The 1,076,286-nt window shown below is 41.8% G+C and overlaps 34 protein-coding genes and 2 non-coding genes across 51 annotated transcripts; 13 read left to right on the forward strand and 23 right to left on the reverse strand.

Annotated features, from left to right (window-relative positions):
• Positions 1–53,310: 53,310 nt before the first annotated feature.
• csmd3b (CUB and Sushi multiple domains 3b) lies at positions 53,311–378,244 on the forward strand. Its single transcript, XM_070985476.1, has 73 exons — positions 53,311–53,491; positions 53,602–54,608; positions 134,022–134,244; positions 165,559–165,671; positions 187,616–187,813; positions 221,873–222,080; positions 241,861–241,973; positions 257,943–258,020; positions 262,226–262,313; positions 262,451–262,575; positions 271,866–271,987; positions 280,539–280,642; positions 281,606–281,718; positions 292,193–292,375; positions 292,703–293,029; positions 294,903–295,097; positions 296,767–296,905; positions 297,684–297,871; positions 298,034–298,222; positions 302,295–302,411; positions 302,733–302,948; positions 306,040–306,228; positions 309,269–309,369; positions 309,522–309,590; positions 309,765–309,921; positions 311,555–311,746; positions 314,442–314,568; positions 314,904–315,106; positions 315,296–315,487; positions 315,764–315,902; positions 316,546–316,733; positions 317,866–317,984; positions 318,506–318,581; positions 318,723–318,839; positions 322,160–322,273; positions 322,381–322,476; positions 322,664–322,867; positions 323,185–323,309; positions 323,811–323,907; positions 326,028–326,132; positions 326,367–326,485; positions 327,039–327,108; positions 327,756–327,872; positions 328,159–328,368; positions 329,460–329,648; positions 330,288–330,465; positions 333,588–333,733; positions 338,810–338,890; positions 339,464–339,577; positions 339,701–339,889; positions 340,174–340,320; positions 342,836–343,024; positions 344,497–344,682; positions 345,106–345,300; positions 346,639–346,812; positions 348,434–348,607; positions 352,582–352,755; positions 353,578–353,763; positions 354,849–355,022; positions 358,350–358,532; positions 358,664–358,840; positions 360,519–360,698; positions 361,027–361,200; positions 361,470–361,643; positions 364,473–364,546; positions 366,027–366,138; positions 366,241–366,420; positions 368,159–368,218; positions 368,875–369,033; positions 370,769–370,905; positions 371,514–371,601; positions 371,996–372,131; positions 373,196–378,244. The coding sequence occupies exons 2-73, from the start codon at positions 54,359–54,361 to the stop codon at positions 373,353–373,355; spliced, it is 10,905 nt and encodes a 3,634-aa protein (XP_070841577.1). The 5' UTR covers positions 53,311–53,491; positions 53,602–54,358; the 3' UTR covers positions 373,356–378,244.
• LOC139346420 (zinc finger protein 516-like) lies at positions 241,699–613,972 on the reverse strand. Of its 2 annotated transcripts, XR_011603254.1 has the most exons (6): positions 613,522–613,800; positions 602,127–603,669; positions 599,963–601,291; positions 599,620–599,684; positions 596,455–597,721; positions 241,699–241,716 (listed from the first exon to the last, which is right to left on the reverse strand). XR_011603254.1 is itself a non-coding variant. In XM_070985474.1 (5 exons), exons 2-5 carry the CDS (start codon positions 603,469–603,471, stop codon positions 597,671–597,673), a joined length of 2,790 nt encoding a protein of 929 aa, XP_070841575.1. In that variant the 5' UTR covers positions 603,472–603,669; positions 613,522–613,972; the 3' UTR covers positions 595,223–597,670. The 2 variants fall into 2 exon arrangements, 1 of the variants encoding a protein (XP_070841575.1); XM_070985474.1 differs by lacking the exon at positions 241,699–241,716 and having other exon boundaries at positions 595,223–597,721; positions 613,522–613,972.
• Positions 511,994–543,159, forward strand: tshz1 (teashirt zinc finger homeobox 1). 2 transcript variants are annotated; one of them, XM_070984601.1, is made up of 3 exons: positions 511,994–512,643; positions 512,799–513,421; positions 538,576–543,159. In XM_070984601.1, the coding sequence occupies exons 2-3, from the start codon at positions 513,382–513,384 to the stop codon at positions 541,920–541,922; spliced, it is 3,387 nt and encodes a 1,128-aa protein (XP_070840702.1). In that variant the 5' UTR covers positions 511,994–512,643; positions 512,799–513,381; the 3' UTR covers positions 541,923–543,159. The 2 variants fall into 2 exon arrangements, with proteins under 2 accessions (XP_070840702.1, XP_070840704.1); XM_070984603.1 differs by having other exon boundaries at positions 512,265–512,327.
• Positions 613,973–621,091: 7,119 nt separating the features above from the next.
• On the forward strand, positions 621,092–622,309 carry LOC139346381 (relaxin-3 receptor 1-like). Its single transcript, XM_070985425.1, has one exon. The coding sequence runs from the start codon at positions 621,092–621,094 to the stop codon at positions 622,307–622,309; it is 1,218 nt and encodes a 405-aa protein (XP_070841526.1).
• A 2,793-nt stretch (positions 622,310–625,102) lies between these two features.
• On the reverse strand, positions 625,103–668,562 carry LOC139345495 (ras/Rap GTPase-activating protein SynGAP-like). Of its 9 annotated transcripts, XM_070984107.1 has the most exons (21): positions 667,591–668,447; positions 667,319–667,439; positions 664,271–664,374; positions 655,189–655,277; positions 654,767–654,888; positions 648,687–648,840; positions 648,164–648,262; positions 647,772–648,011; positions 647,327–647,662; positions 647,013–647,157; positions 646,385–646,529; positions 645,690–645,926; positions 644,066–644,267; positions 642,860–643,050; positions 641,198–641,402; positions 639,900–640,481; positions 636,269–636,763; positions 635,889–636,041; positions 634,244–634,455; positions 632,353–632,425; positions 625,103–629,869 (listed from the first exon to the last, which is right to left on the reverse strand). In XM_070984107.1, the coding sequence occupies exons 3-21, from the start codon at positions 664,368–664,370 to the stop codon at positions 629,831–629,833; spliced, it is 3,819 nt and encodes a 1,272-aa protein (XP_070840208.1). In that variant the 5' UTR covers positions 664,371–664,374; positions 667,319–667,439; positions 667,591–668,447; the 3' UTR covers positions 625,103–629,830. The 9 variants fall into 9 exon arrangements, with proteins under 9 accessions (XP_070840208.1, XP_070840207.1, XP_070840204.1 ...); XM_070984106.1 differs by having other exon boundaries at positions 667,319–668,562; XM_070984103.1 differs by lacking the exon at positions 667,319–667,439 and having other exon boundaries at positions 668,256–668,510.
• A 6,379-nt stretch (positions 668,563–674,941) lies between these two features.
• vps72a (vacuolar protein sorting 72 homolog a) lies at positions 674,942–680,530 on the reverse strand. The gene is made up of 6 exons (XM_070984716.1): positions 680,118–680,530; positions 677,683–677,835; positions 677,066–677,186; positions 676,764–676,940; positions 676,146–676,290; positions 674,942–675,941 (listed from the first exon to the last, which is right to left on the reverse strand). The coding sequence occupies exons 1-6, from the start codon at positions 680,232–680,234 to the stop codon at positions 675,551–675,553; spliced, it is 1,104 nt and encodes a 367-aa protein (XP_070840817.1). The 5' UTR covers positions 680,235–680,530; the 3' UTR covers positions 674,942–675,550.
• Positions 680,531–681,342: 812 nt separating this feature from the next.
• LOC139345599 (leucine-rich repeat and immunoglobulin-like domain-containing nogo receptor-interacting protein 1) lies at positions 681,343–687,211 on the reverse strand. Of its 2 annotated transcripts, none has more exons than XM_070984299.1 (3): positions 687,078–687,211; positions 686,861–686,896; positions 681,343–684,051 (listed from the first exon to the last, which is right to left on the reverse strand). In XM_070984299.1, the coding sequence occupies exon 3, from the start codon at positions 684,037–684,039 to the stop codon at positions 682,210–682,212; it is 1,830 nt and encodes a 609-aa protein (XP_070840400.1). In that variant the 5' UTR covers positions 684,040–684,051; positions 686,861–686,896; positions 687,078–687,211; the 3' UTR covers positions 681,343–682,209. The 2 variants fall into 2 exon arrangements, with proteins under 2 accessions (XP_070840400.1, XP_070840399.1); XM_070984298.1 differs by having other exon boundaries at positions 681,343–684,085; positions 687,078–687,176.
• Positions 687,212–689,899: 2,688 nt separating this feature from the next.
• Positions 689,900–694,032, forward strand: LOC139345600 (cathepsin K-like). Its single transcript, XM_070984300.1, has 8 exons — positions 689,900–689,941; positions 690,554–690,674; positions 690,777–690,899; positions 691,799–691,951; positions 692,043–692,267; positions 693,084–693,249; positions 693,537–693,642; positions 693,723–694,032. Exons 2-8 carry the CDS (start codon positions 690,555–690,557, stop codon positions 693,820–693,822), a joined length of 993 nt encoding a protein of 330 aa, XP_070840401.1. The 5' UTR covers positions 689,900–689,941; position 690,554; the 3' UTR covers positions 693,823–694,032.
• Positions 694,033–694,873: 841 nt separating this feature from the next.
• On the forward strand, positions 694,874–696,857 carry LOC139346407 (cathepsin S-like). Its single transcript, XM_070985457.1, has 7 exons — positions 694,874–695,244; positions 695,497–695,619; positions 695,712–695,861; positions 695,959–696,183; positions 696,276–696,441; positions 696,577–696,679; positions 696,758–696,857. Exons 1-7 carry the CDS (start codon positions 695,125–695,127, stop codon positions 696,855–696,857), a joined length of 987 nt encoding a protein of 328 aa, XP_070841558.1. The 5' UTR covers positions 694,874–695,124.
• Positions 696,858–700,754: 3,897 nt separating this feature from the next.
• On the reverse strand, positions 700,755–718,370 carry LOC139346408 (synaptic vesicle glycoprotein 2A-like). The gene is made up of 13 exons (XM_070985458.1): positions 718,034–718,370; positions 713,284–714,030; positions 712,537–712,717; positions 711,633–711,784; positions 710,832–710,965; positions 710,529–710,618; positions 709,296–709,403; positions 708,203–708,291; positions 707,945–708,109; positions 707,655–707,788; positions 704,510–704,716; positions 704,260–704,419; positions 700,755–702,757 (listed from the first exon to the last, which is right to left on the reverse strand). The coding sequence occupies exons 2-13, from the start codon at positions 713,891–713,893 to the stop codon at positions 702,574–702,576; spliced, it is 2,214 nt and encodes a 737-aa protein (XP_070841559.1). The 5' UTR covers positions 713,894–714,030; positions 718,034–718,370; the 3' UTR covers positions 700,755–702,573.
• A 1,131-nt stretch (positions 718,371–719,501) lies between these two features.
• Positions 719,502–723,370, reverse strand: sf3b4 (splicing factor 3b, subunit 4). The gene is made up of 6 exons (XM_070984743.1): positions 723,297–723,370; positions 722,516–722,644; positions 721,836–722,378; positions 720,785–720,952; positions 720,374–720,535; positions 719,502–719,841 (listed from the first exon to the last, which is right to left on the reverse strand). The coding sequence occupies exons 1-6, from the start codon at positions 723,328–723,330 to the stop codon at positions 719,678–719,680; spliced, it is 1,200 nt and encodes a 399-aa protein (XP_070840844.1). The 5' UTR covers positions 723,331–723,370; the 3' UTR covers positions 719,502–719,677.
• Positions 723,371–723,828: 458 nt separating this feature from the next.
• On the reverse strand, positions 723,829–732,194 carry lix1l (limb and CNS expressed 1 like). Its single transcript, XM_070984959.1, has 6 exons — positions 731,622–732,194; positions 729,221–729,384; positions 728,740–728,880; positions 728,078–728,173; positions 727,672–727,749; positions 723,829–727,285 (listed from the first exon to the last, which is right to left on the reverse strand). The coding sequence occupies exons 1-6, from the start codon at positions 731,959–731,961 to the stop codon at positions 727,034–727,036; spliced, it is 1,071 nt and encodes a 356-aa protein (XP_070841060.1). The 5' UTR covers positions 731,962–732,194; the 3' UTR covers positions 723,829–727,033.
• A 5,562-nt stretch (positions 732,195–737,756) lies between these two features.
• On the forward strand, positions 737,757–738,720 carry LOC139346316 (type-4 ice-structuring protein LS-12-like). The gene is made up of 3 exons (XM_070985337.1): positions 737,757–737,805; positions 737,902–738,025; positions 738,519–738,720. The coding sequence occupies exons 1-3, from the start codon at positions 737,757–737,759 to the stop codon at positions 738,718–738,720; spliced, it is 375 nt and encodes a 124-aa protein (XP_070841438.1).
• Positions 738,721–739,063: 343 nt separating this feature from the next.
• Positions 739,064–746,297, reverse strand: LOC139345518 (polyadenylate-binding protein 1A-like). The gene is made up of 14 exons (XM_070984148.1): positions 745,552–746,297; positions 743,667–743,860; positions 743,025–743,140; positions 742,554–742,693; positions 742,327–742,421; positions 742,097–742,234; positions 741,645–741,740; positions 741,145–741,511; positions 740,924–741,034; positions 740,633–740,778; positions 740,416–740,500; positions 740,037–740,167; positions 739,754–739,853; positions 739,064–739,465 (listed from the first exon to the last, which is right to left on the reverse strand). Exons 1-13 carry the CDS (start codon positions 745,742–745,744, stop codon positions 739,761–739,763), a joined length of 1,905 nt encoding a protein of 634 aa, XP_070840249.1. The 5' UTR covers positions 745,745–746,297; the 3' UTR covers positions 739,064–739,465; positions 739,754–739,760.
• LOC139346433 (small nucleolar RNA SNORA5) lies at positions 741,857–741,991 on the reverse strand. Its single transcript, XR_011603260.1, has one exon. It is a non-coding gene; the product is annotated as a small nucleolar RNA SNORA5 (small nucleolar RNA).
• Positions 744,071–744,207, reverse strand: LOC139346432 (small nucleolar RNA SNORA5). Its single transcript, XR_011603259.1, has one exon. It is a non-coding gene; the product is annotated as a small nucleolar RNA SNORA5 (small nucleolar RNA).
• A 1,558-nt stretch (positions 746,298–747,855) lies between the features above and the next one.
• On the reverse strand, positions 747,856–758,396 carry LOC139345638 (14-3-3 protein beta/alpha-1-like). Of its 2 annotated transcripts, none has more exons than XM_070984384.1 (6): positions 758,022–758,396; positions 754,655–754,962; positions 752,876–752,999; positions 751,492–751,655; positions 749,537–749,632; positions 747,856–749,348 (listed from the first exon to the last, which is right to left on the reverse strand). In XM_070984384.1, exons 2-6 carry the CDS (start codon positions 754,946–754,948, stop codon positions 749,274–749,276), a joined length of 753 nt encoding a protein of 250 aa, XP_070840485.1. In that variant the 5' UTR covers positions 754,949–754,962; positions 758,022–758,396; the 3' UTR covers positions 747,856–749,273. The 2 variants fall into 2 exon arrangements, with proteins under 2 accessions (XP_070840485.1, XP_070840486.1); XM_070984385.1 differs by lacking the exon at positions 758,022–758,396 and adding an exon at positions 757,271–757,401.
• Positions 758,397–761,573: 3,177 nt separating this feature from the next.
• On the reverse strand, positions 761,574–764,906 carry znf706 (zinc finger protein 706). Its single transcript, XM_070984708.1, has 3 exons — positions 764,803–764,906; positions 763,125–763,270; positions 761,574–762,468 (listed from the first exon to the last, which is right to left on the reverse strand). The coding sequence occupies exons 2-3, from the start codon at positions 763,257–763,259 to the stop codon at positions 762,373–762,375; spliced, it is 231 nt and encodes a 76-aa protein (XP_070840809.1). The 5' UTR covers positions 763,260–763,270; positions 764,803–764,906; the 3' UTR covers positions 761,574–762,372.
• An 8,311-nt stretch (positions 764,907–773,217) lies between these two features.
• On the forward strand, positions 773,218–790,428 carry grhl2b (grainyhead-like transcription factor 2b). The gene is made up of 16 exons (XM_070984662.1): positions 773,218–773,509; positions 775,531–775,720; positions 776,453–776,520; positions 777,265–777,649; positions 778,868–778,926; positions 779,108–779,264; positions 780,102–780,213; positions 783,705–783,799; positions 785,747–785,905; positions 786,806–786,863; positions 786,957–787,096; positions 788,430–788,467; positions 788,609–788,700; positions 789,072–789,157; positions 789,261–789,325; positions 789,416–790,428. Exons 1-16 carry the CDS (start codon positions 773,490–773,492, stop codon positions 789,528–789,530), a joined length of 1,839 nt encoding a protein of 612 aa, XP_070840763.1. The 5' UTR covers positions 773,218–773,489; the 3' UTR covers positions 789,531–790,428.
• A 1,266-nt stretch (positions 790,429–791,694) lies between these two features.
• On the reverse strand, positions 791,695–809,672 carry ncaldb (neurocalcin delta b). Of its 2 annotated transcripts, none has more exons than XM_070984762.1 (4): positions 809,501–809,672; positions 797,078–797,505; positions 794,431–794,536; positions 791,695–793,838 (listed from the first exon to the last, which is right to left on the reverse strand). In XM_070984762.1, the coding sequence occupies exons 2-4, from the start codon at positions 797,453–797,455 to the stop codon at positions 793,744–793,746; spliced, it is 579 nt and encodes a 192-aa protein (XP_070840863.1). In that variant the 5' UTR covers positions 797,456–797,505; positions 809,501–809,672; the 3' UTR covers positions 791,695–793,743. The 2 variants fall into 2 exon arrangements, with proteins under 2 accessions (XP_070840863.1, XP_070840864.1); XM_070984763.1 differs by having other exon boundaries at positions 797,078–797,502; positions 809,501–809,669.
• A 7,681-nt stretch (positions 809,673–817,353) lies between these two features.
• LOC139346058 (probable 2-ketogluconate reductase) lies at positions 817,354–821,034 on the forward strand. Its single transcript, XM_070984960.1, has 6 exons — positions 817,354–817,392; positions 818,819–819,197; positions 819,399–819,570; positions 819,795–819,973; positions 820,058–820,154; positions 820,645–821,034. The coding sequence occupies exons 2-6, from the start codon at positions 818,822–818,824 to the stop codon at positions 820,799–820,801; spliced, it is 981 nt and encodes a 326-aa protein (XP_070841061.1). The 5' UTR covers positions 817,354–817,392; positions 818,819–818,821; the 3' UTR covers positions 820,802–821,034.
• Positions 821,035–821,944: 910 nt separating this feature from the next.
• Positions 821,945–825,334, forward strand: psmg2 (proteasome (prosome, macropain) assembly chaperone 2). The gene is made up of 7 exons (XM_070984840.1): positions 821,945–822,160; positions 822,626–822,797; positions 823,036–823,094; positions 823,318–823,436; positions 823,527–823,706; positions 823,834–823,954; positions 824,182–825,334. The coding sequence occupies exons 1-7, from the start codon at positions 822,104–822,106 to the stop codon at positions 824,260–824,262; spliced, it is 789 nt and encodes a 262-aa protein (XP_070840941.1). The 5' UTR covers positions 821,945–822,103; the 3' UTR covers positions 824,263–825,334.
• A 494-nt stretch (positions 825,335–825,828) lies between these two features.
• On the reverse strand, positions 825,829–836,761 carry ptpn2b (protein tyrosine phosphatase non-receptor type 2b). The gene is made up of 10 exons (XM_070984838.1): positions 836,521–836,761; positions 835,833–835,923; positions 835,621–835,721; positions 834,388–834,486; positions 832,761–832,898; positions 831,886–832,095; positions 831,305–831,466; positions 830,347–830,555; positions 830,080–830,175; positions 825,829–826,723 (listed from the first exon to the last, which is right to left on the reverse strand). Exons 1-10 carry the CDS (start codon positions 836,575–836,577, stop codon positions 826,702–826,704), a joined length of 1,185 nt encoding a protein of 394 aa, XP_070840939.1. The 5' UTR covers positions 836,578–836,761; the 3' UTR covers positions 825,829–826,701.
• A 2,120-nt stretch (positions 836,762–838,881) lies between these two features.
• LOC139346111 (E3 ubiquitin-protein ligase RNF19A-like) lies at positions 838,882–860,360 on the forward strand. Its single transcript, XM_070985014.1, has 10 exons — positions 838,882–839,059; positions 849,996–850,816; positions 853,515–853,723; positions 853,874–854,018; positions 854,529–854,691; positions 854,843–854,957; positions 855,435–855,593; positions 856,416–856,635; positions 856,870–857,013; positions 857,419–860,360. Exons 2-10 carry the CDS (start codon positions 850,209–850,211, stop codon positions 858,218–858,220), a joined length of 2,565 nt encoding a protein of 854 aa, XP_070841115.1. The 5' UTR covers positions 838,882–839,059; positions 849,996–850,208; the 3' UTR covers positions 858,221–860,360.
• Positions 860,361–860,518: 158 nt separating this feature from the next.
• spag1a (sperm associated antigen 1a) lies at positions 860,519–871,113 on the reverse strand. Its single transcript, XM_070984742.1, has 8 exons — positions 870,664–871,113; positions 868,892–868,991; positions 868,138–868,290; positions 867,113–867,270; positions 864,602–864,743; positions 862,822–862,948; positions 862,582–862,719; positions 860,519–862,152 (listed from the first exon to the last, which is right to left on the reverse strand). The coding sequence occupies exons 1-8, from the start codon at positions 871,013–871,015 to the stop codon at positions 862,147–862,149; spliced, it is 1,176 nt and encodes a 391-aa protein (XP_070840843.1). The 5' UTR covers positions 871,016–871,113; the 3' UTR covers positions 860,519–862,146.
• A 1,356-nt stretch (positions 871,114–872,469) lies between these two features.
• On the reverse strand, positions 872,470–874,092 carry polr2k (RNA polymerase II, I and III subunit K). The gene is made up of 4 exons (XM_070985119.1): positions 873,993–874,092; positions 873,709–873,777; positions 872,831–872,923; positions 872,470–872,653 (listed from the first exon to the last, which is right to left on the reverse strand). Exons 2-4 carry the CDS (start codon positions 873,767–873,769, stop codon positions 872,631–872,633), a joined length of 177 nt encoding a protein of 58 aa, XP_070841220.1. The 5' UTR covers positions 873,770–873,777; positions 873,993–874,092; the 3' UTR covers positions 872,470–872,630.
• A 226-nt stretch (positions 874,093–874,318) lies between these two features.
• On the forward strand, positions 874,319–881,597 carry stk3 (serine/threonine kinase 3 (STE20 homolog, yeast)). Of its 2 annotated transcripts, none has more exons than XM_070984825.1 (11): positions 874,319–874,512; positions 875,498–875,578; positions 876,072–876,200; positions 876,406–876,520; positions 876,898–877,062; positions 877,220–877,387; positions 877,504–877,641; positions 877,885–878,010; positions 878,116–878,320; positions 878,430–878,623; positions 878,816–881,597. In XM_070984825.1, exons 1-11 carry the CDS (start codon positions 874,490–874,492, stop codon positions 878,972–878,974), a joined length of 1,503 nt encoding a protein of 500 aa, XP_070840926.1. In that variant the 5' UTR covers positions 874,319–874,489; the 3' UTR covers positions 878,975–881,597. The 2 variants fall into 2 exon arrangements, with proteins under 2 accessions (XP_070840926.1, XP_070840925.1); XM_070984824.1 differs by having other exon boundaries at positions 874,355–874,512; positions 876,406–876,550; positions 876,835–877,062.
• A 238-nt stretch (positions 881,598–881,835) lies between these two features.
• Positions 881,836–886,051, forward strand: rida (reactive intermediate imine deaminase A homolog). The gene is made up of 6 exons (XM_070984913.1): positions 881,836–881,974; positions 883,008–883,113; positions 883,826–883,880; positions 883,990–884,058; positions 885,300–885,355; positions 885,553–886,051. The coding sequence occupies exons 1-6, from the start codon at positions 881,910–881,912 to the stop codon at positions 885,607–885,609; spliced, it is 408 nt and encodes a 135-aa protein (XP_070841014.1). The 5' UTR covers positions 881,836–881,909; the 3' UTR covers positions 885,610–886,051.
• A 363-nt stretch (positions 886,052–886,414) lies between these two features.
• On the reverse strand, positions 886,415–892,742 carry LOC139345812 (uncharacterized). The gene is made up of 4 exons (XM_070984656.1): positions 892,395–892,742; positions 889,300–889,572; positions 886,864–886,917; positions 886,415–886,781 (listed from the first exon to the last, which is right to left on the reverse strand). Exons 1-4 carry the CDS (start codon positions 892,483–892,485, stop codon positions 886,768–886,770), a joined length of 432 nt encoding a protein of 143 aa, XP_070840757.1. The 5' UTR covers positions 892,486–892,742; the 3' UTR covers positions 886,415–886,767.
• Positions 892,743–893,412: 670 nt separating this feature from the next.
• On the forward strand, positions 893,413–896,569 carry rpl30 (ribosomal protein L30). Its single transcript, XM_070984658.1, has 5 exons — positions 893,413–893,495; positions 893,610–893,658; positions 894,215–894,360; positions 894,942–895,072; positions 896,469–896,569. Exons 2-5 carry the CDS (start codon positions 893,638–893,640, stop codon positions 896,519–896,521), a joined length of 351 nt encoding a protein of 116 aa, XP_070840759.1. The 5' UTR covers positions 893,413–893,495; positions 893,610–893,637; the 3' UTR covers positions 896,522–896,569.
• Positions 896,570–899,067: 2,498 nt separating this feature from the next.
• On the reverse strand, positions 899,068–909,718 carry laptm4b (lysosomal protein transmembrane 4 beta). Its single transcript, XM_070984635.1, has 7 exons — positions 909,447–909,718; positions 908,253–908,370; positions 906,977–907,050; positions 906,746–906,868; positions 906,271–906,369; positions 904,123–904,218; positions 899,068–901,338 (listed from the first exon to the last, which is right to left on the reverse strand). Exons 1-7 carry the CDS (start codon positions 909,537–909,539, stop codon positions 901,264–901,266), a joined length of 678 nt encoding a protein of 225 aa, XP_070840736.1. The 5' UTR covers positions 909,540–909,718; the 3' UTR covers positions 899,068–901,263.
• Positions 909,719–912,502: 2,784 nt separating this feature from the next.
• mtdha (metadherin a) lies at positions 912,503–919,616 on the reverse strand. The gene is made up of 12 exons (XM_070985003.1): positions 919,013–919,616; positions 918,069–918,167; positions 917,751–917,865; positions 917,339–917,506; positions 917,080–917,130; positions 916,756–916,929; positions 916,354–916,434; positions 916,125–916,196; positions 915,809–915,936; positions 915,329–915,439; positions 915,135–915,210; positions 912,503–914,965 (listed from the first exon to the last, which is right to left on the reverse strand). The coding sequence occupies exons 1-12, from the start codon at positions 919,358–919,360 to the stop codon at positions 914,898–914,900; spliced, it is 1,491 nt and encodes a 496-aa protein (XP_070841104.1). The 5' UTR covers positions 919,361–919,616; the 3' UTR covers positions 912,503–914,897.
• Positions 919,617–919,659: 43 nt separating this feature from the next.
• On the reverse strand, positions 919,660–924,155 carry rrm2b (ribonucleotide reductase M2 b). The gene is made up of 9 exons (XM_070985364.1): positions 923,993–924,155; positions 923,242–923,406; positions 922,914–923,030; positions 922,627–922,760; positions 921,836–921,930; positions 921,595–921,728; positions 921,363–921,467; positions 920,464–920,577; positions 919,660–920,230 (listed from the first exon to the last, which is right to left on the reverse strand). Exons 1-9 carry the CDS (start codon positions 924,053–924,055, stop codon positions 920,078–920,080), a joined length of 1,080 nt encoding a protein of 359 aa, XP_070841465.1. The 5' UTR covers positions 924,056–924,155; the 3' UTR covers positions 919,660–920,077.
• Positions 924,156–924,354: 199 nt separating this feature from the next.
• Positions 924,355–927,674, reverse strand: LOC139346011 (nuclear transport factor 2-like). 2 transcript variants are annotated; one of them, XM_070984920.1, is made up of 5 exons: positions 927,607–927,674; positions 925,844–925,964; positions 925,612–925,683; positions 925,325–925,423; positions 924,355–924,582 (listed from the first exon to the last, which is right to left on the reverse strand). In XM_070984920.1, the coding sequence occupies exons 2-5, from the start codon at positions 925,946–925,948 to the stop codon at positions 924,466–924,468; spliced, it is 393 nt and encodes a 130-aa protein (XP_070841021.1). In that variant the 5' UTR covers positions 925,949–925,964; positions 927,607–927,674; the 3' UTR covers positions 924,355–924,465. The 2 variants fall into 2 exon arrangements, with proteins under 2 accessions (XP_070841021.1, XP_070841019.1); XM_070984918.1 differs by having other exon boundaries at positions 927,584–927,641.
• Positions 927,675–947,650: 19,976 nt separating this feature from the next.
• On the reverse strand, positions 947,651–951,708 carry bloc1s4 (biogenesis of lysosomal organelles complex-1, subunit 4, cappuccino). Its single transcript, XM_070984426.1, has 5 exons — positions 951,352–951,708; positions 950,257–950,328; positions 950,044–950,145; positions 948,903–949,037; positions 947,651–948,693 (listed from the first exon to the last, which is right to left on the reverse strand). The coding sequence occupies exons 1-5, from the start codon at positions 951,685–951,687 to the stop codon at positions 948,595–948,597; spliced, it is 744 nt and encodes a 247-aa protein (XP_070840527.1). The 5' UTR covers positions 951,688–951,708; the 3' UTR covers positions 947,651–948,594.
• Positions 951,709–953,971: 2,263 nt separating this feature from the next.
• pard6gb (par-6 family cell polarity regulator gamma b) lies at positions 953,972–987,043 on the reverse strand. Its single transcript, XM_070984425.1, has 3 exons — positions 986,714–987,043; positions 981,423–981,645; positions 953,972–955,586 (listed from the first exon to the last, which is right to left on the reverse strand). The coding sequence occupies exons 1-3, from the start codon at positions 986,783–986,785 to the stop codon at positions 954,514–954,516; spliced, it is 1,368 nt and encodes a 455-aa protein (XP_070840526.1). The 5' UTR covers positions 986,786–987,043; the 3' UTR covers positions 953,972–954,513.
• Positions 987,044–1,076,286: the final 89,243 nt, after the last annotated feature.

Below are 1,076,286 nucleotides of genomic sequence, written 5' to 3' on the forward strand. Positions count from 1 at the left end.
AATTCCCATTCAGTGATTACAAATGATTGATCATAAGAACCCATTGTATGGTTTCACAAACACAGGATGTGATGCACGGTGTGGAACGGAGGGCAATTCTTTGTTTCAGTCCTGGAAACAGATTTTTTACGTGGCTTCACTTTTTTGAAAATTTTCTGAAATAATTGATAATTTACATATTAAATGTCGTGTCTGAATTGTGGTGGATTGAAACAAAACCCACCTGTTCGGCTGAACTGGTGGGTCAGTGGATCACCCCGTTGTGAACTTATCTGACTCGTCCAAGTTTCCACGGTCCTAATTACCAGCACTTCAGAGCGAGACGTGAGCACTTACGGCTTAATTAAGAACAGCTAAAGAGTGTATTCTTGAAGCAGCAGCTGACAAATCTCATCATATCGCCCCGACAGTCTGCATCGCAGCCCTGCCTCTGCTCTGCCTCCTCCAATTCCAAGGACGAGGTCCAACCTGTTCATCCTGCTGGGCAGCTGATTGGCTGGCAGCTGCCCTTCATAAAGGGTGAGTAAAAGGGCAGGAAGGACTGCACGACCCTGCACAGCCAGGCAACCACCTGTTCTAAAAGCTCTTTTTCTGGAGACTGCAGTCATCTTTTAAGTCCAAGAACACCCGCCACCTCCGCAGCTTCCTTCACAGAAGCTGTTGCGCGTCAGTCAAATTCGACACTCCTCGTACAAATTTTATAACAGTTGGGGCGCTCTTTAAAGCATACATAACACAGAATGTGACAATTTGCTTGATATATACTCAACTGAAAACAGTACAAAGACAATGTATTTAATGTTTGACCTCATCAGCTTCATTGATTTTTGTAATTATCTGCTTATTCTGAATATGATGGCGGCAACACGTTTCAAACAAGTTGGGACAGGAGCAACTAAAGTAGTCGAATGCTCCAATAACATTCCACAGGTAAACAGGCTCATTGGTAACAGGCCAGTTACAGTCGTTCACAAGCAAGGATGGAGCGAGATTCACCACTTTGTGAACACATGATTGTCTAAACATTGCAACATGTGCTCTGGAGCACTTTGTAGAACTGTTGCAAATGATTGCATTCTGTTTTTATTCACACTTCACAGAGTGTCACAAGTTGTTGTGGATCTGACGTTTCATTTGTTGTTACTGCCTCAGTGTTGCCTCACATTGTGTACTTAAGTGTCAGGAAATATGTGGATTTTATATTGTTTAATATACTCTTATATGTGCACATCACCTGGTACCAAATTGTAAAAACCCATGCAGTCGCAGTTTGCTTCATCGTTACATCAGCCAATCCTTCTGCATTTATTTTTCTTTACTGTAAATAAACGGTCTTTGCACTCAGGGTTGCTACTTCACCGACGCTTTGTCTGACACGTATTGTACATAGTAACCATAAAGACAAATTGGAAGAGGTCTCACTTACTCTTGCAGGTGAAGTTTCTTTCATGATGCGTGCAGGTCGCCTTGACAAGCAGGTGAGCCGAGCAGAGTAATGAAAAGTTGTTCACACCTTCTGGATTCACATTAAGGTTCCAGTTTGTTGTTTTTGTCCAGGGAACGTGAGAATCCTAGTTAGGTTTCTTGTCAGCAGCAGGCATTGCAAATCATCCCTTCTTTACGTTGAGGATGATAATAACAGCAGCGTTATCGCGCATTTGTCATTTAGAGGTCATGTGTACAGGCCGAACAGAAGCCCACCGTAGATGTCGCATTCACGTCAGGGCTACATGCAGAAAATTCAAAATTCTCACGTGAAAAGGTTAAAAGACTTTGGGAGCAGCATGGAGTTACATCCCTAATGTTGTGCCAGTGTTTGAGCCGGTCTGTGACTCTGTGTCTCTAAGCGTTCGTGATAGTATTGTGCATGTGAGTGGTGTCACAGTCCGACCTTTAGAGAAAGGTCAGTCCATTTGGAAGAGGAATAGAAAGACCACGCACAGACACACATGATGGCTGGTGATATAGATCCACTGCAAACTACAAAACCATGACTTTGTTGACCTTTACCTATATATCTATATAAGTAAGCAGTTATCTGGGAACTGATATAATTCATAGTACTTGTGTGTCGTAACCGTCCGCTGATATCACGGCTTTCTTACCCTTCAGCGCTCTGTCTTTCCAGGCCTGCCTCTCTCTGCTGTTCCCTCATGTCCCTACACTTCCAGGGAATTAGTGAACACTCAGGAACCTCTTTCAAGAGACAGGCTTGACACGCTGACATGAAATGCTGAGATGAAGTGTCGTGCGTCTGTCAATCTGTCTGTCCATATGAACTTCCTTTAAGCTTATGACACTTAAAGTGCAGTCATCGGGTGTCTCGTCGGCTTTGATCCGCCTGAATGCCGCCACATGCATACACGTATTCATGCATGCATGTGCGTGTTTGCAGCTCAGCCTCTCTTGTGCAACAAGTCCTCCAAATCAAACACATGCTGCATCAGTGCTTTCTGATTTTTTTTTCCTCACTGATTGATCTGATTGTTTCTAAATCTTTTTACTGCGGTACTAATCATCAGAGAATACATGTCTAGGGGAGATTTTGCAGCCATAGGGAAGCAACACAATTTTGACATGTTCATTTATGTGTGAAAGAATAATTGTAAGCGTTGCTATCCAAACATGGAATCAGACTATTCCCTGGTCATAATGGGGTGGATTGTTTAACCACACACACACACAAAAGGAGACAAAGCCAACAAGAAATAAAGTGGCAAATATGCTGCTGTGCCCTGTAAGGGATACGTAACTGATTCTCATTAACTGACAGAGATGAATCCTTAATTACTGTTATTGTGTTTCTGAATCTTACACACACACACACACACACACACACACACACACACATGCACGCACGCACGCACGCACGCACACACGAGTAGGTCATTATGGTCATTAAAGTCATGGATATTGATGGTACGCTAATGAAAATGTTACAGTGGTGTGTGTGTGTGTGTGTGTGTGTGTGTGTGTGTGTGTTTTTAATAGGCAGAGAGATGGTAATAAGGGATTTATCAACGTCATCATGGCAATGAGTTAGTTAATGCATGGAGTATTGCCTTGACATTATGGTAATTGAATGTATATATTTCTGTATTAACAGAGGTGTGGCCGTATCATCTTTTCTTTCAATAACCACCGATTCATTTAGAAATATCTCTTAATAGCTGGCAAACGGCTGCTGACTGTGGCAAATGTCTCGCATGCAGTGACTGAGTGTTTGAACTGTGGAGATTAGCATTTGCTAAATTGATTTTGTTCCTGTTTGAACACATATGGTTTTACCCAAGCAATTGTTTTTCAAACGCACGGTGACAAAGAGGAGAAGAAAGTCTGACAGAGAACGAGAGAGATGGCGTGTTAATTAGATGACTTAACTGGCTAATTAACAAATGATGAAGTGTCATGATGCCCCAGGGACACACGCACACGCACACACCGACACACACACACACACACACACCGACACACACACAAGAACAGCTGTTGAGGTTCCCCATTGCAATTTGATGAGGCCAGATCTCAAGCAAACACACACCCACATAAAGTCTCAGCTCTGACATATATTCATCCTGACAATTGGACTTTGCGCGTGTGTGTGTGTGTGTGTGTGTGTGTGTGTGTGTGTGTGTGTGTGTGTGTGTGTGTGTGTGTGTGTGTGTGTGTGACACCTGCAGCTTTGACTGCTAATGTTGTACATTTGTGTCAGCCTACAGTATCTGGGTGTCTTTCCCAAAGCCTGTGTTCTATTGTGAGTCATTAGTCGTTGTCTTTCATTAAAGCCACAGTAACATTTAAACAAAACCAGCAATTAAGAAGACAGCAGTCAGCTCTCAGTCTGACTCAGTCATTCAGATGCTGAAAGAGATGAAAAGTGGATGTTGAAAGGAAGGTTTGGATTGACCCATGGTACATCAGTTTTGCTGGTTTTAAACAAAAAATGTTCAGAATCAGTTAAATAAAGTTAATGAGCGAACTTTTCTGTGCTCATATCTGAAGGTGAAACCTGGCGAGCTGCGCAGTCATTGCTGTTGAGTTTTTGCACTGTCCCTCTGAGAGATTATAAGCGCAGAGAACAATGGTTACATACATGATCCCAACCCACAAATGGGGCTTTGTAGGCTTTGCCATTCATCTTTGCAAATCCGCACACTTACATTTTTCATGTACATCAGGATTAGCCCATTCAACGATATGGTGGCTTCCGCCATAAAACGGCAGCAACAAGATTACTTCTCATCCGCCATGTCCTCTGTGACTAGTGGAACAGCAGGGTGACTTGTTAGACAGCTCTGCAAGGAGTCTGAGAGCTACACCCCCTGCCATGACACTGACTCCAAAACATATAACTTTAAGCCATCTAACATGTCAGGCTGCAGAAAGCTGCCACTCTCCTGCTACTCCACCTGCGAGGCAGACGCAGCCCAGTTACGTGCGTTACTGCGTCTAGTTTTTTTGGAATACCTCATGACCGAAATCAAGGTTTAGATGAAAAGATGGAGAGACGGCAACAGAGAGGATACTGTGTGTGTTTGTGCATAGCCTTTTTAGTGGGAGGCTTTGTGGTGCTTACACAGTTTGTCAGTTTTATCTGACTGCCTTTCTGTCTGAGTTTTTGGCCCGATAAGCACCATTACTCTGTTTGCTGGTCATGGCAGCGGCCTCATCAGTGCAAACACCCACACACTGGGACTAGTCAGCTCCATTTAACTCCGTGTACTCATATAACGGTCAGTATATTTTCCACTGACCCTACCTTTTAGGGACTTGCGGAGCAGTATAGACCCCACAACCTTTTCCTTCGGGAGTAACCAGGTGTAAGTAAGCAGGTGCACAGCGTTGTCCATGTCTGTGCTTTCGTTCACTTGCTGAATTTTTTTTTTTTTTTATCTGTCCTCAGATGTTTGTCTTTTCAGAAACCAATTCACCTTTGATAAAATCAAACCAGATATAGCAGCATCTTTAAACACGGAGATTCTGTAGTTGCATGCAGCTCCGGGATAGGTCTCCTGGGTTGAATGGGAACCCCCATTGCAGCTTTTTTCTCATCCATCCCATTATAAGACAGTGGTGCAGTCACGCTGCTATCCAGGGAGGGGCAGCCAGCTGTGAGATCAGATAGCTTCCACATTTGCTTCCTCAACTCTTGTTGCTGCCAGGAGATCAGCCCATAGGGGAGGGAGCAATGTAAAGGGCATTTCCTGTCCCGCAGCCAATGAGTGCTGTTTAGGTATCAGTGATTCCACGTCTGCTTTCGAGGGCAGCCAGCTTTGGGGGAAAAGGAAGTGCCACTGGAGTGACAGTCCTGTCTCAACAAGTCTGTCCTCAAACAGATCTGCTCACTGAGCAGTAGTGTTAGCTGGCCCTGCTCCTCGCTCCAGCTGGGGCCAGGGAGGACAGCCACGAAATCAGCCCGGGTGTCTGCGAGCCAGAGCAGTGGGCCTCACTCCCCTCCAGGCTAATGAAGTGGTCACAAAATAGATTTTTTACCCTGGTTGGCTCCTACATGCCAAAGCAGGCTCTGAGCTGAGACACCATTACCAGTAGTGCCCCTCACCCAAAACAACTGGAGCCCAGAGCCAGTGGAGCTGCTGATTTGTCCCCTGTCCTCACCAGCCAATGAGGCAGCATGCAGGGGGATAACAATTACAATAATAAGTCCAAGGCATCCTGAATCTGAAGGATTCGGAGGAAGTGCTGCTGCCTTTTAGGATTGCCATGCAAGGCATAGAAAGAAATTTGAAATCAGTGATCAAGTTGCAGGTCTTTTTAAATACTCACATCACCTTTTGTTTAAGAGCTTTCCCCTCTTCCACTGGGTGTTCATAAGAGCAATGTACAGTATGAATGCTGTTAGAAAGGCTTTTCACGTCTTGGGAAAAGTAAAACAAACATCATTTACGTAAAGGTACTCCAGATTATCACTTTCAACGACGTGTTATCATTCATCTGTTGGTCAAGTGTGTGCCTTTATTTAGCCACCTGGGATGAAACAGCATTGTCAGTTTCATCCCAGGTTAAATAAGAGTACTTTAAAATGTGTTACTATAGCAACCTTCAGATGAGCTCATGGGTAATGAAGCTAGATATACACAAGTTGTGGGATCATAATTAGCTCTGTCCCTCGGGAAAAGGGAGGTGGCAGCTTTACACTGCCTATTTGCTGTGTGATCTGCAGACAAGATTTCAGTCACAGCAGCATCGTAAAATCAGGCTTCGAGCTATGGATTCATCTCGAATCAAATGTGCTCCAGTGTTTCAGTGTTTAAGACTATAGTGCTTTCTTTCTAACCCAGAAAGCAATGTTTGTCTCATTTAAAATGGTGGAAAAAATAAGATTTTTGGGTCCAGTCCCCCTTTTTGTGGTGTCCTCAATAGGTCCACTGTGTGTCTTTCTGTCTGTCTCCGTAGAGCAACTATTTTAAAAGACAAGGGAGGGTGTTATCATTTGGATAAATGTCAAATATTCAACACTTATGGCCAAATCCCCCTCTTCTATCTCCCCCTTCATCCCTCTCCATTCTCATTAGCAGTCTCCTCTCTCCTTCTCCCCCATCACTCCATCCCTCCTCATTTCTTAGTCAGATGGGGCTTTGCAAGGCAGAAGGTCACAGAAATGTCTCTCTTACATACACACAACCTCTCTCTCTAGGTCTCTCCCCCCTTTTTTTCCACTCACACACTCACACTCTTTCTGCTCTCTCTCACATGAGAGTGCATATATTATTAAATGTCTCTTCCTCTTTGTCCCTCCTTTTCCCCTTCCCCTAAAACTCTCTCATCCTCTCTCTCTAGCTCTCTTCCTCTGAGTACAGTACATGCATTATTCTTTTTGGTCAGGCTCCCTGGGCTGATATCATACAAGGGGTGACACATTATGGGTTGTGACCTAAAACTGCAGCGGTAGATTGAATACTATATGGGAGAGGCAAGCAATGCTTTCAGCTATAGATGCCTTTGAGCAAGGCACTTAACATCTCCCCTGTAGTAGCAACGTATACTACAGCAATCTGCTGTCATAATACACCATCGTGACATGAGATTTGTTCAACTATCACTACGATTTTTGAAAATGCCACTATGATAAATGGCAAGCACATTTTAACCGATAATAGTCGTAGAATAGCAGCAGTGGGAGTGATGTGTTTTTCTCAGGAAGGTAAACATGGGGCTGGTGTTTTTCTCTGTCAGTTGGTGTTTAAGGGAGGTTATTTCCCCAGAGTAGTTCCCACATTGTCATGTAATCTAAGAGCATTTAACCCGAGTACGCAAACGGTTATACATGTTTCGCTGGTATGCTAGCACCACGATGACATGCACTGTTTTATCATCAGATAACCCAGAAACAAGAGGAAATGAGAAAGAAGACGCAGGTATGGAGAGAAAGTGTTAAAACAGCAGAAGAAATCACCTGTTACAGGCTGGAGTAGATCCTCTAGTGCTATTCCCCGAGCAGTGCTGTTGGACAATGGGAGCCAGAGCAAAGACCTGACAACCTGCCTCGATAATGTACCTCTGGCAAACATTACATAAGCAGCACAGGAGCTTAATTCAGAGCTGGGAGGAGCGGGGCTCCTGGCTGGAATATTCTGTCACTAAAGAGCAATTAAGAACTTTTTGTAGCCTCTTCCTTCAGCCCCTTGTTTGCTGAGATGTGAGCTGTAGAAGTTTTTATTGCTGCATCTGCCTACAGTCTGTCTGCGCTTGGGTGCAATATCAACCAAATCCTAACCTTGTTTATTTATTTAGTTAATCCAATTATATAGCCCCACCAGTAAATAAATAAACCCTCAAGTAGCTCCAGTAAGAGAAAACATTGGGCACACCTATGTGCATCGTTCCCAAATAACAATTTTTAATTGATATTTCTACTCAGGGTGGAGGACTGGAAATGCGTTCGGTCTACACTCTGATTATTGGGTCTGTCCTTGAATCTACTAATCTAATGTATAATTCTACACCGGTGTGTTTGTACACAGGTACACACAGACACAAACACATATGTTTATATGCATACATACACACACAGTGTGTCAGACAGTCTTTGAGGCAAGACATTTAAGCCTCCTAATCCTTAATCAGTATTGACTGCCACAGTGGACACAGAGGCCGTGCTTCCACTGCAGAAACTTTCACCAGGGCCGAGGAACCTTTGGAGGAAATCAGTGCCTTTCCACCACAGGGACCAGGGTCTAATTAAGTTCTGGAGACATTATTCCAGGGACCAAAAAGTCCCTGCATGGGGGGTTGGCACTCCTAAAGTACAGGAACTTTAGGGTTGGCGCTTGCAGTGCTAAACATTTCTGGTCAAGTATTGCAGCCTTTTCTTTCAACCAGCATCTTTAAAGGTCTGCAGCTGCGAACCAGTTTGTTTTTGTTCATTGTGCCTCAGCACATCAACGTGGAGTTACATAAGAAAGCATACATCAGATGGACCAACGATGACCCATTACATCATTGTTGTATAGTTGCATGAGAGCAAAAAATGCATCTAAAAACAGCCATTGCTTCTTCATACGTCAGCAGACTCATTTGTAGAGTCTTCTTTAGACGATGTAATAACATTTCAGTTCCAGGTACTTTGAGTAGAAACACAGCTACAGTCCATTTGTAAGAATGATCCATGTAAGTTCAAGAAGACCGGCTTTTACACATGTTCTTAACTCTAAAACACAGGGGTTATCAGGAGAGTTCGGCTCTGCAGCGTAGAGATTAAGACGCGAAGCTAACTGGTGCATAAAAACACCATTCTCTCTCTTCTGCCCAAGCTCATCAACAGCGTAAAGGCAGATGTATGTGATACTGAATCTAATTTGGTTCAACGTTCACTCTGCTTTTGAATCCTGAAGTACTTGACATTGGATTTATTTTGGTTTGCTTGAGGTGCTGTGTAACAAGTGGAACCACACCTGTCTGGCAGGTGGAGAGAAAGTTAATTGTGCCGTGGTCCAAAAAACATTTAGAGTGAGTGACAGAAAAGAGAGGGAGAGGTAGGCAGAGGTGTATGTCTGTGTTACACCCATAAAGACAACGGAGAGGCAGAATCAATAGCCCGACTCTGTGTTTGCACTCACTAAGACATCAACGATGTGACCCCTCCATAACCACAGAGATTAGTTGTCACACACTTGTCAACTCTACACTCCCTCTGTACAATGATGACTGATTGTGATTCTGTGTGTTTATATGTCTGTACATGCCTTTTTGAAATTGTCGGAGTCGTCAACAGTGATGTTTTTCTTGCCAACTGCCTCATCTGAAATCTATATTACACTTTTTGCAGGAATCAAAAGCGCGACTCGCCGTCTTGGATTCCCAGCACCTCTGGCAGAGATGGCTGATCTCAGATCACCATTTCAGATGATGCAAGAGACACTGGGAATTATATTTGTTTCACACTTTAAGTACTGCATCTTGACTGTAACACTATACAATTTGCTATTGATAGTGTTTTTTAAATTAGTTTTTTTGTTGATGTATCAAGAAGGACCCTAGGAATTTTAAGAGGAAGGCTTTGGAGTTCCCAATGCACCCTTTGCAATAATGTTGTTTATTTAAGCTGACAATGCTCTGCCTACATTGTTCTGTTATGCTGCTGATGCTTGACTCATGAGCAAGCAGTGCTGCTGTGGCTGCTGCTGCTGCTCATATAGCATTTCAGCAGCCACCTGAAGGTTCTCATTCTTCGTCTCTAAGGGACAGTTTATGACATCAGCCCCAAATCTTCTCGGTACTCAGCTTAGCGTATGCCTGCAAGAATGACAAAATCAGAGCCGAGATGCCAGGAACACTCTCTTATCTGGGCTCTGTCTGTCTCTCCGGTCAAAAACCAAGCTGTTCCACTGAGTGCTCCCCCTAGAGGTCTGGATAACTTCCACTGTGTTGACTGGACTCAACTTTTCATCATTTCTACATTTACAGTGTGTTTTCTGTTAATATTTTGCTTTTTTTTGGCATTCTGCAGAACATTTGTTTGATTTGCAGCACATTTTGCATGTATTTTGGGGGATTTTCCTGTGTGTTTTTGAGTGGCCATTGTTTCTGAGGCTGGTGCATGTTTTTCCTAATGGAAATGTTTTTGGCCTTTGCAGCGCGCTTGCTTTTCTCAGCCACCGTACATGTAAGACATTTTCTCGGCTTGCATGCATTGTAATGTAGTGGACCTGCATTGAATTAATCAGGAACTTAAGTGGTGTGTTTATCTGCAAGCTAATGATTTTTAAACATCATATTATGTGCCATTCTGTTTCCTGTTGTCATTGGAATGAAGCACCAACCATCAACCCCATCGTCCCCTGTGTGGCTCTCATCTCTCTCTCCTCTTGTCATTCCTCTTCCGTCGATGTCTCCAGTCAAACTGCAGACCAGGGTTGTTCTGGATCACTGGGCCATATGTGGAGCAGTGCATTAGTTCAACCAGGGAACAGTAATCGTGTTTGCATTAGCTGATTAGCATCTCCTGCCTCGTTCTTGCTTTACCATCACTGGCTCATTCTTCATCTGTATGACGAGGAGCTAACTAAGAACATCCAAACACTTCTCTTTATTCTCCTGGTACACTCGTGCCCACGTTCTTTATTGATGTAGCTCCCTCTGCAACTCCAACCTCCTTATGTGCCACCTGTTTGGTGTTGTTCATCAAATACAAGAACGATTTAATGTCCATGTGCATTTATTATTATTTGTGCTGCTGCTTCTTTAAAAGCTCTCTCCCACAGAGCCTTTGCTGCAAATCTAATTGTATATCCATTTTCTATAAGTGGTCAATTTCTTGACAAGTCTTCCTGAAAGAACAGATATCCTTGTTGCGTCATCTGATGCCATGAATTACGCCCCTCTTCTCTATGTTATTTGATGCAGATAGATCAATAATGTCTGTCATCTTTCCCGTCTTCCAATATGTCGTCTAGTAATATTGAAAGGTCCTGAAACTAATTGCTCAAATCTGGAAACCTACAAACACATTGTTCTGCCAGTCCTTTGCTGTGTTTACAAACCCTAAATGTTGTCTCCTCACCTCAACAATGGTGCTCAAATAAACAGCCTCTTCTTTCCAAAAGCACACCTACGGATGTATGTCTGCTCCTATCTTTTGTTTGTGTGTGTGTGTGGGGGGGGAGCACATGCATGTGTGTGTTATCACCAGCAGAGCAGTGAAGTTAATTGGCTTCAGCTGAGAGGAGAAGCAAGACAATAGCTTTAAACACACTCACACACGTACACACACACACTGTCAGAAAAACTCCCATAGAGACGCACACCACACACTTTGCTCAAAAATAGATGCACGCACACACTCCCGCTGTGTAGCTTGGCTGAATCCAAACACTGAAGCGTATTGTTGTGTCTTTATTTGGACACATGGCTTACGTGGGCCACAACAGCCCGTGATAACACTGTATGCATGTGTGTGTTTGTGGGTGTATATGAGTGTTTAGATCACTGGAGTAATGTCTGGGCCTTGAAACACACTTGGCGGTTAAATGGCCACGATGCATGGCAAGAATTTCACCACCCAGTTATATTTTTACCTGCCAGTCTTGGAGAGTAGCAGAAGTGGGCTGTCTGGTGAAAGACGGAGCCAACAACCACCACAGCACCCGCATTTTCCAGTATTTGTGCTGCTTAGTCTTCCCCTACTTCCTCATACACCATTTTTTCTGATTCTCCCAGTTCTCCCCATGTTTCCAGACTTCTTTTTATTCATTTATTGACTATTTTAAGTCTTCCCATCCCTTCTCTATATTCTCCTCTTCCTAATATGCCTCCTCTTTCTCTCTCTCACGCACACAGAAAGCTGTATTTTAGCAATAAAAGTGTCAAAAATACAAAGAAAATAATCCAAATCCACCTGCATTCAGATGATTGTGTATGTGTGTGTGTTTGTTTAAGCTGTTTGGGGTGGCAGGCGTAAGATATCTTAAATGAGTGTGAGAGATTCAAATAATGCATGTTGCCATTTTTGCATCTAGCTCCGTGTTGCATGTGTGTATTTATGAGAGAGAGATGGTGGGAGATGTTTCATCTCAGTGAAGCCCAGACGTGCTTAAGCACCTGCACTCAGAAACCAATTCTGCACATACTGACACACGCACACATTAACACACACAGACACACACATCCATCCTAATCCAGCATCTCTGCCTCTTAGGCACTCCTTGGTGAAAAGAGAGAGAAGGAGTAAGAAGTGAATTCAGAGTTGAAGTGTTTTGTCTGGGTTTTCTCCAGCGGGCTTTACTCTCCATCACACACACAGACACATTTACACACGCCGTCGTACACACACTCTTTCTCGCCTCCATACACACACACGCACATACACACTCCACCCCAAAGTCTTCCGGTGGAAATGACTTTCAGATTGTTTCCTCACAAAAACACTTTCACCGGCAGAAAAACAAACAGTGCATTTATCAGGGTATCAGATAGCCAAGGCAGAGATAGATTTCACTTACAATAGCCACATACATTTAGAACGTTTTAACACTGTGTATTTGCAGAAACAATGCATTTTCTTCTCAGCCTGGCCTTTTTTAGTAATGCATTGGAAAGCTAACACTGTACTCCACCTTAGATCAAGGCAAAGGTACACGGGGTTGATGCTCACAACAATGTTTTTGGGGCTCTTGTAGCTCTGCTGAGTTACCACTTCACCCCGGTGTAGTGAATTTTGAAACACTGCAGACATGGACCTGCAGAGTTCAGCACAGGAAAAATAACCAGTCCATTAAAAACATGTACACTTTTCTGCTTGTATTTGTAGATCTTTCGCGGACAAAAGCTGAAACTGGGGCAAAAAGAATTAAAATGTTTGTCACCTTGTCTCTGCCATGTAAATGCACACTTTCGACCGGTTGCACTGAATTCTATTTATGTGACCTTGACGTTGGTAAATGAATTTGGCTGCCAAACAGTTACAATGTAAGAATTTTGTGTGAAAAGTCTCTTGGCTGCTCTCCCCGTTGCTGTCCGGAGCGCTCATCACGCGTCTGTCAGCACTACAGGAGCTATCCGAGGTGCTCGGCCTTGTTTGCCAGCAGGCAGAAATGCCACTGGTGGGAGTTCATGGCCAACACAAACTTTCAGTCAATCTGCTTGTCATCACTTTCTCCTGTTTTTCCTTGCTGTAGAACAGCGTGTCTTGTCTGTGTAGTCACAGATTGCTCAGTCTTGGAATCGACTACACCAGACAACGCCAGTCAAGCCAGTCCATCTAGTTTGTCTCTCCTTGTGCAGAGTGGGTGATAATTAGCTTCTGTTTAGCTGTTCAGTGTGATCCTGTTTCTTGTTTTTCTACTTGCAGCTGTGTGTCCAAAGTCAGCGTTCAGTTTCCCTCCTGCCCTGTTGGCAGTGGTGTTTTGCTGTTTTGTGTTTGCTGTCCTGCTGAGTCATATATAAAGGGACTTTAACCTGTGCCAAGCCGCTTTGTCATCTCTGCAATCGGGTGCTACCCACACGATGTTGCAGCATGCTCTTTTTTCCATCAGTGCCCTGCTTCACATTCATGCTACATTTCAAAGCCGACATTTTGTGACGCGAACAGGCAAAAAGCCAAACTCATGAGTGATTGAGTGAGCTCCACCAGCAAATACCTGCATGGCATCTAAAATCCCTGGGCCTGCAAAAACCTCATAGTTTCATTACTGGTTTTCCAATGCCTTATTACTCATTGCTGGCGAAACCTTTTATCGTTCCGTTTTTTTCATTTGAGGTTGTCTCCTACACGTTTCTGAGGAGAACTAATCATATGTGAAGCGTACTGAAAAATAAATGACTCCCTTCTATCCTTTTCCTTCTCCCGGCCTAGATAACAAACCTTCTTCTCCACCTCCTTCTCCCTCTCCTTACCTTTTGTGTCTTGAGGGGAGATTTTTGCATGCCTCTTTGGCTTTGCACTGAAGTCAAGTCACTCCTCCTTTACTGTAACCAGCATTTCTCCCAGGAGAGTGCACTGAAAAGAAAAAACCACCCATGTGGCACATTCAAAACGCAAGATATTGACTCATCAATATACACCATTTTCAATGTATACTGATTGCACGGTTCCAATCTATGCACCTACATAAAAGCATACGACATGCACTAACACTAAAAAGTAATACTTTCAGATGCATTTTGGCTGGTAAAGTGACTTGACATTCAGTGCATCCAGCCAGATCAACTATCTTTATCGATCAGGAAAACGGCCTGAGGGGTAGAGCCCTCCTCCTGCACCTGGAGGTTTGAGTGCTAATCCTACAATACAAATAACTGAGACTCAGGGAAATCAGTGTTTGACCAGGATGGTCTGGGTCTTACAGGGTAATGTAGATGAGCGCAGTCATGAGTGCAGTCTGATCAGTGCTCAGAGTGGCTGCGGTAGGGTGTGGCCACATGTATCTTGGGCCTAATTTAGCAAAGCATCTGTGGAAGGACAAGCTCTCCTCCCAACCCCACTGACATTAGTGGCCTCAAAGCGCGTCTGCTACACATATGCACAGGCCAGAAATTGCTGTGCAAATGTTCCCACCGTCCTCCATCTGCTGCTAATCTTCTAATCTGTATCCATCCACATGACCTGTGCATACAGTATCTCTTGCAGTGCAGATTTATGCACAGCATACACTAAACCCGTACATGGAATACAGAGGATTCTTGCTTTTAATGTAACACTTGCATATATCAAACGTTAATTAGCTCATAACTTGCACTTTTTTAACAGTAAATCGATTGTTTAGCAGGAACAGCTTCATGGAATTTGTGTTGTGTTCAACCAAAGTTTGATTTATGAGTTATAAAGAGATTTGCTTTTTCCATTATTGCGAATTATTGCTGAAGTTGAGTCATATCTTTCAGTGACTTGGAAAAGGTTGTATATTGTTTCTTTTCTACCCTGGCAGAGGAATAACTGATTTAAAATTTAGTACATATTGACAGAAAAACAGAGACAGTCCCTCTTCCTCTGCTGTCCCTGCTCTGGCTCTCCGTCAGCTGTACAACTGACCTGCTCTTTGTTTATCAAGCTATGCTTTGCGTTGTCTGTGAGGCCCTTACAACACTCCTGGGTCCCGGTCATTCCACAGATCAGGTTTCACCTGGAGGCCGGCAGTGCTTTCAGTTTTTTAACCTCAGGGCTGTTTTTTGGCCCAGATCTTGACTGGAGTCCTTTAGCCTCAGACTTTTCCCTAAATGTTGATGATATGCACTTGAGACACAGAAATAACCGATGAGGATGACTAAATGTGAATGTCTTGTACACTCCTCCTTGCTACTAAAAGAGATAATGGATGCATAAACAGCAGAGCCTAACCACTATGAGTATTACCCACTAAACCCAGTGTCACTTTCACTGGTGCGCTCAAATAGTTTTTCACATTCACACGCACTAATTCTCACTCACATGTGCAGCCAAATACCCTAACTAGGCTGTTATGAAGGAGAGCAGCACTGCAACACTAGCAGGCTGTGTTGGGCAGTACGGAAGAGGAACAGCACTAGCAGTCCATTAAAATATGCCCAGATCAGCTCTGATACTGATCTGAAGTATGAATTTGGGTGCTTATTAAGCAAAAGCAAATCTTATTTTACTCCGTGACCATTCAGTGTAACTGACCTTTATCTAATTAATTTTTTTTTTTTGGTACTATTCATTTTTTCTTCAGTTATTGCTTCCTTTTTTCCGCACTTGTAACCAGCTCAATTAATCATTTAACAGACGTGTGTTATTTTAATGACGCCGCTCTCCAGAAACGGACATTGTTATTCAGTATTGTAGATTGAAGGCACCTTAGAACCGTTGCTAAATTATGCCGTGAAATCATCATAACCCCTTTTTTATTACGCATGAGGGCAAATATTTAAAAGACTTAGTCATTTCTCCCCACGCATATCAAGACTCAGGCTCAGCAGTATGATCTAAATGTTGAGAGTGAGTAGAAATTAATCTTTCTTTGTTGCCGTGCTGTCAATCTGCAAGCATCGACGTTTTTCACTCGCACGGTTAAAGGTTATGTGCATGTTTGTATTGAGAGCAAAGCTCGCAACTGTTTCTTATTCCAAAACTCTTCAAGCCCAATTTTAAGCCCCCAAAATCCACTGGTCTTACGGAAAGCCTCAGTTTGCTGCAGCGTGTTACTTTCACTCTCTTTGGGTCCGAGACAGAAAGTTGAAGAGGCTCTCGTCTCACATTCAGCTCTGCTTACAGAATGATAACTACACACACACACACACACGCCAAAGGCTGAGTTAGAACAATAGACTGACTGCAAGATTGTGTCCTCAGTGTGTGTATGCGTGCGTGTAGCACAGCATATGTGTGTCTGAGGTATTACTGCAGACATGCTTGGGAGGTTTTCATCTTCTGAAGTCTGTTGCCTAAATCCTGCAGAGAGAGGAGGGGAGAAAACGAGAAGGTGAAGCAGAGAAGCCCGACAATGGGGAAAGTGAAGAAGAGAGTGGTGGAGAGAGGTGTTTTTAGCAGAATTAGATTGTTCCTGAGTGTGACTCAGGCTCTCTGCTTCAGCCTAATGGTGATGGATGGTCCACGACTTTGAAACAATGGAACACACATAGGCGTACAGCACAGTGAGGCGCGCACACACACTCGCATTCCCACAACTCTGCAAGCTTTAACGCCGACTTTATGTTACCTGTTAGGGTTCTTTGTGTTGTTCATTCAGAACATACAAATTGGTCAGAATTGATGAAATGAAGTCATGAAACAACAGATTTGAGACTGTTTGCTTAAGAAAGGAAATCCTGAAACAGCACCTCAGTGATTCTGTAACCAACAGCATGAAAAATCCATTGGCTCAGATTGACTTTGTTGTACTGTAGGTCACAGAAAGGCAGAAGAAAAGCAGGGCTTCTCTGAAAACATGCTAAACACCATAGCTGACTGAGGCTAAAGGCAATGTGACTACCAAGATTAATCAAAATGTATAAAGATAAGGATTATTTGTTCCCCACAGACATAAATTCTGTTTTCAAGTTGTTGTCTAATAGCCAGAGTATTTTATTTAACCACCCAGCGTTTTCCCGAATGAGGAAAAAAGGTCTTTTACCACACAATGTAACAAACAAGTGGAAATAAAAAATGGCAGAAGTGATACATACTGCCATAACCTCTCTGAATTCTACTAAAGTCGGACGTTTATTTTAGCTCATAAAGCTAATAGACAGGGAGTTTTTCTTCGAAAACACTTAGCACAGACAGGCTGAAATTTCAGCACTTTAGTTAAGTGACTGTTTAGTCACTGGTATTGATTAATGCTGGTGGTTAAAACTAAATATACAAAGAGTCAGCGCACATGGGAATAAAGAACATTTCTAGATAATTTCACAGTGTGGTTGAATAAGATGTGCTGTTGGATGCCAAGCATGACATGTGCGGTGGATCAATAAAGTGTTCTGATTCAGATTTTGATGAAGACTTTATGTTTGATATATTGTCCATCAGTGAAAGTGTTTGAAGGCTGATGAGAGGAAGTGCCTTGGATTTATCTCATGTCGAAATCATACGGTTTCCAAACTGCTGTGCTGAAATGAAAAAGAACACGCTCGTTTATGAATCTTTACACGTTCTAACGCTGCTATATGATGCAGTGTGTGAGAAAGAGGAAAGAAGGAGCTTATCTCTATTGCTGCAAGGAATGATAATTATAGTATCCAGTTGCAAATTTTAACATCACATGTTTCATATATTACTGCTGGGAAATATAAACAGACTGGCTACACTGACATGAATTGTCCTCTGCAGCTGCCGTCCTCTTGTGATGCCAAGCCTGACACGAACTGTGCGAATCACACCCTGGATCCATCAAAATGGTTAGTTTTGCAGATTTGGCAGTGAAGAAGCTTCACTTCTTTCAGTGTTCAAATGAAAATGGCACGTCTCTGTGCGTCTCAGCTTTCGATGTTCCTGGCTTCATCATTTTAACGTGAAACCACTCCTCTGACTCGTCGGTCAATAATTGCACATAATGATAAAACACACTTTCATTCAATTCAGTTTCTTTCGCACGGCCAATGTTTAATAAAAATGTGAACTTCAAAGGAGGATTTGCACTTTGAGATTTCACAGAGATACATTCTCTATGAATTAATAGTGCTTCCAGTCCCTGAGGCAGGTGGGCTTGTGTGTGTGTGTGTGTGTGTGTGTGTGTGTGTGTGTGTGTGTGTGTGTGTGTGTGTGTGTTTTAGGGGTTGGCGATATGACCTAAAAATGTATTTCACTATATGTTTGTTTGTTTGTTTTTTATGGTTTATAGTAAAATACAAAACATGATTCTACCTCTTTTCAATTGATGAGCAATGAAAGGGAACACATCTCAAGAAAGAAAAAGGTTTAATAAAGTCGTGTGTTTATTGGCTCCAAACAGGAATGATAATAAGGTAGAGTTCTAACATGCATGTGTTTTATAAGGAGTTGCATTATAAAGTGTGGACATAACACTTTACACATCCAACCTACTGTTCTGCTTACTTAATTGGCTTCAAATGACGCCCAATGTTCACACAGTTTCTGATGACTGTCCCTCAATATTAAATATTCCGACATTGCTCCAGCATGTGGGTCTACAATAGATGCTACTCGTCGAATTAGCAGTAAATCAGCTTAAAAAGGGCAAAACTTTTCAGATTCTAAGTGGTCATTATTGATTCATCCTTGAGCTGCTTTGTCAAGCAGTCCAAAGTAAAATGATTTGAATAAAATGACACACGTATGGCCAGTTGTTGTTGTTGTGGGAACATTTCCATCAAGTTAATCCACCGAGGCTTCACTTCCTCGTGGTTGGAAAACAAGAAGACTTTGGTGTTCATTCTTGCAGCCAGAAACGGAGAAATAATAAATAATAAATAAACACTTTGCTCGTAATATTACCTTCAAAATCTTCATGTAACCAGACTCAGCATTATAGCAAGGAAAAGTAGTTACTGCATGTAACTCCAGTTCTATGAGTACATGCATAGGGTACTGTTATTGCAACCAGCCCTGGTGTGGTCGTATCTATATCTGTGTATGTAAGCAGCTCATGGTTTGGAGACTGACAGTTAAACCACCCTGACAATTCAAACAACGGGACTTCAAGCAGTGTAGTCTTCCCTGCATTCACAGCCCCTGAAACAAAGATATAAATAAAAGGAACAACCCTGACGGCCATATTTAGTGGTCACATCAATGCTGGATAACAGCATTTAGTTATGCTTTAGTGTGTATGTTGCAATTAATTAATTAACCTATTCAGTATTTTCAAGATTTAGTTCAGGTTTTCACTCATTGAAACAAAGAAACAGTGAAACCAGCTCAACACAAAATGAAGCTGTCTGACATAACAGTACGTGCTGTCCCAGCCATTTCCACACAGTCAGCACAAAACATCACTGCAGTGGAAAGTTATGAAAGGTATATATGAAAAGTAACTGGCCTTGCTCCGTTTTTATTGAACTCATAAATGCCAATATAAGTGACATCAGCTATTATCTTGTTCTTGAGAGGTCGTATTTCCCTCCAGAATGCAAAGATGACCTTGATTCAGTGACGTTACCATACAGATCCTTTGAACAGAAGAAATATTATGACAGAGCTGTCAATTTAAAGAAAAATAACAGCTTTTTGCATGAGTATATGAGGCCAGAAGAGTAAATTTGGCAACAGGCAAAACCATAATGTTCAGTATTTAATCCACAGTGGATATTTTGTCGCCTTATTTTGACCTTAAGTGGAACAAATTTGTTCAGTGTTACCATTTCATGGACTGCACAGGCAGCACAGACATTGCACTGCTTGGTCGTGCATAGAGGTGAGCCAAACCTGAGTGAGAGATTTCATCATCTTTGTGTTGCGGTTCTACACTGATCACATTATAGGTGCAGTCAAAACAGAGATCTTTCTCATCCTCGTGCATCTGTTATAGCATGGGGATTTTGTTTTCCACTTCCGCTGTAGTCTGACCTCTTCTCTGTTCAGCTTGGCAAATTAACCACAGTCCTGGTCAGCTTGACACAGACACAGCACACAGCAGAGGGATGAGAGTGAGGCAGCATCATTTTAATTTGGCCTGAAATTGAAAACTGAAAAACATGTCCACAATAGGATTTCTTTCTTTCTGTTTCTCAATGTGAAATTTGTACTGAAATATGAGTCTGTGGATATCAAGCAGTCTCAAAAAGTATCCTGATTGATGGAAAAGCTTGATGGGTTCAAGACTGTACAGCCTGAGTGAGTGTTGAAAATATTTTTGAAAAGGCTCGAGTGTGAGGCTGGAAGCAAAGCATCCCAAGAAGACATTCGTTTTAAGTCCGTTCATTATGTCGGGGCATCTTCCTGCTCCTCATTCTGTGGGAGCACCACAATGAGTTGGAGGGCAGAAGTGGAGATAATCAAAAAAATACATAAAAGGTACAGAGACAGCATCGCAGATATTAGTCATAGCCTCGTGATTCATGTTTGGATCATGTGGCTGTTGTGGCAGTGGGAGAAACCACGCATTAAATTACTGGCTGGGCCACGTTGGTTGTTGTATTAATATTGATTTATCACATTTTTAGAGGGATCTTTGTAAACACAGTCGCTGGGATCTGTCACTACAATAAAAAGGTTTGCTCACGCCTGCGTGGCTGCATTGTGGTTTTCTGTGGGGTGCTTGAAAGCTGTGGGACAAACAACTGTCACAGCGGCTGCCACCCACCAAATCTCTAGAAAGTGTCGAGAAAGGTATGTGAGAAAAGCTGAAGAGGCTCGATCTACAATTGACCAATGACTCATTTCTCCTCAGTATGACTGATAAAAGGTGTGTATATTACATAGTACTCTATAAAGTATATTATACTCTATATTATGTTTTTGATATATTCAAAATCCTGCAGCAGAGCTTTGCCTACTCAGCTGTGTGCGTGTGTGTGTGTGTGTGTGTGTGTGTGTGTGTGTGTGCACGTGTGTCTATTTGTCTCTCCTCCCTCTCAGGCACATCTCTCAGACACTTGTGCAAAGCAATACTGTGTGTCAGTGAATGCTATCGATGTCGTAGCTTGGGCAGATGTTAGCGCTGGCTGACGTCCTGTCTGACACCGTGTTCCTACCTGGCAGTGGATGCAGGTGCTGTCCTGGCTTCTGTGGATGTTGGCTCAAAGTCCCACTCCTGCTTCATTTTTTCTCCATCTGTTTCCGCTTCGCTCGGTCATTGTCTTATAAGGTTTTACTGGAGTCTCTCCTCCTCTGAGGTGCATTGTGCATCATCTTCCTCTGCTGTAGTTCATTTTGATGTGCACTATGTTGCCTGTATCAGACCTAGATTGATTTTTGTTAGATGTACCCTGGTTGCCTATTTTTTTTTTATTATGTAGCGACTTTGTCGTGGTAGCACACCACAATATACAAACCATGGCTGTCTAGCAAAAATAAGGCATGAACTGTTTGCCTCTTGGTGTCGGTACCTTTGATGTAGACATGGGTTTCAGCGGCTCACCCTGCCTGCCAGACATCCAATCTGCAAATCCCAAATTGACCTGCGTCTCTTTAACTTTACCAAACCAGTGCAAGCCAGCGTCCTCCGCTGTCAGTCAGAATCAGAATCAGAATCAGTATCAGTATCAGAATTACTTTATTTATCCCCGAGGGGAAATTGTTTCAGTCATAGCATGACTCTACCTTTGTGAGTAGATGATTTTATCTCAAATCCGCTCTTCCATCTCTCTTAAAAAGGCTTTGATTTAAATAGCATTTTCTAAACTATCCATAGGCTGCTCGAGCGAGATTTAGAATCTGTGTTAAATTCTGGTCTCGATGCTTCAGTATCTAAATCAATGCAAAGTGGTAATGCACTAAGTGCACTCTCTTTAAAGGGTATGTCATGTTCAGTACATGTTGATTACTAACTGTATGTCTCTTTCTCTCGTTCACCACTTTCCTCTTTCAGCTTCGCTCTACGATTTGTTTCACTTGTTTCTTTATTGATCTAACCTGGCCGTGGGGTCTGCTAATAAGATGCCCACACTGCCAGTCCCACAGTGCAACTGACTCTCACACACGCACACACTCGTACACACATACAGACTGATACCTGTACATGCACAGTGGTCCTTCTATGAGCCCCATGTCGCCAGGGGCTCTGCAACGTGCCACCACCTGTGTGTGTGTGTGTGTGTGTGTGTGTGTGTGTGTGTGTGTGTGTGTGTGTGTGTGTGTGTGTGTGTGTGTGTGTGTGTGTGTGTGTGTGTGTGTGTGTGTGTGTGTGTGTGTGTGTGTGTGTGTTCTGCCCTTTGCTAATGTATGTCTTATGATTAATTTCTGTCATTCATCCCCATATTCCCAAAACCCATTCTCTGCATCTCACTCTCCGTCTCTCCCTCTCTCGGCTTCTCTCTCTATTTCGCACTCATTTGCTCTCGTCAGTACCTCAGATTCTCCCTGACATTTTTCCCATAATCCTCCAGTACCAGGAAGTTAAGCCCTGCAGGGGCCAGACTGACATTTAGGAACTGCTCTCTAAGCAGGATAGCTGAACTGCAGACTTTTACATGCAGGGGCACACAAGCATTAATGCATACACACAGACACGCAGACAGATATACCCTTGCTGATACATGTGCCCACATATTCATGCACAAACCCTCCCATGGCACATATGGACATACATGCAGGGCTACTTCATTATACTGTCAAGCCACTTGAGATAAAAAGAATATGCTTGAGGAAATAATGTAAGGGATCTTCCATGAATTGCAAGTACCATTTGCTAACGTGGACCATGTTTCATGCTGTCGAAGACCCAATGCAGACAAGCTGTCAGCAACAAAGAAATTGATTGCTTTTTCATTTTTAAGAAAATCCCTTTGATTTTAAGCCGCGTTGACTATGCCTGTGTTGTCGTCATATATGTGCTCACAACTGTGCTAAAGTGCTGACACAGAAGGTAAAGAAGCCAGCAGAAAGGAGGAGAAAGCAGAGAGATGAAATGAGTTTAAACATGGAGAAAATGTGCCGCACACATGTGAAAGCACAGAAGTGAAAGAACAAAGTGAAAATGATGTGAGAAGTTGGATAGTGGAGGAAACAGAAGAAAGAGCAGCAGCAGATGGGAGGAGAGTGAAGCAGCAGCACAGGAGGTGAATGACGAGAGTGGGATAGAATGTCTGCACTGAAGCTAACTGTCGGCATCGGCTAATTAATTCTGAAACATTGTGAGCTTGAAAATAACGTTTCCTGCTCCGAAACTATTTGTAAAATGCCTGAAATCATTTCCACAGCTGGTTCAAGAAACAGAAAAAATCTGCAGCTTTTGGAACGAGCTTTACTGGGTCACATTTTCTTGGGCATCTTGCCGCAGAAATCTTAAGAAATGTCTGTCCTCCCTCGCTCTCCTTCTCTATCCATCCATTCATCCATCCTTCCAAAATCCCCTCAGCTTTTTAGTTTTACCCTTAAAGGCTTATTAGCGCTCCTCCTGTGTGTCTACATGTCTGGCTGTCTGTCTCTCACGCACTTGATCCTGTCTCCTCCCTCCTCTCATCCCTCACTATCTCCCTGCGCATCCCCCGACCCCCCCACCCCCCCAATAACAGCCTCTGGCCATGAAAAGTTTTACAGATGTGAGTTGGCAGACCTTGTGTGGTTGGGTTTCTGTGTGTGTGTGTGTGTGTGTGTATGTGTGTGAGTTCGCGCACGCACGCACACTCGTGAGTATGTGTGTGTGTTGGCAGACCTTGAGACCTGTCAGTGTCTCACTGTGTCAAACGAGGACGCTGGCATCCTGCCGACCCCTCATCTCGCCTCTCTCTCTCTCACACACACACACACACACACACACACACACACACACACACACACACACACACACACACACACACTCAATCATGCGAACTCACAGACAGTATAACAAATCCCAGCACAGTGGCCTAAACTGGGCACAGATCTGAATGTTGCAAACTAGTTGCTAACTACCCTGCAGATACTGTTTTATCAAACAGGCAGAGTTGGCTCTAAAAAGCAGTTTGCCTGCCTGGCACTTGATTGGATGCACCGCACATGTGTGCCATATCTGCCTGGAAGACATGCCAGTCTACCTTCAACGAGTTAACTCGCTGCTCATGATCTGCATTTAGCCAGGAGTCAGTCCCACGTGCTGCTCTCTCATTTAGCGCACAGAGCGAAATTTTAGCCTTGTTCAACCAAAGTTCTTGTCAGATGGTGAAACAGCATCTGAAACCACCAAACCTTTCAGATGTCCCACTGTACGCAGCGATTGGCCAAGTGTGCAGCCGTGAGGAAATAGACAAACTCTCTTTATTTCATTCTTCACACGGCTTTTTGTTTGTGCAAATGAGTGCAACGCTGCGAATGCCTTCGGGGAGAGCCTGTCCAAAACAATGCTCCATTATCGTATGATCCATCACGTCTCATCCCTCTCTATGATGGCTTTTTGCCATTTTGGTGTGGCCATTTGAAACGGCTCTAAACATTTGTGCTTCCAGACGTGTTGAGACGACTTGCCGCACAGACTTGTTCATCTCATGCATACTTGGCCTTAATTTACTTGCATTTGAATTCATTTATTCACTCACATATTCACTCAGTCTGCCCTCTAGAGTGTATTACTCGGCATGCTTATAGAAACACCTTCTTATGCTTGTCAATTTTCCATCACAAGCTAAACTGAACTAAATTGAAGATAGTGAAGTCTGATTAGCTAATGTAGCACAAACGGAATATCCACCTGTAGCTGTGTGATGTGATGAGCTACAGTCTCCATTACCTTGTTTTAGTGGCCAGACAGAAGAAAATTATTAACATTGTTATTGTTAATATGAGTTGTGGGTTGTATATTTGCCTGTTGTACAGAAACAAAACAGTGAGCCGATCTTAGAGCGCCAAAGCTGTCAATCACGACAACCTGCTGCTCTGCTCCTACACAGCGTCAGGCACACAGGGAACCGCCTCTCACTCACTGCCTCACTGACGTAACAGGAATGAATCTGACTAATTAATATGCTGTATTAAACAAAAGCAGTACCAACACTGTCAGCAAACACACATCAGATGAAACCAACGTAATGTTCCTTGTGAAATGATTTCGGAGTAATAATAAGGATGGACCAGGTGTTTCTCACTAACCTGCCAAGCTTTGCTCATCAGATGGCATCCAAAATGTGCTTGCACAGCTGTTCTAGTATCAAGTATATTTATCAACTTTAATCAGGGGCTGAGACCTCGCTGCCATAAAGAAATAACATATTTCATATATTTTTAACCTTTCCCCCCTCATTTATTTATTTTTTTTAGATCTTTTTTTGGACTCATGTATGCGCCTGCCAAATTGGCACATATGGGTTTTTATAGCCTCAGTGTATACGCTGCTGTTCTCTGATGGGTACAGATGGAAGTTTAGAAAGTACACATGATTAATCTTTATTTTAGAGGGAAATGTTGAAGATTATTGCAGATACTTCAGTTACGGCTGTGACTTGTGGCTGTGATGATGCTGAGCAGATGAAAATGATTTGCATCTTCAGGACAGACAGTATTTTCTTCTCCTCTGATGAGTGTACATGCTTTCCTCAGCTATTTCATCACACTGCAAAGTACCAGGGGTTGATTGTGAACTGGATGAACTCTAAACCACAAACCAGTTGCTACACATAGCCACAGAAGCTGCTAAAATGGAAAAATTGCATATATGCATATTGCTGTGCACTGAAATGTTCATCTACCACAATGGAAACTGGCAAGAACTGGAGAAAATTGATGAAATCTTCTGCTCAGTAAGAAGGGAGGGATACTACCTTGTGTCCAGTTTAACTGCCTGATTTTAGCTTATAAATGGGTATAATTTCCATAAACTTTTCCTGGTCCTCCTTTAATGCATTTTAAAGATGTGACATACTGCAGAATGTAATTTATTCTTGACTAACTCCCACTCACACACTTAGTTTTACATCATGTGACATCTGGACAGTGATGTGACCTTCCAATATGAAAGGGACAGTTGCCACAGGGAAAACACATTTCTAGTCATCATGCTCCTTTTACATCTATTTCTCTCCCAACAGTTTTGTGCCCTCTTTCTTTCCACTTTGTTCTCTTGCCTCTCTTCCCAGTCTTTGCCTTATATGTCCACATGTCTTTCTTCGACCTTTTTCCTTTGTGTGCTCGCCACTTAATCTCAGTCGTCTCTGTTTTCTTTCGATCTGGCTGCACAGAGAGCAGATGGCACTGATCCATAACTTAGTTAAGTGACTGACTTTAATGAGGAAGGACATATACGCAGAAAGAGAGAGACAGCAAGAAAGATGGAGATTAAGAAAGAAAACCAGATGAAAGCCAGAAGATTCCCTTCATGTGAAACACAACTCAGGCAGGAAACACTTGAGTTGCAAAGTTTGAAAGTTTTTATGACAACAAATGGCAATACAGGAATATTTGGCATTCAACACTCTGCTTTTCAGTGTGCCCTGCACAGACCAAGCAGCGTATTGAAGACTTGGCAAGAAGCTGCTGTGTATATATAACTCTAACACTGTCAAGTACAACTTCACAAGGCATAATTAAGTAATATGGCTTTGACATCATTCCACCGAGGGACAGAAGCAGTAAGAGACAACGTAGTTAGATGATTAGCCAGCTAATGTTAAGTCTGCATTGCTAGCCAGTGTTCACTAGACAGTGTGTAAATATGTAACTATATTTAGAGGCTGCATGAACCTTTCTCAGGACTTCAGAAATAAAGCCATGCCGACAAGCACATTAGTTTCCCAGTTAAGACTGACTTTTGGGAAGATCCTGTTCATGTGTTCTTCCACATTTGCTGGTTGTAGAAACTTGGACATGCCAGTTTTGAGGTTCATGGACAGGGAGACTGTCCTCCCAAGAAAAACAACAGCATCCGTCGTGTCAGCCAGTGCCACAAAACAGCATCTGTGTACCGTCAAGTGTCAAAGCCCTGGAGCAGCCTCTGGAAAATATGGCGAGAGCAAAGGTGGAAATCATGCAATGTTTTAGAAGCAACAAAGTACGTGGAGGGAGGAGGTCAGGCTGGATGGATGGGTCACCAATGGACTTTAAAGTCAATTTAACCCAAACCATGATGATTCCCTAACAAAGCTGCTTCTGCCTAAACCTAACCGAAGCTCAAATTTGATAATACATCATGTTATTGGGATCTGTCTGCATGCTGGCATGAATGTGAATGTCTGACAGCAGTAACACAGATGATAAACTTGATATTACCAATTGCTCTTCCAAACGCAGGGACGGCCCATTCTTCCCACAGCCCATTATTCCATCTGAAAAGACCTGCCTAATGTCCCTCGGATTGGCTAGTGTTCATGGCTTGGTTGGGATTAGATGCTTGGTTAGATAATCAGGGTTGCATTGAGTCAAAAAAACAGTATTGGATGGCCTTAGCCTAAACAGCTATTGGATAGATATTTCCATTAAGGTGCAGCATGATTCACCTGAAAATCCTGCCCTTTAAAACTTCCATAGATTCTTTCTAGAAATCTCAGTGGCTTTTTATTGAAATGGAGAGTTTCCTGCTTTCCTCAACTTTTTGCCATCAGGGGACGTTAGCTTTGTATTGTTCATACCAGTTCTAGCCAGTGTGGGACTGTGCAAAGCCTCTGAAAATTCCCGATTGTGTAGCAGCATTACATGCTGCAGTCTGTCTCCCCATGCTCGATACCACGGGTTAGTTTTGTCTTCTCTATTCTGCTGCAGGGATTTACAGTGCAGTGTCCCATGGGGAATGAACAGGCAGCGGCTGAAACACTTTCATGGGGGTATCTTTTTGGACAATGTGCTCGCTGTGTGTCCTTTGGATCTGGTGTACTAAATGGACAATAACTGTTATGGACCCAAGCTGTTTCACTGGGATTTGGTCAAACTCCAGTCCCCATTATCTGATCATGGACAGGTCAATACTTTCATCAAGAGATTAGACAATGACTCGGCCTCAGGGGTGCAACCCTGCCTTCAGGGGAGCCTTCACAGCGCTTTCAAATGGGTTCCAGCTTATGCTCAGATTTTTTCATTTAATGTGACTCTCATATGAGGTGACATATTGCACAGTTTCTCCTGCCAGATAATAATGAAGGCATAAGGTTGCTGTAGAAAAGCTTTACAAAAGCTATTTGTGGCCTTATTTTCTGTCAACAAAACAGTTTTCCAGAAAAGTCAGCATCTAATGAAGACCAAGGCCGAAGTTGTTAACACTGGAAACACTGTACGATACAAGACTAGATGACAGCATGAAGTTTTTGTTGTGTCATGTACACAGGCAGGACAAATGTCACCACTGCACACACTAAAACAGCTGAGACACAGTGACCCGTGTACGAGGGTTTCTGAGCCCTGAAATCTTCAGGTTTGAGATAACAAGGTGCAACAAGGGGTTATTCAATTGATAAATCAGAATGAATTAAAAAAAAAAGTTCCTTTTGAGTGTCTGCTATCTTTGAGGTAATTAAATGATAGTAGAATGCTGGTTTAGAGGCACAAAAGAAAAAATGTCAGGGTTAGAAATGATAACTAGTGACAGAGTGAACCTCAAACATGTCAATAACTGAATTTTATAATGTGAGAGGCCTTCAGACAGACACACACATGCAATGTATGAAATATATATAAAATACGAAACTCCACAGGGCCTCAGTGTGGTGATTAGAAGCAGACAATGTAGGACCAGGGGTCTCAGGAAAAGAAAAAAAAAATCCCTGACCAGACTGAAAATATAATCTCCTTATCTCTTCATTTCCTCTCCCTTCCTTCTTTTTACCATCCATTTCCATTTTCAATTTGTTTACCTCTTTGTCCGTCTCACTGCTCGCCTTTCTTTTCCCTTCCTCGCTCATTTTCTTCCTCTCCTGCCTCCTTCTCATCTCCTTCACACCTCTTTCCCCCTCGCTCAGCAGCCTTTATCTCCTCTCTCCTTACATTGTGTGTGTGTGTGTGTGGATGTCTGAATCTCTTAGCTGTAAAGTGAGAGCCAACAGTTGTTATAACCCTCTCGGCCTCCCTCTTATACGCCATCTTAAAGGAGGTTGTTAGAGGGTGGAAGGCACATCTTATCTCTCTGCACTCTTTTGTACAGTAATAAATAGAGGATAGACTGGCTTTAGAAAATGAATAACTTCAAGATTGAACACAAGAAGAGGATGAAGATGTAATGGTGTGTTACATCAGCAGACGGAGGACATGTCAAACAAATATAAAAAGATGTTTGTCTAAAGGCCATTGCCTGAAAAATCTGAGACTCATTTAGGTTCTTTAAAAATACTGAAATTTCCACTTCAGGAGCTTTCACAAAAATCTTTCAAGCAATTTAAAGGTCCAGTGAGTTGGATTGAGTGGCGTCTATCAGTGAGTTTGTAGATTGCGACCAACTGAATACCACCGGCCTCGCCCTCCCGTGTGGTGGCTGCTGAAAACGCACGGAAAAATACAAGGTTCTCTCAAGAGTCAGTGCTTTGTCCATTCTGGGCTACTGTAGAAAGATGGTGGACTCCATGCAAGAGGACCCCCTCCCTCTGTAGATAAAAAGAGGTTATTCTAAGGTAACGACAACGCAATCATTTTCAGGTGATTAGACACGAATTAAAACCTCAGGCTTGTTCACACCACACGGAAATAATTCAATCCCAGTCCATGAATGCGTGAATTAAGCTGTTATGTTCAGTTTATGATCCATTTTGACATCACTCCACATTTGAGGAAATGTGAGTGCTATCTTAAACTCAGTAAGCAGAAAGAAAACGATTCCAAATCGATATCAGTGCTCAGCTCGTGCCTGCATGAGCGACAGCGCTGCTGATCTTCCGCTGTCAATGGCACATAAAAACACAGGTCATGAATATTTTAAAGTTCAAAACAGCGCTCAGCTGTTGCAGTCAGGCCTGAGAGTGGAGGCTGTGGGGTGGATTGTGCATGCAAAATGTTCCTGAACACCCTCCCAGCTGGCAACAGCGAGTGCTGCTGCTGATTTTACTGTGCGAGGAGGGTTAGCTGGTAGTTGGCAAACTCGCCGCCTGATGGGCTCTTTGGCATAGCTTTGTGAAATGAGCCAATGACTGAAGGTCCTCCACTGGACTGACAGCATGTCATGGAGAGGGGTGGAGGTCACTGCCTATTATAGCAGAGAGTTTTGCTAACATCCTTTTCTCCAACGCTGCCAGTAAGCCCGCGCTCAGTCCAATGTCAGAGCTACAGTAGCCTTTCTCAGGCTCCATGTGTCCCCTGTGTTGACGTTGCCAGGCCTGCAGTGGACAATAGCACAGAAAGGACAGTGGCTGCAGCAGCCTGATAGAGCACGCCTAACAGTGTGTTGTACAAGTCGAGGCACAAGAGCCTCCTTAAGAAGACAAGCCTGTTTGCTGGTCTAATCCATTTTTCTGTCCAACAGCAACTCACTTTCACTTATTCTGTACCTTTAAAGTTTAGCCTCAACTTTTTTTCTCTTTCCAAACGCTAATCAAGTTTGCACAAAAACTTTAAAATAAGTATACGCAGTCTCCACTGAAATTGCTCACAGCTGGGAGAAGCTTACTCCAAGGACGTCAACATTGAGACAGATAAAATCCAGAAATTTCATTTTAAATCACTTCCCTTTCATAGGAATCATAATATGTGTGCTTCATTTCAAGCACTAATATTTGTCTGCTCACCTCTGGTGCCTAACAGGGAGAGAGAAGATAAGAAGCAAAGGAAACTTGTTGGATGACCTGGATGTCCTTGGTGAGTCACAGAGGAAGGCGCAGTGAAAACATCTATGTGTGCCTCATTTGGTTTGTCAGTTTTTACATTAGGAACGGGATTACAAGATCAAATTGTATTCATTTGAGCAAGACTAATACAGAACAAGAGATCCATTAACCTAGACTCTACATCAAAGACATGCTCGCCTGAGAAGTTCAGTCAGGCTTTTGTTTGTAAAGTAAGAATCCTGAAGATTGGTGACATCTGTTGTGGTCCGGGGGTCTTAAAGTCGAGGAGTGATGTTTCCTTTGTCAAGCCTGTTGTCAACACACATCAAGGAAACTCAGAGTGGATTATTGCACCAATTACTACAGAAAAACAATAAGCTGTGGCACTTTTAACTTGATACATGCGCTGTCTTTGATTTCATCTGATTCATGGTTTTTACAGCAACATTTTCTGTGGCCTGTGGTGGTGTCCTGCAGATCCCACCGCACAGCACGTATCTGTCGTTGTGTTTTTTCCTTGCATATTTGCCAGGGATGGCAGACCCTGCCAGCACCTGTGAGAACTGTATCATGCAGGGTGTGTTAAGCACTAGGCTTGATGGTCGTTGCCTCAAAAATGTCAACGAGCAACATGATCAAACATGGCATTTTTAAACTTCAAAACCACACAGATTCATCCACATGAATGAGTGGTACACAATTAACTCACACTTGTGTTTACTCATGTGTTCAAGGTTTACAGCCTGTAAGGCCTCCATGCCCTGTGTCAGTGGACAGCGAAGAAACGGAGGCGAGCTGAGGTGAGGAGGTGAATCCATAGTGCGACATGGATCGCATGTACTTAAGAGCAAAGAAGAGGCATTGTGACAGAAGTATTGACCGTATTGAATGAAGTAGCTGCAGCCATGAGTGGGTTTGTGCTCTAGACTGCTAATCATCCAAAAAGCTGGGAAAAAAAAGTCAAGAAAAAACATTGTTGTTCCATGAATAAGTGATGCATCCTTGTTTTAAGAATTACCTTGACATTTTCAGTGGCTTGCTTGAGGTTACGCTACCAAAATAGATGTGTTTATCAGAGCAATGCTATTAATAATATATTAGACAGGCACTTGATTTCTTTTTTTAAGCCATAATTAAATGCCATCAATCAAGGCAATAGTGAAGCACGCACTCTGAAAATTAAGACCACTTGTATTTAAAGCAGTAAGAATCCAGCTAAATAGCACGCTTGAGTGAAGGGATGGATGACTGGATAGATATAGATAGACAGATAAATATTGGATCAGTGGCAGTTAAAAGGAAAGGAGAGCAAGTGTTTGAAGGATGCGCAGATGAATGCATCTATGGATGGATGAGGTGAGGAGGTGAGGGGGTGAAGGCAAAGTAGGCATGCGTGAATAGAGGAAGAGCGAGGGACAACATCAGAAAGGTGAGGAGGCAGAGATGAAGATGAGACCACGTCGATGGGGAAAAAAGTTCTGGAAGGCAGAAATAGAAATATTTGCTATTCCCTCTGTATGGTCTCTCTGTGTCTCATTGTTGGAAGTCAAACTTAAAACTCTGACCTCATCAGTATTCATGAACATATAATAATAAAGAAAAGCGGCATTCATTATTCATTCCTGTTATGTAATCAATGTAAATCAGTGATATGGGGTATACATTCCCACTTTTAATAATTCATTAAACTATCCGGAGTTATGCACTGTTATACAGTGTGTGTTTTTCATCACAGCAAATAGAAATAACCTAATTTCCTTTTTTTTGTCCCTGCATCTGCAGTTAATGTGTTTTGAGCTTCAGAGCGCAGCATTATTTGGAAAACAAAAATCAAGGCAGTGGATGGAAAATAAAAGCAGAAAATACACTGATCATCTTAACAGCTAATCGCTGAATTGATCCAAACACACTCTCTTTGAATAGGCTGCAACATGATTGATCAAGATAACAATCTTATTCGCTTTCATTTTATTTTTCCTACAAGTGTTCCCTTGCAAATTTAGATTGTGCCAATCATCTAGATTTACTTTCTCTGTCCCAGTGTGATGTGTACATTTTTCTTTACTGATAGTTGCGACTTTAGCGTGCTATTCATAGTATTGTTTTGTACATGAGGGTGGACAGACCACGACCTTCAGTGTTTGTCTGAATTATTAAACGGTGGGAAGGATGAGAGACACTGAAGAGGAGGACAAAGAGAGCGTGGAAGGCACTGCAGACGGTGGTGAGGTTCAGTCTCCAGCAAACACGTTTGGAGGTGCTTTGTCCACTTACCTGTGTACAGTAAGTATTCAGCTTGAGTTGTACTCGTAAGTAAACATGCTTGGTTATCAGCAGCAGTAGAAAGGAGAGAGAGTGGCTGCTGCTCAACACTTCATAAATACAGTAAAAAGCAGTTTTATTTAATTGTAGGTATTTTGTCTGCTATATTTCCCTATAATATGCCATATGCTAGCACAGCCTCACAGAAATTACATTTATATACTCCTAATTTGCAACAGCAACATACATTTTGTGAGAATCACAATGCTGCCTTTTTTAATCAGCATAATAAATGGTGAAGTGTTGAAAGGAGCTATCGTTATCCTACTATAGGATAGACCCAAGACAGGAAACATTACAGTTGAGTTGCTCTAAAGTTAAGTGGCTGTATTGTAACCTGGTTTGATGTTAGTGTGTGGTAGCAGTTGCGTCTCCTGCGCCTCCTGATGTCTCTTTCTCTGGTCACGTATTACTCTGTAGCTGCTTTGTGTGGGATCAAGTTGGCTATAAAACGCTGTACAGTAAATTGTCCACTGCACTCAGATCAATGGAAAAATCATGAACTCCGTGCAGCTCTCAGTGAGACATCATACATGTGGAGGTTTCACTCAGCTCCTCCACCCCCTGCTGTGCATCACGTGTAAAGTATGGGAAAAGGCAGCAAATTACAGCCACTGTCTCTATCAGTCATTTCACCGTCTTCATGCTGCATTACTGAAAAGTAAGTGGGTGGCATTGAATTTCTACACCTCTTACATCTGGACTGCAGAGTTTCATCTCTGTATGTGCTGTAATACGCTCCCTGCATATTAACGCTTCAATCCAGATTGAATGCACATCGATTCTGAGCTCGGTACCATCTGAAAATAAAACAAACCCACAAAAAAACAACGTGTAAGGAAGAAAATGAAAGAAACCAGCTCTCACATTGATGAGTTCTGAGGTATGAGAACATGAAAAGAATGTCTGAATAGGTTTTGTTGGGGTCAGAAATGTACTGAAATTGAAACGCAACATATACCTTTAACATCTTGCAAACCTGATTTAGAAAAAAAAAATTGGAATTCAAATGGTTTCATTCATGTTTTGCATTGTATTGCGTTGTCGGCAAATATGTGAGGATGTTAAATGCACTTTACCTCTGAACCGTTTGCACCGGGACGAATCCAAAGCGATAAGTCGCCATCAAAGGAAAAGGCAAGGACCTGAAGTAAAACACACACGCAATGCTCCAACACACTTACAAGTCCCTCGGCTTGGCATAATAGCTGATATGCTTGGTCACGTTCAGCAGACTGGCCGAGTGTGTATTTGCGTATGTGTGTGCGTGTGTGTGTTTGCGTGCCAGAACAACTAGAGGACATACAGCCTGGAGCAATGAATTCCAATAGGTTGGTACCCAAAAGGATACACACATACACACCCCTGAAACCACATAAATACCAATTCAAATCATCACACTGACACGCAGCTTGTATACAGCTGGAAACTACGCGATGTTTTATTCAGAACAAAACGGCAGCCTAAAGAAAATGCTAATGAAGAACTTAAAGCTTTCTTACATCCTGCTTGCTCAGAGATGGATTGATTTGTTGTGTGAGTTTGTAAGAGTTTCCTTTTTGTCTGCGCATTGCATTATTCAGAACAGAGCCACAAATGCTCAAAAAGCGAGGCGCTCAGTGCAACTCCAGGACAAATATGAATCCATGACATTGTTTGGAAGGACTTTGGCTTTGTTGGAGAAGTCAGGGTTAAGTGCTTACCTCAAGGACAGCGAGGGGCAGCTGGTTCATACCTCATAAATGTGATAACAGCACAATAAAAAGTGCCAATACGCGTTATTTATCACAAATACATAAACTGGGTAAGTACTATGTTTAATATCTTCAATTTGAAGAGACAAATGGAGGAAGAAAGAGGCAGACTGCAAGCTTAAAGGTGAGACCTCAAACATAAGAGACGTTGATGTATAAATTACTAATAGTCTGAGTCAAATGGGAATAACATAATAGTTAGATTTTTCATTTTAACAGTTACCCACACACATATTTTCAGTCAAATGCACACACACACTTAAAACTCCAAGCAAACTTGACATTGTTTCTCGTTGTCAGGTTGTGATTTTAGTGTTTTTATTCCAATTTGCTCGGCCCACAAGCTTGCCGTGAGCGGTGCCTCCAGCTGTGTGCCTTTGATTTGAATGGAGCATGCTAATAATGCCAAGAGGCCATTTCAGGCAAAGTGAAATGTCTATTTTGTTGGTGCCAGGAACTGAAAAAAATATTTCTAATTTCTGTAAGCATATTGCGTGTCTCTGGCTACCACCTGCACATCTTTGCACATGCGAGTCTGTGTTTATGTCCGCTTCCCCCTCCCTCCTCCCCCCATCAGCAGTTTGAACTTTATATACTCAGACATAGAATTTTTTAAAAACTACATCTTACAACATTTTGGTATTCATATATATCTTTTTGTGCCCCAAGAGTATAATTTAATGCACAGCTACTGTTATGAATTAAATCAGTTTTAACACATTGCTGTCCACCCCTGTTCAGTGGATATAGATATTGTTATGGCCACCGATGTTCCTCCCCCTTTTTTTTCGTCCAATCCACCGTGCATCGGACGAGTGTGTGTGCGGAGCAGGCGGAGTGGACCTCAGCGCGGGATTGGCTCGTCATGGAGGTGTGGTCTCCCTCCGCCTCCCACCTCCCTGGCTGTCCACTCGCTGGATTGGTGCGGGGTCGCAGCCCGTTCACCAATCCCCAGGCGCCAGTCGAGGACGGGATGCTGAAAGGCTCGAGCGGACCGGCAGTCAGGGCGGCTGAAGAGCAGCGCGCCAGACGTGACGTTTGTGTGTGGTCGTATTGTTCATGTACGAGGCATTTTTGAATCTAGTTTACACCAAAGTAGTGAAGACCTTGTTTCTTGCACATTAGGAATCTGCTGATCTGCTGTTTGTTAAATTTTAGTTAAGCAGAGAGGGTTTTGTTTTTGGATTGTTTTTTGTTCATTAGTGTAGTTACAGAGAGTCCTCTTTTGATTTTGATTGTTTTTTGATTTATCAGCACTCACAGGCCCATTTCCTTTAGAGCTGCCTCAGGTTTTTGTTTGTAAATATGATTTTCCTCACCTTTAAAATAAATAACTTTGCTTTAACCAATTACAACCGGTTTATGTTGCTTCCCTTTTTCCACCACCAGCTAGGGGTCATAACAGATATGTTTTTAAAGTGAACACCTAACAAAACAAACGGACAGTATTGCCAAAAATCCTCTCCTGCAGATCACTCGATTCCTCACAGGAGGCGTATGAAGCTGTCTCCACCTCAGCCATGCTCTGCTCGCTCAGAAATGTGCGCCACTGATCTTCACTAACATATTCAAGAGCCTTGAGGTTTCTGGTTTTGACCACTGTGGCACAGAACTCTTCCCCTCCTTGGGGTTCGTCTCTACTTGATGCGAATCAGCCGCATTTTTTTTTTCGTCAGCTGTCTGTCTGAACAGAGGCGCTTTCATTTGAACAAATGCTGCTGTCTGCACCAGCTCTGTGTAGGCTGGAGCTTCATCAGCTTCCATCACTCATGCATCAGTACAACCTGAAGCGCTGTTCTATTCTTGAAATCTAGTTTTCCTTTTTCTGCACTCCTAAACCAAATGCTCTGGCCTTCATTAATCAATATGTATCCTTATACAACAATTGCATTCTGTAGAATACAAGATAGATGGATAGATGCAAAAAAACAAAGCTTGATTGAATGAAGATTGGATTGCTTCTATATTGGCCAGTTTACACTTTACACTCTGTGACAGTACAAATAGAGAGCCTTTCACAATAAATAATCGGAAGTGCATAAAATAAAAATGAGAATGGAATAAAATAGAGACTGAACAAGAGCAGTTAAACTCTAATTACAGTACCCACAGCTAGTGTTGTTAGCTGGTTGAGGTCCACAAGAGACACTAGTGACTCAGCAGGGACCTTGGTGCAGCTACTTTTCATGTCTGACTGAACATCTAGGAAGAATCTTCAAAGCAGAGTTCGCTCCTACAACAAGCAATGCAAGGCTACACCTGCAAGCTGGGGCAGACCAGGACAACAGTTCAGGCAGGGAATCTAACGTCAGTCCAGGCCACATCTCCACGCTGACTTCAATGATTGGCAAAAGAGTTGCCACTTAATTTCTTGTTAATTGTCTAAGCAAAGCATATTTTTTATGCTTTGAATGCAAAAATCTTAATTTGTAAAGTCACTGAAACTCTCTATTCTTCTCTGAGATGTATTGAGTATAGAAAGTATGGAATTTTTTAAAGGTACAAAGAGGCATGAGAAAATAATAAGTAGAAGTACCTCAAATCTGTATTTAAGTACAGTACTTGAGTAAATGTACTTAGTTCTATTCCACCACTGTTTTTGGAGCGTTTTCTCAGAGGTCCAACTAGATTACATTGAGGTTAATCATAGACTAACTGCAGCCACTTCCACCTGAGTCAGAACAGAGTGTACAGTTCTTTCTTATCCAGATTATTTCAACGCGTTTCTTGCTTTTATAGCATGATTAAGTATTTTAAAACATAGAAAGAGGTCGGAAAGGTAGTTGTTATGACACGCTGAGGGAAGGTTCTGCGTGTTCTCCTTTAAACGCTGCCCATATACCTTGGTGATATCTGTAATTGCACAGCATTTAGCTGCACTTTCCTCTCAGACTTCCTCCTTTTAATGCACTCCCTCTCAGCCATGCCTTTTCTCTTCCTCGCATTTTCTCTTTCTCCTGTGCTGTCCATTTTTTCATGTACTGAACGTTGCGTTGTTGTGTATGTGCCTAAAACAAGTCGCTTTGATGACAAACATATTACACCATCAGGGTAAAAGCAGGCGGGGGGGCGATGATGTACAGTTCATAGGGATTTTAGCTGCGTTGTGTTGTTCTCTCTTTGATTTACCCGTTTCGTTTAGCATTTCTAACACTGGCACTCCAGGCTAGTTTGCTTGCCGGGTCAACAAGAATTCTCATGGCGTTTCCGATGGCTGGTCTGCGTGTGAAACCCTGAGAAAAGACAGTACAACCAGTGGACGGAGATAACATCAGCCGTCTGTGAACACCAGGCTAAAACCCGTCATAACATTGTCTGGGAAGGTGTCAGGGTCATGAATCAGACATGACAACCAGAAGAAACACAAGACCCATCATATCCAACTTCAAAGGCTAGTCTTGAACGGAGAGAGAGGGGTTATGACACCTGAGAGGGCTTGTACCTGAACCTTTTAACTTAGGCGCTCTTTAGCATGTCGGACTTTTACAAAGTAATGCTCTTTGGAATGTGAAAAAGATACTTTAAAGAAATCTGTTACTGATGCCTTGTCTTTCCCTTTCTTCCCCCTCATTTCGCTTCATAACGGGCTGCTCTGTGTCCTGAATATTTAGGCACAGGCCAGACATTGCTGCTTTAGCTGGGATGGGGTTACTGCATGATCTGTAAATCTCCTGAAATGAGTTCTTTGCTGTGTCCAGGAGTTTGTTACTTTGCAGGAAATGGGTAGGTGTGCATCCTCTAGTCAAATAGACACCAGCAGATGTGAGGCCCAAGATGTGAATGTCATGGACTTTTGTGATTTTGTTTTCCGCTGTCAAGTTCCACCCAAACATGCTGGCATTCCAGCTCTGAACCACCAGTTCCCCTGAGCAGTGATTCGTTCTGCCAAGCCAATGCCTGAGCTGTAGAGCTGCCTGGAGTTTAAAGGCAGTGTCTTTGTCCCTGGTGCAGCAACCCCTGCCCTCCCTCATCTACGGGCAGGTATAAGACTGCTTTGCTAGGTCGGTTGTGCCTGTTTGAGAGGTTTTCTCTGAAAGCTTAGCAGGAGCGCACTAGTTTAAAACAGCCAGCTGGTTCCACAGTGATGATGCTGCCAGGTTATTAATAATCTGCAGCCATCTCTGTGACATTTTGGAAAGCAGCCACTTCCATTTCATCAGAATCCATTGACGGTGACAATCCTCCCGGTTCTTTTAGATCTCAGCCTCTAAACAGCAGTGTACCTCGAGACCCTTATCCACTCTTTATTCAGCTGTACTCCCGCTGGTATATCTAGCACTGCCCTGTCCCTCTAACGTTGCAGTTGTTTGTACTGCGGAACTGTCCTTAAAGTGGACATCCCTCCTGAATGCTGTACCCCACCTGAACAGACCTACTTAGCCTCCCACTTACCTTAAATAGACACGAGGCTCCAGCATTCAATAATTCATCCCAGCAACATATTTGTCCCCAAACCCAAAAGAAGTCCACATGTATGCTATGGTCTGCAGTTTCATCCTGGGAGATCAAAGGTCTCACATGACGCTTCACCACAATAATGATAAAAAATGAGCTCAACTGATGCCAGGTTTGTCCAAAGCTTCCACAGAGCCTTAAAAAGTCTTCAGGTGACCCACTGACTCCTGGGACAATGCTTTTATTTTTAAATTCATGAGGGGCAATGGGTAATTCCAGTTCAGTTATTTGACTCTGTATGAGGCAAAGTACAAGAATATGTACTGTGTCTGTGACTAGAACCTTGAATGCAGGACTTTTTCTGTTAATGCAGAATCCATTGTGGTACACTGTACACTGGAGTTTTTGAACCTCCTTCACAAAAGCATAAACTCCTCAGTGTGTTCCAAAAAGATCTTATTTTATTATAATGTGGCTAATTATTCTACCCTGCTTCCATGTGAGCTTCACAGACATTGGTAGAGTGTCATGGAAGCAGTGTATTTTATCACTTTCACTTTAATATCTGAATATTTCTTGTGGAACTGTCAGTCGCGAGACCCCGGGAAGAATGAAGAAACAGCTTCAAAAATGTGTCGCCAGACATTGTGTAATATTTTCTCTGAGCGTGCACGAGGTCTAGATTTCAGCTTTAGGTCTGGGATTTCACACCTGAGGAAAGTCAGATGGAGCCTGCTGGCGACATGACAGAAACAAGAGAGCTCCCTTGCCAACTTTTGTCTTCAATTAACAGTGGGTGTTAGACATAACGACTCTTATAGCTGGAGCAGTTAAATGTGGAGCCAGCACACACACTCCCTGCTCTGAAATACCACTCGCAGTTACTGTACCTCGCTGTTTGTCAACTGCTTTTACCATCTCCTCTCTTGTAGCAGGTGCACACTACACATCCTCCATTCCCACTAGTCTGACAGACCATAAAACACCTCTCTGCTCCTGACCTTAAGTACATCAAATGTACCACTTAAACCAATGTAACATGGCACTACTCTTCTCTGCAAAAGTGGCCAAACTGGAGTAAAACCTGACAAAGAGATGTCACAGCCCGTCTCCACTTTATAGAGATATAAACAGCAGATCCAAACACGGGGTGTGAAGAGGAGGGAAAGGGGGGGGGGCGTTTTTGGCTCCAGCACCATCAGGGGCTAATTGACTTCGTCATCCACAGATGTCTCTCCACCTTAATACAAGCGGTTTTATTGAATGATACCTGGCAAAAATCCGTGAGCTGTCATCGTGCCTCTGTCTGGCTCTGTCTCAGAAGGTAAAAGGTAAAACATTAACTGCAGCAGGAACACCTGACCTTTCAGTAGGAGACTCTGCTCATCCATCTATCTTTCTCACTTCAGCCCTCTGCTGCATCCTTCACTCGCTCTCGTCTCTTCGCTTCCCAACATCCATTTTCTCTCCGTGTGCATACCCCAACCATATCAAATCATGCCTGATTGCATCGTTGTATTCCCCCCCCATTTTCTTAAAATTTGAAGCTGACAGTTTGTCAAAAATGAAGAAAATAAGCAAATAATTGTACATTTCATTTCTCAATCTACTAGTCACAAGAAAGATTCATACGTGTTTCGAGAGAGTTGAGCTATTAATTTTAAATAAAAGTGCCAAAGTTAGAGTTTAGCCATCAATCTTCCTTCCTGAGACGTTTGCATTAACTGAACGAGTCCAATGTTCTTTTACTTCCTATTTCTGCCGATACGGGTCTGATTTATTGCACCAAATTTAAAGATTAAAAAAAAAAAAAAAGGAACAAAATTTAATGATGCAACTGTCCTTGTTTTTCTTGATCTCAAACCAGGATCATTTGCTCTGTATTTTGTAGAAACTGCGACAGCTTGTGGTTGCTACTGTGCTTGCTAAGATGTAATTTTCCTGGTTTCACTAAGTGATACTGTGTGAAACTGAGAAGTTATCTTCATTTTCACAGTGCTGAATGGGCTTTTGCTGAGCGGCACGTTATTGCTCTGCTGACCAGGTATCAAAAGGTGCACTTAACATCAGTCAGCTTCTAGCTCTCCAAGTGACACATCAAACGCTTGTTTCTTGCACATTTAGCCATATTTGATGAATGTAAGAGCTCGCATTCAACGCTGACAGCTTCTTAAACAAGAAACTCACACAGATACATGAACAAGCTTAAGGTTCAAAGAGAGGCTGTAACAGTTCAGTTTGACTCCAGTATACAGTATCTTAACATCGCCCCCAGGCCTCCTCTTTTTTTTTTTACATTGTCTATATTGGAGTGCAGGTGACAGGTTTTGAAAGAATTTGATCGAATTTTACAATTTTAAAATACTGCGTTCACACACTGGACTTCAAGGTGAAAGCTCTTTTCACTTTCCTCTTATTATTATCTGAATTTGATTAATATACAGGGCATGCCATTGTGTTTACCGTTCATGAACTTGAACTAAGTAAGCTGACGAGGTCTATCTCAAGGACCATTTGACATGATACATGGTTGTTGATGGACACTGTGGCTTTTTCTGTGATCAAACCCCTGACCTTTCAGTAATTGGATGGTACCTCAAACCACTAGGTCACCCGTATTACTCTCTGTCATGCTAGACCTCCATCTCCTCCCTTCATGGCACCTTTCAGCACAATACTACGAATTGAAATGAAAAACAAAACATCAGCTAAAGGTTGTAAAGTACCCAAATTCTCATGTAACCCTGTTTATTACACTCTGCATGTTTAAATATTGCTTTCTTTCCATTCTTTAAACCCTGAGCTTGCGCTGTTTCTGTGGTGTTTAGACAGGTGCACTGAGTGGTGGCTTGCATAACAGCATGCAGATTCTTGACTTTGACAATATTTCGGGTATTTGAGAACATTGTAGCACAATGCCTTAAGGCTCCTCAACCTGGTTCCCAGGAGTGTCCCCAGGAAAAGCTGCAAATTTCTTGTCTTTGCAAAGTTCTGAAATGAAGAAATCCAAAATATGGAGCTGACATTATTACAACTGTGCTAACTGCTGTGTCTCTCTCAAGACACCACACGCACACACAGACTCACTCTACACATTGCATGAATTTACAAATGAATGGAAAGGCATTGATTAAATTGGACTGTGATAGCATTTCTAAATGTCATTCGTTTTATTCAGACTGTGTGAGAAGTGTGCTGTTGTGAGATAATTAGATCATTTTGTGGGCCTGAGTATTATCACTGCCCACTGAGCGCCTTTGTTTCTGTTTTAGCGGCACGCTGAACAGTTTGGCGTGTGCTGTCATTCACGTAATGATGTAATGAAAAAATGTGAAATGTATGTGAGAGCAGGTGTCAAATCAGGGCTTAGTAACAATGGAAACCTTTTTGTGATTTTTATGGAAGCATAGTTGGATCTCCAAAGCGGTGCATCTTTTTAGGTTTGTAGTAGAAGTTACAATACATTGAAGACAAGGTGTTTACCCAATGCAGATCCATGGAGGCAATCCAACTACAGTGGAAGGAGTGTCTCTCTGCCTGACCTTGATCATTCAGTCGACTTCACACTTGCCCATCACAATCGCGTTGTAATCTTAACAATTTCATAACCCAAAGTAGTGGTTAGTTTAATGTTATCAAGCTAACGTTAGCTACTTACCTTCAGTGAATCATGTCAGCCTTTGCTCTCCACAGTGGTTCTGGAACTGCTGCGTTTAGAACTGAAAGGGCTCTCCAGCCTTGCAGGTCGATAATTACAAGCAGTAATAGTGTAGGTCGAAGCAATCAGCTTGTTCTGAACACGCGCTTCTTGAACAAGCACTCCACTTGTGTTTATAGAACTGTTGAATCTGTAAGAAAAATGATTCTCATGCTTTTACATCAGGGAATAAAGTCATGAGAAAAGCTGATTTAGAGGCAGCAGTAGGGGTTTGCTGTAGCCTTGGTGAAAAACCAATGCTTCATATGAAGTTTATTAACAGAATGGATGTATTATTTTGATCCCTTACAGTAGGTGCAAACGTGCAGTGACTATGATATTTTTGGCTTTTTTTTTTTGGCCTGCTGGGTAATTCAGTCATTTGTCCATAAAAAAAATATGGCAAAATAATAAACAGGAAAGTTAAAAGATAACATTTCAAACATCAGTTTCACCTACATTCACATCACAAAGAAAACATCCAAGCAGCATCACCCTCTCTGAAAAGTACAAAAGCCTCCTGCACTGGAGTCACCACGTCTCAACATGAGCAGCTCGTGGTAAGATACACCAGTGCTTCAGTTCTTTACAACATTCCTTATCACTGCCTGACATATGGGCACATTTATGCTGACAATCATAAGCGTTTCAATGTAAGATCTTTGCACACACATTAGCATCCTCATGGCATCATTGTAAGCGGCTGTAAGCTCCTGCATACTGCTCTTTTTATACCTACACCATAGCTGAGCAGGGAGCTACAGTAATCCCTATACAGTGAGATCAGTTGAGCCCATATGAAATGTTAACATATCAAGCATATCATTGTCTGATACATATGTTATCCACATTTGTAAAAGGGACGACTCAGTTCATTTAAGTTGACCATCCTCCTTGCATCTAATTTTACTATAATTGTCTCCGTCAGGACCATTGGGAGATGTCAAGTCAAACCATCTATATACAAAAAAACCCCCACATTAATTACTGTATGAGAAGCGCAACCTGTTTAACAAGCATTTAATGACCACACAAGTCTTCCATATGCAGGTTAAACAGGAGTTGAGATGATATCACACACTGCGTAACCTCATTACTGACATAAAAAGAGCCTAATACAAGCACCCTCCCATCTAACCTGCAGGGTCAGAAAGAGAAAATCCTCTAACACTTATTTCATGACAAACTTATTCATAATAAATACAACACCTCCTCTCATTATTAGGTGTTACCAAAAAAAAATGTATCCGTCAGGAAAAGACATATTGCACCTGTTTAGCAAACCCCTTGTGACACGATCCTCGCCGGGGCTGTAAAAGTGCGTTCCAGTTTCCAGTGGCAGCGTGTTGGCTCTAACCCTGCACCGAGGCTGTTGCTAGGTAACTTGTTGTCCTGTGCCTGTTTATCTGTCCATGTTGTTGAGCTCTGTGATTGGAGCTAAAAGTTGTTTGAAGGGCAGGATGGACAGTGATGTGGTTCCTACGGTACAATGGAATTCGCAGAGCTGCTGCATGACTCATTCAGAGACACGACGAGCCTCATGCACATGTAATGAGTCTTCTCAGTCTGCAGTCTAGCCTCGTAAATATTCATGCTTGGGATTTGGACCTCGGGGTCAGCTCGGACTATGCTTAGTTCCTCTGTTAAGGCAGTGATCAGGCCAAGGTTTATGATCACAAGCCTGTAATGTGCACATACCGTCCATGTAATGAGGAGGAGAAGCACTTGACCTCTGAGACTGCTGACTGAAAGAACAAGCACGAGAGCAAAGTTGAAACAAAGACCGTTTGGTGACATAAGCATGTCACTTACATGTATGTGACAGAGGTCGCTGAAAGAGCTAAATAGTGTCTTTCTGCGACTTGGTTCACTCTCACTGCTCTTATCAGCGTTGTCTTCAACAGGCAGCTGTTTTCAATGGAAAAAGCTCCTGATAAAGCCGCTGTACGCTACCTGCCCAGCAACAAATGGCAGTGACAAAGACTCCAGTTACATCTGGTATTAAAATTGGATCTGTATCCACATGTGGTATCCAGATTAACGATCCAATCTCGCCTTTGTGTTTACACCTGGTGTTCTCAATGCGTTCTCGTTATCCTCATTGAGATCGGATCTCTGCCCTCTGGAGCAAAACCTGCCTGTGTGTAATTTGTGGCAAATCAGCCCCAGACTCCATTAATAAAAGTTACTGAATTAGGGGGAAACTTTATAAACGTTGTGAAACACTATGAATGATAAATACATAATTATTTGTCTCTCTAGTAAATTTGGCATTCCTTTGTATAAAAAATATTGTGTTTGTTCTGGAAACATGCACGAACAGTGTGTAAGCTCCTCTGTGACCACACAGATTACATGCCTTGTTAACTGCACAGCTGAGCGTCGCACACAGTTATTTCTTACTGTACATCGTTCATTTCCCACCTGTGTTGCTTTCATTTTCACACGGTTCTGTTGAATAACATCATCTTTTAGCTCTTTTCATGCCACAGAATAGCCGTGCAATGTAGTCTTCTTACTGGTTCAATCTAAATTTGAACAACCTACATTTTATGTTAGCTGAAAACAAGCATCTGTGTCAGTGTTGTGTTGTCTGTATCAGCACGTCGTATGGACTGCATTCACGCCTGATCTGAGCTCAGTGTGAGTCAGACGACCTCCAGATGGTTATAAACAGGTCGGATGCAAGGTGCATTTTCATACCAAATGTAAAGGGGTCAAATTTAGCAAGTAGCTGATGAACGCAGCACAAAATTTAATGGCTAAAGATAAAGAAACTTTTCTCAGGAGTTAGTAGAAAGCAAGAACACTTCCATGTGGCCACAAACATGACTTGACAAACGAGTGCTTGTTTGACTCCACATTGCCAGAAAGTCAGTCAGTGCCGCTTCATGATCGTTTATCCAGATTTATTAAGATTATTTTTTAATCAAGGCTGACTCAAATAATGGATTGCTGACAATGAGGCACTGAGTTTTGTTTATAGTTCCTTAATTCTTACATGACCGAATTACAAGCACAACAAACCGTCTCCTGTTATCCCTTTTCGACTCGGCATAATGGATGGACATGCTTGCGCGCGGCTGTGTTCATCCCCCTCACTCACTCCTTTGATGATTTTCTAAGTGTGACCTCATTGTTCACTTCATTAAACTGAAAGCCATAAATTCCCCAACCCTCACCCCATCCCAAACACACACACACTCGCACATAGTCTCCACACCCTCACATGCACAGGCACAAGAGCTCCTTATTTATCAGGTGTGGCCGGTGACAGCTTCTCAGTTGGCGGTGGATTTACAACCCAAAAACGCCCTGCCCGTGTGTGTGCGCGTGTGTGGTTGCGAGCGCGTGTGATTGAGGGTGTGTTTGTGTCCTGCTCTGATAGTGCAGAGAGCAAAGAGGTAGTGAAAAGGGGGAATGAGATGTAGATAAATAGCCGCTTTAGAAGATTCCTCCTCTCCTGCAGGCACTGTGTGAGTCTGAAAAAAGAGTAAAGTAGTGACAGAGAGAGAGAGGGAGAGTATTAGAGCAGGCAGTACAATGCTTAGATTCAGTCCATCTCACTCAAAATGGCTGCACGCCACAGTCCATCACTGCTTTATCAGAGATTACACACAAAACACCTATGAGCGCGCGCACACACCCACATACATGGTGCAATGGAGTGCAGTAGATTGCATCCAAATCACCACTATCTGAAAGGAATGGGGACGGGTTGCTGGGGGGCCGCGTCCGCCTCACCCCTTAAAAACCGTACGGTACATCAATATCTCGCTTCAGTGTGTAATAATACCACCAGGATTGCTCCCAGAGATTTCAGAACGGTTTAATACTCCCAAATTCATGTTTTTCGTGTGGAAACTCTTCTCTTTTCAACCCAGATGCTTCAGAAAAGGTAAATGTCACACAGCAGCAGCATCTGAGCACCAAGGACAATCCTGACAGTGCAATGGAAATTCCCATTATGGCACAAATGTCTCCAGTTTTACCTTTGTCTGTATTTAATAAATTACATTGTCTGTCATGTCACGAAAATGCGTGAATCCTTCCCCAAACAGGCCTTCGATTATTAATCCGAAACTGACCTCGGTGAAATCACCAATGGCAACTTTTCAGGAATGAAGAGAAATGGGGCCGTGTGTTCACCCGTGCAGCAGTCATGGGACTTACTCAGCACATAAAGTATTATGGTAGCCTTCAACTCCACATGAACACAATATACAAAATCGGGGTGGCTGCCTGTTGCACATGCAGGGTTTCTGCAGGACGCTGGCAGTAATGCCATTCCTCCCATCTCCCTCTTTTCAATCAGGTGGCATCTGTATCCATCCTCACAATAACCGAGGGTAACACTCCTGATGTCGTCTGCCGTGTGGGAAACTGATCAGAACCAAAACCTGGTGTGTGTGTGTGTGTGTGTGTGTGTGTGTGTGTGTGTGTGTGTGTGTGTGTGTGTGTGTGCGTGTGCGTGTGCGTGTGCGTGTGTGTCAGCTTGCAATAGCCACCGGCACCTTGTTGTAAAGCCAACGATGCTGCCGCTTGTTGTACATTCCCTCCTTTCACACAGACCGACACACACATTCACACACTCGTATACAATCTGTCACCTCTCCATACACCCCCCACAAGCAACATTGCTTGTGCACAGGCAGCTGGTGATGAACAAATATTCTCTCTGTTGTAGAGTGTGTGGTCATAAATGTGTGTGCGCGTTTGCAAAATGGAAATCACTCGATTGTGTCGACAGCAGCCGCCTTCCCGCCCTCCGGCACTGTGGATCCTGATTGGATATCTCATTAGTCAATTACCTCATTAGTGGATATCCCGTTGAGGGACCATGCTCCGCTGACAAGAAATAAATAAATCCGTCCTTTTTGTTTTGCTCGGATGCTGCTCGTCACAGAACATCCCACGAAATGGGATTCTTCGATTCCACAGTTGCAGTTAAGCCGCCTGCTCATTTACAGACGTGACCGCTTTGTGCCAGTCCCAGAAGGATTCAAGTCAAACAGTCAGAATACACATCTGACAGGGTCTTGTTGCCACCCCGCTGCGAGGATGCTGCTGCCCTGATGTTCCCGAGCACAGCTACGGCATCTGTCAGGCGTCCCCTTCGTATCCAATGTGCTTGATACGTGAAGAATCGTGGATCCTGTGGACGCCGGCATTCTGCCATTCAGCATGTGAAGTCTGTGTGAGGCATCTACCTGAGTGGCTTTCTCTTGCCCCACTGTTTTAACTGCAGCCTCCCTGTGTGTTGGGTGGGTGGATAAATGTGGTTCACTGCTCCCTCAGTGTGTGTAATATTCTGGTATGAAGAGGACAGTTAACATTCAGAAAATGGACTGTGCTTTCTGACAAATCATCGTCGAATGGGCGTTCAGTCTTAAGGAGTCAGAATGGTTCAACAGAAGTGCCTGTCGGATGGTGCGACAGCATCTGAAACACCCTCCTCCGACTCCTTTCCGACATCAGAATCGGAGGCTGCATGTGAAAATTTCTGGAACTTTGTGAAACTGACAGCCTGCACTACATGCGCGCTTGTTCCTGTGTCTGAGAGTTGACGGGATCTGAACTTTTCTGTCATGCCCTTTTTTTCCCACACGCCATCCGTCACTTATCACATGTGCCATAAATAGGTAGCTCGCCATGAATTGCATCCAGGAAAGGCTGTCTGAGAATCTGCGCCATTTATGCTCCACACGATGCCTTCGAGTGTGGCCATTTGTAACAGTTCTAAACACTTTTCCTTTCGACGTCACGCTAGTTTCTTTCAAGCATTCAGCTGCCTTTACTTGAAGTTTAACTCATTTAGTGCATCATGTAAGCGAAGCTGCTCAAGTCCAAGTTAAAATCAGTCTCAAATTGTGAATCAGCAATTAGCAAAATCAAGCTAAAACTACTATTTGAAAGAAACTGACAGTCTCTCATATTAGTGCTTTAATATCCATTAAGGTATGCTGCTCATGTCACTGTTAGCTTTTTTAAAAAGAAGGTGTTCATCCAGGTGAAAACCCTTAATGTTAAGGTGCACATATTCAACATTAACTAGATGTTGATTAGCTTGCATGTTCATAGCATATAAGCTCCTTATAAAGCACTTATTAATGCCTTTTCCTGCATGACCATATTCCACAACTACAAGATTCACGTAAGATCATAATAACCTTACCTTAAATAACCCTAACCTTTAATATAAAGTGTGACTGAAAGTACAATTGTGATCGCAGAACAGTGCAGCTCTTTCTTGTGGGTTACTAATGAATTCCCTTTTAGCTCTGCCTGCTGCACTGTGTTCTTGTCTCAGATCAGACAAAACACAATACAAAACATAATCTGTGTAAATGAGCTGTTAAAAGATTTGCCGTGTTCCGTCGCGCCATGCACAATCACAACAATAAGGATTGTATACGGAGACGAAATTGTCAATTCATTTAAGCGCTCGTCAGCTGTTGGCTTCGAGATCCAAAGGGACGCGGTGCGTCATCTCAAATCCTAAAAAACTGACGGATTGCTGCGATCAGGACAAATGCACAGTAATGGACACAACTAAACAGGTTTCCGTAAAAATCAAACAACGATGTACACATGACCTTGTTTGAACCAGTGGTGCCACTCTGGAATGAACCAGCAGAGATAGACAAGGACAAGTTGACGGCTTCAGTTTCTGTCTGGAGCGTTACTTTGAACAAGACACTGACGCCTCTACCTGCCTTCATGCAGACTTATACAGTAGAGGAAGCGTAATGTGAACCTTAGTTTCGCAGGTTTCTGGGACACGCTGGAATACATTACATCTTCCTGTTCAGTATGTCTACTTTTTGGGGCGACTGCAAAGAACCATTCAGAAAAGTGGATTACTCATGCAAGTCTCTCCAGCTCGGCCCTCTCGTTCCTTCTCATTTTCTCTCCCTGTCTCTTTCTCCTCCTCTCTCTTTCCCCCTCTCACACATACATTTCCATTTTATTTTTTTGGGCGCAGACACTCGTCCCATCCCCCTCCTCTGTCCTCTTCCCATCACTCCCTATCTGCAATTCTCTAGCCTGGGTGTTTTGCATCTTGTACCTCCCATTTTCCCCCTTCACCCTCTTTTCTGTCCTTCTTTTTTCCTCTTTTCTCCCACTTTTTCTCCCTTTTCCTTCACTCTCTCTCCTCTGGTGCTCATTTTGCTGCTCTCCTCTTGTTTTATTGCCACCTTTCTTCTCTTTGCTCCTCTCCGTCTCCCTCGGGTCCCCTTTTCTTATCCTATATTCCTTCTGCTGCTCTCCTCCTCACACCCTTCTATATCTCCTACCTCACACCCCTCCCTCCACCCTCTCCTCTTTTGGTCCCCCTCTACCCTCCACTCTCCTTGCTTGTTCTCTCTCTTCCTGTCTCTCTCTCTCAGGACACCAGCCTCACACATGGCTTATTGATTTCTGAAAGCAACGCGCAGACATACGGCCGATGTACAGCCCACAAATCTGCACACAGAGGATTTGAGGCACACATGCAGTGAGGCACATGCATGCAAGACAGTATGTACAGCACGCACACTCCCAAGTCATGCAGTGAATATTTAGACGATGCCAGAATGATTAACACAGGGTATGTGATGAGGAGAAAGAGGGAGGGAGAAGAAGGCAGAGAGAATGCGCCTGTAGATGGCAGAAGAGTGCTTTAAGGAAACGTGTGGGAGCAGATTTCACACACACACACGCACACACACACTCTGGCACACAAGCACACTCACCCACACATATTCTCATTAACCCTCACACAGGCGCGTTTATATAGCTACACCTGTGAGGATTTTGCTCCGCCTTACAGAAATTCCCTAAACTGATTTCAGACAAACACACGTACATTGCCCCCATAACCCTTCAGCACACACACGCAAACGCTGCAGATTACACCGACGCTGCACTCAGACTGAGAATGATTAATCAGGAAAGCAGAGGCACTGCCGTTAATTTAATGCTTTGATTATGATATGGCAAAGACACCAATAACATGACTGGTTTCCCAAATGAGGTTTGCATGTATCCCTTGGGGCTGCGTAGCGCCGAAACTCCTGAAACCCCCCAGACGTTTAACTCAATTCATATTTCGATCAAAAGTGATAATGAAAATGTTACTTGGAATCAACTGAACTGGGTCTAATAGCATTTAACTGTCAGATAAGGACAAACATAGCAAGATACTATAATAAAAATGAAGATAAGGAACAATTCAGTGACAAAAAAAGTTAACGATTTCATCGAAAAGTCGGATTTAACTTTGAAATTCAGGTCGATTTGAATTGTTTTGACGCTCATATTCAGCAGCGTCCAGTGTTTGTCAGTAACGCCTTCTCCTAAAATGACCTTGCTCTCTAAAGAGTAGTGAAACTGCTATTTCATTTTCGGTGATAGCATTGCAGTTCGAAGCCAAAGTAATTAAAACTGCACCCTTTCTACAAACAGCTTGGTTGCATTATCCAAAAACTACACCCACCGGATCGCAGCTCTCTTAACTCAAATGGCTCAAGATCAAGGACTCCGCATCATCTCGAGTCAGAACACGGCCCGTTCATAACCTTGGAGGAAAACCACACGCCATGCAGCGGGAAACGGATGGCTGGAGATGGGTTCTAATGCACCGCCTTTATCTGGGGTAAATAAAATGTTGATGTATGTGAAAAATAGATACCGGGACATTTCATTCAGCAGTTCAAATCAGTTTAGGACAAACCTCAAATTCCACTATCTACCGTGCAGGCGCCAACATCAACTTTTTATGTCTCTACTTACTGAAGCTGTGTTATGTTTGGTTATATTATCACAATAAATACAACTTTGTTGTTGTTTTGAGGAAGATATCCACAAGTATTAAACTCCACTCCCCTTAAACTGAAGCTGATGAAACACTTGAGCGTGATGATGTGAGTATGTATTTCCCAGGCTGTTTGGGGGAGCCTTTTATATTTGTACAGCATATTAAGTTGACTGCAGCACTTTGGCTTTTTGCTGTTATTGACTTGATAGCTACTTTATAATTTTCTCCTCTCAGAGTGAAAATCTATACTCAATTTAATTCTTTGGCACAGTACTTCTGAGAGCATGAAAGAAGCGGTTGTGCGTTTGACCATCTAAAAAAGGAAACATGCCAATTATGATGCGTTTGTTATAAGATTACTTTCAATAAAACTGAAATATGTGATAATATTTAATGTTGGAAGTGAAGGCTTCTACAATGTTTGCCTGATTGCTGCCTGCATTTTTTAGATGAGATTTAATTTTGACTGTAGAAGGTGTTAACAAAATACCAGTGTTGCAAATACGAGGAAAAATGTGCAATCCAAGAAATTTTTAGGATAAGTGAGTTGCCAAGATGTGACATTTAGGGCACAATGAGTATATACAGTCAGAGCTGTTTTAACAACTGATAGTATAACTTCTGCTCTGAATAATAGATTTACAAGTACGGTATTACTTGGAATGTCATATGAATTATTCATGCGATGATCATTCTTTGTTGATGTTTTAGTGCATTTACACATTTTCCCCATGGGCCGTGTTAATATTGCAGCAAGAAAAACAGCAGCAAGTTAACGTTCAGCGTGCATGCACTTGAAGTGCTTTGCTACTAAACATATCTGTGTCATGCGTCACCGAGGCGTGAAAATCACAGCTACTCATACCACCTCTTAGCAATCAGAAATAAGTGACGCCCACGTTCGTTTAAAACAATCAAAATTGACTATTATTATGGGAACCGAACCCTTTGCTGCCATCATTATTGCCCCCTGCTAGCACTCCATACAGACATGTACTTTTGACGCAAACCGTCACTGACGCGCTTCCTCTTGCGGATCCACAGGTCTGGTACGGTGTTTGCCGCGAGACTGGGTTGAATACGTGCAACTACTCGCAAGAAAATCGATTAGGTGCCATCAGTAACTCAAAAAGTGTCACTTCACCAGACCAGCAGACGTAAAGTGTCTGTGTCTATCATGAACCGCCAAATCCCAAACTCTCCCAGCATATTGATTTCATTTCAGGAGTCAAGTGGAGCAATGATTGATGAGGCAAGTCGTTATTGGCTAGCCCATGTGACCGTCCGGCACAGCTCACCGCATCATGTTACACCGCTAAAGGGGAGTGTTCTCCTAATATGATTTCTTTTTAGTTTGGATTTGGCTTCAAGCTAGATTTCTTGGTTTTGTTTATCCGTCCTCCTCATTTTGATCAAATTTGATCATCCTTCTGTAAAGTCTTGTTGAGCGCCCATTCTTCAGTGCCAGTGGACGCATTTTTGTCCAATGAGTCTTTTCTGTGTAGTCTGATGTTGGAAATAAACCAACGTCCTCCCATACAACAGTCAACTGCAAACAGGGAGTCCATTTAAGGCTGTTATTTCCGACCAAACGCACGTGAATGGAAGCGGGAGCTTACGAGGAGCACTTGAAGGCAGCATCACTGTACCGGCGGGGAGAAGGAGACGCACCAGCCGCGACACCGGGAGAAAAGACCTAAGTACACCAAGCAGAGGGGATGATGCACGTCACCTCTGCTTTCTGACACAAGAAGGATTTGTCATTTTATCTTTTCCTCGTTGGACTTCAGAGAGAACTAAAGGAGGACTGTCACAACACAACGAGGAAGCTCTGGTTTGGCTTGTTTGGTAAGGAATTAAAAGGACCGACTGTTGGTGACGCTCGTGTGAAAAGAAGTCAGATGAATGAGAGAATGATGAGAGTGTTTAATTTATCTTTTTTTTTTTTTTTTTTTCAGGAGGGCTGGAGATGCTCCGTTTTGTCCGCCGTGGTTTGTGAGAGGAGAGGAGGAGAAGAGGAGGAAAAGAAGAGGAAGGTTTGACAGACGCACGAGTGAAAAGACGGAGGAGAGGAGGGTTATCCGGCCAGAGAAGAAACAGAGAGCAGGTACCCCTGTCCATCTCTGAGACACGAAGGGGGACAGAAAAGAAGCAGAGGGGATATTTTAAGAGTAACGGAGGAGAGGAGACACATACTGTACAGATCGACACGGGAGCAGAGGCTTATAAGGAGGGGGGACAGCCAGAGAGCCTGCATAGAAAGAGGGATATTTCAGGTTGAAGAGGGGATGCAGCCCAGAGGAAGTGTGGATTTGAAGCTCTCCCTCCCTCTCTTCCACTCTTTTGCGAGGGAACAGGACGGAATAGAGAGATATTGACGACCAGCGTCGCTAAAACCCAGCGGAGAGTGGATTTAAAGACAGAGAGACAACCTGTGAGCTCGTCCCTTCTCCCCCCCCGTGCTTTTCTCTCTGTGGATGTTGACTAAAGTCGTTTTTCGGATATGAAGGATTTATCTAGTCTATATTAGAAGGAGGAGGCAAAGAAAACGCACGCGTCTCCCCTCTATCTCTCTCTCCCCCCTCTCTCTCCCTTTCTCCTTTTCTCTCTCTCTCTCTCTCTCTCTCCCCCCCCCCCCTCCCTCTCTCTCTCTCTCTCTCTCTCTCTCTCTCTCTCTCTCTCTCTCTCTCCTCCGTTTTCTGGATGTGAAGCAGCATGCGGCCCGGTGAGAGCTTAGAGGGCTCGCGCTCGGCTCGCGGAAGATGTATTGATGCTAATAATATTACTAATAGCGGCACGGAACGCTGTCTCGCGCACCCCCCTTCGGCAAAGAGGAGGATGAAGAGGGGGACGACGAAGAGGAGGATGAGAGGGATGAACGAGAGGATGACGGACGGAGGAATGACGGTGATGCGCTGTTTTCTGTGGAGTCTCGTTCTTTGCTCGCTCTCCTCGCGCGCGCAAGGTAAGGGGATGCGACACACGCACACACATAGACACGCGCACACACACACACACACACACACACACACACACACACATACAAGTGCACTCACGCGCAGTGACATAAACGCCCTCACAATCACGGTTTGGGTGAGTTTTTTTGCCCCCCCCCACCCCCCCACTGCAGTCATGAGAAAGATGCTCCTTCTTTTGCGCGCGTGCGGGAGATGAGGAGAGTGGGTGTGTGTCAGGGTGTCTGCGTGCGCGTGAGGATGTCTGTGAGGTGTCTGTGCATGTGTGTGAGTGAGAGGGGAGGTGTGCGTGTAGGCGCGCGAGGTGCGTGCGTGCCTGAATGTATGGTGTGTTGCGGAGGAGAGCGGAGAAATAGAAATGGGCTTACAGGGAGGATGAGGGGAAGGAGGGATGGAACCGGCAACAGCCTCTTTACCTCTTTTCTCATCTTCTGCTTGCTTCAGTTTGCTCTCTCTCTCTCTCTCTCTCTCTCTCCCTCTCTCTCTCTCTCTCCCCCCCCCCCCCTTTCTCTCTCTCCATCCTTCCCTTCAATACAGCCATTGAGCTGGTAGCCAATAAATATTCTTGCGGTAGCTCTTGGGCTGTGGCAGCGAACGTGAGCTGCTTATACCAAAGTGTGTGCGGGAGTGTGTTTTGTCTCAGAGTGCGTGTGGGGGGTTCGTGCGCGTGTGAACGTGAGTTGTTTATAGTGATGGGGCCCAAGCCTTACACAGCATTTTATTCCCAAAAACCTGCCACCATGCCCATGCATTCATTTTCTCTGCATATCAGTCAGAAGATGCCATATAATGGTGGTGTCTCCCCCCTTTCTCTCTTTCACACACACTTGCTTACCTTGCCCCCTCCCTCGATCTCTTCCCTGTCTTCCTTTAGCTCCCTCGCCCCCCTCCCCTTTCTTGCTTGAGTGAAATAAAATGTTAAAATATTCACAGTATAGCACACTCTCTCCCGCTTTCTTTGCCTGTCTGTATCTTGGTATTCCTCCGCTTTCCATTTTTAGTTTCTCTCTCTGATCCTGTTCAGAAACGCTGTAAGAACACACACAAACACGCACACGCACATTTGAGTGAGCGCACACAGATGTACGTGTACACTCGTCCAAACCCACCCACTGCTGCATCAGGTGGGGCTTCTGTTGTATGGAAACTGACTGACCATTCATCACCGAGTCTTGAGAGGAGGATGGACTAGAGCAGGCTAAAAAAATGGATGGGAAGGAAGGAGGAGACAAGGGGAAAGATTAGGAGGAGGAAAATGGGCTCATGAGGAGGTAAGGTAAGATGGGAGGAAAGGAGGAGTTGAAGAGGGGAAAGTGAGCGAGAATTATTACAATAGAAAGAGACAGAAGAGGTTTAGAGATGCGAGCAGGACTGGGCTTCTAACTAAACAAATGCCAAGGTCTGTGAGCTTCTGACAACAGCAGCCCAGCTTGGTTTTGACTGAAAACTTTTCAGACAATGTGGGTTAAGACTTGGTGAGAGGAAAAGAGGAGACTGAGGTTTGAAAACTGTGCAAGAAAGGCAAAGGAAAGCTCAAAAAGCCAACCGCCGTGGAAGCGATTGGGAACCATTTGTCATTGTCGTTGTAAAGTCTGCATGATCCTCCAGTGTGGGGAGACTACACTCATGTAGGCTGACTGAGCAGAAATGCTATGGATCTCTACTGTGATTACACCAGTCGTCACCAGGAATGCCCAGACGCTTGGATTTGCACCATCACAGATTGCAGGATTGTAGTTTCACTGTTGAAAAAAACAAACAAAACAGGAATCTCCAGCCTTCTAGTAACCCATTTGGAAAAGTTTTCTTCTTTGCTCTGGCTTATTCTGATGGACAGATGAGAGGTTGGCCTCAAAAACTGGCCTCATAGGTCATCTGTGCAAGCAGCTTATTATGACCCATGTTTACAGTTAGGTGGCATCCTCTTGTGGCTGTAATAAATATGACAGGAGCAAAGGGAGTAAGTCAGGTGATGTAGCATAAAGAGCAAGAAAGTCCACGTATGGAGGAAGGTGGGATGGATGGATGTCATAAGTCAGCATTGACTCGTTTTAACTCACATATCGTACTTTTGGTGCCTAAACTTGCAACCAAACCGCGTTCAGTAGAAGTTACTGGATGTAACTCCAGTTCTATGAGCATGTGCACCTGTCGCTGGCACTCCTCAATGGTAATATATGTCGTTTTGGCATTGATCTGTTCTTTCATTTAGTCATGAGGAGGTGTTGAGGGGGGTTTGTGGGGGTGTTGACTGAACAGAGAGTAAGGATCCTGACACTGATGTCGTCATGGCTGTCTGGCCTGTGAGAGACCACAGTTACATATTTTCTAACTCTTCATGGTATGAAGGTGCTCTAAATGAGGCTGGCTGAAGAATAGTTTTAGTTAAATGCAAATTAAGATTAATAAAATGTCAAAGGTAGATATAGAAGTTGGCAAAGCAAGCAAGCATTTAAAGGTTTTGTTTTTTTTTTTAAGTGTGAAAGCTGAGCAGAAAGGTAAATAAATGTGTAATTAAATGTCCCCTTGATGCATGCTGACATTCTGGGGACCAAGGCTTTAAAAAGAGGCTGGAAAATGAAAGCCAGCCACCAGCCAAATGCTGTTACATTTTGGCTGTGGCCGGTGAATTAGTCGACTCTAGCGGCCATTGGCAGGTAACCAATCATTGTATGGGCCTGCGATTCTATTCTGAAAACCAATCCAGAAGGTGGAGTAATGAAAGAGCCACTAATGGATTCACGCGCTGCTGTAGCCAGTGGACAAAAACTTTGAAATCTCAACTTGCTTAACACGTTTGACACAAAGACACAGTGCCATTTCCAACGCAGTATCATCTTTTGTAATGATCCTGGGTTTTAATTGAGGAGTCGGTGTTCCGCTTTGTGCAGTAAAATGAGGACAAGAGGACAATCTTGGAGAGGGCTGAAAGCCTCCCTCTCCGTGTCTTTGAAAGGTTATTATAAAAGCGTCGCTCTTTTTGTGTGTTTTTGAATGCCTCGTGAGAATGTAATTTTAAAAAAAAGCATGATGTTGAACTTTGTGTCAACAAATTCGCCTCAAATAAAGTTTCCCTGTAAGTCAGAGGCTGGGAAATTGCCGCACTTGTCCTCTGCTCTTCCTCCTCTCTCCCCTGATCCCCTTCTTCTCCGTGTCATCTGTTCTCCTCTCCTCCTCCCTGCTGCTGCTCCGCTCAGCTTAACTCCACCTCTCCTCTCCTCTCCTCTCCTCTCCTCTCCTCTCCTCTCCTCTCCTCTCCTCCCCTCCCCTCTCCTCTCCTCTCCTCCCCTCTCCCTGTCCCCTGCCCCTCTGTGTTTCCTCTCCCCGGCTCAGCACTTCTTCTGTGCTCTCATCCCTCCTCACGGCTCCCTCTCTCCCCTTTCGTCTGTCAGATTTGCACTGTGGCTCCAGAGGCTTAATTTACTCGCCAAACATATTAAATCGCACACGTGCAAATGCACACAAGGAAAGGAAAAAAAAAACAAAACTCACGCACATTTTTCACCGCCGCCCAGACCCTAAATGTATTCTGGGCTACATTCAACCTGTCAGACTCCAAACGAGAGCAGCGTCCAACCTCTCAACCTGCAGCAGATCTATGCTGGAGCTTCTTTTCAACGCCATCTTTAAGATTAACCTTATCGCACAGTATGGATTTCACCAGCACTCAATCAAAGGACTAACACTGATCAATCATCTTGCGCTAAATATCAATTAGACAGCCGCATAATCTCTTCCTGGTCATCGGTGGGGTGAAGTACTGTAACTGGTTCTACTGAAGCCTTTTCCATGTGACCCAGTAATTAACCCAGAAGGCTAAAAATAGCTAATTTAATTTCTATTGACGAGCCATGGAAATGTAGTGCTTTGTTCTTGCAACATGGCCAAATTGAAATTTATCAGTCATCCCTTGGTAGGGTCTAGTAATTTAATGCTGGTCATCAGTGTTAAATTGGACAGGCCGCCAGGCGCACCGAAGCGCTCCTCCAGCCAGGTTTTATAACTCATCCCGGACATCAGAGATTGATTGGCGCAGTTTGCAACGCTAATGCTGATTATAAATCATTGATTGATATTGTCCATTAATGTGCCACTGCTGATCATTTACCTGTATTAGTTACTGGTTGAGTGTTTTGGTAATCATCCTCTGCTGTCAATTATCGATTGATATTCTGCATACAGTTAATAGTAAGGCTTGTTGGTGAGCTCGGAGGCAAGAAGTGATGGCTGCATTGAGAAACACGGGGGCATAACATGGTTCTGTTTCTCTGCTGAAGGCGCACATACATAGACGTGCTTCTGGGCTGTTAGTACCCTGTGTGCACACGCTGAGGCAGACGAGCACCCTCGCACTGAACATTAGCGCAACACAGACTCTCTAACACACATTTAATCCTGTGGCTTATGGCTGGTTTCTCAGGGAGGGAGATGTGTCTGTCGCAGAGTCAGCCTCTTGATCATATAAATACTTCTAAGTTCCTGAGGACGAGAGAGGGAGGACGGGGGGGAGGTGAGATGAGGGATGAGGAAACAGTCGTGCGTGGGACAAGTGTGCCACATTATAAAAGCCAGTGAACATTTGGAATTTCTGCTGCATCCATCCCTGGCTTAGATACTCACAGCCTCTCACCTCTGTCCTCTCATCCTTTTCTTTGCTTCCATCCCTGCCTCACTCACCACTCTTGTGTCTTTGCCTTTATGCATATGCATGCTTATTTTGTTCATTACATACTGTTGCATCCTCAACTCCGCTCACTCCTCACCCGTCCCTCTTGACTTTCATTCACCTAATCCTCTCCTGCATTTCCAGCCTCCATAGAGTGAATTTGTAATTACTTGTTTTTTCTCGCTATTTCACCCCCTCTCATCCCCTCTTTTCTTTCGCTTCACTGTCAACATTTAATGCCAGCGCCGGAAGTAGCATGACATAGAACAAGGCAATGTAAAGGCGGGGATTTGTCTTTGAAACCAGAGACCACATTTCAGGTTCAAGCTGGGGTTGACTTTTTGAATATTTAGCACAATTTTTCCATAACCGTCACCAAGTGGCTTTAGTTCCAAATGCCATAAGCAGAGACTGGAACCAAACCAACGCTGACAGTGAACATTCAGTATGAGCACAGAAACATACAGTGTATGCAAAATATGTTGGCAGTGAGCTGTTTATGTGATGGGAATCCATGCAGCAGTAATTATCTCCCAGAGCTTTGTTTCCGAATGAAAGATCGTTGCCCACAGATGTAATGTTTGAGATAATGGTTGCCCCTTACCCTTGGAGCAAGTGTGAGTCACTTCTTAATCCATTTTCTGTTTAATTTGTGCTCCCCTTTCTCAAGTTTTGCCTTGAAAGTCCTTGCTTTAGTGTTTTAGTGCTCTGGTGTTGCCACAGTTGCTGTGCAGGGAACTTCCCTGTTGAGTCGTGAGCGAGTATGTGCTTTGTGGTGTATATTCATATTCTTGAGCTTCTGCTGCTCTCAATCGTTTCCCCCCCTCCATCCATCTTCCTCCACCCCTAATCACCCATTCTTCTTTTCCCCTGCTTCCTCCTTCCAACGTTCGCCCATGGTGAATTTGTAATCACCATCTTTCTCACATCCCACACCTGCCATCTCTCCTCTCCTTTCTGTCTCTCCTTTCTCCATTAGTCTTGCCTGTCCTCGTCCCCTCTCCCCTCTCCTCCCTCCAGCCCCCTCTCCTCAGTGAATTTGTTGATTGTCATAGGTGGGCACTCACAGGCTTCAGCTCTGTTAATCTCTCGTGTGTTTTCTCTCTTAGCCAACAAACGTGGTGCACATTTAATTCCTGCACACAGATTGCCAAACGAGTGGTGTGTTTTGAAATTGCTTGAGAGCCAAATCTACTCATGTATGTCAGATCTGTGTTTGCCTGCTATGATTTTAGAAACGTCAGCTTGCACATATTGAACAGGCTGTTCAATTGGAAAAAGTGTTTTGTTTTGTTTTGTTGCCATACAAATTAGAATAAAGGCCGCACTCCAGTTAGCTGTTCCAGCTGTGCCGGGACCCTGTGGATCCATAACAGCTTTTTATACACAATTGCTCTTTACCTTGGAGGTCTAGTGTAAATGTGCATTTACAGACTGGTGCAGTAAGTATATATCATAATCCATCATAGTAAATGCAAAGACATGGTGGCTTCCTGTGGGAGCAATCATCAAAGATAGCACTGCAATGAATTAAAGGAAGTATCCTTCTAATGTGTCTCAAATGGATTTTGTCACTGAAGCTACAATGTGTGTATTAATAATGTAGTTTGAGCAGGGAGATGTGTGTGTGTGAGCAGAGTCCCCTACATTTGTTTATTTGTGTGATAAATAAGCTCACAAAATGTCAAGAAAGGAAATATTCATACGTCCATTTTCCTAAAATCCAAGTTGTTCTGTTCTCCATAAGTCATCGGAAAACGCACTTCATTCAAACTCGACAGTAACAAAATAAAACTAACCAAAATTGTCGTGGGTAGTGCTTCCACTGTTCCAGCTCACCAACTCCGGTTTGGTGTTCATAAACCCTGAATTCAGTGAGTTAGATGTGAAATTATTCTGGCTCTCCGTGTTGTTTTCGCCGCTGCCTCCCTGCTGTTGCTGGCCTCTTTGTGTTCCTGGGTTAGCTTGCTCAGTGTGTGTCTGTCACTGGCCAGCGACTCTCACTTGTTCTTTGGATTCAGACCATTAAATTAGCAAAACAAAATGTCAGAAATGGGCCAAAAAAAAACAATGGGTGATAAACCCTGCCAATTGCAGATGCAGTAAATTCATCCAGTCATCCAACCCTGAGATGTATTTCATCCAAAATTCCACACTTGCACACATCAAATGCTCAACTTGAAGCGTGATGAAGTTCTTGAAATAAGAAACAAGAGTCTGATTAGCAGGCCCATCAAATTGGGAAAATCAACTCTGTTTCTCAATTACTCAGAAGGTGACTTTTGGGAGACATGAGGTGTCTGAAGATCTCTCTCTCTCTCTTACACATGCACACACACACACTCACGCACGCACACACACATGCACACAATCTGTCCATCTTCCAGAGCCTCTTCATTATTTCAAAGATGATTAGAAGCAGATATGACATGAACATGTTGAGTAGGCAAGCATACACACACTCTTTCTGTCTCTCTCGATCACACACACACATATGCCCACACACTCACTCACACAGACACACACACACACACACACACACACACACACACACACACACACACACACACGCAATCTAATAAATAGACAAATATGTTGGGCACACCAAGATAGCATGTGTTACCCTGAGGGTGTGACCGCAAACACACAAGCATGTGCACACATACACATGCGCACACACACACATACAGGGTAGGAGACACACACACACACACACACACACTCTGATGCCTTACGAGAAAGGCAGATGAGAAATTAACAAAGACAGACAGTCTCATATCCAGCTGGTGCTCCCTGTTGGTGTGTGTGTGTGTGTGTGTGTGTGTGTGTGTGTGTGTGTGTGTGTGTGTGTGTGTGTCAGTGTGTGTGTGTGTGAGGTGCTCTTATCTATATAAAGAAACAGGCAGCATGGCCACTATAGGAGGAGGTTTTTCATCTCAGATGGAAGCTTGGAGTAACATGGAAAAAGTGCATCTCAGAATCCTCCTATATAGATGGATGGACACATAAACAGCAGTGTCGGTCAAAGGTTCGATCCCCGGTGACAGACAGAGTCTGTCCCTGTCACAATGTCCTTGAGGGAGATACTGATGCCCTTAATGGCTGTGTACTCTCTGGGGAAAAACACACAGCGGCTGACATGAAATTTATACAAGACAAGACAGAGCAGAACTGAAATGACACAGATCGTCTATTTGGAATGCATAGAATCTAATGACAAAGAGAAGGTTGTTCGTTATGATGGAGAAAGCGGGCTGTGATCGTCATAAAAAGCTCCGCCGACCAAATCAAGTTGATGTCATGGCAACCAAATGATTAAGTTGAGCTACTTTGAATAACTTTGGTGGCGGTCCTGTCAGTTTGCCTTTGATTCAAACCTGTTTTAGTCATTTGACTGCCACTTTCTTCCCTCCCCTCAAGGTTACTGATGTTGGCGAAGGGAAAGAAATGGTCAAATTAAGCCGCCAAAGAGGTGTTTGAAAACCTACGAGCTAAACATGTGCTCTGTATTAGTTGAACAGTTGTACCTTCACGTCAAGTCGACTCATGATCATTATTCGTTCCTACTGAACAGACGTGCTGCATGCTGAGCCACAGATGTATGAACATTATTGTAAGTGTGATAATCTTTACCCATGATTACCCACGCGTTAATTAATGACATGCGTTCTCCCCGTTGAAAATGTCTAGAATGTGATTCGGACTCCGTCCTCGTTATTTAACTCGTCATTAACAGATCTCTTATTTTAGATCCATCGTCTCACAATTCACACAGTATCCTTATGTGTTGTCATTAAGCTTACAGATGCTCCTTTGATACTTATTGCTTCCTTGATCTGATATCAGATTTTTATTTAACAAGGTTGTTGCTATGGCGACTGTGTGAACATTAAAATCATTTCAGCTTTTGTTATTGTGCATCAGTTAGCAATGCAACATGAACACACACAAAGAAAAGAGATGAGCCACAAACTGGATGTTTGGAGGCAAATAAATGACCTAAAATTAGTTAACTAGTTGCTTATTGGCATGCATACTAGTAGCATATTGGCTCTTTATTAGTGATTATAAAGCATTATTATTAACGCCTTATTCTGCATAACCTTCTACAACTACTAGGTGATTAACATTTGAGTTTTCCCTCAAAAACCTCTGAATTATTGCTTATTGGTAGTAAGTAAGGAAGTTGTTATATAGGAGATATGATCTTAATAATCTACCTGTAACCATTAATAACCCTAATGCCCAGAATAAGGTCTATAGAGCCTTCAGGGACTTCTTACTTAACAGCTGTTATTTTTGATTGTCCCATCCTTCCCGTAACTTTTCTAATGTTTGTGGAAAAGACCCAATTATTTGAATATTCATTTAGTTGTTAACAGTCGGGTCTCTGAAGACAGACAGCAGCACAACACCCTGCTACGCCAGACACACAGGCACACGCGCGTGAAGGTAATGTGATTAGTCAGTTTGCTAGACAACTGAACCCCCCGTGAACCCATCTCGAGTCTTTGCTGTCAGATGGAAAGATCTCCAGTCCAACCTTTCAACAATTTCAATTATCGTCAATTTTGGATTGACGTGACATGATTAAAATTAATGCATTTTTGAAGCCACGGTGTGTAAAGTGCTACAGTTGGCTTAATTACTCCTATGGGGGGCATTTGATAATAATAAACATATAATAACAGCATTTATTTTTTTCCCCTGTATAAAAAAAATAATGATATTTCTGGCACAACTGGGCATTGGAAGGAAGAGAGAAACAGAACAACAGCGGGTGTGTTTGTGTGTTTGTGTTTAGACTTGGTGTGTGATGACAGGTATGCCCATGTGCCCCAAACCCACAGAAACGTGGCTGTCAGCAGACATGACACACACCCTGCTATCTAAACACACGCACACACACAATCTCACCATCTCATCACCTCGTGCTGTTATGCTCGTGAGGACGGTCTCTTGTCTTTGTGTCTGATTTAATGAATTCCCCCGTCCTGTTCTTAAATCGTAAAGAAAAAATCAAATTTACTTTCATTATGAGCTTTCACAACGTGTCTCAGTCTATTTGCATAATAATAAGTCATTCATTGAGCTTGTATGCAAATACCTTGCCTTCTCCTGCGCTCTTATTGGCTGCAAGTCCCACAGCTCTGCAGGTGATGCATTTCCTCCCTGAGTGATGATGTGTTTCCTGTCTGAGTCTTGCGCCTTGGGAGCCTATTTTTTTTGCTGTTGTTCATTCTGTCTATGCATGTGGGTGTCTTTCTGTGCGCAGGGCGTCTGTCTGTATGTGTGTGTGCATGTGCACATGTGCGCTTGTCTGCTTCATTCCCAGAGAAGACTCATTTCCCCAGCAGGCCCTGTCAGGCTGTTTCTGGGTGCACTCAGTTCACAGCTGGAGGCTACTGCTGTCACCTGGTTACCTAACATCTCTCCTCTCCTCTCCTCTCCTCTCCTCTCCTCTCCTCTCCTCTCCTCTCCTCTCCTCTCCTCTCCTCAGTTTTCCATTATCCACTTACCTTCCTGTCAGTCATAACGTCGGTGAACTCTGTCTCCCCCCACAACACTCGCTCCGTCATCCTGGTGCAGTTTTCAACAAAACAAGGGAAAGTTAAGGAGAGCTGGTCCTTCATGGATGGCAATAAAATTACTCCAAAGAGACTGTGCAGTCAAACGATTGCGCTGAGAGTCCAAAGGTCCTATTTTTACGCCAGTATTTAGCGCAAGTCGTTACTAAAATTGCTGTTTTCAAAAGCTTTCACGCTTCGGTGGCCACAAGTGTGCCCCGAAAAGGAGGACACCTCCGCGGGGCAGGCGAGGATGGTAACCAAGACAGCTATAGTCACAGCTAACAGGTGTGTGCATATACCATAAACACACACATACATGCTCAAGGCAAAAAAAAAGAGAAATCAAGCAAATGTCAGCAAAAAAAGAAGTGAAAATGAATCAATTTTATGATGATATAGCATTAAATAGTCTTTCTTTAAGTGGCTGAAATCTGCAGACTTTCTGTCTGGTGTGCAGGGAAATGAAGTTTGCATGCACAGACAGAGTTCGTCCCAGAGGTGACGGCGTGCAGCTTCTGTCCCGCTCGCAGACAAAAGCTCAGCAGGGTGTTGCAGCGGACAACAGTAAACGTTTTGATCTTTGACACTGGCCGTCTGTTGCTCCCACGCGCCGACCCTACCCCGCTCTCTCCCTCTCTCACTGTCTACCTCTCTCGCCCGGGGTCGCTGGGTCAGACAGAGAGCAGATGCTTTACCACACGGCCACAACCAAACCTGACACCACAACACGCATCCTCCCACTCTGTCATCTCCGCTTGTTCAATGTGTTCGTCTCTCGGGAAGATATTTGTCACCTGTTTCACTGTCCGTCCTTTGATTTCCAGCGACACAGATAGAGAAGCAGACTGATGGAACAAAAGCTGCACTGCAGGTTGACTGTGGCCTATTTATTAATATATGAAATGAAATTTTTGACAGTATCTAATGTGCATGTAGCTGCATTACTCTTCTTGCCTTTTTGCACACACACCTGATACAACAGAACATGCATACACCACTCTGCAGCTTTAACTGCAAGTCTCATTGTGGACTTTTATTCGCTTTTATCAAGCTTTTTACGTCCATCATCCCACTTATGGCACTTTGATTAATCTGCAGCTGATTAAGTCCGTCAAACCTCCTACTCTTAAATGTAACTGTCATCATTATACTTTCCTTTTACATAGTTAATGAAATGTAACATATCAATTGATGTACATTTAATTCTGCATTGCAAAGTCAGTTTCTTTGTTCGCTGTGTGTGTCCTTGATGAAGTCCAGATTATGGAATATTGGCTCTTAAAAGGGTCAGCTGTAGGTGGGTGCCAGGACCGACCTGTGAAAGCAGGTCATAAATAATAAACTGGCTTGGTTTCTGCCCTCCTTTGGCACTCAGCATTCCCGTGTTCATCCTCTGTGAATCATGCAGGTTTGTTCCTTGACCCAGAGGCCACGTTGACAGCCGCTTCAAGGAGAGCTCATTCTTTTTATCAATGAAAGAAACCGAATGTTCGTCAGCATCCGTGTTGATTTCACGCTCCGTTTGTTTTCTGACAAAGCAAGTTCGTGTGAAGACCACAGGCACAGCAAGTGATATGTATCATTAAGCCAAAAGAAGTCTGTCATTGGCAGGCTTCCTGTGATACACTTTGTTTCTGTTGTATTTGCCAACATTCCTTTAGGTTTTACGTGATTTTACAAAAAGTACAACAGCAGCTAAGTGCCTCTTTGGCTTGAAGGGCATAGCAAACAATTTAATCTCTATTTTGTTGCTAATAGAAAACCATAACCATATTTTTAGCCCTGAAAATTGAAACATCCTCCTTCTCCCTCCAAGTTCCCAAAAAAGTATTGTCGGAAAAATAATTTTATAGCACATAAGAGCACATCCAGTCCCAATCACAGCTTAGCTTCATATGTGAAGGACGTTTAGACCCATAGCAGCAGTAGTATCTTCTGTCATATGTTTACTCTGGACAGGGAAAAAGCTAACAAATAACATCTTGGTGCATCCAATTAAGAATTTCGAAATATGGAAATAGTAGGCGAATCAGCATTAAAGATAGAAGAAAATTTCAGCCTCTCCTGACAGTTCAGTGTTAGCAGTCATTGAATTATAGTATAGAAATCTCTTAAACAAATCAAGAAAAGCTCAGTGCCACCTGTAATATGGTCTTAGTTCTTTTTGAAGTGCCATGCTTTCAGCGTGCTGCCGCAGTCTTCTGGAGGTAATTTACTGTATATCCTCCAACAAACAAAGAAGCAAAAGGCTATTTAGGGACTAGTCAGTGTCCAAATGGCTGGTAGAGGTTGAGCTGAAATGAGTTTCTCAGATCAAAAGAAACGGAACGATAAAAGGGATAGAAAGATAAAAGGATTTGAGTCTGTGGATCAGAATTGCTCCTTTATAGAACAGAAATCAACAGAATTAAAATCCATTCGACGATGAGGAATCCTGGACTCCACACGTGTCATGAAGGGCACTGCGTCAATAAGACATTCCTCTCCACTTCACACAACGGATCAGGTTCAGTTTCCACTAGAAGATTCTTTACTTGACAGAAGTCATCAAAGCTGCGGCCCGCAAAGCATCTCTGCTCAGATTCCTGTCTGAGGTACAAAGTTAGCGCCGTTCACTTCGCCTCTTCTTCACTTTCTTTCATTTGAAGTTAACAGGGCTGTTGGGAAAAGAGGTGTGGACAAATAACACAGAGGCTGATGGACTTTGAGGCCTTCTTTTATGATCTAATGATATTTCCCTGTCATATATTTATCGTTTATGGGCTGAGGTTATATGGGCTATTTGTAATGCATGCCCACTGACATCAAGTGTTTGAAGGCGACATTAGCTAAAAGTCAGATGTGAGTAAATTTTGCCTGCAGATGGGAAACGAGCCAGCATCTCTCTGACCAGTTTGTTCTGATCTGAAAGCCACTTTGGCTGTAAATTAAACATGCTGGGGACATTTAGCAAACCCCTGCCACTAAGGTTTAAATATTGATTGGATTGCCTTTGCATATGCATGCAGTATTTAACTTAAACGACTACATGTTTAAGCACTCATCTGGTTAAGCCATTAATCTAGTTCAACCATTTATTTAGTTTTTTGTTTTGTTTTTTCAGTTAAAAATAGAAGCCAACTGTTGTCCCACGTAATGAAATCGAGGAGGATTATATGGATTACATCCATTTATTTGCTCATTGCTTCAAATGTATGTAAACCACTATTAAGAAGAGTTTGAGAGAGCGCTCCAGGTCAAAGTCATCAGTTATAGCTGCTGCTTCTGTTATTCATGCAGGCGACAATTCGAGCTTCGATGCAAACAAGTAATCCGGAGAAGATGTTTACTCTTTCCATATAAAGGCTGAGCCTGTGGACTTATGTGTAGGTGGTGTCATTGTTACTAACCCGTCCTGACATCAGCTGCGATAGCTCAAATTAATGGCATGTATTACCTTGAGGCAGTCTTAATGTTTTCTGCAATTATTTATATCGTTTTTCATATTTGAACATGTTCGCTCATCGTTAAAAACTACCTTTGCTCATACTGTTGGGCAGACATTGCATTGTTCTCCTCGTGCTCTGTTATCTCTCATCACAAAATGTATTAAATGTCATGTGGCACAACCTTTATAATAACATTACTGGGAGCAAAGTGCAAAGTGATAAAGACTGATAGATCTGCTGGGTTCACTTCCAGGGCTTGTGAGCTATAGATTAGTACCAAACTTTTTAATTTTGCTTTTGCACAGAGCAGCAAACCAATTACTCGTGCTTGTTAGCAAAGTTTTACCAAAAGACACAATAAACAGAGCTGCTGGGTAGCTTCATCTCTCTCTAATGGCTTTTGTGCATAAACTATAGTATAGAGAGCACAGCACAAGAAACAGCATGAATAAACAGCAAATTTAAGTCTGAAATTCATAATAAGAAAACTATAGTGCTGTGCAGATATTTTCTACATATAATTATAATAATGAAAACATAATTTTGCACTTGAAGAATGATAAAAATATATATTTAACCATCTTTTTAACACAGAGCAACACCAAAGCATGTTTCTTCTTTTCTTTAAATCGTGATTCGTTGAAAGAGATTCAGGAGACATACTAGGTCAATATGACAAGAGATTGCTTGAGCTTTTCCACAGATCATCAAACTGAAACGCTGATGCAAATACATGGAAGAAAACACGCAAAGAACTGGGTTGTAAATAAGTGCAACATCCATCACGAAAATCAAAAAGGACATAAACAGCAATCATTAACTACGGAGGAGGAGTGTGGAGAAAATTGAGGACCAAACAAGGTCAAGCGCTCGCGTTAGCGAGCCCCCTGCCTGCTTAAGGGTTTGTTTAGCAAAGCGCACAAAGCTGAGTGAGAAAACTGAGTGACAACAATGTCGACAACAATGCTGATGATGGAATAATGTGACTTAATGCGAAGTACTTGAACAGCAGCGCGTGAACTCGGCTGTGGAAGTGGCATTGCGAAAACGCTGTCTTGTTGTCTTGCAGGCCTTGAGCAGCCTTGAGAACGAGCTGTCACATTCAGTTTTGCGCTGAAGGTGTGGGGGGGGGTTTTTTCCTCACTGTTCGAAATGTTTTCTTGCTGCTGATGCACAGCCACTCAACTTAATGCACCATGATACAGTGTCAACTGAGCGTGAGCTGTGGACTGTCTCCGCTTGAATTGCAGACTTCTGAGAATCAGTTGGCAAACTTGACATTTTCATCTTTGTGCTGGGTAGTTTACACAACACAGAAAGGTGAGGGATTTCATTTAATGTCTTATGACCAAAACTCATTCAGGCCTGTGACTGCAAACACAGTGTCAGTGCACGAGGCACGTGCATCCATCCATCTGTCCACACCACTATTTCATTTGTCAGGTTGTTAGAAATGTTCTTTGCTGTCTAGGATTATTGCAGAGCCATTTTAAAAAATCTCAGAGCTTCACTATATTTGCATTCCCTTGCTTGATCTTGTCCTTTTTCATTTTGATAGCAAAAGGCTTTGTGTGAAAACCCCCAGATATCTTTGAACAGCCCATAAATCCCCTTTGAAATGGATTACACTCTTGTTTAATTAGTCCAAATGTTGAACATCTGGAAAACCAAAGTCCATATGGATACCAAAGGCTTCCACACTCGCAGCATGTAGGAAATAACCTCCAATAACCTTCCGCAATTCCTAAAAGACCCATGACGCAGGAGAAGTCACAACGCAGAAATAATACAACTAATAATGATAGCAGCAAGAAATGGGAGAGTAGAAGAAAATGCATTATGAAAGGAAATATTATTGTGAATTTAGAGCTCTCATTTTGAATCAAACTTGATTGAGGAAATAGTGCTTCCTGTGTGCTTGCTGATCACTGTAGTTGTCCCTGCTTTAATTTGGTCTGGATGGAAGTAAAGTGCCTCCGGATGTTGCCGTCTGTCCCCGTGGAGGGAAGAGCTTGACTAAGAGCACCGGGGGAAATAGTTGTAGCAGGTACTAAGTACCAATGTAACCGTGGTGCAAACAGTGGGATACTGAAATTATAATCGCACCTCCTCTTCACAGCTCAGCGGGCTTTCAGGAACCTGCCAAGATCACATTTAACACACACAGATGGAAAGACACACTCTGACTCTCATACACACATGTGGAAAGCGGCAGACAGTCCACCTGGAACAGCAGCACGTAATTTGCATCCACCCACCCCCCCACACACACACAGACACACACACCTCTTTACAGTGATATGGCTGTTCAATCTTAGGTCATTGCCTTTTTTTTTATGGTATTTTGTAATAGACATCAATATGGACTTTATTTGTTTGTAACGTGTTTCTGATTATGACCGCAGGGGGAATTGATTTCTTTCACGCAGTCATGCATCTGTTGCCAGCATTTCGATTAAGGTAGCATTCTGCTCGCTGTTAGCGGATACATGCATAAATGCCCCTCTGTTTATCTGTTTATTCCGATTATCTGAACCGTATTGTGCAGGTGGATTTTTTTAACGACGCCGTGCTCGTCAAACCCGCGTGCGCTCTGTAACTGCACGGTGCCATCAATCAGACGCCGCTGTAAACATTTTGGAAAGCTGTTGGAGATGATACATGCAGCTGTTGCACTCCCTCTCAGCATCTGGTTTAAGACACAATGATTGGTGAGAACGAGAAGTCTTCAGGGAGTTAAGTAGTTGTAACTGCAGACACGTACACCCCAGTTTCTTTTGTTTAGCAGCCTCTCTTGTCTAAACCATAAACAAAACTGTTTTGTCTTCATAATTGTGCTTATCCAGAACATGGCTAGTGGGAATAACTCTTAATTAATGCTTAATGTTAACGTGAACAATTAACTGATAAGAGAAATGACAAAGCAAACAGGGCATGCTCTTATTGTGAAGGCATCCTTCGAAATACAAGAGCGTGTATTGGTTTGAATATGTATCACAGAAGCAGAAAACATGTCTGACATCGATTTGGCGTCTTAATTTTGTTTTTTGATTTGTTAATATGAAACAGCGTTTAATTTTTTTATCCTTTTTCTTTTTTTAGATTGCATCAATAAAACTCGCCTGCTGTTATTTACGAGTGGAAAATAAACTAGAGCAGTGCTACTTCACCACATCACCTCTAATATGGTGTGTGCGCCAAAGACGGGGTTAGGTATTGATTTTCTCTAAAAGTTGAGTGTGTGTTTCTGCGTGAGTGGCTACTTGTGAATGTGTGTGTGCCGTGTGTGTTTGTGTGTGTGCGTGTATCTGTTTGTGTGTGTCAGTCAGGTGGTTTATCTCGGCTTTGTGAGAGAGGCAGCAAATCTCCCTGTAATTACAATCTGAACAGCCCTGACATTTTACCAAGACTCCCCAGGTGTGTGCATGCGCATGTGTCTATGTCTGTGTGTGTGCCTGTGCACGTGTGTGTGCTGAAGGCTTTTTGTCTTGTGGGGCTGAAACAGCTGGGTGCTCCTTGCTAATTAACGAGAAACCTCATAATTACTGTTAACTGGCCTACTATAGCTGACACGGGGAGAGAGAGAGGGAGAGTCAGGAGACCGAAAGACAGAAAGAGTGGGGAGGGACAAAATCAGCAAATATTTAAACAGTGAAGAGGACGGTGGAAAAATGCAGAGCACAAAAATTACCTACAGCAGCGTCCAACATGAAAAACTGAACTTATAACTCATAATAAAGTTTTAGTCTTCAGGCTGATCAAACTCTAGAGATTTAGCAAAGCAGTCATGGTTTCCCTCCAAAATAATCCCAGGACTTGTCTTATTTTTGTAGTTTTTTTTTACATTTCTGATGGTGGTTACATCAAACTCAAGTGTCATCAGACTGTTCTCATCCCCAGAGCATCAAATACCAACACTTCATGTCCCTCGGTGTCTCATACAGATGCACAATACGCACAGGTCGGGGTGGATTGATGGGTAGAACACAGAGGAGACTTGTAGCCGTGTCACATTTGAAACCAGAAGTCATTGTTGATTTATTTTATGTACATAAGTGAAGTTTTGTGATGTACAAATGTACAAATGTAAATTTTAACCGAAACCATGATCTAAGGCGAACCAAGTACTTTTGCCTCTTAAGCCTAAGCAAACTGCGACTACGTTTCTCAACGTTAACCACGTGTTAGAAAGGCTTCTGACACACAGGCAACAAAGCAGAGGTGGGGAACCTCCAGCCTCCTGGGTGCATATGGCCCACGAGCCAGACCGTGAGGCAATTCATAGATACAAGAAAGCAATTAGTTTTTTCAGTGGTAAAGAAAAGAACCTAAAATTGTAGACTAACGTGCTTTTCCGACTGATTCCCGAATGCAACACACGCTTCGTTCCTCGAGTGTTGCGCTTTGCTCGTGAGATGGACAAACAATTATTTCTTTGTTGAAGCAAAAGACAAGGGTAATCTCAAGCATCACAGCTCCAAACATGCTAAACTGGACAAATGCGATTTGATAAAGCTAATGCTCATCTGCCAAGCTTACATGCCCAACAAGCTGCTTTCAGAGACCACATTCTCCACAGTAAACTTCTCAGGTGCTGTCCAGTCATCGGTGACGGGCATCACGGAGTATGGCCCTTGGTAGATGTTATAAAAACCGAAATGACCCTTGAAAGGAAACAGGTTCCCCTCCCCTGTGCTAAAGGGTACCCTGTGTGTCTGTACGCTGAGGGGCGTGACAAAAACAGCCGAGTCTAACGACCTGGGAATGAAAACAGCCAAGTTGGCGGAGGAACAGAGTGGTCAGGCGATCAGTCATCAACAACAATGAAATCCAACAAGTGGACAGCTACAGATTCCGGGGAGTGACAATCTCCTCCACCTTGAAAAGGCGGATAACACCTCTACTATTCTCAAAAAAAAAAAAGCAGACCGTGATGGTATGGTGCAACGGTAGAGAGCATCCTCACCTCCGCAATAACTGAGTGAGGCCAGATTACAAAAGAAGGGCCTTAAAGTTCTAAAGGACGTCTCTCACCCAGCAAACAACCTTTTTCATTTCCTCCCTTCTCATGAAAGACTAAGAAGGATTAAGACCAGAACATCCTGCTTCCAGAATAGCACATATCCTGAAGCTGTCCGCCTCCTTAACACTCTGCAAGCCGCTGCACTGCAGGTTGAATAATTGTGCAATAGTGCAGATGTTTTTAAAGCACTTGAAGCATTTTATCTAGTGGGTCGTTTGATGTTGCTGCTAAGGTGCTGGTGTTTGATCGATGGTGTTCCTACAACCCCGATTCCGACAAAATTTGTGTAAAATGCGAATAAAAACAAAATGCAATCATATTTTTTAACTTTTGGACAGAGGGTGGTTAAGAGAGATCTGCCAATCTATCTGTCTGGTTGTTCCTGTAGCTAACCAGAGTTTCTTTTGTCAGCAAGCTACAAGAAAAGGAAAATGACTGACTGAGAAAATTAGACATTCAAAACTCTCACAATAAAGCCCACTGAGTGTTTTCATCATAGCTATCTAGTAACTACCCAATTAGGTACAGCTGCTGTGTAGACTTATGTGCAGAACTGAAGCCTGATGAAACATCAAATCAGAACAAAAATATCCAGCAGTTATTGTTTCTGGGTAATTTTACAAGAAGCACATACACAGTAGCAGTGCTGCAGGGACAGACAGCAGAAGAGGGAGGCACACGTCATACACAGACGCACACCAGTATGCACACAGAGAGGTGAGACAGACAGAGACAGGAAGGACTGCTGCTTCTACCTGGGCTAAATGTCACTGCTGGGAGAGTGGCTAACCTTCACTGTGTGTATATGTGTGTGTTTGCATGCACCCTGGCAGTGTACATACATGTAATGTCAGGTTTGTCTACCTCACTGACTCTCTTTGGTAACCTCAGGAAGATTTTTAAACGCTGCCTTAAAAGGTCAAGTTGATCGGAAGAGAGATGCACACACACACACACACACACACACACGTTTGGGTTATATTACATAGTACTGCCTCGCGGTTATGTGCTGTCATCAACCAGCCCAGCTGCAGTTTATATCCAACCCCGATTCCAAAGAAGCTGGTTCTCATGAAACAAACACAATGCTTCAGACCTGCTTCAGATGTGGATGTTGCTGCAAAGAAGCTATAGATTTGAAAGTGTGAACGCCGCACACACAAGCCAGCAGCACAGAAGATCTAAACAATCAGCACAGTTTCAAGGTGGTTAGTGTCACCAATTCGGTATCTGAGCAAATGCGAAAAATGGTCACAATCTGCCCTTCTGTTCCTGAGTTACCCAAGAAGTCCCTGAAGTTAATCCAAAAGGTCAAAGCTCATCGTTTTATCCTGTGAGACATTTGTGTGAAGTTTCGTCACGATTAGCGGGTGGTTTCTTGAGTTTGTTTGTAAGGTCACAGCGACTTTTGACTGCCGAAATCTCATCTGTTCACGTGGAACGTTTGTGCCAAACTTGAAGAAATTCGCTCAAGGTGAGATAACGTGTTCGCGAAAATGTGACTGACACACGTGCAGACAGACGGACGGAGGAGCCGAGAACACAGCGCCTCTGGCCATGGCTGTCACCGGCACGGAGGCGTAAAAATGAACATCGCATTCACTTCTTTTTGTGACGAAGTGAAAGCATGAATTCACACAGCTGACGGCCTCATCGAAAAAAAAATTAAGGGATGTTTTTCCACAAAAGAGCCGTCCTACAGGGGTCCACTGATGATGAAAAGAGCTGAAAATGATCACTGCTCTCACATGAGCTGTACATGTCAAAGTGCTGAATCTTACATACTCTGCACGCATGTTTGCTCTGTTGCCGTGAATCAAAGAGAATGCTGTAACATCAGTGACTTCATGCGTGTGTGCGCAGTGCATGCTTACGCTGTACACGTCTGTATACAGATAATAATTTGCTTGTGGGTGTCTAAGCAGTTGGCTATTGATCTGTGTGTATGTGCATATATTTGTGCGTGTGTGTAATGGTCATGTCACGCTGTGTTGATTTTCATGTCAGACAGCAGCGTTCTCTCTTCACTCCATTACTTCCCATTCTGTCGTGTGTGTGTGTGTGTGTGTGTGTGTGTGTGTGTGTGTGTGTGTGTGTGTGTGTGTGTGTGTGTGTGTGTGTGTGTGTGTGTGTGTGTGTGTGTGTGTGTCTGTGCCTGTGCTTTCTCGCCCAGAACCGTTCCTCTGCATTTTTTTTTTTCTTGCAGGCTTACAGCTGTTTAATTGTTCCTTTACCCGAGCTCACACTCTCCTATGCACGCACACACACACCTCTCACAATAACAAGGTGAAGTAAATGAAAAGCCAGAAACGCTGCTCTACATCATTATGCAAGCGGACGTTGCTCTGTCACAAGAGAGTTGCGAAAACCGCCGAATTAAAATGGTTCCAAAACAAAAATAAGCGACTGTGTACAAAGCACACACTCATTAATGACAGATGGAACCTGCCACACCGAATCTAAACACAGCAGCATAAAAATCTTAATGAAGCACGTTCTTTGCTCAACGATTTAAAGTCTCCACTTTCCCCGAAGGATGCCAAATCCATTGCGATGGAGTTTTCCACTGATCCATTTTCATGTTTTTAAGAAGAGTTCAGGGAAGAGAGAAGCTGTTGGATCCAGGGTGAGTGCATGCTGTGGCATGTTTTAAGAGGTAGCCATTTCCGGATGTGAGTTCAAATACAGTGTTGCCACAGAGGAACGAACAGTAAGCGAACGGTAGCTTTATTTCACTGCATGTCGACTTGTCACACTTTCCTCTGGTGGCCGCTTAAAAAATGCAAAGAACCCAAAAGACGCTTTATAAAGTTACCGTTTGGTTTGTCCATCCTGGGCTGCTGGGGGGGGGGGCGGGGGGGTTCAGTCAATCTTTAACCACGGTTTAAAAAGAAACTGTCACAGAAGATAATCTAAGGTTCATCGCCATGTAATTATCTGGGTTTATCTGGTGATATCATCCATATTATTATACCATATTATCCTTGTTTGATAATGTGGTTTGAATTACAAGTTGCATTTTTTATTTTGATAAGACAGCTCGGAAAACTCAAAACAGAACAGTGAATATTAATAATGAAAACTAACTTTAATCAGATAAGACAGATGAACTGAGGACACAGGAGATGATCTTGGAATCCTTTTGAGGAAACCCCACAATACAACTGAATTTATATTTTGCTGTATGTCAGACACTCAAGTCAGTATCTTAAAAAAGAGCTGGAAATCAGAGCATCAGGTCTTCAATTGATGAAGTCATCTGGTGGTATTTTCAGAGCTGAAAAGAAGTACCCAAATTAGGGACTGACTCGATGAGTTCATTAGTTTGAGAATGGAGTTTTATTTGAATGTACAGTACGGCTTACCGCTGTGACTCATAACATCCAAATCAACATATTCCGATGAAATCTCCGCGGGGTCCAAGCAGTTGATCCGTTATTCACTGTCTGTGGAGCAACTCCAGGATTTGTTTCCGGATGACATCATCGGCGCAGTCTTTGTGAACTCCAGTGCCTTTCAGGAGTTCTTTTGTGATGAAACGTTGTAATTTACTTTCATGGTCTACCTTCTTTTCCTTTACCGGCCTTGTCTACTTCCACTTCACTTAGTGATTGCCTACACAGAATGCCTTTCAACAGTCCCCAGACAATAGGTCTAAACTTCTTCAATTCTGCTGAGGGGTAATACGTGTAGGTGGAGAAAGCTGTAGCAATAGAGTGAAAGTTGTTTTTTTTTTTTTTTTTTGGTCAAGACAAAGCAAGAGTAACACCGTATAATGCAACATGGCTGATGGCTGCATTGCATTCAAATCTGGAAATGAATTGTGTTTGCCTGTCTGATTTTTTTTTATGTCAGTACAAAATAATGAGCAAGAAAACTGAAGGACTGGCGCTTAATGTTCACTTTTGATGTCTTCAACAGCTGATGGGCGCACTCTCCACATTTATCCAGATATCTGTAAAACTGAAAACAGAAAGGCGAGCTGCTTCGCCCAGAGAGAACACTGACATGTCCTAGGATTCATTTTCCTCCATATTAACCAGATCGTATAGGTCTTAGCCCTGTACACAGCAATTTACAGACCCCCGTCCTGCAATTTTAAAAACCTAGTCCTCCAAAAGTCCTCAGTCACTAGCCTCCGCTGAGGGGAACGTAAGGTCAGTGGTGTTACTTTCAGTAAATCTAACTTTTCAGAGATAGAAGGCTTTCATCTTCCACTATCGACACCCATTTGACTTTTTCTGCTCCTTGAAAATCTAAAATAAAATCTGGCGGTCCGCTACCTGAAAACGGCAGTTGCTGTATGTTGGAGATGGATAGGGTTCAGACAAAAGTGGTACGACGCGCTGGGTACATTTACCGGGGGTCGTGTTGCTTTCTTTGAATATAGGCCGGAGAGAAATGAAACTCCTCGTGGAAGTACTCAGAATTTCTGATGAGTTCCACATCTGCCTGTTATCTGTGTAGAGCCGCAGTTAGAATATGATCCCGCACTTAACATCGCAGCGGTTTTCGTTCGCTGGCTTTCTGACAGCTGTAAGGGATCCAGAGGACCTGGACTAGTATCTATACACAAAGCACTGCTAATATATAGTGATCCCCTCGCTAAGCCCTTTATCGCTGCAATTAGCTGGATGTCTCTTAACGGCCGGAGGAGAAAAGGGCTTTAGAGGGGCCTGCACAGGTGTGAGCGAGAGGCGGGAGTGAAGAATGGATTCGGGAACTGATTCATTTACTGGCTGAGCGGCTGAATGAGCGACATACAGGCTTTGCACCTGCTGGCTGATGCAGGAGCAGACCGGCTGGCTGACTGATGAACAAAGCGGCTCGCTGATTGTCTGCCTGACTTGTGTTTCATAGAGGCCTTATGTGATGCATAGAGGATTTGATCCTTAGTGCTAAGATACTTATAGGAACTCAACAAGGCTTGAGCCAATGGGAGAATCTGCCTGGTGAGATAATGCAGGCTCCTCTCTTCTCTTCTCTGCAGAACAAGCAGGATACAGTACAGAATGTGAAGGTCAGCAGCTTCACGTCCTTGGATGACGAGGCAGACGAATCAGCTCTGTACATCAGACAGGGACCGAGTTACACAACGATATGTGCTTCATCCTTTGGCATCTGCTTTCTGTTGCGGCTCGTTGGCTGGCTTTTAGAAAGCAAGTCCAATTTTTAACTTTTAAAGGTTTTTGTCTTTCTGCGGGGGCTTTTAGCTGCGTTTGTGAACCGTATTGTGCGGGGGGGTGCGAGAGAGGGAGTGTGTATCTGTTTTCTGAGTGAAAGGATCCATAAATGCTTGAAGACACACACACACACACAGTCATTTGGAATACCAGGGGACTATACTTGACTAAGAGACAAACAATGTTTTCTAAATGCGTGACACCACATTGCTGTTAACACACACCCTGCTTTTGTGTATGTGTGTGTGTGTGAGTGTGCATACTGCAACAGACAGCTGATGTTTAAAAAGCTCTAATGCTCTTTCTCCAATCTGACAACAACATCGATGCAAATTGTCCTTGGAGACACACAGTCACGCGTGCGCACACACAGGAACTCTACTTGGGGATTTGAAGTGATTTGTTTTCACTCCACTTCTTCAACACAGACAGACACACAAACAGCCACCCCGACTGAAAACACAGACACTTTAACCGACACACACGTACACAGACGCGCACCAAAGATAGACACACACCCACTCGCCGAGACAGACAAACAGACGCAGAGAAAGGAGATAACTTGAACTTAAAAGAGAGACACAAACAGAGAGAGACAGAAGGGGGAGGGAGAAGAAAGGCAAGACAGACAAAGAGGTGTGTGTGCTGTTAAACCAGGGAGACGGAGGGTTATATTTTTGTGACGGCTGCGAAGTCGCAGAGGAGATACAAACACCAAACACAGCAGATAAGAACGCAGGTTGACTGGTTATCTGCGGTGAGAAGGAACTCTGAGACAAAGAAAGAGAGTTAGGATGCTCGTGTGTTTGCTCTGTCAGACATCTGAAGGTGCCTTCAGGTGACGTCCAGACACTTTGTCCTTTTATGCCGGCCTGCTTTTCCTGCGCCTTCAAAGGTTGACGATACACTCGCAGGCTTAATGAGCGTCTCTGGAGTCGGGTTGCCGCTGATGAAGTTGTGTGATTTGGATGTGATGTGTTTTCTTTCGCTGGATGCTTCCTACAGGTATTCCCTCATCTCGGCCTCGTTGCTAACTCCCTTGAAGTGGTCTCGTTTGTAATGCCAGTCAGTGGGTTTCAGGGACTGTTTCAAGCTTCCCATCAATCAAGCTCATTTCAGAAAAACACATACTTTCACAGTCATGGCTACATCCCGAACAAGCATCTCTTGTCTTGATTAGTCTTTTGTATGTTAATGGAGTAGCTTCACGCCTGGAGGCATTGTAGAGCTCCAACTCGCCTCATATGTTTTTGGACTACTGGAAAACTCAGACGCACACTCAGTGGAGCTGTTGCTATGTCCCTAGCTCAAATTTTAGAGCGGTTTCGGCTAAACTGCAAGTTGACGGTAAAATAAAATGCATCTGCGTGCTAAGCTGGACCTGATTGCTCTTTCAAGTGCAGCTTAACTGCAGCTACAAATTCGACGTGTGATCTCGTCTGATAAGGGCCGACCCACATAGATGATTCACGGGGATCCACCAAAATAGCGCGACGTGTTCACTCAGAAAATGCTAATGAGTGAAATCAGTTTCAGCTGTCTGGTTTTCCAGTTCAGCAGACTACAATCTGCCAAGTCCAATCTGCAGGTATTGGACTTGTGTTGCTGCATTAATTGACGCAGTTGCTTTGAATTTTCTTTCTGACATCAAAAATGAATTGAGGCAGATGTGACATTTTAAATTAAAAGTAAACACACACTATTAAATCAGTTTGCCAGCATGATAGTGCTGCCTTGATACAATTATACAAGGTGAAAGATTTTAACTTTTATTAATAATACTCAGCGACTTGAGCTTAGACTGACATGTATGACCTTAAGACTAAAGTAGTGTATTTTCTAAGCTTTTTTTTTTTTTTTAGATTTAATGACATTCTCGTTACATCCCGACAGCAATCTATACATCAAATGCTCTGACGAAAAAAGAAGAAAAAATCTGAGATCTATGGCAGTTGCAGTTGCAGCTGGGAAATAAGCTCATTCAGTCTTTACTTTACTTTATTCAGCTTGAATGATATAATTGGCTGGCCTACCTGCCACGCTCTGCCCATGCACTCACCGTGCATGACCCCAGTCTTTCACAAGACTGGGCAGATATATCGCTGAAGCTATTAAGATTGGGACTGAAGGAATGGAAGGTGCATTCGTGACGGCTGTTTGGCTGGTGTTTATATGAATGCAGCGTTTAACAGAGTTGTTTATTTATGCATTCTGTGTTGCTCTCATCACTCCTCCCCCCCAGCGCTCTCTCTTGGACTCGTCCTCCAGCAGTCGTCCGGCGGAGTCCATGTGTTTTGGGCAGCGCCTTTGGAGGGAGGCATGAAGGGTGGAGATGGGATTGTTTGGTTGTGTATATCCCAGTTTACTCTCGCTGGTTTCTCCAACATTACCAACTCCAGCAGGAAAGCTGCACCGACCTTGTCTCCTAAAAATTCTGTATATGTAAAACTAATTTGCATCATCTTTTTGCAGGAAACCTAAACATGATTCATTTGGTTTTATCATTAATAATACTAAGAGTAACAGTAATGTTGAGGCCCACACGGCCCTCAGTTAAGGTTAGTGAAAGATCATGATATTGATTTAATAGAGACAAAGTCTGCAGTGATTTTAAGCCTGTTTACTAAGAGGCCGTGTGATTTTGCACTAACAATATGGGATTATACCCACCTTAAACCTTCACCCACATCTAAGCTAATGATAGAGCATCAGCCCCGGGACGATCACGCAGACTCCAGACAGAAAAGCACCAGATGGGTCACATTCAAAATCAGGACCTTCTTGCTGTGAGGCAACAGTGTGCCATCTTCTGAGCCGCCATGAATAATATGATTTGATCATTCATATTATAATATAAGCTGAGGCAGAGAGACGGCGTCAGGATTTGAGGATAAAAAGCCTTATATGTCGGTGCTTAAAGACACCCACTGTTGAGATACTGTCACCCTGCTGCTGGCTTTGTTTACATTGTGACTGATTGGATTGCCTTTCAATCGATTGTCTCATCTGACACGAGGAACAACAGGAAAGTCTTCTGAGAGTGGTCTACATTGATTTTGAGGCTTTGTAACCTCTGACTTTTTCAAGTTTGCAACTGTTGGAGTAGAACCGATGTCTATTTCGAGCTTTGATTCATTGCAAACATGTCAAACGGCTTTGTTAAATATTTCAAGAGCACTCATTTAAGATTGACACCTTGTAATCCTGAATTTTCTAATTAAGCAGAGCCATAAATACACAGTTGATGCTCCTGTTTTTCTCTCTGTCCATCTGTCGACTGGACTTTCCAGTTTTAAACTTGACCAAAGTCACTTCAATAACACAAACACACACACACGCACACACACACACACACACACACACACACCGACTCCCCAGTTACATCTTATGCCTCCTGCAATACACTGATAAGGCCCTCTCTGTCTCTCTCTCCCTGTCTCTCTCATTTTCTTTGTCTCTCTTGCTTTTTCTCCGTCTCTTTTCCATTTTGTCCTGCTTTATTCCATCCATCTCTCTTGTTCTCTGCCTCTCCCTCTGTATCTCTATCTTTGCGTCTCCTCATATCTGCCCATCTCTCCCTCTCTCCCATCCTCCCATCTTCCTCTCTTTCCATTTTTTCATCCCCACTGTACCGTTTGTCCCCATCTCTCGATCTTTCATCTTCTTTTTTCTCAGCGTGATCGCTCAATCTCAGATCAGTCCGAATCCCTGCCGCTCTCTGTCCACTTTGAGAAGACATTAAACATACCTTCTATAATATTCCTGTATATTTCCTGTTTTCTCAAACAACTTTTTAGACTCGTAATGTTTATTTTGGAATTAATTTCAGCTCAGGGCGAGTCAGTTTTACGTCCATTTGCGACACATTTTTTAAGTAAGATATTATTCTATGAGTAGAAAATGTGTCCTGTTGCTTTACAGAAATCTGCTGAGCACTATAGATTTGTCAGAATGTCCTCAAGCAACACATTTTAATGGTCTGTTACACCACAAAGAGGAAAGTACATCGGCTTCAAGTGCTGATATTTACATTTCAAAAAGATTGTACAGTATTTACAAAGGAGATGAATCCTCTGAGGATATTAAGTTAACTCTGTTCACATGTCAGCGTATTACAACAAAACTTGACAAGCACAAACTATCATGTCAAGGTCAAGCTCACACATCATCACACTCACAATGCCGGAGTTCATTAATATTGATCCTCACAGTAATATATGGTCAGCCATTGTACTATATACTGTTAAACACTCAGCGTACATCAGCAAAACCTAAATATATATGACTTTGGAAACAGCTTCTCAGTCAGTACGCTAACACTGGTAACGCTCATGTTAATGCAGTAATACCCACAATTGTTCTCTTAGCTCAGATTGCAGGTATTGTGTTGTTTCACCTGCTGCACTTCCATAATACCTATGATCATAGTAAATAACACCATCCTGGGATCTACTGGTAGAACGTTATTCAGTCTGAACTCAGCCTCCATAGAAGACAAGTTTTTACATTTCCTCACACTTCTCTTCCATCTCCCAGGTGCAAAATGCATCATTTGCTGAACCTCTTGCCGCAAAGGTGACTCAAATTATGTTGACTGCTGTGATTATTTTTGTCTGTGGGGGAAAATTGCTGGAACAAATCAAGCCTGCAGCAGGACAATCAGCAGCTTCTGAGTGTGATCACCACTGCACTTCAGACAGCGCGGCGTCTACCTGTGAGGCACCTCCTTTGCTCGAAGCTCAATCTTGACTGTCTTCTCCAGACAAATGTGCTCATGTTGGAGCTGTTGACGAAACAACCAGTGAAGATTGAATGGCAATATTTTGCTGTTCGCGTGTGGATGGAAAGTTGCGGAACAGACTGATCCTGGCCCTGTTTCTGAGACGTGGGTGCCTTTAGGGATGTCAGTCAGCAGTGCTTTTTGGGCATCCTTTCTGTTCTTCAGTAATATGCAAGTCAAGATACAAGCTTCGAATGTGAGAAGAGACTGCTTTGATAGAATGGTACCCTGTAAACTCAAGTGCATCTTGTTGTATGAGATAATATCAAATCTGCTTAAATTGAGTGCAAAATGGCCTATACATTAGCTGCTAATTGAACTCTTTAAGGCTTCAATAAAACTGGACTTGAATCAGTGGTGAGACAGAGGAAATTTCAAGGATAAGGATACCACTTAGTGCAACATGAAAGAGCATGAGATCTTCCCATTGGCTTCTTTTAAAGCGGAGTTACACTGACACTGGTATCGCGTCGTGATCTCCTGGTAAATAAAAGCAGAGCATTAGCGGTGGAGAATTTCACAGCAATGAGATCAGATAGTCGCGTAAGAGAATGGGAAACAAAAGGAGCCAAGTAAATTTTCTGCCTTTTTTTTTTCTGCGAGTACAATCCAATGTCACTCTAATGGAGAAAATTGAGCAATATCAAATTTTCTTATTTGCAGTAATTGCAGGCTCATCTAAGCCTTGACAAAAAAAGAAAAAGTGTGCTTTTAGTACAGAACCCATGCAAAGATTACTGTCTGAAATGGATGTAAGTCACAGAGTGCAGTCAGTTTTCACCTCACTGCGTGTATGGTCTGAGTTATTGTGCAGCTGGTTGAGCAGTGGTGATGTTCAGCTGGTTAACAGACTCTTGTAGTCTACGTTGGTTACACTAGTCTTTGCTGCGTGAGGCTGCCAGGTTCGCATGTGTGCGGGAACGCTAGCACGTCTTTTTTTTTTTTTGTTCACCTGCCCGCGTTCGCTTTGATGATTCTAGAGACCCCGTTTAAGTTTAACACAGGAAGCTCATTCAGCTGTCACATCTCATTGGCTACATGCGCGCCTCTAAATGGTCCTGCGAGCCAATAAAGTTTACACAAGGTTACGATGTCACAGCAGCTGTTTCCTGAAGAGACGGAGCAAATTAAATGGGCCAGATGACTCAGCAAAATGTTCTCACACGCAGATCGGCACACACCTACGCAGAGACGCGCGCGCACGCACATATGCTGATGTGTCGTCACTCCCACGCAAATACAGCGACAACATGAAGACGCTGAACACTCAAATATGGTCGAAGTGTCACTTTACAACCTACCAGGAACCCTAAATCTGTCTCTCTGGCTTTCTCACACATGCACAGATGTCTTAACATCATTATTGGGGACATCATATACACTTGCATTCCTGGAGACGGCCCCTAACCATAACCATAGGTCTAACCCTAAACCCTAAAATTGAATGGTTGACTTTACAGGGACTTTAGTTTGGTCCCCATAAGGAAGACAAGTCCCCAACAATGTGACTGTGTGAACAGATTTATGTCCCCACAAGTAATACACGTCCACATGCACACACGCACACACACACTTACCCCTCATCTGCACTCAATATGGCTCATAGCACTGAGAACAATGACTATCGCAATGAGTGGCTTGTACAGCTTAACTTGTGCTTTGGTGTGTGTGTATGCGCGCGTGTGTGTGAGCGTATTTGATGTCAGCAGGGTTGATTCACACTCACTTACCCCCCGACAACTGGAATCATACCACCCGCCTCTTGACGAGCTCACATCAACACACACACACACGCAAAGCTAATTAGGAGTCTTCATTATTGTTGGATTATGCTGTTCAGCTCTGCAGCGACAGGCTTTTCTTTACGGGTGGAAAGGAGCTAAGGACTCTTAAGTACATTTAGCATACTGCTAGTTTGACTTAAATAATGGATTTGCGCACAAGATTAACTAATGAAGCAGAGAAGTGTTACCCATATGCAACGCAGCAACACACAGGTCTCCTGTCCTCTTCATGGGTTGTATTCTGTGCTGATATGTTAGTTTTCTTTGATACATTTGAAGCATGTTCACCTCCAAATGAAGCCCGTTCATCCATTTTCTGTCGTTTAAGCAGGTCCAGGTTGTGGTGGCAGCAGGCTAAGTAAATAGCTGCATTGCTTTGCCTATTGGGAGCAATCTGGGTTTAGTGTCCTGCTCAAGGACACCTGAACATGTGGACACGGGGAGCTGGGAATCAAACCGCCAGCTCTGTGATCAGTGTACGACCGCTTTACTTCCCGCCTTTTCCAAGTCATGTCCTCCAGCTCTCCCCGGGGCAGCTTGACACATTGCCAAGCCAGACTCAGTCGATCCCTTCAGTGGATTTTGGGTCTATCCCTGTTATCCTTCTTGTTGGACCCAGAGAACGTTCAGAGGGATACCCAAACCACCTCAACAGAGCAGCACTTCATCTCCAAGCTAACGCAGAGTGACCAGCCACTCTGCGAAGGAAACTCATTTCCTGGTCCAAATAAAGCAGCTTATATAATCCATCTGATCAGTTGACTTATTAGATAACAACCTGTCTGGTGGTCTGAACCCTCTTTCTTTCATTTTCGTGCTCTGTCAGAAAGCGATCTCAGTAATTTATTGGTGAGTGATGACTCAGCAAAAACTACCAAATCAAGACTTACCCTTTAAATGTCGTTTGGTGAAAACCAACCTCCATGATTATTTGACAAAAGCAAATTAAGCTACAAAGTGTCCTTGTACTTGTACCTGGTTGGCATATTCTGAAGGTGTCATTGCTCAAGGGCACTTTGGAAAACTTTGGACCTGAACCTTTCCATTATGTCGGCTGTTACAACCAATCTGCCAAACTCAGCGGATCCTCTCATTGGCTCTCCTTCCTCTCCCCACTCCTCTCCACTCACCCCTCTTCTTCTTCTTCTCTCATAAAGATAAACATAAAGTGAAATATTTAGCATTTTGTGGCTCCAGTGTGTTTCTGCATGTCTCCTTATGTGTGTCCATGTGACAGTAGCTCAGAGCAGATGTGTTTGCCTCTGCTCACGGCGGCTTGGCTGTCTACTTGCGTGGGTGTGTTTGTGTGTACTTTCTATGTGTATTTGTATATGTATGTATTACTTTTGGTCACGACTCTCCTCTTTTGGCTTGTTGCTGCCTCCTTACATCATCAATCCAGAAAGATCTTTAAATCTCTTCAGCTACTTTTAATTAAAAACCGCTTCCGCGTTCAGTGTGTTGCAGAGGTTACTCCTGAGCTCGTCTTAGACAACAAGTCCTCCACATAGTGTGGTGCATTTCACAGAGAAAGAGGTTGGCCTGAAGGTGGAGAAACAGAAAGGTGGTTAGTTTAATCCGACAGTAACTGAAGGATGTGCTCCAGCTGTGAACTGGAGGGTGGCTGGTGGTACACCTCTGATGCTTATTCACCATCTCAAAGTGGCAAAGTGCCCTTGAACAGGGTGTTGACACTTCCTGAAATGGTGCTGCACTGTGGATGACCCTTCTCTCTGACGCAGGGATCTTTAAAATCTCCAAACTCGCCTTCTATGCAAAACAGCGTTTTTTACAGATGGAGCAGGAGTCAAAACCTGATAGCACCTGGGCAGTCCTGACTTTATCTAGCTGCGTGACTAACAGTGCAGGATAAACTCCACATAGCTATTGCAGTCCAGCTCCGATGACAGTCAAGCTGTGCAGAACGACAGCCACGCTGTGCAGTGTCCAGCATGACTCTCAAGATGCTAGCAAAGCATTAATGGCAACAGAAGCATGTGCTTTGTTATGCTTATGACTATAATCTTGCCAGCATGATATTTTATGGTGGAGTACGCATGCTGCAGTTTCGCAAGCAGCCTGCCAAAAAAGCCACAGTAGATAGCAAGGGAACGAGCAGCTGGCTGCTGAGACAGATTTGATTTGGAGAAGGTGGCGGCTTGAAGAAAAATGTCTTGATGCTGCTCCAGAGAACGGATCAGTCAGATTTTTATGCCAGATTCTGTTTTAATGGGGCTGCTCCAACGCTCTGGTCTGTGCTAATATCGAATGTATGAAGACGGGAATCGAATCGAGTGGAACAAACCTTTGCTTTGTTGAGAGGCAACAGCGGACTTATTTATTTTACAGTATGTGTTTTGCTGGTTTGAAAGGCAGAGATCAGATGCTCTGTATGTGATGCTGACGTGCAAAGAGTTGGGCTGTGTCTCGCATGATGTACTGACTGCTGATTCAACTGTAAAGAACTTATAAGACACAGCATGAGGGATTGCTCTCCACTGCAGTGTGGATTAAATTTTCAAGACATTCACATTTGCTTTAAACTTTTGGAAAGAAAAAGCAAAAGAAACCACATATAGAAGTCATTTATAATCGTATAAGATATTGAGTGTCAGAGAATATGAAATCCCAAGACAAGCTTACTCTGCAGCTCTGATGGGGGAAAAAATATATTCTGCAAGTGTGTATGTATGTGTCAGTGTTAGGCCCTCAGGTGTCAGCTACCCTAGTTTAAGGTGTGATGCACGCACACACAGTTAGATAGCATCACTCCTGAGGGGCAAAGTTGTGCTGACCAGATGAGTCGGTTTCCTTTCATCTCGGGCGTGTTTGGCTGGTTTTGGTTGTGGCTTTGGCTGTGTAAGTGTGATTTTATGTTCTACTTTGTGTGCGTGTGTGGTAATGTGTTTCAGGGGTCCTACTGGGTCATGAGCCTATGATGACTCAGCACTTTGAGAACTTTTCTGCTGTGGAATATGAGCAAGCGCTCGAAAGCTGCTGCTAAGTTTCTCTAAATTCCAACAAAATGACTTTTCTTCATTTCAGAAACAGGACGACTCGGTAAGTGAAAGACAGCTGAATCAGTTTTTCAGTAAGCCCTGCTTCACATTTCTCTCTGTTCTAAACTATTTAAAACAGTTTTCATCATATCCAAGACATGTTTGCTAATGAATTGAAACTGAGCCCCACAGTCATTTACCCATTTCAGTGAAATCAAATTCTTTCTGCGAGAAACGCAGCGATCAAATACGCTTTTATTATTGTGTGAGTAATCTCATCTCCCCTTTTCATGCTTTTTTTATTGTCTATTTGTATGAGTCATTTCATTGTAATCTTTTCCTGCAATGAAAACTAATACAGTAATTACTTTTTATTACTCCTTTGTTGTTTTGAGTTGACTTTATCTACATAAAAACAGTTCAAATCTTCTGTTTCTTGCCTGTCGTATTTTTGCACAGTATTTGTGTGTATGTCCTGGTGCTGGTGTGTGTGTGTTTCCCTTTCAGAGTCTCAGAAAACTGCGGCTGAGATGAAAGTAGTAAAGAGATGGAAGAGAAATATTCATTTAGTTCTGTCTCCCACAATCCCTCTGTCTGTTTCAGGCCCATTGCCAGCTCTCTCTTTCTCTCTGTCTGCCTGTTTCTCTCTGTTCCCCTCTCTTTGTGTCTTCAAGGTAAAAAGCTGCTCCCTCTCTCATTATTTGTGCGACTCTTTGTGTGTGTGTGTGTGTGTGTGTGTGTGTGTGTGTGTGTGTGTGTGTGTGTGTGTGTCAGAGAGAGTTTAGGTATATGTGATTGTGATTGTGTGTGTGTCAGAGAGAGAGAGAGAGAGTAGATTTAGGGGTGTGTGTGTGTGTGTGTGTGTGTGTGTGTGTGTGTGTGTGTGTGTGTGTGTGTGTGTGAAACAGAGAGAAGGAAAGATAGTTTGAGCCTGTGAGTCAATATTGCTGACCTCGTTGCAGTTACACACTTTCTCATTTTTTGCTCAACCAATTTACTGTGATACATACATGCATGCACACACACACACACACACACACACACAGTATATACTGTACCAAGTATTCACAAAAACGCCTGTGGCTTCGAGCAAGAAAAAAGATCCATCCATACGTCCATATTCTATACTGACTATCCCTTTTCAGGGTTGCGGGGGGGCTGGAGCCTATCCCAGCTGTCAACGGGCGAGAGGCGGGGTACACCCTGAACCGGTCGCCAGTTGATTGCAGGGCAACATACAAAGACAAACAACTGTTCATGCTCACACTCACACCTAAGGACAACTTAGAGTCACCAGTTAACCTAATGAGCATGTTTCTGGTCTGTGGGAGGAAGCCGGAGAGAACCCACGCATGCACAGGAAGAACATGCAAACTTCACACAGAAGGCGAAGGGGGATCGAACCGGCGACCTTCTTGCTGTGAGGCACGCGCACTACCTGCTGTGTCACCGTGCCGCCCAAGATCCATACAGTTAACACAAATCTCAATTAATGTTTCGTGGTAACTCGTCTTAATTTTTGCATAAACTTTATTTAATTCATTGATTGTTTGTGGTTGAAATATGCATCGAATTGGAAGGCAGGAGTGCCTTTGCATGGATTTCACATTGGAAACCGCTCTTAACCTTCATTTGCAGCATTATTACATTTTGACAGAAGTGCCTCTGAAGCGTTTTTAGATGTGAGAGAGGAATGAGAAGCAAGAGGTTAATGCGATTCATGAAAAGAATATATAACAACGTGGAGTAAAGTTTGGCATGGCGGATACAATGCAAGGAGGAAATGAGCCGAGAATTCTCGTGAAACGAGAGAAAGGCGGTGATAAGAGAACAGGATGCACTTCCCGGAGAGGAGGAATGAAAGAAAGGCAGACAGAGAGCAGAGCACAGTGTGGTACACTCCAGAGAGAGATGTGGGGAAAAGAGAGAGAACGGGAGACCATACTCATGAGACAGTGGAAGAAAATGAGGAAGCGAGACGAAATGCTTTGATTTACACATTTAAACATTCATAGCGATCTTCAGGGAAGCAAAAAAACCACACCACAGTGCTGTTAACATGTTGCCAGTGCGAAGAGAGAAAGCAGAGCTTGCAACATGCCTCCTGCTAGAAGCCTCCAGCGACTCGACGCAGCTTCCACACAGGAAATCAACCCAATAGCCACAGGCTAAAGGATTGATAATAACAGCGCCGTGTTCATCAAAAGCTTCAATTCACAGAATCTCGACTGGAATTTAGGTGAAAGCGCTGCACGCGTTCTCATGTCTGGCGTCTGAGGAAAGCAGGGCAGAGAGGATGAATGGATTGTGGGTGTGTGTGAAGTGGGGGAGGCTTGGGGGAAGAGAGAAAATGTATATGTTGAGAAGCGAGAAAACATGCTTAGCAGAGGATGCTCCCGGGGCCTCACACATGCACAAACACACACTTACATGTATGTTTTCACACACACACACCTCGCACACGTAGCTGATGTTTCAAAGTGAAGCCGTTCAGGACGGTGAAGTAAAGTCAGAAGTGGTGGTATTATCCAGGTCTGAGTTGTTTTTAGCTGCATGGATTCTTCTGTTGCACAGTTCGCTTTATTTTTCGCCTCCTGGTATCCTGCGGTTCACTGACACTCCTTCAGACTGCATTGGAGCATCGATTGTTAATTTTTGACACCCTGCACCGTCACGCCCCCGACAGTCTTGCACATAACTTTGATCCTGCTCGTGTCACTACAGCAGCATGCAGAACTTATTTGAGTGTGCAAGGGGAGATTTTTTTCTCCAGTTTTTTGTCTGCTTTCTCATTATCATTATCCACTTTTTGACCAAGACCGTCTGACCTTGTCCTCCTAACGAAAACTGATCATTTTCTTACGATTTCAGGAATCCACTCTCTTTTTTCGAGCAGCTTTTACTGCACTGATGTTCTCTATTCCCCCTGCCTTCCCCATGCTGGGAAGTTGTTTCCTGCTCGGCTCACACCATCAGTGATTCTTAACTTGTCCTACCTCCTATTGTCTTTACCTCTGTCTCTCTCTGCATGACCTCAATTCACAAGCAAGCTCACATCTATTGCTCTCTCTGCATCTCCCTGCGTCTCTAGCCAGGTGTAGCTGTGTTGAGCTTCAGGCTAATGTGTGTGAGCAGCACGTGTGTGTGTGGGGGGGGGGGCCTTATGAAGCATGTTTGTAGTATGTGTGTGCGGGTTAGACCTTCTGTTTTTCTCTCCTCTCTCTGTCCTCAATTCCCCATCCAGCCCTCACCCCTCCCTTTTTTTTTTCCACTTTCTTTCCACTTACTCTCCTTTTTGTCTCTTTTCACAGCATGCATGTGTTTCTCTCGCCAGGTGTATTTTGTTTTGAGCTTCAGGCTAATGTATGTGTGCGAGTGAGAGGGAGGATGCCCTAGTTCTTGCACTAAAACTAGAGGGGCAAATCAAACAAACTGCAATCAAGGCAGTAGCATTAAAATCCTTATGCAGAAAAACTGTAATGTCTATGTGTATGTCTCATGTGTGTCCTTGAGTGCTTGTGTGTGTGTGTCTATGTATGACTGCGATCACCCCTCCCTTCCAGCTGTCATCGCCGCTCCCACAGAGTCACTCACTGGCGACCAACGCCCTAGTGGTGCAAAAGTAATTGGAAGAAATTCCATTAATCAAGTGATCTGCTTCCTGGTGTTATTTGGTCTAGTCTGGGAGGTTCTTGTGTGCAATTTCCCACCGTGTCGTAAGAAATTCCCTCCAGCAGACACTTCAAATGCAGCAAAGGCTTGTGAGAAGGGAGCGTAATGGGAAATGTTGATGGAAAAGCTGAATTAGTGGAGTCTCCGGGGGGAGCCAGTGGAATGCCGTGCTGATGGCTGTTATCATAATGCATTTATTCAGTATGATATCTATAGGAGAAAATCCACATAGGTTGCCTTAGACTCGCGGGACGAAAAAGCAGCCAATCAGCTTGAATGTTAATTAAATATATGGGTCATTGTCCAATCATCAGGGGTGTGATTTGGCCTCATCAGTTGATTATGGATCCAGTGATTGTAGTTGTCTTATAATTAGCCTTCAGAGATAGTTACTGAGAGTCACTGAGCATATGGCTGACACTTACTTAGGAGAATAAGCAAGAACTGATAGTAAAAGCCAACAGTAACATTAGTAAAAGAGATGAGTATTTATGAGGCAGGGAGAGAGGCGCGAGCGATGGTGAGCACAGAGCTGTAATCCTAAAGACCTAAAGTGGCTGAGCATCTGAATATTGCACCCATGTGTGACTGTTCCACGTCTTAACAAAGCCACAGACATTAAAGGAGGAGTAAAACACTTATTTGCTCGCTTGCCCAGAGAGCAAGAAGATGCACCCAGGAGAGAGTTAGCTTAGCTTAGCACAATGACTGGAAACAAGCAGCAGAGTGAGCTTTAGAAGTGCTAGCAGGTGGATTTTCTTACATTTGGATGTGTCTTTTCCAGTCTTTGTCTAAGCTAAGCTAACTGGCTGTTGGTTTAGCTACATATTGATCATGACAGTGATATTGATCTTCTCAACTCTGAATAAGGGTATTCTCAAGTGACTGTATGTCCAGGCGGACAGCATGACAGCTCCTTCAAGGTAAAGCCAGAACACCTTGATCGCCCCCTGGTGTCTGGCTGCAGTATAGCGCTTAAATCCCAACCTCTCCATGGAAGTGGATGGGATGTGGGCCAAACTACAGAATCAATGTACATGCCAAATAATAGATGGTTTCGACTTTCTAGTTCATCCTAGAGATGTGAGGTCAGGGTGTTGTTTAGGCAAGTCAAGTTCTTCTGCACAAACCTGGAAAATTACGATGACCTGGAGGGTGAAAACGCAGTGGCCTGGAGGGGGAAATGCTGTTATGTCTTGACCCTCAGGGCCACCATAGGATTTTTTTTTTCTTTTAACACCACACTTTCATCATCACCTCTGAATTTTGAGGAAAGCCTTCCTCAAACTTTTCCCTCAAAGATGGCAGCAACTAAAATACGACTGTGCTGTAGCATTACGACTTTTTTTTATGTTGGCCCTGAGAGGCCAACAGCAAATCATCCAAAACAGCCCCGGATGAGAGGTACACATAGAGGCCGTAGCACAACAAAATGCTGTATTTTAGTGGTCAATATTGATTATTAGGGTTTATATATCAGACAGGAGTAACATTTTAGATAAACACATAACATACACAAACATTTTTGTCAAGGATCACTCAAATTATTGTGACTAAGATCTTGACTCAACTCATCCTCCAGACTCCACTGTAGAAATAGTTCTTTTTGTGTCAGATGAACTTGTATTTCACTGTGCAGCTCTGTGTTGTACAATGACAAATAATCCAAACATTGTTGCTAAATGAAACAAACCTTTGGCCTTTCTCCACTCGAGTTTACTTATTGGCAGACATAAACACCAGTGCCAATAAATCTGCAAAACCTAATATCGATCTGGCTCTAATGTGGACAGATCCACGTATTTTTGTCCATTTATTCCCGTATTCAGATTCCCTTCACCTTTTCTCTTCTGGCACGCTCTGCCTCTCCACGTGAATTCATTATTGAGGCTTTTTTTTTTTTTGACACGGCACAGAAGAAGTTATTTTGCTGTGCTGTAGACAAAACACCACTGCTTCCAGCAAATTTCCACTTTCATGACAAGAAGGTAAATATTTTGAAATAAACTTTAACGACTCTGATTTCAACACGAAATCACTCAGGAAAAAGTTGTCTTTGCATTGTGGTTTGAAATTACGTTCCGCTGAGATTTATTGGTTTTCCCAAGGAAAGGGGCTAATGCACATTCACCAGTGTGCTGACAGGGGGACCTTGTGAATGATGTAACTCAGAGAAATCGGCAATCTGGGAACGCTGCCGTCTTTTCCCCTCCTCCTCTTCTCTATCTTATCAACTTCTTGTTTCTCCCTCCCCTCTGTGCCTCTCAGTGCTCTCAGTCCCTTCTCTCTCCTCCCATCATCTCACCCCTTCTCTTAGCCCATAGCTCTTCTGTTTGTCCCTAAATACTCTCGTTTTGAAACCACGCCTGCTCGTTTTCCTTTCTGCCCTTCTCCACCCTCATCTTCTTTTGTTCCTGCATCGCTGTTGCTCAGCTTTTCAATTTCTCTCAGCATCTCCTTACCGTCTCCCCCTTTCCCCCCTTCTTTTCCTGGCGTCTCTCTCCCTCTCTTTGAAATGTGTGAGAGAGAGAGAGTGAAAGGAAGATGAGATTGAAAAGAGGATGAAAACCTGAAAAGAATAGATAGAAAGGGGAGGGGACGGTGAAGAAGAGAAGGAGGGGTAAGCGAGGAGACGATCAAAGAAAAGGAGACTCCAGAGAGTTCCTGAATTAAATAGGAGATTAAATCGAATTAATATTGAATTGAGAGATAGAAGGAGAGAGAGGGAGAGAGAGGAAGAAGGGCAGGTGGATGATAAGAGAAATGCTCCATGTAACATATTTAAAGTGACTGGTTAATAAAAAAAACATGCTCTCATTCCAGGAAGACATTCTACAATAGACTGTTTAGCTTCATGTACCAACAGTAATGATTTTTAAATTAGAATATGCAGCCCAATGAAATCTTAATCACCTGAAAGCCACTTCAACCTTCCATTAGCGCCATATCAGTTCCCGAAAAACCTGCAGATGATGCAGGCAATAAAAGCACCTCAAAAAGCATGTCGACCGCAGCAATTGCCAAAATTCACTGGCAACTTTCACGTGTCTCCCAGCCGAGCTTGCATGCTGAGGTAGCTGGAGTCGACAAACTGAGCCAGAATTTGCCAGACTTTATTTGGTGACTTGTGGTAAACTAGACAGCTCGTCATGAAAAGTGACACAGGCACATATGAAGGGAATTTATCAGAAAATTTGCAATTTACCACTCTAGCTGAGGAAGCCAGAGCTTCCACAAAAGGGTGCCTAATATTTATAATCTTTGAAGGCCCATTTATACCCTCCATAAATAACAGCTAGGACGCTTTCGTCCGTATCCGGAGGCTGTTTCATCCGTCAGTTTGTCCGTCGGCTCTGAGCTTAGCCATCCGGAGCTCTCTGGAAGAAACCACCGGAAGTCGTGGGGGCAGTGTAGAGTCAAAATGAGCAAAATGAGTCAAACTAAAAACCGACGAAGAAGAGAACCGGTGAAGCAACTGGTCGAAAGTTGCGGTGGACATCCGAAAGTAGGAGAAATGCCTTTCTTCATTAATTTCCCGCATGGGCAACACGAGTGAGGTCTTCATTCAGTGGCCTTACATGCCACCGCCTCGCAGACCCCTGATTTTTTCTTTTTCTCCTATTTCTCAGTACTGTCATTATAATAACCTCCTCTACTGACGCCATTACTGATGCCGGTATATGCTGACAGAAGCGCTGACAAGGCAACGGCTGCCATGACAACGGCTCTGTAATTTACTCGACATTGCCCCCTAGAGCACACACTCTAGGGGGCAACAAAACGCTGAAAAGGACGGAGGCCCTCTACGGAGGCAACGTGTGGGACGGACGGACAGATTTCGTCCGGATCCGGAGGGTATAAATGGGCCTTAAAGCTGCAAAAATCAATATTTTTGTACCAACAATGGACCATCAGCATAAATATATCGGTACTGGTAAGCTCTCATGTCAGGAGGACCCTGTACCAACTTTTAGGCCGACCTGAGGCGCACCATGTTTCTGTTTAGGCCTGATAGGCACATGACTTATTGCATTTGGCTGTAACCTCATGTTTAAACAGCTCAGCCTGTAAGCAGCCAATCGCAAGATGTTGCAGCAGTAACCTAGCCATGTATGGGCATCTGAAGAAGCCATGTCTCTCAGAGGTTGACAAACCCCAGCAGGAGCTGTCGACTAGAGGTTGAACAAGAAGCCTCCTGACAGACAGCGACTTCACTGCCAAACCGGCTTGAACAAAGTGAACTCTCTCACCTCCTTTTTTAACTACCTCTGTGGTGCAGGAAACTTCCCCGAGCCAGCTCCTCACCGGCCAACAGAAGAAGACAATCTTTTGTACTTCGTATTTCCCAGGGGTGGACATGTGTAACGCTCACTGAAAACATTTCCGTACCCTTCAAAGGTTCTTACAGGACGAATTCCCGCAACGTCTTAGTAGTCAATCTCAAAGCGATTTGGAATTTTTAAGCCCCTCACAATCAATCGCGGAGTAAAGCCCTGATTGACGGCAGACAAACCCTTGAGATGTCAACCTGCCTGGAATAATGGTCTTTCTTGCTTGCCTTTACCTTCCTTCATGTCTCTCGCTTTCCCCTGCCTCACTCCTTCCTGTTCTTCCCAGCTGACCGTCAGCCATGTAACCCCCACCTGCTTTTTCTCCATATGCCTCCATTTTAGTCTCTTGTTCTATTTAGATCTTCTCTCAGTGCGTACCCCTTTCCTTAATCCCCGCTGCCCTCTCCTCTGTTCATTGGTTTCCATCTCTCTCTGCCCCATCTTTCTTGATGACTTTAGGGAGCAGTGGTCGCTTTGGCCATCAGATAACAATGTCCTTGATCAATATATTCTGAGCGTGCATGTTTGCGCACGCGAGTGTGTGTCAGCCTGCTTCTGTGCAAGTCTGTCGTCAGTGTGTGCGTGTGTGTGAATGAGTGTGTATACCCTTTTAAGGCGTATCTCTTTGGGATCAGCATGTGGCTGAGCATTGAGCTTTTAATACCCTCACCAAAGCTATAGGGGCCAACGTTCCTCCCCTACCAACCTCCCTCCCTCCCCAATTAAGCTCTTAATACAACTTAAAAACCGTCGAAGACAACATTACTATTCATGGAGAGAAGGAGAGGAAATGGGTGAAAGAATAAGGAGGAGCAGGGCTGGATAGCATAGAGAAACTGAAAGAGGTGAGAGATAGCGAAGGAGAAAGAATGGCAGAAAGAGGAAGGGATTACAGGGAGAGGAGATGCAGAGTATGTGAAAGACAGTTGGCAGTCATACCGATTTAAAACAACGCACCGTATTTTCCATAATGCTGACAGTTTTAAAATGCTAAATTAGCTGAGAAAATGTCACGAGGTCTCAAGGGATTGTCTGAGTGCAGACAAGAGATGGAAAGTTTGACTACATTTCGCTGAGGCTGAGTAACCGACTAACCGACTAGACTGGGAAATGTCACCAGATCCCTTGGGATAATCTTGAAACGTAATACAGAAAGCACGCCTCAACTAATCTTGACGATAAGTAGCAAATGTAATTTGACAGATGAACCACAGGTATTCTCGCTATGTTCCTGAAGAATTGGAGTTCTGTATTGAAAAGGATTTGATGCACAAGCACTACGAGAGTGAGGACAAGTAAAAATAGTTTATCTTCTCTGTGCAGACGCCCCTTTTAAAGTCAGTCAATCACTTCGGCATGCTGCAATTACATAGTAGGGTTTACATTTCAGTGGTGCCATTAGGCGATAAAATGATAATCCAAGGTGGACTCAGTGTGGTTTACATGCAATAAAGCAAAGAAATGCATTTAAACTGAGGAGGAAAATAAAATCCATCCAACGCATACATTTTCATTAAAGGAAACTGATGATTTAAAGGCACAGGAACACCAGAAATACCACCAGCAAGTTGGTTCCATTTAGTAATTAAATGCAGCTTCTCTCTGATTTTAAACATCTAAGTGACCTACAAAGGACCAGGCGGTGGAGAAATTTATAGCGCGAATCTATCCAATAACTAACTGGAAGCCAGTGTAAAAAAAGCAATTAATATGCTCACTTCACTTGGCTCTTGCAACAGCAGCGTTGTGAAATGTGTCTAAGTTGAGATCAGACAAGTTTTAGATGGACCCTTGGTTTTAATGATCAACACTGCTAACAATGCTAACAAGTTTTTGGTTGGTCGACTGCCTGTTTGTGTCAAACTGGAGGCTGAATGTCAAGTTGTGTGTCAAATCGACTAATGGTTTAAGCACCCCCTGGCATTTGACATTTCTCTTCTTGTCTTGCATGGATTAGATTAGATTAGTTTGAAAGTTAAATTCAAAGTAGTGCAGAGAAGAGCCACAGAACAAGATGAACTATAATACAAGCACACACAGAAAGGTCAGAGACTTATTTCCACAGTGAGAGTCTCAACTCTGAGATGAGGTACAACACAGCGTGCAAGACGGGGAAAAGGAACTGAGCAACGCTTTCTTTTTCTTTACGCTCATGTCAAGTGTGTTATCAGAATGTGTGTCTATACAGGTATGTGCATGTGCGTGTGCCGGCAGTCTTCAAAGTGTTTCTTTTAGGTTATTTTAGCGTCAACAGGGTTCAACTTTCATCACAGCTGGATGCCGTTTGATCAACTTACTCGTCCGTCTGTCTGCGTAACATCAAAGAATGGAAGCGAACTTTGTTGTGTGTGTTCGTGTTCTTGTTGTTTGCTACCCAACGCTAACCGACAGTCCACAGACAAACTGATGCTGCAGTTGACAACAGCAAAGATAAATGTGTGTGTGTGTGTGTGTGTGTGTGTGTGTGTGTGTATATATAATATATATATATATATATATATATATATATATATATATATATATATATATATATATATATATATATATATATATATATATATATATATATATATATATGTAGTCGGGGTCTTTTCAGTTTTGGCCGTGTTAGCAGTGAGCAACAATGCTAACAATTGAGACACAATCAAGTGTGAAAGGACTTGCTGACCTTGTTCGGTAATTTCCAGTGCTATAATAGAAGTTCTGAATAAACGCGAACAAAAAACCTAAGTAGGCTAATTAACTGGTGCTGTAATACTCAGCATGCAGGAAAAACAAACAATAAAACCAGTTCTGTTTTTTCCAGTCCAGAACATTCTTCCTCTCATGCAGCTGAATGACCTTTCGTACCTCTCTGCATTGCGCCTCACTCCAACATCCTATTTAAACATGACATTAAGGAGGCAACTCGCTTCATAATAGTACCTTTATGAGGGTTTTAGAGAGGTCCTTAAATGAAAGTATTTCACTGAATCTTTAATCCACAGTGTATTCAGGACTGGACTGAAATTACTGGGGTGGGGAGGAGGACTGAATCTAGGCCCTCCCCACTGTTTTCAATATTTTAAATGCAACCTCCCTAAGGCCTCCTTAAGATCCCCCCAATACCTCAATGAAGTATATTCATGGCAAACAATAAATCTCACCAGAGAGGAATGAAGAAAGGTTAAAAGACCCTCCCTGCTTCCCCCCAAAAAGTCAGGCTACCCCTCACTCAGCAAAATGTAAAAGTAACCCTCCCCCCTTTCTGACCTGCCCTCCTCTACCAATAATTTTCATACCGTCCTTGACTGTGCACAAGAACCTGCAGGTATAACATCATATTCAACAGCAATCAAAGCCCAACTCAGTGCACAAGTGTGTGTGACCTGTCTACTGCCATTAATTGACTGATAATTAATTGAGCGTTCCTGAGTGTGATCAAACTGATTCTTATCACCCTTCTTACTGCACCTCCGTGAAGCATCACTTCACAGCACGTTCATGTTTGGCTTAGACATAAAAGAGATATAAATATGAATTCATTGATCCATGGTGTTTTCTAATGGAGTGACTGTCGCCACAGGTGAGCATTTGCAGATATTTGCAACGTTTCCAACATGTTGCTGGTACTGTGCATTGAAATGAGTGTTAAATATAATGATTCACCTCTGAGTTCATGTTGAGAAAGACTGCCACAAAAATGGTTTTAGAGAGGACCTTGTTGTAAGTAAGCCATTTGCCAATATCATAAAAGCCACCTCGTACTCGACAGACTTGAAACCTTTTAACTGGATTGCTGACCTTGAGGTTCAACTTTATCACCACGGCCATTATAATAGCGGCGGTATTTTGAGTCTTCCTAAGAGGCTTTAAGTCATTCAGGGATGCAAACCACCTGACACAAACAAAGCTAAACAGTCAAGGGAGGGGGGCATTTAATTATTTTGGACTGAAAATCTCCTTGCAGCTAATTTCCCCCCACAACACAACAGATTAATTGGCCATTTATTCAGTAAATGCGTATAATTAATTCTAACACCAGCCACAACAGCAGGTCCACCCGGCGAATATGATCTTTTTACTCAACATTTAAAGATTTTAATTCACACAATGGTCACGTTTGTGTTCATTTCTTTATTTATTTATTTAACCTTTTCCTTGCTTGTGACCCAGGATCTAAAATTACGGCCGAAAAGATCTCTGGGTAACTCTTGAGACACTGACTTTACACTAACCCCTGACATTTATCTGTGAGAGTGACTCACATTAAACACATACACACTTTCTGAAAAATACACACACACTTGGTCTTTTTAAGGGCTAGTGGTCTAATGCAGGCTGTCAGCTCTGCCACATTGTTTTGACTTGTTACAAGGGATAGCGCTGGAGGCGTGTGTGTGTGTGTGTGTGTGTGTGTGTGTGTGTGTGTGTGTGTGTGTGTCTGTGTGTGTGTGTGTGTGTGTGTGTGTGTATGCATGCATTTGTTTTCCTTTATGTGCAAATGGCTGCATGTGTACATTGTTTTGTGCGTGTCTGTGTGCACAGTGTTTGTGTGTGAGCTCAAGAAATTCTATATGACAGAATCAGATAACAAAGATGTGTATGTGCATCGAGTGTGTGTGTGTCTATATAAACTTTGATCATACACACAACTGTTGGGTGTGTGTAACGCTGCAGAAAGATCGTCTTTTCTCATGCTTGCTCTTTTCAAACCCTGTTGATGTTTTTTTCCGCTGAAAACAGATTTGACACGGCGCTCGCACGCACACGTGCACGCAGATAGACGTATACAGTACATACTCCCACACACAAACACACACTTATATGCCTTTGAGGCAGATTATATCAGATTGTTGATCAGTGTTTTCGTCTTTCGGTCTACATGATCTCTAAAAGAAATCACATACACACACACTGAAATAATCTACTTCATCTTCGTCGCTCCTCGCGCTTTCTCCTCCTTCCAGTAACGTCCCCACATCGGTCATCTCACATCGGCATACCATCAGATAGAGGCATGGAGCTCTTGCTGTGATCACCTCCTTCCCATTTATAACCTGGTGAAGTGGATGTGCGCATCCGTCCCTGAGTCTGTTTCAGCAAGTATCAATCAATCAATCAATCAATCAATCAATCAATCAATCAATCAATCAATCAATCAATCAATCAATCAATCAATCAATCAATCAATCAATCAATCAAACTTTATTTCTATAACACCTTTCATACATAAAAATGCAGCACAAGGTGCTTGACAAAAGATAAAAACATAACATAGCAATATAAACTAGCAACTACCCTCCCAACACACTCGCAGACATACGTCATGCACACACCCACCCGCACACAACCACACACACACATACCCACACACACCCATCCCAACGAAAATGGCAGGGCACTGAGGCATCATGAGAGGAAAAAGGAAAGGTAAAAGTATGTCGGAGTTAAAGAAAAGACAAGCTTCAGACTGAACGACATCTCGCACAGATGTTGCACAGTTAACCGCAAGTAACCTTGCGGTCACAGGCCCTCAAGGTCGCTGCCACTCTCCAATGTGGGTCACTTGACTTTGAATGTCAACATTAATGAGACTTTATATCTGTCACAAGTTATTTCACATCCTTAGATCAAATAAAATTGGCACTTAAGAGGCAAAGCACCAGCTCCGACCAATCACCGAGAGCAGCAACATGCAATCCTCGTCAGTCTGGTGATGCAATACACGCAAACCTCACTTCGACATCAGAGGGTGTGTGGGGAGTGGTGAGTGGGTGGAACAGATACTGAGAAAACACTTGTGAATTCTCAAGGGAAGGTGGGAAAATGTGGATGTGGGAAGTGTCGCTGAGACATGCTCCCCCTCCCAAAGCAGCGACCTTTAATTTTCCTGTAAGCAGAGCGCTTAACCACCAAACGCTCTGGTGAAGGTGTGCCAATTACAAGCAAAGAAAACTGTGGTTGTAACGGGCAGCCCGCAGGTCTGAATATGTTTAGCCATGTTAAAACGAAGCGGGGGATTCGCCGTGTAAGGGCGCGCGTGTTGAGCAGAACCCTTCCCGGGTAAGTAAGACGTTAAAAGAAACTGTGAAATTGAGGTCAGAAGAAGAAAGAGATACCTGGGTGCCAAGAAAATGTTGGCAGCTGCGATTTTGATGTTGCCCTCAGAAAACATGCTGACTTTTAAAGATACAAGTAGAAGTAGAGTCTTTATCTCGTACTGTCACTCTTTTAGTCTGTCTCTTGCTCTCCCTCTGCTGCTCTCATCATAGCAGCAGCGCCCTTTGCTATCTCTGCAGCTATCTGTAATGGGCACAATGTTCAAAGCAAAGCAGTAGTGTTTGTGTCTGGGTGTTAAGTGTCTCGGCATGCCTGCCTGTGTGTGTGTGTGTGTGTGTGTGTGTGTGTGTGTGTATCCCTGTAAAAAGTCTTTTCCATGGCCTTGTATGCTCTCTGTCTCTCTCGTCTCCTCTCCGTCTCTCTCTCAGCCCTCCAGAGTAGTCGAAATCTTCCTTCCAGTCAATTGAAGCCGTTTTCATGTCTAGCACCGTGCGCCGCTGCAGGCAATGTGCGTGTGTATCTGTGTTTGTGAATATGAAAGGCTCTGCGTTTTTGTGTGTACGTTCGTGTGTGCGTGCGTGCGTGCGTGTAGGCTGCAGGCAAGGCATGACTGCATGATGCCTGCAGAGCACAGAGGAGGGGAAGGAAACCCTGCTGTCTGTTTGTAAATCAGCAACACTCATGATGATAATGAACTGCAGAAGTTAGCAGAAGTTGAAGCATCCTGTGCAGTTTGATTCAGGAGTCTTATTAAAGCTGGTCATGTGAATCCTAATTTTCCTTATGATAACTTTATTAGTCTGTATCTCAATAAACTTCCATCAGCACAAACTCATAATTCTGCCAGATAGTGTGTGTGTGGATGTGCCTGTGTGTAACTGTATGGTTGTGCTCTTTTATATAATTCCAGTGACATTTGTAATTACAGGAACTCAAGTGAAACAAATTCCACTTATTAAACATGTTTTAAATGTACGGCCGAGTTAGCCTGAATGACACCCCCCCCCCCCCCCCTTCATTTATAATCATGTAAAGGAAACATCTCTGTATTCGTATGCTCCATAATTTGCTTGACATGTTCCGTGGCTGCGTTGGAATGTGATCCAGTGATCGTGCTGCATTTGCCTGTAAGGGTTTCATCTGATATGACTGAAGATTTCCAGTGAAATGGATGGATTTGTTTGACATGATACAAGCACATGAAGTCCTCGCTCACAGAATCTGTGTGCATGGGATTCAACTGAAATATCTGCCGCCATGAACTTTCATTGAATGCGTTTACATTCACTTAAGTAACCAGGTTATTGTGGGCCTTCTCCATTTAGATTAGGGAAACCTGATTTCCCCTGGTAGATTTCTCCTGGAGAACAATTGCTTTGCCATTAGAAGCAGGTTTCTGATCAGCTTTTTACAAGTGTGCATGTGCATAACAAAGACTTCAGTATGTGGGAGAGAAAGCGGGTGGGTGAAAGGACCAATCATGACGTAAAGAGAAGGTCGGGGGTAAGACAGCGATCTGATACTGACTTGCTCTTCATACGTGGATGAAATGTAACCAGGTTACTGCAGAGAATGAGCCCACGCTGCCTGGTTTCTCTGAGCAACCTGGTTTGGGTAGCACGGTGGCACAAGTGGTAACACTGTCGCCTCACAGCTAGAAGGTCCCCGGTTCGAATCCTGCTGTGGGCACTGGTCCTCCACCATGCCTTCGGTGCCTGCTGCTTGAGGAACTCTGTGTAGAGTTTGCATGTTCTGTCCGTGTTTCCTCCTTAATAACCCCCTTAATAACCCCCACCACCTAAAGATCACCACCACCACTGACCAATGGTGACGAAAAAAGGACGCCAGGCGCTGCCGTCGGCTGGCAGCCCACCGTTCCTGGTCTGCCGCGGAGGGTCGCCGAGAATTAATTTCACAAAAAGCATGGCGTGTGCATGTAATGTGTGTGGTGCATGTATATGTAATGTTGTGATAATAAAAAGTACGTTTAAGTGACTACAAGTGATATTTAAATGGAGACAGACACAGTTAGCTCAAGCATTTAGCAGCGAAAGAGTTGGTAGAGACCAAAGACAGAGCTAAAACAGAGTGAATATTGGACTTGCACCGGCCAGAAACACGACTCCAAATGAATGATAGTGTCGGACACATCAACTTAAAGGGTGATGATTCAGATGATGAGTGTTGTTTATAACTTTTTACTGCTTCCATGTGGACAAAAAAATAGTTTATGCAGGTTTAAGTGAACATAAATGCATTGACTGTAGCTGCACTGCATGTTGGATTATCTGTGTTTGACCTGTTCTCAGCAGAATAGCCGAGCAAGCATCTTAACTGGTGTTTAAAATACAAAGAGAATCCTAAACGCCAGAAAGTGCTTCACAGTGAATTTCTCCATATAAGCTCCAGATTGACAGAAGCCCATATTGACTGGGTACAGCTGTGGACGTCATGAAAGTTAAAGTATGCTAGACACCTAGACCTTGCTACATGTACACACTCAGTAACCCCAATTTGGGTTTAATTCCCCTGATTGAGTGAAGGTACACCGACATTGTGTGTGAGCTCAACCTGCATGCATGCTGCACATGGGTGTTAGCTTGTCTATTCAACTTGGCGCCTGCACAGTAGAAATCATGTGAATAAACCCAATCATGTATAATCAAGCCCCATCAGTACTGTGCAGTCTTTTTAACCATAATTGTTTTGGCCTCAGGTATTTTATTTCACAAACAGTTTAATTTAGTAGCTTTATTGCGTTACAAAATTAGAGTTACAGCACATTCGGTGTCACAAGGTGATGCGCTATAGTTCATTAGAAGTAGCTTAAATGTGGAGTTTAAGTATTTCATTATCTGAATGCTGTTTTGGAATCATTTAATTAATATTGACGTTAATGAAAAGTTTAAGTGTTTAATGTTGTTTGAGAGAATTCCATTAGCATCACTTTTGGGTTTAATGACACATGCTGTAGCCTGAATGCTATTTGAAAGGGTTTCATTAGTATTTGTTTTAATGGGAAGTTTTGGTGTGTCTAAATGCTGCATTTAATTGTTTCGACTGTAGTGGTTTCACAGGGGCTTCAAGTAAACAGTTGGAAATTGCTGCCAGCCAAAGGCTAGTCATTTTAGGATATGGTTTGTAAATCTGTCAGTTTGTTTGTTTTCCAGACCCCAAAAACAACTTTGTGTGCTAATGTAGAAAAGTTCCAGAGTAGAACTAGAAATAACAGAAACAACTGTGTTTAGATACAGATTCGTTTTCCTTCAGTTATGCTGCATATTTAAAATAATGAATCATATTAGATGAATTAACACATTTTAAATGAGAAACACTGAGCTTCACTTTCAGAGGCTTTTCCACCTGAGCAAGCAGCGTCTCTGCGGCAGGATCCCGCACGCACTCAAAGCAGGTGTTCCCACACAGGTGTGCTTTCTGACTTAATCAAGTTAATTCAGTTAATTGGTTAATTAAACAATCAATTATCCCATCATCCCCTCCCGTATGCCATTATGGTCATCGCACCGCGCTCGGCCTCTGTCCAAATCCTCCACTTGGCTTCAAATGATTTCAGTGAGTGCATCTGTCTCCAGGACGGATGAATGGACGGATGGTTGGATTAAACAGTGAAATGAAGGAGAAAGTGATGGATGTGCGTATAGACGGAGCAATGACAAACAGCTGGATAGATAGTTGGATGAATTAACGGATGGATGACAGAGGGAGGGGTTCACCCTTCATGAACGGCAGTGATGCTGGACCCCTTCGCTGAAGTACTCCCTGCGCTCATCAGCAGGCAGGTTTACGAACCTTTACTCTCTTTTGATGCCACAGCTCACATTCTTAATTTTTAGGTTGATTAAAATGCAGCTCGGTGAACATCAACCATACTGCCTCTGAAAATTATACCTTTTTTACCCCCACAGTGATTAGAAACAGCTCAAATGATTAAAACTTTTTTATGATGTGGATGATGATGATACAATTAGCCATTATTAGCCATTATCACATATAATTTAAAAAGGATTCATGACAGATTTAACTTGTGTTTTCAGATATAAAGCGATTTTTAAAATGTAGACTGGTTCGCTTTTTGTCAGCTGAGTGAGTCGCAGCACTATTTTAAGCGGTGTTCTATTCTAGGAAACCTTTTTTGTCTTTTCTCCTATTCCCTCCACCGTTTCCCCAACGCCTCCCTCACACACATATCTCACCTCCTCCTCTCCTCTCCTCCCTCTCTGTATCACCTCTGTGGATATATGTAGTCATGCAGACAGCTAATGTCAAACCACCAATTACACAGTCAGTCGCTTTTTATCCTCTCCCTCCCTTATTCTCCGTTTTACCCACCAACAGCTACCCACTGACACATGCTGGGAGACACATGGAGACAAACACACACACACACACACACACACACACACACACGGGTTCAGATGTCAGGCACTTTTGTTTATCAGTCATGTCAACAACAAGTATTACAGCATGGTAACTACCAACAGACCAAGACTTCCCTTTCGATCTCCTCGTCAGCATGCACAGCAGCAGCTTCAAAGAGAGGATTATCCCCTCCATGCATGTTAGTCATATGTTGCCAGCTTCAATTTGTAAAAAAGACTTCCTCTTTCCGCACTTCTGTCACTATTTATACATTTCCGCGCCCTCTCTTTGCCCCCCTCTCTCCCTCTGTCAGATATACCTCAGACCATGTGACAGCTTTTTGCTCAGACCTGTCACACAATGTATGGATAAACTTAAACATAACAAAGCCTCCACATGAGGATGATACTAACCTACGCCCAATATTACTGCATCGCTTGCATGTGTTTTAAAATTCAGCTTTTACTTCAGGCAGAATTCCCTCAATACTGAAGCCTGCTCTGGTGCTTCCACTTGTAAAGGTGGTGAAACTGGTGACCTAAACAACTATAAACCTATATCTAAGCTCTCCTGTCTGTCCAAGATCCTAGAATCACAGGTCAGCTCACATTTATGTGGCTTCCTGGGGGGTAATGTCCTTCAGCCACAGCGGTCAGTCTTCAGACCTGGTTATAGCACAGTAACTGCCACAAACGCTGTTGTGGGTGACATTGTTTATTTGACAAAAAGCAACACCGTGCTGCACTCTTTAAAGAACTGTCCAAGGCTTTTGATATCGGTGATCACAACATTGTGTTCAATAAGCTGCTATCTTGGTTCAGCTCACAGCTGGTTCCCATCATGTCTCCCGGGTAGGGTTTAAACTGTTATTGTTCATGGTTTCTAAGCAAGTTCCCAAATGGCTCGTAAAGATGTCCCACAAGGATCAATATCAGGCCATCTGCTACATTATTTACTCTCCGTAAGTAATATTTATTTTCCGGCAGGCCCTCTGCAGATTACAGTTTGCTTTCCATGACCTCCAGACTTTCTAAACTCCAGAAAGACAAAGTAGGTGCATTTCACAGGAGTGCAAATCATTCACGCTCCCCGTCGTCTTTGACAAAGCTACGGAGTTTGCAGCACGGTGGTGCAGTGGCGTCGCCTCACAGCGAGAGCGGCTGAGGCCTTCCTGTGCGGAGTCTGTTGTTCTCCTGCCTTCTCTCCAGGTGCTCTGGCTTCCTCCCACAGTGCAAACACTTGCAGGTGAGGTTAATTGGCGATTTGAAATAACCCACAGGTGCGAATGTGGGCGTGAATGGTTGTTTGTCACAACGTGTCGGCCCTGTGACAAACTGGCGACCCGCCTCTCGCTCAGTGTCAGCTGGGATCGGCTCCAGGCCCCCCACGACCTTCCAAAGGATAAGCTGTTGTAGATAATAGATGGAGGAATTTGGTTAGCAGATTGGCCTTGAAAAGTTGCACAACATAGCGATTGCACGCAACAGTGTGAGCCATAAGAGAGGCTTGGATGGGCTCACTGTCTTCATTTATAAGGCGTCGTTATCAAAGCTGGAGAGATGTTCTTAGTTGAGTTCAGAGCTAATAGCCGTGACTCTAGGTCACAGGAGAGGTTTACTGTAAAAGTTCCTCACACTAACCCTGAACTGGGGACGTTTGGTTTCTGGCGCTGTACACCTCACTGCTGGAACGAAGCATGAAGGTAGAGACGCTCGTTCTGGAAGACTTTAAAGCTCTCCTAGTTTAGATATTTGTGGTTGTTTTAATTAGTGCTGCGGTCAGTGTGTGATGATTGTTTGGAGTGAAATTATTTTCTTGTTGTGATCTTGTGTGTAGTAAATAAAGCTCACCTTACAAACTAACTAACCAGCTCACTCATTCACTGTCCCTCCCTCGCTCTCACTGTCTCTCTTTCTCCAATACCATTATTGGAACCATCAGCCAGAGTGGTGGCATCTACTGGCCCTGACGCTCCCAGACACAGACACGCAAATACACACACACACACGCACGCACGCGCGCACACACACACACACACACACACACACACACACACACACACACACACACACACAGTGTCTATCCGGGCATGCTGCCCACTGCATGCTAAGCTAATGAGATTGGCAGAGTGCCACATTACCAATATCAGCGGCAACCTTCCTTCCATTCTCTCTCAAACACACACAGGCGCAGACACACACAAACAGACGCACAGAGACTCACGCTCTGAGACACAGAATCAAACAGACGCCGAAACACCGACAGACACGGGTGATCACACAAGAAGAGAAACTCAAGCACGTGCACATATTTATGCCCACGAAGACATTTCTGCAGTTAAATACAAAACAGATTGATAGAAAGGGGGGAGGCCTAATTAGCTGGCAGGAGTTTAAAATGAAAGGAATGGATGCAGAGATGATGGATAGAGTGTTGAGGCGGCGTCCTGAAATGACTTGATATTTTCAGAGAGTCAGGTTCATCAGGAATGGAGCAAAAACATTATTCATACTGATTGCAGTTATATTATACATTATCAAAATGAAGCTTGGTCCCGCAAGCATCACTTCTCCACATTTCACATTTGTTGTCTCTCACTATAACATCAGTGAGAGTGCAGTTGTGGGGAAAACAAGCGTCTTGTGTTATCCCATTACTATCAGTGGAAATGCATTGCCGTTAAAGCATCTTCAAAGCTGTTTTGCTGACATGTAACATAAAATACGACGTGGTGAAAAAGTGTTTGTTCGACTGTGTGGACTTAAAGGTGTCCTTCCTCCCCTCCATCTTTTCTCCCTTTCATCAATCACTGTCAAGTAATTGTGACTTTACTCCAACTCTGAAACAATACGAAGTGATCCGTTCACGTCCTTCCACCCAATCCCATTTTTCATCCAGGTTGACACCTCTTTACACAGCCATTAAAAATCCACACAGCCATACTTCCAACTTGAAAACAGTCGTTGTAAACGTCAGAGAAAATTGACCAAGGTTGCGGCACGGTGTCGACGTTGGAACTTCTTGTCCACGAAAGACACCAAAAGTGGGGAGAAAATCACTTTGAATTTGCTTCATTGTGCTTGAAAGCGCTGACATGAATGTTTCATGAAGCGGTGGCCAAAAATCTATTAAAGTTTAATTCTGAGCGATGCACTTGTTATGGATACAAAGTGCATTCTGACTGAGAACAAGAGCACCAGCGGTTTTGAGAGCAAACACTTAAGACTTGTGTGTGTATTTATTTGTACTCTTAATCTTGTAAAGAGCAGTTTGAGTTAAGCATGCGAGAAGTGAGGACTTTTCAAATGGGTGAGAGTGTGAGGCGGTGAAAAGCTAAACTTGGACTCCTGACAGACAAATCCACGTTGGTGCTGCAGCCTGATGCGAGCAAAATCAGTTATTGGTTCAGTTTATAGATCAGTGTCCCCCAATGTCTTTGAAAAAGCTACTGAGTTTGCTAACTGTATTTCATTTGCCAAATTGTTAAAGTTTAGAGGTCCTGCCTGCCAACATTTTGTCAACTTTAAATCAAAACCTTGTAGAGAGGACTGCAATTCTGTAAATTGAAGTGAAAAGCACGGCGAAATGGTGCTGGACTGAAATGTGCTTTAATGTAATAAAATGTTCAAATCAGACGGAAATTTAAAAGGTAGCGTGCATAAGGCAGTTCAAATTAAATTTCTGCCACAGCCGGATTATAAATGGTGTGTTCAGGTACAGCTCTTGTCGTTAGAGCCGTGGATCTTTGTCAGGCTCGTTTTTGTTAAGTGTGTGTGTCTGAACAGTTTCGCCGAGGCTTTTTGCCAGTTTCTGTGGTGTCTGTATCTTTGGCCAGACCAACAATGCTTCCAGCTGGGCCATTTCTTCAAGTCATTTATCATTTACTGAATGAAGTAAATGTTTTACAGGGATCTGCGAAAAAAAAAAAAAAACAACAGCGAAGGAATAGTGTTCAATCTGCGCTAAGAGCTGAGTGTCCTGACGATTGAACATTGAACTTTATTCTCAGGTAGAGATGTGCATGCATTTTAAGGAAATGTTCACTCACTATTACTATTATGCGTCATTTGAATATATTACAATAATCATATATAATACATATGAATGGATACTTGAAATCACAAATCAGGAAACAGGTACAGTGCTCAGCGGTCACATTGTAATTGTAATGAATTCCCAGTAAATTGTAATAGACTGCGAGGCGTCTTTTCACTCTGCTGGGTGACAGCCACGGGAACCAGCGTGCTGCCCACATATTGTTCTATTCTGAGTACAAACGCACGGTCAAGTGGAGTGCTGAGGCAGTGAAAAGAGCGTAATGCCCGGCCCGTTCGCAACATGACAAAGAAGGGAAGAAGAGCCAGCGCAATAAAAATTGAATCAAGCAAGCAATTTATGAAGGATAGCTCCAAGTCAGCAAAGCATGGCGTGTGAAGTCAGACTGTACTGGTGACATGTGGGTGTCGGGCTGTCAGAGCAGCAGGAGACGGGGACGTTCATGTGTTCTGCATGTCCACACTGATACATGCTATGATGTGACTGGGAGGTGACTAATGATCTCCTTTCTTCTTTCCTTCCTTTCCTTTCCCGTTCTTCCTTCGTCACACCCTCCTCCCTCTCTCCCCCTCCTCACCCCGCTTGTTTCTGTCTCGTGCCTCTGCCGTACCTCACCACAGTCTTTCTCACATGTTGCTCTCCTCTACCCTCACTGTCTCATTTCTTTCTCCTACCCTTAATTTCCACCTTTCCGCTCTTACTCGCCGCATCTCCGACGCTCTCTGTGCATTTTTTTTCCCCCTTTCACTCGCGCAGCCCAGCCCTCTGCCTGTTGCTACGGTTACCAGACAGCGAGGGAGGTAGGGAGGACAAAAAGAGCGAGGAAAGGAGAGAGAGAGAGAGACTTTAAGAGGGATGAGAGATACTCTGTGTGTGAGAGAAAGGGGGAGAGAGAGATGGGAGATATGGAATTGATGTCACAGTGTGGGCTCATTCCCTCTGTTTAGATTAAACAACCATGACAGCTAAAGTAACAAACTTTCCAACTGGAAAAAAAAACAAAAAACGCTGAGTCATCAAGTTTAGTTTAGAAAAGACACACAAAACCTAAACAAAGTTTGATCTGCGCTCATCTGCTCTGCCCAGATTCCTCCTTCCTCTCTTTGTTTTTTTGTTTTTTTTTTTCTCCTGTGTTTACAATGAAACAGTTTCATCATGTGAATAAGAACGTGCTCTGTTCTCTCGGGTGCTGTCCAGGGTCCTGAACTGGCTCCGGCTGCATTCTCCATTCACAAATACAGGGGTGCTATCGCACAGAAAGCTCCATAATGCTGGGTCATGTCTCTTCTTCCTCTGCTCCTCCTGCACATCATACAGCTAAAACTGGTCATTATAGATCAATCTGCTGATTATTTTCTTGATTGATTGATTCATCGTTTAGTCTATGCAGTGTCAAATTTCCCAGCCAGGCAATTGTTCAAAACCCAAAGACATTTTAATTATTTTCATGCATGAAGAAGAGAAGAAGCAAATCCTTGTTTGGCATTTTGTGCTTGTGAAACGAGGAATAATGAGTTGTTTAGATAATTGGGGATTTTCTTTTTATCAATTAATTGAGCTCATTGTTTTAGCTCTAGTTTGTATTCTGTGTGTTTTACCCACGACCTTGACCTGAAGTCACCCAGAGTCACATCCTCATAGCTCACAGGAAGTTAAAGGACAGCCACAGAGGAGTATCCTGCCTCTGTTTTTAAAGCAGAGATGCCACAGCACTACGTCCTTCAGTCCTCAGATCTGTTAGTTTTGCTCCTCTGTGCGCTTCTGTACTCACACCGGAGGGTCGGACGTAAAAACATAATTTCCGTACAGAGATCAATAATGTCAAAGACTTCTCCGAGTTTGTAATGAGCTTCCCCAGGCAGAGATCCCGAGGGTAACTAAATTTGATCCAAGCCAGCGAATTGTTCATTTTCGTCGCCGCTTCCTACTCATTAAGCATATCAGCGTCATCATTCATCGCTCCGACACGGCCGTCTTCGGGGTTGGCTTTTTTGAATCTATCATTGCCTGGAAACAATCATTTCTCAGTCTAGACTTGCTTGTGATCAATCACAGTAGCAATGAGTTGCTTTGCTCACGTACGTGCTCGGTAATCAGTTGGTGTCGATACGCACAAACTGGCTCCCCAATTAAAACTGCTTGTGGTGTCTGTCTTCGATTCATAAAAAGGGACAAATCCAATTCAGGGTCAGTATGTCAGTGATTAAAGTACAGTATGGATGTACAGTAAAGACAGTGAATTTGTCCCACAGTGATTACAGAGGAAGGTGTACTTTTCTATGTAAAAGCCACGACTCAAGAGAACAGATAGAGTTTTCAGCCACATTATTTTTATTTAATCCTTTCAAATCCTACCTGAGATGACATAAAATAAACAGACACAGCAACGATAAAAGAGAAAGAGAGGATGACATGTTTTTCTAACAGTCCGGTGCACTGAGGAAGCTGGTATATATTTTTATTTTTAAGTTGATCTAAGAAGCGTCGAGATGTCGTAATTGTGAGTCTTTCCGTGCCGACTGTCCTGCCAGAGTTACTTTGGCAGATTTGGAAACCTTCACTGTTCTTTTTAGGGCTTTCAGATCTTGCCAGGTTTGAGCAAGAGCACCAAATATAAAATCTGAGAAAAGGGAAGGAGATCACGGGAAATAGTAGCGTGGCCTAATTACGCTTTTCAGTTGCCAAGAAAGACTTCTCAGAAATAGACCCAAATATAAGAAGATAATGAAAGAGTCTGCCTCAAATGGCATCGCTGAAAAGACGCCGAGAATTACAGAAAGTGTTTGTATTTATGGTTGAGTGAGGGACACGTGAGCGGGGAACTGTCCTTGAGTAAGACACTCTATCCCTGCTCAGGAGCAGAGGAATGGAAGCCTCATATAACATATTAAGGTTATAGTGCTGCATGCCGTCTCTCCTCCATGCAAAGCCATCGGAAAAGTCTTTGGGCAAAGGTTGTAGGAAAGATTATGGCTCCACGGCAGATGTTCGGTGTTGTTAGTTCATTATGAAGTGTGCGTTTGTGTTGTTGCAGTAAGTGCAAAGTGCAGACGTAACCTTTAGTGTCCTAACCTCAACCCATCACCATCCTGCAGCGGATTGTTATTGATCTTGCATTACTCTGAGCAGTTAAAGACATTTTTCTGGCTGCGTATATTGCATCTTTGCTCGACTCATGCCTATATTCTGCCTTAACTAACGCGTGAAAGGGTTATGTTAATGAGGTAGGTGATGGCTGAGGTGTAAGATGTCCTTTTGATCACAGCTGTGCTGTTGCTCAGGCCTGTCACTGTGTGTTTTAGTCTATGTCAGAGGCACGTATCCTGCACCCGTGACATTGGGAATATTCAAGGGTTCCAACATATGTGGAAATGTCACCCGTGCACACGTCCGTGTTCAGGTTTTGCCAGTTAAGTGGAATCACTTAAAGGTCACCCAAGGATGTTATTTCTGCAACATTTTACATCTCAGTTTTATTCTGTATTTAAACAAGTTTCTCCTTAAGCTAAACAGCATCGACACGGACTGTGAAAATGATGTCATCCATAGACAAATCGTAGAGCTGCTCCATAGACAGTAAATAATGAAACTAGGACACTATGACAGCACCAGTGGTGATTTTACTGGCATATGGGAAGAAGTCACAGCTGTGAGCCCTGCAGTCAGAAACTGTACAACTTATTTGGATGTATTATCTCAAACCGAAATTTTATGAGCCCACAGAGTCAGCTTCTGATTCGCTGTCAGCGGACCAACTCCAGAACGTGTCACATGATGGGACTTGACAATTGATTTGAAGTTTAAAATAGCTGGAATAGAGGAAAGTGAAAAACAAAATGTGGGATGGCAGTAGTCTGCAGGTTTGTTTGCTGGTTCAAATCCCCAAACTGGAGGGAAAAATGTGGTGGAACGGCGAGTGACGCACGCCCGTCGCCCTCTGTGGCGACACGCTGGTCGCTTGAGTAAGCGTCTTACTGCCCGCTGCAGATGTGTTTAATGCCACTTATGAGTCACCTGCTCGATGAGATTATGTAGAAGTGGAAAAGTGCACATGTGCTCGGCTGAATCCCATTTTGAAGTAAGTATGAAGGAGCTGTCCAGTGGGCGACACAATGTTGCCTGGTGACACTTTTCCATGTAGGCCACTCAGATACCAGTGAACTAGCTTTAGCACTTGCACTTATGCATTAAACATTATTTTTAAGTACCGTCCTCAGTCTCATCCTACTGTCGAAATGGCACAATGCACAGGATTCATATTGTTTCTCAAGATGCACGAAACTCTAAAATACTGTCAGGTCTCTTTAATGGAGAGAGTTTAAGTGTGCATTTGCTGTAGCCTCTTAACAGAAGTCTGAAGGTAAAAATGGGCGAAATGCTCGCTCTCCCATCTTTTCAATGTATTACTGAAATGTTTTAGAGTGGTTCGAAGACATTTTATATCTTCCCATGGCTGTTTATCGCGAGCTTTTCCCACAGCTAAATGATCTTGAGGCAGCACTTATTGACAACAAGAGCCCAAATGTCGCTTGAGAGGATCTCATGCAGTCTAGAAACTACCATACCTTGTTGAACAGGTTCCATCTTATCTGCATTAAGCAGCGATGGAGCATGTGTTAATGTGCTCAGATTGATGTTGCCGTCTGAAGGAGGACAGAGCTTATAGATTTTGACCTGATTGCACTTCACATGTTGTGTCATTTTTCTAGGAGTAAGAGGTGTTAGCTGAGGTCATTTAGGGTATGAACGCTCGCCAATAGTTTGGAGTGATACTGACACCATGAAGAAATGTATGCTGCAAACATATATTCAGGTCTAAATCATCCAAACACTAGATTTCTCACAGCTCTGCAAGCACTGTTCACTGTTGAGCAAAGAAGCAGCATGACTGGTTGCTTTATATTAAATCTCCTCAAGTCCTTCAGGGTGCTACCAAATAAAGCAAATAATTCACAAAAATGAGTGCATGCACAAAATTAGACACAATAAAAAAAGAAAAGATTGGCCTTACAGCTGTTTGTCTTGCCTTTAGCTCTTCGTTTAGCACACACTTGCCCTTTATGTCACCAGCCATCAGACCACAAGGTTGTGTAAAAACAGTAATATGGTCAGAACATTATCACATGCATAGTGTTTAATTAGATCACTGCTCTGCTCGCAATTATTGTAATGATTTGATCATTGTGTGTGTATAAGTCTGTGTGTCCGGATTGCCAAGTGTGGTACAGAAGTGTTTCATTGATCCGTTCTGGCAGAGAGAGGAGCTGGATTGCTGCTAATCTGGCAACCCTGGAAATGTCAGCTGAGTAATCAGTGTGCGTGCGTGCGTGCGTGCGTGCGTGCGTGCGTGCGTGCGTCGGTGTGTGTGTGTGTGTGTGTGTGTGTGTGTGTGTGTGTGTGTGTGTGTGTGTGTGCGTGCGTGTGTGTGTGTGCGTGCGTGCATGTATGTTTGAATGTGCATTGCTCATGTTGTGGGGACATAAATGTGTTGACACAGTCACATTGTGTCCTCGTATTGTAAATCATTAAAGTTTATGGTGTGAGACTTGGGTTAGGGTCAGGGTTGGTCTCCAGGAAATGAATCTAAGTCTATATGATGTCCCCACACACACACTTATTTGTATTTCTGCTTCTACCCATTAATCATCACAACTAAATCCCTAACCCCATCTCTTATCCTAACCCCAACCTAAGCCTAATTCTAACCTTACCCTTAAAACCAAGTCTGGACCCTCCCTTTCCAAAATTGTTCTCACTCTCAAGGTGTAAAACTCAAATTGGTCCTCACAAAGATAGATGCACAAGTACAGACTAGTTGAATTCAACGTGATCAGCTGAGTGCAGCTTCATCCTGACCTGAGTGTTTGAAAGTCAGAAAATTGTTTTGAGCACTTGTGAAGCTTCCATTAGACGATTGCTCTCCACTGATGGATGAGAATTTAATGGGAAAAAATGAATAAATGAGTGATTCATGTGCCGTGGGCTTTGCAGTTCTCAACCCAACTGAACACCAACGCCTATTGGTTTGGATTGGAGACTTCAGCACCTCTATCATCAAATGAAAAAAAGATTAGAACTGATATATACTCTCCAGTAAGAATGTCCCATAATAATGACATCATCACATGTAGACACCATCATGGGTCGTCACGCTGGAGTGACATTTTGCCCCAGCTGGTACATGTGTGAGCACGAGGCTTAAATGACAAGTTAAATGTTTTAACTAGAAAATAAAACAAAGGAGCGTACCAACTGTCGCTCCGAGCAACGCCATGTTGTGTCGGTCCCACGTCACTCCATTGTTTTTTCATCCCTCATAACGAGACTTAACTTCCTGAATCCTCAGTTCAGTTTATATCAAAGGTTTGTTTTCCCCTTTTAACCGCGCTCAGAGGCCCTCAGTTTGACAGGAAGGGTTCACTGAATATTCATGGAAAGAAGTCCTTGCAGTGATTTCTGATGCACTTTTGCTGTTGAGAGTTGACTGGGTGAATCCAAATGGTGTTGCTTGAAGTAGCTTTCTCATAAATTTTCTCATAAAGTTTGAGCCTTATGATTCATTGAACATGCATTACAGCAAACCGCAGCCATTTAAACGACTTCTCCAGCGTGCCGCATATGGAGTTTGAACGTGTTACACTTACTGCTACATGTACATGTATGTCCTGTTATAAATGCATGCATGTGCAGGGCAAGAACATCTTCAGGTGAGTGAACGTCTCCGCTCTGCTATTGTTGTAATACGAATGCTTAGATATTTAACACTCAGCCCTGTCAGTGAGTGTGGTAGCTGTGGAGCTGATAGCCGGGCTTGAAAGATGGAAATTAGAACAGAAGCACATTATTTTGATATATTAATCATTAAAATCCTTTCTGGTAGAATAGCCTGGTTGGATTCAGTCTTTAAAACAGCAGGATTGTTATATAACTGATGGTTATTCAGCTCCTAATTGAGACGCCTTTCTTTCAGCCAATCCTTTGTCTCTCAACAGCATAATGAGAGTGAGAAGTGTGTGTGTGTGTGTGTGTGTGTGTGTGCGTGTGTGTGTGTGTGTGTGTGTGTGTGTGTGAGGATGCCAGTCCTAACGTTAAGCCTTATTGAGAACGTGACAAAGAGGAAGAAAGTGGTGTAGAAATTGCATTCATCTAATGATTTTATTTTTTTTTTTGTTATAATGAACAGGCATGTGTGGGAATGTACAGTATGCGCATGTGATCAAGCGGCATTGTGTGTGTGTGTGTGTGTGTGTGTGTGTGTGTGTGTGTGTGTGTGTGTGTGTGTATTTGTTTGCTTGTTATGGCTATGAAGCGATAAGACTGACCTGTGTTTTACCTTTGCTTTACTGTATCTGTCAATATCTTAATGAGGGAGTGTGTAGTAGAGACATGCAGTGAGTGTTAGGCTGGAAACGTGTGTTTATGCCTGAAAGCCTGAATGAGGGTTTGTGTTTATGTCCTTAAGTAAGTTAATAACCATTAGTTTGACCATTTCCTGATAGATCAATGTCAGTGTTCTCGACATGCGACCCCAACTTACAGAATATAAGAGGTCATTTAGATTTGAAACTATTCCGCTGTATGAAGAACAAAGAGCACTTTTTAATTGCTTCACATGCGGCCCCGCCATGACATCCACAGCTGGCCCACTTTACTGTGAACGCACTGTTTGAACCTCCGTCATAAATTCCTAATTTGACATACCATAGCTATGGAAGACAGCACTCACTGCTTGTTCAAATACCTAAAACTATGTGTGGTTATGTTTAATTAATGAGGTTCTCGTGCAGCTGTACAAATTATATCTATTTTCTTACAGATGCTAAGATGGAAGCAGCGTGATAAGCATCGCAAAATCTCTTATGAAGGGAGGGAAAGGGTGCGACTTGGACATAGACTGCAGCTGTTCAGAGGTGGAAGAAGTGCTCAGATCTTTTACTTGACAAATGATCGATTTTGTTATTGGGTTTGGAAGACTGGTTGGAAGCCGTCTGTGGTCATTTTTTGCTTTGATTGGCTGGCACACGTTCGTAATAATTGCTCATTATTAAGACGTCTATTCAAGAGACCTTTAAAGGTCATTCTAAACCCCTGAACCCAAAAAGAAGCACAGGTATCTCCATCATGTCATATAAAAGTAGCCATTGTTAGCAGCTACCAGCAAATACAGTTTAGTCGTGCTCCACTTAATGCTCCCGGATGTCGAAGCAGCATCAGCAAACATGGCAGGGAACAAACAAAATGGTTTAATGATGACTTGGGAATGAAATAAAAACTGTAATGGGAAATCAGTAAATTGTGGAGAAATGTTTGCCCTGCTGGCGTGTTTGCCTCCTCCGCTCCACCTCTCTGTGTACACTGTATCTAGAGACAAGTGGAAATTAAATTTGGATCCTGAGAGTGAATCCTGTAATTGCCCTCTTAGTGCTCTCCTCCCGCGGTGGCTGTATATATAATACCAGCTGTTGCTATACGATGATGGAGGGATGAAATGAAAAGAAACCGAAGCAAATTTAAGAAAAAAAGAGTTTGTGTGTGTGTGTGTGTGTGTGTGTGTGTGTGTGTGTGTGTGTGTGTGTGTGTGTGTGTGTGTGTGTTTGTTTGTGTCTGTGTCTGTGTCTGTGTCTATTTGTGGTTCCTGTGGGGATTCCCCCTGAGGAAAGGGGACAAAATGACATACCCCATGTCATCTTTTTTTTTACTCTTGAAATAACTTTCAGAGAGAGAGTGAAGATGAGAAATGATGCAGAGGAGCAGAAGAAGAGTGACAAAGAGGCAGCGAGGACAGCGGGCAAAATGCCACAGCACACAAAGAGAGAGAGAGAGACAGAGAGATCTGTACGAGTCCAACCATATTTCTGCAGTTACAGACTTACAGCAACTTACCTGTAAGACAGAAGAGCAGAGGGGGCGGCTGTGTGTATTCTTGGTGTGTGTTTGCATGTGTAAGACCTCATTAGTCAGATTGAAGATGATGACACTGAGCAGACACAAATCAATACAGTAGTAACCCCCTAAGACAGCATTTGTCTCCCTGTTTCTCTCTGTCTCATTAATCCTTTATGGTGTGTAATACCTGCCAATCAGTGAGGGTTTTATATATTACAGTATGTGTGTTCTTATATATCTGTGTGTGTGTGTGCATGCGCAGAGGAGAGAGCTCATTAAATGCACTGAGAATGACGAGCTGATTGATGAAATCAATAGTAAACACTGTGGAGCTGTGGTCAAATAGTCTGTTTTGCTAAGAAGGTTCCTAACTGAGTGAAATGGGATGGCGGTATGTATGTGGCAGCCATGATAAAAGCTGGTCTGATTCTCTAAATGCTAAGGAAAGGAAAGGCTTCAGTGCTTCCTTTTCTATATCCTTCAGCATAGGGTGCACTGGACCATCCTTTGTGAAAGGAAAGGAGATAATGTCCTCCTACAGTCCCTTGCAGCAGCAACGTTAAAAGCAGTGGTTCCCAACCTTTTCTATCGCTGAAGAAACTGACTAAGTGAGACATTTTCTGGATATTTCATATTGTATTCAATGCGTAACAATGAGAGTACAGAACAATGGAGCAATTAACTGAAATAGTGAATGTAATAACTGCAGGACGTTTGTGTAAATTGAGCCATTTGAATGAATTTTGAGATTATTTCCTTTGAAAAATGTTCAAGAGGACCTTGCGACCCCCCATGAAGCTTCATCAACCCCATCTTTGCCTGACCCCATCACGGCTTCCATTGATGTCAAGGAAAAGTGTTTAGGAAAAGAAATAGGACGTGAATGTTTTTCCACCGCAGCCTAGATTCTGCAAAAATGCTCCTTCTTCCCGTTTTTTCTTCCCTCTTTTTCATTGGCTCTTCCTTTCCCCTTTTCGCAGCACAATGATCAAGCCTCAGTATGTAAATACAGTAAATTCCAACAATGACAAACCCAAGTAGTCACTCACTCTCTCACTCACTCCCCCTCTGCAGCTCTCAGACACACACACACACACACACACACACACACACACACACACACACACACAGGCTTGTATTTACCAAAAGTGCCCTCTGCTTAGCATTCTTTCCCTGCTCTCAGTGACCCACTTTCTTAGAAAGCAGATTTTTTAAAATTTATTAGTGAAAGTGACTGCTTGTGTATTTCCATTGCCTCCTGTCCTCGCTGCTCACTGCTCCTCTCCCCCTCTTGTACGCTGCTGTAGTTTTGCAAAGCCAGAGATCCTCTAAACTGCCATTTAGCCAGTGTGCTGCATTTAGAAGCATGCCCTGCAAATATTACAGCTTATTATTATAATTTTACATAATTTGAATGTTTCAACCTACAGTTTGCTTTGCATACAGTAGTGCTAATTTTCCCTAACAGCTAAATAGAATTGAATAGAATATGTAAGGGATAATGCCCTTTGAGGTGTCCATTATCAGAAATGAATGGACAACGCGGAGGACAGTTGCTTCCGCAAAGTCCATTAATTTCTGATAATGGACACCTCTAAGGGCATTATCCCGCTTATACCATGGTCACTTACGAAAGAAAGATTAAATCAATTACAAATACGTTAATGTTGTTTTTTACCATCATAATGGTAAGTTTTTCACAAGAAGAGGCTGAGTGGACTGTTTAATATCTCTCGCTGTGACGCGTTGCCAAGGTAACCGGCTCTGGCCACAGAACCTGCACCTCGGTCAGCTGCAGCTGTTATATTAGGCCTAATCAGTGGAGGGAAGTGAGATGATTGCTTAACGTTATGTTACGTGATACAAAGTATCATTTCAGCGGGCAAGTGCACCTCTTACCGCTTGTGTGTGTCCAGAGGATGATGCGACATTTTGTTTCAAAGAATCAAAGTCCACAGATAGTTTCCTAAATCGTTTTTATTGCAAGAAATATTATCCACCATTCACTCTGATCATTAAATGTGTTTCATACAAGTAAGTCTATCCTAAATCGTTTTTATAAATATTATCCACCATTCACTCTGTATCAAGCAAGTAAGTAAGTCAGATAAGCAAGACAGAAAGACAGACGATGAACTATTTAAAATTAAATGCAACATTGCTGTTGATCATGAATGTCTTGCTGTTGTGATAAATAATCTGTGAAATAACGTATGTTAACGTATGTTCTGAGTTTCTGTTGTCACGGTTACCAACTAGCATTTGAGCCAGCGCAATAATTTAGAACAATCGGGCTATTTGACCGGAACATTTTTTATAGGTGTCCTATAACACTTTTTAACGGACACCCTGCAGCCAATCAGAATCGTGTATTCACCCAGACCATGGTATAACCAAATATAATGCACAGATTCTATAATATATAACACTGGAGTCGTGATTTATATCTTCACAGAATCAGGATGGTTGCTCCTGCTAAAAGCCTGGGTATTTTCACAGGTGGTCATTGCTAGACCTATGTCCAAACTTCATTTTAGGGTTGTGCCAGTGCTGGAGAAAGGTCTGATTGAACCATTAACTGTTCTGGTACGCGGAAATAAGCACTCTGGCTTGGTTGTATTTCTTTTTCACCAATCACAATCGTCATGGGCGGTGCTAAGCCCAAGATGCAGCGATGGTGCCTTTACAAAATAGTGTCGCTTGGCTTGTTCTGACAGCCTGCCACTGATTGGTTGACTGGTTTTATTTTGCTACATACTTTAAGCTACTAATAATTAAGATTAAGACTACAAATGGAAAAGCAACAAGACTGGAACAGACGCAGGTCAGAGGGGAGACTCGGGCCATTAAACGTTAAACAGCAGAAAATATGTGAATAAACTGGTAAAGAGCAGAGCAAAAGCAGTCTTATATTTCATTCATGTCTCTGTTCAAACACAATGCTGTAAGGGGAAAATGTTCTTTTTCAGTTCTCAAAACCTTTACCTGAAGACACCGACGTCCTCGCTGATAAACAGAACCTCAGCATGAACAGGAGCTTTCTTACAACTCAATGATAATTCTATAATATCCACTGCATCAGTGGAGACCAGTACCAGTAGATAATGCTAAATTTTATTGATTTGGTCGTTGCAGCTGTACTAATGCTGGTTAGTGTAAGTACCAATAACTGTTGATGTGATGTGCTAGTACCAGTCATTATCTTGGCTGATGTAGTTCGTAACAGCAGTCAGTGTGTGATCCTATAGAGACACCACAGTGGAAAATTCAAGTTATAAAAGCACAGTAGGGCACCGGTCGCACAGTTTGGACCATTAGTACCATAAAGAAACATACTGTCTTGAGCCAGCAGTACTCCGAACCGAAGGCACACTCCAGCAGCAGGTCAGCTGAGGATACGTGTCTTGACTTTGAAAACCTAATCACATTTAAAAAGGAAAAGCAGTGAGGTGAAACAGCATTAAGATGAAAGTAACAATGAGTCGTATAATTAATAGCACTTACATATAATTTCCTGGGAGAGGGTATAAAAGCCCTTCAGAACTTTAAATGGCTTCAACGGTAAATCTGTGTTTCTACAACTCACCAACAATATGGAGTACTGATGGTTTCCATTTTAATTTGAATACATTTGTGCTCTGCAGAAAACCCGTATGTTCCGTCCCGATGAAGTAGAATCATCACTACTGAAGAAAACTTGATTGTTATATAAAAACACTGAAGACATCCAGCACAACATTCTGTATATCTCATTCTCTTTTCTGTAAAAGCTGTTCCAAAGCGTTGCCTTTACTTTACTACCACAAAGGATGTGATGTAACCGGTCTTTGTGCTATTAATCTACAATGAGTGCCCACACACTGCAGCAGGCTGGTTTGAAGTTTTAGAGCAAAGAGATAACTGAGGGTATGTATGCCACTGGGCAACAAAGGTCCATCACATTTATTTAGCAGAGGAATTAAACTCACAACTCCCCCACAAGGTTCAACAGTAAATCCTGGCATCCACAGACTCGTCTACCCCCACACACTCTTCCCGCACTGATCACACTCACCTACGCCCCACTACACCTGCCCTGACACTGCACCAGCACCTGGGCTTGAGCTTAACTCGCATCTCAGCCAATAATTTCCACCGTCAGCATAACTCTGGACAACAATAGCCTAATGGGACAGCAGACCTTGTCAACTCGAAATGGTTAGCAAGCAATTCAGAAGCAGCATTTTAGCAAACACCCAGAGACTAATGGAAGGGCTGACCCTGCTGGCGAAATCATGCTGCACTTTCTTGCATTTTCCTGCTAGTGTTGTGTTGAATAAATGCTGATAAACAACAGATTTTTTTTTAAGCATCCAAACATCTCTATCATAGACTGATAGCTGCACGAATGAAAGTCAAAAGCAGGATTTAATAACTATTTTATGTCTATGTGCTTTTGTACATGTTTATCCAATTCGAACACAATCTCTGTTGGCACATACATGCACCCATGCTGGGCCACTATCTTATTTGTCCTGCTCAGCCTCACATTTCACTGCAAATCTTTTATGTTTTACAGCAGTGGAATCTGATGGTAATTTCTGCTTTAATTTAATGTTTATCCGTGCATCGGTGGTAGTATTTGCTCCAGTGGGGAGGCACAAAAACTGCTCTCCTTTGGACACTTTTATTACATTCGAAAATATGTCCCTTTGTGCTCAGAGACAAGTTGGAATAATTAAAATGTCTTCTTTAATATTTCACATTTCAAGTCACTGGCGGCTGTGTTGTGTAATGAATTTAGCAATAAAGAGTGGTAACAAACCCCTGTATTAGATTTGCTTAAAGTAGGTGAGTAATAATTATAATTACAGTATGCTATCCCTCCACCAGGCAATCGTTGAACAATAGTGTAGTGATTAAAAACTGACACAAGTACTGTCTGAATAGTGATTACAGGTTGGCTTATTAATATTTAAATGAATAGTTTTGCAGTCACAGCATGTGTTCAAAGAATTTAAAAAGTGGCTTAAACATGACACAGACGATCAGTTAAAATTAATGAAGGAATCCAGTGTTTCCAGCCACGTATTCGCTATTTGTAGCAGTTGTGGGTCTGGGCGCTTTCAGTGTTGATGCCAGCGTTTTTAAGGTCTTTAATTAGCAGAGGCCGATTATTTCTCAACAGTGGCGTATTATCTGAAGAGGCGCTGCCACCTGCAGTGGCCACATTGGATGTTTGGAGCCGAGTCGCATGTGTGTGTCTGTCTGCATCTTTCTCCCCGTCTCTCTCCTCTTCACCATTTCCCCTTCCTCTCCGACTCCCTCAACACAACAAAGAGTCTCCTCTGTTCTCATCCTCTCCCGATCAGTCCCATTTGTTTACTTTTTTGCTCAAATCTTGTCTTTGTCTTCCCCTTTTATGTGTCCCTTGCTCTCATCCTTCATCTCTCCCTTGCTCCAGTTCTCTTTTTCTTCCCTTATCTCTGTCCCATCGTCCCCTTCTGCCTCTGACTGACAGTGTTATAAATTGATTTTCAGCCCGGTGTGTTCCCTCTGTCTCTCTCTAGGCATTTCCCTTATTTAGCCTCAACCACTCCAGGGTATAGTCTAGACCGCGGGCCAACTGTCAGTCAGTGGCAGCATGGAGCAGTCTAATTCTTGGCTGACAAGCGTTCCTGACAGCAGGAACCAATGGGACGTTTCAAACATGCTTACTCTCTCTTGCTCCGTCTCTCTCTTTCACATTTTTGCCTTTGCTATCTCTCTTTCTTCTCTCGTTCTCTCCCTGTCTGGCCCCGCCACTCAACTCTTTATTTGGTTGCACTTGCTTTTGGTTTGTCTTCCTTCCCGTCACTCTGCTCATCCCACCACCCCCTCGTCTGTATGTCCTCCATCTTCCACAAGCACCTCAAGAAAATTAACAGATACTCTCATTTTCAGGACACGTGGACAGCTCATTTAAATTAACGAACACCACATTCATGCACACACATACGTGTGCGCAAATACACATCTCATTTTTCCCCCGGAGCTTGAGTGCTGCTGTGATCTGAATACTGATTGGATGGTTTGTGTGCCTGCAATGATTTGATTGGTCAGTTTGCTCCACTGGGAAAGCCATTCTTTAATCATAAATGAGAGTCAGTGAGATTAGACAGAATAGCCCTTTAAGCGAATCTGGTATCGCTGATGTCCCCAGAGAGATAGAGAGGCAGAGACGGAGGAAGAGGAAGAGAGAGCGGCAAAGAGATGAAAGAGAGACGGACAAACAGAGAGAGGGAATCACAGAGAGGCAGAGAGATGGAAGACAATTTAGAGCACATTTTTCTCCCAGTTGGACTGGTGTAATGTCACTATACTGCTGAGGATAAGAGTAATATTTTAAATTACAGCATGTGCGCACACCCACACAGATATGTGTCATATGGAGACACTGCCGGCCCCCCCAAGTAGGAACCGGGGACGCCCAGCAACCTTGAGGGGCTACTGTGGGTCCCATTCAAATGAAGAATAGGGTAATTTCACTGTTTCCTCATTTAGCAGTCAGTACCATGTGGATATGGCCATATTGATCATAGGTTTCCCTGTGGAAAATGACAAGCTTAGGAATTAATTTCACCCCCTCAGAATCGTCAAGCTTTATTCAGGACGTGTGAAGTCAAATAATCTCCCCGTATGGCAACGGCAGATTTTTATTCATTTATATATTCAGTTTGGTTGGGTTTAAATGATTTCACTCGCTTCATGATGATGTTTTACTCACTGTCTTTAAAGGCTTGAGGGGGCTGCAGTCTGACAGCGTGTATTAGCCTCCTGGCTCAGGGCATACAGCGCTGCATCACGAAAAGCACAAGGGGCCGTAGTGTGGGTGGGTTGGTACAGGTACAACTGTACCTTTGAGAAGATAAAATGCAAGCCAGGAGTCCATTTTGAAGGCTTGTTGGATGCGAAGACACAGCAGAGAAGTTTATTGTCCTTCAGGGTATGACTTTGTAATTCTGGAAAGTTTTAATGGCAACAGATATTTTCGCCTCCATCCTGATGCTTGCAAAGTATTCACAGTGCTGCACAGTCCAGACTAGCAGGCACCTGCCACTTTTTGCTTGGCTCTGCAGCAGCTCTGGCTGCACCTTGCACAGCCTGCATTTTTTGACCCAGAATAATTGAAAGAGACTCACTGCGGCCTAATGCAGGCTGTAAAACATCCTGAAAATGTCAGCAGCTTACGTCACGGGGCCAACCCAGACAGACACTCACATTTACACCTGCTGGTAGTTCAGAGACTCCTGTGCATCTTGCTTGCTTTTGGACTGTGAAGGGAAGCTCATGCACTATCCACACAGAAAAGGTGCAGAGACTCACGACTTCTGTCTGTAACAAATTGTACTGTAAAAACTGGAATATCTTGAAAATGGTGTGAGGAGCGCCAGCATGAGACACTTGTTAAGCTTGTGTCTTTTTTCCTGCCGTGTATTATTTAAGACATTCAGGATGAGATATTGCTTTGATGGAAGAGATCAAGCCTATATTGCAGACCGGGGTTCATTAAATCCACTCAATTCAAGAAGCAGATTTTCTTCTTTGTCTTTAAGCTTCTTTTATCCAGGGGAGGTTTTGCTGAGCGTGCACGCTCTTTTCCAGCTAAACCCTGTTCCTCATTAGCACCAGTGCATATATTCACACCTGGGAGCTACCCAGTCCAACCACAAATCTTTCACTGTTTGCCAATTAGCATCTCTCTTTAAGTCTTTGGGGGGCATACCTTGCTTAAAGCAATACTCCACCCAAAATCTCTTCAGTATTAAACACACATGCCCTGTAGACTTGAAAGGTGGCTCTAAAAAGTTCGTAGTCTCCCCTGCGGAGGGTGGCAGCTGTAGTCATCTTGAATTAATTGCGTTTATTGGCTCCAAAGGTGACCCAGTATCAAAAGGTGCACAGTATTGTCAATTTTTCTTTGGCACAATATTAATAAAATCACTGCTTCTCACTGCTTTTCCTCACAGCCATGTGCTGGTTGTGCTGCTTGTGTGCATTAGAGGGACCCTTTACTGCTCCTTTGTTGGTCCAACAAAAGAGCAGGTGTGGTCCAAGCTTACTTAGGAAAGTGGAGGGCAAACAGTTTTCCTTCATTCTAGGGCGGCATGGTGGCGCAGCAGGTAGTGCCTGAATAAGCCTGAATCATGAGGATTCACGATGATGTACTGACCGCTCGTATCCACACTTAATATGTGTGTGTTTGAATGGGGTGTGGTGAAAAGAAGGTGTCATAAATGGCAACAAGAGTCAGTGGGTTCATGGACAGGGTTAACGAGTAAGGTCAGGGTCGTGGAGGAGGCTTTTTATATGTATATATGCATGTGAGAGAGAGAGGTGAGGAGGCTAAAAATGGCGGACTAAGCAAATGGTTGAATGGGTGAAGGTTTAAATGGTCAGGGTGTTTGGTAAGCTGTGTGTGTGTGTGTGTGTGTGTGTGTGTGTGTGTGTGTGTGTGTGTGTGTGTGTGTGTGTGTGTGAAACTCCATGGGTGTTTGTGAAATGATGCATGGATCTGTGTTATATCCCTCTGAATCTGCCTGTATTTATAAGCGTGCACTTGTGTCTTTCTATTATGATGTGTGCACATGAGTGTGTTTTTGCCTGTGTGAATGTGTGTTCATGTGTGTCTGTCTTTCTCTGACCCTGTGTGTGTGGTGTGCGCGTGCGTGTGTGTGTGTGTGTAGACGGGCTGTCAGTTTCGGTCTGGTAGTCAGCATAATTAGAAGTCTCTCTTTTACCCCTGTCTCCTTCTCGCTGTTCCTCTCCTCCTCCTCCTCCTCCTCTTCCCTCTCCCTTCCTCTTTCTCTCCCGTCTCACTTTCTACATTTCTCCGTCTCTCTCCCTCTCTCGCCTCTATCCCTCTGAGTGATGAGTTTTAAATCATCCGTTCATTCTTCGTACAATGATGAACGAGGGCAAATCTGTCCTTTTCTCTCTGTTTATTCTGCTTTCCATCTCTGTCCTTCTGTCCCTGTTCTATTCTTTATTCTATTCAATTTAATGAAGTTACTTCATTTAGACTAAGACACCCTCCAGTCTGTTAAATTCAGATACACTTGTGATGGACTTAGTCATATTTTCCATGTTTGGATTGATGTGGGCTAAGGCTATAAGAAATATTCAAATTTGTCAATTGGTTCTACCAAAATTAACAGTTTAAACCTGAATGTGAGAATGAACTGCCTCTTGGTGTTAATGCATGCCTTACAGGGGCAAACAGAAGTGCAAACATCTCCTTGTTTTTTCATAATTACTTTCTGAACCAACAGGTATCTGTTAATTAATTAATGCCTGAGTGAAGCGAGTGCACATAAATTAAGTAATTAACATGTTTAGGATTGGACCTCTGAAACTGGTTGTTGGAAGATTGACCACCACAGGTTACAAAATACAGTCATCCGTTGGATTTTATCTCATAACTTGCAGAATGGAACTAGTACAACAAGTACAAATGGTACACCATAGTGATGCATATTTCTGTAGTTTCTGACACAAATGCATGCATGTTTGTACGGTAATAAAAGGTTAGCTAGTTAACTGACCACTTACGGAGTCTAATTTCTCAGCAGGATAATTACTGATACAGTGCAACACTGTGAAATACAGAGAGAAAATCAAGTTATTGTGCTGCATGAACCTCAAAAGCAGTAACATAAGAATTTACATGGTCAGTGAACTCTTCTTTGGTAACAATGGCAGAAATGGCAGAGAGGATGAGCGGAAGGATAAGGAAGTGGAAACAAGCCTGTAATTTCAAAATAAAACTCAAAACTGTATAAAAATACACCAACAATGAAACATTTTGATACATGTATTATTATGATGGATGCATCAGTATGTGCTTCACTTAGTTGAACAGGTACAATCATAAATTGCACATAGCTACAGGGAATGACACTCCATGGACTATTATAGCATACTATGAGTCCTTACTACTGATTGCTGAGGTGTGTAACGCAGAGTATAGTCATAATGTATCATAAGTTTCATCAGTATAACTAGTCAAGAGCATCCCTGAGACAGTTTAAGTATTATTCATTTTAAGTCACATCCTTCATCTGTCATGACTGTTGATATAGTGCATCCAAAAGCATTATGTGAGTTCATGAGTGTAATTATAAGCCATTATTAATTCATTATAATTCACTCTGAATGCCCCCAAAACACACTATAGATGTGGTCTTCATAGAAACTGTTTCCTTTGGGTCTAAAGGACCTGAAAATAAAACCTCAGCTCTTAATACAGTTTGTCCTGATCACCAGAGGCATGCCTGTAAATAGAATGCATGATTACATTTTCAAGGTGAAATGAAAATGTATTAATCACGAATGCTATAGAAAAGGAATGCACTAAATCATATTTACAGCAAATGAGTCTTGCTTCAGGATTCACTGCGTGAACTGCTCACATATCCTGTCCCACTTTTCTAGTTTGATTGACTGTATATAACATTCATACTTCACTTGAGCCTGTAAATGTCATTTTTGTTGTTGAGTGCATTTTTAAAATTGTCGCTTTTCACCATATTCCAGTGCCAGCCATTTCCACAGAATATTACCCTGGGGTCGTCAAAGCCACGTATTCTCTTCAGGAGCTGTTAAGTAACTGCTAACTAATCTAGTTGTAGGTGCATAACTAAACTGCACACCTGGGAGATCGATAAACACCTTGCTTAGTACATCACCACTCTCAATGAAGTCCCAGTCGTGCAGGACATTATGTTTCATTTGCAGCCTCTCCGCTGTAGCATGTGACAGAAAAAGGCCCTTGTGTGAATTGCTGCCTTTTTTATTTTAACAGTTCTTTCTTCTGTAGTTAACAAAATCTTGATTGCAGTCACATATGCACATATGCATCAGTCAGTCTGTGCATTTGGCTGTAGGAAGTCGCGCATCATCCCGTTCCAATCTATTGTTTGCCTACAGATGGAAGTAAACGAGATTTCTTGTTCATTACTTAAAAGATTGAAACCCAAGAAATGTATGATATCGTGCTCATAATGCAAACCTAAGTCCAAATCATCAATATTCCACCTGAGACAAGGTGGTAGAATAGAAGTAAAAGTAATTGTATAGTGAGGTGCATGCAATCATAACAGAATACCTTAAGAATGAAAAAGTCCATTTAGTCTTGATAATTAAATAAACTGGAGGCATCAAATGAACTGACTCCAACTTTAGATAATATCTCAAAGCCTCTATGTCTTCATGGTGGACAATGTTTTATAAACATGTACAAGCCATCGTCCATGCACCACTATTGATAACAACTACTGACATGTCCGCCATTGTCTTTATGCTCTAACTTTTGGTTGTTGTCCCCACTCCAGGTGAGCCGCTGCTTCGTGGAGCGTAAATCCTGTTTAAGTTTGATCATAAAATGTAATTCCTTCTGGGAGCCACATAGATATTCCCTTCTTGAACTGGGCCAGAGTGGCAGTTCAGTATCTTTTTCCTGCAGTCTTGTAGAAGAAAGCAGGCAAGCCGGGCAGTGGCATTTCAAGCCCTTTGTTTTCTATTTGGCAGATTGAAGCAAACAAAAAGATGGATATGAATGTTGTGAGGGGATATATCAGTGATAGTTGTAGTCGATATATGTTTTTGTAGGTCTGAGTATGTTGATACGTGTGTGTGCTCTGCTTGTCCTCCTGGTTCCTCAACATCTCAGCTCTGATTGGTTGTGAATGGACAGAGAGACCAGCCCGTAATTGCAGCTCTTACTGCCATTGGTCATTATATCTGTCACTGTGATGGTCTTGGAATTGTCTGGGTAAATGAGGGTTGGGCAAACACACACAGGTTTTTTCTGTTTTTTTGGTTGGGGTTCTGTCCTGGATAATTGGTTGGAAAAGCATCCAGCGGGATCGCCCCGCTGTCCCTGTGGCCCTGGCTGCCATGGTAAATAACGAGGCTCATGAACATGAAAGGCAGGGGGATGATCATCCTGATTTGAGCTTTGCACTCAGAGGACAGCAATTAAGACCGAGGAGTTCAAGGACTTCAAACATACAGTGAGAGCAGTTTTCAATTAAACACTTTTATTTGCAATTTGGAATAATACACTAAAGGCATGCTGCTGCAGCATATTGCTTTTTATCTTTTTTTTATTTCAAGTGGTATAAACATTTTTATTATGTATGATTACAAAAGCTAGATATACCTACACTGGATATGAGAATGTCAAATGCAAAAAACTCAAGGGGAACAGAATTATTGTGACGTTCAGCAGCATCTCCCAGCAAGAAGATAAGATCAAGCCCAATATAACGATGAGCTTCATCTCTGCTGTAGTGTCCTTGAGCAGGATGATTCTAAATCCCTTCCAGCTCCAAGGGTTTCTACTCTGTGAGCTGAGTCTGCAATCTGTTTCCCCCGTGGAGTGGAAGAAGTGAGGAGTTTCTCCATCAGGGATCGATAGAGCAGTGCAAAAAATGCTCTGGACTGACTTCACTCCTGGACACTCCAAGGTTTTCATTTAACACCTGTGGTGTGTTTGATATAAAAGGATCATTAAGATCAAAGGGGGAAGATAATGATCCTGGTGTGAACTGTAAAGTCCAAGGAGATCAATTACATTTACATTTTACAATTTAGGCATTTAGCAGACTCTGTAACCCGCAGAGATTTAGAATAAGTACAGCGGCAGAATTAGGTTCACTTCTAATTCATCAGTACAAGCAGCCTGTAAAAGTAAAGTGCAAAGGATAAAGACAAATTCTAACATAGCCATAGAAAATACTTAGTGTCTTACTGTCTGTTAACATTGTGAATAGGAACTTTTAAAGATCCGTCAACACTTAGCATGTGAGGTAGTATGCACTGCAATATCATCACAGAAACAAGTCGTGCTTTCTAATCACCTAACATACAGGTGAATCTCACCTGGACAGAGGTTAAACCAACTCTAGATAAACTTTAGGCAATGGATTATCATTTGAAACATGGCCATGGTATCTAGGCTTGATAATGCACTCTGAGGTGTTCCAATATTGAAAATAATGTTTTTCATAATTGCTTGGATGCCCTGTTGCAGCATGCTTTGGGCTGCCGTCCTGTGCAGAGAGTCAACACAATGCCTGTTGCGGTCGATTTTGTTGTTAATTTTGCATCTATTCCTCTCGTCTCCTCTTCCTGTGGCACCAGCCTCCCACCACGTACATAGACCCATAATGAAGAGCCTACAGTAGCTCATTAAGATCTAGTGGTATTTATCCTCTCCCTCCCTGAAGAAATCATTAACTGTCCTTGATGTTACATCATGTGTGCAAGTGTTTCTGCAATTGCGTCATCTCTTCTTTCTCATCCAACTAGACGTGAGTGTAGATGTATATCTCTTGCCTATGTTCAGTTATAAATTGCTGAGTCATGTTTAAAGGCATTGTTAAAGCTGACCGAGTCAGACCTACTGTTGTCATGCATTTTGACATGACAGTAACTGCTTAGCTAAGACAAAGAAATAGCCAGCTTTTGATCTTTCAGAGGCACACAGAGTGAATCCCAGAGAATGCTCCGGTCGCTTATTGATTTCACCTGTTAAGTCAGGTGGAACGATATCTCTGTGGCAGCTGAGTTCCCCTTCAGTCAGGGGACCTGGGTTCAAGCACCCCATGCTGAATGCGAATACCAGCTCCTGGGGTGCTGCTCTGAAACAGACCCTACCCTGTGCCCTCACTGTGGGGAGTGAGAAGATTATGTTCCCAGCAGCACTACAAATTCATGGAGTCGACTTTCTTACAAATACTTGGTTCAACAGTTTTCGCGCTAGCTACAGCATATATTCCAATATACTCCCATACTATGTAATAATAGTAGTAATCGACCTCAAAGAACCAGGATGTATTGGACCCAGGCAGACCTACTTAGTATTTCTCATGCTGGCTTGTGGTTCCTTCCTACATTGATTTAAAGCAATAATTTGACTCAGTACCAGACTGACACATTTTATCACTGTTATCTGTAAACGAAATAATGAATAGTGAACCACCAGTACTGGACTGGGCCAACAGGTCGTCATTATTCACTCCACTCCATAGTAGTGTGTGTGCATGTGTGTGTGTGTGTGTGTGCGTGTGTGTGTGTGTGCGTGTGTGTGCGTGCATGTGTGTGTGTGTGTGTGTGTGTGTGCGCGCGCGCGTGTGCGTGTGCGTGTGTGTGTGTGTGTGTGTGTGTGTGTGTGTGTGTGCTTTTGCATCACTAATGCCTGTTTGTGTGTGTTTCTTATTGTATGAGCACACCCTGCAGTTGGTGCCAGTGCCTGTCAAAAAACAGTTCTCAAACAGAGCCCACACAGCTAGACACACACTGACTAATGCTAACTGCATGCAGAGAGAAACACACATAGATGCACTCGCACATATGCAATCAAAGTATCCCTTTGTCGCACAAAGACACACGGACACACTAGGATGCGTCATTTTAATATTCTCTCATTGCCGGCGCTGTTATTGTTGTTCCCTTTTGTCTCTCTATCCTCTTGTCTCCAACATAGCAGCTGTTGTTTGCCCACATTTTATTTTCTCGTTGTAAGAATATAGAAAACTATGCTCTGATAAATGAAATGTTCTCTCTTTTCTCTCCTTCAGGTTTCATCTACACATGTGGCGGTACACTGAAAGGCCGAAATGGCAGTATAGAATCGCCTGGCTTTCCCTATGGCTACCCCAATGGGGCAAACTGCACCTGGGTCATCGTTGGGGAGGAAGGAAGTAGAATCCAGCTCATGTTCTTATCATTTGCCATAGAAGAAGAATATGACTTCCTGTCCTTGTATGATGGACACCCGCATCCTGCTAACTTCAGGACCAGGTAGGACCAGGGTTTTCTTTATGCGAACTTTAAATATTTCTTGCAAGTGGTCAGATTTTCAGAGCTGCATCAAACCATGCAACTGTGAAAAGCTGGCAAAGAGAAGTTTTCTTTTTTTTCCCCCTAAGTGAGTATGTAATGAGAGTAGGCAGTCAAGTTAGACAAATTAAAATGGTATTTTACACACTTTATTTAGACTACTTTCACAGCAAATTAGGCCCATTTGTGTTCAACGCCCTCTAATCTCCATGAAAAAGTAGCACGGCAAACACAGCACAAACACCTGTTATGGCATATAGCCCATTGTTTATTATTAGGTCACCACTGATGTGCAGCCAGTTTTCGCTTCTTTAAGCTGAAGCTATGAAAAGGTACTCCTCTGTGTTTTTGCCAACTGCTGATGAGCTGTAATAAGCTAATGTGTTTACGTGATCAAATGTTAGATCAGGAAAAGTGCAGAAATGGATGAATCTCAGACTCTGAGCTTCGGTTTGAATACCTAATTTGGAAAGCACATTCTGTTTATAAAGACATAAATGCTTTTTCAACAAATAGAAACAAGATGTTATCGGCGCTGGGCTGGATGCTCTTGAGTAAAACTATAGTGCTATGGCAGCGGGACAGATGACACTGTATCACAGCAGGGTGCCGTCCTGCTGAAGTGCACAGATTGTCAAGGCTCAGTCACTGACACTCCACTTTCCCTCTAGTTACTGAACTGTTTGATTGAGCTCCAATTGCAAAAAACACAATGCCCAGAAAGAAACTCACTTCAGATAAGCTGTTAAACTCTCCTAACCTGATTTTATCAGCCGACCATTAGTGCCTAATAGCATCTTAGTGTGGCTCTATTCACATTTGACATGTTCTTTGAACCCTGCAATTAAATTATTATTAAGTTATTAAATTAAGTGAATTGTGAGAGTGCTGTCTCTAGGCTAAACACTGACGGAGGTTAGGTTGACACTGAGGTTTTGACAGGTGTAGTTGCACAAGTTGCTGCACAAAAAAAGACCTCTCACGGTCTCTTGAGCTAAGTGGAACTTTATTCAGGTGAAGAAGTTTTTACCTGTTTATTCAGACGCAGGCTTTGCACTTAGACTTTTGTTCCATGAGGTTTTTGATCACATAACACACTTAAAGCAACATGTTATTAATGAAAACTACAGCTAACACATTCAGCGGTGCAACAATTCCTTCTCATTCAAATATGTATGCGTTAACTATGGAACAAAGACAATATTTCTGTCCAGTCACAACATGACTCAATGCTGATGCGCTGTTTTATTTGATCCTTGAATCAGGCCTCTCTGTCTTGCTCACATTCTGTGGGGGCACCAGATATGAGAAACTAGCTGTGAATGAGCTCTTGATTTCATTTTGGATGCTGCGGATGTGAACATCCATCTGGAACTAATTCTTGGAGTCAAGAATATCCCACCTGAAACCAAGGAAAGCTTCTCACAAGAGGCTCCTCTGGTGGCTCGTCTTCAAGGCAGCAGCACTTTGTACACACACCAGCCTTGGCTTGATCAGGGATGCACAAACCAGCGGAGGAAGCTCTGCTTATGGAACAGATCCATGCAAAAAAAAAAAAAAAAAAGAAATAGATGCCAACTCTGTGCCCCAAGAGATGTTAAGACAAGCATGGTTTGCCACAAACAAGTTCATTTACAGGTCACATGCCAACGCTAGCACTTAACACAACTGCAACCTTTGTTCTTCTGCTGGGCCCTGAAGACCTGTTATCTCAATCTGCTTTGTTTATATGCAGTTGTTTTACATGAATACACCATTTCAGGCATCCTTAACTAGATTTGTCCAAGGGCAAATAAAATATATATTAAAACTTTTAAAAAAGAGGCCAAATTAGCCTATTATTATTATTTTTTAATACTCACTACATCACTTTCTGACCTAATTCATGTTATTTTACCCTAGTGTGAACAGACATCTAAAAAACATGAGGAATCCATATTCACTAGATACTCTAGATGCTCTCAGGTCTCCACCGAGTTTATTAAACCCATTTTCTTGTTTTTCTTTTTCTGACTGAGAAGTTCTGCTTGTCATTATGAGTCCCTCAGGGCTGCCATCTCTCACGTATTGACCACGATACTCACAAAGCTGACACTTTTCACGCACTCTCGCGTCACACGGCCATTTTCTCACTCGGTGGAAAACAAATTTCTATCTGATAATGGCATGAAAAGAGGCCGCTGACATGCGCATGGGCACACTCAGCGTCTCTCTGTGAGTGACCACATTTTCAATTCAGTTTGGAATGAGATGCGATATGAAGTCGGTGCATTTTCTGAATAGCCTTACTGTGACATTACCCATCTTAAGGGTCAAGGTAATAATAATCACATCAGGGTAATAATAGGTACGTATGCTTGATTATGCCAGCTTGCCAACCTCTGGACATCATAGCCTAAATCAAGAAACCAAACCTAACCAGGGTATCTGGGGATCTTCTCAATTACAGTCATGATTTTGCATAGACATACTACTGTAATTATCAACCTATTATTGGGAATGGCGAGCAAGTTTCTGAGTGACAGCGACGAAGAGCGTCCTGTAATCATCGTAACCCACTATCACTCCTGCCTGCCTGAGCCGTGCCAGAGGAGAGAGAGACGCTGCGCTGCTCCCAGAAGTTTTTCGCTGCATGTGAAAATAGACTTGCGATGTGAGAGCTTGTGAAAAGTGTCAATGACATGAGTCTCACGGTAAATGGGTGAGTGTTGGCAGTTTTTCCTCCTCGCATTTCATGAATTCGTTAATATTCTGCGGGATGTGGCCTGCGAGCCGCTGGGTGACAACTGCTGCACTATTTCCTTTCAAATTTAACAGTTTTGGTTATTTCACATGAGAAATAATTGTGTTTTCTCACTGACTTCTGAGTTCTCATTTTAAAAAAGAGGATGCACCTTTTTCCCAGAAACTAGCTGTGATTGCTCCTTTTTTGGTGACGAATGATGTAATCTCTGTCTCAATATGCCTCACTCAGTTCAGCCAGTTTGGTCCAGGAACACATACACTGGAAGAAAAAACACAAACACAACAGAGAGAGTGCATAAAAATCTATTTTGCATTCCCGCCGGCCAAGTTACAGCCTGACTCTTCTCTGTCACCTCAGGAGATTGTTTTTTAAGCTTGAATTGCGTTCTCAACACCGGGCAGGAGCTCCCACTGTCGATAGGGTTCTGGCTAAAGTTGGAAATGGATTTCTTTAATTACATGAGGCGTGCATGAGGCAACTGCCACCGACGTATTGCTGGGCAGAGAAATGCGCTTTGTTTCAGCTGAGGAAAAAGGATGTGGATCATGGAGATATTAAATGAGTCCTCTTGATACTTGATCAGTTTCTGAAAAGCAATTCTCTCGCCACGGGGAATGAACCATGTTCCTTTGGTTCAACAGGCATAATTTCTAATCAGCCAACTGCAATAATCAACCTTTCTTGGACAATCCGGTGGCTTTTAGTGCTCAAATTGCCACAGAGAGTTAATTACACAAGGAAGCAATAGAATAGAATATTTATGCTTTTTATGTTATTCTGCCAGGAAAAAGAGAGGGAGAACAAACAGATAGGGGAGAGAGCAAAAGATGCCCTCTATGCTCTTATTGGTTGATTAGGATTTCCTGCTTATCTGAGATAACAGGAAAGGATGTGCTGCGCGAGTGTGTGCGCGCATGCATTCATGTGCATATGTTGCGTGCGTGTGTGCACTCGTGCCTCTGCGTGAGGAAGATTTATGGTGTGCATACTTACAGTCGCCCCGCTAGTTAAGCCAAATTACCTCTGCTGTCTCATTCTCTCCTTCAGTCGCACATGCACACACACACACACACACACACACACACACACACACACACACACACACACACACACACACACACACACACACACACACACACACACACACACACGTGCCATGGACACAGGGCAAAATGGTGATTAAAAGGTCTGATCCATTAACAAGAAAATGGTAATTATGGGGAGAGTGATTAACATGGATCACGCAGACACAACATGGTTATGTACACACCAGACACACACCAATCTCTCTCTCTCTCTCTCTCTCTCTCTCTCTCTCGCTCTCTTTGTGTGTGATAAATGTAACTGAAGGTCTTGTGCTTTCTTTTGATGATTGTTTGAATTGCAGCACAACAAACACAACGCATAATCAAAGCCATAATTTCCCAAACTGGATGAAAACTGCACAGCCATCGGTGACGGTTTTTAAAACCCTCAAGGTGACGCTGCTCGCCCTCAAATCAGACTTAAATGAGCTTCACCACATACGCATTATTCAAGACTGAACTGTGATTTTCCAATGGTAAGCGAGGAAGGGCACCTCGCTTGATTTCTGCGTGTTCTGGAGCCACGTTGCTCCTCGGCCTGTTGACAGCACAGGAAACAGGCATCTGTCTGACAAATTCATGTGGCAAACAGGTGAATCATGTTATTACCTGGCTTCAATGTTAAACACAGATTCTAGCACAGCGAAATAACAGGTCCTCTCAGCCCCCCCGAAGATTATTTATTGGCTGAGGTTAGAATTACTGACTGTGACAAACAGTGTTTTGAACTTTGGGTAGATCTCATCTCACCTGTCCACCCTCTTCATAATGTTGATGCAATAAACAGATAAGATGAATGGAGCTGCTGTTGCTCAGAGTCTTTCTGCCTGTAGACAGGATGCACACACACACACACACACACACACACACACACACACACACACACACACACACACACACACACGCACACGCACACGCACACACAGTGACCCCAACATTTAAAACATATTAATATTGCATAGGACCTGAATTTTCAACTTTCATGCCAGTCTAGTTTTGCTTTTTGGTCAGTGACAACTGGGTCAAAGGAAGCTTAATGGCATTTCTGTGTCCCCCTAAAGCTTTGAAAAGACATATTTTTTCTTATTTCCAGCTGTCTTTAAATTGGCAATATTGTTTCAGTGAATTCATTCCAAAAACAAAGGTACCCCATGTGGCATCTCAGCCGCAAAGTTGCTAATATTTGGAAGAAATGTGAGCTAATAAATGTGTAATTGTACCTATAATTTCCACTCTAGTTCTCCTTGGGAGATTTTCCGTAATTAAATTGATAAAACGTTTTGACTAGGGAAACTTTTTAATGAAACATATTTTCCCCATTAAACTAGGTAGATAATCTAACTGATTGTGGTCCTCATTGATCTTCTAATCACCATTGCGGAGGACTGGTCCATCCGGCTTTCATCAGGAAAAATGAGCAAAAATGGGAAAAATAAAGTAGGAGCCAGAGGAAAAAACACAGTGTGCTGTGAGTTTCAGGATGAGCCCTCTTTGCTTTTATGGCTGCCTGGATAATCCAATAAACCGTCCATAACTGTGATACCAGAGTGCTTGTTAACATCACTTATTAACAGTGAAAACAGAGTCATGAGGAGAAATAAGGAAGAAAAGAGGAAAATGGGTGAGAGAGAGGAAGAGTTAACACAAAGTATTATGTCATAATTTGGAGGTATATTAGAGCCTCCTTAGGTGTGCTTGATTTATCCTGAGAGACCCTTAAACAGACAGTGTGACATTTAGAAATTAAATCTGTTAATTGCGTTCATTGGCTATTTGTCACATTATGTCGCTGGCTCTTCAGCTTATGGTTATCCTTTGGTTTATTCCTTTTTCATTTAATAGAAATGCCAGTTCAGTTTTTCAATTACTGATAATACGGCAGGTGCTTAACAAAACTACCCATACGAATGTCAAAGTAATTACTATTATAACAGCCTTAATGAATACTTAAATACCCTTAAACACAGCACAGGATGGATTGATTTCAGTGTGTTGGCTAATCAATGCAGTTTAATGTGTTGTTATCATATTCATATATTTATTTTCCAATGACAAAAGTTGAGTCGTTTAGTAATTCCTTGTAAGACTGACAGACAAGCAATGTTTGATTGGTTTGTTAAAAAATTTGCATAAAGTTCAGTCCTCAGTTTTACCTCGTCGCCTCAGTTGCTTTTCAACCTGTCACTCTGTATCGTCGTAGCCGTTGTCTTCCCGTGTCACAAGCTGCCATTTGAAATGACCTGCTTCCTGTCACTCACCGATGTTTTGTCATGGTAACTGTGAAAGCCTGGTATGGCAAATAAATGGTTGGAGTAGAAGACGTGAGCGGGACAACAAGCAGACTTCGGAGAATTTAACAGCTGTCTGAGAATTAATAATGTGTGAGCATCAAGAGTGTCTCAGAGTTTTGGGGCAGGGATGGATAGATGGATGAAATGCAAATATTAAACGATGGGAGAAACAGTACTCAACTTTCTTTGCCAGGCAGTCAGGATTAAAATATGAAATGGCCAGATTGAGGATTTGATCCCAATGGTGACTGCATGTTGCTGAAGGCTTTGACAAAAGCTCAAATGCTAATTTGTCATTTCCATCAACATGCAAAATAAAATCAAAAGGCATCGTTTTTGGTAATTGCAACAGAAAGTAGGTCACAGAATTCTGAAATAAAGTCATAATGGGGTTTTGGAGTATGATGAATCAATTCACAGGAAACAAGGGAGTGTCTCAGAAGAATAATTGAGAGCAATTCAAAGACTTTGAATGCACCACTTACTGAAACACTACATTTAGACTCTTTTGTGAATAACACCAACCTTCCCATCCAGACCTGAAAATCTGGTCTTATTTAAAAATGTATAACCAGAGGGACTTGCTTTGATAAAGAGGTATTTGCAGCAACCCACATTTGAGTTAAAAACAAAATCAAGACAGCGTGAGGAAAGGAAACCATTTCACACATCCAGGGCACAAGTGGGATTCATGTATGTAAGATTTAGTAAAGTGAGAGGCATGGGCTCAAGGATTGTTATGAAACTAATAGTGAAAATTGTGGTTAGATGCAAATTGATACTGGATCTCCATGATGTGACTGTATACAGGCCCTAATTGTCATGATTACCTCTGTCATCATCATACAGTAGACAGTCTCTTCAGATTTGTGAAATTTATATTATTAACTGTATTAGTGTTTCTTTTTTCAACACCTTTCTTCCCCTTTTTCATGTCTGAGTCCCTCTCATCCTTACATAGCATTAATGCTGTGTTCAAGTGCAGTGGGAACATCTATAGCACCATCACCAAGAGCTGACTTCTTGGTGTTCTAGCTTTAAAATTCATTCCCCTTTAGGTTCCATTTTAATTATTGTCTTTACACTTGAGATGCAAGTTTATGTTTTGACAGCAAGAAACTGCAAAGTCAGACGGGCAAAAACAGTTACTGAAGTTGTGTCAGGTCACTGTATGAATATTTAATAAATGCAATCTGTCAAACTGTCTATTCCGTCCTGTGGCTATATTTATTTTGTGCAAGCAAATCTGTTTTTAATTCATTTACTGAAGTAAACTAGGTTTGTGTACAGACATGTCAACAGTCTGACTGCGGTCATGCTGGATAATCTTAGACTCTAATCATTAGAAATGTAGTTAGAAAGTCTGGGCTACATTTCTGCAAAAAGCACAGGAGGACTTGAATTTTGTGTTAACAGGTTAACAGATTCAGTGGAAGACGAACAAATAGTCATGCAAATAATTTGTAATGAGTAACACTTCACAGTAAAAGTTCACCATTTGATACAATAATCTTTATATGACATTCATCTCTAAAGTTGTGATGTGAATCATGCACTCATTTTTATTTGTGGTTTGCACTTTCCCAATTTACAGAATATAAAATAAGCAGTTACTGCAACCAAGAATTTGTTGCTACTGGAGAAACGTTAGTATAAATACTTAGCTAACAGTAACACTAAAGTACCTCTACAAAAATACATCTAAACTCAAAGAAGGTATGAGGATATTTCAACAAATTGTAGCTATTTTTTTTTTTTTTTTAGTTCCAATTTTCTGAGTTTTCTTGAATGCAACATAAACGTTTGCTGTTTGTTAACGTTGCTAACGTGATTAATGCTAACTAAGCAACTTCATGTGTGACACTGTTAGCCCACTCTTGAGGGAGGATGAATAGAGCTTTCACTTTGGTCTAATTAAGTGCAGTAAGTACTATTATCAAAAAAACAGATTCAACCTAATCTTTGTGTTGTCAATAAAAATGTTATCTAGCATTTGATAGCTAACTGTTGAATCTTAATGGCAAACAGCTACAGCTATTGCGTGTAGCTAGCTATTTCTATATTAGCTAATATCTGCTAGCTCTAGCTAGCCTGCAGGTTATCTGACTCTAAAGGTCTGACTTTCTAAGTTGTATGCTCTTATCAGATTCAGAGATTCTTGCTGGTATAGTGTGATTTATTTGGTGAATTCTGTCATGTTGTCAAGACAAAAACAACAAGAGATGTATTCTGTGTGTCAGCTGTAGAGCGAGAAGAGTAGGTGACTGAGGTTTGGGGAAAACAACAGAAGCCTGGAAGCTTATTTTGTCAGGTGTCACCGCAGCAGCTCGGAAATGTGAAAGTAAGGTGGATGTCCGGGGGCTGGTGGAGGAGCTGAGGCGGGGGCATCTGTCTTTAGGCAGGTCGGTGAGTGAGTGACTGAGGTTATGGGAGAGGAAAGCAGGACTGAAGGAGAGATGAGGGGGCCGCGGCAGCCTGCTTTCTGTTGCTTTAGTCTGGACAAAGAAGCATAGAGCAGTGTGATTTGAGTATCATGCTTGTCTTACCTCAGACTGCCAGAGTTTCCTCTTTCATGGTGCGTGTTTAATGGTTATTAGATTGACCTGAATCCTCACAACTCTTTGGAATAGTGTTGATTGGGTGTGGTATAGCAATGCTGCCACACTATGGGCAGGTCTGAAATCACTGTTGTGTATTGTGTTGTTATCCTGATTACTGCATCATTGTTTTGATACCCAACCATCCAGAATTAACACATCGTAACATGGTAAATCAGTCTATGAAATCGCATTTTAAGTAATATCTCTCTGGACTGACTCCCGCACATATGGTCTGACATGCTTTTATGCTCTGTGTCACGCTGTCAAGCTAGCTAAACGAATCCAACAACATAATGTATATGGCCGGTGAATAGGCAGTTTGAGCATAGTGATGCTGATCCGACCAGGTAACCAGGTATATTTTCTCTGCATGATGAAAATAAGACTGCTGTGATGTTGAAAAGATTATATTGCTAAATTTAGTCTCTTTTGACTGCTTTAAACTTTTATATTGCAAATGAACTGTAACACCGCATGTGACATCTTTTTGACTATTGGAAATGTGTTGGCATTAGCAAGCTTGGAAAATCAAAAATTATATTCAGATTTTCTTTGTTATCATAACTCATATTACATTATTTTTTTTTACCATAACGTAAATAACAGATGAGAAACAGGGGATGGAAGTCCTAATGTGGAGAGGTATTTAGAGGAAAAGGAAGAGGAAGAGGAGGAGGAAAAGGGATGAGCAAACAGAGAAAGCACCAGAAGCAAGGACAGATGCTCAGGTAACCAGTATAGTAACAGCAGAGGAGCTTTCCAAACTATAAATAGTGCTGATGTATAGAATGTGGAACAAAATGTGCATAATGCAAATTATTTATAAAGTTTACATATTGTAATGCCCAGCAGCAAGGGTACAGTGTTTATATTGTACTCCTTTGGAGGTATGTCACAGAAAAGAGGGAAAGGAGAGGAGAGGGAACTCACCATGCAGCTTTTAATCAGATTGTTTGTGAATTTCTTAGGTTACAAAAAGCCTTTAAGTACGTGCAGACGAGCCTGCACAGAATTTCCAGCCTATGATTTGCAAATCCTGCTTCTGTAGCTGATTCAAGGTTGCAACCTTAATTTGGAGCTATTAAGACTGTCTGTCTGGGGTGTTACAGCTGCTCGTTGAAGTTTGCACGCAGCTTATGTGCATGTGTTTGTGTGTGCGTGTGTGTACAAGTGAGAGTGGAACAGTCTGTTTCCCTCTTTTGCTCACAGGCAAACGTTGTTCACAGCTCTGAGACAGCAATGCAGCAGGTGAGCTAGAAGTGACTTCATGAAGCAAGTTGCATCTTGAATTCACAGCATTGGTTACATTTGAGTGTGTGATTTTGTCTTCTGATCACAGCTTACTCTCAGATGTGTGCAGACTCAGGTCAAATAAGGTTACATTTAGAGCTCAACATGCATGTCCTTAGCTGAAGAAGGGCCCCAAGTGTATTATGTTTGATTATATGTTTGTTTGCTTTATTTTTATATATTTACTTAATTTACAAAAGGCAGGATCTGTTAAATCTGTTCTGCCTCTGTTGGGTTGACATATAGTACTGGCTAGTTTACTCCCTCTTTTCTGTTCCTGCCCTGACCCAGTTAGTATCTGCAATCCTCTACAGCACCAATTTTACACCTGGCTAAGTCACACCCACATCCCCCTGCACACATCAGAAACATGCACAGACACTCACAAAAACTAAACTTACACTCAACCGTATGAATATGCACACACACGCACATACAGATAGACTTGCACCTACTACACACAGGCGCAGGAGGAAAACACGTACAAGCACAAAGGCCATGGGAAACGGCAGTGTGTGATTGGTGTGAAAATAAGCAAATATGGTCTTTGATGTTGGGACAATATTCCTGAGCGGAATTGAGTACACTTCTATGGAGGGAGGGGGGGAGCAAGAGGTGTATATGTAGATGTATATGTGTGTGTGTGTGAGTGAGTGAGCAGTTTGTGTGAGTGTGAACTGAGGTGTGTTTACCCCTGAGGTAGTGGTATTTCATCTCTTCCTGCATCAGTTCTGCCCTGTAGGGGGTAAGATGTGTGTGTGTGTACGTGTGTGTTTTAGAAGATCCAAATAGCTTTGCTCAGGTTAAAAAGACAGGAAGGAAGAGAAAAAGAACACGTTCTCTCTCTGTGGCGTTTTTTTTAAGGCCTTTCTCCCTGCGTGCTCCTGTGTCTGAAGCTCAGACCAGCGTTTTCTCGCTTGAAAATCAGAATTACTTTTTATTTGCCAATGCACAGAATCTGTTTTCGTGATTTTGTTGAGGAATAAAACATGCAGTGGCTCGAAAAAGGAGGCTGACTGCTGCTAGAACACAGAATGACCTTAGGTGCCAAGGGCATAAATAACAGAAAGTAAATACATTAAAGGGATTGTATTCATACAGTATGTACACAAAAAATTATTATACATCCCTTGTTAGTAGTAAAGTTAGTAGAAAATTGTGTACATGAACTATACAGCCCAATTGCGCTGGACAAAAATTAACCTAATCATAAATTTTTTCTGAAGAACTTTCTTGCAGCATTTTGGCGCAGTGGCTGTCCGTCAGGTGTCTGGTTTGGTGTAAAAGATCCCTGCAAGAAGACTTTGAAGAGTGAAAATGTGTGCAGGGAGTCGCTGTGGGTGTGAGGGTGTTTGTGTGTCATGGAGGGATGCTTTCATTGGAACCAGCAAAGCTATTTTCAGCTGTTTAGGAAATCAGCAACGTTTCAATTTAATGTGAATGTGGTGTTGTGAAAAGGGCACGTGGCATTACATTTGTGGCTCCACTGGGATGGTGTTAAAGCATCAGAGGCTCCAGTACAGTACTCTGCTAATTATAATTTCTTTTTGTAGCTTTTTGTCTGCTTTTTTTTATGTCAAAGTTTACAGAGACACAAAGAGAGAAAGAAGGGAGTTATGTGTTCATTGAAATATAATTTTACTGATGGATTTAGCTCATCCATCATAATTCCTTTTCTTTGAATTGCATAATTTCTCATTTTTTCACTTTTGCTTTCTCTCAATCACCGTATCTCTGAAATTAAGCCTTGGGTTCATTATCATTCCTGTCCTGATATACAGTCGCTGGTATCGTCTCTCTTTCTCACAATCCGTCTCAGTCTTTCTGTCAATGCCTGCTTTTTCTGACTGATTCTAATTCACTCTTTCATCTCTCCTTTTCTTAATGTCTGTCTCTCAACCCTTCTGTGTCTCTCTTTTCGCGATATTAATTCAACCCCCCCGCTCCCCACCCCATCTGTTTCTCTCTCAATTCTTCCTATAAATGTCATTAATTTAGTACCGATAACCAGCTCAGTTCTTTTCAGCTCAGCCTGGCACAGATTATAATTATAATCATTACAATGACGTTAACAGTGCAGTACAATATTCGGGAGTCAAATCCCCTGGTGATATATCTCTCTTGAGTCTTTGGAGCTCCTGTTCATTGTATCATATTGTGGCCATTGTAGAGATTATGTCTTCGTGCTTTTAATACACCTGGGGTTGGTGGAAATTGATTTTTTTCCACCGTTTTCTGTGGGTTCAGTCTTATGAGAGGAAATGGGCAGCCTTTCACATCGTATGCAATAAACCTATCAATTACAGTGAGTGAATTTAAACACTAACAGCGCTTGATTAAGGCAAAACTAATACTTCAGAAACTGCCATATGAACTTCTTTATGCTTTTGTTCGTATCTAATTATTTTACTCAGCCAAAAGTCATAATCAGTGTAAAACGCTAGAGGGTGAATTAGCAAAGAAAACTGGAAACCCAGACTTTTTAACTGAACATGAGAGTCGTGGAATGACTATGCAGGTGACATTTATCAAGGTGTAACCAGAATAGACAGGCAGGCTGCAGACAAACAGATCAGTCAATGAAATATATATATATATTTTTTAAATTGTGAATCACCGCAACCACAAGAGGTCCTTGAGCATACAGGAACAAATGTACACAAAACATATTAGGCTGATGGATCCAGCAGTATGAGAGCTTAGCTACAGACAGATGCATGACCAAATGCATGACCCCCTCCAGGCTTATCTCCTGGTGGTGATGATAAACTACATAGAAGCTGTGAGATGCTGTGAGCAGCTCCAAAACGTGGTAGTTTCCAAGGTCAATGAACTTTAACTCTCATTATGGAAATGATGGCAGATGTTTTCAACTGAGTGGTTGGCATAACCCTGGTAGTAATGAGTAGAAACTTGTGACGTGATGTATTTGTATAATTCTTTCTCTAATAAGAGGAGCACAGAATTTTCCTAGAAGTCATGACTGATAGCAGTGTTCAAGCAATTTTGGTACATTTTTGCAAGACTGCTAACTAAGCTATTTGTTGGCAGCATAACTACTTACTTGGAAGGACAAAGACGAGTACAGTTCTCAGTTCATAAATTTCATAGGTGACTTTACATAATATGAGCGAGGCACGCACAAACACTTCAGGCAGCTGGCACTTGTTGTTGCACCTTTAGCTTGTCATTGCAAGTCTGAGTGTAGCAATAAACAAGGCAATTGTGAGTGTGTGTGGTAAGAAGTAATGCTTTCCAAAAAAAAAAAAGATGCTCCGGAGGTTTCTTGGCCAGAGCAAGATGTGCCTTTGTGATTAAAGCAACAACACATAAGCAATTCTTTGGGCACCGTTTCAGCATCGGAGGTGAACAAACGTTTTTGTGTTTGTGTGGACTATTGATGCTCCAAATAAATGGTTTTTGATGCTGTGTCTGTTAAACCTGTTGAGTTGTGCGTGGCCCTGGTGAGACCCATTTAGCCCTGGCCATGGCTGGATCTTCTTAACCCTGTTTGTTTTGGGTGGCAGGCTAATGAGAACCAGGGTGGTGTAACAAGTCAGCCAATATACCTTGGCTGACTCTCCTGTCTGGTAATATTGACAGTCCTGCTCGTGTGTGTGTGTGTGTGTGTGTGTGTGTGTGTGTGTGTGTGTGTGTGTGTGTGTGTGTGTGTGTGTGTGTGTGTGTGTGTGTGTGTGTGTGTGTGTGTGTGTGTGTGTGTGTGTGTGTGTGTGTGTGTGTGTGTGAGAGAAGTTCCAGTAATCCCAGTGGCTAAGCTGGTAATCCCCTCAAGCTGCCCATTAGCCCCTTGACACACACATGCACCCATCCACACACGCGCACACACCCACACACACTCAGCTCCTCCAGGGCAGTCACCCAGGTGTCAGGCAGACTGTTCCTCAGGGAGGGATCACTATGATCAGCCACAGAGCTGGCCCACTGCCCCCGGAGGGACGAATGGAGACACTGGCTGGCAATACATACAGATTAAAGAGAGGGAGACAAAGGCAGAGGGAGGGATGAAGAGAAAAACAGAAAGGGGTGGTGAGAGGGAAGGAGGCCAGACTGGGATGACTGGAGGGAAGAGGGGGAAAGGAGAAAACTGGAAAGGGGTAATGTAGGAGGAACAGGGAGGAGGGGCAGACAAAGAAAACGAAGAAGGATTAAAAGAAAAAGTTCTTTTTCCGTCTCTTTCTGCTCACTGAACTGGCCCCTGCATCAGATGTTGCCTTCCAGAGAATTTGAAGCTTTGGGATACTTTCCTGTCCACTGTTTGGTCAAGAACACCAGATTTCTTCTCTGATTGCCTGTTTTTTTCGTCTTGTGCAGAACATTTTTTTTCCATTTATTGTTATCCGCTCTTGATGTTTTTGGTTGCTTCTGTCTCTGAAATGGCATCAGCTGATGTGTGCAGCGCTGTTTCCTTTGAGTTAGTATCCTCAAACAGATGATTCACCTCAGCCACAAATGGACTCTCTGAAAAACACAGTACCTTTGTGGATATGGTGTCTTTGCTCCTGAAATGCTTCTGTCCCTTCCTCAAGTTGATGTGATAATCAGTGTTTAGACCCTCATGGCTCTTGAAACCTGTTAAAAAAAAAAAAACAAACCTCAGAGCTTCAAACGTATGTCTTTCAGCGATAGAATAAGCGCTCTTCATTATTTCTGTATAACAAACTTTTCATAGTTACGCGTTGTTTGTTGAGACAACATCGCCGTGCTGGAGTCTCGTAGCCACCCACCGTCCTGCTGGAGTTCAGTAATGAACTGCGTGGGCAGCAAGAGACATGCTTCCCTAATTATATGACGACAAGCACACTGAAGCTCTACTATTGTGAGTCATTCAGTTTGAACACTGAACCCATCAGTACTCTACGCTGACGTGGGACGACAGAAGAATCGTTCGCTTTAGTATGTCACACAACACGAACAGTGAGACGCAGCGGCAGTGACTCATTCACACCGTCAGTACGTTGTTTCTGTTTGCCTGCACCTCTCTCCTGTCTCCACCGCCACCTCGAGACAAACCTTTAGACATGGTGTTGTCACTTGGTTCAGCACTGCTTCACTTAAACTTCCTTTTGTTAGTGTGTCTGCTCTTGCATGCCTGCAGTATTCTCTTCCTTCACATATGCAGTTCTGTGTTTTTTATGTGTTACAATGCAGAGGAGTCGCTTGGACTAAAACACTCTTGAGCTCGAATAATGTAGAAATAGTTGCTGTACTTCATACACCCATTATTTTGTTGTCCATAGCTATTCAGCCTCTTGCTATGTAGTGTCTGATTCTAACCAAAGACCCAAGGACAGTTTACAGCAGGTCATTTTATTGACTGGCATTCATGCTGCCAGAAATGAACTGTTGGGTGAAAATCTCTTGCTAGTTTCTGTGATTGGAATGAGAGGCCTATAATACTAAAAGAAAGCTATGTAAAGAAAAACCTGAATTCACAATCAGTCATAGTGTATTTATTTTGTTGATCAAAATGTGCCTCAGAAGTCAGGCATTTGTTTGCTCACGGAAAGGCTGGCCATGCCTCAGTAGCTAGCAGTGATGAGACGTATCAACGGTCCATCCCTGTCACACACACTCAGATTTTGTTGACTTCTCTCTGTCTTGTCTTTCCACCCTTTTATGTCTTTGTCTCCCTGCCATTATTTCCTCATTTCAGTTCCTTTGGTCTTTTTTGTTCGTCATGATGTGGAACAGTAATCAGTACGCAATTAAGTGAGGAGAATGCTTAAAATGAAAATCAATTGTAGGCTATTTTAAAAGAATGATATGCCATCTGGTTGTCTCAGACTCGTCGTTTCATAGACTTGGTGACAGTTTGCGGCACATCAGGAAGCAGGCATAGTTTCTGTGACTCTCTGGATAATTAAGGCTAATGATTTTAAGTTGATTAAGTATTTAGTGTGTGACACTAAAGCCCTGGTTATGCATTTCCTTTATGATTTCATTCTAGATGCTGTCATGGTAGAATCTTTAGTCAGTCTGTGCCTTCCTGTTGGTATTCTGTGCATTTGATCATTGGACTTTAGAGCATCTGTCAACCTGCACCAACGTGGCTCAAAGTTGGAAGGCTATAAAACTTCCCTGCAGGCTCAGATTCAGTAGATTCAGCATTGCCAAATGGAACTGTATAATTATTTATTTAGACTGAAAACCCAAGTTCTTTGGAAACACATGCTGCAATATATGTGACAAACTATACTTACCGGTCAGACTATATAGAGACAGCCTTTGTTTTAGTTTGTTTGTAATGCTTAGCTGAGTTTATGCTTGCTGAACAGGTGTATTGACAAAGTACTGCCTTCATACCCACAAAGGTGTTAATGCAATTACAGTAATGAGTGCAGTTGGAGGAGCTCAGCCCTGACACAGGCAGCAGAGGAGATGCTGCAGCGTGATAATAAATTACACCAAAACGTTTAAAAGTACAGATAAAAGAACCAGCAACCTTGGCGCTTATCGTTACTATGGTCTTTGAGAATTTAGCCAAGGTACTGTGCCTCTGCCTCAAACATGCTCTCTCTCTTATTCCCTCCCTCTCTCTCCCCCAGCACTGTGTCTGAGTCAGTCATGTCTGCAATGAGAACAATACAAAAAAGCTGTAGCAAACTGTACATACTGTACTTCTCACTGTAGCCTTCTCTGTCAGAGTACATTTAGTCTTTTCATAGTCCATCTTGTGTTTCTCTGCTTCTTCTGTAGTGGTAGCAGTTTGAGTCGGCTTAGTGAACCCATACTTCAGGCTACTCTCATGTTTGGGGACGCTCCTCCTTGTTTGACCAGAGACAGATGGAGCTTTTTCATTGTTTCCAGCAAACTCGCATCTGCTGATGTGGTTGGACTTCTGAGAGTTTGTTGAAGTGCTGAGCTCTTGCTAGCACACTGCCGGTCTCTCCCTCTTTCTCAGAGGACATCTTTGACATGACTCGGTGTGTGTGTGTGTGTGTGTGTGTGTGGACATGCATTACTTATGCTGTGGGGGCATAAATTTGTTTACACAGTCACATTGTGGGGACTCGCCTTCCTTATGGGTACAAAATGCAAGTCTCCAGAATGTAAATCATTTAATTTCAGGGTGAAGACTGGGGTTAAGGTTAGACTAGGGTTAGGTTTAGTTTAAGCTTAAGGCTAAGGCTAAGGGTTATGGTTAGGCAGGTCGTGCTTATGTTAGGGTAAGTCTCTAGAAGATTATTGTGTCTGTGTAATATCTGTGCTTTGTGTTCATTTGTCTTCAGTGCTGTGAAAAAATGCTTACAATGGTTGGAAAAACCCTGCTTTTTATAAATTGCATCCACACTGGCCTTTGCTTTTTGCAGTTGATTCTGTTTCAGTCATCAAATGCTGCGATTCCAAAATCGTAAGGCCCTACACAAAGCTTACATGTGACCAGCTAAGACGTCATGACATAGTCATCACAGCGAAGCGGTGCTGAACATGCTTGAATTTATTTGCTCTTACAGTCTTGAGGACAGTGACATGATTTGTGATGGGCATTTATGTCTCAGCATCTTGATCCTCATATACACGACACAGAGTGAAACTTGTTAAGCAGTGCTCCATGCTGTAATTCCATTTGAGTAAAGCATTTCACCCCCTTTTAAAATGACATTTAGTATAGCCATTTGGTTAATTGCTCGTGTGTGCACACATGTTTAAAAATTACTGTACATTTAGGGGTCTGGTAACACTTTAAATCTCCAACCCGGAGGGAGAACCAGAGAATGGAGCAGAGACAGAGAGACATACGGAGACATAAAGGCCCAGAGACATAGAGACTGAGAACAATGTGTTTCTCTCTGCTCTATTGCTCTCTCCATTATCCTTCAAGACAGAACTACAAGAATTCAATTAAAAGACCATGTAGTGACCTTAACACACGTGCACATGCGTGGGCACCCTCAGTGTTGACGTATCAATTAATCACTGTCTGTCACTTGACCATTCTTTGTATCCTCACTGGACCAAGGGAATTTTATACAGTCTGTGTATGTGCGTGTGTGTGGTTGTACTCCATTGTTTCCGAACTCCAACTCTCAAAATGTTCTAAGTTGCAGCAAGCCCTCCAATAGGTCTTTTTTGTGTGGTTTTGTGGGAGTGGATGTGTGTGTGTGTGTGTCCATGTCATTAGTATGCAGTACTGTGCTCTAGCCTTGTGTTATTAAACATTAAAACTAGATGACAGAATATGGCCTGAGCCCTCGGGCTAAAACTAACATAGTAGGACACATTCAGGGAAACACACACACACTGGCAACACAAGACATCCACACACAAAAAGGCATTTCAGTGTCCATTGGAAGCTAAAGCCATTTTATAGTTGATTCTTAAAGTGGTGATTTTGAATGAGGAATGTCATTTATTTTCACACAGCAGCAAATTAAAGTCAGTGACTCCGGTCAGCCCATTGCTATTGATGTCTTGAACTCCACAGGAACTGAAGAAATTCACTGGCTTTGTGCCAGATACCCATTTCAGTTATCATTTTGTGAAAGCTTCATTTATTTAGTGTGATCCAGTACATACAAATGCTTTAACTCACAGATGTTCAATAAGTTATTATACATACACCTTTGTATATGCTGGAAATATTACTGCTTTTATGCAGTAATGATATTTGTAATTATCAAAAACTCCACCAAAGCCAGGTCCATTAATAAAAGGACTTTAAGGTTGAGCGCACCCCAGGGTAATTTTATGGATAGAAGCTATATATTTTCTGGTTAGCAGCTCTAAACAATAGCATAGAACAAAGTCCATTTGGATATTAAAACTAACAAATGCCCCATCTGTCCACTAGTCCAGTATATGGACCATATATTAACCTGAGCGTGAACTGTAAAATGTTCTCAGAGCTGCTTCATTTCACCACAGTGCTGCTCTTTGCAGACACAGACCAGCCTAATGTCCATCTCTAAGGCTTTGGTGATGTGATGCCAAGGGTCACTGACACACCCTGCAGTGAGGTGAGAAGTTAAACCCCTGAAGGTCAGCAAAAGTTAGATTTTTTTTTTAAGGTGAATGGGCAGTTTTGGGAGATGACACAATGGACTACAAAAAAAGCAAAATCTTAGCAAGCAACAGTGAGAAGAAGCTGCAAAGCAAAGCATTTTGCAGTAGTGTGAAATACAGTATAGGCTTTAACTCCTCCAATGAAAGGCTGAACAGAAATGAACTATTTCTGAAGGAACTTTATCTATGGGAGAGACTGCCAGCTTTTCTGACGTGATTCGCAGACGTGTGAATGTGAACCATGCTGCCAGCATACTGAGGGCCATTTTTGTGTGTTCGGGCTTTTAGCATTAATTGCATTTCTTCCAGCTCTGCTCCTGACATCAAGTAGATCTCAATGCAATTTCCAGAGCTGTAGTGTCAGCTGGTGAAAACTCGAACTGCTCCTTACACTTTGACTTCTCCTCAGATGACTTGACTCATCACTGCTTGAAGGCGAAATGTTGTTTCACACTAATTTTAGCTCATTTAAAAAAAAAACTGCTTTCTACATTGCTCTTACTGTAATGCTTTTTTCTCATTTTCTGAGAATATAATTGATTTTAGTTTAAATATGTTGCATTGTGATTATCACATCCGTCCTCTGGTACATTTTGTTTTATGCAGAGACTTCACACAGGGAACACAAGGCTGTGGGGAATGTGCCTGTGGTTTTGTCGTCTTTGCTTTTAATTTGAATTTATGTTTGTCATAAAATTTATTGCACATCAACAAGAAAAATGGGCCAAAAGCCTTCAGGCAACAAGCCATGTTAACATTCAACCATTCGCTCAGTGCATGCATGTACTTCTTAGCGTTTGCCAGCATTTGTTTGCTGCATGTGTGTTGGTTGTGTGTGTGTGTGCACTCCCAGTGTGTTCTTTTGTTGCCTCTAACAAGTCAAAGAGTAGTTTAGTAGTTATTACTGCAGGCAAGGTTGTACATCTCAGTGCAGACAGACACTCAAACAAGGGAATACAAGGTTATATATTGTAGTAAAACATGAAAAGTTGATAACTTGTCAGTGGCACCACTAGCTGACCTCTACAATGTAATATTTGAAACAAACAAACAAACAAACAAACAAACAAAACAAAACCAACAACTTAATATTATCTCTAGTACCTCACTGAAAAGAAGTGGCCGAGCAAACTACAGCTCACTTTCAGCTCAGTCTAGCATGATTTCATTAATCACATTGCACTTTAATACGTCACTGTCAGAGGGGTAAAACAGACTTTTTATCCAAAGTCACGCAGTGCAGGTATTTTTAGCAGGTTCAATGTTGGCAACAGAAATACAAACACAGATAACTAAACAGTCAGACCACTAAGGCAGCAGTATAGAACAGCACCCCTAATGAAAAATGAGTTTTACACAATGAGAATAAGAGTAACTATACACAGGCTAAAAATCCTGCTTGTGCTCCCATCTTGTGGCTGCTGCATGCTCTGTCCACACCATGTCCATCACAGCACCTTACAGTGCGCTTGGTGCAATACTACACAGTCACATCTACAGCAGACCACATGTGACAGCACCCAGCTGTGATGATGGATTGTGGAAAGACATGAGTCTAAACACTGGGGGACAAATATGTGTTTCACGTGAAAAACAAGATTTCCACATACATTTGATGATTCATGTGTGTGTGTGAAATATTACTATAAAACATCTGTTTAAGTTGTATATATATTACATATATCTTGATTTTCATAATACACATATTTGTAATGAGTAATAAGAATTGTCTCTGTCCATAATGGATGTGAGCGGAGGTCTTACAGATTTGAACATTTCCATCTGTAGAGGTCAGTGCACTCGTGCTTTACCTCCCAGTTGTTCTTTCACATCAACTTGCAGTGTTGATACTCAAATGCTGTGATTTAATATTGCCTGCCAACTTAATATTATACAGTGTTATTGACATAAGCATTGTCTTTTTACCATTTACTGTCAGCTCCCAATTAGAGTTGGCAACAGATTGAATATTGTCAGCACACTCAACTTGTGTCGTATTGACCATTAATTTCCATTTTGTAAACAATTAAGTCATTAATGTCACATAACTGGAGTAAACACCTCAAACAATGTCTTAATTATTCTACAATAAAAGTTTGTTGCATAAACTTCCTATATTGTAAGATAATGAGTGATTTTGGACTCAGCTTGTGTATTTGTGTGCGTGTGTGTGCGTGCGTGTGTATGCGTGTGTGTGTGTAAGCATCCTCTCCCATCATATTTCTTCTCCTACATTCTCCCTCTCTCTCACATCCCATCTCATCCTCGCTGTCCTTCTTGTCTTCCTCCATCCATATATCTCTCTGTCGACTGTCCCTTTAAGGCGCTGTCAGCCCTGACACCTCCCCTTTAAATGCCAGCAGACACATGCAATCTGTCTCTAGCTATCTACAAAATACAGGTGTGTGCACTGGCATGCACACACATTAGTGCGCGTCCCACGGTAATGTGTGTGTCCCTTCCAATATATGCATTCATGTGTTTATTTGCCCCCTTTCTGTGTATGCGTGTCAGGTTTAATAGTAAGTGATAGGGCAGCCAGCAGCCTAAACAAGCTTTAGCTCATGGGGGCAACACTCACTATCTATCTAACTGCCTGCGAGAGAGAAAGACACAAGGAGACAGAGGGAGGGTGGGAGAAGGAGGTACACAACATTTATCATTTAATAGTGGAAGCAACAACTCCTTTTTCAACAATGGAAGGACACTGTTTACTGTTACTGTTGAAAATCTTGTGAGGAAAACCAAGTCCAAGCAGTTCTGCTCTGAAAATCCCAGTCTGTCTCCAGCACAGCCTATCCAGCTGCTGACTGGTGGTTTCAGAAACAGTCAAAATGCAGGATCTGTGTGAGGAGACAGTATTTTACTCCGCAATTATGGATTGGGCTTTTAATGTGTGTCAGTCCATGTCAGTCTGAGTCTCTGCATGTTTGTCTTAGAACCTCTGGGACTGACAGGGAGGTTAATCCACTATTCAACCCCACTCAGAGTGTCTCTCCTTGGGGGTGCACAGAGAGCAGAGATGGCCCCTGTCACCTCCAAAGCTCTGGGACGAGAACGCCCCCCTCCGCCTCAATGCACCACGAAAGGGCTTATCATCCCTGGGCATCACAACAGTGCTGAGGGGGATTGGAAGGAATGGATATTTCCACTGCTGGGTGCCAGTAAGAGTGACACACGCACAACCACACACACACACACACACACACACACACACACACGGTTAGACACGTGCATGTGATCAGGTAGGCATACGGCGAGATGAAAGAGTGCACATGCACGCTGATGCATAGTTTCATAGACACACAAAGCCATGCTGCCAGCATTGAATGCTTTGTGTTGGGAAGAAATTGGTTTTCTTCCATCCCAAACCTCAGTGTGGTGTCGCTGAGAGTGTGTGTGTGTGTGTGTGTGTGTGTGTGGTTGACATGATTTACTCTCTTTTTTTGAATGCATCTGTCTTTTATGTGTTTTCACAGAGGACACTGAATGTTTGTTCTGAATTCAGCGTCATGGATAAATACTGTCCTCTCTCTTGCTTCAGCAGATATAGTATGGTTTTATTCATTGTTAAATTGTCATGACCTAACAGTAGCTACAGTGAATAAGTATTCAGTCACACACAATGAATCCCCTTCTCTCTCTCTTTGGGTCTTTTAAGTGTTTTATTCAGCTTATCATAGAGACTTTGGAGAGCCAACATCTCTTTCTGTCTGTCTGTCACTCACGCTCTCCCTCCCTCTCTGTGTGATGAATGGAGCCAGTCAATGAGTGGGGTGTAAGGGTGACCTGGCCAGGGGCCTTATGTGTGTCTATGTGTATCTGTATCTTCTGAATTTACGTGTGTGACTAATTTAATGGATAGCATGCCACCATCGTCAAGGACCCCCTTACACACACACACAAACACACACATACACAAACACATACTGAAACACGCACAGAGTTCAGGGTGGGCAGCGAATGACTGATTTACAAGACACACCAATGACTATTGACCGTATGTACTGTAACCTGAAAAATGATTGTGTGGGTGTGTGTGTGTTCGTGCGTGCGTGTGTGTCACTCAGGCTAGTGTTGTTAATCAATCACTCACCACAGACCCTGAACTTTGGACATGAGTCGAGGAAATAAATCTACTGACATGAAGGGGAGGAGAGGGAAGGAGGAGAAAAAAAGGAGGGCTTTTTCCGTGATAAAGAGAAGGATGCGCTATTCATGTCACTTTGAATATTTCGCTGCTGCTTAGATGCTTTTGATGGATTTTGCTCAGGTTAGGGTGTTAATGGAATAATTGATTTAGAGTTGAATTTGAGGTGCTAATGTGCTTTTTGCTTGAATTTCCCTTTTTAAGGTAATTACATGAAAAGCTGCCTTTGAATATACAGAGACAGAAGGTTCAATGTCAGTGATGCAAAACATAAAGTGTTTCATTAAACTGTGAAGACTATTATGAATTTAAGTGTAATATATTTTCCAACTTTCATATTAGACCTGTGTTTCAAGTCTAAAGTAGTTCTTTAATGAAGTGGAGGCAATTTGTAGGATTCATGTCATCGTTTCACTGCTGTGAGGAGCAAGTGCAGTTACATTTGAAAACATTGTTATATGATGACTTCTACTCTCAAGTTCTAAAGGCAGTGAAAACAACTTTGGGACATTTGTATGTCTCCAGTTACAATTGTACTCAAAGTCAGAAATTAGCCTCCAAATGAAACATAGGACAGATCCACGTTCATCCTGAGGTCAGAAAATAGTGAATGGTATTAACTTTATGGTTTCTGGATTCACACGTGTGCATTTGAGAGAGTTTGTCTGATGATCATATGAATATTAAGTACACACTGCATGATGAAACAGCACTGAAATAAGAGAAACTGATGTCCAAGGAATCAAGTAAATATACCATTCAAAATACTAAATAGCAATACTGGAGTGTTTGATTAACACAGTTGTAAAATTGATAAAGTGTGGCAGGTTTTTATTTTGGTGTGAATTGCCTTTAAGATGAGTTCATGGATTTTGGAGAGAATGTCATTTAAAGTAAGGTACGCTTTCACTTATCCCTTACATATGAGAAGTGGGATGCCACAGTGATCAAGTCCCTCATGAAAGTATCCTCACTCTGTTTTCATTATATCTTTTTATGACTCAGAGCATGAAAATATAGCACAGTGTCATCAGCATCTGGATATACGCGAAAATTTAACAGGTCAAACAAACCAACACAAAACGGATTAAGAAGTGAATAATAAAGTTAGTTATGAGTAATTAAATTATTTTCAAGTAAAGCAAAGGTAACAAGCGCAAAACATTTCAGCTTCATTAAAAACTTTACCATTATGAAGTAAATTTTGATTGCACAAAGTAATGGCTATAGAATAATGACACCTCGGAGTTTAGACTGGAACCCTATGAGGATTTCTTTTACTATTTACTATGCAATGTTGTCTGCTACCAGATACAATCTCCTGGGAGAATGAAGGCTGACAGCGATCCAGTCTGACTGGCACTATATCTGTCTCCATCTGTCTCCATTATAGACTAAATGAATGAATGAGCTCACGCTTTTCCTGCTGTTCTCTTCTACTGCCCCTCCACTTAGACGTCAGCCCCTGCTGTGTTTACGTGTTTGCGTGATTCAACACTCAAACTATATTATTACTCCATACAGAATTATGACAAATTCCCCAACAATAATACCATGTGGATGTGACAGGACAAAAGTTCCTACTTTTTAAAATTATTTAGAATATTGCTTGACAGTTTGACCAAAAACAATTATCACAAAAAGTACCGTGATGCACTTATACACTGATATTTAAAGAAAGTTGGTATTTGTCTCATCTAATTACAGGGTATTTTATTGAAACAAATTTTCTCGTACTTCCTCCTAAATTTAGTTGCAGATGTAATTTCTGCAGTAGTTACAGTAGTGAAATTGTGCAATGACTGTCGTAGTTGTTAATATATTGACCTTAAAACACAGTGCAATGCTGAAACAATTTGTTTTCTCTGAGAGGGAGGACAGGCACAGAAATGAGTATGAAGAGAGGCAGTCGGCAAAGGGCTTCATTGGTGTACACGTAGAAGTCTACCTTCCTCACGGGAAACAGAGATGGATGGAAAGGAACTGAATGGCCAGGAAATTGACACAGTTATCATTCTCCCAGTGGAAAGAGTCAGGAAGGAAGACAGGAAGGGAGGGAGGGAAGGAAAGGAAGAGATGGATGGAGGAACATGGCGAGAGACTGGAGAAGAAGGAGGTTCGGAGTGTTTTGTTTTGTGGGGTCAGGCCTTGGGTCAGTATCAACTCAATAAAATACAAACAAACTAAAGTACAGATACGGACATTCACACACAACCACAGATGTACACACTTACTGTAGCTCGCAGACAAACACACCCAGTGGTCTCTCGGTGCTCCTACTTTGGTGGTTAGGGACTGGTAGCTACACATACTGACACAAGCTGAGGGAAAATAAACAGCCTTTAAGTTACAGACTTAAATGCTGAGCTCCTATCCCCATTAATTCTGACAAGAAAAACCCCCCCCGTCAATGTCATGGCATTGACTCCTTTCCCATTGCCAGTAGATGAGATGCTCTCTTTTTTTTTTCTATCTTTTAGAAGATGATTATGATAGATGTAAATGGAGTGTAACAAATTATTTATGTGCCAACTTCTGGAACTTTACTGCACCGAGTGAAAATTAGCAATTCCACCCGGTTGTCATGTCTCCATCACTGCTGATTGGATCTGAAGCCAATAAATACCCATGACTACTGCTGAGTCATTTGACCCAGGAGTGAATGCTGATTATAACCTGTTCCACCGAAGACAAAAGCCAGATGTCAGTGGGTGTTAGTGGGTTTTTTGTCCTGTGTGAAAGAGGCTTTAGTTGCTTGGCTCTGTCGTTTCATAGTGAGCACATTGTGGGAGTGTGAGGATATTTTGGCTGATCTTTACAGTGAGCACAAGCTGACTCTAGATTTAATGCATTGGTGTTTAGGGTAAGGTGCTGGGTTGGGCATTGAATCTTTACCATTAATGTTATAATAAGTCCCTAAGGAATAATTGCGCCATAACTGCATGCAGTATCCTCAAACCAACATGTTTGTGTGTGCATTTCTGTGTGTTGTCGTAAATATTAATCAGCAGCAGCTACATTATGCATGCATTTAAAAGGTTCAGTTTGATTTGTTACACATTATTCGTCTCCCAAGAGGAAAAAGCTGTTTGTTTTCTTGTGGTTGGATGCTTGGTTAGCTGGGATGCAGTGCCTGGATAGAGGTAGAGGTAGGTAGGTTTAGCATGTTGTCCAAGGTTAGTTTGACCAGTGCAGTGCAACATCACCCTACCAAAACCAGCCCAAACAGTTAGCTTGGTGTGGTTGTATCACTATTTCTGTTGGTCTCCCTTCTATAGATGAATAAAAACATTTTTACTATATACCTTATTATGGATAATATGCTTGTTCTGAAAGGAAAAATGTCATGTAAAGGTAATTCATTATCAGTATTACCAGTTCATCATAGCTGGTCAGTAACATAATGATTATACCCGAAAGTAACGTAGCTATATAGGTGTCAGTGAAGGGAAGTGAAATGTAACCAACATAAACATAAGACAGGTTAATGTCATGTCCAGGCAGGCACTCGTACCACTTCCATGATATCCACCCTGAGCATATGTGAATGCATGTCTGTTCATATGAGATGACTCACCGATGAAACATCAGATATGATTTGATCCGAGAAATTATTTTTCAGCAAACCTTAACTGTGTACTACTTGTCTTCTTCTCTCCGTTCCTCTTTTTTTCTCTTTTCTTTTTACAGTTTATCTCTTCAACCCTGTCTCTCCTTTCATGGCAATAATAATAATGGAAAGTCTCTTTTCCCTCTTGGCAATAAAGAGACCATCAGATACAAGGGAAGGAGAGAAAGAGAGAAGGAGAAAGAGAGAGAGGGGGTCTGACAATCGCATTAGCCAGACTGCATGGTTGCTTTTTTGGGGAAAATAAAGAGAATTGTGTGTCTCTATCTATGCGTGTGTGTGTGTGTGTGTGTGTGTGTGTGTGTGTGTGTGTGTGTGTGTGTGTGTGTGTGTGTGTGTGTGTGTGTGTGTGTGTGTGTGTCACCTCTTATGTTTGTGTGTGTGTGTGTATGTGTATGTGTGTGTGTGTGAGAGAGAGAGAGAGAGAGCAGGGAAAGCACTCTGCTGATATTAGCTAGTTCTTCATTCACTTGCTAATGTGATTTCACTCCATACATCACGCACACACTCCAGTAAGTATAAACCTTGACTGTCAGACACCCCCACTTTCACTTTCTTTAAAAAAAAAATAAAGTTTCATCAGAACACATAAATCCAGAGATAAATTGTTAAACAGGAAATAGAGTATATTGCGTGTGCGCGTGTGTTTGTGTGTGTGTTGAAAGTTTGTGTCTGTAGAAGTGAAGCATTACAAATAAGATATTGGAGAGGAAGCAGGAGAGAAATGCAATCGTTGTGGTTTATTTACATAACACAATACTTGCTTTTTTGTCTGCTGGCTGTGTTTTAATCAAAAAGCTCCATACAATACCATGAATGCACACTCTGTTTCAAAAGGATCTTTCATTTTCATTATTTTCATCGGCGAATGCCTTTTGGAACAAGACGTCTTGTTGGGTTTAAGTTTAAAAGAGATATGTCAAGCCCAAACCACATTGGCAGAAGATGCCGCTAAGAACATTAAGAACAGAATGCAAACAAGTTGCAGATATTTGGGGATGTGGCCAACTTTTACAATTACCCAGAGGCACAAGTGCAACCATGCTGCTAAATGATCTATAAAAAGGGGGCCTAAAACAGGACGAATAAGATGAATATGTACATTTTTATTTATATCGCACCTTTCAAAACCTTGGTTACAAAGTGCTTTACAAAATAACACGTTAAATCAGCAAAATAAACATGGCAACAGGAGAAAATAGCAGAATGAAAACCTAAACAATTAGAACTTGAAATAGTGTGCGTGACTCAAGCACAAAAGACACTGAGACACAAAGGTATGTCTTTAGCTGGGACTTAAAACACTCAGGAGAGTTTGCTGATTCCCAGGGTGCTCTAAAGCCTGGGTCCCTGGACAGTGCATGCTCACTCCCCTCGTGTTTTCAGTGAACGAGGCACAACCAGCAGGCCTTGTTCAGCAGGCCTGAGGGGCGCAGCGGAGTATACAGCATTAGTAGTTCACTAAAGCAAGATTTTTCAAAGCCGTATAGATGAAGAGGCCTTGTCATCACAAAAAACTTCCAGTCGGATAGACGGGAGGAGAACCAGCTTAGTGCTACACCAAATACCCTAACCTATTTTTCTGGATAATCAAATAGTACAGAGTGATCGACTGTGTCAAAGGCCTCAGACAAATGTCAGTGAACTAAAATGACAATTTTACTGTGGTGTAGCTGCATGAGAAGATCATTTGAAAGGCGGAATGCATTATTAATAGGTGGCAGTGGGGCAGGCTTTAGTCATTGTCAGACTTTATGGCAATGGCACCTAATGTGACACAGGAATTACCCTGACATTAACCATATTTCCCTCTGTCACGTTAAAGCAACAGGAAGCAATTTCAGCACATACGATCACACAGAAGGCCAAAATGACACGATTCTTCTCTCATGTTATTGCCATGACTATTACTGCCAAACCTTTGTGTTTTACTACCTCTTCATTTACAAGTGATATGTAGTTTCGTCTGCGTTCAGGACTGCCAGATTGCAGAAACTGCACATGTAGCTACACATCTGCTTCAGTGCTATATTGTTAACAGTAGCGCAGCTGAAAAGTTTGCATGTTAACGTGCAGATATCATTTCCTATTGAGGTCAAGCGCAGTGATACACTGCTTTATTACATGCACATCATGCAAACGTGCTCACTGTATGTTGGGAAAAATTGTAAAGACAGATACAAGATGGGAAGGGGAAAGGAGATCAAGGGGGGCAGTGAAATAATAGAAAGGAAAGTATTTTTTTAAAGAATGAAGAGAGAAGAAGATATATTGAAAGAATAGACATGCAAGGAAATAATTACCAAAAATAGGAAGGTAGCAGAAACAGAAATACAGATAAGATATAGATTAGGAACAGAGGGAGAGATTAAAGAGACTGTTGGGGTTTTTTATGAAGATGGTCACAATTTGTGCTTTGAATAGATGGAAAGAGACAGGGGAAACTGCAAACAGGGGAAAGCAAATTGACTGGGGAGATGGAAGCATGCAAGTTTTGATGAGCAAAAGGGTGGATGGACTGAATGATTCGTGAAGAGTGCATGTACAGGAGGGGAGCCAATTCAAGTTAACGACTGAAGAGCAATAGGAGGAGGGATAGGAGATGGCAAATGAGAGAACAGATGGAGAAATATAAAGATGAGAAGGAGAGGGCAGATCATGAATACAATATGAAATGGAAGAGGTGAGGGGGGGAAGAACGAAGGACGAGGATGGAGAGATGAAAAATGAGGAGACATGACAAAGTAGGCCCATAATGGAGGATAAAAGCAAGGTAGCAGCGAGAGGAAGATGAAAGAAGGGTTGAGAAGGAGAGTAGATGGAGGGCTGAGAGAGGGCAGGTTGTTGAAGAGAACTGGTTGTTTTTCCCAATAAAAAAAGCTTAATTAAAATGTGGAGACAGAAAGAAAGATAAAAGACTTACAGGTACAAATGTCCTCTGTCAGGTATTTTCTGACATTCCTCAAGTGTCCTCTTTGTGTTATGAGAGATAAGGGGGAAGTGGAGAAGAAGAAAACACCTAACAATATGGTACACACAGCTCGGAGGAATGAGTAAGGATAAATGCAGAGCTAACAGCGAATTAATGAAGAGGTATTGAGTTTGTTCAAGGAAAATGAACACGGTATGCTGCAAGATGTATATGTCCACCCATGTTGAGATGTATCACACACTCCACTCTGATGGGGAGTTTTGGGTCAGGTGATGAGGAAAGGATGTGAGACAATAGAAAGGGTGATGTGGACGTAAAAAAAATTAAAGTAGCTGTATGAATGGAAGCGAAAGGGAAAGGTAAAGAGGAGAGAGGAAGAAGAGAGTGTTCAGAGGACAAATGCCACTGAGAGAAGAGCAGAGAGGAAGACAGAGAAGGTGGGGAGGAAGCGTGTAAAGGCTGTGGAAGTAAAGAGGGATGAAAAAGAAGAAGTTGAGAGGAAAGGATGATTCGAGTGGATTGAGGGAAGAGGAAGAGGAGGAGAGATGAAAGAGGAAGGAGGGAAATAGAAGGAAGGAGGGAGGCGAAATAAAAGGAAGAATGGTAGCTGCAGGACAAAAAAAAAATGTCGCAGTGGCAGCAAGATGGTCTGGCTCTTTTCCATACCTCGCTCCCTCCCATTCCTCCGTCTCTCTTCTCCCTCATTTAATTCAAAGTGCCTAAAAGCTGACAGCACACCTGGCCAGCTGTGCGCAAGCTTAATTCTGGAGGACACCGTCAAACATGTGGAATGCAGATTAAAGGCAGCCTCGCCCCCCCCCTCCAGTGGACTCCTGTTGTATTGTTCACCACAAACCCATTTTGGTATTGCTGCTCAGCTGACCAAGGCTGGTACTCTTTGATCTGGTGGCCTGATTTATTTAAAAGCCCCAATTGAGCGGTTGGGTTTCGTGCGCCTTTCTTTAGATTTTCATATAATGGGGAGTTGTTTGTGTTCTGCCCCAGAGGCTCCATGCCGGGCAGTGGTGCTGGTAAGAGCGCATTTAGCGTATAACAATAATAGAAATCATTTGAAGTCAGAATGTAGGTCTCACGTGGCAGGCAGCAGTTGCAGTTTATGGCATTTTTTTTTCTTTTTTTTTTGTACTGAACTGATCTAAACTAAATTGTTTAGATGTTTGGATTACACCCAAAAGGTAACAACAACAACCTCACAGAATTTCAGCTATTAAAACACATGATGGACATTGCATATTGTGGATTTTCTTGTGATGAGGAGGTAAAAATAGATGATCACAGCATACCCAAGCCTGTTATGAATATCTTCAGTATGCTCTCCCTTTTTGTGCTCAGTTGATGAATGTCTCTGTTTAACACATCAATATGCTAATGTCTTTGTTGCTATAGGTTAACAAGCTGTAGAGCCCTTTGTGCGGTCCACAAAAGAGGGTGCATTGTTTTTCCTGAAGGTTTACTGTGTCTGGAAATTTTCTGATAATGTCAACATGTTCTTCTCTGTGTCTCTTCAGGCTAACAGGCTTCCAGGTTCCTCCCCCTGTCACCAGCACAGGAAACGTCTTCTCTTTGAGGTTGACCAGTGACTTCGCTGTCTCTGCACATGGCTTCAAACTCAACTATGAAGGTCAGAAAGCGTCTTTGTGCATTTGTTTGTGTCTGTGTATAAATTATATAATGGAATAGGCCGTGCTTCAGTCTTGACCTCTGTTCTGCAGAAAAAATGAACATCGTGAATAACAACCACTCTGGCTGTTTATTAAATGGAAGATGAAAATCCCATAGCTCACACGGGGCTGTGGGTGCGGGTGGCATTCAGAAGGCAGAAGCTAACCTTGGCAAACTGCTTGTTTTTGAATGCGGAGGTAATTGAGCATATGCACTGTGTTGTTTACCTGAAGCAACCCCCGGTGATATTTGCTTGATACGTTATCAGCAGCTCATTGTGAGTGTCCACAGGTGGACTTAGGGTTGCTGACAAACACATTAATAAGCATGGATATCTGCTTACAAACACATACATACAAGAGTGGGATATAAACAAATAAATGTTCGTATGCTGCTTATTAATGGTACATAAGGGGACCTTTTTAGGTTTCCATTCGTTTTCTTGGAGAGGCCTTTCAGGTATTGCAGGTTTTTAAGGAGCGCTGACGTGTCCTGAACTCAATCTACATTTTTTAACTCCTTTCCGCTCAGCACAGGAAAGCTCCCTAATGGGCGACAAGTTCATTCCTTTTCTGCACGGGAGGCTGTCAAACTAAGCAAATCCAGAAACAGAACATGGGTACAGCATGGCACAAAACGAGAGGGTATTAAAGGCTCTGTGTTACTGATGCAGGGCAGAAACAGATTTTTTTTTTTACCCAGTTCTGCAAATTGATCCATTTTGATCCCTAAATCAAATGATTGGACACTAAAAAACCTTATTTACAAAAGCCACACATTATTAACTTCAGCTAAAATGGACACATTTTGTCCCTCACACATAAACGTTCTCATCAACACTTCAAACACTGGCTCATTGAGACAATTTTTGCATGACATAAAAAAAAGATTGTATTTAATATGTGTTAACCTCCTTTTTTCCCAATGAGTTTGAACATTGTTCCAAAGAAAAAAGGTGTGGGCTTGCTTCCAGAGGGAACTTGGCGTCCCCTTTCGCCCTCTTCCCTCAGGGCCTGACTAAACACCATGGTACCGTTTTCACAGATGAAAGAAGTGATATGAATGGTTGAAGTGATGGTTAAAATTAGAACTCCCTATGTATCAGCACCATGTCCTGTGTGCATTAAAGATTTCAGATTAGATTTAGATTAGAAAAACTTTGATGTCCTCAACGAGGCAGTTAGTTACGGAGCATAAAACAGAAGAGGATGAAACCATCTACCGAGGCACACACACACACACGACACTGAGCAAACCAACAAAACAAATAAATACACTGTTACGCAGTTCCTCGCTACTCACCGAGCACATCTTTGAGTTGTCGACAACCCACACGATTGGAATAAAAATATGACCCGCTGTTATTTAAAAGGAAGCACGCAGTAGATAACACACATTAAACATTAGGTTTCACAAAATGCAGTCATTACGCAGACTGTAGGTTTGAGTTCAGCTTTGTAATTGAATGCTTATCATGACACATCAGAACCCTCTGTCGAAATTAAAGTTGCAGAGGTGTACAGATGCCGTATGAGCTGTAGTCATGTTCATGTAGTTTTTATTTAGTAATCCCGTGTACTGTTTGGATATTAAAACTGAATGTGGGTTCAGGCTCATGGCTGAATGTAGTGTAACCAAGGTAGCTCTCGTGATGAGCTTTTCCAGAAATTAATTTTAAAATTTTGATAAAAGGCACGCATAATTAAAGCAGCTCTCTGCATTAGAGTCAGCCGTCGAGGCCCTTATTCACGGCGGGAATGTTCCCGCAAGAAATGCTGTCTTGTTTTCAGGCTTTCATGCCTGAAGTAAACACGACAGGAGATAGTGTCGCTGATTAGCTGCTCAGATGGTAGAATAAATGTAAACCTGTATGTTATTCCATGGAAAAGAAACCACTATTATTTACAAAATGTTGTGTTTTCTATTTATATTTGGTGCCTCAAAATTCCTGGAGCAGCAGAGAATCTAAATATTATCATGTTTTAAACAAATGAGCCCCTCATTGTTATACAGTTTCCAACCAAAAAAGTGTTTTGTTCAGATATTCATCTCATAGGCCGCCTTGTGGTTTTGAGGACGTTTTGCAGGATGTCCTACGCTGCAGGAACTGATAATGGATTTTTTGCACGAGGCAATCCGGTCGCATCTGCCGTTTTTCACAAAATATGTGACATGACAAAATAATAAAATGCATAATGGCTAAATGCCATTTAGTTGCCTCAGTTTCAGGGTCCTGGTTTTGTTCATGGCGGTTCACTGTCACACTCTCGTGGCCTAATGGAAACCTTGAATAGAACAGAGGCATCGTTAATGTGATTAGCGACGCCTGTGCTTTTTCCTGCTATGACAAGTCAAAATGTCTGCTGTCAAAAAGGCCCGTTGGAAAGAACTGGAGCTGGTGTAATGTTTGACATAAATTGAATGTATGTTTCTAAACTTCTGTTCACTAACTTCCAGATGACGGCTTGTTTACATTCACACACATACACACACACACACACACACACACACACACACACACACACACACACACACACACACACACACACACACACACACACACACACACAGTGTTTGTCACAGCTGGTTGCTGTTGGAAATGATACACTGCCTAACTGTCTCTCTGTGTGTCCCCCTGCATCGTCTCTGTGGGCCTTTGTGCTCGTCTGTATGTGGGTTGGATGGTTGGTGGGTGTTCATCTAGTTGATATGTGTGTGTCTGGTGTGCCGCATAATGACAATATCACTGATTGCAAAGTGCCTTGGTTTAAGTCTGCACACATGCTGTGCCTGAATTCCTGTGTGTGTGCATGTCTGTGCGTGTTTGTGCTACTTGTATGGCCAAGCAGTTGTCCCAGATTTATTCACTGGCACAAGTTTATACTTGCTACTTGGCTTACGTTCTTTCTGTGTGACAGTGTGTGTGTGTGTGTGTGTGTGACATGGAAAGAGTCTGCTCTCAGTGAGAGCATCCAGGGGACTTATCTGAAGAGCCCCTGATGCTGCTACATTCAGCTGTTTAACTTAGTCTGTGTATGTGTGAGAGGGGGAGCTGGTGAAGCAGAGAGAGGCCACACTTGGCATTTGCTAAAATGCAACATTATGCTGATGATCTGTTTGTCTTTCTATATTCAGCATCTCAAACTGTCCACAACACACAGCTAGTCTGTTCATTTATACAGCCAGGAGGAGATTTTCTCACAAGGAATCATCCACCCTGGTTTGGACAATTTTTTGGCAAGTCAGCCTTAGTCCATGTAATCCTTCTGCCTAATCTGTTACTGGAGCCGTTTCAGAATTTAGATTTTTGCAGGTATTGCCTTAGCATTGTCAACAGCACATTTTAAGAAAAGAACTGAGTGAGAAATACCTGCTCATCATGGCCGAAGTGTTGTAGGGCTGTCCGAGTTGGCCAAAAATGAGATTATTCCTTCTGAACAAACAAAAAAAAACAAAAACCTCTGCTGCAAACCGTTTAAATTTCTGTTTTTGAACAAAAGACAGCAAACTAATATGAGACATATGACTTGTATAGACATAGTTATTTCAACATAAGAAAAATGTCTTTGAAAATATACACATTTCAATCAATCACCAATACATGTCTACAAAGTAAACAAATAAAACAATGTCCAATACCATGCTGTTGAATTAGTCACTTGTTTCAGCTTGACCTGCAATTAATTTTCAAGCAATGAAAGTCACGCTGTGTGCAGAGGTTCCAAGGAGTCCATGTGTCCTGCAAGATTTCACTGTCCCAGACAAATTCCAGTCACATATTATCTGATTATGGACCCTTTTTTCCAGGTTTTTTTATTTAACTAACTAAATGGGACAATAAGTTTATCCAGTGTTTAACGAGAGCGATGCAGACATCAGCCACAAAACCGGCTGTAACATAATGCCTCTGTGCGTTTGCTCACCGTCAATGTACAAAAAGTATACAAAATCCACAAAAAAGTATTTGTTTTTGCCACTGTGAGGCTCAGATTGTTAGTCTAAGTTTCTGACAACATTATGGCAAAGATCCCTGCAGAGAAAACAGAAACAGCCTTTATGCTGCTCTCACCACGGTCACCAGATTCCATTTACAGAAACAGTAATTTTATCATTTTTAAACACATCAGACACAAAATAAAACTCAGCAAGACCTTCTTGGTTCATCCTAACACTGTTCAGTTAATCAGCACAAACTCTGGTTTGGTCAAAATAAACTCTTAATTTGCTGAGTCGGGAGAGGAGCGAGAGAGAGGGTGAACATGTTGTTTCTAGAAATAAGAAATTACTGGTTAAGTCAAAGGTCTCTCTCTATGTTTTTCTCTTTCTCTGTGTCACAAAATTTAATGACTTGCGTTATGGGACTTGTGTTTTGTCCCCATAAAAAAGTTTCTGATTAGATATCATAATCAAGATAACGCATCCAGATGCAGATGACATCGGTGTAATAGAACATAAGAGTTAGGCGACTCCCTCCATGTGTGATGTCAGCTTTGATTCAGTAATTTTACCATGCAAACGTTTTAATCTAACAAACGGGAATTTATCACAAACTAATTTAATTTCTGCTTATTTTGACACAAAGATTTATCCTGCGCCAGATGGAGTAAATTGGAGCGTGAGAACAATAAGTGGATTAGTGACGCGTCAGAAGTGTTGCAGGTGTTTTAACCAGACTGCCGTGTAGAGGATGACAAGACAAAACTCTGGATTAACTGATCAACGTGCGCTCCAACCCTCAACTTTTGTCATGAGCTCCATGAGACTGAAAGAAGCAGATCACGAACATACTGAGTTATTCCAGGTACATTAAACCAGGAGGGGACCCTGGGGCAGGCCTGGAAGATGCTGGAGGGCTGTCATACCCCACTACGCCATGGAATTGGATATGCTTTGGAAAAAGGATGACCTCATAGATGGATGGATTAACATAGTGTACTGTGGGATCATAGACAAAGACAGAGGATGCATTACAGTCACACTATGAAAAAGGTTAATTCATTGATCCCTCTATAGGAAGGGATTTTCCAGTGGGCAGGACAAAGGTACAGTCGTGGGGCTCGATCCTTTTTTAGCCCGTCCGCTCGGTGGGAAAGACTTTGATGTGATTGTTGGACTCCTTGAACATCTCTTCCCCTTCCTCTGAGGGCTGTCAGGTCATAACTAATTCATACTCCAGCACATACCATACAGTGTGTATATGTGCATGTGTGTGTGAAACAGAGAAAGAGAGTGATGTATAATTTAGCATGATGTCGAAGGCAGTTTGATATTGTGCTGATGAGATGGAATCACAGATTATCACAGCGCTTAGACTCACACACACACACTCGCACACACACGCATACTGTCCTTTCTCAGCGTGATCGTTGTTGGAGAATGATTCTTTTTGTCTCCTGTTACTCCTCGTTTTCTTTCTGCTCCACCCTCTTTGTTCTTCCTCATTCATCTTCTTTCATTCTTCTTTCTATACAAATAGATTTGATCTTCAGTGAGTTGCGTTTATTATCTTAACCGAAGCAGGAAAACGGAACTAGCTATTAAACAAATTGTAGCATGAAGGCGAATAGAAACAAAATCACTTATCCGCCTTAATAAAGACATAATATAAAAGCACATTTATTGGTTTGCCTGAGATGCGTACAAGTGTTGCAGTTGTATTTTTTTCTTTTTGATTTAAGATATTTGTATGTAATTGGAGGAAGTTGGAGTATGTAGTGTGTATTGCAGAAGAAGCTTGTTACCAACTTTGAAATATATAGAAATTACAACACTTGTTAGTGTTATATGCAGAGACACATAATGTATAATAAGATCAAGTTGTGTTACCTCAAATATAAATGTACATCGCCCGCATTCATGCAATATATATTTAGACACTTCCATATGTGCAGAGACAGATACATGCATGGAAACACATACAGGCATGGACATGCATACCATACACACGCAGACACACAGCTCCCAGATGTAATCATTTTCTTCAGAACATGGACCAGAGAACATGTTCTTCATCCGAGAACATGCTGCCATGTGACTAACAAGTCAGCAGAGATTTAACTTCACTCCCCTCACCCCCAACCTCTCTTCACTTCTGTTTTTATTCCTCTTCTCTGCACTTAAAATATCTCCTCTGCTTGTTTTTCTCCACTCTATGATATCACAGTAATACACTTATTTTACCTTCATTTACACGCACAGTACAGCGAGAGTTTACAGAGTGCCTCGAGACGAGGCATAAACAAAGATTAATAAAATATAGAACAGGGAGATAAAAAAGAAAACACATTCAATAAAAAATGGTTAAAGGTGCAAAACACACGAAGAATTTTTCATTTTTTATCTTAAAACAAAAACAGAAACAACAGGTTTACACAGAGTCTATCAAATATAAATCAAAGTCAGACACAGTACATTAAATCCTATGAAAGTAATGAAATTTTATTTGAAGTAATGCCATGAGTTCATTTCGCAGGTAACTGAATTCTGAAGGAGCTGCAGATAGAAATTCTTACTGAGGGGGATGGAGAAAGCTGCATTGGTCTAAATGAAATAAAAGGAGGGATGACCTTCTTTCAGTCTCTCCGCTTCTTACCCTTGGTCGGTTTTGGGGTTTGAAATTGAACTTTTGCAAGCAAACAGGGGTTAGTGGCAGCAGATTAAACACTTTGGGAGCTCTCACTGGCCAGATGTCAGTGACATCGGTGAGCCATTCTCCATCTGGGCATTTATCCATCAGTTCCTCATACTATCATGGACAGGGTTACTTACTCACAGAGGTTTACAGCCAATCCGGTGACCTTCTGGTCACTCTTGGTATACATAGAGGATTTTGATTCTCTAGGAGGGTGCTAGTAGAAATCTTTACTTTGTTCAGGGCTCAAGTTGTTTGTGAAGATTCTCAGTCAGTCAGATGATAGTTATTCAAGGAGGGTTCACCTGAGGGAAACTCTCAGAGTCCAATCAGTCACCTCAAAACCCTGGATAAGGAGGAAAGGTTAGTCAAGTAAGCCAATAGAAGGACCAGGATTAAAGGATGGAGCTTAGTCACTTCCTTGTCAGGTCGTCATTCCCTCTGGCTCCATTAAACAGGTGGTCAATAGCCGCCCTGGTCATTTGTCGACAAAATTAAAACAAGTTTGACGCAGAAGCATCAAGGAGGTGTGACCTTTTATAGTTAGAACAGGCTTTAATTGCTTTCCACATCAGAATTCAGTAAACATGAACATTGAGAAAGCTTTCCAAAATCTTTCATCTCCTGCATCAATTATATTTCAGGCTCGGTAACTGGCGGTAAACACGGGCCAACAACATTCAGTCCTCACATTGATGAGTCTGATCAGTCTGCTGTATGCAGGGCCAGCGAAACCGGCTCCTCAGAGGAAAACACTTCATGAAATGTGAAATCTGACTGATTGTGCGGCTGATGGGCCACGTTCCGGTGAAAACTCAGCACCATTTTCTCATGGGGCTGAATCTCAGTTAGAAAAGCATTTGCATCCATATTTAGAGGCAGCCATTAAAAGGTCATCCCGCCATTTGTTTCTCTGAGTCTCTGATCCCTTATCAGCACTTGATTGATTGATTTTGACTCTGGTCTCGTCGACTTGAACATGATCTGAGTGCAAAAGTCAAGTTTGTGTGTGTGTGTGTGTGTGTGTGTGTGTGTGTGTGTGTGTGTGTGTGTGTGTGTGTGTGTGTGTGTGTGTGTGTGTGTGTGTGCGCGCGTCTTAACATCTGAGGGCATGCATCAGTGGTGTATGTTGCACAGCGTTAACAGTGTTTGTGTGTGTGTTTGTGTGTCCACGCGTGCATGCGTGTGTGATTGAGGCTTTGGCTGTGGCTCCTCTGATCTTTATCAAAGAGACCTGAGGGGACTGACAATATCCACTCCTCTATCTATCATCCCTCCATCTGTCTGTCCGTCTACTCTCTCACTTTCTGCCATTCAGCAGAATTCAGAATTGAATCCAGGTGAATTAATGGCAGCATGGGAAAGAGAAGGTGACTCTAATAGCAAAGGTTGGTTGAAGTAGCTGCACCCTGATAGGATCTTTAAGGTGATATATACAGTAGTTATATGAACCTGTATAAATAACTGAAACTAAAGATTTACAGATCTTCTATTTGTCATTAGAGGTTGTGGTATTTTACCAGAAAAAAGCAGGAAGGGGAACTTTGAGTTGATCAGTCCCAGTTTTTTTGGGAGTGTTATCATTCCTTGATGCCCAGTTGTGTGTTATGAGGATGCCTTTAAGTTTACTGCTTATTTTAATATCACCAGTGAGGCCATGTCTTTATTTATGTTTGCTCTCAGAACTGCATTTTAACTTCCTGTGGAAGAAAATCAAGACAGTATCACAAGCAAACAGCAGGTATTTGAACACCTGTTTTGTTTTTCCAGGTTTGTGTAGGATTGTCTGATAACTTATGCATTCACTTACTCAGTGTTTGCGCTGTGACGTAGAATAAGAGACCACACAACGTATGGAAAGGAGAAGGAATTACTGCAGCCTGCTGTTGTGCTTCACAACTCTGCTTTTCTTTCTCCTCCTTCCTCCATTTCTGTATTTTACTTCTGTCTGTCCACAGATTGTACATGGCTCAGTACACATATGTGTGTCTGTGTGTAAGAGTGTGTGTGGCTATATATACACACACACACACACACACACACAACTATGGCTTAGTTCATACATATAAATAAGAAGGAATTTGTCAGTTCTGTCCCAGAAGAAAAGTGGGTTGTACAGTCTTGCAGAGTTTGTGTTTGTGTGTTTGCATGTGTGTGTGTGTGTGTATGTGCGCGCGTGCGTGTGTGCGTGTGCCTGTGTCTGTACATGCGGTATATGTATGTATCCTTTGTATTCCCACGTGTATATGGCAGGCAAGGGTGAAGAATGTGAGATTTGAGAGGGGAGGAATGAAGTAAGATGGAAGAGGAGCACACTGTATGCATGGAGTAATGGAAAGCAGTGTGGAGGCGAAAAGGAGAAATTTAAGGAGAGAAGGGAAGCGAAGCAGAAGAAAAAATGAGAAAAGCAAATCTTCACTCAGAGAGTGTACGAGACAAAGGACTAGGACAAGAGAAGAGGAGCTCCCTGTAATAATGTAATGTGCTCCATGCTTTCTTGTTGAACAGGAGAAATCAATGCTGTTTTAATGCTGTGTGTGTGTGTGTGTGTGTGTGTGTGTGTGTGTGTGTGTGTGTGTGTGTGTGTGTGTGTGTGTGTGTGTGTGTGTGTGTGTGTGTGTGTGTGTGTGCATTATCTACAGTGTGAATGCAGCTCACTGTTCCAACTGCTGCAAGGTCAGCTTCAACGCAGGGGCATCAATCAAAACAATCACATGCACACACACGCACGCACACACACACACACACACACGCAGTGATGGCAGATGTGAAGAGCAGATTGTGAGAAATAAAATTCTGAAGGAAAATTTGAGTGTTTTTAAATTCATGTCTGCGTCATGAATTATACAAATGTCAGTGATACGTACATCACATACATACGAATCAGTGATTTCTGACAATGTTGTTATGCGTAGTCGTGCTCTCACGCAACATGTGCAACCCACAGAGACTTGTTAGCCACAAGCCTGTTGACAGGACTGTGACACTGTCATATGTCTCATTGTGTCATTGAACTCATTTGATTATTTTACTTTATAGTAATGCATCAAACACATGTATTTAACATTAATGTTGTTATTTTGCTAATGACAGACCACATTCTGCAGGGCTGCCTGACCTTTCAATGTGTGGATAGGCAGGATGGGTGAGTGAAACTGAAGTAATTAATTACAGCAAGCCTTTAATATAGCAACAAACAATGAGTGGCGTTTTCAGTGTTAAGCAGAAAGACGTGGGCCTCCTCAAGGTTACTTGTCAAAAACAAGTGACCATAGCTCGTTATATGGATCATTGTATATCATTTTATAATTGTGTAATATGAAAAAGCTGCCAAATTTCTCAGTCTCAGGCCCTCAATGACTATCCACATGATGTATCAGTTTGATGTCTGGATAATGTAATTACAGTAAACGGCTGCCAGACATCTTCGCGTCTGGCTGGGCAGGATACCGGAGGCGCCTCACATTGCATAAGTCCAACGAATGACATATTAATGTGATACCTGGATAAAACGAACTCATTCGATGATGGATTTATATCAAGAAGCTGCCAAATGTTTTAGTACCTGGAAAGGATAGGTGTCTAACATCAAAGATTGTCCAGAAAATAGTCATCAGACTGATACCTGGCTAATATAATCAAAGTAAAGTGTAGAGTAAAGTTTTTCAGTGACTAGAGTCTGACACTTAAAGAAGTTCAGCAAAATGATATATTGACCTCATATCTGAACGATATTAAATACTTTTATGATGGAATTACAGCAAATATCTCCCAAACCCCTCTGCACCGGGACAGGATAGAAATTACATCAGATGATATATTGATATGATATTCAGATCTGTCAGACAACCACTGGCCACCTGACAAAAATATAGGCTACCCTGGTACATAGTTAATGTCAGTGTGTGTGGAAATATGCTTACGTTCTGCAGTGGTGTGTGTGTGTGTGTGTGTGTGTGTGTGTGTGTGTGTGTGTGTGTGTGTTGATAATAATACGGCCTCCTGGCCAATGTCAGTCCATTATTCAGCTTTATATCAGCCAACCAATCAAACGGCCTCCCTTCAGGGTCACCACCTCGGCCCATCCAATCAGCTCCTCCTGCCAAGCAGGAAGGAATATCACCTGATTAGCATAACTAGAAAATGAGCAGGATCATGCTGACATGGCAGTTTCTGACGCCGTGAGTCAGACAGCGGCTCTGAGGTGGCGTTAAGACAAAACATATCCCTCAACATTGTGAGCCAATCAAAGAGGGTTTTCACCAAATGTAACAGCATCCAATAAAATGTGATAAGGAACATCGGAAGAATGATCTCTAACCTCCTTGAGCTGCGTCTCATCAGCAGATTTCATTATTTAAGGGCTTTCCGTGGGGTCTTCCTCTCAATATTTAATCATCTAATTAATTGTTAAAATGACTATCAGTGCTGTGTTCTCCAGCCCTTGTGCTCTGCTTTCTATCAGCAGATTTTCTCATTTCACTTTCCCACTGCTTTTAGCCTCTTAACTACTGTCTCCGAGAAGGGCGAATTGCATTATAACAGCGGAAAGCATGCTAACGAGAGCGCAACTTTGTTCAAGAACAGCTGAATCAGATAAGATCATAGCACTGAGGCTTACTCACAGAGTCCCTTTTCTTTTCCCTTGTTGCTATTCCCTTGACATTTTTGACATCTTGTCAACTTAATTTCTTATATTTAAGTGACAGGTTTTTAAAAAAATTCTGCATAAATAAATGGTCAGGCAACATAACACGGTTCAGTGTGCTGCAGAATAAATGAATACATTTCCTGCAAGTTTTATTGCTATTAGGGTGATTTCATGCAAAGGTTATTTTTGATGTGACATCAGTGTAAAAATAAGTAAAACACACTGTTGAGGAACAGTGAACTATGTTAGTCTTGTGAAGAGGGGGAGCACTTGTTGGGTTGATGTTATATTATACTGCACTAATGGTACAAAGACTGGTGACAGAGGACGGGATGAAAGAAGAAGAAAAGATTAAAAGGGATGGGATGGAAACGAGTTGAAAGAACTGAAACAGGACGGAGGCCAGCTGCTCACATCTTCAAGAGTACTTCAGCATAAAAGCTGCCACCACACTGTATAGTCTGATATCACTTCAACAGGAGTTTGAAAGCCAATGTTAAACCTTCCATTGATCAGCTTTTGGAGCAGGGCCCACGCCAGGCGTTTAAACCAATTAGTAAAACAGCTAATGGAGTTCTTCTCATAAAGTCAACGAGTATGCTTCTTGGAGCCTTACCCTTGTTGAACGTCAGTGCTGACATTTTTGTGCAAGGTATAACCTGTTAATGTAGGTGTTGATTTTCCCCAGCACTCATAATAATTGGGAGTAGCATAAATAAGAAAACGAGCCAGTTGTGTGTGGTTCTGTTGGTCTTTAACTTTTATTTTGCCGACAGGAAAATGAGGAAATATGATATTTCTTCAGCTTAATTTACATTCTGTGCAGTCTTCAGACACTATATAATCACTGCCTTTATATTTAGGATGATTTCTCAGCTGTGTCTCCGTTGGTTGGTTAGTTTCACAGTTAAGGCGAGCTTGGCAGCTTTAAATTCGAGCCTGTGTGTGTGTGTATTTGTATGTGTGCCAGTATCTGTCAGTCAGTTTTCCAGGGGGTCTCTTGATGTTAAATTTAATAAGTCACGCTACAGTAACCACAGCTATTAGATATCACACACATTCTGGCACACACACACACACACACACACACACACACACACCCGCAAAGCTACCTAGCTAGCTCACCTCGTCTGTGCAACCAAGCAACACACACACACACAGATGTTATCAGCACGGAGTGGTGACTCTCACGCACACACACACACGACGGCAAACTCAGGCTGTGCGCTTTTATTAAATATGCACAGTATACACCAGAGTGTGGCTGAAGTTGTCAGTCACTGGAGGGAGACACACACACACACACACACACACACACACACACACACACACACACACACACACACACATTGACAATGAGTGTCTCTACAGGCAATAATCTGTACATGGGTTACCAGTTAATGTTTCATACACCACTTAACAGCATTAACCTTGCATAGCCCTCCACTGCCGGCTGCTCGCTTGGTGTCAGATGGTTTAAGGACAAGCAGAAGGTCTGTCTGAAGGTATTAGCGATATAGGAAAGTGACAACACAAAGTGAACCCCAGAGACAGCACTGTCCATTACACCCATAATACCAACTGTCAGATGGAACGATCAACAGCATTAACTGTTGTAGAGCTATGACCTGTCAGGTCTGAGGATTAGAGTTGAGGATGGAGCTGGAGGAGAGGCCTTTGGGTCATTAAGATAAAGGAGGGAGGGTGAACGTGCTGTGACATGGTGAAACATCGTCTGTGCAAATTCAGACTAAAGCTTATCTGGTGTCCAAACTGGAAGATGGTTCATCCTCAGGGGAGGCATGATTGTGATCACTATATTTTCTGGAAATATGCGCATAATCTGTCTTGTGTGCATGTAAACATTTTAATGGTGATGCTGGTGCTACTGGAAAAATCAAAGGGTCGTTATCTTGGATAATGAGTGTCAGCGTCAGTGCCGTAAAAGAGCAGTTTATGCATCCGTTGCATTGATTGGCTGCCAATGTTGACATAAAATTTAGTATAGATTCATGATCCCTTGCTGCTAGTTCAATAATTAATTGATTTTAATGGTCAATTTTATTTGTTAAGCACAGCTTTTTGCAAAAGCAATTTATATTGGAGGAATGGTGGTGCAGGAGTTGAGCTGGGACGTGATGGTGAGGCGTCAGTGTCTGCCAGCTTGGAACCAACATGTCCCCATCTAGTGCGACTTGAATAGACTTGACTTTGAATGGTCAAGCTGATGGTCAAGCGCAGGGTTTTGTCCATAGTTATCTAATGACTGAATTTCATACTGACAATGGCTGATCGTTAGCCGTAGACAAAAGAGAGAGCATAGATTGAAATACAAAAGAGGGGATTTGAAAAGAATGTATGTGTGTGTGGTCCGGGAGTGGAGGAGTGCTCTGGTATTGATCAGCACAAAAAGGCCTTCTGAGAGGACACACTCATTTACTCAGTTCTGCTCAATGACAACTATGGCATCTTTTTTAAAACCCTTTGCTCCCTCTCTCCCTCCCTGTCTCTTGCTTCCCTTAATGGATATTGATTTAGTTTTAGGAACATACAGTAAGTTTCTATCTATCGCACCAGTTGTGTCTTGCTAACCTCTTCTGCTTCTAAACTCTCCCGCGACCTTTGAGGTGAAGCTATCTTTCCAGATGACAGTAGCGGGAGTGTAAGTACAAAGCAGGTGTGTGCGCGCGTCCGTGTGTGCATGTATCACGGTGCGCCGCAGCTTTAGCAGAGTGACAGTGATGTCAGACACATAACGATTTCCCATTGGCTGTTGGCCCCTGAGGCCTAACGACCCGTTATTGATCTGACCAATTAGCATTCACACCTTTAATTAATACTGAAGCCTGATGTGCACACACGAGCGAAAGCAAGCACGCACGCACGCACACACACACAGTGTTAATTAATAGGGAGTAGAGGGATGGTTGTGGGAGGAGATAAGAGTAGAAGGGAGGCAGGGGGGAGATATGGATGTGTGAGACATGGAGGAGAAGGGTCAGTTAGAGAGAGAGGGAAGCAGATCAGGACCCTGACTTAAATCAGTGCAGCCCCTTGATTTAAGGACTAATGGTATGTCAGAACTTAATGGTATACCGACTTTTGAGACTTTGAACAAGCTTGCCTTTGCAAGTTGACAAAATTTCTATTAGTTCTACCTCTATAAGTGTGATACTTGCACACTGTTGTGAAGTAGTGCCAGCATTGCGATTGCCAAAACCCCCAATGCGTTCCTTTAATATGACCGTCATCTACAGTAAATCAGTGTAATGAAAAGATGTGTGTTTTCGCAATGCCTGCAAACACTGAATCTTGTACCATTTTGTTTGATCAAGTGCAATGGAGCTGATGTTTTGATCTCCAGAAAGACGGAGTTAGCCCTTTCAGGTCAGATCAAACAGATAACGGATAGTGGTATTTTTGTTTTTCTTTGTGTGTGTGTGTGTGTGTGTGTGTGTGTGTGTGTGTGTGTGTGTGTGTGTGTGTGTGTGTGTGTGTGTGTGTGTGTGTGTGTGTTTAATGAAGCTCTGTTGGTAGGATGTCTTTAGGGGGAAATCTAATGGTTTATTGAACCAGGCCTCAGAGAAACATTGATCACCACATCAAGGAGCTATACTCACACGGGCATACAGACACAAACACACACAAAACACATGCACTCGCCTTGTATGCACACGTGCAGTGACATGCACACACAGGCAGACACGACAACGTACGTACGCACACACACACACACACACACACCGGTGAAGTGGATGTAAAGGGCTTATAATTGACAGCGTTGTGAGCAGTCCAAGTGCCGTCATTATCTGCTCATTCAATTACATACAGGGAAATTGCAAGGCTGTAAAAAACTTAAGTACATCTTTTCAACCAGCGTTCTTAGATGGATATTCCATCCACAAAAATGAGGTAATTGTGTTGGACAGGGTGATTTTCTTCCTCCAAAATTATTAACTTCTTCCACCCGCTCTCGTAAAATTGCGTCCTCACCCGACTCACTCTAATTGTGTATTTCTATCATGTGAAAGTTTATGCTTAAGTGCGTTGCGTTTCAAAGGAAGACCGTGCTTTTCACATCACTGCATTTATGTGAAAGCGTGTCCTTGTTAGTTCTGTTGATGGAGTCATTTTGCATGGACTGTCCCATAATATGATGTATATGTAACATTGAGCCAACCAGTGTCATAAAAAGCAGATGGACAATAAGGGATCAATTTTGGCCTAACCAGCAGCAGTTGAGAGAAACAAGGTTTGGCGAATAATATCCGAATACATTTCATTTTATGCTGTGCTTTTAATGCCAGTGTTTTATTGGTATTTCCATGCCAATTTAGCAGTCATCTGCCCCAATTAGTGATCATCAGTGATCATTTTGAATTGCCAAATAAGGCAGTTCTGCCTCTGACAATTCTGTCAGGTATACTGTCCTGCTTATATGCTGTTTAGGCTGAAGACAGAATCACCAGTGTGGACGTCAGGCTGCCTGAAGCTGTGTCATGACTGCATTCAATGCAGATTATTATTATTCACACAGAACATCAAGGCAATCTTTAACACTGCCTTTACCTTCAGGGAGAGTTGTGTGTGTGTTCGGTTGTCTGTGCTGTGGCATCTAATAAACCCAGAGAGACAGAGAGACATTAGCGGTGTGCTGCTCTGAGTCCATAATGTTTGATCTCCACGAGAAGCTGCAGTCATTAGCACCACGGTTGTGTGTGTATTAACGGATCTCCACAGCTGCCAGTGATCTAATGCTTTGAACCACCGTTGCTCGATCTGGGAGCTCTCTATTAATGCCACTTTTCGCTGTCTCTATCTGACTCACACACGCACACACACACACACACACACACACACACACACACACACACACACACCTTCCGCTGCCTCTTAGTCCTTTTCCCTTCATTAATGGTTTCATAATTAATCATAATTACACCATCACCAAGCAACTTCCAATCAAAAGTGGTTGAGGGTGTGTGTGTGTGTGTGTGTGTGTGTGTGTGTGTGTGTGTGTGTGTGTCTGTGTCTGTGTGTATATGTCTGGCTTTGTGTGTGGTTTATTAGTTCCTGTCCTTCATTCTGTATAAAGGGTCAGAAGAGACAAAACAAAAGTAACCCCAGACAAAATGGTTTTATTAAGCGTCAATGTTTTTCATTAATGTTCCCTGTGACATCAGCGGTACAGTACAGATAAAGATTGGGTAAGGTACGTTTCAGCTACTGAAATAATTGGTTATGGTTATTTAGAAAAAGCCGACATTGATTGGAATGGTGCAGACCTCATACTCAGCCTCTGGCATGAACGTTTCATCCACTCCTCACTTGTTCACGGCCCTGACCCTCCTTTCACTTTCTCTTGACTACAGACAGGACGCACTGCTTCCTGCTTTCCAGGATTGGTGCAGCAGGCTTGTTGATTCTTGAAAATGATCAGAAACAGAAAAAAACTTACTCGGCCTTTCACAGTTACATTTTATATTTTACACTTCCTGTTAAAATGGCTCTGCCTCAGTCTTTTAGGAGCCAATTAGGCACCGGGTGTTTTTTGGCAACACGATGAAAGCAGAGTAACTGTGCCGCCATTATCGGGTTGTGAGTTTTATCAAAACGCACGAGTTATGGTGGAGCATTTTGAAACGTTCACTGTTGAGTGGTCATGTAATCACAAATCAAGTGGATGATTGGTGCAGAAATGGACCTCAGTATAAACTACCCTAAATGCTTTCCCTGCTGCAATGTGCAGAGGTGGAATACAGCCATTATCTTCACACAAATACTGCAGGGGTGGACTGTTTTTAGGTGCTTGTGTCTAAATTAGGCATTTCCATTACTGGGAAGTTTAGAACTTTGGTTACACAACAGTTGTCTGGCACAGTCCTCTCGCAGTGTTTTTGAAGAAGAAGCTGAAATCAGGGGTTCGTTTGGTCGGGCATGGTCTCAAGTGTCTTCTTTAGATCAAGAGAAGGTCTTTTACTTGGATAATCAGGAAGGAATCCACCCTCAGGGTTCACGTCATTTTGGGCTTGTGTAAGCAACTCTCATTATTATTAATTTTGTCTGCCCTCTTGTGTAGTGAATTTGAAAGCCATATGAGGCCAGTGTCTTCATCAACGATGAAGAGGGAAGTGCGTGCTCTTATCAAGCATTATGAGCCACACTGTAGTTTGTTTTTTCTGTTTCAGTCACACTCTTTAAATTTTTATCAGAAAGAGACGTGCAGTAGTTTAATACACTTATTTATTATAGCAACTTCCTTCCTTCGCTCACGTTTTGTTCGTTTGCTCAGCATGATCCCTATTAATGGGCTTTTTTTTACATTTTCTACTGGTAATGCTTTTGAAGAGAAAGGTGTCACAATTTTCAAATGCCGGATGTCTCAGCTTGGCATTAATCTTTTCATATTAAAAAGCACACAGCCATGTAAAATAATTCCATATTATCCTATTCATGATTGTTGAGCTGTCATAGAATTTGAGGAAATTGCCTGAATCTCAGTATGAATGACAGTTGCTTGACAGCCCTGCAGCAACTTTCTAACAATGGGGCTATTGTTTGAGGGGGGGAAATTGTCAATATAAAGATATGATGTGTTATAGTTGAGCAAAATAGGCCCAAAAATTACTTCTTTTTTTTCCAAATATAACACTCCAGTGTTTCTAAAGCTCCAACAAAACCTATTAAGCCTCAGCAACACTTTTCTGAACTCTCTCCGAAAAAATGAAAGTTTCTCTGTATACTTGTTGAAAAGCACATGTTAATGTATAGATGAACCAACAAAGATTACTGCATGGTAGTTACCACAGGCTCAGCTGATAATATTTCTGTCTACTGTGTGATTGATTAACTCAACTGCCAGTGTTATGTCAGAGCACTAATGTCAGACTGAAGAAAGACAGAGACACACAGACTACCATACATAGTTAGCAGTGTCCATGATAATGAAATAAAAATTGCTGTCATATAAGTTGAATGAACGCTGGGATCGAAATATTAATAATACTATAAACAGACTTGTGAAACTAAATCTGTGTTTTTTGTTTCTGGCTTTGTCAGGAGGCCACCCGACCACAAACACGATGAACAACTTCTGCAGTAAACTTTGATTAACTTAACGGAGTAAAAGTGTTTTATGACACAAGTTCCCCACAAGTCTATAAAAATAGTTGGTCAAAGTGTTGAATAAATCAAAATGACAAGCAACTGACTGGAAAGTCGACAGCCAGTGAAACCTTTTATGGTTCTAAGTGGCCCAGAACACATATCTGTTTGTTACACACCTCCGGACTCGTTCGTCTGTTCTCTCGCCGTCCTTATAAACCTGATATCTTTCATGGGCAAATGTCCTGAAAAGAGTCTCTGAAAATCATTTTTCAGATGGTTAATGGAAATCCATGTACATGTTTCTTCTTCTATACTTTATTTTCACGCATTTCAGCATCTATTATGTCCTGACTAAAACTTGGTTCATCTTTTATCGAAGTTACTGCTGACAGAGGTGTAAAAGCTCCAAACTCATTGAATCATCCCTCTCTGGCTCTGCCTCTCTTTCCTTTTTCCGTCTCCCTCCCCGTCTCTCTCTCTCTCTCCCTCTTCTCTGTCTTTCTCTCCCCCTCTCCAACCCTCCAGTCTGCAGTGTCATCCGTCTCACTAAAAACTCTGAAAGCATGGCAGCATTCTCTCCGTCGCCTTTTACCCCCCACTCACTTCTTTTCTCCCATCTCGGTTCTTCCGTCTCACGCTCCCTGTACCTGGACTCTGCTGTAATTGCTTATCTAGGGAGAAATAAAAGCCTGGTAAATTGTGTGTGTGATTGTGTGTGTGAGAGGTAGAAAAAGTAGCTGCATGCTGGCGTCTGCTCTACATGCAGGCCTCTGTGTGTCCCTATATGTGTGTGTATGTGTGTGTGACTAATGCAGAGAGTTCTACAGATGGCCCATAAAAGCAGCAGCTTGTAATGAAGCATCTGAGACTGAAATCATAGTTATGGTAAACCGGGGAGAGACAGAGAAAGGGAAAGAGAGTCAGAGATAGATGGATGGAGAGAGAGAATAGAGAGGAGGAAGAAGTGAGGGTAAGAGAGAATAAATAAGAGAAGACAGGCAGCTATAAACCATGAAAAGGAGTGTGGTATAGCTGTTGGCTACTGAATAAACTAGTGTAATGAAACTATGTGATGTTCACAATAAACTAGGGAGGGAAAGAAAGGAGGAATGAAGGGATGGACAGAAGGGTGATATAGTGGTATGGTTGGAACAGGAGGGAGAGGGAAGGAGCTGGCATGTCATCAAAGTTTTTAGTTGAGGAGGAGGGATCAGGGGAACAGGAGGGGAGGGGTTGGGTGGAGTGTGACAGGGAGAGACATTGAGGGAAGAGTGGGGAGAGATTAAAAAAACAGGGGATGTGGGAATGAAAGATAAAAAGAAGGGGCTTATGGGGCAGAGGCAGATGGAGAAAAGGAGGAAGAAAGATTAAAAAAGTGTAAATGAAGCAGAGGAAACAAGAAACTTTATGAAAAATGTAGGCGATGGAACAAAGGATGAAAATGTGATGGCATGGCTAAGAAGGGAAAACCGTTGTGTGTGCGCTACGACCATGAATAGACCAGTTGTGTGTGTGCGCGCGTGCATGTGTGTGTGCGTGTGTATTGGTGAGAGTAAATGTGTGCCTGATAGGACGCTGAACAGCAAACATCCTGACACTGAGTTGGACCACACTGACTAGCAAAATCAATAGGCCAACAGGTCGCAACACTAGGCCACCCTGACAGCCAATCACAAAACAGCACGGGGGGGGGGGGGTCGCCCCATTGATGGATGACCCTGGGTGAGTGCGTGCGTGTGTGTGTGTGTGTGTGTGTATGTATGTATGTGCTTGTGCGCTTGTGTCCAAGTGTGTCTTGTCAGTGTGCATTTCTCTGTAACTGTGTGTCTGTGTGAAGATAAGGAGGACAGCGGTGGGGGGGGTTTGGGAGGGGGGGCCGTCTGTCAGGGTCTTTACCAAAACGATTTTCCTCTTTCGTTTATGCTGTCCATGCACCAGGATTAAGTATACCCTCTTAAAAAAAACCAAAAAACGTTAAAGAGAAACTTTATTTCAACTGATTACAGCACATGGAGCTCATTTAGAGGCAAAGTTATTTCAGTTATTCACATCTTTTTAATGATGATGATAATAATAATAGTAAAATGGCAGCAAGTTTTATTTAAAGGAAACTGAAAGAGCATTTTTGCATGCGGCCACTGATGAATACAAAATGTCCATATAATCCTGAGAGGAATCAGCAGCAGTGAGGCTGCAGTGGAGCCACAGCAGCAGAGAGCAAAGGGGTGTGGGGGGGTGGGAAGGCTGTCATTGAAAAGGTATGACAATAAAGTTACTGTATAAATTAAACAGCCAAGCAATCCAAGAATCACTCAATCGATTCATTTGCTGACATCAGATCTCCTCCACCCGCTGTCTGCTTTGTGAATGACAATTACATGTTTTTGCCGAGAGCGTGGAAAAGATTCCCCCGCACTCCAGCTTTTCATTCAAAGATCATTGAGCGCATTTCTGAAGTTTGAGGAGTGAAGCGCTCTAAGGTTTTCAGAGTTTCTGGTGACATTTTCTGAAAAAGTCCAGCTCTATCTCCTCCACTCATTTGGGAGCATATTGAGTATAATCTTCATCACTACCGCTGTTGATTCCTCCCTTTCTCTCCTTTTCCCTCTCCTTTTAGCTTTCCCCGTCCCCCCCTCTCCCTCCCCTCTGTCTGAGTAGTTTCACAGCGCTATCTATCATGTTGGGCATCCTCTGTCTCAGTCTCTGTCTGCCTGTCTCTTGTTTTTTCCACCTCCCTCTCTTTCTGTCTCTCTCTGCTCTTGCCTCCCCCTCACCCAATCGGTCTGTCTCCCTCCCACCCCTCCCTCACCCCCTATCTGTCTGAACAGTTTCATAGTTGTATCAATCAAGTTCAAACAATAAGACTGGAGTTGGTCCCTGTTCTCCCATCTACTTCCTGGTTTATGGTTTGTAATACCCCTTCCCTGTCTCTCCGTCTGTCTCTCCCCCTCTCTCTGCTGTGTGTGTGTTTGTGTGTGCGGATGTTTATAAGCACACTTATGCATATGTCTCAGGCATAGAACTGTTAATGTATCTGCAGGGAATAATGTGATTAACTATGAAACACTCTGATATTGTTTCCCTCCCTTTCTCTGGGGCTGAATTTAGTCAGCTTTGACTGGGAGTGCAGTCAAAATCTTTTTACATCACTCATGCTTGGAAGTATGTATTACAAAGAACTATAGGTTTAAGGACATTGCTATATGTGTGCTTGTGGTAAGATTTCAGAAGAGGATGTGACAATGTATAGGTGCCTAAACTGCATCATCACAATGCAACCGTCTCTTTTATCTGACCACGAAAGTACGGTTTTGATGCTAGGTGCAGTGTGTGTACTCCTGTAAGTGCTCCAGAACAGTGTCTGGATTGGACGTATCACTGAGCGAGAGCTGGGCTTATTATTTGGTTGAGTGAGGGTTGAGTTTGGGGAAATGCATAGTTTAACATTTCAGTGCAATTAATTCAGAAAAACCTAAATCTTTCTCCCTTTCTCGTTTTCCCTCCCCCTCTGCAGAACTCCACAGTACATCTTGTGGAAACCCTGGTATCCCGCCCAAAGCCGTGCTAAGTGGTGGTGGACGTTTTGCTGTGGGAGACCGTGTGCGGTACAGCTGTGTTCCTGGTTACGTCTTAGACGGCCATGCCACACTCACCTGCATTACCAATGCTGGGAACACCGCCGTCTGGGACTTTCCTGCTCCAATTTGTCGAGGTATGGACGACTAAACCTGAATGTATGTCTACATACGAAGAGTTTTATTCTAAAGTGAAATCCGTTGAAAGGATACCATCTAGTTTGAGCTACTTGTCTCAAAATGAAGACAAATGACGCCAACAGAAATTACAGTTCTTGCAATGAATTTGGGTTTTCATAACAATAACACTTGACATCAGTCAAGGCTTTCCCAAAACAAATAATTTAGAATTTTGGAATAAAACCCTTGATATAATTTATGTGTATATGTGTGTGTCTGTGAGAGAGACAGACAGACTGCGCATGTGTGTGTATGTGAAAGCACGCGAGGCAGGCAATCCATGAATGCTAGTGTGTTCAGTGTGTGTCTTCGGTTTGTGTGTGCCCCTATGCTTTCCGTTATAATCAAAGGTGTGTGTGGGAGAGAGGCAAATATGCACAGTGTACTGTGTGCTGTTGTCTATTTTTGGATTCTGGGTTAGGTTTAGATTGTCTCTGTATGTAGTGTTGTATGCTATGCCACACTGCTGTGCATAGGCTGAGAAACACCTCTGTTATACTCTATGAATTTGTACCTGCATACATCCCCCGTATTCCATAGGTGGATGGAAATGTGTGTGTGCACAATAAGTTTATTTTATGTAAAAGTAGAAGTAGTTTCTAAAATAAATGAAGCACACTAACATCTAAAAATGCCGAATATTAACATTGTAGATAACAATTACATTAAAGCTCCATTATACAGTTTTTTGTTTGTTTTTTTTAATCAAATCTATGTAAATATCTCCCTGTCATGGAGAGGCTTGCTTGTGCAATCAGTCTTCTGAGAATCACACCCACAGTCTTCGGATTCATTCTGCCCTCAGCTGCTGACAGCTCATTGTTTTACACTGTCAGTCATATGGTTGAGTCCCACAGCTCTCGTTGGGCCCCATTTCCAAAAAACTCTGGATGGTAACCACAAGTGAAAGAAGATCCGGTTTGACAGCCTTGAGATCATACGCTCCTGATCACAATATGCTCATCAGTGACCGTACCCTTAAAGCCTGAGAAAGTCTGCATGCCTGTATATTGTTTTCCATTGTATTGTGGATGTTGCGAATACATCCAAATTGATATCAAGTCAAAATAGTCATCATTATGGATGAATCCACCTCCTCCTCCCGCATGCTCAACCCCTCGCCTAAACCAGAGTATTTCTAATAAGTCAGTTGGCAGCTGACATGCACAAATGTGCTACATGTGGCCACCTGTGCTACGAGGTTTGGACAGCAGGACTGCTTAACATGTCCTCACATGACACGCAAGTGACAGTTGGTGGTGATGCTGCACCTCTATTGCATTTCTGTTCTGAACCGGAACCTCAAATCTTCCGTTTTCAAAGAAAATTAGTTTTACTGTTTTGAGAATTTTATTTTTAACATGTGATACTTCACATTTACGTACAGTGAATTCAAGCATATAGATGCAGATATTACCTTGACTGTGTCCTCTGTCACTAAAGCTGCGTAATCAGGGATTCTTCATACCTTCCTTGATGTATTTCCAGTGACATCAATCACCTTAACTTTCCAAGGCAGAGGCAGTGATTTAGTTATGATATCAAACTTTGCTGCTCCCCCCTGAATGCATTCCGGTTGTTGATCTGATGAGCAACACAGAGTCAGTCATCCAGAAGAGCGCCGTCCCTCAACACACAGGAGAAGGCACTTAAACTTCTCGGGGGGGACCTGAACCTCTCCATCCTCCCAGGAGAGACGGGGCGGATTCACAGTATTGAACTTGGAGGACTATTAGTTCATGGTATGTGCGTTCCTCTGTGATGCAAGCACGAGCGATAAACAAAAGAGACACCACCAACGGCTATGAGGAAAGAAGGCAATGAATTGCTTCCATATGGTGGAAACACAGAAGGTGTAGATCACCATAGCATCCACCTCCGGGCTAACTTATGTAGGAGCTGTACTCTGACTAAATGTCACCAGCATTTTGGGAGATTCTGTCAACAAGGCTCAAGGACACACACTGGAAGCATTCACGCTAATATTCATGTGTGATGACTGTGGAGAGGACTACAATGACAGCAGCAGGAGCCCAACCTGATCAACAGACAGAGCACAATCCAGGCCAGGTACTCCCTATTGGACCTTTGCTGGAACACGGCAAAGCAGGAGATGACTGTTTTCTGTAGACAGGGCTCCCTCCCTCCTGTGGTCAGACTGTATATTTAGGACGTGGTGGGAAAGACATTGGATGCTGCCTGGTGGTCACTGGTTCGGATATATGGGTGTCTCAAAACAACATGTAGGTTAATGTTGTCATGGATCAGCTTTGTGGAAGCTAGAGGCAGATTCATTCAGAAGGAGAAGCAGCAAAATAGCCTGGTGTGTCTGGACTGTGCCATTTTGGGCGAAGCAAAGGGGTGCATCCGACATGTGTTTAGCCTAACTGAGATATCACGAAAATAGCATGAAGTTCCGCAAAGAACCACCAGGGTAATAAAGACAAAGAGATAGATAGATAGATAGATAGATAGATAGATAGATAGATAGATAGATAGATAGATAGATAGATAGATAGATAGATAGATAGATCTCAATATCTCACGTTGTTGCTATATGCAATGCTTTCATAACATGGAAAAGAGTATTATAAGGACAAAGCGGGTGTGAAACGTCGAACCCTGACAGTTTCCCTTAATCACACCCCTATTCTCCTGCCTTAAATTACTCATCATCAAAAGGATGCTGCATGATCATTCTTTGAAGTTCAATGCAAAGGATTTCCCCACTCCGTAGAACTGATAACGCATATTAAAGCCTCCTGAAATTCAGTCAAATCGGTTTTACATTATATAATGTTGGATGTCTGACTAGAACTGCAGGCGAAACATGCTCAAATCCAGTACACATGCGAGAGCTAAGAGAGTAGCATTAATGCCATCACCAGTTATGTCATTTTTTTTAATTTATCATTTTGTTTACAGCAGACACCGCCAAATAAAGTTTGTATTCCCTACGTCTTAAGAGGGAACACAAAAACAATGTGCATACCTCAGCATGCAGCGAGCTGTAATTTGGGTCTAGGGAAGGAAGAAGAGGAGGCAAGGGGGGAAGAGGGAGGGAAGAGGGGGGAAATGGCAACGTGTCAGAGCTGGATTAGCAATGTCTCTGTCACTCTGTCAGTAAGGCTAAGAGGAGCCAAGCTCCTAATTCGTTCACACCAACTCAGAAACACAACGTACACAACTATTCACACCCCTCCCACATACACAGAAAACATACCCACACAGAGACACTCACATGCACACGCAAAGTTGTGAAAGTGTATGTGTCACCTAGAGGCATTCATACCAGCCGTAATAGCTTTCTATCAATTATTCAGCCATGCAATCAAATGAGTTGAAATGCATTTCTCAGTATCACCGGAAATGTGCCCTCTTTCTCTCTTTCTCTCTTTCTTTCTCTTCTTCTTGTCCATTTATTCTCACAGTCACATACATGTGAAAAGCACCTATCTATATATACAAGTGTGCTTAAGTGATCACATATTCATCATGAAGAGATAAGTATGGAATGGTAAAGTGCTACTACTTTCAGCTCTGCATTCACAGTCTTTTCTCACCTCTATAGATGAAACCATATTTTTTCCATCACTGAGCGATAGAACATGTTGTAGGTGCACACTGTGGTTAGTGGATATTTTACACCGGGAATATTCTCGTTCAGTCCACTAAATGCTGTGTTTGGGTTTCTCTCCCACAGGTGCTCAGTCCAGTGGGATTGGGGAATTTAAATTACCCTTAGGTGTGAATATGAAGGTTGGTTTCATAATTCTCTTCCTTTCAGCTGGAGCCGCAATAGCCCTGAGTGCAGAATGAATCCACAAACTAAAATGCACCTTAAATTATAATGCAGCTACAGCTTTAGATAATACCGTAAAGAAGAGTTAACACGTCTATGACATCTAAAAAAGTATTTGCTTCATGGCTTTGGATCTCATTATATTGAACAGGTGTTGCTGTTACTGTTCACTTTATGCATTTTGTATATTCAAAGTTTTTATTGTCCGTGTTGGAATGCCACCAGTGAGCGATTGCAATGCAAATTAGATTTTCTAACAGGCATATAAAAGACTGCCGTCTCTAGGAACATATAATACCATGCCAGTCTACTGATGGTGGTTCTAGTGGTTCATTTTTGGACGCGGTGGTAGTATGAGTGGAAATGTAGTCCCTCTGCTAATATTATTTACTGCCAGAACTCAGTTCCCTCTTTGTTCACCATATGCCATGTAGATAACTTTTGATTTATGACCCAAATTTCTGCAGAACAAGAAGTCACCAGACTACACTTTGAGGTCTCAAATCACCACAACAGACCGTGAATTGTCCAAGCAATATAGTGTGCTTTGTAGAATACAGTCTTGCACTTAACACTGAAGTGAAGTCCTCCTCTTGTAATTATTTTGATGTGCCAGTAAACCTGATCAAAGATGTGGCTGATGGATCAGCCCAGTCTCATGCCAAAGCGTGTAATAGACCTGCTGATCCTCAAGAGGATGGCGTGTCAGTGTGACGGCTTGCCTCGCCAGTAATGGTGGAAACACAGAACAAGTGTAGTATAAAGAGCAACAAAGTCTGTCTGGGGGTGAAGGTTGGGGTAGAGTGGGAGATCACTCACATGACTTTGAAACTGGTAGTTATTGTGGATTGTTTCAAAGAAGTAGTTATTTTAAGACAATCAGGATCGTTTCCATGAAGCTAACCAGGTAGGTTTGGTGCCTAAACGTAACCAAGTAGTTTTGGAAATGACTCATGGTCACTTGAACAGCACGTTGTTTAACTTTAAAAACCTTAAACAGACTAAGTGAAAGGGATGTAACTGTGTGTCAACTCTACATCATCACTTTTTTACTGGTCGCACTGGGTAAGCTAAGCTAACAAAGCAATTCAGAAACATTAGCTTCTAGCATTAAGTCAGTATACTGTTTTCTGTGAACTAAATTGCAAAAAGAAACTCTCAAAGACAGATTGATGAAGAGCGCATAGCAGATTTAAATAGGCCCTTTGCAGGACTAATATACTAAGTTTTATAGTCGGATGACTTGAATGATGATGACAGCAACAGAAAGCTAGGGACAGACTACAGGAAGTTGTGTAACAACCAAGGCTCCAGTAGAGGCCGGTGGAGTTTAGGATTGTTTAATTAGTAATCCAGAGAGTTTGGGATTGGTTGGGAACCACTGCAGATGTGTGCCTACAGATCCACTGAGTCACTATGTGGTTTTTAGGTACACAGATCACTTCACTTCACTTCACTTGACATGTGTAACTGTAGCGACAGCAGAGCCAATCTTACCAACACTATTTGAAATTGGGTTAGTATGTGAAGGTTGCTGTTTCAGCACACTTTTATTGTACCCAATCTGTGTTATATAGTACCGTGAGCAAAATATGATGGAAAAACACTGCACAGTTACAGTATAGTACACTAATGCACGCACTAGAAGAAGGATATGTTATGGAGAGATTCCACGTGGACCTCTGAGTGCATCTGTGTGTTTGTGCGTTTATGTGTGAGTGTCTGCTAAGTTGATGCAGAATTATTTACAGGACAGAAACACCCTTCAGCATTCAAGGCATCCATATTCACGCAAATTCACACACACGCACACACATGAGCATAGTTGGCCCTGAGAAAATTTCATCATGATCTCACAGATACAGAATATGCTTCTGAATATTCATGGTTTGGGTGGATGTGTATATGTGGAAGTGCGCATAAGTGTTTGGGGTGGGGGTGGTTTGAGTGAAAGAGAGCAAGACATAGAGATAAACAGAGACAGAGCATCAGTGAATATGGTGTGCATATCTCTGTGGTGCAAGGAGGAGAGTTAGATTTAGGAGAAACTGTGACTGACCCTGTGCATGTTTTGAGTATGTGCAGTTGCATTAATACACTTTGAATCATTTAGTATACCATAAAGGCAAATTGATTTCTGTATAATATCTTCAAGTCACAATAAGACCATTTGGACGAGAGAAAGAGAGATAGGCGGCACAAAAGAGGACAAGAGTTGAGGGGAAGAGAGAGAGAGAAGGGAAGAGCTAGAAGGAGAGGAAGTAGGGGGCTATTGTTGGAATTGAAAAAGTAATAATGTGCTCTGACAAAACTCAAAATTAGACTGGCTGAGAAACGGAAATGAAATGAGCGTGTGCGCGGTTGTTTGCGAGTGTGTGCTTGTGTGTAGTCAGCAGAACGTGATTGAGGTTGCCGCTGCTTGGGTGGATGTTTTTGTGTCACGCACAAGGGTGTGCGCGTTATTGGTGGAGCTCGGAGCACTAATTCTGCTGCAGTGTGATCAGGCAACACTTGAATGTTTCTCCTGTTGTGAGCAATGACACTGCAGTCGTACCGTGTTCCACACGAGGCCTTGCTATGGCAGAGTTTAACTTAAGCCCTCAGCTTATGCTCGTACATCCCAACCCAACCCAACCCTCACCTGCTGGAAGTTTTCCAGAGGTGACATGTATGTGTACAGAGCTAGTCAATGAAAAGGTATCAGTAGATGCAAACTAGCTAATTGACTAATAAGAAAAACAATGATTCTGTGCTATGAAAGCGTTACCTAAAGATGTACAACTCCACTTCCTGACCATCCAGAAATAGGAGGAAATGTGATAGAAACTATAGAAAAATAAGACAAACTACTGGAATTTCGGGTGAGTTTCGAGATCAGTCCAACTGTTCTCTGTCGCACACACGCAGGCACACACTGTCGGGGATGCGTCATAAGCTAGCTACAGGCTAGTGTGTGTACTTTTGCTGCATTTGCTGTTTGTGCTGACTCCAAACCACTCAAGCCATCGTATTTGCACATTCAGTTTCAAAGCTCCTTCGGTAAAAGCTCAGTGAGTTTCTCACTGGAGGTTGTAGCTGATGGGGCTCCACTACAACTTTTTACTTTCTAACTCAATATTTACTTAGTACTTAACCAGAATTGCCTCAGAAGTCACTGCCATATAAGAGTGTTTTTAATTTTTTTTTGCTTCAGTATTTTTCAGTATAGACAAATCCAAACACACATCTGACAGCAAGGAAGCTCATTTGTTTGTATCTGTTCATTTTAGCTTAACAGGGCAAAATATACAAACAGAGAGACACAAAGAGGATCAAACGAGCTGCTCTTGTAACAGTTGTTGCTGTGGATACAGATGTATGTACTTACACAGGTATGTGTTAATGCATGCATTTACGCGTACGTATATGTGGATATGTGGGTGTTGTAAATGAACAAACCTATTGTAAAACATTTTCTCTCTGATCTGACCTTTATGAAGGTGTTGTATGTGTTTCTGCTGCGTAATGTCATTAATCTGAAATGAACAATAAATAACCCATAATCATTTCTAAAGGTTAATAAGTCATTGCAGCAGAACGGAAATGTATTTTACGGTGTTCACATTATATTCAGACCACAGAACCCAAATCAGACGACAGCAAACAGGAAATCACTTGGACATTAATTCACACATTTTCACCTCTTTTAAGAAGGTGACCTTTTCAACATTCAGTTAATTTTCCTAGAGGCATTGGCAATTTTATCCATTCAGTTATTATTCATTGTTATTTCATTATTGTTTACTATAGCAGCAGTGCTAAGGAGGGCACTTTAATGTAGTTTACAGCATGATGGTAAGGATGAGGCACAGGTGCTTTCTACTTAGCAGCACTTAACTACGTGCCCTGGCCTCAGAGTGGCTTTTGGCAGCACAGGGGAGAAATCTCAGATTGGCCCAGAGAATCAGCCTGGTGTACAGCAAAAACACAAGGAGGCTACACCCACGCACAATGTAAACCTCAAGCAATGTACATTTGTGCACAATGAGAGCGTGCAGACAGAAAAAGAGATGAAAATCCCACATTTAATGTTGTATGAGACATTTAAGAAAAACATTGGAGTATATGAGTACTGGTTTACCTTAATTCTTGTAATTTGTCCTCATGTAAAACAGAAATTATTTCAGAAATGATTATTATTGCCAGATGAAGGCAGCCTGTTAATGTGTTGGCCTTTACTCCTTTAACTGAAACAAACTAAGAATAATCTGCGAGACAACAGCAGCAGGATGTGTTGTGCGTCAACTTTCTGACTATATAAGGATGTTTCTGAAGGGATGGCCTTGAGCAGATGTTTGCTTTGAATCTGAGTTTGCAGGAAAATGTCTTTCACAGTCCTGAAAATCCACGTTTTGGAAAACGCCAGCAGAGGGTATTTCTATGCATCGAATATTTAAGTCATAGGCTTTATAAAATGCTGCATCACATGGTATATGCACCTTTCACTTGAAAACACACAAAAAACCTCCAAACCAGGTGTTAAGCAGTCGATATTAGATTAATATACACACTATTTCCTCAGCGTAAGCCTATTGAGGATGTGTGCTCTTTTTACAGCAACATTCTGCCAGAGTCAGTACTTTAAACTCTGCTGAAGTTGGTTGTTTGACTTCCACATAAACTTTCTATGACTTTCACAATTCACTTTGCATCCGTGTGTGTGTGAGTGACTGCTTCTGACAGCGTGCATGACTGTTTGTGTTGGTGACTTTGTGTGCATGCGAGTGTGCGTTTCGCCCGGAAATGACAAGGATTGCTGCTCGGTGAAATGGTGAGATCGTCATGGTACGGCGGTTTTGTTATCGTCACGACAGTGTTAAGTTTCCAGGTAGCATCTTTTTATCCCTTCTTCCTCTTTTCTCAGCTTCTCGCACGTCTTCGCTTCTTCTGACTGTCCTCTCTTCTCAGGTAGCAGTGCAACAGGGGCCTGACACAGATCCTGAGCTCTTCTTTTTCCAAGGAAATGAGTTCTCAGTAAAGTGGATAAAATGATTACAATTAAAAAGTCAGCCATGTACAGCTAAGGCATTTTCCTTTTAATCTTTCAGCGACAATCTCTGTACTGAACGACTCCATCTGCTGTGGAAGGCCAGGAGTCTGCTCCAGAACCACAATGGTTCAGGCATTGGACAGTCCAGCATTTCTCGTCTCTTTCTGCTGCATTTTCACAGTTTTAGTCTGTATGATGTTTCATGCATCAGATACCAACACAAAGAGAGAAGAGAGGGACAACATTGCCAGTTCGACGTACTGTATGTCATGGGTGCCGCCAAGTGGGAGCCATGGTCGCACTGATACAAGCAAGCACCCCTCCCCTTCCCCCTCCCTATGCGTAATATGCATTTCTGTGTGTGTGTGTGTGTATGCGTGCACGTGTGCATATCAGCATGTGTGCCAAGCAGTGTGAACTAGTTCAGCTGAGCTCTGACACTCTGACAGATTACAGTATTTACACAGGTAGTTACACACACACACACACACACACACACACACACACACACACACACACACACACACACACACACACACACACACACACACACACACACACACACACACACACACACTCAGACACACAGTCCCCCCTTGCAGTGCAGGAGATTCAGGCTGAGTCGTCATATTGATTCAAACATGTTGCACAGACACTCAGACTGGCTCTGTGTTTAGTTGTGTGCAAATGTGCATGCACCAATGTGTGTGTGTGTGTGTGTGTGTGTGTGTGTGTGTGTGTGTGTGTGTGTGTGTGTGTGTGTGTGTGTGTGTGTGTGTGTGTGTGTGTGTGCGTGTGTGCGTGTGTGTGTGTGTGTGTGTGTGTATAGATGAGCTATAGCATATCTACTTCTTAGTAAGGAGAATCAAAGAGTTTTGCGACTCCTGGAATGATCTAATTAACTTCTTTCTATCTCACCAACACGTTCAGCTTTCATCAACTCTGAAGATAACCTGGTAATTTTTCCTCATTAGTGACCAGCATGACAAAAGAGGACATTTTCAACAGGTCAGCATGCTGACCTTATCTAATTAGCATCATGAATTAATGGTTGCAGCTGGAAATGCAGGAGACAAAGAGGCCGCACGCTTCCAATGCAGTGACAATCAGCTCGTCTGATATGCATTGTTAAGAATTCACACTTCTGTCACAGAAACAGTCGACACCAGTACTAATTAAATTACTTTATATGTAAAGCATTGGCCCTCATTCCTGTAAATTCAGCTAATTATTTCAAAGCATGTCCAAGTATCAACATATGTCAAAAGAAAATGTTGTGCTAATTTGGTTTATAGTACATGACAACTCAGAAATAGCTTTGAAATACAATACAGCCAAATGTCATCAAGCAGGTGTTTTCTAACAACACCTCTGAATAACACCTTTCTCTGATGATGAACAATGGTTGGTCAGTGGTTAGATATCAGTCCCACACACCTAGAAAAGATTAAACTAACCTTCTTTACATGTTTTCATAAAGCACAGAAAGCAGTATTTGGATACCAGTTAACCTCACCACATCATTTTCACCACACAAGTTTTCCCATCAGTCTGCATTTTGGTTCAATTTTAGGAACAGAAAAGTACAATGCAGAATGCACATTAACTTTAAAATGCAGATTTGTTTCAGACGTCTTGACGCACTTGTTTATGACAACAACAAATAAGCTGTAATGACTCTAAGTAGGATAAAACCAATCTGAAAAAGCCTGTTTGTTTACGACTGGAGTTTGTGTCACTTCCTCGCTCTCCCTCACTGTCTAACCCTTTTACACACACACACACACACACACACACACACACACACACACACACGCACACACACACACACACACACACACACACACACCTCTTGCAGCTTCTCCATGGTCTCATTATTATCTTGCTAATGGTTCCCTGTGGATGTAAAGCTCTGCTGATCCAAGCAGCTGGAGACACACACACACACACACACACACACACACACACACACACACACAGTGTGCCCAGGTAGAGAGTGAGATAATCCGGGACCATATGTTCCTACCAGTGCAAATAATTTGACACATTGCCCTACCTTTTTCCACGCTCGCACAGACACACATGCAGGTCCATGCTGTCCATACTGCACATCCTCTCCTTGTGTGTTCATAGGGCACTTACTGAAACACCAAATTATAGACTACTAAACTGTCCAAACTTTGTTGGCACATTTTATTCTTCATATCCTAAAAAAATTAAGTCCTAAGTGTCCTTCTTGCACTGCTTTATAATGAATCAGTGTTGGCTGAGCTGAATGCCGTTATGGAAGTGTAGCTTTTTATGTTGTTCTCAATCTGGGCTGCTTTTGAAGTTGGCATCTTTTATACAGCTGCCAGTAATGAATGTAGATTTAATAGATGAACTAGTTTTGTTCTGGCATTGGTATTTTATTAACAGTGATATTATGAACACATTTAAAAACAAAACGATCAGTCGCATATTTTAGCACTGACGACAGCTTCCTGTTCGGGACTTTATGAAGCACTGCTTATGTCCAAAATATTGAATATTTAGAAATGTGAAGATCCGTGCCAGGTTAACAGATGTTTTTATGTGGCGGGTAGTTACTGTGTTTACTGTATTTATACCAGCAGTGCAGTATTTGAAATTATTTTCAAATCACTCTGTTCAGAGGAAAGAAACTCTCTCTCTCCACAGCTCTCTGTCTCGCTTGCTCTCTCTCAGATCAATGTACCAGTCTTGTAGTGACACTTGAAGTACTCTTATCTCTTCTCTGCAGACCTGCTCAATTCTCGCCACCTCTCTCCTCTCCTCCCCTCCACTTCTCTCTCCGCTCTTCTCCCATCCTGCCTTGTCCTCTCTTCTTCCTTGCTCTGCACATACTCTATCTCTCCCCTCCACTCATTACATTGATGCTGATGATGGGTGCTGTCTAAACTTTGGTTAACAATGACATATGAGGTTGCTGTTGCAGCTCATCTACAAGCCCTGTGTGCCGCTAACATTTTCGCAGTGAGACTGATGCACTCTTTCTCTTACTTTCTGCCCCTGCCTCTCTCTCTTGTTCCCTGTTTATATTTGTAATAAAACTCTACATTATTCTTTATATGCAGAGTAACTTCGATGACCCCAAGGCGGCAGCTGTCGTACTCTAAAATGTTTCTCAACAGGGTAACAGAATAGCATTGTATCGCAGCTCATGGTATCATTCCCATTCAAATATCAATTTAAAGTCGCCCACAGCTGCCTCTTCCTTGTGTTTACTCAATCAAAGGGTGCAGCATTACAACTTTTAGCAAGAAATAGGAAAGGATGTGGAGAGAGAAAGCCAGTTTTGTTCTTTTTTTTTTGGATCATGAGTTTTCTTCCCCTCCTTTTTATTCTGCTGTTGTAACAAGAGAATTTCCCCCGAGTGGGATCAATTAAGTCTTATCTTATCTTATCTTAATCAAGCTTGCTATGTAAGCTCAGCTGTTTGACGGAACCTCAAAGACTTTGCTTAATCAAGCCTACGTTCTGTGTATCCAGCCAAAACGGAAAACAAAAATCGAATATTAAGAGACTTGTCCGACGGAAGCTTAACTGCGCTAACTTACCCAGAGCCGCATTGGATTGCCGGGCTGACAAACACCATGAAGACCTGCAGCTTCAACACAGCCCGTGGTACCAAAAAGATTCCACTAAGACGCTATTCATTTATTCATACAACCTATTAATTTATTTATCAAACTGCAAGTATTGGTGCTTGTAGGCGTCAGTGCTTCAAACTTAAGCATCATCAGCATTTGGCTTGTGCGATGAGCGGATTTGTGGTTATTTATTTAACCAGAACACGCCTCAGATGCTGGTACAGCAGGAGCACACCTGCGGTGTCGCTGTAAAAGCGTTCACATTCACCTGGAGGAAACTCTTGTCATTGTTCAAAAGGTACAGACTCGCTGTTCTTGTCTGGATATGTTAGAGTGGGTGATTTATTGCATGATTTTTGTATTGTCACACCACAGAATCATCATCCACCATCAGGCCTGGAATTAAGTCATTTTGAGGGCGATGAATGCAGATTTAATGGGGCATTGCGGCCAAAATGGGCACCAAGGCCAAAACAATTTGCAAGTGACAATTACATATTATGAAGAGACAAATGACATGTTACGAAGAGAAAACAGTATACAATCAACAATTAGGAGTCGGCTAATGAAAAACAGAGCTGAGTTTATCAGAATTTTTAACCTGAATGCTTGACTTCCCGAGTCTGTGAATGGGCTGAAGGTGGTCAGGATTAATCTGAACACGTTTCAGCACCCATGCGACTACAAGCATCTGAGTCTGAGATCACAAGAGCACTCACACAAATGACTTTTTTACACATTAAACATTAAACCTGATGAGGAACTTCTCATCAGTGTGACTGATGGGATTACGAGCCTCTTGTCGCTAGATACTCTGCGCACATCCAGCAGCTGACAGAGAAAGGCGGTCATATTAAACAGGAGTATTAGCTTTTTCTGGGTGAATAAATGTTGATGTTACTTACAAAAGGAAGCCTAAAAGGGCGTTGAGCTATCAAGATTCCTCAGTTGTCATTAATTACACCATCAAGTACATCATATTTTATCAGTAGTATAAAACCTTTTACTGCATACTGCCAGTACAAACAATTAGCTGATAATTAGCTTGATCAGCCACCAGCAGTAATTGATACAAACAAACATTATTAGACCATAAACCATTCATCAAATAAATATATATATAAGGTATCTGAATTAAATGGATGTTCCCTGCTCTCTCCAGGATAAATATTCCACCAACTCCCTGTAAGGAGTATGACATATGAACAGAGTTTCCGACTCATAAAACATAAAATAAAAGGCATCATATGTCAGTTTGATTTTGTCTCAACTGCCGACCAGCTTCTTCTGGTTAGCTGCACTATTTTATTGAGAGGGGACTGTGAGAACAATTGTTGGTGGATCAGATACACGCTGAATTAAACAGCGACTCATAACAATATAAATTCATTTTGTGGCATGAGGGAAGAAATGCTGTTCACTCGATGTGAGCATTCATAGTGATAGGGACTTCCAGCATCCTTTTGGATTTTAATGCAAGACGCATCCCAGTCAGCATACCAGTAAACTGAAATCTAAAACCTTCTTTTACTGCAAGAACAGTTCAAAATGGCATCCATGGCGCTCGCCATTTAGGCGTGATATAATTCCTGCCCCATACTGTGAGCATGATCAAGTATGCTTTGCAATTCGTCCTCCAAAAAACTGTTTTGTAGATTAAAATCTCTTAATTACAGCTGATACATGTTAGAAAATGAGAAAAGAATGAGCGATACGCCTACATCCATTCAAAACCAGAGATTTGAACCAACCTCAGTGTGAAATTTTTCAAAAAACCGAATATAGCTGTCGAAAAAAGGGATTTTGGTCAAATTCCAAGCCGCGAGTCTCAGTGTTCCTGCACCCCTTGTGTGACAGCCCCCTCCTCTCCGACAGTGCCTACTTCGAGCTATCTCCGCCCTGAATAAAATCCTACACAGAAGACAATGCCAGACTTCATTGTGTACAACGCAGCCTGAGATCTTGGCAGAGCAATTACGCTGCACCAGACGTCACAATATACCAGTTTCACCATCACACTGCTTCTTGATAAGAATGTTTGTGTTACCTGCAGAGCAGTCCACCTGACACAGGTCACAATACCACTATAGCATTAGCAAATTCTGCTATCACCAGTGCACACTTGCCTGTAACCCCTATCACTTGAAGTATTAGTCTGTTTGGTATTGTACTGTTTTTCATTCTATTGGAGATTCTTCTCTCCTGATGGATTGTTTCAAAATTATCTCGTGGCAATAAAAGCCCAAATGTGGATTTAGACACAATGTTTTAGCCCTTAGCGCTTCGAGTTCATCACACCTCTGCAGCTGCTTCACGGCACCTCCAGTGTTATTATTAATTACACCATTTGAATATAAAACATTTCTCAGTTTCATAGATTTTATCCCTTTTTGCTTTTGTCCTTTGTTAAACACTGTGGTGTTCAGTAGCATGTTATTAAAAGTACACTTTTCAAGTTAAAGATGTTTTTATTTTGGTGAATTATCATGGTTGCTTTTTCACAGCAGAGATTTTGCCAGCACAGCGTGAGGTTTGTGTCAGCCAGCAGAAGGTTTATGTCAGGCGCACTTTAGCTAACTGCAATATGATTGGTTTAAAAATGTTTTGACCATGATGTCTTCTTTCCCTTATTAGTCTGCTGACACTGCAACACACACACAGACAAACACAATGCAATACACACCGTAAGCATCCAGACACTCTCATAAGAAGGCAAACAGAGCCAGGGTACAAGACACACACACAGAAACACACAAACTTTTCTTTCACGCTCTGACACACAGACACACACGGACATGCAGACACACACACAGCATAGTGGCAGTGCTGTAGTCAGCAGGGGCTCATTTAGCCACTAAACGATTCAGGATGTTCACATTGTGTGTGTGTGTGTGCGTGCGTGTGTGTCTGTGTGCGTGTGTGTCTGTGTGTGTGTGGGCTAGTGGCCAACAGTGACATGGATTTTAAGGACTGCAGGCTTCTCCTCCTCTTTCCATCCTCGCCGGCCTCTCTCGCCATATCATCTCCCTCCTCTTTTCTCTGGACCTGTCTCAGAAACACCCTTCATTCTAACTGACTCATTATATCCGACATTTTGGAAATGGACGGTGCAATTTTTGCATTCAGTATCGATGCTGAAAACTTACGAGCAACATTGCCAACCACCCCCACAGAGAGCCTCTCCTGGGATGCGGCTTTCGTAGTGATTTTGTGAAAGAGGTGTCGGATTAGACAGGCTCATTAACTGTCAGCTGCCCTCCATCAAGCAACCTCTGTGGAGCAAGAAGGCCCACCCTGACAACCTTTAGTTTCTTTAGTCTCCATGAGGCTTCATTAGTCTATTGAAGCATCGCTCACCACAGCACAGGATCTGCTAGAGTGGTCTGTAAGTTGGCTCTGTGATGGCACCAACATTTGCTTTGTTACACTGCAAGTGATGTTACACAGCTTTACACAGCCCCGACGCCTCCTCTCTCCACCCGTTCATTTGATACACCACATCTCATTTCATTCAGTCAGCGCCTCATGCTGCACTTGACCACTGAAGTGTTGGTCACATCTTAATTTGCTCTTCTGCTGCAGCTGCACTGCTTGCTATAATGGCCACGAGCACACATGGTGATTGTTTTTTGAATGTGGCACACATGCATAATCTGCTTCCTAATGCATGCCTTGCTGCTGTTCTCTTCGCTGCTATTGTATGAGGCTCTGCAATGGGGGATTTTTGTTTTAATGCGACCATTTGTGCCACTGTTTGAGGAAGAAAGTAGTGCAGTGAAGAAAGGTGTTTTTTTATTTGAAAGTGCACACCATGCAGTATGTTTAGAAGTGAACCAATGTTCATATGTAACTTCATTGTTGGTTGGAAAGCATTAAAGTTTGAAGATTAGTCATGGCTGCTTAGTCACATCTATAAGATAGATGTGGCTGCCGCGACAGCCAAAACAGTCTTTGACACGGACAATGGGACAATAATCGAGGCTGCTGTGATGAGACAGAAAGGCTGCCGTATATACGGACAACTTCTGTAATTGCAGTGTCACAAAGGGAGAGATTTGTTTAAGCCTTTCAGATTAAAATATCAGATAATTTAATGAAAACTGACATCTTTTGCAAACAGAATTATCAATAATAGAAGTGTATTTTTAGTACTACTAGTCATAATGAATTAAAGAACTCACTGCAGGAAACATGGTCTTTTCATAAAACTGGGCTATGCATATTATACTTTTGGAAGCAGAGAAAAGAGCTGTGCTATTCCCTTTTGCTTAAAAGGTAGAAAACCCACAACAGCCAGAATGCACTCTGGTTGGGCGGCGCTTGGTTTCGACTCATCCCGTTTCAGGTCATAGTCATCTGGTCACAAACTTTCTCATTTTACAGCTAAACAGAGTACTAAAATACATTGCTGAAAACATTTGAGGAGAAATTTGCAATACAAAAACATAGAGTCTTGATTTATATTTGATCAGCACGGCTTAGTTTGACAGTTTGATCTGAGGTACGTCTCATGAGCTGACTTCTATACCTTTTGTTTCTGTGGAGGCGGGCGTACAAAACATACTGAAGAACAATCTGGTTCAAACAGCGGCACTATAGGCATGACAGAGGACTTGTGCCAACAAATGAGCAGGGAGCTCTGGCTGCAGGCAACATGGAGGGAAGTTTAACATTGTTCATTTGCATATACTAAACACATTGTAATGATTGAAACTGGCTGGAAATTGGAAAGTTTCCCAAGAAAGGATGTATAACTTCAGCCTGGGAGAAGTATTTACAGCGTTAGCATGAAATGTGTGGATGCTAGCCTCCTGCAGTTTAAGCGAAATGTCACAGCAGTTAGGTATCGTCACGTTGAGTTTTATGTCCTCTTGGCCTTTGGAAGCGATTGATTGTTTAATATCAGAAATTTAAAGATGTCAGCAATGTTTTCAGAAATGCGCCAGCTGTACGTGCGTTACTTTTAGAAACTAGAACGTGACATAGACTGTATGTTACATTTTGTACCTGTGTGTGCTCAATTTGAATACACCTCAGTACCCTGTTGTGTGTGTGTAACAGGCAGACTGTACGTCTTATAGATCCAGAAAATGTAACCATAGGAACAAAACCACCTCCACTACCTAGCAACATGTAGACTTCTGGATGTGTTGACCTGACTACCTCTTCCTTTCTCTCTCTCTCTCTCTCCGTCACTCCCCCTCCCTCCATTTCTCTTCCTTGCTCTCTTTTCCCCCTGTCTCTTGATACTTTGACAGGTTAATGCTCAGCTAGCGTGTCTAGCTTATACGCAGACACAACCACGCACGCACACACACACGCACGCACACGGCCTGAGGTGGTGTGGAACAGGGGATTTCAAGGGGGACAGCGGGATAGACAGTTTAATCTGAGAGAGAGGGAGGGATGGTGAGAAAGCAAGAGGGAGCAGGAGATGCGGAGAGATAGAGTGATCGGAGGAGAGACAGAGGGCGGGAAAGGTTATGGCCAGGACATGTCTGTGAGACACAGAGAGGAAGCAGAGGAAGGGGAAAACTTTATTACTCTTCCACTCGAGAGAGAAAGAGCGGATGAGAGGAAGTGAGCCGTGGGGATTCAGGGCAAAAGCCTTTGCTTTTATTTAGAGTACATCACAAAATGTCAGTGCTGGAGTTAATTCATCCTAATGACCAGTTCTAATGCTGTCATATCATTCTTTTGGGGTTCAATATGCGCCAGAATGAATAAACAACATGGACGCACAGCACTCTGTTGTTACTGAGTCAAAACAAGTTTAAAGGAAAGATAATAACTTCAGGTTTAAAATTCAGTGTCTTTTCAGGCGGGGATTAAGTCCCCGTAGATAACCCTGAAAACACTGGCTGTCTTTTTTTAGCCATCTGCTCAGGGGCCCTCTGGTGGTAAAGGGCCCTTGTGCACAACCTGCTGTATGACAGTTTGTGATGGATCTGGCCATGCCCAGCTTTAATGTGTGTGTGAGAGAGTGTGTGCGCAGAAAGTTGTGTGTAATCTCCGAGCAGATCTCGTGTGACGTTAAATACCCTAGACAACATTGTTTGTGTGTGTGTGTGTGTGTGTGTGTGTGTGTGTGTGTGTGTGTGTGTGTGGGGGTCTGTTTGCGTGCATGTCTGCGTGTTCATCTGTATTTGTCGGTGCAGATGTGGGTGTGTAGGCAAATCCCAGGTTCCCTTGGGACAGTGCAGATTGACAGCTCTATCCCTGGTTGTCATGGTGATGATGATGGATGTGTTTTGGGTTACCACGGAGACCGCTGTTTAGGCGTTCTATCTGCATGCATAATATAGTTTTAGCATAAAGAGATTCTGTAGCTGACAGAGAGAAAGATAAAAAGAGACACAGAAAAGACCAGAAACAACTTTACTGACTGACTTTGCTACATGTAGTTAATGTCACACACTCTTACATGCTCACAACAATTATTCGTTCACACATTAAATGGGATACATAACAGCAGTTGGCCGAGATGGAGCCTACATGGCGAAAGAGAGATGTCAGACAGGCAGGCAGGCCTGTTCAAAACAGCGCACGTCCTCTGATAAAGATGAAAGGGCTGCTACTGTGGAATTATAGAATTATAACTATCCTCCACCTGTAGTGCTGAATTTTTAACAGCTTCATCTGCAGACTTATCCTGAAGTTCTGCTTTGTACAATGAAAGCATTGGAAAAGATCCGACCCCCAGTGGGTTCAGAGACATGAGATGAGTTGCAATGTAGTTTCTAAAAAAAACTTACAGCTAGTTCTCAGGGCCACACTTTTTATGGCTTACTAACAAACAGAGCTGGGTTTTTTTTCCTCTTTTGAATTATTTAAATTGTGGATGAGAGGGATTTTTGTTTTGGTTCCACATTTGCCACAGTTTGATGACTGTACAGGCTGCAAAGCTGGCTTGTACAGTATCACACATAAAGTATCCACAAATTCGAAATATTGAACCTTTAAATGTGTTGTTTGATTATGTTTGCTGCAGAAGTGCATTTGCATTTCCGTTTTTTGTTTTTTTTTCACCTCCAGTGTCTCATGTAGACACGCTTGCACTTCCAGCCCAGCGCTGCTTGACATATTTCACTGTCATAAACAATGGAGATAGCGTACTTGCTCTGGTTACCTTCCACGGTGGATGAACAGATGAAATGCCGTGCTTAACCATTGTGACATGAAGTTAGTCATTCATTTTCATTTTCATGCACCAACATGCACCAACACATATATATCATAGCTAACACACACACACACACACACACACACACACACACACACACACATGCACGCAGACTCCCTGAGGAGACGCCGCCAAACATGCATGATTTACTTTTTTAGTGTGGCTCCAGGGCAACCATTTAGTTAAACTATGCATGTCTGCATTTAAATGCTATATAAAAACAAACACACACATGCACAAACATGCACACACATGTAGAGATATAGCATAGATACAAAAATAGACGTGTATAAGTGGACTTGCGTGCTCTCATGCATATTTATGCATTGTTACAGCTGAATGGCACTCAGATACCAGCCTGATTATAAAAAAGTTCGGACGCTGTGTAAAAACATAAATGAAACAGAACGCAGGAATTTGGTAATCCTTTTTGACAATTGAAAACAGTACAAAGACAGAATATTTAATGTTTAACCTCATCAGTTTCATTGATTTTTGTAAATTTTGTAAATTTGATGGCAGCAGCATGTTTCAAACAAGTTGGGTCAGGAGCAACTGAAGACTGGGAAAGTAGTAGAATGCTCCAAAAACACCTGTTTGGAGCATTCCACAGGTAAACAGGCTGATGGTGATGATGGGCATCCTGGAAAGGCTCAGTCGAGGATGGAGCGAGGTTCACAGCTTTTTTGCAGTCTGCGTCAGATATCCACACAGAAACACTCACACATTCTCCATTGGATGCCGGTGTGTGTGTATCAGTAGTCAACATGCATGAATGGCTCATTCACAACGTAGCAGGCAATCAGGCAGTTCACCTATGCATGACTCGGAGATACACACCCTTCATCACACGCACATTATTTGACTTACAAATACAACTATCTGTGTTCATAAAACAAAGACGCTATCGCACATAATCACAATTACGCTCACGGTCACAGAAAAGCCACTGTTTATTACACACAAATACACACTGATGCACATGATAGTGCATGTTAATGGAAAGCACATTGTATCAAAGCAATAGTCGCATGCGCACAAACACAATATTCTTGTGTAAATGCATACAATCAGGTTAAATCAAACACAAAGGAGACATTTACATGAGCTTGAAAAATGGCTGGCTGGCTTCAGACAGCTTGTGTTGATCCTGTCTGTCGCCTTTTCTTAACACGCAAGCGTGGTTTTGTTTTGATGTAAAGCTGCACATTCCACAGGCATTACCTCCCAACCTTTCTGGCTTGTGACCCCATGTGACCTTTCATTTTCATTTCATTTTTGCTTCACAGATTGTTTGATTTAAGTAATATTTTAGCTCTATAGAGTTAAAACCATCCAGCATTTTGAAGTGTAACAAAAATGAAAAGAATTTTATGAGCATTAAAAATTAATATGATTTCTTTCCCATCCCATTAATGTCAAGACCTTTCAGATAACTCTCAACCCTGGCCCCTAATTTAACAATCATGAGCCTAAATGGCTGTCTATTCTCTAATATGGATGCACATGCAGACGCAGACAGTGGACGTGGATGTGGCGCTGTCTGTACTAGTTGAGGTCTCTGCATAGGCTTCTCATGCATCTGCATGTAGTAGGAAAATATAATTGGCTCTTAAGTTAGCAGCAGTACTTGATAACATGTAGTGAATTGTGCTTCTGTATGCAATGCACTTTAAGTGATGTGACATTAAAAATGTACTCTGTCCCGGAATAAATGGTGTAGCCAAGTCCACGTGTCTGGAGCAGTGTGCTGTTCATACAGGTTACACTGACTAATTTTTAATCAATGCCTCCTTGTGCATTTTGTGCAAGCCTTACTGGAAGGGTCCATAATGTTAAACAATGTTTCCATGCACAGAGAGACGTGACAGCTCCTTCACCGCGCCATTAAATGTGTCTGAATATTAAACAGGCGTTAATTACATTTACATTTGCCATTTAACACATGTACGTGCCAGCGTAAAACCTGAGATAGCTCTACACTGTTCAGTAAGATGTACAATAGTAAGTCAAGATTATGGACTGTGAAGATGGTTTAAGGATGTTGTGGGTATTAACTATATATTGTTGAAATGGGTTTGAAACTTAAATCTCCTGAGGCGATGCATGTTTTAAACATAGACAGACATGTTGTGAATAAGATAGTGGAAGCGCGTTGCATTGCATCCCAGAGGAGCACTTTAACCTGATGAATAATTCAAACACACACTAACTCACAGACACTCACGAACGCGCACAACTACCAACAGACATGCAGAGACCCACATGCTCACAGAGGGCATAAACACATCTCGATAGGCAGTTCCTGCATTGATCTCTGAATGTTTGAATATGGACCTTTCCTCAAAGAGGGTGGAGTGATGGTTTTTCTGGTGATCAAAGAGAGCAGGACTGAGCAGAAGTACTCTCCGTAAACAGATATCTGCATGTTAATCTGTAGGCAAGGGAGAAGATTTTGGTATTAAGCAGTCACGTTTGAGTGGACTTAAGTTGCATGCAGGCAAACAGTGGTGCAGTGAGCAACAGAGGCAGAACGCGCTGGCTGAATTGTAATCTTAGAACCCATCGGCTATTGTCTGACGAATATTTGGCTTTTTATTACATTTTTAAAAATGTATCTTCATTCATATGCAAATATGTTTATAGAGATTAGCCACAAGTTTTATAGTTTGAATGTGAAAATGAAGTTAATTGTTACCTGGATATCCGCTGGCGACATGGAAAGCCCCAAAACGTTGCTCCCAGAGGCTGAACTGTCATCAGGCCAATAGTCAGCGACTTCCAAGGCTGAAGCAGAGGGGAGGTGAAGCCGAAAGAATAAGACAGAGGAAGATTACCTTCCTTGTTTTCCATCCTTTGGCAGTGTTTTACATGCAAGATTCATTTGAGTAACTGCCTTGAATTAGAACTGAATTCATGGTCAACAGCTCAGAAGGTGAAGAGTGGGAGGAAAAGCAAAACCTTGAAAAATTATAGAAAAAGGGAAAGCAAAGTGCTTCAGGCAGCGGTAGAAAGAAAGTTTCCAGCACTTTGTTCTCGCTCTGTCCATTAAACATTGAGGAGAGACAGAATGAGACAAAACCACAAGTGAAGAGTTCAGAATACTCAGATAGTGTTTGGGTATCATCCACACACACAGATCTCCACTTTCACTCATACAGTCTTTGGCTTTTTCAGTATGAACCTCCTTTCAGTTTTCATATTATTGTTGCGCCTCATAATAAAAATTTTTGCCTTTGACCCTGTCGGCCGTTATCATAAATTTGCTAAATTACATCAGCATTCCCAAACCCAACATTTCCCTCATCCTCCAATCCCCTTGAGCTCCTTCACACACACATCATAATGCTCAAATCTCTATTTCTCTGTGTGTTATTATCTGAAATATTGTCTTTAAATCATTTTATCCGTCGATCTTTCTTTCCCCCGTCCCGGTCTCTGTCTGCATCAGAGTTTTGTCTCTCTGCCTCTGTCTGTGGCGTTGCTCTGTATTCATATTTCTCCATATTTCTCTATCTCTCTCCTTATCTTGCCATTGTTCTCGCTAATCCTCTCAATCGCTGTCTTGATCCATCTCTATCCAATATTCATCCATCTTCCCTCCTATTTCTTTCTTTCCATCCCTCTTTGTCCCTCTCTCTCCATGTTTCTGTTGTGTCCTCTAATTGGTTTTCTTTCCTTCCAGCCAGTCAGTCCTTCATTAAATCATCTGTCATCATCTCAGTTCAGTCTGTCATCTGTCTTTCCCTCTGCTCACATCTCCCCCCCTTCCTCTCTCTCTCTCTCTCTCTCTCTCTCTCTCTCTCTCTCTCTCTCAGACTCTCTCTATATGGCTCTCTCACTCACCCTCTGTCCCTCTCTCACTTCTTTATCAGTAGTCATCACAATTTTGTGACAGCTGGATGATATATTCCACATCTCGGATTGCACCTTAATGCATCTGTATAGATGGGTCTGTCCTAAAAAGGCTGTATAGCTGCTGCTGTTAACTGTGTCGAGTGATGGGGATAGATGGGAAGATAGTTTCTATCTAACTTCATCTATGCAGCCGTTCATTAGAGGCACGTCCTGTGTCTCTTACAAATGTCTTCATGTGTCTCACTCTCAAAATTACTTCATTGACATCACTGCACGAGTAGCTTATACTGCTACCTACTGCAGCACGTGCACTGAGCAGTGACATCTAATTATTGTGAATACATCAGAAACAAAAAATTCGAGACACCATTTGATGTGCGTCTGTCTTATTTTAACTCTCCTTCTTGCGGGTCAGGTTAAACAATATTTATTCATGAAGCTCTTCCAAAGGAGGTTTATAATATTGCTTTAAAAAGCAACAAAAGACATAAATACAGATGAAAGCCGCGGCAGTAATCACAGGCATCGCGGACGTCACTTTGTTTTGCTGTCGCTCTTATTCTGTTGCTTTCTATTTTCACCAGTGAAGCGCTAATTGAATGAGAGTCTCAAAGTCACCACAGATGCTGCACTTTCCCCCTCCTCTCTCCGCTCCTTGTCTCACCTCTCTATCTCAGTTTCTCTTTATCTCCTCTGATCAGTTTCGTTGTCCCTCCTCTTCTTGTTCTGTTTTATGCACCGCACAGTCGTTTCTTTCCTGCGTTAAAGGCTTTTGAACATCCTGAAAACACTTGAACATCTATGATGCAGTCAGCTCTTACCTATCCGTTTCTTCCTTGTGCTGTCTATAATATAGTGGTCATCGACACATTTTGTCAGATATCTGACATTTTTTAAGAAAATACATCAAACAGAGGAAGTTTTAGCATCGCTCGTCATCGATCTCTGGAAGGTACAGGCAAGAGATAGACACACAGATACAGTTAAGTAGCTTACACTGCAAAGCATTACAATTAATCCCTATTCTTGTGTCTTGTGTACCAATGTTGACAGTTTTCATGACTGTACTCGGCTTTGAATCTCTCTGTTTATATTGATTTTCGACACGCAAACTGTTGAAGGCAAGTCGAGATAAATACATCTCTACACGTTTGCACTGCTGAATAACTTGCGGAATAACTCGTTCTTTCCGGTATTGATTTGCATTTACATGCCCAAGTATTGATTATGGAAAGCAAAAAATAAGGTCATTAATAGACATTGAGAAGGAGTGATGTGGTTCGGTGGCGGTTTGCACATGAGCTCAACTAGCTGACATTTTCTTGCTGATATTGATCGGCATCTCTCTGTCTATAAATTGATCATTAGGGCTAAATGTCATCTAGATATAGATTAGCGTGCTGGTCTGACTTTATGGCTGTGGTTGATCTGTGTCAGGATACATTGCAGTTGCCGTCCCGCGTCTGTATGGACGATAGATGGGCTGTCAGAAACTGTTCAAAAGTGGTCATTTTAAGTTTCGACTCATAAGCATTTTTGAGAGACATCACCAGCAACGTGGCGTTTTGCTATCAAATTCTCTGTGACAGTACCTTATTACTGTGACTACACTTGGTGACAGTCATCTAATAATTCTCCCTTTGGAAAGACATTTCACTTTTCACAGTGTGTCATATTTATTTTTTTCTTTCATTGTATGTCTCTTCTTGTACATGTCCTCTCTAATCCAACAATTACCTTACATACCTTTATTATTCACAATCCAAGTTAAAGGCTCGACTGTTTGCCATTGCCTGTCTCATTTACGCTCAGTATCATTGACTTATTCATGTATCGTCTGTTCAGGTTGCTGCTGACTGATGACATCCAGTCAAATTCTTACAAGTGTACTGGACAAACTTTGTCCAACTTAGGTCAAAATTTGGTATTGTTGTCCTGCTGAGGTCAGCTGTCCACGTGTGCTTTCAACAGGCTTTGATTCTGCACCATGTTATGTGTTGGGGAGGATTAAATGGACATGTCCTTGACGTGTCTCTACATTATCACCCTCTGCTGGAACATTTATCAGATCACCTGCATGTTCACCCAGGCTGCTGACCAGTTTGAGCTAGCTGTGCTAAACAAACTGGCAACTTTGTGTAGGGACAACAATTGTGTGTGGGTGTGTTTCGCTGTGTTTTACTCATGTCCTCAAAGGTGAGGGAAGGACTGAGGAGGAAACGAGCATGGGAGGAGAAGTGTATCTGGGAGACAACAGTGGGATGTATTTCATCAGAGCTGCGAGACGTTAAACTCTCAGTATGCAGCTTTTTGTTTAAGACGTCTGGGATGACATTTCATACTCAGCGTCATCCAGGGTCTCTCTTTCACTGTCTCTCCCACACACACCAATGAACATGCACATTCAAATAGGCAGACACCTGCCAGGGACAGACACAGGTGAGCACACACATACACACAGACTGTGTCAAACATGCACATAAACAGACACTGAGTCAGACACACCGACACTCAGAATAAAAGAGTAGGAGAGCGAATGAGAGCTTAGAAATCACAACTTTAGGAGTTTGTTGGTTGATAATTTAGAAACTCTGTTTAATGACCAAAAGAGAAAATGGGTACTCATCCATCTCAATACTGCTGCGGAGTCAGACAGCGAGTCTCTCTTTGCCATTCACCTCCTTTTTTTTTGTTTACTCTTAACTATACTTTTGTTCATCTCCTTTGCCTTCGCCTTTGATTTGGCATTTAGTTTAACATGTCTCACTTCCTTCTGCGACCTTCATTGCAACTGCATTTGTTACTGTAATTCTTTCTGTCTGTTGGGGCAAGAGGGTGTTCAGTGGATGGAGCTGCCACTCTGTAGCCACAGGATCTGTCCTGCTGAACACTGAATACACACCAGCTCCAGAGACGCTGTACTGTCGTCGATCCTGTCATCTGACAAGGCAGGCGAACCGTAGGATAGATATACCTTCACATTCCCTGGTTGGTGAGAGAGTGGTGATATAAGGGATGTCATCACCCTTTAGATTAAGTTAAGAGAGGTTAAGCAGTGTTAATAATGGGGAGAGAAAAATCACACCTAATGAGAAATCTTATTCCGCTCTGTTACCAGCGATCTAAATATGATTCAGTTAGAGAGGGTCATAAGGCCACTATAAGAATAATAATCATGATAGCGATCTATCTGTCAGTCAGTGCCTTCTCTCTTTATGTCCCCTTCTGGTGATCTACCATTAAATCACTCTTCTGCCCTAATTGGTCTAAATGTTGGGCTGTTAGTTGACAGGCAGACAGCATCTGTTCTTTGATTTGTGGACAGATGGTGGGAGGAGCTGAAGGTCAGCATGGTTACTAGTGTGTGTGTGTGTGTGTGTGTGTGTGTGTGTGTGTGTGTGTGTGTGTGTGTGTGTGCGCCCAAAACGCTATGGCTGTTTGTCTGAAATGTAATGCTGGTGAGCAGAGAAGAGCCACCAATATGTTTCCAGCAAGGTTTGACAGAGTGATGGAATAATATCAAAGCAGTGTAGAAGGGAAAGAAAGAATAATGAGAACACCACGCGAAAAGGGAGTTTGAAATTGCTAAATCACAGTTACAAGGGCAGCCACACAGATGAGTCACACAAAGTTGAATGTGGGTATTTCAAATGTGCGAGTTTTCAGAGAGAAATTGGGCAGCAGAGACACAGAACGCCTGAATACCTACACAGCAGACAGTGGTCACAAGTGGAAGTTCGCCAACGGGATGTACAAATCCAAACAGGATGGATGAAGACCTGACAAAAGTACATCTTTAAAAGTAACCACAGAATCGAATCAATATCTCAGAAAATTGTCCATCCTGACCTTCACGAAGCTGGCATTCACGGTACGATAGTGCTGCAGTGGCACCATGACGCATGCTAGGTGTGAAGAGATTAATGTACATGTGACTAATGTAATATATTGTCATTTATTCCTCATCCAGATGGGTTGAGATTTGGCAAAAGAGGTTTCCTTCAGCCCACATGTTAGCTGCACAGTCAAATACCAGCCAGGCAATATGAGGCCTCTTTACAAGTCCAGATGGTGCAGACACTGCTCTCTTGGCGCATCGTTTCCACACACACCACTAAATTAACTCAAAGATAATTTCCTGAACAACTAGATTAGGTCGGACATCTTCCCTGGAGGTTCTGAAGGTATCTTTCTGTTTCGTTTGCTTCAGTGATCTTCAGGCCACCTTTGAAGGACAGTCCAATATCCTGTGCAGGACTAAAGCATCATTGAAGGCGAATGATGGCCCTCCCTCTTATGTCAGAAAAATAAATAAAAGCATAGTTGGCAGGCTAATTAAGATTTATTAACACGGAGCAGTATGCAGTAAAAGCCAGGACATGGCATGACTTGTCAGTGTTGGTGTCTTTTAAGCATGTCCACAATCATTCACAGATCTTAAGCATACAGTTCTAACCCAAACCAAGTCTTTCCCTTACAGTATGCGCTGTTCCTTTTTTGTCCCTAAACCCAATCAAACCTCAACCATAGCTGCGTCGAATCAAATGGGTTTATTTTTGAAACTGGCACTGACAAATGATGTCATCCTGCTGATAGGAGCATCCGATCAGAAACTGATTATCGTGTCGGTCTGAAAGGCAGTTTTCCCACCCTGCCTTTTATTGTCACTGGACTGCATCCAAAAGCCAAGTTGGATTCTGTTCACATTGCCTTCAATTCCGCGGCTAGTTTTGCGGATCTGATGGATATGTCTGGAAGATCCTATTCTCATGCATCCACAACTGTGACTGAACACACCCTGGCATGACTGGGTGCTGAAAGTGACTTTGAGACCACGAGTGAAACTGCGTCCTCTGTGCATTCAGGCAGCTTGATGCACAGTGCAGCTGCAGAGGAAGCTTGATGAGCATCCAGTAACTCCTCACACCAGGCGGAAACTTAAAAAAAAAAAAAAAAAAATGCTGCATCATTTGTGTGCGCATGTTTAACAGTCTTCCTCCCGGCCCTTCAGTCATTCATGGCAGGTAAACTGAGGTATTGAAGATATGGAGGGAGTGATGCGAGAGAAAGAAGGGTAGCTATATATATTCAGCGTTAAAGCATATGGGGGGCAAGGGGTTGATGGATGGGTGGGTGGATGTAGATAAGAGAGCAGAAGGGATGGATGGATGCAGCCTGAAGACAGAGGAGAGGAGAGGATGATGTAGATGGCCCATAATCCTTAGAGGCTGACAGCACACTGGGTCTTCTGTGATTGAAGTCTGTGTGTGTGTGTGCGTGTGTGTGTGTGTGTGTGTGTGTGTGTGTGTGTGTGTGTGTGTGTGTGTGTGTGTGTGTGTGTGTGTGTGTGTGTGTGTGTGTGTACGAATCTGATAGTGATAGTGATCTGCCTATCAAAGTGATGCAGGAAAGGAATGGAGTTATGGGACAGAAGGAAAGGAAGGGGGGGAAGAAACGAGAAAGGAAAGGAGAGAAAGAGACGAGGCCAGAAAAGCCATTAAACATAAAATCAATCAGCAGAGAGAGAGAGAGAGAGAGAGAGGGAGAGAGAGAGAAACGGAGAGTGAAATGCAGAGAGTAAGATCTTAAAGAAAGACACAGCGAGACAGAGAAGGAGGATAAAGAGGGAATCCTCAGATGACTGCGATATTGATGACAGCACAGTGGGGAAGAGGGGATGAACGGATGGGAGAGAGGGAGGCTGGATAAGGAGGCTAAGAACGAGTGATCAAAGCACCACAGGCCATGAGAGAGAAGGAGCAAGAGAGGGTGAGATGGGGAGAGTTCGGAAGGAGGGGGGGCGATGATGAGGCAGAAGAGCCGGAGAGTGAGAGGCAAGGATGAATGAGGAAGAGGGAAGGAAGCATGGAGGGGAGAAAAGAGGGAAGGAGGATGAGGGTGAGGAGAAAGAGATGAGAGATGAATAGAGGAGGAGACGCGCGTTTTTACTATAAAAACAATCTTGATGCAGAAATGGGGGGAGGACGGTGTATGTCGAGCAGAGACGAGTAGGGAAAGAAGAGAGAAGTGGTGCTACAACAGCAGCGAGAGAGAGAGTGCGAGGGACGGAAAGGCAAAAAAAAAAAAGGGCAACACCGGCTCACTGATGTGATAAGAAACGAAGGCAGCACAGTCAACACCACTTCTCTCTTTCCTCTCTCATCCTCTCACACACATACACTCAGTCACACTCAAACCAACACATATAGCACCCTCCTCCACACACACTTTCCCTCCTCCTGTGGGTCAGTGCGCTGGGGCATAAGCACGAGTTCAGCCTCCCCAGGTTGCCGTCTAAAATAAAAGCAGAGGACAGAACACAGCGGAACAGTGCAGCCAGACAGCGAAGCCCTCACTTACCTTAGATTTTCTCAAGTTGGCCCCCGTGATGAGATCTGAGAGAAGAATTTTTTCTCCCGATGGTCATTTATCGTCCTGTTTTCTAAATTTCTGCCTGTAATACCTCAGGCGAAGCAATGTCTACGGATGTTAGGCATCATTTTAGATCTTTTTTAAAAAACCCTTGTTAGTCAATATCATCAAAGGTGACATGGTCTCTATAGTGTTGGGTGTTGACTATCAGTGGGATGTTTGAATTTAGATGTCGCTGTATCAATTTCTAATCAAATATCAAATCGATGAGCCTCAAGACCAACAAAATTAATGCTAATGCTAAAGTTATTGGTTTAGTTTATGAGCAAGAATCACAAAATAGCAATTTGCTGCTCTGAATGGGAGAATTTCACACACTATCAGTGCTGTATGATCAGGAACCAGTACGCAAAGATTTGGCTTCAACCGTGACTCAACAAGGCTTCAGTCCCCTCACTATCTGTCGTCTGGCAATGATTTTAGAATCAATCACAATCATTTTTGCCTCGTTTTTAAGCAAACTCGAGCCATGTGTTGGATGCGCCTGTGGTGACCTCCTTGCTCCTAAATTGTCAGCCACAGATTAATTTAAATGCTTATTGGATTTCTGCTATAAGCTGATCAGACTAGTACATAATGAAATTCCATTCTTCAACTCGGTTCAACATGGTGTAGTATTCCGAAATGAGGGGGTCATTTATTCAATACGCCGTGCTTAAAAGCAGGCTGCAGCATGTTTGAATCATCAGAAAAATAACAGTTTGAAACATAGTTCTCCTTGACCTGCTTTAGTATTAATAGCGGTTTATTCATTTTATTTTATGCTGCGGCTATAAAAAAGGGAAGTGTTGGGACCAGAAAATGATGTGGGGTGTGGGGCACAGTCATATTTAACACTCTCACACAGGTGTCCCACCGTGATGGATGGAGCAGGGGCAAGTGGTCGTCCAGAATTAGCAGGTGTAACATGGAAGGCTGACTCCATGAAGCTGAAAGCTGATTCCATGTCATGCCTGACGCGCGCACATTTAACAGAAGGTAATCAGTGTTGGCTATAGGTATGCGGACTTCTCGCCCTCCTCCCTGTGAACACGCAACAAATGTCGCTTTTTATTAGAGCAGCTGCTCCTGAAGCGGTCTCACACAGCCCCGCCGTTACTGAATGACACATAACAGAATTACAGAGGATCCTAATTGCGTCGCGTGTCGTCTAAAATCATCACGTGAGCTCCTTCCATGGCTTTCAGATTTCCTCCTGATCTATATCATAGCTTGTTGTGACGGTAGTGATAAATATTGTTGCTATGCTACAGGTCACAGTAATGGATTCTGAGCGACAAGTCGGAGCATATCATGGCTGTAGGCTCTTAATGCTACAACATCATAAAGTCAAATTTGCCAAAGGTCCAGTGCACATGAGAGTGATGCTCACTTGTAATCTTCTTCTTTTAATTTTACAAGTTCATTTTCTCTTCTTTAATAATAACCACACGTCAGTGCACCTTGAGGCCATTCCACCTGTCTGTCAAGTGTCACCGGCACATCAATAAGCTGGAGGGCTGGAAGAAGTGTGCGTGTGTGTGTGTCTGAGTGTGTGTGTGCGCGGGTGCGTGTCCACCAGTGTTTGCGGGCATCCTGTCGTCATGATAAACCTGTGACAGCTGTCATCCTGCGAGCAGCACTCTCTCCCACAGTGAAGACTCTCAAACACACACACACACACACACACACGCACACGCACACGCACACACTGCTGCATCATTGCTCTCCTGCAAATGTGATGGGGTCTCAGCAGGTCTTGGTTTGGGGTGTTGGGTCATTTACACAAATCTCCTCAACTGTCTGGCTGTGGATTGACTGTCTATCTGGATAAATGAATGGTCTGTCTGTCAGTGCCTGCCTGCCTGCCTGCCTGCCTGCCTGCCTGCCTGCCTGCCTGCCTGCCTGCCTGCCTGTCTGCCTACCTGTCTGTCTGTCTGTCTGTCTGCCTGTCTGTCTGTCTGTCTGTCTGTCTGTCTGTCTGTCTGTCTGTCTGTCTGTCTGACTGACTCAGTGGCCTATATAAATCTGTTTGAATGAGTGAATTTCTGATGAATAAATAATGCCTTCCTGTTCTTCATTTTCAATACATCAGCACCTGTAATTTGGGACAATGCACGTTTTGTCACCACGTCTGATTCCCAATAAGACAAAAAAACAATTGAAAAGCGTGTATCTTTCCAAATTCCACTCTGTGATCTATTGAAAAAGGCTCAGTCTATCTTGAATTAATTTCAAACTACTTATTTTTTTTTCACCCTGTTTCTCGTTTCCTATCTGGTACAGTTTGTACCAACCCTCTATTTCAGTCCACTTTCTATATTTTTTGTTTCACTCTGGTTCTGTTTGTCTCTGTTTGTTCCTATCTATTTATGTTCCCCTGTTATCCTCTGTGTATTTCCTGTCTCTACTCAGTGCTCTCTGTTCCGTCCGATTTCTAATATCTTTTCCTAATGTTTTTATTCATTCCTATTGGTTATCGTCTGTTGCTCGATGTTAGTCTTGGACCACAGTTATTCTGTTTACCCCTCCTGTGGGTGGAGTCTGGCTTGGTCCCTACCTTATCTCTGTCATCTGTACATGCATCCCCCAAGGCAGCACCGCCTGGATGAGCCCTACGGATGTGCATGTATACCTGACAGCACCTGTCTACGCTCTTATAAAAGATGTGTCTTTTTCAGCTTATCAGTGAGTGCAGTTTGAGGACAACACACATGTGCTGTTTCTCTGTCCTCTCTAAATGCTGATGGGATCAACATGTGACCTGTCATAGAGTAATATAAATCACGTGTCATCCCAAATTGCACTCACTGGTGTGTAGGAAAATGCACGTCTGCTGTAAGAGTGTGTTACATACAGTATTGCCTCTTTTATGTAAAGCTATAAATTATACAGGTATAATTTATACCATGTTTACAGTTGGACTTGTACGCTCTCAGAAAAAAAGGTTCAACATTGTATCTTTCATCACTGGGGCAGTGGATACATGGCTGGGCTCAATTTGCTTTGGATGAATACATTTCTAAACATTGGCTATAAAATTCACCTATTCTCACAGTATTTTGACAAAGTGAACTGAGCACAGTCCTCTCAAACAACTTGCCATACAACCAATGTCCCAGTGACACAACAAGGTCCAATGTAGTATGTTTTTTCTCTGAGAGTGTATCTGTATAAATTATATGTGTATAATTTATGCTATGTGCACAGCGCAATCCATGTGTCTTTATCTGTTATACAGTAATCAGTACTACTATCAATTATGAATAATGCTATCAATCAGATGTGATCAGTTAGAGAAAATCAGGCAAATCTATCATCACATCTGGTCTATATGTTTCCAAATTAATTGAGCATTAATTGATAGACTGAATAAATCAGCCAATTGGGAAAGAGTTGAATCGAAAGTTCCTTGGTGGTGATTGGAGGAGATGAGAGCGGAGCTCCGTGATTGGAGAAAGGGAAAACGTACCTTGTTAATGGAGGAGAGGACAGCAGCTCTGAGTGTGACAGGAACTGCAGCCTGACCCCTAAACCCCGCCCCTGATTCTAACTGGCTAAAAGAAAACAGCATCATTGTCCAAAATCTACCAGCTCAGTGGCAGAGAGCTGATACTCCACAAAATAAAGACTGTTTGTTATATAACCATGTATATGCTATTCTTCGAAGCTAGTTAATATCCGAAGTGTGATGTAAGAGCTCCATATTTTCACAATATGGTTTGCTAATATGACTTGACAGTTTATGTGCCATGAGAAAGTCATCCATCTCTAACATTCAAGCCACAAAATAACACTAGGAGTTGAGAGTAAAGACCTGTAATATACTAAAATTAAGGTAACTAAGAAAAATCACCTCCTAGAGGGAGAGAGGTGGGGAGTGGGGCTGGCTGACCTGTAAAATACTTGAGTGGTTTGAGAATTAGTAATGCTAGGTCTACTGAGAATCCAATCTGATCTCTAAACTGAATTCATTCATTTGAAAATTGACCCACCTAATAAAAAAAACCTCAAAAGTTTATCCAAAAAGCAAGAAATTGACTTAAAAAAAAGTCCGCCCCTCAGTCCCTCCTCCTCTCCCTAACCCAGGTTTTCTATTTGTCACTCTGATTTGATTGACAGCTGAGGACACATGTGGGGGCACTGTGAGGGGCGGCAGTGGGGTGGTGACCAGTCCCGGTTACCCCGGCAACTATGGTAACCAGGCCGACTGTACTTGGATCCTATTGGCCGAACCTGGAGACACCATCTCTGTCATCTTTACAGACTTCCAGACAGAGGAGAAGTATGATTACCTGGAAGTGGAGGGATCTGAACCACCAACCATTTGGTGAGTCACCTCACTCTTTAATTTATTCATGCATTCATACGTGTGTGTGCCGCAGTCATTGTGTCGCTGAGGAATTTGATTATGTGGACGTGGCGGAAGCATCCGTTTATCTCTGTCAGAGTCAATATTTTATGTTTTAGATTAATTTCTGAATTGAAGTGGATGGATGAGTCATGGTTCAGTTTTAAATTACAGAAGGGTATGGGATGTTTTTCCAGGTGTAATTAGCCGGATGGTGAAAATGAAAAATATGTATATGTCACACAAAGCAAACCCAGCGGTGGATGTTAAGGTTTAGACCCAGTGGCCTAATTATTAAAAATACCTTGTGTGAACATCCATGATCTCATGAATGCAGGCACAGGTTAAAGTGGACATATCCAAACAAATGCAGAGCATCATAGAACCCAACACAATAAAGGCCCACTGTGCTTCGGGTGGTTGTGACACGTGTTATTCTGGTCCTAATCCATACTTGAAAAAAAGGAAAGGATCCAGTTGACATTTCTGACCTGGCATTTCCTCAAAGACGGTGGAGTCACGTAACGGCTGAGTTTCTGGAACAATTTAACCACACTTGGCGTACAATAATAAAAAAGTTAGAACGGGTAATAAAAAGAAGTTAGAACTCAAGTAAGAACAGGTAATAAAATGAAAACGTTATTACAGATATAAAGCACAGTTTTTATCTCTTGTTCTTGAAGTACAGCAATTTTTTTCATGGAAAAAATAAATAAATAAAATCTTAAAGTGTGTGTGTGTGTGTGTGTGTGTGTGTGTGTGTGTGTGTGTGTGTGTGTGTGTGTGTGTGTGTGTGTGTGTGTGTGTTGGTCTCATTGGGACCTTTATGTGCAGTCCTTCTGCATGGGCCTCATCTTTTACAGATGATTTAACTAGTTTGCATGTTTTTCTATTATTTTCTTATGTGTTTTCAGATGGGTCACTCATAACAATACTTTATTGCTCTGGCTGCTTATTGATCGTGGGCAAATTAGGGTATTGATCAACCATTGCTGTTGCTGTAACCAATTTGAATCTAATCATGGTCAGGGATATTAGCGTGTCATTGATTTGGAAGTGATAATGGCCAGGCGACTGCTTTCAGGAAAGTTTTGCTACGTCCATACAAGTGCACACCATCCTGCTTATTAATGTGTGCTCGTGTACCCATGTGTGTGTGTGTGTGTGTGTGTGTGTGTGTGTGTGTGTGTGTGTGTGTGTGTGTGTGTGTGTGTGTGTGTGTGTGTGTGTTTCATTACCTCAGGAGGTGAGGAAGTGAATCAGAAGGATGGTGGTTTGAACCCTGGCCCCTGCAGTCTAGTGTGTGTGTGTGTATGTGTGTGTGTGTGTGTGTGTGTGTGTGTGTGTGTGTGTGTGTGTGTGTGTGCATGTGCGTGTGTGTGTGTTTGTGTGAGGTGTGTGAGGTGTGTGACTGTGTGTGAATCTCTCCTGATGAGCAGGTGTCACCTTGCATGGTAGCCTCTGCCACCGGCTTATGAATGCATGTGTGTGAATGGATGAATGCTGCCGTGTTCTGAAGTGCTCAGAGTGGTTTGTAAGACTGGAAAAGCACCATATAAACGCAGTTTATTTACCTGGATCATTTCTTCAGATCCGTATCTCATCAGTCCTGCACTGCTGTACCCGTTTTGGCGCTGATACAGTCAAAATCTAACAGCAGTGCCACCATCTGGCCAACTGGGCTCATATTTCTCGGGAAGCACAGTCGCATCATTTCCAGTTATTGAGCTGAGTTGTGTGTTTGGGAGCTCATTCCGGCTCATTGCGATTTGAGCCGTTGTGGCAGAAAAATAATGATAATAATTATAACAATAATAAACCAGCACAGGCACAATAGGGCTTTGCCCTTTGGGGCTTGAACTTTAATAGCACAAATGTCAGCAATGCTCCGTCATACGACTGCTGATAATTCCTGGAAAACAGACACAATAGTCTGACTACAAACATGAAGGCTCATTATAGCAGAGCTCAAGTGCTTTGACCTGATGCGCCTGTATTCTTTAGACTTGATGGCCACATATCCACAGAGATAAACACTCCTATAGCATTATTTATTGCTTTGGTTTGACTCTGCAGTGAGAACGCTGAGGGTAGAGGGGCTCATCTTCCACTCTGTTTGGATGGAGGAAGGATGAAATAATTCTAACGATTGATTTTAATTTCTTTATTTCACTTAATCTCAGGGGCGGCACGGCTGAACAGCAGGTAGCGCACGTGCCAACAGCAAAAGGGTCGGCGGTTCGATCCCCGGGTCGGGCGGGGGCCTTTCTGCGTGAAGTTTGCATGTTCTTCCCGTGCATGTGTGGGTTCTCTCCGGGCACTCCGGCTTCCTCCCACAGACCAAAAACATGCTCATTAGGTTAATTGGTGACTCTAAGATTGTCCTTAGGTGTGAGTGTGAGCGTGAATGGTTGTATGTCGTATGAATGTTGTATGTTGCCCTGCAATCGACTGGCAACCGGTTCAGAGTATACCCCGCCAATGGATGGATGGATGGACTTAATCTCAGCCTAAAGATGCACTTCTGCACGCAGTAGGTCCAGACATCATCTGTGAGCAGGCCGTTCAGATAATTTGTGTCAAGCTTTCATTTTGAACCAGGGGCAAACACAAAACCTTACTGCTGTGAAAAATCACCTTCTTAGGAGTATTTACAACCAATATTTATTGCTCAGAGTTAGATTGTTGGCCTTTGGGGGATAATGTGGTGGTGACTGGTAGTGTGTGATTTAGTCTGACTGGTGTCCTGGCTTGTCTAATGTATTGCTGTGTAGTTATTTACTTGCTGAATTAACTCTGGAGTCTCAAAGAGCACACTGAGGTCTGTGTGTTGATGTTTCTCATACCACGGGTCTTTTCCAGCGGCCAGGCTGATATATTGGTTGTGGTTTTGTACTGCGAGGAGAGCAGTGACATTCAGAGGTACGGCCTGGAGCAAAACTTAAACCAACTTAGCCCCATGTTGTGAATAACTTCAGATGCTGAACTGACCTTAATTAAACGTCAGAGGTTTCCTCTGGCTCATTATTTTCTAACAACTTCATGAGTCGAACCGCTGCACAGCGTGGTAAACGTACAAATAAATACATTTATAGGTTTTGTATTTCAGCAAAAGAAAATACACAGGAGCACATCAGTTTCAAAAAGGGCCGTGTCATGACAGGAACACATTAACAAACATTTTGATTTCACCTTATTATCCCTGATTAAGTAAGCACTCACAGCTCGTTCCTTTCAGCGAGACACACACAATTATAGAGGTAAATTTTAGAATGCACAAGACACTTTAGTGGCTTTAATGGCTTCCCACCTGAGAGGAAAACAAAGCACTCCTGTGTTTAAGAGTGTCTTGTTCATCAGAGATGTCAGGCAAAGCCATGAAAAGACTTGTTTAAGATGATGCAAAGCTCAGAGGGACACTGCAGACAGAACAACTCTTCAAGCTTCGCAGTGGAGGCGCAGCATTGCAAAAGTCAACCCATGGCTCCATTCCTGTCAGACACGAAGATGAAACAACATTTAATAAAGTTGGCAGAAGTGAACCCCTAAGGAGTGCATGAAGTTGAAATATCCAGTTTGTTTTGAGGCATCCTGATAACAGGGTCAGAATTTGGCGTAAACAGTCTGATCCAGTGGATTCTTTCATCCTGAACCACGCAGCACTAGACCCCGCACGGCCTTCTTAGCATTGTTTAAATGCCAGAGTTTACCTAAGCATTGTTGCTACCCAGGTGCGTCCCCTCATGGATGCGCTCCTCTGTTTTTCAACTGAATACCTCCACACCAGGAAACATGCATCATATCCAGAAATGGCAGTGATGTTCATTTACTCCAGTGAGCTACAAAGCCCACAGCATATTTCAACACAGTACAGCACCTCTGGAATGAGGCTGAATGGTATATTTTCCGCACATATGTGTCAACGCGGTATGTGAACGTGTGCTGGAAAATCAGTAGGGACTCTGTGACGTATTGAGTTAGTGACCAAGATCTTCGAGGGCGCGCATTGATTCCATGGCTTAAAGAATTCAGTCTTTTCCAGGGGGAAAAAAGATGTTACTCGCTGCTGGCGGGATGTAAGTGGATACTGATGATAATCCATATTTGCCTTCTGTTCATGCATGTTCACACAGCATGGTATGTAAAGAGAGCTTAAATGAAAATAATCAATGGCATTCTTGAATTTGCATAGTCATGTAAAACATTTATCAAGGAAAAATGCCCAATGTTTTCCAGTAAAAGCTTCTTGGATGTGAGGATTTTTCAACTTTTTTCAGCTTTCAGTGGATGAGACGGTGCAGGGTTTCCCTTTCACAGCTCTAGAGGAGGTGAAATTGGTTGGAAATGAAATAAAAATGATTGCATCGATGGGTTCAATGCAAAGATACATCCATCTACCTGTGCCCTTATCTGTTTATGTATCTGTGCTGGTTTGCATAATTAAGCGTGCATGTGTGCAGCTTTGTTGTGCAACGTCTATTCTCTTTGTGTGTAAGTATAGCATCAGTTGATATTTGTCCTCTTTGTTCCCATGAAAACTCCTGAAGCTTGATATTGACAAAAAGTCACTCTGTAAACAATACTGTTTTTATCCCCCTTCTCTGTAAACAAACTTTATTTATCTGTCTTATCGAAATGATGATGATTATGGACAGAAGAGACGCACTGAAATGACATTAAAACAGTTTGGGAAGCTGCATACTAATACTTTAAATTGGGACTTCACGGTTTATGTGAGATGTTTGAGCAGTAAGAGATTTCTGTGTAATCTGTTGGAGGTTTCTTACCATGTGAAGCTCATTGTAGCCTTTAATATGCGAGGTAGGGATCATTCTTTTGAAGAGATTTAAACCTGAGTGAATGCCGTTAGCGCTGTTAGCACTTAGCAGGCGGTGAATCTGGCCCGGGCAGGGATTGGCTGTCAGTCGTCTATTCCTTCAGTGTGTTCCCTAGCCCTGTTTGAGGTAGCGTGTGCACATTGAAAATGCTGGTCAGGTGCTGTACACAAAACAAGAAACAATAAAAACGCCAGACTGTTGCTCTCTCTGCGGCTTGTTCAGCAGTCGTGACAACAGTTTCTTGTGTTTTCCAGCTATTTGATGAGGTTCTTAAGTGTATTCTCACTGCTCTGCATCTGCTGTTTTCAAATGCATGCCATCCCTTCCCCGTGTTGGATAGTAACTAAGTATATTTACTCAAGTATAAGTATATATACTTAAGTATGATGTACTTTACCTGGGTGTTTCCATTTTATGCTCCTGATGTGCGCAGTCATTTTTTTGGTTTAACAACCAAATCACAGATCCAAAATGGAAGAAACGGAGGACAGATAAATATTTGGAAGATTACCTGCCAACTAAGGGATGCATTGGAGGATGACTTGGCTAATGAGAGTGTCCCTGAGAAGTCCCGAGACTCATAACATAATTTCCAGACTGCACTATAGTCTATGTGAAAGCATGCAAATGAGATCTTTATTCATTGCGGGCGCAGTAAACACCCAGACGATCTGAATTCAAAGGATGCTCGCTTTCATGGGAAGTTCAAACAGAGAATGTTTTAGTATCCAGCTATCAATTAACCTTTTTGGTAATATAATGGAAGTATTTGTACATGTCTTAACTGGCTGAAAATGAACAAATGGTAGATTTACATGTGTCACTCTTTGTCTAGACAAAGAATGTGTTGTGTATGAAAACAAAAGGCTGCACTGGATTTAGACCACTGACCCTTTTGTTGAAGACGAGTCTTTGTCAAAACAAGGACATGCTGCCTGATTCCGTCGCAACTGCCTCATGACGCTGAGTGCTGATATACTAATTTCCATTAACAATTTGTGAAAGAAACTAATAGCGAAAATGTTAATTCCCAATGGCAATTGGCAGAGAAAGCTAATGGCTGATTTGCTAATATGGGAGAATTTGTTATGTGTTTATCAGTTGCTGCAGGCCTGACAACAGCAGACTCAGACACACTAGCACACATGGATGTGGCCCACGTCCATGTTAACACACAAACTCACACACACACGCAGACACTGTCACTCTTTACAGACACACATTCATAAACATGCACACTCAGACTCTCCCTCTCCTTCTTGTGTCTAATCAGTATGCAGAGAGGTGTGCTCGCGCCTATGAGAGTAGTATATCGCTGTGAGCTAAGTGCCTGTAATCCTAGCCTAACACTATGCACACTAATACACATGCACACACGTGCGCGCGCGCACACACACACACACACACCGAAAACACACACAAGTTTTATATTTTGTTGTTTCAGAATCAGCTGCCCTTGAAACCAAGTAGAGCATCTTAAATAGAATGATCACTCTCTCTTCGCTTTCTTTCACTTTCACTTTCACTTTCACTTCTATCTATCTATCTATCTATCTATCTATCTATCTATCTATCTATCTATCTATCTATCTATCTATCTATCTATCTGTCTGTCTGTCTGTCTGTCTGTCTGTCTGTCTGTCTGTCTGTCTGTCTGTCTGTCTGTCTCTCTCTCTCTCTCTCTCTCTCTCTCTCTCTCAGTCTTGCCAGTCTCTCCTTACGTGACTCCAGAGTTTTGCATGCTGTTTAGCTCTTAGGTGCACAGACTTGACAGCCCGTCACCAAATTCGCGGTAATGGCGGACAGGGCTATTCAAAGTCTGTCATCTACCAATCTCTTGCTTGTCAAGTATTTGTTTTTTAGAGGCTCTAAAAATGAACTTTGTCAGGTTTCATACCTCGTGTCGAAGCCATGTCGTCAAGTGCCTGGAGTTACATCACTGTATGCAAGTGGGTTTAGCAGACCTGTTAATTCTATATATAATGCCTTCATTCTGCAATTCAGATACAGTTTATGTACCTGAAAGCAAGGACTGCATGTCAGCACGTACATATTAATTACTGACAGTTATGGAAGCTGTAAGTGTCCGGGGTCATCTCAGTCAGCTTGGTGTTTCAGCAGCTAACACCATGTGCCAAGGGCACATAACAGCATCTGTTTCAGTCAGAGTTTGGCAAGATTTAATCCTCCCTCCCACACTTAACCCTCCTCCCCCACTTCAACAACATAATGAATCCTATGATTAACACCGTGACATTTCATACTGTACAGCAACACAAGCACACACAGCATACACTCAGCAAAGTTGCAATGTAATATAGCAACGTGAAGAATCTCCCAGAGTCCTGAGCAAATTGGACCATCTAGATAGCTGGATACCCACTCGACCACATGGGTGTTAGTTGAAGTAGTTTCTACAGCATTTGGAAGTATGTTATAATATATTGAAGCCCTGCACATCCTTGGTCCATCCACAGACTTGTTTTGACTGAAGCCTGATTTATATTTAATGCGTTAAATCTACGGTGCAGGTAGAGTGTAGGTATGGTAGGTAGGCATTGCGTGGCATGCTGCTTTTTTTTGGGTGTTTTGTTTGGGTTTTTTTCTGCGCCATGATGTTTTTTGTTTGTTCGTGTGCTTGTTTGTTTTTACCAAATTAAAAAAAAAAAGAAGCTTTGACCGCCTACCCGCTCCATTGTAGCAGGTATGGCCAACCTGCTGATTTGGTTCGATTTAATGGAGAAAAACAGCAAAGTACTGTATGATTGGTATGAGTCCAGGTTAGTACCAGGGATACAAACCCAATTTCTCCAACATCATCAATCAAAATTTACTCATTCTGTGTACAGTTGAAATTGCTCTGTCCTTTTGCTTGGCTCAGCATTGTGCTGTTCTGTCTGTGTCTGTTCTCAGTCTATACAAATATCATAGCAGATCACGTTTGTGTGTGAGTCTGCATGAGAAATCTGACTAGTGAGGCATTTTCTGGCTCTTAACATTTGTTTGAGGGATGTGAAAAGAGCTGCGTGGAAGCAACACACACAGATTAAGTGTGTGTGTGTGTGTGTGTGTGTGTGTGTGTGTGTGTGTGTGTGTGTGTGTGTGTGTGTGTGTGTGTGTGTGTGTGTTTGTGTGTGGATGTGTGCGTGATGTTATGCTTGCCGAGTGCTAATCAATGAGGAGAGAGAGGATGCTGGGATAGCAGCACCATCCCTAATAGGAAATGGAACGTTGACCTTGAACACAAACACACACCCCTTTTTCTGTTTCGCACACACACACACACAGACACAGACACACATATCAGATTATTTCAAATACAGTATAAACAGCAGTTTGACTGACCCTGTTTGGAGAAACATCGAACCAGTCAGAGCCTTTATCTGCAGGCCTTAATTGTAATCTGTGGAGTTTTTGACCACTAGTAGCACTATGGGGCATTTTTTTGGTGAGTGGGTCCTGATAATGCGCAGAGAAAAGTGGCTATGTGCTGGCGAAATGCAGGAACAGCAGGCTAGCAAACGTGGATTTAAACAATGCAGGTTTCACGTCAAAAAAGTTGAACTTTGATGATGATGATGAGAAAAAGTGAATGTGAGCAGATCTTCATTTGGAGGAAAATTCCACTGTGCAGCAGTGACTTTGAGCATTTAGCTACAAAAAGCAACGCTGCAAATTTAGCTTTCATGAAAGTCTTTTCCTGCATGACAGCTGCGTATCAGGACCAGTAACTGATGGAAGCATACCAGTTTACTCCTGCTGATGGACAGCTGTGTCACATCAGCATTTCTAAGCATCAGAGATGGCAGTAAAATGCTTTTAAGTTGCTCTTTGAGAAAAGCTAATCCACAGTCGAGTATGTTCGTAGGTTACAAACACAGATTCATCAGCAAAACATAGAAACTACAGTTGGATTCAAAGGTTTGATGATGTTTTCTGACGTTCCTCTCATTTTCCAGGCTTATTGAATCAGATAAACATTGTTAAATGCGGCTGTGATTTCCACTGCAGTGCGCTGCCAATGTGTAGCCAGTGTTGTTGCATCAGAATTAAGTGGCTGCCTTCATCACAGTCGAATAGGATAACACCTCAGACACACAGAATCAGAGTTTTTTTCTGTTGTTGTTGCTTTCTGTTTGTTCCTGCTTGTTTTTGAAAATGAACTGCTGCAAACACATCACATCAACCACTCATTTCAGCGTCAGGGAGGACTCCGGAGAATCCATTAGTAGACACGCTCATGGGCCAAATGACTCTCGCTGAGAACTTCTAAACAATTTCGCAATGCAGACTATTTTCCTCTGGATCTATTTGCAACATTGGGGTTTATAGGTTACACCAGTGACCTTCACACTGTTTCTCTGGGGGCATCAATTTTTAAATCCAATTTCTGGTGGCCCAAAGCATAATTTAGGTCCACAGATCTATTGTCTAGGCATGTCTAAGCAAATTTACCCCAATATTAACCTACACCTTTGATGGCCTTTGAAAGAAATTTCTAAAATCGTTTGGGAGCCCACCCACTTATTTGTGGGATCCAGGGAGGAGAAGAGAGGAGAGAGGGAAGGCAAGCAGAGAGGACAGTGAGAGAGGTGTCATGGTGTTTTAGGGAGGCAGTGTCAGGTCACGCAGAAGAAGACAAGGGAGGCAAAGAGACAGCAGACAAGAGAGGAATGGGTAGACAAGGGGAGCAGAAAGGGCAATTGGGGTGACAAGAGGAGCCAGGAGAGAAGAAGTGGAGATGAGAGGTAAGAAGGTGGAGTTGGGAGGAGACTAAAGCAGAGGTGCAGAATTAGAGACAAGGGGGGGCGAGATAAGAGTTGACAGGAGAAGAGAGGTGGAAAGAAGGATAAAAGGAATGGGGGGGGGCACAGGAAGAGAAAACCATCAGGGGGACTCATGGGTGAGGAAAGAGGTTGTAGAAAGAAAGAGACAGACACTGAGAGGGAGTTGAGAAAGGCAGAGAAGGACAGACTGAGACAGACAAGCACATAGAAACTTTATCTGACAGTGTGTGCATGAAGCTAAACGTGATCATGAGAATACTGCAGTTAGATTTAAAGCTGTGTAAACAACCTAATCCACCGATGCTTTCACTCGGGTCATACAGAGAGTGTTCGCCATAGGATTGAAACGTGTGAAGCACTGTGAAATTAGCACTATAGGAAGGTTGCTCAGAGATGTAAACACCATATGCCGAACAAGCCCGTCCGTCTGAGTTCTCCCAGGCTGTGCAGCTTGCCCACTATAGAGTCCATTTTTAGAGCCACTGTCTCTTTCACAGCTGCCGTTAACGTCTCAAATCTGGACGTACTGCAGAGTCGTTACACTATGAAAAAGGCAGAGGGGGTGGTGGTGGTTTGTGATTCGACTGCTGCTGTTGCCTATAAGGGAAAAGGCACATGACAATGAATTCAATCAACACACACTATGCAAGATTGCATTAAGATGGGTATATTAAGATAAATCCTCCTCTGCTACGCAAGTAAACATCTTAATCGAATTACTCTTAGAATCAAAGTAAGGTTTCTAATTAGATTAGTGTATGATAATTAGATTATGGTGTTTATGCAAACAAAGTCACGTTATACACATTCACTCAGGATACAAAACCCAAAATAGGTCACTTCCACTCCAGGGCTTTGAGGCATCTTCAACTTTTGCACTTAATTACACAGAGCACCATGACAGAGCTGAGTCTCGATTATCTCGTATGCATTTGATCTTTGCATTTTTCAACTGTCATCCAAATAATTGCCCGTGGCTGACAGAGTCTGCAAAACGCATTTCTCAGGGTAAAAAAAAACAAAAAACAAAAACAAAAATGGCAGATGTTCCATTACTTTTTATGTTTTGGTGAAGGTCTGTAACACTGAAATATTAAATATGCACTCAATGGAGTCTGCTGAGTCATAGAAAAGGCATTTCTTTAAACATCACACCTGACTTTTTTTTTATCATCTTAACTAAAAAGGAAGGAGTCTCTGTCTTTATGAAGGGAGCCCCATTCACTGTAACACCCCCAAACTGGGTACAAATTGCTCTCTAGCCTGGTCCCAAATAGCTAACTGTTAGCAATAGCAGCAGCCAGCTGACTGTCTCATGTTTGCTATCTCAAGTTGAATGCGGTTTTTCCTCGAAAACCCTCGTGAGTCCGCTCTGAACAGCACATTTTGAATGGCCACTGCAGAAGTAAAGCATCGCTGTGTTGACTTCAAGGGCTATGAAATGTTGTTTTCATGGAGAAAACACTGTCAGACATTAATTACAGTGAACACATGTCATCACTACCGCAGCAGTGTTTTTGCAGGTCGCTGTTGCCGGGCAGCGAAATGTGATATTTACCATTCCCACAGCAGATAACCTTTCCAGGTGTTGCTTAGCCAAACCCGAGGGATCGGGCCAGAGGTTGAGCACCACTGGAGCACAATATGTAATTGGGCCTGTCCACAGCAAATGGATTCTCCCATCATAAATACGTTGTCATTGTCATTCCAGATACTACACCCAGCCTGTGTATGTGTGTGTGTTTTATGTCTGTGCTTGGTTATGTTGTTTTTGGGTATGTCATTGTGTGTGTGTGTGTGTGTGTGTGCGTGTGTGTGTGTGTGTGTGTGTGTGTGTGTGTGTGTGTGTGTGTGTGTGTGTGTGTGTGTGCTTGGAAAGTGTAGTGTATTGAATAGTCAGTAGCTCGGCTGCTGAAATTATAATATAATGTAATGTAATAATAATAACACCAGCTCCCTCTCCTTGTCTCTGTCCCCCTTCTCTCCCGCTTTCTCTCCCATTCTCTGTCTCCGCTCTGATTACTGTGCTGTCCCGCAGGCTACACACGCACACGCACACACACATACACAGGAAGGAGAGTTTGAGAAGAGGCAGGGAGCCGCCCAGAATTGCAATGGCTTGTGGGTAGAGACTGAGCTAAAAGAAAGGAGTGAACAGAGAAAATCCTGGAGAGAGAGTAAGAGAGGAGGAAGACATGAGGACGAACACAATCAGGAGACAAGAGAGAAAGGAGAAGGGAAGAGAGAAGGGAGACTGATTTAAGGAAGTAGTGGTTGTTAACTCTATTATGTGGTATTCACTGGCTTCATTACCAGTTCTTGCTTTTTTAGTCAAAGAAACAGAATCGGTCTGAAAGGCGTGGGGGCTGCATTTTCTCATGTTAGACACGGAAAAAATGGTGATAACAATTACCTATATGCAATGTATTTAAAACCCATCTCTGATTTGAAATATGCATTTAAAGTTTAACCTAACATCATAAAATCACAATTTATTCAGTCTTAGAAAGGTAGACATGAAGATACCTGGTTTGTCTCTCTGTAGTGGAACAAGCCAAAGCCAGTATTCTTTCCTCAGATGTAATACAGTATCTGAGTGTCTGGCTGTGTTTTCCTCCACGTCAAGAAGTAGAAGTAGCTTGCTAGATTTGTAACCTGCTTGCTCTGCCATCACAAGCATAAATTACCCAACAGATGGTGTAAAATGTTTTACACAGTGTCCTTCCCTCTATAATAAACAAAACTCAGCTGTTTCTGTCTGGAAAACTGTATTGTTTAGTTTAGGTTTTATTTATGCAGCAGTTAAACTGTTATCAACTCTTTAAAGTAGCTCTGTCAAGCTGAATTTATATCCTTGGGCTCATTAAAGGGTCGCGTTCAGTGCTTTGGGACATCCACATGATTTTAAGCAAGGCTGAGATATTTATTGGTGTATTCAGATGTCCTTTGAAGATGGCCACCCTGAACTTGAATCTTTTCATTTCATGAATGCTACTTTGCTCCCCTTACGCCCTCCACTCTTCTGGTTTCATCCTTTTTACAAGCTTTTTGGAGCATGGCTGCAGGGATTTGCTCCCATTGAGCTACAAGGGCATTAGTGAGGTTACACACTGATGTTGGGAGATAAGGCCTGGCTCTCTTTTGGCATACCAGTTCATCCATAAGGTGTTTGATGAGGTCGAGAGCAGGGCTCTGTGCAGGCCAGTTTGGTTCTTCCACATCAAAAAACCCTGCACAGACCAAAGGGCCTTCCACAGATTGTTGCCTCAAAATTGGAAGCAAACTGTTGTCTATCACTTTACACTGTTGCATTAAAAACTCCCTTATGAGGAGCTAAGGGGACTAATACAAGCTATGAAAGCCAGCTGCAGAAATGTACAAATGATTTTGTCATTTTAATGGTCTCCAAAGTAATGCCCGCAGTACTTGCTTTATTTATAAATGATCAACACCGGAGTGTTTTTTTTTCCACCAGTATAGTCCACAGCCCTCAGCTGTCCGTGTCAACAAGCTGGTTTTAAAACCACCTTGCTGCTCTTTGAGGAGGCGAGCGAGGAGGAGGAGAGAAATTTAGATGAGATAAAGGGAGGGGAGGGAGAGACAGAGCAGGGTCCTGTTGTGAACACTGATTACTCTCTGCCCACTTGAGATTGATGGAGAGTGACACAGCAGGCACGCTCCTTCGAGCACGAACACACACGCACACATATTAACAACACGCTCAGACACATACCTACACAATGTATCTGAACAAACGCATGCACACACACAAACACGCACACACAGGACTTCTCTGTCTCTGTATACTGATTGATGATAGCTCCACCTAGACTTCATTCAGCCCAACACTCCTGCAAGTGTGCATGTGTGTGCATGTGTGTGAATGAGCATTTTCTCCCCCACACACACCCCCTCTCTGCATGCACGTGTGTGTATGTAGGTGCGTGTGTGTGGCAGTTCCCTCCTGTCTTAATTAGAGGAGGCTATTAAGACAGATTGCCTGATTAAGTAGCATTCCCCCACTGTCTCATGAATAGCCACACACATGCACACACAAGCAGGCACACAGACATACAGTACATGGACACACAAAAGTTAGCATTGGCTCGTAGCTCTCTAACCTGCACGACCACTGATGAAAGGATTCTGCATGTGTGTGGAAAAGCCATTCATTACACACAGTAAGCAGAAGGTCCTCACATGTACTGTCCGTCGTGTCAAATCGTCCGGTGTCACGTGTCTTTTCTGTGCAAGATGCCATTTATGTGATTAAACTAGTAAAACATCCATACTGGGAACGCCTTGGTGTGTGGTCACATGTCACATAACCTCAGCATCACCAGGGACCTTGTTTGCATATCTTACCCCCGTCTCTCTCCCCACATTCCCTGTCTGTCCCTTCACTGTCCAATGAAGGTTTAAAGCAAATAAGACCATCCACAGTGAACAGTGCGACAGCTCACATAAGAGCTGGACTGCACAGAAACTTCAGACCTTGATGGCCGTGATTGCACTTTGCACAGAAGAGCAGATGAAATAAATCTCATGATGAAAGGTGCTATTCGTTTGAAATACATTTTTATGGTGCAGTTTGGAGCCAAAGCAACGACATAGTGTTATGAAAAATGAAAGTTTGTGGGAGCTGATTACATAACAGAAAACATCAAGTGACGCTGGTACACGCTGTTCTACAGTAGAGTAAACAGATTGTTTACAATTTTCATATATTCTAGGACTGAGTACGGCTGTGATTACCAAGCAATTTGAAGTTAAGAGTATGAGAGGTGCTATCACAGTCTGCAGATTGCACTGTGTGTAGTCGTTGTATACAACAACACGGCTGACAAGACAGTAGACTGAGCCTTTGTCACGGAGCTGAGAGATAACATAGCAGCAAAACGTCATCTTAAACCTGTTGAATGGCTATTTTTGAAATTGCGTTGCCACATATGCGACATGAAACCAACGCTGGATGCACATTCCTCTCCTGATTTTTCTATCACTTCTGTATTCTGTAAACATTTACAATCACAGCAAATTAGTGAATTAGTGAATTTCCTGGAGGAAGCTCTGAGAAAGTGTGCAGCCCTTCATGTGATTATGTCTGCCGTCATGTATCCAACATGGCAGAAAATGACCTTTTTGTTAAATGTTGTTTATGTTTTATTCATAAATTACCCGCGCTGAAATCTGCTTTCTAGTAGCGCTGCCTCTGTGATTCCTGATTACATTCTGCTTAAATGCTAAAATGAATAATTAACAAGTTAACAAACGAACCAGTGTACCTCTGTCAGTCTCTGTGTGTCTTCCTCACCCCCTCCCTGCCTCCCCCCACGTCTCCCCGTACCTCCATCGATCTTTGCCTCCTTCCGCCCTCCTTCCACCTCGTGCTTCTTTATTTCCTCCCCCTCCCTCTCTCTCATTCCAATACTGCCGGTGGAGACTAGCAGGTTTGTATTTCCGTGGAGGAGGAGAGGCGCAGAGGATGGATGGGAGGATGGTAGACAGAGAGATGGAGAGAGAAAGAGATGCTCTTTTGGTCTAGTGTATTTAATCAATTATGTTCTCTTGCTCCCTCTGGCAACTCTCCACTTGATATTCTCTTTGTCCTGCACGCACACACACATAAATGGTCACACGCACACTCCCCATTTCAGCATTTTTTTCTGGTGTACCTAGTTGTAGTTGAACATGGAAGTTTCATAAGTTTTTGGTACATTTACTTGGATTTTCATATATAATATAATAGTAGTTGTAATGTAATCTGGAACAGCGTTGTTGTTGGCTGATTGCTGACAGACTCCTGTGAGGTTTGGAGCATTATTAAACATTTTCTCCCAAAAGCAGCTCATGCACTGGGATCTACTGTGACTTATACAATAGTGTTGCATGAGAGGGAACTATCACCAGAGCAAGTAATTTCCTGTGATCCTCCAGAGAACAGCCATTTATTTTATTTTATACTAGAGGCACTTGTTTTTAAGATGGGAACAAGAGACCATTTTATACAGTGTTTTCAACTAAATCTGATGCTTCAATGTGTCACAGAAGTTCTGTCAGTCAAGTTGAGTCCACAGCAGTGAAGAGCACCCAGGTTACAATTAAGAGCCTTTCGTTCAACTCTTGGGGAATACATTAGATCTGTTGTTTCACGCAAACAAACGATCCCATGAGCTGCGTTAACGGTCCATGACATCTTCACAAGACTTGCTGTTTTCCCACTTTCAGATGCTCTAAAGTGTTAGCAGCCCTTAGCAGCTAGTCCGACTCCACCCAGTGTATTTTACATCTGTGTCGCTGTCAAGTCGCAGAGTGGGGGCACACTCTCAGACCAAGGTATTAATAAAAAAAATTAAAAAAAGTTTAATTTGGAACCCATCCGAAGATGATCTATAATGCCTCTGGGCACCTCTGAAGTGCTTTTATAGCAGATATCTTGGGAGAACACTTACCAGTCACAGACAGAAGCATAGCATAGATGAATGATTTAATAATGCATTACAAATTGTCCACACGGGGAAAATCAACTAGCCTCTCAGCAGTTTAGAAGCTGATGTTTTTTGGAAGTATTAGGTGTTCTGCTGGAAGCGTCATTTTAAGCTTTAATTATACATGTGAGTAGTTGCCAAGCACACGTGGTCTTTTTTCTCCAAGATCATCCTCCTTCATGTCCATTCACGCCTGCGACCTATGCAGAGGCTGTGCTACATCTCAGCTGTTTTTATTAAGGAGAGCACGAGGAGGATGTGTTCCCAGCTGCTGTGGAGATCCAGATTGGTGACCTTTTTAGTCGCTGGCTTGTTTCTGTAACCTTCCAGCTACTGCTACAGGAGAGGTTTTTCTAATTATACCTTCATCCTGCGGCTCGGTGTTGTTAAGTGCTTCCTGAGCATGCGGTTTAATATTTTAAAGTCACACACACAGGCTCCTCTGTATAGATTTATGATTTAATTCCTATTTTAATATTGGAACAGATGGAATATGCACACACTCTACCCTTAATGATGCACTCTGGGTAATGATGTCATTGCAGGAAGAGAATTAAGAGCTGTAAACATGAATAATATGTGTGTGAGCGGGAGGCTGCACATACGAAGAGACAGGAGAGATGAGGAGGGGAGAGGGAGACGATGAAGGGGGCAGAGAGAGGTAAGGGGGGGGTTGTCGAGAGGTAAGAGGAGAATGGAAAGAAAACTGAGCTCAAGATAAACCTGTATTAGTATCAAGACATGAAATGCTCGTGCAGCGTTTCTTTTCTTTTCATTTTGCATCAGATTATAACACCAGATTAAACTCATGTCAGGCACATACAGTAATGATAAATTAATTACAGAAGCATTACACATTTATAGAGACAGAAGGAGCAAGATCTTTCTGATGCGACACCTGTTAGCTCAGGACATGGCGTCCATTCTCCGAGGGACTGGTACATTGTGTCCGCTGTGTTCCAGGCGTTCGACACAACCTGACTGGCCACGTTACAATATGTGGTCTAAACTGAGGCTCGTGCTCGGAGTTCTTTCTCAGGAAAAGGTTAATCTATTTTGGGTGCTTGTGGTTCTCTTGAGGGTCGGTACTCTTCTTGTTTCTATACGTGTTGTTATAATTGTTATTAAGTATGCATCATAATCTTTTCCAGTCTGTGCACAGCGGAGGCAGGCAAGTATCTCATCATCTAAAACTCAAGTACAGTAACAAAGCATCTCCCACAGCAATTTAAAATCAAGTTACAGCACATTTATTTCCTCTTATTTCCAGCACTGCTTATTACTATTCTGGATTTGTTTGTTTCCGGTCTTTATTTCTAGTTCCCATATATTTTACAAATAATTTGAGGCAATCAAATCGTCCACATCTATTGCTGACATCTATTGACATTTGAAATTTCAAATTGTGTCAGTGATTATTTTCCAACATTCCTTCCATCAACACCAACATCCTTCAATTTACTGAAGCTGACAGACTAATTCAGCATTGATTTGCCAAAGTGTGTTTTCATTTGAAAACATTTTCACTGGTCTGCCTAAAGGTGAACTACAGGGTGGTGACTGGTGCGATGTGAGCCTGACCCCAATACTTTGCTGCTTCCTCCTTTCCTTCCACTTCCAATCATCTCTCCATTAGTGTCTGTAAGAAAGGCAGAAAAATGCCCCCAAAATACTTAAGGTAAAGTATATGGTTTCTTCTGCAGCTAAGAAAATTAATTGAAATTACTGAGCAATTTTCAGCACATGTACTGCTGTTAGTGTTACTTCTCCCCAGAGTGAATGCCTACGTGGACATTTCCTTCCTGTTTGTTGTTCACCTACATTCACAGTTGTGTTATTGTTTTGCTGTGTTGGCGCTGTGTTTACTATGTAAATCAAGCAGTTTTAGCCTGTGAAACCACCGTGTGTGCGCGTGTGCGTGTGACTAATAGCAGACATCAGAGAATCCTACTGATCTAGGGCACAAGGTGACCCTCTCTCTCTCTCACACACACACACACACACACACACACAAACCAATGCACACACACACAAACCAACAAACACAAATACACACTTTCTAAAACACCTTCTCAGCATTCTTGTGCTCCACTTTAAACCACTGTTATTAGAGGGCATGGCTCTTGGACAGTGGTGTATACCGTATGCTGTAATGCCACTATCCACGTGTGTGTGTGTGTGTGTGTATGAGCAGGCATTTATTTGCGTGCACGTGTGTATGTTGATATTAATGGACTGCAAAGGTTAACAGCAAGAGCTTATAGAAGCAGACAAGGGAACATGAGAGGGCAGTCCACTTCATATTCCACACTGTTAACGTGTGTGTGTGTGTGTGTGTGTGTGTGTGTGTGTGTACCTGTGTCTCAAACCTAACAGCCAAGGTGATATTGCGCTATGAAAATGTAATGGGAGAGAAACAGCACCTGTTGGCCACCGCTACAAGATGAAAGCACCATACATCAAAGCACTGATGTATAGAGGGGGATTATTGCCAGCAGAGATTGTATTTCAGCTGCAGATATGTGACGTTATAAAGGAACAAGGGTGTTTTATTCTCTAAGTGTCAACTGGAAAGCAGTCACCTCCTCTCCAGCTGCCAACAGTGACCTAACCCTCTTCACTTTGCCAACCACAAGAGCCTTGTTCATCTTCTCAGCCAATTAAGGGATCTTATCCTCCCCTCTTGATGAAAGAGTTTCAGATTAGGTCCTGTCCACTGGTGCACCGTCCAAGCTTCAATTCATAAGCATGGCTCAGTGGAAAAAAGCTAATATTGTTAAAGGTGGTGTATCGCAGTCTGACAGTCCAGGATCAGTTTGAAACCTTGTCGTGTTTGCATATACCAGCCAATAGTAGGAGACAGTGTTTGCAATATTAATAATCAGGATGATGTCATCCAATACAACACCAGCTTTCATCAGGCACTACCGTGAGAATTATGTTGATTCGAGTTGCTGGTTCAAATCCCCATAGCAGCTGGCAAGATCAGGCAATCCTGGCGAGAACGCTGAATAAGAAATGCCATTTCCCACTTCATTAAGACCGGTTGAGACACCCTCGAGCATGCAGCATAATCCCCCGCTCCTCCAGTGCAGCTGCGGAGGCACACTGGTTGTACTGGGCGGTGAAGTCCTGACACTGTCTGCAATTCAATCAGCGTCAGGAGAGGCACGATCGGCTTTGTTCTCATGCACACTGACGCCGAGGGTACACAAGCAAGATGGAGAAAATGAAAGGAATGTTAAGTTAAGGTAAACTAAACCTGAGGCTGCTTTTTAGTGTCTGTTGCAGTGACATCTTTACAGCCTGACTCTCTCGTTTTACACACTTTAGCGTTGCTCTGTGACAGAATGGCTACACGGTTTATGTGTTTTCCCTGCCCCCCCGGAGACCACCATTGTTTTGTATGTACTCATACGATACGTGTGTACATGCTCTGTCTCTAAACAAACATAAGTTGAAGACCTTCAGAGCGAGGACGTTTCTTCAGCACTCGTTCATCCTGCCTGATCCTCCAGGCGTATTGGAGGATGAGGTTGACAAAAAAGGCCAAGGGCTGAGGTTTTGTGTGTATGTTGTGCATGTGTGTGTGAGTGTATGTGCATTTTTCTGTTTCTCACAGGCGTTCTTTCTGTCTTTGTTGTAGGTTGTCAGGCAGTAACGTACCGTCTCCCATTGTTAGCAACAAGAACTGGCTCCGGCTGCATTTTGTGACCGATGGCAATCACCGTTACCGTGGTTTCAGCGCACATTATCAAGGTAAGATGGGTAAAATGTGACTACATCCACAGAGACAGGCTCACACACACATACACACACCCCTAAAGAGTGTTCATGTATGATAAACAGGCCTCTCTACACACAGTATCTACAGATGTCTTTGTATTTTGACAGATTTTCCAAAGTCCTGTTTTAGCCTTTTTGCCTTTTTATTTTCGTTTTGTTTCTGTTTCGCGCTGCTTTTCTTCCTTTTCAACTGACAGCTTTTCATCTTGCCTCTAACTCCCTTTAATTACGCCTGTTGACTCCAATCTTCCCGTCTCTTCTCCACAACAGTTTCTTTCACTGTCTCCATCGTTCTGCATCTCTCTTTCTCTCTCTTTCACCCTTTTTTCTTTTTCTCTCGGGTAACTGCTTGTAGACTTGCAATAAGATCTCTTTGGTGGAAAACATTAGCAAATTCATTTGGAAACGTCCGTGTCTCCCAGCAGTGATAATGAATGTGTGGAACAGCTACACAGTCAGACTGGAACAGATAGGCTTTATATTTAAACTTGGTTTTCAGTCTTTATACTCAGATCACCTCCGGTTCTTGTGTACTTTTAAGCACTATTGGCCCTTTGTCATGAATTACTCGCGCACGGTGCAGCAAGTTCAATCACAAGGTCCACAGGGCATCGAGCTGTGTTTGGTATTTCAATCACCAGAGATGTGTGACACACCTGGAGCACTGTTGGAAACAGAGTGCGATTGGAATACGCCATCAATAGGTGATTTATGGTCAGCTCATCTGATCCATTTGAACTAAAATAGTGTGTATATCGTTGTAAAGTAAAACTAGTGTAAACTAAAGTCATGGAAACAGGGCAGTAAGCAGGCAGCACAAATGTAAATCACAGTCATGCTTGATGACAAAATTTCACTTTGCCACTTGATTATTACTCACACACTCCCTGTTGCACCTCCCCTCTAACTTCAGCACATTCACGTTGACAGCAGGTCGCCAAAATATTAAGACTCGGGCAAGAAAACGATCATATGCAACCTTCCAAAATGCCAGCGACTGGCTCCATGTGCTGTCCTGAAGACTGGGCCCTGTTTGTTTAGTTCGTCAGCAATGGTATTTGAGCACAGTGTGTCACGTCTTTTTCTTCCACTGTCCCTTTGTCACTATTTTTGTCTCCGCACAACAGTGTATTTTTCATACACATCGTTAACACTGCGGTTCCTTTTCGACAGTAATCATGGTCATTTGAGATTTTATCGACAGCAGTCACTGTTGCGACTGAGAAAGCTTTCTGAACATCTTTCAATTGATCTTCCTCTTTTCTCAGTCAAACAAGTCATTGCTTCCCCACATGAAAAGTTACCATCTGACAATCTGGCAATGGAGGTGCAAAGTTTTGTCACTGACATGAGCAAATGTGGAGATTCATATGAAGCAGATCAAAGACATTTTGTTTTACAGCTGGTGTTATGTAAGTTTTCCAACCTTCTAACTAAAGCTGAAATGAAATATATCTCTATATCTGTGTATGTGTGTGACTACTGTATGCATTTTACAATTTAGAGTCCATTTAGTTTGTTTTACAATTTGATTCCAGCTCTTTTCCTCTTCAAAAGACGCTTAGTGCTCAGTGAAATGACATTAAATTTTTATGAACCTGTGCTTTTTGACTGGTAGCTGTATGTGCCACTTGCTGGACTGTGGTCAATTAAGCCAATTAAGAATTGAAACTATAATTAATTCAGTGATGATTCTGTATTAACGCTGCATAATTAACCAATCTGCGGGTATGACGAGTTCATTAGGTTGAATATGACCCCAGATGACACCTCATGATTTGGATTTTCTGATTTTTAAAGGTTGACCCAACGACACAACAAGTGCAACAACCACTTCCAGATTTGATCTAGATAGCAACGAAGTCTTCTTCGTGTGCACATGCAGCTTATAGTGCATTTTAGAAATGAGTTCAAGTCATTATTAAACCTCATCCTTCTTCCCCCCCTTCCCCTCTCTTCAGCACATCTTTACTCCCTCTCATCCCTCTCCTTGACCCTCCTTTAATTTATTCCTCCCTCTTCCTCCTCTCATCTTTCTTTCCTGCCCGCTCCTCTCCTCTTGTCTGTAACCACCCTCTCTTCACATCTCTCCCTCTGGCTCTCTCAGACATTCTCCTTGATTGATTGACAGACAACCTGACCACTCCCTTTGGGATTTGCTTTTAATTGGTATGATTGATCTTAATTGATCTTAATTAGTTTAAAAGGTTAATCAACATGTTAATGAGGGGTGTCGGTGTGATAGGTTAGTTGATTAATTAGTGGAGTTCTTAACAAGCTTGTGATTGATTGGCTACTTCCTGTCAGCTGTCAGTCATCTCCATTACCTTGTTGGTCGTTGCACATTGGTAGAAAGCCCGGTTGGGTGCCTGGAAAGGTTACTGCTAATGAGAAACCTGATCTTCACACAGTGCTCTTAAAAATCTTGCAGATTAATATTGTAAACATCTCTAAAAACTTCATTACATGAATATATTCTCACAATCAGCCATGTTTCCTTTCAACAAACTAACCAATAAGAGGATGAATGCCTTACCTGAATTTAATGTATTTCTACTGCATATGTGTTTCAGTGTGTATTGAACCTTTCCACTGCATATTCATACATACATAAACATATTTGTTTACATGTGCTGTTCCTTTACCTCCACAGATTACACTGTTTTACATTTTATTCTAGTTGTTTTCAGCCTGCTTTTATTATGCTCTGCCCTGCTGCGTTTATTATCATCTACCCACTTAAGATTTACTTTCTCTTCATCAGAAGATGTTCATCACCTCCACTTTATTATAGACAGTTCCACGTAATCATATTCCACGTTTTCTTTCTGTTTTTAACTTCGACTGTAATTCTCACCCGCGAGCCATATGCTGTACTGGTCTGCTAAAGTCTACTTGTCTCCAGGAGAATAAATTGTTATGGCAAAGCCTTCTGGCAGGGTTAGTTTAGTTTAGTTTAAAACACTGTATGAAAACAATTCCAAATTTGTCGCCGAGAGACTAAATGAGCAAATATTCTTTGGCAGGGTTAGTTTAGTTTATAAGATGCTGCTATGAGACCTCAGAGGGAGATGTTTGGCTCTAGGTGCTGCCAGCTAGCAGGACAGTCTGTATGTGTGTGTGTGTGTGTGTGTGTGTGTGTGTGTGTGTGTGTGTGTGTGTGTGTGTGTGTGTGTGTGTGTGTGTGTGTGTGTGTGTGTGTGTGTGTGTGTGTGTGTGTATGCGTGTGTGTGTGTGTGCGTGTGTGTGTTATAGGTCAGCCTCTCAGCTCATAAAAACCTCCTCCTTCTGCTGAGGCCCAAATTATGAAGTTCTGAATTGCTAATAATCTCCTAATGATTTATATCCAAGTTTGCGGAGAAGCCGGGGCAGGGAGGCCGCAATAAACAAAGAACATCACAAAGGAGCAGCAGAGGGAAAGAGAGAGGGGAGGTGGTAAAACAGTGAGGAGATCCAGAGAGGAGATTAAAGGAGAAAGACAGACGGAAACCAACAGAGAAAAACAGAGAAGGAGCCAAGAAGAGAGAAAACAGATAGCCAGAGAGAGATGGGGGGTTTAAGGGGGCAAGTCATTTGGCAGTGAGTTTGGCTAAATATTGAAATATTAATGATAAGAGTTTTAATGTCCCGCTGTCATAAATGGCTGTTGTAGACGACTTCTGAGGAAGAGACGGTGCATGTGTGTGTGGACGGATGGGCGGGTGGATGGCTGTGTTCCTCCACACAGGAAAAGCCGGTGGGCGTCGAGTGTATTTAGTAACGCAAAGCCTGCAGCTCCTCTGCATGGCCAAGCAAAATTTACAGAATTAATTGTCCATTTGAATGTTTGATTGATGTTTCAAAATGATTCACAATGGCAAGGTTTTAAAACATGCCACAGGCTATATGCTGATAGACCTAAATTAACAGAATTAACCATCTTAATTCGAAGATCTCTCCTCAGGGCTCAGCGATCTTGTTAGGGAGAAGTCACTCCTATTTACATAAGACATACTGTATTAATTAACGTTTCATTTCCAGCATCTCAGACAGCCCTTTTGACATTTCTAGAAGGGATCAGATATCTGAAAATGCTAGCATTTTTAAATGAGTGTTTATGTCATATGTTAAATAGTATAAAAAGGAAAGAGGAGTCAATCAGAGAAAATTACAGGGCTTGTTTTAATTCTTTAAAATTAGTCCTGTAATATTCATACATTTCTGTAATTTTGGATGGGTTTGTTAATATGTCAGACATCTCTGCCCCTTACTGTCTCATTTATTGCTAAACACAAGCACAGCCATTAAATGTCCATTAGCATGTTTAATTGAAGCTCAGTAATTATTCAGCTACGTCAACATCTCTGAGCAAGAATAAATGCTTTTCACCTCAGGAGCAAAATACATTTAAAGATTCAACTCACTCCAATATGGATTATAAGTGATCTCTGAGTGTGTTTTGAAACACGCTATAGGGTCTTACTGTGGTACTTTTGCAGGCCCAGATGAAATCAGAATTGATGTAGTGTCTCGCCCTGGGAACTGCTGTAAGTTCATTTAATCATCGTTGTGTTCGCAGCATGTCGTTTGGGGACGGTACCCGAGCTGTGTAAGTGTGGTGTCTCACCCTGGGACCCTGGTTAACTAAAACATTCAGCTTGTATGCTGTAGGTGTGTACTGTGGATTGGAGGCCAAAATGCCACTTGAGGGTTTGTGGGAATTCAGGCAATTGTTGAAATTTCTTCATACAAAATTGCAAAAAAAGAAAAAAAAGACACCAGCTGCGTTACCACCACATGAGCAAAACGTAGATGCTCTATCTTTAGAGTTGACCCTGTCACTTAAATCCCTCTGAGTGAGGCAAAACCCTACAAATTGCAGCCATTCTGACACCCCCTTTGTAACGCATGGAAGGAGTTTTGGCACTTGGGTGATGGGGTGGCCGAATGACATAGACAGCAATGACAGTAGAGGCATAACGGAGGAAATTGCTTAAATATCCTTTGTCCAGGATGATCATTTGTTGACAGGAAGCCTGCAAACAATTCCCAGTAAAGTCATTGGATAATAACTGCGGTGGATCCCTAATGTGATGAACAAATTAGAAGGATAATTGTCTTCCTGCTTGAATTTTTGCTAAAAGCTTCATTGCTGTAATGACCATTTGAGACTTAAAGGCATTCACACTGCAACAACAAATCAGATTAAATTCTTTATGGTACAAGTTTGATCTTCTTTATGCATGTAACTTCTCCAGATTGGATTTTTGATAACAGGCTGTTGGTAGCTGGAGTGACTGCAGGTTTGAATTTGTGGACAGGCTGCGACAGCTATGCCGTGGTAAAAGACTGAGTGATGCTCAAAGTGCCCTTCAGCAAAGCAGTGAAACCCAGCTGTTGCGTTGCCATGTGTAGTGGTAGAACAAGCCAGCTTCCAGATGTGACCGGGTGTGTTACAGTATGGTCTCACCCCCCCCCAGCAAATACACCCCTGGGCTGCAGCTGGAAGTGGATGTGTGTTCTCAGTCATCTTGCCTGTTAAATTAAAAAAAGAACATGAACGGCTCTCCCCCAAAGCCAGAAACCAGTGATTCATGTTGCCAAATAAACTTCAGTTGTCAACCACTACGGGAATAATGTATGAGAACATGATTTTACAGTGAATTTACCCTTTAAATAGGTCAACTTTTATCTTTTCCAGGGTCATAATTTTTTCAAGAAAACCGTTCTCACCATGTAATTATTTCTAACAAGAACTGGGGGGAAAGCCGCGGATACCTAGACAGCCAGTGAGTCACACATGCTTTCAGTCAGCCTGTGAGTCACAGTCACCATGGACCAGTCATCCAGCCACCAGCAAGCCATTCAGGTAACGGCTCCTCCGGCTAGAAATATACTGTACGCCTGTCAAGCCCTGGATGTCTCCACATGCCGATGTGGTTTGCACGGGCCTCTATCAAAGCGATTCTCCCTATTAACCAGATTCGGAGGCTTGGATCATTTTCATCACTTCTCCCACACCAAATATACACAAGCACAATTGTGGATTGCAGGTTGTTTGTCTGCTCCAATATAAGCTGCAACCGTTATCATGCTCCTTTAACTGGTTTACTGCATACAGTACTTGCCAAACCTTACTACAAAGGTGAAGGAGCAGATGATTATCTAACTACATTTGTGGTTACAAGTGACATAAAGCCTAGTTCACGGCAAGCACATCCACTGTGTGGTATCATCTCACCGCGGATGCTGTCAGAGTGTAGGCTAATGTTAGCAGCTTTCTCTCTCTGTATTGGATTTGGTTGCATTTCTACTTAATCAACCCCAGCCAACATTGCCTGAGATAGCAGCCAATGCCTTTTTGTCCAACACGTCAGTTAGTCCTCACCCTAAAAGCTAAAAGAGAAATCAAAGAGTTTAAAAATAAGTATGTAAGCTAACCACCAAGCAGCAAAATAGAGTTATGTTGCAACAAGATGAGTCTGATTTCACATTTTTGTCATCATAAAGTAAGACTGACTAATTCTACTGTCCACTGCAATACAAGAACAATGCTGTTTCTTCTTCATTGTCTTCTGCATGGATCATCATGGATGAAGATGCGTGGGACATGCAGCCGGAGCCTCAGCTTTTCTTTCCAAGGAGGTTTTGGTGCTAACATTAGAAATATGGTGTTTCATTCATTGCTGGCATTAATTAGTTTTAATCAAGTGTTGGAATAATTGGTATTATAAAAAAAGAAAAAGAAAATTGAGGGTTTTAATTGAACTTGAATAAATACATAAATAAATGGAGGAAACAAGCTGAGCATTGCAGACATGGTGAAAATGAAAATGCATCAAATTATCCATGAAATGGCGTTATGAATTCTGATAAGTTATTAGGTGACTTCCAAAGGCGGTTCATGAACAAATAACTGATTATTTCAAATGTTTTTTTTATTTAACAGCAGTGCAGCTGTACAATGGAGAGTCCATTTGTCATTTGGTAATTGCGTTGCTTCCATCGTCATACCACATACATATCAATTAAAGCCTACAGCCAATAAATCTGATTCAACTGTGGGTTGTCACTGTCAGAAATGGACTCACTGATGGAAATGTAGCATAGCCCTCATTTGTCATTCCACATGTGTTTTCACCACAATATAATTTAATTTTACTCATTTCCAATCCTTATATAAATACCATTACCAAATTGAAGTACGCACCATCACACGCAAGAAGCCAGCTCCATTCCTACAGTGTAATTGTCAATCACAAAGTCATTCAGTCAGTCCACTGGTAAATCTGAATTTTACTACTGTTGCACTTACTGTAAGTAGCTTGGTTAACAGTGTCAGGCAAAAGCCTTGAGTGTCTAGTCAGTCAGTCAGTCAGTCAGTCAGTCAGTCAGTCAGTCAGTCAGTCAGTCAGTCAGCCGTTTGTTCTGGCACTCAGCCAGCGAGCAGGTCAGTCAGCCAGCCATCTAGTCAATTGAATGGTTGCCAGTGGTTCCATTTACTGTAAGAATTTTAGTCTGAACACTGAGAAATAATGTCTGGCTCTTATTAATTAACATTAACATTACAGATAGAAGGGGTGATGGGAGAAGGAAAAAGTAAGGCTGCAAAGTCAGGGAGTCATGGTTTACCTGAAAACACAATGATAAAAAGCACAAAATGAACTTTCAACTCACGAGAATCCCCGTGTCAAAATCTGTTAAATAGACTTAAAAGAAAAAAAGTGTGATCAGCATTCAAAGCAAACGGGGAGGAGGGCGAGAGTTAAAGATGGCTGAGAGGATGTGACTCAGGGAGGAATACACGGGGTCGTCTGAGGATCCTTTTTACTGCATCATTGCTACAAGATTCCCCCTCAGAGAACTTCAGAGGTTGTTTTGTAATGCATAATTTTAACGTTGCTTTAAAAGGAATAATCATGGAATGCGTGTGGAGACCTGGTTTTGGCTAAATTACCGAACATTCTAAGGAAAGTTTTGTCCCATTATAGTCTCTTGTACCTTGATACTGTAGGTGATTGAGAACCCCATTTTGTACACGTGCTATTTTAACACATCCATAATGGTGTCATTGGAGAGGTCTTCAATCAGTTTCACTCTACGTGCAAAGCCCCATCAGTGAATATAGCTACAAGACGTCTTAGATATGAACCATTTGAGTTGACTTCCGTCCTGTTTTTAACTAAAAAAATAACATCTCTATCTATTTTTGTGGTGATCTCAGAACACCCTACAAATAGGTAAACCCCTTTCATACCTTGCTGATGTTGATTGGCGTGACAGCTCTCCTCATTCAGCGCTTGCTGAAAGCAGAGTGAGTGCTCCAGAGATCTCTCCCAGCATTGCACAGCATATTTTGTATTCTCACACCTTAAAATCGAACATAAATCCAGGAGTATCACACTGTGCTAGCGGGAGCATTTTCAAGGTTTTGCAATGGCAGATTCCAATCAGCCAAATAAATGGCAGACATCCACACAGCCTTCCATTACAATTTCATTATTTTTGTTACGCTCTGTATATATTTCAGCTTTCAAGTGATGGTGCCCCCCAATCTTGTTAGCATCAAATACTCATCACCAGTTGGCTCGAACAGCAGCTGCTAAGGTGCTCAGATCATCCCTCAGCCAAAACAGCAACCGTGGTCAGCTTGAATTCATGTAGAAACCTTTTCAGAAATTTCTAAAACCACCCCTGTGGCATGACCCACTTCTCTGCTGTCTGTGGATATGGTCAGTGTGGTTCAAACACTCATATTTTTGCTGATTTCGCTGACAGGTTTTACTTTAAGTCAGTTACAACAATGCACTCAGCTCCTGCCACTACATGGCCATAATCCTGGATAAGCAGCCAGTCGAGTGGTTCATAGACAGAGCCAGCCGTTGGTGGCACCTTCAGTCCAAACCAAAAAGCAGCACAAAGACGGATGCCAAGGGGCAGCCTGTAAAAGCTGGATTCAGATGGCCTGATCAAACATGTTTCTGTTTTTATGATGTCATTAATGAATCGCCTGTATCGATATGGGGAGATCTTGCTTTGAGCCGGCAGGAAACGTCTATCTGAGGTTTTAGAAATTATCCAGCTTAGTTTGTTCAAACTGTAATGAAACTAATCCAGGAAGATGGAACGTGTTCGAACTTTCCCTGTGACTGAACGGAGGGAGGGGTTGGACTGACTGCTCTCGCTGACCTTCAGTGGTCATCCTGTTTGAATTCTTGGTCGCACCTCTCAATCAATAGGCTCTTCCAGCATCCAAAATTTGAAATGTTTAGAAAGCATTTTTTTTCTCCAACATCAGCATAATGAAAATGTCACACCTGTCTCCTGATTGCTGTCTGTCAGTGGAATCTTGACCCTGAGCCTTACCTGTGACTGTTTTTCCAATGACCCATGCACAGCAAATAGGAACAATGCAACACCTTCTAGCAGGCTTCCTCTTGAATGCGAATGAAATTTTACCTCTAAATGAATTCTAATTAGATGTAAAGCTCTGCAAAGATACTGTAGTCATTCATTTGGCCCCTTACTGTTAGCCTGCCTGCCCTCTTGTGGCTAACAGAAGACATGTCAGTGGCTGTGGATGACAAACAAACCAAGATTTATTAAGTAGCACCCCCTCCCCTCATGGGTAAAGTGCATGTAAGGTGATTTTTCATTTGTGACACTGTTTCTTTGTTCAGACACTTTGTGCTGCAATAATTACTATGCATTGCAGGCAGACATACATCTGAAGGCTGTTTATATACTGGAAACCTTTCATTTTATCATTGAAAGATAAGATAAGGTCACAGTGCTCCTTCTAGAGCAGGAGTACACTAGCTTGCTCTCCTCTGTAATTTACCTTTGCTTACTCAGTCTTTATGGCTCTGCCCAAATACAACAGGAGAATAAAATCCTGAGCATGGATGGGGTTTAGCACATGCTGAGGGTTACTTTGATTAGATATTCTGTCCACACTCTTCCCTGCATGGTACTCTGCTCTAATGCCCAACCCTATACCCTCAACACCTGGCTGTGAATGTGTGTGTTTTTGGATTGTGTTGCTGCATGCACCTGTCTCTGAGCTTCAGTGTATCTGTGTGCTTAACGTGTGTGTCTGTGTGCTTTTGTGCCTGTGTATCTGTATGTGAGTCTGAGCTCACCCTCATCACCGCTGGTGTGTCTTCTGCTCTGTTTATCTTTCTGTGCATCCAGAAGTGGGTGTTTCTGCATGTTTGTGTCTACTTAAACTTGATGAATCTGTCAATATGTGTGCTTCTTTGTATATGTAGTGCGTGTGTGTCGCAGTGTGTGTGTGTGTGTGTGTGTGTGTGTGTGTGTGTGTGTGTGGCAGTGTGTATTTGTGTGTGCCCCTGTTTGTCTGTTGTCTATGCGTGTGTCAGGTATGAGCAATCTGTTTCCTTCCCTGCGGCAGAACCTACCAATCACGTCCCTCCATCATCTCTCTCCATTACGTATTCATGAGTTTCTGTGTCTGCAGGGCTGTGATTGGCTCTTAATGAACAACTGACGGCATTATCAGTCAGCCAATGCTGTGGCAACAAAATAAGTCAGTCAGTACAAAGGAAACACCAGTCAGCCACTGGTACAGAAACATTATTCAACTTGAGCAGTGAGACAGTATAGCCCTCAGGGAGGTTGACATATTGGATATTGTTGACTGCATGGTACCTTTGATATGACTCTCATAATGTCTCAAACCTGCTTGTGATCAAGTGCACACATCTTGAAATGCTCAGGATAATTACAGCCAAGGAGAGAGAGAGCATTTAGCACATGTGCAATATACCATTTAGTTTTTGTGTAAATAAATCCCCAGTCCTTTCGCTTGTCAGCCGTGGCTTAAGAACCATTAGTCAAACTGAGCACAGAGACACTGTAAGCCTCAAGGGGTTCATATGAGCTCATAAATCTATGAACTACCCCTTTATCATCTTTTATATTATTTTGGAGCTTGCATTTCGCAAGTACAGGCTTTCATTGTTGGCTCCTTTTTCCCGCTGTTGCCGTATCAAAAGGGTCGTTAGCAGTGGGAGCATTTCAGTGAGTGTAGCAGGGATTGTACTTGAATTAATGCAGCTAGTTTGCATAGACACAGTCTGGTGATGTTGTGTGATTGCTGGTCTGTGGTTACAGAACAGATCATGAAATGTGGCGGATGTCTGCAGCACTGACGAACGCTCTCAGCCACTTATTGCGCTCACTAATTGAATATATTGAAAACTGTGGTTAACTTAATGTAGCCAGAGGTATTTAGTGACCATTGCAGCCTAGCCTGTTATTAATATTTCTATTACATATTGAAATACACAACTAAGCAACCAAGTAACAGACAACTAAGTTTTCACTCTCTACATATGTTAAATGTGATGAGTGTGCAGTCAGAAAATGCACCATAAAGCTTCAGTCTGCAACAACTGAACGTACACATTGCAGAACCTTCCACCTGTCCCTCTGCTGCCTTGTGTCACGCCGCTAAGACCCTCACTCCAAAGCCACAACTTTGAACAGCGACAGAAGGAGTCGGTTACCCTGCAAAACCTTGTGCTTCGTAGGTCCTGCTCTCCACGGCGTGAGCCTCTCAAAGGCCCTTATCCCTCTCGCCACAACTCATCTTCTCAAAGATGCCCCTACGGTGCTTTGAGGCCACAGGGCAGAGTGCCCTAAGCTTCAGAGGCTGCTATGACACTGTCTAACAGTGGGATGAGACACACACACACACACACACACTAGTGTACCCCTCAAAAGTTATTCCCCACTGTTTGTCATCATGCCTCTTTGCCTCTAGTCGATACGAGTGCCATGGCATCCGGAGCTCCGTGTGGAGCTGAGACGGGTTCACACAAATTTTGTACTATACGCCGTTGTAGGCAAAGAAGATATTGGAAATTGATCAAAAGATGCAAGATTTTCTGATACTGAGTCAGACTTTCACTTTCTCCAGCGCTGGCACAGCTCTAAAACAACGCGTGGAGATCGATCTGGCTGTTCATGCACATCTGCGTTTGTAGAACAGCCAATAGGAATGCCCTCTCTCTGAAATGATGTGTGGCGGGCCAAAGTTTCCCGTCACGGCCTAGATTTTCCAAAGCCTGAAAACAGAGCCAAGATGGAAATCTAGTTTTCTCTCAGACTGCTTTTATGACAATGTGCTGAAAGGTTATTTTGGAATTTTTGCCCAATGACACCAAAAAAACGAGTTTTTCTCAGAGCTCATTTTTATTTGCAGATTTCACGTAACTTGGTTTTACCATCTTACATCAATCTAAAGTAATGCAAATCATGCTTTAGCCTGGATCTATGCAGATGAACCACAGTTTACTGTAACCAGTTTAACCATTTAAAGTGTAACAGCTTATAAACATTTAACAAATGGGTTACAACAGACTAGAACGTACACCTGCCCACATATAAGGACATTTTAATTAATGTACAGTATTTGTACATAGCTATAACTTCTATGAAGACATATTTTGTATCATTACAACCATGTTTGGCTATGTTGTCATTAATTATCTGTTCATACACTACAGGAGTTATAGCTGTTAATAAATACATTAATCAGCAATTATATAAGCTTATAGTGTGTTATAAACCATGTGTTCAACATTTAGATTTTTTTCATACATTATATACTGCCGGTAAACATGCTAAATATGGGTAAAGTGTTACTGAACGGCTTTTGCTCATAGCTGCCTGTCAAACTTGCTCAGTTTTGAAATGAAGACAGACACGTCTCTGTTTGGAGCAGATTGTCTAAATCCATCCATGATAATTAAGTCCTCAGTCGAGATGATGTCACAGACAGCAGTAGATTTTTGCTTTCCCACGTGGGAGCATCAGAGCACCAGTCAGTGGCATCTCTCCACAAAAGCTGCTGTGTTCAATAAGAGAGTGTGACGCCTGTTTGCTCCAAACACCTCTCAGACAATGCTTCAATGTTCCACACTCTTAAGAAATGTGAAATCCAGCTGATATTGAGGTGAACAAGCAGGTATGACTAATATGAGTGAGTCATTGAGCCGTTCTTGGGTAGCAGAGCTGCTCAAGCTTTTGCTAATCAAATGGAGTTCAGTGTTGGTGTGAAAGTCCAGTATCAAGCCTGCATGAGGCTCAAGGAGACGCTTTGTGATAGAATATAGTTCAGCCTGTGTGTGATTGAGTAGCTTTCGCTTAAGTAACTGCTCTTTCACTTACATTATTTATTTTTATCTATTCCTTTGCTAGTTAAATGTAGTTTTGTTAAATAGGCAATATTTTAGTTCATTTGCTTTACTTAAATGCTGATTCCCTTCCATCTGTTGTTTGCAGTAGAGCTGCTGCTTGTAGGCTAGAATATTAGCATGGGCATATTTAACTTTGATGCATATTCACACAGGACGGGCTTTATGATGCATAATATCAGGGGCTTTATGCTGTGAATGAATTTGCATAGGAAAAAACAAATTTGACTTTTAACTATTTTTGGCCCAGATTTCCCGATTTGGCTGCCTGACAGGGAGGGAAATACATTTCAAACCTGAGTGTAAGACTTTGATCTAGATCAGAGCTTCCCCTCACTGTTGAGTCTGTTGATCATCAGTGTTCTTAATTTCTGACAACTGGGATGTTTTCAAATCCAAGTGTAATCTGAGGCCAGTGATAGAGTAGTATGATATGAATTGTTTCTCACTCCTTTTGATTTACTACGGCAAACGACATCTTTCCAATGAGAACAGAACCGGCCGGTGTCAGAGGGAGCGAAGGCTTTATGCGTCCGTCAGGTCTGCAGTGCAGCGGAATGGAAAATGTGTTCACTCCACTCTTATCATAGTTTCTTGTGAGCTATATATATATATATATATATATAATATTTTTTTTAAATATGGGTGTCTATAGTTGTTCCAAATGGTGGAATGACCTGAAAGCAGTGGGAGAGAAAAGCAGTAAAAGACTCTTTTTATCTGAAAGGGAGCACAGTCAGACATCAAGTGTGCCCCCCCGCCCCTCCCCCATTTTGAATAGAGTGTAATGGTGTCAGGAATAATACATTTCATTTTTGGCGCAGGCGAAATTAGCTAATGTGTCTTTGCATTGTGCTTAGGGGCAGTCTGACTTATTGATAAAGACGTCTTTCGCAACTTGAAAAACAGCGTGCAGCAATCACCATGCTGAAGGAACAGTCAGGCGGTAACACAGTGGACCTTAAAACTACAAAATCCTGAGAGGTTTCCTTTACAGCAGTAAACAGATGATGATTTCTCATCTGCTCGCCTCACGCAAGGGACATCCTAACTTGAACCTCTAAAGCAGCATAAGCGGAATCGCTGAATTTAGCTTTTAATTTGAGTTGCACTGCTTACGGTTAGAGAAGAACATGGTGTGTATCAACTGCAGTAGATTTGTGAAAGAAGATGATGTCCCTTTTAAAAGACAAACATGAGTATAATGTCCACATTTACTGTCTTATATAGTAAACATGTTCGTCAGTATTTCTGGTACGTGCCACAGTGTTAATGTGTTAATTCCACATAGAGAGACAGCGCTGTATGTTATGAATCCTGTGGAGTTTATTTGAACAAAAGTAATCACCCAGCTTATCAAATGTGTTCGTCTTAGACTTTGCATTAACCTCTATTTTCACAAGATTAATTAAGTACCTCGTAACACATTTTCCATTCAAATTCAAAAGGGTGGGGGCCGCTCTCCGTCTCACGCACACACACACCATGCTCAAACACATGCAGCTGCACACACACGATTCATTATCATGCTGGTAAGTCAACACAGTAATGCACGAGTGGAGCTGAAGTTCACCCACTTTGCATTAGATTAATCGTCAGGACATTCATCGATTTGGTGGAACGTCAACATTTTGAAGTAGAGCAGCGCTAACATATGTGCATGTATGTAGCAAACATTAGGATAATTGTTGCCTTAGAATACACATGAATCCCACCATGTCAAATATCACTGATGTGTGTGCGTACAGCCACTGTATAACATTAGGATAATTGTAGCACGTTAACTCATCCGCCATTTGTCACCATTCAGTGGATTAGTCAGGTCATTATGAAAACGACGTCTGTCAGCCACTTTATCAGGCATTCATTAAAGTGATTTGTCACTGTACTTTGTCGGCCAGGACAAGATATATTTGTGTTTATGTTTTCATCCTTTAAGTCGGGAGTGTTTTCATTTGTTATGACTGAGTAGGGCAGGAAAAAAATCAAATCTGGATGGAGTCGAATTGAGATCACCCCGAAGCGTGTTGTTGTTAATATGATCTCATGGGTTCAAAAACACATCTCGCCCCCTCAGTTCCTCTTCCATACTGCCTCCTCCCAAACATACATGCTGAGCTACGGTAACGTACAGGCGCGGCGTCGCCAACCCTGCCATGACATGATGTCACCCATGTTGGAAAACAGCTCACGCTGACAGGGATCCCTCCGTCACTTTGTCCGCTCTTGTCTTTGATTCACTCTGATTAAAGGAGCCATTTATTTTCTAACGTGCCATTATCTGAAGGTTTTGATTACAGAGCCGCGTCATTGTCATTTTGATTAAAGCTGCAATTTCCTTTACCAGCTTTTGTTCAGAATATGACGGGGCTTCCAGCAAAACACCTCGACATCGAATGTATGTGAGTGACAGAGAGAGGGAAAGATTAAGCTTCTTATGAACAAATGGGCTGTTGTTGAAATCACTCTCTGACTTTTCTTTCCTCTGTCTGCTTCCTCCTCTCACCTCTCTCTCTCTCTCTCCGGCTGTCTCGCTGTCCGTGTCCATCATTTTAAAATTTACTTTGCCTTGGTAACTTTCTTTTCTTACTGTACTCTTCTCTCTCTCAGCACTGTGAGGGAGAAGAATCTGACTTTTTTTTTTTTTTTTTTATTCCTTCGCCAGGTCTGGTTTATTTTCCACTTTATCCAGTCTGTTCTGATTTTTCTTCTCTTTTCTGTATTCTGTTTTCCTCCGCAGTGAAGCGATCAGTAGATTTTAAATCGCGGGGCGTTAAATTATTCCCTGGCAAAGACTCCAGCAACAAGTTTTCAATATGTGAGTTCACATCTTAATGTCACTGTGGCTAATGAACTAACGTGTGATGACTTGGTGTGGCTTGGATTGGCTTTGCTTTTAGGTTTAGCTTCTTTTTTTTTTTTTTGCTTTGTCTCTCAAAAAGGCTGCTAATTTCAACACTTTTGTGCCTCTGTTTATTGACATCACAGAAACACCTTGTGTAACCTTTCAAGGCGACCCGGGCTAACGTCAGCTCAGTGCTGAATCCCGTGACTGACGTGTTAAAATTATTCGAGACACAAACGTGCTGAAAATGCCACAGCCTTTATAAGAGCATGCTTTTGCACTCTGCTCGACTGCTGTGTTTCTGTTGTTTGATGTTTTGTGTGTGTCTTTTCGTCATGGTGTCTCGGTTTATGCATGCTTCTTCATGCCTTGCTTTGATATATTTAATCATAGCTTGTTCTGATAAGCTTAATCATGGTTTGTTTTGGCTTGCTTTGGGCTTGTTCAGGGAATGTGAATCAGCTGTTGTAATATTGTTTACCGCCCCCCTCCTGCCTCTTCTCCTTTATTTCCTCATCCTTCTCTTCTCTTCACACACCTCTATTTTTGTAGACTTTTACACACAAGCCATTTAAGGCAGTTTTTTTTTTTAGTTTAAAAGGCTCAAAGGTAAATGTAAAAAAAAAAAAAAAGGTAAATTTGTGAAAGAGGAACTAATGTGTCTCTCCAGTTACTCACATCTCGATTTAAGTTTTGGAGTATGGTGATCTATAGCCTCACAGTTGGTGGCAAATGAAAACACTGTTGTGGGTTTATTATCTTTAGTCACAGTACTAAAATCTGGGGCCCTTAATAAGTCCAGAGAAGCTCCCTGCTAATGAACCACAATTTCCTTTTTTTTTTTTTTCCTTTTTGAAATTGGAAGAATAAGTCACTTTAGAAACTCTTTAATGCCCTGAAGTGATTTTATCAAGTATAAGGGTGCATAAGTCAATTGATGCACTGTAATGCAGAAATGGCCTCATGAATATCATTTCTTCGTGTTCAAAGCCTTTTCAACACTGACATTGAGAGAACATGGACAAAAGTTTGAAAATGTCCAAATAAAACAGCAGCATGGTTACTGAAATTCACTTAAATTGGACATATTTTAGAATTATTTTACATCAAACTCCCTCTTTTTCTCTCTTCATTGTCTCTTTATTATACCTCTTCTACTCTCCCCCAGTCTGTTTTGCACATACATAGATAAACACACACACACCACCACACATTAAACTCACACTGTGATGGTATTTAAACAGTTTTAGCTTCCCCACCTACTTTCATCTCAGACAGCTCACACAGACATTTGCACACCCAGAGGTTCACACTCATGCATCAGTACTGATCATTCCCACGTGCCCCTGCAAACACATACATGCATGCATCTATGCAAAGACACGCACACACACGTTAACTACATACAGTTAAGTAGACTCTGTCCATTTTGTTGTTTGGTTTGCATGCTTGCTGATGATGCACTTTTAAACATGTCTGATTTGGCCGCTTGTTTTCCTTGTTTGCTTGTCCACTTTGTGTGCGTGTGTGTGTTTATGTGTGAATCTTCAATACTGTATGCACACAGCCCATCGCAGACCTGATGGTTTCCTGACAGGTTGGAGGGTCATGGTTGAGGTTTGAATCTACAGATGTGAATTTGTATGTTAATTAGTTTGGCTCTGATTGGTTCAGATGTTAATTTGCTCTGCTCTGACTTGTTTAACTCTTCAGTGAAGCACAAAACCCGCGTCTGTGTGTCTGTCCCTGCCTACAGTATGTACATGTCTTTGTGTCTGTGTGTGTGTTTTTGTCAAAGTGTGCGCATGTATATGTGTGTCAGTATGTGACTTGTGTAGTTTTTAATGTGTGTGAGTGTGTGTTCACAGTACTGATACTGTAACCAGTCCCTCTGTTCTGGTGTTAATAGTCCAGATGGTCAAATTAGCCGCTCCAACAAAGCAACAAACTATTTACTCTAACAAATACACACACATACACACACCAACCACCTGCTGGGTTTGTTGATATGGACTCAACATGTACATGCATTTTAGTTGGACAGCCCAAAACAGCCTGGGTGGGAAGAAGATAAAAATTTATCAGTTTATCAATATTTGTTTTCCAACTAGCGCCAGAAGAACATGTGAATAAATGCTAAGACAATAACTTTGGGATTATTTCTAAGCTTCTATGTCAAAACAGGAAAAATTTGGCACTTAATCAGCACCTTCTTTAAATTATATATAAAAAAACAACAAAATGGGATTCAAAGATGAGAGTGAAAATGAAAAATACAATTTGCAGCTTAACATGAATTCATTTATTTCACTGACTTTCTGCAAACTCAGCAGCTCAATTCTGTTTTCCTTCTTCGCTCTCTATCAGTGAAATCACTTGTTTGAGCTGTGCCTTGTTTAGATGAGGTGAACAGTGACTTATTGCAGCAACACAAACAACAGAAAAGCAAGAGTTGAAACTGATCAGGTGACAGTATGCAGAAAGGATATTGGGCTCTTTATGCAAATAACAGCACAAACAGAATGATGTTCCTCCACAATCAAACATCATTTGATCATACTAATGACATAAGTGATCAGCAGAGCGCTGCTACATTGTCCCCTCGTTGCTGCTTCGAAAATAAGCTGAAGATTTACATGATTCCTTGTGTTTCCCTTTCATCTGAATATCCATGCATTTGAATATCAAAATACACCATGGGCTGTTTTGTTTGCTGTATAGCTGGAGTAAATAAGCACACCAAGACCGTTTTGTCCCTGGAGTGATATTTACACCACACATTAGGACAAAAAGGACGAACTGATGGATGAAATAAAACATAAAAATCCTCCCAGTCGCCTAATTTTACATTCACTGGTGCGAATGAAAGATGAAGGGAACTCAAGGATTATTCAAATAATTTTACTCCTACCCTGATCTCTTTATGGAATAAGAGAGACCCCATTACGCGGGGCCCTAAATTAAGTAAAAATAGGTCATCAATGCACTCATTAAGCTCATTACTACTATTACTACTATGCTTTTGTTGTGTTTCACACGATGGATCCCTCTCAGTCTGAGAAGAAACCACCACGGGATGGAAATGTCTCAGTGTACAGTGTGTTTTGAATTGGAAAAGTTCTGAAATGGAAAGCTCCTGAATTGGAATAGAGCTGCTGTACCTGACAGCTATGTTTCCTTGGCTTTCCCTGGGAAGAGCTTTTAGCCTCGCATTCACACACAACACAAACACACTTCCACACACTGTCCGTTGCTCAAAGTTAACCCAGCAGCTATGTCTCTTGAAAGTTTTAAAACTTTTAAATGCTCAAGAGAGGGAGACAGAAAAGACTCCGAATGGTGGAAGCTTATGGAAATATAAATTCTGTACTGGAGTGTCGTTTGAGGAAAGCCTGGGAAATACAGCTGTGGGGTTATTTATATGGAAAAGGAGGCAGGGGAGACCGAGTGACAGGAAAAGATTAAGAAACCAAGCAAGCAAGACAGAAAGAAAGAAAGACAGAAAAAGGGCAAAAGTAGAAAAACAAAGGCATGAAAAGCTACGTACATTTACTGTCAGCGGCAGCGTTGTAATTAGAGACAGAGCAGAGATGCATCATGTCAGACGCGTGTTTGTTGTGATGTCGCAGTCTCAGACGTATTTGCACAGTTCTTCCTGTTGTCTCTGCTCTTCCACTGTGATGTTTGGAGTGTTTCTGTCAAGATTAGCTCTTTCTGTTTCTGCGAGAATTAAGATGATATCTGGAGTGCCGTGTCGTCCCTGTCTGTCTGCCTAACCGTCTAACCTGTCCTTCCCTCTGTCTCCTGGTTTCCACCTGTTTCCCGCCGCCTCTAAGTGTCGAAGCAGGCGGGTTTCCAAAAGCTTAACGAAAAGTGGAGAGCTGGAAATTACCTGGACAACTCTTGTGCCGAATGCTGCCAATGGAATGACACACAGACAGTTTTAGAGCTGTGCAAGGCTGCACTGAAGCAGTTCTGTGGCTCCACAGTTTACATCAAAATCGCAATGTATACTTATTCATAATAACTTTATTCTCAGCACATGAAGCATAAAAACATGAATCTGCATCCAGATGAATTCAAAGGGAGAGTCTGCTTGCTGGATCCAGTATAGCTTTCCTGCGCCTCATTCTAACCCACCTGCCCCTGGCTCTCCACCTGTCTGTCTCTCTGTGTAGTAAATGAAGGTGGTGTGCGACAGGCGTCTAACTCCTGCCCTGACCCGGGGGAGCCAGAGAATGGAAAACGCCATGGCAATGATTTCAGGTACAGTTCGTACACACAAACATGCATGTCTACGCATTAAGACACATATGCACACACATACTTTTCCAGTTTTTCTGTATTTCTGACTTTCTGTCTAACCATTGTGTATGATTATATGCGTGTGTGTCCGTGTGTAGCATTGGCAGTGAGGTGCAGTTCAGTTGCGGCGAAGACTATGTTCTTCAAGGCAGTAAAACCATCAGCTGCCAGAGAGTGGCTGAAGTCTTCGCAGCGTGGAGTGACCACAGGCCAGTCTGTAAAGGTAAGAAATAGCTCTCACGCACAGCTGCACACGCAGACAAATTACTGACACCACAGTCACAGACACAGATGGAGAGAGCGGCCGCGATCACAGATGTAATGAAGGTAAGAAAAGACTCAAGCACAAGTCCCCATGTGCACTGCCTCAAAACATTGCCAGCGTGCTGCTTTGGCCTCTCCTCAGCGTGAGGTTGTGTTGATCAGGGCTGAATTTATAGTGGAAAAATTCCCAATTCACTTTCAAGCCCCTGGCTATGAAATTATGAAACAAAACACCCCATAATCCAGTGTTTGGAGTGCGGTGCCTCACCAACATGCTGCGGCTGTACGCTTTCACCAGGGGAGTTATGATAATGATCGCTCAGGACCTAAAATTACACCCTCTCACATAAAATTGCATAGAAATTGCAATTTGCAGAACAACTTTAAAGTTACACAACATCTGTAATGTGCTCATGAATACAGTTTCTAGTGGTGTAATTCAGCGTCGTTCTGATCTGTGCTGATGCAAAATGTAACCATCATAGTGTGAAACACAGCTGTACTGCTGCTGGTACTTTTTGAAGTAATAATTCCCAAAATCTTGATGCCAAAGTAGTGTGTTTTTAAATCAACCTTCCCCCTCTCATTTTTTTTGCTGATCCAATAAAAGATCCGATCACGACTCAAAAGCACGACACGATCCAAACTGTCAGCTGTCAGTCACAAGTGATGACAAATTTTTGTAATTTTCTTCATTTCTCTCAGTGTTCTGACAATGAACACATTTCAAACATCCATTCTTCAGCTTGCTTTACTGGCCCTGGTTCACATCTGCCACAGTTTCAGTCTCAAACTCGCAACCCACACACACACGTACACATATGCGCATACACAGAGGGAGCGAGACAGAGGGAGAGAGAGGGCGTCTGTCATGTTAAATGCCAAAGTCGTTTGTCATGTCCCCGCTCGCTAGGCTTCAAACTGTGGCTGGAGACACATACTTTAACATAAAAACCAATATTCACCGGGTGTGTGTCTGTGTGTATGTACGAGAGAGAGAAAGAATGAGAGTGAGGTACTTTAGGGCCCACGCTGACTAATAATCACTGAGATACAGAGCTGAAAGGGAGAGAGTAAGAAGGGAAGTATGGATGAAGAAGGTGATGGCACGGGAACAGAAGACGAGGAAGGAGAAGCTGAAAAATGTCTATGTGAAAGTAAACCTCACTAGATCCATCACAAGACATTAACATTTGAACGCTGGGTAAAAAGAAATAGTAATTTAAAACAGATTTAAACTATAACTCACAGATAGAAATTTTAAATTGAACTATAGGCGGCTTTTCCGTTTTAATCTTATTGTAAGTTGAACCTTAATAACACACTGAATCCAGCCAGAACTGGATGAGGATTTTGTGGCATTACTGCTTCTTTCAATTTGCCTTTTTCCACAGGGAGGTCAAAGTGCAAGTTCAGGTGCAGAGTGTCACCCTGGGTGTCCGTAGGGATTCAGTATCTTGCCCGGGGACGCCTGAGCAGGGCAAATGCTGGTCGGCTATTGGTTCTGCACTCTTGCCCTTTGGATAAAGGACACAGTCTAACCACAAGCCTCGACTGCTACCTGGGGTTTCTGCAGTGAACCAGGCACACAAGGGGACTGACCTTCATTAAGCTTTTTGTTAGCATGACAGCACACATCCTTGTAAGCAGGCAGGATGCAACCTGGCCAGCACAGTTAGGATATGGCTGTGTCACTTGGGCTCTGATTGGTCCCTGCCAATCAACCTTATTATCTGACTCATTATCACAGATATTATAGCACTGATTCCCTTTTACTGGCTCTTTTAGATTGTTAATGGCTGTTAGGGATTCATCACCACTAAACACTTTATAATGAACAATTAAATATAGCTACTGACATTAAGCCAATCAAGTCTTACATTTACCTGCATGCGATGATGGGCTGAGCCTCCCCAAAGGGAGACTGCCAATGACATTATAAGTCACGGATGTTGTCCCCTGAAGCAGCGGCTGGTTGAAAAGAATGACCTCTATCACTGGAGAACAGAACCATCAGACCATCAGTCAGCAGGGATCTGCGAAGGAAAAGCGTGTGAGCCGGGTTAGCCTCTTTCACCGCGCTAAAGTAGCGTCTGAGTAGCAGGTGTGCATTGTTAAAGCTCTGCTGAATCTAAAACACAGTCGCTGGTATTCCCAGCACGGCCGACGGTTCAGTGAGCAACTTCTTGACAAAGCCATGACAAAGTGCACCATCCTGCTCCGTGGTTGTTGCTAAGTAACTAGTGATTCTGTGCTAGTTGATCTTTGTTATTTTAAGCATCTCACAATGGAGGGCACTGTTACTCCAGCTGCACAAACTCAATTTCTGCTCCCCTTCGCTAAAAGGCAAACAGTAGGAAGAGCTATATTCATCTTCCACAGTTCACGACATGATCTCTGGCACATCTACCTACAACCATGAATGCTATTTATCCACAAATCATCCTTGCTCCAACATTAATATTGCTGGAATAGAAGACTTTTTCTGCTTACTACTGTATCATTGCTATGCAGCATCTCCCTGTCCTACTTCGGTGAAACAGAAAGACATCCATCTTCAAAACTCCCATAAATCCCTGGATAAACACGCCGAGGTTGCTTGAAGGACAAGATACATGTAGTACTGGAATCACACCTTTTTGACAACAAATGCTGAGGCTTTATTTGAGCTATATGCCAGGATCACTCAGAAGAGAAAGCAGGAAAGCAAACCCACAGTAGTATGCAACTGTAAACATTGCAAATATGAAACAGGGTGTTTTGGTGAGGCTGGCTTAGTGGAGAGACTACTCCTCTATTTTTAAACCTATTCACAAAAATCTGTTTCCCCCAAGGGACAAAAATACAATATTAAAATTCTAAGAGTAAAAATGCCTCCGAGGCAAGACAGAAAGGCTAGTCTAAAGCTAATAGACTATGAGCACAATCAGCTTCCCTGTTGTCTAGAAGTGGTTTTTGGCTCCTATCATTAATTTAATAAGTTTTACCTGCTTTGCCAGATTCCCTCTTTTCCCAGTTAGCAACCAGGATAATATGTTGTTGAGATGATGTCGAATCAAAAAGTGTAGAGATTTATTTAGACATATGACACGTGTGGTTGCATTACAAGTCATTTCATGATGCAAGACAGAAATATCAATTAGGCTAAAACTGCAGTAAGTTATAGTAAAATTAAATGCTTTCAATATTCTTGTCAGTCGACTATACTTCTGTTTACTAAAGGGTGTACTCCAAAGGATGTGAACCTGTGTGCCCTGCCACTCCAGTGTGTAGTAAAACATGTTCGGTTTGAGTACATATTTTGATAGAAAATTTAATTAAGGCACACTGTTTGAAGAGGCAGTGCGCGCCGGTGGACATGCCAGTGTCATTTCATTTCAAAGTATGTAGGCCAACAAAAAAAAATCTGCACAAACAGAACCTGATCTGCGCCCTTCCATCCACCCTGGCACACGCGTGTTCATTTTAAGCCACAAAATTACCACTCAGACGCAAGAGTGCGTCTCCGTGCCACTGTTTGCTCCTCCACAGGCTTTGTGTGTGCATGGAAATAAATACGATTTTGGACCGAGTTCAACAGGTAAGCTTGTGCGAGAGAGCGGATCAGCTGTGGTTATGGTTTAATACGTTTACATTTGATCTTAAGTGAGAAAACATTGTGTTCTCTAAAGAATATTGTCCTTATTTTGCCTGCTTTGTTTCATCCTGTTGAACAAAACTGGAATGAGAGAGAGGCTGTGTCTAGCTTAACACAGCTCAAATGTGACCTTTACATCCAGACCAGCCAATAGCTAAAGTGGAAGCTCATGAATAACATTGAAAGAGAGGCAATCTGTCGGGAAGCATCAAGCCAGCTGACTTATTAAAGGGTCACTTCTGTCAAAACACTTATACAGCTAAATTGGAACATTACAGAGAAAATAAAGTGAATGTATCTTGAAAATTTGCCCTTTACATCACAACAGTGAAGCAATAGAAAGAGACACATAAAGATAAAAAAGAGAAAAAGAGAGGGGGACAGAGTGGTAATCACTTTATTAGATACAATAAAACAATTACAAAACTAAATAAAAATAAACTACCAAAACATCCATCAAATCAAAATGTCCTTCTGTCCACTCCTACAACACTTGATGAGAGAGAGAGAGACAGAGAAGGAGAGAAATGGAGAGAGAGAGTCCATGTGGCACCTTGATTAATGGACAGATGGCAAGGCCACTGAGCCAGCTCTCTCTCTGTCTGTCTGCATGTGTGTGTGAACTCCAGGGGAGTTCAGCTGATCTGCCTGACTATACCAATGCACCGAAAGGTTGCTGCATGTCAACCCGACACACACACACACACACACACACACACACACACACACACACACACACACACACACACGTACATGCACATACACACATGCACATATGCTGACTTCTAACAGGAAAGAAAGAAAGAAGGGGAGAGGAAAGACACACTAATGTTTGGCCACTGTACAAAAACCACACTAAATGACTCTGTAGGTGTGTTTGTGTGTGTGTGCGTGCATCCATTAAAACTCAAACCAGGGCGAGGGCCATTGGAACGCTGTATGCCAGCTTAATGATGTCATCAATCACTCTCCATGTCCATTGGTCAATCTATCTGCCCCTGCAGGCAGACTGTTAAAACAGCCAGTTTGGCCTTCCTGCAGAGGCCTCTGATCCCTAATCTGACTCAGCGCTGTTATCCAATGTTCAGGGTGATCACATGAACTTTATAAAAAGTTAGCTGAAGTGCGTCTGGGATTTCGGATGTTGTGATATCCATCCAAACTCAAATTTGCTGACTTGTTGGGACCATCAAAAACCTGTCAAACACGCTGCAGACAAGGTGTATCTGTAATTAAAAATGAACATGATAACCTGACAAGTAATATTTGTATCCTTGTTATCAACACAAAAATAGTATCCCTTCCTGACAAACTGATGATTTGAGGTTTTCATTTTAGCTTACCTGTCTAGTTGGTTGCACATCATTCTTGTCAAAGTTACTTTAATAAGAATTTTCCTTTCATGGGGACACAGATTCCTTTAATAATTGATTTGCTTTAATCATGAGGTGCCTTTTGATGAAAAAATTACCGTCACAAGGACGTTTTTTTTAAAAACCACCTCAGACTCAGCTTGTGGGCATTTTGTGATGGACTGGCAGATTATATACAACGTCACCAAGGCACAGCAATGATTGATTCATGAGTTTATAAGCTTATAAGATGCTACGGTCTATTCACTGATAGCTTCCCACATGATGAAGTTGACTTGATAGAGGACCCTAAACCAAACCATGTTTCTCTGAAATGTGCAATGAGATTTAGTTCAACATTCAAAAGTTCAGCAGCTTCCCAACCAGCACTGGGACCAAAGATGTGTTTGCACCAAAAGGACATTGCTGGTCTGGTAAAATGCCATTTTAAATCTGCCCCTGAATTGTGTGCTTTTGAAAACGCATCCACATGATTCGATTTTATTTTCTATTTGATTTACCCCCCCCCACAATTCTGTTCATGCTTTCTGGTTGGGGTGCAGGGTCAGGCATGTAATCTGGGACTGGTAGGGGTTAAGTGTCCTTGGTATGCCTCGGCAGGTATTGCTGCATGGATGATTGAACCTGAGCCCTCCACTGGGGGGACGACTCACTAACCGCAAAGGCCATCCTGCTGAGAAAGCAGGAGTTATAGACCTTGAGTCCGACCGAAGGAAACACTTATGAGTTTCTGCCATGTGCAGAAACAGAACCAAGTCAAAACATTGGGAAGCTGAACAGCGATAAAACTCCACCTCAAAAAACATTTCTCCCAGCAACCTTCCCAGTGCCTGTGGGGTGCATCAGATATGCTCTGAAGCCATAAAACAAAACTTTGGAGAACAGTGAGCAAGGGCATCGGAGCTACAGCGCAGGCTTTGGCAATGTGATCCTTGCCTTAAACATCATTTAATTTTGGTGCACAGCCCAACGGTTGTGATGTGAATATGCATGTTTGTGCTTGTGTGTGAGAGTCCTGGGGGAATCCAGTCGATCTGGATAAGCTGAAAAAGGATGTATTGTTACACACATCCACACACACTCACTGACTGTGGTTCCTGTTGAAAGCTTTCAGTCAGTCTCGCTTGTGATTCCAACAATATGCTTTTAGTACCAGATAGACCTCATCAAAATTTTTAATTTGATCTAGAATTCATTATCTCTTCAATGATAGTGTGGCCCTTTTGGCTTCAAGCCCCTCTATACTGTGTGCCAGTACAAATAATGATGAGAGGGAGAGAAAGAGATACAGACAGAGGCTGTCACACAGAGTGAGACGACCTTTATGAAAAAGCCCTGCATTCAAAATCTTACCTGAAGCTGCACACTATGTTAATGTTACTAACAGTGCATCACATGAGGAATATGAAGGGTATCATAGTAGTGACGAACCAACAGAGAATTAGCACCCAGCTGTGCACCTCAGTGGATTGTTTTGTCATCTTTTTCTCATTAGTTTGGTTTTCCGGCACGCAAACTCATCTCTCATCAAGCAATTTCCAAACCCGCTGTGTGCTACGTGCCCAGCACTGAACTGCAGACAGACGATTTTAGCAGTTTGTCAGAAATGGTAGTGGAGTTTTCTGTAGCTAAAGAGCCAGGTATGTTTCTTTAAGCATGGTGGAAACCAAAGCAGAGCTAAAATAAGCAGCAATATAAAAAAAAAAAGCATCGGGCTGTCATAGAAAAAGCTCCTAATGAATTCTAATGTGAGCTGCATGTGTAAAATAGGCAACTGCCGCTTCAAGGTAACGAGATACTCAAGCCGTTACCAATAGAATACAAAAGGTCTCTTCATCTTATTACTTTCAATGTATGCGATCAGGAGTGCCGTGCCAGCATGCATAGATGGCGTCTTGACGACTGTAACAACTTATTAAGGCTGAAAATGTCACATCGAGGAGCAGCCTCTATTGATCGACGCATCAGAAGTTAAAATGGTGCCATAATAACTTACATCATCAATCTTTAGCAGCGCGCAGATGCTAGGAAGCAAATCTTTAGTGTCTTCTGCGATTCTCATTCAAGTGCACACAATAGTGTGCTTAATTAACTGTGCTTGTGTGTGTTCATAGAAGTGCGGGGTCACAGTCAGCAGGTGTCTGTAGGCGATGTGGGAGGACGGGCTTGCAAGTCCCACAGCAAACAGGATGACCTGTCATTTCATTTGAGCTGAGAAAAGTATTTTTCTTCTAATTAATCAACTCGTTAATGCATAAAATTCCATTTGCTCATGTAGGTACCTCAAAACTGTGAGCAAATGCAGGACTTGTGTAAATACATTGTGACCCCAGATGAAACATAGAGGGAAAGCAATACAGACTGCGAGGACTGCGTACTGTGGCTGAAGACAGGGTGAATCAAAGTTGCAGAGAGAGAGACAGAAAGAGGGACAGACAGATGCAGGAAGAGACGGGTGACGTTGTATATAAATTATTAGATGTTAGCTCCTCTGGTAATTCTGGTGATAACTCTCTCCGCACTATCGCTGTAGCAACACCGTGCTCACTCCGCTGTTGGCACAGTGATGGGCCGGCCATTCGTTCTGGCCACGCTGATTGAGCTGTCAACGCGCACACACACACACACACGCTGTTACGACACGCACACTCTTTTTGAGACGCACAGATGAATCATTGCTCACGTGCAACTCACACACACACACTCACGCGCACGCACACGCTCTTCATCTCTATGTATCAGTTTATAAATTGCAGTGAGCCTTGCACGAGAGAAGGTCAGCTGAAGATGCATTGAGAATTAGAGAAACAAGCATCAACTGGGTTCAGTCAGGAGGAACTCAGGCAGCGATCCAGAAGACAGCGAGACAGGGAAACACAGAGACACACACTGAGAGATAGACAGGAGAGATATAGGGTTGTCTCCAAGGGGTCTTGCACTTGTTCTGACACTCTTACAGCACCTCACGGACACGCCCCATTACACACACAAAGAAACACACACAAACACACTGTGGCATGATTCTTTTACTCGTCCCTTGCCTGCATTGTAAGTCACACGAGCAGCCGGGAGTGTGTTGTTGTGACTCGTGTGTGCATGGTGAGTATGATTGAGTTATGTGTGGCTGCCTGCCCTTGCGAGTGTTCTTATATATTTTCACCCCCACGTCCACTCTCACGCCGTTAATTGTGCGTGCGTGCATCGTATGTGTGACTGCATATGCAACATGCGCCTGTTTGTCAAATGTGACCGCCCATGCTTATGTGCTTTTGTTTGGTGTGTGTTCGTGTGTATGTGCGGATGTTAACTGTACGTGTTCCTGCGGCCTGCCGCTGAACAAACTAATTAAGGAACAAACACTGCTTCAAACCAACCAGAAAATTACCTCCCAACTCTAACAGGACGACCCAAGGACAGACAAGCGGGTTCTCTATCACATCCAGTCAGAGCACACGGGCTAATAAAGGCTTGGTTGGTTTATTGAACAACTAGCATGTGTCATTTTTAACACCCCACTGAGTGTCGCTTCAGAGTTAGTGTTTGTGTGACTTTACAGCACAAGTGTTGACACATAGTAATGGATGTTCCTATGGATTCACATAGAGAAGCTCCTCTCAGACTGCATAGTCGCACCACTGCTAAACCAAATCTAGCTCAATTACTCAAGAAGACAAAAGCGATCTGTTACATCATCCCGAGATGTCTGTTGTATGTTTTCCCCCGTGTCTTAGTTCTTTTTAAGATAAAAATGTAATTATTACCCCGCTAGTGGTTGGAAGTTGTTGACTTTCAATAGATCTTGAGAGCAAATTGCCGGTGAGTGTCTCTCAAGTCAATACTAGCTAATCCTGTGGTATTTCACAGCCAATAGCCTCCAATTAAGAACTGCTATTGAGGGAGATGTCACTGACAGTATCAATAACATCTTTCTGACCTTCTGTTCCTCTTCCTGTTCTCGTCTGCACTTGAGTCTTCTCTTCTCTCGCTCCTCTTCTCGTCTCTCTCTGCCACAACACTCTTAGCGTTGTACTAGTGTCACTTTAATTGTTTGTACCGCACTGCCACTGTGATCCACAACTAGCAGCCGTGCATGATAACAAGGACATGAAGCTATTTGTGAGAAGCTCAGGCTAAGCATCACCAACACTGTTAATTCAAAAAGGTAATCTTTCTCTCAGTTGCTAATGCTACTGCTAACTCTGACTGCAACCAATGACGTTATGTTTCCTCTGTTCACAGTGAAGACATGTGGCAGTAATCTTCAAGGGCCGTCGGGAACTTTCACATCTCCTAACTTCCCAATTCAATATGAGAGCAACGCGCAGTGTGTGTGGATAATCACTGCTTCAAATCCCAATAAGGTAAATCTACTTCTTTCTACTGTCTTTGTCTGTCAAACAAACTCTCACATTCAAATTGCTGCTGTCTTTAACTCACAGTTTGCAACTAAGTGAAATATGACTGTTTGATCTGTTTATTGCTTTAAATCATAGTCAATTGTCAAGATGAGCCAATCATCAACCTACTTCTAATGGAAAACAAGTCTTTTAAAATAAGTCAGATTTGAGATATACTTACGGCGTGTGGATCTGTACCATGGAAAAAATGCTTGCTGTTTGCACAGAGTTGATATTCTGCATGTAGGCGGTAATCTCATTACTCCCCGCAAACATATAAAAGTTTTGGGGCTGAAGATAATAACTTCCACTAAAAGGGGATCTCGAAGCCTACAGGTGAATGATGGGGTGGGAGTGGAGCTTGTGAAATGTTAAATAAACAGGAGCAGCATTGGCAGCGCAAGAGCAGGGAGTGCGTGTCATCTTAAAGTCTGCCTTAATGTTAAAAGGGTGTTTGATATACAGTTTGCTGCAGCGACACAGTATCTCTGCCTGAACTAGCTCGCAGGCCTTCCTCTCTTTGAATTTTATGCATTCAGTGTAATTTTTAATTGATATAACACAGCGCTTCTTACAGGCATTTACAAAGTTAGTTTAGCTGCATCTTTACATAATTGAAATGTCTTGATAATAACTCATACAGGAGGTGCCATAAATGATATGCAAGCGAGAGCATATCGGTGTCTAATTCTGTGCGATTGGTTAATCCTGCAAAAGGGCGGACGATAGGCTGGAGGTTAGATGGATAGCCGCGATTGGTCGTTTTATGTCCCAGGAGAAGTCTGATTGGTATTCAGGAGACAACTTCTTATTCCACACAGGGTCACTGTGGTGACCGCTCTGTCGTCAATGGCAACACCTGCGTCAGCACCACGGGGACGCACATGCACACAGACACGCTTTTACATACATGCGTAGCTTTTTTTGACGCCCACTTAAATACACACACATGCACACACACACTTTGTGGCTTTGCACTTGCTCAAAACCTTTGTTTCTCTCTCTTTTTCTCCTCCTCCTCGCACACACAACTCTCTCTGTCACTGCCCAAGGCCTGTGGTTTATGGCCTAGAGCAATACATCCTCTGTTGAAGGCTACAATGTGTATGTGACTGTTGAAGGCTATAGTAATAATGCCCCTCTGTCTACACCCTGTGGGGTGCATGCGTGGATTTGTGTGTGTGTGTGCATGCGTGCAATAAGTTGAAACTGAATGTGCATGTATTATGTATGATATGGATATTGCCAAACCCAAATGAAGACCAGATCAACTGAGGCTGCATCGGGTAATTTTTATTGGCCTTTATCTTTCAAGGATTTACCGATAATACCTTATCATACAGCGTAATGTTCCATATTATTTCATGTACACGTCATGCACCAGACTGAATCATATGCATGTCTTTTATCACGAGACATCATTTATATGATATGTCATGCACCATACTGAATCACAGACATGCCACTACATTTCACTACATCACATCTTATACGACACTACATCAAAGCGGAGGTCTTTATGGGTCTGAGCTGTGCCTGACCTGAAGAGGAGGCACATTCATTTAAAACAAGCACAGACTTGCTGCCTTAGGGGAAGAGACACGCACCACGTAAACCACAATGCCCTGTTGTTCAAGTCATCCCGCTTTCTCTCTTACTCCATTTGCTCTTTAAATAATCTTAAAAACAGAACAAACACAAATGCAAACCAATGCCTGAACAGACGCTATGGAAATTAGAGTATTAAAGGTTCACACCAAATGCTGCCTGCAGTTGACTCTAAGATAGTGTACTGCACTTGGCTCTGTTATCTTATCCAGCTGCACACACGTGTGGATAAGTGCAGATAACAAGACAACTCTTAAACGTTGCAATCACAAATTCACTGCAGTATTAAAAGAGTGTTATGTTTCCTCCTTGAAACTGTGGCAATTATTTTGTCACTTGCAGAAATGCACACAGGGACAGTACAAACTAGTGATTAGTGAATTTCAGTGTCAAGCCAAACAGGAACTAAATATCCACCATAGACTGCTACTAGCCAAGATGCAACTATCTAATAATAAGAATGAGAATGATCATCTCTAACTTGATTTGAACCACATGCTAAGGAATTTGTTGTCCAATAGACGCCTTACATTCTTTCTTGGATCCTGTTAGCTTCAGTATAAATCTTTGAGCTATCAAGACCCGTAGCAATTAGAGTCGACCTGACCCGACACAAAGGTGGTCAAGGTTGGTGCTTGGGTGTCAGTGGTCAGCGCTTCACGAAGACCTCTACGGTAAAACTTTTTATGACATATCTGACCTGCATTCCTTTGCAAATCTGGCATTTACACCCTACGTTGTACTTATATTCATCGGTTAGACACTCAGAGGGCTTATTAACACACTGAGCCCATTTAAAGAGCCAGACAGACATGACAAAAAGTGGCAAATCATTTAGTATAACTCCAAATCATCTCTCATCCCAGCTCATTCATTTTTAATCTGTCTTGACAAGTTGTTCGATTCACACTGGACACCTGTGAAAAGGAACATGCATGTCAATGTGCAAATCTACATCTTGCTCAGGATTACTATCTTCAGTTCTGTCAGGCTTGTCTTACTGCCATCAGATGAGTGTCATTTCCTTCCAAAGAAGGATGTTTTAAAACTGCTGAAGCATTAATCAATCAATTGAAGATAGTTTAAGTTTTTAAACTTTAGAAATACTTGTACTAAGTGTTATTTTTATGAAAAGGGCTTCACTTAGAGCCAATATCATACATTTCAGTACACATTTTTTTAATGTAAATGGCCGATCAAACTGTATAGAGGGTTTTAATCCAGTAGAAAATAAACCATATAAATAGATCTTCCACATATCACAGTGTTGATTTTGTAATGATCAACTTCATGGTTGCTAAAATTCATGATTTCATACACAGACATCGGTCACCCTGCCTTTAAGTTTCTGCTCACAGTCAGTGTTGAGGACATTTCATTGTTTGCTAGTTGAAGTAATTAGTGGGTAACAGGAAATTTCCCATTCAGAGACACATATAGTCGAGTCGACGGTAATTTACTAGTTCAAAAGCAGGCGTATGTTGGGCAGGTGGTGGAGGCAAACAAACAGTGGGGAACTGGCAGGTAAACAACAGGTAACAGTCAGGAACAGAACGAGAGCGCTGATGATCTGGCGAGCTGCAGCAAAATCCTGTCCTCAATTAGGAGGCTGATGAGGGAATGAGGGGACAGCTGAGTAGGCAAGCGAGTGGTCAGTTGATCTCCTGAAGAGAGACGGCAGCGACATACACAGACACACACTGGGACACAGACAAGAGGGAGTCTGAGGCTGGCGATGAGGGTGATGGTGCAAGCACCGCAACAAACTCAGAGGAAGGGAAGAGTCTCCGTCGAGCCTGCCTCTCCCACTAGCAGAACATCTCTTTTTTTTACTGCTTGTACAAGTCTCTCCCTATTTTATCCTTTACTCCCCCTCACTCTCCCCCGTCTCATCCTCCTTTTTCCGTCTTTCGTACACTGCCCATCCCTCCCCCCTCCCTCATTCCCAGAGGCTCTGTCCTCAGAATCACCCAGATTCTTCATTAAAGAGCTCAGCCTGAAACCATCAAATTACTATGGAGAAAGAGAGAACACAGAGAGGGGAGGGGGAGGGCACTTGAGGGGGAAAGTCTGTTTTTCACTGTTCCACTCGCATCGCTCTCTCCGTTGCACCCTTTCCCACACATTTTCTACATTTCTCACTGTCTCATTTCTCGCACTCTGAAGGCAAAGAGACGCAAGGTTTCTATAGCTCACCCTCTCCACTCTCGGTCTCGCTCCGTCTCTGTCAGCCCCGTTCCCCCTATCCCTCTCTCCTCCTCTCTGTCTGCTCTCTCGCTCAGGTTAAGTGTTAATGGGATTCTATAGCTCTCTGATGTTATTGCTTCATTTAGTTTTGGCAGAATGAGCCTTTAGAGCCAATTCATTCTCTCCTGTTCTCATTTAACCTTGGGGGTGGCATGACGGGATGGCCATTACTAGACTTCTCTTCTCTTCTCTTCTCTTCTCTTCTCTTCTCTTCTCTTCTCTTCTCTTCTCTTCTCTTCTCTTCTCTTCTCTTCTCTTCTCTTCTCTTCTCTTCTCTTCTCAAAAACAGGTCTTACTATTGTCTCCTCTATATTTTCCCCATCATTTAGTTTGTTCTTCTTTTGCTCCTCCCGTGCTTCCATCTTCTGTGATATCAGCGAATCAAAGTACTTTCCTCATATTATCTGTTTATGATGCATGAGATGAGATGAAAGTTGTGGGAACTTCATGTCTACTGTTTCTTTAGTTCACTGATACAGCTGGACATGCAGCGAGCTGTTGTGTGAATTGATAAGATGAAATTTGAGCTGGCTTTGCGTCAAGCCATAGGCATCTGTATGCACAGTATGATGCATAACCCATGGATACAAGAAGACGGCTGCAGTGCTGCCATGCTGAATATTTAGTTAACAGCACAATAACAAACACAGAAGAAAAGTAAAACAAGGGCATTGAGTAAGAAGGGAAAGTTACACTTTTGGGTAGGCTCTCATTGTGCTGATTCACACTGGCCTGTAGGCCTACAGAAATCATACAAACACACTTAAGGCTTAGACATAAAATATCCCTGCAATGGCTTCTTTCGCTTGCTGCTAGCCATTAAAACGGCCTACTTCTGCATCTTCTTGACAGCACGACCAGCATAGCGCTTTTTTAGGGCTCAGGTTCAGAAATGTTAAACATTTAACAAAAGAGCACACTGATCCAAACGCATTTCTCCGCATCGTAGTTGCATAGCAACCGTAAAAGCCATGCATATCCTTTCCCACAGGTCCCCTGTTCAGAGTCAGTGTCTTAAAAGGAGGCACCTGGTGGATTCAGCTCAGTGAAACAGAAGTAAAGGGAAAAACACTAAGTTGCAAAGGGCTCTGGCCATCAGTCTTCCTCAGCTGAAGCCCGACTCCACTCACAGTGGCACAATTTATACAGTCCAGGCACAAGCACGTTCAAGGAGAGCGGATGGCAGAGGGTTTACTGTAAGGCTGTCACAGACGATCTATTATTCCCCACCCCTGTCTGCGCCCCCTTTACATCACTGACTGCGTGGCTCGCCAGGTGTTTCAGATATTCCTACAGTTTCTTCAAAGTATCCCACCATCTTATTATGGTATGGGCAGGGAGGAGCCTCCACCACCTCATTGTCTCCAAGACAACCAAAGGAAGTGCTTTATCAAGCAGAAATCCAATTCTGTCGCCTCATTGGCTAGAAGCCATAGATGGATGGAAATAAGGAATGCAGCAGCCAATTAGAAAGAGAGAGACGGAGAGGGTGACAGCAAGAGAGAGGGAAGGATAGAGAGAGGCAGGAGAGGTGGAGGGAGAGAGAGACAGAGAGAGAGAGATGGATGTTTCATGAACACCAACCTATTAGGGCAGAGGAGAAATATGTTGAGTATTCAGTTTCATCTACTACACACACATAGGCACACGTACACACACTCTACACTAAAAGAGGCAGAACACACACATAAACACTGACTCGCACACTGTCAGTAATGAGTTTCCAATCTAAGTATATTCACTACAGTGCTCACATGCACACACATGCACACACACAGGCACAGTGTAATGTAGTTATATTCTAGTTGTGCTTAAGTGCTGTGTGAACAGCAGTGATGTGGCATTAAAGTATACTGTAAAGTGTACACAAAGACAGATAAGCTGGTGTGTTTGCACCAAAGACATGGTCTCTGTTACACAGCCAGCGAACTCAACCACTAACGCTCATTATTTCCAGCCGTTTACATCATATGCCACTCACTCAGTAACTGCTCCCCATTCACTTTATTTATTCAGCAGATTATTTTGAATTTGTTGATGCCTTTGTTGCCCTCACCCGGTTTTGTCAAAGCTGTTTTTTTATCATTCTACAGGCCAGAGTTAAAAGCAGTGCGGAGGAAATACTCCCAAATGCATGTTCAAATGTACGCCAAATAACACCAATCAGCCTCCAGAAAAGGCCAAGTTTCTCTTTTCAGACACAGATGAATGGCAGCTGCAGTAGCGCAGCATCTACTCACTGCTGTGACCTGCTGCGGACATTTGCTGGAATATTTTCCACTACTAAAGCACCGTCTGAAGTTCTTCTGGAAATCCAGGGCTGGTGTGAAAAGTACACTCAGGAAAGCACACTGACATGAAGTATGTAACAGCCCAATCTGGACTGGTTGAAACTAAACTTATTATGGATCGTGTAAGGGGGACAGGATTGTGCTCTGCAGCATGCAAACCAGCATAGTTAAACCATCAGTTGTGCTTTATATAAGAGAAGCTCCTGCACATGTGCATCATTTCCTGCAGTGAACTACTGAAGGGGGCTGGTTATTGCAGCTAGACTGTGCCACATGAAGAAGTATGATACATGGTATTTTCATTATCATAATCGGAATGATTGACACTTTAAATGGAGGATTCAGGTCTTGCCTGTGGATAAGACGCGCAAAGACATTCTTTACGTGTACTGGTGGACATTATTTATTGTCAGACCTGTTGTATTGAACGCCTGCTTTGCACTTATAGGAATATTATGATAAGTGTGAAAATGGTGACAGTGTATTCACAGAAAGAGACCCATCAATCTTCACAAAGCTGTGCCTGTCAGTGTTAGTTAGAGCCTTAGCCGATGTGTGCTTCAGTGCTGGTCATACAGCGTGTGCGTGCATGCGTGTGTGTGTGTGTGTGTGTGCTTGTCAGAGTTTAGCAGGTAGTTGATGCTTTACTCCAGTCTGCTGCCTTACATGCTGACAAGACTGAGTCAGCATTGTGAGCAATGGGCAGATCACTGCTTGGTTTTATTATGGTTTGGCAACAGCAGTTGTACTGTCTCTTGTAATGTCAAGCAAGAAGTCGGGCTGTGCTGCCACAAGCAAAGTCAGGAACTGATGAAGCTTTTTGGGGTGAAAGAAATAAAAAATTAACCCCATGAACAAAAGCAAATGAGGCAACGCTGCCCACAGATGAGCAGTTAAACAGCAGGTGAGTGGAAAGGCATGGCCGCCGTTTGGAGTGCTGAGTTTTACATTTGTTTCCTCTTTTTGCACAGATTGAATGGTTAAGGTCACAGCGAGGATAAGCTGTTTATATTAGAACGTGCAAAAGTGGTATCATGGCCCCAGGTATTCAGGTTGCATATCAAGAAGAGAAAGAAAGAAAGAGCTGTGTTTATGATGTCTGATAAAGAGAATGTTTGAATAAAAGCTGCAGAAACAGATGCACAGAGGCATTATGATATTGATGTGCAGGTAAATACGCTCGCGGTTAAAACACCAGCGTGCCGGAGACTCAGACCTTTATGATGTTTTGGCTGGTTTTGAAGTCCTGCAGCAGAATATTGAATCTGGAAATCTGAAAATTCCTCACAAGGAAAGAGGAAGAGAGGAGGGGAAGGCAGAGTGAGTTTTCAGTCTTCCCCTGAGGGTCAAGTCAGAATTCAAGTTTGAAATATTCTAACGCCGAACATTGCTAGCATCAAAGATGTGCTCATTATTACCCCCAATTCCTCTCTGTTGCCTCCTCCTCCTCTCCTCCCTTCTTCCATCTGCCTCCATCTTCCTCCTTCTCTTTATCTGCTCTGTGTCCGTCTCATCCTTTCTGTCTCGCTCTTCTCTCCTTTTCTCTTTTCTCCTCTGCCAAATGCGTTTCTCTCTGGTCTTAGATGAAACAGAAAGTGTTGGTTTAATAATTCCTGATCAGAGTTTTGAGCTGTGTGCTGATTCTCTCAGCTTCGAGTGCAGCGCAGGAGGTGTTTCTCGTCTCTTCCTCATTCCTCTCGCAGCACTGAGTGAACTCAAACCACACTGTCTGATGCATTAATGAATTCTAATGATTCGCCTTTGTCCACGTGTAATTCCATAAGAGGGAAACGTGTCTTTGATATGGTCATAGGTGAAAATTTAAACAGCTGTGGAGCACGTGCTGGTTATGCTTGGGGTCAGTGGTGTTGTATGGTTTGGATAGACAGTAGTTATGGCATTGCAAATTTTCTTTTTTTTTTATTTCAATTGCTGTTTTTTTGTAGTATCTATACTCAATGGTATGAGTGTGTTTTACCTCAGTCTGTTAAACCTGCATGTTCAGAGCTCCTGTTGAGAAAATGCAACATCTGTTGGGACTGCTGTGAGAAAAATCTAACTATTTTTAGCAGAAAAAATGTTGCATGCGGGAAATAAAGTTGTAATTTTTATGAAAAGTTGTAATTTTACAAGAAAAAGTTTGTTTTCCTTGCAGCAGCGCTAATACTTGTAGATATCATGGCTCAGTTCTGCAGCTCTTAAACTGAGATCAGTGAATATACTGTAGAGTTCTGAGGTCTCTGATGTTTCTGTTTTCAGGATCTTCTTCTTCTTCTTCTTCTTCTTCTTCTTGTGCCTTTGGATTTACTAGAGGAAGTCGTTTTAAACTGACCGGCATACGTGTCCGTGTTTTTCTCTATGTACTTCAGGTAATCCAGATCAACTTTGAAGAGTTTGACCTGGAGATCGCCTACGATACTCTGACCATAGGAGATGGAGGAGAGGTGGGAGATCCTACAACCATACTACAGGTGTAAGTATTACACTGTCCTTTAACATATTCCCATTTATTAACCAAATGAAATCTTTATAAATATAAAAACTTGACTTCACTACATTATTCATCTAAAAGTCTGAGGTGTGAAATCCCACACTGTATCTTATCTCTATTAATGCCAGCATGAGTGGCGGCAGTTTAGTGTAGTAGCTGCTTAAAAAAAAAAGGTTTCAGAGGCCAAGAAGTATGACCGATATGTTTAACGACAAATTACAATGAGATACATGCAGATCATGTTTGTAGCAGACAGAATATGGCAACAAAACAGCTTCACCAAATGAATGTTTTCCTGTTAGCAGCAGCACTATTGTCTGTCGAACGCTCCACAACAGAGCCTGAATGATAAGAGTAACAGCTACGACCAAACTGTCTTCTTGTACTTGGTTCATTTCTATTCTTGTTGTTGATGTACAGCTTTGAGCTGCCAGCAAGCTTTAACTTTTCCGTCTTCTTTTTTCGCAATTAGTCGGATTGTAAGACAGCAGTCTGCATTATGTATGCTCTGCTAAAAAAGATGAATTGTTCCTGATTTCTTTTTTTATTTTTCATTTTTTGAGAAGTCTCTGTCTGCAGTGCCCAAAAGGATAGCAGATGCAGAGTCTTTACAAAGTGGATGATTGCAATTCACTTTGGAGTCGGTCACTGTTAACTTTCATGCCTAAAAGCCGCTGGCTGACGAAAAAAAAAAAAAAAAAAACACGCCGGGAAGTGTGAATGTAGTGTGAGCAATTTGCTTTCCTGCGGGAGCGTTCTGCAAAACCAAAGCAAAGCAAACCAAAGCATTCGACTCCCGCGCAGTATGCTTCTGTAATTTGTTCACACTCAAAGCAGCGCTTGAGAATTTGATTATGGCTGTGATTGTAGTGATGAAAATTATGCTTTTTTTCTAATGGTGATTGTGGTGAGAATGATTTAATTGTACTGTGTTTTATGCCCCAGCCTGTCAGGTAGCTTTGTCCCTGACCTGATAGTCAGCATGACCCACCAGATGTGGCTGCACCTGCAGTCAGATGAGAGTGTCGGATCAATAGGTTTTAAGATCAACTACAAAGGTAAGAAATAAGCTTGTGTCAGAAGAAAAAGTAGACGAATTATACATGATGTGTGTGAAGGGGCTGGGAAAAGTTTTTGGGTAAAATTTATCCTCAGAAATGATGTTTTTGTTGGCCATGGAGCCTCCTCCTTATGTTCAATTCAATTCAATACACTCTAGGCTTTTACCTGGTCTGGTATGACCATGGATGTATTAAGGAGAGCTGGATAGTGTGTTCAAAGACGGCACTCCAGCCATTCTGATGAAAGTAGCTCACTGGGTACATGTGGCAAAAAGCCTCTATGGCTTTTTCTCCTGGCACTTAAAGTGCACTGTAAAATCCTCCTCCAGCTGAGCCTGATGAGAGGATACAGGTCCAAGCCAGCTACCCTCCTGTTATGGGTGATCAAATTCTGATCATGAGAAGAGTCATATCGAGTTTCTGACACAAAAATGTATTCACCATTTTACAGCCGCTCCTTTTCCAGTGATTGTATATGGAAAAAAATGCTTTTAGGGCCAGAGAGTGTCACTTTATAAACTCAGAGGTTGCAGCACCTCATGCAAACACTACACCAGCATGGCTTCACAGCCCACTTCTGCTCCTGGGAGAAACTTAAGATAAAGCTGTTTGTCTTACATTACAACTAAATACACTGACTCCACTGACTCTCTTTCTCTCTCTCTCTCTCTCTCTCTCTCTCTCTCTCTCTCTCTCTCTCTCTCTCTGTCTGTCTCTAATTTTGTTACTGTTATGGTATGATTTAACATGTCACAGACAAACATTTCAGTGATTTATCACTACGATAAAACAAGAAAGTCAGGAGAGATGAGCTCAGGTGGTGATGAATAATGTCTGTAAAGCAAAGGACTGAACAAAGTCTTGTGGAATGAAGGGTAATTCATTGTACCATTGTCATGTAACACTTTTGACCACAGTGGAGTCTCTCCATTATACCCACATAGTCTCTCTTTAAATATAAACTCATTGGAAAATGCAAATAGATTCTGTTTATTTGACAACATGCTTGCACTAACGAATGGAGTAACACTGATTCTTTCATTCATTTCTGTTCTTGCAACGGATGGGCACGTGTATGTCTGTGTGTTGTTTGTACATTATGGAATTGAGCATTGCAGCAAATGCTGCCTTGTCTTCAACCACTGAAGGTCCACAGATCATCACAGGTCACCCTCAATCAGTCGAGCATCTCAGACGGTTTGGTTTGCAGATGATGGGAGAAAACAGCGTGTAGAGACGGAATATTTTCACATCTAACTCAAATTATTCTCACCTGCAAATGTGACCGGAGGTAACAGTAATTACCGGGAACCCTGCTGTGCATTATGAGCACAGTTTCCTCTAATTTAGATGTGTATTAACAGCAATAACAAAATAGCAAAAATAAGTTAAATCCATTAGTGTTTCTGGTACTTTCTCATGAGAGAAGCGACATGTAATCGACTAGTCAACTGATCATGCACATCCCTCGTGTTGAGACGAACATCAGGTCAGATTTCTGTGTGAAGGATTAACCATCATCAGCTCGTTTCACTTCGATCTTTCACGTGGAAAATGCAAATTCTTCTAAAAGTTATTTTATAACTATAGAGTATATTTCTGGGCATGTTTTTCAACTGTCAGGATAATTATTCTGCTTTATTTATCTTAAAAACAAATGTTTTTCAACCAACACCTGACCTTTATCTGAATATCAATTAAAAGCTGTTTTCATCTGTTTTGTCAATGCAACCCCCTGCCATACTAAAAAAAAATAACCTTTCCAAAGGTCTCTATTTGATATGTAATGTGAATTTGATTACAGTCCATGAAACGCAGAGAGGTGAGCTGTGCGGCAGAAATGAACTTTGTGTGCCTCGTTTGGGTGCATCATCTGTGGATTTACTGTCATAACGAGCTCGCAGTGCTGAGTGTGGTGATGCACGAAGTTCCAAAGCTGGTGGGACAACGATCCATGTTGTTTTGAAGTTTTTTTTATACTCTTTGAGTTCAAAAGATAAATGCGTCTAAATGTTGATTAAAAGAACACCGTCCAGTTGAATTAAAGGTTTTTACTATTGTTGTACAGTGCAGTTTTAAATTCCACAGCATGTTATGCACACTTTGATTCTGTCGTGTATAAAGTTGTTTCAAATACAGTCCTGTAGTCTAACAATACGGTCCTCATGTTTGATTTGTTTTGCAGTGTCTGTTTGAGCCATGATCTGCTCCATGCAGCAGCTTCGAACATGATTAGATTAAGAACTGCATATTTAAAAATTTCCAGGGTGTCAAACCGTCTTGAAATCATAACAGGCATCTGCTAAAAGGCTGCACAATAGCTGCACTTATCCTCATTCATTCCCCTGGAGTAATTTCCCCAAAGAGATCGATAGAAAAATTAATGGAGAGACCCACCACTTAAGTGCATCCACGCATTAATACTCCATTGTGCGAGCATGACGGTCTGATGTTCTCTTATTTGCAGGGATTTAGCTGTCTATACTCACTGCAGCAAGTATATTCTATGTACTTTTAACAATGGAGGCCACATTTATCCCATGTTTATCCAACAAGCATAATGAAATGGCAGCAAATGGTGTGTAGGTTCATTAGATTGCCTGGATGATTTTTCCAGCCGATATTAGCTCATCATAGATATAATGGTTTAAAACTATGTGTCAGCTGATGAGTAACAGGACACTTCAGTACAGAAATGTACATGTATATCCTTAAATTGGACTTTCTCACTTAAACCAACATGACCTGAGAAGGTCCACAACAGTAAGAGCGAGATAAATGTGTTTGTCTCTGAGCGCTGCCTCCATCACCCACAAGATTTACTTGGCGGTGCCTGTGGCTTTAGCGAGCGGCTGTGTGAGATGCATGTGTGTTTTTGAAAAAGACACTGTTTGTCTGTGTGTGTGTGTGTGTGTGTGTGTATTCCTAAAGCCGCATCCCGCAGACCTTGGCTATGAAATATAAACATTATCAGTAACTCTAGCCTTGCTGCAAAGTCACCGATGCACTGCACAATCTATGTGCGTGCGTGCGTGCGTGCGTGCGTGCGTGCGTGCGTGCGTGCGTGTGACAGGTCCTCCATCAGTGAGCCAACGAAGCTCCACCAACAAGTCACTCACCTCTTTCACTCCACACATTCACCCTCTCTTCCCTTCCCTCTGTCTGTCTCTCCATCTGTCTCATTTTTCCTCATTAGCCCTCTCTCTATCCCCCATTTCTCTCTCTCTCTCTCTCTCTCTCTCTCTCTCTCTCTCTCTCTCTCTCTCTCTCTCTCTCTCTCTCTTTCCCTTCTTCAGAAAAGCACAACATTTTCTCTGTCAGTTGCTGTTTAATGCACTGTTGTTTGGTTTCTTCGCGTCTCCCTTTCAACCAATTTCCTGTATCAGAACACACCTCTTTTTTTGTGTTGTCTTTGACCAGTCCTGCTTCTCTCTCTCTCTCTCTCTCTCTCTCTCTCTCTCTCTCTCTCTCTCTCTCTCTCTCTCTCTCTCTCTCTCTCTCTCTCTCTCTCTCTCTCTCTCTCTCTCTCTCTCTCTCTCTCTCTCTCTCTCTCTCTCTCTCCCTCTCTCTCTCTCTCTCTCTCTTCTCTTCTCTTGTCACCATTCATCTATTATTAAAGCCAAGGTCACCAACCTTGCAACACTTTGACTCCACTCCCTGTTGCTAGGCATACAAATCACACACACACACACACACACACACACACACACACACACACACACACACACACACACACACACACACACACACAAACACAAACACACACACAGAGCAGTCCAGACTGCCTGTACAGCAATCTTTCAGTCTACCCCGACTCACAGCGTGTCACAGCTATAGATTTAAGGGAGCACTGCAACATTATTGACATCATTTACATTAAAGTTTCAGAGTCTCTCTCCACTCTATGAATAAATGAATTGATCATAAGCTTATACATCAGTCAGCACAAGCATAAAGAGGCGTCATTGAGGTTTTAGAACGTAATATATCCATGTGTTATACGATACCTAGAGTATGAGCATTTTCAAAGCATAATATTTACCTTGAATTTGCTTTATTTTTTCAGTTCAGCGACAGTAAAACAGCGTCTGACTGATTTAATTTTCTCTGAAATTAAACAGATGAACAGCTGAGTGCGTGGATGCATGTCAGGGTTTCTCCGCGTGTATTTACAGAATGAAATCCGCTTAAAAATGGCTTTCGGTCGGTTTGAAAATAGACACCACCACAGTGAGGTTTCTCAATAAGATTTGAATGTGTATCTCAGGTATATTTCTGTACATGTATTATTTAATAAAATGATATATATTCATAAAATACACAGCAAGAAGAAGAAATGTACTGAACTTTCTTGGAGTGGATGCAGCAGGGCCTGTCCTACTCTCAGATGAAGCTTTCTGAATAAAGTCCATCTCATAAAGTAATGTATTATTAACTTTGCCAGTCATACTCTGAGTCAGAAAGGAGTTTTGGCATGTGGCTGTACAGATTCCACCTTTTTCAGTTCTTCATTTCTTTGAACCTAGTGATTTGGTAAAGCCTGTCCACGTTGTTTGCAAAGATCTCTGAGGGCCCTCAGCAGTGTTTTAGCTCATCTTACTTTTGGGATTTTAAGGGCCGCCGCAGAATGGGGTTTTAATAATACATTTGATGATTATTCAAATGCGGCGGCTGCCAGTTGGATTGATGCAGGATCCAATGCTCCACACAGAGTAAACCTTCTGTTCCACTTAGGAGCAGCAGCTGATTCCTGCCAATTGAAGCAGGCACAGGTGCTCATTTGCCCTCACTCACCTGCTGCTCACTCAGGCCACATTTCGACCGTGGATGTGGCACCTGTACATCAGACTCAGCTGTCACGTGGTGTGTGATGTGTCTTTTGTGAAGCCAGGAATGAGCTTTTACTAACAACACATAAAGGCCATCTTCAGACCAGTCAGGACTGGTCAGAACTGGATGATTGATGTCAGAAGTTAGAAACATGCTATACTATATTTGTAGTTCATACATTAATACAATATATATCATAGTCAAAGCTGATGGACAGTGTATCCGAGATGTCGAGTCTTTCATGTTAAAATGCCAGCCAGGTGGTTATTTATGTATGTGAAAAGGCTGCAGTTTGTGTTTTACTGTGCAATCCTGCGTTACAAACTGATAAAAACATGTATTTTTTGGTATAAACCTGCCTGCTAAGCATATGTCTACATAGATAAATAATTCCATTTGAGCATTTTTTTCCCAATATGGTGGCCTTAAATGATAGAATAACAACCGCAAATATTTGCCTCACCTCTCATCTATTTTTACCGAGACACATGTGAATGGTGATTTTGAGAATTTGTTTCCGGCGATGAGTCATTCCCTCGAGCTCCGGCGTTTTTTAAGTGCATCATTCCAGCATTATCCCATCATCCTGTGTTATGTAACACTGTGCTAGGAGACTACAAAGTGCAGCATAAACATCAAGTGCCTGCTTCACAGCCAGGTCTAAAAGAGGGCTAGATGGTACATGTGTTAATCTCATGACAAATGCTGTTTATCTAGTTTGCTCCACATGCTAGATGTTGCTAGGTTTATCTCCTAGCATGCTATTAGTGTACGTGCCATTACTCTGCAGCTAAGGCTCATGCATTAAACACATGATATCACGGCGTCTTCCCCGGAGAGGCAAAAATAAAATTCCTGAATTTGAATGTTTCCTGCTTTTTTTCCTCTTCATCAGGATCCCATCGCCATGTCATCATGTCAGCTCTTACTTTTGAGATTTTATTTTAGATTTTTCATCTGCTTTTTATGGTTTTTAATATGTGATGTATTTTATAGGAGGGAAAGATGTCAAGGTGGATTTTTACAGCACAGCTGACCCCTGATTTGATGGATCTAGAGTGTGTGTGTACGTGTGTGCTGAGAGGTATAGAGAGACCACAATGTCTGTGTTTTCATGTTTCCCTGCATTTGTGCAGCCATATGCTTCTGTGTGTGGAACACGACTCCATGGCTTAAATGGAGGAAGCAAACTTCAGTGAAGAGGGGAAAACAGAACTGCACCTCAACATTATTTGGGATCATATTTGAACACTTGTGTGAAGGACAGAGCATTCAAAAGCTCAATAACAACAGCATCTCATATTTTCATATATGAAATTTAATAACGCGCCCAGCGCCACGTTCCAACCAGCATTATTGTAAATAATTCCTGCACCCGTTAGATTTGTGCTGGGTCCCGCAGGATCTCAATCTGGTTGCAGCACTGTCCAGGTAGCGTGCAGGAGCCTGTTAATCACACAGCACTAAACGGCATTTCATTTAGAGCGGCCGAAACACTATGAAATATGAATTCATGAAATATTCATTCAAAACATAACCAGAAATGTGGCTCAATTTTACAGTCAATCACCTCAGTATTGGGGTAGTGAGCCAAAGCTGGACCCTTTTTTGGTTGTGTGTGTGTGTGTACCCACATGCATGTGTGCTTCAGAGGTAACCTGTGACGAGCAGGCCTTACTTCATCACAGAACTGTGGACAGCATTCATTTTCTAGTCATGAATTATTGACTCATGTAATGTTCACTCCTCATGTAGCCACCAGTGTTCCTGATATTGAAATGCTGTGTCTGTGCTGCAGCTCATTCAGTCCAAATCCATTGTAAAAAAAACAAAACAAAACCCTCTCATTAGGGTTTAATAGTGTGTTCTATACATTTCAAATCACGTATGGCTAGCTAGCGAGCGCAGTGAACTATCCTGATTCCAGGATTCAAAATTCCCCATCTCCTGAATACTAAAATGGAATAAACGGACAGGGATTGACTAAGCAATGTTGTACTTACTTAGAACATATGAGATGCCATTTTGGCCCTCGTTAGTCACGAAGTCATTTGGAAGGCTCATCAAGAAGCAGCTCCAGATGGTTTGGAGCTCATTAGGCTCTTTGGTTTCACTATAAGCAGGAGCATAAGTATTTGAAAAAAGCTGAACTTTCTCAAGTTTAGTCTTGGCATGCTCTGACCCTTGTTTTGATAGAACACTGTGTACTAAGGCAACGGTGCGTTCACTGATGTTTGGTCAGATGTTTATTCAGAGTTTCTAACATGTTGTCAGACACGGGGAGGAATTAACATCGTAGAAGAACAAAAATGGCCACACTGCTTGCAAGATGCAGGTGCCTTGTTTTCTCACCTGCACTCTCTGTACACAGATTGCAGGAATGTCATTGAGGACAGGCACATCCTGAAATCCACTGATTATGTTGAAATCACAAGGCTATTACGGGGTCATGAGACAGAGTCTGGGCCTGGAGTTGAGGCGTTTTTACTGCAGTCTGGAGTGATGTATTTCTGCCCGGTGATGTGTCCAGATCAAAGAAAACAGCCCAATTATTATCTGTGATCCTGAAGTCCAATTTAGAGAGAGTTACAGGTATGTGGGAGTTACGCCAGCGAGCACAAAAAACATTTTGTGCGCGTTATGTAGCAAGAGCTGACAAAGATTGTGTGTTTTAATGAGAACAGAAAATTGATGTCTTTCTTATACACACATCTCATATCAAATCAATCCTCAAAAGCTCCTCAGCGGCCTGGTGTGGAACCTGAGAGAGGCGGAAAAAATGTCAGTATTGTGAGTGTAATAAATGAGATCATTTTCATTCAACAGACCGTCCTCACTGATGTCTACAGTGTGAACAAGTCAATTTGAGTCTCTCCCTTTAGGTCACACATTCAGACAACCAGAAGCTAATTAGGCAGGCTGAATTTCTCATTTATTCCTCTCACTGCAAACCTGCTTGAGTGTGCATAAGACTTTCCATTCAAGCCCTCCTCTTCCGTGGCTATTACAGCTACCTCAGATTATTATTTTATGTGGTTTCATGCGTTGAATGCATCTCGCTTTTGTTCCGGAGACGCTGGCGAGGGATACGCAAATCACAAATAAAGTACGGCAACAGCCAGAACTTGCAGCAGTTTATAGCATATGACAAACATTAGACTATGCATGCAACTATACGACCATACATTCAGCATTCGATTACTATTAGCAACCTAGCCGTGAAATCAATTTCACAGTGGTCACAAAAGAGAAACAGCCAATAAGCTTTTTCCCTCCAATCTCATTATCCCCCCGAAATCTATTACCTTACTCTCTCAGATCTTTAACGGTAGTGCATTTACACTCCTTTTTTGTGTATGTGTGTGTTTGTTTGTATGGAGTTTATGGTGTTTGGGTGCATATATGTGTATTCCCATGGACATTGTGGCGTGAGCATGATGGAGTATTACAGAACAGACTGGGATGGGGCTCAATGTGCAATCACAAACATAATATTGAAGTTGCACTCACGAGCATACACATTCACTCACACAAACACACACACACACATACACTTTAAGGGGCCTAATCCCCTTTGTGCATCTGTCAGCCATGTTATTACAAACACAATAGGATTATTCGTGTGTGTATGTGCATGTGGGAGACAGAAATGTGTGTATCCCTGTATGTGATGCTAAGGGAGAGACGTGTGGCTCTGTTTATGTGCGTGTGTGTGAGTGGTTCATGTACATGTACAGTATTTGTGTGTGTGTGTGTGTGTGTGTGTGTGTGCGTGCGTGCGTGCGTGCGTGCGTGCGTGCGTGCGCGTGCGTGCGCGTGTGAGTAGTATAGGAATGTTCCGAAAGTATGCCCGTTTTCTCTCCAAAGCAATTTGTTCTCTATTCTCCTGCAAAGTGCGCGTGTGTTCACGCACAAGCATGTGTGTTAGGCAGGTTGTGATTGGTTGAGTCTGCGAGTCTCATAAAGACGATGTCATGATGGAAATTAATGCAATACATCACAAACACGCACTCAGATACGCGCACAAGCGCACACACACTCAGGTATACTAACCGTGGAACACACACACACAAAGCACACACCTTCGCTTCCCGCCATGGACCACTCCTGTAAATAACACCGAAAATGGGAGTGGAGAGCAGGGGAATAAAGGAGAGGAAGGCTGGGGAAATACAGGGTATATTTCCAGATATACCATACACAAAATGTTAAAGAGAATTATGGTGACACAGTGGCACCTTTATGTAGAATCAAAGAGGGATCCATCCAACCTTACGCTCAGGCCGAATGTGGAAAAAAGAGGCGTCATGAATACTTGTCGAGAACCACAGAAGGAGATGAATACAGACTTACTTGTGATTCCAGTTGAGAGTATATCTGGTCAAAACGGATGATGAGCTCCTGTAGCATGACATCGTGGTTCACAGCAGGGAGAGATGACCACTGAGTATTAAACTCTGCATGGTGACTGTGGAGGCCGTTACAGCTCGACACTGCTTTGAGTAACAGATATCATTCTCTTTTGCTGAAATGACAGAGGACAGATGTGAGCTAAAACAGGTGTAATAACAGCAATCCATGTGGCTCCAGCTGCTTTCCTACACCTCACTTCCACTTTGAACACACGGTAACAGTACAGAAACACAAAGGGAAACTCCTGACGGTGACAGTTTTTGAATGAGAAGAACTAAGTCGTAACTACTGTGAATACAGCACCTCAGGTTCATGAGGGTACGTGCCAATTAGCAGCACAGCAGAACATATTTTCTGTGTTATCTCTGACCTTGCGTCATTGCCTGATAGTGTTACTCTTACAATATAATCCACCTTCACGCTGGTGTTTTTAGTTGTGAAGAAGCTGCTTTACTGTTTTTATTATATACCATGTATATTATTATGCCTACCTTATGTGTGTGAGAAATCATGTGGTGGCTGAGACATTGACGTACCAAATACTAAGTTGCTCCAGTAATTGGGTTAGATCAAGATCCATGTAAAGGATAAAGGATAAGGCTGGCAATATCCTTTATTTGTTCTTTCTGTAAAAAAAAAAAAAAAAAAAATCCCATAAAAGAACAAAAATAGGGATGTGTTAGTCCATCTCTCAGTACTTTCTAAATTCTTCAGCCTGTGAGACTCAGCTCCATGTATATGTGCATATATGTGTGTGTCTGTGTGCTCTTCTCAAACATTTCTTAAATCAAGCAGATGCTGTATTTTTGTTAGCAAACAGGAGTTATTAGCACATTTGTGGGGGACTATTTTCTGCTGTGGATTAATACAGATTTGGTGCTCCAGTGAGTATTAATGGCAGCAGGACATTAAATATGTGGGATAGACTCAAAATAAATGCTCATGTTAATGAAAGAACATGTCACCAGTCTTTTTTTTTATTATCATTATTATTATTTTTTGGGGCTTTTCTAGCCTTTATCATAGAGACAGCTGAAGGTATGATAGGAAAGGGGGCAGAGAGAGGGGGCGACATGCAGGTGGGAGTCGAACCTGCGCACATCGTACCAACTGAGCTATAGGGGCGCCCCAACATGTCACCGGTCTTAACAGTTGGGCTTATTGATGCGTGTTTTGTTTTTGGACATCAGTGGAGCTCAGATGCTAAATGTCTCCTGTGTCTTTACAGAAATAGACAAAGAGAGTTGTGGGGACCCTGGAACTCCTCTCTATGGCATAAGAGAAGGAGACAGCTTCTCAAACGGAGGAATCCTGAGGTTTGAGTGCCAGTTTGGCTTCGAGCTGATTGGAGAGAAAACCATCTCCTGCCAAGACAACAATCAGTGGTCAGCGAACATCCCCATATGTATATGTAAGTATTCAGATTATGGCGTAGGTGAGTAGGGGTACGGCTGCAGAGTGTGCAGCCGTACCCCTGCTGTGATGTTGATAACTTTCAGTCTGACCTGTCACCATGGTGACAGTACAGAGTTTATTATGGCCTGGAGCAAATGATGACCGATGATGCTCTGGAGATGAATATTTAACAGAAAATTTATTTCTCTTCATCTCTTTCCCTCCCCTCCCCTTCTTTTCCTAATTTTTGTTCTTCCCCACTGTCCCTCTCTGTCTGTCCGTCTGTCTGTCCATCTGTCTGTTTGTCTCTGTTCATACTCTGGTACGTCTCTTCCTCCCACAGTCCCTTGCATGTCCAACTTCACAGCTCCCTCAGGAACCGTCCTCTCCCCAGATTACCCAGAAGGCTATGGGAACAACATGAACTGTGTCTGGCTCATCCAGTCGGATCCAGGCTCCAGAATCCACTTGGCATTTAATGACTTTGACCTCGAGGCACCCTATGATTCCCTGACGGTGAAAGATGGCGAGACAAATGATGCCCTCGTCATCGGGAGGTTCTCTGGAGCCGAGAGTCCTTCCCATCTGACATCCAACACCAACACACTGCGGCTGGAGTTTCAGGCTGATCACTCCATGTCAGGACGAGGATTTAATATCACATACAGTAGTATGTCATTTTTTTCTATTTCATTCTCTTCCACTTTCCTGTTTTAATACAGAGGAATGATACATTTTATCCGCTGTGCTGTAAAACAGGGTGAGGCTGTAGTATATTGATAATATACTACAAATGACCAAAGTCTGACTTAACACATGAGTTTGATTCATGGTTATGGCAGGAAAAGGAAGCTAATCGAGGGTTATACTCATACTTTCACAGCAGAATAATGCAGGAGAGTCTGAGGCATTGTTCTGCTTTGAAGCTATAAAACAACATTTCTCATATGACTCTACATGAATTTTATGTATGACTTTCAGCACAGACCTGTAGCGGTTGCATTCGATGTGAGGTGGTTTCATTCTGAGTATAACAGTATATTCATCCATTTTTGAACACATTCTGTGGCCTAAAATTCAAATGTATTCTCCTTAATTTTCATCACAACAATCACTTAGAGAGAGCAGACGTGCTATTTTCCCCCCTGAAATATGGGTTGTTTCATTTTAGACAGAAGCTTTTTTAATTCGGTAAAAGTTAGATCAGACTGGAGGCTTCAACAGCACTAACAGATGTTCCAGAAAAGACAAACTTCATTGATGCATGAGGGGTCATGCGGCCAGTGAGCCAGTTAAGAATAGAGGTCGCTGAAGAAAGAAGAAACAAAGCATTAAAGGAACGCTTTTTGGGAACTTTTTGGCTTTTTTTTTCGTCGTACCCAGAGTCAGATAAGAGGAGTCATATCATTGTCATCTCTGCGTCCAGTACAGAGAGGGCTCCGGCATGTGTTTAGCCCTGCTTAGCACAAAGACCAGACGCGAGTGGAAACCTAGTTCTGTCAAAAGTGAAACTTCAAAAAACTCCCCAGTTGCCTTTTTTTAAACATCATACCTTGCGTCTTTAACCCGTGTCAAAACAGAAACCAAGAGCAGCTAACATCTCAGAAGTTCAGTCTTCATTGTAAAGTTGTCAGCTGTGCAGACTTTTGCAATTGATCAAAACACAGGCAACTCTTAGATGTATTGACGACGAGCTCGCTCGACAACGGGATACAACATGTACAGTAAATAAGATCGTTTTGGATTCGTTGCAAGGAACATTTGTTTATTTTTGATAGTGGCGAACTGTTTGCCCCCGCTTGCAGTCTTTGAGCTAATTTAGGCTAAACACGTCTCCATACCAGACAAACAGAAATGGAAATTGATATTGATCTTCCCATCTGACTGCACGGGTTGATGGCAAACAGACACATTTCCCAAAATGTTGAAGCATCCTGTCCACAAGTTTCCTCACAGCGAGATTTCAGCTCACATCATTCTGCGTATACATATCTGACTTTCTGAACATTTTTTGGGTCACTGCATTTGTCATTTTTAAATCTTTCCGTCGCCTGAGCCGGATTGGTTTAGCAGGCAAAACATGGAAATATTAAGGCTGGACTTCACAGCCTTCAAATCTGATGAGCCAGACCATATCCCAAAGCAGATAACCTCACATGAATTTTATCAGAAGCTACATTGCTGATATTGAAGCCAAGCATGGTGCTGATCTACTGTAGCATGAGCAATGAGCATATGTGCGAAGATATAGAAACGTGGACATGAATATAGAATTGATGGATTACAGGAGACATTTGTAGACTTTTTCCATCATCATCACAGAGCACAAAGGCGTCGTGCTGCAGCCATCTATCTATATGATTGGTTCTCAGAAATGTAATCAAAATGATGAGCTAAATGTAGTCTGTGAGTGCCCGTTAAGTACTGGTCTCATACTCCTACATAACATTTCTTGTGTATGTCTCTCTTTTTTTCTCTGTGAGCATCTAGTCTCTAATATCTTCCTCGTCGTATCTGTGTTTCCTTGTAACTTTTTTTTTCAGCATTTGGCCATAATGAGTGCCCAGACCCTGGCATTCCCATTAACGCTCGCCGTTTTGGAGACAGTTTCCAGCTTGGCAGCTCCATCTCCGTGGTCTGCGAGGATGGTTTCATCAAAACCCAGGGAACCGAGACCATCTCCTGTCAGTTAGAAAGAGGAAAAGTCATGTGGAGTGGGCCCATCCCCAAATGTGAAGGTAAATATTGACTAGATTGCTGATTGAACTATTAACTCTGGAACAATATGTCAGCCAATACATCATCATTACTGCAGTATGAAGACCCAGGAGGTGGAGAGTATCTGCTATCTGTACTGGTATTTGAAAATATGAAACTCTTTCTTGTAAGCTATATGTGGGAAGAAATCTATGCAGATGACCTTTAACCTGAATGTAAAATTAATGACACCTAAATGAATGTTTTAGATATAATTATCATGATAGAAGAAGCCAAGACTGCTTTCTCCAAGTGAAGTCTGCTTATTAGTGAGCACAGCAGTCCACTTTGGCTGCAGTTGTTTCACATATTCATTTCCATTTCACACTAAATCCGTATTATATTTCCATTTATAAATGTATTGATTAGTCAAGGTGACATCAGCACAAAGTCTAATCGACAGCTTGTAGGAAAGTTTTTTGGACACATTAATCTCAGATGCAGCCAAATAAGTCACACTGTATAAGTGCTTTAGTTAAAACTCCAACACCAGATCTAATGAACTTGAGATATTTATACACAGTGAGTGTTGATAGAGCTGCGTTACAAAGAAAGGTCAGGTTAATTGTGCTCCAGGTAAAATATTTTCCTCAGATGCTTTGAAGCTAATCTGTGTCTTTAAATACGTGGATGGAAAATCGATGTACTTGTATTCAGCAGGTACAGACCTGAACGAATTGACTTCAGACGCCAAGTTAAACTTTAAACAAGATCAAATTTAGAACAAGACTGGAACAGAAATGCTCCTGGCTAATGGAACCTTGTGATAACCGTTAACGTTCCGCTGAAAACTCTCTCATTTATCCTTATGGATGAAGATAATGAATATTCTTGATGGTTTGTGTTCCTGTAATTGTTCATGTATATGCTTTGCTTTTAATGCCATCCAGTCCGATTAAATGTTTCTCTCGCTTTGTTAATGGAGGACAATGCGAGAGCGCACAGATCATCTTTATTTTTAATGAACGTCAATAGAATTGATCTAATGATGCATAAGTGTGTTCAGCAGAGTAAATGTGTGAAGAGGCTGCAGCTCTTTCATATCTGTCAGTGTTGTGTTTACAAGCTGTTGCGCTGCCTCCAAGTGGCCAAAAAGTCAATTTAATGTTTGAATTTGATTTGAAGTGAATTGATTTGAATAGCTAAACTAAGTTAAGTTCTCCATGAGGACTGTAGCTAGTTATCCAAAGTATAATTGTGAAATGAGAGTATGCTTATTGAATTCTGTGCCTCAGCAGTCAGTCTACTGCTGCAGCAAACCAACTTTCAGGCAACAATATTGACTGAATAAAAGCTGTCTTAAAGTTGCCCACATGTCAACTGCTACCTGGAAGCTACATACTAAATCCAGCCAGGTCTGTCTTTCAGGTCTCACTCACCAAACATCAGCTTGAACTTCAGCTTCACGTCTTTATTGCCCACTCGTGAAAACTCACCTTTGGTTTCAAACCAAAGCATGGTGTAATGAAAATGGAAATAAAACAAAGGAATATGATGAGGACAGTTCAGACATACACTTAAGAACTTCCTCTGCCATGGCCATGAATATAGGACATCAAAACAACACGTCAGCCTGTAATAATTAGCAGTTGTTATGTTGGATATGCAGGAAAAGTGCAGGAGATAAAACTGTCCCCTCTCCTCCTCCAGCCCCGTGTGGAGGCCACTATTCAGCCCCAAGTGGAGTTATCTTGTCTCCCGGCTGGCCTGGTTACTACAAAGATTCCCTCAGCTGTGAGTGGGTGATTGAATCAGAACCTGGACGCTCCATCAAAATCACGTTTGACAGGTGGGTGGCATAAATCTTTGATTTTGCACATAATAAAGACTATCGGGGCTCTGCACAGGCAGAAGTGTGCACATTCATTAGACTCACCATCAGTTACTCCTGACAAGCAAAGATTTACAAGACTTAAAGTTATGGGGACTCACCAAGAACATGGTAATTATCTCTTAAATTTCGTAGGCTATGTAATTAATATTGGGAGTTGTATATTAATCAGGAAGGCTGGGTAATATTTTGCTTTATGTTATGTGTTCCCATTAGCTGTGAACCAGTGATAGAAGCAATGCTTTAGAGGCCCCTGTAAAATCATTTTTCATTGGTTAGAGTTTCTGTTTCAACTTTATTTCATTGTAAAGCGCCTTCAACAGTATTCAACATACTTGTAGAGGCCTTGACAGACTAGAGCTGTTAAACTTTTTTCCTGGCTCCGTGCAGCACTCAATTAAACAAAAATAAGAACCGATACATACACAGAAAGCATGATTTGCATGGTTTTGATTGTCTCAGATTAATAGTCGTCATTTTAAAGCTTTACGGTGGAAATTCAGCAGGTTTTAAGGACCAGTTGGCCGTCGTGTTTCAGCAACAGCATTTTGTTGCCTTGACAAGCTTGGGTTTGAATGCTGCACACAGATCCAGTATTATGGGATGAACATGAAGCTTGATCCCCTGCCCAGTTTTGTGTTGTCCTAATTGTTTTGAAAAATTTGTGAAGCCAAAAAAAAAAAACACAAAACCACCGATGATAGCACTGTGTTGCTCTGATATCGTTGTCTCACAGGTTCCAGACAGAGCTGGGATATGACTTTCTGGAGATCCATGATGGGCCAAACCTCCTGTCTCCTCTGGTTGGCTCCTTTAATGGTACCCAGGTGCCCCAGTTCCTGTTCAGCAGCAGCAACTTCCTTTATCTGCTGTTCACCACCGATAACAGCCGATCGAATGCTGGCTTCAAAATATTATATGAAAGTAAGTCAGAAACTAAAACAGCATGTTTATGCATAGATACAAACTTGAAACCGTGTGTGAGTTTTAGATTATGCAGATCAGCAAAACTAAATATAATAATCTAGTCTTTATCCACATGAATACCATTTAGACATCTAATCCTTTTTTTTTTTTTTTTTTCAGGCGTTACAGTGGACAGCTACTCCTGCCTGGACCCTGGTATTCCTGTCAATGGTATTCGGTACGGGCAGGATTTCTCCATTGGGTCCACAGTATCGTTTGGTTGTGATTCCGGCTACAGACTCAGCCACGAGGAGCCGCTAGTATGTGAGAAGAACCACTGGTGGAGCCACCCCTTACCTACATGTGACGGTAAATACCTTAAAAAATAGCACATTGTGTATAAAGATGTCTGGCCATTTATAGGTAGGCATCACTCTACATCTGAGCATTGATCAAATATTACATCACCATCCTCGGCTCTGAATCGTCTATTGGCAGATGAAAAAAAATGTATTAGAAGATTGCTTCCTCTACCAGCAGCACATTCAAATCAACACAACATTTCATCAGCATGTTGATGCAGAGACAATATGCACAGTATGGCCTGTGGGTGCACATACTTACATGACACAAGGTCAACATGACTGTCCTTCCAGTAATTGCACACTGGCAGTTTATTTACAGTACAAAGAGTTCGGAAAAGCTAATAAAAGAAAAAAACAATTAACTAGTTGATCCAATTGAAAAACGCATATATATCAGCAGTGGAGCCTGCCTGGGGAGCTGAGTCACATAGAACATGTTGTCCTGCGACAAAACCACTGGTTGAATCTCTCTCTCTCTCCCTCTCTCACACACACACACACACACACACACACACACACACACACACACACACACACACACACACACACTTGGATGTACGCAGGGGCAATTTGCAGTGAAGGCTGCTGTGGCTGATAGGGGATGATTTGAGGAGAAGATTAGAGATCTGTGGCCATGTACAGTGTGTGTGTGTGTGTGTGTGTGTGTGTGTGTGTGTGTGTGTGTGTGTGTGTGTGTGTGTGTGTGTGTGTGTGTGTGTGTGTGTGTGTGTGCGCACGCGCATGCATGCATGCGTGTGTGTGCGGTGCCTTTATCCATGTGCCTCCTGTCACCTCCTCTCCTGTGTGAACCGTGAACACAGGAAGGTTTGAGGTAAGGTTGACGAGAGCCTGTGTTGGTTGTCACCTCCTCTCTCTTCTCTCTCAAATCAAGGAGTGTCGGGGGGTGGGGGGGTGGGGAGTAGCTGAGGGGAGGAGAGGATCTGTTCTCTCTCTCTCTCTCTCTCTCTCTCTCTCATTCCAATCATGGGGGAGCAGGAGAGGAGGGGGGAAGGAGAGATGCTGCACTGCTGCATCAGTTTTGTGGCGGCTTGCTTGGTTCGGCTTGTTGGCTCATTCGCTCGTTAACCACATTTGAATTGCACAGTTTTCCGGGATTGGCAGTGGTTTCCCGCGAGGAGACAGTCTGAGCATATGAACATCAAGCACGCTGCCTGGAATTTGCGGGCTGAATGCCATTAGACCGTGTTTACACACCATCTCAACATTGAAATATAGGAACTGTTTGCTGCTGTGGTTGGTTGGAAATGGTCTGCACTCATGATTGACAACTAGTACACGATGAATTCAAGCATGACAGCGCCAAAGGCAGCCAACTCAGCCCGGGGAAAGTGTTGCAGAAATCAAACCCTACCCCTGACTCCAGGCGAGAGGATTCTTTAAGCGATTGTGTGAATCTAAATGAATCAAACATGGTTCCAATTACTTTATCAAGCCTTTTTGACGTCCAGAGATTGATGTTTTAGTGGAATCACTCAACCCAACTTCACTCAAATGGAAGAGAAAACGGATGGAAAGCCTTGCTGACAGATAGAGGTGGAGAAAAAGGCGAGATGGATTTCGAAGAGAGACGGAAAGACAAGGACAGAGAGAGAGGGAGAAAATGGCAGAGATAGAGATGTAATGTAGTGTTTCAAACTTCTCACATAGCTCAGCATTCAACATTAAGAGCTTCCTGGCAGAAAAGTATTAATAATTAATAGAGCTATGAGTGTGAGCGCATGCAAGCTTTTGTGCATAAGTGTGTGTGTATCAGGTCGTGTGAAAACACAATCTGTGTGTGTGTGTGTGTGTGTGTGTGTGTGTGTGTGTGTGTGTGTGTGTGTGTGTGTGTGTGTGTGTGTGTGTGTGTGTGTGTGTGTGTGTGTACGTGCCTGCTTGCATCTGTGTTGTTGGAAATATTCTCGTTCCTCAGCCTTGTTTTGAGGGATGCTGATGTTGTAAAAGTCATAGTGGCTGAGAGTGAAGATACTGATGCTCCGGTGTGGTTTGAGCACATTTTCAGTGTCTGACTTGCCTGCTTGATGAAGCTGTGGCGGAGGTCATCATTACAGAGGGTAGTCCGGGCTGCAGTTCCCAGAGTTGGTGGTTCTCAGCTCCCAATGAACTGGTTAATTGTCCTGCCCAAGGAAACGTCAGGAGAACTTTCAGGTTTGCCCTTCTCCCAGGTGCTCTGCCACCGTCGCACTTTTGAGGTAATGTTATGGCATTTTATAGGTTTATTGTAAGAGAAAATGACAGGCCGGTCGGCCAACTGTAAGATGAACCAACTGGAGCGAGCAGGAATGAAGCACCTTGCAACACATGCATGCATTAGTATGCATGGAATGAGCAACAGATTTTTCCAAGCTTTTCCGAAGACCTGGTCTCAACTCTGAGCATCTCTGTGCGAGCACAGGTCTCTCACTGCATAACAATGTGCGCAGCTGAACCATGGGCAGAACTCGCAGGGTCATCCTGAGGCTGTACTGAGAGGTTCAAAATGTTTTAAGTAGTCTTGAAGAAACATTTGCACTGCGTCAAAGCTTTGAATATCACTGCATTGAATCACTTCAAATCGAATTTTTTTCAGAAACCAAAGATATTTTATAGTTCTTGCCCGCCACAGCAGCTCTTGCATGGCATTAATGTTGTGGAAAACTATCTTAAAATTATAGCATTGTTTTTCTTCTGACTTTCACTTCATGTCTCAGATTTCTGCCTCAGAACAAGCTGGAGCTCAGAGACTGTACATCCCAAAGCAACAGAATCTTGCGAATAGGTTTCAATTCTCCCACACTTATTGCACAGGGTACAGAGTCCACTTATTGTCCAGATGGTCACTTGTTATGTAACTAGCAACTTTGCATTTAAGCCAGTAATTCCAATTCCTCCAGTAACTTTGTTTTTCACTACTTTCTTTTCACATTTGGCTCCCAACACAGACACATATATTTTTGACTGACTTTGAGTTGTTTTATACAGAGCCTACTATTGCTATCAATGCTGAAAGACTGCAAACATTCAATATCAGATAAAATAAAACTCCAAATGTGTATGGATAAATACTTCAAGGTTGTGTCAGGTGGCTCTAAATCCTCCACACTGGACCTTTAATTAGCAGCATGGATCTTGAAGATTGAGCTAATTACGGCTAAGCACAGAAGCAGAACGTTTTGTTCTGCCAGAGAGAGACGCTATTGTTTAGTGCATAAGAGTATTTATGCTCCATGTGTTTGCAACTGCAGAGTGTACTTACAAGTGAAAGTGCTTTTAGAGGTCTATAAAAAGCTCCTCTGTACCCCGGCTGCACAGAGCGGAACCCTAAATGTGCGTGGATGTCACACTTTCAACATACAGGGTACTGTGGTCACTGTCGCCACTGATGCCACTTATTGTCACCTACAACAGATGTTAAAGATCCGTCCTCTTTGTGCAACACACTCAAGCAAAGTGAGTCAGATCAAAACAAGCATGCATAATTTAAATACCAGCAGATTAAACTGATACGTTCCTCTAAAGAGAAAAATTAACACCGTTTTAGTTCATCTCTTAGCGTTATTATGCTCTGTCTACATATATGAGGGATGACTTGAATCTCCTGTGCAGTTAGTCATTGTCAGCCGCTGGATAGCTTCAGGGACATTAAACTATATCAACAGAAAATAATCCATTATTTATAATTCCAGTGTGCGGTGGATTTTACATTATTTATGTCATTATTTTATGTCTGTGCAACAGTGGGAGGAATAAATCAGAACAACACAAATTTTGTAGCTGTCAGGAAATGCAGGCCTTTCTACCCTCAAGTTTAAGAGGACTTCTCTCTCTCTCTGTCTCAAACTCTCTTTACTGCACTCTCTCTCTCTCTCTCTCTCTCTCTCTCTCTCTCTCTCTCTCTCTCTCTCTCTCTCTCGTAGCGTTTGTACTATAGAAGTGGTATTAAAGTTCCACGAGGGAAGCGTTATCTCTTTTAACAATCAACAATTTGATGCTAACCTTCTCTCTGCCTCTGTCCCCTGTCTCTGCACATCCCCCTGCCCCTCTCCCTCGCACTCTGTCTCTCTCAATCTATCCAGCTCTATGTGGCGGGGATGTTAGAGGTCCCTGGGGAACCATCCTTAGTCCCGGCTATCCAGACAGCTACCCTTCATCTCTCAACTGTACCTGGACTGTTGAAGTCAGCCACGGGAAAGGCAAGAGACACACACAGATTCACACTCCTTAATAGAGACAGACAGAGAGACAGCAGCAAGTAGCACACACGAGTGTAGTGCAGCTACTCCTATAGTACAGCCACAAACTTATATTACTTCTGTTTTTTTATGGTTTATAGCATATTCAGAGGGGTATATTCCCATTCATGCTTATATTGGTGGCTGTAGTCAGGGCATGTATGCGGAAAAGTCTGTGTGAAACTAAAAAAAGTTAGCATGTTTCATGTATCATGATGTTAGCAATGGCAGATCAGCTGTGATCACTGATGGACTGAGGATGTCAATGTCTGTCTCTAACAGGAGTCCAGTTTCAGTTCAATTCTTTTCATCTGGAGGACCAACACGACTACCTCTTGGTTACCGAGAACGGGAGTTTCCTGCAACCGCTGGCTCGCCTGACCGGCAACGAGTTGCCTAGCAACATCAATGCTGGTCTCTATGGCAACTTCAAAGCCCAGCTACGATTCATCTCTGACTTTTCCATTTCATACGAGGGCTTCAACATAACTTTCTCTGGTAATTTACTTGTCTACAGTCATATTATACTATTATACTCCAATTATACTCCAAGGGGCCGTTTAGTTAATTCAAGAGGTTGATTTTTCTGTCATACCGGAGCAACACAGAGTCAGCCAGGGCACTCTAGGAGGGGGGATCCAAGACATCACAGTGAAATAATAGCTTCCATTTAAACAGAAGAGAGCAAAGCAACATTTCAACCAGAATAAAGACAATTACAGTCTCCTGAAATGTGTTCTAGTAAATTATCCGTCTGAGCTGTACTTCAGGTAGTAAAGTTACTAAAGAAATGTCATTAAGTTCATTTATATAGCACCTTATCACAGAGTACTTCGAAGTAATAGAAGAAGATAAAAACTAACAGACATAAAATCCAAACACTATACAAGTGTAGGAAGCTAAACAAAGAGTCGAGCTGCTTTTTAATGGCCTCCACAGCATCCACAGGTCATAAGGTCTGACAGGCCATAACCACTAAAGCACAACCTTTTTTCACTCTAAAACATGAAGTGAGGTAAGACCAACAAAGCCTGATCAGAGAACCTCAGGGACCTTCTTGGCATATAAGGCTGAAGTGGCTCACTCATGTAGGTGGATGCCTGACCTCGCAGAACTCGAAAGTGATCAAAAGGATCTTGTAATGGATGATCCAACACATAACAAACAAGACACATTTTCTTGCCTTTCCCATATGGACAAGTCTGAGTGGAGCACAGTAATCAGTTTTAGAGGGATTAAACACTCTGAGATTAGATAATTGTGGTACAATATATCTTTAAAGAGTAATTGAACACAGTCTTAGTCCTACTTCGACTTCCAATTTGTGGCAACAATGCTTTTTTCACAACCTAGCGTAGACTAGACCAGATGTGCAGAAACGTCACTGCTGTGCCTCATTTTGGGGGATTGAAAACTGAAAATTCTGTTGATTTGACATCTGTTTGTTTGCCTTCCTTTCATACTACACTAACATTTGTTTTATAGACATCTTTGTTACTTATTTTGCCATCTTGCGTAAACCAGAGCGTTCCCAGTAAATTGATAGATTAAGGTTAAGTGGTCAGTCATTATGCTCCCTCAGTCTTCCCCTGTCAAAGTGGATTAATGACCTAACACAGTGGCCAGACATATATACATACATCTATTTGATCAAATCCCCAGGTCGGCAAGTGTTGTCTGTGAACCTCGCTCCATCCTCGCTTGTGAGCAACTGAGCCTTTCCAGGATGCCCCTTTCTTAGCCAATCATGATACTATCACCTGTTACCAATGAACCTGTTTACCTGTTTACGCACATATTTACAAGAATCAATGACGTTGATGAGGCAAATCATTAAATATATCGAATTTGTACTGTTTTCAATTGGGTTTATGTCAAAAAAGCGTCAACAAATTAGCACATTCTGTTTCAGTTATGTTTTGTACAGCACCCCAACTGTTTTGGGATCAACGTTGTAGTGGGAGTAATTCTTCAAAGGTACAAATGATCTCCACAAAGCGAGGGCATATACGTAAAAAAAATGGGATCCAAAAGAGACCCTTGGGGAACGCCACGAGTCAAAGTCACAGAGGTCTGCAAGTGTGACCCCAGAGATACCCACCCGCTGCCTACATAAGTCAGCTTTATGCATCAGTCAGCACACAGTGATCAACAGTCTCAAAAGCTGCACTAACATCCAGCAAAACCAAGCTCCTGCATCGCTGTGTATCCGGATGTCGCTGGAGATTTTGACAAGGGCTGTTTCAGTGGAATGCAACTGACAGCAGCTATGACTGAAAATTGTCAAGAATACGATGTGCATCCAAGCTTCCTGGTTTTTCTACAACTTCAGATTTAAACAGCAGCTCAGAAATAGGCTTGTAGTTTGTGTTGTCAGTGCTGCTTTACAGGGAGTCCATGGTACATTTTATTGACTCCACAGACATTTGCCATGTGCCTTCTTGTGCCACATGTGAACAGTTTCACATATGCCTACACGACACAGCCTCCCAACACAAAACTGCTACTGTTTTGAGCGAATGTTTGCCTGTCAGCCTCCCTCTCAATGGAGATATTTCCCTGCTGGCCTCAAAGACTACCCATAAAACCTTGGGAATAGCTCATGAAAAAAAAAGCTTATGAGAAGAGAGAGGTTATACAACATTAAACTGAATGTAACCCACCATTAAACAACACAAGAAGAAAGAAATAAGATGGAGATTAACTCACCGCCTCGACAGTGGCCTTCTGAGAATATCTAAAAATTGCACTTGCTCTCCCGCTCCATCGTCGTGTCCACCACCCTCATCCAAAATAGTCCAGTTTCTGTTAATAGTCCAGTCCAAGGCTACATCTGCATTTCATAAAAGAAAACCCTTTGCCTGACTGCCCTTTCAACACTCTCTCATTGACTCTAAATAAAGGAGCACTTGAATCCGAGTCCAGGATGTTTTACTGCATCCCAGATGGCATAAACTGATAGTCAGAATGTAACACATGGGAGATGTCACCAGAGATGTGACTTGCCAATCTCAACATGCTCAACAGTCTGTGTCATCCCACAGCACACTCTGACATACACACCACACCATCAGTCTTAGCCCGCTGAAGATAAATCTCCTGCTGTAGCATGCAAAACACGAATTCAGCGAGTGCATTTCAGGACACGGCGGCGTCAGCTCAGACTCACGACTTCTGTACTAATTATCACAGCTGTACATGAGACGGATCGGGGCCGTGAGGTGTTTGCGTGTTTTCTGTTAGCATTTAATTTGGTTATGTTGGAGGTTCTGTTTTGTATAATAGGATGGATTTTCCTGGACTTTGAGAGTGATGGGTATTGATTTGTTGCTGTAACACCATTAGTAGAGGACACTCTAATCTCATCACCTCTCACTTCCTGTTATTACACTTATACAACACTCAGATTTGCCGAGTGTCAAAAAGTCTCTTATTTAAGTACGCATTTGAATATATATTTTTGTTCACTGATATTGCTCATCACAAGTTTTTTAGCCACACAAAGATTTCAGAGCATGAACCGTTGTGTGTTTTCATTGTGTTTATTCATGTATGTGCTAAGTATTCAGATGCAATTTATTTTCTGCAGAATATACTTTGGAGCCATGTGAGGACCCTGGGATGCCTCGCTTCGGCAGGAGAAACGGTTACAGTTTTGGTGTCGGAGACACTTTGTCTTTTTCCTGCAATATGGGATATCGCCTAGAGGGGGCGCCAGAGTTAATCTGTCTGGGAGGAGGGCGGAGAATGTGGAGCTCTCCGCTACCGAGATGTGTTGGTATGTGGTAACATTACTCCTGATTTTATGAATTGTTATCTAAAATCCTGTCCTGTTTTGCTGGTAAACAAGACATTTAATATTTAGAAGTCAGATTTTTCATCAGCCAACACCCTAAATTGCCAAGTGTTTAACATGCAGCATTTACCGAATGTAAGGTGCGCATGTTCAAAGCAATACAAAGCATTGTTTGTGTGGAATCTTGCAAAATATTTTGTTGGGGAATACTGAAACTCACAAGAAAATGGTAATTAGTTTGTCTTCCGTTGTTATCATGACAGTGAAGAAACTGTATTTTGCCTTCTCAGTTACCTCCTGTTTCACAAACACAGGCAAATAAGATTTGAAATGTGTTTTGAACGCTGGCCTGCAGCAAACAGAAAAACAAGTTCAGCTGCTGTGTTTGTGTTGAGGTTCTTTGCCGTCACAGAAGCATTTGCCCACATTGTGAAATTCAAAAAGAAAGAGGTTCTGTAGGCTTATTCCTTTATAGACCTGGGCACCTTCACACACAAGGCCAAACTGGTTTGTTTGTCCTGTATAGAGCACGACACAAAGGTAAAGGATGCGGAACACTTTTTTTCAGATAATGTACAGCTCGTTCGTTTTAATACTCTTTTTTAAGCTGTGTACCAAAACTTGCATGTAATACAGCGAACATAACAGATTCTAAACTAAAAAAAAGGACTTCCGCAGACACACATTTATATAAGCCACATTTCACTTACTGGAAGAACAATAAATGTCGGTGATATTTCCAGGAGACGAGTCACCAGTGGGCAGAGTTTGGGCCTGTTCATAATCCTGTGTGACACCTTATAATTATGAAATTCACAGTCAAGGACAAGCATAAATATGACTCTGATTTTTTTTATTTTACACTGCAACATTTTAGGATTCATCATGTTGTTGGGTGCTTTCAGAACTTTTACTATTAAAGAAGACACCTGGAAGGCACAAACAGAGTAAACAAACTGTATATGATATGAGCTGTATGAGTAAAGACTTTAGGACAAGAACATTTAAATGGTTGGTTGTGGTTTTGGCAAGGTTTTATCTAAAATATTTCTACCTTGACTGGGAAATGTATTTACTCTGAAAAGAGGATCAGATGCGGCAGAACACAGTCTGTTGTTCTGCAGGTCTGCAGTAGGTTCATGGTCCGTATTGAGCTCTGATTCATAATGATGCACATCAAGGAGACTGTCATCTACAGTGGAGGCTCAGAAACAGCAAACAAAAACATGCATTAGTCTGCAATATGAACTATTCACCCAAACGCAGTCAAGACATCTCCATTAGAGTTTTTCCTTTTATAATCTGTACATCCTGTGTGTGTCGTATCAATAATTAATGTACAGGAGCAGGAGCTCAAGGGAAAATATGTGAAATATTAGAGTTCCATGTTTTGTTTACATGTGCTGAAGATATTTTATAGATGGACTGCCATACCCACACATACACACACACACTCGAAATAACCCTAATGACAAAAGAGAGAGAGAAAATGATGTGTGACATTCATGGGTGTGAATCTCCGCCTGTGTTTGTGTTTCTGCATTGGGTCTGATAGCAGCACTCCAGTCATTATCCTCGGCCAAGACATCAGCCTCACAATGGTTCCCTGGGCGCCGCAGAACGGCTTACCGACTGTCACTCTACAGTTTAGAATAAGTCCAGTTCAGAACGTGAATTCACACGCGAGGATCGATACCATGTGCTCATAACTTCAGCTTCTTTGTACAAAAGAAATGTGTAAAACGAGATGTGATTTGGGTGTAGATGTAGAATCAATACAGGGTGATAATAAAAGCCAACAGATGGCAGTGAAAGTTGCTGCACTCCACAGGATTGTGAGAAGCACGGGACTACATAAAGACACACATTAACCAGCCACATATATGTCGATACCCAGCAACTTCTTAATTTTAGATCGCTGGTGAGAACATTTTACACCGCAGTCTTATTTTCAGCCTTGCATCACGGTTGCAGGGCCAGTGTTTACGTCTTTGGCTCTCTGTCATTAACGTGCAAAGACTAATAATGCAAAGAGGTGGGAGTGGTGTTGCGTGCCGGCGTTCTTTTGTGTGGTGCGGTTTGCTGGAATTAATTCCTGTGCATTGTGTTGATGAGGTGCAAATCATGTAGTGAAGAGGAGAGGAAAGGAATGGTGTGAACATTACAATGTGTTCTTTTCTCATCTGCATGTATCTGAGATGTAAACTTTCACTTGTTTGGTTGCTTTGGTGGAGTAAAGTATTGCTTTGGTGGCCCGTGTTTGTAGTTTTCAGGTCAAACATTGTGTTCATAAAGTACTGTTTTCTGGACGTTATCTTCTATTTAGTGCTTTTGCTCAGGGAAAGAAGACAGAAGCAGGAGGGAGAGGTGGATAAGAGGAAACTCGGGAGAAGCAGAAGATGAAGGTTGATTGAAGCAGAGGAGGGTAAAGTAGGCACTATTCATAGAGAGGGAGACAGAGAAAGAGCAAGAGCGAGGGAGTTAAAGAGGAAAGAGGGAGAGGGTGGAGAGGTAATTTTCTAAATGGAAACTGTAGCAGCGTGATTTATTGACGATATGACAGCTGTAATATGACTATTACACCAGCAGAGACACAGAGAGAGGATGATAATAAGAGAGGAAAGGGACACAGATTCTGTAGATGGAGGGCACATGCGAGAAGTGCCGAGAGCAGGTATTTTTAGGTAAATTAGCGTCTGAATTTTACTACCTGCCCGTTCTCCTCAATCGAAGTGGATGGCTTACTCTGCAGCTGTTCAAAACAGTTATTAAATTGCGCACACACATACACACAAGCACACATTAGAGGTGTTCGTGGATTTATCGGGGAAAAAGGACTCATCTTCTCTGAGATGGAGAAATCTTTGCACATGTTTACGCTGAGCAGGTTTAAGAAGAGAAAATCAACAGTCCAATGAAAGTTTCACTTTATTATGTCTTCCCATATGCTCTCACATCACAGAAAAACTCTTAAGACTCTTTAAAAAAAAAAAACTCTTCTTCTTTCTGGATTTTCCATTAGCGGAGTGCGGATCTTCAGTTATAAACAATGAAGGCATCCTTCTCTCACCAAACTATCCGATGAACTATGACAACAACCATGAGTGCATCTACAGCATCCAGGTAACAAACCTGTCCATCCTGACTGAGCGCATTATTCTCTGTGGAGTTTAAAAATCATAGCAGAAGTTAGTAGCTGTCCTCAAAAATGTGTGAGTACGTATTGTTCGCTTTGTTGGTCAATAAATCTAATATGGGTTTCGTGTTTACTCTAGGTGCAGGCTGGGAAAGGCATCAACATCTCTGCTAGAACCTTTCATCTCGCCCAAGGGGACATACTCAAGGTAAACACACATTCGGTGATTCCTCTGTCATTCTTCCTGACTTCCTCTCACATCAGTTTCTAAAACTGATCAGTGATGATAAGACAAAAGATTCCATTCGTGCCTTTGAAAGCTAAACTTGGCCGTCACTGGTCGCTGCATCTCAAATGAATTGCATTGTTGCTGTTGCTGCAGATTTATGATGGTAAAGACAACACAGCCCACGTTCTGGGAGCGTTCACGGGATCGTCCATGTTGGGCCTGACGCTGATCTCCACGTCAAACCATCTCTGGCTGGAATTTTACAGCGATGAAGAAAGTACCGGGGAAGGATTCAAACTGGTCTACTCGAGTAAGCGGACACAGCAGTATGAACCCGTACATGCACACGACCTAACCTAAAACCTGAATGTGTGGTTGAGTTCTGTTCTGAGCAAGAATACACTGTAAAAGAAACAGCGTTAACCTCATATATAACTCTCATATTAGAACCTCTGTGTCACACTGGTATAAAAAGCATAGCTTGCATGCACACATGCAGTTTATATAAGCAAGCTTTTGTGGACAAGAAAGTAAGTATACACTACAAGTTAGTTTTAACACATGCTGGGATTGGTTAAATGGACTGTTCAGGTAATACGAGGTATTCTCAGATCCATAACTTACACCAACTAGGACTTGCTACAAGTGTGCTTTACATGAGTTTTAGTAACATGCTGTCAAAGTGGACAGCCCAAGAGAATAAAGCTAATCAGTATGGGAGTTCATCATCAGTTCTGCAATTAAATGCCACATGACAGCTGCACTAATTACTGGGAAATACAAGTTTCACTTGCTGAATTAAATTCTAAATGGTTCTCGTTTGGGAAACCATCACAGAACTGAGATGATCACAAGAAGCTTGTCACGTTTGATTAACAAAGCTTTCAGAGAGCCCTGATTTCCACGTAGGATCCAGCTATTAAAGGTGCGTTCTGATGTTCATCAAAGCACACCCACATTTGGCTGTGCCCTCTCGGATGCAGAGTTGAAATTAGAAAATCTAATTGTTTAAATGGAGTCATGGAGGAGGATTTGCGTGGCGCTTCAAATTGTATTGTCTCGGCTGTATGAGTAGAGCGGAGCATTACTTACTCCTCTGCACCTCAGCTTCCTCATGCTAATGCACATAGAAATTAGTTTGCCATACAAACGAAAAGCATCGCTTTCAAGAGCATTGAGCAGCACTTCTTTTGTAGTGATGAAAAAGTAATATATGCCTCTTGTGTGATATAACGGTTGGAATTCAATAAAACGCAGAGGTGTGATTCAGTGAATAATGCATGATGGTTTATTTTCTTATGTACATGTCTGACATACAGAGAACAATTTCAGGTGGGCAACCACTCACGCTCGATGTCAGGACGATGGCAGATTCAAATTCAGGTTCAAATTGCCAAATGGTAAAAGTAGAGCTTTGCAAATAGCCATTTTTTAGGATTTAGACATGCACCGACTGCAGTCTTCCAGAAGATAACTCAAATCCTGGCGCACCTCGTCTTCCAGGTAATACCGTAGATCAAATCCTGGTTAAGGTCTTATAAGGATAAGCTATTTATATACCTCTTCATATCCCGCTCTACAAAATTGTGCGCATGAATAAACTGAATATTCTGAATATTACCATGGAAACTGAGCTTAGATAGACTGTGAAAAACAACATTAAATTGGATAAGGTGTATACATGCTCCAGTATCTCTCCTAATATTGGTATGTCTCGTATATCTTTTATTTTTTTATTAAATCAGGGATGAGAGCTTAACAGGATGTGTGATCTCAGCAAGCTCGTAAACAGAATACTTAAGTATGCCAGATATTAAGGGAACATTGCTGTGCATCTAAACAACACTAATTCTGTTTTCTCCAGTGAGTGTTAGATGTCCCTCAGCGAGTGTTTCAAAAACTACACACTGTTAATATCCCCCTCTGTCTTTTCCTCTCGCCAGGTTTTGAGCTGTCTCATTGTGAGGACCCAGGCGTGCCTCAGTTCGGCTTCAAGGTCAACGACCAAGGCCATTTCTCCGGGAGCAGCATCACATACAGATGTGAGCCTGGATACACTCTGCACGGGGCTTCCACTCTGAAGTGCATGACAGGCGAAAGGAGAGCCTGGGATAACCCTCTGCCTTCTTGTATCGGTATGTCTCTCACTCCATGAAGCCATTTGCGCTTTGAAAAGAGGTTACATGCACATGTATGCAGACACACAGACGCACAAAATGATGGATTGAACCTTGAACTTTGCTCTGTAATAAGCTTGAGAGGAAAAGGTGAGGAGGGTTCATTGTTGCTGTGGCTTTCACTGGTATTACTCAATTTTGCGCTCTGTGAAATGCATCGTTTACAGCACTTGATTAATGTATTTGTCGCTGCTCAGCTACCCAAGACCTGTCAGAGGTATAAACAGAGCTTTTTTTTTTAATTTACAAAAGGCAAAAATCAAGAGCAGGACATAACGGTGAGTAAATAAGAAGAAGACACACTTTTATTAAGCACAACACACACAGGCTACAGGGGGAGACTGCACACACGACATGCTTAGTGAAATTATTTTCTCCACATTTGACCCATCCTGGAAAGTCCTTCCTCCATAGCAGACCAGGAGCGGTGGGCTGCCAGCCTACAGTGGCGCCCGGGGACCCAGTTCCTTGTTGACACCATTGGTCAGGTGGTGATCTTCTTGCATGTTTTTAGTGTTTTTTTTATGGAGGATACCCCAGGTGAGCACGGGGAGAACAGGGGCCTCCACACAAAAGGCCCCCCTTTAAATGGCAGCAGGCACAGAAGGCATGGTGGAAGACACACCCACAGCGCCCCAGATGGGAATCGAACCCGGGACCTTCTAGCTGTGAGGTGGCAGTGTTACCACTGTACCACCGTGCCACCAAATATCCGCATAGTTTCATCACTTTTGGGTGTTTTTTCCTTCTAGAAATGATTACGACATCAAGCTGGAATATCAACTTTACCCCAAACATACTCGGTGAACATACAGTGCCTGTACCATGTCTTCCTCTGCAATCCGGCACAGAGTGACTTGCTGTTTTATGCAAAGTCTCTGCTCAAAGGATATTCATTCAATAATCTGAAAGGAAAGCAGGTGGAGGCCAATTTCCTGTGGAGTAGTCTTCTTGATTTCCTCATGAGATCACACACTGCGGTAGTTTTAAAGTCTCAATGAAAAGCCTATTTATTCAGGACAGTTTACCACCTGGACTCCCTCTGCCCAATTGATTCATTTCCTTTCCTGCTGTGGCTGATTTGCTCTCTGTTCCTGGAGACCGCCCTCTTGATCCCAAAAATGTTCTACTTCTACTAAAAAATGCACACACATACACACACACACACGCATCCAAACTCTTTTTCTTATGTGTTTCTCTCTGCTTGTTTTTAACCTTTGTTGATGTCGTTCTTACTCTATAAAAGGCCCAGTGACAAGCCTGTTTGATAAAATTGTTTCATAAACACTTTTTAATTTTATTTTCCTTTGTTTTTGCTGCAGCCCGCCGTATGTAATCACTGTAAAACCTACTGGGAAGCAACTTGACATATTTCCAAATGTTCCATTATAATATCATTTCCTGTTTAATTCAGTTTTCAGGACTTCAATCTAACAGGAAAATAAAAACCACAGCTCTGAATATTGATGTCAACAAGTCAATAACAGTCTTTTACTGGCTATCCAACATCAGGCCTCCAGAACACACACACACACACACACACACACACACACACACACACACACACACACACATTCATTTTCAGCTTTATTTGGTGTATAGTGCTTAAAATGCTTGCATCTGAACAGTATTTAAAGATTATTTGGACACATTTCCAGTCTTTCCTAGTAGATATTTGGTTGAATGATTGCATTCTCTAATTAAACCCAAACAAATGTGAAAGCCTATACAGAATGACACACAAAATGGCTGCTGCAGCTGTGCCCCAGATGGGAGCTATAAGCATAACAGCAAGCCTGATGTCCTTTCTTCCTTCACCGCCTTCCTGTGAACTTTCTGATTTTGGATTCAGCTTAATAAGTCTCTCTCTTCTCACTATCAATAATGAAAGACTCATAAAACCACTGGCTGATATGCTCTGACTTTATATTTTAGCAGTGACACGCCGTGACCTCAGCTAACCTCCAGTCTTAATATTATATTGCTTCTTATTATTACTGTTTCCTTCTTTACCCCCCTTGGTTCTCTCCTTTTTTCTCTCTTTTTCCTCTCCTCCTCCCTTTTTTCCTCTGTCCCAACTCTTGATATTGCTCCTGTTACTTGAGATAATATATTCCAGTGACGAAGGGAGGGCAGCCTCAAGGAGGAGGAACATGGGGAGGGAGGGGAAGCAGAGAGGAGATGAAGATTGTGGAAATATATAACCGAGAGAGACACAGAGAGAGGGGGAATTATTTTCTGTTATATAATTTGTGGAGGTTTTCTTTAGGGATGAATGCAAGATCAGCACTTTGTCTCTACTTCTTCGCCTTCCCTTCCTCTGCCTGAGAAATACACAGAGAGAGAGAGAGTTAGCTTCTTTCTTAATCCATTCGCTCTGCGGTGATCGTTTAATCACTGCTCAGTGGCTACTGAGGTGCACCTAGTGGATCTGATTGCCTTAATAAACAATTGCCACGGACAGATAACTGGTCATACATCACGCACACATTTAAATACACACATACACAGTCATCAATTGGCCATTTGTTTGCCTGGGTTGATGGTGTTTGTAACACCACAGCTGTGCTAATCAGACAGATAGAGATGTGGGACGTTTGTGTGGGTTCTGTGTGTCTTCAATGCCTCTGGCCTGTGTGTGTGATTCCCGCAGCGGAGTGTGGTGGTCGCTTTAAAGGCGAGTCTTCAGGGAGGATTCTTTCCCCCGGATACCCATTCCCTTACGACAATAATCTCCGCTGCACCTGGGCCATCGAGGTGGACTCGGGAAACATTGTGAGGTAACGTGGGCCTCCCCAGTACTAAAGTGAGAATACCAGTGTCATTCATTTTAGTGCGGACTTCAGTGTTTTCCAGTCAAAAATAGTTTGCTCTGAATGTTATTAGATTATCTGGATCTGTGATTATGTATGTTCAAATTGTGGCTCAGTTGAGCTACTGTACTGATCCCCTTTTCATATGATAAGCATACTGTAAACAGAGATGCTTGTACAGGCACTAGTAGTTTTCACCTTCCATAGAGATTCTTTAATATTCTTGAGTTCTGACAGTTTAATGAAGAGATAATGTTTGTTTAAACTGTCGATAATATTTTTATTTTTCATGCCACTTCCAGTCTTCAGTTCCTGTCATTTGACACGGAGGCCAGCCACGACATGTTGAAGGTTTGGGACGGACCACCTGAGAATGAAATGTCTTTGGCAGAGCTCAGTGGCTCTCTGCTTCCCGAGGGAATCCACTCCACGCTGAACACTGTCACTGTTCAGTTTGAGACCGACTTTTACATCAGCAAGTCTGGATTCGCCATTCAGTTCTCTAGTAAGCAATGGCCACAAATAATGCACTAAACATTTTTAAAATGACAATGAGCAGTTACTTGAATTACTGCTTATTTTATGCACTTATGAGTAAATGTATTAGCTTAATACTGCAACAAGATATTCAGTGTGGCACAGATTTTTCTAATAACCCTCCCCTCTTTCTCCCTCTCTGCCTCTCTCCATCCAGGCTCGGTGGCTACAGCCTGCAGGGACCCAGGTGTACCAATGAATGGCAGTCGTAGTGGAGATGGCCGTGAGCCGGGGGATTCAGTGTCCTTTCAGTGTGACCCAGGATATGAGCTCCAGGGGGACGACAAAATCACCTGCATACAAGTGGATAATAGATACTACTGGCAGCCCAGTCCGCCTGTCTGCATAGGTGAGAAGTCCAGCGTCCATATATTTATAGGGACATGCAATAGATGTACTGCATACACAACTACAGTTGTTTGGGGCTCAGTACCTTGCTCAAGGACACGTCTGTGAATGACTGTTTAAAAAAGAGAATGTTTGTGACCGAACTTGCTACTTAATACATACAATGTTTCATTTCCCACCTATTTCCATACTGTGTAATTAAAATCATTATTCCTGTAATGGTATTCTAAGAGTATATTAGACTGAATGTATACCTTTGCTTTTATTCCCATCACAGCTCCTTGTGGAGGAAACCTAACTGGCTCCAATGGATTCATACTGTCTCCTAACTACCCGCATCCCTACCCTCACTCAAAGGACTGTGATTGGCTCATTGCCGTCAACTCTGACTACGTACTGTCACTGGCCTTCATCAGGTAATCTGTTTCACTGCTTAACAATCAAAGTCCAGCCACTACTTTACAATAAAATATTTCCGTATGTGGAGTTGGTTTGCTGAGAACAAATATGCTTTTTCAGAAATGGCTGTTCAGTAATTAACAAGAACATATTCTCAGTTACAGTGGAAATTTCAACTCTTTAAGTTTAAGATGTTCTAACATCATCAAAATCATAAGGATTTGTGCTCTGGTAGGATGAATGTGTGAATGATTCTTTAGGCTGGTGAAAGAAAATTATAACTCAGTATCAGATGATAAAGGGCTTCTAAGTGCCAGCTTTCTTTTTGGTTTATTTTGCTTCATACAGTACGTTTTTTTTGTTTTGTTTTGTTTTGTTTTGTTTTGTTTTGTTTTTTTTACTGTATGAGGGCTTGAAAACCACTTGGGACAGTGGCAAAAATGCAAATTTAAACTTCTACCATTCAGTGTTCTGAAAATACTCTTAAAATCTGCTAAGCTGACATCACCCTCAGGAAGTTTGTTCACATATTTTCTAGAATAAAAACAACCAAAAATAACTCCAAAACGTCAGTGTTGACTCTTCTTCTGTGCTTCTGTTCTACCCATCTGCTTCCCCCTTCCCCTTTTCTCTGTACACATTTTCTTTATCTATCTTTAGTTTCAATATTGAACCAAACTACGACTTCCTCTACATCTACGACGGTCCGGATAGCAACAGTCCTCTGATTGGTAGCTTCCAGGACAGCAAACTCCCAGAGCGGATAGAGAGCAGTTCGAACACAATGCATTTAGCATTCCGCAGTGATGGCTCTGTTTCTTACACTGGCTTTCACCTGGAATACAAAGGTAAAATATCCTGCCAATAGTCCTTATATACCTTTTAATCCATACATTCTGTGTAGTGTTAAGTGCCGGAATAGCTTCTGAATGACTCAAAGTAAGACTACAAAGAGGCAAAAGACACATATTTTGCATTCTGGGAGAGATTAAAGTTTGTTTGAAAATGATTAGAGCGGGGGGATTTCTTAACATCACGGGCAAATTTCACTGTGGTATGATAAGCAAACACATCTACGTGTATGATATAATCATTGTGTGAAAGGAACATCCCATTATTTATTCTGCATTCAGTATCTAATAGTTTATATCTTCAATTAGATGTCACCTGGAAATAGACTCGATACATGTATGTCTTTTTCTGATGAAAAGAGATTAAGAAGTAGACACAAATTCCAGCTGGGAGTGCTTCATAGCCACCTTGTAACTGTCAATTGTTGAAAAATTATTTTTATATACGCTGCTTGATCTAATTGCACCAGGGGCTGTTTTCTTTCTCATCTGTTTTTCAGAAGCTCGGTAACTTGGGAGACTGCTCTTTAAGGTTTTCACACTTAATATGACAGTGTTGTCTCCTGCGATGACAGGATGTCTCCAGAATGTGTCGAAATATTTCGTTTTCACATTCACTGCGTTATCCCTAAAGAGTCGATACAGATGTATGCAATTAAGTCTCACACACTGATGACAGTGTGCATCATGTCGATTGTAAGATGAAACAAAATGATTGCTTTCAGCATGGAGGGCCCATTGAATTAGTCTTGAACTAGTCAATCAGAGAGGTGAGTTTGATTCACTTGCACAAAAGAATCAACACTGGCTTCATGTGGACTCAGGAATTAAGTCCTAAATTGATGCAGGGTGGCCGTTAATCTATTAGGAGAGGGCCAGAGCCATAATTTACAAGGTTCATGTAGCATTCAGATGCCGAGGGATGAAGTTATGATTCTTGCTCCGTCTTTGACAAAGGCAGCTAAGTCAAACAGACTGTTAAAAAGGCCAATGAGATGCCTGCCTCATTTGATTATGGCTAAGGACATAGTTATTATTAATTTAGCTTACTATTTATGTGTGCCTGTCACTTTTTCTCTGCATAATGCTCTCTCTCACTCACTCTCTGCTTCTCTTTCTCCCTGTCCAGCCAAGCTGAGAGAATCATGTTTTGACCCAGGTGTGGTTCTGAATGGGACCAGGCTGGGATCTGATTATAAGCTTGGCTCTACTGTCACCTTCTATTGTGAGGCTGGATATGTTTTACAGGTACGAAAAAATGGATGGATGGATGGATGGATGGATGGATGGATGGATGGATGGATGGATGGATGGATGGATGGATGGATGGATGGATCGATCGATCCATTGGGTGGGCAGTTGGTTAGTTGATTGGCTAAATGGTTGGTTGATTGGTTTGTTTGTTGGTTGGTTGCTTGCTTGCTTGCTTGGTTGGTTGAATGGAGAGGTGGGTGGTTGGTTGGTTAGTTAATTGGAGGGGTGGTTGGGTGGGTTGGATGGGTGGTTGGTTGGTTGGTTGGTTGGTTGGTTGGTTGGTTGGTTGGTTGGTTGGTTGGTTGGTTGGTTGGTTGGATTGTGTGGGTGGTTTATTTAGTTGATTGGTTAAATGGTTTGTTTATCAAATTATTGGTTGGTTGGTTGGTTGGTTGGTTGGTTGGTTGGTTGGTTGGTTGGTTGGATAGATGGATGGTTGGATGGGAGGGTGTTTTCGATGGTGTTGGATGGGTTGGTTGGTTGTTTTTCTCACAGTTTTTTTTGTTTTTCTTTAGGGTTACTCCACCCTAACCTGCAGTATGGGAGATGACGGCAGACCTGGGTGGAACAGGGCATTGCCTAGTTGTCAAGGTAACACACGCTAAAACGCAGACTGGAATAAAGCATCCCTGCACACATCTTAAACTTAAGTTCAACGATGTGATATTTCCTGTATGTGTCAACATGTGCCTCCCTGTATATCTTATGTGTGCATGTATATGTTGTCTCCAGCTCCCTGCGGAAGTCGTTCTACAGGATCCGAAGGGACTGTTTTGTCTCCAAACTTCCCCAGAAACTATACCTCTGGACAGACCTGTGTCTACTCTATATCTGTACCAAGAGAGTTCGGTAAGTTTATTCATAAACACACATGCCGTTGCTTTGAATACATCAGTTCAAGAATATTTTACAGAATTGCAGAAAGTGTCATGAATCCATGTGTGCTGGAGTGAAAGCTCTGATACTTAAGTTGGCAGTACTAAAGGAATTTATTCTTCACTCTTTAGATTATTTCAAAGTGTATGTGAAGACACAATAGAATGAAACCTGTGATCCCAATTTTCTTTGGCACATATTCTCCAATTATTCTTTTAATAAGTGAAACAAAGTGACATTAAAACTTGTTTGATTTTTTTTAATTGGGAGGCCCCCTGAAGGAACCCATTTTTAACTACTAAAAACTAATACAGATATTACACATGATCAAAAGATGCTCACTGGCCATTTGTTTGATTCCTGGTCAAAGTTTTTATCATTGAGGTGACATTAGAAGATGAGGCTGTTTTATCTTGCCACATTTGATTGGTGGTCCTTCAGTCAGACATAAGTGACACATCAAAAAGATATTACCATTGTAAAGACACTGAATGAGGCTGTGTTGGGAACATGAGGACATTAGATAAAATGTGACATTCGACACATCCTCTTTGATCTCTGCGCCTCTGCCGCCATGTCCGTACTGAGAATAGAATAGTTAACTTCTTCTTATATCAAGCTGATGACCCATAGTTGATGGTGCGTGACGTAATGCCGTAAAGCGTAACACAGTTCTTGCGCGGGATGGTAACCACTCAACCCAAGCCACATAGTGCTAGAACAGGCATTCGAGGCAGTCAGTGTACCATGAAAATGATTCTGAAACTATTGTTTTAAAGTAAAATAGTTGCGTAATGTTGCTCTAACTCGGGGTTGTGTTGTCAAAGTATAAGTATCATTTAATTGTGCAATTGTATTTTTATTTGTGTCTCTAATACGACATCACATATTGACTTCTAAATTATTGGTTGACTGATTATTAGAACGACGGCTTTTATAAACAATCAGTAATTGGTGAATATTATGCCCAATTATGCCCTGCGGTGTTATGAATAAATGGCAGCTTTCCCTGAGGCTGTTGATGGTTGCTGTCTCATTATATTTGCGTAGCAGCTTCTGGAGTGTCAGCTCCATGTAGATGTTTTGACTGAGAGGAGCTAACATTGGTTGGCCTACATACCATATAAGACACGCAGACACACACCCTCCCAAACAGAGTGGGAGACAGAGACTGTTTTGTTTGGTTGCAGTGCCGGAGCTTTACGCCCCGCCCGTATTTGTTAGGCAGCTGTCATTCTCAAAAAAAAAAGAAAGAAAAATATGTCTAAAATTTACGACAATTGAAAGTTACAAGCTCAAGGTTGCAGTTTCAAACCTTTCTGATAATCAAACAAGTTGAAATTACACCACTGGACTGGTTATTAAATAGTTAATGATGACGTTTCACCATTCATACAAATGGCTCCTTCAGTTTTAGCACCAGGTGGGGGAAACCCTTGGCACTCGTCCCCGTGGAGATGCCATACCTCCTGTTGAATGAGGACATGGCTGAGGACACCCACTCAGGCAGCTCATTGGGAGGCATGGCAGCTCCACAGGGATCGATGCCCAGGTTTTCTCCATCTGATGTCAAGAGCTGAAGAAGCCTTTGAAATGAACAGCGAAACATTTCAATCATTTGATAACAAGTCCAGTGGAATGATTCAGACTTTGCCGGGCATGTTACAACCTGGACGACTGAACAGATCCACCAGCTGTACGTGACTGCAGTGCAGAGGGGTTTCATTCCCAACAAGCCATGTGCTGAACACATTTTGGATCAACGCTGCTGTTTTCTGGTGTGTGTGGCTTTGTTTGTGTGCTTGCTCCCATGATATATGCTTATATGTTTTTCTTTGTTACCTCAGTATGAGTGAAATCCTCTGATATCTCAAAGCATGTACGTTATTCCCTGTGTGCATTAATGCTTTATGAGTCTCTGTGTGAATGCTGGCATGTGTGTGTCCTCCTGCCTGAAATCTGCACTCTTTTGAAACAGTGTCAGCTGTGAACTCCTCCACCTGCTCAGCGGTATGTCGATCTTACAGCAAGGAATGATGGAAATATTTATCAGCTTGATTTCTTTAAATCTATACACGGTGGGAGCTTTTATGCATTTCTGCTGACAGGCAGTATCCTGACATTCTTTACGACCGCTCAGCACGCCCTTATACACGTCCTCATGTACGACCATGACATGGCTTTTACATGCAAGTATCAGAGGTTAGTTATCTACCTGAGCTAAACTCTTTCATGTTGTATAGCACTTGCCTTGGAGCGAGGATTTACATGAAAGCAGTTATGTATCTTTTCTGAGTCGGTTTTAGCAAAATGTGGATGGTGCTTTCAAAGAACTCCGCAGAGAGAAACAGCCTTGTACAAAGCGACCAGTGACCTTCTTATAGCCGAATATCCTTGGCAATGTTCAGATTTAATCCTTTACACCTCAGCCTCTGGGACCAACAAGAGAGAGGGAGAGATGATATGTGTGTGTGTGTAGTCAGGGAGCTGGCTTCATTGAGGCTGAAATAAATGTAATTTATCCTAAAGGACATTTCTTTTCTATGTGCTGCAGACAAACAGATTCTCCTTTAAAGAACACCCACAGATTCACATCTTAAGGCTACTTACGATTGATTTAAAGACGCTGTAATCAACCAAGACAGAGAGAATTGTACTACTTTGAGCAAATACAGGATGTCAGGCCTCCAGAGGGCCTTCTAATGCGACCTGCCACTAAAGCTGCACTGTAAAATACATGGTTTAGCAGAGGAATCTCCAGCTGTTATATGGAGGGCCTGGGATCAATTCCTGGCCACTGCAGCAGGGTTTTCACCTTCCATCATACGGAAACAGAGTAAAACATGGGCTTGGGGACATAGGCTTGACAGGTTACCACTTGTGTCGGCTTGTAATGCTGTAGAGAAGACAGACAGAAAAGCATCTTGCCCTGCTGGCGTCTGTTGACAACAGTAAGTCAGTTTTTGCACAGCGCCAGCATTTCACACTCGCTGACAACACTGAAGCACCGTGGCCAAGTGATGAGGAGGGTGCAGCTTGGTTGGACTGGGTGCATGATGAAGATGAGGTGGTGTTTTGACTGTTAAGCGTCCTCATGTGTAATTTTGTGCCAGTAGTTGGCTTCAAATAAAAGTTGACACTGCGGCTTAATAAAATTTAAATTAGGTGTTACAGGTTAATTCCATCATTGGAAGGTCGGGCGCAGACGGTGGTGAAGAATAATAATTTGCCACCACTCAAATTTGGTTAACTCATCTCTCTATGTGTCATTCCCTCCCTTTTTTTGTCTCCAGTCCTCTTTGGTCAGTTTGTGTTGTTCCAGACATCTCTCAATGATGTGGTGGAAATCTACGATGGACCCACTCAACAAAACACGCTGCTGTCTTCTCTGTCTGGATCCCACTCTGGTGAGGATGGACGGCTGAATATGTGGATGAATTAATGGATGGGCAGATTAACGGATAACCATGACATCCTTTTCTTTGATCTTGTTTCTCTTCGACTCTGTCTCTAGGCGAGTCTCTCCCTTTGAGTACGGGAAACCAGATCACGATCAAGTTTACCACAGTGGGTCCTGAAACTGCCAAAGGATTTCACTTCGTCTACCAAGGTCAGCCAATCACAAGTAGCCAAAGTTTTTATTTTCAAGTATTAATCAGTAGTAGTAGTAGTGGTAGTACTGGTATACTTATTGCAAAATTAGTAAAGCCACATTCATTAAAATGGCATTTTTCAAATTTGGTATTCCCATTGAAATGAACGTATTTCAATGGTTGTGGCCTGTCTTATTTCTGCAGCTGTCCCGAGGACCAGCTCCACCCAGTGCAGTTCAGTCCCTGAGCCGCGCTTCGGGAAGCGTCTTGGTAATGACTTCGCAGTGGGCTCCTTGGTGCAGTTCGAGTGCAACCCTGGTTACGTTCTGCATGGCTCCACTGCCATACGGTGTGAGAGCGTACCAGACAACCTGGCACAATGGAATGACACCCTGCCTACATGCATAGGTGAGTATGAATCCAGGAATGAAGCAGAGGACGGACTTTTTTTCTCATTCAGAATGATTTAAACATGATAAGATGCATTATCAGCCACACAATGGACTCTCCACTAGGAAATACAGACAATTCAAACTCAAGAAGCATTTGAATGTGACCAGACCTTAAAACATATCTATGGCCAGGCTGTTGCCGAGGACCGCAGCCTCTTTGTCGTCCTCCTCTGCAGGGGACTGGATAGAACAACCGACTTTCTCTTTTTCTGTTACTTTGAGACAAATTGTTGTTTTAACCTCTGCTTCTCTCTCCTCTCTGCGCTCTCTCAGTTCCCTGCGGGGGTGTGTTGACTTCTCGTCGTGGGACCATCCTGTCTCCTGGATACCCAGAGCCCTACGACAACAACCAGAACTGTGTGTGGAAGGTCTCTGTTCCAGAAGGGGCTGGAATACAGGTACTGCTCGGCACACGCTGCTTCCTGGCTGACCTATGTATCATTGGCTTAAAAGCTGAGCAGGCAGGATGTCAAAGAAGATAAGATATTATTAGCAGGATGAATGGATGGATGGTTTGTGAGAGAGGGACCATTCAGAGATAACTAGATAGGATCTAATCGTGAGAGATAATGCCTGATTGCATGTAAGCTAAACCGCTCTCACGGACAAGCAAAGGCAAAGGTGCCTCTGACACAAAATGTAGTCTGTTCCAAATATATGACACAGCATTTAGTTTGTCTTTACATTTTACAGACATATCACATGTGCACGACTTATTCATGACATGTCCTTTTATGTGTTCTGGCAGAAGTGAATATTTCTGGTATTAATAGCGCAGAATGAGCTAATGTGTTGATCACCAGATGCAGCCAAACAACAACTGAGGTGCTTTCACTGAAGACACTTAAACAAGAGCTAACAGGAACAAATTCTGTCTTTCGCTTCTTCTTCCTCTCCAGATACAAGTTGTGAGTTTTGCCACTGAGCATAACTGGGACTCTTTGGATTTTTACGATGGTGCCGACAACCACGCACCAAGACTGGGCAGCTACTCTGGTAAACAGTTTTTTCAGTATTTGTGGAAGTGTTACTCAAAGTTACACATATCATGACCATTCATGCCAAAAAGTAATTTAGCAATGTGATTAAGCGTAAGATAAATTGCAAATAAATAAAAAATAGGAAACTTATACAGTTGTTTCATTGTATTATAGCATGTAGTTATTTTCAACTACAAATGTGGTTCAACTGTGACAAATTGTCGTAGTTCCAAACATTCATTCTCTCCGTAACAAAATAACGAAGAATAACTGTCTTGCAGCCGAATCACAGCAACTGTTGCTTGACAGTTAAATGCATAAAACCAAACAAACATTACATGTTGTCATGATGTTTGGTGCATCCAAACTGCTGCCCATGTGGCCCTCCACTAAGAGTGCAGTCAGAGCTAAACTGGTCTCCCAGCAGGAGCTGAGCAACACACCCACTGACACCTGCTTGTTTTTCTCTGATTAGTTGAAAGACATATGATAATTTTCTTGTGGCGTAGCGAATCGATCCCCTTACGCTCTAATACTCCACTAGGAATAGATATTCCTTAAGTAACCTGTGACATGATGCGTTAAACACATTCATTCCAAAACAATTATTCACATTTCTCAATGCTTCCAAAACACGCTGCACAATGTCACAAGCTATACCTTTAGCTTTTAATGGGAAGAACAGATTCATTCCAGCCCCATTCAACTCACGGTAATTATAATATCTGTGATATTTAAAACTGATTAACAAGAATAAATCAATCATAAAAAGAGGCATAAACCGTAATTGAAAGTTTTAAATGGATTTATTTTTATGATCAGGCCTAATAGTATGAAAAAGTAATTTTACTGCTTTGTTTTTTTGTTCTTCATCACCGTCAGTGATGTGTTTTTTGTGGCCGGTAAAAGCTTTCAATCCACACACACGACAGCAGCACCACCATTTTTTACAGTGTAGCTTGTCTTATGCAGATAATGTCCAAAAAATGAAACTGAAAAGTAGAGCGTTATCAATTTGTTTGTGTTTTATGTGAAAACATATCTCATATATTTCACTGCTAAAACATTCAGCTGCATTTTCTCCTCTCATCGTTTCCTTTGAGCTCATATTCGAGATTCCCTTGTGTCATCGAGCAGCTGTCCATAGAGTCAGCATCTTCTGAGGATCATAATGCCACTTTTAGGGAAGCAAAGTCTTCTGATTATCTGCAAGTTGTGTTGAATAATGTATGGAAGAGCTCGACATTTTTATGACAAACCGGATAAGAGACGATGAATAAAATGACCATGACAGTGGCATATTTCCATTTAAAAAGTCATGAATGAGTAAATACATGCCGGGCGATGATGAAAACTTTTTTTAATACAGGTTGACTCCAACCGTTAATTAATGCTGTCATACTTCCCAAAACAACTGTTGTGGTTAAATCCATGCGGTTCATTTTTCATCATCACTCATCATTCATTATTAAGGAAAAATCATTTTTTATTTTCCGCGATGTTAATGAATGAGATTTACTCTGTGGTGCGAGGGCGGCCAGCAGGGGGGCGGCAGACTGTTCAGAAATGCTGCTAATTAATTCCCCTCACAACAAGCAACCAGTAACATCCATTGGCCTCATTCACTGTTCATTCAGAGGAATGTCTCTGTAACTTTGATATGTTTGCTGACACACCTGCCACTGAACAAAAAACAACACGCAGCTCACAACAGGGCTCTGCTCACAGCTCATTGGCCGGAGATGAGAGTTGGTTAATATTCCTTTACATTGAAGTGCCTCGTCCATTATGTTATCGCGAAGAGCCCTGACAGAATCACGCTGTTGCACCAGCTTTGCTTCAGTGGTGTTGTGCCGTTTTTCACTTTGTACTTCGCCTTGCCACGCTAAGTAGGTCAAGCCAACATTTTAAAAGTGGTTTCAAATAAAACAGATGTCTCATATAAAAGTAATTCCCCTCTCCCTCCTTAGAGAACACTTCACAAACAAAAAAAAAGTGAAAATGTAGGTTTGGGAGGCCTTTGTTGTTTCCTTTGCTGTCAGATAACTAAGATCATTTGCTTTCAAGCCTCAGATGAAAAACAAAAAAATGTGATTGTGGTCTTCTGTTGCTGTCTTCTTCTCTCCCTGCTCTCAGGCACCACCATCCCCCCTCTCCTGAATAGTACATCTAACAACCTCTATCTCAGCTTCAGCTCTGATATTAGTGTCTCAGCTGCTGGTTTTCACCTGGAATATACAGGTAACATATTTGTCTCGTATGCAGCTTTACCTGCAGTACACACACACACACACACACACACACACACACATATAGATAGATAGATAGATAGATAGATAGATAGATAGATAGATAGATAGATAGATAGATAGATAGATAGATAGATAGATAGATAGATAGATAGATAGATAGATAGATAGATAGATAGATATGTGCACACTGGTGACTGAAGCTTTATTTTATATTTCTCATCAGCTATCGGTTTGGAGTCATGTCCAGAGCCTCAGACTCCAAGTTATGGAATACGACAAGGAGACAGATTTATGGTGGGAGACGTCGTGCAGTTCTCATGTGAACAGGGATACTCTCTTCAGGTAAAAGTAACGCCTCTGTGTGTTTGTACGGTTTGTCTTTCTGCACCAGCTGAGACTGACTTCTGAGGGAGTTGGAGGACAGTCGTTCCTGATACGCAGAATATGCACATGCACTGCAGGTGGCAGTTGTTTAATGCAAACTGACTGCCAGATATGTATGTGAAATCATTAAAGGATGCTCAGCTTGTCTGATGTGCCGCAATTCACTCTTTTTATCCCCTGGCTGCACAAACCAAGAACTATTTAAGCTGCGAATCAGAAGGAAACCCCGCTCTCGGGTGGTTTTCCTAGCTCTTACTAAACATACAACTCTGGTGTGGTTTGCACAACTCCTGAATAATGTATGTCTCTGGTGTGGTCTGCCCAATTTCTGTGCAGTATACAGCCCTAATAGAGGTTTGCCTCCCCCCTGCTTAATATACTGCACGGCTTCAGTTGTTATTATAAAGTATGAATATTATTGTTGAGCAGATAAAACAGCAAAAATTATCTAAAGGTTATCTGCACTGATTTCCCAATTGTTTGATGATTGTGGTTGCTTTTGCATTTCTAGGGTAATGCCCATATCACCTGCATGCCTGGACCAGTGAGAAGATGGAACTACCCTGTGCCACTGTGTCTTGGTAGGTATATATGCACACACACACATGCAATCCAGCCTGGATATACCATGATGCGTGCAAAACTTCAGTGCTGCAGAAATGATGCAAGCAGTCTCCATCGCCTCCCCTGACTCTGGAAAATAAGCCGTTTGATCAATTTATGGTTCTGTGATGAGCTGATTATTTAGTATTCTGTGCAGAATACGATTAAGCTTTTAAACTGATGCAAAGCTCAGTCACACACCATAAACACGCAGAGTGTGCCAGATCACCAGCATGCACCGAGGCCAGCAAGAGGACGCGCACATCTGCTAGCACAATGGTAATTTATTAAAGGAGGGTGTTCATTAAAGGCAGAATATTTATGCTTACTTCACAAATGATGCGAAAGGTCAGGCTGAATGTAGAAGAAGTGTCCGGCCGGTAGCGGCAACTTAAAAAAGAAGTGTGTCCGGTGCTCTCAGTGACATCAGCTTTTGATGTGTTGCTTTCAACACTGAATGACTGTGTCCATTTTCCTCTGTGTGTGTGTGCGTGTATGTATGTGTGTGTGTGTGTGTGTGTGTGTGTGTGTGTGTGTGTGTGTGTGTGTGTGTGTGTGTGTGTGTGTGTGTGTGTGTGTGTGTGTGTGTGTGTGTGTGTGTGTGTGTGTGTGTGTGTGTGTGCAGCTCAGTGTGGTGGGTCTATGACGGATGTAAGTGGAGTGATTCTAAGTCCCGGTTACCCCGGCAACTACCCGAGTGGATTAGACTGCACATGGACAGTCAACTTACCTGTCGGCTTTGGTAAGAAACACCGTCAACTTTGAAACAGCGTGTGTGCTTCTCTCTCCACCTGTTTGTGCATCTGTGCTCCATCTCTCTCTGCCTTATTCTTCACATATCTGCGTTATCCATTGATTGATTTATTCAATTACTCGCTCGCCCGCTCACTCAGCGTCGATGGCCTTTATCCACATTGTCGACGAGAGGCTGCAGATGAAGCGTCCACAAATGCTTTTATTGCCAGCCTCTCTGCCCGTCAAGCTTTGCTGATTGCTGCGAATGTCATAAGCGATGTATTCTTCCACAGGTATCCATCTGCAGTTTCTGAACTTCTCCACTGAGGCGATCCACGATTACTTAGAGATCCGCAGTGGAACAATGGAGACGGGCTCGGTCATCGACCGGTTCAGCGGTCCAGTTATCCCCAAGCCGCTGTTCAGCACCACCCACCAGACCAGCTTCTTCTTCCACAGCGACTATTCACAAAACAAACCAGGGTTCCACATCACATATCAAGGTAAATATTGTTCCTCTCCAGTATCTTGTGTGCACTGATCTTTTGCTCAGACAAGGAAGTGAGGGCAGACATCTGACTGTGCCTTTCCTGAAAACAGCAACAGGTGTCAGTGTAGTGTTTTTTTCAGGAGCAGCCATCAACAAAATTATCGACATTCAGACGCTGATAAGAAATGTTTCTTGACCTCTGAAGCAGTTGTCAAAATATTGCATGAAACTCTTTTTTGGATTAATCTCAGTGACAGTTTTAGATTTGTTCTATCTGACACTGAAAAGGTTTCGAGCAGTTTTATATTTATTATGGTAAATCTTGTAGATAGCCTCGTTTGTTACAGCTAATTCCATTAATGTGCAAATTACAGCGGCTGATGAATAATACCTTTTATCTCATGACAGGAGCACTGCCGAAGTGTTTTAAAACAGGGCTATTATTGCTGCTAATGTTTGTCTTTCTCAGTCACGTGTCTCTGCTCAGTCATGCGAACCACTGACTCTTGTAACTTTGGCTGTGAAAAGTCACTGTGACTAAAACGTTTAAATGGCAGACTGTCAGATTTCATTTGAGAGTGTTTTGGCAACCATCAAAAGCACAAGCACGAGCTTCAGTGGTGCATGATACCCTTGTCAAAAATTTAGTAATCTTAATTTATATCTGTAAGTCTGCAGCTGTTATTTTTGAGTTTCTCTGCAGCATTTCATATTTCACTTTGGCTGCAAATTGCAGTCGGTCTTCATCCTAAACATGCCAGAGGAATTATGAATTAATGTTTTGAGCTCTGCATGAAAAATCAGTTCTGACAAAAAGCTTTTAAACAAGGAGGGAAAGATAATTTAACGTATTCAGAGTAGTTCAGGGCCGAGTAAAGTCCATTGAGCTGAATTTGTTTTGTAGCATGAGCCAGTAAAGACTAATGCCATAATCTGTTGCAATTAATTGTACCTTAACCATCTTTGTTGTGTTTTTACTGCTTAGTTTGATTGATTTTAATTTGTTAAATCCACGTTTTGATGTTTTTCCGCCCTGGACTATCTGCTGGATTGCTTGTACTGACCAACTATTTCACCGACTAATCTGTCTTATTGTCTCTCAAGCCTACCAGCTCCAGAGCTGCCCGGACCCTCGGCCGTTTCGGAACGGCATCGTGATCGGCACAGATTTCAGCGTTGGCATGACGGTGTCGTTTGAATGTCTGCCTGGCTATTCTCTGATTGGAGAGGCTTCGCTCACGTGTTTGCACGGAATCAGCAGGAACTGGAATCACCCACTACCACGATGTGAAGGTAATGAGGAAGGTCATCCGTGGACACGTTGCTGTTTCAGGATGTCTCATGTTGTTGCGTTGTCGACCCTGTTGAAGTGTTATTCTATCATTAAGTTATGATATACGGCTGTGGCTGTTTAATGTGTTCATTATTTGTATTCCTATCCAAGTATTTTCCTAGATATTGCTATTATTGTTGATTTGTTGCACTGAGAGCAAAGTGGAAATAATAAGATAATTGAGAATTGCTGTTATTGTTATTATTACTATTGTTACTGTCCCAGCAGTGAAATTATATTTTTCAATGAAATTATTGCACCTTAATGACAAGTAGCTGCACAGTAATCCAATTATTATTCTTTTTTTTCATATTAAGTCATTAGAGCTTTAACACTTATTCAAGGACAGTTTAGAAAAGTGTAAATATCTTTTAAGTCTCAGCTGCAGCGCTGACACTCCAGAGGAATACCTGCAGACCTGAAATAAAACTGTAATGACAATTTATTAAAGGTATTAAGGTGTTATCCAGTGGTCATTATATGACTGATAGAGACATGTCCTCTCTCAGCCGTCCAGACAATTACTAAAGCTTCACAATGGTAAAACTAATTTGCCTGTAATTTATTAAGGCTAATTCTGTTAATATTCTGTCTCGCAGCTCTCTGTGGCGGTAACATCACGTCGTTAAATGGAACCATTTACTCTCCTGGTCACCCCGAGGAATACCCCAACTTCCAGGACTGCGTGTGGAGTGTTAGAGTTCCTCCTGGACACGGGATTTACATCAATTTCACTGTACTGAGCACTGAGCCCATATATGACTACATTACCGTCTGGTAGGTGTGATTTTTAATTCCTTGTTTTTTGACATCTTTACTTCTTTACGGACGCTGGTGATCCTCATTATGTGCCGCCTGTGTTTTCCTGCTTCATCAAGAGCCATTTCTTTCAGACACAGTCTCCTGACTAGCCATGTCATTTGCACCACATATTCGGCGAACTTGCGTTACACACACACACACACACACACACACACACACACACACACACACACCCTCACTTTCTGTCACACAGGATGTCATGCTCCTTAACATCTTTTCGAAGTTGGCCACTAATTGGCTAAATTCCTGCAAGGGTTACTATGACTACAGACATCTCTCCTTGAATATAAAGTTCCTCTGACATAATTTCCTTCTTGACATGTTTTACCCATAAGCCCCAGCTCCTCACGTTGGTCTCATATGTTAGATAAAATCCATCTTTCTCTCCCTGCCTGCCCAGCCTTGACTTCTCTCCTCGATATTCTTTTTGTGCAGAGCAGCCATTGGCAACAGTCGACATTTTGTCAATGCAGGTGTTTAAATGATGCTCGGACACCATGTTTCATCATCTTCTTCAGGTACAAGGTGGCAGCAGAGCCACAAAGAGACAGCACAATCTATTTCTACGGTTGCCATGTTGCTTCCGCTTCTCTATAGATAAAGCCTGTCTCCTAGAAATAGACAGCAATGTGCACCATCAACAGTTTAGGAACATCGCCTGGCATACAGACATGGAGAGGCAGGGCTCGACAGGGAGAACACAACAACAGCAGGGTAAGGCATTGTGTGCTGTTGATGCGTTCCCTCGCAAATTATGTATTTTTAGACCAACACAGACGGACCAAATGTCTGTCTTGTACTTCTGTTAGCCCGTCATGATGTAAGCACTGTCAACCCTTCAGATTTCCAGGTCTGGCTGTTTCCGCAGCCTGCAGGAAACTCTGAAAATGATTATAACTAAAAATGGTGTTATCTACTGAGAAAGTCTGGCAACACGATGTGCCATTCCCCGACAAGAACCTGGATGACCCACAAGGGTCCAACACTGACTCTATCAAATAATTACTTTGATAGTTTCCCTCCTCTAGAGAAAGACAGGAACACCTAGAAATTGGACATCGTAAGGTAAAGACAGTCCTCTTACTCTCTGCCAGAATGAATGATCCCATTATGTGACCTGAGGTCAGTTACAATGACAGCTACCACTATTTGCCAGTTAAGTCTAGCTTACCTTTGGGAAAACTTTAGGAGCTTCTAATTTACTTCTAATGAAAATAAAAAAGTGAAAGTTCACCGCTAAATGCTGCACCTCATGTCTCACGACTCATTTCCTACCAGCAGTCTGAATGGTTAAGCATGACTGTCACATTGAAGATGAAACACGGTCACTCCAACAACATCTAACAAGCTAATTTCCGAGGTCACGAATGAGCTTTCAGCATCGACTGATTCATCTTTTATTCTATAAAATGTCAGAAAATAGTAAAAACTTTCACAAGAGCCCAAGATGACGTCTTCAGATTGCTTGTACCCCCCAACCAATGCTGTGCATCTTGTTGTGCATCCACACACACTCTGACACTGGAGGTCACTGCTTCTCTTTATCTGCACATCACAGCTTTTTATTCGCTGAAAGCACAACAGCTCGTTTTCTTCAACGGCATTGGGAGGTGGCTTGTTTAGTGCACAGATGTCTTTAGTGTATAGATGTAGCTCATCACCTCAACATGCAACCTACCTTACCCGCAGAAAACATCACAACACTGTTGAGCCATGCGCCGTCCACCCACAGGCGACTCTGTGAATTCTATGAATTGGTCGCACAGCAGGTTCCCGACCCTGCTGTCAGTTGGAGAAGTGAACAAACTGCTGAAGTAGCACACACACCGACGCACAAAAAGCTCACAATCTCAGTCACACAGCCGCAAAAGTTGGTTTCCTGTCGAGAGCACAGTGTCAGTGGCAAAGGTGCGATTTTCACAGCGGTCTCCACAGTCCAGAGCCAGCCAACCTGACAGTCAGTTAGTCTGCTAATTGGTCTCATACTGGGAGGCTTACTACAGGACTTCACCCTAAGAGCTATCATATATGTCACAGATGTTGCCTTGTATTGTTCTACCTCATACATGAAAGCCCTCTGTGTACTCCACATGATGTCCTAACGGATTCGTAAATGTCAGAGTGTGAGCATCAGCAATAATTAGCGATGGAAAGCAATGAATGAAACGACTCTGATGACTCCGAAGCTCTCAACGTGAATCCGAGAAGAGGATGATTCCTTGCATAACCTGACAGGTATAATTGGCCTCATCCAAAAACACTTAACAGCAGGAAATAATCATTTCATTTAACTTCATGATGATACTTCTTAATCACTGATAATGACCCCGCTATTGGTTAGTTCCAGACTGACAGCTGGTGGGTCTGGCATTAAAGATGAAATATGCTCACGACATTCCACACAGAGCCCGACCCGCCAGTTGACAGATAACTTCATGTCTGCCTTCTGTGGTAATTGTGTAACTTTTTATGAATGCCAGGCTGATATTAGTGGCCAAACTAAAGCCAAGTCCGCAACAGGATTCACATTTGTTATTCTTACGGTCTGACGACAGCTCAATCAATATTTATGAACTTCAGCATCCCAAAGCGAGAGTGAGAGAGACGGGCCTTTAAACTGTGTTGTTATCAAGAAACAAAAGGGAACCTCATAAGCGAACTTGAATCCGAGTTTGTTGTGGTTTTATACCGAAATGAGCTTTGTGACATTGCCGTTTGGATTGGTTTTAGAGGAAGGATGAGCCCATAACACAATCACTCTGGGCGCCGGCGCTTTGTCACACAATGTCCGACTCCATTCGCAGTCAATGGAGCAGCTCCATGTTTTGTCTCATAAATATCATCAAGTCTCGTCTTTGTTTCTAGCCTGGGAGAAACCGTTTCCTGGTTACAAATAGCCATTTACTGTCAGAGATGACTGTAATAACTTATTCAAATTATGTTTTAGGTTCACTTTTCTCTCCCATTGTTCTATAAAGAAAGTCCGTTCCTTTATGGGTCTTTAGACTCTAAGTACCCGATTTGTAACACAAACTTTGTGTGTGTCTGTGTGTGTGTGTTTGTTTGTTTCCCTGCAGGGATGGTCCAGACCAATCATCTCCTCAGATTGGCCAGTTTAGTGGAAACACAGCTTTGGAGTCCGTCTACTCAACCTCCAACATCATCCTCATCAAGTTCCACTCTGACTTCTCTGGAGCCGGCTTCTTTGTCCTAAGCTACCATGGTAAGACAGTCACAGCATCATCAATTGTGCCATAGAGCTGGAGATCATGTGAATGTATATACAGCAACTGTGAATGGCCCTTGACTGTGTTTGTTTGGTCAAAAATGCCCCTCTCATTACCTGTTGTCTCTGCTTTGTGGTGCAGTGGTAAAAATACGATGCACTCGTTAGCTGTAGCTGCAGTGCTGGCGTTCCTGTGTTGCAGTCTCTTCAGCTTCACCCTCATTACGATCCACTCAGTCCTGCTTCCTTTGACTCTTTCTGACTCATGAATTTTGGTCTTCCACCAGAACTTTTTGCTCTCTGACTGAAGTCGACGTCTTTGTCACAGGCTGCTGCAGTAATGATGAATCAGTCACGATGGCGCTATTGATAGTTTTCATGGTGTTGACTGCAGAAAGGTCCTCTTTAAAATTATTGCCCACTTTGGACTTTGGTCAGCATTTCATTACTGTTATCAGTGTGATGCCATCTGTGAGTTGTACTGCTGCGTGTATATCCACTTCATCTAAATGACAGCAGTTGGGGTGACAAATGAACAATGGGTGATTCACTTTTGTGTGATGCTGGCGCTCTTGTGTCACGCTGGAGGGAGAAGCAGCTCTGCACAAAGTCAGTTTGTTGTCGAAGGTCCGAGTGACGATGACCAGCTGAGTGTTGGATTCACTGTAAGTGAGTGGGTTTGGTTTCTTGCATCCAGCACCATCTTGTCTTGTGGAAGTGTGGAGTATCTTTGCCGTTGTTGGAAGGAAAGTGGCGTCGCACGTGTTTGCTTTGTTAAAAATAACAGCAACCTTCACTGAGAAGTTCATTAGTCTTTCAAATTAACCTGCGTGTGAGCACAGCTTGTCTTGTCATTGTTTACCTCCAGTTATAATTTCCTTCCTTCTCAGGAATCGCTATCAGATTGAGACAGAACACTTTAATGGCTTTAACTTTCATCCACACGGGAAAAACACGACGCATTCTGAAGAAAAAACGAACTTTTTGATTATCTAATTACTTTTAAAGAATGTTGTTATAATTGGTACCATAGTCGTGCCATTAATTCGTCATTTAAAAAGGACAAATTGAATCTGTGGTTTGTTCAATAAAAGCAATTAGATGCTTAAGAAATAGGAGATTTTCTTGAAATGATGTCCTCATGAATGTTTGTGTATTTATGAGTCTCTCTTTGTCCCAGTAGCCAGAGACACATCTGACACACAAACACTCACAGACTTGTGGAGATTGTGTTTTGCTGTTCCTGAGCTGCTCTTTCTCCTTGTCAAAGCTGTCTCTGTGCCATCCAGTTTTAATTTCATTTTATTTCAACATTTTACTGTGGTCCTTTAGTGCACTTAGATTTCCTTGTTTTCAACCACCATTTAGGATGGAAAAACCTCCCTAATCGTCTGTTTTCTTGTTCCGCCTCTCTGCCTGCAAACAGTCTTGAGACACTTTTCGCCCGTGTCTTTTTTTGTCTGTATCCACCTACAGTCATGTGAATACATTTAAGTCAAATTGTCATGTTTTTACATCAGTCTTTGACTTGAAATTTTGAGGAATTACATAATCCTTTATGTGTTGACCACATAAACTCAATTAATTAAAGCAGCGGCTGAAAAGCGCATGCAGTCGAAGTGGTGATGTGTTGTCTTCTGCTGAAGGAAGCGTGAAACAGTGAATTTGTTTAGAAAAGCAAAAACATCTGCATATAGGTAGTGTTTGTAACTCGCATACATATACTGTGTGTGTGTGTATATATATTTGATATTTAATGTCTTTTCTGCTGATGCCCTGTATTCTTGCCATCCACTGTGCTGCTGTAATACCTGAAATTTCTCCACTGTGGGAATAATAAGGGTATATCTTATCTTATCTTATCTTATCTTATCTTATCTTATCTTATCTATATCTATCTATCTATCTATATGGAAATGTCAGTTAAAGTCAAAGCATTTTTTTTTTTCACTTTGGCTAAAACATAACCGGGTTGACATGAATGTCATGTGTACTTGACAGCCATCTAAATGCACTGTCATCAAAAAAAAAAGAGGGGGTTTTGGGGTTTTGGCAATGCAATGCAAGGTTTTCATCAGACAATAAAGCAATGCTGCTTATTTTCCTCATCCTCGTCAGAATCGTTAAGTTCCTTGAAAGTTGCCTTTTTGGATGAAGTTTTAATTTGACAGAACGGCTTCTAATGAGTCTAGCTGTATGTACCCTTCACAACAGTTTGTCATTCCTTGTCTAACCCCCCCCCCACACACACGCACACAAACACACAGAAATGCATATAGATGTATATCTCCCGCCCTCGCCGTCATGAAGCTTACATTTGCTTCTTCTCTAAAGTTTCTGCTCAGCGCTCTTTAATGAAAACATGTCGAGCCGTGTACGGGCTTTCCTTTTTCAGACAGATGTCACGCTGTTAATGAATTTCTGTCGTCAGGTTTTAACTGTCAGCTGTCAAACTCACACGGCATTGCTACCATCTGATGGATTCAAGTTTACTTTCAATTTCTGCTTTGTTGGAGGATGTACAGCAGAGAGTGACAGAGGGAGATGGATATGAGCGAGAGGGGATGACATGCATGGCACTGGTTGTTTGTCTCTTCTGCTTTATGAGACAGTAGAAGAAGAAAATGGGAAAAACAGGAGAGAGGAAGGTAGGAAACCACGAGGGGGAGCAAGCGAGGAGGACACCCGATTAGATAAGAGTGCCGATTACTTAAATTCTCGGCTCATAAATAAAGGAAGAATAGGTACCATTCTTTCAGCAGAAACTTGTCCCATTAAGGGACAAAGTTTCTTCTTCAGTGTCCTTCAGTGACGCAACTTAAATCCAGAATGTCACAGTTTGCATCTGAAACAGCTGCTAAAGTGCAGTTTTGGTCTGAAATGCCACAGAAACCCCAAAGGAAGCATCAATCCACTGTTTGGGGATGTTTATCTATGTCATTGTCCTTCTATTTGTTTATCTCTGGGTCAAGGTTCTGAATGTCAGTGCTTCCGGGCGAGAGGCGTACAGTGGTGGATAATGTTGTCATGGACGCGAGGCCAAGAAAGCTGATGTGACATGAATGTGGAAGCGGCTATAAAAAAAAGGTCTTGGAGCTCAGCGAGATCAATGACTGCTCACAGTGAACCTCTCGTCTCACGCGCAGAGGCATAGACAGAGCCGCACACGTGCAAACAGACACACACACGCGCACACACACACACACACACACACACACACACACACACACACACACACACACACCATAGGGCTTTGATATGCATGAGAGCAGCAGATACTATTGGCAGGTCTCATTTTCATAGTCAATTTCATCCTGACTTATAGCTCTCAGCCCTTCCTCCCTCTCTCACCCATAGTCCTCCCCTCTCTCTCCCTGTCTGTGTCTGTCTGTATTCTCTCTCTCTCTCTCTCTCTCTCTCTCTCTCTCTGTTAGGGAGTGATTTATGCTCATGCAGTAATATTGATTACAGCCTTCAGCTCAGTCGCTGTGAAGTCAGTTCCTTTTTATGAGCCAAGGCGGTGCTGTATCTGTGTGGCTGATCTGCTGTTTGATTCTGTGCTTTGCTGACCTGACCACCTGAACTTGAGAAGTGAAGCTAAACTGAAACAACCAACATTAAATAAGGTGGAGAGAAAACAGACTGTGTCTCCATTTAGTTTTCTAAAGATTTCTCACTACAACTCTTGGGGCAGGTGTTGCAGGTGCAGACAGCTGGAAGGTTACACATAATGCAGGTAAAGCAGCGGGTTACATTTAAAGGTACACTACGCAGGGATTGTTAGTTACTGTTTGTAGACACACTGTTCAAACTAAGCCCCTCCTGTCCTGCTTCTATGTACACTGCAAGCTACTATTTTAAGAATGTTACATTTGTTGTAATGGAAAAAGCCAGGCTAACTAAGCTAACTGCCAGCTCCTACCTGCGCAAAAAACAAGCTAACTCCAGCTTTGTCCACCTGGTGCTTCCTGCCTATGTGTAGGCATCTGGGGCAGTATTCACAAACCGTCCTCTTGGACACCTCTTAACTTAGCTAAGCATTTCTAGCTAATTTTGGAGTGTGAAATTCTCAGAGCAGAGTCCATGAATGCCCTTTTGTGAGGCTGCAAGATGCGGACACCCAGTGGAAATGAGATGAACTGCGCCACAATGTGAGGCTGTGAAAGCGCCCTAATTGTTTGTGTGATCACTCTGCTGATGGGAGGCTGCGACAGACCAGGTCATCACTGCTGCACTGCTGCATTTTTCCAGCTGCCACATATCTTCGTGCCATGATCACTTTCATTTCTGGCGTTGCAGCGTTATTGCGTTGGGTGGGAGACGTGAGCGCATCTCGAATGAGATCGGCCACAAACGTTATCCCTGCACGATGTAATCTATAGTGTTTCATTAACTCACTGTCATTCATCCTTTGGAGAATATTTCTCCTTCCTCTTTCTCTTTCCACCATTTTCTCCTCTGCTTAAGGAACTCTTAAGCCTCTTAAAAGTCCTTCTCCCAACTCCTAACATTTTTTCACCTTCTGAGCCCTCTTAAGGACTAAGACGCTTTGTGAATGACTTTTATCTTTACCAGGATCTAGTCTTAACTCTAAGGGGAAATTGTCGTATGTCAAGATTTCTTGACTACTCTTTGCACTGTGAATCTTTATGAACGCGTCCCTTTGCCACAACCTGTTTGTAAACTCCTGACTTCACCTGTGTGCTGCTATTGGCTGGGGGTTACCCACCCACTGCCCAAAGGTTAGAGCCCAGAGACATCCTGAACACAGCAGAATTAGAAGAAAATAAGAAAATGCAGGTGGAGGGCAGATAAATATGCTGCCACACACCTCTAGTGGGTCATAGGTGGTGATTAAGAGGGATTGCTTTTGTGTAAGTCTGTACATTGTTTTTGCAGGAAAATCCAGCACAGTGTACTTATAAAGCATTCACACTGAAAAAAGTCGTGAGATTTTTTCCCCGTCTTCAACAACCCAGGTTAGGTTTACCGACCAGACTTTCCTCACACCTTCTTATATAATGTCCCTCTCTTTGTCCTCTCTGCCCTCCTCTGCTGTGTCTGTTCTCCCAGCCTACCAATTAAGGATTTGCCAGCCTCCTCCAGAAGTGCCCAATGCTGACATGCTGATGGAAGACGGAGAGCTGGAGATAGGTGAGTTATCTGTCTGCCTGCAGTGCTGCTGGACATGTCAATTTGATGGAGGAAGCAAACTTGAGGCTTTTAACTTTCCAGTTCCTAACATGAGAACAAATATCATCTTCTCTATAAAGGATGTCATACTTTTAGATATCTGATACTCATTAAGCGTCCACAGCGACTAGAGAGATTCTGATTTTTATGTTTTTATATTTGTATGATTTAATTTTGTCTTGCCAGCACACTCTAAGTGATATGCCATCATATGTTATTATTACTCATGCATTAATGTGTAATGATTTTACTGTTATTGATGGTCCAGGTGGAATTGATTTTAACTATTTTATATATTGTTGGGTAGTTTAATATAGAACAATGTATCATCTTTATAAGATGTTTTCCTATGTAAAGTCTTAATTTATAAAGAAACTAGCTATCATAACAGCCATTAAATGAATGTAGTGGAGTAAAAATTACAATGTTGTCCTCTGACATGTAGTGGAGTGGAAGGAAGTGGAAGAATTTGTGCTGTACTGTATATGAGTAAATGTGCTTACTTGTTCATACATACTGATTTTGTGTGTCCAGGTGACATCATCAGGTACAGATGCCATCCTGGATTCTCATTGGTTGGCAGTGAGATTCTAACATGTCGCCTTGGAGAAAGACTACAGATGGATGCACCACCTCCAATGTGCCAAGGTGGGTGTTTGTCACTGCAGCAGCAATTTCATGTTTTTATTGATATTAGAAATTCATGATGCTGCCAATACAACAAATCTAACAAAATGAAACCATTTGCCTCCTTTGATTTTCTGTCCATAGTCCAATGCCCTGCGCATGATGTGCGCTATGACTCGTCAGGTGTCATCCTGAGCCCCGGTTGGCCAGAAAGCTACCCCAACCTCCAAATGTGCTCTTGGAGCGTGACTGTAGAGAAGGGCTACAACGTCACCATCACCTTTGAAGGTTTCCACACTGAGAGAGAGTTTGACGTGCTGGAGATTTTTGATGGTAAAAAAACACACTCGAAAGCACAACACTGACATACAGTGTGGTAAGAATTCAGCTAATGAGCGCAGCATTTGTTAGAATCACACACACCCAGACACGCTGCCTTTCTGAACAGTGTGAAGGTGTTAAAATGAAACTTGATGGCTATGGGAAAACTGGACACAACCCCCCCCCCAAAATATCAAGTTCCAAAATAGTTTTTTTGTTGTGTCTCATTTGTTCTTCTTGTCTCTTTCTGTGTCTCTCTCCCCCTTTCCCTCTCACTTTGTCGTGATCTCTCTCAGGTCCAACAGCCAACAGTCCCACTCTGGCAACGCTGAGCGGCGACCTGCCAACACCCTTTAACCTCACAACCACTGGTCACCAGTTCCTGGTCCGCTGGTCTTCAGACCATGGCACAAACAAGAAAGGCTTCAAAATTCGCTATGTTGGTGAGTACCAAAGTATGTATCCCAACTTTATTTTACTACTACTTTATATTATCATAATGCATGGAAATAAGGTAGACAGAGGCAGACAGAAAGGCAGAGGGTCATTCTGAGTAAGAGCACTTGGAGGAGTTGTTCAGCTTCTAAGTTGTGTTAAGATCATAATTTGTTCAGCATGTGCAAAAATAGAGAAAGTTCTCATTTTAGGATTTTATGGTGAGAACAGGGAACATGTGAGAAAGTGGAGGGAAATAAAAGTAATTACAATATCATTAACTTCATCTCCATTTCTTCTTCTCCAGCTTATTTTTCTACCTCACTTCTGTCTGTCTCTTAAAGCAATTTACCATATTGCATTATGAGTTTGTACTTAACTTTTATCACTCAAGGAAAGCTTAATGAGCACAGGTGCTGCTTTACAGATGTCTTTACATTTAAACAGTCCTGCACCTGCGCCTGCTGAGTATAACCTAAGATTGTTGGGCATTAAGCACTTGGGTAATGAGGCTTGTGCGCTTCATTCAAGGGCATTTTTTGACAGTTAAGGGGGAGGAGACGGTATTACCTGGTTAGTTTGTTATTTCACTCCACACCGTGCAGTCAGGAGGCTGCTTCTTTAACCTTTAAAACACCACTGCTCTGTATGATGAATTATACGCTCAGTAATAACAGAAAAGCCTCCCTGGACTCTCACACCCAGTAACCTTCTTTGTTAACTGTGATTAATGTGAGCATTTGCAAGGATTGTTAAAAACATATTATAAGCCTACTAATATCATGGTTGAACCTCAGAAATGTTTCTCTCTTCACTTGTGCGATCAGGCTGGTATATGACAATGTACTCCTGCCACCACTGTGAGAAAACTAAATATGATCAGTTTTTAATTACAAAGAGGAAGCTTGGTAACACTTCATAAGGTGCAAATGTTCAGCATTAACTGGTTGGTTATTAGCTTGCTTATTAGTAGCATATTAGCTCTTTATTCGTCCTTATAAAGCGCCTATAATGCATTATTCTGGGGGTTAGGGTTATTAAGATCATAATTAATGTTCAACAGCTTCCTAACTTACCATTATCAATGGGAGGAAATAGTCAATAGTTAGATAGTTAATCACATAGTAGTTGCAGATTATGTGCACCTTAATAAAACCTGTTACTAAAAATTTGACTCTCACATCATAATGAAAATTTTCTTATTATCAAGTCATACCAATTTACTTTAAGAGGAAACTTTGTCATTAAAACAAGATAGGTTTGTAGTTCATTATAAAAAGCCCTTGTGAGACTGAAATCAGCTGTTTAATACAATACATCAATTTTTTAACCCTAACCCTTCTATCGGCGAAAGAGCCTGGTGTGGATTTAATGAGAGCCTCTCAGACGGCAGCTTTGCTTACATGCTGCTTCAGTGATAGCAGCCCTTTCCGTGCCCATCAACTTTAAACTTTTAATGCTTTTAGAAATACGCTGTGTCAGAGAGCTTTAATTAGAAATCACTGACAAACTGTGCAAAACATTGCTGACACTGATTCTGTATTTTCAACGCAAGGAAAATGCAGTAAAAGGAGCTCTTACTTAACTCTTAAGTGGTGTTTGGCCATTTTGGCTCATAAACCAGCCACACAATGACACTGGGATGGTGGCAGATTAGAGGGACAGGCTAATCACTTATATTTAAGGCCAGTTAGGATGTCCTATTTGGAGAGTTATGGATGAGGCAACTAGCCCAAATCAGCATCTAACTGGATAGATAATGCCTAACATGTTGCCAGGTTGTTGCAGCAGGATTCCCTCTTGCTTTCCATGCAGCTGCCAGTATTGACCAGAGAAAAGGATTAATGATTCTCGGTGTGAGAATATTTCATACAATTGCATAAAGCAGCCATTGATGACTTTGTGGGCAGCGTATCCGATAGCGTCTGACATCTACTGTAACTCTGCTCATTGATTGTTCGATCCAAAAGCTTTGCGGACAGAGAATTATTTATTTAGCATCCGTCAGTTTGTCAGATGGGTCCTAATTGGCTGAAACGCTTGACTTTTAAGACGTGCTGTGAAGGTATAATCACTACTACGGCCATTGATACTAGGCCTACAGGTGTTTTGAGGTATTACAGTCATGCCTCTAACAGCACTGTTTGAAATACACAATCAAAGTCACAGTTATGGTCAGTAAAAGTGATTTACTCACAAACATGATGCGTTTGCCATTGTTTGATTTTAGCTGGACCTCTTATTGTGTAAAAAACTATCCAGCAGTGACTCATATTAATTAGAGTACTATTGATGATGTGTTGACTTGCATGCAGACATATAATATGTGTTAATCTCAGCACTGATGTGAAGGCACAAACCTTCTCCCCGATCTGGTAGATTAAGTGACAACACTGTATTTCTAGTATGGTTCTATAGTAGTACTGTATAGCAGTAAAAATACTAAAGCTGTGATATCACAGATCACTGCTGCCACCTACCTTGATGTTTACTCTCAGTTTACTCTTGTTTCCTTCACTCCAGCCCTGTACTGTTCAACGCCAGACTCTCCGCTCCATGGCTCCATCTCCTCTCAGAGCGGCGGCCATGTTAACAGCGTGGTGCGCTGGGCTTGCGATCGTGGTTACCGTCTTATAGGCAACGCCACAGCAACCTGCCGTCGCACATCACTCGGCTACCACTCGTGGGACTCACCTGTACCTGCGTGTCAAGGTGTGCATGTTTATGTGTCTGTATCTTATATATGCAATGTTTATTAGTATACGAAACATTTCCAGATTCCTTTTCAAATATAAGCTTGAAAGGTGTTGATAAATGTACGCCTGAGAAAAGATACTGAAAATTTAAGTTTGTAAAGGTATAATTTGGTAGATCTACAAGCTAGCTAGTTAGCTTTGACGCTAATGCTTATGAAACCTAATAAATGGATTAAAGAAGAGCTGGACTTAATTATTCACAGACTAGCTAGCTGTAACGCTGACTTATCATTATTTTGAATGCAGTTGAGTGCTAACTGAGCTAAATGAATTTTAGCTAAATCAGTTTGCTAACTAATGTAGCTAGCCCTGACAGAATTGCCTAAACTGATATAGGTTGCGGTAGAAAACAGCAAATTTATCCATGTTACAAAACCCTCAAAACCTTTTTTTCTCTTCTTTTAAACACACTTTCTGCTGCCTTCACGTGGATTCAGGCAGATAGTAGACGGCAAACCGATTTCAGGCCAGCAAAGGTGTCGACAGAACTTACAACTTGATGTTACATAGCTCCGTCACACAAGGAGAAAACAGGGGTGATCTTGACAACGAGAAGCTAGAAATGAATAATAATGAATAATTCAGCTTATAATACATCTAATAACAAATAATTCTTTCTAAACAATGCAACTTTTTGAATCATTCTTCGTACTCAACATTTGTGGTGTAGACCAATGAAGAAACAGCCGTGAATTCAACTCGCTTTATTATCCCCTTACCTTTTCTCTTGCTCCCCTTCTGAATCCTGTAACAAGTTATCACGGTGTAGAACTATACCTTAAAATCTAGGTGAGTAAAATGTCAGATGCATTGTTCATATGAAGGGGCTTATGGTGAATGCCTCATATATTTGATCCCATTTTGGCAAAAACATGAAAAACAACTTTTATTTTCATAAGTGCCTTTTCTTTCTCTTTCTGTCTCTTAATCTCTGTATTTTCAGATTATGCTACCATGTGTTCCACAAAGACGTGATTAGATGTTTATGTTGTGCCTCCAGTTGTCTAATCCCACACATCAAATAACAAAAGGAAGGCACAGCTCATAGCTGTTGATAAAAAGTCAAATGAAGGATGTATAGCAGACTGTCGACACTGTGCAATTACACGGTGTGGTGTGCTACAAACCAGTCTATTTAAAACCACTTTGGACTGTGGAGCAGCATTTCCAGTAAGATGGATGTATTGTGTTAGATGTGATTGGAACCAGAGATCAAGCGGCTCTTGATTGTATATTTTTAGTTTGATAGCGTCATTGAAGAAAAAAGGTGATCGCATTTACACGTATTCAATACACTGCGCAGGCTTTAAGTCCCCAGACACATTTCAAACAAAGCACATATCAAACCTCCCTGTCAGACATAGGGACTTTTGTGGGCGTCTGTTTGCATGTTGTCTTCTTAACCAGTGTGAATCTGTCCTCCCCTAGCTGTCTCATGCGGGGCGCCCAAAGCTCCCATAAACGGCGGTGTTTTAACAGCTGACTACTCCGTCGGAACAAGAGTTTCCTATTTCTGTAACGATGGGTACAGACTGTCCAGTAAAGAGCTGACGTCAGCCATCTGTCAGCCGGATGGAACATGGAGCAACCACAATAAGATACCGCGATGTTCTGGTTGGTGACACATAGATTTCAGTGGGATTTTGATCTGGTTGTGTTACTAATTTGGACAGAGTTAATTATAAAGTCACAGATTTAAGCTCTAAGACTGTACCAGACTCCAGTGAGGTTTTCAACAAAAAATATGAAATGCTCGATTGTTCATGCACTAATCATCTTTTACTAAGTAAGACAGATATACTTGTTTGAAAGAAACATGTAATTACCACTGAGAGTGGCAGGAATTTTGAGTGAGGACATTGTTATTAAAAATGAGTCATTATGATGCATCTTTGAGATATTTTACGGTGGCTTGGCCCCAATCTCAGCGAGCTAATTATTAATTGACACTATTTAAAAATGGTAATTGTGCTTTTATAAATGTAAACAAACTTAGTGAGGCTTTGTTTCCTCTTCACGCTCCGTCTGTCTCTGCAGTGGTGGTATGTCCCAGCATCGGGTCGTTTTCTTTAGAGCATGGCCGCTGGAGGATCGTCAATGGCTCACACTACGAATACAGAACGCGCATCGTGTTCACCTGCGATCCGGGATACTACAGATTAGGTCCCGCCCACATCCAGTGCTTATCCAATGGCATGTGGAGCTGGAGAAACGAGAGACCCCACTGTCAGAGTGAGTAACAAAGATGCATGATCATTTAATGACCACTGCAACTGAAAAACAACATGATTGTATGTACTGAATTTGTATGTATTTGAATTTGTCCTGACATAATTGTGTTCAGATCCTAATGCACAAACTTTAGTCATGCTTTTCTCAGATTTTTGTGTCTATACTTACTTGCCATTGACTGTAGATAATCATGTGTGTCATTTACTCTTGCATACATTTAATAAAAATTAGGGGTTTTATGAGCTCGCACTAGCAAAAATCCCATAACTCCCTGTGAAATTGTAAATAGTTGTTTTTACACTTCAGTTTTTGTACTTCTTGAACATATAAAGTATAAAAAAATAGTTTTTGAGCCTTAGAGGTGCTGGCAGACGGATTTTTTCACATTTGGACAGATCCAGGCTAGCTGCCTCCCCCTGAGTCTTTATGCTAAGCTAAGCGGCTGTTGGCTGGAGCTTCATATTTTACGGACAAAGATGCAAAGGCAAACCAAGTGCCCTCTGCGTTTTATATACTTCTTAAATTTTAAGTTTGCAAGGTTGTCAGCCATGACAACAAGTAATGACATCAGGCAGCCTAACAGCACCTTTGGTATTTGTAGTATGAACACTCTGGATTACAGTTATGAGGAAGGAAATTAGTAAAAAAAAAAAAAAGAAAAGAAAAGAAAAAAAAGAAATTGAATTGTTGGATGTGGAAAAAGCTACCATCACAAACATGTAAACATAAACAGTATGGCAATTAGCACTCTGAAAAAGTGCCTTACATTAACATGTTGTGAGGAGCAGCTCGCTCGGTGACAGCTGAAGTCACTGAGGACCAAAACAGAGCTTACTTCAGGTTGCGAACGCAAATGACAGTCTCTGGTCTTGTACACAAACAGTACTTTGGTGTAAAACCTTGTCATTTCAAATGCTGTTGTTTCATGTTAATTTAGTTTTGATGTTTATGTCTGCTAATTTTATGAAATCTAACGATGACTGAGTCATTGTGCACAGAAACCATTCTGTTGTTGCCATCCATGCTGAAACCTGAAAGAGTGGCCTTGACATTTTTTCTCATCTGTTATTTTTCTTCTGGGGCTTCCTTGACATTTTGAATTTATGTTATTCTTCTTGGTGACATTTGGAAATTTTATTGTTATTTTCTTCACTGGTCAATTTTGAGAAGAGGGGAAAAAAAACAATATTGGCACCGTATTTGTGTGATGAACAGCCCGCCTGCCTTGCTCGCATTCTTTACTGAAACCAATGAGCTCTACCAAATACTCAAATTAACTTGGCGCTAAATTGGTGCACAACTGCTTTTAAATTGCTTGTGTCTGCCTGTGTGTTTCAGTTATTTCCTGTGGTGAGCTGCCATCTCCACCCAATGGGAAGAAAATTGGTACTCAGACAACATTTGGTGCTACAGCCATCTTTACGTGCGATGGCGGCTTCATGCTGGTGGGGTCAGCTGTCAGAGAGTGCCTGTCATCAGGGCTCTGGAGTGGAACGGAAACACGATGTTTAGGTATAGAACTACTAGAGCTACTAATGTATTCACACGTGCAGTATGTATTACAGTATATCTAGATGCTGTGTGTCATTTTCTGCCTTACATTTAAGGCTGAGGACATATACTGCATGTTGACATCGACCATTAGAAAGGGAGTTTCTAGGATGTGATTTTTCCAGTCAGTCTAATGAGGACAGCTACCTCTTGTCTGGCTGCACAGCACAGCTGCTTCTCTCTGCCCTTGTCCACCTCACAAGACTATCACGAGCAAGCTTCTGCTGTGCATTGAGTTTGGAGGTTTTATTTATATATATATATAAATAAGCCAGAAAAAGTAGCTACTTTCTTCTGTCAGTGTGCCAGCCAGAGGTAACAGATGTTATGACATGGTGCTGTCACTTCTCCATGAAGCCTCAGCAGAAACATCGCTTCCCAGAATACTTCACAGGCTGAGGGGGATATGAGATGCAATTTATAAAGGAGAAGTTCAATGAAACTTAACCTAGACTGATGAGGAGGCATCATTCTGTCAAAAAGTAAATAAACTCAGCTCTAAAAAAGTGCTATAAACAGCATTTTTATTCAATAACTTTTCTTATTATCCTTCAAAACAAAACTGGCTTAACTGTACTTGCTGTGCTTCTTTAAAATGTAAGCCAGTACAGTTACTTTTGCAGAAGAATTATCCTTTTATCGGTCAATCTTTAAACAAATCAAGACGTTTAAAAGCATGTCATAAACAGATAGATTTCTCTTCCAGAATGTGTTGCCAGATTTATGCACAGCTTGCATTAGCACTGTGCATCAGTCAGACCTCTGGGAATGAATCTGATCAGGGAGTGAAAAGGGCCACAGTTTCCGTTTTGTCAGTGAGACATCTTCATTCCCGATTTAGATGCGTTTGAAGGCATTGCAAAGAACAGAGGCACAGCTGTGAATGTCTTGTAGGGGTGTCACTGACCATCTGAGCCCTCACTGTAAACAGGTGAGCCAATTTATGACAGAGCTACTGATATTTTGTGAAAAGGAGTACTTGTTGTGCTCCCACTTTGATGTTTCATGGTGTGTGTCTGCTCAAAGTCACATTTCTCATATAGAGGATAAAACAGGTTTCAAGCTGCAATTGCTTGCTTTTACACGCTTGCAAAAGGTTTCAGCAGATGTTTAAAATTTTAATGTCCCACATAGAGGCAACAAACTATCTCCTAAGCCAAGGTGATGCTCAACCCTCAGGGTTTGTTTAAAACTCCCAGGCCTGATTAAAATGTTACGGTTTTGCTGATATTGTCTTTGTATCCCTGAAAATAACCCAGAGAATGCATCTCATGAGTACGAGAAGACTGGAAGGCGTAGTATTATTTTGAAATATCTGCGTATCTGCAGGACACAGAGCTCTCTCCTGGTCCAGAAAAATGTAAGTAAAAGCAAGCAAATGAAAAGACACAAGGTGGAACAGGAAACTGTTTAAAAATGAAAGGGAAATCCAAGGTAAGTCCAGGATTTACATTATGTCCACTGGTCTGTGTTTGAGCTACAGTAAATATGGAGAGAGTAGGTTTTAATAGTGTCTCTAAAGCAGCATTTCAGAGTTCCATGACACCATTGCCCATCATCTGTCTCCATCTGTGTCTTTCAGCCGGTCACTGTGGAATCCCAGAAGGCATTGTGAACGGCCAGGTGATAGGGGAGAACTTTGGATACCGTGATACCGTTGTGTATCAGTGTCTGCCTGGCTTTCGACTAATAGGCTCATCGGTTCGAATCTGTCTTCAAGACAACCAGTGGTCTGGACAGCTGCCCATCTGTATATGTAAGGAAGACACACAAGCACACATGTATCTCCAAGCCAAGATTCACCTTAACTAACAGGAAACAGGATGACCCAAACCCTGTGTTAACTCACACTAGCTCTGCAAACACATCTCTTATCTCAAGTTATGTCTGCTGATTTTCAGTCGAATGAAACGTTTATTATTCAGATACATGGTCTAATAGGCAGTGCGTGCGTTTGTAACACAAACTCCTGTCTATGATGAAAACGTGGAGGGAAAACATCACCTGCAATCAAGACTAGTCTTTGAGTTTCTGTTCGCCTGTGCATGCGTGGAGAGGATAAAGTGAAATTGCACTCAAATGTTTGAGGTCAAAGTGGATCAAGATGAAGCCTGAATGTCATGATTTGATACATTCCACTGTTTGCTAGGTACTCAGTAAAGAAACTGAAATCCTTTCACATAGAGACGTTTCAAACTTTCGGTTTTGATAAAGTTCTCAGTAATTTTATTCTCCAGTGGAGTTGAAAAATCAGTATCATGCGTGTTTGAGCGCTTAAGATCAACCCCAGTGTGTGATGCAATACTTACAAACTGGTATTGAAAGCAACAAGTCCTGATTCCAGCCAAAAGGGGAAAATGGTCTTGCTAACTGTAAAAGAAAAAGAAAGAAAGGAAGAAATTCAAGTACACCAGCAAAACTGCTCAAAGTATACAGGAAGTTTAATGTGATGTTCTTTTGGTTAGAAATTGAACATGTTGTCCTTAATAATGAAGGAGGAAAGCAGATCTAATAGATACACTGCACATTGATGGACATTGACAAAAAATGTCACAGCAGGACGAAGTAGACTCAGTCGACGGGAAAGGACTAAACCAAGAGAGCGGCCTGGGATGTGTTGTGATCTAGCTCATCTTTAAATAATGCAGTTATGTTAGGAGGAGATTTGGTATAATCAGAAACATGTGAGCCTTACATGTTCAGTCACAACAGTGTAGCTACCGAGGTCTCCAATAAGAGAGGTTGTCTGGTCGAGCTGATAAATCCCAGTCAAATTTCATTCAAGGGTGGAAAAGTCCAAATTAAAAAAGGGAAATAAAATCATTTAGAATAAACCTTTTAGGCAACAGTGGCTCCATGCTGAGTAAAGCCAGCGTAAGGTTTGTATTTTGAGAAATATCCCTTTCTTGATGAATTCACCCAAATAGTCCTGAGGTTCTGCAGATTCACACCAGCAGTCTTATATAAAGAGCCTGAGGGCCCAACTGCCAGTGTGGTCTGGAAGAGATAAATAAATGGGCTTGAGGATAAAATAGAAGTCTCTGACGTGTCCAGGCTTCTGCGAAAATCTTCTAAAATTGGTCACTTGCTGTGAGCGTCCTGAATGTTTTCAGACAGCGACTGGGCACACTTGAAGTGGTGATGATGAGCGCCATCTCGAGCCAATTATACAGATGCCTTTTCCCGAAAGAGACAGCCTGTTTGTTCACGAAATTAGAGCCATGTTTAAAAGACGGAGGTGGTGATGCACTGACTACATCTCTGGACTAGCAGGGGCATGAAAGGGAGTTTATTTCCTCTATGAAATGATTTCTGACTGAAACCCTTAAAACAAAAAGAAACGTTCAATGCAGGGACTTTAGATCAGATAGTTTGTCTGTGTGTATGTATGTATGTGTGTTTGGATAGTGTGTGTATCCATCTGTGTATCTGGTGTTTCTGGGCTGTGCTGCTTTTATTGGGGTTATTCATGCAGGAGTTATTGAGGGAAATCATTTTACAGCCAAATTATACTGTAATTATGGAGATGAGAGGCTCTTGTTTAGAGACACAAACACAGAATGATGATGAGACAATGGTGTGTGTGTGTGTGTGTGTGTGTGTGTGTGTGTGTGTGTGTGTGTGTGTGTATGTGTGTGTGCGTGTGGGTCTGTGTGCGTGCGTCTGTGTGTGTAGCTGTAGGGCATGCTGACGGTGTCAGATAAATTTGTATCTAAGGCAAGCAAACAAACTTCTGATTATCACTGATCATGTGAAAAAAAAGACCTTGGCTTCTTGGCTTTTGCTTGTCTCGAGCCTCCTCCCTCTGCTCTCCTCACCTCAGCTGTTCTTTTCCTCTTTACTCTTGTCTTCTCCTCAAGAGCCCTCTCTTCTGCTCTGTTCTTTGGTTTTCTCCTCCTCCCAGTTCACTTTTCCACCCACCTAGTCTGTGTCTGTCTTATTTTCTTTTAATTTCGTCAACCTCCTCTCCTCTCTCCTCTCTCCTCTCCTCCCTGTAAAGCAGTAAATTTAAAGAGGGAGAGCTGGAGAGGCAGATGAGAGAGGGCCTGGCAGGAGCTGTAACCTGTCTGTTCACACAAACATCAAAACACTGTCGTCAGCACAATGAGGACAAGGACCCCGCACAAACTTCTAAGTAGCCCCAGCGAATGAAGTTAACACGATGAATAATTATGATGCACAATGGCAAACAGAGGACACTCAGCGCTAACGCTGAAGATGGCGAGACCTAATATTTTCAAAATAAATACCCTAAATTGGGATACCAGCTATGTCTCCTCAGTCATCAAATATTCTCATAAATATGGATGAATGACTGTCGGAAAGGCAGAGATATTCAGTCCAGATCCCTGCTTCTTGTGGTTTTTCAAGACTGGGAACTACACGGCGTCTGGCTTTCATGTCTGCTTTTTAAGATCATACCTGTTTGTGACTTTCATATCAAGAGGAAATCTTACTGAATTGGATTTTTGTAATTTAATGAGAAATGAGAGAGCAGCGGGTTATAAAAAGACATTTCTCTAAATCACATCAGTCGTCAGCTGCATCTATGTGGCGCTGACGGCTGAAATACTGCTGCGGTGCTGGATAAGACGACAGAAACGTTCACCCAGGACACAGAAACAACTACATCATGTCTCCATATAAATCCACATTGCAATGACCAGTCAAATTTAGTGTGCTGTGGAAAGGCTACTTCTTCTTTTCTGACTGTGATCGTGCAATAAATTCACTCTCTAAAATGCAGAGAAATAAGCCTGGTGATACTTTATACTTTCCTTATTGTCAGCAACCCCATGAGGAGCCCTGAAGTGTTGCCAGTGTCGACAAAGCCAGACATAGCTTATTCTTCTGTGCCATGGATCTGTATTGTTGTCCAAAAACTATTAAAAATGCATCATTGAGCCACGCTGTTGCACTGGGTGATATCTTGCTTACAATAAACATGGCCACTCTAATTTATTTTTACTCACTGCCACAACCTCACCGTTCCGCTGCCATAAATACTAAAGCACCAAATGTGCATAAATCTGCATTTGAAAATGCGCTATTTAGTCCGTTTAATAAAACCTACAGTAGCCAGCTGTTTTATGAAATTACTGAGCTGGTTTGAGAAACGAAACTATATATTTGTGGCCCATGCTTTCGAGATTTATGTCCTCAGTACGAACAGATGGGCTTAGAGCTGAATGCCACAGACGGGATATGGAAGTCAGACAGTATTAAGAGACGGGCTAACGCTCCGTTCACACGTACAGACGCAGAAGTAGCAGGCTCTCTCTCGCCTCTCCCTGAAGCTTCCGGGCATGTTTAGCGTTAAGCAGATCATTTTCACACCTGCCCGTGGTTGGACAGTTACTTTCTCTTGTTGCTATCCTGCACCAGCGCACAGCTAAGTAGATAATTTCCTGAGTAATGCGTCGTCTTCTGGTCGCTCATTAAGGATGTGTCATGTTGAATAGAGACGCTGTGTCTTTTCTCATTTTTGAAGTGCTTTGAAAGAGTTGAAGGTAAAAGCTAAGCTGCTAACAGCTGTGAGCGGCAGATTGTCGCACCTCAGGTGTTTGAGTGTTCACGTGTGACTGGGGGTTAGCACATTGTTTCTGCCTTTTCGCTGTTAAGAAGATGTGCTTATTTGTTATCTTGCAATCTCAAGTGCATTTTTAATAAATGTAATAAGAGATGTGTGTGCAGCTACGTTACTCATGATTCTCACTGTCTCCCCTACAGCGATCAGCTGTGGCCATCCAGGAAGTCCCATATATGGTCGGACGGTGGGAAATGGCTTCAACCTCAACGATGTGGTCAGCTTTGTCTGTAATCGGGGTTATGAAATGGAGGGGCCCGCACGCGCTCAGTGTCAGGCCAACCGCCAGTGGAGCCACCCGCCCCCAACGTGTAAAGGTGGGGAGAAAAGTTAAGTGTATTCACCCCTAACCTTATTTATCCCTACCTTTAATACCACCCCAGCTATTATCTTTATTTATCCTTACTGCCTTTCCCTATAGCACATCATCATCATCCTTATTACCATACCCTTTTCATTTCACCTCAATTCTACCTCTGACTTTATTCAACCCGAACATCTCTGCCATCATAACCTTGAAATTCATTTAGACTGATACAGAAAAGATGCATTGCTTTCTTAAAAAGTCACTATTTTCCTTTAATTCAATGAAGTTTTGAGGTAGATTTAATCCTCCACATCCCTCTCACCCTCCTGGCTCCAGCCTTTTCAATGGAAACCTTTGGTTTTCATTGAAACATCAATCTCAAGCGCTGATTGTCCTCTAACAATCACAGCAAAAAGGGTTGTTTCGCTCATATGACTTTTTATATAAGTTATCGGCGTTCTGCCCAGTGTACAGAATGGAGAGCCAATGAATTGTATGAAATAAAATATGCTACGTATTGATGGCAAGCCATTACACAGCATGAGTGCTGGATCCAGGACACACAAACATGCCTTCATCATAGCATCACATAACATTTGCCATATTTACCCTTTCAAACAGCAGCCCTAATCAGTTCTTTGCTCTTCACCACAACCTCCTGATTACGCCCTTTATTATTTTACAGGACTGTAATCCCTGAGCAAAGCACTGGGAAAATCAAGAGGGGGGACAGAAATGGCCCTCTCTGGTTCATGCCAAATAACACATGCTTTTCTATATCTGTTTTTGTGTATCTGTGTGTGTGTCCGTCTCTGTGTCTCTCTGTGTATAGTGGTCAATTGCTCTGATCCAGGTATCCCGGCCAACTCCATCCGACAGAGTAAAATAGAGCATGGGAACTTTACCTTTGGCACTGTGGTTTTCTACGACTGTAACCCAGGATATTACCTGTTTGGATCACCTGTGCTGACCTGTCAACCTACCGGACAGTGGGACAAACCCCTCCCTGAATGTATAGGTTAGTTTGATTCTTGTGCTTCTGTCTTTGAAACTGACATTTGCTGGCTTAAGCTGGCTTGTTTAATACTAAAATCTTGTCAAAGGAGTCTTAAATATGCACTTAATGGTTACATGCAAGACATTGTGCTCAATGACCTCAGCAAAAAGTCAGCTTTGTTACCAGCTGGTTGTTCAGCGCATGCATTGTTTTATTTCAGTGTAGAGCCAGTAAGTTGTAGTATAAATATCAGGAGGAAAAAAAATTAAGATCAGACTGTTCTTACATAAGCCTGTTTGCTTACTTTCTAATTATTCAATGTTTTCTCTTTAAACTGTAGACTGTATAATGGATGCAGTCTCCATGATGTCACCAATATGTTTCTGAACAGTCATTGTGAGGCTCAGTCACAGTGGCCCCGGCTGTCACTGTCTTGGCAGTGCCAGTTTCCTGGTTTCTCCAAAAGTGAGCAAAGAGGTGGAACGTGAGCGGAGCCGAGGCAGACCGAATGAAGCCTGGTTACTGAGGCCTAGTGGTAACTGTCTCAAGCGGCCGTTTGAGGAACTGCAGTTTTTTGGCACTTCCACATTGGCTTCATTCGTCAGCCCTGGAGGTTGTCACCGGCTTTAAACATTCCAAGAGAAAAGGCTTTTAGGATGAGGACTAACTCATATGTTGGCAAATGTCAAACGCTAATAGCACTCCCTGTCTCCCTCACAGTGGAGAAATACTGCACAATGGATGTGCTTGTCGTGGGCTTGTTTAAAATGTCACCTGTAACCCCACAAATGAATGCAGACAGTTAATGATGTGTACACTCAGTCGCTCAGTTACTGCAGGTGGGAGGCTAGTTAGCTGTAAATTCTGAAGATTGCATCTCATGTCAGCATAAATTTCAGAAAGCAACATGTCTGTCTCTCTCCTGCCGCCGTCTCACTACCCAGAGTCCGACACGTTTCAGTCCATGAATCCGCGCCTCTAGTTCTTGACAGCGGTCACTGCAGCTCTTCTCACAAAGCTGTGAGTCGAAACGAGCTGCCTTTCTTTCCTTCCTTCATCTCTCTGCTTCTCAATCCCTCTCTCCCTCTCTCTGTCTGGGTCTCTAGTTGTAGACTGCGGCCATCCCGGCTCTCCCCCTAACGGTGTGCTGAGTGGAGATAAGTTTACATTTGGTTCAACGGCTCGATACTCCTGTCTGGGCGGAAGACAGCTGAAAGGAGAATCATCCAGGACTTGTCAGCTCAATGGGATGTGGAGTGCCCCCATGCCCTTCTGCTCTGGTAACCATTTTAACCTCAATTGAATATACAAACTTTTGAGTCCACCCTATCAGTAAGACAGATAGGTAGGTAGAAGTTCTAGATGAAAGACGAGTCGTCCATAACATGTCGACTCAGCAGAGTGTGGAGCACTTGATGCCTTTGCATTCTGCAGATGCCCTCTCTTAACCTTTCTGCTCTCAGCTGAAGGGATAATGAGAGGGATGGATGGGCAGATCGACAGTAGGGTTGGCGCATGAAAGAGAATATACCTGTACCTGTCCGTTAAAAGGAGCGTAACCTCCCACTGCAGCCACATGCTGTACGCATACACCTCAGTCCTGGATCTGAAGCCACGTGCATTTCTGTTCTGGTTATCTAATGTCACTTTCATTTGTTAGTTCAGAAAGTTTGAGCTTGTCTTCTTGTAACTTACCCGAGGGATACTGTGAACGGAAGGGTAAGAATAAAAGATAGATAAAGAAATGACTGGAAGGTCTTTAAATATTAACACCTTTAAATGCTTCAGTTTACACTGTGTTTGCATTTCCTGTGCATTTTCAATCATCTTTGCATGCTGAGTGGCTGTTAAACCAATGGCGTGTACTGCAGATGCATAACTAGCGTTATTCTGTGAAGTGCTTCACACAAGCATATTTCTTCCCTGCTGATTTACTGTATATACATGTCTTAGCACTTAATGATTGTCTCACCACTAGATTCTCTCCAGACAGAAAGCCTCCTTACCTTCCATCATGTATAAACAAACCATCTAAGTGATATGGTTCTCAGTTGGCTGGCTGGGGGCATGATTATGGCTCTCCAGACTGAGAGGCTCCCAGCTGCTTCTTATATAACAGACTGACTGAAAACACATTCCAGACGAGATGACTAAGAATACATTGTTATTTACAACAATTGCCTGGGGGGTGCACAGGGTGAGGGAGGGTAATAGTTTATAAAGCAGTGATTCATGGTTTTCACCTGGCAGGTCTGTACCAGAGCCCTGCAGAGACAGGACTTCAGCTCACAGAAGAAGTGCTTGGTCTGCAATTCTGCCCTTTGACTGTTGATAAGCAAATGCTGTTTCTGATGTAATGTTGATTAAGTTACCACATTTACAGCCCAATTTCAGGGGCCATGATAAATTCATTTTGACCAAGTAGGTACAGAAAGAAAAATAAAACATGGCCGTCACAAGCAGGCTTTGCACAGCTACACAGATTTAAGGACTTGGAACTTGCCTCTAAAACCTGAAAGGAATAATTCAGCATTTTGGGAAATAAGCTGTGCGCACTTAGCTTAGCTTAGCATAAAGACTAGAAACAGGTGGAAACGGCTAGCATTCCTCCCCCAAAGCAAAATCAACCTACAAGCACCTCTAAAACTCACTGCTTAACATGTTCTGTGTTTACTATTGTTTGTGTCACTTGCTAGTTCGCTGACTTCCTTCTTCACTCTCTGATGTATCGTCTGGTGTTTCCCACGTTCACCACAAGTTTTAGCACCGAGAGGAGATAAAGGGGATGTGACGCTATTGACATGTGACCAAATGAAACACACCTTGAATAATATGAATTACACTGTAATTACACAAGTCAACAAAATCTAAAATTGTAATGCAGAAATGTCTTTAAAAGAGCAAATGATCTCATTTCCCAAAATGTCAGACTGTTCCTTTAAATGTGGCTTAGTGCAGGCTGAGTGACTGCTGCCTGAAAAAACTGATTTCATAAGAAATCATCATGTTGAAACTGTTTCATTTTCCCTCCCTGCCTTCACTACTCGACCTGCAGTAAGTCCCTGGATTCAGATGAGTGAGAATGTTATAGCCTTGTAGTTTTTCTCATTCAGCTTTATGAGAACTGCAAACTTGGGCAAAGGAGCTTCAGCTCAGTAACCCGTGAATTTACCCAGGCCAAAATCTTTCTATCAGATAGATGCTCGCGCGTGTGTGTGCGGATGAATGTGTGTGTGACCGATTAGTGGTTGTTCCAAAGTCACCTGAGGGAAACGACAGAGATTAGTTTTCACAGCGCTCTGTCCCACAGACTCACACACATACATGCACCGACACACACACATGCACCCTTGTACCAGTGAAATCAGGTAGATTGGTTGCTCTCCCTGTAGAGACCAGATACACCTGAGGCTACATAGTGGCTTTGGAGCTGTGTGCATGTGTGTGTCCTTGTGTGTCCTGTGGGAGTTGTGTAGATGGCAGTATAGTGCCTCCAAAGGTGTATGTGTGCCTGTGCCCCGACTGGTTTTTGATCTGTTTCCAATATTCAGACAGAAAAACGAAAAATCCTTCATCTTGTTACAGACCGTTTCCTCACATTTCCGAGCATTTGAAGACAAATAATGATGACACAATGTGGCGAACGCTTGTTTATTTTCACCTGAGAAATCTGAAATCCGGAGGCATTACAAAAGATGTTATGTCATCATATGTTGTGTTTCTGGTACGTGGAAGCTTGATTTAGCTCCAAGCCTCTAGATATTTGCAGTGTCGTGCAAACAGAACCGGTGTGAAATCAGGTTATTTGTCAAAAGTATCACAAAAACATTACAGACATTTGGGAAATTCTTGTAGTAGTTGTTTATTACACAAATAATTTTGTCGCACACCTTGAATTAATGGCCAATAATGGATGCGAGTGAATTCATAATTACAGTAAAATGCTCAAATATTTATTGCTCCTGTTCCGGACAGAAATGAATCCGGTTTTGACGTTAATTATATGCGCACATAAGCCAATGAAAGTTTTAGACCATTAACAAAATAGGCGCTTGTGAGCGGTAGTGTTTGGATAACAATACGTTTGTCTGGCCCTGTACATGTGGGTGACAGAGCGTGTGTGTGTTCCCAGGAGCGTGCTCTGTCTGTCAGACAGAATTTGCTGACCAGGCGGCTCTGCAAGGGCAGAGCGAGGATCACACACACACTACCACCCACTCACCCATCGACACACACGCAGACACACTCACGATCACTCTTAAGGCAAACATATGCCCGTTGTCACCAACATATGTGTGCGGTCTACTGCTATTTGTAAGCTGCCATTTCATACTTGAGTGCTCTTAGAATGGGATTTCTATTAAAAATGGAAGCAAATATTCACCTCACAGATGAGCTCTCTTCATAATACTGTCTCAATAACTTATTTATACAGCTGATAAATTACTACATCGCTTCTTCCTGACTGTATTTGGATATTTAATTTGAAATGTCATTTTAAGGTTTGGAGTACTGGCTTTGTAGAAGATGCAGCTGTTTTGTGTTGATTTGAGGATCCTAGCTGTGAGATTGGGGGATCGAACTCAGCCTGTGTTCTCTTTGTGTAGGTGACACAGCTGGTTCTTGTGGCGATCCTGGCATCCCCTCCCATGGTTCGAGGGAACAAACAGATTTCAGGATCCGTTCCAAGGTTCACTTCAGCTGCTCGGAGGGCTATGAGCTGATTGGCTCCTCGGAGAGGATGTGCTTCCCTAATGGAACCTGGTCCGGCACACAGCCCTTCTGCAAGCGTAGGAACATACTTTGACTTAATCTCAGCCTTTTAGAACCCAGCACTTTGACACAGCCATCGTCACAGAGATGAAACTCATTGAGATGCACAATGCTTCCCCTCCCTCATGCTCTCATTTTCCACCCCCAGCTGTCCAGTGTGGTAACCCTGGCACTCCCAGCAATGGCAGAGTGTTTCGTTTGGATGGAACAACGTTTTCTCACTCGGTCATCTACTCCTGCATGGATGGCTACCTGCTCACCGGTGCCACCACCAGGCTGTGTCAGGCCAACGGGACCTGGTCAGGAGCACAGCCCAACTGTACCAGTAAGTCACCTGTTGTCTATTGAGGGCCTGCTGATAAGCTGATGCATTAGTTTACAGATGATTTAACAGTATCTGACGCACCTTAAATAAATGCAGCTCTTTGCAATACGTGTTCTGTTTGACCTCATTATCTGAGCGTGAACTCACACACAAAGTGACGAGGAGGCTAAAGAGCAGACTGTCAGCTTTATATATTACTTACTGTATATAACCAGAGCATCAAATTCTTTGCAATGACGTCAAGTCAGCAGCCCATAAACATCACCAAACTCCTGATGTGCGAATATGAGTTTTCCAGCCTTTTGCGACCCTATTTTATGCCCGGGTTTAAATTATTCTGCAACAGCGTCGAGTTTCAGTAATGAAATCAGCCTCAAATCTCCCTGCTCCTGCTCCAGACTTTATAGGGTGACATGAATAACCTTGATTGTTGTTTACTTTAGCTAATTTGCTTTTTGAACTCTGGGGGAAAAATTCATAAGAGTAAATAACCATAAAATAAAACTTTCTGTTCCCATATGAAATGTGACGAAAGCCACAGGTGAATAAGTGTTAATCAGTGCTGAAGGTTACGCAGACTACAGAATCTGCATGTAAAGATGAATACTACAGCGACAGTGACATATAGCATTAACAATTAACATGCAGCGTACTCTGTCATAAAATACTTTGTCAAACACATATTCGACGTTGTGCCCCAACGTGAAATTCCACATGAAAAGAGTTCCAGCAGTATTTTAATGTTTTTAAATTTCCATTGACATTCCTGACTTTAATGCACTACGCCAAGAAATAAGCTTTGAAATTTCCGGCAGTACGGAACAAAGAGACAGAATTGCTGAGAAACCAAATTTCGTCGATATGCCATCCTGGAAAGAAAAAAGTTTAGAAAAATCCTCTGACTTAAAGGAAATAGCTTTTACAGTAGATTATGCTACATCTATTAACGGGCATGACAGTATCTGGGGTGGCTTTAAAAGCATTTAAACTGCCTATTAGACTATGAAGGACAGGGCTTTATAAGTGCAGTCAGGGGAATCCTAATGCTCCTTAAAAGAGTCCCAGGACAACCTCAGCCATTTTTAATATCACTGTTGTTTCATTCATGAGAAGTGAAGCCCCTAACCGAATCTGAAGCGATCATACGCTCTGATCACAGATTTGCTACCCACTGTGATTTCCACGACCTGAAATTACACAAATAAGCAGACAGGTATAGTTATGAAGGATAAATAAGCACTTCCTTTTTAAGCCATCTCTTGGATCACAGCAGCTTAGCTCAGACGGGCTCCCTGAAACAAAATCTTCTGACGTAATCTTGAACTTTGCCATTCTAATGTATATTCAGTAGAGGGTCCTTTGGAGGCCTGGACAGGCTTGAAAAGCAGCGATGAAAAAGATTCAGAGCAAATATGAAACAACTGACAGACCCGACTCAGATCAACAAAACACTGCAGCACCTGTCGTCCCTCACTGCCGCTCTACCTGTCCATTTCCTTACTCCTGTCACCTCCACTGTCCCGCTGATTTTCTTGTCATCGTCCTCTTTATCTCTCCTTATCATTTGAATCAGCTACTGTATATAAAGGAGCAAATTAAAATTCCAGTCATCTCACGCGACGACAAGTAATCTTCCCCCCATTTCTTCCTCTTCAACCCCACTTCTCCGTCTCCGTAGTGATAAACTGCGGGGATCCAGGTGTGCCAGCTAACGGCCTTCGCTATGGGGAAGACTTCACGATTGGTCAGAACGTCTCCTTCCAGTGCCAGCCAGGATACAGGATGGAGGAGGATGGCTCACCTGTGAGGACGTGCACCCAGAATGGGACATGGAGTGGGAACATGCCTATATGTACAGGTAAATCATTTATGAAACCACTTTACTCTGCTTAACTACTCAAATGCATTTCTTTAAGCTTTTGGGTTATTCTTTCCTCTAATCAGTTTAAACTCTATCTGTTGCTGGACTTGGCTGAAAGTCACTCTAGACCAACTGTTACTATTCCAACTATTTGCATTAAACTAACTTTCAAATCAGGAGTTGAAATCAATGATCTCCTCAGCCCGTCTGCCTCTCTGTGCAGCTATCAGTCAATTTACAGGATGCTGATTTTGGCTGAAAAAGCAGCATCACATGCAGCTGCTAAAAACTGATTTATCTCTCCCCCTCTCTCTCCCACTCGCAGCGGTGACCTGCCCGGCTCCCCCTGCCATCAGTAATGGGGTATTGCAGGGCAGTGACTTTGAATGGGGCAGCAGCGTGAGCTACAGTTGCTCACCTGGATATGAGCTCTCATTCCCAGCTGTCCTGACCTGTGTGGCCAATGGCACCTGGAGCGGCATGCTGCCACAGTGCTTACGTGAGTACACACACACACACACACACACACACACACACACACACACACACACACACACACACACACACACACACACACACACACACACACACACACTGCACATACAGTACCAGGCTTACACACACACACACGTTGCCTGTTATTATTCTTTACCAGCCATTAGTTACAACTGGAGGCAAAATCTACATTTGTCCTTGAGTGCTTGTCAGCGATGTCAGCCCACATACTGAAATGTGATTATGTGTGTTTTTGTGTGTCTGTGTGTGCAGCCAAGTTTTGTGGTGACCCAGGCACTCCGGTTGGTGGTTTCAGAGAGGGACGAAGTTTCATCTACCAATCAGAAGTGTCCTTCAGTTGCGCTCCACCTCTCATTCTGGTCGGCACAGCGACCAGACTTTGTGAAAGTGATGGCACCTGGAGTGGCACGCAGCCACGCTGTATTGGTACGTTTATGTGTGTTTAATAATTAGAGAAAACAGGGAGGCCATTGTACAAAGAAAAAGTATTGCCTTACTTCCTTTATCTGAAGGTCAGCTTTGTTTTGTGCACTTTTTGCTATGCAAAAATCAGCTTTCGGTTCCCCTTATTTTCCATATTCATGTGAGCACTCAACTCGATCTCATCTTGAAGAACTTAGGTTGAAAATTTGTACTTTTTTTTGGTAACTTTGAGAAATCTAAACATGTTTTTTTCATTTAACAAATATTAAATGTTAAATGTTGTCTAAACACAAGCAGCCACATTAGAGTTTTGTGCAGTGAACATATCTAGAGCTACAGATGCATTTTGTTCAACAACAGAAGTATTGAGATTTGAAACCCAGCCCCAGGACTTCAGGAGTCAACCACCTTATATATACAAGTCAAAATAAGTATTTCTGAATAAATTCACAAGTTAAGAAAGTTCCCCACTGTTATGGTGTTTAACTAGGTCTCCAACTTGTTCAAAACACAGCACCAAGGCTTTTAACCTCCACCAAACATTGATCTAAGATTTTACTGATGACTTTTTAATAGTTCCTGACTATATCCTCAATCATTTATCCCCACATGAGCTGGAGCATAGCATGGTGTCCTGAGGCAGGGGTGTCTTGCCCACTTCAAAGTCTGGGTTAAAATTAAAAGGTGGTGATGTTCAGCTCACTGGAGCCCCCAGACTTTTGAATGATATTTCTCAGGAGGTTAAAAAAAGTGTCTTCTTTTAACTAACATATCAAAGCATACTATTACAGGCTAGTTTTTAATGTTCCTCCATCGCTGTACACGTTTCCCTTTGATTAACTGCCTGTTTGTTTGTTGTTACTTTATGTGTTTACTTTCCCGACGGAGTATCTGTGTGGGCTTGTAGCTTATGAAAGACATTATTTACGTTATGCTAGCCTGCCAGTTTATTATGACTGGTTTGTGGCTCACTGGGGAGCCTGGCCTGGTGTCTGATATTCCCTTGCCTAATGATCATGGCAATTAATGACCCATCGTTACAGGGTTGACAGCCACATTTCTGCATACTCCGGGGTTTGCTGTGCAGAGCAGCTACTGTTCGGTTCAGGTTAAAGTTACGCAGACTTATTGGAATAATAATCCATGGTGACTGGAGGCTCTGTGAAACAGGAGCCTGAGGAGGACAAGCCTTAAAGGATTGCTTTGATGTTTCCAAACTGGCAAGTCTGCCTGCTGTTAGCTAGAATCAATATCTTAGGTGTCCTCCAGTTTACATGCCGTGATTGATCTAGCTTTTAAAGACAGTGTAAGTGAAACCATGTTTTTCATTAGCTTTAACTAAAATTGTACCTGTAAAATGGTAAAATTTTAAAGGATATTCCACATAAACTAAAGATGGTTTTGCTGTTACAGTACTGTTAAGACTAATGAAAGGGACCTGTAGCTGAATTTCTTGCCTCTGGGAGAAAGATTATACCCAGCAGTGCATCTGTGGCACATTTAGCCCAACTTGAGTTGTGTCTAAAAAGTTTGGATCTTAACAGGAAGCCCTCTTCAGACATTACTCATAAGTAAGGCGACACCAGCGCTCGCTGTAACTTCCAGTATTTAGTAAAAGGCTTCCAGAAACGGGCGTCCACATCCGACTTCAAACGGGCTGCTGCTGCTATCTGAGGATTAAGAAGAAAATGAGAAGGGATATTCAGCGCACATTACAAATGGTCCCACTGGGTCAATTCAGCACCACATGTGATGTTTAGAGCACCACTTCACATGTCTGATTCCAAGCAGGTGCTTAAACACCAAGTACGGTGATGAATCGTAATAAATGAGAGCTTTTGTGATGTGAACAGTCACTTGACTTTTTGTTCCTTCATAGCACGAGAGGCACGCATGCAGCGCTTCTACAGCCGCGATGAAGCCGAATGTTCCCCGTGCAGTAGACGATCTAAAAATAAGAGGGCTCGCTCTGACGTGCTGCCTTATTGATGTAAAGACTTAATCTATAACTCCTGAAAAAGAAGAAGTCGCAGCCAAAGTGTGGAGGAAAATGTTTCAGTTCTATATCATGATTGTTTTGTAAGCCAGAGACGATGGAACGTATGCAAGCATCCACACAAACATGAAGTGACTCTCAGTGCTGCTTTCTCTTCTCCTATGATGGAAGTGAAGTGAGAATGTATTGTTGAGAGATTGGACTTTGTGTGTGTGTGTGTGTGTGTGTGTGTGTGTGTGTGCTTGGATGATTTATTAGTGTGTGATTGCAGCTGTATGTTAGTGTGTGATGTGTATTACTATGTGACTGAAACAGAATGAGTTTTGAGCTGAAGCAGCCTGCTCTTTAAATAAGACAGATGAGGGAGGAGGGGTGAGGGTGGGGGGTAGGCAGGGAGAGATACAGTGACATGGGAAGATAGAAAGAGAGAGGAAGAAAGCAGTTAGAGAGAGAGAGGGGGCAGTTAGAGAGGTACAGGAAGGGAGAGCGAGGTAGAGGCGGAGAGAGAGGGACGAGTGGAGAGTGAATCTGTCATTTCGGAAGCTGTATTGAATCGAGCTCTGCGTCAGGATGTGCTCTACATGCTGATGTTCCTGCCACACACACACACACACACACACACACACACACTCTCACACACTCCCTAAAAGCTGGCTATGCTTCGTTTTCTGATAAAGCACTACTGCCCCCTGCTGCCCTGCTGGGGTACATACCCCACTGTTACCATGACAACAGGGGAGAGGAGGGTTGAGAGAGGACATATGATGCTCCTGCTAATTTATCTTTCTTTTACATTTTGTGCGTAATTACTTACACTCGTGTGCTGTTCTTTTCAGAACCGACCAAAACCAGCTGTGATAACCCGGGAACGCCGCGCTATGGCTCCTTGAACCGGACCTACGGTTTCAAGGTAAAATATCTGTACTGACAAACTTGCCTCTGGAGCTACCTTCATGCCCAAGAAGTTCACTTACTAACTAATGTAGAAGCTGCTGTGGCTCCTTTGAAAGGAAATATGCAGGTAAAATGCAGCTGAACAATGAATTAAAAACAAGGAGAAAGGAAGGAAAGGGGGAGAGGAGGGACAGATGATACTGAAATCTGACTGAACGAGACATTCAGCTGATTTTTCCAAACAAATACTTGTTTAAGAAATATTAAACCATGGAGGTGGCAAAATCGCTGGGTGACAAATTTATATTTTTCTCTATATTTTCTCCTCTCTGCACAATAAAAGAGTCGTTGGCTGCTGTGATTGTTCCTCTTGTCCTTTCCGTCATTTACTTCTGTGTAAAAGACAGGAGCAAAATCAAAATTCCTTGTTCTGTGCAATAGCCAATGTGAGGCTTCGGCTGTCTGAGCTGGTTGAATCAAATGGGCATCTCTGCCCGGTGTGTGGGTTTATTGCCAATGCTGTGTCCTGGCAACAGACCTACATGCAACTACAGGAAGTACCTCTCCTCTGCAGCTCAGCAAGGAAACAGTCCGCCAAAACCAAACGAGTGCAAAGTCGGAGGATTATCACTTGAGTCGACTAACTCAAACTGCTGAAGTCTCATATTGGCTTCCGTTGATCTTTGGGATGCATTTGTGCACATTGGCAGAGCCCGGCTCCTACGCCGTGACAAAGACGGGAGCCCAGACGAATCTGAAGCTGCGGGCAAACATTTTTACTGACAAAATGAGAATAAAGAATGGAAGAAAAGGTGGAAGCTAGGAATCAGTAGTGTAAGCATGTATGGATACATGAACAACTAAACAGAACAACAGGAGGTGTTTAAGGAGGGGAAACCGTGGTGAGCTTTGTGAAGGACTGCACCAGGCGCAGGTGTGGCTCATGAGGAAAATGATGGGCTTCCCTGAGCCAGATCCTGCAAAACAAAGGACACGGGGACACCTAGTGGAAGGGAGGGGTCATCACAGCAGAGCGAGGACTGTGGATTTTATTTCTTACAGTGTTAGGTCGGGATTTATTCCCAGCCAGCGTGGACAGGAGGAATGATTACAGCAAATTACTGCTTAATTACTGTGAGTATTGAAGACTTGGAAACATCCTAATTTGTCCTCTAAACAGGATGAGAGGGTTTGATTTAGATGACCCCCATCAGTATCTGTGACATGAAGTCCCAGTTTTTGCTTTAGTCAAAACAAATGTTAATGTATTCTATTTCAGCACATATAGTTGCACAGTTGCCATTTTTATGTCTGTTGTTTGTATTTTCCCAAGGCCGGCTCATCAAATGCTCTCAATAAATACAGATATATTATGTCATTTTAAATCAGCATTTTATTGAATGTCTGAGTAACACATATTTATCTGTAATAAACTAAATAAATGACTTCACTATGATGGTAGTCAGAAAATGTTCTCTCTTTCTCTCTTTCCACAGGTGGGGAGCGTGGTGTCATTTCAGTGCCAGCCAGGACATTTGATTCAGGGCTCTTCCTCCAGAACCTGCCAGCCTGATCTGACGTGGAGCGGAACACAACCCGAGTGCATACGTAGGAAACATACATCTTATCTGCTTGTTAACTTACCACCCGTCCACCCTCTTCTCTGTCAGACTCTAACTCCAGTGCACAAATTCCTTCTCCACCCTCCAGCCCACGCTTGTAAGCAGCCAGAGAGCCCCCTCCATGTGGACGTGGTGGGGATGGATCTGTCTGGTTTTGGCTACACCTTGGTGTACAGCTGTCAGCATGGCTACTTCCTGGCGGGGGGCTCTGAGCACAGAGTCTGCAAGAGTGACGGCACCTGGACGGGAAAGATGCCTATATGTCGAGGTAAGAAAATCCCATGTCTGTATGTTATATCAATGTAGTGCACTTGATTGAAGAGCTTGACAATGAAGTCGGAGTGTTGAGTGCATTTTGCTCAAGGACACTAGTACTTGGCCATCTGGAGCAGGGTGAGATGTCCTGGTGGGCTGGTCGCTGGTCTGGCAGCACTGATAAAAAAAGATAATTCGATATCCCACGGTGTTTCACACTTCATTAGATTAGCCTGGCCAGGTCCTTACAGGTGAGGTTATGAATTCATCGCATGTCATGAGTCCACAGCTGTCAACAGTGACAGACTGAGTGTGTTCTCTTGGTACCCAAGGTACCAGAGTGAAGTGAAGTTCCAGCTTCAATCAAATAAAAGCTGAGATATTCTGAAACATGGTTGACCTAATAGCACTGACTACCCCAGAAAAATCATCATTAGGGAGTACTGAAACACATAATATGTAACATTTCTGCTTTAAAATATCTAAAATCAACTAAACCTATCGTCATATGTTTTGTTGAGTTGTACACATATATTATCCCAGATGTTTCCAACAATGTTCAAGCCCAATTAGAGAAATCTGTAATTGTGTACAAGGTAATGGTGCATCGGTCGCCTCTGGTGGAAACACAGGAAGCACCAGATGATACTTCAGATGAGGAAGAGAGTCTGCGAGCGTGACTAAACGTAACGTGAATAAACATGGCCTCACCTGTGAACGAGATTTCTGCCTGAATCACGCTAGACTGATCCTCACTGGCTGTGTAACAATAAAGACCACAGCTCCTATGATCCCACGCTATTTCTTTTAAACCACATCAATACGTGCCGAAACAAGCCCACCACAAAGTCTTTTTAGTAGCTGTTGGAGAGCTTTCAGTCGTATCGCCCAATCTTCATCAGCAGATGGAGTTCGCCCAGCTGCCATGGAACTGTAGATCAAATTTCCACTTTTCTGAGCACCTTTTGTCCACATTGGCTTAGAAGTTGAGATTAAAGTGCCTTCCTGACCTTGGACACAGTTGTAGATAAAACACTCTCACAACAAAGTCTATTCGGTCGCTGTTCTGCAGCCTTTGATTCTATCACAGAACCCTCCATCAATACTATTAAATGGCAAAGTGTGGCTTCCCCAAGATGTACACAAGATGTATCTTTTGCACATTAGAAATGCTTGAGCTAGTATTGCATATTTGTCCTCTTCAGTAAGAAATGTAAACAGGCGAAGTTGTAAACCACCTATGTCAAAGGAAAAACTTCAGCCTGGTTGAAATCCCTCCACGAAGGCGGCCACCTTCTTGCCCAAAGCTAGCCTTTAAAATTGGAGCACTCCCTGATCCAATTTGAGATTCTGGGACAAATATCCTCTCCTTTGCTTGCCTTTACTTATTGGCAACAATGGCTGCATGTTGATGACATGTTCTGGTCAGACTCAGAGTGTCTTAAGGCTGCTTTTAAAAAGCATCTAATATGCACTGCAATTACTGCTCATGGACTCTATTCACACTGCTCTGCCTACAAATAACCAATAAAGAGGTTTATCCTGGGTGACCCTTTCTAACACACTTCTCACTCATTATTTTCATGTGTGACTAACAGTGACCAGCACTGTACTCTAATGACCTAATATAATGTGTGTGTGTGTGCGCCCCCCCTCCCCCAAGAGGCAAAGCACAACATATGAATATGCGAGGCTCATGTGTGTGTTAATAGGACATTATCCTTCTCCCTGTGTCTGTCCTGTGTGTGCAGCTGGAGAGAAGAAGAAACCCGTGAAGCCAGCAACAGGAACCCCCAGCCCCAAACTAAACGGTCAGTTCTATTAGTCTTTTCTGTTGAGTCCTACCATTCTTCATCTATTCCAGATTTCTCTTATGTGCTCCATTTTGGTCCATTATGGTTTGTTTTTGTCTACTGTAGTTTCATAAAATTCTGCTCTGCTGCTCTGCACTCCGCTCTGTTCCACAGTGTTGTTCTTAGTGTGTTCTTGTCCATTTTATTGTACTGTACTGCTTTCCATTGTGAATAATTTATTTTTCCTCACTCTCACCTAGAAAGGTGTCGTGCCGTTTGGTTCAGTTCTCTGTTCTTCTCACTGCATGTGAAAGAATTCCTATAGCTACTGTGTGCACAAGTTCCTGTGATTATCAAAGCCCTTAAATCTAAGATTCTGCCCAAAGCCAAGCTTTAAATCATATGTCTAACTACATGTAGATATGCTGTTATAACAGCAGGCAGAACTGTGTGCGAAAAGCAAGAGCCTTAACTTATGTGTGTCTACATATTTACTGAATATACCACGCGTGTGTAAATTTGATCTTATGTGTATTTTCCTGCAACATGTTTATGTCTTAATTAGATCTATTATATTCATTTCTATTTTAATCTATTCTGTGTGATTCAGTTCAGCTCTATGCTTATCTACTCTCATCTCTCCTTGTTTTGTTCCAATCTGTTCTGTTCTATAGTTCCAGATGATGTCTTTGCTCCAAACTACATATGGAAAGGTTCTTATAATTACCGTGGGAGGAAGCAGCCGATGACCCTGAGCATCACTAGCTTCAACTCCACAACAGGGAGAGTCAACGTTTCCCTTAGCAACAGCAACATGGACCTTCTCCTGTCAGGCATGTTGTTCTTATAGCCTCTATACTGTATATGCAGTACAGTGTATGTGATTTTACATGACACATCATGGTCATACTGTATGCCGTGATTGTGCTACAGTACATCGTCAAATCAAAACTTTATTTATATGGCACTTTTCATACTTAAAAACAACACAAAGTGCCTCACAGAGGCTCAAAACAGCAAAGAAGAAATCCCAGCCCTCCCGCCACCATAAATACATAGAGACATATAGAGATTCACAGACACGCACGTACACACACACACAACCGCACACACCCATATGGACAAGGCAAGGAATAAGCCACCTTTGGGGGCCATCCACACTGAGAGGGCCCCCGGCCCATGACTAGGGAGCACCACCCCAGACCACCCCGACCCAGGCAGACAGGAGGCCCCACACCGAGGTGCACAGGCCTCCAGCCATCCAGGCTAGAGCCGTCCCCTCGGCAGTGCCCCCATCAGTAGACCATGAGCAGCTCCCAGTGTGGGGGCCCCCCCATGAGGAAACGCTATAGCTAAAAACCAAGGGACTAAGACATAAACATAAAATAAAATAAAATGAAATAAATAGTATGTAAACATGTAGTTAAAACATGCAACTAAAATAAGATACAAATAAAGATTAAATATGATAAGAAGCCTGATCAAAGGAATGAGATAAATCAAACAAATCACTTGAAAGCCTGATAAAAAAGGTGGGTCTGAGCCTCTTTTTAAAGACATCAACAGTCTCTGCGGCACATCATGATGTTCCACTGGTGGCACATTAAATGAAAATCCAGCCATTCTAAGACATATGAAGCTCGTACTATCAACACATTTGCTGAGCCTCTTTAAATCATTTGTGCTGTTTTCTAATTGTGTCAACATTTCACTGCTTTCCTCCAGCTACAATCCTTCTTTTTAATGCTACTGTATACCCCCCCCAAAAAAACTCACACATACACATATTCACACGCAGACCTCCCAGGTTCCTACAACAGCGTCAGCAGGAGGTTAAGACCCTATTAAAACACAAATCCTGTTGAAGCTAGAACTGGTTTCTGGAGTGGCAGAAAGCACAAACACCATATCACAAAACATGCTGCTATCAGACTGTTAACATGCATCTTGTGGCTTAAAGGAGCAGCTTTAGATCAGTAACAGCTCAAGCTGCGCTCACGCAGGTACCAAAATGCCAGTGCCTGGCTGCATAAAACTTGAATGATTTTCTTTTTAAGATTTTTCTGAAAATGACAAGTTTTCCTTACATCAGCACTGCAATTATAAAAGTAGATCAACATCTTGAGAAACATACTTTATTTCTTTATGAGAGTGAAATGAGAAGACATCGATCTTAGGTCAGTGCATTAAGTACTGAGCTGGAGTCGAGACCTGTTCAGTCTGAGCATAAAGACTGGAGGCATGGAGAAACAGTTAGCCTGGCTGTGGCTGAAGATGTCTTATTGACTGAATCTTGTTTGTTTAACCTATAATTGACCAGAAAAGTAAAAATGAGGATTTGTGATATTTGAACTCTTTCTTTTCTTGACTCCACACATGCTGTCAAAGTCCTGCTGTCTCCCATCTTTTAATCAACGTTTGTTTATTCTGCAGCTACATTCAGATTGCCTTTTTTTTTTATCTTTTAATCTCTGTTATTTCCAGTCGGACATGAGCAGTCTAATGATCTGTATTTTGATGTGTTTCACTCTTATGTTGTAAACCAGTCGTTTATTCTGTCCTCTGTAGGAGTGTACAAGGCTTCCGAGGCCAGGCTGTTATTGCTGATGTACCAGGTGAACTACGTGAACCAGGGAAACCAGCTCAAAGATTCAGCTATCTCTCCAGCCAAAATCATAGAGGACTCCTGGACCATGGATGGATTTGTAAGTCTCATCGGACACAGAGCAGCTTAATTAGATTCAGCTGAGCTTGATTAAATAAGAATGAATAACACAAAATGTCACGTAATAATGCCTCTCATTGTTGTTGCGCTCACCTCTTTCTGTAATGGCTTTTTATTACAGTGCAGTCAATTATAATAGACAAATAAAGGACAGTCAGAGTGAGACATTTCACTGCTCTCTACGTGGAATAATGTTTAAGGGAAGCTAATATTACATCTGCCATCGTATTTGTTCAGATAATCATTACAAAGTCCTGCCAAGTACCAAACTGTCTAAATGGTTTGTTCATCTGCTGAAAGGCAGATCTTATTCTAAACATCCATATTCATCATGAAGTGCCTGCAGAGTTAAAACCACACTCATAACCTACAATATACCATCTTATACACACGCCATAGGCCGTATTCATTATGTGGGGCTCAACTGTGACTGTATCTCTGAATCTGATGGGTTTTCAATCAGGAATTTAAACAATGTACTCATCAGACTTAAGAAATGTATCCTGAAGTTGCACATGTTGCACATAAACACAACACATAGTCTCTCCTACTGCTATATGTCTCCTTTTGTCCTCTTTTCCACTCCAGGTATCAGCAGAGCCTGATGGTTCTAGTTACGTATTCCAGGGTTTCATTCAGGGAAAAGACTACGGACAGTTTGGACTGCAGAGATTGGGTAACTCATTTTCAATATGTTTCTCGTAAGTCAGTTTGGACTCTAAATGATAATTGGTCAAATCTGATGACCACTTCCAAGAACCTCAGTAATGGAGGCAATGATCAGGGGGGTTCTGTCTGTTGGCAACAGTGACCTTATTGCTCATGCTGAGTCAGCTTTGCAGTTCCAGCATCCCTGCCACATTTGTCACACATGCTGAACAGTATTACTACTAACAGTGTAAAGTACATCCGTTATAGGAACCTTTATTTCAAGCGTGGAACAACACTATCAAAGTGTTCTTTCTGTAACAAAATCGCAGTTTTGATCATGTTAAAGCACAAACTGTCTTTATCGTGTTTTTCAGTCTAATTGTGCAGATGATAATAAGACATTTTCTTGTGTTTCACAGGTCTGAATATGTCAGAGAGTCAGAACTCACCGCCCCCTCAGCTTGGTACCAACAGCAGTTCTGTGGCTATCGCTATTCTGGTGCCTTTCTTCGCTCTGATATTCACCGGCTTTGGCTTCTATCTCTACAAACAAAGGTACAGGCTGGAAAAAGCCTGAATGCGTGCCTTTTAAGGGTATTTCTGTTACAGGGTTCATACAAAGTCTTTGGAAAAGGCTCAATTTTAATCATGTTTTCAAGATGAGGAATATGCTGGATTTCCAATATGCTTGATTTTCAACATAATCTAGTGTTTCATCTATACAGTCACTCACGCAAAGCAAAAAATCTAGAAGAGAAACGATCCTTTCATCATATTTGTTTGTTGTCTCCTGGCATTAAAATTAGCAAACATTAAGTAATCAGGATCAACATACGACCAAATTTAATATGAACAGCTGGTAAAATAAACAATGAGTATGAAGGAAATCTGTAAACCATTGTTTGAAATTGCATTTATAGTAACATTTAGATGTTACTTTAAATGCAATAAAGGCTAAATAAAAGCTTAGAGAGTATTGAAAGCTTTTGTTTAGATACCTTGAAAGTGCTTGAATTTTATTTACCCTGCTGTTAATGTCGGCAATAGAAAATAGTACCATTCCTGTCACTGCATTGTTACTTCACTCCTGTTCTTCATTATTTTCATAGAAACTGTAGAAAGAGCTTTGTTAACATTTGAAGACGCTGTCTGATTGATGAAGACAGCACCTGCCTCAGCGGTTTGGTTGTTCAGGTGCAAAGAGACAGTCAAATCATTGTCTCCTGCAAATTGCGCTGCAAAACACTTCTGTTTAGAAGCTGTTAAATTGGATTTTTCAGAGATATGTTTTAAGCACAATTGACTGGTGTTTGCATTGTTAACAAATGCAAATAACTTCTGTTCAGCTGTTAATATCTCCAAAAAAAAAAAAGAAAAAAAAGAGGCTTGCTGAAGGAATTAGTTTTGGATGGGCTGATTGGAATCTCTCGAGGTTTCCCAAAAAGCACAGCGCTCTCTCTAATCCTTCTTAAAGCTTGTTTACTATGCTTCTGCTTCTAAGACTGCATTCACTATTGTCCACTGGCTACCCGCTGAAGTTAATATGACTATGTAATTAGAATTATTTTATCACTCTAATGGTGTGCTTATACTTTCTGCACTGTTGTTTCTCTTCACAGAACCACACCAAAAACTCAGTACACGGGCTGCTCGGTCCATGAAAACAACAACGGCCAGGCAGCCTTTGAGAACCCAATGTACAACACCAACGCCAAGGCTGTGGAGGGGAAGGCTGTTAGATTCGATCCAAATCTAAATACTGTCTGCACCATGGTCTGAGGATTGATTATCCTCACTCGAACGTAATGACTCAGATATCTAATGGGACCACTGTTGGTATGAGGCTGTGTAGGGGAAAGCCGTATGCTTCGACTCAAACCTCAACATCGTCAGCAGCATGGTCTTCTTCATTGATTGCAAAAGACCTTCCGTCCCGGTTCAGAAACCTAATCTCCCCAAGCAGTGGGAGGTGTCCACTTGAAACCAAAACACAGCACTGGCTCCTTTCACTCACAGCGTTTTGTACACACGAATGAAATTTAAGCGAATGCAAAGACAAAATGTCTGCTACCTTTGACAGATGCCACAGCCAGTGTGAAGTCACAGCGAGGTGCGACATCGAGCGAAAGACCCAACGGAAAGCAACACCTATTATCTGTCTCTAAACCCAAGATTCAGCTGGTCATGGATAGATTATGATTTCATTCTAAACCAGACACAGCCATTGTACTTCAGCCTCTTATTTAACCCCCTTCACTGGCTCTAATACCAGTAGTAATGATTAAGCCATGGCCTGCTTGTCTGACATCGTGACATGCCAACTTAACCCAGTGCCGAATTTTGTATTTCACACAGAGCTTTAGAGAGAAGGACCCACTCTTAGCTCTGTGACCATTAGTCCTTGCTTGGAGAGAGAGAGAGAGAGAGAGAGAGAGAGAGAGCGCATTACCGGTGCTCTGGCCATGGTTATACATCATGGAGATAAATGGCACTATAAAACTGGGTTGATTTCATTTGTACCATGTTGTCTCTCCAACTGTACTGAACAAATCGCCGCTGTGAGGAACACAGAAGCAAAATGGCCACAGATGGGAAAGTGTGACATGAAGAGGATGTCACAGAAGACACTGTGAGGCAAAGGAACCTGTTTCGAAATATCTGGGTTCCAATCTGACAGTAAAAGACACTGTCACCAGCAGACCATCAGTACAGCTGACTGAGTTGTGAAAAGGAGCCTATTTCTAAAAATGACCACGGAATAAAACACCTTAGCAACCAGACAGGACAACCAGACGCTGGTATTACCAGTCTCTTGTCTTTTTCTATTAAAAAGGAATCTAAAATGGCTAATGCTAGCAGACAGTAGCAAAAGTTGCTTTGAAAAGAGACTAAACTCTTAAGCAAAGGATAAGGAGACGGAGCTATAATCCTAACTGAACTGGGATTAGAGCAAAGAAAAACGTAAAGGAGTCGAAAGGGGAGCAGCGCTAAGAGAACAGATGAGAAGAGACGGACTCATCGAATGGATAAACTGCTCCTTCCCATCCAGTGGATAAGAGAGGAGGCCGAGGAGACAACCCCGAACTGAACTGAGGGTAGAGGGAGGGAGTCATCAGGAGAAAAGATGAGATCTTAACATCCTAACGCGAGCCAATCAGAGCCTGTCTAACCTGAAATCAACTACTGAAAGAGGTCGGACTTCCATCTACTTATTGAATCAGATCAGACAGAAAGATGTTCCCCGTCCGGTAAATTTCAATGGATTCTGATGAGAAAGACGATGAACGGACACAGAGGACTCTGATGGACTTCCAAAGAAAAAGACTTTGAGAAACAGAGAGAGCTCTGGCACTAAAGCACATTTTACAGGAACGCTACCTGTACACCCACGGAGAGACGGACTAACGCAGGGACAGCGAGAAAGGTTACAGGGAAACCGGCAGCATGAGTGACAGACAGAAAAGATGACGGGTACAAAAATCTGGAGAGACGGGAAGACCGAGAGCAGACAGATGGCATTAAGACCAACACTTAGACACACCAGGAGATAGACAGGTTCAAGAAAGACAAGCAGGGTCTTAAGACTGTTGCAGACCACCGTCCATTTTCTCCACTCCACAGACAGGTAGGCTTAAACACAGGTTATCAGGCTTACAGACAGACAGGCTGATAGACAGGAGGCACAGACAGGCATACGCTGACAGACAGGCGAAAAGAAAGACAAACAGGGTTGTAGCCCTACGATTGTGGACACGGTTCCACTGTGATTCTGCACTCTGCGAGTGCTTATCTTCTTTCTTTGTTATTGCTGCAGAATCTTCTGATCTGTAAATCTATTGCATATATATTGGGGAGCATTCACCACCTATATTTTTGTGCTATATATTTACCACAGGGGAGGGGCTGAAGGGGAAAGACGGATTATAGCAGAGTTTTTAGAAAAACAAAAGAAATAAATATCAGAGTAAAAGATGCCACAGCTCCGTGCTGTTCGCAGGAGTCACAGACGGTATTTTGGTTCCTCTGTAACATGGAATTAGTTTGCTTTGATTTCTTGTGTGACGTGAAGTTCCTCTCACCATCACTGTCTTTCCCACTGAGGCAATCATGAGTGTCAGTGGTGTTGTTGTTGTCATTATTGTTGAGATGATGCAAGATTTGCCAGCAACAATCATCTTTAAAATTAATGTTCCATCAAACATTCGTCCCAGATGGCAGATTTTCTAAACCATTAATAGATGGGGTTCGTGCTTTGGCTGCCATTTTTTTGCCCCCTCACGAAAGGTGTTGGCCGACATGTCCTCCATAGTGGTGGCCACAGTGACACAGACAACATTTTAATGATCTGCTGGAATAATGGCAATGTTTTCGACCCAAACTGGTGATATGATGCCACAGAGATTTGTACATCAAAACTGAGCTGATGGTTTTTTGTTTTTTTTTTTAGCTTCAGTTCAACAAAGTGAGTGTTGTCACAGCAACACAAACATCCAAGCTCTCAAAGGAACCCACATGTTTGATTACACATGGCCAGACTCTCATCTGGCTTTGAGTCCAGCTGAAGTCAATGTTTCCATCTTCTCCCATAAGGACATGGTGAAGATAATGTCAATGAAAATAATGTGTCACAGCCTGGCTCAAGGCTGGGGGGCGGGGGTGGGGGACACACCCAAGAGCAGGAAGTAAAAATTAGTTTATTTCACATTAAAATCAACAAAATACTACAAAACTAAACAGAGTGGAAGCAGCTGGAGTCCAGGAGGGTTTGTCAAAGAGCACTGGCACACAGGGTCCAGGTGACGACCCCCTGAAAGCAGCTCCAAGATACAGGCAGCAGGGTCGTCACAGCTGCCCGGCATGTAGTTTGTGGATGATGGCCGACTGTCAGCCCGCGTCAGTCATTTGTGTCATACAACAAATGCCGATTCACATTTGTGTTTTTCTACATAGAGGATTCAAAAGTAAAAAAGGGTGATTTGGGAATAGTGGTTTGTAGGAGGTTTCCATTGGGTTTGTGAATGGAATGTCTATTTAGTTGCAGAAAACACAGATTTGTTTGTTCATAAAACCTCAAAGACAAGATGTGTAAATCTTAAATGATAATCTTCACAGGTTCACTTCCTGGTGTTACATCGCTGAGTCTTGGTTTCTCCCTGTGTTAAAGAGGTGTTTGGTCTCACAAATCAATACTGAAATGTCTGAGGTCACATGAATTCTGTTTTCTTTTGAGATTTTATTTGCCCTGTGCTGAAATCCACATCAATTATAAAGTTGTGTACACTATTTACAAGCCTTTGGTTTTATTATTATTATTTTTTTAAAGGTTGTACTACCTTTGGCGATTCCTAAGTATCATACGCACATTACATTGTAATGACAGCGTGTGTGTGTGTGCACTGCTTTACAGAAGCTAAAAGGCCTTGTCATTTCTTTCAGAAGCAGTAAGATTTGGGAGACGTTCAAGTCAAGTCGACAATTGAGTAAATTCAAACATAGCCGAGGCCATTGAGATTCAGTATGTCCCCTTGCTAGTGCTCATTTTTATTTCATAAAAAATATAGCCTTATAATCTCAGCTCAATGTTCCTTGGCTGGTAGCTATTTTTCAGATCCGATCTGCCACCTATTCTATTACATTTTGTACAGCTGGCAACTTTCACTGTATTTAACCCCTGGAGGCTGCTGTTGCACATGTCATTGGCCTTTCAGATGGTTTCATGTGCCGTCAATGGACTGCTGTGGGAAGAGAACGTTCTTTGTGTGAACCCTACATAACATCCATATAGTATATTATAAAGGTTAGGCCCGAAAATGCACCATATACAGCACCTATACCCATTGGTCCCCACATGAATACAGGAATACACAAGCATGAGTCACTCTTTTTCAGCTTTGGTGACCATTTCCAGAAAAATGCTTGGTTTAAAACTGAATTCAGTGAGTTTGGGTTCCACACATGATGAATATCAGATCTTTTTAATGAGTCTGGGTGTCAGGGTGAGCGAAAACATCTACTTTGTTTCAAGAACCCCTGCTGCCGTGACCACAGGCGCCGACAGCAACCAGCTGACAGAAAACTCCTTTTAAAGTCATTATTGATTTAAAGGCAACGGTAGCTGCGGCTTCCTTTTTTATCAATGCTGCGACTGTCCCGCACTGCATCGCTATGGTGAAATTTTTTCTTATTACCATTTGGACTAATTGTTGCTGCTGTTGTCGTCGTCGTTGCTGTTGTTGTTGTTTTTTCGGTATGGATCTGACACAGTGCCTACCAAAAACCATGGGACCCTCCCTGTCATCCACACACACATACATACACACACACACACACACACACACACACACACACACACACACACACACGCACACACATATAAACACACCTGCTCCGGCCCCTTCATCAGAAGTCATTTTTTTCTAAGCTTCAGTCTATTTTGCCACAAGCTTTTCCTACTGACTGACCGCAATAAGACCCATGTGATTTGAAAGACTCAAAGCTGTTCCTGCCTGGGGACATTGGAAATATTCACCATTTGAAAAAAAAGAAGAAATATAGAATAAAAAAGTGTTTTGTACAGAAATATATTTTTATGATGAAATTATTTGTAAAATGTATGAATCTATTATGTAAATTTTCAATGCAATGTAAGATTAAAAAAGGCTAATTGCTTTTGTAAAAAAAAACAAAACGTGTCTTGCTTTGCTGTCTTTTTTGCCTTCAATGTAAAGTATGTCACACCTGGACATATTGTGATTTACAGGCAGTGTACACCACAGTGCAGGCTACAGATTTTAAATATATTAAGTCTTCTAAATTGAAAGTCATGTGGAATTTCAAAGTTGCCTCAGGCTCAATGGAAAACTAGTTTCAAAGTCAGGGAGAGCCTTATAGGGGAATACTGCAGGCACAACTTGCATAGTCATACATACACTTTACGGTCTAGCTATCTCACCTTGAGATGAACTCCCTAAACTTCTTCCCGTCATTCACAGTGGAAATCTTATCACTGGGAATGCAACGTTATTTTCGCCGCTGCACCTGTGATTGCTGGTCTGACTGCCTGCAACAGAAGTAGGTAATAGGAAAGCAAAAAATCTTTTGCATGTAGAACAGATATTATGTACAAACACTGAGCTTTCTTTATAGCATTTTTTTTTTCAAGCATTCATAGTGTAAACCCATCAGTTATCAATTATGCTTTCCTGTATCCATGTTTAGGGGTATTTGTAGAGACATTCTTTGGTCTGACCTTGAACATGTCATACTGTGGGAATCAAACAGAGCAGGTCGACCTTTTCAGCTTCCCACAAGCCCTGTGCAACCCTGAATCATTCAGCTTTGTTCAGATAGAGAAGTTGAAGTTCGTGTTGATGCACTGGTGCCTTTGGTGACCTGAAGAGGCACCAGGAACTAACAGTTAACTTTGACCAATCAACTACTGGTTTTACGTGACAGGGAAAAAGCAATATTTCACCTTTTCTGCTACTACTTAGAATTTAATGTTTGTTTATATCTTAAGCAACCACAAACTGGCTAAACAGGCTCTTAATTACCACTTATAATGGATAGCAATGCTCACATTTCCATAAGTGTATACATCAGAACACCCACTTAAAGTGTACTTAATGTGTCCCATTTTTAGCATACATATAAACAAAACATGCTTATGACTTAGGCCTGTTTCCATTGGTATAAATGCTCTGAACCCACCTCATAACTTCCTAAATAATCCAGCAGGGCACACAGGCAATGCATGAAATTACACCAAATTAATCCAGCATTAGCATATTAGAAAAAGTAAATAAACAAGTAATAATAAGATGAGCCAAGGGCTGTTTTGTTTTTCCTCAAAACTATACTAATGCTGTACTGTTATTAGTTAACAAGCCAGTTCAATACAGGCCAGCTTTTCTCCTCCACGTTTGAAACACACCATTTCTCCTGCATGCAAGCACCTTTTCCTGTGTGTTCCTATGCATGCAGTGTTTGCATACTGGAAAGGAAGGATGGATCAGGCAAATAAATGTGCAGAAACAGAACAGAAATTAAGTAAATGGCTGTAACCTGCACACAAGGAAAAGTGTCAAAAGGTGAGTTTTTATGTGATGATGCTGAAGTAACACTGGCTGGTGTGACATTAAGATCAACAAGGGAACCAGACAGCTAAGGTCAAACTCAGATAAACTGCGTGTGAATTAATTGTTTGGTTTTTGTTCAAAATATTACACAAAATATTACACATGGCACTTCTCATTTAAATTAATTGTACTAATGAAATGGTTGGACATCGCTGAACTCGAGAAAATATCGTTTCCGGCCACCATCTTTGTTTTGGCTGGTAAGCGGTTAAAAAGTGCCCTGAGTAGTGCAGTTCATATTTGCTGGCCGTGTTCATATTTCAGTTCTGGTCGATAAGGAAAGTTTTTTTTTTTTTTTAGGAATTCCGTAAGTAAAACGGTGCATCAGAGAGACTGACAGGTTGGAATCTGGTTACTTTTGCCGTGGAAGTACGTTACTTCACAATGGCGTCCACTGGTCTACGTTCTTCTGGACAGTGGCGCACAGAGGAAGGACGCCGCCAAAACGATAACTTGTTACAACGCAGTTTTCAACTACTTCCGTGTTGATGGACCTCCTTCTAACGTTGACCTGTAATCAAAATGGTGAGTCTTTTGGACTTGTTTTTAGGTGCTGCTGTCGTTGGCTGAAGTTGTGGGCCTGTGTGCTTAAAATGGGTCACACCGGCTAACGTCTGGCTAACGTTAAGTTAGCTAGCGAGCTAAGTTAGTTAGCAGCAGCTAAGTTCATGAACAGCTGGCTAACTTAACTGCTAAGTTAGCTAACAGCTCGCTAACTTAACTGCTAAGTTGGCTAACAGCTCGGTAATTTAACTAACTTAACTGCTAAGTTAGCTAGCCAGCTAACATGTTTAACTGTTTGATTTCTTTAATTGTGTTTGGCCACTGTTTGTGGTGTTTTGCTGTTGTCTGGCATATTCTAATTTATTCATAGCACTGATTAGGCTATCTTGGGAGCAGTGGGGAAGAAGTAGTTGGATGCTTTACTTAAGTGGAAGGAGTAATTCTGCACTATAAAAATACTTGAAAACAAACAAAATCTTACCAAAGTAAATGAAGGTGACAGTCAAGTATTACTGGTAAAATGTACTTAAAAACATCAAAAGTATTCATTACGCAGAGTGGACCCTGTCCATGTATTATTAGACACTGGTTATTTGCTACATCTGTATAGGTATTGGCAGCATTTTAGTCAGTGGTAAATTTGTATTGTGTATTTATACAGCTTTGTGTTCAGAATGGTCCTCCCACATAGTTGTTTTTTACTTATGTTGCCTAATTAGTGTTGTGTTTGACTGACATCTCCCTCACCCTCATGCTGATTTTGTTGTACTTGTTGGAAGGGGCATGTCATTATTTGTCTCATCATCATCACATAAAACCCAGCACTGCACCACCCACATGACACCTAACGAGAGGTCTAATAAGCCAGGGTGGTTGGTGACACCAGTGTGGGTGTCCAGGGCCACTTATCCCGAACCTAACTAATAACTGTATCTGTCAAATATATGCAGTGGAGCAAAAAGTACAATATTTCCCTCTGAAATGTAGTGGAACAGAAATAAAGTAAGTACTCATACCTCAAAATTGTACTTGAGCAAATGCACGTATTTACTTTCAACCACAGCTTAAGAGTTGAAATGCTTCTCTGACATGCAGGTTTATTGTATTGGAGTGCAGCAACCATATCACCTGTATCACCAAATATCACCAGTAGACTTACATTCATTTAAAGCTGAATGTGGATCATGTGGGTACATGCTTTTTGAGGAAAGCACAGATTTCAGAAAGTATGCTAGGAGATGTTGAACTTGTTAAAAGCCAAATTTCCGTTAACCAAAGCAATTGATTCAGGCTGAAGTTTTTACGTTAACAGTAGTTAAGAGGATCATTGAACAGGAACATAGAAATTTTTCGTAGGTGAGCACATTGCACTCACACTCCTTCCTCACATCCAGTTTGTAATTTTTCATTTGAAGACAGAGGCCTTTTACCACAGACCTCAAGACATGCAACTGATCCAATTCAAAATAGACCACCCTAAATCCTCCTACATGTGAATCTTGTGTTATCAGTTAGTGTCAGTTTTGTTGGCTGATCTGCATTTACACCTTCCTTTTTTAAATAGAATAGAATAGAATAGAATAGAATAGAATAGAATAGAATAGAATAGAATAGAATAAATCTTTATTGTCCACCAGGGGTGGAAATTTGGCGCAAGGATGACAGGGAAAGGTTAAGAGTCGTGGAAGTTCATTAAAGTAGGTCTCAATGTAAGATGGTTGCCTTCATCTATTGCTCTGTCATGTAGAAAGTAACTGTGTTGTCAGGGAAACATAGATCTATAGGTATTCTTTGAAAAACTAATTTGGAGTGATGCTGACATTTGTAGTGATTACAGAGCGGCAAGGAGTGTGTTGTGTCTTACTCCTACTGATTTTTCTTAATTTTCTGATGCTCTCATTGGTCTAATTTGGGTCTGAGTGGAGGGACCTGAAACTTACTTATTTTAATTATTGGTCTGTAATGAAAGTTACTAGAATGTTGGTGGAGATTGTTTGACATCAGTTGCTGATGTTTGCAGTTGTTTTTCCTGCCTTATATTTGATTTGTTTTATATGGCCACTAGATGGCAGTAGCTGACCTGTAACTTCTGCTTCAGGAGTTCAGTCTGTTTGATGCATGTGTTGTCAGCATGATACTTCACATTAAGGGGTTTGAGATAATGATGCACAATGAACTTTTGTTACTTTTTGTAACAAAACGTTTTTCATGAAAGACAGGCCACCCAAAGCTGTTTTTAGAAAACCTTTTCAGAAGACCTTGTGTTGAACACAAGTTTTTGTTTTTGATAATTCACTTTTCACAGACTAATTGATAGTGTTGTTTTTGGAGTCGGCTGAAAATCAACACTCTTCATCTTTCTGTCCTACTGGAACAATGTGACCTGTTTTCTATTCTCTGCTCCTGTTTGGAGTAAATTAGTTTTTTAAATCAAGATCATTAGAAACATCTGTGATGTGGAAAAAAAAAAAAAGAAAGACAAAATGTTCAAGTGACAACAAGAAGAATCTTTGTAATACCTTTTCTGTCTGACCTTGACTTTGTGCACTGTATGTGATCAGTAGATGGAGCCAGCTGACCTGTGAAACTGCCGTGGCAGCCTTCACAGTGTGCCGCCAATACAGTGTGTTTGGAGTATATACTGTCATCATATGTACTTACATTACTTACTTACAGACTATGACTAGAATAGCCTGGTTTCTAACAGACATACATGCAGCTTTTTGAGGTGTTAAATGTCTGAATGTAAAACAGTCAGGTCAGTTATTAAATCCCATTCATATAGACTTGACTGATATAATTATCTGATTTCTGATTTTTCATTTTAGTGCCCTTAAATTCAGTATTGCAATAGTTGTGTTGATTGTATTGGTCAGGGAAGATCAGTAGATGGCGCCAACAAACCTCTGAATTGCTTTGCTGGTGATGGCACCATTCACCTCTGAAGTGTTAGTACTGGTCTTTAGGAACCAAAAGTTTGTCTATTAGACGTTGTTTGAATCGTAAATACAGTCATTATACAGAGAGCCACAAATCTGTTTTTTGTCAGTATGTCCAAGAAATAGTAATAATAAAAGAGTGAATGACAATCACATGAAGACTAAAGTTTTATCAAGAAAGGGGAAACAATAAAGCTTGCAAGGAATAAACCAAATTATGTTGGGTTTTATAGTGATTTCTCAAGAAAATTTGAATTACTTTAGTATAAGTTATAGATATTGAAGAATAAATATGTTGTGTTAAGGTTGTATTAATTAAATCATTTCAAATCATCCATCAGAGATATTCCTGCGTTAGTAAAGCATGCAAAAAATTTCCCCCTTTAAATACAAATGCTTAGTTGTTTCTCCACAATAGAAAAACAGTATAACAACTGATGCATCAGTGTAGCAATCTGTGGTGTGATGTCTGCATTTGCTTTGGATTTTTATTGCCCATATGTTGTCAGTAGATGGAGCTTGATGACCTTTGATACTTGAGATTTGTGTACCTGAGTTGAAAGCATGTCGTGTATCTCAGTCGAAAGTACAACAAAACGGCAGACGGTGTTGCTAAACTTTAGTGCGTGCCTTTGAGATGAAGCACATTAATTTCTCACTCAGAAGTCAAGATGAGAGAGGAGAGAACAACAAAGATGAAAATGCATTGACTGAGCTATGCAAATGAATTTGCTTCTTTCTTGTAAGAATTTTTCTATAATTTTCCCTCTTTCTGAAAATGTAGATCAAATTGAATTTACACAGAGACAGTAGTTAATGGTGTCTATTACAAAGAGCTGACTTTTTCATCTTGCTTAAAACCTTTTTGATTCTGCCCTCTCTCTGGTCGTGACAGCAAGGGGACAAAGAAGAACACTCAGCCCGCTGTGTGTTAGTCAAACTGGGACAAGCTGAGGCTGCAGGGTCCATGGGAAAAGATAATGACGCAGTGAAGCTCCTCGAGAAGTCCTTTTGTGCATGAAGCCCTTGTGTAGCCATGTGAGTGTAGAGGAGAGTGTGTCGAGAGGGTAATTGCAACAAAGACAAAGACAGAGGCCATAATTTGTCCCCACTGCTGCACTAATGGAGAGAAAAGGTGGTTAGGGATCAGGTCAGCAGATTTAAAGGATGACGTTGATGATGTTCTGTTTAGGATGGAGCTGTTTTTGTTTTGGTTTTAGCATTTTTATTGGGAAGAAAATGTATCCAGCGATTATGAATAAATTATTGCAACCCTATATAAGTAGTAAAAGCAATACAATGTAGTTTTTAACAGTATGTAAAGCAAAATAAATGCATCTTCATAATTCACATGAATGCATCGCTTCAGCTTTCCCTCCTTCATCACCATCTCTCGGAGTTACTCTCATTGGCTGTGAAATAGTGTGTGCGCCTAATATATGAAGCATACAGTCAGACCTACAAAATATGACAGTAAAACTCGTTTTTCTTCTTTCACTTCTTGCGTTGTCTCTCATCTCTCTCTGGTAATCGCTGACAGAGCCTCTGTTCTTTCTTTGCCTGTGCTTCCTGTATTTTCTCTTGCAGTATCCTGGAATCTCAGCTTTCCTCTTTGTGTCTTCTTTCTCCCAGAGACAATGTAACAACCAGAATGAATAAATATACATGCAAACACAGATACACACAAATTGAATCACTTCAAAGTGGTCAAACCCAAAAAAATCATGCCCATGTTGTAGAGCTGAGTGATATGACCAAAACCTCATATCCCGATATAGATTTTCTCATATCCAGATAACAATACATATCACTATGTAGCACATTTTATGGAAATTCAATGAATAAATAATTTATATATTTGTATGTGTATGTACTTTTATTACATGTTGAATTATGTACTCGACATATAAAAGGTACTTACTCATATTATTATTTTTCGGTTTTTATTCAGAACGTTTGTACAGTTTTTCAATTAACCATGTGAAAAGCTGGTTGGTGTCCCTCTTCTGTTCAGAATTTCGCCATTCTATGTCACGTTCACTCTCCTCCACGTTGGTTTGTGTCGCCTACATGCAAATGTCCTGCCTGCATCCGTGTTGTGTAGACAAACGCAAAGCGCCGTCCAAATGGCGAAAAGTATTTCTGTAAACAGAGTAATCTGTGACACAACACAATAAACCATAGAGCACAATGTGAACTGATAGACATTTCGCTATCGTCACACGATATATATCATCATATATCATCACGCCCTACAATGTAGTTTAAACACTCTTTGCTTTTCATTCCTTTGTAAATTTTATTATCCTCTCATTTGAAACTGGAGCCTCTAAACCGTTTCTTCTGATCACCCAGCTTCCCGCATTCTTCCTCCTGTGACAGAAAGCTTTCCTAGACTTCTCCAGCTTTCTGTCTTCGACCACTCTCAAATCAATCTGGGATTAGGCTTGATTACATGGATACCCCTTTGGGACGCTTTATTTCAATGAATTAGTTGAGTGAATGAACAGAACTGCAACAGAACGGTATTTTGTACCAGCCACATAAATTATGCATAGTCTGTGGATATCAACCGGCCTTGATCATCTTTTTTATGGTTTGCATTCAGAGTGAGAGAAATTGTTAATTGCCAGCCTTGTCACATATAATCTTGGCTGTGTTTGATGTGCAATAGGAATGCAGTCTATACCTTGGTTATTTATTTATGTGGTGATGGAGATGCTGTTTGTGATGAAATGGAGACCTAGATAAAATGTTTGTGTGGTGTTTTATGTTTTACACTGTATGGTTATTGCTAGAATCATGCCAAGCTGAACAAATAAGAAAATTCATTGATTGCACAGAAACCAGGGACTGTGCATTTCATCTCGTATTAATAAGAGTCTGTGCAGCATATATCCAGATCCTCTGTTGTGTTATATATTCTATGTATTTATCTTTCTTCTGTTTTATCCTTTCCATGCCACATCATGTTCGTAGCTGAGGTGATGTTTCATTGTTGTAAGATTAAGAAAGAATTTTGCAGCAGAGTAGAAAAACGGCACCACTCAATCTTAAAACAAATCTCGCACACTCTCAGCTCCCTGATGACTGTTAAGTAGTGTTAATGTGTTCTCATTCAAGCTGACCACACAGACAGTGTTCATGACCGTGACAAAGGTGTAAATACATCTTCATAGCTGCATAGTTAGTAGGTGAGGATGCTGCAACAGCATTTATACAAACACTCATATTTTTTCCCAGGTGGAAATTATTTTTCTCACGGTATAATTAAATTGATATGCATTCCTGAGTTGTTATTATTAAAGGCATATGAATGTTGAAATATGATTGACAGAGGTACATAAATCTGTGATCAGCATGCACAGAGTATCTGGTGAATCCAAGGGCTTGAAATATTTAAAAATGCAAATTGCATGCAACAATTTGCATATGGCAGTATTTAAAACCAGTGTCCTTGCCTAAAGAGGGTTTTGTAGTAGACAAAGAAAGGGATTATGGGTGGACACCCACCCGTGTTTTGATAGCGGCACCATTGGTCAAGTCAGATTCCTGTAAACAATTGCCTACTCAAGAGGTTTGATGGTGTATTTAGTCAAACATGTACAGTGCCTTGAAGTGATGTGACTACATGTAAATGATCATCTGGCTTAGAGGCTTTTGCAATAATATAAGCCTCATCTTCTTTGCCCTTGAAATGAGAAAAATCAAGGATACAAGAAACTTAACTTGTGTTTACATGCTTAACCAAACTGTCTTTTTATATGTACTGTTTTTGCCTGTCCTGACCAATACAATAGATAGATACTTCTCATCAACAGCGGTAATCGATTAGCATGACATGCTCAGCCATGTCCTACAGCGAGGGGCTACAATGTTAGATTAAATGCCGGCCAGATCCTCATCAGGAAGAAAATCAATGGTTGTTGTTAAGGGCGAATAGTGTCCGAGGGGGGTGGGGGATGGAGGGTCACTTTACACGGTGTGTCCTGGGCTGTTCGCACTGTGGCGCCTGCTTGTATTGACCTGGATAGGAAACCAGGATAAGGAGGAGGGAGAGGGAGAGAATTTGTCACCATAGTTCTCCTTCGCTCCCAAATCCATGTTCACTCACACTGACTTTGGATTCCGTACTAATCATCACACACCCCTTAATTGAGTACACAGCACAGCAGAGAAGGTAGATATGCATTAATGTGCGCGTGTGTGTACACATGATTTATCAATTTACAGAACCTGAATTTTAAACACTTTAGAAACCAAAACCAACGTAATACTACTAAACACATGGTGCTGCGACACTGTTAAAGTCAAAATGTTAATTTTGTGCAGTTTTACTACAATTACTGCATCATACTTATACAACAGTACATGTCCTTAACCTTCTTTTCAAATCAGATGTGGTAGGGATGCACTGATCCGACACTAATATCCGATTCAAACAGCTTGATCAAGTATTGTGACAATCGGCTGATTTGTTTTATTCAATTCTATATTTTCATCTGTGTGCCTATTTGCACTAAACATTGAAAAAGAGTTTGGATTCCTGTTTATTTTGAATGTTTTGCTTTTACCAAGTTACTTGTTTATATTACTTGTTTGAATAGTGGTTTAATTTAACAAGTTTGTACTAGTTTATCACTTAATTGTGATTCACTGTTCACATGATGTTGTCATTTGATGCAGTTGTGTTGTTTCATTGGAATTTTAATTCCTGATCAGGCCATTGCTGCATTTAGAAGGTTTACACTTAAAAATGATTCCTGTTAATGTTGACTAACCGTTAATGGTAATGAAGATTTAGAACTGAATGGAACAGGGTTATTATTATTTTTATAATAAACGACAAATCAGTTAATATATGTTTATGTATTTGTTTGTCCAGCGTCTATACAGCTTATTAATTACAGACTGATCTCTACTTGTTTTTTGTTTTTTAAATTAGTCAAGCTATTGCAGTACAAACAGCTTGCTTTTCCCTATTTTACACACAAATGCCCTTCTGAAAATAACTTTTCACTCAAGTTTATTCCATAATTGGAGTTCATGGGCATACAAACATAGTGTGTGGCATGCTGTGCACAGCTTCACATCAGACACATGGGAACACATGAACAAATAATGTTTTGGTAAACTCATTAGAATATTTTGATATAATTTATTTACTTTGTTGCATGTTTTTGGAAAAAGGATGCAGTGTCCTTATTGAAGCTCAGCATCTGTTTAGTGGCCGTTTCTTTCATGGAGCATTATCACACCCTTTAAACTCCTCCCATTCTTGGTGGCTCCTTGTTTTGAGAATCGACCACTTTGTCTTCCACATTTTGAATTGCAGATGGTTCCAGAAAATGAATTCAGGCTGCACACTTTTATTGAACACCCATGAACCTCATGAAGCGACTCTAAACCTTACAAGTGTATATTAGACTGAAAAGATTAAAAGATCAATTAAGAATTCTTAGAGTGCAGCGACTGAAGGAGACCAATCAGTGAACAGTGGGGATTGCACTGTTCAACAGTCGTACTTAATGAACACTCAGCTCTCAAGCCTTGAAGAACAAGTACTTGAACTGGACTTTGTAAAACTCATTACATGTTTTAATGATTTGTCCTGAAATTATTCATTCATTTTTTGTTATGGATTCTAATAAAGTATGTGTTTTTGTCCAGTTTGAAAGCCTATAGTAAAACTCAAGGATAGTCTGGGGAGTCGTGTGAGGGTTCATAGTGATGTCTCACTGATGAAGAGCATGTATTAATATTTTTTTGTTGGTCAGAAGCTGATCCAATCATCTGCAATGTACTTTTGGTTTCCCACCATTAACACCCCTAATGCAAGTAAATGCGCGTTGAGTCTTCCCAGACCACACTGAGCAGAGTGACATTTCTGGTCTGCCATGTGTGAGGATAGTCTCCCACAGCTGCAGTGTTTTGAACACACAAATCATGTGTAGTTGCTGCTCGGTACTGCCTGTCATAATGTTGTGTCACTTCAGCAAGTAGACGCAGCTAGCTGGGAAGCACTAATTAGGTAGCATTAAAACAAAATAAACAAAAAAAAATCAATAGTATTACTACTGTTTGTACCAACTGTGAATGGAGCCATTCTTCAGTCAATGCTTTGAACATGTGTATTCCTGTAGTCTTTTAAATAACAATGTAGGAGAATTAGGAAGAAAAATGGCTGTTTAATTTGCTTTTTTGCCCATTTTGCACTCGCCTGGCAGAACTGCTGTCCACAGAACAAAATGAACATCAGTAGGAACAACAAAGACAGTCACAAATCAGAAAGCTTTATTGTTTGTGACATCAAAAAGTTCAGTGCTGGCACTTTTTTTTGTTGGGTTGAAATGTGTTTCTTCTTACTCGCCCTAATGGATACGATCAAAATAAAGAAGTTATCAAGGAACTCCTGGAGGTGGTGTGAAAAATGGGGCGTAAACGTGGACAAGAAAGGAGTCAGGTGTCCAAAAGCTTCTCTGATGTCTGACACACACTGTACAAGGAATGTTTTTGGACCATTACCAAGACCGTAGTTTGAGTTTGGAACATTTCTGTACAAAATTCAACATGATTACCAAAACAGCAGGTTTTTGTTTTTAGATGATGGTGATTAAACAGATTTAGTCAAAATACTGTATGTCACCTAAAATCACATTTTCAGTCCAGGTCAAGCTGCCTCACAAAATTGTGCTTTCGGGTCACATATTGTTTGTCTCTCTTTAGTGTTTAGTTTTAAATGTGGTGTGTCCACTCTATATTTTGAAATTAGGTCCATATTATATTTTCTGTTCGCTCCTCCTAACTGGTCCATATATTGACATGTGACCACATCAAGTAGCCAGTTGAAGACATATCTTTCCCGACAAAGTCTCACATCAGGATGCGCAATAGCTCCGTTGGTCCACAACGCAAAACGTTAAAAAATCTAAAACTCTAAAATTATGACATACTCTAAATGTTAGTGATTCTCTGTTCGCTGTAGCCATATAGGATCGGTTTCTGGTCTGCGTATTTGAGTTTGGGAAAAAAAGGCTATCCTCAGCCAACTATTCTTGGAAATCTAAAATTATATGAACAGCTTCCCATTTTATGATTACAGGCTATGAAACCCCTTTTCTTAGCAGAGATATTTGTGTTTGGATTCAGATTACAGCCAACCAGTTTCAAATGAAGTGAAGCCCACCCACGTCAAGACAACCCGAAACAGGAGTGGAACAATGCACTGCCCCCTCAACCCTAACCCTAACCTGCCTTTGCAAATTTGTATCAAATCTTGGCCACATAAACAGCATCATGCTCATGTAATTTTATACACGAAGTCAGTAAGTTTGAAATAAATTATGGTTTTATAACGGGAAAGGCAAAGCCGACCAGCTTTGTGCCCATAGCAATAATGAAAACTGATGGCCATAACATTAACCTATCGTATTGTTCAGTTATCAAGGACACTTTGGTGTTTTTGTGTTGAGAAAAATCGAAGATATCATTTAAGGAAAACCTTGACATGGACAACATTTAGCCTTGTCTGTTGGAACTGCACTCTAGGAAATGCTCAGACTCAGCCAATCTGATGGTTGAATTCTTTTTAATTGAAGAACCTCATCAAACAGGTACATAACATAAAACCAATACCATAATGGCTCAGATAACCACACAACACAAAGACAACAATTCAAACAACATACAAGCTACGTGGTTCCAGTGACAGTAGCCAGCAGTCCAGCAACCGCCAAAGCAACAATAGAAGACGTTACATTTCAACTATTTTCTGCGTTTTCTTGGAATACCTCCTAAATATCGTCCAAATTCACTGAATGAAGATTCTGAAAATATTTCTAAAATATTTCTTGCTAGAAATGTTACCATAATGCATTTGATAACGAGTGAAAGAAATGTCTGCCATTTTTTGGTTTTCACAGACAGAAACTTGTGTGATGTGGATGCAGGACAATAGAACAGAATAGGTGGAAAAATGATTCAAGTATCTTATATTTTGTAGCTGTTGTGAGCTCTTGTGAAACTGCTACATTGTGTGCTGTGGACCAATGTAGGTATTGCACATTTTGTTTATCTTTTAATCAGCCTGGGTGGCATTCTCATCTCAAAAAAGAGTTTGACTGGGGCATAGACGCTATGCTATAGATCTGCTTAAAGGCAGTCACACACTTGAATATGTGTCAGCACCTGTGAACAAAATAGTGGAAAAATGGTCTCATCATCTCAACGTGTGTTTTTCTATTCCCCTGCTCGACACACCTCACACCCGACTCTCGGCTCCACGACTCTCAAGGACAAAGAGGGAATGACTTCACTGTTTTGCTGGTGTGTGTCTTGTGTTTCTGGGGCAACAGGGAGATTATTACTGCAGCGAGAGCCCTAGGTGCTGCTGGTGATGCCAGATAATTATGCATAAACAAACGAACCTCCGGGAAAAGGTGTGCTGCCATGGCTCTCAGGCCATATCAAATGGCAGAAAAGAGAACCAATGAGAGCACAAAATACAGTTTATGCATAACTGAAATTCTGAAGTAGTGGTAAAAAAAAAAATGATACAACTAAATTATTCTGAGGCTTCGGCATGTTTTCCTTTTCTTCTCCTTTGAAAATAAGCATTTGCTTAAAGGTTGTTGATTACAAATGGTGTGCACTATCCTCCTGTTATTACAGATACATTTACAGTCATCCTAAATTAGACATCAGGTGTCTTTACAAGATAACATAATACTGTGGGTATTGCCTACAGTATAAAATTGGATATTTGCATATTACATAAACTTATTACATTATGCCTCCAAATTAATGAATACTGTAAACTCTTATCTTTTTGCATTATTCAGGTGTAAAGGGATGTGTGTGTTGTGGTCCTCAGAATATTTTCTGCCTTTGAAAAACTTTTAGCTGTTTTAAACTACATTAAATAAGATGTGTGTTTTTGTTTTGAAAATGTAAAATGTCTTATTTTGTACTGAATTTGTACATCTTATTTTGTACAACTTTATCATTTGGCTTACATGATGCAACACATTAGTTGCCTAAGAGAGATGTAATTTTTCTGTAGAAGAAAAAATGTTTAATAATTATACTTCCAAAAGAAATGTTCCTGTCGTATCTGTTCATTACTGACAGTCTGTAATTGATTCAGTTATGCAGCAGAGCAAATTCACAATTCAAGACAAGGAAATAATACATTGTAGTAATGTAGTGACAGAAGTGCTTTGAGTAACTCACACAAATTAGATTTTTTTTATGGTGGTAACCCATCATGATGAGAGCTCCTCAGGGTTGACATGTTTGAGTCATCAAACAATCAGATGTAATGTTACATTCTTAAAAAGTATCTGTTTGATTTAATGTAATCTGCAAAAAATCTGCCATTTGCCTTTTTCGTTCTTTTACTGGCAATTAAGGTCTCATAGGATGCAAGGCGTGTTTAAACCTGTGAGTCAACTGAAACTGCTGTGAAGTGCTTGTTAACAAGTGATTTATGAGTCTAGCTTATTACAGGGAGATTTCATTGATTTGTGGAAATTGCTCACCCCCGGTTAGTGTGTGCTTTTCACAGTACAAGTCGGGAGGTTGGTCAAAACTGATTTACTTAATGTTTAATGAGTTTTGTTATAAATCCTGCAGTCACAAATACATGGAGGGGCTCTGTAGTCCACTGTATGTAGGAGGAAGATGCAGTAACATATCCGTACACACAGACAGTGGAGAGTTCTGAAATATCCAGAGAAAACCTTAAAATCATCTCCCTCTTCTAAGTACCCTGCAGTTTGTACCCTCCAATTTCCCTCGCTGGCTTCATGCTTGCTTTGTCCAGAAAAACTCTTCTCCTTCATCGTAGCGTGGGGGATCTCCAGATAAACCAAACGATAGGCGGAGAAGGACCCGCTGGGGTGTGGGATTGCTTGTAGAGAAGCACCCGAGCGCTAGTCTGCAGGATTTGTTTGACTCGGGTAATTGAAAGTGTTTTAAACTATTATAGCAACTGGAGGGCTTGTTTAACTGTCGAGCTGCCAGTCAAGCGGGTGGGCCAAAAGCCCGAGCCCGTCAAGGCCTGTCAGTCAGTGGAAACGAGAAGTGTCGGCTTAATGGATTTCTCCACACCGCTCTGTCTGCACACCCAGCAGAGCTAGCAGGGAGGGGAGGGAAAAAAATAAAAATCAATGCATTGTCATGTGTGAGTGTGTGAGCCATCAAACGACCAGGTGGATTGGAACTGTATTTGCCTTGTGTCGATGTTGAGATGCAATACTGGGAGTGAGCAGGAGGCGTTGGTTTGTGTGTGTGTGTGTGTGTGTGTGTGTGTGTGTGTGTGTGTGTGTGTGTGTGTGTGTGTGTGTGTGTGTGTGTGTGTGTGTGTGTGTGTGTGTGTGTGTGTGTGTGTGTGTGTGTGTGTGTATTTATTTGTGCCTGTGTGTGTGAATGCCTTGCCTGTATCTTTTACACCAGTTTGCACGTGTGTGTACATGTGTTGCAGTTGCCTAAGAGAAGCAGGCTTTCTGAGATAGACAGGCGTTCTCTGCCTTCTCTAGAGGCTTTTGTTGTGATTTGAGGTGTAAGAGGGGTCACATCACCCTCAAAACAAGTTGGCTTTTCATCGTGGTCTCTCCACAGGTGAAAAACTGTGTTTTGTATGTGTATTTCTTTTGTGGTGTTCCTGATGTATGTCCACTCATCAGCACAGAAACTGCTCACTGTTACTGGTGCAGTGAGCCAGATGCTTATTTTGTTAGCAAATGTCTTTGTATATTTATCTGCAGAAACTAATTAATTGACAGCTATTTTGAAGTCTTTCGAGAAATGCCTCACATTCATTTGTTTCAGCATTTTCAATGAGGGCTGGTTTTCTTTGTTTAATGTGACAGAAAGGCTTTTGCTCTCTTGGTAGGACAAACAAGACTTTAGCAGATGCCACACTGGGCTCTGAAAAGGACATTTTTCAAAGTTTTCAGATATTTTGGAAACCAAATAATTAATCTAGCAAATAGACCCAAGAATGCAATTGTTAGTTACAGCTCTCACGATACTAGAGCCATAGATACCAGTGATTATTTTCATGGACCTCATTGAGCTGTTGTTTTTTTTTTTTCAATTTATTATTATTATTTCTGTGCCATATCAGAGAAATCTTGACCAAAACCCTGAGGTTTTGTCTTCAAATAGCTTGTTTTGTCTGATCAACAGTCCTAAAGCTAAAGAAATTCCGTTGCAGTGAGAAAACAGACAAAAGCTGCAAATCCTAACATGAGAAGCTGGCAAGAGGAACTTATGTGGCATTTTTGCTTGATGAGGAACTCAATGATTAATCAATTAAGACAATTGTTGTTGATTGGCATCCTGTTTGTCGCTTAATTGTTTCAGCACTATTTATCTATTTTCACATTTATGTTAGAAAAGTTCTCTTTGTTTTAATCACAAATGACCGCGCTGAAGGCAGCTTTTCTTCACTGTGGAAATGGCAGTTGTGTGTGTTTGATGTCAACATGCCACATAAGATTGGTGCTTTGAAGGCACTGTTAATAGAGGCCATTTCTGCCCGACACAGCACTGACTGATTGCACTCATTAGTAGCAGTGATATGTGTTACTAACTGCAGAAATATGAAATGGAAACCACAGGCACATTTAACCATTTGGATTTGGTCTTTAACAGTGTAATTTCCCAGACTTGCACTCTAATCTAAACTGGTGTGTGAGAGGAAGTGGTCGGCTGATGGATGTCTCTCCAGTATCGCACGGCCCGCTACAAGGCACGGACACAACCAAAGCATTCACACACTGACACCTTACACACAACGCCCCACCTCGTGAGCGCCTCAGAGAAATATTTATTCTATCATTTCTAGTCTTGGTGGCAGCAAAAGGCTGTCATGGCACGTACCTTCACTTCATCGCAGTACCACCTTGTGTGATTTATAGCCAGCAGATCCGGCTCCAGCGCCATCAATTTCAGCCGCCCCGTCTTTTATCTCCACCAAATGATCGTATTAACCACCGCCAAAGACTAACGCAAGGCAGAAGGAGATGTCTGTGTTGAGCTAAACCAGACTACCCTCTGAAAGGCATCAAATCATTTCACCATGTTGAGAGCGAAAAGTGGTAATTACTTGTAATTGGGCCTTCAAATTTTTCTCTCGCTCGTCCCTCTTTTGCTAAATTGGATGATTTCCTTTTTTTTCCTCTGGAGGGATGATAGATACCTCAGAACCTTTGAGGGGGGCCAAAATTGAAAACAGTTTTTGTTCCATTTGAAATGTATCATTGTATGTGTTCTTCGCTTTCACATGCTCACATACACACGCTTCCTCAAAGCTTTGATATGTCTGAAAGAGGCATTACTTATTACTTAAACGGCTACATTTTCTTTTACGTATGACCGCTCTCTGTAGCTCTTTTTCTGTTTATGTAATTGGGAGTTAAAACGGACACGCATCTCTTTGCTGTTTGTTCATGTCTCTGAAAGGCCAAAAAACACTACATAGTCAGTGTTTCCACAAGCATCCCCCAACAGGATGGTTATGAGCAATAACATGGCTAAATATTTGCAGAGTCGAGTGTACAAAGCTGTGTGCTCTCAGTGTGAAGGCTTTTAATGTTCATCCTGCTCTGTTGATGAGTTGGCAACTGGGTCCAAATCCTGCCTATACGATGTTCTGTGTTTGAACCACAGTCATTTGTTTTGTTGCTCTTCTTCATGCTGCTATTTTAATTATTTGTTGGTCTTTTTTAATTTTTTGGTTATTTATATAGTCTTTCAAATGTGGCTAAATTCAAATTCCTTATGATAAAGCCAAAGATTTTCAGTTTGCAATGCTATAAAAGAGCCACTTCCTACATTTTACTAACTGATTTACCGACTAATCATTTTAGTCTTAGATCACCCCCTTCTCTCTAATTTCTCCCATTTGAGCACAACACTGAAGGCTAAAATAATCACTGCTCAACAAGAGAATCACTACAACTTAGTGAAATGAATCTCAGCAAACATGTTGTATTAGTTGTAACATTTTGTACCAATAATCCAAGTTCTGTCTGAGCGATGTAGAAGATGGCCAACAGAAAATATCTAATTAACTCAAACAACTTATTATAACACACAAACAGATGGTTTGGAATTTGCAATGCATGAAATGTACATAAACATTTGTAATTACTGTGAATGCGTCCATGTTTTAACACATGCATAAATAATCAAATTATTGAACAGGATTTTGAGTGGGAACTTGCTCTTTTCCGCAAGACCAGGACTCAAATAATTGCTGTGTTGCTCAAGAAAGACAAGAAAATGAGTAAAAAGGGGGTAGGGAAGGAATGTGTGGCAAAATGAAAGCAAGGAAGGAAGACAGCCAAAGATTTGACATAGTGCTGGAGGAGTATTTCCTTCTTGTCTGACTGAATCAAGTAGTGGTGTCTCAGCAATATTTTAATCGTGCTCTTGCATGGAGCTGCTGTTGTTACAGTACTACATGTGTGTTCCCCTGTTTCACACACACACGCATATTAAGACACACTGAGAGGACTTGTGAACAACTGACCTTGTGTAACGTTTTTAGATTATAAAGCCGAAGCTAGAGGCAGACTGTGCTCTGCTCTGGTGTTTAAACTAATAGTAAAGAACACAGAGGTTCCACACTGAGTAATCCAATTTGACCTTGTCTATGAGATGACGGTCCATTGAATAACATTCTTCTAAGTACGGCTCTGGCAGAACATCTCATGACCCACTTCTAGGGGCTCAGCTCACCAGCTGAAAAACACTGTTCAATGACATTCAGTGAAAAAGAAGACAGAAAAACTTAACTTTGAAAAAATCTCTGTGAATATAACACCAAAGCAGATTGCATTTATCTCATCTAATATCCCCTTTGAAAAGAAATGCTCAACACGGCAAAGAGAAAACCCCCTTTAGAGGAAATGGGAATGGCTGTGTATATTTGATACACCGTATGGCTGTGTGGACATTGTCGTCTCTCACTCTCCATATGCTCAGTCTCACTTTTTCCTCACACTGTAGGACTGTGTGAGGCTGAGGGTAAAGAGCTCACTGTGTCCTGCCAGCAGTGGAGACATCAAAAGGGGCTATTTGGCAGAAGTTGGGGGGCCTGAGCACATAGAATTGCTGCAGGAATAACACAGAGTGAGATGTTATTATTATAAGTCTGATTTAGGACTATTATGGAGAAGCTCTGTGGGGGTTTCAGTGCTAACCACCCTGACACACGCACACACATAAAACGCACATCATTTACATATGGACCTCACTGGTGCACATTCATAAGAACAACTTAGAAAATACACATGACAACATGGCTTATGTTGTTGGCTCAGATTCCCAGTATGGCGAGAATACTGCAGCACACACACACTCACACTCACACACTCATATGCACCAGCCTTGGAGGGAGATAGATTTGTACACTCAGAAGGGAGGGGTGTGAGATTGTCTGACGGCGAGTAAATCACATGTGACAGAACCCAAACTCAACCGAGGTGTGTCTCTTGACATGGTGTGATGGGGTGCGCCCTAATGCATTACTGTCCACCAGGGCTTTGTGTATGTGGACGCCCATTTGTGTATGTGGATGCCCATATGTGTATGTGTGCACAGGCGAGCATGTGTCAATGAATGTGTGTTTGTGTATGCATCTGGGTCCTCTTTACTGCGATGTTGTGAGCAGCCAATCATTTCTTCCAGTCTAATTAGCACGCATGTAAATCCAGGCTAACCGTGGAGCTCAGCCAGGGACAACCAACTGCGACATGGCAACTGCTCACCATGAAGGGGGGTGGCAGCTCTGTGTTTGTGTGTGTGTGTGTGTTTGTGTTTGTGTGTGGTTTACACAAGATTATACAAGTGTTAGTGGGGTGTCCACCACTGGTGACCAATGAGGGCCAGTCATGTTGTCACAAGTGCTCATGTTGGAACCCCCGCTGCCACTCACTGTTTGACCATCCACCGCTGACCCTGTTAGGGGAACCATCACCACCACCAGCAGCCACCAAGCAGATTTCACAAGACAGTATGACACAAGCTGTATTATCATAATGTCAGTACAAACTCTACAGTCAAACAGTATTTGACTTCAAGGCTGCCAATAATTTTTAGGCCCTGATCTGGTGACAAATTGTAGATAAACCTTTGTTTGTCTAAATTTAACAAGAAGCCCCATTTAATGATTTACTCAGCTCTAAGAAATTGCACAGTTCTTCTGTATCAGACACTGTTAAGGACACACAACTGCACATGGGTTGGGGTGGGTACGTATCACACCTGATGTAACAAGACAGTGTTTCCTCGTTGGTACCGGGGGGAGGGGCAGGAAAGGATGGAGGGACGCTGGATCAGAGGGAATAACGACAGGAAGAATAAACACATGAATAAATAACAGCAAAAGGCAAACAGAGCCCAGCCATCAGTCCGATTTGGCCGAGCCTCGTCGCTCGCTTGTTCACTCACAGCTGGGAAATTCACGGTAACTTGGTTTGGTCGAGGAGGGGGAGAAAGAAAGTGTCTCCGAAACATTGGACTCACCTCGATGTCGGCGGCCAAATGCATGTGGCAGATGTCAGCATTCAGATTTTTTTTCTCCTCATAGTGTTGGACTGTGGCAAAGAAGGAGCTGTGCTTGCTGTGAGAGTGTTTGTATGTGTGTGTGTGTGTGTGTGTGCGCGCGTTTGTGCATGTACTATATGTTTATTTGCAAGTATTTCTATGTGTGATAGATGTGGAAGAGGTCAAAAAAGGACAAACAAAAGACAGAATTATATAATTATAACTTAATCTGTGCTTGCAGCTGAAAATTATTTGAAACTTTTGAAATAGTGTGTGAACATGAACTGGAAAATGGAAGCGCTGAAAGAGGAAAGAAATTTCAGTTTAAGTGTAAGCACTGAATTAAGTTGAAGTGTTCATTTTTGTACAGTATAGAAGTTGAAGCATCAGTTGAAGATTCAGTTAAAATTTGCAGCACTGCAATAATCATGATAAAATGAGCCAGATGTGTCAGCTGAATTGTATTCACTGAAAGCAGATGAATCCTCACTAGAGATGAAAGCAGTGGAATTGTCAGCTGAAGAGTAAGATGTGAAAAGATGGGTATAATCGAAGTTGAGGTATAACCACTCAAAGCAGTGAACCTATATTGCTATCAGTCGACCTTCAAGCTTTACATTTCACACTTGGTCAGCAAAAAGGTGCAAGAAGTGTACTGTATGAAGATAAGAATGAGGGGTGCTCCCTAATGTCTGTCGTCCCTCCTGAAGGAAGTTTCTTTGTTATGTGGGGATAGAGTGGTGATGGGTCAGACTAGTGGAGAGGAAGCAACATTGCAAGAAATGCAATATGATGATAATATATAATATTGTGTGTGTGTGTGTGTGTGTGTGTGTGTGTGTGTGTGTGTGTGAGAGAGAGAGAAACATTCACTCACAAGTTAGCGGAAACATTTTTTTCCAGGATCTAGCCGACAGTTCAGGCTTTTGTATGGAACTCCCAGAGGAGAGCTATAGGGATCTTTTCCTCTCGGCCTCTCTGTGCACACAAGCAGTAATAAACACACATCTTACATATATATGTGTGTGCGTGTGTGTGTGTGTGTGTGTGTGTGTGTGTGTGTGTGTGTGTGTCTGTGTGTGTGTGTGTGTGTGTGTGTGTGTGTATGTATGTGTCTGTGTGTGCCTGTGTGTCTGCATGGCTGACTCAAAACCGACCCTTTGAAGTGAAGTAACGATGAGGGGAAGTTAATTACGTCCCATTATGCAGGCTGGGTGCGACCATGCACCAGTTAAGGCCATGTTTTTCCCTTTAATTAACTAGAAAGGCAAGCGCTCGCCTGTCAGGAAGCTGCTAAAAGAGCATTTCAGAGGAAGAAACCCTCGGGGCGCTGATGAGAGGGCGCTAGGACTGGCCACATGTTAATGGCGAGGTGTTAGCATCTTAAACCGCGTTATCACTCGCTGGTCTCAGTAGTCTTGCAGAAATTTGCAAAGGGAAATCTCGGGGATGGTCTCCAGGGGGAAACTAGCAAAGCTCCTTGACTTTGAGAGTTGATGCTCCAGTACTACAAAGTGTACAGGACTGGAGGAAGTAAAGGAACTTTTTTAAGTGCTTAAAAAAGAGCCGAAAGTGCCTGAGCGGTAACTTCTTAATTAGAAAGTCCCTTGGATGGCTTGTGGATATGTAGCCAAACTGGAGAACTTTGGAACCTAACATCTCCAGCTTGAGATTAGTTTCTCAAGTGCGACTCCCAGGTTAAAAATCGCTCCATCAAAGCTACAGATAGATAAATTCACAGATGAAGGTCGTAAACAAATTTTCAAGTTTCAGTCATCAATTTATTTACCCTTGTAGATATGTAAATTTTTTTTAACTTAAAGAAGGAAATACTCTTCACAGATGCACTTTTGAAAAGAGCATACACATAAACAAATATATCAAGGTTTGGAACACATGTATAACTGATGCTCGGGGGTCATAATGTCACAACATCTATAAAGGAGTCGGTGCCAAGACTTTGGAATCGAGAAACAAGGTATTTTACAACCAAATTTGTGATAAAATTGAAAAGAATGTGGCTTTAAGATAATGTTTTACAAACATGGTGCCTGTGTATCACACAGCATCAAAATGAAATCATATATTGCAGTATTTTTTCAATAACAGATTTTAGGAGTAGCACAATGACCAAATGGGGTAACCTGACCAATACCAGCCACATTTTGGTAAACCACTGATATTTATAACAGTAAGCACAGGACAAAAAATGTCTTTGTCTTATCTCACTTATTATCAGTATGCTATTCCTTCTTACAAAAAGTCCAAATGATGCATTGCTTCTTTTACTTATTTTTTCTATGTTTTTTTAATGTATTTTAGTTGTGTATTTTGCCTGGACCATAGCTTTTGAAATTTGTAAACATTTCTGATTTTAGTGAAGCGATCAGTTCCTGTCTAAGTAGAATGTTGAAGAGTGTGGTTTGTATTATGGAGTCAACACTTGAATTTAGTCGTAAGTTGATTATATGTAGATGATTTTGTTAACATTGTTGGGCAGTGATGTTGTTGTTGCGGTTGTGGATTTGATCATCCAATTTACCAACTTGTCATCATATTCAGTTGAGCTTGGAAGTAAAGCTGCCTGACAACAATGAAATCAACCCCCTCTTATGTACTGACACCTCACAGTTAACAGTGGACTAGTTTGCAGATTTAAAGTAATTTCCAGCAGACAACAGCTGAACATCTTATTTTGAGCACCTTGTTGAAACTTCAGTGTTCACCTGATAGTTTCCATGACTGTAATTGAGTTTTGTTTGCCATGTTCACTCAGAATATACACATTCAGGCCTTGTAACGTTGGTTGCTTGAGAAATGACATGATTGCGAAGAATTAACTTGTCAGATGCTCCTGTTGCAGGTAACTAAAGCTAGCACTGCAGTCTCTTTAATTGGTGTGTGTCTGTCTTTTCTGTGCTGCGCTCAGTAGGATAGGGATAGTTGCAGGGACGCCTGCTTCCAAGGCGAGCAATTAGACGGAAAGTGACAGCATGAAATATGATGATTACTGTTATACAAAAGGCACATTTATCGAATCCAGAAGATAACTGGGATAACAGTGTTTTTTGTTTTTTTTTCTGCCAGTACTGTTATGTTGGTCACTTCACTTTGTTCACTCAGCTAATGCTCACTGATGATTCTCAGTCTTAAAGGGCCTAAGTTGCCTCTTCCGTTTTCCCTAACAGCTGTAACACTGCTTCCAAAGAAGTTGGAATGCTGTGTAAAACATCAGTAAAACAGAATGAGGTCATTTTTTTAATGGAAAGCAGTACAAAGACAATATATTTCATGTTTTACCTGATGAACTTTTATGTAAATTTCTGCTTATTCTGAATTTGAACAGGAAAGTTGTGAAATGCTGAAAAAACACCTGTTTGGAACATTCAACAGGTAAACATGAAACATGATTGGGTATTAAAGGGACATCCTTGAAAGGCTAAGCAAAGCTAGCAAGCAAAGATGGAGTGAGGGTCACTACTTTGTGAACACATGATTGTTTAAAGGATATGACTACATGGGTTCAGGAGCACTTAAAACAGTTGTCGGTAAACACAGTTTGTTTGTAAATGACTGCATTGTTGTGTTTATTTATGTTTTACGCAATGTCCCAACTTTTTGGAATCTGGGATGTAATATTTTGTCTGATATTCATCTAGGATTATAGATAGATTTTGAAGTGTAATATCTGTTGACAGAATACCACAAATGCAGTGTGTTTTTCTTTGCTTGGGTCTTATGAGGAATCGACTGTCAGCATTACATTTAATACATTACACAGTCAATTCACTGATCACCGTTTTCATCATAACTCATCAGTGAGGAATTATTCTTGTTTTAGATGCTTCTAGCAGAGAAAAGAGAGCTGACCCCAAATCATTATATGAATGAAGGCATGTTCTTACCAATGCCTGTACCATTGTTAAGATGAAAACAGAATTCACAGAGCCTTCATGCAACAAGGTTAATTAACATGATCCACATGCAAGTGATGCCAATATACAATACTGTGCACTACCAAAGGGTGGTGCTAACCACAAACTGAATTAAATCCTCTGCTACACACATGTACACACACATTTGAATCCAGAATTCCTTCACTTAATTTATATGGTCACAATAAAATATATATGTACTCCACACATTTTTACACATTTTATATGCATTGCCTGATATTTTTATACATGCTTTAGCAGCAGGAGGTTTAGCTCATGCCACTGTACACACGCACACACACGCACACACACACACACACACACACACACACACACACACACACACACACACACACACACACACACACACACACACACACACACACACATATGGAGGTACACACTCTTTTTCTCACTCTCTCCACACATATTGACCGGTCTGGGGGCCAATGACTGTGCAGATGACAACTGAGTTGTTATTAATGGCCTCTGCGTTCCAATATATCCGTATCTGTGCTGGGAAAATGGTCTGTAGCCTGCCCACACTCCTTCCCCCACACTGGGCTCCAGCTGTCTGGCTCCAGTGTGTAAAAAGATCCAGGACTGTCTCTCTTTTATATCCTCTCATAACCTCTTAAAAACCAAGGAAAAGCAGGGAAAATCAATAATAAAAATGCTTCTGGAAGTTTACAACTCGTTGATAAATGTTACGAGAAGTCTTTACAATACAACACATTTATTCTGCATGCTCTGGTGCGCAGACGGAAAGTGCGTTTCAGAAGAGTCACACAATTAATTGACATGAAATGAAATTCTTTTCAGTGAGGACCATTTTCCCATCCATTCCCAGTTCAGTAACTTCTCTGTTGGTCTGAGATTATTCTGTGTTAAGAAACCCCGTAGTTGAATTCAAAGCAAAACAAACAATGGCAGCAGGAGTCATTGAATGTGCATCCTGCGTGGAAGAAGAAGAAGCGTGTTGAAGGAGGAGGAGGGCGTGCAGCTTCACACACTGTCCGTTTACTCCAGCCAGCCATTTTATTTGAACAGTGCTCACAGTATAGTCTTCTCTCCCCTCTTACATCTCATGACACCAACCCTCCTTCATCTGATCATCCATAACCATTATGTTGTTTTTCGCTCTTCTCCATCCTCTCGTGACTGTCGGGTGGACTGCGGCCGTGTCACCACCATGACTGCTGCTTTTCCTCTCCCCTGCCTCAGAATTCATGAGCCTAATATTGCGTCCTTCTCCCTTTCAGTTTCTGATGCATCTTTATTAATGCACTAATCATTTTCTGCTCATACCATGCCTTGGGTGACTACTTCATTTTTATTGTCTGTGTTGGTTAAATCAAATAAATTAAGATCTAATTAGAGCCTATCTGATTTGATGATGTTGCAGCTGTATCTCAGGTGCTAGTAAGGAAACAGACATGTCTGTCTGAGGAGTCAGTTCTTGTGTACTAATAGTGCCAATGCTCCTATTAGTCAAAATGCTCCTATTGGTCAAAGCTATTAGTTGATGAATCAATTACTAGATTGGCTGAAAATTAATTGGCAACTGTTTTGTTTTCTTCAAGTTTTGGACTGTTGGTTGTGGGGGGAAAAGAGACTTGCATCACCTTGAGCTCTAGAAAATTCTATAAAGAAGATTCACTTTTTTCTGATATCTTATGGACCAATTATCAGTCATTTAATCAGGAAAATTAATGGCAGATTAATCCATAATGAAAATAAATCCCTAATATCCAAGCTTTAGTGGGAGTGTGAGACCATTCAATGTATATTAAAAGATTTGAGTACATCATGCAGCTAACCACCCTTGTGGTGAAAAATCATGGATTGTTCCTTGTTGCTCACTCCCTCTTCCTCTTTTTTCTCTTTTACACACACACACACACACACACACACACACACACACACACACACACACACACACACACACAGAGTCCACAGCATCTATTTCTTTGAAATGTACCAAATTAGTGGGTAGCGACCGAACTATATTGCAGTCAGTTTTACCCTTCCTCTTTATCATCCCCAATCTCATTTCATCCTTTACAAACAAAGCATTTTCTCTGGCTTCTTTCTGTCCCTCTTTCTCACCAATGTTTCCCCCTTGTCAGATCCTCTTTCCTCTCCTTTACAGCCTGCACCCACTCTCCTTCTTGACTCTCCATCTTGGTCTATTCTTCTTGATCCACTGTCCTGTTTCTATTTCCCTCTCACTCTTTCACTCTTCTCAGTCTCTATCCTCCATCCCCCTCGCTCTCGGTCTCTTTCACCCCTCTCTGTCTGTCTCTCTCTCCGGATGGGTTCCGGCTGTTGAGCTGGTGGGGCCGGTGGCTGGTGTGACGGCTCGGCTGTCTGGTGTCGCGTGCGATCAGGGCGGACGTCGCGCGGCGAGGACGATCGGAGCTGAGCGCCTCCGCCTCACCGCGGGTCACCTTTCACGGGCAATTAGTGTCGGAGCAGAGGCGCGCTCGCCGCTTGTCGGCCTCGCTTATTGTGAAGATCAACGGCAATCAGTCTCCACACTCCACTCTGCACTCTCTCCTTCGCTCCTTTCACATCTCTGCTTCTAACCCTCACTCTCTCTTCCCCCTGTCTTTGTTTGTTGCCTCTCTATCTCTTTGAGTTTTCCCCCGATGTGCTTTTTGCAGCTCTCTGGCTAATGGCTGCTGTCTGGCAATATGTTATCCGACTGTTCAGCTCTCTCTTCATTATGCACTCTTTGACTTATTTGCCACTTCTGTTGAACTAAAATCATATGATGGCATAAAGACACTCCACAAACCAATGCTCCTCTTCCTCCTCTCTGCACATTATTTAATTCACTTCTCTTTCTCTTTAGCTGACTATGCAGGATACTCCCTGTGTTTTGCTCTCAAGGACTTTTCTCCATCTTTCTTGTTGTTTTCCTCTCACATCATCAATCTGTGTACATCCCTGAGTCAAAGGTTTCTATTTGCACCAAGTGATCCCAAATTAAGGCCACAAGCTTCTCCAGACCCCCACATTTAAAAGTCATAAACTTTCAAACGTCGACATTTGTAGTGGTCTCAAAAATGCAACGGGGCTATATAAAAATAGGATAACTTACAGTGAAGATGTGTATGATAGGAAGGCTATTTCATGCAAATCACATACAGTATAGAATAATCAAACTGATGTTCAGTACAATAGACTCTGTCGCACTGATATGCAATGTATCAGCCCGGACCTTTACATGATCGTGTTATCGTGGGATAATGCTGCTAAACTACTAAAGCGAGCCAGAGCTTCGGAAAGAGAATCACCTAAAATCTCGGGTACTGTGCTTGGATTGCATTATCTTTGAATATCTTCTAATGTTGTGAGTGTGTTTTAGAATTTGCTTCATCCACATTCAGGCTTCAAGGTTGTGACAGTAAAGCTATTTTTCAACAAAGACGATGCATGTCACTGTGGAACCGCAGGCCTGGTGTGTACAGTATGTGTGTTTGTGTACATTGCCTGAAGTTGACTTTGTGCGAGCCAAGTAGAAATCTTGGATGACACTGTGGTGCTGCTGTGTCAACGACCGGAGAAGATACTGATCTGATCACGTTCATTTGGGCATATTTGTTTGAATAATGAGTTTTTCTTGTTAGCAGACCGTCACATAAATCCATTTTTTAAAAGTCAGCTACATTGAATTTTTTCAGTATCCTGAAAACCTCCCCAAACAATGCCAATGGACCACATGTCCTTGCAGATCCAGCTCCGCCATCTTGCCAGTGATGGCCTCTGCTGTCTCCCTTGGGTGGCAGTGTATCATGTGGTTCTCCAGATTTGCTGTTTTTTGCACAATAAAGCAGCTGCTTTTTATAGTGTCAGCAAAAAGCCTTATCTTTGTTGCTAATTTTGCTTTCTGTGCTGGTCAACCACAGAAAGTGTTTTATTTGTTAGCTTAGTTTACTGATAGGTCAGTAGAGAATGCAATAGCTGGTAGTTAATTTTAAGACGACCTTCGGCTGGACCGTGAGGCAAACTTCTTCAAATACACTAAATTTCGAACAGGGCATTACTGTTTGAATATTGCATTTTTTTCCTTGCCTGTAGAACAGTGAAATATCATTGTTAACAGTGTTAACTACCTGAGCCTCAACTCTGATTTAAGATATATTCATATTTTTAAACGTTTCTCACACAGTTAAACGGTTATTTCTGTGTTCCTGATCAAAGCATTTCTTTCAATATCTGCCTAGTAAGCAGGCCTTGCGTTTGTTTTGAAGAATGTCTAAGCCTCCTCAGGATGTTTATATCCTGCAAGTTCCTATGTAGGTGACATGAAAGAGTTTTTTTTCTCATCAGGACTTTGCAGACAGCTCTAGAAAACTTTTTAAAGGAAACAAGCAGTGCTCAATACATGGTGCAAGAGTGTGTTGTGTACAGGTGCATGCAGATGCACCAGAAATAGTGGATTCTTTATACTATATATATGTATCTACATACACACACACACACACACGTGCGCACACGTGCGCACACACACGTAGAGTACCCTCCATACATACATTATCCTGTGAATTTAGAGTGTTTGTGCTGTAACATTTCTACCTTACTGTAAAGCCCACATTTCCACATTCAGCTATAAACAGATGAGGAAAAAATCAAGGGAAAAGGGCAGGCTCATTTGCATATGGGGGCTTCATTAGATACAGCTAAGGACAGTGAGGAGTGCATCTTCAGCCACGGTGATGAATAGCTGCTCCATCACAAAGTCGCCTCAAAGTAGTCTTGTCGTAACCCTCATTTGCAACACTGTGTGTCTTTTTATATATATATATTTTTATTAACTCACTTAATGGTGGACACTTTCTGTTCTTCCTGTGTCCTCTTGAGGAACCTCTGCTAGTGTTCTGTAATTTAAATAGGCTACTTTTGATGGCTGTGATTTAAGAAAAAAAGGCAGTCAGTTGATAATAACGATCAGGAACTTAAATATGCAGAATAGTTGTTAATTACATGATGTTTTAATGAATAACTGGTGGTGCATAAATTATATTATTTATTTCATCACAAGAGACATTTCCTCTGAAAACTCTCATGCCTGCACGCCATCTTAATCTCATAATAATCTCAAGTTTGCTGTATAATAGTCAGTTCAGTTGCACAGTTAGCTCAGACTGTCTGTGAGCCAGTCACAATTACGTGTGTTACGTTTCATTAATTGTGTCATATTTTTATATATTTATATGTTTTTGTACCTCTCCCACTGTAAGACCTCAGTTGTGATGACTTGGGAAGTTGGCCCTACCAAATCAAAACTACTTCAGCTGAGCTTGGTTGTAAGCAGCCAGTTGCCCTGTCACTTGAACGAGGGTTTGTCTCCAACAAGAGTGTCAAAGGGACGAACAGTATTTGAAGTTTTTCAGTGTTGGTCTGAGTGCTGCAGCGGGCAGCCATGACACATGCTGCAGTGTGATCTCTCTAAGCATTTGTGATGTACATCCACTAAAAGTGTTTGTTTATGCCACTGTCAGGCTCAGATTGTTTTTCTAAGTGTCTGGCAACATCATGGAAAGGATCCCTACAGAGTTACATTTTTATTAATGAGTATCATCCATTTGTTAAAGCGCTCTCACCAAAGCCACCAAACTCTATTCACAGAAATGGTAATTTTAGCACTGAAACACAAACACAAAATAGAACTCATCAAAACCTTGGTTCATCTTTTCACTGTTCCAACAATCATCTCTAATTTAGATTGGGTGAAATAAAGTCTTATTTCTTATTATTTAATTATCATTTTTTATTATTTAATGTTTTACTTCAATCATTTTCAATGATTTTTTGATCTGTACGTGAGGCTAAACTTGAGAGAGAATAACAATACTATGTTTCACTGTACACACAAATAATGACAAAAAACTGAATAAACTAAATTGCTTGAAATTTTATGTGTGAGTTTCCAGCAACTCTGGACTCTGGACAGACTCCCGAGCACTTGTCACCTACCTGTCAGGCAATCACCCAGGTCACTCATCTAAAGCAAAACCCACCAATCTGGTGGTGGAGTTTCTTTTTTGCTCTCTGACCAGTTCACTGCCAAAGAATTAACTACAGCTGAGTAAATTGCACGTGAAAGATGTCATTATAGCTGGCGAAAGTAATGGTCGCCGACTAAACCTTTGATCTCCTACAGATTGTTCAGAGAGTGTTAAGTAAGTTCTGATAAAAATGCCTCTTATGATTTAAAAAACAGACTCTTTTAAACTGCAGTTTTGATTTAAAAACAACTAATGATTCAGTCATACCTTTCAGTGGTAAAAACATAGATTTATTCTAGTGTTTTCAGTGCCTGGTACCTTGCTGAACATGTGCAGTCCTTATTTCATGTGACAGCAATACAGGTTAAAACAGGCATGTTTAATGAGTTAGTAATAACTGTGTAATTATACTTTTTGTAGTCCCACTCCGTGGTGAGGTCTAATCAAATGTGACTGTGAGTTATTCACTCCATCGTAATCAGAGGAAGCTTCAGTTATCACCTTGAAATCCAACCTCAAACACTCTGGGTCTTTGATGGTAAAACTGTTTGCTAAATAGAGAGAACCAGGAAAAATTTAACTTCATCATGAAGGTGAAAGATATCAAAGTCTGCCTTTTTAACAGGTGATCAGTGCTGAAGTCAAATTCCACAGGAAGATAAAGTTCATATGTTGGGGATTTCATATCTATTTTTTGTTTAAAAAATACATCTGCCCTCCAAGAAAAAGTAAACAGTAAACATGCTAAATAAATCATATTTTTCTTTTACCATTCCTGCCTGCTCTTTTTTACTCTCTCTCTTTTTTTATTTATTTTTTTATAAATGGACCCATGGGCGGTTGCGTCTCCCAGGCCTCATGCCATGCTGTCTTTTGAACACAAACCTATGCGGATGGGCCTTGAACGGCTGTTTCATCTAGTCATCCAGGGCCTGACCAGATTTGACTGGTCCAGTCCCAAGTGAGTCCTGCATCTCAGCGCCTAGCCATCACCCTCCATAAACAAACCGAGCCCAAACAATGTCAGATGTTGGCTTGCATTCGTTCTGGGAGGCCGGTGGGAAGGGGGTGAGAAATAAACAAAAAAAACCAAAACAAAACAGAAAAATCAAGAGATCATGAACTGAAACTTAAAAAAAAAAATCTCAAGAGGATTGTTCCTGGCCTTTTAAAAAGCAGATTAATGATGATAGTTTGAGCTGAGATTGCTGACACACTGATGCAGCTTCATTCTCCTCTCTTTCTGCCTTTATTGGTGGTGATGTTTTAGCAGTTTTTTGCTCCAAGATTTATTGACTCTCTTCACACAGGGATTCTGTTGCCTGGAAAGCCCTTCATTATTTCAAGCATGCTATCCATAAGATAACACAGAAATGCTTGAAACTGTCTCATTTTCAAGTGTAGATATCTGCTGTTGGCTGCTAACTCAGACGGTTGAATTGACAAACCAGGAAACTTTGTCACATGGATGCGAATATCAAACTGAAATCCAGTGTGGACATGAAGCACTCCTTGTTGATCTGTGACACTGCTCATTAGAGCTGGAACAACAATATTCAGCAATTTTAAGCAAAAATTACTAAAGAGTATTGTCAGGAATTCAAATATGATTTAGTTCTCAGGTCCTAGGCAGTCAAATCAAGATATTTTGAATAGTTTAACTGGGACCATGGGAATATATGATTTTTTTTCACTGTTTTCTGACATATTTTACAAATGAACACTTATTCAGCAGATTATCATTTCTTATTATTTAATGTTTTACTTCAATCATATTATAAAAATGATTTATAGTTCTCACCCTATTGTCCACAATGGCATAATACAATCAGAAAGACATAGCTAGCATGATATAAAACATTTGGCTAAATGTCTGATAGTAAGCAAATGTATATTTTGTCAAGCTAGATTTCATCATATCTCACAACCCCACTTATTAAAGTATTTTTGGACAGTTCTTGGAAATTTGGTAGGAGACAGTAAGATTTGACGGAAGAGTGGGGCTGGCATGGAGCAAAGATACCCAGCTGGACTCAAACTATGGACGTTGTAGTTGCATTATCTTTGTCCTCGACCTTTAAACCACTAGGACGTCCCACAAATCTCCCCACCCCTCCAGTGTCTTAAGTGAGCCTGTACTTGGCTGAAAAAGCCAATACCAGACACACTCTGAAGACACTGAAGCACAGATTGTGTCATAACACCAGCATTCAGGCTTCTCTTCATTGTACCAGAACCCAACGGTGAAGCTAAGCCAGCCTTCAGGACTGCAGTGCTCTAAATCCTAAGTACTGGTCTTTTTTGAAAGGAGGAGGAGGAGGAAAAAATCTTCCCAAGAGCTTGCAGGCAGGACTTTTAATTTCTATTCCCGGGTGCTGATTTATTTGATTTTTGAGGAAGTTTTGCTAAGCGGGCTAATGAGAAGCACACTGCTGTTGAATGATTTAGTAGGGAGATGGAGCACATACAGAGAGAAAGTCTAAAGACAAATTCTCTTTATATTCCCTAATTGGTGAGAGGAAGTAGGAGGTAGTTTAGCAATAAAAAATGACAATTAAAAGAGGGTTGCTTACTCTACTTGTGCCGTATGTTTCACAATTAGAGAAAAATAGCAACAGTGAATCATGTCATATCTTTAAAGTGGTTTTATGGGAAAGTTTTTGGAAAATAAACAAACTGGTCCTACATTTGGACTCAAACCAACAAGCACCAAACTGACACCAAGATGTCTGATCAGTGGCAGAAGAAGAGCTCAAGTGAGCAAAATTGTAGGTGTCACATACAACTCCTACCCAAAGGAATAACCTGATACTGGGCACTTGGGTAACATTAGCTTATGGATTTTCATTGTATGGGTGTTTCATAGGTGCTTTTGCCAAAGGTTAGGACCCTTCTAATTTCAAGCATATGCCACTGGGCCACACTGACTCTAGTATCATTTTATCACTTTAAAGTCCTACACGAAAAGCTTGTTCTCAGAGAAGAAAGGCATTTTCTCACTATAAAGGTATTACATGTCTTGAAACCACTTGAATGGTTTTTCACCCTGACCAAATGCTTTCACTAACCTTAACAAAATGGTTTTAACCCGATCGTCACAATCAGGGAACGCATCAGATTTCACATAATTATGCACAATCAAGCAAGCTCCGTCTCGACTAGCACCTTGGGCAACAAGCAGCATTATGGTTTAGCAGCTTCCACTTAATGCTCTGTTTGTTTCGTAGCTTAAATGATGTTGCTGCTGCTCTTTTTCCATGCTCTATCACCTCACACATCTGTATTCCAAGTCGAGCCCCTGCCCATCTGTGAATTGTCAATGCTAAGCAGCATTCAAATGGAAAATCAATGCCCCAATGTAGTAGCCTGTGTACAGAAATCTGTATTTGAATAAATGCAGACCTCTGTCAACTTATAACTGGAATCGTTTCCTTAAGCAAAGTTAAGCAGCCAAAGCCTCAACCTTATAACCCATTATAGACATATAATATACATTGCATTTCCAGTTTTTGTTTCATAAAGGGGATAATTGTCTCTACTATTGTTAGCTCTAGTCCAAAGAGGAAATTAAGTTCTAAATATTAAATGGATTGTAGCATTTTTGTTTCTGTTTTCTCATAAATAACAATAAATGTTACATGTATTTAAATGTCAACACAAACTCTAGCAAATATTAACATGAGTTGCCCTGAATCCTAAAATCATTCCACAAATTTTACAGTGCGAAATCTAAACTCTGACTATCTTGTATCCGTCATCAGTTCTGTTTGATGAAACTTCACATTTGTCTGGAATTTGCATCACATTTTAAGTCAGTTCCATTTCAGAAAAGTTGATGCACACCACGTAAATCAGAAATTATTGCAGAGGAGAGGTTAGTCTATTGCTTAGAAGGACACAGTAAAATACATGGGAAAGCTTCCCTCTGTAAACACATGCTATTTGTATCACTTGTCGCTTGAACATTCCCTTAATTCTGAAGTGGCCAGTATATTTTTTTCAAGTTTGATGCACCCGGAAGATTAACTTCTGTTTTAGAACAAAAGATTATCTTGTGTTCTAATGGATTATTATCTACGATGGAAAGTATTTGATACATTTTGACAAGAACTCTCAAAGATTATAGGTATAAATGGTCCTCCATTTAGCCCTTTGAAGTACATAACTGTGCTAAACGGTTATATATTATTATTATTGCGTGACGTAATTTTAAACTAAAAATCAGTATTGTTCTTTGGCTTTTGTAGGTAATAACTACAATCATGAAGGGGAATACTGATTTGTGATCATAAAAATGTACAGGCAATGTGAGTTTTGGTAAATGTGACATATATACAGAAGAAATTGAGACGGTCTGTTGGCTATTAGGTAGTGTATGTAAGACGGGCTATTCTCAAAACAGGTTTTGATTGTAAGTGGATTTGCTGTTCTTGTAAATACGAACTTTGACCCCTTACAAGTGTAGCGGAAGGAGGATTAGGCTCATGTTTATTCAGCATGTGTAGCAGCCCCTGGGACAAATCACACTCAAGAGTGGCTGTCGCCCCTGGAGACGGAGAGAACCACCTAAGGGTGTGGAGCTAAATATGGAAATTGCAAGACATGCTCCAATATGCATATTCACTAATGTGCAGTTCCTCAAAATAAAAACAGGCTCCTTGTTCGCATTATCCACCCCTCCGTCTGTCGTTTGCAAATATCACAGTGTAAAAATGTAAAGCTGCCATTATCTGAGGCATGTTTCATTAATATGAATAAACCCAAGTCATGTCTGTCCTTAAATTTCATCCATTTCTGTGTGCCTGTAGAGTGACTGAGAGCTGTAACTGTGTTTTCGCCTGCCTACCACAATGCTCTGTTTGCTCAGGTCTGCTTAACTGCAGCTGAAGTTGTCACTGTTAATATGGGTTTGTATTCAATCATCCTGTCAGCTTCTGAGAGGCGTGTGAGTGACAGATTTAAGAGGCAGCCGAACTGGGGGCTAAACTCAAGGAGGGCAATTTCTTTCCTGCGATCGTAAGATCTCCGACAGACGGGCGTTAGCTGCCGAGAGTTAGACAACACCGTCTGGTCCAGTAAACGCATTGACAGTGATCAACAAAGAAGTGTTGTCTTACTTTTTTTTTTTTTTTTAAATCGTCTTCCTGCGGTCTCAAAGATCAACTGCTCGTTTTTTTTTTTCTCCTGCATTCGTCAAATGTTCACTGTCTTTTTGGTGTGTAAAGCTGTTTAAGTAAATGAGATTTCCCAAAGAGCTGTGTTCGCAGAGAAGCACTCAAAGTGATATTGACATGTTGTCAAGCTGGTGCCTCTCTCAGAGGACGTCTTGGGTTGTTGACGGGCCTGAGCTGCGATCATCATTTTTTCCCCTACTGCTGTTGAGTAATTTCAGCTTGTCTCCCAGAAATGATTTGTTGCTCCTATTTTTAGTCCAAACTCCAATCTTCTTCAGTCAAGTCAGTCAGAAGTTGTCTAGAAAACACCTGCTGTGAAGTTCCTCGGAGATCACCTGTCTAAAATGTGGTCAGTGGAGGATTTCTTGATTGAGCTGGAAATGATGATCATGACAGGGAGATTAAGAGAGAAGCAAGGTGAGGTGAGGCTTGTTATTTGGAAATTTGACTGAAAGATTGGTGAAAGATTTCTTGCTGTTCAGTGATCTTTAAGCACAACCCTTGTCTTTCTGCTGTAAGTTGATATTGAGAGTATCCTCCATGGGTCTGTCTCAGGGAATAGCAAAGCATAGTGAAAGTGCCCAACAACACTTTGAAATGCTGAGCTCAGAAATTAGGTTATCACTCAAAATGCAGGCAGCAGTTCCTTGAGGATGAGATGCTCAATCGTTCAATATACCTGTGTTGTCCCGGCAAGTCAGTGGTTGGAAACATGGGCCTACAATACAACATATGTCGACTGCCCATTGTGACCCTTTCAAAGTGCTGAATATCATTCTTTTTGCCTTTTTGGCATTTACCTGTGTAACATTCTAGGTTGACAAAATTTAATATGAATTCCTGAACAGTCTCATCTTGATCTGTTAACCATCTATATGGTCAGAAGAGCTGATGCATCTTCGTGCTTTTGTCCAGTGTCTTACTAACCTGATGGAGGTGTAATGATTACATTTCACAATGCATGATATGGCACCACTGGACTGGTTTTTGACAAGATTTAGAGGGATGTAGCACTATGACACTGTGTAAATGTTAGTTTCACTACAAGTATGTACATTTACAAGTATTAACCTAATTATTTAAGATTCAGATTTGCCTTATATAATTTTTGTGCAACAAGCTGTAAGCACAGCACTGCTGTATTATTACCTCAGTTAATATGTGTTAGCCAACAGTATATCCACCCTGAGGAGAAATGGAGCAATGTTAGCCGTTTTGAATTGTTTCTGGCCAACAAAAGCATGCAGGCCCAAGTGTCACTTGTTTTAGTGTCCACCAACTCTTGAGAGAAATAATGTGACTCTCTGGTTGCTACATGGTCCACTATGTTCACCAGCTCGTGGCATACTTTGTCCAACTGTTGTTTGTTGCTGGGCAGGTATAATGTGTATAACTGGGTTTATCGAGTGTGTGCAAACAATGTTGAGAGCATTGAGACTTACCAAAGTGTTAAGAAAACCAAAACAATGAGCTGAAAGATGCTAAGAGATATAGAGCATAGAGCTGATGGGAACTGTCAAGTCAGGTGATTATTCACCACTATGAGCAACACCATTCACATGCACCTAAATTTTTTGATCCATTAATCATATTGATAATTTCATCTTTAAATCAAAACAGTCATTTGTGGTTGCTTCTTTCAACTGTATTCTTATGTTAAATCACCCACAAGGGCATGTAGGACAAATGCCTCAATATAATTGCAGAGTTGCATGTATTGATAGAAGAATGTGGCTTTGTGGAATATTTTTCAACAGAGAAGTGGCTAAAATTACAAGACATACCCAAGGCGGCCTGTGCTGGCTGCTGACTTTGTCATGGATCTATGTGGAAATCATGTGATAACAAAGTAGGAATACCTTTCAGTATGAAAAAGATGTATTGCTTCCATGTCGTAGCTACCCTCAGGACGAAGGTGCACCGTCAGAGCCCTGCAAGGTTGAATGGTCGAGGTCATCAGGCAGCTGTGTGACATATTGTTCTGATGTTTGGCTGTGTGGGCACCTCGTGGGCCTACCCCCCCACATCTACTCATCCCCTCTTGAAACACATGAAGCCAGACTAGCTCAGATGAGGAGCTCGTGGCTGTTGACCATAAAAAGAACATCAGGGCAATGAGCCACAAAGAAAAGAGCACAAAGTGAAAAAAGGGTGGTGGTGAATAGGGAGGTGGATGAAGATGGAGAGAAAAAAAAAAAGGATGGTGTTGAGAACAAGGTGGTGAATGACTAAGATGAAAGCATGAGGGAAAGACAAGAGCAAAGGATAGAATAAAGAAGAGCAGGGCAAAGAATAAGGCAGAGATGGAGAAAGAGAGATTGTGTGCTTTGGGCCAAATGGGAGCTACACTGCTCCAGCTGTGACCATAAAACAGCAGGTGGATGCCATCATTAGGCCTGGCAGATAAAGCAGAAATCCCAGAGTCCCAGCCCTCTCAATGCGTCTCTCTCGGCGCCAGGCACTCATCCACTCTAGGTCCATGCATTGATGCCATGACATAAAACATGACTGTGGAAAGAAGGAGAAAAGCTGTTGAGTTTAAGAATGACTCGACTTCAATTTATTGCGTTGAATGCGACCGTTTTTTCAAGTGAACTGCATTTGCAGCCTTCTGTTTGTGGTTCTGGCTTAATGAGGTGTTGACTGTGGACTTGTATTTGAAGCTACTATCAGAGATAGTTGGTATTAATATGAAGTTATTTTAACATTATTATTATAACATTTTTTCCACCTTTTGCTCTTGCAACAGTTACTGCATTTCTACACATTTGATCTCAAATCTCTTAATGTATTTCCATCCATCCATCCATTATCTATACCGCCTATCCCTTTCGGGGTTGCGGGGGGCCGGAGCCTATCCCAGCTACAATGGGCGAGAGGCGGGGTACACCCTGAACCGGTCGCCAGCCGATTGCAGGGCCACATGTAATGACAAACAAACATTCACACTCACACTCACACCTACGGACAATTTAGAGTCATCAATTAACCTAATGAGCATGTTTTTGGTCTGTGGGAGGAAGCCGGAGTACCCGGAGAGAACCCACGCATGCACGGGAAGAACATGCAAACTTCACACAGAAAGGCCCTGCCTGACCCGGGGATCGGGCAACCTTCTTGCTGTGAGGCACCCGCACTACCTGCTGCGCCACCGTGCAGCCTCTTAATGTATTTGTTATTTGTTAATGTGTTTCCAGTAACACACTTTCTATATTAGCGAATAAATATGGACTGGATGTGAAGAAAATACACAATAGAAGAGGGTTATGAAGGTTCCCCATCTAAAGTTCACTGATTCAGTCAGGTTTCCGTTTCTTTATATTTTTACTTATGTATCAGAACTTCATCTTGTTCCTCAGCTTTTGGTAATTTAATAAGTCCTGCTGTAATGTGTAATTATCTGTAATGTGTGCATTGTTGTGCACCCCTCCCCTGTCCTCTCCTCCTGTTTTCTTGCTCAGTGTAAGCTGGTGCAAGAGTTTGGAATTTAGCTGGGAGTGTACCTAAGAGCTGTCATCTGGGATGATAGTTTGATGGCAGATGAGAGCTGCCATTGCAGCACCCTCCAGGTGCCCTCGGGGCTAAATGGATGGCTGCAACATGGCACTTTTAGAAGGTGCTTCTTCGTTCTGATTTGTCTTCACTAGCTGTGTTTTCCCTGCCATTAGAGGACATGTCTATTTGGGATGCATCGCTCTTTAAAACTTTCTGTGTCCCAACTTCTCAGTGACTTTCACTGTTGATATTTCCATGTTCCTATACAGTAGTCATAGTCACAAATCCACGCACTAATAGGAAATAAAGTTGAGCATTTGATGTGAGCTGTTTGGAGGAACAAAAACAAAAAGCTCTGATGAGCTTTTAGCTCTCCTCGTCCTCATTTAAGAGATGACTGACATGTTTGAAATTGTTGAACTCTTCACTCCTTGCTTAATGAGAGATCATTTCGAACTGAACTTCTTTGTTTGCTCATGTTGTTTTTCTCCTTTATACAATATATTCATTCAATTAACTGTTGTAGACAGGAGAAACTTGTTAAATTGAAATCTACTCAATCAGTGCTAACAACCACTCACTGAGAATCGCTGTGATGTGGATGATCTTCCTGATTCTGTTGTTTTGGCTTTGGCAGCTCCTGATGCATCTTTTGAGTTTTTGATTGGTCTTTCACTGGAGTTCAGTCTTTTTCCCTCTGTGGCCTCAGCAGGGAGCGAAGTGGTGTGTGGAAGCATGTCATCCCCTGATTTCCTTTTAAAAAGCCGACCCTGATGCTTTTAAATGCATCATCAAGGCAATGGGCTGTCCAAGTCGGTTACAAGTTAACCAAATAAACACTGACAATGAAATTAATAATGCATATTGTTTGCGAATGCCTCAGCTGGATGATTTGACTGATGTATGCAAGGATGGTAATTTATTGAAAGTAAATTCATGTAATTGTGCAGCGGAACTTGATGAAGCAAAAGAAGGTGTCAGCACGGCTTCCATCATCATCAGAAGAAAGAAATCATTAAAGAGCAAAAACAAATCCAACTTCAAAGGACGGTGCAGAACAAACACTTATTTTATGGATGTGTTTCATTTAGACCAAAGTTCAGAACGGCTGTTATGGTAAATATGTCAGATTTGTTGTTGGTTGTTTGCAGATGTGATAGTTTTGGTTTATTTATTTTTCTCGCGGTCCACAGGGATGTAAACACTCACTCTGCACATATCAAAGTAGTCAGTGTAAATTTAATTTGAAGATGAGGAGGAACAAGAGCTAAAATGCAGTTGTCATTGTTGAGACATACTTGCGGGATGAAGACTCAGCTGGCAAGACGATCCCAGTGCTCAACTTGGTAAAAATAGTTTATAACTACACTGTTCTGATCATGATTATGATGTCAGCTAAGTGACATGATGTGGAAATGATGCGTTTGGCTCACTGGCTTCAAGGAGCAGAAGTGACCATCTCGTTTTTAGTGTTGTACCTCAAAGTACTTTAAGAATTTATGCAGGTAGGGAATTCATATTTACTTGTGTGTGTACTTTACCTTGCTGGAGCTTAAATGATATAATGTAGGCCTTTGCTGACCTTACTGGTTTCTTCCTCTCTTTGCCCCAAGATATCCTTCCAGTACCCATTATACAGATACTCAGGGTCAGGCCTCCACTCTTAATTTTTTCCAGTGTGTGTTCTTTGTTTTCAACCTGTAAATCATTGTTGTGTTACATTTTGAAAAGGCCACAAGAAAGAAAACAGCATTTGAATTGTGTCTGGCTTCTGTAATTCAGTGTATAATGTAGAATCAGTGAGTTATAACAAATGGAAGACGATTATTTTGTCAGCATATGTCAAACATGAAACTGGGTCCACATCCAACCCCCTCTCTAAACACCATGCTCTGACTCGATTATACTGATTTCTGCATTGAAACAAAACCAATGAATGTAAAATTGCTGTTGCAAGTCGGTTGCATATGAACATAATTTGAGACACATGATGCTTTCTGCAAACACGAACACAAATCAGGATTTTTCAAAAACGATAATTTCAAGCTGCCAGGATGTTATTTCAGTAGTGTCTGTGGAAAAATGAAAAGGATTTGGGGGATGAACGAACTGCACTGTGCTGCCACTCGTGACCTTTTGAACGTGGTTTTGCCTCAGATTTTAGGTGATAGTTAAGATGGTGGCAAGGTTCTAAAAACAGTATGCGATAGTATTATTTAGTGTTTTGTGTCACCTCATGGCTGTTTACTGGAATGTACAGAAGAAAGTTGAAATATAAATCTTGTATATTATGTAGGTACAAAGTATAACACGTACGTTCTCAGTGAAATACATTTAATTTGAAATGGGTGTGAATCCCCCACGTGTCGTATTTTAAAAAGTGATTCCTAGAGGCAGTGTTGCATCAAAACTGGACTCATAGACAGCTTTGCATGTTGAAATGTTATGTAAATAAATATTCTCACACAATTTCACAGGATCTAATTTTTACTCTCATTATCAGTCTTTCTCTCTCGTGATTCACCATTAAACACTGTCTGCTAAATCATTGGCCTTTATATGGGTCTGTTGTAATCTTCTGAGGAGTTTGTTCAATAATTGAGTAATGGAGAAAAGTGAATCGGTACTTCTGAGAAGGTTTTAAAGGATTTGACACTAGTAATAAAAAAAAAAATAGAAACATAAGCTACAGCTACGCAAACATGTTTCTGGGGCTGTGACTGATGTTATCACCAAGGTTTTTACCTATGATTTATTATCCAGCACCCCATCCAGAATCTAAATGAAAAATGTGCGTTGACATGTGAACACAGATAATTATAGATGCATATCGCAGACCATTGTTAACACACTCTTTTCTGCCCTGCTCTCCCTCACACTGTCCTGTCTGAGTAAGTGCTGCGTCTCCGTCCTGGTCGGCAAAAATGAGTCTTTAAATATCAGTCACTGACAAACAGCAAACAACTCACTCACAACTTGGCTCATGTCTTCTCTCACATCAAAATGGCCTATTTCTGAAAGGGCCCATCAGACAGAATGTGACAATTGATGTTGAATATTAATAAAGTACACCATATGTTCCGGAAAAAAAACATTATCCATGCATTATTAAATGTGATTCGCTGTGTCAGCCGTTAATTAATGCTCGTTAAAACATAATAAAAGAATGAGATGTTGGACATGAATAAAGAAATTGAAGTTTGTTGTAAACACAGAAATCACATAAAGGGTAATGAGATAAGAGAGAATAAATTATTGTCAGCGAATGTCTTTTACATTCTTTGTGGGCACTGTGGTAAGAGAGCTACTTCTGATTGATATGAGGTCTTTGTTGTAACTCATTTGAATATTTGAATCGTTTGCATATTAAATATTCTGGTGTTTAAAAAGCTTATGATGGTCGTGTGTGACTGTGTGTCAGTCTATATCTTAGTCTGAATTACAGTGGGGTTGTTGAGCTCAGACCTGCTGAGTTGTGCCGGACTGTTTCTGAGGTGACATTCTTTGCATCTGGTTTTGTAATCATTGACATTATAGGAGCTTAAGTCTTGCTTTAAGGCTCAATTGAACATAAAGGATGGTATGTTTGGTTTCTTTTATTGTAAAATTGTAATTAATCTGTGACAAAGGGATAAGATCTTTGAGGAGATGCTGAGGTGTACAGCTCAATACTTACTGTCATGTGCTTGTGGTTCCACATGTAGTTTTGTGGAGACTGCTTGTCTTCAATATGCCTACAATTCAATACAATAAGAACTTTGTTATTCACAGTCTGTGCCCAGTGAGAGTACAGACCAGTTTATACCTACAAAGCAGCAACCACACATTTGTCTCATTGGCAAACAATGTGACAAGTCTCATGTTTTACCCCCAAGACTCTTGATTTAATGCCTTTATTCATCATGATGATGTGAAAGTATCAGATGTTATAACAGTTAAACAAATAAAGTGCACGTCCTGGTTACGGTTAAGTGATAAAATCCTGCCACACCAACGAGGGTCTCTCATGCTGGGCTGCTGTCAGCTCTGTCAACTGCAACGTCCATCACTCAGGATTGCAGTTGTACCAGCATCTGGTTCAAAAATAGTTTAGTTGACTTTGCTAACATTCAGCAGCTGAGAGAGCGAGGCAAAGTCACTCTGGTCTCCATTTCCATCGCCTGACTCTGCAACCCCAGTTCCAAAAAAAGTAAAACATGAATAAAACAGAAACTGTTAACTTGCTAACTGATTTTGACGAATACTCAATTGAAATCAGTACCAAGACAATATGTTTAATGTTTTAGTCTCATCAGGTTCATTGATTTTTGCAAATATATGATTACTTTGAATTGGGAAAGATCCAAAAACACCTGTTTGGAACATTTCACAGGTAAACAGGTTGACCAGGTTCAGGAACACTTTATAAAACTGTCGCATTGTTTCAATTTACGTTTTACACAACTTTACGTCGCTTTCTGACTGCGATGCAGCTGCCGGAGCTGATCGTGCCCATTCTAGACAGTGCTTGTGATTCTGTCAGAAGTGCAGCAGTGCATTTCAGAGGCGTTCTAGAAACTGCTCTCCGCTGTTCTCAATGGAGAATGCGCACAAGTCTATTTTTGACATAAGCTGTGTCAAGCAGCATGGAGCAGACCGAGCCAGGCAGGAAGTCAGGTACAGCAACAGCGGAGAGAATCCAGTCAATTTTCAAAATATAACACTCTGAACAGACTCCTGATCGTATATCAACAATCAGCACAATTGAAACAGACATAACAAGAAGTCATTTAACTTTGCAGGCTATTTACCCGCGGTAGATGCACAAGCGTGAAGGAAAAATGACTGAATCAGCAAAATCTGAGCAAGTCAACAAAATCAGGCAGACAAACACTTCTGAAACACTCGTGGAGGGCTTTGAGGCCATGTGGAGGACAAAACAAACCCACTTCAAACCGCAAGGTGACGCAGCCGTGCCCAGGTTAGAAGCCACTTTTCACTCATCTGAACCTGAGCAGCTATCCAGTATTTTTGTTGAATGGCTTGATGGGACAAAGTATAAAGAAATGATAATTAATTAACTGAGACTTCATACAAGGTAGTGTGACGGTGATGATGCAAGCCAGTTACACCTGAAGTGATGGGTTTTAAAAATCCAAATTCACCATGTTTCTCTGTCAGAAGAAGGGAAAAGCAATATCACCCATCAGTTTCTCTCTTCTGTCTTTTGGCGTGTTAATTTGATTTCAAACCGCCAAACATGGTGTCATGGTTTTCTGACAGGGCCTTGGGAGAGAGTTTATCTCATCATTAATTAAGTATCATATTTCCCTACATGCTGCCTGTGCTTAATTAGGGAGAGGGGGTCATTTTGGAGGGCTTATTAACTGGAACAAATTTGTTAAAGGAAGGAGACCGAGACAGATAAAAGAGAGAGAGGGAGCGAGGGGAGAGGAGCGCCTCTGGGTTCAGTCGTCCCTGACAAGGCTTGGCTTTCGTGATTGATAACTGCACCAGTCACGGCTCGAGTCAAACTGGGAGAGATGAAGGAGTAACTGGGGAAGAGACAGAGGGGAAGAGAGGAAATCTGGGAGGAAGGAGAAGGCGAGGGGGGGTGGGGGTTGGGAGGAAATGATTGGAGACATATGCTACCTCTCAAGCAAGATAGAGTTAGACAGAGAGGAGGGAGGTGTAGGATGAAGAGGGAGGGACAGTGAGATATGAAAACAAAGAGAGAAACGCAGAGAAGGGGATGCAGGGAGATGGTGGAGATTGATTGCAGCACTGGGCCACGTCACAGAGACTTTATTTATCGTATCCCAACCTCTCCACCATTCACCTGGTATTTTTAGAATGCTAGATATGGTAGTAACTGAATAAAACGTGTTAGGGCAACATCTCCACTAAATTGTGGAGTTTCTTAACCTTCATCAAAATCCAATGAATGTATGCTCTACTGTGTGCACGCACGGTAAAAGCCAACAGTGCCACATTTGTGGGTGACGCTGTTTCCCATTTCTCTAATTCACTGCGACAGAATGGGTTTGGCCAAGCTGGCTAAAACAACAGATGTTTTGCTCGAATGTGACACCTGGGTTGCCAAAAATTCCCAGTGGCAGTGCATGTGTTTGGAGCTGACCGAGCACAAGTTTTGGCAAACGAGGAACAGCAGGGGACGATATGACACGAAAAACTTGTAAACAGAAGTGACAGGATGTTTAAAATTCAAGTCCTTTAAAATCCAAAAGTATATATTTAGTATGTATATGATATAGATCATTAAATAGTTCATTACGTAACTGTTCACCTATCTTTATCATTCTGCCTCTTTGCTGCCTAATTGTCAACTCTTTATGATGGGAGGTCAACCGTTCTTGGGGAGGCCCTGGTATGAAAGGAGGGTTTTATAGCTGAGGGACCTATGCATAGGAGGTACACTTAAATCTTTCGACAGGTTGGAAAGAAAAATGTGGTCTCCCTCATGATAAATTGTGGAGGTATTTTCCTCCTCATTCCTTAAAGCTGGAGTAGGTAGTGTCTTTAAGAAGCTTTTTTTTGTTGTTGTTGAATTTGTTGAAATTTTCTGTACATCTCGACAGCAGTCAATAAATCAAATGCTGACAAACAAAAAAAAAAAAAAGAAGAAGAAGAAACTCCAGGATCTGTGGCTGTTGCAGGCCTGTAGTAAGCCCATCCAGTCATTCCATTCAGCCCAGATGAAATGATTGGATGGCCTACCAACCTACTTTCTCGCCCACCTGCGCTCATTCCACATGACCAGAGTCTTCACAATGCTGGACAGAGATTTTGCTGAAGCTATAGCGAGCTAATCTCACCAGAATGGCAACCAAAATTTCCCAATGCTAACATGCTAGCGTAACATCTGTTAGGTGTTTTCTTACAAGTGAACATACAATCTCGAGCGTGTGCAGGACAAATTAGTTAACGACCATGAAAAATCACAGAACCATATTAAAAGATCTCAGTATTAGACTTTGAGATGGCGTGGCACAGATTCAAAAAAAAAAAAAAAAAAAAGTAAATTTCTTTGATTGAGGTTTTAAGCCTCAGTCAACAGCTCTGTTATCCCTGTGCTAAGAGCAGTGGCTGAGCACGTGCACTGTGGTGCCTCCGTCACAAGCGTCTGTGGAAAGAGGTGTGTGTGTTCAGTGAACTGTGAACCCTCCACTGATGTGTTCTCTGTGGAAGGATGGAAAAATACCACCAAACACAGACATGTCTACACACTCCAATAATGACAGTGGAAATAACAGCTTAGATGTAATTTATTAGCAAAGCAAGGCAAACGTGCTTCTTTATGTACGGTTCCTCTGCTTGAATATGTTGGTTACATACAGGCTTTCAGTGTCTTGTAAAATGTTACAGCTCCTACATCTTGCATGCTGTAACCTGTTAGCTCTTTCCTTGTCATGTATTGCATGACAAATACTGTGCTCCGTGAAAGACTTGATTACTTGTGTTTGCCAAGTTGCCCTTTTATTTCCAGACTCATCTGGGCAGGGCTCAGTAGTAACTCGTCAGTGTAACAGATTTCCCTGCATGGCACTCTTTGTTCATTTCCAAACAACAAAAACACAGATGGTGCTGATAACTCGCAGAGTTATTATTGATTCTAGAGAAAAACAAACTTTATTAGTCTGAGCAACATTATCACTTTGCTGCAGTGAAAACTTCTGAGAGCCATTAAATCTTGAGTGGGCTGTCTTTGAAGGCGGGGGCAAGCTCTGCCGTGTTGATTGACAGGGTTGGCCTTGCCTTAATAGAACATAATTGGGCAATTTTGAAGGGTCTCTGAAAAATGACCAAATAATAACACGTGACTTTTCTTGAGACTTGTTTTCTCAGATAATTGTGCAAAAAGCATCTGGCACACCATTAGTTCCATTTTCACATTAGAATAATAATCCTTTTGAACTAATAAACTCACTCAAACGTCTGTGCTTGGGTGGTGGGGACGGTGAAAGGTGGTAAATACTGTATGTTCCACTGAGAAGAGGCAGAGAGAAGGTAATTTGGGGGGTCGGAGGAACAATAACAAGATGTAGACTTTTTCCACCCTTCATATTTCAGACTCATAGCAGTTACTCAAGCTATAACGTTTTCAGTTGTTAAATGCTAAAATTGATTTATTACCATTCACATTTAAATGTTAATGATTTTAAACCAATCAGTGATAGGAACACTTAAATGACCAGTGCGTCATGTATTGAGCAATAAAATTTCTCGTCACTGTGACTCCTTTTCGTTAGTGTTTCTAAATGTCACAGCATTATGAAAATCAAGGCTAAAAGATTATACTAAATTGAAATACAATGAGTCCTTCACTGTGATGAGTCAATCCTTTTTTTAATCAATTACTGATGTTAATTGAGCCGTAGACAAATTTTCCTGCAAGTGTGAAAGTATGTTTATAGGGAAGAAAAAGAACAGGTCTTGTACTTTGCCCTGCCTTCTTACCTTTTGTGTGCAAAACAATAACGATCCCCAAGGGGACTGTGATTGTTTGGGTCTTTCTTCCAATGAGAGATTGCACCAATATCACCTCTCAAATTAAAGGATAATTAAAAAATGTTATTTCAAAGTTATTGCCGTCCATAAAACTTTGATTAGGCAAACATTAGCCACATTAGGGCTCAATGGCCATTGCCCCTGTGATTACAACAACAATTTTATGTACTGCACAAAGCATATGAAGAAATGAATAATTAAGAATGCAGAAAAAATGGTAATAACGTAGTTAATGTCAGGTTGTTTTTTAAGAACAGCTCGTGGTAGGTAAAATGAGTGTGTGATTCAACGTTCAACACACGCTATGTGCAGAATGGCTGCAAAGGAAATGTTTTCCACTGACACAGAAAATGAAGCCCTCAACCAGTAAACAGCAAACATTGTATATATATTGCAAATGTGAAATCTTAACTGTATAAATGAGATATTTCTTTGATTTATAGCAACTGCTTACTTCTTAAAATACTCAGCTGATGAGAAAACAATTCTTCCACCAAAGTTCTGGTAAAAAGTAAACACACACAGCTCGGGCTGCAACTGATGACTGCGCCTGATTTTGATTTCGTTTTAGCGTTTTGATGAAAATGAGGGAAATGTCAGTCACTTGATTTTTGCTTTTTAGAGTCAACACTTCATTTTTACATGCATTTTTACTTTTTCTCTTGTCTAAGCATTTTGAAGCTGCTGCTGTCTTTGTAGCGTACAGTTAGCGTGAATACAGGTGTTGTTCTTGTCTTATCGCAAGGTGAGTGGAAAAGACTGATCATTCAGAAGATGGATTCACCCACTAAAATACTGTTCACTGTGTGGGTTGAACGGGGAGGAGAGGCTAAAACGTCAGAGAATATTGATATTTCTTTGGCAAACCTCTAGAGGAAGATTTAAATGGTTGGCTGCCAACATTACATTAATCCTGGAATTTATGCTTTTCTTCCAATATCAAAATGAATTGCAGAAAATAGCTGAGTGAAAGTGATGTTGATGCTACATCCACAGTACTTGATTGTGTCACATTAGCTTCATGCCTTTTTATGTCAGCATGGATGCCTGCATGTTTTTGTAATGTGTCATAGCTGTTTTGTTGCCACTTCCTGTCTCGTTCTCAGTGGATTGGCGAAGAATTAAGTCCTTCGCTCTGTTTTTCTCATCAGCTGGTAACATCAAACAGCATAGATGTAAGCTAAGCTAAAAGCATTGAGCCAAAGTGTCGTCAGACAGTAGATGCTGGGGTTGTTTTCTCTGCACACCGTTTACCTGCATGCAACCAAGTTGTCTTTTTTTGTTTGAACAATATTGCAAAACCCAAAGATAATTATAGAATTTGCAGTAATATGAAACAGAGGCACATGTATGTCAGTGCTGCGTTTTTTTCTATTCCATTAGAAACTCAATATAAGCAGAAAGGGGTGAAAATATATTTCATCTCACAAAACAGAAAGGTTTAAGCTTTAGCGACTTAAACACCACTCTTGTTCCAGGGAGCAGTGATAATCAAGCTGCGTTTGTCATTTTGCTCTGAGAGATTTGCAAGCAAGCTTGTGTAAAATGAGATGAGTCATTAGCACCTACGGTACTGCTAAATTCAATAAACATTCAGGCCATTTTCATAAAACCAGTTTATGGCAGTCTTGCACCATATGCTTCCTTCCCCTCCCTCTGTCTCTGCCAAAGGTTCAGCATGCAAAAGAGGCTGAAGCTTCAGTTGTCTTGTGTACCACTGTTTATGTTTCTGATAGTATTTATGAGCTGTGTCAGAGCAACGTAAAGTTGTGGATTAACATTTATTACTGTGACGATATTGCCAATCCATCTCTGGGCATGTCTGAGAACAGGACTGGATGTTTTTTCTTAGATAAGCAGGGATGAGCTCTTTAACAGGGAGGGGAAATCACTGCTAGTTGGAGTTAGTGTGTATGGTTTAGCCAAGTCTTTCATTTGGAAATAGAATTGGATTTGATATGACTGACTCATTTTGGATTCATTTAATATTATATATTATTTTACATACATACATATTTACATTTGATCCAACTCCATTCACAGAAGAAGACCATGAGATCATCAGTTGAAAGCTCTGAAAACTAGTATATAGATCCTTTGAACCATGCTCAAAGATTTTATTATGGTGATTCTATTGCAATAAAATGAATACACCGAGCCCTGTATTTGCCAATATTTATGAAATATACATGTGTATTTTATACTGTATGTTAAAATGTTGCATTAAAATATATATATGTGTTAGTTTTGGTTAGTTCATTTCAAGATGTAACATGACGCAAACAGTTTTTGTCCCAAAATATTGCTCATCACAGGACACAAAACATTTATTCAGTGTTTGCTGTTTTGACATGTTCAAAATTCAGTATGTTAGCAATATGTTAGCAACAGTCCAGAGCTTATCACAGAGACTGCTTTTGTAATCTCCACATGTATTTAACCTGAAAAATGAATCTTTAAATAGATGAACTTGGGGGATTTGCAGAATGGGCTGTATGGAGGGCAAAACCTGTCAAAAACATCTCATGAAAAACAGTTTGTCAGGTGGCTTTTGTCGCAGTAAAGCTTGGCTACAATTCTCAGTTCTCCACACTGATCTGCAGTGGAGGGAAATAATCATTTTCTTTGTGCCCGTCTTGCAATGCATTATTAATTGTGCTTTCATGTTTCTTCATGACGCTAATAAAGCAACAATGCTCTTCCAAATCACCTGAAAAATGAGTCCAAGGACAACGGGCATTGCATAGGAAAGGCGTGGCTGTCCACTTTGAGAAACGATGGGACTCAACAACCAAGATTAATGGAACTCAGATGGCTTTTAATTAGTGCAGCTGTGCTCATTAATTATCTGCCCGCAACACAAATGTTTTTATATTTGGGGAAAGTGTTGATTTATTTGATTTTGTTTGCCAGTGGATCTAGATGAATGGCTCTTCATTTTAAATTTTGCCAGCGCTAAAAGGAAAGGAGAGCAGAGGAAGTCTCCCCCAGTTAGCCAGCCTGTTCCTGACATAATGTAATGGATGATAGTGTGTGATCTGACAGCAGTCATGAACATAGACAGCAGGTGCCTAAATGTTCATACAGTTTACATGTTGTTCCCTGAAAGCACTGCGTGGTCATTGGAGCAAACTTGCTCTTTCTTGTGGGAAGCACAGTTTTTGTCTAAGTGCTGGTTTGTCTCTGTGGTCTTATCTCTGGCCTTTTATAAAGAAGTGATATCAAACCTGTTTCAGTCTTTTTACAGTAGAATCTCAAGTCAAGGAAAATGCACACTAAGCACCTTCAAATGAGCTTGATGATAACTTCCATTCTCACAGTCGCTTTTTATTGAAGTGGAGAGAAACTGGCTTATAGAGCACAGAGCTAACAGAGGTCAAGAAGCAGTTTGAAGGAAAAAATGAAAGAGGTAGAGGAGCCTGAGAAGATAAGGAAAAAGACAAGAGGAAATAAGTATGTGATCCACAAAATAAAGGTTAGAAAATAAAGAGTGGGTTTTAAGTCAATCAAGATGAACAAAGGTGAGCTTCTTTGATGAATAGGTGCTGTAAACCAACAGTTTAGTCATGCAGGAATTACACATTCAGACTGTTTTTAGCAGGCCACAGTGCAGGTATCCAGCATGGATATACAGTATGTAGTTTTCATATTTGATCTGGCTGTTTTACGCTTACTGACGCACTGGCCTGTGCATCCTCAGTGGCTGGTTGGCCGGAGGTTCAGTGTCTTGTCCAAGGACACTTCGACATGTATAGAGAAGGAAGTGGTGATTGAACCATGAGTTAAGTTGCTCCACTGCATATCACAAAATCACTTCAAGAACACAATCAAGCAAGGAAACAGTCTGTGATATCTGAAGCTGAACAGATTTGATTTTGATTAAATAATACACGTTTAATTAATAGCCCTGAAAGGACATGAATGCGAGTGTGGTCACATGTTTAGGTCACTTTTAAACAAGTCAGGAGATTTAGTTTGGACATTTTCGTAGATATAGCTGATTTTGGTTTCCCTTTTTAAATAAATCAAAACCTTTCAGCTCATTAGACGCCATGATGAACAAATATTCCATCTTCTGTCTGTTTTCTGTCCTTTCTCTCTCTGTCTGTCTCTCTCTCTCTTCCCCCACTCACTCCCCTCCCCTCCCCTCACCCTCCAGTTTCATTTTTCTCCTCATGGCAGCAGTAAATTTCTTTGAAACATTCATCTGAACATGAATGAGGAAAACGCAGTGGCAAGAACAGAAATTAAAATTTCATTATTTACTGCGCTCGAGTTTGGGAACGCAATTAGTATCTGCACTGTGTGGCCCAGGGATATTTACTGCTTTGGCCTCTTCTTCCTTTATTGTGGTGTTTCTTTCATCCCGTCTAGCAGACTGTGATGCTATCACTTGCTCATTACCTCTAGCAGTCTGAGACACAGCGGACAATTACACCATTTCCGAGAGTCCAACGTGTGAACTTGAGGATGGACAGAGATGATACATCATGCAATGATTGCATTTCAAGACACTGGTGGGAGAAATGCAATCATTTTCACCCCATAGAAGGTAATTTACAAAATAACTAAACAAAGATTTTTTAGAAGAAAGCATGATTTTCTTGTAACTTTGAAATGTTTAATGATCCAGAGATGATGTTTAAAGGCAAAATATGTTAAGTGTTGGGCCACAATGCAGCTTCCATGTGTGCGATGGCAGAAATGAAAGCACCAAATACAAGAGTATTTTTTAAGAAGTTATCAATTCACACTTCCATGCTAGGAGAGAGAGAGAGTGAACACATAAATAAAAGAGCAACAGATGAAGAGATGAAAAACTTCCTGCAGAGTCTGCTGTTAAGTGTCTGTGGGATCACAGACACTTAACAGCTGCAGGGCTCTGTTGACTGTAATCTACATCTTCCTAAAAAGCTGGACCCAAATAAGCATCAATATGTTCAGCCTCTGCTCTGAGTAAGTTTAGAAGAACTTTCTGGTTTCCTGCACTCATGATCCACACAAAAAATAAACACTGCTGTTTGTCAGATCAGTGCAAGTAATTTGTTTACTCTCAGTCATTGATCTTTGGTTTATAAATGTTACATTTTTATATGTACGTATGGGCTCTGGTAAGGTTTTAATGTGAAATGTGTTATTCCACATTGTACACCCAATATTATTTAGTAAGGGGAAGTAACTGTTTTTTTTCTAATAAAGCACCAGCAGCGAACAAAACAAAATGAAACCTTATTTACATACAACACTCCCTAAGCCGCCGCTTTTCTCATATGTGCAATTAAGGACAAAGCTGCAAGTGTTAATTTGCTTGATGTGCACTTCTCACAAGCCGCCGTGCCAGCTAAAACAAAACAGCAGCACCACCAACAACAAAAAGAACTGCAGGTTTTTCGATTAATTTCTGGTGAACAAACACTTCCTTGAACAGGGACAGTGTTGTTTTTCCTTGCGCACATTTTTCCTCCATTCCTGCTGTTCCTAGACATAATATGCATACGAACACTGGAGGCTGTCGGATATAGGAGATCAGACGCGTCGCAGCGGGGGATCAAAGGGAGCTATCTGATCTCGTAAAATAACATTAAAACCCGTTGCCTCATTCCAAGACGCCACGTATTGATCACAGAGGAGACAAGTAGGAGTGTTTGGTACTAAATAAAACCTGGTGGCTGACGAGAAGTGAATCAGGAAATCTGCGCATGCTGGGGGTCATTAAAATTGCATGGCACTCTATGTATTCCACAAACAATTGGATGGTTAACTTGAGGGCACAGAGGGGGAAAAACAAGAGGAGCCTATGTTCATAACAGCTTCTCGCATCACTCCCACTGCTCCCCAGTCCCCCGTCCTGCCCACCCCGTTCACCCATCATTGTATTTATTTCCATTTGTTGATGGCGCCATTTTCAAGAAGTGCGGAAGACAATAGGCAGGCAAAGTATCTGTAAAAATAACCCTCCTGTCAAGGTTGCAAGGTTGGTTGCTTCTCAGATGCTGTATTGCAACTAGGTATATGGAGTGATTTGATTATACTGTGCGGGTGGCGCCGTTGTTACCCAGTTTGACTAATAAGTACTTTTCAAACCTGCCCCTCTCCTTCCCATTCAGCAGGAGTGCTTCGGTTTCTCTAGGAGTTAACCTTCACACACTATCATTACTGTCACTCTCCGCTGAAACTTCACAGAGCAGCTCACTTTCCGCAGTGTGTGTGTGCGCGCCTGCACGAGAATTGAAACTCCCTGTTTGTCTTTAATTCCTCCCAATTACAGGTTCCCACTGATGTTGAAGCAGGCTGTTTCTGCAAACTGTTTCCAACAGTTTATCTTATAAAAGTGAAAGCAGCCTTTTCGATTTAAAACGTGAGCATTGTGTTTTTGATTTTAGCTCTGAAGCTACACCGGTGGCTCTGTGTGGAGAGACTCACACTGTGCAGTCAAGGCTTTGATCAAACCCTCAGAACTTTATTTAAATTTGAATGAAGATCCAAAAGTTACCAAAACACTTGGGATGCAAGTTTCAGGAAAGGTGTCTGACATGATGCATCAGACATCTTAAATATTTCCTGTCCTCTTGATTTTGTATTGTGGGTTTAGTTATGTTTTGGACAAAGATACATTGAATATATACTGAATATGTTATTGGCGTTACTTGGGATGCAGCGCATCGCAAAATTCATGGTTTTGAGTCGCTGATCGGATTGTTTTCCATAACAAAAAAAAAGGTTGGACTTAAAATAATATGCTACTTTGGCTCTGATGTAGCCGCCTCTGTTTCTCTGTAGTAACCACTCTTAAGTTACACGTCACAGCTAATAGCCTATCAACACTGGAGGCTGCTGTGCCGCAGACAGGCAACGACCGAAGCTGCTCCAGTGAGCGAGTGGAGCTGTATGTCGAAGGGAAGGTGGCAGTAAAAATGCCACTGAAAATGCCCAAAGCCACAACCCCCTCAGCGGAGGTGAAAGTGACATCATAATCATCTTTTCCCTAACCCCATCACTGCACTTCAGAGTAAAACACAGTATGCATTTGTCTTGACTAACTACAACTCAACTCTTGCTAATTTAAGAGCTAACAGTGGTTGTCAAACTGTGTTTCACAGATCATGGACCATCTCTGTTGATACACCACGAGTTATTACAGTATGGGAGAAACTTTTTCTAAGCTTTAAGTTATTCAAAGGGGAATTAAAAGAGTATTGGGAAGTGTAAGAGGTTTATTTTTTGCATTGCAACATAGTCCAAACTTTCTTTTTCTTTACCGAGATAACTCAAATGACGCTGACGCAGCAGTTGAGAGCAGACAGCACTGTACACAGTACTGCCCGACATCAATCAGACGATGCCGAAAGGAGAGGGGCAGAACAAAGTCCGCTCACTCTTGTCAGTAACACCTCAGCAAGCTTAAATCCTAAATGAAAATATACAACCTGCAAATACGAGTCAAAAGCCAAGAGTGTCAGCTCAAGATATGACAGATGCTCCCTCCAACGTAATGTACAGTCTAGTCCTGAACTGGAGGAAAACCAAAAACAAAGGATTCAGTACATGCACATCCTCACAGAACAGCTTAGTATTCACCACCAGTATGCAATTTACAGCACTTTTTAAAATGATTTATAATCCGTATGACTTAAAAATACCTGTTCAGTCATTTTTTGATGAGGACACACTGTAGGAAATACAGTGCAAATGTAAATGGGTTGAATGATACAAATAGTATATCTGTATTTATTCTTGGGTTCACTTCCACGGTTACAAAAATGACTGAGTTGCCTTCCACCAGCATTAGGTTGCGAGATGCTTTCTTGACCTCTCCCATACTGCCAGGTGTAGACGTGTGCTCTGTATTTCTTTTATGTGGGTCTCTTAGGGCTCTGCACTACCTGAAAAATTCATACCATAATTCCCCAATGCACTGTATGTTACCAAAAGCAGAACACATGCAATAAATGTAGGTGTCCCAATTGTTAGAAGCTGGAAGAAGATGTTCATGTGCAAACTGAAATATCTCAGTCCAACATGTTTTTTGTGAATCTAGGTATACTTTTTTATGTCAGTTTCTGTAATATGCCGTCCGTGGATAAAAAGGCTGTGCCTATGTAGGAATTTATGATGAATCTGATTGGCCAGCAAAGTCAGCTGTACAATCATTGCAAACACTGCAGTTCTCTGAAGTACAGTACTCCCCAAAAAAACACACAAAAACAACACTTGAGAAGATGTTCAATGCATGAATCCATCTAAAATCCTGTGGTCTTCTTTTATGGGTTTTCTTCACAGTGCTTGAATTTCATGAGATAAACTGTTCAAAATTCGGCACCCAGATGATCATTGTTTTCTGAGGATAAGCAGAGCCAGCCAGGTGCTCCTCGCATGGGATGCAATTCATGTTTTCCAGTTTTGTTTTTCCCAAAAAGGTTAAGCTGTTTTGATGTTTGTGACTCAGGATGTGGAGTTGCAACACCCATCAATGTCTGTTTCTTTTTTTGCTTGAATGCGTCTGTAGTGGCTTGTCTTTGTCTGATGCCCTGTGAACACATTGTACGGCTCCATGACTGCATGGCATGCAGTGGTGTTCATGTTGTAAGCTTGAGCTTTTATTATCTGTGTTTCTAAGAGTAATGCAGAAGGAGCTATTAAAGGAAAACGCCACTGATTTTACTCATCAGAGTCTGTTTACAGGTCTTTTGTCATCTGTCCTTGAGACTAGCAGCTCGAGGCTATATAAGCCTCTGGTGGCGTAACACACTAGAATTTATGACGGAACTCTTGGTGATTGCGTTGCATTGTGGGTAATGTAGGCTCCAGGAAAGCATGAAATAAAAAAGGTAATATCTACTGTTGTGCTGTGTCGATTTTAGTGCTTTTCGTCTTCAGCTGTCCCTTGTGAGTCTGATGAGTGCTATGCTAAAGAGGCAGATAAGAGTTACAGGTTTGTGGTTGTGTTTTCATACTTCAGGCAAGTGTCTCCTTGTTCGTGGCCCATTTCTTCCAACAGTGTAAGGGTAAAACTACATTTTACGTCTATGTTTGAGTGGCCTTGTGACGTCTGAAGTTAACTCGAGTTCTTTTATTTGGTAAATGACGTTCAGGGCAAGGCTGATCTCACACCAGTTCGCCTTCTTCATGCACTATGTGAGCTGCAGACTGTAAAAATCATACGGATATAGGAATATGTCATGCTGGATATTTTCTCACTGAAGTTTTGTCAAGAAGGCGACAGTAGTTTTGTGTAGTCTGGTGACTTCATGATAAAAGCGTAAGCTCATAAATGTATTTTTTTTCTTATATGTCCTTTATTTCCCTCAGCCTTTCTTCTCGTTTTACCAAATGCTTTCAATACCTCCTTTCCCTCTCTCTCTCCTTCTTCCACAGTATCAATCATTTCTCCCTTTCCTCTTATTCCATCTCTGTGCGTCTCTCATTCTCCCTCTCTTTCCACAGTATGTGTCATTATCCATCCAGTGTGACTTCACCCATCCTGCCCTCTGGTGACACAGCCTGCCCTTGTTAAGTGGCTCCAGTCCCTCTCCTCGTTTACAGGTGAAATCTATTCTCACACACAGGCCTCAAGGGCCTAACTGGACTGTAACAGAATTTCTGCAGCCCCGCTGGGCCCCAACCACAAAGCTGAGAATAAATGGCTGAGGTGCCAGGGCTGGACAGAAAAATCAATGCCTGTTTATACAGACATGACAGTCCCGGCGCCCAAGCAATTCTCCTGCTTGCTTCTCTAGACGCTGTGTTATACAGTTTTTTTTTTTTCCCTCCTCCTCTCTGTCCCGTGTCGTGCTCTCTCCTCTGCTGAGGATAAAATGCGTGCCCTCTTGAGAGGATGAAACAGTAGGTGATGCGCTGTGGCCATTTTGTCCTCAATTTGTTCTCACCACGTGTTGAAGCATTGCGTGGGGGGTCAACTGAATGCTTTTGATAGACCGACTGTCACGCAAACTGTTTGGTCCATGCTGAGCAGATGCAACGCAGACAGCCAGGGTCATGTGTTAGGGTAGGATACTGTTTCTCAACTGCTGGGTCACAACTGTTCAGCAGGCGTGTGCTGACAGGGTCACACAGTAGACGTGTTCCTATTAAAATTATTCGTCTAGCTTTTCATTCTCTGTTGAAGACACAATAAAGTAAGCTGGTTCAACTGCTGCTCTTAGGAGCGTAATGACCCTCAGGTTTTATGACCTTCAGTCGCCTCACCTGAACGAGTTCAGCTGATGTTAACAAATTTCCTTTCTTGTCGTCTGTAGCGATGAGAGAATTTTTTGCCTTTTCTTTCCCTTTTTTTTAGGCCTGTATGCTCTTATTTGGCAGTATGACATGCAGCAAAGGTCTCTGACTGTAATCGAAGCTTGGATGATGTGGACACAGTGTACATTGCAACCAACCAGGCCACTGGGACCTTTTTATCATTTTGTTCTGATGCAGAATTAAGCACAGAACTGTAGCATTAAGGTATTTTGGATCCCTGTTTAGACCTGGAACTGTTTTTTTATTCAGAAAAAGCAAAGATTTGCTGTTAGTACTGATTGACACATCTAAGTACAAATCTGTTTTTAGCAGCACATACAAAAAAAAAGCCAAGCACTGCTTGTTTCCAGCTGCTCAAATGTGAGCATTTTCTGTTCTCTTTCGTGTCTTTTGTTGTAGAAAACTAAGTAATAATAATTGTTTCTTCTTATACAGTACTTGAGTAATGGAAGTATATATCTTTCATTCCTCAGTAATACTTGTTTTTGCTTCAGCTGATCTCGTCTCTATCCTTCCTCTTATTCTTTTCAGATTTTTCCCCCCTCTTTGATTATATCTGTGCTGGTGCTTTTGTGTGCACATGCACGTGTGCGTGTGTGTTACATGTGCTTTGTGCAGGCGACTGTGTGACTCTCAAGGGGAGGTAGCAGCGCACTTGTAACTCATTCTGATTTATGCCCCCTGTCTAAATAAAAACATAAATCACAGCACCTGCCACAGAAGTCACTCTCACAGTGGTCTAGCTCGTCCGGCTCTGTGCTGGGTTGCGCCGTTGCACCCCAATGACAGAAACACAATTGATTCCCTCATTGCATCAATTTGTCGCCTAATCTGGTGATATGTTGATAAATTTTACTGCTTTGTCAATTAATTTTCCTGAAAAATGGGCCTGGCCATGGTGGACACATCAATACTAAGGCCGTGGATATATCGGTGACAAAATTAAGTGATAAAATTAATTGCCCCCTATCCCGTCTTGTGAAAACATAACTAATGAGGGAGGCAATTATAGTTGCATGTGGTCTCCTTCGGGAAAGATGGAGAGGGTGTTTGAAAAAAGACTTCTATGGTAATTAGACAAGTGGGAGAAGAAGGATCTTGGGAAAATGGTCATCTGAAATAGAGGGTGACTTGAGAAATATAGCACAGTGGATGGATGTTTGCTTCACCTCACAGTCAGCGATGTAAAGGACAAACAAATGGAAGAAGCCTTTCAAACAAGAACATGAGTCAAATCAAATGATGGTTAATTCCTCCTCCGCTGTGACAAATGTCTGTGACACATGTTAGCTTCTCCCGGCTTACTGCTCGTGCACATTCAAGTACAGACAAATATCATTGTCAGTGTTTCGTCGGCTAACAGTTTCTGTGTTGACTTTGATGCGTGTGGTTTTTTTTTATCATTTGAATCTTGTAGAGTTGTGGCATAAATTAGGGAAAGACACTGGTGTCATTGTTTTCTAGATGGGAGAGGAAGGGTTTGTTAGCAGGTTAGTTAGACACTGTTATTCCCAGAAGAATTGCATGAATATTGTGCTTCATTTTAGCATGGCAGCGTGCCTGTTATCAGCAACAGAAGCTGCATATCACCGAGCCAGTCATTTGTTTGACATATAGTATGGGATGTCATGCATTTCTTGAATCAGGAGAGAGACAAGTTCTTTGGTTCAAGTTTAAAGAGTTTGTTTTGGATTTAATATAGTCCATTGTCCCAATGGGAATGCAAATCACAGTCTCACAGGCTCCTTGGTCAGTCGTCACGGTGGCTAAATCATGCAGAGTATAAATAATGATGTCACTGCAAACATCATAAGACAAAGAATGTTGCATCCTGATAATAACTGTGTCCACATATGACAGCCTTCCCTTAGACTTTGTATTAAACAAGCAGGATGAACATCCTGAGTGTGTATTTTAGATATTTGATAAGTGTGAATATTTTAAGCATGTGTATCTTAAAACTCTTGGTGGCCTTTATTAAGGATTGATGCTATAACTTGAAACCTGACCCTAAAATGTCACAGTTGATTTGGAATTTCGGGGACTTTACCTGTAGCAGTTTAAGAGATTTTAAAGACAGTATCCCAGCACACAGGGGCAGCATTTAGAGAAAGTATGTTAGAGAGGAGAGTTCATTTTAAAAGACTCTAGTGCCCACAAACAACCTGGAAAGTGACTCTGGAGAGCAGAAACATCATTAATACATTCATTAAGAATAGGTTAAGCTATTGGAGAGCGTTTTGAATACTCAGGATAGGCAACATGGGAGGCGCATTAATGGTCTATAATCACAAATTGTGTTCTGCTGCTGTTTGCATCCTTTGTCGTGGATAATGAGATCCCTCCATCAAACAAATTCTCTATGCAAAGGCGCCATTTCTCAAAGGGACTCTCCCAAAGGTTGAAAGGCGGCGATCTCTTAAACATTTGCACTAGCACTACCAACCTCTCATGTCTAACTATTACCCAAAGATCCAGCAGTATCTGCAAAACATACAAATATCAGCGAGGGTCTGTTTTTAAATACATTAGTACGCAATTTGAGGTGCGTTCATGCTCCAGAGGAGGAGAAGCAAATTACTCTTATGATTGATTAACAAAAGCAGGAAGCTCTAATTCCACCATTTATTCAGTGCCTATAGGATGTGTGTGTGGTAGCTTCTCATGCCTGCTTTTGGTCCTGTAGATTGTCTAAATTGTCTGAATGGTAAGAAAAGGTCAACTTTATTCATCTCGTGCACTGAAATTGAAGAAAAATACACTGTTCTTGTAAAGCCAGACTTCGTCTTGTGATCTCAGTTTTTTTTGCTTGAGATTCAAAATTGTCAAACTGTCCGCTGATAATGAATTGAGCTAATGGGCAGTGTGTGGATGATGATGCTACTTGCTGCTCTTAAAGCTCATGAACATGTGAGCAGCAAGTGAAATACAATGAAGCATGACCAAAGCATGATGGAAGACATCCATCTGTATGGCTCATGGTCTCAAATATATATTCAAAAAGTGATTGTAATAGATAGTTTTGTAGTTATCTGACAGAATCTCCACTATAGTCACAAGTTTTTACCCATTGACAGCACAATGAGTGGTACTGGAAGAGTGCATATTGTCCTCTGGGTAAAGGAAAGAGCTGTCAGTCATCTTTGTGAGATCTACTCTTTGTCAGTCTGACGTCTTTTGAATTGACCACTGTGTGGTTTTGAAGCATTTTTGAAAAACTGGTATGAATTTAGCGGTTGTTGAATTTTCTCTAAGGAGCATGTAATTAAGTTAAAACATTAAACCTAATTAGACTTATGAAGGGTTTACTCCACAGTGCTCACATGTACATCGTCTCTCTAGATTTTGGTTGAATTATTGCTTTCTTTTAATAAGGCCAAACACACAGCGTGCGAGATGCAATGGATTAGTAAGCTTTATTTTATTTATAAGGGTCACATTACAGAGATGATATCTCACTTAAGGAAAGCTTGTGGAGGCTGCTTTTCATTTTCCTGTTTTCTTTCCATTGTGCCTAAACATTGTGGAAAAACAGAAAAATCTTTACTGCTCTATATATGGTTGAACTTGACAGGAAGCCGTGTATGCTGCTGACTGTATTAGCAGGTTTTTGGCTGTGGTTTGATGTGCTGTTTGGGTAGAGGGTTTTGTTAAAAGGAGAGAGAGAAATGTGCATTTCAAGTAAGAGACAGAATCCCGGCAAGTCGACTCTCTAAAAGGATTAAGCGGAAGCTGCCATTAAGAATAGGTATCTGTTTTAAATATGAATCAACCCCTTCTAGTTCAAGTTGTTAACTAAATAATTCAGTATCAGGGATGCATTATCGACTTGATGTAAATGTGATATGAGTGGAAATCAGGATGTGTGACTGAGATGATAATTGATATGATAATGGAGTGAGGAAAAGATGGAACAATAGCAACAAATAATAATGAAAATCTAAATAAAAGATGGGGGTAAAACTGTTAGTGCAGCCGACTGACACGCTAGAGCGGCTTCACTGAGGCGGCGGTGGGGGAAGAGGGTGGACAAGAACTAGTGCAGCTACTCACAAGTCGTGCAGTGGTGAGCAAATGAGAGAATGTGTTGAAATATCAACTCTAAAAGGAAATGAAGCAGCTGCCCTCTTACCCTCTGCATCTCTAACATCACCAACTTTTTGATTTGCGTGCGATTAGGTTCACAATGGAGGCCAGTATCATTAATGAGATCAAAAACTTCTGCGATCAGACACAGCTGATGTGGCCCTCAACTCTGCCAGAGATATCAGCTCCTCTTTCACTCCTTTTTTTCTTCTCCTCAGCATGGGAATAAAAGAATGAAAAAGACGTTGGTGTGTGTGTGTGTGTGTGTGTGTGTGTGTGTGTGTGTGTGTGTGTGTGTGTGTGTGTGTGTGTGTGTGTGTGTGTGTGTGGGGAGGGGGGGGGGGGGGGGCGCTGCATAAAAACTGCTCAAGTGCAGAGAGCAGCCCCATCTGGAAGACATCGGACCTAAATGAAGTTGTACAAAACCATTCCATTGATAATAAAGCTAATTTTTATGGCTCTGACAAGTATGTAATTATGTGCAGTGGTGCTTTTCAGATTTTATCACAGTCAATAAACTACCACGCTAATTTCATTCCTGTTTTGACATATTTACATGGAAATATTCGATTTGGGGGGAATTAGAGGCCTTGAAAGCCGCTGATAGATGGCTTTTAATGATCTGTGACCCCCGGCCTGTGGGCTCATCTGTTTGTCGGCCCATCGATCTCGCAGGAGATGTGCTTGGTGTTCTGATCTCTTTAGACAGAGTGCCATCCAGACAGTGCCGGCCAGTAAGCCCTGAACGCTAGCCCCTTTTTTCTTGTTGGTTGATTTGTCAAGCCTGCTGATCTGGAAAGATTAAGAGGAAATGGATGTTTAAGTGCTCCTTTTTATCTGTTATTTATACATCATAGATATCATCAATGCACATTTTTACTGACCAGCCTGACAGTTTAGGACGCGTTACGAGTCAGCGCACGTACGACTCTGCTGCTGTGAATTTTCCCAAACTTTGCCCTCACACCCAAACACACATACACACAAAGAGGTCATGGTCCAGTCGACCCATCTTCAGCCTAGCGGTGCAGATAAAGTACAGCTGGCCTCACTGGCCAGACTCATCCTGTTGAGAGAACACCACAGGGGTCACCAGCGATGACAAGGTCCACTTATGGGAGGTGGGAATTGGTGTCAAAAGTGGGAACTGCTTGCCCCGTCTTCTCGCAGCTAAGCACGTACAGCGTCTCACAGGAGGGGAGCTTGTGTCATAAAAAGTCCATCAAAAGCACCAGTAATTACCCAGGAAATTGACAGTGAAATTGAAAAAGTTTGTGGCCGCAAAGACAGCCCATCCCCCACATCCCCCATCCCAAGATTCCTGCCTGATATCAGACAGAATTGTCAACTCGTTACACTCCGTTTCCATCTTCAGTCTGACATTGTCTCCACACTAACCGATTCTAACCGGGGAGGGGGATTCCATTTTCACTAACCAATCACTGGAGACCAACGCATCCACCTGATTCCAATGTCATTTTAAGTCGACGTTGATGCAAAGCCATGCAAACACGCTGGTTCTGGCGGGGTTTTAAGAATGCAGTGGAGGGAAGTGAAAACAACCACGATAGGAGGGCTGTAAATCAAAGGTTTCATAATGAAACGATATATAATTTCTTTGGATAACAATACAGTATGTGCTGATGTCACAAAATCTGCAACGATATGATTTCAGTTCAATTCAGGGGCCTGTGATCGATATGAGACGATATCATATGTTTAACACAACCGTCAAATCTACTCTTCACTATACAAACAACACAAATCACACATAACTCAGCAGTTGACTAGACCAGTAACAAATGCCAGACTGGGGAAATTTCACGCATTTTCCAAAAACTCTAACACAACAACTTCAGTGTCCAGGCAAACGAGGCACAATAACACACCACATTAAATATGACCTTCATATCAACAGCTGCACAGGTAGTAAAATGCAGAGCCACTACAGGGGCAGCTTAGCCATTATTAAAGCCATTGAAGAGTCAGACAGACAGTGACCAAAGAGAGGCAGACACAGGGATAGAAAGATGCAAAAAAAATATCTGATTTGCGCTATTTAAAGATCGTACATACTCGGCCTGACTCGGTTTGACTTAAGTGCTGTCTCCATGGGATTGTGTATTTCGTATGCAGCAGCTCACAACAACCATCTTTCTTGACAGCTCTGTCAAGCCTCATGTCTTTGCATATGAAATATGAAATGGCAGCTGTGATACTCATTGCTCTTTTAGAGTTGTGCTTTAGTCTTAAGGTCAAAAAAGCTGGTCACTGCTAGCGAGGTGGCATTGAACACACGATCAGGAGGGTCGATGCTATATTTCTTTTTTTAGGTTTCTGCCCAGGTTCATTGCAGTTCCTGAGTATTTGATGTTGTATTTCAGCCGCATTGGTTCAGTAGTTGCTTGGTGTTATCAGCCTGCCGTTAGCACTGTTTGAATGCTTAGGAAACGTGTGCGCTTGGATGAAAACAGTCCTACAGGTGTGCCATGGGAATTTCTTGTTTTTACTCTTATTGGTTCCGGTATGCTGCCTTACAACAGTTTAACAGTAGCATTAGTCCCACCCATGCTGCTGATTGGCTCATTGTTAGTCTCCCTGTGGTGGTCATTGGATTGAAATAGCTGTTTCATGTTATGATGCCAGACAGAGAATCCCCCCCCAGTTCGGAATAACCGTAGATTTGTGAAGTGCGAGGATCTGCTGGGAAACAAACCGGTTCTGAAAACCGCTTCCCCGACTCTTTTTCAATTTTTTAAAGACATTCTCAGTGTCACTCAACACCAGACGCTTGCAAATAATGTAACAATCCCAAAGTTGTTATATTCTGACTGGTTGTTTCTGAGAAATCATGTTTTTTCCATCAGTTTGGCATGACAGATGGCTCTAAATACTACATTACCCATGAGCCTCAGCAGCTGTTGCTATCGAGAAAACAGACTGTCCTCCCAAGAACATGGGATTTGAGACCACTGTTCATTTCCTATTTCCAAACAAACCGTGCTTCTTAAAGTATGATCACATCTTCCCTGTACCTTAGCCATGTGTTTATTATTGTCACCATGACAACGAAGGTGAATGACACATACTCTTCTCACCATATGTTTTTATGCACACAGGCAGAGGGAAATTTTCTTTCCTCTCCAAGCCAAGAAAGGTGCTCCAGCAGTCAAATAATACTGTGCATGGAAAATGAATGGGCCTTTTGAAACCATGGGAAATATCTCTTCCTACTTCCCAACTTAAAGCCTTTGTCGTGACTAACACCTTTGGCCTGTGGTGGGTGTGGAGTGCTGTATAGCTTATAGCTCATTTGCTTGCATTATTCAGCGAACCAGGCCAAAGAATATTAGTATTCTTCATAAAAGACATGAAAGTAGCTGAGCGACCAGCGCCCAGAGAGCATTCATTCATATAAATTCTGTAGATGTGCTGGGAAAGTCTGCATTAGCGCTACTTCTGTCTGATCGTTTGATACAAGGACTATATTTTTTACATGTAGATTCTAAATCTGAATTTAAATTATTTGGTTATGAATCATTTTCCTCGTAAAACCTAAAGTGTTCAAGGGTATAAATGAATATAGGCTTAAAAACTGTGTATTGCATTCATTAATTTTTAGATTTGCAAGTAAACAGCAAAATTGTGGTTAAGACACTGAAGATTTCATGGCATTCAAAATAAGGTGAATTTTCTGGAGGGCTTGCAGTGCTTCAAGCATTTGACTCCAACCCCATAAAGACAAGGAGGACACATAAGTACATTATAATGCAGCTTGTCAATAGTAATGAAATTGTGACATGTTCAAGAACGGCCATGCGCGAGGAGGCTGTATTGTTCTTCTGATTTTAATGCCAATCTCCATAATCAAGATGAAACCACACACTGCCAAAACTGGCATAATACAGGCGCTCGCCGATGAGTGATTGATTGAATATGAAATAATGAGGGTTTTCTGGTGCTCTGTTGGTCATCTAAAATTCTGAATACAAATCAAATGGAAATTTTATGCAATGAGATGTATTAATGGGATTCTGGCAGCGTTTTAAGGTCTTAATGTACAGCAATAAGCAGCATAGGTTGTCTCAGGGAGATGAACAGTTGTTGCTGTTGATAGGCCATTTTAGTGCATTACTGTCAAAATAATGCATGTCTGCATATATTCCAAGGCTCCAGTGAGCTTAACTTTGGACAATTACAAGACGACCAGTTTTTAACGTGCATGGATTTCCCTTTTAAACAAATAAATAATGGTTATTGACCGTGTCATTAATGCCACTAAAGTAATTGTAAGAAGTTGTACCCTTTTCCAACAGTGACTTGATGTAGGATTCAGTCAACCCTCCGCAATTAAGCATAAAAGATTTGTACGCACAGCACATTTGAACTATCTTCCCTCATTAGGTTTTCTTTAATCTCTCCTATAATATGTGCAGAACAGTGCATCTATGCTTTTAATGCAGGTTTTTTTTTTTTTGTTTTTTTTTTTAGTAATTTTGATTTATTACTAGAATACTACAGTACAGCAATAAATGACTGTGTGGGCATTATTTAAACCTGACAGGGAAAACAGTATTGTTGTTTTTTTAAGCGTTTATTTTACACAGACAATGACCACAAGGAGCAACCACTGTTATCAGCGTAAGGCAAACAGAGGCAGAGAGGTTTGGACGTCACTCTGCTTGGTTTGTTCCATTGATGTTAAGTGATATTTACAGACTGTGGCCAGGAAAAGTGCATATTAGATGCCCAATTAACATTTTTGTTGCCCAGGGCATTGTGGAGTAGATCGCAGCTGGTAGGGGAGGCCACTATCGGGTCCCCGTGTCGTAGTTGTGTAGTACGGCACCCATGCAGCAGGAGGAATTTAACATGGATGGAAAGGACAAACCCCTCATCATGTGATTAGCGTCCTTGTTGATCTGTCTGCATTCATTTAAGTCTCATTTGAATGTCCGAGTGATTAGATTGACTTAAGTGGAATAATATTGTTGTGATTGCAAAATGGAGTGTAATGTGTCACCAGCTCCTGTCCTTAAGAGGCGTGGCCCCGGCACAGCCTCCAACCACCTGATCAAAATGGAGAAGGTCATACATTGTTAAAAGAGAATACCTGCGTTGTTTGGAAATACAGACCAGTTACGACCGAAACAGTCACAAATTGTGTGAAATCAAACTCTGAAGTACAAAGCAGTTTTTACTGGTGGACACTGAGCACAACAGCTTCCACTCTGGGTCAGAATAAAGGGCAAAAGAATGGAGGTGCAGTGCAGGTATTGATGCATTCCGTGCAATCCTCCACAATACATTCTTGTTTGTTTTTTCAGAAATCGTTTGTTGAGCTGTTGAATTTTTAATGTAGATACATTAATATGAATTATGCATTAAAAGGTCTGAATGCTGCTCCCTGCATAGTGCCTTTTTGTGTAACATACGCATTGTGTACATTGAAAGGCAGAGCAAATAAACAGGCGGTTTGCTGTGTGCATGGCAGGGCAAAGTTTCATATTGACACATGAATCGTAACAAAAAAGCTTCCTCTGCTTATTGTATTTAGTTATGTGTATGAAGTTGTTGCTTACTGACATTCTCTTTATGTTGTATGTCTGTCATTGTATAGGGACTACTCCATGTGTGCCGTGTTAAAGGGGCATCCTTCAAACATTGAGATGTCAGTCTTGGTACTTAGCACAACCAAACAATGTGCAATGAATGAATGAATGAATGAATGAATGTGTGTTTTGTAGCTTGAGTTGCTCCCGCTGAATATCACATGCGATGCTGTTCCGCCATGTTTTTGATAAAGGTTATCCTGCAGATTTTGGTAACATGGCAGCACAGATGAAGGGAGTAGACAGTCTCCTCTTGTTTGTCCCTGTCACAGACAGTAGTGCAAATTCACTGATTTAGAGTGAACTGTCTTAAGGGCATAATAATAATTAATTTCAAACAGTCTCGTGCACAACATGTGGGCAGTCATGCACCATTTCCAAAGTGGAATGCTGACTGTAGTCAGTTGGAATGAGAGCTCTGATTGTTATTTTGTTCATCCAAATTTTTTACTTTTAATTGTATTTTATTAATACACACACTTTTATTGCAGTGGTTTAACCATGTGCACATTTTGTATCATTGTGTCATATTGTGGTTCTACAGTCTTTTTTTTTTTTGTTACAAAATGATCCTCTTCTTGGTTATAAATGCGGTGCACTCACTTGGCCTCTGTAATATTTCTTAGTGCATCCACTCTTTATGATACTGACGTCGGCTGACTCTTAAATACTCTGTTATGCATGTTTTATGACTGTGGCGATTACAGCAATTCCACTTCTGAGCCAGTTGTGTGCCAGTGATCTCAAAGGATGTATTCTCTTCCCAGACTTTACCTCAGCGTGACACTGAGGGGGAGTCAAGCCTTTCTAAACCGACTGCCTTTTTTTTCCTCCAATGTGATCATGTGAGCTCAAGGCAGGAGGAGGTTTTGTTTTACATCAGAAATGTTGAAGTTAATCATTTGAGTTTGAATTTGCAGAGATGATTTCACCTCATGAATTAGAATTATTGGAGATCATTACTTACATTGAAGTGACCACGACCAAAGAAAAGCTGTAATAATCCACATTCCATTATCAAATGTTGTGATATAACAATCCTCCCACAAACTACCGTCTTTATTGAACACTTTGTGTTTGTGTTCTAAGTTTAGCGTTTATCCTCAGACTACACACTACATGGATCTTATACTGATCCTAAGCCAAGATAAAGTTTATTCAAACAAGACAAATTTGTCCTTGATTATATTGATAAAAAGAATGTGCGTGCGGTTCTGCTGTGACCGATATGGCCTGTCTGTTATGCAGCAAAGTTCAGTTTTATATCACGGGTCAGTTTCAGACACAACTTGTCCAATACTGCTCCAGCATATTCAATTAAATTAAATAAATTTAGCATGATCAAAAGGTAGTCTGGGGCAACCAATTTAGGGCTAAATTATCTGTCCACTGTCTAACGAACTGTGTGTAACTGTGTTTGGGACATTCCTTCCTTCCTCGAAACACACTGAAAGGATGACCCTTAGGTTTTGTTGAAAGCTATCAGAGATGTGTTTGTGTTGACACTCACCTGAACATCCTTATACCTGAATCTGCTACAAACCTGATTCCAAAAAAGTTGGAACTGTGTAGAAGATAAATAAAATAAAAATAGAATTTGTGTATTTGCAAACAGCTTCACGAAGTGTTCCAGAGGTCATGTGATCACAAAGTGGTGAACCTCGCTCCATCCTCGCCTGTGAATGACTGGATGCCCCTTTCATACCCAATGACACTTTCAGCTGTTACCAATGAACCTGTTTACCTGTGCAATGATCCAAACAGGTGTATTTGGAGCATTCCACAACTTTCCCAGTCTTTAGTTGCTCCTGTCTCAATGTGTTGGTACATCAGATTCAGAATAAACATAAAAATCAATGAAGCTGATGAGGTCAAACATTAAGCATATTGTCAAAAACAAGTTGCAAATGAACACAGCTTTGTTTTACATGGTGTCCCAACTTATTTGGAATCAGGGTTTTACCAACTTTTAGTATGATCCTGCATCTTCATTGCATTAAGGAATAACAGAGAGTAGTTGTGGATTCATCTTTCCAGACCACAAAACTGACTGAAAATCTGACTCTCAGCGTGTCACATTTTAGTGTAATGCCGTGCACGGACTAACTCAAACTTTCTGCTTCCGAGTGCAAACTGAAACTTATTTAACAAGTTTTGATTGAATAAAAGAATCAAAAATGAAATCAAAATGAGTTGTAATAGTAAAAAGATTAACAAGATAGATACTGCCTTAACCCATGTATGATTGCGTCCTGTCAAGATAGCACTTGAATGTCCTGGTGAGAAGCAAATGATTTCTGATGGCCATCCAGGCTTTTCCCTCTTTGAAAAGCCCAGATCAAATAGGCTCACTCTTGTCAGCGCCTAAGCGGGAGAGCTTCCCATATGAACAAACGATTGATTGACAGGTGCACGTAGGCTGGCTTTTTAATTTCCATTCCTCGCTTCAAATTAAACCTCCACCTAGTATAAAAGCATAGGCTATCCTGCATCGACAACTCCCAAATGATAGGAAATGGAAAACCTGATGAGCAAAGGACGAGGGATTTACATTTTGCTGGATCTCCCAATAGTGCTGATGGTTGACATTTTTTTTTTCAAGCAGATAAAATAGTGATGACAATTGTCTTTTTAGGGATTTTGTCAGTATTAGTCAAACTGATGAAACACCTATGGTTTGGCATGAAGTAGTGCCATTTTGCACAGCTGTGATCTTGCAAATACGCATCAAAGTCTGCATTTTAAAGCAAAGCCAAAAGTAAAACATGAGAGAAAGTTTTGCATTGTAAGAGAAATGCTGGAAACGGTATATAGATAACAATATTTTTCAGATTAAAATAGTACTTTTCTAGTAATTTCTCATCCAGATTGGAGTGTAATCTACTCAAGCACACAAACAAAAATGTGCGCACAAGTTTGAAATCATTCGGATGCGGCCAAGAATAAATTGTAGACATTACCACTCTTTTCTAAAACATACATTTTCTTAAACAGCTGTTTGTTGTGTGGGCCTCTCTATGTGTGACAAGACTGAATAGCCACCAGAGAGTAATAGTAAATGTGCAGCTGCTTTTATTGTGTGTTTTTTATGAGACAACATACATTAAACCCGCTGTAGCTGCAGTAAATAAAGTGTGCTGTAAAACTGTGTTCGTGAAAGAGCTTGTAAACATAAACAGCCGCAATGAGGTCAACATCAAAGTAATTGTAATGCTGTATGAGCAATGAAATACAGCTTAATGCTTCTGGACAAAATAGTTGTGCATTGTCCCTGAAGACGCTGCAACCCTCCATAGTTAGCAGTGAAAGAAACGTGTGGTGGCTGGAAAACTGTCAAACACTCGCCATCTGTGGTGGAATTACACTCACTGCAAAACCTTGAATTGTTTATCATGTTACCTCGCCATCAGACAGCCTGTTCCGATGGGGAACTGAAGCCATTACAGCGCTCTCCTCAAAGCCACCGGACTCCTCTGACAAAAACATGAATTTTAGCTGGTCGAACATGAGAGCTGCTGGTGTCCCACTGCCTCCATCAGTTAGATTCTTTGTGTTATTGTGTGACTTTGGTGTTTTAAAGGGTAAGAGTTCAAACACCAAAGTCACACAATAATTGATATTGATTTTTATTTATTTATTTATTTAGGGGGAGCTTTTTTAGGCAGCTAAAATAATTTTTGCTGCTGTCCCCGTCAACAGCAGTACATTGCTTAGCTTCTTGCTCCTGTCTGCTTCAGCAAACTCAGAGTGTGCCAGCTGCCATCTTCTGTAGGTAACGCACAGACTGTGGGTAAGCACCTCATTCCACCAGCTCAGAAAATATGAACTAACCCTTTAACCCTTATTCTTAAAGACCCATCCAGAGTTGCTACTCTGGGACTGCCAGTGACTCATCGGTCACTCAGATTCCACCTCACAGTTTACATCCAATGCCAATTTACAATGCAAATGCAAAAAGTAGTGTCAAGAGACAGAAATGTAGAAAGCAAGAATTTAAAAAGTCAGCATTAGATGTGAAAAAGAAAGACAAAACATTATAATCTGATGGATTTTGGACGATGGACCATCATTGGATTGATCAAGCTTTTATTCACTTTTTTGTCTGTCTGATCCTAATCTGACAGGTGCTTCCAGCAATGACAGTGACAGTGTCGTTGAATGTCTGCGTGGAGTAGTTTTTATTTAAAATTCTCTGCACAAATGACAGGAACACTTGCACTTTGTTGGCTTTAACTTGGTACGAATGGAAATGCAAAAATATCACAATTTTCCCCGCTCTTTCATAATTAGTGCACACCAACAGTTTTGAGGAGCAAAACATTTTCCAAGACCCTCTTGTTTATCAAGATGTTATCCAAAAGCCAGCCCTCTTCAAAAGAACACTTACTGTAATGTACAGCCGATGCGAATTGAAGCTTATTGATTAATGTTTTAAAGCTAGAATCCACTTAGCTGCTTGAGATAGGCCTCAGAAAAAGTTACACTTTCGCAACGAGATCAAGGAATTCAAACATTTGATTTGCACCAACTTACTTGAATTTATTCATCGAGACAGAAATGACAGCCAACTTTGAGATTCCTTTTACTGATCACGTTTCATTATGTTTGGCAAAAGGGCCTGCGCCATTACCATGAGTAATATCATAAGTTATGAATGAGGCAAACGGCAAATGGCATAACACATCAACACTCAGGGCATCAGCGCTCATTTGGAGCTGTTTGAGTGTCACTGCACACTACATAGGCCTAGACAGCATTAGACGGAGAGCAAAATGAGCTTGACGTACACTTCTCTCCCTTCAACATGACTTCATTTTATAATGTGACGCCGGCCTTGCTGCAACCCAACTCATGTCAAGCTGTTACGGCCCATCCGACTTCACCCCTCTACACACTACACACACACACACACACACACACACACACACACACACACACACACACAGTCGGATAATCAGTGGAAAAGTTGACTCGGCCCCATCAGCATCAGATGTTTTGTTTCCTTCAAGCATGTTGTAAGGATTAACACATAAAAGGAACTAAAGGCCGTGGTCTGTCATGAGCACTGGAGGGGGATTTGTGGATCATTATATGAGCTGCTCGCTAACATGAGGCTTTAGGGAGAAAGCTGGGCCCCCCTGCCAGGGAACTTAGTCAAGGGGCTGAAAAAGTTTTGTCATTTGATGTTTTACATTTTGTCATTAGCAGCCGTCTTTTATGATTAACAGCGCTGGCCCTTTGGTTCACCCCTTTCTGCTTGCCTCATTTAACTCTTTCAACCTCCATATATTGGGGCATATCACTTAAGAGTTCGTATAGACGGCTAAGTCAACATTAACAGGGATGGAAAACTTCTTCCCAAACTGTGTGTGCATGTGTGCTTTTTTTTTTCTTTCTTGAGTGAATCTAAGAGCAAGTGGAGTAGAATGGGACAGAACAGTGCCGTCAGAACAAATTCCAATATTTGACTTGTGTACAAATATAAAAAAGACACGTTGTTTACCAAACTGCTCACAGGATCATTTATTGATTTGAGGTGAAACCATAGCAGCGCCTCACATGATGAAAGAATACATCCAGCCTGATGATGAGTCCTCAACATCTAAAGGGGAAGTTTGGAAGATATTTGGCTTCCGTTCGTCGGAGTAAAAGATTCAGGAAAAGCGTGTTTTCATCTTTGGGCTCCGTAAGGGGCAACTCAAGTGTAGGTACATGAAATCTTTTGAGGATATAGTACACAATTTCAACCCACGTCATCCACTCATTTGCTTTTATTTACATCTTTTTCTCAATTAGAAAGAAATCACACCCACTTTAATGGCAAACTTGTGTGTGTGTATAAAAAAAATGCTTTTAATATTCCTCTTGCAATTTCCTCTTGCGCTCGTGGGAATTCCACCACCAAGTTTGTTTTCATACCTGAAACAACTAATGTGCATGTTTATATACTGATAAAGTCTTTGATTCTATGATTTCTGTGCAAATAGTCTGAAAGGGTGTTTTTAAGGCGCTACCATAATCCAAGAGTTAAGATGATGGGAAATGAACAGATTAATATATAAAAGCAGTACAGTGTGTGAACATTTAGGCATCGCTGGTGAATGATTTCTTATTGTTTATGATATAAAAGTAAGATGGATTGAGTTCAACAGTTTCCAAGTCTGTCACAAACAAATATGCCTGTGAATATTCTCATTCAAACAAATATAAACAACCACATCCACAAATATACCTGCAGTATTCTGCATATTGTTTGAAGTAAATGCTGCTGTTGGATAACTTGGCACTTATTACAGGACAGGACAGCATGTGGTTGGGAATTCAAATGCAAGAAGCCACAAATGGGTCTGGGCACTGGTACAGTCGAAAGAAATGCACAAAAGCAATGTGAGGGGGGCAGATTCCTACAATTAACTCTCCATGACCTAATTAATCCACTCAAATGAAATTACACTGAAAGGAAGCTCTACAAAGGAGGAAGCTCATTCACACCTCTGTGAGGTGTATAGAATGGATTTCAGGTGAGCAGATTAAGGTTGAATTTTACCTTTCTTTTTAGAAACAAATCTTATTTCTCTCACAAAAAGAATAACATTTTTTCATGGGCTTCGGTGGATTATGGCGAGGTGCCAGTTCCTTCACATGCTGTATAAAATACCTTTATCCCCTTTCTTTTTGAAGAAGAAGATGAAATATTAACTGCATTTACAATGATGAATATGCATACGACTTAATTTTAGATCCCCTGACTAGTGATCAGAGTAGGCTCTCTCTGATGAGATATGGCTGCAGTATCTCCACCACTACGTCTAAACTGTTGATGTGGATGAGTCATTAAGAAAAATCAAAAAGAGAAAACTAATTGCGTTTTTCGTCTGAGGAATTATGATCTAAAGCAGACACATCCTTCTGTTGCTTGGCAAGGAGTCACCTGCAAAGCTTCCCAATCACTGTGACTGGCAGTTCTCAAGTCAGAGAGTCTAATTTCTGTCTGGTTTTGATTGGTTTGTCAGCTTTTATCTGGGGACCCTATTTGGTACATTTTCTTACCCTGAAAGGACATGTCTGTCAAGATGACTGACAGGCCTCAGGCCCTGTGTGGAAAAGCAAGGATTCCCAGCAGCTCTCTCTGCAACTGTCCTCTGGAAAAGCGTAAATCAAACCCTGTTATCCACATATGATGCGCAGTTCATTGTCAGAAGGCTTGAGGTGACTTTTGGAAAGGTTTTACATCAAGTTTGTGCTGTTAGTCATTCACGTAAACAGCTCAGTTTCTCAGAGCTCAACCATAAACAACCCAACGTCCTATGTGGTTTCATATTTTAAAATGCAGATTCGTTTCTTTAAGCTGACAGATAGATTGATTAGGATCCTCATTACTAATAGGTATAAATTCCCTGTTCTAAAAATACCTCTCAGGGGACCTATGTCACACTTGGGAATGAGGTAAAGGTGTTTAAAAGGTGTAAAATATGTAGCTCAGATAATGATTAGTTTAACACGCCGCTGATTTGCTGTTGGTTTGTTAATGCAACATACCAAAGCGCTTTCTGTAATGAGGAAAACTGGCTAATGAGAAAAACCAGCCGAAGAGGTTTTTGTTGTTTTCAGACATTCGCAGTGGAACAGTCTCTGAAATGCATTGTTACAGTGTTGCTTGCATCAGTATGTTTCCTATGTTCCTGTCTAATGAAGCAAGACTGAGAGTCTACAGCCATGATGGCAAAAGGTGAAAAGTCAGGGCATCATCGAAGTGACAGCAGTTCCTTTTCATGGGAACACGTGTGTGTGTGTGTGTGTGTGTGTGTGTGTGTGTGTGTGTGTGTGTGTGTGTGTGTGTGTGTGTGTGTGTGTGTGTGTGTGTGTGTGTGTGTGTGTGTGTGTGTGTCTGTGTCTGTGTGTCTGTGTGTGTCTGTGTTTGTGTGTAACTGAATGACAATCCAGCCGGTAGTTGTTGAGCAATTTTACTCATAAACACAAATATCAACCTACTGCTGGTGTTAGAGGAAAAGTCCGGGGATCACCAATTTCAGTAGCACTCATCCTTTGGGGACCAAGACGTTTCACTTAACTTACTGGACCATCTGCAACACTTGATTATTAATATAGGGCCAACAAAATAAGATCATCCTTTATTGTGGTCAGAAAATAATTAATCAAAACTTGATTCTGATGTGAAAGGGCTTATATTCAGTCATCGAGTTGGTGGTGGTTTCAGTTATTAGTTTGAAAATCATGCCACTTTCTGCTCTGCTTTGCATTTATTATGCAATCCATTATTTCTCTTCACAACAACGTGAAAACACGTGGAGCCAATGCCCTTCCCTTTATTGCCCCTCATGTCTGTCCCCTGTTGTACCAAGCTCAGCAAAGCTGTTCATTAGTGATCTAGTAGGATCATTAACATTGTGACACCATTGGACCTTGCTGTTAACGCAAAGCGTCCAAGGTGAACTGGTGCACGCCGTTCGATTTCAATTAATATGTTGCTCAACTTGGATTTGGGAATGGAATTGGAGCATGCATCAGTGAATGAATTTACTTGGACACCTTGAGACAGATGAGGCCGTCAATGCATTGAATTCCATTGTGTTCTTGGCAACCGTGGCTCCAGGAGCACAGCTTGCCACTATGTGTGTAACTTTTGAACCAAGCTTAACATTCTTGCATACATTGCAGCTGAGTAAATAGTCCCAGTTAGCATTCCTAAACCATGCTGCTGTTTATAGGACAGTCCAGATGGGATTAATCATTAAGGACCATAATTTTATACATCCAGGACTGTTCACAGGTGTTGGAGAGTACTACTGCGTATGTGAAAGAAAAAGTCTTATGCAGCTGCAGAGGGAGCTGCATGAAATCTGATAGATTGCCTCAAGTGATGTCACTTGACTTTCTTTGCCGTCTACAACAGATGTGCAGGCATTTGTCTCTGTGACAGCACTGCAGCGACAGCCTGCAGGGTTATATGCAGAGCACATGCTACAAGGATACAATCACTACACCTTACACACGACGCAACAATGAATACTCGATATGCATTAAAGTATAAACGCCACACCTGAATATACATTGAGGTTTTGATCAATCTGTGTCTGTTATCAGCTAATTAACGAGGCGAGAAACAGTTTTATGGAACACATATTTAATCTGAATTATTGAGTGAGATTTCAGTATTTTACAGCTGCGGTGATCTCATGCTTTGATCACCATTACTCAGTCCACCGTGCCCGGAGTAAAAACGTCATTATACCTTTTGTATGTTAAGATTTTATTGTAAGAGGATGAAGGCACCATTTAGTGCAAAGTAAAAAAAAAAACTGCTCTTCTTCTCACTTTCCACTTCAGGGTCAAAAGTACAGCTGATTCTAGACATTCATCCTAACCTGTTTTAAAAGACCTGCTTAAAGGAGGAGAGGCTAGTTGGACCAAATGTTGTGCCTTGCGTGGATGTACTGGAGGATTGGAGGCAGACAATTGGAGGCCTGTCTGTCTATTGTATCCTAACCGAGCCTCCTTTGAAGGCTGTCTCAAACTGGAATGTTTCTGTTTTAAATGTTAGTGTGCGTGCTACTTTGACGAAATGTTTGAGAATGAATATCACAAATGAGTATTTGAAAGCCTGTGTGACACTATTCTTGAAACAGAGGGGAGAGAATCTGAGCTCCTTTTGGAAACACGTACATATTTGCGTGCCAATGTGTATGTGTGGTCTTATCATTGTGTGTGTGTGTGTGTGTGTGTGTGTGTGTGTGTGTGTGTGTGTGTGTGTGTGTGTGTGTGTGTGTGTGTGTGTGTGTGTGTGTGTGTGTGTGTGTGTGTGTGTGTGTGGTCTTATTGTTGTGTGTGTGTGTGTGTGTGTGTGTGTGTGTGTGTGTGTGTGTGTGTGTGTGTGTGTGTGTGTGTGTGTGTGTGTGTGTGTGTGTGTGTGTGTGGTCTTATTGTTGTGTGTGCGTGCATCTGCTCATGTTCCTCAAGCAGCAGGAGAGGACGTTCTTCCATCTGACCCGCAGCTCCACAGGGCTTTATCTCTGCCGGTGTTCCACATTATTGATAGCTGCAGTGATATTGACAGGCGATGTGGTGGTAGGAAAGGGAAAATAGGAGTTTGATATGACATATTGTGCTTCTCAGCAGGTCCCATAAATAACTTTGACACGTTTTTGTATGCATGGGAAGGCCTCTGATTCAGCCTCCCATAAAAAATAAACTTCTATTATGGAATGTATTTGTCAAGTGGTGCAGTGATGGATGGACTAGTGTTTAGCCCTTGGCAGGTGGATGGGAACCGCCACAGCAAGCAGCAGCAAGGGCTTGTGGGGAGGATTTGCTAAGCAACTGTGGGTGGGAGGTGGAGGGGTGTCGATGCAATTATTCAGCATGAAAGGGGATCATTTCAGCACCTGCTTTCTCTTTCCCATCATGCATTATTGCGACAGGATATTTTCCTCTTGTACAGTGACAGCAGAGTAGATGAGAAAGAGGAGCATTCGCGAACACAAAAGCAGCAATGTGAAGATACAGCTCACTGATCGATCAGCCTGTAAATCAGTCGTTTCAAGGACCCTCCAAAATGGCCACAAGATAAATGTGAGAGGTCATGAGATAATCAGTGGGAGTGAAAATTAAAAACACATTCTACTGCAGACTTTTCTTTAATCAGTGCTATTTTCTTATGAAATACTGGATAGACCAAAAAGGTGAAGAACCACTCTTGTAAATAGTAAATGAAAATGTAGGGAATTACCTTGCTGATATTGGACAGTAATCATATTATTAAATTCTTCATCACCCCCATTCTGCTCGTTCATAATGCTCTTTATCTTATGCTTATACTTGTTGCACTGACCGTATACATGCTATTAGCACGTGCCTGCATTCTGCATGCACATCATAGCACTGTGCTTTTGTTGTTTTCAACAAGACAGTGAAAGGAGGACAACATCCCACATGCCCCCTTAAGCTGTTCTTGCTTAGCGTCATTGATTCATTTTTCTGCCTTGGGGCCCCACTGGGCATGTTGGTTTTCATTTCATGACTTCATCTTCTTTGGTCGTGAAGACTTCTTGACACACATGGCAAAACATGCACGCAGGCACACTAAAAACACGCAGCACAACACACACAGCGAACAATCCCGTTCTGTGTGTCCTGGACCAAGCAGTTTTAAGAACGTTGCTTCTTCTTGTTAACAGTCTTTTCATGGGTTTCTGTGATGGTGCAGAGCTGCTAGGATAGAAATCAGTTCAGCTTCTTTGTGGCATCTTGAGCAAGTCTCTTACCTCTCCAATGTTACAGTATTTTTTTGCATTCTAGCATTTTTCCTAGTATTTTCTGTGACCTGATGATGGTGCTGGACGAAAGGGATATAATCCTCTGGGGAACATGAACATCTGTACCAAATTTCACAGCAATCTATTCAATAGTTATTGAGATATATTTCAGCCACAACCAAATATGTCAACCAGCTGGTGGCGCTAGAGGAAAAGTCAGGGATCACCAACATAATTAGAATGAAACGTCTGCTGACCTTGCATATTTGTACAGAATATTGTGGCAATCCAATTTTTTGAGTGTTTTCTATGTTGTCCAAAATGGCAGATTGATAGACTTGACATTGCCACCCTAACAGCCACACAGCTGGCTGGGGATTTATTTGTACATATAATGCCTTCAGAGGGCAGGGAGTTCGTTATAGCAAAGGCTGATGGGTGATGTTTGAGCCTAAAACAAGCCCATGCTGTATAAATGCACACTGGCAGACTTTTTATGCTCTAATGGTGCAGTAATAGTCTGTTTCATTGTCTCTGAATTGTTGACGTTTGACACCACATGGTCTGCAGCGTTCCTTGTGTACATCAGAACAAACTGTCCTTAAAACACCCTTATCATATAAATGGCCCACTACTATTACTTCCACTTAAATCCATAGCAATCAGATGATATAAAAATCAGCTAAATCTCTGCGTTGGGACTCCTTTTTGAGCAGTCGCCCGTGAACTTGCTGAACCAGAAAGCGTGTGATGGAGAACACTTAGACCCTCTCATCCATTTCACATTTGTTCCAATCAATTATTGAAGTAGACAGCCAATTACAAATGAGAGGATTTGAGTGCCCGGCTTTCGTTTCTCCAAAGGCTTGCATTAAATGTCTCTTGGTGGTGAATAATTGGTGCGATTAATTTACTGTTGGGCACAAGAGGTGTTTTCATCTGTCCGTCGGCAAACGACCCTCCCTTATATGATTTAAAGTATTAAGATCAGGGAGGGGGGTTGGGCTCGTCAGCGAGCTATAACAGGTTGAGATGAAGTTTTAATTGTGTTTTGATCCATGCGATTACATATAGCATTCTAGTTTTTAATCTGCAATTACCTCCTTCTTTGTAGCCCTAATTGGGATGGTTGAATAGCATTGCATGCAAATGAGGATAGCTGTAAAGGAGCTATGTGCAAAAAAAAAATCTACCATTGCATATATTCACACTATAGAGATGAAATAGTGACTTATTTCTTCATCTTCCTGTTCGACATCGATTACTCTCACAATGTGTTTAATTTGATGGCCAGATTGACAGCAAAGTAATTTATCCGTCTGCACTGAATGACAGGCCATAACGGACTGACATTCCATGTTGACGCTCCAGCTCTGCATAATTTCCAGCTCACCACTCATCAAGAACACCCACACAATAATGAAAGCTTGAAAAGGGACATGATGAAACATTAGATCCATCCTCAGACACAATGAAGCTTTAAGAGATGCGGTGGCTTTTTTAATGTGAATGGAAAGCCCCTCACATCTCTTTTCTTCAGCTCCCTCTTATTAATGCAGGATGTGAGTAAGAGGTGGGACATTTCTAAATGAAGAGTAAGCTCTTTAGCAAAACATGTTGTCCTTGCTCTAAATCATAATCCGAATTAAAGGACTAAACAGGTAGAGGACAGGGACGGCAAACTCTTGGGTTTTTGAGCAGCATCAAGGGAAGCACAGGTGCACAAGGTCAGCACCCGTTTTCTCTGGAGACTCCCTTAAGGGTAAATGTGCCTATGATGGAATAGAGTGGCAACAGAACAGACGGGACGACTGCTGTAGGCCCGCGGCACTCAATCACTCTCCCAGTCCCACAATAGAGCTCCATCTCACCAGCTCCCAACAGGCTGCCAGCAACAATAAGTCCACAAAGTCAGTCCAGAATTTAGACGCACTTGTACTTCCTACTGTATTTCTCCAGAGACAAGGTTTATAAAACCAAGCTAATTCATGTAATATGCAGTCTTTTTATTGCCTCTTAAAAATCAACAGTTTCAGTGTTTGAGTTTTATCCTGTGCAGCGTGAATGAAAATGTTAAGCTCACATTTATGCTAAAAATCCCTCTTCAGTTGATCCATGAAGTCACTGAAGATGGAGGATGATGTTATTAAACAGAAGTATACCTGCAGAGGTCCAGTAGGGGGACCACACCTCATTACCTCACAAGTAGATGACATTTTTTCTGCACCTTATTGTGTGCTTTTGTTCACAGACCCTACCCCACTCCTGTTGAGGGTCCTGCTTTAGCAGCTGTTGAACTCCATGCAATCTCTCATTGAACATGCAAAGGTTTCACTTCAGCTGTCTATGTCTCCCGTCTCACTGTATGTTTTATCTCCATAAGAACTAATGCTTGTACATGAGGCATTTTAACCTCATGACTGAAGATGGTATCAGATGTTTTGTAAAGCTGCAGTGATCACTTATTTAGAAATATTTAATCTAAGTTTGTGCATTTAATGTTTAAAGATGAGCAGGACAGTATGTAAGAGAACTAAGATTTGTGGCCCTTCTCGTGCTGCTCTCATTCGCCCAATGAGATGAAGGCGGGAGCCCGTTCTGTCAATCCCAGCTTGGAGCTTGGAGGAGTGTGAGACTGTCATTCCTTGCGTTGGATTGAAAATTACCCACAACAGCTTTATTGGGTGAAGTGTGACAACATGAATGCAAAATTTAAAAATCAATTCTGTAAATGTAGTCTGATGTGTTTTACTGCCAGTAGGTTACACCTGAATTTATGACAGATGCTTGATATTTCCGCATCTAGTTTGAAAAGCCAGAACAGAGGCAGGGACTCATAGGTCTCTCTCTTTAGGATTAATTAAATAAGCTCTGTTTAAATCCGTACTTTTCATTTTAATCCTCAACAACTAGAATGATGTGCTGGATAACAGAAACTCAAATCACTGTAGAGTGTTTACTAACCGCTACAGCAACAGGACACTGAACCAACCCTGTAATTTTGTATACAGGCATCTCTGTTAATGCAAAGATACAAGAAATATGCCAGTGAGTTCCACTCATGTCATTCAGGCTCACAGGTTGAAAGAGTGTGATGTGTGGAACATATGCAGGGCTTTGCATGCAGATGTGACACCATATGTCTTCATTTGACAGAGGGTTGACTCTCTGTCGGAATCGTATCGCGCTAATTTGAAAATTTGGTCCCTGCTTAGACCATGAGCAAAATCAGACATCTCTTTGTGTTGCATGTGTGTTGTAAGATCTATTGTCTTGACCCCACCGTGCCTCCACCCTTGACCGTCATAAGACGTATGTGCACACACATCCACATCGACCCTCGCCTACTTGTTTTATTCACATCCCTGAATCCAACTCACTAGTATTCAATCATTTTGATTAAAAGACTGATTTTGTCCTGAAACTGTGCAGCAGTTGGAGGCCCCACCAACCAATGACATTTGAGGATTCATATATTTTCATAAACTTTTAACAATGTCAGTGGGACATGTCTTCAATCTTAGCCTCACGATGGCAAAGGCACTCAATCTTTCTTTAGCCCCCGACAGAACATTTGAATATGAGCATAGGATTATTAATGTGACAGTTCATTGGGGAGGCATCATGGGGAGATTCAGAAGGAGAGGTTTCTTTTGCAGGTAGCTTTTAAAAGGGAAGTGCATAATGTTTGCTTCAGGTTAACCATTTGGACGTGCTTTGGGAACATTTTTTCTTGAAACTCTCATAATGAGGACTTGATCAGTAATACATGTTAAGTTTTTTCTAAACTATTTAAGCTATTTTTATTATGGCCAAGTGCCTACAGTGACTGTCTTGTTAGCTATTTTTGCAGTACAACTAGCAATATGTATTTATTATTATGGTCGTTACACATTGATGAAATGCCTCAAAGCTACAGTGAACACAATTATGGCTCTTTAAAGATTTGACCAACAAACAATGCTGACTCATGGTTCACTTACTAGCTTTTTCTGTAGCTTTCAATGGCTATCTCATTGATAACTGAGCATTCATCCATTAAAATCCTCATCAGTCTCTTTGTGTCAGCCATGATGTGTTACTAAGACTACAGAGGAAGTTTCTTCTAGTTAGCTGAAGACCCATTACTCGGTGGTGTGTGACATGGTGCCGTAAAACACTCACTCACTTCTTTCGGAGATTGTAGCCGCTCAACCAAAGGGTCATACTGCCACAACAAGCATTCAGGGCATGGAATGGGAATTAAAGAGGGACCAGTGTCCCTTATACAAGTGGGGCTGTCAATGTATATTTTGAATTTAAACATATATTCGAATTGTAAAATCATCCATACATTCCATTGTGAAATGTAATGTATGTCCCTTTTATGGACATAATGTGCAAAAAAGATTTTCGAATAGTTTGATCCTGTGACAGCCCTAATTACAAGTCAGTGTACCATCAAAATGACTGAAGCTGTTATTTTAAGGTAAAGAAGTTCCATAATGTTTTGATTGTGGTTATGAAGTGTTTGATTTGTAGGAATAATGGCAAAACAGTTTAGTTTCATGAAAAAGAAATTTGTGAATTTACTGACTGTAGACAGGCTGAAATTCAGATTTTCTGTCATTTGATGTCATTAATCCCAGTTGATCTGCCCTATTCTTGATTGTTTGAGGTGATGGTAGTGGCTGTCAGTCCAGGTGTGTCACTGATTGCTGCAGTTTAAATCAGCACCGCAGTTTCTTTGCTGTATTATATTCAGACATAATTCCTAAATTGGGAAAAGCAGCTACACCTTTTCACAACTGTAACCTTCGACTTGCTCAGCCATTGTGTTTTGCTTTGTATCTTATTGTTGCATTCAGCAAGTTTCTGTTTTCTTCCTCATCTGTTTGTTTCCTCGTGGACGGTCACATTTTCCTACCTTTGCACCTCCTATCTCCTTCCTCCTTTCTCTCTCTGTTCTCGTGTATCACGGCTTTCTTGTCATCAGAATGAATTGAATTTGTCCCCTTCAGTGCAAACAACAATAGACAGAGTAGGGACCTTCAGGAAAACAAATCGCCACCTTCTGTCCCTGTTGGGGATTGGATGCACTGTATGTGTGTCTGTGCATGTGTATTGCTGATGAGGCTGAGGGGGCAGATGAGGAACAGGCCTATGCCAAAGAGGTACCCAGGGTCATTTATTAACATGTCATCCTCGCAGTGTCTGTTGAACCAGCAAGAGATCGAGACAAATGATGTTAATAATATTAAGTAGCCCTGTGGTGAGACTGGGAGGTCTGCACTCCTGTCCGGGCTGGGCACCTGATGCTTATTACTAAAATAAAAAGGTGATAAGTTAATGTCGGCAGCACTGTATGTAGCAATGCAAAGGCCTTCAAATGGCAAATTAAGATCGGATGTGCTTAAAATAGCTCCTTCTTACCCCCCTCCCTCTTCATTTTATGTATATTATTTCCTCTGTGCCTTTAGGCATTTGTGCAGGACAGTCTGTAGGTGAATTCCCACCAGCTTTCGTGCCAGAAAAAGTCCTCCTTGCTCTATATACATAAGTTGTCACAAAAGCTCAAAATTAGAAGTGCATGCAACTTTATAAGGGATAGACTTGGTGACAAGAGCCTAAAATGTCAGCGATCCATGACCAGACACTCCATCACCTTGGGAGGGACGGCTAACCCGGCACATTGAGTGTGACGCAGCCACATTCAAGGACACTTCTTATATCCTCATTGTACATGAAGAAATATGCATTGTTCAGCCGTCCTGGAATCTCATGTGGGCCCATGATTGTTCAGCCATTGTCATAGTCACCGCTGCTTAAACAGGTGGAAGTCAAATGTTCCCCCTCACGTATTGTTGGTAAATGTGTCCTTCAAGGATTGGGTTTGTCATAATGTCTGCAATTTTAATGGGGGATCACTTTTCTAAATACGATTAATATGTCCAAAAAGTGCATTCTGTCATACAAACACAAATGACAATAAAAAATTATATTTACTTCAGCTTAGCTTGTTTCTATTAGAGCCAGACTGTTGTATAGCAACATGGCTAATATTATCAGCTAATTTCAGTTTATCACAGATGTATGTATGTGGAATTTGTACATTCTGGCCAGTAGGTAATATGAATTGCAGAAGAGAAATGCTAAAATTGTGTTTATTTTTCCAACTAGAATACATCCCACTCAGTACATAGTTGTTTTACAAATACATTTTGGGATGCTTGTTAAACATATATAAGAGTTTATGTAAAATAAAATCAGTATGTATTGATATCACCCTAAAAACACAATTATTGTACACAGTATTGTTACAGCTCCACTGTTCAGATGTTTAACTGTGCTGATGCTTTTATTATGGTGCATAAATTGTAGGTCAGCACCTTGCATCTGGTTCCAGAAGCAACTTTACTGTGGACGTGCGACTCAAATAGGCTTGGCCCATTGGTATTTTAGTTTATAAAAATGATAGTTTACTGTTTACTGCGAAGCTTTATGAACAAACTGTCCTTTGTGACATTGTAAATTTATGCCCAGCATGAAATAATGATAAGGCAGTAAAAAACAAAAAATGACTACAAAACACAGCACATTTTCAGCACAGTCCAGAACATTTACAGTAGATGCATCTGTGAGGGTAACATCAGAGAAACTGAAGAGCGTGCAGTAGAATAAACAATTAGGTGAATTAGACACTTATGCAATTATCAGATATTGTTCATTGAGACTATAATTGCATTATAACCTCTGTGGAGGTTTGTTAATAGATTTTAATTTCTAACACCCATTGACCATAAGAGAAACAAAGGATGAACAGCGTAAGTTGATTAATGACAGAGGGAGAGTGAGTCTCTGCAGAAAGTACAGCTTGATGGAATTAATAAAATGCTGAAACACGTGACTAGCTTTCAATAGTATTCACATTCACGGCTTGTAACGTTCGCTGGAGTCAGTCGCTTTCACGCAGCATTCATAATGACATCGTACAATAGCATTTTGTAAAGGGGGCAAGCTCGCACCTAATTCTCACATAATAGCCTCATTGACAACATAGTAATTCAACCTTAGTACATGACCAGTGGAGGTCTGTTGCAGGCATTCAGACCACAAGAATATTCCTTTTATAACCACATTTAATTAATTGCAGAGGAAGAGAAGACAAAATGGCTCGGCTTTAATTGACTTGACCGAACATTTTCATTACAGAGAGGGTATATCTCTCTCAGACAGTTTCAAAGACCAAACTTGGTCTTTTCAGGAATTATTGTGCTTTATGGGAGTGTGGGTGATTTGTTCCCATTTTATGCATGAAATAAATGGAAAAGGAACAAGTGGAGAAATACAATATCTGTCACTGCAAAGGTTTGCAATAACGTAAGGTAACTTAAGACTATTCATTTTGCTGCTTTATACAGTATATTTAAGAATTTATAAGAGTTGCATTTTTTATCATCATACAGAAGTAGTAAATCTGCCACTGCTGTTTTGGTATAGCCCTGTGCTATATGTGCATTACATTTATAATACTGTAAAAACAGTAAAAATCAAATGGGCACTTTTTAATTTATACGCCATAAAACAAGCTAATGTAGTTAACTGTGTTTCCTATGTATATCAGCATAATTCACCTGTGTCAATTGCCATCACTCTGTGACATTACAGGCAGGCTGTATATAAAGGTAGGCGCTGCGTTAATGTGGTGTTTTGTCTTTGTGCATATGCTCTAAGCTTTATCGGATATCCATTTAATTTATTAGGTAAAGGAGCCTGGTGAATCTGCATTTCCTGAGGCATTCTGAGTGAATTTAGCATTCCATTAGCTGCTGCATTTTACAGCTGTCATTCAGATTTACCTGTGGTTATGAGCAAATATGCTACACTGCTATTGTAAGCCTCAGCCCAGAGCAATAAACTGTATGTTCATGCAAATTCAGAGCCGTTCAATGGTGATTATGATAAGTGCGGTAATCTCCTTATCTCATCACAGTCTCTTTGGTTACTGAAATGTGCTATGAAATGCATCAATACACACAGAAATTGAGCAAAACTGCAACTAATGCCACAGTCTTTCTCCCCCATGTTTCCCTCACACCATTATGCTGATGGTGTGGAACTACTCCCACTACATCAATCACAAAGTTGGAATCTGCTAAAAGTGCAGTTAGCAGTGCAGTTATTTTATCGCAGATGCAGAAGAAATGTGTAAGCCTTGTTTCACACTTGTTTTACCAGCTGGCTGCCTTATATTTCCATACAGCCTCAATGATGACAAATATTTGCACGGTCTCGTGCTGCTTTCCACCGGTCAAAGGAATCCTTTGTCAAGACTTACATGGCACGGCGAAAGCAGCTACAGTCAGTCTGCCCGGCAACAAGAGGACAATGATCAGCATCAATATTTTACACCATTCCAGACCCAAACTTCATATTTAATTGCTTGTCAGTCAATGGTGAAGTAACTCAGACCTGCTGTTGCAACAAAAGCTGATGATACATTGTGTTATTTGCTAGCAAGGCACTGTGTAACCTCTGTGACCTTGCTATAAATCACACCTTTCCTTCAATATATGACCAGATATCTGTTACATCGTCTGCGCAAGGACAATGGCTACAATAGCAGCAGAGTGGCAGACGCAATAAATATTTTTTAAGGACTCAAAATGTCACCTGTAAATACCCATAAATGCCATTACCTCACTTCATAGCATGTAGCCATAAACAAGTGATGAATAGAGTCTTCCACTGCATCAGTACAACAGGTTTCTAAGAGCCCATTGATTTTGGATTTGAGAGTGTGCGTTAACGTTGAGCACTTACAGCAACTTGCTGACAGTACAGCAAACACTCCCACAAAAGCTATTAGCGCCTTGTTAATGCTTTCAACGCCTTTTCACATGAGCCAAGGTCACATATTCTTCTCAGTTCTGTCACGTGTCACAGTCTGAGATTATATAAATGAAAACATACTGAGACGGGGAAAAAAACAGAAAAGTTTTGTGGTTAATTATGCCACATAATTCAATTTTGATTAATAATTAATGTCTCCTTTCCTAACTAAATATCTATAATTAATCAACAAGTCATAGCAAGAGAGTAGGCTAATTGGTTTGAAAACACAAACCTGAATACTTAATTCATAGAGGAGGTTGACATCGCTAATTGCGGGAGTAATCAAAGCTCCGCCCTTTGGGATTTGACGAAGAGATTGGTAAATGGGGGTTAGCGTGATCCTTCAAAGCATTATCATGACAGCTCCATTTATAACCAGATGAATATCACCAATGACAAAAACAGTAAATGGCAAAAGCCTTTGTGCATTAGGCTGTCTGAATGATAAACTCCACTGATGGAATCACTCGAGGAGTTTCACTTAAGACGAGCTTGTAACTGTTTTACTCAAGTCTCTTAAGCAGCATGCAATCAGTGTAATGTCTCTGCTGATGTGTGAACACCTGTGTGTGTTTCTGCTTCTGAACGGGCCAGACAATGGCTCCAAGATTCAAAGCAACATCAAAGTCAGAGAAAGAGAGAAGAAGAAGAAGAAACTATATTTGGGAAAAAGTTGAAAGGATCCCTGTGGGGACGGATACTGAGGATCCATCTGAAATTGGTGCCGATTCCTGATTGGTCAGAACCATAATAATGATTCTGCAGGATTCATTCATTCATTAAATGTTCAATTTCCTCTCTGTTAAATTAACCTTTTCCCCAGTGTGTGGCCAACTTCTAACGATGATGCATTCATAAATGTTGTGCAACTAAAACACAAAATACTCACAAATTAACTGTACTATTTACTATTTACTCCCCCCTTCACAGGGGTCACGCTTCATCCTCATCATAAAATGATTATTATAATAATTTTTGAGTAATCATCACATTGGTAATAAATGAAAATAAAAAAAATGAAAGGTCATTAACAGTTAAAGATTGAAACATTTATCCCTTACAGCTTTTGATAATGTGGAGCAACAGCACCACTAGTAGTTAACACCTCGTACACTGAGATATTATTATATATTATTGTATAAGAAGCTTTACTTACATTGTATCATACTGGTATTGTAATTATAGCGTTCACCTCATGTCAGTGCTTTTTCAGGACCATCCCAAAGTTTCCCTTCAGAGCAGCTTCACGACCTTTTCAGAGATTAGTTCTCAGCACAGTGTGCGTGCATTCGTGCGTGTGTGTGTGTTTGTGTATGTGTGTGTAAGGTATCTGTTAACACATGACTTCTGTTAATGGCTAATTTGCACTGGATAAGTGTCTCCCAAACTTCAGAGATGGGTGTGTCATACTCCATTTATGCATTGTCATCACACTAAAAATCTACCATCCGTCACACATAAACTCCGATAGCGACCCATTTGAGTATTAACGGCGCTGCGAACAAAGAAAGTCACAGCTGTGTAGACCAGAGCTGAGACTGCAGGTGTGATCTCAGTTTGAGGCGAAAGCTGCTTTCAAGTGCAGCCTTACCTGATGGATTACAAGTCACAGGTTTGGAAAGCGATGTGCCAAAGTTTGCCAACAATCTCAGGAATGTCAATTTGGATAAGGCTGCTTGTATCCTGACGTTGTGTTTAATGGGTATCCTGCAGTTCGTGTGGATGTGGGTGCACACAGTCCAAAATGTATTTGATTACTCTAGATTATAATGCCTCACACTTATCCTTTTCATTACACGCCATGTTGTCCTTGAAGTGGCTTTCTTCATTCTTTTTTTTGTGTCAATTTCCACTTAAATTGGACATCTATTTATGTCACCAAACAAGATTTATTACCAGCATCCAGGTAAGAGTGAACTTGGCTGAAATTAGAATACTCTTTGCCCATGACATGGGCACATCCGTGGAGGGGCTGCAACCTTGCACGTTGTTCCCTGTTGAAGGGGAAGCTGTCTGTGTATGTGTGTGGACACGTACTGTATGTATGTATAGAGACAAAAAGTGTGGGAATATACGTGAACAAGGGAGTGAGGGATTTTCTGAGTTTAGGGGACAGGACCCTTCACTGATGCGTCTCCGCTGGCCTGAATTCACAGTTGGGGTGTTTCATCTGCTTAGCAGTGTCACCTTCAGTACCAACACGGTTTGAAATGTGATTCATTGTTAATGCGGTGTTGCAGTAACACGATATGCTAACCTCATTGCTTTAATGCTGTTGGCATTAAAAATCAGATAACAGATACTTTTAATATGACGTTCTTACCTATGACGATTGTCACCACTACAGTACCTGTCTTATCTTACCAATCTGATTGGTTGGATTCGTATTGACACCAGTGTTGACCGTTTGCAGCAGATATGGTTTTAGCCAGAGGACTTCAACATACAGTTTCTCATCAGTTTCAAAAATTCACAGTTCAGACATTCATTCACACATTCTTCATTTCAGCACATTAAGTTTTTCTTTTCCGCCCAGAATCTCACTCACAGACTTACAGCTAAAGCAAATGTGGAAAAACTCAAAAGTCCTGACTTCCAGGTGTTGGTGGATCAGCGATTTGAAGGGCAACACATACCAGCCATGTTGTGATGCATTGCATCATTTGATGGCCATTAAGGCAGAGCTATCGAGATGTCCTGATCTGGGCAGTGAATGTTGTGAAACTGCTGATTTTCTGGACAGTTGATGCAACTTGACACATGGGAAGAGGACATAGACCACAATGAGTTTGAGTGTTTTGATCATGCAGAGCCTGTAGTTACTCTGAAGAGGCACTGTATGTAAGAGCTGATATATAGGCCATTGCACTTGTTAGCCAACAAGTAACCAGAAAATTGCAGTAAAGAAATGGCAACATACCCAATCATGATAACATCATGAATGGGTATGAAAGGGGCATCCTGGAAAGGCTCAGGTGTTCACAAGCAACGATGGAGCGAGGTTCACCACTTTGTGAACACATGATTGTGTAAACAATATTTTTACAGTTTGTTTGCTAATGACTGCTTTGTGTTTTTAATCTCCTTGCACATGATTGAGGCTATGACATTGTTTGTTATGTTCTCCGTCTCACTGTTTCCTGTCCCTACATCCAGCCTCCTCCGAAAAGATGTCAACACTAAAACACAATCTGTACAAATGTCCATTTCCTTTTTATTCATGACTTCCATAGGAGTCGAAAATGCTTTCCTTCATGCTGTTCATCATTTCTGGGCTTGAGTACAGTCTAGAGTGCCACATGGGGGTTAAGGGGCTAATTTCGGTAATTGATTGTAAGTGTTGTATGACAGCTCCCCCGATGCTGGTGAACATGTGCGACGCTGCCACTTAAAGGCCTGCTCACCAGAAGCCGCTGATTGATCCGTCTGATCGATAGCCTGGTTGGTGCACATAGAGGGCGTTTCAGAGAGGGTTCACGTCCAGTGCTAATGGTGAGCGGCGTGTGTGTGTTTTCTACTGGTGTAATTATTCTCCATGCTTAATGCTTTAGCAGCCAGTGCACCTTTAGGTATCTTGATTTGCGACCAGGAAATGACATTTGGACTGTTCGTGGAGGCAAAATTCACACAAGGGACAAAATAAGGAACGGGCTGCTATTCTGTTTGGAAATGGGTTTTATTAATGCAACGTAACCCCCCCCTCACAAACCAGCCCACTTTCTGCTCTGTTGTTTACAACCTGTAACCTTCTATCAGAGCTGTGGAAGGGAGTTGATAAGGACACAGAGAGGGAGCACGGTATTACAATAGGATGTAACATGGACGTAGCCTAACCATTAATCTCCCTATCTACCCCATTCCCTCCCTCACACTCTTTACCTATTTGACCATTTCCCATCACTGCCAACTTCAGGAGCGCAGGATTACCAACAAAAAAAAAAAGCAGCCTTCGTCACAGCTGAGACTCGTGTTCGCCAAGTTGGCAGGCGTCTGCGATGGGCATCGTTCGAATGTGTCCGCTCTGATATTTCCCCTCTATCTCCCATGACCTGATAATGTGAACCCTCTAATGAAGCTATTGTGTGCCTGTCTAAAGCCATTGTCTTCCGGCGGGAACTTTCTTTTCTCTTTCTGGCATGCGCTGCCCTCGGTGATGAGGCGCACCTGTAATGGCCACATCTCTCTGTCTTCTGTCTCCGTTCCCTTTTCTTTCTTTCTCGCTGCCTTATCACTGCTCTCAATTTTGGTCAGTTTTCCACTGTCTACACAAGCAATTCATTTTCTCTCCCTGCTTTTCCTTTTACTTTGTAACAGCAAATGTACAAATCGGTGCTATCGTTTGATGCAACGACGTGATTTCAAGAAATACAATGGAAAAACCAACAACAAATATTTGTGAAGTTGTTTTAATTAGAGGTATTAAGTGTCTTAAGTATATTGTCAGAAAAATAAGAACACATTGGGTCGGTGATTCTCTGTTCAGGCTTTATGCCCTTTGTTAAAGAACAATTACTCGGAGCCTTTATTTGCACGTAGGTAGACTCACGGCAACTTCCATAAAAACACAATATGGTATAATTATATTAATATATTAGTAGTGAGTTAAGCTTTAGCTTGAAAATAAGACTGAATGGCTATTTTGTTTGAAACCATTCTTTCAGCCTGACATCACATTATGTTAGCTGGTGTCAGTTGTTTGGGAGCATGTTTTTTCATAGGAAGTAATGTGCTGATTTTAAGAGTTATTTCTGTAATTTACAAAAACCTGTACAGTTTCCTCAATCCCATCCACACTTGCCACTGTTTTTTTCAATGAATGTAGCAAGCTAGTTAGGATGTTTTTTTGATTTTCAGTCCTGCCAGCAAAACTCTGATTGAGCTCTTTCTCTAACTGGAGAAATGAGCTCAGAGTATCACTTAGCAAATCAGAGGAGTGGGTGGTGATTTTAGAGGTCTGAAATCAAGCTGCCCAAATGTTGATGCAATTCTGACCATTTTTCCAGATCCATTCACCAAGCATCATATAAATCTAGTTGTGAGAGATTTAATAATACGTTTGCTAACTCCTCATCTGTTATTGACATTATAAACAATATGATTTGGTTAATATGTTCAGATCCATCTGTGGCTGCATCCTATCAGACTAGTCCTGACCAACTCTTGTTGGGGTTTCAAAAGGTGATCATCAATCCTTCAATCCAATGTGCACCTAAATGCCTCCAGCCTGACGATAATACATCCCAATGATCTCATTTGGGTGAGATAACCCCTGTGAAAATGCTACTTCTTTAAATTAAAATTTGTGTTAGTGACCACAGGAGTAATCACAGGTTGTGTTGCACACTGTGATGACACCAACTGATATTTTTGGTCGGAAAGTAAAGAAAATATTTGGATTTTGTATACTTAAACTAATCTGAGTCTGCGATGCTGTTGTATTGTATATCCTTTTGTTAGCGTGGCTCATTGTGCTCTGAACTCGATGAGGAAAGAAAACATATGTGAAGCTGATTTTCATTCATGTCTACCACACCTGTCACAGATTGAACTGACTGCTCACACCGGTGTTTAAGTGTCATATTCCACTACAGTCCCCCTGACAAAGGCAGACATGTTTTTTCTTTACCTGTGGAAAAAAATAAAACAGGGGAGCGTGGATGAGTGTGTGACTGCCTTCTTTCATTTTTCATTTCCTTATGTAAACACTGTTGTGCTAGAGGAATATCACTTTTCTTGGATGCGAGAGTGCTCTTTCATGCCAAGATTTCCTGAAACTCATACCAAGAGTGACACACTCACGGTGCGCTCGCAGACAGTGAGAGCCGAGCAACGAAGACACCTTTGATGAAACAAGCTAAAGAGCCTTTGATGTTGTGCGAGTTTATGAGGCTGATTCCAGCTGCTTTGTGCTCTTCAAGGCCGTCCTCCTACGGCCTCTACCACCAAATTAGAAATGGCACCTGTACACCTCCCTTATTCTTAAACAATCAGCACTTCCTGTTTTCCTCTTGTTTGTCTACCACATAACATATTTGTTCCATTATGTGCAGCTCATTGAGGGGCTTGTAGGGAATTGAGTGGAGGCAAAGAAAGAGGCACATTCATGGATGCTGGGAGAAAAAGCAAATGCACTGCAAAGTCCTGGATAACCAATTTGTTGAAATATACCAATTATTACCCCGTTTATTAAGAGCAGACATTTGAGTAGAACCAGTGGCAGTCAGTGCTTGCTTTGTATCCTCTGTTACACAACAGACATGTCTTGTTTTGCCATAATCTATTATTTGCAGCAGTAAAATAAGTATTCAGATCCTTGACTTTAGAAATAGCAGTAATACTACAAAGTAAAAGTACTCTATTACAAAGAAAAGTCCTCCACAATTTTGCTCATGTAGATCCTCAGATGAGTCGTTCTTGGTCGTTCTAAGGTCCAGATTTATAGACAAAGACAGAGTCAGAGCTCCAACACTTTGGAATAACCTGTATGAGGAGATCGAGGCTGAAAACTCTGTCTCATCTTTTAAATCCCTTTTAAAACCCCTCTGTTTAAAAATCTTTTTTGTCTGATTTTGCTTGTTTATGTGCCATTTTAGTTAATTTTAGTCACCTTGTATTTTGTAATGTGTGCTGTTTTTATTGTAAAGCACTTTGTAACTGTGTTTTAAAATACATCACTGATGTGTTATTATCAAAATCTACTCGAGTTAAATTAAAAGTATTCATTTTGCACAGACCTTGTAGCTGACTCATTGGCAGTTTGGGGGTTAGGGTCATCAGGATATGAGAGATGGGCAATAAGTTGCAAGTAAGTAGAGAAATGATAAAGACATGTTTGAAGTAAATTACATAGTTCATCATATTTCAATTTAAAATGTCCTGCTCAGTACAGACCTTTTACACATCAGCTCTTTAATAACCAAAGTATGATGGAAACTTTTCACCATTGATTATTTGTTATGATCAGTGTTATTTCAGCTGACCTAAGGTTGCTTCTTTGACAGGGCTGGTTCTATCCTTAGCCATTATGTCTCATAATGTGTCCTATCAGTCAAGCATGACTGCATATTGTTCCATCTTGAGTGTTGATCTGTATTTATATAAGTGTATATATTTCTAAGTGTAAGCAGTAATAGAAGTTTTTCAGTGTGATTTCGTCTCTGGTGTCGCTTTCTGCTATAAAGCTACACAGCAGCACAACACAGTTCACACTAGTGTTGGAGCGTTTTATATTTTTCAGGTGTGCCTGTTTATGATGAAGCCACTACAGAAGCCTCATACTATCAGGAAACAGCTGTCCAGCTCTAATCTTTTTATGAGCGATATGCTGTTTTTAATGAAAGCCCTCGCAGCTCTCCACAATCAGCTAGCCATATCAGAGCTTATATTTCATCCTGCTATTGTGATGTCATCACCGGGCGCAGGCATAATACATAATTCCCTGTGTTATGACAAACTGCAGCCTCAGGCCAGAGAGGTATATGAACGCTTTTGGGCCCCATGTCAAGTCCATGCCATTTGTGCCGGAATAATCGCTCTCGGCTTGTTGGTGGATCATATGAAATAAGGGCTGGCATCCAACAACAAATAGGTCAGGGCTATTTGAATAAAAAGTGAAGAAGTCAAATGAATGGCTTTACAGCTGCTCAGATGCCTGCATTCAACCTCACTTTCTTCCTTTTCCTCCTTCCTCCCCATCACATTCAAATATACAGCTCCACTCTCTCACATGCACACATTCAGCTCTCAGTATATGAAGTAGCACAGCAAAGACAATAAGAACTGTGTGCTTTGTGTTCAGTGATACAAACCTGTTCACATTTTTTCCCTTTCTTTTTTTTTTTGATGATGATGATGATGATGATGATGAATAACAATTAGCACTTACTAAAAAATAACTGCTGTAGCCATAGCAAGTGATGTTCAGTTGTTTCAGAGTTTGAAGAATTTAGGTATCACAGGCTGCAGTAGTATAGCTACCAAAGAATCGTTTAAAGGATAAAGCTGGCAGTAAGCAAATGCATGAAATAACCAAAACCAAACCTAAATTGATCCCACTAATAAGTGCTGTCTGTGTAGCCAAAGCTTTATATAGCTCATTCCTGTGTGCCGAGAGACGTCCATTGTTCATTTAAAACACATCAAAGAGCCACACGGTTGCACCGGCTGACATGTTCCTCCATTACCATGAACATGGATCCATGTGGTTTGTTTTCAGTTAATCCCACATACCCTGTCCTGATGCTGTACATACTTATTAGTGCAGCAAATACAAATAGATATCAATCCGCCACTGAAAATAATCCCTAACACCTGCACCCTTTAGTCCTGTGTTAGTCATGTTTGCTTAATACTACAGAGCCCACCTGTTTTAAAAAATGACTGAGCCCTTCTGGAAAAAAAATACTTTATCCAGATGTGTTGATGATTGGTTGTTCCAGAGTTGTTCCTGGCTGAGCCCCGCTAATCAGCGTGAGTGACGAGGGAATCCATAATTACAAACCAGTTTGCCGTCTTTCTTGCATGGATCTCTTTTCCATGCTTCCCCGCTCTCTATATTCCTGCTCACCAAACTTCACTCTGTGCTCATAAGACTAGAAACTGTTATTTGGATTGTGATGTTAAACAAAATAATGTTACTTGGAGAATGATGCTGTGATACTGTCGCACCAGGCACAGACACACAGACTTTAACATAGCTTACAGATGGACTGCGTGATTTCCTTCAGCTCAATTTTGGCTTCTTGGTAAAATCAATAATATCCCACAAATACATATGTTACTTTTGTTTTCTTTGACACAATGGCGTCCATGCTGGCATTTCACTGTTGTGCTCTGGTACAACACCCCCGCCCCCTCCAACTCCCGCTGCCCCTGGCATTGTAACCACAATTGGATGGAACAGCAACAGCAGCAACAGCAGCAACAGTCCAACCATAATCTACGTCAGACTTACTCTTTAAATTCTTTGCATGAAATTCCTCAAAGTTAATGCAGGACACTGGTCTATTTGGTCATATTAGCAAATCACAACTAGGCCAATTCGTGTCACATGTAGAGTCCCGAGAACTTTATCTAAAAAGCATGAAGACGGGCAGACGGGGGCTCCAGAGACCCGGACTCCTTGCTGCTGTTTGCAGTGAGCTTGCCTCGACCTCCGCTCTCTCTCTCTCAGCCCCCGAAATCTTTATCTGCTACATGATGCATGAAAACACACTGTCTTCTCATACAACTTTACATGACCCCTGACCCCATCTGCACAGATGCAATATGACCTGGCTGCCACCATCCATTTTGGCCTGTGGAGTAGACTCAATGAATTTTTATTACGTTGTATGTGTATGTCACTCGCTTTGACTCTTTCTTTTGATCCCCGTCGCATCCTGGGTGTCTTGAAAATGCATCACTCTAAGATGAAGACGTTGAGTCATTGCAAGAGATGTCTTTGGTTTTGTATAATGTCTTTGAATTTGGTGGGTTTGGTGAATTTGAATCTGAAGAAATCTGCACAGGACATAGCACATATTGAGTTTGTTTGTTTGTTTTTTTACTTTAAATGACAATTCCAACAGGATTGTGACAGGCAGATTTCCAAGCATACTTCCTGGCAAACTGCAGTGTAGATGGACATTTGAATTCTAGTCTCTTATAAATTTTGGCCATCTCATTTGACAATTTGGCATTGTCACTTGCAAAAAAGCTTGCATGTGTTCACATTTGTTCTTTCCAACAATTTCTGCCTATTCTGCTGATATTTTGGAGGCTTGGCAGCGTTTGTTGAGTTCCACGAGACTGAAAGTTTTCTAGAATCTGAGGAATTTGCGGTTTCATTTTTTACTGTTTATGAATTTTGAATTAACAACTCGGGCTTGCAACAGTTTGTCTTCAGAACCAGCAAACAGCCTGCTCGCTCCAAATGGAGATTTCATGGGATTGCGCAGGCATGATGGTTTCGGGGATATGTGGATGGACTGTCTGTCAGTCTGCACCACACAGAGATGTGTGTCTCCGTCTGCCATATTCAGTGTCTTTTCTGTTTCCCTCAGGAGCCTCTCAAATTGTCAGTGCCAGGCAACAACTATATGTTCCCCAGAGGGAGCCCAAATATCTAGGGAATCAGGCGTCATTTAGCCTGTAAGAGCCTTTCTCTTTTCCTGACACTCTGTATTGCCTTTTATTTCCCCCCCTCTTTCTCTCCCTCTATCCTCTCTGCCTCTCACCAGTACAAGCATTCAGTCTCATTCGTTTTCACCTAGGTGGTCTCATTCGTTCTTCCCCCAACCTCCCAGCCCATCCTATTGATCAGTTTTTAATCTTTTTGTGTCTTGACAATGATGCATAAGCGAATACAAGGCAAAGCTGCAGCTAATGATTGCTTTTATAATTGATTGCAATACCGGTATCAATAGTTTTTCATTCATTCATCTTTTTAGCTATGAAGTGTCAAAAAAAATCAATCTTGACCTCAAACTTGATCTTGATGTTAAAAATCTGTGTTCATCATCTGTCTTTACACTCAAGCCTTATCTCTGCCTTTTTTTATTTTCTCCACATTATCAGCGTACAACGAAAAAATATATACAAGTAAAATGATTTGGAGATTAATTCTCCTGTACGTTTTTGGTTCATGTCCTGTGATTACATTCTTATTATGCTCTAAATAAAAAACAGAGACATTTAGTGTCTTTGGGCTCTGATCTGACAGATGTTATGAGAAGTGAACCAGGTTTAAGTTTTGCTCATAGTTGATGATAGCATGTTTCAACCCCTGGAAACTGTTGTTAAATAACAGGCACAAAGTGAGAGAAGTCATGACTGTGATCTTGGCAGCACATCAACTATACTTTGATTTCAGGATTGGAGCATGAGCTCCCCTTCCAATTCATGGCCATTGTGTGTGCATGTGTGTGTGAATGTCTTTGAAAGTGCGGTGTCTTCACTTACCGTGTTTATATAACTGTACTTTATGTGCAGACTACCAGAGATGAGATGTATAAGGCCATGTTTTGACAGCACAATCACAATCAACAGAGAGTGCTCGATAATGTGCAGAAAGTCAGTGAAGATTTAAACAAATGCACTTGCTGTTTGTGCCCATGTATGCTCAGAGCACTGTGTGCAAAAAGGTTGAATGAAGAGAAACACAAAAGAAAGGTGTAAATACATAAATGCTTTCTCAGCCAATCAACATCTCATACCTTCTTTAAGTTGTGTGTGGCACATAATAAAAATTGATCACCAAATGGAGAGCAGATACCAGACCATCTTCTCCTGGAAAACGATATTGTTGTCTGGGAGGTGGAGTGCCAGAGCTTTTATATATGGCATCCAAATATGCAGCCAAATGCAGATGATGTGCCAATGTTTTTGGATGAGGATTGCAAGAAAAGGTTCCCAGGAATGTTTGGTGAAATAATAGAGAAGAGAGGGATTTTTCAGAGGGTCCTCAGGAAGTCAGCATCAACTGCCAAACATTTGAAAAGCATTGTAGAACAAGAAGTTTGAACCAACTGGTCTGATGTGCAGAGAAGCAACACAAGCTTCGATTGGATTGAGCTTAATTTCATGTATATTATGCTTTTGGTGGAAGGTGTGTTTATGTTCATTTATGTAAGCACGTGAAGTGACTGGTTGTCATTGAAACTATTAATCTCCACATAGGACAATTTGTTTGTCAAACATGTTCTATCCCTGCACAACTTGTTTTAAATTAGAAATAAATGCTTCTGTAATACATGCATACATGCCACTCATGTAAGTGTGTGTGTGTGTGTGTGTGTGTGAGAGAGAGAGAGAGAGAGAGAGAGAGAGAGAGAGAGAGAGAGAGAGAGAGAGAGAGAGAGTGAGAGAGAGAGTGTGAGAGAAAGAGAGAGAGAGAGGAAAGCAACAGCTGTCAGGATGTGATGACTCAATTTCTTGACAAGCCTGGCACTGAGCACCGGTTTGGAAACTAAAGGAGTTACTGGCTGATGAGGAACTGCCACTGCCTATTAATTCAAGCAAAGAGAGGTTGTGTGTGTTTTATCTTGAGTGTGAGGAGAGTGCTACGCTTTTATAGTTGCACATTAGCTCGTCAGTTTGCCTCTGAGGGCTTGATTGGCATTAAATTTACATGCTCCCAGCAAAAAAAAAAAAAAAAAAAAAAACCTTTGGTAAACCTAACCTTTTACCATGATGCTAATCTTGGGCTGGCTCTCTATTGTCTTCTACCCACAGTGTCAGCCGTAGAGGTGTAGTGGTATGTGTGTTCTTCCCAAACGGTCCCGTTCAGTATGCGGTGTGACCCAAACAGTCAGGCAGTTTCTCAATATGCGTTCTTCTCTGTACTTGTGTTCTTGTGTACTTGAGAAACGTCATCACTCTGAGTCCAAGTACTGTTCCAATTCTCAAGTCCGCATCTCGACAAGTACACTCAAATACCCGGATGTGTTCTTGCCCCTCCCACTTTATCAAGGATGCATCGGATGGTGACTTGTGCGGACTTGGGGCAACCACGTATCCCAGAATGCATTTCGTCGCGACGATGCTGGAGGAGAGGACTCACAACTATAAGTTACAAGTTTGGAAATACTGCTGTTTTAGTAGTACGGAATGTGGTTTTAAGATTATTTGAGAAAGTGGATGTTAAAACTTAAAATCTGTGGTCGATTCATCACGATAGCGCGTAGTTTAAAATTTGCTCCAAAGTTTTCGGAGATGTGTCGTCCTGCTAACGTCATCAAGTACGCTGCTGTCCCAATTGCAGAATGACGGTCCTGCGTCCTCCCGTCCTGGAGAGACTGTACTCCCAAGTCGAACTTGCTAAGTCCGAACTGCCAAGTTCGTAAGTCTGAACTTGGCGTACTTGGTATTGAGAAACGGCCTCAGAGTCAGAACAGTCTATGTACATCTATGTGCACCAGTTGTTGTCTGCAGCATGCTAATCACTTAGCACAGTTAGCCAGGTTAGCCAGGCTCACACGGTGTTGCTCAGTGACCATGTGCCAGTATTTGAATGCCTTACCTATTATAGCGGTATTTCTCAATTCCGGTCCTCGGGCCCCCCCCCCGCCTTGCATGTTTTAGAGGTTTCCCTCCTCCACCACACCTGATTCAAATGATCGGCTCATCATCAAGCTCTGCAGTGGCCTGATAACGAGCCACTCATTTGAATCAGGTGTGTTGGAGGAGGTAACATCTAAAACATGCAGGGCAGGGGGGGCCCGAGGACCAGAATTGAGAAACACTGTATTATAGTAAGAATTATGAGAAGTGAGCCACTGTCGAATGTTTACATTTTTCAAACTAAATAACAAAAATCATACCAAACCATGACCCCAATCTGAGGTAGGCCACATAACGATAATGTTATTGAATTTTACCATATTAGTGTTATTAAAAGAATAGGACATAATAAGCATTTGTTCAAACACAAAAAAGAACTATTGTATTTTCATTCCTTGAATGGTCTTAGTAATTGATGATAATAATAATAACTGTGTAATACCGTATACTCTGAAACGGTTATCATATGGTGAAAATCTCATACTGTTATCACCATGATTACACCCCTCATGAACTGTGAACAGCTAGCTAACCGGTTTGAGACAGCCCCTGTGCAGTATTTGAAGTGATATTCCACTTACGCCATGCATGTAGCCTTGAAAAGTTGCTGTTTACAGGCAGCACTTTGTCACAAAGATGGGAGACTTGACATTAGCTGTAATGGATTCCACCAGTAACATGTTTTAGCTGCAGAGAAAAGGCATTGAAACATTCCTAAAGGCTTTTCAAGCACCTTCTGCACTTCTGTTGAATATCATCCATCTGTATTGTTCAGTGCTTTCCTTTTCCTAACCAAAACCTTACATTTGCTGTTGACGTTGTCAGTGGTGTAATATCTTTTTCACTGTGTTGGACATACAGTATCTCGGTCTTTTGTGCTGTTTGGCCACTTATCATTGGGAATAAGACAAATACACCACCAAACAACAAACAGGAAAGGAAGTATAAGCTACCAGGGGTGATTGTATAACTTTATGTACAGTGTGTGAACGCACTGTATGGAGCAGACTCCACCGAGATCTGATTCAAGGTCGTTCAGTGGACAGAACAGTGTCCTCCGCAGCTTATCTTCACTCAATCCCTGTATCACAACTGACAGAGAGAAAATAGCCGCATTCTATGTACAGTACAACACACACACACACACTAATCTATTCCCTATGCGATAAAGATAACCCCAGAAACCACAGGTAACACACAAACAAATCACAAGAAGTTCACTTTATCAGCAGCCAAAGGAGACCTGGCAACCTGTCTCCTCGCTATTGTTAATCGCTCTTTCTCTCTCTCTCTCCAGCCTCCATCTGTCTCTCCCCCTTTTCTTACTCCCATGATCTCCCTCCCTCTCTCTCTTTCCTTCCCTCCCACTTCCTCTCTCCCTCTCTCACTCTTTCCTTGAAGCCCACAATTTAATAACCTCAAGTGCTGTCAGAGGAGGCATTGAAAAATGGCTTCTATAAAACATAACGGCCTTAATCAGAGTGCGCCGAGGATTCTCCCTGCTGCCGCTGATTTCACTCCCCCCTCCCTCCTCGCTCCCCCCAATCCCCGCCTCTAATGAATTAATGTTGAAATATGCAGGGGCTCAGTAGTCATTAGATGTGCGCCGTGAGACGTGATTTAAGATGGCTGCCTTTATGTGTCTGCCAGGCAAGATGGAGCGGGACGGGCCTGGCTGGACAGTGATTGTCTTGGCTGACTGAGTCGAAAGTGCTTTAAGACCGCTCCTCGGTGAGGGTTATAGGTTACTGTGGAAGCAGTGTTGTTGTTCCGTGGTTCCTTTTTAAAGCAGGGGAAAGCGGGGAAGTGCTTCAAATTTCAGGGCGAGTGGAGTTCAGGAGATTTTATCCACTGGCTCAGCATAGCATGTTTTAGCTACGGCCTGGTATTCTGTGATAATATGTGTTCCCATCATGCTTGAAAAGCAGGGGCTAACTGCTCTGACCTGTAATATTATGGCCCTGGAAGCAGGACTGAAACGTGACATCATGGTAAACTGCTTAATGTGCATGGGTCATGTACAGAGAAAGCAACATTTCTCAAAGCATTTCTGTTTTCTTCTTCCATTGCTTCCTGGCTTGTGTGTAGCATTCGAACAATAAGAATCAATCGTGATCATACATTTAGTCGCGTTAGGTCTAATATTCACTCTTATTAGCTCTGTTTGTCTCCACCATCTCCTCAATATCTGGCTTTTGAGCTGCTTGAGCTTGCTGCTACTTGTGTCTGCCTGATGTTTGGTACTGATCAGGTCGCATGCAGCAGCTTTTTAGAGCTTTTTCTCTGCCTGCTGCTCCTGAAAGTGATGCTATGACAGTGGTGTGAGTGAATCAAAACAGTGAAGCGTCAGCGAGGCAGCTGAAATTTACTGTTTAGCGTTTTAAACTGCTTTAAGGTACTTTAGCTGAACACTTGCAGTTGCTGCTTCACATTAAAAGGTACCCGCCGATGAGACACTGAGACACTTTATTTGTGAAGCAGCAGCAGGAAGTGGTGATTAAATCATCAAGGTTAGAAACCAACTACTACTACTAAGAATGGTTCGTTTGTATATAGATTTAAGCAATTTTTGATATAGTCTGACCAGATCTAATGTAGCAAGGAGGGAAGAGCAAAAGGAAATGTAGCAGGGATAAACTAGTGCAGCTGCATTTTCTGTCTGTTCTACACTTTGAAGTAATCTTTTAAAGGAATATGCTAAAACTTCTCTGGTTGGAGCTTTTCAACATGGATTTTGCTGGCATTTTTGCCTTCTGTGTTAATAAATTGAATATTTTAAGGTTATGGATTGTTGGTCTGGCTGTCCATTTCTCCCTATTTTCTGACAGTGTATTATGGGTTAAACAATTAATCAAGTAATAATCAGCAGGTTAATTAATATTAAAAAGAATTTTTGCTGCCCTACTCATAGGGCAGCAAAGTATCAATACAAGTATCCCAATCATGTGGAAATGTGAAGCTATGGTGATGGAGGACATGTAATGTATGTTGCTGCTATTGATGTTACTTCTTTAAGATTCTTAGTCTAATCCACAGTCGTTCACTGGAACCTTTTCTGTCTTGTTTTCCTTCATAAATCTACCATTTTCCATTCTTTAATGTCTCTATTAGCAGTCATGTGATTCTTCACAGTCTGAGTCTCATACTGCAAACATCCTGATGGTAACATATTAATATTATAATATGATCTCTGTGAAAAAACGTAAAATGTAAAGGCTCATGCATCTCACCAGCGTGCTCTACAGAATTCAGAAAACCCGTGATACTTCTTCAATGCAGGCCTTACCATCAAACACTCTTCAGACATGTATTAAAAAAGGAACATCAAAGTGAAGATGCTGTAACTTTCCTGAACATTTTTTGACAATGTTTCATTACTGCTGGGCAGGTCTATAATCTATTTCCTTTGAGACTTCCTTCTTAAGTCGAGATCACACAATTATGAGAGCTCTCATTCTGACGGCAGGGCGGAAATTAATTAATAAATAAACACTGCATTTTTACATTCATCAACATGCGGTAAGAATAGCTCTAATTATCACAGGTGAATTAACACTTTCATTTTTGTGTCAAAAAATTAATTGTATCCCTTAACAGCTATTCCCAGGGGGAAGTTAAAGAAGGAGAATGGGGAAGGTAAAAGGAGAAAAAAAAAAACACAACAGTGCAGACCACCAGGAGTGCTAATTGCTGCTTTCAAAGCCTTGCATCAGTGTTACCGTCTTTCCACACGAGTGTTCAGTGTCCCACAGAGAGATGCTGTAGGTAGAACCTTGTTACAAATACACGGATGTCAAGTCTTGATCTCCGGGACCTGGCAGGAAACTTCTCTTCATCTTCACTTAACCAGGCAAGCTGACCGAGAACAAGCTGTATTTAGAGCAGCAACAGCGTGAGGTAACTATTATAGTGAGGCAGGACTTAACTGCCTCAGTTATGTGTGGCATTTATTGCGAAGTGATTAAGCAACTAATCATTGCAGCTCTCAATGCTAGCGATGTTATCCACAGAGGGTTGATCTCGGACAACTGGACTTGATTGTAGTTACTTGAGAACATTTCACCTCTCATCCAAGGACGATGTTGTCTTGGTGAAAGAGATCCAGCCCTCCTTGCTAAGAAAAATAGCAATGATTGATTTTGTGATGTGTTCCATCTATAAAAGAATTATATTGGAAAAATTACTGGAATACTTGTTTCAGCTGTACTGTTGAGTAATGTTTGCTCCTGTTTGATAGATAGAAAGAACAGAAAAAGAGATAAAACTGAATAACTTTTGACACAATGGTTACTCTCGCTCATTTTTTATGCCTGGGTGTATATTTGTTCATCTGACTGACAGGATGGCTGAGCGGACATGCCCAAATGTGTGCCTTTCACTCTTTTCCTATTTTGTGTGTTAATGTCTGCGCATCTTTCTATCTGAGCTGTGATTGAATGACAGAGTGAGTGTGAGTGAATGCAGGCATCACTTCATGCATGCACACTGTGTGCATGTGTGGTCAACCCACTGGTGAATACCACTACATTAGCAAGGCCATTAGCACATTTAGCTGCCTGTAGTGCCCGAGTGTTAGTGACACGTTTGGGTCCCCCCTCCACTTAGGCACCACATTTGATAGACAGGACTGACATGCCAGGTGACAGTAATGTCACTGTGGCAGCGAGCGGTGCCATTGCTCTTGAGACCATATGAGAATGTCGGTATTCCAAAAAAAAAAAAAAATTAAAAAAAGGTTACTGTCAAGCATATTACAGTAAGATTCAAGCAATAATAACACAAGACGGAGATATACCTACAATATGAGCGTTGAGGTGCTGCAGTTGTAGGGTCAAGGCTAGTTTTAATTTATGGTGTGATCTGACCAAAAAGGGTTTGAATCTTCTCAGTGCATCATCTTAAGTCTGGCAAGACTAAAGTTTGTGTAGCGAAAGCCTGATACACAGCAGCTTATTCCTTTGTGCCATAGAACCATTAAAAATTGCATTAAAAAAGCACATTGTTTACAATGAACACTGGTTCCCACATACAGCACGCTGTCCTGCTGATGTGAATACTCACCACAGTACCATATCCACGACTAGATGCTACTTTGCAAGATACCAGTTTCTTCACTCTGGACGAAGTTGAGGAGCAGCAAAACTACCCTGAGGAGAAACCTAGTTTGCTTAAGTAAAGCTACTCAGAAAAGTAGTTCAAAGTACTTTGTAAAACAAAAAAATCCATGAGTACATGATGATATGAACTTAAAACACTTGTTTGCAGGTCATACACAAACCAGAAAAATAAAATATCCTACTATTCATGGGAAAGAGCAAGGGCTGTCAGCTCTGGTTTTGTATGCAGTGTCCATCAGTCAGACACTCGCCTTCCTGAAACTAGAGTCCAGGTGGGGGTATTGCACCAATTGACACCTAATATATTCAAGTGACGAATGCTTTGCCTGGGCATGCCTTCACAGCGGTCAAGATGAAAGAAATGATGTACTTCCCTATTTCCCAACACTGTCTGTAACTGGAAATAGCTCCAAAAACAAATGTGCTGCTTGCTCGTATCTGAGCACTTATTGTTAAAGCTACAGTGCTCAGCTGTTTTTTGGAAAATGAAATAAAAAAGAATAAAAGTTTATGTGTTCAGTAGGATTCATTTGGCTTGAGACAGAGAGCCATAGAGAGGGTCGGGAAGTTGGAAAATATTAAGACACAGACTGGCATGTTGTTGGTGCTGTGCTGCTATCACATATAAAGGCCAGTAGGTGTGCGGCAGTGGGAAACTTTAAAGGGGATGTTCCAGAAGCAGATTGGACCACCACCACCTCCTGAGCCACAGCCATCCCAAATTTAAGCTGTTCTGTATCTAAAAACAATGCTGAGGACTTGCAGTAGATATATAGTTGGAGTGACTAAGAAGATAATTACCCTGGCTATATGTCTAAGCTGAGGTGTAAATTAAAAAAAATACATTTTATGCTGTCAGTGTCACTGTCAGATTCAACCGTAAGCGTAAATCTAAATGTGGATGATGTGAAGTGCTCCTCAATCTTGGCTCAATATACTGCTCACTGCCAGTTCACCATAGATGAGGCCATTTGATGAGCTAAGTTTGGACACAAGAGCCTAATGGTGGCGTTAAAGAGGAGAGGTGGGAGAATAGATGGCCAGACATCAGTCACTTTAATCACCTGTTTCATTATTCAGTGGATAGGTGCCACCTGGTCATACATGAAGGGTGTCAATGGGATCTGGGATCTGAAGAGGAGTGAGACATCCTAAAGGGGAGCTGTGGCGACTCTCGTCCAGTCCAGAGAAACCTCTTTATTTTAGCAGCGGCAGGGACACATTTGTCTGCCTCAGCAACTGTGTGTGTGTGTGTGTGTGTGTGTGTGTGTGTGTGTGTGTGTGTGTGTGTGTGTGTGTGTGTGTGTGTGTGTGTGTGTGTGTGTGTGTGTGTGTGTGCTTTTGAAAGATAGGAAATAAAAGAAATTGATTATATCTGTGTTGGTTCGATTCATCTTTGGAAATTAGGTCATTTTTTTTATCTCCACTGTAGATTGCATCATTATGATGAAAATCCAGAGAAATTGTGTTCGCAGGGGTTGGAAGGTGCAGTAGTATCACAATCTGTTCCTTCAAGTTCTGCTTTACTTTGTGTTTTGGCTGATTGAATGATTGGGGGCAGCCAGATGCAAGCTGGAGTCCTAGTTGGGTCTGAATCTGGATCAGCTTCTTTTTCTGCATCAGATCACGTGTAAAGTAAGGCGGTTAGAACTATCTTGCATATCTTCATTTCTGCATAGTGCAGAGCAAATTATAAAATTTCTGTAAAACAATGAATTGACACTGGCTTCCTTTAAAGATCCCCATGCGTGTAAACAGTTCACCTGAGCTTTGGTTTCACTGAAGGACAGCACTAGCAAGACTGACCTCAGCTCCAGTTGAAACATTTGAATTCGGGGTAAAGGTCAGGATACAGGAAAGGTAACCCATGCTGATAGGATGATCCACACCCTCGCATCTCAATGCAGTCCTACGGTCCACTTTTCACAGGCACGCACCGCAGAGGAGATAAGAGAGAGAATAAGCTGTCAGCGGGCCGAGTTCGCCAGTCCCCTCTATATTCTTCACATTACTACAGAGGGAACAATGTGTCTGCAGTGGCAGGTGGCCATAGTTCATAATGTGCTGATGCTGACCAAGTGTCAGTTTGATCCATGGGATCGGTGAGTGGGATGGGGCTGTGGCTCCTGAATCCTTAAGCAAGCAACTGTGTGGTGCTCCTATGGGGACGGTCGGAGACATGATACAGATGAGACCGGCAACTATCTACCTAATGGCAGACAGATACAAGGCAGAGAGGGGGGGGGGTGAAGAGGGAGGAAGACAGTATGCAGGACAGATGAAGTGTTGAGTATCACGTTTGGAAAAGGCACAAAGGCAGATACTGCACTTGTCATTCTGTGTTATTTGTCATCTCAGGCCTGTAACTCTGAAACTAATGTCCTGTATCTGTCCCACAAACGGTGAATATAAGTGTTTGTAGCCCATTCTGGTTTGAGGACAGTCGGAACAGTTGATGTGTGTTTGAACGCACTGCTGACGCTGAAGATTTGCCTCATAAAACACTTCCGCCTTTTGGTGGTCAGCAGGGGCATGTCCAGGGGGCGGCCTGGGGCGCCACGCCATTATTCTAAAGTATGATTGCCGTTTGCTTGGTGAGAGGCCGAACTTTAGTTTGAACCAACTGCTTGAAGAGTATTTTTGAATGTGCATGGCTTTCTGTTGTTTCAAGGATACTTCTAGATTCTTTCTGAATACTCAAAATATTGCTGTTTTTGCCCGTACACAGCAGAAGACAGTATTGCTACGAAGCTGTTTACATGGCTAATGAAAATGAATATTCTACATATATTCCTGTGTACATGCAGCCGTGCATACTGTGATTAACATAATGACATACTGTGCTTGTAAAGGTCAGTGATGCAGTATTCGAGCATATCTGAAAGCACCATGCTATCCTGTCTTTCATGTTCAAAAGTCTATGGGTTTCTCTTTCCAACCGGAAATGTAGGCTTTTCTTTTGTTCATATATCGCAGCCCTAGCTTTGCAAACTGTGCTGTGCTGTGTGCATGTCCAAAGAATCGGCATATCCCACATGTCTTAATCAGAAAATGTTACATTCAGAATAAAGCCTAAAAGAAGAATGATGAAAATGAATTCTTAACAAAAGTAGCAACTTTATGTCATATACTGACGTCAGCTGATAGGAAAAATAAATATAGTTTCACTTGAAGCAAAGATAAACCGATGTTTTGGTGCCAGTCGTTCAGGCTACAGATGTGTGTGTAGCTCTGTGTGCAGCATTTGCAGTAAAATACAAATTTGAACATAGAGAGTTGGACTTGTATTGACCACAGCAGCTTAGATAGAGACGTGTGCTTCTCGGCTGCAGCGCTGACACGAATAAACTCAACTTTGCAGGGACATAGTTAGGACACAGTTGTTTACACACACACACACACACACACACACTGGCACACACACACACACTCCTTAAGGCAGGTTTTGCGGTGAGCGATGAGCCGAGTGAGCGTGATCAAAGCAACAAAGCACAGCAGAAGAGACACACACACACACACACACACACACACACACACACACACACACACACACACACACGTCAACAGAGCTACTTTATCAGTCTTGGGATCTGACTCAACAGCATTTACATATTCAACAAACTGTCACAGCCACAAATGCGCACTGCAGCCCTCGGCGCTCGTTTGAAATACATTCATTTATTAAGTGATGAGTGAAATATTTACAGAGTGACAATATATTCCTGTCACCTAAACAATGCATGTGATCAGCTTTAATATGTTACTGCACGTCTGTGGATTTAACACAATGTTCACTCCATAAACCTGGATTGTGTGCAATGTAAAATTCAACAGCTTGAGTGTTTTCAGTTGATTGTGAAAGCTGGGGATGTGTTCAACAGAAGAAGGAAGTGCTCAGATGAAATTTTAAAAAGGTTTCTTTGTACAACTGAGAAAAATGTGTTTTTAATAGATTTGTGTGCAGGTGTGTATGTGTCTTAATGCCGCTCGGTAATGTCGGTGGATTTACCCTGCACAGCATCCCTGACCCCGGCTCATCTTCCCTCGTCGCTTCTCTCGACCTCCCTCCTCTTTCATTCTCAACTACTCCCTCATTCTCCCTCTCGCTCTGTCTCTTTCGGTCTTCCTCTGCGATTTATTGCACGGGGCAGGCAGACAGCAAAGAAACCTCCCTGTATGGAACAATCTGTCATCTCAACATTATCATCCAAACACACCGCCTTCCATATTGTGCTACAAGGGCTTGGGCAAATTGCTATTTTTATGGGACATGATAAAGGAAATGCTGCCTTATGTTCACATTTTTTACTGCCCAATGTTAGCGCAGGACATGCCATGATTCACTATATTGGAAAGTACAAACAGGTGACAAATTAAAGGAAAAAGCAACATGGAGTAAGGCGTTGGGCCACCACATGAAGCCTGAACAGCATCAGTATGTCTCTGGAACTCTCCTGGAGGGACAGAACATCATTCTTCCAAAAAACATTCCCTCATTTGGTGATTTGATGATGATGATGATGATTGTGGAAAGCACAGTCTAACATGTTGGCCCAAAATCTCCCATAGGTGTTAAACTGGTTTGAGGTCTGATGAGTGCAAGGGCCACAGATTCCCATCATTTTCATAGTCATCAAATCATTCAGTGACCCCTCACGCACTATGGATGGGAGTATTGTCATCTTGGAGGAGACCACTCTCATCAGGATAGACATGTTTCATCATCGGATAAAGGTGATCACTCAGAACAACATTGTATTGATTTGCAGTGATCCTTCCCCCTAAGTGGACCCTGCAAAATGCCCCCACAGCACAACAGATCCACTGGATCCCCTCACTGTAGAGGTCAAGCATTCAAGCCTGTTCTTTTGGTTCAGATGTCCAGAATACGCCAAGGGATGACTCATCTGATCATATCACTTTTTCCATGACCAGTGTCTTTGGTTTTTCACCACTGAACTCTCAAACGTGCATTCATCTTTGTAATGAGGGCTTCATGCACCACAATCCTACTATAATATCCCTCTCTATGTAATTGTTGATGGGTGGTTCTTGTTGACAGCATGATCACATCCTGAAGTGTCACCTGAGGAAGAGCCAATCTTCTCTTTTTCCTTACAAATCGCACTAATACACGAGCATCACTATCATCAAATGTGTGCTGTTCACCACGATTTCAGACCCTGCTTACTGATGTCTTTCCCTTTTAGTCACTGTTCCTACTGAAACAGCAGCCAGTTGAGCAGCTCCTACAACCTGTGCCCCAACAATGAACCCTCTTTCAAAGCCTCTTGGATCTTTTCCTCCTTGCCAGACTCCGAATGAGCTGGGCCTGCTCAGCATTTTCCTACACGCCACACAGCATGATTGGATGTTAATTGCTTAATTGTACCATGCAGTGCACCTGTGTGGAAGCATCTGCATTCGTTATGTTTCTTTAATTTGTCACCCGTCTGTAGTTTGTGTAGTGTGTGACGTGTTTGAGTTTGTGTCTGTTGAAAGACAGAGTACATGAATATTGTTGTAAAATTGTCAGCCATTAGACAGGCTCTGCAGAGGTTTGATTCGATAGATCCTCGAGTCATGTCAGTCATAACAGCAACGAGGCACGTGAATCTCGTACGGTTGGTTTGAACTGGAGAAAAAAAACGAGTGATAGATTAATCTCAGTTACAAATGGCAACACGGCTGCATGTGGAAGATGTTTAATCTTGGTTTCACATAGAACACACGCATATATAGATATATATATATATGTGTGTTTCTAATCTATTTGGGTCAGCTACTGGTTCTCGTAAATCAAAAAGTCGAAAAGCCGGAAAGGGTAAAGGGGCAAAATAAAATGTGAGAGAGAGAGAGAGAGAGAAAAAACAAATCTAAAGGCAAAAGGCAAACCTATTACCATGTTCTGTGGGTAAGACGAGTGCATGTTGACTTCATCTGTCTGCTCTCTTTTCTCCTCTCCTCTCTCTTCTCCTCTCCTGTCTTTTTCTCGGCTTCAATCCTTCTCTCCCCGAGCCCTCGGCATGCCTGACAGCCAGCACCGCACCAAACTGACAGGCCCTCAAACCGTGGCCAAGAAAGCGAGCATTAATTAAGTCATTGCCGGACTGTAATTTCCTTGAGAAGTAAAAAAATTTCCTCACACGCGAAAAGGTTACCAAGACCTTTTCTGTGTCAAAATTACCATGCGTCATGAATATTAATGCGCTTAATGAAGACAACCTTTGGTTCATCAAGAATGTTCCAGTAGCAGGTGCCAAGCTGATAAACTCACTCGGTGAAGGCTGTGTTTTTTTTTTTTTCGTTTTTTCCTCTATCTCTTTCTTCTTTTTCCAGTTTTATGTCAGCTCCTTAGAGAGTCAGTTATTTAAATCAGCATCTTCCTATCAGAATTTACTGACTCACATGAAAACACACACACGCACACACACACATCTAAACACCCTCTCTCTTATTCACTTTTCCTTGGGTGTGTTTCTCAGGCTTGCTGACTTCGTCGTCAGAAATGTTGGTTTTAAATGTTTATCTCTCCGTCTGTGTGGGAGAATAAGAGATTTACAAAGGCACAGAGCATGTGTGAAAACAGTTTTAGTTGAATTTAGTTAAAATAAAAGTGCTGTTCTTTCAGCAGCACAAGTTCAGTCAAGCCTGTTAGCAAGCCAATTATATCCTGTCTTAAACATGCCTCAGACAAGCTCTCACTGTCTTTAAAAAATCCTCAGTGAATGTTTAAATATTTTAAAATGTCAATGGAAATCATTACATGTTCTTGGATTTCAAAGGAGTTCCTCAGTTTGGGGGGGGGGGGAGTTGGACAGTTTGAGTCAGACAAAAATCCTGAAAGCAGCTCAAAGCGAAATGGAAGGATGAGGTTAGCTGAGTTTAGCTCAGTGACAGATAACATGTAGTGTGACGTCACCTCGAATCATCGATGTAGCCTGCCGCAGTCTGTGGTTCTCATGAGAACACACTGCTGGACTTTTGTCCGGGGAAAAGTCTTGCATTTAGTGAAAACCATTAGCGGGGTCCTTAGCTCAATAGCTAATTTGTATTGCGTATACAACATTCACCATCAGACAAGTTTCATTTTGGCCACCTCTTTAATTCTGTAGCTGTCAGCAAATTTTGTCTTGAATGTAACCAGTGCAGCCTGTCTTTCAAGTCTGTTGTGCACCACTGGCGTGCAGTAAGTATGTTAAAAAGAACTGAGCATTGTGCCCAGCCTGTACTGTCTTTAGCGTCACCAACAACCAGCAGGAGTCCAGTGGAAAACAGTGGCGGGCTTGCAAAGGAGTCACATACAGCAGCTTTTTACACTGGTGTGTGCTGCTTGTCATTGCTCTGACTGTCCTCTGCATTAAGAGAGCTAACAATGAAAACGAGATGAGGATTCATATTAGAAATGAACACGACCTTCACTTCATACCCTCACATATACACACATATGATGCATCAGAAACACATCATGTGCCACTGACTCTGTCGCTCTGGCTTTCCGTGACCACGCTCATGTGAATTTTAATCTTTACACATTGATTCTGAAAATATCACTGATTTGTAAAAAGTGATGGCGACATTATACTGAGTAAGAACAAGGTCACTAAGTGTCATTGACAGAGCCTTTGATCTCTCAGCGGTGTGGATGAGCTGCCCCTGTGCTCCTCCTCCTCCTCCTCCTCCTCCTCCTCCTCCTCCTCCTCCTCCTCCTTCTTCTCCTCCTCCTCCTCCTTCTCCACCTCGTCCGCTGCCACGCTGCTGCCTATTATTTCCGTTGTGTAATTGAGATGCAGAAACATTGACAGAACTCATTTACTGCGATGGAGAACTGTGTAATGTGGAAGGGAACACAGATTATTACATCAACCCGCGCACACACACACACACACACACACACACACACACACACACACACACACACACACACACAGGCAGGCAGACACACACACATGTTGGTAAAGGAGAATGTAATTTGGCACCATGTTTGAAGAGCCTCTTCAATTGTTCTGCCAGGATTTGTACCTGTGGTCTCATGTAGCCAGGGAGGCAAAGGTGAGCGGAGTTGAAAACGTGTTGGGTGATTGCTTCCTACACTGCGGGAGTGAGTGCTCAGGTGTTTATTATGAGAATCGCACATCAGTATGGCTGTGAGGGACTGGCTATTGAAACGGGATTGCTCTGTTGTCTGGTGCTTTCATTATGCCAACAAATCACGTGCTTAAACGAGAAAACGACAAACAGAAACTAAAGGCTGAAAGACGGAGAAATCTCTCTCCACTCTTGTGTTTTTGTCTCGCTCTGACATCACTCCGCCTGTTCCTCCCGCATCAGGACGACAAAGAAGGTGGTTCATCCTCTTGAGACAAAGGACCTCGCTCGCACACGCGCACACATGGACACACTCTCAAACACACACACTCACGCACACATACACAAGAGCACCGAGGTCTGCTGTCATACACCTCTCATTAATTCCTACCTGTCAGCCAGCTCCCCCTACCGTATCGGCCCCCTGAAAGGTGACAGCTTTCCAATGACTGACAAAGGCTCTTTAGGTGATACAGAAGATCCCTAGCAACCGCCGGCTTCTGTAAAGTGCCCCTCAAATGTCACTTTTGCTGCTCTGAGACGTGCGCACACACACACCCACACATAGTATTTTTAAAACAGAGGCCTGCTCTCAAGTCTTCAACCATCTTTGACATCCAGAGGCTATGGATGTCACAGAGGCCTCAGCTCTTAAAGCTTTTAACATCCGAGAGAGATGGCGTTGTTTGACAGTGCTATTGGTGGATGCTATTGTTGCGTGTCGTTTTTTTCCCCTCCGAGTGCATTGAATTTGCTTGTTTTTTCTGTTGTAAGAGGCAGATAAGGAAGAGCGAGAAACAGAACCAAACTTTCCCTCCGTGTCCATTCAGCTGTCATGCGTTGAGTGGCAATGGCGAGCAATATTGGTGTCGGCCTGTGCTAGCTGGGAAGGGGTCAAGTACATAGAAATGTTGGCTGCTCGTATTGACGTCATTCAGCTGTCGAGGCTGATTCCAGAGTGCAACCTTACCTGTATTCAGTGTTATCTGTGTTGTAGAGCTGGTAATAGTGGGCAGAGATGTGTGAAATGTCTGAGTGTGGTAAAACTTCACACCTGACGAAGGGAGAGGGAGGAAGTGCTTCTTCTTCGGGACCTTCAAGCTTGTGCTACCAGAATACAGATACATTATTGGGATACACATGGACAATGTGCTCTGAAGAGATACAAAAAAGCATCCACATTTTTGCAATCAGTGAAATTTACTTTTTACACCCCTGATGTCCATCGAGGATAGACGTCCATACCTCTGTTTACAAATCATTGCCATTGCCACAAATTACATATACACTTGTATCTCAATTTAGCAATATCCATCCATCTATCCACAAATCTGCTGTTTTTACAGAGCCAGGTGGATGGGGTTGCAGGCTAAGAAAGGTAGTCCACACGTCCCTCTACCCAGCAATGTTTTCCACCTCCTCCTGGGGGGTCCTGAGGCACCAGATGAGATGTATAATCTCTCCAGCATGTTCTGGGTCCACCTCAGGGTCTCCCACCAGTCAGATGTGCCCTGAAATCCTCCAAAGGAAGGTGCCCATGAGGCATCCTGTTCAGATGCCTGAACCGAATTTTAGGAAAAATGCTCCACTAAAACAAACTGTATGTTTCACCCCAAACAGCAGAGCTCTCCTTTTTCATTGCAGTACATTAATTGACCTGGAAGCGGCATGATTGGGAGGAGTAAACAACACAGTGGCTCAGCAGGAGGGCTGGTAAAGCATCTGGAACTAAAAGTTTTTCTAATGTATTTTTTAGTTTTGTAATGATGTAGTTAAAGCAAGCATCAGCTTTACACTGGTTGCTGCCTTTTATAACAGGAAATGTGTGTGTGAGGGAGAGAGGGAGCTTATCAAATTATCAAGTATTACACACTGTGACTCAAATGAAAATCACAACAGGGTATCACTGCTTAGAGAACAGCAGCCTTTGGTCTGTTTGTTCGCTGCACACTTTGAACCAAACCAAACTGGATGGTTCTGCAGGTGGAAGAGTCATTATGCTTACTGACTTTACCTGGTCTGTATCGTGCACTGTGCACTAGTGGTCAAGATGCTCCTTATCAAAGACTGTTTAGAGTAATAAATGTATATGTAATTTTGGCACTAAACTGATAAAGATCGACACATCAGATTTAATCACCGTAATCATCTCGTTGGATGTTAACTGCTCCTAACAGCATGTAAAACAACTAAAATGAGTCTCGAGCCTGAGATTTGTCGCTCCTCGCATGAAAATCTTTTGTGAGGAAGAAGATGAAGAAAAGCAAGTGATGTTAAGATATGAAAAAAGTGCCCCAGAAAACCAATTATCACAAGAAATGGAGCAAAATGATTTCACATTCTTATGCGTGCAGAGGATGTCGTGCAGGTTTAAATTAACTCCATCAGTAAACCAGATGATTACATTCAGTAAACAACCACAATGTGACGAGGGCTCTGAGCACACAGCCGGCTTCTATATGCACTCAGACTGTGCTTCCTGCATTTGAATACAAATAGACTGAATGTGCAGGTGCACATTTATAACACTGAGCAGTGTAGTATGTCTGCTTTATGCACCGGATGGGATTGAGATGAAATTAAAATACATTTTTAACCCTTTTAGATCACATTCCTGGTCACACTGTGATACTATTAGACAATATATATATGTACATATATAAACAATTTCTTTATATTCTTACATCAAAATCCAATTGTTTTCTTTCTGTAAATCAAAATATGTGGGCCACCCATTAATCTATCTTTAACTTTTAGCTGTACAGCGCTAAGATTCGTTACTTAGCTAGCTAGCAGCAGAATGGTACATTGATGCGTCTTTGGATGTTTGCCCTCTTAAAACTTGTTCTGTTTCTATAAAATACCTTGGTTACAGGACCGCTGGTAGGATTTATTCCCTTCAAGGGAAGTTGTTATCTGTGACTGCTCTGGATTTTACGTTGGACTGCTTCTGCAGCTCCATGGAGCATACGATGGGCTTCGCCTCTCTCTTCACCGTTGGGATAGCATTAGCTGACCCTCCACCTCCTGCATTTCAAGGGATACGTGTACCTGCTCTACTAAAGGGGGTAATGAGGTGTTGGTGGTGAATGGTGTTGAAGGGGGCGAGGAGTCTTCTGTGATTGAATAGAGGCCAGTGTGCAACACTGAATCACTGGAATTCTCCATATTTATGACATTCCCATTTCGCAACGCTCAAGACAATGTTATTTCCAGCTGGCCCGTCTTGTTTGGCACGGACATACGTCACGATACAGAAGCTAGATACTCTCAAAATGCACTTTAAATACTCTCATGTTGATTCCAGTGGCGAAAACACTCGATCTTTTCACTATAATGCGCTTTATATCCTCGTATCTTCTCATTTAATCTGTTTCCAATGTTCTCTGCTTTGGAGTCAATTAAGTTGAACTTTGAACCTTGTTGCATGATTCCCTCAGTTTTACAATCTCAAAGGCCAAGCGACTATCACCCCTCTGTTGAGAATATATGGCTCGGGGATCCCTGCAGAAATTAATTATATAACCTACCTCAAAAGTTCACGGTGCATGAAAAACTTAATATGCATGGCCTTCACCTTTACAGGCTCATAAAATTGTAGAATTGTGCTAAAATTTTTTTATAATATGACAGGGATAATTTATTAAGACTGGCATATATTAATAGGACTCTACATGGATGAGACTTTAAAAAGTTGGGTTTGATGCCCACTCATAGAACCACAGAAAAGGTCAATAATATTTTTTAATACGGCTCTAATGACATTCACGTTCTTAGTCGCCACTTCTAAATTGGACTTCATGGATAGCAGTGGAATTACTTCTACTACTGTATTTTGAAAAAATCAATGTGTGTGTGTGTGTGTGTGTGTGTGTGTGTGTGTGTGTGTGTGTGTGTGTGTGTGTGTGTGTGTGTGTGTGTGTGTAAAACACATTGTAATGATCCAGGTATTTCTGTGATCACTGTATGATTTAATGAGATAACTTCTGCACAAGGAAAAGTACAGTTGTGACTTTATACAAAGACTTGCAGGATAATTGTGCTCAGATTTTAACACTTTTTCAGTTGATTCCCATTAAAGTAACAGATATTTAAAGTCTGTAATGTAAAAGATGCATCTGTAATTGCTATCTGAGGGTGCAGCTTATAACGTGTTCGCTCACTCTATCTGTAAGCAGTGAAGTGAACCTGTAAGTCTGTCTGTAATGCAGCACATCACAGAGGACTCTGGCAGTTTAAATATTGTGTTATTTTAGACAAGAGCTGTAGTTTTTTTTTTGTTGTTGTTTTGCTTTTTTTATTTCATTAAGAAATATGTGTCTAAATATGTATTTTTACTTAAGTATGTCATTTTATTTTCAGCTTGTGTGTCTGCTCAGTGTAGGTGGGATGTCTCATACCTCACTTGTCTGTTTGACCTGTATCTTCACTGTGCCATCTGTGTGAAAAACAACCCAAGCTGAATATGAAAGAAAGGTGAAATGGCCACTGGTGAAGCGCTCTTTATGCACACGTGCGTATCAGTTAGACTCATGAAGTCAGGGCTGTGCATGTACTCAGACCAGGGCAGGTCTGGCAGCTCTGCCTACTACTTGATTACGCCACTCTGACAACCCAGCAGCCTGGTAAGGTCAGGCCCTACAGAGTGTCAGAGAGGTGGGATGATGATGTATCTCTCTGATGCCGCCGTTTTTCACCTCTTGACTTTGTTGTTTTTCTCCTTTGCGTCAGTGTCAACTTTTTGCCCATCTGCTGGGGACGTGTCTCCCCTCAGAGCTGGACAGTCGCACGGTTAACCCTCTGTGGGCCTGGAACAGAGCAGTGCAAACATTTCTCCTCGGTTGGAGTAAAATATTCACTCTCTGTTTAAATGAAACACCGAACATTTGCGAGAAATTGTCCAATTTGTTTCATTAGGTGTCAAAAATATGACACTTGACAGCTGAAATCTGTTTATAGAGATGTTTGAAGCCAGCCACATTTGGTTTCCATGGACAGACGTCTGACCTAAAGGCATCATTTAGAGACAAGAGTGCACAGTTTCCAAGAGGCCTAATAATTTCATTTCAGTTATTATTACTCATTTATTCATTATTCTGAACTGCTGAACAAATCTGTGCAGTGATTCAGAGGAAACTGACGACGCTGCTGTCTGGAATATAAAATCACAGCATTAAATTCCTAACCTCTCCACCTTTCCTCTCTGATTTTAGATTTTTGTGCACAAATCCCAGAAGAGTCGGACAGTCGAGATTAATCATGCTGTGAACGCAGAGATGCACAAAGTTGATGTTTTCTCCATTTTTCCCGACAGCGAAACTGAATCTGACTTTGTATCCTATTGGTGACAGAATCCCATTGATGTGCACTGTGCAGGTAAGGGCATTCGGGGTCAAAGTTCAGTTTACATTGCTACAAAATCAGGTGAGAAGTGAGGGACATGCGTGCCACTATGGCTCATGCAACTGCTCTCTGCATTGGAAATAATGGCTTTGGGTTTTGTTTTGTTTTTTTTTTGCTTGTGATGTCACAGTTTGGTGTGAAAGCCCTGTTATTGTGATGCATCACAAATGCCTGTGTGTGTGCTACCTTCTCTTCGTGAAATTAACAGTTCTCTCCAAAAAAGTCCAAAGTGCAGCTCTTGTCTCATTGTTTAAATTTGCCCACAGTATTTACCATCCGTTCTCAGCAACGTTAAGTGTTTAATAGCAGGTCCTGTGTCTGACAACACGTTTAAGTTGTGCGTTGTACCTTTGTTTATTTATCCTAACAGTGATGCCATATGCACCAAATGAGGGTCATTTTAAGAAAGACAAAACCTGAGATACAGCTGGCTTTATCGCTGCACAGGGTCAACAGTTTACAGTGTGTTTATTAACTCACATACGCTGCATTTTATCACAAAAACAAAGAGATGTACTCTTCTCCAGGATGATTGCAAGTGGCTTGTAGGTGACAACAGCCGGCGTGATCCGGATGTCTTGCCCTGAGCCAGTCGTCCTGTGTGCCGCTGCCTCTGTTCAGACGTCTCTAGTTGTTAGCGTGTAATGGTGGATATTTCACCTGATAACGCTGCAGACGTCGCCAGAGAAGCTGAGGTCAGGGAGTCGGCTATTCTTAGCGTGACCTCGGTCGTACTTTCCGTTATGTCTGAAAACAAATGGGTATGAATCAGACTAAGATCGCAAAATGAGAGTGTAAACTGAGGGATGAAACTGGGATCTGTGTGTTTGTCAGATAATGTGACTCAGGACGACACAATAGGACGCCGCTCTGCCAGATTTCTCCCTTTTTTCCTCTTGGTGTATCACTGCGTCAGCATCTCTGTATGAACAACAGGAGGGGAGGGAAGAATGGTGTGTGTGTGTGTGTGTGTGTGTGTGTGTGTGTGTGTGTGTGTGTGTGTGTGTGTGTGTGTGTGTGTGTGTGTGTGTGTGTGTGCTCAGGTGGCAGATACCCTAGGTAAATCATTTCAGATCCATTTATTCAGAAGCCTGTGTGCAGACGACACCTGCACAACGCTGCCAAAGAAGTGCCAGGATGTCAGCGACTTCGTTTGTAGCTCTGACCCCCCCCTCGGCTGGCGTGTGTGTGAATGTGCTTGTGTGTAAGCATGTATATACTGTGTCTTTATTTGTGTGTGCTACTATTCTGCGTCTTTATGTTAGGTGACTCAGTCAAATGTCTTATTCAGAGGGAGAAATAACAGCAGGGGAAGCTTCTCTGTCATCTCAATGGCTGTGTTATTGCCATGCTGCTTTCAATGACTCCTGCTTTAAATCTAGCTTCTCCCCCGAGGATAAGTAGTTAATTTAATTACTCTAATGAACAAACTGATGCTAAAAAGGAGGATCCTTTGGTTCTTAAATAGCAAATTAATTTTTAAAAAGCCAAAGATAAAAATTAATGGTATTTTTAGTCCGGATGAATTCATATTTTTTGACATGACAGCTGTCTTAAATCTGTGTTCAAAATGAGCTCGTTTGCGTGTGTCATTTGCGCGCTGACAGTCAGTTGTGACAGTTGTAAAGTGTTCTTGAAAAAGCGGCCGACGTGGACACTCAAGGCAGCCAGACGAAAGATTTGCAGGCTGTGATGTCTGTGTGTCAAATTACTTATCTCGCTAAGCATATGCTGGCACTTCAGAATCATATACTTCAAACCCGCAGCCTTCAAAAGCGTCAAAACGGACTTTCTTATTCAGCACATCAGTCATGTAGCCACCAGCAAAATGAGCGAGATGTCATTTGCACTCAACAAAAAGCTTCCGGAGACATTTAAAGACACTCTTGATGACTGTTTCAATTTGGAGAGACTGTTAATGATATCGTCTCAGCTGCCTTTTTCTGAAGATACAAGTGAACGACAAAGAGCACTTAGATGTGCACTTCAGCTGAAGCTTTGCCAATTATTAATTTGAATCCTGAAGACAATTAGTAAATCACTGCGGCACCCATTATCCAGCTGTTGCCCTGGATTTCTGTATTTTTGAAGTGTGAGCCAATCTTGGGGTCAATTTAGTCTGCCACTAATGACGAAAAATAAAATAATGATTCTCTCTATCACGCTATCGCACATGTTGTGTGAAAATAACAAAGGCCTCTTTTGTGTGATGAGCCTGAAATAAAAACACAGATAATATTGACCTAATAATGGAGAAAAACAACAAAAATATCTTTACCAAACACCTGCTCTGCTTTCTCATTCACAGCTTGCTTTTGTTTGAACCTCCCTCCATACACTTGCATGAACGCCAGTCCTTGAGCTAAGAGCAAATATCCCACTTGGTTTGCACTGTTCAAAGTGTTAGAGAGGGTTAAACTATTTCATTGCACTAATTGGCCAGTGTCATTCCTGACGTTTGGATAAACAGCGGAAAAGAGGGAAAGCTGAGACAAATGATGGCTAATTAAAGTGGTGTGTGTGCGTGTGTGTGTGTTGCACAGACAAAAACCAGCTGACAAAAAATGGAGTGACGAAACACCCGGCTTGACAAAAGCAACAACTACTACTTGCCATGGAAAGTTAACACGAGAGGGAAAAAAAACTACTTTCTGCTTTCTTTGAAATCCTCAACTTCTCTCTAATTGGGTTTCATTCAGCGCTGACTGAGAAGGAAAGGGAAACAATGATTGGACACGTTTTACTTTCAGTGTTTTTGGCAGAAGCAAGCAGTTTTTAGGCTTGAACTTGGAGTGTTTTATCTGGGTTAGAAGTTTCATTCTGGCAATTTCCTATATTGAATGAGAATTTTCATTAAAAAGCGGGCGAAGGTGCACAGTGGGTATGAATCTTTCTCCCCAGTTATCGCCGGCCCTCACTGCTTCAAGTGATCTGATAAAACAAAACTCACACAGAAATAGTCACCGCGTAGTCACGAGAAAAAGACAATAGAGAGAGAGCAGAGGAAGCGAACTCTTAAAATGAGCTGAGGCATGTCTGAACTCCGACCCACGGGGGACATTTGTTTTCAGAGGTAGCGCGTTGGCCCACCGTATCATCCCCAGGGAGGTATCTTCCTCACCATTTCTCTGCTACTCTGCAGCACTGTTTCACCTCGTGTTACAGCCTCTCTGTGTCTGACTGACTAACACATGTGGACGCACGCACATAAACACACACACACACACACACACACACACACACACACACACACACACACACACACACACACACACACACACACTCACCCGCTCGCAAATAATCTGTCAAACACTCGCCCAACCCCCACCTCGCCTCTTTTCTCGCATTTGACCACTTGTCACGGGATGTTTATGGGCCATTGTTTGCAGTGCTGATGATCATTGTCACTGGTTGATTCCATTACCCATAGCCCTCTGATGGATGGGGCCTACACTGACGTCCACTGATATGGGTGTCCTTGACCACTGGGGCAGACGCAGTGAACGGAGGGGGCAGCGGGCTGCAGAGTTGCGTCTTCTCCTTTTTTGAGATAGAAATAGTAGAAATGTGTGATGCTGTTTTAAGGTGTTTGGTTTGCAGACGTGATGAGACCGAAAAGCTGATCGATTGATTGTTAAACAGTGTTATCCCAAAGTGGGTTTGGTTTGCAGTGTGTGGTTGTTAAATTAAGAGCATACACAGGAAAAACAATCAAGAACAACCCTTTAGGGCGACAGAGGCATTTTCTGATCTGACGCGCCATCATTCGTCTGCACCAGCTGAAGTCCGTACAAATCACTGCAGAAACATATCTGCTCTTAACTGTGGTGAAAGTTTTGTGAGGTTTAAGAAAACGTCATGTGTAGGGATCGTGGTTTGGGTTTAAATGACTATTTCGCTAAGCTTCGTCATCATGGCTACAGTAATAAGCATGTGGTTGAGCTGTAACGATCGTGGTCATGCATGCTGATTGACGGTAGGAAACAGGAAGCAAACAGCTGTCTCCTGTAAGTCCGACCTTTTGTTGACTTTACTACGTCACCTGACTTCCTCCTCTGCTCCTGACATAATTACCACACTGGCTAGACAGCTTTGTCACTCGAGCATAAACATGTGTTATTCTGGGGCTCAGACGGCTCATTCTTCGTTTTTCTTGGACACCCACAACCAGTGACAGCATATCTGTTTCATACCTCACAGGCAGAAGGAAAACAATACGATAAACAGTGCGAACGACTCAGCACGTCCTCATACCTAAACGACTGAATAGGTCACATATCTGACCGGTGGAGAGTACCAGCGATGGGCGTGCCAATCCTCGGGCTGATGCCTACGACGGCTCTGCTGCAGAGGAAATATGACGAGGGTGAGGACGTAGAGGAGCTGATCCAGAGGCATTTTTGTTCCTTTGCTACAGACCTGAGTTATTCGATTTAGAGTTAATTACCAGTTTGTCCTCCAAATGTGCCCGAGTCTAAATTGAGCACACCCATGCAAACACAGGTGTGCGCACATTCACACATACACACACACACACACGCTCTGGACACCTGCTTTTTGTTGTTATGTAGGGCACATGCTTTTTGGTTTGTTTGTTTTTGTTGCCTTTTGCTTTGGAGAGCAGAGAGCGCCACACTGTTGTTTCACTAACAATTGAATTTCAGATTTTTTTGCCTGCCTATCTGTTTGACTGACAGCTGTATTGATCGCTGAGATAACATTGACTTGGAATGTAGTTGGTTCAGTTCAAAAAAAAAAAAAATAGAATAGGTTCTATGGAGGAAACTGCTTTTGCCATGTTGCTGTAGCTTAGCTTCCTGCATTTTCCCAGGAGCTTGCCCAACACTGCTTCTTGGTCAGATTTAGGAAAAGATCCTGGTTTGTGTCAAAATGTTATTGTGGCCAATAAGTCAGTGTTGACGTGAACAGCAGTCTCCTGGGTCAAAGTCCTGTGTTTGTTTGATATGTGGACCATATGTGGACTCTTCTTGCTCTTTATACTACATCACCTGACGTCGTCCACTGTAGGTTGTGGCCCAACAATAAACCTAAATATGGGTTTTAATAACCTCCTTGTGAAGTCAGCCTATACAGCCGTTTTTCTATTGCTGGGCTGAAAATACACAGCACCAACCTGCAGTGTTCACACAAGCACCAGAGATCAATATAAGAAAACTAATGCTGGAATAAGTGCCGAAGGTGCACTTACTTCTTTTTTTTTTTTAATGAGGATGTTTGTCTCTTTGTCTTTAGTTTTCCTAACATTGAAACTTTAATTGCATCTCTTTTCCATTATGTCAACTTCGAACTTTTTATTATAATATGTATATATATTTATTTATTTATTTAATATTTTAACTTTTTTCCATTGCATTTCCACTCCTGTTGTTTTTCTTTTACAGTGAAATTGCACATAAGATAGATGAATGGAAACATACCTGATGACAGTCATTGTCATTGATCAAATATTTGTACATGCATAAATAACCCAGTTAAGGTTTAAGGCATATACATAACTCACTCACTAATCTAATAACACCAGTTTATATTAGTGGTTTGATCGTTAATGTCCATGTGATGGGGGATGGGAGGCCTTCAAGATTAATATGAAAACCAATATAAAAGAAGAAGGAGGGACTAGTTGATGTGTTAGTTGATGTCCTTTCTTCAAACACATCACTTCAGTCACTTTCCATTCACTCTACTGAGAGTAATTTGACAGAGAGATGTGTAATCGTGCTCCGTTAATCGAGTTTTACGTACTCTGAGTGCGACCTTAGTTCACATAATATAACTTAAAGAGTTAACATGATAGATGCAGTCACTTGGGCTGGTCTTAATCACATTATTACAGTGCATGTAAACACACTGAGGGGCTGCCTGCGGTCCGGCCTCCCGCGGTGCTCAAGTGTCACAACATTATTTGAACATTTCTCCACCATCTCATTGAATTAGTGCTCCCGACTCAATGAAACAGATGAGCTTGAAGAGAAGGAATCGATCAGAAGTTGCACATCACAAGCAGACAACTGCAATTACTGATGGGAGAAGATGGGCTTGGATTTAACCAGGGCGAGGCCGCGGTGTGGTGCAGTGCCAGTGAAGGATTGGCCATGCTGTTGGGTGACGGGGGATGAAGCAGTGTTGATAGCTCAAACGTTTACAGCGGCTCCAGCTATCGCCATGTTTCACCGAGCCTGGGTGCCATTGATCAGGATGATATCCGGCTGAGGGGAGCGTGTAGTTAAAGGCACATGTTTAACAAGCTTCTCCAGCATTTCCCAAAAATTGTCACATAAAGACTTTCCTTTATTATTCTGAACAAAGATAAAAGAGTCGTTTTCTATCCCTCAGATCTGTCTTTTGTCACCCGTCCTCACTGGGCAGATTACTTTTCTTGAACGCCTTTCCTGGATCAGACGCAATATTGTTCTACGAGACTGCATGCTGCACTCTGAGGTACAAATTAGCCCCATTTTATTAAAGGGTCTTAATGATAGTTGGGTTAAACCATTTCTATGACTATCAAATGCACTGTTTCGTCCTTGTTCGTTTTAGACAATGGCAAAATGCAAAAAGACAGGAAAATCCAAGCCTCCAATAAAACTAACATTAATAGCATTGCAATATGCAAAGCTATGCTAATTTTATGCACACTGTCAACCTACATAGTGGCCGTTCTTCGTTCATTTCAAAAGATATGACTGCAATTAGACGACAATTGATTGAAATCATTTGCGTTTTATGATTCGGTTACTTTTGAGAGCTGACAGGGTGTTGTACAATTCAGTGACAGTATATTTTCACTGCACGGGGAGATTAACTGCTATTATTGACCCTGATGCAAACCAACGGGTAATACATTTCAAACAAACTACTCACTATCTGGCTGATTTGCATGTGGTGTGTCATTTACCATATTCCCTGATTACCTAATGATTTATGCTTTAATATAATGCACAGGGGCCTTTCAAAGCAATATGCGCACCTTACCTTTAGAGTGACTTAACATGTCGGAGACAGAGAAAAATTGAAATGATAGTTTAAGGGCTGCGGGGAAAAGAGAAGTCTTATCAGTTAAGACTTGCTTTGTATGTAGGATTTTTTTTTCCCCTTCTCTCCTTGGAAGGCTGGGGTGCAGTTGATGAATTCTTAAGCAGATCTCGCTGATAATTGTATTTCATAACTGTCATGCGGAGAGGGACTGTCCGCTGAGAAGCTATTTGTGTCACTGCATCTCCCTCCGTCTCTCCCTCTCTCTCTCTCTCTGCAGCCTCTTCAATAAAACTCAAATCACGACAGAGATTGTTAAGTCTACCTCCAAGATTATTAAATCCAAATGGAGAATTTATGGGTGACACTTCATAACAATTAATCTGAGATGCTTGATTAATAAAGTTCGCTCACCCCCCCTCCGTCTCGCTCGTTTCTCTTCTCTCGTCACCCTCCCCGTCACTAAAGTTGTCCTGTTTGAGTGGGATGAAGGAGGAGGGGAACAGACAGGATGGTTGTCAGGGACGACATGAGTGTCATTCTTTTTGATTAATGGAGCATTGTGACCCCGCCCCTAACCCTCCTTCTTTCCCAGCATGCCCACTCTCACCTCTTCAGAGCCCCCCCACCACCACCACCAATAACAGGTAAAAATAGATGTGGGCCAAGTTCTGCTCTTCATTTGGATTCAAGGTAGACGACGTATGATGGGAGTAAAGAACAGAAGAAAGAAATGGAGGGAATGAAGGAGTGAAGGAAATAAGAAATGTAGAATGAAGGAAAGAAAAATAGTAAAGAAAGAAATGTGGGATAAAAGGATGAAAGAAAAAATGTGGAAAGAAAAATGTGGAACAAAGAAATGAAAGACGAAAGAAGGAAATGTGGAATGAGGAACAAAATAAAGATGTGAAAAAAGGAAAGAAAGGAATGAAAAACGTGAAAGGAAGGAAAGAAATGTGGAATGAAGGAAAGGAAGCAAAAGGGAAGGTGGAGGTAAAGGAACAAGAAGAATAGATAGAACGATAGAGACGAGAGCAAAAAAAGAACGACAGACAGAAAAGAGAACAAACTGATGAAAAAACAAGAGAAATGGAGAGAAGCTAAGAAAGATGTAAAGAAATAACAAACCAAAGAAATGAATGAGGCTAGAAAGGGAGAAGCGGAGAGGGAGAAAGAGGAGGCAGAAAGACAGATTTTTGGAGAATGTCACCTACCTAACCTTGTCACCATGTTAAGTCAGCTGTGATTAATTAGTTGAGTGAGACTGAGCAATTAGGTCAGGAGTTTGGGTGTGCGTGAGTACAAATGTGTGGACATGTGTGTCTGTGTGTGTTCATGCACAACTTTTTTCATCGGGATCCTTTCATTAACAAACAGCAGAACATACAACGTATGAAACAAACGCTTTTCTTCCTCTTCCTTCAGCCAGACGAGGAGGCAAATAACAGTCGATGAATATATTCACAAAGAAGTAAATATGGAGTCAAACATGAGTGAGAAAGACAAGACAGCAACAGCAATTCAATGGATAAATAAAAATAAAAGGTGTGTTAAAAGTCCAGTTTATCTGCTTCCATCTGCTTTTAAAGAGGTTAAAAATGGCTGCCGCACACAACAGCATTTCAGGATTAATCCCTTAATGGAATCCTGAATCTTTTTTAATTAAACCTCCTTAACCTAATGTCTGTATAGTGGTGGCAGTGGCTCCTTCCACTTAAAGCAGATAGCAAGCGGTGAACAGAACTATCATATTTGACACATGTGAAAATCCCATGGGGCAACCCCAAACAGCGCCGTGACTGCCGATCGCTCTAATCCTATTTGTGTATTTTTCATAAAGTGTTAAAGATGGATTTTTTTTTTTTTTTCTTTTTTAAGTTGTGCAGCAGCTTCCTGTCTGCATCAGTCACATGTCAGTCTGCTCTAATCTTACACAATCTGGACGCTGATGCACAAGTCTGAAGCGAACGACTGCGTGTTTAAGACAGATTGAGGTTGAGTGGACTCGGTGTATCATTTAAGGCTGAAACTCATCAGAGATTTGCTCATTTATAGCGTCCTCACATTTATTTTTAAGCCACGCACAACTTCTCTCGAAATGTGTGAATGTATGACCAGTTTGCGGCTTGCGATTCGGATTCCACGTCAAAGCTGAATTTACAACAAAATGCAAATTTACGAAGCTGTCATAGATTCACGGTTTTTGCTTGGCTTGCAGTAAAGAAAACCCAGAGGGGTACAATTAAGTGTTTTTTAAAAAAAAGGGCCCTGTGGTGTATTATCGCAGGAATGTGGCTCTAGATTCCTTTGAAAGAGTTTGAGGAAAAGAAACCCTTAGACAAATCCTTGAACCAGTAAAGGCTTACAAAAGATCATATTTAACAATGATGGCTATATATTTTCCTTTTTGCAATTAAAGAGTCCCTCTGTGTAATTTAATGCTTCTTTTCAAGTGTCGGGTCCCCTGAGACTTGGCCTGTAGCTATGCCATCGCTCTTGGTGATTATCATTAATGAATGTCGGCGAGGACCATCCCTCAATGTGACTAGGGAGGAAACACAAGCCCTAATTAAAGGTTCCTATTCATAAATATATGCCTCAAACTGCACGGATCGACATGCGCTGTGCACACAAGTCATTTTAATGTCAGAAAAGCACCTTTTTTAAGAGCGTTTTCTCCCTTATTGTACAGCACACCAGCAGCAATGACAGATTTTTGCAGCCAAAGCCCGCAGCAAGAGATCTGTGCAATTTCAGACTTGCAGATTTAAATTTAGGGATAAAGCCGAAGATTAGGATGCACTAATTTGACGTGATAACTAAATGGCTTGACTGCTAACTGTAGTCTCGCTGTGTAGCTGAAAATCATGAGACAGTTTTTGCATGTGATCCTCAAGAGACTGTCGCCATAGGTTATAGAGAACTATGGTCATACTGTGCATAGAGACGTATTCCTCCATCTAAAAAATGGAAATCTTCACAAAATGAAAATGTTAAACTGATTACAAAATGTCACCGAGGAAGAAAATAATCCTCATTGCTTGTTTTCTCTCATAAAAAGTAATTTTAATCATTTTAATTGCTCCAAATGCAGACTGACAGCAGCTCTCGTAAACGCTATAGCGGTCGCATTGTCACATCAGTTTCCCAGACAAAGCTACTGGTAATTGTTATGTGGAGAAGATCATGTTAACATTGAGGATAATATTGAGTCTGTCTGAATGTTTTATTTTTTATTTTTTTCACCAGGGCCTCAAAGAGTCTCGTGAAGGGGGGGAAGGAGCTCGGTGAGACAAACATTTGGCTGCTCCTCTCTCCTCCTTAATGGCTGAAAAATGCTAATTGGAGTGCACGTGTCAAAGAAAACAAAAGGCAAGGGAGGAGGAGAGGGAAGGAGTGTGCATGTCAGAAAGGCTGGTATTTTGAAACGTGAAATGTGTCACTTTCTTTAGCGTGAGTTGCTAAAGATTTTTAGCAAGCTTGCTCCAGGAAGCAGGAAATCTCAGATAGAGTTTCTGCCTGTGGTGCGAATGAGATGTAGCTCATGTTAGAAAGAGAAAAAAACAGAGGAAATGCTTTCTGATGCTCTGTATATATTCTGCTGAGCACTTATTTCATAGTTCATGTAAACAAGCCGAAGTCGCTTCCTCTCCTCTTTCGTGTTGCCATGAAATAACACCTCCAATCCCTGCGAGACTCGAAATCCTTTAATAAACTTGCATCTGTCACCGCTGCACAGCATTTCATCACATCCTTCGTCCAAACTGACAAAATCAGAAAAGCTCAGATGGGGATTACAAACCTTTAATTGCATTGTCAAAACTATGGCAACATATCGTTTTCTTTCTTTTCTTTTTTTTTTTTTTAAGTCTACACATTAAACAAGTCGTGGAAAAGTAAATCTCTATAAAATATCAAAACCCTTCTCTCTCTCTCTCTCCCTCCATACTCACACTTGGCATTTTAATTATGCAGTCTTATCTGATAGATGTGGAGATATAGCTCATGTCAAAGTTAGAGCCTCTTCTTTATTAATTTTTTATTATATATTCTTATATTCAGGCTGTCAATGAGTGTCTGGAATCTGATAGGACCCATCATTGATTGAAGATTACTCAAGATTATGAAGAGAGGTATTATCATAAGCTGTAAGCCTTCATCATTCCAAATGTTAACTTATTTGAATGATACTAAGGGAAAAGATTACGCTCCATTTCAGTCCACCAAGGATAAGTTTAGAAGCACTGTGGCAGATCTCTGCACAGCGAACATTAAAATACAAAAAGAAGAGCTTTGTCAGAGAGCGTATCGCGGAGACATTAAACAGCAAATTTGCGGTGCACTGCTTGCTTGCCAGAGGAGCCCATACCTTTTGACATCCGAGGCTTATGGCAGCAAAATAGCTCGGGTGGTTAGCCACAGGCCAAATTCTGCAGTGCAACATTAATTATTTATAAATATTAAGAGGTGGGCATTAAATTCTTAGTTTATGTCATCGTGATTTTTGTTGATATACTTTGCGATATAATACAAAACGCGTCCTTACACACAATTGAAACGTGAATAAAACATGCTGGGATCTTTAAAGGATGGTAATCTGTCTACTTTTTCAGGACAGAAACTTCACTGCAGAGCAAACAGTTCCGCTAAAACTGCTTTTCAGCTTGTTTACTGGTGTCCAACACGCATGCTAAATGAATTAAGTCATGCTACAGTGTGCGGCTCTGACACGCAGTTTATGTCATTTTAGTGTGGAACCAGATCTGCCTGAAAAGTGAGAGGATCATGTGACGCTGATGATGAAACTGGGGAGGAGAGAGACGGAAAAGACAGAGGAAGAAACAGGAAAAGGCGATAAAAGTAATAATTATAGAGGTGAGTGTTTTCGGCCATTTTTAAAGCCGCAGATTTTTGGTGCTGCCTGTGAGTTGTGTGAAGGATTTCAACAAAATGTGAACACACAAACCTCAAGGTGTCATGACTTTAACTTTATTTAATTATTTATTTTTAAAAAATGCTTGTTAGATGTTACAGATAATTTCCAGAATTGTTTATAGCTCAGCTGGAAATGTATTTCTGGAGGTTCATGTAAAAAATGTGGGTTACAGTTGATTAACATACAGAGTAGTGCAAGTAGTGCAAATTCCCAAATTATGTATTTTTTTATCTCATCTGTAAAGTTGAAAAAGCGTCTGTGGCTTAGAGCGAGGAGCAGTGCCATTCGATAGAAATCCTTTTAAAATAAAAGCCCAACTGTTGACTGTGTGTGCGTGCACATGTGTGTGCTTGCATGTGTGTTTTAACAGCTCTTCGGTCACAAATGCTCATCAAACGGCACACATGGAAATAAATGTGTATAGAACCTGTGTTTATGGCACCTACAGAAATTAGGAACAAAGAAGAAAAGAGAAAGAAAGGAAGTGAAAGATACCATCAAAGAAAGAAGGAACACTGAAAGAAATGTCCTACAAAGACCAAAAAAATTGATTGGAATAACAGAAAACTTTCTCGTCTCTTGTTCTGAGAGATTCTCGCTCCTGCACAGACGCTTCTTTGCTGAGACGGTTCCTACCCCTGCCTCTTGCACCACATGTCCCCCCCTGCTGGCCCTGGATCAGATCCTGCACAAGCTTCTGTACTGTGTTTGTGCCCCCTGAAAACCTTCATCCTTCACAGAAGGAAAAGATGCTTTCCTCACTGAACTAACACCAAAAACTAAAACTTAAACATGAATAAAGTGTAGTTTATATTTTTCACCTTGTTTTTCTGATTCTGATGTATTGCTCTGAATCACTAAAACTAGTAAAATACACTGTGTAATAAAAACTATTAACTCTGCAGCTGTTTGTTCATCTGCATCCATTTTAGCCAGCCTCTACATGTTTTTGTTTTTGTTGATGACCAATAATATCTGCCTTTCTAAACACACTCACACTGGCTTTACCTCACAGGTCCAAGCCCTTCGTATTCATATTGTCCATTATTTTAAATGAGCCAACGTGAGCTACAACAGTAGGCATTAAAAATAAAACCTGGGTTTTCATGTGATATTTACAGCTTCTTTAACACGGTTTAAATGTGTGTAAAGCATCTTTAAGACAAGGAGCAATCATGTGTGAGCTGCAGCTCTCCTGTCTGTCTGTCCGTCTGTCTGCACACTTTGAGATGGAAATATTAGTGACGTAAGTCGGCTCCATCAATCAGCGGGCAGGCCGCCTTGACAGACAGGGATAGACAGATGTTGGGGCGGTACTTGGTATTTCTTTTACCACATTACTGGCGACCTCAGACACCTTCCCTGCGCTTTTTTCTTTCTTTTTTTTTTTTTTTTTTAAGCAGGCAGGCAGTGGCTCAAAAATACCCAGCGTAAAGACGCAGAAATCTTCCGTGGAGCCTCACTGCCGTGCGTAATGAGGAGGAGACGCTGTCCGCTGTGGAAACGTGTGGTTGGAGGGGTAAATTGAGAAACTCACCCGAATCCGTTAAACCGGGACTGGCTGGAAGGTTTGCAGAAAGTTTGTAATCCAGTTTCTTGTAAACGATCCAGTCGCAGCCCGAGCTGGAGCCGGAGGAGCTCGGTGAGCGGGGTCCTGGAGTCCTGTGGCTGGCCGCAGACGGAAAGAGAGCGCATCCAGTCTGAGCTGAGCCAGTTCTCCTGCCATCCCAGTTATGTTGTGATTATCACCGCACCCTCTTAACACTCAGTAATAAAATAAAAAACAACTTTAGACTTTTTTTCCTTCCCTCTCTTCCCTCGCCTCTCCGGCAGGTCTTGCAGTAAACGGATATATCATGCGGTCTCATTTGAGATAACATTAGCCTAGTTGTGTGCCCTTTATAAACACTTTATGGTGGATAATAGTTAGGATGGAGTGTAGGCTATTAATGGAGCCTCTTGTGGATTCAGAGCCCCTCCCCTTCAGCAGAAGCCTCGCTAAAAAGGTGTAACGAATCGATCCGCAGCCTCCTTTGTCCCACTGAAGAGGTCACGGAAAATATCCACGTTTGAGCAAACTTTGAAACAGAGCAAAGAGCTGATCCACCGCACACAAGTGCATCTCCTTATTTTTATTCAGTTTGGAGCTGAAGCGTGGGGAAACGAGCAGAGGGTGTCATAAAATCATGCGTTATTGTAGAAAAAACTTGATATAATGTCATGTGCGCAGTCCAGATTTTAAACCCCAGTGTTTTTGTGAATTTCTGGTGATTGATGTCTCAGGGTATAATCCCAATAATCAGTCAAGCCTGATTCTGCTGAGCTCGTAGCAAAGATTATCCTCCTTGTTTAGGATCAACAAAGTCTAATGGGTTTATTGGTCGATTCTTAGCACGCAGATCTCTGTTTTTTATTTATATATTTACAGATTTTTTTTTGCAAATTAAAAGGCAGGATTGGACCACTGGCATTGTCGATGAAAAATATGATCGCAGTCCTCCTCTCATGCCAGACCCTCACTGACTTCACACACTGTGGGATACTGTAGCAGCGACCGTTCCACCAAATCTCATGTCGAAATTAGAAATCTCTCTCGCACACACGCAGGCTGCACGTCAACTTTTCTGAAGCGCCTCTCATTCTGCTGTTTTAGTGCAAGTTTACAAATCGGCCACTCGCATGTTCACGCACAGGACGCGCCTCATGCTGCGCGTATGTGTGTGTGTGCGTGCGTGCGTGCGGGGACAGGACGGCGTTGAAATGGAAGCCATCCCAGCTAACAATTAGAGCAGCAGATTGACAGGTGGGCTTTGACTGTCAGGGTGACGCTTGTGGAGGGGTGGAGTAAAGGAGAGGCCGGAAAGGCAGCTGGATGTGTCTGTCTATCAGTGGGAGCTGTCTGAACGCACCGCGCATCACCAATGTGCGCACATTTCACTGCGGAGAATATCCGGGGACGCTCGTCGCGCTCGTTAGAATAAATAATAGTAAATAAAAAGCAGGGAAACAATAAGCTACAGTCTGCTGCTTAGAGGGCGGGCCCGCTCGTTGTGTTTTGTGATTAGTTTCTGAGGAATTCGTCAAGTGTCCATGTTGACAATCGGAGGGACAGCGCATATGTGAGTATTTCATTATCCAGGGGGTGTTTTTCTGGGAAACGGGGTGTGAGCCGAACGCTGCGGGCTTTCTCCGCGCACACACTTGACTGATTGACACACACCCAGCCCGGCTAACGTGTCACTCTTTCCTCTCTTTTCCTGATTTCCTGCCAAAGACCGTAGCGGAGGTCGGAGACCGGAGCTGGCACCTGGACGGACGGAGGGGGAGAAAGACTACGGCGCAGTTTGGACTCGTCTCCAAAACGCAAGAAGGGGAGCTCCGTTTTCTTGACTTTTGCTGTGAATAGAGGTATGAAATAGTCTGGTGAGGGGTGTAAACCGATTCTGATGGAAACGCGGCGAGGGGCTCCGGCAGCTGTCCGTATCCCCCTCCGCTGAGCTCGACACGGACCTTTCCGCCAGCTTTTCACCGGCCCAGCCTGCGATGAGTTTCTGTGATCGGCAGAAGTTAACGGATGAGCCCCCTTATGCTTTAAATTACCTATAATCTTCATTTTCTCACCGGGCATACCGACTATAAAACGATCAGCAGAGATTAAACCTCAACTTGCATCGATTAAAAAAAATAAAAGACTTCTTCACCCCTGCGAGGGATCTACACTTTAATTCTGTCATCCCGCTGAAGAACCGAGGAAACGCTGCTGGCTTTGATTTCCTCCCGTTGCATCGGTTTCCTCTCCAGCTTGTCCGCTATTTTGATCTCTGCATGAAAAGTCAAGCGGAAAGTCTTGCAGCAGCATGCCGAGGAGAAAGCAGCAAGCACCGCGGCGGTCAGCAGGTAAGCCCCGGCTCTTCCAACAAACACCCCCCACCCCCACCGCCCCCTCCCCATCAGAAACACACATACACACACTTTATCCCCCCCCCCCCCCCCCACACACACACACACAGTCATGATAAACATGCAGGAATCAGACTCGTATGCAGACAAGTTGAGGCAGCGGTGCACAGGCCTGGCGCAGGACACCACAGGCACGACAGTGTGGAGCAAAGCAAATGTCAGGTTCATTCTGCCTGTGTGCGTAGTTTTCCAGCAGCCCATAATAAGTTAATTTCGGCTAATCTTAAGGCATGTTTGACTGGCAACAGCATTGTTTCATTCACGCAGCCACGCTTCTATGCCAATCCTGCCTGTGAGGAATGAATGCGCTCAGTTGCACTTCAGTTTCAGCGCTTTAAAGCTGATCCTCCACTGGGTTGCCAGCATCCAAGTTCTCCAAACAAAGCTCATCTTATCTCATTTTTACAGGCTAACGTGTTTGATGTGTTGGTGCCAGAAGAAAGAAAGAAAGAGAGAGAAAAAGAGAAGTGGCGTATTTTCAGCTTGTGTTCCGCTCTGGGATTGCCATCCTTGATTTGATGCTTGATTGATCGCCTGTCATGCGACTGCCTTTGATCTATTCATTCCTGATAAACATCAGTAAATCATTCACCATAGAGACACGCATGCGCCCGGCAGCTGGACTCTCTCAAAGGATAACTTTTTGCCCCCGCCGAGGAGCAAAGAAAAGACAAATTGAAAGAAAAGTTCTCAGGCGGGATAAATACTTTGCGATTAACACCCGAGGGGGAGGGAACAAGGGAGGAGGGGTGCTGGGGCGTAGCGAGATCACAGGGAAGCGTCTCCAGCAGAAATGGCCCTAAAAACAGTGCAGGTTGAAGTGGGGAGGTTACCTCTGACTTCATGCTTTTGACCTGACCTCTGTGTTCATCTCTTAGAAAAAGGAAGTATATGTTTGTCCATCTAACACCAGACATGATTACAAGAGCCACAAATGAGGAGATAAAGTGTGTCAAATCACCACCAGTTAGCACAGACTGGCTTTGTGGATCAAAATTGGAATATTATTGATACCACGTGATGTAAAAATCCAGTTTGGTAACTTTCTGTTACCACATTACATGCTAATAGAGTGAATTCAAGTATTTCAGCGTGTTTCAGATGAGTCTGCTGTAACACCAATCTAACAAGCATTTCATCAAAAGTAAACAATTCCGCATTTTCAGAGAAATTCTCCGCCACTATTTTCGCCTCCACCCGCACACACTGCCCTTCGACAGCCGTGCCTCCATGTTGTCGATAAGTTGACCAGACGTGAACTGTTCTGAGAGAGAATCGCACGTTTGCCTGAATCCATTTGATGTCCCTGGGAGATGTGTGTGATTGACATGCATTTTCAAATGATGGGGGGGGGGGGGGGGGCTCGAGGAGCCTTTGAAGTTGGTGCAGTAATGACCAAAGCCGAATAAAACAGCTGTAGAATGTTAAGCAGGCGGTGGAAATGTGAGGTTAAGCAGACTTAATCAAGGTTGTGACAGAAAGACTTTGAACTCGGTGGGGCTGTAATTTCTAATTGACGCGAGGCTTTAGTGATGGATGGAGAGAAATGTGTTTGAAGAGGCTGCCTGCACGCTCAAAACGAATGGTGTCGGTTTAGACCTCTGACGCAAATAGTGGTGAAATCCCCAAAAGAGAGTGTTAAAAAAAAAAAAAAAAAAAGTGTTGCTTTTCCTGTTTTCCGGCCTCTTCTGGTCATTCAGCTGAGCTCTGAAGTGGCCCCATTCCGGCTCAGCTTTTGAATATTGATTTAATTGTCTGCTTTTGTGACAGACGCATACATCACAGGCAGGCATGGTCAATCCCAGCTTGGCAGACTTTGTCTCTGCATTATTTCCAGTGCATGACATATGGTCAATCCACAAACTTTAACCCCTCTACTGATGTGTGTGTGTGTGTGTGTGTAAGACTGCTTCCTCTGCGAAATGGTTGACACACCTATAAGTGCAAGGCTATTTTTTACAATGCATTACTAGATATTTCCACAACCTCTATTTGTCACTTTGGAGTTGCACTGAGACAAAATGTTGCATACAGTCCTCAGAGAGAGAGAGGCTTCAATGGCTCTTTGTATGCCATTTCAAATGGGCTCTGTTTCATCAGTCACAGTGATGATTTTAGACCCTGTAATGGCGCTGTACCCTATCTAGTTTATGACCAGTGACAATACATCAGTGTTCGTTCATTTGGAACCGCATTACTGCATCTGTTAGCTTTGGCAGTTGAGTTCAGTGCGGTGCAATTTGAGCAGCAGAGACTTTTGCTGCAGTCATTTGTCGTCATTTTCAGGTTTTTCTCTTTTTTTTGTCTCTGCTCGCTGAAGTGCAGTTGTGTTGAGGTATTTCTCACTGGAGCTCAAGTAATAAATGAAAGGTAAACAATGCAGTAATATCAGCTAATTATGATGAGAATAATGATGTCAGAGGAGGTGAAAACGTGAACGGTATTGCGACTCTGAGCGAGATTTGTTTCTCTTCTCACTGTTATGAATTTTACATGTTTGACTCATGTTAATCACTCAAGTTTATGACAGCAGCACAGTGTAAAACTTGTGTCACCGTGCCAGTGTTGCCTTTGATTACGTGCAATTTAAGTTAGCGCTGAAGCGATGAGTTGATCGACAGAAAATTTACCACCGACAATTTTGCAAATGAATCGTTTGCATCAGTGTTCATTAGCATTCTCTGCTTCTAGCTTCTCAGATGTGAGGATTTGCTGCTTCTCTCTCTTTAGCCACATCATAAATTGCATGTTTTCATTTTTTGGACTGCTGGTCCAACAAAACAAGCAATTTAGAGACATAGCCTTGGGGTGTGGGAACTTTAAAAACACATTTTTCAGTATTTTGTGTTTTATGGACTAATTGAAGTACTGTGATAAATGGTTTAATAGCATGAAATCAGCTATAGCCCTAACAAGCACCAATTCTTATCACTGTTTAAAGAAAAAACTGGATGGCATCTGGTTGTTGGCATTAGGAGCATTATCATCCTACACAGTGTATGGCCACATACTGTACACATTAGATGGCCGGTAATTAGTTTAATTAGTGAATGTGAGATATTGTACGGAAGAAATACAAAGAAGCCATAATTCTGCACTTGACTTGATGCTGAGGTCACACGTTTGATCGCTGTTGGAAAATTAATGGTATTGTTGCACGTCTGCTCTTGCTTTTAGTTTGCCAGCCACAGTATCTTAAATCAAACACTGTCACTCCAAGTAATGAATCTGTCAACTAATCATTCAGCATGTCGGTGTGATTACAGTGCAACACTGTCTTAAATTTATTCCTCAGGAGTCAAAAAGGTCTAGTTGCAACAAAAAAAAAAAAAAATTTTTTTTATTACCTGTCCTGACACAAAAAAAACACATTTAGTGTGACTGACTGAGACAGAGGGAGAGGCGGAGCGATCCACAGTGGGATGCACCCGGACGCAAGTGCGCTGGATTAACATCTTTACACTCCTGCACTGTTCTGAGGTTGAATTAGTCAGAGAATCTGCATTCCACTCAGTTTCCTTTCGCTCCTGGATGTTAAAGTTTAGCAACATTTGATCCTGCGCTGGATCCCCATCTCCACTGGCAGTGTGTGGACTGACAGAATTAGCGCAGGTCGTGAGGGGAGAGAACACTACATGCTGGGATACTGTCAAACATGACTGTGTGGAAATGTGTTCCTTCATAGCTTAAGATGGTAATTAGTTCGCCTTTGTCTGCTCTCCTGATAGAAACGTTGGCCAACCGGCCGGGTCTGGCCACTCACGCACTGATGCCACTAATTAAAAAGTTTAGCGCTCTAAACATAAATCAAGCATTCAGGATACAGTAAGAGATGCAGTTAATTTCTTTAATATGTATGATTCAGTGTGTCTCCTATAAACGAACTTCAGAGCTACGTTTTAATGATCTGTCTGTATAGCTTAGCTCAGCACATGTTTAATTAAAGCGCCCTGCAACATGTCCAGATTGAAGCCACAATGAGGCGTACGCTGAGAGAACAGGATGCACAGACACTGCCTTGCCTTGTGAGCTCCTCCACTGACATCTGCCTTCGCCTCTCCTAAACAGATATACTGCCGCTATCGCTGCCTCAATGCAAAAGGAGCCTCTTAATTATGACTTGAGGGTGGGCAGGCGGGGGAGAAGTTGAGCTTCTCTTCTTACTGACGGCATCGTTAGCCGTGGTCCCTAATTATCCAGGTAGCTGACGGATCAGTGACAGGGCCCCACCGATTAATGCTTACAAATTCAGAAAGGTGTCATGCTGCCTTGATATAATCAACTCAGTGTTAGCCACTTCTCATATATGCACCCCCCCCCAGTTGTTCCAGTGTAAAGTCAACAGCAGAGGTTGCTTGCAGTGTGACAAATGTGAAGCCAACAGTGTGCTGGACACAAACATGCCTATAACAAGGTTATAGGTTTGGATGTACACCCTCACTGTAAACAGTCACAGTATATTCAGTGCAGTTGGTTTTGATAGTTAAGGAATAGGTGTAGGTGAATATATGTGGCTTGTATTGAATGTGAAAGATTTTCTTAATACTTTCCTTCTGATCTTTCTGCAAACAGCTTTCTGGTTTGTTTGACAGAACAGGAACAAAGTTCTAAGCTGAGCAGCATTAATACATTTTGTTGTTGTTGCTTTGCATTGTATTTCCTCTGCAGAAATTTAGCTCACGGCACCTGTCAACTAAGAAGCCAGCACCTTGGAAAACTTGTGTTGGTTTTTATCGGGATGCTCCTGATAAAGTATTTAATGACATTTGTCAGGAGTTGAAGCTGCGCTGTGAGGGGGGGGGGAATTATGTTATTTGAAGTGAAAAGTCTGCAGATGAGAACAGAGCGCGTCGGCGTGTTTGTGTGTGTTTATGTGTGTGCGTCGCTGAGCAAGACGAGGATTTTGTGCAACCCTGCGTGTGTGTATGTGAAATATTCTGATCCGGTGATAAGGTAGTGTATGTAAAGTGTCATTAACAGGTGACATTGACTGAAGGAGTCACTGGATATATTTGCTATCCCACACTCGGCTACACCCGCAGTTTCATTTGCATGTGGTGTCAGAGCCAGTAGGCCTCCAGGAAATCAAAGACACACACTAATACGCACACTCGCACAACTAACGCTCTCTGTCCTCATCTTTGTGGAGGTTAAGTGACAAATGAAGATCGATGACTGCTCTTATGGAAAAGAGAGGGTCGAATTGAAAATATGTGGGAATTAGGTTCGCCAGCAGGGCGACGATGTGAAGGCATTCAGCGCCGCAGCCGCGAGGTAAAACTGTCCCAGAGCTTAATGAGGTTGAGAGGAAGCAGGAAAACCTGGGTTTTCACTCAAGCAGGACACGAGGAGCCTTGACAAAGAAGCAAAGAAAACAAGGTCATTTTTACTGGAATGAAACTCACAAGCATCCTCGCCCTTAAATACATCCTGCTTGTATTTATTGTCTCTGTCTGGTTTCCATTCACAGACATATTTTGGCTTTGATTCAAAACAGCTGCACAACAACCAGCACAATGTACAGCGGGGATGTAAAATAATAACAGGAATAATAACAAGAATGAAATCATCCGCATGAATGTCCTTGAGGGGTTTAGGGCACCGGTTGCTGATTACTGAGAGGCACACACACAACACACACAACACACACGCACACACACTGTATTGGCAAAGTTTTCCTGCTGATTGAGTGAAACAGCCAGTTGGGTGAAAGGAGAAGAGGGTGAAATCACAGGCAGGGTTTTCTAAAATACGTTCTATTGATTGATTTCTACGTTTGCACTCACTTAAAACTTACTCAGCCATGTTTCCAACACAAACATATGGATTTCACACAGCGTGTGTGATTGTGTGCCTTCGACCTGGCCATCAGGACTCACGCACAGGGCTGTCGCTGACAATTATTTTCATTATTTACTCAATTAATCATCAATCGTTTTGTCCATAGAATGTCTTAAAGTAGTCAAAAAAAGCTTGTTTGATTTCCAAATTTCACAAAACCAGACACAGTTTGTCAGACCAACAATCCAAAACCTGAAGCTATTACCGCTGTTTTTGGAAAGAAATACATCAAATCATCAAAACAACACGTTTGCTGTTTCTGCTTAAAACGTCATTAAAAGGATTTTAATTTTAAAAGGATTTTCAATTCATTTTCCGATCATCAACTAATTGATGCATCGATGATTTGTTGCAGCACCACAACCAATTCTTTATTTTCCACATATTAAGAAAATGCGAGTTCCAGTCATTAGACTCAGTTTTAGGGAACTGAAACTGTGCTTGAAACTGCACTCTCTGGATTATTCTCAGTATTTATTTAGGCTCTAGCAAAGAATTGTGGGCAATCAGGCGCCCAAAGTGGGCCAGCTGCATTTGCTTCTTCACACACACATTGGACTGATGGTTCCTGTAATAGTTCAAGCAGTTTAAGAGTTGGGCAAAGGAAGACAAAGGGAATCAGGCTGTGGTGTGGAGGAAGGAAAGAAAAAATGCAGAAAAGAAAGGAAAAATGGCAAGTCATGATTTAAGGCAAGAAGACGGGAGGTCCAGGGTACACTCAGAGGTCAGTGTGCACTCAGGGGAGCTCCTGTCTGCACCGCCTCCAGTCTACACTGTGTTTTTTGTGTGTGTTCTGTTGCTTTCTCATATTTTTTCCCCACTGGCATACAGCAGTCTTGCATGTCTGTGTCTTCTAAGTGTGTTTTGCATAAATGCACTTAATGTTTTTAGTTACCACTACCAGTGTAATGTCATATCTGTAGGTGCTGTGTGTGTCCTTGCATGATTGATGCGCTGTACGCCAGACAGACGCCGCTGCCGTGATCGAATTTGTCCGGAGCCAAAAAGACTCTGATTCAGATTTAGTTTCTGTGTTTTGCTCGAGTGATCTCAGAAATTACTCAGCATCCTTTTTCTCTCTCTCTCTTTTTCTTTTTCTTTTTTCTTAGTGCTGCACTTGATGTATTAGAAATTGCCACTGAGGTGGTGTTTGTTGCAGTAATCACAGTGATCATGCTGGAGATAAGCCTTGGAGAAACATGGCCACCAAAGCCGGCCCAGTGAAGTTTAAATTACTCGCGGTGCTCCTTTTTATTGAATCTCTTGCTCCCTTCTGTCGCTGATACTTGAGTCAAGAGCTCAGTCAGTTAAGCTAAGATGGAAAAACTGCCTTTGATCCGCAAAGTAAACATTAAAAAGCGGTGATGAGGTGAACGTGTTGCCACTGGAGGCCCTGTGCGACCCAGCCCTGAAGTTGCTTTCTGTTAACCGGCCTTGAACATCTGGGTTGAAGCAGGGCGGGTAGAGCGAGGGTGTGGGTGAGGGGAAGCAGACAACAGAGGGAGAGAAAGAGGGGCTGTGAAGAAAAGGTATTAAAAGTGACAGATGAACAGGACTTGGGTAGACGTTCTCCTGCAGCAGCTGTGACTGCTGCCATCGCTCTGACAGGTGTCAATTAAGAATTACTGCCGAGGCCCTGCAGTCATTTTTTCCTGCCCAGCTGTCTGTCTGTGCGCCTTTTTGAGAAATAACACTTTACCCTTGTCACTGCTTTAGCGCTTAGCCGCGGTCGCCCCAGAAAATGAGTGCATGGCGGGCACGCTAATCGATAACCAGTATATTAGCAATTATTTTGCCCATTGATTTATGGTGGGGCAGTGACTCCCACTGTGTTGTTGTTAGCCGCTGATTATATGTGCCTGTGCTCTGCTGCAGACACGCACACGAACACATTGCTCTGCTGTTTCCAGGTAGCTGTATTTCATGCTTAGAGCAAAGTACACAAAACAAAACACATTTCCTTTTTGATTGTCAAAGTTGAGTCCTTTAGTTTGCCTCAGGAGTTCCCCAGATAATGAAGAATTAATATCAGTTTAATATCACCATATTTTCTCTTTTTAGGACAGTTAAATACTGCTCTGTTTCTGTTAAAGGATGTTGCTCTCAGCATCTCAAAATGAAGCTTTCACTCAGGTGGAGCTCTCTGGATGAAGGTGTGTGTTTTCTAGTATGAAACGTTTTGTTCTCGTATGCCAGTTGGCCTACTATAATCTCACCTGCTTGTCACCTTAAACGTTAAAAGAAATTTATAGGCCCTTGTACAAAAGTGCATGCAGTGTTTTAGCTTCGGATGCACCAATCCAGTCCGAATCAGGCCCTATTCTGACCTAATTAAGGTCAGGATCAGGTATTGACCAGTTTTCCACTCAATTTCATTGAAAATATTCAGTGTTTAAGTTGTTTTCTGTGCCCTTGTTTTACCTTAAATTTGGAATGAAGAAGCAGACCCTTAGTATTGTATATAGTATATAGTATTGGAATTGGTAAATGGATGGGCCGTCTCAGTCGACTAGCAGTTCTTACTTCAAGCCATAAATTGACTATTTGTGGCATGTTTATAGCATTCATGTTATTATTTAAATAGATATTTATTTTGGGGGGCAACAGAAAATGATTTGAGTTCCAGCCTAATAATAAGATTATAAAATACGCTTATTCCGGCACCATTCCCCACTGGGTGTCCTTGTCCCAGCCAAGAAAATCTTAGCTGCATGGCTAACTGAGTTACAGTTAGCAGCAGACTTCCTTGTAACAAGACAAAAGGTCAGTGTTGCAACTGTTACTGATACTTTTGTTCCGACCTTAATGACAAGCTCCAGCTCCTGAATGGAGTTTGAGGGGGGTTTTTTCTTCAACTAATCACCAATTAAAACTAGTTCGACTCTTCTCATCGACTGTTAGTGCTCAGGCTCAGAAACGAGGAGAAAATGTTGTTGCATCCCGAGTTTTAGCATGTCAACTTCCTGTTTACTTTTCTATTCTTTAATTCAAAACAAATGAATTGGAAAGCTCCTGTTGATCATAAAAGGAACACTAACATCCTAACAATATCTACGATTTGCAGGGATGCTTGAAACAACTGTAGAAACTGTAACGAAGAGACACAAGAGTCACTTCCAGGCACGAACTACTGCAGCACTCTCTGGCTGAACATAGCGTCTCAGCAGAAATTCCATTTCAGTTCAAAACTGTAAAATTAAACCTTATAAAGGAGACTTGCATCGATTCTTCACGCCAAACTATGAAGCAACTCTAAAACAGCCGGAGGCTTACAAAATAGAGCTAATGTATGTTGTTTTTGTTTTGTTTTTTTGGGACTGGATATGGGCTGGAATATGGATACTTGATAACTGTACACTGTTGGTGTTTTGAACAGAACCCCCTGTAAACATCAGGAGAACATTAACATTAATTAAACATGTGCAAACTAAGCCACAGCTTGTGGCTTCCCAGCCCTAAAGGGAGCTGTGGTAGTGCTGTATGTCGACCAAGAAGCGGTACTGTATATCATGAAAGGCGCTGGTTTTTTATTACATGGAGACTGATAAAAGCTGGCCTCAGCATACCCAAACAGCAGTCAGTGCAAGTGGACAAAAGTCAGGGGGCGGAAATTTCTATCCCCAAAGGAGTGTTTATTTAACTGATAAGGTGGGTTGAGAAGCAATGAATATCATTTTTTTGGACACTAGTTTACTGCAGATAAGCCATCTGGGAACGGATACAGTTAACAGATGACACTCTGTCCTTGAGAGCGGACGCTGGGGAAGGTCGTGCTGCAGCCTGGTGTAGTGCCATCTCTCTTTCCTCCCCTCACCTCTTCATCTTTATCTCAGCCTACTCCCTCGCTCTCTCTCTCCTCGTTTTTTTGGGATTACTGGCCCCCTCTCTCTCCCTCCCTATAAGCCTTTTCTCATCTTCCTATCTGTCATCAATCTCTATCTTACTGACTCAATTCTCCTCTACCCTGCTCATATTTTCTTTCATCTTCCTCCCTGTCTCTCGCCCTCATCTATCGCTCTCTCACAGGATGCTCAAGAGTCAGTGAACTGGTTACAAGAACATGAACTCGACGTCTGAAAAGGAGAGCGCAATACCCTTTCTGGCCCACCGGCCTTGTTCTCATATTTCAAGAACCTTTTTTTTTTTTTTTGTCTAATTTCAGCGACATCCTGCAGTCACACTTGTGAGTTGTAAAAAACCCTGAAAGGTCACAGGATGGTTCAGTTTTGTGTCATCTTCTTTGATGTCTAAACACATGACTGTCATGTATTTTCCAAGAGCCATTTCCATCCCCATTGAGCACACAGCTGTCCATAGAGCACGTTGCACAGGAAGAGAATCAAAGCGTATTTTGTTGTTCAGTTTTGTTTGAGCCTTTCATTCAAAGGAAACCCATTGACCACAGTTTGCTCGGGGTTACACAAAGTAATCACTTCACAGTCGTCGGCTTGATGGGCAGTTGAAAGGGGATATAATGTCTCAAGATCCCAGTCAGTTCAACAACACCACATGCTACCCACCCCTCCCCAAAAAAAAATTCCTCCCAAATCTTTCCTGAGCCGCCGTGTGGTCTCAGACAGTGACAGTCACAGGGGGGTATAAGCTCAGCTCTGTCCCTCTAAGTCGTCTGTCTCCGAGAGAACAGCGGGAGGCCTCTTGTACACCCAAATGTCTCCTCTCGTCACTCAGCCCCTCACATAGCTAACCAGCACTGTCTGGCTAAGTCGCCGTGCACCTGAGCATCTGCTTCTGATCACCTGTCTGTGTTTGTGTCTCTGTCTGTCTGTTGACCCAACTGTCGGCCTGTTTACTTGTCTATCTCTGGTCCATCTGCCTCTGCCATGGTACACGTTGACAGGACTGCCATGACAGTACATCAAACTAACTAGCCTGAAAACATTTTGACATTGAATAATGTTTATATGATAGTCTGCAGCAATGCAGAGCATTGACTGTAAATACAGTGTAGCCACTAGTGGAATATAATGAACTACTTTATACTGTTACTAATATTTTCCTAATATAAATGCTAATGTTTTCAGTTAATTTAATTGTCTAAAAGTAAAAAAGTCTAATTTCTGCTTATTTCCTCACTGTAAACTAGGGCTAACAACAACTATTCTAAATTTTAATATATAATGGAATTGTAAAAAGATCCACACATTCAGGAAAAAGTAGCACCGCCACAAGTTTCTGTTGTCCAGTCATTATTATGAGTGTGACGCTTTTAAATCTCTGAGGTCAAAATGTCTGGTGAAAATAATGCCCGAGCTACATGTGAAAATATTCCGGCTCTTCATGCTTTTTCTACACTCTCTCCTCATTTGTCCGAGACTCTGAAATCTTGCAGGACACGTGGAACGGCACCAAGTGGAAACTCTGCGCACACACCAGCACGTTCTTTGATTGAAAATAAAATGTAGGTCAAGCTGAAGCGTGCCAATAATTCAGCAACATAGAATATGACATTATTTTAATTTGTAGGTATGTAGATCTTTTGAAAGATGTGTATGTTAAAAATAAAAAATAATATATTAGTCGTAGTAGTTGTTGTGTTGTATTGGTTTGCTGTGTTGTGGACATAATGCACAGAAATAGAAATTTAGATGGTTTGACCCCATGTGTTTTCTTCAGAAGGAATAATCAAACGTCATTTTTTTCTATCATCAATGATGTCAACATATCTGTTTCCATCCTTTACAATAAGATAATATGCTCCAAGGCTGAAGCAGCGCAGTGAAAATTCACACACACTTTTTAGGGGAAAGTGTGTCACCAAAGTGCAACGTGAGCATTCCTACAGCTTTCTCTCATCAGAGTCACTTTTGTATAGTAATTAGACATGTAAATGTTATGTAAACATATAAAATTTGACATGTAGATTCTTAAAAATGTATATATTACATACAGGTTTCTCCAGGAAGTAATCCTGAATAACCTCCTCGGGTGAGGAGGTGGGTTTTGTTGCCATTGAGCAGAGCCAGGCTTGCTGCTTCCAGACTTCATGCTAAGCTGAACTAACCAGAAGCGTACTGCACAGACGTGAGAGAGGCATCAATCTTATCTAACTCTCGACAGGAGAGTGGAGAAGGGTATTTCCCAAAATGTTGAACTGTTCCTTTTTTGTGTAAAATAGAAGGTCAACTCGTAAAATACGATGCGGCGTGGCTACATTCATTCTGCTGGGCCAAACTGAAAAACCAAGAACATTTTGTGCTTCTTTGTGTTGTGGCCTCCTCCTGCAAAGTATCGGCCATGTAGGGCTTCTGGATCCTGTCTCACTGGTCCATTTATGTCCATTTAGTAGTATTTGCCTCTACCTCCTACCTTGCGTTATATTTTGGGTATGGCTTGCTATTTCACCTTTGTGAAGGTCTGTGTAATATATCTGCCTTCTTGCTGAATACTTACAGTATATTTGGAGTGTGTCTGGCCTTACATTTACAGTCCAAGAATGGCCACATTCCCAGCGTGTGTGAGTCATTTCTAGGTTGAGTGTGACACACTTTTTTTTACTTAACTAATCTGTTTTTGCTCTCCATCTTCTCAGATTGTCACTTTACTCTTTTCTCTGCCTTGCCTCATAGTTGGAACCTCGTTCGTAGACGCCTCTGGTTTAACAATAACCACTGTCACTGTTAAGAAAGTCATGCCATGCACATTAAACTGGAAGTCTGGAGGGATGACTCAGCAGCAGTATTTAGATCAGCAGAAATATGCTTTACAATAACAAAAACATACAATACTCGATCACTGATAATGTTTAGTAAGGCTGCAAGTCTTTTTTGTACATCATAATTTAAAACAATTTAAAATTAACAATGAATGTGTCGATTTTGTTTTGTTGAATTTTTATTAAATTGTCCGTCTATTAAATGTAGAAATAGTGGAAATAGCGAAAAATGGTCATCACAACTTACTAAAGCCCAATGTCATGCCATCAAATTGCCTGTTTTGTCAGACCAACAGTCTTAAATCCAAATATTTTCAGTTTGTTCAGGCAGTGAACTAAGAGAAACAGAAAATCCCTACAATTGAGAAAAAAAAAAAAATACAATTAGAAAATATTTCAATAAAGTATATTGCATATGAAAACAACACAACCTAATAAAGTTTAAGTTGCTTGTCAGCAGGATTAACTCAGTGTGAGAAACAGCGTCAGCGTCTGTGGTGAGAGTCCTCCTCACGTTCAGCGTGGACTGACTGAAATGACACCGGCGTAATCAACGAGCGCACACATTTATCGAGTTACTTTATTTCATCAGAGGAGCCAGACAATGTCCATCATGTTAGGGTCCTCTGGTGTGCACGGGGCTTTTGTCAGGAGGCAGAATGTGCGCATCAGGATTTGTTAATTAAACTTGGTCAAACTAAACAAGATCAAGGAGCAGAATGGCTCTCGCTGATTAACATCAAGTTGATCAAGTTCAGTCAATTACCTCGTTACACTCTCTCCTCCACTGACTGCTCCACTGGCGAGAATAGTGCTGTTTCCAAAAGTGTGTATCGATGCTGAGTTACTTTTTTTCCCTACTCCTTTTTCATAGCAATTAGCATTAAATATGAAAAGGAGCGTGCACGGTATATTTTATTTTGTTTTACTTCTTAGAATGAGGACATTTAAATCTCAGAAATCCACTTTTGGAGCATCAGTGTTTGGAAGCGAACAGCTCTGACGTCGCGCCGTACGCTTCAATTAAAAGTTTAGAGCATCTGAAAGCTCGAAAACTTCTGCTAAGCTGTTATAAGTGCTCTCCTTGGGACAGAAAATTAAGCACATGACCGGACAGGCCTGTCTGAATAGACGTTTCCTCATATTCGTCGGGAGCCTTAAAACTATTTTAAAACTACACTTGGACATTTTTAGCCCCGCAGTGGCATACACTGGAGCTACTGTGGAAGCAGCGCTGATGGCACAATCCTGAACGGGTGAAAATGTTCCTCCCCTCCTCTTGATATTTGGGATCTATTATGTATGGAGGAACTGAGTGTCTACATGACCGGGGCCAGAGAGCTAGACAGGACAGGAGTGAGGCACTATTGTGTGTGTGTGTGTGTGTGTGTGTGTGTGTGTGTGTGTGTGTGGGTGGGTGTGTGTGTGTGTGGGTGTGTGAGGAGGAGCATAAAGGGGTGAAGAAAGAGGAGAAAAAGAGAGTGACAGCAGACAAAAAAGAACCAGGGAGGAAAGAAGGGGGGAGGGAAAGGGATGAGGGAGTGGAAAAAGAGGAGGCAAAGCAACAGAGGAGTGAAAGAGAAATGACTTGAGGGGTTGAGGGATGGAGAGAGGTGAATAGAAAGAGAGAGAGAAGAAAGTATCAAGGCAATGGAGGAGAAAAAAGAGGGAGAGAGAGAGTGAAAGCAGTTGGACTGTGGAGAGAGAGAGAGAAAGAGAGAGAGGGGAGGATGTCACCCATGGCTGCCACTCATCACTCACAGCTTAATGACGCTGTTTTTTTCTCCCTTCTCCCGCTCCTTTTCCGTGGGAGAGGGGTGGGGGAGGGAGGTCGGCCGGCGCCCAATCAAACGGGGTCATACAGAGTTCACATCGTCCAGGTGGGACTGTCCTCCGCCGGGGAAGCGCTTGTGTGTGGCCGCAAGGATCGTCTGGAATGGGAGATAGTTTGGCGAGGACAGTTTCTGAGAACTTCCTGCGAGCAAATCTGGCGTGAAAGTCAGCGTTCAGATTACGGTTGTGCTGAAGGTTACGATCACGTGCAAAAATGAAACAAAGAAATGTGTTCTGATGTGAAAGATGAGGCAGGTTTTTAATGTCAAACATGTCAGTAAACATGGCTTTGTTTTGCCCGCCTGTCGGCCTTTTTGTTTTGGTTAAGGTGCGAATGTCTTGTTCAAAGTTTGTGTTCATGTGTTTACATGTGTGTACGTTTGAAGCATGTGTGTTTGCGTTGAAGGAAACCGCTCCGGCTGTCTGTTGCTTCCTTCTGGGATTGGCCTGATTCCTATTGCAGCATTGGAGTTTTGACACAGTTTGTGTGTGCGTGTTTTTGTGTGTGTGTGCGCACTCAGCTCCACTTGTCCTCTCACTCATTCCCGTTTCTGGGAAGCATCAGCCGTTTAAAACTCAAGGCAGGATTTCTCTCCCTTCACTCTCCTCCTCGCACCAAATTTGGGGAACAGCTGGGGCGGCCATGACGATGATTTGTCTCCCTCTGCCCGTCTGCCTGACAGGTTGAGAACATGCGCGCGCACACAAATACACACATTTGCTCGGGGAGACACAGACACTCACTAATAGGCACATACACACGCAATTAAACATGCACTCAGTATCACAGACAGACAGGCACAAACACACATACACACCGTAGACACATACCCCTTATAAGAGGCCATGTTCTCAGGACGCTGCCAAAACACTCCGATTTCCTTTAGCCTGGGCGGCCATACATCAGCTTGGGGCCTCCCAGCCCGGATGGCAGGGGCTGACAGAATGACATGTGTCATTTATCAAACGAGGGGCGCCAGGCCTCAGGAAAAGAACAGACCGCCGCGTGACAAAGCCCCCCGAGAGCTCTCCTCCACTCGCAGCGAGGGGAGTGTGTCATGGGATAGACACTGACAAATCTGCAGAGATAGAACACACATGGATACACGCTGACACCGACACACAAGCATAGGAAACACACACTGAGAGGTGCTTCCAGCCCAGATACAAACCCAGTGATCTCACATTATCTCCAGACTACACTGTGGTTGTAAAAGAAAGAAAAGTCTATGAAGAAGCTCAACTGAAGGAAAAAAAAAAATTTCTGGAGTTTTAAACATGCTGGAACTGGAGCTACAAACACACATACCCACACATACACCCACATATATGTTTCCCTTGCAGCCAGCGAAGCCGCAGCCAAAGCCTCTCCTGTTGCCAGCAGCAGGCCTGTCTGTGTGCCCGTCCTTCTTAATGAACGGTCACTGGCTGCCGAAAGGAACTCTCTTACTTGGCAACGCCGCTCCATCTCCTTCCTTTCATATCCGTGCCACCACATACTCACAGTATCCCTCTTTTTCCCTCCATTATGTCGTCCTCCTCTCCATGCTTTCTTTTTACCCTTCTCCTTCTGTCATGATCCCCCCTCCACCCCCGTTTACTCTTTCCATAGCCTGTTCATTTGTCTTCATAAACCTAATTTATTTTCTCTGCCAGATGCAACCTGACAGCCATCAGTCTCTCTCCCACACACACTGACGCACACACACCTGACCTCCCGACATGCAGACAAACACACTAACATGTACGCACAAATGCACATAGCTCTGTTCTCGCTTTTTATTCGTTTAGCCTGTCTTTATTACACTCACGCACAGCCTGTATTACCTCACACTGCTCTGAGGTCAGCTCTGCAGTCACATACCCTCTGTTTTACCCCTGTCCTCCACCCCCTCCAACCCCCAAAACCCTCCCATTAACATTACTGAAGATGGATGTGTCTTCATAGCCGAGATTGATTGCGGATATAGAGTTATGGTGCCATTTGTGTGTGTGTGTGTGTGTGTGTGTGTGTGTGTGTGTGTGTGTGTGTGTGTGTGTGTGTGTGTGTGTGTGTGTGTGTGTGTGTGTGTGTGTGTGTGTGTGTGTGTGTGTGTGTGTGTGTTAGTGTTAGATGGAGGGCACTTTGGGAGGCGGCGGTGGGAGCTGAAATGTGAGGGAGGCAGGCTTTTCTCTCGTTTCCAGAACCTTCCAGCCGTTAGTTGTCTGTCCGCAGTCTGATATTGTGCTCTGTTGAAGGATTGCTTCCTCTCTTCCTGCCTCTCTCTCTGACTGTGAAGCTGTTCATACCCATTGTATGCTCACACACACACACACACACACACACACACACACACACACACACACACACACACACACACATAGCATAGTCGCACACAGACACAATTAGTCTGAGATGGCTACTGATACTAGTCCACTTTGAAAACCCAGTACATAATTTACTGACTTTCTCCAGGGACCCTTTTGCAGCCCCTAATCCCTCCTCCCTCCTATCATTTCTTCTTTTGTCACTTTATTGCCATGGTCATCAGGAAAGGGGGAAAAAAGCCTCCTCACAAGCACACATACACAAACTGCAGAGGGGTTCAAGCTTATGCTTTTGTTATATTTTTTTGTTACGCCCCTGTGCTATTCATCACGCTTTAAATCCTAAACCAGTGTTGAAATGAAACAGTAGAACTTTGTTTAATGGAGCGCCAGACTTCAGCACTAACTCGTCACTTCAGCGGGCAGAATGAAGAAGAAAACGTGGCGATGCATAAAGGATAGCGGTTCTGATGGTGTACAATTGCTGGAATTTCCCTGGTGACACATGCAGTTAAAAGCACTAAAATGTTTGGGGACATTCGGTTGTCCTGAGCAGCCTCCTGCCCGGAGGGTTTGTGGTTCTAATTAATTTCCCTGAAGTGACTTTATGGTTTTTAAAGGTCTGATTTCTTTGTCTGTCTTTGTTCACGTTGGGAAAGGGATGTGAGTCAGGTCTCTGTGGTCCTGTTCTCACTAAGTCCTCTGCATTCTTGTGTTCGGGCTTGTGTTGCATATCTGGTGTTTGGCTTGTTGTTGAATGTCTTGCCGAGAAGTAGATAAGGGTGGAGAGGAGCTGATGAAATGTTTTTGATCCAGAAAGACAAAGTGATGTGTGTTTGTGTGTCACCCTACTGTCTTATATCAGACAGCTCAGTTTGAGGTCACACCAGTAAACTTTGCAGCTAAACCGCTTTATTCTGGAAATTTGCTTGCGGGGAGGAAGTGAATCTGCACAAAGGTTTTGTTTGGTGAATGTTGACGTGAATTTCCCATTGACAAATAGCAAGCCGCTTGATAGTACTGACCTTTGAGAGAGTCCAAAATGGAGCAAGCTAACGTTGCTTATTCGCTGTGTTGCACCACTGTGTGGACTTATTTTCCTGTTAATAATGGAGGTAGCTAATAGTTAGCATGCTTGCTAACAAAATGCCAGAGGGGGCTAAACAACCCGCTGTAGAGAAAGCAGGAAGAAGCCTTGATAGCTTTGACTGACTAGCACCAGCATGTCCCTGGCGGGCTAGCTTGTGAGCGGTTAGCGGCTAGCTCCAGCTAACCCTGCAAGTGTTTAGCTGGCCACTGAGCTCCTAGGACCAAGTGTTTTACAAAGATGAATGGATGAATCTCGCTGTGTGTCTGCTATGATTAGATTTTTTTGGGAGCTTCATTCCCACAGAGAGTAAAGGATCGAATTCATAGAGCTGCGTGTGTGTCTGTGTGCATGTGTGTGTGTGTGCTTACATCTGTGTATGTATTTTTTTTCTCTCCCTCCGTTTCTTTCTTTCTCTATGTTTTGTTCCTCAGCAGTGTACAAAGTGGATGGCCTCTGTGAATTGTGGGGAGGTCTGACAGCGTGGAGAAGGTTGATTGATGGCTTATTGTGCAACCGGACTCGGCTAGACCGAACTGGTTAGGTTGTGACCCTGTTTTAGCCCCGTGCCCTCTCATTTTCTTCCTTTTTTATTCCCACCATGTTTTTATCTCCCCGTCCCTGTATCTACCTTTGTCACTCTCGCTCACACCCACTCAGACACACACACACAGTGCATAAATATACATGTATGTTCAGACTGTAAACACACTTCCCCTTTGTGCTTCTTCTCCTCCACCCCCCCTTCGTCTTCTTTGCTGCACTAAACTCATCATTGTTGCCATCATTCATTCTTCGCTGTTTCCTTTCTTCCTTCCTCTGCCCACTTTGTTTTCTTTGTCACTGCTCCTTCAGGACAGGTTTTGTCCCACGAGTCAGTTCATCAGGTTTCATTTAACGGGCCCTATTCATTCTGTCTGAAACACTGGCCACTCTCGAGAAATGCTCCCCAAAAAACCACCCTCGTAGACAACTCCATCGCCTCTTTTGATTTTGCTGAATTTCGGGGTCACCAACCAGTTCTTGCCAGCCGGAGAATCAGCTCACGGCTACAATTCAACAAATTCATGAGAAGCAAAGTTAGCCTAAACACCAGGCGCACTAGTTTAAACTGTGGTTCAGCCTGTTTTTGCTTACAATGATTTTCTGCTTCTATTCTCCACACAACCATAGTGATTTATGGTAATTATCCATCTTTGGGGTCATCCATCAACTGGTTGTTGCTAGGCGATGGGAGCAGCTGTTGTTTAGTCGGAGGAAGCTCCACTGTCAGGGGCAATGCAGGTGAAATTCAAAAGACAGCGTCTATGAAGAAAGGATGAAATCATGTTATTTTGTTCGCTTTGAGATTCGCTCTTTTCCGATTTTCACAGAACCTTTCAGTGAAGGAATGGACACCCTTGTTTGAAGAGGCCTTGTATTTTAAATCTTTAAACATGTGTACAGTTCAACGAAAGTGTAAAGCCATAACAATACACATATTTAAGTCTGAATTTTGATAACTTTAAACTCAAATGCAAACATGCAGCACACCCATGACAAAAAATCTTACGGATAGTGAAGAAAGCGACAATATTTGCTCGAAAAGAATCTGTTTAACAAATGACATCTGTCTGATGCAGCCTACATTGAATCAGTGCTTGGCATCGGTTGAGTAAATCTCACTCACATCATCTTTAATTAGCATTAGTAATGCTTTATCTGTACTTTGCCTGAAAACAAACCAGATGGTTTGAAATGTCTGTGCAGCACCAGAGCAGCGTTCGATTGTTGGGTGTGGGGGGTTTGGCAGGAAAGTCGAGCAGAAAAGGGCTGGAATCTGCCGTGCCGATGATCTAATGGCTGTTGTTTCATCTCAGAACAAGGAGGCACTGACAGTTCAGGGAAAAGGTGATTTATAGACCACAGTCACTGTCACGGCATGTCAAAACTGGCTCACAGGAGATCTGAGCAAACGGGCAGAAAACAAAACAAAGAAGGGGAAAAAAGAAGAAGAGGAGAAACCTGCAAAGCAATTCAAGAAAGACCTGGGAATTATTTTCTTTAGGAAAAAAACAGCTGCAGTCCTCCAGATTTGTTGCTCTCATTCATTTCTGAACTGTTCAGTGAGCAGCTATCATTTGGTCTCTCTGATTCACACATACTGTACTCGTAGTGGCCTAATGAAGCTGAGCCAGAGGTAAAATGCACTGTCTATGTGACCCATTTAAAAAGGCTATTAGCATAATATGAGTTCAAGTAATTGCAAATTACTTGGAACATATGTGAAAGCCCTTGGGGCTGTCAAGAAGTTTAGGAAAAGGTAATTTAACTTAATTTATCTTTTAGAAAGACTCCAAAGCAGCAACACAAACTCATTGCAGCAACAGAGAGAAAATGTGAAACGTTGTCTGCACACGTAGCTACCAGCATGCAGAGCAGACTGTGCAGGCTGTTTTGTTTTCCCCGACCGGAAAGACTCGTGGAAGCTGAGAAGGTGGATTTGTACGACACAGGAGGAGCTATTAGAAGCCCCGGAGCCATTGTGCCATATGGTGGACTATTCCATGTGGGTTAGGGAAGGGTGGGGGCCAGGGCGGGGGGGGCGGGGGGGGGGGGGCTCTTAGGTAGGCTTTTACATGTCTGGTCAGGCAAGCTGAGGGTTAAATCTATGTAGTATCTATGTAGCCACATGCTGCGATGCAACAAGCGATTTGAATTTAGCGCTGCAGCACTAGAAACACAAAAGGAAGCTTCGATTGATCTGAAGAGTTTGCATTTAGCAAACTTTGGTCATTTCTCATAAATTTGTGACAGTGTAGGTCTGAAATGACTTCTCTGATGGCAGTTCTTTATGTAGAAGTGGGTAACACTTTACGCTATTCACATTGTTCTTACATGCACACTCTTGTAAGATAGAAGGAAGAAAACAAGACTATTGGGAACAAGGGAGTAACAATTAGGCATTTTAGAGGAAAGGGAAAATAGGTTATACTCCATTTATCATTAATTTTTGTAAATGCTGGGTACCTTTGGGGGATAGAACCAAGAAACAAAACAGTTACTTAACTGTACTGTTCTGCTAGCATATTCTAACTGTACATACATGTAACAGACTCATCAGATTATCAGCGATGTTGACACCATTTTTACAAAGTTTTCCTGTGTGACATCCTTTAAGTAAGTACCAATAAGCCAATAAGTACCGTATTGGTACCTGATTCACACAACCAAATACACCATAAAGCACGTCTGTGTTGTAAAGAGTTGTATGGAAAGCTCTGTTAGTTTGATAGTTGCCTGGAGGCTGAGAGGAGACGGTTTGCCTCAGTATGCGACGTCCACAGAGGAGTCCAAAGAGAGTGTCAGGTCCTATGAAACCACAGCCACGACTATCCCAGAGAGAAAAAAAGAGCAAGAATGAAGAGGACGGGGGAGAGCAGAGAGAGACAGAGATTGCCTGACATACTAAGCATTACCATAATTGGCTTTTCTACATGATAGGACAGAGGAAATAATAATGTCATTTTATTTACAGCCTTCTCTCTGCTGAAACACACACACACTCATGCACGGCGTACAGGTCAATGACACACACTGATCAGGCCTGTCCAAAGCCATCAGAGGTGAGTGGCAGGGAATAGAGGGGCCGGTGACAAAGCGAAACGGGAGAGAGAAATAAGACTGCCACGCCACAGCTCCCATTTTGAAGGGCCACTAAACGGTGTGAGGGAGCCTTCGCCGGCCACGCCGCTCCGAAGGCAGCGCTCGGCCTCGCAGGGTAAATCAGCGGGGTGAAAGCTGGCGGAATTGGACATTAGCACTGCAAATGAGAGCCAGGATTGCCCTCTTCTCTGAGACAACATGAATAAATGAAGAAGGTTTAGAGAGGAGAGTGTGTGTTTGGTGTGTGTGGGCTGTGTGAAGCAGATAGAGGGGGGAAAGACGGAGTTGATTGTGCCAGTGCCATGTCGTACTCAAGTTATCTCACCCTGTCTTGTAAAGAACTGATCAGGACACCGACCTGGTTCTGGATTTGTCACTATAATAAGAACGTTTTGTAATATTTTTGAGTCATAGGGCAGTCAGAGTCTGACTTAATGTCACATTGAATTAAAAATGAATGCAGAATTCTCTGTTGTAATATTTTTTCTCCACTGTTTTGCACTCATGGCCACAGGTACGCTTATGTGTGTGTCCAGGCTAAGTGAGGGCTGGGTGCTTTTTCAAATTTTACACACTAGTGCTGATAAAATACCTGATTTTCTCTTGATACCCTACTTTTAGGAATATAAACTCTTTTCCCAAACATAAATCCTTTAGTGACAACAGGGGTTGAGGTTCAACTCCGAGGCCTCGTCCAGGCATGTGCACTTTTGGTGTTGTTTTTTTGTTTTTTTGTTTTTTTTTGGGGGGGGGGGCGCAAAGAAATAATTTTCTCAACTGTTCTTTCAGCTCCGTCACATTTGCTCTCTCAAATGTGCACACAAAGCAAGGTGTTGTGTGTATTTGCGTATGTGGACCTCACACAGCTTCCTGCCTTGGGGGAGGGATGTAGTTTGGGGGAGAAGTGTGTGTGTGTGTGTGTGTGTGTGTGTGTGTGTGTGTGTGTGTGTGTGTGTGTGTGTGTGTGTGTGTGTGTGTGTGTGTGTGTGTGTGTGTGTGAGTGAGAGAGATGGGGGGGTGGGGGGTGTCCTACTGTGGTGTCACCTGTCTGCAGCAGGAAATCCTGGACTCTGGGCACAACAATAGTGACAGGCTCCTCTCCAGACGCAGATGGCTTCGCTTTTCCCCCCGCCAGCCACATTGCATCCCTGCATGCACCTGACACACTGTGACACTTGACACACACACACAAATCAGCCACACCTATCTCATACACACCTACAGACTCGCACTCAAGGCAGAAATTTCACTGCATTCTCGCTCCTGATATCTCGGACTTAGTTTGTTGGATGCTGTTTAACTTGTTTCCTTGTCATGTTTTTTTCTGGGAGATACACGCGCACATACACTCACGCACACACGCGCACTCACACCTCTTGTTCGCTGGCCTAAACACATCTTTTCTCCTCTCTTTTCAAAACTTCCCCTCTTTTCCCTATCCTCCCTGACAGCACAAAGTGGGCTTACGTTTTTGACTGACAACCACAACAGACACCTCTCCCCTCGCCTCCCCTCCACCCCCGTTTTAATCCCCTCCCTATCCCTCTCTCCCTCCCTCTCCTCTTCCTCTTTTGTTCTGAGTGACGCTCGAAAGCCGCAGTGTCAGCATCTTTTCCATCTCTGATTGCCTTATTAGCCGGCGGTGGCACCCGCAGCTTTTCTGACACAGATGGTGAAGGAGGAGGCTCGAGCAGGGGGAGGAAAAAAAAATGGCTGACTTGTGTTTGTTGTTGTTACTTTCCCCTCCCACCTCTTCTCAGGCTTGTTTGCGTGGACACTGACACCTCAGGCTGACACTGACACACTCCTGACACTGATGCCTGTCAAGGCAACATACGGAGGATGGCAGGGAAAGAGGAGAATTTAGTGTTAGTGTGCTCTCCGTGTCTGAATGTGTGTGTGTGTGTGTTGGTGCTGCTGTCAGGTTTCTCTCACTTTGTCAGCTAAGCTGCTTTGTCTTTAACTACCTCACCGCATTGACTTTGAATAGGTTGAGTTTTGCATTTATTTCAATACAGTGGGCTGCATCTCGATAGGGAGGACGAGAGGGGTTGAAAGAGAGCCGTGCAGCTGCATTTGCAAAAGGTTAAAATGGACTAATTTAGTGACTAGCTGAAGTGAATGATTTCAGTGCAGCCTGTGTATAATTAAGAGCAAAACCAGCACAGGAATAGTTTAATTAGGAAGAGGAAGTTTGTACTTTGAGTATGTACGTTCTCTCTCTCTCTCACACACACACACACACACACATTCACACACATGCAAGGCAGAGAGTTGCAGCTGTTGGACCTCCAGATTTTCCCAGGCAGCAGTAACTGGCACCTCACAAACATCAGGTATTATGTCCATTCCGATTATGGGATACAGAGCTACATGCTGTTTGAAGCTGACAGCACATCTGCCTCCTCACTGGAGACTGATTCTGGCACCTCAGACAAGCATCTTACAAGGAATGGATTGGAGGAGCTGCCTTAGCATATTTAACCCTCTATTTTTCCCTCTCCCTGCCTCTCTGTAATATTTCTCTCTTAATCTGCTTCCAGGATCACATGTAAACCTTTTCATCTCTCTACTATTCTGTGAAATGATTCTTTTTAATTTCTTAAATGTTTTATCTGGAGATTTAAAGGAATTATAACGCCGGTTTTATAATTTTAGAGACAAAAGATTTGTGAAAATCATAGCTACAGAGAGTGGGCAGCCATTTTCCATTGATACTTTAAATCTCTCTCTGTTCTTTTAAAATGGCACACTTGAAGCTGTGAGTACTCAGGGAGCACAGGCAGTAACAACACAGCTTGTCATGTCCACTGGCCGTTTCCTAGCATCATGCTGTGAGGACTTCCACAGCCGATGCCAAGTTGACTCCAGCCAACCATGGCTTGGCAAGGCTGATGCAGCTGGCATCTTCCTCCACTATCTCTTACTTGTGAATCCATAGTATGTGTGGCATGTTGGACGAATAGAGCAAATCAAAGTCAGGAATAGATCTATGGTTGCTATACAGCAGCAAAACAGACAATGAAATACTCTGCATAGACTGTGTGGCTGTAGGCTGCTCTGGCATTTCAATTTGCAGATAAGGAAAGAGGTTTTATATTTGATAAATATACTGAAATGTTTGTGCATATGCAGTAAGTTCATCTTATTAATTCAGTGTTACCACTCAGTGTGTCTTGTGAATTCAACATCAAAGTGAGTCTTTAACACAGTGATCAATGAGGCATATTTTCCTTTTGCCTGTTTTTTTTTTTTTTTCCAGTCGTGAGGAGACAAAAATGTCTTCATTTGTATTGTGAAGTAGCAGATCTCACCACATGATTAATAAGTATCGTCTGCTCTGAGGATTTGCTCTCTGTGTAATTTGAAATTTTGCTTGTTTCTTACTTTTTAAACTAAGCAGAAACATTTCTGGAGCTCATCTCTGCTCTCTGTTCTCGCTGGGCTGTAGTGTTCAATAGCTTCATTAGGCAGAGCAGTGAAGAGGACTATCTGTCATTGTCAAGATATGGATGTTTGCCACTTTATTATCACAAACCGGTGTCCTCTGCTGGGACTATTGACAAAATCCTCTTTAGGATTATTGCACATGCAGCCTTCATATAGTAAGGGCGGTAGATGCTTAATTGGTGTCATTCTAAGGTATCAAAAATATATGTGTAAAAAAAATCTAATGCCACTCTTGTTCTCTTTTTTGTTTTCCAGCTTATGGACCTGAGGACGAATTTACAGTGGATAAAATTGATGAAGATGAACATTTGCAAGATGACGGCCTCTCCCTGGATGGTCAAGATGCAGACTATTTTTTCAATGATGAGGAGGAAGCAAGAGATCATTATAGCTGCCAAAACTCTCCACTCAGCAATGGCACAAACCCAGACGCTGGGTACGCCTCTCCACTCAGCACCACCAGCGATCAGCTGGTGGACCTTAAGACAACATCCTCCTTCAATGATCAGGACAAGGTAAAGGAGAAGCAAGGGGAGAGCACAGAGTCCATCAATGGTCTCTCACTACAAGACAGTCTGGCACAAATGAAAGCCGTCTATGCAAACTTGATCTCTGAGGCCTCCTGGTCTAGCGTTGCTCTGGACATGCTTAAAAGTAGACAAGGGAACAATTACTCAGCTAGCAATGGCAATGGGAGCAATCACAAAGGGAGCAATGGGTTTCTGAACAGTCACAGCCCAGGCACCATCCATTTGAAGAGCAGATGTAGCACTAGCAATGCCTCAGCCACTACTAATGTTACCACCAGCAGTACTACCACCAGAACAGTGTCAAGCAACAGCAACAGTGGCACCAGTGTAAGCTCTGGCAGCACAGGAGGATTAGCATATGACTGGCACCAGGCAGCGTTGGCCAAAACTCTACAGCAGACCCCATACCAACTCCTCCCAGAGCCGAGCCTTTTCAGCACCGTGCAGCTTTACAGGCAAAACAATAAGCTCTATGGCCCTGTGTTTACGGGTGCCAGCAAGTTCAGGTGCAAGGACTGCAGTGCAGCCTATGACACTTTGGTTGGCCTGACAGTGCATATGAACGAGACTGGTCACTATCGTGATGACAACAAGGATACCGAGGATGATCGAAGCAAGAAGTGGTCCAAGCCACGTAAGCGTTCTCTGATGGAGATGGAAGGCAAGGAAGACGCCCAGAAAGTTCTTAAATGCATGTACTGTGGCCACTCTTTCGAATCCTTGCAAGATCTCAGTGTTCACATGATCAAAACAAAACACTATCAGAAAGTGCCTCTAAAAGAACCGATGCCAGCCCTCACCTCAAAGCTGGTCCCGCCAACCAAAAAAAGAGCATTTCAAGACTTGATGTCCCCGAGCTCGCCAGAGTCTGTCTCATCTGGAATACTCCTGGGAGAGTCCCCCAAAGACCAAAAAGTGGCCAATCCTTATGTCACACCAAACAATCGATATGGTTACCAAAATGGTGCCAGTTACACTTGGCAGTTTGAGGCACGCAAGGCACAAATTCTCAAATGCATGGAATGTGGAAGTTCACATGACACCTTACAGCAACTGACAGCCCATATGATGGTCACAGGGCACTTTCTCAAGGTGACTAATTCAGCCTCTAAAAAGGGTAAGCAGTTGGTTTTTGATCCCGTCGTTGAGGAGAAAATTCAGTCAATTCCTCTTCCACCAACTACTACACGACTCCCAGCACCCAATGGGAAGTCACAGCTTGACTCCCCGATCCGACCTGCTAGCCCTGATGAGGAGAATGAAGAAAAGAAAGATGAAGAGGCAGAGGAAGAGAAAATGGAAGCTAGGGAACCAGAGAGAAAAATAAAAGAGGAGAAAGACGACCCTCCTGAAAAAGCTGATAAACCTGGAAAGGCCAGATCTTACCAATACCTGAGAGAAGAAGATTTGGAAGAGACACCTAAAGGTGGCTTGGACATCCTAAAATCTTTAGAGAATACAGTTTCAAGTGCAATCAGCAAGGCCCAAACAGGCACGCCAACCTGGGGTGGATACCCCAGCATTCATGCTGCCTATCAGCTCCATGGATCCTTGAAGTCTACCTTGTCTTCATGTGCACAGGTTCAACCTTTGTTCAGCAGCAATTTGAAGGTACTGCCCTCTGATTTAGGAGCTATGATCCGTTCACCAAATAGCCCCTCTCCACCTCCAAGTCACAAGAGCAATGTGCTGGCCATGGAGGAGCTAGTTGAGAAAGTGACTGGGAAGACTTCAGTGAAGAATGAAAAAGAGGATAAACCTGCAGAGAATAAATGCAGATCTGCAAAGTCTCCATTGCCAAATCCAAAGGACAAACAGGCTTCACCCAGTCCAGAAAACCTCTCCAAGGCAGTTAAAAATCCTGCAGCAGAGGCCCAAACTGAGTCGAGAGGCAAAGAAGGAGAGCAGAACGAGAGCAAAGCAGAGACTCAGATAAAGAGTGAAGTTCATTCACCAAAAAGGCCTGAAAGCAATGGCTGCAATAACCTGAGCATCATCACAGATCACTCGCCTGAACAACCACTCGTCAACCCTCTCAGTGCTTTGCAGTCTATCATGAACAACCACTTGGGGAAAGCTGCTAAAGTGGCCACCCCTTTTGTAGACCCCTTTGCGATGCTTTATAAGATCAACAGCAACTCGGCACAGATGAAGTCAGCAGAGGTTGCGAGTCAGAACCCCGCTGATGATGATCAGCCCATGGACTTGACAAAGTCTAAAAACAACAATGGAAGTGCACCCAAGGGTATTTCTACACCAAATGACAATAGCAGTGTAAACAGCAGCAAGCCAGTGTTCAGAAGTTTCTCTCAGTCTTCATCTCCGCCTCTTCGGGAGAATGCTTTGATGGATATTTCAGACATGGTAAAAAACCTGACGGGCCGTTTGACACCAAAGTCTACAACCCCGTCTTCCATCTCTGAAAAATCAGATGTCGATGGCTGTACTTTTGAGGACAGCTTGGAGGAGCTGTCCCCTATTCAAAGACGGAAAGGCCGACAGTCCAACTGGAATCCCCAGCACCTCCTGATTCTCCAGGCCCAGTTTGCCTCTAGTCTTAGGGAGACTCCTGATGGAAAGTTTGTGATTACTGACTTGGGACCCCAGGAACGGGTCCACATCTGTAAATTCACCGGTCTCTCCATGACCACTATCTCTCATTGGCTGGCCAATGTAAAATATCAGTTAAAGCGGACAGGGGGTACGAAATTCCTAAAAAACATTGACTCTGGCCAACCTTTGTTTTTGTGCAGTGACTGTGCTTCCCAGTTCAGGACTCCCTCCTCCTACATTCACCATTTGGAGTCCCACCTTGGGTTTACCCTGAAGGACCTCTCAAAGCTTTCCATAGACTTAATAGAGCAGCAAGCAGTCAGCAGAATAGAGGACAAGACTTTCAGTTCCTCTGGACTTACAGAAGAAGACACTGGCTCAATATATCAGTGCAAACTGTGCAATCGGACATTTGTGAGCAAACATGCAATCAAATTGCACCTTTGCAAAACACACGGAAAGTCACCAGAGGACCATCTTATCTTTGTGAAGGAGCTGGAAAAGTTTGACAAGAAATGAAGACAAAGCTGATAGCATGACAGATTACTGTTGCACTATAACTCTAAGCTACAATCTGTCATAATGGATAGTGCCACAACTGTATCGAGAATTGTTACGACACATATTGTCATGGAAACACGGTAGCTTTAATAACACATACTGTAATTATTCAGTTCGCTATCGGTGATGGAGCCTTGCGTCGCAGAGGCTCAAAGCTACATTGTAAAAGTTGGATTTTTGGTGACATAAATGTACCAAACTGGTGCAGCAGCCATGGCACTATGTAGTCACTGACTGATTGTTGCTTTCCTAATGCACTGCATCTTATCTGAGCCTTTGGGAAAAGTCCATCTGTTGTTTTAAAACTGGACCACGCTCTTATTTTGATCACAGTTTTTGAGTGATTTTTTTTTTTTTAAGATAAATATATTTCAACACAACTTGCATATTATTTATGAGACAGTCTGTGCATGTTTTTATGTAAAACAGTGAGCATATTGTGTCTAATGAAATTTCAACCATGATGAGAAAACTGATCCCTGTTTAACAAATTATATATATATGAAGGTTCTAAAAGTAGCCATGATGTTGAGACAATTTCAGCACTTTAAGGAAGTGTAAATTGATGAAGAAATGTGTGGATAAAAGTGACAACACATCACCCTTTTGAGTTTTAACTCCCCTCATCAACATAGCAGTTCTGGGGACTAACAGTTTTGTATTTGCCATCGAATCAGAGAAATCCTTACAAAATGTTTAGAAAATTTGTTTCTCTAGTAAAATATAATTTCCTGGTTGTTTCAACATGTACAGTATTTGAGTTAGTAGGCTACCAGTTTTATTATTGTGAAGCTACAGTTGTAAAATTAATGAAGTTGAAAACTTATTGTATGAATAATCAGCAAGTATGTATACATGTATGTCAGCATATCTTGCTCTTTACAGTCCAACATTATTTGTACTATGTGCATTTTTATAATGTTGTTTTCTAGACAAATGTGGGGGGGAAATGTATAAAACTGCAGAATACTGTTGGACCACAATGTCCTTTTTCAGTGAAAAGTAGGTCCTTCACTGTGGTTTACATAAAATGACAGAACTTTACTGGCATCTGCTGCGATGCATGGTACTGTACATAGCATTGAAAAAAAGAAATTCTCACCCAATTGATAGATTTCCAGGTTTTATCATCAACCTAATTATTCAGAATGGCATTCTTTTATCCTCAGTTGTAAAATAAACTCTGTCCTGGATTAAACTGGTGTTGTTTGAGTGATTTTGCGAGTGTGTGAAATCCAGTTAGATGCAACGAAGGCTGAACTTGAAACATGATATTATACTGCGTGCTCTTGCCAATACTGTTTCAATAGTTTTTGTTTGGTCATCTTTCATTTACATATTTATTTTCAGGTTTTATGAAGATTTTTCTTATTGACTTAAGAGACAGTATTTTTCTGTCACATTTATAGATCTTATGACAAGTTAAATCACATTCTCTAGTATATTTTTTCAAACTATAGAGGTTACACATAAGTGTGGATATACCCTCCAGTTCACTCTAATATGGACGTGTTGAGCAGATATTTTGACACTGTAGACAGAGAAGGAAATGAATCCTGCTGAAAGTATCCCTCTTAAGTGGTCACGATGCCACAGGTAGAGTGGGCCCTTATTCCCGATTGCACTGAAATGTCCATCCGTCCATCTACTGTACTGTCAGGATCATAAATACAGCCCACTGTGGCAGCCTGGGTTTTGACAGCACTGACAGCCGTCATACTCTGGCTATAAGCAGACAAACAGATGGTCTGACTTCTTCTGGATGCGTGTGAATGAACTCCTCACCCCTGAAGGCGAATTGGGGGCTCAAAGGGGGTTGAGTTTGAGCACTTTTGGGGAGGAGCATTAGGTTATAATCTGATTTTCACTCCTTCCCATTTGTCAGGCGGGATTCATTGTGATGCACCAACAGAGCCACCTTCTTGGCTAGCTTAATTGGGGCAAACACAACGGCAGCCACATCAAATCTGCAAAATTTTTGCCTTCAAAGGAGGCTTGCTGCAGCACATGCTGGAGCCTTTCCAGGTCCCACGGAGGGAGCAGCAGCTTTCCCACTGTGAGCCACAGCTCTTCTTAATCTGAGTAACTTCCATAAGAAGCAAAGTGTGGTTGGAACAGCATCCCCTGCAACAGGTTTCAAAGATCTCCCCACTTGATCACCCTGCAGGCTCATGGTCTCAGGCTACAAGCTCAGTGTCCTCAAGTATCAGACAGAGCTGGAGTCCCTTGGGTGAGGATGATGGCAGCTCCTTCCAGACTGGACTCTCTTATTGCTTTGTAAAGGGATAGCAGGAGGCTGAATAGGGAAAGCAGACTGCTGGTTTTGAGTTCACTGCTGTGCAGCTGAATCAAAGCTGAGGAGGGAGGGAGGGAGGGAGGTGAGCTGGCTCAGAGCTCAAAGGAATGATCCACGTCATGCAGCTGACAGGTTCAATTTACAACATTACCTAACTAGCAGAGGCCTTGTCCATGAATATGGAAAATTTAAACTCATCACCAAAATTTGACACCTTACTAAAGCAAACTTTTAATTTTAACTTCAAACGAAAACTTGCAGTTTTACTGGGGGTTATGTGTTTCTTGACAAGACCACGAAGTAATCTGGTACATAACACCCTATTTAACAGCATTTTGTTGTCCTTGCAATTTAGTTTTTGTACAAATGAACCAAATGTGATCTGTGCTAATTATTAAGCTTTGGACATGCTAGTATTTTGTTACCTTTGGACAGAGACAGGCTAGCCATTTCCCTCTATTTTCAGTCTTTATGCCAAGCTAAGATATAAAGATATTAGCTGGTTAATAGCTAGAGAGGTATTGATTTGCTCATCTCACTCTTGGAAAGAAAGCCAATAAGTGTGTTTCTCAAAGTGTTGAACTGTTCCTTTAGCAAAGCCTCTTTGGCAGCAGGTCTCTGTCTTTACGTTGATTTAGTCAGTTCCACTAATGTACCAGCAGCTGCTGCAGGAAGAAGGCAACTTCACAGAGTTTATGTAGGAGACGTCACTTGCTGCATTAATGAATTCGCAAAATGTTTCCATTTATATATTTGCATATTTCTTTTACGACCTGACACCTGAGTATGACATGTTTTTATATAGTGCTGAATGAATGTGAGCTTTTCAATTCAGACTCCATGATGAGCCCCAAATCAGTGAATGTGTGTGAGTAATTTCAAATAGAGACATAATCCCTTTTATGGAGGGAAAAGTGAATAAAACATTGTCATAAAAAAAACAGGATTTGACTTTATGGTTTAACATAGAGCTAAGCTTTATAGTTCAGCTCGTGAGACACCTGATAAAAGAGGCCATGGCATGTCTCCACTGAAGGTATTTAAGTCGACATGCTCCCACCCCACGCGGCTCTTGAACACTAGCCTGAGGCATTTTTCCCAAGAAACAATAGAGTTCCAGCTCCTCGCAGCATGTGGCGGGGAAACATAAGAAGCAGCAGAGAGGAGTCACATGCAATAGAAGTCACATATGATAGACACGCAGGAGCATAATGTACAGAAAGTTGAATGTGAGCAGCAAGGATTCAGCAGTAACACAATAAACAAGATATGAAACAATTTGGGCCGACTTTCATTAATAATCGCCTCTATAAAGAGTCAAGTTTAGATAAATTTCTTACAGTCAGAGAAGAGCATGATTGAATTCAACACACTTTTACTTTGAAGATTTTTTTTTTTTTTTTTTTACTTTCTCTGCATGAAATTTTTCTCTCAGCTTTTATCAAAATGTGCTGCGGTGCTTGAATTTTGCCATGAAGCCAGTCAACTTGGCAGATAATATATATTTTATGATTGGAACTTCTCAGAACAAACATATTTGATTTATTCTTTTTAACCGAGCGGCTCAGCGTCGCCAGCTAAACATAGTCAGGGATTATGCCAACGCACGTTAGCTTTCCAGTTTATTTCTGTCCAAATGTGTGCGTCAATACATGCAAACATTTTATAGTCCTGAGTCTTTTCTGCTTTTTGTTTTATATCATTGAGAAATGAATGCTTTAAACCTGTTTTGCCTGTTGTCAGACTGTTGGAAGTCTATGTGCTTCCTGGTTCTCCTTTGATCTTTGAACTCTGTTAGACTCGTGGACTCTTCTCTCACAGCTTCCTGGTTGGAGTCGGCAGAGCCGGCTTGATTAGTCTGAGCTGCCAGCGTGGATTCTTTCTTTTCTCGTGCCGAATCGGCTCTAGCTGTTGTTGGAAAATTGTCTGGAAGGAGACTCAAGCTGCTTCATCCTGGAACACACAACTATGTAAACTATTACTAATTTACACAGTGATTAAGAGAGATAATAGATGGCCATTGAAAACAATTGATTGTCTTCATGATAATAATGAGCAGTTAAAAAAGCTGTAAAATCAAAGTTCATTACATTAAATTATTCATTCATAAATTATTGTTCATTAAAGTTTATTACATACACATACAAGATCTAATTTCCAACTGCTTTTCTAACTCCATCGAAGTTTCCCAGTTAGGATCAGTCAGTCAGTATATTAATTTATGATGTTGTAAACGTGTGTCTGCTTCATGCGTGGTCTCCAAAACAAGCCATCTTTGTCTTGTCACAACAGATTCAACAGCTGCACATACGACTTTGTCAGCCAGTCGATGTTTTGTTTGTTCTCTCGCGACTCGTGTTTGCTTTAAAGCAAACACAAAATAAATTGGCTCCTTGTCATCACCATTACCAGGTGAGCAGAGGCTCACGAGACAGCAGCACAAATCTGGTGTTAAACAAAAGGGTGTTTATGACAAGAGGCGTCCCGACGCAGCCTGTTATCCATTTCTAATAATCCACATAGAAAGCCTGGAGTCGCAGTAAGCTGTTCTGCGGCAGAGCAGCAGCATCTGTACATCCATGACGTGGTGTACTCATGCCGACGGCAAGCATTCTGTGAATTAACCTCTCGCTCTCTCGTGCCCCCTCACCGCAACCTTCTGTTGATCTCTGTACAACTCGCCTTCAAAGCCTCACCCTTTAGAAACAAGAAAATCTAGAAAAATCCAGACTGAGCCAGAGAACAAAATGCTTTCATGTATTTTCATGTGTCTCAGTAGTTTGTCTGTGTTGTTGGTTCATTTTAGAGCAATAAACATGAGTGTAGGCTTGATTTCAGAGGTGCAGGGATGCAATGCAGTCAAGGTTTCATCAAAGCATGCAGCTGGTTGTTATGCATTCCATAATAATGGTTGTACACATATATAATAAAATAGTTTGCAAACTTCTCCATCCTTAGGTGAATATTAACTTTACATCAAAATACATTCATCCAGTATTTATTAAGCTGCCTATGGAGCTCCACCAGTCAAAGATTTGGGGCAGCCTGCATGTAACCTGAGGGCCACAGGGGCCACAGGGCCAAAAGCTTATTGCTGTGAGTCCATAGTAATAATCATACAGGCGCCATTTTTATCCACTCTGAGCTTCACTCACCTGCTCCATGACAGCTGGACACTTAGAGGATGCTGTGTGCAGAGACTTTAGTGAGTTAATCAATAAATCTGATTCAGTAGTTTCTAAGAAGGAAACCATTCTAAAGTGTTTATAAGTTGTAGTGATTGGCTTCATTTTCGAATGGCTGTGAAAACATTGTGGCTGCTATTCATTTCCATTGTTGGTAATTGAACAATAAATGTTGTTAATAAATGGATTATGGTCCAGCTCCTTCATTCAGACAAAGAGCATTTCCACAACCCGAAACTTGTTGTTATCATCATAATTTATCTCCAAAGCTTTAGGAAACGATTAAGCATTAATACTGCTATTAGACACAATTTGTAATCCGTCTCGGTCTAAAAGTGGAGACGTTCAATTTCCAAGCATATAAAACAGAAAACACTTGATGCAGATGTTTGATACCTGGATTAGTCCATTCGGCTATTAAAATGCTTAACGTTTCATTTAAATGAGCGTTTATCTTCACAACACTTTTATTGTCAGTGTTCACTCGAGCTCGTTTCCTCCCCCTCCATAGTCTCAAGCTGAATGTCCAGGTGTTGTTGGGCGCTCATACCCTTGATTGTTAGTACAGAGTCAATGATCACTTCATCCCAAACGATGCCTCTGCTTTGATGGTGTCTGAAGATGTAAGGCATCAATCACAAGTGAACCCACTTGTTTCTCACATAACAAACAAATATACCTGAGGTGGCAGACTCATTTCTTTCTGCTGCAGCCGCCCTGACAGCAAAGCAATATAGCACCTTAAATTTTTGTAAAAACATTAAGCCTCAATACAGGATTTGAAGAGAAGCTGAAGGTTTGAAATCACCCGAGACGTGTCATCATGGACAGAGAGTTCAATCCGATCGCTTGTTGACACGTTTGTCCCCGCTGAGATCTGCACGCAGTCAAAACCATCTTGTAAAGTGTTGTGTACCTGTCAGGAATGAGCCTTGTTTTGGAAGATACAGACGACATAATTCATCAGGCCGAGGGAGAGGCTCTTGAAGAATGGAGAAGTGACAAAGTCGATTCTTTCGAGAATAATGACGGCTGCCAGCGTGTTGAATGGATGAAGTGTCTTTTAGGATCTATCAAACCCTTTTTTTTCCATTGCTGTAAAGCCCACAGGTGTGATGTGAGGCACCGGCACTGTTGTGTCAAAGTAGCTGAAATATTGAGACATTTATATATTTAAGTATGTCATGTTCTGGTGCAGTCGCCATTGTGTGCTTTCATTTATTTAATCAATGGAGTGGACCTCCTGCAAAAAGTGTGCACACAGTAAGAAGAGAAAAGAGGTGTTTCTTTAGTACCGCAGTGATAAACAGATTTACTGAAGGATTCCCAGTTTAGGACTTCATCATGACCACAAAATAGGTTTCAATCCATCTTCTTGCCAATATATACTGTGTGTGTCTTTTTCAAATAAAGATGCTTTTTGTTTTCCGTAATTAACAATCTGGCACGTAAAAAAAATGGTTTCACAGGGGAAACTTGGGGCAACAGGAGTGTGTGTGTGTGTGTGTGTGTGTGTGTGTGTGTGTGTGTGTGTGTGTGTGTGTGTGTGTGTGTGTGTGTGTGTGTGTGTGTGTGTGTGTGTGTGTGTGTGTGTGTGTGTGTGTGTGTGTGTGTGTGTGTGTGTGTGTGTGTGTGTGTAATAATGCACTCTGCGTGGTCTTATTGGAGTTTGGATATGTGCTATTTAGGACCTCAGAAAAGGTAAATAGGTTACACTGCTGTGCTTCCTCTCGCAAATTCCTCATTATTTTGAACTATTCCTGGTATTGGTTGCCAGGTTTGAATGTCAAATGTCGTATTTATTTCATCTTGAGCTGTGCGAGAGAAACCACTGTCATGCGGTTGGGTTTAGACCCTTGGACAGTGTGACGAGTCTCATTCACATTCTGTCCAAACCTGACATCATTTGCATGAGAATAAGCCCAAACTCTGCAAACGTGACACGTCCCAGACAGGGGATCACAACTTGGCTGTCATATTAGGCCGGTAAATTCAGGTGACACGGATCCTGTGTCCTCATCTGGGCCAACCTGACAGTGGTTCATGTTCCCTGCTGTCTTTTCTGAGGGGCTTTGTGAGGGGGGGGGTTGCTTTTAATCAGCATGACGAACCCTGCCACCCCCTGCAAGCACGCACACACTCACACTCACACACATATGTGAGAGTGGGCATATGCTGAGGGGCAGTGGGCTGGCCGCTGTGCCATCATTAGTCCAAGCCTACACGGCAAGCTTCTGACACATGTCGAAGGAGCTTCATTCGACCTACAGAAGGTGCATCCGCATTATGCAAAGGGAGCAGTGTCTTTATGTGCAGCACTACTGTCAGAGGCTTGAAGGAGGAACTGAGGGAGGAGGTGCAGGGGCTAGGGAGGAACAGACATGGAGAGAGTGAAGCTGAAAATCAATAAGAGAAGTGGAGGAATCTGTTTTAAGTAATAATTACGCACTGCTAAGTCGTATTCCTTAAATAAATGAATAATTGGATGATTACACTGATTCTAATAGATTAAGCAATGTTCTTGAATCCGGTAAAACAACAATGGCTCCTTATTTGAAGGTTATTTCAAGATGCTTCTCAATATAAGATCTGCATCTGAGCGGATCTGTTCTCATTGTCTCAAATGTATTCTTCCTTTAGAGAAAACAAGACTTCTCACTCTGTTATGGTGCTGCAGTGAGAGGCTTTGTGGTGGCGAAGTGGCATTTTTATCTCACCTGTGCCCTCTGGCATTTTGACGAATCACTCTGAATTGGACTGTGTTCAAGCTAGAGGCACGGTGGGACACGTGTCAGTAATGATCAAGTGCTGCAGTGCAGCACCATTAGTGTCATGAACTACATGACACCTGCCTGCCAGACCAAAGTGCACAGTGTTGTGTTTATGTGGCATTCTTGTAGCTTTAGCGTGCCGCACATGCATGACAGCATTCTGCTGAACGTCAAGGCAGTTGCTGCTCCTTTGTTACATTCGGTATCTCATTACCACACGTAGCTAAATAACATTGTATAACATTTTACACGGATGTTGCATGTTACATACAATTTCTGATATTGTTTCCTGTGACCAAATATTGATTGACCATGATCAGAAAATCAGTCATCCAAGGCAATACAAGGCAATTTAATGCAAGTCCTGGTGTAGTTACTGGTGGTTAACAGCAAATACCGTGTAATACCACAGTTTGGGGGCAGCAAAACAAGCTACTGTCATTGTAATAAAGTCTTTTTCTATCACTCTGTGAGCATCTGTGATCTGATTTTGTGCCGCTCACAGCATGAATCTGCAAAAAGCAGGGCAGGAGTTTAAGTGACTGAGAAGTTGGAGGTGTGCCGCCTGTTGAGCCTGCAGCTCTTCATCTAACGGCTTTTTCCAGGAATGTCACCACAGACACCCAGTTCATAATGCTGCAGATATATAAATATAAAGTGCTTTCATCAGAGGGTCATGGGCTCAGTCACCGTTGTGTTACCTCGTCTGGCAACAGATAGTGACTAAACAGACATTTATTTAAATGAGAAAGCTTTGAGATCATAACTCATAACTTTCATAACTCTGATTTCTCTTCCTGTACATGCGTCGATGGCTCAGTGTGTCTTCTGCACCTTGATGCGTGGACTACGCTTTGCATCACTCTCAACTAATTCACAAATAAAAAATATGTTTTTCTTATATTTTGCAGTTTGTAAATGTCACTGCACAATATGCAAACGCTGTCCCTTAAAAGCTCCATTTTATTTTAATGTGCACTTTAAAGAGAAACACTATATGTGGTTATTGTTTTGTTTACTTTACACAAATGAATTAGTGGCTCACAAAGAACATCGCTTATTGAAATATCACCTTACCAATGAGTGCCTGTGTGAAAGAATATAAATAAGCTGTCAGTGAGACAGATGTGTAGACTCTGATCATCACAAAATCTCTGTAATTTTGCTGTTTTTTTTTTAATTCATGGGCTGACTTAAAGGTTAACTGCCATCCCATCTGATGCATGCGCACTCTGCTCTCAGGCCACAGTGCTCGCATCACGCACAGGCACGGAGGTAAAAGTTTGAGGGAGTCGTAAATTATCACGTCATCTGTGTTCCTCCTCCTCTGGCATCGAACCGCCGCTCAGAGGCTTGCACGTCTTTAAGAGATGTGTTAATAGAAGAACCAACAATCCACTTAATGCCCAAAGTGAAGGGTAGAGTCATTTTTACAAGTCCGGAGATGGGATTCTGCTTTCATTGCCCACGTCAGTACAATGATTTAGTACCAGGCCCTGCCAGTCCTTTGTCACTTGGGCACTGCAATCTTTCTCTGTCAGTTGCCAAGGGGGAGGACTGAGATCCAGTTTTTCCAATAACGCTAAATGCATCGCCAACAGCACATGGTCCAATAGCTCATGAATATGAATATACATATAAATAGACAAGTTGAGGAGGCGGATGGATGTTGGCCTGTCACTTTCGCCTTGCCTAACATCTCCACTGAGGGTAAGTTGTGTCCTGGATCTGCAACACAAGCAGCTTGCTGCAAAGTCAGACCAGACTTTCTCTCTGTTACTGTGTTAAAAGCACTGCTTATTTGGCTGTTTTATTTTCCAGCCCCAAATTAAGTCGCTATCATTAGCATGAGTGTGACATCTCTTTAATTAACAGTTATCCAACAATCACGATCACAGTCGGAATAGAGTGACAGAAAAATGACAGGGGGGCGGTGGAGGGGCGGCAGCAGGGTGCTAAGTGTGGACTTTGCACTAAAACTGTATTGATATGATGAGTTAGTTTGATGAGCCAAACACACCCAAACAGCTGTTTTTATACAGAGAGCCACCTGCAGCTGGGAAGATCTAATCTGAGACCGTTACAACAACGGATAAGAGATTGAATGTGAGATGCTTATTTCATGACTGAAGAGGGAAACTCCACTTTATTACAGCTTGGCTCTTATTGGCTGGATCGCAGCAGTGAGGGGTCAGTCCTTTAAACACATTCAAGTTTGTCCCTGATCCAGACTACTCAGTGATGAGCAGTGCTGTGCAGGTGACTGAAACTTGGTAATTAGTTGATTAGTTATAAGTGATTTATTACTGGGAAAGTAACTTTTGCATTACTTTTAAATGTCTGCTTCAACTCTCTTATTAATGCTCACATGGTGATATATACTGTAATATCTGTTGATTTTTAGCTGTTATGTTACTCTGTCATGATAATCAGTGGTGATGCTTTTTGTCTTGCTCTCATGAGAGACAAAGTTACTAAATTGACAGTATACATTGTGAATTCAGTTTCTTCTTTATGGTATTTATTCATTTTAACACCTTTGTTCTAATTGTTCAGGATTTGTAATCACTATCATTGAATTTCTCCTCTTTTACTGTTTTTACAGGGTTAGAAATGGAAACCTGGCGGTTGTAACACCAGAGCAACAAACCAGAAGTTTGTTAGAACTTGGTTCAATGAAGTTCACCCAGTTTCTTAAATCATGACATTTGCCCAACCCTGTAGACCCCCACAACCGCAGCACTGTGTCATATGATGAATGAAATGAGAAGTCCTCTGAAGGTCCTTTAAAGAGGTATTGGAGTCATTTTTGTTAGACGGTCTATCAAGGCTTGATTTGAAGCTATTCGGATAACTTTGTTCAGTGTAATGTATTACAGTCTTCTTGAAAGCTGATGAGTTACTGTCAGCTGACCTTTGCCAGAAAGCTCTCTGAAAAACATGCATTCTGTCCATACTTTGTTCAAAAACTACGCTGGATGGTAGCTGACTAATTTAGATGACTAAATGTGTTGTAAAAGGCAGAAAGATCACCTGTTAAAAAAGATCTAGTGCCCCTGAAACGCCTCAGTCCTCTACTGTAAATAAAATATTATTGTGAAATGTATCTGTTGTGCACTCTTGGTTGGAGCCTTCGTCTGGTGAGACTACACATATTGCTCCTGTCATACCTGTCCAGCACACAATGCAGCCGCTAGCTCTGCTTTGTTTGTCAAGACACTCACCAAACTCAGCTCTCCAACTCCTGGTTTAACTCCCACACTGTCACTATCTGGCTCGCTCCTGCACCGCCGTGGGAGTATTAACGCGTGACATCTACAACGGCCTTAACACAACACGCCGAGATTGAGTTCCTCACGCTGCCTATACGAGTCTCTTCTTACCTTCACTCTGAGTTAAGCCAACCCCACTGCTGGGAAAGAGATGTGACAAAACCAGGGGGAAGGGAAGTGGAAAATAAGGCAGAGCCAAAGCCGAGCTGCCACTCACTGACAGGCGTTTTGACAATCATAGGCTGTCATCACTTTCTGATCAGACCTGTCAGCAAGAAATGCGGCAACAAGACAGCGCTGCAGAGAGATGTCCCCCTCCTTAGTGTACACACACACGGATATTCAGAGTTGTGTTATTGATGTACACACACATCACATGCAAACACATCAAACATGTCAGAAAGTGCTACGTACAGACCCCAAGAATAAAACAGGTTTGGTTACACGGTACACAGTGAATTGGCTGCGCTTCCTGCCAGTGCTGCAGGGATATCCCAAATAAACCCAAAAAAGGCACCGTGCAGTGGCTTTGCAGGCTGACAGCTGATGGAAGAAAAGTATTTTTGATGCAACTGGAGAAGTAACGTCAGTGTGGAGCTTGATTTTTGTGCCGCTATGGCCAGCAGTCGGCTCCCATGAATCACCTGGGTGCAGATTTCTCACTGAGGGAAATCTTAATTGAGAGTTCAGTGAAGTTTATTTCATTTGACGTGGGCTTTACAATAGCATTAGGACTGCATATACAATTATGCACAAGCACCAGATGTACTGTATTTAGTGTCTGTATCGAAATGCTAATTGACAACACCTGTGCACAGGAGGCTTTTTTTAGAACTTAAAATAGAAAGAAGGAAAGAAAACTACAATAGAAACGCAGGTGTGTCTATACAGGCAGGGGAGTGTACAACAATTATATTTTAGCCATGATTTAACATAAAAGCATTAAAATGTTGCTGCAATTTCAGCTTGTTTGCAAGTTCAGCGCAGACGATCAGTTGTCCAAATGAGGTTTCAATGCAGCACGACAGTTATCGTTCACTGAGACTCATGTGATGACACTACTGAAGCCCGGGTGTCTTGCAATATATTCATTAAGCAGAGAAGGAGCATGGAGGCATTAAAAACAAGCTTCAGGTTGGAATTACTGATGGAGCTTTTGAAGCTGAACATATTTCATTTCTCCAGGAAGTGACTGTGGTGCCACCTCATTGCCTTTTTGTTCAGGATTTTTATTCTCAGGAAGTGATGCAGTATGATATGAGTCACTTTATGTGTGTCGGTGTTCAATGCAAAAATTCGGAGAGTGACCAGAAAGCTTCAGCAGTGTGGCAACAAAATGTATCTGAAACCAAAAACATAGAAAACTGATAGATTTGTATGAAATTACATTGGATGGATCCAGTTATTATTCTTTGTCCAAACAGAAGAAAACAAGAAACAGAGAAATTAGATAAAATCTGTCTTGTCATCTGAGTCTAAGTGCCAGTCAGAGGAGCCAGGCTGCCATCTCAAAGACTATCTCTACAGTGTTTTAAAGACGGTGGGAGGACGTTGCCTTGCATGCTTCACCATGTTTAAAGAAATTTAATTTGGATTTTTGAGTAATGCTCTTTTTTATAAGCTTTTAAGATGTTTGTTGTATCTAATTTTAGCCAGCTGCTGCATGTAAAGAGGCTTTTTTCTGTACAAAATTAGACAAAGATCCAAAATGAGGCTTTGTTTAAATTGATATTTATGACAAACTCACCCAATACCACATATATGGCAAATACGACGGTGTTCCTCCATGATAAACACACATAAAACAATGATTAGACCATGTTTTATTCTTTATTTTATAACTTTAATCTATTTACAGTGCTTTATATTATTTCAGGAGAAAAGTTTTGTTGGATTTGTTGGGTTTAGGACAAAAGTTTCTTGTGTTTAAAGTCACAAAGTCTTTTACAGTTACACCCTTCCTTAATCCTCCTCATCCTCTGTGGGACATAAAGCAAGACGCGCTGTCTCACAGCTGATGTTCAGACAGTGTGTAGCTTTGTATAATTTGCCTGTTTAGCCGTGAGTGTGAGCATGTGAGGAGTCCGTCATCTCACCACAGCGCTTTATTGAAACATGACATGGAGGCTGCTGCATGTTGTGTATGCATTTGCCTGCTGCTGTCTGACCACTCTGTTCATTAGCTGCACATCTGTCACTGCTGCTGATCATTAGAGCACAAACTGCCACCGGAGCTGGAAAATGACTCTGCAGCACTGAGAGACATCAGAGAGGCTTGAGTGGCAGCTGTCAGCTTAGCCCAAATATGACGTCTGAAAGGAAACAATACTGACACACCAGTCATATCTGTAAAAAGTGGCTCAGACAATGAATAAAACACGAGGCACAAGTAGCTAATATTTTGATCCAGAGTGTCCTTTAATCTTTCATCCCCGCTTTTTTTTTTATCTCTGAACTGACAGTCGAATTGAACCTGACATGCATTTTACAGTATAATACATAAAAAACAGTTAACTTGTAACAAAATCAATTGCACGTCAAGATCTTTTATTAAATCAAATAAAACCTCAAAGTTAACCTGGAAATCAAACCTTGTAGCAGAAGATTGATATATTAATGCAAATCCAGTGTAATGTAAATAATGTTTTCTGAGTTCTTTGAACAATTGATTTGCTTTCCCCCCCTAAGTATCTGTCATCAAAGAGACTGAATAGCATCTTACATGATAAAAAAACAAAAATAACCCAATACAACAGATTATCTCTACAGCTGTGTTGCTAATACAGTTTATAACTCCTTGTGTCGTCTTGAGGCATCAGTGGAGTTTTCTAGAACTCATCCTTTGTTTTTCTTTCATTTTCTGTAATTTGCACAACATTCTACATCTTTTAACTGTATTTGCAACATGAAGCCTGATTGTCGTTCTTTAAGCTTTAAAAATTTAAATATTATACCTTTTTCTTTCAGCCCTTCTTGCTAAATTTCTGCTGCCTCTTTATTCTTTCCTGTCCGACGTTACATTATTCCCCTGCTGCTTTTCTCATTTGCATGACCTCAACCTGGTTTATAATCTAACATGGACCTTTTATAAACTGGCAATTTTACTCTTTCACTCTTTACCCTGCACAGTGTGGAATGGAGACTAAACAGAGAGCAAATTTCCCTCTAGATGTTAACGGCTATATGAAACAGAGAGAAAATGAACACAAGTGGCGGGAATTAGACTATGTCAGTGGATTTTGTGTGCTGCACAGGAGCTGAAGAGTTTTACCCTGTGTGCAAATATTAAAGGGTTAGCTAGGATTCACTAAAGTCACACAATAACTCAAACAGACTAACTGATGAAGGAAGCTGTAGACCACAAACTCCCATCTTCTGTAAGATAAAATGACTGTTTTTGTCAAAGGAGTTTGGTTTGGACTGTGGCTTTGAAGACAAGGCTTCAGTTCCTGTCATAAAGGGCAGTCCAATGGCAAAATAAGTAGTGATATCCCAAATATAGTGTATACTGATATAGATGTATTTAGTTGGGCATTTTTTGGTGGCTAAAATACGTGTTGCTGCTGCACCCAGTCAACAGCAGCACATTGCTTGGTTTCCTACACCAGCACTCCTGCTGGTGGACCAACCACAATCTACTGCAGGTAACTCACACAGCTGCACGGCAAATAATCCAGACTATCCCTTTAATGAACGGCTAAAGAGCAGGCGCAGCTTGGGCAGGAGAGATTTCAGTGCGTTAGCTGTGCAGTCACATCAAAGGAGCATCCAAGAAAAAAGAAAAAGTGGGACATTTACAGTAGCGGCTCCTCAGAGGAAAGCCGCTATCCTCGTCAGAACCCTCATTATATTTTTGTAAGAGCTTTACTGCAGATTGAGTCATCAGTGTCGCCACAAGTGCGAATGTTTTCTGTGACTTACCTGCTGTGAAAAACACAAGACTATTAGGCCTTATGAGATGATACAGTACTCAGGCCCAGAAACAGTGTCTGCTCTTACATACATACAGTACATATGTTTTCTTATGTTGCCCTCTTAAAGCTGCTGCAGCTATATGGCGGAAAAATTGACCTTTCACTTGAAATCAACGAATTCTTCCTGCCAGCTCTACATAATTAGAAACATGTTTTCCTGTGAGCCCAAAGCCAAATGCAGCCCAAAGCTCCACAAATGGGCAGAAGTGTCCTGAATCATGTACATATATATTTTTACCCGCACACCCTCAGTGCCACAAAGTTTACCGAACACCATTGTCCTCCTGGATAATTATGACGAGAAACAAGGAAACAAGAAGGGACAGTCCAGTGCTGTGGCAGGCGGGGACCAACAGGGACGTCTTCCCTGTCACCCTCTGAGGCCACCAGGAGAAAATAAACAACAAACAAGACAACACGAGGATGATCTAAATCAGGGCTGCTGCAACGGCTTCCTGTCCTGAAGTGTTTGTCTTGTTTTTGTTCCTCACACTAACAACTAAACAAACAAACAAACAAGGCTCCCACAACCTCGTGAGTGACTGTTAGCCTTCACCGTGTTTCTGTTTTTTCTTCTTCAGCTCTTTTCCTCCCACTCAGGCATCACAACGACACACATCAGTGTTGTGTAACTTCCCCGCTGTTTGATGAACCCGCGTTAAGCGCGCGGCAGCTGAGGACGTGTTTGCGGCGGCTCTCTGTGTCAAGGTGTTTGCAGATATTAAGTGATTGTTACACGCAGACTAATTAAAAAGGTGAATTTCAAAAGCAGTAAATGAATATGTAAATGGTCTGTGTCTGCGCCTCGTTTTCTGAAGTGGGTGATAACAATGTGGCTCTAAGCTCTTCTCTTAACTGTAATTTTCCTGATCCACCGTGACAAACAAACAGAAACGATAATCCTATTATACTTTTAATGGCACAGTTTTGTTTTCTTCAGGCAGCCTGTGAGAGATGTTGTTTTTTTTGTGTGCAGTGTTTTCTTCGCCGTCACTGACAGAACTTGAAATCAATTTTCAGCCACTTCTGTTTCAGTCTACACAGTTTTTTCGGCTAATTCTTGCTGCTTTTTGTCTTCATTGTTGTGATGCGTGTACGTCCTTGTACCGGTCAACTAAACAGAGCACAGTTTTCTTCTCCAGGGCAGAATTTACATTAAGTAGCTTAGCATCACCTCAGGTTATTTTATGCTGCCATTTTTCATTACTGTGGGAAAGATATGTCCATTTGTTTTGGAGGGTTTTTCAAACATTGACATTTGGTAGATTCTGTTGTCTCTCTCATTAAAGCATTTGAATTAATGTCTCTTCAGTGAAATGTTGTGGTGTTTTATCCACACGATGCACTCTGCTTTATTAGCCTCAAACATAACAGGAATGTGTTGTGTACTTGTGGCTGACAAGAAAGTCAAACCAAATATAATTCAGCCGCTTCCCATCGCTATACATTAGAGGCAGGAATGAGCCGTCTGTGATAGTGAACCTGCACGCACAATAAATGATCTGCTTATATGCTCATAACTCTGTCTCAAATGTGTGTACCTCATATTAGAGGCAAAAAATTTAAGCACATGTGCAAAGTTTTCAAATTTAGTGTGTGAATATGCCTTTTTTCTTTAGGATGAAATGTCTCTACACAGAATATCATTTTTTTGCCTGTTTAGCTGACCTGCTGTGCACTGATTTGGATTAATTGAGTACTATTTGTGGTAATACTTCATTTTACAAGTCTTTTCATGGCAATTTCATGATAAGTAGGTGTCAATTAGCAAGTAAAATAATTAAAATTTCTTTGAAATCACCCCAACATTTACCTCAAAGTCAACTGAAAACTACCCCCACATTATTTGATAGTGATATTCCTCAATTTCCCAATAAGCAGGTAATAAATTGCAGTTGAATACCGTCTCTAGTTTCTTTAATGAGTGCTAAATTACTCAGCTCTTTCCAGGAAATGTGTGAAGAAATTATTGGGGAAATAGAAACCCCTAAAGTGAAGTGTTATTTAGATTTTTTCATGCGATAATGACATCTTTTAAAGAAGAAAAATTGAAGAAAAATACACAGGCAAAATTTGTATGACTGTTTTTGATGCTGCCACTAGGGGCCGCCAACATCAGACATTTTGAAAAGCTACACATAGTGACACATTGGGCAGTGACTGCTTGGACATACAAACCCGGTCTCATTCCCAAAGCATTAAATACTGATGTTTTGTCCTGCACTAATGCAAACCCATCTGTGGCAATAAGCAGAAAGAGCAACAAAGTCCCTGTAGGGGTCGTGCACAGCGCTTTCACCCACGAGACCAAGTAGTTTTGGTACCTAAACCAAACCCAAACCAACTAAACTGCAAGCCTTTCTCAGCAGCGAACATTTGAAAAAAGCTTTCTGGCAGGAAGACTTTGCACGTCGCACACTGAAAGGTACCTTGTCTGACAAAGCAGCCTCAGTATTTGAGGACCTGAGAGCGTGTTGCACATACAGTCGTTCGTGCCTTTTTACAGCACACAGGATGCTGTTATGGGAGAAATCTGCTGGCCGTTGAGAGGCCCACTTACGAGCTGGTTGTGGAGCTTTCAACCTCATTGCACGGTCTTCATCAGCAGGTTGCTCAGATTGTGTGATTGAGGCTGGAGAAGCTCAGGCGGATATTGAGTTGAGTTGTCAGACTTCTGTTTCAAAAGTCGAGATACGGTCAAAGTGCTGCGAAATGCCGTCACTGTTTGTCAGAATCTTTCCCTGAATAACTTTCCAACTCAAGCAGGAGAGACGCCGTATGTGCGTCTGTCTCCTCAGACCAGGTTTTGACAGTCACCCCTCAGCCTGCCAGGTTCATACAAATGGCCACTCATGTTTGCATTCAGCAGCACCGGTCACAGCTGCTTGGACGTCTGACAGGCCCGTCTTGAGTTCAGCCACCCTGTCTGTGCTGACAGCTTCTGCTATTAAGGACACCAGCAGTCCACGGCTTCCCACTGAGCCACTGACTGGTTTAGAGAGCACAGTGTGTGTGTGTGGGTGTGTTTTCCCTCGTAACTCCTTCTTAAACATCTTGCACATGAAACCTCAGTGCTGTAGGAGTGATGCCATGTTTTCCTGATCGTTATTGGGATATTTTCTACGAGCAGCGAGGTCAGAGGTCACGGCTGGATGACAGATACTAGAGCCAGGAAAAGAAGAAGAAAGTGCATTTGTGTGTGCAATAAACCCTGAAAGAGCTAAAACTGCTCAACGCTATAAGCAGGATACCTTCAAGAAGCAACTTTGGCATGGCTGCCTATTTCCTGATGACAGCTAATGACACATTCATTTCCTAACTAATACCTGAACTAAGTTCCTTATTCCTCTTGAACTCTAAAAGCTTGTAAATTATGTTTTCTATGCCATGTGCCCTAATCAGTGAATAATAGTTTCAGAAATGTTTTCAGCTTGAATAAACAGCACTGGGTACTTATGCTGACAATGTAGGAGTTTCATTTGAAAATGTTTTACCTTCTCCTCCAGCAATGAAGAAAAGTCAACTTGTAATTATTGTGGAAGTGTTTGTTTGAATCTTAGTCGACAGAGGTATTTAAGAGTCTGAGCCAAATCCTCATGCAGTCTCCCTTGAACCCGACAGAAGACACCGAGACCCCTTTAATCTTGGCGGTAATGCACTGACAAGCTCTTCTGACGCACCTTTCATTTGAAATGTTTTAATGTCTCTTCACATTCTGCTCCTGTCGTCTCCCTCTCCTTTGCTTCTTCAGGCTCCTCACCCCTCTTTCTGGAGGTAGGCGTTGTCAAACATATTAAAGAAGGAAGCTTGAACTAACTTCTGAGGAACATCAGTCCAGCTTTAATCAGAATTTTAGTGCAGCTTTCTGGAGAAGTTCATTTATTAAAGTGATGGCATTTGTAACATCCTGCACCTGTTCTTGGATTCCTGAGGGAAGACAAACCCAGTCATTCCCACCTCTCATCCGCTGGAAGCTGGCGTGTACAGTATCACATGCATCCCACTAACACAACGAGACAATGGGCACAGATATGTAAAAGGCCCAACCAGCTCTCCTGCAGTAACACGAGTGAGACACACAGACTTTGTGGTAGTTTTGCCTCTTTTTGTAGTTGCTATACATCCCTTTGTATTCATTTTGTGCTTTTTTGTGGCCATTCAGTGTCTCTTTAAGGTTGTTTTGCTCCTTTTTGTAGTCGTTCTGTATGTCTTTGTGGTCGTTTTCTGTCTCTTTGTGTCTTCATTTCATGTCTAGTTTTAGTTATTTTGTGTCTTGTTGTGGTTGTTTTGGCCCTTCTTGTGGTCGTTTCATGTCTTCTTGTGATCATTTCGCCTCTCCTCTTGGTCGTTTTGTGTGTCTTTGTAGTCAGTTTGTGTGCCTTTGTGTCACATCCTGCAGGTGAATCCGTGGAGTGCCCCCGACTCTTTGGGCCCCTGGGCCTGTGCCCAATAGGCCCATTCGGTAATCCATCCGTGGGGCTGAGGTTTAGGAGACTGAAGGTTTTTGTGATACAAAACCTCATTTCAAGATGAAGGCCTGGCATTGCTTTGATGCAACGCAGCCAAAGATTTATCACAATTTCCAGTTTCGCCATGTATCTATCCAAGAGGCTTATCGTATAGGAGTGTGATAATGGCTTTTGTTTGGCCGTTACAATCTTCTGTCTGTTTCCAGTTATACTTTTATGAAAGATTCAGCGCAGTAAGAAGCTTTGAAGAGGATTAGATTGTTCTATGATGAAACAACGAGCAAAAGACAAGTTTCAAGGTTGTACTAATGAAGCTGTAAGATGGACCTATGATGTTATTTACCTGCTTTTGTCTCCTGCCTGAGGCTACATAGAGGACTTTTTACAGCTTAATCTCATGCACTTTGTTGATTGGAGCTTCTTAATTGTTTTTTTTGTTTTTTTTCAGACATCAGACTTGTGTAAGAGGATTGAAATGCTTCACATACTGTACTTTTGAAGCGATTTGTCTTAATACCAAAGTAGACAGCAGAACCGTTTTGAGGGCTGTTTAGCTGAAGGTGTGAGGGGTTTTGGGGTTGAAACTGTCCAGTGTCCCACTGTGTCCACCACAGGAGAGCACAACTGACCATATGGAGAGCATGTTTGGACTCTGCTTTAATCCAGAGCACATCACAGTATTATATTGTCATATGAAGTGTATTAAGAGTACGCATAGCTGCAAATGGAGGTGTGTACCCTGGAGCTGCAGCGTCATGGGTTCATTCATCCATTTACTCTCTACTGTATGGGAATATTATATTGACCTGTTCTTGTAAACCTCTCCTCTTGTAAGCCTCAGTCATTCTTTTTTTTTTTTATGAGCCCTCAATTTCCGAAGTTTCCTGTGAAAAAAGAATAAAGAAACTAGAATTAATTAAGTCTTACTTGAGTTTAAGTGGTGATTTTCTTTCAAGGGCATTGTAATTTTCCACATTATTAGTGCCAAATCAAACCTCTTTCCAGGAAACTACTCGGGAAGTTATGCAACACCGTTTTCTTGAAATTACATTTACGTATATTTTTTCTAAACTGTTTTGCTAGCTATATGATGAAAAACAGAATTGCTGTTTGTATTGTGCTCTGAGGCATGTTTGAGTGAAAAAGACTAATAACACAACCGCGGTCACTGCAAGATCAGATATTTTGAGCACAAATGAAATGCATGTCAATGGATATTATGTTTATTCCTTCAGGAATAATATTTTTGCCACTTGCCAGATACAACCCTGATTCCAAAAAAGTCTGGATGCTGTGTACATGAGTAAGGCAGAATATACAGCATATTTCAAAGAAGTTTGGACAGGAGCAACAACAGACTGGGAAAGTAGTGGAATGCTCCAAAAACACCTGTTTGGAACATTCCACAGGTAAACAGGTTGATTGGTAACAGGTGAGTATCATGATTGGGTATGAAAGGGGCATCCTGGAAAGGCTCAGTCATGGGCAAGTGAGGTTCACCACTTTATGAACACATATTATTATTATTAATGTTTTGTGCAGCGTCCCAACTTTTTTGGAATTGAGTTTGTTATTTCCTCATTATGTTGATAAAAGAAACCCTCATAATTCCCTGTATTAGCTGTTGCAGATTATTTGTTTATCACCATAATTTCTAGGAGACAGGGTTGACACTCAACCACCACACGTTATCTGTTAACTGACAGCTGGGGATGTTTTGTTGCTTCTTTAATCAGCACAAATATTATGTTGAAGGACAGTGGACACTACTCTCGATCCTCAGCCCTTCACGGAGCAATGACGTGTTTTGTGATTATCAGATGGCTGCAGATTAGAGCTCTGCAGCCAATCAGCCACCTTGTGCTACAGATATACATGGATTTCTTCTGTTTGTAAAGATAACATTCTTAGTTAAAACACATGCATGACTGTGAGTGTCTTTTCAGTGTCATTTTTAATACTGATAAATAAAATAATCAGTATGTTGATAGTTTTGCTTAGATTTCAGAAACCTGAAATTATTTCATGCAGCTGTATGGTTAGCTGTCATACACAAGAGGCTCTCTCAATTAATATGATGTTAACAGCGATGTGTGTCATATGCATTTACAAGTTTATTGCATCATGAAACATGTAATAAATAGGTGACCTGTATGATATTAGCCTATGAATGCCAGATAAATACCTAAAGTATGATTGTACATGACAAGAAAGGACTCTCCTTTTTGTGTGACTGTTCTCATCTCATGTTTCCAAAATATTTAACTGCAAGTTCTTCCTGTAAGAGTCCAAAGATACTGAAGAAAGTAAGTTCTGTGAGCATTTGCACAATACTTTATCTGTTTGTGTTCCCTGGCTTGTAAAAATCAAAACCCATGTGATTTGAGGCCTTTAATGCTGCAGATAAAACTTATTCAAACATTGTTTTTACAGCACTCTCTGCCTTGAGAAGTCATATAAGAATAGAAAATGTTGTGTCCTGGAGACAGCTAATGATTGCTGCGCTCATATAATTTGGTGATCATCACAGGCCATAACCTCTTGGCCTCCTCTGATAACATATACACACACACACATAAATAAATGCACACACACACTCTGGCACGCATCATTAATGTATTTCACTTCAAAGTCTTGCCAATTTTCTGATGACATTCACACTCCTCCAGGGTCAAACAACATCTCATTGCCTCCGTATCAATTATTAAATATTTTAAGCAGCATCCCGCCTCCACCTCCGTCACCCCCTCGAGACCGATGCCGTTATCATTTTTGTCAGAGTCAGTTTCCATCTGCATTTGTCATCCCCGCACACATTTACGAGTTATCAATCGCTGTGTCAGGATGCAAAATAACTGATGTTCTTTGGGGCGGGATTGGATGGGACTATCTGGGGCTTTCAATCAATGCATATTCTCTCCCTCTCCCTCCCTCCTGTGCCACTACTCCCTCATAAATCTCAAAGCATTGTGGGGCTGTAATGTATTTGTGGGGGGTGGAGGCTCGGCTGTGGGTGCAGATGGGGTGGGGGGTCTGGGTGACAGAAGCAGTAGTTATATTATCAAACATTACACCTTAGGGCGAACACGGTATCAAGGGCTTTCAGACTGTGTAAGCTCGGCACGGTGGCAAAGGAGGAGGCACGACTACAGCACGCAGGACAAGAAGGGATTACTTTCTGTCGTCCATAAATCAACTCTCCAGCTAAACTAATCTTTCTGGCTGGATGGCAGAGTAAATACTCAGGGTATATGGATGTAATGTGTGCTTGATGCATCTGGTTATGGCTGCCTGGCTGCACACAAGAAGGGTGAGAGACACTCCGCCAGCAGTTACAAGTTTCGTAATGTATACTTTCCTGCCAGCTGTATCCTTCTCTATCTTGTTTCAGATGGTGGTGGTGGGTCATCCAGCTGCACAGCTGTGATATTGTGTGTGTACGTCTGTGTGTGGCATCCCCTGTTTCTGAATATTGGGAATAGGGAATCATTAATGGAGCCAAATAAAGCATATAAGCCGTCTAATGAGCACTTTCGTTAGTCGTCAGACGGTGCAGGCAGACGACTGGGTGATGAATGAAACTAAAGTCGTGAGACTTGTGATGGAGTTGATGGAAGTGACAGTTTTTACATTCATCCTTATTAAATTAAGATCTCCCAAAACATCATTAATGGGAAAAAAAGGTCAAACAATGAGTGACACGCAGCACATGTGCAGAAATTAACAGTGTTCAGCAGGAAGCAGCATTTGATAACGATCTTGTTCTCTTACATTTTATTTCTGTTGTTTGATATATTTAAAATGTTAGCTACATGCACATAAAGCACATTTGGTTTACTAGAAATTAAAAATACAATTGTCTTGCCTTTGACATTTTGGTAAAAATGTCTTGATAGCTATCTACATTTAGCCACACCATATTCCTGCCTTAGTCTTACTTTTAATATTTGGAAAGTATTTTTTGCTTATTATTATTATTTCTAAAGCTTCTAATGATGTTCTAGTTATGTGATTGTATTGTTTACATTTGTTGAATATCACTTTTAATTGTGGCTGGAACCGATTTTTCCCACGGATATCGTCAGCTGACCGCTTTCATCTCAAAGGTCACATTCTTGGTTCTGTTTATGTAGCTTGAGACATAGCCGTTAACACCCTGCCTCTGTTGCTGTTTGATGTGCTAAAACAATATGTGAGATTATTTCAGAATGTGCGAAACCTTCACATAAAACCAATAATACGTGAGGTGGAAACTATCTCCAGGGAAATATTACAGCAGGCAAGCACTGGACACTACGCTACCAAAAATATCCCACAATGCAATGCAGTATTGATGACGACAACAACAACATAACAGACAATGGCAGGCTTTGACCAGGGCAGCTCTGGTATAACATCAATAATGCTTAAATAAAAGTGAATGTAAGGTTTGATTTTGCTGGACGTAATATCTTTTTAATTTGTTTTTAAATTAGTGCATCGATGCCATGGGTTAACATGGAAACAGTCTCCAGCCAGCAAGGAGGCTCTCAGGAAGTGACGTGCTACACACGCAAGTTTTCCCAGAAATTCATTATTTGCATCCAGCAAAATGGTAACTGCACATGAGATATAATGTATTGAGTTATATAATTACTGATCTAGGTTAATGGAAGAAATAACCTGTTGAAAGGGTGAAACTGATGTGTGTCACATTGTCTTCATAATTGTTATTTATCCACTAAATGTGACTGTCATCATTTCATTATGGACAACATGCTATGCCATGTGTGAATGATATCTTCTTGAAATTTAATCATTCTCTCAGTTTAATGTGGCAAAGAAAAAAAAAACACATTTTGAAATTCAGTTCATAACTCATAAAATGGTAAAACCGTGAAAATAAGACCCTTAAAGTATTGATGTTTTTGTAATGTGATGTAAAATATGCAGCATTTCAAGTATTACTTTGTCATTTTTATCAAATTTAAAAAAGTGGGCTTCCCAGCTTTTGCTTGGAGTCTGCTTTATGATGACCTGGAATATAAGACTCCTAAAACCTCGTCAGCAGTTTGACAGATGTGGTAACGAATGAGGGCATTACCATTTGAGGATACAGTACAGTGCAGTACATGAGGCTCCTTAATGTTCGAGCTGTAGGAGGGGCAACATAATGAGAAGCCAAGCCGAGTCTTCACAGAAGCAATTTAAGTTCAAATCAGACCTCAGGGAAACAAAGAAAGCCCTGGTGACACGAGGCCTGCTCAGAGTAAATCACCTCTTACATTGTGTCTGGCCTCACCTGATAACTTGGTAGGTTTCTACATTTCCCTTTGAAAAGGATTTTGTCACTCAGGTTGAGGACACCGCTGGGGCCTCAGGACCTAAATGACTGTTTGAAATTGCAGCGCGGACAATTGTGCATCATTTTTTGCACTCCCTGTGGAAAACTATAATTGATCCAGAAGATGCATAAATGACTGTAAAATTGTAACGAGGCATATTTTTGCTAGAAGTGATCTGAGCAGATGAACTGCAGTTCTGTCTTGTGCGGTTTTGCTGCAAATTCTCACAGAGCAAACTAAACTGAATCGGAGCTGCATCTTGCGCTCGAGGAGTAGAGCTAAGAGAGAAAACAAAATTAACTATTTTCATGATCAATTAATCAGATTTCAAGCCAAAAATGCCAAAAGATGCCTCTCAATTATGTAGATTTGCTGCCTTTTCTCGTCATGCATGATAGCAGACTGAATAAATCTGGGTTTGGGGCTTTTGATTGGAGCTTAGCCTCTGAGAAATCTCAGTTGTTTTTCGCTATTTTTAGACCTTTGATAGACAAAGTGATTAATCATGATTAATTAGCAGATTAATCGATAACAAAGGTGATCTCTGATGAAACAGGATTGACCATTTCTAAAATTAGGGCCATCATTAGATCATGTACCTATCTTTAATGTAATATCGACAGCTGTCTTTTTCTGGCTGTAGTTTAGCGAGTTTTCATGCAAACATTTGCTAATTAGGACAAAATACAATGCAACAGTGAGGCTGACATGAGTTTCATTAGTTTCTAGTCAAAGTATTGAGTAAATTAGAATTTGATCCAATGATGGCACAATTCACTTAAAAGGAACACAAATATCAGCCTCATAGTTGGACTAGAGGGAAAAGTCAGAGCATTTTTAAAATCATTAGGAATTATCATGTGGGGACCATGAATGTACAAAATGTCATTGCTCCATCCAACAGTTATTGACACCGCTCACTCTGGACCAAAGTAGACATTATGAATATTTTCATATACTGCACAGGAGGTTCCTGAATGCAACATTTTTGGTTGGTTCAGATTTGTTTTGCACATAATCAACTTTGTTATTTGATAAATGCTAACTAAATGCTGTCTGTATGTGTAATTCAAATGTGATATTGTGTGTTATAGATAAACAGGCGATAAACTAGACCAGAAATGAAGCATCAACATGGTCATATCTGCATCTGCAGCACACTGAGGTCAGGTACGGCACACAGTGAAACCCTAATGGGATCAGTTGACCTTCCTTGTGAGCGCTAACATGCATTCACCTCCTTTTCATTCCAGCAAACAGAGCTGTTTGTTTGTATGTCGACTTCTATGTGTCTGAACACCGCTGCCCAGATCCAGCTGGCCGGTCGCAATATTGCATTATTCATAAAACATAAACACGCAGAATGGATTCCACCGGTCCACTCCCCACCAAAGTCACAAGATTAATGAGTCACTCTTAGGTTATAATTCAAAGTTCATCCTCACATACATCATATTTTGAAGCACATAGATTATAACAGAGAGAGCATTTATCATGTGACAGGGCATACACAAGCTCTCCTGCACGCATAACACACACACACGCACACACACGCACACACACGCGCGCACACACAATTTGCTTTAACACCGGGCCCCACCAGAGTGAACCTCCTCTTTCACATCCAGTTATTCTAATTTTATTCAGACACATCTCCCCTGAAGCATTAAAGTGCCGTTTGCACAAACAGATGAGAGATAATAGTGTAAGAAACTGGTCATTCTTATACTCTGCTGCCCTACGAGTAAGAAAGATGATAATCATTCATCACGATAATCAAACCATGAGACACATTCAGGAATTCATGCAGCTTCCCCCAACATGTGCCAACAAATTGGTACTTTTAAGAATACAACAGCGAGATGCAGTTTGCCTGAAGAAGAATTTCAAATAAATGCTGCATACCTATTTTAAGGTCAAACATCACCTTGTTTTTTATCAGTAAATTGTTTTTCTCTAATTCCGTAGTTTGTAAGCTTCTCTTTCCTTGTGTCTTTTTTAGCATTTTCATGGTGTGCCTGTCAGCAGCCATCCACATATATACAGTATGTATCTATCATGATGTCAGTTCAAATCATTCTTCCTCATGATTTCCTTTTTCATTATCTCTTTTGCTGACTTTTTAAAATAGCTATCTGGTGGCTGAAGTTTAATCGGCATTGTTTTATTCCTTTTTTTTTTTTTTTTTTTCGTGAAATGCCTTTAAAACCCAACATAAGGCATATTTGTTAACAGTTTGACATTTTGGGAAATATTGACTTTCTTGCTGGGAGTCAGATGAAAAGATGTCTGTGCAGTATATATCAAGCTACAGCTGGCAGATGGTAAGATTATCTTAGCTTAGTTTAGCTTAGCATAGCATGAGTACTAGAGACAGGAGGAAACACATCCTTGGTTGCCTGACAACTGCTCCCGGCTCCAAGAAATAGTCAGGTCCATAACCCCCCATAACAACACAATTTGTCGCTTTCACTCTTTGGATTATGTTCAGATAAAATAAACAAGATAAAACATGCATATTATTGAACTTAAGAGGTGCTGAAAGGTGGATTTAGCCCCCTTTCGACAGAGCTAGGCTAGCTGTTTCCCTCTGTTTCCACTCTTTATGCTAAGCTAAATTTGCAGGCTGTTAGCTGTAGCTTCATTTTCACTCTACAAACACGAGAGCAATTGCCTCAATTAATTCGAGGCAAGACAGTGTCTTTCCCAAACTGTTTCTTTAAGATTGCATCTACTCTGTATATGTGGAACAAAACTACTGTGAAATATAGCAGCATTGTGCAAGAAAAATGTACCATGATATTTGTAAAAGATGCATTTACTGTATATTTTTGAAACAAAACTCGAAAGTAGCAGCACTGAGAAAACATGAGAAAACCCCGACAGTGACAGTTACATTTATGGACTATATAAACATGCATGGAAATGACAAAAAAAGGATGGCAGGCTCATCAAAAATAATTCATCCCAGAATACAAATCTGGTACATTGGATTAACTGCTGGTCACAAATGAAACACAGACTTCATCAACTTTCGAGCAATTTGTACTGACAGCTGATAACCTCTCAAACATCCCAGCAAACATTAACCCTGCCTCTCAAAATGATAGACTGTATTATGTTCTAATCTTCCCTCAAATACTTGATAAGAAAGGCTAATTTGAGTGCTGATGGAGTTGAGAATAAAGCTGAGGCTCAAGAATAAATACAGATATCGTATCATAATCACAAAGAGGCCTGACTGCACACATTTAGAAACAAATTGGTCTCTTCACAAGTCCAATCACACTTTCAGAGAGTTGATGCAGGCAGATTGAATTCTCCCTAAATTGGCATGGCAATGTCACAGATGCCACTTCAAATGAGGTTTGAACATATATTCATTCTGTAGCTCATTGGCTCATGTTAATCCTCTCCATTTGCCACTTGTCAGAGGCAAGTGTCATTTAGCGTTGCCATCATCGCACAGCATTTCAGCCTTTCAGTAATTCACACAAGATGTGTCAGTCTTTCAATCAGGCAAAGAGGTTTCAGATCAGCTTAAACTTTTCTGGCCACTGATTAGATAATAAATTATGCCAGAAATGTATCCAATTTGCCAAAATATGACGGCTTTGTAGAATGATTTATAGCTCAAAAGTTGTTGGTGTGTGGATGTAGTTTACAAATCCTCAAGCGCTGATGGATTTCTCCACAGAGATGTAATAAGTAGCATACATGCAACGAGGAGAGTGCAGCAACTGAACGCCTCATTGGACAGTTTTCATTAGAATTTGATCCAATGATGGCACAGTTTTCAGAATCAGAATCAGAATCAGAATCAGAACACTTTATTGATCTCAGGGGGAACTTGGGTCATCTGCAGTTGCTCCCAGAGTCCAACAAATTGATAAAATAGAATACAATATAAGTTGATAATCAGCCATATATAATAAACAAAATGAATTTTGCAAATGTAAATATATTAACTATGTGCATTATGCTAAAATAAATAACAACCATCTATACAGAAATGTACCTGTTGAGACCAAGAATGAAGGTTCAAACCAACATGGACAGGAAGTCCTTAAAGACAAAAGAGAGCATCTACAGTAAGTGGACTTTGAGGTGAGACTGCTTTGATCACTTGATCCATAACAACATTACGGTTAAGTGAACAATCTTTGTTCTGCCCTCCAACATCACACCTACATCTGCTTGTGATCCTTATTATAGAGCTCAGCAGCTCAACTGAAAGGCTCCAGGGACGCAGGTGAGAAAGACACACACACAAGCCGAACGACAGGAAGTGAGTTGTGAAACACAAACACACAGACTTGAGGATTTGTAATAATCGACATTTTTAATGGCATTAATTGTTGTATAAGAAAATGAGCCTGTGAGCTGATTCAGGCAGAGGCTTAGATGGCCCTCTATCGGTCACCTGACAACATCTCCTGGCTCTAACATATATCCAGCGCACCCTCTGCTGAAGGCGGGCTATTTAAACCGGCCAAAGCCCCGCCCACTGTTTGCCGTGCCGCTCACCTGCGGACACAGGTGCGCTAATTCCGCGAACTGCTGCAGACTCATTTCGCGTTTCTAAAGTAATCGTGCCTGCAGACAGATTCTCCGTGTCTCTTAGGACTGCTTTGTCAAAGAAATGTTCTTGTTGGCTTCTGGTTTTGAAATCATCTTCATGCCCTGGTTGGCGTTTCAAAGCGGAAGTGGCGTTTCCCTCTCTTTTTTGCGAACTGGGATGACATCACCGCAGCCCATCCCGTTGGAGTGTGCAGGTAAGTGTTTGCTGCTAACTAGCATGTTGTGTGTGCTCTCATGCTGCTGCTGTCTGTATGTATGCTTTCATATTCATTGCTTCCTCTGTGACTAAGATTTCTTTCCTGCATGATGTTGCGTTCAGGCTCTTGATTTGTCGTGGTGAAATTGAGAACTCACATTTGAGTTTTCAGAATTGAGAGTTTGATGGGTTGAATTAGTTTTCTATTGGCTCAATGCAGACTATCGCCTCTAGTCAAGGGTAAAATTGTGTGTTGAATTCAGGGATGTAAATATTATTATTGTTTTGCACCATTTTTTCCTCTCTAACACTGGTTTCCTGTTGCCACCTTTCTACCATTTTCTCCACCTCACGTTCAGTGAAGGATTTTCTAAACATTTGAACTCAAAGCATGTGTCAGCTTGCTTTATTATTATTCTTACATCGACCTGATGAGCTCCTGATCTTTGCTTCACGCTGCTGCTAAACCCAGCCGCTCTCATTTCTAATCGTAATCTGACAGTACATGCATATACTCAAGGTCACCTGCTGCTTATTTGTAGTTTATTAAATTCATAATTATTTCCTGCATGTGTCTCTCTGCTGCATAATGTATCAGGTAGATTGCTGGTTTAAGATGAGCTCATTTGACTAGATAGTGGTAGGAGGGGCTTTGTTGGGAAATAGCCACGTGGTCTAGACGGTCAGATTACACATAGTTTGCGCTGGTCTCTATTTAATGCGGCATTCAGTGCTTTGCTGTAGTGACTCATTCCTCTGTGCTGAGCTTGCTGTATTTGAGGTGAAATATGAGGCAAATATAACATGTACAAATATTAACTTTGCACATCATAAATCAGTTCCACATGAGCTGAAAGACGGCCTCAAAGTGTGAAAGTGAAAATGCTAAAGCTGTTTATTTTCTTAGCTTTTCACTCATGTTGCGCTTCCTTTATTTTGCATTCATATCTGTAATGGCTACTTTAATCCATGCACTCTAATCACAGAGACTCATGCAAACTGAAATTCAGAAAATATTCACTGTGTTGCTTCAATAAACAAATCAAACATTGAAGCTGTCAACACATCCTCACATTTTCAGTTTGTTTTTGAAAACAAAAGCAGTTGGCAGCTTCCTGTTAACTGTTTAAACCATGAATTTCTGGTCATATCTCAAGATTGAACTTCACAAAACACAAACTGTTCAGTTTGGCTTTAAACTTAGTTTTCTTCGCTCTCAACACGAGACAAGAAACACGTCCACGGATCATATTTCCTGCGATTACAAACAATTCCATGTTGTTATGGCCCTAATTGTTAACTCTGATCTTGTTTCATCCAGCCTGCTCGGTGAAAACCTCCACTGTTTTCCTTTCTCTCATCTTTTTCCGCGTTTTCTTTGGCTGATTCTGCTCCTCGGTTCCCTTGAGGAGCATTGTGGGGTAGGTCATATGATCTCGCGCTGCTCATCATCTTCCCTTTGATGAACAAATGAGAAGTCCTGCGCCCTTTGAAGCGTTTTTGTGTGGCACATTCAGGCAATTAATGGGTACGTGAAATCCAAAGCGAGAATAGATGAAAAACGATGGCGAGGAGCGCCGGGCGGAAAACAACAGGAGTAAGAGTGGAGGGACAGGAGAGAGACTGGTTTCAAGCTTCATCACCTCTTTCCAGGTGTCTCTGCCCGCATGATTTCATCTGTGAACTGCAATCAGCTTCCTTAATGAAATAAGTAATTAACATATTATAATTGTGCTACAGTTTGATTTGACAGAAATCATTTTCCATATCTAATACTATGCTAATTTAATCTGTTCCTCACTCGCCAACATGACCTTTTGTGATTAAGTTTCATGGCAGATTTCTTCTGTGTGACTGTGAGTTTATGCGTAGGAAGGATTTATTTCAGAGTGAAAATGTACAGATTTTACTATATTACTGCAGATGAAACAGTTTTTGCAGATAAATTGCGAGAAATGAAGTTTTTTGAATATTATCTCCTCCTTCATTAATTAAATGGTGGATTAGTATGAGGTTGGGATCCACTGATGGGATGTGCTGGATCTGTATCCGTGCAGTGTGACATTATGAAGCAGGTCAGGTGTATAAAATTCAGTGTTTTTACCATCAGCCACTAAAGTAGTAAAGCTGCAGCTGATGGCAGCAGTTGTGTCATCACACATGTGCTTCACAACAAATGCTTTTAATTGTGAAGCCAGTGTTTGGCCTTTACAAGGGCACTCTTGGTTTGCTCATGGTGCCAAAAATTGAAAAAAAAAAAAAAAAAAAAAAAAAAAAGCTTCTGTTAACAAAATATCCCAGCAAACATTTCAAATGTTTGAATCTAGATGTCATCAGGGGTTGAAATGTTGCAGTGCATGCAGCCTTCAGCTTTAAAAAAAAAATCATTTAATTTCTATATTTTTCATGATCTCTTAAGAATTTCACCAGTTGACTTCAGGGCGAAGCACAACACTCAATATTCAAGAGTTCCTGTACACAACATCTGCTCAAATTAACTCTTTAGTGAAAAACAATCAATTACAATATGGCCTCATAATTATTCTACAATCAGATATATGATTTTTAAAGCATATGAATTCATTAAAAACACCATCTCATAGAAAGTCCAGCAGTCTGCACTCCTGGTGTGGTGAAATGCTTCAGTCTTGAATTATTCCTGTAATTACCGTTATTGACTGTTATTAAATCCTCCAGTTTTCTACATTAATAGATGTCTTACTGATGAATATGTAAGGAGGCTTTCGTTGTCATGTGCTGTGAGTTCTGAGATGCAAGACGTGCAGCAGATTGAAGCTTTATATCGCTTTCTGTGCAAACATAACTTTCAGGTTGCCTGTAAAAGTACTATAGAACACTGTTAGGATATGAATTTACACGTAAGTCTGGTTTTTCTGTGCTTCAGGTGCAACCCGAGTGTCATTTCAACCCTTTTGAAGGGAGAAATTGTGTCAACCCCCAGGTCGATGAAATGTGCAGGGTGCAGGTTTTTGTCTAAAACTACCCAAACTTTAACCACAACCAAAGTAGCTTTTAGGTCGGTGCATTGAAGCGCTGACCTCTCATAAATTGTCCAGAACAATAACATCTGCTCGTCGTTCATGCTACCTTATAAACGGATGATCCCAATAATGATTGAGAACATTGTTTCATTGCTGTCGGACTGCAGCGCAGACACGTGTTCACATCATTGTTATTTCATTTCCAGCTCCTATTGCGCTGTTTTAGCATTTCTTTGCTGTCCTTCATGCCGCTCTCCACTTTCAACTGCAGCAGAAATGTCAAAACAAATAATCCCCAAAGGAACACAGTTTCATCCTTGATACAAGAGCGGAAACACGAGCGGTAATCTGACTACACATGAAATATTCTTGGGGTTTCCAGACAGCAGCCGAGTCCCCTGCCTCTTTAAGTCCACCCCTCCTGGCTGAGATTCAAACTCATCAGACTCCGTCCTCTCCAAGAAAAACAAGCTGCCTTTAGCTATCAACACACTAGCAATCATGCTCATGAGAGACTGTAGTTGTGATGATCACATGAGACTCGAGCTATCATGATCACAAGTTTTCATGTTCGGGAGATTTACCCTCCAGAAAGAGCGAAATAAATATCATTTTACGTAATTACAAAAGGTCAAGCAGTCTGTGAGGGATGCAGGAAGTGGAGAGGAAGTAATCAGAGCAGCAGTCTGGCATTAGGAAGACTGACAGAATATGTGCCAGCCGGTAACGAGACAGCGTACTGCTGAGGTTCTTGTTTTTGCTGTATGATGGCTCGGAGGCCTCGGGGTGCGCTGACAACATTACCATACTCTTCACCTCCTATACACAATGCTCATGTCATCATCGCCTTGGTGTGGCATCGCCCATTTGAGGCTTGACACTGTTGCTATTTTAGAGTGTCACTTAAGGTTTCAGGCATGAGCTTATTAGTTCAATCAGACTCAGTGCGGATACTTACTGTGTGCCAACTTAAAATCAAGTCTGAGCATGTTGCACTTGAATGCCAGCTTCTCCCCGCGTGGCGCTCGGAGTTAAGTGTAAAATTTGATTTCTTAGAGTAGACGGTGGTTTACGGCAGTCACGCTGACAGATTTTGAGAGGAGGCTTTTAATTTAATGTTCTGTTGTTCGGGGGAAAGTGCATTTTTTTAGGTGTGTTTTACAGTTAAGAGAAGATGCAGAAAGGCAAGAGCTCTGAGGTAATATTCGTATTAGTGAGGCGCTCGCAGTGTCCGTTCTGATTTTGATTTGTGTCTGCTTAGCGTTACTCCTCTGGGATTCCCTTTACTGCCACAATATTTCCTTTCATCCTCCCCATTTCTCACTCTCCACTTTTCTGCACAGTTGAGTCAGTCACCGCCACAATCACCGCCTGGCTATTGATTCTCATGTGAATACGACCAAGCCAAACAACTGAGGTGAAAATAGATTTGTTTTGTGACTCAGGCAATAAGCTGGAATCTGCAGGCACATGATGTGTTTTCTTTCTTTCTTTCTTTTTACAAACAGCTTGAGTTTTTTTTTTCTACGTTCTTCCTGCAACATGATTTATGTTCTGCACCGTTTACTTTTAACTTCACTTCACAACGTATGAAACAACCGGAATATAAACCAGACCAAGGCTTAATTGCAGCAAATTGACTTTTTCAGAGACGTTTTCAGAGAATTCCAAACATGCCAGAAACCACATGATCATCTAATATAGAAAGATGCATTGAAGCACAGAGAGCAAACTGTCAACGAGGTAAACGCTGATATGACTGAAATAGAAGCAAGATTTTAGCCTTTAACACGGCAAACTCTTGGTGATCATATTGTCAGGTGTTAACTAAATATTCATTAGTTAAGATCCAATGACTCAGCATTGTGGGCATTTTAGCTTGAAAAGATGATTTCAATGACTAATCAATTCAAAAATAGTTGCTGATTATTTTCTGCCAATTGAGTCATTAACCAATTGTTTCAGCTGAAATGCCACACGATGATGTGATGGCAGCCAAATGCCTTTTTTTTTCTGTCCATGATGATTTGCTGAAGAGACAATTTGTCAACATGAGAGGATTTGTAACCTGTAACTTTGTCTTCAGACCAACGTCTCAGAATCTCTGCTCTTTTTCTGAGGTTTCCTTTCTCTTGGTTCTTATCTAAAGCTGAAATCTAGTGAGCCATTAATGACATGTACACATGTAATTGAGCAAGTTACTGAATTTGCTCCCAGTGCATGTGTATGTGGAAAAATGAATGTCTGTCTGTACAAAGGCATCTGCCAAATGAATAGAATGTAATCTAATATTTGCAGCCTGTCACTGCGCTCTGCAGCAGAGATGGAGCTGATAACATCAGCCAGCCAAAGTTTGATACTACTGGGCTTAAACTCTTGATTTTGATGCATGATGATACTCACATGGTGTAAAATGCATTGCTTCCATTATCTTAACTTTATTTTCAATTTTTGTTATTGGCACTGTCAAGAAAACAGGTGGATGCCAACAAGCCAATCAGCATTTGTCAACAACAGAGCAGAAAAATCTTCTCCAGCCAAATGTAGATGTGCCTGTTCCTTTATTTTTCTCTGTTTACTTCAAAATCATTCTCTTTATTGAACTGAGTTATGTATAAAAAAAATGAAACCATAGGAATTGAAATATAAAAAGAAATTATTCATACATGTCGGAAAAGCCCAATTTTTGATCAATTTAAAAACATATGGACATCCATTACATCCTATTTTCAAGTCACTTAGATAATCTATTAATTAAAAAGCATTGGTACCACATGTAAATGACGTCAGTGCACAGAAAAATCTGAGAAAAATAGCATATTTGGCCTTTTCATGTGTCAAAAAGATCAACATGTTATCATGTGATATTGTTGTTAAAAGGGAAATAGACATTATGCTTTGATAGATTCACGTAGTTTCTCCGAAGTGTTAGAACTGACAACTGTAAATATCTCCACATTCACAAGTTGTTGATGTGTCGGCATCAATCAAGCGACGCATTCGCATCAGTGACAACATGGTAAAACATCTGGCATGTGGGTAATCAAGAAAACAAGGAGTGCTTATGAATATATTTTGAATATAAGCAAGCATGTACAGTAGCTCTGAGAGCTCAGTGCACTGCAGCTGAAGGAGACCAGCAAATAGACAAAAACAAGAAAACATCTTTTAAGAAACCACAACCAGCAAGTGTTTCCAGAGGACAGTAAAAAGTGATAAACACGGCCAGGACACGCCTGTTTCAACGATTTGTGACTCATAAAGTTGTTGAAGGCACATGTGATCAGAGGAGATGGAAAATAAGTTAAAGTAAGTGTTTCTAGTGGGACAGTAAGTGTGCACCAGCCGTGTCTGGGCAGGTTCGTCACTCTACAGTGTCCTCTGGAAACAGTTTTCATTGTCATCTGTGCTAGCTATGACTTACAGATCATTAGATATGAGTAAAAATTGATTTCTCATTTTAAGGTTGTTAGTAATTTAAATTGATATACATATTTTCTTGTCTCCTTTTTGACCATCTGATTGTCAGAGCTCTCGTCATAACCTCTTTGCATGTGTATGTGATTTATGGTTTATGTGAGGTGTGTTCACTGTGTGTTTGTGCCCGAGAAGAGGAAAGAGCTCAAGGTTGGCACGACATGAGCTTGTTATTCCACCCAACACTCAATCACACAACAGCCCCATGAAAAGAGAATAATGCTGGAGAATCATCCTCTCTCTCTCTTTCTCTCTCTCTCTCTCTCTCTCTCTCTCTCTCTCTCTCTCTCTCCCCCTCCCTCCCTCTCTCCCCCTGCAGTGTGTGTGAGTGGTATCCATCTGTCAGTTGTCAGTGCCAGGGAGTGATACAGAGAGCTGTCACTTCTCGTCAGCCCGCATTGGTGAGGCCTTTTGCAGCTGCCCTGCCTGACTCCAGGCCAAAGGAAATGTGTGTGTGTCTGTCTCTGTGTGTGTGTGTTTGTGTGTGTGTGTGTGTGTGTGTGTGTTTGTGTGTGATGGCTGAGGAAAAGGGGGGAAAAAAGAAAGAGAGAAGACAGAGGAGCAGAGACAAGAGAAGGGTATTCAGGGGGCAGTAAAGCAATTAAACTGGAGACAATTGAAGGAAAGCTGGAGAGAGACTGGAACCAGTGCAGGACAAACAACAGACTGGAAATATCACATTACCTTAATGTACTCAGCACTGTATCACTATGTGCTCCACAGGACATGAGGTCAGCCATGACTTTTATCAGCCTCTGTTGGCGGCTGGTAGGAACTGCAGCAACATGAAGAGAGAGTTGTCTGGTACAGACTACACCCTTAACTAAGACCAGAAGGACTCTCCAAACAAAACACAATATGGCGTCCTTTCAGAGATTGTCAGAACGCAGTTTGTATAACATTGAGAGCAAATGCCTGTATGCTCACTGCGGTGCGAAATTTGTTTAAGGACACACATGACAGATGGAAGAGCTTATCAGTCATGAGAGGTTCTATGGAGAAGACACAACTCCTCAAAACAAGAAAAAAAAACAGCTTGAAAATGCAGCTTAACACATGACACTCTTCACAAATGGTATATTGTGCCATGTGATCCAAGCACATAATTGGGTCCTTCTTCTTGGGTTGCAAACCTGCTGTTTTTTTTCTGTGCAAACACACCAAATTGAATTTGTTGAATTTGAGTACATTTCTAGCATAATCCTGGCTCCCTCACAATTTTATGAGAGAGGTAGTGTATTAAAGGGGACAAGAAACACTTAACAAAGTTTACAAAAATTAATGCAAGGTTTTCCACACTAATACATTTGCCAATGCCTAACATTGTTACTAAGTTGTAAGAAAAGAAATTAACTCACTTATGTTGTCAAACAAGGGTGCAGCCATATTGTCTTGGCATAGAGCCTGACGTCATGAGGTTGGTTGGATTGAGGGCATTCAATACTCCACTGGTGACAAAAGTGACCAAATGGAACCACAAAGAAAGAAGAACTGCAAAAAGGGAGGCCATTTTTGTATCGCTCCAGGCTGTAGCAATGAATTCTACAGAGTAAAAAACCAAGGCAAGACTGTACATTTTCATGATTTCCCACTAAAGCGGCAATTGGTTCTCCGTCGCTGGCTAGCTGCTCTCAAACACCAGAGTCACTGCCTCTCAGTCCTACAGCTAGGGTTTGCAGCAAGCACTTTGTAAATGAGGACTACATTGGCGAGAAGGCTTTTGAATCAGGTGTCCTGGTGACTCGTAAAACAAACAGATTAAAGCCAGAAGCTGCCCCATCTGTGTTTGATTTTTCATCTTACAGTGTAGGGTCCACAGACTGCCCGACACAGACTGGTGGCAGCAAAGAGGCGGCTGTGCGCCGTAAGGCAAGAGCACAACACCGTTGTTCCACTAATGGCAGGCTTAAAAAAATACTGTGGCATAGTTATTACATAATAACTACAATGATGATTTCACCTCATTTTCTACAATAATAAACATCAAACAATCAATCAATAAAACACTCATTCCAGATTCTAGATTACTTTATTTTTCCCATACACATAAAAAAAGAAACAAAAACTATTTTCAATCCATGTTAAATCTCTTGTGAAATTCAGACCCACTCAGTCTGCGATCAGTGTACACTACCTCATCGCCTCAACCATGACATCTTCTGCAGCCACAGGATCCACATTTCCAATCTGCCATCCATGTAGCTGATTCCACAGCATTCCTCAATGTTGGAGTGACAAGACGCTGCCAAGTACACAAAGTACCTCTAGTATCACGTGAAAAAAACCACAGGTGCGCTTCCTCTGCATCCTAGAGGGATGAGACAAGTAAGCTAAGGTTAGCTAGCTTACGCTCTTTTTCGCTAGTAAGTTAGTTTATTTACTAATGTGGCGCTAGCAAGGTAACGGCACAATAAACCTAAAGTTACCACACTGGTTAACTTACTGGTGTGACATTGGCCAGCCGGTTCACTAGCTAGTTAGTGTGTGGCGTTACGCTACATGAGTAAGCTAACTAGCCAGTGAGCTGGTTGGCTAATGACACTCTAGCAGATTTACAATTTTGGCACACAAGTAAGTTAGCATGATTAAGATGCAATTTTGATGAGGACATTAGCCAGTGAACTATAATGCTGGCTAGGGCAGATTGTATTCTGGACATAATGATCTTTCAATCAGTCGAGCCTTTCGGGTGTGATGGCATCGCTTCGAAATTCTGCTCAATTTTGTCCTCTTCCATTCTTTCTTCATACTGCCAAGCTAGCTACATATCCAACCTGATCCAACCAACCAACCTTGTGACATAGCTAATGACGCAAGAACAACATTGCGGTGCACTATTGCTGAGGCAGTTGATCAGCACGAAAAAAAAACCAAACTCTTCTAATTTTATGTAAAAGCACTTTCCATCTTAAAAAAAATCACAGATGTATTCCCACACGCTTAATTCTGTGTGAAATAAATAACAATCAGAGTGTTTCATGTCCTCTTTAATGGACCTACAGAAAGTGGTAGCACACTGAATAAATGTTGTACATTCATGCACTGAATCTATTAAGTAATAGAGACACATAATTCTATTATAAACTGATGTTGTTGACTCTGAAGAGTCCCAGAGACAGTCATCACACACTGACCTTCCTTCTTAGGTCTAGAGCACTCACAAAGTAGATGAATTTTTAAGCTTAGTTCCAGGAACTATGCAGGCAGTGGAACTGAACTCAGGAACTAAACTAAGAAATAAAGGCACTTTTTCCAGTTGTGGTTTTGAGAGAGGCTGCTGGCAAGGGAGACAGTTGGGAGGAGAGGACGATTATTAAAATAAATGGAATGTTACGTTTGTTATGTTGCTGTGTTGAAGTCAGAGCTTTGCAACTCGAGGGAAAAAGACCAGAAAAATATGTACATATGAGAAGTTAGCCATTTGGTGAGATACTTTTTGGTGAGCATTTTCAGCAAGTACTCCAGCCCTCGCACATCACGAGATGTTACAGCTGATGTTCTACATACTGCCACCTGCTGTACTGGAGGGGAATGTAGCAAACCCATTACATAGTTGGTTATTCCTGCTGTCAACATTACAGCCAACCGTTTTGTTTTGTTGGTTTTTTTTTTTATATAAAACGTTAAAAATACAAGAGATTCACAGGAAAATACTTAAACAGGAGGACAGCAGGAGAAAAGGATGAAATATGGGAGAATCCAGGGAAAAGCAGGTGGGTTGATATTTCTAGTTGGTTTCGTTAATGTTAATTTTTGGTTTCACGTGGGACACAAACAGCAGTCTCCTGAGTGAAAGTACTGTGTTCTGACCCATCCATCCACTCTGCCTTCCTCCAAATGTGAACTTTCTTGCTCTTTTTACTGCGTCACCTGACTTCCTCCCTTGTTCCCGTCATAACTACCACAGCCACTAACGGTCACCACCTAAACAATATTAATTAAAAAGAACAACAGCATCATCATCTCATTGTTCTTTGTGTTTACTGCTGCACGACCCCGAAGTTTGAGTTTGATGTATAAAAAGAGTGCAATCTGAACTTTGAACACTCACTACAAAAACAAAGATTATATTTATTAAAGCACCATGACACGCAATACGTTCCTGCTGCAAAGGAAAACCCTGAAACAACCCACCCTCAGGTACCTATTCTATACTGAGCTTGAAGGACCAGTGAATAAATAAAAGCATTATGGGTCATCATGACTCTTGGTGGATAGAGCATGCTTTGTATTATGAGCCAGGCAAGGCAACAAACAACAGTGGCGCACACACGCAGACAACAATGATAGTCTTTTATTCAACATCAATCCTTGACTTGTCAACCTCACTTATCTCTTAGTAACAGCTGCATGACTCAGATGGCATTTATAAACTGCTGCAAAATCATTTGAAAATGAACAAAGTTTACTGTGTTTAACTTTTTTCACTTGTTTTCCTCTGACGCAAATCCACGATGTGGGAAAAGGAATTCTAACTTTATTGCTTTTGATATTTGTCACGTGTGGATTTAGAATAACTTCACAGACACACACACACAAAAAAGTTCAAAGCTGTTTACTTGTGCAAAAGAAAGGCTGAAAAATCATGTGAACAGGCAACACGGATATCTTGATGAGGGCCGATAATGCAAATCTGTTTTTGTGCATCACTGCTCTGACAGGATGCTGATTATTAATAGCTGTTACCTTTTACATGCTTGACAGTAGATCGATATTCATCTGAAACTACTACTACTTAGCATTCAGTATTTACTTCACCTTCATGTGATCTGATCTCATTTCATGAAACTTTCCCTTTCTGAACAGCTGTCTGCTCATACAGAACGTTTTTACATATTAGACCCTTCGTTCAATAATTATTTTAGAAGCTATTGCAAGTAAATCACACTCACCTTCTCATCGAGACAAATGTGTTTGTTTACAAGAACATAATAACGATCACGTGCGAACGGCTCCATCTTACAGTATGAAGCAATTTATTTTACACCCTCTGACGTCGGTGAGTTATTTCTCTCCCGGCCTTTCAGATGAAACGACCTTCAGGAACATTGAAATGAAAAGCGTGACGAGTCCTGTGCCGTGGTGAGGGATCCAAGAGCTGAGCCGTCTTTCACTTTTCATCTCTCTGATGAGTCATTTCAAATAAATCGATGGAGAAACAAAGATAAACTACAGCTGCTACACCTTTGGTATTGATAGAAATACAGTTAAAAACCAGTTACTGTCTATTGATTTGCAGCAGCACTGAAGAGAAACTGTGTGTTTGAGCGAGACGGAGAGAAATGTGCAGGGTTTCTTTTACTTGTAACTGAATTCATAAAGAAGTGTGCAGATGCCACAACTGCAGCTCTTTCCTGTTAAAGACAGACTCTTGTTGTCGCTCTCCGTCGTCTCTCCTTTTTTGTCAAATTAGGATGACTAATTTGGCAACATGATTGCCACCTTCAGCAACGCCGTAATTCAGAGCGGAGCTATTATAGTGAACATTTCAGGAGAAAAATGTCCACATTCAGCCAAAGTGCAGACTCAGCACAGTTTATGAATCATTTGGTAACACTACATGAACACAGTCGGAGCACCTGAGTTTTACAGCCAGGACTCACCGCAGTGATGAATAACGCCAAATCACAGGGGGGAAATGTCAGTTTATTGTGCAATACCTCGAAACGGTATGTTCAGCAGCATTTTACAGGTAGGTCAAAAGGACATATTTGCAGGAAATGTACAGTAAACACACAGTTTTATGTCATTTTTGAGAAGGGGGAAACAAATAAATGCAGATTTCATGATTGATTGTGCAGCATGATGCCAGCAGGCACTTTTCAACACAGTTCATGGCTCAGCTTAGATGGTTGATGGACATGCAGCAGGCTGATCACAGGCCATCTGTTTGCATTTTGTTTCTCACATCACAGAATAGAGGTGGAGAGGACCAGTCGCTTTGCTGATTGAAATCACTTTATTCAGTTCAGCTCAAAGATTTGGAGTCACTGGCTGTGTAGTTTACTTTCTTCCCCTAATCTAAGCATCTCAGTTCAAATGCACCTCAGTATGTAAGTGAACGCATCACTTGACTGATTCTGTCTTCTGTTCAGTAAACGTTCTGTTGCTGGTTTTAACTGTTATGGTCAGTTCAGTGCAAATCCCAGTCTATATAAGCTCTGATTACTCTGCAGCCAACTATTTGTGCTATTTTGGTGGCTTTCAGTGACTTTCAGTAAGCTTCTGCATCTCCAGTGAGGAGCTCCACTGCTCAAAACTACTGCTGTTTAGTCAGTTGAAGGATTCATCTTTAAAGATTCATTCGCACACGCACTGTCAAAAAATCTTTTAGGTTGTTAGTTCATTTATATGCTTAAAATGTTTTCATTGTGAAGCATGACAATTCTGAGGAACAGTAGTGTGACAAACAAAAGAAAAAAATCTGTATCTTTTTATGGAGCTTTCAACCCTGTCTCATAGTCAGCTGATTGAGTTTCATCCTCTGAGGAAAATGTGTTGAAAGCTCCTTAAAAGCACACCACGAGGACCTGAAGTTATCTTAATTTTTTCAAATGAATCAGCTCAGACAACTAAAACTGAGTCTTTAGATTCAGCTGGAGCACAAAGGACCGTTTATCTTTTTTTTTTTTTTTTCCTCAGGCATCTTACGGCTTTATTCCATAGCTGACAGGGATGAGATGACAGGGACTGAGGGGAGAGACGTTAGAGGGTTGACATGCAACAAAGGACTCAAACTGGGGATGTAGCGGTTCATGATCGCCACCTCAATGCTAAACCACTAGGGCGCCCAGTATACCAGCTTTTAACATGTAATGTAAAAGAATGTGAAGCTGTTTGGGAAAGACCAAAGAGCAGTAAAAGGCGTGCTGACTTTTCCTTCTGGTTCATGTATGAACATATCTCATCTTATAGGCCCAGTGTTGCTGTATATTCTCTCTTACCATTTCTCTGATCTAAGTATGTCTGCGAGTGTGTGTATCTTATTTGAGCGTCTGATACGTGGCATTAGCAGGATAAATAAAAATCAAATGCTGTTTTGAGACGTGAAAAAAAAAAACACTGCACACCTTTAAGAAAACTCTCTTCAAAGCTGCACCACCAAAGCTAGAGATTCCTTCCTGAGGCATCAGTGAAATCAAAAACAACAAACATCGCACTTATGCTCCTGTTTAGTTACTCAAATGTTGTTTTTCCTGCTCAAAAGGAGCCATGCTCACACACTATCACAAAAGTTTCAAAGCACAAACACCCCCCTGTAAGACTGTATCAGGTTTTGTCTGTCTAATCTCAGCACGCTCAAGGCAGACACATGCAGAGTTTGTTTATTCTGCAGTGTGGATTTGTGACAAAAGGTTGGCAAATTGTGACAAATTTCTTTGCCCTACCTCCTCTTTGCTGGGTTGCAAGAAAGCTTTTGGTTAATTGTAGTTTAGCTGAAGTAATTTTATGCCATGCTGTGTTGAAACTTATATTATACCACCATAAAATACAGACTGCAACATTTAAATTTTCTCCATCAACACAGTCTGTGCGGGCTGGAGTTTGTTTCAGTGGTGGAGGAAAATGTTGTTACCATGTCGTTACAAATGCTTGTGGTGGTTGTTTGTCGATGGGGGAGGTTTTAGAGCCTGGTTCTGACAATGCCTACGCACCACCCAGGAGAGAGGGAGGCAGAGAGAGAGATGCGAGGAGCTTTTGCCCTATATAGAAGTCCCCGTGGGAAGGGTTGAGAGTCTTTGATTCTCTTTGAGTAGGCATTTTGTCATGTTTTATATCGTTCAACTAATATAACACAAGTCCTCGACTAAAGACTTGGACTCCCTCTGGACGTCTGCAACATGGGCAGCAATTGTTTGCCTTAGACGTACTCCTCCATCTCTTCCCACATCAGCAATTACTTAATGCACTGTTTACTGCCTAAACATGCTCATTTACCGTACGTAGGAATATTTGATGCTCGTGTGAATGATATTTTAAACCTTACCATAAGTGAACTAGTGCCATTTCTTCTTCAAAGCACAGTTTTGCACAATCTTGGAGTCTTTTTTTTAGCTCACTGTTCCCAAAAAACATTTAGTGAGCATGGTAGAATAAGCTCAGAAAAAGCTGATTTATTATCAATCTGCTGTTCTCATGATGTTTGGGGGAGAAAATGAGACATTACAACTTTATGAGGGTAAAAATTAACATCAACACTGGTACTAGAACAGGGCGAAGCATTTGTTAATTAGCACTAAACACAAAGTACAGCTGAGGGTGATGGGAATCATTAGCATTGCAGCTATTTGATCATGAATCAAAGCACTGGATAAATAAAACTCGACCTGATGATGATGGCTAGATGTAAGGTCAGAGGATCAGTAAAGTTATTACAAATTAGCCTGTGGGGATTACAGGTGCCAGATTTCATGGCAACTTTTTACTCAAAACCTCACATTTCAACCTCATGGTGGCGCCAGAGGAGAAGCCAGATGAAGCCTGGTTGCTGAAACGTAGCAGCTAGCTGTCACTCAAATGGCCCACGTTTTATACCAGGCTGAAAATGCTTGTTTCTGCTGTACAGTTGGCCATTTTCTATGGAGTCAGCCCCCAGTGGCCATTTGTGGAAATGCAGTTTTTGGCACTCCCGTGCAGATCAAGAGTGTCTGAACTACATTTAATGGCTATCCATCCAACCGACCGACCAACATTACCATCTAGCCTTGCTGCTAGCATGGCTAAACGCATTAACTGTAAATCAAGGCCACTTATACACATTATGTAAAAGCCTACAGGGATTCTCTCCTCTAACATGGCACAACCTTTTAGATCTCCCAGCCACACCGATCAATCTCCTACATCTACAAATGAGCCTGTGTATCAGTGATTGACAGGTCAGCTCTTTAATTACACGTCATGATTCACAGATTATTTTCAATAGGTAAGTACACATCTGAAAATTCTGCCATTTGACTCAAGTGCACCGATATCTAAATATTTATTCTGCTTCCCTCCATGTTGTATCACACAGATAAATTAAGTAGCAGCAGATCATCCTGTAAGCCAATCAATACGTGCAACACGTTTGCTTTAATTAAGACACATTTAAGGGACTACAAATGTGAACCTATTATCCTGCAGGCAGGTGAATCCGTAACACCACGGCCGACAGTTTTGCCCACGGCTGTCTCACTACCTCAGGCATTTTAAAAGGTAAGCGGAGGGGGAGTTTTATTGTTAAGTGGGCTTGGACACAGTTAAGAGCCGAGAGCTGATGTTTAACAGCACTATTAACGGCGAGATGGGAGATCGATACAGCAAGGTATAGAGGAGGTGCATCTCTGTCACTGTGATGTGTTATTAGTGCCTGACAGTGGAGGGATCTGGCTTCTTTCCAGTTCCTGGGCCTTGTCGTGTACTTTGCTCCACAGTAATTAAACCAAAACCCCTCTTTCAAGCTCGTGCTACAGACTCAAAGCCTGTAAATAACCATTTCATAAATTACAAAAGCATTAACAAGTGTCATCGAGCGGAGAGATCTTTGACATAACAAATAATACCTTTACCTGAGAGATTTATTTTGGCACCATTGAGATAATATCCTCTCAGTCTTTTTAACAACTGCAGTATATGACTGTGATACTGTGATTCAAGGTCTTTGATAACGGAGATAGACTCTCTCATATTCAGACCCGTAGTCAGGTTGCTCTTTATTTCGCGACAGATGCTATTGCTCCTCATATTGTTCCTTTAAAGGCCAAATTATGTATAAGCAATGCGTCTTTGTTCCAGAGTTTCCTTGAGGTGAAACGGTGCAGTGTTGTGGGCTGAAGTAGGCTTACCGTATATTTAGAAAGTCTCGCATGTTGGTCTAAATAAATGATAAGTGCTGCAGGAAGCTGTATAATACCTGCAGATCTGCACTTGTTTAAATAGAAAACATGTCCTTCCAGCAGCGCAAGAGGCAAACAAAGTCTGCGCTGTTTGATTGACTGCTCAATGAAACCTTAAAAGATGCAATCACTGATAATGTTTTGTCTGTTTGCTTCATGTGAGTGCACCAAATTGGGATGACCAGCTGTTTAATTTTCTGGGATTCCTGCATGATACCAAGTGAGGAGAATGAGTGTCAGCACGTCCTCATCATTTTAAAGGATCCAACTGTCTCAATAGTCCAAACTACGGGGCAAACCTGTGCGGAAAGGGTCACTTCTTTAAAACGTGAACTGATCAGAGGAGCGTTCAGTGAACCAAACGACAGGATTCATTTTGATGAAAATGCAGAGGCACCATAACAAAATGGTGACAGCCTGTTAAGTTGCAAAGAATGAGCAACGAAGCTTAGGGGGTAAGTGGGAGTAACCTCCATTATGTTCAAACAAGGCCCCATCAATCTTTACAGCACAATGCAAAAATAAACTCAGTTTGAAATCTGTTGTTCTTACACGGATATTGTCTTACAAAAAAAAAAAAGCTACCTTATTTGAGTCCTCTTGTAGTTCTGGTATAAGTGATACAAAAAAACGATTCCCTTCTTTTCTCAGTGTCACACCGCCTCAATTAGCTGTTGTCCCTGACTTTAAGAACTTATTGCAGCTGGTCTCTGTTCTCACCTTTGCAGAAACTGCTGAAGGAAGCACAATAGGTAATGTGTAGGAAGATGGTGAATTACACAACATCGCAGTTCAAGAGCAAGATGAAATTTATCATTTATGCGCAGTTCAGGTCACTGAGACTCAGGTCTCAGGTTTACATCACAGCATGAGCACAGCGCGCACTTTAATGATACTGTGCTATAGTTTTATCCTACATAATTATTGCCAATAAGATAGATATGGATGTGTAGATACGGTGGTGTCCTTTGAAGGGAAAATGGATTCAGGTGCTTCGGTTAGCTGCAGTGATCATAGACTGTAAACATTCATCATGTTTTTCATGGTTAAATTATGTTTTATACAACCGTGTTGGATACTCAGAATAAATGACATCTCCTGTCAGTCTTATGACTAAACACATGGTTTTTGATTTCAGTGAAGTTGCTGATTTTGGTCTTCTTATGATAAAGAAGAGTGTTCTTTACAGCTGAAAGAGTAAAGGAGAAATAATTATGGCTGTGATGGGTAAAACATAAAGAATTACCTCAGGTTAAATCATGTTTCATTTTATTTCCCATGTTGACACGAGAAAATAAAGAAGAGCTGGAGGGCAGAAACGATAAACTCAAGATATATTTCATTGAAGGAAATCACCCAAAGGCTCACAATGCAACATTTTATGTACATGTGTTTACACTTGTGTATCTGGTACTGTAAAAACATCTAAAAAATAATTAATTGGTAAATTCATGAAAGAATGTTTAGTACAGCGACAGCTCTGAAACCTTCCCCTGCTACAGATACAATATTTCAGGCTTTCAAGGATGTTCTTTATTTTTCTTAATGTTTTCAAATCCCATGGAAACCAATGACAGCAGTGGATTATTCCACTTTACACAAGCTGACATGCTCAGTCACTGCCATGAACACGACCACTGGAGTTTGACTGAATCCCACATTCACCGCCCTGCTGCTATAAATATGCACTACAGCACCAAATGTGTGTTCATTCGCATCAGAAAATAGTCCCCAATGATTTATCAATTTACTATATATTTTACTATAGCCTATATATTCATGACCTGTTCCTAAGGATTTCCTTGTCTGGGTCTGTGTCTGAGACTCAGAGCCACAGACAGGGTCGGGAAGTCAAAAGGTATTCAGAGATTTAGACTAATGCCTGCCTTATCCTTCAAAGGAGCCAGAATGTTGCTTGTCCTCTGTCCTGCAGGTTCATTACTGCAGTAATACTTGATTTCACCTTGTGTACTGGGTGCCTGATTAGTAGAAACCTGCAGGCCAAAGTCCAAACAAGTGGAAACCAGTAGTAGAAGAAGTACTCAGATCCTTTTAAAATATGAATATCTCACTGTGGAAATACAATCCTGCATTCAAAACCTGACTTAAGTGAAAGAATGTGAATATTATTTAAAAAATGTACTTAGAGTATCAAAGTAAAAGTTGTCATTATTTAGAAAAATGGTTCCTGTCAGTGTTTTACTTTTTTATCTGATGTTTTTGTATGAATATTACTGCTGCATTAATGTGTATGTTGCATACTGTTGTAGATGCTCATGGTTGAGCTCATTTGAACCACTTTATGTACTGTTGGTTAGTTTAATTTACCGCAATTCGTCATATCACATCTAACTGAACATTATTCATTTTTGTTGAAGGTTTCAGGAAGAACGAGTTTAATCATCAATATGATTTTCTTTAAGATCTGATGGCTCAACCTCAAGGTGGCCGAGGGCATTAAACTTGAATTTATTTTATGCATCTTTGTCACCACATTGCATAATATTGACTTTTGCCAACAGACTCTATTTAACATGTAAGTGATGGATGCTGCAATGCCTGTCTGGGTTTGATTTCTTTGTGTGGGACTGTCGGCCTTTTTGGAAGGTAAGTGTTTTAAATGGATGTTCAGACAGTAGTGTGTGTGTGTGTGTGTGTGTGTGTGTGTGTGTGTGTGTGTGTGTGTGTGTGTGTGTGTGTGTGTGTGTGTGTGTGTGTGTGTGTGTGTGTGTGTGTGTGTGTGTGTGTGTGTGTGTGTGTGTGTGTGTGTGTGTGTGTGTGTGTGTGTGTGTGTGTGTGTGTGGTGCCTTGGTTTTAACCTCGCAGTAGCATATTATCCAACAAATCACTGGATTTTGTCTGTTTGTTGTTCGTGTTTTTCCATATTAAGACAATGTCCATTGATTTTTCTCCCTCATCTTTAAAAGTGTGTTGTAACTGAGTGAGCAGTTACTGTTGGAGTTTGTCCTCCAGATGTCTCTGTGAACTCCAGATGCTCTCAAATGCTGTCTCATACAATCATCCTTCTTCATTCCCACTAACAATTAGGTAATGAAATATTGATTTTTAGTTAGATTCATATTGATGCTATTAGCTTTGCATTGATAAATCACTGATGCTGGGAGCCAGACCAGGAAGACATTACTGTGTGTTAATCTGACGGATATGCCTTCCTCTTCCTGCATGTCTCTCTCTCTATGTGGACAGTCACACTTCATCTTTACTGTGTTTAAAGCAGGCTCATAATGCTGGTTTGACAAGCTTCTTTTTCTCGATATTCAAGGAGTCTTTCTTGGAAAATAGAAACTAAAATGAATTGGAAATTGAAAACAAGAGTCAGCAAAGGTAACTGGAGCAGAATAGAAGATAATATCCCCTTTTCTTGAGCTTATATTTGTCCTTAACTTTATATTCTGCAAATATTTCTCACAATGAATAAATAATATGCAGCGGTTGCTTGTATTCAAAGCGTGCTTTAGTTCTATACAGTACACTGACGCAGGTAGGAATCACATCTTTGGCCCTGGCAACTTTAATGCCATGGTCTAACAACTGAGGTATACAGAACAACATTTCCAGTCACCTACTGTGACTGCTGGGAAATCTTCTTATCACCAGTGTCCACCTGTCTGAGGCGGCGCTCGGTAGTTTAGCCTGCTGTCTAGTCATTACTCTCACAGTGGGGCCTCCCCAGTATCTAAAACTGAGACGCTGCAATGTACTTTAAGGACCTGAAACAAATTGACATGCACTTTTATATGGAAATTTAACTACATGCCTAACTTAAGGAAACAAATGCAGATCTTTAAATGTGCCTAATTTGAGAAAAATGTGTGTGACTGGTGTTCGATGGAAGAACAGTGGTGCTGTAAAGAGGTCAATGGTAGATACAGCAGGGCTGCCACTGGAAGCATGACATCAGAGCTTCCCCATGTTTTTTGCTTCTGGCACCTTAATGAAATGACAGGGAGATCTGAGGGTCATTTTTACTTTCGTAGATTGTTTGTTTTAATACATTTTAGAGGCCAAAGGAGGTAAAACTACAGCAATTTACAAGGAGAAGAGAAAACAAAGAAGAATTTTGTGCCCTCTTTAATCTGAGCTGTTGTCACTGCAGTGGTAAACTAATCACAGTTTTTACTTTACACTCAAGTCCTAAACCAACTAACTTCAACTTTTCTCATCCTGAAGTAGAGCTGCAGCCAGAAGTGTAGAAATACTGAGGCTTTAAGCCCAAATCCGCACCTACAGAACCCCACACATAACATTTTTAACAAGCAAACTGCCAAACTGTGTCAAACTGTATATTTAAGAAAAAAGTTAATCTGTGTAATTGATTGATTTAACTATTTGATTATATTTGCTCAAACCTTAATTATTTATCTAACTCCGGTGGAAGACACCACTTTCCTTTCCTTTAATTTCCCCCTCCACTCAAAATATATATTTTTTTCTTGTTCCATCAGCTGAATGTTTGAGCTTCACGGTGCAGAATGATGTATGTGCAGAGCTTCACACCAGAAGGCTGTTTTCACATTCATCTGCTGAAAGTGGAAAGTTTCTCTGCACTTATTGAAAATCCAGTTTTAAAGAGGCGGACCTACAAGCAGGATTTGAGGAAACACAATTAGTTTGGGAGCCAATCCTGGTCGAGGATTTAACGTACATGAGTGTGAAGTGGAGAAAGTCTGAAGTCTCCCATGCACAAACACTGAGAATGGGCTTTTCAGTAAAGTAAGAGACATCGACTGTGACGTAGTAGTAGTGAACTTTTGAAATGATGCATATATATCATAGGTTCAGGATTTTTTCATGACGGAGAAGAAGTGGATGTAATTTTAAAGAATTTAACAAGATAATAGATCAACAGGTCTTTAATTTAGTTTTTTGTTCCTGAAAATTGTGAAATTTGTTCTAAAAAATATCTGAATTTTCCTTAAAAAAAAAAACTGTTATATGTGCACAGACTGTAAACTCCTCTTCATGTAATGATAACCCTGCCAGATTTCCAGTAGTAATACCAAGAGCATGACTAGACCTTTACTTCAAAATACCTTTTACTTATACTCTGACAGCCTAACCTAAACCAAATTCTAATTCTGACTTCTAACCTTAAACCACCCAGTTAAAGATAAAGAACCCCTCCCAAAATACAAGAACAGTCTTCACTCGTGAGGTCTAAGGCTCAGACTGGTTCTCATAAAGACAGCAGTAGAGCACAACACGCACGCACGCACGCACACACACACACACACACACACACACTGCCCTGACAGCTGTCACTCCAATCGGCCACCGGTCTGTCTCTCCCCTCTGCTCAACAACAGCCAGGCGTTTCCCTGTCAGACAACATATGCCACTGCACTTCTCCCGCTCCGAGCCGGCTGACAGTATCCACTCTCAGACCCTGTGGCCGACTCCGACTCTCAGCCTCTGTTGCTGGTGGCGCTGCGAACATGATCTCTGATGTCTCTCAGGCAGCTAACTGATGCTGTCACTGCACCAAGATATAACACGACCCACTGACAAACACATTGTGACAGGGACATACAGTGGCACCAGTGTGTACACAGACACACATACGCACAAATGCTCATGCCTCGTCGATGTGCGGGACAGCAGTTGCTGCAAGTACAACCTTTATTCAGTATTTATTTCCTCCTGCGGGTTTAAGCAACCGGAGGTCAGCTGCACATACGTTGACAGCCACAATAAAATGTTAGAATTCAAATGCTTTTCTGTGGCTTGTTTTATTTTGTTGATCCACGCACAAGACCTCGTCCACTCGACACATTTAGAAGATGCATGTGGATTCAGTTTGGCCAAGTTTGAGGTTCATTACATCTGATAGTGTCCTGATCAAGTCTGCAGGCGAATATCTGTCTGTTGATGGAAAAAAAGGCCTCATCCATGATTTGTCTTTGTGCCATGTCGAGCTGTATGCAGGGCTGCTTTATAGAGGAAGGTTTTGGGCACATGTTTTTATGGGTTAGTGGTTAAAAAGATTAAAATTGAAATATAGCCAGCAAGTACAATGACTAAGAGGAGTGGAATTTGTTACAAGGCAGCTTCTCTATTTCTTGACATTGCCCGCCATCTAATGGTAGAAGTAGGGAACTGCAGTAAGGATGAGGCCAGACATTGTTTGTAGTAGTAGTAGTAGTATTTAACTGCGTAATCTTAATGAGATTACAATCTCACTTTACCTGTGCAAAGCACAGCGAGACACACTCCGAAACAATCACACTCATCTCTAAAATGTCCAAAATGGAAAGTTTCAATTCCTCCAATGGGACGAGACTTTCAAGTTTTAAAGTCCTTTATAATTCATTGTGTTTATATGGTGCAAAGTGGTGGAAGATCATCTGGAAGATCAGTATTCACTTGTGTTGCATCAAGAGTTAGTCAGTCCTGATGATCTGCAGTTTAAAATCTGAGAGATGATTTGCTCAACTGAGGCAGCTTCAGTTTGATGCATTTATAAACAAAAACCATAGTGTGCTTCTCTTCTTGTTGCTAGTGAGGGCAAGCCTAATTTTTCTTAAAGACAGTGATGAGCACAATATTATTATATTGTATATATTATATTATTTGAGTTTATGTCAGTGTTTCTTCGGCTTTTTTACTTTTAACCCCATAACATGAAATATGTGTTCTTGTGATGCCTCATCGCAGGTTCCCTGCATCTATGGGTGGTGGCTTAAACTGTAAATTACTAGAAAGAGGTAAAGAGGATGAGGATCTGTGTGTGTGTGTGTGTGTGTGTGTGTGTGTGTGTGTGTGTGTGTGTGTGTGTGTGTGTGTGTGTGTGTGTGTTAATGACAACAGCACTATTATAATGTAAATCTACACTGACCAACTTTATTTGTATATTTTTACAGTCAGACAAAATGTTGAACTGGTGAAAATAGAAATTCTGATACCGACATCATCATAAACTATGAAACATGTTTACATAGTCACAAAATGAGCCCAGTGAGAGCTCAGCTTTCAGCATCAGCTTTGCATAAACGTTCAGACTTGCATAAAAATTGTTGTCTCACTGTTTCCTGTCTCTCCTCCACTGCTGAACAGTCTGCAGCAGCACCTTTACAGACAGCTGTTAGATCACAGGCTCAATAATACGTCCCGCAGGAGCAACACTCCCTACTGACCCTCTGACCTCAAGTGTGTCACTGGAAAAAAAAATCCTTCTTTTCAAACATTTTCTGCTGTTACTACAAATATCAAGTACATGAGTGTTAAAATTCCACTCTTAGCAAACAAAAAAGACCATTTAATAAATTTACAATATTTATCAAAAACATTTTTCCACACAGATCAAAGTCAATACTCCAGTAATAAATTATGTATTCTCAAGATCTCCCAAGAATCCATAAGTTCATGGCTTTTTGTCAAATGCATAGACTATTTCTCTATGGGAGATGAATACACTGAGGCAGAACTAAAATATAAACATACTAAACAAATCTGCAAACAGGAAACACATGAAAACAAATCGAGAATGAGGTGAATTTCAAGAAACAAATATTTTGCAGTCTTTTTTTCGTAGCTTGACCGGCAGATGTAAAGCAGGGCCACATCAGCAGAAATTATCGCTACAGTTTCTACTTCTAAAAAAAAAAAAAAAAAAAATCACAGCATCGAACTGCTACATCACTAGCTCGATGTGAAATGAGTGCAGATGTTTACGCTATCTGTCAGATCGGAGAAAAAAGGACAATTTCTAAGCATTTGAATTTCTAACTTTTGTAAAGCCAGACACCACATTTCAATGTGAATTGGACATTTTGACACTTGTTTGACAGACTGGCCACCAATTTCGGTAAACTTCTCTGGATTTCTCACATGAACCAATTGTCCATTCCAGACTTTAGGTTTGGCAATAGCTCTGGATTTACCACGGTCCCACTCCCACTGCTTGACATGGACCCTAGTTGTTGATGATTTTACATGAAGTTGTATTCTTTGCGGCTGTAAACTGGAGGTGAGCAGGCAGTTAATCTGGTTACTGGCACTACAGATTGTAGCAGAAGACAGGAGATAGCTGACACACTGATGCCCATACTGGGTATATTGGAGCATATAGTGATCAAGAATGAATTTACATAAAGAAATACCAAATGTCTGGGGTGGCGATGCTCATGTTCTTTCAAAAGTATGTCAAGAATTTATTGTATTTGCATACAAGGTACATAAAAAATGTCACAGAGGAATATTTTTTTGCCAGTTATTTGAGTTGAAGTCAATGCAAGACTTGTGACTGTGGGCTGAAGAGCTTTTTAGACGTCCAGTGTGAGAAAGATAAAATGACAAGTGCATCTCGTTTCTCCACGTGTGGGATAATGAGCTAATGGTGCTAAAGCCTGGATTCTGGTCAGATTTAGCTCTAATTAAACCATCCCATGGTGCCATATTGTCTCGTGATTTTGCTCATTTTTAGCTGAAAATGTGGAAGTGGACCTGCTGGTTTCACTGAAGAGAAAGTAACTGTGACCGAGCGCTTTACTTGACTCTTCTGAATTTACCAGCACTGCACTTACAATAGGATAATGATGGATGACAACTGGCCACACTTATATCACAATTTCAATAATTCTGTGACAATATTTTAGCTGCAGTGTATACCCAGTGCCCTGTTGCATGTTGTCAATGTTCGGACAATCAAATATAGTACTAACTTTAAACCAAAAACAAAAACAGGTCATGTTTGTAGGCTCCATAAAATCAACAAACTGAAACATAAATATGGAGGTAAAAGTGGAGTAAAATGTTCAGTTCACAGCTTACATCTTTAGAAGTGTTTCTGGTGGCGTCCAGTCTTAAAACTCTGGTGTTTTTCTTGCTTGGATCTCGGCAGCTAGAGCTCATTTTTGACTGATATCTGTGGGCCTTTAGCCAATATAATGTCCTCTTTATCCTTGCACACGTAGCTTCACATTTCACTTCCACCTAAGCTGTGGTCCCCCCCCGCCCTCCCGCTAAGCGTTTTCAGTTTTTACAATAAGCTCAAGCAGTTCTACCTCATTTCCTCTGAACACATCTTCATGTGTGTTTTGGTACCTAACATATCTACACTCGTAACAAACAAAAGCATGCGTAACACTTCAAATTAAACAACCATATTACAAAATAATAAGACTCCTCCTCATTGCTTTGCATATATTGTGCATTATCCAGTGCCCCTGTCCTGTTAGGAGTTATGGCTGGTTCCTTGAAAGAACAGCAGGCCTCTGTTCAGCAGTATGGTGCAGGCTGGAAGCCAACAAGAACACAGCGTGTGTTCACGTTCCTTTACGAAGAGACCCTGAGGATGAAGAGGAGCGGCTGTTCACCTGCAGGAGACAAGTGTGAGGCGCACCAGTTAGATCTCATCAAACAACACAGTGTGTGTGAATACTGTCAAACTATCAACAATCCTTTCTGAAATCTCAATCTGAAACATTCATATTCTTAATATCATCAGATTTACTTGAAATCATCAGAGAGTTTATGATACTGTTTTATTTTGTTCCACTCAGCCACTCAATAATCGCTCGATTAATGAGAAACATGTCAATCAGGTTACAGATTTTGTTGAAAATTTATTTAATGGATTTAGTGAATTTTTTTAATCTTTGTTCTTTGTAGCTAGAATTATAATCAAAGTTTTTATTTCTTAAAAATAAAATGCTTTAGCTTATATTCTCTCCTGTCATATGTAGGCCTGGGCTTGTACTTTTAAGATGGTTAATTTGCTTTTGTGTGCAACAGGTATTGACCAAGAAAAAAAAAAAAGGGATGTCTTTAAGTAGAAGTAATTCTTCAGTAGATTCTCGACTAACCTGGTTTAATAATGACAAAATAACACGCATTAATTGTTTGCTAAGATTTGCCAAAATTAGATGCACATTTAGCAACACTTTTATCCAGCGTATAAAGAAAATGGCAACCTACTCAATTAAAATATGTCATCAATATATATTTGGACACACAACCTTCTTAGAGGAGCCATATTTAAAATGCATTTAATGTTCATGGCCTTAATGAAATACCATGTAAATATACTGCACTTAACCTGCAACTACAAGGTCTCTCTAATGCAGTGTTTCTCAATTGTGTGTTGTGTGTTGGAGCAGGAAACATCTAAAACATGAAGGGCAGTGGGGCCCGAGGACCGGAAATGAGAAACACTGCTCTAATGTCAAGTTGCAGATAGAGACAGAGAGAAGCCTGTGTCTTCTTAAAAATGAAAATTTAAAGACCATAAGACACAAGAAAAATGTTTAAGAAAGAAAATAAAACAATCTTTCATAATTTGTTAGCTACTATGGCAACAGAATATGTTCCAGTATTACTGGTTAACATCACCCACAGTGTTGTCCATATTGGTTTTGTCTGATTTGTAATTCCTCACCCCTACAGACTGAGATACTGCCCATCTCTGGTGCTTAAAAAGTTGCCCACATATTACTCTAGGGGAAAGAGGAGAGAGCAAGAACAGTTGTAGGTAGCATCAGGGTAGGCCTGACTGACAGGCTGATGACACACCATATGGAGATGCTGGGCGAGTTTTACCCTGAGGGGGACAACAATGTTTTTTTATTATGTGTTTGCCTCATCCCTGTCAGCCTCTCATACGAAAACGAGAAGGAAGAGACAGCCGGGTTGTGGAAGCTGACAGTCACGCACGCAAACACATGAAAATACGCAGACGCACTTGTGCACAGAAGTGACACTCTGTATTCAGACACAGACAAGGTACAGACAAGACAACAGCAACACGCTGGTGAAGATGTACTGTACATACATGAGGGAGAGGAGGACATTATGCTGTTCTTAATTTTAGAGAGTGAACTGATGAATCTGGTTTGTTTAGAGATATTCTCTTCAGTCTAACTGTAATTAAGCTAAAATCTCTCATGTAAACAAAAACATTGCCCCACAACCAGCCCGGCTGGCAATTTATTAAGTACATGGACATACAGTAGATGACAAAATTTTACTTGATGCATCTCATTGTAATCAGTTTAGTTATTGATTATATGATTAAGAGAGTCTCAACAATAGGCGCACTTAATAAATGTATGCCATTTGTGGGTAAACCTCGCCTGAGTCCAGACCTTTGCATCCATCCATTCCAAAGAGGTCACCTGACTGAAAATCAGCCTAAAGAGACATTTCCAACCCATTTTGTTTTTTAATACTTGAAACCAAAACTACAGTATCAGTGGCTACTGCAAAGAAAACATACTTGTTTGGAAGCTTCAGAGGTGGAGTGGACTTCTTTTCCAAAATTTCCATTTAACTGCAACAGTGCTGTGAAAATAAACGTATAAAAAGAGCACGTAAACACAAACATTCAGGTCATGTCTCATTTTCAAGTTTGAAAATGAAAGCCTGATGTTGACCATGAGAAATCACTCTCAGTGGGTTGCCAGTTTCAAAAGTCCTGTGCTCACTGCTCACTACTGTTTAATGTAAACTTTAGCAATCAGACAGCTTTTGATCAGCTCTGGCCTCCATCTTGAAAAAAATCTATATTCAGTTATTCATCTGCCCCTCACCAGGAAATTAAATACAAAACTTCTCCTTACCTTGTGGATCAATCCTGGGATCAACGAACCCCCAGTGCTGGTAAAGAGCAGCCAGGTCGTGGGGACTGTAGTTTTTTAGGAGACTCAAAATATCAATGTCCATTGGCATTTCTCCTGTTGATTCATTCTTTCCCTGAGCAAAACGCAGTGGTTCTAAATAAGCTTTGTGACCCCACATGTTCATGGCAGCCCACAGATCAGGACCCTTAGGACCTGACGAGGTGTCACATGACTGCCTGCGGGCATGAAGTCTATCTGCAGCTGTGCCTGATGAAGTCCCGCCGTGATTTCTGGCTAACATAAAACCCAAACCCTCCTGTGGGAAGTTTGCTTCCATTGCAGCTCTGTGGCTTCTGTGTTTGGGGCTGCTTGTAGGCTGGAAACTAGGGGCACTCTTGCCGTGCACAGTACTGCTCGATGAAGTAGCTATGGCGCTGGAGCTTTTACTTCCACCCTCCTCTGCATGCTTATGTTCACCAGACTTTTTTTGAGGTAGAAGTCCCATCCTCCCAGTAGACTGTGTCCCATCTGAAGAGCGTGAGTCCTTTGACTGATGCTTGGACTTGGGGAAACTTGATTGGGTCTTGGGGGTTGAGTGCTTGCTGATGCTGTTGCTGCTGTTGCTGCTGCTGCTGCTGCTGCTGTTGCTACTGCTGCTGTTGTGGGTTGCATGACCTGGTGGCTGTGTGCGCTGAGTTCTTGGAGCAGGTAAAGCAGGGCAGTCCTTGCCTTCGAGGAATGGTGGAGGTCCTGTGCGTCTCCACTGGGTAGTACCTGCCTTTAGACTCTTGAGGCTGTTAGTGCTGGGTGCCCACTTGGGTGCCATTGAGCTGCTGCCATCCACCCTGTGTGCAACCCGCTGATGGATCCACAGCACTTCTGGGTAGTTGGTGGTGTGGGCGCAATATGGGCACTGATGTCTCACCAGGCCCTCTGTTTTTATTGGATAACTTACAGTGCCATCTCCTTCACTTACTGGCAATGAAGACAGATTAAGAAGACTCCCGGCATCATTAGTAGTAGTTTGTCCCTGCCCCTTGACCTCAGTGCCATTGGACTTTTCGGTTTTAATGTTTGACTCTGCTGAGCCCTGGCCTGGTGGACATGTGTAAGGATTCCAGTATGGCTGACTGAGCAACACACTCCTGTTTCTGAGGTAGTCCATGTATCTTGAGGCTTTGGAACCACTTTGGCTAATGTTGTCCAAAATGGTGTTGTGTTTACTGTAGTGACCCACGAGGTCCTGGTGCTGCTTGTGCAGGTGAGACCTGAGTAGTAATGCGTCGACAGTGTGAAAATCACAGTGCTCACAGAAGTATGTTTTCTTATCTGTAGGTAAGAGCAGAAGAAACAATAAATGTAATGTACAGGTAGAATTCGAGTGCTTATAATGAATCTTAAAGATGATTAAAAAAGTTAATTTCACTAAAACGCTAAGTTTTAGATTGTCATCTCAATCATTTTTATCTTATGCCAATTAAACAAATAATTTCTGAATAGGGGAAGCAAATGGCTCAGGTACCCTTCCTTCCAAGCAGCAGCTCTAAATCTAGTTATTTTTAGGTCTTTATTTAACAGTAGGCTCGGTGTGATGTTTGCCAGCCACAAAAGCAGGATTTACACTGTCCACAAACACAAGTTGTTCTTTATCAGTTTAAGAGACGCCGATTCCTATTTTCCAGTCTAAAAATCTTCTAAAAATGGCACCTGCTCTCAGTCCAGCTGTTTCAAGTGTGCAAATATATCTTGAAAATACTGAAAAGAGCAATTACAGTTGCTGTAATTCAATTCTAAATTCACTAGAGGTCTCCCTTTTCCACAGTACGATGTTAAATTCTACTTTTTGCAGCCAATGCAGAGTTCTCTGAGTCCTGAACATCCACATTGATGGCCTGATAAGTTTAGCTTACCGTACAGCAATGTCAGAGACAGACATTTTGTATGTCTATGCTAAAGCCAGCAGTTTTCATTAGATAAAATGACACATCTGCATTTCCACAAATATAATCTTTGATATCTTATTTTAAACAAAAATGGTGCAATATTGAAAACAAAACAACTCTCCTCAGCACAAACTGGACCTGGTAGTTCATTCCCATTTTCAAGGAATTTGAACTCTTAGACTGTAGCACAGATGTGGTATGGTGTGGTGTGTATGCCTTACCCTTCTGGTCTTGGCTCCTGGTGCTGTTAGTCTGTTTAGGTGTGAAGTGAACATCTTTGACTTTCTTAGTCTGCAGCGCCTCATAAAACGCATGACCAAGTCCGTTCAACAGAATACGGTCCTTCTGGCAAATCCTCTTGTCACCACCTTTGGTTTGAGCCGAGCTGTTTGATGTCTGATCAAGTCCTATGTCACTCTTGACCTTCTTAATGTTGGAGCTGGAGGTCTCGATTTGCTTCCTCTTCTTCTCCTGCTTCAGGGGTACATACTCGCCCTTTTCCGTGTCATATGCCACCTCAGCATCTGCTAGCCTCTCCTCCCATCCCAGACATTTCTCTGTGACCTCCACTAGTCGTCCCCTTGTGGCCAACTGCCACGCTTGGTAACTACAAACTGGATCCAGCTCTGGAATCCGCCTGCCCAGGTTCTCTTCCTCAGAGGTTTCCCTTGGTCCGACACATGTGAGGTTCAAGCATTCCAAGAAATGCCTCTTAGCGGTGTGCATTTCAGAGGCTTCGATATCTTTCTGTGGTTGTGGATTTTGTGTCTGAGTGCGGCTGTGGTTCGGTTTATGTAGCTTTTCATGTATTCGCAGTGTCTTGCGGTCTGAGAAGAAGTTACCACAGCCAGCACAGAGCTCATAGAGGCACTCTTCATTTGTCAGTGATGCTGGGTCCTGAGGAACTTCATTGATGGTGGCAGGCGGCTCCTTGCTTTTGCCACCTCTTAGCTGGGCTTTGACCCGGTGAATGCGCATATGACTTTGGAGGAACCACGCCTGGCGGAAACGACGTCCACAAATGCGGCAACCGTGATCCTGGGAGCTGCGGTGCCTTTTCATGTGGGATTTAAGGAGCAGTACCTGAGGGAAAACCTGGCCACAAATGCTGCAGGTACAGGACCCACCATCAGCCTCATCACCCACCTCAGCGCCATCTTTACCCTTCACTTTTTTCTTAGTTCCTTTCTTCTTTACCTTCCCATTGACAGTGTGAGTGCTGTCAGATGCGCTGACAGTTTCGGGAGGGACAGTCTCAGCATTATCTGTCTGCTCTTGATCTCCATCCGCGTCCTTGTCACTGAGATTGTGGCTGAATAAGCCCAGTTTATGGCTTCGAATGTGGGCCTTCAGACTGCCCTTCTGAGCCGTCCGGTGCTCACAGTATGGACACTTGTACGGCTTCTCCCGTGTGTGTCTCCTCATGTGCTGGGACAGAGAGCTGAGAAGGGGAAAGCTGCGGCCGCACACCCCACAGGTGTGGCCAGAGGTGACACCTTCCTCTGTCTCTGCCTTTATATTAGCTGTGGGTTTTTGTGATACATCCTCCCTCTCTTCTGTCTCCATTACTTTTCCTGGAGCAGTGGTACGTCAAAAACCACACCTGTGTAATAAATCCTCTAACTATGCAACGTTTGTCCTCCAAAAGTTAGTGAGTTCTCAGAACGGCCATCAAAAACTTGCAAATCATCACAGCTTTAGTTTCCAGACTGATTTTTGAAGAGATGTTCTTTATCTGGTTGCATACCGTTTCGGCAAGATGATCTGAAAATAGAGAGAGAAATAAAAATTAGCCTTGTGAAAATTACACTTATGATCCAAGTAACACAGAGCAGATGTACTTAGCACTAAACATTGAAGCACATAAAACAAAAGAAATTAGGAAATAAAGCTAAGGTTTTTTGTTTTGTTTTGTTTTGTTTTTTGGAACAGCAAAAACTTACAAGACCAGTAAAACATACAATCTGTAAAACTTCAGTATGCACAAAACATACAATCCTTGGGGTAATTTATACATATGGAGCTGATCATCAAACTGTTCGTTTTGCTTACAATTATGATGCAAATAGAGTTTGTACTATATGTGGCTCTTTCAGCACACTCCAGGCTGCCATGCCTGTAAGGGTTTAAGCCCACAAAAGAAATTAACTAGTACAGTTTGAAATTAAACATATAGTTTTTATAGTTTTAGTAGAAAAAAAAATCAGTTTTTAGATGATTTTTAAATCATTAAATGGCAGCAATTTTACTTAAACACACTATTTTGAACTTCCAGATGACTAATATACGTTTTCCGTTTGAAAAGCTGACCAAAACCATATTTCTTTGTTTCCTTTTGCTTATACGTGAGCACACAGAACATTTCCAGAGATGCAGAGACTGGGGTGGCTATAAATACACGAACAATGAAAGCAGAAGCTGCTTATGTGTAAGGTAGTTTTACTCGGTGTGTAAAAACTACAAACCATGGACTGAGAGAGATAGCCCACAGAGGCAATTTGCATCACACAGATTTTAGAATAACCTTTGTCCCTTAGTGGGTGAGCGACGCCTGTCTGTGCATATTAGAGCGCGGGTCAGTGTCTCAACATGCGTGTGTGTCAGTCCTTTGGTTTCCTGTGCCTAAATTGAGTGTGTTAGGTGAAGCATGAAGAGATGTATTCATTCCTGGCCAACAGGATGAGCCCAGAGGGGCAGTCCACTCTAATTCAGGATCAATAATCCATTATCAACAAACTTCATTTTAGACGCTCTCATACAGCACAAACAGCCCTGATTCTGGGGTAAGTGTTGACAGAAGATTAGGAGTAAAGGTAACAAGGTACATTTCAAAATATTAGTGTTTAAATAATGGAAGAAATATCACAGAATTAAACCTTCATAAATGTGAGGCCAATGATCTAAACAGTTGGGAAGATAAGTTTGTTATATCAGGCTCTAAAAGTTCTGAGACATCTGATTAAAACCAGAACAAAACCATCCAGGAGCAGATATTTGTTGTACTCAACATGAAAAACGTATGCGGCACAGGTCCAATCTGATGAGGTTAAAGATGTTCCTCAGGCAAACTAGACTATTTGTTAGATTGTTAATAGTGAAAGAAAGTACTCTGTGGCGTATAGCCAGCCAGGCAGTCAAAAGAAAAACCTGCTATTGTGTTGGCCGCACCAGAACTGTCACATCGCCTCATGTCTGGCCCTCCACCCCTCATTGGGGGGTCGAGAGAGGTATTGTTAAAGCAAAGAGGCCTGGGCCTGCATGTCACTGTCTTCAAATACATGTCTGGGCAAAGAGGCAGGACAAAAGACGACTTGTTTGTCTTCAGCCCTCTGAATGTGAGGAAAAACTAGGTGCACATACACACAAAGGCTAGAAAAAGAGACTGACTCGGGTATGATTTTCAGGGGATGAGGTTGTCCGACGAACTATCTGTATCTGCGTCCACGGTCGCATCTGTCTGCATGCATGCCTGCCTGCCCGCTCGCGGTCATGTGTGCTGATCCGCTCACGCTGGAATGGGTGTTGTATGGGGAATATGGGAGGAGTTTAGGAGGGTTTTCCGGACATGGCAGGTGTTTGGAAGGCAGACGCCATCAGATTAGTGCATGGGCAATGTGGCACACTGTCTCCAACAGGGGGAGGATGTGCAAGAGAAACTCGAGGGTGGCAATTAAGGGGTTAAGGTTAAGGCGAATGTAATGAGTTAACACAATGGGGATAAAGTCAGAGAGCTGAGGGCAACAGATGGGAATAAACGGGCCATCAGTATGGAGTTAGCCGCCTCTACAGTGTGAGCTTATGCCTTTGTCAAAGCGGTCTATGTGCTTAATGTGTGCTATATATTTGCATCAGCAATATCCTACTTGCTCAATCATACAAGAAATTTGTGGTGTTTGTGTTAAACGGAAGATGTTTACTGCATTTTTAACAGCAAAAATCAATCTTGGTAAATAATCTACCCCCCCTCCACCTCCCTTGTACGTCGATATCTTTTCCACCTCTTCTGCTTTCATGCCATAAATACTGAGAGCTCTTTGGAGGATCTGTAAAGTAATGCAGATAGCCAAACATGTTGCTCCAGGGCTTAACTCATTTCTTTTAGAATCCCTCGCTCCCTTTTTCTCTCTCTTTTCTTTGGCAGATGAATAGGCATGTCCAGTCAGCTGTCCTCGCATTGATTCATCCTGACGTCCCAACCAGCTCAGCACAAACTCCCTATGGTCAGGGCACTGATGCTGAGAGCCTATGTGTTGTGATGTGTGTGTCTGTGCGTCTGTGTGTGTGTGTGTGTGTGTGTTTTTGCACTTGCATGAAAATATCCATTGCCGGTGTGTCGTATTTGTGTGCTGCGCCCGGGTGCTGCACTGAAACTGTGGGTGTAATTTCCTGCCGGGATCTGGAAATAGCATTTCCCCTGAATTTACTTTGCAAGATACTATCGCATCCCACACACCAAAACACCTCAAATACCCTCTCTTTTTTTGGGGGGAGGAATAGATGTCCACCTATAGCTAATCTCTGCAGAATTCTGCTACTGTAGACTGGTAGAGGCAAATATGCCTCAACCCCATGACTGTGCATGTGTGTGTGTGTGCGTGTGTGTGTGTGCTGAAGTCATCCAATATTCTCAACAACCAGCATCAAGCCTGTGCCAACATACCCCTGACTGGAGATAGCATGTGACTGTCCTTATGCTAGTGTTCAAAGCCATAGCCACTCGCTAAGCCTCAGCTCGCATCTACTGTTTTGTGTCCAATAATCCTGTCTGTTTGCACCACCTGAAAACACAACTGAGGCATAAAACAGAACTAATACACAAAGTGAGCAAATGTAGTCTAAACACAAAGGGAGGATATTTTCAAAGATTTTTTTTCTCCTTTATCTTTAAGTCCTTTCAGCTCCCTTAAAACTCAGAAACCTTTCTGCTGTGGGAACTGTAAAATCAAGTCATTCTGTTAGCTACTGTATCAGCTGATATCTGTTCACAAAGATGTATATTTAACTGCATAGTGAAGGCAAAGTCACTGCAAAAGAAACTAGATTATTAGACTAGATTGTTAATATTCTAGTGGAACATGTTGGTGATTACAACTTGCAGGAGGCAATGTGTAATGATTAATTCATGCTTCTATAGCATCACCAACACTGCATGCTGTATATATTTCTTCATTGGAAGAGTGTCAGTTTACTGACAGATTCACTTGCGTGAAAGCAGCTGTTTGTTACAACGACCGTGACGCAAATAACATTTGGGACCTACTTTTAAAATGTGCAACTCTTAGAACTAATTTGTACTGGATGCAAATGCTGTATTTTGAATAATGAGATGAAGCACAATAAATCATCTTTTACTGCATCTAATGGCAAACTGCCCCAAAATTGGCCCTAGCTTGCAAACCTATACTGAACCTGAAGGACCGATAACACCTGAACAACTTTCTGAAATGTGCATAAATCCTTATTTTTTTACTAAGTCGCTGGAAGTGTCTTCATGAAACAAAAGTCACAAGACCTGACAGTCAGCCATACTGAACACCTGTGCAGAATGATGCTTCGGCAAAGGAAAAAACCAGGTTTCTTATCTCTTTACTTGTGTTTTGAGGCAAGTATGCAGAAAATGTATTCTCTGCTGATTCACTGCTGATGCAGTTGAAGATGACTCCTTCCAGATGTAGGGGAGTCAACACACGCTCCCAGGTGCTTGCACGAGATGACATGTTTAATGATTATCCAACACAAGTTTGCTCAACATTCAGCTGCAGTTCACAAAAAGTTCACAGAAATGACAAAGTGACTCAAATGATGAGCACACTGTCAAGGCTGTAGTGCCCTGTGACCACAAAACAACCACACTAGAGCAAAGTGCTAAAAAAAGAAACAGAAAATGAGGCATAGAAAGTGATGCCACTCCCAATCTTGCACTATTTTCCTATTATAAGGCACACTCCTCTGTGCTGTACAGTATAATGAGCACAATGTGATTTGACTGACACATATACCACAGTCTGGGTCCAATGCATAACTCGTAAGTAGCAGTCAAGGCCAAACACTGTTCCTAGAATGACTTCACTGCATGAACAACAGTGAAGCAGCACAGTACTGTGGGCGAACAGCCTAATGTACCTAAGAGATTAGACAGCCATGAGCTCAACAGTCACAAGCACGGACAAACTTGCGCACATTCGTGCCCATCCCCCTCCTTGTCCAACCCTCCACTCGGTTACACAACATATACAGGGATTACTCTTCATAGCATGAGATGAGCTGCTCGATGAGTGGCCTTTTATAGTGGATGCCCCTTCGTGCTGTAACGGGCACACACGGGAAGGGGAGCCGACAAAGAGAAGAGAGGTTCTTGGCAGAGATTTCACCTGCGTGGAAATGTGAACAGTCACGCTAAAAAATCTACACAAGGCCATGCAGGAGCCCAAATGCAGATGTCAAAAACGAGCTGAACAATGCCGCTGAGAGCAGAGAGGCAAAAGCGAAGAGATGTGATTTCTAGAGGCGTGTTGTCATTTTGCTTTCTACTACTGATGTTAATTTATTTGTTGTGGTAGGTCTGAGGATCCACAACGGACCCACTCTCTTTTCAGTGTGGATTGGCTAGTGTGGGAGACACTGGAGTATAATCTGCTGGCATTAACTTGCTCTCTAAAAAAAGCACTCTCGACAGGGATTAGATTATCATGGCAAGGTCAGCTCAGACTCGCGCTGTCTCCCTTTATGTCTCTCTATCACTCTGCTTTCAGTCTTTCACCTGACCGGTTTTTCCTGCCTTCTTTTGCTCGACCCACTACCTGCGTTAGGTGTAAATTTTAACGCCGTGATTCTTTTCAGTGAAACCTAAATGTAGATCACACTGCCAATGCAACAGAAAACACAACAGATTAACACAGATTAAATATATAGAGGACATTATGGTACAGTGTCATCCTCCAAAGCTCGAAGCCGCAGAAAAGTGACTTTACTCACACTGTGTTTGTTAAAGAGAGATTAGAATAAGAAACAATGTTGCTCATGTGTTTGACCTGATAAATGAGACCGTGACAGTCATACTTGATTTACACTTAAATCTGAATACTTTTGCTTTTTGGACTGTTAGTAAAAAAAAAAGTAAAAAATATCAGATAATCACATTTAAGCTTTTTAAGAAGCTGGAATGAGTCAAATCTTGCACAAAAAATGCTTATTTTTGACAGTAATTGTGACCAATTGACCTGAGTTTGAACTGACTAATAAAATAATCTTGTAAATCATTTCAGCAATAAAGTATTAATCCTATCAAATCTTGAATATGAAATGGTTGTAGATCAAATAACAGATAAGGAATTGCTTAATTCATCATTGCTCCCTTTTTATCTTCACCATCTTGATCGGTTGTGATAAGGTCACTTCATCTTAACATGAGCTTTGACTGGCTGAAAGAATTTAATACACATGTTATACTGCAATACTCACAGCATGATACACCTCTGTGCAATGATAGTGTAGTCAGTGGTTGAAGTGTTAACGTTTCTCCTCTGTGATTTGGATAAGAATCTGCGATTGATTTTAGAAAATAATACAAAATGCCATAACTTCATACTTGATGTGTTTAAAATAAGGAAGTGTTCATTGCAATAAAACCACAGCAAAATCTCATGTCTAAAGATGGGACTGCTCTTTTGTCATGAAGATCTTTATCAATGCACAAGATCAAAATTCTCAAATTACAAAGGCGATGTTGATTTGTAGTAGAGAACGACGTGTGTATTTTCTGCTATGATTAAGGTAAGGATTGAAGGGTAAGGCGATACCTGCTTAGCGATTTTACCCTGGAGCAGAAGAATGACAGCTGGCAGCAGGGTCTGGATTAGGTTTCCCATAGGGGTATTGCATCTTTTACACCACCGCTTCTTTGGAGTAGAATGGGCCGATAGTAACCTGACTCCCTCAGACCCATCCAATCTCGTCTCCCTCTGTCTCAATGGGGCCAAGCAGAAGGGATCTGTGGACGCCTTACTCATCCCTCCCATCTTCCATCTGGACATTTTGCCGGTGTTTGCACTCCAGTTCCTCCACTGGAGACTTAAAGGGCAAGTCCTTTTTTTCCCAGTCACCTATTTGAGTCATCACAAAACCCATTCAATACTTCGTTCCACTAAAATTAGTTTTGGATTACTGCACAGTGTTAAACACTCGAATGCTGCACTGCATTAAACCAGTACCTCACTTTAATCAGATTACAGTTCTCTTCATAAAAACAAGTTATATTTAAATAAACAATTATCGGGACCTTGAAGTGAATTCTTTGTCAGCAGTTCATTTTCCTGATCTTTAAGACACACTTGAGAAATGCACTGATTACTCATATTTTAACAGAATGCATTGACATGTTTGAGCATGACTGAAATTCTTCACTGATAGTTTGGCCTATAAAATGCCAGAACACAGAGAAAAATGGTGATTACAAATTCCTGGCACCGAAGTTGACATATTTAAAATGTTTTCTTCCCCAAATATATTCAGTTTACGACGTCATAACATAGAAAAATGCAGATATTCATATTTAAAAACTGAGACCACTGATGTTTTGTCAACAGATCAACTAATTAAATCAATTTTCTAGGTTAATACTTTTTTGTTCTTTCAAAAGATGTCTTTTTCGGTGTGCTTTCTTTTCCATCTGTTTACATATTGTCACTTTAAGTGTTTAATATTTTGGGCCCTGAGGTCCAGCTAGCTTGAACAACACACCCCATGCAGACAAAGACAACATGGGCGAGACAGCTAGCATATGTTAAAATTGCACTGAATCCAGTATGTGGTCTATCTGTATGCTCTGCTGTTAGGTTATAACGTCAGAAGAGAGGACGCACGCTCAGCAAGAATGTGCACATGTGTGTGCACACTATTTTAGAGGCAGATCCTCATATTTTGCAGACTTGTGGCCCTACGCAGTTATGTTTAAGTGTAATTCTTACTGCTTGAAACGCAATATATTACATAGTGAACCTGCTCAGGTGCTTTTTGTTTACATTCATTTTGATTACAAAATCTGCACATCGAGCTAGAGATGGAGCCAAAACGGGCCTGAGTTTTACCTTAAGATATAAGTGTAATGACAGGGTATTACAGCAGTTAAATGCTTTATAATTACAGCAACAAAATTAAGTTTTTGAGGAATCAGCAAGTGATGACATACTGTAGCTTTTCAGGAGGATCTTAATTTTGTTGATATAACTGCTGCAATTTACTGGCTTGTCTGCAACTTTTTGCAAATGGTGAGAAAACTCATATGAGGCTAAAAAAAAAAAAGATGGCGATATTTTGGATGCGAGCCACCAGCACATGCTGCGTTTTAACTACTTCACAATGTATTCACAGAACAACAGCATTTCACCTATTTCTCCCGGGTTTTCTCCCTTTGCAGTTTCCTCTCCTTGAAGTACCTCATGGCTCTTTTAAAGACACAAAATGTATTTCATGAAATGCAGTTAAAGCCAAATGGCGTGATTTTGTCTTTCTGTAGCCTCAATTTTAACTTGTGCAGGACATATTTGTGTAGCAGTCTGGCTTCTTTTACAATGCAGATGCACCAATACTTCCTTCCTCATTACACGGACACTCTGATAGCCATCCCATAATGGGACATGGTGATTATTTTTCTAAATGTGAAGCCGTGTTTTTGTTGTTCTCATTTATTCCAGATTAAGGAAAACAAAATGTTTCCCTCCATTGTCACACAAGGGAGCTGTCCAAAGTGGAGATAGCCTTGCCCCACACATCTTCATGTCTACTGTCTGCACCCCTCCCCCCGTCCAGCAACAAGCCCCTGTCCAGACCCCAGCCTCCTGACCTAATCTGGATGATTAAATCATTTTTCTTTAGCACAAATTTTGTCCCCCCGCTACTCTTGTCTGGTGGCCGACGCACACCCTCCCCTATTGATCGTCGTACTGAGGAGATTACCCTAATAGCTGGGATTACCTCCCCACATGTTGGTTGGCCACATGCGGAGGGGGGGCATGGTGCCTGTTGTGCATGATGTGCAAGTGTATGTAAGGAGGGTGGGAGGGGTGGAGGAGCAAGGAATAGACAAATCTGTGTTTGTTTATTGTCTTTGAGTACTCGAACATGGAAGAGCTACAACCGCTATCATGTCTCACTGCCTGAGGGCTGGAATTACACTTTTTTAGCCCACATAACAATCTTTACCAGTGATGATTAGTCATGAGACAACAGCTTTTTATCAGCAGGGTAGACAAACAACACCCTGAAGACCCACTTGACACATATTTGCCCTCTCATACTCACTAACTCCATACAATCAGGGTTTAAAGGCCAGTGGCATCACTAGAGCTGCAAAGATAAATCAATTAGTTGATCAAAAGAAAGTTAATCAGCAACTATTTTGATAACAAATTAATCGTTTCTGCTATTTTTGCTTGAAAAATGACTGCGACTTGGACTGTTGGTTGGATACAATGAGCAATAATAAGATGTGAATTTGGGCTCTGAGCATTTTTAACAAATGTGTGACAATTTATACACTAAATAATTAATCATGAAAGTAATTGGTAGAATAATCGATGATGAAAATAATCTTCAGTTGCAGCCCAAGGCAACGCCTTGCACTTCCAGAGATGAAGTAAGTAGTGGATCAGCAACAATTTAGAGAATTTGGTAATCATTTAAGTCAGTTATCATGCAAAAAATGCCAAACATTCTTTGGTTGCAGCTTATCGAATGTGAGGATTTGCTGCTTTTCTGTATGTCGGGTCATTGTGAATTCAATCGTGGTCGAATAAAACAAACGATTTAAATATGTCACCTTGGACTATGGGAATTTGTAGCAGGTATTTCCCACTTTTTATAGACTAAATGATTAATCAGTAATGAATATTAACCAGTTGCAGCCCAAGTGCTCACTAATGACCCTTTTTTTCAGCCACAAGCCTTGATAACAATAACTACCAGCACTCTCCCATCCACATGTTTCACAACAGCTCAGATGGACATGTTTGGCTTGGTGGCTGCTGGCTGTGAGGTCTTTTTAGTTTGCTGTTTCTAACAAGTGCCAGAGGTGGAAGCAGCTAGAAATCAAGATGTGATAACCACAGAGGCAGGCAGGCAGGCAGGCAAGCAGAGAGACTGGAGGCCATTCAGACAGTGCAGAGAAAAGGAATTCCGTTAATCCGCCGCTGATCCGGTACAATGGCAGCCTTGTTGTCTGTCCCGTTTGCACTCACTTAGCACAAGTTTGCGCGCGCTGACAATATTCACTGATAGCGGCTTCACAGCTGCGCCAAACCGCGGTAAAGATGCTGATAACAGCCCAGTGATGATGATGATGGTAGCGTGGGGAGCTCCAGTCAGGAGACTTGTGTCAGTCGCTGGTAGCAGCCTGCTCCGACCCGGATTCAGAGGACACACGATCTGACCGAGTGTTGGACTAAAACTGACATCCATGTAACGGACTAACTAACCGACGGGATGTTGTAGTCAACTTTCGCCCACTCAAAGTCCAAAAGCAGAGCAGCCACACTTGTACAAACTACCGCTAACAGCATCCCCCTCCTGCTCTAAACACTATCTTTTGTTAGTTCACCGTCGTTCAGCTTCACTCCTTACCTTAGAGGGGTCCGACGGCAGGTCGCTCCTCAAGGAATCCCATCACCGATTTGGAAGAAAAAACAACGATGGCGAACTAGTTTAACAGATTAACTCTTGTCGACAAATCAGGACGCCGTCCTTCACTTCGGGCGGCTCATCTCTTGCTCCTCCGCGGCGTGTAAACTTCACCGTCTTTCAATCACAGCGGTGCACCTGAACCGCAGTCCCGTCCTCCCCCTCCGCAGCAGCAGCAGCGGCCGCCGTCGTTGTTGCGGACATGAGTGACGCGAGAGATAACGTTATTAACGTTAATAACAAGGACGAGTGATCTGTGCGTGCGCGCGGCTCTGCCCCATTCGCTGCCACTCAGCGAGGAAGTGACCGGTGGGCGCGCGCCGAACGTTTTATTTAAATGAACGTTAGTTTTGCTGATTATGTGGTGGTGTAGATACAAAGCTGGATGTACTCTAACAATAGCCTCTGGTCGGTGTGTTGCATTGGGCACACAACCGCTAATTTAAATTCAATTAAATCTTATGTGCAAGTAAAATAATTAGTTCTAGACCACATTACTGAAATTGCTTTAGTGTCGCGTGAGCAGTCACTCTTGGCGGTATAGAAATGTAAAATAATTTAACATTTAAACTATTATCATAGAGGCAGAGTGTTTATCTCAGTCGACCTCAACAAGGCGGCCTGTGTTTTAAAGGGGCTTTAAAATATATACGGTTGCCAGTTACACTTTGGGACAACTAATGCGGTGAAATCAGGGGCGGGACAGGCCTCATGGAGGAGGAGGGTGGAGCTTTGTTTGTGGGCCCCTTCACCATCAATGAATGATAGAATCACTGATATTGTTCATAAACACAGCAGCAAAAGTATTCCTACTAAATCATTAAAAAAATATTAGTTCACAGTTTATCATTTTAAGTCAGCTTTCTGTGTCATATCTCTGTCTGGACGTGAAACATGCTATTGAACAGTTTAGTAACTTAGATATGCTGAAAATACTGTGTGACTTAAAATAGTGCATTGTAGCATTTCATTTTGATTTCACATTGAAATTTTCATAACGTAATTTGTGATTTGTTGTTGTATTTACACCTTGTATACCATGTGGTGTATACCCAACATTATCTTTATCATATCATATAGTAAAGTATGTTCTATTTTACCAATTTTTAGTGACTTTATCACATTATTCTTGTGTGATATCAGCACTGGTGGACTAAGTTTCCCTCTTCAATGCTCCTGTGGATAAAACAGATAAAACATGATAAAGTAGCCTCTTGTTCACTTTTGGCTCAAACTCTGTACAAACAGCACCAGCAGCAGTTGCTTTCTGATTTTTCCTGCTCTTTTCATATATTATTCTTATTTCTTGTTTGTTTTTACCTTATTTGTGTGTAACCTGTATATATTTTCGACAATGTATAGATTTTAGATTTGAGTTTTTATTGATAATTCATATTTGCACTCTTTCCTACTTTGCAACCGCTGCACAACAATCTCCCTGGAGATAAATAAAGTTCTGTCTTACCCAAGGTGGCCCACTGTGAGTGAAAACATAATAAAGTGCCCTCTAGGGTGCCCTTCAAGTAGAGAAAACACAATGCAATGCACTAATGAGTGCCTGTAAAATGGAGAAAACCAGATACAGTGCCATATAGGATGGCCTACATGCTAGAAAATTGGTTGGCTTTAAATTAGTTGGAGGTGAAGTAGTTATACTTTAATCTGAGTTACATAATAGAACAATTTTAACCATAATCAGGGTTTGGAACTGGTTTGCCATTGTGTCATGCTGATGCCTCACTGAATGCAGGTGGTGCGCTTTTTATATTTCTTTTTTTTTCCTCCCCTGCCCCTCAGGCAGCCTAAGTCCGCCACTGGATGTCAGTATAATATTGTATGATAGGGACTGACAGTCCAGAGTATCTCCAAATAACATGAAGAGGTTTGTGTGCGAGCCGCAGGTGCTGCTGCAGCAACCAAGGCTGAACAGACTAAGCAGAATATTCACAAAACACCCACATCAGGATCACCCCACCTAGCACTGTGTTACTGGCATAGTTAATCACTGAGAAACAAGAGACCACGCAATGTAGTAATCCACACAGTATTCTGCCAAACGACGACATAAGCATCGCTGAAATACCAAGTAAGAGTGCATGACATGGATCTGACTTGATCACGAAACAAGATTTCACTTTTTAAAATTAGCCACAAAAATACCACCCACCCTCACTATCAACAATTTGACTACAGCATGAATAAAATCAGCAGTATTACCAGTTTATCCCTCACACTAAGATTAGCAGTCAGCCACAAATGCACTACTACTTACTAAGCCTAAGATAATGAGTTATTCAGTTAACCCCAAACAACAAACTAAAGACAAGTTAATGTTAGCGTTTTCCATTTTTCAGTGGTTTAGCCCTCATACATGGCAGCACAGTACCCATGGAAAAAAAAGGGGCACAGATATACTTGAAATATTCAGTGCATTCAAATATATTCTGCAACTTGTATAATTCTTGTGTTTTCACTCAGTTTTTTAAACATTGATTTAAAAGACTAAATTACCAAGTACCAAATAGCAAAGAAAAGGGGCCTCTTCAGGGGGGAACCAGACATATGACCATGTCGGAACAGCACAATGCCACCAGAATAGAGGGATAAAACATGGCAGATGCATAACCCACGGAGTGATATTAAATCTAACCTTACAGAATATAGTAGTGAGCATTTTAAATTGGTTATAAAAACAAACAAACAAACAAAAACAATAACATGAAATTTATGGTGTTGAAAAAAGGTAAAGTTTGATCTTATGGACTACTTAATGAGGCCCTTGGTGAGTGTGGGCCCTATGTCTGCTGCCCCCCATAAAACCTGCAACTGAGTCGAACACGGCAGCTCTGCCATAAATCCTATTTAACACGAGTCTGTCTTAGAACAACTCGTACAAGCTCATACTGTATGACTGAAATGTTTATCATATCTTGTACAGATTAATAGACATCTTTTAATGGCCAGTATGAACAGAAGGAACAATCACAGCACGCAAAGCCACTTACAGTGTTTTTTACAGGCATCTGACTATTGTTATAGACAGACTTGAAAAACTGTGAACCTGTATTTTAGTAGTTTTTGAATGACTGAGTTAGTTTTAGCTACATGTAGCAAAAAAAGCAACTAAATGTTAAATTAACAGTTTATTTCTGTGTTTTTGTGGGTGAAAGCCAGAAACAGTCCACTGTGATGATTTCATCTCTTTGAACCTCTCTGGTATGAAGTCCGCTTTGATTTCCAAGTCAGGAAATCATCATTTATGTGTTTGTTTCATTAGGTTACACATTCATGTTAATAGTGAAATAGAACAGCTTTTATGTATTGCTTAATGTGTTACTGTCGTCAAGATTAGGATGATCTGTCTTTATTCTGCAAGGTCATACCACAAGATTTCTAACAATAAGAGGCAACAGCAGCATAAGTCATTGAAAAAATGTACACTAGTGGCGATCAAAACGTCTCCATGGCTGATCTGTTGATCTGATGCTGTTGCTGTCTTTAGATGTGTTGAACATGTGTGTATAATCTAATTTTACAAAGGAAGGCTTAGTTGTGCTCTTTTTTTTATGTTTGATATATTCCTTCCCTGAATAACTTCTCCCTCCATCATAGAGCAAATAGATTCATGTTGCCTGTTGTTCAGTCAGACATTTGTCACTACAGGCCTTAAAGAGAAAGCAAAGGAAATGTGCTGGAGGGGGCCTCCTCCTCCTCCTCCTCCTCCTCCTCCTCTTCACACAGTGAAGTGATGTCTTCTCAGTTCACAAGGGGTGGCGACAAAGCCACGTCGCTGCTGTTCATTCACTCTCCTCACAGACCTCTCTATTCCCTGTGGCACAGCTCGGGGAATGTTCAGAAATGCACACACACACACACACACACACACACACACACACACACACACACACACACACACACACACACACACACATTCATTTATTAAAGAGGCACCCTGAAAGACCAGCCAGTTTGTGTTTTGCTGAAGTCAATTTTACTGTACATTTGTATCACCAGGCTTTATTAGAGGAGGGGTCCACCACTTCAGTCCAGACTGAAATACCGCAACAATTATTGGACAGATTAATATGAGATTCTGTCAAGGAGCCCAGAGGATGAATCCTACTAACATGGTGATCCCCTGACTTTTCCTCTAGCCCCGCCAGCAGGTTGACACATTTGAAGTTTTTGAAGTTTTTGTCACCTTCTTGTGGTGGGACTTGAGGCTTAGATATAAATCTAAGATAGCACCAAGACTTGTAACCTCACATTTAATCTAGAGAGCTAATTTCCCCAGCTTGTTTAACAGCATTTCTCGTATTGTTTTAGGGCAGACTTGTAGGATTTCAGCTTTGTCCTCAATTAATTTCAAGAAATTACTCCTCATCCATTTATTTAAGGACAAAAGACAATTAGTCGTAGAGTCTATGGCTGCAGCATCATTTGGTTCAGATGTACACTTGTGTGTCATCTGTGTAACTATGAAAACATACATTGTGCTCTCTAATGACAGCATGTATTGTGAGAACATTAATGGACCAAGGCAACTCCCTTGTGCGACCCCCAAACAGATGTCATGTTTTTCAGACACATGATCTTCAAGAATGACATAAAACTTCCTCCCTTTGATGTTTGTTTGAAACCAGTTTAACACAGTCAGAAAAATCAACCAACTGTTCAAGACGATTGATTAAGATATCATGGTCATGATCGTATCAAACGCTGCACTGAGGTCAAAGAACTGAGATTATTTTCATCTGAATTTAGCCTGAGTTGCTGATTATTTGGGATGTTCTAAAGCCTGACTGAAATTCATCCTGAATGTTATCTTCTTTAAGAAAGGCATTAATTTGCCTGAAACTATTGTTTCCAGTATCTTACTGATGAATGGAAGGTTGGATATCAGTCTGTAGTTGGCGACTGCATCACCATGTAAGATGTTTTTATTATTGGTTTTACAGTGCAGTTTTGAAGTTTGCAGAGAGGTACTTATAATTTTCAGGACATGGCTTGACACACTGTTGTACACCTGCTTTAGAAATTCTGCAGGATCAGGGTCAAGACATGAGGTGGACGAGTTTGACTTCGTGACAGTCTTGCAGAGCTCAGTTAATGTAATGCAGGAGACTCTTCCCATGATTACATCGTCTTTACAGGGTTTGCTGAGGTCATTTGTGTTTACATCAAAAGCAGCGCTGGCTCTAATTGAAGTGATTTTGTTATCGAAAAACCATGCAAGCTCTTCACAATTTGATTTGTGAGCTGTGGGCAGTTGGGGGCAGTGTTGAGTAGCTTTATTAAAGCAGGATTAAAGTAAAGCGGAGGCAGAGGGGATAACATTGAGGTAGAAATGAGCATGTGTTTCTGTAGCACATTGTTAGCCATGAAAACACTCAGGCAACACTGCATGTTTTGTTCGGCTTGGTTATGAAGATGGGTCATCTCGGACAGATCAGCATTAATCAAGCTCCCCACTCTTCCGCCTATTCCAAGCTAATCTCATTTAGTCATTCACTGCTGATGTTCTTTCCACTATCAACAATTCATAATGAAGAGTCATCTCTGCGGCTCAATTGAATCTTGAGGCAATGCCCCAGATATAAAGAAAAAAAATATAATAAAATAAAATAAAATAAAATAAAATAAAAAAACAAAGTGGCTATGCTACATTTTTATTTTCCAAGTGCCTTTAACACCACCATCAATATGTTGTTCACATTTGCTTAATAAACAGGGTTGACTGAACAAGATTAAAAAACTAAAAAAGGACAGCAACAGAAAAATAGATACAACTGGCCAGTTCTTACTTAATTTATACATGCAGCGCTCTTCAAAATGCAATATTATAAACCAATTTACAAATAAAACACAGAGCAGAACAGTAAAAAAAAGCTCAGCTCTATAAAACATCAGATAACAGTCACAGACCCCATTTCTTGCACATGTAGAGCACATATTTATTATCACTGCACAGTCCTCTAAATTTGCTCTTTTAACAAGTGCTGATGAGCTCATGGAAGTTCTAATGTTTGGAGAATATCTACTGTGTATCCTGCTTCGAGTATGTATGTATGTATGTATGTATGTATGTATGTATGTATGTATGTATGTATGTATGTATGTATGTATGTTTGAATGCACTTTAAACTGCATGATGACATGTTATCAAGCAAAGTGAATTAAAGCTGAATTATGTGAAGGAGGAAAGATTTTAAAAAGTCAAGGAATCTAAGAAAAAGGAAAGAAATCTCTCGGGTTTCAGGAGCCAAGACTATATTAGAATTTGCATCTTCATTAAAATTGAATAAAATTCTTGCTGCCTGGCTAATGGCTGAATTTCCCCCAAGATTTGAGTGAGAGCAGTTATTTCTCGTTGGGTATTTTCCCCTTTGCTGGTCTGAATATGCAGAGAGAAAAACCTGATAGGGTGGAGCATAGATTCATTGCTGTTGTCCGCCCTCAAGGTGATTCCGTGTTGTGCAGCAGAGCTACAAGAAAACCAACTGTTGAAACAGACCTCCTCGTGAGATTCAGGTGAGCATTTCTTCTACATATAGCTGTGAATATATGCATGTATAGAAATGTGACAGAGTTTAAATTCAATCAGCAGCCTGTTGAAAGAGCTTAAAGAGGCACATTCACAATATTAATTTTACTGTTTGATGTCTTGCTGTAGTTATTCTAATAGAGAGCTGTCAGTCCGGTAAATCTCTCGTTAACTTTAATTTAGAGAGTTTAGATTTGGTTGTTTATCAGTGAGGATGTCAGAAATTATGAAATCAGAAATCTGCTTCCTTTTTGCTTGTTAATATGATAAGTCCACTGCCATTTTTGAATGTTAAATGTCAAATTATTCATCATTATTGGACTGAAAAATTGCTCCAAACTGCTCAAATGTTTCTAAAAGACGATCACATGACTCCCAAGATCTGAGGAGGAATGAGCTTAGCTGATCAGGTAGTTTTATCATTTTGTGACTGAGGAGTGAACAAAGAGCAAAAGTCTACAAAACGTCTATTATTTATTAGATTAGATTCAACTTAATTGTCATTGCACAGAAAGCTGAGGCATCTAACCAGAAGTGAAAAAATATGATAGGTGCAGAGTAATGTATATATGTATGGAGACCTACACAGTATATACAATGAACATTTAAAAAAAAAAGATTCAGATGTAGATCATATGATTAAAAAATGGCTGTTTTTAATTCAGATTTCCTTCCAGAGGAGTTTGATTCTTTGAGACCTAAATTGGATTAACGAACTCTGTGGGTAACACTTTGGTGTAATTTGTTTATCTGACATGGCTAATGTACTTATGTACTCATAAACTGCAGCGCCTATTATGCAATAATCATTTCCTCTTTCCTTGCAGGGATAGATGACTGTCAGCTAATCAACAGACAACTTGCATTTTTAGTTCATTATTTGCACAAGGAGGACAAGCGGAAACATCTCAAATACTGTAATAGCCGAACAATCTTAACCCTCAACAGGCTCACCTTCAGTGTAGCAGCATGTCCGACACTGACTTCAAGAGACTTGAGCTCTTCAGCCACATCCTGAATGGCTGCAGCGTGGGCTCACCCTGTAACAACTCCCACCTGATCTTCCACAACACAAGCATCAACAGCGGGCTGGAGATCCTCGATGACGCCCCCTGGCTAAGAATAGTCATCTCTGTGGTGTACTTTATTGTAGCTACAGCAGGCGTGCTGGGGAACTTGTTAGTGATGTTCCTGCTGTATTCTACTCACACCATCACTACTGGCACCATCAATTTCTTTGTGTTCAACTTAGCTTTGGCCCACTTGCTCTTCTCCCTGGCTTTGCCGTTTTGGGCCGTAGATATTGCACTGGACTACGACTGGCCTTTTGGCTTGGCCACATGCAAGGCTGTGTCCTTACTCACCGGCCTCAATGTCTTTGCGAGCTGCTTTTTCCTGACAGCGATGAGCTTGACGCGGTACTGCTATGTAGCCACAGCTCTCAAAGCCAGTGCATCCCTCTGCAGAAGATCTTGCAGCTCTCCGATGGCCACAGCATTCATCTGGGCTGCAGCGCTCATTGCAGCGGCACCCAGAGGTGTGTTTGCTGACCTGAGACGTGTGGGCAGCGGCAACGACACCGCGTGCCTGCTCCGTTTCCCGGATGGTACAGCCTGGCTTGGAATAAACCAGCTCCTGAGGGTGGTGTTGGGATTTCTGCTGCCCTACGCCACCATCACCCTCTCCTACCTGCTGCTGCTGCGTTTCCTCTGCCGGCACAAACTGAGGGGCAGCAACTCTCGACGAAAGGCTGACATTTCAAAGTCTGTGGCGGTGGTGGTGCTTTCATTCTGCGCCTGCTGGTTCCCGTACAATATCCTGACTCTCTGGAGTGTCCTCATCCAACTTGACATCGTTGATATCAGCCCTTCATTCTACTTGGCTCAGACATACTTTTTCCCTCTGGCCAACTGCTTGGCCTTCACCAGCAGCTGCTTCAACCCCGTCATCTATTGCCTGGTGAGGAAAGAATACCGCGTGGCTCTCCATAATGTGCTCTTCAAGTTGAGCCTGGCAATTATGTCCAAGATGTCCAAGATGCCCTATGGCATTAATTCTGAGGAGGGGTCGGGACAAGCTGGGCAGCTGGCCATTCCTCTCGATAACATGTACAGCCAGACAACCCAAACTGACACGAGGAGATATGCACCTCTGACCACGCTTCCAACAGTAGTGTCCACCCTGTGAAGCCACAACACGATCACTGAATTCTTCACACCAATATGTTAGTTTTATGTAACAAGGATGTTTCATTTTAAGAGTTCTGTCTTTTCCTCTAAGGATCAATGTATACTTCAGATCTGTTGTGAATAAGCTGCATCTTAAACACACCGAAGCTTCTGTGTGAGCGCTTTCACTAATTCACTACAAATGTCATGTCCAAGATGTCGCTCTTCTTCCTCATCCTCTACATCTTCTTATTCTTGCTGCATTATTAATGTGAAATACTACACAATGGTTTGCTATTGTATAAAACTAATGTACAAATGTTTACCACAGCAGTTTGGAACAGTTAACATTGTTGCACTGTAGGTCTGGATTGTAGTTGTTTTGTCCAGGTGAGAACTTTTTTTTTTCCATTTGTTTGTACAGAAATTAATAAATAAAATTGTTCTAACCTGCAATTTGTACTATTTGTGTTTTTTTGCATGTCATCCAGTCCCATAACAAGTTTGCACCATGTAATGTGCTGTAAACGTGCAGTAAACTTGAAGAGTTTCATTTTGCAGTTTTATGAACTGGGTGTCTGTGGCACACAGTTAGCGGCAGGTTGCCCGGCAGTGGTTGGTCGGCCAGAGAGGATAGGTGGCGTGAACACACTCTTAAACTCTTTAACTAGGAAGGAAGGTCCAAAACCTGCACTTACTGCTTATCACCACAGGTACTGCTATAGAGAATGTAACAGATCTTTGAGATTGTCACTTTAAAGCGCTTAAAAATGGGAAATGGGTCAAAGTCAAACAGGTAATAGAAATAATGCATAAAACAGTCCAGCATTTAATGTCAGTAATACTAATAAATGTCAGTTCCTAATTCACACTTACAAGGAGCTTGTTATAGTCTTGCTACACAGTTCACTGGAGTCATAAAAACACTCAGAACTAAATGAAATGTCACATTATATGTTGTTAATCATGAGCAGCAGTGATCTCAGATGTTGCAGACTAAAGAAAATGGAAGAGCAAGCAATCTTTAAGCAGTGCAACCAACTATTATAATGAATTTAGTGGCAATAACTAATGTGGCTTTTATTTTACTTTCATTTTAAAGTTACACCTGAATTTGTTGGCCACAGGTGAAGGCTATTCATATATCAGCTTAAATGCTGATGATGTACCTTTCTGTCTCATGAGTTTCAATACTGTTTTGCTAAAAGTTTTTAGCAAGGGCTCAATAACTCCATATCAAACCTCTTTCACAAGGGAAATGGTCAAGACAGTCAGATTTAGGATGTTATGCCTACAGAACTTGCTGTGTATTGCTGCAGCTTTATTGAATTCTCCTTTTATCTTTTAACATTAACATTTAAAAACAATGTATCATCAATGTTATGGAAAATCCTCTCCTGATGCTGGGATATTATAGTGATCCCAGTGCACCATGAGATGGTGCTGTTGATCAACTTGAACTGACTGAGGCTCAAATTGATTCCACATACTTTAACATGTTCGTCCTCCAGTGTTGCCATGTTTCAATTCTTCTGTAAATCTTATGGTCATATAGAAATTTCTAACAGTTTAAAAACACTAAAAAAACGTATTATTTTTTCAGGATTCACAAATGATTTGAAATTGGGGAACATAATTGCTTAAGAAACCAGAATCCATTCAAGGTATAGTTAAAAAATGTAGAGCAGACATCTAACAGCTGACTGAGCATAAATATATTACAGGCATACATGACTCGTCAGAGGAGTGTGACAGTGACTGAGAAGAATCTGAAGGAGCTGTGAAAGTGATGCTCGCAGTGTGTCAGGCTGGTGGCTGTCTGCAGCCCTCTGGCTCCATGCAGATCTCTGATGGAGGGCAGCTGACATCCCAGTACCCGCTCAGCCATTCAAATGACTCCAGAGCGCACTAAGCCAGGTCGTGTTGAGTGACATGAGAGCGTGGACTATGATTGGTTGGAGGAGGGTTGCTTGGTGGTGTATCTTAACCGGATTGGATCCTCTCTTCGTTGTTTGTGGGCGAGAGGCAGTGGAGGCTTGTGGAAGTCAGTCATCATGTTGAGAGCGTTAAAATCAGCAGATTGTACAGGCGGCAAACTGGGGAGTTTGACTGAGGGACCGCTGCTGGTATTGATATGTCGCGAGCAGAGAGCGGGGTAGACAGGCATGTGACAGATTGGGCCTGAGGCAAGGCCTGCGTTGAGCTGGATGAGGCTGGTTTGCAGGGGGTTTGGGATGAATGTGCTGGCATATGAAAGCCAGCACTGTCAATATATCCCAGGACAACATTGAGGGCCACACTTACAGAATAATATACAGTTAAGTAGGCAACATTACAGTATTGGAGTCAAACTCCCAGATTTAATTTGCCATTAAAGGTGTTATTGATTTTTTTTGGCCACTAGGGGGCAACAGAATAAGATGAAAGTATGGCATCTGGTATTTTCTCTTCCTCTTAAGTTGACATAATCAAACAAACAGCTTCCTGTTCACACATCCAGCAGACACAAGGCAACATTAGCATTTCAGATTAAGATGGAAGATGTGCACCTGACACCTCCTCCACAGAGACTGACAGACTGAGGATGTTCTGAGGCTGCTTCTCTTAGAGCCTTTGTCACAATGATGTTAATACCTCACATATGCAGTTATGTATTTATAAAAACTGTTCAATCCAAAAAACACTTTATTACTTATTGGAAAGCCAATGCTCATGTATCTCAGGATAACTCAGATGTAACCTCACCATTGCAGTCAAATTTTTAGAAATACTAAATCAGCTCAATTGGGCACTTAAAATAAAAGATCTTCAATTAGGGATTTATTAGTTTATTTAAATCACTCGGAAAAATCACCTGAAAAATGAATACATTCCCTTTGTTCAAACAAAACAAATCATATCAATCAAGTATACTTACACTAATAATAATAATTACAAGTGCAATCATACCTACAATAACTACCATTATAAATAAAACTACCAACATTAAACATCCACCACACAACATCAGGGGGACTGGAGGGTATGGCTTATCCATGGGGCATGGCTTATTTCAAAAGAAATGTCAAGTAAATTAAGGTATTACATCCAGTAGGCCCAATTCAAGTCAGAAATCCCACCAACTATATATTTGTGACACAGTAAATCAATTGTGCAGAATAATAGCTGCCAAAAAATACTTTGTTTCATTCCAAAATGCTATACATCCACTTTAGAAACATAAATATGTTGATAGATGTTAAATACCCTTATTCAAAATATACAAGATATCTCTTTTCATATATTAGGTCCTGCTTTAGCTGCAGCTAAGCGGCAGTTATACTCTCTTGGGTCAGCAAAGGGTCATACATCCTCTAAAATGTTGTGATTCTGTAAACATAAAGACTTCTTCCACAGTAACTCCAATAATATTTCTCACCAAGTTTTATTACACTGGAGCGCTTGTCACGTTTTTCATTTGGACCAAGAAACCAAGAAACTCTCGGTCCCTTTTATGTAACAAATAATACAAGAGAAGGTGTAAATTAAACTATTTATATGGATGAGATGAGGACCAGGAACCAACCAGAATAAAAGCTCAGATCCCTCGTTTCATGTGCTTTTTGAGTTGTGTTTAGCTTTAATGGTCACTCGCCAAAGATCGTGTCTCAATATTTTTGTGCATTTGGCATCGGAGATATCAAAAGTTCTTGTTAGCAATATCTCTGTGTTCCTTTTAACACCTGAGAGTCTGACGAATACCTGGAACACGATCAATCTCATCCTGTGATTAAAAGGAGATTTGTGTGGATGTCAATGGTAACGGCACTTAAACACAGCAGGACAAACTTTAGAAATGGCCCTGTGATGGCAAAAGTTATATATAAGAAATTCTAAAATAGTGATGAACGAGCAACTGAAAATGAAACCTGACTTTGCTTTTGGTTTGAAAAAAACTTTTTGTTAGCATTAAATAAATGGAGGTTTTAGCCATTTGGAATAAAGTATCCTCTCAGGTTGTGGTATAAAGCAGAAAAAGGATCCTTAATTCCAACAGAGAAGGGAGATGAGGGCACGATTTCAGAGGTAGCAAACTGTACCACTGCAGCTAATACAGAGAGTGTTTCAAGAATACATGGGTATATCATATATTTTTATGCCTTCTATAAACATTTGTCAGATTATGGATTGCAGCTTCTCAAAATAAAATGAAAACAGAAGTGCAGTATAACATTTCAAAATACTGTATTGCAATGTAGGCCAAATAAATAAACGCGCAGTTCAAAAGAAGAGTACTTAAAACTGCAATCCAGTATTGTTGAAAGCACCACTGCTATTTTGGTTACACAAACATAGGCGAGATATTTTAAGAACTTGTCTTATTATTCCACAGAACAGAAATGTGCTATGCTGGGAAATTACACAGCTCTCATTCCATGAACGCAGTCACACCATAGCACTGTAGTTTCTGGATTGCAGCATTAAGAGTTAATAATATAAGAATCCGTTTTTACCACAATTTCAACATGCCTGAAGGCCTACCCTTGATTTGAATACATTTTACATATAAGAATAAATATACATTAAGCTATTTTATACATTTCTGGTAACATAAACATATAACTTTGTATCATTGATAGTTATCTTGAAAGAAAAGGTCTTTTTAAAGGCAAGAGGTTAAGATAAATTATATCAACCATGAAATTTGTAATATAAATGATTCTGACTAACATACAGTTAACCAACACACTGCTTATTAATTCATCACCTGACTACAAAAAAGGACATTTAATATACAAAGTTTACAAGATTTTTTGTATTAGCATTGTTATTTTTGGGCCCTGTGGCACAGACTGTAAGGCAGTCATATCTTACTGTATGCACATATACTACATATCCCTGCTTGGAAACTCTTTTATTGTTCTGTTGTTTTCCTCTTTTTGCTCTTCTACCATTTCTCTCAGCACTTTCATGTTGTATAATGCAAAAGGACGAGTGCCACCCTCTTCTGCAAAAAGACGGAAGAGTCAGCAGGTTGGATAAAAAAGGTGCCTTCCAATGAGAAAGCCACGTCGAAGTTTTTTTTTTTTTGTACATTAGATTAATATCTGACAACAAATCGACTTACTCGTCCTCGCATTTAAAAAGCACATGCAGAGCTGTTGCACATCTATGCTTCAGACACATTAAACACAACAGATGAGTAATTCACTACTTGCTATAATATGAGCTGTCTCCAGTGGCACATCATGTTTATAATCATATTTATTAAAATTTATTCATACAGCACTTTTCAAACCAATGTTACAAAGTGCTGTACGACAAAATGTGAAAAGGTAAAAAAGACGACTACTGAAAATAGTGCAGACCGTGATTTTTAGATTTTTCAGGTTGAGTCATTACTTTTGAGGCTTGGTGAGATGTAACTGTCCATGAGACACAATCTTTCTCAATGATGATTTTAAATAGATGATATCGTGTAGTTTGTTGTCCCTAAAAAGGGATGGGGGCACTCCAGAGATTTAGTATTGCATTAATATTAAATTGTAGGCCTTTATATATAAAAAAAGTCAAAATTTAAGCAGCTGAGGCCAAGACATCTGGACTCTTAGACCCCTTTTACACCTGGGTTGTGGTTAAATTGTCTTGTTTTTTTGCTCAACAATGTTCCTAAGTGAGTGAAATGACCTGAAGTATCAAAGTTGCAGCCATGATAAGAGCTGGTTGAGTTCTCCGAATGCTAAGGAAAGGTGCTTCAGTGCTTCTTTTCGTGTCTCATTTAGCATCAGGTGCACTGGACCAGCCTTTATGAAAGAAAAGGACATAATGCTGTTCCACAATTCCTTGCAGCAGCAACATTTAAAGCAACCACAGCACGTCAATAATATCCGCCATTAAATTATAACTCACCATCGTGCAGGTGTAGTGGGATTCTCTTAGCACCACGGTGGTCTTTAGAAATTCTCATTCACATCTTACCTTGACCTTGTCATGTGTTTCCAAGGTCAAGCTAAGGTGAACAGGAAAAGACATAGAACCTAAGTTTGGATAAGAGAAAAACACATGTAATGCATTGTGATCGGATCGGCCAGACCGCATCTGAAGGTGTGCAGTGTGACCATTTCTTAAAAAAAAAACAAATTATAGGTCACCTACAGTAACGTAGGATGTGCCATGTTTGTTCGTCAACCAGCCCCGCCTGACTCATTTGTACATGTATTAATAGCAGGTGTCAACACATAGCCCCATGGATCTGTTTTGAAGTTTGTACATCATGATCCTCATACAAATCACAGGCTAATACCAGGTGTAAAAGGGTCCTCGTCCCTCGCATAGGGCAAGCTCCAAAATGCTGCATCCTACATTTCCCATCATGCAATCAATGGCATCTTTCACCAGCCCCTACTTCCTGGTTAATCCCCATGTCTGTCAAACTCCACACATCCAGACGTGTGTGGTAAATTTGGAGACTGAACCCAAACTGAGATATAATTTTCTCAGACTTGACAAAGTTCCTTCAGAACCACAGAGGACATTATAAAACTGTTTTCACAGGCTGAGTAAAAATAGGTGGAATGCCCCTTTAATTTCAATATCTTCTCACAGGCCTTCTTCTTTATGATTGACTTACTTATGAAGCACTTTGTATCACTGTTTTGAAATGTCATATATTCTTTATTATGATTAATATTATTATTACAAACAGAAAAAAACACATTATAATTTCTGATTATTTTTGTAAAGTATTTCCATTATTAAAAAGGTTTAGAAGCTTTATGAAATACTTCGTCTGTACACTGAAAGTCAAGAGACTGTTGTTCTGGCTTTACACTGTGTGCCGAAGGAAAGCGTGACCAAAGAGAAGATTTTGATTGTATGGTATTTAAAGCAGTTAGTTGATTGTTGATTTATTTGGCATCTATTCAGATGGAATGGCTGCAAAAGGATGCAAAAATTATAATGATAACTACCTTTGAAGTGATGTTACTAAATGATTCAATCAGATAGTAATGATAGGTCTTTGCTTGGGCCCTGTATCCGAGGATCATAGATGGCAAATGATTTAACAACATGCGTGTTGTTTGTCACAGGCGTCGCCATGAGGGGAAATTGTGCTTCTTAAAAGCCATTTCTACATTTTGTCTGCAGCCACTTAAGTGAGAAGCGAGTGGGCTGCTTGCGGCGGGAAAATCATGAATCCATCTTCATCCCCAGTGTTTTACACATCTCTTCTCACTTGTTGTTGTGATTAAATAAAGAAACTCATTAGGGTCAGTATTGCCATTGTTGTGGCATTGGCTTATGTTTCAGTCAAAATGTGCAGAGGATTCACTGCACGCACTGGTCCTCACGCTAAACTGATTGTCAAGTTCTGGTTCAGGCAAAGTTTAAATATGTGCAAAGTTTTTTTTTTTTTTAAGAACGTTGTGAGATGAAGTCTCCAGTGGTCCCGCTGGATCCACTGCAGAACTTCTCTTCATGGGTTTTTGTAGGAGGATCTGAATTGGTCTTCTTACACTCGAGTGACCATCATGAACTCTGGTCACTTCGGAACTGACAGTCAGGATCCTGGGTGGCCACCATAGACCTGGCTGATAGACTGAAGGGAGAGAAAACGGGTGAAATTACTACTTATTCATTTACAGATTCATGAGGGCATATGTTTAAAGGAATAGTTTGACTTTAAATAAGTGTATTCATTTCTTGCAGAGAGTTGGAAGTATGTGACTGGAGCCAGGAACCATTTATCTTAGCTTAGCATAAAGACTGGAAACAGGGGGAAATGGCTAGCCTTGCTCTGTCAAAAGGTAACAAAATCTGCCTACCAAGGAGTAATTAACACATCATGGTAAAACCAAAGGGTAAAAATTGAGTATTTCTGGGCCAGGACTGGCGAGTAGGTTGTAGGTCTTCAAGCTTCATGATGAGTTTGGAGGGAATGACAGTGAACGCTGAGCTGTAGCCCATAAACAGTATTTTAACCTAATGCTCCTCCTGATGTCCAGGCAGGCCAGGGCAGTGTGGATGAGGTGATATATGGCGTCATACAGGTCAAAGAGACGGCAATGAAGTCTTGGATGAGACTCTTCGAGCACTTCATCATCACAGAGGTCAGAGCTGCCAGCCGGTACTCATTCAGGCAACTGGGATGAGGTTTCCTCCCAATCACTGCTGACAGTTTGAAGTATGTGGAGATAACGGACTTGGGTCAATGCAGATAAACTCACAGTTACGCACAATTTAAATTGTGAGTGAGTTTGCTGTGATTGTATTTCCAATTTCTTCCCGTAGCATCATTTGGCCTCCTTCACTGTTCCATGGAAGTTGTATGATGCAGCTTTGTGGTGCCTGTATGCAGCCTGCGGTGTATGTATGTGACTGAGCAGGCCTTCAGAGCGGTACAGATGGTGTGATCCGCTCGTGGCTTCTGATTGGGAAAGGTCCTGATGGTCACTTTTGGAACAATATCTTCCACTACTTTCCCAATAAATCCCACAACAGCATCCCTGAGCACATAGACGTCATCATCAGAGCTGCACCTGAACATTGTTCCTGTCTGTATCTCACAGAGTATCCTGAAGATCAGCCTCTGACTGGTCAGTTCAATGCATGTGAAAGTTTGGCAACACCTGTTGGAGGTTAGCGCTGGTAAAACTGTTTCTCCCTTCTTCTTGGCGCCTTCGAGCCGGCATCTTCTTTGATATTTGCTTTCCTTAGGATCACACTGGGCCAGCAGGTGATGAAAAAATAGACATTCGTTCCCTGCATTGAAATGTCAAAAGTGTCTGTTGTATATAATGATAGCTAAAGTGCCGGGTGGAAAAATAAAACCTGAGCAGCAAGACAAAACAGCTGCCATATGCAGAAGCACCATCTTGTTTGCACTTTTTGTACTAAACCATTACACCAACCTCTGGACTCAGCCAGATGAGCTACTGCCTCTCTGTTTCCAGTCTTTGCCCTAAGCTAAGCTAACTGGCTGCTGGCTACAGCTACATATTTACTGTACAGTGGCATCAATCTCCCTATCTAACTCTCGTCAAGAAAGCGGACAGGCGTATTTCCCAAAATGTCAAACTGTTCCTTTAAATTTTAATTTTCTGCTTTCTGTCTTTGGGAGAGGACTGCTCATACTCACACACAGTCATTAAAAAAGACTCTCCCAATCTGAAGGAATAGCATGCCTCAACACTTACTGGGACTTTTTTAATGGGACTCAATATCACAAGAGTGTTGTTTTTATAGCTCTGACTATAATTTGAGCCAAAAACGATGGCTTGCAAACCAAACTCCGCAGCCCAATTTAGAGTCTAGTAAAACAGTTTAATGTTAGCAAAGCAGGATTAGACGTCCATTCTCATTACACACTTGTATTTGTTTGGGAAGTCTGGTGTAAAAACAATTACAAACTTACAACAGACCCAGTGGAGAAAGACTTCTATATGACGCCTGAGTTTCCAAAAGGCAATTTTGTCTATTTGCTCTTGATATTGAGAGCTGGAAGAAGGCGACAGTGTATTTCAAGGACAGCAAATGTTGTTTCTCCTGAGTTATTCCGGCGTAAACGCGACACACACACACACACACACAGCCTCTTCACCTGCGTCACAATCCAGCCCACATGGTGCATTCATGAGGCTGCAGCCCTGCAGAATTAGTGACGCTGCTGGTGAGTCACAGTCAAGGTTTTCTAATGACGAATGCGTTCTGTGGTATAATAATCTCTCGGTGGTAAATAATATTCCGTTTCAGTGTTGACAACTTGCTATTCCTTCACGGAGACAAAATAGATTAACCTCTGTACATAAATTTAAGCTCCATCCAGCTCTGGATTTTTAGGATCAGCGCTGTTTTCATTCTCCCTTCAGGCGTGTGAAGTAAATGGTGAAATGTTATTTCAGATGTGACACAGATGTACTTTTGAAAGATGGGAATAGGTGAAGTGCATGACAGCAGCAAACTTTTCCCCTGCACTGGCTTTGGCAAATGTTTTGGGTATGATGTAAGAATGATGCAGGCTGTTTTAGAACATGACTGGTTTAGCAAATAGGGATGATAAAAGACGTAGACACAGGCACAAACCTGGTCTGTGAGGATTCGAGGCTTAATATCAGGAATGGCACCCCCTCTCAGCTCATCTTCCACAGCCATGAGTCTGACAACAGGGAAATAGAAACAAACATACCGGTTGACAAAAATAGAATTATGAAGCCGGTGTTCTTCAAATTTACTGTAGGTTTATGTGGCCATATGATGATATTAAGGTCTTGACATGTTTCTGGGTGCTTTCAGCTATCCTTAGTGTCCCAAAGCTGAAGTCCAAACTGCCTTCAGAACAACTCAGACAGTTCAAATTCAGCTATTCAGGTGCAGAACATGTGAAATGAGTGTTTGCAGGATTGGTTCCACGAAACATTTCCTTCGAGTACATTTAGTCGCAGAATTAGTCTGGCTTGGTTTCTTCTGTCCATGTAATGAAGTTACTTAATTAAAATAAAGCCAATTCTTATGAATTACATCATGAAGTACTTCCTATTAAGTATGAGCCTAATGAGTATGGTTTTCAGTATCAGCTGTGATATTTAAATGAGCTACACTTAAAGGAATAGTTCCACATTTTGGGAAATACACTTGTTTGCTTTTTGTCTAAGAGTTGGATAAGAAGACTGATACCACTCTCACTGTGTGTTTGTGCATTAAAGGTACCCTGTGGAGTTTGTGACCACCACTGGTGCTAAGGATTGGGGAGTCAAATAATGTGCCCCTTTGTATTTCATGTTCTACTTGCTCTCTCCACACACATCTGATGCTATTTTTAGTCTCTTCAGTGGAGCAGGAGCCTGAGTGACGTTTAAGTCTAATGCTTCTTGTACATCATGATTTAGTCGCTCGGTGTGTTTCCACTGCACTTTGTCTCATTTTAACTTATTTATAGACCAATGCTTCCACCTCGGCCAAGGGTAAAACTGTTTTGAGATATTTTGAGAGGAGCTTCTTGGCAAATTTTCTGCATTTCTGCTCATTTTTTTATGCACAAATTAAAAATGTACATAAAAAGGTGGATGGAAACGCACATATGATGCACATGCATGGACTTAAACGATAAAACGATACAAAATCATGTCAATACAAACTCCACAGAGTGCCTTTAAGTATGGAGCTAAAGCTAGGACATGATTATCTTACCTTAGCAAAAAGACTATCAGCACCTCTAAACATTACTGATGAAGATCAAGTGTTTAATCCATACAAAAACACAAGTGTACAAACAACAATTTGTGGTTTTAGGGGGCGCTATTTTTTAATTTGGACAGAGCCAGGCTAGCTATCCCCCCTTGCTTCCAGTCTTTATGCTAAGCTAAGCTAATTGCCTCTTGGCTCTAGCACAGAGTGTGGTATCGATCTCTTCATTGAACTCTCAGCAAGAAAACTAATAAGCATATTGTCCAAAATGTCAAACTATTTCTTTAAGAATGGATACATATGACATCATGCAAGTTGTATTTGTAAAACTTCAACTTTTACTTAATCATATTTTCTTAATCATATGTTGTGATGGCTAGAAGTTTGGGGAAGATTGAAATTTGATACTTCCTTCATGAGACTCCTCCTGATTTATACAAACAATCAAAAATGTTTCTTTAAATGGAGGTAACTTCCAAAAAAAAAGTAAAGCCTGTCATCACTTTCAACCACCTTCACTTTTGCATGAAAGAAAATAGATGTGTTTCACTACTTTCATGAATGGTTTTGTTGCAGCACTTTTATATGGATGTTAGTAGCAGTAACAGATCAGGTTATTGGACATACATTTAGTAAATATTAACGTCTACTGGGATGCTTGTTTTATATTTCTGATTGATTAACTTGGTGGTGACCTTCGTGAGACAGATTTAATGCAATAGAGAAAGCCAAGCAGTAACTGGCACAGCCTCATTTCTGCCAGCTCGAGTTCAACCTGAACACTAATCACCTGCTGATGATGCCTTTGATTTGAGAGTCTTTCTCCATTTGCTGCTGCTTCAGACGCCGCTCACTGTCTTCCAGGCGGTTCTGATACTGCTGCAGGATCTTGCTTGTCTGCTGTTCCTGCGACATAAGTCTCTGCTCGTATTCTTCAAGCTTGCGATGAGACATCTTCAGCCGCTCCTTCAAGGAATGTATCTCTTCTTCATACTCTTTTACCTGAAATAAATATATAGTCATTTCACCTATGCCACCATTGGTATTCGGACATACTCCTGAATGATGAGTGATTCTATCAATATAGACATGGCTTTGTCGTAAAGCTCTCTATGCTATGCTCTTTATGTAAGCAGGATTAATGCACTGACAAAGCTTAAATATGTGCAATCACAAATTTCAATGCTATGCAATGAGCACTGCGTAGATATGTGATTCTAATATAGGCAAGAGTGTGGGAGTTATTCATCACAGCAAATGGCCAACAGCCAACGGCTCATGTTTGATTCTGTTAAAGCTCTGACATGAAGTTCCAGTACAGCAGAACAGGCTGGAACAGTGTCACCTGAGTGCAGATCACACCCCTGTAGGAGTATTTCTGGTTTCGTCTGCTGAACATAGGGTCTACACGCACAGTATGACTTAAATAGTTGATACATTTGGTTGATGATTAACCACTCAGGATAGTTGATCAAAGCTGAGTGTTTTTGGAACATTATGTTGGCCTCAGGGTGTACTTATGATTAACAACTAACGAACAATTTACGAGGCCAAGCACGATCAAGTGTCTGTCGTGTCTTTTACTAGGAACACATCCATGACAAGCACCTGTTTATCCATAGGGCACCATGAATATTAATAAACACTGACATTTAATAACATCAGTGCTAATGTGCTGGACTTAACAGCTAGTTTACAACCGTACTGCCACCATGTGATGTGTATTTAAGTTTGAAATACTATTTTTTGACATGGAAAATGTTAGAAAAAACATTATATTTCAAGGCTTGTGTGGAAAAATATGTGGTGAAGCAGCGCAAATCTACTGCCATTAGTTATTATGTAACATGCTGTTCTTACATGGGCTCATTCAAACTGCTCATGTGTTTTCAGACTAAATCAAGAAGCTGGGCTCCTTTATCCTTCAGTTCGAAGTCAAAGATGAGAGATCTTTCACTCTGTCCAGGGAAAACTGAAAACACTAAAATCAGCCAGTCTGGTTTGGTGGATAAGAAAGTTCTGGACAGTTTACTGATCCAATGTCCTGTTGTCTTTTGCAACTGTTTGGAGCTATCTTAGCATGCTAAGCTAAAAGATTTTTTATATTATCATGAAATACTCCTGTTATTTGTGCAATCAATCATCTTTAAGCAAGTACTGTACTAGCAAGTACTACAACTACTTACTACTTACTAAGTACTATTAGGCTGCGATTTCATGTTAATCTTGTTTTGTATCATGTAAATTTATTATTATATTAAAAAAAATTACTATTATAATTATTTAAATCCTGTCACACATTTTGACTGAAGCTATTGACTCCCAATTTTCAAACTGGCCTAAAAAATCCTTACTTGTTTTTTATATTTTCTGGCAAGTATTCATAGGGTGAGTTTAATTTTTGAAAAGGTGGAGAACCAAAAAAATGTGCTGACCCTCTCTAGTCGTGACTCATCCATGCTCTTGGAGTACTCTTTGAGCTGGCCCTCACGGTCCGGCCGCAGGCTCTCGATGTCAGCAGAGAGATGAGGCATGTTGGACACCCAGGCGACCGTCCGTTCATTGAGGGCCGGGGTGCTCAAGGTCGACTGAGAACAATGAAACCACAACACAGGTCAGTCATGCCTCACATTCACGTCTCCACGTTAGAAATGCTTTGATATTTGACTTTTGCTGAACTCTGACATGATCCTCATTTTGGCTTTTTCTCGTGCCATTGCAGAGAACTGACATGTTTATATAATGACACACTGTAAGAGGCACAAAGAACTGTCAAATATTTGGATATTTGGAGCCATTTTAAAGTTAGACTGACCTGTTTATTGCCTGGTTTGAGCAGATGCTGCTGTGGTGGCTGCAGTTGTGACTGTTGAGTCTTCTTGGTGTTTTTTGTGGGAGTGTCCGTTGACACCTCTGCAGCTGCTGACGGGCCCTGGTTCTCCTTGGCGGAGCTTGTCTGGTACGGGAGCCCGGGAGCCGGACTGTCTGTCACCGACAGCTGTGCGTCCTGTTGTTGCTGCTGCGTCTGCTGTTGCACTGCCTGCTGAGTCTGCCGCTGTTTGGGCTGACTGCCACTGAAGTTTGTGTCAGAAGAGTCGAGGAGGAGGTTCCTGCTCTGTGGGCGAACCTTTGGAGGTGTGGCGGTGGCTGGAGTATTAATGGACCGCTGTGACTTGAGATGCTGGGGGGCGATGGAGGTCTGGCGTACAGGGTGAACTGTAGTAGGTGGTGTGGCCAAAGAGGCAGGGGTGCCCGTCCCAGTGGCTGTCTGAGATACAACTCCCATCAGGTGCTGCTGCTGGAGAGACTCCTGAGAGGAGAGAATAAGGAAACAGAAACTTCAGAAAATGCTGTGTTGAAAATATCCAACCTTGATGCCCCCAGTGGTAAAATCCAATAAGACACAAAGGCAGACAGCCGTCCACATGGCTACCCCTACCCCTCACAGGCATTATGAGACCAACACATTCACTGCACCAATTTGTTTTTTACAAACAAACACATAAGACATCTGAATCACAAAACAATCAGCACACAGTGACTTGTATGGATGGTAGACAAGGCAACCTTTCAACACAAAGGTCATTCAAAGTGCTCCACATGGGACATAAAAAGAATTAAGGGATTAAGAAAGTGTCATCAAAAGACACATAAACGTAAAATCAAATGAATAAAAGGTAAAACTGCATAAAGTGCATTAAATCACAGTGTAGTTACAGTGCAGCGCAAGATATAAAATGGAATAGTTTAACAAAAGTGAAGTTTTGAACCTCGATTTAAAAGAACTTAGAGTTGGTGGAGACCTCAGGCTTTTTAGTTTTTTTTCCAGATATGAGGTGTGTAAAAACTGAATGCTGATGTTTTGTTTTGCCTCTGGGGACAGTAAGCAGACCTGTCCCAGTTGACCTGAGAGGTCTGGATGATCAGAAATGTGCTTTGGCCCTCAACCTTTTAGTGCTGGCTGGCTGGCTGGCTGGCTGGCTGGCTGGATGGCTGGCTGGATGGCTGGCTGGATAAAGCACTGTTCTGACACACCATCTGTATTAATAAATGGAGGCTTGTGATGTTTGTTCCATTAAGGCCCACGCAGCAGGACAGAAATAGCCCAGGTCTACATGGCTGTATCGTTAAACACTTATCAATGCGATAGATCAGCACCACCAAGCCAATGGGAGCTGTTCCAAAAATGAAAAAAATCCTTCTTTGATATGTAACATGGGTTCCCATGTGTTTTAAAACAAGGCAGACTTTGAAACAGTTTAAGATCTAAGCCTGATGTGCATGACACAGATGTTTAAAGTATGGACAGTATAATGTGATGATACGTGTAATATCAAAAGCTGAGATACTCTTTTCAGCCCTGTTGAAACAAGGGCACATGGTATGATTGATGTCAAGCACCCTACACAGTTCAGCAGAGCAAACCAGCGAACGATCCCGCTTCAGTGTGCCGTCTGCAGCTTAACAAGTGTCCCTCAAAAGTACCCTCACATCACTGCCAGATTTGAATATTCTGCTGCTTGTGAGAGGACCATTCTGCAAACAATTCCTCTGTTCCCAATTTTACTGAGATGCGAGTTTTGCAACCCGACAATCAGTCTGAGCAGCGAAAAAAAAATGAACAAGCAGGATCTAATGAACTGCATGAATTCAGATCCTGAACATTTTTGTGGCGCAATCAAGGCGTTAAAATAACACTAAGAATAAATGACAAGGCTCTCAGTTTGTTGGGCAATTTGGCTTGAAATAGGAAAAAACAATCCAGGTCTTTTTAAGAAGACTGAGAAGAGGCATTCAAGCTGTGACTGTCCTTGTCACATTTGTAGATTCAGTAGTGAGAATACCAGCAGATCCACTGATATGTGCGACATATAAGAGTAGATTCAGATTGACTGTAAATTATACATTCACATTAATATCTAACTTGATGACAACTTCAGACTCAGGAGAACCCAAAGCAGCCTTTTTAGGCTGTAAATGAGTCTTACAGAGGGTGAATCTTCACATTCACACTGTATGTCACTCATATAAAAGTCATAAAAATTATGTTTTCAGGTTCCTCTTCAGCTGTTTTCCAAAAAGTTTGAGATTTACACTCAATTAATAGGTACATCTAGCTAAAGCTAATGCAAATACTACAGTCCTGTGATAAATCCTCCATGAAGGGAGACAAGATAGGGGTAGAAGGTGTAGACAAGATAAGAGAAACACCTGTTGATACGATCAACTGGTCACTGTGGCGGGTTTGACAGCCAAGAAACCAACAACAATGGCAACAGCCAGCCACAAGCAACAAACACAACAAACAATTAAGAATTTGACCTGAATTGTTTTAAACATTACAGATCGTTTAAGTCAGAGACTACTTGTAGATTTCCACACAATGGAGCCTGGTCTGACGCTCTCGTTAATCCCCTCGTTATCATTCACACCGACGAAAAAATCCACAGGACCGCTCGTAAAAGCTTTTGCAAAACAAAGAAAGGGTGATACAGAAAAATATAAAAACCGTGCATTAAGCATCCATCACATCCAAAAACATTAACAATGAGGTAAAGTGATGAAGAGTTAAGAGACTTAGAGAGGTCAAAAAACCGTATGGCTCCACTCTCACCTCGCCCGATTCAATGACTGACTGACCTCACGGGAGCCTCAATCAAAGTAATTAAAGGTGTACAGCACCTCAAAAAACCAAATTCTTATATGCCCCCATCCAATACAAATATTACATAAATGACATTTTCATCCATTTTAAACCATCAAAACGCATTTTTAATCATAAACTAATTACATTATCATACAACTGAACTGAAACTACCTGTAAATAGGCCTTTTAATCCCTTCTAAACCAATTAACTTATATTACCATGTATTTTAGGTGTTCTTAACTTAACTTCAATTATTTATTAACCCTTTTTTTAACCAAAAATCAAAGACGTGCATTTAGGCTCCTACACCACTGTTACAGATACAAATGAATAAAACAGAAGAGCAGTCTGTGAACAACATGATCTCCACCTGGTGGTGCTCTTTAAAACACAATGCCATTCTGGTTATTCAGCTACAGTTCAGTATAAATATGGAGACCAATTTCTGTCCTGGTGGAGGAGGTCTCTTTGCTGGTGACACACTCATTAATAGGCAAGAGGCATATTAATCTATGATGACGGTGTCAGTCACCTCTTTGCCTATAAGATGACATTCGACTGCACTGTCCACTGCTTTTAACAAAACCTTGAACTACACAGAAGAGTGGCATCATGTGCATGAATAGAACTGTAACCACTAAAGCTGTATTGCATGAGATCTTGTTTTCTATATTCATTGCATATTGCAGATTTTTGTGAAAAACAAGAAGGTATGAAAAATATTGCTGCATATCATTACAACCATAAAACTGTCTTTCTGCAATATTTAAAGGGCGAAGAGAAGTGAGAGATTCCTACCTGCACCTGCAGTGACAGCTGGTGCCAGGCGTAGTCATTGCTCTGATTCTGCCGGGTGAAATCATCACTGTAGCTGTGTGAGTGGACAATGCTGGGCTGCACCAGACTGCTCTGTGACCGCAGGCCGGACAAGTCCTCGCTGCGGGAGAAGGCATTGTTGCCAAAGGCTGGCTGATAGTCGTGGTGGCCGTTCTCGGGCTCGGGGGCGAGGAGGAGAGGAGGGGGAGGCTGAGACTGAGACTGAGCCGGGGAGTTCTGGGCGGCCAGATGGAATAGCGGGTTCTGGAAAGACAGGGGGAAGTGCATCGCTGCTGCAGCCTGCTGCTGCTGTTGAGAGATGGATTCGGTGGGCCCTCCTATGTGGCCCATCTGGCTCAGCCTCAAACCAGAGCCCGCTGAGCCTGCCGGCATATGCCCTCCCATACGAAGAGGACCACAGAGGTTCCCGAAGCTGTGGCCCAGGCCGGCGATGGAGGCCTGAGAGGATGTGAGCATGTCTCCCACAGAGTTCAGGTTGGAAATGCTGTTCATACGGGAGTCCTGAAGGTCCATCATGGACACACTTTTATTCACACTATGAACCTGAGGGAAGCAACACAAACAGCTGCTGTAGCTTTAGTTTGGACTTGATTTTATACAAAAACATTGCATTTTACTCCACACTGCATGTACAGTAAGTGTGTGTGTTTAAATTGAATTCAAACACATTTCGCTCTCATATTGATGCCTTTAGACAGCAAAATGCATTTATAGTTATGCCAGACCAATGTTTTACTCCCATGTGTGTTGTTTTATTCCATTTTAGCTTATCATCCCTGATCTTTTTTTAAAATCCTTCATTATGTCTTTTTTATTGCCTTGTTGTTTTTTTCTGTCTTATCTCCAAGCCTTTTTATGCCTTTATGTCCTCTTTTATGGCTAAAGTGCTGTACGAATAAGCATGCCTTGCCGTGTCTTACCTTACTGGATCTTTTACTACATAAATAATGATGTGTGTAAGTAATGAAACCAAATTCTCTCTAATAAAATTGAAAATCAGTCTTGAAAATATGTTAAATTGATTAAATAATCAGTAATAATCTGTTATGATATCTAGTTCAATTATAATCTACTCTCAAAAAAAAGGAGAAAATGTCTTAAATGTTCACCTAAAGTGGATAACAGTGTGACGCCACAGTCATCACATTATTTGTAAAGATGTAAGTACTAATACTTTCAGAGAAGGCTTGAAAACAGCAGAATTAAGACTGAATTCAGCAAACAGAACAAAACCGTCAAATGACTCTTTCACATCGTACCTTTGGATCGGGCTCAGTGATGTCGGAGCTGCTCGTGCAGTACGCGGGGCTGGATCGAGCCAGCGGCGGGCGGGTCACGTAGAACACCTCCCTCGACGAGCGGAGGTCTCGTTCTGCCTGACGCCTCATGTTCAGATTAGAGGAGAGGGATTCTACAGCTGAGACTCCGGTCGTAGGGGAAGGCAGACGAGAGATGTCTATCGAACTGCAAGACACACAACAGAGTGTTATGCACACTGTCTCATAGAGTATTTACACTTGTTTTTATTTTACATGATTCCATTAGATTTTATACAATGTGGATGAGAATACTATATATACTGAATGTACATTTACTGTGTATTACTGTTTCTGTGCAATGCCTTGATAACCTGCTTCTAAAACACAGATAAATGTACATATTTAATCATGATCTATATATCTAACTATGACCCCTGGTATGACCCAAACTGATGCCACTGTGATCAAATGGTCAGTGCCTTAAACCTTCCAAAACTGTTTAGTTTAGTTGTTACTCCCTAATATGCGCAATATTTCCTCGTTACCCACACCTTATTTTTTTCTAATTTCCCAATTATCTCATGACCCACTAGATTCGTTCACCCTATAGGAGACCTAATCCAGGTTAGCAACCGCTGCCCTAAAGCCCTCAAGGACACCCACGTCCTGCCTACTGTTTTATATATTTAACTCAAATATTACATGGTGAGAAAATGTGCTCGAGGACACTGTAGCTTGTTAATTGTTTGAAGCTGCATTTTTTATGGATTAGCTGTCGAATAAAATAAAAGGACAAATTGGTTAGTTTGGTCGTCAAGAATGTTGAGGGGGGAAAAGATAAATCATCACATTAATAAACAATGGCAGCATCATTCCTCTGCTGTGAAAAATGTGTGAAAACGTGTGAAAAATCCAAGTTATTTTGCACGCTGTCAATCATTTGTCCTTAGAGATTTTGATCTTATGGTTTATGGTATGCAAAAACTACACATTTTGTATTATGTAACTGTTGCATAATGAAACGTGGAAACCCAGTGAGGATAAGGCGTGACTCTATCCTGTCAGTCACTCGTAGCCTGATACCTCTGGGGTTAGAGCTACGAGGAGCGGCAGGTGTGCGGATCCTTGTGTTGGTTTCAATTTCCACATGTTTGATCTCTGTCCTCACGCACCTGCCTGCTGCAGATTTAAGTCATTCTCATTCAGTTGCATGTTTACTGCTGCAGATTTTGTTCCAACAGGCTAGTGCTTGGAAGGAGGGATTTGTAATGGTAAACACAAAAGAGATGCAGTGGAGTCCCTCTGATATTACAGCTGTTTTTCTCTTACTTAAGGTGTTCTTTAAACAGTTAGGCTGTAATGAGAGCAACTGTCTCTTGACAATAGCAGAGTGCAGACATGAATTCAAAGACAGAGGAAAGAGGTTTGGGTAAAAGAGTCTGGGAACAGATGTTTCTGGCAAAGTCTGATAAAATAATTAAAAAGTCTGAAGAGGTGCATTAGCATTATTGGCTTTCGAAACACACCAGCTATTGTGCTTCTCTGGCCTTTTTATGTGTTACTGATAATTACACCCATATGAAAGTGTAATTCCTCAGCAAATCCAATTTCACGTGGAGACACAATAGCAATAAAAATACATGACAAAGCACGAGAAGATACCTGTTCAAGTCACGCATCATGAGGCTTTGGAAGTCAGAGGACATGAGACGATTGAAAGATGGCCGCGAGAAGAGTCTGTCCTTCGGTCTGTCTGGCTGGTGATTTGTAGGCATGTGGAGCTGCGGGTTCCTCAGGGCGACGCTGATGTCATTTAGCAGCCGCGGCAGGGGTCCCAGTTTGAGAATAGCATCCTGCAGCATGGAAAGATTTTCAAAATCAAGAACATCCAACACTCACATGCCTTAAAGCAGGGGTTCTTAAGCTCTTTCGCACCAGGGACCATTTTTACTGACAATGTTGTGGCTGTCCAGGCAACTGGGGGGAGGGTAAGACCGAGAAAAAGGCAAAATAGAAGGTGAAGCTAAACATCTCATGTTCTGATGACCTACTTTACTTCAAAGTCATTATCCTGTTGTTGTGGGCTTGACAGGGAGGCATATGAAAAGATGAATCACAGGCAGACTGTGCCTATTATCTGAAATTATTTTTATTATTGCTATAAATAGGGATGCCCTGATCCAATCCGCTGGGGAGGTATTGGAATCGATACTGTCCTTGTTAAGAGGGTTGGGCACTGGCCAAACAATTAAATCCTTTTTGTCATTAATGTTGCTATAAGATTCAGCTTTCAGTCATCTGTTACATTCATTTGGTCACGATCCATCAGCTCCATAAAGCCGTAGAAATACTGAATTAAATGCATTTTAAAATGAAGGTAGTATTAACAACACCTGTCAGGGTTCGCTAATGTCACTAAAAATTAATTCCATCTTGGCAGATAACCTTATTTTAGGAATCAAAATCTTTATCAGGCAAGAGAAATCGGTACATCCCCAATGATAAATCTATTATTCAGCATCTTCTACATGTCTTTCATAAAACACACAGCATTTAGAAAGCACATAACGTTCCTTATCCGTCCACCTATGAGACATTTTAGGGCTGAACATAAAAAATTTAGATCTTTCATTATTTTAGAATTACAGCACAATCTCAATGAATTAACAGTGCAAACACTAGAGTTAAATATTAAAGTATTAATTTCACCCCAGTTTTAATGGAGTTCAAATAACATTCATTCTGTTTCTGTGTGACAGAAAACTGCAGGACCTCATTTTCCAACTCTGCCCATTCTTACGTTAGAGACAGAAAGAATATTACGTTTTAAATTAATGCTCCAGTAGCTCATCGTGTTATTCTACCTACCTTGCTGAGCTGACCCATGACTTCCCACAGTAAGCTGTGGAGCATGGACAGTTCTCTGCCGAGGTCAATGTAGCCCTCAAACCCTCCTGCGTTTCCTCCGGCGTCCATGTTGGAAATCTCATAGAGAAACTGCTGCATGGAGCCCCACTCCATTTCCAGGAACTCATTCATGAAAAACATGTATTCCTCCTTGGGTCCAAACCTGCAGAGGCAATAATGACAGGATACATGACAAGAGGGAAGATGAAGACGATTTGGACAGTGATTGCCTTTTTCATTTTGACCATAAAACAATATAACAACAGTGAGTATGTTCGCATGTCCATTTTGTATCATAGACATATATCTGAGTCGGTCCAGGTGTGTCTTTGACTCTCTGAATTTAGGTGTTTACCTGATGTAATATCTTGGTGTTCTTTCACAGTGCTACAGCTACAGTAGCTTATCCAGGTTTACACTCTCAAACCCAAAAACCCAACCATAACTGGGATACTAGTGAAATTCATTACAGTAGTTTAACCACATAATGTTAACTTTGGGTCTGCTTACTGGCTTTTAACTGCAGCTCACAGCCTTCATCAGCATATGGAATTGACTCACTTGTCATCACGTGACTCTAGTACACAATGTCGGTCATGTGAAAGCAAGTGGGCGCATATGAGGGGGAGCTTGTAACCCCTGTCTCCTTTCAAAATTTTTGGCATCACATGCAAATGTCCTCTTTGATCTTTATTCACTGACTCCTGATGTGCAGCTGGAAATAGCTCGTTGGTGTCTAAAACAAACTAATCTATCACTTATTTTCTGGATTTTTCTTTCAGTTCACCTCTTAGACCAAGGTCAAATTTATTTCTACAGTAAGTGCTTTACAACAAACATTGTTTAGTCTATAAGATGTCAGAAACTAGTGAAAACAGCCCTAAAACGTTTCCAAAGCCTGAGGCGATGTCATCAAAATACTTCAGACCAAAAGTCCATAACATGTTCATTTTACAATGATATAAAACAGAGAAATTCTCTTGTTGGAGAAGCTTGAACCAGTTTGCTTGATATATAACTTAAAAGGACTGATTGTTAAAATTGGTTTCTAAAATGGTTGATAATTAATTTCTTGTCAATCAACCAATCGACTAATTGTGTCAATGTTAAAGGGCCCCTTGAGTTATTATTTTATTTTATTATTTTTTTTAATTTTATTATTATTTTATTATACCTTCAGCTCATTTTCATCTGATTACTATGTATATTACAATATTTATTTATTAGTTATCAAGTATTTTATCCAGTGTTTCTAAAATGTGGAGCTTTAGTATTAAAATGCCAACAAACTTTTGATGTCTTAATTATAAGTGGCCTTTTTAAAGCAGCAGAATTGTTTTAATATGTCAGTAAAGAGCCCACAGTGAAGGTAGGAACAAATGTGTCGCAGCTGAAAGCCTTGGAGCTCACTGTGGGTGACTAACAGTTTATACCTCGCAGTCAAGCCTCTATTTCCATGATGTTACTCCATGACATGCATCCCGCCTTGCTTAAGCATCAGGGTCTGCAAATCTAAATATGCACTGAATGAAATGGATGTACTGTCATAGCTGGTGTGAGAGGACAGGTGATGACAGAGACTCACTTGCTGAAGCTGGCCAGGTTCTGCATCACCTTGGCTATGAGTGTAAGCGTGCGGGATGTGCGTTCGGCGGGGTACTCCTGCATGAGGTTGAACAGGGAGGGGGACATGATGGCTGGGCACATGAAACGGAGGAACAGGGAGGAGCTGATGAGGCTGTCAGCGAGATCCTCTCTTCCACGCTCAGCACATCTGGCCCTCCACGAGGCGAAAACTTCCTTCAGCTCCCGGGGAAATATGCTGAAACAAGAGCATGAGTTTATTACTCACTGTCAGGGAGAGCAGCAAGAGAAAATCCAGCAGCCCTCAGGAATTCTGCAAGGTCAGGAGCAAACATACGGAAAGTTAGTGGACCATACTCTGCTCCAGACTATGAATATGTTTATGAAACCATTTTTGAAACTCTTTCACATGACGTTGATGATCTTACTGATTATATCACTGGGACAAAAACATCTAAGTAGCAAATAATCATGTTATAAATTGGTTTATATCTGTTTAAATATCAGTTTGCAAAAACAGATCTTATGTTGTTGTTGTTGTTGTTGTTGTTTCAATCAATTTCTGGAATTTCTATAAATAAATGATTTATTTTTGACACCCCATATCAAAGTGATTGACATGGGCAGGTGCAGGTGCCAGCAATCAATACACAAATGGAGCATACAGTTTTCTGACAGGTAAGAGGAAAAACTAACCAGAGAGAGTTGATAATCTTGCAGAGTAACAGCTCACAACACATGCGAAGATTAGCTTGATGGTCAGCAAGGACTGACGGCGGGACACGCATGGGATCCACCTCACAGTTCTCTTCAGACTCATATAAGGCTCGAATGAAGTCACCTGCAGGTTGTAGATGACACAGTCGTTATATTTCCCATAATGTATCAAAATACAACTAATTCAGTCATCAACTACTTTAACAGATGGATCTGGAGGACACAGTTGCACAAACGCTGAAGTCAAATCAATTGGATTTGTGCATCAATAAAAAAAACTTAAATAAGCTGTTACATTTATTATTTTTCTTTCTTTGCGTGAGAAAATAGGAAAAGGGAACACGGTGACATTTAGACAATTCTAATCAGACTCCTATTTCTAAAAACGCTGCTACCACAATGAATAAGAGTAACGTGGGAAAATGTCACAAATATAGCACAAATCTAGATCAAACCACTTCAACATTAAACAACGCTGGAATTAACCTTGTCTGACACACATCATCACAACATTTGATTTCCTTTGGGCTTCAAACACTCTTTTCATTTAGGCAGCCGGTCACTGCACACAGTGATGTGCAGTGGGGTTAATCTGCAGCAGTCTTACCAATAGCATCCTTGAGGTATCTGTGACCTATCAGTTTGAGGTACTCTTCCACAGCCTTTGTAGCTAGCGTGTTCTCACGAAAGATCAAGTGCTCACGGTCCATGAATCGATCCACCTCACACATCGCCATGTCAGACAGGAACTCCTGAGAAGAGATTTGATTTTCAGTTCAGTAGAGCTTACACAAAGGACAGCAGATAGTGCTTATTACAATGAGGCACACCTACAAATCACACAGGGAGCTAAGACACGTGAAAAGCAGTGATTTATGGAACAACAACAAGCAACCTGGTTACATTTGATCCCTTGTTTACCTTTGTCTTCCCTGTACTTTGAAGGATGTGCACCAGAGCAAACGCCACCTCCTCCTTGCTTTTTACACTCAGCAGCGGCTCCAGGACTGCACACAGTGTTCGGTAGTTGTTGGTAATGTACTCAGCAAACTCCTTGTACAGCTCCATCGGGAGGATGTTCATTGTCTGATAGCGAGACTTGACACGTAGTGAGGCGTTGATCACTTTGGCACTTCCAACACCACCGCTTTTGGCCAAGACACTGGACTGTATCACTGGGTACCACTGCTCGACGAACTGCCGGCCTGTGATGCTGGAGATGGGGATGCTGACAAGGCCAAGATATGTGCTTTTCTCCTGGATTACCAAGCAAAACAACATTTTATTTTTCAGATTTGTAGCACAAAATGTTTTTTTTGAGCAAGAACTATGTTTTTTTCCAGATCAACACAGAAGAATGTAATACCTTGCGTCTTTTTTTGTCAGTTTCCTTGTAGAGGTGCAAACGAAGGCTACGAATGGTAGGCAAGTTGTTAAATTCAAAATGCTCGCCCCAGAAAACTGTGTCCGTCCGGGGTTTGCTGGTGGTGCGTGCGTACAGCATGTCATCCAGACACAGCTCACAATAGTAGCGTTTCTTTGCTGGAAGGTCTCGAGCTTCAATGATCCACAACTTCAGCACATTGTCCACCCGTCTGCTGTTGTCCTGAAAGTGAAACGAGGAGTTCTATTACTGAATTATAACAGTCCTTAATTACATCAGTTCTTAATGTTACACCCTTGGTCTTTAGATGAAATACCAGGCCACCAGCTGTCAAATCATTTTCATTTGAAATGAGGGACATCTATTGTATCTACCTTGTTGGGTTTGACGGCTCGTTGCAGATTTTCAATCCACTTGTCTCTCTCTGAAGCTGATCGGCAGGCAAAACATTTTGTCCCTGAACTGGTGGTCACCTGTCGACAAAAGTTTTTGCATATTCGTTTTCATAAAATATTCCTCATATGGCTAGAACTAACAATTGTTTTTACTTTCAATTAATCTGTTCACTGACTGATTATGTTGGTAAGTCCAAAGCACAGGGTAGCTTAGTTAAATAATTGAAACCAGAGATTCTCTTGATAGACAGTACAAAACAAAAACAATTAATCAATTTAAAACTGTTGCCTATTAACTTTCCTTTCACCACTTGGTCACTCCATATATCTAATTTGGAGAGAGGTGAGAAGTAGCACCTAATCTGATGTCTTAACATACTGGGAACATTTTAACAATTCAGTTGTTTAGTTGGCTAACGATGTTTACAGCGACTTAAAAGAAATGTCCATTAGTAGGCAGGCTAAGCCTGGGAGAATGAAAAGGTTACGCAACATAACACACCTCAAAGCAGTACTCTTGACCTAAAATGCTAGAGTGGACAGGTTTGATTATGGCCTCCTCATCCAAAACTAGGTCCAAAGCCTCCGCAGCACTGCTAGGAGAAAGTAAGGATTCATGGGAGTGGGATTCTTTGAAGCTCTGCATCAGTCGTGTCCTGGCGAGAGACAAGAAGAAGGGACTTATTGACTTTCAGAATTCACATACTCATTGGTCTTTATATACTGATTACATTCGTCTTTCAACAAACACCCAAAAAGGATTTTCACAGAACAAAAAATGAGTCACTCCTGTAATTTCAGCATGATTTTTGAGATCTGATCCTTTTATAATGAGTTTATGAAAAAGATAAGACTACCAGATTTTCAGTTCTGGCATTTGCAGTTTGGTCTGTTGACTCGACACATGTGACTCATACTGCATGTGAGGAAAAGCAGAGTTCCAGTTTGAGGTGATGTCTGGAAATGCAATTACTCAATTCCTTATAACTGCATAATAATCTAAATGTACAGTACATGTAATGTTTGTACTGCCAACTGTTACGGAACAAAGTGTAAACCCAGAGACGTGATTCAGTGCAGCTGGTTGACAGAAATACTGTAGTGCAGTTCTAGAAAGATACAGAGGATTATGCCTGATCATAGGGCAACCTTTACAGGAGGGCAGCTCTATCAAGAAGAAGAAAAGTGGTGGTGGATGAGGAGGCTAGCCCAAAGGTCAAACAAAGTGGTCAGTAGGCCAACTGACTGTTCGCTAAACCCCACCCCCCCAGTTACTGCGTCTGCGCCCATCAAGCTTTCACACTGCATGTATGGAATTTACAGTGGTAAAGGTGGAGGATTTACCATCAAAATTCACAGTAAATTAAAGTAGGCTTGTCATTTCTAGCAGGATTTTGTAAGCTAAAATGATGACTCTCAATAGCTAATGTGGTAAGTGGAGCTAGCTAACTACTAGTATAGCAAGATATTCAGTCAGCTGTAAAGTCCATCCTTGGCTGGCATTTCCATGTGACACAATTTAAAATGAGAACCTTGTGAAAGGATCTTAAATATGTACTTGATGGCTGCCTACATGACATAATACTAAAAGGCTGAGGTCAAAGCTACACGACCCAGGCATAACGTCAGCATCCTCGCCAGCTGTTGTTCCATATAATGTATACAATAGCAAGGATCTAACCTGTAACCGCACAGAATAATGTGGAAGCTAATAAAATGTCCATTGCCATGCCCACTGAAACACTTTGTTACAATTGTAGGTAGTAGTTAGCTAAAAAGACATGCTAACTGTTTATGTCATCTTACGTTAGAGCAGATAAAGACAAGGTTTAATCCATGAGCACGTTTGCTCTTGTGTTTAAGGTTATTTGCTCTCTGGCATAGAGTTGGATGACAAGATCAATATCACCCTCAATTTTCTGTTAAACATACAGTACAACCAGCAGCTGTTGTTGTAGCTTAGTTTAGCTTAGCTTAGCATAAAGACTGGAAACAGAGGAAACAGCTAGCCTGGCTCTGTCTATCATTAGCTCACCAATAACAGGTTATATGTTTTATCCATGCAAACACGTTTGTGAGAGAATAAATTGAAAATTAGGAGTTTAACAGTAAAAAGCAATAGTTTGCAATTTTGGGAAATGGACTTTGTGTTCAGGCAGACTTTGTTGAGAAGATTGATGCTGCTACACATCATTTCATATCAGGAGAGGCTTGTTTTAGCATTGAGACTGGAAGTTGGGGCTCTGTGGGGATGTAGAAAAAAATCTGCCAACCAGCATTGAGGCTAACTAAAGCTCACTAATCAACACAATATGTTATTTTCTGGGGAATGGGGCAGGGGGTTACACACTGAATAACGCTTTGAGCTACAGAAGAGGTGGTAGGCAGATTTTTGTTCCACTTTGGACAGAGCCAGGCTAGCTCTGGTTTCATATTTAACAGACAGCGGTACCAATGTTCTCATCTAACTCTCAGCAAGACAGCGAACAAGCATATTTTCCAAAATGCTGAATTATTCCATTAAGATTCTCTGAAAGTAAAGAAGGATGGACTGAAAATGTGGACTACATCTGCACTGAAATGCTGGAGCTAGCTTGCTGCATTATTAACATAGGCTGTGTGTGTAAGAGAGAAAATGAGGGGAAAGGAAAAACCAGTGGCTTTGAAGAAACACCTGATAATTATGCAGCAACTGAGGAGCACTAATTTAAGGCCAGATTTAATGTCGATGTGAATCGTCATGTCTGAGGAGCTGACAGTGCCTTCGCAGAATGAAGTACATGAAAAATGCTTTGGTAAACCGACTTGGCAGCAGAGGTACAGCAGCTGCGTTGGAAAGCTAGAGTGTGAAGTTGGATGCCGAGGATTTATAGCAAAGTCAACTTAACACTACTGAGTGAATTAAGTGTGTGTGGGCAGAACTCAAAGCAGGCTGTGAAGGCAGCTGTCTGAGGCAGTGGTGGGAGCCGGAGAGCAGCTGTGGTTAGACAGGAAAGTATAGCAACTGAGGCAGAAAGTCCCTTTAACCCCAACTCCATTAAGCTCCCCCCCGTGCCTGCTTCGGTGCAGCCTCCACAGAACCCCATGGGTTAATACATAATTCATTTTAACATTTGAACTGGGTTTCTGCTTTGGTGCTCACTCTGTATTTTAGAGCAAAGGATTTTTACATCACTCGCTAGACGACACATCTCACATCTCCGAGCATCGGACATCCACACCTGCCCTAAAAATGTCCATTATGCATCTTCTGTGGTGGGGGGAAAGTGTGCCGTCAGCATTACATTTTTACTTTCTGCCTCTCCTTCTCTACGTCTTTACTTTTCCCATATGTGCGTCGTGACTGGATTGTGTTAGGAGTGCATAAAATTTTGATCACAATGCAAGCCAGAATCTTCTGGGACGTGACCTGATGTCAAAATACAAACAAGAAAAAGCTGCCATGAGAGCCTCTACAGCTGCAAGCTATCGCATCCTGTCACGATTGGATAACAGAAATCACGCTGACAGGATAAATGTAGGAATAATGTGATTTTACCAGATTGACCAACAGATCCTTGAAGTTCAGATATTTGACCAAGATAACACTCATGACAATTTTGAGTGTAAAGAGTATTAGAAATATATTGAAATAAATGAGGATAATAGGTTTTGATCTCTGCTGGCTGACAGGCTTTATTATGAGGTGTAATTAACCATCCAAGGGTGATAAACATTTGTAAAAACAATTAATCTAAGCAGTATACACTGAAAACTCTAAAATAAATTAGTAAGAGCATTTATTTAAATGAATTTGTGGTTTGTAGTCAGCATGCAAGCATTACTCTCTCTCATTACTTTCTCACGTACACACATAAAATGAACTTAACTAACCAACTATTTTCTTTCATACCACATCCAGTCGGCTTTTAGAAGTCTTCAATGGGCAAATCAAATTTCACGTTCACATGTAATATGTCACAGCTCTGATCAATTGTTTCGCAGTGCTGCTATTAATATCAATCAAATGAATATCTTGGAAAAAGCACAAGCTAAAACCATCTGCGAATGTACCACCAAAGGCAATGCCCTTCAGCAGGGCTTTGCTTTTGTCAGAGTGGTTGATAAGAAGCTACAGTTCAGGTGAGGAGTGTCAGGTGGGCTCCCTGGAGAACCACCGGCAGTTTGGGATTCATCCACAATCTGCTTCAGCCACATAAACAAAGACATTTTTTTTTTTTTTTGAGGGAAGGATTAAAACATCCCTCAGGATACCACAAATGCTAATGTTAGCATATCATCATGTGAGCAATCCTCTAAACCTGCTGGGTTTTTTTTAGAGGTGTCTTGTCTTGAAGCATTGAGCCAGTGGACATTTGAATATTGTGTTGGATCACCGAAGTCATCTGAGGACTCTGAACATCTACCATTTTCTACAGCAGTTAATCAAGGCAGGACTACGTAGCTCATTCTAAACAGCAGCTGGCAAGGCCTCGAGTAGCAATTTTCACAGCAGAAACATTGACATGTCTCAGCGGGAAAAGCACATGTGTAACTGCAAACAGTAACAATGGCTCCATTTCATTTAAGTAGGCCAGTAAGCCAAATCCTGCATGGAACGCAATCAGCATTAATGATATTATTTATACCTGGGCTTTTCCTGCCAAAACGTCTGCCATGAAAAGGTTTATACAGGACGAGGTCTAACTGGCTTTCATTACATTTCCAAAGCTTTCCATCAGTCACTTGCTTTAAAGACACAGTGAAATTAATGCTCTAATCCTTTGTTCCTTAGTTAATTGTTCATTTGCTCTTGTTATATTCAAAATTTTTGAGTACATATATATATATATACTTTTAATATTTGTGCCCTGTCAAATGCAATATGGGGTGCTAGCTAACCCCAATCACCATCTATAACTTGACTGTTAGCTAGTGGGTAGATAGCAGAGCAACACCATTGCAGGTGAATGTCTGGTTTGCAGCTAGCGAAAAATTCTGTTTACATTTCCAAAGAATGTGGATGACGTCTACTTTGTTCAATTAACCCTTATCTCCTGATATAACTAAAACCTGCCCACGTATGCTGTTTCACTCAGACTAGACAGACACTCTTGCTTCCGTTTCACTGACTATAAACACACCATCATTAGGTGAAGAGCGAATAGAGCGAGACCAGAGGCAGAAAGTAAAGTGGCAGTAATGTCAGTTATACAGCGATATCCATCTAAAATCTGCTAGCGTTCGCAAACATTATCCACAATAATCTGCTGGTCATAACCAGACCCAAGTAAGGCATTCGCAGTAAAAGCATATTACAGTGAGCAAGGTTGTGTTTCAGTGCTTATGAATTCAGCCTTTTGAAGGGAGGAATGTGATATTTGTCCTTTCAAAAGTTACTTAGTCTCACTTTAAATAGTTTTCAAGCTATTTTACTGATGGACTGAGATTCTCTTCTTGGAGCCAAATGCAAGGCTAAAAATACAAGATACCTGCTCACATTCAAAACACAAATATAGCAATTGTCATAAAATTCATCAGTACCCTCAGTAACAACTGCATCATTCTGCTTGAATGCAGTTCGCTATAATTACATGAGCTTTACTATAGACCATAATTACAGTCAACAATCAGCTTGTCCTAGAACGAGGGGTAACCTTGAAGCTAGGTATTGAGGTTAGCAATGTTCTGGCCTCAGCTCAAAAAGAAACGGCAGTAAATGTGAAGAGACTTTCGCGGTGGTCACAGAAAACCGAAAAAGTAACACCCAGCGAACAAAGCAGCACGTCGGCCATTCAAGCAGAACAGATCTGGAGATCTAAGTGCATCAATAGGCGAATTTACATGTACTGTAAACACTATCAGCTCACAGAAGAAAAGGGGTGAAGACACAGTTCATATAACCACAACGTTCCCGGACTTGATTCCATTTGCTGCATGTCATACTGATCTCTTTCTCCCCACTTCATTCTTATGAGGCTCTACACTGCCAACTATCAAATACAGGCAAAGATGGCGAACAAAAAAAGACAGAAATGTGTACGCTCTCTGGTTCTTTCTGAGTGGAGTTATATTCTCCTTGGGTTTGTGTGGGCTTCTGCTGGGTGCTCCAGCTTCCTCCCACAGTCCAAGAACATGATCCAGAGGAACACAGAATCCACACTGTCATTATTTCTATGGTTTATTTTGTCTTGATCACACAATTACTGCATGATCTTGCCACAACATAAACTGTAGCACACATTTAACAGACATGTCTTACGTCTGCTGATTATAGATGAAAACCACATCGGAAATGAACGCGTTTTAACCTGCTGCTCATGACGAGACAGTTTGAGTAGCTCTGAGATGATAAATAATTATTTTAGAATAACAAGAGGAGGAAACTAATCTAAAAAATAAGATGATCAAAAGGAAACAGCGATAGCCAGGAATATATTTGTTAGACTTGTGATAAACTGGCAACCTGTCCACACAGTGCTTTCTTGGCTTTGGCCCAACACATGCTGGCACTGGTTCCAAACCCCACGTGACTCTGAGTTAGAAAACAGTTGGTATTACCATGTATTATATGAAGGCTTTATACAGTACAAGGCTACTTGCCTCTCTTGGTCAGCACTGCGAAACCGGGGCAAAATCATCTGTCTGAAGCTGCTGGTCCGGTCCAGTTTGGGCTGACTTTTGGCCCTCTTGATGGAGCCCTTCAGCCTTCGATTGAGAAAACTCTGAGGAAAATAGAGAAAAACACAGTTCATGAGAGCAGAATAACAACACTTTCCCTAGCTGTTTGAATATAATGCAATAAAAATAAACATTATTTACTTGCAGGCTGAGCTAGGAACTTTATGTATGACATTTTTTTTTATCTATGAAAGTGTAAACTCTTTCAAGCATCACATTCCCTGGAGGGAATTTACAATATTGGACTGGGCCCAAAAAATGTGCATGTGTTTTCATTGTGAGCAGAAAGCTTGCATATGTCAGACTTGCATTGGAAGAGTGTGACAGACCTTAATTGTACTCACCGGCTGTCTGAAGGGCTGTGGGGTGGCATTGGGAGGGGTCTCCATGCTTGACTGTCTTACAGAGGCAAAACTTGCCCTGCGGGATTGGTCTATGAGAAAAGAGTGCAGACATTAATTAAATCACTAGTGATCAAATGCAGGTGTTCAATTTCCTAAATGGATCATTCTTATTAACATACATTTAGATTTCCTTTTTTCCTTCCTGAATCATTGTGCATTATGAAAGACCAGGATGACTTTTGGATTCTATCAAAATGCTGTGAATATTGAGATTTTGATGATAAACTGCCCAAACATCAGTGAGTCAGACTAATTGGCTGCTGGGTTGTGGCCATTTAAATTTATCATGGTGCTGTAGGGCTGTTGCTGAGTAAATTTCCATCAAATTTTATAAGATTGCTCAGAGTTTATCTGTGTTTGTGCTAATCTAAATTAGGTAGCAATTACACAATGTGTGCAATGATTATGACAGTTTATTGCCAAATAGGCCTCATGTGCTTTTGCAGCCAAAATGGTATCAAATCAGGAAACACTTGAACAACTTTTTGAGCTCATCCAAACACATTCTATGCCAATAGGGGTAAAATATGTAAGAGTGTTAAAAAAATGTGTCAAGGCAGAAATGAGTTGTGGCATATATGGATAAACTGTTAAGTAACAGCTGCACAAGCAGCAGAGCTTATTGAGTTTGACTGGCAGTTAACAGTGTTGGCTTACAAAGTGCTCTGACAATCCTATGAGATTTTAAAACGACATGAGGCCATGAACAATATTACAGATTTGATGATGTAATCACAAAATGTCCTTAGAAATAGGTCACAAAAGGAATAAAATACAGCACAACACTATATGATTACTTCGCCAAGGGCAACAGATGAGTGGATTAAGTAATTATAATATTTAACATTCATATAATAATTTTGACTGCTATTCTTTTTCTAGCAAGTTATTCAACCAATGTTTCCCGATGTTATTGCATCATTATCACTAAAAAGTAGAATATGTTGGAGGTCCTTCATGAGGTCCAAGTCCACTGTTCAAGGGACATTTTATTACATTTTTACATCATCTTATTCATAGCTTGTGTAATTACCTTGCAGTCATTGTCATTACCTGCTGTGGTCACATGCAGAAGGGGAAATAGCTTTCAGAAAAGTACAACAAACACGTAATAATAACAAACAAGCCATCAGCACGTCAGGAATGCAGACCAGTAGGTGTAAGTGAAGCTCAGCAACGAGGACAGACATCTACAGCCTCCAAAAAAAAAACACAAGGAACAACACTGTGACAGTCTGAAACACACTTAAGACGCTATTCATCGCACTTCCATTGGAGAACTTTTTGTTAGCAATGCCAGTGGGAAATGACGCAAAACCTGGTGTGAGAATATACTGGGCCCCTATATCGTGGAAGGAAGAAACACGCTCTAATGAGTCATCTTGAACCCTAATGTCTTCGTTGGACTTGTGCAAACTCTGGAACATGGTGGTGGATCTATAAAAGTGTGGACGGATGTCTGTGGGGAACCACATCTGACGCTTTTTCTACATGTGTTGGCTCAGAGAGATGAGTCCAATGCACAGGAGCAGAATACTTGAGGCATAACTCCAAAATCTTTATCCCTCCATACACACAACAGGAACACAAGGGGTTTTATAAACAGCACAAAGAAGGTTAATACACCCCATGACACTCCATCATGATTTTTAAAAAGACTTTATATATCCCTCTTTCCATCCACATGAAAAATTGTCATATTTCCTAGCCTGGTTCTAGTACTGTGAATTGCTGCCCTCATGTAAGATTTGTCCAAATAGGTCTGGTATTGTTTGTATTGATGGCTATTTCCCACTGTTATAGGAACACATTTACCAGTCAAAAGCTTAAAAGGCGGATAAATAATGGAGACATCTTCCTATATCGCTTGAGCTATGCAGCTACATTCATGAAAAATAATGACCAAAATGTGGAAGAGCTGGAACGTTAGCTGCTTTTGGCAACTGTTACTACAGCTTCTACGTACCTCACTTTCTAGAATCGGGCAAAAAATAACAAAATAACCATCTGATAACATGAACATCATGTCAGGGTGAATGAAAGGCTATCAGGCTCCCAATTTCCGACTAAACTATGTTGCATTATTTTCATTACATTGTGCATTTATTATCATTACTCATAGAACATTTGCACAGTTTACTATTATTATTATTATTATTATTATTATTATTATTATTATTATTATTATTAGTCTTAGTAGTCTTAGTAGTAGTAGTAGTAGTAGTAGTATGTTATTTTTATAATAGTTTGTAGCTGAAGTTTTATCTATCTCTCTTTCTAACTGTGTGTTGACCAACTTGTGCTCCAACAAAGCAATTTCCCTGCAGGGAAGTGTTTCTGAATTTGAATCCAAGCACTGCTCAGCATTGAACATGTAAACCGTGGCCCTTTCTTGAAGCCAAAGACAATTTCGTAGCCTAAAACAAACACATTCTATCTTGTTGTCTTACACTGTTCAGATTTAATGCATTTTTTCCAGAAGATTGTATAATCAAAATCACACATCATACATTTGATCCTTTGAAGTGTGGAACAAAATGTCACTGATTCATCCATAGGTTGGTCTTGTAAAGCTAAAATCCTGATTATGTCTCATGTTCATATTCATTCTGTTCCTATTTTTGCCTGTGATTGATGTGTGGGATTTTTTTCCCCCATCCATTAACCAAAGGAGCTTCCTTTTCCCTTTGCAACAGGGAATCAAGACTCTCTGTCATCCTATGATTTCCTCGCTCCCGAAGCCCGTAAATAGGCTACTCTCCAGGTTCTATTCTGAATCCCAGCTAATTGTTTGGTATCCATGGAAACAACTCCAAGGGCTTCTACTTGAACTGTAGAAGATACTGGCACACAACTGCACAGTTAAGATGATGAAAAAGACTAAGTTGCATGCTGCAAAACACTTTCTAGTGCCACACGTGTGAGTGAACTGATCAGACCTATTGGCTGCCCACGGGGGGAACCTTCCTCGGCTGAAGGAAATATTTCTTTTTGTGTCTCATGAGGGCCTGAATCATGACACCTCTCACAGGCAGACTACAGCAAATTGATTGATCGACCCTGCAGAGTGATATTTAGAATATTTCCCATTTTCAACATCACTGACACTAAAACAGTCACCTGCAACATGCAATGCTCTAAGTAAACGTGACATATTAAAACACATGGATGTGTTCACATGGGCTATTCTGAATGTAAATTGCTGTCAGGATGGAGTGTGTGGGTGGCAACAGCCTCTAGCTAACTGTGATACAGAGGGAGAGAAAGACAGAAAGAGGAAGACTGTGAGTGGGTAGAGGAGAAACATTCTCAACCTTTCGTATATATCTCTCTATTAATACACATTTGGGAAGTTTGTTTTTTTATTTAAATAAAATGAATTCAGTCATAACCTTTTTTTACCAGGATGTACTTTTTTTGTTCTAGATACAAGTTAGATGCAGTGTAAGGACACAGCGTGCCATCTCTCAAACTAAGTGATAACAGAGCTTTATCAAATGCAAACGGTTAAATTCTTTATTAATAGCAATGAAATCTCACAGCAGCTATTCTTTTACCAAAAGATACTTAATGAAATCCTAACTTTTTATTCAAACTATGGTACACAATTATCAAACAATCATTACCGCAAGTACAACTAGGGATGCACCAATCTGATTGGCCAGACTGGTATCAACACCAATACTGCCATAATTAGGCAGATTGGATAACAGCGCCATATTGAATACAATTACAGTTTTAGCACCGAAGCTATCCCTGAAATCATGTTAGCTTACATAACAACACTTCACAAGCACTGCTAACAGCCCTAGGCCCGCCCACTTCTACGACTGGCCCGTCCATTTATTGTCTTCACTTTCATGTTTAATTTTTAAAATTCACATGTAAATATTAATAATACACTAAAACATACTGGTCAGCTTCCACCGCATGATATCAGTCAGTTCTATTTTAGCAGACTACCAGCTGATAACTGTCACGGGAAAGCAAACAGTATTTGTTTTATGTTACTTCCTGTTAGCATAAATGAAAAAAGAAGTAGATAAAACACTAAGACAGTTAGTATGTACTGTATTATACACACTGCATAAAACAAATATGCAATACAGATTTGGAAGACAGTCTAAATTAACATGCTGATGTTTAGCAGATTTAATATTTTAGTTTAGCATGCTGCTAATTAGCACTAAAGCCAATGTACAGCTGAAGATGATGGGAATGTAATGAGCTTTGCAGGTATTTGGTCATGATCCAAATGATGATGGCACCACATGAAAAGTTATGGAATAGCCAAAGTTTTACCACTCATCCTGAGACAGACATTAATGTCGGTCCAAATTTCATACCAATCCATCCAATGGATATTTCACTCAGAACCACAAATGTCAATCTCAAAATGGTGCTAGAGGTAAAGTCAGAGGACTCCAAAGTCATTAGGATTCATCCTCTGTGGACCATAAGTGTCCATCCATATCATAGTTGTGGAGACATTTCAGTCTGGATCAAAGTGGAGGACCAGTGCTAGCACAGCTAAAATGATGGACATGACTTCTATGCAGAGAGGTAAACAGATTTTACATTTGAGGGAAACAAGACCAGTGAAATCAGATCTGCACTGGCAGTTGAGATGTCCGAAGTCTGACTGCATACTTCAACACAGCCCTAAATCGTGCCTGTTTGTTGGCTTGCAGATCCACTTTATCAAAAAGAAAGGCTCAAGATTCAATGTGAACACGCTTTCACACATATTACAAAAACTGCTAACAGCCACACACAGTTTCGTTTGTTCAGAAAGTTATTTTAAAGTTTAACTGTGTCTTCTCAAGTGATGCCTGTGTCGTGTGGAGGACATAGCACTGCATTGCCCAAATTCCCACAGAGAATACTGCTGGGACAGTACGTACTGTAGATGGTCATATATAGTACAGTGACTTTGCAAGCTGTGGCTGAATATTAATATAATGCAGAGAATCACTACACTTATATTCTGTAATGTAATTAGACAGTTTAAATCAAGCCACCACATGTGTAAGTTCTTGGTGGGACATAAAAGTAGGAATGTTTTCAACAGCACAGTTTTAAATGAAGAATTATGCCAACATTGATGCTTTTACTGATGCCACTTTGGATCCCAAAGAGAAACCAGCTATACTGAGAAATAAAAGCATCTATGATCATTTGCATTTCACTCATGATGGGGATCTGCATCATCTATGCTACTTTTCAAGGCTCTCTCAGTCAGATTCACTTTGTTTAATGTCACATATTTGAGGCCTCTTCGGTGTTATGAGGCCTACAAGCTTTACATCACACGTTTCAGTCAATGAGGGCGGGAGATGAGCCTCCTGAGAAAATTGAGTGAGCTTGAGTTTATGTTGACTGTCCACAATGGAGTCCAGTTTGTCTTGGAGTGACAGTGTTTCCAGTAACAGATCACTCATTTACACTCTCTCTCTCTCTCTCACTCACACACACACACACACACACACACACACACACACACACACACACACACACACACACACACACACACACACACACACACACACACACACACACACACACACACACACACACACACACACACACACACACACACACACACACACGCCTCATTATGTCTGGTCTGGAGCATCTGACAACAAGGAGCCTCTGGTGACTCACAGACAGGCCAAGTGGGGCAGATGTCGCATTTATGTCATATGGAAGTATCCGTAATTGCCACATTCCAACTAGTAAATACTGTTCATGACAGCAGCCAACTGGTGATTATGGCTGGAAATTCGCTATTTTAGCGACAGCTCCAATATGTCCTTATTAACTGAATCCTAATTTAATGCTTGTGAACCTGTGCACTACTTACCTCACTGTAGAAAGTTGAACAGTGGAGAAAACATTATAAAATTAATACAAGTTAATTATATTTGGACCAATAACTGACATCCACGTAAGTATCGCAGCACAGTTTCTGCAACCAATAACACAATGGTACAGAACAGTTTGTTTATGTTATGTGTGCATGTAAAAAGAAATGATTACTGGTACATCATTACTGGTCTGCTGGACTGTGTTGATCAAATATTGATTTCTGCCACTGGGGCTATAACCACTACTATATGCAATATTTCAATACTTTTATTATTTCAGTCAGTGCTAAATTGTCTGTGGACAACACTGGTGTGACATCACCACAACAGGTTCAATCTACACAAATTATATTGTCTTTTTTCTTTTGATTTTATGTCCCCTGGTTTTGATGCGTCCTCACACATTTCTTCTGCCTGTCAATAAAATAGAGGTGAAATTGATTTTGTTTGTGGTTCTTAAAAAGTAACTTAAAATTAAATGCACTTTAATGTCTTGATTTAGTTAATAATATGTGGAGTTATTCTATCATACCATCGATTGATCCTGGTGTTGGACTTTACTGTTTCTTGTACTTGCAGTTCTTCCAGGAAACAATCGAGTAATTCTGTCCTCTCGACACCAAAAAAAGACCCCAAAGTACAAAGCAACTGTTATCACTGCACGCTGGATTTGTTATAGAGGGGGTGTATTCGAGCTAAAGAGGGTGTTAAGTTGCTCTTTAAATCATCAAAAACTTGGATAGAAAGCACAATGGGCAAGAGAGAAAATGTTTTAATTTGGGTGAACTGACTCTTAAAGTCAGAGCTTCTCAAAGCATCAAGACCAACAATCAATCCAGACCCAGCCCATACCTCAATGTATGAATAGACTATAATATGTTATGAAGTGTAATATTCGAGGAGCTGCAGTTGTCTGCACTTCCACATTGGACTCATTTTCGAGGAGGTTGTGGCTTGATTAACACATTAATGTTAAACCAGAGAATTTGCTATCAGCTCCTGAACTGCAGATACAGAACATGTCTCATTTTCTCTAGCACACAATTTCTAAAACTAGTGTAAATGTAGTTATAAATAGGTCTGTGTCAGGAATAAATATGGACTGTCTGAGCCTTGTCTGTGTTGGTTTCGTGCTGAGCCAAATCAGATCAGAGATGTGCTGTTAAATAATTGATTAAATGTTGTTTTGTTATCGCAAATCGTTCCAGAAAATCAAAATCGGACCTTCGAGTAATAGTTTTGAGAGCACATGAGCCAACTAAAGCTTGTTTAAGAAAATAAATGTCCAACTACCAACTACCTGGTTCAAAGACGGTTTATCTGCCATCATGAATTCATCACAGCAGCACCACTGTTGAAAAGCCACAGACGTTGCAAACGCGTGCGTAAAGTTCGGGCCATTCATTAACAGTGAGCTGTCCAAACAATCAGCCTGCAGGACTGACAAGCAAAACCTCGCTGGATCAACCTTGTGGCTCTTTGACAAGCCGGCAGCATCGCCCCGGGAGGCTTGACATGGTTTAAGCGTGAGCAGTGATTTACAAAATGCAGAATGACACTGGAGATGCCAAGCACACAGACACACACACTGCCAGCATTTAGAGAATCAGCTGCTTGATGGAATAAACTCACGTCTTGCAATGCTTTTAAATGCAAGGTGAATCAACCCCTTTTGAGTGTGGACGCAAATTCGGAGGAGTTTTACTCAAACTCGCTCCATTATGAGCTGAACATAAACACTCCAATGATGCTTAAATAGGAAAAAAAACTTGGGTTCATGCTAAGAAAAGTTCAGCCAAAAGAGGGACAAGTGACACTTCTGACTGTGTTCAGAGTCACTCGGTGCTATGTTTAGAAACAGCACTGTAATCAGGTAAATGTAAAATGCACAGAAGAGGCAGAGCTGCAGGATTTGAAAGCAGAGGTGGGAGGAGGGGTTGAGGAAGCAGGGGCAGTGTGGGCGTGAGGGAGCCACGGGAAAGAACCTGAGATTGGCTTTGAAACTGACATATTTTTGGAGGAGCAGAAAGAAAGTGACTTCCTACATTCTGCAATGTAACCAAGATTCCTTAAGGCCAAGAGAAGGGGAGGTTTAAAACGTGAACACCTTTCAAGCGGAGGACAGCATGAGAACAGTCGCCTAAATAAACAATCTGAAGTTGCTCTCCATCACGTGTGATTTCCAGCACTCCCGTCTCTCTCCTGCCTGTCCCTCTGCCTGTGTGTGTGTGTGTGAGCAAGCCAAGGGGAGTGTGGCCTAGTTACCATAGGAACATGTTCGCAGCCTGTGCACTGCTCTCCGTCAAACTACCTTCATTTTTACTAATATATCTGGAAGCATTATTGTGTGCTGTGCTTGTAAATGAGCAGGTCGAAATTAAACAGCTGGAAATTGTGAAAAAGAAATCAGAGATCAAGCATCAATTTGAAGCTCTTAACACTGACTGCTCTGATACACCTCTGTATTATCTCACCACACATAACAGTTCACAATAAGGTGATCCTCCACTAAGATTTCCCCTATAATATCTACCACCTTATTGTTTGTTTCACCCTAACACTTCAGAACGTGACTCTGCAGGTCTTAGTGTTTGAAATGAAACAACAGCTTTGCACGCTGTGCTAACTAACAGAAAATAATTTCTCTTCCTGTCCCTGGAGGGAGCAGAAATGGCTGCTTTCATCTGGGGAAGTAAAGAGAGCATAGAGTAGGAAGACTCGGAGTGTATCAAAGCCGGAGTAAAAAGGCAAATGGCGCTATCAAACCTTGAGGATGTCAAAATAAAACTCTGGGAGTGTGACAAAGCAGGGCTCAGGGGGTGAGTGATGCTCCGGTGGAGGATTGAGCGCTGAAAAATCCTCAATATATTGAGGTACTTTTGTAAAGCTTCACAGTGCTGAAAAGGACTGGAATGCCATGGCAGAGGAAAGAGAGCAGATTGGCACAGCTGAGGCTGGAGTGCATGTTAAACCCTCTATTATATTGGCAACAGTGGTGTCGATGGATTTAACGGCGGATTGAAGGGGAACATATAAAAACATATATAACAGAGAAATCTTATTGGACCACGACAGACTGGAGAAGAGGCTGCGAGAGCACAGTTGACAGAAGCAGAAAAATAGACTTCCACCAGTGTGGGGCTAAACTGACTCACTTGGGGTTAAAACTCCAGGTCCACCACAGCAAACCTCCGCTTGACCAACCAACCCAAACTGACTCTGATGCGGCAGCCACGTCTTTGAAGATGTGTCCATGCAGCTATATGGCACAGACACAAGTAAAGTTGTTGATTTTTTTTTTTTTTTTACGACTGAGGGACCAAACATTACCTACAACAGCAATGTGCAACACAAGAAAAATAAACATCCTTGTACATGGAAATAAAAAAAAATAAAAGAAAAGTAACATTGATATTGACATATATGACTAAAGATGAAAACAGAAGTATGATTTTGGCTCACAGGTCAAACATGGAGAAATGTAACTTGTAGCTACAGTTAGGGTTTGGAATAAGGAATAGAGATGCAACTTAGAAATAAGTTAAAAAATATTTAGATATCGTGCAGCAGGTGTAATATTTCTTAATGTTAACGGCTGGAGGAGTCTTTGAGGATTCTGGAAAAACAGCAGTAAGTGTTGTTGAATGACCCTCTGGGTTTTCTTCAGGATTATCAGCGATGTTTAGCTGTAACTCGTCTGTGTATTTTTACCCCAAAAGCAGAAGTGGTTTAGCTTTAATTTCACTCACTTGGGAGAAAACTGAAAAACTGCAGGCTACAGTAAATTATGTGTTTGTATTAGGAGCAACATTCAACTTACCATAGCTGCCCTTTATAGCCTAAATGTCACAACGCTGCTTAACCACAAGCTGTTATTATGATTAATTGATAAGCACACCCATGTTTCCTATTCCTCATTCTCTGGTTGGAATTTCAGGAAGAAAGGTAAGGAAATAAAACAGGCAGTAAACAGAAAACATTCAAGACATTTGATGATTGAGCTTATTCATCTTAAAGGGAGCCTGTCCCGTCATGACATCCACCTTCCTTTAAAAACGTGGGTCACAGCTGTATGAGATGCCAGCGAGTTAGGATGCCCACTTCAATGAGAAATCTGAGGGCTAGTGTGGGAACAGATTAAGAGGAGGAGGGTACGAGGAGAGGTTTGTTAGGTCGTTCTGCAAGAGAGACAGATGAGTATGATGAGGTAGAACATTGTTAGACTGCGTGAAGTGAGAACAGAGGCTCAGGATGGAGAAGAATTACCAGAGGGGTAAAAATATCTTGTGTTTTCCCTGTTGGGCCACTGATAAAAAATGAGCATGGCAAAGAAATTCATGACCTGAGGCAGAGGAAAACAATTTAAGAAGATTGCAGGACAGGAGTTCCTGCTTTTCTTTTTTCTTTTTGTTCGAGAACATTCAAGCAAACTTTCAAAGCCTTTCTGTCGTTGGCAGCGAGAGAAAGCCCCCTCCACGCGTTGTACTGAAGATGGCTGAAGAGCAGAATCATGACGGAAACTTGGTGTTGGAGTAGAATCAGCTCTTTGCTGGCTGTCAGGCTCCCGGCTGACTACTGCAGCAGAGTGGCAAGGAGTCCAGATTGTCAACAGTTCAAGAAGAGCCAAAAAGATTATTAGACGTCCACGACGCTCGCCTCCCTACTTCAGCTAAGCTAAAGCAATTCCATGATGAGATGTACGAGATGGCTCATATCTTTATAGGCATTTCACATGGAGGAGGCCGAGGAAATCCTGCAAAAGGCAATGAGTCAGAGTGAACTTATCGTGTTCTATCAAGTGTGCGGCCTCAGACTTTTCATTAACTGAAGCCCCTCTCTCTCCACTGCATTATGGGTTTTTTTGTTAAGATGAGGAACTGTCTGCAAGAGCCTGCAGTGCAATATAAGATAGTGGCCTCCAATCATACCTGTGCTACATTACAGAGTGCCCAAACATCAAGCATCCTCTGTTTTTGCCAGCTGAGCTGTCACAGCACAGAAATCCACACAAGCGCATCTTGGTTTTCCAACTATTCATCCAAAATACACAGACGGACCCCTAGTCCAGTGAAAGTGGGACACTTCTTGGCAAATACAAAATGTACTCACACCGATTCTGTTTCAGCAAGCGGAATTAAAGAATGAGCTCTTAATATCTACTTTGCATATCCCAGCTGTCAGAACTCCACCCCTGCAGTCTGTGCAGGTGTTCAATGTGCAACACCCACAGATATCTAATTAGCAAACTACAGGTGTCAGTGAAATCAGTGCAGAATGGCAAGCAAGTCTGGCCAACTCGACAGAAGCTGAGTGCCAATCAAGCAGGTCCTTACACTGACTTCACCTTATGGGGGCTTTGCAGGGACCTGATGTGAAATTCTCTTGAAAATAAATCATGAGTAAACAATGCTCGTCTCAGTGTGGGGCACAAGAGTCACATTTAGTGCCATGATATTAGAATATATGATATCAATTGTCATGTGCACAAACCCATCTTGAACATGGGATAAAATAAACTATTGTGACGCTTCAATAAAGCAGTTTTATGCCAATTAGCAGTCATTTCATGCAAAATATGCAGTCAAAAATACAAGTTTAAATGCAGATATATGGCACTAGAAAGAGAAATGCATTTGTACAATTTCTGGACAAAAATATAAACTTACTGGCACAAAATGCCAGGCGCTGTGTAAATTCAGCATGTGATACTTAAGGCGCCATAATAGAACATAATGATTGAGTATAATCAGAATGTGGATCCAACAGTGGGATTTGCTTTTGAGCCTAATTCCCTGAACAGCCTACACCTTTTTAGAACACATGAAAGCTGTGTTTCCTATGCACCAGGCATTCAAATCAAACCATTTGGCAAATCTTAAATGATCTACTTGTGTGCTGATGTCCCACTTTCACTGAATTCACCAGTGTGTCGTCAGTGGTCACTGGGCCTGCAATGCATCATCTTAAAAACACTGAACCTGGACACCTGAGTGAGGCTGGCGAGTTTCAGTCGTATTAACTGCTGCCACAGACCCTGCTGCCTGTGCTGTTGAATAATCAGGCTCGAAGGTGGACGACCAGCTTTAACATCTCAATTAGTGAGCTATCTGTCACCAACACTGTGAGATGGGGTAGATATTTAACACACTGCAAATTTTGGAGCATGTCACTTCACTCTGTGCCCACACATGTGCAACACTTACCCTAAAACTCAGGACTTCCTGGTGACGAAATCTTGACAGCTTAGTTACATCTGTGGATGCGGACTGAATCCGGTGGGCTTCCAGGGCACTTGTGAGGGTGCTGAGGTTCCAGGTTTTCTTGCTTTTTGGGACAAAGGTAGAATCAGTTTGTGCAGACCTGAGAGACGGTTTCCAAATAAAAGGCCAGTGTCGTCCTCTTTGACAGACAGTTGTATTTTAATCATTAGGGCCAAATTGTTGTGTTCAACGTCGGCAGCTCCTCCTGTTCTCACCTATGCTGCAAGTCTGTCCATGCATGCCTTACAGGTGTGAAGGCTTCGGAGGAAAGCTGAAGCTGGCTATCACAGGGGTCCCGTCACCTTCAGCTCAGTCCATCACTGAAGCCAAAGCTCGCCTAACAGCAGTGGCTCTGTTGTGCAGCTCAGCAGCTCTCCTCTGCTTCTGCTCCCTCTCTTCTTCCTCTGCTCCCTGTCCTCCAACTCTAAAGCAATCCAGGAACTGAGATGTGATCCCAATGCAGCTTCCTCGGTAATAAAGACAATCTCTTCTGAGGACGGTTTTTGTCATCTTAATTGTTTGTTCTGGGCACATGTGACTTCAAATAGCCCCTGCGTCGCTTTATTATCTGGGAATAATATGAACTCCTGTCAGCGCGTTTGGTGTAACGATCCACGGAGCCAATTAGTTCATCATTTGTCACTTCTATTCATATTTAAAACACTCTACAGAGATGACCGACACAACACGGATTCTGTATGGTTACAACTGCTGCACGCTGCACATTAATCATACCGATTACTGATATTAAAATGGGGATAATTATCAAGGTGATGATGCCTGTGGGCTAAGCCAACTCTGAGCAGCACACAAACCTACTGCACACTGCGCGCACTACAACCACAAAAGCATAGAAATAAACATCCCAAAAGGTATTTACAGGCGATATCCCGGAGATGTGCAGCAGCATCTGTGCAATATCTGCTTCGTGCACATTTTTTGCCGTGCTCCTCGCTTCTAGCTCGGCTGATCTGATCTTGGAAAGCGTCTGTGGTTCACCCAGCGCGGCATAGCGACGTCCCCATAATCCAGGAATTCAGAGCGAAGGAGGGGAGGGATCCGGTGCCAAATTGACGCTGTGTCCTTTGCGCTCTTGCAGTCCGTCACACCTAAATTTGATTTAACGGCAGTGCGTGAAGAAGGTGCTCGGTAAACGGAGAAGTCTCTCCCATGAGGGCGGAGATAGTGCGTAAGATAGACAGAAACAGAAACAACGCCTCCAAAGGCAGGCGAGTCCGCCCCGCGCTGTACCATCTCTGGAGTTTGTAACATCCGAAAATAACACGAAACGATGACGGCCGGCCGCCCACTGCGCCGAATAATTACGATGGAAATGGTGTTAGGGAGCATCACAAAGTTCATTTAAGTCGCTTCTTGAATATGTGGAGCGGGCAGAGGCTGTCGTTTTAAAGTAAGGACGCTCCACTTTTCATAAGGCTCAAGTTTGCAGACCTGAAAAATGGCCATGAACTTATTTTTAGCCGACATCAAGTGGGGAAGTGATGCTTTTTATAGTTCTGGGAACAAGATAATGATTCATGTAAACAACGTTTTAATGCGCTGCTGCAAGGTGTACTGGAAACGAAGGGGACAACACTCATTCTGTGTCAGCTGGTCAGTGGCACTACAGATTTCTGGTAACAAGATCCCCAGGGGCCCCCAGAAGCCCCAGATTCACTGAGGAGAAATTGGTTGGTAGGAACATACATGTAACTTTGTTTTGGACTATATGCACTACTAAAACAGTGGTCAGCCGTACTGCACTTGCATGATGCATATTCCTAAGTTAATTTGTAATATTTATGCGTAACAATAATGCCCCTAGAAGACGAATCCAGCTGCAGAAACATATTAAAGTACAGGTTCATATTTTCTCACTGGCCAAAGTGAATGATCCATATCTAAGCAACAGAGGCAGAGATAAAAAAAAAAACAACAACAACAAAAAAACCATTTAAGTTAGAAGATAATCCACCAGGACTGTGTGTTCGCATGTACTTGATTGGCCAACGCGGCACCTTGTCAGATGACACTGCAGCAAAGAGCCAGGTTCAACCTTTTTGAAGGACGATCCTAAAATGTTTTGCTGCAGCGTCCTGCATTAGCACTCCCACTGCACCTTCGCACTCACAAATGCATGAGGGGGCTGTGTGTTTTCATGCTGGGCTAAAGCTGCGGCTTTAGTGCCTCGCAGGCATCAAGGTCCAAAGACAATGGGTCCTACATTTCCCATAATGCAGCTGAAAAGCATTCCATTCCTAAACACCTGTTTTTAAAACTCCATATCAGTTTATAATGCAGGTTTTCTGTTCCAAAACAGCAGTTTACAAGACCAAATTGAGATAACCCCAATGACATCACTATGACATCATCAGGGTTAGTTTCTCAAACTTTGTCAAGCTCCCACCAGATTCACAGGTGACATTATGCTATTGTAGCTCCATGCTCCCCATGGCAGGTAGAAACGCTTTAGAGGCGGCTGAAGCGAACACCAGGGTTCAGCAGTCTCAGCCAATTAAAGCCAAAGTTACAATCTTTAGGATGAACTTCGCTTTGTGTTTGGACAGTGTCCCCTTGCTGAGATGTAGTGGACGTACTGTAGCACAAAAAGACAATTTTGTGCTAAAAAGACTTCAGAAGATTTGACAAACTCAGACCGTTGAACCCTCATATAGAACATGTTCACAGAGCGGCCATTCTCCTCTCAGGATGGGAGCTCAAATGCTGTACTGCTGCGTTCAGGGTTGCCAGTCGCATTAACGCACAGAATCTGACAAACCAACTTCTGATTGATTAGAAAGTGAAAAAACAATGGACAGCTAAAATCTGGAGACATTTGGCCATATTTCAAGGTATCCAGACAGCAGACGTGTGGAGGCACCGGCAATTGTTCTGCCTCAAAGCATGTTTATTTTGATATCGGCCACGTAAACATGTTACGTAAATGTGTATTTCTAATTGTTAAATCCTGAGTGTGTCATAGATCATTTCGTGGGCACATATATAAAGACGGTATTACATAAATCCCAGATAAAGAAGGGATCCTCTGTCACTATATAGCAAACATGAGGCTGGTGGTACATTGTGGAGAGAAAAATTGTTAGGAAACTGAGACGTGGGTAATGATAACCTTTTTCCTAAATGGTAATAATCCTCTGAATGAATCATTTAGGGTTGAAGCTGTTCAAAATACACAAGGAGGACAAACCCACTGCATTAAAGCATCGTCGTGCCTAAAGACGGACATGGCTTTTGTTCTCATGTTATTCTTTTATCTTCCTGATATAAACTGGAGTTTGTTCAGGTTTTACTACGGCCATCTTACTGGGATTCAAAGTGTAATCCATCTACACAAAGAGAGAGAGACAAAGAGCAAAGTATAAGATTTTATAGAACTAGATAGGCTGAAGCAAACATCAGTGATTTTACTGAGTGTCAAAAATGAACTTGAGACACTGGATGGCACATGCAGTCTTCATGAATACACACAAAAAACACAAACTGGAAATGACACATTGCCACTCTTGTCACTCTCAACCCTCGCTCGCATGCACACAAACACATGCCCATACACACACAGAAACACACATCTCCATGGAAACTGATAAAAGAATAGCAGGTCTGTAAAAAAAAGAAGCGATTGACAAAGCACGAGCGAGAAACTGGATGGTCAGCAAGAAACAAATTTATAGAAAAAAAGACAAATCCAGGAGGATTTGGGGGATCTAAGCAGAACAAAATAGGCCGTCAGTCGTAAAATATGAAGAAAATGATGTATTAACGTTGCTATAATGTCAAAAATAAACGTGGAGAATGATACTCATGTAAACCTTTTGAATCCGCAAAGAGCAGAGTCTTACATGCTCTCAACCCAATTTAACTTTCTGTCAGTTTGATGCTGTTTTGGGGCTTCACGACAGGCTCTGCACATAACGCGACTGTGCAGCTCGAACTGGAAAACAGCTCGACGCAAATCCGCCAGAATGCAAAGAAGGAGCAGAGAGATTCGAGCGAATGAGGAGGACTGAAAGTTACGCGGATGCTGCAGATAGCAGAACAGAGAGGGTGGGCAACAGAAGAGGGGAGAGGACAAGGGAAGGAGTACAGCACAGAGTACAGCACAGTACACCACCTACACTCGTCTCCATGGCAACTACCACACGAGAACGAGCGATAATGCAGTTCCCTCTCTTCCTGTTCTGAAAACTGTTCAATTGGTACCATATGCACTGTGCAGTATGTGGGAGACAAAGCTTTCAGTATTCTGTTGTTGCAGATGATATGAGGAATGCAACGCTTGTAAAAACACGACCAACTAAAGATTTTGACCGCATACGTTGCATCCGTCTATCCACCAGAGACGCTGGCTCTGCCCGACACTGAATCCATCATCATCGCTTTAAGGGATAACTTGTTATTTTTGAATTAATTTTTTTTTTTCTTTGCCAAAGCAAGTGGCACACTGTGTGGGCAGCAGTAGCTTTCAAAGAACAAGTACTGAGGTTGATGGAATTGAAAAGTCATGATAAAATAAAAGCCTTTTTTCTCAATCTGCCTCCTGCTGCTTCGGCTGTTGGTGTGAATGTAAAGTGACACCATGACAACTCAAAACCTTTATATGTGGTTATGTGCAGCGTGTTCTTTGAAAATCTGCATCCTCAAGAAGTGAAGATAGCTGTGTGCTGAATGCAGTCTGACTTTGGGCATTAATGCGGAAGAATGTGACAATGTATTGTTGACATTGCACAAAGTGTGCATGGGATGTGCTGAATGATGCATCTAAACCAATAAAAAGGAGAGGTGAGAATATTCTGAGACAATGTGTCTTTGCTACACCCACCACTCCTTTTTTTAGCCATCCTTCCACAGGCCTTTCATCCTATTCTGGACCCGTTTCTCCAAAGGACTTGTTTAATTGCCAAATCAGCACATTATTCTGCCGTAAGCATAGCTAATACTTGTTTATTCTGCGACCAGAAAAATGAATCTGTTTGCAGTTTTTTGTTCACATCAGTCAGAGGGGATCTTCTTTGTCTGGTCTTGGGGCGTTCGATGCTGATTTGTTAGGCAGACTGTCGTGAATAACACAATACAATCAGTCTGTCGCTGTCAACTCAGCACATGACAAATGAAGGGCAAGTAAGATCAGTCGGACGGCCCACCAGGAAAACTTCCAGATGGCTGATCCGCCTCTGCTCTTCCCTTCAGCAGCATAGTTTGTCATGTCTGAGACCACAGAGTCGATTTGATCTTTAATTACGGCATCATTTGAGCAGCCTGGTTTATTGCAGGAACTTTGGCCTCACCATCAAAGGTACAGTCCTCAAGTTAAATGTGACATTTTGGTCTTTATGATAACCGAAAATCAGCTTTCATGTCTGTGACTTCCAGTTGCAAAATGGATTGTTAGCTTAGTTGGTAGCACTATTTACCTACAGCTGTGCAACATGGCAGCATTTTAAAAGGTCCTAATTGATGCAAGTGCTGGTTAAAGACATCCAACACAAGGTTTAAGCAATTTGAAAGATGAGTTTGGCCCAGAGTCATGGAAGACATAACTCTTACTAAGGCTGCAAGATTGATCGATTGTTCTCCAAATATCTCGTTTTGTACGCAATCAAACTGAAAACATGGAATGGTATAAAATCCAAGTCGGAACAAGGGAATATTTGTTTTTTTTTCATGAAAAAGATTTCTACAATTAACATATTATTATGCACATTATTTTTCTGGCAATCCACTGCTTGTTTAATCGACCAACTATTTCAGCTTTACGCAAATTTTTTTCTCAATCGGTTTACTCAGTGAAAGCAAGAGATGGCGGAAACATGCCAAATCATTGCAATTTACCAAAAAACAGTTTAACATCTTCAATTTGCTTGTTTTTCGTTTTTAAGAAACTGAAACTGTAGAAACAATAGATGAGCAAAATAATGCTATGGTTCTACTTTAAGTTGTAAAAAAGGGAAAAAAAGGTCCATATTTTTCATAAACCAGCAAAAGAGCCAGAGTTTACAGAGCATTTGAAGCGAGAACATAAGCAAAGGTCAGGAATCAGGGATGTGGTCTCAACATGAGCTGAAAAAGCATATTCGCTTGTTTTAATCAAAGACCAGCTGACAGGTAAAGAACTCACTGAAGCTTGAGCGTTTCTGCATCAGTGGCCCAGTTATTTATGACACAGAACAAAGACGTGGTTGACTGCTCTGCTCAACATCATCGGGACATAACAGGAACAGCAGGAAAAAATCCGCTTGAGTGAAACACGATCCTCTTGGCAGCAATGTATAAACAGAATTTTGGGAGCTTTCATGCAAAGGTAAAATTTCTGCCTGAACCATCTGCTGAGGGCTAAACTGACACGAGGGCAGACTCAGCAGGATTTGAACCTGAAACTCCAGAGGGATCCAAGGTCGACTTCACCAGTCAGCCATGACGCCGTCATCTTCATCCATCGTGTTCCCGGCTGAAGCGTGAAAGTCAAAGATGCCGTAATGCAGCTGAGAAATAAACTCTTGCTTACAAGACACAGAATGTGAAAATGCATCCGTTGTATTTCAAAGCACGAATTTTTACCCCTGGAAATTAAACGTGTGGTTAAACATTTACAGTATTTTTGTTCCCGGTGGGCTTTTATGTAACGGAGGCTGGTCGAGATGGCCAAAAGCTACAGGACGCTGTGCTGGGGAGTGATTTGTGTTCAGTGTGTGAGGGGTCAGAGGTGTTGAGGCTAGTCAAGCACTCAGTGGCGTTCAGGATGACTCTGTTGTTCTGTTATTGTGCCCTGTGGGAATAAATATAGAAAACCTCATTTAAGGTCCTTGAGGGATCAACACAGCAGCATTGTACGCTGTGACACCCAAGACAGAAGGTCAAACAATTTTCTGTTATTAACCATGAACAGAAACAACATCTTTTCTAACAGCTTCACGACCAGCTCAAACATATTCAAAATGCTTGCAAATCGGCTGTCTGGCTTCATTACATTCTGTAATGTGGTTTATGTGGCTCAGATGTCTTGTTCCTCCGTCTTGTTGAGAAGTAGTTTGTGGAAATCTGAATTTGAATCTGAATATCGGACTATACAATATATATATATAAAAATTGGGGCATTAAAAGTGAAAGAAAGACATGTTTTCTGACAATAACAGACTGAATTCTGTCATATTTTTATGCTTATTGTTCTGTTGGAATTTAATTGAGGAATAACAGGGAGGAATTACAGCTTTGAATGCTTCAATTAAAACTGGCGATGACTTGCCAGATACAGGCAGTAAATTAAACCCCTGCACCTAAAGCTGATTTCATGTGATTAAACTAGTTTGGCTACCCAGTTTTTGTAGATTCAGGGTGGATCTGAAGTTGTGAAGGGCATTACAGATGAAATCAATTTTAATATGATGATGATGGGATGATACAGGCTGTAATTCATGACTACAGATTAAAACAATAAACAGATGGTCATGTTTTCAGTGTGCTGTTCCACAGGAGGCCTTTCAGTGTAGCTGTTGTTTCAGTGTTTCATGTTTGTGAAATGTGGCATAAACCAGAGTTCATAAAAAGAGGAAATGTGAATTATTCCAAGACTGAAATATTTATTTTTGTTGAGAAATATGTACATTTGTAGAAAGCAAATATCTTGACAATAAAAAAGGCATTTACAAAAAAAAGCTGCCAATGTTCAGACGGAGATCTACAGCCTGCAGTTTTCCATCCGCTCAACCTGTATTTGTGTATTTGTCAGAGTATTAATGTACAAAATGAGTTTCTGTACATGACACATTACACGTAAGGCTTTATTTGCAGTTTAAGGGAATGCACCAGCTGACTTGTTTGTAATGTTATTTTTGCTGAGTTCTTTTAAGTTTTTGTTATCCAATCAAATGTAGCACTGAAAATATTTGTCTGTGCTTTTAATTGATTCAATAACTGTAATGTATTAATCTCAGTGACTGCCAAACTTTTAGCTTTTACATCAAATTTCTGGTGCCAATGATACTTTGTGTGGATCAGACTAGACGTAGTCATTTGTTTGAAGAAATGGTATTTACCCCGTTGTGGTGGCCAACAGCTGCTTCTGGTTTTTACTCATGTCACTCACGAGTCACTTTCAGTGAACGAACACATTTAATAATGAACCAAAGACATATTTCCTACATTCTTTTTGAGACTAATCTATGTTCCCACAGCACTTTGCTTGACAAGCATTTTCTGGCGGGCACCCTTCGCTGCAGAGGAGTCAAGTCCCGTCACCCCTCCCGAAGTGTTTGGAAATCCGTGCGCAGCCACGTATTTACGGTACGCTTCTCGGATGATGCGGAAGGCTCGTGTGTTAGCATAAGGTATGTCAGTGACTGGGTCTCTGTACAGTGCGGCCTTGTGGGTGACAGGACAAACCTCCTGGACGGGAAGCTGAGGACTTGACTGGGCGCTGTGTGGAAAGGCCGCCTCGAAAGCTTCGTCGTCACTGAATGTTATGTAAGTACGGGAGCACAGGCCTCCGGCAGGCTGCTGGGAGGGCGTGGTGGGATTTTGTGGCGCAGTCTGAGGGACGTCCTGATCCAACCTTTGGGAAATAGGGAATATGACAAAACTGACTATTTTCATAAAAACATACTATATGCTGTTGTTCTATGTAAGGTCTCCTCATCTATGTGTCTTTTTATGTTAACTTTGGCTTTGGTCAAACTGTTGCCAAATGACATAGAAGTCAGTTAAAGCAAATGTTTCAGGATTCTGTCTGACAAATAACATTTTAAAACATACGTACCCTTCCACATCTACGTTTTCTTCTTTTAGGACAGAGTGAGAGACCAGTGGCATCAGGACTGAATGGTAACGGATGGTTGGTCCTTCAAATCGCCGCTTCTTGTGGACTTGTTTCTTCTTGTCTGCCTCCAGGCGTTCATAGTTCTCTAGATACAGAAAGTAAAATGAATAGGGGAATCCATGTATCAACTGTACTGTTATTAAGAGAAACAACCTGAGACAATACATTGGTAAATTCATATTAATGACGATCAGTAGTAAAATGAATCATCATACAATATTTACTATGTGTCTCTTTGCCAAACAGATGGGCCACATTGATTCACATTGAAGCGAGTGACATCTGGTTCAGGACAAAATCAACTAAATTTCTACCTATACTGTAAATACCCCAAACAAACCATTTGTGTCTCATAGAGTCATGATGTCTTCTGATGGACTGACACTTCCACAGCTGCTGGAGAGGTTATGGACTTAGCACAGCAGCAAAGTACAAGAGGCCTAATGTCTGTTAGGAGGAGATACTGCCGTACTTCTCTTTTCTGCCTGTGCAATGATACATGACATTCGACAACAGAACATTTTTGAAGCAAAACTCTCTTGGCCGACATGTTCTTACCTAAAGATCGAATGTTGATCTCAGCTGTTATTTTGGCCTCGGCCAGCAGTTCTTCCTGGGTAAGAGGCCGGTCACGATGAGCGCCTCTCCGTCTCCGAGGGGCATCCTGACGTTCTTGCAAGCGCAGGTTGGTCTTTCTGGTATGTTCACTGGTCGACTGTCGCACAGACTTCCGAGCTTAAGAATGATTAAAGCATACAGCTCAAAACACCCTAACGTATTCATATGTTAAAGTGTGTTAAACAATTTAAGAGAAGCGTTTTTGGTTCATTTATGGGGAGGTAGGTTTATAGAAATCTTACTCTCGCCAAAATCTTGGAATTCTTGTGGAATTCTCCTTTTGAGCTCCACTTTAGCTTTCTCAGTCTTCTTCTGTTCCTCAGAGGGTCTTTTGGGTTTGGGTTTTGCCACCTTTATAGGTTCCTTGGATTAAACAAAGACAAAAAGTCTACTAACAGCAAATCTATTTCATGTGTGTATGAGGAATGGGCAAAATAAGCACACTCTTTTCTCAATGAAAATTAGAAATGCCTGCTTGTGACCACACAGTAACAAATTGTAATTCCACAGCCACAGATAAAAGCAAACAATTATGCTTTCTGCTCCTGTTGAGAGGATGGCTTTAGGCAACCAACAGCTTCAGTGCAGCTACAGAGCAGGAACAGTAAAAAAACAGCTTATTTATGAAAGTAAACTACATTTTATATGTTGTGCACATAGACTTAGGAAAATACTTCACAGGATAATGCAAGGACAAAAACTAGGTGGCAGTTGAATGCCAGTAAATTTGGTTTTAGAGAGAAAATTGACAGTTTCCTGTGCATTTTGTGAACCTGTCACCAAATTACTACGTCACAAGATCACATCATTATTGCTGCGTTGTCATTTAAAAAGATCTCCCAGGCATGACTGTCGCTACCTTATATGCTTTTGTGACAACCCGACTTTTCCTCCGAGGTGCATCCTCCTCCTGGTCGCTGTCTGGCTCGTCACCCTCATCGATGTCAAAGTCGCTGTCCACCTCATCCTCTGTGTCTGAATGTTCTCCATGATACTCATCATCTCCTGATTCCTGAAAGGAAACAAAAGGGCATCATTTAGCCAACAATTTATCAAAAACAATGAAATAGATACTGTGATAATGCAACAACCCTCAGAATACATCCTGGAGTTAATTTGGTAATCCAAATTTCCTCTGCGGTTTTCTATATGTACTTTGATAATACTTTGATCAAATTTATACAGGTGACTTATCCTATCATCATTATCTAATCAAATTAAATATCTAAATAAACAATGATTATCAAATTAAGATAATCAGACTCGTATAGGCAGGATAGTGCAGCCAAGTTAAAATCTCTGAAATTCTTCTTAAACTATGAGATTTATTGAGGGAGCATCACTCCAGCACAACAAGAAGGTTTATTTTTAATTCAGGTACTCACTCTCACTCACTCACTGCCAGATCTGTAACACAAACACATACAGAGAGGCAGCTCTCTCTGAGTGTTTGTTGACACCAAGCAAATCCCAGGGTGATACAGCAATCGGGCTCACAGAGTGAATTTACAAGGGGGAGACAAAATAATACCAACACCTTATGTACAAGAACATAAACTCTCTTGGAACCTCATCATATTCACAAACAAAAAAGTGGGTCATTATTAGCTAAATGGCTAAAAGAGTCCCAGAAATCTGCATTTTGACATGAGTTTTCTAAGATGTATGACATAACTATCAGAGTTCTAATGAAGAAAAATAATGTGTTAAAATCTGCTGAATATAAAATCTCAAATACTAAATGCATAGATAAGAAAAACCCTGAAAAGGTATTTCATTGTAACATGAAAACATATGCAAACACAAACTGTGGTGACAAAGACCCACATCAGGCACAAGTCGAAAATACTGAACAGACACTATAAGTCAGACTTGCCTGCACAGGCATGGTCACACTGTTTTATCAAACTGCCAGGAGAGACGCCTTCAGCATCACAGGATTTGTTTGTGATTTTTTTTTTATTTAATCGCACTTCTTTTGTCAACCTCCGCTGAGACTAACATCAGAACTGTCAGAGCAGCTGCAACAAAATCCCCCAGCACAAGTGGACCCTTGAGCCAGCAGCTGTTTGAAGAAAATTAGCTTGACTCTAAATTGAGGATACAAATCAGCATCTGAAAATGTAAGCCTTAAATTAAACTGGTGCAATATTAGATAACAGCGTGCAATGTTCTGACACACAATATAGCTTGAAGCTTTTATAGTCTTTCTTCTCTCCTTGGATCTGAAGTAGGAAAGGCTGGCATTCAAATCCAGCCTTCACAAATTTGTCAACTGTTAATCGGACCGGGCAAGGACATTCTGGAGTTTTGGTCACAGTTTCGGACATTGACATGGTGGTTTTGATGTTCAAAAGGTGTTGGATTACCAGGAATGATGGCATGTAAACAGTAAAATTGACATATCTATCATACCTTAATGCATCATCATCACCCACTCACTTACCAGTCTATTAGGTACATATGCAATAAATCATACCTTTACAAAGACATAATGTTAAAAAGTCTGAAACTGTTTTGGGGAGGCATTGATTCAACTTCATAGTTGAATCAGCAGCATTGTTATGTGTGCTACTGTTGGATTATATTGTGTTATACTGAGCTGATTCTAGTATTAATGAGACAGCTTAGTTTCAAGAAAATTGAGTACTTTAAAATGATTTCTAAACAATGCTTGAAACATGTCAACCTGTTAAGTCAATAATGTTTCTTTTAAGAGTAATACCATGCAGGCAGTTGGTGCATTGTTTCCAATACTGATACAATTTGAACCATTTTAGTTGCAGGGTAATATTATGATGATGAATTGTTTAAACACTAAATAATAGGGCTTTTTGGTTGCCTGTCAGATTAGGACTGGTCATGCTAATTAAATAATCAATAAATCAAATAGGTCCCTTAGGAAAATGAAAAAAAACAACAACTCAGAAATATGTTTAAGGTGTGAGACAGTCCTGTAGGTACCATGCAGGTTATATTATGCTGAATAAATACTTGTCCTGTGAGACTTTTTTTGTAGCCTCTGATAACCTGTGATGGACCATTATTAAAGGTAAATGTTACGCCTGTCACTTATCAATGACAAATACGTATGAAAATAGTCAGGAAACGTTACTTATTTATAGTCCGTTTACAACGATGCCTAATATTATTGAATTTAGCAGTGTACTCCTTTCGGGCAATGATGAAAATAAATTAATTACGTTGATTTCAAACAGCTAATGAAGAGACCAACTGCTAGCTGGGGGCTAATGCTAACTTCTTAGCCAACTTTCTCTCAGTTTGGTTACTCACGTCGTTGAAGCCTCCATAAGTGGTCTTGTAGAATTCATCCTCTTCTTCAGCATCCAATAATTTTGACATGCGATTACCCGCAGTCTTTCTAGGTTCGCGGCCAACTACCAGACTCATTGCAGCAATTCCTACACAATACTAACAAGCTAACGTTTGGGTATTTAGCTAGCTAATGTTGTGCTAACTTAACCGTCATAGGCTGTTTCGGGAGACTTTTTTCTGTCGTTGTTGCTCTCTGCGCTAATTAAATAATAAGTTCTTACCCATGTTTATTTAAGTTATGAATACGCTTTAAATTCACGCTAATATGATAAAAAGTGTTCCTTTCTAGTAACACAAGCTGAGTACAGAGCTAACCGCTAACACCAACCGTTGCCCTCTTGTAGCTCACCACCACATCCGGAGCACTTGATGTATTTCCGGGCTACCGTACGAAGCTGTGTTCAAAATAAATTGCTCTTAACTCAAGACTTGTGTAGTTTGACTTGACATATAGTTTTATTCATTCATGTCTTAACTCATGTCCTAACATTGCGCTGGTAAATTTAAAAGGCGGCCGGTCCGTCAGTGTTTGTAATTGACAGATACTGCCAGGTTCTCAGAGGCTTAATGTATTGCCATGGAATAACATAAATTGGATGAACCTTATTGTGGCAATGAGTTCATATTTTCATTTCATAAGTCTTGTCATCATCATGTTTCAGTAGAAATTAACACTACAAAATCATATGATTGCCTTGTGCTTTTACGTAGACCTCATAGTTTGTGGTTAACAGTTATTATTAATTTTGTGTTAAAATAAATCATTAATTTAAATTGATCAGACACCACACAACTAGTTATATAACTTGCTGTTTGGGGGTCACAGCAAATGCAGCCGGGTCCACTCACTGCTGGAGGTCCCAGACCACTGCTATAGATTTAAGTTTAAATGAAGTTTTGTCGAAAAGGATTAGGTTGGCCGATACATGTGCTGGTAGTTCACATATGGACAGATTAAGCCTACAGCTGTTGTCAGTCCATGTGGCTCTTTCTTGGCTGCTGTAGCATGTATTTTAAATATTTTCAGTGTTATGGGACTTCCTGAGGTAATGTGAAATATAAATCTGTGCAGTTAAGACATTCATAAAGCAAACATAATGCCCACTGCATCTAAATGTTTTGTTTGTTTGTTTTGGACGAAGAACCACTGAATAGGCACACCAAAAAAATTACAAAAAGACACTTTTGAAAGCACAGCAATTTTATTTTATGCTACTTTAAGGAGGAAACATAAGAAGCGCTTTATGGGGAAATGAACACACATCCATTAAAGAATGAGTATAGCAGTAAATGCGACAATATTAGAATACAAGCAAAACATATATGATCAAATTAAGTAGAAATGACAGGCTATATAGATGTAAGTGTTGTGTACATTAACCTTAATATAAGGTTAGCATTCATATTATATCTCACTTATCTCGTGGCTACCATCTGAGGTACATTTTACATATTACACACTATTTCGATAAATAAGTCTACTACTCACCTCTTCTTTAGAAACAAAACAAAACCAATAAACTATAAAGTTTATCAGCCGAGCAAGCCTAGAGCTATTTTCCTGTACATTCTCTGTACTGAGTGCATAAATTGTGGCTATATCTACAATTAACATCAGCAAGAGCAATAAAAGCAACAAGCAGTTAACTGAATCATTTACATCTCTACATGTTACATGCATTATGCTCATTAAACATTGCTTACTTTGGTTGTTTTATATTCAGGCTTTGTTATGGTGGAGTTTCTGCCTCATGAAAGTACTGAAGTCCATCTCTTGGTTGGGGTTCCGAAAATGTGAATTATAACCTTCTTAACGTCCAAAAGGGCTCATACCAGCACAATTTACTCTCGTCTTTTTCACATTTGCACAATATAGGCCTTTGCTAGCATGCTCACGTTTACATGAATTAATCAACAGTCATTTCTGTAGGAAAAGTTGACATGCTCTAAAATTTGGTTACTTCTGTCTAGAAAGTTTTACCTTTTTGCAGTTTATGAACCCTTGATGTACCAAGTCATACCACCTGAAAATCAGCTTTTTACTTATGAGTTATATTAGTTTCATGGTGAACCTGCTCGTCTCCGTAGAGTTGCCTGCCCCTCCTTTACTACCTGACGTAGCACTTCGTGGCACATATGCTATTGTGGCTGTGTGCTTTATTTGCCCTTTGCTCTTGCTCCAGAAAAACATGAAAATGAAGCAGATGCTCACAGAGCTGAAAAATGAGAGGAAACCAATGGTTGCTGCTATCAGTAACGTCTTGATATCAAATGGGACTTTCTGAGCTCCGTTCACACCTGGAGAGGCAGATGGAAAAGCAAACCAACCTTTAAGACGAAAGGGGGTTTTAGAAGATGGTGGAAAGGCTCGGACATGCAGGCTGACAGGCAGGCTGTTATTTCCTGCCGCATTAGAGGCCACACAGAGATACGTACCACTGTCTTGAGGTTGAGCGTAGCGAACCTCCAGTGAGCCATTAGAGAGCGCGCGTATTCTACCAGTGGGTGATAAAGGTTTCAACCGTGGGTTTAGCCAAGTGACAGATGGCGGAGGGTCACCTTCTGCGTTGCAATAAAACACCACCGTGTGTCCCTGATCTACTCTCACTTCTTGAAGTTTGCGGTTCAGAATACGAGGCTGCCGACATGTGAGCAGGCCTGGGACCTCCGTTTCAGTAAAATCTAGAAAGTTCCAGTCCTGCAGCTGGATTGAGGTAGTGCAAGTCGGTGAATTTCCACCAAAGTCTAGATATTGTCGTCTTCGCACCACCCACAGCAAACGGCAGTCGCATGCTAGCGGGTTGTCATCAAGTCCCAGAGTTTTTATGGTGTCCACTGAATGAAAAGCTCCCACCTCAAGTGTGCTGAGAAGGTTTCTAGACACATTCAATAGTCTCAAATGTATCAAACCCCTGAATGCACCGATTTCAATATGTAGCAGTGATCCCCCGACCAGATGGAGCTCTTGGAGTCGGAGCAAGTCTCCAAGAAGGTTTCCATGAATGTAGGTGATTGGATTAAAAGACAGGTCAAGGTGTACCAGATATACAAGATGATGCAAAGGGATGTATGGGACAGCACTGAGTTTAGAGTGTCTGACAGTGAGGGATGTAAGATTTAGGCCAAAGAGACTGTTTCCTGACAGGGTCTCCAGCATGGGGCAATGAGAAATGACAAGTTCCTTAAGATGCTCCAGATGACGGAAAGAGTAGTTTGGCAGTGTGTCAAGGCCCAGTCGGTGAAAGTGAAGACTTCTCAGCTCACCAAGCTGTGTGAGCGCCTCTGTCGGCACAGCGGTCAGGTTGCAGCCATCGAGGTGCAGCTCTTGCAGACTGGCCAAGCCGGTGAAAGCTTGATGAGAGATGAAAACTAAGTCATTAGCTGCAGCTTTCATAAACTGCAGGGCAGCCAAGTCGCGGAAAGTAAAATCTAGAAAAACAAGGATCTCATTGCTGCTTATGTCCAGTAACTGCAGTTTTGGCAAACCAGCAAACGCTCCCACAGGAATAATCTTCAGGCGGTTGCGAGCAAGACGCAGAGTTCTCAGGCTTTGCAAGCCCAGAAAGGCTTCCACTTCAATTATCACCATTATATTGTCACTCAGATCCAGGTCGAAAAGTTGTGTCAAAGTCTGGAACTGCTGACGCACCAGAGTCTTGATCTTATTATGTGTTAAGTTCAGTAGTTTAGTGTCTTGTGGGAGACCGTTGGGGACTCCAGCAAACTGGCCGTCAGAGCAGTTCACCTCCAGCAGCGCAGTGTTGCAGCGGCAGGACTGTGGACACTGCTGCCGTGTTTCAGATGTTAATGTCACCCCTGCTGCCAACAGGTAGAGAGCTCCCCAGCTCAGCCATCGGTGGATGGCAATCCCCTCAAACATCTGGTGGCCTGCCTGCATGTGACAGACAGAGACAGCTGTGAAAAGACTGAGAGAGTGATGCTAGTCAGTGACATTACATCAGTTAGAATTGGGGGAAACCACTTTCTGTAACACACAAACACAAGAAAGCTGACAGTGTTCAAAGTGGAAGGCACAGGAAGTCGATTTTCCACACAGCTGATGATGGAGCGCCTTGTCTTTGTAGATGTGCAAATAGTGATGAAAAAATAAGACAGAAAGTGAAGGAGGATGTAGCCAAATGTTGTCAGATGGCGGTGAATCATCTTTGTCAAACTGTGAGTGTCAATGATTTCAGTTTATATTTATGTTGTTTACAGTGCTGCAATAATCCAAGATGACAAGTTACAGAGATAACAGCTGCGTCATCCATCCTGGAACAAGCTCCTGCAAGTCTCAGACGAGCCAAATCATCCTTAAAAAGCAGCTAAAAGCTTGTTTGTCTTCACTACATTTCTCTTATTTTATACCTTTTACTTCATGTGCTGTAGCTGCACTTAATTCTCCTTGTTTGTATTTATTGCCCTCTCCATCTTTTTCATCTCCCTCTCTTACCCTTTCTTCTTCCTGTAAAGCATTTTGTAACTTCTGTTTTAAATGTGTTGCACAGTAAAGTTTTCTTGCTTGCTTCCTTTCTGTCTCCTCATTTCACACTCAGGTTGCGTCCACACTTCACCTGTTTCTTGCACTTCAAAACAGCGTGAAATCACAGGGAATCAAATTATTGCTATCTACTTGACACAAACGGGGGACACCTTAGCCACCACCTGTCACCGACCACCATCTTGTTGGTCAGGAGAAATAGCCAAACTACCAAATGCCTCCTTTGCCACATTCTTACAATGGCTTTAAATTTATTAATCGATAGAAATGTGTCTAATTCTGGACAATAGTGTGTCTAGTTGTGGACTGAAGCTATTTCAGGCTCCAGTCCTGCAGATAGTTATATTTCAACTTGACAGCTCTACCAGGATTTAATAAAAAACAAGCACAGGTTGTCAGCTCACTCTGTTGTTGTTGTTGTTGTTGTTGTTGTTGTTGTTGTTGTTGTTGTTGTTGTTGTTGTTGTTGTTGCATTAATGCTGTTTGAAAGCAGAATTAGGGAGAAAATGCAAACCTGTACAACATGGAGGACTTAACTGCTCAATTATCTGCTGGTCCTCAATTATTGTAGACATCATCTCTCTCTGGGCAAATCATAATGTCAGAGGAACACATATTCCTTATTTATTCATTCATTATTTTACATTTTGTTAATTCAGATACTGCAGTTACTGTGGAAGCAGCTTGCAGGCAGGTTTAAAGGACCATTACTTTATTACTCAAAGCTAATGTAGATTTGATTTTGGAACAAAACACCTCAACTTGATTTATTTTTGTTTTTGGTGACAGGTTAAAAAAGTGTGCAGTGAGGAGAGATCATATTTTGTCTTTTGTCTTGGTCAGTTTTTTTTTTCACTGCAACAGAGAGGAAGATTAATATTAACACAATCGGTCCATTTAAAAGTCAGAATTCTCCTATATCTGTGCTTGTCCTATGTCCCCTTTTTGTAAACTTTTGAACTTGTTTTCTGTTTCTCAAGCAACACAGGACATTTGGCTGCAGCAAAAGTCAGAACAAGGTCAAAACATTAAAGTTTGCATAACAAGGCTTTTTTTTTTTTGATGTTCAGATACTGAACAAATGCAGTGAATAAAGCTGCAAGATACATTTCCACTCCCATTAAATACAAAACAGTAGCAGAGTAGTTGTGTGAGGGTCAAGGGGTTAATTATGTGACAAAGATGAACATATGAACACCAAAGGCTCCCACTTTATTTGAACAATTGCTAATTCCACCACCAGGGGGCGGCAAAAGCGAATATCTGTGTACAGTACAGTATGTCCAGGTTCAACGGTTTTATAACCATAACTTGGGGGGGGGTTACTGAGGGAGGGTGCTTGCAGGAACTCATGCAAAAATTTGATGGACATGTCATATGAACATGCAAACAGACATCATTGTTTTATAAGGTGAAAACAAGAAAATGAGATGACAAGCAAGAATGGTACAAAATGACTAAGGGACCAGCTCATCAAAACATGTGTGACTCACTGAAACAAACTATTTAAATTGCCAAGAGAGTGCTAAAAAAAAAAAAAAAAAAAAAAAAAGATAACAGCATCAAGTGTGATGCCACCTGCAGCTCTGGCAGCTCTCCTCACATGTTGTTATGCTGAAGGATGCAACAGTATGAAGCATATGAGAAGAGAGACAGGGACAGAGAGACTGGGACTGATATCTTGACGACTTGAGACTTCGCAGGAAGAGCTGCGTCTTTAAATGTAAAGTATAAAATTAAGCATGCTCACTAAAGCTTTGCTTGAATCTCTAAGACTTCCTAAATGATTTTACGCTTACATTTTTTTTTAACTTGTGGCAGTTCACCTGGAAAACACCAAAAAAAGTCCAACATTCATGCAAGAGTGAATCAGGGTGACATTATGTCTGTCTGCATGTAAGAGCATATTTTTAAGGAGGTAATCATTTCTGACACACTTATGGGTATGAAACTGGGTAACGCTGTATAGTCAGACTGTCGGCGATGACAGCAGATCCCCAGATTGATGGAGGCTGACTCCTCCTGAACTCCCCAAGGAGAGCACATGCCTGAGAGTGAAGATAGCGTACAAAGTGAAATCACAGTTATTTACTGTGGCCTGTAACTTCAAGAGCTCAACCACAATGGATTGTACTAAAAAAGACTCTGAATTATAGTAATCTTGTGGGAGGAAAAGAGAAAATCAAGTATTGTAACTCACCGTCTCGTCAGTCTGGAGGGCTTGTCATTGTGATAGCTCCATTTTCGCAATTTTATAGTAAAAGAAACAAAAGAGTGCAAGTTTTTTTTTGTGATGATCAGAGGATAATTTTTTGAATCAGGTAAAGAAAATTCAAAGAGCAAAGAGCATCTTTTGGTCTGTCAGGTCCACCTCAAAAATACATCCATATGAAACCTGCAATGGGAGAGACACATACAGACATATCATCACAAGAGAGCTTCATCCTCCCATTCTGAAAGGCTCATCCTCCGAAGGAAGCGCGTTGCTGCCGCTCAGTTCCCCTGTTGCTTCGCTGTCCTCATGGCAACAACAACCTGGCTGTGGACGCGCGGGTGCTCGGTGCATGCTGGGGGATTATATGCACTAGCTCCTGGACTCCATCCAACACACTGCACTGGATGACAGGAGGCAGCAACAGGTCAGCCAAATGCAGAGATTTAGGAGCAACACCAGATGGAAATGAACTGAAGCAGTGACACTGAGAAATAAAAGAATGTCCTTTCTGCTTTCTGGAAGTGATGTACATAAGAAAAAAAAGGGATTAAGACTATAAAAGAATCACATGGCAATATAAATAGACACAAAAAGATGGATTTTTCAACATTTAAGGGTGAAAATGGGCAAAAAATTAATTAATCAGATGAAGTAACAGAAAATACAGAGCAATCAAATGCGTGAATTTCCTGAAATTTAATTGATAAATATCACATCATAAAGGAGTGAGGTGAACTTCAGAAATTAAAGCTATAATGGGTAGAGTGAGTTTACACTATAATATTAATGTGGTTGGTTAAAGAGGTGCTGTTTGCAGGTATAAACTGAAATTGGGGACCAGGCAGAGAGAAATCTGTACAAGGAGCTTCTATGTGAGGAAGTAAATTAAGTATGTGAATATGTTTCTGCAGGTCTGGCATGGTTTACATCAGTTTAAAGTTCAGGTTAAGCCCTAGAAAATGCTCATCACAGGATAAAGTATGAAGGTAAGTCTATCTGCACATGCAGGGCAGCATTTCATAGATTTACAGTATTTCCATACACCATCAATCATAACATCAATAAATGATCAGACCTGTAAATACATGAAGGCTGGTGTTTTTCACTGGTCCCATTTGATCCCAATCTCTTACAATTACAGGTCATTTTTGAACACCTCAGCTAATTCGACTGAAAATTAGCATTACAATTCAAGACTCGATAATAAGAGGTGGGTGGTAACATCACATTTGCTGATTCATGGACAAGAAAAATGTGATGACTTTGTTTTCTGTTCTCCTCTGTGATTGAATGTTTCATTTCAACCCACATCTGCAAAAACTTGAGTAATTAACTTTGGCTGTCAGTTAATTTGTGCATTTACAGTATGTATTTGTGATTTAGCTGCTCACTACACCCACACTGCTCCCCTCGTTAATCCTATTTTTCAAACAACTTGTTTAATTAGCACACACTCACTCCAGATCCAGTGTGAGTTAGAAATAAAATCAAAACAATTGGGTGTTTGAGAAGAACTGCCTGCCTCTCTGCTCGGCTGCAGGATTATGAGATGTGTTGACATAAAAGGTGCATAATCACCACAGAAGAAGAGCCTGTGCTGAGTCAGGATCTTACCATCTGGTACCTCAGGGAACCTGCGTTCATCAGCGAATCTCGGTCCAAGCCCGGATTCAGGGAGAGAAAGATCAGTGATGAGGGCCAATTACAGCCTAAGCCAAATCCTAATTGCATAATATCCTCTTGTCTTTTTAGCATCACATTGTTTCGTCAGTGCGGCTCCCTGTAGCATCGACTGCTGTGAGGTTTTTGGGTAATTCTCTGTTTTTAAGTATTTTTGGGACATTTTTTGTTGCAATCAGATAGAGTACAGGCACAGACCGGGGAGGAGAGAAGGAGGATGATTCGCAGCAGAGGCCAAATTTTAACCAACACTGCAATTACATGATCAGCTTTTTAACATAAGAGTTCTGCGTTTGGGGAAATACGCTTATATGCCTTCTTGCAGAGAGTTACATCAGAAGGTTGATACCATGCCATGAAGCTTCAACCAGGAGCCAGTTAGCTAGCATAGAGACAGGAAACAGGGTGGAATAAGTAGTCTGGCTCTGTAACACAATTAGCCTACCAGAACCTCCAAAGCTCATTAATTAACACATCAGATCTTTCCCGGCCGGGTCCAGTAGCGTCCTGAAGTCTCTGTTGCTTGTAGGGCAGTCTAAAAGTGATGACAAGACACAGATCTGGGCCAAGAAATGTACATGCAGTAAGCAGATTTTGTTAACATCAGAACAGAGCCAGGCTAGCTGTTTCCCCCTGTTTCCAGTCTTTATGCAAAGCTAAGCTAATCAGCTAGCTGTAACTAAGAGAAAACCAGAGCTCAAACCACTGCCAACCTCACATCCATAAAAAAAAAACCCTCTTTAAAACTGTCTGAATGTGAAGAGCATCGATGGTGTGAATTTTAATTTCCTCAGAAAGTTCAAACTATCCACAGCTTTCATCACAAACTCAGTCTGACACGGTCATAAATTGGCATCATTTTCTATCATTACTTGGCAAGGCAAGAAATGAGCTTCCTTGTTTTTGCCAAATAACAAGCTCAGCCCGAGTGTCAATGTCAAACACAATTCAGGGTTGAAGTGATTAATACTGAACAGGAAAACTGAGATAAATGCTTAGAATTACATCATTTCCTATGATCACAGTTTATTATCACAATCATTGATAGGTTTGCATCATTAATCATTAAACTGTTATATTTGGTTACATGGTTTTTCCTCTTTACATGTGTTTTCTTCCACAAGCAGTTTCATCCACATTAATTTTCACCATGTAACTTTTGTGACTTCCACCTCTGGGACAGGAAGCAGCTGGTTATAAATTAGATTCACATGACTTGTCTGACAGTAGATGCACTGCAGAGCAGACTAAAAACAACAGTGTGTGTATGAGGAAACTGCACTTCCTCCTTTGAAGTGTGAAGGTTTTCTGGTCCGTTACAAATGCGTGCACTTTCATGACTAAGGACTAAACACCCCTGCTGATTATTGACCAATAAGGTAAAAGGTAAAAACTCTTTCCTCTTCTCTGCAGCAGTGCTGCGTGGCTGATATTCTGAGTTGAGATCAAATGCCTGTCAAAGCTAATGGCTACATGGTGTAAAATAGGCTATAAGAAGGTAGAAAAGACTTGCTGAGAAAGAAGATGAGAGTGAAAAAGGTTTGAACTTCTCCTTTTTGAGGTGAAGAAATCTTCAGATGGTCATAAACGATCTCAAATTCTTGTTACCTTTCACATCAGGGTTTTACAGGCATGACCTTGCTCTCTTTAGTTGTGTACTGGCATGAATGTGTTTAATCTCGACTGTAGGATGTGGTTTTAGACCAGACTACATGAGCTCTGTGCAACACTAACAGTCTTTAATGTTCGACCCTGAGTCCAAAAAAGCTGGGACGCTGTGTAAAACATAAATAAAACAGAATGTGATCATTCGCTCATCCTTTTTGACACATGAAACATTCAGTTTATTTTCACATAAGACAGAAAAAGGGGCCAAATCCTCACAAGGGAAAAGCAAATGATTCCTGTCCTCGACTAATTGTTTCAGTTCTTGTAAGAATCTGATAAGCGCATCATATCTGCTCATATAATCTGACTTGTTTTGTTTTTTCTTTGTAGGATGCACACGCTGTGTGTTGCGTTGCCTTTGGCCTTTCTGCTCCTCGGCCACACTTTGTCTGTCTTAGACAGAGAATGGGAAGAGTGGAAAATCAAACATAGAAAGGTTTATGAAAATCAGGTATGCGACAACCATGTCTTTGCTCTCTTTGTCATCATACATACAGTATCTACATAAATACAGATGTACCATCAGATCGTTCAGTCAGTGTTTGTGTTTCAGACTGAGATTGCTTTCAGGAGAGCAGTGTGGGAGAAGAACATGCAGCTGGTGTTCAGACACAACCAGGAGGCCTCAGCAGGAAAACAAAGCTTCACAATGGGACTCAATCATCTGGCTGACATGGTAAGAATCAAAAAGTTTGTATTTTCAGTCTCCTGCTCAGAAAACATGCTGAGTTTCTCCCATCGCATCCCAAACAAGACTCACTACAGAAGCCTTGTGCTGACAATAAAAGACTCCTGTGTAGCATGACAGAAGAAAAATAATAATCCAAGACTGAAAATATTCAGTTTGCTGACAAAGAGCACTCACACATTGACCATTCCACTATCCAGGTTAGAAATGTATCACAGAGACCTCTGGTGGATATAAAACACATGACAAACCGTCTGAGCACCCGTTCACATTATGTCACCTAACTTCATCCTCTCCCTCCCACTACCTGTGCAGACATATGCTTCATAACCTGCTTGCTCCTGTGCAAAGAGCTTTCACACTCATTGACCTCTGCCGGTGCAAGACGTCACTCACCAACACTGTTAAGCTGCATTTAAACCTGCACCCTCTTTGGCTTAATTTAAACCCTAACCTATAGAGCAGCCCTAATCTTCCTTTACACAATCTGATTAATCTAATCCAGGGTGGCTGGTCCATTCTGAGCATTACATCTGGTAAGGCTAATAAAGTTACATAAAGGTATATATACATGCAAGGGGAAGCACTGAGATGCTGGACCTGGTGTGGTATCATAATGAATACAATAAAAGCAGAGTGCTCTTTGTCAAGGCAGAAGTTTCAACTTGATAAGAATCAGAGGAACTTGTGGTTAATTTTATGATTGATTGCTGGTGTTGCTGACGCTGAAGGATCACTGTGTGCAGAATGATAACTTCTTCCAAAGATTTTAGTCTCTACTGCAACATGAAATGTGTTTAACATTTGTAACAGCGCTGCTGTGAAGAGGTCATGACGAAGCTTTGATGTTGTATTCCATATATTCACCAGCTGTCTCTTCTATTCAGACAGCTGAAGAAATCAACGAGAAGTTGAATGGCTTGAAGCTGGAGGAGTCTATTAATGTCAGAAATGGCACTTTTAAGGACGTGAGTGGCTTCCACACACCTCAGAGTGTGGACTGGAGGAAGACCGGCCTGGTCAGTCCAGTTCGGAACCAGGTAAGTGATGACTTCAGCTATTTTAAACCAAAAACATGAGAGCAATCTGACGAATAACCAGTGAGAATAAAGATAATGTCTATATTTTAAGGGCTCCTGTGGGTCCTGCTGGGCCTTCAGCTCTTTGGGAGCTCTTGAAGGTCAGATGAAGAAGCGAACTGGCGTCCTGGTTCCCCTGAGCCCACAGAACCTGGTGGACTGCAGCTCTAAGGACGGTAACCTCGGCTGCAGAGGAGGATACATCTCCAAATCCTACCGCTACATCATCCGCAACGGAGGCGTAGACTCGGAGAGTTTTTACCCCTACGAACACCAGGTCACCCTCAGCTTGAGTGAAGGCAGCATCAAAACTGTTAACTGGGATTATTGTATCAACAGGGAGCCCACATACAGATGTGCATCTGCTAACATTGTGTTTGTTTGTTTGTTTGTTTGTTTGTTTGTTTGTATCTTTCTTTCTTGTTTGTCAGTTTGTTGTTCCTTTCTTTTTGTTTACTTTTTTTTTGTTGTTTCTTTCCTGCATGTTTCTTTGGTTGTTCCTTGCTTGTTGTTTGTTTTTTATTTGTTGTTTCTTTCCTTCATGTTTCTCTGTTTCTTGTTTGTTTTACTTTTTTCTGTATTTGTTTGTTGTTTTACGTTTTGCTTTTGCTGTTTTTCATTTCTTTGTTTCATTCTTGTTTGGGCATTGTTTTTTCGTTCTTTCTTTTTTGTGGTTTCTTTCTGTTGTTTTCCTTTCTTTCAGTGTCTTGTTTATTTTTTCTTCTTTGTTGTTTCTAATTTGTCTGCTTTTTGTTTTTTTCTTTTTGTTGTTTTTCTTTCACTTCGTTTTCATTTCTACTTTTTTGTTTTTCCCTCCTTTGTGTATTTGTTTGTTTCTTGTTTGTCGGTTGCTTATTGTTATTTCTTGTTTTTTGTGCGGGTTTTTGTTTCTTCTTTTTTGTTTCTCTGTTTCTGACTTGCTTAATATATAATAGTGTGATTTTAGATATCTTCAACTATATAGCGATCATGATACATAACTTCCATAAAATGTATTTAAGACAAAAAAATCAGACAAAACATGAAGAATATTGACCAGTTTGACTGAAGAATGATACATAATACATTTTGTAAATCTTATTTCTATTTGTAGGATCAGAAATGTCGCTATTCTGTGAAGGGAAAGGCCGGTTATTGTTCTGATTTCCACATCCTCCCACGAGGAGATGAGAAGACTCTGCAGGCGGTCGTGGCATCAGTGGGACCGGTCGCTGTGGCCGTGAACGCCATGCTGCCATCTTTTCACCTCTATAGAGGAGGTGAGGCAGGAGGCGTCTAAAGTGAGGATTTAATGCAAAGACAGGTCAGCTGATGAGTGATGGGTTAAGACTGTAGCTGTGAACCCTGATTCTGGTTTGAGTCATACCTGAGAAAACTAAAGACTTCAGTTGTCATGAATGAAAGTCATGTCAGTGTAAATTTAATGGATAGCATTACATGTACAGTATATTAGCTTTGTGTGCTACTAACATTCTGTTCTAGATTACATTACTTTACATGTTTTTTCTCAACTACCCACCCAACCAAAATCTTATGCATCTTTCAGGTTTATACAACGTTCCCAACTGCAACCCAGTTTTCGTAAATCACGCTGTTCTGGTTGTGGGCTACGGCACAGAAGCAGAACAAGACTTCTGGATCGTAAAAAACAGGTGAATTTGTCTCTTCTGAAGAAATGCATGAATTCACATGACGGACATTAAACATGAAATGTGTGTTTTTGTGATTCCAGTTGGGGGACTGAGTGGGGAGAAGAAGGCTTCATTCGAATTGCCAGAAACAAGAATAATCTCTGCGGCATTGCCACCTTTGCAGTCTATCCTTCGCTGTGAAAACAGGATCCAACCCTTTGATTCATCTTGGTGGAATTTGGGTTATTTCATTTATTTATTTAATGTCAGAGACCAGATGTCTGTTGTTTTTTTCTTTAATAACAAAACTGCAGATGTTGTCCTAAAAAGTTAATTTCACAAAATTACATCTGCTTTTGGCAGCCTTTCTCCTGGATGTTTTGATTTCTTGAATAAATACTTACAAATCTGAGTCTCAGAGTTTCACTTACTACAATAAGCTCTCATCTTTCATTTGCTGGGTGTTTGCTGTGTTTACTTACTTACAATTCAAATGCTGGCTCAGCTATTGATCTGTTTGGTCTGTTCTTGATGACAAAGGAAAAAATACTTCTTATCAGTTAAGAACGATGACATGGGAATGAAATATTTTCATTATGGTTAATAATTGTAGTGTTAGTTATTGTGAAGGTATTTTATTATGAAATAAAGTTATCTTTAAAAAATGGTTGTTGAAAAAGCCCCATAGTCCCCTCAAGTCCCTCTAAAAGCCCTCGGTACACTACCTGCTCAGCACCAAACATCAGACAGACACAGTTAGCAACTAGCTGGTGAACACAGTGGAGCATTTACTGTAGCAGCTAAAGACCCACGTTTCCTGAAGGAGTAGATAGAAACCAAAAACAGCTGAAAGAGAGAAAATATTGGACCTACATTCATCAGGTGGCCAGAAAGATAACGCCAAATGAATGATATGGTTGTTCCATAACAGCAGTCAATTTAAAGTTGATATGTCAGTGTTAGTGCTAGTTTCTGTGGCCCTCAAATGACCAAAACATTAATCACTGCAAGTTTAATTATGTGCAGGTGTGCAGTGAGTTTGGTGATAAAGACTGACTGTGATAAAGATCAGATTCAGCCTGGATTTTCTCCTGGTGATCTTCTCAGGTAGGTCATATTTTAGCATCTCGGCCATCAAGTGAGGATGATTTTTGTTCAGCGCTGGCTTTGGTTTCAAACATGGTGGGCCACCAGCACCAGGTAGTTTATCCTCCACCATGTGTAATTTCTAACATGTAGATGCTTCAGCTATCAGCTTTTAATCAACCTTCAATGATTTTCATGGATGTACATGTATCTTTAGCATACACTTTACTGATGTATGAGTCCAGCCAGGTTTTATTTCCACTGCTTTTAAATGTTAATGGATGTCAGCTGGTACTGTCTGGCTGACAGCTGCTGCAGCTGTCCAATCAAAGCATGTGCCAGTAAGTGGTGGACACTTATAAAACATTTGTTTCCTCAGACACCATCTAATGACAAGTTCTTTTCCTAGATCCAGATATGTTTCGGAGCCTGCTTCTCACCATTGTGTGTGGACTTGCAGCGGCCGTTATTGATTCAGAACTGGACCGACACTGGGAGCTATGGAAGAAGATTCATAATAAAATTTATTCTCACCAGGTAGAACTAAGGTCTTCAATCTGATCAACCCTTAAACAACTGTTGTAGTTTATTTTGAGCAGTGCATGAATATGTGAGGTCGTGCATTAAATAATTGGCTGATAAATCCACACTGAATCTGATTTAGACATCATACATGCAGTATATCTTGAAATCCTCTTCTAAATCTTCATCTCTTGGTACCTGTTAAGCGTGATGAATGCATTAACTGTTACATATCACATGTGGTTAACGTTAATGTTGTGTTTCTAGATTGAGGAGTTGGGTCGCAGGCGGATATGGGAAGAAAACCTGGAAATGATTAATGTCCACAATCTAGAAACCTCCCTGGGCTTACACACCTATGAGCTGGCAATGAACCACCTGGGAGACCTGGTGAGTTGGCTAGTCACCTTTTCTTTCATTAAATCACTGTGTCAACGCCTCAAAGCCTACAATTGAGTGGTCATGTTTGTCTTCATCTGTAGACCACTGAGGAGATAACAGGCACACTGATGGGTACCATTGTGCCTGCTGACCTGGAGAGGGGTCCTTCCAACTATATCAGGATCAACGTCTCTCTACCTCCAGCGCTGGACTGGAGGGAAAAAGGTCTGGTAACTGAGGTGAAAATGCAGGTGAGGTTCGGAGTATCAGGACACATCAAAATCAGGACGAGTTGTCTTTGTGGCTGTGATTCCAGTCTAATTAATGTGCTGCTTTTCTATCTTCTAGGGTTCATGTGGCTCTTGTTGGGCCTTCAGTGCAGTTGGAGCACTAGAGGGGCAGCTCAAGAAGTCTACAGGTGTCCTGATATCCCTCAGTCCTCAGAATCTGGTGGACTGCTCTCAAAAATATGGAAACCACGGGTGCAATGGTGGCTTCATGACAAATGCCTTCCGATACATCATTCAAAACCAAGGCATAGAATCTGATGCAGCCTACCCCTACGTCGCCCGGGTGAGCCTCTGACACAATGGTCCATTGCATGTGTTCATAAGGAATTTCATGTCTAGTGTGGTTAACCCTCTAACACATTACTTTCTTTTCAGCGTGGTCAATGCAAGTATAACCCAGAGTATCGGGCTGCTAACTGCTCAGGCTATGCCTTCTTACCTGAGGGGGATGAAATTGCACTGAAGGAGGCTCTATCCAACATCGGCCCAATCTCGGTAGCAATCGATGCCTCGAGGCCCAAGTTTGTCTTCTACCGTCATGGTGAGCAGTGCTGGCTTCATAATGAAATAATTACATTTAATCATAGCTGGGTGTAAGGAAGTGAGTTCTTTGCATCTATGTGAATGTCTGGTTTCAACCTCATTTTGCTTTCTACATCTGTTTGTGGCTCTGCAGGTGTGTACAGGGACCACACATGCACCCACAATGTGAACCATGGAGTGCTAGTTGTGGGCTATGGCACAGAGAGGGGATATGACTACTGGCTGGTCAAAAACAGGTGAGATACTCAATGTGAATTTTAGATTATAGGAATGTGTTAGTGTTTTTTTTTTCTAATCTAAATATTCAATAACAGTTGGGGCACAAACTACGGAGATGAAGGCTACATCAAGATGGCTCGAAACAGACACAACCAGTGTGGCATCGCCCTCTATGCCTGTTTCCCTTTCGTGTGATCAGCAGAGCAGAGCCTAATTTTTGGACGTACATTTCTCAACAGTTATTTGGACACTGTTTTAAATAAACGGTTTGATTCCTCATCTGTGGATTTTTCTTTTCTTTTAATAAGATGTGGTGGTCATGAATGTATTTTCTGCACAAAAGCCTTCCTACCCGAATGACTGACTGCAGCTGGTAAATCAGTGGTTCTGAGTACTTGAACCTTGTGATCAGCAGCATTTGTGGCTTCATTGTACATATATAAAGCCAAATATTCAAATCATTTAGCTGGTTTACATCTGGAATAGAAATAAAGCAGGCCAGCCAGTTGTTTGGTCTTTACGTCTCTGTAAGAATATAGATCTGGTCAAGTCTCCAGACTTGTTCATTAGCTATTTTTAGGGCAATTATCCTTTCTTAGAATATTTTGTTTCAAAAGGCTGCAGTGACAGAGGCCTGATCAATACATTATCACAGAAATGGGTTATTCCTCCTGTTCATACAGGCCCTAAAGAGATCCCTCCCAGTAAGACTCCAGTTAAAGTGATGGGGACAAGATCCAGTCCTCATTCTGTACAAAAATGTATTTATCATCTCATCTAAATCAAAAATGTATTTATATAAAGTTAAAATGGGGCTTCAGCAGTCTGAGATTAATCAAACCTCCCAAAGTTGGACTTGGTACAACCCTCTTGTGTTTTCTTTGCCGAGCTGCAGTAACATGAAGAGGAAATTTCCTAATAACGACTTGACATTGATAAACAAAGCTCTCTGGAGCAAGTGTTTGGGCTACTGCAGAAACCTGGTGGACTCAGTGGAAGAGGACCCACTCTGTCTGTAGATATAAAGAGCTGATTTTAAGGTGACAAAAACAAATCTTACCTTCAGGTGATAATACACTAATGAAAACGTAACTTTGTCCCTACAGATCCTCCTGAATCCGATACAGTGGACCTCCAACTGCAGAAGTAGGAGCACTGTTCCCATGGCAATCAAACCAGTATCTACTCTCCAATTTAAGCTTCACACCGTTGGACCAGAATAGCACAGATCAGAGCAAGGCTGAAGCCTGTCACTGAGTTAATGCAGTGAAGAGATTGTTTCAAAGAACAACCTCCTGCTGGCATGAACGTTTCACGTTTAGGGAAAGATTGAATGTGCACTGACTTCATACTGTGTAATGCAAGCCATGACATTTGTTTTCTTTCTTCAAGTTTTATTTTTCCATTATGATTTATCATTTTCTTCATAGAACTGGATAAATGGCACAAAAGTGCAAATCCCAGCATAATGAACAACTCTCACATAAAATAAATACAGCACCTTTTCAGCATCACTAAAATATTCTCAATATCCAGAAGTAATAAATACTGAATTTACCAAGATTTTCAGTCTTCATTTACAAAACACAAAGACAACACGGAATAGATTTTTGTGTCATACTGAACCTTTTTTTTTTTTTGGACTTGTTTTCCTTGATCTTTTGTTTCACAAATTCCAAACTTGCACGTACAAACATCTACAGTTTCTACACACAGTACATTGAATTTTGAATTGAACTCACATTTAGAGTAGAGCTTTTAGCATTTCATAAACAGGTCAGAGTCAAACTAAAGAAAAACAAACAAACAAAAATTCCTTCAGTCCAAACTACAGCGAAGGATTCTTGCAGTTCTTGGCAGATGAAGGAGTTGTTTTCTGGCATGGGTCGGTCCCATTTTTCCCCAGTCCAATCAGGACTGATCCACGTGAGTCGAGAAGACAGATATCATGCCATAAAAAGCCCTCCATCGTTTTATCAGACCGCCATCATTAAGGGAAGCCTTCAGACTGATGTCACTGCTGTCATCATAGATAAAACTCAAACCAGTGACCCTTCTGAGAGTTTATACATATGTATATATATTATATATATATAGAATGAAAATTCTACACATAGTAACATTAAATAGTAAACTTTTACATTTTGGACAGGAGCTTCAATTTGACAGAGGGGGCTCTTTTGATGAGTCGATAAAGTGTGGTCCATTTGGATTTAACTCTGACTTCCTGTTTGCTCAGAACTGGGGAATGCCTCCACTTTATTGCTCACACTTGCCCCTTTTAAAACAGACTCACATGGACAAACAAGTTTTTGTCAAATTGTACTTTCATCGTCTGCTCCCTTTGCCTAACTGTATTGCCTTTTCCGGCCTTATCTTGTACCTCTGTGACAAGATGAATTGCACAATTACAGGCGTCCTCCTCAGAAGTTCAGGCATATATATAAAAAGGAGTTACCTGGGTCCAAGGTAAACAAGGAGCACAGTCACCACTAACTTACTTTCAGGACACATACTCAAGTTTCACCAATTTTAACCCCACTTTGATTAAGAACAATCACTGCAAGCAACAAATCTATGTCATCATACAACAATGAAAACACTAGTTCTTGCTTTAGACAAAAACAGCTGGCATACAGGACGTCCAAGAAGTCAGACAATACGATACAAACATGCGTCACGATCGGTTGAATACAGAAGGATTAGGGGGTGAAGTCGTCATTGTGAATTTAAGATGTGATCCTTTTCCGTATTTCTAAGCAGAGAACAGACCGCACGTTATCTCGGAGGCTGGCTGTCTTTGACGGGATATCAGCAAAAGAGCACCCGAGTCTATCATGAAGAACAAAACATTAAATTCTATACTGCATATATTGCATTAGGTTGCTTTTTTTTTCCTCTTATAGTGTAAATATATTTCCGTGGTCCCAAACTGAGCTGTGTTCATCGCAGGGATGAAAACACTGCAACCAAAAAAAGTAGAAAAATATGTGACGGACAGTTTTGAGTCAGCTTATACACACACACGCACATACACACACACACACACACATACAGCCACACAACACACCCAAACAGTCTCTCCAACATGAACGAGACAGGACACTTTTGTTCATGAAATACGCTCAAGAAAAACAGTAAATGAGAGACTTAAACCTCAGAATATAATTGAGATTTGACAGCAGTAGTTCAGCATTTTGAGGAATACTCTTATTCGGGTTAAGTGAAAAGATGCCACTGCTCTCATGCCTGTGCGCTGAATAGGAAGCTGCAGCCTGACTGGAAATAGGGGGAAACAGCTAGCCTGGCTCAGTCCAAAGGTAACAAAATCTGTCGACTAAAACCTCATAAGCTCAAGATTTAACACATTATATCTACTTTGTACAATCCGCATAAGAACCACAGTGTAAAAACAAGTTTAAGTGTAATGTGCTGAGTAATTCCTTCAGATGTTTCCTAACTGTTTCCTCCCATTTCTCGCTTTTATGCTAAGCTAACTACCTCCTGACTTAAACTCCTTACTGAAGCACAGACGAGAGAGTGGCATCAATCCTCTCATCTGACTCTGCAATAAAGTGAATAAGCAACCTCATCATACTGTCAAATTATTCCTTCAAAGTCTCTCTCTTGCGCGCGTGCACACACACACACACACACACACACACACACACACACACACACACACACACACACACACACACACACACACACACACACACACACACACACACACGATCCAGAGGACGTCTTTAGGTCAAATAACAGACTCTACTGGGCAGCAGCAACACACCTGTACTCACTCGCTGATTGTCAGAACACATATTGATGTACACCTTTGGAGAAATGATACTGAAGTCGTGATATGTTTAAAGAAGGGTCTAAATTAACTTTCCTTTAGGGTGATTGCTTCCAATTTAGATCAAAGTCACAACAGGCATTTTTTGTCTGTGTAATTGTGTCATCGTTACAGACAGTATCATACAGGAACACAGTGGATGCAGTAAAGGAATGTCAGGAACAGGAGCCCTTAAAATTAAATTAATGATTTGTAATCTGTTTTTTCTTTGTGCCGCACTGCCTGATCACGAGGACTTTTTTTTTCTTTTCTTTTTTTTTACTGATTGTTCTTCTTTCGGTCCAGTTTAAAGGACAAGTGTATTCAACTCCTGCCAATCGATGCCCCTGAATCTTACACACTGGTCCTTTAAATTGTGCTCATGAGTATGATGAAGTCATACTAGAACTCTGAAGAGGTATTAACAAATTTTAAGAAAGATACTGCATTGATTGTATGTTTTGAACAAAAAACAGAAAAACTAACAACCAATTAACTTTAAAAAGAAAAAAAAAAGATTAAGTCAAGGTTTTTTCCAGAGCTTTCATTCTCTATGAACACTGCAGCAAACTGCTGACACAGTAAATGAGATGTGGTTGAAATCTCTGCAAAAAGCTACAAAGTGGACCTTGGCTTAAGATTTTTTTTTTTTTTTTGTTAAGACTGAACTTTCACACTCAATCAAATGACTTGTTTTGTGACTTGGTTTCATCTTAAGGCTAATTAATGCAGCTATGCATATGGGACGGAGCTGGAAAACTATCCTGTACGTCCAACAATTTGGTGTTTAGTGGTGCTGAAACATAATACCAGCTGTAAACGTGGTCTGAACATTTCACCACACCTGAGCTACTACATGAGTTATACGCTGACGTGATTATTTCTGAATTAGCCTGAAACATGTTGTTGGACTGGTAAAATATGCTCTATGTGGCATAAATGATGGCGGTTACGTGAATGAATCAGACACTTTCTCTTGTCTCACATAACAAAGACACGCATGCAATCCCACACACACAACTAGTTTAGCAAATATTACACTAAATATCTGCTCTCACATTAAGCACTTGACCAAAGTCCGTCCCACAGACATTCCTGTGCTGCAGGCATGAACATCATCACACTGCCACAGCTGTATGGTTCAACAACAGGGAGGGAAAAACATTAGTTTAACACTGAACATTGAGGAACTGGATCATCCCATTTACAACAGAGAATCCTGTGAAATGCATCTTTGCCTGTCTGTGTTTTGAGGCTGCAAGCAGAGGAGCAGGCTGGATTTATGCAGGGACAAGAAACAACTGAATCGTCTGTTTCTGAATAAACCGAGCCTCGATGGAACGTCTCAATATTACAGAAAACAAGAGCTCTCAGCGGGTCTGGCTTCAGCAGGCGGCAGTGGTCAAGGATCATGGGAGTTTTTAGAGAAAATATATCCAGCCAAAGGAAAACTTTTCATCAAACGCAAGCATCAGTCTGAATGGAAATGTGAGGTGAATTGTACCAGTAGCATCACGGCAAATTAAAAAGCAGCACTGAAAGCCAGTCACTGAGGTCGAGGACGGACGAGAGAGAAGAACACTGCAGTCGTATTTGAAAAATCGAACACGCACATAGACTAAATCCTTTCACGTCTCACCATCAATGGCTTTTTTTTTTTCAGTCTCTTCTCTTCAGTTGACTTTCTTCTCTAGTGATATATGTGGGCCAGTGAGAGAAAACTCCCAGAACGGAACATTTTATCCACACTGCACACCACAAGTTGTACTGCGTCACCCACTTTTGAAAAGATCTGATGTTTCTGGTACCTGACAGTTCAGCTGAAAGCATTATCATTCAGATATCAAGACACAGCTATTAATTTCTGCACCTGTGTGCAATTCTCTTAATCACTGTGGCTCTGTTTAGACTTTGGATGATGCAATCCATGTTTCAAAGGATTCTGGGCTTACAATGGGGATGGCAGTCTGTTCTGTTGGCGTGTGGCGGGCAGCGCTGAAGCTCTCAGGGATGTTCGGTCTAGTTTTCAAACACACACTCCGGCTGTGCTCTGCTGCCCACTGCTGGTCGTTTGCTTTACTGCAGCACTTGGCCTCGCGTTTCAGGCAACTTTGTTGCAAGGAAACTACCTGCGGCAAGAGCGCCAGCGGCAAATAAGATGGGCACGGCCTTGGTGATGCCGACAAATGACTGGAAGATGCTGATGCCCAGGACGGCCGCCAGCTTACAGAGAGCGTTCAGGAAGCCGAACGCCGTGGTCCTGAACACAAGAACAAAGAGGAAAACACAATCACAGTGAGGAGTACAAATGATAACAATCAATAATTCCCTACTTAAGCTTATCTGGATTTAGTGTATTTGAAAACATATTTTCTTTTATCACACTTCTACTGTCTCTGTTGTAATTTGTGGTAGAGGTGAAACACAAAATCTTCACAGCTGTTTGTGTAGTTTTGATGGTACTGCTAATTTTTATTGTGTCATTATTCATTATTTTTCAATGGATCCACCTTAAATTTGACAGGGTGGTGTTAGTCTTCCTGGGGTCCTCATTAACACAACAATAACAAATACAAATTAAAATCATGCTGTATCAATAAGACATAAAACGCACTCAGAAAACAAATGAGAGCCCCACACATAAAACAACAGCCACCCATGATGTCATGCTGTGCCCACCCCCATGGACCGATGAGACACTGAAGATCTGCTGCTGCTGTCAGATGACAATAATTTCTTCTGCACAACACTGCAAACAAAGAGCTTTGTTTCCTCTCTACAAGTGAAATCTACCAGAAATACCATTCCCTGAAAACACAACTTTTTATGATCCCACTAGAAGGAGTCATCAAAGGACATTTCTTTTGATGAAATCATTAAATCACGAATAAAACATGAAATGGACCTTCAGTCTCAAGTTAATCATATTGCAGACAAAGCCTTTCTTCATTAGTCAGACCATTAAGCCTTCATGTTTCTGAAGCTAACGAAGTAGAAGTGAGCTGTGCCCACAGATCTTTGAACACGAGATGAATATGAACAGATGAATGCTACACTGCAATATGTTTTTATGGCTCATACAGAATAAGATGTAAAATACTAGGATATATTCCTCATTTTTACCTATTTTTAATAATTTACTTAGAATAAAAATTCTGATTCTAAGCAAAACCCAAATAGACTTTAAAGGAATAGTTCAGCATTTTGGCCGAATACTGTACTTTAGTTCCATATGGGGAAAGAGTTATTTAACAATATCAGTACTTTCACGTCTGTCTGTTAAATACGTAGCTGGAGCCAGCAGCTGGTTAGCTTAGCTTAGCAGAAAGACTGGAAACTGGGGGAGACAGCTAGCCTTCCTCTGTCAAAATGAAACAAAAGCCGCTGACCAGCACTTCTCATTACACTCGCTACACTCCAGCGTTGTATGGATTAAACAAACAAGGACCAACGCTTTAATTAGTAGACAGACTTTTTTTACCTTTAGGTTCACTTGGGTGCTCTGCTTAAAAAAAACAGTAATGTCTGCGTTTCCATAAAGTGAGGCAAAAAGGCAGCGCCAGAGGTCAGAACCATAAATGTGTGTAAATGTATTTGCGATCAATCGGCTGACAAATCTGCTGATGCGTTTTGGCCAGAAGCAATCATCAGATCATGCATGATGGCAGTGAGCTGTGTTTCTAAAGGACGCGTCATGTGATCACCAATCAACAGAAACAACTGGACCTGTACACCTGCAAGTGTTGGTGCATCTCATGTTACCTTTTATCCGAGGGGTAGAGCTCCACTGTTATCACATCCAGGGCGTTCCACGAGGCGATGCTGATGCCCCCAAACAGGCACAAGAGGGCGATCATCCCTGACTCGCTGTTGCCGAACATCAGGAAGAAGCAGCTGACACAAGATATGACACTGGATCCCGCTGGAGAGAGATAGATAGAGGAGAATTACAATAAGTCAAACAGCCTCTATGGCCAAGAGAGAATTAGCTGCACTGATTAGATTTACCTACCCAGCATCCTTAAACGCCCAATTTTGTCCATTAATAGAGCTGACACAATGTTGCCAGGCAACACTGCCAACGTGCCGAGGAAGTTGACAAAGTATATCATGTAGGCATTGTTGAAGTCGTCGCTGAAGTCGAGCATGCAGCCCTCCTTGTTGTGGAGAAACGTGCTGTTGATCAGTTTACAGTTTATAAACCTGTATTTGAACAAATCTGATGACAGAGGAAAAGGGGACATAAAGAAGTGTTAATGATATGTAAAAAAAAAAAATCTGAAATTCATGAATATTTGAGGATTTTGATTGACACAATTTTCAAATCTCAGTGTTTTCAGCCAAACGCCAGATAAGACAACAGAGGAGCTGTTGGAAAATGTTGATACACTCATCTAAAAATCACCTTCATTTGATAATGTGGGCTTTCAGGGGCCTTTTTTGCCCTGGGATTTACTTTACAGGCAACACAGGCTTATTTACAGATGTTGTTAGGGCTGTTTGCATCTGAGACAGGGACTGAAGACACTCATCAAGGCTTAAACTATACTGTCAGTGATTAAATAATGTAATCTAAGTTTCTATTTACAGTTAATCATCTCCTAAAAGATGTTGGAAGCGACTGAAAGGCAGTAAAGGATAATATTTATAGCAAAGATTGTAGTACAGATACATCATTTACCACATTAAGTAGTAACAGAGATCGAAAATAGAAAGATTTGCATAGCATTTATATTCTTTTGGTTCTACTATCATTATTATGGATTATTATGGAAAGCATTTCATTTTTATGTTTTGGCTGAGGAACATTTGACTTCATTGTGTCCTCCCCCACATCTGAAACCAAACCTACAGTACGAACGTGCATGAGTGATTCGTTTTCCAGCAGCATGGAAAGAGGGGACTGAATGATCTCTCAACAAAAGAAACCAGGACATTTGCACAGCCACCACACAAGCAAACCTCTGTCAGCGGCTGTTCTCAATCAAAATTCCTTTCAGGCAAAGAGTCTAAACATACAAAAGCATCCATCACTGCGGACTTTCTAAAGTAAATAACAGGGGGGAAATAGAAAAGGTCAGAATTGTGTTGCATTCTCTATTAAAACCAGCTTTCCTCGAGGTTACGAGCTCTGTTAGTTTACTCCCTGTTCAGACTTCGCTGTCTGCAAATGCACAAACTGCACGATTACATTTTCTGATGACCCTATAACAGTGTTATTAAGGGGAGTCAGGCATAAAAGTGCTGAATGATCATAAAATTGTGATGCACAAATGACATAAACATAAAAGAATGTATCATTGGCTGCAGGGATGAGAAGATACTGGCGCTGTAAAAGCTCCTGTGGAAGTGAGGATGTTGAGATTTAAGGCTTATGCTGGCAGAGTAACAGCCTCTCTGTTTTCTCAGGCACAATCCAACATATCGACTGGAAGCACGAGCAGAAATCAAAACCACACAGCAAATGTCCACCATGAGCTACAGCTTCCACATCAACAAACGGAGCTTCAAAAGATCCTTTTCATGCGTTTTTGTGCACATTTACACACAAAGCTTTCACATAAATGAGCTGTAGATGCTGTAAGTTACAGGTTGTGATCGCCTCAGAAGCTGATAACAGAACCTGACACAAATGATGTCAAATGTGTTTTTTGTGTCGAGTCTAAGGAGAGCTTTGGTTCTGATTATCCAGTTAACACACTCTTCCATCTGTTATTTCCTAATAATGAAGCTCTGTTCCACAGCTAACCCCATCTGCTCTCTGCTGTCGAAAACATTTGGCCTGGATTTGTTCATGTTGCTATGCTAACAGCGCTACGGTGGCATAACTCTACTATTACTACTACTACTACTATTTGTGGTGAGAATGTGTGTGTGTGTGTGTGTGTGTGTGTGTGTGTGTGTGTGTGTGTGTGTGTGTGTGTGTGTGTGTGTGTATGCATGTAGTTCAGGGTGTAGTTCAGTACATACGGAGGGTGGGAGGGATGGGTTTTTATTGTTGTTCTGTTTTTATTTATATTGTTTTCAACTCTTGTAAAGCACTTTGTGTTGCATTTCATTGTGTATGAAAAGTGCTATATAAATAAAGTTTGACTGGTAACTCAGGGATACTAGCAAGGGTTTCTATGGCTGCAGTCCTGCTGAACAGCCATGTTTTATCTTTTCTCTGTACTTTAGGTCGCAATAAAACTAATTAAAAATTCATGTTTAATCTGAAATGATCCACGTTTTTGCTGAGCAGCTATGTAATGACAACATAGAGACTGTCACTGGTCCACTGCAGTTACAGAACGGGAATGCTCAACCATGGCGTCGACTGCTTCACTTCTGATATGTCTTGTGTAAAAAACATCTCATGAACATGATGTATGGCCTTTAAGGCTGAGCTAATCAATATTTCTGTACTAACAATGGATCAGCTATGTGTAATGCGAAAGGAGATGTTCACATATAATTGTCACCAGGCTCTACAGACACTCACTGCTCTCATCAGTATTGTTTCCAGATGCAGCAGGCAGCTGTTTTCAGTAAAAAAAAAATCTCTGATAAACCCACTGTACGCGACCTGCTCAGCACCAAGAGGCAGAGTTTCCAACTAGCTGGTGAACACAGTGCAGCATTCAGCAGCTAAAGAACCAGATGTTTGCCTCAGGAGATGGTGGAGACAAAAACAGAGCAAGAAAGGAGAGCGATTTAGATTGAGAGTGGCTTTTTATGTGGTGGCCAGAAGCACAACTCCAAATTAATGCTAATGTTGCTCCATGTCTGTTTGCTGAAACATACACCAACTTTTCAAGGTGATATCATGTCATTGTTGTGCCTTCAGTTGGTTGCAAATGGCCAAAACATGAGTTAATGCATGTTTTAACTGAATATCTTTGGGTTTTGGACAGTAAACTGTCAATGCTCGTCATGGACATTATTATTATTATTATTATTATTATTATTATTATTATTATTATTATTATTATTATTATTATTATTATTATTTCAGATTCTACAGATGAAACGATTGCAAAATAAAACATTTTTTAACATTAATCCATAATCTAATTGATCGTTACTTGCAGCCTTCATTAAAACTCCCTGATGATGCTGACTGTCCAGCTTGGTGGACATCATCACTGAGCATGAGATGAATTTCCGTTCATATTTACCTGTGTTATAGAACAAACTTGCAATGAAGGTGCAGTTTCTGAAGAAGGAGTGTGTGGAGGTGATGTCCTCAAAGTAGCACTCCTCAAACACAGAGTCCTCAAACACCATGGACTTCATCTTCAGGTTGAGGAACCTGGGGAGCAGGTCACAGCTTCTCAGTTTTGTATTGTATATTTGCTTCTGTTTAGTAGTTTTTAAATGTAAATCTGATCATAGCGCTGACTAATTCACCCCTGCTTAACTACAATAACTGTCCCGGAACAAAGACTGCAGCTCATAAAACACTCACTTGTCATTAAAGTAGTGTCCTTGGCGATGCACTTGGTTTTCCAGGGTGAAGTTAAAAGTGATATGCTCCACTCGTTCCTTAGTGAAGGTCTTTGTGCGTGATTCATACTCCTGCTTCTGGATGTACTTGATCATGTCTGGGAACCACACCGTCAGACCGTAATAGCTGCAAAGTTTTAAGAGTCAGGAGACATGAAATAAGCCTCAAAAGTGAACGTGATTGACCGTAGAGCAAAGCTTTTATGAGTCTTTAGTTTACCTGAAAGACATGGTAAACCAAACAGCCATGAGCATGAAAGTCGTCCTTTTATATTCTGGGCTGAAGCAGGCAAGAATGTTATTCCGTATCTGCAACATGTGAACAGGAAACACACAAGTTTTGATAAAGAAAGCTCAGGAGATAAGAGTTCATCTTCTCATAAAACACACTGCCTATACTCTTACTTGAACCTTATGATAATATTTGAGTTTCTGAGCAATAACATGCAACTTATAGAGCCAGAATTAACATTATGAATGAGAGATAAAACAGCAGCAAGGCCGGTTTTCCAAACAAAACAAAACAAAAAAAAGGTCAGACCCTCTTTGCTTCCACATGAAACTACAGCTTTGCAACTTCAACTTTAAGAGTGTTAAGAAGGCATTAAGCCAGTGGTGGAGTAGCACAATCAGAAGAAAATGGAGTGTGTAGGCGTGCAGCAGAACGTAGGCTGAATACAAATTAAAATCGGACACAAAGCCAATGACGCGTCTGCCCGGAGCAGTGGTGCTGCAACAATGTGCAGCACTATGACAACACAAGTTTAAACACAAGACAGTCAAATACAAATAAGAAGATTGACAAGACAAGATGCACATTTGTTTCACAAAATACAATTTCAGGAGACAAGAAGCGCAATAGAAAGTCTGCACACAGAAGAAAAAAAACGAAGACTTTATCGATTTTCCGTTTAATTCACTCATAAAGTTAGACGTAGGTCAAGAAGTCAAAAATAATTAATAAGGAATAAGATGGCATTTCAAGCCTCTTAGCTACTCTGGTCCTTGCTGCCACCTACACCTCCATCCACGCTGTTTGTTTCCGGCGATGCCAGCTCCACTGAGGCCTTTTAAAAGGCATGCTCCGAGCTGTGAAAGGCCTCATACTCTGGTGCAATAACTGTAAGGCTGCTTTTGTAAACAGCAGTGATCTCAGATATCATCTCAGGGATGTTTTGTTGCATGCTTCTAAAACTTGATTACAGAACTGCCTGCGCAACAACAAATCTCCTCATCGTTCAAACAAACCCACAGATGATAAATTACAGACACTGAATGTGAATTCTGTGTTTTTCTTTCCCAACTTCACTCACCTGCTGGGAGAGGCTCATAATCTTCAGTCTGTAGCGCTGCCAGACTGGAGTATCGGTGCCACCGTCCACCAGCTCATCCATCTGTTTCACCGTCTTGATCGTGGTGACCTTGGATGAAAAAGACAGAGGTGTGACTTCAGTACCAGATGTCAGGAAATTACTTTTGATGGTAACCAATAAGTTTTCTAACTACAAATGAATTTCTAAGAAGGCTTTCTGAATCTCATTGACTGAAGTGTTTTTTTTTCAAGAGTTTAAATGTTTTTAGTGCCGACACACTGAAATATAGATAAGAAATGTGGATGCAGATGTTGTTTGGACCTTATCCATAACAATGGCAATGGTTTTAAAGTAAAGACTGGATCTGAAAATCTATTTCGTCATCTTTTTTTTGCATCAAATAGCAGCTAATGTCTTGTTATGTTAGGAAAAGTCATACAGCTGTGATCCCAGGTGAAAGTGGTTAAAGAAAAAAAGCACTTTTTTTTGATACCTCTCTCCATATGAAAACACAAAAACAACTGAAGTGCTGTCAAAAGCATGCCAAGCAAACTTGCAGCAATATAGCCATAACCCTAAAGCCATGCTGGCCAATCAGAAGCTTGAATAAAATCCAACCTCTCCATTACAAATCTTACCACAGTGAAGGTATGACCTGCCTTTGCCATAGTAGGATTATTATTTTGCAACCAGGTCTTGTCCAATACCAGCAAAGGTCTGCGTCGTGTGAGTGTTGGATTATGTAGCAGACAGTAAAAGTGGAAGAGTAACTGTACATTTATGTGTAAACTTGTAAAAAGTCTTGTTAGCAAGGTTAGCAACGACACTAATTTGACTGCATCCACCACAAAATCTGTCGTGACAAGCCATAAACTCAGTTTTCCATGTCTAAATGTCAACACTGCAAAAAGAGTTTCTCAGTATCTTCACCTTGGTAGGAGATTTCCAAAAGCTCTGTTTTCAGTGCACTGAAACATTTCATTTGTGTGTGAATGAAAGGCCAAACAGCTACGTTCGGACAAATACCGTGTACGTGTGGACTTGGCATATCTTTCTGAATACACTGCAGCTTACACTAAACTGCCAGTGACCTTTGTTGCATGTCAGACCCAAACTCTCTCTCCTCTCCTTACCTGTCATCATCTCTCCGCTGTCGGCTGTCTAATGAAAAATGGCCCAAAACCTTGGAAGGTTGTGATTTGAATACAACAACATTTCCTCAGAAATACTCACAGAAAACACTTTCTCTGGGTATCCCTTTGCTCGCATGTTCGTGTCGTGAACCTGCTTCAGAATCATCCAGCCTTCATCATGTTTGCCGTTCTGCTCGAGGAAAAAATAGACATCATACGGTGTAAGAGCTTCCTGTTAATTTTAGTTTTCTCTTTAATTTGTATGTATCTATATTGATTAACTGAAGTCAGAAGAAGAAATGATCCTTACTTGAGATACGAGTATTAATAATAACTCATATATTAGTAAAACCAGCTAATAATGTCAGACAGAGACTAACTGTCAACAAGCACATCTGCTAACCTCTAAGTAGAAGCGTGGGCTCTCTGGCATGGCGCTGAGGGCAGCGATGGCGGCAACACAAGGAAACGCACACACTAACACAAACACACGCCAGCTATGGAACTGATATGCTGAGCCCATCTGGAAACTCCATCCTGAGAAGACACACAAAAAAACAACACAAAGAAATGAGCTCACATAAGGTCAGACAATAAATCTTTATGAACCGCAGCCGAGAATATATTTAATTTGATGTGACACAGAATGAACCGTGGTCTTATTTTTCCTCCCTCCAGGGAAGTCAGAGGTCAGCCACAGTGCTGAGACTCTGGGAAGACAAACGGCCTAAAGCTGCATGGTTTGACCAACCGGCTAACCTCGCTTCCACAGCTCAAAACTGTGAGTTAACACTTTATTTGCTGCAAAAATAGTAGAAGTAGTTGGGAAATATGCTTTCTGGAAGGGAGTTAGACGAGAAGATTGAAACCACCCTTATGTCTGTCTGTTAAATATAAAGATACAGTCAGCAGCTGCTTAGCTTAGCTTAGCATAAAGACTTGAAACGGCTATCTTGTCTCTGTCCAGAGATAACAAAATCCACCAACAAGCACCTTTAAAGCTCACTAATTAACATATTATATCTAATTTTTAAAAAAATATGATCAATTGTAAAAATGACAATTCACTGTTTTAAGGGGGCTAACCAAAGAATTGTCCAATCAAATGAGACATAGCCTGTTATTTAGCGAGCTTTACCTTCATCAACGGTCCACCACGATTCATAAAAATGAAATAAATTCAGGGATAGTTTACTCTACTCACCATAATGTGGGATTATAGCCCAGGCCATGGCAGATGCGTATATTCCCCCAATCATCCAGAACATGCAGAGCCAACTGAGGTGCTCACCACGCTTCTCTTGGGCCAGAAATTCAGAATAGTAGGAAAACACGATGGGAATTGAGCCACCAATCCTGCAAAGATCAGAAAGCAACTGAGCCCAGAGCTGAACTAGAGTTAAGGTTGTCACATTAACGGCACTAATAAATAAAAGGTGAGTTTATTTATTTCATATTAAATATCCTAAAACACCATATATTCTCTATGCACTGTGTGCATAGAGACATCTATGTGATGTACTGAATATGGCAGACATGAGTGAGCAAATTTCTTCAAACTCCATAGAAACCGAACTTTTTACAAGTGGAGGCACCGCAGCTTGAATTTCCAACCTTTAATTTACTGCACAGGTTATTTTGTCTGGTCACTAAAGCTTTAACATTATTTGCTTGCATTACGCCATCAGCATGGTGCAAACTAACTCACAGAAGCTCTGTGGGAAACTGATTGATTTCACCACAAATGGATTTCACCATCTCAATTTGCCATTTGACTAAACCAGAGACTCTATTGTTTTTAATGAAGCAAAGAAACTTTACTATATGCTGGAAGATACGAAGACTGAACATCTATAATTCATTATCATTATTCTACTCACAAATTCAAAATAAATAAATAAATATATAACATACATAGTTCAGCTAAAGATTACATCCCCTGAGTGTTATTGATTGCAATTTATTGATTGTGAGGGGTGTGGGCTTTTTTAGCTTCTGCAGAGGGGCACACCAGAAAAAGTCTGAGAACCGCTGCTGTAAAGTAAAACCATATGAAGTGTTTCAGTGAAGCAAGTGACAAATCAGATCAGAATAATCTGTCAATTTACCCAACGCCTGAGAGGAGCCGGCAAAACAGAAAGGTGCTGTAGCCCTGGACAAAGGAGGAGAAGAAGGAGAAGACACTATTGATGGAGAGAGAGATGAGAAGAGACTGCCGACGGCCTATCCGGTCAGCGAGAGCCCCCCAGAGGAAAGCCCCAACCATCATCCCAAAATATACAATCAGACCTGTGGAGAGAGCAAAGGAAATGAGACTACTTCATGATGCAAAACGTCAGTGTTTGTTTAAATAAAGGATTTGGTAAATCATTCAATCATCCTCTACTGAAGACCTTTAAAAACAGATCACACGCCTGTAGTTTCCTTTAACAGCTGGGTAGTCAAGGTTTTTAGCAAACATCAAGCAGAAGCAAGTAGTGTATTTGTTGGGGACTATTTTCAGCCGCGGATTAATACACATTTGGCGCTCGACTGAGTATTATTGGCAGCAGTATGGCCCATATTCATGGTACTGAGGGAACATGTTTTGCAGTATAACAGCGAGGCTCACTGATGTGCTTTTAATTTTTTGTTTGTTTGTTGTTTGGATAACAACGAGGCTTTATGTCTCAGAGGAGTAAGTTATGTAAGGCTTTGGATCCACAGCCAATACTTTTTAGTTTGAAAAATTAACTTCTGGTTTTGAAGAATAAGAAACACATAGACTATACAGAGCTTTATCTTTTAAGGGACAAAAAAAATGCCTTGTGACACAACTGAAGGACGAGACACAATCACCTGAAGAAGCGTCTTACCTAGCATGCTTTTGTTAGGTTCAGACAGGCACATATCCTTCTCAGCACTGGGCAGGACAAACCCGACCACGAAGATCTCCACGCCGTCTGCCATGAGAGCCAGCCCCAGCACAAAGTACAGGGTCCACTGGAACTTCCCGTGACCACATTCTTGTAAAATGGTCTCATACTGTTGAGCCAGCTCTTCCTGGTCCTTCCTCCTCTCGGCCTCGGACACTCCGATATCTCTGAACTGCTGAGCGCCGGCCCTCACTGAGCCTGGACCTCCAGCCAGGCTGCCTTTGCCTGACTCTGCCCTGGGAATTCCTTGGTACTCGCCCTCGTAGATTTCATCATCCTCATCGTGACCCTCTGTGGAGTCACTGTGGCCGCCCTCATCATCGTTGGCTGCCTGGCTGTCTCCACGGTAGTAGCCTCCATCCTGGCTTCCCTGCATGGGGTAGTCATCATCATCATCCTCTTCAAAACGGCTGTAGGAGCGCTTGCTGTACTCATCGCTCACCCGATCGACTGAACGGCCAACCTTCTTAGATGCTTGCCGCTTGACTTCTTTGGCAATGTCTTTGGCACCTTTTATGAATGCAGTCCGATTTTGGTAACCGTCCTCCATTTTAAAGAGGTTTGGAAGATGCAAAAGTGGTCAGAGGTTTAGGAGAGAGGCCACCTGAACGTGCTGGGAGTTTGTTCAGGATACACCTCACAGATTTGACTCAAGAGTTGACTCCCGGTTGACCGGTCTTCTTTTGTCTATGGAGAAAATGGAAGTATAAATTAACAAATCTTGTGTTTGTTCAGAATGATTCAGGTACGCAGTGGTAGGCTTCATGCAAAGGTGCTTTGTTATCAGTAAAAGCATTTGATGTGAACTTGAAAACCATCGGTGCACATTTCTGGTGACCTATTACAGTATATAGATTATTGAAATTCCTGTTGGCCAGTAAATCAAAGAACAAACAAGCAAAAAGACAAAGAGGTGCAAAAACAACTACAACCAGTTGCAGAATGACTTCAAAAAGACACAAACAACCACAAAGAGACACAAGAAGACAACAAATATATGCTACACAACTACAAAAAGATGTAAAACAACCATAAAATAACTACAGAGATGTAAACAACTACAAAGAGACACAAAACGACCACAGAGACACAAAAAAAACTGTGAAGAGACACAAGATGACTACAAAGAGACACAAAATAACTACAAAGATGTGGCAAGTGACTACAAAGGGCCATTAACAACTATCAAAACATCCAAACAACTACAAAGAAACATACAATGACCACAGAGGCAAAACGTGACTACAAAGAAATACAAAACTACAACAGAGACAAAATGACTACAAAGATAGAAAGTCTACATAAATGACAATACACATATAGGTAAAAAGAGCTATCTATATATCTGTGTGTATAGATACATTCATTCTGCTAACCAAACCAGCTCTCCAGCCATTAATGGTGCGTTTGCAGACTACACCTGTTGCATCTGTACTTCTACCCGGCATGTGTTCACTGCTGAGTCACAGATGGGTCTGAACAGTAATTACAGGGCGAGGAATCAAGCCTTGAATAGTGAGAGTGATTTTTAATGGATGTTTCTCGGTGTGGAAATGCCCTAAATGCTTCAGTTCAAGTTCATGGAGAAGAGCTACAGTACGTGACCGTGACTCAAATGTAATGTGACGGAGATAATGCTCAAAAGGAGCAGACACTAGCTAGGACTAAAAGAACATCGCTGTAAGACCTTCACCATTTATGTTGTCATCCCATAACATCCCACATGTTAACACATTTAACACGTCCTCATTATTTCTTTTAAAGACTCACGAAATCCTGCACAACAATATGATTTAAGTGATAACAATTCAGGTTTCACAATAACACATTAACAATATTGGAGAAAATTAATCAAGTATACGTCTTGGATTAATCAAATAAAGCTGTAAATGTCCCTCAATTGAAAAAGTGAACAACTGCTGACTTAAAGGAGCTGGGTGTCAAAACAAATGAGGCTTGAAATTGAGAAAAAGAAGCCAGAAAATTGACGTTCATCTCACTTGTCTGCTGCAGTATCACATCTCCTTTCGAAAAAACAACACTTATACGGCACTGACTCGCGTAGCTCACTGACAATACCCACGCTCATATGCTTTTCCATTAAGACACTGTGTGCTCGGGTCGCCGTGCAATAAAACGACATGTCACTTTGATTTTTTGGTGCGGGGAAACAACAGACACATACTGAGAGACATCACCACAACACTCACTTTGACCCCTGTCTTCCAAAATGAGGTCTGACAGGTAATAACGGGCTGACGGAGCTTTAAATGCCAGGTATACGGTATAGAAAAGGGCCAGACATAGGACTTTCTGAGGTCAGGGGTCAGGATCATTTTATAAATAGAAACCTGTGAAATTAAATAGTGTTATTGTGGTATTAAATTTGTTTCTTCAATCATTCAACTTTATTCTATTTGTTTATATTTTCTGGAAGTTGGATCTCCTCACATCAAGGCCGTCTCCACACTTTCACAATATTATCATCATGAAATATATTTAGGCTAAAAAATATCAGAAGCAGCCTTTAAAACCCACAATGAGCAATTACAGAACAACAAAGCTGCTCTTTAGGTTGTTGTTAAAATCTCCAAATTAACATAAATACAAAGTGCATGACAACCGTGTCCTTAGTGAGAGCTACAGCGAAGAATGGCTTTATATTCATAGTTATCTAAGACCTTTATAGACCAGCATCTGTATCGTGATCAATGCGCAATACACGTGTTTGATTTCATCAAAACATCATGTCCACTCACAAGGCCACAGATCCTTTACTGTCAGCACGATGAGCAGATTTACTGGCACAGATCAAAGGAACCCCACAGGCCTGGTCAGCCAGGCTAAACTGTGGGACACTAACCTAATAATTCTCAAGCACTTACAGGCCTGTACTCACAAACCCTTGTGAACATAAGCACACAAGCCTGTGTAAAATAACATGTGCACCTGCACACACATGGTTTACCTGCACAGGTGTTTTCTGATGTCACAGCTTACTGGCATGCTTGAATAGAATGAAGCCATCGTTAATGTTATTATTAACACCTGTGCTTTTCCTACGTGTCCGCCGTTAGCTTGTTGCACTCTTCATGTCCTCTTCATGGCACTTAATTTGTTTTGAAGTTTGGTCGTGATTCCATCGTATGAAGCTCCACCCAACATTAACCTGAGCGGAGGTCTGATAGGACGTTCTCACAGGAGGACAAGCACAGGTGTCACTAATAACATTCACTCTGGCCCAGTATCAACCATGACAGCGAGCCAGCGTGCAAAAAACCAGAACCCTGAAACTGAGCCATCTTTCATTTTATTTCTTACACTCGGTGTTTTTCCTGCTGTCACATGTCCAAATTTTAGTGACACAAAAAGCAAAGCTCCACATTGATTTCAGAGATTTAAAATCTATTAAATTAATCAGCCTCTGTAGATGCATCATAGAAATAGATTAAAACATCAATAAAACTAAATCAATAATGTGCTTTAAGGTCATCAGTGCATATTACGGACTGTAAATGTGCAGGCTGAAATTGCAGTTTATTGTTTATTGTTCATTTGCTTTGGATCTTATATGCTTCTGCTGTCTAGACATAGATAGATAGATAGATAGATAGATAGATAGATAGATAGATAGATAGATAGATAGATAGATAGATAGATAGATAGATAGATAGATAGATAGATAGATAGATACTGAATCCTTCATGCAACAGGTAAGCCACAGATGCACTCCTTCAAAGCCCAGTTTTATGTCTTTTTCACAAAGAAAATAAAGTGCAAAGCAAACACTAATCAGACTCAACACAGGCTTTGAGCCCACTTTTCTGATTTCCTCGCTGTTGTCAAGTTGACAGCGTCTCTTCGGCTCCATGCAGCCTGTAACACACAGCGGTGTCAGCGGAGAGGAGCGGGCAGCTCTGAGGATGAGGGGGATGGATATTGTTGCTCCCTTGTTTGAGCGACCCTTTTTATTTATTTATTTTTGTCCACATTTTCCTCCCCCGGTCAAAAATCAATCAGCATCAGTTTACCACTTGCTCGCAAGGCCAGGCAGGGCAGATGGCCATCTTATGAAAGCGCTGGGAGATTTCAATCGGTCGTCAAGTGTCCTGATGAATAATCTGGACACCTGAAAACAACATTAACGACAGACACAGAAATCCGCTCGCAGGCTTAATATTATGCTTTTACAGGCCTGTTTTCAGGGCTGTTGCAGTATTTGTGATGTTATGTTTCAGTGCCTCACAGGATTGTTATTTTTCAGAAGCAACAATTGCCTAAAAGGACACAGATTAAATATGAGCAAATTTAAGCCTCAAATTAAATCATAATCGCCTCCATTGATGTTGAGGAAAAAAAAAGGCCTTCTCGCTAACAGGCCAATTTACAGAGCTCACAAATACGGCCGGATTAAAATATAATTGTGCCACAAATAGTAGCCGATTGTCCGCTCGCCTGCATCCTGACATCTGCGCTCATTCTCAGAAATCACACAGCAGCTTGTCACGACTTGGATTATAGGCCCTATTCACAAAATCCATCTTAATTGCTGTGTGAGGCAGCGGTTGCAGAACACGCCCATCGCCTCTTCCTCATGAGGTCTTAATGTTTTTTTTTTTTTAAATCCAGCGCTACAAGACGCCATCGGCCGCTAACAGTTAATCATCGTTTACGTTACATCCAAGCTCACCTTTATTCCTGCGACGTGGCCCCTCTTCAGCCTGGAGATGGTGATGAGGAGGATGAGGAGGAGGATGAGGATGGTGATGCGTACGAGGCTGTTGCTGTGAACCGAGTGATGATGCGGTGCGGTTTGGAGGAGAGAAGCCCACGCCATCCACACACACTCAAGTGATGTGCAGGGGTCCCCTCCCCCATGCAAAACCCTCACGAGCGCACGAGCACATTAACGCCTTCATATCTGGAGGGGTTTGGCGCATATCTGCACCCGATCTGCGCACATTTCCTTCAGCTTTGCACGGGCTGGTGCGCCTTTAAGCTCGTGCAAATTATGCTCTTCGCCAATCTAATGACAGTGGCGTGCATAACATGTTAAGAAACCCTGAATTTAAGTTAAATACACACTATATACGGCCATCACCGCACGCATGCGCGTACCAACGCCTCATTTTCAACATCTGCTTTTTTTTCTTTACAAATGCATTGTCTGTACACATGAATATCAGATTGTGACCACAGATAACGTACACGTGCAAGCACACCTGACTCCTGTTGCCATGCCAACCACTTGCCATATTCTTGGTCACTTCTACTGCATCAAGGCCTTTTAAGGAGACACGTGAGCTTTCCTTAGGGACAGTGTGATGTCACCATGACACCCACCATTCAAATGAAATTTCACTATGACAAAGAAATGTCATTGCAGTTGTGTCTATTTGTCACATAAATGAGGTTGCAGATGAGTCTCAATATCTGTCAGCTGGAGAGTGCAAGGATGAGGTGCTGTCAAACATCACTGCTGATTTGTGCATATATGAAACAAACAAGACTTTGTTGGATTATGTGAGGGAGGAAACCAGGATACTCTTCAATTGAGAAAAATCTTCAATGAATGAAATCATTGTTTCATTGTGTCATTTTCAATTTGTCATATATACCGATTAAAAACTACCCACAGACCTTGTTCTGATAGTAAGTGGTGGAAGTGGTAGTAAACAGTATGCACAGTGTAAAAAGTACTCCTTGGTTGCATTCCTGCATTTGCATTACTTTGATAGGTATAATTTACAAAATCTATCTTAAATATTAAAAGTTGTCATTAAGCATAACGGATGATTCACACCCAGATCTATCTGTAGTACGCAACTCTTAATGTGCTGTGAATTTAACTCAAACTTTGCCCATATGGCCGTTCAATTTTGCATAAATATTCATCTTCAGTTTGATTTCTAGTACTTTTGGTGACCCCCCCATAACGGGCGTTGGTTCAATACCCCCACCTACACACAGAGGAAGTGAAAAAGGCCTGCTGCCTTGGCATTGACCTAAAGATGGCCTCATCTCTGCTGAAACTGCAGCTGGATCATCTTTTGTTGAGAAGATAGAGCAAAGCAGTGAGACTTTAATGCAAAAATTGGGGAAACGTCACCCTTTTTGAGCATTTTTTGATCATTAGGTAATATGAGGGAAAACACTGCAAACTTGTACTAAAACTTTTATTTGTCGAATGTCTTCATCTGTACAATGAAAAAAAAAACAAACAAACGTGGTTAAATTATTCTCACCATAACAAACTTGAGTAGATCTTAAGATGCTAAAAAAAAAAAAAAAAAAAAAGGCTAAACGAGAGCTCGTGTCCGCTGTCTCAGATGGACTATGGCGGCATTGGTGCTCTCATGGGAACGCGAGGCGGAACACCGGGGGGTCTCGGAGGCATCGGAGGCCCTCTCTGGAAGCCAAAAGGAGGAGGACGAGGAGCACCGTAGCCTGGTGGAGGCATGGGAGGAGGCCCTCTCATGCCTGGAGGCACAGGTGGACCTGAGTGAGAGAAAGTGATAAAACCTTTAACTCTGATCATAAGCTCTCACCACACAAAACAGGATTTCAAGTCATGTTAGGCTAAGAGTCAGCCATAGTGATGGCACTCTTGCTCATCTGTGTCTCGTCCATTCTGGGACAATAGAGGACCAAAGATGTTACCACGTTTCTCTCACCATTGTCAGCTGTTTCTTCTTTTCAGTGTTAGCAGTAGTTTTTGACTACGGTGAAAGTGTCCTTTAAACAAATCATTGTGCTAAGCCAACCCAGAAATAAAATTCATTTGACCAACAGCAGGGTTGCTCATAACAGCCAACTCTCAAGGTAGTCATGGCAACATGGGTATGCGTCAATACCACTGATCATTAAATCTATTTGGCTGCATAACAGAGACATGTATAAGTACGGTTATCAGGTATTCTTCTACACACAAGACTGTTTAGGGGCATTTTCCCCTCAAACGACAGAGTGAGAATTTGTATGTAGGAGAGACTTTTACAACAAAGATTCAAGGAGATGCTACAGTGCTCACCCATGGGAGGCCCATATGGTGCTCTGGGTGGCATGCCCATAGGTGGGGGTGGAGGCATGCCAGGGGGTGGCGGTGCCCGTGCTTGATTTGATCCTGGGGGAGCAGGAGGTGGAGGCACCATGCCAGGAGGAGCAGGTGGGGGCATGGGCATCTGAGGCATAGCTGTGAAACACAAAGAATAAAGTCTGCAGGTATGTCGAACACGGACGAGTCTCATGATGCACTGCAGCGTGTTTTATTTCTGCTAGAAGACCAAAGAATTTCAAAGAAAATCTACATTCAAACCCACAGAACACACGGCATCACAATAACCATTTCTGAGAGGTTTTTCAATGCGACCATGGCTTTGTCAGTATACTTTTCCCACTTGCAGCCACAATGTGAACATTTCAATCTTTAGCAAACTATTACCTGGATGCATGCTGCCAGGAGGGAAGGGCGGTGGTCCAGGTGGAGGTCCACCACCACCACCCTGTGGGGATGGTGCAGCTGCATTTGGAGGCATGGCCATTGATGGGGGCATTGATGGAGGCATTGATCCAGGGGGAGGAACAGGGGGGAAACCAGGAGGCGGCATGCCTGCAGAGAAACAAGATGTATTTATAAGTTATCATTGCATTTTGTACAAATGCACAAAGTCAGACTGTCTGTTAAATATTTTACACATCTTAGCCATTGTTTGAATGTTTTTAATTGCACGAGTATCTCACAAACAGGGGTCACTTGTCAGCTGTCATGTTCACGTTTAGTTACAGACAGCATCCAAGATTAAATCAAATCAATCACAGTATCACTTACTGACAAAAGAAGCATCAGTCAGAGCAGCACGCTTACATTTCCTACAGGACTCCACATCTCATTGCCGGTAATGAAACCTGTTATCCACTCTCAAGGCACTCAGTACATTCAACTGCTCAGTTCTTAACTTTTCATCAGAGGCAGCTGGTGTATATGGAATATGACAGGCTATTGCAAGAGAAACACCTCATCACCATTCATAATGTAGCACAACATAGTTGATCTGTGATCAATGCGGATCGCCCCCCTACATACTTTGGCACACATGAACCGCAGACTGCACCCTAAACACCACTTATTAGAGCTTTTAGGAACAAAAGGGTATAAAAAAAAGAACTAACTGCACCACGGCAGAATGAATTTGCTGCAGAAATTAAGTTCTTTTTATATGTGGATGATTTTCACATTTTAGAGTGAATCAGATGTGAATGACAGAAGACGTACAACAGTTAAAGCCAAAAAGCCAACTGAGCTAACTGCTCAATTTCTATTTGAATCATGTGTCAAACCACACAGATATACATTATGTTCTCTATAAGCATATTACTCCAAATTACCATCTATTAAATTATTAATGGGATGTTTCCACGTATGCTGATGAACAGTGGTTAAAAACAGCTGCAGAGCATCTGAACATCCTGTAACAACAGGACTTCCTTCATACCTGGAATGGTCATCCCAGATCCAAGTGCAGTTAGGACCGGTGTCGGAGCACTCGGTGGTGGAGGAGCATCTGCAAACAGCTGATGTGGCCGGTCTGCCTGGGAGAGAGGGTTCTGTGCAGCCAGGAGTCGCTCTGCTGCCGAGCCATGTCGCTCTCCCTTGGAATCCTTCTTGAAGGCGTAGGACACTGTGATGGGCCTGTTACAGAGGTACTGGCCGTTCATGGCCTCTATGGCGGCATCTGACGCGTCAAAGCTTGCGAAATTGATGAAAGCATAACCCTTGGAGTTGCCAGTATCTGGGTCTCGCATGATCTTCGGCGTCTGGAGGATCACGCCGAAGGCACTGAATGTGTCATAGAGCAGTTTCTCATCGATCTCTGGGTCCAGATTACCAATGAAGATGTTAGCACCCACATCCAGGTTTTTGTTGTGCGCAGAGGCTTTATTGACTCGAATTGGTTTGCCATAGAGCTTTATCATATTCATGATTTTAATGGCATAGTCTGCATCCTCTTCGCTGAGGAACTCCACAAAGCCATAACCTGAGAAGGAGTGAAAGAAGATTGCTATTTATCTGCAAAAGAGATTCTTCGAGATAACAAAAATTGACTGATATGTTATATGTTATATGCTACCTTCATAATCATGACAGCTTTAGATAATATTAGCTGATGCTCACCTTGATGTTGGCCAGTGACCCTGTCTTTGGGCATGTGCGTGTTGACCACAGGACCAGCCTGCAGGAAAAGCTCCCATAGTAACGGCTCTGACACCTTTTCATCCAAGCCGCCAACATACACAGTGGCGTCTGAAAAAATGAATCCGATCAAGATTATCAAAAGTACCAATGCTTTGTTTAAATAGAACTTATCTTCATCATTGTATATGAATAATGTTAGCTCTTACTTAGTCAACTAACTTACCAAGCCATTATACCTTAATCACTTCTTCTAATCACTTTCTGCAGACCACATTCATCACCCATATCTTATTAAATGGTGTGTAAAAGCACATGAAATATCAATACAATGAGAAAACAGTGCGATCATTTCTTCAGTAGAGAAGTTCGTCGATTTCTGCTACATACTCTGTGCTAGCATGCTAGGCTAAGCTTAGCTGTTAGCTAACAAGACGCACCTCTGCTTCTAATGTTCTAACAACGGCCGCCACTCTTCGGATCAATCAAAATTAACGCTGCGCTCAAAATATAATGTAGGAAGCAACTAAAAGAAATCAAAATACTGATAATTTAACTGAATGGCTAAATTAGCGGCAAGCCAAGCTAACGACAACAGAGCACTTCCATGTGATCCACCGACTGTTTATCACAGACCATTAGCAAACCAGGCGACCAGCGATGCTCACTAAAACAAAGTGAGCTGTCTGAAGAGTAAACCACAAGCACATTTCTAAATGGCTGAAACAAAAGGCTAAAATAGTCATTATAATGACGAATTTACCTTGGTTTCTCTCTGATATTGGTCCCGCTGCCATGTTGAATGAACAACGCAGGGCCAGCGACTTCAGCCGAGGCCCCGCCTCTTCCTGGCAGTGTGCCGGAGGCGGAAGTAGTGAAATAAAATAAAACAAAATAAAATAATTAAAAGACAAAACAAAACAATTCTTCAGAATAGTCAGGAATTAAGGTTACGTGATATATTCCATAGTTCTATTGAAACAATAAAAAGATCTTACTAATTTTTTTTTTTTTTAGCCTTTATTTAATTATTATTTACTAGTTATTTCGAGCTTTCTCCATTGCAACACAACTCTGGTTCACGGGTGATTTGGAGCACACTAAGTGGTGTCCACTACATACAGTGTGTAAATTTCATCATAAATGCTTTGGAAAGCTACTTTTTCATAAATGCAAATTACACTAAAGCCATTAAACCATTACAAACGAATGTGTATTTAGTTGGTCCAAGTTATGAGGGTTCGGTTGTTCACCCTTGTACTAAGCAGTGAAATAAATAACATAACAAAATTACTAACATTTGTATGAGCAAATTTATTACATCATATAAATCTACTAAAAGTATAAACATGGAATACAAAATGCTCATAAAAATACATACAATAAGGGCCTTGAGAAACACATTTAAAAAACAATACTGTATATTATACGAAACATATAAAAACAAAACGCAATCAACACATCATGCATCAAAGCCAAAAGATGAAAAGCCCATTTTTTTTAATAAAGTGGATACCAAAAAAAATATATTGTTCAAAAAAGCCTTTACTGATAATGATTACAAAGAAACTTCAAAGGCATTTGTAAGAAGAGAGCTCCAAGATTAATGGCTTGTGGTCAAAAATCACACACAGAATAAGCATCTACATTAGAAGAAAATGCAAAAATACACACTTCAATAACTCCAGCCTCATTCCTGGAGTGAGCTCAATTAAATACTTGTCGAGTTGTTCTCATGAATTACATTTCAACTTTATGTTCTTATGTTGCACTTGACATTAGTTCATCAGACGATATGATCACTGGGGGATTCAGAAAACATATCTGCAGAGGAGATTCTGGGAGTAGGAGTAAACAAATATGCAAAAGAAAACTGGATGCAGAATTGTGAGGTCAAAGTGTTCACTGTATCAGCTCAAAGGTATATTCTAACTTTTCAGTATTGACTGAAGAGGGCTGTAGGGTCTTTGCAAAGATTACATAGAAACATTTTCCTATTTGTGCTGCACACATATTTTGCGAGCTGAGTACCAAACAAAAATACATCATGATTATAAATGTATAAAAAAGGTAGTAAGATTTAATAAATCTTTCATAATCTAATGTCATGTAACATGTTTAAGAACTAGTTCTACATTTTAGGAAATGTGCTTATTCACTTTCTGGTGGACAGTTAGATTAAAAGATTGATACCACTTTCTCGTCTGTACTGTAAATATTAAATTACCACAAAAAACGGGTTAGCCGGATTATTTTTGGGCTCTGAGCAGGTTCCAGGAGACCAGACTCCAGGAAGTAGCTTGGTCCGACACACAACCAAATGTGAAAAAGCAAATTGTCATTTTTAAACTTCAATTTTTGTACAGATTAAACAAATGAGCTACAGTATGTTAAATAGAGAGCTTTAAGGGTACTAGTAGACAGACTTTATAAGGCTAGCTGTTTCCTGCCTTTATGCTAGGCTAACTGGCTGCAGCCTCCTATTGAATGCACAGATATGAGAGTGGTATCAGTCTTCTCATGTCCGTCAAAAAGTAAAGAAGCAATGGCAAACTATTCGTTTTGTAACAGTGAAATAACACGTCATCTATAATTTTACCTTTTGATGAAATGAGAGAAAACACTGTAAAGCAGAGTAGAACATCCTTTAAAGACCTCATTAAATGAAATGGAACTTTTTAGAGCGTTTTTACGTGTCAAACTATGTTACAAATTTCATAAAGGCACAATCAACCCAGCAATAAAATAATACAATGGGTTCTGGCTTCAATCATATTCCGTCTCTGCGGCTTTTTCTATTCACTGCCTCCTCCAATTCCAAATTAACCAGTTTCTTCTGTTGATAAGCCAGCATGCAGCGGGGAGACGCACCCTCCTGCTGTTTAACTTGCATAATTGCTGCCCACATTTCCTTCCAGCCAGAGCCGCACATGACCAATTAAACTCTCACTTCCATTACATGGGGTCTTTAAAAGGCTACTCGCTGAAATGAGCTCATCCTTATAATGTATTCAATACATTTTAGATAGATAGAAAAAAATAAAGATATCACATTTACAGTATAAACGAAATCAGGTCCTTCAACACAAAAAGTATTTGAAAAGGTGTTAAGTGCGAGTTACATACTTTGTTTTTAGCGCATGGACATACATGAGTACTGCAAGCAAACAAATGCTGCTTCCAGTACATCAAAAAACACAAACCACAAGTGCTGGTACTGTTGTGTACTGACTGCAATGACTCACACATGATGAATCAGCTTGTTAAAACCGTCAACTCGTTTTTTTTGGCCTTCACATTTTACCACTACTGTGTGGCTGCTCGTTGTTTCTGCTAGATGAAGCACATGACAAACAGTCTGTATCACAAGAGCAATTCAACAGTGTACATGTTAAACTGCATCCGTAAGTAGATCCTTTAGTTGATAGCACACTGAAAATATACATTCAGCTAGTGTCACGGTCACCTAGCATACGATGAACACTAAAATAGTCAAAAGCCTTCACAAACATGAAATGAAAACATAGTGATGGTTCACGGTCGGATTTTTTCAAAAACCTGAGCTGCTGCCAGAGCAATCAGTCACCTGCTGACACGTTCTGCAAAGTACCCTCAAATTATTACATGAGCCAGTTAGTATGTTTCAATGCTTGCTTGAATTCTGGTATTGTATGACTGACTGACTGACTGACTGTCCATATATTTACACTTTATTCTCATTGAAACAGGCAGAATGAGGTTGTGTGCCCATTCTGGAGGGGTTATTAGGGGGGATCTTTTATCCCTTTGCTGCTGCTGCTGCTGCTGCTGCTGCTGCTGTTGTTGCTGCTGTGGTGATACAGCCGCAGTTACAAAATGCTTGGATGCTGTGTAAAGCAAATAAAACAGAATGTTACTTATATCTACTTTTTATGCAGCGATCCGACTTTTTTGGAATCAGGGTTATGTTTCATTAAAGGACACGAGGTACTCGCCATCAAGGTTTTAAGACGCATACATTTGACCACCTTCTCTTTCCAGAGCTCTAAATCGTATATGCTGGTAAACACAACCAAAACATGAAACTTCAGAAAGATCCGCACCTCGAACGAATGTGTTTGGTTTGATGGGTCATATTAACGTATGTCCCGTACATTCACTGACGAAAGGCAGGCTTTGTGTCTGTGGGTCGAGTAAATACAGTATGAATATAATGAAAAACATGTAAACCTCAGTCACATGGTATGCCAAGCACAGGTTTTTTTTTTTGTTTTTTTAAAAGCACTGTTATCCTGTAATCACTAGGCACAAAGAGGTAACGGCTATAGCGGCGAGTGTTTGCTTTATGGACGGATGTGCATACTGTAAGTCAAGGCCTGATTACCTGGTCCTCATGACAACACACAAGATACAAAACCTTAAAGTTCTGATGAAATCACTTTTACATCTATCAAGTGATCAATACTGTTACCAGGAATCCTACAGAGCGTGAAGGCATCTTTCCAAGAACAGGCGTCAGGTTTAGTGCGAGGGCAGGGTGGCAGTGTTGGCCGCACTGAGCTGACCCACAGCTAACATCAGGATGTCTTTCTTCTCTTTGTAAAAACGCAGTTCTCTTCCCGCCAGCCTGGCGTCCTCCAGTTCTCGCTCTGTCGACGCCAACTCCTGCGCGATGGTGGCCGCGACGCTCTGTTCCCGGTTCACCCAGTCAGCAGCCATCTGAGTGCGCATGTCGTCGTCCAGAGCCCGGTGGGAATAGTGAGCCAGCACTTCCTGCAAATAAAATATGTTGAGTCATATGGAAGAGGGAAAGCTGAGTGATCTTTCCAACACAAGGCCGTGGCTGGTAAAATACTCAGGTAGAGCATTTATCTGAAGAAAGCAAAAGTCAAATTGGTGCCTCCCTAATTTGATGGGACTTATATGATACTTCACATATCAGCATAATACAACGGTGGCAACATTTAAAATCTTTTAGGTTGCCTGTGTTTGAATTTTCTCCTATTCTCCAGCTGGTGCGAAGAAAAACTGTGTAATCTGTGTGGACCACTCATGCCATGCAGGGCACGATTCCAGACAGTTTGTTTGCTTAGGAAACTGGATGAAAACTACTAATGTAGTCGGATAATTGAGCCCAGCTGTGAGATGAATGACAGTACCTGTCGGGAACACTGTCGTTCTCTCATGGCTTTGAGACTCCCGTTCCAGTGCAGCAGCTGGAACACTGTCATCAGCTCCTGAAACACAAATACACTCAATATGTAGCAGCTCAGTCCTGCAAACCACGTGTGCTTCCTTCTGACTTCCTATTAGTAATTAGACATAGGGTTAAAGGGGTTCTAGCTTCAAGCTCTGTGCTGTTATTAGAACAGGTGATAGAGGTGTGTGAGCTGCGTCTCATTCATTTGGTCTCTGTCTTTGTTATATTGTATGTATGCACAGTCGAGCTCATTCAAACATTCCTGGGCTCAACCCTTGCCAATGTTATTTCCACACTCTCCTGGTGTGTCTGAGGAGCATAAAATGAAACTTAACGCGACACAGACATTCCAGAAGTTTACACACCTGAAACTCCAGCATGGATTTTCCTTTGTTGGACTCGAGCATGAAGCGAAATGCACCGATTCCTGTGTTGGGGTTGTCAGCCTCTTCTCTGTTTCCCTGTAAGCAACAACAACTAGTTACTTTCTTAACTGTCCTTCAAAGCGTCAATTATTGGCATGTATTGTTCATTAAATATTAAGTCACATTCAGTATGTATGTTCAGTAGTGTCCTTTTCTGTTTCAGATTTTTTGAGGGATGTACTGATCCAATACTGGGTATCTGTATCGGACTGATATCCAGTATCTATGTGCACTAAATGTTTGCAAAGAAGTTGGATTCCTGTTTAATTTGAATGTTTTGTTTTTACAAAATTACTTCTTTATACTACTTGTGTTTGTGGCTTCACTATGATTTAATGTTTGCATGTTGTTGTCATTTGATGCAGCTGTATTGCTTTATACTGGACTTTTAAGTCCTGATCAGTTTGTTGTTTAAAAAGTTCACAACTGAATTGCAATTCCTGTTAATTAAGTTAAGTCTGGTGTGATGTGAGGAATACAGCCTATCAATTAAACACTGGTATCAGATTGGTACTCGGAGTCGGCAGATATCCAAATTCAGGTTGGATCAGAACTGAAAAAGCTCGATCCATTGTTTTCATTCAGTGTTGTGACAGACTTACATTGAAGGAGGCCAGAGCCTCACTGACGCTCTTCTCAATGAATTCGTCTGTGATGCGACGAGAGGGATGTTCGTTGAAGACGGAGTTCATCAGGGCGATCTTTGCAGCGCTGCGTCTTGCCTCGGCCTTGGTGGGACAGAACTGTCAGACAGCGAAGGGAACATGCGTTAGCGGTCAGATACAATCAGAAATACAGTGAAAAAGCTGAGGACAGCCGGTGTTTATATGGAGTAAAGTTAGCAACAGTGTGCACACGCCTTAATTTGCTGTCTCGTGGTCTTGAGTTTGCATCCATATTTGGTATGTTGTGGTTCCAAGTACGTTGGAAGCTTGTAACAAGGTACTTGAATGGCCATTTTGCTTACACTAATGGTGCAGTATGGAAGCTTTCCCCAAACCACAGCACATTCATTGATGTATTGCTATTTTAAAATGAAAGAAAACTCCTCTTATCATTGCTAAAACAAGGCAGACACTGTACCTGGAAACTTCCAAAGCAGCTGCCACCAGGAAGACTCACATAGCAGACATATGGCGGGCTGTTGGAGGGGACCATCTCATAAACAACCAGAGCTCCGTTCCGCAAGTCGGCCCCTCTGGTCAGCTTCATCTGCCAAAACTCCTGCAAAGCCTCCACCACGTTCACTGGAGTGCACAGAAATAAACGAAGCCCCGTCACACTGTGGCACATCAACACTTTCATTTATCATTTACTCTTTTATTTGCATAAAAATATTCTGGTTTCCTCAAAGCTTTTTGGCGATTGGTTTGCATTTAAAGCATCGGTTACTGGCTGTGCTCTGCAACATCCTCTCCAAACACAAAGATGGAAAGGGTGGGGGAAAGGTCGTCTCAAGGATGCCAGAGGCTTTTCCTGAAAATATTTAGGCAGGAGGAAATGCTGCAACACCTCAGAGGGGCCGTCAACTCTACGCTTTCTGTGCCCACGCGAGAAACACCGCTGCCCCGCAAAAGGAAACAACAGCAAAGAAAAGCAGTGAAATTTGGGGCCGGGTCTGAAATGATTATTAGGGTTTGGGTCTGCAGAGAGAGCAGCCGACATTATCCGGGGCTCTGTGACCTCTGCTAGCTTTCGGCTCCGTCCTGCTGGGCTGTCCCTGTCTGAACACAGGCAGCCTGCTTCTCGCTCTCTGGAGTCTGGAGCCTGATCAGAACGTTTTGCAGCTCTGCCGCTATTGAGTCCTCTGTAAACAAGCTGGGATATATTCTGACATCAAACATATAAATCCCTAAGCTGCAATCCAAATAATTTAGTTATTGCTCTCTGCTGTGTATAAAAGGAAAACGCTCGCTATAAACTGCTCTCTTGTTGTTAGCCAATTATTAAGTGATAACTTATGCGTTATTGAAAACAGGAGTGTTGCGCTCTACTTTCACAAGATATGAATCCATGTTCTTCATCGTGCGTATTAACAATCATCTTAGGCTGGTGCTAGATGTATGAGGAGCTGTGGGACATAAAGTATACGTATTCTATACTGAAATGCAGATTAGTTTCCATAAATCAGAGGCGGTGTTCAGAGTTATTTCTGTGCATCTAAAGGGTTCAGGGCAGTGATAAGATAATGCCTTTTGGTCAGTTTTTGAGCATGTCCTGAAAGATAAAGCATAGAGAGACAGGAAGTATTGGCAGACAGTGGACGGTAACATGTGACAAATGATGCTGGCCCAGAATCAACCCCACAGTGCTGCAGCAGCATGGCATCAATCAGCCCATATCTAACAAACGTGTCACAGGGAAAAGCAAAAATAGACAATTATCGAATAAATCGTCACAGACAGAATTACCTGACTTTATCTTATTATTGCAAATTTAAGCCTTTAATTCCATGGTAATGGCATAATTCTAACACAGAGAAACTGCAGAAAACCCAAATTACAATATGATGTAGAGGAAATAATTATTGCCAAATGCCAAAATATTGCTCGTGTGCTCCTGTAAAAATGTGATAATTTGCCTAATACAGAGAGTAAATCGCAAAATTGGAGCAACATTCAGCCAAAAATATATCCCTGATAAAACAGTCTTTATGGAGCTGCCAATGCTGACGGCGTTAAGTAGTCTAAATTGGATGGAGGAGGGAAGAGGCGTTAGGCAGAGCACATTGGGACAATCTTTGGGAAATAAATCCTATTAGCAGAAAACGGGAACACTTGTATTGGCTCCTGCTGTCGGCATTATAGCAGCTTTTTGGGTTCATGTTAGTTTTAAGCATCGCTCCTGTCAGTGTGCTGTAGTGATGAATAAAAAAAGATAAAAAGATGAGTAAACTTTGACCACCAGGAGATCATTATGAGGTCAGCATTAATCCATATGAGCACTAATAAATGAGTATTTTATGTGTGAGGAAGTCATGCCTTTTCTCTAAAAAGTTCATATCCATCTGGGACTACTTACCTCTGCCTTTGCTTTAAATTCAATGTTATTCATATTTTCACTGTTTACATTACAGGACCAGTGTTGTAGCGTGTCCAATGTAAAACAAGATGACTTTAATGTGGCTAATTTAAATTATATTAGGTTTGTTGTTCCCTAATGTAATCCCCCAGAGCTGTGATAGTTAATCCTATAATGAAGTGATAGAAGCCAAGGTTGCTATAGCTGTGTAAATATGAAGGGAAATCTCCTGTTGGTGACATTGCATCAGATGAAAATGAATAGTATAGTATATGAGACTGTGCAGCCTGACAGGGATTTTGCAGGAATGTAGCATGTGTGTTTTTTCCGTTGCTAATCCACTTCCAAACAAATGGCGCAGCTCAAAGTGGCTTTCTGCTCCTCAAAACTCCCCGAGTATAAACTGAGTAATATGACACATTATATCCGCATTAAACTGAGCATTTTCACCGCTGGACGTTACCTCTGCCGTAACCTTGCGTGTGTTTGGCGAAGCTGCGGACCACAGCCTCCACAGCCTCCTTCAGCACCGCCGGGTTCCCCGGGTTACAGTGGCCGGTAGCCCCCGGCCCCAGCCCCGCTCCGACACCGCCGTACAGGCTGTGGAGCTGCAGCGGGGGCGGCGGAGGAGGAGGCCCGCACGAAGCGGCCAGAGAGGCCGGGGAGGGCAACAGCGGCGCGATGGGGACCGTAACCCCAGGCCGTAGAGAGGAGCGGAGGGTCCCGGTCGGTGCGGAACCGAATCCAATCCCTGGCTGTAGCCTCTGAGGGCGGATACTGTCCGGGATAACGTTAGATTCCATTGTCCCAACGTAATGTCTGCGAAATCCCGGTCCGGATGAAATTGAAACCGTTTGACCAGACGGTTTCAGGCTCAGAAATGCTCTCTGCGGGCTGAATGAACAAAGTGTATGCTGGCTTTTGTCAATCACAGCTGAAAGAAGTACTTAGCCGATGTTCATTCGACACAGATCACCGCCGCTATGCATCCTCACTCTGTGGATTAGGCTGCGGGATTGTCAGTCAAACGGTGCTTTCAATGGTACCTCGGATTCTACAGCTTCTGGCCATCACTCCAGTATTTTTACATGTTGAACTATGCTGTCCGAGGTTTTACGGATTGTCTGTCATTTACTACAATCCTACATAATGGATGTAGGATGTGTTTTTTAATTAATTATGTGATTTGTTGTAGGCCTGGAAGAACGATCCCTCCTCTTTTGCTCTTAATGAGGTTTCATTGTTTTTCTTCCCATTAAAGGTGTTTTTGTGTGTTTGATGAGTTTTTCTGTATCTAAATTGAGTGTCTCAATCCTTGAGTGTGTCATATGCTGTTAATGTAGTAAAGCCCTCTTAAGCAAATTTCAGATTTTGTTTTACTATATATTTACTATTAGGCACACCTTTACTATCCAGCGCAGAACAATTTGCAATTATAAGAGAGTTACGAGTTCATTTTTATAGACACTGGATCAGAAAAGTTATTAAATTGCAGAAAAATGTGTTTCTAATGTTTTGTGCAGCATTAGAGATTATTAGAAAGTAAACGGTTAGTGTTGGAAGATGTCGTGAACTAAGCTAATAACTCACCATAGCTGTTTGCTTGCACTGCAATTACGTTAGTCTCATTTGTAAAACTGGGCCTCCAGTATTTCAGTCGATTACAGACTGTGCCAGAGGAATTTCAGTTTGCTTGAAAATATAAACTGGCATTGTTATCATTTTTCCACCTTCAAAATATTCAAATCACACAGAAATAGTTTTGTAATTGATTAACAAAATGGGAAAAGGGAAAACAAGGTGCTGCTATTTTAATGCTTTCATATAAACATTTAAAATAACAGACTCCAACATGTCACATTTTGTCAACAAGGGCCAAAGATGCTACTTGTTCTTCATAGTTTTTTTGTACATGTGCATGCGGTAGTAACATGTCCGATATTTTCTGCGGCACATGAAGGCAGCGGTGGAAAGTCAGAGAAAAATCAGTGGGAGAAACCTGAGCCTCCTCTGTTCCCCTCTGGCACCAACAGAGTACAGCTACAGTGTGGGTTTACAGCTCCAGCTCTGCAGCCTGAAGCATGTGATTAAAACTTGGAAGCAGAGCGACTCTGTTTACTGGATAAGAGGGTGAAAGAAATGATGACCCTCATTTGAAACAGTGAAACAAATGATGCAAGTTTAAAGTAATTGGGGGGGTTTTCAGTTAGTGGACCACCAACTTTGCGCAGAACAAAGGGCTGAGGAGGAAATGGGACCTCCTCTTATGCTTCCTAAATGTTTTTTTTTTTCTGACTTTCTGGAACTTGTGTCATTTTTCATTCTTTCTGTGGTCTGGTATGAGGCCAGAGGATTTGGGAGGAGGAACTGGGGAACATGTGAATATAACTTTTTTTGTAGCTGAATCTGCAAAAACAAGTTTTTCACAAATTCGAGTAGACTGAGAGACCGTGAAAATGTCACAAAAGCCAAGAAAAAAACGTCTTAAACGTACGACTTGAGATGTGGCCTGTTAGTATTGTGTACTTTAGAGTTACACACACAACAGAAAGGAAAATCAACAAAGTCATACATCACAACTGTAATGAGTGTTTGGCTCACTGGAGGGCGTGCTCTCATTTCATTGCATCAGTTAATAACCGCAGCTATGCAGCTCAGTGACGTGTGGGCACTGATGCTCTCCAGTTGTTTTCTAATGCTCGGTTTGTATAAACTGCTGTGTGTTTGCAGCTCAGCAGAGCAACTTAGCTCAGGGTTTCCTTTAACGAGGCCAAACTCAACTGTGGATACAGTTTAAATGCAGGAGACTTCAAAGCAAGCCAGAAGTTGCTATAAGGGGTCCTCTGACCTAAATTCTTAATGTGCTGATTCCCCCCACTTCTTATCATCTTTCCTTCTCCTGTTGTTGATGTAGTCTTGAGTATTTTCAATTTAAAGCTACTTTATACTTGTACTCCACTACACTTCAGAGGTAAATATTGTACTTCTTACTCCACTACATGGCAGCAAAGGGTACTAAATACTATTTATGATTAAGATTTTACTTTAAAACACATGATAAGCTAAAAAATACAATGCATTGTTGGGGCCCTTGTTGTGTTTTAGATGTCTATGAGTAGTTTGCAGTTCCATCAAAAAGACATTTCCTCTCTAAGCTTCATAAGCTAACATGAATTGGTGTTGCAGAACTTTTTTCTTATTTCTTACCCCATTAATCTTCTCATGAGCCCTTAGATTTATCTTGGGGCCTGACTAAGTTTGGAACCAAGAAGTTAAACAGGCTGCTTACAGACTGATGCATCTGTAACAGTGTAATCATGTAGTATACAATAAAACATCAGTATTTCTGCAGAAAGAATACTTTTACTCTTGATAATTGAAGCACATTTTGCTGTTAACACTTCTGTGCTTTTGCTTAAGTAGTTTGAATACAGGACTTTAACTTGTGATGAAGTTTGTTTTACATTAAGGTATAAGGATGTATGTAAAGTATTTGATACAGTTTGAATTATCTCTACATCGACCAGCCCAACCATTAAAATACTGCTTACATTCAACAATAATAATAATTCAATATTAATCAGCAGCTACAGTATATGGTATTATAACAATCTGAAGAGGGAAAGTTGTGTATATTGAGTACAATTTCTTTTGATGCATTTTACTGATAATATTTATTTTCTCAACTATCAAAACATGTTCTTACCACCTCTTCATGCTGCAGCCTATTGGCACGGTGCTCAGGTCGATGTCATCCCTACATGCCTTGCATACCACAGCAAAGATGTCTGGAGCTCTTTTTTTTTTTTTTTTTTTTTTTTTTAGAGGTGTAAACAGCTGAAGCTTTCTCCACCAGGGGAGTCCAGGCCAGTGGTGAGCAGACAGAGAGAATAATGGCTGGTTGAAAACATTCCCACATCTGGTTTTGATCTAAGCTTTACAGTCAAAATCTGACTTTTGAAACTGCTTTGAAACAGGCCTTTGATGAACATTGTCTTTGATTAAACAGTTTGTGTTGAATATGTCCATTGCTCACATTATTCCCTGCATTCCCATTTCTCCTTGTCTTGAATTGTTTATTACCTTCTGGGGTGGAATGGAGCTGAGGATTAATTACTTTACAACAACCATAAAGATAGACTGGTAGCCAGAACACCCGTTGGATGTAAACCAAAGGTAGAAGGTTTACATCCACATGAAGGAGTGTCAAACGAGGTCTCTCCCAAAGGACAGGCTGACTGAGATATTTCCAAGGTCCATATTGCTGAAGTAGCTCGTTTTCTCTTTGAAAATCCTGTCACGTCAGTATGTGTCCATTAGATTAAGACTAGTGAAGTCAAAAAACAAGACCAAAAGTCCACAGCCATGCTAGCAGCTCTATGAGGCTCAATGCCAACATGCTAACATGCTCACAATGACAATCGTAATATGCTGATGTTCAGAAGGTATAATGTTTTCCATATTCGGCTGTTAGCATGCTAGCATTTGCTAATTAACACAATGCACATCTGAGGCTGATGGGATGTTACTACCTGGCAAATTGAAATGTTGACCTGCAATGAAAAGTCATGGGATGACAAAGTAATTACAATTCATCTTCAGGGAAACATGAATATTTGTACCAAATTCCATCGCAATCCATCCAATAGTTGTTGAGATACGTCACTTGAACCCACAGATGTCAACCTTGTGGTGATGATTAGTCACTGTGTGAACTGCTGTGATATTCCAGCCTGTACCAAAGTAGAGGCCAGGTCAGACCAGGCCAGGCCAGGCCAGGCCAGGCCAGGCCATGAGCGTGGCCAACAAAAAAACATGTTTTTCTGAGAATCTGATTTTTTTTTTCTTTAGTTTTAATATTGTTAATGCCTCATTTCATGAATTATTCATTGTTTATTTTCCTTGGCCCACATCAGAATACACACATACCACAGCATTTATTACTTTTATACCAATACACAAGACCTCATTATTAAAACAACAGAGATCACATCAATTAATCGATCAATCACAGCTATAAAAATACAATAAAAGCTAAGTCCCACCTACATAAAGTCTGATTCTATACAACTACTATTACTGCTACTACTACTACTACTACTACTGCTGCTGCTGATAATGATAATAATAATAATGATAATAATGCCAATAATAATAATATTGAGCAATATCAAAAATTTGAATTCCAAAGTATTTTACAACCACAACAGGATGATGAAATGCACAATAAAACAGGAAGAGAATGTTATGTCAGCTATCTTGTGTGTTATCATATCTGTTGAAGCTGATGTGGCAACAGTTGAGGAAAGATACGTCATTGTCATGGTGATGCTGTTACTGGTGATTAAGTGTTTTATTTAATCAATATGATAAGATGCACACTCAGGTTGGACAGTCAGCAGAGGGACTGTTGGACTTTGGCTAGTTTGCCAGGTGGCAGACTGAGCAGCAAGGGTCAGCACTGTGAGTCCCTCAGTGGCACAAACATCCAATAATGTTTTGCTTCTTTATCTTGTCCAATCGGATACGTGCATCATGACGGGGCAGCATCAGCAGGCTGGACTATAAGAAGTGTGGGAGTCCAGCAGGAAGGCACCATCCGGTCCAGATTCTCCTGCCGTACAGGTGAGTTTACTGTTTATATCTTGTTCTTATGGGCTTGCTCTTATGGATTTGCTATTGAATGCTGTACTTTCTCATAAAGTTATGGCGTAATTCCTGAGAGAATCTGATGTCTTTGTTTGAAGTTTGCGAACAATAATGTATTGACAAAAAAGGCACACCGGTATATTGGTAAAGGCTATACACTGGAACTTAGAAATTCAGGCCTACAAAGGATAAAATCATGTTTAATTACAGAACAGGGGTATTGATCATATAAAGACATCTGCAATACATGTAGTCTTGTCCATTTTTCAGCCCATTTTACACCTTTTTTTAAACATTTTGTGATAATGCAGTTAAGGCTTTTGCATTTTAAATTTACAGATACGTGAACTCCACACTCATATGATCCATAGTACTGTGATGGACTGCCTTTAAGAAGTTAATCTCTTCTAAATTTGCCTTTTGTTTTTACCTTCTCTTATTTTTACCTCTCAACCCTTCTGTAAGTATGAAAGAATGAATAAATGACCCAAAGAAAAGTAGCAGTGAGGCTGGCTGTGGTCCAAATAAAGTGAAACTAGTGGAAGTGATCAGTACCTTCATATCTTTCACTCCTGGAACATATATCTGTGATAAATGACTGCAAACTCAAGGTTCACTTTCTGTTTTTTTGTTCGGAGCTGTTGGCACGATGCCTTTGATAAGGCAGGTAAAGTTTACAGGTTAATGTGTGTGGGTTTGAACAAACATAAAGAAAAATATTTATTTTGTTACATTGTGACAAAAGGCCAGGCCGGGATTCCTAGAATGACTTTTATCAGTGAGTCATCGGATTGAGCAACAGGAGGCCTTCCTCCACTCAACCTCTGAAAAACAACTCTATGAAACATCTTCATAGATCTAAGGCTTGGCATGTTAAGATGTTATGTCATCCTCGATCATACAGATTCATGAAATAATGTTTGTTTTTGCAGGTCTTCACTCAGCAGCCATGAAATTCTCCCTCATCGCAGCCGTCGTCGTGCTTGCTCTGGCACAAGGTTCACACCGTTTCTCTTAAGTTCAAAAATCAAGTGTTTTTAACTGAAACATCGTGTACTTATTGACTTTTTCGTTTTGTCTTTGGTAACCCACAGGAAGCTTTGCTCAAGATGTTACCGATCTTGACAGGCTCGGTCAGTTCTTTGAGGAGATGAAGAACAGAGTGACTCAGGAGCTGACTCAGATCGTCAGCAACCCGGACTTTGCAAACCACGCTCAGTGAGTTCAGTTCACCCCTGACACCTCAGCCTCCTCACACACAAAGTCAAGGTCTGGTCATGACTCATGTGCATGGTGATTAAAATCTGCTCGCTGCTGACCACACTGGACCTTGTTCATTGTTAAATGCCACAACAAAGCTGTGGCTTCTTGTAATCTGCAGTAGGCTACTTGTACTTTATACTTCTGCTTTCAAATGGAAAGTACTTTAACACAAGATTATAAAATTATTCTCTAACAAATACTTGTTCCACTACTATCTAATTCCAGTCAGTTAATTATGTAAGACATTGCAACACAAGGAGAGAATGAAAATATTGCAAATATATTAAATGAGCAAAGGAAATACTGAAATTTAGTCATGATGTAAAAATTTTACCAGTACTTCAGATGCCCAGGTCACATGACACTAACAGCGACCACTCTATAATATGCAGGTCAAACCAGTGCATTTTGGACTTTTCTTCATGGTGTTTCATGTTCTATTCTACAGGAACATCCAAACCCAGCTGGAGCCCATTGCCACTAAGATGAAGGAGCAGCTCAAGAGTGTCGGTGCCAACATCGAGGAGCAGATCAAGCCCATGGCCTCCGGCATGCAGGCTCAGATCCAGCCCATGTTTGAGCAGTTTCAGAAGCAGGTGGAGGCCATCTTCCAGACAATGACAGACCAGGCCCGGGCCATCGGCAACTAAACCATCCGCCCTTTCAGAAGATGCAAACGTGCCTCCATTCCAGGATTGACTCCAATTGGAGCTACTTGCATTTGATGGCTGAGAACTGAAGGCAGAAGTAGAACAGCCTAAGATGTGTTTCAGTGATTGTTAACATCGACATCATCATCTGTCCCAAAGCACAATTAAAACTTGAAACACAACTTCGCTGCATCGGTTTCATTTTGCATGCGATGAGTGTTTATTTTTGGCAACTTTACCACTGACACATTCAGGAAGTGTTACCGCAATCAGGTTGGTATGCGTGACAGGACCTCATTTATTCTGACTCTGATTTCACTAACAGCCAAAAGACACATACCAATTATTTCATAAGTTTTATTGGAGCAAGCAAAGGTCAAGGGAAATTTCACAATAACAGGCCTCTGCAGCCCGAACATTCAAACACTTAAAAGGGATTAAAATGGCAGAAAGGAATGCTTTCAATCTTACTTTCTCACAGAACTCTCCTCTAAAACCCCTCATAAAATGATCATTTTCTATTTTAGCTTTTTCTCTTTTTTTGTTGCATTTTTTCTTTTTAACTCCGCAAACCAGGCCTGGTGTTTCTCTTCATTACAGGCCCGAATGGAGACTCGTTTCCATTGTTGTTGTTTTTTTAATATATTATTTCACTTCTTTTTACTTTGTTTTATGTATTTTCAACTTTTTCACTGTTAAATTCTTTTCTCCGTCGGTGAAGCTAGTCTCTCAAGGGTCCCCACTCCTGTGAATACAAAACAAAAACACAGTCAGTGATATGAACTTTTAACCCCATTGCAGCACAACTTGCAAGTAATATTCAAATTCACATTCCACTTTCATTTGACCATCGACCAAAACAAGCACTTCTGCTTTGTAAAAACACGTCTGAAAATAAGGCGGCTTGAAAATGAGTATAAACGTACAAGCTTACACATGAGTTCAGTGTTTAAGCAGAAAGGTGATCATGAGGAGCTATAATCTCCTCACAACACTGCTCCTTGTTAAAGCAGCTATGGAAAACGAGTCGTACCTTGGATTCAGACACTTGGGACACCAGCCGAATTTGTCACAGTCTTCTGGGCGGCCTCCTTGGCCTGGTGGGCCTGAAGCACAGCCACCGCCTCATCCACCTAGACAGAAAATTGTTGCGCAAATACACATTATGGCAGGCTCAACTCGAAGTTCTCAAGTTCCTGTCTCTTCAAGAGAAGTATTCTCTGCACTTCCCCTTCCCTTTTAATATGAAGTTTGGTGAACTCTTCAGACAAACAGCTGGAGGGAAGTTGTCAATATTCATGAACTTCAGTACTGACCTTCGAGCGGAGAGACTCCGGGGACTCGAGCATGTGGAGCAGCTCTGAGTTGTCGATCTCCAGCAGCATGCCAGTGATCTTTCCTGCCAGGCTTGGGTGCATGTTCTGGATCAGTGGAAACAGACGCTCACCTAAAGGAGTAATAGACATGAAGGATTTAAGAAAGGATGGAATTAACATTCACCAAGGGCAAATTACTGAGACAATACCATGTAAATACCTGCATTATATACAATATATGGCAGACAAGGTATAGTAAGGGTTTGGTTTTCTTAGCTGGAGACAGACATGGTACATACTGGGTCCAATGAGGGGATTGAATGTTATGTGGACATGCTAACAGGTCATGAAGTCATGAAGGGCTCCTACTGACACTCACCCAGCATCTGCTTCTGCTCCTGTGGTGGAGCTGCAGCCAGCATGGAGGCAGTCAGAGGCTCCTGTCCTTGAACATGAACAGCAGGCTGAGGGAAAGCACGCAGGGAATGAAAAGTCAGACAGAAAATCAGGGATGCACATCCAAATAAAACTTTCTCTCATGTGGAGGGCAGAATGGGTGAGTATGTCTGACCTAACAAAGACATATAAATTCCTACCTGCTGCATGGTGACTTGTGGCTGAGCAGTCATGTGCTGCTGGGTGTTGCGGACTCCCGCTGCATACTTGTACTGAGGGACACCACGCACAGGAGCGGCTGCTGCGGCAGCGGCTGCACTGGCTGGTCGGGGCCCCATGGTCTGAGCTGCAGGAAGAAGAGTCATCAGGGAAACAGAAACATCCACACAAAGACACGACAAACAAGTAGCAGCCATACAAATGAATTGTGTTTATTGTGCGGTTAGACTATTTGATGTGAGTGTAGGTGATGTTGACTGTAGGTGACTGACCGACACGCTGGGTGGACATCATGCGGGGCACCTGGGAGGCAGGCCTCATGCCACCAAAGGTCTGAGGGCGTGGTGCTGAGGGACGCATGGCACCCGGCATGTTCTGGAAGTCTGTGAAAACACAAAAACGTAGTGGCTTCGTGTATAAACAACTGTTTTTATTTGCAAATTTTGTATATACAATGATGGAACAATCGCTAAAAAAGGAGCCAGATACTCACGCTGTGGCCGGACACCTTGGGTAGCCCAGCGTGGGCTCGGTCGGAGCTGAGCCATCTGCCCTGCAGCTGGGTAGTAAGCAGCGCGGTTTTGAGCCTGAGGTATGGCTGCCATGAAGTAGCCAGAGGGCGGTGCTGGCTGGTAGGGATTGATGACCGGGTTTGGAACTGCACGCACACTGGCCATGCGCTGCATGTACTGGTTGGTCAGGTGTGCTTGACGCTCCTCTTTGCGCTGTGCCAAGGCCACGTACAATGGCTTGGTTGCTACAATGCGTCCATTCATTTCTGTCACCGCTTTGGTGGCCTCCTCTGGGGACGAGAAGCAGACAAAACCGAAGCCTTTGCTGCGCCCGCCCTCCATCATCACCTGAGAGTGAGAAAGTCAAATGAAACTAATGAATTAATGTGGACACTGATAAAGAGTACTAGCGCTGGTAAATGAAGACCGTTTCGCAGCCATCAACTAATTACAGAAGATGAGTGAACCGCTGAGGTCCTACCTTGGCACTGGTTATGGTGCCAAAGGGTGAGAACTCCTTTCGCAGGCGTTCATCATCAATTCCATCATCAAGGTTTTTTACATACAAGTTGACACCCTGAAAAAAAAGACAAAAGTAGAGTTAACTTTGCCATTTTCTTTTGAATACATGTTATGGAGGAATGATCAAATGCCAATGGACAGAAAAATGTAACTTTGTTGCATATTTAATGTTTCTGTCTGTAGCACATATTTATCCCCAGAATCCATGGAGGAGAAACATGGGGCCCATGAGCTACAGTCACTGTTGCAGCCATTTTGGCCAGTACAGCCCACTGAGGAGGGAGCACTGAATTTGACAAAGCTGCAGTCTTTCAATAAGACTGACCAGATGATATAAGTGAAGAAGGTGACTGGAAGCTGTCAAACTATGATGCCTTATTTTGTGAATTTGTGCTTCAGGGAGAAATGGACCTGGTAGCGAGTCATGCGGTCTTGTTTCATTTGCTCAAATTTGCGCTTGAGCTCCGTCTGTCGCTCCACCTTCTTCTGGGCCCGGCCTACGTAGATCAGCTTGCCGTTCAACTCCTTCCCATTCATCTCATCCACCGCCTGTAAGCAAGCAACACAACTGAGTTGACTCAGGGGCTGGAAATGACGGACATTTCCATGCGGTTACCACAAATGGCTGGTACATCTTATACCTTCTGGGCGTCCTCGTGTCTCTCAAAGCTGACAAACCCGAAGCCTCGCGACTTTCCGCTGTCGTCAGTCATGACGCGGATACTCATGGCGTTTCCTAGGCAACAGAGAGATTACCTTCAGTGACTGAATTTTTTCCCATAATGTTTTACTGCAGAGGATCAAAGTGCTGTATATTTCTGTTATGTACAGGAGCAGACCCAGTTGTTTCTAAGACACCCTGACTGACCGTATTTATTGAAGAGTTCCCTCAGCTTCTCATCGTCCATGTCTTCACCAAAGTTTTTAACGTAGACATTTGTAAACTCCTTGGCTCGGGCCCCCAGCTCAGCCTCACGCTCTTTGCGAGATTTGAAGCGACCCACGAACCTGCATTTGAATAAACATTAACTTCATTACATGAATAATTTTAAAAAGGTTTTGCTCATCACAACTGTAAAGCCAATTGTGTATGTTTAGTAAACTGAACTACTCTGCATCTTCAAGCTTCCTCTAAGTATTATTAGACACTGCAGACTTCTGTTCAGCCATCGTTGCAAAGACACACTGACTGAAACAGCTGAAAGTGCTCAAGCATCATTGTGCAACCGTCACACTTCAGTCAGACCAGGTGCTGGTTAATTCAACAGAGCCTTTTTTTGCCACTTCACATGTTAGCGTGAACCAAAACAGTTTAAAACTACTTAAAACAGTCACTTACACTTTTCGGTCATTGAGCAGCATGCCATTCATTTTCTCAATGGCTCGTTCTGCTGCCTCCTGAGTCTCAAAATGCACAAAGCCATAGCCTTTTGAGCCATTCTCGTCACAAACCACCTTAGAGAAAGAGGACACGTGCTGCTTTTGAGCCAGACACATACACACACATGCAGTAACAGTATGTTTAACTTGAGCTCACACCAGAAACATTAGTCTTCTCTGACATTATATTGTAACTATGGTGATGGTCTTTGCATTGGGAGACAAACTAAGTTCAGACCTTTCTTCAACTGTGAGACTGAAGTCCATCGTCCATGAACAGAATTTGTTGCAGAGTTGTTCTGGGAAACAATTTACACTCCATATTTCTAATATTAATGGATGTACAAATTCATGCTTTGGTTCAAGGGCACAGGCAAACATAAACCAAACCCAATCCATTATTAATTTCATCTCTTGACAGTTCACATTATCATGTCTGCTGGGTGATTGATCTGGATGTTAGTGCAAACAACTCGAGGACATTTACAAAGCACACCCACGCAAATGTTGCCTGCACTCACTATACCAAAATAATGACAGATGATCATCCCGCTGCTTCAGGTTGGATACAAGAAGAGGGAGTCGGCCACTAGTCCGTTACCTTGCATGACAAGATGTTGCCAAAAGCAGAGAAGGTGTCGTATAGAGCCTTGTTGTCGATGGACTTGTCAAGATTCTTGATGAAGATGTTTCCCACACCACTTTTTCTCAGCGATGGATCACGCTGCGACCACATGATGCGCACAGGCCGCCCTTTGATCACATCAAAGTTCATGGTGTCCAGTGCACGCTCAGCTGAGGGAAGAGCACAGTAATAGGGGTTAGGTTATTTTGCATATCTAAATATGCTGGGGGGGGGGGGGGGGGGGGGTACTTAAGGCACACTGAATGATGAAGAGTTTTAACAGAAAAAAAGGTCCAAAGTCCATACTGTCAAGACAATAGCTCCTTAACTTCTGTTTTCTTTTGAAAACACTACATAACCAGGCATCACTTCTTTAACGTTTTTGTCTGTAGCACATATTTATCCCCAGAATCCATGAAGAAGAAATGTGGGGCCCATGAACTACAGAGTCACTGTTGCAGCCATTTTGGCCAGTGCAACCTACTATGGAGGGAGCACTGAATTTGACAAAGCTGCAGTCTTTCAATAAGCTTGACCAGACAAATATGACTGAAGGTACTAAGGTGATTGGAAGCGGCTGTCAAACTATGACACATTGATCTTCCCTGGGCCATTTCTCAAGAAAAAGATGGTCGCAGTCCATGCTGTGATGGTGGCTGAACATATTTCACATCCATTAGTCCTCAAGGTGCCGGCTTCCTTTTCTCACCTGCTCCAGAGCAGCTTGACTGTGGCTGCTGCTGCATTCATCTACTTCCCCTGTGTTAGTGTCTCAAACTGGGCACTACTGGTCACGAGGACTTCGGCACTAATGCATCAGCAATCTCAGGCAACTTGCCAACTCAGACCAGTACAAAATTCAGAAACATTACATGGAAAATGTCCAAAAATGACAATTTTGCAGAACCCAAGCTGACATATTCATAATAAATATATTTTCTGACATCAGAACCCCAAAATATTCAGCTCACATATAAGGAAAAGCAGCAAATACTCACATGCTGTGATGATGCTCCACCACACAATTCACTGACAAACTGTTTTGTAGTAAACCACCTTGCTTGACGGTAAGTATTCATTTCAAAGATTATTGCACAAATGTGATGGAATATTTCTATTTGTCAGGATATAAATTTAATTTTCTCAAGTTTTCTCAGAGTTTAGGAAAATGTGCCACTATGACATTATGTACTGATAACACATATAAAATCACAAACATCACAATAGAGGGTTTTATTAATGTGGCCCCACCCTAACATTGTCATATTTAGAGGCTACCAGAGTAAAAGCCTCAGAAATTATCTTCATTAAAAATACAGAAACACACCCAAGAGACAGACACAGATGCAGATCTGTGCTCTTATCAAAGGAACACAGAAAATACTTTGTGGAGAGGAACATTTGGCTCCAAGGGGACGCAAGGCTGACATTTTCTAACATTTTTAGGAATTGACATGCTGGGTTTTTTTTTCTTTGTTGATGAAGATGACTGTTAACATCCCAACAAAACTGACTGGAAGGCATACTGAAGAGGTTTAATAAAAGTGTGGAGTCAGCACTTTAGGCTGAACAGTTGGGGTGTTGTCCTGACAGAACAGAGATTAAAAAAAAAAAAGGCACTGAGCATTCAGCTGGCTAGCAGTCCTCTGCTACAGCACTGGGGGTGGGCAGGCCAGGGCGGACATGGTGCTTTTCTGCTACGCCACTGCTGGGAGGTTCAAGTGAGGCGACCCTACCGACAACATGTCGGCCGCAGTCACGTGTAGTACTAAGAGGCAAGCTTTCACTTGTCACCGACTGTCATGTTGAAACAGACATTCATTTTTACACATTTAAGCCGGCATTTTAACATTGTACCTACCGTCCGCTGGCTGTTGAAAGTTGACATAGGCGTATCCGAGGGAACGCCGGGTGATCATGTCCCTACAGACCCGGATAGACAGGATAGCTCCGGCTGGGCTGAATTTCTCGTACAGCATGGCCTCGGTCACATCTTGATGCAGATCCCCGACGTACAGGGAGGCCATGGGATAACTGGGAGCACTGGGGTTCATTTTCGTCGGCTCTGTAAGCTAGCGAAGTACTCGGACGAAGCTTGCTTTTCTAAACGGAAAAAGTTTTCGACGACAGGACGAATTCTTGGTTCTCCAACTGCTATTGGCGTCACGACAGTTCGATAACGTTAACTTAGACGTTAGCAACCGTTTGCCTGTCGGTTGCAGTGTTGGTATGTAAAATTTATAAGATGAATATGCTAAAATGGCACGCTGTCGACTTCTAATGGGGTTAAAACTGTCATTCAAATTTGACGTACAATGATAAAAGCAAATTTGACGTTAGTTGGCCTCGCTTCTGAACCAGTAACACGTCGACTGGCAATTTTGTCGCTCGACTTTACGTTAGGCAGCCCCTTCTTATACGTTACCGTCCAGTCCTCGAATGTCTACTCCAGCTTCACCGACTTGTTACAAAAAGAAAAAAATGATTTTTTGGTTTTTTTATGTTTTGAAATTTTTTTTGTATTTTTATTTTTTTATAGAATGTGTGCCGAGCGAGCTCAGGAGCACACGCGCACTCACACAGCACTAACAGCCGGGGTTGAGGGGGAGGACACGTTGGGAAGTTGTCGTTTATATACTTTGGGGCGCGTCACCGTAATGGACCAATCATCACCCAGTATTTGTGAAAAAAGTCAACAAAGGGGCGTTGACCACAACTGTACGCATGATGATGAAATCATGTAAAACTGTATTGTTAAAGGCTGAAATTGACTTACTGTATCGACCACAGTACTCTATTGTTAGTGGGGATGACTTGAATTCCTTCCGGATCGCAGTGGTTAGGACAGGCGGCCTGAGAGCAATACCCGTGACCACACAACCATCCCCACTGCTAAATGGCCTACAGTACAGGGAATGTCAGGGCCTGGTCATGGTTTAGGTATGACATTTTACTGAAAACGCACGCATCCCATACAAAAACCCTGATACTTAAAATGTACCCTTTACACAAAAGCCTGGTGTTCAGCCTTCATATGGGATATGCTGTGTGTAACTCTCAGAAGTTTTATCAGCTGCTCATTGACAATGAGACACAGAGCCACATTATTTACTCCAGATGATGTGTTTGTCTTTAAAGGCCATTGATCAAAATGAAAGCACTCACCAATATCAGTGAAAAGGGCTGATTGAAGACTGGCCCTGTTCATTTACTATTGCTTATAAATGTGACGTTAACAGCAGCGTGCTTATGATCTGAAGAGGAATAGATATTTATTCAAACGATCAAGAGATGTGGCACCTTGCTATCTCTCATGTAAGACAAACCCTGTTATTTTTGGTCAGATTTTGTGTTACCGGGGTTGGACACACCATTTCAGAGTTTGTGTGGAGAGAAGAGTTTAGTCAGTGAAGCTTAAAATGAGCAAATGACCATTTTCTGAGTGTTCATCTATACATGCAGCATATCATGTCCCTTCACAGCCATGAGCATCAGCAGAGGGCAGTGTTGTCAGTAACAAGCATGCTTCCATCTACACCAAGATGTCTGCAGCCTCTTTTCAAAGTGCCATTTAAATTATGATTTTTAATTCATCACAACCAACAAAGTATCATGTCAGCATCTCTGCTGCTAAAAGTCCATGTTTGCAGATAAGACCTGAATATTGCTAATATTTTGTATTCATATTGCAGTGATACATTGTGACTGACTCCCAAATTGTGCTCCAAGAGTGAGTTTTACCAGGACAGATTAGCAAGTCATGATGGTGCAAAGGGCCTTTTGGCTTCAATATATTGTAAATACATCAATATAGACAAACTGTTTAAATTTTTAAGGTTATAGATTAAAGGTGTCCCACATACCAGTCTACATTTGAGAGATCGTACAAAGCTGTAGCTTAAAGCCTGCCTGTTGTCTTCTTGGCTGTGTGTTCGAGGACATTCGCTAGCAGCCATTTAAATGTGACAGCCCTCACTCCTTTAGCTTTTAACATGGGTGCATTCTCGGAATCAGCGTGAGCAGCTGACACGACTCCCAGCTGGTAAATAATGGCAGACTGAGCTGATGAACCAGCCGCGTCCCAACACAGCTCCTCCGCATTAATATATTGTAAACATGTAATTCCAAGTCTACAAAGCGCAAACACACACTGAGCACAGCACACTTGATTTTAATGTTTTAATTCCACTTACATGAAAGCACATAACCAAACAACGTACTCAGAGTGTAACTTGCAAATTCTGAATCCTGCATCCCATCTTTAAAACCAAGATACTGTAATTAGAAGAAACTGGCACTACTTTGTAACTACTAAATGGTCATAACGCAGCTTTCTACCAAGGTACTTTAATAATCAGTTTATACTTTAGCATTGTTTTCATTTGCTGTTTCACAATTTTCTGTCAGGGAAGATAAATGTTACTGTAAACCACCCTTGTTGAAGCTAAATCCTAAGCAAAAATTGCCAGTTTCAAAGCACAGCTAACCCTCACACCATACTACTGAGAACCATATGCATTCCAGGAGTCAAACCAAGATTCAAAGGGAATAAAACACACAAAAAGAAAATACAAAACACCCGAATAGAAAAGAGTAGAAAGCCACATAAAAGCACATGGCAAAAGTATCCTCTGCACTGCTGAAAGATAAAATATCAAAAGTTACAGTATCGAGCCATTTTGTCAAGTTGTTCACTTTATCATAGGCTGTCTATACCTTGTCATGTGTTAAGGAAAATTGCAGAAAATTATAGTCTACACATTTCACTGAGAGTGAAAAAATGTCAGTAAAATGGAATGTAACCCTCTCAACAAAACTATCAACCAAAGTTTAACTACAGTTTTCGCAAAGTGGCCATTCATACAGAAAACCTTTCCTACACCCGAATGCACATAGAACCCACTGAGCCATGACACATGTATCATCCATAAAAACACTACCTGCTACACTGGACACTGACAGGGCGGGATGGATACATGCAATGTGGAGAAAGATCTTTACCGAGGTAAATTCTGCTATCTATATGATCACCGCTATTGTCAGATGAGACCTAAAATTTAATGAATCCAGACCGCTGTGACCATTTTTACAGTTTACGTGCTTCAAAGGAGTTTTGTAGACCCAAGTGTCACAAAGATTGTAAATGTTGAGTTCAAGTAAAAACAGACATTATCAAAATTACAGTTAGAGGTTTTTTGTTTGTGTTTTCCTGCAACAGCAGCAGTTTGCTACAGTGAATAAGGTTAAAGAGCATGGGGCTGATTCGGCTCTAAAGGAGGGATATCGATGACCAAACCGAAAGGAAAAAAAAAAATAAAATAAACATCCACTGGTTCACACAATGAGTAATGTTGAAAAAAAAAAATCTTTTCCATTCTTTTCTCTGTGGAGGTGCTCATACGATTAACACACACACTTCAATGTATCTGCACACACATACTGTACTTTACACATTGTGAGTGGAGTGTAAACATACATATCTGTGCATGTATGTGCAAACACAACCACACACACAACTTAGGCTGGTGAGAGGTAAAAAATGTGTGTTTTTGTTTTTTCGTTTTTTTTCCCTTTTTCTGACGTTCACTGCTTCTCAGCTGTCTGCTCCGTCTCCTCTCCGTCACCATCGCCATCAGCCTGGTGGTCTGACATCCACAGCTGCAACGAAGCAAGCGATACTAGGATTAGCGCGCGCCAAGAAACACGTGAAAACCCTTTGCATGTCAAATATTTAGTTAAGTCAGATGAGTCGTGTTAAACTCAACATAACCAGCAGATATAAGGGACAGCAGAAAGTGGGAGTGTAAGACACAGCTGACATGCAGGGAGATGAAGACGAGACTCACTGTCAGATTGTCACGGAGCAGCTGCATGATCAAGGTGCTGTCTTTGTAGGATTCACTGTTGAGGGAATCCAGCATGGAAATGGCATCGTCAAAGGCCTGGAGGAGACAGAGACGGCCATCAATGCTTCCAAAAGCAGTGTGCAAGCAAATGTAAATTCACCAACGTGAGATGGACTTAAATAAATTCTGGCAGGGCATAAATAAAACGATAGTTATCTGAACAAAACACAACAACGAGAAGCCATTGATAGGGTTCAGGTTAAAAAGGGACCTTTGTTCTCTCTGTGATACAGTTTCTACGGTGAAAATTACAAGATGATAACAATCGTCGTATACAGAATTAGCTGAACGTAGCAGACAACGTAATGTATTTTTGTCCGACAGCTAAGGGCTCTCTCAAGGATTACCAAGTATGATGACGGCAGTAAACATATCCGCTTCTTTTCATGGCTATGATGACATTACCGATCCATCTATGTGTGTGTGTCTGTACACATGCACTTAATAAAGCTGAACTTGTCAGTAGTAAGTCCTTATATAAGAGTTAGGTGTTAAGGTGAAACAAAAACAGAAAGAACATGAAGATGTCGTCAAAAGAATGTCAGTTACAGTTTGTAGGAGCACTGTGGTTTCCTTGATCAAAAACCTCTCAACACTTGATTCAGTGAACTGTAACTGAAACTCAGAGGTTCGTCCGACAGCTTCTATACTCATTGGAGACCACTACTTAAATATCTAGAGGAGCTACCAGCTCTGGAAGTTTCTTTGTAAAAACTCGCTGCATGTCTATACATAAACTGCCCATCTGTGCCAGCGGCAAATAGCTACCCCCCAAGAGCTATCCTTCCTAAGACACTCCAGCACAACAAATCTGTTTTGATGACTGAGGAGCAAGCAGCCATTGATTTCTACCTTGTATTGATCAGCACTAGCATTTTATTTTTATATTTTAATTTAATCATTACTGTGTAGGTATATTTGTATTTTGGTAAACATTTATAGATTTTTTTTTTCTCACTGAGTGTGTGTGATATACTTTAATCATATTAAACTTCTATGGGTTTTGGGAGGGGGAAGGGTGGATGGGGAAGGGTGGATGGGGAGGGAGGGTGGGGGGGTGTTTAAGTTCACTGAATGTTTAAAAAAAAAAGAAATTATATTCACTGTATGTATTTTATGACTGTGTCTGGCATTTTACAAATAAATTTATTAAAAAAAGAACTATAACTGAAAAGACTACACATTAAAGAGGTGAAAGACAAATCCACAGCACGTTGTGTGCTCACACTAAATAGCACACTAAATAGCTTTAATAGTGGCCCGGTGGAACAAGTGGTAACACTGTCGCCTCACAGCTAGAAGGTCCCGGTTCGAATCCCGCTGTGGGCGCTGGTGGCGTGTCTTCCACCATGCCTTCAGTGCCTGCTCAAGGAAAAAGGGGCCTTTCTGTGTGGAGTTTGCATGTTCTCCCCGTGTTCACCTGGGGTATCCTCCATAAAAATACCCCCACTGAAAACATGCAAGAAGATCACCACCTGACCAATGGTGACGAAAGAGATTGGGTCCCCAGGCGATGGTCGGATGGCAGCCCACCGCTCCTGGTCTGCCGTGGGGGAAGGCGACCAGGATCAGGCGAAACATATTTGAATGAATGCTGAACTACTCCTTTAAGTCCAAGGACATTTACAATTGTGAGCTGGGGTTAATGTTAGTAACACCTTTACTTCCCCCGCATCATTCATCTTGTATACACTCCCTGACTGGATGGGTGCAGTGACTGGAGCAGGGGTCTTTGTCATTAAGCCCAGAGTGTACACCTCCACTTTAAACTCATTTGTTACAGACCACCGGACGCACATCAACAAGTCATCTTCTTGAGGACAAAAAAAATTAAGAGAAAACAAGTGGAATCAAACAGAAACAGACATAGACACGAATGTGAGGACGGTTTTTACCTTCTTGGCCAGTTTGCAGGCAGCCTCAGGTGAGTTGACTATCTCATAGTAGAAGACAGAGAAGTTAAGGGCGAGGCCTAGGCGGATGGGATGTGTGGCCTCCATTTCTTCTGAGCTGATCTTAAAAGCCTCCTGGTAGGCTTCTTCTGATTTTTCGACAGCACCTATGCATAAGAAGACAGACCAATCAGGAAGCAGATATTTAAAATGTGAAGGTCTGTTAGCATTATTTTGTAACTGCCCTGGATAGGAGCACACTCCACTGTGCACAATCTGTTAGGCACCATGTTGCATGGTACCACTTTCTGGCCATCACGAGCACCCTTGCCAATATTTACACATATTAAGGGAGGCAAAAATAGAAAATTAACAGCTTGCATATGATTGAACTCCTCATAAAAAAAAGAAAGAAAAACAGCATAACAATTTGCCTAAAATCCAACTGCTTATTTTTTCCAACCAACTGTTTACAACCCAATCTTATTTAGTACTATCATAAGAAAAAAAACAAACAGCAAAATCCTCCCAACTGGCCAGTATTTCAGTGTAAAGAAAACAGGATTTAATTAACATGACAATTGTCCTCGAAATCAATTAAGTATCAGGTGTCATACATACATTTGTTAGAACGGCACCTTTAAGATAATACATTTTATAATGCTAACATCTCGTGAGCATGTGCAGTACTTATGTGTTTATTATTAAACAGCCAAAAGCTAGAATGGAAAACTATGGATCACAAACTTTCCAAGCAAAAGGTGACAAACCAGCCCAAGGGGGGGGGGGGGTTATAATGCACTAATTTCTATGGGATTGCCAATATACTGTAAGACACTGTATGAGCCACAGCAGGACTGGAAACTGAAGAGAAAAGGGGAGCTTGGCCAGTTCAGCTTGCCACAGCCACCAAAGAAACTCTAAAACTGCCTCCCAGCAAACCAGTAACAGCCAACACCCTGGTGCTGCTCCCGTTGCCATGACAACCCAGCAGCAGCCCTCGCCTGCATTTCAGTTGACGATTGTAGGTCAAGGACAGGGATGGTGTCAGTCTTCCGGCCACAAACAACACCTGAAACAAGCCTCGTCTGATCTTACAGGACTTTTAAGGCCCATTGATTGGCACATATTCATCCCATCCTCCAACAGAGGTGTGACAATTGCCATAGAAACAAAGGGTTTGATCACACAGCAGTGCCTGTTTTTATCAGTAGGTGGCACCATTAAAAAAAATTTTGTAATGTATTTAAAATGTCTTGCATACTGCTCATGAGCCCTGAGCATAATCTCTTTGATATATATATATATCCTCCTGATTTCCCCAAGTGATAGTATAAACATGAAGAAAATGACTGGAACTGGACATAAAGATATCTGTTGTACTCACGAGTTCTTTCATCGCCACAGGCCACCTCAGCCAGGTAGCGGTGGTAGTCTCCCTTCATCTTCAGGTAGAAGACTTTGCTGTCAGCAGGTTTGGCATGGGGAATCAGATGGTTGTCGAGCAGCTCCTGCAAGCAAAAGCGTGCCATGTTAGTGTTTGAAATGTGTGCAGCTCAACGTGCAACTCTACAAGCAGTCACAAGCCAGTTCATGAGATAACACAATGCTGATAACAGTATATGTAGAGGTATATTTAAGGGTGCAAGGGTCATCATATACCATTGCTCTGATAGGGTACCACAGACTACACTGGTGAACATCCAGGGCTTGGACACTGAGATCGTGAGGGATTACAAATACCTGGGTGTTCACCTCAAAGACAAACTGGACTGGACAAACAGCACAGATGTCCTGCACAGGAAGGGCCAAAATCATCTTTTGAAGTATGTAGGACACTGTTAGAAATATTTTACAACTCTGTGGTGGCATCTGCAATTTGTATGCAGTGGTCTGCTGGGGCTGTGGAAGCTCTGAGGGACAGGACAAGAATTAAACTGGTCAGGAGAGGTGGCTCTGTCTCTGAGGTGGGTGAGAGAAGGCTGTTAGCCAAAGTGACATCAATCGTGGACCCTAAGCAGCACCTTCAGCAGCGGACTGCTGCATCCACTCTGTAAGAAATAACGCTACCGCAGGTCCTTCATTTCAGCTGCGATCAGACTGTTCCACTCTAGCATTGTTCAATGTATCACCGTGTTCACATACTTAGTGTTTTGCTATGTGACTTTTATGTTTCATCATCTTGCCATTACATTCATGTGATATCTTGTGCAACTGTACATATTTTCTTCAATACGACATATCTGTTTTGTATCAAGTCTATGCAAAAACATGTTCTTTTCATATACTCTGGTTAATATCTTTTTATCTAATGTACAATAGTGAAAAACACTGTACTTAAACCATGTACAATTTTCCTTTTTTTCCCCAGTAGCAATATTATTTTTCTATGTTCTCCCCTGGTACTATTGCTGCTGCTTGTAACACCCTAATTTCCCCTACGGGTGATTAATGAAGTGGTATCTTATCTTATACAACTGTCAGCTCTACACACATGAGCAAAACGTCTCTGAAGCTTGTGTCTGTGGCATTAAATAAGGGGGAATGAAGTGTAGATAAACTTTGATCAGGGAGCATATTTGAAAAGGAAAAAGAAAAAAAGCAGAAATTTACTCAAGAGTTGTCCTTTCAAATTCATAGCTTTGAGTTTTCAAATGGCAGTGACTGTGGAAATACAGTATCCAAATACTAATGTCCATCTGTATGATATTCAAACATCGGCTTGGCCAGGGAGGCTTCATTTGCTTAAAGCTAAGCTTGTCTGCAGGGTAGGATGATTTCAAACATGAAGCTTTAGCTCATCTCAGTCATATTCTGAATACTCCAGCACAAGCAAGACAACACTATCACAACTACTATATTGTATGTGTATTTATAAATGTATAGATTACTTTTTTAATGATTACTGAGGGCTGTCAGAACAGCCACGTGTTTAACACATTTGATTTGTAGTGTTAAATCATCTTTCCACAATTTCCAAAAACCCATGCACCACCATCCTCGTGTCTGTTAGTTCCTGCTGCTAGCTGAAGGTTTACACCATGCCCTGGAGATCCCAATTGTATTCACACAGGCAATCCAGCAATCTTGATCAAAGCATTTACTCTCTTCCCGTCCTTCCACCTATCCAGCAACACTGCCCCTCTCCACCATCTCTGCTGCTTACCAGTACTTCATTGCAGATGTCTTTCAGCTCCTTCTCAATCTTGCCCTTGTACTCCTTGGCCAAACTTGACTTCCCTTCGTCGTCAGACTTTTGCTCCATGCTGGACACCACCCTCCAGGAGGACCTCCTAGCCCCCACCACATTCTTGTATGCAACAGAGAGCAGGTTGCGCTCCTCATTGGAGAGCTCTTTGTTGCTCTGTGTAACAGCCTTCATGGCTGCAGCCATGTCATCATAGCGCTCAGCCTGCTCAGCCAGTTTGGCTCTCTGTACCCGATCCTCCTGGTCTGCCATGGTTCCTGTGTGGGCTGAGGAAGGAAGCACAGAGAAGAGGGATCCGGGAAGGCCAAAACAAAGGGGACAGGAGACAGATTAGGAAGAAAGAGGAGAGTGTTGGGGGAGGGCAGGACCAAAGAGAGAAAGAGGGAGACAACATGGTGGGGAAAGGGGGAGGGAAAAGATCATTTAACTTGAATGAAGGAGAACTACATTGCATGTAAGTGTTGCCCTTGCTACGCAACCTCCTGCCTAACCGGATTTCTCAGAGAAACCTGGTTTCTGGTATGTATGTTAACCTACGTTTGAACATACAAAAAAGAGCAACTAGTCAGCAGGGAGAATTAAAAAGGAGTAAATACTTCCCAAAATAGCTGGGAAATATTACCTGGACAAAAAAGTCAGTCAGTCAGTATCACTTGGATCACATTTTCCATTATCCTAAGATCTTATCAGTGTGTCAGTCTCTCACAACATGTGCTTCAGTAGTAAGTGTGTCTTGGGTGTGTGCACACCAGTGTGTGTCTTTTTGGATTTCAACCAGCTGGGCTCATCTGCACTCAGAGACTGGTGCAGACTTGATTTATACTTGTGACTAAATTCACTTGGCATCCCAAGTTATTAAATGAAAAACCAGCATAAAGTTAGGTGTTGGGCCACCATGTGCTACCAGAGCATCCTCAAGATGTCTGGGCATTGATTCTACAAGTCTCCCATGGGTGTAAAATTGGGTTGAGGTCTGGTGAGTGTGAAGGCCACAGAATATGATTCACATCATTTTCATACTCAAACCATTCAGTGACCCCTCACGCACTATGGATGGGAGTATTGTCATCCTGGAGGAGACCACTCCCATCAGGATAGAAATGTTTCATCATCGGATAAAGGTGATCACTCTCACAGTAATCCTTCCCTCTAAGCATAACAGATCCACTGGATCCCCTCACTGTAGAGGTCAAGCATTCAGGCCTGTTCTTTTGGTTCAGATGTCCAGAATACGCTGAGGGATGACTCATCTGACCATATCACTTTTTCCATGTTTCTCTGGACCAGTGTCTTTGGTTTTTCCACCACTGAACTCTCAAACGTGCATTCATCTTTGTAATGAGGGCTTCATGCACCACAACCCTACTATAATATCCCTCTCTATGTAATTGTTGATGGGCGGTTCTTGCTGACAGCATGGTCACATCCTGAAGTGTCATCTGAGGAAGAGCCAGTCTTATGTTTTTCTGTATAAATCGCACTAATACACGAGCATCACGGTCATCAAATGTGTGCTGTTCACCACACAATCAGGCCCTGTTTACTGATGTCTTTCCCATAGATCTAAATGTAGATGTCATTTTAGTCACTGTTCCTACTGAAACTGCAGTTCCTACAAGCTCCATGACATGGAGGATGATTGAATGTTAATTGTTTAATTGTACCATGCAGTGCAACTGTGTGGAAGCATCTGCATTTGTTATATTTCTCCACTCATTTATTCAGATTTTACCTTTAATCGTCACCTGTGTGCAGTGGTTTTACTTAAGTAAAGTGTGGTTGTAGTATGGCCACAATACTGAAAACAGAAAACAGTTAGGGTAACTGCAATTCCTTTTCATTATCCATGTTATTCTTTTAGGTTGCTTTACATACAAAATTAACTGATTTATTTTGATGAAATGTAAATGTAAAATGTAACCTAAAATGTTGTAAAATAGACATCACAATTTCCAGGTGACCAAGGTGTCTTATTCAAGATAAAAACTGTAACTAATGATCATTTTTACTATCAATTAATCTGTAGATTACTTTGTATCTGTCTATAAAGTATCAACAAATACAGAAATAAGGTCCAGCACAATTTCCCAGAGCACAAACTGCCTCTTCAAATCACGTTTGTCAATCACATGTCAAATCAGTCCAAACCCCCCAAATATTCTGTCAACTATCACATGACAAAGAAAATTAGCAAATCCTCACATTACTGAAGCTGAAACAAGCGAATAATGGTATTAATTTCTTATCAGAATAGTTGTGAATTAATTTTCTTTTAATCAGGTAATCACCTAATCATTTCAGCTCTGTTACACAACAAAAAAAATCGAACTATTGGCTCAACATGGAGGTTAAAGACAGCACAGAAAGTATAATATAATTAAAAGACGGCCTTTGGTCAGTATTGGTCTTGTTCTGACCAGACCTCTGCTTACACCCAATTCACTGGCTATTTTTCCTGAAGCAGGCTACTTCCTAGCTAGAAGACTTTACAATTCGCTTATTTCTTCTCAGGATAACTGCGGGGCTGTTGCAGTGTGCGAAGAGCAACAAGCTAATTTTCAAATTGCTGCTTACCGGCTGCCTTGGTCAAACGTAGAAGTAAGGTTACCCACCCTTGAGAGCAGCTTTTCAAAAAATCACACGATTAGTCAGTGAGATTTGCCAGCACTTAGACACCTGCGCCCTTCTGAGGAATGTCGGCCACCCAGTTTCACGTCACACACACGCACACGCGCACACACACACCTGCCCAGCGAGCCCCTACTGTGTGCGACGAGGGTACAAATCGTCAAAAAAAAGATAAAAAAAAAAAACCTTCCTATACAATTTGCATTCATTACTTTCATTGTTTAACGAGGAGAAAACGTGTAATAACGCTGCGGGTGGCTAGGTAAGATAGCGTCAGTAATGGTGTCACCAAATCGGTTAAACTCGAGTGAAAGGAGCCTAGTTTAGTTCAGTCCAGAGTGAACGCCCTTTTTCGTTTCCCGGAAAACAAACCAGAGCTGCTGGTTATATGAGCATTAAGCATTATTTTTGGGTCGTTTCATTCACACAAGCTAATCTGCTACACCAGAAAGATGCCTTCTGCACACGACGAGTAAAACAAATAGATGGGTTAAAGTGCCATAGCGCTTCCCATTCAATAAGCGCCGAACAATGACTGAGCAGCGGCGCATCACTGGTTTCCTCTTACAGTCCTAGTAGCGCTAGCAACGACTCATGTGAGATTGAAACGGTCCCCAAAGCGTACAGCCAGAGCAAATCTTACGGTTTTCCGTCGAAAACACCGCAGATCATCGGTAGTAAATACATGTGAACTTACCTGTGAGGGTCGTTAGACGATGTTGTTCCTGATTCCCGGCTGCACAGCTGATGATCTCTCCCGCTCATCCACGGGGTTTCCCTCCAATCAAAGACACAGCAGCAGGGTCGCACAGGGACGATGACGTCAGACTCAGGTTGCTAGGGCAACCACATTTTTCAGGCAGTTTTTAAAGCCACGTAAACTCAGTCAATCGTACAAGTTAAAAGATGTATGAAGAGTCCCCATTGTATAAATTACAGACAAACTAATGTAATTCTTACATTCATTCTAAGAAAACAATGCATAAAGAACACTGTATGTATCCGTCTCAATTTAGTTCAGTGTCCTTTTTATTCTCTGCTTCTAAAATCCTTTCACCGTAAATCTAAAGTTGTGTGAACGTAAAGCAAACTCACCCTCACAAGCGTTTGTCCAAGAAAGTCAGCAAAGACACATGGGAGATGTAGTTGATGAATGCTGTCTTCTGAATGACGAGAAAGAGTTCAAATTTTACTGCTAAACATAGTAGCAGACACAGATGTCTCCTAAAATGAGGACAGAAAACGGCATCCCGTGTCACCGTTTCGGAAAGATATTATTATAAGTTGTTTATTTGCTAGGGTTAAGGGAACGGAATCTAACCCGGAAGTAAGGCGGGACTGGTTCCAAATGATCTACCCCCTCCTTATTTCTCTACCATTACAAGTGAAAAATTAACAAGTGGAAAAAAAAGTCCATTCTTGATTATACACACAGTAATATGCACGTCTATTTACATAGTAAATTCATCATACTGACATAACATTTTATTGATAATAACAATAAGCATTTGTATGGAACTCATGTTAAATGACGTTTTGACCTATGGTAAAGGTCCACAGTGGTGAACATACTGAGCCCTTTAATAGATGACATAATTTTTAACCCTTAACTTACCTATCTTTAAACTGTCTCTGAATTCTTGCTCAGCTAAAGAGATGATATACAGCTGCCTAAGCAGGCCTTTCAGTAATACACTACACTCACATACTCTACACAGTATCTGCCCAGGCTAAAGTACATTGGCTCACCCCACTGGTTTGATAGGCAGTTTCTTCAGATGCTAAGCATCTAAGCACTGGTTCAATGCTATAGCCCCCTCAGTAATCCAGACACCACCCCTGTATATCTAGTTCTACTAGTCTTGCAAACAGCCACTAAATTGTCCCTCTGGCATCACAGTGAATTACGTCCCTTCCTGTCTTACATAATAATTAAAATATGGTCTAAATATGAAGTTAAATATAAGAGTGCAGGCAAGTCTTTGGGTCATCAGAAAAGCAACCCCTTAACTGTCTTTCTTCAAAGGACATGAATCATGTGTGGAAAAGTTAGTGCTATAGCAAATGCTAATTAGAGGCAAGTAAGACTATGGGAACTAGATAAACAGTGTTGCTCATTAGCAAAGGGGGGGGGGGGGGGGACTTGTTTCTAAAACACTTCTTACACTTTCCAGCTGAGGTAGATGCAGCATATATGTGGATCACACTCCCAGAAAGTGCTCTCCTAATGAAAAAAAATCAATAAAATTAAAATACAGTTTCTGGATAGTCCACTTAGTGTCTTCCTCAGACACTTCCAGATATATGATGAGCAATTCCTGCAATAACATGCTGTAGAAAATTGCTCAATAATCAGGTTTCAACAGGGTGTGCCTTGGTCCACTGACTGTTGGGTGGGGTTTTGAGTTGTTCTGAAGCAGGCCAGTAGCTTGCAAAGGATTTACATACCAACTTTGTAACACAAATTAATTTCGGGCTCAGACAGAAATTATAATGGGTATGTTAGCAGCTATGGTTGAGATCCCTGAGTTGTGTTCCTGAGAAGAAAAATGCATATAAAAAGTTATTCATAATTTGGTCTCACTGAACTGTGGATGTTTTAAGACAAAAAGGCCAACTTCTTTATCACCAGTACAATGAGAGCAGTCTCTGGTTTGCAGTTGTTTTCATCTACATGCCTAGAAATAGATGATCTATAGCTGGTGGGGATCTAATTAATTTCTTCACCTAATTAAGACAACTAATTCATTTTGTGCAAGTGCTCCCCTTTTTCCTGTCAGTTTGAATCCAAACACACAGAGCATAACACACAAAGGAGATCTAGCAGATGTGTGTGTATGAATGACCATGCGTTGTGGGGTTTTTGTTTGTTTGTTTGTTTGTTTGTTTGTTTGTTTTTTCATTCACAAGTTTACAGATGGGAAGGAAGGAGGTGGACTATGTGTGAGGAGATGGAGGAACAATGTGGGCTATGACTCATTTAGTGGAGTTGCTCAAACCATTCACCAAAAAACAGGCAGTATGGGACTGGCTGTGTTTTTTGTTTTTTTTTTCTTCTTCTGAATACCCAGAATGAAGGGCAAAATTTAATTTATTCTCTGGCTCGGTGATGACAAAAGGGACTAATTTTGTGACCTTCACTACAGACTATGAATACAAGGCAAGCTTGTAATGGTAATATATGCCCTGCTGTGGACATCTCTCATCTGTGTGGTGAGACAACACATCTTTTTAGTCACTGAGTCTGAGCTGAGCTGATGCATGTCATGGCTGGAGAAAAGGCCCACAGGAAATGAGTGCTTTACGTGATGAAAAAGAGTCAAAGACATCATTTTCAAGTGGTTGAGTGACTAATGGGTTCAGGCAGGATTCATTGTTTTTGTTAATTAAACAGTCATAGTGCTGCAGTTTCAGTCATTTCCTGTTTGGCTGACACAATGCTTTTATGACAGTTGGTATCAGATTCTACATCACGCTTTTGACACTGTTTTGTTTCATTACAATTTGAATATCCGTTTCAGATTTGGCACTGGTGCTCTTGCTGTTTGCGCCCAAGTCCTACTTTCCATGTGCCATCTTTTTCCCTTTCAATTTATTGCAGGCATGCATGAAAAATACAAATTCACATCTTGAAGTAGTTATCTGCAAGATTTTACTGTTGAGTTTTTTAACATGTTCATATCTGTTCAGAAGTGACTGTGACTTGCATATTTTAAAATTCAACCCTGAGAGAAACCCAAAAGAACAAGGATCTATAATGTAAAATTGCTGCTAATGTATAATGCATCATTTCCTATACATCAAAACCTCAAAATACAGCAAATATACAAGCCCAGTGAAGGAGTGCTTACTATTAACATGGCCTCCTGGGATGATGGCCTCATCAGTTACACTGAGTCTGCCTTTCAGCCAGATATGAAGGCTTTTGAGTGGCAACATAATTAATTATTGAACATTTACAAGCAACATCTGATGCCATGTGAAGAATTCACATTTAAATGTATAACACTGAGATGTCAGTAACTGTGAACAAACTTACAAAAGCTTGAAATCTATGGTGAATTTTAGTCCACTAAGCATGTACGCGTACAGTAACTATAACTCCCATCAGGCCATATAGGGAGGATTCTTTCTAATGTTGTCGACTTAAAGACACCATGTGCAATTTCATCATGTGTCCTACAAAACACTGTATCAGAAATGTTGGCAGTTCATGGGAGGAAGCACTTTGAACAAAAAAAAGCACAAATACAACAAAGTAATATTTAATAAAATGCTATAATACATAATTGGAGCATACATTCATTTTCCAAGCGTACAAATGTTATCGACAAGCCCCTGTAAAATTTCAATAATCGACAATTCATAAAGTAGCTTTGAAATGTCAAGCAAAAATTTCACATTCTTGTGACCCAACATGAAGATATGATTAGCTCAGTGACAGAGTGCAGAAGAAGATGGCAGACAGCGCTGTGTGAAGATTCCATATTTAACAACTGATGTGAGAAAAAAAATGTCACACACTTAATTCAACACTCAAAGCACTAATAAAAGAGATGAGGTCACATTTGTTATTGCCTTGACATCAGCAAACTTAAAATTAGAATTCTCCCAACCAAGCCAAATCCATGCTTTATTTATGTTTATGTGTATGCATTTAGCTGATGGATATAAAGATTTAATTAGACAATAATCCATCAAAGCTTCTGATAAAGAGGTATAAGAGCTAGCAGCAAGAAATATTCCCATGTGCACAACACCTCAGGGCAGTTCTGAGAAACTGTGTGAATCAAGGCAGAAATCGCTTGGATTGATCCTGGATTGTACAGGTCTTCAGTGGCCCTGAAATCGAAACCAACATTTGCCCCGTGTGTAATTAAACACAAGCGAAAACAGGACTGGATGGGAGGAAACACTGGTCAAAGGCAACCTGGCCTGTTAAAGCTGAAATGAAGATTAACTGCTTCATGTGGTTACATCAAATCATCCATTGCTGTCAGACTGAGACAAGTGCAGAATTGGTGCAGGGCCTTGAAGAACTTGACCGCTTATGCTTCCACTCCCTCTAACTCAGGGGGCAGAGGGGATTTCGGGTGCTTGCTCTCAAAGTGCTGCTTGAAGGTTTTTGGGTCAGGCATCTGGGACTGTGGGAATGGACAATACATCCAACATACATTATAATGTAGGGAAACAGCACAAGCCTTGTATTTGGTTGACTTCTCATCTGATTTTATATAAATCTTAGAAGAAGGGACCAAAAGTGTGTAAAACATAAAACAAATGCGCTAACTAGCTAATAGTTTTTGACATATACTCACCTGGAAACAGTACAAAGACGATATATTTAATGTTTTACCTCATCGACTTCATTGATTTTTGTAAATATCTGCTTATTCTGAATTTGATGCAGCAACATGTTTCAAACAAGTTTGGACAGGAGCAACTAAAGACTGGGAGAGAATGCTCCAAAAACACCTGTTTGGAACATTCCACAGGTAAATGATTGGGTATGAAAGGGGCATCCTGGAAAGGCTCAGTCATTCCCAAAGGATGGAGCGAGGTTCACCACTTAGTGAACACATGACTGTATAAAGGATATCACTACATGTGCTCCGGAGCACTTCATAAAGCTGTTTTTGGCAAACACATTTCATTTGCAAATGACTGAATTCTGTTTTTATTTACATTTTACAATGCCTCCCAACTTTTTTGTAACTGCCGTTGCAGAAAATGAAAGCCTTTTCCCATTCTGAGTCAGGTTTGGGCTTGTGGGTTGTCAGGGTTGATACTTCATACTCACCCTACACACAAGGCAGGTGAACACGAGCGCCGCCTTGGCTGCCGTCTTCTGATCATGACCCTTGGCCTTCTTTATCTCAGCCTGTTTCTTGGCATTTTTCTGCTGAGACTGAATCTTCTGGTGGCCACGTGCCATTCTGGCAAAGCCTAAAGAGGAGGAAGCAAGGACAAAGGACTTAATGTTTACTGATACTCACCAGTGTTGTGCACATACTTAACTTTTTATTATTGTTGATGCCCTTCTACCATAAACAGGTTAGTAAAAGGAGTTAGTGGATATAAACACATGGTAAAGAGCAAGCAAAAAACCAACAGCTGCCAGTCAGCCAGGGTCAGCCAAAGCAAACAAGATAAAGTTTAACCTCAACTGAAACGCAGATGCCATAGGGCCATAAAATCCTGACATGCTTACAAGAGAGTAGGAGTAATTAAATTCATGAAAGACATTCAGGACAGCAGAAATTAAACATTAGAAATGCTTCATTTAGTGATTGAGCTGATTCCAGGAAGCAAGTTTACTGAGATAACGGGATAATTCTGCTGAGTAAAACCTGCAGGCACTTTCAAGCTACCACATGGACTGTTGTCAATAAACAAATGACCGTTTTAATCAGCAAAGATAAGAAAACTGTTTCTTGGAACAGGACCAGGTCTGGCAGGTTGTGCTACAGACTCAATCGTAATTGGCATTTCTCCGGGTGTGGTGTCAGGAAGCGAAACCAGTTCTCAGTTGCCCTCCCAACAACTTACATATGGATTGTAACTGTGTGATCTGGTAAACTAGTTTCTCCAGTCCCACACATATTTCATGGAGGGCACTTTCTTCAAGATCCTTCCTTGGCCAAGGTTTGTGTGGCTACATTAACCCATTAAAGGGCTCTTACGCAACAATTAGCTATGTACCAAAAGATTTTGACATAATATTAGGTAATAATGCACCACCCAACTTAAGGCCCCTAACAGTTTATAAGCTTTTGTGGTGCATAATCTCTAATTACCACACTCTGATTGAGAGGGCAAAGGTCTGGGGACTTCGGCAGTCACCCGCTTTGCCCTGGTGCTAACCCTGCGTTGCTTTTGTGGCAACCTCTATAAATAGTGTGCCATTAGTTGGCAGTGTATTCAGTGTTAAATATACATACGGTTAATGAAAATCTCGTATGCCCTATGTCATAACACAGCATGTGTTGGTTATCTGATTTACAAAGTAGTTTCATTCCTTCTTAGAGCTTAGGGAATAACATGCTATTAGGTTATGTTAGTCATTAGATATCGGGACAATGGGAAAACAGACGAATTGGCAAATTAACAGTTAGCTACTGCTTCTATCTGAGATGTCATATCCTCTCCGTTTACTGCTCGGACAAGTCTTCCTGTTAGGTTCATTAAGACAGAACAGTTCAGTGACCACCGCACATGTGGCTAATTGTCATCGAGGTCACATCAGCTTGTTTTTCCCCAGCACTAATCCCGTTTTTAGCCGGAGCTGAGCTGCAGGTGACACTCAGCTGGAACGTGGGTTAGCCTACATGCTAGCTCCAGCCCATTCTGGCTATTTCGTTAGCTAGCAGGCTAACCGTATGAGGGATATTTCCTTCAGTCTGTGGGTAACATTAGCGAAGAAAAGTACCAGTGATATGTTACAGCTTATAAAACCTTAAAATGACAGCATTTCTTACCTCTTAAACACAAGAATAGGTGTCGTTCACTGGTCGCACTCACTCAAGTGTGACAGCTGCTCAGCTCCCAGACAGCTGAAGACCAATGCTGCATTCATATACAATCGTAAAATTTCATTTTCAGGAAAGTAGTTTCATGGGTTTAAAACGTGTACCTATGCTTTAATTTCTAGTGATTATTCGAGGTAGAGGTAATGTAATCAAACACATTCTCAAACATTTCCTTTCCAACTGGAGGGAGAGAAACTAACCGCCCCATGGAATTAAGCATCGAAGCTCACCGGCATGTTCCCATTTTTACGATTATACGAGGAGTCCCTGAATGCACTCGAATGGCAGATTGTAGTCACCATGGTGCAAATACATGACATTGCTCGTGTTGCCCCCACGTGGTAGAGTTTTGCTAGTGCACATCTACATAAACTAGGGAATCAAGACATTCAGAAACAGATCACGAGGAATGACAACAAACTCCGCGTAATCAGGAGAAGAAAATAAATCAGAAAAAATACCAGATGTTTTTAAGTAAATGATTCATGACAATCCCAAGCTGGAAGTTATGGTTTATCCACAGCCTCCACTATACACTGCCTGGTAATATTTAATTTTTCCTTTGGAATTAGGAGATAAAAGACCTTTCCCATCTAATTCTTTGTGTTGTAAGTATTCACACATTTAGACAGAGGATCAAATATTAGTGAGCATACACTTCTCACATGTGACACTTGTGGATGCTGTAATGCTAAAATACCAGGAGATTTTCTCAGTCATCTGCATTGTATGTGCTCTAATTTTATCTTATTTTTATATATATATTTTGTTTTTCTTTTTTTTTTTACTATTAATATCAAGTGGGATTTATTTGGCATATAATTTTTTTCAGTTGTTCTATTATGTCTCTGCTTTTACATTCATTCTGTCCTTTTTATGAGAAGCACTTGTGCACGTAATTTCTTTCTTGTAAAGCACTTTGAGCTGCATTTCCTGTATGAAATGTGCAATACAAATAAAGTTTATTAATATTATTATTAACAGCAGTAGTAGTAGTAGTACTTATACTTCCAATTTTCCATTCTATATTATTTGTCCAGTGTCACTTGCTCTTCACAGGGAAGCACTCTGTTCTTCTTTAGTTCTTCTTTTCTTTTTGTCCCTTACAGTAGTCTATATTAAATTTGTTTTTCTGTGGATTATTTCCTGTCTTTATAGGTATAAAGTGTACGCTGTACCAAAACCCTCACCACCCGCTGTGGGCTGTTTAATGACAAAAGCTGTTCCCTCAAAGTAACACTAGAGGGCAGGCGGAGGGGGGTTCGTGAGTGTTTGTGTGTGTGTTTTATGGGCGACATCAGTGAAACTTCAGGGTTAATTCATGCTTTGAGTGTTGCAGCATCCACACCATGTTTACAGACTGACCATAAGAGCTCCAACACACCCACGACAAAATGAACATAACACTCATACTGACACACTTCTACTAATAGCAATGATTGTAACTGAATTATTATTTTAAACATCTGAGATTTAAGACTTTCCGTGTGGACTGCGGGTCCGGTAAGTCCTGTTTTGACTCTTTAGCATTTATTTGCAGGTATTTGTAATCCCAGCAATATAAGCACTGCTGCAGGACAGTGGCCCGTACAGACTGACAGATAATGTGGATCATGGGACTGCATTAGACCTTTATCTTTTCTATCTGTGACTGGTGACTGTGGTTTGGCCATTGAGGGGGGGGGACAATGGAGCTGTTCACCTCCGCTCAGCATTTGACTAAATTCAGCTAATATGTAAATGAACTGCAACTCCACGCATCACATGATGGAAACACAGACTAACATCCTGTCCCCGTAACACCAAAATATCATCGCTTTTTATAGTTGTTAATAACACTAATTTATAAAGAGTATTGAATGATAGATAATTTATTATTTATTAGACAGTACAAGTCAGTAAGCAGTGTCTGTGTGTGTGTGCCTATTTTTGTTCACAAACTGTTATTATAACACTCATTCCTGTTGGACGGCTTCCCGACAGTTATGTGTCATGACTGTCTTAAGAGAAATTTTATCATGGTGAGAAAAGTCTCCAGCCAACCGTTGTGTCCCCCTCCACCTTCCTGCTTTTTTCCCATCTGATAATAAGAAGAGAGAGAAAATCCTTTCAGTCTTTTGTGAGAGGGGGAAATATCTCTCAAGAGAGAAGGGTGTGATTATGCTTTCAGAAGGGGGAAAGAAGTAAAAGAAAGACAGGGAGGGAAAAAAAATGACAAAAGCCACACATTGCTCAAGTTCCCCCACCCTGGAGGTTGTTGTGCAGAGACTTGCTAGCTTTGGTTTGAGGTGAGGTTGTCCAGCCTTAGGGCCTATGTGAAAGCAAATCTTCCAGGTGTCAGCTATTCAATAGTGGAGGAGAATATTATCTGGCTGTCCATTGTGCATATGAATAAGCAGGGGTTTGCCACAGACAGCCTGAGATTTTTTCCCATTTGGGTCCTTTCCGCCCACCACAAGGGCTTTCAGCTTCATTTTCGGCTCAGACGAGTTGTCTTTGAGGGATCCCTTTGTTGTAAATTATCTTTTAGCTGTCAAATGGCAGTTTCTGGGTCATATTTCCCACTGCATGACCACATATCTAGGCTCAGCTTGTTTTCAAGACATGAAGTCAGGGTCAAGAAAGACTCTTTAAGATACATTCCAGGGCTGAGGCCACTTTGCTTTGCCCCCAAAACAAAACTTCACACTGAGAGTGAGAACCAGTGTCTGTCAGTGAGGAGTGTGACCTCCTCGTTTCTCTGGAGGCTGTTGAGGGAAGAGGAAGTTGGATTTCATCTTCCCCATTGGCTACTTCCTCTTCCTGCTCCCCCCTCATGCTTTCCCTTTCTTTTTTTTTTTCCAAACCAACAGGTTTTGCCACAGTCCACTGCTGCTGCTGCTGCTGCACCGCTGTGACGTGCCACAATGTTGCCAGACCAGTCGGGCTGTACACAAGCCGGCACACAGTCACAACACATCCACATTCTGGCAACTTTCACTGCCGCCTTCAAAGGCCTTGTACCACGTGACTTGACTGACATATATAGCACACACACACACACACACACACACACACACACACACACACACACACACACACACACACACACACACACACACACAGTGGTGTTTCCATCACTTTTGGGAACATTACATAGACTTACATTCATTTCCTGGAGACTTACCTGAACTATAACTCTTTAAAATTTAATGATTTACATTATAGGACATTTTGTCTTTATAAGGAAGGCGTGTCTTTACAATGTTACTGTGTAAACAGATGGGAGTAATATGCATCCGCAGGGTCTGTTAAAGCATTCAGCAGCAGTGTCTTCACAGAGCATATTGTGAAAGAAAAAGATGATAAAATTAGACACACGTGAAGTTTAAACCAAACTTATTGGTTCAAACTGAATGCTGTTACGCACTGCAAATGAATTTGTTCGTTATGTATTAGAACGGACCCCAAGTGACCCGAAAAATCACATCAAGAGGGCAAACCATGCCTTCAGGGGGAAAAAAGTTAATTTCTTACCTCGATTCACACGCATGCACGCACGCACACACACACACACACACACACACACACTTACACAAGCAGAGTGCAACTGAAGGAGAGGTGAGGTCTGTTGTCGGGCAGACATGAGCCAGTCAAACAGAGGCTGATTGTGAAGGTGGTGACAGCACTCACTAACCTCACTAACAGCAGCAGCTCTCTGATATTTGGACCAACTGTGACTGTTAGTGAATGCGGTCAAAGGCGCTGCATCGAATGTCCATTTCAACACAAATGTTAGCTGTGTTAGTTTCTGATTTAGACAATCCAATCCATCCTCTGTCTATGCTGCTGAAGTATGAATTGAACCTGCTCACTGAAACCTGTAAGGAAGTTCTGAAAGTACAAAACACACTCATGTTAGTGTTATAATACCCTGCAAAACGCATAATGCTTTGCAGAATATTCTGTACCCTTAAAGTTAAAGGATGTTCATTTGTAGTCCCCCTTTGGTTATGAGCACAGCAACAGAAAAGGGATGTGTTTTCCTCTCTGGTTTCTTTCATTTGACAGATTTTAAGGCCTGAAGACGTGACAGAAGAAATTGGAAAAAAAAAAGACAAAACCATGGACAACCCGTCTCACCCCCTGCATGACATCGGGAGACCTAAGCAGCTCTTTCAGTAACACACTGCTGCACTACTGTTATTTATGTTAACATATGCTCACATCCATTACATCTTCTACTGTGCAATAGTTCAAGGCCAGAGCTGCATTTATTATCTATATTTGACTCATTTGATCTTCTTTTTTTATGCAACAGTACTTTCTCAAGTGTAATTCCACATATGGCAATGGTAGATTATTCATAAAAAACGGCAGCAGTCATTTAATAATATGTACATAATGTACAATGTAGTTGATTTTTAAAATCTTTTATTCTGTATCCTTTCCTATCTTTTGATACTTTGCTGGCTGTAACAACTTAATTTCCCTGGCATGGGATCAATAAAGTTTTATCTTATGTTAAAATATATAGAAGTATATTTACCTTTCTTATCCCGTTGCCCATCAGATGACACCTCAGACTTTTCTGGGAACCCCAGGATGGGAACAACTGCTGTGAAATGTGCAGGCTTGTCTCTATTAATTTAAACACACACACAGACAGATGACAAATTTAAGGAAAAATTGTGAGTAAATGTTTGGAGAATGAATGCAAATGCTTCCAGAGATGACGCAAAGGTTCCCAAAATAGTGTGATGTGTAGGAAAATGGTGTGAATCATGTGCTACAACCCTCACAGTCACCGGATCTCAACCCACATGAACAACAAGACGACAAAATCAAATCACTAAAATGAAGAAATATCTCTTGGAAGACAGCTGTTCATTCCTCCAGTAGAGTCCAGAGTCTCATAACGTCAGTGGCATGACGCTGTGCTGGTGGACCAGCACTTTACTAACAAACTTCATGACGCTTTTTCCTTCATTTTATCATTGATTGGTATAAAGTGATGGATATTCACCTGTTTAAATGGCCTGTTAATCTGCCTAGTCACCACTGAATTCTACTTCACCTCTCGCCTTCCTCCTCTTCCTCCATCCCAGCCTCGTGTTTCCTTGCTGCGGTCCAGCTGGAGGACAACACGCCCCCCCACACTGCCCTGTCTCTGCCTCAGCTGTGAGTTTCTGCTCTCAAACAGGTAGACTCAGACACCTAATCCTGGCCAAGTCCAGACAAGCTGCTTCTCCCTGCGAAAAAACTCCTGGTATGTAGGATACGTCTTTCACGTCTCTCACAGAGTGGGACACACACACAGAGGAAGGTATTCTGTGGCTCTTGGCCCCTGACTCTCAAGTCTTGCCCATGCCTGCTTGTGGCAGCTTGTACGGTAGCCTTCGCACTATTTCATCTGTCATACTTCCACATGGCAGACATTCCAGATGGGAGCAGTCATGTAGTGAAAGGTACAGATAAGAGAAGAGCTTGTACATAACCATTATTTTGATGAATTCAAGCCAAACAGTCATCTCACTTTGTTTATTCTGAGTAGAGTTAATGATTCATAGGAACTGGAACAAATTTTGGGCGCCTTGGCACAGACATCTGAAAGCACCCACCGCCTCGACAGCCCAGTCAGTCACAGTTGTTTTGAATCTCTTTATGGTAGTTTTGTGTCTCTTTGTGGTCATTTTGCATCTCTTTGTGGTCGTTTTACGTGTCTTTTACTTGTTTTGTCTGCCTTGGTGGTAGTTTTGCATCTCTTTGTGGCTGTTTTCTTTCTCTGTAGTTGTTTTGTGTCTTTCTTTGTGGTAGTTTTGTGTCTCTTTATGGTTGTTCTGCGTCTCTTTATGGCTGTTTTGTGTCTCTGTAGTTGTAGTTGTGGTTAGTTTGTGTTTCTAGAACAGTTTTGTGTCTCTCTCTTTTGCATCTCTCTGCGGTTGTTTTACGTGTCTTTTTAGTTGTTTTGTCTGCCTTGGTGGTAGTTTTGCATATCTTTGTTGTTGTTCTGCATCTCTTTGTGGCTGTTTTGTGTCTCTGTAGTTGTTTTGTGTCTCTCTTTGTGGTAGTTTTGTGTCTCTTTGTGGTCATTTTGCATCTCTTTGTGGTCGTTTTACATGTCTTTTACTTGTTTTGTCTGCCTTGGTGGTAGTTTTGCATATCTTTGTGGCAGTCTTGTGTCCCTGTCATTTTATGTCTCTTTGTGGTTGTGTTTCATTTCTCTGATGTCTGTTTCTTTGAGGTCATTTTGCGTTTCTGCACAGACCCAGGGGCCCAGGGGGTCTGTGCTTAGAAGCTCCATTCATTCATTCATTCATTCATTCATTCATTCATTCATTCATTCATTCATTCATTCATTCAACCATGTTCATGGGACCAAGTGGTGATAAAGTTGAACAGAAATATGATTGGAATACATCAGCTATACATCTTTTTTCTCTCCTACTTTTCCCCTGAGGTTTCCGTCTCTCTCACTCTTTTGTCTTCTGCTGTTTGTCTGTGTGTTGCTGGGAGAAAAGAGCTCCACCTGTATTTATTTAGCAGTTCCATTTAGACACACACATGCAGAACTCAGCAAAGGCCCAGGTGCTCTGTAAAGCAAATCAGACAAGGGAGGATAGCAGTGATCATCGGCAGGGCAAGCAAACACAAACTTGCTACACACACACACACACACACACACACACACACACACACACACACACACACACAACAACAACAACAACACTGACGGTTAAACTGAATCTGAAACGTAATTTTTAGATTTCCATACAACAGCACCTGCAGGCATTCATAAGCAAAAGACCCACATTTTGTCATGCAAACACCTTCATAAGACCGTTTCTGAAAATCCAACTGAGGGGTTTGTTCGTCTTTTCTGCATTGTTTGTATGTAATCTTTAAAGTGAAGCAGTGGGAAAAGAAGTACTTCAGCTGTCGGGCAAATGTAGTGGACTGAGAAGTACACTGTTTAACCCTGAAATGTAGTGGAGAAGAACAGTGGTGGAAGAAGTATTGTTACTTAAGTAAAAGTACCAATACCACCTTGTAAAAGCACTCCACTACAAGTCAAAGTCAAAGGATGTTTTTTGTGATGTATCACAATCTTAAAAGGTTGAAAACAACTGTTTTAATCTTTAACAATACTTTGCATTTCATAAGATTATCATATGTCTTTTATGTAAAATCTTAATCTTAAAACCAACTATTGAGTGCAATATTTGCCTCTGAAATGTAGCAGGGCAGAGGTATAAAAATTAAATACTGAAGTAGAGTGCAAGTACCTCAAAATTATACTTAGGTGCAGTGCTTGAATAAAGCTACGTTCCACTATTGAAAATGCCTTGAGATTGAATTTTTTTAATCTAGTATTTCAATTGCTGTTTCTGGTTTCATTATATTGCTGGATTGAACCAATACAAGACAATATACACTATCTACGAGACATGCACTGATAATTAAGTACAACGTTTTACCAGCACATTCATCATTTCATCAAGTTTTTGTTTTGATTCTGTTTCTAATTCAGATTTTAGTGTCTTTAGTAATAGATTTTGCTCGTTTACCTTTTAAACTGTTGCTTGGGATTAATAAAGTTTCACATATATACAGTATATATATATATAATAACAGTAATTTAACAGGGGGGTTGGGGGGAGGAGTTTTTAGGGTCAATAGTCACAAATTGTTGTGCCCCACCTCAGCAGCGCTCCAGCATTGTATGACACACACACACACACACACACACACACACACACACACACACACACACACACACACACACACACACATTGTTTGCTCTGGCGGGGTAATCCCAAACACTGGGATCTCCTCATACAATGGCTTCATTAAGGGGGACAATGGTATTGTCTCGGCTAATGACAGGGCTCCTCCCTGCCCTCTGTCTGCTCTGAGATTACCTGAAACACAGACACACAGACGACGAGTCATGAAAATTTAGAGGGGGGAAAGGTTAAATCAGGCTGTGGAAGGAAGAAACCCTGTGGAAGTGTGTGTGGGTGTGTGTTTGAGGCCATCTATGAGGCTGCACAGTCAAGTCCTACCACTGCAGCATCCTTTAACCTAATAAATGTCTTATTCTGTGGAATAACATAGCAGAGATGTTTTCTGGCCATAAATTCCTCGCAGTCGCCTGTGCTTCCCTGTTCTCTGTCATTATGGAGCCCTCAATGCCGTCTTCTCTTTTGCTTGCAGGTGAGGTGGGCCTCTACCTGCCTCTCGGAGCTTTTAGCCAATCACAGCCCCGCTTCGCGCCGCAGCAGCCAATCAGCAGCAGACTCGCCCTCACCCTCAATTCTTTTTACAGCGAAAGAATTTCAGCCAAAGTTGACCCGCTGCCATTAAAGCAAGCCAAGGCAAATATGATAATGCATGGCAGCAGGATATGTTGATGTTTGTCATAATCTGCGTGCAAACTGAGCACAAGACAAGCAGAGAGATTATTGGCTGCTGGGGACAAAAGCGGTTTCACCTGCCAGGTGGAGGGACAGTGAGAGAGAGGGGCAGGGAGAAAAGAAGCGGGGCGAGAAAAGTCGACTTACCTGTAGCCCAACTTCTGGCAGCTCACTCTGTCTGCTACCTGCTCCGACTTGAAAGTCCAGTTTCACAAGGAAGAACCATAGAGGAAGCAAAATATGTCACAGGAGACAGACAAGTAAGTGATCGAGCCAGCGGAGAGGATCTGAGATGATTGCGACTTGAAGGGAAAACACTTTGGTCAAAGTGTTTTCTTTCTGCTCACTAATTAAAATAACCTGTTTTCTATTCGGATCCGGTGTGTAGCGGAGGATAAACAGAGTGTCACCTTGTGTTTATGGCGCTTTTGGAAATTTATGACAAATATGAAAGTGTGTTGCTGGAGGAAACTTGTAAACTTGGCGCCGCGGATTTCGGATTAGAGCTGAATTCGCCATTTTTGACTGATGGAAAAGTCTTCAAAGTGCGAGGACTGGATTTTCTAGCCACTTTTCGTGTGTTTGACTGAACGTAGAGTTTAAGATCTGCCTTTGCATTATGTTACATTTGTCATGTTTTACATCCATACATTTGTCATGTATGGATGTGCTGAGAGCAGTTTGTGCTGCCTGTCGGCCTCCCGTGCTGTTCTGTAACAAGGGAAACTCCTTCATTTATAAGAAATCATAACCTTTGCTTGTGAAAGCTGCTTCTGCTAGAATCAGACAAACATTTCTGCTTAAATTTGATCTTAATTTTTATTATCTAATTCTCTCAGTACGTGTTTAAGTTTGACCAAATCCCATTAATAATTTAATCATTTAAAAAAATATCTCTTTTTGATGATCATAATACAGTTATAAAAGGGAATAACTATTACAAATAATTAAAATTGCTGAGACCACTTGCATGGATTATTATTAAAATAGGCATATTATTATTACTATTATTTATTTACTATTTTTGTTGTTATTAGTAGCAGTAGTAGTAGCATTTTTGGCATCAGTACACTTGGTTGTATGTATATATAAAGCAGCAAAATGCCTCATAAGTCTGTAAATGTGGCAGATCTTTCAGAAAAACAACAACTTCCTTCCACTAATATGACCCGCTACGGTCATATTAGCAGATTAGCAACAGATTAGCTATCATATAAACATCACATACTGTAGATGTCTCTTATACCTGCATGCCAGGTATGGTTGCAGGCGTGGTTGCAGACTAGAAAGAGAAGCTGACTAGAATGTGAAATAAAGAGCAGATCAATAAAAGAAAAGCAGTTTGAATCGCAGCTATAGTGATGATTAATGAATTGGCATGAAGGACTGACAGATGATGTGATAAGCATTAGAAAAGGGCGTCTACAGCTGTGACACTGTAAGGCAGAGACATCCTGTTTGTCACGGCCCCTTATTACATCTTTTTCTATAAAGCTTTACATCAGCATGACATCACAGATTAGAGGCGGGACAAGTGGGTTTGTTGAATTTGGCAGGTAGATCTGGCAGACAGGTGATTCTGCCGATGAGAGAAATCACAATAGTGACACAAATTTTAAGTTAGAAATCTGTTTTTTGAGTTTCAAGCACACAAGTTTCAGTTCACAGTTAAGAATATTCCTGATTGACATTTCCTGCTGATATCGAATAAACAGTTAGATTCAGGGGCGTCATTGTGACCAGTGAACAAATGTAGAAAAAACAAACTTTTACGAGGCTGTAACATTACAAATGATGACTTCCAGGGTTTTTTCAGAAAGGCGTGGCGTCATACTGACACTGTTCGCTGTACAACGTTTTCAAAGTTGACACATTCAGGGCCTCTCTTGTGATTGGCTGCGTTCAACGAGATGTTGTGACAACACTGTGTGTTTAACTGGTCTGTGATCTCGACTTAAGTGAGCCTAAAGAGCACAGAGACAAAACCGTGTCTGTACACACACACACACACACACACACACACACACACACACACACACACACACACAGGGCAGCCACGAAATCACCATCATTTCATCTGTTTATTTGTTCTTTGGTCTTTTATTTGATACAGACGTTGTTCTAAACACTGACAAATGACCATTTTGACTTGAGAATTGAAAAATCACCTGAAGTCGTGGAAACCAACCAAACTTCAGCATTAATGCAGCTAAAACTGGCAGATTGATTTTGAATCTTTTGAATTAAAACATTTATGTGTGTGTGTGTGTGTGTGTGTCAGTAAGCGTCTGGTGGTGGTGGTCCCCAACGAGAGCTCCTTCCCTGCCGTGCGGCGGGCCTACACCAGCGAGGACGAGGCATGGAGGTCGTACCTGGAGAACCCACTGACGGCCGCCACCAAGGCCATGATGAGCATCAACGGGGATGAGGACAGCGCCAACGCCCTGGGCCTGCTCTACGACTACTACAAGGTCTGGAAAAACAGCGGAATCCTAAATGGAGATGGCACTGAAGACGACTGTGCCTGCAGCATTAGTTCACTACACAAGTCAGAGATGAAATGATGTGAATAGAGCAGATGAATCCATTTGTAGACTTACAGAAGATTAATCAGCGACCATTTTCAAAGTCACTTTTTTATCCAGAAATGTTTCCTTTCAAGCTAATTAAGTGAAGCATAGTCTGAGATTTACTCGACCTTTGAGTAAGAGCTGTAAAAAATGAACTTGGATGTTGCACAGTGCCTTTTTTTCAGAGCTGAATTACTTCAGACATAAGCTGCATGTTCGAGGACCAGATCAAATAAGTCTTTGCAGCTACAGTTTTTCATCAGAGCGGTTTCACTGTTTCTTTTGAGGCCTCCCGAGAGAAAGCAAAGAGATCAGCAAAAAGCACAATAAATGTAATAACATTTATTTATCATTTAATAGCATGTTGATTTAGACTTCCCAATGGAACCAACTGTCCAAAAGTCTAAATTCATTTGCTCTCCAACAAATTAATTCACAGCACATTAATTATTATTTCACCACAGTTGTAACTGCGATAATGCTAAAAACACATTGCGCTGAGGCCTGAAGTAAACAGAGTCACAAACCATTCATCCAACACATCCTGACTTTCTACGTCTTCTACAAGGAAGCCATAACTCCCCGACTGAGTGATGTCGACCAACGTAACACATCCTCCGTCTTTCCTTCCAGGTGCCTAAAGAAAAGAGGCTTCTGCCGGTTCCCAAAGTGGCTGAAATGACAGAGGAGCAGGAGAAGAGGTCGGTAAAACTGGGTCTGTCTGTGTTTCGCTCATGGTTGCACATGCACAGGCAAATACTAAACGTGTAGTTGCAAGCAGACCCTTCCCAGCAATGTGTGGAATTAAATCCTGGTGCTCAGTAACTGTAGTATTTGACATGTTGAACCTGTGCTTATATTACATATAAAACAGTTTTTTGAGGGACTTAAGCACAAGTTTTGACAAACACAATGTTAATTTTAAGATGTGTGCTGAAGATAATAGTGATATGAGACAGGTGCTTGTAGTGCGTATGTGCGCAAATATCACGGACGAGTGAGTCGTGTTTCACTCACAATGGATGGCAGAAGCACCGGCTGGACTGAGGCCAATAAAAACCTGCTGATCCCTGCAGAAGAACGAGAAAATACAAAACATTTCATGATATAATGTGAGTCTGCTTTTGGAAAAAAATGAACTTGGGTATGATGAGTATTCAAATCCTACACTGTTTACATCCATGTTTACCACACTGCATCCACACTAATACTCCAGCACTTCAGCACCCCTAAAACATGCTTTTGGAGATGCTGTTCATGCAGTTTTAGTTTCGCAACAGCAGTGCAGTCTGGTACTAACGTGCACATCAGTGTCAGTGCTGTAGCAGTGCTTTGTTAATCATTTGGATGGTGAGGTAGGAGAGGGAGAGTTTTGATGAGTTGATGCATGTCAGTTCTTGTGCAAATGGAGCATTTACTCCTATTTCAACCATATTTTTGTTCAGGTCTACATTGCCAATCAACCCCGGCAGCCAAAGCGAAGTGGAGACAGTGGACAACCGTGTTCAGGTCCTCAAATCTGTTCCCGTCAACTTGTCATTGAACACGGAGCACCAGGAGACCAAACGGGAGCAGTTCAGCAGCTCGCCTGCGGCGGGGGCGCCGTCGGGGGATGGAGGCTCGCCGGCAGTGGCTGTGGTGAAGGCCGAGATGTACGCGCCCGTCTTCATGACGGGATCGGGGCTGCACTACAGGGTAGAAGGGGAAGAGTCGGCCAGGGTGATCTACGAACAGAGTCCGTATGAGGTGACCACCGTCAGTCACAGCTCGTACGTGAAAGACGACCAGCAGAGTCCACCGGACAGCCCGTATGAAGAGGAGAGAGACGGGGTGAGAAAAGACGTCACGGTTCATGCTGATACTGTGTTAACACAGTAAAGAAAAAATACACCCCGAAAGAGGCGTATTGTAAGACGAGATACTAATCAGAATGTGATCATTTGCTAATCCTAATCCAGTACAAAGACAATACTTTTAATGTTTCACCTCATCAACTTTATTGATTCTTGTAAATATATCCTAATTCTGAATTTGATGCCAGCAACATGTTTCAAACAAGTTTGGACAGGAGCAACAAAACAGTGGCAAAGTTGTGGAATGCTCCAAAAACACCTGTTTTGAACATTCCACAGGTAAACACGGCTTGTTTACATTCTGGTTTAATTTATGTTTTATACGACAGGGTTGTCAATCTGAAGGGTCTTGAGGTAATTAAATTGATTTCATGTGCACAAAATCAGGTTTGTTTCTCAAGTCGTATTCCTCTTTTCTTCTTCAGGACAGGTCAGTTTAAACCTTTCGAGGCTTTAAAGATGATTAAATTTTGAAGCTCAAGTTAGCAGTTGACTAGTAGACATATTAAATCCATGAGAGGGGGTCACTAACAAACAGTGCTTCATTTTAAGGGGGCAATTTGATTATGAGATCCCAAACTAGATCTTTTAGTGTCAGTCTGTTTTGTTCTTCCTCCCTCAAAATCGAACAGCAGCAGCTTCCGTCGAGACACATTCACAGACTTCGCAGAATGTAGAAACAGGATACGTTTTGCATGAAAGCGGTTCAGCTCTCACTTTTTCTCAACTGGAAAAACTTGCTCTTATACTGTTATTATTCTGTTAATGTTATCTGCTCCATCTGCTCGTACAGTGCAAACCACAGCTGAATGAATGATCAGCCGATTGTAGACAGATGCAAGACAGATTAATGGGAAGGTCAGAAAGAGAAATCGCCGTGCTGGAAGACTCAGTGTCACACGATCTTTAGAGAACATGACCTACGTGAAGGCAGATAGATGTTTAGATATGATTCCCTGAGAGTCCAGAGATTCATTGCCTGAACAGGAATCTACATGTAGTTGTTGAATTAGTTCCCTGTTTGCATGAGATCTCCATGTTGTCCCTCTGATCTTAAGTTATGACAGCACTGTGTCTGAACTGTGTGTTTTTTCTCTTTTCCAGCATTGTTTAACCAGTTCCTGTCAGGCTAAATGAACTCGTCATTGTGCCCAAATAATTTCCTCTTTCTCTGTGTTTTCTGCGTTCTCAACAGAAGTACCACACACCTTCCTCTCTGGCTCCAGATGACTTCTTATTTCACCAGGAGGGAGTGTAAGTCACTCAGTCGGCTCGTTATTACTGTGTTATTATTATTATTTAAATGTGTGCCATTTTGAAATCAAAACACTGACCTGAAGCGATGCAGAGAGGAATGCAAAAGTGTGTGTTGTACCCCCATCCCAGCTTGTTATGTCTAATCACATATTCTCTTGGTGTGTGTTTGTGTGTGCAGCGACAGCTTCCAGTACACGCTGGACGCCACTCGCTCGCTGCGTCAGAAGCAGGGCGAGGGACCGATGACCTACCTGAACAAAGGCCAGTTCTACGCGGTGACGCTCAATGAGCTCAGTGCCAACAAACGCCTTCGTCACCCCATCAGCAAAGTCCGGGTGAGCCCATCAATTCAGACTTTATCGTCAATTTATTTTCCGTTCGGCCTCAGTTTTGTCAGGTTTATTTTTTCCCAGTTGGTCTTATTTGCCTTAACTGTATTTTACCCATCAGGATAATATAATACCAATGTACTGTGTAATGTGAAAGGTGTCGCTCATAGTGGAAAACCTACAATTATCGTGCAGTTCTTCTCAGGTCCACAGCGTCTTTCAGTTCATTTTTTCAGATTTATGGCCTGCAAATTTACAGCTTTGATTCACTCTCACTGCTGTAATTATTGTAATTTCCTCCTGTAGCCATTTTCAGCGAGATCTCTGATAAACCTACTTAACACTACGTGTCCAGCGCTCAACTGAAGCTGAGCTGAAGAGCCAGATGTTTCCCCTGGGAAGTCGGTAGAAACAAAAAACGAGCTAAAAGAGTGACTTAAATTGGTCAGGGGAACACAAACACAACTCTAAATGAAGTGATGATTAAAAGATCATTCTGGTTTATTGCAAATTCAAGGTCTTTATTTTTGTGTTCTTGGCCATCATTTCTAATTGTTATTATGATGATGTTCCCACATGGCACTGTCATGACTAGAAGTCCTTCAGGTTGCTGCATTGCCTAATCTCAGAGATGAATTTGGTCAATGCAAACGCCTTTATTATTAATCATCCTTTCAGGAAGTCAAAGGAGACAAGGATCTGATGGGATCTGATGCTCTCCTGTAAGGTTACGATCCAAAATGCTTAGTCCCAAACACACGCGCTGCTGGTTCAGCTGAATCATCTTTATCTGAAACGTTCCCATCATTCGGTGGAGACTCATCGTCTTGTTCTCCCTCTCAGAGTGTGATCATGGTGGTGTTCAGCGAAGACAAGAACCGAGACGAGCAGCTTAAATACTGGAAGTACTGGCACTCTCGGCAGCACACGGCCAAACAGAGAGTCCTAGACATCGGTAAGACTTCTCACTTTCTCCATGCTTACATGTGAACGACAGCGAATTCTTCAACTGCCAAACGACTGAATCAAAACACACAAACCAAAAGACAATGACAGATTTATGTTATTGCAAATGCTGGAATGCACTCAGCTAATAAACAAGGCACGACCAAACTGAGAGCAAACAAGCCCCCACCCAACTGAACTGCCTGAGGCTGTTCAGCTGCCCACCATCAGGCACACACCTGAATCTCTTAATGTCTAGGTGTTGCTGGGACACACAGCGCAAATCCGCTAATCTTCTCGACATTGGCCGTGAGATTGAGCAAAACACTGATGTGAGAAAAATCTTGATAATCCAAAACAATGTGACACTTTCTCCCTCGCAGCATTTCCCACGGATGTATACTACAGTCCTGAAGCCTCATATTTGTATCTTAAGACTTTTGACCTTTTGTCTGCCGTTTGTTTTCGGTTGACGGATTTGAATTTGAACCAAGCTTTTCTACGCCTTGTTGAATGTGTGTGAGAAGCTTGTAGGCGGTTTGCATTTGACAAGCTCGGGCCTGCTAACCAGGCAGAGATTGGGAGGTATGTGGGAGACCTGGGGTGGATGGGCGACACACATACACATACACACCTATACGCAGCTTGTTGGGACAGGGAGAGGAATGCTAGCCACACTGTTACCTTAGCTGGTTTTGGTCTGTTGAAAGTAATTCTTGCCCAATTTAGATCTTCATTTTAATTCCTCTATCTACATGAGCCACGACAAATCAGTCTGCAGTTCACACACGTCTTTCTATATGCTACAACAGAGTGTGAGATGGATACCATGGTCGAAATAAGAAAAATGAAATAAGATTAAGATTAGTTTTGGACTTTTCTGAAATCTTTTCTTCTTTATTTTGGAACAGAGAAAATCACTCTTTGATAGACAGCTTTGACATGGGTCACAAATGTCCATCACCTGAATGTAAAAGAATAGTATGTTATTTTGGTTAATTTGCTTTCTTGGTGAGAAGACTGATGCCGCTATCATGTCTTTTTGGTAAATATGAAACCACAGCCAGGAGGTGTTTAGCTTAGCTTAGCATAAAGCCTTGAAACAAGGGGAAACAGCTAGCTTGGCTCTGTCCTGCGGTTACAACACCTCTTACGCTCACTAATTAACACATTAACAAGAAATCATCTGGCACATAATCCCTCATATGACCACAAATTGACATTTTTAGAATTTGCTTTTAGTAAAGATTAAACAAACTAGATATAACATGTTAATGAGTGAGCTTTGCAGGTGCTGGTAGGCAGATTTTATTACAGATCTAGCTGTTTCCCCTCCCCTGTAGCTTCATATTTATTGTACAGACATGAGAGTGGTATCAATCTTCTCATCTAACTCTCTGCAGGGAGGCGTTTTTCCCAAAATGTCAAACTATTCCTTAAGGGGTCACATGCAAAATGCAAACATAAGTATTTAGCACATTTTAGAATAAAACTACTTGAGATAAAGTGACTCCTGAAACTCGTAACTAAAAAGTCTTCTGGTATTTGGCTGCTTAATGACCTTATTTAAAACATTTTCTATTAGAGCCGTCAGCAGATCCTGTTCAGAGAAAGTGTGTTATCTTTTTCAGCATGATTCCCTTTCAGCATCCCGTTTGGCTTTTGCCAGTATCACAGAGCGTGTTTGTGTGAATGTATAAATAGATATTGTGCATCTACAGCTTGACCCACAGGGCTGAAATATTTTTCCATCACACTGCCATGGATACTTATCAGCTCATAGATACTCATAGATATGCACACACGCTTTCAGCATGTACAAACATTGTTCTCCAAGACAGAGTGCAAATGAGGATGCTGAGAAACCACTTAACTCGCTTCAGATACTAAAGAAGTCCAGCAGCTGGAGACAAACAGTCCAAAATGTAGAAGTATTCAGTTTAATAACTTTAAATGTTTAGGAAACTTGTAAACGTTCACATTTGAGAAGCTGGGATCTAATCTCTTCAGCTTGAATTTATAGATGTGAGTGCATTACTGCTTTAAGGTGGAGAATCTCCACTCAAGCAGCTCTGTAGGTCAAATGACAGACCCCCTCCTCCCTGCTCCCGAGAGCCAGGCCGGCCTGTAGCTTGTAACCTGAGGCTGTCCAGAGAGCTGATTTGAATAGCGTTGGAGGATTTGTCGGGGGAGGGTTTGGGTGAGGTGGGGGCGCGATGCTTCATCATGCCCCTGGGCCGTGTCTCGGGGTGGATCATTCAATGGAGGATACTGGAGGATAAGCATGTTGCTACCTGCCCTGTTGCTTTGTGCACCTGCTAAAGAACCAGGAAGTGTCACTGTAAAGGTGGTTAGGATGATGGAGGAGGTCAGAGGTCACTAAAGGAGAGGGGGTGGGGGGGTGCTCAGAGATGTGACCAGCAGAACTGTTCTTGGATGATCCACTTCTCCAGAGTCGTTCAGCCCAAATCGTTATACACATTTTTATTCTTGCAGTTAGCAACTCCCAGACTGGCTCTTCAGAAATGCTTGTTGGATGGTTGAATAGCTTCAGAAACCCCCTCCCCCCACACCTGTCTAACATTTGATGAGGGGCGGCTGCAAAGAACTGAGTGCAACACTACGAATGTAAGGAGTAAAATGTGTGTTTCTTGGGGACTATTTTCACTGGTGGAACAACACACATTTATGAACTCTAGTATGTGGCGTGACTCATGTGGCATAGATTTCTATGGTACAGAGGAATATTGTTAGTTGGATCAGTTCATTTATTTTTCTTTAAATCCACTTAAAAAGCAGCAGACTTCGGTTGGACCACTGATGTAAATCAGCTCTGGAATGTTACACTCCCATGAGCAAACACTGCTGTTGCTTAAAAATGGCTTTTGACATCTAGACAACCACTTATCTCCAAAATCTCACGTGTTCAGGAATCGAGCAAAACACTCCTGCCCTCATCTCCATGAAAGCTGCAATTCTCGTCTATAGTTATGTTTGGAGTTGACTCTGAGACCATGGTTACTTGTTTCAGGCCACTGGACTTTTATCACAGCATACCAGTGTACCCAACACCTTGCATTCAAAGTCCCTCCAGTTTGCAGACGCACAGGTCAACAATAGCAGCCGATGCGCTCACCTGACTGGCTTTTAATATGGCTCTCAGAGCCAGATGGCCTCCTGCGTTTCCTCCTGCTGCCTTTGAAGCCTTTGAGAGTTTGTTTGCTCAAACAGATAAGGGTTTTATCTTATAAAATTGAAGCGTGCCATTTGATTGCTTATCTTAACAAGCAATAGCTACCTGCTTGTGTCATTCATTGACCACTTTTGGCTGTTTGTGGAGGATTTTATCAGAGGGGACATATGATGTTTGGTATTTACTCTCAAAATACTCATTCTGGAGCACCAGAATATGTGTACCTGAATGTAAAGTGTTGCTGAAGTTATATATGAAGGGTGGTGGGACTGCGCAGAGATAAACCATCCCTCTGTTTTTCCTCACAGCTGATTACAAGGAGAGCTTCAACACAATCGGCAACATTGAAGAAATTGCCTACAACGCCATTTCCTTCACCTGGGACGTGAATGAAGAGGCCAAGGTACACAACTACAAATTACAGTCTCTTTCTTTTTCCCTCTACATAAATGTCACGGTAATGTTCCCAGAAACTGGTCTACTATATTTGCTCTGGCTGGAGGCGTGTTGTAGATGTTAGAAAAGCAGCAGGACAGGTTTTTTGTGCTGATCCAAGTATTGGCAAACAAATACACTCACTCGCTTTTGACTGTGATGCAAGCAACTAAACTGTAGACATCACTAAACTGGTGAAAGAAGTCGCCAACATTGCGTTACAGTATGAGCCCAGAAAGCCTAAAGCAGCTCGTTCGCGTCGGCTGTCCGCCATAAAACTGATGGGCAGCGTTGTGTACTTTTGCTCTGTTTGTCTTTGTCTTTGTGAAGCCCACTCCTTTGCGGCCACTCCTTAGATGGACCCACGTCACTGTTTGAACTCCAGAGGCCCCTGAGGGCCAACACGCACCAATCCCCGTCCCCACCCTCTGTTGTTTGTTTTGCCCTCATTTCTGTGTGAATGCGACGGACTTTGTGTGTGAGTCAGTCTCTGTTTGTGTGTGTTATGTGGCTCCTTCATTGAAATGGCTGCCCGGGGACAAAGACGTTGCTGGAGGAAATCCAAGCACACTTCTCTGGGCCAATATTGACTCTTTCTCTCTGTATATCTCTCCCTCTTTTTCACTTAATCTGTGGGAGAATTGAGTCTAAATATATCAGGAACAGGTGTAACACCCAGGTAGTTTATTGCCTGCCCTGTTGAAGTGAAAGAATTAATCCAAATGTCCTGGAAGTCTACAAAGACACAGGACAGCTAAAAGAGAGACATCAGGTTTATTTGGGGGCAGTTTTTAGTATCCAGCTTGGGATGACTAAACAAAAAATGTTCCAAATATTAAATGTACTTCATGTATATTTAGAGGAAGACACTTTCATTTTGTGATTTTTGCCTTTATTTCATAACAGACAGTGGAGATCCCCCGTCAGACTCAAAACCAAGAAGTTGTGGTTACATGGTCATAACTTTGGCATTAAGAGACCCTAAATAATATTTTGTATTGAGTTACTAAGCTAAATGTGTGTTCTCATATGGTCGCTTTCACAGGCGGTTACTCTTTAACCAGCTTCATCCACTCCCGCCCTTCAAGGCTTTATACTATTTAGCAAATATACAGGTATATGTTCTAGGAATCATTTCATTGGTCTGGTATTTCATTGGCATCTATTGGCTGGGAAACGCAAAGCTAGTTGGATGGCAGGTTTTTGAGGCAGAGTATTACTGAAGGTGAAATGAATGAATGAATGAGTCATGCTCTCAAGTTGAAAGACATCGCTCTTCAATGAAGAGTGGAAGAAAAAAGCCCGACATTACAATGGCATCAAGACCCACACGTGTGATGTGCAAATATGTATTGTAAGTTCACAGTTGTACCTCTCAAGGTATAAATACAGAGAAAAGTGTAGATGAATGCAGAAATAAATGGAGAAATAGAACATTGTTCTGTGACTGCATGAAGCCTTCAATAAGTAAGTTAGCAGCAGTTGCCAGTTTATTAAAGAGTCAATTTGCTCAAATGACCAAAAAAAGGAAGAGTTTCTTGCTAATCCCCAGTGCTATGTAACCATGCAGTTACATGTAGTTTTGATTTCTATCTGCTGGGATTTTGAGATATCTGAAACTTCTGCCGCCAACCAAATGCAACACAGGTGAAAGGAATTTTGTTTGTGTTTTTTCAGACAATATGATAAAAAAAAAACCTCTCAACAGTCATGTATCTCTCCAGAGATAATCTCCTCCACTGGGTAATCCATCCTTCAGCCACAAATAAACAGAAAAATATGCAAATGTATCCAGGTTTTTCATTTTGTGTTCAGGTCCAGCTTCTGTTTGCTCTGTTGTGGATGTGTTGACGGGTTAAAACTGTGTACAAAACAATGAAAACGATGTATGTAAACCTGTTCTGGTCTGCCGCAGATCTTCATCACAGTCAACTGTCTGAGCACGGACTTCTCCTCACAGAAGGGGGTCAAGGGTCTTCCTCTGATGATCCAGATCGACACATACAGCTACAACAACCGCAGCAACAAGCCTCTGCACAGGGCCTACTCACAGATCAAGGTCTTCTGTGACAAGGTGAGACATCACGTCCTCTGCAACAGTTGTGAGGATGAGGTCTGGAGAAGATTTTCGCTGCATTCGTCGGTAAATTAAAGGAAACCATTTGCATGCAAGTAAAACTTTTGGGGTTTATGGTGATGAGCGATTTTCGCCCCCTGTTGTCATTATGAAACAGTGTTTTTGTGTCATCGTAAAGGAGGAATATTGCTCATTTGTGATTAGGGCTGCAACTGACTATTATTTTGACAATTATTTCCTGCTTAATTGGTTATTTATAAGACTAGGAAATAATGAAAAACGCCTCCCCACAGCCCAAGGTGATGGATTGTTTTAGTCGACCATCGGTCCAAAAACTCAAAGATATCCAGTTTTCCTCTCAATTCCTCTCAACCAGGGAAGAATTTGTATTTTTGCTTGAGGAATGAATCAGTCGATCAAGCAGTTATTCAATCAGGGAGCTCCCTGTTGAACATTAATTTGCTGCTGTCAGATTTATTTTCAGTCGTTTCGATCCAAATGACAGTAATCGGGATCTTTACCTTGAAGTGAAAATGCTGCAGTGTGTATTGTAAATGTGTGACAGGAAGTGTGTTTGACTGCACAGTTTACAGGCATATTGGTGGAATGAGGGAGGTAAATCATGTCGTCAGTCCTCCCTCTAGTGGTCTCACCTGCACAGTGAGCCTGCAGATGCACCTGTGCACGGACACAAACACACATGCACATGCACAAGCATACACGCGCAGTGTAATGGTAAAAAAGAAACTTTTAAGTGAGAGGCTGCCATTTGATTGTTGTAAAATTGAGGCTTTTCCATCCAGCAGAAACATTATGGTGATTACTGATTTTGTACCAGAAGTATGGTAAAAAGAGCATTTCCACAAACTGATGTGTTCAATCTGTTCTTTTTCTCAGGGAGCAGAGAGGAAAATAAGGGATGAGGAGAGAAAACTGTTCCGCAAGAAGGCAAAAGGTTTGAGCCACTTGACGGATATTTGTTTTCAATTTTAGCATCAGAAAACATCATGGATGCAGAGTGAGAACGTTCTTTTTCACTGGTGTTCAGGGAAAGACGGAGGTGTAGGCGTGATAGCCGTCCCCAAGAAGTCCGACACCACCTATTTCAAGACCATGACCGACCTGGAGGCTCAGCCCGTTCTCTTTATCCCCGACGTTCACTTTGGCAACCTGCAGAGGGCCGGACAGGTAGCTCACCTCCACACGCATTCCTCCGTGAAACAGAAGTGAAAGAACTTGTTTTCTTATCAGCGGAGTTCATCCACTGAAAAGGTGAAACTGGAGCCACAACTTCAGGTTGACCTGGTGGATCCTGACTCAACTTGCACTGCACTGGAATATCTCCATTTTCTGTTCATTCTACTTTTACTTAACTACATTTCAGAGGGAAGTGTTTGTACTTTTTACTCCAGTAAACTTATTTGACATGATTTGAAACGTTACCAGATGAGCGGGGGTCACCTTTCAGACGTCTTTCACCTCCTTTACACCTGGTATTAAAATGGGATCTGGATAATAAACGATTCAATTTTACCTTTGCATTTTTTAATGCATTCTTGTTATCCTCATTGAGATTGATCTCTGCTCTCCAGAGTAAAACATGCGCAGAAGTAATTTGATGTCAATCAGCCCCAGACTACATTAAAAAATCAGAGTTTTGTGAGTTGTTGAGCTCAGGGAAACTTTATCTCCCTGAAAAACTCTCTACGACAAATTCTGAAGTATTAGTGCCCTCTTGTGAATTTGGCTAGTGCAATACTTAAAAACTGGTGTGCAGGTTACTCTGTTACTAGATAAATTATAAGCTTTGTTAAGAGCAGATCAGCTGCACAGATGAATGCAGCTCACACCCAGCTATTCCTTACCGTGTACACAGTTCTGTTGAAAAAAGCATCTCTCTCAGAGAATAAACATATAATCAGTCATATAATCAGTAATTACAGGCGTGGCTCTTTCAGCCTTCTCACTTGCTCGCTCTCTAAATTTGAACAGCATCTTATGATTTCTGTTCACTGTAAACAAATATATGTGTGTTGTGTGTGGATGCCAGCACGTTGTACGGATCGTGTTTACACAATAAACGTAAGATCCGAGCACAATGCGAGCCAGATGACCTCCAGGTGAGGTCAGGCAGATCTGATGGCGCTCAGATTATGATGCATCAAAGTGAGATTTCGCCTGTAAACTCCACAGAGGATTTTATTTAAACAAATGTTTGATGCTTGAAGAGGTCAAAACTCTCTTTGGAGGGGCCCTGACCCCAAGATTGGGATCCACTGGACTAAACTACCTACTTTCCCAGTTTGGAAAGTATTTTAAACTGGCTTCACTTCAATCAGCTACAACAGTAGCTAAATGTTAATTACACAATGACAGTCTAATCATATGATATATAATAAATAAATAAATAAATCAAATGATTGATTACTGAGTGATTTTAACTTACAATGCAGTACTTGTATATTATTGTATTTATTAGTGCATAAAGTTTAAAACTAATTAATTAATACTTCATTTCCAGGTGTTTACCTTCAACACAGAGGAGATCGAGAGAGAAGGGTGAGTGTGTGAACATTTTCATTTACATCAGGTCACACAAATATAAACTATGCAAATAAAAGCACCACATACAGCAGAGGCGCATGTCACCACAAATGCAAACGCTTTGCACGTGAGCTTGACGCATGATGTCTTTTTCAGGAGTGTGCTGGTGAAGAGGATGTTTAGGCCATCAGATGAAGATCTGTGTCCGTCACCTCACAAACAGATCAAAGAGGAGACACATAAGAGAGGTACGCAGAAGATGGCTGCCTCCTCCTCTCTGCTTGTCCATCTTTCTTTTCTGTCTGTCTCTTTTGAACTGAGAACTGAGAAATATCTGCTTTCAATCTGATTTTAAATACACCCAAGTTGCCATGGAGTTGATCGATCAAGTCCTGCAGTCTTCATTAGCAGATTCCTAGTTGCCATTTACCAGTAACCAGTGTTGCAGACCAAAGCCACATTCCTGAGGCAGTGAGATAGTCTGTATGAAACCAGTCTAATATTGACATCTCTCTTTAAGTATTGCTCTATATATTGGCCTCAAACACAGGTGTATGAATTATATAAACTGATACTGCAGCTAACAGCTGAAGGTTCATTCCTCCTCCTCTCTCTGCAGTGCTGCTGTACGTAAGAAAGGAGATGGACGAGGTGTTTGACGCTCTGATGCTGAAGTCTCCCACGCTCAGAGGCCTGATGGATGCTGTGAGTGATGCCTCTCTGATTGCATGTGAGAGTGAGAGTCAAAGGCACAATTTGTTTGCAGCAGAGCACCTGTTCACAAACTGCCTCCATTTGTCATGTGTAGATATCAGAGAAGTACGGCGTGCCCACAGAGAGGATAGCCAAAGTGTACAAGAAAAGCAAAAAAGGGTGAGTGAAGAAGTAGAATGTAATCTTAGGCCTAGTCGGAGCCTCAAGCTGTGCACATGAAATTAAACATTAAAGCGTCTTTTGTGTCAGGATCCTGGTGAACATGGACGACAACATCATCGAGCATTACTCCAACGAGGACACCTTCATCCTCAACATCGAAAGCTACGCAGACGCCTACAAGATCACGCTGACAGAGATCTGACAGCTCATCGGCTGACCTGAAGGGCTGCAGGTAGAGATGAAAAAGAGAAGCTGTGACTGCTGGTTGGCTGAAATCCACAAGGCTGCTATTGACTGGCTGATAAGCTGACTGACAGTATTGGAGACAGCCCTTTGGTGGCGTTGCTCCGACACTCTGAGGTCAATGTCGACACACCTGATCCCCCTCTGACACTGAAGCAAGTGGGATTTTCTGTGTAGGAGGAGGACAATCACATAAAACAAAAAGAGGACATTATAGCATTTCTCATGAACTGGTTATATTTACTTCTTCAAATTATGTCCTCCACAATTTTTATTGTATAAAAGAATTTGTACTTTATTCTCTTTCTGTACAGTCTTCTGTTTTTGCCAAATAACACATTGGGATTAGCCTCATGAAATCCCTGATGTACTGTATGTAGCCGTAGCTTCAATTATTGGTCTTGAGTAACTTAGCAGCTTCTTTGCATGCCAGCTGTTGTTTTTGTTAGTTGTGTTATTATTTATTAATGCTTTTAATGACCATGTTTTGCATTTCTTTAGCAATTTATCCAAGAATTTCAAGTACTTTACATTTCAGTGGCATTTTTCTAGTCACCCTCTTTAAGAGTACTCAAGGAGTTTTTAAATGGCTTATCTATTTTTCAGCCATTGCTGTACTATAAGTGTGTATTTGTAGGACCTTATATGAGATGGTGATGACTAAACAACTTAAGAGGGGTGATAAATGGCACTTGGTTGTTGTGTAGTTCTCATGTGGTTGGCTGTGTTGAAAAAAATGAATAAAGATATAACCATAGGGATGTCATTTTTGGAGCCATGCTAGCAACTCTGTGAGGGGCACAGGTTTCTTGGCGCTAAATGCTAACGTACATGCTAATATACTGATCTTAAGCAGGCCCCACATAGGCATTTATGTAATGTCTTCATCATGTGTGTTGTGTTTTAGGCCACTTAACTACACCGAATCACATGAATTCCAGATGAGGTGTCAGTTGTTGTTTTACACCACTAAGCTAGGCTAGCTTAGCTTGTGCTAAACTTGTTACCTTTTTCATTATTCCTTTCATTATGAGAATTAGCTACTATCCCATGGGAGTTATCAAACCAAATTACCAACTGTCAAGATGTCTATTGATCAAATTTGATCATTTTCTATTAGAAAGAGAGCACTAGGAAAAAAAGCAAACCTGTCTCAAGAGAGACAGTGTTCATCTCAACAGCTAGCTTTCCTTTCATATAGCGTCAGCGCTCATTTCAGCTCTCTCTGTGGCAGAACTGTTTTAGCTTTTTGTCATTTAAATATTTTTACATGCTGTTTTCACTGAAATTGTATATATTGAAGACATATTTTGTTGAAATGTGATTGTGGTCTGAACAAATGTTTGACCATATGTATTTAATGTTACTGTAGTTTTAGTTTACTGTGTTCACCATCTCCTAGTTTGGCATGCTAGTATGGTAACCCTTGCTAATAGTAAGCACTAAGCACAGACTAGAGCTGAAGCCAGTGGGAATGTCATTATCATTAATTTTGCAGACATTTGCTTTTGAACTAAATTCTTGAACAAATAAAAATGTTGACCTGATGGTGGTGCTGTGAGTGTGAGGCTGGACCTAGACACAGGTTTCTTTGAGCTAAATGCTTACATGAGCACACTAACATTCTCACAATGACAATGCAAATATGCAGTTAAGCAGATGTGTATATGTTGCATGCATGTTAACTATTTTGGTGTTAGCATGCTAACAGTAGTCAGCACTAAAAATTAAGTATTGCTGAGGCTAATGGGAATGTCATTAGTTTGCCAGATATTTGATCATATACCAAAGCAGACAAATTAAACTTTTTGACCCAATGATGGTGATAGTCAAGGGATCATCAAATCTATTTCAGTGCAGCCTGTGTGAAATTTGAATGTGTGCACCAAATTACGTGGTAATCTGTCCTCTAACTTTTCATCCAAAACCAATATGATGGTGTTGTTCGAGGAAAAGTTGAAGACAGTCATCAAAATTTATGCTTAAGGAGGAACCATTGAATTTAATAGCAATCCACGCAATAGTTACCAACATTACCATCCCTTCAGCCACGCTGCCTGCATGGCTAATCATATATTTATTACATGCTACACTATGTCTATACTATATGAAAGGCAATGAGCCATTTTCCCATTTTGTCTTTATTTGAATAACAAAATGGACATCCTACACAGAACACATAATGCAAGTTAACAATACAAAATCTACAAAATGATACAGTGACAAAGTTTTTTGTTCGACAGGTAACAACTGTACAGTATAAATGGATACAATACTGTGATTTTTCTTGTATTTAATTCATCTACATTTGGCACTTGACCACAAGATGCTATTGAAGTGAAATGTTAGACTGAAGTACCTGATCACCTACTTGAAATGTGCATAAGCCCAGTGAATTCATCACGACTGTATCTGTCCCCAAAGTCACCATTTGTCCGTCTGTGAAGACTACTGTATCTTATGGTGGTTTTCAGACCAGTAAGGAGAGGCAGATGTAAATTAAGCAGAAAGGAAACAGTGGAGAGCTTTCAGTAAATTCTGCAAAAACACAGTGGGGTTTGGTGGATGCTGCTGTTACTCCCTACCAACGTCAGTGCTTTGTTCTGTTAAATGTCTGTTGCCGTGTGTCATAGTCATAAATACATCTATAATCTCCATCGTCACAGTAGGACTTAAACTGCCTTACTATTACTGTTGAATCTGAAATAAATTTGATGCTCATGAGGAACAAAATGTGCACATTCAAGAGATGTAAAGTCACATTTGCACAAAACTTGAGATTTGCAGATGTAACTGTTGCACTTTAATGACGGGCACACCATTCAGAGACTGTTTAGACACCATCTATGCACAGTTCAAGAAAACTTAATGACTGCCAAATGTTTACTGGCTTCCTGGGAAATATGTCAGCACTGAGGGGGGCTCTCAACGAAGCAGTGGATATGCACAGCTGAATTGATAGCAATATGTGTGGTCCTCTCCTTTTTAACTTCTCTATCATAAATATGAGGGAATATACTGTACAACATCCTTTCATATCATATTCGTCAAGTAAAAGAAAATAAAATGTCATCAATCATCACATTTCAATAATTTATACGTCAAAATTTTAAAGTAAATTTCTTCCGTTGCAGCACATCGCCACAATGTTTTCACAAAGTAAAAGAATATATAAGCACAAACTATATATTCATGTAACATCTAACTTTCTTTTTTTGCTGATACACTTGATGAACCATAGTTAAAGAAAATGAATCACAGCTCTTATATTTTATATGCATATGTCAAGTTCATGGATTAGTCAGTAAAATGTTAATGTGTGTGTGTCGATTTGCGTGAGTGTGTGTGGACACAGAACTTGGCAGAAAAAGTCACTTTCAAAAGAACAGATGGTTGTGATCTGTCATCAAAATAATCCCCTTCATTTAGAAATATGAGTCAGTTTTGGTTCGATGTAACATTCCTCCAAAATATACATTAAAAAAAAATCCTTTCTAAAACTACATTTTCCAGATCTCCTGTCTACATAAACCATACTGTAAGATGTGAACATTTGTAGTCCTCACACACTTCATTTCATCCAGTGTTAACATGGAGTTAGACTGCAATACTTTGTAAAGATCTGTCTGTCATCACAAAACAACCCGAGTCAGTTAAAGCCAACACAATGAACATGATTTCCTTTATGTAAGGAACAATGCTTTAAAAATAATAAAAGAATAAAAAGAAACAGCGAGCTTGGATTCGGCTCAACGTACCTCAAGAATCTGTTGGATTATCCTCGCTGGCTGGCGTCTCAGACAGAGATAGCACAGCTTTGATTCAGTGTTTAATGAGTCTTTGATGGGATTTCAGTCCTTTGGGTTATATTTGTACTGTAATGAGACCCACGTTGTCTATAGCTTTTCAGCAGCATAGAGGCACATGTACAGTATGTGCATGTGAGCGTCTGAAAGATTATATATGCATCATGCTTCGGTATTTGCAGTATGTACAGTTGCATGCTGGCTATATATGAGTATGTGAGTGCGTGTGTGTGTATGTGTGTATGTGTGCATGTGCCTCTATAGCTCAAGTGATCAAATGTCAGCAATCTCAAGTGGGTCAAGGGGGGAGAGATTTTTTTTAAATGTGTTAAATCAATCAACCTTCGATGGGAAAAGTCCAGTTTTCTACTGCCCAGCACTGCTGGGATCGCACTGAAGCAGCCGGACAATGGAGGGATCGTTCTTCGCTCCCTCAACAAACTCCTCAAGGGACAGTTTACCTGAGAGAGAGAGAGAGACAGATTACAGCTTATTGTCTTACGTATCCGTTGCAGCAGATCTAAGCTGATCAACAATAGACCAACTGAAAACAGAGAGCACTTATCTTCCTTGGGGTTTTAAATCTTATTTGTTGCAATAAGTTTTTTTCCTCTTCAGTTTATTAATTTAATTAAATGCTTCAGTGTTGCCAGATTTTTTGTGTCTTTTTACTGCAATGGGGGGGTTTGGGTGCTTGTGATCATTTGGCCTTTCTAAGTATTATTTGGCTGGCCTCCCACGACGAAAAGTTAGGCTGCATTCCCATAAATTGGCCCAAATTCTCCTCTGTGTGGGATGAGTATGGAGAGTTATGATGTTTAATGTGATATTATCCACGGAGACCAGAGCCAAATTGGGCTCTTTCATGATAACTGGGCTGGTTCGAGACTCTGATCGAGCTATTCTGTGTCAGCCAAACCTGGCAACTCTGGATGTGATTAGGCTGATTGAAAACTGTAGAATAATATCTGATGGGCCACTGCTTTCACAGAATACATTTCCAAAGTTTAAATTACATTCAGATACAAAGACGGCCATCTGAGGAAGGCTTACCATCTCGGTTTGTGTCCATCTGCCTGAAGATCTTGTCTGTGCGTTTCTCAGGCGTAGACTCATCCTCAGGCATCTTCATCACAGAGGAAACCATTTTGTAAATAGCCTGAAGGCAAAAGAGAGTGAGAACTCATTATCATGAATACTAGCGTGGACTCCAGAATGAGCCAATTAAAGCTTTGTCTGACTGTGTTGTGTTGTGTGTTGTGTTGACTTTTCAGACCAATAAAACACTTTGCATCCTTGCTGTGTGCATGTGAAGGATAAGTTGCTGTCAGGTGATGTTGTGACCTTGGGAAAGGGGCATGTGAGACAAATCGATGATGATTGATGATGCATGAGGTGACCAATCATCTGCAACTTCGTGATAAGTTGTAGCTATAGTTTTCTAGAGGTTTTTAATGCATTTTACTGTCTTATGTCTGCAAAGATTTTTTTTGAGGGCCCAGTAGAGAAACACAGAGTTAAGCCACTTTAATAACACCGCCTTCCTTGTGTAGATGTCTCACATGACAACAAATGATAGACACGACGAACACATAGCATACAGACTGATCACATTTCGATCAGTTATTCCGTCCAGAAGCCCGACTGCAAGGTTGTATGAAGCAATGTTGCATCAGCTGGATTGCTGCAACGTGCAGAGGAAGAAAGCATCTCACTGAAATATATATAAGAGCCATCAAACAACTTATCTCTTCTGGGAGGAAGAGAGATAAAGGATTACTTTCATTTATGTTTGGCTCTGGGGCCTGATATGACTGCACTGAAACAAACAGGAAGTGTTCATGCCTAAAAGACTTAGTTCAGGTTGTTAAATAGACGATAAATAAAGAAAAGTGAATATGTTCCGAGATATTTAAAGCGGACTATTAATATTGCTGCAAATGTTTTCCAACTGGTGACGCCTGCATGACTCTTCCTGCCTTCATTCCTTCAATCCGTCTATTTGACACTTTAACCTTGGAAAGTGTGAAATATTCCTCATAATGATGAAGGATTTGTCAGATCATCGGTCCAAACAGCAAAGCACCAGGGCAGCTGTGTACATCTGCCTCCATCTCACACACTCGCACGCACGCACGCACGCACGCACATCGATAGTGGTAGGGCTGAAGGTATCAGTTACTTTCGTTATCAGTTAGTGAGCATATTGATTTGTTTTAATTAGTCAATCTATAAAATTAAAGACGTCTGACCAGCAGCCACAAATATTTAATTATGTATAATGATTTAAAATGGGCAGCTCTGAGTCGGTGAGAAAGGCTAATCAGCAAATGGCATTGGGAGTGGATGAATGAATAATTAATTCTAATAAATCTCTGTTGGGAAATGTGTTTTTTGGGATGTTCAGATATAATTATCTTAAGGCTAAAATGATACTATTATTTTACTGCTAATTTGACAGCTGTACTGACGAAGATACCAAAGCTGAAACTATTAGTAGATTAAATCGATTGATTCATTAAGTAAAAATGCCTCATTACAGCTTTTTGAAATCTGAAGACGTCGCCCTGAATTCTGGTTAAACATGATTTTTTTTTTACTTCCTTTCACGGATGTGGGAAGTAGGGATGTTGAGGGGGCTGCAGCACTCCCTAAAATCAAGACAAAACTTGTGTTTTTCCTCTTTCTTTGTTTGTGCCAGGAAAGAGGTTTTACTTTCTTTTTTATCTGTTAATTATCAGTTTGTGTAGTCTATTTATAATAGTTCCTGTAAAGTGATGCGACTTGCAGCAGCTTCCCTAATGCTACACACTGCGCTGGAATTTTGTTGCACAGCTTTCAGTTGGGACTCTTAGCACCAGTGTGAGATTTTATAGACTAAACAATCAGTTAAAAAATTTAGAGATTAATCGATGATGAAGATAATCATTAGCTGTAGCCCAATATTCGGATTGATGGATATTTTGCTAATGCATCAAGGCATAAACACAACGGCTCACTTTACACAGACACACTGTAAATACAGAATGGGATTACATGTTCTTTGGCTGCTCAATTTAGCACCATGATGTGTGATGTAACAACATGTGTAAGGGATTGCTGGTGTGTGTGTTTGTGTGTGTCTAAAGCTCTGGCAGAAGTCTGAACCATTTATCCAATAAGATGAGGAGCATGTGTGAGAGTATTTATTGTAAAGTGACTCTGGAGCTGCTGAGGAAACGATGGGGGGGGGGGGGGGGGGGGGGGTGTTGGGCTGCTCTTCCCAGAACCGCACAGTTGCTGGATGTAGTGCTGAGTCAATACGAGGATCAGAGGACGGCCGCTCCCTTCTAGAAGTGCACCACAGCCAAGTCTTATTTAGAGACGTCTGAGGGCCTGAAAGGAACTGCTGGTTTCTAAAATTACACAGCGGCTGGTTTTCCTGCTGTGGGCAGTCAAATGGTGCAGAACACAGAAGCAGATGGATATATGATGTAGCAGCTGGTGTGGATGGCTGAGCAAAATGTTGCTCCACTGCAGGAGTGGTTATAGGACCACAGAGCATGGTGCTACCATGATGGCATGCAACGGCCACTGAAGGCTATATAAAGCCTGTCTGAATGATTGAGAGAGCAAAGGATGGAGGGAAATAAAGATGGACAGAACTAAAACAGACACAGACCAAAAACAAAAACACACCAGACAATAACAGCAAACCCACCGTTACAATCTCCAGCATCTCTGCCTTGCTAATGTATCCGTTTCCGTCCAGGTCGTACATGCTGAACGCCCACTTCAGCTTCTGGTCCAGTCGGCCACGAGAGGTCACACTCAGGGCAATGATGAACTCCCTGAAGTCTATAGTCCCATCTCCATTGGCATCAAACGTGCGGAAGACGTGCTCAGCGAACTTGGAGGCGTCTCCGTAAGGGAAGAAGTTGGCGTAGATCTTCTTGAACTCCTCCATGGAGAGCGCGCCGCTGGGGCAGTCCCTCAAGAAACCCTTGTACCACTCGGTGATCTCGTGCTCGGTGAAGTCTGTGTTCTCCATCAGGTCCTGCATGACGTCGGGACGGAGCTTGCTGTTCTGTTTGCCCATGATCGCTGCTTCTGTTGAGGCTGTGGGTGATGTGAGGGCGACTTAGACTGCTGACAGTGAGGGGGAACAAGAGAGAGAGAGACGGAAAAGGGTTGTTAGAAATGACCCTCAGCCGTTTTGATACAAGAGGGGGAGGGAAGGAAGGACAGTGATGTGAAAACTCAAAAAGTATTCAAACATTTGCATGACTTAAAATCCAAAACAATAACTCACAAGACACACAAAAAAATACAGTCTAAACCTGCAGAAACTGACTTTTTGCCCACTTGGGGGCTGCCTCTTTAGCTACTAAAAACAAATGAAAGTAAACCAAGAACATATTCAACGGTGAGCTGGAGTGGCTTTAATCAAGATGCTACCATCTGTTAAAAAGCATGTAGGAAGTTTTGTGATGTCAAAGTGCCATAACATTACGTGTACCCGAGCTGTTAACATCACAGTGCTCTTATCACATCTAGAAGTGTTACCAGGTCCTGAGACTTCAAAGTCAACTGTTTGAAACTATCAACTCATGACTTCTAAAAGGGGAAACTGTACATGATGTAAAATATGTAAAAGCACCTACAGTATTCAACATAAACTGGGGATTACACGTGTACACATGAAGTGCAGTTATCTTCTTCACGAGAAAAAGCAAACGTGACCATAAAAAGCAACGACAAAAAGCAGTGGGATAAAGTAGACTATGTGTTCTCGTGCACATGCACAGCAAAGTTCAGTCTCCCATGCACCTGCGACACGAGACCACCACATTTTCATTGTGCACAACCACCAGAGATGCACAACTGCACACATGCCTACAGCGCAGCACACACACACTGTTGATAAGTGCATGCCAATATATCTGTGCACTGCAGATGCACCTTCCATTTCCTGCAGGAGCTACGAGGCTGATGCCTTGACACACATGTGCACATCCTCTGTATTAACAGTCAAGCTAGTTTGTTGACCCGGTTTGGGTTTTGATGAAGTGTTATAAAAGCTGCAGAACACACTATACTGTACAGAAGGAAACCTCAAGTAACTGAATGAGCCTACATACATGCTGGCCACAGAGCTGATTCAAGTTGGTACGCTTGACAAAAACCGCACCCCTCTGAGTGAGAAAGTGAAGAGGGGGCCTTAACACTCAACAGAGGATGTGGCTCATCGCTAATGTCCTTAGCACTTTCCCCTGTCAGGACTGCTGGCTGCTGCTGAGCTCTCCAGGCTAAAGACAGGAGGGAGGCTATTCTAAGCTTAGCTGAGGATAAGGACCGATAAAAACAGCGATGTCAGGCCAGGCCAAAGCAAATTACTGTGCAGGTAGCTTGTTCCAGGAGGGAAAGTAACGATCCGTCACCTCTGTGTTCCCAGCCTTTGTTTGTGGTTTTGCTTACTTTGTTTAAAGAGCTAAAATACGAAGGGGATAGTTAATAGAGGGAAAAGAAACAAACAAATATGTGTTTACCTTAGAACAACTAACCAAATATACCCTGAGCCTTTGTGTAAAGCATTAAGGCATCTATTTTCTCACTCACACAGGTACATGTTTAAATTCGGATGTCTACCAATACCACTGTTTACAATAACATTTGATTTGTCTAACGTTCGCTCTTTCAGCTGATCCAGTTCAAGGCTGATGAAGTGAGCATGAATGAAAAGTGTTACTACAGTGACAACTCAAGAAACACTTAAGCAAAACAGCAAACAAACATGCAACAAATACAAAAGTAGACAAGCAGAGGGGCTTGGAAACGGAACCAGTCTACACACACTCATTTAGCGATATTGGCATTTTAAGTGAAACTGTGTGACGAGCTGGATTTGTGAGCAAGTGGTTGCAGTTTGAATTAAACAGCCTGCATTTTCATTAGTTTTGTTTTAACTGCAAATGCGAGGGCTGTGCCTTTGTCTCCCTTTATTTCACACTCACATGTCCCATAAACAGCGAGCCATAATCCTTTAATTAACTCAGAGTAAACAAAGGGCTCTAGCAATGTGGCAGCCACCTCTAATGAGTTCCCTGCTATTACCTATAGTTCACGTCAATGCCAGCGTGAATGCTGGAGCGGCACGAGATGGTGATTAACACCTGTTTACACGCTCATCACTCCTGGAACAAAGCACGGCAGCAGCTACACAGCAGGGGTCCAATATGACCTGCTCGTATGCAGACTTGAGGTGTGTCTGCCTTTAAATTAGACAGAATGAACTGTCTAGACCTGAGAGGGGCAGCATGGGGGCTGTCTAAGGGACTGGAGTAATCATCCGTTTACACCTGGAATTAACATGCGGCTCGAGTTACCACTTATGATCAGATTCCACATCTCTGCTCCGTATGCAAGAAAGCGTGTACATCATTTCCATTTGCAAAGACCAAATGGGTTTTTGTTTTTACCCAGCAGCCCAACAGTAGAAGCAAATACATTTTTTTAAGAAAGAAAGAATAAATTTAAGTATAACATTTGCCGAATTTACGCAAAGGTCCAAATAATTAAGAATTTGTCGCAGACAGCATTTCACAAAGTTTGTAAAGTTGCTCTGACTAAGACAACTGACAAAATTGCTCAATTACTGAAGGGAGTCTAAAGACTTAGTAGGCTACATTTGGATTTTTTTTTTTACTGTTTTCTGATTTTTTTTTTTGGTATATCAGTCCATTAACTGGTAAAATAAATTACAGTTTAATCAACAACAAAATGTTAAAATAAATGTCATTTAAAGGCCTTGTAAAATAAACGTTGGACTATTCCTAACATGAACATTTGAAAGCACATGAAAACACCCATACACACACAGGCAGGTGTTTTTCATCACTCTGCCTGATTAGGCCTCTTCTCAGGACCATGCTTTACAGGTCTTTTTCACAGCAGACATTTTGACTTGTCAAACCCAGAAAGTACAGATTTAACACATAACACAGTGACTTTGTTGAATTTAAGTTTTACAGTCAGTCGTTCCAATGAACCAGCACGCATAAAACCCAGTGCACTTCATATACCTGTGCTTCTCCTGCTGTGACATGTCAAAAAAGTTTGCTTTGCTTTTCAACCTGAGCAGAGGTCTAATCAGTTAGAGTTATCTGAAACACCCGTGTAGGTGTGCAGCCATAAAAAATCATTGGTAATGTTTTTCCCTGAGAGGAAGATTGCATATTATCCATTACGGAGAGGCAAAATTTGAAGTCTTCAGGGTGTAACATCAAGAATTAGTGTCCCTGTTTTTGGCAGACTGTAAAACTGAAACAACTGAATTTGTCACTTGTTCAATTTAATTTTCCACATGACCGTGACAGAGGCTGTTAAGCAGCAGCACACAGCAAAACTAAGCAAACGAGGGGAGTTACATTTGTCTTCTCCTATATTCACTGTCCCAAAGGAGAAATTTGTCTTGCAGCCCGGTGAAACACAGAACGCACGAATCTGAAACTCGAAACATATGATGTCGATAAATAAAAACTAAACTATCACAGAACGCAGTGTATGTAAAATCCTCCGTCTATTCTGTAACTAAAAGACAACAATCTGACATTTTGCTGCAAGTTTATCATCAAGTCTATGAACTCTCAGAGGAGGAAAACCTCACCATGGCCACATCAGTTTTTATAGCTCTCATGCAGAGACTAAATGCCACGAGACAAGAAAAACCTGAGATCTGACAATCAGCAAACAACATCTGTCAGTTATTTGTGCCCAATCTCCAATTTTATTAAAATTCAGCTCCAACTGACATCACATTTATTCATCAAACCGTGCTGTTCAACAACCGACTAATTCATTTTAATGGTCTTATCTTCATCAGGGCGGTGCAACAGGTCGTTTATGGTTTCCTTATATACAGTCCAAAGTTTAAGCGGTCCGTATCTCACCATGAGCCCGCTTCACCTCACCAAATAAGTCACGCACACACTCGCACGTAGAGTAGACTCTCAGCTCACCATCCAGACCACCTTCACTCATGTCATTCATAACCTCATTCTTTGTCTGATGTGCTGACCAGGACACACCACCACATGCTGCACAATCTGCATTTTAATTGCTTAATGGATCAGGGAGCATTGGGATGATTATTGGGGCTGCGTTACCATGGCGACTGACCCATACAATCGCTCTTGCTTTTGGCAGAGGGGAGACAAAAGAAAAAAAACATATTACTTTACAGAGCGCCTTTGATTCACAATAGCATTTAATGACACGTTCTGTGCAGACTGACGGCTAATTGTTTGCTTTTAGCTGCCGTCCTCATTATGCAGACTCCTTTCAACCAGACTTAATGTGGAGGAACAGAGTCGACTAAAATGTGCCTCTGCCCATTACTCACGATGAGGACAGGAAGGTTAATTCATGCTGTTCTTAGTGGCTTTAGAACAACAACAACAACAACATGAGTTACATCCTAGATTCAGTCAAAATCTGACGTCTTCATGTGTGAAAAAGATTAGTTTCATCATCGAGTTAAAGATTTTTTTGCCCAATTGACTGATAGTTTAGTCGAAAAATGTCAGAAAAAAGCTCCCAGAGTGGGGACGAACAATTCATCTAAATATTATCGAAACTGCAGTACAGCCAAGTGCAATAACCAAACGTGTCACAACATACTGTTATAAATGAAGCACCGTGGTGCTGCAGAGACGCTCCGACCTATAAATCAAGTTCTCCAGATGTATAGGAACATGCTTGTTTACAGACGATGATACTAAACTGAAGATATTTGGGTTTTAGACTGTTGAATATGTCCCCTTAGGCTTTGAGAAATTATAATGCCCATTTTTCACCATTTTCTGGAGAAACTGGGGCTGACAGATTGATTAATCATAAAAATAATCATTAGTTGCGGCTCTATTGTAATATAATAACTGATCTTTGTCTCCTTCTGGATGCTCTGTCAGTACTACAAGCACGGTATTTTACTTATTTAAAACTTCTTGCTGGTTTTGCACGGCTGGGTGTAGTTTCTATGTGGAGTTTGCATGTTTCTCCCTGTGGGTTTTTGTTTCCTCCCACAGTCCTCATACATGCAGATGAGGTAAATATTCTTTGTTGTCAACTCTTTTCAATACCTGGAGACCTTTCAGCACAAATGTCTTCCTGTCCCACACGTTTCCTTAGTTTCATTTTACTCAAGTTCCCCTATTTAGCATCTATGAGAGGTATTCGAAAGACACATCTAATGAATGTAGGCACAGGAACAAACATAGAGGAGAGTGAACGTGATGCAGAGGAGGGTAAATCTGAACAGGAGACGGACGAGCCAGTTCAAAACCAGGAGTCACGTGGACGTGGTCTGGGTGCGAACCAGAGAACCGCACTTTGAAAATTTTGCTGCAGACCGCCCCCCAAAACAGACTCAAACACCACTTTAGCCTCTTTGACTACCTACGCAAGGATAATGTCAAACATGACTCATCTAAAATTTGCAGAAAGGTTCTGAATAAAAGGAGAAAAATAATCAAATATGAATAAGTACCTTTTATTTCACGAGTATTCAACGTGTGATAAGAAATAGGCCTTTCCATGTGGTCATTTTATACAAACTATTCACTGAGTTCGTAGAAAATGTGCTTTATTGTGATGCGCATTGTTATCTGGCTATGAAATGACCCATTTCAGGATATGAGCCCCGTGTGTAATACACCATTTATTAAACGTTTATGTACTGCTTGTATAATAAAGTGTTACCTGGCCGCCCTCTCTTCTGGCTGAAGGTTTCAGCTTATTTTAAAAGCAGAAATGACGCGATGAGAGCTCAGACCTCCACTGAACATCCCTTCAACAAGTCACCCAAAGAATCCAGCTATTTCTAGCTCCCAGAGATCACTGCCTACAATTAACCGTTAAGACTCTTACCTGCCGTGGCTGCTGCTGCTGGCAGACCTTTGATGGCACTCTTACATAACCGAGGCTTTGTCAAGTGGATGGGTCACATGGTGGAAGCCAAGTTTCTACCATCTCCTGAGGTCAGGACAAGCCAGTGAGAACCAGGGGCTGGTTTAACCTTCTGAGCGTGTCTGAGAGGAGCCTGAGATAGAGCTGATGGCCTCAGCCTGTGCAGGTATTAGCCAGCAGAGAACAGGCTGTCGCTTTCAGTTTCTAATGACACCAACAGAACACACAAGATCAACCTGCCGGGCTTACCTCCTAAAAACAACAACAAGCCCTGCTGCATCAACACAACATCATCAAATATATTCTTATCTGACAACTACAGAATGCAAAAAAGTCCAAATGGTATTCAATCATAGACAAATATTTCAGGCTGGGAACAATATGACCCCTGAGTTTGGTGCCAAGGCAGAAACAATACTTTTCTAGTACCTTAGTTTGGGTGAATGTGAACATGGTTCATCGCTTTTAACAATTCAACAAATTAGGGTTGCAGCAGTATGCCAATTTCACAGTATGCCATGTAATAAATAATGATCTCTCTTGTATTACTGTCATTAAAAATGTTCAGGACACAATGTTTTGTAAAACTAGTCTGTGAGAGGAAAAAATAAAGCCTTCTGTTTTCATTGTAATACAACTGACTGATGAGTAACTATTTGTGTGTGTGTGTGTGTGTGTGTGTGTGTGTGTGTGTGTGTGTGTGTGTGTGTGTGTGTGTGTCAATTATTGATTAATCACTGAAGTAATTTCCCCAAAATATTCACTGGTTCCAGCTTCAAAAACACGATGTTCTTGTTCTCTTAATCTTCTATGACTGACAAAGCAAGCAAAATGAACGAGTCCATTTAGACTCTGGGAAATTGTGGTAACATTTTGCAGACTAAATAATCGATTGGCTAATCGAGAAAATCACCAGCAGATTCAGTGATTATGAAAATAATGGTTAGTTGTAAGTAAACAAGCCTAAACAAACTCAGTCTTGCTGCGTGAATCCAAGGTCCTCCACGCCGCATTCATCCCAGAACATCTTGTTGAACTCTTACGTAACCGGCAGAAATCTCCATTTATATCCTGCAGGTAAATCTTAACCCAAGAGTCCCACAGATAATCCAAGAGCAGAGGGAGCAGAGGAGCGAGCTGGGGGGATGCAGATGGAGAGCCGAGCACAGATAGTGAGTTTATGAATGATACATTCATAATGCAATATGATCCATCTGTGACCGGGCTGCACAGCTGAGGGCACTCATTCTCCACCTAACAGCCAGGCACTTATTAGACCTGCAAGATCTGCAATCTGATACTCACACACTCAGGTGAAAATTAAATAATCATGTTTCTTTTCGGCTGTGGAAAGATATTAAAACTGACAACTTTCTCCATCTCAGATTCGGCAGGTTCATCTGGGACGAGCTGGAACAACCGGAGAGATTCGATTTCTGGCCCCACCACACAAACACACATGATTTTTGAGGACTGCAGCATCACAACCGCTCTCTTTATTCTCTGCTCTTTAAGCGAGTAATTTATCAGTCATCCTGTTCTGCATCATCTGTATTTGATTAACACAACAGGTTTGCAGCATGCGGTTTAGCATTAAAACGTGTGCTGCAATAAAACTGGTTAAAACTGTTTTATATGTTGTTCTTGGGTCTACAAGAAAGCCATGTTGTGGTCATCTGTTTTGAGAAGTCCTCACTCACTCCATGTAATCTGCTTTGAACAGCACTGTAATGTCAGATTGTGAATAGTCATATTTTCAGTTTCGTGGAGAGATTTTTTCCGAAGGCTGCTGCACCACACTTGTCAGAGTCAGAGGGATGGAGCAGCTCATATTCCACACTGGGAGAGAAACAAAGCAGCTGGCAGATCTGCAATGTTTCTGCAAGCTTGTTTCATATCCTTTAGGTTTCGTCTGAAGCCTCTCAGCCTCACTGGGATAGACTGACCTTTGGTGCATGAAAACATACTGACAAACCAAACAGCGGAGCCTTGTAAGACCACACGTTTAACCTTTAACATTTTATTCAAAGGATCAGTAACAGTGTCATTAAAGTAAAGGGCTGGATGGCAAAAACTGACAAGGCAGTAAATTTTCTACTAACGCTCATGAGATCCTACAGCGGATCAAAGATGTTTTTACCTCAAACATAAATCTCATCTCGCCGCATGAGAGTATGTCGACCATCAGCACGTCAAAGTCACAAACCAGCTGAAAGTAGCCTGTTGTCGGCAGCTGAGCACAGACAGCTTGCACAGTATGTGTTATAAAAACTGCAAAAATGTCCAACGAGTGAAATGAAAAAAGGGTTAAAATGTTTCAGCCATCCCTCTCATAAGTCTGCCATGTATGAACTAAGAGGTGTTTGGACTTGCTGGTTTCTCACTTCTACCACTTTGGCTCAAATTTTACAAGATCCAAAAGTGATGACCTGAAGCTCTCCAGGCCCCCCTTGACATCTAAAAATGTGTCTTTGAACATCTTCTGGCTACCGCGATCACATGTCTGATTGGCAGCACATTTCAAACCAACCATCGAACGCTGCTGCAGCACCACATAGCTGTGGGAGCGCCCGTGCTCACGTTACAAGTACCGTGCCGGGTGCTGTTCGCCGTGGCGTGCTTTAGTGGCTCCTTGAATATCTCACTGCAACCCTATCTCCTGTGTTATTTATTGTAAGGTCAGAGCTGGTCCACTGTTGGTCCAGCCTGTCCCAGAGTCAGCAGAAGGTCTGTCCTGTTGCCATCAGGAAAACAAACGAGGCTAAGAAAGTGACAAAATTGTCAAATTTGGACTAAATCTGATCACAATAAGTTCAACAAAAGTTGTGAAAGTTTAGTAGCAATTAAGCAAACTAAATTTAATCAGTGAGGCTGATGTCCTAATTCTCTGTTTATCAGAGACCCAGACCAACAGTCTGGGGGTCAATACCCAAACAATTAGTTGATTAATCGATTGATCAACTGAAAACAAAACTAATCAACGCTCTCTGGTTTCAGCTTCTCAAAAATAAGGATTTTTTGAACTGTGGGTCGGAAAAGTCAAGCAATGTGGAGATGTCAGCTTGTACTATGAGAAACTGAGATGACCATTTTTTCATGATTATTTGACATTTCATACAGTAAACGATAAATCGAGAAAAAAATCAGCTAATCGATAATGACAATAATCATTAGCTGCGGCCCTGATGCAGTTTTGCAGCTTCCTCCACACGAGTGCCAACAGAAGACATTTTCAGATCAAACTCAACACACTAAAACACAAACTAAAAATATCCACCGCTTCTTCCGACACTAACTAATGTTTGTGTTTATTGCAATGCCACCTTTCTTACAGCCTCTCGCTGTCATTCAGCGGACATCAGTGGAGTCTGAACACCGATGAATGCCTCAACACATCTGGCACAGAAATACAGAAAAACGCCCAGAAAAGCACCAACTGAACTACAGGCTTCAAGCGCATTTTCAAAAAAACAGCTCCCTTGATAATGCCTTAAACAATTTCTCTCCTTCTGCAAGTGTTGGTCAAAATCCCATCCACGCTGCCTTTGAGAAACCTGAGGCAGCAATGTCATCATAATGCAGCACACATGAGCTCCCATTGTCAGCCGGAGAGCTTCGTGCGTCAAGGCGCTGCAGAAAACCACAATCATGACAGAGAAGCCATTATGAGGGAGCGAATGAGAACAAGATAAAAAAGTGTCACTGACAACAACTGCAAGAAGGCAGGCAGAGCTGCTGCAGAACAGACTCGGGATTGGACAAACACACACATGCACACACTCGCAGCAAATTGCCACTGATTGCACGAGGAGGATGCTGTTTACTTTGCACTGAATATCTAAATGTGCCTCTCTCTGAAACAGCCTGTTGTAAAGACAAAGGCTGCAGAGATGGAAATGTCAATCTGTCTGATGACTAAACAACTCCCACCCCCCTCTGCCAGTGATATCTGCTGCACAGCATGTATGAGATGCAGCTTTCTATGCAAACTGTTATCCGTGTGACAGGCCAGAATCTCTTCTCTTTCTGTCTCACTCTTTATCTCAGCATCTGAAGCTCTCCCTTGCTCCTTCCTCCTTCAGTTAAATCCTCCACTCATCCTCCCTTTCTCCTAAACACTCTCCCCGTCCGCTTCCTCTCAAAAGGTCTAATTCAATCCAAAAGAGCACTGACTGCAGCCCAGACGAGCATAACTACAGAGGACGCTGCCACTGTGGTCACTGTGGCCCAAACAAACCCGCAAGACACCCACGCCGCCGAAAATAGGACATCTGTTCAAATTTAGCGTACATTTGTAAAAGTTCAGCATCTTGAAATGTTTGCAGGGATGCTGTTGACACCAAGGGGGCTATTATCTCGACTCCACCCTTGCGTCAGCACCTCTGCAGGTCTTTACATTTTCTTGCTATGTTGTGTTGGCTGCCTGAGGAAGAGGAGGAGCTGGACAGTTTCAGTTTTGGTCGAAATTTCCTAAAATCATATCAAATGTTTGGAAACCGCAGAGCTTCAAAGATCAGGTGCCATTTCAGAGACTGTGCGTCAGTAGTAGTTTTCTGTTTTCTCTGTGCGAGTGAACCTACCTCCTCTCACTTCCTGCATCTACATTTTTCATTTGATCCGATGAACTTTTCATTTGCATTTCTCCTTCTGTGTCCACTCATGTCATTTCACATCCGCGCCCGCTCTGATCACTTGGTGAACACTTCACAGGGACCACTAGAGGAAATTCAGCCATGACAGGTTCTTGTTTACATCCCACATCAAAAGCAAACCAATGGCACTCAATTACCACAAGCCACCAACCTAAAAAAGTAAATTTGCACAGCGGCCAGTGAGGTCCCTTAATTCAACAAGCCACTTCGAAAAAGCAGCAATCTTATATTCAGTCCTTTTAATCCTCAGTCCTACTTTAGCTCAAACCTGAAACCAATAAAAGCCTACGATAAAGCAATTTAATGTAAAGACGATTTTCAGTATTGACGGATTTGTCAAATATTGTTTATTTATTAAGTCTATATGCTGTAAAACATAATGTATAAATAAATCCTCCTATAAATCCTCCTGCACGCTTGACTATCTGTCAAGCAACTGCTTCAGTACTACTTATAAATAAAAATATACATATAAATTGAATATGTTCGGATCTGGGACTGTGATCAGATTAAAAAAATTTTTAAAAATAATAATTATAATGTAAGAATGACTGAAAATAATGAAATGTTATACTCTATTCAAAAGCATGTCTGAAACGTCACATGTGTCTTGTAATATGTCCTGTCCTGCAGTCTTTTTACTATTTTCAGACAAGTCATTGACAGATTATCTCCTAGTGAAAATTACTGTTCTTCGCTGCAGCCCTATGACAAAGAAAAGCTACACATCTTCATATTTAAGATGCTGAAACCTGCAAATGTTTAACACGCGTCCTTGACACACGATTAATAGATGATGAAAATCACTGATGATGAATTTTCTTAGCATTGATCTATTTACTTGTCTTTGTTTCTGAATTTCTGACCCAAGACTGTCAGCTTATTCCAGTGAAAACTCGCCTCACTGCTACCATAATGTTACTGTACCCTGACTCAACAATGAGGGTTAGGATCACAGAGTCTACCAGGGATTCATTCACAGAAAGACAAACATTTCAACTCATTTGTCAGGGCAAAGCACCACCAGTCCAATACCGCCACCTCCGCTCCCCTGCTTTAATCCACTGACTGACTGATATGTATTTGCTGAAATGAGATACCCTACCTCACTCAGCCCTGTGTGCTGGCAGCACTCATTTTTCACTTCCTGCCCTCACTCAATGCTACAATAAGGTATGAAGCGTGTAAAGACAGCGAACGCATCACCGGCTCCTCTGAGGGTTCATTTGGGACAGAGAAGGCAGCCTCATCCGATTAGAAATCTAGGTAAAGCTTTATCCGCTGCTAGCATCTTGTAACGCTGCTGCACTGCAAAGTTATGGAAGAAAATGTGTAAATACTGTTATATTACACAGACGAATAACAGTGCTAGCATGGGGTTTCTAGCTGGAAAGTGACTGCTGCAACCTGTGAACGCATCCCACCTGGGCTGCACGCGACAACAGCCAAAAAAGAAAAAAAGAAAAAGTAACAGGAAGCTGACAAACTGCGAAGGAAGAACGGACACAACATTAGCGACAACTTACCTCGCTTTAAAGTTGCTGCGGAGGACCTGTTAAAAGTCTCTCTAATAGTCCATTACCTCGCGTCACCGGTGCGAACGGTAAAAGTTTCAGAGACGACAAACAGGGGAGCAACAGGTTGCAGGAGCCACACAGGAGCTGGAGTTTCCCGGCTGCTCTCGGTCCAAACTCTGCCAAGCTGTTTCCTGAGCCGCGGCACAGACTCTGCTTGTGACGTCAGGACTGCTCGTCACGTGATGCGGCGGCGGCCTATGGGAAGCCACGTTGTCCTGGCAACAAGGCAGCCTGGACAGCGATTAGTATAAAACTACACAGAAGTAAGCAATTTTTTTATTGGCGAATAAATTATTTAAAGATAAATACTAGTGGTTTGCCTTGTTTTTAAAATATCTTAGACGTAAGAGGAAAAATGTAATATTAAACAGTGATGTTGTGTTGCTGTTTGGCACATACCAGCTACATTACTATTTATATTTGTTCTATAGCTTCTCCTGTGTTTCCTGTGCTCTCCTGTTTTTATATCTCTTCATAGCTTTAATTTCATTTTGATTTACGGTGTACATCTCCTAATTTCTACATTCCCTGTGCTCTGTTTTTATCCCCTTTGTGCCCTGAGGATAGTCTTATCTTTTTCTTATTTGTTTTATACTTTATATTTGACAAAAAAGAATCTTGAGTCCAAGTGCACCGTCTTTTTCTTGCATTAACAGCCTCTCAAAGAAGATGGGTTTTCTTGTATGTTTTTGGTCATAACAATTTTTCAGGTTAGAAGTTGTATTTCAGTATTTCAAAAGCAAATAAAAACGTATCTGTTTGTGCAGCCATGCATTGCATGTGTCCTTCACGTACACTGAATTCTTGTTTTTAATAATGCAGTTTAATGCTAATGTAATTTCATGCAAATGCATTTTCGACTCACAGTTTTGCATGATTATGTGTGTCTTATCTTCCTTGATGTTTTTTCGCTAATGAGAACTATTTGCAACCCAGTGCTTTTGCAGGGAATCAAATGATAAGGATAAACAGTTGCAGACTTGCAGACATTTTAATCCTTTACTTTAAAAAATGTCCTTGGACTTTCTTTGCATTCCCTTACCTTACCTCCATTTGATAACTAATAAGCTTACATACTTCTGAGTATTGCATGACGATGATGAGACAGATTATGATAATGATAACCGCCATGCATTTGCTGTGGCCCAGTACAGGTGTTCCCATGCAGGCACATTTGGAGCCATGCTTTGCCTAAGATGATTAGTGGAAGTCAAAGCCACAGGGCTTATTCAGCCGGTGTTCCAGGGAGCATTTTCTTAATGGCCTTATAAAGTACACTGAGAACACCTCCCTTCTGTTGAGTCAGCAAGATCCTGACCACGCTGACAGACAGAATGATTTGTTGCATTCAGAAACTAAACATAAAATACGAGTTTTAAACGTCTGAAAAACACTGACACGTCATCATCTTGGGTTCATTTAGATAAAAATTCATGTTGCTCTTCTCTTTGCAGTGTTGCAAAAGTCCAAATTTATAGCTAACAATGTTAAAATGGCTATAAAAGAAATGCATTTAGGAGTCATATCTCAGCAGAGGTTAATTCAGGACCAATGTCCCTTGAAATTTTGGTGGTAAATTAAGTAATATAAACCCTGACGATGCCATACCTGGAGGTTCAGTGAACTGAGATGCATGCATGAATGCATACAACAGTGGTGGCACATGAAAGATAAAACTAAGGTCATGCTCCTCCAACAATAAAAGAAAAAAAACCCTCATCATAATTTTATGGCTTCAATAAAGACAGAAGAGAGATGCAACAAAGCAAACTGGGGACGTGGCAGTTTGTGGTCAGTGTCTTAATTATTAAGTTACGCAGACACCCCCAAAAAACATGATTCTACATTTAGAGAAAACAAAAATAATTTCAAAACAATACCATACAGAGAGCAACATGTGATCTGTGATCATAATCATACTGCAATATTTAGAAATATTGTCTTTGTCTTGTCTCATTTATCTTTGTGTACTACAATACAGAACTTGCAGGTTGCAAAAGTTCAGATGCAAAAGCTGACGAAACATCAATGAATCAACTTTTAATGACAAAGATCCTGAGTCTCTGACACCTGTACCGATGCAGTTTCGGCGTGAGTAATTCAGTATCATGGTAGCATTATTTAACACTGTAATGCTGCGAGTCTCTGTTGTTGGCTTTAACCAGCAGACAACACTGTTATTCACTCTCAAACAGGAGCGAGAGCTCATCAGTGAGAGCTCATCAGTGAGTTTGACCCTGAGGGAGAGTCCCTGAGTACTGTGGTGCCAGCACTGCAACCTCTGACTAATAGGTTTGCATAACATTGATCTGACTGGCTGTCCACTGAAGAGCAATCCCCAACTCTGCACCCATACACACACACACACACACACACACACACACACACACACACACACACACACACACACACACACACACACACACACATATCCACACCAGTGAGGCCCGGTCTGCCACAGCTCAAACAGCAAGAAGCTTTGAACTGGAGAGCCATCTTCTAAATCAGCCGGCCCCATGGCTCTCCACGGGCTCCGTCATTAGATAACAGCGGCTTTAGAGACACGGCTAAGTAGCTGGTGCTGGTTGGAGAAGCCACTGAGCTGCGCAGCAGAGGACCAACAGCCTCTTATCTGTTACCTAACCAGAAGGTGCTAACCTTGTGCTGCTTTGAACCCGCTGGGGAGTGTGGCCAAAGTTTTGAGATGAGCTGACAGTCATCCTATAACTGAGGGCTGTGATCTTAACTACAAAAGGCCTCTGGAAGTAACATAATTGAAAGTTATCTGCAATGACATTCACCTGTAACACTCCATCATAATGCCTTTGTTACTGTTTCTGTTACTGGTCTCATTTTATCGCAACTTCCTACTGATTCTTACAAACAGTTGTGCAATATGTGAAATTATGATGCAGTGTGTGAGTGGTTATAGATGTTTTGTGTATGCTACAGGTGTATCAGTGGTCAGAGCATGGGTCACTGGACACCAGAGAGGAGCAGGTGATCCTCCAGCTGTCAGAGAACAAGGCCGGCTCAGCCTGGTCGACCTGTGCGTCATGAGCAGCAAACTAAAGCTCATGCTGACTGGATTACCAAGCAGGTGAATTTATTCTCAACCAGGACATGCTGAGAGCTGCGTGTAGAGCTGTTTCAGAGCCATTAGAAAGGGACACAGGTGTGAACTCTGTGTGTGTGTCTCTGCAAGACAACAGCACCTGCAGGGGAGGGGAGATTGTCTGAACAGCCCAGGGACAAAACCCCTGGGGGAGAGGCCTGAGTCACTGAAGACATGCACTTGTCCCACAGAACACGTTCAACAGGCTGAGTCTCCACATGGTTCACGATGAAAGACTCGGACACCAGATGTTAGGTCAAACATGAAGACAGTGGCAAACACACAGTGAAGGAAATGGAGGCACATGACGGCACAATGATTCACATGATAACAGAAAAGGCTGATGTCTAGAGAGTTAAATGAACGCAAACCCAACTGTGAGCACATCCACTATGTTTGCTTAGGTGTGTAATAAAATGAGAAAATTAGATGATTATGTCTTCAGCAACTAGATGCAGTTTCAGCACGCACCAAGTCTGAATGAAATACGATCCAGAGCTTGGAAGACTGCCAGTTATTAATACAACACAAATGTGAGGTACTTTCATTTTATACCTTCACTCTACTACATTTCAAAGGGAATCATTGTACTTTCTCTATTTATCTGACCACTATAGTTACTAGTTACTTTCCAGAATAACCCACAAAACATATGATTAGTATATAAAACAGTACACATAGTTAGAGATTGAATAAAACAGTTAAATCAGCTTCAGTTCCACCGACTACTTTAAAATGCCGTTCAGACATTAATGCAGTTGTAATAATAATGTAACAATGTGATATGATAGTACAACATTCACAGGATTCAGATTTTCTGCATGATGAAAACCTTTACTTTCGATATGTTAAAGTCATTTTGCTGATAATATTTTTGTGCTTTCTTAACATTCTGAATAAAGAACTTTTAGTTGTAATGGTTGTAAGATATCTCCATACTTCTTCCACTAGTTGTGGCAGGGTGTAGAAATATGTTTAATCCTGGGAGAACTGACTGCCAGCTCATTTGTTATTATTTGGTCTCTGGATAAAATTAGCTGTATAATCTATGATACGAGTAATTTATCCATGTTCCTTCTGTCCCTGCAAGTTACTTCTGCCGGGAAGAAAATACAAGACAGCAGACATGATACCACAGCGGTAACGGCATTTATAAAGCCTACAGCAAAGTCATCTGCATTGTTTTGGAGTTTTATTTTTATCTGCCCAGAGAAGGCACAGTGAAAAGCAACTACACCTTGACTTCAAAGAGCTCTGTGGTGCTGATAAGCTGAGTCAGGATGAGGCTGTGGACTCACGTCAGCAGTCTATTATAGAGAGGCAGAGTTTACTTAAGAAGTTTCTCACTTAGTGTCTCCTCTGTGCTGTACCGTGACATCTGTGACACCACAGGACGACTGTAAGTCCTCACCTGTCTGCAGACATGAGGCCAAGACTTGCAGCTCAATCAGCCCTGCTGTGCTGAGCCATGATGTAAAGTGTTTACTAGAAGGGGTGGTGAGCGAATATTTTGATATCACGTGACGTGGATCATGCTTCCATGTTTGTTTATTGATCGGCTGAGATTGATTCAGAAGGGCATTGGCAACAATATCCAAAGTGCTGTGTGATGAAGCAGAGATATAATTGCTGTGTCTACCACGTGAGTCAGCGCTTTGCTAAAAGGCCTTCTGCTGTCGGATGTGGCGGCAGATGGAACTAGAGCTTGGCTGGAGAGCTGAACTGAGCCCAGTGAAAGCCAAAATGACTCCTAGCCAGCATGGATCGAGGGAGGAAGAAGGTTGCAGCCTCAGACATACAGAGCAGAGACAAAGAGAGGCACCAGAGGGGGCGGGAGGAGGTGGATGGTAGAGCTGAAAGCTTCGGGGAGCGCCCAGGTGACATAGGGGTGGAGAGGTGGAGTGAGAAGGGAGAGATGGGAGGAGGTGAAGAGGAGCGACAGACAGAAGTGTGGAGGAGGAGAGGGAGGGATGGGGAGCTGGAGGGAGGAGAGGAGGAGCAGATGCTTTAAGTTACGGTGGTGAGATTATGCAACAGTGACAAGCAGGTGAGATGCTGATCAGTAGCTGTCTGGCACACATGGCCTCTTCTTTGGCTTGTTATGGGAACACACACACACACACACACACACACACACACACACACACACACACACACACACACACACACATTGGGAATCACATTGCAGCTAAACCAACTTTTACTAAATCCAAGTTGAAGCTGCTTTTTAAAAGTTCAATAAGTGACCTTGCGACTCTGCCAAGTCTCTCGCCTGCTTGTATTTACAGACAACTGAGTGAATACTTCTCCACTTTCAAGGTGCCACTGAGCACCAGTGAGTCATGTCACCAAGACATGCAGCAGTACAAAAGTGATGTGGAAAAATACAACTCCTTATGTCTAATAAGAAAGTTTTTGCGAAAGTTTAAGGCTTCAGAGAATCTTAAATGCTCTAAATTGACTTAAACAACCAATTCAACCTCCAGTGAAACATAAAGAGGTTACATTCAAATATATGATTGATTGTCTAAAATTATAAAAAGTAACATAAACAGTGGCACTTTAAATATTGTTTCCACAATGCTGACAAAATGAACAATAAATGAAATGTTCAAATAAGCCATTTCAGGAAAAACAGGATAAAATATAGTCACGTTTAAAAGCTGAAAATAATCTTTTAATAAACTTTTCTTTGATTTTTGCTTTGTTCTTATGAAAGACACAATACTTTTACACCCGCAGGCCTGCAAAATAAATAAATAAAAAATACTGATGACAAACATTATATAAACTAAAATGATATGCATGTACTTCTTCACATTAATGGCATGTCAAACAGATTGGGAGCCACTGTTTTACACAGCAATGGTGTTGCCAGTTGATAATTTTGATATGTTATTGCAAATAGGAAAAAAAAGGTAGTTTGGGTCATACATCCCACACCAAAGAAGCAGCCTAAGTGTTGTGTGGGCTGATGGGCCCATTCAAGCAAATGTGAATCACTGTCCTGCCACGGGCATCTTAATTGCACTACTGCCACCCAGTGGCTACATGTTGACGTTATTTTGCTGTTTTTGTACGTTAGAATCATTCCTTAGTGTTTTAATTTGCATGTACACCACAAGATTTCATATTTCACCACCCTGTCATGATGCACAGATCTCATATAATACCATTTCCAAATCATGTTGATGCTGGAGTGTTAACTTTTTGCACATTCTCTGTCATTTATTTTGTTGGTTAACTGCCAGTTTGCATGTTCTTCCAATTACATGCTCCTCTAATTCCAATTATTATTTGCTGCTACAGTAGCTTAACTTCCCCTTTGAGGATAATTAGTTTCCTCAGATCAAATCAGAATCTTCCACTGAACTGATGAAAACAAGCAGATACAATAGGAGGAGAAGTGAAACAGTAAGCGAACCCAAAATTATTAACAAGCTCGACTTCTATGAATCTGGAACAGGCTTGTTCTTATTTGTACTGTCCCTTTATGGGTGGAGCAGGGGTTCTGACCATTGGTCGCTGTGCTCAGTCTTGTTCAATCATCACCCTGAAGCCTCCGCCTGCACTGCTGCTCACTGTGCTTGATGAATACCTCCACTCCTCTCCCCTCCATGTCCCTGGGTGCAGACATCTCTCTGTGCTGCTAAAGTTTAATCTCTTAAATCTAAAGCAAATGGGAAGTAAGATATGATCAGAAACGAGCTGAAAGTCCTCCTCTGAAGACCAAGTGTGTACTCTGCGCAAGTCCAGCTGAAGGTGAGAACTTAACATGAAGTGAAATTAAATGTTGAAGCTATTTGGGATAATGCTACATACAAGAAATAATTAACCATTTAATGCATTTTATTTCTGAGCACCCGTGGACTTGTTCAGGATTGTTTATTTGATCCACAAGTTTCATGTTAATAATTCATTCATTACAATTTGACCTGTGGACTTTCACTGCATGCACATTTTGGGTGGCATATAATTGTAGAATAAACTCTTTGCTTCCCTCTGGTTTATACTGAAGATCTTGAGGGTTGTTTGCACCTTACTGATAATGATTCTCTCTTAATATGTCATCCAGCTGTCTCTATTAACAATATCATTAACTCGTCAGCAGAATGCAAAGTCTCTGCCATGTCCAGTGTCTGAGGAGACTGTTGGGTCCAGCACAAGCACAGCGGCTTCTTAAAGTGACAAACTTACCCAGATTTGCACGCCAGCTGCAACACAGAAAGGTACTGTACAATTTGAATTTTACAGTTTAGGCATTCGTACCATGGTCAAGGGGCTTTTAATGAGAGTATTTCTGGCGAAAAGCAGCTGCTTGGAGGAGACTGAGTACAGCTTTTCAATTTTTCTACAAAACTTTAATGATCATATCAGCTTTGGGGTACAGAGGAATTTAGTGTTAATAATACAGAGTTATGGGGAGAGATGATGCAATTCAGGTCAGATTTTCCACTTTTTTCCTCTGTATTAATTTATGTTTTCTTCAGGAATGAAACCACTGAAAACTACAGCAGCATAAAACAACAACCACAACAACAACAACAACAACAATAATAATATAGTTGTAGAATTGGAAGGTGGAGGTGGATAAGGGCAGCATTACTGGTTGTGTTATTGTTGGGAGAAAAAAAAAAAAAGAAGCGCTCTTATTTTGAAATCCTCCACATTCCCTAAGTAGAACTTCCTGGTTCAAGAGTAGAGGGAATCTGAACGAGGAAGACTTGTGAGTGCTGTCTCCTGCATTTCCATTTTTATAGCTTCTAAGTTTCTTCTGACTTTCGTATCATCAGTATGGGACCTGTAACCGTGTCGCTGGCTGTTCCTGCTTGAACACTTGATTCATTTTTTTCTGTGTATTTAATGAGGAGCGATCTGAGCACACCTCAGGCATCCATCTTGGAAACTGGTCTAACAACTGTTCCCGATTTTGACACCAGTCATTCTCAGTAACGCAGTATTGTGACGTCATATGTTCTGTGCTCAGCACTCATGAGCACGAGCACCACCCCCACTCCCTCCTCGCACACACAGTACAGGAATGCACACATAGAGTTAAATATTCAACAGCATCGTTAAAGTTCAACAGCTGCACGTTCAGAGTCGCGTTAAGCCACCAGGGGCCAAAGATTAGGTGTTGGGCCCGTATCCTACCTGTGTCCCACCCTCTGTGCATAATCCAAGTATTAGTAGTCTGAAATGAATTTTATTAATTCGACATTAATTGAGTAAAATGCGCTATTAAATGCGCTATTTAAGCTCTCTCTCTCTCTCTCTCTCTCTCTCTCTCTATATATATATATATGTGTGTGTGTGTGTTTTGTTAGCTAGGAGGCTAAACTTGCTCAACTGAGTCAAACTAGTTAAACTGGTTTTATTGTCTTTATTATTTCTATACTGTATATATATATAAATAATGACAATGAAACTAGAGTTTAACTAGTGTTGCTGTCTTTATTATTCATATGTATATACATAAATAATAATGACAATAAAACTAGAGTTTAACTCAGTTTAGCTAGGATGCAGCTAACCACCTAGCTAGCTGCTTCCTAGCTAGCTTCTCTTGAGTCTTCTCTCTTCTGCTTCACAGTTGTCTCCATATTACATTACATTCATTTAACTTACAAACAGCGAAATGTCGTTTTAACTCTTCATTTTCTGACACAATATGAGTGTTAGAGGTGCTGCCAGGTGGATTTTCTTACCTTTGGACAGAACCTGGCTAGCAGTTTCCACTGTTTACAGTCTTTATGCTAAGCTAAGCTAACCAGATGCTGGCTGCAGCTTCATATTTACCACAGACATGGGAGTGCTATCAATCTTACTGTCTAACTACTTAAAATGTTGAAAAAAAAATGCTTTAAGGCTTGAATTTGATCAGTTCACAGCATGTTTTAGTGCATACAGTACAAACAACCATATCTGTAATTAATGAAATGACACTACATGGTGAAACTGGAGCCTTTGGGCCCCCTGAAGGTCTGAGGGGCCGCCCTGATAGTAATCTAGTCTTGTAGAAAATTGCATTATTGTGCCATTAAAAGCCATTTTGTTTCTGAAACACCCCACCCCGCCCACTCAGGTCATGAGATTAAAACACACTTGTGTTTGTCTTACTGTTCTCTCACCCCTGTGTTTCATCTCTCCAGGTAATGGAGGACAACAAGCCATGGGCTCTCTTCTCAGAGGTGGGCGAACAGGGATACACTGAAGAAGTCATTGACATCCTTAAACAACACTTCCAAATCATCAGCCACAAAAACTTCCTTAAAGACCCCCAGCTCTACGGTCCTAAAATCCAGGCCATGTTTGTGTGGTACACCTGTCCTGCGGCTGAGCCTTCGTTGCTCACCTTACTTCCCTCCCTGAAGGTGGTCGCCAACGGGGGCGTGGGCATCGACCACCTGGATGTGCCATACATCACCAGCCTCGGGGTGAAGGTGACCAACACGCCCGGTGTGGTGAGCGACGCCACTGCGGACATGGCGCTGGGTCTGCTTCTGGCGTCTGCACGGAAGATTGTTGAGGGTGAATTTTATTTAGGTTTCTGAAAATCTCTTTTTACTATCTGCAAGACACCAAGTATCAAAAGCCATAAAAAAATGCTACAGCGTTTCTGAGGGTTTGTTAGTATCAGCAAAGAAACTTCAGAGCAGCAGCAGCAGCAGCAGTGCAGGCTTCGATAAACACATTTTTGATTGAAGGGCTTTTGGTCCTGTTTTCTCACAGGTCACCAAATCGCTGTGGACCCCAAGACCACCCATTTACCACGGAATCTAATGGGAGTTGAAGTCTCAGGGTCGACGATGGGGATTATTGGAATGGGACAAATTGGCAGCAAAATCGCTCAAAGAGGCAAAGGGTTTGACATGAAGATCCTGTATCACAACAGGAACAGGAGGTAAAAGACAGACATAGTTCTAAAGAGTAAAGGTACAAAATATTGATGCTGGACAATTTTGGGATAATTTAATATCACTTCATAATCCAGTAATGGGCCCAAAAGCCTCACCAACTTGTAAATACGTCAGTACTGTAACAATCCCAAAAGTCTGGAGCGTTTTAAAGTAGGGAATGAAAGAGACGCTGCTAATGGTCAGTTCATCTTTCCTCTGTGCTGTTCAGGAGTGTTGAAGAGGAGCAGGCAGTGGGGGCAACGTACTGTGAGAACATGGATGACCTGCTGAAAGAGTCTGACTTTGTCGTGCTGGCGGTCAACCTGACCCCTGAAACCACCGGCCTGATCAGCCACAGACAGCTGGCCCTCATGAAACCCACAGCAACTCTGGTCAACATCAGCAGAGGTGAGCAAAATGTGTCTCCTGGATTCCAGTGATCCCATTACGTTATTCTGAAACTCTGATCTTTAACTTCCTTTCATGTCTCAGGTCTGGTTGTGGACCAGGACGCTTTAGTCAAAGCTCTGCAGTCTGGATCGATTGGTGCAGCAGCCTTAGACGTGACTGACCCTGAACCTTTACCAAGGTCTCACCACACTCAACCACACTCAATCATTTTTCATCAAAGTGAGACTGTTTCACTTTAGAAAGAAGAGCCACCACAGTCTTCTTCTTTGACCTGAGCAGCTGCACTCAGTTCAACACACAAAGGATCATGATACGTTCACCTGTTGCCAATCAACCTGTTTACCTGTGGAATGTTCCAAACAGGTGTTTTTGGAGCATTCCACAACTTTCCCAGTCTTTAGTTGCTGCTGTCCCAACTTGTTTGAAACATTTTGCTACATCAAATTCAGAATAAGCAGATATTTACAAAAAGGTTCATGAGGTAAAACATTAAATATATTGTCTTTGTACTGTTTTCACTTGAGTATATGTCAAAAAGGTCTAGCCACTCCTCATACTAGCAAAGAGTGCAACAAAAAACACTGATGAAATACTAGTGAAAGGAAGCAGAATTTAACATTTACCCTCTCCTTGGTTAGTTCCTAACAACTCCTCTTCTTCCTCTGCAGGGATCATCCTCTCCTTAGCCTTCCTAATGTGCTGATCACTCCCCACGTTGGCACCAACACTTACACTACAACAAGACGGATGATACAGAGGATGTTAGAAAATGCTCTGGCTGCAGTGAAAGGCCAGCCTATTCCCAATGAAGTCAAACCAAAATGACTTCAGCGATGACACATCAGCTGTTCTTTCATCTTTAATGAAGTAGTTTTGGTTGTATGACATGTGTCTAATGATCTGCCAGTATTAAATGACCATTTATTTTACATGTGTCAATTAGCAAATGTTTAATATCACTATGAAATTACATTACATGATTTTAACATTTAAGTGTAGCCTTTCAGCGACTGTTACATTGAATCCTGAACTAGATAATAAAGCTATCTTTAATTTTGAAACTTGCACAATTGACCTTCATTTCTTCCTTGAAACCTTCACTCCATGGAGTCCACCATGTTTCTACCATAGCCCAGAATGGACAAACCAAACACTGGCTCCAAAGAGCGCCTTTTGTGTTTTCCGTGAGTTTCACAGCCACAGGTTCTACATGTTTAGTGAGGGAGGGAGTGTGAGGTGAGGGGTATTCAGTTTGTTGCAATCTGCATCCTCACCACTAGATGCCACTAGGTCCTACACATTTCCACTGAAAAGTGATTTAGTAAATTCAAATCACAATGAAAGTACATATCATGGAAAATACGAATATGATAAACCAAAATCATTATTTTTTTTGTTGATTATTTGCAAAGGCAGTAAATGTTGATATGTAATATGTTCACTCTTATACAATGCTTATTTTTGATTTCATGAAGACTTTCATCTCAAACAGTATGGTAATGATATTGTCTGTATGTATATGTGTTTTTATATGTATATTTACAGCTAAATTTAATTTGGTGTTGCTGAAAAATGTTTTCGATTTATTATTATTATTATTATTATTATTAATAATAATAATAATAATATTAATATCAATATTATTATTACCACTATAGTTGTAGTAGTATAGTAAATATTGTTATGGTTAAGATTCTACAGCTTCGAAATGGAGAGGCAGATCTCTAATAAGCACAAAATCTTTGCGGAGCTGCATTTGACTGATAACATGCCTAATTATAATAGAAACTCCTAATACAGATTTTGAATAAATATGCCTGTATAGAATCATATAGACCGATAAACACAGCTTGTAATGAATCTGAATCATGATAACTGAATATTATTGTCCTAAATAAAGTGTCCTCGTTGCTTTTGATTCAGGCACCGACAGCGGGTCCTAAAGCCGTTTAATCATCAACAATCGACACAGAGCGAGAACCCACAAGGTCCTCAAAACCAGGCATGAAAACAGAGCTGAAAACTGCCGGCAGAATATAAGTTAGGATCGCATTAATAACATAGTTACATTTAAATCTCTTTCTCAGCACCTGTTTATCTCTGTGTGCTCACTAGCAGGACAGCAGCATGTTTATCTCTTCACAAAACTCACCGCCCTCCTTCAGAGACTTCACCCTCGTCATGGTGAGTGGCATCTTTCTGTGTGGTTTCACTTAGAGATGAAGATCCCTCTGTTACAGACTATGATGAAACTCATGCATAATATGTGTTATTGCCAGTAAGTTAGAGCTTTAGATTCATTTTTACACTCAAGGTCTCAGGGGACAGATGTCCTGCGAGGAGTAGTTGCTAAATGCAGTTTACTGGACGGAGGTGGGACATATTTTGACAGTTTAAGAAACCGGAAAAACGGATTTCCCCACTCGATTATTAAACAAGTCCTCCAGCTGTGACTGTTATACTATCAGATATTATATCTTTAGATAATTATCATCATCCATTAATATGTAAGCAGCATTTTATTGTTGCAGCTGCTTGAATTGGAGCTAATCATTAAAGTTTTTTATACAAGGCTGCAAATCATGATTTTTTTTCAATATAGATTAATCAATTTCTTAGTTAACCTATTGCTGTTCCTTGTCCCCCCAGCCAGCAGTGGCTGTCGGTAATGTGGGTCAGCTGGCTGTGGACCTCTTAGTGTCCACTCTGAACATGAGCAGAGTGGGCTTCATACACACAGACTGCCTCATCCCCATGGCTGGAAACAACCCGTACACCACCTGCAAAGAGGACGCTGAGGAGCTGCATGCCCCTGCAGAAGGTACCGTCTGCTCCCTGCTGACATGCACCTTTGGGTCTGGGTTACGTGTCTGCTGTGGAGGAGTAAACGTGACATTTGGCCTGTGAATCTGTACTGAAAGTTGTTCTAGTTATGCCTTACTGTGAATACACTGAGGCAGACCGTCAGCAGTGTAAGTTGTAGCTGCTTTGAAGTGAAAAGAAATCCAACAAATTAAAAAAATCGGATCCTCAGTCTGTCAACCTTTTCTCATCAACAGTTTACACAGCAGCAGAACTGAAGCTGGCAGTTCTTCAAATCAGGGCACCAATTATTCAGGTAAACCCCCAGTCTGCTGCATGCATGGATTCTGTTTGCCTTTTATTTGTCTTCATTTGGTTTTATTATTTTATTTAATGCTCTGACATGAAAGAACCAACCAAAGGACTGTTTTTTTTTAGTTTGAGGCCTCCCAGCAGTGTTTTAAGAGAGGGTGAACTATGCCTTAATCTCCCATGACCATCGAGTCTCTTTATAGTTTTAACTTTTGTTTTAACTGCAGAAAAACTCCAAAAAGTTCAGGCAGCTGCTTGTGTCCTGGATCAAAGCCAGCGGGTTCTCCAGGGCTGTGGTTCTGTCCAGCAGCCACGCCTACCAGAGGGACGACCAGCAGCTCCAAGGGTAACTAACTGTGCTCTTCACGTCATGGCTGCCTTTCTTTGCCTTTTCTGTTTACAATCGCTTCGACTGACAAATACGCATCCATGTCAGCACCCCTTTGAGGTACCTGGCCACTCCGTCCCTGCTGAAGGGGAGTGCAGATGCATTGAAAGAGCTCGGCTGGAGGGAGATGGAGCGAGTGCTGCCTTACCCGGGCCTGGCAGACGCCAACGCAGAGCCGCGCCTCTACATCCCTGGAGGGGGCATAACCAAAGGACTCTACACAGACAGGTACAGGGAGAGAGCAGCGTCAAAAAACACTCTGTCCCTGCTGCAATATATTTTTTAAGATTAATTAATGAATCTTAATTCAGAGGCTTTTTATGTGTCTCACCATGTGTTTGGGTTTTGTGTTCAGCTGTGCAGAGGATCTTCCTCTAGCTGTGCTGCTGCTCTTCTGTTCAGAGGGCGACAACATCCCCGACGCCTTCGCTCTGGTCAACCACCTCAACAACTGGCTCCACCTGCTGGACAGTCCTGTAAGTGACGAACTCGACCTCACAGCCCACTGTTACTGTTACATTTCATACTTTCTAAGCGCAGAAATATAATGAACTTAAAGAGGCTTAAAAAAATGCTTAAAAAAAATATTGTCGGAGTGAAAACATGTTTGCTTTGATTTAATTCAAATCACTTTATACCACAGCACCATGTGTGAATTAAGATTATACATTCTCATCATGGTTTTGTCTGATTCACCTTTCAGAGCCAAAAGCCGAACAAATGGAAGATCCCAACCTCGTGGAGTCTTCTGTTTGGCAGCGGTATCCCTCCAGCATTGTTCTGATACATGCATATTTGGTTTGTGCTATTTTTAGCTCACACTCAGCCTCTGGGGAATGCAGGGAAGTCAAAGTTTTGAAAAACCCACAAATATTTTCTCTGGTTTTGGTGCAGTCCAGCCATGACAGCATTTTTCAGAGCAGTGAATTCTTCACTGGAGTCAAATCTGGATGAATTTTGTGTCCTAAACTGAGAAAACAGGCTGCTTTTAAACATGTTGTATTATACTGAATTCACCTGGTCTGGACATGAAACACTTGTACATTTAATCTCAGTTTCCTTTGTGATAATAATCTTCAGATGTACAAACATGACGATATGTACACGGCCCAAACATGCACTTCTGGAATACTTTTTCCTAATATTGCAGCATTTGAATGGTTTTTTTTTTTTTTTTTCAATAAAAGTTTCTGAGAAGAATGGAGTGTGAATTTATCTAAGACGATTAAGGCTTTGATGGTGCTGCTGCCCCCCCCGGACGTTGCCACCGCCTGCTTAACTGAAAGTGGTTGGCCAGGTGCCACACTGTATTCCTGGCAGTCCCGCCTCTCTGAAATTTGATTCCTTTCTACAACATGTTACAACAACTTACATAGTGGTAACAACAAGGCAGCACTCTGACTCATACTTTGACCTTGCAAAGCTATTTTGCCAAGTTTGTGGTTTCCCTTTCTGTCTGCGTAATTGGGTGGGGAAGGAATGTCCCGACAGCATTTTTAAGAGAAAACTGCAGAGAACCATGAAATGAAGGTCTGACTCTGACAAAGACACGCCCATCATTTCAGAGATACTGCTGGTCCTACAAGTACATTTAAAATGCTATTACCATGATCTAAACCATGAACAAATCTTTGCTCAAAAGTAGTTTAAGGGGATTCTGGGAATATTTTCTATATGAAATACTTATTCACTCTCTGGCAGAGAGTTAGGTGATGATATTGATACCATTTCCATGGAGGCAAACCATGGCCACTTGCCAATTAAGTGTCACATGTAATCAAATCAGAAATACAATTTATATACTTTAGATCATTTTCATTTGTTATGAATAGAAAATAAAAGTGAAAGTTCATCGGACTCAGAATTCATTGTTTGCATTGCTAGACAACAATCATACCGCCACTATAAGCAGCAGACCGTTAGCCTAGCTTAGCATAAAGACCGGCTCTCCTGGCTCTGTCTCAAGGTCACAAAATCTCGTTTGTTAACATTCACACAAAAACTGGCTGTAAAAAAACTGCAAGTTGTGGTTTTATGGATGGTTATGTGATGAAAATGTCAACTGCTAAGAGCCGAGAAATAATCCAGTGCAGCTAACCCTCCAAGCTTTTTTTAATTGGTATTGTTTAAACAAATGAGATATTACGTGTTAATTAGTGAGCTTTGCTTTGCGAGTTGGACAAAGCCAGGCTAGCTGTTTCCAGTCTTTATGGTTAGATAAGCTAACCAACTGCAGGCTGTAGTTTCGTATTTAATGGACAGGAATGAGCATCTTTCTCAAGAGCGGCTAACAGAAGAATTACCTGAGGTTTGTGGTGAAGTAAGCAGAGACGAGCAGAGACGGGGTGTTATGTAAACTAGATAATACCAGTTTTATTTGGAGATAACACTCTAACATAAACTTAAGACAAATTCAGCTCAAAAAGGAGAACAAGTCATCAAATCAGCTTTTCTACTGTATTCAAATCAGTAACATTGTCATTTGTCTTTTTTTTTTTTTCTTTACAGCAAAAATATGTCTTTTTACACACATCTTTTTGAAAACAACACTATGTACATCCTGAAAACGTTACATGCCACTGAATTTCTCATGTGGGAGGAGGCAGTGCTTTTCATTAAACCAACCCCCCCATCACTGTGAAAAACTTCAAGTAATCTTTTATAAAAAATAGAACATTTTCCCCTCTGAAAAAAAGGTTTTCTAAAAATAAACATATGAACAGCATTACAAATTGGCAATGCATAGACCCTATTATCAGTCTTGATTTCGTGGGTGCGAAGAAGCGTAACAGAGCTGCAAATAATAGTATTAAAGCAGAAAAACTGATTCTCTGACTCCAGAAGCAGCACAGGCTGTGGTTGAGGTGTAACCTGGGGATAAAGCGCTGGTGTGGTTGTCTTTCCAAATTCAAAGAATGTCAAAGTGTCTGCTGTAAACAGTTCAGAGAGGATGACACGTGGGAAAGCTGTGAGGTGGAGGTCTGAGGCAGATGAGGGAGTGACATGCTGCTAACAGGAAGAAGAGGAAGAGGTGTGTGGTGGCTGAATAACACCACAGGGCTGGAACCAAAAAGGGGAGGGGGGGTGATGAAGAAGAGAGCAGAGCCAGCTGTTGAGGTGGAGGTGAGGAAGAAGGACACAGAGGTTGGGAGAGAGCTGGAGGTCCCTGCCGATGTTGGCTTTGATGCCAGAGCTGTTGGTGCGTGGCCGCAGGTGGAGGTGGTTAGCAGTCACTGGTTTTCGCCCTGTCACGAGACACAACCATTTAAAAAAGTTGAACTCCACAAAATGTTTCCTACCAGAGTGTCAGTGAAGCTCAAGAGTGATCAAAGGAACTCGTGCCACAAAATCAAGTTAGTGTCCTCAGCTTGGTTAAGTTTAAAGATGAAGCTCGGCCACAGAGAGCGGCAGGGTTCGCTCCACTGCTCGCAGCAGCTGTGGCATGATGCACTTTGATCACACCAACATTAGATTATCAATGCAAAGCAGCCACCGTGTTCAATAAGCGACATGTCACACTCTGTTCAGGTGGTCTTAGCTATTAATGTAGCATTTTCAGCAAAATATATATTTGGTTATTGTAGAGCACGACGCACACACATCATTAGATTTGATTATCTGTGAGCTGATCTCAGACTCTGTGTGGTTTAATCTGCAACAACTTCGACTGCTGATTAACCATTCAGGTCAGTTATGAGACAAAAATGCGAAAACATTCTGCAGCTCATTTTCCGTCTTCTTCTGTTTGAATGTGTCTGAGTTTGGGTATGCTGGTCAGACAAAAGGAAAAAAAAAGAGGACTTTGAAAAGATGTAATCTTGGCTTCTTGGAATTTGAGATGAGCGCTGTGACCTGCTGCGCTGCCACGTTCAAATTCAGCCAGGGAAAAGGATATGCAGACATGTAAATCTGCTAAATCCAGCATAGCTGATGCTGCCCACGTGTCAGGCTTTAGTTGTAATATGTATACTCTGCTAAATGTTACATTTTAACTTGTAAGACTGAAAATTAATCAGCAGAAAGTCCTTTTTAAAGCACAAACACCTCAAATTCCCTTGTTACAGCCTCTTAATTTTGAGGATTTGCTGCTTTTTTTGTCTTATGTGATAGTAAATTGATTATTTGGGGGTTCTGACTGTTAACGAGACCTTACAAACCTATTTCCACTTCTTCCTGATTCTCAACAGACCAAATTGATTAAATCAAGATAAATAATGAAAATAATCATTGGTTGCAGCCCTAAATATCTAGTTTGATAAACTACAGCAGAAGACCTCTTTGATCAACAAAGGCCCTCTCAGACCTGACCAGAAATCGCTAATGAATTTCAAACATCCAAACGTCCCTTCAAACACTGCCATGCTAAGGTCCCGAAGAAACGTGAAGACTTCATGAAACAACTGCAGCAAAACCACAGAACATGCAACAAACCTTAATGGCTCCAAATCAGTTGGTATGATGGACTGACAGCTTCAACCAGGACAAGAAATGACTCTTCCTCTCAATACTTCCTTTGTATGAGTGTCTAGTGACCATTAATAATTCCACATTCGCTGTCCTAGCCGCTAAAATAGCAGCACTAGGGCTGCATGAAATCTGTTTTCCGTTTAAAATTCACTGAATTCCGTGTTTTACCATTTAAGCATGTTGCGTCATCAGAAGGACTTTCACCGATTCAATAAAAAAAACATTCAAAATGTAATGGATATCAATGAATTTGCTGTAACACAATGCTGAGCTCTGCAGGACAGCCTCCATATGCAGCTGGAACACAGCGGGTCTGATGGAGGCTACTCCCCCGTTTGGGCAGCGCTCCTCTGCTTGACCAGAAACAGACGGAGCTATTGCATCTTTTCCAACTGAGCATCAGACTTCACGCATACAGACACAAAGTCTCCAACAAACTCGTGTCTTGAATCCGCTGATGTGGTTACACTTCTGAGAATTTGTTGAAGTGATCAGCTCTTGCTAGCACACTGCCTGTGTCTCAAAGTGCCTCTTTGATATGAATGTGTGTGTGTGTGTGTGTGTGTGTGTGTGTGTGTGTGTGTGTGTGTGTGTGTGTGTGTGTGTGTGTGTTACACCAAAACATGACGGCGTAGTTTTTTCGTCGTGCTCATTCAGCTTAGGCACTGTGGAAAAATGGTGCGGAACCCAGATTTTTCTAAATTGAATCAACATTTTGGCAATTCACGCTATATTATGCATTTTAAAGCTGACTTTATTTCTATTATGAAATCAATTCCATCCATGTTTTCCGTATTGTGGAAATCACAGGGCCCTGCGGCATTTTTAAGTGCAAGATGGTGGTGCAGTGAAGTGAAAACTTTCATGGTTGTTGGTTATAACACCGGCTTGCTCAATAACGACTAACGAGATTGAACAAGCAGATAAAAAGCTGTCACCAAATGAGAGTCTATGATGCACGGTATACATTAGCACCTTGCATGATTCCAACCCGGCCTGACATTTCAGAGCTTCCACCACCATAAACCACAAATGTACACACACACACACACACACACACACACACACACACACACACACATATATATATACACACACACACACACACACAAACACACACACCATGCTAGAGTGCAGCCAAAATTAACACAACTCCAAACCACAGGAGCCAAGCAAATCATGAAAACAAGAACAAAACCACAAGAGAAACAAAAACACAGCAGACAGCACATACACAGGAACACACACACACACACACCTCCATGTACAAGTGGGGGCGTTCTTTTTAAAGTAGATAAACTTCGTCCTCTAAATGTGCTCTTCGTGGTTGTTGTTGCTGTCGCAGAGGGGGGTAAAGATACACTGCCCCCCACTGGACAGGCCAGCTCTTGTCATGTGCAGCAAATGCAGCCCAAACTGTCCGAGAAGAACCACAACAGCACAGTGAGACCACGTCAGAAATGGTGCAGTTTGGGCCGAATTACCGGAACAACACTGACATGTCACACAACAAAGGCAGGCTTCTCAGAAATGACTTAGTGCGCCGGTTTTGGAGGTGCACAGTCATCAGAAATAAGTGCTTCATCAGGTCTGACTAGAACGTGGAAGTAGATGTCAGTTAGCTAGACTGGTGCCTTCACACCAAAGATGAAAAGAAAATGAAGAAATAGAAAATGAAAGCTCAGCTCTGTATGCAGGCTAACTATTATGAGGCTGAGTCATGTGCTGGGAAAGCCTGTCCGGGTTCCCTGTAACGTTAAAATTGAAATGACGCTGAAAAGTGACTCATATCTTTTCTTCCTTGGCATCTCTTTTATGTCACAAGAGTTGTAGGGTAAAATACTGCTTTCCCTTTCTGTCTAAAAGACACTAGAAAAGTATGATGTCTGCAGAATGTCATTATTGACATTATGTAACAACATTACAAAGGAATTGCACCAACACCAACAATGGATTAGATCCGACAGTCTGATACATATATGGATGTATATCACACTTGGCAATACAAATCATGGTGAGTAATATCCAAAAGTGGCACCGTGATGATACAAGACAAATAATCCTGGAAGATCAGAACAACTTGATGCTTTGTGTGTGAATAATAAAAGTGGTTTCTGCCTGAAGATACAATCACCTTTTTCTCTTCTTCTCCGCGTCGTTTGTCCTGGGCTTGCTTTGAGGAGTCTTGGCTGTGCCTGATTTGGAGATGCTGTCTTCTCTGCGTCGTTTGCTGCGGAAAAACAAGGAAAACAGGTAAACAGCCGTCTGTCAAAAACAATATGCTCACTAACGTTCTTTGTTATTCATTGTATCCTTCTCATTCAGAAATGTATACTTTTTTTATTTCATTACTCAACCATCAGTCACCTATTCATATCACTTATCAACTGAGTGTACTGACGGTGTTGTGCTGCCATCCAGCTCCTGTTCCTTGCAGGGAGACTGTGCAGGTACTTTGGCGTCCTGCCTGTAGTCACCTCCCTCCTCCAGCTGACCTCCCCGCTGGTTGCCGTTGCATCGCTCCGTCGGACACCTGGCCTGAGGCTGAGCTGAGGGGGGAGACTCCGACGTCGGCTCCTCATCTTCCCTCGACAACTCCTGCAACCGGTTCTACGTGGGGAGAAGAATGAAAAACAATTTTAGAGGGATATATCAAAGCCTTTAAAATGTGTTGGCAATGCAGGGCACCGTGCCATTTCTGCCACTCAACTGCTCATTTTGCTTGTACGTTTAAACAAACTTTATCAATGTTTCCCTTGTGTCCTAAAACCTAGCTACTTCTCATCCTACATATAATACACTCTCTATCATTCTCATATATTTCAGCTCTGTAGGGCTAAGAAAGGTCACAGTGTTCGGTTCTTTCCACATGACCAACATACAGCCACTTCAGCACTTAGAGGTGCATGTGACTGAAGGCCCGGTCAGAAGGTTTTGGTACATTGACAGATCTACAGTAGCCTTGTTTCATCCATCTCCTGCTAGTGAATCAATTGGTGAATCAAACTGTGTCCCAGTAATTTTCTGATCCAAGTCAAACTCAAGTGAGTAAGTTCAACGGAAACCCCATGTGATGCTAATAATGCTAATGCTAACAGGCTGGAAATTATTTTCCTCTAAAAAATGGTTCACACAGTGGCTCTCTTGCTGACAAATGTTTATTCCCAGTATGTGAATTTTCAGCCCACACAGCCTGAATAACTGCGGGGCGTAAAATAAACAAACACAGACCCACTGCCATACTGTTGTGTTTTTCTCCACAGCTAAAATCCAAACTGAACAGAGGCCGAGAGAAACTCACAAACTGACATCGTGGAGTCTGTGTTTAAATGAAGGGAAATAAGATATATTTCAGGTACCTGTACAGAGGGGTCTCCCTTGATGTACTTGGCTCCTTCGAGAACAGCCATGTAGGAGAAGCGCAGCTGGTCAGGGGTCTGGATCAGGCCCATGCGGTACTTCCTCATGTCCAATAGGATGCTTTTGATGTCCACGGACGAGGGGTCTTTCCTCTTGTCCATCTGGGCAGGACACCAGTGATAAATCAGCTCAGCTAACCAGGATGAACCCCCTATTTCCCAACATGCCAAGAGCACAACCTTGCATTTCAGCTGCGGCTTGTATGTAACCACATAAAAGTTAGCTTTATGTTTTAGTTGTAGGAGCCGTTTTCTCTTAACTCCAACAGCAGCATGGAATAAAAATGGGCCTGTGTTGACTATCAAAAACACAAATGTCTAAATAATAAATCAGCCTTTCTCCTTAGTCAGAATATAGATATGCCAATTTCATGTTCAAAAGTGACTTTTAGTAAATGAACTGACCACTTCTCTCAGCATTTGTGATCATACAAGTTGTGACTGACCTAGAAAACCTAAAAACCAAATTCATCTGGATCGTGGCCGCTAAATCAGGGCTAAAACAAGGAGGCAGGACTTACCAGAACCACACACGTGTCAACTAATGAAAACGTCCCTGAGCGGCCGATTCCTGCACTGCAGTGCACCACCGCCGGCCCATGGTCCACCCCCAGTGCTCCCGACTCCCGCACTTTAAAGAGGAAGTTTAGGAAGGATGCTGGGGACTCTGGAACACCAAAATCAGGCCACGTGGTGTAATGAAAGTGGTAGATCTCTCTCTTCTCTCCTGTCTGTGACAGCAGACACACAGAGGCCTCATTAGGTACAAATGAGCGTGTCAGTGCTGATTTTTAGCAGTTCTGTTTGCAGTGGCAAAAGTATTGCAGTAGTATTTGACAGCAAAGTAAACAACATTTCCAACAGTTTCAGTTTCAATTCATGCAATAAACCAGCTTCTAAAAACTTGACACACACACAAAAACAGCAAATCAAGACGTGTGTACACATTTCTTGTGCTTGTTTTTCTTTCCATCACCTTGGCAGTTCACTTTTTGTTGCTGATGTCGGTATTTTTCATTTTGTCTGTGCAACACTGTGCTCATTATTGGATATACAAAAACAGGTGAAAGATGGGGATTAGAGAAATTCTTATCATTAATGTTTATAGGAGAATCTGCAATGAGCAGCGGAAACATTGACGTTTAAGTATATGTTGGGTTTTTTTAAATGCTTAAATTTGCATTTTCTCCACCTACACATTAGATGTGTGGCAACAGACAAATGTCTAATTTGTCTGAAAGTCAGTGAAAATGGAAAGCACTGAGCCTTTGTAATGAACGAGGATATTTTCAGTTCTAAGTCTTGGAAAACACAGCTGCACCCCAAACCCATTTCAGTTCTCCTTTGCCACCTTTCACTGGTAATTCCCCTCACGCTAGGTAATACTTTGGCGTACGCTAATATTCTGCAGCTCCAACACTCTGGTGGTGTAGTAAGACTTGGTGTCTTCTGACAGCAGTGTGATCAAGAAGCGTGTGTCTCTGAAGGCCATCTCTCTCTCCTCGGCTGTGGGCCAGTACTGGGCACACTTTTCCTGTCAGACAAAGAAAAGTAAAACGAACCTGGTGAGAAGAGATACCAAACAGGTTCAACATCTGACAAAGAAAATACACCTGACTGAAAGCAGATGCTAGCTGAGTGGCCACGCTGGCCTTGAGATAAAGCAGCTGATGATTAACAGACGGACAGTTTGATCCACAGCACTGAGAGGGAAGCTGGATAATGAATTAGATTATGCTGTCAATGTTTGCTGTGGCTTTGTCTTCTCTTTCACCACATTTACCTGGTCACACTCCCCACAATCCACCAGTGGGTTTGAAAGGCAAGCTTTCTTTTCGTTCTCTTCAGTCCAACCTCACGTGCATGATGCCAGACATCCTGCACCACAGCCTTGTAGTCTGTAACTAGTTTGCACCAGTTTCTGTTATGTCACACTGCACTAATAAAAATAAAATACCCACTAAATTCTAATAATGATTAAAAACTTGTATTCGCCAAGATTATGGTTTTTTTTGCATGTACTCTCCTTTACGTTTTATCTGATGTATTTCTTTTGGGTATTTTAATTTTTCCTTACACCACTCAGTAACTGAACTGCACCATTACCAATCCCCCCCCAAATCTACAGGAATAAATCTTGAAAAAAGTATAGTTAAGTACATTTTAGCTTCAATCCTAAAATATGCATAACTATACTTTTTGTATGAAAGGCTTCATATTATATTATATTTCAGGGAACAGCATGTCATTTGTCAGTACTGCAGTCAAATACTGTGACAAATACTTCAGTTATGTCTACAATCAACATGTAATCATACAGTATTTTCTTAGTAAACAGACAAAGGCCAGAACTGTTGAGGATAAGTCTATTATGCAACCATCCCTCTGCAGGATTGGAGAGTTGGCCTACATAAAAGATCCTTGTGAGGTTAATAATATCTGTGGACTAGGTGCTCTTTATCTTCTATTTCCAAGAAAACAGTCAGTAAGTGAACCTCATGACTGAGCGAGATCCACTCCAGCTGCTTTACTGAGAAAGAGAGATCACAGCTGCTCTGCGTGAGAAAGACTGTGAGTCTGTCTGTCTGATTGTCTGTGTGTGTGTGTGTGTGTGTGTGTGTGTGTGTGTGTGTGTGTGTGTGTGTGTGTGTGTGTGTGTGTGTGTGTGTGTTTAATCGGCACATCACAGGATCACTGGATTTAGAGGAGTTGAGAGGTTGGGCTGCATCCCAGTTCCTCACATACATCTGTGAACACGCTGTCAAAACACTGAATTCCAGTTATCCAGCTGACAGGGGAGTGAAGCTTCACGGTGGACCATTTCAACAGAAATCAGGATTAATTCAACAAGATGTACTAATTACACACACTGTCACGCTGTCAGCAGGCTGCAATTTTTTGGCAGAGTGTGTGTGTTACTGTCTTTCTGTGGTTTATTCAGTATTTCTGTAGTCTGTGTGTGGGTGTGTTTGCACCAGACAAACGACAGACAATATGCTGTCGTTTTATTATTGTGTACTTACTGAACCTTTCTCTATGACCCTGTTGAGCATTATGACCGCCTTGGTCTTCTGCTCCCAGATCATGAGCCAAAAGTGTCCACAGGTGTTTCTGAGGGGGCCCTGTGGACAGAAAACACATACACACATGAAAACACACTTTGATCAGTTATATGGCAGGTGTCTAGTGGGACAGTGGTAAGTCATGTACAGTGGAAATGCAATTTTTAGGCATGAACAAAAGCATTTCATCAAATTATGGATTAGCTAAGCAACCGGCTGAGGACTGTCTTTGTAATAACTTCAGTATGCAAAAGAGATATGCAGAACGATAATGAACAGTTTACTTGAAAGGTCAAGACTGCTTAAGGTTATGATGTGGTTGAGCTGTGAAAACTATACTATGCAAGGTGAAATATCTTAAAAGGTCAACTGTATCTCGAGTAATAGAAAACAGACAACATTGACAAAAACATGCTATCAATAAAATCTTTCCCTTCACTTGCTTTTTTCATGCAAATATAATATGTCAACGTGTCACTGTCAGGAATAGAAGACACAATATAAAGTGCAGATAACTACAGGACTGTCAGATAGTTGCAGAAAACCAATCGCACCGGCCCTAATTCATCAGTTCCACATCGCAACAACCATGAACAGCCAAGAAAATTTGTGCCAGCTTCCTTGAATAAAACAGTTGAGAGCAGAATTCCCTGATTCTACACTAACAGTCAAGCAATTATCTCCTCTTTAAAAAATAAAATTTAAACGTTCTTGTTTCTGTGTCACTGTAATTACGTAAGTAGTGGTGGTATGTGTGATCTCAGTAGGTAAGATTGAAAAATGCAAACACTGTACAAAACAATCACAGTTAAACAAGGAAATGATTTTAACGGAACCGTCAATGTGACTGCTGGTGTCATGCAGGCAAAACTGATTTACAGATAGCAGTTACCTGTAAAATAGTGGTGGGTAACATCAAAACATTCTGTGATCCCACAAGCAAATTCTCCTTTTGGTCATGAAGTAACCAGCTAAATGCAAAAAGTATTTAACAGGGGTCGTCCTGAGACAGGTGCTCCCCTGGAGATTAAATTATTTGCCATTAGAGGTAAGTTAAGTGACCTCTGACACATTTTAATAGATTCACTTCTTGCTACATATGTTAAAACTTTATGCACTAAGCACACAATTAGTCAATCAACCCATAGATCATTTCGTGATCATTATAACTGGAATAAAATGCCTTGGACTTGCCTGAGTCAGTATGTAACTTCGCTGGGCTTCCTCCATGACTACCAGACTTGCATTGATGTAGTCATTTTCTGTGTTCTCCAGCTTCACTCGACTGTGATCAACTGCAGGCAGTGTGAGAGAGAAGACCATTTAGGGTGGGTTGTAACCTGGCAGACGCAGTTAGGATTCGAGACACTACACACTATAAACCGTTTCCACAAATGTTCACCTACATGGGCTGACATCTCTGTATCTGTTTCTGTTGCGATTCTCTGGATACTTTGCCACTTTGTAGGAGCACTCTTGGGACTGATTCCTGATTTCCTGAATACAACAGAAAGATTGTTTAGAAACGAGAAATCACCACATACACAACATATAACGTTATGTCATTATTCTTCCTTTTTCAGGACACTGGCATGCTCAAACCCAACGCTATTTGAACACATAATAGAGAATAGCAAGCAGAAAACCAACGACATCCTGTTTTAAATGTGTTTGTCCAGTCACCACAGTGTACAGTTACTTTCAGCAATGACATTTTACAACAAGAACCTTCTGTGGAGAACAAACGTGTAGTGTACAAAAGTCAAACAAGTAAATAGCTATATAAACTGATGTAGCTAATCAGAACTTCAACCACATGCACAAGCTTACGACACTTGTGACGACGCTTACGGTAACATTTACGTTGCATTACACTGTTCGTTGTACTTAAGTGTTACAGTGTCTACACATACTAAAAAAAAGAAAAGAAACAACCCGGGAAAAAAACAACAAAATACGAAGGAAACTAGCGATGAATAACATCCAAAACAACAGACACTTCATCAGCTAGCCGAACTGTTAGCTTGCTAAATTAAATGCGCGCTCCAGGTACTATTTATGTTAGCTTTATGCTAGCTGTGCTAACATACTTACAAGGTACAGTTTTTGCCACCGGCCCTCTGAATCTATGCCTTCAAACTCCTGGTCCATTTTCACTGTGGCAATGCCGGTCTATTTTAATCAAGGTAAGTAGAATTAGTTGTCCGACTATCTACCTCATTACTTTATTCAGGCTAGAGGGGCTTTTGGTCAGAGAACTGCTACTTCCCCTACGCTAACGAGCTCTCGCTGAATGTTTGTCCGTTAACCCTCTGCTCCGGAGCAGTTGACGTCTGAAACAGGCACAAGTGCGCATGCGCCAAAAAGGTCCTCTGTAGCTGTCAAAGCAAACAGCAAAGATGTTCAGTGAACAAGCGAGATGTCAAACAACTACAGTAGTCAGCCTTTAAAGCGCCCATTTTCACAATGCATTACTGTAATTACTGAAAACGTACGTAGTTACTTTATGTTATGTTACATATATATATATTAATCTGTTTTACTTCCATTTATAGATAAATATTTTTCTTATTTATTTGGCGAAAGTATTTGCGATGAAGCTCAGGTTCATGGATGCTCCAAATTACATTAGGACTGCCCCTAACTTGTATTTTTATTATAGTTTTCTTCTTCTTTTATTATTATTTGACTAATCTTTGGGTCCATAAAATGCCAGAAAATAGAAATGATTTTATTAAAGGCTCATCACAATTTTGGAAAGCCCAACGTGACATATTCAAATTGCTTTTTGGAAGGTTTTCTCTGCATCCGAATCGAGGGAGTAGGATGGAGGAACAGATTGAGGCAAATTTGTGATCTGTGATGTTGGGTTATTTAAATAAAGTTAACTTGTTTTGTTTGACCAGCAGTAAAAAAAACAACAGGATATTCAGTTTAAAGTCCTAGAGATCTAGAAAACAACAACAACAACAACAACAACAACAACAACAACAACAACAACAAAAACCCGCATATTTGAGAAGCTGCACCGAGTGAATTTGGGATATTGTTGTGTGTAAAAACTAACGAAATTATTTATCATCAATCAAAATAGTTGTTATTTAATTATATGTCAATTGTGATTAATCCTGGAATATTTCAGCTCTAAGATTTATGTGAAAATATTAAACGCAAAAGTTGAGGGCGACTTTTTGAATAATTATTTATGAAAACCCATTTAAAACAATGTGAGAACACCAACAAGAATGAACAGCTCTCTACAGAAAAAAACCCAGTGACTTAATCTGTGTCTTTCACAGTGACACGCACTTAGTTAAACAACACCATCAGACAGAGAAATGTGATGCTCATTGTGCTGCACAAAGAACACCTGGGTAATCTGATTCTTACAGGACTGATTACAGGTCAGCCAAGAGGCCAAAAGCTGCATTCCTCATGTTGCAGAACTGCTGCACCTTTCCCAAGATAATGGTTCAACTGACTGGTCTGTTATTTTTCTTCCATTTCCTTCTCTTTTTGAGCCATGTTACCAAGAGACAGAAAATGCCCCATGAGATTGTCTGCTTGGTTAAATGGTGAACAGGTTTGAACGTGTCTGAAACATGAAGACACCCACAGTGACGTGATGATCCCCCCGAGATTAATAATCAGTATACAACAATCTTGTTTGGACAGGCATGATTGAAAACCATCTGGAGGTTATTTTAAACTAAAGTGCTATCATGAACCAAAGAAAATATATAACTATACGACAGGGACATGATGCATGGCGGGTGTATGAAAGAAGTTCTCTCGGCGGCCACAGGGTGGCAGTATCTCCACTGCCAGATAAACACTGGCTTGGACGGACAATGTGTCAAGTCCACGGTTGCTACCAGGAAGAAATTTTCCGGTTGAGTAATATGTCTTACAAATAAGAGTGCATAAGACTTTTAATTTTTATTTCTTAAAATTTTGCAGAAAATTTGTTGAATTATTTCTATACATACATGTTCATTTTATGATACTTTATATCGGTAATCCACTATCTTTCAGGAGAAATATTGTGATTTTAACTGCACTGCATTTAATTTCCATCTTCTCTTGCTCTTTACTGTGAAGATATTGTAATTCAAAACATAGGGTCTCTTTGTGAAATATCAGTGTTATTGATTGAACAACCAGACATTACAGTACATTAAACTGATGCTTCCATGTTAATGCATCAGCAACAACAAGGGGCTGCATGCTTTTACTGTTACTTCATTTTATCATTAATACATTTTAATTTATTTAATGTAAAAAGAGTTATTTTCACTTGTAATTAAGTATTTCACGGTGTTGTTACAATTTTATGCAAGGAAAGATTATGAGTACTTTATGGTATCGTTTTCGTTATTGAAACCCAATGGATATATTTTATTGTGAAAAACTAATTTTTCTGACCGGAAGTATGTATGTTTTTGTAGTTATTTTGTTCTCGGGCTTGACATCAAGAGTCAGACTCACTCGGGGAATGTACCTCGGCTGTCCTGCGAAGTTTTCTGCAACATTTTTTTTTTTTTTTTTTTGGTTAACTACGGCTGACTGAGAAATGGAGACAGTGGTGTACACTTCTGTTGTGAAGTAAAAGGAGACCAGGGGAAATTTAACAGTGAGTACTATAGTAATTATCTTAACAGACAGAACTCGCTAACCTTTGGTTAATATAATATATCAGAACTTCCTCCTCTTCGAGGCTGACGAGGGGCTAGCAGTTTTTAGCTTTGTTAGCTTGTAAATTCCTCTCGCTAAACTGCAGGTCGGCAGAAAGCCTCTGCTGGCACCAGACAAAGTTTTATGACTGTTAAGGCTACTAACTCAGATAAGCCATATTGTCGGTTTAACTGTCTAGCAAGTGAGAGAACACAGTGGCTCATCTAGCAACTCTTTGGGCGATTAAAGTTAGTCACTAGCTTCCTGCTAGCTAAATCTGATTTCGTTAGCTAGCAGGCTAACGCTGCTTAGCCAGGTGGAAAGTGTAAACAGAATATGGTCTTTCTCGTGCCGAGCGTCCGATTACACATGTGGAGACGTTTTAGGTTTTTGTGAGTTACTGTAATGTTGTCACTTCGTGTAAAACGACTCATTTCTATTAAAGCTACGTACCACTAACTTAGTCCGCGGCTTTCGGAATCGAAATAACGTTATCCTTAAATCTCCATTTCGGTACTTTGCGGTCACTGTTCAGGGCTTTAAAAGACATGTTCGCACATATGGTTGAGCTGAGAAAGCAGAACTTGCTTATCATTGATCGCTGGAGCAGGTCCAGACCACTAAATCCTTAATTACTTTACATGTTGAGCTCTTATCTGATAAGCCATTTGGACTGAATGGTGTAATGTTAGTGGAGAGGCTGCCTTCTTTCATTTTCATTTCTGACCGCAGCAAAGTGAAGCTTCACGACATCAGGATCAAAATTAATTCTTATTTTAACGTTACACACGCCGATATCTGGACCCTATACTAGTGCAGTCAACGAATAGGTATATGGTGCCCTATTTATGGTATTTAATAATTCTTGGTGCACATTTTTAAGTGAATTATCACTAAAACTGAACTTAAGTACTGCTCTATGGTGCTTGTACTTTACTGAAATATTAGATGCTACCCAGAGCTATGTATTGTACTTATACTCCCCTACATTTATCTGATGGTTCTAGTTGCTCACTTTGCAGATTAACTGTTAATGGACCTACAATATACAAAGTAAATTAAGACACCTGCTGGTGTATAAAATGAGTAAAATTAGCTCTGCCTCAGCCAGCTATATAGTATATATTATAATATTTAAATGCTGCTTGCTTGTCAGTGCATCAATAGTAATAATTTAATAGTATAACATATAAAAATAGCACTGACAGAGTCCGTTTTGGTATGTATGAATACTTTACTTATATACTTTTTATTGCTGATAATATGCACCTAAGAGTAAAGAGAGTATTTTTAAATTGTGGTATTGCTGCTTTTACTACAATGAAATGTCTGAATGCTTCCTCCATCAGCTGTGACTCTTCGCTAAGCACAGTCATGATTCAGTGAATGGAAATGCTCTCTGACAATCTTTCTCTGTCGACACTTTATGGCGCAGTCAACAGTGTTTCACTGAATAGGTAACAGGTCAGTGGTGAGGCCAAGTCCTTCCTTGTTTGCCATTTGACTTTTATAGCATGCATGTTAAATTAATTCAAGCCGTCCTCAATGGAGCTTTCTATCAGTGAGTCGTAGTGCTTTGTTTTCTCCTAATGGTTCATTACTGTTTTAACTTCCGTCTCACTCTCAGACTGGCTGAATGTAAACTGAAAGAAACTGTTTATGCTGGCAAAGTTTGGGAACATTTTGAGAGCCGTGTGTTTGTTGAATTGACAATAAATCAAACTCATGTCTTGTCATGACTCAGTGACCCGTCAGCGGTATTTCTCACCACCGATCCAAGTCATGTGTTTAGAGTTTGAGTGCCAGACAGTACGCTTTCAAACAACGTATTGTTTGTATATGGAAATATTGACATGTTGGGTTATTTTTAAGCATTTTCCATTGTTTTACGTTATTTTAGCCAAGGGTTATGTCTTAAAGACCATATTTTCATTTTACACCATGCAGTTGTTTTCTGTGAGTAAGTCTGTGATGAAAGAAGCAATTCTTGTCCTCTTGTCACTTATTGACACACAGGGCGGACAAAAATTCTCCAGTCTGGACTAGGTTAAGGCGAACTAACCTAACCGAACTAACTAGGTTAAGGCAAACTAACTGGCTGTTGTGCAGAGGACAACATTATAATCATACTGTATGTTTAAGAATATTTTATCTACCAACAGTATGTTAGATGTGCTATGTGACAGTCCTGTTTATTCTCTTAAGAACAAAAAAAAAGTCACCTCCCTGTTGGACCTTTCACACCTGCAGTCCATCCCTGAAATATTGAGGAACATTTCCTGCATGGGGTCATGTGTGAATAGGGGCAGGGATGAATATTCAGGGACATCTGTACCGCCTCTACCCACCTTAAGACCTAATAACATTTCAGGGAAAGGACCAGTATGGCTGTGTTGTGAATGAAAGCAGTAACATTGCAGGGAGAAGCTCGTAAAGGATTACGTCCATCCGACAAAAGACACCTTCGCGTACAGCGAGAAAACCAATCACAAGACTGAGTATTAAATACATTACAAGAGCATCGGACAAAAACATCTTCTTGCCCACCATGTTCCTAAAAATAATGAGACGTCTTTCACAGCTACCCTTTTTCTTCTGTTGACTTATATGGTGGTTGGCATCTGTAAGTGTTGTATTACAGCCACCCGCTGAACTGTCATTTGCCTAATTCTATTCATGCCTGAAAGGTTATCCCAGTAATTCAGTGGGAGCTATGTGTGAAAGAGGCTTATCGTCGTGCGAACGTGACTGACAGCCAGTGACAGAGACACACAAATAACAATAATGTCCCCTGTCTACCAGCCTGGACACTTATCTTCACTTTCCTTTTGGCTTGGACAGATAGTGGACACGTTAACGTAGTTTTTTAGTTTCTGTTGGGTTTGTGTGTTTTGACCAAAAAGATGAAGTATTATCACAGCCTGTGGTCATCTTCATATTCCTGTTTATCTAGCAGTAATTCCAAAGGATTTATGACCACGTAGATGCAGACATTGCTGTCGGTGTGTCTTTCCTCCTCCATTGTAGCACAGAATGGAACAGAGCTGTCTCCCCCATCACACCACCCATCTGCTTCCTCCCCCCCTGCTGTTTGGGGTTTAAAAGACTTAAACAGAGAAGACAGACAGTGAGGAGACCATCATGTTATGTAGTGATCGGAAGAGGGTTGATGGAGTGGATTTACCCTCTGTCCCTATATGTGAAACTGAATTTCATCCAACATTTGGTTTCAGCCACAGATGGTGGTGAGTAATAACAAAAAAAAGAACCTATAACAGTTTGCATTCTGGGTAATTCCCTCCACCATAATGAGGCACCACTTACAGCTCAGGTGTTATTCCCCTTTTAGTTCCTGCAGGAGTTCCAGTTGGTAGACAGACATTATTCAGCAGGTCTTCTTCACTAAGTTAGCTGTTAGCCTGCAAGGCTAAGAGGGGAGCTGATAACCTCTGCGTAATGGAGAGGTACAGGTCCACAAACCAAATGCCTGCATGGGAGACCACTGAGGAGCCCCTCAGGACAGCTTCACCTCTTCTGTCAAGTCGTTGAGTGTCAGTGTTGTGTTTTTTGTCTCATGTAAGTGCATGAGGACACGTGTACGCGTTTGACATGATACACATTCATGCCAACGCACTGTCCCCCTGATGTTACAGGTGGTGGTAACGCACCAGCGAGGGAGTAAACATGGCTGTAAGCAATCCAGGTTTCAAATTTTGAAGAAAAATCAGCTCTGCTAATGGAAGGAAGGAAATGCGTCGATCTTGTTTGTTAGACCTCAAGGACACACACAGTGTGTTTTGGTTAGTAACATTATATGTAAGCACAACTTTTGTTCGTTTACAAGAAAACGCCTCTTGGTAACTTTTTTTAAAGGCTCTCTTGAGAGAAGAGGATGTGCTCCTGGTGATAAGGGCCCAGAGCTGCACATGTGGCTCCCATTGCAGCTCAAGCCCACTCTTGTGGGCTATGTGACAATTTTTGTGTTGTGGTCACAGTGGCATTTACGTCATGCCTAGAGACCCAGAATACTGGTGGGAAACTCTGTTAAGAATTCGAGCTGTCATTGAAATGAATGGGCAGCAACATTTGGACTCACAAAGTTCGTCCACAATGTGCCTCTTCTCTTTTATGGTCCTTGTCAGAACCCCACTGGGTGACGTAGATACCCCTCTATATAGTAGGCAAATGGTATCTCCTTTTCTGTAGCGGGGGCAAACACAAGCCATCTTTATTTGCTGTCTCCAAGGGTGCTGACTTGAGAACTGGCAAAATAATACAACCTCATGTCTGAATTGCTTTTGGACGTGATAAAACCATTTGGACACATTTAATGACGCTCAGATGAAGCCGTCGCCTCATTATAGTGTACCAGATACAGTGGAAAAATACCTTTTCCTGTTGGCTGTAAATCAGACTGTTTAGTAAATAGTGCTGAAAGCAGCCTCAGAGGCATTCTCTCCCGTGCCTCCTGTCCCCACTCTCTGTGGAGCGTCACACATTATTGTAATACTTTGGCTGGCAGATAATAGGCTAAATAGAGATTCATTAAGATACAGGATTATTTTGATGTCTAGCTGACAGAAAGTTGGCCTACACCTGATGAATGCTCGGCAGTCTAACAATAACCTTTTCTTCCAGTGTGAATTCACTTCAGAGGAACGTCTTGTGCCGTAGACAGCAGGGAGAGTTTCAGAAAGCTGACATATTTCCTCTCAGTGTGGTAGGTAAACAAGTAGCTTTTCTATAGAGTTTGTCACCCAGCCTCTGGGCTGTTCCTCCGTCTCGAGCCGTAAGAACCGAATGCATTGTCATGATCAGGAAGTCTGTTGTCCAGCTGGAATGTGACCGGAAATTAGTGTACGTGGTGAACACTTGAAGCCACTTGTTTGCAGTGTTGGAAGCTGATCATTGTATGTCGAGTTTCTTTGAAGGAAGGCATTGGCAACCAAACTCGCAAAAGCCCAGGAAGCTCACATCCTCCATGCCTAAATCTGCACTTCATTTGCACTGAGAAGCACAGCATGGACAACAAAATTGAAGGGATCCTAAAAAAAATGGTTTTCCATGTTTTCTGTTTATGTAAAAAAACCACATATGTGCATGCATCCCTGCACTCATGCATTCACACACACACACACACACACACACACACACACACACACACACACACACACACACACACACACACACACACACACACACACACACACACACACACAACCTCACATGGCCTGAACACTTAACCAGCTGTCCTTTAGCTCCAACCAATCTTTCCACAAAATCTTGTGCATGTCTGTGAATCCACTGGAAAGTTATGCCCCTTTTTGTGATAGGCCACTTCCAGTGCCACACCTCCTGTTAGTCTGTCAGTGTGAACACAGACACACCTTGACACGCACACACCTGACCTCCATGCTAAACATCAGCGTCAGAGGAGGAAAAGTGTGCCTGCCAAAGGGTGGGGAAATTTTTGTGGACCAACTAACAGCTAGAGCTATCGAGCTGCAGTCTGCAACCAGAAATCCAGTTTTAGTATGGCTGTTAATCCATTCTGAGCAAGTTAGTGTTGCTTCATGTTTTTACATGGCACACAGTGACCCGGAAAGTTTCATCCTGGTCGGCTTAACTTGTGTTTTCTGTGGAAATAGAAGAAGCACGGCTTAATGTTAATATTCAGGAAAGGATGTTTCTTTGGGAGAGGGCTGTGTTCTGTTTATAGCTTATTAATAGTCCAAAATGTATTTAAGAAACATGGTTTGATGTGCCAGTGTGCAGTCACAGACCTGTAATATAAAATGCTCCATTGCAATTTGGTTATGCACCTAATTGTCTCCTTTCAAAATTACAGGCAATGGAAACCTGGATTTATTTTGTTTATTGCAGTGCAGGAGCCAACATGTTATTGCTTCGTGGTCTGAAGGGCCATACTTGTTAAAACCATTACCACTGCTGCCCCGGGGTGACACATTTTCTTACGATTTGTTTTCCGTCCATCTTGACACGTAAATTATAGTTCGGTTCTCATAAAGTCTCATCAGTCTCACATTGACCTGTCCCTCTAGTCGAAGGCCACAGATTTAAATCGAATTACAATGGTGATCGCGATTTAGCACCAGCTGATGCTAAATTTTCTTTTAAGGGTTGACGGAAGATTGAAACCATTTATTCCGCCGCAGTTGGCTTCCTGTCCCGGGGTTGTCTCAGGAACTGGGACACCATCCCAGTGTGTGAGCTGCGGTTGCATGTGATTGCCCCTGGGCCACAGACCTTGAGTACATGCATGTGCGTGCACACACACAAAGACACACACACTGACCGCAGTCACATGGAAAGTCCCACTCACTCTCAGTTCAGTGCAGAGGCAGGCTTTTCCAGTTTAATTACGCCTTGGGAGTGTAATTTCACATCGTCTTGTGGGTTGCTTGAAACTGCTCCTCTGTCTTGTTAAAATTTCCTCTTGCTCACATGACTTGGCTGGTTCACCCAATACATCATCAGGCTTTGTTATGATGTGGAATTATAGTGTTAGAACATCACTTTAGCCAGTACCAGATGTGCCTCACAGTGGAAGTTAACTTCATGGTCACTCGCTTTATCATCAGAAAAGCATTTTCTGCTTTCCTTGCTCCATGACACAGTTCAATGTTCAATCTAGACATTTTTGAGCAGCTGAAAGTTTTCAGCAGCTGCTGTTAAAAGATCATTTTACTTGATTGCATGGAGTATTTATATTTGTAAGTCTGCAGATGTTACTTGATAAAATGAAGCTTTTACACATATTTTCTCTGTACGCACTGTTTCATGTCTTTAAATTCAGCACAGTCCATCTTTGTGTCAGTGGCGTAATCGCCCTTACAGTACCTCGAGGGAGTAGCACCAGCAAACTGTCCGATGTGTAGCCTCACATCAGCTCCTTACCCATCGGTGTTGTGTGTCGGTTAAATTTCAGATGTCATTTGCAGGCTTTGGGTTTTAATTGCGGCCCTTAAACTTTCAGCACTGCCAATTAAAAGACATTATTCTTTACAGCTTGGCTGCAGTGCTAATGGCTTGATGAGAGGCAATTATGGTTTAGACTTTTTAAAGTCTTATTTATCTTTAGTTCACAGTTCAGCCTATAGGTTAACTTTACATGCAATGTACTTGTATGTTATAATCAGCTAAATATGGTTGTAAAATGTAGTCCACACCCATGTTTGTTGGAGTTGTTTTGTTTATTTCTCAGGAGTCTATTCAGAGCAACACTCAAATTTCAAGCGTACTACATCTTCATTGGGTCCTGCTAATTTTTCCATGCCTGTGCAGTCTGTTACTTCTACCTAACTGCAATCTAACAAGACGTCTTATCAGCATGTCCCACCTGCCATTCAAACTGCAGTTATGTTTTTCTGTGTCACGCTTCAGTCTGAGAATCTACAGCAGCTCAACTACTTGAAGTGTTGTTTCTGAGCCCTAACAGCCCCATTATCATCTTGATATCACAGCAATAACAGCATGACCTTAAAAGAGCTGAAAGGAATAAATGTTTACACTGCCCATATTTAATAGTGCTTGTATTGTATTACGATCAAGGCGTGTGGATTAGACCTAATGTTAACACTAAATGGAAAAGATATGTGGGTCATGCTGTTTTGATTACATTTTACACATAAAATGCTGCTTAAGACAGTGAGCCTCATGCATCTTCCATCCTGAGCTCTTCACCACAGGGTGTTTGCAGTATTTAGACCTAATATTTCAAATGGTGTGATGGTTTACCCAGGCGGACTGCAGTTTGCTCCCGTCATCAAACAGCCTCTTGAATGCACATTGAGGGGTCACTTGTGATGAGATTCTGCTTTCCACTTCGCATTTTTCTGTCAGAAACTTGCTGCTGCTAAACAGGAAAGACAGCAATTTGTGCCTGTTCATATTCAGTTGGAGAAAACTCAGTATTTTTTGTAGTTTGTTTAGGTAGAAAAATATACTGCGTTTAAGAGCTTTGAGTTTGATTTATGTTTGCACTGCACAGCACAGGTGGGCACACATCCCAGACCACCTTCAAAATGTGACCTGAGTCAGTGTGTTTTAGGTGCATTCAGGCCTACTTTTAGAGTTGGTGACTTGTGATCAGACCACCCAAGAGGAATGTCAGTGCTGGTTGTTACTGCAGAATTAATTCAACTTACATGGCTGATATGGAGGAGGAAGGAGAGTCAGCATCTACACATGTGCAGTCGGCACAAGACTGAATCTGGCCTCTGGCTGTGCAGCTAAAAAGCAGTCTTTTAAAACTCTTCTCTAGCTCTAAAGTAGCTGTAGTAAAACTTAACTGCTGCCTACAGGTCATCACGAGGGGAGAAAAACCGCAGCCAGTCAGACCAAGGTTTCTGGGTTATGAGAGCGAGTGTTTGCACTTTGCAGGATTGTTGTCCCAGTTGAGATTTGCAGTGGGCTCGTTAATTAGTCACCTTTTGGCTCCCGCTGGAATTTTCCTGAAATTAGTCCCTAATGACGAACACACAGGCACACAAACACAACAGCATACAGAAGCAGAATCATTCTTTGTCCTCTGTGTATTATGCTGTAGGACTGAAAGATGAATCTGCAGTCATAGGACACGCCAGGACCAGCGAAGGCAAAGTCTCACTCTATTGCACAAATACGGAAAGTTGCTCAAATTAGGCCCGACCCTTTAAAGTCCAATCAATGCCCTTTTTTTAGCTGTGTCACTGCACATGGAGCAATGCAAGGGCAACGGCATCACGGACTATAAACTTTACAAACCAAGTCTTGTCTCTAAAATGACCTTACCATAAGTGTGGCGCTGGACAGCGTGACCCCTGTCTGTTGGCTGCTCCGGCGCTCTCAGCTCTGGTGCTGGCTGTCAGTGAAGTTGGCTTTATACTACCACACTGTATTTCTCAGGTTTTTAGGTCTGAAGTGCAGAGACGAGTTGTCTCTGGAAATCCTGATTTGGGGATGACCTTCGTTCAAACGAAAGATGGAATCTCTTAATCAAGGCACAGAATGTGTTCGTTGCAATAGAGATGAACATTATGAAATGAACTGATAAATCAAGACTGAATATTGTATCTCGTGGTCAAAATAACAGTATATTAAAAGGAGATGGAAGGATTTTTTTTAATAACGTTGCATAAGCCTCAGCTGCAGCGCCTCTTGCTGATGTCAGTTGTTTGTCTGCAGTGCTGCATTTTGTTGGTTACCACATGAGAGAGTTGGACACATTTGAGGACATAAATAAAACATGCCGTTTCTTCACTTAAGTTGAGAACACACCACTACATCATTTTAACATTCATCATTTAATGACCTGATTTGGCTTATGGTTGTTGTGGATTTTGGACTGGTCTGCAAACAACAAGCAGGACAGGTCACCTTGAAAAATCTACAGACTTTCTCTTGTAGCCTGCAATAGTTTAGTATTTAAATCTCTAATTTCTTAGCTGACCAGTTAAAGCTAGCATATATCCAGTGTTTTTGATGTTGTTTACAACTGGAAACTGGGTGATATTCATGCTGAAAGGGAAACAGGGATGTTGAGCCCTGTGAAATCCATTCTAATTTTAATTGTTCTGAATTCTGTGTTTTACGATTAAAGCAGTTTTCTTCATCATTAAGTCTTAATCATGTGGCAATATTCAAAATGTAGTGAATATCAATTAATTCAACACAACACAACATTGCGCTATTTAACAGATCTTCTGCAGGACAGCCTCCATATGCAGCTCTATCGCAGTGCGTCAGCGGGGCTGATGGAGGCGACTCACAGTTGGGCGACGCTCCTCCTTTAAAATGCTTGAGCAGAAATGGACGTAGCTTCCTCATTTTTTCCAACAGAATATCTGACTGTGCATACAGTCACAAAGTCTTCAACAAACTTGTGTCTTGAATCTGCAGATGTGGTTAGAAATTGCATCCACTTTTTGGCAGTTTCTGCCATATTCCTCGCTTCCATTTTCATCATCACATTCCTTGATTCAGCCCCTGTCCTTTCCATCGTGTTAATCATGGGGGCCTGTGATGTTCAGGGTTATGTCCCTTACTGAAATGCAAATAATGAGACGCTAGTACTCATTTCATTCTTCTCCTTCCATTAGTTGGTCTCTTTAGGGATCAATTTAAGGCAGGATGTTTATCCCAAACATGTAAATTCATTAGTGGAGATGGGTTCAGTCATCTCTGTGGAAGCTCACACAGCACCTTGCCCACAAACTGTGTTGATTTATTTCAGCACGAAGTTTGCCATTATGTCTTTTTTGTTGATGTGTTTCAGTGGAACAGAATCATGAAAATTCATTGTAACTACTTGTTTGTTTCTTTGTAACATCGGCTTTTCTTCATATCCACCACTAGTTCACTTAATCTCTGCTCTCACAGACGATGAGTTATGCTTTAGTTGTTCACACGGTGTAAAATAAGAGCATGTGGAAGCATTTGAAGGTGTGGCTGCTGTAGAGGCACGCTGACACAGCTGTGGCCTCATCTGAGACTTACGATGGGAAAAACACAGAATTTTGTCTTGTTTTGCCTACACATGATGAATGCATGCTCCAGGGAAAGCCTGCAGTTATTTTATGTGAGCAGTTTGGTGTGCACAAACGCACATACACAGAAGAAATGGCTGAAAAAATGTCTGAAGCCTGCCAGAAAGCACCTGATTGTGAAAGAGATGGCCTTTCCTTAAAACAGAGACCCATGAGAAGCCTCGACTGGGCTGTCTTGTCTTAGATTTCAACTAATTTTTAATGTTGTATCTAAAGTTATATTGGTTGTTACCCATCATGAGGAGCATACCACCACACTGTGCTTCTGTTTTTGCTGCAGAACATTAAAAGTTAATGCATCCAGCTTTGTTTCTGTACCTGATTTTCTTTTTTTTCTACCTCTGTCAGGTGGTGTCCTACATCTGAACATCTACATCTCATCACTGTGATTTAAATCAGGGACAGACCACACCACAGACTTCCAGACAACTTCCAGCCACTATGTCCTAGCTAACAGGGACCAAGCCCCCTCCCCTGACCACCCTGTCCCTTGATACCCTCTCCCTCTCCCCCTCCTTCATCTACTCTGGTCGTAGCACCAGCGCCGTCCCTCCTGGCGTGATGAGCAGCCTTCACCAGCAGCATCATGGCAGCACAGGCTCAGAGCGAGACCTTCACTCGGCTGCCTCCTCTGTTAGCCTCCCCTCAGTTAGAAAGACCCCCAAGAAGCGCCGTCTGTCCCTCCACTCACTGTTTGGTCGACGGCGACGGCCCGACCGCGACCCCAAGCGCAAGTCCAGGCCTCTGCAGGCTGGCGGTGGAGTGGACGGCATTGTCAGCACCGAAAGCGTCCAGCAGGAGACTTTCCATGAGAAAACATCTGCCCAGTCCGCACCAGGCGTAGCATCGACTTCATCAGCGTCGGGTTCTTCATCGGAGCTGCTGGAATGCCCTCTGTGCCTGTTGCGCCATGCGCGCGAGCGCTTCCCAGACATCATGACCTGCCACCACCGCTCCTGTGCGGACTGCCTGCGACAGTATCTGCGCATCGAGATCTCAGAGTCTCGAGTCAACATCTGCTGCCCCGAGTGCTCGGAGCGCTTCAACCCACACGACATCCGTTTGATCCTGGGGGACCGGGCCCTCATGGAGAAGTACGAGGAGTTCATGCTGAGGAGGTGGCTGGTGGCTGAACCTGACTGCCGCTGGTGCCCTGCCCCTGACTGCGGGTAAGGATGAGAGCTGAGGGATTATATAGACTACACAGTGAATGACATATTAGGACAACATGCTCTTTACTTAAAATCTGATTTATTTGAAGTCTTGAAGGGAGACAGGGTGACATGATGGTTTAGAAAGGGGTTAAATCTTTTAGACAAGCCACATAAAGATTATGGAGTCAGGTGCAAATCAAGGATAGGAACAAACCTACGTCCACCCAACAGTTTCAAGCATATGAGGTTATTTCCACATAAACTGCAACTTTTATTTAACATTTTTTATTACACTATTTCAGCTACCTGAGATGTGCCTGATGATTCATACTTCTGATATAACAAAAACACAAGTCCCAAAATAACAGTAAGCAGCCACATGAAGGAAACTTCAAGCCTGTAATCTGGCCTTTTGAAGTTCACCCCGGCTTCTGCATTGATCCCTGAGTTAAAAATAACTTGGAGAAGTAAGAGACCTATTTATTCTGTTAGCCTAATGAGTCAGTCAACAGACGTGAGTAGCAAGAGCAAGATTCCCGTTGTTATGAGACTGTACCTGTCATTTCTTTACCTCCTGTAGAGGGACTTAATGTGTGCATCACTAAATATAGCAGCGTATTTAACAGTAAAAAGGAGCACAGAGCAAATATGAATAAGGTTGTACGTTTTTGAAGAACATAAAACTTTCAGGTCAAGTTCAGCAAACCTCTGTCCATTCCTCCAGGCACCGCTCAGGAAAAAGATGTTATTGAAACTTCGCAGAGGGAGAAAGAGTTTTTCTGTTTTCCCCTCTTTCACGAGGAGGTGACAGTTTAGGTGAGGGTCAGGTCAGGGTCTTGTATGTTTGGAGCTGGTAGGGATACAACACTTTGCTCACAGGGGCCTGAACAGAGGCTAACAGCGTGCTGTCAGGCTCACTGGGTCACCCTGCTTTACTCTTTGTTCAGTGCATGTTGAGGCCATGGTTACCACCGGGCATACATGGTCAAAGTGCTCATCTGATGCAGATGCTAGCAGGTGTCTTTTAAAGAAAACTCTTGGTGCTCGTGGCTCATAGAGTCATGTAGCAGCTACTAGCCCACATTCCCTGCATTCACTTATAATGGTAGCTTAGTTTTGAGCGATTGTTGAGTTCAGTAATGACTCTCCTCTCTCTCTCTCTCTCTCTCTCTCTCTCTCTCTCTCTCTCTCTCTCTCTCTCTCTCTCTCTCTCTCTCTCTCTCTCTCTGCTGACCCTGTCTGGTAGAATAATGGCTCTTTCATGAGTTTTGTTTTTTTTTTTCCCAGCCCTCTTCATCTAATCAGTTAAACACTGGCTCACTGGCACACTGTCCACAGGTTATTGCTGTCACTTTTTGTTGTTGATAATGACGCCTGCTGCATTATTGGGACGTGTTGGTCAGCTCAGTCGGGTTTATTAAATTTAAGAATCCTGTGCACATATATGTACTTAAAGACACAAATTATCTTTATGCAGGGTAGAGTCTTGAATTTACATTGGTGTCATGTTCAGTGCACATGTTGTGTTTTTGTATCAGTGTAAAAAGAGTTAAAACTGAACAGCAGTTGATAGGTCACAATTACACAACCAAATGCATAGTAATACCACCAAAAAGCCCATTTGGAAGGTCTCCCATCCACTTTACGACTTTTACTCCGCTTGCCATCAGTTTGCCTCACTGAGGTGTGAATGCAGACGTCTGGAAACTGTCTAGACTTTCATGCTCTGTAGGTAAATTGTGCCCACACACACTAGTACTACTGGAAAGTGGGTTAGTTTGAGGGGAAACATAAAAAAAAGCGTCATAAAATGATGTCATGAGGTTGATTATTAGTACATGTGTTTTGTATCCTTCATCTGACATGAACACGCTGAAAATCACTGTCAGTATTTAATTCTACAGTACATGTGATCCACTCTTAACCCCTTTTGAAACATTTATCTTTTTGTAAATTTTGACCTAAATGAAGACCCTGTGACAGTGAAACCATCTGCCACCAACCAAACCACCAATCTGCTATGGGATGCTGAACAACTGGAACAATCAGGGTTGAACTGAGGTTTTCGTTTGTGTATTTGCTTTATTAATATGCTAACCTTTCCACACTACCTAAGGTCTTCCTTTAACAGAGAGCAACACAAGAAGGTTTGTGAGTCACCAAGTTCGTGGAAACAGTTGTTACAATTAATTTTATTTTATTTTTTTACAGATAATAAAGCCATTTATTTGAGACAGTAGTTGTGTTTGGATAGAAATTACTTCCGCAGCAACAGACTTTTATAATGCCAGTTTGTCCAGTTGTATTAGATTTGAATGTTTGTAACATAACAGTTGCTGGACTTTGCCTCATTCATGCCACGTACCTTTCTGAGATTGACCACCGTGATGACTGATGAGGGATGCTTTGGTGACGTGCAGCCATGCAGAACTGACTGAGCCAGCGCTGGTTTATTGTAACAGCTCATTAGTGAAATCATCATGGAAAATCAGCTGATTTCCTGTGTTTATGTAACAAATACTTCCTAAAGTTATGTAAATAGCAGCAGTGTATACTATGAAAGTGAAATGTGTTTTTATACTCCTGCTCTACCCCTGCACTTGTCATTTTAGCCCTGCTGACCTCTAGTGTTGTGCTAAACTACTATGTCCATCCTGTCCTATCAGATACCTCTAACCACAATTTGGCCATTTTTTCTCTCTCTCTCTCTCAGTTACGCAGTCATTGCATTTGGCTGTGCCAGCTGCCCAAAGATCACCTGTGGGCGTGAGGGCTGTGGGACGGAGTTCTGCTACCACTGCAAACAGCTGTGGCATCCCAACCAAACATGTGACACAGCACGACAGCAAAGGGCCCAAACCTTCCGGCTGAGGAGTTTCAGGTCCTCCTCCCTCAGCTACAGCCAAGAGAGTGGAGCCGCAGGTACAATGCAGATAAATACCTCACACACGTCTGTACCTTCACCTTATCTGAGCCTCATTCTCATGCCAGATGAATTCACAGTATACAACAGACACTGTTAATATCCACCAAAAATTCTTCTCTTGCTTTCCCTCAATCAACCTCCACCAGGTGATGACATCAAGCCATGCCCTCGCTGTGCTGCCTACATCATCAAGATGAATGACGGAAGCTGTAATCACATGACCTGCGCTGTTTGCGGCTGCGAGTTCTGCTGGCTCTGCATGAAGGAGATCTCTGACCTGCATTATTTAAGGTGAGGCCAACGTACAGAGGGAAAAAGCTGCTTTACTGCACATAGTAGTTTCTACAGTTGTGGGTTTTTTTCGGCATTTTGCCTTTATTTGAGCCAGGAAACATGTGGAGAGAGGGGTTTAACATGCAAGAAAGGTCCTCAGCCAGACTTGAACCATAACACGAAAGATTGTGTTGAATTTCAGTTTTGAGTTTTAAGTTTTAAGTTAATTCTTGACCTTGGAACAGAATAATCCTAAATGTATTGCTGGCATCAAATTCAGAATAACCATAAATTTACTAAAATCAATGAAGTTAATGAGGTAAAACATTAAATGTTTTGTCTTTGTTCTATTTTCAATGGAGTATATGTTAAATTTTCACAGTCTGTTTCATTTGTGCTTCAAGCTGAAGCACCAAACATTCTTTTTCATCTGTTCTTACCACTTGTTTGAGCCCTAGTTTCACATACTGTATTCACACACTCTCTGTTTGCCCTGACAACCACATTTCCTTTCTTCCTTCCTCTCAGCCCGTCAGGCTGCACCTTCTGGGGGAAGAAGCCCTGGAGCAGAAAGAAGAAGATCCTCTGGCAGCTTGGCACATTGGTGGGCGCCCCCGTCGGCATCGCCCTCATAGCCGGCATTGCTATCCCTGCAATGATCATTGGCATCCCAGTCTATGTGGGCAGAAAGGTGAGCTCTAACGCCAGACAGCTGAGGAATGATATAAAACCATAGGGGTCAAAGCCAACAGTTTATTCAGATAGAGTGAGGCAGCTAGAAGGCAGTTGTAGTTCCAGGGATTTAATTTTTTAAGGTAATTAACAGTGATCTTCCTCCCCAGATCCATAATCGCTATGAAGGCAAGGACATCTCTAAACACAAGAGGAACTTGGTAATAGCTGGTGGTGTGACGCTGTCTGTCATCGTGTCGCCTGTGGTCGCAGCAGTCACTGTTGGTAAGAAAGAAGGGTGTTCTCTCTCTCATGGTTACCACCAGGCATACATGGTCAAAGTGCTCATCTGATGCAGATGCTAGCAGGTGTCTTTTAAAGAAAACTCTTGGTGCATCGTGGCTCATAGAGTCATGTAGCAGCTACTAGCCCACATTCCCTGCATTCACTTATAATGGTAGCTTAGTTTTGAGCGATTGTTGAGTTCAGTAATGACTTCTCTCTCTCTCTCTCTCTCTCTCTGTCTCTCTCTCTCTCTGTCTCTCTCTCTCCTTTGCCACCTGTTTCCCGACAACATTTAAATTGTTTATAAGAGTTTCTTTGGAGGGTCACTAGTATAAAACTCCATATAAAAGGTTTGAAAATTGGCCCAAAACATTTGTCACAATCCATTCTTTCTGCTTTGAACTGTCTAAATAAGTGAATATGCCAGGGAAATGTGTGTTGCATTGTCTAACTATGTGTCAACATTGTGTCCTGTAGGCATCGGGGTCCCCATCATGCTGGCTTACGTCTACGGAGTTGTCCCAATCTCACTGTGCCGTAGTGGCGGCTGCGGAGTGTCTGCGGGCAACGGCAAAGGGGTTCGGATCGAGTTTGATGACGAAAATGACAACATAGGGAGCGGGGCAGCAGCCACAGGTGAGCATCTGTAACTAAGTGAAGAAAGCTGAGAACGTAATCACAAAAGTATGCAAAAAGTGCATACATTTCCTCTCCTGTCATATGGTGACTGTAGACCAGCTTGTGTGTCAGTATTATTGGCACACTCAGCGCAACACTTGAGTATTTATGAAATACTGGCAGCTATTTCCAGCAACCACAACACAGTGTGGTAACTGTGTGCACTGACACGTTTGTGCTCTTGTTTGGCTTGCAGAAGTACACAGACACTTGTCAGTGCCTTTGTGTGTACATATAGATTATTCATATCCAGCAAAGTGCCAAAACAGTTGATGGGAGATGAGTGTTTGAGCTGTGTGATGGTGTGAAATGACTGGCGCACTGTCAGTGGTTTTTCCCTGTCAGCGTGCGTTTGTCACTGTCGAGCTGACGGCTGTGTGAGGTCGAGCTTGTCGTGCTTCCCCAGGAGGCGTTTAGGGACACGGATTGTATTTCTCACAGCCTCTGTCAACACTGCCGGTGATAATTTTGAATCCAAAGGACAGCAGGGGCTTTGACCTTTCCAGAAGCATAAGGTGTGAGACTTGATGACATCTATTCACACCTAAGAATTTATCAATCTGCCGTTCCAGGGTGAATTTAAGACCCATGAATGTCAGTAAAGTCTTTGATATAACCACAGGATTAACCTCAAGGCCCTCAGTTTCTCCTCTGTTTGGTGTCATTTGGGGTCACATGCCGCAGTTACTCCTCATGGTTCATAGGCCTGCTCTTTTTTGTCAGTCAGCACCTTCTGTAAATGATTAAAATCACCCTTCCTCTATCCGCTTTTCTCCTTAGACACGACTTCAGTGGCTGAGACTCGGCTCAACAATCCCAGCCTCGGAGACGGAGCGAGCGTCGGTGGCCTGACGGGCCTCAGCCTCAGCGTCAGCGGGAGCCACATGGAGCGCTGCGGCATGAGCTCCACACAGCGGGACAACATGAGCGACAACGCCAGCACCACAGCCCTCGCTGGGACCAGCATCACCGGCAGCCTCTCCGGCAGCTGCTACAACAGGTAATAAGACAGGACCTGGATTTAAGAGATGAGAAAATGTTACTTTTTGACCAGCAGAGTGCCAATTTCATGCAGGTGTGTTTATGAATTCATATAGACCATGATAGTGCATGTTGGCTATTTTGAGATAATATTCAGTGAGTGTTAATGGATACTTTTGGATCTGTACTCGACAAACCAAACATGTGGTGTCTGGTCACTTGTTTTATATTTTGTGTCAACTGTTATTTCCAGGATGGAGGTGCAGGCTGATGTGCAGAAGGAGCGCTGCAGTCTGAGCGGGGAGTCAGCCACCGTCAGTCTCGGGACAATCAGTGACAACGCGAGCACAAAAGCCATGGCAGGATCTATCCTCAATGCTTATATGCCTCTGGAAAGGTCAGCAGTCAGAGCACGCTCATCCTACATGTAGCAGCAGCAGCACATGTCTGACCTATTTTTAAAAGAAAAAAACAACTGTCCTAGTTTTTCGAGTACCATTTTTTTCCAGACGCCCTGTGGTCAGTTGTTTGAAGGAAGGTCATTGTGTGTTTTTATAAGTATTCACTGCAGTGTACGCAGTGTGCTTTAGTAGAAAATGATGCTGGAAGTGCATAGTAACAAATCAGGGGGATAATTAAGGGTTGATTTGGTTACTTGTGTTATTTAAGGAATTGTTTGTTCTGTAGTCAAAACTGGAATAGTTGATTCTTAAAAAGCATGCAAGTGAATATGCATGATAGCTGAAACTCAAATGATTTCTCCTTTTACTGTAAGTTCATTTTGAGTGACTGTATTTTGCAGAGACAATAGTCTGGAAGTCCAGGCAGAGGTGGAGTCCAAACAGGACAAGGTGAGGCACTGCAGCGCCAGCAGCAGCCTGGATGAAGCCAGCTGTAGCAGTAGCACCAACGGCCTTAAAGGTGCGAGCGGCGGTACATGCTCATGCACCCCTTCCTGCTGCTGCGCGCAACAAGACAACCAATGCTGCCCCTCATCGCCATGGTCAAAGGATCCCTCCACTTCAGGCGGCAAGAAGAGTAAAGGAAAGCTTTGGAAAAGAGCCAGCAGCAGCAGCAGCAAGGGAGACACTAAAATTAACGAGACCCGGGGAGATGTGGATGCTCAGCTGCTGGAGCAGCGCAGCACCAACTCCTCTGAGTTCGATTCACCGTCGCTGAGCGGCAGCCTGCCCTCAGTGGCCGACTCGCACTGTAGCCACTTCTCATCAGAGCTCAGCTGCTCGGATCCTGAAACCTCACGACCGGCTCATCCAGCCTGCTCCGTCTCGATGGACCACCATCCCGCCACGGCCTTCAATGACGTCACCATCGCACCCATGCCCGAGGTGGAGCACGACCGCCTGGAGCATTATCCACCTCAGAGTAGCCACCCAGCCTTCAGCCGCCGCCTGCTGTCGTCATCTCCGCCTGCTTCACCAAAAGAGGGAAGCAGTGGGACATTTCTGTACATCAGCGAGGAGGGCGGAGGCGACATCGCAGACACCGAGCCGGAGAAAGACGAGAATATAAAAGAGACCACCAAAAACACTGCCGCGCAGCCTGTAAGCCCAACAAGGAAGCGCTGCATACAGACAGATATCTGAACGAGCTCTCCTCCTCTCTGGGTGTTGGCGGTGTAACCACTGCTAGCTCAGTTAGCCTTATCGCCTAATTTTAATCTTGAGTGCATCGTGGGTCAAGTCAAGTTTAAGGCTGTAAGTTTAAATCTAATTATATTTTAACTGCTGTGGAGGCAGGAATATTGTGTGAATGTCAACCTGTACAGTCACAGAGAGGGTCGAGGTCCACGTAGGAAAGAGATTATGTGAATAAAGTAAACAGGAGCACAGTAAAGTCAGAGCAAGATGAGTTGGTTTTGTTCTTCAGTGACAGAACGGCAGTCAAGTTTCAGCCAAGTCAGTAGGTGGAGTTGAATGTATGTGGGTGGTGTAAAGTACGTTATCAGTGTGGTGAGATACTGCAGAAGGCCCATCCAGCTGTTATGATGATCTGCAAAGTCTGACCCCTGAATGGTTTTCTGAAAGATCCCTTGTCTTTACGCTCACCCGAAGCAGAACTGATAAAAGCTGGATAGGAAGAGGTCAAATGCCCGATATTCTTTTCAATAGTAAGTTGAGCTGCTATGTTAAAGCCTGGTGACATCTGCAAATGTCTGGTTTTCTTCGGGGGTTTGCATGAATCAGGGATGGATGTGTCATCACTGTGGTCCACCACTGTGCCACCATTTCATTCTGTGACCTCTAAAAATGGCATGAGAAACACCACAGCTAAAGTATTGTTGAACCTAAGAGGGACCAGTCCATACAGTAGCAAATTTTATTTTTCCATAATCATCTATAAGAAAAAATATTATTGTTGCTTTTTGTTTATAATGTGACTCCTGTTTTTTTGTGCTTTGTCTTTGCTTATTTTTATTTTCCATTTTGGGAAAGTTGGTGTTAATGTTGAAGCCCTGTGTTGGGTCCAAACTTTTTAGTATAATCGGGTGAGACGACTCAGACTACAGCCTTTCTTCCCTTTTAAAATATTGGGGAGTAAAGACAGTGGCCATCTTGTATTAATTGATCTTCAAGAACGAGAGTTTTAAGTTTTTCCACGCAAAGGTAAAGGAGAAAAACCCAATTTTTAATATGAAACTGTAGCATTTCTTACAATTTACAGGGCTTGTTTTAGTAATCAGTCACTAAAAACTGGGAAGCCAACCAAACAATGCATTTGCAATAATGAGCTCTGATATACTTAAAGGTGCAATGAGAAACTCCTCTTGTGTAATTGAGCACACAGATCTGTCAGTGATTTAATATTCAGTCATGACTTTATCATGGTATAGGGTTAAAGTTTTGATTCTCCCTCGGTAATATCCAAATCAAAATATAAAGTCTGATTGAAACATTTGGGTGTATTTTAATAACAATGTCCTTTAAGTTGTTCTCTTAAATCCTTGCAAATGATTCATGCAAATAATTTTTATATTTGTTGGACCCACAGTGCCTTTTGGGGGGTGGAAATCCTTTGTATAGTGTTTTTATTTTTATTTCCTTTTCCTCATTCTGTATGTCTTCAAATGATAAGCATAAAAGTCATGTGGGAATGAATTACATTTGCCTCAGCAAATGCTTGAAATCTGATGCTAAATGCTCCCCCGAGTGCTAATGCTAGCTGTCACACTAGCTTGTGTAGCCCACCAAAGACTGCTGTCAGGCCACTGCAGTTTAAACACTTGACAGATCCGCTAATGGAGTTAATGATCCCTGAATGATTTCCTTTTAGAAATCTGCTTTAATACAGTTCAGTCAATGAGGTCGAAAAGTGGCTTCTGCAGATTTGAGTAGTATTTTGAAAATGTTTCCCTAAAGTAGCCAAAGTCAGTTCACCTGTGGTGACGGTCAGCCCCTGTTGGCAATAAAACCCCTTTTATTCAAAGCAATCAGCAAATTGAGCACCGACCGACTGGCCGGGCTCGGCATAAAGAAGCTGTGGCTTTGGCAGAAATAGTGTCTGCGCACCTGAAAAGCCTCCAGCTGCAGGACATTTCCACCTTCTGTTAAAAAACACTTAATTTCCTGTGAGTTTTATATTATTATTTGAAGACTAGTGCCAGGTGTGTTTTCTAACTTGGTCAAAAGAAGCGTATGCTAATCGAAAAGGTATATATTCCCTAATTATTTGCTTTATAATGTGCATGTAAATGCATATCCTTAAACAATAAAACTCTCAATAAAGCTTGTTGTTTGTATATTTTGACATGAAAATGGTGGTTTTCTGTGTTGTAGTCATTTTATGCTGCCTCAATTGTTTTAAAAGGAGTTAGTTAAGTTTATTATATCACGCTAAGCGATTGCCTCCGGCTGCACGTCAGCAAGGTCGCAGTGACAGGCTCATTAAAGCATCCACAAAGCAGTTTATTATTTACATCTGCATTCAAACTATTTACATACAGTACATGCTCTTTACATTCCATGAAGCAACACGTCAAGCCTCATATTGAGTGTTTTCATTGAGATTTTTTTGCTTTTATTTTGACAATTTAAGTGGGGAAAAAGGGGTAATATGTCAAATAAAACTGAACAGAGCGTATTAATACATTAATACCTCAAAGTATGAATGAAGTGAACATCGTGGCACATTGTGCTATACAAAGATTTACATTGTGTGTGTGTGGGCTGATGTGATGTTTAGAAGAGATATTTTAAGGCTGTACATCCAAACAGGTGTTTCCAGTTGCTTTGGTTAATTAGACGTCTGCTCTGTTGAAGTACTAAGAGTGACAAAAGTCTAATTTGTTCCCACTGGTGTGGAAATGCAAACTCAGTCAGGTAGCCGTCATCTGTCTGCACACAGTCGTGAGAGAAGCTCTAATGAAGTGGAAACACCTGTGTGTGTGGATCCTGTGTGGTTGCTGGGCTTTAAAAATGGAACAAAGGGCTGGATATACACTTCGAGATCTGATGGAGTCTCAGTCTGAGGGTGGGTGGACTGATGCAGAACCAAGCTGGTTGACCTTAAGATGCTAATATTCTGCTAGATGATGAGTCGAGGAGTTTGTCCATTATTTCATGTTGTCCTTCGCTGCAAGCAAATAAAAGTTAAGACACACACAGTCGTCTTGGTTACATTCAAGATTGAACCTGAGGCCTGCAATAAGTCTTACAGTACATGATGAAGTAACCTGTGTCGCTAACGTCAGTGGCTGGATGTTTAGTAAACCAGAAGTGACAATTTATAACTAATAATGACTTAAACACTGAGCTCAGGATTTTAAGTATTTAAATCACTATTTTACCATCTTATAGTGATGTCATAATATCTCTCTTTAGGGGGTCTTAAGCTGTAGAAATGTTTTCTAGTAAGTTGTTGGCTTATCTATCATAGCAGCAGCTGTAATGGTAACACATGTAAACAATGACAAATGTCTTGAAATAGCTGGAATAGCTGAAAGTCTGGATACATAAAGATTGTACCAGACTTTGGACCTTTTTTAGTTCCTTATCTCTGCAAACAGAACAGCTGAGTCGGTGCTTGTCGGTCACGAGCTCAGTGAACCTTTGTGTAACCCAACACAACCTTTTCAACACAAATCAAACTCTGAATCTTGGCGTATTTCATCCCAACTGTGGTAGAAATCTCAATAAGGCACTCATAATACACTCCACCATATAACAGCGCCCCCGTTACACAAATCTGTATGTACAGTCCATCATAATGTCAGTGATTTAGAGTGCAAGCAGGTCATGACTGCCTTGACGTTCGCCTTGTTAAACAAAGCTGCCTGTTATGTATTACTCGGGAGTTATGGTGTGGTTTGCACACGTTGCAGATGGTGCTGAGCTGAAAGAGAGCTGGTCGCCCGAGGAGCTCGTCCCAGGAGTTAAAGCCAGTCATTTCCATTTTTACAAGTCTTATTTACCACAGCTGATGGCTTTAAGAGTCCTTTTCCTTCATAACGGCGACAGTACAGAATGTGCCCACGCCTGTTTCATCCGTCTGCCTCCATAATGCTCCACAGACATCAGACCTGGAGGAAATGAGGAAATGAGCTTGTTTGTTTTTTGTGTGAGGGAGAGAGATCTTACAATAGCAGTTTGTCTTTGATTTTCCAATAAAACATAAATAAGTTGATACTTTGAACAATTTAGCATTTTTTCCACAAAATTCACTCATGCCGAATCCTTTATGTATATGTTTCTTGTATCTTATGGTTTTAAAAAGTGGACATTCAATGTTGATTTATTTATACTATTAATATCTTGTCTCTTTGGCATTAAATGCAATTAAGGATGATCTGTAAAAATCTACAAGGAAGCCATTCAAAGTTGAACAAACGTGGTAAAATCTGTGAGGTTTAGATGAATAACATCAACTACATTCTGAAAATAACACACAATCTTTCGCGTCGGGATGCTGTAAGACCACATACGAGAAAGAAAGTCTGGATAACCTTTACCTTTGACGAGTGTGCAGTGCTGTCCATCAGGCTCTGTCTCAGCAAACCCGTCACCACCTCAAGCTCCTGCTCGGCCTCCCGCACGTTGGGGTCCAGCTGGAGGACTTCCTGGAGGTCACTGCTGGCCGACAGGTAGTCCTAACACACACACAGAAAAAGGAATAAATAGAGAGTGGGAGAAAATAATAAACCCTTCAAATCCAACTGCCTCAACAGAGTGAATATGTGTGTCTGTGGCACCTGTAGACCCTTATAAGCCAGCGCTCGTCTGTAGAAGGCTTTCTTGTTGCTCGGCTCCAGCTGCAGCGCAGAGTCACAGTCCTGTTTGGCCTCTTCAAAGCGATTCAGCTTCAGGAAGCAAATGGCTCTGAAGAAGAGCAGAAAGAGGACAGGAGTCAGAGAAAGCACCACGTGCATGTCTGCCATTCAGGATCCTGCTACAGGTAAACTGGTAATAGGAGAGCTTAGCTTGGTATTGTGCAATTTGAAAAAAGTTTGAGGGTTTTCTGGTTCCCAGTTATTTTTGCTCCAATCTGCAACCAAATCAGCTTCTCTGCAGAAGAAAATCATCACTAAACTTATCAAATGCTAACATTTATTCCTTTAGAAATAAAGAAATCTATACATTTACAGGTGTTCAGCTCCATAAAACATCATAAAACCAAAGTTAAATTCATCTTAAGTCTCACCAGCAATGTTAGATTTGACGTCACTGATGATGATGATGATAACACATGTAACAGACTGGGTCTGACATGAGGATGATCGTGTGGTGCCCTCTACTGTTTCTCCTGTTATACTGTCCTTAAAGGAACTCATCAGCCACTTTTAGAATCAGCATCATGTTACACAGTGAGCTCTGGGACGGTCCCTGTGTCTGTAGTGTCAAATAAGTGTTTTTATAATTAGATAAATAAGATCTAAACACTCACCAGCCACTTTATTACATACACCTGTTCAACTGCTAGTTAACACAATATCTGACCAGCCAATCATGTCGCTGCCGCTCAGTGCATTTAGGTATGTAGATATGGTCAAGATGATCTGCTGAAGATCAAACCAAGAACGCACAACATGTCAAGCCTTGAAACAGACACCAGGTGCCACCCCTGGGAGCTAAGAAAAGGAAACCAAGTCCACAACGGGCACAGGCTCACCAAAACTGGACTATAGAAGACTGGAAAAGTGTTGCCTGGTCTGATGAGTCTCGATTTCTGCAGCGACATTCAGATGGTAGAGTCAACACAAAGCATGGTTCCACCCTGCATTTTAGCAGTGGTTCAGGCTGCTGCTGGTGGTGTTATGGTGTGAGGGATTATTTCTTGGCACACTTTGGGCCCCTTAAGCATTGTTTAAACACCACAGCCTACCTGAGTATGATGGCTAACTGTGTCCATCCCTTTATGATCACAGTGTGCACATCTCCTAATGGCTGCTTCCAGCAGGATAACGCGACCTGCCACGAAGCTCAAATCTCAGACTGGTTCAGACTGTGTGATGCTGTCGACTCAACATGGACCAAAATCACCAGAGAATGTTTCCAGCACCTTGTTGAATCTATGCCATGAAGAATTAAGGCAGTTCTGAGGCAAAAGGAGGTCCAACCCAGTACCAGTAAGGTGTACCTAATAAAGTGTCCAGCGAGTGTGTAACGTCACGAAAGCATCAGTTCTGGGGCTGCTGCTTGATTTAACGATAGAGAGAGGACAGCAACGCTACAAACATATGATGATCTTATAGAAGATGATGTGCTGCTGTAATTTAAACTAGCCAACACACACATGAATGCTTTAGTAATATGAAGAGGAAACCACCATATTTAACAATATAACACTACATTTTTCTGCAGAATGAGTACTTTTTATACTTTAAAGTAAATTGTTCTTATAATACTTACATGCTTTTACTTACATAATGTTCAGAATGCAGTACTTGTAGGGGAGTATTTTAAAGGTGTGGTATTGATACTTTATCTTAAGATCTGATCAGTTCAGGTCAGATCAGGTTGTTTCAGGCATACCTGTTGGTGTAGAGAGCACATTCGTCAGGTTTCAGGGACAGACATTCACTGTACTTCTGCAGCGCCTCCTGGAACTGGCCTTTCTTGACCAGATCGTTGCCTTCCCGTTTCAGTAAAGTACAGCGCGCCTCTTTTCTTCTGGCTGTTGGCAGAAATATGCAAGTTAGCAAAGCTGATTACTGCAACATGAAAAGAGAAACACATTCATGCAAAGTAACTGTCGCGTTAAAATGATCTCTTCCTGATTTCTCAAAATAACTAAGCCTCCTGAGGTGTTTTTTCTTTCAGTAGAAGCTCTGGGTATATTCCACATGTCAGGACAGACTGTATTGAATATTGTTTGCCTTTCAAGAAGCTTTTCCCATCAGCTCAGCACACAAACTGTTTTGGGAGTGATCAATAGATCCATCAGCCTGTCAGCAGCAGTATGAATGGACCAGGCTCTGAGCTTACTGCTTACAGAGCTCTCTGCTGTGCTCAGAAAGCCACTATATCTAATGACTTGGGGGAATGGGTGGATACAGACACAGACACAGAAAGAGATGAGACGAATGGCACATCGAGGCTTGACACTCACGCTAGCCACATACATGTACGCTCGGTTATTTTTCCTCTGGCTGAGAAGTTAATGCATGCAGCTTTGACAGTGCAGCACTTAGTCAGACTTTTCGTCCCCAAAAAAGATGAGAAAATCAATCAATCAATATAAACCATCGCTGCAGCTGATATGGACATGGCCTAATATAACAATAAAAACAAGAGAAACAGTGGTTGATAAATTAAGACACATATTCATCAAACACGATAATAATCATTTTATCATAAATCTGGATTTTTATAGAGGTGAAACCTAAAAAAAGGATAAAATAGTATAATTAAATCAGAGGTGGTGGTACCTCCTGGTGCTGTGATGTGTTTTGAGTATTTTGAACAATCATCTGTTATTAATCTATTATGATAATTTGCCTGTTTGTTGTAACAACAGTATGATATCAACCATGCGCAGGCAGACTAAGCCGTTTTTTGGCGATTTAGCCAGCGTCAGGAGACTAAGAGGATTTTTAATATCAACATCAGCAACAACACAGCACAGCACTAAATGATGTGTCGCTATTTAAAGCCCGGCACCCTCTCACATCGGCTTCACACAGGAGAGATTCAGCAAACCAACTCCGGTCTTCCTGCGGTGTGATTCTATAAACAGCCAGTGAAGAAGCTCTGGATTATAAACTCCAGTTTAAATGTTGCATGTAGTAGTCGAGTAAGTGTCTTTTCCTCTATTTCAGCTTCAAGCAAACCACAAAGTTCACAGGAGGAGGAGCAAAGCGAAAATGAGCTGGCCACAACTGTAATGTCTTTAGAGTGTCACAATGACACAACAGAGAGAGGAAAATAACGTACCTGTTGTCTAATCTTATATTTCTGTCCGTATTCTGTATTTTAACACATTCCAGGACAACATTTAGTGATGACTTCACTTTTTTGTTTGTTCCCACTTTTCCAGAATGACTGCTACCATCTCTTCTTCCACAGACATGACTTCACTGTATTTAGACTTCTGGTTTATATTTCTACAGGTGGAGAGAGTGATGGTGAAAATGATACTGAACACGAACGTGACCGTACGAGTCTTCGGCTGAGGAGGTGCACAGTCCTGTACTGACTCACCGGTTCACACTCAAAGACTCAAAGAGGTTGGCATCTCCTGGTGTTTTATCCTTTAAAAGCATAACATTTGCAGGATTTTACCAATAAATTTGAAGTATTAAATTGTGAAGTTGAACCTCTTCCTGTCTGTTTCCCCAGCAACAGCAGAATGCTATTCTGAGATTAGCTCAGTTCTGTCTGTGCGCTACGGTGCCTATATGTGTACGTGTATGTATGCGCCTGTCTATAGAAGATGTGTGTAGTGCATACTAATAGAGCAGCTTATTTGCTAGCTTTGGCAGCATGTTTACGACATGCATTTAAATCTATTTGAATAAATATATGATACATGTGGAGCCTTCTGGTCTGTGTGAGCAGGAGCAGCCTAGAGGAAACCTGACCTGGATTGTTCCATTACAGCAACGCTTCGCTCTGTGTGGATCGCCTTCCCCTCTGCATTATTGATGATCCTCCCAGACACACACACACACACACACACACACACACACACACAATCTCTCAGCAGGAGCGTCTTCACCGCTGCTCAGCATTTACACTCTGACTTTCATCGACCGACTTCTGCTGCTGCTGCTGCTGCTGCCTTTACTTATTTTACCACCCACAATTCATTAGACAAAATTTCAAAAGACGATAAACTAATTTGTCAAGGTAGGAAGAAAAAAACGTTGAGGTGCCGTATTCCTTTTATGTCAGACAGACAAGAAAACACCCGTTCAAATGTGCGTGTGTGTGCTTGTGAATGGTTTAGGGTGAAATCTTGGAGGTTATTTACATGTTTAAAATAAACCATTTTGTAGTTAAATTACCATCCTCACTAAGCTAAGAGGAAGTGATGTCACCGACCTTCCTCCTGCGCAGCCCTGGCAGCTCGGGCTTGAGCCACTTCGGCGCTGACCGGCTTGTCTCTGTGCTGCAGCTGGACAGACAGAGGGACGATGGGAATCTCTGGAAGCTTCTCTCTCCAGCCTGGTCCGTCCTGCTCAATAAGCAGCTTGGTGATCCTGGCCGGAGACACAGAGAGTACAACGTACAGCATGAGCGCAAAGCGTTTTGCAATTAGCCAGATTAAAGATGCAACCACTACAGGGTTCGTGGGCTCCACTCTGCTGCTGAGAGCGGGACCCCGAAACAGAAGCAGCTACATGGAATTCAGCCATCATTCATTTTATTATTCACGCCTGTGCTGTTCCTGCTGTTCCATTCAGAGCAGAGGTCTGATGAGGCAGAGTAAGTGAGCCCACAGCTGTGTGGGTGGATCACGGACGAGCAGGCCTTTTAAAAAATGAATATACTGCAGTTACGTCTAAAATCCACACTGATTCTAAACATGTCTTCAATCTGTAGTGTCTTCAGTGGCTTTCTAAAGTTGCGGCTTTATTGATGTCCAACAACACATGAGTAAGAATAAAATGGGTAAGTATTTAGATTGCTTGTAAACTAACTGTAAAAACAGTGTCCTACATATTCTTGCTGCGTTCTTCCAGCCCCACAATTTGTACACATTTCTTGCATCCAGTCTGTCATGTGGACCAGCGGTTCTCTAACATAACCTGTTATCCCAACTAAATACTACAGCAGCTGATTCCAAGAGGAGCTAATCAGTGAACTCAGCCTTTTCAGTGTTTGGCTGCATGAAAATATGCAAACTCTCAGGCCTTGATTAATAAGCCCTTCATCCCTTATTAAATGCAAGACACCAAATATACTGCATGGCACGCTGGGGGAAAAGTATATAAAATTAAGAACTCGACATCTGAGTGTTTTTATTTGATGCTATGAAGGCAACCGTGTGATTTATCCTCAATATTTTTGAACGAACTCTTAGATTTCTTGACAACTTTGAAGCTTCTTATCAATTTTCAGCTGACCTGTGGACACTGTCATGAGCCGCCTGCACCCCGGTGTCTATCTGCAGGACGGTCTTATAATCCACGTAGGCCTTTCTGTAGCGCTCCAGTGACTCATAGGCCATAGCTCTGCGCAGCAGGGGCTTCAAGGAGTAGGGCTGCAGCTCCAAAGCCCTAAGAGGATCAGAGAGACGCACAGACAGAGGATCAAACTGTCTACACATGCACACTGTGTCACAGGTTTAACCAGGCTAATCTGTGGCTCTCCATTCATAAACATACAAGTACTCTACTAGAGACATAGAGACTGCTGCAGCCTCCTGACACCATAGCACGGATTTTCACATATGAAGTACTAGGAAGTAGTATTGCATATGAAGCGTTTTGAGGCTTCAAAGGGAGCTGCACGAAATCAGATAAACTGACTCCAGTGATGTCACATGGAGTGAAAATGAGAAAATGAAAAAATCTGGGGGTTTCGACTTTGGAGGAATTGAGCTTAGAGGACATTTGTAGCCCTGCTCCTAATCTCTGCTTGAGATGCTTGAGGCTATATTAGCCACTACCAGCATAACACACCTGAATCTCTCACAAAACTGCTGGCAGTTGAATTCTGGGTAATGTAGGTGCCAGGTTTTGACAAGAAAGAAGAACTGGCCATTGTGAGCTTGACAATGTTACATGAGTGCAATGCACAAAATATAAACAAGCCCAAAGAATGTCTACAAATGATCACACACAGCCAGAAACACACATGCACAAAGCTGACACTTACTTTGTACAGTCCTGTATGCAGTCTGCGCTGTTTCCATCCTTCAGGTAACAGGCTGCTCTGTTGGAGTAGAGAATACACAGGTCTTCTGGACTGTCAGTGCCTGCAGGGGGAACAACCACAGTGCACATAAGTGAAAGACCAGACACTGAAAGAACACCCCAGTCATCTTTGATGTCAGGTCAAGGGTGTGAGGACAGACTGATGCTTCATATTAACAACAGTTCTGTGTAACTTATGCTGTAGATTGTGGCCTTATAGTCTGGCGAGGTCCAGATCAAGGACAAAATAGGACGATAGAAGCAGTTCAATTTAAGCTGCAGACTGCCCAGAGATGCTGAGGGCTTGAATGGTAGACTGATGAATGGATGTGCTCTCAGTCCCTCATATTCTACTCTGCCCGTTCTCCTCTGAGCCTCCACTGCAGCTTCACAGCCACCGGCAGAGCATCAGTCGTAATGTACTGCTACAGTGCCCAAAAACGGATGTCAAAGGTGCTGATACTCCTCTGTATGTATTAAAATAAGACATCATCACACAGTGTTTCCAGCGCTTTCCTTCGAGGGTGTCTCCGTTGCGTTTGCTCTGATATTAACTCCACTCTAATCTGTTTAAGTCTGTCTCCAGTGCAGCAGAAAGAGCTATCCCTCTTGCCAGCTACGAGAGTAAAAGTTGGCTGAGTGCTCTTAAAGGTGCGGCGTGACATTCAATCTTACCTGAAAGCCTCATGCACTCGCACATGACTCCTCTCTACGGTCAGTGGTGCTGTCTTGTGCCAACACTCCACCGCATTCACAAATCACCAGTAACGCCTCATGGCTGAGCTGCAGTTTTGGGCTGCTTGATCTAAAAACTTGTGATGACCAGCTCACTAATCCACGTGACAGATCTGAAAATTGACCTGCACTCATCATGTTGGTTGTTGAGCACTGATTCAGTAAATATATGTAGGAGGCATTACAAGCATGAACATAATTAAAATCCATTCAAAAATGACATGGGATACCGTGGACTGTGGAGCCAGATGACTCTGAGTCTACTTGTATCTGATACCTTTATGAGTGCTACTACGAAGATGCTAGAAGAGGCTTTCTGTGTGTCTGAGCCATTGATCTATTACTGTTTCCATACAGTGACTTGTTGGCCATCGGATGTTGCGTTTGAAGGAGTCTTGTCTTCATCAAAAAGCACAGCAGAGTGAAGTATTTTCACTCAAAAGCAGGTATGAATAGATCAAATATGAGGCTCAAGATGTAGCAACATTACTATTGCAGTTTTGACTATTCGAGTCCTTACTAAAGCTGAAACAATTTGTCGATTAATCAATCAAAAAAAGAATTTTTCTTTCAAGTTTCTAGGCAAACGTTTCCTTCATCCTCTATGACTGTAAACTGAATAGTATCTAGGTTTTGGACTGCTAGTTGGGGAAAAAATTTAATACTCAATCTGCATTTTAGGGAATCGTTCCTCTTTTTTAAAATTAATTTCTTACATTTAATGAATCAAACTAGTAACTAATTCATCAAGAAAATAACGTTAGCTGCCTGCAGCCCAACTGCCTTACTGTACACACATTAAGCTCTCATTTGGCATGCAACTGTTACTGGTACTGACACATCAGGTTACTCCAGTTTTTTTGGTGGCACTTTATATGTTTATGTCAGATTTTACGACCTAAATTTGTGTAATCAACAAAGCTGCTTCTTCTCAGATGAAATAATGATCAAGAGGTGAATTCTCTACGAAAACACTCAAACTGTTCATGTTTCCCCCACCTGCTTCAGCGCATCCATCAATGGCCTGTGTGTACTTCTCCAAGGCGTCCCCAAACTGGCCGTGTTTGAAGAGATGGTTCCCCTCGTTCTTCAGCCGGGCCAGGTGAGGGGGAAGGGCCCCGGCAGGAGCGTCCAGGTAACTTGTGTCTACTGCAGGGCTGCTCTGCTCCTCTTGTCCACTCACTGGGCTGTTGTCCGTGCCATTGGCCACCCCCTTCTCTGGAGCTCTGTGAGTCTGGGGCTTCTCCGCGCTCCCTCCACCTCGGCTTCTCGTCCCGCTCCCTGCTGTGGCCTGACCCGATCTAGCTGCCCCTCCTCCGCTGCCAGGGGGCTTCTCCTGTGCGTTCCCCATAGTTGCGCTCCCTCTGCAGTGTGTCCAAACTCTTCCTCCCTCCCAGCCTCTCCCTCTCGCAAAGCTGCAGCTTCATCTGTGCCCGGCTGGGGATTTCTGCTGGACACGCCCCCTGGATGAGCGCTCGTGTGTGACGTCACAGAGGGGGGACGAGCCACGGCGATGCAGTGCTGCAGTAGGACAGCTCAGATGGGAGAGCCTCAGATTAGACATCAGAGCAAAGGGCTCTAGTGGCTGAACTGAGGGAGAAATAAATAAAAATGAATGAAGGCTGACAATGAGGTACTTTAATGCAAACTAGGACAAATTACAATGTCAAAAAAGAGGAAAACGACCAATTGCAATTTTGATGATGTATTGCTTTATGCTGTTTTCTTGTTATTTACCAGGTGAAATGACCAAATATTTGCTCTGGGTTTGGACCCTGAAACTAGCTCACCTGAATGAAGCGCAGTTGTTTTCATGTTCTCCATCACACCTGTGCTTTCCATGCTGTGACATGAGAGAAAGTCTGCTGTGAAAAAAGGTTTATTAACATGTTATTTCTCCATTGTGTGATCTGTGCGAAGAACAAAGTGCAATTCACTGTTAGAGTCTCCACTGGTTGCCTGGCAACTGCCAAGAAATAGGCAAATTTACCCTGTGAAAACAGTGGTGTTTTGCACTGTTCAGTTTTTCTACTAATTACACAAACTGGACAGAAAGTGTTCATTACTGAGCTTGAGAAGTGCTGGTAGGAGGAGTTTGTTACCTTTGGGTTGAGTCAGGCTCACTGTTTCCCTCTGAGTCAAGTCTTTATGGTAAGCTAACTGGCTAAAGTCTTATATTTACTATACAAGCATGAGTCATATCAATCATCTCATGTAAGTGTTGGCCAAAAAGGTGAACTTCCTTTAAAAGCTGTACACCTTCACATTACAGCTTAAACAATGCAAAGCAGCCATACTGCTGTTTCTTTGACAGGTCTGAAAAACATATATGGAGCCGAAATGAAACTTTAATTACTATTACAATTACGATTATGATCACGAGACCAGACCAGTGGTTCCCAAACTACGGGTTAAGACCCCTGCAAGGGGTTACATGTTAAATCTAAAGGATCAGGAGATTATTTGGACTGGAAAGGAGAAAAAAAAACACTTCAGAAACACATCACTTTCCTCTGATCCTTGTGTTCTTTCCTTGCAAATCAGTGGACATTACATTTATTTTATTGCTGTCAAAACAACAGAAATAAGAAACTGATTTCTTTAGCCATAAAAGAACCACTGGAATAGACCATGAACATCTTAAAACAACAACAAAATTTTGCTTTTAAAAGGTAAAATTTCATAATTCATGTTCCCGTATTCGTCTAGACATTAATTTGAAAGATAATGACAAATAAGACAAATCAGTGAAAATCAGTGAAAAGAGTCACAGTCAGTGAAAAACATGTTTTTAATAAACCACTCTTGGGCAAAAAACAGCACAATTTGTGCTGACATGAAAATAGTGAGTTTAAAGCATAACTCAGGAATCTGGAGACAGGCCTGGAGGCTGATGTATTTACATGCTCACACACTACAAAAATAGTACAGAACAATAATAATCTAAACTGCTGCTCTCCTCCTCTTCACCGGGCATCGAAAACAACCACTGAAATCAAAGAGTCAAGGAAATGTACAGGTATTATTGTACTCAATTCATCCATGTGATGTATATTTAAAAAGCCCTTTGCCACACACAAACACACACACACACACACACACACACACACACACACACACACACACACACACACACACACACACACACACACACGTTAAGGGATACATCTCTTTGTTCTCTTCTTGTACATGATCCTGTAGCCGCACTCTCTGCATCGGATTGGATCACGGGCCTTAATTTCATTTTCAGTGTGACATTCTGCAAGTAAAGAGAGACGATATTACAGAAAAACCCTTTAATAAAGGTTGATACACAGTTTATGACAATGTAAATTTTCAATGTATGCTAAAGCTATTTTCTTATAGAGAAGCCAATGATTTTCAGTTGCAGTGAAGAATTGCTCTTCCTCCTCTTGCTATTTGCATTGGCAGATTCACAAATGTGAAGGGAAAAACTGAGTGTGTGAGCCATGTGAACTGTAATCTGCTATGATGATTCAGCCTGTGAATCTGTCATGAACTGACTCAACACATCCTGGAATATTCTGGTGTACAGAAGTTCATAAGCCATAGATGGTGTTTAATTTTTGTGTGCACCAACAGTTCTGTGAGTGACATCTTTCATTTTGCGGTGTCTTGTAATCAAGCGCGGTGTGAGCAGAGCTGTGTGCATGCCACAATGATAAACACTTCATTCATTCATTGTATAAAACCAAGCTATTTGATCAAGGGTCATTCATTCATGGCCATAAGAACTGATGAGCACATAATAATGCTTTCAAAGAGCTGCAGCCTTTTCGCCATCAGTACTCCTGTTGAATCAGTTCTACGACTGTATGTAATGATACTGTGCTAATGGGTAACAGATAGTCACAAAACAGAAGTATCTATGGTAGCACTAGAGGTAATAGAAGAAAAAACAAATGGCAGCAGCAAGAGTAGCATTACACCATAAAGTAAAGCTAGATCTGTTAGCATCGTTAGCACTAGTACCCGCTGCAGTAACTGACTGTACTATTAACACAAGCAAAAAATGCAACGTACCTCCACATATGTAGATCATAGGCTGCTGTTTGGGCGGTTGCAGATCTTTCTGTGGGTCCATTTCTGTTTCTATTAAAGACAGCACGCAATATTGACTCAATCACATCTGTATCGTTACAGCATGCTAACCCAGAAACAGCATGGTGACACCAACAGGATTATCTTAAACCATCACAACCGGTTGTCCTGGAGAACAAAGGTCTTTGAGAAATCAAAATATTCAATATTAATTTAGAGAATATGAAATACACAAAGGGAAAAGATATAAATATAACAAATCTCACCGTTTTAACAAGCTAACTGCTAACTGTTTACCTCTCTTTTCACATCACACTACGCTGCCTGGGCGCATGCGTACAATCGTCGTCCACGTCCAAGCAAAGTGGTTTGTGATTGGTTCGAGGATTCTCCGTCACATTAGTCATATTTTTCCTTTTCGCAAGACAACACAAATAAAGCTGAATATATGGCAGAATGCATTGTACAACGCCGTGTTTGTAATTTGTTACATTGCAGGTTGCTCATGGTTTCTAGTACATTCGTAAGAACGGAAGTTGTTCAATTTTTATTTTGTATTCCGACCCAAGAGGGGGCGTTGTGGGGAAATTGTATCCCTATGGTATCCATCATCTGACGAAGACTCAGCTGGCCCTCCACTAACGTTAGTTTTTGACAACAACGACTCTGTCGACAATGTTCATATCTTGACTGCTGGCCCCAAACAGCAATAACTTACAGTTAGTCCGTTGCCTTTTTATTCTTTTACGTTCTACTCTCTAAAATGGAGCCGTCGGCGCCCAAAAGGTTTGTGAACATCTGCCTGGTTTAAACGTGCTTGGGAGCCATTGACTAGCAGGCTAAAACGCTAATGTAGAAGGTAGCTATCGTTCAGCTAGCGGATGCTAACTTAGTTAGCTTCACCGGTTTTCTGTCAAACTTTCGACTCAGTTAACAGGAATTAACGATTCTAAAAGTCACTATTGATCATAATCACAAGCCATGTGTTAAGGTCTTGCACAATTGTGGCTTTCCAGCCTGTTTCGTTATTAGGTAACTGCTAAAATTAACTTCGTTGGTGCCTTTTAGGTAGCAATATGTTGTAGCTACGTTATTAATTTCGACCCACTAATGAGTTTCGTGTGACCTGATACGACCCAGCATCTCCCCGTAAAACAAATAAGCATCCTTGGTAACCATTTAATTTATTTCTGTCATGGTGATACATATGTAAACTTCTCACATTTCATATACTGGAATCAGTGAATACTAACTGTTTTAACTGATATTGACTGAGTTATCAAAGTTGTTGTGGATTAATTTTCCATCAGCCGAATGATTAACATAAACTTCAGCACAATGTACGATACACAAATTTCGGACTTCTCTGACTGAACTGAGTGAAGTTAGTGTCCCTTTCTGTCTGTCATTTATCCACATTACTCAGTTTTTCAGAGACCATATCAGCCTCCCTAATAAATAGTATATGAAGGCACCAAAACGTAATATCCACCAGCTATAGACTATTTAATAAAATCCTTGCTGTTGTGTTCGTTTGAAGTGAACATATGTGGGTTTTTTACATTTTCTAACACCGTGGTTTATTTACATGAGCACATTATAGCCAACTTTTCATTAATTCATCTCTGTAACTTAATTCTAGGAACTGCAAACCACTGTCATTTTGATTCCAGATTCCTCTGCCATAGTTCTTTTGTTTGGTTTCACTACTTGTTTTTAGTTACTCTGTTATACTGAGGTTTCATCTGACCTGTTTGTTCCATTTCTACAGCAAGCTGAAAAAGCTGAGTGAGGACAGTTTGACCAAGCAGCCAGAGGAAGTGTTTGATGTTTTAGAAAAACTCGGTGAAGGGTAAGACGTTTTAGTCATGACTAACCTCTATTTCCACTTGTGTGCCATTGACTAAAGATATTTTGAGCCCTTCAGACACAATATCCTGTACTTTTTCAGATGCACATCTTTTGTTTTGTAATTAATTTGTTAATACTGTCATACGGCTGCAACTAACAATTGTCACGTTATCTATTGATTATTTTCTTGATTAGTCAATACGTTGTCTGGTCAGAAAATGGGGAAAAATATCCATCAGTGTTTCCCAAAGCCCAAGATAACATTCTCAAATGTCTTGTTTTGTCCACAAGACAGAGATATTCAGTTGAATGTCATAGAATTGTGACTTTTCTTTTCTTAAACCTTTAAACCTTTCTCAACCCAGCTAGTTGATAATCCAAATTGTTGGTGATTAATAGTTGACAGCTAATTTATTAATCACTGCAGCTCTGTGCTTGCATTTATAAAATGCACCCTGGACATGTTGTGACTGAACCTTTGTGTGTGTATTTAGTTCTTATGGCAGTGTGTTCAAAGCCATCCATAAGGAGTCAGGCCAGGTGGTGGCCATCAAGCAGGTTCCTGTGGAGTCAGATCTGCAAGAGATCATCAAGGAGATTTCCATCATGCAGCAGTGTGACAGGTTAGGAGAGAACACGGCTTTCCCCAAACCTCCCAATGCTCGTCCTATTTGCATCCATAGTTCACTTTGCTCTAAGTTACATGTTTGATGTAACAGCAGCGGTGCTGTTAGCTGCTGAGCTCTCTCTCTTGACCTGCAAGAGTATTCTCACTTCTGCTGTTTTTGTTCTCTTTTGATGACCGCTCTGTTTGGCATTTCCCTCTAGCCCTTACGTAGTGAAGTACTATGGCAGCTACTTCAAGAACACAGACCTGTGGATTGTCATGGAGTATTGTGGAGCCGGCTCTGTCTCTGACATCATCAGACTGCGTAACAAGACAGTGGGTTCTTTCAGAGATTTTTTAGCTGTGGTGTGTGTGTGGGAATGTGGTGGTACTAAAATGTCATATTTCTAAGATATATTTCACTGCATTTCCAAGACTGATATACATGAATGAGACTTTGCTTTTTAATACCTGTGATGCTGATAAGGCCTCAGTGTCCTGATGACTATTCTGGCTTTTGTACAGTTCAGTCTAAACCCTGTCTACTGTCTCCATTTTCAACAATAGTGCACATAAAAAGATGAAAGGATAGATTGGGTCAAATTGGTTATACTGACTTCATACTGACTTCACATACCTGCATTACACAGTCTAATTCATTGACTCTCGGATCTTATTTCATCCTTGTGTTTCCTTTTTCCTTCTCACATCAGTTGACAGAAGATGAGATCGCCACTATCCTGAAGTCGACACTGAAGGGTCTTGAATACCTTCACTTCATGAGGAAGATCCATCGGGACATCAAGGCGGGAAACATCCTCCTCAACACTGAGGGGCACGCTAAACTTGCGGACTTTGGAGTTGCTGGGCAGCTAACGGTAACATTACAGCAGTTGTTTGAATGTTGTACTAGTGATGGCAAAGTGAATGTTCTCATCAAAGGTCCACTTCAAACATTTAATCTTTAACTGATGTGAATCTGTATGGACCGTTCAAGCTCATAACGTTGATACCTGCATTGTTTTACCTCTGAAGGACACCATGGCAAAGAGAAACACTGTGATTGGTACTCCGTTCTGGATGGCCCCAGAGGTGATCCAGGAGATTGGCTACAACTGTGTGGCTGACATCTGGTCCCTGGGCATCACGTCTATAGAGATGGCAGAGGGCAAGCCTCCCTACGCTGACATCCATCCCATGAGAGTGAGTGTAAACATTGTTTGTTGAAGAAGTGGGTGTAGGAGTTTGGAGGAGGAGGTGCCTAAAGAACAAATGGCTGACATGATGTCTTGTGATGTGACCTTTTTGTGTTCCTCCAGGCTATCTTCATGATCCCCACCAACCCTCCGCCAACATTCAGGAAGCCGGAGCTTTGGTCAGACGAGTTCACAGACTTTGTCAAGAAGTGTCTGGTCAAGAATCCAGAGCAGAGAGCGACCGCCACACAGCTCCTACAGGTAGGAGGAGGGACACACACACACACACACACACACACACACACACACACACACACACACACACACACACACACACACACACACACACACACACACACACAAACAGATAAAACTTTAAAGAGCAGCTGGGGTGAACAAAATAACATGGATACTCCCTTTGTGTCTACACTGTCAGAGAACCACTGAGGCACTGAGCATTATCTTTTTTCTCTTTCTTTATCATTTCTTCTTGCCAATGTCCAGCACCCATTCATCAGCCAGGCCAAGCCTGTCACAATCCTGAGAGACCTGATAACCGAGGCCATGGAGATGAAAGCCAAGCGGCAGCAGGAGCAGCAGAGAGAGCTGGAGGAGGAGGACGACAACTCTGTACGTATGCTGAGACGTCAGCAATAACGTTTGTGTTGAAGCAACCCCTAGATTTGACAGGACGGGATTAGATGGCTGTATGATCAAATATCTGGTGTTGTCCAGGAGGAGGAGACAGAGGTGGACTCTCACACTATGGTGAAGTCTGGCTCAGAAGGGGCAGGAACCATGCGGGCCACCAGCACCATGAGTGACGGGGCGCAGACCATGATTGAACACGGCAGCACCATGCTAGAGTCAGACCTGGGCACCATGGTCATCAACAGTGATGATGATGAAGAAGAGGAGGAGGACCAGAGATCCATGAGAAGTGAGCTTGTATATGATGTTAAATCTTGAAATTCAGGGTAATAAGGAGCCTCCTAAGGAATGCAGTTTTACTTAATGTTACTGTGATAAACCCTCTTCCTCCTCCACAGGGCACGCCACCCCCCAACAGCCGATACGTCCGTCCTTCATGGACTATTTTGATAAGCAGGACTCGAACAAGGCAGCCCAGCAGCAGGAGAACTACAACCACAACCAGCCGCAGGAGCAGCCGGGCTATCACATCCAGTCTAAAAACGTCTTCCCTGACAACTGGAAGGTGCCTCAGGATGGAGACTTCGACTTCGTGAGTAACATCTTCCACGAGCATGTGGTGGGGCTGCTGTAATTAATATGATTTGACCTGAAGGGAGACAGTGGTAAAAATAACAAAGCACGACGCCGTTCTTGCAGTATTATCCACAACAAGACGCTAAATATGACTCATCGCCTTTTTTCCCTTTGCTGTTTGACTGTCTATTTGTGTGCTGTCTCCCAGCTGAAGAACCTGGACTTTGAGGAGCTGCAGATGCGCCTGAGTGCCTTGGATCCCATGATGGAGCGGGAGATTGAGGAGCTCAGGCAGCGCTACACTGCGAAAAGACAGCCCATCCTGGACGCCATGGATGCCAAGAAGAGACGACAACAGAACTTCTGAGTGCTCCTCCCTCCAGCCTCGGTTTCCCAAAGCCAACGTCACCGCAAAACTTCTGTCCCATTGACTCAGAGGAACTAAGATGACCTTATTGTCTTTGTTGGAAGCCCATTGCTGTTCTGACTGACTGCTAACTGGCCTCTAAAGGAAGATAGGAGCTCCCTTTACTGGGTGACATCCATATTGGCTCCTGGAATCCACACTTGTCTGCCTTGTTTCTACACTATGTCTAGATGCTGTTCTGACAATGTAGAGCGTATATTTGTTTCTACGGTTCCTGTAAAGTTGCTGTCCCTTGAATGATGCATAGGGCTGCAGCCAAAGAGAGAACTAATGCTTGGCGACGTCTGAAAGTCACAAAATGAATTTCCTCTTTTCCAAACGCAGACAACCCTCGGGGAATCACCACCGACACATAAGGAACCCGACCCTCTGGCAGTAGCAGCAGTATAATTACCAGCTCAAGGACAAGTGGTCTTTTTTCCTCAGACGTTTCACTTTCAGTGTAAATATTATATAGAGCCTAGTCTGGAAATACCTGCAACAACAAGCTGTGGAGGCTTGTCCACGACCAAAGACAATCAAGATGGTGTTGATTAAGTTGAGAATGCCTTAAAATATTTGAAAGCTGGTTTTCAAAATAAGCAGTGTCATAAAAACAAGTCATCAGATGGTTAAGTCCATTTCCTCACATGGGGATGAGTTTGAAATGAACTGTGGAAAGTAGACAGAAAGCATGTGGATGGTGAGCGGATCGTTTTCAGTCGCCGGTGGATCTGAAAATTTAAAACTTATTTCATTAGTCTTAATCGTTTATTTAATTTTGTTGTTTTCACTATGATGTTCCGGGCTTCTTCAATACAGACACACTCCATATATCCCAGTGCCTCATAACACACATGTCCCCGTTTTTCTTCGCTCTCTGAGTTCACACCCAGCGCTCTTCATGAATTTAAAAACTGAGCTTGTACTTGACAAAATGATCCACCAAACTCAAATTAAAGTCAGTCGGCACCAAAATTCATTCCTAATTTAAAATCTATGATTTCCATACAAGCAGAATCATTCCTAAATACTGTTTGTCTTTTCTTTTTTATGTCTCTGGAGGAAACCACTAGATTTATGTTGTTCTCTGTGAAGTATTGAAGAAGACAATAACAGTTCAGTGCTCAGTGTAGTCATGTAATATGTTTTATGGCTGTTGTCCAGGAAAGCAAACACATCAGGGTGAGATGAAAGACTCAAGTGACTGATACTGTATACATAAGGAAACACGTCTAATATCTGAATATCAGACTCATTTTTTAAATTGCATTAATTTTTTTTTCAGCAGTTTCTGTCTGTGTTTCATCAATAATGCCCAAAAATGTGCTGTTTTGTTTTGTTTTTTTTTCTTTTGTAACATGTAGGTGTGATGTTCTTAATGAAGGATTGAAGATGCACTGTCAGTTCATGGTGTGCATTGAGACATTGTTAAAAGCTGGAAATTATTTTGAAAGCACTGCTGTCTGGCTACTTAAATTTGAGGGACACTGTATAAAAATGTATTAAAATTTAGCTTTTTTTTTGGCTGTTATCAGATTCTCAGCTGTCAGAAATTGACTCCAAAGACCGAATCAATCTGTATTTGACAATTTAATTGAAAACTGTTAAAGCTAAGGACGTATTTTGACTCTTCATGAAGGAAACAAACTGCGCCATTATGGATGTATTTCAGTCAGTTCTGTTGGCGTGTTGTTTCAGCACATGCTAATAATGACCCTTGAAATGAATTGTGACTATCTTTCAATGCGAATGTCTGCAGGTTGCTGTTACACATGAGTCTTAATGTGCAGTCTTGATGTTGTGGTTCCGCCCACACTTACTGCATATTAATAATACCATAATCTAAGAATGGACCTGTTACACTGTCTTGTATCTCATCTGATGTCCAAAATAAGCTGACTTTCAAAACACCTGAATCCAAATGTCAGTCCGTGTCTCTCAGCCTTTGAATGATCACGTTTGTTTTGTTGTTTTTGTTTGTCTTTTGCGTGTTCTCTCTCAGAAATCATGAACATTCTTGCATTGAGTTATTTTCATATATTAAGTCTGCAGTGCATTGGCAACTGACGTACAAGCATTCACGCTTAATTTATTAAATGTGTTTGAAATCTTTCGGTGACACTGGTTTAAATATGGAAGCTGATTTGGCTGTTAATATTTTCGCCCTCTGTCAAATATATGTGGCTTGATTTCGCCGTGTTTTAGACTATGCATGTTTATAAGTTATGTTTGCTATTTAGTGGAATGCTATTTTATTAACTGCACAGGTAGGAGTTCTGTAAATGTGAAAGCTGGATTTCTCAGCTTTAAGAAAAATCTTGCTCGATACAGTAAAAAGCCCTGTTTTGAAAAGTGACATTGCGGAGAACGCCATGACGTGTATAGTTATCTGAAATCGTTCTTTTGATATACGGCTATATGATTTGTTTATCTCACTGTTACTTCTGCTATATAACGACCTGAGGGTGTAGAGTGGAATGTAAGCATTTATGTTTGAACCACATAATTTATTATCTATTGTTTGTAATACTTTATGAAGATTTGAAAAGGTGCAAGAAATAATAAAAGTTACTTATAGTTAACCATAACTGCAGTGTGACGCCTTTTATCTAATCTTGGACTCTATAAAAGGAGCCTTGAACCTCTGAGTTGACTCTGTTGCAGCTGAAACCCTCATGACTGACCACACGACGCTTGTTCTACCGTAACTCTTCTACTATGGACGCCACTCTTTTTCGTGCGCCTCTAAAAATGCAGCGTGCGCTAACTTCTAGGTATTGCGGCAGACTTTACTGCAGCAACTGTTCACTCCGCAAGTTGTTGCACAACCACTTCACCTCATTGACAGTCACTGTACGGTGCAGAGAGATTTTGGAAAAATAACCAGGGAATCATGTCTGCGCTGAACAGAAGGATCGTCAACACGACATCAGCCCCGGCTGCCATCGGCCCGTACAGGTAAGGACACTTCAAAACAGAAACAAAACGCACTATTTCTATTTTTAGCGACACGTGGGGTACAGATTTTGGCACATGAAGTGTCTGATTGAATGAGAAACAAGGACAGTCTGATGTTTGATCCGGGGCGGGTCTTAGTGTGCAGTGAACTCACCTGCTTGACGTGAGCGCATAAAAAAAGTGCCAGAGTTGAACTTTAAGCAGAGCAGGAGAAGCAGCCGCAGAGTAGAAATGGCAACCATCCGTCGACAGATCCCCTACACACCAAAAGCCCCTGTCAGACAGGGAATCTACAGGTAAGAAAATGAATGTCCAATGTGCAGGTGAATACTCTACCTGTGCGTCAGAGAGGCCGAAATGTTCAGGAAAAAAAAAAAAAAAAAAGTTTTATGATAACTTGATTTAAAATTCACAGAAGTGATGGAAAATCGTAAATTAACCTGTAAAAAATAAAGTTTCCCACATGTTTAATTTAGTCTACACACAAGTTGAGGCGTGTTCCTGCTCTGACCAATTAGCTGTCAGTGGGTGGGGTTACGTCACTGTGCAGCCTATGAATGGCCTCTGATTCAAGACAGACAGCACTTCAAGGTTATTGAGCCATTGTTTAAGTTTTAATTATTATTATTCGGGGGGTAAAATGTTCGTATCTGTCATTTGCTGTAATGTTTGACTTGATAATCAACCACAAACGCAGACTGTGGCACAGAAGGACTGTGGGATCTTGGTTTTAGATCATTAACTTTGGGTTTCAGGGTGTCATGGACCAAGCTGTTGGTGTCACTCAGATATTTTAGGTGCAGATACAGTTTAGGTTTGTTGCATAAACAGCTTCTTCAGTGGTGTTCAGCAGTCACATGGAGAGAAATGATTTTACACCTTCATTACTACAGTAACTCCTGAACGTTCACTCATAAAAATAAGATATCATACATGTGTGTGTGTGTGTGTGTGTGTGTGTGTGTGTGTGTGTGTGTGTGTGTGTGTGTGTGTGTGTGTGTGTGTGTGTGTCCGTCCTCTGTCTTATCCTCAGCCAGTCGGTGGTTGTGGACAGAACGATGTACATCTCTGGTCAGCTGGGGCTGGACGTGGCCACTGGTCAGCTGGTGGACGGAGGAGTGCAGGCTCAGGCCAAACAGGTGAGGCTGACAGGGACAGCTCGTGATGATGATGATGATGATGATGATGATGATGATGATGATGATGATGATGACCATGTTTGAACATCAAATGACAGGACACTTACTATGACACCTGCCTTTTGTATTTACTGGCTGAGAGGCAGCGGTGTAATGTAACAAAGGACATTTACTCAGTGTACTGCACTTAAAGTACACATTTGAGGTACTTGTACTTAATGTGAGGCTTCCTGCTCTAATCCAGTAGATCTGAGAGGCAAATATTGTACTTTTTATTCCATTTTATTTGACTGCTTTAGTTACTTCTACTGTACAAACAATTACAAAAGACAGACAGTAATTAAAATTACAGTAGCTTCACTTACAGTAAAGATGAATTCTCGCTTCTCAGTTCAGATTTTAAGTGTCAAGAACTATGATCACAGTCCATAAAGCTGATTTTCATTCTCATAACATATTTCTTTGCAGGATATTTTGTTCACATTTTAGTGCTTTTCACTCCCAGCAAAAAACATAAAACCTGTAAAATTCATCAATAAGAACATAGACTAAGAAACAGACTAAGCAACGAAGACAAAATCAATAAGATGACAGTGATGAATCAAAGAGAAAAACTTTTCTGACTGGCTATTGAATTTACAAAACTGATCAATACATAGAAAGAAAATACAGAAGGTGAGATTAAATATTGACCCTTCCTCTTGCCCCTCAGGCTCTCGTCAATATGGGGGAGATCCTTAAAGCTGCCGGCTGTGACTACACCAATGGTGAGACCTCAGTGCGATCAGGCAACCTCGGCTGCTGCTCGTCTTTTTCATACAATTTGAATGTTCAAACACAACAAAATCCCTGACAGAGCAAACTCTTTGATTTCAGTGGTGAAGACGACGGTGCTGCTCGCCGATATAAACGACTTTAACAGTGTCAACGAGGTGTACAAAACATGTAAGGCTTTGTTTTTCATTTCCAAGCCCAGTGTCTTAAATTTCATGCCGGAAAGTAGATTATAATGGACAGTGATAGATGTGCAGTTTAATCACATTGATAGAAGGTGCCATGTTTTTGTAAATGTATAAAAGCAGCCACACGGGGGCAGCATTTAACCATGATTATACAAACATCCTGCTTCACTCACCTGCCAGCAGCAGCTGCCAGAAGCTTGTTGTTGCAGTCCTGTGATAGAAAAATGATGTTTTTCCTGCACCAACACCTGAGTCACTTTTTGTCACATGACTGGGGTTAATACCGTCAAGCCTTTGACTTCATAATAAATTCGTGGCTACTTCCTTCTCCTCACTGTCTTCCTTGTATAGAGAGTTTAAATTGGGAAGTGGGGGTATGGTAAAGGAGGCTGCTCTTTAAGTTTAAATCCCTAGATTTGCCCATTAATACTTCTATTTTCTTATTATGTCTTTAAATTAGATTAGATTTTATTGAAAAAAATGATTTGCAAATACAGTTTTTTTTGTATGCATATCATATTCCATATAAACATATAATTGAATCCAGTTCTAATGTTCGCAGTTTCCATTTCATGACTGTGTTAAATTATAGGCAGCTTTCTTTCTATTTAATAATAAAAAGAAATCCAGCACAGGTTTACTAATAGATTCCAATTAAACACTGTAAAACTCTGTATTTATTCCAACAACACGCTCCAGGATGCTCATGTGTTCCTGTGAAGGGATGCGGTGCCTCGTATTTCACTGACTTCTCTCAGAAATGATGGCTGACAGGTATAGCAATCACTTGACAGACAGGCTCACTCAGCCCTTCCTCTGATGCATGAAAGCAGCCTCCTCTCACGGGCTGCTCAGTCTGGGCATTTCCTCCTGGATCACAACAGCCAGGTGTAATGGAAGCTGCAGTGCCCAGCGAGTTGTAATTGGACACCTCTGTGCAGGCACACAGATGTAACCTAACGCTCCCAGCAGGCTTTGCTCTGTGGGACATTGACTCAGGTACAGGCCTGCCACCCTGACTCTACTCAACCCTTAACCAGCAGCAGAGAACTTTCCCCGACCTGCATCAGAGCAAGGAGAGGACAAACGCCTTTGCTTACACTCGAAACTCTTTTTAGACAGTATGCATCATTAGAGGGTCAAATTATCCATTTATACAAGTCACTGATTAACCTGATGGCTTTTTTTATAATATGAATATAATGTAGGTGTTTTTCCCTCCAGTTTTCAGCAGTAACTTCCCCGCCAGAGCTGCCTACCAAGTCGCTGCTCTGCCTAGAGTAAGTACAAAGAAAACCTTTACACCACTGCAGCACCCTGTGGAACATACAGCACATATACACCAGCCCACACGGGGTGGTGGAGATTGATGGTAGCTATAGGTGCATGCTCACCTGTCATCTGTGCATGGAGTGTAAAATGCTACTTCTGAATATTGTTGTGAAACATTTCTCATGTCCTTCTTTTTTCTCTTCAGGGTGGACTGGTGGAAATTGAGGCTATTGCTGTTCTGGGACCTCTCTCAGACTCCTGACTAGCCGGCCACGTTCCAAACAAGCTGTAGTCTAACCATCGAGTGACCTTAGAGTTGTACACAGAAGCCTTCCTGTATTTCCAGATAACACATGAAAGACCAAACCAGGATTATGTTCTTTTTCCATATACTAAGGTTTTAACGTAGTTTCTCCTCTGGCTGCTGGAGCTGGATGAGCTATTTTCAGTATTATAGATTAACACCCTTTAGAACAGAGCAGCACTTAATTCACCAGCCTTTGGTTTGTGGCTTATGGTAATTTCACACCTGACACACTTGAAATAAGACATTGTGTAAAGTGGGATTGTGTCTGTACAACCAGCCGAACAGTCCCTGGTCACAGCGTCCACATTCAGGGTCAACTTCCTCTCATCTTTGTTGTGTTGCCGAGAAACATTTCAACAGTGCAGCTCTCACTAATAAAAAATGTAGTAAAACCTCTGATCCTATGTGTTCACCCTGCATTATGGTATCAAAGACAGTACATGTATTAGATGTTTTAAAGGTGGTCTTTTTAATTTTTTTTTCACAGTCCATAGCTTATTACGGATTTCAGGTCGTCTTCAGAGAGAAATCATGACACGTCAGAAACCAAAAAAAAAAAAGTACTCATTCGTGTGCTTCTATTAATGTTTAAAACCAGCTTGACAGTCCTAAAGTATCAGCTCTTCATCATAAACATGGTGGAAAAATCAAAGCCTGCTACCCAAAAAGAATACCATTTTATAAATCAAATATATTTTGGCTTTGTTTTTCTTAGAATTATAATTTCATAGAAAAGTACAGAATGGATCTATGTTAAAGGCATATATAATGTTTCAGATAATCTGGTATAATAAATTTCTGTGGATAATAAATAGAAATTTCAAGTTATTCTGACAAAGTAGACACACCCGCTAAGTGCTGTGGGATTCTGTCTATGTTCTGCTTGCGAGCAGAAATTGCAGCCGTACACCATCATGAGGGGAAGAAGGCACAGTGATGACTGAGGGAACCCTGAATGAAAGTGTTATCACAGGGTCTGCAACTTGGCAACGAGGCGATGTCTGTCACACACACACACACACACACACACCTGCACATACATTCACTCATGCATAAACAAACAAGGTAAGACACCTCCAACAAACTAATGTGTGCAGTCATTCATGTTGGACTTCACTCGCTGGCAGCTGAAAACAAAGAGAGGGGAAACATGTTGGGGTTTCCGTAGACATTTTGATACAGATCATGTGACTTTGTGCTGCCACTCACCTGGTGCCTCCTCTGTTTTGGGCTCTGGATCAGTCGCTGTGGATTCTGCTTTTTCTGTTTAGGAAGGAAAAGGCAGATTAAGGCATTGTTTCTGCAAAGACATTACTGTTGAGTTTTTAAAATCAGCATTTTAATGCTGAGAGCGCCACAAATGCAATTCTATTCAAATCATGTTGAGTCAGTCTTATTTATCTGGCCCGGTATCAGAAATGACACATCTGCCTCAAGGGACTTTAAAATTTGTGCAGCATGTGACACCCTTGATTCAGACAAGGAAAACATTTTTTTAAATTTGCAGATGTTTTCCACCAAACTGATCCCAGAACGAACCACTAACAGATGCACAAGTGGATGAGCTGCCATGTCTGCTCTGCTTATGTGACACTCGATCCTCTCTCTCCATTGGCTGTGAATCGGAGGCACCGTTCATGGCCAGTGGAAGCCCTATATGTGTTGGCATGCTCTAGTTTCTCTGTGGATTCAGATTGCACCTTAATGAGACCATGGTGACAACAAAGTGTTGGCAACATACACATACACTCTTTTTTTTTTATTTGATCCTCTGTATAGTGGGCACTAGTCTTCCTGGGGTCCTCACTGAACTTGCACTGAGGGTGAGTCAAGTTGGACACCAAAAGCAAGTCAGGATCAAGTGAAGACAGAGGTCAAGGAAACTGATTTTGCTGCAGTAGATTGTACCTCTGACACAACAGCCCAGCACTCAAACTGTCAGCTGAAACTTAACAGAGGTGTGTTTTGCATGAAACGTGCCAAAGATAAGCTGCAGATGAGTTTTGACCCTGACACCATTAATATGGCTTTAGATTTGTGTAAAGAAGGAATGGCATGACCACAGGGTGACTGCCTAATTAAATGCTTCTCATTACACGGGAGAATCAAAAGATTCAGAATCACTGTGTTACTTCTCCCATTGCTTAAGTGCACAGTGTGCTGGCTTTGCTGCCTTGTCCGGCTTCCTTTCTGCATTACAGTGGCAGATGCTTTGCATTAGACAAAGAGGAAAATGAAAAGCTGAACTCATGAAGCGGTTGGCTGCTTGTCATTTGCATCATGAAGCAATAAGTGAAGTGATAGCAGTAAATGTGATGCACGGTGTCATGCAGGTCCCCGTGGAGCACTTCCATGTATAGATAATCACTTAGAGGCAAGTGTGCTGAGATATTATCACTGTGCAGACAGGCAGCCGCTCTCTTGGAATTTAAAGTGAGGAAAAAGGTTCGGCATTTTCATGAGAGGTAACAAATACCATGTGCTTACAAGCTTCATCCAAGTTTCAACCTTAAAAATATCCCAATTACATTATGTGTTTAGCATGGGAGGAATGTTCATCTTGTCCTCTAACAGCACAGCTGCAACCTGTTTGTGTGTGCAAATGGTATAAATCATACAAATAAAACAGTCTTATGTGACAGTTGACAATCCAGCAAAACTGTGGTGCCAAGTTAGATTTTTGGTCCTAAACAACAGCTTTGACCTAAGCAGACAAAAGTTACAGATGAACAGACTGTTGAGTCTACCACAGGACAGTTTATACATGCTGCACACACTGACAGGGGAAAGAACATATTCTGAGTATGTTGTCATAGAATTTCTGCAGGACTGCAGTTCAGTGAAAAGACTCTTCTGTGAGTCCAAACAGGAAGAAAATACTTCAAATGTCGAGACCGATTCTTAAATACTAACTAAATAATCAGATGTGTGACTTAGAAACAGATTCCCCTGGACACCTCCGCTGTGTTTATCAAAAGTCACGTCTGTGTGTTGTTGGATACTGTCTGGTTACCGCCATGGCAGTAGGACGGTGGAGGGTCTAGGGAGAGACAGAAGTGACATTATGTACCTGGGCGCTATGGCAGCCCCTGTTCATTGGGTCACTATGCAGGAGGCAGGGCGGTGCTCAGGTTACTGCTGGTCAATGGAACATTTGTACATCTTGTCCCTCATAAGTTCTTCTTCCCTCAATGGGACACATAAATATTGTGACTATTGACTGATGTAACAGCTTTACAAGACCAGTTTCATAGATGGTACCTCTTTGGATGTTCTGTAGGTTAAAATACCTCTAAACTTTTTCCCATCATAGAAAACAGCAAGTTCATGAGGCACACACGCACAGAGACACACACAGGTATGTAGCTCCATCCTTATCAGCTTTATAACTTAAAGCTAAAAAAGGCTACGAATCCTTCGTGATAGATATCACCAGACTATCACCAGACAGTCATTGTGTTTAGAGATAAGGATAAAGGTGTGGTTTGCATAGAAAATAATAAAGCTCACAATGAAAATGAAGACGAATTAAAGGAAAACTGAACGCAAAGCTGAGGATGTTTGTCTGTAGCTCTATTGGGGAGTCTACAAATGTATGTAGAGTGTCATTGGCCTGTCACAGTGTTGTTTTTGACTCCAGCATACCTTGCTCAGGAGCTGCAGCTGCAGGCTCTGGGGCTGCCTCTGCGCTGCTGTCTGCTGCTGCCGGAGCGTCCGCAGGCGCTGCCGCCTCTGCAGGCGGACTGGCTGCAGGAGGCTGAGGCTCCTCCCCTGCAGGTGGAGCTGCCCCGGTGCTGTCTACAGATTTTGCTGCAACAGCTGGTTCGTCTGCAGGCTTAGCCTCGCTGCCGTGAGCGGGCGTCTGGTCCGGAATAGTTTCACTGTCCTCGGCTACTTTCCCATTCTCATTGGCTGCCCCTGTCAGGAATTAACACAGCATGTGACCCAAACATCCAAACACACAGTTTGAGGATAATATAAAACTAACGTATAAAATATAAGCAGTTTTTCCTGACAATTTGATGGATGACTTTCACTAAAGGCCTTCAGGTCAAGCATCTCTCTGTCCCTCATTTCCTGTCATCTCCTTCAAAACACGGTTTCCATTGTTTTAGTTTACTTTGTGTTTGTGTTGCCTACGTGATGGCCACTGAGCCGGCTTAGCCCAAAGGCAGAGTTAACAAGTAACAAATATCTTTACGGGCGCCATGCAACGCTGAAAACATCCCGTCATACACTATTCAGGCACTGCTGAGATTCTTCATTGTACATTTGCAGAATACTCACTATATGAGTGTCTATGGCAAAAAAAAAATAATTACCTTTCATAAGTTTGAAGGGGAATAGACAAAAAAATGTAATTAATGTCATTCTGTTTCATACAATGCTGATTCCATAAAAGCTGGGCTGCTGTGTAAAACATTAAAAAAAAAAAACAACAACAACAAAAAAAAAAAACAGAATGCAATCAAAAACAAAAATAACTCCTCACATCTAAGGATTAATCTCCAGTCTCTGACCACTGGATTCTGCAGAGCTGCCACTTTCAGGCAAACAAAAAAGAACAACAAGAGGTGTGCACGTCTCTTCAAACAGACTCATACTTGATCATCTGTCCCTTCTTGAAATAAGTGGGAAGAGACTAGCTGCTACTTTCCACAGATCACTGAGCAGGAAGCAAAAACAGCATAGAAATATTTCCACTGACAGATACTTGAAAGCACAAAGCGTTAATGGTTATGTGGATTGTTGTTAATAAACACTGGCAGCCTAATACTGCACAGCTCTCAGCTCTATGAACAGGTTGCCATGTGTTAAATGATATTGTGTATCACTTCCTTGTAGACCGGTTCCGTCTGAAGGATTTGCAAGTATTTGCATGGATCAGAGAGTGGATCGTCGACCTTCTATGTCTTTCCAAACATTTTGGGAACAATTTGCATGATATTTGTCACCAAATTTTCCTTTAAAAAAGATTAGATACATCATAGATAAACATTGTTCTTAAGCCAACAGCATCTACAGTATTACATTACTTTTTGTCTTGTAATGCGTGTCAGATGAAGGATGCTGACACATGAGTGACAGTTTTAAACCAGCAAGTTCTAAGAAATGAAGGAACCACAGGCTAACAAATGTCAGCCTTCTTCTTTCTTGGGAGTGACAAGCAGCAACAGACGAAGGACATGAGCCACATGCAAAAATACGATAACATACTGCCAAATTTCCATCTGACCTCTCAGACGATTAGAACAGGGACACCTCGCTGTTCAGGGCCACTCAGGTGATAACCCTGGAGCGCGACTTGCAAGCAAAGCTCTGCTGTCAGCAGCTGACAACAGTGATGAGATCCTTTCATTGAGGGTCGTAGGGGGGTTTCACCTCTACGGGGAGGTCAGAGTCAGCTGCAGCAAATGAGCTCAAACACACCTTTGCAGAAGCAGTTCACTATATCACTCTGAGGCTCTGCATTTCAGCATACTTCATTAAGTGACGGTGCAGGCATGTGTCTCCATGCTGTCACTGCACTCACAGATCTGTAATATCCCTTCAAGGAATGCAGAGAATGAGCACTTGCTCAGAGGTGGTCCCATTTGGTAAATATTTTACCAGGTTTTCACCTAGTTATTCTTTAATGTTCTGTCAAATACTGCTTAAGCTGGAGCTGCACACATTTTTTGTAATCGTGAGCAACACAGATTTGGTGAAAATAAACATTTAACATCCTCAGAAGGTGAATTACTTTTGCCCTGCACATATTTATGAGTTTCAACTCTTCCTTAACACTGCTAAATGCAAACACAGGATCCAGTGTTGGTGTTTTACCTTGAAACGTGGACGACTTTGCACCACAGCCGGGCCATCTCTGACCCACTACAACAAAGGAGTGTCCAAGGTGGCTTCTCTATTTCCTATTGAAACTGTAGACTGTTACCAAATCTGCTTTCATGCCACCGCCTCTCTCAGGGAGGACGGAGCCAGAAACCCCTGTTAAATAATCACAATAAACTTTCCCATCCTGTCACTATGGAGCATTAAAACTAAAGACATCAGATACTGTATCCACAGACACACACTGATGATAATTTACATGTAAACTGGGTCCTCTTTATCAGAGCAGTGTTCACTGGAGTATTATTACATGGATGATGGAACTCTATTTGAGATGGCAGTGAACTTCTGTGATGACACTATTTTCACCAACATGATACAAGGCTATTTATAGCATCTACAGAAATTAGAAAAAACTATTAATAAAAGCCCTTTGAGTGATACATTTGATTTCAGTTATCATTTATAGACATGATCTGCGTGGTATCATTACAGCAAATGCATATTTTCAGACATGTCCCAGCCATTAACATCCCTAAAGTGAAACCAGGCACAGTGCTTGGTCAGTGTCTTACTGTGCATAGAGAAAGATAATTCCACACTCTACAAAAACAACAATGCAGCATGTTAAAATTGAAAACAACAACAACAACAACAACAAAAAACCCTCTTGAATAAGGAATCATTGCATCCAATTCACTGCTGACAACATATCTTGACAGCATTATTTTCAGTTACTACTACATATTATACTAATATAATATTCAGTGTTTGGCCACTTAAGATATACATGCAGTGAATGGTACCGAGCTGCACATACAGCATATATGTTATCTGTATGTTGCACATCTCTCATAAACGTATGTGTTGCATTATACAGTATATAAGTGTAAGACTTTGTGCATCACCTGTTGTGCTGGCTCCGTTGCTCTCCTCGGGCTTAACACTGGGTCGAGTCGTGTCTACCGCTGAAGTTTGGGAACTGGTGGAGCATCCCATCCTGCCCTGTGCGCATAGAGGACTGGATGGTGAACTTCAGAGTGAAGAGGTGAGGAGAGGCTGTAGCTGCACTGATGACGTCGTGCATAAATATCGTCTCTGTAAATGGAGAGGACTCCAAACTATGGTCAGTGAATGCCTTGGAGGAGACACAAAACTGACCGGCTGCTCGTCAGATTCCTTTAGTCCAGTGCGTAATTGCGCATCATGGTTGTTCCTTCAAAAACGCGTTCGGCTGTTTGCGTCTGGCGGGAAGTCTCTAAACAGTTGGGCATGCAGGTGAGATGTGGGCTATTTGTTGTGTACTGTAACTTAGGCTGTTCCTAGGAGGCTGGGACCAAAATACATTATTCAGTCAGCTGTCACCTCTTGGGGCGGGGAAAGTGAACCGGTAGCCAAACCAACAACAAGACCCACTGTCACTGTGCCTTTGAGCAAACACAGTAAGACTGTGTTAATTTACAGGAGAAGCGTAATGTCCAGTGGAAGTATGACAAAGTGTGTAGAGAATTACTGACCTGTTCAGTGTTAGAAGAAGAACAGGAATCCAAAGAGTAGCAATACCGCGCTATGAAAACTACTCCATTAAGTTGTAAAAGTCCTGGTTCCATAAAATCACTTACAAACGTACAAACAAATCAAGTACAATGGCCAATCATTAGCTTTAATCAATGTGTGGTCTGTGCATGTCGTGGGCTGTGGATCTGTCCTTTTCAGTTTTATTTTTGTGTTTGTTTGTTTGTTTTTGATTCTGTTAATGTTACTTGTTCGACGCATCTATTGACAAAATAACCTTACCTATCTATTTTGTGTTTCGTGGCATTAATGCTCACTGCAGACTGCTGTTGATCCGTTGTCATTTAGAAATATATATTGTACAAGTAGTCTGTTAAAGCGTCTGCAGCGGCTCATCTGCGCAGTACTCAACTGCGCAGGCCCACCGACAGATAGCAGCGCAATGCACCATGGGACTTCCTTTCTCTCCGAGGCCATATTGGAGTTAACTTACAGTAAGACGAGCTCCCAGTTTTCAGATAAAAATTCTGTGGGATTTGTTCTTTTTAACATATTGTTACTATTAGGACCTTAACGACAGTTTTCTCCTTCCCTCCTGTCGCCCACAGGTTGGCCGGTCCGGACTAAACCGCAAAAATGGTGGCCGCAAAGAAAACGGTGAGTGGCGCTGGCTCGGGCTGTAGTGCACGCGCTGCTCCAGGGCCAGGCTGCTACTTCACGTGGAGACGTGTTTCTGTCAGGGCCTGCTAGCTAGCACTATAGCTCTTCCACAGACGTATTATTTGCAACCAACATGTATAGTTTGGTGTTGAATTATCACAGCTGTAAGTAATTAATTAATGTGTTGGTTGTCCCTGGACACATATCGTCATCCATCCTTTTGACTTCGGCTAACGTTTGTAGCTCGAGGAGCGTTGCCGTGTAACACCGGCAGTATGGCTAATACTGGTTCGCTAAATCCAACGTCAACAAAATGTGAATAACGTGGCAATAATTTCTGACCGTGTACGATAGCAACATATTTGATCAGCAAAAGCTTGTGCCGTCTTGATAATGTTATATTTATTATTACCTCTGTGTTACTTCGGGTTTAGCGTCAGCACAACGATGAACAAGTGGCTGATTGTTCATCTAGTGCAATCAACTAACTAGTGGTTAGCTAGTAGCTTGACTGCTGTCACTAACGTTAGCTTGTATATCTCTGCATATTCAGAAAAAGTCCATGGAGTCCATCAACTCCCGACTCCAGCTGGTGATGAAGAGTGGAAAATACGTCCTGGGCTACAAACAGTCCCAGAAGATGATCCGCCAAGGGAAAGCCAAGCTGGTTATCCTGGCCAACAACTGCCCAGCTCTCAGGTATATGAAGATCATCGATTAGTTAATTAATTCCATACACTCAAGCACTTATGTTCAGTGTAAGTCGTTGAAAGCAAATCGTGTCATTGTTGGATTATGGGATTTGTCTGTAACAACAACTGAAAGACAGAAGAGCCTATATAGTTGTCAGATTTTTATTGGCATGGCAGCTGCTAAATGAATATGCCATCAACTACTGTTACAGGTCATCAAAGTGTGATACCAATAATAATGCGTTATCTGCAAAATTTCCAATATGTTTGTAAATTCGCATTCAGCTAGATTTCATGCTCTCCATTATAAAGATTTGGAAGATTACCAATGTTAATATTTTCTTTCTTTTCTCTATCTGTTTTACTGAGGCTCCTAGAGCTACTTGGTGAATGGCAGTTATTAAGTGAGTGTCAGGTTTAAAGTGCTAGATGTTCTTTCTTAGAGCTTCAGGGGTAGTGTGACCTGTTGGCATCTATTGAGGAATTCTTCTTCTTTCTTCCTTTTTTGTGTGTGTGCACCCCTCCTTGTCAAATTTACTGTATTTGTATCTGCTGTTGTTAATTATGATTTCCATTGCACTTTGTCAGGAAATCTGAGATTGAGTACTACGCCATGCTGGCCAAGACTGGTGTCCACCACTACAGTGGAAACAACATTGAGCTTGGCACAGCCTGCGGCAAATACTACAGGGTGTGCACACTGGCCATTATTGACCCTGGTGAGTACATATCTTTTGTATTGAACACCATCTGTCCTATAGTGCGGTTGATTCCTAAGCTTTTTCTCTACTGTCACAAATATTGAGCTTGTTCTTTGGCTAATTCATCATGGAGTGGACCAATACTAAAGTATTCGACTAATGGGATGTTTCTGACACAAGTCTGTGCCAAGCACTGTCTGGCAGCAAAACTGATGGGAGGATTCTAGCCTCAGGGGTCTGGTCCCAGTGACCCTATTTATTGGGCTCAGCAACAGCAACAAAAAGGCCCTCTAACACCAACAACGTTCTCAAACCAGCTCAGCTCTTCAGTGATTGCAATAGAATACGCATTACCATCCAATGCACCTGTTCACTTAGAAGTACATTGGCAATGTGTTACTGACACACCAACAATACTTCAACTCAAGATGGAGAAAAGTGTTGGAAATGTTAGAGAATTGGATTTTTTTTTTTTAACATTGTTGCTTCAAATCTGGTTCCATTTCCTGTACTTTTTCCTTTTGTTTGACAAACTGGAAGTAGAAGCTGGATTTGTGATGAAATGTAACCTGAGATATGAACATCCAGTCTTCAGTATCACTACTGGAGAGCACATAAAGTTTGTCAAAACAAAAATCTTTTTAAAATCATTTCAACACACAGTACCTAATTTCTGCCCCTAGAGGTCTCTCATTAAATCAATAACAAAAGACAGAGTTTGAAGGTGGTGTGGGATCATAGGAGTTCTTGTTTTCACTGTTAAACAACCACCATTGCTGATGAAAATCAATCATTCTCCATGAAGAGTTAACAATGCAAGCAGTCGTAAATAACAGTGGCTTGCTAGACTTTCTTCCTCACTCTGTCATGTCTCATATTGTGCTTCCCTGGAAGTTAAAGTAACTCGAGGGAGAAAGGTATATTTGCAGAATACACAACACACTCCTGGAGATCTTTTCCCACCTTGACTAGAGGGGATAATTGGGATATGACAGTAGTGACAGCAATATCATGCACCATAACCTTGGCATTTTTCTGGGTTTGAACATTGTTGCTTACATTTGGGATAATGCAAGAACACAACACAACAATAAGGCATATCATAGATATCATCCTTTTTAGGCTTTTTTTGTCTCAACTCTCTGCTAGTATACATGTCTTACACCCTGCCTCATGCTTTCCTCTGCGAATTTTTGCGCCTGCTGGACCTGCTCATCACAGTGGTCCAGTCAGGACTAGTGGTTCGCTAGATGGAAGCCACTCAGAGCGCTCCGTTGACCGGCCAGTGCTTTCTGGCCAGTTCATGAATGCTCTGGTGGTAACATTTACTCTCATCATTAGTCACTCTGTAAATGTATGTATAATTTTAAAAATGTTGATCGGGCTGACTTTTTTTTTTTGTTTTCTTCTGCAGGTGATTCTGACATCATCAGGAGCATGCCAGATCAGCAGCAGCCACCTCAGTAGAACTGTTCCCCCAGCTCATTGTTATAAATAAAATTGCTGTTAACAGTACACGCTGCCGTCCTGTAATGTCTGAACAGTATAACCTGCATCTACAGACAGTCTGTTATTCCTGCATGTGTCCAGCAGAGACCACCAGCATGCTCTTTGGTTTTCTCAGATGAGCACCGTCAAGGTCTGTTCGAGGGATTTCCTAGTGTCTCAGCAGAGCTGTGTACAGTACGACACAGTCAGCACAGAAATCATTCTGGAAAACCACAGTTGATCTTTCTTTAGAGGCTTGTGTAACAAAGAATGACAGCATCTGTTTCTGTGCAAATGACGATATGCCCAACTGACTGCTTATCGGCGCGTTGATGTTAAAATTACGCAACTGATCTTTGAGAATGTGTTTTTTTTCCTCACTTACATAAACCTTGGGGATGACCGTCTGCTGTATTAGCTGCAGCCTGTTAACTGTAATTGAGTAAGGACGCGCTCCTTTCAGGGGTATTAAAGGCTTTAGAGGGTGATAGCTGGCCCTCTCACACATTGTATGAATGTCCTCTGACTTGGGTGTGTGTGAATATACTGCTCAACACTAAAGTGGCTCACTGGTTCACCAACCACACAGTTCATTTTTCAAAAAAATCCTATGTTAAAGGGGTGTGTTGTAAAATTCTTATGCAGCTCTGGAGAAAGTGACAAAATAACCTGAATGATGTCATTGGTATTTACAGTGTGGCCTTGCAAACAGAAATTCTCTTATTTTTGTGTGCAGACTCACAGTAAGGGTTAAAAAATTCAGGCTGTTTTGACCTCTGCTACTTCAGTTTCAAGCATCCATATTTAATTTGTCTCTTGCTAGACCCCCAACTTCATGTCAGTCTAGTTCTAAACCCACTGAAAGGTGAGAATCATGAACTGGCAAAATCTGATATTTTATTGTAATTTAATCCCACAGGAGTCAAGATCAGATGTCTGTTTTTTTTTTTTTTTTGTGGCCGAGGTTTGAAACTGGCCTTCCAGCCGGGCTGGCGCATCCACCCAGAGACAGATATAAGCCACCCATCATCCATCGAGTAGTTTGGCCCAGTTTTTCCACTCACTGCCTCCCTAAGCTGTTTTCTTGATTCCCAATTAAATCGAATGAAATCATCCCAGATGATCTGCATCACGTGCAGCGGATGCCAAGCACTGAATGAGGACAATATCCACAGAGGTTGCAGAATAAGAGTTGAACTAACAAGTGTGAGCATCTGCACCACAACTATAACTTAAAGCTTGTTGGGGGTAATACAGCATCCTCCAGCACTTCACATTGTTGGCCTGCTCTTAGGGTTATTTCTTTTTGTCACATTTTAGTGGATCTCAGATGAAATTGCTGAGTGACTCATCTTTTGAGTTTCAATAGGCCATGTTGGTCACCACTGGAACATCATACTGGAGAAGTTGAACGCCATCCAGGTCACACAAAGTCTCCTCACAGATTTTGCTAAACCACCCTTTGGCTCTCACGTCTCTTTTTGAAGCGGATGTTATTGAACAAACCTTTATCTGCATCCAACAAGCATTTCAGCAAGAAAACAGACAGAATGTGACCCACTTGTTTGTTTGTTTTTTATCCGCCTACCCCGTCCCAGTGGGAGAAAGTAGGTGAGCGTGTCTGTCTGGTAGCCGACTGTCAGACCTGAGGTAATGCCAGCCTTCATCCTGATGCAGGCGGGTAAATCCTTGCTGATCTGCAAGCATGTTCGTCTCCACTGAGGGATGCAGAATTTGAGGGCAGCTGGAGACCCTTTTGATTCTTTAAGGGAATATATTCTGCTCAGATCTGATGATGAATCAGTGGCTGGTTATATGTGCAGGGAAAGCGTACAGTTTGGAATGCACATGACGACTTATCACCTCTCTTGAGTAAGAGAATGTGATTAATGTAAAACAAAGGAAGTTAGCAGTTAGATGCTGATTTAGGGTGAATTTCTTGGCACTGAATGAGTCCAGTCAGCCCTCGGCAAGCCACTGCGCTCAATTTCAGCCTATGATGCATTCAGTTTTTGTTGACTTTGTTTTCCCAAGATGCCAATTCTGCTATCACAAGACACAGACGCTCTGTAATTTGAATAAGATGTTAGCTTCAGTCAGCTCTGATAACCACGTAACTCCTTATGGGACAGTTCCACTATATATCAGGTTTAAATACACACTAACAAACAACAGCTCCATGCTTCCAAATAAACCTTTTTCCAGTGGAAAAGCATGGGTGTAAATGTTTAGAAAACGTTTTCCTTGAGCTTGCTTATATGTTGATTAGTTCATTTTAATTGTGTCATCATTTCACTTTAAAAACAGTCACTTATAACATTAATGTAGTTCAATACTCTTTAAAATACTTTGGTTTTATCCCGATAAAGGGCTTTTTTTTTCATCCAACATTTTCCCCAAGTAGCTGGTTAATTTAGATGAGACTTGACTTCACAAATACTTTTATTTCTTTTGATGATGATAAAAAAACCCTCAAGAACAAAAAGCCATTGCACTTGAGAAATAAATCCAGCAGCAGCCACTGATTGATTTAACCTTTTATTATTCAGAACAAAAGACATGAGCTCATGCAGATCCAACAAGAGGATGTGTGTGATTGGAAAGTGATGGAGAACAGTCTTCAAGTGATTCTAATAAAATGAGCAACAATCAGCCATCCACTGGTCCAGATACTGTGCAGGACTTCTTTCGTCTAAACCCTGAAAAACTTCCCCTTCGATCACATTACAATCTGTTGGCCTTTCAGTCACATCACACTATGCAAACGCTGAATTGTTCGTGTCATGTTTCAGAAGCTAGAGTTGTCCAGAAGAGGGTGGCTGCTCATGTTAGAACTGCTCCGTTCCAGACTAACGTGGTGAAGATGAACAGAACATAAACACATCAGGTCTGAGTGAGCTCGCGCTGACTTTAAAGTGCAATTTCATTTTCAGCTTTGTTGGATTTGCAAAAGCGGTGTTCATAATTCACACAGGGACAATAATGAACGGGCTGACAAATGGCTACATTATCAACTACTGTATTAGTATCAAATGGAATACTACATGGGGCATGTATTTCCAGGTCTAACAATTTGTTGAATGCATTGTTGCATAGTCTGAATGACAAAAATGTTTTAAGGTTTTTCTGTTGATAGCAAATACTACTGAGGGATTATTGGAAAAAAAAAATGGGATTAGGTATATCTAACATCATTTGTTCCATTATTGTGTCTCAACTTACTGCCTGAACAGGCAAAAGACAAGCATCTAGCTCATATTCTGTATATTGATTTTGTGCTACTATGCTAAGCTAAATCAATGCGTTAGACTCCCATCCGTCATTCACTTCATAAAGGTCACCAGCACAGGAAATATCGCATCATGATATCACTGCATGTGCAAAAGAAATGTTACTACATATAAAGGACTTAGGAATTACATCATAGCACTCAGGCAAACACACACACTCGCACACATACGGTCTCTGCATGTACAGCAGCATGTCACGCTGTCTTTATAGGAAAATGCCCTCAGTCCAGCTAAGTTAGCTCAACTAAAAAGATCAGATTATACACCATGATCCATGTAAGAAAAAAAAAAAACAGAAAACACAGACGATGCCGTTGCAGCTGCAACGTGACGGGGAGACAAAACAGACGTCTTCACTGGAACATCTTCACACACTAATGTCTACACATTTTAGATTTTACACTGTGTGTTTTGCCTTTCTGGATGTGAAAATGCAGTGTGAGAATGTGTAAAACGTGTATGTTTGTGAAAAGTGCTTCGCTGGATGAGTACATTAATGCCAGTCGTTCTCAACGGTTGAGTTCTCGGAGCAGACGGGAAACGGACAGGAAGGCAAACTGGAATATTGTGACAGGAATCAACGGGCGAACAAGGTTTTCACTGGCAGTCAGTGGATTACAGGTTCACAGACGACGTGTTACATGGATACAAAAGGAAGACGAAGTTGTTATTGGTCAAGGAACCTTTTTCAGTACGCTCTCCTGCAGGACAAGCTACATCAGCCCACAGATGATATTTTATCACAACAGGCCAGCCTCTCACTACTCACTTCATTTTCTCTCAGTTTTCACTGTTATACAAAAAAGTCATACAAAAATACCTTGACATTACATTCAATGAAGGAATTTGTCAATTTTCTGAAAAAAAGTGCTCTTGCATAACTGATCATGTATGTCGCTTTCCTTCTCACTCTCTCTGTCGCTATCTCTCTTCAGGTAGTTTGTTTCTAGACAAAGACCACGAGGGAGATTCACAGTATTGGGGGTTAACAGTTGGTGGCCAGACCGATGCACGTTTCACTCAAAGAAAAGTGCAAATTAAGTTGGGGCAGAGTGTTCAGGGCGTGCAAGAGTTTAGACGCTGCCAGGGGACAGCAGCTGCCAATGGGGAGGTTTGGAGGTGGAGGGTGGGAGTGGATGAAGTTGCTGCCACACTGTCCTTGGAGGAGGACAGAGGAGACGAGAGGGGAGGAAAATACGTCATAACAACCACGGGTGGTGTTTGGGGGAAAGAGTTGATGGCAATACTGGCTCAGGGTCAGCCTAATCTAATCTAAAGTTGGCAGGAATCCAAGCTGAAACCAGCCTCTAAGACACTGTTTGGTCTCGTTTTTCAACATGTTCCAGCCAGCGTCGGGGTCCTACTGTTGCAGGGAGATGTGGTAGGTGTTGGGGGATGTTTGGGTGCAGGATCCAGCAGTGAGGGTGTCTTTCACGCCTCCATATACTGGGGAGGGGGCTCCTTCGGCGGTATGGCGATGGCCTCCTCGTACGGTGGCAGCAGAACCTGAAATGTAGAGGAGAACCAAAAGGCTGTTCAGTGGTGACACTTTAAACTGTACTTAACCTCAGACAAATATCGCAGACACTACTGGGTTATTTTCCTGACTTCAGAGCCCACTGTAGGGCAGCCCCTCTTTTAGGTACGAGCTCCTCATTCTGTCTTGGCTGGTTGGAATCCGTCTCCTATTTGGAATTAGCCCCTTCCCGAAAACAAAGTACATTATAGAGTAAATAGGAAGTGGTTTCAAACACGGCATCTAACTGTTGCAGGTTTCCTCTTCATCCTTCATTCTCTTTATTCCATCCCTACAGAAGGCATTACTGGCTGCGAGGATAACGTCCACACACACATGCCTGTGCCTTAAAGGCCAGATTGCCTTCTCTCCATCAGAGGTCTTTCTCTCTAAATGGTGTTATAAAACCAGCACTGATGCTAATTCAGTACGGGAGAGAGAGAGAGAGGGAGAGAGAGAGAAAGAGAGAGGAGAGAGAGAGAGAATATGCTCCGAGGGGATGGAATTGTGAAACAGCCAGGGAGGCCCGGCGAACACATCACAGGGAGGATTTGAAATGAAGCGGACACGCAGACAATTATGTAACGTGTCCAGAAGAAGAGAGGAGGACGGACAGAGATATATGGAGGGAGGAGGAGGGGGGAGGAGGGGGGAGGAGGGGGGAGGAGAGAGAGAGCGCCGACCCTTGCGCATTTTAATGGCATTTATATAAAAGCACGGCAGATAAGCAGCTGGGTACTTGATGTTCGAGGCAGTAAAAAGCCATTTAGACACACTGCCGGCTTTCTAATGGTAAAAATAGATGGAAGTCTCTATCCATTGAGCTGTGTGTGTGGAGAGAGGGAATCCACTGATAAAAACATGTCGTCACTGTTCAGACTTTTAACCTGAGATAACCATGTGACTCAGATATTTGCTGCATATAAATACTATTTGTTCCCTGATACTTCTCTCATTGAAATTCAAACAGCTTGTGCTGTGGCCTTCACATCGACCTAGTTGCCTTAGTTGTTTGCTTCATTTTGTGCATTCTGGGTTTCCTCGTTGATTCAAATAAAGATTTGATTTTACAGTATACACTTATCAATTTTTGGTTTCCATTGGCTTAATGATTCATACAGGGTCAATACTTTATACCACACACACACTGTGGTGCTGTGCAAACCTACTATAGCAACAAATCGTACTGTTGTTCCTGGTGTCTTCAGGGGATTTTTTTGGAGATAACAAGGTACAGAATATAATAGATATAAGTGTTTTTGAAACTCAGTATTTTCGTACCAGTTGTATTCAGTGTTTTCTCCCTATTTCCCCTTTATCCTATCTGTACATGACAAAACTGATGGGCATGTATCCAGTATTTGCTGAACGGCCATCTGATACACAACACGGTATCAGACCCTTCTGGATTAGCTGCCGGTTTCATAAGGTGAAAAATGTCGGCAGTGTGAACCAGGGCGTCGACAACAACAAGGACAAAGTGACAGGCAGCTGAAGATGTGCGCATTGAGACGACAGCGGGCGTGAGACAGATTAATGTCTTATGTATCAGGATGGAGGATTACAGACAGACAAATGGAAAGCGTGACTATGCTAAAGCCTCTCAGAAACCCCATGAGTCAACACTGAGGAGGACAAGTGGGACTGACGGCACAGCCAGCCAATCACACCTCTGAATGACCTACGCAGCACCTACTGTACTGCTACCCACAGCACCAATGTCACTTCATGGACTGTCAGCCAATAAAGACATAAACTGCCTGGTGACAGCACTGAGGATCAGGACCCTGGACATTTTTCACTACGATGCGTATGCTATTCTACCGGTGTCTATAATATACAGCCAACTATTAGGAGGAAAAATGAGGGTTTATTACTATCACGGTCTTCACAGTTCTGTTCTACTGGTAGTTTGCAATACAACTCCTAATATGTGTAGGATTTTAAAATCATTCACCAATGAACTTAACACATCTTAACATGAAGCAGATCCTAACGTTACTAACTGCAGGTTCTCGTTTCTCAGTAGTGTGCCATTTCTAATCTGGCCACAGCTAATCAAGGGTTAAAATACTACACATAGCATCTCCACCTGTATGTATATGCAGGGCTGTGACATGACTGCTATTCTATTTACACCATACGTTACAGTGACTTTAAAGCAGGACCTCATTAACCAAACCTCTTGGAAATGTGAAATGACTTGATAACCCCAACATATAGAAGCAGAGGATAAAATACTTTGAGAAAATTCAACAGAAAATCATTCCCACTTCCTGCGTTACACGGATTCATTTAACTTCACACGTCTGAGGTTGAGGTTAATGAGGTTTTTGGAGAATTTTACACGTTCTAGTTTGAAAAATGAAATACCTGTTTATTTTGTCAGGCTCTAAATTGCTGCTCTAAGTGAAATTCAAGCTATATAATGATAATCATGTACTTTCCAAGCAATACCTATAATTCTTACCTTGTACATTTAGAGGTATCAACTCACTGAACTGCAATAACATAAAACAATTAATATAATCTATACTTTACTACAGCTCAATAAAGCCTGACAGACGTTGAACCGGGCATTTCATACTCAAGTTAGTGTGCTTAGCATAGTGATGAAAGCAACCTTTCAAAGCCTTTATCGGTATTATCTTGACCTTATATAATGAAAGCTTATACGCAAAACTGTTTTCAAAAAATATGCTGCTGAAATGCATTTGGGGGGGGTTCAGGATGTCCTTGAGGTGAGGGGCTAGAGAGTGGATGTGAGAACTCACCGTGGTGTCGTTGGTGGTGACATAAACCAGGACCTCCGTGGTGCCCCTGCCGCTCACATATCTGTAGCAGTTCCACACGCAGCCAATCAGGTAGGCCTGTCCCCAGAAGGTGAAAGCAAAGAACACACACAATGACCTTTAGCAGCAACGTCTCCACTTTTCATTATTACTGATGCTGCATGCTATAATCTCATTCATTCATCAAGGTTAGGGATGATGACGGCAGCGACACATCATATCACTACTCGATAGACATGTCAGCTACCCGTGCAGTGAGACAGGTGGGGATACACGGCAGCGCTACTAAGCTTGAAAGATACTTTAATGTGTGGACATTTAACAGTGCCGCCCTTCTTTGTCTTCCAAAGACATTTTAGCCAAGGCCACTCACCAGGCATCTCTAGCCCTCAGCAAGGCTACGGTAGCATTGGGGTTTAGGTTTGTCTGACTTGGCAGAGGAACAGGAGGTTCATTGTGTATATGTGTGAGTAGCCTGCTGAGTCGGTTCTTCTGCCAGCACTAAGTGCAACCGACCGACCAGGAAACCAGGCTGCCTGCTAGCCAATCACTTTACCATCTGCTGAGTTGACCTCCTTGCTGGGATGCTGAATCTGAACTGAGCTATGCACCACAGTATTTTTTTTTTTTTATCTTTTTAAAATGTATTAGCTTACCAATTGTCCATTCTCCAGTGTTTGTTTGTTCTGTCCTTGACTTCAAAATACCCAGTTTGTTCGTTGGGAAAAGAACATTTTGAATCACAATAGTAATGTGATGTGCTCACAATAAGCATTGCTACAAAATCTGACTTTTACCATCATGCCTAAATACTTGCTATGCCACTGTCTCCAGCTCTTTATTCATCCAACCATCTGTCCGTCTACAGCTCTTATCTGCAATCTCCCTCTCTCTTCTCTCTCCAGCTCTCCTTCTTCCTGTCTGTCTGTATCAGTCTTTTATGCCAAGTGCCAAGTGGAGGATATTGGCTTCAGCAGGAGCTTTACCAGGTGTTGCCTCTGTGCTGACAGCGTCCTTGAGCTTTTAGATGTGGCCCTTTTCCAGGAAACTATCTACTCAACTATCATAGTAGCCAATGTACAGTACCAGTCAAAAGTTTGGATGCATCTTCAGAATGCTGCCATGTTGGTTAAGTGTGCCTTGAAGTCTGAATAAATAGACAACAGTGTTGCCAGGAAAGCACTCTGACACCATCACACCTTCATGCTTCATGCTTCATGGAGGGAAACATCACATGCAGATACCATCCGGTTACTTGAAGAAAAATCTCAATTTTGGACTCAAAAAGTACAAAAAAAACAAAAAAACAAAACCCACTGGATAAGAAGGTGTGTCCAAACTTTTGACTGGTACAGTTCACTGTTTGTGCCACCCCTCAAATAAAATGGGGTTCTATTAATATTGCTTTGAAAATTGAAGAAGATTATATTTACATTTTGAGCAAGCACACACTTATAGTTGATGCTGAAACCTAAAGCAATAACCAGTTCAATGCCCCATTTATTTTGTCCAACACGGCTCTCTGCCTGAGACATGACATTTGTAACTCTTCTCTCTGTAAGCCCAGCAGTGGATCTTCCAGTGGCTGCTTCCTATCATAAAACCCCAGCTCTGGCTCTGGATATCTGCCAAGAACATTACCAATCTGAGCTTAGAGGAGAAACAACTTGATTTGATTGTACAGATGACTGCAACTTCGTGTCCCATCTCGTCCCAGAGCCCCAGAGCATCGCTGCGCCTGGAGAATCATCCATGCATTAACAGGAAATTAACTTGACAGGAGTCGGTTTCCTGTTGCCCCTGACCCGCTGCTCTCTGACTGTGTGATAATCTCATGAAGAACATTGATAATGTTCACACTGGCAGATTCATTATACAAGCCATATGGTTCCCATTGTGCGGGATGTGCACAGTGTGAGACTTAATAGCCTGAATCACATTACGACATCTATAAAATGGAAGTCCTGCGGGGAACAATTGTTCAGTGAGTGTGTGTAATCTGTAGTAACGTGTTGCATATATCCTTATATTTTAGAAGCATACCCGCTTCTGCACATCTATACAGTTTAAAACATCATTTAAATGGATGATGGGAGAATCTGCAGTGATACGAGGACTCGGCGGCCTTACCTTGAAGGAGAGGATGCAGCCAATGAAGAGGAGGACTGCAAAAACTAGGCACATGTTGTTGGTGGACATGATGTCCTCTTTGTAAGGGAAAGTCCCCGGCTGGAAGGGAAGGAGAAAGAGAGTGGAACAAAAATCAATGGAGAGAAACAGAAGGCTGAAAGTAAGAAAGTGTCCTTTTACAAATATGCATCTGACAAAACTTGACCTTTAAGCCCTAAATAACCAAGGAATCTAAAATGGACACCATACATAACTAAGACCTGTGTTATGTCTGGGTGACCTGTTTTAACTGAATGCCTCTTCTTCAGCAGTGTTACTCAACAGACGACGCACTAAACCCTGACTCTGCCTTGTTGTTAAAAGCAGTGAACTATTCCTTGATTTCAAATGTTTTGTAGCTTTTGTCAACATTTCAAGAATAAAAGGAAGTCTGCAGTTAAAAATTAGAAAGTGTTTGGATTGGAGGGTTTCTCACCAGCTGCTGGAGGTAGTCCTGCACCGTGTTGGGATAAACCACCACACTAATGGCTACCAGTGTGTTAAGGGCAAAGTCAAAGATTTGGTAGCAGAAGAATGGAATGATCCAAGCTGCGTGTTGCTATGTGGGAGAAGAGTGAGAACGGATGAAGACACTCACAAGAAAGGCAGGTTATTTGTACAGTACACATGTCTGTTTGGATCTCATTTGCATTGTCTGTTTATTTACCTTATAAGCACCATATGTCGCCATGCCACATATTAGGATCATGAGTAGGGATATTGCAGTGGCTATGCAGATATCTGCCCGAAGAAAACACAAACAAACACAACAATGTGAGAACAGATAATCTAGATTACCAGAGAAGGACAGCAGTAAACACGTAATTTCACTGGAACTCTTGAATACGTAATCCAAAAGTCTTTATGAGGACATGGATTTTTACAAAACAAAGCACCTTAACCAACCTTACTATTTTTAGCACCCAATCTGCCCTGGACCAAACATGATCAGCATGTGGGTAATTGTTATGCAAGAGGCGCTAAATCTGACTAAACATAACACTCCTCTCGCCTTCACATTACAGCCGTGAAATGTGCCTGATGAGACATTTGTCAGCGTCACTGTAGTGCAGTAACTCAAAGGGATCCACTGACATCAAGTTAAGACAGTTGTATCTGCATATGTGCTGTTGGGTAAAAGGGATCCCAGATCACTACACAGTATTGACAGTTATTGAATTTGGTATTCAGAAACAGGACTGGCTGTGAAACAGTGGATACTCTTACATACACATACTATATATAAACAATACATGCATGCAAACAATGCACGCATAAATGCAATCCCTCACCCCACACACACATCTGCATGCGTCGTCCACACATCTGAGTGTTAATCTCATGATTTCTCTGCATATGATATGGTCGGTGCTATTGACATCTGCCTGTTACAAAACCACGACACCAGCTTGTCTCCGTCTTTTTCCAACGTTTCACAATCTGTGACTGGTGCCGCAACAACGCTATACGAGGGGGAGTCAGTCAAGATGGCCGTTCTAATCCGATGGAGAATTAGAGCAGTCGTTTTTAATCAGAGTAGCCAGTGACAGAGTCTGTGGTGCTCCGGAGGCGACTGTGATGATGATATCTGCTGGAGGGGGAAGCACTGAAAATACACATGCACACTGATTTGTTCTCTCTGGAGCTGAGCCTACTCAGCTATGTGCTGTGCTGAGAGCAGCATTCTGGGAAAAGAAGTGGCGGGCAGAAAGGAGAGGGGATTTTAGAGCTGCAGGAACTCATGGGAGTATACGGACATGCTGCTGGCGCTCAGCTTCAATGTCATCTATCCATTATTTCTATCTTCCCTGTTAAACTCTGATATTGACTCATCTTGAACTCACAGTTTTCATGTAGAATAACAGGCAAGGCATCATTGACGACATATAATCCAAAACATACTGAGTCAGATATGGAACAATCAGGGGATTAGTTGCACTCACTTGCATCGTCCATGACATCAATGTCGGTTCCCAGCTCAGAGCTGGTAAGGTGGTAGCGGTATTGAACTGGGTCATTGAGAGCTGACAACAAGATGAGTAGAACCACTGCATTGATGAGCTGTGGGGAAAATGAAGATTAACATTTGTATTAGATTTCACAGTGGAGCCTTTCCATTTTTATGTTATTGTTTAACCCTCAGTACAAACTCCCCGGATGGATCAGGGCTTTTTCTTGGCGTGGGATAAAAGTAATCAAATGGAAAACTAGCTAAAAGAAAGTGAGTGTAATGAAGCTGCAGGAAATGATTACCTTTCAAAATAATCCTCTATTAAAAATAGATCCCAAGGCATCATCTTTAAATTGCTTGTTTTGTCTAACAGTCTAAAAACCAAAAACATTTAAGTCACCAAAATATAAGATGAAGAAAAGCATCACATCCTCGCGTTTGAGACGCCGGAAGTGACTTTCCAAAATGATTATCAATTGCTTGACCGATTGTTTCAGCACAGGTCCAGCATGATTAGAAGAAAATGGCCTCATGACTCCTGTTTTTCACCTCCTGTCCAAACATCTCCTGGAATTAAAAAAAACCGGTTGCTTTTTCTGGCCTTGTCGACATAACCCTGATCAGTCGTAGGGTCGAATATAGACGGGACGAGCGTTTACTAAAGGTCAGGGATTTACAGGCTTACTGGACTATGTTTAAAACTTTAGGCTATCCCGTGGATAAAAACAGAAGCAAACTGCACAGAAATAGTAACGTCACAAATGTAGGACATATTAAAACTGATGGTGTCCTCAGGTTATCACTTCAGCTCAATACAAAGAGTAACGTTAGCTTACATGAAAAATCCACCAACGGCTACAAACTCAGCATTTTTTTTTGTGTGTGTGTTATATGCTTATATTTGATAAAAATGTATTTTTATAACCAAGTAACGAGTCTTAAACAAAAACGGTGGTGGTGAATTGGCTAATACAGAAGTTTAAATTTGCTAAATTACACTAAAAACCGAGGACATCCTCAAAACGGCACGAATGAGTGTGGAAAAACAAATGAAAAACAACAGCGAGCTAACTTAGCCGCTGCTCCACAAACTCAACGGCGCTTGGTATTTATCACCTACTATTTCATATATTTAGCCATATTTTGGACATTTTGGGCCTGACATCGAATGTAAAATCTCACTTACCATATACCATATTCCCAGAATGATGGTGCCCGTTCGTACATGGCAGCAAAGGCAGCAGCTCGTCGAGTACCACCGGTCCCACGGCGAAATCATTCTTTCTCCTGGTGTGTGTTTCAAGCTATTTCATGAATGCTGCCGAGAATTAATTATTCAAGTCTACCGAGTCCCAAAAATAAGGTGGAATTAGTTTGCGTCCCCGCTGCTAGGACCGCCACATCCAGCGTCCGTTTGAAGCGATGTTCGCCCGTTTCCGCAAGTGGACTCCTGGCAAACAGAGAGCCGTTAATCTGGCTCATCCCGGAGTCACGTGACCAGGGCAGGATTCTGACCGAGATCCGCATCCGAGGGAGGGATGCAGACCTGCTTTGGAGTAATCACCCCAAATGTTTCAGAGCCGAGCCTTCAGCAGGGCCAGGGCACCTAAAATCTTTGTTTTAGTGACAGTTTCAGTTTGGGAAAAACTGAATGATTAACTGGTTTGATGGAGTAATTGCACACAGCTCACGTGGATAACTTAAATATATGAGCTGTATATATAAATGTATACTTTAATTATTAGTAGAAGACTTTTTCTATTTGTCCAGAACAGCGGTTCCCAACCTCGGGGTCAAGACCGGGGTAACCCAGAACAAAACTCGTCTGTCACAATGTACTGAAATGAATAAAAAGATGGATGTCCGTCATAATATTGCACATAAATTCCCTGAACACCCTCATTGAATCTCTCATTGAGAGAGAGAGAGAGAGAGAGAGAGAGAGAGAGAGAGAGAGAGAGAGAGAGTGAAAGAGAGAGAGAGAGAGAGAGAGAGTGAGAGTGTGTGTGTGTGTGTGTGTGTGCGTGTGCGCGCAATGGCTATATTCTGTTAAGGATATGGGATAGTGTGATTTTTGTCATATTTTGATGTGGGTACATTCATATGTTGGAAAAGTTTCATTAGAATTTATGGAAATGGAAGGAAATACTGAGAGTCCGGATACGTCCACCGCCCAGGAGCTCTAAAAATCTTAAAATCAAGCAATCTGAGAGGGTAAAATCCCTTTCTGAAGTGCTCACAGCTTGCATCCAGGGATCACTCCATATGTTAACAGTCACAAACAAAACTGTCATTGCCTGACTGTTTTTTTGGGATGTTTTCAGTGATTAAACTGAAAGCTTAATGTCCCTGTGGACTTAAACACAGCACTTAACATGTTAAAGACTTTGTCAGTGGAAGGAGTCACCTGTCTGCAGTGCAGTGCCGGATTATGAGCCGATAGAGGGGAACTTCCCTGGGGCTTCAGAGCTCCAGGGGCCCCCAAAAGCTCCAGCGTCACAATGTGGCAATTTGATTTGTAGTAATCAGATCGAGTGTAATTTTGTTCTCTTTGGGAATATGCTCTACTGATGCACAATTTCCATTAACGTGATAGGGGTCTTCAAGGGCATGCTGCTTTTACTTCATCTTGAGACCCTGACAAGAGGGGCCCTGGATTAAAATCTAGTTTCAGTACCTTCTTTATTTGAGCTGATATTGTGAGCACATGATGCATAGTCCTCATCAAGTAATTAAAGAGTTTCATTGTTCCAGCAGAGGAATGCTGAACAGTGCACAGAGAGGAGAAGGGACGGGGCCCTGCCGCTCATGTATGCACCTCACCTGTGCTCCAGCTGTTTGAAACTAAATAAATTGACCAAAGATCGAGTTGTTTCATCGCAATGTTTGAGCAAGAAACAAGTGCTCATTTCATGTCAGTTTGTCCCTCTGTCCCATCTGTGCAAAGACTCTGGATCAAGCCTGACAGATGGGCCAGTGACCACAGCTCTAAGCTCTGGTGGGTGGACCGCATCATCGTCACATTAGGGGATTTTCCTCTCCTGCCATGACTTAATGCTGAGCAGACTGCCACCTCTTTAGATGCTGGCACACAATTTATAGAGGAAAATCTTAAACTGACGGTCCATTTTCGCAGCCTTAAAGTTTTCCATAGAATAGTCACAGAGCGATTTGAACGTGCAGAGAGTGCTCTGACGTAATGACCGGAAATAGAAAGCCTTATAATCCTTTTGTCTCAGACCTGCTGGACAACAATACAATCCCAAAGTTGACATTTGGATGAATTCATTTGTTAGTTTGATGGTATAATGTTGCCACACTGAAGCCAGTGAGTTCCAGACATGGGGACTTTTGATGGATCTTTTTTTAAAACTGCATTAGCGAGTCATTTTCCAAGCAGGGCTTTGAGCAACTGCAGTACCATCCATTAGAGAGTGACCTTCACTATTAATATATCTGCCTCTCATACACAGACAGAAAAATGAGTACAACAATCTCCTGACAGGAAAGAATTAAAAAAAACAAAAAAAACAAAAACGTGATATCCCTCTGAAGTGAAGGTGAATGGACAGCGAGCCAGAGATTGCGAGAGATTAAAAGCTGGTAAATCCCAAATGAACTGAGAGATAAGGGATGGAGAGACGGATGAGACGAAGGAGGTCAGGCTCTATAAACGTGCCATGCGACTGCCTCGCCACACTGACTGGGGCAGCGGTTTGGCCTCAGGAGGGCCACTGGGCCTATCACGGGCCTGGCTACTGACACAGATTTGCACTGTGGCATGTAGTGAATCCTCATTGTATTAATCACAGATTTGCGATTAGTTTGACAGAAAACATGAAAACAAGATGCTGGTGGACAGAGAGAAGGCAGCATCTACTATGAGTATTGCTTGCGTGGGATTTTGCTCAAAGAATAACCCTCTAATTCATACTCTAAGATTATTTTGGCATGAAAATATGATTAAACACAGTAAAATCATCAGTTCTTCTTCAGGATGACAACTGATTTCTTTAAATATGAAGTGCCTGAGGAGCTCTGGTTCTTTATTTACTTAGTTATTTAGCTACTTAGCATGTCAGTGCAAAATGAGTTAGTGTCTGTTTTTAGTTATGTTCATCCTTCTTTCATTTGTGGACTGTGAGCTCTTCCACCACTGGAAAAAACATAAATAAATCACCTACTACTCACAACTTTGTCAGCTATCCTTAGAGACAAAAAAAAGCATTTCTATGACAGAGTGATATCAAGCAGTTCTCATTTATTTTTTCATTTTTACCAAACAAACATAGAAATATTTGTATCTCCTCATTAGACAAATTCATTCACATTTTTGTTTAATCACACACCATTTCCTAGAGACTATATAAATACAATGATTGAATCCATCTTAATCATCAGTAAAAATTCAACCAAATAGGGGGCGTCTGAAGCCACAGCGCCACATCATTTTGTTCTATCAGGTCTACCAACACCAGCTGATCAACACCTTGAAGCACTAAGGCTGTTTGCCAACCAAATACAGACTCCTGTGAATGTCCACTAAATTGGGTGCCCACAGAAAAAAAAGCTGCAACTTGTCTCATTAAAAAAGCTATTACAGTATATACACTGAGTGGTACTCCAGGACCAAGTACTAACAGTTAAAGCAAGAATCGTTCTTTTAATTTCATGTACACAAGTACTATTATCAAAGTCATGCAAGATGAAATTAATTTCTGACATCAAAACTTGCAAATGGATGGAAACTATAAAAAAGGATGCCAATGCACTTTCTATACAACTACAGGTTAAGGCAATGGAATTAAATTCCTTTTATATATGTGTAATCGTATGAGTGTGTGTGTGTGTGTGTGTGTGTGTGTGTGTGTGTGTGTGTGTGTGTGTGTGTGTGTGTGTGTGTGTGTGTGTGTCTTGCTTAAAACCAACTCTGATGTGGAATTAAAGCTGCTCCATATCATATGTCTATGTATGTCTTCACTCTCAATTAAAAAAAAAAATCCCCCATCATACATCCTGGAAGTCAGGTACAAACCAAAGAAGTTACACATTTCACATTCCGCAAAAAGGTAGTAAAAAACAATTTGTCGACATCAAAAGGAACTCAAAACAGCCTTTTTGCACAGTGCAATCACAGAACTGGAAAAAGCCCTTACAATCTGTACAACGTATGGCGCGGCTTTTTCTAGCACAACAACTGGAAGAAAAATGTTCCAATAAAATCGTATAGAGTGCAAGAGGGACAATCAAGTTTCTAGAAAATCAACACAGTTGAGTCAGATGAAGACAGCCACGCTCAAAATGATAAACGTAGAGTGGACAACACTTCAAAGCTACTGCTATAATCCCACTACTCCTTAACGTTACATTACACTGCCTCCTGGTGGTTCACACCAGTTACTGCGCTCTCTACATAACAGCTATCAACAGTCCCCAGTGTGAATATGGAAGTTTACAACGTCCAAATTTCTAAAAATCTGATCATAGTGAATCAGTAACTTTCCAGCCGTCACTGTGCTGCAAACTGTCATCATAGTTTGAGCAAAATGTGGCTAAACACACTGAAGCTCAGGCAGCTGTGTGTTTAAGCATATTCTGGTAAAACTATGAATGCATGGAACGTACTATCACAGGGACGGACAGTGAGCGACCTGACCATGGCTGCCATTCATCATAAAGGAGTGTTTACACTCAAAGGATAGACACTTAAAGGAAATCTATGTTAGCACAACACTTACAATGAGCTACGAGCTATAAAATGCACGTTTAGTTGTTGTTCATCCAAAACAAGCTGTGAGCTCTATACCAGAAATATTTGTTGTATCGTCCACAATATCATCATTGCATTGCAGAAATATCCTGAAATATAGTGATATTATTTTAGAGCAACACCAAAAGGGACATTATTAGGAAAATGTCCACCCACACAAATTTAGCCAAAGTCTCATATTAGTGAGTGTCAACTTTTGTCGCCTATTTCCTTCACTGCAGGCGCTCTAGGAGGGAATCACTTCATGGCCATTACAGCAACCCTGAACTCCTTCAACATACACGTGCTCATGTGAGTGTTGTACTGAGATAACCTTGAAAAAAATCTATCCTGATCTGAGACCAGCCCTCACATGCAGCTTGCTCCCACACATTTCAGTCACTGATATAGGGGCGGCAGCAGCATGGCAAACAAAACAAAGTGCAATATTCTGGGGAGCAAAACTGTACACGCCTCTTGCAACTTAAATTTTCATATAATCAAAAATAAACCAAAAATCTGTTTTGTGTTTTTGGGTTAACAATTATAAACAAACACTCATGGAGGGGGGAGAAAAAACACTTTTGATGCCATAAAAAATAATTACATGAACATGTACCTCCACTGCAAGCCCACCTCCCATGAAACTCCACTCTGGTTGCAGAGTAGCAAATAGTGCAAATTAGTTTTAAGATTTCAGTCCATAGGACCACATTTCATCACTGTATTTAGCCAAGCAGGCGATGTCCGCTGCTTATTTTCTTTTTGTTTCGGTAACTGATAAACCGTCGATGTATCTCAGAAAGAAACTCCTGTACCTGGAAATTATTGCATGTGACACATTTAACAATCATTTGCATATGCTTTGAATGGACCTGTGATGTGACTTCACGTTTCCCTTCGCACCTTCTTCTTCTGGGAGGGCTTCGGAGGCTCCGCGATCTGCTCAGACTTCTCTGCAAGAAGATTTCATAAGGAAAAAATAAGAGAGTTGGATCTAGAGCCATCTCTGTTTAACCACTTGAATGAATAGTTTTGAGCGTTTTTTTAACTATACTCTTTGGACTTTTATCTGCTCCTCTTTCAAGTGAATACAAACTCAGAGTGTGAGCTGCTGAAACGTACTCTGAGAGGAGGATATGCTGGGATTCTGCTTTTTGGAGGCCGGCACAGGAAGCTCTTGGGGCACTGTGTTCGGCGTCTACAATCAAACAAATGCAATGACATTAGCAAAACAGGGAAACATTCATTTGATGTGAATATGTACAAAATTTTTAACTGTTTTAGATTTTTGTGCAAGATATTAATTTTGTCTTTGCCTGAGCCTCAGACGCAGCCTCCTCTTCACTTTTCTTCTTCTTTTTTCTCTTCTTCTTGGATTTGGCTGCCGCACCGGAGGGATCCTCAATGTCCTTCTCGTCCTCGGATACCTGCCACAACAAACACAGACACAAATCAGGAGGTACTTGACGGACGTCACATGAATACATGAATCATCAAAGAAGATTGAAGGCATTCTGTTGCTTATGTTTCTACTTGTTTGACATCTCGGCCGTTGTGATAATAAAGTAAAAGACTAGTGTCACTGATTCAGTATCTGAACAAATGTGAAACACAGTCACAATGTGTCCTTCTGTTCCTGAGTTGTGTGGAATAACTACACAGAGGCATAAAATCCAGACTATAAAAAGCCTTCTTAAAATGTTATTAAGACTTTTGGGCTTTGCGTAGGGATTATTTAGGAATGTCTGACAGATGTAATTAGTCATGTGGATGATTTGGTGGAGTGTTAGTGAAACCTTGTTGGGAACAGGCTGTTCCTTCGCTGGAGGCGCTGGCGTCACTAAAACAGGGGGCTCTTCGTAGTTTCCCCAGTGCTCTGCTGGAGCATTCCAGTCGGAGCTGGGGTCCACTGCTGCCATCCCATCTAAAACAGTTCACGTCAACAGAGTGGCAATTAATAGAAGAAAAGACACTTTTGCCCTTCAAATTCAACACTCACATATTCAGTTTCAAGACTTTTCAAGCATGTTACAAAAGGAATTGGATCATTAAGGGTGCTCCACAGTTATTTAGAAGCCTGTGTTACGTGGAATAGGTTGCTGAAATACTCACTGAATCCAGACCATTCATCATCAACATCAGGATGACCTGACCACTGCAGCTCCACTGAATTTGCTACTGGATCTAAGAGTGACAGAGGGTGATTGAGAGAGAGAGGGAAGTAACAAACAGTAAATTAGTCAATTAGGGATTAACAAACAAAAACTGGAAGCTGTTGAAGTAAAGTGGGATTGGTAGAGTCTGGTTTGCGATAAAGCTGCCAGTAAATCACAACACCAACCTGTGGTGTTTTGTCCCAGCATGGAGAAGGACACAGGGTTGAGGTCAGTCTTTATCCGGCCATCAATGCCACTCCATGCCACTGGGGAGAGAAACACAGATTATATGGCTGGAACGCTGTTCTGGCAAACAAACAGCAGCGCTCAGATTTGGCATCATCACACAAGTGCTACTCATACCGCTACGCTTTGGTGTTGAATGAGATATTGATTTACATTTTTAAATGATTTCACCACCTACTAACATGGCCACTAACAAAAATTAGGTTAAGATTTAACAATGACACCTTCTCATTTTTATTTTTCTTGCAATACCACTTTTGCCCAGGCTCAGTTGGACAGTCTTTAAACTATCAGTATCTGTATTTGTGGTGTGAAAAGGTCCGCACATGTTGTGACAGTACCTTGTGTCTCCTTTGCCCAGGACTGCCGCTTAGGTGGGGCTCTGTAATGTGTCGCTGTGTGGATGGCACTCCACTTGGTTCCCTCCATCACACCCATCTGTCCTGGTATCTTCATAGACATGTCAGCCCAACCTCCACCATTGACTGACGGCTCCTCTCTCCAGCTGGAGGACACTGAGGAGGCATTGGGATCATCTTTATTTATGTCCTGCATCCTATCTTGATATTAGATACAGTTTTACTTGGGGAAATAAAGAAAAGGTGAGCTAGTAAATGTTTTTCCCATCTCAGTCACACAAAATAAGGGTTTAGTTTTGTCTTTACCAGCTCCACTGGCGGCATCCCCCTTTCCAGTGGATCTTGAATGTCTGGACTCTGAAATAACATGTGGAAAAAAACAATGCTTGAGCAATTCTTGTTTAAACATGAGTCAACGGTTCACCACAAGATGCTAAATATAACCACACGGTATGTTAAATAAATGGTCAGCACACTTTTAATGACAGGCCCAAACCTTAGACTATGCCTCTGGCTTTGAGTGTCAAAGCAAATCCCCTCATCATAACATCTGCTAGATGAATACCTTGGTTTCCTCTGTTCTTCTTGGTGTTGGTTGGCGCTGTGGCTACAGGTGCCTCAACGTTCGTCTTGGGAGCCTCCACCCCGCCTGGGCTACCGGAGTCCTCAGGGCCCTTGTCCTTCCTGCGCTGCTGCTTCTTCTCTCGGTTACTGACTTTGGTCTCCCACGCACCTGGTAGACAGAAAACCCCAGCAACATCAAATGTTTAGGTGACTTGGTGTCAGTAAGGCAATGCTAAAGAGGAACTCTCGATTGATTGTGGATGAAATTTGAAGCTACAACAGGAAAGCTTAATGGTAAGTGTAGTAAGTGAGGCTAACCAAAACTGCAGAGGTCAAGTAGGCTGTTAACACATACCATGAGCTTGAAAATGAGAAGTTGTTATGAAATTTCCCCGTCCACGGTTGACTCTTACCATCATCAGGTTCCTTCCCATCATTTGTAGACACATGCTGGACTGGTTTCACATCTGTCTTGTTGGTTTTCTTCTTGTTCTTTTTCACCTGTACAGGGGCCTGCACCTCGTGCACCTGTGGATACAGAGAAATAAACTCGATACTAACAGTAATCATGTAACTTTGTCGTCCTTTAACGCCACACTCGCAGTTCCAAGGTCTCACCAATTACAAAACTGTCTATGACAATAAGACAAAAACATGTGGCTGCCCTGCCTGCCAACAACCACAAACAGTTTCATGTCCTCTTAATTCTAGCAGCAGCTGTCTAAACATACCTTCTCAGTTTTGATCAGTGGGGCCATCTTGGAAACTACCTCAGTCACTTTAACCTCCTCCTGAGCTACAGCCACCGGCTGTCCATTGGACTGAGTCTTCTGGGGGAGACAAACAGACACCAGTTAAACAACATGCTGTTGATGATCCAGCAATATAACAGACACTGAACTGAAGACCGTTCACGCTTCTGTGTTATTTGAAGAATAAGCTAACTTTAAATCTCAAGATGAATTCGGTCAATCAGTAAATCTGAACTTCCTATACTTTACAAATCTTACATAAGACTGCATGAATGTAAGTGTTTCAGATTACATTTCTGAAACTACTGTAAACAGGATCCACTTGGAGGTTACTTTAAAATCTTTATCACCTTAATGCTATGACGGTATTATAGATTACCGCAGATGTGTGAAAATCATGCCCTTTTACGTTGTAAGTACAGTTAATTAATTGCATTTTAAGTCAAACAGTGTGCGTCAGGTGTGGAAGTATAGCTTAGTGTTGGCTAACGACAATGCTTTCACTAGTTAGCAGGAATTTAGCTAATGCTAAGTATCTTTCGTGGCTTGTCAGCTAGCTGCACACACGGCTAGTTAGCATCCAAACAAGACGCTGCCATTCATTGTATATTTAACTAGCTTGTGAACTGGGATATGGTGTCATTTAGTATGTGGGGCGCATGATCCCTAGACATATTAATTTCAATTGTGCAAACAAAGTGGGCTGTGTCGCTAACGTTGTGCTAGAGTGACTTAATGCTAATTCACGGTGCTTAAAATAGCCGAGTTGACCAACTAATAAAATAATGGGTATAAATGCTTACATTAGCTTCACGCTAGGTAACGCTGATTTTTGTTCTGAATGAACTGATAGTAGACGCACTGGTTTTGTCTGGCCCACTGCAAGTTCATCAGCTCGTCAACGCTGTCTACAGATACGTTACCTTTTCATGCGTTTTCTTTTTGCTCCTTTTCTTCTGTTCTTCTGGTTTGGCAGTTTTAGCTGAATTGGCCTTGTCAGGCTCACAGCTGCCTTGGGAGACCGGGGATCCCCGCTTTTTCCCGATGAGCAAACCGCCACAAACGGCGGCCCATGACAGCCCGAGCAGCAACAGCAGACCCACCGCGGCCGTAGTCAGGATGACCCACGTCGGGTACAACTCGGGCTTCAGACCCAAATCCACCCCGAACTGAGACCGAACATATCCTTGTCCCGAAGACAAGACCTCCTTCAAACGGCTGGAAAGCAGTTCGGCTTTTTCCAGCGCAAAACCCCGTAAGTCCCCAGCCATCTTTCCAAATCACGAAAACGCCAGCTAACTGTTAGCTATCATAGCCAACATCCGTATGCTAACGGAGGAGTGGCTAATCCAATCTGACTGCTGGGGGAAATCTCAGTTAAAGTACAATTCGCAGTACATTATTAAATACTACTTTATTCTGGCCGCTTTAAAGACAACCATATTAGCAAGATTCATAGGTTTGGCCATAAACCATGTACTTAAACTGAATGAGGTTATCTCTGATGGCTGCTTGATCAGATAATACGTCACAAATACCAAGTACCATTCAATTAAAATACAATTATTTTCAGATTACAAAACATTTTATTGTACATTAAAAATGACTGAACGCTAAAACATTTCACAACAGAAGTGCAGACTAAAATATAATCTAGATATTAACCATCATATCATTAATTTTTCATGTTAAACTTTAAATCATTCGCCTGTCTGCAGGATGAGGTGAAAAACAGAAATGAGGTCCAACTTTCCAAATCATAAATTAACTGTTAATTAACTCAAAGTGTAGCTCTCAATCCCTCTCACCTAAAAGTTTTATGTCTGCTATAAAACTGCAGCTTTAACATGTCAAGAGTTCTTTTATCCTTCGAAATACTGTGATAGCACTGGAACGATGTGTAAGACTGAAGGATTTTTTTTTACTGCTTAAAAAAAGAAATAAATAGGTCAAATTTAACAAATGTGCAACCACATGTCAGTTGAGGTTCAGAAGTCTGCATCCAGAGTGAATTCACAGTCCATCATGCTTGACATGACTCCGAATTTTTGATACTCTGCTACTCGTTTCTCAAAGAAGTTGGTTTTCCCCTCTAGTGAAATGGACTCCATGAAGTCAAATGGATTTTCAGCTTTGTACACCTTGGAATAAAAGGATAGGGGGAAAAAAAAAAAAAAGCAAACACATCCATTAAGTCAAATTTCTTAATTCAACTTATGTATAAAACGTGTCATTATGGTCATGTTTGTAAGGACTACGGCCTTTATAGTGAGAATTCTTCTCAACCCAGGGATCCTCTGCTTTAACACACCTGTGAGTAATGACCATGTACCAATCATTAAATGTGTTTTATGATAGCGTAAATTAGAATTACCTTGGCCAGTCCAAGGTCAGCGAGAAGCCGGTCAGCAACAAACTCAATGTACTGCTTCATCAGACAGCAGTTCATTCCAATGAGATCCACTGGTAAGGCCTCTGTCAAAAACTCCTGTCACACCAAACAAGATATGTTTATGTATGTGCAGAACTGACATGGTCTGTCAAGATTTTAAACAGTCATCTTCTTAAGAATATGCACAGTGCTACAATTTTTGTTATTCAGGAACTGCACACCACTACAATGGATCTGAAATGGAACAACTAGCATGATCCCTAAGTGCAGTTTTTCGGGTATGATGTGAGGGTATTTACCTTAGTTTGTGGAATAACTAACAATTGAATATCTGAAAAATTGTAAACAAAAAATAATTGAAATAGTAGAAACATTAGGTTTGCCCAAATCAAGTGTTTGTTACTTTCTTAAAAAAAATAACAGTGGTGATCTGAGCAATATGAAACAGCCTGCAAGACCAGAGAAGACTTCACTTATAGATGACAGAAGAATCCTTTCCCTGGTGAAGAAAACCTCCTTTTCAACTGTCAGCCACATCGAGAAGACTCTCTGAGAGGTAGGAATGTCTGTATCAAAACCCTGATAAGGAGAGGACTTTACAAGAATAAACCACAGGCCAGGTTAACTCGCCAAGTATTATCCCGACAAACCTGCAGAACTCTGGAACAAGATGTTGTGGACTGATGAGACACAGAAAAACCCTTAACAGCCCTGTGATTATAAACCCTGCATAGTTCACCTAATATTGCTGTCGATACCTTTTAAATTGAAGATGAAAGTCTGCACTGAAAGCCCATAATGTTTTTTTCAAATCCATTGGTGGCATACAAGGCCCAAATAAGCAGTCTGGGTTGAGCATATTCCCTCCAGCACTTGCTGACCTGCTCGATGCTAACAGCTTTGGTGATGATGTCCTTCACACGGTCCTCTGATGGCTTCTTCACCAGGTAGCTGTACAGCAGGCAGGCAAAGTTACAGTGCAGGCCCTAGAAAACACATCAATACATACGCCAGAGAAAATTCAAAGTCATGAAACAGATAAGTGCACTGACAAAATTTGAGGTCCTTCTGACAGACTGAACCACCATTTTTTTGTTTGTGAATTTATCTCACCTCATCTCTGCTAATGAGCTCATTAGAGTAGGTAAGGCCAGGCATGAGTCCCCTCTTCTTGAGCCAATAGATGGAAGCAAATGAGCCGGAGAAGAAGATTCCCTCCACTGCTGCAAAGGCCACAATTCGCTCCCCTGAGGGCAAAAAGTGTCAATGTATTATTAACCACAGACAGATGGAAAACTCCTCTCATTATTATATGATTTACAGTGCAATGTTTTTAATGTGGTATTTTCCTCACCAAATGTGGATTTCTTGTCATTTATCCACTGGAGGGCCCAGTCTGCTTTTCGTCTCACACAAGGCATAGTGTGAATGGCGTTAAACAAGTAGTCCCTGAAACACACAGTGAACAGAAAATGACTTATATTACCAACTCCAAACATAAAGCCTATATCTAAAGTAAGTAGGTGTTAAGAGAAATGAATGGAGCAAAATACATGTTGTAAAATGATGAAACATGGTGTTTGAACACTTTTCTTAAAAAGCCTGTTGATGCAGAGGCCATGAAGTTGTTGTTTTCCTCGTCTGTTGGAACATCAAAGCTGGGAATGCAACAGAAATCACCACAGAGTTGTGTAGACTGAGCCAGGGATGAACAGGTGCAAGTCTTACAGTTTGTCTGGAATCTTCAGAACATGAGATGCTCGGGGAGAATTTATCTTTATACGGTTATGATGGTTATGCACTTGCTCCAAAGCCACTGAGGCTGAGTAACATAATCTTTACCATCTAACCATCACAATCAGCAATTATTTCTACTAATGTGATGCAACATTTCTGATGTATTGGTTCTTTTTCTGCTTAGACTGTTTTGAACTAAGCTGTTGTGCATTAAGCCTCAAAATATTTGGCAAATTGGTGTCTCAAACTGCAGCAGCATTACGATTCATGCTCCTCTCATAGATCACAGAAAACTGAGCTTGTCAAAATTGCGCTAAATTTATAAAATTCACCTTTCACAGGTAACCTGCCTGAATGTATGTTTGTCAGAGCCGCTGAGCATGAGAAGTGAGTCCTTGACCAACTAACCTCTCCTTCAGGTCCCTGATGTATGTGTTGATGAGCATGCTGTACATCTCTGAATGAACAGTCTCTATGAGGATCTGGAAGCTGTAGAAAGAGCGTGCTTCAGGGACCTGCACCTCCTGGCAGAACCTCTGCACCTGTTAGACAAGACAGAAACACAAACATAAAAATATGCTACGTTGTATACGAAAGCATTTTCTTCATCTATCACAATGCTTCAAGATGTGAAATCTCTTTATGTCCATAAAAGCTACAGAACATCTGTTCCAGACCCCTCAGGCCCCTCTCACCAGGTTCTCGTTGACGATACCGTCGCTTGCAGCAAAAAAGGCCAGAATGTGGGAGATGAAGTGTTTCTCCTCAGGTTTCAACCGGTCCCAGTGTGCCAAGTCTTTGGACAGATCAACCTAAAAGACACAACATCATCAGTACAGTCACTGTCATAGCTGTAAGTTTTTGTTTTTTTAAGTAGTATTCAATTGACCTTAAATGACATTGTAAATTTTGTCATTAAAACTTCATTATGTGATCACACACTTCATCTTTATATGATTGTGGAGTTTCCCCTTAAAGCTGGTGAGACGCTGACGTACCATTTACAGTGAAACTGATACTCACCTCCTCCACCGTCCAGAAAGAGGCCTGAGCTTGCTTGTACATTTTCCACATGTCGGAGTACTGAATGGGGAAGATAACGAAGCGTCTGGGGTTTTCTCGGAGCAAAGGTTCATCTTCTGTCTTTGAACCATTTTGCCAGTCTGGGTCTTTATCTTTGAGTCCATTCTACAAAGAGTAACAGCCAGCGAGTAACTAAGTGAGTACACATATTTTCACCTCACTTTAAGGACGGTGTAGTATGTTTTTCTCAATTGCTAAATTTGCGCTGGCAAACTCCGGTTTTACCTTTAATTACAAAATACGCCACTACGCATGCGCATTATCCCCAAACAAAAACCCCCAAACAAACCAGGAGACATTTCGCATTTAAATGTCTGATATCATGTCTGATAGGTATTTAGGAAATTTCATTTTAATCACTAGCTGTGTCATCGACACTTTTACACATTATAACTGGATTTTGTCGACGGTCGTACTAAAACTGTCAACCCGGACAGCGACACTAACAGTTAGCTTACACGAGCAGACAAGACAAGGCCGGTTTAGCCAAAATGTCGCTGACGTGAAAGCCTTTATTTCCAGCAGCCTATATTCACATAGCTAAAATATTGACTTATACAACCTGAAACGCCTCCACATACCGGGAGGTCTCTCAGGTTGATACGCTGACAGTAACGTAATAACAGTTGGGTTAATGATTACCTGCGTAGCTAAGTTCAATTCACCCAGAAGCTGAACGGAAGCTGCTTACCGATTCTTTAACGTGATCAGATTGTCCGTTTATATTCCTTACATCCATTTCCTGAGATGACATTTTCTCACCGTCGGGGTCATTCAGCCTCGTTGTAGTCGCCTCTCCCCCGTGCCATAACCTTGTGGATGTAGTTTTGCTGGTTAAACCGTTTAAAGAGACACAACACGGGCGGCTGTAGCGCCTCTAGCGGTAAGACACAGTTCATGGAAATGAATAACTGCACCTCATAAGAATGAGTTAAACAAGAAAACACAACCAGAGAGTGAACAAAAGTACACAAGCTCAGACTGATAAATTCTTTTATTTGACAGGAATGTAATTTGACATCTTTAATGCGAGTAGTATGCTTACACATGAGTTGTAAACGCGGAGGAATGTTTGCATATGACTCCCTATTTTCAATGACAACATTACCATCGTATGAATTTAGAGCGGGATGTCAAAGTGTGAGAGCCGACAAATCCAGGTCACTACACTGGTATGTTGTGTATCCCCAAACGGAACACATCATTTGTGCAAGCCCACGAGCAGTTTTGGGACTTCAGCATAAACACTTGATGAAAGGCCATCGGTAGGTCCTCATCTACCTGTTGAAGAAAACGTTTTTGGGAGTATTTGTGAGCACAATAACAAGAAAACAAACTGTAATGCAAACTACGGCATAAATATATTATCTTACATAAATCAGATGGGGGCTTAATTTTTACCATACATGCTATATAATGAATTTGACATGAGAGAAGAACTCGTCTTTTCTTGACAACAAAAATATTTTGAGGAAATAGCAAATGACAGAGTAGGTGTACAGGACGTTTAATAAATAGTGGGGCAAAGGCAAGTTTATCTGTGGATCTGGAGCCTGTATCAGAAAGCTTCACACTGGCTTCCCAGTATCACAAACTGGCTGAAGTAATAAATACTAGCAAATGTTTTATTGGGTCAGTTGAATTATTTTGCTGTTCCAGGCTTTCCATGTGTCCACTTTGGTGTCTACTGCTCTCTGAAAATGAAGGGTGCTTATCCTCCACAGTGACTGATCTCTTCGTGGGAGTAGACATCAAACACATTCCTGCACCACTCGGTTACACACAGCGTTATATTCTCAGGCGCACTCACAGCATCAAACATCTCCTTTTCTCTTACCATTCTGTTTTGCAGTACACTTCTGATCACAAAATCTACAATGTTTAACAAAGTTTGTACCTGTGGGTACAGAGATGTTTTAAAAAAATATGCACATGTGTGTGGTCATGGCCTACGCTGACCTCACTCAGTGATACAGGCCCCAGATGCAGACCCAAGGTTATCAACAAAAATGCACTAACTTACCTGTAACTGTCCAAAGACCATGATGAGGATACAGCTATCTATTGTGGGTTGGCAGTCTTTTTCTGTGATAACGTGTTTAATACGCTTGAAAGGCAAGCTCTGTGGATGGGAAACAACAGTATTAATGCAATCTACACACACCCACAAACACACCAAAAGAAGTTTGTGTTGTAAGCTGCGAGTGAACAGCTCTGCTCCTTCTTTCTTTGTCACTACTTAAGGTGTTTAGCAAGCCTACTTTTGTTCATGTTTTTTGTGCATTGCAGTTAATACAAACCAGTACTTACTGCTAATTTTCCAGCAATGGCCTCTCTGCCTTGAAAAGGTGTTCCTTCCCATGTCAAACAGGCATCAGCAGACTACAAAAAAAGTGTTTACATCAAATACATGCAAACAATTTCTTTTACCACTTATCAAATTATTTACAGCAGTAACTTTGTGTTAACAACACACATTAATGCTCTATACTTGAACTTAATGAAAACAGACAATAATTAAATGGACACCAAACCAACTTACATATAGGTTACCCAGTCCCATCCTGTTGGTATTGTCAAACTGGTTGTAATATTCTTGGACAAAGCCCTCTCCAATCTTTTGCCATATTTCTTTGTCACCAGCCATGTGTGGAGCCTTGAATCTGTAAGAGAAGAGCCTTGTCAGGCTTGTACTCCAGTAAGAAATGCAAATCATTCTATTAGTTACACAATGGCTTTAAGTCTTCGCCCATTTTGATAGAATCCATTGATAAAAGAAAAATCTGACTTTATGGAGATGAAATCACAAAAACAAAATCTTACATAGTACTATGTGTTGATTTCTGGATTCAATTATGAAACCAATACAACTCAATATGAATGCAGTATTTTGGCAAGCTTCACAGTCTGTTGACACGTTTCAGCTGTGCTTTCACGCAGGCATTATAAAAGGAGGAAATGAATCCAAGACTATGGAAACACCCTCCTCAAATATGCATGCATGCAAATTTGCGTGCACATGGGAAACACCATCAAATTTGATGGGAGGTATTCTGTGAATGTGGGTCTGTGTCCGGACCACACACATCTTTTGGGGGGTGGGGGGTGACTCATATCTAACAGATTAATTCCATCTAATTTGTTAGCTGTCTCTCCTGCAGACAGCTATAGCTCATCTGGCTTTGTTGTGAAAGTCTCCTCTGGTGTGTGCCGTGTTGGCATGTGTGTTTAACGCTGCTGTACATAAATGTACTTGATGGACATGCTCGGTGTTACACTGACTGTTGAACTTACATACTTTGGGTTTTCTGCCAAATAAATGCAGGTGAGATGTCTAATCCTACCTGTCTTTCCTTGTTTAGTTCTCATCTCCATGTTCCACATAATTTTCCATCTCTTGTCTTGAAGTTTGGCCACAATGAAAATATGGTATTTTGCAGATCACAAACAACATTAAAACACAGGGTTCCCACACCTCTTCCAAAGTCAAATTTCCAAGCATTCCCACCACCTTCCAAATTACTGATTATATATACATACACACACACTCAAAATTATTATTTTACTTCGTCACATCAAACCAGTTGTTACTTTGTTTTGTGATGGCATTCTATAGAGGGATGACAAATTAAAGGAAAACACGAAAATGTTTCATGGTTCAACATGTGTCACCTGTCTGTAAGCATCCCATAGAACCTGGCTAGCACCAAATTAAAGCTATTCATTATGAGTGGTCGAATCCAGGAACCACACAATAAGGCATGTTTGTCGTTCAGAAAAGTAGTGTGGCTGGCCTGGCCTGGCCTGGCTGAAACAGCGCTGTGTATATTGTAAATGGTAATGTGTAAATAAAGCTAAAAAAAAAAAAAAAGGGATGAGCGTCAGGAACTTGCGCGCAATGCATCCTGGTACACGTAGGCACTGCAATGACGGCGGTGTAAGAACAAAACTTAAAAAAACTCAGCTTTCTCTGTCCATAAAGCCACAGTACGAAGTTATTGCTTGTTGGCTAGCCGCAGTTACCATAAGCACCGATTGGATGTCCACATAAGAGTAACGAATGTATCCGCGTCCACTATTCAACCACGGGAGCCACCGCCATAAGTTAACGGATAACAGTCATTTATGGCTAACGTTACAGTTAGCACAGATTGACTTTTCCCGGAAACGCTTCATTGTTTGTTCACTCTAATGTAGCTTCGTTACTCTCGTCTCAATAAAACCGTGGTACTACAACTGAACACGTTACTGAGAAACATGTAGTTTAAAAACAGTACTTTACCGTGTCCGTAACTTTATGCTTACTTTTTCAATCAGCAGACAAGCCAGCGTGGAGACAAATCCAGTCAAATCGAGGCTGACGAGGTTCCCGCGTCCTCGGAGTCATGACAAACTTATGACGTCACTTGCAAGGTGACCAATGGCCACTACATGTGGCAACATTAGCCCCGAGTTGAGCCTCTCAGGAGCATAGACATAATATACGTAGACGCCTCATTGACTGACGCTTCCTATTAGAGCTGACGTTCAGCGCGGCCGCCATGCGTCCCCAGTGCACTTACTTCTACGGAGGAAGGTGTATGTCCAGCCACTATAATCATCTCAACTCCTCTGATTTTTACCCGATTTTCACACGGTTTGGTTTGTTACAAACGTCAGAGATGCAGTTATGATACAGGACGCTGTCACACATTAAAAACAAATGCTTTCATGCTGAAATACTTTGTCTTTGTTAAAGAGCATATATGGTATGTCATATTAATAAATGTATGAATGAATTCATTTTAGATTTTAATAAAGAAACAATTTGATTGTTCATTTGATCTCTCTCTCTCTCTCTCTCTCTCTCTCTCTCTCTCTCTCTCTCTCTCTCTCTCTCTCTCTCTCTCTCACACACACACACACACACACACACACAAACAAAATCATGGCCCTTCTGTACACACCAATAACACAAGAATTTCTTCATTTCTGTTTTTGTGCGCTGAGTTTATTTAATGTGAAGTTAAGCACAGGCATATGCACGCGTGCGCGCGCATATAACATACGCACAAAAACCAGACATCTCGCATAACCTGTTGACCTGCGTATTAAACTTTGAGTAAGTTTTTATACTAATTTGTGTTGGAATAAAACTTCACCAAAACAAACTGTCGAAACGAGGAAGGTTTTTTCTTTTTGGCCAACTCATCATGTGTGTCTGCCCACAGTCCACTGCTGCTTTCAAACACACACACACACACACACACACACACACACACACACACACACACACACACACACACACACACACACACACACACACACACACACACCGTCTGGCCTGACGTGTCTAAATTTAAACAACTGTTCACAGCTTGAGGATGACAAAGATTCTATAATAGCCTGGACTGAAACTGCTGATGTTTGTCATATACACTGATTTTAACACATACAAACATACAAAGCTCCCATATATTCCTGCTCAGTACATTTTTTCCTTCTTTCTTTTTTTTTACCTGACCACAGACATAATATACGTAGACGCCTCATTACGTGCTGGAGCGTAATCCATCGTAGGAAGGGTCCTCCGAAGGATGCAGCCCCTGAATTGGGACACAGACGCACGACCGGGGTCCTGCGTGGATCCCCTCACGACAATTTTGCTGGCCTTAGTATTTCCTGTTTTAGTTTGTTTATTATTGTTAGATTTAGTGTTGATGTGTGTGTGACAAACATGTGTATTGGACATTTGTGAAAATACGGAACAAATCGCGTATTAGTTCAATACGGGACGCAACATTTAATTGTCAATTAAAGGACGATTCCGTATTTTACGGGACGGGTGGCAACCCTACCTATAATTGACCTTGAACAGCCAATTATGTGGAGAGATTGCTGCCCCATACAAAATAAAACAAATATAGAACAGAAATGTGTCAGCTAAGACGCGACATTAATGATCCGTTAATGTCAAGAAGCACCCAACAAGCCATAGCTTCGATGAGCCATAGACGAACGGAGTTCGATTCACCTGATCTAATAAGCATTTGATGAAGCACTGAAAAAACACTTTAAAAACCTTCTCATGGTCAATTTTTTAAGCCGAATTACTCAGCAGAGCATACTGATTACTTTCCCAGATCGAAAACGCGCGGACCGACGCAGATTTTGGAAAAAAGCGAGATAACTTTAAATTTGTGGATTTTTGACTGGGGTTCGGCGAGCCCCGCAGCGTCCCGTTAGAGTCCTCACTTCGGAACGAAAGCGACTGCCACACTGTCAAAAACAGTTATATTTCTCCGTAGATTTTACAAAAAGATCATAAACTATCAATTAGTTTTAGGCATGTTATTCAAATGTATACTTTTTCCGTAATGAATCTTACCTGGCCAGTTTCATGCAAACGATGTCCTCGTGCGCCTGAGGTGAACGGCAGAGTCCCGTGATCTTGCTGGGCAGGTGGAGGTCTGCTATCCTGCACGTTCACATACAACCAGATTGACTGTCCGTGTACATGTGTGAAAGAAGATTCACCGACCGGTATCGAGGAACACTTTTAAGTCAAATTTCAGGTTTCTGCGTGAGCTCAGAGCGGGACACAGTGGAACTACACTGTTAAAAGGGATTTGGGCTTTTAGTCAGAAGGACTATTGCTGTCAAGCTGAGAGAACTCTGCCCATTACAACAAAGTAATGTTTGGGAGCGAGGAGGGGGTCAAAAGGACCTTTAAATGTTGTCAACAACGCCACCCTGGGAATTTCACCCAGGGAATTATTTTTCCCAAATACAAGGCACACAGGTTCGTTCACTCAAGACGGCATGAGACGTGGTTCCCAATTTTAAAATGAACGTTTATTAAACAATTTTAAAAGCAATAAAGGAACACACCTAGTGGATGGAAAGGGGACTAGTGTTGGGGAGGAATCCACAAACGAAAGAAAAAGGGAGTCAACTCAAATCACCGGACAAACGTGCCAGACACACTCAGTGAGAAAACCCGCTCCCAGGACACAGCAGACAGGGGGGACGCCACCACCAACCACCTCCACCTGGCCTCCAGCAACTGAAAAGGGGGGGAATTAAGAATTTAGTGGGGTTGCAACCAAACGAATCACGAAAATAAATCAAACTGTAACAATATAATTAATGGGCAAATCACAAGTTCAAAATTAACAAAATATTCCAACTAATAAATGCCCAAACTAAATAATGCAATCAATGTAATTAAACAAAGGTTAAAGAAACATAACACAAAACAATTACTAAATTAAATATAGAAAATCTTTCAAATCAACCTAACAAATGATTAACAATACACAAAATCAGAATCAAACAAAAATATGCAACAAAAGCCTATACAGATAACCCAGGAAAATGAATGTAACCCGCACTGTCGCGCTCTCATTCAGTCAGTTCAGAGGAACCAAACCCTGGTTCAAAGTTAGTGCTCTGGCCAGCGGCATCCAGGCGAGCAGCCGGCAACAAGTGTCTGTGCACACGCCGTTGCGACACTTGCGCGAGGCCGTGCCGAGAACATCTGCAGCGGCTTCTGTAATGTGAGACAAACGGCAGCAGAGACAAACAGCCGTGGACACAGAGCAGCAGTAGAGACAAAACACCCGTAGACAAAGCAGCAATGGAGAAAAGGCGCCGGAGACAAACAGCAGCAGAGACAAAGCAGCAGTAGCCCCAGCTATCAGGTTCCTGAAGCCCTGCACCAAGAACACACTATTAGTTTTGCGGGTTGTGCTAAAAATAATGCGGTGCACGCTACAGTAGGTGTACGTACCTTAATAGCAGCTACAGTCTCACACACACACACACACACACACACACACACACACACACACACACACACACACACACACACACACACACACACACACACACACACACACACACTTGCATGAGAGGAGGGAGGGACAGAGAGCTCCACACAGCCGCCGGCGTTTACCTGCGACCACACCAGCGTGAGCAACCGGATAGCATCAGCCACACCGCAAAGAGAGAGGACACTTACCACAGCTGATACGCGTAGTCGCACGTACGGGGGCACGGAGCCGCACAAACAGTCGCCCTATGACAAGAACAATGCCTTCAGCACACTGACAAGACCAGAAGCCGCGAGGTGAAGCAGCGTGCAGACATACCTGTAGAGCAAAACAAACCGACAGGGAAGTGACGTAGGCGATGACGGGGATGCAGAGAGAGAGAGAGAGAGAGAGAGAGAGAGAGAGAGAGAGAGAGAGAGAGAGAGAGAGAGAGAGAGAGAGAGAGAGAGCTGGTGGGACATCTCACATAACCTGTTGACATGCGTATTAAACTTTGAGTAAGTGTTTTTTTACTCATTTGTGTTGGAATAAAACTTCACCAAAACAAACTGTCGAAACGAGGAAGGTTTTTTTCTTTTTGGCCAACTCATCATGTGTGTCGGCCCACAGTCCACTGCTGCTTTCAAATACACACACACGTACACAAACACACACCGTCTGGCCTGACGTGTCTAAATTTAAACAACTGTTCACAGCTTTAGGATGACAAAGATTCTATAATAGCCTGAACTGAAACTGCTGATGTTTGTCATATACACTGATTTTAACACACACACACACACACACACACACACACACACACACACACACACACACACACACACACACACACACACATACATACATACATACATACATACATACAAAGCTCCCATATATACCTGCTCAGTTTTTTTTAAGGCCTGGAAAAGTAAGCTTTAAAATTCCAGGTCATTCCAGCGTCTTACACTACCCTGTTAAGCTTGTAACTGGGGCTGGGAAGCTAAATAAAATAAAATAAATAAATAAAATAGGGGCATAGTTGCTCTCTTTACGTTGACTTTGGTTGGCTCTGGTGCCAGCGGAGACCTACCCAATATGTCGGCGATGCTGGATTATGCTCCAGCACGTAATGAGGCGTCTACGTATATTATGTCTATGGCTGCCACCGCTGTGCGCTGCCATGGATACAAAATGTAACGGTACACACATCACTCATGAGAAGCTCTTTTCTCGCTGTCTTGTCAGTGCTGTGCCATGTGGCTTCTGTTTTTACAATGTAATCACTTACCATTCAGATGAGTGACATGGCCAAGTGTGTCCACTTTATAATAAAGTCGTGTTTATTTCATGTTAGGATACATTAAAATCCGGAAGCTTTAAATTGTGAACTGTGCAATTTTTCAGAGATTTGTGGCGATGCACAGTATTTTGCACGTCTAAAAATACACATACACAATAAGGAAACTGAACTTAGTGTGTTTTGTGCTGATAATGGTCGTATATCTTTCTTTCTTTCTTTCTTTTTTCTGTACAGGGTTACTTCACTTCAGTATAGGCTGTGCTGTTTGGGGCAACTGCCCCTCAATGAGGTGGTCCTGCAAGTGTTTCTCCTCGCCGAACCAATGCACCCTAATTGCCCATTATATGTCCACCTTGTTTTCATTTTCTGACTTATTTCTATTGCTCTGTTTGGAGGAACACTAATCCATGTGATGTTCTAGAGAAATTGTCAAGAGAGTGGACATTTCAGTAATGTTTGAATGTTTTCATTTTCAACATTTTGAGCAAGTTTCTCAGATACATTTTTTTGTTTGTTTTTATGAATCTTTGCAATTTGGGGGGGAGAGGAGGATGACAGCCAAGCTGTCCTCCATGACAGACAATGACTCCCACCTACTCCAACACACACTCACTGCACTGAGGAGCTCCATCAGTGATAGGATGCTACATCCAAAGTGTGCGAAGGAGCGGTATCGCAGGTCATTCCTTCCTGCAGCTGTCAGACTACACAACAAGAACTGCTGAAAGTAATTTTTTGATAATTTATCTGTAAATCATCTGTAAATTACCTGTGCAATAATCTGGGCAAAAACTGGTGCAATAATCTGTGCATTTATCTGTAAATCATTTGTAAATGATCTGTACAATAATCTGGGCAATAGCTGGTGCAATAATCTGTGCAATTCATCCTGTACCTAACAGTCCGCAAATACAATTTATAATTTGATAATGCTTATTTTTATTCCACTCTTTTGTATATACTTGCTGTTTTTTACCTAATTCTACCTTTTACTGGTGCTGCTGTACATTTGAATTTCCCCTTGCGGGACAAATAAAGCAGCAACTCTGAACATTCACCCAGAAAGGACTCTGTTGAACTCGGAGAGTTATTGTTTTTCCCTAAAGGATGGGTGCTCTTCTTTTTATGTATTATATTATTATTATTATTATTTATGTGTGGGACAGTGTAATTTCAGTTTGTGAGCAAAAGTGTGTTAGAGGGTGTAAGGGCTATTTTTTTAATATGTCCCAAGGAAGGTCTTTTTTGATGTCTTGACATCCATTGACACTTATTTTGAAGCAAGGCTGCTTGAAGTTGGACTTGTTGGGGGTTAAATAAAGGTCCTTATTGAATTGTCTGTTCAGCTATTTTTTCTTGGGTCAATATTTAGTTTGTCTAATTCTCATGGAGATTCTTTGTAGATATTATTTTGCTTAAAATTTTGAAATCTAGCAATTTCTGTAAACTCAAGTAACTTGGCAATAAAGCATGAGAAAAAAATAATAATGTTGCCCTAACTTGATAAAATAAGTTCAACCAACATCTTTTTTAGTTCTCTTAAGTAATGTTTTCCAGTCCACATTACTTGATACAGAAAGTTGAGTCAACAAATCGCAAGTTGTATCAATTATGTATTCCATGTTGAGCCAACTTGATTCACAGTTGTAGGAACTTGATAAAATAAATTCAACCAACATCTCTTAAAGTTATCTCAAATAATATTTTTAAGTTCAACTTACTTGATACAGGAAGTTGAGTGCAGACTGTATGTTGCATGAACTCATGTTTTGAAGTGCATTTATCCCATCCTCGGTCTGTCGATCCTCCGCGGCAGACCAGGAGCGGTGGGCTGCCAGCGGCCAGCCGCCGCCGGCGCCCGGGGACCAGTTCTCCTTCGGTGCTTCGGTTCTCCTTCCTTTGGTGATCTTCTTGCATGATTTAAGTGGGAGTTATTTAAGGAGGAAACCTTAGGTTCATGCAAATTCCACACAGAAAGGCCCCGTTTTTTCCTCGAGCAGCAGGCACCGAAGGCGTGCTGGAGGACACGCCACCAGCGCCCACAGCGGGATTCCGGGGACCTTCTAGCTGTGAGGCGACAAGTGTGACCACTTGTGCAACCGTGCTACCCTACAAATAAGTGTCTGACATTATTATGGAAAGAATCCATACAGAGATACTTCTTTGTTGATGAGTAAGATCTGTTTTGCTTAAGCAGAAACAGCTGTTGTAGCGCTGTTGCCAAAGCCACCAGACTCCATTCAAAAAAACAGTAATTTTAGCATTTTTAAAAAAACTTCTTCAAATGCATCAAAAACAAAATAAAACTGGACAAAAACCTTCTTGGATCACCTTTTTAATGTTTCGGCAACAATTACTAACTCTGGATTGGTTGAAATAAACTTTCAATTCACGGAATGGGGAGAGGAGCGAGAGAGCTGGCTGACGTCAGAGAAGCAGCGGGGGAAACAGCACATTGAGTCGGAATGTTTCATAATTTTACACTTAGACTGACACTACTACGTAGACATAAACATGTCGGACTTGGTTCTTGGTAAAAAATAAATAAATAAATAAATAAATAAATAAATAAATAAATAAATAAATAAATAAATGATAGCTCTTTTTAGGATGCCAGGTTGTTTCAAGGCTGAAATCTTACGTATGATTTATGAATTTATTAATTCATCAAAACCAAACCACCACCTGGTTGTCACTGCAGCGCCATTTTGCCAGCCTCCTCATTTCTAGTCACAGCAGTTTGTGTTGTTATTGACTCGAGTACCGCACACATCAATACAGTATGTTCCAGCGGAGTGCTTGCCTGTGTGGGGAAGTCGGATGAGGCGTGGAGATATGAAAAGAGGAATGGTAACTGTAGATTTATGGGTGGCTGTGCACTGTTCTCAAATATTTTCTATACTTTTAGTCAGGTTTTCCTGTTATTCGCCTGAATTCAAAGGAATTAAAGCTGAAGAAGTTACAAAATAGAAGAACTGGGTGGCCATGTCATTTGATATATGAAATTCTTAAGTACTTCATTATTTTGAGGTTATGCGTCTTTACAGGGGCTTTATTAGCACTTAAAAATCTCCTTAATCTCACAGGTACATCTCATTTTTTGGCTGCAGACCAAGCTTTGATGCCTCATTACGGTAAAGCTTTAAGGGAGAGGCGATTTCCTCAGGATACAGTTGCTTATCTTCTCCTGAGTGTTTGGAGTTGGAGTTCGCAGTCTGTGAACATAAGAGGGTGTTGGATAGGTACACACTACAGAGACAAGGTGATTAAAAATGTCTATACCCTATTTTTAGGATGTATGCATGTACCACCTCCCAGAGCTGCGAGCACGCCTGTGGACTCTCAGTTGTGTTTCTGTTTCTGTTGGCCCTGTAGATACTGCTTGCTTGTCCGGCTCTTTTTACTTTTTTTACTTCTACTGTTTGTTTTACTTCCCTTCAGCGACTGATATCAGCAGCAACAAACAAACCGGGACACATTTAGACAGTTTATGTTTCAAAGTTTCATTTGGTTCTTATCAGGAAGTGATAATCTGTGTGCTTACCTGTGTGCAAATGCACAAATGTCAGCTTAACATTTGCCTGCCAGCTGCCAGCTGCCAGCTGCCAGCCGACACCGACGCCTGCGCCCGGTAGGGTTGCCACCTTTCAGAAATGAAAATAAGGGACGCCCACCACAGCTCCTCGGGACCATGACCACCACGTTTTATTTTGTGCCACTGTTTGTAGTAAAGGGGTGATCAAGAAAGCAATTAGTCATACTTAAAGCTTGAAATGCTTTATTACCAGTGAACACATTCTTTATTGTGCAACATTGTTGCATATAAAGTGCTGTTAATTAGTATTAGTAATGAAACATCAGGCTGAAGGAGATGGGAGGTGTGAGGTCATTTCCTGTGGCGGGCAACTTGACCTTGTATTTCCTGAAGAGATCAGTCAGCTCCTGCTCCTGCTGGGTGTAGTTGTCCAACTGAAGGTTGTATCAGAGGGAAAATGAGAGCAGTGAATTATTTAAAACTCCAAAACAGCTTTTGCTCATAGTGACTCAAAAAGAAGCATTTTAATCTTATTTTGCTCACACCGACCTGAGTGATGACTTCCTCCATCTCAGCCTTCTTCTCTGCTGTGCACTTCTTATCTGACATCAGCTTCTGGAGATGGGCTGCAGAAACAAACAGCTGTGATAGTACGTGACACACCGAAGAGTCAAATACAAGAGACGAACACTGATTTCATTCTACCCACGTGTTCAACCCCGATTCCAAAAAAAGGAAAAACAGAACGCAATCATTCGCAAATGATCTGTGTTTACTGACATCAGTAGCACAAAGATCCCATGTAGTAATCTCCTTCATACAATCATGTGTTCACAAAGTGCTGAACCTTGCTCCATCCTTACTTGTGAACGACTGAGCCTTTCCAGGACACCCCTTTCATACCCAGCCATGACACTCTCACCTGTTACCAATAAACCTGTTTACCTGTGGAGTGATCCAAACAGGTGTTTTTGGAGGATTCCACAACTTTCCCAGTCTTTAGCTGCTCCTGTCCCAACTTGTTGAAATGTGTTGTCGCATCAAATTCAGATTCAAGCATATATTTACTAAAATCGATGAAGCTGAAGAGGTCAAAGCACAAAACTATTCAGCAGGATGACTTAATCGTCGTTACAGAGTCAGCTAAAGATGTCATTTGACAGTGTTGACAGTGTTGACTCGTTACATTATCTATTCCATTTCTTATTTACAGTATAGGTAAACTTTTAAACTACAATTATCTTATTTTTTCTGTGATATTTACAGATATAGGGCTGCAAGGTGGCGCAGCAGGTAGTGCGCGTGCGTCACAGCAAGAAGGTCGCAGGTTCGATTCCCGGGTCGGGCCTCTCTGTGTGAAGTTTGCATGTTCTTCCCGTGCATGCCTGGGTTCTCTCCGGGCACACCCACAGACCAAAAACATGCTCATTATGTCATTAGGTTAATCATCTTAAAATGTACAACTATTTACAAAAGATCAGCAGAAATGACTATTTACAGAGATTTGCAGATTTACAGAGAACATGTATACAGTTGAGGCTGTGCAGTGGAGTCCCTGGTGGTGCTGCAAGATTATTGAAGCAAACAGTTTCCTGTTCCGATAACAGTGACCATCAGGACCGCTTGGAGGCTTGATCCTCACATGGCAGCCATCGATTGCTCCAGCAGCTTTTCGAAAAGCTCTGTGTCTTGCCAGCTCTGCAAACCCCTGAGTTACTGCCGCCAGGTCTTCTGTGGTCTTGGGGAGGTAGATGACCCTGTGGCGAATGGCCACCACCTCCCCAGTGACTCAATGGATGATGCGGTGAACAGTGGAGCGAGCGAGGCATCCCAAACACCCTTGCCACCACAACTGGAGGATGTCCCACTCGCCAGCCAGAAGAGACAGACCAAAGTCTCTACTGTGGCACCCCATCCGTGTCGCCTTTCCTGGTGGAGAAGCTCCAGCAGCACCGCCAGGGACTCTCTGCTCAGCCTAAAATCTCGTCTGGTGTCATGATCGTTGAAAAATAATGGCAGAACAGGAACACTGATGTTTATGCAGCAGTACATCACCCTTGCCTGGATGGAGAAGGGAGGGTAAGAAAAGGAGGATTAAACAAGAGCAACTGAATTTTAGTTGATACAACAACTCTAGTGACTGTTAAAGCTTAGACCAATAATGCTTCATTTCTCCATCTATTACACTTTGGCTCCTCAATATGGTTCTGATGTTTAATAACACAACACTTTAATAGGCTATTGAATTAAGTCAGGGTTATTTACAGGGTTCGTACACATTTAACTATTCAATTCAAGCACTTTTCAGATCTTGAAAACATAGCATTAAAATTACAGCATACAGCAGTATCAAGACTCATGGTTAAATGACATATATGTCAGTCCATAGTTTATATGGCAAGCGTTTGTCACTTAACGGTATCGTTTATTAACGGGTAATGTATGAACATTAATATGGGTTAAAATAGCCGGTTAATGTTACCTCCCGACGGCGCTCTCCCAGCCGGAGATAAACGAGCCGCCGGTGTCGCAAAACCTCTGGTCCCATTGTCCAGGACCCCGGTCATGTGTCTATGCCTCGCTGCCTGCGTGTGTTGCTGTCACGGTTGCCTAGAGACAGACATCACACACCAGCGCTGCTCACAACACCCGCGGCTTTTAAAAATGTCCACTACACCCGATACTCCAGCACGTCCTCAACAGCCAAAACGCTTGCAAAAGTACAGACGTGAGTGGGAAGAGGCACATCCTTGGCTGGACAGCGTCAGTGGAGATAATTACTATTAGACTATCGTGGTTTGACTGATTGTTTAGGATGTTGAGTTTTTAAAGTCGGATGAATGATCATTTATTTCATATACAGCAGTATCAGCCAATATAAATGGCCATTTAAAGAACAAATCACACTAATGGATTAACAGTTAATAAATAAATATTGTTAAGAGAAAACGTTTATTTTTAAAATATATAGACATTTCCAAAGAGCTGGAGGGAAATCTGAGATATAAGAAGCAAATGCCAGTTCCTGAAAGACTCCGAGACTAATTGGCTCAGATGCTGAAAAGAAATGACATGACCAAACTTGAAAATGGAATGGATCTGCTAAAATATGTCGAGTCATGTTATGTAATGCTTTGGGATTATGAATGTCAAATGACATCTTTAGCTGACTCTGTAACGACGATTAAGTCATCCTGCTGAATAGTTTTGTGCTTTGACCTCTTCAGCTTCATCGATTTTAGTAAATATATGCTTGAATCTGAATTTGATGCGACAACACATTTCAACAAGTTGGGACAGGAGCAGCTAAAGACTGGGAAAGTTGTGGAATCCTCCAAAAACACCTGTTTGGATCACTCCACAGGTAAACAGGTTTATTGGTAACAGGTGAGAGTGTCATGGCTGGGTATGAAAGGGGTGTCCTGGAAAGGCTCAGTCGTTCACAAGCAAGGATGGAGCAAGGTTCAGCACTTTGTGAACACATGATTGTATGAAGGAGATTACTACATGGGATCTTTGTGCTACTGATGTCAGTAAACACAGATCATTTGCGAATGATTGCGTTCTGTTTTTCCTTTTTTTGGAATCGGGGTTGAACACGTGGGTAGAATGAAATCAGTGTTCGTCTCTTGTATTTGACTCTTCGGTGTGTCACGTACTATCACAGCTGTTTGTTTCTGCAGCCCATCTCCAGAAGCTGATGTCAGATAAGAAGTGCGCAGCAGAGAAGAAGGCTGAGATGGAGGAAGTCATCACTCAGGTCGGTGTGAGCAAAATAAGATTAAAATGCTTCTTTTTTTTTACCCTCTGATACAACCTTCAGTTGGACAACTACACCCAGCAGGAGCAGGAGCTGACTGATCTCTCCGGGAAATACAAGGTCAAGTTGCCCGCCACAGGAAATGACCTCACACCTCCCATCTCCTTCAGCCTGATGTTTCATTACTAATACTAATTAACAGCACTTTATATGCAACAATGTTGCACAATAAAGAATGTGTTCACTGGTAATAAAGCATTTCAAGATTTAAGTATGACTAATTGCTTTCTTGATCACTACAAACAGTGGCACAAAATAAAACGTGGTGGTCATGGTCCCGAGGAGCTGTGGTGGGCGTCCCTTATTTTCATTTCTGAAAGGTGGCAACCCTACTGGGCGCCGGCGTCGGTGTTGGCTGGCAGCTGGCGGGCAAATGTTAAGCTGACATTTGTGCATTTGCACACAGGTAAGCACACAGATTATCACTTCCTGATAAGAACCAAATGAAACTTTGAAACATAAACTGTCTAAATGTGTCCCGGTTTGTTTGTTGCTGCTGATATCAGTCGCTGAAGGGAAGTAAAACAAACAGTAGAAGTAAAAAAAGTAAAAAGAGCCGGACAAGCAAGCAGTATCTACAGCAGTATCTACAGGGCCAACAGAAACAGAAACACAACTGAGAGTCCACAGGTGTGCTCGCAGCTCTGGGAGGTGGTATTTTGGCTTTGAGCTAAATGCTAACATTAGCATGATAACATGCTTACTATGACAATGTTAACATCCTGATGTTTAGCATGTGTAATGTTTACCATGTTCTCCATCTTAGTTTAGCATACTAGCATTGCTAAAATTTGCTTAATGGCTAATTCACATCATATGGCCTGGGTGGTAAAGACGAAAGAATGCCGCTAGCTTCTGAACTGTGAGAGGAACAATTAGATTTGACTGATTGGGAATCGATGATATTTTACCGTGCATGCACACATCCTAAAAATAGCGTATAGACATTTTTAATCACCTTGTCTCTGTAGTGTGTACCCAGCCAACACCCTCTTATGTTCACAGACTGCGAACTCCAACTCCAAACTCTCAGGAGAAGATAAGCAACTGTATCCTGAGGAAATCGCCTCTCCCTTAAAGCTTTACCGTAATGAGGCATCAAAGCTTGGTCTGCAGCCAAAAAATGAGATGTACCTGTGAGATTAAGGAGGTTTTTAAGTGCTAATAAAGCCCCTGTAAAGACGCATAACCTCAAAATACTGAAGTACTTAAGAATTTCATATATCAAATGACATGGCCACCCAGTTCTTCTATTTTGTAACTTCTTCAGCTTTAATTCCTTTGAATTCAGGCGAATAACAGGAAAACCTGAGAAAATATTATAGAATATAGAAAATATTTGAGAATAGTGCACAGCCACCCATAAATCTACAGTTACCATTCCTCTTTTCATATCTCCACGCCTCATCCGACTTCCCCACACAGGTAAGCACTCCGCTGGAACATACTGTATTGATGTGTGCGGTACTCGAGTCAATAACAACACAAACTGCTGTGACTAGAAATGAGGAGGCTGGCAAAATGGCGCTGCAGTGACAACCAGGTGGTGGTTTGGTTTTGATGAATTAATAAATTCATAAATCATACATAAGATTTCAGCCTTGAAACAACCTGGCATCCTAAAAAGAGCTATCTAACAATAAAAATAAATAACAGCAATAATTTAATGAGGCTAAGACTCGAAAAGGCCGTAAAACATTGGTAGCTGCATTGTTGTTGATAACTGAAGTATATTACACATTATACAGTTTATATTCTAATATGAGTGTACAGCCCTTCTAACAAATTTTTGAGGCTGTACTTGGGCACAGTAGCACTAGCTAAATGCCAACGTGTGCATGCTAACATGTTCACAGTGGCAATGCTAATGTGCTAATGTTTAGCAAGTGTGATGTTAATAGTATGCATAATGGTCAACATGTTAGTGTGCCAACACTTGCTACTTAGCATTTAACATAAGTCAAAGCTGATGGGGATATTTTTCTGAGATATATGGACATGCACCATATATCAAGTTTTTGACCAGATGATGGCACTAAATAAAAAGGGCTAATAAAAGTTATTACAAATCATCTTATGGTGCCAGACAAAAAACTAGGGGATTATCAAAATCAGGAGTAGGGCTGTCAATTAATATCCTAAATTGTAATTTATATTCAAATTGTTGAAAAATCCATACATTCGAATATGTAAATGAATACTGGATTGTGGGGGGAAAAAGCAGCATTGTTTTGGTGCCTGCTGAAAGAACTTCATGATGGACAGGAGCCACAAAATCAGTTTCCATTGTGCTGTACGTTACTATTATTTATTTATTTATTTATTTATTTATTTATTTATTTATTTATTTATTTATTTATTTTTTACCAAGAACCAAGTCCGACATGTTTATGTCTACGTAGTAGTGTCAGTCTAAGTGTAAAAATATGAAACATTCCGACTCAATGTGCTGTTTCCCCCGCTGCTTCTCTGACGTCAGCCAGCTCTCTCGCTCCTCTCCCCATTCGGTGAATTGAAAGTTTATTTCAACCAATCCAGAGTTAGTAATTGTTGCCGAAACATTAAAAAGGTGATCCAAGAAGGTTTTTGTCGAGTTTTATTTTGTTTTTGATGCATTTGGAGAAGTTTTTTTTAAAAATGCTAAAATTACTGTTTTTTTGAATGGAGTCTGGTGGCTTTGGCGACAGCGCTACAACAGCTGTTTCTGCTTAAGCAAAACAGATCTTACTCATCAACAAAGAAGTATCTCTGTATGGATTCTTTCCATAATAATGTCAGACACTTATTTGTAGGGTAGCACGGTTGCACAAGTGGTCACACTTGTCGCCTCACAGCTAGAAGGTCCCCGGAATCCCGCTGTGGGCGCTGGTGGCGTGTCCTCCAGCACGCCTTCGGTGCCTGATGCTCGAGGAAAAAAGGGGGCCTGTCTGTGTGGAGTTTGCATGTTCTGTGTGAAGTTTGCATGAACCTAAGGTTTCCTCCTTAAATAACTCAAACTAAAAACATGCAAGAAGATCACCAAAGGAAGGAGAACCGAAGCACCGAAGGAGAACTGGTCCCCGGGCGCCGGCGGCGGCTGGCCGCTGGCAGCCCACCGCTCCTGGTCTGCCGCGGAGGATCGACAGACCGAGGATGGGATAAATGCACTTCAAAACATGAGTTCATGCAACATACAGTCTGCACTCAACTTCCTGTATCAAGTAAGTTGAACTTAAAAATATTATTTGAGATAACTTTAAGAGATGTTGGTTGAATTTATTTTATCAAGTTCCTACAACTGTGAATCAAGTTGGCTCAACATGGAATACATAATTGATACAACTTGCGATTTGTTGACTCAACTTTCTGTATCAAGTAATGTGGACTGGAAAACATTACTTAAGAGAACTAAAAAAGATGTTGGTTGAACTTATTTTATCAAGTTAGGGCAACATTATTATTTTTTTCTCATGCTTTATTGCCAAGTTACTTGAGTTTACAGAAATTGCTAGATTTCAAAATTTTAAGCAAAATAATATCTACAAAGAATCTCCATGAGAATTAGACAAACTAAATATTGACCCAAGAAAAAATAGCTGAACAGACAATTCAATAAGGACCTTTATTTAACCCCCAACAAGTCCAACTTCAAGCAGCCTTGCTTCAAAATAAGTGTCAATGGATGTCAAGACATCAAAAAAGACCTTCCTTGGGACATATTAAAAAAATAGCCCTTACACCCTCTAACACACTTTTGCTCACAAACTGAAATTACACTGTCCCACACATAAATAATAATAATAATAATATAATACATAAAAAGAAGAGCACCCATCCTTTAGGGAAAAACAATAACTCTCCGAGTTCAACAGAGTCCTTTCTGGGTGAATGTTCAGAGTTGCTGCTTTATTTGTCCCGCAAGGGGAAATTCAAATGTACAGCAGCACCAGTAAAAGGTAGAATTAGGTAAAAAACAGCAAGTATATACAAAAGAGTGGAATAAAAATAAGCATTATCAAATTATAAATTGTATTTGCGGACTGTTAGGTACAGGATGAATTGCACAGATTATTGCACCAGCTATTGCCCAGATTATTGTACAGATCATTTACAAATGATTTACAGATAAATGCACAGATTATTGCACCAGTTTTTGCCCAGATTATTGCACAGGTAATTTACAGATGATTTACAGATAAATTATCAAAAAATTACTTTCAGCAGTTCTTGTTGTGTAGTCTGACAGCTGCAGGAAGGAATGACCTGCGATACCGCTCCTTCGCACACTTTGGATGTAGCATCCTATCACTGATGGAGCTCCTCAGTGCAGTGAGTGTGTGTTGGAGTAGGTGGGAGTCATTGTCTGTCATGGAGGACAGCTTGGCTGTCATCCTCCTCTCCCCCCCAAATTGCAAAGATTCATAAAAACAAACAAAAAAATGTATCTGAGAAACTTGCTCAAAATGTTGAAAATGAAAACATTCAAACATTACTGAAATGTCCACTCTCTTGACAATTTCTCTAGAACATCTCATGGATTAGTGTTCCTCCAAACAGAGCAATAGAAATAAGTCAGAAAATGAAAACAAGGTGGACATATAATGGGCAATTAGGGTGCATTGGTTCGGCGAGGAGAAACACTTGCAAGACCACCTCATTGAGGGGCAGTTGCCCCAAACAGCACAGCCTATACTGAAGTGAAGTAACCCTGTACAGAAAAAAGAAAGAAAGAAAGAAAGAAAGATATACGACCATTATCAGCACAAAACACACTAAGTTCAGTTTCCTTATTGTGTATGTGTATTTTTAGACGTGCAAAATACTGTGCATCGCCACAAATCTCTGAAAAATTGCACAGTTCACAATTTAAAGCTTCCAGATTTTAATGTATCCTAACATGAAATAAACACGACTTTATTATAAAGTGGACACACTTGGCCATGTCACTCATCTGAATGGTAAGTAATTACATTGTAAAAACAGAAGCCACATGGCACAGCACTGACAAGACAGCGAGAAAAGAGAGCTTCTCATGAGTGATGTGTGTACTGTTACATTTTGTATCCATAGCAACGCACAGCGGTGGCAGCCATAGACATAATATACGTAGACGCCTCATTACGTGCTGGAGCATAATCCAGCATCGCTGCCATATTGGCTGGGTCTCCGCTAACACCAGAGCCAACCAAAGTCAACATAAAGAGAGCAACTATGCCCCTATTTTATTTATTTATTTTATTTTATTTAGTTTCCCAGCCCCAGTTGCAAGCTTAACAGGGTAGTGTAAGACGCTGGAATGACCTGGAATTTTAAAGCTTACTTTTCCAGGCCAATGAAGTGCCGAGTTCTCACCCTCTGAAATGCACATCGCCTCTCCTTAATCCTAAAAACACTCATTGTGAAAAACTTTCTCTCTGCTTATCTCTGGTTCTCGGGTTTTTTTGGTCAATAGGAAAGGAGCTATATGCCGATCTCTAGCGGGTCGACTAGCATTAAAAAACCCGCATCGACGGTTTTTTTTTTTTTTTTTTTTTTTTTTTAAATTCAAACTGGTCAACCCGCTTTCAAACGGCATAGGGCTCCTTTCCCACTGGCCAAAAAAAAAAACACACGCAGCCGATGGGCTGCGTGGCCGTTCATCCCCACTGCTACGCGTTGCCATGGATACAGAGTGTAACGGCACACCTGAAAACAATCACCTATAACAACGTGTTTATACAGCATCCAACTCTACATAATAAATATCCATACACTACGGCAGTGGTCAGTGTTTTTCCACTCCTCTTCCTGGTGGAACATAAGTTGCTCTGTTATTTCGCTGCCTTGTCAATCCTGTGCCAGGTTGTTTGAGTGGGAGCAAAGCCTCTTGTACAAGTCGCAACGTCACGTATATTAGCCGGTTGATCCAGGTATAATATTCCCACGGTTGACACATTTTTCCGTAATAATAAAGACAAGTCTCGCACTGTTTCACTCCTATAAGAGTACACTGTCGGTGCCGAATACTTGTTACAGTCGAATATGAGGCTCAACCCTGCATTAACTTGCTGTTTCACTCTGGCGGCGCTAGCTAGCTAGCGCTACATGCTAAAGTATTTCCGAAAAAGAACGAACATGAAATATTCATCACAGGTTTAATATCTTGACGGATCATTTGAGATGGAGAGACATTAGACGACCAATGCACCTTACCAACAGATGAACTAACTAAGCTAAAATATTTTTAAATGTACTTGCTCGGCTCCGAGGTAAAAAGATGGCGGTCGGCTCGATTTAAAGTTCAACACTGCGCGTGACGTCACATTGCGGGCGCATGCGTGTTGGTTGAAATGCCCACCGTATTTTCTGAAGTTAACTGAATGGATTATCATGGATTTTTAATGAGTTTCCGCGCTTTTTTCAAGCTGAAGTTGTTTGAACTCTTCTTACTTTGTTGTAATGGACAGAGTTCTCTCAGCTTGACAGCAATAGTCCTTCTGACTAAAAGCCCAAATCCCTTTTAACAGTGTAGTTCCACTGTGTCCCACTCTGAGCTCACGCAGAAACCGGAAATTTGACTTAAAAGTGTTCCTCGATACCGGTCGATGAATCTTCTGTCACACATGTACACGGACAGTCAATCTGGTTGTATGTGAACGTGCAGGATAGCAGACCTCCACCTGCCCAGCAAGATCACGGGACTCTGCCGTTCACTTCAGGCGCACGAGAACATCGTTTGCATGAAACTGGCCAGGTAAGACTCATTATGGAAAAAGTACACATTTGAATAACATGCCTAAAACTCAGTGATAGTTTATGATCTTTTTGTAAAATCTACGGAGAAATATAACTGTTTTTGACAGTGTGGCAGTCGCTTTCGTCCCGAAGTGAGGACTCTAACGGGACGCTGCGGGGCTCGCCAAACCGCAGTCAAAAATACACAAATTTAAAGTTATCTCGCCTTTTCTCCAAAATCTGCGTCGGTCCGCGTGTTTTCGATCTGGGAAAGTAATCAGTAGGCTCTGCTGAGTAATTCGGCTTTAAAGAATTGACCATGAGAAGGTTTTTAAAGTGTTTTTTCAGTGTTTCATCAATTGCTTATTAGATCAGGCGAATTGAACTCCGTTCGTCTATGGCTCATCGAAGCTATGGCTTGTTGGGTGCTTCCTGACATTAACGGATCATCAATGTAGCGTCTTAGCTGACATATTTCTCTTCTATATTTGTTTTATTTTGTATGGGGCAGCAATCTCTCCACATAATTGGCTGTTCAATGTCAATTATAGGTAGGGTTGCCACCCGTCCCGTAAAATACGGAATCGTCCTTTAATTGACAATTGAATGTTGGGACGCGATTTGTGCCGTATTTCCACAAATGTCCAATACACATGTTTGTCTCACACACACACACACACACACACACACACACACACACACACACACACACACACACACACACACACACACACACACACACACACACATCAACACTAAATCTAACAATAATGAACAAAATAAAACACAGGAAATACTAAGGCCAGCAGGATCTGTGAGGGGATCTACGCAGGACCCCGGTCGTGTGTCTGCTGCCTGCGTGTGTTGCTGTCACGGTTGCCTAGAGACAGACATCACACACCGGCGCTTAATGCACTGGGGACGCATGGGAGACCCATCCAAGATGGCGGCCGCGCTGAACGTCAGCTCCAATAGAAAGCGTCAGTCAATGAGGCGTCTACGTATATTATGTCTATGCCTCCTACCATATCCATGCCGGAAACAACACCAAGAGATACCAGACACCAGGCCTGATAGCGCCAGTAAAGGTTCGTATGAGGAAACGGTCTGCTTAAAAAATGACATCATCAAGGGAGCTAAACTGAAAATAAAAGACATTATGTCCAATATTATGGACAAATAATAATGTGACATGCAAAACAACCTGTCTCATAAATCTTTAATGGTTCTTTTAAAAACGTAAACAAAAATCAACCTGTAAATGAAACATCTTTATTTCTAAACATTTTTGGCAAATAATGAATCACAGCTGTAAAAAATGTTGATTTTAAACCTTGTTGCATGGGTAAGGGACGCATCGCATCTCTACCCCAAGATTCCTCCAGTTATTATTGTAAAACTTACTCATAGCTGGCCCAAATTTTGATTCACCAGATAGTCTGACTTGAGAAGCTATCACAACTCCCACCTCATCTATAGGTGTGCTTTTTTTTTAAAAAGTGCCATCAAAGATGTAGCCCCATATCGATGAGGTAACTGTCATACATAGCCGGTAACATCAGGCTCACAATAAAGTGAAATATTCTGAAATGGAAGACACTAAATTCTTAACTGGATGAGATCAATATTGCTTGGGGAAAGTGACTGGACATTAGAAATACAGATTAATTCATAACAGCGTGCAGGTCTTTACAAACACCAGTGACAGGAAGGTAATTTATAAAAAGCTGGGTTAACTCTTCATGTAATACAGTATTACAGCTCCTCCTGGTGTACCTTCTTTACAGTGTCCTATTGGCAACTGGGATGACTTTGTCCTCCTGACCTGTCACAAGTCCAACATGTGAAACTGTTTTCTTCACAAATAGTGAAAACAAGACTGACAGAAATAAGACCCATTTAGGCACTTTTAAAATCATTTAGCTACAGTTCAGTGCTTGTTGCTGCCAGGAGAATGACACTCAAAAATGCAGAATGTCTTCACGCACTTGACTTCCAGTGACTTGTTCAGAAAGGCTACTATTGCTTTGTTGAGGCCACTGCACCAATAAATCCTCCTGCAATGGATGGCAGTAAAAGTTGTCTCCGCAGTTTCACCCAACAGGCCTCTGAGGTTAGAACCAAGTTATGTGTTAAGTGTTCTGGCGTGTCACTGCTCTGGCTGTGAAGTGAAGTAGTCATCTGTCCGGAACACACTGGGGATCTCTTGCTGCTGATGTGGTGCTGGTCTTTTTGGGCTGGCCGGTTTCTGTGAGCAAACAGACACAAAATGAATCCTAGTTATTAAATAGCACTGCCTGCAGTACAACTGCAACAACTGCTGTGCAGGATCTTCAGTGCTTATTGGAAAAGGGTCTCTGTTCAACTCTGCAGCACAAAACACTGCTCAGAGTATTATTCACTGGTTATTTAATGAGTCTCATTATGAGAACACATAAAATTCACAGGTACTCTCACGTTTAAGAAGCCTGGGACAGTCATTGTGCGGAGGATCTTCTTCAAAGCACCCGGTAGTGTTCCTAGTTCTCCCTCTGCCTGTGTGACCTGCTCCTCCATCGCACTGACATTGGCTCCCACCATCTTTACGAAGGCCTGTGGGCACACCAGATTATTACTGCGACAAGGTAATAAATGGAGATTCTCTTTAATTTACTGGAGACAAATGTTATGCAAGACAATTCACCATCATGTTAATATAAAACTAAAGGTTTCACAAGCCCATGCAAGCATTTGTTTATTGTTGCAGACAAATAATTTGCAGGTTCCACTTTCGACTCGCACTGCAACTGTCGGGTATTGACTTTTTAGGTGGTACAATATTAACATTGTACTGAAGCTGTATTCTAAGACGGTGTCACAATATTTACATTGAGTCTTATCCTCTTTTATGGTGTCATGCTCCCAAGCTGGACAATGTTTTACCCTTTTCATCTTGCCTCACCATTTCCCACTGCTTCTTCCTTTGTGTGCAATAGATTTTCTGAACCACAAAGGTGAAGTACGCCCTCGTGTGGTATAAAAGTTAGAAACTATTATTGGAATCTATCTAATCTGTCTAAATTTGCTAATAAGATATCCAATGCTCCTAGAGTTATGTTTCCTTTAATTGAACAAACAATTTGTGGACTGTGAAAACAAGGTTTTTTTTCTTCTTATCTTGGTAAGAGTGCTCTCAAACACCTAAAATTTTCTCTTAAGAGAAGAGCAAAAATAAGAAAACACTGGTGAATCCAATAAATCAATGGGTACTAACAAAATAGGAACTAAGATTAAAAAACAGTAACATACTGCACACCTTTGCCAGTGTTTGCTTCTGTTATTGCCAATGAAGATAATATCTCTCCAAGTTTCTGCTCTTTTCTGCTCTAAGTTAATTGTGAATAAAACTACACAGATACTGTTTACATCACATTAAATCTACTATCATAGATTTCGTAGTACATTCATTGCAGAATCCCTGCTAGCATAGTTTGCAGACTGCTTTGGTCAAAAGATACCATTCAAGAGATCAAGCCTGCATTACAAAAACAAAAAAGTAAACATTTTCTTTAAAGTAGTAGTAATCCATCAGCTCTGCAATGTTAAAATGATCACCTACCTCCAACTTATCAATTCTTCTGTATATTTGCCTCATTTCGTCAGACTTCTGTTGGATTTGAGGTAGGTTTTCATTCACTATCTGGGAGGTATCATTACGAATCTGGAAGAAAAACACAAAAGCATGCCAGAGACAAATAAGCAAGCAATTCAATAAAAATGAGACACAGTGCATGCATAATCCTTTATGGAGTCTTAGCCAAACTTAGCTCACCATATCCAACATTCCAACAAACTCATCTACTCTTGTCAGCATTTCTTCCAAGCTCTTCTCCAAACACAGGACCTAGAGGAAAAATCACTGTAGCTGTGAAAATGTTATGGACACAAACTGTGCAGAAACTGAAACTACATCAAATGAACTGAGCCTGCCTTGGACCTATGTGTGTGTCTGTGCACTACAAATTAAGTCCAACACACTGCTTACAGCTGGAATTCTGTAACATGTTTTTAAATGGAGTCAGCAAGGGCCACTGGGCCAAAACACAGGGCCCTTTGTCTTCCTACAGAGCCAGCTCACTAGCCCAGCCTCTTGATAAATTACCAGAGGAGTGACAGCAATCTGGTCAGCCATCATAAGTAAAGCTTAAGAAATACAAATATAGACAGCTGTCTCTCTAAACTGAAGACAGGTGACCTTTTTGGTGTTGACATTGTTATTAACTGACTCCATTCCTTTCCTGAATTTGTTTTATTTGAATGCACAAAGGGCTTACACTTGTAAACTTGGAAAACAAGAGGTGTGGACTGGTGTCACATGACCTGGATTTAAGTAAGTCAGTCTTGAGTTATGAATCTGATTACTTTAGACTTGTATTTAGAATTGTATTATACAACCCATACATTTACATTTTTAATGGCTTTAAATTTGGTGCACTACAGCTGGTTTAGGACAAAAAAAACACAAACTTTAGGGCCTGGACTTGACTTGGGACTATCCAGTGTTGACTATAGTCAAGAATCACAAGACATGCCACTTATTTGTAATTTGCAAAACAATTTCTGCCATAAAATATCTCCAGGAAACCAGTATAGGTGTTGTCACGGTAAACCAGGAACCAGTGACACCACACCAATTATGTCACTACCTCAGTGTCGCTTAGCAACCACTTGGCCGTCGGTCCAGAACTGCAGTGCTCGTTAGTTGAGACGTTTATTAGCCACACATGATGCGATAATGACGTTACAAGTGCGCGCTACGCTACTTCATAAACAAAGAGCTAACGTTCACTCAGCTAGTTTGTACGTAACGTTACGCTGCTTTACACGAAGTGGTGGCTCTCTGGTGTTAAAAGCCCTCAGCACAGACCTCTTCTGCAGCTGTCGCCCTGATGTAGGAGGAGTAGCTGAGGGCGGTGTGTCTCAGGACTTCGTCGTCCTCCTCCGGGTAGTGCTGGTCGGCTGTCTCGGGCTCCGCTGCTTCGTTGAGACTCGGGCTTCGAGGGATAACGTTAGCTGCTGCGCCAAAGCTGGGGCTCTGCGACACAGTGCCGCTGCTGAGGATTTCGCTCACCATGGACAGACTGCTCGCACTCTGGGAAACAATGCCGCTGTCTCTGCTTATCTCAGCGCTGGACTCCTCCAGGGGAGACAGCAGGCCTACCCTGTCTACTCGGTGATGGTCCATGTCGCCTGTCTTTCTCATCTAACGTCACTGCCGTGTTTTGCCTTGTCAACTGACTAGATCACGTGTGTTGGGCTGCCGATGGTAGCTCACGAGGGTCAAAACAGTGCAGCGCACAATAAAGTGCTGAAAACTCCACCTTTTCTTTTGAGCCCCCTTTACTATAGTGCAAATGCTAAGGATATGTATAATTGAAGTAAAAAACAAAAGACACTTTTCCAGACACAGAAAGATAACCACAAACACTGACACAAATCTGCGACTGGGCTGTGTAATCAAAAACTGGCTTGATGTAAAGCGTTATAGTGAATAGATGGTGGGGACAGGCGTTATTTATAGGGTGCCAAAAGAGATGCCACACAAATAATATGGGGAAAAATACACTTTCGAAACAGGAAAGGCACAACATCATGATAATTTATCTGATAGTGCGCAAAAAAAAACAAAAAACAAATTAAAACTCATAATTTGCGGGCTTCCTCTGTCAACCAAAAATAACTGAGGACTCTTCCTATTGCCTACATTTCGTGAGATACCATGTTGTTCCAACCTCGGCCAGCAGATGGCAATCAGAATTCCCGCATGACAGGGGACCCCGGTGCTTTGCAGAGGTCTGCTGTAGAGGCATGGACTATGACAGTGGTTAAAATGGTTTATCACCCCTTTAAAATACAAAATATCGAAAAGAATGGAATAGCTTTCATATCAGTTTATTTGGAGTGATGAGACAGCAATGAATTCCCCTCAAAGTAAAATGTATATCTGGACGTAGTCAGGTAGAAGAATCTCAATGGCGGCATTACACTGATCTTTGAGGTTTTTTTGCATGTTGAAATTTGAATGTCCCTATTTTCATTTTATTTTATTCAAACTTTGACAAGACTGTCAGCTCTAATCAGTCTACAAGAGTCACAAAATTGCAAGCCGAGCGTGTGTGTCACACATTATTGCTTAAGCTTTCTCCATCTACAAGGAGCTACTAACATGCATGTGCATGTCTTCTGATACTTTCATCATTCATATGAAGGTTGCCCATGAAAATCAGTGTTAAAGGCAGTGATAGCAAAGACTACTTGTGTGACATGCAGGGTGAGAGGTGCAGCCAAAGCTGATCAGCTGGGAGTCAATGATCTATTAGCTGTTTTAGCAGTATGGCATCTTCAATAAACACAGCACACAAACCTTCATTAGCAGAGAGGTGGAAGGAGTGTTCTGCTGCTGAAGGGCCTCCTGACCCAGGACACAGCTGCATTCCTGCCACATGTCCGTGTTGAATCTGTCAGCTGTGGCCAACAGCCAGAGGATGATAAAGACTTGTATCAGAAAAAAGAAATTCAACCTCCAGAAGGCTCAGCTTCACTCTGTGATGTATACACCAAACCATTTTGTGATGAAAATTGACCTATGTGTCCTCCTCCTCAACCAGACTAAGCTGCAGATTTAAATGACTGGAGTGACAATGAAAAGTGCACTAAAGTGCACTTAATTGTTCATCATCTGTGAATAATCATGGTCTCAGTAATCAGCGTGGTTTTAACTAGTGTGCTGTAACGACTGCGGCTGAAAACATCTTCATGGTTTTACTTTAGCTGCGGAATGGTAATAACACTACCAGTAGTCTCACGCCCCTTACGGCATGGTTTGTGGTTATGCATTCCTCGTCTAGAGACGCTGCTGTTGGGGAAGAAATGCTCTGTCAGAATGATTTGCTTTGCTGACTGTCAGCAGTGAGTCTAGAGGAGAGCTTCAGAGTTTTGGCTGAGGGGCTGAAACCAAAACTTGATGTTTTGTGTCATTATATGTATTTTACCCCCTAAAACCCAGTTGACTGCATATCACACTGTCTTTGTTTGGCCAGTGTTTTCCTATCAAGGCGTCATGCATGCACCGTGTGTTTAGAAGACAAAACTTTTCTTTACTCAACAAGTTTGGTGAAACAAATTAAGTTACAGCTGATCGAAGCTCCCACAACTGAGAGACTTAAGTGGTGAAATTGAGGATTTAAATTGAGGTTAAACGAAGGACAAATGAATCACACAAACAAAAATGTCTGTCAGTTAAACATTTCTGTTCACTTTCAGCCCTTTGACTGAAGAGTTTTTGGCTTTTCTTTCTTTACAAGTCATTATATGCCACTGATGACCTTAAATCCTAAAAAACCTAACTCCAAGAGAAAATAGTTTTGCTCATGAGTGGTAAAAAACATTAGTCGTGACTATTCAAATGACAGCAGCTTCAACACAATTCTAATTGTCCAAATTAGGAAATCAGAAACACAACGGCTCAACCAAACATCACATTTCTAGTTTGTAAAATTGTGAGACAGAATAATTTATTGGAACAGATACAAGGATTTGATCACAATCATCAATGCATAAAAGAACTATTAAAAAAAAAATCATACTCTACACAGCATTTATCAGAATATAAGAAATATAGATTTACTCTTTAAAAACATCCATAAGCAACCCCAAGTTGGTCCCGGTAATAAGAATGAAAAGGATCTTAATAAAAGTGGTCACTAACAAAAGATATTAGGCTGTAGGCACATTCAGAACTCTAGGATACAGTGGACACCTAAAAACAGTTTGTTCTGATGCTTATTACATACATACGTACAAATCTTTTGATGTAAGACAAAGACAACTTAAAAAATACAGGAAATATATACAATACGTTTTCCTTGTTTCCTGGCTTGTAACTTCCTGTTATCAATTATCTTGTAAAAAACAAACAGAAGTTTCAAAATTAGTATCCGGCCAAACACTCGTGCTCATATCTATCTGGCCTGGTGTTCCAGTTTTAGTCTCTGAGCAGTTGGGATGTTTCTGTGTGTGTTTGTAAGTATTATAGGGTGATGACAGTGCCATCCTCCTCCACACCTCCTCTGGGCAGTGCAAGACTGTGTCGTGGGTCCGTTTTCATGGAACTGAGGATTTTGTGCAGGCTGCCGTTGCTGTGGCGGAGGGCTGGGTTGCTGCTGTGATGTGGGGGCTGTACGTGGTGGTGACGGTGCTGTGACTGCTGGTGCGGGTTGTGCTGAAGGTTCAGGTCTCTGTGGAGCTGGTAGCTGAGGCTGCTGTGTTGGTGGTGATGGGACCCTCCGTTGAGGCTCGGCTGGGAGTGGAAGGAGGCAGTGGAGACAACTGATGAAGGACGTGTGGGAGGGCTTGGAGGTGCCGCAGGGCCTGAAACTGTTGTTGGCGTCGGATGGTGTGTGCGAGATGCACTGGACGCCAGGGAAGCATTGGACCTCTGAGACGGCCGCTTGAGGCTGCTCTCGATGACGATATCTGTCTCTTCGTCGCTCTCCAGGTCGTCTTGGTACCCATGTGCTCCAGAGGACATCACCCCCACTGAGGACACTGACAAAATTGGGTAACCAGTCGACCCGCTGCTGTCAGACGACTGGCCTGAGCTCCCAGAGATCCTGCTGCTGCGGACCACATTATTGCGCTGGTTCACTGGCTTGACTGTCACAATCAGGTTGTGGCTGTTGGCGATCATCATATCCGTTACCTGATCTAAGGACTTTCCAGTCACCTCGATGCCGTTCACCTCCAGCACCTCATCATTCACCGCCAGCAGCCCGGTGCTCTCCGCCAACCCTCCAGGCACCAGCCGAGATATGAAGATACCGGGGACTTTCTCTAGCCCATGTGGCGTCACCCGCACGCTGGTTCCATCGCGGATGTAAAAGCCCAGGGGTTTGTCCGAGCCGTGGCGATACAGTCGGACACGGCGGTGAGATTCAGGTAGGATGTCTACATCAATGATGGAGGAGACGGGCCGGAAGTCCTGGGGCATGCCGATGCGGATGTGTGGCCGCTTGCGGTTGACGTCATTGTTGCGCAGCGCGACCACCGCCTTCTTCTTACGAGTTATTGTGTTGGTGCCAAAGTTAGCATAGTCGACCTCTTCTGCAAGGAAAAAAGGGGAGACAGAAAAACAGAAAGTGTTAGAAATTACGTTTAGTACTCAGATTTCATCATTCTTCACACAGGTTGAAAACATTTCTTCTTCCATGTGCACCCCAAATGTTAAATACAACAGGCAAAAAAGGAAAAACCAGAGTACCTAAAGATTGAGAAAGTTAAAAAAACTGACAAAAGAAAAAGTTTCCATCCTGGAAACTGCAAAACCTGTACATGAACACTCTACGGTCTTTGCCTTTAAATCAAACCACCTGCCCTACAAACTCAAAAACCTTTGTTCAAACTATGCACAGATGTGCCTGAAAATACTTTTCCTGTGAACAAGCTGCTAATCATTTATACAGATTTTACTCCATATGTGACATAACACAGTTCTTATTACTGAAGCCATAAGGAAGGCCCGAGTGCTTGCTGGTCTACAACTGAGGTTAGTATGAAGCCAACGTTTCCAACATAAATATGACATCTTAGCATGTCATGTGGATTCACATACTGCTTGTACTGAGACTCTCTCTGTGTGCATGTTCGTATAAAACGCTGAGTGTGCACAGCATTCCTGCCTGTGCTGACAGAGGTGAACCACCCTTCTGCTACCAGACAGCAGCTGTAGAGATTCCCAGTGTTCATTTCTGCACCCAGACACACAGTACACATACATGCACTACATCTTCAGTGCGAAAACATGAAACTCCACTAGCTGAACTTGTAGGAGACCACAAAGGATATAATCCAATGTGGAAAGAATGAGCTGTGAGGGAAGAGGAGTTTGGTAATCTCACTTGAAGCAGGATGTTTCCAGCCAGAGATTTAGAGCAATCAATAAAACAATGAAAACCTTCATAGGAGGACTAGATCACCCTCGCAATGAAGAGTGGCTTCTTCAGAACAACACAGCCGCTGCCAAACATGCTCACGCACTGGCTTAGATAAAATAAAACAAAGGCGGGAGGACTGACAAATAGTATAGTCTGTGAACTCAAACTTGAGAAAGAATGCCTGAATGTGCCTGTTGAGAGGCGGCTCTGACACAGTGTGGGACAGTGAGAAAGAGCAGAGTGTGCTGCATGATGAAAACAATAATAACTTGATAGCTCTCTAATCTTCCCTCCTCAGGAAGACAGGAAACCTGGACACAGCAAAGCCTGATGTGATAAGAAGCGAGGGTCCCCAGGCGGGAGCATCAGCTCCTGCACTGCCATGGCAACAGCAATGCGTCATCTTTGCCCTACTGTTTGGGACACCTGCTTTCTGAAATTTTTGTGAGTGAGCACACTGTAATTTTTGGCCCCGTCTTCAAAGTGCCCTGCGGAAGGAGGGAGCGCTGAAACAAATACGGAGTCTCTGAGCAGAGCCAGCTGGCCGGTTGTCCCTCCAGCCTCAGAGCAGCGTGGACGTCTGCCATACGACTCCCTATGCATTGCTGACTCATCATTAATATATGTTTTCTTCTTCCACCACCTCCTCCCGCTGCTCCGGAGCAGAATGTTGACTAAGCAGCATGTTTTACTCCAGCTTCAGAAATGAAGGCTCTGGGAGCTAACAGTGTGAAATTCAGTGCCAGCCCTCGCTGTCAGGAGGGAGGAAGCAGCTTTTGAGGGTGTCAGCAGTGACGCCAGCCTCAGCACACATGGGGAAGTGGTGGTGACTAAATTGGGGGAAAAATAAAAATGATAAATGAGTGAAGCAGTGGATTGACATCTCTTGGCTCAGCATGAAACAAAGCCGTCAAGAGCTCACAGACTCAGCCAAACTGCCCTGCCAAAAGCATGTTAGACCAGATAAAGAAACTGCCTCTTATCTCCTTCAGCTGCTTTAAAATGAGTATTATCAAACCTAAAGTGTGTGGTATTCTGAGTTTTCTATGTATGTCGTGGCAGGGGCTGATGTGATTGAATCCAGACAAGGCATCTGCTACAGGGCTGGAATTTCTGCCACAAGTGCAAGTCTGCTCGATGGGATCCATGTTGGAGGGGAATTGCTGCAGAGTCTCATTACAGGTCTATGGTGTAACACCCTCCACCGTCCACACCCTCACCTCAGTCTGAAACCAACGCCGCATCACATCACCAGTGTATTTAGTGGGACAGAAGATCTTTCAGTCAGAAATCCTATGTGTACAACTATAATTATGCTTTCCATTTCTAATGCCTCACAGCTGTTCTGCAAAATCCCATAAGAAGCCCATGTTTGTGTAATTTGTTTAAAGAAACCTACAAAGACATGGGGTGAGTTTCATTTGGCCTAGGGCGATAGCTGAAGAAGGAAGACTGAAGTTGAGCTAAGCAGGGGTTAAATCTGGGGTTTGGGGCACCTTGTGCTGATTACGCTGATCTCAATTCACTGGAGGCACTACTTTTTAAAGCGTCTGTGTCTAAATTCTGTCTCGCTGATGTCCTTTATTCTTTAAAAATGAGACTAAAAACAATAATAAATAAAAATACAGATTGCTTCCCTTCCCTTTCTCTTTCTAAAAGTAAGACCAGCAGCTCAAAAGTGAATCACAGTGAGCAGAAAACTAGCACAAGCCCAGAGTAAACCAGCGGATACAATCCAGAGTGCGGCGCGGGTCGCGCTTTTCTCTCAGAACCTGAGCCGAGCCCGATGCAGCTAATGTAAGCTGAAGCAAAGAGTTTGTCTTAATCCGTCACACAATTGTTCAGCCTGCATTGTGCACCCTCTGTCCACATGTCGCTGCAAGGCTGGATTCCCATTCATCACAGCCCCATGCTTTTTACATTTTAAATATCCAACAGCTTTTGTTATAAAACAACTTGAAAGCACCATGTCGAGTAGCCCAGCTGACGTGACCGAACACGACCTGAACCAGAACATCACGTTTAAATTTTTGTCCGAACGCCAACTGATCTGTCGGACCATCACACACAGTGTCTAATATAATCGCACAGGTGCGGACTTTGTACTGATTGCTGTTTGACTAACTAAAAATTAAAGTCTCATGTACTCATCTAGATAATTACCAAACATCCAGTAGTGTCACATAGTTCCTGGAAGAATGTGAATGCGAGCCAAGTGAGGAAGATCACTGAACAATGACGAGAGCAGCTGCAGGTGAAGTACGTACACTGTGAGTCTATAATCAGCAAACCCTTAATTTACCCTTAACCTTTATGTCTCAGGTAAGCAGAAATATGACACATATAACCTTTAAACACATTGGACCTTTAAGTCAGCTAGAGATGGAATTAAATTAACTGAATTGAGTTGAATCTGCAACTATTTTGGTAATTTGATTGATTGTTTCAGCCCTTTTCCGATCAATAAATGCAACATATTCTCTGGTTCCAGCTTCTCAAATGTGAGACCTAGTTGCTTTGTCTTTCAAGGTAGTAAATTAAATATTTTTCTCTTTTTGATTTGGACTGGACAAAACCAGCAATCCAAAGTTGTCACTGTGTGATTTTTCATTTTTCACCAGATCTTTAACAGAGTAATCGAGTTGTTGCACTGTTCCTTCCATCACAAGCACGGCTGAAGCTACAATGATTAAGCAGAACCACTGGAGCATCTTGAGATTATAGCATCTGGCAAATCAGCCAAATAAATTAAGATGCTGAGTCATAGAACCAGACTGCAAAACTCTGTCTCTCTCTGTCTGTCTGCAGGCCTGCTGTGTGATATTCAGGATCAGTGCATTCATCAAACTGAAAAGACTTTTTCCATTGCAAAACTAAACATTACGTTCTCTGCTACTGTGAGAGGGGAAAAAACCCGTTGAACACACCCTGTAGTAGAAACTGTGTGCATGTTTACTGCTGAGTTTGAGCTAAATTACGGATAAAAACGGGCGTTTCTAAACGAGTCCAATCTCAAAAAGGTCACTGATGACTTGAAAGAAGCTGAGAAATTATAAACTATCAGGTGTCACAGCTTTATAGTCTGAACTCAATCCTGTCCGACACACACACACACACACACACACACACACACACACACACACACACACACACACACACACACACACACACAGAGCTAAACTAAGTGAGCACGTTCCAGCCGATCACACAAAGGTTATCGTAACAACTCCTGACAAACCTAATCCCTGCTACACTGAGGCATGATGGGTAAGCCAATGTGAACCCGTAAATCAAAGACTGTCGGGTCACTGCCAGGCATTTCCAGGCGAAACAGCACCTCAGATCAAAGCCTGTTAGAAAAGCTTGGTGTTCCAATTAGCTGTTACTCAACACTTCCACAACCTTATTTACTCTTAAATGTCATTTCGAGTATGTGAGCAAGTATAAAATGACAATTTATACACAATCTAACAGCACACGGAGGATACATCACGTACCAGCTGTCTGCATTTACCCTGAACATTTAAGGTCAGGGAATTCCACTCGCGATGCAGCTAACAGTGAAGCTAAATGCTGACGGGGATGGAAAAAACATTCATTCACTTAAGTAACATTAAACATCTGTGGTAAAGAGTATCAGGAGGGACAATATGAGAGCCCCCACACAGCTTGGTGGATAGAGAAAGCTGGTCAGAAATGTCCACATTGCCATCTTTCAGTGTAAATCTAAATTCTCCAAGCAACACCACTTAATGTGGCTCCAACCGACAACCCACACAAGGTCAGGGGGAAGAGGTCAGAGGTGGAAAGCTGGATCCTGGGTGACTCCTGCTCTTTGCTGATGTGTGTGACTCTGCACGTGTGTGTGTGAGTGAGGAGTGTGCGTGCAGGAGACTCAAGGAATGCGGTGGTAAATGTGTTTGGAGATACGTCCGAGCAGGTTGAAGACCTGCATAACTTCTCAAGACAGGCGTGGGCGACGTTGAACCGAAGCAACTGGCTATTTCAGGCTTGCCGTGAAACTGTTTAAGTAACGCGACCCATCACTGGCACACTGCTGATCTTTTTCACAGCCACACTCAGCGCTAACTTGAATGAAAACCGAGAACTACTTGACAATCATAGAAATGAATCCTGAAACGTTTTGTTGCACTGGGGAGGAAAAAGAACAGACCAATTAGAAGCCAGCTGGCGAGTTTGTGTCTGGTTCTCAGTCACTATTGAATGCCTCATGCTGTTCGTGTGCTTACAAAGCAAAGGAAAAAGAGGAAAAATAGTCTTTGTTCCATTGAAGCCCACCTCTAGTTAACCAAAGCTGTGAGAAGAAGAGAAGGCCTTTTAAAGTCCTACTGCTTTTCCACCATCTCCCATAAAAGACAGGAATCTAAAGAGTTTTATGATCAACCATTAGGGCCTCTCTGCACACTTGTTTCTGGCAGGTCTTCTGACACTTACTACCGGCTCGACACAACTGTAAGCGGAGACTGAGGAGACGATGGAAATGAACCAAAACAAAAACACCTCTACATCGACAAAGAGCTTCAAATCCTTCTTATGCTTGAGTAATTTTACACATGAGGCAATGTGAGTCAAATGGTAGGAGGAAATTCACCAACAAGGAATTTGGATGATGTGTGTGTAAAAGGTGGACTATTATAAGCTCAAACTTTAGCTCCTGGCTTTATACAAATGAATATGCAACAGCGCAGCCAAAACACAACTGGAATGCTTTTGGTTCCCCTGAGCGGCACCACAATCACTGAGCAGTTCAGACTAATAGCGTTTGAAAAGGTGTTTGGGGCCGGCTTCATGTGTGATATTTCACACAGGGCTTTGTGAAAGCTGGCACGCCATGCTAACTACTTTTACCTGTGTTAGCAAAGAACATTATGAGGATGGGGGAAAAACACAACCAGCTGTGGGAACAACAGCCAGAGTTCATGATCAGTCTTGATGAGTTGTCAGTGTTTGTGTGTGATTTATGTGTACAGTGCCAGCATGTGTGAATGCACAGTGCCTGCGTGTCGCTGCACATGGACATGTTAGTCAGTATGAATGGAAACCTTTGTGCTTGGAGGAACATGCCGCATACATCTTGACAAAAAGCTCCAATAAAATGGTATCAGCCAGGCTCTAATATCGTTCCCAAGACTTTTCATTATTTCTGATTTTAAAACATAACTTTATCCGTGTTATCGCATGCATGTGAGACTTTGGGTAGAGGCGACAACATCAACACCCTGCTAACAGCTTCAGTGGTGGCCCCTCAGGGGTGTGACCTCCTCGTAATGATATTTTTACCCAGTGATGTGACCCAGACACTCGCAGTCCAGCTGAGGAACCGACAAACACACAATCCTTTCAGTCTGCTTCATACAAGCAATATAAGCTACTACAGCAGTAACACCAAAACATCCAAAGAACACTGTATTGTCAAGTCCAGGAACAGTCTGACAAAAAATACCCCATAAAACACCAGATTAATGGGGTTTTGTACAGATTAAACGGGACAGAGTGTGTTAATTTTGCTTTAGAGATGCTGGTAGGCTGATTTTGTTACCAACGGACGGAGCCAAACTAGCTGTTTCCTACTTTTTAAGATAAATAAATAATCTCAAACCATGATGGGTTTTCTGAAAAAATGCCTTCTCACAACGCTAAAAACTGTTTTAGCTCATAAAAAAGTGACATATTAGAGAAACAGTCGTCACAGGAGAGCCACTTATTCATAAGTTCAGTACTGTACGCTAAAGCTACAGCCCATGACCTATGGCCTGTTGCTCTGTCCTACAGTGTATCCAGCTACAGTCCATCTACACAAGTGACATTCCTGCACCCCAACAACCCCCCAGCCCCCATCACGGTCTTCAGCCAAGCGTGACAAAGTGCTTAGTGACAGGAGAGACCATAATCACTGAGAGAGGGAGAGACGAGGCACACAAGAGAGAATGGTGAATAGTGCTAGACCCTGCTGCCTTTTGCATTAGGTCACTGGATGCTGTGGCAGTGGGCTTCATTCCTGGGCCCCACAGACAGACACACACACACACACACACACACACACACACACACACACACACACACACACACACACACACACACACACACACACACACACACACACACACACACACACACACACACACACACACACACACACACACACACTCACGCAGCTGGAAGCGCCTCACTTTCAAAACCACCAGGAATATGGCGTAAAGTAGAACGGGATGAAACAGCACGTGACAGAGCACAGCCATGCAGGAGAATCAGCACAATGCAGTACAGTAAGCGTCTGTGTTCCCCCTTTAGCCACATTTGCATTTTTCTGTCCTGCTTGCATTAGAAAAGACACAACTTAATGAAATGCAGAGCGCTTCATAGATGCTTTCTCCTCATAGCGTGGGGTCAGAAATAGCTGGTTTTCATGACTCTCCAGTGGTTTCATAAAGCACATCCAAAAAACAGAAAAATGAGCTGAAAAGCAAATGTCTACATTCCTCTGCCATGTAAATAAGCTGCTGCAAATACTAAAACAGGCATTTCTCCGCCGATGCATGACTTGCCAAGTCAAGCTTTCACATTTGTCAATGTAAAGCGCACGTGGAGGCCCTTTCCAATGGGACGTACACATAGAAATGTCAAGGAATGAACCAAAACAATCAGTATTCTTGGATGTCTCCTCTCTTCCCCGTTGGAGACAGTCGGGAAGTCTATCTGTGTGTTTAGGGGCTGGCTGCTGCCAAGACGTTCAGCTAACACTAACATGGAAAAAGAATCCAGGCAGAATAAAGAAGAACTCTCTCTCTCTTTTTTTTTTAAACATGCAAACATATTTCACATTCTTGCAGGGGTGGTTGAGGCAGGGTCTGGGTGGAAATTTGGAGAAGCTTGATAAACCTACGTGGTTAGGAATCGACAGCTGCACTGAAGGTTTTGGGAGGAATTTACTGGAAGTTTCTGTGATCTTGTGCATGCTGTGTTGAGCTAGGTGCACAGAAAAGCCTGTAACTAAGGACATTTATCTCAAGTGCTGTACTTGAGAGTACATTTCTGAGGTTGGTGTGCTTTACTTTAGTATTTCCCCTTTATGCTGTTGTACATTTCATCTCTTAACTGCATTTATCTGAAAGCTATTGACAGCTGCTACTAGTTGTACATACAAAACACGAGACATTTAAAATGCATTGTTGCACATTAACTTTCTTTATGTTATATAAAATAAGCAGTATATCTTTGCAATGAAACATTAAAATTGGTGGATCATTAACAATAATCAAATAACAAACACTAGAAGAAGCCGTTCTGCATCAGTAGTACTTTTACTTTTGATACATTCATCTTGCTCGTAATACTCATTTAGCTCTACTTTAACACTTTAATATTAGGATCTGAACACCTCTTGCACTGCTGCATACAGGAGACTATACACACACTAGCACGTTCATACACACAAGAATAACTTCAATCACTTTCATGTAAACTCTTAAACTGCTCGTTAAAGAAAGAGACGGTAAAAAGATGGCCCTGAATCTGGACTGTCATGTTAATTTATTAGCTGACTTCAAAGATGTGTAATCATCTGTGAGAGCCCCGGATTAAAAAGAAAAATCTGCAAGAATCAGGTGAGACTCAGGTGAAAGAGCCTGCAAAAGAATCAAGTAAAACAAGAGTTCTTCTCCCAATATAACAAGACAAAGCTCTAAAACTTCTGCATACAGTATGTGCTTGGTAGCACTTTGCACGCACCCCCCCCCCCCATCCATTCCTTCACTCCCTGGCTCGTTTCTCCAGCAGTTACTGCGGCACACAGGGGCCGGGCTGCACATCTGGGACAAGTTAAATGGAGCTGCCTTGTCTGCTCTGTTCTGGCTCGGCCTGTGTGGTTGGGTGGGGCGGGGAGAGAGCTGCAGGTTTAAGATTCACTGCAGGTACACACACACACACACACACACACACACACACACACACACACACACACACACACACACACACACACACACACACACACACACACACACACACACACACACACACACACACACACACACACACACACACACCACCAACTTCATCAATACAGATGCAGATGTTGGGCCAAATCACGAGGGGAGCAGAGGTTAAGAGCATGAGAAAGGTATTTAAAGAGAAGGGAGTGGGGCACAGCGTGTGTGTGCATAAGGAGATTAACCTGTATTTGTGTGTGTGTGTGTGTGTGAGTGTGTGTGTGTGTGTGTGTGTGTGTGTGTGTGTGTGTGTGTCATACAGCAGAGAAGGGGAGGGAGGAACATCAAAGGGCGAGGTAGAGGAGAACCATGGAGCAGACAGGTCTTGCATTCCTCCAACCTCTCAAAAGGAACAATCTCTGCTCCATCAAGAACCCCCACCCCCCCAAGAAAATGTGCTGTTTTTTGGGGGGGTCACTAACCTTCCTGCCTCCTCCCTACCTTCTCTTGAATATAACCAACTACCGCTTCTGGTTTTAATCCAGCTGCCTCTCTGCTGATCATATGCATGTTTCCAACCGAGAAAACACATGCTGTTGATTTAAGCTCCATGAAGTCTCCCCTGCCATCTGGCCCACAGGTACCCGAGCTGCGTTCACTGCTTACTACTACCAAAGTGCCCAAGATATAAATACACGTCGCAGTGGAATACGAAGTTAATGGAAATCTTAGACCTTTCACTTCAGATATACTGAGCTATAAAGCAGCGGACAGGTTTTTCATGTCACAGAACAATTACAACTTAGACTCAAGTGTAAACATTAAAACACACTCAAGTCCCACAACCATATGATGAATTTTACAGGCACTTACAGGGATCAGGTGAAATAGATTCAGACAGTGCCCTGATGATACAAGTCACAGCAGCAGACTTGGACTTGTGTCCTTGCCACCTGTTTGGCCTTCTGTTCGATCAAGTGTGTGTGTGTGTGTGTGTGTGTGTGTGGTGAGAAAGAAAGACTTAAGGATAAGACAATAGGATGAGTGTAATCTATGAGGAAACATGCCACCTCGTTTCCTGATATCCAATAATTCTTTCCATCTTCTTCACGCAGCCGATCCTTGACTAGAAAACGAGATACTACCACTAACATAATAACGACTGCCGCTTAAGATCAATTCCTTTCACACACTCACAAACCAAAACACAGGCTTGGCAGGCCCACAGCCACTTCGACCATCAAATAACGTTTAATGAGCCCCAGGCTGAAAAAGATTTGCTCTCAATTGGATTTGCTTCACATTGCTTAATGAAGAGAACAATGTTTATGAGTCCAGTGTGGATATCATTCATGTGGGCTCACTTCAGGAGAGGGAAAAGCAGCAATATGGTTCATTTGCAATAGCTTGTTGAGATAGTTTTACAGTAAAGAAAATGAATTCAACGTTGAAATTTTTCATGCTCTTTAAATAGCGACAAAAAGGTTCAGTGAACTGTCATAAAAGTAGCCATACTGACATACGGGAGGGCTAAAAATACCAAACCCACATGTAAAACGACTGCAGTGGTTGCTGTGGAGGAGTGGGTGAACTGAAACATTTATGATATAGTATAAACAGACTGAATTGAACTAAACCGCTGAGACTTGCCAGAACATATCTCGCTCTGTATGTTTAGCTAATATGAGAGTGTTTTCAATATTTGGAAGCCAAATACAGACACAGACACATCTAAATCCTGCAGCTCTGACACAATGTCATACATCAGTAATAATAATAAAAAAAAACTTAAAAATGAGACATCTGTGGACTTTTTGGGCTTTCTGGTTTGCATGCGTTAATGTCTTTTGCCATCCATCCATAGTACTGTTTGGAGGTCTGGAGATCTGAAATGAACTGGCGGAAAACCAACCTGAACCCAACATGCATAAATTATTCATTTATTTTCTTAAGCACTGACATTCTCAACATGTACACCTGCAGAAGCAAAATGTTTGTTCAGCTTCTTCTGCAAATAACTAAAACATTATGTTGGCTAGTGTCCAAAAGTATTGATCATTTTGACGATCTTATTTGTACCCAGGTTGAACTTCGGTTCTTCAAAACCACCTGTGAAGTCTGGAAGGCCTCTTTAATGTCCTATTTTAGAACCACCACCTTCATCCTCCGCGAGCTTTGGCACTGACCTGAGCTGAAGTCACTTTCTAATCTTTTACAGGTGACAGAAAACAAGCACGAGGAGGATTACGATCTCTCTGGCGCTCTCCGACAGACACATAGTGCAGACAGGCCAAGAAATGCTGGTGCAAGCAGACAGGTAAGGAAATGAGACAGGCCAGCAAGTAAACACACAAGCAGACTTGGAAATTGATAAATTTCCTTCTGTAAACAGGTGGAATGATTGATGACCCATCGCACTGCCTCCGAGCCAGTTTTGACTTTTTATTAAACTACGGGCTTCAGCGAAACAGAGAGACTGAGAAAGGGCAAGACAGTCTGTCTCACAGAGGACGTCTTGCTGAGAAGGTCTTACATCAACCCACAGGAAAAGCGATCCTTTGTTATGAAGCCGCCTCTGGAGACATTCATCTCATTCACACTGTGGGCAAGAAAAATAATCCATCACGTTTCGACTCGATTCATAGGTGGCCAGAGAAAATGTTGTCTTCAAAAGCTGAGTGAGATCATTTTTTGGCCTAATCCAAGCAGACAAACAGAGAGTCACGCACACACCTTTGTCTGCTGAGAAGCTCTGGCTGTTAAAAGCGCCTTGTTTTGCATCAAATCAGTATGGTAGTTCTGACTCAGAGCGGCACGGATCACACGGCTCACGGTCCGGATGGTATCACAGATCAGCAGCATTTTCCTGATCAGATGTACTTTGGCTCTGATGAAGCCACCTCTCTCTGTCTGAAGTCACCACTCTGACGTCACCGCTCTTGCAGACTTTGTGGGCCCGTTCCCAAGAAATCTGCATGTCTTGAGTCCAGACTCACAACTCATGCAGTCTACAAGCTGCCTCAAGTGGACTTTCTGCAGACTCAATAAGAAATATGTAGAAGTACATGCTCTAAAGGCCGTCAGACCGCCTTTTAATATTGTAGTCTATCTATCATCAGCTGATTGGACAGATAGAGATATATCTATTTCTATGACGGCAGGAATGCCCAGTTTCACCACTGATAATGGCTGAAGTCGTAGCCTGCGGGATTGCGCTCAGTGGAGGTGAAAGGGACGGCACTGTAATCACTGCTCCTCAGAATAAAGCACAGCATGCATCCGTCTTGTCTACCTTTTCACTACAACTTGGAGATAAAGGAAATTATCCCTTTAAATTTGACAGCTGCAGGAAAAGCTGTGTTTCACACTATTGGTGTTAAATTTTGCTCGTTTTGCACTAGTTTTGGCTGAAAATGGGTTTCTTGTCCACTTCTGTTGTTGATCCAGTGGGACATCACCATTCCTAATCCTTTGAAGGGGATTCAGCATGAGACTGGTATGTGTGCCATTAATGCAAGCGCCCCTATTGACCTTTATTCAGTCACAAGCACGGGTCAGTGAAAAGCCCCTTCCTGGCCTCCAGGTGAGGCCCCCCATTCACCAGGTGTGAGGGGGTAAATCCTTTGCAAGCTCAGACAGGCTTCAGTCCCGTCCTCCCCTGCACCTGAACACCAACACCCTGTCTTACGCAACCACACAGCATAACAAAACACTTCCTGTGTGTGGTGACACATATCCTTGGTTCTTCCTGCTCCTGCTTTGCCCCACTGACTCCATTTGTGGTTTACTTCATCTAGTCTCTTCAGCCAAATCCCTACTCGCTCTTCTCTCTCTCTCTCTCTTGCACGTACGCACACACCATGTCAAAACTGTCTGTGGGAGTATTTCCACATGAGCTGTCAGTGCCCATTGTTTCAGTAAGTCTCTAGGACACAATTCATATCAGGATAAGAGTCAGGGCTCATTCCTACCCTCCTCCATTCTTTTCCTTCCTCTCCCATCTTAAACTGCTGAGTTGGCCTGATTCAAGCATCAACTTGTGGCCCATGTGTCTGGAGATGGGGGCGAGGGTGGGTGGGAGAAGGGGAAGCATCTTCTCACGGTGTGTCTGTTTATTCTTACTGCATAGCAAGGTATAATTACTGTGTATTGTTATGTATTGATGTGTATGGTGTACATTGCCCCACATGCCAGTGACAACACGACACATTTTACTGAAAGCAAGGTTTTGGGTTAAAACTTTCCTAGACAGCATTTATATTGAAAGGCATTAAAGATTTAGTACAAACATCTTAATTTCCTTTAGCATTCAATCGGTAAGCTGACTCTGAATCAGACACACTGCAGCTGTGAGAGAGGCTAAGAAAAACATTACAATCAAATAGCCAATGACCAAATGGCAATTGTAGAAACTCTTAGTGATTTGCTTTGATGTTAAATGAAGTTTGTAATAGCTACTGTTAAGCTCATTGCCAACTCTGGTGATTTGTGAGATCCAATCATAAATACTTCTGGCTCCATTTTAGCCAATCAAATCGCTCCAGTACATGTTATGGCTGAACAACTGCCAGACTGGTAAGGGGCATGACAGCTTGTCCCATTGTTTTAGCCTCATGACCTATATATGGCTATACTCGCTCTTTTAGCTGGCTGTAACTGTTGCTTTAATTCCTCAAGCACACACATGGGCACACATGCACACACGAGATACTGAAGCATTAGACAACAGACATTGAACGTGCCATTTAGTACAAACGCAAGCAAGTAAAAAAAAAAGAAAAAAAGAAGCAATGCTTAAATTCAAGCATTTTCAAAGCCAGCTGCCATCACAAAAAGTCATAATGATAACTCTAAAACGCAGCCACCTTTCTTAAAAAAAGAGAGAAAGAAAGAAAGAAAGAAAGAAAGAAAGAAAGAAAGAAAGAAAGAAAGAAAGAAAGAAAGAAAGAAAGAAAGAAAAAAACAAGGCTTCTTATTTCGTCTGTGCGGCAGGCCCACAGGGGGAACTACCAGAGGAGTAAACAACCCTGAAGAAACAGATCAACTCCCTCAGCAAACCGGGTTTCAGACTATTTCAAGGAAACCACACTGCAACATCTACTTAACGTGATGCATAAACATGCCTTTTTCATGCTAAATGCATGATCGCCTATTCAGCGTGAACATGCAGCATTGCATGTAATCAAGTTATTGAATGTTACACACATGAATTAGTGTGTGCGCACAGGGATGTCGAGGTACTTCTGACCAAACAACAAGAAACACACACACATGTTTTTCCATCATTTTGGGAGACACTGCATAGACTTGGACTCATTTCCTGGAGACTTACCCTAACCACAACCAACCCTTACCATAACCTTAATCCAAGTCTACACCCAGAATTGAATTATCTACATTTCGGGGACTTGTGTTTTGTCCCCATAAGGAAACTGATTTTTGTCCCATAATATGAGGAATTCTTGGCCACACACACACACACACACACACACACACACACACACACACACACACACACACACACACACACACACACACACACACACACACACACACACACACACACACACACACACACACACACACACACACAAATCAAAGACCTTGACTCAGACAGACACGCTAGTGTCCACACAGGCCAATGACACTAGAGTTCATACAGTAAGTGCACTTGAACGCAGTCCATACAGCCAAGTTTTCACAGGCTCTTGTGTTAAATACATTCAGTCCTGCATGATTTTGCCTCGGGGACTGAACTTCTGACCAGGGTCGTCAAATGGGGAAAATAAATTACATCACGTGCTACAAGCTCAAGCACAGCGGATTGGTTTAAATGGACAAGGAGTGTTTGTATGTTTGCAGTCTACAGTATTTATAGCATGTGCACCTTCCGTGTGCATCAGCATCAGCATGCACAACAAACTCTGCCCATTTCAAAGTGGAGTTACAAAAGAAGCGGGGTAGCTAAACTTACTCGTTTATTAACTATACCGTCGGTTAGCGATCAGCAGTTAATTCAATTCAATTCAATTCAATTTTATTTGTATAGCGCCAAATCACAACAGAAGTTGTCTCAGGACACTTTCCATATAGAGCTGGTACAGACCAAGCTCTTTTAGCATGAGCTAACAGCCAAGACATCGTTACCCTAAAGTAAGCTGGACAGCTCTGAAGCCAACCTTGCCAGTGGTGAGTGTGTTTGCTGTGGGTGAGCTGTCGAGAAGCAAAGTCAGTCCCTCCTTTGTAATTATGGACTCCCAAAATAACCCTTAGCAGAGGCAATGCTGGGTTGATGTTGTGCTAGCTACCAGGCACTTCTCAATGTGCTTTGGCCAGAAAGCTACATGTTGTCTGGTGGTGTGGATGTAGTTCTGTTGATTAGAAGATTAAGAAAAGGTAGAAATAGCGAGTCCTTGCACAACACACCTGAAAAACCAGTCAGATTTGTTGGGAAATTTCTGAAAGTTTACAGAAAACCAGATTGAAGGTACGATATGTGCGGCGTCCGTCACAGTCACACTCATTTCAAGCCCCCACGCTTTGATAATGTGGGAGAAACTAGGATTTCCTCAAAGGACACACATCCTTTGCTCAAACTTGCACTTGTGTTCATTACATTTCCATGTGTGAATTTGTGCGAGGGTTCCAGTGCTACACACTGAGCATGCCTGGCCTTGTCCTCCAGTAGAGCTGTAATTAAAGAGGAGCTGCAGTGAGCAGACTCACAGCGAGCCGTCTCTGCACAAACCAGCAACTCCTCCCTCAAAAACCCACTAACATCCACCCAGCGTCCACACTCCCCCGCTCTCTCTAACCCCAAATCTTCACCCTCTTCCCTCACTTTGCTCATGGCTCAGTTCTAAACTTGGTCTGGGAATTTTCCACTGCATACTCTTCTTCGACCTTCTTCGTCTCAGTATTGTCTCTGTCCTGTTTGATGCAAAATCCATCCCTACATTGTTATATATCATTTACCTGTGATGCTTAATGCTCTGCAGGTACTTTCTCTTTCTGATTAAATATGCTTGTCGATGATCCCTCAACCTGCCACGTGCTGTTTATGACATCCTGGATTTCCCAGAATTAGATTCAACGACTCCAACAGAATGTAAGCAGACATAGATGTTAATGAACATTAAACTCTATTAAGACGATTAATCTGGTTTCCCAATGCAGAATCTCCATTTTAAAAATAACCCATCTTGAGGGAAGTTATGGTATTAGATGACCAAAACATTTATCAGCTATCTGTGAAAATAAATTACATTTACCAGCAAACAAAGAATGGCAAGAATTATTGGACGTGCCTTCAAAGGTTATTTGAATAATAGTTTTTTCAATTTCAGGAAATACGCTGATTTGATTCCTTTCAGAGAGTTAGATGAGAAGACTGATACCACTCTCATGTCATGTCTGTCTGTTAAATATGAAGCCATTGCCAGACAATGGTTAGCATGAAGGCTTGAAACGGGGTCAAACAGGTAGCCTGGCTTTGCCCACAGATGACTAAATCCACCCGTGAACACTTCTAATGATGACTAATTAACAGGCTGTATGTCTCATTTGTTTAGAGCCAAGCTAGCTAATCCCAGTCTTTATGCTAAGCTAGGCTAACTACTGCTGACTGTAGCCTTATACTGAATGGACAAATATGAGAGCGGAATCAATCTTCTACTACAGCATTAAACAGCTTCAAAACATTGTAAAATCACATTGTGTAGATAAACACATGTGTCTAAATTACAAGTTACAACAGAAAAAAATAAATAAATAATACTAAAAATACAAAAACCAGCCCCTTATTCTTATAGCATACAAACAACAAGACATAAACAAAGAACAAAACCCCACGCACAGTTGGAAATTCAAAGTCAAACATGTCACAGGATCTCATTCCACTTTCAAGCCATAAACTAAGGGAAAGAAATAAGGCACAGAAGAATTTCGAGCTTGTTTTCTCTCTTTTGAAGGTCCATGCTGCTGAGGAGTGGCCGTGGTGGCGGTGGCGGCTTAGGAAGTTGTTTGTTTGTCCCTGAAGGACCGGCTATATTCATCACATCCAGAATTCAATTTCCAGAGCCTGCTTCTCTGGGCTTATTTAGATGCCGGAAGAGGTCAATTTCAACTCAGCCACTGAGTTTTTGCAAATCAGAGAAGTAATAACCGAAAGCCTGTCGAGGTGTGATCGCATTCTTGAATTGAGAGCAGCTGTGTGTATACTGCCTTTTTACCAGTATGAAGAACAGCGCAAATCAACGGCATGCTTCAGGAAATGTGCATGTCAAACACTGGAGAAAACATCTGAGCAGTTTTGTTAGAGGGATGAATTTGCTTTTTTTTTTGTTTTTGTTTTGACAGTTTGTGATTATAAAAAAACCAAAAAGGGGTACATTGGTGACTCTGGGTTGAAAAATGTTCAAATAAATCCATGAAAAGCTCATCAAATGTGACAAACAGATGATAGAAGGAGTGCCCTGACACAGACACTCCAGTCCCCGCAATGTCTGGAAACTTCATTGTGGGGGAGCGGGGAACGCAGTTCAAAGCTGGGGTCGTAAACCAAAATGAAAGCGGGGACTTAGGAAACACAAACACCAATATAGCATTGCCAAACACAACAGCCTTTACAAGTTTAATTAAAACACAGGACCTCCCCCTCCCACGCCTCACCAACAGAGAGATGGGTTGGATATGTGTGTCAGCTACGATCTGGGATGCATATAAACATGTGCATGCGGTAGTCCGAAAGCAATTGTGTGCATCTTCTGCAGGGCTTCATTACAGTTAGAGCAAAAGTGGAGCAACAGCTATAAAATGACTCCGTTCACAAACACATAACAACACAAATTAGATGCAATGGAACAGAGTGTGTGAGCATGCTCGTATCTGGCTGCACGCTTGCTATGGGTGTGGCTTTGCGTTGTTTGTCCCTTTTTGTGCCAGCTGACATAATTTACAGCATCGTCCAAGCCGGTTTGCAGTCAGAGGCACAAAGAGAGGCAGCTCCCCGTCGGGCATGGCTGATGGTGTTTAGCCCCGCTCCTGGCAGGCACCAGGCATCTCCATCACACTTTAACTATGGCTGGCATTGTCTGAAGACTCGCAGAGAAAAGGCCACACACAGGTTTTATTGAGAAGCCCACACACACTACCTAAAAGGCTTTACGGCAGAGAGACTTTTCCCTGTAGAGACGGGGATTTATGTGCTATGGCGGAGATGCACGGTGACACACGCTCACACACAGAGCGAGCGGGAAACATTTCCGACACTGATGAGGCCTTAAACACCTCACTTGCCTGAGATGAGGCACTTTTCAAAGGTGGTGCGTTTTCCCATGCTGCTGCCCTCTGACTCAGATGTGTCATCAAAATTTCTATGGCTTACAAAAAGCTCTAATTAAAGGGTTTTTGTCTACGTCTGTACACGATATTTGCAAGTGCCACCTCTGCCTGCACGGGCTTCCCCTTTTCCCCAGAAAATTCCTGTTGGCTCAGTTTGCAACAAGAGGATAACAGCCAAACCGCAGGATGGAGGTGGACTCAACCTGCCCAGTCCTCCCTCCTCCTGTCTGTCTTTCTTACTGTCAGGCTGACTCCCCACTGTCTGCCGTGGTTTTCTCCCCCTTTGCCCTTGACAACTGAGTCATGCCTGAGCTCTAATGCAAAAAGAATGAGGATCAGTCTAAGCAGCTACCTAAAACGGCATTTTTGAACAAGGACCAAGATGATCAGACGGACCGTTTTGTTAGCATATGTCGGACAGGAACTGCACACTTTCGCCACTGTGCTCAGGAAAAGGAAAATCGTAGCAGGGTGGAGATGTAACAAAGAAAAAAGCACAAGTGAGAGGTAAAAAAAAGAAAAAAGAAAAAAGGAGAGATGGGCTGTAACTGACAGCTGCTGTCTTATTTTCCTTCTAGGAGCAGTAGGCAATGTGTTGTGCAAGCCTGCTGTTTCATAGGGATCCCTTTCACTCACTTCCTCGCACAGCCTGAGGCAGCTCTCTGGTACCAAGCACAAAGACTAGAGGTAGTGGAAGTCCCAGCACAACAGACCACACTCAAGCTCACTCTTAATGACTTTTTGCTTTGTAAAGGGGGTCACAAAAGCACACCAAGGCAACGTGATAAGGCAGTGCCTTCACATGAGCAGAACAGATCTGCTGGAATGAGGAAAAGGATACTTTGTGCCTCTCATGGCATCTGAGTGTGTGGCCGGCATTCAAATTCATAATCTAGCGAACGGCATGCAAAATGCAAATGAGCTAAGAGGACAAGAGAGGAGAAAGCTGCAGGTTGGCATGAATCAATTCTGAATTATCTATACTAATCAAGAGATCTATTCTAATCCAGTGTCCCCAGGACTAAATCAGCTTTGTGAGGTCTGACTGGGATAAAGAGCCAACGCTAATTACTGAGGTGGCTCTTCCTCTTGTCGACATGGATCAAATGCTGCAGGGTCAAAGCTTTAACCTACGGCTACCATGACTGAGCACTGGCATGTTGACACATCTGCTGCACAATCCCATTTCGTGAACAGGGCATGTGGACCAAAGTACGCACAACACAGACACGCACAGACACACACTCACGCACACACGTACGCAGACTGCTCTCAGAAGCCCTCTGGCCTTAGTGTGAGAGCGGCCAGATGTGCTGACAGGGTCCCTGCAGCTGGTCAATACAACGGCACACAGACAGAGAGGAACACATCAGAGACTGTGGGCGCTGCCCACTCAGATGTTTCGTGTCACTAACATTTCTGGCCTTACATGAAAATGGGACACACAGATTTAACACTGTGGAAAAAGATGGCGCTGGCATCACATCAGTACCTCACAATCAGTATCAGGAGAAAAAAGGTTTAAATGGTGCATCCCTAACAACAAATGGGAAAAACATGTTGGGATGAGATGGTAAACCACAGCACAGACATTTGAAACAAAAGACTATTTGCAAATAAAACTAGAAGAAATTACATGTCTGCTTGCTTTTATCATTCTTTTATGAGAGGAAATAAGATATTATTAAAATTTAAGTGTATGGACTGAAAACCAGACAAAAATAACAAACACTATCCCACCGAACTTCCTCTCCATTTCGGAAACATTTGGACTGTAACCATTTCAGGCACTAGATTATGGCCATGGCAGCAGAGTTTCTGTTTTACAGACCTTGATTTTCTTCATTCTGTCTCATGCCGTCTCTTCTGCTATGACAGGACCACCAAATTCCATGCAAAACGTCTTGGAATTTATGGATGGGTTGAGCTGACCAGAGCTGCTGCTCCGAGCCAGTGTGACTCTGTGGTTGGGTCAGGTTTGGTTAAGGTCAAGCCTCTGCCCATCATCCACGTCCTCTAACACCTCTATACACACCCGATAGCCCAGAATACATTCATGTGATGATGACGCCTTCTGTTAAAAAAGGTGATGATGCTAATTTCAACCCTTCTTCCCCCGCATGTTTTTTCCCTTTAGGAGAAATGACGCCTGGATGTTAACAGTTTCAAATGAACTGAGACACCTTCTTTTCTGTGACTAATACGCTGAAACAACTGATAAACTTTTCACTCAAGCGGTTTCAACATGCTGCATTAGTTTTCTGTTGTACTGCCTTAATAGCTCTGAGTGTAAATGACTCCCTCTATTCACAGCCTGCCAAGCTTTGCTCTGTAAACAACATTTTTTTTTATCATTTAACTGAAAAAAAGAAAACGCAAAAGAGCCAAATGTGGAAATCAGCAAAGTGCAGACAGTCAGGGCAGCCACAGAAATATAATAACGCCAGCATTTCTTTGATCTGCAGGCAACTGTGCGGTCCAGCTAGTTGAGAAACAGCACCGGTCTGGATGTCAGCTTTAACTGGCGCAGATGCTGTTACATTCTGGCGTTATTCTTTTTTAAAATTTGTGCTGTGGTGCCACATCTCTCTTTAGTTTGGCTGATGTCGATATCTGGCCCTCTAGTTTTCACAGGTGTGGAGAGCAGCCGGGTAGCCGGCGCTGTAAACCCCGGTGCTTGGCGTGCTAGATATGAAGGCGCGCAAACTCGACCTTGGCCTACCTCGTCTGCTCTGTTTATTTAAACTTATAGCCCTCTGCCAAACAGGGGTCTCTTCTCTTTGTTGAAAGTTTAGTCTGTGTGCAGGCCACTGGCACTGTCTACAAAAACAGCTCCATTTTCTCCCAAAACTGAGCTTTGAGAAACGGGCCTGTGTTTTGCTTGGATCGAGCCTGTTTTTGTCTACCATTAGCATAACTGCAGGTAAAGTTTAAATCAAATTGAATACGCATATCCTTACTTGAACCCTACTGTGCATAAACCACCATTAAAAACCATAATCAACATCACTGCGGCGGGGAATTAGTAGCTCGGCACACATGCTGGATCGTGCATGTTTGTCTGATCCAAAAGCCTTTCAGGCATTAACAGCCTGCATTCACAGGTCATATTCTGCTCCAAAACCGGATCTGTAGGACTACATAAGACACATTCTACTCAGTGTTTTTCACTACTTACAAGGATCATTTACATTTTGTCTTTCATCTTAGAAATGTAAAACACAGTGGTGAAACATGGAAAATCCATTTCCTAAACTAGAATAATTACGTGGGCAGCGTTCACTCTCTCTTATCTCTGTCCTAATTTGCATCATTTTGCATGCGAGGCAGAATATGAATGAACAGTTAGTACTTGCAGCAGCTGCACTAGCAGCAGTCATTTCTCTAGATAAAAAATACCATAAACCTCTGACAAAAAGTCCAAGCTGAGTGTGCCTCATGCCTCTGATCGGCAGGGCTGCGTTCTAAATCACATACTTTTTCTTTTTTACTTTCAGTACATGCTGCAGTTGCCCTTACATAATACACACTGTTGCATGCAGTATGCATACAATGTGGACATGCTTGAACTTTGACCCTCCTGCTCATACATCCGTCGCAATCGCAAAAAAAAGTTAAAAGAAACGGTATGCAATTTAGAAGGAGGATTGTGGGTCAGAATAGCCAGAAAAGTATGCTGGCTTGCAATCTGCAAAATGCAACCAGATACAATATAACATCGTGGTATTTTTGACATACTGCATTTGACATACTGCATTGGGACATACTAAATACTACGGTAGTGTGGGTGTTAGAATGTAGCATGTTTTCAGGTATAGATGGACAAGTCGCTGATAACAAATGTGGAACCAAGTGTATTAAGCTTAAAGCTCAATAAACACAAGGGTCCTGGACTTATAATGTCCTGTGTTGTCCTCTGTACAAACATGTAGAAGCTCACACAGCAATTTAAAGGAAATGTGCATGTGGACCCCCCCAACCTAGCATCAATCATCAGTTGACCACACATGACTGAACCGCTACAATCGCACGCACCCACTCGCTGGACCAGACAAGGAGGCCACCTCCACATACAGAGCTGGTTCCCTCCACTCCCCTTCCCATCACTTGCGCGCCCCTCCCCCACCCTGATGAGACGTGTAGAAGTGTCCCAGTACAAAACTTGTATCCCCTGTCCTTATTTACATACCGGTCACTCAATAGAAAACATAATTATTTATCCCGTGCAAACATTCCTGCACGGCTCGATGGTCCAAGATCAAAGTTTACTCTGCATCTAATTTTTGCGTGTTAATCATTAAATTACAAACAGACTGCCTGTGGTTTCAGTTCTTATGTAAACAATTTAACAGAAAGGCTCCTCTCTACTGTGGGCACAGCCAGATTCATGACATTTTCTGGTTTTGAACACAACAACTCAATTAGCATTCTAATGGAGTGCATCCCGCTAAAGTGAAATATATCCAAATTGAAAAATGTTACAGCTCAATGCACCGACTAATAGTTTTGCCATGCTGACAAAGTAATATTTGCTATGCAGCTGCAAAAGAGCACTCCTTCAGAGGATCATCTCTTAAGAGGATATACTGCTAATACTGCTGCTAATACGGCCGAATTGTCTAAATTAGGCTACTTCCAAGACTGTGGAAGTTGTTAATAAAGCCCAGCGTTTAATAAAAGTAAACAGCTTCATGTTCAGTAGCAAATCGAGCCCCGACAGAGTATCTCCACCTAAGACTGTGCACAGACACAACCAATAAAAACTACTTTGGAGTTACTCCAAAAGGGCCAGAGGCAACGTTGAGGTTTAACTGACAACTTGAAACTGTGACGGTGCCTTTGTCCTTTTTGGTGAGTGACTCTGCTGTCATATGTATTAAATATCAGTGGATTTCCTGGTTCAGAACAGGAGTCCTCAGTAACTTCCCCTTGCTGGGCCTGGAGATGAGTACCGTGCAATCATTTGCACTGAGACGTCATTATGTATTGTTCGGAATAAACCACAAAGTGTACGCCTGTTCTGTAGGTGAAGACATCATAAGACGAGCTGGCATCATTCCCCAGGGAGTCACAGGTATCATTTGAAGGATTATTGCGGTATTGCCACACAACTGCTGCACGTGCTCAAGTGATTTTACCAACAATGGCGATCTAAGCCCGGAAGCAGGGTGTCAGGTAGATAAAAGAGACACACACACAAACGTTAGAATACCTATTGTTAGATCGAGAAAGTACACACACACATCAACAAACATGGCCAGTCACAGTGACTTGTCTCAAGTCTGATCTCGGGGTGGAAGTGAGGGTCTGTCTTACTGATCTAAGGGATTAGTCAACCAGTGCAGGAGAGCACCTGCACACCCAGATGCACCACTGGAGTTTTCTTTTTTCTTTCTTCTTCTTCTTCTTCTTCGATATTCCCCCACTCTTATTCAGTACAACAATTTTTTTTCTTTGCGTTGTCACATCCATATGAAAGGCCTGTCCAGTTTGAATTACACAGAATGCCCCTACTGTGTCTGAGGGGTGAGTCACAGTGTCTTTATATGTGTGTGAGGTCTTTCATCTGGGGTGGTCTGCTGACCGGGACGGAGACCATACATCGGAGACCTGGACTAACAGGCTGGCACTGACTGATACGGTCATTATCACACTTTCTCGAGCATGTGCTGTACCGAGTGCAGGGCAGCTCTTCTGAGACAGGAGGTACTCACAGTCACACACACACACACACACACACACACACACACACACACACACACACACACACACACACACACACACACACACACACACACACACACACACACACACACACACACACACACACACACACACACACCTCTTTGTCTAGTGACTAACAATAGACTGCAGTGAGGCTTAAGACGCTCAGACTGCTTCAGCGTCAGTCACAACAGTGCACATGACCATGTAACCGTGTTTACACCACAACAACACTGCACAGGCATTTCACAAGAGCCACCACATCTGTCCTGCAAGGGTCAGTTCCTCTGGTGCTTTCTGGCATTTTTCTATCAGGTATTCCGGAGAGTGACAGAACGGGAAACTGGGACAGGAAAGGGAAACAACCCGTCTCATTTAACAGGAATAACACAGTTGGATATAAAGGATATGGATGGATTTGAGTGACATTTCACAGAAAAAGCCAGGAGTAGAATCCTTACATCTGTGCGTCTGAACCAAGACACAATTTACGGGTTTCATGAATGAATTATGGCATTATTTATCATTACTTAACAATGCGTTAAACGATGCATTAATATGCTTTCATTTGCATGTGCAAACATTATGAGCTCAAGGTTTGGAGTGGGCCGTCTGGGTTCAAATAATCTCTAAACCTGCTAAGATCATAAAAACATATGAAGAATCAGGGGAAAGCGCATCCATTTCACACAGCAAAAGTTACAGGTAACAAAAAGTTACCCTATCCCAAAAAGCTAGTTAATTAACAATCCAAACTTTGATTTTTATGTCTCACATCTTTAGCAGATGTCTTATCAGCCAGTGTACAATGAGCTAATTCAGCTCCAAACATATGAGCTCTCAAGACACTGAATCACACAATGGAGGAGTCTGCTGGGGCCTCTTGAATATCCAAACCCTATTTCTTGCAAGAAATCTGCAACAAGATAATTCGCCGCACTGCAGCTAGCTTTTGTTTTTTAACCACTGGACGACAATTAAAACAATACCCTGGAGAGTACATGTTCATTACACAACCGAGCGAGGGACATTCCAAGAAGGATTGAGGGAATGAATAGATGTGAATGGTGATAGATTCATTTGTATGCTTGCTAGCTGGCTGGCAGTCAGTCAAAACCCACTTCAGAGTTGGGATCAATGTGAGAGAAAGATGGGGAGAGAGAGAGACTAGGACTAGTTCCCATTCAGGGTACCGCGGTGTTGTCTTTGGACAAATACACACTCACACGCACACACACACACACACACACAAATGGAGGGAGCTCAGTAAGGAGTCTCTCTTTCATGCAGATCTTTTGTCTCTCAGTAATGTCTGGTATGCTGGGATACAGGCTTTGCTCAATGACCTGATTTCTATGGGGCTGCTGAGGCACCGGCCTGTGTGTATGTGTGTGCATGTGTGTGCTTGTGTGTGCGATCATCTGCCTGCGAGCCCTTCCTTCGGATAAGACACAGGACTTAGCCAGGCAGACAGACACAGACTGAGACAGATCCAGCCAATAAGAAGGCAGGAACACACACACACACACACACACACACACACACACACACACACACACACACACACACACACACACACACACACACACACACACACACACACACACACACACACACACACACACACACACACACACACACACACACACACACACACACACACAGAAAAGCCTTGCATGAGGTAAACAAAAAGGCCTTGAGTTCCCATAGCGGGAAGAAAAACATAATTGGATGAGGAAATATTCTGTGGGGAAACTTCATTCAAGTCAGCACGATAATTGCAGCCCAAAACACAGTTATTGCAATAGCTGATTGTTTTATAGCTTTACCAGTTGCAGGAAATTTGAAAATCCAATAGGCATCCAGCAATCAAACAAAGACACTGCTGGAGAAAAGGACTGCTGAGCATTTTTAGACTCAGTCAGCTTGACTTCTGCTGTATAATGAATATAAGAAAAAGCCAAGGGAAGCACTTCTCTCTTCACACAACCTACCTTGTCTCTGTATGAAGATCCTGAGCAGTGGATGAGCCGTCGATACCGCCTTGCAGAAGTTGTCATCGTTGTTGATTGGCAGCAAATCACCATGGATGTCAGCGTAGCCAATCATCACCTCCATATTGGCGATGCGGTGAATGTGCAGAATGAGCTTGTAAAACTCCTCAAACTTGCCGGGCTTGACCCGGTCCACAGAGAACCGGCGAAATTCTGCCCCATACTGCAAGGGAAACAAGATCAAAAGAGAGAGGCCATTAAAAGGGACAGTTAGCGGTACAAGCAAACAGGAAGAGGAAACTTGGATGTCCGACCTCGTGTACTTATCTGAACCATCTGAGGGGCACACATAAAACTAACAGGGTGGATGTCCGCTGAGCTCTGTCACAGTTGTGGTCATGACCTTATGTAAAACGTGGCATAGAGGAAAGCGTTCCTCAAATACAGACTGAATTAGCTGCAATCTGCAGTCAAAGAAATATCGTTGTTCAAATATTTGCATATTACACTCTTTTCGAGTACTCAAGACATGTCAAAACTAGAGCTGCAATGATTAGTTGATTAATCAAAGTGAAAGAAAATCTGCAATTTTTAAGCAAAAATGACAGCAGCAGCAGCAGCAGCAGCAGCAGCAGCAGCAGCAGGGACCCTTTTTGCACAACAAATGTCATATTTACAGGAATAATTTGACATTTTGGGATGTATTTCATTGCTTTTTGTGCAGTTAGATGAGGTGATGGACATCACTCTCATATCATACTGTAATTGTGAAGCCTGGTTAGCATAAAATAGGACAGAAAGACTGAAAAACAAGAAAAAAAGTTTGCCTAGCCCTCTGAAGGTAACAAAATCTGTTTATCAACGCTTCTAAAGCACACTGACACAAACATAATATATGTTTAATGTTTACAACACCAAACATTCCCTGTTTTGAATGTTTATGCTATGCTATGCTAAGCTAAGCTAAGCTAGGTGGCTACTGGCTGTAGCCTTGCACTGAATGACTAGATTAAGTGGTATCAATCTCCTCATCTACTGCTAGTTAATTAGTGAGCATTAAAGTTTTTTGTTACCTTTGGACTAGCCGTTTCCTGCTGTTTCAGTATCTATGCCAACTAGCTGCTAGCTGTGGCTTCGTATTTAGCCACAGACTTGAGAGTAGTATCAATCTTCTTATCTAATGCTTAATGTGTCTCTGCCTTTTTGTTACCTTTGAATCAAACCAGACTAGCTGTTTTCCCCTGTTTCTAGCATCTATGCTAACTTGCTGCTAGCTGTAACGTCGTATTTTGCCACAGACATGAGAGTGGCATCAATCTTCATATCTAACAATTTCCAAGAAAATAAATGCATGTATTTCCCAAAGTGGGGACTGAGAGGGATTGTTGTTAAGGCCGTCCACCATTGCCCAAACTGATCACAAGATGAGATGCATCAAGATTGGGGTGGCTAACCACCTCCGCTAACAAACCCTGGAGAGCACACAGAGATCATATCACAACAAAGACAAATGTCAGCTACACATCACATGTAGCTCTGACCACAACAACAGCAGGAAAAGGGAAGGAGGCTGATCTACAATAGAACAATACAGGTAGACGAGTAAAGTGTCCTAGCATACATAAATGACAGCGACAGGCAGCCCAACCTCTCGCCCACCGTTCACACACAAGAGCACAGACTTGAACAACTGCGCTACAGCTTTCCCGGCTAGGTCACAGATCCACCAATGAGAGCACAGCTGAGGTCACGGTGGGGTCACCATGTGACTCACAGACAAGAATGGACAAGAGGGGGAGAGATGCAACCGGGTCACAAAAGCTCGACAAACCACAACAACACACAACCACTGTAGCACTGGTGTCTGAATCACAGCGGTAATTTGTAGACTAAGGTGCTTTTGGTTACTGTAATCATCAGCTCACACAGGAGGGAAGCTGAGGAGGAGAGGGGAGAGATGATCATGGAGCAGGCGGAGGAGGAGGAGGTGGGAGGGAGAGGAAAAGTGCTGACAGGGTAGCAGCAGAGAGTAGCAGTATACTGACTGGGAGGAGAGAAGAAGAGCAGGGGGGGATACATTAACCAGCTCTGTAATTAGAAGGCGACAGATGAATTTAAGAGGAGGCGTGTTAGCGGACTGAGGGGATGCCAGGCGGGAGCGCAGTTTGCTGCACACACATGTGAACCTGCATTTTGAAAGCGCCCGACTTGGGTTCCAGCTATTAAAACTCGACCTACATCTGAACAGGACACGAGAAGTTGACAAACAGGTTCGTCAGCGCTCAGCATGTGTACTTAGCATTCAGGAAAGTGAAACCTATACACGAATTAAGTGTGATTAACACTGAAAGACTTCAACACGCTTGACTTGCCAGATGATGATCATACTTGTGTTTATCAGTGGACTCCGTCATTGCTCAGAACGTGAACGTTCTCTTGGCGCGGCGCCTCGTGATCAATCTGAACAATCTGTCTTCTCAAGGAGAACTCGGCCCTGCGGTACGAGCAAGTCTGAACAGGGCTCGATTAATCACAAGCCTCCGTGTTAAACCCCAACCAAAGAATACATCACCGCAAATGTGACATCACCTGTCCTCCTGGCCTATCAGGGCAGAGTGATGCCAACAGGTTGGGACATGTCTGTGGACTCTAAACTCCAACACACTGGAAATGGAACATAACTGACTGACTGTCTTTGTCCTTACTTAATACCCTGTAAGATAGGGACAACTCATCTGAGAAATCGCCTGGTGTATTAGAAGATTAACCAATAAATACGCATCTTCATCTGCAGAAAGACTGATGGAGCACACCAGGCCTCAAAGTGAGATTTCCTGCTTGAAATTTTGGATTAATAAAAGTGAGGGCAGAGGGAGTGAAACAAAAACAATCCCACCCCACCCCCTCCGTCCCCACGCACTCTCTCTGTCTCTGATAAGAGCTCGGAGTGAGTGAAACCAGCTCCTGGCCGAGGCTCCACGACAGGCAGCCAGACACCTCCAGTGTTATCCCTGATAGGCTTATCACTGGAACAGTTTCCCCTGAGAAAAGCAAACGCTAAGCAGTGAGAACAGGCACACAACATGCACCACGCTCAACTATACAGACAACAAACACACCAATATCACCCCCTGGGAGTCTAGTGAATCTGAGTGTTTAACTTCAAATAGTATTTTGTTAAAGTGTGTTTAGGACAGGATTTTTATTTTTTTACACATTTTGATTTCTGAAACGTTAACTGTCATGTCAGGCTGTACGGAAGAGCTGCACACTCGAACAACTATCTATCATACTGGTCAGAGGATATCTATAAATGCTACGTCAAAGGCAGCTGGACTTCCTACAGTAAGTCCTGTTCCCTTTGACTTAGCACTTCAAGATAACTAGTGCTTATGTGAAGCTGAAAATGTTTCTAAGCAATAAGACTGAAGGTTCAGTTTCAATCGGCTCATCTGATACAAGGACGGCAGGATAGATAAATTACATTTTAAGAACTGGACGTGCGATGAACTGCTGTTGGGATTTGCTAGAATCTGCTCGTTTCCATCAGCAGGGCCTCCTTTTTTAAAATGTGTGTGAAGACTCTGCAACCAGCTGCACTGGATTCAGCCCTCCCTGCATTCATTTTGTACATTTCAAATGACTTTTCTGGAAACCGCCTGAGATCTGCCTCTCTGTATTTACGCCTTTTTAGCTCGCAACACGTCGCAGGCTGAACTAGAAGCGGCATGTTCAGGAAATTCTTAATTGTTGCTTTTACGCATTTAAAAATAGACTGTAGAGTGGTGCAGCACATATTCAAATACTCTTTACACATATTCCTTTTTACTCCTATTCAAATACTCTTTACTATCATTCAGGTTTAATCAGCTGACACTCAGCTAAATGTTCTAGATTACAGGTTAGCAGCCCTACATGTGTGACTGAACCTGGTCATTTTGCTCTGCTAAAAGTAGAACAGATGTGACGTAGTCAGAGTGCTGAGTTATATCTGATCCAAAAAGGGAAACGTGTGACGTCGTGTGACAGTGAGTCAGCGCTGCAGTGACGTGAAACCTGCCCATTCCAGCCGAGCAGCTCCTGGCTTGTCAGTCCCACCCACGAACCCTCTCTGGTGGTGACCACTCCTGTCCTGGTGGAACAAACACGAAACCCACCCTGCCCCGAAACAAAAAAACACTACCCTCTGATGATGTATGTATGTATGTATGAGTATCCTGGAATAGATGTGCCCCATCCTTTTCTTTTTCCACCCACCATCCCTGTATCTGTTATCCCTCTCACTCCCAGGTCACAGCCCCACCACCCCGCTCAGTGTGAGCAGCCAAGGCAACATTTGCCCCATCTCAATCTGGCATGTCAACGGTCACCCAGGAGCTCATCCTTTGTATATGTGCCAACACACTTAAGTCTGCTGGCATGTGTAAACACATAGCATGAATGCCAGTCCAGATTGTCACCACGTTAATGGAATTTTTGAGGAGAAATGCTGGTTAGCCTACAGGAAGCCCTTGAGAGGCTGTGGCAAAATGTTAAATAGTTCAGTGTTCAGTCTGTGGTCAGGGTTGGACACATTGCCTTGTGTTTATCTTGGATGATTTTCACTATGGCCACATGCTCTATAAACTGTTGTCAAGCCTGCACCCAACTACATTATTAAAAACAACACTTTTCTAACAACGCAAGTCTAATATTAATGACAAAATTCATGTGATGTTTGTTCAAATGCTGCATGAATTTATGGACTCCATTACACAAGCCCAAAATTGGTAGATAGCTCTGGTCATTTACTTTGTGGTTAACTTAATTTATGCGGCTATCAGCCTCTCACAAACTACTCAAAACAACCAGGAGCCTGAAACTCCGTGGCACAAAAGCGGCAGTGAACGCAACTAATGTTGCAAAAACATCCGATTCAACAGATAAAAACATCCTTATTGTTACAAATATAAAGCCAGGTTGTTGGGAAACGATGTCAAACCAGTTTTTTCCCCCCACCAGCTTCGTGTCAGTGAGGGAAAGAGCCAAATCAGCACAATCTGCACGGTCAGAAGTAAAAGAGGAGAATAATCAGCGCAAACTGCAGGAACATGCAGAAAAGTGCCGCATCCAGCTCCTGTTTGGTGGACTAGATACGAGCTTTGTCGCTCAGAGGAGAAAATGTGTGCGGTTAGCTGCAGACAGTTTGTCCGACCAGCTCCAGCTCCGCTACGGGACGACCATGTGAACTCGTAATTTTCTCCCCAAGCCCCCAGTTTAGATCCTCCAAATCACAGCCCCTCAGCACTCACCTTGCTTTTCACCTCCACGGCGTTACAATCCGCAGTCCGCAGAGGTTGAGACTTGTTAAAGCTCCGATTCATTTTTTGTGTGTGTGGTTGCAGTTTAAAAAAAAAAAAAAAAAAGTTGAGTCGCCTTTGCCCGCAGAAAGAGGGGCTCTGGTCCCGGGGTTTCTGTCGTGAAATCCTTCTGCTTCTTCTTCGGTGGAGGAGTTCGTGTTGTCTTTACTTTGTTTCACCTCCTTTTTTTCAATGTGTTCCGCCAGGCAGGAGCGAGGACTTTACCAGAGGACAGGAGGTGAGCAACTCGCCGCGTTGACTTGGGAGTGTGAGTTAAGTTTTGAAATGACATCAGCCCTCCTAAAAAAAATGGGATCCAATGAGGCCTTCACTTACCGCTCGGAATTCTCAAGCTAAATGTAAATGGATAAGTGTATTATTAGGCTACAAATAATTTTATCTCAATACATATTTTGAAAATTGTCGGACTTCTTCCTCTCCTCATCACAATTTGGCATCTTAGATGAAGTATTAAAGAAAATAAAGTAAATCACGGTTAATCATATACCACCAAGCATCTTTTGATGAATGTGGTGCTTATATTTGACAAGACAGGCCGAATTAACCAATAATAAACAACTGATGAACTCTCACAGTCCTCTCCTTATTTTATCATAATTTGTTTTATTTTTGGTTGTTTGTGACACTAAAGTCACTAATATCCGTTATATTTTCTGCAGCACCTGAAGGTAGCACCACGCTGCACTGGTCCTCCAGTGCGCCAGAGGACGCATTTCTTAACAAAAACGTTTTCAAAGCTTCTAGTTAAAAGACAGTTAATTGTAATGGAACACGGTTTAATTGGAATTAATTAGAACACTAATCCCCATATAAATCTTATTTAAAGTTAGTTTTAGTTGAGTATCACAACCAAAACCTGTGCTGGAGCATCAAAGCAAGCATGCAAGTCTAATATTGTGTTTTTCCCCATCAACGAAATGCTGCAGGGCTGAGACAGACAGAGCAACACACAGTAATTGGTTCCTTTTCTGTCATTACAACTCATGCAGCTGAGCTTATTACTATTCATACAATTTAGGCCATAAGACTGATCTGTGGCGTACGAGGACCTCAGCCTCATTTCCCCAAGTGCCCTCACTTTATTGAGTCATCCTCTCAACACTAGTGGTATGTTATCTATTCAGCTGCACCCAAAAATTCTGTCATGCATATGCAGATGTATCCATCTGATGAGAACAGATGATCATTATCTATTACTACCTGCTCAACTTGTCAGACAGGCCAGGTGGATATACATGAATATCCAGTAAAACTCATTGTGTTTTGTTCCTGTCTGCAAAGTGAAATCATTTTTGCATATACTGTAAAACTATCAATTAGGCAACTGCATCTTAACTGTGACATTACATCTTTTAAGAATTTAATCAGCAACAAAAGATTTTCTGAGGTTCAGCTTCTGGAAAACATTGTACAAGCTCACCTATAACTTCAGAGTCCAGCATCATGTGTTAAGTCCAATCAGCAAGAATACCCTAATTATCAATGGAACATGACTGATGAATATTTGCCCCCCCACCCCCCCCTTTAAGCACCATAGGGTGATGAATATCCCTGACTGCTGCCCTGCTTTACAACATTCCTGGGCCCCCGAAGCTGCCTGTGGACAACAGCTGCAGTATGCAATGCCTCCCCGTAGCTGCAACTCGTGCTTGTTTACTCACTGCAGTAATGTGTTGACCAGTCACAAACACTCTGAGTACACTGTCAGATGTTAGTTTCACAGTAGCTTAACACTGGAGGTATAGCAGTGTTTCTCATGTGGTTCCATGTAGCAGTGGTACTCTGTAGTAGTTTTAGTTCCGATTAATCAATATCCATCTTTTGATTATAGTGATGGTTGCAGAGCTCATTTTGTCTCTTTAGTAGGATTATACCTCATATTGTGTTCTAGTAAAACTGGACTCAAATGTGTTGTTGTTGACAATGACGATATGTCAAGATCAAATGATGCGGAGCTCATAATGTTCCCTCTGATGAATACACTGAAAATAAAACCAGTTTCTATGGGTTGTGTTCGATCAGTTAGACTTATTGTTATTAATTACTGGTATTAAAAATCATAAAGCTGATTATGACAGATTAAATCTTAATTAGTCACTTATTCAGACGATGTTGTTGCTGCCTGTGAGGTGCACGCAACATTATGGATGTGATCTGACACAAGTGACTTGAGGTGAAGGAATGATAACTGATGAAATGATGTTTAGTATACAACAATAATTGTATGTAACTTGATATGGTCCGTTTGAATATTAATTTAGTAGTCAAGCTTATGGCGCCCACTCAAGGCCAGCCTCAAGCATTGCTCACATTAGTGCCATGAAGTCGTCTGGACACTGTTTTTCCATCAGTTTCTTGTGCTTTAAAATGATCTCACACTTATCACAGATTAATATGGAGATTCTCCTGCCGTTCATGGTAAGACAACATCCAGAAGCAAGTGTCTTATGTGGAACATAATCGGCCAATGATTAGATTTTAATAGAGATTGTTGGAACATTTGAAAGGTGGACAAAGCTGTACATATATTACCTCTGAAGAAATGTTAAGACTTTGTATCATCAAGAATGAATTCTATTTATGAGAAATAAATGACCAAAAATTTGTGTATACTTGTCTGATTACCATTCAAAATGGAAACAAGTCTGCCTGTGAGCCAAGAAAATATGGTAAAAGATCTCTGTGGAATCTCAAATGAAAAAGAAAGTACATGCATGAGTGTGTATTCAGGCTGGGCAACCTTCCTCTGAGCCTCTTTGCAAACAAATATAAATTTAATTACGCAGTCAACAAAAATACAAGTCAAATCAAATCAAATGAAGAGTCAGTGGTATTTATCAGGATCCGAGGCCGGCCTAATTACATCAACCAAGGAAAGCCTTGATCATTATGACTCTAAATTGTTTGTAATACTTCTAAAACATGACACAAGAGGCTGCTGCTACTTCAGTGTTGACTCCTTTTTCAACAGCAGCAGACTGATCACAGTTCATCGTTGTTGGTAATACTCTAACACACTTGTCATCTAAATCAAGGGTATTAAAAACGTCTTGATGCTGGGAGTGCCTGTGCTACACATTTTATTACATTTCTGTTCATTGACTGAGAGGTACAATCAAACGTGATACAAAGCCTGGAAACTGAGACAACCATGTCATTAATTAAATGTGTATATTGAAGTGGGGTTGCATAATGTTGCGTGTGTCACTGAATGAGTCTCAGGGTAACGTAGTCGGATGAATCTCTCTTCTCCCCACTGTAGTCATCCCACATATGACCAGCAGAGGTCAGCACACACCCACATTAAACATACATATTTTTTTAGGTCTAGATGCAAAGTGCTTTGTAAGGCACAGAGAGAACTGACAAAACTTTTACAAATCATGTTTCTTCAATTTCAACTTAAACATACACTGCGACATGCATACACACATAACTTGTTTCTTTTTCTCACTGCAGAAATAGAGCATGGACTTTTCACCCAAAACAATACCTGGCAATTAGTGAAACATGCAAAAGAGAAATCACTCTGAGAGAAAAATGTGTTGTCCCTGATCCCAGGAGACAGACTGTTTGGAGAAAAGAAATGAGGGAGCCAAGACTGACACTGAAGATGTGAGATGAGACAGAAGGAGGCTGAGTTTTTGAGCTCAGGAGGGAGCAGAGAGGAGAAAACAAAACCAAAAAAATGCATAATTTCTAGAATTCACACACATGAAAGAACATAGAGAGTACAGTTTTTGGACAGGTGACTGCTAATAAGGCTAAACCCATGTATTTATAATATATGTGAACTTCAATAGCAATCATCATGATGTTATTCCTAAAGTTTCACAATGTGGGGCCTTCTGCAGGTTTGTGGATAAGCACTGATTCAGAATCAGTGGGTATGGAGTGAAGGAATGGTTTTTACTGACATCGCTGTGTTAACTGAAAAATAAGGACAAAAAAGACACGGAGAGAGGCTGAAGAGAAAAAAGGGAATTAATGAAATACAAGAGGGTGAAAAGAAAGAATGACTGGAGGAAGACAAAACAGAGATATAAAAGAGAAAAAGTCAGGGAGGCTTAATCAGTTCAGATGGTAACCCTGTCTGAGGAGCACGGCAGTCACTTTATACTCAGAACTCATTGCACGGTGTGGTTTTAATCCAGCTCCATATGTCTGAATTCAGGTGGTCTTCTGGTGGTAATGTGAGAGGAGAAGATTACAGTGAGATGAAAAGATACTTGCAGTAATCCATCCTCTGCGTAGAGACAGAGAAACATGCGGAGCTGGTTATAGGAGGGTATTTAGACGGCAGCAGTGCCAGCCTAAAGTCAGCCAGACCGGCAGAAAGGCCCCTGACTCAACCCTCCACTCGGTTCTGCTCCACTCACTCTCTGATTAAAGAGAAAGGAGGGCACCGACACACACACACACACACACACACACACACACACACACACACACACACACACACACTGCCTTCATATGCGTCTCTGGGTGATCTCAGCATTCAGGTCATATTGGACAGACATTGTGGTTGTGTTTTAACATAAGCAGAATTACAGCCTTTCCTCCGGATCACACTGAGTCATGACACATCATCAGAGTCTCGGGCCGTGTCCTCTGACTTGTATGTATGCTCTGTGGACAAAATGAAATACAGGCGCAGCGCAAGTTGCAAAATGGAAAAGTAATCTTTTCGCTGTTTCCATCACTCTCGTGCGTAGTTCTCAGAGTATATGCCCGTGTGTGAGGCACAGAGGGAGGAGGTGGAAAAAGAGAGGGAGTTGAGGATAGTGTGAGTGTGTGGAGGAGGTAGAAAGACAGACAGTGAAGTGAACACATGCAGTGTTGTTGGCAGAAGCTCTCTAGAAGGCTGTCACCTCTCTTACGGGGGCGACTTGGCTAAGTAGTGCTGACCGCACATCTGCTGCCATTGGATAAATAAGAAATATGTGTATATGTGATGCTGGTGACTACTCTTGTCTTGAGAACTTGAAGACCTGCTTCTTCTGAGATTACCTTCCCATCCAACATGCCTTCTCTAGCTCTCTCTCTCTCAATAAAAAAGCTACTTGTAAATGCCCTCAGGTCTTACTTAATGCACTTCAACAGCATGGCACCTGTTTCAGGTGGCATTTGAAGATGATCACTGTGGGTCTTCTCAACAGCCTTGTCCTTGCTGTACCCTGGCTTGGGTTGTAGCTCTTTGTACCTCACACTGTACAAAAAAGTGTCAGCTAAAGTAAAAAATGTCACCTGTGGTGTGCCTCAAGGCTCAATTTTAGGTCCGCTATTTTTTCCATATTCATACTTCCTCCAAGGAACATTATTTGCAATACAATACAATATGAATTTACATTTTTATGCTCATGACATTCAGCTATATTTCCCCAAAACACCTGAACTGAGAAGACTGAGTGCTGCATTCCACTGAAGTAAATGGCCTCCCAGCTCCTTCCATCCAAGGAGTAATATCATTGGCATTCTAACAATCCATGTCAAACCTGTTCTGGCAGTGCTGTTTGACTCTCGTCTCAAGTTTGATGCACAAATCAAATCTTTTTTTAGAAAGTTACTCATGCTTTTATCTCATCCTACTACAATTCCATTTCCATTTCTTCTTTTCCTGCTCCAACTGGTCCAACATGCCACAGCAAGGATGCTGACCAATTCAAGGAAGCACAGCCACATTACCCCCATCGTAGTCCACCTCCACTTGTTAATCTGAAAATCAATGAAACATTTTTAGTGGTTACATTCAAGGCAAACTGTAGGTTTCTGTGTCAAGGCAGTTCCTTGAACCTGGCTAGCAAGTCGAGGCTACAGAGCCTTCGCTGTCAAGCCTTGCTGCTTTGAAAGGCCTTGGTTTGGTACTTTTATGTTAACTTTTAGACATATTTCTTGTGTTCAACCCCCAGCTTGACATCAGCCATTGTCTTTTAGGTGATGACTTTATTTTACCCTTTGCCTTGAATATTTGTGCATTTTATCTTTTGTTTTATCTCTTTTCTGGTCTTTTTGTTGTCTTCGTTTCTTTCATTTTTGGGGGGCTTCTTTGTTTCCATCAGTTTGGAGCCATATAATCAGCCTCTGCAGCCAACTGAAGCATTAAAAGTGACACTGAAATTGAAAAGGTTATCTTGATTTGAATCTTGAGGCACACACTCATACAGATAAAATCATGCACTTACCTCCATCATGCACCCACCACCACCTGAGGGTGCCATTGCCATACTGGTAGCGACACGTGAACATGTGCGCAGGCATGTAAGCAGACTTGTGAAATAGCTGCTTTCAGTCATTCTCGAGATCTCTTCTCACAACGCACACACACACACACACACACTTTCACACAATGCCACCTCTCACACACCGACGCCTGCTTAGTTTCAGTCCCGTATGGATGTTGCCTCTCGCTCACGCTGTGTGATTTGTGGAATCTTTTGATGTGTAAAGTGGCAAGGACCTGCAGCCTGATCTGGACTTTGTCACAGTTTGTGAACTCAGCAAAGTCTACAGGCCAGTGGAAGAAATGAGAGTGTGCAAGGGCGCTTTTATGGTGGCAGTTAAGACCAACTCAAGGAGCAATTCACCTAAAAATCTGGTAATAAGAATCCTTTTTTACACCTGCACATGGGAGGCAGAAAATCTCCTATTCTGGCGAAGAAGCAGTTTCCTCTTCCTCTCAGCATCAAACTGTTTCTTCAGGTTATGATGTACGGTGGCTATACCAGCTTGGCCTCCTGGGAACCCCGTCTTCTTCACAAAGAATATAAATGCACAAGAGTCCTCCCCGATTCAGCAACAGTTGTATGTGATCCCCCTGCTGATAGACACCCCATCATCCTCCAACACGTTTGTCCTCCTTCTCGTCTTATGACGCTGTGTGATGTGGAGCCACTCCTGGTTCATTTCTTCTCCCTCCCGAATGAAAACATCAGCCATCTGGTCCAGGGGTGAAAGGTCAAATCTCAGGCTGGTAATGAGGATGGCGTCGCTATGGGGATGTAGGAGGGGTGTGTGTGTGTGTGTGTGTGTGTGTGTGCGCGCGAGCCTTGCTGAGCGTGTCTGCTTCCTGAGTGAGCATTAAACATTAACGAGTCAGCTCTGTGAGTCTGGAGAGAGGAGACTAGAGGACAGGAGATGTGAACAGAGGCAAAGTCCCTTCAGAGAGAGAGCAAGGGGAGAGACAAATGTGCAGGTAGACACATGAATGCATGCACGCAACACAAACACACACACACACACACGTACAGGTGCACAAATGCACAGAGAGATGGACTGCATGTGGATACACTCTACCTTTCAGTCACTCTCCCCTCAAAAAGCTTTTCCTCTTGTTTATTGACTCAGCCTTCCAACATTCAGTACATCAATAACTCTGGTCGATGAGAAAGAAAAAGGCACGGAGGCAACTGCTGTGACGGAGGTGTTTGTGAGTGCATGTGTGTGCGAGTGTGTGTGCGTGTGTGTCTGCGTGCTCACCAACCTTTTCTTCCACCTAGCGCATTTCATCCAACACATCCCATAATTTGTTCCAGTTATTTTCCACCGTGACTGTAATAATTTCCTCTGGATTTCTACCCGCAGTAACATGCAGGTCTATCTAAAGGTAAGCTGTTAGATAATAGTAACAGGTCTCATTTGGCCTCTGCAGCAGAACCACATAATTGGCTGGGAATCACAATGTGAAAATGGTGAGACTCAGCAGTGTAGTCAAGTACACAGAGCTCACAAGTAAACAGAGTTATACTCACTTCCTTTTATTCCTTCAGAGACTATTATGTGTGTCTGTGTGTGTTGGTGTAGTTGCCATGGAGATGCAAAAGATGGTGGGAATAATGGAATAACCATGTCCTCAGCAGCCAGCCCACCTCTCATGCTGTATCTGTAACCTTTGGGTGTGATCTTTTCAGTCACTGTCCCCAACCACAGAGCGGTTTAATAATAATGTATGTACAGCAGAGGGTCCCTACATACATTACATGTGTTAGTGCAAATAGTGATATATGCCGTATGAGGACAGCAGCCCTCTGGGATGTACATGGATGGTGAAAAAGCAAAAGCGGGCTTGTTTCCCCCCTTAAACAACTGGCTATGGAATGGTAATGGAAAACAACATTTATTAAATAGAATAAAAGAAATACTGTGCAAAATCATCCTAGTATATAACACACTATACAGTAAAGTCTCAGGGTGGTTAAAGCAAGGAGAAAAGTAACATTTTTTTGGTATTTTTACAGTAATTTATACATATTTATGCACCTTTGCATATTAACAAGGTTAAACATATGTTATATATACATGTTGTCACTGTCCTGTGAAAAAAAACATGTCATTATATCAGTAAATAAAAACATATGAGAATGCATTTTCCAAGATTTTTACATACTTTATTTAACTTAAAAAGTCTAACAGTTTTACTTCAACAGCAACCAAAAGAGAATATCTTTAGAAGAATATGGATTTGGTGTCTGTGTGTGCTGCCACGTAGACAGTAACTGAAGTCATAACATCTAACTGTGGATGAAGGGGTGATGTTTGGGCAGGAGTGAGGTAGAGCAAGCAAGCCGCAAAAATTAGCCTGAATATCTTGTTGTTGAAACAAGTCAAAACTGCCATGCAGACACTTTTCAGAGAAAGTGAAATCAAATATAATGACCGTACATTTTGTATTTCTAGAGAGAAGATGGGGATTTCCCCTCTTTTGATTGTTGCTTGATAGCTGAGTGATTTCTCAGGGTCCTGTCTAACAAGCTAAATAAATTGCTCTTCATGTATTTAAAAGTTTACTTTTCTATTCAAAGACACACTTGTTGAAATTCAGGTCGTAGATTTGGGCTCTTCTCTGCCCACAGGAGCTGAAATTGTTTGTCTTTTGTACAGCAGTGAGGCAGAGAGAGCAGTGTTTAATGTTTAGCCTGCGATGTCCCTTCTGTATCTCTTGGTATGAAATATCAGAGAGCGGCTGGCTTTGGAGCATTTGTGTGTGTGATGTGCAGTGTATTGATTATCTACCTTTTAAAAGCATGAATTTTTCAGGCGTGGGGAAAAGAAGAGTTTTACTTCTTCCTTGCCTTGAAGGCTGGATGTGTACAACTTGTTTTAGATTCTAAATACTCTGGACAACTTGGGCAAATTAAAGATATAATTCACAAAGTGTTCACAGAATATCTATCACAGAGAAAATCTTCTTTTTCAGACAGACATTTCATAATCTCACTCTCTTTTGCTTTTACTGCATATGAGCTGTAAGGGCACGTTCTGCTCTGATGTATTTTCACCTTTAGACAAAGGCACAAACTGCATGCCGCTATCCAGAAAACAATCACCCATGTAGTTGTCTCAGTTGGTTACTCTATCAGACTTTCTTCTGTCTACTGTAAATTTCACTGTACATCTTGAACATCGTCTGCACTGTGACGGCCTTGTGGTCTCATGGGGGCGCTGAATATCATGAGCAGACCCAGCGGAGGTGAGATGAGAACATTTGTTGCACCAGTAACAAAGGCCTCTTTGAAGTGTAGCTCACACTTTCTTGTGCTTCTTCCATACTTGGGAAAAACTGAAGCATGCATTGTAATTTTACACCTCTGGATGGAGCTATTAAATCTGCCGTTTTTTCTATTCAGCTCTGGGCTGTAGAGGCAGTCTGCCTGTCTGTCCTTAATAAAAGTCAACATTTAGCTATCCTGACCTGCTTTAATTTCAGATACCTCAAATGATACTCACTTGACATTATATTTTAGGGTAATCCTAAATAAATAAAAGCCTTTAAGTTTTATTAGCTCTGCTGTGTTTCATTCTGCAAGCACATCAAATTATTATATTGTATTATGCAATATTAAGTATGAAATGAGGGGCTGCACGGTGGCGCAGCAGGTAGTGCACGTGCCTCACAGCAACAAGGTTGCCCGTTCGATTCCCGGGTTCTGCCCTTCTGTGTGAAGTTTGCATGTTCTTCCTGTGCATGCGTGTGTTTTCAAAAACATGCTCATTACGTTAATTGGTGACTGTAAAATTGCCCCTAGGTGTGAGTGTGAATGGTTGTGTGATTGTGCCCTGCGATCGAATGGCGATTGGTCCAGGGTGTACCCCGCCCCTCGCCCGTTGTTGGCTGGGATAGGCTCCAGCACCCCCCGCAACCCCGAAAGGGAGAAAATGAATGAATGAATGCAGTATGAAATGAAAATAGAGGAATAAAATTGCAAAAATCCAAAAGGCACAGCAGTTGTAAAGATGCTTAATCTATGAAACAAATGGCATCAAGCATAGAAATGTGAAAATGGAATGAAATCTATTTTCCTACATGTTCACAGACAGACAACACACTGGTGAGAAATCTGGAATAAATTCAAGGTAAGGTATATATTAGTGGATCACTTTATACATACATTGCAGTGATTGGGTCATGAAATTCAGCACTACTTTTTAATCGAAAACATATATTTTGTCAGCATTTTGAAACCTTGTGAAATGTGGAGGTTGCTGTAAGTTTGCGAAAAGTTCCCATCAGGCCTGCAGAGAGGGACACGCGGCTGGAGACGGGCATGGAGTCAGAGACAGCCCGATGCAGACACAGTGTCTAGGCCTGTCTTCCTCCCTACACTCGCAGTAAAGAGTGTTTACGCGAGCAGTCTGCAGCATGAGCGCGTCCCACACGGCTGCTTGATTGAAAGAAAACAACATCAATCTAGCACAGGCCCTAAGGCCTTTAAATAACCGTCAGGCTGTTTAAAGCAGAGATCCCATTCCCTCCCTGCTGCTGCTGCTGACTGCGCACACAAAGCTGGACGCAAACGCACACCATTTTCACCTTCACACACATATATGACTATATAGATGAACAGATCTTTCTTTCTCTGCTACTCCTTCACTATTTAAACCTCGCTCGCCCCTTATCATCTTCTTCTCCTCCTGTCCCTCCTCCACACTCCCTCCCTCCCTCCCTCCCTCCCAAGTGTATTGTGGTCATTTTCATTCATCGCCCCCATGATGCTAAAATGTCAAGGTTAGAGTGTGCCAGTTCTCTCTCTCTGTCTCTCGCTCGCTCTCTCACACACACACATGGCCAGAGGAGAGGGAGGGGAAGGGACTACTGATTCTGAATACAAGAATTAGTCAAGCGTGCATTTTCCTTCTTCTCCCTTTCTTTGCTTCTCTCGCTCCTCTGCTGCCCCCTCTCTTTGTTAGCGGGGGCCTTTAGTGTGTGTGTGTGTGTGTGTGTGTGTGTGTGTGTGTGTGTGTGTGTGTGTGTGTGTGTGTGTGCGTGTGTGAGAGAGAGAGAGAGAGAGAGAGTTTAAGGAGTGAGGAGTTGCAGGGAGTGTGAGGGGGTTATCGGAGGTGCTGGCTGGGGTTGAACGTGGTTTTGTTTTGCTTTGGGGTTTCTGTGCATGAATTTAATCTGGATGGTGGAAAATTAACAAGCAGGGTATAACAAACAAGCAGCTCACATCCCAGTATGTGTTATTTTTCCTCCTTTTTACGAGCTCACTTCACAGCCAAATTGAGATGCAGATGAAAATGTGATACCTCCTTGTTACAAAATGAACATCACAAAATGAAAAGAAGTCCTTGGTTTGACAAAAACTGCTTTCCAAGACTGGACTCTTCATTATGAATACGAGGCAACAGTTATCTCGTCTGCATAATTGATGTATGCAGCTCTTTGGAAATTAATTTTTAAAATGATTTTTGAGAGAAGAGAGAGGAAGGAGGGAGGATGTTTTTACAAAACCTTAATTTACAGTTTACAGAAAATCTGAGCGGTAGTGCAATAAGTGAAGTGATGGACTCATGCAGGATGCTCTGCAGTTGATGATGTCTGGTTTGATTTGTTTTCTCGTGCTTTAATTTGCCCTCTGACAAATGAAAACAAGCCTCGCTAAAAGAGGGCAATGGAGAACTACACAACCTTCACTTCCCCTCCCCAAATATCTAATTTTTACCCCCTCAACCCCCTCCTAAAGTCCTCCCCAAAAAGTCCCCCATCCCTCTTAGAAAGAACAAGCAAACCCCTCCACCCCCCCCCACACCATCCCTAAAGCAGTGCCCCAGGAGAACAGAGGTAAACATGCCCCCATTCCCTTCACCCCACTCAGCTCCCACAGCCCTCACCTCACTCCTCCTCCTCCTCCTCCTCCTCCTCCTCCTCCTCCTCCTCTTTCTCTGTTTGTTTGCCAACGGGCTGCTCTCTGGACTTTTTGTTCGGTCGGTACGAGGCCTCAAACTCAGGGCACACTTTGAAGATGCTGCAGAAAAAAGGCGAGCTATGATGACGATCAATTTGTAAGGTTAGGGGAACATCTGCGCATGCTTTCTATGTATTCACAACTAGAAGTCATTAACTGATGGCTGCAATGCAGCAGCTCTAAGCCAGTCTCAAAACAAAGGGATACGCAGGAGGAATGGATACAAAGGTGGACAATATAAAATTATTACATTTAAAGTAATTCTTCAACAACAGGGTCAAGATTTGGAAAAGTTACTTGTCCACAAAATCACAAAACTGCCCTTTGAGCCAATAGCTTGCATTATTTCATCCTTGAAGAAAAAAATCCTTCACTCACGCCAGCTATTTTTACTCGAGAGACTGTGGAAGCCGAGACGTGTCCATTTTTTTAAATAGCTGACATGTTTACAGTATGTTCATGTGTTGTCGGAGTGGAGATTGTGTAGGAGTGAAAGGTAAGCGTGGGAGAGACAAGCGGAGAGGAAGGAGAGCTGCTGTTGGGGCTATGTTTGTGTGTTAAGTGTGTGTGCTGTTTTCCTCCCTGCAGCTCAATTAATGTTCATTCCAAGAAACAGACAAGGAAAAGAAACTGCTGAATGAGTTGCACCACTAGCACGAGTGAAAGTCAAAACACTGATTAGAGCAAAGCACAAATCTTGGGAATTGTTTGCACCATTTACATTTTTAGACGCTCAAAGAGGTGCCACATGTGGGAAAAGGATTTTGGAGCTGATGTCGTGTGCTCACCTACATCTCCAAAAAAAGAACACAAAAAAACAAACAACGCTCTGCATACCAGCTTCACACCAATTTGTATCTTATCCATCTCCAATGAACCCCCCCCCCCCCCCCCCCCATCTTCACTGCAGATGTGGAGATGGATGAGGCTTCATCGTGCATCTCTGTCACCCAGTTATGCAGTCCGCTGGGTCACCTGGTAAAACAGCCCATATGGTGGGAGGTTTTGACAACCCACCCACCCACCACACACACACACACACACACACACACACACACACACACACACACACACACACACACACACACACACACACACACACGGCACGCATGCATGCACACACTGTGTTAGTGGAGAGGAGAGGCTGCAGACTCTCCAAAATGTCTCCACCTCTTTTTTTCCCAACTTGTAACACAATGCAGGCCGGTCTCTATGCCTCCTCCTACACACACATTTAACCACACGTACACTTCGGTGTTACGAGGTGTCGCTGGTTGAAGACAGACGAGGCAGGTCTGCTCAGGATTAGTTCACCACAACCCTTCACTCGCCCCAGCAGTCTGGACTGGGCCGCCTTGTCTTAGTATCTTTCTTCCACACCTGTTCCAGCACTGATTTGTACAGTAGCTCTCTCAATACTTGGCTATTACATTTCCTTTGAAACCCCCCATTTTTCTTTTTTTGTGTGGATATTTTGTGGCAGTAGATACACAGGAGGGATTCAGAGCATTACAATTTAACACTTATCTGCTGCTGAGAAGTTACTGGAGCTCGGTGAGAACGCCATGTGCCCTTCAAAGGTCCCCACAGGCTGAATTTATTTGCTTCAGAGAGCCTCCAGGAAACAATCTCCATTGTTCTAAAGGTTCCCCCCTGAAAGGCTCTGGGGGTACGCTACCTCATAAAAGAGACTGTTAATGTACTCTGACCTGGGGTGGGATTAATATTTCGACAGTCTCTTGGCACACGGGGAGGACTCAGCTCAGTGTACGGCCCGCCTGGCTGGATCATTCGGAGCAGGTTGGACAAGGTGCCATCGACGCACAGATGTAGGATCAGCTATCAAAGAAAGCTAACTAGGTGTTTTGGCTCGGCTTGTGACACCGCATGAGTGGTGGAAATGAAACAAAGGAAATATGTACAAAGACAGTTTGATGCTTTTGCACATGCATACAGCACACATGCGCACTGTATATACAGAACGGATACATGCTCACAATCACGCACACCGACTGCGTTCTCGATATTGCAAATCACACTGTGACTATGACTCCACTTTTGTCATGATTGTGTTTTTTGGAGGAAGTTCTCTGAAGTTCAGAGCAGACTGAGACAATTAGTCATCTGTGTAGAGAGGCGCATAGATGGAGAGCAGTGTGCATTACAGTTTTATCTCTTTAAACATAGTTTGGGTGTTTTTGTTGTGTGGAACTAAAGCTCTAAGTGAAGCATGAATGAAAAAAGGGAAATGAAAAACTATGTATGTTAGAATGGCTATTTACATTTTTTTAAACATGACGCTGTACATTTTTCTAGATTTTAGCTGTACTTTTATATCTCCATTTTTTTAAAAACAGTGTTTCAACAGACACGTGAAGGGGTTGCTTGTAAGAACGTAGAGAATTATTCCCTGAATTTCAGCTTATGGTTAGCTGTCTGGTTCCCTCTCATCGTGTCATTTTTGGGTGCAGCAGGCACCAAACATCAGATAAACACAGTAAACAGCTAGCTGAAAGGCCTGATATTTCCCTCCGAAGTTGGTAGAGACCAAAACAGAGCTAAAAGAGAGAGAGTGTTGGAAACACAACTTCAAATGAAAGACAGGTTTGTGCAGTAACTGCTGGATGTGTCAAAAAGGTGACAATATGTCAGAATTCACAACTTGTTTCTCCTGCCCCCGAGTGGCCAGACAAAATCAGCTATTGCAGATTCAAAACAAAACAAAAAATGTTTGCATGTAAATAGGTTTGCAGTGACTTTTCATTGTGCAGTGTGAAATCAAATCGGATCACTTTAAAGGATCAAATAGTGACGTGGAATAAAATAAATTAGCTTGTCTTTTATAACTGAATGAAGTGTTTTTAATTGTGACATGAATTTTCCATCCCTCATTAAAATCACAATAAAATGCAGAGGTGTTTTGCAGTGTAAGTAATTGTCTTTCCAACATACGGTTTTCATTTAATTATGACACTAGATGCATTTATAAAAAGGAAACATAACGTACAAAACAACATGCATTGTGTTTCCCTTTATGTCTCTGTTTGATTTGGTTTGATTTGGGCATTTTATACCCTCTATAAAGATTCATAAGACCAAAATACTTTAAAAGGGAAGACAAACTTTTTCAGTAAATGAAAACTGCTACTCTCAGTGAGGTGTCTACTTTTAAATGTTAAGTTTTCCTATTTCAATATGTTCTTCTTATGCTATGAATGCAACATGAATAAAGGTATTACTACCGTCATTAACATGATTAAAAAAAGATCTCTGATGTGCCGTAGCTACCAATGCCAAGAGATTAAGTCCGGTAGCAGAATATGTTCTCAGTCTATGATTTTAAAACTTGCAGTTGTCCTATCGATGTGTGATTTGAAGTGCTTCTGTATGCATGCATTTGTGTGCGTCTGTGTGCATCTGCTGCACCTTCACACGTACCTGACCTCACAAAGCTTCGTATAGCTTCTGGTGCACCTCGCCACATATACATGCACACACATACACAGGAGCTGCCCCTCGAGGAAGTGGTTGCGTTCTAGGCTTTCTGGTTTCACATATCTCACTCTGTTTGCATGTGTGTGTGTGTGTGTGTGTGTGTGTGTGTGTGTGTGTGTGTGTGTGTGTGTGTGTGTGTGTGTGCACGGTGGGGATTAAGAGAGGCCCAGCTCACGGTAAAAAGACAGACTTGGTCACTCCTTCCTTTGTCTCTCTCTTCTGCTCTTTCTCTCTCATTTTCCCTCCCGTCCTCTCTCCTTTCGCCGGCTCTCTCCCCAGTGGCACGGTGATGGATGGCAGACTGCAGGGGTGAAGGTGGAGGAGTGTGTGATCAACAGCCAGGCCTCGGTGTGTTTCTGTGTGCATGTGCAAAGTTTCCTCCAGGAATGGTTGTATACAGAGGTAAGCAGTATGTGGTATGAAACCTGTAATGATGAAATGAGCCACTAATCATGGTGATTAGCGGGTTGATGAGGGGGAGGCAGCAACTGGCTCTGGGATGGTGCTGCTTTCAAACACCAGCGGAGGAGCACATATGTGAACACACACACAACACAAAAGGACTTCTACGCCGAGCAGTGCATACACACACTGGTTAAATATGCACAGACAAATGTATGTCCTCCAAAGATTTAATCACTCAGAGACTCTCACACATGTGCACACACACATGTGCTTGCATAAAATTAATTCATTGAACTCATTTAATGGTCTGTGGGTTTATGCTCTCACGTGTCACCATCACTTACAATGGAAATAAAACCTTAGCACATTACACTTCAATTGGCCGTTTAATACATCCCATTAAATGACTCCTATTTCAACTGGTGTATGATAACAGTTTGAAAAGTGATAGAGGATTTTATGGGCTATCCTCAGTAAATCTATATGATAAGGGGGCTAAGGTGGCTGGACTAAATGTGGTGAAATTGAGCAGCGATGATGTGGCTTTAAGAGGCCGACCATTAAGATAAAGAGTCACTGCTTATCCAGGACAGACTGGTGAACTTGAGCAACTAATCACTGAGATCCTCCAAATTGTGGAGCAGCTCAATTAAAAAAAAAAAGGTGTTCCTGCATAAAGTTCTCTTTAAACTACGATATGCAAAGGTTAAATTATTTTAAATTAAATTTTAATGTTGCTCGAACCTTACACAAAAACACATTAAACATGGCCATACACTGTGACAACTTATAATGCATTTCTATACACTCTACTGGGAAATTCTGCCAAACTACGTGTGCCCTTTGATCACATCCAAATACAGAAATTATAGTATCACAGGGCATTTAACTTTGTAGTTGTTCTGTACCACATGTTCAAACAGAGCATGGAAAAACTGGTTTTAATTACTACACTCCTTACAACTGAAATGACTTACAGAAAGTTTTGAAAGTAAAATCTCTCATTTCTTTGAAGATACAGCAGAGCACTGTGAATGTGGACCCACTGTACTGTATATGCAAACTGTGTGTTTAGTGAGTTGCTGTGTTTTGTCCATGCTTCATACTGTGTATGTTTATGGCAGAAGCTCTGAGCACCGAGGTGTCCGTAGCAACAATGCTGTTTGCACCCAAACCATGATCGTTTCCTAGACCTAACCAAGAAGTTTTGCTGCTGAAACCTAACCAAGCTGCAACTGAAAGCTGAAAATAACATGTCATCTAAGTCTAAAAGAAAAGTCTTTGACTTTTGGTTTCAAACCTCAGTATCCTCCTGTGTTTGACCCACTCATCCACCACAACCCCCTTCCAATATGAATTTTCCTGCTCTTTATACTCTTTATCACCCCTCTTTTTACATCACCTGGTGACGAGTGTATATAGCCAAATAACTGTGATGCGACTATTCTCACCCAAGTGCAAACAGACACTCCACTTATTTATTCTTGTGCATGGATCTCAGCATGGATATTGGATACATAAAGTTTAAATAATGAACAGTATATGAAATGACTAATGTTGGCTTAACCAACTACAAGATAAAAATGCAGCTTGCATATTAATGAGACTGCACAGGAGTACTTTTACTTTGGATCCTTTGATAAGTATATTTTACAGATAATAACTCTGGACTTGTGGCTACAGTTGATATTTTTATTATAAGAATGCATCAAACAAAAATGTGAAATGGCTCACTTGTCGTGATGGACCATGACATGATTATCAGCAGAATCTGCAGCTCCATAGACTTTATTGAGCTTTTGTCCGGCCCTCACTGTTTTGCTTCACTCTCACTGCTTTCACAGCATCGTTTGCAGCTGCAGCAGACAGCTGTTTTCAATGAAAAAGCTCCAGAAAAACACTCCACACTACTTGCTCAGTGCAGAGAGACAAGAGAGACAAGAGAGACAGACACAGTTAGCAACTAGTTGGTGAAGCATTTTGCAGCTGAGTAGCCAAATATTTCCATCGGGGGCTGGTAGAGACCAAAAACAGAGCTAACGTGAGTGAGTGAATAGTGGATTTGGTGAGCAGAAACATGAATGGAAATGTTGCTCCCTAACTGCTGGATGTATATATAAGCAACTATGTTTTTTTCATTATGGTAATAATACTTTCACTTCACTAAAGAATATGATTACTCCACCACTGCGAATAATGTGTAAATGTATAAAATAGACTTCTAAATCCAGCTGAGTTATCAGATAAATTATGTATATATGGTTTCCCTTTGTTCACAGAGCGCTTACCTCACTGAAGTCTGGGATTTCAGTGCATTACAAATGTGTGTGCTACTTCACATACTGTTATGAGAACCTGTCTATCACCTCTCAGACATGTTTTAAAGGCAACTTGTTAAATGCATGTAAACACCTTCATCTTACACACACCACACCTTACATCCTGTCTGTGTGTGCGATCACACAGGAGAATTTATGTCAAACCGCTGCGGCGTCTCACCCACAGCTTAAACACACATGTTTCTTTGCAAATGCACAAGCACACACGCTTGTACACAAACACACAGCTATCGTGCAGCCATGTAAGCAGCATGCAAAACAAGCCCCACCACCGGCAGCACCATGATGAGGCCTCAGCGTTCAACAAGGCACAAACACTCCTTTCAAACGCCAAGCAGAAAATAAGCAGCTATAAAGATACAAGCAGCTCCTCTTCTTGCCAAAACACTCTGGTTTGTTCCCTGCACGTTGTACTGCTGTCTGGATCTTACAAACCAAAACAAATGAGAGCCATGTCCTAAAAAAACTGTGCATTGCTAAACGATGATCAGTGTAATTCTTCATGCCTATCTGTTTGAAAACCAGCATCCACTGCAATTTATCATTGTCATTGTGTGTGTGCAGATGTGGGTTTGTGTGTTGATGCTTGATTTTACATTTCTGCATGTCTCTGCTGGTGATTTTTCATCCACCTACAAGCCTTTATATATATATATATATCTATGTGTATCCTTGTGTGTGTGTGCATGCGTACAGCTTATGACACACTAAACAAACCAGCGGTAAGGAAACTGTGATCAATCGATGATTGCCTGTGGGCAGTATTTATTAACATCTCTATTTTAGCATAATGAAATGATATGTTCTAGCACATATTCTCAAGCGTACACACCTACACACACACACACGGGAGAGAGTAAGAGCAAAAGTGTGAGCCTGATTATTTGACCATCTCACACTATAATCAACATACATCCTGTCGAGTATGTAAATCATCTCGTGGTTTCTGTTTCCGATATCAATTTAGCCTGAATTAGAACGTTTCCCACACGTTTTTGTCTCCGCTGCCAGGAAATTCACACTGTATAATCAGTCACTCCAGTTCGAGACAGTAAAATAAGATACTGTACTTGATCTTGCTCTGATTTAACATAAATTAGCAAGTGCAGGCTCGCAGATCACATCCACGAAAATAGAAAAATAATGAATAAAAAAAAAAAATGCTCAGAGAGGAAAAAGCATACACTTAGATTTCCGCAGTGAGTCATGTTGTGAAGAAAAGCAGGACAGATGGGGGCGTCCACTTATCAGAAGGCTGGTGGTTCGATCCCTGGCCTCAGCAGTCTACAGTGTACATGTTGGAGTATCCTTGGGCGAGATACCGTGCCATTGGAGTGTGAGAAGCTTGCAATGAGCTGGTGACCTAGCCATCGTATGAAGGTGTGTGTAAAAGGATGAATGCAGACTAGTGCGGCAAAAGCGCTTTGACTAGAAAAGCGCTGTATAAATACAGTCCATTTACCATTTAGATGTGCCTAATCTGAGTTTTCCTTCTGTATGTTGCCCACACAGGCAAAGACATTGCTGCATACCGCCATAAACATCACACATACGCACACACCCACACGTATACGGGCACAGAGGGAATTCACCACCAGAGGCAAACCTGCCATGCTGTCCCATGCTTGAACGGCGTCAGATGGATTATGAGCGTACCTCAGATATACCTGCAGGTAGCAAAGGAATCCATTTTGGGAGAGACTGTCAAGCGTAAAGTTTTATTTCGCTCATCAATGAAAAGATGCTGCTAATGCATCCATCTTGGCTCCCGTGCAGCGCTGCGAGCAAATAGCGTCAAAGATGATAGCTATCTGATAGAGGCTGAGCTAAACAATTCAACACTCATACTTCACCCTGTGGAAAGGAAGATAAGAACGAGGCCTTGTGGAGGCCGGTGCAGTGAGCAGAGCGGTAATGGCGTTGTTTCGGGCTGCGTTTGATGTAATTTGGTACCACGATACCAGCATGGATGTATGGAAAAGTATGTTTAAATCACAAACATAAGGATGCTTTCGGAAGAGAAGAGGATTCCTGAGGTGCTCCTGAATTTTGCAGAGAATTGTGAGTCAGTAAAAACACCTGCGAGGACCTCGAGGAGCAGTTTTCAACTCAGAGGGATGTCTTCATCACCACACATCCCTCTTATACATGATACCCACATTGCTCAGGGCTGTTTGTGTAGCATAAGGAATTAGAAATAACAGTCTGTTTCCCCCTCAGCTTACTATCAAATGACTCACTTCCACATCATTTGTTCCTCCAGATATTTCTGCATGACCCCAGATGAGCAAAGCCTGCTGGGATGCTGTATGGTGAGGAAATCAAACAGTGCATCTTTGTGTCTGCTGCGCTTTTACGTAGTTTGCATCTGCATATCAAATTATTCTTATCAAGACACTGATCCTCTGCTGCACTACGGTGTCAGCTCCACATATCAAAAGCTAATTGTTTTACAGCTCTCAGCTTCAGCGGGGATGCTTCAATGCTTTGTTTTTATGATCTCTTAAGAGAGAAGTCTGGCAACATTAAAAATTATAATGTTGACACACGACCTTTAAGAGCAACTCCTTGGCTGGTGTGTGAGAAAATGATGAAGAAATTTGATTTTCAAAAGCACATATCGATATAAACAGTTGAGTGACATTTTCATAATGCGCTTTTTTTCCATTCTACACTAAAAATATGGACAACAAACATCAGACATCACTTGTTCAACTTCAATTACTTCTCAAACAAACCAATCACATATGAAAAAATGGTTAAATTGTTAAATATTGCCAACTACCTTCACCTACGCAAAATATTCACATTTACACAAAAGAGTTAAACAGAGTGAGACTGACGGGAAAATAGACCAGAGAACCAGAGTTCCTGGTGAGTTCTGAGATCAGTCGGAGGTTGAGTGAATGCAAACACACCGGCACACTCCTACACGCAGTCTGTTGCGAGCTAGCATACAACTAACATCCACATCGTCCATACATCGCCCATTTTGGGGCGAATCAACAAAGGCTGCAGCTCTCAAATTTGTGTGAGCGTTCTGTCTGAACACCTAAAGAACAAAGACTCTGATGGAGGAGAACTGCTGCACGCTGTGGGGAAACCCAGCTACTTTGTGTGAAATCATCTTGCACCATGTAAAAAACAGGCCATTGCTCATAGCGTCTTGTTTTCTCTGTAATGCTGCTGTAACGGCTTGTAAATCACATAAGATCATATATTTACCTTTCAAGGCAAACCTTCAGTATACACATGCTCTTTACTGTGATATTAACATTGTCCTTCAGTGTCCCTGAGACTTACTGACATCATTCAAACTTGTGACTATTTTATCTATGCCTTGTCATTGGCAGGCATAAAAAGTTTTAAGAGATGAATCTGGTCATATGTTACCTGCGCTGCACTTGTCAAATGTGATCTCGCCGACCTGTATTTGTTGAGGAAAGGCCGGCGCTGGCAGGGGGAAGTAAATCTAATTCCTGCTCAAATTGAGGAGATTGTCAGAGCAAAGCGGAGCTGACACAGTCACAGGAAAAACCCATCAGATCCACTTCCAGGCAGAGAGAGTGCACCGGATATGTCTGTCCATTTAACAAGGCTGACAGACACCCACACAAGGCAAACAAGCGCGTAAACAAGTGGATACAAAGACACATGAAGCTGCATCAGCTTGCATGCTTTAGCAAATGTACACAGACATTTAAAAACTGATGATATGCATGCATGTTTTTTTTGTTTCTGTTTTTCTAATCGGTCATTTTTCAATCTGCAAAATGAAATAATTTTGAAACAACAGAGGTTCAACTTGTGTGTGTCTCCATCATAGAGCGGTTTGAAATTGAATGCTGCACTGTTTCGAAGGGGGCATTTAAGACACACACACACACGCGCGCACACACACACACACACACACACACACACACACACACACACACACACACGCAAGCTGTCAATTACATGAAAATATTACCTTCCCTGATGGCACATGCTCCATGCAATTATTCAATTTGCTTGGTCTGCAGATCAGTGCTGCGCAAAAGACCTGAGGAGCACAGCTGAATCTGCCACTTCTCCTCCTCTCTGCCCTTGACAGGGGGAGAGAAAGAACGAGAAGAAAATAGAGAGAGAAAGAGAGGGAGAGTCTGCATGGGAGAGGAGCGAAGGGGGGAGAAAGGAGGATAGACGGACTGAGGGAGAGAAAGTTATATAGATTTGCAGCCAATCTAAATAAACCAAATATTCAAGCTGTGTCATTGTTATTGTCCTTGTCTGGTTTATCAGTAGCATTCAACTGCTCTACTCCAATTAATACAGCTATTTAATTAAGACATCAGACGGCTTTAGAAAGAGCAAACTATTCTGTTCCATTGTTGTGAACTTGGTGGGTTTGTTCTGTGTTGTGCTGATGTGGGATTAATTCATTTTTCAGGGAAGAGGGAAAGACATTTAGATTTTTTGTCCTTTGTCTATATTTATTTTCCCCCTGCCTCTATGATGCTCATGTAGGTCAGGAAATGGGGCCGCTCAGAGCTATGACCCCTCTGATAGAGATGTAATATTCTGCCCATTGTATTATCATTAATTCTATATTATTGAGATTGTCCTTTCTCTTACATGATGAAACTAACAGCCAGAAAGATTGCACATAACAAGTTTACCATGCGGTCACGCTAAATAATTCGGAGTTAATGCAGCGAAAAACTGCATTAAAAAAGACAATTTCCTCTGTTGGCAGACTACTGTGAAAGACCAGCATAAGGCGATACAGAAAACGTTGTAGTATGATTCGAAAGCACGTGTATGCATTCAGCACACACTGTGCACACACACACACAGCTTAAAGTTTCGCTGGGTATAGGGATAGACCTGTGACGGATCTGTTTGGGTTTGCACTTTAACCAGCAACGAGAAGACAAGACATAAAAATCCACTCTGACATGTTTTCACATTTCTAATCTTCTGCTGGTTTCTTCAGACCATACAACTCCGTCCGCAGGCTTGAGCGCATTTGTGCTTTCACCCTGTTTTGATTTGAACTTGATATCAAGTTGCTTCTTTTTTTCCAGCATTTTTTCTTTGGTTTATGTTTCACGTTGCCAACCGGCCTGTAACGCATATTTCATTTGCAAGGCCATGCGGTCGTGTAAGTCAGTCTTATAGGTACTGATTTAGTCCAGTCAAATCAATCTGATGTGACACTGCTGTAATTTCAACTCGACTAGGGATTGCGGATAATGCTTCTCATGTGGGCAGCTCCTCAAACAAACTGCTTCGCTCGGAAAGACAAGAACTCCTTTCCCAAGCAAGTTTTTTTTTGTAAAGTGTGTTTTTTTTTTAGCTCTTCCTAAAATGTTCGAGCAAAAGAGGGAATATGTTTTCTACGAAGGAGATTGAGTCACCTTAAAGTGTCCTAGAAACATACCTGTTTATCATGCTGCAGGCCTTATCTTTGCTATGTGTCAAACCTTCCTTATCGCTTTGCTGTCTGATCTCTCACTTTGAAGTCATTTGCTGCAGAAGTTTTATCACACACATGCTATGGAGTCTTTTCTACATGTCACCAGGTGTATATAATTTTATAAACAGTTTTCATGTATGCTTTGGTCTGACACTAAAAATTCACGTTTCTGTATTTGTGCTGCAAATGATTTTTAAATGGCAATTCATTGTCAAATCTGTGAATATGTTCACTTGTTTGCTTGTGTGTTTGTATACGTTTTCTTAAGCTGCAGTGAGCTCTCAGGGCCACCATAAAATTCAAGCCAGAGCTCCTTTCTCAAGAAATGTCACCTCCACCTTCTGTAAGCATAAAGAGCAGCACAGCGCTGCATGCATGACAAGGTCAATGTAATTAATAATAAACACATCATATACAACATGCAATGTAAACATGTCACCTTTGCAGGTATATTTTCTTCATCTATACCTCTTTGTTTCCTACTTGTAGTTCCACCTGTATGCCTTCCCAGCATCATTTCCCTAACACAAAGTCACCTTTGTTCTCCAGGTTGCTGTCTGCTTCGTCCCGCTGTCACCCAAACGCTCCCTCGAAGACACCTTTGCATCACCTGTTAGTCTGACACGTCTGCGGCACAGCTTGGTGTCTTGTGTTACCGTGGAAAGAAGAAGACGAGACAGAAAACTCCTTCCTCCTCCCTTTTGTTTCTCTCTGCCTCGCTAGACTCGGTCCTCCACCCCCCACCCCTCCCAGCCCACTGTGTCCATCTGTTCATCTCTCAGCGGAGCAGGGTGAGGAGGAGGTGAGACGCAGGCACACAAACACTTACATGGGCTGTAAACACGTATTCTCTGCTGGCACGCACACACATGCGCACACACAGTTGTGTTTCCATCACTTTTGAGGACATTAGATAGTCTTAATTTGTTTCATGGAGACGTACCCTGACCAAAACCATAACCACTACTTACCCAACCCTCACCTTAACTCAAGTCTTCACCCTTAGATTACATTATAGGGACTTATAGGGACTCATTTTGTCCCCATAAGGGAGGTAAAGGATGCATGTCCCCACAACTTGAGTAACACACACACACACACACACACACACACACCCTAACCTAACCTAACCTAACCTAACCCGTAACCCTATCCTCAGTCTGCACCCTAAAATTTAATGATTTACATTAAGAGGACCTGCATTTTGTTCCCATAAGGCAGGTGAGTCCCCACAATGTAACCGTGTAAATACTGTGGAAAAAAAACTGTCCCCACACTCACTCACACACACACACACACACACACACACACACACACACACACACACACACACACACACACACACACACACACACACAGACAACAGTGAATTTCAGATATCAGCATCAGCACCTTGTCATTCTGAAATCAATACATTACAAAATCTTTAAAAAAATAGTGAAATTTCCACAGATGTTCTGTCAGTTCAGAATCTCTTTTTTATTCATGCAATATTTTGCAAGCAGCTGATTGTTTAAAGGTAATTATTTCTATTTTTACAGTTTGAGTAAATACACAAATAGCATAAACTGTTGACGATGGGGCTCTGTCTATGATTTCATTCCCGATGATACCATATGATAACCAAATGATCTGTGCTTTGTTTGTTTACATAAACTAAACTCAGTGGCAGTTGGTGCCCGCAGATATCTGAAACCGGGAAAAAACTCTTTTTGGATTCAAATCAACATCATTTTTCATGTAAGCTCCTCCGCCTGTTTACACACCAGTTAAATATTTCTTGACCGAATAATCAGTGGTGAACAAGGATGAATTACTTCAAAGCCACCTCTAACACCACAGGATGGCTGCCTGGACATATGTATCAAATAACTTGAAAGCTTCAAATACTGAGTGACTTTGATAGAAACACTTACTTAAATACAGATTAACCAAAAGCTCATTGAATAAATTCATGTAATTCCAAACAAATTATACTCATGACGTTCACTAAGCTTTAATGATGCCTGTTTGACGCACAGTAAGAATGATGACATTAGAGTTCATGCTTCATGTTCAGTTTCTTTCATATTTTCCTTTTGATTTGTTGGCTTGAAACTTCACTGTCAACGAAGCGTACACGTAACTGGCTTCACTGGCCCACCATCGATTTAAGAAAAAAGAGAGAACACTGACATCAAGAATAAAAGTCACTACATGACTTTAACAGACGTGAATGCACTTTTGAAACGTCCCACAGATTTACTAATACGTGTGGCGGCTTTCAGTTTTCTCACTGCATTTAGCAGGAGCGACTTGCTGCACACATTTCTGAAATGTAACTTTCCGAGTGAAAATGCATCACTGGTTGGATTTGTGACCTCACACTGGTGGGAATGTTCCCCCTGAGAATGATGTTACCACGGCGACAAGGGCACGCCCTTTGCACTGCGGCCCCTGCCCTTTGCTACCCTTGAGGGTGCATGTGCCGTCAGTGCCTCCCTGCCTCCACCTCCCCGAGATCCCTTGATGAAAATGGATGGAGTTGAGCGTGTGTGTGTGTGTGTTTCAGTGTGGTGAATGTAGGTGTCTATGTGCATCCATGAACACACACGATTGCTAATGCACACAATAAAACAGGGGTGGAAAATTCAAATATTTGATCAATTGACAGCTGCTTTAATCTGCGAGCCAGCAGCCAGGCAGCAGAGGAACACTTCCTTTGTAGAGTGAGATTCTCATTTCCTTTGCACACAATTGTTTTTCCTCCCGGTGCTTCTCCTCATCTTCCTCTTTAGGCACTGCTGGGCGTTACATACAGGCTCTCTCCCCCTGCTTACAGCACAGCTAACAAATCACAAGACGCATTTACTTTATATATATAGATCTGCTCCACATTAGACGCTGAGCCGAACTTTGAGATCCTCTCAGGATCAAAAGGCATAATAATACTCAGAGTAGAGCCAATTCTCTGCCAGCCGTGTGTGGAGACTCCGTTAAATGCAGCAAAACAATGTCCGGTGGTCTAATAAATAAAGACAATAAGACAGCAGTAACATGTATTAGATGAGATTCTTCATTTTCTCCTGTTATTGGTAAAGAACTGATTCTTTGACATCGTCATCCCTCACCGCTGAAAACTCACAGACAGCTCCACAACCATGTAAACACGAGCCAAGCCGACCGCTCTGTCGGATCATTCAGCTGTTATTTGTCATTCCAAATGACAGAATTCTTAAATAATAACAGCTCGGTTCACCACGCTGGTGAACCAAACTGCTTCTGGGTTGCGTATTTACATTTTTTGCTCAATTCCAAATAACATCATCAAACATATTTTTGTGCCTTTATTTTACTTTTCACATGCAGCTTAGGCCCATCCGTCCAGTTTGCAGCGCGCGTGCGTCTTTTACGGGGTGAATTTCGTAACTTCATGTTGAACTTTTCTTTTACAGCTGAGAGATGAAATGAGCGCATTAAAAGCAAACACAAGCAATGAGAAACAGTCACAGCGAGATTGAAAACAGACCAGCAAAAAAGAAAATCAGATAAAGTGGAAAATAGTTATCATGTTGAATTCCCTTCGCAGACAGACAAACTGATGCTTGATCTCTTTTTCAAGTAGCACAAACATCTTATTTGACCACATGATCGTTGGAGTTTATACAAAGATGAACGAAGAATCAGAGACAGATTGTGTAATGTGTGTTCTCCATTCTCACTCTCGGTGGTCTTCATCTGTCTTTACACCTCCAATCTGCTTTTTTGACCTCAGTATTTGACCATGAGAGAGGTATTCACAGCAATTGAAGTGCCTTCGCTGCACATCTCCCTTTCTAGAGCTCACTCATACAGAGGGAGGAGAATGATTCCTCCAAGCACCATTACACTGGAGATGATGCAATACAATATAATAAAGGAGCATAATGGTTTGTAATAAGAGCCTGGAGTCTAGCTCTATAATTTAGTCTTTGTTTGTTTGTTTGCTTCCGTGTTTATGTGTGTGTTCAGGAACGGGGAGCAGAGCTTGATTGAGAGAGAAAACATCCTATGAGTGTTTGCGCACGTTTATTTGTGCGGCTGCTCGTAAACAATCGCGGCCGCTCCTAATTTTGTTGTCAAACACACACACGGCCCGTGGAAACGGGGGCCTGCGTGCGCACACAATGAGCACACACCACTCGACCGCGCATGCTATGCTGCTAGCTGGGAGTGTGTGTATAATAAGTGTGAAAAATCTCATTAATGCAGTGCGGCTGCTGAGCTGCGGCTGCTGCTAAGTCCCTTGTATTGTCACTTTTCTCCAGGGCCCCCGAGCGCTAGCTAGCTAACTAGCATCATCGCCATGGAGACCACAGCAGCTATGCCTCCCCACTCATCCTCAGCACTCTCACCCTTACACACACACACACACACACACACACACACACACACACACACACACACACACACACACCTTCCCTCCCTGCGTCGCTCTCTCTTTTTGTCCTCTGACAAAGCCTGACAAACCGCATGTGACTTGGAGGGCTTAGCACCGGGGAATTGTCAGAGTTCCCCCTCTCCAATTCACACACAGTTCAAACTCTAAATAAGCAGCCATATTGATTTTTAATGATGCCAGCCAGCGGTAGACCCTCTCTGCTGTGGAGACGGGCCGAGCCATGGAAGGAAGGACTTCAAGAGGAATGGGTCACTTTCCCTGCATTTGGTGCTTTATTATTATTTTGAGCTGCGGTAAAACTTTTAACCATTTCCTGTAAGGGGAACATTACCAGTGAAATAAGAATTCTTATGGATGCGTGCATGAACATACAGCATCTGGGGCAGCATGAAGACGGCTGCAACTGTAGACCATCCAATCTTAGATATGAAGCATTAGTTGCCAGAGCCACTGCAACACGTCTCGAAGAATTCGTTTGTTGCAAAAATGCGTGCTTGTTAATACTTTTTTAAAACCATACACAGATTTAACAACAATTCTCCTTCATCGTGCACAAATTGGTTCGCTGTTTTCTGTCAAATCATATAATTCAGTCAATTAAATGCAAATTGGCAAGCAAAAACCGTCAGAGCCTTGCCATCATCTACAGATCAACTTTTTATTTGTTTATTCTTTTGCTCTGTCTTTCTTACTGCTGGTTCAAAAGAGTTTTGGAGGCCCACATCCAACCACAAGCATGCAACCAAAATGCCGCATGCAGTCGCCTGCCTACATATACCAACTACCTCAGCGCTAAAGACATAGCTGGCTACACATATGGAGGTGATTTCATAGATCAAAGTGTCGCTACAGCTAATTAATCTATATCAATGTTAATTAATCAACTTAACCTCAGGCTTTACAGACCACCCTCTAATCTCTCTCTCCCGCTCTCTCTCTGAGAGAGTATATGTAGGTGGAATACTGTAAGAAAAAAGACAAATAACCCAGTTTGTGTTAATATATAAGATGTAATTTAACAGAAAGAGCAAGAAACGAAATGATTAAATACAGGACAAAGAAAAAAAAGGCGAGGAAAAGAATCAAGTGTGTTGAGTCAGAGCCTGCGAGTGCAGAACGCCGAAAGAAAGAAAAAAAAAACTGTCGTGAAAAAAAGAGAAGGGGGAAAATGATTAACCTCTGAGACGTTTACCTAATTAATTCTGTCCGTGCCTTAAATGAAGTGAGCAACCTTGGAGCAGTAGCCGGTCAGTAGAACTCATGTAAAATGTATGTCACCCTATATTACCGTGTGCAGAACAAGAGCTGCCGCTACTTAATATAATGACACATGTAATCTTTATTCAACTCGCACCCTCGAGGGTTGCAGCTTTGTTGCAGACATGGAAACAGCTAAACCTTTAGCCCAAAGCTAAAGCTAAATAAACTGACAGTCTATTGACACAGGTGGGAGTCTATAGAGCCACGTTCGCATGTAATTAAGAGCGTTTATGTTGGTATTAATGATGTACTAACATGGAATTCAGGGGTTAGAGGGAGTGAATTAGATTTCCTGTGCTGCCGATGTGTGTGTGTAGAAGAGCTGCTTGTGTGCAATGGGTTTTTTTGCTGCACAAGATGCTAAATGACCGTGCAAACAAAGAAATTCAAAACAATTTACAGCTCAAAATGAAGAAAGTGAAAGTGTTTGAACTGGCTCTTTTCCATTCTTCTGATTCATTTGTTGTAATTCTCTGTGAGGTTTGGAAGTGTGAAGAACTTCTTGACAAAAGCACAGCAGAAAATCAGCACAATATAAAACAAATCACAGCGTTGTGTGTTTCAAAACACTCACCTGCTGCCAGACTGTGCTTCACGACTACAGCTTCAGTCCACCCTATGAAGTAAAGAGATAAAATGAGAAAGAAAAGGTCATTGGAGGTGAAATGACTTTTAATTAAACGGTCAATTAATCAGTTTTGTTGACAGAACTGGCAACAGTTTAAGATGCTCTGCGAGAGGCTTCAGCTTCTCAGACTGTGAGACTTTGCTGCTTTTCTTTGTTTTGATGATTAAAAATGAATTATCTTTGAGTTGACTGTGCAAAAACAACAAAAGAAGCAACATGAAAATAAAAATAATTTTTTGTTGCAGCCCAGGATAAAAAAAAGTGGAGTGCAGTGAATCTTGTTTTTGGATTTTTGAACCACTCCAATTCAATGCATATGAACAACGTGCTTAACCGGATGGAAAGTATGTACATTAAATTTACAGCAGATAGTATGCAAATCAGTCCTGAAAATGTAGCAACACACACACACACACACACACACACACACACACACACACACACACACACACACACACACACAGATCGTGGAATTCAGATGAGAACTTCCCTCAAAGGGCCGGGGAGCTGATGGCGGCTGTCAAGTGCTGCAAAGAATCTGCCTGAGCATTCCTGTGGTTTCACACCCCCCGCTCCTTCCACACTCCACCTCTGTATGTCATAAAAATATCAGAGAGACGCCGGCTCCTGCCCACAGTGAAGAGAGTGAGGGAGAGAGTTCTGAGGGCATGCCCCGTCATACACAATCACACCTGCAGCAACACATGTACGCATGACTCACACCAAAACACACAGAGCTGCATTTCCTGCAGAAACCTTTAGTGAATCTGGTGCAAGCGTAGACAGAGTAGAGTATAGTTTGGCTGCAGAATAGCCTCTAATGCACGAGATTCAAGGAAATGTTTTGAAAGTATGTATTATGATGGCAGAGACACACACTGTGTCTTTCCATGGAGTGTAGTAAACAGTAAACAAGCGTCATAAACACCCAGGCAGCACATTTTAGATTGCTTACAGTTTCGATATTTGATTTGATTTGGTCATTCAAAGTGTCAAAATAATCTTACTTCAAGGCTCAGATGTCATCATGCAGCCACATCAGATTAGGTGGTCATACATGGTATACTGGAGCAAACTACATATGCTGATGAAGACCAGAAAAGACCAGTAAGCAGACGTGTTAAAGGAAGTTTGGCCTCCCACTAAATATAAAGGAACAGCCAGCAGCCAGTTAGCTTAGCTTAGCATAAAGACTGAAAACAGTGGGAAACTGGTTCTGTCTGAAGGAAACAAATTCTAGTTATTAGCACCACTGAAGGACATTACTTTATCCATCACATCTTGTTTGATCAAATGAGCATTTGAATGATTTGATGCTACAGAAACAGACCAACAACTTAAGTAAAAATGCAGTGTGCAGGTTAACAGTGGTCAGTTAGTTATTCGGCTTAAAGTCTTTGCAGAAAATGGTTTCAGGTGTCTATTAACCTCACCACAATGAAGCTGCTTCAGCCTCCCGCTCAGAGACTCCACTGCCATTGAATCTGGTCAGAAATCATCCACTGTGTTAGGTCAGCAGTTCAGACCCATATTTATGTTTCTCATGACACATCTGCTGAACGTGAGAACAGCACTTGTCACAGCTGCACGTTGGTGGTTTCTAGAAGCTGCTCTGAAGTGACATTTTAATCTGACAAATTTCCTCTGGATGATATTCAACTTGGCAGCGCTATTAACTCCCATCTGTTCCACACAAACACTCACAAAAAGGATGCATCAGATATGCCGTCATGACAGACTATTTGTGAATGTGTTTGTCTACGCACTTGAAGTGTGTGCGCGCTGCTTTATGCATATGCGTGAATGACTGTTTGTGTGTGTGTGTGGGAGTGTGCGTGGGCAGTGAGGGTGAGGCGGCTAGTTCACCACAAAAGACATTCAGTTGAACAGAGAGCGTGAAGCATATGACCAGCCCCGAGGAAGCGTGTGTGTGTGTGTGTGTGTGTGCGTGTGTGTGTGTGTGTGCACTTGTCTGGTGTTTCATACTTGTGCAAAACTTTTCAGAGCTGATTTTAAACCTCTGTAGTCAAAAAAGAAGAAGAAGAGGAGCAGAACAGGCTGCAAGGCTGCAAAGCTGCAAAGCACAGAAGAGACGATGCATCACAATGTACTTCTAGAAACCAACTGATGGTGAATGAATGAAGGGAATCGTCGTGTTATTTGTTCATTGTGGACTGAAAATTAATTTTAGACTTTAACCCAGTTTAGCACCTGCAGTACCAAAGTGAACTACTGGCCTCAAAAGTCCAAAGCAAATTCGATGCAGCTTAAATACATTTATAGTGCTTTTTTTTTTTTTTTTTTTTTTTCTAAAATCAGTTTTACCTCTGAGCCAGTTCTGGACAGAATTTGTTCCTCGTGGGAGATCTGCTATTTGTTATTGTTGTCAGAGAACACTAAATTTCATTCCCTCCAGAAAATCATTTTTCACGCCTACCCCACTAAATATTCTTCCAAAAATACACTGCTGCCTCCTTTTTTCTTTCTTTGCTTTGTTGTTGGGATTTGTTGTGTGAATGTCCTATGAAATTATCTTAAATTTTGCATTTCCACACCTCATGATGTAAAGTTCAGTGCCAATGCAGGAAGTAATGCACTGGGGGAGGGTCTTTTAACCACAACAACAAGCTGCCCTGAACTGTAACTGAGTGTTATAGCTGCTTAACCTAAACTACACATTAGCCATTATCTTTATCTGCCATAACCATGATTATACTGACCTAAACCACACTGTAGTTGCTGCCATTAGACGTACAGTAAACAAAACATCATTGAACATACTCCTGGATTTTGCTGAATTGGCATTCTCGCCTACATTGGGGCTGAATTTTATTTGAATCTTGAATGGTTTCTCAGTCGTTTGATTCCAGTCACTGAGACCAGTTTACTTTTTTACAAATTGTTTGTCATTACTGCAGCCACATACTGTCATTGTGGCATGCCGGTAATTTTGTCTTCCTCTAAATGAAACTGCAAAACATGTTTTTAGAAGTGTTTTCTGATCTGACCCTCCTATTAGCAGCACATTTGTCATCATATGACTTCAAATCTTACAAATCACTGTTGGAAAATAACAACAATATGGTGAAGGATCGGTTAGGTTTTGGCACAAAAAGGTCAAGGTTTGGGTTAAAATGAGTACTCTGGACCTTCATCATCATGGTTACAATAATGAACGTCTGGGTACGGTTATGGAACAGTTAGTCATGCTTCAAAAAAAGCAGCATGGACTGACAGGAAATAAAGACCAGTGTCCGGTGTTAAAGTCTGATCGTTGTTCCTCTTTAGAGGACAGTGTCTGAAATGTAAATAGAAACATAGTGTGATGTTTTGCAAAATACTGAAACCCCACATTTAGCTGCACAACAACAAGTTTATATATATATATATGTCTTCACTTAGAATTTGATGCCAGTAACATGTTTAGAAAAGTTTGGACAGTGGCAAGAAAAGACTGGAGAAGTTGTGAAATGCCAAAAGAAAACACCTGGTGGAACGTCTCACAGGTAATTAGCTTAACTGGCAACAGGTGAGTAACAAGATTGGGTATAAAATGAGCTTCCAGAGAGGCCGAGTCTGTCAGAAGTAAGGATGGGGAGGGAAGGGTTCATCACTCTGTGACAATTTCATTCTCTTTAGTACATAAAGTCGTTAAAAGATTCTGAGTTTCTGAAGAAATCTCTGTGCACAAGGGACACATATTCAGGGCTCAGACGGCACTGCATGAACTCAGAAACACTCCCAAAAACCATTGTCTGGGAACACAGTTAATCTCTGCATCCACAAATGCAAGCTGAAACTCTATCATGCAACGAGGAAACCGTATAGAAACCAACTCCAGAAACACCACCGCCTTTTTTCTGTGGTCTGACGAGCCAAAATGTTAACTTCTTTTTGGAAATCATGGACTCAGTGTCCTCTGGGCTTGTTATCAGCACACAGTTCAAAAGCCAGCATCTGTGATGGTATGGGGGTGCATTAGTGCAGATGACACGGGTTACCTGCACATTGGTGAAGGCACCATTAATGCTGAACCATACATACAGGTTCTGGAGCAACATGTGCTGCCAAGCAGACAACGTCTTTTTCAGGGAAGGCCTTGCTTATTTCAGCAAGACGATGCCAAACCACATTCTGCATGTTTTACAACAGCATGGCTCTGTAGTAAAAGAGTCCAGGTGCTAAAGTGCCTGCAGCCCTGACTCGTCACCCATTGAAAATGTTTGGCACATTATGAAACACATAAGACAAAATGCAACAGAGGAGACCCCGAACTGCTGAGCAGCTGAAATCGTACATCAAGCGAGACCGGAAAACATCCCTCTTTCAAAATGACAGCAGTTGGTCTCCTCAGTTCCCAAACGCTTACAGAGTGTTGTTAAAAGAGGAGGTGATGCAACAGAGTGGTAAACATGACCCAGTCCCAACTTTAGTGAAACATGCTGCTGCCATCAAATTCTAAATGAGGATATAATGAAATGAAATTTCTCAGTTTCAACATATGATACATATGTTGTCATTTCAATTAAATATGGGGTTTCAGTCGCATAACTTATGAAGTAAGATGAATTGAGGCCTTTTCTGCAGACCCAGAGCCTGTGATAAAGGCTGCTCAGAGCTGCTAACCAGCTGATCTCAGTCTGAAGGAGACCTTACTGACATGCAGTCTTCCATACTGATGACAAGGACAAAGAAGGCTCCAATTTCTCTGTGTAAATTCTTTTGTGTCCTCAATGTCGGAGACACAATCTCAAAAACACACACATAAAAGCTGATGCTGGGTATTAAACCAATCCGGGCCAACTGTGCCACTCAGAACCAGACAGCCTCCATCAAAAGGCGGCGTGCCCCCGCTGCTGAGAAGCCACTGTACTGCCTGCCGCAGGGGTTGGCACGGAGGTTGAAATGTCATGTACAAGGCCTCCTCTGCCAAGGCAAATGACAAAAAAATGTATTTAGTCTGACAAAGAGGTATGACATACTCTGCACCGCTCTGCTGCCAAGCCTGCAGTGAGAGAATAACTCGCTGAAAAATGGAAATGCTCGCCAAAACAATCTGGATAATTTTGGTGCAATTTAATCTGCTTTCCTCTCTCTGTTCTTGCAATGTGTGTATCTTCCAATGTGAGGTGCACGCCGGTTTCATTCTGGTCAGACTGTGGTGTTCTAATTTGATTTAACGGTATTACACATTTAGGAGGCCCTGCACGCCTGCTTGAGGAGATTTCAAGCTGCCTTGCACCTTTGGATTAGTGGCATTATATTTACATTACAGAGACATTAGATTTCCTTATATGACTTTCAGTGGCAGCGATAAAAGCCATTTCTGAATATATGCGCGCTTCTATCCTGAAATCAATCGGCTGATTTCCATTTTTGGACGGGAACACAGCCTGTCCAATATTTATTCAGGTCAGGCCATCGTGTTTTCCCACATGCTATGAATTCATTTGGAGTGGAAATGCGCTTATATATCTCAAGTGTTTGTGTGTGTGTTTTCTCTCTGTCTCTCTCCTAACACGCATGCACACACGCACCATAATGGCATTTTATAGCAGTTCTGTGCTGGCTAATTGTTGTGTTTGGCGCGCTTCTCAGAGTATGAGCAGGCAGGTGGCAGGTTATGTTTTATTTTTCTGCAAATCTAAACAACACAAAGTGTTGGAGACAGGCAACTTCCCCAGTTGAGCAGCCTGCAGAAGTCAGTGAACCACAAAAGCTTTATTGCTTGTTAGAAGAGAAGGAGGAAGGGGGGGGGTGGGGGGGGACAGGGCGGAGAGTGAAGGAAAACAAGTGAGAGATGGGGAGATGAAAATAGACAACATTTGTGTTTGTGTGTATGTTTGTGTGTGTGTGTGTGTGTGTGTGTGTGTGTGTGTGTGTGTGTGTGTGTGTGTGTGTGTGTGTGTGTGTGTGTGTGTGTGTGTATGTGTGTGTGTGGTGGCTCCCCAGGTCTAACCCTCGCTGCAGTCTCAGGCCATAATAGAGGCATTTGGTTCTTCCAAAGCCAGAGGCAACGTCCACTTCACTCAGAGGATGGTGGGTGCAGAGCTGAGGTCAAAGGTCATCATCTGGATAGTTTTAGCTATTTGGGAACGTCCCCTTTAGCGCTGATTGAGGTCATGCAGTGCGGCCTCAAAACCTGCGACCCCTAATCCCCTCTGCATCCCCTCTGCATCCCCTCTCTGAACTGGCGTAGAGTTTCCATGCACAGGCGAAAAGTCTTCTGACAATGCAAAAAAGCAAGAAAGCCACAATGGAAACCTGGGTGAATTTAATGGCTTTCTTTATTGGATAAAGATGTACCGTGGCATTTACTTTGGCTGTCTTAGCCGAGGAAAGACCTTAAAGAGAAACGGTTCCTTTCCATTGTGAAACATCTGACTGTTTGAGTGAATGCACCTTGAATGACAAGTTCTGGAAAAATATGTCTCGGTAGAATCAAAGCAACATACTTGAACGTATGCATCCTTACATAAATAAATAAATATAAACGATCCAGGTTGCGGGTAAATAATTGATACCCTTTGAGCTTGAAAAGATGCACTAATTACCCAAACATACTCATGAGAATTTGCAGAAAATGACTGGCCGGTGTTGGCGCGAATCCCCTGTTTGCACCAGCCAATGACTGATTGAGCCTCCGTGTCGCTTTATCCAATATACTTTTATGTGCTCCCACTGTGTTAATAACATGGAGTTTATGGAGTGTGCTCAGTAATTAAATAATGCAGGATGACTTTGAGGGGAACACAGTGGATTTTTTTTTTCATGTGTTCTGCACCGCGGCCCTCTTGTGGCTCTAATGGGATGCAGATGGTGGCCAGAGGTTGGCCGACAGGCGGTCGGCACCGCAGACTGAGACCAGCGGGGAGTGTCCTGAAACTTGTTCACCACATTACTGTGCCCCACATGCCATGCCTGGGGCCACTGTGTGTCAGTGTGTGTGTGTTTGGGACATTAAGAGACAGAAAAAGAGAATTCTACTTTGTCAAACACCTCAATAAGACAAAAGAAAACTGAATTCAAATGGCACACCGTGTTGATTAATGCTCCTTATCTGTACAAAATGTCATGTTTAATGATGAGCTTTATTTTTGATGCTCCATTAACAACCTCATCAGTTTGTTTTTTTGCTTTTGTAGAGTTCTGATGGATAAAACTCCCTCAGTAAATGTAACATAGTCTTCACCAGACTCTCCAATTTCATGTAACCTCCTTGGCCTGGAGCAAGGCTGGACCATTAAAATATATTGCCACAGAAGCATCTGTTGGGTGGAAGGCATTAAATACAAACAACTTGACAGTAAAAGAGCCAATTTATCTTGAATCCAGGCTGTCTCGCTGCTGGGACACAAACTGAGTTACAGCAGCAGAACACTCCCTAATTATTAACCTATAACTTCCACAAGTTAGTTTGAGATGAGCCAGACTGTGAGCGCTGTGGTTAGATTTTGATAAATGCCATAGAAGCAGCACATATCGCGTGTGGTGTCACGTGTCTTTAAAGAGCTTCCATCATTTTTAGCGGGCTTTTTGTTAGTAGAATTTGATTAGATTTTTTTCCTTCTATCAGGCTGAATGTTTTCAGGTGTTTTTGGTAAGCAGCAGTAGTTTGAGGAATGTGCTACAGAGAATCCCACATGCAGATAGGCAAAAGAAGGAAATCGAGTTATTATTATGATTATTTTATATGGTTTTACACTGTTCAAAATACTTACAGAAAGCACAATTATTCCCCAGTAACACCAGCTCATGTAACCGCTGCTGTCTGGGCAAAGGAAAAAAGTTTGTGCACAGTGTTTTTCACCACCTACAATTTTAAATTATACCACAGATGAATCCACAAGTGCTATGGAGGCACAAAGTTGATTCGCTGTGTTGACTCTGTGCCTTGGGAAGCGCTCACGGTGGGACAGTGCCCAGTTCGGGACACTGTGACAGGGGGAGAAGCCCTTTGATTAATCATACAAATCCTCCTCAGAATGCTCCAGAGGACTGATGGGATGTGGCATTTCAAAAGATCCGTGGGTCAGAGAGCCTTTGAACTTTGACCCTTGAACTGTGGCTCTTCACAAAGGCCGGAGACAAAGGGGTCGAGCAAATGTTGCACCTCCCGAGCTGCACAGCGTGAGCTTCGCGGTGCGCGAGAGATGGGACATTTGGAAAAGCAATCCAGCGTTTTGCAGCGTTGATCAGAAAGATGAAGCTATGACTCTAACATTTGTACTTTGAGGGGATCTTATTGCTAATTGGTGTGTTGACGGGGACAATTACAGGACATCCCACTTGGAAATAGGATGCATGTTAATTGTGAAGCTCAAATCTCTTGAACAAATAAAGAACAAAAAAATAAGAGCGCACAGGATAGCTAGAGAAAGCCATTGAGGGTTGGCAGCCCTCCCGTTTGATTAGCCATTAGCCTCTGGTGATGGGAGTCGCAGTCAGAGCGACACTCCCTTTGATTACAGCACAAGAGAACGCCGGAAAAATAAATCTCCCCAGCCAATAGATATCACTTCAGGGGGCTGATTTGGCTTGTTGCTTTTTCACTCCCTCTCATGCTGTAATCAGACATGCTGTCATTGTCAAGAAAAGAAAAAAAAAAAAACTCAATGAAACATAATCATACATAAACATAATATGCAGAGTCAGAACTTTTGAGGAGAAGGCCTCGAGATTTGTTGCATTCAAAAGGCATCCAAAGGAGCTCACAAGCTTGCTGGGTCTGTTTTAGAGGGCTACCTGTAGACCTGGAAACAACAATAGCGTTAAACACTGTCAGACAGCAAAAGTGAGGAGAGTGAGGAGCGCACGCCTCAACAACAGAAGATGAGTTTTTAGGGCCCGCCCCTGCTCCGAGCAACATGGTAAGCAACATTTTTATGATGCCAACGACTTTGTGTTGACTTAATTAAGCTTCCTTTCAAGTAAACAGAATACTTGCCAGCATAATGCTCCAGGTCCAACAACAAAAACAGCAGATTATTTACAGTGTAATACTGGAGGCTGTTTTCAAGGAAACACTTTACTTTCTCTCAAGGCTCAGGTTCAAATGAGTGACAAAATGCCTGATGTGCCTTTGAAAATGACAATAACTCCCAGATGGCTCCAGGGTGACTGCCCTTTACTCGGATCTCCCTGAATGGGAGTAAAATTAATCTTCAGGGCATCTGTTGAGTGTGAGTGAAGCTCATATCATGGAAACCTGAATGAAAACGTGTTGAAATTTATTGCGATTGCGATAGACACGCACAAACAAGAGCACGGTCAGTGGTTCATAAAAGATGCATCAACACTGACAACACCTGAAGTAAATCTTGGGCTTGTGATCCAGTCCGGAGTGAATGTTTTTTTGGCACTCTTTTGCTCCAGAAGAAGTGCGGCATTGAACACAACAGCTGGCGGTTCATGCCCCCTGCTATTTTCTCTCCAACACACCCCTAATTTCTTTTCGGCTCCCCCTCCCCTGCTTTCATGCTTGACTTGCAGCAGCTTTTGTCCAGTGGCAGAGGAGCTCGTCAGTGAGGGGGAAGTTGACGAGGGGGATGGAGGTGGTGGTGGTGCTTTTGGGGCCCAGTGGCTGGACTGTGCTGTAAGATGGCTGGTGAGGCTTCCTTCCTGCCCTCGCCTCCACATGTGCAGCTCTTATGGAACATGCGCTTTTCATCTTGAGGCCTGCCAGTCGTAACATCTGTCAATAAACCCATGTGCTGTTCCCTCTTCCTCTCTGGTTTTACCCCATCCTCCACCTCCCTATTAAGTTACCCCTCTCTACTCTACCTGCAAGTGAAACACCTCCTTACCGACTATGATGTACTACACTAAAACAAATGGATGTCTATCATTGACTCTCCTTCTGCTCCTTGACCATCTCTACTCCCTATCAGCTTCCTGGTGTGCATCATGTTTGTATGTATATGTGTGTGACATGATAGCCTGAGGGCTACACGGCTGGCCATCCACTCACAGGACCTCCTGCAGTGTTTCCTCTCAGGGTTAAACCTGCCAAACATGACTCCTGAGGACTAAGTGACACAGATTTGAATTCTCTAAAAAAACGCAGTTCCTGGTAAAAAATATTCTCAGATTAGAAGCTGAAAATTAACTCCTTATTTGAGGTCTTCAGAAATATTAGACAATCGTAATGAACACATGGCATCATACTGAAATGATTAACTCTGCCTGGCGAAAATCTGGCAGTAAATCATTGTCTCTTGTTGCAGCTCTCAGACAGAATCATATGCACACTGATTGGGAGTTATGCAAAGGAAAGAGTCTACAGCCGTGCAAGCAGCTCTTTGACGCTGTGCTGCTAATGTCAGCATGCTCACAGTGACATGCTAATATACAGATGTTTAGCATATATCACATTTACCATGTTCACTAACCTAACCCTAACCCATCTTATTTTAGTGTCAGCATGATAACATTTGGTAATTGGCACTAAACATAAATAGCTGAAAATAGATAGAAATGTCTTTTTTGTAGCTAGATGAAAAGTTGAGGGACCAAAATTATTGAAATTCATCCTGATAGGAGCATGAATGTCTGAAGCAGGTTTCGTAGCCATCTATCTGATAGCTGTTGAGACATTTCACTCTGAAATGTAAATGTCAGTCTGTTGGTGGCTCTACAGAACAGGTCTGTAGGCTCCATCCTGAGGGGGCCATGATTGTCTGTACAAAATTTCATGGCAGGTCATCCAATAGTTGTTGGGTCTGGACCAAAAAGGTTGTGGACAGACAGACAGACAATGCATTCCCTCGAGCCAGGCTAGCAGGGTTAAAAAATATGTTAAAGAAAAAAATCGAGTACAAAGGGGATTTGTGAGGGGGGGTGGTGGTGGAGGGGGGGGGGGGGGGGGGGTTTGGGGGAGCCAGACAGAGGAAATGGCTGGGCGTTTGTTGGCCTGCTTGTATTAGGGAGTGTTAGAGTCAAACGAGATTGTAAAAATGCCAGTCTTAACAGGCAGCAGCAGGATGTGTGGCTATTAAAGGAGAGCAGCCAGGTACACACATGCAAAGCAGCACACACACACACGCACATGTACCGATACACACTGGAAACACAGATTGCATGCAAATGGGCCGACGCATCACACTTTCTAATCAGACTTTACACTCCCTCCCTCCCACAGCAGGCTGGCCACGTGCGTCGTCCCCACAGCATTGTGGTTCATTCTGCCATTGACAGCCAGTGCTGCGCGCTAAGCCATTACTAGATGGTGGAAATTGATTAGTGTGCAGAGGACTCGCCCATGGTAATGAAGTTTGAGCTCAATCAGCTAATTATAAAGCATGTGACATATGTGTGTGTGTGTGTGTGTGCATATGTTTACACACACGGATGGGAGGATATTGGCAAACATTACACGTGCAGACATGTTGGTATACACATGTACGATTGGACGTGTACACACCTGCATGTAAACATAAAAAGGTGCAGAGGTAACGTGATAGCGGGCGAAAAAATTCCTTTAGGGGCAGTGTGGGAGGTTCAAAGTCTCATCTGCTTTCCCTCTCTCCTCACTGCTTTCTCCATGCTGTATCCATCCACCAATCACTCCCCCCCCCATCTCCTCGCATGTCTCCCTCCCTCTCTTTCCCTGTCTGTCTCTCTCCCTCCGCCTCAGCACAGACCTGGCTGTCCATCTCCAGTATTTTAAGCCAATCAGCCAGGCGTTCCACACATCCTTAATGAGCTCACGGGGGATGTGACTTGAATATGGCGACAAGCGCCCACTGCTTCCCAAAAAATCAACATCCAGCTGCTAGCGTCTAATTGTCAAGTAAGTGGCAAATCATAGTAATATGGCAGACAGTGGGGAATCCAGATTTTTACAGGCACACACACACACACACACACACACACACACACACACACACACACACACACACACACACACACACACACACACACACAGTCCTTGTTTTTGTGATTGTAAATTCATTCTCAACATGTTCTTATCAAATAAAACTATGAGGATGTTTTTTTTTTCACAAAATGATTAAAAAAAAAACAAAAAAAAAACAACTAAATTGGTCTTTGGTGCAAGTTCAAACTCTAGCACATTTGGATACAGAGCGACATTTTAAGTTACCTCACAGCAGACAAACACTGTTTTCATGCTTCTACAAAACTCCTGCATGACTGGGTGTATAATAAAATCATCATTAAAATTAGTTTATTAATTTTTTTTACCTAATCCAAAAACAGAACTGACATTCGTCTCTCCGCCCAGCTTCATTAAGGCCCTGCTGGATGCAGGCTATGAGTGTACTGGTCGCCATAGCAACACAGTCATAATTTATCATAACCAAGTGGCTAATATGCCTATAAGCACTGTGTGACCTTTGACCCCACACTCACTGGCTGAAACACTTAATATTCCCATTCCATTGTCTGCTAATTCTTCTCCCCCCTCACTCTCTCTCTCTCTCACTCACCAGCTCTCGTTAAACGCATGTAATTGCCTAATTCAACATGCATTAGAAATGTAGTGTTTAAGTAATCATCTCAGATAAGATTGGGATAACATTTCAATTACCTTGTCGTTGCGATATCTTTGCCGCAGTGTACATAACAATTAAATAATCAGCGCAGCTTGACAGCAACAGCTGTTATGTATACACAGCATGCAGTCACATATTCCTTAATCTCATTTATTCATAAATCTCATTTTATAGAATGCGCTCCGGCTTTTATTTTTTTTTTCGACTGGGGAAAAAGTAACAAGAGGGCTGTTTGAATTGCAGAAACTTTCAATCAACATGACTGAGCTAATGTGCGTCTTAGGCTGCAGCCTGCAAATGAAATTCATTCATATGCAAAAAAGTATTATGCTCATTGCTTACACGTTTGTGCAGAACTGATCACAAATCACTCACAGCCGTGAGAAATAAAATCTCCCAGGTTGTTCATAAGAACCAATCAACTAACCTTAAGCAAAGGAAATAAATGAATTTGGTCATACTTGCTAGAAAGGATGATTTCCTGCTGTTTGAGACGATTTTGAGTTCCCCGGAACTTCATGACTAAAAGCTGCACAGATGACTTGCAGAAACACTGGCAGATGTTTTCTGTTAAGCAGGGTTGCCCTTAAATAAGCTTGGGTTGCCACTTCCACTCTTTCCCCTTCCCAAGCTACACATTTTATTAAAAAACACATGAGGAATGTTGGCTAATAATTTCCTTACCAAGTCTTGTGGCTTTCAAAGTGAATGGCATTGAGTAGTTGCTGCTGTTATGACCTAGTAACAGAAATGCTGCCAACCAATTCTTTCCTCTCTATCTGCATCCAGAGACGAGCCATCTGGAAATGTTGACATCAACGGTTGCACTGAAACTGCATTTTGATAAGGCAACAATTAACCCCTTAACCACTATGCTCGCCCACACTGAGCTTTTCTCCTCTACGTGACTCGGGGATGGAAAGGTTGGACGAAACAGAAGCTAGACAGCGATAAAGGGAGTGATAGGATGATAAACTCCATGCTCATGCCAGCATGATAAACCTGCACATATTCTGAAATGCCCTTGTTTGTCTGGCATGTGGGTTGGGACAGTTACGGCCGGATATCCACTTCTACTTCAAACCTTGTTTTGCGCTGCCTTCGACAGATAGCGATCAGAATCTGTTGTGACTTCAAAGTGTCAGAGTAGGTATGACTTTTGTGATATTTAGGAGGGGAAATGCGTGCTGCACTGCTGCAGAGGGTGAAGACTGGGGCTGATGAGGCCGTTCTACAGTGTGGTGAAAAGCCTGCAAGGAAGTCATGTTTCTCACCCCTTCTATTTATGGGTTTGGGGGAACATCACACAAACACACAAGACTTTTGAATGCCCTGTCAGAGCCTAGTCTGTATAAAAATGTGGCTCTTATTGTTATGTTTATGAGCAAATAATGGGATTTCACAAAAAGTACTGCGAATGACATCAAGGATGTTTAGAGCACTCGCAGAGCATCAGCGGAAAATAAATAATACATCATTAGCTTTATTACAATGTTGTTTACGGAGAACAATGAAGAATTTATGAGGAGGATCATTTAATCAACAAAACATACAAATGACGATTAATAAGGAAGCAGAGAAGGATGTCCTGGAGATGAGAATATGTAAATGTTGCCCTCACTAGAAATCCTTTGAATTTTTTTTTCTACATAATGAATTCAAATTTGTTGCGCGGTTATATTTAGAATATAATTCTTTACTCTTTGAAAATAAGTCTTTGTTTTATCTCCGCCTATGCCAAGCTAATGAACAAAGAATTTCAACAAACATCAGAGCGAATTCATGCCGTTAAGACACAGTATTAGACAAAATCTTGAGACTAGATTGGCAGGTAAAAAAAGAAAGGTTTGCTAAAAGTTTGTGAATAAATGTGGCGTTTTGACGACTTATGGGGCCCAAAAAGAAACACACTTGACAGAGAAACACAGCAGTTAGTGGGTCCGACCACAGATTTATATTTAGATCAGGGAAACCACAATGTCTTGTTTCTCAACCGTCTCTTCTTCTCTCACATGCAACATGGAAAGAAGCGTGCAGTTGGATCCATCACTGCGCGTTTTATCTCTGCCTGCCTCGGTCCCTCCCTCTCTGTTTATCTTTTTCCTGCTCACGCATTCCACCTCTTTTGTTCTCTCACCTTTAAACACTCCCTCGCTTGACTCTATATGTTCTCCATCTCACGTCTTTGTTATTTTTGCCTCTCACCAGCTTGGTTTTCATTGTTTCTCTCATCTGGTTTTTCTTATTTCCTTCACAAGCTGTCTTTCCTACCCTTAGGTCCTCATTCTTCCTCCATCTCACTGGGCTTTGCCCCCCCCGAATTTCCTCCTCTTTATCTGCAGCTGCGTCTGAATTGAGCTGAGCACATCTGCCTCAGGAGCAGCCTTAAAAAAGAGAAGGAAAAAAACGACAAAGTACAATTCTCATGAGCGGCAGCCCCCGAGGGTTCATCGCAAACTAGACAGCAAGCACGAAGGGCCTTCGCCTCGAAACCTATTGTTCTCGACCCTGTTTTGGGGGAAAAGTGTGTGGAGTGAATAGGGCAGCGTTGTATCTACCTGAGCCAGAGGCTGAAAGATGGAAGGCCTTTCGGGGGGGCACATTACCTTTAAAAGAGGCAAATCAGACTTGTTTGACCTGTGTAAAGGTGCACAAACTGTGTAAGTCTCAAAAGAATGTCCACAATCAGCAGATAAGCCTTTGAAAACACCTTCTCATTCTTTCATCTTGCCTGTTTTTAGCTTATTCTCACTTTGTTTCTGTACCTGAACGCAGATCAGTGATAAACAAGCAACTCCTCAACATGGTGATTTTCAAAGGGGATGAGAGATAGACGGGGAGCGAAAGAGCTGGGGGAGGGAAGGAAGAATGCACATCCAGTGATCCCATGATTTGCTCGCAGACAAGCCCTCTGTAGCTCTTCAGCGCAGGCACAATGAGCACTCTATCGAGGAGCTAACCAGCCATGTCAAGCCATTGCCTGTTTGATTAAAGGGCAAGAAAGAGGGGCTTTATCTGCTAATGATTGGGGGGAGAACAAAACTTATTCTGTTTTCGACTGGTATGGCTGGGAGGAGGACTCTCCAGTGCAGATTCTTTCTAGTCATGCATAAGGAAAAAATGTCAATGTTTGACCTGATGTTTGGGTGGAAGGATGCTGTGGCTTATGCAGGCAGAGGTCAGTGAGCCCGAGAAAAGTCAATATCAGATACGGAGATGTATTCAGGCATTCAGGCTTAAGGAAACATGGTAGTGCAGATGCAATACACACAAACGCACTATTGTTCATACACACACAAACCCCTCTAAGCACACGGTCGCATTCTGTCTGACTTTCACCATCTCAAATATTTAAGCCTCTACATAATGTTTACACATAACACATGGTATCACCACTCCTCACAGAGCAGCGTGGTGACGTGAGGCTTCATAATCCAATCACTCCATCAAATTCCTCTTTATCCCTCATGTACATGTTTGATTTTGTCTGTTTCAAAGGTACAATGTGTAAGATATGGCCACCTGTCAAGGGTCACTCCAAACAAACAGGGGGCAGCATGTCACCAGAGTAACATGAGTAGCTGCTGCTCAATATGGCACTCTATGGCTGTAGCTGCTAGCTGCTGTTAGTGAGTAGCTCAGTTAGCCGTGCAGCTAGTGGCCCTATCAGCTGACTGGCCGTCTGACCGGACAGAGCGCCGGGGGAGTTGGTAGAGACCGAAAGCAGAACTAAAAGAGAGAGAATATTGGACTTATATTCACCAGGTTCCAGTCACACAACTCAATATTAATGATGCTTTGTAACTGCCAGATGTGTAAATAAGCAACAGAATACATTTTTATGTGTCCCAGTAGAAAAAGCACAGCTAGAAAATACAAAGAAATGAATGATGACGGAAGCTGGTATTGTTCTTGTCAGCTCACTGTCATACTCCCATGGCTTAACAGACACTTACAAAACAGATACTGTGTTTTTCCTAATATGACAGGTAAAAAAAATGCTTAAAGATACTCACGCAGCTTTCTCTCTAATTTCTCTGTCAGGCAAAGCTTTTTCTCTGTTATTAAGAGCTGACATTTTGCCCTCCATGATGACTGCTTAGTGTGTTAATATTCCACCAGAGACTTAAATCTTTGTATTTAAGGACCTATTAATTGCAAGCTCTCTGATCTGATCCTAATGGGACTCTTAATTAGTGCCTCATTAAAGACAGGTGTACTGGAAAGGTCAAACATGAAGATAGTTGACATCAATTGTAAGACAAATATACAGTATGTTGTCGGCTGCAGGCGTCTAATTGGAGCAATCAAGATCTAGGCCATTGCTAATTAAATCAAAGCCATTTTAATTAAAATAGCAACTCACAACATTTGCTGCTTTACTCATACCTGTTCCTCACCTGTTCCACATTTGGTTAAGGTATTTGTAATAAGCGTATTGTCGAACACACACAAAATCCTTGAATGTAAAAAGTGTTTTTTATCGGAGCGTCTAAAGTGAACAAATCAAAAAGTGTAGCTAAAGCAGAAAATAAACACGAGTGGCTATAATATCACATGTACATATGGAGGCAAAGCTCTTCAAGAACAAATTTGAAGAGCACTGAGCTCGAAACGACCTATCTGCATGCTACAGTAAAACCACTCTTAACATAATGAGGCCCCTCTTCAGTAAGACTGCAGAGTCGCTCCTCTTCATCTGCCGCAGACTGAAATGCCATCTCTTCAGTGTGTAAGTCGCAGTCACCGACCTCCAGCCTTCCTCCTCCTCCTACATACAATTTACCATGCTCTTAAGTTTCCCCCACTCATTCAACAAAAGCACTCTTTTATCCTCTTTTTTTACTCACCTACAGAGCCCCAGAGTGGCCACAGAGGGAAAAAACAACACATGGAGGTCACATTTTACTACACTGGGCGCTCAAAATGCTCTTGTGTGTGCACGTGATTCAATTAGTTCCCACGTTTTGGTTAATTCATGTGCACGAGATAAGTGTACATACTTTGCTGAAAGCACAGGTTGGCTATCAACATGTAACCATGGTATGTGTTCATCTAAGCATGCTCACAACTCATTCAGCAACACTCTTAGCTATCTCCAAAAAAAAGAGGACCTATGTGCCAGCTGCTTATAAAATCAACCTGACATAAATTCTTCCAACAAAATGAATGCCTCGAACACACAGGCTAGAAACGCTCAGTCTCCCTGCCATGCGCTGCGAGACACACTTAATGAAAGTCCCTTTTCTGATTCGACTCAACCAGACAATCATAGTTAATACAAACCGTCTGCCCTGAAGGTATTTTAGGGCTAGTTAAACAACGCATATATTCCAGCTAAGGGCCAAGGTTAATGCACGGTGGTGACTTAATTAGAATGCCACAGAGCAAACTGGGCGAGTGTTTTAGAAAAGTTTTGAGAACAGGTACAAACAGCACACAGCTCTTTTTTAAATTAGGGGATAACAAACTGTTGTTGAATGAGGCGTGGGTGGGTGGGTATACTTAGACCAACATATACCATTATCTCATGTGCAGAAATGAAAAAAAAAAACATGGGAACAAATGGTATCTTGTGCACTCACGACAGCATTTCGAGCATAGCAGGCATGGCTTTGATACCGTTAGCGAGCTACGCAAAGACAGCATGTCAGTAAGACAACTAATAGCAGTGGTTAACACTTGTCCCCACACCTCCAGCCCCTATGTCACATGAGCATGTAACTACAAGACCATAGTGCAATCCCTTAAAATGTCCATTACTGTCACTGTCATTATGATAGTCATCCCTTGAGTAAGGATAGATAGATAGATAGATAGATAGATAGATAGATAGATAGATAGATAGATAGATAGATAGATAGATAGATAGATAGATAGATAGATAGATAGATAGATAGATAGATAGATAGATAGATTTGAAGCATCTGTTTGTTGTACTTTGCCACTTCTCTCAGTGTGGGGACTCACCTGCCTTATGGGGAGAAAATGCAAGTCCCCTTAATGTAAATCATTAAATTTTAGGGTGCAGACTGAGGATAGGGTTACAGGTTAGGTAAGGTTAGATTAGGTACAGGGTTAGGAACAGGCAAATAGTGGCTATGGTTAGGGTTAGGTTTAGGGTAAGGCTCCAGGAAATGAATGCAAGTCTATGTAATGTCCTCACAAGTGATAAAAACACAACGTGTGCGTGTGTGTGTGTGTGTGTGTGTGTGTGTGTGTGTGTGTGTGTGTGTGTGTATGTGTGTGTGTGGGTGAGCATATCATTTATAGATCAGTAGTTCTCGTGGGTTGTGTAGGCCATAATTCATAGTCTACACACACACACACACACACACACACACACACACACACACACACACACACATATTTATGTATCAGTCAGTCATAGAAATTCAGCCTCGTCAAAATGATTTCCTTAGAACAATAATTTTTTATGATATCACATCATGCGATGAAACTCACAAGGCGCATCAAACAAAATGTGTTTGTATATGTGTGTGTGTGTGTGTGTGTGTGTGCGCGAGGGCATGTTTGTGTACGTGGCTGCCATCGGCTGTATCTCAGTCATGCCTAGCATAACATGTTCCCCTTATGTGTCAGTGAGTGGCATGTCGAGGGAGTCCTAAAAACAAAGGCAGTTCTCGAAATGCCTGTCGGCCATCAGGCTGCTGTGATAGCCGTAGCAGATGTGTAAACACTCCTCAGACGTCCCACTGAGTGCTAAATGTTGAGAAGTCACACCAGTGTGCAACGATAAAACATGTGAACCTACAAAGTTTGCAGGCAAAGTTTGACTTGGCAGCTTTGGAAAGTGGGGAAGAGATTAGAGGATCATTAGGAAAAGGTGATTTTTCCTCTCTCTCTCTCTCTCTCTCTCTCTCTCTCTCTCTCTCTCTCTCTCACTCTCTCTCTCTCTCTCTCTCTATCTCTCTCTCTCACTCTCTCTCTCTCTCTCTCTCTCTCTCTCTCTCTCTCTCTCTCTCTCTCTCTCTCAAGGGTCTAATTAAAATATGGTCCTGATTTAAATGCACACAACATTTAGCCAAACAAATCTGCATGGAAATGTTTTAATCCACACAATGAAAAATGACCCGTCAGCCAAGAGAGAGGTGACTGCAGCAACGTTTCTGTATCCTCCAGAAGTAGAAATCATTTTGTGATATCTCATGGTTGTGCTTCTGTTAACCGTTTAACCGTTTTCTTTTTGCTGCCTTAAATTCTAATCATTTCCACCGAGCTGCATAACAGTTAATTAAAGATGTGTAAGTGTTTTGCAGAAGAGAAAAGATCTTCTTTTAATAATCATGTGGTGTTTTTAAGTAAGTAGAACAATGATCTTTGCCAGCAGTGGCTCCTTGGCACAGCTAGCAGATGATATATTACAGCCATTTGCTTTGCTCAAGGTCCCATCAGGGCACTTCAAACTTTTTGCGTGCAATTTCTGCACTGTTGTTTAAAGCTGAATTAATCTCATGTTTTTCTGCAGTTGTTTTTACGCAGCCCAGCGTCCAGTTCAATTGTGAAATAGGCACAAAATTTAGCCTGTAGATTCATACGTGCTCATGAATGTTGCATTTTTTTGTGACATTCAGCAACTAATGATTAAGCTAACAGGGGCAAACGTAGTGTGAAGAGTGACGCCAGCATGGAGATGGATGGGTCAAACAGAGGACTCTCTCTTCACACAGAAGGACCAGGTTTTGATTCCTGCTTGAAACCAATAGTCAGCATCGGTTGTTTTCAGGAAGTAGTTATTTTAACCCAAACCATAATCTTTGTCTTTTTCAGGACGTAGTTTTGGCGCCTAAACCTAACCAAACCGCGATTGTCACCTGACAAAGTCTAAACAGATGTTGCATTTTTATGATCGCTAACTTTTCCACAGAACAAGAATGACAGCACAAAAGGTCCGTCCGACTGAAATGATTATGTAATGCTGCAGATAAAATTTTATGACTATTTCATGAACTGCCTGGAAATTGCCTTGTATCTTTTAGTTATCAGTTAATTTATCAACAGAATAAAAAAATACTCATATAATCACAACAGGAAAGACAAAGCATTATATAGTTAATCATTACAACATACAGCCCAAACAGTAGAACATTAACTAAACCTTAACTGCTCAGCTAATATACCCCTGTGTATTCATTGACTAGTATCGCTGAAAGAGAGCTCACGTTTCTCCATGATGTGCTTGAGTGGTTTCAGGGCGCCATGTGTTTCTACAGTCCCTGGTTAGTGGGTGTATCTTTTGAATGAAGCCATAGGGTGCTATATTTTACAAGCTGTGCCGCTGGAGAAAGTTTTTGTGAGGAACAGGGCAGGACATTTGCATTTGAAACGGCCTTGCCCTGCCCCTTTTTCTGCCTCCCTCCCTGCCTCCATGGCCCCGGGCTAATGCTCTCTTTTTTGTCCGGAGCAGGCCTGTGCACCTGTGGATTATACACACACACAAACATGCAAACACACACACTCACTCCAGGGTCCAGATGTGGGCCGGTGTGGACCGCTTGGTTTAGCTAAGCTAGCAGTCCGGGCTTCGTAGGCCTAATGATGTGCAACTGGCCATCTGTGAGCCTCTGCCTCTCTGCGACAGGAAAGACATGGAGGAGAGGAACCTCTCTTCCACTTCATTTAAGGTGCTCCTCTGCTAATGAGGCCCTCAACACGGCTGCCAAACATACATCTCTTTGATAAACTCAGATTTAGACTGACAAGAAGATATATTCACTGCTGCTTTATGTGTCATGTGACGGTTACAACTAAATAAATCCTGGTTCTTCTCTATTTGCTAGACTGAGTGGAGTCAGTGCAGCTTAAAGTCCTCCCCTTTTTGTGGCACGCACTGCAGTTCTCGTCACCGTTAACTCCCACTGGCATGCGGAAGGTGTTGACAGCCATGTGTCACATAGAGGCACCAGCTGCTTCCTTATACCTGTCAGAGGAGGGTTTCACCTGAAGGATAAAAGACACAGGGAGCTTTAGATTCCACCCACTCTGCCTCTGTCACAGTGCAGGGAAAACAATGCGATTCCTCACTGGCATCCCAACCCATAACACTGCAGGAACGGCGTCATTGTTGTTGTATGCCAGCGAAAATTCTTGTTTTTTTTCTAGCATCAGCCTTTTTACCAGCCACAAGCAGACGATGTAATATTTAAGTCTGGTAAATAAGATAAGATAAATCTTTATTGATCCCATGCCGGGGAAATTAAGATGTGTAAATATGTGTTAACATGCGCAAATATGCCGTTCTCCTCAGTGATATTCACGCATAAAAATCACAAGTTTGTGTTATGTATTTCTAAACTTAACTCACAAGTAATTAAAGCTCTTAATCTCTTCAAATATAACAAGCTCATACAAAAAGTGGTTTGAAGTTTGTATTTTGCCTGTTGCATTATTTACTACACCATCTGTGGTTTTATTTCAGAGCTGCTGCTGTTTATGTAAGCGAGCTACGTTTGTGTGTTCACAGTTGCGCGTATTATTTCATCCTTTTGACGACACACTTTTTGTCATTTAGGTAAGAGGACTTGTTACTCGTTTGGTGCAGATTAATGTAAGGGATTGATAAAACAGTTTGTTCACATTTCTGTATTTTTCTTCCATTTGTTTGTGACAGTTTGGCACAATGGGACCCAGTCAGATTTATCAAGGCATTAAAACACAAGTTCTCTTGTCCATACTGTCAAAATGAAGGCATTCATTTGAATGGAAATGGTCTCTGTGTCAGGCGTTTGTACTTTTCCTCACTGACAGTAATGTAATTCAGGGGACCACCACACTGCGCCAGTTGTCTGGGTGCCAGGCAAACTGGCACTTGGGGCACTTAACCATTTAGGGCATTGCCATGGCACAAGGCCTCTCATCCATACATCTTGGCGGTAGCTGCTACTTGATGAGGCCAAAACACAGAATCCAGCTTCTTAAGATGGTGTTTCTGCTCCAGTCCTTTTAAGGAGAGATTTTTCAAAGCTTTCATCCACAAAAACAGGGACAAAAAGGTCCGTCCTTGCACTTTCCCTATTGAATCCCAGAAGCTTTTGTAAACCTATCATCTCCTCGGCATTCTATCTCTCTTTAAAAAGGGTTTTATGTACAGTTAGCACATGAAAAGTTTTTTGACATTTTTTCCAAAGACGCTCTCTTCTTTTATGTTTAATTCTTAAAAATCAGTGCCTTCACGTTGGGATTTTAAGCTCCAGACATGATGGAAGAGCTCACATGGGTCGTATTTTTGTTTCTTTTTAAACAAACTCTCTCTCTCTCACACCATCTACCTTTACTCACAGCTGACTGTTGAAAATCTATGTCTTTACAGCTGTCTGTTAAAGGAAATCTTGGCCAGATGTGGAATAATTTACAAGAGTCAATTTAGCCTTTGATGTAGAGTCAAGAAAGCTCAATTGGGTTGCGTGTATGGCACGATGATTGACTCGTAGTTTCCTGTAACATGCCTGTGTGAAACATGCAGCCTGATAAAAATACAGTCCACACCGTGCTAAGATAATGACGTTGGGCTTGGGAATATCCAGCAGAAACACACACACACACACAGACACACACACACACTTGAGACACGCACACACCATCTACTTAATCTTTTCTCTGTCACTCGACTGGCAGAACACCGTGTTTCTACATCTCAGACGGTCGATATTCGAGTGCTTACACATTCTATAGCTACAGAGGAGGCCTGGATTGATGAATGCTGCTTAAGTGAGAGAGGGGCCCGACCATATAGGGATCTCAGCCCTGAGGGGAAGTTAGGCCACTGTAGGGGGTGAGACAGGAATCTGCTGCCACTTTACCAGAAGGCATTTCTTTACTTTTTTGTCCCTGAGACATCCACATCCGAGGTAAATGACCAGGACGTGAATTCCCGTGTGCCTCGGCAAACCAACGCAAATTAGCCTAAAATATCCCAAAAGATTTCCGTTGATTTATCATCCTGAATAAGTCTGAATAAAAAATTATGTCTATTTTTGATAATGGGGTCTGGGAATATGGGATTGGACTGTGGGGCGTGGAAATAAATATTTAAACATTTTTTGTGCTGGTTTCAATGACAGCACCAGTGTGTGGCTCAATATCTAAATCAAAGCCTGATCTGCACATCAGGACGATCATCTTAGAACTTAAAATACGTCCCGGATGCTGCTTTTACTGTAAGATGAGGATCAATTTGACATTAATTGGAACTGACTGATGGAAATATTCCAGTCACAGAAGAAATATACAGACGGGGAAATTCATTTTACTGGTAAAGCAAATAACAACCAGATTTCTTTCAAGGATTATATTTACAGCTTACGTGTAGTGAACGTGTTGCAATTTTTTAAACAAATTAGTAGCTCTTCTGTAAATGTTGGTTAAAAAAATCTATATTTGATGAAAGTCAAAAGTTTCACTTGTCCAGAGATGCTGCTGGCATCAAATTCTAAATGATCATGTTTCTATTTATATTGTACAGAGCTGGGTTAGTCTTACAAACTGGGTTGTATAATGATTACCATCTTAGTTGGGCATGTTAGCATGCAAAGATCAGCTATTTTACACCAAACACAAAGTACAGCTGAGGCTGATGGGAGTGTCATTAGGTCTGCAGGTATTTGGTCATGAACCGAAGTCTTGCGCCAGTAAAAATGTTGACTTGATAGTGAAATTAATTAAGTGAACAGCAGTTATTATAATTTATTCTGAGGGGGTGAATTTGATGCCAATCCATGTAACAATATTTGGCATAAAACCACATATGTCAGCCTTATGGTGGGAAATCTCAGAGGATTAACCACAGTCAGTAGGATTCATCCTCTAGGGAATATGAATTCATGTACACAATTGACGTTAATCCATCAAGTAAATGTAGGCATTTCTCTGGACAAGTGAAACTTTTGACGTACAGGTGATGCTAGAATTAATTCAGGGCATCACCACAGTTAGGATTTATCCTCTGGAGAGCATGAATATTTGTTCTAACTTCCACAGCAGTCGATCTAATGGTTGTCGAGACATTTCACCAGAAACCAAAAATATCAGTTTCGTGATGGCTTAAGAGATAAAGTCAGTCACCAAAGCCTCATCCTCTGGGCACTATTAATACACACAATATCATGACAATCTGTTCAACACTATTTCAGTATTCAGACAGACTGAAATTGGCTGAAAATCTGGCTCAAAAAGTAAAACATGAAGAGACAAAAGCCAGGAAGAAAAAAAAAAAAGGCAGTGAATCAAGCTGCATCCTCCAGCGAGAGAAGTCTGAAATTTAAAGACACATAAGACAATTCAAGTGGACAAGCCAACTACTGCTGTCAACTTTTTCATCCACCTTTTCTCTGGTATCATTTCAGAACACTTATCCCGAGAAGCTGGGAGTGTAATGGCACTGTAGTTTAAGCTGCCATCAGTCAACAGGTCTTAATCTGTTGAGTCCTGCTCGATACTCCTCTGGGAGAGAAAGCCTATTAGATTTCACTTATTTGAGCTCTCAAACAGAACAGAAATACCAACTGGCCAAATGGGATTTCCAAAGCTCGCTCTCTCCTGCTGACACATTAGAGCTGAGAAGTCTTTTACATTCCCAGACACATGTCCATGCACAAACACACCTGCGCTTGTTCGCGGATGCATGCAAACTTGCGAACATGTATGAAGTGCACACTGAGGAGCTGGTAAATGCTCGAACAGCTTTGCTGAAGTGATGGATTTTTACTTGTGTTTTACAGACTCAAAAGTGAGACTGTTGGATTATTCCGGCTTTAATGATCTATGCACCCCGTGTATATGAAGTATAGAGCTCTTATAGCGGTCATGCATGAAAAACGTCGCTTCAGATCGAAATGAGGTCTGATGTGTATCGGCTTACACTTCCTGCCTTAAGCCCGGCGGTCATCCAACCCCCAGCCTAATCCCAAACCTGAAAAGCCTCACCCACTCCCTTTGGGGAAGGTCACAGGTCAGGAATCATTCATGCAAGACACAAACAAGAACAGGCTGCTCAAAAACCACCTTTAGGACTGAAGAAGTCGCTCCGTGGCGTGTTTGTTTTTGCCAAAGATTAACAGAAAAACTGGATTTAAAAAATAAAGTTCAAAGAGCAGGTTGATGAAGGGAAAAAAATTAAAATATTTGGAGGTTCCCCAACGCTGAATCTCATTTGCATCTACCCCTATTGGCCTGTCACAAAGACCAATGAAACTGAATGTGGGCGTGCCAGCAGGACAATGCAGGCCAGAGTCCATTTATCTCCATACGTCAACATGGCTGGTATAGGAGAGGCTTTGAGCCAGCCACATTCTGGTCAGTTTAAAGAGTCTGCTCCACCAGACATGAGTTAATGGGCTACTGATGGACATGCAAAAGCAGGTGCTGTTTTTGTTGGAGCTTTGCACAAAAAGCCAAAGGCTACTCCCCGACTTAAAGCTGCAGTACGGGCAAAGCACTGCAGAGTCTGAGCGAGCTTCAAGAGCCAAATTCTAATAAAACTTTCCTCTTGATTCTTGGTGGTTCGGTCTTGAAATTTAGCTGTGATCCAGTTTAAGAGAGGTAGATCTTTAATTAGACAATGGATCACACAAAAACTGTGAGTACAGCTATCAATAATATCACCACATATACCAGCACATATCTCTAATGTGCCATCATTATGTTAAAACGGCAGCTAAAATGACTAACAGGTAGTGGGATTGAATCCTCAGATTCTGTGATTGCACATCACAGTCATCACAGTCAAACACACACAGTTATGCAATGCAATAAAACTCAATCCAAGATGAAACAAGGAAACTGCCAAGACAATTTGCTAACAAAGACCTGCTGAGACTAACAGACACTGATTTACAACAGAGAGAACAATTAGCGTTGAAAAGGCTCCAATTAAAATGACTCCCTTTGATCAGCAGAGGGAACGGAGCTTCTGCACGCACGCCATCTGCGATGGCGTAGTCAGATCAATCTGAAATGAAATAATTATGGCAAATTAATGGGTGTAAAAGTCACCAATTGATACGCCAAGGATGATTTCGTATGTCTAATTGGGACAGGGGGGAGGATGTGCCCGAACAGTGAGAGACATTGTACAGGAAATGCATAGATAGATAGATAGATAGATAGATAGATAGATAGATAGATAGATAGATAGATAGATAGATAGATAGATAGATAGATAGATAGATAGATAGATAGATAGATAGATAGATAGATAGAAAATAAACTCTGTTATGAAATACATTAAAAAGTAAAGAGAAAAAGGAAGCCGAGAGGAAAGCAAGAAAGACAGTCGTTGACGTCTGCATCACTCTCCTCCCCAGCATATGACTGTAGACAGAATATTAAAGCACACAAATCCTGTCACTGCAATATTCCATAAAGGTGCAATAAATTCATTATGGATTCAAGGGAGGCTGTAATGCTTTCAAATCATTCCCAATACGGCCGTGATCAAAACCAACAGCCGCAAATCAAATTTGGACCAAATAACTGTCAGGTGGGGTAGATTAATGAACGCAATACAAGTCCTTTGACGTGAAATGATGCCGTGCGAGAGTTAACACTGGAAAATATGTGTTCATATCTACTTTGGAAAACAAAAGAAAAATACAGCAGCTGCCAAGGATTGTTATTGGGTTGTATATTTCTGCTTCTGCGCTCACCTGAAAGCTGTGTGACAGTCCTGGTCGATATTCAAATGCAGACACTCAAGCATTCTGCGGGGAAGAAAAAAGAGAATAACTGAATAGCTAATGTACCTGACAATGGTGTTGACTTGTTTTGTTGCCTGCTGTAGACAGAGAAAAAATATCTCACAAATATGGGTAAAAAGTGCTCGGAAAAGACTGAATTTAGGGCAAAATGAAAACTGCTCAGATGGGGGGAAAATTGGCAAATTAAAGCAGATTTGCACAGCATATTTACATTTAACGTATTCCTATCATTTCTGATCAAATCACTTCAGTCTCAGATTCCAGTGCTTCCTATTTCTGGAATTTGTCTCTTTTTTTCCCTCCTCAGCAGAGATGACTGGAACACCTGCTGACTGAACAGGTGTGACGATCTTCCAGGAGAAAAAACAGGCTCCTGCACGCTCCCTCTGAGGAAACCCAAACACCCCGAGTAACTGAGGTGTTAATTAAAACGAAAAGGGAGAATGTTAAAACAGTGAGAAAAACGCCTGCTCCCCCTCAAGTTCAGCTTGGCTTGGCAGACGGCTGAGCCGGGACGGGAGGTTCATGCTAATTGTCGTGGCCTTTCATTTTGGGAAAGCACGTCAGAATCCTCAGCGGAGGCTAATTTGTAAGTTTCCCTCTGAGTACGTTCAGTCTGTCCCATTTTTTTTGTCATGTCAAGTATGACTTCTCCCCCGGCTTCCCCCTCGATTTCCACAAATAGCCAAAAGAGAGCCTTGATCGTTCACGAAATAAAGAGAAACTCTAATAAGATGCAGCATTTTTAACCTTTTAAAGTATCGAAACCTGCCAGGATCTCTGTAAGCACAGCAGGTGTTTTCCTCCAGCTTCATCATTTTGATAAATCACCTCAGTGCGTGATTTCCAAGCCAAAAACAGCAGCACGTGCATACAACTGTGGCAAAAAGGAACAGTTTAGACCGAGAAATGTTTCATACGGTCAAGCTCTGTCCAGCTGTCACACCATTTATCATGTGATTTGGGGTGTTGAAGTTAGAAAAAAAAAACAAATGTGTGGCTTTTTTTTTTTTTTTTTGAGGGAGGGCAGCTGCGGTGAAATGAGGCCTGTGGGTAAATGAGGCGTCAGAGCGTGCAGGAGTGTGTCGGACTGGTCACGTTTCCCTGCTGACATCACCAACGCCAGCTCACAAGCATGATGAGGACAGAGAGACACGGCGGCCTCTCACTGTCTGTACCAGTTGAATACTTGAAGACAAAAACAGCCACACACACACACACACACACACACACACACACAGTCTATTAAAGGCGCTCTATCATCAGCGATGTGGGAGGGTGGTGTGTGTGCGTGTGGGCTTGTGGTGAGCTGACTCACTCACACACATATGGAGCCAGGCACACATGCACACACACCTCCATACACGCACACACAGGCAGAAACACTCAGATACAGTCAGAAGGATCATACAGATGATAGATAAAGATGGACAGATCTTTACGCACACACACACAGGAACACACACACACACACACATTCAGTGCGTCACAGTGTAGTTAAATTGTGGCTGTCTTGTGCCCCCCCCCTCCCTCTGTCTGCCTCCTGTTTACTTTAAGCTCATGTTTTCCTTTGTGGCTTGTTTGAAGGGGATGAGGTCTGCCTGCAGAGCTTCACTGTTCTCCCAGGAGCACGTCTGTGTTGTGGCCTGCCATCCATGTACATGTGTTCGTGTGCGTGTGTGCGTGAATATGGTGGCTTTTAACGGGGCATAAACACCACCTGAAATGATTTTTCAGTGCTTTGGAGTGTCAGTATCGTCTTGCTCTGTTTTCGGTCAGCTTTGAGGAGCAGTCGGTGGACAAGATGCGTCATTTAATCCTTGTGTGTATTTTGTACATTGACATATGATGGAAGAGGAATCCAAACATTGTGGCTCCATAGTCACTCCAGTGAAAGTTGCTCCCTCTTCACATAAGCTGCAAACGTTTCTCCTGCTTCATGTCTTTGCCCAGCACCGCCTGGACTACTGCACATGAATGACACAGCAGCTGGTGGTGTTTTAAGGTGCACAAGTCTGCATTCACACATTCATGAATACACATTCGTTTGGTCGTGCTTATGAGCTTTAACCATTCACACACACTCGCACACCGATGGCACACCATTGGGAGCAATTTGGGGTCATGGGGGACATGTAGACTGCAGAGGCCAGGGATCAAACCACAGACCTTCTGAAAGGTGGATGGCTGCTGTAACTCCTCCACAGTTACCTTGTTGACAAAAAGCCATCACTGGATCCCAGATGTGTCACCTGACCACGCTTTTCCAAACCTTACTACTACACAAAAACAGACATACCTCCCAGACGTAACACAGGACGTAAACAGACGTAAACAGGTTGTGGACTTCAGTCGCCGCACCATCATTTGTCACATTCACTTGCTGTTTAAAAAAGCAGTTTTAATGTGTCTACACAGTGTCACATTAATCAAAGTTTAGCTCACATTTTTACTCTTTCAACAACTGTCACAACATATCAAATGTGTCACAGAATGAGGAAAAGAATAATAAGATTTCTGACAAATGTTGCCGCTTCTAAGCCTTTAAGCCTGTTTAAAACTACAGTTACTAATATCCTTGTTCACTTCCAGTACCTGTTCGGGACCAAAACAGAGCCGTGTATCATTATACAGACACGCTGTACGTAGATTGCTATTAGTGGTGTGTGTGTCCTGGACTTCTAAAGCTTTTCAGGATGAACAGCACATCTCACTTGGGTTTTCTCAGTGCTCTACCCATGCGGAATAGAAACAGGTGTTATGTGTGTCAATAATTACTGTGTATAGCTCTTCCTCTCATGACTGTGTGAGTGTGTGTGTGTGTGTGTGTGTGTGTGTGTGTGTGTGTGTGTGTGTGTGTGTGTGTGTGTGTGTGTGTGGTCCCATATGGTTTTGATGGGTAGTTGGACAGGTGACAACATGTCAAAAGAAAAACAACAGGCCTGTCGAATTCCCTCATGGGCTGCTTTTGCGAGTAGTGCAGTATATGTTTCATCCAAACTAGTTTGTTCTCTTACACATTTTGGTCTTTCTATTTGATTTTTCGGTGGCGAGGCTTCACCACAGAGAAACATCACACTGTATCCCCCCCCCCCCCCTTTGCTGTTTCGCTGTAAACTGTGCTTGGCTTTGTTGTGCATCAGAAGATGTAGGGAAGTCAACATCTTCTCACAGCCTCACTGCAAATGACACTTTTATTCAGCGCATCAAAAACACCAATCCTGTTTTTTATGAGCTGAATGCAACGTCACATCAAATCTAAAGGTGCAGCTATTATCGTTTAGAAAAAAATATATTCATGGTGAACACTTCACTAGAAACGTCCTTTTGTGACTTCTTCTGTGAATAACATATTTCAGCTGGTGGGTTTTTGTACAATGACAATAAACTGAAAAGCCATTTGCTTTTCATATCGGTGGGGCTCAACTGTATACTCACTCAACAAGTGTACCACAAGCATCCCAAAATGACACTAGGCTCTGAATACAGTGCTTTGAATTGAGAGCAACTTTTTGTGTGGTTTTGCATTGTGCCTCAATGTTCAGACTTCCTGTAGTAGTCTCTCCAAAACAAAGGCAACAATTCTTTGCCGGTACAACCCCACCTCCGCCTTCCACGTGTAACAAATACTTCCCCGGCGGACTCTCCCCGGTGAACACAATCAAATAAACAATACGGCTTCTTTTACTGAAAACCAGAGTGCCTATTAGAGAGAGCAAACGACCTGATTGTTGATTGTGTTAGCATGTCTGAGTGCCTCACTAAATTGCCCACAAGGGTTGAACGCAGGGGTGAGGAGGGAGGGGAGGGAGTGTAGAGGGAGAGGAAAAAAAAAGAAATAACAAAACTCTTGACTTCTACATGAGAGGGAATAAAATGAGTGCTCGTTTCGAGACACAGGGACAGATTAGCCGGGGTTCTGGGGTTGGAGCGTGATTACAGAGCTATTGTTGCTGTTGGAATATATCATATCGCAGCGTCTCCTGCAGCCTTGGCTAAATAAATCTGTCGTAATCCCCCTGGTGAGCCCCGGCGGCTTCGCGAGCGCCTACTTAACCAGGCTAATTAAAACTCTTCCTTGTCTTGCTTTCCCCAAATTTACATGCCAGCTTCTGTCTGCAGAGGCTCCATTGGCGGGATGCGTCCCCCTCCCTCCCTCCCTCGCTCTCCCTCCGTGCATGAACACAGGGAGGAAAAAAAAAAAAAAAGAGCGGGGGAGCAGAGAAACAATGTGAAAACTTGCCAGGAAGTGTGTGTCGGAATTGTCCTTGTGTGATCTAAATATGGGATATTTCATTGATGACCCACTTTATCAGGAGGCATGTGAGGAAGAATGAGGAGGGCTGGGAAGAGTGACTTCATACACACACACACACACACACACACACACACACACACACACACACACACACACACACACACACAGCACTCAGCTTTATCAGTTTAACAATTATTGTCACCGGGCTAATTATGAAAGGCAATTAGTACCGCTTACATGGCAGGGAAAAGAAAGATGGAGAGAGGGAGAGAGAGACAGAGGGGCATTTTTTTTTTTCTCAGCGCAACATTTCAAGATTTGCATCTTGAAAATTGGATAGGAGAGGAAGCGTTGGGGTTTCCTGGGAAATAAAGTGTCCTCACATGGGAGTGCTTGTCACTTAATCATCTGGATTTGTTCAAGGTGACATGGTGATGCACTTGGGAGCCCGCGGTCCAATTCCTCCTCTCGGGTGGAGGGGCTTAATGAATGGATGTGTCCTCAGGCGACCCGCGAGTTCCACTCCTCATGGCACGAAAAGATGGATGAGGAATTTTATGGCTTTTTTTTTTTTTTTTACTTATTACATTGTGCACAGAGGAGAGCGAGACAAGGATGATGGGAGATAAAGAGGATGACATGTGGTCAAGGTTGTGAGTCAGCCTTAAATCCATAGCACTGAAAGCAAACACTGGTCGCCGCTAATCAAGCTACAACAAGAAAGAGTAGGAAATGTCATTAATTTTGTGACAAAAGAAAGAGGAATAATAGAGCAACAGATGTTTTATTGATCGTTTTCAAGGGGGCTCCTAGGAATTTAGTGTACCGTTCAAGGACCCTACAGCAGGGGCGATTTTTGGAATTCCTTTTCAATTGACTGCCGGCATGCGCAAATTTGTTGTTTACCAGCTGCAAAAAGGTGAGAGAAACTGTTCTACCCATTTTGTTACCGTTTTGGCAAAACGGTTTTGGAACTTGAATGTGGACATCAAGCTTTGAGCGAACAGTGACAATCAACGCTTGATCGGATGGAAGCATACATAAACTGAACTGAACGCATATTTGCTGTCTTAATTCATGAATTTGGTAAATTATATCTTCAAGCTGGCTGGTTAGTTGAGTACGTTTTCACTGTGTAGCGACAGCCACAAAAGTGCAGCAGCGAGATGCTCCGTCCTCTTTGATGTAGTTTGTTTTGTGCACGCTTTGCTGTAATTGTGCTTGCATGTGATGATAAAAGAGTCACATGAAACCAAAGCACCCTTGGCCATGATGCGAGCTGATCCATCATGACGTTGCATTGCTTCCCTTCCCCTCCTTCTTCTCTTCTTTTAATCATCTGTAGTCTTCATTTGAAAAGTGGTGACGCGCAGCCACGCACAGTAATGCATGTTGATTTGTGATTGTGAACATGCTGATGAAACAAAACCTAAATGCCCCCACAGACCCCCAGTTATTTACAGCCTCAATCATGCTGCACATATGCAAATGATCGTCTTATGCATGGGGGTATTAAATCTGAGCACAGCTTCCCTCCCGTCACTATCAGAGTTGAGGCAATCTACATTGTTAATCTTAGAATAACTTGTCCAGAACCCTACACAGACGCCGATAAACCTGGTGTGCACGTTGCTCTCCAGAACGGTAGCAGACAGCCCTCCTGTAGTGAAAGACAAGCACAGACTAAACATGACAATGTTGATTGATTGGACCGTAGATCCTTAGTTCCCTGCCGGCACTGTTTGTGCCCGCCCCCCTCGTGTTAAGAGGTCATATTGTGCAGCATTTCTGCAGACAAAACACCAAAAGTTTGCTAAAGCAACACCAGTCACCACCTGGTCTGCGAAGACAGGAAGGTTGCTGTGCCTCGCTGGAGCGTCTGACCTAATTGGAGCAATTGGAGACGGACACTCGCTGCCATCAATCACGGCACCTCAGATGGATTTTGGAAGGATTTCAACAAGGGAAGAGGGACAGAGAAATTCAGGTGTGCACTTGAGTGTGTGTGCGGACTTTGAGGGGTGGGGGTCGAATTTGATGCCTTGCCAAAGTTGGATTTTCCCCTGGTGAAACCTGAGGCATTTGAAACAGCAGGCTGCAGAGTCGGCAGGCCTGGGTTTAGGGTCACGGTATTTGTGGTGGGGGGGCAGCTTGTCATCTGTAATGGAGGAATGTGGGGCCGTCTCGCTGGGGCAGGGTATTCCCTTTCACGCTGCGGTAAAAAGAAAAAGAAGGGCAGGAGGAGAGGGATGGGCTGGGTGGAGCTGGGCCTCTTTCTCAGACGTTTGAGGGATGGACATCATGTTGCAGTGGCCTATTTTCAATTCCTAGAAACTCCAGACAAGCTGGACCTTCTCAAGGTAACGCTACCAAACAACCTCCTGACTGACATTTCAGAGCCCAAACCACATGCTCCCCGAAATGTTTTGTGACAGATTTAGTAAAACTAGTTCAGATAATTCAACTCTAATCAACTTTAGTCAGGCCTCATTAATCATATGTTGTCTAATCAATCAAATCATGCCTGCTTCCCTTTATTCTATTTTCTGCTTTATTTTTAATCTTATTGTTGCTATTATTATCAAGTGGGTTTTAATTTCCATCTTATTTTATATAAATTTACTCTTCTGTTTTTAATTTTCCTTTAATTGTATTTTTTTTTATATTCTCTTCTACTCTCTCTCTTTCTTTCTTTGAAATGTGTGATTTTAATGTATTTTTATGCTTCTGTAAAGCACTTTGAATTGCCTAGTATATGAACTGTGCTATACAAATAAATTTGCCTTGCCTTGCCTAAATTGGTTTTTATGTCCATTCTGACTTTTTTGTATGAATTTCATTCTTATTCTTATTCTTATTCTTATTCTTATTCTTATTCTTATTCTTATTCTTATTCTTCAGTGCAAACAGGCAAGAAAACTGTTTTCTGGACTTGCAAACAGGCAAGTCCAGAAAACAGTTCTGTGACATTCGTGCAATCAATCCAAAACAACGTGACAACAATAATGATTTGATCACATTAATTGAAGAATTTTGTAACAGCCAAGCTCCATTTGTCCGGCGTCATGCAACCTCAGAAATACATCAAGACATTTCAGCATCTTTGCAGAAAATCCATAACTCTGTGGCTGATGTACACTGATGACGAGACAATAAGCGGGTCTTTTTGATTGTCTTTTACAGTTTGATGATTGCATTTTCTGCCAATGAAAGAGAAAGCCGTGGCTTCAAAACAGTTTAATTTGTTCATTTTGCTTTTTAAAAAGTCTTCGCACAGAGTTGGACTGTCTGTCTGTGCTTTCCTGGAACACAGCGTCTAACCTCTCCTCGCCTGTAACTTCAGTATCTCTAAAAACACATATGCACGCAGTTTTTCGCTGCCACAGCTGCTGCTGCTGCTGCTATGGGACAGCGAAAAGTGCGGCCAAAGATCTCCGGGAGATGCCCCACAGATGTGAGCCCACATGTGTTTTTTGAAGGATGTGTAAGTATTGACAGCGAAGGATAAGCTCCAAATGTGGAATGCCATTAACAAGATCAATGCCTTCCTCTCTGAATATGGTATGTTTTCATGTTTTATGGTTTGAAGATGGAAGTGCTGATGTCAGGTTGAGCGCCAGCTTCGGGTTGGGTTCATCTGCGGTTCACTTAACTTGAGGCTTCCTCCTGTGCGAGCAGCTTGGCGTGACTCTTGTAGGTGTGTGTGCGTGTGTGTGTGTTTGCAAGTCTGTATGTGTTCAGCTGTGGGTGTGTGAAGTATCCAAACTGTGATTCATTGCTATCTGTTGATCCTTTGTATCTTGATATGCCCACTCTCTTTGTATCCTACACAACACGCACACACAGGCACACACCTTTCTCCTTTCACGCCGCTCTTTTATTCCTTCATGCTTGATTTTCCCTTCTCGCTTCAAATTGAACAGACAGGGGGACATACTGTATTTACACAATGAAATAATTAGGAACACTTTTTGGCACGTGTTCGGGGGAAAAGGGGGTCCATTCACACTGGAGACCTGCTCTTACCACCTTTGCCCCCTGGCATCTGTCACCAACATCAAATGGAAAACTAAAAAAAGCAAAAATACAACTGAGTTGTATTTATTTTGGTGTAATCATTAGGATTAAGCTGGTGCAGAAACGCATTAATTCCTAATCCTCCCCGTGTCCCCTCTCCCTATCCCAACTCCACCCTTGTTCCCCTCCACCTCTCCTTTCTCCTCCTCTGTCCTCCCTCCCTCTCTCCCCCTTGCTTTACAGCACCAAACGCTTTTAATTTGTCAGGGAGGGTTGGAGGAGTTCGGGGGGGTTAGTGAGAGGCACTCGTTCGGAGCAGCTTTGAGCCTCTGCCAAGCTCTCGTTCGCATTGTGCTGCTTACAGCTGGGCTTGCCCTCCTTCCCTGCTCTCTCCCTCTTTCTCCTCTCTGTTCCTCGTCTCCCTTTCTTTTTTTTCCTTTCTCTTGTTTTGTGTGCGGCACTGTCTGCTTTACTTGATGGTTTCTGCTGTGGGGAGTTGGGGAGAAGAAGGGGGTCACTTGTCATGGGGCCAACTTTCGGGGTTTCCATCCCTTGTGTGTGGACACACACACACACAAAAAGACACTCATGCACACACATAGGCACAAACACACACCAGTGGCAATAAACACCAGGGAGGCAAGACGGGGAGAAGGGACCAGGGTTGAGACGGAAGGAGGGGAGAGGGAGGTGAAGGGGGCAACATGGCACACTCTTTCGAGGCAACCTTGCAGCTCTACTTTCACTTTCTCTCCCCTTTCCTCTTTCTTTGCTTCGGTTCTCTTTCAGGGTTTCTTTTTTTGTGTGGCAGAAGTAGGAAGAGCAAAAACTAATAGCAAAATTGTAGGCCCTTATTATGTCAGAAATAAACAAAGACACAGTCCACAAAAGACATGATCAATGGATGAAGAAGTGAGGGAAAGAATAAAAGAGGCAGGTTCAGAGATAGGAAGCACGGGTGCTGCAGAAGAAAAGGCAGAGATGGAGAGAAAAGAGAGAGACAGATGAAATGAGAGAGATAAAGAGGGGCAGAACGAGACAGGGAGGCAGCAGAGAAACTCCAATAAAGGCGCAGATCAGATAACGGCGTCTCTGAGGACTTCCAAATGTCCTTTTATCTCAGCGAGAAACGCTGATATTAAAAACCAGACTGAGATAGCACGCCGTCATTTACTGCCTTTACCAAGTAGTGAGTTATTACTGTAAATTGGATCAGAAAATACTCATCGAGGCTCATCTCCAGCGCACTTAGTGACTAAAGTTTCCTCTTCCGACGTCTCATTGTGTCGCCCTGACAGCGCACTGTAGCTGCTCAAAGGCCTCGAAGGAAAGAGGAGTGACACACTCGTTGGGTAAAAACCACACACTTAGTCAGGGCTTACTGACTCATCCTGTGGGCTGCTCTGCCAGTCAGGTTATCCCACAGTATCAGGTGTATGCACTGTTGGATGCCAGATGTCGCCTACAAACGTGAAAGGCACATTTAGTTCTGTTTGAATGGAGAAGAATAGAGAGGAATTCTTTCAGAATGGGAGGTTATGTATGATTCAAAGCCCAGTTTACAGTCAAATGTTTGTGCTTTGTTGTTGGTTAACGGTCTAATAGGGGAGTAACGGCTGATTCAGTCCTAACTGAAAGAGGCCTACTTGCGAAAGTCCAATTATGCACCAGGATTTTTTTGTGCTAGAAATTTAAATGCAGTCATTTTGATAGCAGTTTTCAGTTTTAAAGATCAGCTGGTTTACTGGAAGTGGATGGAACTTCCCAAAACTACATTTTAATTGTCTCAGTGAAAAAAGTTAATGTGACAATATGAACCACACCATGATTTACAAGAACTGGTGTTGCATTGTCTCATATATAAACAGAAGCCAAGCTGGTGAACTTTGTTGAGCTGAAACTTCCCCTTTTATTCAATCTTTATCGCTTTTCAGCACAAACTGTGAAAACACCTGCCATCCATACTAATCAAATCTTAAATGAAACTTCTTCACAGCCATCAGCTGGTGTCGTATGCAGACGAGAGGGGGAAAAAAGTCACATTTAATTTGAATAACAAATGAATCCTTTTAGTGGGAGTGCTGCAATTTTCCTCAACGTGTGTGGATAATGATCTGACTTCCAGAGGGATCAGATTGAGTTTGGTGAAGGTTACATCACCATGACAACTTGGAGGCAAGGCAGTTGATCGGGCGAGAGAGTGACAGCATGGCTTTCGTATCCTTAAAGATTTCCTGGAAAGTGTAAGCACTCAATCCGGACAGTCATGTGACCAAAGTTTGGTCAATCCAAGTCTAGTTTTTGAACATGAAGACAACATGGAGCTCCATACTCACTTATGTAAAGAAAATAAGAGAATCACATGTTTGACAGAACCAGCTGAGTTAGTTTTTTCCTTTAACTAATCCTGCCACACACATACTTTTGACATGTGAAATAAAAAAGCTGAATAACGTTGCTCATTTCCTCCCATAAATCATTTGTCACTATTTTCCAGCTGATGTAACGCTCATGTTGCTGTATGTTGCTTAAATGCATTGATGACATAGTGGGAATTCTTGTGTGGCATAGCAGCGGCTTGCAAATGTAGCCGCACTGAGGCCTACTCAGCTACAAAACACACACACACACACACACACACACACACACACACACACACACACAGACTGCAACACGTGGAGGGAGTTAAGTGAAACAATGTGCTCAGGATGTACTCAGCAGCAACACACATATGTAAATTCTGGCTCGGCTGATCTCAGAGCAGTTCGGCCTTTCCTTGGCTCTCTTCTTCCAGCCCCTTTAAAGCACAGGAGGAAACATGACCGTGCCGTGACTCCTCCAGGCTTCCATTTCACTCTAATCGCCTGGGAAAACAGGAAATTGCGGTCTTGGAAAATGCAATGTTTATACTTAGGTCACATTTACATGAGCACCCCTCCCCCACCTCAGTCCTCCTTTTGTTATTTAATTTTCCTATTTTTCTTCCTCTTTGATCTTTGTTGATTTTCTGATTTGCTTTTTTGGAACAGCAGCCCTTTTTTTTTACTGCCACACTGAAGTTGTTGAAAACCTGATTTAAAGGGCAGTGCTGGGGCTTTGATTACTGCAGTTGCATCTAACAGCGACAGCAACTTTGCAGAGGAAATCTAATTATCCCGGCTGACTCTGCCTCTAAATGAGTTAAAAACACAACTGCTCCACAACTTGAGCAAACGGAAACCTAAAAACACAGACGTGAGTGGATCGATGCTGCATCAAACTTAACATTTGCCGGCAGAGCTTGATTCAAAGCGCTCGCTGCACTGTCGTATTTTTCATCCTCTCGAGTTTTACGCTTCCACAAAGGGCTTGAACCTCTGCGGTCAGATTTGGCATTCATCCAGTCATGTGCCTGCACCGCTCTCTGCCACTCCGCCCTTCACTCCTCTGCAATCACCCCAGCACTCACTTGATATTTTACTCTCACTTCCTTTTTTTGCTGTCTGCCTGTGCTTCTCTCTCTGCGTGTGTGAAGTTCATGCACTTATGCACGTTTTAATTTCATAATCCACGTCGGGGTCCGCACCGCTGCTTTGGTCCTACCTGTAACACTACCTGCACTGCTTCCTGATCCTCGCCATCAATCATGGCGCTCCCTTCCTCTCCACAGCTTTCACACTGGCCTCAAGCCCTTACTCCCCATTTCACGGATCACGGACCTCCTGCATTCTTCTATGCGCTGTTATGTGTGTGCGTTTGCGTGAATGATGGGGAACAGAGAGACAGAATTGTAACTTGATCTTTGGACATCTTGAGTGCCTCGTCTCTGCTCCGTTCTCCTTGAAGGGATGTGAATGGCAGGCAGGTGAACACACCTGGAGCCCTGCGGCGCCACGTGCACACAGACGTTCACACAAACACGCACATTCCCAAACCTGCTCTAATGCCTCTCTTAAAGCCCCCGAGTTGAGGGCCGAGCCTCTTCTGTGTCTCTTTTACAGGGTTGTGAAGTGTTGACAGTTGCACATTATGGAGACAAATTGAGTGCCCTGAGCTCGGTGCGCCTTCAGACGTGTTAGATGGATGTTTGAGAACACTCTGAGGACAATCTACATGGAAACTTTTTTGAGAGAAATCGCTGTAGTCTTGGCTGGCAGCACGCTCTAATAACAGTTGAGGAAACTGGAGGAAAAAGCATCAAATGGTGTTTTCAAACATGTTTTATACATGCAGCAGAAAAATACCAAAAAGTGATTTGGAGCAAAGAAATGACAGAGCAAACTGAATCTACAACCTTTTGGTCTGATATAATAATGTCAGTTATTATTATAACTTTGGGACTATTTTGGCACCTGAAATTGAATCTCTGGAAGTTATTTTTGGAGAAGATTTGCTGCTGCTGTCTGCATGGCTGAAGTGGTGGGATACATGGCGGTCAGGTGGTCCCCTCAGATTTGCATTTAAATACAGAGAAATTTTTAGAGTTGGCGGCAGGAGGGCAGACGGGGGTTAAGTGGTCGCACTGAGTTGGTTTACCCAGCAAGCCTTGATTTAGTCTGTGGCGAAGGGCAAAGCTATCATTAGGAACTCACCAGGCTCACCGCCGCTACACACTGATAATACACCAGTCTGGTGCAGTCTGCAGGAGAAGAGCAGCCTGTACCATGAAAGTTTGTTCCAACTTCTCACAGCAGTGATAATCCTCCATTAGCTTCTGTCCGTGTGGAGAGAAAAGAAAAGCTCACAGTGTCCTGAAGCGTCTCTGCCGGGCTCGTTCTCAGTTTATGCTTTGCTGTTTTATGGTATCTTTAAATGAAGCTTCTTTTGCATTTTGTTTTGGTTTGAGTCGGTTAACGCAAGGACCAAAACGTCAGCGTATGACAAATGATAAATGATTTCTAATTAAATGATTTATTTAGTTTAAGAGGAAGCATGCTTTTCTCCTAATCCTCCAGCTGAACTGAAAAATTAAAGGTATCCAGATGGGCATGTTTATGTTCTTGCATGAATAATTTCTTATCATTTTGTTTACTTATTGTATATGTACAGTATATGTATGGGCATGTGTGTATCAGGGGACAAATGATCAGACAAAATGAAGCTACTCTGTGTTGTGAATACTTCTTTTTCCTAAACTCTTGAATTAGCTGACCCACTTAAATATTTTAGCTCTAAATAATCAACTCAACCTTCCCAATCTTTGCTCACCATCTATATTTAAAAAGTCTACTTCTTTTACAAATTAGCTTAGCAAAAACAAAATTACCCACACAAAGTCAGTGAAACATAATATTGCATTAGCTTGAATGTTTTACATTTGTATTTGCTTTGTCCCATTCATGATCCTCCCTCATTTCTGTCAGTGTGCTTTATTCTTTTTGTCAGTTTCACATTGGATCAGACTCACACTGCTGTGTTTCTAGGCTTCCAGTCCCATGATGTGATTATATGTGCCTGTTTGTATCTGTGTTTCTTTAGCGATTTAAGCATCTTACAGCTATTTTACAAATCTCAGCATTAATCTTTAATGTCCTCTCTAATCCAGTAATGCTGGATTCAAGAATTATACACTACTCCATCATTCACAGAGCTGCTAAGGCGAAAAAGATTTTGTAGCCCAAAAAAAAAAAAAAAAAAAAAAAGATTTGTGTTTGATTAATCAAGGCATTTATGCAGCTTTGTTTTAATTTTTCTTTATCTTTGGTCGCTGTCCTCCAGCAAAACCCTGCTTACTATTGCAAACTTTCACACCACTCAAAAAGATGCACATTTCTAGTGCTGGCTCAAAAATGTTCCACTTCCTAAAATCAGAAAAAGAGACTTCCAAACAAGAAAAATAAGCAACATAGAATAGATAATTATTTGGAGTTCAAAGTTATAGTAGCCATAGACTCTCTAATTGACACTGACATGTTCCTCTCATAATAAGTCAATCTATTTATGGCCAGAGCCACTTATGGTTCCACAATTAGCACACTGCATCTACAGTGGTTGCACATGTAATTAGCAGTGTGTGTGTGTGTGTGTGTGTGTGTGTGTGTGTGTGTGTGTGTGTGTGTGTGTGTGTGTGTGTGTGTATGCTGAAGGAAATGGAAGAGAAGTGGTGAGCTGTTTCCTGCCCCTTAGCACCTCTCTGCCTTTGTCTTGCATTTTAAGAGGGGTTCAACCTCATTGTCGACAATAAACACGACAAAAGGGACTTACCACGGCCCTCCCTTGACACCCACCCACCCACCCACCCATCCACACGCACACTGAACCTCAAATGGCGTAATTTGAATTTAAATAGAAGTGTACAGTATTGTGCACTGGTGAGTAAAGTGCATCATCCATTAGTGAGGACATCCTTAGGTCTCCTTTGAATAACCCTTTGCTCTGCCTCGCCCGCGCTGGCTTTGTTCGGAGATGACAGGACAACAATGAGAAAATTATCACAATCCTCATTCAGATTTTTTTCGCCCCACTTTACTCGCTTAATATTAGATTGTATAAAAATAATTAACCGGGCCTGGAAGAATTAAGCAGGAGTCTCTTTGGAGACGAACTGGAGGCCCAAGCGTTGACAGTTACAGAGCTATACCAGGGATTTTACTCGTTTCAGGCCGTAACAAATCACACATAATGTACATTATCACTGACTTTAACCTTGATTTGACTGTCTTGAAACTTGCATGAGATACAGTTAATCCATTACAGAGAAAAATTTATTTTGTAAACTGCAAAATAATTCTATTTGTGAGTGATAGTGTCAGAATACAAACAAAAACGCAAAGGATGATATGGAAAAGAGTCAGAAATTTCTCGCATGATAAAAGTTGTGTATTGGATCATCACAAACACTTAACTGCGCGATGATAACATAAGTGACAACAATTTCAATGAAAGTTGTTTACAGTCAAGCGAGTTTCACCTCTCAGCACACCGTAGATGTGGAATGACTGGAAGCAAGTGGCTGCAAAGAAGGCAGAAAATCAATGCAAAAACTCACCATGTGCTGTGATCAATGGCATTAATGTTCAAAGAATGATTTGTCATTTTAGAAATATGCTTATTTGCTTTCTTGACACATTGTGGTTTTCCAGGGGGGTTACGTGCTGGACAATTTGTCAGCCCGGGACAGTGACCTCCTGGAGTCTTGCTGTCGCCGTAAGGTTGCCAGGCTACCAGCAAAAACTCCAGAAAGTCACGGCTCCCGGCCAAGAAATAGTCAGCAGTCACTTTATCCCCATAACACCACAATGTGATGTTTTCACACTTTGGTTTTTGTACAGATTGCACAAACTGCGACGTGTTACATAGTTTGGTAGAGTGAACAGTTAACAGTGGGGCTGACGTTCAGAAAATAAAATCACAAAGTGCTCGATTACACGGCTGCATCATTGTCCGTGAATCCCATGTGCACAGGTAGGGATTCTGAATGCAGGCAGGAAACTCCACCACTAACAGTAAAAACTAATATAGAGAGTACTGTAAGCACATATGATGCCTGTAGGTCTCGGGTCCATGGATGCAGGTAGTCAAGGAGGGCTGAAGACCTCTATTTTAGGGTTTATAAATCTGGTGTCTGTGGGCACATTCCTGTGCTGTGGCAGTGTGCAGTAGTGATGTATTTTACATCAACCAGCAAAGATTTGTTTAACAGAGCTTAAAAAGGGAGCAACCATGCAGATGGTGTAGGCAACAGGCTCAGCAGCGACTACACACAACGGTCTCTCCATCAGTTAACGTCACCATGACAACAATGTCAACAACAGGGAAATAAGGCACATTAAGACCACATTCATCCGGGCACAGGATGACAGTGAATGATCTCAACATCTCTATCAACTTATTGATGAATAGAAAATGTATTTCAAAATAGAAAACGTGACACTTTTTAATTATTTATTCCTAATTAACCTATTATTCTTTAATATTTCTAGCTAAATTAATAAATTAATGTTATTTTTATCCGTATGAACAGACTCCTAAAAAAACCCAAACATGTAAAATCCATCATGATAACAGGATACTGATCTAGAACGGGCCTCTACCAAGGAAGCAGTTAGTGCTCCCAGAAGTTCATCAACCAATGAATGAGTCCTTATCGCAATAAAAACCTCCTCTTTGGGATCCCAGGAATCAAACAAGACTCAATACAATAGTTGGCCAACAAAAATAAAACCAAGTGATGCCTCCTGCATCTAATAGACCAGCTGTGTGACAGACTGGACCTCTTCCACTGGAGAGTGATGTTGGATGTGCACATTTTCTGATGGTCTGACAGTTAAGTGTCTTTACAAATCCCTGCATTTTGTTGGAGAATTAGATCCTTTAAGTGTTAAAACCCTGCTCTGAGTTATGTTCTGCATGGGGCATTTCCTTTCTTTTCACACATCCAGAATATCTGCAGTTCAAGGGCAAATGATTTACATTACCCGAGAGTACACAGCTGTCTTCAACTACAAATGAAAAAGACCAGCTTCAGTTTTTACCCACTGTCCAAAAACCAAAAACAGATTTTCAGTATGCGGCCCTTTGTTTGAAAGAATGACTGCGCTGAATCACATCAGCACTTGGACAATGTACTCCATATTCTGATCGCTTGTCCATAAGCCTGCAACATGTGTAGAGACATCTAACTAATTCTCCGCAGCAGCAGTAACCCGACTCTTCTGGACTGACGTTCTGTAGCTAAAATAATGTCAGGGACAGGAAAAAGCTGTTGTGTTATCTTGTCAAAGCACGGGGGCCACGCAACAATGGCGAAACACGTCCGCTGCCAAGGGAAGCGTTTTATACGTAAATTGGGGGCCGATGACATATATTTGATGACCGGCAACAGTTTGAACTATGAGCCTGACACTTCAAAGGGATCGGGTTTCCTCACAAGTTTATTTCCAGTTCCTCTCTGCAATGAGTTTTTAGTGGTGTGGGCTTGGCTGAGGGTGAAAGGGAAGGAGAGGGAGATTTCACACACAGGGACGGACAGATGTATGTGGGCTAGCTCACGCGCACACACACACACACACACACACGAGAGCTTAGACAGAGTGCTTGCACTTCAAACAAATGGGACTTCATCAGTGTACATCAGTAATGGTTCCAGGCTGCCCCAACAGTCCTAATCATTTCCAGAGGGAGACATAGACCGAGAGATAGTTTTTTTTTAGCTAGAGCCTCTGTTCCAAGCAAATTACCTTGAGCAAGTCAAACATTAAAGCACATTGTAGGATAAATGCCAGTCTGCTTGTAGAGACATGTGAAGGACACTATGAAGAGATCACAAAGAGCTTTTATTGACCGTATGCACGTTCACATTCTGAACAACTTTCAATGAAAACGCTGTGTTTTCAACATCATGAACTACTCCCTCTGCTTGTTTTGTGTACATTCAACCTGTGCAGGATGCAAGGTATGAACATAATCCTCAGTGACTACAGTTTAACCCCCGCAGTAAGTCAGGTAAGTCATGCAAACAAAGTTCAGGAGAGGTTACATTCAAGAAACCGCAAAGGACCTTTTGTTTGTAACAGCTGGTCGTGTGATTTGGAACAAAGCGGTGCAGGTTTGCCTTGAATAGCGATATTTCATCTGAAGTGATCCAACTAAAGCCAAGATGTCCTTTTCTTTATGTCCAAAACAAACATGGTGTTTGTTGTACCCCGGAGAGTTAATGTAGTGTGGATATCCAGCGCAGAATCTCTGTATTTAGAATCAAATGAAGCTGAAAATGGCCAGGTGCCGTGCACAAAGAAAAACAAGTCATCAGTCAGGTCAAAGTAGGCTGCTACAAAGAAAGTGATAATGTTTGTGCACCTGCGGAAAATCTTTTGTGAGGAGCGCAGTGTGTTCTCAATGTTGAGAGAAAAGGTGGGAAGGCCTCTTACTTTTATCTTTTAAAAAAAACAAAAACAAAAACAAAACAGACTGTTGGAAGGCAGAGAGGACGGCACGGCAGAGTTCTGGCAAAATTCATAGCCATCAGGGGAGTTTGTGCAGCTCCAGAACCTGTGGATTGAACCGCTTCAGTATCTGAGCACAATGTGTGTCCTTAACACTGTAACGCAGGATACAAAAGGAAGACGATGATTTGGCTCCTCTGGAAGTCTACTTCCTAAGTGGAGGAAAGGCAGGATTGAATGAAATCCAAAAGCAGAAAAAGGAAAAAGGCTATTTTTTCCCCCCTCCCAGATAACAAGGATAAATGGATGGATTGTTTCTCAGACACAAATGGACAGATTTGAGAGAAAAAGAGACCATGTGTGGTGACAGTTGGTCCCATCATGTGACGCCCCCTTGGCAGACCAGTGGGATCTGGGCGTGCTGGTTGGCTGGTTGTCATTGCAAGGCCACGCCTGATTGGACAATGTTCAACGACACAGCCACACCCCTCTGTGGGGAAGCTAATCTCTAGGTAGCAGATCCATAAGATAGAAGAAAGGAGAGTGTGTGTGTGAGCAAGAGAGATGAGACCAGTAATCTACACTCACAACAGTGCCGGCTCATGGTTGCAGTGGAAACTTCCCTATCTGCGCACACAAATACACTATCATCTACACCACCCACCTTTCCTGTTGTCACACACAATCTCTTCCTCTTCTCTCACTACTGTATTTACACACACACGCCCACACGGTGCTGGTGAAACAACCCCGTGTGGGAAATAATCTGTACCATAGATTCCCTGTGATCTTTTAGGTCATTTCCCAGTGACCTTCCGCCACAAACATCTGACAAACAACGTGCTTCCATTATACAATACTAATTGAGTTTACGAGCCACTCGCGGCCCTGACATCCTCGTGGTGTTCCAGCTGACATACTTTGTGGTCGCAGCTTCATCGCCTCAAAAGTCCAAACGCAGACCAGTTCTTGATAGGAAGATATTACTTACCTTGGAATGTGGAAACAGCTCTGCAGCCAGCGAGAAGCGAAAGACTCCGAACAGACGGAGAATTCATAGCGATCTGCGATGAGAAAAAAGTGACTGTTGTCGAATAATGGAAGCAGCCGCGAGCTGTGTTTAAGGTGATGCGCCATTCTGGGAAGAAATACACACAATGTCTTAGATGCGCTGTAGCTCAGCTGTCATGTCTGTTCATAATTTTTCCAGGTTTGATTTCAGTCCAGCCCGGCCGTCCTCTTTTATTCTTCCATGCCTTTTAATAAATCTTTTAATTTTTCTCTGTCCTTCTGAGCAGCAAAAAAAGCCCACTTGGTGGAAATTTGCGAAATGTCAGCATCATTTTAGTCACTTGTTCTTAACCTTCGCCAAACAAATCTGAAAATGCATATTACTGTTTTTTTATCCTACTTAGATCTACCTACGGTTTCCCTACATTAAAGAAAGTGTGTACAGCTACATTACATTTAACAGTGTAATCAAGAACAAACATCTTGTGTGTTTTATGCATTAAAAGAAAGTTACACATCTCTGGAAAGTTTAATTTTGACTAGCTACAGAGCCCTGAAAAGCATGACCAGCATGCAATTCACAAAGTAACTTTAAGTGCACTGAAGTGCGTTATTAAGTTTACCTTTCACAGTGAACTCCTGCATGGAAAATTTTCTTTTTTGGTTCATTAGTTCACACAGAGATAATCAGTCATGGTTTATGCTGTTAGGGAGCAAGGGCAGTTCACTAAGCCAAATTAAAAGGCAGTTACCGTTAATAACAGAGACAGAATACACAGAGCAGGTAATGCTGGGAGGTCATCTATAGTGTGATTAAATAGAGAGCTGGTTACAAATTGAAAAATAAATGCTACATTACGCATGTTATGCAAACTTTATGTTTTCTTAATATCTAGAATGAATGCAAATACAGTGTAATATAGCGAGGCATCATCCCACTGCACTTGACTCAAATGTAAGAAGACATAAGGTTTTGTTATGCAGTAATTTGTAGCTCAAAAATAACTTTTGCGTGACATTGAGAAACAGACGTCCACTGTCTTCCTCTTTCTCAGCCCCCCCTTGCCCCTTCTTTATCTCTATCACTTTCTCTCCACCCATTATATGGGAACTGTGTGTCGAGCTTGTCACACACTCTGTGACATGTTGACTGTGGCTGCTTATCTGGCTTGCTTGTGAAATTGGCCACGATGCTCCAATGATGTGGTCAGACAAGCTGGCTATACAAAAGGCAGGCAGCAGAAGAGAGACAGAGAGTCAGAGAGGAAGCCTATTTCCTGAGAGGAATATTGATCTGATCGTCTCTTCCTCCCTTCTTCTAGCTCCAGCTCCTTTTCTCAGAAAAAGAGGTTGAGTGACAAAGACAGGGTAGAGGATAGAGAGTGAAGGAGGCAGAGAGTAAGACACAGATAAGGGGATGATGGCGCCACAGCAGTATTCTTTCTGCCAGGCCCACAGCTCAGTGCTTTACAGCAATGGCACAGGCAACAGATTAATAATATATCCACACAATCTCTCAAGTGGTGTGGCTCCCAAGCACTCCATTACAACCACAAGTGCACAAGCTACAGTAAAGCACTTTAGTCAGCAAGCCCTCAAAATGCTCTATCTGTCCATCTGAAACACATACCCCTCGTGCTCAAGTTCATCACTATCAATCACAAGCTATTAGGCCTGAGGAAAAAAAGCCACAACTGATAAAACCCTCACCGAAGTACATCTTAATTGATGCTTCCATATCCATCCTTCATATCCCTGTGGTGCAGCGCTGACGTGATCTACAAGCTCATCAGGAGGAAATTAACCAGCTCAACAGGCCGTGCATCGTCCAGTGAGACCAACCAAATAAATATCCTGAGCCATCTGACCGATCACATTACAGCACCCATCCCATTATCTCTTACTCTCTTCTGGATTCCTCTTGGACATTTGCATGGTGAACATTTTAGTGCTGTGGGGGCAGCTCGTGTGCAATCTCAATAATATACCTCCAACTGAACTTCACTCATATTTGTTAAGAAATCAGTATACGTATGCTTGGTGTTTGTAGCCTACGTACATATCAAAACTGTAATCACCAAAAAGAAGAAATGCAAGTCTTATTTATCGCTAGTCATGAGACTTTGGTATCTTTGGTAAGCTGCTTCTGGTAATTTGATTGGTGCAATATTGGTGCAAAGTTAGTTACATTATGTGATGGAGTGCTGCGGATACAGGCTGTGAATTTTGATCCATTTGCCATCATGGCTATCATCACAACTGGAACATGAAACAGGAGCTAATGCGAGATAGACACTATCCATTAAATAAGGACGGGCAAAGAACTGAGCGTGCATAGACGTCCAAAGACTCGACAGGTGTTAAAATATGAAGGAATGTATGCCTACCATCCAGCGGGAATCAATGCTAACGTTGGCAAGTTTGGCTAACTAGCTTCCACAAATGGAAACTAGTCATCCGAGCATGCTAGCTTCCCTTTTCTGAGTGGGATGCAAAACTGTTGAAGCGTGATGGGTGCTTGCAGATGCTGAATGTCACAAAGGGATAATGGTCGATGGTATGTGGGCTTGTTTGAAAAGGGGAAAAATGCCTTGTATCAGTGTTGGTAGACAGGAACGTGACATGCTCCAGTATGGAGTACATCATGGAACTCAGAAATGTGTCCACTAGAAATGTTGGATGTCCCACAAAAAAGTCCCACAAAGAGGCTTAAAACTCTTCTACAAATATGTCGAATAATGATTTTCTTTCTTTTAAACAATGAAAAAAATCTCCATAGTATCATTCAAGTTTATGCTTCCCTTCAGACAAAAAAAGACTTCAAGATTCATCTTCAAGTGTAGATTTGGTGGAAACAAATGTTAAGACTTGAGCTGCCCATCTTCCATTTAACACATCCACTTTGGGCGCTGCTTCATTTTTCACATTTCCACTTCAGGGTCATCCAGAGTGCTCCTGCATGTAAAAAACATGGCTCACATGATGACGATTTATCTCACTCAGGTGGATACAAGTCAGTTGAACTAATGTTTACAGATGAAAGATCACCTAAGATTTCATATTATTGATTGTTGTGCGCATCATAATATCATGAAGCTGACAGTGTGAAGGTTTAGATGTAGCAGAGATCCATCATGTGTGACAATTTATTAGAAACTATACAGAATTCTCCAAAACTCTCTCGCGATAGGCTGCAGAATCAACGGGTTTATGAACATATTTGGCGGGGCCCGTCCTCCCTGCCATCACCACCCTTCGCCCACTGAAGCCTGCCTGAAAACCTGAGCCTGTCCCCCTGCTGCCATTGGCATGCATGCTGCTAACCTGTAAACAATTCATGAGGGCCCTCTCCATATTTCATGGCGCGGAAATGGATGTTTCATGTCAGGAGTGAGGGAGAGTGGAAAAGGGAGAGACAAAGCAACAAGATTGAGCGAGGGACCGGCGACGAGACCTAAAGCAAAGAAACGTGACGGGAAAAAGAGAAGATGAGTGAAACAGGAGCGGAGGGGTGGGGGTGCAGAAAGTGAGAGGAGACTGAGGAATCTGTGCGATCTGTGCCACGGAATCCCTCACAGCTCATCTCAGATCTCTCCACAATTAACTTCCACCTCACCTCATTCATTCATTGGCCTGCCCTTGACAGTATGTGGAGCCTCTTGGACTCATTGACACTGCTGGCTAAAGGAAGAGAGAGGACCGAGGAGAACAGAGCGGATGAAACTACAGCGGCGAGCGGAGGAAGAAAGAGAAGAAGAAAGGCGGAGATGGAGAAGGAGAGAGACACAGAGTCACACAATCACTCGGCTCAGCTAATGAATGTACAGCGGCGGGTGGCGGCTCCTCCACAGGGAGCTGCCCTCATAACCGGCAGGGCCTGGCTGGGTGTAGTAATTGAAAGTAATGATAATTAATATCATCGGCATAATCACCATTCGTTATTACAGAGAGGATGTTTATGGCTTCCTCTGAAAGGGAGAAATAAGGCACAGTTTGTTCAAAAGAAGGGAATCTCATTAACCTTTTAGCTTTCCTAATCTTGTTTAATATCGGGGAGAGAGAGAAGTGCTAAGTGTTTTGCAGGAGTGGCTGGGTTATTATTTAGAAAGATTAAAAAAATAACATTAATTCATATTCCGGTGCTTTTCCTCTCCGTCGAACCGAAAATTGATGTTAAATCTGGATAAATTGGGTTTGATGTCATGGATAACAAGTTGGGATTAACACACACATGACTCCTCTGCATCACTGGAATATGCATTTTTAAGATATAGGAAGCCGTAACATCATACAGCAGAGCATTTGAGAGGCAAATTATGGTAGTCAAATGTGGGAGATAAGCAGCAGGCTATGACCAGGAACAAAGTAGGTCCTCAATTTATGGTGGCTTCTGGCTGGTCATGTATCAGCCCTACTAATGTTGTCTGAGTCTCTGTGGATTCGAAAGGAGAATGTCAAACTTAGTGCAGAATAAGCGAACGCATATCATGAATATATTTCCATTTGTTTGAGTCAGATATATCATGTATTACCACGAGAAACATGGAGGCTGATTAGTACCATTATGAAATCAGTGGAATGTGATATGGGCTGAATTGGTAGAGTTAGCGCACGTAAGCAGGTTGGCTACCTTCACAGTCACGTGCGCTGTGTTTTTCACCATATTCAACATTTGCCGCTGTACACAGGAAAGAGGCGCTGCTCTGTGAATGGTATCCCACGGAGAAGATTGCACTCAGGGATGACAAGCTTGAATCCAGCATACAAAAAAACACCTTTCTCCCTCACGCACCCTCTTTAAAAAAACCTATAGTTATTCAGTTAGTTCAAGTACAATTACATGCCTTTCAATTGCAAATCAGAGCAGAGCTGCGAATCCGAATAGACAATCAAGCAAGGTCGCTTCCAAAAACACAAGCCTCGCGCTAAGCCAACTCCAGCCTATTAGGGAAGGGACATATGTAGCTAAATTACACCGTGCACCCAGGGGATATGCAAATGCACAGGACCTCCCGCATGACTTACCTTCTTTTTTTTATCATGCAAACCATGTTGGTGTGATAAGCCTTGTATGGAAAAGCACAGGGATACTGGCTCACCGTGTGCAAGCGAATGCATCTCTTTTGTTAGAAGGGTTATCAAATGTTTCCAAATAACCAACAGTCTAACTTTGGTAATGCAAAAGGATTAATTAAATTGTTGTGCTAACAGCCGCTGGATTAAAAATGCTTTTAAAATGGTCACTGTGAGAAGTGGATAGAGCAGTTGGGATACTGTTTGATTGTCAGACTTTCTGTCTAGCAGCATGCTTCTTGCAGGAATACTAACTCGGCTCTCACCATGCAAAATGAGAAGAAAAGTCACACTTATTGCAATTATCACCCCATCTTGAGCTTTTGTTTAAGACATCTGTAACTGATTTCAAATATACAGTCATTTGTTTCTGCACGAAAGTGGCTTCTCCTGCACTTTGAATTACACCTCTCCTTCTAATGGGGCTATTGGTGGAAGGGCTTCTTCGAATAATTAGATATTGATGTGTATCGATTTGCCATAATTGCAGGGATAAAGGGGAAACCTACAAGTAGCTGCCTTTCTTCAGCTGTTTTTACCCTTTCTCGTTTTCTTTCTCTGTGCTACATCCCTTTAATAGCCTCTATTTTCAACATCTCTATCCTAACCCAAACCCTCTCTGTGTCTTTCATTCTCGCTCATTTCTCCTGAAAGCTCACACCCTCTCTTTCTCCCTCGCTCTCAGACCACCCAGACTGCCGTCCCTGTGTGCTCCAGCTGTTCCCCTGCTGTGGCTCGAGTTTGTGTTACTTTGTTTCCGCATGGCTACGACTCAGGCAGCCCCCACCGCGACCCATCCAACCCTGCCTCTTTCTCCCCTGCTCCGTTCTTCCCCACGTCCTTTTCCTCTCTCTGCTCATGCCCTCAAAGAATCGGAGAGGGATGGCTTTTGTGTCCAGTGCAGGTGTCCCGGGTGGGTGAAAAGGGGCGCAGAGGCTGTGGCTGCCTACCATCGTGGGCGGGGTGGGGGGGTGGGGGATTATTCAGCCTGGGATCCCCCACCTGTGGCAGGTCTTGACCCACATGAGTCAGCCAGTCACTCCTGGGCTATAGAACCTTTGTGGCTGAATGCTATTACTCTCTGTATGGCTAGATACACACAAGGGACCTGGCAACGCTACAACGCTGCTTGTTCCTCATGAGTGATTCATGCTTAGCTACTCATCCACACGGTACTCCAGTCCAGACTGGTTTGAGGTGAGAAAGGGGAACAGGGGTGTTGAATGATGTTAAACTGAATGGGGAAACTGGACTTACGGTGAAATGGATGAGTAAATACAGATGGCAGGAAGATCGTCCATTAATGAGGACCACATGGTAACGTTGTTGCAACCCCGATTCCAAAGACGTTGGGACGCTGTGTAAAACATAAATAAAACAGAATGTGATAATTGAAAACAATACAAAGACAATATATTTAATGTTTCACCTCATCAGCTTCACTGATTTTTGTAAATATATTCTTATTCTGAATTTGATGCAGCAACACGTTTCAAACAAATTGGGACACGAGGTGCTGATGAATGCTCCAAATACACCTGTTTGGAACACTCCAAACACTCCCAACAGGTTCATTGGGAACAGGCGATAGTATCATGATTGGGTTTGAAAGGAGCATCCTTGAAAGGTTCAGTCTTTCAACCCATGGTTGTAGAAAGGATATTAACACATGGGCTTGGGAGCGCTTCAAGAAACTGTTGTAGACACAGAGTTCCTTTGCAGATGATTGCAGTCTGGTTTTATTTACGTTTTCCACGGTGTCCCAACTTTTTTTGGAGTCGCGGTTGTAAATTTGAAAGCATTGTCCACGTGAGACAAAACAGAAGCATGAATTCAAATCAGAAAATAGCGGTGTGGTCACGTTAAATGCTTTTTAAAACAAGAAATACGTTGCATCATGGGAAAAACATTACTGTCTGTCTTTCTCCTTCACATCACTGAAGCAACATTACCAGGAAGCGTAACGGGCTCTTGTAAAGACAGGAACAAATCTATGAAAACTTTCATGTGGTGAGTGACCTGACCACCGCTGAGACTATTTAAGCATTTTAAAAGCATACAATAACATCCAGACCAGACGTGTGTTTGCTCTCAAAGTCTGCAGTTTACCGGGTTAGACTTGTGGTTGCCAGGTGAGCTTGGGGAGATCTGCCTCATTAGTGAAACACAACAACAGCCTTGGGGGCAGAAATAAGGGCGACTCATCCCTTGGCTCTGATCTTCAGGCAGTTTTGCATTTATCTTCCAGATGGGTCAACTTAGGGCACAATGAAGACTGAGCTGATCCTAGTTACATGCCCTGAGGACAGCTCCACCCTGGAGCCCTGAGGGTGTGGATATTCCTCCTGTTGATCCTGTCATGCCACACCACAGCCACCACTGCTCAGGAAGTGAGGTGTTCAATGTGTGAATTGAATCAGAAAGAACCATTGCCAAAGGGGGTTTTCAAATCTAGCTAGTAGTCAAGGTTCAACTGAGCCTTTCTGCCTCCATCTCATCCTCACTGCTGTGTTTATATTTGACAAACCCGATACGAGTCTACGCCGCTGGTGCAGGTTTTGTTTCTGCAGGGGATTTCTCATGCTGAAGGTGTCCAATTATCCACGGTAGTTGAGTGGGGACTCTCAAGTCCCCTCAGAAATGGAGGTGTGCATCTGTGTGTGCGTGTGTGTGTCGGGGGGGTTGTCAAAAAATAAATTGTGTTTGTGATCCCAGCGAGTCCCTGAACAATGGAGAGGGAGAGGGTGGGGGTGGCTGTGGAGAAGGTTAACCTCACTTTAATGAGAGTTCTTATAGGATTCAAATTTCAGAGGGGTAATTCAAAGCCACCATGACCTCCAGTTTGTCTGCCATCATCAGTGCCTGGGCAAGCACGTTACACTGAATTCAAAAAATAACCATAAAGCAGCATAAAAATCCAGCCTCAGGGCAAATCTACTGTAAAATGCGTTAATCTTAAACTTCACACGAGCAGGTAAACTTTAAATTCAAGTTAAACGTTAATAAAATTTGCTCAGTTTGGGCTTCAATAGTTTGAAAAAGAGCTGCAAAGAAAAAAGCTCATGAAATAAGACAAGGATTCGTCTTCCTCTGGCACCAAGGAGCTTCCCCAAAAGGGTGTAACGAGCAGAGATTCACCCACTTCCTCTTAAAAGTTTTTTTTTTTTTTTTTCAGAATCAATCTTTTTATACACATGCAGCCTCATTCTGTCTTGTTAATTCTTGAAATTCATGGAAACAAGCGCATTTCCTCCCTTTTCAATCCCTCTCTTTCTTTCAGTATTCAATATCCCTGGTGTTCGTATCACTTAGACTTTTAACAGCCTATGAGAGAATTGTATAAGCCATGATTTTACTGCTTATCCACCCAACCCCCTGCCAGCACTGTGGCTTGCTTGTTGCTGTCCCTTAGTATCACGCTCAGCGAGTTAATTCCAGCCCTCCCCACACATACCTCCCTACCCCTCTTATTGAACAATAAACATCATTTTATGACCCTGTAGACGATAAGTACAGAAGAATAAAAGATCAGGACGGGCGCACACTATTCATCCTGGAAATGTCAGGGAGCAAATGCCATGCTGCTTCACTCTATTCCACTGCAACGCTAACATTAAGGAAAACATTGGAGCATGAAAGAACTTTTCAAGATTAAAAGCTTCTTCTGTTTGAGGTGTTTTGGTAATTCTGGCAAAAGCACACTAATATCTACTTAAACGCAGAGATAGATCAATGAGGATTCAGGCAAGAATGAAGCAATTGTTTTCAAAGATTGAGCAAGTTCGGGGGAACTGAGGAGAGATGAAAACATCAGGTCACTGCCGAACCCAAAGGAGGCTTCTTCTTAAAGGGGAGGTAGAACTCGGTGTAAAAAAAAACAAACCCTTTAATTACTGGAGGAAAAACACAAAAGGTGACCTGGCTGAGTGTTTTCCTTTATTGAGTTCAATGCATCTCCTTTTCTTTTCAGCAGATGTGATTACAATTGCTTGATTTTCCTTTCTTTTGAAGCAAACTCCTTTGGGTTTATTTCCACTGTGTGCAATATTTAAGCATTCCATCTTTCAACATTAATTTGGGTTTTGTTACCCCCCCACCCCTGCCGCCCCCTCCATGCTGCCCAGTAAATCAAGCCCCCCCCCCCATCACACACAAACACACCCCAACTCCCCCTCTTCTTGGCTATCGGACATCAATCTAGCCAGCACCGTCTGCTAAGCCTCACTGGGCAATTAACCACATTGAGAGTGAAAGCTCTAATCAATCCCTGGCCTTCTCCATCACACACATATAGACACACACACACACACACGAACACACACACCCTCCTAAATCCATTGGTGTAAATGTCTCTGCCATTTATACAAGATCGGAGCAGTCCAAACACTTCTGAAACCTGCTGTCCCGTCAAGGACACACACAGAAAACACAAACGTACTCTGGTGTTTTCGTGTGCTTTTACTTGCATGAGTATAAAGAGATCAGCGATCTAATCTTTTCCTGCCTTTGTCCAGCATCTAACAGATTTAGAGCTTCAGTGGGCCATCATGCACTTACTTCACCACAGACATATACATGTGGAAGCAACATGTAAGCAACATGATTTGGATTTTGACAGAACAGAAAACAGATCTTGTCCCGAGCCTTGTTTTAGAGACTCCATGAGGAGGAATCAGGCTAAAAGTGTCTTAAAGAGCCTGCGAGCTTTCTGCCTGTACATGGCGTGGGCTAAATGTGAACCGCGAGAGGGACTGCTGTGAAATTCAGACATCCCTCTGCAGCTTGTCTCATTGATTCATGTGGGCCTAAATGTCAGCACCAGCAGGGCAGAAGACCCTGGTAACCCCCCCTCCCCCCCAAGAGTGCCAGGTGATGGGGCTAAACGCAGTGTGTTCCACAGCCTCGTCTTGAAATAGCCAGCTTTACTCCAGCGCTGTCAAAGGACAAGACATCATTGATTAGCGGGCTAAAGGATATTATGTCTGCAGATAAAAGTACTGTAAAGATTTTCTGATACATACGTGCTGTGGATTTACCTGAAAATAAAGGATGAGGATTAATTTTACTCAGCAGTAAACATCCTTATGATCAGCCTTTATTCAAATCATCCACCATTATCCTTTCTCTAAATCCTCACACTCACACATCTATCCATGCTGTATAATATCTGGATTCCTACTGATCCTTCAATATTTCTTCCGTATTATGTTTATAAATTACATACAGCGTGACTTAATGGGCGGCTACATAAATATCATGTCATCCGCAAGCCACGCTTAGAATTATTGACCCGTCAGCTATTGATTTGGTGTCTTTGTTCATGCATTCATGGGTAAGTTCAGTGCTTTGATCATTTGGTGCGTTATGCTAAATCTACATCAAACACAGAAGAGGAATCAATAGCTCTTCCTCGGTACATGAATGATAATGAAATCAGCATGATTGCACAGATGCTGGTGATTGGTTATAGTCCAGCTTTGAGGGGTTCAGGGAGATGCTGCATCTGCTTTTAACATTTTTTTGATCATACCTGTACACTGGTTTGGTCCCACAGTGCAAAGACATGCAGGAAAAAATATTTGGAAACTCAAACTTGGCTGTCGGCAAAGTTCAAATCATAAGCAACCCTGAGGTGACGCTGCCTGCAAATAAGACCAACAGTCTGCAGCCACACTCCTGGTTCTGTGAGGCTGTGTAGCAATGCTAACATACTGATGTTGACCAAAAATTATGCACACTATGTCCACCATCTTTGTTTTTAGTAGTGTTAGTATGCTAACATTGAGTTTGTAGAAAACAAAGTGCAGCACATACTGTTTGAGATGTCACTCATTTTGCAGGTATTTGGTCATAAACCAACTGGATAAATTAAAATGCTGACATGATAATGCACTAGATGAAATACAATTCATCCTAAAGGGACCATGAATGTCTGTGCCAAACTTGATGGCAATCCATCCAGTGGTTGTCGAGACATTTCACTGAAAATCACAAATTTGAACCTCATGCTGGCACTAGAGGAAAAGTCAGTCGGATTCATTTTCTGGGAGGCGATGGATGTCTTTACAAAAAACTGCGCCAATCCATCAAGTAGATGTTGAGATATTTAACAGAATAAGTGAAACATTTGACCTGCCAGTGGTGCTAGAAACAAAAATCAAGAGAGTCATTAGGATTTATTGTCTTGTTTCCATGGATGGCCATGCAATATTTCATTGCAATCCATCAAACAGTTGTGGAGACATTAAACTAAAAAATGTCACCCTCCTGGTAGCAAAACTAAAGGGCTCATCAAATTCAGTAGGACCCATCCGATAGTTGTTGAAACATTTGAGTCTGGACCAAAGAGGTGGACAAACTGACAGGCCTAGTGCAGCTTTTAGTAAACCAGTCCAGGTCATAGCTGACTAACGGTGGGTTAAACGCTTGACAACTGTACAGTTTAGGAAGAAACCAGTCTACAGTTAGATATTCAAAGTCATACCCAGGAGACAAGGCTACAACTGTATCTGTGTCGTTTCAAAACACACACACAAGCACTCACACACACAGAAACACTCACACACATTACTCTTAACTACCTCCTGGGTTCATACAGAGCAACCGTCCCACTCAGTATATTAGAATAATGACACAGCGAGCCCACTTCTAGTGAGGGGGATGAGGACACCCAGTCAGTTAACAGTCACAGCAGAGTGAATAACACAAAAGTATGAATATTACCTGCACAAATATGCATGAGTCCAGATGCACACACATTTTCTCAAAAGTTTTTGATGTAAACTTTGAAAATTGGTGCACTGATATTCAAGGGCTGATCTGAAAATGTGCAGCCAATGTATGCACTCGAGTAAAAGGCAATAAGACTGCCAATTTGTCCTCACATTGTCAGAGAACATGGGGAGAAAGTTGGAGCAAAGGGGGGTTGGAGGTGTGTGGCCTAGCCGGAGGATCAACATGGAAAACTCAGATTTACAAGTAAGAGCTTGTTTATTTTAGAGCAGGAATTCACAAAGTGAGGTGCAAACACCGCTGGGCGTTTTCCTGTGGGGCTCCAGTGGGAAGAACTTAGAGGGTAATTCTGGTATTTTTAAACCTGGGTCCTGTTCTTTAATATTTTGCTGTCTAAATGACTAATAGGCACAAAACGTTTTGGAATTGGTCCAGCAGATCGCCTCAGCCGGCAGCCGAGAAGCAGGATGCAAAGGCTGCAGTGTAATCCTTGGGGGCAAATGCGCCCATCAAAGTACGTCCACTAAAAGTGCTTGTTTTTTTTTCCCACTGAAAGTAGCTGGCAACACTATGGAAAGGTTCCCTTCAGAGATAAACCTTTTTGTTAAAGAATAAAATCCTTTTTGTTTAACTAGAAAGAGCCGCTATGTAGCTCTGTCCAAAGCCACCAGACTCCTTTGACAAAAAGACTAATTTTGCCTCAGAACAGCCCTGCCCCTGCCTCCATTGACTGGTTTGGGTTATTGCATGACTTTGGTGTTTTAATGCGTTAGCTCAAATCCAAACCAACACTTTTACTTACTAGCCTGTCAGTGGCCAAAACAAGCACTTTTAGTGGAAAGAGCTTTGGCGGATGGATTTGCTCCCGAGGATATTGTTGCAGCCATTGCAGCTCGTTTCTTGGCTGCGATCTACCGGACCGAACTTTTCATACCTACTCATCATTCAGACCACTAAAAATATGTAAAAATAGAGCCCAGGTTTAAAAATATTGGAATTACCCTTTAATGTGATAATGAATGTATTTCACTATGAACCTAGGAAATACAATGACTGGCCTACACTCTCTCTGCCCTGTTTAGTACCACACCTCGAGCTGAGGTGGCCCCTACTACATTAGAACAAAACACAGGT

Source organism: Chaetodon trifascialis, chromosome 17 (genome assembly GCF_039877785.1).
Source record: "Chaetodon trifascialis isolate fChaTrf1 chromosome 17, fChaTrf1.hap1, whole genome shotgun sequence".
In the NCBI taxonomy this organism is placed as follows: domain Eukaryota; kingdom Metazoa; phylum Chordata; class Actinopteri; order Chaetodontiformes; family Chaetodontidae; genus Chaetodon; species Chaetodon trifascialis.

Excerpts from the sequence above, each read along its gene's own strand:
- csmd3b (XM_070985476.1), top strand. The coding sequence starts at position 54,359 with ATGCGGCCCGGTGAGAGCTTAGAGGGCTCGCGCTCGGCTCGCGGAAGA. Across the intron at positions 314,569-314,903 it reads GACTCGGGAAACATTGTGAG|TCTTCAGTTCCTGTCATTTG; the intron begins GTAACGTGGGCC and ends TGCCACTTCCAG. Across the intron at positions 348,608-352,581 it reads ACAGCTGCCCATCTGTATAT|CGATCAGCTGTGGCCATCCA; the intron begins GTAAGGAAGACA and ends TCTCCCCTACAG.
- tshz1 (XM_070984601.1), top strand. The coding sequence starts at position 513,382 with ATGCCGAGGAGAAAGCAGCAAGCACCGCGGCGGTCAGCAG. Across the intron at positions 513,422-538,575 it reads AGCACCGCGGCGGTCAGCAG|CTTATGGACCTGAGGACGAA; the intron begins GTAAGCCCCGGC and ends TTTGTTTTCCAG.
- LOC139346420 (XM_070985474.1), bottom strand. The coding sequence starts at position 603,471 with ATGGAGACAGAAGAGAGGGAGGATGTATCACAAAAACCCACAGCTAAT. Across the intron at positions 599,685-599,962 it reads TCCCAGGATTGATCCACAAG|CACTGTTGCAGTTAAATGGA; the intron begins GTAAGGAGAAGT and ends TTATTTTCACAG. Across the intron at positions 597,722-599,619 it reads CCTCTGAAGCTTCCAAACAA|GTGAACAGCCGCTCCTCTTC; the intron begins GTATGTTTTCTT and ends TGTCTCCTGCAG.
- LOC139346381 (XM_070985425.1), top strand. The coding sequence starts at position 621,092 with ATGTCCGACACTGACTTCAAGAGACTTGAGCTCTTCAGCCACATCCTG.
- LOC139345495 (XM_070984102.1), bottom strand. The coding sequence starts at position 668,311 with ATGTGCACGAAGCAGATATTGCACAGATGCTGCTGCACATCTCCGGGA. Across the intron at positions 644,268-645,689 it reads AACCTGGCCAGCTTCAGCAA|GTTTGGACCCAAGGAGGAAT; the intron begins GTGAGTCTCTGT and ends TTGCCTCTGCAG. Across the intron at positions 641,403-642,859 it reads ATGATGCGTGACTTGAACAG|TTCGATAGACATCTCTCGTC; the intron begins GTATCTTCTCGT and ends TGTGTCTTGCAG.
- vps72a (XM_070984716.1), bottom strand. The coding sequence starts at position 680,234 with ATGAGTCTGGTAGTTGGCCGCGAACCTAGAAAGACTGCGGGTAATCGC. Across the intron at positions 677,836-680,117 it reads CTTATGGAGGCTTCAACGAC|GAATCAGGAGATGATGAGTA; the intron begins GTGAGTAACCAA and ends GTTTCCTTTCAG. Across the intron at positions 675,942-676,145 it reads GAAAACGTAGATGTGGAAGG|GTTGGATCAGGACGTCCCTC; the intron begins GTACGTATGTTT and ends TATTTCCCAAAG.
- LOC139345599 (XM_070984298.1), bottom strand. Across the intron at positions 684,086-686,860 it reads CCCTCCAGACTGACGAGACG|TCTTTTCACAGCTGTCTCTG; the intron begins GTGAGTTACAAT and ends TCACTCTCTCAG.
- LOC139345600 (XM_070984300.1), top strand. The coding sequence starts at position 690,555 with ATGCACACGCTGTGTGTTGCGTTGCCTTTGGCCTTTCTGCTCCTCGGC. Across the intron at positions 690,675-690,776 it reads GAAAGGTTTATGAAAATCAG|ACTGAGATTGCTTTCAGGAG; the intron begins GTATGCGACAAC and ends TTTGTGTTTCAG. Across the intron at positions 693,250-693,536 it reads TTTTCACCTCTATAGAGGAG|GTTTATACAACGTTCCCAAC; the intron begins GTGAGGCAGGAG and ends TGCATCTTTCAG.
- LOC139346407 (XM_070985457.1), top strand. The coding sequence starts at position 695,125 with ATGTTTCGGAGCCTGCTTCTCACCATTGTGTGTGGACTTGCAGCGGCC. Across the intron at positions 696,184-696,275 it reads CCTACCCCTACGTCGCCCGG|CGTGGTCAATGCAAGTATAA; the intron begins GTGAGCCTCTGA and ends CTTTCTTTTCAG. Across the intron at positions 696,680-696,757 it reads TACTGGCTGGTCAAAAACAG|TTGGGGCACAAACTACGGAG; the intron begins GTGAGATACTCA and ends ATTCAATAACAG.
- LOC139346408 (XM_070985458.1), bottom strand. The coding sequence starts at position 713,893 with ATGGAGGACGGTTACCAAAATCGGACTGCATTCATAAAAGGTGCCAAA. Across the intron at positions 710,966-711,632 it reads GGCTATAATCCCACATTATG|GATGGAGTTTCCAGATGGGC; the intron begins GTGAGTAGAGTA and ends GTGTCTTCTCAG. Across the intron at positions 707,789-707,944 it reads GGACACTACTTTAATGACAA|GTTCCTCAACCTGAAGATGA; the intron begins GTGAGTGTTTTA and ends CCTGCTCCCCAG.
- sf3b4 (XM_070984743.1), bottom strand. The coding sequence starts at position 723,330 with ATGGCAGCGGGACCAATATCAGAGAGAAACCAAG. Across the intron at positions 722,645-723,296 it reads AATATCAGAGAGAAACCAAG|ACGCCACTGTGTATGTTGGC; the intron begins GTAAATTCGTCA and ends TCATTTTTTCAG. Across the intron at positions 720,953-721,835 it reads ATCTGGGATGACCATTCCAG|GCATGCCGCCTCCTGGTTTC; the intron begins GTATGAAGGAAG and ends GTTTCTCTGCAG.
- lix1l (XM_070984959.1), bottom strand. The coding sequence starts at position 731,961 with ATGGAATCTAACGTTATCCCGGACAGTATCCGCCCTCAGAGGCTACAG. Across the intron at positions 729,385-731,621 it reads CACGCAAGGTTACGGCAGAG|TGAACGTGGTGGAGGCTTTG; the intron begins GTAACGTCCAGC and ends TGTGCACTCCAG. Across the intron at positions 728,174-728,739 it reads AGGCTCTGGCCTCCTTCAAT|GGAAACAGAGAAGAGGCTGA; the intron begins GTAAGTCTGTCA and ends TGTTGCTTACAG.
- LOC139346316 (XM_070985337.1), top strand. The coding sequence starts at position 737,757 with ATGAAATTCTCCCTCATCGCAGCCGTCGTCGTGCTTGCTCTGGCACAA. Across the intron at positions 737,806-737,901 it reads CGTGCTTGCTCTGGCACAAG|GAAGCTTTGCTCAAGATGTT; the intron begins GTTCACACCGTT and ends GGTAACCCACAG. Across the intron at positions 738,026-738,518 it reads GACTTTGCAAACCACGCTCA|GAACATCCAAACCCAGCTGG; the intron begins GTGAGTTCAGTT and ends TCTATTCTACAG.
- LOC139345518 (XM_070984148.1), bottom strand. The coding sequence starts at position 745,744 with ATGAACCCCAGTGCTCCCAGTTATCCCATGGCCTCCCTGTACGTCGGG. Across the intron at positions 743,861-745,551 it reads CTTTCAACAGCCAGCGGACG|CTGAGCGTGCACTGGACACC; the intron begins GTAGGTACAATG and ends CTCTTCCCTCAG. Across the intron at positions 740,779-740,923 it reads GATGTCCACCCAGCGTGTCG|CTCAGACCATGGGGCCCCGA; the intron begins GTCAGTCACCTA and ends TTCTTCCTGCAG.
- LOC139345638 (XM_070984384.1), bottom strand. The coding sequence starts at position 754,948 with ATGGCAGACCAGGAGGATCGGGTACAGAGAGCCAAACTGGCTGAGCAG. Across the intron at positions 753,000-754,654 it reads ACATCTGCAATGAAGTACTG|GAGCTGCTCGACAACCATCT; the intron begins GTAAGCAGCAGA and ends TTTTGCTTGCAG. Across the intron at positions 751,656-752,875 it reads CTGTGGCGATGAAAGAACTC|GTGCTGTCGAAAAATCAGAA; the intron begins GTGAGTACAACA and ends TCTTATGCATAG.
- znf706 (XM_070984708.1), bottom strand. The coding sequence starts at position 763,259 with ATGGCACGTGGCCACCAGAAGATTCAGTCTCAGCAGAAAAATGCCAAG. Across the intron at positions 762,469-763,124 it reads TCACCTGCCTTGTGTGTAGG|TCCCAGATGCCTGACCCAAA; the intron begins GTGAGTATGAAG and ends CCATTCCCACAG.
- grhl2b (XM_070984662.1), top strand. The coding sequence starts at position 773,490 with ATGTCACAGGAGACAGACAA. Across the intron at positions 776,521-777,264 it reads ACAGAGGAGCAGGAGAAGAG|GTCTACATTGCCAATCAACC; the intron begins GTCGGTAAAACT and ends ATTTTTGTTCAG. Across the intron at positions 778,927-779,107 it reads TTATTTCACCAGGAGGGAGT|CGACAGCTTCCAGTACACGC; the intron begins GTAAGTCACTCA and ends TTGTGTGTGCAG.
- ncaldb (XM_070984762.1), bottom strand. The coding sequence starts at position 797,455 with ATGGGCAAACAGAACAGCAAGCTCCGTCCCGACGTCATGCAGGACCTG. Across the intron at positions 794,537-797,077 it reads AGATGCTGGAGATTGTAACG|GCTATTTACAAAATGGTTTC; the intron begins GTGGGTTTGCTG and ends TTTTGCCTTCAG. Across the intron at positions 793,839-794,430 it reads GATGGACACAAACCGAGATG|GTAAACTGTCCCTTGAGGAG; the intron begins GTAAGCCTTCCT and ends TCTCTCTCTCAG.
- LOC139346058 (XM_070984960.1), top strand. The coding sequence starts at position 818,822 with ATGGAGGACAACAAGCCATGGGCTCTCTTCTCAGAGGTGGGCGAACAG. Across the intron at positions 819,974-820,057 it reads TCTGGTCAACATCAGCAGAG|GTCTGGTTGTGGACCAGGAC; the intron begins GTGAGCAAAATG and ends TTCATGTCTCAG. Across the intron at positions 820,155-820,644 it reads GACCCTGAACCTTTACCAAG|GGATCATCCTCTCCTTAGCC; the intron begins GTCTCACCACAC and ends CTTCCTCTGCAG.
- psmg2 (XM_070984840.1), top strand. The coding sequence starts at position 822,104 with ATGTTTATCTCTTCACAAAACTCACCGCCCTCCTTCAGAGACTTCACC. Across the intron at positions 823,707-823,833 it reads AAAGGACTCTACACAGACAG|CTGTGCAGAGGATCTTCCTC; the intron begins GTACAGGGAGAG and ends TTTTGTGTTCAG. Across the intron at positions 823,955-824,181 it reads TCCACCTGCTGGACAGTCCT|AGCCAAAAGCCGAACAAATG; the intron begins GTAAGTGACGAA and ends TTCACCTTTCAG.
- ptpn2b (XM_070984838.1), bottom strand. The coding sequence starts at position 836,577 with ATGGACCAGGAGTTTGAAGGCATAGATTCAGAGGGCCGGTGGCAAAAA. Across the intron at positions 835,924-836,520 it reads GGTGGCAAAAACTGTACCTT|GAAATCAGGAATCAGTCCCA; the intron begins GTAAGTATGTTA and ends TGTTGTATTCAG. Across the intron at positions 835,722-835,832 it reads ATACAGAGATGTCAGCCCAT|TTGATCACAGTCGAGTGAAG; the intron begins GTAGGTGAACAT and ends CACTGCCTGCAG.
- LOC139346111 (XM_070985014.1), top strand. The coding sequence starts at position 850,209 with ATGAGCAGCCTTCACCAGCAGCATCATGGCAGCACAGGCTCAGAGCGA. Across the intron at positions 854,692-854,842 it reads CAGTCTATGTGGGCAGAAAG|ATCCATAATCGCTATGAAGG; the intron begins GTGAGCTCTAAC and ends CTTCCTCCCCAG. Across the intron at positions 857,014-857,418 it reads GCTTATATGCCTCTGGAAAG|AGACAATAGTCTGGAAGTCC; the intron begins GTCAGCAGTCAG and ends TGTATTTTGCAG.
- spag1a (XM_070984742.1), bottom strand. The coding sequence starts at position 871,015 with ATGGGGAACGCACAGGAGAAGCCCCCTGGCAGCGGAGGAGGGGCAGCT. Across the intron at positions 864,744-867,112 it reads CAGGGCTGCGCAGGAGGAAG|CCAGAAGAAAAGAGGCGCGC; the intron begins GTCGGTGACATC and ends TTCTGCCAACAG. Across the intron at positions 862,720-862,821 it reads TGGCTTATAAGGGTCTACAG|GACTACCTGTCGGCCAGCAG; the intron begins GTGCCACAGACA and ends TGTGTGTGTTAG.
- polr2k (XM_070985119.1), bottom strand. The coding sequence starts at position 873,769 with ATGGACCCACAGAAAGATCTGCAACCGCCCAAACAGCAGCCTATGATC. Across the intron at positions 872,924-873,708 it reads TATGATCTACATATGTGGAG|AATGTCACACTGAAAATGAA; the intron begins GTACGTTGCATT and ends CTTTACTTGCAG. Across the intron at positions 872,654-872,830 it reads CAAGAAGAGAACAAAGAGAT|TGGTTGTTTTCGATGCCCGG; the intron begins GTATCCCTTAAC and ends CTTTGATTTCAG.
- stk3 (XM_070984824.1), top strand. The coding sequence starts at position 874,490 with ATGGAGCCGTCGGCGCCCAAAAG. Across the intron at positions 874,513-875,497 it reads GAGCCGTCGGCGCCCAAAAG|CAAGCTGAAAAAGCTGAGTG; the intron begins GTTTGTGAACAT and ends CCATTTCTACAG. Across the intron at positions 878,011-878,115 it reads AGGAGGAGGACGACAACTCT|GAGGAGGAGACAGAGGTGGA; the intron begins GTACGTATGCTG and ends GGTGTTGTCCAG.
- rida (XM_070984913.1), top strand. The coding sequence starts at position 881,910 with ATGTCTGCGCTGAACAGAAGGATCGTCAACACGACATCAGCCCCGGCT. Across the intron at positions 883,114-883,825 it reads TGCAGGCTCAGGCCAAACAG|GCTCTCGTCAATATGGGGGA; the intron begins GTGAGGCTGACA and ends CTTGCCCCTCAG. Across the intron at positions 883,881-883,989 it reads CGGCTGTGACTACACCAATG|TGGTGAAGACGACGGTGCTG; the intron begins GTGAGACCTCAG and ends CTTTGATTTCAG.
- LOC139345812 (XM_070984656.1), bottom strand. The coding sequence starts at position 892,485 with ATGGGATGCTCCACCAGTTCCCAAACTTCAGCGGTAGACACGACTCGA. Across the intron at positions 889,573-892,394 it reads CAACGGAGCCAGCACAACAG|GGGCAGCCAATGAGAATGGG; the intron begins GTGATGCACAAA and ends AATTCCTGACAG. Across the intron at positions 886,918-889,299 it reads AGCTGCAGCTCCTGAGCAAG|AAAAAGCAGAATCCACAGCG; the intron begins GTATGCTGGAGT and ends CTTCCTAAACAG.
- rpl30 (XM_070984658.1), top strand. The coding sequence starts at position 893,638 with ATGGTGGCCGCAAAGAAAACG. Across the intron at positions 893,659-894,214 it reads TGGTGGCCGCAAAGAAAACG|AAAAAGTCCATGGAGTCCAT; the intron begins GTGAGTGGCGCT and ends CTGCATATTCAG. Across the intron at positions 895,073-896,468 it reads ACTGGCCATTATTGACCCTG|GTGATTCTGACATCATCAGG; the intron begins GTGAGTACATAT and ends TTTCTTCTGCAG.
- laptm4b (XM_070984635.1), bottom strand. The coding sequence starts at position 909,539 with ATGATTTCGCCGTGGGACCGGTGGTACTCGACGAGCTGCTGCCTTTGC. Across the intron at positions 908,371-909,446 it reads TTCTGGGAATATGGTATATG|CTCATCAATGCAGTGGTTCT; the intron begins GTAAGTGAGATT and ends TTTTCCCCACAG. Across the intron at positions 907,051-908,252 it reads TGATGTCATGGACGATGCAA|ATATCTGCATAGCCACTGCA; the intron begins GTGAGTGCAACT and ends TTCTTCGGGCAG.
- mtdha (XM_070985003.1), bottom strand. The coding sequence starts at position 919,360 with ATGGCTGGGGACTTACGGGGTTTTGCGCTGGAAAAAGCCGAACTGCTT. Across the intron at positions 917,866-918,068 it reads CACTGATCAAAACTGAGAAG|GTGCACGAGGTGCAGGCCCC; the intron begins GTATGTTTAGAC and ends CTGTATCCACAG. Across the intron at positions 916,435-916,755 it reads CTGGGCAAAGGAGACACAAG|TGGCATGGAGTGGCATTGAT; the intron begins GTACTGTCACAA and ends TTCTCTCCCCAG.
- rrm2b (XM_070985364.1), bottom strand. The coding sequence starts at position 924,055 with ATGTCATCTCAGGAAATGGATGTAAGGAATATAAACGGACAATCTGAT. Across the intron at positions 923,031-923,241 it reads CTTTCTGGACGGTGGAGGAG|GTTGATCTGTCCAAAGACTT; the intron begins GTGAGTATCAGT and ends TGTGTCTTTTAG. Across the intron at positions 921,468-921,594 it reads AGCTCATTAGCAGAGATGAG|GGCCTGCACTGTAACTTTGC; the intron begins GTGAGATAAATT and ends TGTGTTTTCTAG.
- LOC139346011 (XM_070984920.1), bottom strand. The coding sequence starts at position 925,948 with ATGGCTGGTGACAAAGAAATATGGCAAAAGATTGGAGAGGGCTTTGTC. Across the intron at positions 925,684-925,843 it reads TGGGACTGGGTAACCTATAT|TCTGCTGATGCCTGTTTGAC; the intron begins GTAAGTTGGTTT and ends CTTTTTTTGTAG. Across the intron at positions 924,583-925,324 it reads TGGTCTTTGGACAGTTACAG|GTAGATGAGGACCTACCGAT; the intron begins GTAAGTTAGTGC and ends TTTCTTCAACAG.
- bloc1s4 (XM_070984426.1), bottom strand. The coding sequence starts at position 951,687 with ATGAGAAAGACAGGCGACATGGACCATCACCGAGTAGACAGGGTAGGC. Across the intron at positions 950,329-951,351 it reads GGGCGACAGCTGCAGAAGAG|GTCCTGTGTTTGGAGAAGAG; the intron begins GTCTGTGCTGAG and ends TTTTTCCTCTAG. Across the intron at positions 948,694-948,902 it reads CTGTCCCAGGCTTCTTAAAC|AAACCGGCCAGCCCAAAAAG; the intron begins GTGAGAGTACCT and ends GTTTGCTCACAG.
- pard6gb (XM_070984425.1), bottom strand. The coding sequence starts at position 986,785 with ATGAATCGGAGCTTTAACAAGTCTCAACCTCTGCGGACTGCGGATTGT. Across the intron at positions 981,646-986,713 it reads CCGTGGAGGTGAAAAGCAAG|TATGGGGCAGAATTTCGCCG; the intron begins GTGAGTGCTGAG and ends TTTCCCTTGCAG. Across the intron at positions 955,587-981,422 it reads GATCTTCATACAGAGACAAG|AAGAGGTCGACTATGCTAAC; the intron begins GTAGGTTGTGTG and ends TTTTCCTTGCAG.